The following is a 1047719-nucleotide window of genomic DNA, read 5'->3' as shown; positions in this document are numbered from 1 at the left end:
GATCCCATCCTCTGCAGGTAGAAACTTGTGTTCTCAAAATCCCTTCTGCACCCCTGTCTGAAAAGTGATTCATGGACTGAGCCACAGCTTTTCATGCAGCTGGAGCCTGCAGAGTATGCTCCACACTGAAAGACACGCAGAGTATTCAGAAAGGTTTCCAGGTGTATCTTCGCAGGTCAAACTTGCCAGCCAAACAGGACCTGATGTCAATTCAGAGGTTCCTCAACACAGGGCTTCACAAATGTCCTTGTACTACAACTCCCAGAAGCCCTGAATATTGGCTGTGCTGGCTAGAGGTTCTGGGACTTGTGGTCCAAAAACATCTGAGCTGCTAAGTTCGGAACCCCTGTGTATGCATTCTTTCAACCTGAATGTTTTTGTTCTATATACAGCATCCACATGGAAGCCTGATTAGACTTGCTGGGGTTGGTCAGGAGAGATCGATCGCTTGATCTATCGATCTAGCTAGCTATCAGCTAAGGATAAAATCTAATTAAGGATAAAATGAAGAAATTTAAACTCAAGACATTTACAAACAATTTAAAACAACAAAACAATGGGAGGGGGAAATAGCATCCACTTAGATTTAAATGCCTCTCTGCAGCAACTCAGCTTAGCTGCCAAAGGCAGGTCTGACCTTTATTCTTTCTCTGGCTGTCACAGCCTCAACACTACCTTCTCTCTGAAACTAGGCTTTGCACTTAAAGAGAGCCAAAGTTGTGGCTACACTGCAAACCCATGCAGTTTGTATCAGAGTTTTAAAAACTGGTCAGGGACTAAGGGTGCAACTAAACTGAGGAAAGTCGAATTGTTCCCGATCATTTGCTGTTATTTGATTTGCAGCCTGTACTGTATTATGTCTGAAATCACAATCGGGGCTCACACAGAGTCTACAGACTGAATCAAGAATTTACCATTCATTCTTGTTTGTGATGGGAATTGCATTTCAGTCCACAGCCCCTCCTTTTGTCCTTCCTTCCTACCCCTGGTCCCGCCTCTGCCAATCTTTTCTTTCTTCCTGTAGTCTTACCTACACTGATCCTTTAATGGTTTGCAGTGAAGCTGCTTTGTCATTTAGAGCTTCAGACTATCACTTTTTTCAAAAAAATTCTATAGAAAAATAATACAGAAAGGCACTTAACATTATAATAGTACAGAACTTCAAAAGTTTGAACAGTTATTTTGAAAAACACATCAAAACTTAAACATCAGAATGATTCCATAATCACTGTGGAGGGTTTTATTTACCCACAGATTGGGTTCCTCTTACCACTCAGTCACACTACTTTCTGTGCCAGGAGGTTAGTGCATGATGATTGAGAAATGACGCCTGAGGCCCATGCCTCTCCCTAGCATGCTCTGGGTCCCTTACTCATGGGTGCTCAGGGAAAATACACACAAGCAGATTGTTGTTCCTGGTTGTAAACCAACTTTGCACAGAGCTTAATGTAATCTAAAATGATTCAAAATATCTGAATGTGCTCAGACACTGAATTAATACCTTCAACCTCTTGTCAGCTGTCTGAATAAACTACAGCTTGGGTACAATTTTATTATTTTATTAAAAGGGAGAAAGTAGCATAGTATAGGAAAAAGTTCCAATAATTTCAGCAGTGATTACATAAACCATCATCAGGCAACGTAAGCAGTACTTACAGAGCTCAAGGCATTATAAAAGTGTTCCCACAGAAAACAATGAAAAACTAACTCTCTAAACTGTACTCGCAGACATGTACAGAGTTCGGCATAGCAAGCAGCACAACAGCATAGTGTGAACATGCTAAGTCACAATGACCAGCCCATGAGAATAATTCAAGGTTGTGGGTTTTGTTTTGTTTTTTGTTCTCTCTAACTCTTTCTTAAATCTCACCCACCGATCATTCATTACTCTTTTTTGTTACTTTCAAGTAACAAATGCAGGATCTGCCTCCTCTCTTGTCACATGTATCAACAGAGATGAGGTAGTTCTTACATGCCTTACTTGAAAGAAAGGGAAAGGAGTAATGGATGGCTAATGGGAAGTGTTGATCCTGTATGGAATCATTCTGAGTTGTGAATCATGACTTATTTTGCAAAATCATTTTTCAAAATTTTGATGTTATGTATTTTAAGACTCTGTGAAGTACCTTTCCACATTATCTTTCTATTATTTTTTTTCCAGAAATGCAGTAGTCCGACAGTGAGCTATAATTGCGGCACTTTGTTTCTGCATGTCTCTCCAATTCCATCGTGCACATCACACATACCAGCTACGTATATCCAAACACCACCTACAGGCACACACCCTGTCTTTACAGAACCTGTCACAACCACTGCACAGGGAAAAGCCTGTTCAGATCCTTCCAGCTTGAAAAAGTAGAGGCTCTGAGCAGCAGAGGGGAAAAAGCCACGTTGGAAGCCAATTTGACCCAGCCTCTATGTTGTGTATTCAGTAAACAATACTTTGAATTTATCCATATAAGCGGAACAAATACCGCAGTATTTGACCATGTAGTTGCACTCTAAGTAGTTCTGCTGCTGAAAGCACTGTATTAATTTAAACAAATATGATTAATTATTCAGGTTCAAAAGTCCATACCATACTTCCAACAGTACTGAAAAGAGTACATGCTGTGCTGCAACAAATATTGCTTTGTAAGGTTCCACTAACCCCAGAACTGTTTTTATTGAGTATGATACCTGATAACATAGATAAGGAAAAGAAGTACATATAGTTATATACATAGTCACTGCAGCTAGAATTCTTTATGCAAAAATTGGAAAAGTCCGATGGTACCGAAACAAGAAGATCTTATAGAGAAGATACGGGAAACAGCGGAAATGGACATTTTATCAGAAGTGATGAAGGACTGTCCTCTACAAAAGGCAACTGAAAGATGGGACTTATTCTACAAATGGTTTGAGTCATTAGACATCGCTTGAAGAACATTCATTAGAATGAGAACTTAAATCTGGAGGGCAGAAAATAGCCAAAAGAGCAATTTGAATGTTGATATGGCAATATGTATAGAATGGATATTAGTATGTCATTGTTTCTCCTCTTCCCTTTAACTTCAATCCCTTTTTCCTCCCTGTTATCCTTTGTTAAAAATAATTTTTTAAAAAAGTCCATACCATACTTCCTAATTCATACAGTTTTCAGCAGAATCACAACGCCATCCTATCAACACCACATTCTCCACCTTTCCCCCACCCCTTTTCTGTCATTTGTCCCCTTCATGTGGAAGCACAGCATCTATGTCCCAGGAATTTTGGACTGTTTTTTAATCTTTTTCTGAAGCAACTCAGCAATGCATCGATTTAACATCATCAGCCTAATGACATGGACTAGTTTTGTCAGTTTCATATGGTTCCCAGTCAAGCTTTCATACCAGGACAAGAAGGTATGGGCAGGGAGGGAGGTGGGAGTGTCTCCCAGACTTTCAGATCAGGGCTAGTACATGAGTTAGCAGGGCAGCAGTTATCTGACACAATGCTAAACCTGACAAGTATATTTGTAAAATAACAGAAAAATTGTTTGTGGGAGAGACAAAAAAGTGCTCACTTGGGGATTATCCCACTTTAATGACATATTGTACCTCACTGGAGATGTAACCATTAATATCACCATAGGACACCCCCCAAATCCCTCACTGGATGGAGACAGGTGATCACACATGCCAGAAAACGGTGGGGGGAGGAGGATGCTGGCTGAATTGGTACAAAATAAGCAACCCTTGATGGCCGAACAAAAATACATGAATACAATTGAAATAAGTAAGGACTTCTGCGCAATTAGTTCTGCATTGTTCAATCACAAGAAAATAACAAGCATATACAGTTGCACTCTGAGGTGCAAACAGATTTATGTAGAGGTGATTCTGTCACTCTCCAACATTACAATCCCAGGCATGCTCAGGTTTGGTGTTGTTTACAGGGCAAAAAAAAAAAAAACAACCACCTTGCATACTGATTGAATCCCCAAAATTACAGCAACATTTCCCACCATATATTGAGCACAAATACCTGAGAAGTGAATGACTTTGTCTCGCATATCAATGGCACACTGTACCACCATGCTGGGAAAGGATGCAGGCCTCATTGTGGGTATCTAAACATGATTTAAAGAATTGCGGTACAAGATGCATAGGGGCTCTCCACAGGTTGCAGATACACCACCCAAATATTTTCAGGGCTGCACTGATTCCCATGATCTCCACCACCTTAAAAAAGTTCTAACCCAAATGAGTGTTAAAAAAGCAAAAACAAAAAAAAGCCCTCTTGTGTCCTCTAGAGGTCAATTAAAAAAGAAAATGAGGGGGAGATACAGCATGCAGGTGTACTGAGAGACCCATAAAATGGCAAAATTGTTAGGTGACCTCCCGATATGCAGAACTATAACTCCATCATCTAGGGAATGATGGGGGCTGTAGTTCAAGACACATGGATGTCATAAATCTGGAGGAGGTTCCAACATGCTAGAACTGTAATGTGACAACCAGGAGCCCACACAGATCATTAATATTTGGTGGGTTGTGGTTCGTGACTGGTGGATGGGACACAAGCTACCAGCACCACTGAGGGAGAGAAGAATATGCTGCTGCTAATCGAGAAGAAGCCTCTCATCATTCCCACAGGGTGATGACAAGATGGGAGTGGAAGTGGTGGCTCATCAACGGCACCATGCTAGTACTTAGTTGCTATCGAATTACAGTGCTCTGAGGTAGATTACTGACATCAATGAGACATCCAGATTGTTGCTGTTTACTGCTTCACTGCATGTGTCCCTTCAGTCAAGGGAAAGGGTGACAGTAGGTAGATGTGTTAGGCAAAAATGAAAGGAAAATAAAGAAGGCAAAAACATTGTGGCACCTTAAAGAGTAACTGCTACATTGTAATGTGAGCTTTCGTGGACAAGTCCACTTCTTCAGTTTGAAGTGCCACAACATTTTTGTCTTATTTTCTTTTGATTTTTTTTTGCCTGATATGCTAGCACAGAGTAACATGGCTACCTCTTCTAAAACAGCGAATTTCTGCTGTAGTATCTCTGAATGGATTTTCTGAAGCAATAAACAGAAGTTTTCTATCGTTACCTGCTGTGAGTATCCAGAATAATTACTCCTGTTCAATAGCAATAAGCTCAGCACTAACCTGCTGCATTCTGCTAGTATCAAAACAAAATGCTCTTACAACTACCGTAGCTCGCTCCCAATGGCGGCTGAGCCTCAAATTTGATGCAATGTTGACTAGATGACCCCGCTTAATGGGCAATTGCTTCATCAGGTCACTGCTCCAACTAGCCCATGTGCTACTTGGGAATGTTGCTTCTCTAGTGTCATGAGCCTGAGCTGCCTAACGTTCTCCTGTTTCTTCTTATCTCTGGAACTCCCAGCACTGGGACACTTTCCTTCCTCCGTAGAAATCACCCTTCTTTGTGAAATATGGAAAGTGTCATGTACGTGAAGTATCATGGAAACTGGCACAACGCATTGCTCAGAGGACAGAAGAGGACATTGATTTGAATGTTAATTAATAATTGTCATTTAATGGCTGTTGTGGGTTTTTTGGGCTCTTTGGATGTGTTCTGAAGGTTGTTCTTCCTAATGTTTCGCCAGTCTCTGTGGCCAGCATCTTCAGAGGACAGTCCTCTATTTAAATTGTCATTTAAATAGAAATACTGAATGGTACCTCCCCACTATAGTGAGGAAGCCTATCACCAGGCAGACTGCATGCGTGCTTCGTTTGCAGTCTGGCTGCTAACTGCTGATGGACCAACCATCTCAGGGCCCCAGCTTTCCCTGTCATGGTTCCCTGTCTTCAAATTGGACTTGTACAAAACAGTCCTTCAAACAGTGGATACCTTGAAATACTGTTTTCTGTGCAGTAGAACATAAAGGCCCTTTAGATCCACTCTTCATGTCCCTTTCCCTCTTTTAAAACAAAACAAAACAAGCTGTTGGGGTGGGTGATGAAAGCCAAGGAGACAAGGGCAGCTGCAGGCTTAATGTGACTGCTAATTCAGGGCAAAAGAAGTATCTGGAACTCCCAAGGGGTGATGGAAAAGAAATGGGCCACAACAGTTGTAGGAGGCAGGCAAAGTTACCTAGATGTATGTCTCTCTTGGGCTGTTTAAACGTTTTACAGCTTGAAACAAGGAATTCACGTTATCCTCTGACGACAATAGACAACCAAAGTAAATGCAGGAGCATTAGGGGTTAACATCTGTTCTCAGCACACACACACACACACACACACACACACACACACACACACACACACACACACACACACACACACACACACACACACACACACACACACACACACACACACACACACACTCTCAAAACTATTGTGTCATGAACCAGTGAAGATTCTTTGTAAAATAAATAAATAAATAAATAAATATTCTATACGATATCTTTCAGATATCACAGTCACTGGCCCTGTTGATGGGGGATTCCAAGAATCATCAGGAAGAAAATTTACTTTCCCAAGTTGTGTTCAATACACACTTGCCCCACAACTGAAATATAGCTGGGTTTATCTTTTGCACATGAACCAGCTGCTTCAGATGGGCTCAGCTGCTCAGATGTCCAAAGAGACATTGCAAGCCTGAGACTAGGCCACTGACTGGTTTAATGAGAAAAACATGGACAGGGAGGTCTGCAGAGCACTTCCATCAAATTTGAATTAGGCGATCTACATGCCGAACACTTTCTATGGACACCTTGTGATTATCATCCAGCTGAAGATAAGCACCACTTTATACACAAAATGCAAAGAATTTTCCTTGGGAAATCCATATCATTCCAAGCCGTGATAGTCTAGCTGAACATCTGTCACCATTGCTGCTTGCCAGATCAATCTGAGATGCCAATCTTAGAACTGCAGAGCTGGAAGGGACCTTATGGATCATCGAGTCCTGCCCCTCTCAGGGAAGGGAAGGGTTGTGGGGGCTACCTCTGGTTCCACAGTCAGATACCTAAACCACTGAGCTATCCAGCAGTTCTTGTGCTGACACATTTTTGTTCAGATGCCATAAGTACTCTTTGTGCTTCCTTATAAGAATTATGCAAGTGCAGGAAAATGATGTGCAACTGTGAAAACAATTCCAACTGGTTTGGTGACCAGCAAGACTCCCTGCCTTTGCAAAGAGCTGTTTACAACAAACAGTACCTGCACCTGAACAGCCAGCCCTACACAGCTGCATTCCCATCCATCACCAATCATCTCTTTAGCGATTTCTCCCCCCTCTTGATATTTTATTTTATCAGATCACTTTCCTCAGTATCTTCCTGGTTCATTTGGTGTGATTTATCTCTGTTCTGTTGTACTCCTATGCCAACCTAGTACAAGCTGGTTTGCCTGCCTAGGACAGAGTTGGACATCTGTCGAAGTGTAGTCAGATACACAACAAGAGTTCCGTTTTCCCTCTCACCTGAGAGTAAGCCCCATTGAACTCAATGGGACTTACTTTTGAATAGACACATACAGGATTTTGATGGGTGCCATATCATTAGAGGAGAAGGGGACGACAGAGGATGAGATGGTTGGACAGTGTCATCGAAGCGACCAACATGAATTTGACACAACTCCGGGAGGCAGTGGAGGATAGGAGGGCCCGGCGTGCTCTGATCCATGGGGTCACGAAGAGTCGGACATGACTAAACGACTAAACAACAACAACACATCATTAGTGGAAATCAGTTTGCAAAAGAATCAGCAGTGTCTGCAAAATGAGATGCAACATGATGCTGCAGTTTTTGGTCCCTTCTATCTGTATACAGTAGATATCACTCCCCAATTTACATAGCCTGTAAATATTTATCTCACCAAGAGGGTACCTGAATGGAGACACCCCAAAATTGTGCATTTTCAAGAAACACAAGATGAAAATTGAGAACACTGGCTTTGCCATATCTATCAATGTTAGGATTATTACTCATGCAAAGAAACCTCAGCTGGTAAAGGGAATAATCTACCTATTAAATTGGCATGCGTCAATTGGGTTGCCAGCCCAGCATCGTCCCATTCCCTGAGATTTCAGAGCTAAAACTAAAACACAACGTTGACCATTTGATGTCAAATAGACACAGGGCAGAAAAGGGCTGGGATGAAGTTTGGACCTGCTTCTGGACCAGCTCATTGTGGGACAAAAGAGAATACAGGTAAATGGGACAAGAATCTAGATTAAACTCACCTAACTAAGTTATAAAGCAACCAAGAGCTGTGGGTGCAGGATGGTCTGCTGGACAGGTTGTGGAACGTGGGCCACTGCTCTGCTGCTGTTGCCATTTCTGCTACAGTTTGCCTTCAGGACACAAGTGGTCTAACCTACAAGACACACCACACATGGAGTTTTCCCATGCCGTCTACTGCTGCTGCTAGAACTTGTTGAAGTCTCACTACCACTCACTTGGGACTTCCTCTCCCCCCCCCCCCGCCCTGCTTCTGCCAGGGTTTTTGTATAAGAATAAAAATAAAAAGCTCAGAAGGCTCCACTGCCGGCTTTCCTCCAAGTGGTGCAATAAGCCCACATGCACGTGTCCACTGACTTGTTCCTCAGACTACTCTTCTCGCTCCTGGGTCTTTGATGTTGATGTTTCACAAACACATCTCTCAGATTTGAGGTGGCTTCAAAGCCTGGGCATATGAGTGCCCAGGCTTTAAAGCCACTTCAAACACAAAAATGGGTGTCTTTTAACACTGCTAGGCATGAGCTTTGTCTTCCTGGCTAGTGAGTCAGAGAAACATTATACTTCTGTGAGGCTTCAGATGGCACCTTGAGTCCTAGTAATCTTATGCACAGCACTGCAAAAGGTCTGGAGTGCATTTGCGTGGTGTGAATTGTGACGTATAAGCACCAGTGCCAAGAAAGTTCAGGGAACTCTTTTGTATTAGCATTAAGTGAAATGCATCTTGTGCCAGATATATCTCAGCATACCATTATTGTTGATGTTTGGAAGAAACCAGGACACTTGGAAACTGTGTGTTGGTAGGAATGAAGAGAGGAGAGAGACAGAAATCCCAAGATGAAGTGGTGGATTATGATGCTATGGGTGAAACCTGAAATCTAGTGTCATTGCTTCAGGGCTTCTTCCTATTTGTGAGGAATGACTCAGAAACAAAACTCTCCGTCTGGGCCAAGATGAGATTTACAACCTCTCTGGAGTCAATAGGTCTGAGGGAACTCCACCTTCCTTGAACAGAACCCTAGTCAAACATCGGAGAAGCTAAGCTTGTTTCTCTAGGGACGGGGATGGGGGGGCTTCAATAATGCTGAACATGAGCAGATCTTTTTTTCTCTCCTATTGTCTGTAACCCAATTCAGCTGAATATTTGGTGCCATGCATACAGTAAGACTCCAAGGAGCCAAGGTGCCACCTGAAGCCTCACAGAATTACAATATTTCTCTGGCTCACCATCCTTCCAGTAGACGTGCCTCTCAGTTACAGGACGTACATTTCACTGTCGTCACCATTGTTTCTTTACACTAAAGAAGAAAGCTTCTGTGCAGACAGCCAGGTTAACAGCAGCAAATGGGGTCACAAATAGAGATGAATCTTTCCAAAACAAAGACACAGAAAGTTAGTACAGTATGTCTATTATGAAGTGTTAGCAGAATATGTTTGGCTCATCCAAGATTTTAGATTTTAGGCATCCTTCAGTCTTGAGAGACTATAGTAACGTGCTCTGTATGGAGGACTTGGAATAATGTCTAGTGTGGCTGAGAAGGCCAATTTGAGAGTGACAATCCCTTCCACACCTAAAACAAATACAATCTGTCCCCTTTCCAGCTCCCTGATTTTGCTGCTTTTGGGACTGCCTCTTTGCCTCAGCCTGCTGGACATACATAGGCATCCTTCAGTCTCGAGAGACTATGGTAACATGCTCTGAATTGAGGAGTGTCCTCTCCAGAGCATGAAGGTAATATGGAGGATAGGCTGTTACCCAAGCAGCAGATCCCCCCTCTCCACATTGCTGAAATGGTCCAATGGAAAGGCAAGAGCCAATACAACTGGTTCCAGCAATGTCGCAGGAGTTGGCAGAACGACACATGCTGCCTTCGGGACTCCGGCTCCGGATTTTGCCTCGAGGTTAACTCCTGAAGCCTTTTCCATGAGTGGATATAGCCACAAGGCAGTGGAAGTTTGAAATCGGAGTTTTCCTTCTCCTAGATGGGCTGCCTTCCATGACTGATGAGCCCCACCTACCCGGCCCTCTCTTTAATAGTGCGAAAGTATGATCTGACCCTTAAAACTTTCCTGCCTCCCAGGCTTATGCAAATCTAATTGGCTTTCCAATTTACCATATTATGGCTAGAGATGCTGGACAAGGGTCTCTTCAAATTGGGAGAGGCCGTGATGTAACGCCTGCCTCCAGGCTGAACGCTCAGATGTCAAAGTTTCCCATCTGTTGAGGTCCATTCCTAAGGCCTTCAGATCCTGCTTGCAGATATCCTTATACTGTATCGCAGCTGTGGTCTCCTCTTGGACACTTTCCCTGCATTAATTCTCCATACAGGAGATCTTCTGGAATCCGACCATCAGCCATGCCCATACTGTTTCAGTAATGTACACATGCTAAAAATTCCAGCTCATTCTAGGACTACTCTATTTGGAACTTAATCCTGCCAGGTGATACCAAAAATGTGTTAGAGACAACGCTGTGATTGTGCCGCTTGTCATCTACCACCCCTTTCTTTAATTTGTCCAAAGAAGAATTCGTCACACCCAATTCTTCTAATAAAACCGGTTTATTGTTTAACATGGCTTCTTTGATATTTTGGTCTTATTTGTCATAATCCAACTTCAACAACAAATCATACATGTTTACATTATTAAAACTGGGTATCTCTTCCTAGTAAGACAATGGGGAATAACTGTTAACTTCTTCGGTCCATTTGGGTCTAGCACCCATCAACTCTGGTGTGTTCTCAGCCCACTTCAAATTTGTGGATGAGTCATCGTAGTTCCCTGCAGTTCCCCCTTTGTCAAACCATATATCTTTCTCTATTGGAGTTTGAAGGGGCTGAGCCCACGGAATTCTCAGGAATCACTATACAGTACATTTTTGCCTTTCTTTCCTTTGTTCTTCGCTCTTCACCCATGCCCTATATTCCTTCCTTTGCTTTCACTCTTCAGTCTCCCCCCAGTATGGTGGCTTCCTATACACCTGTCGCCTCCATTCCCTTTCAGCATACTCACGAGGCACCTTGAACTCTACCTACTCTCCTGTCCAAAGATCTTCCTCGATCAACTCTACTAGCTCTTCCTTTCTCCTCTCTTTCACAACATGCTTCTGCCTCTTCCCCTCCTTCTCTCTCCTTCTTATACTCTTTCTTTCCTGCCTGATTTGCGCCCTCTTCAGCCTCTTCTTTCATTTCTAGTTTACTTAATTCCTTTTCTATCACTCCTATCTCTTGTGCTTCTGTCTTTATTTGAGAGGCGGACGGTACACTCCCCTGATCCTGAGGTGGCACATATGGAACATGTTCAACGTCTTCTGTTGTGCACAAAGGGTCCCGGACTCACTGCAGTACTACTCCGAGCTCTATTCCAAAGAGAATGTAGGACTCATCCAAGACAACATTCCTTATTTTTAGTTGGCCAGGCTGGCAAAATGTTCTGTTTCCTTATGGTCACTGCAAAGCTTGTCTACAAAATCCTGATCACAGAATTCAGTCCTATGCAGGCAAGAGAGAGACTTTGCATGTGTTGCTCAAAGGCTAAAAACAGCCTCTTGGTTTGGAATGCTTCCCCCCTCCCCCCACGCACTCAACTCTCCAGCAGCTTTTAAGTTTAATTCCCCTATTATTTATAGCGTTAGAAATATTTGGCTCCTGAAGAGCGATAGCAACATAAAGCATGCATTAATTATAGTATATTTACTACTTCTGAAACTGTGGGGTATTATGAGTGGTTATTTAAGCCCCAACACTATTTTTAAAAGGCTATTTTTAACCATGTATTAAATGCTGGACTTAATGGTTTTCTGTAATTGCCTAGGACTACAATCTTGTCACCAGGATGGAAGGACACTTCAGACCAGATGAACATGTACTGACAAGAGACGTGTTTTTTTTTTCTGGCCCTTTCCCCCCCCCCCCCAACTGGTCAGCCTGTCAAAGGCTCTTTGGAATTTCAGACAAGAGACACTCATATGGAGACACCAAAGATAGAAGCTGGGACCTTCTGTATGCCAAGCTTCTGCTCAGCCACCAAGCTAGATGTAATAAATGTGCAAGACCCTACTAATGATGTTGTACTAGACCGTAGTATGGATCTTGCACAAGGTCTGCTACGGACACCGCAGAGATAAATGTTTGCTTTCCTTGTGTCAGTGTCTTTCTCTAACTTTTGCCTGATGTTTTTAATTTCAGTAGTAAGGTAAAGGTTTCCCTTGACAATTTTTTTGTCCATTCGTGTTTGACTCTAGGGGGCGGTGCTCATCCAAGCCATAGAGCCAGCGTTTTTGTCCGAAGACAATCTTCCATGAGCCTCGTGGCGCAGTGGTTAAACCGCTGTACTGGAGCTAAAACTGTGCTCACGACCTGGGGTTCAAATCCCAGGTAGCCGGCTCAAGGTTGACTCAGCCTTCTATCCTTCTGAGGTCAGTAAAATGAGTACCCAGCTTGAACTTTCAGTTAACTGTTGGCCAGTGAAAAGGGTGCCTGTCTGCTTCCTCACTCCTCCCAGCGTTTAGAGAGTGGATTGGGAGACAGTCTTCGGACTGCCTGGTACTGCCTGGACTGTATTTTCCCTGCCTTCCCTGAATCTTTCTTGACCTAAGAAAAAAAAGAAACAAAATATCCCCCTCTAGTGGTCGAAGGCGGAATAGCAGCTTCCCATTAGTTTCTATGGACGGAAAAGAGCAGATACGGATCAAATGGTTTTCAATGCATTCCTATGGGAAATGCAGATTTGACCTGAGAACTTTTTGACTTGAGAACTGCCTTCCAATACGGATTAAGTTCTCAAGTCAAGACCCCACTGTGTGTGTATATATATATGTATATATATGTATATGTATATGTATATGTATATATATATATATATATATATATATATATATATATATATAGAGAGAGAGAGAGAGAGAGAGAGAGAGAGAGAGACAGACAGACAGACAGACAGACAGACAGACAGACAGACACACACACACACACACACACACACACACACACACACTCATTTTACCGACCTCGGAAGGATAGAAGGCTGAGTCAACCTTGAGCCGGCTACCTCGTGTGTGTGTGTGTGTGTGTGTGTGTGTGTGTGTGTGTAGTGAAATGAGAACCTTATACACAAGGCAGAAAAAAGTAAATAGAATGATTTTGGATTTGATATGGCAATAGGTATAGATTGGATATGCTATGATTTCCCCTCTCCCTCACAAATCCCCTTCCCTCACAAACCCTAACACCCATGTTCCTATGTCACCCTTTATGTAAAAAATAAAATAAAATTATTTTAAAAAAAGAATGAAGCTTGAGGTACAGACACAAGTAACAGCCTACTACTCAGCTGTGGCAATGTACAGTGGTGCCTCGCTAGACAGTTACCCCGCATGACAGTTTTTTCGCTAGACATTGACTTTTTGCGATTGCTATAGCGATTCTCAAAACAGTGATTCCTATGAGGGAATTTCGCTGGACAATGTTTGGTCCCTGCTTCACAAACCAATTTTTGCTAGACGACGATTTTGACAGCTTCCTTCATGCTCGCAAAACAGGTGTTTTCGGGATCTAAGCTTCGCAAGACAGCGATTTAAACAGCTGATTGGCGGTTTGCAAAGTGGCTTTCCTATGGCTGATCTTCGCTAGACAACGACGATTCTCCCCCATTGGAGCGCATAAAACAGGTTTCAATGCATTCCAATGGGGAAATGCTTTTCACTAGACAATGATTTCGCTAAACAGCAATTTCAGTGGAACGGATTATCATCGTCTAGCAAGGCACCACTGTATAGGCTTAGACTAGGCACTTTACACTTCCTGTTTGAAACTCCTATACAGCAGCTTCCAATTGGCCTACCAGCTATTCTCTCAACTTTTTCTTGGCCACTGCCATTTTAGAAGCTCTCCTCAGGTTCCAAGATGCCCTGTCAGAAAAGGATACAACACATGCAGGTGACTAGAAAAACTGAATAGAGAATTTTTCAACCTGTGGCCTCCTTCAAATATGTCAGAGGACTCCAGGGAGCCATATGGACCCCATTGAGAATCACTAGCCCGGACAATACAGAACTACTGTACAAGGACCCGTAGCCTGATGTGGTAGAAGCTATTTTCCTATGTTTCCAACATTTTCTCCTTTGTCTACGTGAATCTATTGCTCTATTGGCACATGATCAGTCCAAGCCCAACTGCAGTACAAAACAGGTAAGACTTGAGCTTTTTAGCCACCTGTCAAGCCCCTAAAATGGGGATGACAAATATGTGGCCCTCTAGATGTCCTTGGACTGTGACTTCTGCCAACCCTTCCCACTGGCTATGATGGGTTTCAGAACTTAACAACATCTGGAGGCTACAGGTATTCCACCCCTGCCCTAGAAGACATTGCTCTTCTGAAAGGGCCCTTAGAAAAATATTCCTTCAAATCCCAAGTGTTTGGCAGGTTTTTCATTCCACGATCTATTGTTTCACAGAGTTTCTTTTAATTTATCTGACATTGCAGTCTGGAAAATTTAAGTGAATGTCAATTTTCTCAAAGAACACAGTCGCGTCTCTCTAAAAGGCAGGAAATTAATTGAGACTGTGGAGAAAGCTGTACTTGGCGATTTGATGGCCTTTCCCCCAGAACAAATATAAATGATTCATTAGCATTGTCTTCCTATGTTTGATTATTTTCAGGAGGAATCTAAATTCTCTGTGACGCTCCTTTCCCTCTTTCTTATATAACTACTGTATGTATCTGCATGCAAAGTAAAACAAGCCAGGCTACTTTGCATACTTTGCCGTTCCTTCGTCATGCCTGTAACAGGGCCAAGAGTGCTCTGCCGACTCAGCACTGGCGCGGCAAAACGTACGCTAACATTTCTATGTGATTTCATGCCACCAACCCTCTCCCTTTTCCTGAATAGTCCCGGTGCTAGGAAAAATAGGTAATTCTCCAAGCTTAGTAGGCAGTACTGCAGCAGGGCTGATGATCTCTCAGACAGAATTTGAAAAAGTTACTTTTTTGGACTAATCAGCTGGGGGATTCTGGGCTTGTAGTCTTACAAAGAACTTCTTCAAGCTCAGGTTACAGCGTGCAATATCGCTTCAGATTTTTCCATTCGGTCACAAAGTGGTGAATGTTTTTCTCTTCCAGGACTAACTAGGGAGAGATTTGACATGGAACCGACTTCCTTAGCGCAACTTACCAGCAAGCTCTGGAGTGCAAGGAAATGTCCTTGACATCAGAGCATGGAAGTCTTGCACACATTGGCAAGGTCTGTGCAGAGAGCAACTCGCCATCTTAAGAGAAATCATCAAAATCTGGGCTGGAAATAAAATGTGCTGTCATATTGGAGAACCCCATCCCACAAAGCTAGCTAGCTGGCTGGCTGGATTGATTGATTGACTGATTGATTGACCAAACATCTGGCAGCCAGGGCCACTCTGGGCAGTTTACAACAGTAACAAAACCATAAAATAACAATACAGTGGTACTACCTTGATCTGTACCATTCACACTTCCTGGGTGGTGGAAAGAGCTCTTCCATTCCCTTAGGGATGCGGGGGGGGGTACCCATGAATTATTAGCCAGGAACTGCAAGTCCACATCTTTGGCAGGTGTTCAAGGGAGAGCGACAGCAACATTTTTCTCTAGCTCTCTGACAGGTGTCCTCCAAGGGCCAAATTAAACATTAAAAGAATGGTATACTCTTTACCATCTATCAGTTTACCATTTACCTCCCACAATGTAATTTCCTTAATGTTAATCTGCCTCAGAAATCAGACTTGCAAATTAAGCCCATGTTTACTACCCAGTAATGAATTGCAAAACAAAGCTAATTGGAATGCAATTCATGAGAGTCAGGGCAAACAACTGTTGTAACAGACAGATATTTTTCACTATTTCGGGGAACATAGTTTCTATGTGCAGTCTAAGCATATTGTCTAATTTAAGTCTAAGTCTTCCCGGCAGACAATATTAAAAAGCTCAATATTCTGAAGTACATTTTATAGATTTAGAAATGAAATAGGTTTGGTTCTATTTTGCTTCCACATCAATTCAGCGAGATGGATACTAGAAACTGCCATTACTTGTTGTATCAGGTCAGACTGAAAATAGAACATAAAGCGTGCTGCTTATATACCACCCCATAGCGCTTCAAGCACTCTCTGGGCGGTTTACAAGTTAATTATGCAGGCTACACATTGCCCCCCCCCCCAGCAAGCTGGGTACTCATTTTACCGACCTCCGAAGGATAGAAGGCTGAGTCAACCTTGAGCCGGCTACCTGGGATTTGAACCCCAGGTCGTGAGCACAGTTTTGGCTGCAGTACAGCGGTTTAACCACTGTGCCACAAGGCTTCTTCATACGATATAAAGCCCAATTACCACTGTTGAAGTTTTCCTGAGGCTAAAGTTATTTTACCTAGTTTGGGTATACATTGTTCAGAGTCACTTCGGTTCACAGGCATCTAATAAATCACCCTACAAGCATTAAATAAAGCAGTAGCCCTCGGATAATATGAGGAACTGATGCTGGCAGCAAATCAGACGTTTTCTAATACTTCTGACACATGAAAAGTAATGGTATGTAAGCTGTCTATTAATGTATTCAAATGTATTTTTAGAATGTTGTATGTTTAGAATATTTCTATTTATCTTTACACAGCACATATGCCAAGTTAAAGTTAATTATTGAAGATTGGCAGATGGTAGACAGATTAACTTTCTGCAGAAGATCATTAATACACACTAGACATTAATCAGATAAATTAGGTCTAGGGAAGTCCCACTGATTTCACTGAGAAAGACTAGTAACTTAAGAAAACATTTCTTTTACCTTTCACCTCTTACTGTGGGTGACGTGGACCAGGATGGGGATACTTCACCCCTAAATTCTAGGGGAGCTCCTCCTTCCCTGGTCATGAGCTGTCACTGCCTCCTTCCCATTCCTCCTTTCTTTCTTTCAAAATGTACAGTGTATGTTCCTTGGGCAGAGAACCTACAATTTTTTTTACCATAATCCGTGCAGCCTTAATAATGTTAATTTAAAAACAAAATAAAAACAAAAGTAGATGTTTTGGTCCATGACCAAAACAACAAGAACCGAGAAATCCACAGCCCGATAATTCTTTTTAGGAGGATGAATTAGCATGCCACAAAACTGTGTCGTGTTTTCAAGTTTTCCAGAGCTCTCCTTTCGGTTGGATGTGAGTGACATGTCACAAGTATCTGATAATTATGTTGCATCTTCAGATTGTCACCTGTCTTCCCTGTCCTTCCTTTCTCAGCCATGTATAGAATGAAATCAGGATACATGGCTTGGAATAGGATCAGATAAGTTGGAACCAACTATGTCCTGTAATGCAGATGGATTTTGTAAAATGCAGTAAAATGAAGATGGATTTTACTTTCCTGGGCTCCATGATCACTGCAGATGGTGACAGCAGCCACAAAATTAAAAGACGCCTGCTTCTTGGAAGGAAAGCAATGACGGACCTAGAGAGCATCTTAAAAAGCAGAGACATCACCTTGCCAACAAAGGTCTGCATAGTCAAAGCTATGGTTTTTCCAGTAGCGATGTATGGAAGTGAGAGTTGAACCATAAAGAAGGCTGACCACTGAAGAATTGAAGCTTTTGAATTGTGGTGCTGGAGGAGACTCTTGAGAGTCCCGTTGACTGCAAGGAGAACAAACCTATCCATTTTGAAGGAAATCAACCCTGAGTGCTCACTGGAAGGACAGATCCTGAAGCTGAGGCTCCAATACTTTGGCCATCTCATGAGAAGAGGAGACTCCCTGGAAAAGACCCTGATGTTGGAAAAGTGTGAGGGCAAGAGGAGAAGGGGACGACAGAGGACGAGATGGATGGACCAGTGTCACCAAAGCTACCAACATGAATTTGACCTAACTCCGGGAGGCAGTGGAAGACAGGAGGGCCTGGCGTGCTCTGGTTCATGGGGTTACAAAGAGTCGGACATGACTTAACGACTAAACAACAACAATGCAGATGGAATAGCTTCACCAGTTGACTACAGCAATGCATACTATGCAGAATAAACCCTGAACACTGTTGAAAGGCCTCCTCAACCCACATTTCCCCAGGCTTTTACAGTCTGTGGAAGCTTCAGGATTTGAGGCATAGGTGTCTTGAGACTAGAGCAAAGGAGCAGCATCCTTCTCTGAAATTTTGGAAGAAAACCCTTTCTGTGCTCAGAACACAGGTTACTTCTAATTAAAGGCACAGTGCAAGATACCAGTTTAATCAATTAATCCCCAAGAGGTTTTTCTCTCCTACTCTGTGTGCCACTGTGTTTTTCTAGTCAACAGAGACGTATCTTTACAGGCTCCTTCGTATACCAAATCCAAACGTTGATACTATACAGCAGTGAACCTCCTTCACCCAAAGACTTGCAAAAAACAAATTCCTATGTGGTTTCTGATATTAAGACAAGGCCCTTTCCTCACATATTTTTCACTTAATAAATTTGTATTGAGCAGCCATTGACCTCTCCCAGAGAACTGTTATGAGGATAATATACAGGAGATAGACAGCCAGGCGTACTTCCTTGAGTTCTTCAGAAAAAAGACATGGTATAAATACAGAGGTGAAATGTACTTCTCAGTCCCCATATTTTTCATTCTGATTTCTACCCTTTCATTTACAGTTTTCTATGCAGAGATCCCCAGTGTAGTGTAGTGGATAGAGTGAAAGACTAGGAGTCTGGTGAACTGGGTTCAATTCACCACTTGGCCACGGAAACTCACTGGAGATTGGGAGACATACACAGACAGATATCTAGAGTAAAGTATACAAACAAATGTTTGAGCTGTTCCTCAAGCTAATGTCGTCCTTCTATATGGGGGAATGCAAGGAAGTCAGGCATGAGTCAATATGGTCTGCGGACTAGGACTTAGCTGTCAAGGTGGGCAGATTTATAACGGAATTCCCCAAGCAACATAGATTCCTGGAAAATTCTGTGAGTTCTGGTCCAGAGTCTGCACCCATGTCCTTGTCTGATCCAGCTCAACATTTCAGATATAAAACTCATTGGTGACCTTGAGCAGGCAGCAAGCAGCAGGCAAGCCTGAGAGCAGCCCTCCCCACCAATCCAAGTCACTGAACTGAGCCCTGTGAAGGAGCCAGCCAGCTCTGGAGGAAGAGGACGAGGAGACCCAGCGAAGATGCAGATGCCCCGGCACAAACAAAGGTGTATTCACCTTCATCAAGGCAGCTACTGGGCAGCTGAAGATGACACTGGTGGAGGAAACAATGGGGATGACACTCAAGCTAATTTTTGTCAGTAATGTGCAGAAGGTGGCAACGGTAAACCCCTGCTGAGCTTTCCTTACTATAATACCCAGTAATGAGGCAGTCCAAAATGAAACAAAATATCATGCTGGAAGATGAGGCTCCAAGGTCAGAAAACACTGAATTAGCCACTGGGAAAGAACAAAGGACAAGAATAAATAGTGCTGTTGCTAATAACACCACTAGACCTTAGCCAAAAGGAGGTCTAGTGGCTGATGCGCACAGAGGTGAAAGGAAAGTCCGATTCAACACATACAATTGGAACATAATGCATAACAAGTATGAATCAAGGTAAAATGGAAACTGTCAAATGGAACATGTAAACATTACAGTGCTTAGGATCAGTGAACTAAAGTGGACTGGAACAGGATAATTTCAGTCAGACAACTACGAAGTGCTCTACTCTGGAAATGACAAATCCAGACAGATTGAAGTGGCTCTAATACTGAGGCAAGATGTAGCTCAGGCACTTAGAGACTATAATGCAAGGTCTGACCAAATAATATCCATCAGACTGCACAAACCTGTCAACATAATAACAGAGAAAAATCTATGCTCATTCAAGTCTATGCTTACCAGTGCTGAAGATGAAAGTGAAAGCTTTTATGCAGGCATCCAGGAGGAAATTGATCATATGCTAGAACAAGACTACTTATAATCATAGGTTACTGGAATGCAAAAGTAAGGAACAAAGCAAAACCAAATGTTAGAAAATATGGACGTGAGCAGAAGAATAGCTCATAGAGTTCTATGAAGTCAACAATCTGTTTATTGAAAATACGTGCTTGAAACAACTGAACAGATGGCTGTCCACGTGGACCTCAGTGGATGAGCACTACAGAAATCAAATGACTACATAACTGGAAGCAGGGGATGGAGAAGATGTATTCTCTCTGCCAAAACAAGACCAGGACCAGATTGTGGTACTGATCATGAAATGTTAATATCCAACATTACAGGAAAGCTGAAAAAAGAATGCTAAAAGAATCATAATTAGAACCAAAACATAATTTAACTAACAAAAATAATTTAAACAATAATTGATGAATTTGAAACCCACATAAGGAACAGATTTGGATTGTTAAACTCAACTGAGCATGAAATAAGAAAACTGTGGATTGAAACCAGAGATATTATTGAGGAAAAATGCAAAAAGACAATTCCTGTAGTAAAAAGAAAAGGAAAACCTGGATGACTGAAGAAACACTTATAATTGTGAAGGTGAGAAGCAAAAGTAAAAAATGTCAGAAATAGGGTTGAAACCCTGAATGCAGTTTTTCAACAACTATCAGGTTGAGACAGAGAACTATTGCAACAAACAGTGCAAAATAAATAAATAAATAAATAAATAAATAAATAAATAAATAAATAAATAAATAAATAAATAAATAAATAAATAAATAAATAAATAAATAAGAAAAGAACAACAAAAGAGGGAAGCCGCCCAGAGACCTCTGGGTAGTGTGGGCGGCATATAAATTGACAAAATAAAATAAAAAAATAATAAATAAAAGAAGATATCTCTTCCAGAAGATCTAAGAAATCAAAGGGAAATATAAGCCTAGATTAGGAATGCTGAATGACCAACAGGGAAGTACACTATCTGACCAGTAGGAAATAAAGCAAAGGTGGAAACAGTATACTGCAGATCTGTACAGAAGAGATAAAAGGGTGGCAGACTATTTTGAAGAGGAATCCTATGGTGAAGAACCTGTAGTTTTAGAAAGTGAAGTGACAGCAGCTCTGAAAGCACTAGAAAGAACTAAATCACTGGGGTAGATGGAATGCCAATAGAACTATTTCAAGCCACAGAGACTGAATTTGTTGAAATCCTAAAAATAATACGCCAACAAATAGGGAAAACAAAACAATGGCCAACAGACTGGCAATGTTTGATCTACACTCCAATTGCCAAGAAAGGAGATTCCAGGAACTGCAGCGACTATAGGACCATTACTCTAATTTCCAATGCCAGCAAATGATGCTCAAAATGTTGCAACAAAACCTTTTACTTTATATGCAGTGATAAATGCCTGATGTTCAAGCTGGATTCTGAAAAAGAAGAGACACTCAAGATCATTTTGCAAATTACTTGTATTGTGGACTGTGAGACCCGAAGCGAGGCTATAGAAGTCCTTGCCGGAGTGTCGTCCTCAGTTAAGAGAGAGAAGGAAACTCAGACAGCGTCTATGACTTCTCGCGTCGCATTCAGACACCAGGGGGTAGACACAGGGCATTTGGAACAGGGTATAAAGAAGATGTCTGTAGATACCCAGACCAAGACAGAAAAGGCAGGAACCCGGGTGGAAGAGTGACCGTTGGTAGAGGCGGGGCATGGAGAGTTAAGGGAGGAGAAAGATAAGATACCCAGGGGTTGGGAATTAATCTGGGTGGAGGATCCCTGGACAGGGAGAAGTGAAAAGGTTAGGGTGCTTTGGGAAGAGGCTGACTACCAAAGAAGGTTTGCCCCCAAGACCATCTTACTGGGGTGAAACAGAGGCTAAAGAGTGGAGGAGGCGTTTGAGGGAGGAAAAGGAGAAGGTAGAGAGAGAAGAGAGGCAAAGGAGAGCATGGCATCTGGAGGAGGCTCGCCGGAGGAGGTATTCACCGGACCTGCTGGGACCCCTACTCTGAGGGAGCCAACCCCTTCGACCTGGAGAGGGGAGACGAGGAGACAGAGAGGTTACTTACCTGTAACCATGGTTCTTCAAGTGGTCATTCTGTGAATTCACACAATGAAGGGTTAAGTCAGCGCCTGCGCGGGTCCCTCGGAACGTTCTCGAGCTCTGTAAAAGAAACATAATTAGGAGTGCCTATACTGCGCATGCTCCGCCCGCTCCAACCTCAGTTCCATTTATCCGCCAATCAAAGCAATAATGATAGTGATAGTGCAGTGACGGATAGTGGGGAGGTCGGGCGGGCTTGTGTGAATTCACAGAATGACCACTTGAAGAACCATGGTTACAGGTAAGTAACCTCTCTTTCTTCAGCGTGGTCTTCTGTGAATGCACACAATGAAGGGTGACTAGCAAGCTTGCTTACCGGAAGGTGGGCCGTCACTGTAGGGCGGATGCCAAGACAGCTCTACCAAATCTTGTTTCCCTTTTAGCCCTCGTGTCCAGCCTGTAATGGGAGATGAATGTGGACACTCTGGACCAGGTGGCCGTCCTGCATATGTCAGGTAAGTCAATCCCTCTTAAGAGTGCCGTTGACGAAGCTACCGCCCTGGTGGAGTGGGCGCGGAGGCCAGCAGGAGGAGATTGATGCTGAAGCTGATAGGCCAAAGCTATGGTAGTAACCAGCCAGCGGGATATTGAGGAGGGAGAGGCTGGGAGACCCTTTTTACAACCAAAATAGCAGAGGAAGAGCCTTGGGGATAGACGAAAGTCCTTGGTACGGGCAACATAAAAGGAAAGTGCCCTCCTGACGTCGAGGGTATGGAGCATGCGCTCGGTATCGTTGGTAGGCTGAGAGAATAATGTGGGAAGTATCAATGGTTGATTCAGGTGAAACTCGGAAACGACCTTGGGAAGAAAGGAGATATCGGTATGTAGGACAACTTTATCTTTGAAAAATTGCAGGAATGGTTGGTCAGCTCTGAGGGCAGCCAGTTCGCTGGCTCTGCGGGCAGATGTGATGGCTACGAGAAACAAAACTTTAAGAGACAACAACTTAAGAGAACAGGTAGCCAGAGGTTCAAATGGAGAACGCATAAGTGCATTGAGGACCAGGTGTAAGGACCACTGGGGTACCAAACGTCTCAGCGGTGGATGCAGGTGTGTAACTCCCTTGAGAAAGGTTTTAACCGTGGGATGAGAAAAAAACCGAGAGGAAGGGGAATCTCTTGGTTGAAAAGAAACAATAGCCGCTAAGTAAACCTTCAGAGTAGAGAGGGATAACTTGAGGTCAAATAAATGACGCAGGAACTGCAGCGTGGTGGAAAGGGACGCTGGTGAGGCTTGAAGTCCTCTGGATCTGGTAAATTTAAGGAAACTTTTCCATTTATGAGAATATAACGTGGAGGTGGACGGTTTTATGGAATTCTCTAATATCTCCTTGATCTCGGGGAGATCCTCCACGCAGTGAGGTGTAGCGTGTTCAGGTCCGGATGGCAAACCTTGCCTGCATCCTGAGTGAGTAGAGCTGGAAAGCTGGGGAGTCTCGAGTCTATTGCCAAGTCCATGAGAGTTGGAAACCAGGGCTGTCGAGGCCAGAAAGGTGTCACCAGAATTGCTTCTGCTGACTGAAATCGTAGTTGAACCAAAGCTTTCTGAATGAGAGGGAATGGCGGAAACAGGTAGAGCAGACGGTGCCTCCATGAGATCATGAAAGCATCGCCCATTGAGTTCTTTCCCCGTCCTGCCCTGGACGCATACAGAGGACATTTGGCATTTCGATGGGTGGCAAATAAGTCTATCTCGGGAGTGCCCCATCGATGGAAAAGCTGGTGGAAGACTGAGTCGTGGAGCTCCCATTCGTGCATCTGGTTCATGGACCGGCTCAGCCTGTCTGCAATTACGTTCTCGGTAGTCGATATGTGGACTGCTCTGAGAAATATGTGGTTTTTGTAGCACCATTCCCATAGAGTTACTGTTATGAACAGCAGGGACTGAGAACGCGTGCCTCCCTGTTTGTTTATGTAGTGGAGTGCTGTGGTGTTGTCGGTGACAATCTGGACTCCACGGCCGCGCACCAGGGGAAGAAAGGCGTTGAGCGCCTTGAAGACAGCCAAAATTTCTAAATGATTGATGTGCAGTGTGCGTTGCTGTGGCGACCAAAGAGCATGGACACGATGTGGACCACAATGCGCCCCCCATCCGGTAGGACTGGCGTCCGTGGTGACTTGAACAGTTAGGCGGAGAGGACGAAAGGGTCGTCCTATCTGTAGATGCGGTACATATGTCCACCATTGAAGTTGTAACGCTAGTTCCTGTGTGACAAGGAGGGGCTTCCTGGGATGGTCCTGAAGAGGATCGAATAGAGATAGGAACCATACTTGTAGGGACCGTAGCTTGAGACGTGCATGCGCCAATGCTGGGGTGGTTGATGACATAAGTCCCAGTAGATGTTGAGCAAGTTTGGCTGGCACTGTACGTCCGGGTCGAAACTTCGCTATTGCTCTGCGGATTTTCAGGATTCTGTCCTTTGGTAGGAAGATCCTTCCCTTGCGGGCATCGATTGTGGCACCAATATAATTTACTACCCTGGAAGGCCTGAGATGTGACTTTTTGTAGTTCACCGTGAGACCCAGACTGTTTAGGACATGAAGGGTGAACTTTGTGTCCTGTATGGCCTTTTTGCTGGAGGACGAGACCACTAACCAATCGTCTATGTATGGGAAAACATGGACCCCGTTGAGCCTGAGGTATGCCGCCACCGGGGCCATGCACTTCGTAAAAGTCCGAGGTGCCGTCGCTAACCCGAATGGTAGGGCAAGGTACTGATAAATCGTGTCCCGGAAGATGAAGCGGAGGAATTTGCGATGATCGCGGTGAATGGTGATATGAAAATAAGCGTCCTTTAAATCGATGACTACAAACCAATCGTTTTCTTTTAATAGGTGAATAATGGATTCCAACGTTACCATCCGGAACCGTCGGGGATGCAGGTAAGTATTTAACTCTCTGAGATCGAGGATGGGTCTCATGCCTCCATCCTTTTTGGTTACTGCAAAATACCTTGAATAGAAGCCATTTGCAATGTCCCTTTTTGGTACCTTTTGAATGGCACCCTTTCGTAGCAAGGAGTGAACCTCCTCCTCTAGGACAGGGTCGAATGTAGTATACTCTGCCCGACCTAAAGGAGGATATTCTGTGAACTCTAGACGATACCCTAAAGAGACGATACTTAGAACCCAGGAGTCGGTTGTAATGGTGGACCAGTTTGGAAAAAATGGCAGTAGTCTTGTATCTGGAACGGAAGTTATCTGTGATACCTCTGAGTCAAAGATATTGCTTGTGCTTTCTCGTAGGATGCTTGAAAGACTGTCGACGTTGGGATGGCACGTGCGAACGGTAAGTAGACGTTGCGGAAGCGACGGGGGGAGTTCTCGATTGTGGTTGGGTCTTGAATTGTCTGTATTGCTGAACCGGCTGATTATATTGAGGGGAGGACTTCTTCCATTGGTATCTGCCAAATCTAGGTTGGGGTTGGATGTAATACGATTTGGCAGTTCTTTTAGCCTTATGGAGTTCTTCAAGATGATTATCCGTCTTTTCACTGAAAAGACCAGAACTGTCAAAGGGCAAACCTTCCACCTTAGCTTTCACATCCTCAAAAATATTTGCAGCACGCAGCCAAGCGTGCCTGCGGAGAGTGACAGCTGTGACCAATATCCTTGCTGCTGCCTCAACTGAGTGTCTAGTAGCAATCCTCTGATGCTTCGAAACAGTCTGCGCTTCCTCGTAGATGTTAAGGAAAGCCTGGCGGGTGTCCTCAGGTATCATCTTCAAACCTGAAAGGGTCTTAAGCCATAACTGTTTTTGATAAGCTTCCAGTGCGGTTTGATGGTTAGCCACACGGAGAATGAAGGAGATCAGAGAATAGAGACGTCTGCCAATCATTTCCAACTTCTTTCCCTCCTTATTGGTGGGGACAACGTGGGCCTTGCCGGATGGTCTAGTACAACTTGTCTCCACGATAAGAGAATTGGGGATTGGATGCTTAAGTAAAAATTTTGCATCAGTCCCATTGATTTTGTACATATTCTCTGTACGTTTTGCCAAAGGTGTGGAGGCTGAGGGGTGCTCCCATTGTTCTTTAACGATGTCCAATAAGGCTGGCAAAAAAGGGATGCTAGGGGGCGGGGAGCGGTCCTTATGAATATCACCGAAAATAAGGTCCTCCTGAATAGGGGCTGAATCATCTACCCGCAGCTTCAAAGTTTTAGCAAGGCGCGACATCATCTGTGAATACGATGTAAAGTCCTCTGAGGGAGAGGGGTCGTGCGGGTCACCTGTGTCCGACCCCACAGTCTCCCCCTCTGGCAAGTCCTGAGGTTCAGGTTGGGGAGCAGGCTCTGCCTCCGAGCTTGAAGACCGAGAAGAAAATGAAATGTCCTCGTCCGATGAAGAAACACGCCCCCTCTTCCGACGTGGAGATTGACCATGCGGTAATGTAGGAGTGGGGCGCTGTGGTGGGATGGGTGCGCCCGACGTCGAAGGTGGGAGAGAAGGACCGAGCGGAGGTTGCGGTATCGACGGAGGCTGTGGAGGGTTAGCCTCGGCGCCCCTGCGGCGTCGGCGTCGACGCCTCCTGGGCGGGGTCGACGCGGAAGATGTAGAGGAGACGTAGATGTATTTAATCTTGCGCCGATGCCGATGGCATTCGGGCGACGTCGACGCCGAAGATGTGGATGAACGGTGTCGACGGCGATGCCTACGTCTCTTGCGCCGGTCAATTAAAGAGGAGTCATCCGACGTCGATCCATATCGACGTCGGGAACGTCCGTGTCTCCCAGCGCCATCCCTGTGAGGGGATCGATGGCGATCTCGGGAGCAGTGTCTCGTCTTTCTCACCCGTTTCCTTGGTGGTGAAGGGTGGTGAGAAGACACTGGAGACACAGAGTGAGCCGGAGAGCCCCGCCCACTGGATGCGGGACTGACAGGGGTAAAACCCAAGCTTGTAGTGGCTTGTACAAGCTGACTTGGCGTCGGTGATGTAATGCCAAGGGGTAAAAGCGGCTCAACTTGTCGAGGGGGAAGCGGCGCAAACGCTTCAGACACAGAGTCCTTATCCCTGGAAGAGTCCTCCAAAATAGGGGACGGGAGATTGGTGGCTACAGCGGACATCTGAGAAGTAGGGTCCTTGGATTTAGTCGACCCTTTTGATTTTTCCTTCTTCCCAGGTTTCGCAGCGGGGGCTGTCTTAGGAGCAGGCTACTTCTTCGGAGCGGACGACTTTTTGGCTGTTTTTTCAGCAGGTATGTCTGCCGCTTTGGTGGTTAAAGACTGGGTTGCTGAGCCTTCCGTATGGGAAGTAGAGGAAAAAGCAGGGAGCTCCATAGAGGATGGTGTAGAGGCAGAAAGAGCGGTGTTCCACAGGTGTAATTTTAGCCTTTGCTGCCTCGCCTTCAAGGCGGCCCTAGTAAATGCCTGGCAATGCTCGCAGTTTTGGGGAGAATGAGATTCCCCTAAACAAAAAAGGCAAGTATCGTGTCCGTCCTGGAACGGGATCTTTGCAGAGCAAAGGACACACCGACTGAAAGGGCCAGAGGGTGGAGGCGGCATAGACACCCTAGGGAAAATGGCCGGTAAAAAGGGCGGGAAAAGGGGTAACGACTCACAAATGAGTCGAGGAAAACCGTAGGCACCAGAAAACAAATCCTAAGGCTTAAAGAAGGTCCGTAACAGTCCAAGGTCGAAATCCAAGCAGACAATCCGAGAAAAAACAATAGAACAAGCGAAAAATAGCAAGAGCTCAAGCCGAAAGAACCACTTCACACGGCGGAGAAATGGAACTGAGGTTGGAGCGGGCAGAGCATGCGCAGTATAGGCACTCCTAATTATGTTTCTTTTACAGAGCTCGAGAACGTTCCGAGGGACCCGCGCAGGCGCTGACTTAACCCTTCATTGTGTGCATTCACAGAAGACCACGCTGAAGAACTTACCCTTAATTGAGGTGGACATTGAAGCAAAAGGACCGGGTGAAGCTAACCCGTTTACCAAGGGACCTGGGAACGACCCAAGTTTCAACCATTTTTTACAAGATGCCTGGACACCCTCACTTGACCTGTTGGCGGCGAGAGAAAAGAACACTACCCAGTTTAATGTTAATACTTCTTTATTTGATGTTCCAATAAACCCTAGTTCTGTTTTCCAAGATCATGCGCTTCCGGTGTTTGTGTCAGGCAAGCCTGAGGTAACCATTAATCCCTCACATGGACAAGAAGCTACCATTATGACAGAATTGTTTCCTATAGGCAAAGGTGTCAGACAAAGGTGCATTTTATCCCCATATGTGTTCAATCTATATGGAGAACATATCATACAGAAAGTCAGATTAGATTCAGATGAAGAACGAGTTAAAACTGGTGGAAAGAACATCAATAATGTAAAATATGCAGATGATCACCATCTTACTAGCAAAAAGCAGCCATAACTTGAAATGATTTTTAGTGAACGTAAAAGAATTTCAGCTGAACATAAAGAAGACAAAAATTATGACTAGAGTAGAGCTACACAACTTTAATGTTGTCAATGAAGAAATTGTAATAATTGAAGATTTTATATACCTTGATTCAAAGGGAGAGAGTAGCCAAGAAATAGAAGATGGAGACTATGAAAAGCAGCAATGAAGGAACTAGGAAAAAAATAATCAAGTGTAACGATGTGTCACTGGAGACCAAGACCAAGATCATCCACACTTTTCTATTTCTAACCACCATGTATGAGCATGAAAGTTGGACAGATAAGAAAGCTGACAGGAAAAAATTGATCCATTTGAAAGGCGGCACTGGAGGTGAGCTTTGTGGATACCCTGGACTACCAAATGGGGTTTGGATCAAATCAAACTTGAACTATCTATCTGTTGAATCAAAAATATTGAAACTGTCCCACTTTGGGCACATCATGAGAAAGCATTATTCTCTGAGAAAGACAATGATACTCGGAAAAGTCGAAGGCAACAGGAACAGAGGAAGATCGAATAAGAGATGGATTGACTCCCTAAAGGAACCCACAGGCTTGGGTTTACAAAAAGCTGAGCTGGGCAGTTGCAGCCAGGACATTCTGGAGAGGGTTCACTTCCCCATGCATTGTGTGATTGCAGGAAACAGATTGCACCAGACTGCTCCTCAAGTCCAAACTCTGATCTATTTCTTCATGTAATCATGTCCTAGCTAATTAATGATTCCTTTATGAGCTTGTTCCCTTTTGCTTCATTTCTAACCTCCCCCCCCCCCCCCCCGAAGATTAAATAAACTGAACTGGCATTCAAAATGTTCCTCATCATTATTGGAAAAGAAAATAAAGGAAGAGAAAGGAAGTTCTCTTTTATTTTTCTTTGGCTTTCTCTCAAGTCTTTGCTTTTTGTCTTATAAATTAAAGTTGGGTTATGTCATTTAAGTGAGATACAACATGCCAGTAGCTCCCTCTTGTGGCTAAAGAACATTGTTTCTCTATGGCGTTAAATGGGATGTGATTCATAGTGAACCTAATTAGAATTTCAAGGTAAGGAGTGGTTTTACCACCATCATACACCCCCAGTGAGCTTTCATGGCCCAGTTGAGATTTAACCCAGATCTCCTGACTCCTAGTCCATCACTCTACTCACAGTACCACATAGTAAAGGTAAAGGTTCCCTGTATTCGCGAAGGCTTTCACAGCCGGGATCTAATGGTTGTTGTGGGTTTTTCGGGCTCTTTGGCCGTGTTCTGAAGGTTGTTCTTCCTAACGTTTCACCAGTCTCTGTGGCCAGGATCTTCAGAGGACCGTCCTCTGAAGATGCCGGCCACAGAGACTGGCGAAATGTTAGGAAGAACAACCTTCAGAACACGGCCAAAGAGCCCGAAAAACCCACAACAACCAGTAAAGGTTTCCCTTGACATTCAGTCCAGTCGTGTCCGACTCTAGAGCGCAGTGCTCATCTCTGTTTCCAAGCCATAGAGCCAGCGTTTGTCCAAAGACAGTTTCCATGGTCACATGGCCAGTGCAACTAGGCACAGAACACCATTACTGTCCCACTGAGGTCGAACCTATTTATCTACTCGCATTTGCATGTTTTCGAACTGCTAGGTTGGCAGGAGCTGGGACAAGCGACGGGAGCTCACTCCATTGTGTGGATTTGATCTTATGACGGCTGGTCTTCTGACCTTGCAGCACAGAGGCTTCTGCAGTTTAACCCGCAGCACCACCACATCCTTGTACAGTACCACATACAGAGTATCTAAAGGACACCAGCTCTCAGTAATAATGTCATCAGGAACTTTATTACCTTTCCAGACTAGTATAAGTTTCTGTACCAGAAAAAATCAAGCAACTCTTCTCTGAAACTTTGTATTTCATATTACACGATTTAGCCATTCAAGAAACCTACCTACAGCCTGTCTCATTCACCACCAGCCTGTGAGATAGTGTAGGCTGAGATGAATGACCCTGGGCCATTCAGGTCAAAATCTAGTACACATCTACTGAGGAGGAAGTCCCATTAAACTCACTGGGATTTATTTCTGAATAGACACGCATAGGATAGGATCAACTGGTTGGGACATGAAGCTACTGGTAAATCTAATTTTCATCCCAGCCCACTTAAATCATTGCACTGGGACAATGGGACTTATATTTGTGTTGATTTAACAAGCCCCCATTTAGTTCAATGGCTTGACTCTGGCTGGGTCTAAATTGGATTCAGCCCATGTATCACACAGTGGGAAATTTGAAACACAGTCTCATATACTTACACACTGTGCCGCACAGGTTCTTAGAATAGCACTCATTGCATCAGACAAGCATTTGTGTGAAAACCAAATATGGTTTTGTCCTTGATCCATCTTTATTGGGACCTGGCTGTGAAGTGCTATGTAACATTCTGCATTTATTCAGTTTAATATTTAGGACTCACTATGCGCTTCCAATGTTCTGGCCACCATTTCCTGTTGTCCTCATCACCATTTTCCTCTCCTGTAAATGTGGAGGTTATTAACAGAAAATGGAAACATTAAGTTTTTGGACTGATGGCTGCCCTGGCTGAATGGATTCTGAAAGTAATAATCCAGAAATGTAACTCTGCCAAGCTATACAGCCCCTCTAAAGAAAGGACAACCGTACATGATCATCAATTCTGAAACCACGTTCACACATTCAGGGGTTCATTTCAAAGTACTGTACAATGAGAAAGAAAAGGCTCAAATGATTGTTCTGTATGCTTTTGCTCTCCTCTTGTTTTTTCCCCAGGGTGGGTACTTGCAGCTAGATGGAGTTGTAGCAAAGCCCCATGTGTGCCAGCCTACCCAATGTTCCTGTAGCATTATTTCTTTGGACATAGCAGAAAAGTAATTCCTTCTTCACTTCCTCACATTGGAACAAAGAAGATGAATATCCAGAGCAACTAGAAAGATAATACTGGCTGGCACAAAGACTCTGGTTTTCAAATACTTGCAGAGCTTAGAAAAGTTGCTGTTTTGAACTGCAATTTCTTGAATCCCCAGGCTGATCCCAGCTGTGATTTGCAACCAGGCCAACCTGTGAGTCCACATGGCTTCAAAGGCAAATGAGTCACATTTTTTCTCAGAAAGGATCATGCCCACCAACATCTCAATGATGCCAATAGTGACCACGGATGAAATTGTAAGAGGTTCGGCTGAGCAACTGGAGGATGTGGTCAAGGGCGTGGTGGCCAGACAACCCAAAGGCTGGTCAAGTACCACTGTTATTAAGAAGGAAAAATGCACAACAACACTGTGGCACTGTGCTGTGCTTCACTTCCTGTCTCTTGCCTGCACATTTGCTCTCCACATGCTGCTCAGTGCGCGGGCCCGGTGTGCATCCCCTGGCAAAGGGAGGCAAGCTCCTGCATCGTGCAGCATGCTCAGATCCTCTGCGTTAGGGCTGCCACTTTCCAGTTCTCCACATCTGGGTGGCCTAATTTGTATAATAAAGGACACAAGTTGTTACATTATTTTTCTACCATTATGTTTTAGATTTAATACTGCTTATGTAGTAACTACTCATCTGAGAGAGCTGGTATAAGGTAATAGCTAGAGTGCTGGATTTGGAGCAGTGAGACTCAAGTTCAAAACTCTGCCAGGGCAATAAATGGATCACTATCATTCAGCCAAATCTACCTTACTAGGTTGTTGTAGGGAGAGATGGTGAGAGGGTCAACATGGGTGCTTTATTTTCTTATTTCCCCCTTTCAGTTCTGCGCCCCCCAGTGCTTTCTATGCACCTTTTCAGGCAACTCTTCCATCCAGCACAAGAGCCAGTACGGTGTGTCAGATTAACACTCAGGAAACCCGGGTTCAAACCCCTGCTTGAACATGGAAACTCACTGGGAAGTGGCATCTCACCTTCCTCAAAAACTCTGCCAGGGGCGTTGTAAGTCGAAAATGACATGCAGGCACATAACCACCACCATAATGTAGACCTTAGTTGTCTGCAGATAGGCTAGGCTTTCCCAAAATTGCAATATTTGCCTAGGAATTGGGAGAGAATTGGTTGTTTTACTTCAGAAATCAATGGTCCTGCCTATCAAAGTATCAAAGGCTTCACCCATTGGCAAACTACCCTGAAGGTAGTCACAGGTTCATTTCTTGCAAAACAAACCAACACAAAAGATGCTTCTCATCATGGCTTCTAAGAGCTAGTATATTGTTGTTGTTGTTGTTGTTTTTAAATTAAAGCATAGGAATTCAGAGATTTCATGATACATGGAGCAAAGTGGAACTCCACTAGGTAACCTGGGAAAATCCTGGCAAATGTGGGGCAGCTGAAGGGTGTGCCAAGTATTTCATTTTTATCAATAGATCAATCAGCCCTTTAAAATATAGCATAATATAGTAAACAGAAGAGTAGTCTTGCAGAACACTAGAAAGACCGGTAGTCAGCTTCTTGGGTCTGGAAGCAGGAAAGATAGATTCAGATCCCTGCCTAGTCATAATATACAGTGGGTAGCTTGGTTAATTCTCTGTCTGTGGTTGTTTCAGTGGATTGCTGTGATAGCTCCATGTAAACCACTATGGGTTTGTTGGCACATGGACAATCCAGCTCAATCAATAGGTACACATACACAAATCTATAGTAATTTCTCAGAGCAAACTCTAAAATTATGGATACATACAAGCTGGATGTTACAACCGACCTCACAGAGACCTCTTAGAGCACAACAGCAGATGAATGCCAGAAGCAGAAACAGGATTAACTTGTAACTGGATCTGCTAAAATGCCACCCATCCTGTCTCGCATGCCAGGGAAAACTTCTGAGGCAGCTTGCTGTATTTCATATTACACTGAGCCACAGGCACATCACTCCCATGTAGCTCAGCCTTGTAATTGTTCAAATATAGAATGGCCACCACCCTGTTAGCTATCAGCTTAGGACGCATCATGTCCAAAGGGTGCTCAGCCGAGAACCTGAAACTTTATAGCACCTCATAGAATAGCTGCGGGTAAAGAGTGACCAAAGATTCTCAAAATGGAGACTTGGTTCATGCAACTTTGCTTTTAAGAGCCAGGCATATGGGTAAGCTTCCTACGGGATTCAGAGATGAGAAACTAGCCCTGAGCATTGCCGTTTCCCCCCACAGTAGCTTCTCACATTACAATTTAAGGTCAACTTAAAGTCTCTCTCCCCCCCCCCCCGCCCCCACTTCTCTTGACAAGAGGTGCAATGCATCCCAGAAGAATTACAGCTACAGTATGTGCAAATAGACCACAGGATACAAATGTTAATCATCTCAAGTGTCTTACTGGAAGAAAGCAGTATCTTAGTAGTCTATCCCTTGATTCATAAGACATTGATATATATTTGTCTTACACACAAGACACAGACACACATTGCTGGAATATGCTTCTCTTTTTTAAAAAATCATCTCTATATCCCGAGTGAAAGATTATCATTTGTCACATGGAGATAGAGGGGAACAAAAGGGGAAGGAATATTAAACAGAAAAGGACGTGATGTTTTGTGTTGCAATATTTGATGGTAAGAGACTAGAAAACAGGTTCCTGTGGAAAAAGTACCTGTACATCTATCTCATGTGGCCTACACAGGTCTTGTGGTCTAATACAGCATGCAACTTTTCATGCTCTTATATTCACTCTTGAATAAAGTTTATTAAACTTGTCTGCTTTGCTTGAGTGTAAAAGGTTTTTGGTATTCTCCTTCCGCCTAAACAATGTGTTTAATTTTCAATTCAGAGACTGTCATCAAACAGTGGCTGAAATCCTATTGCTTAGTGTAGTAGGTCACAGCTAGAGTAGGCCCATAGAATCATTGGGGATTCATAAGTTTCATTTGGAGAAAGTCCTGGATAATTATCTGATTCAGGACAGTCTACACCGTTGCATGTAGATGCCTGTCAGAAAGTACTGACAGCCACTGTGTTAACTATTTTGTAAAGACAAGCTGCCTTGGAGTGGGCCATTTTGTGAAGTAAAGACGCAGATGAGAAGGTGCTCCACCTTTTCCTTGCTACCAATTCCTCTCTTCAAATTACTGCTGTAATTGCTTTTCATTTAAAAAAAATGAAAAAGGGGAGGCTGACAAAACATTATTACCCATATTTGCATATCTTAATGCCCCAGTTTATCTCAGAGTTTCTAACCTTACTGGCTTCTATGGTTCTACCCTTTATTATCTGTTAGCCTTTATTATCAACACTAGTGACTCTAACCTTGAATTACTTCTTTCCAAGGGTGTGATCTCTGATCTCATAGCCCTGACTCTGTAGGGCGAGTGACCTATTTATGGATTGCTTCTGGAATTCCTGTCTCTCTGACCTACTATTGCCAGCATTCCTTGGGATGCCGATTACTGAAACCAGCCAGTCTGCCTCCAATAAACAACAAACAAATCCAAGGGGCTGGCTTCCGGAACCGTATGAAGTTTCTTTCCTACGGAGTTTGTTTGCCACAGTTCACGAAACCAGAAAGAGAACAGTTTTGCTACAGCTGCAAATACTTTTCTTCCATCTGGCTTATGCACTGTGGTCTCAAGAGAGATAACAGCAGCTTTCCATACTATTAGCCCAGTTGCTTTGATCCCAAATATTCAGATCTCAGAAGTAAAGCAGCAGGTGTAGCAAGGGCATCTTCCGAACATTTAGTGTACAGCTAAAGGCATGGGAGCCTTGTTACCAGTGTGAGAGGCAGCCCCTCAGATTTGGGGGTAAGTCTTTCCTCATTCCAGGGATGTGGTGGCGCTGCGGGTCCCAAACCGTTTAGGGCTTTATAAGTAATCATTAGCTATGCAAAATGCCTGTGACAGTGACTGCAAGTATGTTGCGCCCTGTTACCTCAGAGTTCCTCCTCCCCAGTACATCAGCAGTTGGAGTGTCAAAAGGCAGGCTTGGGCTTCACTGAGAGACTAAGATCTCATTTCCCTTTTCCACTGGCACCAGCTCAGTTTTGCTCAATACTGTGTATTACTTTCACCATACATTTCCTTGCTTGAAATCATGCGTGTCATTTTTATTTCTACATTTTTACCATCACAAATGCTGATTTGAACACGAAGTGTCTGTGCAGAGTGCTGTTCCACCCCATGGGTAACTGGGGGTTACTTGTTTTACCCCATGATTGCCAAACGGCAGCACAACTCCTTTTGAGTTGGTTAATAGTTATAGTGCACATCCCTAATTAAAAGCATTTGTATGTAATAATTTTGTTGCAAGCCACCATTATTTCCAGTTTTGAGAGAAGGGTTAGAGATAAACAAATAAATTAAACAAAATTATTCATGATTATGTTCTAAACAAGGTACATATTGGCTGAAGTCGTGTTGCTTGGCATAGTAAACTGCAACTAGAGTAGTGAATCAGTGGAGATTTGGTGAGTTAATTCTTCCATAGTTGCATTGCTTCAACGGCCGATTCTAGTTGTGATTTACTATGCTAAGCAGCAGGATTTAATCTACAGTGCAGAATAAACTGGTAAGTACAGTTTTACCAGTGAATCCTAAAATTAGAGGACCCTCATGGCTCAGTGGTGAAACTGCAGTACTGAAGTGAAGGCTCTGCTCCTGACCTGAGTTTGATCCTAGGCTCACGTAGAAGGCTCAAAGTTGACTCAGCCTTTCATCTTTCTGAGTTTGGCAAATGGAGTACCCAGCAATGTGTGCCCTGCATAATTAAATTGTAAACCACCTAGAGAGTGCTCTAAGCACTTTGGGGAGGTACATAAGCAGCACACTTTAAATTATAATTTTTTAATCTACATTACAGAATTTGGGCTCATGTTCAGCTTGTAAGTACACTCCCACTATTTTGTTCACATATACTGATGCCATGTCAAATACATCCCCCTTCAAATGCCTGGGAATTTTTAAAAATGCAAATGTAAAATTTTGCATTGGCACCACTGGATGTCATTTTTTTCTAGTATTTGCCCAGTTTCACATACTCAAACATTTTATACTGCTGTAGGTATCAGCTCTTTCAGTTTGGTGCCATCTGCAAATTTGCAAGTATATTAAAATAAGCATCAGTTACAATATTGACTAGAAAAGTGCTTGCTTTTTTTTTTGGCCAAATCTCCTGTGTGCTTTAAAGGCCTCTATGACTGACAAAAATGCAGCGACAAAGGCATTTCTCTGGAAAAGCTGCACCTGAACTTTGGTCTCTCATATCAGAGGCAAGGATACTGTCAAGAAAAATGAAGGAATAAAGAGAGAGAAACTTTACCTGTCTAATTTACTTTGCTTTCATGTTTGCATCTGTTGCTGGAGATGAGAACAAGCCATGCACAATCACACCCAGTTCAGAGGTAGAGTTCTTAGTGCCACAGCAGTCGTGGATGGGCTGAGGACTTTCAGGTGTCTGTGTAAAGATGCCATGAAGACATTTTAAAAGCCAGAGTTTGGAAAAGTGACTTTTTGGATTACATATCTCAAAATTCTACAACCAGTAGGCTAGACAATCCTGGCAGTTGTAATCCAAAAACCTAATATTTCCAAGCTGCTACTGCATGACTAATGAATATAAGAGGCCCATGCAATCTCCATTTGAAACTACCATTTCCCCAAAAATAAGACCTAACCTGAAAACAAGCCCTAGTACGACTTTTGTAGGATGCTCATAATATAAGCCATACCTCAAAAATATGCCCCAGTTAAGTGAAACCCCACCCTCCACTGTTGCGCAGCAACCAGAAGATGATGTGATTGTATTTGAATAAATGTAGATTGTTGTACAGTACACGAAAAGAATAAAATCTCCCCAGAAAATAAGCCCTAATGTATTTTTGGAACAAAAATTAATATAAGACCCTGTCTTATTTTCAGGGAAACATGGTATCTAGGCCAGGGGTATTATTGCTGTGGATTTCATAAAAACAGGCACTGTGTGAAGAAGCATTTTCATTTCTTGATACTAGTCAATTAAACATCGCCTAGAAAGATGTAATGTGGATGAACTGTCAACCAGATCAACAGTGCTAGGTGCGTGTGGATTATTAACCCTTTCCCTCATACTACTTCCTCACTCTAAATCACCTACCCCACACCTGTTACTAACTGCACTGGAGAAAATTGCATAGTACAGTATCTATTTTGTACTTTTGTTTTTCTTCTCCTGGGTGGCTCATAATGGGGACGGGGGCATTAGACGACAGTAGGAAAAATCTGACTCCCTTCATCCAGATCTGTTCTGATCAAAACTGAAGATTTCCTCCCACGGCTGCTTTAATGTTTTCAAAATGTCACCTCCAACTCGTAGGCCAGCCTACAAGACACCTTTCGTCTGCATTCTCTAGAATTACATTGCCACAACTCTTGCATTTAATGCTACTAATTTTCAATAATACATAACCTGGACATGTAAGAATCCAGGCTTATGACTTTTATATGTTAATGATAGGCTTATTTTCTACAGCTTCTTTTAAATTCTTTAATATCCAGAGTTGTGTTTGCCAAGCAATCCAGCACACTAGTGAGGCCAAACTTCAGACTAGTTTGAAGAAGTAAATTAGCCTCAGCTTCCAATTAAGTATATTAATTCAGAAGTTCCAGACAGCCAGTTGCTTTTTAAAACAAAATCATAAGCTCTAATTAGCAAAAAAGTGTATCAGGAACATGAATTTTTCAAGAAGATCCTAGGAATAAATCCTGAGGCCAGGTACAGTTATCATTGAGTACGATGGTTTTGTCTAGTGTTTTGACCATTTGCTATCTATACAAAGAAAAAGCATGTTTCTTTCACAGTCATTCCTTTGGGATCTGGATATTTCCTAGAAAGGAAAACTGAATCTGACTAATTAATAAGCTTAGGAGGACCTGTGGATGAGTCCTGCAGGTACTTAGTTTACATAAGGCTGAATGAAGATCAGGGGTGAATGGAATCCCCCTCCTCCATGCTAGATAGCAAGATCTATGGAAATTACAAGGTCTAACAGGTTTGCTGTTTCTATGGGACTGTCTCTCAAACAGCATTACTACTATGATTTTTAAAATTCTATTTTCACAAGTTTAATGCACTTCTGAATGCCATAGTTACTGAATAAAACTTGCCATATTCATTATGAGGAAATTAACATATTTAAACCACATAAAAATAATTTGTACAGGGCTGCAGTGAACTTGGGTGCTTTACTGACAAGAATCAATTACTACAGAAAGTTCATTTCACACTTGTCAGGTTTTGACTGAATTTTACAAAGGAGAATGAAACAAAATGACTGCAAGAATATATTTCATTCATTTTCAGACTATCACACTGAGTCTTACTACATCATACTTTCTCATTATTCAAAGCCTGTAGTTTCCTATGATTCAATAAAAGTTCTTTTTAAATTGTAACTGTGGCCTGATTTATATATTACTACATATATTAAAACTGGAGCTTCATATTATAAGTACTGTACAGTTGTGACGTGAAGTCCATACACCTAACCTAGATAAATGTTCATGTCAGCAACCATATACATATGGGTGGCACTGACCTGACGGAAGAACTAAATTCCCTTGTGATGCTTCCAGATTTTATCATTTTAGTGGAGAATTTTAGCCACACAGAAGCTTGTATATTATGGCTGGTTTCAATCAACTGAATGAACTGCTGAACAATAAATCAATACTGTACTTCCAAGTAAGACTGTAGCAGCTTCATTTTCGTACAGGAAGCTAGTACTGTACAAAGTTAGGCCTATGCTAGGCCATGAAGCCTTCAAACCAGGCCTTTTCTCCAGGCTATCAACATTTAGAAGTCTCTAGGTGTGAGTCTGTCAGGCTGAACTCCCAGAATGGGGACTTCTGGGATTTGCAGTCCAAAAAATCAGAACAGTAAATCCCCAGAAAGGCACGTGATTACAATAACATATAAAATAGCTCTGTTTCAATGTCGCTTCTACAGGATAAGAACCAGTGAATTAAATTCTATTCCTTTGTTCATGCATTGGGGCTTGAAGATAGTTTAAAGAAAGTTCACTTTGTGCAGAATGTGGCTTCACACCTATTGAAAGCTTCTCATTGACATTCTCATATAACAGCTATATTAAGACTTCTGCACTAGTGCCGATTTTTATCTTTAGTGCCTTAAATAAAGTCTTAGTTATCTACAGGTCTGTCTCATTCTTCATTAACCCATTCTTGTTGTATACCTACACTGCCTTGAAGGTTCCACTTTTGTGAGGAACCCACAAGGGATTGTACAGGACACTGGATATCCTCTCTACAGTGGTGCCTTGCATTACGATGTTAATTCGTTCCAGCGAAATCGCTATAGAATGAAAACATCGTAAAGCGAAATTAAAAAGCCCACAGAAACGCATTAAAACCTGATTAATGCGTTCCTATGAGCTTGAAACTCACCGTCCAGCGAAGATCCTCCATGGCGCGGCCATTTTCGCTGCCCATGCAGCGAGGAATCCGTCCCAGAACATAGCGAGCGGCCTTTTTTTTTAACCCGGCGGCCATTTTGAAACTGCTGATCAGCTGTAGGAAAATCGTCGTTTTGCGAGAATTGGTTCCCAAAGCAGGGAACCGATCATCGCAAAGCAAAATTCCCCCATAGGAAACATCGTTTTGCGATCGCTTTTGTGATCGCAAAAACTTCGTCGTTATGCGATTTTGTTGTAAAACGGAGCACCCGTTAAGCGAGGCACCACTGTATTAGAAAGTAACCAAAGGCTCCTCTTTATTTTTCTTCTGAAGACAGGTTAGAAACCTATTTCCCAAATATCCCACTTAATTGTTAAGCTGCCCCTGTTCTGCTATCTTTTGATCAGTTTTAGTGTTATTATTGCAACTTTAAAACTGTTGGTTTGATTTTTTTTCATGAACAAAAAGCAGTACTTAAATATTAAAATAAAAACAAACAGTAACAAGGTGTGACAGAAATACTGAATTCTAGTTTTGCCTCCTAGACTATCTAACCTTTAACAAGCACATGACTTTTAAATTAATTATTGAGTTCTTCCAAAATGAATACTTTCTAAAACTCTCTGATCTGCATCTTTAGATAATTCTGCTAACTCTCATTTCTTTTAAAATGAGACCATGGCTATTTTTGGTATATAAAAGTCTGCAAGGCACTAGAGGTCTACTCAGCAGAGCTGATAGAATTGTCCTTACATTTTTATTTAAACTAATGTGGTACTTTAGTAACACAAGGTTTAACTGATGTAGTTATTGATCATCTGTTTGAGCGAACAGTTTAATGCTTTAATTTCTCCCTTGTCCATATGTAACCCATATGACTCACTCCCTAGAATTGCATGCTATCCCCATTAGGACTCAATAGTATACAACCACAATAGACTTATTTAGGAAAAAATGCTCTTTATAAAATGCTTAAAACTTTGTTTACCTCTAAATAACTGCAAGAGTAGTAAGAAGGTATAATAGCATTAAGCACCAGTATAATCTTTATTTCTATTTTTACGACTGTGGGGATTTAACAGAAATGCATCATTTACTTCTATTCTTAGAATTTGATGCACTATTGCTTTCTATACACCAAGGCCAGTATTGCTTCCTATAGACCAAGGACAGCTATACGTAGGAGGCAAGCACACACATAGTTAGAAGCATTTTGGAACACTAGACTGTACAGTGGAGTCTTGACTTAAGTGTGGCTCCACTTATGAAATTTTAGACCTATGGACGTCTCCGGTCGCAGTTTCACTTCGTCTTGCAGCCGGAGAATCGACCTACAGACCAGAAGGCAGAGGCGGGGAAAGCGCCAAATTCAAATCTGGCGCTTTCCCCACCTCCCCCTTACAGTCTGTAGGCTGCAGGTCATGCCTCCGGATGCCTTCCAGGGCTTCTCCGCCTCCATGGGAGGCATCTCGGAGGTCCCCCCATCGCCGATGATAGTGCTTCAGAGGCACTATCGGCAGCAGGGGGTGGGCCTCCGAGATGCCTCACATGGTGGCGGAGAAGCCCTGGAAGGCATCCAGAGGTCCCCTGCCGCCGCCGCCACTGCTGGGAGCCGAACTGCGCTGGGCGATCCAGGAGTCCGAGCATGGCGGCGGGGGACCTCCAGATGATTTCCCCACCACCATGGGAGGCCTCTTGGAGGTTCCCCCCGCCGCAGATAGTGCCTCCGAAGCACTACCGCCAGCGGCTAGGGGATCTCCGAGATGCCTCCCATGGTAGCGGGGAAGGCCTCCAGAGGTTCTCCCGCCGCCAACGCAGGTGTGGACCGGGCCTACCAGGGGAGGGCTTCCCCCGGTAGGCCCAGTCTACTCCCTGGGAAAGCCTGGGGAGTAGACCGGGCCTACCGGCGGAAGCCCTCCCTGGTAGGCCTGGTCCATCCTGGGAAAGCCTGCATCAGCGGGTTACGGATTAATTGGTTTTCAATGCATTCCTATGGGGAATGTATTTTCGACCTACAGACCCCGTTCCAGTACGGATTAATTCCATAGGTCGAGACCCCACTGTATCCCATCAAGCAACAGCATGAAAGCCAATGCACTGTGATTGCATCTTTAAAACCCAATTAAAAACATGGTTGTTTATCCAGTCCTTCCCTCCAGCCAATTCTTGACTTTCCCTTACTTTTCCTATTTTTATTTTATTGTAGTCGCTTTGTATTATTATTTATTTGACAGTGTTTTTACTTTCTGATTTTATATTGGAAGCCGCCTAGAGTGGACCGTTGGTCCAGATAGGCGGGATAAAAATCAAATAAATAATTAAATAAATAAATAAAATGATTGGATTAGGCCTCAGGATACCTAGTTCAAATACCCACTTGGGCCATTTATTGGATGACCTTGGGACATTGGACACTCTCAGTCAGACTTCACAGATCAATGTCACAGGTTTGCTGTAAGGATAATGTTGGGACAGAGCTCCATATACATTGATTGGAGCTCATTGAAGGAAAGCCAACAAAGAAATGTACCAAATACAGCTCTGTTTAAAGCACAATTTCCTTTTAGTAATTAAAATTTTGTTTAAAACCCTATTAAGTGCCCGCAAGATTATTACTCCTCCTTCACATAGCACTGTCCCCTTTATAGGCAGAACACTAATTTTTCTCCTCCTTACGTGTTCATTCTATTCCGAAATAACTCCCAACTAACTTCCAAGCATTTAAAAATGCTAAATTTCTAAATAGCATTTAGAAATGGCTGCAGTGCGAGGTAGTCAGACAGGGTGAACCTCCATGGTCAACATCACTGGTGGAAATGGGGCCAGATTAAATAGGTGGTGCACCTGCCAGAGATGGTCCTGATCCTGCTTCAGGATCCTTGTCTCCCCGGAAGCCCAAAAGCACCCAGGGTTGAGCAGGGAAGAGCCTGTTGGCCTCTGGTCAAAACAGAGATAATGGAGGAAGGGCGCAGATGACTGGAAGTGGCAAAGAAAAGGGAGGCATGTCTGCAGAAGCAGGGGGATCTCAGACAGATCCAACACCAGCCCAAGCCCAGGAGGTAAAGGTCTGCCAGGCCATGCTTCCATCATCCACCAGCAAAGCAAGTGGGCCCAGCCGGGCCAAGCTGTCCCTCACAGAAACCAGCAAGTCTCCGACATCTATCCAGAGTTTGGCAATGTGGCTGCTGAGTATGCCCGGGTCATGCCTTCCTGGGGACACTGGAATGCCCAGGGCAGAAACTCCGGCCCTGGCCCCAATCCTGGCCTCCGGTGCAAGCAGTGGAAGAAGCCAAGCCCAAGGTTCATCAGGCTCGGAAGACCATGTCGAAACCTCACAGTGCTCAGGTCCCGAAAAACCGAGTCTCAGAGAGGCTGTATTTTCGAGTCCCAGATGACCTGACGAACATTGAAGAGCCAGAACCTGCCAAACGCAGGAAGTACGGTTATATGGCTGACGCGATGCACAAAAGGACACCTCTCTCACTCCAGTGGCCAAATCCCAGAGCAACAACAGAGACAGATCCAGTGTTTCACCGTTGGACCCGTCAACCCAGGGGACAAGACATTCAACCTCATGGACCAGCCAAGTTGTTCCCAGTCAGGGATGTTGACTCATAAGATCACAGAATGAGCCATTGTTCCATGAATTATCTAGCTGATGTTGCCATCTCATTCTGGAGCTTTTGATCGCCTGTCTTAGTCAGAAGGTGTACCACCAGTGACCACATGAAAAAATCTTGAAGAGATTAGCCTTTTCCACTTTTCCACTGTTATTGTCCGCCTCACTGTTAAATAGAATCAAGATGTGTTTTCTTTCTGAAAAGAAAAAGAGAGAAATGGAGAGCACGAAAGTAGATTATTAAACTAAGGGTTATTACCATCATCGTCCATGCCATGAGGGAACAGGCCAGGTAGGTGGGACTTGTTCAGTCGTGGAAGGCAGCCCATCTAGGAGAAGGAAAACTCTGATTTCAAACCCCTACTGAGGCGCCGTCATCGTCGTCCATGCCATGAGGGAACAAGCCGGGTAGGTGGGACTCATCAGCCCTGGAAGGCAGCCCATGTAGGAGAAGGAAAACTCTGACTTCAAACCTCCACTGCCTTGTGGCTATATCCACCCATGGAAAAGGCTTCAGGAGTTAACCTGGAGGCAAAATCCTGAGCCGGAGTCCCGGAGGCAGTTCATGTCGTTCTATCAACTCCTGGAACCTTAGTCAGAAGGTGTACCACCAGTGACCACATGAAAAAATCTTGAAGAGATTAGCCTTTTCCACTTTTCCACTGTTATTGTCCGCCTCACTGTTAAATAGAATCAAGATGTGTTTTCTTTCTGAAAAGAAAAAGAGAGAAATGGAGAGCACGAAAGTAGATTATTAAACTAAGGGTTATTACCATCATCGTCCATGCCATGAGGGAACAGGCCAGGTAGGTGGGACTTGTTCAGTCGTGGAAGGCAGCCCATCTAGGAGAAGGAAAACTCTGATTTCAAACCCCTACTGAGGCGCCGTCATCGTCGTCCATGCCATGAGGGAACAAGCCGGGTAGGTGGGACTCATCAGCCCTGGAAGGCAGCCCATGTAGGAGAAGGAAAACTCTGACTTCAAACCTCCACTGCCTTGTGGCTATATCCACCCATGGAAAAGGCTTCAGGAGTTAACCTGGAGGCAAAATCCTGAGCCGGAGTCCCGGAGGCAGTTCATGTCGTTCTATCAACTCCTGGAACCAATTGTATTGGCTCGTTGCCTTTCCATTGGAGTATTTCAGCAATATGAAGAGGGGGGATTTGCTGGTTGGGTAACAGCCTATCCTCCATATTATTTTACCCAGATTTCGTGTCCTGGAGAGGACACTCCAGCTTCACGTACAGCATCAAAACACTAGATGTTCTTCCAAGTCCTCCATACCGAGCACGTTACCATAGTCTCTCGAGACTGAAAGATGCCTATGATATGACTAGTACTGTACCAGGAAAATGTGTATATAGGTTTGTAGTCTTAAGGCTTCCCATATGACGTACATAGAAGTACAACGTTTAATATGACCTGTAGAAAGCCTATGTACTCGCTATGTATCTTTATACTTAGTTTCGGGACATTTCTTTATAAGCAACTCTGTAGTGTATGTGACGCATCTTGTCCCCTGAGACGTCCACCCATGCGACAATGCACGCTTCCGTCCCTTGAACGTGCCACCAAGACTGCAAAGGATCGCCTTTGCCAATATGTGACCGAGCGATCGCGCACGCGCACCATCAGTGGAAAAAAAGATGGGCGTCCTGACTAGCAGCGCGCGGGAAAACAACAACCGCCCTCGCGCTTCTTGCCTCCTCCCGCTCAGTTCAGCCTAAAAGAATGAACGTAGGATATTCCGGTAGGCGGACTCCTCCCCCCTTTCCACGACGCTGATTGGCCCTTTCTACGCTTGTCGTCAACGGGCCACGCGGAAGCACTCGCCGTTTGCGATTGGTCCCGCCGTCGGGATAGGGAGCCGTGCGCAGATCGGCAAGGGAGGGTGCGTGGAGTCGTGTGCAAACCGCGTGTGGCGCAGCCAGCAGGCGCTCAACGGCAGCGGGTGGAAAGAGGCCAGGGAAGTCTTGCGCGCGCGCGCGGAGGGGGGGAGAGGCAGGCGGCGGCACAGGAGGAGGCGAGGAAAGTCTACGGTCGCACGGAAGGTCCAGGTTCAACCTAGAACAGAGCCGAGCGCCCGAGAAAGAGAGAGAGAAAGAGAGAGGTGAGTGCGGCGCAGGAGGAGGCGGCCAAACAGAATTGGCCTGCGAGTTGGCGAAACGGGGGAAGAGAAGAGCTCCTTGGGCGGGGTGAGGAGAAGGAGGGAAGGAAGGAGGGCGCTGGCTCGTTCCGGCCTACTGCGCGGGAAAAAAACTGACCCCCACCACACGCCTTGGCCTTTTACCTCCGAGGAGGGCGGGAAGTGAGGGGGGGGAGAGATCACGGGGGCCGACCGTCTGTGTGAGAGGACTGAGGGGAAGAGCTGGGTGAGTTAACGTAGCGTTGCCTCGTTCTCGCCTCCTTTTTTGGGGGGGTTTGTGTGTGTGTGTGGTTGGTGCCTTTTTTTTGCGTTGGCGGGGGGGGGAGTTAGGTTGGAAGGCTTCGAAGTGGCCACGTTGGGGCCTTCACGGCGGTCGAGGGAGAAGACGGAGCCCGCAAAAGGAAGGGATTGGGTTTTCCTGCCTTCGCGGTGGACCTTTTCGGAAGCCTTACCATGTTGATTTTATTTAAGGCGACCATTACTAAGAGTTCTGCGCGGGCCGAGCGTGAGTGAGGCGGGGAAAGGCCCTCCTCCGCTCGTTTGCCCCCCTTGTGGTCGGTCACCGTAGTAAGGGAGCGCGAACCCCATGGGAGGAAGAGGCGCGGCGGGCACGCTCTGGGCTCAGCTGAAAGGTGCGGGGGGGGGACTGCTTTCTGTTGGACGAAGGGCCCGGAGAGGCGGCCCTTCCTCGCCGGGGCCCGTAGTGGCGCCACTGCTTTCTCTAGGCCTTCCCCCCTCCTTTCCCCCCTCCCTCCGTCCCTCGTGGGCTCTCCACGTGGTCAACTTGAGTAACACTCGCAAGAGGAGCCCCGTTCCTTTGCCGATCTTCCAAGACTGGCGTGTGTAACTTTCGAAGTTGGTGTAGGCTACCTCGTGGTGGTTTGACAGCGGGAGTGTATGGTTAAGAGAGAAATGTGGCCTGTTGGGTAGAAACGGGCGTGAATTCTACGCAATCTGCGCACAGAGTTGCCCGACGTGAAATGCTGACCAAACTCTTAATAGAAAAAGCAGTAGACCTTCGGATGTTTGAAAAAGTATCAGATTCTGTGGGACATTTAGAAAATGTAAAGCCTAACGAAGCAATTGACGGCTTTATTGTAGTGCCTTTGGTTACTAATGGCCTTTAAACGGGTAGACTGAGGAAGACTTCAAATGAGATAGTTACATTCTAGTGAAAAGGCACAATGAGGAATACTGTAGTGAAATCTGGAAGAGCAGAAGGCAATATTACTTCCAACATTTTCCAGGATACATGAGGTTTTGCAGGTTGAGAAGAGTTTTTGGTTTATAGTCATCCTTGTTCAGTCAGAATTGAATACTAAATGTTTTGTTGAGTGTTGACTGAAAGAATATCTTTGTGATTTGACTAAAAGAGAAACTATTTCTCTGGTAGCAATTGCAGATTCTTTGAATGCAAGACAGCACATACTGTATGTGTTTTGGAAATGCTACTCAGTAAAGTTTGTTTCAGACTTTGATCCATTCCTCACAGACATATGCCCCAATTATTCTTGACTGTTTCAGGGTTTGTTGGAGGCACTTAGCTCTGAGAATTTGGCTAGAATTTGTAGATATGTGAAACTGTTAAGTTATAATAGAATGATAATAGTGGCACATATTGAGGTTTTCCCTTCAGAATAGAGCTATGGGAAGGAATCATAGAATCACAGTTGAAAGAGACTCCAAGGGTCACCACATTCATGCTCCTGCCAAAACAGAAAATCCATAGCTAAAGCATTTCTGATAGTTTTATTGTCAGACAGAAAGTAAAAACTCTCTTTGGAGTTTTCTTTCCAAGTTTTAAAAGTATCTTAAGCCCAGAGAAGTCACTCTGAAATATTTTCTTGTGACACACCTTGAGCATGCAGGAATATTTTGAAGGTAAAGGTTGCTTCCTACATTATAAAGCATTAATTACTATGTCTGTTAAAGCTGTGACATATTCTGCGGTTGTCAACCTGTGGCTGACTCTGGTTGCTTGATGTTGAGTAATTGGCAATGGATTTGAATGTTAATGCAAAGGGTTGCCAGACAATATTGAATATTCTCAGTTCTGGTTACCCTGAATCTTCACTGCTTTGCATAATGTCCTAGTAACTTTTGACTCTGGTGGATTTTAAAAAATCAATGATTTTTTAAAGATCAGACTGATTTAAATCATGGTTTAAATTAAATTTTGATTTTTTAAAATTTAAATTGTCAAAAATTTGATTTCATTTAAATCATGCTTTAAATCAAATCCACACTGCTTTTGACAGGTGTCTTGTGCTTCTGAAGCAGGAAAAATTCAGATCAAGGAGGTCTACAACTTTAGGAATGTAGCGTTAAGTGTTGTCAAATCATTAAGAGACCACTTGTGTGCATTTTGGAAATGTGACAATTATCTAAACCTGTTTTGATGTTCCTTTGGTACCTCTGAGGAGAGTTAATTAATGTCTAGGTGAGCTCTGTGATGAAGACTGAGAATAATTGTGTTTAAATGTAGAATATTAGAGGAGCTTTGAATTCTGTATTAAGTGAAACAGTGGTTAGAAAAGCATTTCTGGGTGGTACATGAAGAACTTGTAGAAACGCTAATACTGTATGTACGTACATGCCATTAAATATGTGCCACTCAGCTCTTTTAAGACTCCAGCTCCCAGCATTCTGTAAGAATTCTGTCAGTCCACAGACCTACACTTCAGAAACCCGTGTTTCCCTTACCTGGAGTGGGGTCTAGGCCTCCAATTCTGTATTCTAGGTCTTCGTTTCCTTCCAAAGTGGTTTCTGGGAGGAAGCTGCTGCAGTACTTCTCAGGGAGGACACTCTGTAGAATCTAAAGGGCAGCAGGTACAATGCTCAGGAAGCATTGTAACAGGAAATGAAGGTCTTGAACACATCCCTGGAGGCCTAGGCCCTGCTCCAGCTGAGGGAAAGATAGATGCTTGAAAGTGTGGGTCTGGATTGGAACTACTAGAATTATGCCAGGAAAAGTCCAAAAAATCTTAATTGCACATATTGGTATGATCATCTTAGGTACTATATTTTGTGGCGTCCTTAGACATTTATATGGGGAAGGAGAGGCCAGAGACTCACTGGTGCAATAGCAATGTTGATGCCACAACTTCTCCATTAAGTGTTTCTTGGTCTGCCTTCTGGCTGTAGTCTGGAGGTGTTTTCAGTTGCCTTCAAAGCTGAGACTTTAAACTTGATCCCCTCGATGTCTTCTGTGGGTCTCGAAGAATTTTCAGAGAAATGTGTTGTTGCCTGGCTACTAAGGCCAGCCCAAACCTGTGGAAATAGCCTGATCAGGCACAAACATTGCTTGTCATTCAAACTTTATGGGCATAAGCACTTTTTGCTGGGAGAAATCTGTATGTAATACTCCATGTATGTCTTCTGAATCAATTCATTGATGTGGGCAGGAGAGGTGTGGTTGCACAGTTGAGTTCCCAAAGGGTGTGGAGGGACATAAAACAGAACTGTGCAGTTATGCAAGTTTGTATACCTTTGACATCAAGTGCCAATAGAATGATTCCTCTGACCAGTAGATGTTTGAAGTGCTGGCACCCTGACCAAAACTGACTGACAAGGACTGGGTATTCTTGTGCTGACAGTGTAAATGTTTGCCTAGCATCTGCAATACTCAAATGTATGCCATAGAATGAATGGTCTGGGCAAGAGATGACTAGTTCTCTATGTAACTAGCCTTGAAATAAATGATCAAGAATGTTGTGATGAACACCTATGGGCACATTGCCATGGGCAAAAATCTAAACCTGAGTACAGAATTTTGAGAAGCTGTATATTCTCCAGGTTTACTGAAATAAAAGCAAGTTCTTAAAGGATTCTCCTACCTAGGTTATGTTTTCAGTCATGTTCCAGTGCAAATGTGTAGGAATAATGATGGACTGCAACTTAATTGTGCTGCGAAAAGGGAGGCATACTGAATTGCAGGCTGAGAAAGGCCAGATTGGGCAGCAAATAGACCAGGAATCTTTTACAATCCAGATGTTTTGGACTACAGCTCTTAACAGTCCATCATTGGTAATACAGGCTGGGGATTCTGGCAATTATCCAAAACATTGGAGTGTCAGAGGTTCACTACCTTGAAATAGGCAGTGTATTGGGGAATATGTGGCCCTCCAAATGAGAATGGGCTGCTTCTCCCATTATCTTTCATGCTGGCTAGATCTGCTAGATAGTGAAGTCTACCAATACCTGGAAGGTGAAATGTTCTATACTCCTGAGATAGGGAAATGGGACCCTGAGTGGAGTACTAGGAGAAGGAAAAACCAAGAAGGATGGTGTGATGGAGCCAGTAGATGACGATGAAAATACCATTTCAGGGCTAGTATCTAGTTCAGCTGTAGTAAGTCTTGATGATCCATATAAGTGGCACAGCAAGATGCCTAGCAGATAGTGAACATGCATATACTTAAGTTCCATTAACAGTGCATTAGATCACTTGATGGCAAAGAAGTAAAAACTTTAATTATCATTTTGCAAGGCCAAAAGTACCTATGAAAGTTAAACCAGAGTGTGGTACTTTTAGACCTGAAGTACATTTCAAATAAATAAATTCTGTTGTGAGCTGTAAACAAGCCATATATCAATTTTCTGTTCCATAAAGTCCTGTGTTTGGATTAAAGAATCCCATCTGGTTGTCTTTTTGAAGTGTTGGCTGGCTTGTTACAGGTTTGACGGTGTTTCAGGTATGAAAGAGGAGAACATGATTTGGAATGTTTTGACATGTGTTTTAACATATATAGGTGAGGCAACTTTGGGCCAGCTGTGGTTAATCAAGCTTCTTAACTGGCCTGTTCATAAGTTAGAACTACAGGAAAGTGATATCTAGATTTAGAGAGTCATATTCTAGAATAAAGAATAGGTATAGGCATGTGCACCTCTCATTACAAATGTTCTAATAAATAATCTAAGGTTTAGACTGCTGGAAGATAAATCCTTTCAGCAGAAGAATCTTGATTTTTTTTCCCCAGAAAGTGAGGCTTTGTATCCAAATTGTTTGTGTGTCATTGTCTTGTCTAGTCTGAACTTTAGTTTTGCAGTACTGTGTTAAACTTCTTGTTTTATTTGTTCTGTCCTGTTTTCAAAACATGTAGGCACCTAGTGCTTATTTTCTGTAATTGAATATAGTTATAGAAGATTAGAGTACAAATAAAAACTATTAAACAAGCAATGTTGATAATTGTGCATAGTGATGAATTGTCATTAAAATCTATCTTTTGTTTTAACTTACTTGATAGTGGGAATTTGGGATGGAATTGTAGTGATGCATGGTGGGATAGGATTGGAGCATAATGCAGGTAATTCTTAACTTGAAATCCAGGTATGAATGAAATGATGTGTTTCCAACCTCTGCTTTTATCTTTAATGATTTTCATGTCTTGTCCCCTACCCCTGATCAGTAACCTGCTCTTCTTTGGCGAATAATTTAATTTGAGCACAAGCTGAATAGTATTGCCTTCTGCCTTAACTGTTGCAGTGAGTTGGAGTGAACCGGAGAGCTCTTGGGTGCAGCCCACCGGTGCCCCTGTTCTCTTGATACAAGTTCATGAGCACAGACAAATGGAAATAAGCAAGTGAGGTATACAAAAAGAATTCAGGATTCATGCAGGAATAAGCAGACGTTCTGATGTGAGTTTGCAGCCACCATTTGTCTCTTATCAAGTGCTTAGGCATCAATCAGTGAAGATTTCATGTACATCTTGGGGATGTGCTTCCAGGTCCTGAGTTTTTTTTTAGAAATCATGATTAATTGATTAGTGCATCATAAGTACTATAATTGTGCTGGTGAGACAAAGTTAGCCTTATTGTGGTGCTATAGGGAGAGCAATTTCTGCCAGTGACATTGGTAGTAGCTGTGTTCTGTAGTGCAAGAAAGTGACTGTCCTCTGTTACTATAGCATTATGAGATTGTGGAGCAGACTATCTTGCATGGTCCCATGACAACTACTGGTGGGGCAGTGATTAAGTGTTTAACTGGTTATTTTGCCTGACACAGCAGGGAGTATTTTGGCAATGTGGGTTGTGGTGCTTTAAGACTAGCCACTGCAAAATTCAGTATAGGATGCAAAAGGCCCATGTGTGTTGGCCAGATCTAGTTGAATGGCTCTAGTCACTTCATTCCTGGTAATTAGTTTCTTACTGACCACTTCAGAACAGCCACAGTTAATATAGCCTTCCCCCCCGTGGGCTAAACCGCAGAAGCCTGTGCTGCAGGGTCAGAAGACCAGCAGTCGTAAGATCGAATCCACGCAACGGAGTGAGCTCCCGTTGCTTTGTCCCAGCTCCTCGCCAGCCTAGTAGTTCGAAAGCATGCATATGTGAGTAGATAAATAGGTACCACCTCGGTGGGAAGGTAAAACGGCGTTCCCTAGTCACGCTGGCCACGTGGCAACAGAAACTGTCTTCAGACAAGCACTGGCTCTACGGCTTGAAAAACGAGATGAGTATCGCCCCCTAGAGTCGGACACGACTGGACTAAAAAATGTCAAGGGGAACCTTTACTCCCCCCCCCATATAATGGGCTCCTATCTTGGCCCAGATTTTGGTTTAATCTCATAATGTATAACGAAAATCCTGTTTATATCTGGACTGTAAGCATAGTGTTTTACAAGAGCCTGAATAGTTTGTGCAAGCTTGTTACCATGAATAGTTCAGTATGTGAGTCTAATAATTGTTTCATTTCCCCCCTTCAGGAAAATCAGTTGCAGCAATGAGCAGTAACGAGTGCTTCAAGTGTGGGCGTACTGGCCATTGGGCTCGGGAGTGCCCAACTGGAATTGGTCGTGGCCGTGGAATGCGAAGCCGTGGCCGAGGTTAGCTTCCTCTTCCTCAAGAAACTTCTATATGAATTATTATTTTTCCTAGTAAATGTGTAATGAAAGGCTTCATACTATACTGTAATTTTGTGGAATTTTAAGGTTTTTAACTGATACATGTAATATTTCCACTGAAGTTTAAATAGCTTTGCCTTTCTAAACAGGTTTCCAGTTTATGTCTTCATCACTTCCAGACATCTGTTATCGTTGTGGAGAATCTGGTCATCTTGCCAAGGATTGTGATCTTCAGGAGGATGGTAAATATTAATAAAACCTGGGGAGTAAAGATAAGAATAAATTTATTAATAATAGTAAATTGTGAGTTAACCTTCTGTTAAGTACATGTTCTGTAATGCCATCAAGGTTTTATAGTCTTGTTTGTTTTCTTTTTCTTATTGTGGAAGCCTGCTATAACTGCGGTAGAGGTGGCCATATTGCGAAGGACTGCAAGGAGCCCAAAAGAGAGCGAGAGCAATGCTGTTATAACTGTGGCAAGCCTGGCCACTTGGCCCGTGACTGTGACCACGCAGATGAGCAAAAATGCTATTCTTGTGGAGAATTTGGACACATTCAAAAGGATTGCACCAAAGTGAAATGCTATAGGTAAAAATTCATTTTAAAGCAATACATGTGAAATTTGATTCCCTTCTGCTAATATTTCAGTCCTGTGCAACAGTTTCTATAATCTTACAGTATGACGTTAAATTAGTTTTCCATAAAATTGTTTTGAGAGCTTTCTGTTTTCATAAGTTGCTAAGATCTCAAAGCTTACTGGTGTGAATTTCCAAGTTCTTATGTTGTACTTGATGTTTCAGTATGTTTATTCCCTTAAGAACAGGACATATTTATTCTGTGGCTGGCACCCAAGCTAATATCCACAGTATGTAGGATATTTATCTGCAAAATCGCAAGCACTACACTTCAGTGTTTCTTTGTGTGTACTTTGTTAATAGGGCTAAAGTTCTGTTTTGTTTGATTTCAGGTGTGGTGAAACCGGCCATGTAGCCATCAACTGCAGCAAGACTAGTGAAGTCAACTGCTATCGTTGTGGAGAATCAGGACATCTTGCACGGGAATGCACAATTGAGGCTACAGCTTAACTGTTTTCCTTTGTCGCCCCTCCTTTTTCTGATTGATGGTTGTATTATTTTTCTCTGAATCCTCTTCACTGGCCAAAGGTTGGCAGATAGAGGCTACTCCCAGGCCAGTGAGCTTTACTTGCCGTGTAAAAGGAGGAAAGGGGTGGAAAATCGACTTTCTGCATTTAACTACAAAAATGTTTATGTTTAGTTTGGTAGAGGTGTTATGTATAATGCTTTGTTAAAGAACCCCCTTTCCGTGCCACTGGTGAATAGGGATGGATGAGTGGAAAGAGTTAAGTCAGACCAGCAAAGCCTCCTTGGGTTCCATGGAAGCGATCGTATGCAGGAGGAAAACAAACAGGAAGTGTCTGAACTTCCACAGTAACTAATTATATTACAATAATGGCCTTGGATTTTCTGACCTCAGTAACAGTTATAACATCAAGTATCTATATCAGGCCTTACATAGAGCATATAGCTAAGTGGGATAAACAAAACAATGCACATGCCATTAATGGCCATGAGAGTGAGGGAGAAATTGAGAATTGAAGTAGCAGTAATACAATAAATGAATGTCTAATAAGAGATAACAAGGTAATGGGAAACATTAAATATTTCAAACTAAATCAAACCCAGAACATCAGTGCTTAGAGCATACACAATTTGGAGTTATTCAGGACTTGCAAAGAAATGCATTTTCACAGAAATCAAGATGTTATTTTTGTATACTATATCACTTAGATGACTGTTGAGTTTCATTTGCTTGTAATCAGTTTTTAAAGTCAGATGGTAAAAGCAATTGAAGTCCTAGAATATAGAAATGTAATTTTAAACTATCAATAAAGCTGGAGGAGGAAGGGGAGTTTGGCTGAAGTTCTTTGTTCAGGGCTTGTTTTTCAGGTACATAATGCAAAATAACAAAGGCAAATATGGAAAAAATAAAAGCTGGACATTGACTATTGTACCACAAATGTATTATACAGAGTTAATTCTTGTATCATTTAAACTGTAGAATTGTCAAATACATCACTTCAGCAGCACTATTTGCTTTGGTTTTTCTCTGCATAAACTTGACACCTGCAATGTGACAGTTAAGTTTTCATAAAGACACTTTCTGTTAAGTTGTAAGGCAGCTTCCAGAGGAGAGATGTATTCTGGAATAAGATTATAGTTATTAGTTTTAAATCATGTCCCCAGTGGTATTGGGGGGGGGGAGGTGTGGAAACAAAGTGCTGGGTGGGGGACAATATAAGGAAGTACTTTCCTTCAAGGAACTGGTGTCTGCCAGTAAAGAAATATCTAGGCAAACTTTGACGGATACTGTCTCTCTGACCTCCATCTGCCAGCACTAGAAGCAATAAAACTGTCCATTAATATTAGTTACATATAAACACATTTTTCAGTGTCCCACCAAGTAGTGCTTGACTGCATGTTGAGTATAGAGCTAAAAACAGGTAAATGAAGCTTCATAATAGAGGGGTCGGTGTGGAAGACAAAAGCCTTTCTCCTTGTTCATGCAGACCTTTCTAGAGGGAGCAGAATTAGAGATGGATGAGCTGATGAAGCAGGAGCCTCATATGTATGTATATATTTCTGGGTGGTTGAGAGCATGGTGGTGGAGTGCCTTGGATTTTTCAAAGAACCAGCTTGGGAGGAGAAGAGATGGATACATGGCATCCTCGACTTTTGCAGTCACACTACTATAACTCTGTCCCTTTTACATGAAAGCTGGAAGGACTTGATCAGCCAGTAGAAACTGCTACATTTAGAATTCAGTGATGGTGTTTTATAAGAGCATAGAGGGCTAAAATACTACTGGTTAGTTACACCAACATAAGTGCAGTGGAGAATTGTCACCAATTAAAAAGTTACTAATATAGTAGCAATAATTTACTGTTAATATACACCAATTCTTAAAATGGTCATGCAGCAAGGGATGAAAGAGACAGCTTGTTAACTAGCAACAATTCATTGCTGCAGTTTATGCTTGCCGATCCAGGAGCTGTGTTGGATCGAACTAAACAATAATAGTAGAATGACAATTAATGAGACATATGTTTAGCCTTTTGTTTTAATTAATAAAACCTTTCCACTGTTTTGTTCCATGCTTAAATCCAGCAACTTGAAAGGACAGAGTAGCTAGAAAATAACATCCAGAGAAAAGAAAAACCAAATTCCTGTGGCACCTTAAAATACTATTTATTTCATTGTGAGCTTCTGTGGATGCTTTTTCTGCTGTGACACTGAAAAAGTGGATGTGTCCGTGAAAACTCACAGACAACATTCTGTCAGGTGTCTGTTTTTTGTCTTTACCTAGATATGCTTGCACAGGCTAAATCAGCTACTGTACTTTGAAAACAGTTCATATGCTATGGTAGCAATGGAACTGAAATAAGGAGTAGTTCAACAAAGGGAACAACATTTCCTTAACTACAGTACTAGTGCTCAAAACTGAAATGTTTGCAAATAATTGGCAAAGGCCAGTTGGATATGAATACAAGAGTTTATGTACCCTTATATACAACCGACTGCCGTTTACAATTGGTGGTGTCCAGGAGTAGGCTTTACTCAAAATAGAGGAACATGGGGGTCCAGCACTGGATATAGAATTTGCTGCTATTGGTATTGGGATCTGGTTTTAATAAAGCACACAGGCTATGATATATAATGAATGCATATAAATTAGAATGGCTGGATAGCTTACTGAGTTGAGGCACTGTAGAGCCAAGGATCGGGTGTTCCATTCCTTGTGCCTCCTGTGAGAAAAGCCAACTTGTGTGGCCTTGGACAAGCTACAAAGTCCCAGAGACCCCCTAGAACAGTGGTTCTTAACCTTTGTTACTCAGGTGTTTTTTAACTGCAACTCCCAGAAACCCCAGCCAGCAGAGCTGATCGTGAAGGCTTCTGGGAGTCGCAGTCCAAAAACATCTGAGTAACAAAGGTTAAGAACCAGTGCCCTAGAAGAGGGAATGAGTAAAGTACTTCTGAGTACTTTATATCTAGAAGACCCTGGAAAGGGTTGCAATTAGTGAGAATTGACGATGCCATGCAGTGATTAAATTATTGGAAAGATTGTTATTGAGCTAACATCACCATGCTCGAGACAGAAGAAAAAATATACATATGGATGAGGAAGAATTTATTCAACTTTGCCGAAAAAGTCCCATAATGCTGTGGTTAAAACTGCTCATGATCAGAGTTTGATTTTGACAGGTTCAGGTAGCTAGCTCAAGCCTTTGATCCTTCTGAGTTTAGTAAAATTAGTACAGTACATGGCTCACTGGTACTGGGAGGTGGAAGTTGCATAATTATGTTGTAAACTGCCCAGAGAGTGCTCTAGCACTGCAGGGTGATATGTCGAAATAACTTCTCTTGTGGGGGCAAAGTTGTAGAAAATGTAACTATTAGTATAAAATGCACCTTATAAAGGATTGGTTCTTCAGCAGCTGAGGGAGATGAAACAGAGTGGCCTGGAACAGATAAAGGTAAAGCTGGAGGTGAAAGATGTACTTCTGTGGCTTAAACAGCAAGAGGCTGTGTGACAGCACAAGAAGAAGATGGCCCAGCCAACAACGTGGCAAATCACGTTAATTCCAAAAGATTCCACAGTGTTCTTCCCAGGAGGAGACACAGTGATTCCTGGCCTTTCTGAGAAAATGGCCCAAAATCAGATGTCTGTAAATCATTTACTCAGTGTAATCATGGGGGACTTTAGTTATCCTCAGACTGGCTCAATGCGTGCTCAGGTCAAGAAAAAGAGACCTGGTTTCTTGACAGGCTAAATGAGTGTGCCTTGGAGCAACTTGTCATGGAGCCCACCAGAGGAGGGGTGACTGGATTTAATATTGTGTGGTACTCAGGACCTGGTTAGGGACGTGAATGTCACTGAGTCACTAGGGAATAGTGACCATGCTCAGATCTCTTCCACCATGCATGTTGTGGGTAGATTGTCAAACAAATCTGGCACAAAACCCCTTGTGGGCAGAATTCCCTCAGATGAGGAAACTAGTTAGAAGTTGAAAGGAAAAGTAAAAAGAATCAAATCTCTCCAGAGTGCATGGAGCCTGTATAAACAACAGTAGAGGCCCAGCAGAAGTGTATACTGTAAAGAAAGAAGGGCTCAACTAAGTCCAAGAGGGTGCCGGCATGATTAACAGTCGGAGTTACAGAGGCTTTAAAGGTTAAGAGGTCCTTCCGTAAATGGAAATCTTCCCCAAATGAGGAAAATAAAAAGGAACACGAACTCTGGCAAAAGAAATGTAAGAAGATGATACAGAAGGCAAAGAATGACTTTGAGGAACATATGGCCAACAATATAAAGGGGAATAATAAAAGCTTCTTTAAATATGTTAGAAGTAGGAAACCTGCCAGAGAAGCGGCTGGCCCTCTGGAAGGTGAGGGGGTAAAGGAAAGGTAAAGGGGGACTTGGAGATTGCAGAGAAATTAAATGAGTTCTTTGCATCTGTCTTCACAACGGAAGACCTTGGGCAGATTCCACTGCCCAAACAGCCCCTCCTGACATTAGTTAAATCAGATACAGGTTAAAAGAGAGGATGTTTTAGACGTAAATAAATTTAGACGTGATAAATTGAAGATCAATAAGTCACCAGGCACAGATGGCATCCACTCAAGGGTTACAGTATTAAAGAACTGAGGAATGAAGTTGCTGATCTCTTAACTAAAATACTTGTTCCTTAAAGTGGCCAAGTTTGCGTTTGTGTGTTTAGTCGTTTAGTCGTGTCCGACTCTTCGTGACCCCATGGACCAGAGCACGCCAGGCCCTCCTGTCTTCTACTGCCTCCCGGAGTTGTGTCAGGTTCATGTTGGTTGCTTCGGTGACACTGTCCAGCCATCTCATCCTCGGTCGTCCCCTTCTCCTCTTGCCTTCACACTTTCCCAGCATCAGGGTCTTTTCCAGGGAGTCTTTTCTTCTCATTAGATGGCCAAAGTACTGGAGCCTCAGCTTCAGGATCTGTCCTTCCAGTGAGCACTCAGGGTTGATTTCCTTTAGAACTGATAGGTTTGTTCTCCTTGCAGTCCAGGGGATTCTCAAGAGCCTCCTCCAGCACCACAATTCAAAGGCATCAATTCTTCGGCGGTCTGCTTTCTTTATGGTCCAGCTCTCACTTCCATACATCACGACAGGAAAAACCATAGCTTTGACTATTCGGACTTTTGTTGGCAAGGTGATGTCTCTGCTTTTCAAGATGCTGTCCAGATTTGTCATCGCTTTCCTCCCAAGAAGAAGGCGCCTTTTAATTTCAGGGCTGCTGTCTCCATCTGCAGTGATCATGGAGCCCAGGAAGATAAAATTTGACACTGCCTCCATATCTTCCCCTTCTATTTCCCAGGAGGTGATGGGACCAGTGGCCATGATCTTAGTTTTTTTGATGTTGAGTTTCAGACCGTTTTTTGCACTCTCCTCTTTCACTCTCATTACAAGGTTCTTTAATTCCACCTCACTTTCTGCCATCAGAGTGGTATCATCTGCATATCGGAGGTTGTTGATATTTCTTCCGGCAATCTTAATTCCGACTTGGGTTTCTTCCAGTCCAGCCTTCCGCATGATGTATTCTGCATATAAGTTAAATAAGCTGGGGGACAATATACAGCCTTGCCGTACTCCTTTCCCAATTTTGAACCACTCAGTTGTTCCATGACCAGTTCTAACTCTTGCTTCCTGTCCCACATATAGGTTTCTCAGGAGACAGATAAAGTGGTCAGGCACTCCCATTTCTTTAAGAACTTGCCATAGTTTGCTGTGGTCCACACAGTCAAAGGCTTTCGCATAGTCAATGAAGCAGAAGTAGATATTTTTCTGGAACTCTCTGGCTTTCTCCATAATCCAGCGCAAGTTAGCAATTTGGTCTCGAGTTCCTCTGCCTCTTCGGAATCCAGCTTGTACTTCTGGGAGTTCTCGGTCCACATACTGCTGAAGCCTACCTTGGAGGATTTTGAGCATAACCTTGCTAGCGTGTGAAATGAGTGCAATTGTACGGTAGTTGGAGCATTCTTTGGCACTGCCTTTCTTTGGGATTGGGATGTAGACTGATCTTTTCCAATCCTCTGGCCACTGTTGAGTTTTCCAAACTTGCTGGCATATTGAATGTAGCACCTTAACAGCATCATCTTTCAAGATTTTAAATAGTTCAACTGGAATGCCATCACCTCCACTGGCCTTGTTGTTAGCCAGGCTTTCTAAGGCCCACTTGACTTCGCTCTCCAGGATGTCTGGCTCAAGGTCAGCAACTACATTGTCTGGGTTGTCTGGGATATCCACATCTTTCTGATATAATTCCTCTGTGTATTCTTGCCACCTCTTCTTGACGTCTTCTGCTTCTGTTAGGTCCCTCCCATTTTTGTCTTTTATCATGTTCATCTTTGCGCAAAATGTTCCTCTAATATGTCCAATTTTCCTGAACAGATCTCTGGTCTTTCCTTTTCTGTTATCTTCCTCTATTTCTTTGCATTGTTCATTTAAGAAGGCCCTCTTGTCTCTCCTTGCTATTCTTTGGAAGTCTGCATTAAAGTTTCTGTAACTTTCCCTATCTCCCTTGCATTTTGCTTCCCTTCTCCTCTCTGCTATTTCTAAGGCCTCGTTGGACAGCCACTTTGCTTTCTTGCATTTCCTTTTCTTTGGGATGGTTTTCGTTGCTGCCTCCTGGACAATGTTACGAGCCTCTATCCAAAGTTCTTCAGGCACTCTGTCCACCAAATCTAGTTCCTTAAATCTGTTCTTTACTTCCACTGTGTATTCATAAGGGATTTGGTTTAGATTATACCTGAGTGGCCCAGTGGTTTTTCCTAATCTCTTCAGTGTAAGCTTGAATTTTGCTATGAGAAGCTGATGATCAGAACCGCAGTCAGCTCCAGGTCTTGTTTTTGCTGACTGTATAGAGCTTCTCCATCTTTGGCTGCAGAGAATATAATCAATCTGATTTCGATATTGCCCATCTGGTGATTTCCATGTATAGAGTCGCCTCTTGTGTTGTTGGAAAAGAGTGTTTGTGATGACCAGCTTATTCTCTTGACAAAACTCTATTAGCCTTTGTCCTGCTTCGTTCTGAACTCCAAGGCCAAACTTCCCTGTTGTTCCTTTTATCTCTTGGCTCCCTACTTTAGCATTCCAGTCCCCTAGAATGAGAAGAACATCTTTCTTTGGTGTCAGTTCTAGAAGGTGTTGTAAATCTTCATAGAATTGTTCAGTTTCAGTCTCCTCAGCAATGCTGGTTGGTGCATAAACTTGGATTATTGTGATGTTGAATGGTCTGCCTTGGATTCGTATTGACATCATTCTATCATTTTTGAGATTGTATCCCATTACAGCTTTTCCCACTCTTTTGTTGACTATGAGGGCTACTCCATTCCTTCTACGGGATTCTTGTCCACAATAGTAGATATGATAATCATCTGAGCTGAGTTCGCCCATTCCTGTCCATTTTAGTTCACTGATGCCCAGGATGTCGATGTTTATTCTTGCCATCTCCTGTTTGACCACCTCCAGCTTCCCAATGTTCATAGATCTTACATTCCAGGTTCCTATGCAGTATTTTTCTTTGCAGCATTGGATTTTCCTTTCACTTCCAGGCACGTCCACAGCTGAGCGTCCTTTCGGCTTTGGCCCAACCACTTCATTAGCTCTGGAGCTACTTGTACTTGTCCTCCGCTCTTCCTCAGTAGCATGTTGGACGCCTTCCGACCTGAGGGGCCCATCTTCCAGCGTCATATCTTTTAGCCTTTTGTTTCTGATCATGGGGCGTTCTTGGCAAAGATACTGGAGTGGCTTGCCATTTCCTACTCCAGGTGGATTGCGTTTAGTCGGAACTCTCCACTATGTCCTGTCCGTCTTGGGTGTCCCTGCACGGCATAGCCCATAGTTTCTCTGAGTTACTCAAGCCCCTTCGCCACGACAAGGCAGCAATCCATGAAGAGGGGCCAAGTTTGCAGATGAGACAAAACTTTTCTGGGTGGTAAAGACCAGAAGGAGGAGACTCTTGAGAATCCCCTGCACTGCAAAGAGGACAACCCTATCAATTCTGAAGGAAATTAACCCTGAGTGCTCACTAGAAGGACAGATCCTGAAGCTGAGGCTCCAATACTTTGGCCATCTCATGAGAAGAGAAGACTCCCTGGAAAAGACTCTGGTGTTGGGGCATTCACACTAGTTAGGCTCAATGTCTTTCCTTCTAAGCTTCTGGAGGGAAGATTTAGAGGTTTGCCTGGATCAGATTGTCTCTGCCCTTGTAATAATGATAAGGTTGAATCAGTTGGTCATGTTCTCCTTTTCTGTTCTTGCTTTCGGGATCTCTGTATGGAGCTTTTATCACCCATTACAGTATTTGTAAATCTGGGAGATCAGAGGAGGATTATGTGCAGTGGCTACTCTCAGACAATACTCCTTATATCACAGGGGTCAGGGAACTTTTTTATCTCTCCCCCCCCAAATTATATACACCAACATTATCCCACCCCCTCCCAGCACCGCCCCTCCGCTCTTGCCATCTGTGGCCGACCCCCCCTCCCCGCCTCTGTGCTCGCCTGGGACCTGTGGCTGCCACCCAAGCAGCCAGTCTGGATCTGCCATGCCACCAGGAAAGCGCATCCTTGATGAAGGGAGTCGGGCACCGCAGGGCCGGCAGGTCCACCGGCCATGAGCTCAGGTGAGGCGGGGAGGGAAGGGGGGCTCCTCACCAGCGCTTGCTCTCCCTGTGACAGAATGCCCGCCTACACACAATATCGTTGGAAATAAAATGCCTGGGGATAATGAGGAGGGTCACACTGCCGCAACTGTCCTCATTACCCCCAGGATTTTCATTTTTACCCCATTTGGGGTAATTTACCCCTGTTCCCTGATCACTGTTATATCACAAGACAAGTGGCCAAATTCTGTGCTGCAGCAATGGTTGTTCATAAACATGTTTGGGTAGGTGATTTTAAATGGATAATATGTTTTTAATATAACACTGCCAGACGGTTTACCAATATTAAGGATATATGATGTTATTAATTGGAAAGAAGGGGTTGTTTTATCATGTTTTAATTGAATTTTATTATCCTGCCCGAAACAATAACTGTATGTCTATTTTATACTGTTTTGGTTTTACTGGTCTTAGACCGTAATAAAGTACTACTACTATTCTGGTGTTGAGAAAGTGTGAAGGCAAGAGGAGAAGGGGACGACAGAGGACAAGAAGGCTGGACAGTGTCATCAAAGCTACCAACATGAATTTAACCCAACTCCGGGAGGCAGTGGAAGACAGGAGGGCCCGGCGTGCTCTGGTCCATGGGGTCACAAAGAGTCGGACACGACTTAGTGACTAAACAACAACAATAAGACCAGAAGGGGTTGTGAAGAGCTCCAGAAGAAACTCTCCAAACTGGGAGAATGGGCAGCAAAATAGCAACTGTGTTTCAATATAAGAAAATGTAAAGTAATGCACATTGGGGCAAAAAAATCAAAACTTTATTTATTAGCTGATGGGTTCTGAGCTGTCTGTGACTGATCAGGAAAAAAAAATCTTGGTGAGCTGATGGACAAGCTCGAAAGTGTGAACCCAGTGTGCGGCAGCAGTGAAGAAGGCCAACTTCATGCTAGGGATAATTAAAAAGTAGATTGAAAATAAAACAGCGAACATTATAATGCCATTGTACAAAATGCTGGTAAGGTCGCACCTGGAGTATTGCATACAGTTCTGGTCACCACACCTCAAAAAAGACATAGTGAAACTGGAAAAGGTGCAGAAGAGAGTTACCAAAATGATGACTGGGTTGGGGCACTCCACTTATGAGGAAAGGCTACAGTGTTTGGGGCTCTTTAGTCTAGACAAAAGATGCCTGAGGGGGGACATGACTCAGACATATAAAATTATGTAGGGGATGGATAAAATGGACAGAGGGAAGCTCTTTTTCCTCTCATGCAATACTAGAACCTAGAACCAGGGGACATTCACTCTAATTGAGTGTTGGGAGAGTGACAACAGACAAAAGAAAGTATTTCTTTCCCCAGCATGTTGTTAGTCTGTGGAACTCATTGTCATAGGATGTAGTGATGGCATCTGACCTAGATGCCTTTAAAATGGGATTGGACAGATTTTTGGAGGAAAAGGCCATCGCAAGTTACAAGCCATAATAGGGATGGATAATCTCCAGGCTTAAAAGGAAGGTGCTTCAAAATGCCAGATGCAGGGGAGTGGGATCAGGAGGAGAGAGGTATCTAGTCTTGTGTGCTCCCAGAGGCATCTGGTGGGCCCACGGTGAGATACAGGAAGCTGGACTAGATGGGCCATTGGCTTGATCCAGCAGGGCTCTTCTTATGTAATCTGAGGAGAAATTGTATACTGTATATAAAATGTGCCAATAGAAAATTGTGTCTTATGCCTGACTTAAAAAGCTACAAATACTGTACTTCGAGCAACGTCCTGCATATTATGGCTTAAGCAACTGCATCTTCACGTACCAAATCAAAGGTTCTGTTTGGGGCCTAGAACCTACTCTCTCAAAGAGTAGGTTCCACAAGTGGGTATATAAATGGTCCTTCCTCAAAGTTTAACAGCCACTTCAGCTTCAGTCAGACTGGAAATTCGTTTTTGGACTTGCTAGCTGGGTGGTTGTGGTTGTTATAATTGAAAAAGCTGAGACTTCCAGACTGGTTTCAACAGATATTATTGTACTTGTAGAAAGTCATCCAGTGACAGGACGAAAGCATCAGATACTCAACAATTCCACACACTACACCAGAACACAGACAGAGTTCCAGCTCCCATCTTCTGAAGATGCCAGCCAGAGACTGGCGAAACATGAGGAAGAAAAACCTCCAGAACATGGCCAAACAGCCCGAAAAAACCTACAACAATAATTAGATGCTTGTTTAATTTCTCTGAGGGAGTAGATTGTAATCCATGTAATCCTACACAAAAAGAAATCTCTCAATCTTTAAGAATGATGAAGAATGTGTGTGTGTGTGTGTGCGTGCGTGCGTGCTGCACATGCTAAAACAGGCTAACACAACTACTGCTTTGAAAAGTGTTCACTTGGGGCATAGACCTCCATCTTGCAGTCAGTTTTTCAACTATTTGAAGATGGCTACCACATCGCCTCTCAGTCTTCTCTCAAGGCTAAGCATACCCAGATGCTTCAACCAATCCTCATAGGTCTGCTTTCCAGAGCTTTTGCTTTCCTGGTCGCCCTGCTCTAGACTTGTTCCAGCTTGTCAATCTCTTTCTTCAACTGTGGTGCCCAGAACTAGACACAGCATTCCAGGTAAGTTTGACCAAAGCAGGAGAGTGGTATTATTATTTTTCTTGATCTGGACACTATGTCCCTTGAGCCAACTAAGTATTACATTTGCTCCCCACCCATACCGCAGACTTCCATTAAGCTCATGGTTTATTAAGATCCATTTTACTAATGACAACGCAGCAGTCACTCATTTTATATTTGTGCATTTAGTTTTCCTGACTGAATGTGGAACATTACCCCTTTTCTGTATTGAAGCTTGTTTTGGTGCAGTTCTCCAGTCTGTTTAGGTAGTCTTGAATCCTGATTCTATCAACTGGAGTATTAGTTGTCCTTCCTAGTTTGGTGTCATCTGTGAATTTGATGGATATCTTCACCATACTCTTCATCTAAATATATTGAACAATGCAGGGCCCAGTTGTGCAATAGAGGGTCTGCAAAGTGGGGGGACGTGTGTTTACTTTTACATGATACATTGTGTAACTACATAGGAATCCAGCAGGATTTTACCCCATAAATTTATATCTCTCTGCCAGCTCCAAGGAAAAAGCTTCCATAACTATCACTAAAAACTTGAGCCTCGTGGCGCAGTGGTTAAAACGCTGTACTGCAGCTAAAACTGTGCTCACGACCTGGGGTTCAAATCCCAGGTAGCCGGCTCAAGGTTGACTCAGCCTTCTATCCTTCCGAGGTCAGTAAAATGAGTACCCAGCTTGCTGAAGGGGCAATGTGTAGCCTGTATAATTAAATTGTAAACCGCCCGGAGAGTGCTTGTAGCGCTATGGGGCGGTATATATATATATATAACCAAATGTTGCAAACAGACATCACTTCAGGTTTTATTAGAATTTGGAAACCAGTCTACAGATGCTGTTGAAGTCCAGCTCCTATTAACTCAGTCAGCAGGTGAGGGGAATCTGGGAATTGTAGTCCATCAAGGCACCCTTGCATCAGAGTTGAGGTGAACAAGGTTTACCCTTCCACATCTTATTGTAACGATATTCCTAACATTTTTCACCATTGATTGTATTGATCAGGGCTGAAAGGAGTCACAGGTCAACAGCCAGAGGGTTGAATTTTACCCTGTGTTGTTTAGAATTTTTCATACGGTGGCTAAAATTGTTCAGTCCTGGGGATTTATCAAGGCCAAAGCTCCTTGAAACCAGCTTTCCATAGAATAAATTAAAACAGCAAGGTAACTCCTGAGTTTTCCATGCTTAGTCTTCACGGGGATGTTGAGGGGAGGAACTGCCTGCCTGCCTGCCTTCCTAACTGTTCCCTGCCTTCCTTGCAACCCTTATGGCTCTTCAAAAATTTCGTTTCGGCTTCAGTACCTCTGGCACTCGCTGCCTGAGTCCGTCATTAGAAAGAGTGGTCCCAGCACCAGATGCAAATCTTGGCAAGAGGAAAAAAAAGAGTCACTCTCTTTCTGTGCCTGTTGAGAGTGAACACATTTCACCCACGCAGGCGTTTCGTTCCGCCCCATGGGGGCAGAACGGCGCTCTCGCTGAACGCCGGAAGTCAAGCTAGCGACGCGGTCAGACTGAAGCCCAGGGCGTGCTACACATGCTTTAAAAAAAACCCCACATTCACTTCCGGGTCGTGCACATTGGAAGAACGCTTTCCAGTTTGTTCGCTGGTTTCGGCCGAGGGTGGTGTTCCTTAGACCGTGGTCGCTATGGTGAGTGAGCGGGAGGGTGAGGAGGTGCTTCCTCTCCTCCCCCCCAAACCCCCCCCCCCTCAGGTTCCGGGCGTTGAAACCTTGCCCAGTCCTTCGTCTGTGTATGGATAAGCTCGCCCTTGTGTGCTGGGGGAGCGCGGGAAAGGGGAAGAGACCGCATGGCAGGTGGGCTTGGTTTAGAGATGCCCTAAACTCCCAGTTCAGACGGCTTCGGATCTGGGACCCTGTAGAACTGGCTCTGGAGGGGTCACGTCCCGTTCACTCGAAAAATAAATGAATTTCGTCTACTCGGGAGGGAGGAAGGAGGGAAAATACATTGCGGGAGCTAAAGAGAGAACTCGCGGAGTTTCCTAGTCTTGCAATTAAAAAAAAACCCGTGGACTTTTATTATTTTTAACAGTCTTGTAGGCCCCTGTGGATTATTGCAAACAGTGGATTATTTGGGAATAGAACAAAAAAAGTTGTGGCATTTGGAAGAGGAATAGATTTAATCAAGTGGATTATAGCCTATTTCCTCGAACACATTGAACTACAGTCCTCGAAAATTGACACAGTCTTTAAGGTGCTGCAACTCTTGTGTTGTAGAGGTGGGCTTGGTTAGGTTAGGCATGTTGAAGAAGATCGAGACAGATAACTTGTTAAATCAGAGCGGAACAGTAGGAGAAAATTATTTATAATAAATAAATGGTTGCCAGGAATTCAGTAGATGTTCTTCATGTGGCATATAAATATCTAAAGTGCAGTTTAATTCTGAATAGATAACTAATTGCATTGAAGCAATTGAGTAAGACAATGGAAGCTTTATTCAAAGTTATTGTTGTTATTGGCTGAGCTTTAATGCCACAATAATAGTCACTTCCATTGCCTATCCAAAAAATTGGAATGCGTGCTGTTACTTCATTCCTGTGCTAGTTCTCAAATAGAAATAAAACAACCAACCAAGGAACTTCTTTCAGTGCCATTTTGTTGATGTGATTCATTGTTAGATTGGGTGCTGACAGTTGTAACTGAAGACAGTTACACTGGTAGTCTTTTGGCTGCAAATAGTGAACAAGTCATGTAGGAAGTTTTGCGCTCTCAGTGGGTGAAATTGTTGTGATACACTTTCTTCCAGAAGTTGCAGTTCAACACATAAGCTGCTTACATCCACAAAATTGGATTTGAATAACCATGCATAGAAGTCAGAAACTTTAGCTAAAATATAATTGTTACTGTTGTAAATAAGCAGTTGACAGTGGCCTCTGACATCTGTTTTCATCTGATCTTATTCTGAGCAAAATCCTGTTGGCATGATTTTGTACAAGCAAAGGGGACACCAGAAACATTTACATATATATTAGGCAAAATCCAAAGAAAACAAAACAAAAACACGTGGCACCTTAAAGACTATTGTATTTTAATGTGAGCTTTCATGGATTATATCCACTTCTTCAGACATTTGGAATAAAATGAAATATAGAATTCCATATATCTGAAGAAATGGAAGTGATCCACAAAAACTCACATTAAAATATAATTGTTAGTCTTTAAGATGCCATATGGTTTTATTTATTTATTTATTTAACTTATATGCCGCCCACACTACCCAAAGGTCTCTGGGCAGCTTACAACATTTAAAATACAATAAAAAGATAAAACAATTAAAATGCCATTAAAATATATACTCTAAAAATTGCCATCAGGACCCACAGCTGATATTATTTCAATTAAAAGCCTTCTGGAACAAGAAGGTTTTGTCCTGGTGCCGAAATGTCATCAGCGTTGGCGCCAGATGAATCTTAGTTGGGACGGCATTCCGTAGTCTGGGGGCAGCTGCTGAAAAGGCAGTTTGTTTTTATCTTATTTTGTTTTATTTCTTTGGATTTTGCCTGATGTGCTTACACAGACTAACTTGGCTACCTCTGTAGCCTATCAGGTTGTGTACTGCTGGGTTCTGGGATGCACTGGTATTAAAAATCACTGAACCAGCCCCCCAGCTGATGACCAACCTGCTGTTCACAGGGAGCTTATTTACAACCACTTTCAAATTGAATTTAATGAAACTGTACAACCACTGCAATCATAAATCCTGAATTCAGACCAGTATTTCAACTGTGGCCAAATACCACAGTAATGCTCTATGAAACAAAAAACTTTCTCCTGTTCTCTTTTCTCCCCCTAGGCCCGAAATGCAGAGAAGGCCATGTAAGTACTGCTTCTGTTGCTGAGAATTTTTAAAGCTATTGATATCTTTGTTTTGCATGGAAGAACCCTTTGATAACTAAGAAGTGCCATATGGCATTTCTTCCATTTATAGTATAATAGTGTTGGTATTCTCTTTCTCTGTTTATTGCTCACATTTTGTGCCGAGAAAATAGTGTATAACTATTATTTCTTCACATACTGTACATGAATTTGATCTGCTTTTCTATTTCTCAGGTTAATCAAATCTGGTTCTTTCAATGCTTGGTATCATAATTATAGAAACCATCATGAATATGTTGGAAACAGGGATGTTACATCTTACATAATGCTACATATTTTAGATGGGATCTGATTCCCATGAGCTCTCAGAAATGTCAACCACATAAACTAATGGATGTTTATCCCCCCCTTTTTTTAGGACGGCCTTGGCAAGATTTCGCCAAGCTCAGTTAGAAGAAGGAAAGGTTAAGGTAACTACAGCAATGTGTTTATATGTAAAGTGCCATGGGACCTCTTGTTACAAATTTTGAAATAGATTGCTTTGAATTTCAATTCATTGTAAGCCCTAATGTGGCTGACATCTTTCTTTCCTCAGATATTGCCCTTTCAACACAATAGCTCTTATCTAAGTAATAATACTAAGGTTTTAATCCAGGAGGTATGTACAATGGTGCCTCGCATTGCGACGTTAATTCGTTCCAGCGAAATCGCTGCTAAACGAAAAGGTCACAATGCGAAAATAAAAAGCCCATAGAAATGCATTAAAACGCGATTAATGCGTTCCTAGGGGCTTCAGACTCACTGTTCAGTGAAGATCCTCCATAGCGCAGCCATTTTCGCTGCCTCTTAAGTGAGGAATCCGTCCCAGAAAACAGCGGGTGGCCATTTTGAAACTGCCGATCAGCTGTTAAAAAAGCATTGCTTTGCGATAATCAGTTCCCCAAGCAGGGAACCAATCATGGCAAAGCGAAATTCCACCGGGGCGCAGACCGGAGGGGCGGGACGTGTCCGGCCCACCGCCTGGGCAGCCGCTGGGCAAACCCAGCGAGCCTTTCCAGGGTCGGCCCCGCAGACAGGGCATCAGCTGTCCAAGGCGCTCGGCTCCGGCCTCTGCCTCCACCCCCCTCCTGCCCGCGGTGCCCGGCCAGTCAACGTGGGCATGACCGCGCTCCCAGGGCGCCGCAAGGAAGGTCTCCAGAGTTTATCCGACTTGGACGGCGAGCGGCGGGAGGAGGGCTCGGAGGCAGGCAGCCACCTAGAGCTGGAAGGGGCGCGCCACCCACCGCCAGCCAGCCAACCCCGGACGCCCAGTCTCCTTGGCGCAGACAGGGCGAGGAGGGGGTCTCTGGCATACCGTCCAGCTCCTGCCACCCTGGTCCTGGGCGGGCACCTCCTCCTTTGCAGTGCCTCCCGCCGTGATGGCTCTCTGGCTCGGCGCCCCAGGGATATGCGCGGGGATCAGGGCCAGGCCCTTCGCCCCTCCTTCCTCCCGAGGCGCCAATCCGGAGTGCCCCTGCTCCCCCCTCCCGCCATCCCATATTTATGCACGAGCTCTTGGGGGGGTAGCATGCGGCGCCGATCAACTGTTTAAAAAGCATTGCTTTGCCATGATCGGTTCCCCAAGCAGGGAACTGATCATCACAAAGCAAAATTCCCCCATAGGGAACATAGCAAACTGATCGCAAAATCTTCATCGCTATATGAAGCAATCGCTATGCGAGGCACCATTGTGTATTGTCAGATGACTGAAACATAGTAATCTAAGATGGGGTTCAGCTGAAAGAGTCTTTTAAATAAGTGGAGCAAACTGTGCACCAGTTAGAAATAAAAGATGATAATAGGCTGAAGCACATGAAAACAGCACAAATAAATGAATGTCAGGAAAGGCTTGTTAATTCTTATTCTTATTATAGGTATTAATTTTGGTCACTTCTTAATGGCTACTTTAACCTATAAATTCCTGAACAGCTTGGGTCCAAGCTATCTCAGGGACCTTGTCTCTTTTTATGAGCCTGCCCAGGTATTGAGATTGACAGGGGTGGCCTTTCTCTTGATCTCACCCCACTGATAGTTGCATTTGATGGGGACATAGGAGAAGGCCTAGCTGATCCCAGATTCTGGAACGCCTTCCCACAGGAAGCAAATCTGTCCACGTCTGTGCTCGCCTTCCATATCAGGCGAAGACTTTCCCTCAAGAGGACTTTCCCTTAGTAAATAATTATGTAGCAGGATCTGTTTAAATAGATTGTTGTGCCTTGTTGCTTTTAACTGTGTTTTTAGTATTGATTTTATTTACTGTTTTAATATAATATTTTAAAAATTCTTTTAAAGAATTTGTATACTTACTGGTTTTGGTTTTAAATTTTTTCTTTTTAACGATGTATGCTGTCTTGGGTCCTTTGTAAGGATAAGAGTGGGGTAAAAATATTTTAAATAAATAAAAAAAATTATCCATGCCTGAGTCAGAATCCATGTGCACAAGTCACATATATTAAGTCATAATTTAAATTTGGCTCAAAGAGACTACTTCCCTATAGTTACTGTATACCTGTTAATTTTACTGTGCTTGTATACCTCAGAGTTACTATACATAGCCATATGTTAAATCTGATATGCTTGAACTTCAAGCTGAAAATAAATTGTGGGGTGGAACTAACCAAGTTAGGCAAAGTGGCTGCTATTAAGTTGATCATCATTCCCAAAATTAACTTTATTTCATTCCACACATTCAGTTCCTCTGAATGTGTGGAATGAAATGAGTTAACAAAGTTGCTACTTGTCAACTGACTGATGGATACAGGCCTGGGATTACGTTGTTTAAAAGTTGATTATGTATTCCATATCCCTACCACTTCAGAGTTATAAAGGTTAATTATTATGGGATATACAGTATTTTTCCGTGTATAAAATGACACTTTAAAAATAAGCCAAAAAATTGAGGGTCGTTTTATACACGGAAGGCAGCTGCTTTTCCCTGCCTCGCGGGGCTTAGGAAGTGGGTAAAGCAGCCGTTAAAGGGTACCAGGAGCAAAGGGGTGCGATTGTGCAGATTTTCAAATTTTCTAATTTGGGGGTTAAAAAGGGGGTAGTCATCTTATACATTGGGTCATCTTATAAACATAAAAATATGGTAGTTTCCTATAGAACAGTGGTTTCCAGCCTTGAGTAACCTGAGTGTACTTGGACTGCAGCTCCCAGAAACGCCAACCAGCACAGCTGGTAGTGAAGACCTCTGGGAACTGCAGGCAAAGAACATCTGGGTTACCCAAATTTGGGGGTCACTGCTATCGAATACCAGGTAGATGAGTCTAGTCTGTTTGCAAGTTGCCTCACTAATTTTTTTTGAAAGCTAAGTATATGTGACATATTACTAACCTGGTTATGGACAATTCATCGAGGGACTGGATTAAATACAAAAATAGACCTTCTCTCTACTGGCCCCCTTTCTGCACCATTCTTTGTTTTTTCAATTCTTTTTTTTAATGACAACTTGAACCACTTCAACAAATGAAAATCAATAGGATTATTTTATTTACAAAAGTCTGAGTACAAATAATAGGCCCAGATCAGGGACTGTGATTGGGTTCTTTTCCTGAAGAGGGCGGACCAAGGGAATCGGCGGGAATAATAGCCGGAGTCGATGTAACAGTCAAAAACGGATTGGTTTTATTAACTTTAACATCAGATAACTCTGGACCGAATGGGTCCGGCAACTCTTCGTCTGTTAACAAGTTATACTTCTTGGGTTTAGTCCCAGGCGCCACATCTTTATGTTTCATTGTTTCCTCACCCCAAAACGAACGGTTGCGTTCGGGTTCGCGACCGACGCAGTCAGAACTGAGCAGGTAGTCCTGCAACAGGGATGGACCACGGTCGACCCCTCCAATCTGGGTAGGTAAGGGCTGACACCACCAGGGGTTGCCTTGTCCATCGTAGGGCGAAAAGCCATACCCCCTCCCGGTTTCCATCCCTCTTTGGACTCACGGACTCCCGCCTGACTCAACTCTTTAGGCAGAGGCAGCAAGCCGTCTTCTTTCATAAGGTTGGGAAAGTTCTTAACCAGAGTCGCGATTCTTTCCCTCTCTGCTCCTGTCTCTCTCGTTTGGGTGCCCTTTTCCTCCTTTTCTCTGTCTGTTCCCCTTTCTTCCTTCCCCTCCTTTATAACCTCATCCCATCTCCACTCGCTCGACTCCTCCCCCCAGTCTCTCGTCCTCTCCGCTAGGAACACCTCTATGGCTTTATTGACGCCCCCTTCTTCCTCATCTAGTTTTATCAATTCTCCCACAGCGCATCCTCCGCCTCCTTCTTCTGTTGACACTTGTGAGGACGGCTCACTTTCCTTCCTTCGCTCACACGCCCCCCCTGAGGAGTGGGCCGTCCTCTCTTCGGTTTGCTGTAGCATCTCTCCCTGTCGGGAAAAGTAATCCGCATTAGCATGGGCACTTCCCTTACGATATTTCACTGTGAAGGTAAATGGTTGTAAACTTAGGTACCACCTGGTCAACCTGGGATTCACATCCTTCATCCTGTTTAACCATTGTAATGGGGCATGGTCTGTGATGAGCGTAAAGGGTGCTCCTAACAAGTAATACCTTAAAGCCTGTATAGCCCATTTAACCGCAAAAGCCTCCTTTTCAATAGTTGAATACTTCTGCTCTCTAGGGGTAAGTTTCTTACTTAAATACATTACTGGAAATTCTACCTCGTCCTTCTCTTGTGATAACACTGCTCCCACTCCTCGGTCTGAAGCATCAGTCTGAACTATGAAAGGCCTGGAAAAATCTGGAGCATATCTACTGGGCAATTCAGCTAGTATCTGTTTCAATTCCTCAAAAGCTTCGGTCTCCTTTTCTCCCCAATGAACTATTTTTGCCTTCTTCTTTCTGGTCAAGTCGCTTAGGGGAGCCGCAATATGGGCAAAGTTGGGAACGAACTGCCTGTAATAACCTGCTAGCCCTAAAAATCTCTGTACTTCCTTTTTTGTCCTGGGCACGGGCCAAGCAGTCACTTGGTCGATTTTGTCTGACACCGGTTGTATTCTACCTTGTTTTACTTGAAACCCCAAGAATTTCACCCCTCTACGCGCCACTTTGCACTTGGTCGGATTAACTTTCAGATGAGCCTCCTGCAACACCTGTAGCACCTTCTCCAGATGCTCTAAATGCTCCTCCCAGCTTTTACTATATATGAGTATGTCATCAATATAAGCTCCGGCAAAATCTTTTACGGGGGCTAACACTTTATCCATCAGTCGTTGAAACGTCGCCGCTGCCCCATGCAACCCGAAGGGCATACGCGAGAATTGGTAAAGGCCCTTAGGTGTTACAAATGCTGTCTTTTCTTTATCTTCTGGCCTCAAGGGTATCTGCCAATATCCCTTGGTCAGGTCTAATGAGGTGAGGTACTCCGCCCCTCCCAACCGTTCTAGTAAGTCATCAATTCTTGGCATCGGGTAAGCATCGAATTTGGACACTTCATTTAACCTGCGATAATCGATGCACAGCCTGACACTCCCATCTGGTTTTGGTACCACTACCGGATAACTCCTCCAAGGGCTATAAGATGGCTCAATCACGCCCAGCTGCAGCATCTCTTCTATCTCTTTATTAATAGTCTCCCTCAGGTGTCTAGGCCAGCTCCTACTTCCTGATCTGACTATGACCTGTGGTTGCGTGTTGATTGCATGTTCGACTAACGTGGTGTTACCCGGTTTTCCTGAGAAAACTTCCTTGTATCGGTGTTCTATCTCTCTCATCTGCCTCTCTTGCTCCGCAGTTAACTCTTCTCCCAAATCTAATTCTACTCCTTGACGCAAAAAATCCTTCGTTTCCGGGCCAAATTCTTCGTCCTTTACTTCCCCCCATAATGCTTCTCTCTCCTTCCACTCCTTTAACAAATTTACATGAAAGATGCCTTTCTTTTTAACTTTGTCAGGCATCCAGATCTCATAATCCACTTCTCCTATCTTTCTCAACACCTTATAAGGCCCTTGCCAAGTGGCGAATAGCTTTGATGAAGCTGCTGGCATCAATAACAAAACCTTTTGTCCCGGTTCGAATTGTCTTGCTTTAACTTTGGCGTCATATCTCCGTTTCTGCCCTTCTTGGGCCTTTCCCAAATTTTCCCTCGCCAAGGAGGCTACTAACTTCAAATGTTCTCTCATCTCTATGACATGTTTAACGTTCGTTTGTACCTCATCTCTCCCACTCTCCCATTTCTCTTTGACCAAATCTAGTATACCTCTGGGGTTCCAACCATACATCATCTCGAAAGGAGTAAATCCCGTGGATGCCTGTGGAACTTCCCTCACTGCGAACATTAATGGCGCTACTAGCAGGTGCCACCTTTTCGGTTTCTCCATCACTAACTTCCTCAGCATCCCTTTAAGTGTTTTATTAAATCTCTCCACTAATCCATTAGTCTGAGGATGATAGACTGCTGTATGGAGGGGTTTTACTCCCAATAATCCCCACATTTCCTTCAAGGTTTGTCCCATGAAGTTGGTGCCTTGATCTGTCAAGATTTCCTTTGGAAAGCCCAGCCGGGTAAAGACTTGTAACAATTCCCGAGCTAACACCTTAGATGTTGTGGACCGCAAGGGCACTGCTTCTGGATACCTGGTAGCATAGTCTATAATAACCAGAATGTGTGTGTGGCCCCCCGCCGACTTGAGAAGGGGCCCCACAATGTCCACCCCTATTCTCTGGAAGGGCTGATCCACTAGGGGCATGGGTACTAAGGGAGCTCCTGGTCTGGGTTTGGCTTGAGTTTTCTGGCACTCTGGGCATGTCTGACAATAACTTTCTATTTCTTTCCCCATTCCTGGCCACCAAAACCGTTGTTCAATCCTGGGTTTCATCTTATCATATGCTAGATGCCCCGCCATAGGAATATCATGGGCCAAATGTAAAATCGCCATACGCCATTTCTGTGGAACCACCAACCTCCTTTCCCCTTTTTCTGTCACATTATACAATAGCCCATTGTCCAAAATCATCCCCTCTTTTCCCCCAGCTACTTCGCCCACCTCACGCGCGGCTCGCAGGTGTTCTTGTAGCGTGGCGTCATCTTGTTGCAACATACGCATGTGGTCGCGTGTTGTCTCCTGCAAGAAATCATCTCCCACTTCAATTTTAACACAGTCTCCTTGCATCACTTCTTTACATTCGGCTAATGTTCTATCACCCACCCAGTCTCTTCCCAACAACATTTCTCTCGAAAGTCCTGGAACAATCCCCACTTTCATTTTCCGTTTCTCCTCTCCGACTTTAACTTCGGCCCACGTCGTCTTATAGGTCTTAGAGTCTCCGTGTATGCACTTCACTGTAAACCCTTCTTCCACCCCTTCTAATTTTATGTCCCGTACCAAGGTTCTGCCGCATCCTGTATCAATTAGCGCCTGTTTCTTCTCCCCATTCACCCATGCAACCACCTCCCAACCTACTTGTTTCCCAGATTTCTCTTGGGTATTATTCGATCCGCCTACCCAAGAGCAGTCTGTCCCAGGGCAATCCCGACGCACGTGGCCCGGGGTCCCGCAGCCGTAACACACAAGCCCCCCAAACACGCGGTCGTCCACTGTAACTGGGCGCACTGGCTTCGGCCCCATAGGTTCGAAGGGGCGCCCGCGAGGACGAGCTCCTCCTGGCACGTCCATCCCTCTCTTCACTCCGCCGCCTTGTGTCTGCGTCCCCGCCTTCTCACGAGGTCTCCCGCGTTCCCCTGAGAAGGCGGGACCTTCTTTGATTGCTTCTTCTGAGGCGCAATAGTCTTCGATCAGCTTGATGGCTTCTTCCAACTGCTTCGGGTTATTCTTCTGCACCCACCCTTTCAGATTCCCGCTCAAAGTCGTCACCAAATGTTCCAACACAAACGCCTCCATGACTTGTTCTTTAGATTTGTCTTCTGGTTTAACCCATCTAGTCATGTTAGCTTTCATTCTTTGCACTAAGGTTCGTGGATGCACCCCAGGTTTCCACTTAAGCTCCCTGAACCTTTTCCTGTACGCTTCCTCCGTCAAATTAAGAGTCCTTAGAATCGCTGTCTTTACGGATTCGTATTGTGCGGCTTCTTGGGGGCTCAGGGTGTCTACCACTTCTTGCAATAGTCCCGTTAGGCAAGGTACCAATATTAAAGTCCATTGTTCTTTAGGCCACCCTGCAGCCACCGCTACGCGCTCAAATGTATGTAGATACGCCTCCGGATCATCGCTAGCACTCATTTTTTGTATCCTGATGGGGGCAGGGCCGGCCACTAGACCATTCTTTATAAACACATTGTTCTTTGAGGTTCTTTCATCGTCCATCCCCAGCTTCATCATGTGTCTGGTAACCAACATTTGCTGTTCCGTCAAACTTTCAATCATCTTCTCTTGCCTCTCTATGGTCTTCAACATCCTCGTCATTTCTTCCCTGCCTCCCCATTGGTCCGCCCCACGTTGGGCGCCACTGTGATTGGGTTCTTTTCCTGAAGAGGGCGGACCAAGGGAATCGGCGGGAATAATAGCCGGAGTCGATGTAACAGTCAAAAACGGATTGGTTTTATTAACTTTAACATCAGATAACTCTGGACCGAATGGGTCCGGCAACTCTTCGTCTGTTAACAAGTTATACTTCTTGGGTTTAGTCCCAGGCGCCACATCTTTATGTTTCATTGTTTCCTCACCCCAAAACGAACGGTTGCGTTCGGGTTCGCGACCGACGCAGTCAGAACTGAGCAGGTAGTCCTGCAACAGGGATGGACCACGGTCGACCCCTCCAATCTGGGTAGGTAAGGGCTGACACCACCAGGGGTTGCCTTGTCCATCGTAGGGCGAAAAGCCATACCCCCTCCCGGTTTCCATCCCTCTTTGGACTCACGGACTCCCGCCTGACTCAACTCTTTAGGCAGAGGCAGCAAGCCGTCTTCTTTCATAAGGTTGGGAAAGTTCTTAACCAGAGTCGCGATTCTTTCCCTCTCTGCTCCTGTCTCTCTCGTTTGGGTGCCCTTTTCCTCCTTTTCTCTGTCTGTTCCCCTTTCTTCCTTCCCCTCCTTTATAACCTCATCCCATCTCCACTCGCTCGACTCCTCCCCCCAGTCTCTCGTCCTCTCCGCTAGGAACACCTCTATGGCTTTATTGACGCCCCCTTCTTCCTCATCTAGTTTTATCAATTCTCCCACAGCGCATCCTCCGCCTCCTTCTTCTGTTGACACTTGTGAGGACGGCTCACTTTCCTTCCTTCGCTCACAGGGACTTAACTTGACAGAAGAATTGACAGGTACAGAAGTTTCATATAATGCAGATACAGTGGTGCCCTGCTAGACGCTTACCCTGCATGACATCGAAATCGCATTTGTAGTGTTCAGCCCTGCCCTCACCTGTCTGTCACAGCTGAGCAGTGGAACAGCAGCCAATGAGGGGACGGAAGGTGGTGCAAAAGGGGGAGGAGCTGGGATATAAATAAGGGTGTATGAGGTATTTGAAGGAGATTGAGTGAGGGAGATGAGAGAGAGAGTGGAGATCTGAGTGAGAAGGCAGTGTGTTAATGAGTCAGTGAGAGCAGAGTCTGTGTATTAGAGAGTTAAGTGACTGAAAGAAATTGATTATCTAATTGTGATTTACCTATTTCTTTTATGTAATCAAATAAACAAGTTTAAGTTTATAAGTAAATACAAGTGTCAATGAATATTTGGTATTGGAGCAGCAATACCTGGTGGCAGCTACCTGAGAAGAGGAGTGAGCACATACTGGAGGCCTGAGTTATTATAGGCTCCAGTGTGCCCACTACAGCATTACAATGAGTTTTTTTGCGATCACTATTGCGATCGCAAAACGATGGTTCCAGTGGGGTTTTTTTGCTTGACATTGATTACTAGCCTGCTTCGTGAACCGTTTGTTCGCTAAACGATGATTTTTCCGGCTCCACAAAATGGCTTCCCTCCCTTTGCAAAATGGCTGTTTTCCGGACCCCTGCTTTGGAAGAGTGATTTTAAACAGCTGATCGGTGGTTCTCTATGGGCGATCTTCGCTGGACGATGAGGTATTTCCCCATTGGAACGCATTAACCGGTTTTCCGTGCATTCCAATGGGTTGTTGTTTTTTTGCTTGATGACGATTTCGCTTAACAGTGATTTTCCTGGAACAGATTATTGTCGTCAAGCAGGGCATCACTGTAATGTACTTCATATCTTTCTCAACTTTATGGGAATTGATTTTTTTCATCTTCTTGAGGAAATAGAAATAAAATTTTTGTACCCTGCAAAAAAATATTAAAGAATTGTTATCTGAGAGCTACAGCACTGTAATCAACAGATTGTTTGGACCTATGTCTGGCCTTAAATTGTTCTGGGAAAAAGTCATTAAAATATTTTATAGAGGACAAAGCGTGGAATTCTTTCTGGTCAAAACCACAACTAATCTCAGTCTCTGCTAAAATAAAAGAGCACACATCCAAAATAATTATTTGTACTTAAGCACCACTGAGACTTAGCTATAATTTATTTATTTATTTATTTATTTATTCATTCATTCATTCATTCATTCATTCATTCATTTATTTATTTATTTATTTATTTATTTATTTATTTATTTATTTATTTATTTATTTATTTATTAGATTTATGTACTGCCCATCTAGAACGTGTCTACACTGGTCAGTTTACATATAACATAAAAATAAACTAAGGTAAAATCCAGATTAATCACACAGTCCAAGATGGGAAAGGAAGAAAAGAAGAAGAAAAAAGAAAGAGAGAAAAAAAGAAAATGGGAGATAGGCTAGGTAATGGCTATAGGGAAGGACTGCCTGCATAGCTGTGTCTTCAGGTTAGTCTTGAAGGCCCTCAGCGATGGAGCCAGGCAGATCTCTACAGATAAGTTGTTTCACAGGTGAGGGGCCACTGCTGAGAAGGCCTGATTTCTAGTTTTTACCCACCGGGCCTCTCTTGGCATTAGGCTCCTCAGCTTGCCCAGCCTGACTGGAGTGGGTGATATGGGTAGAACTGGGTGGAAGAAGGCACTCTGCCAGGTATTGAGGGCCTAAACCGTTAAGGGCTTTGTATGTAATAGAGGATGAGATGGTTGGACAGTGTCATCGACACTACCAACATGAATTTGACCCAACTCTGGGAGGCAGTGGAAGACAGGAGGGCTTGGCGTGCTCTGGTCCATGGGGTCATAAAGAGTCGGACACAACTAAACAACAACATGTAATGGTTAGCACCTTAAAATCAATGCGGAAGCGGATAGGTAGCCAGTGTAAGGCGGCCAACGTGGGGGAAATATGGTGAAATATTTTCACCCCTATTAATAGCCTGGCCACCGTATTCTGGACCATCTGGAGCTTCCGCATCAATCTCAAAGGAAGCCTCAGGTAAAGTGTTACAGTAGTCTATTTTTGAGACTACGAGTGCATGGACCAGCGTGGTGAGCCACCCCCACCCCCTGCGTCTAGATGGGGATGCAGCTGGGCGATCCGCCAAATATGTAAATGGGCAGACCGAATCACAGGCACTTCCTGGGTCTCCATGGTAAACACCAGGTCAAGATGAACCCCCAGACTGCCAACTGAATTATTTGTGGTGAGAGTCAACCCCCCCCCCAAAAGAGAGGGAGTTCCCCAAACCACTGACATCAGGGCCAGCCACTTGCAGGACCTCCCTCTTGTCCGGGTTGAACCTTAGTCCATTCGACTGCATCCATTGCAGAACGGCCTCCAGGCAGCACCCAAGGGACGAAACAGCATCCACTGCAGTTGGAAAAAAGGAGATGTAGAGCTGGGTGTCATCAGCATATTGGTGACACGAAGTTCCACATCTCCGGATAACCTCACCCGACGGCCTCATGTAGATGTTAAACAGCATTGGGAAGATGATCAAACCCTGTGGGACCCCACTGCTGAGGGACCACAGGGCCGATACATTCTCCCCAAGCTGAACTCTCTGAGGACGGTCCTCCAAGAAGAACCAGAGCTAAGCAAGAGCAAGGCCACCAATCCCCAACTCGGAGAGCCTCCCCAGGAGGATACCGTGGTGGACAGTATCAAAGGCGGCTGAGATGTCAAGGAGGACAAGCAAGGACATTTTGCCTTGTTGGCCTCCCTAAGTAGGTCATCTAGCAGGGCGACCAATGCCGTTTCCGTGCCATGACGCAGCCAGAAGCCCAACTGAAACGGATCCAGGGCATTGATTTCATCCAAGAGAGCCTGAAGCTGGCCGGCCACCACCCTCTCAACTACCTTGGTAAGAAAAGAAACATTGGCAATGGGCCACTGCCAAGCTCGGTTTCTTTCTAATTGGGCTAATGAGCATCTCCTTAAGGGCAAAAGGTACCTTGCCCTCAAGAAGAGACCCATTTATTATTTCAGTAGCCCATTCAGTTATCACCAGCCTGGCAGCTTTGATTAGCTAGGCTGGGCAAGGATCAAGAGAGGAGGAGATGGCTCGGCAGCGATCAGTTGGACGTCACAGGTTGAAAATGAGTAATTCTCAAAGGACAAGGAGCAGCACTGGATATCTCAGCTTGATCCCCTTTTTTAAAAACTGGGTGCAAGATCCCAGCAGATGGTGTCCACTTTAGATTTTAAAAATGCTGTAAATTGGTAATAATGCTAGATGGAGGCCAATCGTTGTGGCCAATTCCGGATAGGTCATGTACTATACGGAAAAGTTCCAGACACTCTCTAGCCTAAACTATTGATAAAAGAGAAACAACCTGAAGTAAAATTCTGAACAAACCATTCTCCAAACACAAAATGCCAATAATAAGACAAATTTTAATTGTAAGATTGAAATAAATGAAGATAAAATTATTCTATAGCAACCTTCTTCAATCTGGGGTTCTCCAAATGTTTTGGACTACAACTCTCCTGATAACTTGCCAATGCGGAGGGTAGGTCATATCATCTGGAGGATATTAAGTTGCAGAAGGCTGATCCGTAGGAAATCCTAGAGGTTTTGAGGAAGACGTTTAGGAGCAGATTCTTATGATTTTGAGTTACTACCGTGTTTCCACAAAAATAAGACCGGTTCTTATATTAATTTTTGCTCCAAAAATGCATTAGGGCCTATTTTCAGAGGATGTTTTATTTTTTTTCATGTACAACAATCTACATTTATTCAAATACAGTCATGTCATCTTCTTCTGGTTGCTGCACAATAGTGGAGGGCGGGGTTTCAGTTAACTGGGGCTTATTTTTGGGGTAGGGTTCATGTTACAAGCTTCCTGAAAAATCATACTAGGGCTTATTTTCAGGTTAGGTCTTATTTTCAGGGAAACAGGGTAATCCAGGGTTTCTCAGTGCAGATGGTCTTTGTTTTAGAATGCCAAAGTCACATGCATTTATAGTAGGAATATTATTCTGAGAATTGGGATGAATGCCTTTTTGCTCAGCCATCATGTTACTGTTTGTCATGATTATGCAGGCAAAAAAATCCTTCCACTGTCTTATTGTCTTTCCAGTGAATTGGCCATTGAACGTTTTGTTCTCAGAGGAATGATGAACTCGAGTCTTGCACATGATACCATGCTATACCACTGGTCAGGCATATGATGCTTTATTCTGGTTTCTGTTCATCAATTTTTGTTTTAGTTTATAAGAAAGAAAAATGAGCCATAATGAATCAGACCATAAGTGTATCTGGTCCATCATTCTGTTAAGATAGTAGCCAACCAGATGCCTGTAGGAAGCCTATAACAGCAACAGTCTCCTCTTTGTCTCTGATGAGACTCATCAGACGCATACTACCTCTGGTGCTGTGGGTAATAAATATCCACCAAGGCTGGAAACCACTCTTGTTCTCCATGAATTTGTTTGGTACTCTTTCAGAGCCCTCCAAATAGTCGATCGTCATTTCAGTTGTGGTTGTGAATTCATTAGTTTAAGTGGCAAAATAACATAGATATAACATAGCCTGCATTGGTTATATAGCCACAATAAGAAAATGTGGATAATGGTAAAGCACACAAATGAAGCTAATATGTTTGCTTGTTTGAAACAGGAACGAAGACCATTTCTTGCATCAGAATGTAACGAGCTTCCGAAAGCTGAGAAGTGGAGGCGCCAGGTATTTGCTGTTCGGTATGGTGTGGCAAACTATTGGTAACAATCCTGGGTATATAAATTAATTCTTGATGCCATAATTCTAACTTCCATTTTAACCCTTAGCTTTTCCATAGATGTTTTTAAAATAGTTGTGTAGCTTCCAATTTCCTACGTTATCCATTGGAAGATGTCTGAATTGGTGGAGAGTAGATTTTTCCCTATTCCAAATGAGTAGGAAAATTATCATGAAGGGTTTACTTCAGAAGGTATCTTTATTGAAACACATGCCAACAGTAATAGTCATATTAATATAAAGTTTTAAAAATGTAATTAGGACTCTATAGGTTCTGTCTAGTATCTAATGATACTGCCACTTTAAGAAGTTCAACTTGCAAGGAAGGTGAGAGGCATATATTTTTGCCAAGTGGACTTTGATCACAAAAGCTGACACTGAAAGAAAATTTTTATTCGTTGAAGTGTTAAAATGTTTTGCTTCCCACTTTCCTTCCCCCACCCCAATTTCTTTTGTCAGAAAATACATACTTATATAAAGTCTGTCCTCCACATGTTTAGCCTAAAACATTTCTAACTGCTGTTTAGTAAGTGACTCTGAATGTAAAGAAACCCTATTCATGGGACCATAATGATTTTATATAGAAAATGATTCCTGTTATAGCTCCAGTGGAGCTGTAGCTTCCCTCTTACAGCTCTTGTCTTTTGATTTGCTTCCTCTGCTAGAAATGTCAGAAACCCAGTGTTCATTTAGGATGAAGGTGCCAATGTGCAGCGAAGTGGCCAGGGGCTTTGCTGGTGTGACAGTACAGTGTTTTCTGCTGTGTCAAGAGTAGTACTTTGCCAGTTCCACCCATTCTTGTAGTTCTTGAAGAAGTCCATGATTTAGCATGATCTTCACCTTCATGTGAGACTTTCACAATTGTTGTTTCAGTCATGTATAACACAGGAGTACACAACGTGGAGCCCTGGTCCCACAGATGACCTCTGGCCTTTCCTGTGTATAGCCTCAAAGACTGGAAACATCCCATCCATTTATCCAAGCAGTCAAGTAAATGAGCTGTTATTTAGGGAAAGAAATACCCTTCCCTGGCATTTCAAATTTCTTTAAAACAGCAGTCTCAGTGGGGATTATTAGCGGTGGTAGAGGCTTTCACCTTCCTACAACCATTCTGTTTCCCCAGGAATCCCTAGATCTCAACTGGCAGGGAATGGGAGATATCAGTGTGTCTCTTTCTGTCCATACAGACACAAGGAAGCATGTGTAAGTCACTAAGCTGACACTGGATGTGACTCTTGGGAAAGAAAAGCTTGAGCACTCCTGGCACAGCAGAAGTGATTCCAAAAAGGATCTCACCTTTTCTGCTGGAGGCTGAGCAGAGCAAACTGAATTAGAAAAACTTACTTCATAGGAGTGAGAATCCTTTGATTTGGTTAAACTGCAGAATAGTAACTATAGTTAGGACATCCTAGGACATCTAGAAGATTTATGAATGAAGTAAACTTTTTATAACATCAGCTTTTTAAGCCATTTTTGAGGATATGAGATAGAGCATATTCTAACAGTATTTTTAAAAGCCACCCATGAGAAAAAGATTATAGACAACATCTTGCGTCCTAAGCTGCTTTTCCGTCCACACAGAAGAGTGGTTTTGCTAACTCTCCTGTCATTCTGCAGCCCTGTCCTCTACCCTCTGCCACTCTTCAAGATTTGAGGAGCAGATTTCCTCCCTCCTATTAGCCAGGCTACTTTAACAAAGTGAACACATTGTGCAGATTTTAAGGAAAAAAACAATGAATGTGTTTCTAAACATGGGGGCAACTTAAAATCAACTCTCTCATAGATTTCTGATTGTTACATAATCTCTTTTTCTCAAAAGATTATTGGTGAAATTTCGAAGAAGGTGGCACAAATTCAAAATGGTAAGTTTTTGATGAGTGATCAGTATTAATACCATATTTTTCCATGTATAAGGCTCCCATGTATAAGACATCCACCCACCCCTTTTCTAACCCAAAATTTCTTTCTTTGCAAGAAAGTGGAGGTGGAAGGCAGGGATCAAAGCGCTTTGATCTCTCCCCCCCTCCTTACTACAGTGTATAAAACGACCCCCAATTTTTCCTCTATTTTAGGAAAAAAGTGTCATTTTATACATGGAAAAATATGGTATTTTCTTGCATCTGCAGGGTGTACATTTGTTTAACATAGCTTAAAATTGCACCTTCTTATTGCTGCTGATGCTGAAGGGCTGCCAAAGGTGAAGTCTAGCTTTATGATGATGAACTGAAGAAAGCACGATTGCTTCAGAGCATTTATAACTGGGTACTGTTAGGAAAGGGGTCTGGAGTCTGGACTGTTGTGATTCCAGTATTTGGCAAGTCTATCTAAGTGCTAGCTTTGAATCAGATATTGGGTGAATAATTTTGATACTGCTGTGCTTCAAGTTGAAATCATGAATGGAATGGGTGCCCCTGATTTCCTTGTGGAGCAGATTAAAACACCTTTCTTTTAAAGGCAATATGATTGCCATTAAAGTTTTCAGGAGCAGAGCGACTGTGGTGATTTGGTAGAGAGGAATAAATGAATTGAATAAATACTTACAGAACTTCAGAACAGGAACTTCCCTTCAAAATCATCTTTTTTTCTCTCCTTTAAAAACAGCGGGTCTAGGTGAATTCAGAATTCGTGATCTGAATGATGAAATCAACAAATTGCTAAGAGAAAAAGGGCACTGGGAAGTCCGGATAAAGGAGCTGGGAGGACCTGATTATGCAGTAAGTATGTAGGTTGTAGGGTTGAGGGATGTCATGGTGCTGCGGGTTAAACCGCAGAAGCCTCTGTGCTGCAAGGTCAGAAGACCAGCAGTCGTAAGATCGAATCCACGTGACGGAGTGAGCTCCCGTCACTTGTCCCAGCTCCTGCCAACCTAGCAGTTCGAAAGCATGTAAAAATGCGAGTCGATAAATAGGTACCACCTCGGTGGGAAGGTAACAGCGGTCTGTGTCTAGTCGCACTGGCCACGTGACCACGGAAACTGTCTTTGGACACACACTGGCTCTGTGGCTTGGAAATGGGGATGAGCACCACCCCCTAGAATTAGACACGACTTGACTAAATGTCAAGGGGAACCTTTATGTAGGTTGTAATTAGACTTCTTTACAAGGAAGCATAAACAATACAAAGGTTTCAGTCATAAATTGCTAGGAAACTAATGCCTGATTATTACATAAATACATGTCTACCAGGATATCATACTGATATAAATATTTGTGGTTCAGAGTTCATGGGAATTGTTCTGCAAAGAATGCGGGCTAATTTTCATCATGTCAGTGGTTAAAATCTGCCCAAATCTTGTGACACTCTGCCTGCAGATTCTGTCCAGTATGCCAAAAGGGAGGAAAAAAGGTAAATACCAGTGGTGTGTGGAAGCATCCTCATTCACTCTGTATTTGAATAAAAGGCATACAGATGGGGCCAACCTGCTCTATATCTATTAGCAGACATTCCACCCCAATGCATTCTTGCTCTTGTATGTGCGTTTCTGGATATTGTTTTTTTTTAAAAAAAAAAAAACCAACAAAAGAGGGACTACAAATGGCTGTAATGGGCTGTGTGTGTGATTCAGTGCCCTAATTGTATGACCTGGCTGTGCAAAGCCCATACAAGAATCATCTTTCCACAGTTCCACACATACTGTGGTCTTAACCGACCAGATAGGCAGGATATAAAATAAATAAATAAATAAATAAATACAGACACACACACAGACACACACACACACACTTAGTCATTATAGTACAGTGGTGCCTTGACTTATGAACATCCTGACTTATGACCATTTCAAGTTACAACCAACTCCGGTGGCAAAATTTTGCTTCGACTTGTTACTGGAGCTTCAAGCTACTACCAGAAAAAAGGCAGGGAAAAAGGCGGGGAATTCAAACTTCTAACCGTTGGTCGGTGAAGAGGCTGCTTCTTTGTAGCTCTTTCACTCCAGCAGTTAGAGAGTGTGCGTTTGGAGGAGGCTTCGGACTGCCTGGTAAGGTGCTGCTTTTTAAAAACTGGCTGTTCTGGGTGGGTTTTGCAGCGTGGGTTTGGGCTGGGTGGTGGGGTTATGTTTCTATGCTGTGATGGGTCTTGCAGTCTTTGTTTTGGGGGGATTTTTTCGCATTTCCGATTGGTTTTGCAGTCTCTGTTTGCTTTTGGGGATTTTTTATCTTCGGCCAGAACGGATTAATCGTGTTTCAATGCATTCCTATGGGAAATGGTGCTTCGACTTATGACCATTTTGAGTTACGACCATCTTCTGGAACGGATTAAGTTCATAAGTCAAGGCACCACTGTATCAAAATATTTTGGTAACATTTAATAAACTAAACTGAGTAAGGGAACAGAGAAAAAGAAGAATGTTCTGGAATGCAGAAAGGTTTTCTGAACAGCAAAGCGAGCCTTTCCCTTCACCATAAAGCTCCATGAAATGGCTGATGAAGCAGAGAATGTATGCACTGCATGGTGACTTCAGCATCAAGGTTGCATCTTTGGGCCCTCCCTAGTACATTAGTGCTTAGAGTGTCCAGGGGAAATCTCAGGCTTTATGGGGGTGTTGAACTATCACTCGCTCCTCTTTTGGTATTAATAGCTCAGTCTACTATATTCCTTCTGATGCCCCTTTTTCTCAATTTAAGTTAGTGACCATCTTTGTAACCCTGAATGATGAACAAGATAGAGAAAGAACCTCTTGTGGTGTTGCTCTACAAGGAGGTGAACAGCAGCTCCTTGCTCCACCCCCACAGTGGAGATATTCCTGGTTGAGTCTGTTTTTGCACATTTGTTTGAAGATAGTCCACATGTCTAGGCTTATTGCTAATCACTTATGGCTTTCTCTTCCTTTCTTTTTGTCTTTAAAGAGAATTGGTCCTAAAATGCTTGATCATGAAGGAAAAGAAGTTCCAGGAAACAGGGGTTACAAATATTTTGGAGCCGCTAAAGACTTACCTGGTGTAAGAGAGCTTTTTGAAAAAGAACGTAAGTAGTTGGATGTGCAGTAATAGTAAATACAGTATAATATGAGTCACCAAGCAAAAAAAAGTGTATTATTTTCTAGTAAGGCACAATGAATGTTAGGTTCTTATTTCTTTCCTGTTTAATGCAAAACATTGTGTGGAATCAATAGAGGAGAGCAGGAAATATATACAGTGGTGCCTCGCTTAACGAGCGCACCGTATAACGATTAAATCGCATAGCGATCCGTTTTTTCGGATCGCTAATGCGATCGCACAACGTTTTTCCCATAGGGAAAAATTCGCTTTGCGAAGACCGGTAAGCGTTTCGCTTACCGATCTTCGCAAAACGACCCCCGCCGATCAGCTGTTCGGCGGCCAAAATGGCCGCTGGAAGCCGGGAAATGGCCTAAAATGGCCGCCCGCAGCGTTTTGGCGCCCTCGTTAAGCGAGGCGAGGGCGCGAAAATGGCTGCCGGCCATTACGAAGCTTCGTTAAACGGTGAGTATTTGGCCCATTTGGAACGCATTAAACCATGTTTAATGCGTTCTAATGGGCTTTTCTGTACCGTTTAACGATGCTTCAGCATAGCGAAGGTTAATCCGGAACGGATTAACCTCGCTATGCGAGGCACCACTGTATAATGTCCTCTCATAATACTGTATATATTTTGCAGTGCCATTACTGCTGCCTTACTTTTTTTAACTTTGCTAAATTTAATAGTTTAAATTCAATAGTCCATTATCTCATATTTGCTATCCTGTTCAGAACTGTTTGTGCAGTGTATGAAAATTTTATTTTTCAAGTTATCAAAGCCCCAAGTTTGTCTCTGAGAGAAAAACATACAGTGCCATACAACATGAAGGTAAAGGAATGCTGACAGATTTTTTTTCTGGCAGTCATCCTAGCCTGGGGATAATGTGCCTTTATCTGTAACTGTAAAAACTTGTTTGCAAAAAGACACAACTTTTGAGTACTCTTTCAGGCATGTAAATAGTGTTGCATTTCACAGGGCAGTCAGTGAATAGGGTCAGTATTGTGGTCTTTTTTAAACTGATGTTATGCAGATAAACAAAGTGTATACTCACAATACAAGACCAAGTAACAGGTGTGTTCAAGGTGGCCGACAACCTAATCTTGTCATGTGGAATCATTTCTTAAGAACAAATAAAATCAGACTCTAGTTTCCTATGAAGCAGCACTGCAACATCATGATCTTACAGATTTTTCTTTAGGCAGTCTTTGGTTTTAAAATACCAAAGTTGATAAAACTTTGAAACTTGTATAGTATTAGTGCAAAGAAGACAACACTTTAACAGATATCCCAAAGAAGAGAAGAAACTGGTTGTGTATTTCGGAGAAGAGGCTGGAATGAAGGCAGAGATTCATCAGTATGCGTGTTCCCTACCCCACTGGTTTGATTGACTCTTTGTGAGCACCAAATGTTAGGAGGCTATCCTCTGTGTCTACTTTTCCCCCATTGAGAATGATTTTTCATTTATTCCTTTAGCACTTCCTCCTCCAAGGAAGACACGAGCTGAACTCATGAAGGCTATTGATGCAGAATACTATGGCTACCGAGATGAGGATGATGGTGTTCTGGAACCACTGGAACAGGAACATGAAAGAAAAGGTATATTTGAATAATCTTAGGTTGTTGTCTTGTGTGATGTCATTTATATGAGTGTCCAGATGTGGTTATCTATACTATAAAGAAATAAAACAGTCTGGCTGTTTTCTGATGGACCATATTTTTGTTTTTTAATTTAAAGTCATATTGCTCCTGAGTATATTAGCCATGCTGTGTTTTCCATTTTGACTGATGCTGTGCATTCAGTACTTCAGTAGTGTTGTTTTCACCTACCCCATATGAATTTCTATATCATAGGACCTTTCACATACTAGGTGAGTGCCTCTTGCTTGGCTTTCCCAGGATCTTAGACAGATAGCTTCCCTTTTACCGTGTTTCCCTGAAAATAAGACAGGGTCTTATATTAATTTTTGCTCCAAAAACCCATTAGGGCTTATTTTCAGGGGATGTGTTATTTTTTCCATGTACAACAATCTACATTTATTCAAATACAGTCATGTCATCTTCTGGTTCCTGCACAATGGAGGGTGGGGTTTCACTTAACTAGGGCTTATTCTTGGGGTAGGGCTTATATTAGGAGCATCCTGAAAAATCCTACTAGGGATTATTTTCAGGTTAGGTCTTATTTTAGGGGAAACAGGGTATCTTCTACTAGCTCCTTTCTTGTGCTTTAGATGCCATAGATTGGGCCATGGACTTGAAAGCATATGCTCCATCATTCAGACTATCTCCTCCCCAAAATTAAGGTTCCTCTGGGATTTGTTGACCTGTTCTAATAAGAAGAAACTAGTTTTATATCTTCTGTCATGTTTGTCATGTTCATGCTATTTATTCAACAGTTTCATATAAGGATCATATTATTACCAAGTCATATGTCATCAGCCTTGATACGGTCACATTAAACTTTTTAAAAGCCCATGTGAATCTGTATAAGAGTTGTTCTGCTATGATGGTTCAGATCACGTTTTGATAAGGCTATCAATTAGGAGTATTGGTGAGACAGGTCTTCCTCTATCATGCGGTTCAGAAATTACTGCCAGAAAAATTATCTGTGCATTTTTCTGAACAAGCTTCCTTTCCAGTTTTCTGCGGTAATTAGAACTTCATTTAAGTTTGCCGGTGATCACATGGATATAGAGGAAATCAATTCATGCATTTTGGAAAGGAACATTAGATGAGCTATGGGAAAGAAATAAATAAGCTGCTGCTATTGATTATGTTAATGGGAACAATCCTCCAACAGAGTTCTAGTCTTGTAAGTAACATACTGTTTTGCTGTTTTACTTATTGAATTCATTGGTTGTTCCTATAAATGAATACACTAGTAATTAGATTGTAGGCTGGATGTTGTTTGCCTACAGTTTGTTTCTACAAACATTTTACTTGTACATTAGCCAAAAGCCTATTGCTAAGTATAATAAATTGCACTCAAGTAGGCCCATTTGAATCAATGGAACTTATGGAGGACTTGACTCACCAAATCCCCATTTATTCAAATAGGCCTATTCTAGTGTGATTTACTAACACTAAGCAACAGGATTTTGACTAATGTGTTATCTGGATCTTGAAGTTTGAAGAACATGTATACAGGTAATATGATTTACGTTGACTTGCTATCCTTTACAGATTTCTGTCATGGGGGGAAAAAAGCTGGTAAAAGGGATTTCATGGTCATAGTTGCTTAAGTCAGGCAAAATTCTTAACAGTATGGCCGTTTCTCTACCAGTTAGCTGATTCCAACATCTCAGTGATTGATATAGTTATTGATCCTGGATGTAAGTAGATCAGGCCTCCCCTCCTTCATATCTTGAGTCTGATCTCTACTGCCAACTATCATACAAATAATAATCACATTTCACACTTTAGTATTTTAGTGTTACATAGGATAAGTCAAAATCTTGACATCTTTATCAAGCACAATTAAGCCTGTTACTATTCAGTACAATACAACCAGACTGCATTTAGGTGATACTCACTCAGAAGTAAGTTCAATTGACTCAGGTTAACTTCCATAAGCTTTTAGTCTGATTTGGTTTTGGTAAAGCCACATTTCCTTAGAAGCTACCTTTGGTGCAGAAAAGCAGCAGAGTTTGGTGTTGGGGATAGCTCCGGTTCAAGAGTCCTTTTTTCCTCAAGCCATCTGTAGTCTTCCCTGTGTTAACAGCATTTTTACTACTTTTTGACTGAGTTTAAATCTTATAGTGGTACTATATAGCTTCTTTGGCAAGATCAATTTCAAAGGCAGAAATGTTATCCCAGTTTGTGAGCATTTTGTTGTAGTTAAAGGAAAAAAAATAGTGGATTGTAAGGCAAAAATATGGATCCTGCCCCAGTAATAGTTTTAGCATGTACAGTATGCACTCTCTCCTTCCTTTGCATATGTATGTAAGATAACCATTGGAGATTTATCTCTACATACAAACATATATGTTTGCACTAACCTCTACATATTTATTTGTAATCTCTCTGCCTTACTGGTCCCCCAGTGGTCTCATGGTTGGTTCTTGCTTGACTCCCCTGAATGGAACCTGGGAATACAGAGAAGAGGGGATTGGAACTTGTTACATTAAATTGCCTCATGTCTTGAACAAACACCCTCTGATTGGCTCTCTGCTGCCAGATACTGGTTCAGAGCAGTTCAACCACAATGTGTTAATCTGGTATCCTGTAGAAGTGCTGGATTGTTTGATGGCACTTTAAATGAAATCCTTATCTTATCATGGCCATAACAGTGTAGAAGGAAGTTGTAGACACACTAGACAGAGTACAAGTAATGGGTTTTAAACCTGTTTTTCAGGAAGTGGGTAGAAGAGGAAAAGCAGTACTCAGGAAATGAAACATAGCAATAATTCTCATCAGTCAGTTCTTGTTCTCCAATGCTTCAAGGACCTATACTCTCTAACAGTTATGATGCATTTGTATAGGTCTTAACTGGTAGGCTTACAGACAGTTCTGATGAAGATAATACAGTGTTGCACCCAGTCGTCGTTTAGTCATGTCTGACTCTTTGTGACCCCATGGCCCAGAGCACGCCAGGCCCTCCTATCTTCCACTGCCTCCCGGAGTTGTGTCAAATTCATGTTGGTTGTTTCGATGACACTGTCCAACCATCTCATCCTCTGTCGTCCCCTTCTCCTCTTGCCGTCACACTTTCCCAACATCAAGGTCTTTTTCAAGGAGTCTTCTCATCTCATGAGATGGCCAAAGTACTAGAGCCTCAGCTTCAGGATCTGTCCTTCCAGTGAGCACTCAGGGTTGATTTCCTTTAGAATGGATAGGTTTGTTCTCCTTGCAGTCCAGGGGACTCAAGAGCCTCCTCCAGCACCACAATTCAAAGGCATCAATTCTTCGGTGGTCTGCTTTCTTTATGGTCCAGCTCTCACTTCCATACAACACTACAGGAAAAACCATAGCTCTGACTATGCGGACTTTTGTTGACAAGATGATGTCTCTGCTTTTTAAGATGCCCGTCAAGGTTTGTCATCGCTTTCCTCCCAAGAAGCAGGCGTCTTTTAATTTCGTGGCTGCTGTCACCATCTGCAGTGATCATGGAGCTCAAGAAAGTAAAATCTGTCACTGCCTCCATATCTTCCCCTTCTATTTCCCAGGAGGTGATGGCCATGATCTTAGTTTTTTTGATGTTGAGCTTTAGACCATTTTTTTGCACTCTCCTTTTTCACCCTCATTACAAGGTTATTTAGTTCCTCCTCACTTTCTGCCATCAGAGTGGTATCATCTGCATATCGGAGGTTGATATTTCTTCCGGCAATCTTAATTCCGGTTTGGGATTCCTCCAGTCTAGCCTTCCGCATAATGTATTCTGCATATAAGTTAAATAAGCCGGGGGATAGTATACAGCCTTATACATCCAGGCTACTATCAAAATATTAAGCTTTTCATATCAAAAAGGAGGTATTTTCTTATACTTCCTCTGACCAGAGACAAGTGAATATAAATAGACCTGAAACCGAATCAGATATTAAAAAATCAGTAAATGAACATTTGTCCTTACACAGCACATAAGTTAACACCTTTAAAATAATTCATGGGATAGCAGAGGAGTTCTCATCTAACCAAATGTTCTTTTGCAGCTTGCTCATCTCTATACTGTATAACTGGGAATAGATAACTGTGGTGGATCTAGGGACCAGTTTTAACTTTCCCGTTATAGCCTCTCCCCCATGTGTTTAACGGTTTGATATTATAAATTGGTGTTCGAGTCCCAGTTGGAGTAGAAGCACAGAATCAGTGGGATTAACATAAGCCTTCACTCACTATTCAGCAGTTGATTGGATGAGTATATAATAATAGGGTTAACAATTGGATTTAGACCGAGGTTTCCTGACCACTCTGTGTATTTATTAAAATACATTGTAGCCTATGGAAAATTCATGGAGCAATAATATTATTCAAGTCTTCAGGATGCCACAGGGTTCCTTATTGTTAGTACTCAGCTTCACAGAGCTTGAAGGGAGCAATTGCATCTCAGATTCAAAAAAGGATTCTGGAAGTAACCCATGGCATTAACTTACTTGCTTAATTAACATGTGAAAAACGAACAATCATGTGGAAACAAAAATTGCATGTACAACTATTATGCACTGATAGAATTGGGTTTGCCTTTGTGGATAGAAATTACAGCTCATTAGCCTGATAGAATTATTTAAGTATATGTAAAGATAGAACAGTTTAGTAGTAGACATTTCTGCGACCTTTCATAGCACTTTCACTTACTGTAATAGTGCTGGGTAAAAGATACAGTACGGTGGGAAGAAAAACAAATAGCTGGAGAAGGTGCCTAATATGGTATTTGTCAGGCTTGGATAAAACTGAGTGATAAGTAATACAGCTCTGAATAATCCAGAAGGATGCTAAAATTGGTCAAAGTGCTGGCAAGAGAGAAAATACAGTGGTGCCTCGCTTAACGAGCGCTTCTTTTAAAGATGAATTCGCTTACTGATGACTTTTTTGGAGCGTTTTTGTGCTCTCTTTAACGATGGTCCCTATGGGCGATTTTTGCTTAGCGATGTTGGGACCATGCTTCGCATAACGATTAAATGTTTGGGTCCCCTGTTTCGCTTAACGATGGTTTAAACAGCCTCATGTTTTCTGTTTTTTAAATGTTATAAAGTTAAAGTTTACTATTTAAAATGTTTGAAATCATAAAGTGCACTTAATAAACCTTTTGTTAACCAAATTTGACATTGTTCTGACTCTTTTTAAATTTGTTGTTGAATTTTTTCCCCCATAGAGAGGGGGAAAAATAGGTTTCAATGCATTTCAATTGGGGAACCGTGTTTCGCTTAGCGATGTTTCCTATGGCGATTTTCGCTCAAGGACGGCAATTCGTTCCTATTGGAACGGATTATCCAGTTTTCAATGCATTTCAATGGGAAACCGCATTTCGCTTAGCGATGTTATCAGTTAGCGACGAATTTTTTTGAACCAATTAAAATAGTTAAGTGAGGCACCACTATATGGTCAGAGGTCCAAAGCGGACTGAGTTGAAGAACTTGCCGGTTATGATGAGTGAATAAAATTATCTTATGATCAGACAAAAAATATGCACACTTTAAGAATCTCTGTTGTTTCTGAACACAAGGACCAATGTTTTGCAACAGATCTTGAGAGTTTGCTAGCAAGGAGGCTGTTCTCCAGATCTTGACCCATCTGGCATGGGCCAATTACCTTTTGTCCCAACTTTGCTCTTGGTTGGATAAAATCAGGTAACCCGATGTATACTGCTTGAGCTTTTTGTAGAATTGTGAAAAGGTTGCCCTGACTGTTCTTCTGTAAATGTCTCCTTCAGCTCTACTTCTAAAGGAGGGCAGGTTTTGTTTGTGCAAGTAAAAGCATTTTATCTACAAGTGGATTCATTAAATATTGACTATCTCGTTGCTCCTGAAGTGGGAATGAATTCTTTTTGCCTTAGATTTGTTCAGTCTTTTAAAACCAAAAGAAGTAGGTTCATGCCCTTTGAAAGACCTAGCTCATCTTTTTTAAAAATTATTTTAAAAATATAGCTGAGAGCTTGCTATATCCAGTCTTGACGGTTTGACGTGTCAGTTCAACGCTTTAAATCTAATTCATATGCTTCTTCCAGTTATTGCAGAAGCACTGGAAAAATGGAAAGTGGAGAGAGAAGCACGGCTTGCAAGAGGTGACAAGGAGGAAGAGGAGGAGGAAGTAAACATCTATGCAGTAAATGATGAGGAGGTATGGTACTGGTTTCCAACTTTAAAGTGTGGTTAAAAAGTATTTTAAGAATGTGAAAAAAGTTAGTAATAGAATCTAATGTGCATGTTATTATTATTATTATTTATTTTATTTATATCCCGCCTATCTGGTCGTGTTAGGAAACTTTGATAAGTCTGTATGTTTTGATGGTTTCATGTACATCGCAACTGGAGATTTTTTGGCATTCAAGATATTGCTGTATTGTCCTAGCTGATTGGAATTGCAGTTTGACCCTGTGGAGGGCCACGTGTTCTCTACCTCACCAACCATGAAGAACACAAATCTTCTCTCCTTCTGCTTCTACTTCCTGTGGTTAGGTGATAGGTACCTACAGAGAAACCTGCATGGGTCCAGATGATACTGAATTCTAGCTGCCATAAATCCTGACTATCATGGACAGTGATACGGCAAATTGGGATATTGCTAGTCTTGTAATATTTGGAGGGCTACAGGGTTTCTACTCCTTGAAGCCTACTGAGAATATAAACTCTCTCCTTCAGCTTTCTGTGTACAGTGGTGCCTTGCTTAGCGATGTTAATCGGTACAGCAAAAATCGCTGCTAACCGAAAACATCGCTAAGCGATTTTTTTTAAAGCCCGTAGGAATGCATTCAAACCCCTTCAATGTGTTCCTATGGGCTTAAAACTTACCTTTAAGCGAAAATCCTCCATAAGGAAGCCATTTTCGCTGCCCGGTATACGAGGTATCCGTCCCTAAACACAGCGGGCGGCCATGTTTTTTACCCGGCATCCATTTTGGAACCACTGATCAGCTGTAGGAAAAAGATCGCTATGCGATAATCGGTAAGCGAAACAGCTTACCGGTCATCGCAAAGCGATTTTTTTCCTATTTAAAACATCGCAATGCGATCGCTTTTTCGATCACAAATTCTTCATCGCTAAGCGGTTTCTTCGTTAAACGGGGTGCTCGTTAAGCGAGGCACCACTGTACTTTAAATTTGATTCAATTCTTAGAATTCCTCAAACATGGCCATTCTTCTATGTGATGCAGATATGGTGGAGCTCAGTAGAGTGTATGCAAGTTTGAGGTGTTTTTTTAATTACTTGGTGTAGCTGATCATTTTAATAAAGTGTATATAAATTTGTGTACTTGCTTTTTGCCTGCTTAATTTCTAATGAACCAAGCCACACATGGATTAAATCCATATTTTCTGGATGTATTTTCAGTCTGATGAAGAAAGCGGAAAGGAAAAAGAAGGTGAAGATAGTCAACAGAAATTTATTGCTCACGTCCCAGTGCCATCCCAACAGGAGGTAAGCTGCAAATAAAGGATATACAGGTAGATTCAACTTCCAGGGGAATAGCCACATTAGTCTGTTGTAGCACAAATACAAGCCTAAGTATATTATGCCTAAATACAATGAAGTCTATTATGGTGTATACTTCAGATTACAGCCATGGTTTAAACTTTACAAGAATGAACCTTGTGATCCCATGTTCTTTCTCCCCCTCAAACAAGGCAATTTGGAACTTCCCATTCTATTTTGCAGTTAGAAGTTACAGTTTCCTATTAACCAGAATTAGAAGTTTCTTAGCACCATATAGTGTCGTGGCTAGCATGTTGGACTAGGACTCAGAAGACCTGGGTTCAGATCCCTGCTCTGTTATTAAATTCTTGGGCGGTGGCAATTGTAAATTACTCCTTAAGCACCTCACAGACCTGAAAAAGCCTACCATAAGACAGGAGCAACTTTACCACACCTAACAACAAAAGCACCTTATGTAAGGTGCAGAAAAAAGTGAACAAACCTAAGGTATGCAATTGCTGTTTCTCAAATTGCCAAACTGAATCACAGCTAATCGCAAACCATGGTTTACTGTCATGAAGACAAATTGCAGTTAGCTTTTCGCATCGTTCTCCTTATAATTTTAGACTAATCACAACTTAATGTTTATCCAGACCCTAAACTGTGATTAATCTAAATTCTAGTTGGTTTATAGAAGCCAATTTCATAACCCATTGTTTGCAGTTAGTATGTTTCAGGCAGAACAGTGGGGTCTCGACTTACGAACTTAATCCGTATTGGAAGGCAGTTCTCAGGTCGAAAAGTTCTTAAGTCGAATCTGCATTTCCCATAGGAATGCATTGAAAACCATTTAATCCGTATCTGCTCTTTTCGTCCATAGAAACTAATGGGAAGCTGCTATTCCGCCTTCTGCCACTAGAGGGGGATATTTTTTCTTTTTTCCTTTTAACCTAAGATGACTTAGCTTTTAAAAAAAGAAAAAAAAAGTTAGTAACTCGAATCTAAGTTCGTAAGTCGAGTCCATATATTCCTATGAGAGCGGTTCGTAAGTCGAAACGTTCATATGTCAAGCCGTTCGTAAGTCGAGACCCCACTGTATTTAAGATGAACTGGTGGCTCTGGTTCATGCAATGATAATTAGTACAAAATGGAATGGAAAACTTCTAAACTCTTTTTGGCATCTGAGGTGAGAAAGGGAGGAGCGAACCTGAGGGTCATTGTAGCTTATCATCATAATGCCAAACCATGGATACATCTGAACAAATTCATTGTATCTGTATGTGTTTATCTTAACAGATGAATAAGGTAGAAAATCAAACTTGGCTACAGTTAGATTTATAAATTGTGACTTAGTTTGGCCTTGTGCACTAAATGAGAAAGTGCATTTTTCCCTTCTTGCTGCAAAAGTGTGAGGATTTTAGTTTGGCCATTAAAGAGTGAAGCTGCACATTTGCAAGATACATTCTTGTTCTTCTCTGGAAATACAAAAATATTAAATCTCATACTTGTTGAATGGATTATTCAAAATGGAAGTGTTGGACAGATTTTTGTGTGTGTTTGCAAGCAGTCAGCCTGTTCTTTTGTCATTGCTCTGCATGTGTTTGGCTTCACAAAAAGAACAGTAGCTTGTGACATTTTGGGCAATTGTATAAAACCATTAAGGGAAAAAAAACACGTTTGTCCTACTCTTGCACTGTATGCAAGAACTCTCTTGGGCTTGGAAGCCTACAGTAAGCTGGCTCATTGTGTTGAGACAGCCTGCTTTGAGAGGAAATGAGACATTAACAAGCATTTTTCTCAAGCCTAGCTTCAGCTCTCTGCAATGCACACACAGTTATACACACTGCAGCATAACGTGCGGTGGTCTAAAATCTATTTAAAGGCTTTTTTTCTGGGGGATTTTGCAAGAATTTGCAGAATAGTAATTCACTGAGTTTGTTGTGTTCTAGTTTCTGAAAACTGGAACATTGTTTATAGTAATTTTTAAAATACTAAGCCAGATGCCAGAGTCCATGGCCATAGCAGTTCTTTTTGACATATTGGCTCAAATTCTAAGGATTTGTGTAACTTGTAATTAATTTCAGTTGATTGATGAGGCGCAGGGGTACATATTGGCTGAGCAGTCCAGGTACACGACCCAGATGCATCTTGTCAATTAGCTGCAGTTTGACACAAGCTATACCGACCTTAGGTGAATAACAGTATGATTTCTGGTCTTTGTTTTCATCAGATAATTCCTTTTAGTGTTCTGCCATGTCTGAACTAATGAAATGAATTAGTAACATTTTAGTATATTCTTACCAAGGCCGCATATTTTTATTTTACAGATTGAGGAAGCTCTTGTCCGGAGGAAAAAGATGGAACTTCTTCAGAAATATGCCAGTGAAGCTCTGATGGCTCAGAGTGAAGAGGCTAAAAGGCTTCTAGGACTCTAGTATTTCTTGCAACTGAATTGTGACACTTTGGTTTTTATAATCCATCCTAAAGCACCAGATAGAACGCCAGGAGAAGTGACCTAAAGCACATTGGTTCTGCAGAAGTAACATAAAAGGAGAGTGATTTTTAAGCATACTTCGCTCCATCCTATTCCATGCAGATTCTTGTATTTCCATTTTCTTCAATCAAACTCTAAATGGCTGGCTAGTTTGCCTTAAGCATTCTTTCTCGTGTTGCTTTCTTCTTTGACTAAGATCTGTGTTACCTAGCAGTTTCCACTGGGATAACTGCTATTAAATTAGATAGTAGCATTCTTATATACTTATTCAGTCTGAGGTTGAATACAGTGCTATTTACAAGAAGTCTTATTTAGCACAACCTCTTGTCTGTCCATTTGGAAAAGAAGTGGAAGGCAGCGTCTGCGGTTTTGCCTTTGCGAGAGAATGGAAATCTCCTGATTAACAGTGTTTTAAGAAGCATCCCCTTGGTGCTAATATTCACTTGGTTAGATTTCTGAAGTGGTGAGTATTCAGTAATATTGTGAATACTGTTTTGCCTTCACTATATCACTCAGATAATTTATGTAGAAGCATTTGTTCATGATCTTCATGGTAGCTTGAAAAGATGTACAGTATTTTTCTTTTATGAATAAGTCATAAGACTAAAACTCCTTGATTGCCTTAGTCTGCTTTATCACGAGAGAGAGAGAGAGAGAGAGAGAGAGAGAGAGAGAGAGAGAATTTTAAGGACCAAACGTCAAGACAGTTTACAACTTTATGGTCAGTAGTACCCTGATGATCAGATGAGAGTGACTCATACAGCAGATGTGTAAAACTGTTGAAGTTTCAGGCAAAGCTGGTATGTTTCTAATAAGCCATTTTGTCATAGAGGTTGTTGTGATACAGTCACAATATACAATCATGTATTAGTCTGATTCAAAAATGAAACCTGTAATTTATACATTGACCTACTTTTCTAGCGTAGCTGAAGACTAACACAAGTTTATGTAAGCTTTTCTGGTCCACTTAGTTACCCAGCAGCTTAGTAAAGTTTCCTACCAATTTTCACAGAGTGTACAAACATAAGGATTCATTTGAAACATACAGATGAATAAACATTTTAAAAACATTAATAAATCCTATCTTTATGTAAATAAAGGAAAAAACTAATAAAAGAATAAGTAGGGTCTGTATCCAGATTTGGTCCATTCTTCATTTTTTCTTCTTTCCCATATCAGGCCTATCTGTGCTCTGGTTCTGTTCTGAAAGATTGGATGGCCAGACTCTGGAGCAAGTTTTGAGTAAGGGTTCAGGGGAAGAGGGAAGATTGAGAAGTCCTGTTGTATTCTTTGATTTTAGCCCCAAAATTAAACCCGTAAGACACACAGAGAATTGGTTTACAGTAATTTAAATTTAACTTATTTTTTAAAATGTATTGTTATATTGTTCTTCTCAGTATAACAAATGTATTGAGCCTTTTATGATAGGATATCATCAGTGAAAATGACCTTAATGCCAAAGCAGTTTTCCCCTGTTGCTTACCAAGATAGAACAAATCTTAAAAAATGGCAGAAATGTTTCTGAGTTTGTTCACAATTTTGCATCCCCTCAGGATGTTAAAAAGAAGGCTATGTTTCCTCAGTATTAGCAAATTTATTTAGATTATTGACTAGTTTAAACAAAAATGCACACTAATCAAAAGTATGCTGATTGAAGGGGTACTTTTTTTGTAGTGCTTTGCTTACACAACATTTTATACACAAACCAACTTAAAATGTCCAGGGGGTAGTCTATTCATAGACTGCAACCCACTTCATCAGATGCAGCAATTTAAACTTTTTTAAAGGAATCCATTTATCTCTAGTGGTAGTTTTAAATTAAGAGAAGATAAAATAGAATGAAGCTTCACCTGGTTTTACTGTTGAAGGGACTCTGCTGATCTAGGTTCATCATCCTTTGAACTGAGGTTACATTCTTCAGAAGGTGTCAGTCTGCAGTATGGAAGTGTTTCTGAATCTGAATCTTGTGAATTCCTCAGATATGTGCCCTGTTTTAGATGAGTAGTGAAGACAGCCCTATTTCTTAAAACCACAGAGCAGGAAGGGACCCCGTGGATCATCGAGTCCAGCCCCTGTCAAGGAAGCAGAGTGGGAAATTGAACTCCAGTGGCTGGGAGTTCGATTCCCACTGTGCCTTTGTGACGGGTTGGACTCATTGAGCCATAGGATCCCTTTCAGCTTTGCAGTTCTAAGATGATGATGATTTTAAAAACGTGTAATTATAGTACTACCTGAGCTTATGAACAAGGGATAGCAGCTTTTTAATGACTCAAGCATTATCTAATTCAATGGTTCTTAACCTTTGTTACTTGGATGTTTTTGAACTGCAACTCCCAGAAACCCCAGCCAGCACAGTTGGTGGTGAAGGCTTCTGGGAGTTGCAGTCCAAAACTCCTGAGTAACCCAAGGTTAAGAACCAGTGAATTCACTATTTAAGGTACTCTTTGTGAACAAGTTTACAGTATACAGACTACTAAATAGCAGACATTTTCATATGTAATAAATGTCATATTTTATTTATTAGATTTCTACACTGCCCATCTAGAATGTGTCTACTCTGGGCGATTTACATATAATATAAAAATAAACTAAGATAAAATCTAGATTAATCCAAGATGGGAAAGGAAAAAAGAGGGGGGGGAAAGAAGAGGAAGAAAAAGACCCTGATGTTGGGAAAGTGTGAAGGCAAGAGGAGAAGGGAACGACAGAGGACGAGATGGTTGGACAGGGTCACTGAAGCAACCAACATAAATTTGACCCAACTCTGGGAGGCAGTGGAAGACAGGAGGGCCTGGCATGCTCTGGTCCATGGGGTCACGAAGAGTAGGACATGACTTAACGACTAAACAACAGTCTGCAGATGTACCCGCTTGTGCTTTCTACCATTCACAAAGAGACACAAAGCAAGGGAAACTCCCAGAAGCTGACCCCTGTTGTCATCGCTCGGCCACTTCTCACTGGAGCACAAAGCGATTGTCAAGAAGTGTGGCTCTCAGGCAGCGGTGTACAGCAGCGATGAGTAGGAGCTTGTAGAGACAATGAAAGTGGAAGCAGAACTGGACAAAACACTGAGCAATCCCTCTGAACCCCGGCTCATTTCCCCGGCATCCTTTCTCGTGTGCTTTCCGGCCCCAGAGCGTTTTTTTTGGGGGGGGGGGAGAAGAGAAGTAAGAGAGACGGAGAGCCCGGACGAGCCGGGGAACGGAGAAAACAACAGGGAGCGGGGGAGGCGCGCCAAAAAAAGAGGCGCCTCGCCGGTTCGGGCCCCGGGTGCGGGCGGCGGGGGGGGGGGAGAGGGCGGGGCAGGTGCGCCAGGCAAGCCCCTCCCGCGCCGGGCAGCGTAGGCAGAGGGCGGAGCGGGCCAGGTTTTAGACTGAGGAAGCCGGAGGGGGGGCCGCTGTCGGCGGCGGCGCCCGCGCCCCACTCAAGCCCGGTGGCCGCCGCCGCCGCCGCTGCCGCTCGCCTTGGCTGCTTTTCCTGCCCAAGGAAGCCGCCATGCGGGGGTTGCCGCCGCTTCTCGGCCGGCTTCTCCGGAGAGGCGCGGCCGCGGGACCTCCCGGGCGGCGTGGACTCTGCAGCGCCGCCGCGCCAGCGCCCAAGAGCGACGCGGGCATCCAGGTAAGAGTCGGTGGTTGGCGGCGGGGGGCGAGAGAGAAAGCTCTTGGTCCCATCTTTCCCAGCCGTTTCCGAGTGCCGGGCAGCCAGTGGCGGGGAAAGGGGGGGGGGAAGGAAGACGACCGCTGCTCTCTCTCTTCTGGAGAGACCCCCCCACCCCCACCCCCTGCCAGCGGTGCCGCCGGGAGAGGGAAGGAAGGATAGTTGAGCGCAGGGGCTGCGAGCGGCTGTCGGGCTTGGAAAGTTTTCCGCCGCTTCGGAGCGCGTCGAGTTGGGTCGCGTTGTTTTCTCAAGCGCAGTCAAAGTCCGTGTGGCCCAAAATCGGGGAAAGAGGCTTTCCTTGTGTAATGATGATGGTTTTTTTTTTAAAGGATCATCTTTCCGTCCTGCGCCCCTCTGGATTTTCCATGGCGTGCGCTTGTTTGTGTCTGTTGCTTTAGTCCATTGGGAATACCGAGCAGCCCGCTGAAAGGGCGGAGTATAAACTAGAACTGGTAACTTTGAAGAGGAAGGCGAAATCCTTGCTTCTCTCCCTTAGAAAAAAAGAGTATTTTCCACTCCCCTCTATTACCCTTTCTTGTTCCCGATCCCTCTTGTTTTCCTTCCCAGGCTTTCCTGTCTGGATCATTTTGTTCATTCATTCACGTTTCCCCCTTGGACTCTCCTCCCCCATCATTTGCCTTCATCTCTCTCTGTGTGTGTGTGTGTGTGTGTGTGTGTGTGTGTGTGTGTGTGTGTGTGTGTGGAGGTAGGCGCAAAAAAGAGCCAATTGCATTGTCGCCCAGAGGAAACAGCTGAGCCTGCCTCCGACTGTTCCTGGCTGTCACCTCAAGTCACTCCCGCAACCTGAGCAAGGGTGGTTGGTGTATGCCCTTGTCAAGGCACTTCTTTCTGACTTATGGCAGCTCTATGAATGAGTGGCCTCCAGAAGGCCCCATCTTCAGATCTTTCCGAACTAGAGGGTGTGATTTATGGAGTCAATCCATCTCCTATTTGGTCTACCTCTTTTCCTGCTTCCTTCAACTTTGCTTAGCCTTATTGTCTTTTCCAGTGAGTCTTGTTTCCTGGTGAGGTTTCCATAGGAACATGGGGCAGGACTTTTCTCTCTTGCTTTATCTTTTAATGTATTACAGTAATAGTGGTGAGATCCTGGGCATGGTAGATTAATTTAAATTGTCACAGAAAAAGGCAGGTTCCAATCCTCAGCTTTTTAGCTGACATGTTCCCTAAATGAATGAGTGTGCATACTGATGGGTTGGTAATTAATGTATAACATTTAGCACTTAAATAATCTTTATAGGAAAGTTATCCAGGAGCATTATCCAAATAATTCAACCATATAGTCCTCCTGCCTTTGTGTTACTACTTTTGAGAACAATTGTGATTTTTTTTTGGGGGGGGGAGGTATGGTTTTAGGATGCTGAAGCTGTGCTGAATTTGAACCCCTTCCAGTCTGTTAGAAATTATCTAGGAATACCCTTACCTTGACCTAACTCTGTATTGGCATAATGAAAATGTTCCAGGGGTGGAGGAGGTCTGGATCTGGCATAATTTGGTTCCTCCTTTACTTCACCTCTTCTCCACCCATTTGGTTCTCCTGGATGGTCACAGGAGGGCCTGTCAAGTCTTTTTATTTGTAGATCTCTGAAATCCATCAGCATAAGGGCAGTTTTCCCAGCACAAGAAGCTTTGGTTCATTTCTAAACCCAGTGCAGCCGGCAAAGTACACAGCACATTTAAGAGGTGGGGAAACCCAGTAGATGGAAGATCCTGTGTGCACTTATGTATATTCTGTATGAACCCTGTTCTGAGCTTGTATGAATCCCAGCAGTAAACCTGAATGAACATGTTTGCAAAACTGAAACACAACTACTTGCCAGCGATTGCAGGTGAAAACATATCCTGAATTTGCATTAGCCTCAGGATCATTCAGATGTTTCAGTGTGTTCAAAACAGCTTGTATTCTGTATGTGTAAAGAGATGGTTGACAGTTGTACACAGGATAAGTGATCATGGAGAAAACATTAGTGTGAACTAAACATTTCATTCTACACACTGGCCTTCTTTTTTGTAGTGCGTTTTGTAGTGCATGTACCCATGCATGGGTAAAGTGCACCCACAGACCTGACAACAGCAAGGCGTCTGCCACTTTTAAAGGCTAATTTCCAGCCCTGTTTCCCACTGCTGTTGACTCTACATAGGAAAAATATGAAGGACCCTTAACATGTTTAATGCTAGTGCTCATAGTTCTTACCATGTCTAATTCTAGTGATACCATTTCATTCGTGTTGCTGTTTTAATAGTGAAAAATAGCCTGGATAATAAGTAAATAGAATTTGTAGTATTGTGGACTCTGAATTTACGTGTGTTTACAAAAAAAGAAAAAAATAGGAAAAATGTGAGTGAAACAGAGGCTGCAGGCTGGTCATGTTCTCAGATATTTTATATGTCCGAAGGATTTGAAGGGAATCCTCACTTTTTTGTAGAATTTGATCTTTAGCCCTAAATTAAGGGCAAAATGGATGAATCTTTGTCATAATAACTGGATGTGTGGGCAAGAGGAGTGGGTACTACATCTTATGGACAGAAAATGCCTCAGCAAATTGTTCTGAAAATTGGAAGTATAGCAAAGGTAGGTAGGTTTGAAGATGTTCACTGCCAATCCATTTGTACTGTATCTTTTGGACAACTTTTAATGTCTTTTGGGTCAACACTGGAGAAATATGTTTTTTATTAAGGATGCCTTACACAACAGGTTTTTAGGACTGTCAGTCTATGATCAGTGAGAAGGTCCGTGCCAACTTACTCTGTGTAGATGGTATCGGTTGGCAGTTGGGCATATTTAGCATGAAATGGTAACTTCGGTTACAGAAACTGCACCAGTGCAAAAACATGCCTGGGACACCAAGTGTACCTGTGAAGGTACTAGGACCAAGAAGAAGGAGTCTCTGTCCTGGTGATCTTAACACTTGAGCAGGTTCATAAAAGCAGACACAGTCTTTGAGATAGCTTGGGTCCAAGCCATTTAGGGCTTCATAGGCTAGAACCAGCAGTTCGAATTCAGCCTGGATACAGATTGGCAGCCAGTGGAGCTGCTGTAATGAGAGTTAAGCGGTCCCTGTGTCCAGCCTCAGTTAGCAATCTGGCTGCTGTATTTTGGACCAGCTGAAGTTTTCTGACATTTTCTACAGGCAGCCCCATGAAGAATGTGTTACAGTCATCCAGCTAGAATATTACTAAGACATGTGTCACTGTGGCCAGATCAGACCTCTCATGGAGTGGGCACAGCTGGCAGACTAGTTTTAATTGTGCAAATGCTCTCTTGGCCACCACCGAAACCTGGGCATCCAGATTCAGACAAATCCAAGAACAGCCACCAGCTGTAACCTCATGAGTGTAACCTCATTCAGCACAGGCTACATCTCTGTTCCCTGAAATGCCTTTCAACAGACCAGGAGTACCTCTGTATTATCTGGATTAAGTTTTAGTTTATTCACCCTCATCCAGTCCATTACTGACACTTGACACTGATCTAGTCGAAATAGCTTCCTCAAATTTAAATGGAAAAGGGAGATAGAGATGGGTGTCAACTGCATACTGGCGACACTGAACTCCAGAACTCCGAACAATCTCTCCCAGTGGTTTCATGTAGATGTTAAGTACACAGGAGACAAAACGTAACCCTGAGGGACCCTACTGGTCAGCAGCCAAGTTTGCTGAACAGGAGTCTCCCAGCACCATCTCCTGAGTTCTCTCCTCCAGGAAGGACCTGAACTACTGTAAAAAGTACCTCTCAATCCCATCCCAGAGAGACAGGCCAGGGGGATACCATGGTTGATGGTATCAGAAGCTGTTGAGAGGTCCAGCAGAACCAACAGGGACATCTCCCCTGTGTTCATTTCCTGGTGTAGATCATCTGCCAAGGGAACCAGAGCAGTTCTGTTCCATAAGCAGGCCTGAAGCCAGATTGAAATGGATCTGGATAATCTGTTTTATTTAGGAATCCGTGGATCTGAGAAACTGTTCCAACACCTTGCACAAGAATGGAATATTAGGGACATGGAAACATATGTTGCTAAAGGAACTTCATAAAAACCTGTTGATACATAGCTTTTTCAGCTTCATTTTTATTTTAATGTTTACATTTTAAACCAATTAAAAACTTTCCTGACAAATCCAGCAACTACATTTATGTCAATATTGCCTTGTTTGTTTAGTCTTTTTCTTTTTACACTTCCCTTCCTCAAGGCTGTGATTGGGTAACAGTTTAAAATTATATATACCTGGAAAATGTATTAAAACTTTACAGGAATGCCAAGTGACCTGCCCTTATTAACTGAACCTTCGCTTCCTCTGTTTGATGTGTGACACAACCACATGTATGGAATGGGCCTGAAACTGGATGAAGCAAGCCTAACATGGACTTAATAATGTTGCATTTTCTGCCTCTCTGGCAGGCAGAAGCAAGGAGCAGCATATAGTGCTTCTAATGTTAGACACACATCCTTCACGATGTCATTTTATTATGTAGAACAGGCAGAAAGTGTCCGACACCACCACCACAACCATAAACAAAGTGATTAAAATACAATGGGAATATATTGGGTTTATAAGGTTTAGAGAGTTCTGCTTTACCAGATTTAATCTGCTCTGATATTTTAGTAATTATTGTCTGTGTGAAACTGTGAAGTCGTAACTGTTGGCATGTTTTAAATATAGCTGTATCTTACAGCCAAGAAAGATATACCTTTAAAGCAGCGGTCCCCAACTGTTTTGCGGCTGCAGACCAGTTGTGGGGAGTGAACTCCATGCGCGGGGAGATGTGGGTACCACCAGGGTTCATTTATGTTTGAAATCTGTGTAGGTGTTCCTTTTAAGTCTTAACTGGTACTTTCTTAGTCCCATAATCCAGTAGTAGAAGATTTACTGATTGACCTAAATACTTGTTTTTGTTAATTTCTTGCCAACTGTTGCTATCTGAACAGTGAAAACTAGTTTTAAACAGAATATAGCATTATTTGAGTGCATGCTGAGATTGAAGCAAAGGTTACATAATTAAACTGAGAATATTTATAGCTTATACAGTATTTAAAAAAGCAAACCAATGTCTGAGTCTTTGGTTATTAAGATCCCAGCAAGACGGAAAGAAGAACTTTCTCCAGTAGTTGGTTTTTCTAGTATTTAAACACGTTTTGGTACAGATCTTAACAAAAAGGCTTTTAAATCCAACAGAAAATTTAATGCCAAGTCCAGTCTTTTCTTTGGGGAGTAGGTCAGGCTGAGGGTGTGCGACTGGGCCAGGGCCGCCCGGTGAGTTTCACAGCCAAGAGGTGGTTTGGATATGGGTCTCCTTAGTATTTGTCTGCAACCAGTACACCTCGTTGGTGAAATTGTTGTGGAGTGTGCGTGTAAGTTGTAAAAAAATTGCTTCTGGTGGAAGTATGTCTTTTGGAGGCTGATTGTATAAGACTTGGCCCAAAAAGGTCTTCAAATTTTCTCCCAATTATAAAGCTCACTAGATATTTTTGAGCCATTCCCACACCCACTCAGTCTAGTGGACCTTGCAGGAGGCTAGTGTGAGAGAAATGAGTTAATTACACATTGTGCTTCTCTTAACTCTGAGGTAAAGGTAGAAAGCAAAGGTTCACGTTAATAAATTGCCATTCTAGTTTGGGTAATTATTAAAGCAACAACAAAGTGTTGGACTACCGTGTGGCTTATCCCTATGGCCATGGTTTCTGGAAAGCACAAACTGAGGGATGGGCCGGTGCCCAAGAGCATCAGATTCGAAGAGGGAAGGCCAAGAGGTTTCTCACACCACCATCAAGTTCACTGCCTACTAAGGCTGCAGTGAGGATAATGTTAGCAAAGGAGAGAGTTCCTCAAAAGGATGGCAGGATATGAATATACCAAAGAAACAACTCAGTGAATGTAAGTTTTACTAGAGCTAAAGAGTTGATTATGATAATAGTTCTCTCCCTGCTCTCAATTTCAGCTTAATGGACAACAACAACCTACCTTTGGGTTCCTGTTTGATATTGACGGAGTCTTGGTGCGTGGGAAGACACCTATTCCTGCAGCAAGAAAAGCCTTCCAAAAACTACTCGGTTCTCAGGGAGAGTTTCTGGTGCCTGTTGTATTTGTTACAAATGCAGGGAACTGCCTTCGTCAGAAGAAAGCAGACCAGCTGTCTCATATTCTTGGAGTGCCTGTGAGTGTCTTCTGGATGTGATGGCAGTTTTTGTGTGCCTATGTAGGTTGTGCCTTTTACTCATACAGACGGCCTTTTATACTTGTTGCAAGCCTTATAGATCTCGGTGGCCCTTGTCCTAAGGCTGATGCTGTTAGTCTTTATTCCCCATCCCTTTCAGGAATAGCACAAAGCTCTTCTCTCCACTCCGGCCAGCCACTTCCAACTTTTTCTTTAGTAACCTGCTGCCACCAGGGCCCTTCCTCAGGTCCTCATTCTTACCCTCTTATTTGACTCTTCAGGAAAGAGAGAGAGATCTTTTACTGTATAGGAAATCAGCATTAGGTATGATTGACAGAGACCAAAATATACATCATTATGATACAAATGTAAGATATAGATATGTTATTGTCCTGCACAATCCAATATGCCGATATTTAGCAGCAGTATAAGTATAGTAGAATAATAGAATTTTAATGCAACATATTGGCTGACATCCAGTAGGAAATTGCAGCTAGAGTAGGCCCATTGAATCAATTGAACTTAAATATTTAATTTATTTATTTATTTATTTATTTATTTATTTATTTATTTATTTATTCATTCATTCATTCATTCATTCATTCATTCATTCATTCATTCATTCATTCATTCATTTATTCCCCACCCATCTAGACCGAAGTCTGCTCTGGATGGCTAACAATAATAGATAAAACAAAAACAATATAATAAAAAAACAATAGTAGTAATATAGTTCAAGATGGGAAAAATAATCAAGTGATGACAGGAGGGAAAGTCTGCCTAAAGAGCCAGAAGTTTGCACCCAGCAAGGTAGCCGGACAGATCTCTGAGGGCAGACTGTTCCAAAGTCGAGGGACCACTGCCGAGAAGGCCCAGCTTCTTGTTCTTTCTCTCTGGGCCTCCCTCGGTGGTAGGCTCCTCAGCCACCCTTCTTGGCTAGAAGGAGTGATTTGGGTAGATCTAGGTGGGAGGAGGAGTTCCGCTAGGTAGCGAGGTCCGCAACCGTTTAGGGCTTTATATGCCATCATTGACACTTTGAAATCAATGCAGAAACGAACGGATAGCCAACGCAAGGCAGCTAGAGTGGGGGAGATATGTTGATATTTTCTCACCCCAGTGTGAAGTCTGGCTGCCTCATTCTGCACCATTTGAAGCTTCCGCATCAATCTCAAAGGTAGCCCCTGTACATAGATGTTGACTCACTTATTTCTTGCTCATTCAGTGGGTATACTCCAGTTATAACTTACTACAGAATTTCAGTCATTATTTTATACTGCTAAAGATTGAAAACTGTCTCTGTACGATAATCTACTTCTGTTCACAGTCAATATAAAATCTCTTATTATCCCTCCTCCTCCCGCTCTTTCTAACTAACTTTTCCTAAACCCCCTTAAAGATAAGCTTATGTGTTTTAATTATTGCTATGCATATTTTGTATATCATGTTATTTACGAACAAGAGCTGGGTTTTTTTTTGTTCTTTTTAATAGATTTCCCAGGACCAAGTCATGATGTCCCACAGTCCTCTGCGTATGTTCAAACGTTACCATGACAAATGTGTTCTTGTGTCTGGACAAGGGCCACTTCTTGATATTGCTAAACAGTATCCTTTCTAATGGTTGGTTCATTGTAGATTAGGCAAAAGAAGTGGCGGATCTGCACCAGACCATAGTAGTGTTCTGGTGCCTCCGCCACCCTCTCCATATTGCCTTTAATACAGCAACCAAAGGGGCACAAGACAGGGTGGATTTGATTTAAATCAAATCAATTGATTTGAAGCACAATTTAATTTTTAAAAATAAGATTTTGTTGACAATTTAAATAAAAACCCAATATTTTAAATGTAATCATGATTTAAATTGTGATTAGAGATGGAGGTATTCGTATATGAAAGATGCATCCCCGCGAAGCTGGAATTAACCGTTCGCTCATGCGTCTCGCAGCGGCCCCGCTCATCTTTCCCATTTCACCTGGAGTGCTGTTCTCTTCCCACTTGGCTGGCCACTCTGGGCAGTGGGGGGAAAGGGAGAGGACAAATCTCCCTGCATGGCTGCTGAGGACAAATGAGCGGACGGTCTGGCCCCAGGGACCAGACCCTTGTTAAGTCCAGCTGCGTGGGGACATTCGTATTTGTATAGAAATATGAATACCCCCATCTCTAATTGTGATTCAAATGAATTTGATTTTTAAAAAGTCATTTTTATCCACACTGGCACAGAATGTAAACAGGCCTTCAAGATCTCCAGAACTTACCAGGCAAGACAATATTACATAGCATCATACAGGATATTTTGTGGTGGAACAGGGCAAGAGGAGTTGTAGATATCAGATGAATGTCTTTCAGAACCTGAAGACTTTGTGGGACACTTTTCTTTGGCTTGGGAGATAAGTTCCGCAAAATGAACTCTTTCCAGTCTGTAAGTCTAAACAACATTGCTATAAGTAAGCCTGGATTTAGCAGGAGTGAGTTTTGAATTAAACGTTGCAAGCTGGATTGTAATGTGAAGAGTTAATAACAAAATTTATTTTGCAAGCCACTGTGCCGCTGAAATAAAAATTGCATTCATGAAAATCCAATATGTAGAGATTATAGCAAGGCAATAAGTATGCAGGGTTCAAGCTCTTTATCATTTACATAATCTCCCAAGAGTGGATAGAACACTTTTAATATAATTAACAGGAAGCTGTCACTGCCAGACTGAGTATATTGCTTAATTTGCTGTGGAAAGGCAAACATTTACATTTCAGTAAAATATAGATGCACTGAAATCCCTAACAAATTACATCACTAGTCTTGGATTTTGCCAGCCTATTACAATTGACAAACTGAGAGAAACCTATCCATTGTTGGACATGGTTGACCATGACAGAAGACCTAAGATTTTGGTAAGTACAGTATGCTCTGCTAAACATCTTTCTTCATAATTTATTGACCATTTGTTGTATTGTTTCTAATTTAAGTAGTTTCTCTGATATTTTGGACAAAACCAAACACCATCATAGGTGACCTGCATTACAGAAATCTGTGAACAGGCAATTGAGAGAATATTCTTCTGCTTTCTAATGATGGACATTCTCTTGACACCAAGTTTAGCTCTCCCGTTGTGTGAACGTTTTCAGAGGGAACTGCCTTCATCAGTTCCCATTTTGGAGATGTAGGCCTGGTTGGAATTCTTAATATTTGTCACAGTTGCAGGCACCACCGCAGTGCAGAGCTCACAGATGTTCACTGTTGAGTGGCATGGTCACCTGTGCTCTCCTGCTACACAGTGCTCGCCCACCTACCCACCCAACCGCCCACTAACCCGCTTTCCACCAGCGTCCTCTGCACACACATATCCCACAATCTGTGGCTTTCTGTGTGCTGCTTCCCTTCTTGAGCGCATTGTGTCTCAGCAGCATCAGACCGTGGCAGGGGGACAACAGAGCCCAGGCACTCTGTGCTAGGAAAGGACTGAGCCGCCAGAATCCAGAATCCTCTTTGCCTGCTCGCCCCAACGCAGAAACCATTGGGAAGCTCTAGAGCAGATAGGAAAGCCATACCTCCCTTCTGAGGCCTGAGGGTGGTGGGAGAAATGTTGCACCTTTCCAAATGCTGCGTAGACTTGGCAGCCAGCCTTCCAAAGCACATTGCAGTCAGTAGCCCACCATTCCAGTGTGTTATGAGATGCACAGCTCTTGCCCCATTGCCTCTCCTCTCTTAAGGGCCTGCTTTAAGGGATTACCGCACAAGAATGCTAACATGATCTCCTGAGCCAGCATCACACCCCTAAAACTTTTTAAACGTACAAGATTTCCCTCTCACAGGTGTCACACAGTCTGGCGATGTGTTCACTTAGCGTTTGGCCATGCCAACTTCCGTTATCTTTTTCTGGATAATCTACTTTTCTGCCTTGTCACAGTCCATCTGTGATGCCAGTATCAAAAATCAAAAATGATACGTACTGGCATTTTTTTGACCCAATGTGCAAATGTGTGGTTTAAACTGAGTATTGTTTGCTGTTCATACTTTTGTGTCAGGGGAAGGTTCCCTTCCCATGGTAATAGCAGTTTGGTGGTGGGAGGCAACTTGATTCCTCCTTGTGCCTGTTGTTTTTGTGTTGTTTTCAGGCCATTAAACCCTGCATGTTGTTTAGCCCTTAAGGTCTCCTTGACAGCTACTCAAATGCACTTCTTGTGCCTTTGATATTTTTGGCTCTTAAAATCTGCCTGACAGCTGCTTGAATATATGTATTGTGTCTTTTTAATTTGACCATGATGATGATTGTTCTTTGTTGATAAGTCAGGGCAAGTATTTGATTATCTGTTTGTTCCATTATGTCACCAGCTAGAGTAGTGTTTGTCACTAATCAGGCAGTAGAATGAATGAATGAATGAATGAATGAATGAATGAATGAATGAATGAATGAATAAATAAATAAATAAATAAATAAATAAATAAATAAGACTTGAGATGTACTACAAAAATTACAGCACATGTCAAAACCACATTTGTTATGTCGACTAAAGAAAGGCAAATTTCACTGAATTGCTTTTATATTGTTCACAGCATTTAAAAAGCTGTACAAGTTGTCCAGAGACTTTACGCAATGTTGACTGATTTTGGAACAGATTAGACAGCAACTGAGAGTGTTATGTGTAAACATGAGGAAATGCCTCCAAGAACTAGCAAGAGAATTGCCCAAGTCTTATAGGAGGTGGAGGATAAAGAGGACAGGAGCAGTGGACTGAAGACGCCTAGTTCAGCTCTTATCTCCGGTTTCAGTAGGATGCATCTGGGACATGGGGATTGTTAGAAAGTTAATATTAACTCTCTGCCTATATGGTTTTCTCTTTGCTTTGCTTTGTGGAATTAATATGTTGTATTATTCTGTCAAAGTTCTTTTTTTCATTCCTGGTTGAATGTGTTGCCATTTCCTTTAGGTTGCAGTGCATGCAGATTTAGTTAACTTTGGAGCAAGGAAAGGAAAGAATGATGATCACGGCTTTTAAGAGAAATTAACTTATTTTGGTCAGTTTGAAGCATGGCCTAGTACTCCAGTCAGGAATAACCTGAAGGAGGATGGTTGCTTGCGTACAGTGTTAAGTGCGGCTTCAATTATGTAATGCAAACTGTGAATTAGCTATCAAGAGATTGTAGGGGTTTTTAATTGTTGTTGATAACTTGAATGCGTATTTTATAAAGGACTGTGATTTCCAGGTTTGTGACTGGGAAAGGAATTTTTATTTTATCTCCTTGTTGCAAAGCACTGTTCTTCCTATTTTAGAATTAGTAACATGAGAAGTCTTGCTGAAAATATCACCAAGCATGAAATGTCTTCTTTATTGGAAACAAAAGGACCAACCAGTTTCTTTTTTTGTCAGTGCCCACGGAAGGCTTCTCTTAATAAAAGCTAACTTGTTTTTTTATTTCTTGTTTGTTTTGCAGCATCGACCTCCAGTAGAACTCCCCAAGATTGAGGGTCAGTATGACCTGGGTTTCAGTTCTGCTGTAGCTTATTCCTACATAAAGTGGGATTCTAGAGGCCATTTTAAAAACATGGCTGATTTGGAGGCATATGGGAATTCTAAATCTTGAGTGAATAATCTTCTCTTATTAAGACTAATCTACAGTTCCTTCTCGGTTTATTTTCTCCTAGCTTTGCATTACTTGTACACTTTTAAATTTGCCATTCAGAGTTAAACTATGATACGTATGGAAAGGGGAACCAAACAAACCCAAAAGCAATGTCTATTAGACATTAGCTTTGTTTACAATGGAAAAGGAGCTGTTATTGAAAATTACAGCATGAAATAGTCAATCCGCTAAATCAGTTTTTCCAAAAAGCAAAGCAAAGTATGCTGCTTATATGCCACCCTATAGCACTTAAAGCATGATCTGGGTGGTTTCTAAGTTAATTACTCAGGCTACATATACCCCCCCTTTGGTGAGCTGGGTACTCATTTTACCAACCTCTGAAGGATAGAAGACTGTGTCAACCTTGAGCTGCCTACCTGGGATTGAACCCTGGGCCGTGAGCAGTTTTGGCTGCAGTACAGCAGTTTAATCACTGTGCCATGAGGCTCAAAAACATTTTATTTGTTAATTTGTGCTACAAAAAAAAACTAGGTTATTTAAACAGGCCTTCCCTACAGTCAATTAAGTTAATTTTCTTTCTTTTTTTCTCCTCTTCTTGAGTCTTGCCATCTTGGAAATGTGTTGTTTAGAATTAATTGTGATAATTGTATTTTTAGATATGTTTTCTTGATCTGTTTTAATTCATGTAAGCCGCCCTGAGTAGGCGTTGTATAGAGGGGCGGGGTAAAAATCGGAATAAATAAATAAATAAATAAATAAATAAATAAATAAATAAATAAATAAATAAATAAATAAATAAATGTTATTAAGGAAGTACTAACATTTTGCATTGTTAATATGCAGTATACTTCATTTAATATCAAAAGATCTGAAGTTCACTGTATACAACGTAAAATGATATTTTGGTTAAATGATGGTACTCCTGCACCCTGAAATTGTGCTAATTAACAAAAAAATAAAATTGTCTGAAAACAGTAGGCTATAAAGTGATTTCAAGCAAGTAGCATTTCACTTGAATTGTTTCAGGCTTTTGACCTTCTTGCAATGTGTACCAACGACAGAAGTCTTACTGTGATGATTATGTGCGATAATGCACTCTAACCTGTCAGTGTGTGTTTATTTTGCAGCAATTATTTTGTTTGGTGAGCCGGTGAGATGGGAAACCAACCTGCAGTTAATAATAGATGTTCTTTTGACAAGTGGCTACCCTGGAAAACCTTATCCTCGGGAAATATACCCACATATTCCTGTATTGGCTTGTAATATGGATCTAATGTGGGCATCTGAAGCCCAATCGCCAAGGTAAGAGAAGGATTTGCAGTAGTGGTCGTGTGTGCTGCATATATACACCTTCCCCACCCCATCTTTAACAGCAGGAAAAGAGAACTCTGACATACAGAAAGTCTTCACTCAGGGTGTACCACATGCTCTCAGTACATGTCACAGATAAATAAGCAAACATTATGCTGCTAATATTATAAATGTGTGATTCAAGTCAGAATCTTGCTGAAACGTAATGATTACTGTGCATCTGAGGCGAGCATCATCCTCAACCTGCAAAACTGGAAAGGACCCTATAGATATCAAGTCCAGCCCCTATCAAGGAGACACAGTGGGAAACTGAACTTCCAAGGTCTGGCTTCGCAACCAGAGACCTAAACCATTGAGCTACAACCCAGAATTATTTGTCAGCTTGGGTGAAAACCTTAGCCACAGAAGAACTTCTTACCTTCCACCCAGCTACTTGTTTACCTGGCTGTTAATCTGACAGCACAGGGATCCAGACCTAATTGTGATCCCTAATTGGATCCTGTCACACTTTTTTCTGATGACCTTCAGAAACCCTGGAGAACTATTGCTCCTGTGTGTAAGTCACTGCTGGAGCCATGTTCAGATCCTGGAGAAGGGGGGAGGGGTTTAAGAAGGAGATATCATGCTTTTAAAAAAATCATCATTCCAGGGTGTGATTTCAGTGCTCCTGGGCAGGCTGAGAGACCAACTGGACCCTGTTGCATTCTGAATGTTACAAGGAGAAGGATAGGTTCTGTTACTGGACCTGAAAAAATGTTGCAGCAAAATGCCCTTTTCCTCACTGGTGAAAACCTAGCTATAAGTAGCTACCAGTGCGCTGTGATATGTTTTCTTGGATTATTGCAGTTGACAGGAGTTAAGCAGGTGGGGGGTAGGTGGGGAAATTGAGTTAAAGTAATTTTACTAAATGCTAAAAAAAAAAAAAAACAACCAATGGGATTTATGGGTCCTCCTCTATAAAGTAATATTTTGTTTTTATCCTGGCTGATTGTTCTTTATCAATCACAAATTTATTTCTTTGTATTTCAGGTTTGGGCATGGAACATTCATGGTTTGTTTAGAAAATATTTACAAAAAGATCACTGGCAAAGAATTAAAATATGAAGCTTTGATGGGAAAGCCTAGTGGACTCACTTACCATTATGCTGAGTACCTGATCCGAACGCAAGCAGCTGCAAAGCAATGGAAAAAACCAATTCAAACACTATATGCTATTGGGTAAGACGTATTTGATCAAAATGTTTCCTGCTCCAAATACCAGCAAAACGTGATCTAGAGGAATAGCTAAAGTTTCTTCTGTGTCATTTGCCATCCAGTGAAAGGAAAGGGAGTATTTCATGCAGGTTATTGCTATACAATTAAGGGAAGATATGAAATACGAAGGAATATTTTATCTTATATGTGGGCAGGAAGCAAATTACTCAGTCAGATATTTTCCACTGAATCTACAGCCTCTTTTTAAAGATCTTCTTAAGAATCAGTCATTAGTAGGTATGTCACCTGCTGCTCTCTACTTAAGCAGTTACAGCCCAGTCTTGTCCACAGTGAATTAGAAATCTCACAGAATTCAGTGAAATCATTCCAAGTAACTGAATAACTATCTTTTAGTTCAGATTGTGCATTATTCTGTTTTTGGATTTCAAACTTTTTACCTGTAGTAACCTTCAAAAAAACCTCTTAAAATTAAATACAGATATTCCAAGATATCAGATTCTTGACTTGTTTTTATCTATGGGACTAGAACGGCTCAGTCCCAGAATGTGCTCAAAATTATGTGGGCTAAACTGCAGAAGCCTGTGCTGCAGGGTCAGAAGACCAGCAGTCGTAAGATCAAATCCACGTGACGGAGTGAGCTTCCGTCGCTTTGTCCCAGCTCCTCACCAACCTAGCAGTTCGAAAGCATGCAAGTGCGAGTAGATAAATAGGTACCACCTCGATGGGAAGGTAAAATGGCGTTCCCTAGTCACGCTGGCCACGTGGCAATGGAAACTGTCTTCGGACAAGCACTGGCTCTACGGCTTGAAAACGGGATGAGCCCCACCCCCTAGAGTCAGACACAACTGGACTAAAACTGTCGAGGGGAACCTGAACCTTTACGTTTTTTAATTTGCTAACATTTGTGGGACTGTATTGTTGAGTACATGGTTTCTAAATACAGTAATGTAGTGTGAATGCCACCCTCTGTGATCACACCATGGGTTGCTGCAGAAACAGCCTCTTTATTGATGACAACACAACTTTATAGGGCCAATGGTGTCAAACAAGTGTGACTTCACTCCCCCATTTCTATAAATTTCTGACCATTAGTCCTATGATGAGGAATGAAGCCCCTTCTCCTCTTATCAAGTCCAGAAATCCCCTCAAGTGGACCAAACGAGGGGGGGCAGAGCAGAGATGATGTGTGCAACCTGTCAGCTGTCCCTGCAGCCAGGTAGCGAAGGCATTTTTTCCTGCCAGGCCACCTTGGCCTCCAAGGACGTTTGCCAACCCAGAGGTGCAGTAGTTCCCAGAAAAGGTCCTTCCAAGGTCCACCTGCACCTAGCTGGTTCCCTTGGTATGATGAGCTGGTGATCAGTGATGGACATCTCGGGGCCCTGGCCTGCGCTCAGCCTGGTTAGGTGTAACATGCCCCTACGTGTCTCCAAGTTATTTCACTAGCCTGAGGCCCATGACATGTTCCCTCCTTTACGCTGCCACCAGTTGACCTCTGTCAACAACCTTTAATTAGAAAGATTGAGGTCCAAGCTGAGAGTAACGTTGAACAAAACAGGTTTATTGGTTACAGATCACATAAACAGGTTCTTTAAAGACTTAAAGTATTCATTAGTTTAATAATAACTTGTTTCACTCTTAACTCTCTTTAACTCTTAACTCTACCACTCTCTCTCTCACACACACACAAACTTCTACTTCAGACTCTCATTTCTGACTCTGACTGACTTCTCACGTCAGATTCTCTCACACAATCTTCCTCTAACTGTCCTCCTCCAACTAACTTCTCCTTTCTGGTTTTTCTGGCTCCACCTCCCAACAGCTCTCATTTGTATATGCAAATAACCTACTACATGAGTCAAAGCAGGATGATTGGCACATTAGCTTTTGGCAGTGCCATCTGGCCCTGCTGTTGCTTCTGCTGGCAACAGATGTGCTGCTAGTTCTCAGTTTGATGAGCCTCTTAGTATAGTGCCTGGTCATGCCCCACTCACACCGCTTCCTCTGGTGGCAAGAGGAAGTCAACCTAATACCAATGTCTGGGTCACACCAACAGATCCACTCCCAGCCTTCCTTCGACTTTGGCTAAACTGTTACCTCTTGAGTTTCACAAACCTCAGTCTGTGGTGTCAGCCCAATGCTCCTTCTTGACCGTTCCCCATTCCTCCCTAAGTACCAGCCGGGCCATGGCCATACCAGTGGCATTGAGGGTGTCGCTCACCTCCCAGTCTACCAAGGAGTTACAGGCTGGGAACCCAGCCAACAGCTTGGCCAAGGTGGGGCGCCCATTCTTGCTGCCGGGGAGAGAAGGCGCTCACTGGTCCAACATGTAGCATTTATAGATTTTTCTTCAGTTACTATCTGTTAGTCTTTCTGAAGAATGATATGCAACAGTTTCAAGAAACAAGCAGATTTTGTATAAAATAAGAAAGAACCTGTTCGTAGTTCATTGCGCTTTGGGTCTGCAGAGTTGCTGGACCAGGAAAAAGAGGTTCAGAAAGGATGCTTAGATAGGTGTTGCTCAAGCATGTAATCTACCATAGACCATGTACTTTGTCAAAAGGGTTCAGTTTGTAATAGCCACTGCAATTCAAGTCAAATAATGAAATTACAGTTTGTTTTCATATGACCTTCTATTAGCAAAATAAAACTATGATTTGTAACCTGAAATGTATTGGTCCTGATGTAGTTTTTCTGACTTTCTAGAGATAACCTGATGACTGATATATATGGTGCTAATCTTTACAACCGCTACCTTGAAGAGAACCGTTCAAGAAGAGGGTCCAAGGCACGTTTCCAGGCCAAAGCAGCTGGTGGCACAAGGTCTTCCACAATCTCTCAGGAGGAAGATCTTGAAAACATGTGGGAAAATGAACTCTCTTCCACTGTGGCCACAAGCTGTAGGTCTGTCCTTGTTTGCACTGGGGTGTACAACCCTCACACAGAGATGCCCTTTGATGCTAGGGAGAGCATAACTGAGACTGTGTTTCATGGGCACAGAGATTTCAGGTTTGACCCTGCTTTAGTAGAACCAGACCACATTGTGCCTGATGTTGATGCTGCTGTTGACTTAATCTTCCAGTTGGAGAACTTTGCACCAAAGCAAAACTGCAGGACTGACTAACCGTTTCTTAACAACTGTACTGACTCTTATAAAAAACAACCAGGGCACTTAGTAGCACATTCAAACTAACATATTTTTGTTTGTGTCTGTGATACCTCTAATACACTCCTATTTATTCTAACAGCATTTCCCTTGATACATGAGTTTCTCTGCTCTGATTTCTTTTGATGGACATGTATGATTTTTTCCCCACATCGCAACTTAATTACCTAGCCCAGAAGTTTGAATCGGAAAGTAGAAAGGATATGTGTGTCCACATTCCCGCCCCCAACCATCCATACTTAAAATATTTGGCAATAAACTCTTTACAATGTTCCAGTGGGAAAGTTTATTCCTCCTTAGCTGCTTTCTCTTGCTCCTATTTCCATCTGTCAACTCTGTTTTCCTCCCTTCGTTTTCTTTGTGGAGAGAAAATACAGAGTCCTGGACGGTTTGCCATTAAAAAAATATGTTTTGGGGCCCTTTTTGCTCATCACAGAAAGTCTTGAAAGGGCCCTTAAAGTAGAAGCCACCAAGCATAAATGTGTGCAAAAGCCTTTGAAATTGATGGGAGTTGAGCAAGAGCAGTTAAGATTTTGCTCAAGTCTCACTCATTTTAAAGTCATTTCTGACTGCAGTCATTTCTGGTAGACTTTGCCCCTTCTGTATAGCCTTCTTGTTTATTCCGAGATACACTGAAGTTCTATTGTTAATCACTCTGGTGTTTATCCTGCACCAAACTGTAAAATGTCAAGCAGCCATTTGCCCTAAAGGTTTTAAGCTGAAACTCCAACCACATCAGCAATAACACATGTTGTCTCAAATAAACTGGTTGAGGTTCTTGCCCTGCACTCTCTGCTAATTCTCATCCATTTGTTTTTTAGTGGTCATGTTTCTCGTGGATGTAAACTTTTAAATAACAACTTATTTCACATATTATTAATTTTATGAAACTTTCTTTTAATTTCCCAAAATTCTGTGTAGTAAAATATTTTCTTTGTAGGAAAACACACACAACCAAATCTCTCTCTCTCTCTCTTTCTCTCTCTCTCTCAGTAAGGTTTCCATCCAGTGCCAGTCATTTGTGCAGTGTAGTTTTGGGTGGATCTGTTGGATCAGTCAAAAGGGCCTAGCTGGCCCCCAGCCCCTCCAATGTTCCTCCCCACAATGACCAGCTAAGTATCTGTGGGTGGCCCCTAAGTAGGACAGGAAGGCAACAGCGCCTTCCTGCTTGTGTTTCCCAGCAGCTGGAGTTTGGAGATACATTCTATTAGAATATTATGCAGGCCAGTTACTAAGTCTTAGGGACTGTCTCTTTTGACATGCTCGTTTATTTATGTTCCTAAATTCTTAAAGCAAGACATGATTTAACTTTACAGAACCAGCTCACCACCACCAAAACATGTTGTTTCCTACCACTTTACCTAAAACAGATGTTACAATAACTTGCCTGTATTATGCTTGACACCCACACCCCCTTCTCCTTTGAAAATGGGTGTTGCACTGCCTCCTTCTCATACTCAGGGAAGTAAACTGGCTTTAAGAAGCTATACATTGTTGGTAGAAAACCTGCAATTTCACATTGTTGTTTAAGAAGCTTTAAGTGAATAGCCTCTGGAGACATTAATTTGTCAAGAAGATGTAGAACGTTGGCTGTTATGAGTCTTAGTTTGCCTGAGTTCTTACAATTCCATTCCCCAAAATGTCAATTCAAGCACAGATATTTGCCTCATGTCTTTTGTAATGAAGACTGGCCAGGGTTACATGAATGGACTTCACTTTGCTCTCCTTTCCCGTGTATCCCCCAGATTTCTTCAACACAAGCGCACAACTGTGTGGAGGAGATTTTGAGGGATCACAGAGAGGGGCTACAGGGAAATGGAGGAGTCCTTTCTACCAACTCTATTCCAGACAGACGGGGTAGACAGGTACACCATGGGATTTCATCCAAACAATTCTTTGCTGTTTTCTGCAATTCCCCTCCTCGTCATCTCTTGGTTCAACTATCTTAGCTAGTTTCCTGCTTCTGATCTTTTTACAGAACCATATATTGTTGAACTGAATATTTAATTCTATTTTTTGCTAGCATTTGTTTTGCTAAATGTTGTTGTTTCTCCTCTTAGTTGAGCAAGAGCTCAGTTTTCTCATGGAAACCCCTTCCTGCTTTCCAGTGTTCTTGATTCTATTTCTTAACCATGCCTGCATTGCTCCTTGGACTTGGTGGAAGCTTTTCTGATCTGAGGAATACATTCAGCTGAGCTTCCCTTCATTGTAGTTTTCAATAAACAGGATAAAGAGATGGCTTTTTCTACCAGCTTTCATTTTATGCATCCTTCATTTTTGAGGTTTTTCTGTTTTTGAAATCAAATGTGGTTGTTGGGTTTCCTGGTCATTGTTCCAGTTCAGTTCAGGTTGGGGTGTCCCTTAAGTGTGGGCCATCTCTCTCTGATTATTCTGAACATCTGGAAATTATAGCCTGCCTTGCCATGTCTAGAACATGTACTTTACCCAGTTTGTGGGTACCAAGCAATATCTTTCATTAACTGCAAAATAGCATCTTCTAGATTATTTTGAAAGGCAACCTATTTTCTTGTATATATACCAGTTTCTTGGCCAACCACATGAAATTGCTGCTTCTGGATGGACACTCTCAGGTTCACTCACAGCTGTGCAAAATACTTTACATTCTCAGAGCATCCACTCAGGGCCCCTGTGCTGCTCTGTTAAAGGGTAGTGTGTTTAGGTGGCTGCAAGACTCCCTATTTTATGACTAGGTCAATGAGTACAGTTCATATGACTTGATGTTTACAAAACTCTGATCTCTGGAATTCAAGATTTAATAAAACAGGCATTGGCTCATGTCCAAGGGTACTTATAGTTCCATTTTTATAATGAGATTACTTTTTGTATGTACATGTTTTAATTTTTATCGTTTGCTTTATAAAAAAAACATGTGAACTAATGTTCTGTTTAGTGCTAAGGAATAGGGGAAATCTGTTTAACGCAAGGCAGCTTGTGACATAGCTTAGGCTGCAGCACCATGAGCAAAGTGGAAACCTTTGACGTTCCAGTATTCCAGACTCCGGTTCCCATAATGCCTTAACACTGACCATGCCAAGTGGGGCTTCTGGGAAGCTGAAGTCCACAATCTACACCTCTGCCTCCCCCCCAAAAGTAAATTTAAAAGCCAAAATGTGTTGTTCCCAGTCCCTTAAAGACTTCCTGCCAGAATCTTTGTTGAGGCTGTGTGATGGGCTATCTAGAAAAAGCCATTGTCTTTTATGCTGCTGCTGCAAGACTCCTGTCGGTATGGTGGCATCTTGCCTGTTTCTTCTGACCGAAAAGTTTGAGAGAAGGAAGGTTTTAGGGGATAGGGACTAAATCAAGGGACATCATGAGAAGACAATACTCACTGGCAAATACAGTGCTAGGAAAAGTGGATAGCAGTAGGAAAAGAGGACGCCCTAATATGATATGGGTTGTCTCAGGAAGCCACATTGCCTGCTCAGGTCCATTTAACAGTAGGACATTTGGAGGTCACAAATTCACAGGTTTGCTACAAGGCAGAAGCAACTGTACAGTACATCATAGCAACTTACAGGTAGATAGGTTGAGGGGCAGAATTTGGTTCTTCAGCCCTTTGAACGGCAAGGAAGATACAACTGCCACCCAGCGACTGAGCTGCTGAAGATCTACACACATGAAGGAAAGATGCAGGGTCTGATGCTATCAGATGTCAAAGTTGGCAGCTTAGTGGCACAGGGAGTAGACATAAAAGAAGCCTTTGGCTTTTAGAGTTGTGTGGTACAGTGAAACTCCTTGATAAATGAAAAGGAGAAATAACGGGGACACCAGCCCAGGTGGTTACCCTCATACCTAAAAGTAAAGGCTTCTCCAGGGCCTTAAGAAACTCAAAATAGTGTGATATAATGTTAGTAAGGAAACACTGTTTACCAGGATTCAGCATTAGACTTCTGCTGATGGGAAGAGTCCAATGGAAGTGTGAGACAGAATGTCCTTACTTTTCCAGAGCACCCCTCATACACCCCAAAACCATTCCTTGGAGGGCTGGCAGTCCCTCCATAGTTAATGTTCAGACAGCTTTTGAGGGCTGCGGCGTGGGGGGCAGAGGAACGGGAAAGGGGCTGCTAATGTGAGTGCTTTGGCATTTAGAGTACTTAATATGCACTATTCCATCAGAACTACCATGCAAAACAATATGAGCTGCCATATTGCAGGTGGGGGCTCAGATGGGCCTGCCTGAAGCTAACTTGCGAATTTGTGGCTGAGAGATGAACAATGAGCTTACAAAAGACTATTCCAGATGTGAGAGCAAAGCCCACTTATGTACTGTAAACTAGGATAAAAATTCAGTGCTTAGAATGTGCATGTTTTAAATAATTTGGGTGAGTGGGGTTTTTTTTTGGGGGGGGAGAAAAACCCATGGTATTAGTATAACTGTATCTGGGTACCTTTTAAGAGAAGTAGACATTCTACTGTAGCATGTTATAATGGAAGTTTATGTATTAAAAGCTGTTAAAAACAGTATCTCTTGGGACACCTATTACAAGTCTCCTCGCTGCCATCATTATACGGGTCTTTCCTTCATTCAAATAATAAAAACATAATACTACAAACCAAATAATAATGCTCAGTATCATTCTCTGGTGTTTTGGATGTCACACTCATAAGGATTCAATTCACATTTGAGGGACTTGCAGGCTGTTAACCCTAGCATCACTGGTGGATGTTAAGGTGGCATTCACAACACCAAGTGTCTTTCACAAGCTTTGGCTGATAATAACTGCTGTGTCTATTATTAGAAATGCAACATTCAGCCATGGTTATCTATGCCGCACTGACAAGTAGCTCTAATTCAGCCTCTGCACAAAGTAAATAACACAAATAATGCTTCCCTTTCCCCACAAGAAAGTGGAAATAAAAACATGGAAATTTTAATGTTACAATACACTAGTTCTGTTCTAACATTTTTCCTTCCTTCCTTCCTTGAGGGAAGGATGAGTGCCAGTTACGCTTCTTGACACATTGGCTCTTCACAACTGATTCTGGGATTGGATTCTCTCATGAATAGCTTCTCTATGTAAATAGAGAAAGGTGGGGTGTAAAAAAACAGTAGCCTTTGATGTGTGGTTCTTTGGATCCTACTTATAATTTGCTCGACTGCATCAACAGAATACCTAATTAGATACAACACTGCTTATAGAGACCTTTGGGTAGAGTGGGCGGCATATAAGTTTAATAAATAAATAAATAGTGCATACATGATAATAGATAATGCTGTCCGCCATTAGGCCATGCAAAATATCCACCGTACAATAGGTGAAGGCAGGTTTCATCTGCAAAGCAAATTTCTAGAAAGTCTGCAAGTGACTACAATATAATCCAAATAACTGGAACTAGAATACAGTATTTTCTAACAACTTTCCAGGAAATTTTTATTATGCCAGTTAATGAGATACTCGACAGTTCAGCTAAAGCAGAGTTCCACGGCCTGGGCTGGACTGGGCCGCGGAAACTGATATCCCACCCCCCACATGCACTCCCCCTGCACAGCCCCTTCGTGCATGCGTGCGAGAGCGCACATGCTCCTGCCCTTTGCGCATGTGTGCCCGCCTGCGCGAGCACCCCAAACACCCTTGCCCCTTTGCGCATGTGTGTATGCGCGCGTACAAGCTCCCTGCCCTTTCATGCATGCGCAGGGTGTGCCCCACCTTCCCAGAACATGGATCCTGTCCTCCCCCAACCAGTCCACAGTATCAAAAAGGTTGGGGACCACTAAAACACTTTCCACATGGAAATAACAGGCCAAATACAGTTATTAAATAACTGTCTGAAATAATGGGACACAGAACACACATCATTTTTGGGAAGCATGCGGCACACACAGAATAAGGTCCAAAATGTTTCACAATTCCTTTCATACGTATGGCATTTTCAAAATACCACAAAGTGGAGTTATGAAAAATCTATAATGTGAATAATCATGAGTTACTGCTGAGAAGCTAAAACTGCCAATTGAATGAACATTAATTCCAGTTTAGAGCATGACTGAAATACACATAACAGTGGCAAGTATCAATATTTTGTGTTTCATACTGTTTAATGTGTTTTTATGGTAAAGCAGTAAATTTATCTTCTGTACATATCTACAGTATTTGGAACCAGAACTTTTTTAAAAGTTCCAGGACTAATTTATTCAGTGAGCTGAATTAAGTACATTTTCTTGCGATGTCATAGCTGGGAAACATATTCAATCCATCAAATGGAATGGAAATTGCCATTTATTCTTCTCATTAGCCATTAGAGGGCAGTAGAAAATTTAGATTTTCCAACAGGTCTTGACAAGCTCGTGTTACCTGAACCCACTTAGTAACCCCATCTATCTTTTGGACCTCATGGAATTCAGCTGTACTTTATTTTAACACCGAATTCAACTTTTAGCACAACACTCCCAACAAAAACATTTCAAGAACTTAATTAAAATTGTATCAGAATTGGAGTGTTCTGAGTGAGCAGGAATTAAAGAACCTCTTAATGAGGGTGAAAGAGGAGAGTACAAAAATGGTCTGAAGCTCAACATAAAAAAAAAACTCAGATTATGGCCACTGGCCCCATCACCTCCTGGCAAATAGAAGGAGAAGATATGGAGGCAGTGACAGAGTTTACCTTCTTGGGCTCCATGAGCTCTGCAGACGGTGACAGCAGCCACGAAATTAAAAGGCGCCTGGTTCTTGGGAGGAAAACGATGCCAAAACTAGATAGCATTTTAAAAAGCAGAGACATCACCTTGCCAACAAAGGTCCGCATAGTCTAAGCTATGGTTTTTCCAGTAGCGATGTATGGAAGTGAGAGCTGGACCATACAGAAGGCTGGCCGCCAAAGAATTGATTCTTTTGAATTGTGGTGCTGGAGGAGACTCTTGAGAGTCCCCTGGACTGAAAGGAGAAGAAACCTATCCATTCTGAAGGAAATCAACTGTGAGTGCTTACTGGAAGGACAGATCCTGAAGCTGAGGCTCCAATACTTTGGCCATTTCATGAGACGTCCTAGAAAAGACTTTGATGTTGGGAAAGTGTGAAGGCAAGAGGAGAAGGGGACATCAGAGGACGAGATAGATGAACAGTGTCATCAAAGCTACCAACATGAATTTGACCAAAGTCTGGGAGGCAGTGGAAGACAGGAGAACCTCACGTGCTCTGGTCCGCGGGATCACGAAAAGTCAGACACAACAGCAAAGAGCCAGTATTATTTAGATTTAATCCAATGACGAAAACCTGAAAGCACCTGAAGGGGATGAGGTAGTTCCACAAGTACAAAGGACCTGCACAGCCGCTCCATCAACTACCAGCAGGAAAGCCTGATGTTTCTAGAAGCAATGTTCCCCTTACTGACAGGCTACTCTTCACTGACAAGACTGAGTGGGTTCCACAGCCTCTGCTTTTCATGTTATGAACAGAAGTGAGGAGGAAAATGTATGTTCGTGAAGCGGAAGGGGCAACAGTCTATACACAATTTCAATGTCCAACTATATATATTTCAAATTAAAAACGCACCAAATTTGACTAGAAGCAAAACACTGATTTTGCCTAAATAATATTTAGCTCAATAAATTTGATTGGTATTTTCCATACATGAGCAATGTGGAATTTTGTAACCCACAGTAGAGCCACAAGCTCTGATGGTACTGGCCAAGGTGGTTTTAAGAAGTAAGACGACAAATTTATTACCGTAGTCTACAGCTCCTCTTAATAGACTCAGACAGCAAACAGTGACAGGATTCTTAACCAATACATAACCCAAAGAGAGGCTGGTGAGCCCAAAGGTTTGCAGACATTCAATTCAAATGGGGAAGAGTGTAGAGATATAATACCCCTAAAACACACTCAGTGGACCCAAAATGCTCAGCCTGTAGATAAACTAGAAAACTAAACTCAGGAAGTGGAGTAACCAGGGAAAAGATATTACTGGTGACAAGCTTCACCTACCAATGGCTATTAATCACAATAGTTGTAAGCAGTTTCTAGATTCAGAGGCACTATGCCAATGAATATTAATTGTTCAAGGGTTAGGGAGCGCTATGGCCTTCACATCCTGTTTTTGTCTTGCTGGAAGTGATCTGAGCTGCACCATGGAGAAACAGAATGGTCTGATCCAATATGGTTTTTTAAAACATTGTATACATATCTGAGCAGCTAGAGTTCATAATACTTTTGTTCCCTCCTATGTTTGGAAAGTTCTTACCTGACTGTTTTGAACTATGGCCTGTATCTTATTGGCACTTGCCACCCACAGTCATAGAAGCAGCTATTTGGTGACATGTTGGTTGCATGTCTGGCACTTCACCAAAAACTTCCTCCTCTTCTGGAATGTGGCTCCACACACAGTATTTCCCAACGGAACTCTGGTCTGGGGTAATTATGGCAGGATCTCAACGTCACACACATTTCTGAATTTTATATAAACATCTCAAATCTAACTCAAATTTCAGTATTTTTTGTTGATATAATTATAAAATAATTTTCAGAAGCAGCTGGCATTGGATATCACTGAGTTAATCAAAACTTAGGACTAGTCTATAAACATTGCAACCTGCCAAGCTGCTCCAAAAGGTTTGCTCTTGTTACAGCTGTAGGAGTCGAGATTTCTTTATTGGAATTCTGTGGTCTAGCTGTACCTACTAATGCTTTTCAGCACATCCACAAACGGGGCACAGTCCAAAAAGAGGGATGCAACAACCAAGACATGTGAAACTGTATCTATCTAAGTGCAGCTGCACACCTGCTACTCTTGAAATGACTGTGGAGTGGTCAGCCCTCAGATTTCAATCCCTATTTCTTCTGTCTCACAAGCCCAGTTCCTCAATCCCACAGAGAATTCAACTGTCCTCCCTTACTCAAAATTCCTCTTGGCTGATCTGCACATGGATATAAAAATGCAAGATGGGGTTTGCACCATTACCTTGCACGTCCAGTCCCCTTACATGCACAGACTCTATAAACAAGTCACCATCCACTTAGTTGATAAAGCAGACATGGGCAAAACGTGGTCTGCAGGCCACATGTGCCAACAGTGGCAGTTCTGTGTGCAGTCTTTCTTTCATCCTATGAGCCCAGTTTATTGGATATCAATAGTATTTCATTTCAAAGCCTAGTGTGGCCTATAGGTGCTAGGAGCAAACTTTGGTTCCCAGGCCCACCAAGGATGCCCCTCCCTGGTAAGCCCAATTCCATTTGTCTTGTGGTAGAGTAGACCAGATTGCAGTTAAAGGATGTCGTTTCAATAATTCACAATGCAAAACAGCTGGTCCACGATGGGCATGGGTCATTTTTCTTTGCAGCCATGGTAGCACTACTGCAGGGTTGAAGCCAGTGTCAAGAGAGTCAAAGTGGAGCAAAAACTTGCTGTGTGTTTTTTTAAAACACACCAACAGGTGGTAGCATATTTTTGTTCTGTTTTGCTTCAATCTAGTCTAGTGCAGAATTCCTCATGAGGACTCTAGCACTGCACTGTCCCATTCTGATCCCTTTTGTGTGCCACTTGGTGACATTTTTTTGCTGGTCAGTCTCCAGCACTCCAAACCCCAGGGATTGTTGAAACAACGAAGACAGGAGAGAGTGAAGTAGGCAGGGAGAAAGTATAGGAGCTAGGCAAAGGGAGAAGGCAATCTGCGTTGAAAGTGAAAAGTTGGGAAACAATTCCAGATGTGGGTGGACAGATGATACTAAGACAATGCACTGCATCCTATTACATCCAGCTACAAAGACAGTGTATGGATGCATACTGGGATAACCTGTTCACATTTTCAACAAAAAATAAATGCCAGAGCAACTGCAGACAACACCACTGTGTGGATAAATCCTTAAGGAGAAAAGTTCTAGCCCAACTCACTCCCTGTTGTTCTACTTTTCTAACACCAGGGAGGGTAATATTTTCAGATTTCTGACAGAGCACCCACACACTTTGAACTGGGCCCAGAAACAACCTGGAAGTCAGTACAGTTAATATAAATCTGAAGTGTCTTATATTAACTGTACTGAAAAACCATCTGGCCTCTGTATTATTACCTCCTCTGGTTAAAGTGGCTGGTGAACTATGATTTTTGTGCAGTAATGAGATCACACACATGTCATTTAATAGCCAAATGCTCATTTTAATTATACACAATACAACATATTTGCTACAGACGTTGCTAAAATTTACAAAAAAAGTAGGTTTCATAGGTTTTAAAAATAAACTTTTTTCTTAAAAATTCATAAATAGATGACAGTAAATTGTCAGAATTGACTATTGTATGCAAGCTTTGTTCCCTTGTTACTATGCATTCCAACTCACCTGGTAAACACTGTGCTAGGAAAAGCAAGGTAGTTGCCAGCAATTTAAAAAAAAAAAGAAAAAGATGGGCTCTCTGCCTTTTCCCAGAAGCCTTGATTATAACAAGCGATAAAACTGTTCTAGAAAATGCAGAACACTTCAGTAACACCGGAATTCTTCAAACCTTTAGATTATTTTGGAATGAAGTGCATGAATTCAATATGAATCAGAGCTTTCTCCTCACTAAGTATGTGAGCCAGGCCTTCTACATGGCTTGTGGAAGCTCCATGTCCCTGGGACATGAGATTTTTTAAAAACCACCTAGTATCACCAAGCGAGGCACTATTGCAGAGTAGGAAATGCCACTGACAATATAGAGCACATGAGGAACCTCCAAAGACTGTCAGCATTAATCACTGAAGGATTTCCCTGAACATAACTTCTCCTTTCAAAAACAGGACAAACACTCTCTTGGCTCCCAGCCTGTGCCTTACAGCACATGCAGAATCCCTGAAGCTATAGCCTCATCCCATATTTATACAGACTGCTATGATCAGCTGACTCAATCAGACTGAAATCTGACACTACAACTAAAATTAAGGAATTGTGTGATAATGCATGCCTGCAATTCAACCATGGAATTTTCTGGATAAATTCTATACCGATGTGTCTTTGTACTTCTCCCCATGAGTGGGAAAGCATCTGTGCAACAGGACATGACTTTGAATAGACAAATGGGAAGGGAAGTGGCCAAGCAAATTACTTTCTCCACACCAATCATCATTTTGAGATGAAAAAGAACAGTGGTATCAACAACTATACATAAACCAAACTAGCGACAAACATTTGGACTGATTGGACTAATTTACTCACATCAAAATAGTGGGCCTTATATTTTGAAATGCCTAAATCCAGTCTAGAGAAGGCTGTATTTAATGTGTGCAGCAGAATGCAGTGAGTTCTGATTAACATTTTAGAAACATTTTTAGTCACAGTGCTAACCATGATTACACAGGAAGTGCACACAGTACAGTATACATGAACTTACACTCAAACCCTGAGTGCACTGAATTGCAACCTTAGGCACAACAATCAACTCTATTATACATTTCTTCCTTATTTCCTGTACTGTTACTGTATCTTATTTTTTTGCTTTGGCAAATACACAGGAAGACTATGGTGGTTTCACTTTTGCCTTGCCTTGTCAAAACTAAGCCTTTTCTCATAAAGGCAGTTCAGTACACAAAACAAATGAGTGTATACTGTTAAAAAACCTGAAGATTTCCAATATTTCTCTAAACCTTAAGTATACGATTTTATATCCCTAACTTTTTATAAGTGCTCATTTATGTCTAGACCAACAAATCTGGCTGCATAAAAACCAGCTTTTATTCAGAGACATATGTGTCCATCAAGGCTGGAGGCAGATGATGGCTATACCTTGCAGGGTGGAAATCCATTGGAGAATACACACCACAATGCAGATGGCAATCACAAATTTATCTGTCCCTCTAGTTCTGACTCAGCAACATAATTCAAGTATGGGAGACCAGTCCTCCACATATAGATCTGTTGAGTGCAAGTCAGGACAAAGATATTCCCCAGATAAGGGCACACTGTACATTATTTGAGCACAAGAAATCTAAATCTTTGGGAATTTAGGCAAGTAGGCATCAAAATAAAGGATTGTCAAAAGCCTGAGGATATCTCGGGCCTGATTCCTCAAAGGGACAAAAACTGCTCTCTAGTGTTTGCTTGTCACAATTACCAGAAAACTCCACACTATAAAATTATTAACATCACAGTAAGACAACTTGGACAAATATTATATTGAGAACATGCATGCCAATCACTCATGCACTTTTATTTTCTCAAAAAAGCAACTAGCCACAGAAGCATTTTATGTTACCATAATAACCATCTACTCCAGATTGTCTTGGCAGTTACCACACCCTGTAATTCATTTCCTTGTGAAGCAAATCAATAAGGACTCATGACTGCAGTACACTGAGTGGCAACATGGTACTAAATATGTGTTTGTAAAAGGAGTCCCGTGATTTCAACAGAACTCAGATGGTGGTGCATATGAACCAGCATACTATATGTGGAGAGAAAAACTCAGCAGGGCTACTAAAGTCAAGATGGTGCAGCGAGAAAGAAAAGAAAGATGGCAAAGTGGCATCTAGTGAGAAGTATTTTCTCCTAGTGTTGCTGCCTGGCTGATCAATTTTAGGTAGGTAGCTAGGTAAGAAGGGAGGGAGAGAGAAAGGAAACTGAGGCCTCACCTGGCAATACTCACAATTTTGATTTCTAGAAAATATGGTGTTAGAGGGCTTTGTACATTAGGAATAGATAGTGAGTGGCAAAGGATATTGTATAGGGCAGCAACATCCCATGGGACATGCCCAAGTTCTTCCTTCATGTTTACAAACGAAGTGCAAAGAGAAATACGTATGAAGTTCTTCCCCAAAACTAGTGTGGTACATAATGTACAAAGTCGGTTTGAGATTGCACAAGAATGTATGTGTGTGTGTTAAGGTGGTGGGTTTTTGTTTTGCTTCCATACAACCAAGTTTTATTGTGCCAATTTCACAAACAAAACTAGATGCACATGTCTATATACTTTCAACATTGACTCATTCTGAGTGCTTTGTAAAGCACAAGGGGAAGGCACTCTTCTTAACAAACATTTGCATAGACAAGCTTCGCCAACTGGTTCATAAGGCAGCTATCTAAAAGAGGTATGCTATTTGGAAAAATAATATTTCTTTTGACAATTACTGCCCCCCCATGTAAAGCGGGGAAAAGCAACAGTACTTGCTGTCTGAATTTTCCTTGCTATACAAAAAAAGACCAGGTTTTATTTTATAAGCCATTAAGGCTTATACAGTAATTTTCTATATTATACATCCTTTAGCGACAATGTTCAAACACAAAAATGACTAAAAATAACATTTCTTTAAAACTGAGAGGTATCACCTACAAATACAACAATTTCAAACAACTAATGTTTATGATATTTTCTTACATTACTCATTTAATATGGTCACTGTACTCTTGTCATCCAAGATTGCCAAATTATTTCTGACAGATAGACAACCCAATCTTGAGACATTATGTACTTCATCTTTAAACTGTGCCACAAAAGCACCCAATTTTAAATGGTAAAATACACATGTAGGGCAATTATGAGTGGTATGTATGTGTTTAAAAAGCAAGGTTTAGCATTAATAAGCAGTGTTTCTTGTGTAAAGAATATGCTGAAAAAATTGCTTTCTGCTTAAGAAAAGTGACATATGTAATTTGCTTATATGTCTAATTAACAACTGTTGTCAGTGTAAAAAAAATCACCTATTCAATTCCACCACCAGAGTCTGGTATGATCTATATATTTCCACCAACATCTCTGAAACCAAACTGGACCTAAATTCTGTACTACACATAATCAGGCAAACCAGTCTCTTTCTATATCTATATCTTTTTTTTTTCCTCTCTGGTCTTTGGCTTGCAAATTTCTTATATTAAGACCTAGCACTTTTAATGCAGACAACTTTATTAATCTAATTAACTGCAGTTTTACCATACAGGGCTTAGGAAAGACAAATTTCACAAACCATGTGTTATGGTTGAAGCCTGATTCACATGAGCACGCTACTGATCTGTCCAATCAGAGGGCTGCTCGGCTGTCACTACCTTGGTAAATCAGTAACCCACAATCTGCTATTCATGTCTCCCACTCTATAAAACAAATTACTGTTTTTATATTTGTATAAATACGTATATGGATTAAATTAGTTTCTTCTGATATATGTGTGGGAAATAGTTACTCATCCTTCTGAAAAGACTAAAGAAAAACAAAGTGCTTAATTATTTCTAGTGACGAGAATCCCCCTAAAATATTTTTGCCAGGTTCCCTTTGGAAAGAATATGTTAGAGTCATGCATAATCCAAGCCTATTTTTATTTATTTATTTATTTGATTGATTGATTTATATCCCGCCCATCTGATCTATTCGACCACTCTGGGCAGCTTTATTTCAATGTAAACCCACATCTCCATTCTGCAGCAGTCTGCCATCTTCCACGGGTGAGATCCCCAAGAAGGAGGGATCTACATACCTAATAAGCATTATATACTATTCCTTTTTTCTCTATACAGTGGTGCCTCGCTTAGCGATTGCTTCGTTTAATGATGTATTCGCTTTGCGATGGGTTTCTTTGAGGAAATTTCCCCATCGTTTAACAATGTTCTCTATGGGGGAATTTCACGTAACGATGTCCATTTTTGCTCATTTAAAAGTGTCTTAAAATGTTTGAAACCTGTTTTAAATGCTTGGATTCGGTAGTGCACCTTGTGAAACATGTGCAAACTTAATTTGGTTTTGTTCTGAGTCTTCGTTAATTTTTGGTGATTTTTTGTTTTCCCCATTTAAATCCATTGAACGGAGATGGATTTAAATGGGGAAAACAAAAAATCACCAAAAATTAACAAAGACTCAGAACAAAACCAAATTAAGTTTGCACATGTTTCAGAAGGTGCACTACCGAATCCAAGCATTTAAAACAGGTTTCAAACATTTTAAGACACTTTTAAATGAGCAAAAACAGACATTGGAAAGCCATTCAAAAGCACTGAAGCCGGCTTCAGTGCTTTTGAATGGCTTTCCCTTGGGGGAAACGTTGTTTCACTTAGCGATCTTTCCTATGGGGATTTTTGCTTAAGGACGGCAATCCGTTCCCATTGGAACAGATTAACCGGTTTTCAATGCATTCCTATTGGAAATGGTGTTTCGCTTAACGATGTTTTCCCATAGCGATGTTTTTTTTTTAACCAATTAACATTGTTAAGCGAGGCACCATTGTATATATAGGTGTATGGATGTATCTTCCATTTAATCACAGGACACTGGCATGTTTACCAGTTCACACAAAACGGTTACCAGGACCTCAATCAGCACCTGGTAAAGTCCAGCTTTTGGGGGTGGAGAATGAAGGGCTCAGTTCAATCATTCTATGACTACTCAGCCAAACCTTCTATGTGGCACACTCTACAGCAACTTCACTGCTACTTCTTTCTTTAAAATTCTCACAAACACAGCAGGTTTACAGTGTCACTGGAGGTCCTGGCAGCTACAAATTTCTTGCATTAGTCTGTTAACACACCCCATCATTTAGCTAAAATTATTTCTGCTAACAATGAATGACTGTAACAAAACCCAGCTTCTTTACAGAGTTCATATGCATATGAATAGTCTGGAAAAAGTTCTTATACTTGTAGCAAAATTAGCGCTACTCAGCGTGGGCTGTACAGGTTCATGTAGAGTCACAATCTGGAGAAACCTCTACTGTTTACCACTTATTAACTCCCATGACAAACAGTATATAATGGCAAAGGATGCAACCAAGTAAGACTTGTGAATTATAAATACACCTGTTGTCATGTGTGCATAGATTGATTCTAATACATTTCATATTCCCATACTAACTTTTAAAATTGAGTTTATTACCACAGTTCTGTGAACAGAGTCCAACAGACTCCCCGTCACATAAAATCCAGAAATGCTGAAGACATAGCACAACTGAATGCTTTATATCTGTACGCTGACAAGATCCTTTGAAAAACAAAATCTACTATGGGTGTACCATCATGGCAGGTCAGCCCAAAGTGGTAATAAATTTGTAATGGCCTTGATCTCCCAAATGGTTAGTTGAGAGAGGAAGAGCATTTATAGCTGTTGGGCAAACTGAAGAGAATGGAACCCAGATCTGATGTTAAAACACATCAGTTTAGGACTTGGCTTAGAGCTAATGAGCTCAATCCCCCCAGTTCCTGTGCAGCTTCAATGCATTATAATTGGATTTCCTAAACTGAAATTATACAGCAATAGTGCCTCTAAGATTGTACTCACAGTGTAAATATTTCTGCTTCACACTTACTTCCTGTTAAGGTAAAGCCTGGAAGTTTCTACAACTCCATACTTAGTGCTGGGAAATCAGTAGTTTTAAAGTCTAGATACAATACAACTTCAGAATTCTGAAATAAAAGTAGTATTTAGGAGCAAAATCTTACCTCATGCTGTGTTTTGATATAAAACATGTTTGTAAAAATACCTCAAGACTGAAGTTAAAACCCCTTCATCTTTTCTATCTCTCAACACTTTATATTAAATCCACTATTTTAAAATTACAAGCAGAAACTCAGACAAGACCCACTTTGAGTCCTTCTTTGAAAAATAAAAGTGGAATATAAATATCAATGCTAAAGAGTCATCTACTTTATATTGCAAAAATTGAACTAGATAAAATTCCAGATTTTCCATGGAAAGATGATTCTCTAATAATATCAATATAGTTTTTAAAAGATCTCTGAAATCAGACTTTTCTGTTTCAGGGCAAGAGAAATAATCTTACACTTGTTTCTAATAACAGTAACCTAGATTAATTTTCAATCTGCATTTTCCTAAAATGACTGGTGGGAGGGACCTGGTTTGAGAGATTTGGCTTTTGCTCTGAAACATGGCCCTTCTAAAATACCTAATACTGTACTGAAAACCAACTGTACTACTAAATCTTCATATTCCAGTTTTAAGGTGCTCAAAAAAAGGAATCTGACTGACTAACATCTGCATCTCTAACTGTAGTCATACATTTAATCTGACATACATACTTAAGGATATTTAACCTATTGAACAAAAATAGCCAGGTGGGTTTTGTTTAACAAACTGCAAACTTTTTATCAAGAGTAAGGGCTCTTTCTATAGAAGTAGTGGGGAGCTACAGGTTAAAGAATAAATTATAGGGAGCAGGAAGGAAGGAGTGGCAAAGGAAACATGCTCACTTATATAAAAGAATCATCAAAAAGTGTGCTTCTTACTGGCAACTCCTGAGACAACTTCTGCCAAATGTAAGCAATTGTCATTGGGATTTATTGGAATTGGTGGTCATTCCAAGAAAAGTAAGAATCAGCTAGACAACTATATCTGATTCCTATGCACCTGTCAACAAATCTGCTTCCATGTTGTTTCTCTGAAGCCTGAAAGATCCAAGACAGTCTTCTACCTCTAGTTAAAATAACATTCTAGGCATAGAAAGAGATCAGCAGCAACATTAAACATCAGCGTAAGTGATTAGAACCTTCAAAATGAAATTGATCAAAATGTTATAATAATTTAAAGAGCTGATAGCCAAGGGAAAAGGATAATTCAAAATATAACCTTCTTTTCAGTTATGTTGAATATGAATTTTGAAATGACTGAAGCTCAGGACTAAAACTCCACAATATTAACATTAAAAAGGAGACTATGAAAAATGATTAACCACCTATCTTACCAGCCTGATGAATTTTCAAAGGTGTTTACTTCCAAAAGCTTCCTGCTGAAATCAGTGAGATTTATAGCCAACAAAATTTATTTAGAATCAAGTCTTCTGAAGTGAACAAATTAGTAACTCTTATGTGAGACAGATGTTCAGTACTGCTCATGCTGGTTTCTCTATTTGTCTGGAAATACGAGAAAAAGAAAGCTGCCCAAGTTTGCATTATTATAATATATCATATATTATTATTAGCATTATTATACTCCATCCATCCCCACAGGTTGTATCTTTAAAGTCTAGGAAAATGTAACTTCTATGGAGGTTCCTCATTTTGGACGAGTGTCAGATGCCTTGTCCTATCTGAAAAACATTCAAGTATTTCTTACTTGAGACACTAGCGCAGAGAAACTATGTGACCCTGTGTCATTTCTGATACTTGGTGGAACATTGAGACTTTAAAGAGGCAGTGTTACGACTTGCTTGCCACAAAGCAAAAGTGTTGCCTTCATTGAGAGAATCCCACCCTAGGGGGATTTACAATAGGAAACACAACAACTTCCTGTTCAAACAAGTTTATGCAAAACGATCCTGGTAGCCTCTTTCTATGCAACTTACTTCTGAGCTATAGTAGATCCTCTCTGAAGAATCTGGAGGTAACTGTTATAGAACAGTTGCTGCAGAATTTCAAAACTACATAATAAAGTCCTTTCATAATTAAAAACCACCTGCAAATGTTAATGTCTAAGTTACAAACAAACTGGACTTGCAGGAAGTAGCTACTATGAGAGACAAAGGGAGAAAGAACGAGAGAGAGAAAGGTGAAGTACCCTCTAACTTCCAGTAACAATTAAGGATATTTCATAAGCTATATCAGCAACCACATCCCCATCCTTCTACAATGTCTTTGCTATCAAGTTTGATGCTATCTGTATTTTGCTCACTGAACATGGGGCCTCCATGCCTCATCATGAGCTCCGTTGCCATCTTAACAAAAGCTTCCTCCACGTTGCTAGAGTCCTTCGCAGATGTCTCTATGGCACAGATGATATCATAGTGTTCAGCCAGACTCTGAGCCTCCTCTAGCTGAACCTCTCGAAGGTCACTTAGGTCAGACTTGTTTCCTGGCAGGAGAAAGTGGAATTGTTTACAGATTAATTTTTTTAATGTAACTCCCAAGGTCAGAGAAAGTGTTCAGCCAAGGGAGTCTAGGAAAAAACAGACAGAAGCAGGGACTCATGGAACTGTGCTTGGAGAGCAGTAAGACCCCAAAGATGATGTAAGAAACCAGGTTGGAGATGAGAGGCCAGGATGAGATCTCGGAGATGAGAAAGAGCAGGTGAAAATGGAAGCTGACAGAAGGTCTGTGAAGGAAGGATGAAGAAATCTGAGCAACTGAAAATTATAACATTTGCAATGTTGTATTTTGTCAAAGCATGCACTCTCAGCACAGTAAGACTATGGAGCTAAAAATTCTGTGTACTACAAATTATACACTCCTAAACCAATTGACTCAGATTGTCTGTTTTGTATCTCATTATCTCTGGAACGTACATGACAACACATGTCTACACCAAAATTTTATAACCACATCTAACATATGGCAGCCATAACTAGGATCATAAGACAAAAGGCCAGTACTATTTTGAATATTTCCGAAGTTAGCAATGCTATTCAAAGGCCTGGAGTGCAACTACACAGCAAAGGAAATGTGAATTCACTCACTGTGAAGTTGCTCCAAAGAATTCAGGTCTGTGTGATTTAAGTGATGCCCCCCCCAAAACCAGTAGATAATGGTTTTTGATGATTTTGTCGTTGTTGCTGCTGCTGCTATTTGCTTGCAGTTCTGCTTACAGCCCTGTAGATTGTGCTATTACAAAGAACTGCCCTACAAACAGTAAAAAGGCTTCCTACTTCAATTTTCTCATACAGTTATCTCATTAGCTTTTAAAAAACAAAAGTCTTGCCCTCAGAGACAAGCTCAATTTCTTAACTTATTGAACAAAAACGGAATTTAGGACCAAAACAAAATAATTCAACTTTTAGAAAGTAGAGTAGTCTCTTTTGGGGAGGAAAAAACACAGACTGGGGGTGTGGGACTCCAGATTGATTCACATTTCCCATTGGATCATGTGATCAACAGGATAAAATGCGGATCAGCCTGCCCCAAACCCACAGTATTTTCTGCAATTTTCCCCCATGTAGATTTTAACAGTCATATTACTGGAGAGACTAAGGCATATTGTGATGTCCTTATGCAGCTTCAGATTCTTGAAAATGTTTTGAAATAGGGAATTTTGAAAAGGCATAGAAAGCTGCAGAATCTCAACTCCTCCTGCAAGTGACCAAAAGGGAAACTCAATGGGTGACCATTGATATAATGATATAATATACCAGAGTGGTATAATATACCAGATGGGCGGGATATAAACAAACAAACAAACAAACAAACAAATAAGTAAATAAATGACCTTTAGCAACTCACTCTCCCACTGAACTAACTCACAACAAGACTGTTGCCAGATCAAGTAGACAGAACAATGTGAGGTCACGGGGGGAAAAAGTTATACATGTGATTAATAAATAAATGAAAGGAGGTGTAACAGGGACTGAAAGCCAACATTTCCAAATTTTTATCAGTGGTTCTATCAGTGAGTCAGACAGCAAATGAATCCACTGTGAAAAGAGTGAAACATCTCTCCATCTCCAAGATCTTCAGGAAGGAAAATAATGTCTCTACTGACTGCTACTGTCCTATTATACTTTGTACTGTATTTTGAATTCATTCAAAAACAGAAATAATGTATTGCACTCACCAATAAGGAGTTGCACTATGTTGGAGCCTGCATACTTCCTTACATCCTCGATCCAGCGAGGAATAGACTGGAAAGAGCCCCTTTTGCTGATGTCATAGGCTAGGATGGCTCCATTGGCGCTTCGGTAATAACTCTGAGTAATGGTCCGAAATCTTTCCTGGCCAGCTGTGTCCCAGATCTGCAACTAAAGAAAATGAAAAAGACGTTAATAAACAATTCTTTAATCACAAGGTATTAGCTGTACTTTTCACACAGTATTTTTCCTGTTTACAAAAGCAAAAGACAGATTTACTTTCACTTCAGAGTACAAATACTCTGTGGGAAAAATATGTTGTAAAGCTGCACCCAGGCATTTGGGTTTCCCTGGATTAATTAACTTCAGCTGAGCACATAGGAGTCAACAGATAGAATACATTGGCACTTTGCATTTGTTAGCACCTTTGTTTTCCTGATACAGAGGAAGCACGGTTAGACAAAGCACTGTAACAAGCTGGAAATAAGGCAGATTGATAACTTCTCTCTCTCTTTTTCCCCTTGCTCATCTAGCTACACTAGCATTAGGGCAACGAGCTGAAGAAAGGCAGGCGGGAAGAAACTGTAAAGGAAAGGAAGAGGAAAACAAGCAGACCTAGATAACAGGTTTGAGGTAGAGTGGATTCAAATGGCTCCCGGTTTCCCTACTGCCCTGCCTATCTCATGGCTGCTGTCGCTGGGTGTGATGGCTTCCAATGGAACAGTTACAATCCCTTCCACATCAACTCAAGCAACCATACTGCCTTAACCAATGCAAATGTATTTGATTCTGAAAAAGTAGAAGCCTCAGCAATGAAGGAAAAAACTAGACTACGGAGAAAAACTTCAAGCTAATTTGGACCAATTTGTAAATAATGAAATCAGTGGAAAGCAATGTGTATCTGGCTGTCCCAATCCATCACATTATCTGTTCCCAAAATCTAAGAGTACAACTTAGCTCAACAAAACTAAAAGCCTCTTCATAGTGATCAATTATTTAATTTTCTTTGCACACATGATAGTGGGCTGAAATAGAGCCAAAGCAGCAACACCAACCAATGATTTTTTACATTTTTTGTTTTGTTTTTCCTCTATTAGCTCCAGGGCAGATATGTTCATGTAGAACTTAATAATGCTTTGGTCTGTTCTATGCACATTGTGGGTGGGTGTCATTTGATTGTATTTCCATATGAATATTTTTCAGCTGGTCCATCTCCACACCCTGTATATGAGTAAAACAAGGAGGAAAATGGAGAGAGAGAAAAGTTGGTGGGGAGAAGGTGGAGAACACAGGCAAAACAAGAGGGCACTAAGTGTTGGAAATAGGAATTTTAGGAACTAATTCTCAAAAGGTGTGGATAGATAGTACCAGGAGGGCCTAAAGATCCAACAACAAATCTCCTCTCTATGTGTGGATAAAAATGGGAGGGACCTAACAGAAGCAGAAGACGTCAAGAAGAGGTGGCAAGAATACACAGAGGAATTATATCAGAAAGATTTGGATATCCTGGACAACCCAGACAATGTAGTTGCTGACCTTGAGCCAGACATCCTGGAGAGCGAAGTCAAGTGGGCCTTAGAAAGCCTGGCTAACAACAAGGCCAGTGGAGGTGATGGCATTCCAGTGGAAATCTTTAAAATCTTAAAAGATGACACTGTTAATGTGCTACACTCAATATGCCAGCAAGTTTGGAAAACTCAACAGTGGCCAGAGGATTGGAAAAGATCAGTCTACATCCCAATCCCAAAGAAAGGCAGTGCCAAAGAATGCTCCAACTACCGTACAATTGCACTCATTTCGCACGCTAGCAAGGTTATGCTCAAAATCCTACAAGGTAGGCTTCAGCAGTATGTGGACCGAGAACTCCCAGAAGTACAAGCTGGATTCCGAAGAGGCAGAGGAACTCGAGACCAAATTGCTAACTTGCGCTGGATTATGGAGAAAGCCAGAGAGTTCCAGAAAAATATCTACTTCTGCTTCATTGACTATGCGAAAGCCTTTGACTGTGTGGACCACAGCAAACTATGGCAAGTTCTTAAAGAAATGGGAGTGCCTGACCACCTTATCTGTCTCCTGAGAAACCTATATGTGGGACAGGAAGCAACAGTTAGAACTGGTCATGGAACAACTGAGTGGTTCAAAATTGGGAAAGGAGTACGGCAAGGCTGTATATTGTCCCCCAGCTTATTTAACTTATATGCAGAATACATCATGCGGAAGGCTGGACTGGAAGAAACCCAAGCCGGAATTAAGATTGCCGGAAGAAATATCAACAACCTCCGATATGCAGATGATACCACTCTGATGGCAGAAAGTGAGGAGGAATTAAAGAACCTTGTAATGAGAGTGAAAGAGGAGAGTGCAAAAAACGGTCTGAAACTCAACATCAAAAAAACTAAGATCATGGCCACTGGTCCCATCACCTCCTGGGAAATAGAAGGGGAAGATATGGAGGCAGTGTCAAATTTTATCTTCCTGGGCTCCATGATTACTTCAGATGGAGACAGCAGCCCTGAAATTAAAAGGCGCCTTCTTCTTGGGAGGAAAGCGATGACAAATCCTGACAGCATCTTGAAAAGCAGAGACATCACCTTGCCAACAAAAGTCCGAATAGTCAAAGCTATGGTTTTTCCTGTCGTGATGTATGGAAGTGAGAGCTGGACCATAAAGAAAGCAGACCGCCGAAGAATTGATGCCTTTGAATTGTGGTGCTGGAGGAGGCTCTTGAGAATCCCCTGGACTGCAAGGAGAACAAACCTATCAGTTCTAAAGGAAATCAACCCTGAATGCTCACTTGAAGGACAGATCCTGAAGCTGAGGCTCCAGTACTTTGGCCATCTCATGAGAAGAAAAGAGTCCTTGGAAAAAACCTTGATGTTAGGAAGGTGTGATGGCAAGAGGAGAAGGGGACGACCAAGGATGAGATGGCTGGACAGTGTCTGCGAAGCAACCAACATGAACCTGACACAACTCCGGGAGGCAGTAGAAGACAGGAGGGCCTGGCGTGCTCTGGTCCATGGGGTCACGAAGAGTCGGACACGACTAAACGACTAAACACACACACATGTGTGGATACCAATATTTATTTATTTATTTAAGCATACACCACTCAATTTAGTGTGAAGCACTACTCTGGGCAGTTGACAATAATTTAAATAACCCTCCAATCAAATTGTTAGATGATCCACCCACATCACCAGAGTAAGATCCCCAACAACCCAAAATCAACACAATGCACAATGAATACTTAGATGGCTGACAAATGACCCATGTTTCTAGTTGATGCAGGGAGAGAATTTCTCTAAAGGTTTCCTCAAAGAAACTGCCTTTAGCAATTTCTTAAATGCTTTGAGGGAGGGGGTCTGATAGATCTCTATGGGAAGGCTGTTCCAATGATGCAGGGCCACTACCAAGAACAGTTGGTTCAATGTAGATGCCTTATTATCCTCCCTCAGAGTGGCCACCTGTAGAAAACTGGCCTGCATGAACTGGCATGGGTTGATGTTCTTTGGAGGATCACCAGCATGGACTAGTATGGTCAGGGACGCCCCCCCCCAACCAAGGTAGGAATACGACTGGGCAATCTGACAAAGCTGACTAAAGGTTGACCTTTCTATGGCCATTATCTGATGTTCCAAAGAAAGGACTGGATCTAAGATCACTGCCAAGTTACACACTTGGTCATTACGAGGAAGTATAAAACTGTCCACCTCCAGGGAGGTGACTATTCAACCTGTCCAGGATTAATTGTATTTTAATTGTTTTATCTTTTTTACTGTATTTTAATTGCTGTAATGCCGCCCAGTGACCTTTGGGTAGTGTGGGCGACATATAAGTTACATAAATAAATAAAATCCTGGATGACCTATCCCAATGGCTTTACATAGATATTAAAAAGCACTGGGGAGATAGGCGACCTCTGAAGGACCCCACATTTGTCTATGGGGGCAATACTATCTCCCCAAAATGAAATCTCTTGACACAGTCATCAAGAAAGGATAGGAACAGCTCCCCAATCCCCAAAATAGCCTGTCCTGGAGGATATTATGGTTTATTGTATCAAAAGCCACTGAGAGATCAAGGGGAACCAAGAGGGTCATTACTTCCCTATCAACTTTCCTTAAAAGGTCATCATGTGCCATGCTGTGGCTTGAACCTTGACTGGAATGGATCCAGTTAGTCCATTTCTTCTAGGAATGCCTGCAGCTGCTCTGCCACTACTTGCTCAGAATAGGAATACTGGGACACACTATGGCATATAGCCCTCTGTGAGACAGGGGGCGAGAGCAGTAACCCTCTCACCAGAGTGCCATCCCTCCCCCACACTGCATTGTTACCTTGGGCCCACTTCATCCCCCAAGAGAACAATACAGCGAGGGACCAATACACAAGATTTAGAAAAATACGAAGTTTAACGGTCGAAGGAACTCAGGGAGATATGGCAAGAACAGAACAGAAGGAGAGGGTGGAGACAGAGGCGGAGCAGCGGATATAAAAAGGAGGGAGGAACAGTTGCCTCCAGGCTGGGAATGGGTCTGGATGGAGGATCCCTGGACTGGAGATTGGGAAAAGCTGAGCATACCCAAAAAGGAGGCTGATTACAGGAGAAGGAGAGGGATTCCCCCTAGACCATCATGTTGGGGAGAAGCAGAAGCCAGGGAGTGGAGATGAAAGCTGAGAGAAGAAAAAGCCCTGGTAGGGATAGTGCTGGGTCATGGGGAGAGCAATATACCAGCACCAGCTGAAATCTATCCCCACATCCCACTATCAGGTGATGATACTCGAGGATAGTCTGTTCAAATCTGCAGCAAGAACAGTGAAATACCTGAATGACCCACAACCCCAGAATGACTGCAGACTACACTGCTATATGGACAAGTCCTAAAGCATCTAGACACAAATGTATCTTGGTGATTGTTCAATATCATATTTGAAAACAGTACAACATATGAGTGGAACTGGGTATGCATGGCATGGTCATCTGCAGACTGTAAATCTCACTTAAAGATTAAAAAAATGCAAATTATCCATACAGAAATAACAGGTTTTCAACAACTTAAGTGGCCGTATGTCTAGAACACTGTAAAAAATATGGATTGCTCTGGTCTCTTGAGCAAAAGAGCACACACACATGCCTACTGCCCTGTCAGAACACTGCTTGGTACTAAAAAGAACTTGTGGCACTTGGGCTAGATTGCACTTTTAGATTACTGATATACGGTATCTCATTTATTTGTTTGATATGCTGCCTTTCTCCTAGTAAGGGGACACAAGGGACTACAGTATTTCTCATCACCAGTCAGAATAATGTATTTAAGAAAGTCTTAAGAGTTGTATTACCAATGCAACTGTACAGATAGTAGTGGAATATAAATTGTCATGTGATTCTAAGATAAATAACTATTTGACAGTACACACAAAGACAGGTGACACTGCAACAAATTGGACTAAAAAAACCTAGATCAAGACTCTGCAACAGAGACTTAATTCCACCTCTATACATGTTCGCTCGAGACACACTATGGACTAAGAAAATAAGTTCTAACCATTATAGTTGGAATTATGTTTGTCTTCTCTTCCCCATGGCTGTTGTATTTTTGCATAAATTATAGCTTTGCAGTTTCTGATTTCAGATCAGTTTCAGTTTCAGATGGGTGACATCTGGCTTGGCAGTAATATATGTGAAAAGAACCTAGGAATGTTAGTAGCCCAAAAGCTCAAAATGCATTGACAGTATGATGCAGTGACAAAGAAAGCAAATGCAATACTCAGTTGCATCAACAAATATATTGTCCAGATCAAGAGAAGGAATAGTATCACTCTATTTTATTTTGGTTAAGCTCAGCTGAAATACTATGTCCAGTACTGGACACCATCATCACTTTTTCCAATTAGTTATACTGTAATTATTTACCTCTTTAAAATAATTCTGTACATTTTACTAAACAAAAGTGTTCTTATGATCTAAAACAGTAGTTCCCTAGGGTAATCGAGGTGTTCTTGGATTGCAAAAGAAGGCTTCACTACCAGCTGTGCTGCCCAGGGTTTCGGGCAAGAACACCAGACGTTCACTAGGTTCAGAACCACTGAACTAAAAGAATGTCAGTACAGCACACATTTATTTATTTTTCCAAAGGCACAAACTGAAGAATAAGTATTCAGAGATCAAGAGATTCATAAACTAACAAAGCCATTGCTCATTTGGCAATGGTTTTATGAGATTACAAGAAGCCACACAGATGACACATCTGTCATGTTTTATCTCTCTGTAACACACTATCAACATTTTACACAGGGGGAACCTTTCAACCAAGCCTGAGATACTAAGAAGGTCTGAAATTAGCCTGGAACACTGAAAACCTGCCTACTGGGTTCTAGTGGGATCCAAAAGCAGACTCCATACATCTCACTTTTTCTACAAAATAATATATGTAACTGATGGTTGTTGTAGGTTTTTTGGGCTACGGCCGTGTTCTGGAGGTTTTTCTTCCTAACGTTTCGCCAGTCTCTGTGGCTGGCATCTTCAGAAGACAGGAGTTAGAACACAGACAGAGTTCTAATTCCTGTCCTCTGAAGATGCCCACCACAGAGACTGACAAAACATTAGGAAGAAAAACCTCCAGAACATGGCCAAACAGCCTGAAAAACCTACAACAACCATTGGATCCCAGCCGTGAAAGCCTTTCAAGAATACAATATATATAATTCCCAGTTATTTTATCTGTAAGAAGACATCTTTAGCATTTGAATTGAAGTTACCCCACTCCAACTCTGTTTAGCAGAAAGGACTGGTACTAGGTGGAGTCCCAGGAAGGAAACTATTTGTAACTTTTGGGTGTTTGTATGAACCTAGCTAAATTGCACTCTCACAGGCAAAATACCTTGATAGCCTTTTCACTGAGTAAAAAATAATAATGAAAATTCACTGCTTAGATATTAGTTAGTAGAACCATCTTCCAACAGATAAAAGAGAAAAATGTAAAACCTTGACAGTTTTCTTCTTCTTGTTTTCTCAACACAGCTTGAACCAAAATTTTATCTCCTAAATCTAATCACATTTGGCAAACAGCTTGTGAATGTGCAAGATTGAAATCTACTGTATTCACTTAAAAAACCCACTACAAACTTATGTCACCCTTCAAACCAGGAGCACAGACCACATTTTAAAAACAATGTTCTGTTTTCTCTCTGTGACACACTGTAGTTTTCCCAATATTATTCTTTGTTAATTTTATGTGTATTAAAAAGTGACTGCTTATGCTATGAATAAGGAATCTTTAAATTCATCAAGCATGATTTTCAGGACTGTTCCAGCTGCCTAACTCTACGGGATGTCTTTGTGGTGCTTTTATTTTAAAAGAAAATTAAAAGCAAGTTGTTCAGCCCTCTATTAAACTCGTGTCTTAATCATAATTCCTGTTCTTTTGACTGAATTTTTTTAAAAAGTGTAAAACCAGCTGCCCAAGACTACAAACTGGAATTCTTTCTCTCATGCCACAGCATCGGAAAGGGGGACATATCAACCATCACTACAACAGGATTTGTGGCTAAAGGTAACTGAATTAGTTTGCTTTGAAACCAGTGTTCTGAAATAGCATTTCAATTGTTTTGCTCCAGAGGGGTATCTGTACATGTTTTACATAGGCACCCAAATTCATTGAGGACAATTTTAAAACTAGGAAAATCATGGGGGTATCTTTTGTTGACCTCTCAGCTGTTAATTACGCTGTTCATCATTAAGTATTACTGCAAACATTGTATAACCTAACCAAGGATTATAAACTAATTAAAGTAATAGCACATATTTTATTAATTTTCAAGGACAACACAGCTGATGAAGGACTCAAAAGAACGGTCTACCTCAAGTCAGAATACAGGCATTTTGTTTAACATCTACATCAGCATCTATGATTCCTTAAGGCACCAAAAGTTTTATTTATGCTGACAATCTTGTACCTGCTGCTCAGTTGGATAATTTACAGACAGTAGAACATTTCTAAATGGATATACAGTATTAGAAGAATTTGGTACACAGAATGATAGAAGCCAACTTGCATCAAACCCTACTAAGACTCAGACATCTGCAGGTCATCTGAGAAATGCATCTTGGAAACTTCAGGTTATGTGGGAAGGCATTCCTAGTTGAATGCTTTGCTTTTGTTTTGCTCCCAGATTACCTAGTGTTGCTTTGGATCACACACTGACATATGAGAAATATTGCCCAAAAAACCCCACAAAAAACCCCAAAAGGTATAACTATTCTCTGAAAGTTATCAGGAACCATTTTCAGAGGAATGGCACACATCTCCTTGGGACACATGAATGTTAAGAACTACAGCATTCGCTCTATGATACTCAAGAGGCATATGCCCGCCTAATGCAATAGAATTCAGCTCATTCAAAACAGGCAGACATAGCACTTAATGGAAGTGGTGGAATCATTACTGGATGCCTGGACAATTCCTTCACATCAGTGTACTCTATGCCCCTATGCATATACTAGGGGAGACTTGATGCTAGATGTCCCAATTTTTCTTTACATTTCCCATTTTTGGGCTAATTTTTAAAATAAATGTATTAATTGTACTGTGGTGCTTCTGACACAAAGACAGAGACCAATTCTGAATTATTTCTTTCCCTGAAGCTTCTTCAGACAGCACCCATAAATGGCTATTTTAAAAATTAAATTAAAGTCATTTAAGAGGGAACAGAGAGAAATTCTACATTCTGATTGGCAGATACTTCCTTTTGTTCTCATCCTGCATCCTCAAACCAGTTTTTGAACCAGAGGGAGTTTCATTAGTATCTTAGTGATTATGGGAGCATAAACAACCTGAGAAAAAAACTGAATCTGAATAAAAAATAAAATCTGTAGTGTACATTATACGTTGCCTACAAACAGGAGTCAAACTCTAATTTAAAACCATCAGTCACTCCAAAGCATATCATGATGACCAAGCCCCATATCAGATATTATCCCCACAAAGCAGAAATACTGCCAGTCCAAGCCCTGCCCACACATACACCAAATTATCCCTCGACTAGCTAGTCCAAAATCATTAACATCTAGACCCTCCAGATTACACTGTGGGTCTATTGTAGCCAAACGGTTGTTACAACTACAATTACAGTGGTGTCTCGCTTAGCGACCGCTCCGTTTTACGGCGAAATCGCTTAGCGACACTGTTTTTGCGATCGCAAAAGCGATTGCTTTGCGATGTTTCCTATGGGGAAAATTCGCTTGGCAATGATCGCGGGAAGTGATCATCGCAAAGCCCCCATTTCTGGCCAACTGATTGGCAGTTCCAAAATGGCTGCCCGGTGTTTTGCCTCGCTTTAGAGGCACCGAAAATGGCCGCCCCATGGAGGATTTTCGCATAAGGTTAGGTTTTAAGCCCATAAGAACGCATTAAACACATTTTAATGCGTTTCTATGGGCTTTTTAAAATCGCTTAGCAATGTTATCGCTTAGCAGCGATTTTTGCTGCACAGATTAACATCGCTAAGCGAGGCACCACTGTAAGTATCTTTTGAAGCAACCCTATTGTAGTCAGAAGAATGTGTGTGGGCTGGATCCAGATATATAAAACTGGATGGAATTTTGGAAACGCATATGAACAAATTGTCTCCCAGGCTGACCAGACAGGGATAACCTTGGCAGGCTATTTCAGACCTACAGTATTTAAAATAAGATTCTACAAAAGGGGTTGTGCAAACTGTCCATCCCATCTTCAAGAACCTTCCAGTTAGTTGAAGGCAAATTGGGGATCCAACTGTGAAAGGAACTCTGTCCCCAGTGGGTCATCACTCCCAGACCTGGGCCCCCTGACAGAGTGGCCCACGGTCAGAGAAGGTGAGAACAGGGCTGCAGGTGTAAGTGAGGAGGCAGAGGCAGATAAGCTGCACCTGGGAGAAGGGAGAAGGCCAAGATGGGGGTCAATGCTTGGGGTTAAAGAAGGACAAGGAGGAGGAGGAGGAGTGAGACTAAGAGATAGAGGAGTATGTGGAGGTGGCAGGAGAACCTCTCCCATCTTTTGCACTTTTGGGGAAGATAGCCTGCTGGTGTACACAAGATCCTTTGACTGTGGAACGGGTCCAATCCACTTAGCTATAGGTAGACATACTGTATAACATTTCAAAAAAAATTCTTCCTGGAAAAAAACAGAAGAGAAAAGCTCTTCCGCCCCGAAAAAGCAGACTTTTTTGGACATTTTACATAGCTAGTTATAGGAAAATGATGCAGGAGATGCATGCTGCTGTTCAGCCCTCCAAGGCCTTTTCCATGGAGATCAAGACACCCTGTCAAAGAGCAAGACATGTGAGCTGCTGGCCCCACCCCACCCCAAAAGAAGTTCTGGAAGAGGAAGCAGCAGCAGGATTCCCTCTAGAGGTGGGATGAGCCAGAGGAACATGGAGGCCTGCAATGGCATCACCAGCCTTTGTCAACTGGCTGGAGTCAGTGTGGACTAGACCCCAGTCATGGACTGGACACGGTACAAGCCCAGTGAATGGAACTCAGGCCTAGTTGAGAACGGAGGGCAGCAAGAGGCTAGCGGGATGGGAAAACCAGGCACCCAACTAACCTTTGTACCCCATTCCTGTACCCTAATAAAGACCAGCTTAAGTAGCAATAAAAGCTTGGAGTTCATAAAGCCTGTGGTCGAAGAGATTGTCCCAGTCACCCTCACCCTGGGTGAGGATGGCAGAGGACACATCAACCCATGATTTTTAACTTGTGTACAAATTAGAAATCTATACAGCTCAGTGTTGTATTATGAATGGGATCAAACAAAAGTTTTAATGATCACACTTGGGATCACATTCAAATTCTGCTATTGACCCTATAAACAATACTTTTAAGGGACTGATCTCAGTGTTGGTCATTGGGAAAACATTACTGCTGTGTGGTTGTTGTGGGTTTTTCGGGCTTCTTGGCCGTGTTCTGAAGGTGGTTCTTCCTAACGTTTCGCCAGTCTCTGTGGCCGGCATCTTCAGAGGACAGCAAACTGTGCTCAGTTTGCTGTCCTCTGAAGATGCCGGCCACAGAGACTGGCGAAACGTTAGGAAGAACCACCTTCAGAACACGGCCAAGAAGCCCGAAAAACCCACAACAAACATTAGATCCCGGCCGTGAAAGCCTTCGCGAATACATTACTGCTGTGTACTTGTTCCAGAACCAAGATGGGATCTGGAAAAACATTCTATTTACTTTCCAAGTAACTTTGAACAACTTTGGAAAGCTGTGTCTGACAATAAAGCAGTTGCACAACAGGTTTGCTGAAGTTCACTGCAAGCACATTCTGTGGCCTGTTTAGCACTATCAGAAGCATTTTTCAACCAAGTTTAGAAATTCCTGTTATGAAAGTTAAAAGGATTCTGTACAGCATCACACAGGATTTAGCTTTTATTTTATTACTTGGGTAAATGTGAAAATGTTCTTAATGTAGGAGAGAAAGGATGGATATAATTTTAAAATAAAGAGTGCATTTCATTCAGCATGTGTTGTACAGTGCAGACAACAGAGAGGCAAAAATATTTTAGTTAGCAAATATTAATATACTTCAGCCTTAGTGTCCCAGTCTGAAAAGGGAGAAATTTTGTCTTTTACTGTGAAGACAAACATTGCAACATAAGGGATACAAAAATTGTCTACAGATTGTAGACCTTAATCTTAGAACTCCAGAATTGGAAGAGATCCTACGGATCATCAAGACCAGTCCCTGTCAAGGAGGCCCATGGGGGAATCAAATCACTGAGCTGAGTTTTAAAAGTGCAAACAAAGTATAATCCCAATTGTTTAAAGAGCAGACTGGGTCATTCAATTTTAAAAAATGCTGACCATCAAAAAACAAAAAGCAAATATCTTTATATTAAGGTTCTATGAGGCTGAAATCACCTCCAAATTGGGTTTCTAGTCTTTATGTTAGTATTAATAAATAAACACTACATGCACTTGGGCCACAAATCCATTTGTACAGTAATGCTGCATGCATAAAAACTGCCATCTAATTTATTCACAATGCCATCTGTGTGAAACTCAGTACAGAGAGCCTCAAGTGTGTACCAGCAACAGATTAAGTGGCTTGGAGCCTGTAGAGAGGAGCATGATTGCTGTAGCATAAGCTTTTGTGACAGAAGCACAAGCTTTTGTAGTTAACAGCCCTCACTAAGATGAGGAGAGTGGTTTATAAATATTTACATACTATACACATGGACTTGAAACTTCCTCAAACGGATGGCAACAAAACGCACACAGATTACTAGGTCATTCTGGATGATACCTTGGCAGTTCTAGGGTTGCACTGACAATGCAGTGATTGCCTGTAGATGACATTACACCCCTTTTGTGGAGTCTCTCATTTTAAGCAGGCCTGAAATGCAACCCGCCCACAACCCCGAGGTTATCCCCGGCCAACCAGCCTGGAAGCCGGTTCTGTAATTCATGAGCATTTCTAGAAAGGTGCCTAGTATGTCTTCAGGCACTTCCACACAGGCTGCACCACACCTGATGCCTTCCCTCTTCCTGGCCCTTGGGAGGGGTCCAGGCTGAGAATGTACTGTACTGTATAACACTGTGTTTTGTCTGAAAGGAACTCCTGTCGCACGTTTAACGACAAAAGTTGTGGGTCAGAAATTCTCTTCAGCTCAGCGTGTTCTGGTTTTGCACGCTCAAATCCTCAGCAAACGGTGGGTGGACAAATGAATTAATGGCCGCTCCTGGGGGTGGGTGGTAGGCTGTGGGGCGGGGAGGGAAAGCCGCCGACTTTTGCTGCCCCCCACCCCCGCAGCCCCTGAGGAAAAGCGGGCTGCCTGCCGCCTCTGCCCCGCCAGAGTTGGTTGTTCCGTCCAGCACACCTGTTACCTGTCTCGCTAGTGGAGGGAGGGGGGGAGGAGGAGGAAGAAGGAGGGGAGGCAAGCAAGTAAGGAGCCCCTCTTCCTGCCACGGAAGCCCTTCCCGCTCCGGCGCCCACACTCTGCCTCGCCCCACCTTCACCCGCTTGCCCTGGATCTCCAGGCTCTTCATGGTGAAGTCCACCCCGATGGTGTTGCCCTGGCGCTCGGCGAAGGCCCCCGTCTTGAAACGCTGCACCAGGCACGTCTTGCCGACGTTGGCGTCGCCGATGAGCACCAGCTTGAAGAGGAAGTCGTAGCGCTCCTCCGGGTCCAGCCCGGGGGGCGCCGCCGCTGGGGGGCCGGGCATGGCGGCGGCGGCGGCGGCAGCGCTTTGGCCTCCTCGCGAGTTCCACAGCGCCGGGCCCGGCCCAGCGCCGACCTCGCTTGCTTCCCCCGCCGCTGCCCCCTCCTCCTCACTCTCGCCTGGGCCGCCGCCGCCGCCGCCTCCGGGGGAATCGCCTCAGCATCCTCCCTGGCCCGACCAGAACGGGCGACCGAGCGGGCATGCGCAGTAGGAGCCCCACGTTCTTCCTCATGCCCGCGCCAAGGCAGGAGGGGCGAAGGAAAGAGGGCGGGAAGGAGGGAGGGAGGAAGCGTCGCCCTTCTCAGCCTCCAGAACTGCCTCCGCTTTCACGCTTTCTGGGGTTGGAGGCAGGCAAGCGGGCGGGCTGACGGGCGGGCGGTGGCTGCAACTGCCGTTGCCGGGTCTCCAGAGGAGCGCCCCTTCTCCCGACTGTGCCGCAGTTCCAAAGCGAAGGGAAAAGGCCTCCTGTGAGGAGGGTGTGAGGGGCAAATCCCACGGTTAAGCTCCTTTGCCTGTCGTCGACGAGCGCTTGACGTGGAAAAGAAAGTGTAGCAACATATGAACTTGACCTGTAGTAGAGAGGCCTCTCCCTCCTCTGTGTAAGCGCAATGCGGAGTAGGAAGAAAGTCCCAAGCAAGTACTAATAACGTCACTTGGGTACAGTACGTTCCTAATCATTGCCTAGGGGCAAAGTTTGCCGGAGTGCCTTCCTCACTGTTAATTGCGACTGTCGGCCTGCAAACAGGTAACTTGGCAAGCTTGCCCTGGATCTTCAGGGTGATTAAACTTCCTGGTTTTGTTTGATGACAAATAACTGATAACGATACTGACGTGTCCCTTGCCTTTGTGTGCCGGCTGACACGGAGGAGGAGGAGGAGGAGGAGGAGGAGGAGGAGGACTGCCCTTCTCATGACCACGGTATCTCCAATGATAAGTCACTGGATCACTGTCAGCAACCTTAACTCTCTTATCTGTAGCCCATTCAAGTGTTCTAAGCTCTTGGCCCACACTGTTCCAGAAATCCTTTCAGCAACACTTGGAAGGAAGGCTAGGAGGAGTACTGTAGTATGTAATGTCACACTAAGAACATGAAACTGAATGTGTGGGAGACTTACCATTCTGAGACTCGCTGAAGCAAAATTGCAGCCAGGGACGCCCTTCACGGATTGCTGCCTTGTCGTGGCGAAGGGGCTTGAGCAACTCAGAGAAGCTATGGGCTATGCCGTACAGGGCCACCCAAGATGGACAGGTCATAGTGGAGAGTTCCGACTAAACGCAATCCACCTGGGGTAGGAACCGGCAATTCCACTCCAGTATCTTTGCCAAGAAAGTCCCATGACCAGAAACAAAAGGCTAAAAGATATGACGCTGGAAGATGGGACCCTCAGGTCAGAAGGCGTCCAACATGCTACTGAGGAAGAGCGGAGGACAAGTACAAGTAGCTCCAGAGCTAATGAAGTGGTTGGGCCAAAGCCGAAAGGACGCTCAGCTGTGGACGTGCCTGGAAGTGAAAGGAAAGTTCGATGCTGCAAAGAAAAATACTGCATAGGAACCTGGAATGTAAGATCTATGAACCTTGGTAAGCTGGAGGTGGTCAAACAGGAGATGGCAAGAATAAACATTGACATCCTGGGCATCAGTGAACTAAAATGGACAGGACTGGGCGAATTCAACGCAGATGACTATCATGTTTACTATTGTGGGCAAGAATCCCGTAGAAGGAATGGAGTAGCCCTCATAGTCAACAAAAGAGTGGGAAAAGCTGTACTGGGATAGAATCTCAAAAATGATAGAATGATGTCAATACGAATCCAAGGCAGACCTTTCAACATCACAATAATCCAAGTTTATGCACCAACCTCCATTGCTGAGGAGACTGAAATTGAACAATTCTATGAAGATTTACAACACCTTCTAGAACTGACACCAAAGAAAGATGTTCTTCTCATTCTAGGGGACTGGAATGCCAAGGTAGGGAGTCAAGAGATAAAAGGAACAACAGGGAAGTTTGGCCTTGGAGTTCAAAACGAAGCAGGGCAAAGGCTAATAGAGTTTTGTCAAGAGAACAAACTGGTCATCACAAACACTCTTTTCCAACAACACAAGAGGCGACTCTACACATGGAAATCACCAGATGGGCAACATCGAAATCAGATTGATTATATTCTCTGCAGCCAAAGATGGAGAAGCTCTATACAGTCAGCAAAAACAAGACCTGGAGCTGATTGTGGCTCTGATCATCAGCTTCTCATAGCAAAATTTAGGCTTAAACTGAAGAGAGTAGGAAAAACCACTGGGCTACTCAGGTATAATCTAAACCAAATCCCTTATGAATACACAGTGGAAGTGAAGAACAGATTTAAGGAACTAGATTTGGTGGACAGAGTGCCTGAAGAACTTTGGATAGAGGCTCGAAACATTGTACAGGAAGCAGCAACAAAAACCATACCAAAGAAAGGGAAATGCAAGAAAGCAAAGTGGCTGTCCAATGAGGCCTTACAAATAGCAGAGAGGAGAAGGGAAACAAAATGCAGGGGAGATAGGGAAAGTTACAGAAAATGTAATGCAGACTTCCAAAGAATAGCAAGGAGAGACAAGAGGGCATTCTTAAATGAACAATGCAAAGAAATAGAGGAAAATAACAGAAAAGGAAAAACCAGAGATCTGTTCAGGAAAATTGGAGATATTAGAGGAACATTTTATGCAAAGATGGGCATGATAAAGGACAAAAATGGGAGGGACCTAACAGAAGCAGAAGACATCAAGAAGAGGTGGCAAGAATACACAGAGGAATTATACCAGAAAGATTTGGATATCCCGGACAACCCAGACCATGTAGTTGCTGACCTTGAGCCAGACATCCTGGAGAGTGAAGTCAAGTGGGCCTTAGAAAGCCTGGCTAACAACAAGGCCAGTGGAGGTGATGGCAGTCCAGTGGAACTATTTAAAATCTTAAAAGATGATGCTGTTAAGGTGCTACTTTCAATATGCCAGCAAGTCTGGAAAACTCAACAGTGGCCAGAGGACTGGAAAAGATCAGTCTACATTCCAATCCCAAAGAAGGGCAGTGCCAAAGAATGCTCCAACTACCGGACAATTGCACTCATTTCACATGCTAGCAAGGTTATGCTCAAAATCCTACAAGGTAGGTGTGACAAACCCAGACCTACTGGGATCTATCACACAGTTACTAAGCTGCCACCAACCATTCCCTATAATAAGTCACACAGACCAGGGATGGATTTTTAAACAACAAAAGAATAAGGTTTATTTTAAATACAAACAGGGTAAATAAAACAATCAGGTGAATAGGATAAAGTAACGTGGCTTAGTTGCACTCATACACACACACAGTTTGGTTCACCTAGAACCTTAACTTAAAGCACAGACCCTGAACCTATCAGTTCTGGCTACCAGCAGACACCTGAACCTATCAGGTTGGTACTCTGACACACAGTAGTACCCTGTCTGACACACAGACTCCCACAACAGCTTCTTCTTCCCAGCTGCTGCTTCGTCACAACCCAGTGTCTCTCAGCATCTCTCTTAGTGTGTTCTGCCTCACCACACAGGCATCACATATTTATACAGTACAGCCCCTCCTCCTGATGTCCCGCCTTCCACTCCCCATAGGATGGAACTTTCCCTCCAAACCCATGACAGACAGGTAACATCAGTGCTGTTATGTAACACCTCCCCTCTTTAAAAGTTGTTTTGTAGGGGGAAAGCTAAAAGTGCTTTTCACCAAAAAACAACCTGCATAAAATACACAACAACATTTATACATACCATATAATACTTACATATACTTACACTCCAAGTTAACCATAGCAAATATGCATTTAAACATTTTACCATATACAGTACATCAATTTACCTTTATTAATACCAACCAAATTCAAAACCAGGTACATTTTAACTTTTTGTTTTCATTATATACATATAGTCCATGTTCTTACGCCGTCTTCAGTCTTCAGGTCTTCTTGATAAGGCGTCAGCAACACAGTTCACTGACCCTCTGACCACCTTCACTTCAAAGTCATAGTCCTGTAAGTTCAAAGCCCACCTCATAAGTTTGCTATTGTGGGTTTTCATTGTCTTTAACCATTGCAATGGTGAATGGTCAGTACACAGAACAAAATGTCTTCCCCAGATGTAAGGCTTGGCCTTCTGGATCGCGTAGACTATGGCCAAACACTCCTTCTCCACGGTTGCCAAATGTCTCTCACCTTTTTGAAGTTTCCTACTCAGGTAGGACACTGGATGCTGGTCACCATTCTCATCCTCCTGGCACAGAACTGCTCCTACCCCGCTGTTAGACGCATCGGTGTAGATGATGAACTCCCGGTCGAAGTCTGGAGCACGCAGGACAGGATAGTTGATTAACGCCTCCTTCAACCTCTGGAACGCCGCCTCACAGTCGCTGGTCCACGGGATGCTGTCATCAGTCTTCTTCCTCGTCAGATCGGTCAGCGGAGCCGCAATCTCGCCAAACCTCGGGATGAACTTTCTGTAGTAGCCCACCAACCCAAGAAATGATTTGACTTTTTTCTTGGTGTTGGGTCTGGGCCAATCACGAACAGCTTCTATTTTGGCCTCCAGGGGTTTTATCACTCCTCCCCCTACCTTGTGACCCAAGTATTTTCTTTCTGGGATACCCAGCTGCAGTTTGCTCTCTCTGCAGAGCCTAGGCCAAAGCACTTCCTCCCCTGGGTTAAAGCGCCTCTCCCTGCCTTCCTGGTCATCCCAAGCTTTCTTTCTGACCTTTTGAGCTGGCAGGGTCTCTGCTGCTAGCTCTAGGTTTCTCCTTAGGTCATTCATCAAGGTGTCTATGTAAGTCACAACGTCTTGTGGGTCACCCTGGGCGATCTGCCCCCAACCCTGCTCGATCAAATCAAGGGGCCCCTTCACCCCTTTCCCAAATAAAAGTTCAAATGGACTGAACCCGGTACTGGCTTGTGGCACTGATCGATAAGCAACCAAAAGGGATTGCAGCTTCTGGTCCCAATTGTTTGGATTCTCTGCCAAGAAAGCCCTAATCATGCGCATTAGAGTCCCATTGAACTTCTCAGTTACCCCATCACTTTCAGGATGATAGGCAGTGGCTTCCCTGAGCTTAATTCCACAGATTTGCCATAAGCGTTTCATGAGCTTTGACGTGAACGATGTGCCCAAATCTGTGATTATCTCTGAGGCAAATCCCATCCTGGACATGTACCCCACCAAAGCATCGGCCACTGTGTTAGTTTCGATGTTTGTCAAGGGTATGGCTTCAGGATACCTTGTGGCATGGTCCACAATTGTTAGAATGAACCTATTCCCCCTCTTTGTGGCCTTGGGCAAAGGTCCCACAATATCCACCCCTATGCATTTGAACGGAGTGTCAACCACAGGCAAAGGGCACAACTTTGCTTTGGTCCTGTCGCGGTTATTCCCCTGCCTTTGACACACATCACATTGTTTACAGAACTCCCTGATCTGCTTCCCTATGTCAGGCCAGTAGAAATTCTGTGTGATTCTCTGCTGTGTTTTGTTCACTCCTAAGTGTGTAGCAAACATGTCAGAGTGACCTCTCTGTAAGATCATGGGGCGATACTTTTCAGGTACCACCAGCTGACTTCTGATCCCATCTCCCCCTTTTGAGATATTTCTCAGGGTTTCTCTATATAAAATCCCCTTTTTCTCCAGAAATCTCACTGGGGTTTCAGGTGTTAGTTGCGCGTCAGTCACCTGTTCAAAACACTTTTGGAGAGTGGCGTCTGCCTTCTGCTCCTGTCCAAATCTGCTGTCTGTGGTTAAGGTTTCCACCACAGCTTCTGAACTCCCCTCTGCCTCCGTCTCTGGCTCATCATTACCCCCCTGAACTGTCCCTGTGGTGGCTTGTGAGCGTGTAATCACTAGCACCCGTTTCACATGTTCAGCCAGGTCATTTCCCACGAGCACGGCTGCTGGCAGAGTCGATGAAATCGCTATCCGCCAATCTCCCCTCCAGCCTTGAAAGTTGACAGGTACCTCTGCTACTGGCAGAGAGATTACCTGCCCCTCAATACCTGCTACCTTTATGCTCTCATTTGGGATTATAAACTCCCGAGGAATAATATCTGGATGGCACAGGGTTACCTGGGAACAAGTGTCCCGCAGCCCCCTATACTGACGGTCAAGTATTCCTACGTCCACCCCGGCTGTCTCAAACAACTGAGAATCTGTTTTTACCAGCAAGCAGCGCTTTACCTCCCCAAGAGGACCATTTTCCTCAGCCTGATCAGCAGAGGTAGCTGTTCCAGACTGAGTAGTCATGGCAACAGGCTCCCTCTGTGACAATGAGCTTTGCTCTTTCTGGACACAGAACACAGCTTTTGGCTTGGTCCCACTAGAATTCTGAGGCACCATTCCTTTTAGCTGCTTTAATTTCTCACACTCTGAGATCAGATGACCCTTTCCCTGACAGAAATAGCATTTTCTAGTGTATTTGGATTCTCTCTCCTCTTGTTTCGGTTTTCCCTCCAAATTCTGAGGGCTTGGTTTCATGCCTGAGGGCTTCCCTTCACCATGGGCCCCTCCCCCTTGCTGGCTTTTCCCTGGTCCCTGAGAGTACTTGCTGTAGGTTTCTTTGGGTTTACCTACAGATTTCCCCTCACCCAAGGGCTTTCTTATTTGGGAGATAAAATCCGCGATTTCTGCGGCTGCTGCCACAGATTTCGGTTTCCTTTCCCTCACCTGGAATTTCAATTCCCCATGCAGAACTGAATAGAACTGTTCCAGGGCTATCAAGTCTTTAAGCTGTTCATAGGTCTCTGTTCCCTCCTGCGACAGCCATTTCTCAAGCAGCCTCACCAATTGGGCCCCCACTTGGGTAAAAGTCTGTTCTGGCTTCTTGGTGAGGGACCTGAACCTTTGTCTCAGCTGCTCTGCATTTATCCCATGTCTGGCAAACACCAGTTTTTTAAACTCTGCAAAATCTTTCATCCGTTCCTCAGGCATCTCGGCATAAACCTCAGCCAGGCTACCACTGATTAAAGATCGCATGATGGTCATCTTCTCAGTTTCCCTCACTGAGAAGTCCACAAACGCTCTTTCCACTAAGGAAAAGAACACCTCAGGACAATCTCCCTTGTGGTACACAGGGAATTTCTTCAGGTCAGCCTTAGACAGTTGGCCTCCCTCAGAATCCCTATTATTATTATTGTTCTGGTTCATCAGTTCCAGTTTTCTTAATTCAAACGCCATTCTTTCTTTTTCCAGAGCAATTCTCTCTCTCTCCCTCTCCATTTCCATTCTTTCTCTCTCTCTCTCTAATTCAAATTGCCGCTGTTTCTCTCTTTCCCTTTCCTCCATTTCCCTCACCCTCAGTTCATGCTGTTGGGCTATGAGTATTTTTCTGAGTTCTGGGTCTTGCTCTCCTGTGCTGTCACCTTGCACTGAGCCAAATTCATCCTCAGAACCTTGGTCAATCTGGGGGTCTTTCACTTCACTCATGTCTGCTACTTGGCTTCGAGTCAAGGGCATAATCCCCCCTCAGAACAGGCTGCTTTAAAAAGTCAAGCCTCAAAATAAAACGACCACTTTTTTCCTTTTTGCCTCAGAACCAGCTCTCCCCAGAGATTGCTGCTGTTCTTCAGCACTAAATTTGCAACAGTATCGAGTCAGAGCCTACCCCCCTCTGCTGGGCCTCTCAGCTGGCAAGCTAGCTCACTGTTGCTACGCAGTTTTGCCTCAGCGTTTTCCCGCCAAAATCAGGCTGCCTCAGAGCACCTTAATCTAAGTCTCCCCAGTTGGCACGTTCTTCTACTAGTGCACCTCCCCGTGAGGTACACCTAGAAGATTACCTACGCGCCTCAGACTGTCCCTGACTAGACCCCCCTTGCTCTGGGCACACTTGCCAAGGCTTTGCTGGACCGCTGGACAACTGGACCAGTCGTATCCCACACGCTGGACACCAATCAATGTGACAAACCCAGACCTACTGGGATCTATCACACAGTTACTAAGCTGCCACCAACCATTCCCTATAATAAGTCACACAGACCAGGGATGGATTTTTAAACAACAAAAGAATAAGGTTTATTTTAAATACAAACAGGGTAAATAAAACAATCAGGTGAATAGGATAAAGTAACGTGGCTTAGTTGCACTCATACACACACACAGTTTGGTTCACCTAGAACCTTAACTTAAAGCACAGACCCTGAACCTATCAGTTCTGGCTACCAGCAGACACCTGAACCTATCAGGTTGGTACTCTGACACACAGTAGTACCCTGTCTGACACACAGACTCCCACAACAGCTTCTTCTTCCCAGCTGCTGCTTCGTCACAACCCAGTGTCTCTCAGCATCTCTCTTAGTGTGTTCTGCCTCACCACACAGGCATCACATATTTATACAGTACAGCCCCTCCTCCTGATGTCCCGCCTTCCACTCCCCATAGGATGGAACTTTCCCTCCAAACCCATGACAGACAGGTAACATCAGTGCAGAAGACATCAAGAAGAGGTGGCAAGAATACACAGAGGAATTATACCAGAAAGATTTGGATATCCCGGACAACCCAGACCATGTAGTTGCTGACCTTGAGCCAGACATCCTGGAGAGTGAAGTCAAGTGGGCCTTAGAAAGCCTGGCTAACAACAAGGCCAGTGGAGGTGATGGCAGTCCAGTGGAACTATTTAAAATCTTAAAAGATGATGCTGTTAAGGTGCTACTTTCAATATGCCAGCAAGTCTGGAAAACTCAACAGTGGCCAGAGGACTGGAAAAGATCAGTCTACATTCCAATCCCAAAGAAGGGCAGTGCCAAAGAATGCTCCAACTACCGGACAATTGCACTCATTTCACATGCTAGCAAGGTTATGCTCAAAATCCTACAAGGTAGGCTTCAGCAATATGTGGACCGAGAACTTCCAGAAGTACAAGCAGGATCCCGAAGGGGCAGAGGAACTCGAGACCAAATTGCTAATATGCGCTGGATTATGGAGAAAGCCAGAGAGTTCCAGAAAAACATCTACTTCTGCTTCATTGATTATGCAAAAGCCTTTGACTGTGTGGACCACAGCAAACTATGGCAAGTCCTTAAAGAAATGGGCGTGCCTGACCACCTTATCCATCTCCTGAGAAACCTATATGTGGGACAGGAAGCAACAGTTAGAACTGGATATGGAACAACTGATTGGTTCAAAATTGGGAAAGGAGTACGACAAGGCTGTATATTGTCCCCCTGCTTATTCAATTTATATGCAGAATACATCATGCGGAAGGCTGGACTGGAGGAATCCCAAGCTGGAATTAAGATCGCCGGAAGAAATATCAACAACCTCCGATATGCAGATGATACCACTCTGATGGCAGAAAGTGAGGAGGAATTAAAGAACCTTGTAATGAGGGTGAAAGAGGAGAGTGCAAAAAACGACGCCACATACAAATGCTCTTTGGGAACCTGTATTAACAGTCAGTGCTGGAATGACAATTGTACAGCAGGACAAGGCAAAGAGGCGGTCCCGAAAGCAGCAAAACCGGGGAGCTGGACAGGGGACAGATTGCAGTTCTTTTCAGTGTGGAAGGGATTGTCACTCTCGAATTGGCCTTCTCAGCCTCACTAGATGCTGTTCCAAGACCTCTATGCAGAGCACGTTACCATAGTCTCTAGAGCAGTGATGGTGAACCTTTTTGAGCCCAAGTGCCCAAACTGCAACACAAAATCAACTTATTTATTTCAGAGTGCCAATATTGGAATTAAAACCTGAATGCTGAAGTTTTAGTTTAGGAAAAACAACAACTGCTCCTGCACTGCAAGGGTTAAATGCTTGTTTCTTTGCTATGGGCGGGATTAACAAATAAATACTTACTGGTCCTCCAATCCGCCATTGGGCTAGATTGGTAATGGTCGCCATAGCACCCCTCTGCTGGACCACTGCAGCAGCAGAGGGGAATGCCAAAATCCAGGATCGGATGACAGATAAGTATTTCTCTATGGCGATTTATGGCTCGTGTGCCCACAGAGAGGGCTCTGTGTGCCAGCTGTGGCACGCGTGCCTTAGGTTCACCATCACTGGCCTAGTGGTTCAGGTGTCTATGAATGCAAGCCTTGATTTCTCTCAGTTTGAGAGCCCTAGTTGTGTTTTTCGTTTTCATTGTGGCCTAAGGCACTGAATTTTCTGTTGACTTACTAGACAGAGAAGCTTCCTATATTCTTGCTTCAATGGGCAAAATCCTGACCTGTGCATCATTCATAACTGTTATACTGAGAATACATGTTTTCATGACTGTTGTTTGCAGTGGTACAAAAGGCCAGATCCAGAAGCACACTCCTGTGCCTGCTTACCTAGCAGCATGTTCCATTCAGCTCATTTGGACTCTGAGGAGACATGTTTAGGTTTGCAAATGTCTAGCAACAAAGCAAGTTCTTCCAGCAAATTGGTCAGTGTGAATTTTCCTCAGGTATTGAGCCCCAGGAACAAGACAGTTGGGTCTCCTGCCTGCAAGATCAGCTATAATGAAAATACAGGCATGCAAAGCACAGGGACTTGTATTAATTTATTGTCCAAACTCTTATTAATTATTGGTAGGTTTATCCTTACTTTCCAAATTTAATCATTATCTACTAAGAGTCAAAGAGTAGTGTTGTTTAGGGATTTAGCTTGTCCACTGGAAGGCTAAAATTGAGGGGAGAACAGAAGCACCCCTGCAACGCTTCCAGTAGTTCCATGCCTCCTCCCCCACACCTTCGCCATCTTTAAAATACAGTGATGCCTCGCATAGCGATCGCTCTGTATAGCGATGAAATCGCTTTGCGATGGACTTTTTGCCATTGCAAGAGCGATCGCTTTGCGATGGTCCCTATGGGGAAAATTCGCTTTGCGATGATCGCAGGGAAGCAATCATCGCAAAGCCCCCATTTGCGCACAGCTGATTGGTGGTTTCAAAATGGCCGCCGGGAAAACAAAATGGCCACCCGCTGTTTTACCTCGCTTTAGAGGCACCAAAAATGGCCGCCCCTATGGAGGATCTTCGCTTTAAGGTTAGTTTTTAGCCCATAGGAACGCATTGAAGGGGTTTCATTGCATTTCTATGGGCTTTTTAAAATCGCTTAGCAATGAAATCGCTTAGCAGCGATTTTTGCTGCACGGATTAACATCGCTAAGCGAGGCACCACTGTATTTAGAATTAAGTGTGCTTTCCTCCTTTATCAGTTATTTTCTATTCTGCTCTATTTTGTTGTTGCTGCTGTTGTTGTTGCCTGCATATTTCATTTTAATTCAAAACTAGCACCGGTGCTCCTCCTTGCATGATTTAGGAGCCCTCAAATCTCTCATGCTTCCCGCTGCTTCTTCTCATCTACTGAGGCATACCTGTTCTTGGCTCATCTACCCATAGACCCGTCCAGTGACCCAGTCTTCCTCTCCACTCAGCTGTTGTGATTCTTTTTTCCTCCTCCGGAATTCCCAACAATTACCCTTTCTCTTTCTCTCTTCTCTTTCTTTTCTCTCCCACCTCACTTTCCCTCCTTGCAGGTCTATCCTGGGGCTAATTCAGATTTTCACTCTGCTCACTCGTCTCCCACCAGACCACAAGGTGTTTTCTCTTTTTCAACATTTGGAAGAGTTCTGTTGTAGTCATGTCCAGGATGATGGTTTCTACTCACCTAAGGATGACCAGGAGACTGGAAACCAAGCCCTATGAGGAAATACTGAAAGATCTGAAAATGTTTAGCCTTGAAAAAGGGGACAGAGGACAGATATGATAGCACTTTTTAAATACCTGAAAGGCAATTGTACTGAGGAGAGGCAGGATCTGTTCTCACTCATTCCAGACTTCAAGAAACATGATAAAAGGCCCAAATTACAGGAAGCCGGATTTAGGCTGAATATAGAGAAACACTTCTTAACTGTTAGAGTTGTATGACATTGGAACCAGTTACCTTGGCAAGTGGTGATGTGTTTCAAACACTTAGGTTTTTTTTTTTTTTTAAACGGGCTCCTTATAATAGCTTTTTCATGGCAAGGGCAAGAAAAAAATGTCCAAAAATAGGCCAAAGGGAAAAAAAAACACCACACACCAAAAACCCCAAAAGGATCAAAGGCTGCATTGTGTGACTGTGCCCATCCTTATTCATTTATTACTTTCATTTTTCCCCTTTGCTCAGGGCTTACAGAAGTTCCTTTTCATGCAAATGCTGGAAGATAACTTTTTGGAACACCAGCCTACAATCCAACACGGGGAGATTTAACAATCAGAGGGATTGGAGACATGATACATTTATAGGCCACTAATACATTTTTAAAAAAAAATCATGTAAAATGCAATTTTTTGTGGGTGAATCAAATGATCAGAAGGACTGTTGACATCATCTTCAGGACTCAGCCAATCCCGAAGGTGCTGGTGCTGCTGCTGCTGCCTTGGGAACCCAACCCCTTTTCTCCTGGGTCTTTGTCACCTCACAGGGGCCCCACCTCTCTGCTGGCAGATAAAAGGGGCTTGTTGGGCAGGGCAGGAGACCAGAAGGGAGGCCTGTGGCCAGAGGGCAGTGCGGCAGAGAGAGTGGCAGTGGCTGGAGGGGACCCAGCCCTTCTGCCCAAGACAAGTTCTCTCCCAAAAGCAGAGGAACTTGCTAAGTGGACTTGGGAGTTAACAGCATGAGGCTGGCAGAGATCCCGTGGCTTGAAGCTGGCTGATGTTGGCGATGGACCGGGGGAGGGAAGTCGGTAGACATTGGCAGACAGAAGCTGGTGGAATCTGCCTGTGGAAGCTGGCTGAGGCCTCAAGGCGCAGGCTGGCAGAGGTTGGCGGATGAAGCCGTGGTGGACGTTAGCCTCCTGAAACCAGCTTGGGAAGCTTGGTGGATATCGGTGGATGGAAGCCTGGACGTGTGTGTAAATGGCTGGTGGAGTGAAGGTGTGTGTGTGTCAGGGGGGGCGGCTGGTTTGTGCCTGTGTGTGTAAGAATGTGTGTGTGAATGGGCTGGCTGGCGTTCCGTGGGGATGTCGCCGGGGCATGATTGTGACCCAAGCATTCAGGAGCTGGCGGAGGCTGGCTTCAGAAGCGGAGTGGAAGAGATGAATGGGTGGCTATTCCTGGTGGAAGCCAGTGGATGCTGGCAGGCGGAACTTCGGGATGAAGTTGCCAGAACATTGGTTAGTGGATACACCTAGGTTGAAGCCATTTGACGGCCATGGACGATCTCGCTGCTTAGTTGTTTCTCTTTCTCTCTTTCTGTTGCAGGGCCCAAAGCTTCCTCTTTCCCAGAGGGATGTGAGGGAGCAGAAGGCAGGCATCCTGCTGGAGCTGAACAAGGCTGTTGCCTCCAATGAGGATACCCATTTAGCCTCTTTTCCAAAACCAATAAAAGTATTTTTCTGGAATGGTTTTGAAGTGTTGTCTTGTTTGTCAGGGGCTGTCATGGGATTATCTTCCCCATCCCCTCATTATATCTGGGGGCCAATGCCTGAGGTGGGTCTTTGTGAAGTCATGGTGTGGGGCCCTGTGATGTCACATGAATTGGGAACATATTTCTCCATGCATGTGTGAACGAGTGAGCTAGGCATTGTGGGTTCCCTGTCTGAGCTCCTCAGCAAGTATATAATGTGTCATGTTGGACAGACACAGGAAGCCAGTGAGCCCTGGTGCCATTCCGAGAGGGTTGGAGATGGGTACCCAAACACTATGGCCACCCCATAACAATAAACGATACTCATTCCTTCCCTTCTGCCACGGCTCCTCACATTTGTTTGCCTGGCCTGAATATTAAGGGGAGCTGAAGCCATTTCCTGGCACAGCAGCTCATTCTCTGAGACCTGGCAAGCCTCATCTTCATCATCAAGACCAGTGGTTCTTAACCTTTTTGAAAGAAATGCCCCCTTGAGCCATTGAGGAAGTTATCATCGCCCCCCCCCATGGTGATTTTCTTTCTTTCTTTCTTTCTTTCTTTCTTTCTTTCTTTCTTTCTTTCTTTCTTTCTTTCTTTCTTTCTTTCTTTCTTTCTTTCTTTCTTTCTTTCTTTATTTATTTATTTATTTATTTATTTATTTATTTATTTATTTATTTATTTATTTATATATTTAAGACACTTAAATCCAATGACCCCTGAAAACAAAATTCAATTCCAAGAAAATGAAATGCCCCCAAAAAGTAACATTTAATAATTTAGTTGCAAGCGAATTTTAAGACACAAAAAGAAATACAGCATAAAAAGGGCATAAAAACAAACCGCAATGCAGGAACTAAAAATTTCAAGACAAAAACTCTGAAACTAAATTAAGATTGGAGGAAAATATATATTCATGCACATTGTAAAAAGGCTGCAGCCATCTTCACAGGTTTGGCTTGCTCCAGTGCCCCCCTACCGCCCCCTTCTGCTCCAGTGCCCCCACACCGCCCCTTTTCGTTCTACTGCCCCCCTGAAAAATGAAATCGCCCCCTGGGGGACATTATCGCCCATGTTAAGAACCACTGATCAAGACCACGAACACCCCATGGACACTTCCTTGCAGACTACAAGTGGGGAGAAAATTTGGCCACTTCAAAAAAGTTTATAGTCCAACCCAGTGATGGTGAACCTTTTTAAGCCTAAGTGCCCAAACTGCAACACAAAATCAACTTATTTATTTCAGAGTGCCAATACTGCAATTAAAACCCGAATATTGACGTTTTAGTTTAGAAAAAACAACTGCTCCTGCACTGCAAGGGTTAAATGTTTGTTTGTTTGTTTGATATGGGCGGTATTAGAAAAAATAACTGCTCCTGCACTACAAGGGTTAAATGCTTGTTTGTTTGCTATCAGCGGGATTAACAAATACTTACTGGTCCTCCAATCTGCCATTGGGTTAGATTGGTAATGGTCGCCATTGCACCCCTCTGCTGGGCCACTGCAGCAGCAGTAGGGAGTGCCGAAATCCAGGATCGAAGGACGGGTAAGTATTTCTCTATGGCGACTTAAGGCTCATGTACCCAAAGAGAGGGCTCTGTGTGCCAGCTGTGGCACACGTGCTTTAGGTTCGCCATTACTGCTCTAGAGACTGAATGATGCCTATACATCATGCTGTATAGAGTTGGTGTTACATATTCACAGAGTTGCCCTTTTGGAAATAAGCAGGGTGAAAAAATTTCTCAGATTTCTTGAATTATTTATTTTCCAGTATCACCAAAGCTACCAACATGAATTTGACCCAACTCCGGGAGGCATTGGAAGACAGGAGGGCCTGGCGTGCTCTGGTCCAAGGGGTCATGAAGAGTTGGACACGACTTAACGACTAAACAACAAAGCGTTAAAAGTTCTGATTCTATCACCTGGAAACTGCTCAAAGGCCAGATGTGATATCACTCACCTAAACAGATCTGGTCTTTTGGCAGGAAAGCACTATCAGAAGCTAATATATCAGTAGTCTTGCCTGTTCAAGCAAAGCAATAGAGCTATATGTGATTTGATTACCTCATCATAGAATTTGATGAGCCTGTTAGATCTACTATATCAGCAAGTAAAGTGATGTAAGTTTCAGCAAACAAGCTGCTGCTCATAAGCAGATTTATTCCTGCTATCTTATCTCTTTTGCTCAGAAACAGACAGGAAGATGGACTTAAATTAGCTGATAATTTCTACTTGTTTATTACTGTTCCAGAGAATGTTCTGAACTTGTAGAACCCTTTGATGAGCTGTGTATTTTTTTTAGAAAAAGAAATGTTTCCAATTTGGGGCTTGGCTATATTGCTTATTTGGGTCGGGATAATGTGGGCTAAATTGAGTTGGTAGAGCTTCCATATGCAATGCGGTGCAATCTTTGCATCCACATGGTATAGCAACCTTATTTGGTCCACCTATTAAAAAAAACTTTTAAAAAGCCAATTAGAAAATTAAAACTTCCCTTTTCTGCTCTGAGGAGCACAGGGAAGAAGCTTTTTTTTAAAGAGCCAATTAGGGCAACACAGATGCACTGTAATAATAATAATAATAATAATAATAATAATAATAATAATAATAATAATAATAATAATAATAATAATAATAATAATAATAATAATAATAATAATAATAACAATAATAATAACAATAATAATAATTTATTGTCATTGTAAGTATATACACAGTATACCCATACAACGAAATTCACAGACACCCAGAGACCAGACACATGCACACACATAAAATTCCGCAAACACTCCCCACCCACTAAAAAACCACCCACTAAAAATACAAACATCTACACCACAGGGCAAGTAACACAGTCCAACTAATTATTCACTACTGGTGGTCTTTAAGCTCATTATTAATTGCAATTATAGCTCTGGAATAAAAAACTATTGAGAAAACGTGTGGTCCGAGTCTTAATTGTTCTATATCTTCTGCCAGATGGTAACAGTTCAAAAAAGTTATAAGCAGGATGGGAAGAGTCTCTCAGGATGCTGTGTGACTTCCTTAGACAGCAGGATGTGAAGATGTCATCCAGGGTTGGTAGCTGGAGCCCGATGATATTCTGGGCAATTTTAATGGTTCTCTGTAGAGCTTTTTTGTCCGCTACAGAGCTACTCCCAAACCATGCCAGAATGCCATAGGTTAGGACACTCTCAATGGTGCTACGATAGTATGACAGAAGTAAATGCTGAGATAAATTTAACTTCTCAGGAAATACAGCCTGTTCTGTGCCTTCTTCATTAGCATATTGACATTTATAGTCCATGAGAGGTCCTCTGAGATGTAAGTACCCAGAAATTTAAAACTACCAACTCTCTCCACTTCCTCACCATTTATGTCCAGTGGTAAATGTACATTTCTCTTCCTCCTAAAATCAATTATGAGTTCTTTAGTTTTTTTGATGTTAAGTGTGAGATGATTTTCTTTACACCAAAGTATCAACCTTAGTACTTCCTTTCTATAAGCAGACTCATTGTTCTTATTTATGAGCCCCACCACTGTCGTATCATCCGCAAATTTAATAATTGCATTGGTGTTATACAGTGGGGTGCAATCATGTGTGTACAGGGAATAGAGGAAGGGACTTAGCACACAGCCCTGGGGAGCTCCTGTACTTAGTACTAGGGTAGAAGAACGGTGAGATCCCATCCTTACTGATTGTGGCCTATCTGTCAGAAAATCCTTTATCCACATGCAGATCTCCTGAGGTAATCCCAGGCTGATCATTTTAAAAAACAGCCTATTTGGTAGAATGGTATTAAAAGCAGAGCTATAATCCACAAACAACAGCCTCGCATAAGTTCCCTGTTGTTCTAAGTGGCTCAATACAGTATGGAGTACAATGGACACAGCATCATCAGTAGATCTATTTCTCCTGTATGCAAATTGCCATGGATCCAAAGAAGGTGGAAGACTAGCCTTAATGTAATCCAGCACCAATCTCTCAAAACATTTCATAATAACAGATGTTAAAGCTACTGGTCTATAATCATTGAGAGATACCACAGCTGACTGCTTGGGGACTGGCACTATAATAGATGTCTTTAGGCAAGTGGGGACTGAACACTGCAACAATGATAGATTGAAAATATCCGTAAAAGCTCCAGCTAATTCTGCAGCACAGCCCCTAACAACTCGTCCCATGATTCCATCTGGTCCAGCTGCCTTTCGAACGTTAATATTCTGGAAAGCGCGTCTCACATCTGAAATCTGCAGTACTAGTGGTTGTCTGTCGATGGTAGATTCTAGTGATGTATTATAGACAGTAGGTGCTGGAATAATGGTTGTTCCTGTTTCCACCTCAAAACGGCTAAAATATTGATTTAACTGCTCAGCCAAAAAATCACTGCTGCTACACAGACTGTTTTTGGTACTCTGCCCTGTGATTTGTCGTAGGCCATGCCATACTCAACGAGTGTCAGAACTCTCAAGATGTTGCTCAGTTCTCTGGCTGTACATAGCTTTGGCATCCCTAATGCCCCTTTTCAGTTTAGCTCTGGCCTCTCTGTACTGTAGTTCATCACCAGAATGAAAAGCAGCATTTCTGGCTTTTAATAAAAGGCACACTTCTCTATTTAGCCAAGGCTTGTTATTAGAAAACACTCGTACTTGTCTGGTGCTAGTAACAACATTGATGCAGCTTTTGATATAAAACAGTACTGTCGAGGCATAAGTACCAACATTGTCCTCCTCAAACAGTGCCCAGTCAGTGCTCCTAAAGCAATCTTGAAGTTGCTCAGATGCATCCACTGGCCACACTTGTATTTCTCTAATTGATGGTCTGATTCTTTTAACAAGAGGTCTGTATGATGGAATCAAAAACAGAGATATATGATCTGACTGTCCCAAGCTAGGCAATGGCTTCGTCTTATATCCATGCATGATGTTACTATATACCTGATCCAAGGTATTTTCCCCTCTAGTGGGACAATCCACATACTGATAAAAGTTAGGGAGGACGGTCTTTAAATTGGTTTGATTGAAATCACCTGCTACCACCAGCACTCCATCTGGGTAGGCCTGCTGCTATTTGCTGATAGCAGTTAACAAACAACTCAAAGCTGTGGTTGTGTTAGCATCAGGAGGTATATATATTGCTGTACTGTTAAATAAAAATTTAAATATTAAAGCAGAAGGTGACAGAAGGGGGATTTCCCGCCCTACTTTTCTTTACAGTCCAGGGAATGTTATGCCATGGAATTTTATCACGTTGTGAGAGAATAAGCACTCCTACTCCTCAAAATGTTTTCATTTTCCCCAACAGAAGATGCAAACAGACTTTTTCACTTTAAATTATCTGTCATGAGAAAAAATATGGGCCCAGAGTTGCAGGATAGCCCTCCAAGGCTCAGAGGTGGACGTGCCTGCCACTGGACATTTGGAAACTGTTCACCCTTCTTTTAAATGAGTTGTAAACTATCACCAAAATGTTAGTGATGTATATAGAAGTATATTCTTACACATTTTTACCGTGGTGGTTGGTTTGCTACATGAATGCATCTGAGGATACATATTTGTGGAAAATGTGGTATACTGTAGAAATAAAATTATTCTGATTCTTGATGAGCAGAGTCTTGGCTTTCCACAAATTAATCTCTGCGTCTAATACTGCAATCATTTTGAGGCATGCCATGTAAAACTGTAGTTCTACAACAGAGATTGCCAATAGTTGGTGTAAAAATATACTATAAACAAGGAAATGTAGCTGTAATTTTGGAATATTGCCTAAATCAAAATTCTTTAACTGACAACTTTGCACTGTTACTACAGCATTCGGATAATACCTCATGTTAGTTTTACAAATAATGGATTTTCCCCAAATGATATGCACAGCTAATTTCCTATGCCTGCTTCTCATTGTTCTAATTTGCATTGTAACATAATACCTCCTCATTTCTTACAGTTTATAGTGTATCTCTACAATATTCATTCTGTGAACAGCTGCTTAAAATATATTAGCATTAGAAATTGCCATATTTTGATGTAAAGTGCTGTTGCCTGCTGAGAAGTAGTAAGAACAAAACTTCTGATAAGTATGTACTACGCTGCAAGGGATTTGCTTATCTAGTTTTGTTTTTCCATATCTCTTGCTTGCAGGTGCAGAAATCTACATATATAGCTATACAGACTTGAGTGGTTTGCTACTGTGCACAATCCAGCTGCTGCCATCTATTCTTTGGGATGGATTCTGATGCATAGTTGTATGTTGATATTATTTTTTAAAACTGATTTTGACATCTTCTAAGCTGTCTTGAAAGGATTTGTGTCCTGGAAGATGGAATATAAACAATTGTAATAAATAAAAAGAGGATGTGTGCTTATCTATACACAAATGGGTGTATATTTTTGCAACAAGCACTCATCCAGTTAAATATAAAATTATACTTTTAATATGACTGTTCCACAGTACTTTAATCTTTCATTTCAAGAAAAAAAACCACAGAAGCCTTGTTGCTGCTCATTTTAACTTACCTGTATGTGAACAGGGTTATCACTGGCAGAAGAACTTTAAAAATGGATACCAAATATAAATGGTTACAGGGGGATCCTTTAGACCTTTGCCAAGTACTGGATTGGAGCTGTGTGGTCACATACAAGATTTGGGTTGGAAAAAAAATCCCCTGTAGAGGCCTCAGCTCAGATACAGACCACACTGTTGGGGATTACAAAACCTTGAAGATCTAATCCAAAATATATCTTCCCACACTCACTGTTTACTTTCTAAAATCTATATGCAGTTGTTAGGTGTGTGAATGAGAGGTTACCGAATTTGGTTCAAATGTGAGACTCTGGTTCATTTGTTTTTCACTTCCCCAGAAAAATATAATCAAGTGGACCATACACTTGAAACTGACCACATTCATAAATGTTTCTGAAGAGGTAGATGTGTTGATCTGTGCAAGCATATCAGTCCAAAATAACCATCTCTTTCTTTAAAAAACCAATGCAAAGACATGTTCATTAGAACTAGGAAGTCCATGAGTTAGCTACCCATTTAAGTGAAGGCCATAACTGCTCTTATTTGGAAGCATATTAATATCACAGAGATATAACTCCTCCTCACAAGCTGCTCTTATGTGCAGGGGAAGGGATCTCAGGCATAGATGGAAAGTGGTCCCCACTCCTGAAGCTGGATGTCTGAGGTAGGCCTAGTGCCTCATATCAGCATGTTGTGCACAGATGCATGAAGAAGAATGTTTCTGTTTAATTCAAAGATGGGTGAGTATGATACCTTTTATTAGACTGGTAATAATATCAATCTATATAGATCTTGTTGCAGTTTTGAATTTTTGGTAAAATTCCTTTTGCTAGACAGTGGAGGTTTAGAGACTCAAAGAAGAGAATAGCTACAAGTTCCCCAGAGTCCACCCCTTTCTCATTCACTGGCACTTAAAGTCTCAATAACTTATTCTGAGATGTTTGTACAAGAAAGAATAAAAACATTTCTTTACTTATAGTTGCTTGAAATTATAGACGTGTATGCTGCTTTCTTTCCTGAACAGATCAACAGCAAACAAACAACTGCGTCCAACAGAGAGTGAAAGACACACTCAGGGGCTCCCTTTGAATTCAAAGGCTGGAAGGAATGGTTGTTTAGTGATGGTGAGATAAAGCATCAATCCAGCCCAAAAAATCCCTTCTAGTCACTCAAACTACAGACAGCATGTGATGTTTCAAACAAAACTCCCAATAAATCTTCAGGACAGACACTACAGAGCTGTGAATGGTATATTAAAAAACATAAAGGCTTCAAAAATCTTAGCCACATGTATGAGCCAGGCTTCTCTACTCTAGGCAAGATTCAAAACTGGGATTGTGCTTTCAGTTCAGAGATGTAGGTTTCAGCCTGTACCTCTGGAGTTTGAACAGGAAAGGCTGCAACTTCTGAAAGTGCAACCTGAAACCTGCATCTCTGAAATGAGACAACAGTCCCCATTTTAAACTTGTCTTAAGCAGAGAAACCCAGTGCAGATGTGGCCATGATATTTTTTAGCTTTTCTGTTTTTTTTTCTGCACTACACACAACTCTATGGTGCCAGACTGAGGATGGATCAAAAGCCAGCTTCTGTTTCTAATTTATTAGTTATCCAGTAATGGTTAGAGTTGGCCCTATGTCATTCGTATCTAGGATAAAGCGCGGCCTGTTCCACATGCAAATGTGGTGGAGGGTCTGAAAGAGCCAGTAAAGTATAAACTATGGCCTTACATTTGTTGGTACAAATCCAAAACCTTGCCAACTCAGGAGCCGTGAAGGGAGAACTGGTGTGTACCTTTTCACACCTTCTGCCAGACATATATGTGGGGCTGAATGAGTGCCAGCATTGTTGCAAGAAGGTAACATTCCATTTGCACTGCACCTGCATTCAGAAGAATATGTTGGGCAGGATGCCAATGATCTGAAAAGGCAAGGAGGTGCATTAGAGCAGGCGCATGTGGCCCAGTGCCAGTCCGTGGCCTTGGCCAGACCAGGCTGCAGAGAAGATCTTCCGCCACATCCTGCACGCACTCCTGCCCACCCACACAGCCACTTTGCGCATGTGCACGCACGCCAGACTAAACTGATCTCATTTTTGATCAGGTAATTCCCTGATAGACACAGGGAATTCTGCAGACATTGTATATCTTGACTTTAGCAAAGCTGTTGACAAAGTGCCACATGGTATCCTGATTAGCATGCTAACCAGATGTGGGGTGGATAGATCAAGTGTCAGGTGGATACACAACTGGCTACAGAATCTTTTACTCAAAGGGTGATGATGAATGGGTCCTTCTCTAACAGGAGGAGGTAGCAAGGGGGGTACCTCAAGGCTCAGTCCTTGGCCCGATGCTTTTCAATATTTTTTATTAATGACTTGTATGAGGGAGTGCAGGGAATGCTTGTCATATGTGCAAATGACACAAAATTGGGTGGAATAGCTAATACCATAGAAGATAGAAACAACATTCAAAATGACCTTGATTGGATGGAACACTGGGCTGAAAGGAACAGAATGAAATTAAACAGGGATAAGTGCAAAGTACTGCACCTTGGAAAAAGAAACCAATTGCACAGTTACAAGATGAGGGATATCTGGCTCGGCAATACAACCAGTGAGAAAGATCTTGGAATTGTCATAGATCACAAGCTAAATATGAACCAAAAATGTGATGTGGCTACAAAAAAGGCTAATGCTATTTTAGGCTGCATTAACAGAAATATAGTTTCCAAATCCCGCAAGGTGCTAGTCCCCCTCTATTCAGCACTGGTTAGGCCTCATTTTGAGTACTGTGTCAAGTTCTGGACACCACACTTCAAGAAGGATGCTACCAAATTGGAACAAGTTCAGAGGAGGGTGACAAGGATGATCAGAGGACTGATCTTTCAGACTTTATGAGGAAAGTCTGAAAGAATTGGGCATGTTTAGTTTTGAGAAAAGAAGACTGAGGAGGTGATACGATAGCACTTTTCAAATATTTGAAGAGTTGTCATACAGAGGAGGGGCAAGATCTATTCTCAGGCATCCCAGAGTGCAAGACACTTAACAATAGGCTCAAGTTACAGGAATGTCACTTTCCAACCTGTCCCTTGATAGTTTCACCAAACACAGGGCACAAGCTACGTGTCTTTCAGCTGCCACCAGTTGATTACATCAACATCATACAGAGGAGGGGCAGGATCTGTTCTTGATCATCACAGATTGTAGGACACACAACAATGGGCTCAAGTTAAAGGAAGCCAGATTTTGGTTGAATATCAGGAAAACTTCCTGACTATTAGAGCAGTGAGACAGTGGAACCATTCATCTCATGAGTTGGTGAGTGCTCCAACACCAGAGGCATAAAAAAAAAACATGGATAATCACTTGGCAGATATGCTTTAATTGCACTCCTGCATTGAGCAGGGGGTCGGACTTGATGGCCTTGTAGGCCCCTTCCAACTTCGCTTTTCTATCATTTCTATGATTACATACCCAAATGAGTTCATACATAGGGGAGGCACACACATAAAATGCTGTGACCTCTTCCTGTAAGATAGAAATAGATAAAAGTTGGGTTTGAGCCATTTGTTCAAGTAAGAACTGGATTGTTTTGAAGGGAAATTAGAGGACTGAAATGTGTAGTAGTGTTAATAGTAGTAGTAGGGCTTGTAAATAATCTTAGTTTCTCGGTGCTGCAAAGATGTGTTTTGATTTTGTGAATTTCTCCTTATCAGAGGACTTCACTGGCCACTAGGTGACAATGTTGATCTAATTTTAAGAGCACTCTTTGTTGTCCGAATACATTCTAACATTGAAGAAAACTCTTAAGATCTCCATGTTTAATTACCTTGTGTTTTGTTTGCACTGAGGAATTCTATCTGCCTTTTTCCCTCCAGCTTTTCTAGTGGATGTTATTTCTTTCCTGTAAATCAGCATTATATACGTTGGCAACTGCATACTAGTCAGTGTCTGCAAGTTTTTCATTGAGCCTCTTGAAAAGATTAAGAATTAAGAAAAATGAAGTTCCAGCTGGAAGAGAGACAAAATTGCTTTTTCCAATTTTCATTTTTTTCTCATGATAACAGTATATATTAAAAAAGGCAAATACAATGGGACAATAATTGTGCATCCCAGTGGAATTATTGTGTTGATTCTCGTTTTTCTAGCAGGAGGAACTGGAAATTGCAAAGGAAAGACAAAAGAGAGAGAGGCGGGTGGTGGCTGGGGACTAGCACTGTCTTCTCCCTCTGTTTAATAGACTCCAGCTTGAACTGACAACCTTGAACTTCTATAGTGCTTTTGCCTCCTCTTGAAGTGTGGGATTGGTAACCAGGAGAGAAAGATGATATGGCTGGGAAATACGAGCCAAGAAAGCCTAAAGTGCTTTTTAAAAAATAAATAAATAAATAAAAATGAAAACTGGCATTGTTATCATACAGGAACTGCTTTCAGTGTCAGCTTCATGAAGTCAGATCCATAGCTTATTAAAGCTTAATTTTTGTGTATGCTTACCTGTGAGGGAGTAATTGAAGACTGTACTTCACTTGCATTCAAAACAAGCAAAACAAAACACAACTGTGCTTTAAAGCTGTAATCCTGGCCTCTTTTAACTGGCAGTATGCTAGCTCCATTAAATGCAATGTTAGGCCCACCTAGCGTAGACCCATTGAAATCAATGAATTAACTTTAGGAAGGAGTAACATTGGATTTAGCCCAGTTGTACTTAGTTCTGAGTAAACATGCATGATATTACACTCTTCAGTTAAACACCATGAGTTTTGACTTGTTCAGAGCTACGTTTAAGAAATGAAACATTGTTTTATGGAGTGCCTCTCTTCCAATTATGTACAGATAACATTCATTGCTGTTGAATAAAACCATTTCCCATAAAACTGCAGCATGATCTGTCAAGGGCAACTTCCCTTTTTAAAAACACTGCTTAGGAACAATCATAGTGATTCAAGGGCACAATTGCAGGTAGAAAGTAGGTAGCTGTGTCATATACCTGAAGAAGTAGATTCTATCCACAAAAGATTATGTTGAAATAAACTACAGTAGTTAGTCTTAAATGCAGCACAATAGTTTTAATTTTGTTTTTGTATTTGTTTTAGAAAAATGTGATTACTTATGCCTTTGTTGTGTGACTGAGATATAAATTAAAGATGGAAGATGAAATTTTCAACTAATTGGGGGCCAGTTGGAATGTAATTTATTTGCCTGAAAGCTAGGATATTAATCTAAAGTAAAAAAAAATTGTATTCATTTTTAACAGCAGGAGAAGCCTCAGGCATTCGAATGGTTATAACAATATGATAACATCAGATGTGGTCTCATAGCCTAAGCATCATAATCATCCTGATTTTTTCAAGAGCCTCAGGGTAAAAATCTGTTGTTTAATTAGGAATGTCCCTTGAATCCATGACTGGAGTTTTCATTCCACAATGAAAATTATGAGATATATTTTTAGATACCGCCCGCTATCTTCCCTGGAAATGGAAAATATTCTGAACAGCTTAATTTTTCACAGATATAAAGTTCAGTTATTCCTATTCATTTACTCTTGTTTCCTCACTCCTCAGTGATTATGCATGTTATTGTTTTCCGTTTTAATTTTTTGAAGAGGTTTTGAGGATCCTGCTGTGCCTCCCTGACAGAGACTGGCCTTGATGATCCATAGGATAACTTCAAGCTCTGCAGCTCTAAGATGAGGATGAGGATGATGATAGGGCAGGATTAAACAATACATCTCAAACAATTTATATTAAGCCTAAATATTTCTCCAATCCATGCTTAGTTGAGGGACTGTATCCACTATAAGACTTCCCCTTATACAACAGCAAAATCCAGCGTAACTGCAGCCTAAATAGCCAGCCTAAGCAGGCTAAAACTGCGCTGGAGTAATAACACCCCACCCCTAACAGAGGATGTTTCGCACAGACAGAGAAGGTTGTAGGAAGAGGGGCAAAAAGAGTATAGGCTTCCTGGCCTTCAGTGTTATTGCCTTGGCATTGATTTTAGTTCCACATTTGGTAATCATCAGGATGTATAACAAATGGATTTTTTTCCAGATGAATTTGGACCCTAGACATGTATATGATCTGCCTGTCAGCCAGGGGTGCTGCCAGCTGTATGTGACATTGGCAGATTTTCTGGTTGTCAAATTGCCACAACAGAGATATAATTAAGATAGGTTTCTAGAGGTGTTGGCTCTGGAAACAATGAGGAAGGTACAACTGTCTAAGTTGGGTAATATATATTGGATCATTAAGAACTTACAAATAGAACGAGCTTTAGAATCCTCCAGAACTCTTTACTAGGTACAGATGTTGTAAAATTTGGAAGCATGGAATAGCTGATAGTCCCCGGAGTCCAAAAAATGTGGTTAGATTTAGAACCCATTGTGCTTGAAAGTAGGCCGCAGCAAAGCAAGCGGTAGGTTGCCGGCCCATTGCATAACAAGGTGCCAAGGCTAAAGTACTTCGGTTAAAGTAAACAGAAAGAAAGAAACATGTGGTCCATCCACAGAAACTAAGTTCAGAGTTGAGTAATACGTTCCTTAGATCACTAAACCGCTGCAGACAACGTGGACTTGTGGGTTCTTTCCCCAATCAAGGATTTTAAGAACTTGAAAGTTTATCTTTTTGTAACTTTTCAAGAACTCAGTAAAACTATTGCTCAATCCAGATCTTTATTTCTATGGATATATTAGAGGGCTATTTCCCCCTCCCCCATGTTTTCTATTGGAAACGACATGACTGAGCCACTTGGGGCCAACATGAGTGCCAGAGGAAGGATTCCATATCCTCCAACCACAGCTGTGACTACTAGTTTGCTTTAACTGAATTTTTAACCTAGTGAGACACCTACGTTTGATCTCCTGTTTTGCTGACATTAATGCTGGAATTTATGCTGGCTAGCTGAATCAGAACCACTGGCATCAGAGCTTTTTGGCTTTGCTGAGGTTCGATTTGCAACTATTGTCTGTTTAATTTCGCTGTTAGTGGTCACACATGGGCCACGGACTGATTTGGAGCCAGTATCTACATAGGGATACAGTGTAATATATTTCAGTACACAGCCCATTTCCATCCTCTGTTCCTGCCTCTGCTGATCCTTTAATGGTCAAGCCACTTGGTTTTTAAAGTGTTGCACAGAGTTAGAAAAAAGACAACAACTTTCAAAAATTTGTTGCAACCGACATGAAAACACATATGCTGCAAAAGTATATGTAAAGGTAAAGGACTGGACATTTAGTCCAGTTGTATCTGACTCTAGGGGGCGGTGCTCATCCCTGTTTCCAAGCCATAGAGCCAGTGTTTGTCTGTAGACAGTTTCCGTGGTCATGTGGCCAGCATGACTAGACATGGAACGCCATTACCTTCCCACCGAGGTGATACCTATTTATCTATTCGCATTTTTACGTGCTTTCGCACTGCTAGGTTGGCAGGAGCTGGGACAAGCAACGGACGCTCACTCCGTTGCATGGATTCAATTTTACGACTGCTGGTCTTCTGACCTTGCAGTACAGAGGCTTCTGTGGTTTAACCCGCAGCACCACCACGTCCCTAATATATATATGTGTGTGCAGTCTTCTGTATTTCACCGTGACTATTTCTGTTTCGTAGATGTTTTGAATTTTTTTTCTGTGCAGAGGTGATCTACTGCTAAACTAGTATATAAGTGTAATGACTCAGCACTAAACTTCTTTATTTAAAAAATTGGGGACACTCGGAGGACAGATTGTGAGGGGTAGTTGTTCCTGCAATCTCTAAACACCATGCCCCAAGTGACTGTGATCCCTAAACCTCACAGCCCAGTCATCACAACACTACCGACAGACATGAACCCTATCCTTTTGTAGAAGGAAACAGCTGATCATAGCGGGATAAGTCCATTTCAGTTGTTCCAGCCTGGAAAAAGTAGACATCACCAGTACCTAGAAAAAAGTTTACATTGGGAGCAATTAGGGCCAGACTAGTTCAAATTGGTCTTTGCATTGTGCAATGTTTTTTTTTAATTGAGCTCATCCATTTTATAACCAAAGCCAATCCTGTGGTGTGCAACCATGCAGTCGCTGCTGTCTTCCTCCATGTTTTTCTGTCCCAGCTCAACAATAACGGGCCTCACTCAAGACTCTGGAAAAAAAAATCTGTGCAAGATCCAAGCTTTTGTCTCTATTGAGAGGAAGTTGTGAAATTATACCTGCACATCACTGTTTCAAGTAGGATCTGAAGTGCCATCTTCCTTTGCCAAATCTCTTTATTCTCTCCATTGTCTTCATAAGGCACAAGGGTACCTTCTTTTTGCCTTAGAGCAGAATAAAGGAGAGAAGTAGAATGAACTTTATGTCAACTAAGCATGAGATTGAATTTACAGTCCAACTAACTGATACCAAAATTGGTAGTCTGCAGTTGATTGAAATGGAATCTGAACTGTTTCTGTCTAGTATTTGGGTAGAGGAAAAAACCAAAAATAAAAATATTGTGGTATGTTCAATTCAAGGAGTGTTTGTGGACCACAAATCTGGGCAAGCCCTTAATTTTGATCCTGTTCCATGTGTCTTATCTTATTCAGAGGTTCACTGTACAGCCAGTTAGCCCTCAGTTTGTTCTACTGGAAGAACAGGCTAGTTTGCTCTTAAAGATGGTGATCAGGTGACATCTTTGTTGGAATCAACCAGTCTGCTCCCAAAATGGTTGTGTTCATACCTTTCTGAGTCCCTACCAGGGACTTCTACTTTTTTGGTCCAGGTGTGATTGTTCCAACATGTGTGAAATACAAAGAAAATGTTTTATTTTATTTTAAATAATCGATATAGCACAACACAATAGCCCATGACTACACTCAAAAACATTTGACTTCCCCTGTCCCTCTGTTGAATCCTGGCAAATTCAATATTGGCAAATTCAAACTGGAAGGCATGCTTTGGTTGCAGGAGTCATTTCTCTGTGAACTGTAGGGCTTGATTCGATCACTCTAATCAAGCCAAGCCATTACAAAGTGGCCCACTCTAGTGGTTGTTGTGAGTTTTTCGGGCTCTTTGGCCGTGTTCTGAAGGTTGGTCTTCCTAACATTTTGCCAGTCTCTGTGGTCGGCATCTTCAGAGGACAGCACTCTGCCACCATCTTCAGAGCACAGAGTGCTGTCCTCTGAAGATGCTGGCCACAGAGACTGGTGAAACGTCAGGAAGAACAACCTTCAGAACATGGTCAAAGAACCCGAAAAACCCACAACAACCATTAGATCCTGGCCGTGAAAGCCTTCAAGAATACATTGGCTCATATTAGCTCACTCCCTGCTGCTAATGCAGCCACACCTTTAGTCTATTAAGAGGCCTTTTCGTGAAATATGCCGGTACAATTTGGAAAGCACTGGTGAAGTGCAGAAGGGGTAGGGATAACATTAGAGTGTCACAGACAGATTGCCTTCTCTTTCACATTTAGGCTGCTTTATTCTATGTTGCTATGTGAATCATCTGACAAGCAACTGTCACTAATGCACATCCAGCAGTGCGTTGCTCTGTTGTCAGGAGGTTGAGAATCACTGCTCAGGTGCAGACATTAGCTGCAAACATTTTTTGTTTTTTCACATTCTAATGCTGGTTCAGGGTTTTTTGCCATAGCATCTATGTTTTCTTTACTGCTATTTGAATAAATGTTATTTTCACATGTAATATTCATTAGATTAACAGTAGGTGCTCAGATTCTCCAATATGAAGGGAGAGCACTACCTCATTTTTAACTGAGCGAAATTGCTTTCTATCTTTGCCACCCATTGCTCAATTTGATCTGTTAATTATTGTACCAAAAGATCTGGTGCCATTCTTTACATCCACTTGCATACTCTAGGCAGGTTCTGGAAAGGTAGTAACTAGGAAATTTGATAATCACTTTAGCAAATTTCTGCAGGCAAGTGAGATGAGATTATGGCTATAATTAACAGTACTCATTCTGGATGACAATAGTAAAGCATAAAGGAAAAATCTGAAACATTTTTGTTAGTTTGTTGAAATATACTGTATTCAGGATAAGACAGAATAAAGAGCTGACGTCTATGACTGTGGGGGTGATGGAGGAGCTGAAGAGGCAGTAATCAAGAAGGAAAATATCAGGTAAGGCAAGATATCCCATCTCATCTACCAGTTAATCCCCTTGTCAAAATGTGAAATTTTGTGAGAATCAAGTGTTACAATAATCAAGGGGTGTGTGTGTGGGGGAAGTAGCTCTGAAAATGATTTTTTTAAAAAATTGAGGTTTGAACAATGGCTTACTAAAGTCATAGAAAAACAATTTGTTAGCTCCAGCTAAGCAAGGTCACTCAACCATAATATCTACTCTATAATAGCATGTTTATGTTGCAATGTGTAAATATGTAAGAGGTATTTACAGGTCTTATAGCTTGCATTCTCTGCAATTTCAGTATTATGGTTTTCCAAGTCTCTGGTCTTCCAGAGTTCTCGTGCACCAGATGTTTTATGTTTTGTTGTTGTTTAGTCATTAAGTTGTGTCCCACTCTTCGTGACCCCATAGACCACAGCATGCCAGGCCTTCCTGTCTTCCATTGCCTCCCAGAGTTGGGTCAAATTCATGTTGGTAGCTTCGATGACACTGTCCAACCATCTCATCCTCTGTCACCCCCTTCTCCTCTTGCCTTCACACTTTCCCAACATCTGGGGCTTTTCCAGGGAGTCTTCTCTTCTCATGAGATGGCCAAAGTATTGAAGCCTCAGCTTCAGGATCTGTCCTTCCAGTGAGCACTCAGGGTTGATTTCCTTTAGAATAGATATGTTTGTTCTCTTTGCAGTCCAGTCTCAAGAGTCTCCTCCAGCACCAAAATTCAAAAGCATGTTTTATGTTACAGGCCTTTATTCCTCCTTTATTCCTTTGCAACATTTTAATCAAAATAATGACATTATCATAATAGTGGCATCTTGCCAGGTTCTGAGTTACAAGCCTTTGGAGTTACAGAGAATGCAGGGAGAATAAAATTTCCTATTAAATTTTGTCCTTGGTTCTCCAAGCCCCTGAATCTCCAGGCTCATGGAGAAAGAATTGTTTACTGTTGGAAGGGAAAGATAAACAACTGAAAGAGCTATAAATATAGGGAAATAAGACATGCATGCAGACACATGCACATGCGCACACACGCGTGCACGCACGTGCGCACGCACACACACACACTGGAATTCAACTCATAATCACACCACAACGTACCACACTCACTGAATACCAAAAACGATCATGTAGTAGCAGAGCAGCAGGCTTCATTTCCAGAACGAACACAGTCATCAAGGATTTCCTTCCAAAGATACAAACTAGTAAAAGGCTTGTTTGGCTGGGTGAGCACTTCAAGTGTGTGTGTGTGTGTGTGTGTGTGTGTGTGTGTGTGTGTGTGTGTGAGAGAGAGAGAGAGAGAGAGAGAGAGAGAGAAATAATATGCTTAAAGGTGAAAGATTACTTAACATTATAATACTTTTTATTTTAAATAGTGTGTTTTAGAGATATATTCTCTCATTTTTGATTGTGCCCTTTTAGCCTAAAAGCATCTGCATTTTTAGAATGCAATTAAAACATTATTTTTCTGTTTTATTGCAGTTGTTATGCTACTGTATTTTGGACTGAATTCTGACTTAACTATTTTCCTACTAAGTTTAGTTTTCATGTATCTTTTCAAGCATTTATGCCTGCAGTTTTTCATACTAGTTGTAAAACATCTGGGTGTTTTTACAAGTTTGAAGTAATTTTGTGCTGATGTAACATAGAAGCAATTTAGAGAAATGAAACTTGTAGAATTAGACAAGTCGATGTTGACTGAAATGATTGTTACATTAAAAAGACATTGGTACCTAGATGAATGTTGATATGATTGGACATGATTGTCTTGCTTCATTCTGGAATTAGCCCCCCTTTTTGGGATAAATGCAGGCTTCTAATTTTCCCTTAGAAGTCTATAAAATTCTGTAGGACTCCATCTATGGCCTCTGTGTGATCACTAGCAGCAAACTGAAGTGGAAGGAGGGCTGAAAATCAAACAGCAGCAAAGCTGGATCGTTCTAATGGCACTGGCTCTGATGTGGCTTGCCAGTGTAGTCACAGCATTAATATCAGCAAAACAGGAGATCAAACTTAGGTGTCTCACTAGGTTAAAAATTCAGATTTTTCAGGCATCAGAATCCCTGACCTGGCACCCTCCTCCTCAGTTATTTTTGATACAAGTGAAGCTGCCCTTATTTTAAATGTATCCATGTGGAGCTGGTTTTCTGATGGCGCAGAAGGCTGCAGGGGAAGAAGGGGGGGAATAATCTGTCACACTGGCACTCAGCCATCGGGGGGGGGGGGAGATTTGGGGCTTGAACAGCAGACCGAGCAGGCAAGCAGTTCACATGACCATATTTTCCCCTACTGTGATGAGATGTATTACATTTCTATTTAAATTACAGTAATTATTTCAGAATTTGCCTCTTGTACATATGAATGACCATGCACACATGTTATGCAGATTCTTCTTCTCATTTTGCCTTTTGGAGGGATGACACATTTCTTCCCTTTTCATAGTGCATAGATCGCTGCTCCTGCCACACAATGCTGCACATTTATTTGTTCAGGGTTAAAACACTTTGCCAGATTGAGGCTAGCTTCCTGCCCCCCCCCCCCCCAACTAGCCTCTTTTGGAAGCTCTTTCTCAGGAACAACTCCATGCTAGAAGCACTTCGCATTACCACTGGCAATGGTCATCTTTGCTAGGATTTTATGTTGTTGGAATCAGAACAAGATCACTGCCTATGTAATACATCCAATATTAAGCTTGACCTTTGTAACTCACCAAGTAAATATCATTAGCAAAAGCTAATAGCTAATACTAAACCTTTTATGAACCATTGTATTCAGTTGTTCTAAACTTTGCCTATATAAAAAATCCCTGTGTCTTTCCAACCCCTGTGATTATGCTGTTAAATGCTATTTGAGGGGCAGGCCTTGGAAGTAACAAGTGACTAGGTATTTTATTTACCTATAGCTAGTTACCTGTTGAATAGTACAGGTGAAACTAATTTAGTTATATTTTAGAAGCACCATAACTAATACTGTAGTCACAAATTATTTTTTGATGTAAAAAATAATGCTCTATAGTTATTTTCAGAATTTATTTTAAGAGATATTTTGACAGAATTTTTTTTCAAACATATGTAGCAAGGGAAATACTGTTTACAGTACTTTTTTAAAAAATTTCCAAGGTATGGCATCAGAATTGGCCACTAAGGGGCACCAGATGATGTTTCTCTGTATTTTTCCATTATGCTGGTAGTGGCAACACAATAGGACCCCTTATCTATGGGATCAGTATCTGCTGATTTACTTATCCACCATCTGAAAATATTAAAAATATTAAAGGAAAATTCCCTACATATATTACCAGAACTGGCCACTAGATGGAATGAGAGCATGCTATGTATAGAGTTCACTATTAAAATAGTGTTCTGTGTTTTTCAGCATTGGGTTGTGTGTGTTGAAAATGACCCCCTACAGATACAGGGGTCCCAATGTATCAATGATGATATAAATAACATGCTTATCATTCACAAGACATACTTGTTTATAATGCAAAACATATGCCTTTGAGAATGTAGCAACTATAACAAAAATAATAATGCATTTGTCACAAAGTAACAGAAGAAATTCATTTTTAAAAATAACATTCCAGCCTTTGCTAAAGGAGAGTATGAACCAAATTAATTATGTAGCCCTTCTTCCTGATATGCTGTTCCCACAAGCCCTAACTGCTTCTTTCATGGCTCTTCCAAATATTTATTTATTTGTTTCTGTCTTTCTACATGGTCTTGCACTGCTAGCATCATCTTACACTACCTTGAATGAAGTCCCAACAATCATGTTTATTAAGGTTTTTCACTATCCTCAAACAAGCTGAGTGTTTTACATGTTTGCTGCTACATGGAATCAAATAAGAAAATTCTCTGCCATGATTCGTCTTCTTGAACAATTACAGTAGGACCCCCATATTTGCAGGGATTGGTTCCACGATCTGCTGTGGATGTCTGAAACTGTGGATATGAGGGAACCCTGTATACAACATAGGGAGTGGGACAGAGGCCACAAGAGGGCACCCTTGTAAGTTGTATATAGAGCTGTGTCATACTACAGATAATTGTGGATACTGATCCGGCAAATATGAGGGTCGTACCGTAACACACTGGTCCAAATTCAGCAGCTATAGTTCCATGTGCACAGACCCTCCCTGCGTTGTAAGCATCCAAGCAAGCAGAGTGATAGTGAAAGAAGAGTCGGCTTCACATGCTGGAGTGCAGTATAGGATGTGGCAATGATTCCCATCACATACCTCCATAATCCCAATATTAAAAGAGACGGCATTCCAGGTCTAGCCTCAAAGGTTATCAAGGTTCCAGGTTAACAGCATCTCATGCCCCAAGATCTTTCGGCCACCATCTCAAACTAGAGGCAAGCCCTTGTTGATGTCATAGAGGTGGGGCAAATATGGATGGCAAAATCCCTTCAGAAGCACCTCATTGGGGAAATGGATGCAAGAGCACAAATATGGCTAGGTGGCCCAGAATCCCAACAGAACCCAGTTAATCAGGTAATATGGCAACCCAAAGCTGAGGTTTTTCATTATTAAGTGCCTTTGTTGTTGTTGTTGTTTAGTCGTTAAGTCATGTCCAACTCTTCGTGACTCCATGGACCAGAGCACGCCAGGCCCTCCTATCTTCCACTGCCTCCCAGAGTTAGGTCAAATTCATGATGGTCACTTCGATGACACTGTCCAACCATCTCGTCCTCTATCGTCCCCTTCTCCTCTTGCCCTCACACTTTCCAAACATCAGGGTCTTTTCCAGGGAGTCTTCTCTTCTCATGAGATGGCCAAAGTACTGGAGCCTCAGCTTCAGGACTTATCCTTCCAGTGAGCACTCAAGAGTTGATTTCCTTCAGAATGGATAAGTTTGTTCTCCTTGGAGTCCAGGGGACTCTCAAGATTCTCCTACAGCACCACAATTCAAAAGTATCAATACTTCGTCGGTCAGCCTTCTTTATGATCCAGCTCTCATTTCCATACATCACTACTTAAAAAACCATAGCTTTGACTATGTGGACCTTTGTCAGCAAGGTGATGTCTCTGTTTTTTAAGATGCTGTCTAGGCACTTTAAGTGGTTCTTAACCTTGGGTTACTCAGGTGTTTTTGAACTGCATCTCCCAGAATCCCCAGCCAGCAGAGCTGGTGGTAAAGGCTTCTGGGAGTTGCAGTCCAAAAACACTTAAGTAACCCAAGGTTAAGAACCACTGTGAAGGTAGTAAAATGCACTTGGCAGGTGTAACAGTTGCTACCATGCCCGCTAGAGCTTGCTTCTTACATGGTCTTGCCACTGCACATGCAAAGAGTTTTTCCAGTCCCTATATTGTTGCTGGTATTGTGGAAGGTTTTTTCCCCAGCCCATAGTGAGCTATTTTTTCAGGCCCTCTGCCAGCACCACTGCTGCTGCTGAGGTCTGTGCAACAAGGAGGCTCATGATTGACAACTCTGGTACTCTACTATCTCACTTTGCTCCATATGGTACAATGGGCTTACTTGTGTTTGCCTACAAGGTTGGAGTGGCCATATACGCATCCTTTTAAAAGGCAGACTAGGCCCCCTTTTGAAATGCTACCAGGGGACAGCCCTCCTTTTGAAGGTGTCCTGGTATCTGAAAGGCTTTCCAGTCTAAGTCTGATTTAGAACTGAAGAAAGTGGGCAAACAGGTTTCCTGGTCATAGTCTTTGTTGCACAAGTGCTCTATTTAACAGTGCTTAAATTAAACAGTTTATAAACTTTTCTAAGTGTGTATCTGTACACCTAAATCGATATACTGTATGCAGATTTGTCCCAAATACTACCTTCTTTTGTCCTCCTTTTTGGCAATGCATAGTCTGCTTTTTGGTGAGGTGTAAGCGGCCAGCCATAAGTCAGGCCTCCAAGGCAGTGATGTAGTGTGAATTGCCAGCACCCGGGGCAAGGCATGTGTTGTGTCCCAGAACTCAGATAGTCAAACCACAGGGTGATGGCTAAATTTACCCTTTCCCTGAGCCACCCAGCTAATCATCCCTCCCCATCTCATCCCTTCCAAGAGCTTAACCCCTCCCTCCTGGTTTACCCCATGGTGGGATACAGGTCACAATCCATGCTCACAAGCGCACTCCCTCCAATTGCAAGCTGGCCAGCTGACTCAACAGTTAAAAAGAGCTGGCCATCACTGCCATCTTGAGGAGTTTCCACCTGCAAGTCTTGATGTGAGGCAAGAGAGCCTCTCCTCAAAGCTGGTCAACCAGGGCTTGGTGCCAGGGGTATCTGGAATGTGAATCCCAACCAGTGCCTTGAGAGGCAGAGGAGGAGAAAGAGGGAGGCAGTGGCCTGGGAGCAGGGCTTCCTTCCTCTTTGCCCTCTTCCTTCAATCAGTCAGTCATGGAGTGGGGTGCTGAGAGACTGCCACACATGCCAATGAGGAGGAACAAAGAAGCTCTGCACTTTGTGTGTGTGTGTGTGTGTGTGAACTAGAACTCCCATATTTATTTTTACTACTTTGTTTTCTTTTGCAGTTTTGTGCCCCTATGAATTTCACGCCAAGGGCAAACTGCCCCTGTACCTCCCTGCTACGCCACGCCACTGCTCCGAGGACAGCACATTTCAGAAATGGAATCCTATGCCCTGAACATTTTTGAGCCCTGATGCTCAAGAATTCTTTGCTGGAGGTCATGTTCATTATATTTCCTGTGTGGTGGTGTGCCTTCTGTCCTGATGTTTGTTTTTTTCTTCTTCTTATAAGCATTGAATGGAAATTACAGTGGAGCCTGAGATGCTTCTGTTTTTCTAGCCTCTACCTTTTAAAACAAATTTCTGATGCTTTCTGGGAGAAAACAATTTCAGGGAAGTGTCTTTTCATTCCCACGGAGAGAGCATGACCCGGCAGTGTTCCGACTCTCGAGAACAGCTGATTTGCAAGTGACAGTTCCACGTCCTCTTATTCAGAACGGGGGCGCTATGAGGAGCAGAAGGGCACTTATCTCAGTCTGAATAACTGAATAATGTAACCGTTTGACTCCATTAGCACTCCTGAAATGGTGATACATGACAGAGAACTCTTAGCCTAAGCAGACGATGAAGTAAACAAATGTCTGCAACCTGCTTATTTATTTTAAAACAACTTTTCTCTTCATCACTTTTGAGTTCTACAGTTATAGGATTAGTAACCCATTCTAGGAAAAACAGAATGGGTTGTTTGGCTTACTATGCTAAAATGAATGTATATATACAAGGGTGGGGAAAATTAATTCTATGGGAGTGGTCCCCAACCTCGGGTCCTCAGATGTCCTTGGACTAAAACTCCTAGAAGCCTTCACCAACAGCTGTGCTGGCCAGGATTTCTTGGAGTTGCAGTCCAAGAACTTCTGGAGACCCAAAATTGGGAATCACCATTCAATAGACTCTAGCTGCAAGAACACCTCAAACAGTGCGCTTTCCCTATTTCTTCATATATGAAACATCTTTTTCACTGCTCCATGAAAGGCTATACTAGAAGGCTCTTATCTGCTAATTGTGTAGTTTTCTTGCTACAAACCAATCTCTTAGCTGTGCTATTTCTTTCCTTCTGGGTAGAGTGGAAGAGAAGACATCTTGCTCATCACAATCTGGAGCCAGCATGGGCACTTTTGAACATGGGAAGAACCAGGTGGACCGCTATGGAAATGGGTGGTGTAATCCTGCAGCTGAAGGGCTGTCCCTCCACCTCTAATTTTTCTAAATATTAATTTACTGTGCGCACAAGGAGTTTGCAGTCTTTGCACACTATATTTGTGTGGCATAGAGAATTTCTGGACACAAGTCTCCCCAGATGAGAAGTTAGAAGGCACTATATGTCTGTTACATCTTTTCCTCTCTAATTGATTTCCTGTGGTCAGGAGAAAGATGAAAAAAGTTGTGGAAAACCAACAGAGGCTTTGGGTAAAGGAGGATCATGTGTAAAGCACCTATAAAACTCAGCAAATGAGGCCAGGCAATGGCCTGATCAAAGCTAGTCTGAAGCTGTGCTGACTTCTGAGGACACACACTCAGAATTGTTTTGCCATGCAATCTCCAAAGAAACAGCCATGTTAGTCTGTCTCAGAGCCTGACTACACAGGGGGGAAAGTACAGGAAATACTATGGGTTTGGAGCAGGCTTATTTGCATTTTTCCCCATTGATTGCATGATGAGTGCAAATGAGCCCCGAGTCCCAATCTGTAGTTTTTCCTCCCCACCAAAGCCCCTTCTGCTTTTGAAAGTCACATCCTTTTGCTTTGGTTCAAACCACTTGATTGTTTTGAACTGATGCTACAAGGAAAGACCAAGTGAGTATCCATCCATGCATGCACAGAGCAGTGCTTTGGCAAAGCACCTGCCCCCTTGCCTCTTGCCTCGTAAGGATGAGGATGCACAAATGTGGACGCACACACTTAAAAAGCAGCACCAGCACTCTCTTCTCTCCCAAGAAACCTTTTTAAACAGATTCTCCCAGGGCAATGCTTCTGTCTTTTTTAAACAACTGAATGAGATCTACCAGCCAGCATGAGTAACTGAATCTTTTTAAGGCAGTTCCTTTGACCTGCGGCACTTACAGGCACTCCCCTGCCTGTGTGAATCGAAGAGTACTGAGTGCCCCAGGGCAACTTTGCAGCAAGAGAATTTACTTGTCTTATTTATAGGCTGCCTTTCTCCCAATAAAAAGACTCAAAGTGGTCAAAAGGTGATTCATAGTGGAGAATGTGATTTACTACCGCTGAAATCCAGTAGTAAGTCACAACTGGAGTAGGGCAGTTGGATCAGTGAAACTTAAGGCGGAGTTTATTCACTAAATCTCCACTGATTCACTGGGTCTGCTCTAGTTGTGATTTCAGCTAGTAAGCTGTTAAAATTAAAGGTGAAAATGAAAAAGAGAGAAAAAGGAAGGTAAAATATTGTGACCCTAATAGATTATTTTTCTATATGAGATTTCGTGGGTCAAAACCACTTCTTTGAGCTACATTTATACACCCAATGGTGATGAGAGTTATGACTAGGCAAGGATATGGATAGTAGACAAAGTGATAGCACTTTATGAATAGAATGATGAGACTATATGTGTTGTTAATAGGCTTTGCAGGGAAGGAATCTGGAAGTTGTAATCCATAAGGAACTTTCCAAGTCCCAAGTTTTAGTTGTCAGATCTAGAGTTTTGTAAAGGAGTCTGGAAGCAGGAGAACAGTATTTGGCCCTTTCCATCTGGATTCAGCTATCTGGCGATCACTTCATGTCAGGATGGCCATGTTTGATTACACTGCAGCTTAATTCTAATCAAACATCTATCTTAAATTAAATCTTTTGCAGCCCTGGTGCTTTTTTAATTTTACAAACAATTCCATCTCCTCTCAGCACTTTCCTTGCAAATGGTTCCTTTCTGTTACAAAAGACTCTCACTGTAAGCAGTTGTGTAGGAGAGAGGGCTATTTAAGGAACACAGATAATGTTATGACAGGTTAACTATTTGGCAACAGATAACTCAATCTACTTCTAGCAGATTGAATCAATGGTGGTGTCCTTTTTAAAAAGCACCTCTAACAAAATGGGATTAGACTCGTTTTGCTTTCTTAAAATAGCAAAGAATTGCTTTAACTGGTAATAATCCTATTAGACAAGATGTCTTGAAGTACAAAACATTCCCAGATTTGAGATGCCCTCGTTTGTCTGATTGCTAATAGAAAAGACATAGCCAGGTGTGTGCTACCAATAGAGGATCATTATAAGGGAGAAATTCTCAGGTCTCTTTTTGTTCCACTTCTGTAGGTCAAAGATGGGTGAGAGGAGTACAAACATACTAGAGATGGGCATGAACCCCAAAAAATCAGTAGATGGTTTGTGATGGTTTTGGCTACCCACAAACCACAAACTATCACCCCCCCCCATAAACCAGTTCATGGTTCATTTTTCAGGTTTGTGCTGCGGGGGGGGGGGGATTCCTGCCCCTGCCATCCCTGCCTCTGCCGCCGCCACCACCACCACCACCACCATGCTTTTAAGGAGAAAGATGGAGCAAAAATATTTTAAATAAATAAATCCTGAGAGGCAGCAGGCCTAGCTCCTTGCACAGGAGCCAGTGTTGCTGCCTATATGCATGTGCCCGCCTGTCAGCTGAGCGGTGGGCACATGCACGCAGGCAGCAGGCCCAGCTTCCAAGGAAGGCTAGCCAGAAAGCTTGGACTCATATAGAAATCCTGACAGCATCATCATTCAACTAAACATTCTGGCAACATTTGTGAACTAAAAAAAAATGAGGCACTAAACACGGTACCCCAAACGCATTGGGGTAAACAATGTTGTTGTTTAGTCAAAGGTTAGCTACAAAATTGGGAAAGGTTTTATTCTATTTGGGAGTACCCTTGCTCTGGTAATACAGAGGTAGAAGTCCTTTTGAAGTTTATAGATAAGTGGAAACAATTTTGAGTTAGGCCCAGGAATGGGCTGGTAACCATAATAGCAAAATATGCTTCCATCAGATGAACTATATTAAAAATGTAGCCATTGGCTAGAGCATTTCCTTCAACTTCAGAATGATCTCAAAGAGCATCTTTACACATAACTCACAGTAGCAGTGTAAATAAAAGTTTTTGAGATGTATACTGTAAATATGGCATATAAACAACTTCACAGAGGGTAGCAGTTCCCCAGTGTGCATCCCAGAAGAGCCAGCTTGTGAAGAAGGGACTGGTAAACTACTTCTGAGTGGTTTGATTTAATGGCACACAATTATTATTATTTGTACAAGTTGAGGACCTATTGAGCAAATGTTTGTTGGAAGCACAAGAAGGGAAGCTTTTACCATATGTGGTGGACTTGTAGAGTAGTGACACGGTATTGGATAGCAGTACATACTCTGTTACAAAAAAAATACTGCTTTGTAATGTTCCACTAACCCCAGAATTGTTTTTACTGAGCATGATACCAGATAATATAGATAAGACAAAGAACTACCTAGTTATATATATAGTCACTGCAGCCAGAATTCTTTATGCTAAGAACTGGAAGAAATCGGAGATACCAAAACAAGAGGAGCTCCTCGAGAAGATACGGGAAGCGGCAGAAATGGATATTCTATCAGAAGTGTTGAAAGACTGTCCAATACGAAAGGCAACTGAATGATGGGATTTATTATATAAATGGCTTGAGTCACCAGGTAGTGCTTGAATAACATAGAATTAAACTAAGAGCTAACTGTAAGTTCAAACCTGGAGGGCAATCAAATTGTAGAAAGGCGAAAAGTGGACTTGATATCGCAACATGAACAAACAGATTGGATGACAGTACATTTTGTGTTCTCCTCCCCCTTCTTTTTCCTCCCACATACCCCTCTTCCTTTTGTAGTCCTCACCTTATCCCTAGTTTTAAAAAAATAAAATAAAAGAACCAGCAAGTTTAAGGTATTGTTCCATTATGCTACTACAGTAGTTCTGCGCCTGATTTTGAACTTACTTACCGTCAATTGCAGGTGATGCTTTCAGTGCATATCTAAAAGCAGGAACAAGATTAAATTAAACATGTTCAATTTTAGGAACTGATCTCAAAGTACCATATTACAGATTTTTGTTCATTTAATATGTTCTAAATAAATTACCGTTCCTTAAAATGAAACATCAATAATAGCCATTCATAGAAGTTTACCACTTGACTTTTAATGATAAATGGAAATAATTTCTTTTGATCATTATTCTTGTTTGACAACCTAATGCTCAGCAGTCACTAGCAATGATGAATTGCTTGGTACTCTTCCTGTTCTTCTTTTCAGCCGATAAAAAGTTAACGGTAATGTGCCTGGGATCTTTGTGCTGTTTTCACAAACCTCCACTTTAAATTTAGTCTTTCTTGTAATCAAGAAAATACAAATCAGTAAAAGAAGGAGCACCAAAATGAAAAGGAGCGCATCACTGAGCAGGACGTCAGAACAAAGTCTTTGGGGTGTGGAGCAGGAAGGCACTTCGCTCCATCTGAGATCAGATACGGATCTGTTGCGAAGTGAACGTGGTGTGAAGCACTTCACATCAGGGATGTCATTGGTAAGAAGGTTATCCATTTGGTCTTCCAGCCAGTTTTTCAGATAGAGAATCCTGCAGTCACAGTGCCAAGGATTGCTCGATAAATTGATAACCTTCAGCATCTGAAGGCTATCAAAAGCTCCTGCAGGTATTGTTTTTAGTTTGTTCTCCTGGAGGTACAACTCTTGTGTGGAGCCAGGTAGAAGCGGAAATGTGGTCAGTTCTCTGAAGCTGCAGTCCACTTTTAGAGGATTCTGATCCGACGGAGAACAGCTGCAGTGGTGGGGACAGGAGCTCCCAAATGTGGTTTCAAGGAACAGAAGAATCAGTAATCCTTGACATGTAACCATTCTGAAAGTTGAAATAATGGTGTCAGTGGAGAGAAACATGTTGAAGCAAGTTCATGAACATGAATGATTATACAGTATTTTGAACTGCTTAGAAAAGTTCCTTTTTTTGCATGACAGTTCCCTAAATCTCTGGCAAGAAATGCCATGGGTAAGAGAATTAATGGGGTTGTAACCAGAAATTACTCTTCTAGGAGCTAGTATTTCATATGAGGAATCTTTTCAGATATTTTTATTTAAATGCGTATTCCCCTTCTCCTCTATCCTATATTTTAACTGCTGAACCAATTATTTTATTTAGAAGAAGGGCTAGAAATTCTAGATCCCATAAACTGCCATTGTTTTTCGAGAAGGTTGTTTACAAATCAGCCAATAGTCATGCTGGCTGTGGGATTCTGGGATTTGTAGTCAGACATAATTTTGCCAAGCACTGGGTCTTGGGCCAAAGAGTAGGTGTTGATATTCCTCTCCCTACCCAAGGATGAACCACAATCCACCAGCTGAAGACTGAGGTTTTAAAAGAGGAAAGCTGAGGGAGGTTGGTATCAGAGGCATCAGAGAGTGTGAAAAATGCACACTTTCCTATGACCTACTTCTCTTACCCTTATGATATCCTTGGATTTATTTCTTTTATAATTGAATCATAACCTCTGAAGGTTTAAGAAGAGATCTCTCCAAATGTTTTCTCAGACTCAATACAGTATTCTTGTTTAAAGATCTGGGAGTTAGTGAAGCTTGCAGCTTAGAAGTATCAAACTTGATACTTTTGATAAACAATCCGTGCCAATTTTATATACCTAGGATTCAGATATAGCTGGGCCATCGGGCAATTACCTGGTAAAACAAATTCGAGGTCTATCTCTATTATCAGAGGCTACTGAGTAAAGGAATTTTTTCAAGATGACAAATCAAGCTACAGTGCAGTTCAACATGTATCGATCGAATCAGGTCTGGCTGTAACAATAGGCCGAGTGTGGCGATGGTCTCAGGCAGCAGATTTCACTTAACAAAAAAAGGGCAGCAAACTGTTAGGTTTTTTTTTAAAAAAATCTTGTTACTGCTGCATTTTTACTTCTGGCAACTTGGAAAGTTGCTGGTGAGATTTTCTGTGTCTAAAGAGCTTGACTGGCTTTGGATGCCATATATCTCGAACAGGTTGTGTAACTATAGAGAGCCAATCGCTGCTTTGCTTCAGGCACCAAAATAGTTTGGGCCAGTCCTGTGTATAGTTTACTGAAAAGGAGCCACCAAAGGGAGGGCTCCCAGCTTTACCAAACCAAAGAAACTGTGCAATCTTTCCCTCCTTTATACATTTTCTAGGCTGAGAAAAAATATGGAATTATCTATGGGTTACAAATGGAGGCCATAATTGCTTCTCTCTCTTGCCCCACACCTCACTAGGGTGGCCATAGCTCCACTGCCTAAAACAAGGGCATTCTTTACAACAACAACAAAAAGGATGATATTTTGCATTAAATTTGCATATGCCAGTATCCTCACAATTAGACATCGCTACTACAGTTGAAGTGGATGTACACTACTGCTACCTATAGAAGATTCTGGCTAGATAACCACCTCGGGATAGAATATTGAAAGAAAGATGGGATATAAATCAAATAAATAAATAACACCCAGTGTTTAATAACTCTCTGAAATGTCCAATGTCTTGCATCTTCAGCAGCTTATAGAAAACCAATATATAGAAATAAAATAAACAGAGGATACCATAGTTTTGTTGAAATATCTAGCTAGGCAACAATAGATTATTTGAGAGGAATGATGTGAACAGTGCTTTCAGAATGTCCACTCTTGGGACTGACCTCTGCTCATACAGAATTGCCTTAGCATGCCATATGTTTCCCACCACCCATCATTATTTATTCTAGTGTGTGTGGTTTGTATCTTTTATTACAAAGTTACTTACCCTTCTCCAGAGAACATGTTTCCTACTTTCTGCTAGGAAAACTCACTGGGATGTCTGTGGCTACTTATGAGTCACCAAAATGGAGGACCTGCATTACCAAAAAGTAGGATAGCTCTTCAAATGGAAGACTGTCCTCTCTGAAGGAGGACAGATGGGTACCCTACACCTCACTGAAGCGGCCATGTTCACGGCTGGGCAGCTGCACCAGAAAATACTGTAACCTCCCTCGATGCTTCAATTATTCACACCTCCTCAGGAGCAGCTTATGACTTTGTTCTGGACACTTCCCTGTCTTTTAGTGCTCATTTCCCAGAGGAAAGTGTCTTTAGCCTTCTTATCTTCAGTGAAATCTATTTTATCTCTTACTTGGATCCCACTAGCCACCTTGGATCCTTTTCAGGAGAAGTGGGGTAAAAATATTTCAAATAAATAAAATTGAGTGATCCTTCCATTCACACTGGATGATGTTTCTTTTTCCATGAAAGGGTCTAGATTGGCCTTTGAATCACTCCAATTTGTTATCCAATTGATAACACTTCCCTTCCCACCCCCTTCCCTGCCTTTCACCATGGCCATCATTCAGTGGGCAGCAGTGCCTTACCCTTTTTTGTTAAATAAAGTGACAAAGCAAGACATCTACCTAGCATGGTACACACAATACCACCATGTATCTTGTTTATCTAGAACAGCTGTTGCACCACTAGGAATATAATTTCAAATGGTAGAGTAGATGAAAATAGATGAGGGGAGTACCTGGCAATCCTTTTCTATGCCGCAATCCATTAAATACACCACAGAGATTTTACCTTAGATATCACTGCCCACAGCTCTCTTTGGGTGTCAACTAATCACGAAGTGGGATAAACAGGAGCACTCCGAGAGCTGTGCCAAAAAGGAATGGGGCAGCTCTAAAAGGGGGTGAGACGGATGGCTCTCTAAGTCAAAACACGTGTGGACACTGTCATTTGATTCAAACCAAACAGCACCAAAATAATCTAAATAGTGAATTATATACCCATCTGGATATGCTCTAAGCGTCCTTTCAGATATAAGAACTTCATGTCATCAAGGCAATTTTGACTTACGGTGACCCTTTCCAAGGTTTTCTAGGTTGAGAGTACTCAGAAAGGGTTTATCATTCTCTTCTTCTGAGGGCATTCTATGACCGTAATCCAAAAGCCTCTGAATATAATCCCAAAAATATTGAGACTATACTGTATTTGCATAACTTTAACAGAGAGATTCAAGTCCTTCTTATAGCGACCATAATTCAAGAGTCCCAAGATGTAAACCTAAAATGTAGAGCATATTTACTTAACTCTAACACAGACATTTAAGCCTTTCTCATAACAATGAGCTATCCATACTATTTACCTGTGAGTCCCACACAGATGATGGTGAGAAATCAGGACAAGGATGAAGAATGTGTGAGCATGTGTGAATGTTGTCTGATTACAACTCCCATCAGGCCTAGCCAGTGTAGCTAGTGGTACACTATCCAGAGGCTAGGCAGGCAATGCATCGTTTTCTCCCACTCTTATGTTAATAATACATACCTTTCTGCCAGTCTTAATTTTTTTTCTTTTGCCACAACAGATGCAGCAAACGCCCGGTTTTAGGCCATAGGGACATTATAAAGAAGTTCAACGCTTTCTTAACTACGTTTGTGTACCTCCCTCCACCACTCATGTACAATCACCTCTTGATGTAACAGCATATCCTGCTGTGCTCTCTGGACCTGGCTAAATGCTCACTCAGAACAAATAGGCAGGAAAAAATGAGTGGTGCATGAAATTATCGACCAGCCCATTTATAGAGCTTAATGATGTGTCAGGCATGGAATGCAAACATTAAGACAAATTAAAAGCCATTCATTCTAAATTACCCTCTGTGAGTAGTGGGCAACTGTGTACCCCAAGAAAGTTCTTGAATTGCAGCTCTCATAAACCCTCGTCATTGACTATCTTACCTAGGTTTGGGAGGAATTTGTAGGTGAAGAATAGAGGAAGCTGTTGGGTAAAAATGTCTGGAGGGATGCAGTTGCTCACCCTGCTTATGTATTATCACTTAGACATATTCTACACATGTTCCTTGTCTGCATGCATTTTTATTTTTAAAGAAGTGCATTATTTTTAGATTTTTTTCGCCCTTTTCCTTTTTCAAGCTGTGGTGGTGAAAAAGAAGGTACTTTATCCAAATTAAAGAATATTTTTACACAGAAGGGTACCAATGATCAATTCATCCATTATTTGTTGTAGCCTCAGAACTTAAGGGTATGTAAAGATTCAGATAACATTGCTATTTGGAGCACGGCTGTTCAAGATTGCAACCACCCCATGCCGCTTTCTATCCCAACTTCTCCATTTTTGCACCCAGCTGTCATTATTCTGTAGCTACTGAGTAAATCCATTAATATTTGAAGGATTCCTTCTCCCAAGACATTTAATACTTCTGTACACCTGAGGTGCTTACAACTGTTGTTACTTTCTTCCTGTGCGTGCGCAGTTGCATTTTGCCTACACAAGCAGTGGCATTCAGTGCCTAAGCACTGGAAACAGAGAGAAAGATAGTAGCAGTATAGATTTAGAACAATAATCTCTGGTTGTCCTCTACAATATTATGCAGAACCGCTAATTCTATTAAAGTTAACCATCAAACACATACCTATGATACTGTGAAATACAATCATATATATCGCAATTCAAGAAAGTTTTTTAAAAGTATTTAAAATGTTTGGACTTGAAGCCTACTGCCATGCTTAACATTAAGGCAGGTCTTTTACTTCCCCTCCTCTTTTCCTTTTAATTAACAGGGGGGAAAAACCCCCACACATCTCACATTCTTACAAATACTTCCACTGTCCAAAAGAACACTTACGTCAAATCCAAAACGCAAGAGAGGACCACTCCTTCCAGGGCCTTGCATTCTTTTATTTTAAATATTTACGTTGGATTTCAGCAGGCTTCTTTGTGAGTTCCTCATTGCATGAGAAGAGAGGGCTGGATAGCAAAATTGTCAGGGGGCCTTTCCCAGTATCCCTTGAGAAGCCTTTTCTGCATGGGTGATACAGTCATGCCTTGCTACTGAGGCTTCTGACAAGACGAATTGTAATCAACAACATATGCTGTGCAGTTCAACATGATTGGCTGCATGGGAAATGGCCAAATGCTCTTCAAGGAAGTGGCTGAGCTAGATAAGCTGGTGATATATGCTCCTTCCCCTGTTTAAGCTTACTCACTCCTGCTCTGGAGGATTCCCCCAGATAAAGGCACATTGGTTTCCACCTGATAAGCAGAAGCCTCCTTACTGGAAATACCACCGTTCTTCACTGCAACCACACATTTCCACAGCAGTGCTCTAACGTGCTTCTTTATTCAATGTATTCTGTTCCAGTCTTCCAAAAATAGCTTCAACATGCAAAAAACATTCTCCTTTGTTCTGTGGATGCTGACAAAACAAGTTCAGAAGAGGGCGACAAGGATGATCAGGAGGCTGGAAGCGAAGCTGTATGATGAAAGACTGAAAGAACTGGGCATGTTTAGCTTTGAGAAAAGAAGACTGAGGGGTGATATGATAACACTTTTCAAATACTTGATAGGCTGTCATACAGAGGAGGGGCAGGATCTGTTCTCCATCATCCCAGAGTGCAGGACACGCAACAATGGGCTCAAGTTAAAGGAAGCCAGATTTCGGTTAAATATCAGGAAAAACTTCCTAACTGTGAGAGTAGTAAGACAGAGAACCAATTACCTCAGGAGGTGGTGAGTGCTCCAACACTGGAGGCATTCAAGAGAAACTTAGACAACCACCTGGCAGATATCCTTTGATTTGTATTCCTGCATTGAGCAGGAGGTTGCACTTGATGGCCTTATCGGCCCCCTTCCAACTTCACTATTCTATGATTCTATGATTATTCTATGGCTAACTCAACAGTATTCTGTTTAATTGTGTGCATTTGTTGTAGTAGTCTAAAAATGTGCTGTTTGCCTCTATGCTGCTCTGAAATCTCTGAATATAAAGATGATATAAATATGGAAAACATAGGAAAATACTGTATTGTTATGCATTACTATGAAATTTGACATGTAAAGGAAGCTGTTGTTTACAGAAACAAAAGTGGTATCACACATGCACATTTCTCCTTTTAACATGTTTTTCATAATTGTGACTGTCTTGCCACTTGAGGGAGCATAGCTTCTAGGTGCAGATTCTTTACCTCATCTTGTGAGACTCCTGTTCTCACAAGAGCAGCATTCACTTCTTCACCTGATACTATAGGTCCATAAATGTCTCTTTCCTCTCAATTTCCTCTTTAATCCTATCCAGCTGTTAGCCAATTGCACATACAGTAATTACCGTGGGGTAGATGTGAGTGCTCAAACATTGCCTACCTCTGTTTCCAGTTTTGGTACTACTCTTGGGAAATAGTCTGGAGAAGACTGAAGAAGACAGCTTCTGATATCCATGAGGGCTCTTCAAATGTCTTGAGACCATACATCTCAACTCAACTTGAGAGCTCCCACAGTGGAAGCTCTGGTCTTTAACCTCATTGCTCAAAATGTGCAGAAGAGTGGTAAAACTGGAAAAAGAAATAGCAGTGTGGAACCCTCTCTTGTTCCTGTGGTAAATCTAAATGATTTGCTAATGGCTGGTGAGGGCATTTGGTAGTTCCCAACTTTGACTTCAATATTTTAGAGTCATCAACGGACTGATAAACTTGCATAATTTTATTGTGAACCCATGCACATGACACCTCACTGACATAAATAGGGCCTTATCTTCTGCAGCCTCATAGTTATGCAATTCCTCTCTGTTTCACACCTGCTTAGCCCATTCTGTACACGCCTTTAAGAAGCATGTCTTTTTAATGTCTGCTCTCAATAGAACATTAAAACTGCTTTCTTGTATGGCTGTCTGCTATAGCTACTACTGTATATACTTAATAGTGTATACTTGTTTAATTCATGTCATATATGTTTCTAAAAAGTGGCTTATAAATACCACAGGTGAATGACAGAAGACCAAGAGCAGCCATTTCTAGTCCTGGTCTTGGGTGCCTTAAATCTTTTAAAATAGTATTCAGCAAAAGGATTGAATGGCACCGTTCCAGAAGACTGCCTAACAAAACATAATGGTGTGCACTAAGGATGACAAATGAAGAAGACTGTTACACCTTGAATCATCATCATGTTTATTGTCAAGCAAATAGAAGACATGACTGTCAATGGCCACCAGCTGTGGCAGCTATGTGTCAGCTCCAGTATCAGAATCATTATGCTTCCAAGTCTCAGACACTGAGGAACATGAATGGGATGGTGGTCTTCTGCTGAAGTTCTGCTTGTGGGCTTTTCATAGGAACCTCATAGAACAGTGGACTTACACAGACCTTTGGTCTGATCCATCACGGTTCCTCTCACGTTCTTAGAATGAAAGATGAGAGACAAGTGAAAAATTTCAAAGTGGATCTCACAAGTTAAGGAGTGCTCCCAGAACATGAACGGCCTTTCCCTTCCTTGATTTTATTATTAAAGTCCAGTAGGTGCAGCACGGTAGCCAGTGTGGTCTAACGGTTAGAATGTTGGACATGGGAGACATTAGGTTTCAAACCCTTCTTGGCCATGAAGACTTGGGTGAGGTACATTATTTCAGCCTGTTCCACCTGAGGATAACATGGGGAGGAAGAGAGCCAGAGATACTGCCTTAAGGAAAGGCAGGATATATATGCAATAAAACAAAACAAAATAAATTTAAAAATGATTAGATATCTCACAATCTGTTACTCTTCTGGGATATTAATGAAAATAAATACATTTTATCATCTGCTATGTGAGTTGGATATAAAGCAGCTGGTAAACCAGTGAGCATGAATCTAGTTTTCAGAAAGACATGTTGAAATCAATGGGCATAACTTGTTCTGTTGATTTCAGATGGTCTGATCTCAGTACAGTGGGGTCTTGACTTGAGAACTTAATCCGTATTGGAAGGCAGTTCTCAAGTCAAAAAGTCTGTAAGTCAAGTCTCCATTGACTTACAGTGCATTGAAAACCGATTAATCCCGTAACAGGCCATTTTTGTTCCATTTTGGTTTTTTTCTGGTCTGTAAGTCAAATCTCAGTCTGCAAGTCAAACCTAAATTTTGCGGCCAGAGAAGTCTGTAACTCAAAAAGTCTGTAAGTCAAGCCGTCTGTAAGTCAAGGGTCCACTGTATGCAAGATTTGGATCCAACCCCTCATTAATCATTTCATCCTTTGCTCCTGTTCCATGTCTCCTGCTGTATTTTCCCTTGTATGAAATTGCAGACCACTTGATGGACACTGGAGCCCTTTGGACTCAAGCATTATGCCAGCTTTGTAACGGTTATTGGTGTAGGTTGCATTCATAGTATCCCCTGAAATATATTCATCATAAGTAAGAATCTGAAGAGGATGAATGAAAAGAAGAGAGACTGGGAAGGAGCTAGACAAAGGAGTGGAGATAGGCTAAGCCTAGTCATGCTTTACTTAAACCAACAAATATCTTGCGCTTTTAATTATTTATGTCCTGTTAACAAATAAAAGGCATTTTAGTGCATTCTAATAAAATTAAGGGAGAAAGCAGGAGCTTTGAGGTAGGGATGTACTGGCACATTGTAATTGTATATTCATAGTCAAACTTATTGAGTTTCCTCCTTGCCGTCTCCCAGATTCCTCATCAGTTTCACAGTTCCACTGGTGAAGATATTCTCCTTTTGCTCCTGTGATTCTTTTCCATGGTGCTCCCTCCACTATGTTTGCTCTTCCCTTAGCATTTCTCCTCCTCTGCCTTTCCTTGTTGCTCTTCCCCCTCCAGAGCCTCCATTGACTACTGCTTCTTCTCAAGAGTCCTGCCAATGCATGCTTCATCTTCCCTTATAGCCTTAAGTGTGGCTACTCAAAGTTCCAGTTCTCTAGCTTCTTCTTCTAACAGTGTCAGCAGTTTACACATGCTGCATATGTACAACGTGTTACACTCAGGCAAAAACTTTGCAGGTCACCATAACTCAAGTGTCCCTTCCCTCCATAATCCCCGGTAGCTTTTTGCTTTGATCTGTTTGTCTACGAATACTCTTTCCCTTTATTTTGTTACCTTCAACGTAACTGGGAAAGTCCACTAATATATAGCTATTTCCAAAAATCCCAAAATTTTGTTCGGGGCCTCCGCTGTCGAACTCCCGCATGCAACTGCTGTTAGCTCTTCCTGTTCACCTGCTCTGGTTGTGGGCTCCCTGGGTCTGCCTTGGCTTTATTCCTCAGCTGTGCCCTGTTAGGAGTCAACAATCAAAAGGCTCTCCCAGAACTCACACCTGCTACTTTTAGCTCTCAGCAGTAACCAGGACATACTCACTCCTCTTGAACTGAGCACATGGCCTGCCTCTTAAGCTGAGCACCCAGTGCTTCTGAATGGGGAATTCCTAGGGTTTACACCAGGTCCCTTCCTGGTGTAAATCTAAAAACACCCACCTCTCTACCTTTGTCTTCTTGGTCTCCCCATTTCTTCTGTCCATTCCTCCAGTAGATGTTTCATTCCTACCTCTCCTTCCTATCTCTGACATGTGAAACTCCTGTTCGTTCTCTCCTCTTGCTCTGGTTGCAAGCTCCCTGGGTCTGCCTTGGCTTTATTCCTCAGCTGTGCCCTGTTAGGGGTCAACAGTCAAAAGGCCAGATGAGAATCTGTATGATCTCTGAATGTGTGTGAACTCTAGGTTCTAAATTCACTGGCTTGTTGTCTAATTTAATTTCACAGTTAAGTTAACTCTGTTTTGATACCATCCAACTTAGATCAAGGTTTACACAATGTCAGTATTATTGATTCTCCTTGGGAAGGTTGACATAGCTGAGTGTAATAATAGTAGAATGTATGGTGCATGGAAGCATACTTCTATTACACTATGGTGTAGCATTAGTGCCTGTAGTAATACTTTACATCAAACAATTCACACAGGCAATGAAACTTCATTATCATTGGTTTTATTATGGGACCAGTTACAGATTTAACCATTTTGAGAAACAGCAAACAAAATACAATTGGTGCTCTGCCTTTAGCACAAGGAACATATTTAGTCATGATTGTAGGTGCCTGTAGTTTATGCAAAGATAATCTTCTTAACAGATGGATTTTGAATACTTGCTGAAAAGCTGTTCAGCACTATACTGCCTCACTTGGTCTTCTGGTCTTCCAGGTCATGAATCTGCAAGCAGTGGGACTTCAGAAGGATCTTGCTTTCTGGCAGCACGGGAGGCCAGTTTTTTGGAGTATTGCAGAATGCACAGTGCTAAAATGAGTACCACAATTGCCATGAGATGCAGAGCAATGTCCCTCTGAAGGAAATCAAGGCATTTGATTGGGAGAGGCTTCCGACAGCCTTCCAGTTCATTCCCATTCAGCTGGCTCAGGTCTTTCATTTTTACTGAAGCTGGAGTTGCACACATAGCAGTGGCAAGAGCAGTTTCATTGAAATCTTCTAGCCACTTCTTCAAATATAGAATAGAACAGTCACAATGCCACGGATTGTTGGAGAAGTCAACTTTCTTCAGGTTCAAGGTGTCCAGGGAACCAGGAGGGACAGTAGTCAAACTGTTGTTTCGCAGATTAAGAATTCTGATATTAGGGAACAATGGAGGCATTCCTTTCAATCCTACAGAACTGCAATCTAAGGACCAACTGCCCCAGCCTTCTCCAAGGGGCCCACAGAGACAAGGAGAGCAGACCATAGCTTGGGCTGTGCTTAATAACAGCAACATGGTAAATCCTTCAGCAGTGGCACTCTTTACTTTGTTCATGCTTGCAGCTGTCAGGGAAGAATACAAACACAACATCATGTCCTGCTGTGTCTCTTAACACAACATCAGAATGCAACATCAGCTAGCCTACTTTGCTCCACCAGTTGAAGATCTGGTCTTCCTCAGCAGAAATGATTGCTCATCTACAGTTTGACCCTGAGTGTTTGAGTGCTACAAAGAAGCGGCAAAAGAGACTTGCACACCTTTTGTGTGATGTCCAGTCACTCCAATCAGTATATAGAATCATTGAACACAGGATGCGTATGATTAGGGTGCAGGAATGCCTCCACAAATTTTTGGAATAAGGGTCGGACACACCCTAGTACATTACAAATCCTTATGCTTTTACCTGTTATTATTTTAAAAAATGGTGTTGCCTATTTAGCTAAATACAGATAAGGTAGAATATGAATGGCTGTCTACTGGTTTGGGTTCAAATTACTGTTAGTTCTACATATGTCAAGAAGCCAAATTTGCTACACATAGAAGGCTGCTTATATGTACAGCTGCATCTCCTTAGCTGGCTAGGGACTTATGCATAGTGTAGTGTGCAGACACCACATACAGGCTGAAGTCTCTTGCTTAGTATAGTAGGTTGCTACTAGAGTAGAGCCATTGAATCTGTGGAACTTCTGGTGAGTTGACTCACCAACTGTCCACTGATTCATTGGACCTACTTTAGCAGCAACTTACTATGCTAAGCAACTGGATTTCAGCCACAATGTAATAAAAACTTATTACTGTGGCAGGTAGTTCAAATGTTCCTGAACCACAAATCTCATCATTCCCAAATCCATCACAATTGGCTATGCTGCAAGAGGTTGAAAAGTGTTGGAATCCAACACTCCCTCATTGTGGCTCCTTCTGTGCATAAAACTTCTTATATTTTATAAGGCATATACCACAGCTGCAATACAAGGATATCTGCAGGCGGGATCTGAAAGCCTTAGGAATGGACCTCAACAGATGGGAAACCTTGACATCTGAGCGTTCAGCCTGGAGGCAGGTGGTACCTCATGGCCTCTGCCATTCTGAAGAGGCAGTTGTCCAGCAGGCTGAGGCAAAGAGACAGTCCCGAAATCAGCAAAACCAGGGAGCTGGACAGGGGACAGATTATATTTGTCTTCAGTGTGGAAGGGATTGTCACTCTCGAATTGGCCTCCTCAGCCACACTAGATTCTGTTCCAAGTCCTCCATACAGAGCACGTCACCATAGTCTCGAGACTGAAGGATGCCTAATATGTATGACATGCTAATTGCAACTGCAATACATATTGTATTGAAATTTTCAACTGAAGGACCCAGAATTTAGTTCTGCAGTGTATTTAGGAGTGGGATGCCATTCCAATCACTGCTTCCCAGCCACTGGATTCAAATCTGAAAGGCTACTGAAAGAGTAAAGGTAAGTAGGTTAATTTTAGGTGCCAATTTTTTCTACTAATGTGTCCCAAGAAGTGAGTCTCAAATGCTAATGTGGTATGAGAACTATTCAAAATGACTTATTATGCAGACATATTCTGTGGCATATTGTCTTCTCACCCCTTTAAGTTAAGGAAAAAAGGGGGGAGCAAGATGTAAATGGTAGATGTAGTTCCCTGGAAATTCATAAATGATTTAAAATGTGACTAAATAACCTTGGCAATTAAGTTAGTTCTCTAAAATGTCAATGAGTTTTGCTGAAATTGATTTCAATTAGATTCAAGGAAGCTGTGAATTATATTTCAAACAATATGGAACAAAACCTATTAAAATAAAAGAAATGCTGTATAATTTTTTCTAATATGGGCTTTTATGGTTATAGCACACAGCAAGACAAAGGGCAAACTGCTGTTTTATGTCCTAAAATGGTTTGAGAAAACAAGTTTGCATTAAAATGAAATGAAAGCAATCCATTTTGGCTTAGGTAAGTCTTGTAAACTTCATTTTCACCACTGTGAAAAAATTAAGTGAAGTTTCCTTAACCATAAGTTTGTTTGTTTATTTGTTTGTTTGTTCATTCATTCATTCATTCATTCATTCATTCAATTTATATCCCGCTCCCATTAGTGCTGAGGCACTACTCTGGGTGGTTACAACAAATATAATATAAAATAAAAAAATACATAGAAAAGCATTAAAAGCAACTTACAAATAGCCCTTAAAAACAAATGGCACAGACCAATCATAAAAACCAGAGTGGACAGAGCAAAGGGGGGAAATGGGGAAAAAGGTGATTCCCCCCCCGAGTGTGTGTGTGTGTGTGTGTGTGTGTGTGTAATGAAATGCTTAAATGCTTTGAAGACCACATAATGAAGGAAAAATTACCCTGGCATTTTCCTCTGAGGGAGAAGTTAACCCATGCTTGCATTAGTGTTCCTGTATTAATTTTGGAGCAAACTTTTACATGATTGCAGGCAAGCATTACAAACAAATATATATAAGTAGCCCTTGACTATGATTCAACTAATTAAAATACACCTGCTGTAGAACAAAGAAAAGAGGAAGCATCACCTGACCACTCTTTTATTCCGTAGGAAGCCAGCAGGCTTTCATCATACAACAAGGAGGACTGTAACTGCTGGCTGTGAAAAATTAGAAGGAGAGAACTCAGAAAGGACAACATTGTTGTGATCCACCTTCAGGGTGATTGTTGGGAAGCGGCGATATGAGACTGATGGAACTAGAGAGCAATAAGAGTCAGCCCTGGAAGCATGGCTACCTTCTAATAAGCAAGCCATCCCTGTAGTTGCCCTGCCACTAAAAACAAACAAGAGCCTTGTGGCACCTTAAAAACTATCATGTTTACTTGTCGGTCTTCAAGATACTAAAGGACTCTTTGCCAGTTGTGCTCAAACACGCAAACATGGCTGCCTCAGATGAGAAGTTTCAGAGTACAGTAATCTGAGAGGGGATTACAGCCTTTCATCCTGTACACAGTGTACAGGTCTCTGCAGGCTTTAGATCTGGGTGGGAAATGGACAGGCTGCGGTTCTTGCCCTCACCATGAGGAGTCTCCCCACTTCACTGTCCAGAATAACTCTCCCCCCCCCCCCAGCCCCAACCCCTGCTCAACTCTAGGCAGATTCTTGTCACCATGCCCCACTTGTTTTGCATCTTGACTCAGATAGCCATGCCTGCACCCACCCCCACCTGGTAGTGTCGCATCAGCACTGGCATGGTTGCACTGCTGTGGGATGGTAGGCTCAGAAGGCACCTACTGATTCTGGAAGAAGTGTCATTTTAGAATAAGAACTAAGTTGGTGCTTGATGCTGCTGTGTGCTGGCTACCTGCCATATTAATAGTAATTGTGTACCATCAAAACAACTCTGGCTTATGGCGACTCTTTCCAGGGTTTTCTACATAGAGAATACACAGAATTGGTTTACCATTCAATTCTTCTAGGGATGTCCTGGGATTATGCAGCTGGCCCAAAGCCACACAGGTTGGCTCTTGTCCCTCTTGGGACAAGTGCCAACCTGTGTGGCCTCAGGCAAGCTGCACAATCCCAGGACATCTGGCTCTGCAGACAGATACCTAAACCACTGCAGGGCAAAGCTTTTCATTAAGGGTTATCCAGCATGGCAAAATGGCATGCCAGCTGAGCTGCCTGGCCCTTTATGAATCTAAGGGGAATCAATAACAACAGACAGCTGTAGTATGTACAGTAATCTCACCTTGATTCTTGGGTTAGTTGAATCTATCTAAGGAAATCACAAGATATGAAATGTAACACCAACTGGTAACTTAAAGGAAGAGCAGCAAATACTATCTTGCAGAACATCTTGCATGATCCAGTACGTCAGTTAAGCAGTACAAAATAAAACAAAACAGTCTTACAGAATTACAGACTAAAGATTATTGAATGTACTTCTTACCTTGTTTTGTTTTGTTCAAAGAGATGCTGGCTTGTTCCCACTGAAGCTCCTAGTCCTACAGCAATGCACCAAGTATAAGAACTCCAGGAAGGAAATTAGTTTTATAGACAACTCACCACAGAAACCTAGTCGTCCTCATTATCTGGCCCAACACAGTTGTCTTTACAAATGGACAAAGCCAGCTCCCTATATGAAGTATTCTTTGGTTTCCATAAGCTTGCAGTTTTGGTTTCAGTAGGCGCGAGGGAAAAATTCCAAATATTGTTCAGTTACATGGTTTGCTCCGTGAAAGGCAGCAAAATGTTTTAGAAGATGAAATGCTGTGTTTTCATCTTTCATCTATCTGTGTGCTTTTTCACCAGCACAGCAGCATGAATATGTGGTTTGTGTGTATGTGTGTATACACACACACTTGAGTCTAGGCTCTGGAAATGAGGAGTACATATTCGGATCTAATTTGCCCCCCAAATTATTGTATGTTGGAAGTAGGTAAACAAAACCCTGGTGTGACACCAGGCTGCAAAGTAGCCATATTTAAACCAAACAGTAAATCTTAACAAAACATGACAAACCATTCCCATTTAGGACCAAAGAAGGATAAGGTACAAGACCTCTGGCTACCTGAGGGCATATCTACATGGGAGACTGTGTTCAAGCAGCCATTCTTCTCCTTTAATGCCCCAGTGTTGCCAGTCTGGGGAAAGGGATGTAGTTCAATGTCAGAGCAACTGTTCCACACACAGAAAACCTTGGGTTCAATCTCCAGTGACTTCGTGTAGGGACAGGACATATTTTTGCCTGAAACTCTATAAAACTGCTGTGAGTCAGAATCTCAGTGCTGGGTTAGACAGACTAGGGGTTTCACCCAATATAAGGCAGCTGCTTATTTTTCTAAGTTTGTAAGATGTTCTGTATTCACTGCAGCCAGTCACAACTGATAAAACTAAGCTAGATAGAACAATGGTTTAGCTTCCATCGAAGTTCCTAATCGTGGGAGCCCTGAAAGCAAATTCCGTTCGATACACTCAGACTCTCTGTTTCAGATGTTTGCACTAATCGCACAAAGGGTAGAGTGGCTTCCAGGTGGAGTGGGGATATGGGGCAGCGCTCACCAACAACCCATACCCACTTAGTCATCTACACCAGTGGTTCTTAACCTTGGGTTACTCAGGTGTTTTTGGACTGCAACTTCCAGAAGCCTTCACCACCAATTGTGCCAACTGGGGTTTCTGGGAGTTGCAGTTCGAAAATACCTGAGTAACCCAAGGTTAAGAACCACTGATCTACACTTTTGAGTCTACCAAATGAATAGAACTTCAATGTGAAGCTGGGCAGGGCAAACACTTCCAGTTATTGGTGCTGGAGTCCATATGTTGTTGGACTTCATATTTTCTGCCCATTGACCCTGCTGGCTAGGACTGGTGGGAATTCAAAGCTTGCCACATCTGGAGAGCCACAGACTTTGCCACATCCCGGAGGGAGGTATGTGCCTGTGGACCACAGCTTCATGTGGCTGCTAAGCTCCTTGCCTCTCTCTTAATTGTAAACTGCTGTCCTGTAAGAAAAATGGGGAGTCAGAAAAAATTCCTGGCATAAAATTCTTCTTTACTCCACAACGTGTCCTGCAAATTTGTTTAATTATTATTTACTTCTAAAAAACAGGCCTCAAGGGACTTCAAGTTCATTACTTACAGCCTATGGTTCATTGGTAATCTTCCCTTAAAAGATGATTTATGGTACACATTTGTTCCTTAACATTTAAGCACTGCTTGAAACAGAGCTACAAGCGGAAAGCAGAAAGGCCTTTTAAACCTCTGCAGAATAATAATCATGGGAGAAAATGAGGCGACCCCCTGCAATTAAAATGAGCAGCCGGTCTGCTGCTCAGCAGCACAACAACAATCTGTTTCTGAAGAGACTGTGAATGCTGTGGACGGGAAGGGAAGAAGATCCATTTGATTTAGAACAAAAATTGTTTGATTTTTGGAGTGGTCTGCAGCTTCCTGAATAGTCCAGTGGTTTAGTTACCTGGCTACATGACAGCCCAAAGCTATGTCTGAGATTTTGACCCTACTTCTTTTACCTTTTATTTTTGCTTCTTGTTTCTACTTCACAATTTTAAGTGTCTTCTATCATCTGTATAATTTCTTCTTTTCTTTTTACTACAGGAATTATCATAGGATTTTCAAGTAAGAAGGCATCCTTTGAAAAGACAATAATGCTGGGAATGACGGGATCTCTTGGAAGTCATTAATTCATAGGGTTGCTGTAAGTCAGGAGCAATTTGACAGCACTTAACAATAACTTAATGTCTAATTTGACCACTTATTTCCACCAGACTCTCTCCAATCTAGGAAAAGAAATACTTAACAACCAGAAGGACTGATGTAGAGTTGGCTAAAACAATGTGAAACAGTCATCAGTGGAACACTCTGCAGTGTGGTATAAATGCAAAACACTATTTTCTCTCCCGACCATCCCTGCCTGCCTGCCTGCTTGCCTGTCTGTCTGTCTGTCTCTGTCTCTCTCTCTGTCTCTCTGTCATACACACATTCTGCTCCCAGGTCTTGGAGCAGACTTTCCAGGCAAGAAGATAAAATATTTAACCTACTCAAGAGAAAAGGAAAGGTTTGTTAACTAACCACTCTTGGCTTTACCAGAATTTGTGCCAGACAGAAAGGACAACACAGAGGAAAAGGACCACAGTTATATGGGATGGCGTGTAGATTCAAATTACAATCTACAGTGTCCAAACATCCAGAATATGGTGCTGTTGTGGCTAGAGCATCTGCCCTGGAGGGCTGGTCTACTGTTTTCCCATAGCAAAACACCAGGCCTCCAGGCTAGACTCACGTGAAGTCTGGGAAACCAACATGGCCTCTAAATTTAAGCACCCTGGGCCAAAACCTCTGTTACCCTCCCTGCCTGTTTGACCACATTCAGCTACTTCCCCATCTACTAGACTGAGTAGACTTCGGTCTAGATGGGCGGGATATTGAATCAATCAATCAATCAATCAATCAATCAATCAATCAATCAATCAATCAATCAATCAATCAATCAATCAATCAATCAATCATTCAATCAATCAATCAATCAATCAATCAATCAATCAATCAATCAATCAATCAATCAGCCTTGGAATGAATCTGAAAAGAAAATACTGGTTTTAATTGTTCCAGTGGTCCCACTGCATGCACGGAGAAGAGGACCTCTTTACAGAATACCCAGGGTGTTCCCTTCCGGGTATAAAAGAGCCAAGATGCAGCAGACACTAGCAAAATTTCCACCCTCTTGCCTCCTTAGAGCTTCCTTCTAGGGACTGTTTTCTTCTGGGAATTGATTATTCCATCAGTTGTGTGGGTACAGCTTCTATTTACTTTCAGAATGATTCAAGCATACAAATGATGCTGTGATTGGGTGCCTGCTGTTATTCAGGAGGCGAAGCTGAGAGCCTTCAGATTAAAATGAAATGTCCATGACCTGCCTCCTACAGTTAAGGAACTGAAAATCTTCTTTCAGAGAACAAACCACTTAGCTCTTTCAAAAGAAATACCCGAATGGGTTATGTTATCATCTTTGCTGCTAGCTATTTGTGCTAGTTATATTGTGCAAGGAGATCAAACCTATCCATTCTGAAGGAAATCAACCCTGAGTGCTCACTGGAAGGACAGATCCTGAAGCTAAGGCTCCAATACTGTGGCCATCTCATGAGAAGAGAAATTGCTCTGGAAAAGACCCTGATGTTGGGAAAGTGTGAGGGCAAGAGGAGAAGGGGATGACAGAGGATGCGATGGATGGACAGTGTCATCGAAGCGACCAACATGAATTTGACCGAACTCCGGGAAGCTGTGATGGGTCTTGGGGGTTGTTTGATTTTTGTTTCCCCCCCCATTTCCCATGGGTCTCAGGGGGTTTGTTTGTTTTTTGGTTCCCTCCCATTTTTGATGGATTTTGGGGAGTTTGGTTGCTTTTTTGAGTGTTTTCCCCCCATTTCTGATGGGTCTTGGGAGTTTGTTTGTTGGTTTTACTTTTCCCTCATTTCTAATCTGTCTTGCATGCTTCATTTCCTTTTTGCATTGCTCTTTCCCCATTTCTAATCTGTCTTGCATGCTTCGTTTGCTTTTTGCATTACTCTTTCCCCATTTCCAATCTGTGTTGCATGCTTCATTTGCTTTTTGCATTGCTCTTTCCCCATTTCTGATTTGTCCTGCATGATTTATTTGCTTGTTGCATTACTTTTCCCCCATTTCCATCTGTCTTGCATGCTCTGCTTGCTTTCCCCCCCCCCCCGTTCAACCAGAAGGGATTAATCACGTTTCTGATGGGTCTTGCAGTGATTTTTTTTGTGAGTTTTTTCTTTGACCCAAATGGATTAATTGCATTTCAATGCATTTCAATGGGAAATGGTGCTTTGACTTATGACCATTTCGACTTACGTCCATCTTCCTGAACCAATTAAATTCGTAAATCGAGGCACCACTGTATAATCAAAATTCTCAACAGTAATGTAAATAATACATACAGTGGTGCCTTGCTTGACGAGGATAATCCGTTCCAGCAAAATCGCTGTAGAACAAAATCGTTGTCAAGTGAAAGTAAAAAACCCATTGAAATGCACTGAAAACTGGTTCAATGTGTTCCAATGGGTGAAATACCTCAGCGTCCAGTGAAGATCCTCCATAGGGCGGCCATTTTCCAGTGCCTGTATAGCAAGGAATCTGTCCTAAAACACAGCGGGGAGCCATTTTGCACAGCGGGCAGCCATTTTGAAAACCTGATGATCAGCTGTTTTGATCTTCGTTAAGCGAAAAATCAGTTCCCGAAGCAGGGAACCAATCGTCATTAAACAAAAAAACCCATACAAACATTGTTTTGCGATCGCTATAGCGATCACAAAATACTCATTGTTAAGTGATTTCCTCATCTAACAAGGTAATCGTCAAGCGGGGCACCACTGTAGATGTTAATGTGACTGCATAATACATAAATTGTAAATGTAAATGTATATTAATAAATACAGAAGTGTTCCACACTGAGGACTCTAGCAGTTAGATTTAAGGACAAAATAGATATGATGCAGGAAATCCAAGATTAGGACCTCCCATGGCTATTTAGAAAAACACACACAACTAATTAGCAACTCCATGCAGCTGTTTTGAAAGAAGTGGCACTGTGGGGAAGAGTTGAGCCATTTCTTCCCTTGCCTTTCCTTTAACCTGAAATGGAAGAGGTAGTTCACAGATCATTTTAGTTTTCAGATCACTGAGCAGAAATATCCAAAATTCAATTCTTAGTTTATGATGGTTTCATTAATGACAGCTTGTAGTCTTGGAGTTTCTTTCAAATTCAACAAGATTTCCTTTTGAATTGTAATGCCTAAGCCTCCTCTGTTAACTGACTGAAATGGACCTGATAGTCAGTCTCGTGAAGGGCAGTGGGACCAAATGTAGCCTTTGGGTCTGCACCTAGGGCTGGGTTCAATGTCTAAAGCTATGCTGCTCTTATTCTGTTTTGACTCAGATGCCCCAGTCTTGGTGTCTGAGTAGCCACCTTTTTAAGGAACACACAATAGCCCAATAGACAAACTTTGTGTCAGAAGGACAACGGGGGCCAAGCATGGAGATGTTGAAACTGGATGGAAATCCTGCACTGATAAATCTGAACCTTGACTTCCTGCTTACTATTAAAATCAATCCTAATGTTTTGATTTGATTAGTTTAATCTTAGGACATCTGCATTTAAGGTACAGTTGTGTTCAAAATTATTCAGCCCCCACTGAAATTGAATGTTTTGGCCATTTTGACATTGATTTTGATCATTCAGTCATCTTGCTTACATTTACATGAAAGAGGCACTTGTAGGTCAGAGAAATATAACCTTAAGTTTATAATGAAATAACCACAAATGTCTTTTCTGTGCTCACATCATTATTAGTTTTTATTCAACCCCCAAGTGACATTCAATCTTAGTACTTAGTACAACATCCTTTTACAATTATAACAGCTTTTAAACGTGAAGCATAGCTTGACACAAGTGTCTTGCAGCGATCTATGGGTATCTTCGCCCATTCTTCATGGGCAAAAGCCTCCAGTTCAGTCAAATTCTTAGGCTTGCGCACTGCAACTGCTTTCTTTAAGTCCCACCAGAGGTTCTCAATCGGATTTAAGTCTGGTGACTGCGATGGCCACTCCAAAATGTTCCAGCCTTTCCTCTGCAACCATGCTCTAGTGGGCTTGGAGGTATGCTTGGGATCATTGTCCTGTTGAAAGGTCCAACGTCTCCCAAGCCTCAGGTGTGTGACGGACTGCATCACATTTTCATCCAATATCTCCTGGTACTGAAGAGAATTCATGGTACCTTGTACACACTGAAGCTTCCCTGTACCTGCAGAAGCAAAACAGCTCCAAAGCATTATTGACCGCCATGCTTCACAGTAGGCAAGGTGTTCTTTTCGTCATATGCCTTGTTCTTCCTCCTCCAAACATAGCGTTGATCCATGGGCCCAAACAGTTCTAATTTTGTTTCATCAGTCCACAGAACACTATCCCACAACTTTTGTGGTTTGCCCACATGACTTTTGGCATACTGCAGTCGACTCTTCTTATTCTTGGGAGACAGCAAGGGGGTGCGCCTGGGGGTTCTGGCATGGAGACCTTCATTACGCAGTGTGCGCCTTATTGTCTGAGCTGAAACTTCTATACCCACATCTGACAAATCTTTTTTCAGTTCCTCAGCAGTCACACGGGGACTTTTCACCACTCTACGCTTTAGGTAGCGCACAGCAGTCGAAGTCAGCATCTTCTTTCTTCCACGACCAGGTAGCATTTCAACAGTGCCCTTTGCCTTGAATTTGCGAATGATGCTTCCTATGGTGTCTCTTGGTATGTTTAACTTCTTTGCAATCTTCTTATAGCCATTGCCCTTCCTGTGAAGACCAATCACCTCTTCTCTTGTCTTCCTGGACCATTCTCTTGACTTCACCATGTTTGTAACCACACCAGTAAATGTCTAGAAGGAGCTGAGTATCACAGTCATTTTAAAGCTGCCTAATTGGTGCTTATTATGCTTGATTGGTGCTCGGTGACATCCACAGGTGTTTTCAATACCTGATTGAAAACACCTGAATGAACCTCTCTTCTTCAGAGTGGTAGTCTTTAAGGGGTTGAATAATTGTGGCAATGAAGAAACAAAAGAAACATTTACTACTGTATTACATAAACAATTGATGTTATTTTAGTTGCATTTGGTTCTTTAAAACGTCCTTGTAGGATTTGATTCTGAATACAATTCCAAATGTACACTATAGTCCCTAAACCCCTTTACAGCATTGGGGGCTGAATAATTTTGAACACAACTGTATGTCGGTCACACTACTAATTTTTTTGTGTTTGCCTTTCTCCCAGTAGAGGTCACTGAAGGCTTTTTATTCATAGAAGGAAGTATGTATAAAAAGGATGTCAAGTGACTTATGCCAGGACTTGGCAAGCAACAATAAGAGGTGTTTTGGGGCACAGTGATACCCACAGTTACCCTGCTGGCAATCACAGCTTTGCCCACTTCCTCTTTTTATACACTGAAAAGCAATTCTGAACCCTACAAAATGTCTGAGATACTATTGCACACTGCTGCTCAGGTGCATGTAATATATATGTTCTGGGAAACTAGAGAAAAACTGAGCTTTCCAGAAGTTCCGTACTCAATGAAACAGATGTGTACAGAGGTAATACACAGAGTGGTCTCTGGGTCTTGGTGCAAGTTGCTAGTCTATTAAAAGAAACCATTTAGAACAGTGGTTCCCAACCTTGGGTAACCCAGGTGTTCTTGGACTGTAGCTCCCAGGAACCTTGGGCAGCACAGGTAGTGGTGAAGGCCTCTGGGAGTTTTAGTTCAGTAACATCTGGGGACCCAAGGTTGGGAACCAGTGATTTAGAACATAACTGTGTTTCCCTTATAGTGTGTGGCCAGTGCAAGATGCTCTGCTCTCTGTGAAAACATCTAGTGGATCTGCTGTCACCACACACAAGCTGGTAAAATTTTTTTTTGTGTGTGTGTGATTAAAAGGCTTCCCATCTATCCCAATGCTCTCAATGTCTGCCTCAGGGTGAAAGGGATGAGTGGGGCATCAAACTTTCAAATAAAGATAAAAAGCCACTAACGATGATGTCATCAGCCTTGTGCATATGGAGCTCTCTGGACACATGGAGTAGGATTCCTTGCTACAAGTTGTCACATACTATATTTCCATAAAATTGTTCCTTTCTTCAGTTTTTCTTCCAAATATTACAACTCCTTAAAAGGTTGTGGTGGCAACTCCACAAGGCACATGATAACATTTTAACAGAATTCTTTTTAGAATTTTAGAAGTGTCAAGCAGCCTTTTTAGAACTGTTGAGCAGCCAAATATATTGGAGATCCTTCCAAGAGGACATGGAGAAGGTGGTGGTGTCAGATACTAGACCCAGATTTAGATACTGTGGCCAGAATCTAGTGGTGTATGTCTGCTGAACTCTACTGTTTCTGACTGTGGTGAAGTGGTAAATTTCACAAGTGCTCATCACGAAAGTTCTTATAATCAAACTACCTCTCTCCACAAAAGGAGGATCCAGAAATGTAGTAACTGGATTGGTTCATATCAACAAATGTCTTTTGTAAAGTTTATTTATTATTTATATACAAGATTTTTAGCTGCACCATTACCAGTGGTCTCTGAGTGGCGTACAACAATATTAAAACTTTAAAAACATTAAAATAATTAAAAATAGACAATATTATACAGTGGGGTCTTGACTTGAGAACTTAATCCGTATTGGAAGGTGGTTCTCAAGTCAAAAAGTCTGTAAGTCAAGTCTCCATTGACCTACAGTGCATTGAAAACCGATTAATCCCGCGACAGGCTGTTTTTGTTCCATTTTGGTTTTTTTCTGGTCTGTAAGTCAAATCTCAGTCTGCAAGTCAAACCTAAATTTTGCGGCCAGAGAAGTCTGTAACTCAAAAAGTCTGTAAGTCAAGCCGTCTGTAAGTCAAGGGTCCACTGTAATATTATCCTATATTAAAAATAATCATTAAAACATTAATATTAACAAATCCTGCTGTTCATATGGCCAGCTAAAGGATACAATTTAATTACAATGCTGGCTAAACAGAAAGGTCTTTGCCTGGGGCCAAAAGCCAAAAGTGTTGGAGCCAGGCGGATCTTTATAGGGAGGGCGTTCCAAAGTTGCGGGGCAACATCCGAGAAGGCCCTATTTTGACATGCCACCCTCCTCGCCTCTTTCAGGAATGGCACCTTCAGAAGGGCCTCCTGGCCTGATCTTAGAGGATGAGCAGGCTTGTATGGAAGGAGGCGGTCCTTTAGGTAATCAGGTCCTAAGCTGTTTAGGGCTTTATATGCCAAAGTAAGCACTTTGAACTGGGCCCGAGCAACAACTGGCAGCCATTGTAAATTTTTCGGTGTGATAAGAGTCCGTCTGGCGGCACCACTTACCAACCACACAGCCCGGTTCTGTGCCAGTTGCAGTCGCTGGACAATCTTCAAAAGCTGCTCCACGTATAGCGCATTGCAGTAGCCCAGTCTGGTTGTTACCAGTGCATGTGTGACTGTTGCCAGGCTCCGCTCATCCAGGTAAGGGTGAAGTTGATATATTTTCTGCAGCTGTGAGAAGGCACCCCTGGACACCGAGTCCACCTGGGCTTCCAAGGTCAGACCTGGGTCAAGGAGCACCCCCAAGCTGCAGACCCTGTCCTTTAGGGGGAGTGCAACCTTGTCTAGGGCAAGGAAATGGCCCTTTAACCTATCTGGCAGAGCACCTACCAGCAGAACTTCTGACTTGTCTGGATTGAGCCTCAGTTGATTGACCCTCATCCAGTCCATTATTGAGTCCAGGCATAAGTTCAGAATGGCAACTGCCACACCTGGATTTGTAGAGAATGAGAGGTAGAGCTGGGTGTCATCAGCATATTGCTGACTCCTCATCCCAAACCTCCTAACAACCTCCTCCAGCGGTTTCATGTAGATATTGAATAGCATGGGGGACAGCATAGAGCCCCAAGGAACCCCATGATGCAACCACCATGGATCAGAGCTACTGTCCCCCAGCACCACCTTCTGGACTCAATCAGCCAGGTAGGAGCGGAGCCATCATAAAATGGTGGCTCCCATTCTCTTCCCAGCCAATCTGTCCAGAAGGACACCATGGTTGATGGTGTTGAAAGCCGCTGAGAGGTCCAGGAGAATCAACAGGGATGCATCGCCCCTGTCTTTCTCCCGGCAAAGGTCATCAAACAGGGTGACCAAGGCAGTCTCTGTCCCATAACCCGACCTGAAACCCGATTGAAATGGATCTAGATAATCCATTTCACTCAGGCGAGCCTGGAGCTGCTCAGCCACCACACGTTCCAACACCTTGCCTAGAAAAGCGAAGTTCGCAACTGGTTGGAAATTGATCATTAGACCTGGGTCCAGATTTTTTTTAGGAGTGGGTGAATCACTGCCTCCTTTAAGAGGGCGGGGACCACTCCCTCTCTTAATGAGGAGTTGATGACCTCCAGGATCCAGGCACGAACTTCCCTGGCAGATTCCTTTATTAACCATGATGGGCAAGGGTCGAGTTGCATAGTAGTGGCACGAACCGATCTAAGTTAATGGTTCTTGATTACCAATTGAAGACCAAACCACCAAGAAATACTTCACGGTACAGCAGAGATAGCTCACAGTAACATACTGTTCTTGGGAAAATCCAGTCCTCTCCCAGCTACTATGAGAATTGCAGTTAAACTCCGAGGGAACACAGAATGAGCTTGCCACTGAAGTTCACTGCAACGTTGCTAGTGCCTACTTTATGTCCCTGTTAGAGTCAGGAAACAGCCTTTCCGACATCTATAACCCTATTCTCTGTTCCAGAGGACTCTGAACTTCTAACCCTCATGTCTGCTAGAAGACACAGTGCTTCCACCCAAGTTTAGACTTCTCCTCTCAGCCACCGTGAGGCACTATTTTGTTCTTTCATCCACAAAGTTTAATGCAAAACTTTTCCTTTTGTTCCATTTATGAACTCTTTACCCCTGAAGAATGGTCAAGGAGCTGCCTTCTAGGTCTGACCCCTCAAGTATGTGATTTCCCCCTCTCAAACTGCTAGCACTTATCTTCCTTCATCCTGTTACCCCTTTTAGAGTTAAACACATTCAGCTCTCATCAGCTTTCACAGCTCTTGAATAGCAGTCAATAATCTTGAGGGGAGAAGTCAATAATTTCACGACTCCTGTCATGGGTTCCTGTAGCTAAGAGTGTTGTCAGTGTCTTGCTGAGCAGTATTGATGCTTTGTGTTGAAAGACACTGCCAATCCCGTTCTCTTTCTTTCCAATAATAGGTCCTGGGATAATTCCCAAGCATTAGTGATGTTGTTAACATAAGTATTCCTAGTTTATGGCATGGAATATTTTAACGGAAGTCTTAACTGTGCATTGGGGTATTCTTAAGATCATTTCCTCAGTCCAAATCACCCCCAAAACAACATGTGGTGACTCAGCTGTTTTTTCAGGGAAACTATATAAAGCCTTACATGATGGTGTTCAACATGCTTAGCTTAATCCACATCCACCTAGACACGTAATTCTAGTCAGTCAGAGTCATGTTGTCTTGAAGAATTCACAAAGCAAAACTAAAAACAATCCTTTATCCACAGTGCAGGTGTCTTACCCAAAGAATAGTGAACAATGCTCTTAGGTTTCAGCTATTTACCATGTATATTTTTTGGGAATGAGGAGACATTGGAATTCTCAGAATGTCACAGAGATAAAATATGTACCTATAACTCCCCTAGATCTAACTTTAGATCTAACCCTCAATACACTGGAATTCCCACAGGATCAGAAAAAAAACCCAGAATTCACATAATGCCATGTTTTTTTTTAAAGAAAGAAATCATTTGGAGGAAGGTAAAAAAGCCGAAGTGGGCACCTCTTCCCATGGTCACCAAATTAGCCTGCATAGTTAAATGCTGGTTTACTCCAGATCTGTGAATTGGTTCAGTCTCCTCCTCCTTCTGCTAGGTGGGGCTCCCCATCTTTTAGGAGGCCTGAGAATTTCTAGGATGGTCTGTAGCTCCCTTTTCAGAAATCTCCACTCATCCTCCAAATACAGTTCTCACAATACCAGCATGCCGTAGCATAGCTCCCAAAATCTGGTGCCACAGAGGCAAAGGGTGAGACTGTGCATACGTAGCCCTAATCCATCATGGTATTTACTGCACCACACTGGCTGTCTCTCACACACCCACACCATCCATTGTATAGCAATGGGAGTTTCTCTCTTTCGGTTATCAGATGTGAGGATTTCTTCTTCCTCGTTGCATTATTACAGTTTGATTGATACAAAATGTTAGAAAATCTATAAAACGGTGATGATTGTGCACGGAGGAAAGTGCATGCCTTTTAAAACCAAATAGGATTACTGGGAAAGCAACCATCTCGCTTCATTAAGGGTTGTTGTATTTTAGAGGGAGAGGTGCAGGGAATAGATTAAACCGTAAGCCTCTCCTCAAGGTAGTCAGTATCACAGCTAAGTCACAGTAGAGGAGAGCGAGTGTGCCAAAGAGGTGGAATTGGCTCACCCCACCCAATGCCTAATAGGAGCATAGATGATAGAAGATGAGTCAGAACAATTTGTTGCTGTTTTTTTCACAAAAGTGATTGGGTACAAGCCGAGGCTTTGCCCCCAGCATCACGTGAGGGCATGACATATTCTTCCAGATGAGCACTGAGTGCAAGGACTGCATGTTAAGCGTCACCATCACCTTGACAGTTTGCTTTCCTCAGCAGCAATTAGGAATGAATTTCAGGCTAATGTGAAAGGCGTGAGAGTGAGAAAAGTCAAGGAGCGTGGCCTTCTCCTCAGACCTTTGTAAGGCTGCTGTGATTAGCAGGTCGTTTTATGGGGGAAGGTGGAAAACCCTTCTGATGTTACTTTCAGATCCACCGTGCCATAGACACAGCCCCTCCCCTTCAAAAAAAGCTCATTGCAGATCTAAATGTCCTAATTTTCTTTGCCTTTTATTTGAAGAGAATCCTCCGAACGTACCCTGAAGCAATTTTACAAAGATATGTTCTGAAAGCAGGCAGATCTTGAAAATAGGCCGTAGCTCAGTAACAGAGTTCAGGCTTGGAATGGAAAAGGTCCCAGGTGCTTTTATGGCCATTTTCAGGTAAGGTTAGGGAAAAATCCTACCCAGCAGCATATAGTGGTGTGAAAGCTGGACAATAGAGAAAATGGATAGGAAAAAGACTGACTCATTTAAATTATAGAAGAGAGCTTTATAGATACTGTGCACCACTACCACCACCACTACAAATAAGTAAGTTCTAGAACAAATTAGGCCTGAACTCTTATTATAACCTAAAATGATTAAACTTCGGGCATATATTAAGAAGACCGGATTCACTGAAAAGGACCAGGGAAAGTAAGAAGTCAGGACTTAACATGGGATGGACGGCCTCATTAGAGGAAGCCATAGGCTTCAGCTTCCAAGACCTGAGAAAGGCTGTTAATGACCAGAACATCTGGAGGTCATCAATTCATACTGTTGTCATGAACTGGAAGTGACTTTGTTGTTGTTTAGTCATTAGGTTGTGTCCAAATCTTCGTGACCCCATGGACCAGAGCACGCCAGGCCCTCCTGTCTTCCACTGCCTCCCAGGATTGGGTGAAATTCATCTCGGTAGCTTCGATGACACTGTCCAACCGTCTCATCCTCTATTGTCCCCTTCTCCTCTTGCCTTCACACCTTCCCAGCATCTTTTCCAGGGAGTCTTGTCTCTTCTCATGAGATGGCCAAAGTATTGGAGCCTCAGCTTCAGGATCTGTTGTTCCAGTGAACACTCAGGATTGATTTCCTTCGAAATTGATTTGTTGTTCTTGCAGTCTATGGGACTCTCAAAAGCCTCCTCCAGCACCACAATTCAAAAGCATCAATTCGTCGGTGATCAGCTTTCTTTATGGTCCAGCTCTCACTTCCATACATCGCTACTGGAAAAATCTTAGCTTTGACCATGCGAACCTTTGTCGGCAAGGTGATGTCACTGTTTTTAAGATGCTGTCTAGGTTTGTCATCATTTTCCTCCCAAGAAGCAGGCGTCTTTTAATTTCAAGGCTGCTGTCCCCATCTGCAGTGATCATGGAGCCCAAGAAAGTAAAATCTGTCACTGCTTCCATATCTTCCCTTTCTATTTGCCAGGAGGTGATGGGACCAGTGGCCATGAACTTTTTGATGTTGAGCTCATCTATTTCACCCTCATTACTAGATTCTTTAATTCATCCTCATTTTCTGCCATCAGAGTAGTATCATCTGCATATCGGAGGTTGTTGATATTTCTTCTGACAATCTTAATTCTGGCTTGGGATTCCTCCAGTTCAGCCTTTTGCATGATGTATTCTGCACATAAGTTAAATAAGCCAGGGGACAATACACAGCCTTGCCGTACTCCTTGCCCAATTTTTAACAAATCAGATCTTCCATATTGAGTTCTAACTGTTGCTTCCTGTCCCATGTATAGATTTCCAAGGAGGTAGATAAGGTAGTCAGGCACTCCCATTACTTTAAGAACTTGTCATAGTTTGTTATGATCCACACTGTCAAAGGCTTTTGCGTAGTCAATGAAGCAGAAGTAGATGTTTTTCTGGAACTCTCTTGCTTTCTCCATAATCCAGCGCATGTTAGCAATTTGGTCTCTAGTTCCTCTGTCCCTTCGAAATCCAGCGTGTAATTCTGGGTGTTTTCGGTCCACATATTGCCGAAGCCTACCTTATAGGATGTGAGAATAACCTCGCTAGTGTGTGAAATGAGTGCAACTGGTTGGTAGTTAGAGCATTCTTTGGCACTGCCCTTCTTTGGGATTGGGATGTAGACTGATCTTTTCCAATCCTCTGTCCACTGCTGAGTTTTCCAAATTTGCTGGCATATTGAGTGTAGCACATTAACAGTGTCATCTTTTAAGATTTTAAAGATTTCTACTGGAATGCCATCACCTTCACTGGCCTTGTTGTTAGCCATGCTTTCTAAAGCCCACTTGACTTCACTCTCCAGGATGTCTGGCTTAAGATCAGCAGCCACACTACCTGGGTTGTACGGGATATCCAAATCTTTCTGATATAATTCCTCTGTGTATTTTTGCCACCTCTTTTTCATATATTCTGCTTCTGTGAGGTCTCTCCCTTTTTGTCCTTTCATCTTTGCACAAAAGGTTCCTTTAATATCTCCAATTTTCTTGAACAGATATCTGGTTTTTCCCTTTCTATCCTTTTCCTCTATAGCTTTGCACTGTTCATTTAAGAAGGCCCTCTTGTCTCTCCTTGCCATTCTTTGGAAGTCTGTATTCAATTTTCTGTAACTTTCTCTCCCTTGCAGTTTGTTTCTCTTCTTTTCTCTGCTGTTTGTAAGGCCTCATTGGACAGCCACTTTGCTTTCTTGCATTTCCTTTTTGTTGGCATAGGTTTATTTTGTGCTTTCTCCTGTACAATGTTATGAGCCTCCATCCATAGTTCTTCAGGCACTCTGTCCACCAAATCTAGTTCCTTAAACGTTTTCTTCACTTCCACTGTGTATTCATAAGGGATTTGGTTTAGATTATACCTGACTAGCCCAGTGGTTTTTCCTACTTTCTTCAGTTTAAGCTTGAGTTTTGCTATAAGAAGCTGATGATCAGAGCCACAATCGGCCCCAGGTCTTGTTTTTGCTGACTGTATAGAGTTTCTGCATCTTTGGCTGCAGAAAACATAATTAATCTGATTTTGGTACTGCCCATCTGGTGATTTCCATGTGTAGAGTAACCTGTGTTGTTGGAAAAGAGCGTTTGTGATGACCAGCTTGTTCTCTTGAAAAAACTCTATTGGCCTTTGCCCTGCTTCTTTTTGAGCTACAAGGTCAAACTTTGCTGTTTTTCCTTTTATCTCTTGACTCCTTAGTTTAGCATTCCAGTCCCCTATAATGAGAAGAACATCCTTCTTTGGTCTCAGTTCTAGAAAGTGTTGTAAGTCTTCATAGAAGTGGTCAATTTCAGCCTCTTCAGCATTGGTGGTTGGTGCATAAACTGACTGTATAGATGTTGAAAGATCTGCCTTGGATTCATATTGAAATCACTCTATCCTTTTTGAGATTATATCCCAGTACAGCTTTTCCCACTCTTTTGTCGACTATGAGGGTTACTCCATTTCTTCTATGGGATTCTTGCCCACAAGAATAGATATGGTAATTGTCTGAATTGAATACATCAATTCCCGTTCATTTTAGTTCACTGATGCCCAGGATGTCAATGTTTATTCGTGCTATCTCCTGTTTGACCACATCCAGGTTACCGAGGTTCATAGATCTTGCATTCCAGGTTCCTATGCAGTATTTTTCTTTGCAGCATCGGAGTTTCCTTTCACTTCCATGCATGTCCACAGCTGAGCGTCCTTTCGGCTTTGACTGAACCACTTCATTAGCTCTGGAATTACTTGTACTTGTTCTCCGCTCTTCCTCAGTAGCATGTTGGACGCCTTCCGACCTGAGGGGCCCATCTTCCAGCATCATATCTTTAAGCCTTTTGTTTCTGTCCATGGGGTTTTCTTGGCAAAGATACTGGAGTGGCTTGCCAGTTTCTTCTCCAGGTGGATTGCGTTTAGTCAGAACTTTGCACTATGACCAGTCCATCTTGGGTGTCCCTGCACGGCATAGCCCATAGCTTCTCTGAATTACTAAAGACCTTTCGCCACAACAAGGCAGCAATCGTTGAAGGGGATTTGATGACATATAATAACAACATAATGATTGTCCCTTGTGAGGTATTTCTTAATTTTCTAGTTAATTATTTATCAGTTTCTGTTCCCAAATGTGTGTGTTGAGTTGGGATTAATTGATTTCCTTTCATCTTCCATTCTTTTTATATTTTACCATGAAATTGTGCTGTTTCTTTATGAAAAATAAAGGACACAATCAGCAGTTAGAGCCTCCTTACCCAAGGAAGAGTAACTAACATTGCAGCTACTCAAGGGTGCCGGGTGTGTGTGTTTCACCTCCAAATCAGGTAGGGGGACATACACACACCCTGCTACAGTTATGTACTGCTTTTGCTCACAGGCAAATTGAGACTACTCCTTGTTGTCCTCATCTGGAAGTAATATAATATACTGAATCTGCAACAGGAAGTATTTAATTAATTAAAGTTCCTTAAAATCCCATCAGTGGGATCCTATATTCAAAGGAAGAATCCAGTGGGACTTTTTCCCTGGCAGGGAAAACTCCTTTCACCAAGTATGTTGGACCAGAACTCCCACTTCAAAACAGCTTGAGGCCTCAGGACAGGCCTGTGGCTTCAAATATCTATCTATCTATCTATCTATCTATCTATCTATCTATCTATCTATCTATCTATCTATCTATCTATCTATCTATCTATCTATCTATCTATCTATCTATCTATCTATCTATCTATCTATCTATCTATCTATCTATCTATCTATCTATCTATCTATCTATCTATCTATCTATCTATCTAGATTTTTTTAATCCTGTACCTTCTAAACAAAGTCTACTCAGGGCGGCTTGCATAAAATCATTCATAAAACAAAATATATATGTACAGTTAAAACAACAATTTAAATTAATAAGATTAACATTAGTCAAGATGGAAAGAAATAAAGAAAACTCTCTGAGAGGACTTTTCAAGCTCATTGAAAAGGCTGCCAAAAACTACTTCCCCTTGCTGGGTGCCTGCCCTTGTCCTTCCTCTTCTCCAAATGAAATGATGCTGGTTCAAACTCAGTGAAAGTGGCTTTCTCATTTGGAGGTTATTTATGATGGTAGCCATGTCAGTGCTAACTCCAGATTCCTAGAGGCTGCCCTTGGATGCCATTTGTCATGTCAGCCTCTCTCTGTTGTCGGTCAGAGGCAGAACCCCCAACTGCAACTAGATTTCTAATCAGAAGACATATTTGCTTGGCACTGAAGGAGAGTACTCCGGTCCCTCCCTCCCGTCAACACCAGGCCCCTTGGATGAGTCTGAAATCAATCTATGTTAGCCTTGTGTCTGGGCTGGCGGGATGCCTGCTGCAGCTCTTGTGGCAACAGCAGCATCCATTACAGCATCCGGCTCAAAGGACAGCTGTGCAGAGTTTTTCAAGGTGTGATCTCGTCTCTGCCTTCAGACATTTGTTCTTTGCAAGGACATCAGTACATCTATGTGCATGCGTGACTGTGCTTCCAAAATGAGGGCTCCTGAAGCTGCCTTTGAAAAGGGTTTATGCAGTCACTGTGACTTTCCATCTTTTCACAGATATTTTATTTTATTTTCATGTTGAGGATAAAGGACAGGAAAATCTTCAGGGAAAATGCAGCAAGCTTAGAAATGGATACTGAGGTTGTTCTCTCCAACCTCAGTAACATTTGGTGAACAAAGCTGTGCAATTGCATGATAAATCCAGATCTGGAAGCACCCGTAGGGCAGAAACAGGCTTTAGAGATGATGCATAACTGCAGCCCAGACATGACTGAGACAGGATTTCTGAGTTTATGAAAACAGACCTTAAAGGAATCCTGATTGAAGTTCTGAAAACCAATCACAAAGCAAGCCAAGTTTATCTACCATCTCTGGAGGTAGGAAAAGCTCCTGCTGTGACACTCACAGATGATTAATCCTTGAGGATTTTGTTTGGTTGGGAGTTCGATTCCTTACTGTGCCTCCCTGGAATGGAGCCAGCCTGTGTGGCCTTGGGCAAGCTGCACAGTCCCAAGATGCCCCCAGAAGAAGGGAATTATAAACCACTTCTGCATAGTCTCTACCTAGAAAACCCTGAAGAGGATAGCCATAAGTCAGAATTGACTTGCTGGCATACAATTATTATTATATTTATGTTATTATAAATATACATGAAAATATTGTGGCCTAACAACCAGCTGATGGGAAGCAGGATATGGCAAACAAGCTGTTTAGGGTTTGAAAGGTAAAGATCTGTAAATGCAGACCACCCTCTTGAACTGGACTTAATGAATTAGCCAACCAATGTGATTCTATCTAAATTGATCCACTAACATAAACTACTCTTACCTGTCTGAGTATGTATCCATTGAAGCTTCTGGACTATCTGCACGAGCAGTCTTATGTGTAACCTATTAATTAAACCTGCCATTTGAGGACACTTAAGGGGCAGATTGTGGGGGAAGGTGTTCCTGTAGACCCTAAACATCACACTTCAACTGCCTGTGTCACCACAACACCACTCACAGTCATGCCCCTTGTCCTTTTGAAGAGTGAAATAACTGATCACATGGGGGAAAGTCTGCTCAAATCATTCCCGTCTGAAAAAAGTAGAACCTCCCAACGGCCGAGAAAAAACTCAGTGTCAAGAGCAAAAAGGGCCAGACTGATTTGAATTGAACTTTGCATCATGCAACCAGTACACACAATTTCAAACTCTTCTGTTTTATAAGAAGAACAAATCCCACAGTATTTGACTGTGCAGTTGCAAGCTTAGTCACTTGTTGGATTCACTATGCTTGTGAACCAGACTATGTTTAAATACCTTCCAGCCCTTAGGATCCTAATAAACTGCTTGTCTTTTCTATCTCATCTGCAAGGAATACTTTCTCTGCAAAGAGACATGAGAAGCTTCCCCCTTTTTTGATATTTCTGCCTATTATTCCGAAATAACAACATGGGGTCAGAAACGGAATTACTAAAATAATCAGCTTGGCCAGGAAGGAAAATGGCAAAATGAAATCTCTTCTCCACGTCCTGGTTTTAGCAAACACCTGTGACAGCTAATGTCTAGGAGTACAAATATTGCACTGGGTGTTATGGAGGACACCCTTGACAAGGGGGGAGGGGTTGAGGGAAGCAAATGCTAAGCAATGTTGACACAAGCAGTTCAAATTGGCACTTGAAAACTCAGTCTGGCCTTCTCCTCTCTAGCCTGTACATCAGAGGCTTAACATTGTTTCACCTTGGAGATGGTCTCCATTTAAACATTGCTTGGGCTGGTCAGAATGAAACTAGAAATAGAGGCTTGGTTTTTCTTGAAGTGCAGTGTAGAATGGGAATCATATTGAAGGAAATCTTGCTAGTTTCCTCCTACACTGCGATCCAAAATTAAAAAAAATGAAACTTCTAGATTTGTGCTGACAAACTCCATTTCTAGAGACATTGCTGTGTCAGTCTGTTGCAGTAAATATAACAAGGGAAGTACTGTAGTTCTCTCTCCTTGCAATGTTAAACACTTTCTGTACTTCAGATTATTTATTTTTCAGTGATATCTCCTAGCCCACACTGCTGGCTGGTTGGCACAGTGAGTTAGGTATCTGGTTGTAGAACCAGAAGTTGGAAGATCAAACCCCCACTGTGCATTCCAGAAGGGCCAGCCTGTGTGGCCTTGGGTAAGCTGAGCAGTCCCAGGGTGCCCCCAGAAGAAGGGAATGGTAAACCACTTCTGAGTATTTTCTACCTAGAAAACCCTGAAAAGGGTCACCATTAGTCAAAAACCTAAGTATCTGTAAAATATTGGCACAGTATGGATGCTGTCCCTAATATAGTACTATAGTTTTTTGGTAGCTTTGATTATGTTATTTTTGAGATCTGCAACTTCTTGTAATACTGTATAAAACTTCTTGATTCTGTTCCCAAAGGCCCAATGACGATGGGGACTCTTGAAGAGTGTTTCATCCACAAGCAATATATTTTGATTGCTAGATTTCTATATTCTGTGAGTTTTTCCATTTCTTTATTTTTGACTCTGGCAACCTCTGGAATTGCAAGGTCAGTGATTGTTCCCACTCTCTGTTTAGCATTGATTCCATTTCAGTGGAACTTTTTGCATGTAATTTTATCCATGTATAACAGATTATTGATTTTTCCTGCTTGTTCTGAAATATGGTAGCCGAATCTAGTTTTATTTACAATTATTGACATGGGGATTAGTGAGATGTTAAATAGCAATGGTGACAAAGAATCCCCTTGAAATATTCCTTTTTTGATGCTAACTCCCCCAATTTCTTGACCATAGGACACTAAGACAGTTTTCCATTTTTCCATGTTTTTCTTTAGGAGCTTCTGAATATTTCTACTAAGCTCAAAAATCTTTAGGCAGGTGTTAATCCAGTTGTGTGACTTTCTTATAGTCTATCCAGGCCATGTTAAGATCCCCAACATCTTTTTGCATTCTTCAGTATCATTTTTATCAATAAGCAACTGATCTTTTGTGTTTCTTGACTTTTTAAAATTCTCTTTCTGTTCAGTTGGATATAGGGAGTTTTCAATTAAATATACTGTATGTTGATCTTGTAGTTCTGTGGGGAGCAGGAACATTGTTGGGAGGCATGTAATTGGTTGATAATTACTTCATTCACTGCTCTTTTCATGATTTTTTATTATCAGAAAATGAGCAGCCTCTCGTCATCCAGTCTTCAGTGGTAGAATTTTGAAGTAAGTGATCCAATTGCACTGCTATACATTGATAGAGACTTGTTAAATGCTTTAACCAAAACCTGTGCAGTTCCAATTTTTTCACAGCCTTTACTTGCCTCTTAATCATTTCAGTTGTTATTACAATATCATCCATCTGTTTTCCTTGAGGATTTTTAAAAAACATCTCTTTAATTCATGAGGCATTTTTATGATGTCTGGTTGTGCTTTCCCAAATTTCTTTCCAAAATTTTCGAGCATCCTCTTTATATGGGCCTAATTTCTTTTACTCTGCATTTTCTCCCAGTGATTTATAGAATAATTGTTGGTTATTTCAAAACTGTGTTTTCCTTAAATTGTTTCAAGTGTCCATCATATCTTTCCATATTCTTTGCTGTAGCTGTTATCTGTTGTTTTAATTTTTCCGCAATCTCAACAATTGTTTTCCTTTCTAGGTCATATCTTTTGCATAGTCTGGCTTTTACATTTTCCTTGGTAAATTTTGAATATTTCAAGTGTTTTAAGTTGCTAATGTCTGCATGTAATTTGTTTCATTTTTTCCAGCTGAATTTTCCATTTTGGAATGACAGGAGATTTCTGGGTTTTTGGGGGTTTTTTTGCAGCTTATAACCAAGTTCCATAGTTATTATGGTAGCTGAGCTATACATGAGCCGGTTTATTTCCTTTAGCGTGTTGGTTGGGATTGTCCTGATTGCTACATTTCCATCTGTCAGTCAATCTTTTACTAGTTTGCAAAATGGGGAGCTTCGTCTTTCATTGTTTTGGCTAATACAGTGGGGTCTCTACTTAAGAACTTAATCCGTATTGGAAGGTGGTTCTCAAGTTGAAATGTTCTTATGTTGAATCTGCATTTCCCATAGGAATGCATTGAAAACCATTTAATCTGTATCTGCTCTTTTCCGTCCATAGAAACTACAGTGGAACCTCTACTTAAGAACTTAATCCATTTTGGAATGGTGTTCTTAAGTTGAAACGTTCTTAAGTTGAAGCAAAATTTCCCATAGGAATGGACTGAAAACCAATTAATCCGTTCTGGCTGTTTTTTTGTTATGTAGAGGTGTGTTCGTACATTGAAGCATTAGTTCCCATAGGAACTAATGCAAAGCTGGTTAATACGTACTCTACCACTAGGGGGAGAATTTTTTTTTAACCTAAGATGACCTAAGGTTAAAAAAAGAGCAGGAAAGGTTTTTTTTCCTGTTCTTATCTTGGATTTCTGTTCTCAAGTAGAAGCAAAATTTAGCAAATGGAGCTGTTCTTAAGTTGGATTGTTCTTAAGTAGGGACGTTCTTAAGTAGAGACCCCACTGTATGGCTATTTTTCCCCTCAGTGATGTCTGCCATTCTCTCAACTCATACGTTCTGGGTTGTTCCATAGGTTGTTCCTCTACTGATACATTATCTTCCATTATTGCGTCTACCTCTACCATCCATTTGTCTTCCATACTATGGTCATTGTTCTGTGTTTATTTTTCTTTTGCGACCTATTCTAGTTCTTGCATTTTCAGCTGATAAACCTTCTCTGGTCCATTAATCATTCTTCAGTTATGTCACTACTTGATTGTTTTCTTTTCCAAATTTCCATCATTCTCTTTTGAAAACTATGAGCTGTTGAGTTTGCCTCATAATAGCATTTCATAATTTCTCAATTTTTGGTAGGATTTTAAGTTTTGTGCTTACATTGGTTTGCAGCAGCCTCTCCTGATTCCTCAACAGAGTCTGCTGAGACCTGTAGCCCATTTGTCACCAGATGTCCAGGGGCTATAGCATCTGATGCGGTCCTTGTTGATCCGAGCAATAACTGATCTGGTATGGATTTCTGTTTATTTTCTCCCATCATAATTAATGGTTGGTACACACAGTTGATCTGGCTTTTCAGCTGAGACCTGTCTGGTTTGGGAGACCATTCAGGCAGCAAGATGACCACCATCATAGCTCTCAACCTCACTGAAGCACACAAGCCCTTCCACCTCAACAAGGTCTGTGTCCATGGAGGGGATGGTGATGATGATGATCCCACACTACTGGTATGGAAGCAGTTTGGACCAGTTCCATGTTGGCTGAATAATGGCCCTCATCTGCTTTCTTGTAATATTGCTCGCCAAAGTTCACCTGTTAGGGTTCACATTCCCTGCCTATGCTGCCACCAGAAAGGAACTTAATTAATGCTACTTCCTGATTCTATTAAAATGCTTTGTGATTCCTCTTGATTAGTGGAGACACTGGAGACACCTCATTGGCCACATTTGTTCCATTATTTTCCCTCTTCAATTTACTTGCACACTGCATAGAATTGTTTAAAGGTCAGCTTGCCAGAGTCAACAGCAAAGGAATTGATTGCCTAAGAGCACCACATAGTCATTGGAGGCTACTAAGTTCCATTATGATGTGCTTAGCAATAATTATCAGGTAACACTATTTGTCATGTACTGATACAGTCTGTGGGTTGATTTTTCAAAATATTTTTCTATCACAGTCAACCAGCTACTTTACTAAGAAATCATGATACTCTGGTATATGTGTATGCATGTGTAATGCTAACACCCTTCTTCATGCTAATTCTTGAAGTTTGCAGGCTTTGTCTTGGAATTTCGTTTACCTGAAGTTTCAACATCTAGCCAGGATGATTTCTGACTTTTCTGTTTCTTCCTGCCCTTACCCTAAGTTCAGCAAGACACAGCCTGATGAACTGTTCTGGAAGAATCAAACGCTTGTTATTGATACTGTAGTGAACCAAATCATCCCATCTCAGACTTCTACTTGTGGTCAGAGGCTGGTTTTGCTCCAAATGCAAACTTCTAAGAACATTTCTCTTACTAAACTATCTATGGGAAATGAGAAGCCAGTTGGTTTTAGTTGTGTAAAAGTCCCATGAAAGCAAAGTGTGCTGCTTATATACCACCCCATAGTGCTTAAATCACTCTCTGGGTGATTTACAATTTAATTATTTAGGCTGCACATTGCCCATCCCCCCCAAGAGCTGGGTATTGATTTTGCTGACCTCAGAATGATCGAAGGCTGAGTGAACCTGTTGGGATTGAACTGAGGTCACAAGCAGAGTCTTGATCGCAGTACTGCAGCTTAGCCACTGTGCCAGGAGAAGTGGTGGATATGGTAGGAGATTGGCTGCTGTGATTGTATAGATATTCAAGACTTTAAAGCAGAGGGGCTGAAGACTACAGTAGTTACTTTAGAGCAGTGGTCCCCAACCTTGGGCCTCCAGATGTTCTTGGACTGCAACTCCAAGAAGCCTTCACCACCACCTCTGCTAGCCAGGATTTCTGGGAGTTGAAGTCCAAGAACATCTGGAGGCCCAAGGTTGAAGACCACTGCTTTAGAGGACTAAATCTTCAGGTATATCTCGTAAAGTCTTCTGCCAAAGAAGAACATTTGAATGTGGTTAAAGAATTATTGGCTCTGCATGGAACTAGTGTTTTCTTGGAGTTTTGTGGATGCTTCTCCATCTGGGGTGGGCTGGGGTGTGTGGGTACATGTATGTCCTCTGCATAGGGCACAGCAATGTGTATTAGTTATTTAATTTTTTAATTTTAAAATTTTCTATAACTATAACTATAACATAAAACAAAAACATATAACATATAAACTCAAATACAATTTAACTTTGTTCCCCACCACCTTTGATTTGCAATTCAACTTTTAATTTCTATTTCCCAGCAATAATCAGTCTAGCTGCTGTTAATAAATTGGTTATCAATTCTTTAATCATTTTGTCATATACCACATTCTCATATACTGATAACAAAGCAATCTCAGCATTAAATTCTATATCTTTTCCACATATATAGCTTAACTCTTTAAAAATTTGTTTCCAAAATCTTTGCACTTTTTCACATTCCCACCACATATGAAAGTACGTACCAATTTCTTTCTTATATTTCCAACAGACATTTGGATGATTGGCATTAATCTTATTTAATTTTAAGGTGTTAAATACCATCTTAAACTGAGTTTAATTTTTTTCCCCTTATTCTCACTGATATAAATCTTAAAACCCTCATTTTCCATATCTTCTTCCATTCTTCTTCATTTATTCTTTTTCCAATGTCTTGCTCCCACACTATTTTCAATCCTTCTTTCTCACTTTCTTCTTCCTCTAAATTAAGAAGTGAGTAAATTTTACACACAGTACCCTTTACTGAGTCAGTCATCCAAATGTCCTCATATGACAATAAAAATTGTTCATACTTTGTATATTCTCTACTTTTATAATATTTATTTACCCATTCCTTAGTCCATCTTTCTAGTTATATATAATTCAACCATGAAATGCTCCTATTCTGAAGGGATTGTTTCATTTGATCTATCGATCTCATTTTATACAACCAGTCTTTCAATCTAATCACTTTTTTACTTTAAATAAATCCACATACACTTTCATATTGGTAGGAAAATTTTCTCTTTCTGTCACTAATCCAAGTGGGCAAAGGCATCAATTCTTCATCCAGCTCTCACTTCCATACATCACGACAGGAAAAAAACATAGCTTTTACTATGCAGACATTTGTCGGCAAGGTGATGTCTCTGCTTTTTAAGAAGCTGTCAAGGTTTGTCATCACTTTCCTCCCAAGAAGCAGGTGCCTTTTAATTTCGTGGCTGCTGTCCCCATCTGCAGTGCTCATGGAGCCCAAGAAAGAATAATCTGTCATTGCCTCCATATTTTCCCCTTCTATTTGTCAGGAGGTGATGGGACCAGTGGCCATGATATTGGTTTTTTTAAATGTTGAGCTTCAGACTGTTTTTGGCGCTCACCTCTTTCACCCTCATTAAGAGGTTTTTCAATTCTTCCTCACTTTCTGCCATCAGAGTGGTATTATCTGCATATCTGAAGTTGCTGGTATTTCTTCTGGCAATCTGAATTCCAGCTTGGGATTCCTCCAGTCAAAGCATTACACCCACACAAAGCACCTAGTCTAGAACTGGTTCCAAATAAATTATTTAAGGCTAATCCTAAATGGTGGGCATCAGTCTTCACTCTAGCATTCAGCTGGGTCGATGACACAGGATGCATCCTGAATATATAGAAACGTGCCACAGTAGTACTGTACTGAAATTTTTAAAAGACCAAGATCCAATCCTGAGTGTTATTGACCAATTAACCTCACCTCTTCTTTAAGCAAACTACATACTCATGGTCTGTTAGACAGACTGAAAGGAATGCTAGAAGCTGAGGATATTATAGGCCAAGAACAAACTGGCTTTAGAAGGAATTGATCTACAGTTGGTCATTGCCTTGTGTTGAAGCATTCAGCATAAAGGTACGTAGATGCCTTTTTATGGCCTTTCTAGATCTGAAAGGGGCCTTTGATTCACTATGATTAACTATAGCAGAAATTTGAGAACTCTATATTGATAAATGTTTGCTAGGATTGATTAAGAGGCTCTATGTTGGTTGCACAGGTCACACTGCACTGGGGCTTCCAGAAGAAAATGCAAGCTCATTTGATTTAAACAAAGAAGTATGACATGAATGTTTACTTTCTCTTTTGTAATTTAATTTTTTAAAAAAACAGTTTTCCTGTCGATGAATCTTGTCATCCACCAAAATTGGCCCAACAGATCAATTCTTTTTTTGCAGAACTTTTGTTCAGAATTGGTCTCAAGCATTCTTTAAAGTATTTTATACATATTGTAAACTTAATAATCTAGAGATAAGCTATCATATATTGAAAACTTTAGTTTTCTCTAAAAAGAATCAATTACATATATCTAAATGGTTATTAGATGGTAGAAAGCTTGAATAGGTAAAGCGCCTTCTCTACTTAGGAGTTATCTTTTTTCTGAATGTATCTTGGCAACACCACAAGAGAGTATTTTATGTAAAGCAAAAGTGCTGACACAAGCAATTGTTAAATTCTACAACATGAAAGGAGGTCATTATGTTCTAGGAGCAGTGTTAGCATTTGACACAAAAGTAATTCCAGTGATTTTATATGGTATTACAGTATGGATAATTGGGGTTTCAGAGAAACGTAATCACTCCTCTGTCTCTTCCTAAGGAGGCTAATGAATATCCCACGGTGTGTGGCGAATGTTGTTTTGTGGGTAGAGTTTGCTCAGCCTTCTATCGATGTGAGAGCATGGAAACAGGCCTTTGAATTAAAGCTGAAAGTCATCTTTTATGAGGGCTCTTTTCTTGCCCTACTATAGGAAACATTCTTTTAGATTCTCCTGGCAGGATTTAATAGATAGCAAGCTAGAGGTTCTGGGTTTATCACAAGAATTAATTATGAACATAGGTGAAAGAGAATCAAGATTATATATAAGGATGCAGATTTGCCAAAGAGATTAGGCTAGTACTCCTATGATGAGCTCCACAAGTAAGTTCTCCATCCTTCTTTGGTATCTCTATTCCCAAGTCAGTCCCATCATATTTTTTAAGGATCTCATCTCATTATTTCACATTATTGCAAAGCCTTTTTTAAATATGTGAGATTGAATATAGTATTGTCCCTTCAAGGGAGAGTCAAACAAGTTTGTCAGGAAAACCTTATTGTGAGAGAGTTTGTCCTAGAGTTTGTCCTAGAGTACTTTTTCACATACTGTGTTCTGTGTTCTTGCCCTTTTTATGCAAGTACAGTAGAAGAGAGCATTTTATTAAACCTTTATTTGATTTACTGTATGGACCATTCTCTGAAGACCTTCTTCCTAGACTGTTAGAAGATAAAAATCCTTATTCCTTTACAGCAGCTGCTAAATTTGTTGCTGCTATTCTGTCCTCCAAAATAATTGCATTTGGGGTGTTTAAATATTTAGGTTTTGTTGTTTTGTTTTTGTTTTTGTTGTTGTTTTTTTGCTGTTCAGGAGTTTTTCCTAAACTTCTATGGGAGGAAAGGAAAGGAAAAATATGAGATATGTGGAATTTCCTAAGCCTTCACAATTTCCACAATGCAATCATCAATCTCGATATGTAGCTTGAAACATGCCATCTAATATCAATGATATTTCTATGTCCTTGGAGTACTGTGGAATTAAAATTATATTCATTCATTCATTCATTCATTCATTCATTCATTCATTCATTCATTCATTCATTCATTCATTCATTCATTCATTCATTTATATCCCACCCATCTGATCAATTGACCACTCTGGGTGGCTAACAATACATTAAAATAAAACAATTTAAATACAGCATCAATATGTAGCAGGTTGTTCAAGATGGTGAGGAAAAAAAAGAGAACCATTTGAACCCCCTGTAAGCACCCTCTCTAATACTTCTGTCTATCATCTTTCTCTCTCATAGCAAAGTCAAGTTGTAAATGATAGCAGGAATTGAGCCACTGGGAAAGAAAAGAAAAGAATGGGTGGATCAATACACTTGGGAGGACCTTGAGATTTTCAGAAGGAAAGCACTAAAAACTTTCAAAATACAAAAGAGCTGAAATCCTCTAAAAATCCACCAAAGAGCTTTTTATTTGACTGTATGATAAAATGGGCACAAAATATCAGTTACCTGTATCACACTGATTTACAGCAGTGGACACAAACTTGGCAGAATAATATTAAATTTACAAAAATTAGTAAATTTAAAGATAAAAATAAAAATAAAGAGAAAGTCCAAGGAAATGAAAGATTAGTAACTATAGGTATTCTGGAAAATTGCTATATTGTTTTTCTCTTTGTATGATTTCCCTTTTTAATATAACTGTATAAGTGGATGTAAGAATACTCTCTGGACTTTTACCCTTACCCCCTCCTTCCGCCTCTTTTTTTAATCCTGCCCCTCTATTTGTACCTCAAAAACTACTGCATCGCTATGAAAATTGGAAAGAAAAAAATCCATTAAAATGCTTTTTAAAGAAAAACAACGAGGCTTCCTTCTTCCCCAGTTCATCTGTGGAGTGCTGCGAACGGCGAGTGTCAGTTGGATGTATAAACGGCAAATTGGAGGTGGTGAGTGGACTGTCCCTTGTACTCGTCTTGTACAATATCCTGACAAGGCCACAAAAGGCTAGAACCCTAACCAGGAATACTTCCCTTAGAAGATGAGAATGAACTGCAACATTTTCTTGCAGGGCCCCTGGTCAGGTCTGCTGTTGGTTCTCCTGCATCATAAAGGTTCTCATTTTAGACAAGAGGAATTTCTTCATTATGCATCTGCAGCTGTTTGGGTTTAGTATTCATAAGAATGTGTTCCAAATGCCAAAAAAACATGCTTCCTCAACTCGAGTAATTAATTCTGTTGAGGCACACAGAAGAGGAAAAAAAGAAGAGAAGCCATGTGATAGAACAATTATGGTTTTTGAAATGGCTCCACTCGCAGTCGATTGAATATGCTATTTTTCAGCTGAGTAGCCTCTTTCACTCTGATTTTATGATGCAGATCTATAGCTCAGCCAGTTCTATTTATTCAAAGGTTGAGTCATATACAAAAAGAAGCTCCAGCTGTGTTTTGCTTTCTATGGTATGTATAGCAGCCTCCATCCAATGTTTAATTATACTTGCTAAAAAATCTTCCGTTGACCTGAACATTGCTTGAGTCATATCCACACATGTGAGGCCAGAACTTCCTATTCCGAAACTGAAGAAGCTTTCAGAATACCCCTTGGGCAAACTGCTATTGGAGTCATATGAAAATGGCCAGTGTGAACAGTATTTTGAATCGTCTTTTTCCTTTTTCCGACAGAGCCTTTCCAGCACACAAACCTTACGCCTCCAGATTGGGCCAGTCTTGAGAGCCATTTTGCACATGGGTGGAGATGTTTAGTCAGTGTTGGGATGTGCTAATAGGCTGGATGAGGGCCAGCAACTGAGGCAAAAATTATGTGGGTAGGTGGCTCTGAGGTTCAACTTGTTGTGAATGACGCTATCCCTGAGAGATCAAGTTCATAGCTGAGGTGGTAGAGAACGAAGTTCCTAGATCAACTGGAGGTTGAGTAACTTCGGGTGATGCAGAAAACCATACCTATTGAGAGATGTACATCTGCTCCAGATGAAAGCCAGCTGCTGAACTGAAGCAAGGCATTGCAGAAGAACAGAGACTCCTCTGAAGGACAGTGGATCTTGTCTGCAGTGGTCCTGAGCTGCATGCAGGGCTTTTAAGAAGAAAAGCCATGCAAGGAGATGCCTTTCCCTAGTGTTGCCTCCTCAGCAGGTGGTTCCTGATACCAACTCCCAGTGCCTTTGAGCCTCAACAACTTGAACAATGATGCTCCCCTAAAACATATTTCTCTTGCTCCCGGTACAGCACTGGTGGCTGATGCCCAAAGAAGCTGGGGTGCAGAGCCAGAGAGACCCGCTAGCTACACTAGCTGAGGGAGATACAGTAATGGGATGCAGCAGGAATGTCGGCAATGAAACTGTTCTGAAAAGGCATTACACTGAAGGCAAAGTGATTGAATCAAGATTTTTGATTGGTTTTAAGACAATTTTTCTCTCCAGCCCAACCAGACATTTTATCGACCATCTCCAAACTGGAAAAAAGTGTTAATGGACAGAATCCTACTGGGAATTTAAACATGCAAAAGTGACAGTTCTGTAAGTGGCAGTAAAGAATTGCTGCTAGTTAATGAGATGCAGCCACAAACAGGAATGCTACTGGCACCTTACTGATAAGCAGTAATTTGCTACTACAACATAGTTTTCACTTAGCACGCATGCAAGTGGGTGTAAATGGCCATTTCAAAATCAGTCCTCCTTTTTCAAATAAAACACAGAAAATGTTTTTGAAAGCCCTTTTAGCTCGTGCTGTTGCTTAAGCTATAGACAGCTGGAGCCAGATGATTTTTGTCTAGCAAAGGGCAAAGCATCAGAGCAGGGAGAAAGGATTTATAGACACAATCGTTATTAAGTATGTAGGGTCTGCTTTGCAATTTTGGATCAAATAATTAAAATATTGTGACTAGATTTCTGAGTAACATCCTGTGATTGGATTTCTAGGTTTTACCTTCGCCTTAAGCCATTGACACCTTTCCCCCCTAGTGACACAATACATCTGGAATGTTCATAAATGTTAATGAATTGCCAGCAGGAAAGGTGGCAACTCAAAAGAGAGAGCCAGAGACTTAATAAAGGTGCATAAAACATTAGAATTCTCCTCCTTAACATAACTCTGCACTCCGGTTTTTTAGGTATGTTTTGAACTTTCAGTTCTCAGTTTCCCTGGAATCAGTGCATCCATGACTACAGGGTTCTTCCCCCCCTTCTTCATTTGTAAAGCTTTCTGCTTTAATTGACGGCACTTATTTATTGTTTTTAATGTCAATTGCCATCTTTTCTAATGAATCTATTCCCCTTATGAAATTAAAAGTGTGAATGTATAAAACAGCTTGCATAATGTGAAGTTAAAATCCTATTAATTTAAAACGTGTGAGGCTTGCTGATCTCTGGGGCTATTAGAAAAGCCTTTGAAAACGAAATCGCTATCTGTGGTGGTTTGTGCTTGACAGGTTTCACAGAGTTGTCTCCTGTTTCGTTAGCCATTTAAATAGTCATTTGTCTATACAGCATGACAGCTCGCCCATTCCACTGCAAATTTCTTCAGACAAAAAGACAGCCCCCCCCCCCGCGTCAAATCTTATCAGAAAACAAACTGAGCATGCTGTGAATTTGATTTCTAACTTGGCTGGTTATGTCTAAATGCCAGCAATGATAGTTGCGGTTTGCCGCAGGGTTCTTCCTCTGTTTTGCCTTTTTAATGGAAAAATATTGTTTGGATTATACATTTTCAGCATCGGAACTCTTTCCATTGAGAGGAGGGATTCATATTAATTTCCCAGTTTTATTCATTAATTTTAAAAATTAATGAATTTTAAAATTCAATTCAATAAATTAATTTTAAATTCAATTCACTGGAATGCCAGTGAAATATATAAAGTGCTTTGATCAATTATGAAGCTCACAGTTACCTCAGTTGGCGATTTCAAGATACATATTTATCAGCATGGGAGACAAAAAGTGGCTCTCTGCCATGGCTTATGTGCCATGAGAGTGAGCGATCTTTCCCTGATACCACCACCAACTTCAGTTAGACATCCAGGTAGGTATGGAGACCCTGGAGGACAGTAGAGCCGGTCTACTGTACTTCTGTGCCTTGGACAGACCAACCAGTGGTGTTGAAGCAGCTAAGGATACCTTGGTCATTGGTACTGAAGCTGCTATGAGCATTGCTCTCCTTATGACAAAATCAGATAGATCCGAAAATGGATTGATCATTTCCTGGCTCTTTGAATTGTGGGTAAAGAAACACAATATTCCACATTCATAAACTGGACGGTTGTTAGGTTTTTCTTTTTCAACTGAATTGACTATAATGTCAATGAACAAAATAACAAGCTGTAAAATTGTTATGGTATAGAAGTAGGCGTTCAGTACCATTTAATAATTAATGGAAAAGGTATAAAGTGGGAAAGTCAACAAGCTTAAGATTGCATGCCTATTAATGCTACTGTAAAATAAAATGAGAAAAGTACACGTTACAAAAGCATTTATTCGGTGTCTTGCCTCAAGGCTGATGTCTGAAAGTGTTCAAAGAATTATCTGGAAGTTGAGTCATTGACAATAGGTGGAGAAGGACTGCAGAAGTGGGATTTTCACTGACTCCACCCCCCAATCCTTTCTCCATCTAACGAGCCTATTCAGATCAGGGGAAAGTGAAACCAAAGTGGAGGATATATCAGGAGTCTCCTACCAACTCTCCTCAGACTGAATAAGCTACTTGGATGAGTAGTGAAACATTTCAACCTAATAAGAACTCGCCATGGCTCAACTTCCAGATAACCTCACCCAGATGACTGAGAATTGTTACAGATAAGATTAATCAAGATTTGTAGGGAGAAGATCAGGAGGGTTAAAGCTCAGCTTCAGCTCAGGCTTGCTAGAATAGATTTAAAATAATTGAAATAGATTTTTCAGCTACATTAGCAGCAGGAGGAAGAAAAAGGCAGACAAAGGTCTGCTGCCAGGGATGGGGACTCTAGCCATTGTACTTGCTGTCAAATCAGACTTAAGTCACACCGGTGACTCGACTCGGATTCGAATCAGGGTATTTCCCCCCCAGTGACTCGGACTTGACTCACGACTTGGAAACGGCTTGGAAACCAAATCTTATAAGGACCAGTTAAGGGGGTTTGACATGGTTAGCCCAGAGAAGAAAGACTGAAGGGCTTTCACACAGATGCAATAGTACTTGAAGGACTTTCAGAGAGAAGATGGTGCACACTATCTTTGAGGGTAGAACCTGTAGTAATGGATTCAAAATAAGAAAGATTTGGAGAGAAAGAGCTGGTCTCTAGTGGAATTCTCCACCTCAGAAGCTGGTGGATTCTCCTTCACATTAGGTTTTTAAAGAAAGGTAGGACCACCTTTTGGGATCTCACTCTGCTCTCTAGAAGGACAGATCCTGAAGCTGAGGCTCCAAGACTCTGGCCATCTCATGAGAAGAGAAGACTCCCTGGAAAAGTCCCTGATGTTGGGAAAATGTGAAGGCAAGAGGAGAAGGGGACGACAGAGGACGATATGATTGGACAGTGTCATCGAAGCTACCAACATAAATTTGACACAACTCCGGGAGGCAGTGGAAGACAGGCGGGCCAGGCGTGCTCTGGTCCATGGGGTCACGAAGAGTCGGACACGACTGAACGACTAAACAAACGACAACAGGACCACCATCCATCAGGGATGCTTCAGCTGTAGATTCCCTGCTTCAGAAGGGATTGGAGTCAGTCATCCTTAGGGCATTTTTCAGCTCTACAATTCTGCAATTTTATTATCCCTACACGGGAGGAAAAAACCCTTTTAGATTTCAAAACAGACCTTTGTGACACGTATTCTCTAACTTTAATTACACTTCTCTTTACTTTTGATTTATCTTATGCTACTTTCTCTGATTTCTTCTGCCCCTACTGTTCCCTGTTTTTTTCTTTTTGTTTGTTTGCTTGCTTGTCCATCCATACCATCCTTTTCCTGTATTTCTTCCAAAGGGCACAAGAATTAATTGTGTTTAGAAACAGAGATTTGTCGTTCTGCACTCACATACCATGCTAGCTATGCAGAAAATGAAGAAAAATGGTTTCTGTATGAGATGGAGAAGCGATGGGAGCCAAAAATGTAGAAAAGCCATCTCTATAAATCCAAATACTTCAGAAAGAAAGATGGTGTTCAATTAAATTTCATGCTTAGACTCTTTTCGTAATGCTCTAGCATTATGCAGAGTTATTGCTAGCTTATTCAGCAAGTATGCTAAGGTAAAAAGTTAAGGGTTATGTATTAAACCTCCATGAAATTACTCTTCTTAAAGAAAACCCTTTAGGTGGTAATAAGATTTGGCATGCACTCATGCTGGGAGCCATATTGTCATGTGGATTTTTGCAGAGGAATTCTATTTCATGCACCATTATTGTAAAACAATATCCACCCCTCCCAAATATGACATCAAAATGTGCACTAGCAAAGCAATTTTCATAATGTAAAAACACTATACGATGGATCAGCACAGAGGGAGATTGATTCTATTTAAACCACCAAGAAGAAAGACACAATTTAAATAATTGAGTTAAACTGAGTTCTCCAATGGTTACTCAGGTACTCAGGCATTCAGCTACTTTGAATATATGCCTTATATGGTGGATCTAGGGAAAAAATCTGCTCTGTTATTCTTATGATTCAGTCAAGGAAGTTAGAGATCGGAGTGGCCTAAGAAGTTACTATGGACATGGATGTCCGCAAGAAATTTTGGAAGGGGAGGCAGAAGGCGGCACGGTGGTATGTGAGCATAGTTCACATGTGTAGCGCACACCACTAACAACATACATCTACATTCATTTTGTGTGTATGAATGTATTTAGCTTGCTTGAAATCCATGCACTGATATAAACAAGCCTACGCTCAGTGGCCAAAATCATAGTAGAAATTTACACTGGGATAAGTGCAGTCAAGTAAATCAAAGTGGCAAATTATGCCTAATTAATAAGGTGTTGGTAGTGCATCTGGTTGTGTGCCTAGTCAAGTGCCAGCCATACAATCTAGGAGGCAAATGGAACCTTATTAATTAGCTTTAATTCACTGATTTATGCAATTTAATTTACTTGCCAGTGGGAAAATAGTTTTCTAACAAGAATTCGAATCTTTAGGCCCAGCATCCCAAAACCTGAGGGAAGAGATGGGCCCTTGTGAAGTCTCAGGGGTAGTGCATGCAAAGGTTGGGAGGAGGGCGGACCTGGGATTTTAACATGGTTCTGTTATATGGGGAAGGTTTAAACCCAACTTCGGTCTGTGTTATGGAGTGAATTCATCCCATTTTTCCTCTGCTGGTATTTACACAATGGGAGCAGGACTAGGACCCTGTTCACTGATTTCCCATGTGAAATCTAGCTTGAATTTTCATGATTGGTTTCACAAGGAGCCAATTCTATGACCCCCGTATTGGGCTTATATTCCAGTATAATTTCTTGGTAAAATCCTCTCTCAGCACCTGTTCATTACCCTGCTCTTCACAGCACCAGCCACCTGCCTCCAGTGACAGTTTTTTTCTTTCCTTCTCTGGTTAAGCCTTAATTGATGCTTTGTCTGACATCTGGATCACATAGTTTCCCAGCTTCTCATTAGGTGAGATGGCTGCTTAGTTTACTAGATATCCCAAGGGGAGAGGCAAATACTGTACATCAAGACTGCATACATAATGAGGCAAGGATCCAGTCATCCTTTAGGCAAATATCCTGTCAAGCGGGTCACAAACTTTTCTCCCAACAGTTATTTTTAACTCTGTTTCATCACCACATGATGGAATCCACTTCTGTTTGCTTTAGCGAGATTGATACAGGAAGCTTCTGCGAATGTCCTGCCTTCCAGGGCCAGGGAGCTGACTTGGGCTTCTAGCAGTTCTCCTGGATAGTTTCAGCTGCTTTTTTAGTGTAGATTCTGGCTTAGTGATCTGCCTTTCTTCAACAGAAATTACTGCAAAAAGAAACATACCATTTCTTTTTAACAGCTTCACACAGAAGCATAATGACACCAATTCGGAGGCTAGCTATTTTATATGAAGTTATATATGAGCAAGCTGGGTAGAACATCACTCTCTTTATTCATGCTCCAATTAGGAACAATAATGAAAATATATTCAGGGCATGACCTTGTATTTATTATGTGCATACCAGCCTCATATTATTATCACTAGCACATTGCATAATATTTTGCTCCTCAAGACGTATTTATGCAAGAACTGCTCCCTGGCCTGAAACAAAGCCATCACTAATGTATGAAAAAAATGCACATTCAAAATAAGTTTGTGGACTGAGCCATTTTCCTTGGGGGAGGATTTGGTTTACATTTTAACTGAATGTTCTTGTTTTGCTCCCTAAATTATCTATTATTGCAGCTAAATTCAAAACCCTTCTGGTTCCCAAAAGCTATGGGTAAGTACATTTTTGAAAAGTCAATGTAATGCTCACAGATAGTTTGTATTTTATTTATTGTTTTTCAAAAATAATGGGGTAGCAAAACAATCTCAGCAATACTGTAGAGCAGAGGTGCACATGCTATGGCCCTCGAGACACCGGACAACAATAACCATCATCTCGTCATGCTGGCCTGTGCTGAAAGAATTAGAAAGCTGAACACTGAGAAGCCCCTAGGTGGTCAATCTGTGCCCCAGATGGCTGTGGGAGTGACAGGGCTTCAGTCATTAGAAGCTGATGCTTTTATCAGCCTTCTTGGAAACTAAAAAGCCTTTAACTCCATACAAAACATCTCCTGTGCACCTGGAAAGCCCCATCCCTTATTTTCAGTCTTGTTAAAAAAATCAGAAACTACAGAGTTGTACTGTATTTGTACTTCAGATTCAACCAGGGACATCCTTGGTCCAGTCTTACCCTGGTTTAGACAAATGCCTTGTAAGCTTACACAGGTTTGTGGCCCATTTAGATACTTTGGCTGGTAGTCTAACTTGCAGCACAGTGCCTTCTCCAACCACATAAGAGCATTCTCATGATACCATCAAGATGGAAGGCTCCTGACATTACAGAATCATTGCTTTGCCATTGCAATCTGCCAGCCATCTACTGTACACTATAGAAGGTCTTCCACTTCACTGTTATGCACATCTTTCTATATTCCATTAATGTAACAGGCCCTGTGCCTTTTTCCCTTGCCTTAGTGATTGCCAGACACCCCCCCCCTCTCTCTTTGGACAAATTCATTTGAAGGTGTTCTAATCGTCACATATAAAAGGCATTGCCCAGCTATTCTTCTCTTCTCTGATAAGGGTGAGGAAGGGAACAGGAAGACAAGGTAGCTCTGAAAGTTGAAGATCGCAGTATCTGGACCTACTGTGAAGTTCCATAGAACTGTGTGCCTTCAGTAAAAGCCTTCTTTGGAAGGACTGTTGTATATCTGAATTAAAATGGTATATGGTGGGCTGTACATCCCAATTGCCCCATCATCCATCTCAACAAATGCTGTAAGGTAGCCAGGCACTTGGAAGGGTGGCATCAGAGCAGTGAGTTTGTCCTACAGAAGACCTGTAAGAGGCTACCTGCTTACACAAATCCTCAAGAGAAGACCCCTGTTCATCTCTTGCTGTCACAAGTTGTGAAGTTTTGAACAAACTTTATTGTTTAAAACCATAGGTCACCACAATATCAACAGCAATACAAAACTGAATTGTCACAAGTTTGTTCACCCATTTAAATATATATATTAAAAATATATATATTTTCTGTGATAAAACAACTTCAACAGTCGAAATTTCTTTTTAATTAGTAGCCAGAATCATACTGGTAGTTCTTACTATAGAAGATGCATTGAATTTTAAAAACTCATTGGTTTTCTCTGAGAAAGCCAAATCTCTAGTCTGGTTGATTTCACAACCAGCTCTTATTCGACAGCTTGATTGAATTTGTCGCCCTATCCCACCTAGTCAAAATGAGAAAGTTGCCTACATAATTTCTTCCACCTGATTGCTTTCTCTGAACCTTGTTTCAATAGAACATCTCATTATTAACCCCCCTAGACACACTCTTTTTTGTTAGATCTAAATTGTGCAAGTACTCAGACAACTAGAAAATAAAGAAAATGGCACTGCAGGATCCCATAATTAAGTACGTAGCTAATTGCAGCAAGGGTGCTGATGATAGTCTGGATAACCTGTTTAATCCAGGAAAGAGTGAGTCAGGAGACAACCAATTCAGGGCCTGTGGACAGCCACACAGCCAGAGGTAGAAGAAGAAGTGAGAATTGCTTTAGGTCATACTGCAGAGAATTAATGCATAGCAAGACAACGTCAGCCCCTCCCCTTCCCAGGGGAAATGTCTTCCACTGTCTCTGAATTGTACCTACAAAGACACTGCGTTACTATTCTGCCCTTCCTCCATGTAAAAGTCTGATCAACAGATGCACTGCAGTTATGTCCAAAAGATAAAGGTAGTGTTTAATGCAGGAATGAAAAAGTTACAACTCAAGACAGCAGTTAGAAATTACTACTGAAGCATGACTACATTTTAGAGGGCCTGTAATTTAAAATAATATATCCAGTTCAATAGAAATCCAAGCATACAGTAACTCAAGAATTAAATAGGATACATGTTTATAAGCACATGTGCATTTATCATATCAGCTTTTGTAGTTTACAGCACATATATTCGCTCACAACTACAGGTGGTAAAAACAATCCATAGATATTTCCTCAGGTTCCAGTATGTGCCTGTTTTGACCTGGGCCTGTTTGTCCACCATTTATGGCTCCTGGTACTATAATCTGGGATTCCTAGTTAAGGAGGACTGGACTTCAGCTTCTCCAATGGGAGCAGAAGGTAGATGTTAATCTACTGGGAGATGGATTGGTCCATTTGTAGTCCATCAACAAAGGGTGTCAAGCTTTCACTTTTCCAGTCATCACAACAACCATGCTCTCCTCTCACTGGAAACAGGCTGCTGAAAATGGAGAAAACCAGGAGTGTACCTGGGTAAAAAATAATGATAAACTCAGGCCTGCAACAGAAAACAAACAGAATCTACTTTCCTTAATCCTAAGTATATAATCTCCCTTCCCAGGCCATTTCCTCCACAACTTCAGGAGGCGGATGTTGAGATTCAAGCAGAAAGAAAAATTAAACCTTAAGGACTCAAAGTGTGCCTACCACTGATTCAAAGTATAAGCAACCTGGGTGTTTTTTAATACATTCATATTTTCCCTTTTTTATGTTGATAGCATTTCTTTTTCTCACTAGTGAGACACTCAAGACACTATTTTACTCTTAAAAAATTGCCGATTAGTATCTCCAACTCTAATGAGGGACACAACATTCTACAGGGCAGCACAATATTTTTCATAGAGTAGATCAGTAGACTTCGGGTACGAAGAATATGGAGGCTTTCTGTGCTACTTATTGAATAATTCCTAGGATGAGTAAGTGATCTCCCGGGCATGTTTTGCTCAAAAGATAAGTGACCGAGCTTCTCAGATGTACTCTGCATCATTTAAGGACTCAGAGTAAGGAGACAGATAATCTGAGGCTTGCATTCCAGGCCTCTCTACTTGAATCAGACTCCTAAGACAGGATGAGAAGGATCTGCACCCTCCCAACTAGAGAACTGTGTTCAAAGTGTGCTGCTGGTCACAGCAGACAATTCTCGGCTTTGCAATGGACCATCTGTCTGACTTGGCATGAAATGGCATCTTCTAGTTCCAGAAACTGTCTCCAGTCTTCCAGCTTTTCAATTTGACAAATTCCCTAGGGCACAGGACATCCTGTGCTTGTATGTCGCAGCTTTTAAGAATGGCAATAGCTACAACCCACAGTCAGAGGTACAACTGCTTAGCAGGAAATAACCGAAGAGCTAGCCCAGAAGTTGTGTCCTGGAGCTTTCTCAAGAAGGTTGCTTCAAGAAGGCGAGTTCACAGTCCGTCAGTTCATGGCAGAGTGTATCTAAGATCTCCCCAATGTGTGGTTTTCCTTCAAAGGAAGAACAAGAACAATTATGTGTTAGTAGTTTAGCAAAATCAATACCATACAGTTTCAACATCAATAAAATCTTTTATTTAAAATGTAGGTCTAACTGCTGAAAAAGCAAGAGTTTTTTGTAGGAAAAACTCTTGTTGCTTAGCACAGTAAGTTGCACTACAGTAGGCCCACTGAGCACTGAGGTTTGGGTGAGTCAACTCCTCCATAAGTTCCACTGATTCAAGTATGCGTATCCTGGTTGCAACTAACTTCAGTGTAGTAAGTTGCAACTGAAGTAGGCCCATTTGAATCAATGGAACTTATGGAGGAGTTGACTCATTGAATCCCCATGGATTCAATGGGTATACTGTAGTTGCAAGTTACTACGCTAAGCAACAGGATTTCAGTTGCTGACTTTCAAAATATAAAGATGCGTAAACATCCTACAGATGGCATTCAAGGGGGATCAGACAAATTCAGATCAGGCTATCAATGACCACCAGTTATGACAGTAACCTCTAGTATGAGAAGCAGTATGCCTCTTTAGAGCAGTTGCTGGGAGGCATATGGGATGCCACTGTATCCATGTCTTGCAGGCTTCCTATACCCATGTGGCTGGCCACTGTACGAACAGAATGCAGGACAGGTTTAGTCTTTGGTCTGATCCTACAGACATTTCTTATGTTCATATTCTTGTTCAGCTCAAAGCAAGGCAGCGTGGAGGAGCCTCCTGTGACTTGGCAGTTCCTGGTGCTTCACACCCACTGGTTATTAAATTATCCTACTTGAATGAGCAAAGGGTAAGTTGTGAAACATATCCATGTCTCTGCGTTGGCACTGGGCTGTAAAGCTAAATATCCTAAAATTGTTGTCACAGATGGATGAAATCACCAGCCATCAAAGTCATCTCCTGTCTCAAATCAAGCTCAGTTTTCTGCACAATGATGGCCAATTGATAATCTAATCCACAGCAGCTGTTGCTGTGCTGTCAAACAGGTAACATCTGACGACAAAGCTTTTAAGAAGTGACTGGTGCAGTAGAAATAAGTTGTTAATGCAAAGGAAGCAGACAGACATGAACTGAAAACTTGGGGGCGCCATTTCTTTATTTTATGGGGCACAAATGAAGTGTGCCACCAGAATGATGGGGGTTGAGAATGTCCCTTTAAGATCGACATTGCTGGGAGGCCTCTGAATTGGCACCAGAGGCTGCTTGCTGTGGCAGTCACATTAGACCTCACCACTCTGCCATCTACACTGCTGGCTTTCCAGGATCTGCCTCCTGGAGCCCACCTGGAAAACCAGCACGGCCAACAGGCCTATGGCAGCAAATTTAAATGGCAGAGGGCAGTGAAAACAGCCAAGGACCAAAGGGGAAAGAGTGATTCTAAAAAGACTAGGGGAAACCACAAACGCAGTTCCCCACTACCATAAATTAGGCACTTGATTTTCCCACATTTGGGGAAATCACAGAAATCAGCACACCTGAAGTGCAATGGATGAGCCTCAGCCTGAGAAAACCACTTTCATGATCATGGTATCTCCCCTGCCAGGTATGAGTTGGAGTGGCCCCTGCACCTCCTGCCCCCTTCTGTGCCCTCCCGCTCTCAAGGCTGCACCTCCTGATTAGAGCAGGGCTGCACAGCCCCAGTCCCGCTAGAGGCCAAGAGAGCTCCTCAGGGTTTTGGGGTGCCCCATGGGACCCCCATCAGGGGCTGGGTGTTCCTCCCACAATCCTTGACTTAAATTTATGGTACACAAATTTATGGGACATAAACTAGAGTACACAAACCTTCAAGTCTCTCCATTTGTTAATGACAGTGGTAATGGTTCTTAATGCCACTGTTGACTGCTGTTCACTTTACATGAGTCAAATGTTATTCTGTTATAGTCTATTAAATATTTTATTACACTATTTGGTTCAGAATATTTTTTTCCTGTGTTCCTCCTCTAAAAATTAGGTGCGTCTTAAGGTCAGGTGTGTCTTATGGAGCAAAAAATACAGTAAATGCAATTAAAAAACACATTTCTAACTATGGAAGTTAGGATAGGAACTAGCTTGCCCCTTTTTGATATTATTCCTTAATACCCACACATGTACGAAAATATTTGAAGCAAAATAAAAGTGTTTTAGGTAAGAATATTGGAAACTTTACAGTGGCCAATTTCCTCGCTCATGTAATGCATTGCCACTGGAGTCAGCAATTTGTGTTATCTCATTAAGTCATGGAGGTATCTAAATAACACATTTGCTCTTCTATCACATTCATGACACAACAATATTTATTTTCAGAATGAGGCAATGACATTCATTTCCCATTCCTCCATGACACTCTGTTTTTTCTTGGTTTTAAAGTGGAACAGGACAACCTTCGGGGGCTGCACTCACCCATATCTCAACCTGTCCCTATGCCTGACCCACCCACCTTCAAAATATTGTTCTTTTCAAAAGACTTTAAAAAAACAAAATAAAAAATCCACAAATAAATTTGAGGACCTGGGAGCAGAGATGCTAGGGGGCTTCCCAAATCTTGGCAACATTGACTCCCAGGCTTCCTAGAGGGCACAAAGGGCCTTTCTGAGTGGGGAGGAAATGTTTAGAATAGGGGGAACAGAGGATACATGTAGAGCTCTCAGGTTGTGTGTTTTTTTCTTGTTGATATTTTTACATAATCTTAACAGTATCATATAATATATGCATACTAATGCCTGTCAGTTAGCTTTATTACTTGTTTAACTTAGTTAAGATGGAAGTAGATCAAAATGGTTTCTAGCCAAGAAAGATGAACCACATATAGTACCAGAGGTGAGCAAATATTCTGATTACAGTGGGGTCTCTACTTAAGAACTTAATCCGTATTGGAAGGCGGTTCTCAAGTTGAAAAGTTCTTATGTTGAATCTGCATTTCCCATAGGAATGCACTGAAAACCATTTAATCCGTATCTGCTCTTTTCCGTCCATAGAAACTACAGTGCAACCTCTACTTAAGAACTTAATTGGTTTTGGAATGGTGTTCTTAAGTTGAAACATTCTTAAGTTGAAGCAAAATTTCCCATAGGAATGGACTGAAAACCAATTAATCTGTTCTGGCTGTTTTTTTGTTATGTAGAGGTGCGTTCGTACATTGAAGCATTAGTTCCCATAGGAACTAATGCAAAGCTGGTTAATACGTACTCTACCACTAGGGGGAGAAATTTTTTTAACCTAAGATGACCTAAGGTTAAAAAAAGAGCAGGAAAGGTTTTTTTTTCCTGTTCTTATCTTGGATTTCTGTTCTCAAGTAGAAGCAAAATTTAGCAAATGGAGCTGTTCTTAAGTTGGATTGTTCTTAAGTAGGGACGTTCTTAAGTAGAGACCCCACTGTAATGCTGTTTAGCAACTCACTGTAGCGGAACCCAAAATATGATGTCATTCCTGCATGTCAATCAGAGGATAGAGCAGGAGGGGCGGAGTCAGAATGACAGTTAGAGAGTGAGAAGAGACAGTTCAGGGCAGTTGGAACGAGATAGGGATAGAGAGAAGTAGGGACAAGAAGATGTGGAGAGAGTGCTAGGATTTAGGAGTAGATAAAAAGGGGTTAAGAAAGGGAACTGAAAGAAAAAACATATTGAACAAGCAGGAATGAACCCATAAGCATAACATGAAGAATATTGGTTGAAAACCTACAATAGTATTGAATACAAGTGATTGAACACCTGATCTATTATACATGAACACATGAAACAGTTATATTTGATTCTTCTTATATTTTGTTCAATAATAAAAGAATATTTAATTGAAAACCCCTGATTCCTAAGTTCTATGAGCAGCTCCTGTGTATGTGTGGGAATTGTAATAGTATTAGGATAATACCTGGTGGCAGCAGAAAAGGGCGAGTTTACCTTTGTGGAGCCCAGGGAAATAAGGGACCACAAGGGGGATCGCCACACTCACCAATACTGAAAGTAATCTTGCATTCCAAGTTCCGGCACAGGTAAAATTGTTTGAAAATTAAAGAAACAATGGAGGAGCCATTAAAAACCCCATGCCAATTAGGGTTTTTGGGGAGTTGGTGTTAAGAACATCCTTCAAATGTTATGTCCCCTTTAAAAGCTGTGAAGAGCCCCTGTGGTAGCTCCTCCCCCCCAGTTTTGGCATGTGGGGATTTCGCTTCTTTTCTTTTCCACAGAAGTCCCAATGAAAATCCTTCTGCCCAAAGAAGTATTCACAGCAAGCAAGCCTCCACTGGCATCTTGGTCCTAGATGCACTACTATATAAAAACCTATGTGCGTGGGCACCGCCTTTTCACATGACTGAAGGTCAAATTAGGCAAGAAGGAAAATGCAAATTCTTTGCAATTAGTTCTTTTTCTGTCAACAAAATTCCAACAGAGGTAATTGCCTAGGCAATCAGATTTGCAAATAGAGTCCATATTCTCCTCCAAATGGCCAATCATGAAATAATGGAATGCAAAATACAGAGTTGAATGAAGGCATGTGCATTTACCCTGAGCCATCTCTTACCACTTAAGAAAGTAGTGGTTCTAATGACATCAAGACGGACCGTCTTGTACAAAGATCAGGCCACTCAGTCCTCTATTAATATCCACGAGAGCACCAGTTTACAAATATCATATTTAGGATTCTTTATCTGAAATATTTTAAATGAGTTAATGGCTTCTGGGTTTTTTTTCCTTTACTGTGTTTATCGGTCTCATATTGTAGCTATTATAATTTGGACCTTGAGTTGCAGATGCCCAATTTCCACCACAAGTCATCCTTCAATGGCTGCAGGGATAACAGAAACCGAAAGCATTCAGTATGAATGTTAATACCCCCAGGATTCTTGTATTTTCCAGAATCTCCCATTCTGTCATCTCTTCTATCTTTTGCTCTGAAAAGCTCTGCCTCCCTATTAAAAACTGACCAGATATAATATGCCTGTTTCCCTCAAAGAACGCAAAAGCTTTGCAATTAGGAACAAAGTAATCAAATCAAAGCCTTTGGCTCATGACAATTCCTGCGACAACAGTTTCTGCACAGCAGGCTAGTGCCTGGGGAGAGGATTCAGCCAGTGTAGGTTTTGTATAAACATGAAAGGCGATTACAGGAAATATCTGACCCACTTCCTTTACCAAAGGATGCCGCTTTCCTCTGTAGTCTCTTTCTTTATACTGAAGAAATGTTTTAGACAGAAGGGTGCCTGGCAGGGAAACTAATCTAGAATGTATCTCCGAACAGCCCCACTAGAAAAGATTAGGTTGAAATGAACCAGACTTTTGGACAGTGCAAATTCAGGTACCAGAGACAAAATCTGCCTCATGCCTTCCTGCCGCTGGGAATTTTTCAAAACAACTAAACAATAAACAAACAAACAAACAAACAGTGTGTCAAGGTAAAGATTTGTGACTAAGGATTGATCACATATAGTTTTGCTCTATAATCAGACACAGAATGGGTGAGATGTTGCCAGCTGCAGTATACACAAGTTCAGGTTAAAGACAAAAACCAGTTATAAGTCATGTTTCTATTTCAATGTAATTTCAAAGACTGGAAAACATGAGGCTTAACGGCAGTCTTTCTATATGCTTTGTTGATCTTTCAAAGCATAGCAATATTTGCTTTTCTCGTGCCCCTCAAAAATGTGGTGAATGATAGAACCATTTTTCCAACATCTTAGCTAGTACAGTATCCTCTTATGTTACTCAGTTATGGAGGGAGAACTGCCCTAGCATCCCCTCTGCTCCAGCAGGTTCTCTTTTGCCCGGTGCCCTTTGCCAAATGGATGGTGCAATCTGTTGTGTGACCAGCTGTGCAGCAGAGGGCTTGCCAGAATTGGCATAATTGCCCTCAGAGCCCAAAGACCTTGGGTATTGGCCCCTACATGCTAGGCTTGCATTTTGTGTGAGGACGTTTTGTCACCATATATGAAAAAGCGAAGGAAAAGAAATAGGGCTTTCCCTCTACCAGTGTCACCCTCCTGCAGCCCACCAGCTGGCTGCTTCCTCTGGGGTGAGTTCTGCCCGCTGTCTGGCTCATTAAAGACTCGTGTGAGATGTGTCAGCCTTCAGCAGCAGCCTTGGCTCACAGAAACCCTTTCCTGTCTTGAGAAGCATCTGCTAGGCCAGTGGTTCCCAACCTTGGGCCTCCAGATGTTCTTGCACTTCAACTCCCAGAAATCCTGGCCAGCAGAGGTGGTGGTGAAGGCTCCTGGGAGTTGCAGTCCAAGAACATCTGGAGGCCCAAGGTTGGGGACCACTGTGCTAGACTATTTTTCTGATACTTATCCCATCAGTCCCAAGGGCTTCCACTCTCTGTCATGACCCGAACATCTAGCATTCCTGAGCAACAGAAGATCGCCAAAAGAAGCCTGCCACATGTCAGTGCCAGTTAGCACAAGCATCTCTACCTAAAAATTAGGGCCCTTCTACTGGTAAGGCTGTCCATGCACAGTTTCACTTTTTTACCATGTTGCAGGCCACAGCAGGATTACATAAGAACATAAGAAGAGCCCTGCTGGATCAGGCCAAGGGCCCATCTGGTCCAGCTTCCTGTATCTCACAGTGGCCCCAACAGATGCCCCTGGGAACACACAAGACAACTAGATACCTGTCTCCTGATACCAAAGCATTCAGTAAGATTTTCTCAAAGGCATGCTTAGATACATTCTTTGAAACACAAAATAATATTATAAAACATTTAGCTCTGACAAAGAAATATATGGACAATTCTAAATTGATTGGAGTCTATTGACTATCATTTTCTAAACCAAAAGAACATGCACAAGGCTATTTCTGGCAGGGGGCCACCTCCTGCTGGTAATTTCCGATAAAAGGAAATGCATCAATGGGGTTGGGAGGGGGGCATCCTTTTTTTTCCGTGGCACTTTTAGATCAAAGGAAATACAAGCCAGTAGTTTCAAAAAGTAATACATCTGCAATGATGTAAATATATTCTGGGATCTATATTCACTGCAGTGTACAAAAAGAGGGCAGACTGTTGAAGTAATTTATAGTGATAGTACTTTTATACATAGATACATGTACACCTTTCTACATAAAAGCATGAAAGTAATGAAAGGCATTATATGCAGACCGGGGATGTAACAAATACTCTCTTTTATTGTTCTTGGCGAATCTCCCATCGATTAACCACTGAATATCAAATTAAAAGGGATATACTCTCCCTTCCGGGAGGCAGTGGAAGACAGGAGGGCCTGGCATGCTCTGGTCCATGGGGTCATGAAGAGTCGGACACGACTTAATGACTTAACGAGTAAACAACAACACTTTGGTAAGATATGTCCAAAATGCAGAGGAGTTTCCTGCCCACAAAACAAGTGGACTGCTGCTTTCAAAGACACAATTTTTCAGCCAACCTAGCTAGAAGTGTATCCTACGTAGGACACAACTGTTTGCTACCTCTATTGAAAGAAACAAAATGCTCTGTGTGTGTGTGTGTGTGTGTGTGTGTGTGTGTGTGTGTGTGCGTGTGTGTGTGTGTGTGTGTGTGTGCGTGTGTGTGTGTGTGTGTGTGTGTGTGTGTGTGTGTTACACATCACTGGTAATGACATTTTTGGGAGACCCATGATAGAATTTTGCAATATTAGTGAAGAAACTTCCTATTCTGCAGTTATTCATCTCAATCTCAGTAAAAACAGCACGCTCACATTTTCGTAACAGCAAAAAACTTCCCCCCCTTTCCACAGATCTAATTACTGTTAGATCTAATTTGTCCTATTTGGCACAAAACACCAAGCCGGCATCTTTGGCATGAGTTATGCCATCTAGTGCTAAAAAGATCTGAATTCCACACATTCTTTTAGTTCCTGTGTGAAATATGTATGGAAATGTCAAGAAATACTGCCGTTAAAAACACACACACACACACATACACACAACTCACTGAGATCTTGCTCCAAGATTCCCCCCCCCCCCCACATTTCACTTTGTAAGCAAGAACAAAATTGTGAGATTTTGTTCTTGGTTAAACACGCCTGCTTGTAAGAAGGGTGTGGAATGCCTGGCTCATCAGAGATTGAACTGCAATAGCATGCTGCAACCATCATTAGCCATAGCCAGCAAGCATAGCCAATGTCCTAATCCAGTACAGTAGTTCCCAAGTTTGGGCAAATCAGGTGTTCTTGGACTGCAAGTCCCAGAAGCTTTCACTGATACCTGTTCTAGCTCTGGTTTCTGGGAGTTGCGGTCTAAAAGCACCTGAGTTATCCAAGCCTGGGAACCACTGCCTTAGCCAACAGTGAGAGACAGTGCCAGTTGGCCATCTAACAACACCTAAAGGGCAATAGGTTCCCCACCACAGGTTTACCAAATAGAACACATGGATCCAGTTCACGCATAGCCCATATGTATTGCATGGTGTGACACACTGTATATAAAACCTGCACAATAAATGCCCATGTGCACACAGAGACCCCGCATGCAGTGAGTATGCCAGCTCCTTTTCTCGTGATGAATAATAGGCAGAAACAATTCATTTAAACTTGGTTAATCCTAAGATCTCCACACAGAGCTGGGAAGAGGGCAAAGCCAATGTTTGCTCCAGTATCCCACAGCATATACCTTCTACACGCTGAAGCCACACGTGGATCAGATGACCATCATTACAGGCTGGGCCAGTATTATTTGCATACACAGTTCTATGAGCAGAGGCGGCCTTTAACCGTTCCACATTTGGGCTTGTCAGTCTGACGGATTTTGGATGCTTCAGGGCAAAAACACACCTCACGTGATTAGAATAATACTAATAATAAATCCTTAATTAGTCCTAATTGGTATGCCTGAAAATCATAGTAGGCATTATTCTCACCTATGGGTGCATACAAATTAGTTTGCTTTGTGTTAAGTCTTGAGCATGGGAAACCTTTCAGATCTGAGAGACTACCTCAGTCACCTCTCTCCAACGTTAATATGCTTTCCACTCTAATTAGACGGCTGGCAAGAACACCCTTTGGTACCTACATGACACTTTTCTGAAAGAATTGGACTGGCTGCCAGTATGCTTCCCGCCTGAGTTCCAGGTATGGAGAGTAACTGAAAGGCCCTAAATGCTCCTCCTTACCTATTCTTGCCTGATCATTACAATCTTCTGAAGAAACCCTTCTGAGAGTGATACCTCATGTGAAGATTCAGGGGAGGGCTTTCTCAGCTACACGGCCTGGGTTAGAGAATGTCTTCCCCTTAGGAAACCTGTCTGCCGTCCATTGTTCTTATCTTGCCACCAAGTTAAAACTGGGCTGTTTAGTTGAGCATTGGGCAACTAGAGCGAGATTATGGCTTCATCTTCAATCCTCTGTTTTTATCTTTTTTTAAATGACTAACGGCTGTGAAACATTTAAACTGTTTTAAAGTATTTAGCATTAGTTTCATCTTATGTGACTTTCCTTCTTGTACCATGCCCTAAGATCTGATGAAATAGGATGAATTAGAAATATTTTAATTTTTTAAAATGTCATAAAGAATTACAGCCTCTCCTCTGCTCAAAGAGATGGAGCAGTTATTCTTTGTGTGGGAGAAATAGAGGCTGGACCTTGATGAGAGGGATTGGGTGTGGTCCTTTTAGATGTTGTTTTCTTGCACATTGTGCTGAACCGGGTGGATGGGAGTGGAGACCAACACCATAGAGAGGGCCATGTGTACAGGTGTGCAGGTTTGTGTTTTTTGGACTACAATTCCCAGAATGGATGAAACTGTTGGAGCTTTGTTTGCAACCTTGTGTGCTGTCTGTGGTTTGTGTGACTGGGAGGGACTGGAGTTGTTGTCTGTCTATCCAGCACTAACCAATCATTCCTTTCAGCCTTTGAATTCAAAGAGAGCCCTGCCTCTCTGCTGAGTATTTTTTTTCCTTCTCTTTCCTTGGCTGGTGGCAGTTTGCAGTTCATTTGTTCACAACTGTTAAGTGAGGAAACATTTTTATTCTTTCTCCTACAAATGTCTCAGAGTGAGTTATTGAGACTTCAAGTGCCAGTTAAAGAGAAAGGGGTGGAATCTGGTGTAAGGTAAAGGTAAAGGTTCCCCATTTAGTCCAGTTATGTCCGACTCTAGGGCGCGGTGCTTATCCATAGAGCTAGCGTTTGTCCGAAGACAGTTTCTGTGGTCACGTGGCCAGCACGACTAGACACGGAACGCCATTACCTTCCCACTGAGGTGGTACCTATTGATCTACTCGCATTTACATGCCTTTGAATTGCTAGGCTGCCAGAAGCTGGAACAAGGGGCAGGAGCTCATTCTGTCACGTGGATTCGATCCTACAACTGCTGGTCTTCTGACCTTGCAGCACAGAGGCTTCTGCAGTTTAACCCACAGTGCCCCCATGTCCCTTTATGTAAGGGACAATCTGGTGTCTGGTTTGGAATTGGTGTACTTGAAGCTATTCTCCTCTGTGGAATTCTACCAGAAATTCAAAGCTCTGCAACAGAAACTTTGGGAACAACAGCAAGGAATGGGTGAAACTTGGAGAGCAAAAGGAACTCATAGGCAGGGGATCAGGACAGGGCATTATACACAGGAATTGTGCAGCAATCAAAGGTAATTTTGAGTTCTGGACATAGAAAAGCCTCAGCCGCTCCAGAGTTCAAATGTTCCTGTTCATGAATGAAAGCTAGAAAAGGAGAGGGGCTCTATTAGTTTTGAAAGGATGATTCAGTTCCACGTAGAGAATCAATTCCCCTTCCATTTTTATGACTGTTTTGTCATATCAGTTGCTACACCTTGAATATTATGGAGCATTCTTACCTTCCTTCTCAGAGTGCTGTGAGTTGCCCTATTCATTAACAGCTTTTATTACTTTCTTTATCTACATTATATATGACAAGGTGTAAGATTCATAGCACTGCTCTGACAGTGGCATAGCAACACCTTCCTTGATAGATCATCTGCTAAACTGTAATCATTTTCAATAAGCCTGCTGGTCAATGAGGGACCTGTCAGAATCCTGACACAGAATGCAGCAATAGCTTCTGCCAATCACAGTTTTCCATTATACTTTAATGGCACATCCTTCACGGTATTTTTATTGATCCAAGGAACAAGCGCTGCCACAATGAGGATGTGAAAGTCTTGCCAAGCAGAAGAGTGAGTTAACATAATAGGATAAAGTTAAATCTCCTCATTTTCCAATGGAACCATCAGCAGAAATCAGGTAAATTCTAGGCCCAGAGATAGTTATTAGACTAAATCCAATATTATGGATGTCCAATGTCCTATTTAGAGCAGACCTGATGAAAAAATGAAGCTTGTTATTAATGACTGACTTATACCACCTTAGGTTTAATGGGTTTAGACTACATGGGATTAATATTTGATTAATCTCTGTGCACTGTATGCCGGCTGGATAGCTCAGTGAGTTAGGCATCTGGCTGCGGAACCACACGTTTGGGAGTTCGATTCCCCACTGTGCTTCCTGGGAGAAGAGCCAGCCTATTTAGCCTTGGGCAAGGGTTCCCCCAGAAGAAGGGATTGGTAAACAACTTGCATTCTCTAGCTGCCTAAAAAGCTGTGAAATGAGGTTGCCCTAATTAGCAACTTTACAGCATGGAATTATTATGCTGGCAGGAAAGTTCAGTGAGTTAGGTGTTAGGAGTTTGATTGCCTACTGTGCCCTCTTGGAGAAGAACTTTAGGCCTGTGTAGCCTTAAGCAAGCTGCACAATCCCAGGGCACCCCAGGAAGAAGTGAATAGTAAACTACTTCTGAGTAATCTTTAGCTAGAAAACTGTGAAAAGGGTCACTTTTGGAATCAACTTGACAGCACATTATTATTTTTACTATTGTAATGCCAGTTTTCTATGTATTCAGAAAGAAGAGTAATGAATACACAGATCCTATATGGGTAAATTCTTCATTTATGTTGGATTTCTCATGGACCATTATGCCACGCCCTATCAATAAACAATGAAAGTACCCGCGAAGGCTTTCACGGCCAGGATCTAATGGTTGTTGTGGGTTTTCGGCCAAAGAGCCCGAAAAACCCACAACAACCAATGAAAGTACCATTTAGAGCATATTCACCCTTAACATCTGTGTGTCACATACTTACTAAACTTTTCAAAAAGCTAATATATGAAACTAAAATATTACAATTAAATAGTATATACATTGCTTTATGCAGCAATTAACAAAAACTTGGGTCTGGGTTGTTCCTGTTCTCCTGCTTGTGACTCTTCGTTGAAGGCTAACTGTCTTGAAGCAAGAGAGGGGATGGACCTTTAGCCAAGGCTATGACACCCTTTAGTATCCAGAACACTGATCAATTGTTCTTACCATGTTTTCTCCTGCATGGCTAGAAGAAAGAGCCTGCCTAGTTCTCTCCTGTGCATGTTTGCTTTGTGGGATGTGACATGTCTGGAGAGCAGGGGCTCCTGCTCATGAGTAAGCTCTCCATTCAAGCAAGAACCCTGGAAAATCATATCAGAAGAGGGCTGGTGTGTTTACCACAGTTGCTTTTCGTATGATCAGGACATGCCCACAATCAGGGATTCCTAATGTTGTGAAGCCCTGACGCATAAACAGGTGTTCATTCACACACTGAGACGCCTTTCTCTCCTGCCACTATACAAATACACTGCACTTTAAATCTGAATTGGGCCCCTTATTTTTTGTTGTGAATAGAGACAAACTAATTTTAATGAAGAAATTCAATGCAATATCTGATGTGATAAAAATATTGAATAGATCCTAGCATTTAAATAGTTATTGTGCATTAATTTTATCATAAGGTCCTTGGAGAGCTGCTGTGATAGAAGATACAAACATCTGGCCAATATTTGAATAAATACATGAAATAAATACATTCTGCTGCTTCAAAATAATTGTCAAAGTATTATTCTTGTACAGTACTAATAAGATTGTAATTTTTGAAAGTATAATGGGCATGTAAGCTGCCTTGAGCTTAATTTTTTTTTTTTGAGAAATAAGGGTAAATAAATAGATATTATGCAACAAGATGAAGCCACTTAAGATCATGGTCAAGCATTCTCAAGTTCTGTCTTTCCTTGGATATTAATTAGCTCTATTAAGTTGAAACGTCTTTAGTCATATCACTGACAGCATGCATGGATTTACATGCATTTTTAAAAGTGCCTCTCAATGATCTGTGGTAAAACTTGTTTGATAGGATCTTTCTTCTTATATCTTTCAAGCAGTACTTGAATGAAGCTCAAGTACAGCCTTGAGACTGGCACTGTCTATTTTAAGCATCCAGGCTACAATCCTATATACATTCACCTGAGAGTAAGCCCCCTTGAACATACTTCAAGAGTGTGCATGCAGAAGTCTGCACTAGCAACAGCCCACAATATTTCATTTGTTTAGCAAATGAGGAGAAAAACTCTCCCCATAATTCTATATACTGAAGCTAACTGGCCTGAATTTTACTCCAATGCTGGCAGTCAGTGTACTCTTGTGTACCCAAAGGCAGAAGCCTCACATACTGGGTGCAAGGCTGACCACGTGGCACACTGAACTGTGTCCTTCAGTGTTTTTTTTGGCTATTCTCCTCAATATCTGCCAGGAATTGCCCCAATCTGACTAATGGTAGAGACCCTTGGTTTAAGTGTCATAAAATGAGACATGCATCCTATATCTGTCTACTTAGAAGTAAATCAAACTGAGCACCAGGTCAACAGCTAAAAAACTGCAGCCTCCGGTAAGAGGGATTATTTAGCAAAATAAGATATTAAGTATAATTGCTTTACTGAGGATGTTGTCGTCAAAATATCATTGAGAGGCTATCTATTCCTTTGATGGTTTTAATTTAGTATCTTAATGCACTGTAATAAATATTTCTGAGACATCTGCAATGGAAGATCTTTTCAGTTTGAATTTTTAATAGGAAACTGGGGTCTAAATAATAAGAAAACAAATAAGCAGCCATAGGCGCCTGTTAAGTTACATCTGTGAAACCACTGCTGATGAATTACTGTATACAGGGGGCTTGTAAAAGTTGTATTTTTGGATTTCAACCTCCTGAATCCCAAAATAATGTTTCCAAGTCTTAATGATCTATTCCTACCCATTGCCCTCCCTAGATCAACTTGTCCATCTCCAGCACTGTGAAGAATGTCTGAGTATCTATTTAATCACCCATGCATTTGCGCAGTCTCTGGAAAAGAAAAAAGCTAATTTAAGTTGGAATACCATACCATATGAAGCATTTCCTTTTCCTTAAAATATGATTTTCCTTTGAATGATGCACATCATTGCCCTTTTCCGTACATAAAAGGAACCTCCCCCCTGAAAGTTTCTTTTGGAAATTAAACTGATGAGAATGGAAGCTGCTTACAACCTCATCTTGCCAATTTCACACTCTATTAAATTTTTATGGGACTAGGAAGAGGGGATGAAATGAGAAACAGGGCAGTTCCTACACTGCAACCATGCTCACTGCCCTTCTTTATTCTGTTTACGTGATACTGAGGCTGGATCAAGCCAGATGTTCTAATAAACAGCAATTCTTTTAAATAGAGGTGGGGGACAGCCATCAGGCTGCTGATTTTCAAGCCAGGTACAAAGGCATACATATCTGTACACCAGATACAGATGCTCTTATGACTATTGCTGCTTTTCTGGAATCCCCTTCCCTTCCAGTAACTGGCAGCTGGGGAAGAGGAAGGGGAGATCCCAGACCAGAAACTACCCTGAATATCTAAAGCTGAATTATTTGTGTCTCTTTGAGGAAAGCAGCTCATCTCTTTGGAAAATCTGTACTTTACCCCCTGAAGCGAAGCTACAGAAAATTGTAGTTACAGGAATGATTTTATGCAAAAATGGTAGTTTATTGGTTTGCAAGCATTAACCACATGGCTTTACCCATGCAGCACAGCCAGTTAGACCTCGCTCCACTTCTATCTTGTCAGAAACCCTGTAAGCCCTCTGAGACTCCTTAGCACTAATCCCTGACTCTCAGATAGTTCTCTTCAAACAGAACCATTATTCTTTTGGAGGTCTTCTCCTTATTACACTGATTTAATTGTAAAAACACACTCTCTCTCTTTCCCACACACGCCAGCCTACCTTAGTTCTCTGTGGGGAGGAAATCCCCCAGCCAATATCTCCTATTTCTGGTGGCAGAACTTGAATTCAGAGCCAGGATTGTTTGAAATAAAGCAGCATCTTCCACTCCCAAGAAACGGCTCCACAATTTGCTCCACTAATAACATAATTAGCTCCCTCTTTGCAAGAGGGAAAGAGGGAGCTAGTTAATACCCAGCCTTAACCCAGTGCAACCCCCACCACTCCTCTGTCTGAATACAGTACTGTATCTAGCTTCCACTTAGAACACTTAGAACACTTGTATATCACTTTCAGTATTTTGTATACTTTCTCTAGTTGTAATCATGTAACAATCCTACAGAACTGTTGTATTCCATATTGCAGATGGTCACAGTGAGGCTGAGAGAGAGAAGGGGAGAGTTCATTCAGGGCCACCTAATGAGTTCATGGCAAAGGGACTTGTGCAGCAGACTCGCACACCAGCCAAAAGCACATGGGCCTTGTATTAACTACACACAACTGGGAAACAAATTAACAGTTGCATTATACCAATCTAAAACTTATGCCAGGTATTCCTCAGGTGAGTGGGAAAATCCTGGCTGTGTATTATGGGAAGTTACTAATCTGCATATTTGGGTTCTGCTATCCCACTCCATGCCTGCTTTTTGGGAGGAAAGCGATGACAAACCTCGATAGCATATTAAAAAGCAGAGACATCACCTTGCCGACAAAAGTCCGCATAGTCAAAGCTATGGTTTTTCCTGTAGTGATGTATGGAAGTGAGAGCTGCACCATAAAGAAGGCTGACCGCCAAAGAACTGATGCTTTTGAATTTTGGTGCTGGAGGAGACTCTTGAGAGGTCCCCTGGACTGCAAGGAGAACAAACCTATCTATTCTAAAGGAAATCAACCCTGAATGCTCACTTGAAGGACAGATCCTGAAACTGAGGCTCCAATACTTTGGCCATCTCATGAGAAGAGAAGATTTCCTGGAAAAGACCCTGATGTTGGGAAAGTGTGAAGGCAGGAGGAGAAGGGGATGACAGAGGATGAGATGACTGGACAGTGTCATCAAAGCAACCAACATGAATTTGACCCAACTCCGGGAGGCAGTGGAAGACAGGAGAGCCTGGCGTGCTCTGGTCCATGGGGTCATGAAGAGTCGGACACGACTAAACGACTAAACAACAACAAATACCACTCCAGCCACTTGCAACCAAGCATTCCTGCAACACAACACTGGGGTTTGTCTGGCTAAGACTAGACTTCAATGAAGGCTACAAAGGGCATCCATCCATCTGGAGAAACAGCATCACAATGTGTTCCTCCTCCATGCTACTTTCTTGCCATACCAGGTCCTGAAGTTGCTGAAGCAGCTGTAACACATTCAAGACCTTTTCTCCCACCAGTGACAACCTGTCTCCAGCACATGCAGCTCCATCCCCAGAAATTCTGTTTCCCCCACCTTCTGTTGAAGCTCCGCTAGCAACAGCTAGTCAACAACAGATGATACGCAAAGCACTGTAGCACAAGAATGAAAAATGTAACAACTCCTCTTCAATCGGTTGGAAATGCCCCAGAAACCTATTCTGGCAGCATCATTACGTTTCCCTAAGAAGTATGAAGCGCAAGCAAAACTCTGCTTTTCCACCTCGATGATGTCTCATGAACTCTTATTTCAAAAGCAACCAGTGCAGACAGGACTGTCCTCTTCTACCATTTATTTCGGTTCATAGACTCTTTTGTGTGCCTGGTGCAGCAGTAATGAAATCAAGACAGTTGATGTTTTTCATTCTACTTTAGCTCTGGCTAAATTCATACTTAGCTGCACTTCTGAGAAACAGCTTTGAGCGCCTTAAACATATCAGTAAGCAGAAGGGAAAAAAATATTGGCATATACCTTAGCTTCAAGTGGGACTGTCTACACGATCAATTTAAGCGTGCACTTGAAAACAGGCCACCTTTTTGCTTTATGAATACAGCCAAGTATTTCATTGATTTCAATGTCTCATTGATACAAGCTTCTAACCTAACAGTCCCAAGAACCTCCTTTTTTTCACCAGAATATTATTATTTTCATATATGTTACAAGTCTGGTGTCAGGAAAAAGAAGGCACTCAACTGAGTCTAGGAGTCTTGTGTTGAAGACCTCAGCATGGAAGCCTCTTGCTGAAACTACAGTGTGCCCCATTCAAGATAATGGGTCAACCACAGTGCAAGGCTGCTTGGTCACAACTACTGAGAGCACCCTTGTTTGGTTACTTAATCACCTTCCTTCCCTATTCCTATACATTTCTCTTTATTTGGAAAAAAATCTTAGCAATCAGAATAAGAAAATCTCCAATGCTGCTTGAACCACAACCCAGAATAATAAAGGCCAGTTAAAAGATGGCAAAAAATCACCTTTGTTGTAGCTTGTGAAAACAAAGGAAATATGGGGCTGTTTCCACACTAGAATTCAAGAAGCAAATTTAATTGGAAGCTCTACTTAAGCACTTACATTACTGCATTGTCCAACAGTTCTGCCTCATGACGGCTAAGCAATTCCTATAAATGTCTGTTCAGAAATCAGCCTAACTGGCAAACTTTTCAGCAATCTTTAAACATTTTCTCCGGGTAAGTGCAGCCCATTTTATTGCTTCCATCTGAGCTCACAAAGGTGCGATAAAGTGGTAGTGGAAACAGTGATGAACAGCCAATTAAATGCTTTTTTAATAGCTTATCTTAATTATTCTGTGTCAGCTTCTGTTCTCCAAGGGGGAGGGACAATTAATCTAGGCTTCCAGTCATTATTCTGCTCTTCTACTATTCCTTAAATAATAGAAGTGGTATTATGCTACTTCAAAAAAGAGAAGAACAATCATAAAACCAGTAAACAAAGCCTTCTCCATGATTTGGACTATCAATGGACTTAATTTTAGTGGTTATTCATCACTAATCCTCCATTCATAACTACTGCTGCAGTGAAGGCAAGACTTGTGGGGCCAAAGAATCAGGACTTACTAGTTTAACAATTGTGCCACAAGGCTCCTACAATGGACAATAATGCTAAAGTCTGAATCTTCCACTGAAACCTATCTACCGGCACCATACAACATTGAAACGATTTTTTTTTGGGGGGGGGCACTGCACACTGCACATAGCCTCATGAGCTCAGGATCAGCATGGCCCAAACTGCTCTCCAGTGTGCTCATTTTACCCTTGAGCCGCTGGCATTAATTATGCAACTATTTTGTGCATCAAATGCCTGGGATTAGAGCAAGGGGGAGGAAAGAGGCTCATGGCCAGGGTTTTGTGATGCCTTGGGCAAGGCATTAGAGTCTGACATATGGAAAGATTGTGCAATTCAAGTATATAGGCCTAAATCCAATTTTTTGTTCCAGTTAGAGTAGACCCACTACATGCTTAGAACTTACATAAATGCAGACCCGCCCGGCTCTCAGTGACTCCGCTGGCATTCTCCAGTTGGGACGAAGCACTGGATCCAGGTTTTCATTTGTATCTGGATGCCGACTTCCATTTAACACTTCAAATTAAAGCCCCGTTCCTTTTCATTACACTAGGCAAAGGGGAAATCTATGCAGCATCCTTAAATACAATAATTCTTTACAACTGTTTGTTGGAAGCTGAAGCCCAGTTCATTTATGGTTACTGCACATTGGAACAAAATCCTGTGGGATATAAATTTCACATTTCCCTGTCCTTGTTAATTCCTTTTTATTACCACTTTTCATCTTTATTGCAGTCCCAGCTCCAGCACAGGCCCTTGGAGAATGGAACTGAAAGGCTGCTGCGCTTGCACTTTGAAGAAAGCCATTAAAAAAAAAAGGGGGGGGTAGGAAAATATTGTCCTGATCAATATTTAGTAACCGAGCAGCCACTTCAACACCCTGGAGAGCAAATGTGACTTGAGTGAACAGTGAGATAATCCATGATGCTTTCCACCCAGAGATCCTCTAAGAAGGTCATCTGACGTACTGACAAAGCTATAATGTGTTTTCACTGGCACACAGAGAGCATCAGCTGAAAGATATGCAGTTTATGTAACCTGACATGAACTTGCCTTCTCTAACTTCCCGGTCATTCAGCTGAATGAGCAGATGACATAGCTCTGCCAAACAGTGACTTCAGACTTCCCGTTTCCATACTTATTTTCATAGCAATGGGATGCACAAACACACGGTTGCTTATATTTGGTGCCAATAGCACTGCCATCATCAGTCCTGAGCTTTTCCAGAAGTTACATGGTACCTACTGTACATTCTGTTCAAGCACCAAAGCCAGTAAAGAAACTTTGCAAAGCTTCCCAGGATCTTCCCCATGTTGGATATATAACAAAGACAGCCTATTTGCTTCCTGAGTAACACCTCTGAAAATGCTATAACCATTGTACAAATCATGCACTGTAGTCGTTCACATTGCAATTATTTGTCATATACGTAGATGGATGTAGATATAATGCTTGCTTCCCATCACTTATTAATGGTTGACGCTACAGGTGTAAAGCTGCTAGTGGCAGAAGATCTACTGTTTTTCAGAAAACTGCCATTAGATAAGACCATATTTTTCCGTTTACAAGACAAGCCAAAGTATAAGACAAACGCCCCTTTTTCTAACCCCAAATTTATGGGTTTAGCAAAAAAGGAAGGGGAGCCCTTGCTGCCTTTTCTTTGCTAAGGAGGCAGGAAGAGGTGCCCCAGCATGTGCCTCCCACTGCCTCCACCATGGGAGGGCAGGGGGGGGAGGCAGCAGCCCAGAGGTGCCGGAAGGCGTGTGAATGCTCCTTCGCCTATGCCTCCTGCTGTCTCCGCCCCGGAGGGGACAGAGGAGACAAGGCAGAGGCTGAGCTGAGCCCCTCAGTCTCGCTGGAGGTGGTGATCGGGCGGGCAGGGCGGAGGGGGAGGCAGGCATCAAGAGGCGCCAGAGTGTGTGTGAATGCTCCTTCGCTTCCGTCTCTGCCTGCTGCTGCTGCTGCCTTGGCCAGAGGGGAAAAGCCCTGAGCTCTGAAAGAGGCAATTGGGCGACAGCGGTGGCAGCAAGAGGCGCCTGAGGCAGCAAGCGCGACTGCTTCCTTCTGTTTATGAGACAATCCTCAATTTTTCCTCTTTTTTTTTTTTTTTTGTATTTTTATTTTTTATAAGGGATAACAAAAAGGAAAAGGGAATTGGGATTGATGAGGAAGAGGGGAGACAATAACATACTTTCATTCATTCTGTACCTATTGCCATATCAAGATTTTAAATTATTCTATTTACTCTTTTCTGCCTTCTAGATTCAGTTCTCCTTTCAATATGTACTGTTCACAAGCTGCCTGTTGATTCAGTCCACTTGTTAAATAGATCCCATCTTTCTGCTGCCTTTTGCAGGGGATAGTCCTTCATAACTTCTGATAAAATGTCCATTTCGGCTATTTCCCGTATCTTTTCAATAAGATCTTCTTGTTTCGGTACCGTTGATCTTTTCCAATTTTTAGCATATAAAATTCTAGCTGCCGTAACTATGTATATAACTATATAATTCTTTGACTTATCTATATTTTCAGGTATCATACTCAATAAAAACAGTTCTGGGGTTAATGGCACTTTACAGAGCAATATTTGTTCCAACATTACATGTACTCTTTTCCAATATTGTTTCGCTACTCCACATGACCACCACATATGATAATAGCTTCCCACTTGTGATTCACATTTCCAACACTTATTTGATACATCTGTATACATCTTGGCAATTTTTCTGGGGTCATGTGCCATCTATAAAACATCTTATATATATTCTCTTTAAAGTTCACCGATCTTGTAAGCTTTATATTATTTTGCCATATTTTCAGCCATTGATCAATATCAATGTTATGCCCTATATTTTGTGCCCACTTAATCATACATTCCTTAACCATTTCATCTTGCATCTTAATTTCCAACATATAATTATACATTTTCTTAACAGTTTGTTCTTTTGAACCTAATAAAAGTTTGTCAAAAATCGTTTGCTCTAAGTAGAAGCCTTCTATTTTATCTTTTGTATATCTAGATTCTAGCTGTGCTCTAGGCCACCACTCTATATATATATTCTGTGACTTTAGCTCTTCTTTAGACTTTAGTTCACCATCCTTTTTTAATAGATCTTGATATTTTAAAAAGTTTGTTTTTGTCATAAGACTGGGTTGGATAAAGGCCTCTAACGGTGACACCCATACAGGTATTTTGTAATAAATTTGTTGTACAATTTTTCTCCACATTCCCAGTAAAGCTCTTCTTATCATATGTGAATTAAAAAATTTTTGTTCTTTGTCCTTTTTATACCATAAATAGGCATGCCAGCCTAATTGCAAATCATGTCCCTCCAAGCTAAGTAATCTATCATTTTCTAGAGTTATCCATTCTTTTATCCAATCTAGAATACAAGCTCTATAATACAGAACCCAGTCAGGAAGACCAAAGCCACCCCTCTGCTTAGCATCTTGCATTGCCTTAATTTTAATTCTTGGTTTTTTACCTTGCCATATAAATCTCATGATTATCTTATTAAATTCTTTGAAAAATGACTGTTTTAATATTATAGGGATTGACTGAAATAAGAATAGGATTTTTGGTAAAATAGTCATTTTAATTGCTGCAATTCTTCCCAACAACGATAGTTGTAATTTGTCCCATTTCTCCAAATTGTTCTGTATCTCCTTCATTTGTTTCATGTAGTTATCTTTGAATAATGTACTTGTCTTTTTTGTAATTTGTATTCCTAAATATCGAATTTTCTTCTCCTCATGAAAGTTCGTCTTCTCTATTAGCTCTTGTCTTTCATGTTCTCTCATGTTTTTGGTAAGTAATTTAGTCTTCTTTTGGTTTATTCTCATTCCTGCCATGTCACCAAAATTTCTTAACGTTGTCATCAGGTCCTCTATTGAATCCAATGGTTCTTCCAATATGATAACTAAATCATCCGCAAAGGCCTGGAGTTTGTAGACTTGACCTTTCACTTTTAATCCTTTCAATTCTTTTTTGTTTCTAATTTGTTCGTTTAGTATTTCCAGAGTCAAAATAAACAGGAGTGGGGAGAGTGGGCACCCCTGTCTAGTACCTTTCTGTATTTGGATTTCTTTTGATAGTTCACCATTGATTTTTACTTTTGCCTTTTGCTCCGTATATATTGCTTTAATTAGTTTCATAAATCTTTCTCCAACCTGCAGTGTTTTCAATGTGTGCATCATAAAATTCCAGTCAAGATTATCAAATGCTTTTTCCGCATCCAAGAATATCATAGCCATCTGTTTCTCCGGGTGTCTCAATTTTTCCTCTGATTATTTTAGGGAAAAGTGTCATCTTGTACATGGTAAAATATAGTAAGTGCTGCTGAAAAACAGTCTAGAACCACAATCGAACTATGTTTAGGTGCACATCTACAGGTCTACTTCCTATTATTATTATTTGAAATTATTGACATGGCTGTGCACATTAAGGTAGATGCATGGAAGCAAGCAGCATCCCTGTGTTCATGCAGAAGTAAGTGAAAGAGCAATTTAGTAAATGTTTAGTAAATGTTTGTGGTTTATTGCCCATATACAGGTAAAGTACATTTCTTGATGGATGAAAGTTGCCCTACTCTTTGATTAATTTGTCCATAAAATGTCTTCTGTCACTCTCTGCTCCCCAAATCAACATTTTACAGGTCTAGGCTTGCTAAAGGATCACCTTATCTCTAGGATTTACTCATGTTTTCTTCAATCTATCATTTATATTCTGACATCTTCATTAAACTTTCTCCGGAAGATGGCTCTCTGAATTTACCATTGTCACGCATCAGAACACACGTTAAAAAGAATCAAAGTTAAACAACCTTCTTCATCTCCTGGCCTTTGTGCTTCAAGATTGGATCAATTATTGATCCATACACGTGGCTATTATTCTTGATCTGCCTGCGGCTGAATTAAGTTCTGCTGTGCTTCTTTTGTTTGTATTGACTTCCAAAATCAACCAAAGACCCACACCAATGATACACTGTTTTTCCTGCTCACCTAGCAACAGCTTATCTACAATTCCCATTATAACTTAAAATATTCATCTACAATTGAGTAGTGCGTCCTAAGGATTTCAGAGACTCAGAGATGCTGGATCTTTGGGTACCAAAACTGTTGCAATAATTAAAGTTTAATGTGCATGTATTCTAGTATGTATTCAGAAGATTAGAAATTCTGATCCCCAGATAAGTCTGTCCTTCTCAGGACATGAGATCTACCTCTTAAGACGAGTTGGCACTGAAGGGATAAAAAGATAAATTGTGTAATGTCCCCTTTCACACATCTGTAGTAGCCTTATATAGAGAAGGAAAGGCAGTATTGGCAGTGGCTAGCGGTGAGTCTGAAAAATAAGGCCTGCCCCATATGCATGGAATTTCCCTAGTCAAAAAAGTTTAACCATTCTCAATGTGGGAGGAGGAGGAGGATTTGCAATTGTAGTAAGGAACATATTTACGTTTGCAGAATATAAGAGCTATTTACTTATTTCTGTGTACAAAGAGGCATTCCCTGGTGCCCAGTGCTCTTCACTCTGTCAGGGCAGGGTCATTTTGAGAGCTTTGAGCCAGCTAGCTATGGAGAACGCCACAAGGCAAGTGTGAGGAACTCATGTTTTTGAGCAGGGGCAGGCAGCTTGAGGCCTTCCAGATGTTGTTGGACTGCCACTCCCAGCATTGGCTAGACTAGTCAGAGCTGATAACGGTGGTCTTACTTAATAATATCTGGAGACGCACAAGCTCCATGAAGGGCATGTTCAGAAAAAGACAGTCAGAGAGATTGCTGTCTTACAAGAAACATGTTATGAATGAATCTTATACACTGGCTGGGATCAAAATGGGTGTGTGACAAAACTGACTATTCAGAGCAGGCTTTCTGAGCATCTCCAAAACTCAGACCACTCAACAGAGAGATGAGTGACCATTTGAGATGGCTCATAACAAAATGTAAGGAGCTGTGGTCAGAAAAGCAACCAGCTCAGCAACACTTGGGTGCAAACAGCTCTTTGGATCTGCAGCAACACACTCATTTTTCACCCCCTCATGGCAAAGTACAAATGCACTGACCTCTTCCATATTTGTTTCTAGTGCTTTCACTTCCTGCCCTTTCATCTCGAGCTGTTCCGTTAACCTTGAGAGCCGTCCAACCAGCTCCACAATGGTCTTCTCACAGCCGTCCCTGCTGGTGTTCCCAAAGGAAGATATCAGCTTCTTCATCATTGTGTCATCGCACCTGGGGGTAGAAGGCTGCCATGACTGTTTGTCTCTCAGCCACGGCCTAATATCGTTAGAGATCATGATGCATGGCCTAAAATGTTTGGGCCAGGAACCTCAAGAAACAGAAACTCATTGCTGAACATTGGTTTGAAACCAATGGAGACTGTGTGATTACCCTGGGGCATGCACTTTCCTCCTGTACAATTTGTGAAATTTCCCCAACTTGGATCATGAAAAATAGGTCAGTCATGTGGAATTAAGAATAAATTGTACATTTCTAAAAAAACAATCTCTCACCTAGAGTAAGGCCTTTGCTTTTGGGTGTAACCCCCGAAAGCTCTTTGCACACAAGATGAAGCACCTTACATGCAACTAGGGCTAATCACAGAAGATTCTCCAGAAGCTCTTCATTTACATGGTTTAACGAAGAAGCTGCTTCTCTGATTTAATGCCAGCTTTCCCTTTTGGAAGTGTGTGTGGCTGCAACAAAAACTGCAAAGGCACCTTGTTTGCATGAACAGCTTTCCCCTTGCATGCCAATATGCTCTCTAAGATGACAGCCTCTGGCATTTCTCTCTGGCACTGAATCACACTAGTTGAATCTACCATCTGAACCTCACATATGCCAGGGAATGCAGTGTGGGAAGCTTCTGTCTCATCTCTAGCATCTACTTGAATCAGATGGTTTTAATAACATATGTTCAATGGCTGCAGGTGACATTCATGGATGTATGAGATGTGTTACTGTCCTTTAGTGTCTAAAAAACATATCAGATTTTCTTATTCAAAGCCTATCTTATCTATATAATTTTGCTAAGTCATTCATTAAATCTTTTTCACAAATAAAATCGTCCCCTTCTAATTATATTTACGTGTCTAAATCACATCCTATGACATACCCATTACTGCAACAAGGAAGTCTGGCTAGGAGTTTCTTCACTTCAGCCACCTGGAACTGCTGATCTCCTGTCCATTTTTCTTCCTCTTCATCTGATGCAGCCTGACCTTCCACAGAACGAAACATCTGATCTTCCCCTGGAAACAGAGGACAACATTTACCTAAAATATTCACTGGCAGTCACTGGTAACATTTTTTCTAAGTTATTGTGGTTTGAAATAAAATTCAGTTGAAGAAAGATCATATAGCAGTCTTAAAAGAACTTCAAATGCTACTATCTGTTATTTTTTTTTAATATATTTTTTTATTTATTTATAACTATAACAAAAAAATCATATACATAAAACATATACACTTACAACACAATAACAGTATTCCCCACCACCATATACGGGACCTCTTGCTACTATCTGTTATTAGACACACACACATCCCATAATGAAATAAAACAAAACACCAAACCATTAGGTGTAAAGTGAGGTAAATCAGCCTCTGGATCAAGTCCACAATTTTCCCACTAACTCAAAAATGCCATATTGATGGACTGTTGTTACACTTTAACTTCCACCCCAACTAAACAGCACATTGCACATGCCACATGCCACTCTAAATAGAAGTGGAATTGATCAGCAAAGCCTTTGATAGTATTAGCGTACAGTTGATTTTCAATATAGGCCTAACCATAGTTAAACTATCTTTCTTACTCCAGTCCAGCTAATCTGTTGTTTGGGGAAGAACGGCCTATTGTGTTAATGGGTTTAGACTCAAGAAAGTAAAATATATAGGATTTCATTTGTAAACATGATATAACTTGGAAATAGGAATGCACCCTTAGATGCTGAATTCTGGATTTTATATTTTCTTCCAAATGCATGAGCTTTTTAATACCAACCCTAACAGGGCTTTCAAGGTAAATGTTTAAAGAGTGATTTTACTAGTTCTACACCCCCAGTGAGCTTCTGTGACTGAACAAGGATTAAAACCCAGTCCTCCTATGCCTTACTTTGTCATTCTATACACTATACCAGCAGTCCCCAACCTTTTTGGGATCACGGACCATTTGGGGGGTGCGGGGTCCATGCACGGACCACTTGGGGGGCAGGGGCACCCCCGTGCTCACAGGTCACACTCATGGAGGGGCGTGTCACGCTCATGTCTAAGATACAAGGGTGCTTCTGAGGAGAGATACCTGCTCAATTCAATGCTATGTACAATACAATACAATACAATGCTATGACTCTGAGTCAAGTTTCTTTATTAGACAAGGTAGCTCAGGGCCATGCTCAGGGAGGGACACAAACCCTATTTTCATTGATAATGATGGGAAGGGCGGGAAGGAATGCATGGTTTGCCGGTCATGAGCTGTTTGAATGGGATGACTCATGAGTCTGAGGGTGCTGGGAAGACACTGGCATAGATACAGGCTGGTGCCCTAATCATCAGTCAGGAGGTAGGGGGTGGGCAAGATATCACTGGGATTGATACAAGCAGGCCCGACCAATCATGAGCCAAAAGGCGACGGTGGGAGGGATTCAAATTGCCCCACCCATCATGAACTAGGAGGTAAGGGGCAGATAGATTGACAGTGGTAGGGATTCAAGCTGGCCCTCCAATCATAAGCCACAAATTTAGTATTGTAGAAGGGACCCAAGTTGCCCAATCATGAGTAAAAACAGAAGGGAGAGTCCAAATTGTATGTTGTAAGCTGCCTAGAGTGGTCGCAATGACCAGATAGGCAGGGTATAAATAGAATTAATAATAATAATAAAATAATAACAACAACAACAACAACAAGAAGTGCAAACTCAACATTACCCAACCAGGAAGGAGAGCAGGAAGAGGGACAGCGAAAGGGCCAGGCCTTGGATTGTGTAGACTAGCGTAGAATTGTGTAGAGTTGTGTCAGATGGACACCAGACTATAGGATCCCTGGAAAGCACAGCCTAAGAATTCTTGCCTGAAGTATAACTTTACACAGCTCTGTGACAAACCCAGACCTACTGGGATATGTCACACAGTTACACTAAGCTGCCACCAACCATTCCCTTTAAGAAGTCACACAGACCAGGGATGGATTTTTAAACAATAAAAGAATTAGGTTTATTTAAATACACACACAGGGATAATAAAATAATCAGGTGAATAGGATAAAGTAACGTGGCTTATTCTCACTCATACAAGCATACAGTTTGGTTCACCCAGAACCCTTAACTTGAAGCACAGACCCTGAACCTATCAGTTCTGGCTAACCAACAGACACCTGAACCTATCAGGTTGGTACTCTGACACACAGAAGTACCCTGTCTGACACACAGACTCCCACAACAGCTTCTTCTTCCCAGCTGCTGCTTCGTCACAACCCAGTGTCTCTCAGTGTCTCCCTTTCACCACACAGGCATCACATTTATATACAGTACAGCCCCTCCTCCTGATGTCCCGCCTTCCACTCCCCATAGGATGGAACTTTCCCTCCAAACCCATGACAGACAGGTAACATCAGTGCTGTATGTAACACCTCCCCTCTTTATAAGTTGTTTTGTAGGGGGAAAGCTAAGGTGCTTTTCACCAAAAAACAACCTGTATAAAATACACAACAACAGTTATACATTCAATACCATATTATACTTACTTACATTCTAAGTTAAACCATAGCAAATAGGCATTTAACCATTTACCATATACATTACATCAATTTACCTTTATGCATACAAACCAACTTCAAAAACAGGTACATTTTACTTTTTATCATCAATATATACACATAGTCCATGTTTCTTTCGCCGTCTTCATTCTTCAGGTCTTCTTGATAAGGCGTCAGCAACACAGTTCACTGACCCTCTGACCACCTTCACTTCAAAGTCATAGTCCTGTAGGTTTAAAGCCCACCTCATAAGTTTGCTATTGTGGGTTTTCATTGTCTTTAACCATTGCAATGGTGAATGGTCAGTACACAGAATAAAATGTCTTCCCCAGATGTAAGGCTTGGCCTTCTGGATCGCGTAGACTATGGCCAAACACTCCTTCTCCACGGTTGCCAAATGTCTCTCACCTTTTTGAAGTTTCCTACTCAGGTAGGATACTGGATGTTGGTCACCATTCTCATCCTCCTGGCACAGAACTGCTCCTACCCCGCTGTTAGACGCATCGGTGTAGATGATGAACTCCCGGTCGAAGTCTGGAGCACGCAGGACAGGATAGTTGATTAACGCCTCCTTCAACCTCTGGACCGCCGCCTCACAGTCGCTGGTCCACGGGATGCGGTCATCAGCCTTCTTCCTCGTCAGATCGGTCAGCGGAGCCGCAATCTCGCTAAACCTCGGGATGAACTTTCTGTAGTAGCCCACCAACCCAAGAAATGATTTGACTTTTTTCTTGGTGTTGGGTCTAGGCCAATCACGAACAGCTTCTATTTTGGCCTCCAGGGGTTTTATCATTCCTCCCCCTACCATGTGACCCAAGTATTTTATTTCTGGGCTACCCAGCTGACACTTGCTGGCCTTTACTGTTAGCCCTGCTGCACTTAACCTCTGCAGCACTAACTCCAGGTGTATCAGGTGATCTTCCCAGGTATTACTGAAGATCCCTATGTCGTCAATGTAGGCCACTGTAAAGTCACTGAGCCCTGCCAAGGTCTGGTCCATCAGCCTTTGGAATGTGGCTGGTGCATTTCTGAGACCAAAGCTCAGGACTCGAAACTCATAGAGACCAAAAGGGCTGCAAAAGGCAGTCTTTTCTTGATCCCTGGGATCAATTCTTAATTGCCAATATCCCTTTACCAGGTCCAATGATGAGATGAACCGACAACCCCCTATGGTTTCAATCAGGTTGTCTAGCCTGGGCATTGGGTAGGCATCAGGAGTGGTTACACGGTTTAATTTCCTGTAATCGACACAAAACCTAATGCTCCCATCAGGCTTGTCCACAAGGACTATCGGAGAGGACCAAGGACTAGAAGAGGGGACGATTATGTTCTCCCTCAGCATCTCGTCCAGCTCCTTCCGCACCTTGTCCCTATAGGGTCCCGTTACTCGGTATGGGGATACTGCCTGCGGGGGTGCATCCCCTGTGTGGATCCGATGCATCACTCCCTTCACTATCCCCGGCTTGTTGGAAAACACCTGTTGATATTTACTAAGCAGCATTTTTAGTTCTTGCTGCTGGTCTTGGGTGAGTGCAGGACTGATCTTTACCTCCTCTGGGTTGTATTTTACTTCCCCTCTACCCTCCCAGAAGGGTAATTCAGCTTCCTCACTCTCAGCTGCTTTTATCGCGAATAAAACCCTCTGTTCCCCTCTGTAGTAGGGTTTTAGGGCATTTACATGAACCACCCTCCTTGCTTGGTTCTCCTCCTGCTCTATTAGGTAGTTCAGGTCTGACATCTTGGAAATGACCCTATATGGTCCTGCCCATTTGAGCTGCAGTTTGTTCTCTCTGCAGGGCCTAAGCCAAAGCACTTCCTCCCCTGGGTCAAAGTGCCTCTCCCTAGCTTTGTGGTCATACCATGTTTTCTGTCTGACCTTCTGAGCTTGCAGGTTTTCTGCTGCCAGCTCTAGATTTCTCTTTAGGTCACTCATCAAGGGGTCTATGTATGTCACAACGTCTTGTGGGTCATCCTGGGTGATTCTCTGCTGTGTTTTGTTCACCCCTAAGTGTGCAGCAAACATGTCAGAGTGCCCCCTTTGTAAGATCATGGGGCGATACTTTTCAGGTACCACCAGCTGACTTCTGATCCCATCTCCCCCTTTTGAGGTATTCCTCAGGGTCTCTCTATATAAAATCCCCTTTTCCTCCAGAAATCTCACTGGGGTTTCAGGTGTTAGCTGGGCGTCAGTCACCTGTTCAAAACACTTTTGGAGAGTGGCGTCTGCCTTTTGCTCCTGTCCAAATCTGCTGTCTGTGGTTAAGGTTTCCACCACAGCTTCTGAACTCCCCTCTGCTTCCGTCTCTGGCTCATCATTACCCCCCTGAACTGTCCCTGTGGTGGCTTGTGAGCGTGTAATCACTAGCACCCGTTTCACATGTTCAGCCAGGTCATTTCCCACGAGCACGGCTGCTGGCAGAGTCGATAAAATCGCTAGCCGCCAATCTCCCCTCCAGCCTTGAAAGTTGACAGGTACCTCTGCTACTGGCAGAGAGATTACCTGCCCCTCAATCCCTGCCACCTTTATGCTCTCATTTGGGATTATAAACTCCCTGGGAATAATATCTGGATGGCACAGGGTTACCTGGGAACAAGTGTCCCGCAGCCCCCTATACTGACGGTCAAGTATTCCCACGTCCACCCCGGCTGTCTCAAACAACTGAGAATCTGTTTTCACCAGCAAGCAGCGCTTTACCTCTATAAGAGGACCATTTTCCTCAGCCTGATCAGCATAGGTAGCTGTTCCAGACTGAGTAGCCATGGCAACAGGCTCCCTCAGTGACACTGAGCCTTGCTCTTTCTGGACACAGAACACAGCTTTTGGCTTGGTCCCACTAGACTCCTGAGGCACCATTCCTTTTAGCTGCTTTAATTTCTCACAATCTGAGATTAGATGACCCTTTCCCTGACAGAAATAACATTTTCTGGTGTATTTTGATTCTCTCTCATCTTGTTTTGGTTTTCCCTCCAAAATCTGAGGTCTTAGTTTCATGTCTGAGGGCTTCCCTTCACCATGGGCCCCTCCCCCTTGCTGGCTTTTCCCTGGTCCCTGAGAGTACTTGCTGTAGGTTTCTTTGGGTTTACCTACAGATTTCCCCTCACCCAAGGGCTTTCTTATTTGGGAAATAAAATCTGCGATCTCTGCGGCTGCTGCCACAGATTTCGGTTTCCTTTCCCTCACCTGGAATTTCAATTCCCCATGCAGGACTGAATAGAACTGTTCCAGTGCTATCAAGTCTTTAAGCTGCTCATAGGTCTCTGTCCCTTCCTGCGATAGCCATTTCTCAAGCAGCCTCACCAATTGGGCCCCCACTTGGGTAAAAGTTTGTTCTGGTTTCTTGGTGAGGGACCTGAATCTTTGTCTCAGCTGCTCTGCATTTATCCCATGTCTGGCAAACACCAGTTTTTTAAACTCTGCAAAATCTTTCATCAGTTCCTCAGGCATCTCGGCATAAACCTCAGCCAGGCTACCACTGATTAAAGATCGCATGATGGTCATCTTCTCAGTTTCCCTCACTGAGAAGTCCACAAACGCTCTTTCCACTAAGGAAAAGAACACCTCAGGACAATCTCCCTTGTGGTACACAGGGAATTTCTTCAGGTCAGCCTTAGACAATTGGCCTCCCTCAGAATCCCTATTGTTATTATTGTTCTGGTTCATCAGTTCCAGTTTTCTTAATTCAAACGCCATTCTCTCTCTCTCCATTCTTTCCTCCCTCTCCATTCTCTCTCTCTCTAATTTTTCCTCCACTTCAAATTGCCTCATCCTCAGTTCATGCTGTTGGACTATGAGCAATTTTCTGAGTTCTGGGTTCTGCTCTCCTGTGCTGTCACCCTGCACTGAGCCAAATTCATCCTCAGAACCTTGGTCAATCTGGGGGTCTTTCACTTCACTCATTTCTGCTACTTGGCTTCGAGTCAAGGGCATAACCCCCCCTCAGAACAGGCTGCTTTAAAAGTCAAGCCTCAAAATAAAACGACCACTTTTTTTCTTTTTTTTTTGCCTCAGAACCAGCTCTCCCTAGAGATTGCTGCTGTTCTTCAGCACTAAACTTGCAACAGTATCGAGTCAGAGCCTACCCCCCTCTGCTGGGCCTCTCAGCTGGCAAGCTAGATCACTGTTACTACGCAGTTTTGCCTCAGCTTTTTCCCGCCAAAACCAGGCTGCCTCAGAGCACCTTAATCTAAGTCTCCCCAGTTGGCACGTTCTTCTACTAGCGCACCTCCCCGTGAGGTACACCTAGAAGATTACCTACGCGCCTCAGACTGTCCCTGACTAGACCCCCCTTGCTCTGGGCACACTTGCCAAGGCTTTGCTGGACCGCTGGACAACTGGACCAGTCGTATCCCACACGCTGGACACCAATCAATGTGACAAACCCAGACCTACTGGGATATGTCACACAGTTACACTAAGCTGCCACCAACCATTCCCTTTAAGAAGTCACACAGACCAGGGATGGATTTTTAAACAATAAAAGAATTAGGTTTATTTAAATACACACACAGGGATAATAAAATAATCAGGTGAATAGGATAAAGTAACGTGGCTTATTCTCACTCATACAAGCATACAGTTTGGTTCACCCAGAACCCTTAACTTGAAGCACAGACCCTGAACCTATCAGTTCTGGCTAACCAACAGACACCTGAACCTATCAGGTTGGTACTCTGACACACAGAAGTACCCTGTCTGACACACAGACTCCCACAACAGCTTCTTCTTCCCAGCTGCTGCTTCGTCACAACCCAGTGTCTCTCAGTGTCTCCCTTTCACCACACAGGCATCACATTTATATACAGTACAGCCCCTCCTCCTGATGTCCCGCCTTCCACTCCCCATAGGATGGAACTTTCCCTCCAAACCCATGACAGACAGGTAACATCAGTGCTGTATGTAACAAGCTCTAGTCACTAACCTTGCCACTAATCATGAGGTAGGGCAGGGGGAAGAGGGAATAATGTGAGGCCATCCTATAGATCAATAAACACAAGTTTTCTTTGGCTGCCTCCTGTGGTTCTCTCAGACAGTGGGGTGGGTGGATCTTTAAATGACAGAAAGGCAGATGTCATGGCAGCACTCTGACTGCACCAGATGCACTAGCTTTCTATGGTACAAACTGGTGTTGCAATGGGTTTCATGGCTGCTGCAGAAAGGACTTGCATTTTGGGGGAAATAGCACACTGTTCCTTTGACAGGCATCTCCCTCTTAATTGTGAGAGTATGATTCAGCCAGCCTAAGGCCAGCCTGGCTAGTTAGGATTGTGCCCTAAAACCGGATAAGAGAAAGAAAGATTTATTTTAGTGCTAACATTTTCTGAATTTGGACCAGGGTTCTGTGACATAAATAGTGCTTTGAATGGCAATTAGTTCTTCAACATGTTCTAATATTCCATTCTTGACTCTTGACCTAAAAAGGAGTAGGTAAATAGCTCCATGACATTAACTAAGATAGTTAATGGATGCTCATTTGGAGATACTACTTATCATTTATGAGCTTATAAAAAAAACAAAAACAAAGCAACCTGACAGCAGCCCATTCAGAAGTATTTATGATCCACAGGACAAAACTTTTATTTCACTCTTGCAAGCAGCCTGGTTGGCAAGCAGCCTGAGTGTAAGAGACATTTAAATAACTATTGACATACTGCTGAGGTCATAATGAGAGAAGGTGTCACATGACCTCTGAGGTCACATGATTGCTGGAGCAACAGTGCTCTAAGTTCTTGACAGTTGGCCTTTGCCCACTTGCTGCTTTCCTGCCTCAACAGCCATTGGGAGCAGAGTGAGTTAGAGAGACCTTGGCTTTTCAAAATTACTTACATTTACCTTTCATCTAGGCTTAACTGTGGACTTTCTCAGCCATTCAGGTTCATAGTTTATAGAGATGTACTCTGTATCAACGGACAGGATTGCTTCCTGTTTTGTCTATAGCTCTGGAAACTAGATTAAGGCACTGCCTGGGTAGTGTAGGTTTAAGATGGTGAAGTCTGGCAGGGCAGTTGATGTGGTACTTTTGAGAGGTTGCTGTTGTTTTTTAATGGAGATAAATGAGTTTGTTAGGATGTAAGCTAGATTTCAATAACAGACTTCCCACACAGATGGGAAAGAGTAGCATTTGTGGGGATCCTTTTCTGGGTGCTCCCTTTCTGATGGAGCTGTGGGTGTAGTGAAACATTTGCCCGCTCTGCATGATTAATCTGTATGTTTCATCCCTAGCATTCATTAGATTGTATTCGGTTAATCTCCTTCCTTAGTAACTATAATTAGAAAAAGTGTTTTTGTTTATGTTGTTCAGAAATGAACAACAGACCTCTTTACATATTGTTTCCGAGTCTGAAGTGTTCCAAAGATTATTGTGTCTGAAATATTTACCCATTTAATATGTTAATATGCCAGGATCTATTGACTTGTTCAGCTTAATAGTTCTCTTTCTGGGTTGGCTTCTCTTGTATTTATTTCCATATTCATAGTGTTAATTACTTGCTCAAAATTTAAAGATATAATAGTTTATAAATGTTAATACAAATCACATAACTATCTTCTAGGTAAAACAACATATCTTATGGTTAGGCACTGACCAGGTAAGGGATCAAAACTCAATTTAGATATATTTATTTTTTACTACCTTCCCTTCTCATACAGGCCAGGACACCGACCAGGTAGGAGATCAAACCTAATTTTGGTTTATTTTTTCCATTTTTACCAACTTCCCTCCTTATGCAGGTGAAGACATTTACCAGGTAATGAATCAAAACCAATTTCTGTTCATTTTTTCCATTTTAACTGCCTTCCCTCCTTATTCAGGTAAAGACACAGAGAAGGTAAGAGATGAAAACTAATTTTGGTTTATTTTTTGCATTTTACCACCTTTCCTCCTTATACAGCTAAAGGCACTGAGAAGGTAAGAGATCAAACCTAATTTTGGTTTATTTTTTCCAGTTTTACTGCCTTCCCTCCTGTGCTGTGGTGATCCCTTCCAACAGCCCTAACCAATCCCTCACACCATTCATAACATGGCCCCCCCCCACAATCCACCCTTCAATAGAGGGGTTAAATCAGTTAAATGTGTTCCTAATTAACTCCAACACTTGAGTCCATCTCTGTATTTCTGGAGCTGGTGGGCAATGTATACCTCTGCCAGCATGGATTCATGCGCTGGCTTGGAACGATTTTTCAGACATCTCCTGATCTGACATAGGCAGAGGCACCAATTGGTGCTTCCCAGGAGGCTGTGCTGGGGCTGGATGTTGGTGCAATTATAAGATCCTTCTGCCCCCAGCCAGCCCTTTTTCCTTTGAGTTTAACCCGCCCGCCCTGGGTCCAGTGTGGCTGAGGTGGTTGCTTCGGGGCCAGATAGGAATTTTGGGTCCATCTCACCTGATTGGCATATAAAAGGTGGGTGGATGTATTTTTGCCTATCCCACACTGTTTACCCATGGGATTCTGAGGGCTATTCTAGGTATGAGTCACGTTTAAATAGGTCAAACTGTCAGGTAATGCGGAAGAGAAGGTGAGTTTCAGTGAGCTCCCAAAAAGCACATGGGGTCCTATTGCAACCAGCATCACAGCAACCAGGATCTAGTGTTTCATTTGCTGGGATGAGGGGTGAATAAGGTATAGTCCCATCAATTGCATGTCTTAGTTCTAGACAATTGGATGGATGGCAGATAGGGATGTTTTTCTTCCCAGTCTGTGGCCAGCTGGGTACGAGCTGTTCAGGGGACAGCTCTGACCAAGGGCTTGGGACTCACCCTCTTAGGATTGGAGAGGGGTAAGAAATACCCCTAGAGCCTGCCCCAGGGATCCACATGACACCCAGGCCCCTCTGCAGGATGAGAGTGATTGGAGGTTAAAAGCAATAAAGTGTGGCGTAGTTAACTCCAACACCTGTGTCTGTCTCTTTATTTCAGGAGTGGGTGGGCAGAGATTAAATAACAGTGGTGAAGGCAAACATTGAATATTAATTTCATGAACTTTAAAATATATGTGAATAAATTGACAGTGTTTTAGAAATTCATAGTGTTACTGTATATTCCAAAGTGTCAATAGTCAACAAGGGACCATAGGGGAATATTTTAACTATAAAAATTCTCAAATGCTTTCCAGACAGTTTACATGTCTCCTCCACATTTTCTCTTTTGCATTCTTTTTCAGCAGCTCCACAGTTCATCCCAAAAGCAGTCTTGACTGCCACTAGCAAAGTTCCAGCTCCCACCCCTCCAAATGTAGGATATCCACAAGAACAATCACAGGTCTGACACTATACTGATTTTCTACTGATTCTGCCTCTTATCACACAAGAGGTGAATTACCGAGACAGGGCTCACATGATCAGCATTGCTGATTTATCAAGAAAACATCAAACTAGTGGCATTCCCATTTGGACATAAGAAAAAAAGCTCTCCTCTTTCTCTTAATCCTGGAGGATAGAGATCCAATGTTTGGACCCTTATAAATTTTAAACAGACGTTTCCAAGAGCTGCAGATGGAGATAGTTCTTGTAGCAATCTGTGACAGATTGTTACCACTGTTCATATAGGTAAAAAGTAAAATTAATGGAAGAAGCAGTGCAGGAAGAATAATCAATTATTGGTCTGGATACAACACAATATCATTGTTTAGAGTTGTTGCATGCATGGTAAGAATGGCCACAATGACATCCAGCCTCTAATAGGAAAGGGATGAGAAGACCACTGTCTCTTCAATTGGACATCTTAGAGTAAGATGTTCCTTGCTTAAAAATTGAATTTCCTTTTTTCCTCTTTCAGTCTGCATTTAGTTAGGCAGAAGGGGATGGGTGATTCAGAAGTCATATACAGTGGTGCCTCGCATAGCGATGTTAATTGGTTCCAAAAAAACACATCGCTATGTGAAACCATCGCTATGCGAAACACCATTTCCCATAGGAATGCATTGGAAACCGGTTAATCCGTTCCAATTGGAACAGATTGCCGTTGTTAAGCGAAAAAACCCATAGGAAACATCGCTAAGCGAAACAATGTTTCTTCCATTGGAATGTATTGAAGCTGACTCAATACATTTCAATGGCTTTGCAAAGTCAATTTTTGCAAAATTAAGTGTGTCATAAAAGGGTCAAAAATGGTTTTAAATGCTTGGATTAGCTTCTGCACCCTCTAAAACGGATGCAAAAGTTAATTTGGCTTTGATCTGACTTTTCGTTAATTTTTTCTGAATTTTTCCCCCCAACTTTTGACAGCTGTCAAAATCTGACAGCTCCATTATTTCCTATGGGGGAAGAAAAAATTCACAAAAAAGTAACTAAGACTCAGCAACTGTTCTAAATTCTTGGGTTTGTTAGAGGACCCCCTAAGTCGTGTGCAAACCTGATTTGGCTTTGATCTGAACTTTCGTTAATTTATGGTGAATTGTTTTCTCCCCCATAGGAAAGCATGGAGCTGTCAGATTTTGACAGGTCCATTGGTTCCTATGGGCCAAAAAAAAAAATTCACAAAAAATTAACGAAAAGTCAGATCAAAGCCAAATCAGGTTTGCACATGACTTAAGGGGTCCTCTAACGAATCCAAGCATTTAGAACCGTTTTTGACCCTTCTAAGACACTTTTTTAATTGAAAAAAGAAACATCGTTAAGTGAAGCAGGGGACCTAAAATCGCATTCGTTATGCGAAGCATGGTCCCAAACTTCGCTAAGCGAAAATCGCCCATAGGAAACATCGTTATGCGGTGCATATTATTTTCTAAAAAAACACATCGTTATGTGAATTCATCGCTAAATGAGGCAATCGTTAAGCGAGGCACCACTGTACTAGGGAATGGAAAGGAATGGTGGAGTATTGGATGGTAGAGCTCTTTATGGTACATGGCGGGTCCTACATACAACTAAACTACATCGGGGCCTGAAGAAAGAATTCTACTCACACTGAAGGAAAATTGCTCCCTTTCAGTCTTTGGTGCTACAGATGTTCAACTACTGGTTGACAATAACAATACATTTTGAAATATGTTGTGTTCTGCCTACATGGAAGAAACAAATATAAAATAGGTTTTGTTCTGTTCTACTAGATACCAAGATTCCTTTCCTTTTTGTTTGTTCCTTGTTGGCCGTGGCTCTTCAGCCCCAGCGGCGGCGGCAAACAAGCAGCAGCAGGAAAGGAAAAGGAAAGGAAAGGAAAAGAGGGAGGGAATGAGCGACAGACCGTCAAGACGGACGGATGGATGGGCGCAAGCTCTCTGTGGCAGGCTGCGAATAGAAACCGGGGGGCAGGGGAGCGTGCATGAGAAGACTGTTCTCTCGGCATCACCCCCTCCCACGGCACGTCTGGGCAGGGAGCAGAGGAGCGCCAGGTGGAAGGAAGAAGAAGTGCGTGGCCAGGTTGCGAGTGGGGCCCCTCCTTCACCTCAGCTGCAGAGAGGACAAGGCAACAGCAGCAGCCTCGCCAGGTGACCCACGAAGGGGGGGGGAGAGATCTAAAAGCAGAAGCCCTGGTGGCACCAAACCATTGAGGAAGAAGACTGCCGGGCATGGAGAGTGCTCCCCTTTTGGACATGTGGGTGCTTCAGGGGGGGCAGCTGGGACCCAGCCTCTACGAGGTGGGGAGGAAGCCCCATCCTCGCCAAGTAGGTGCTGCTGTTCCTCCTCTTTGGGCTGAAATTAGAAGCCAGGCAGATTTTGAGAGTGGGTGGTGTGCTGCGCTTGCGGGTGGGCGTGTCGCGCTTGTGCACATGCACACAAGCGCGACACGCCCCTCCGAGCGCACAACATGCCCCCATGCGTGCGCGGGGGGGCAGAGATCCGTTTCCGTGGCCCAGTTAAAGGAAGCCCACAGACCGGCGCCAGGCCACGGACCGGGGGTTGGGGACTCCTGCACTATACAAAGACCTTTCTCTTCAGGCAGGCTTTTCCTTACTGACTGGTGGTCTGAGAGAGGTTTTGAATGGATTGTCGTGTTCTATTGTTTAAAATGTTTTAGTATGGATTTTATTTACCATTTTTAGTACAATACTTGTTTAATGCTTTTTAAAATATTTGTATATTTACTGTTTGTAGCTTTTAAATATTGTTTTATTTTATTTGCTTTTATTTTAAATGATGCAAGTTGCCTCGGGTCCTTTTTAGGGAGAAAGGTGGAATAAATATATTTCAAATAAATAAATAAATAAATAAGAAATATACCACACTGAATATTACATTCTTCAAAATGCATACAGAAGTAAGTGCCATTCATGTATCTAGTTGTTTATAAAGAGCACAAAGAGATAAAAGATAAAATCCTGAATAAGAGATATTACGTTGCACAGGTGTTCTGGAAAGCCTTTCCAGGCATAATGGGAAGCAAGAGCAGAGTTATTTCAGACGACACCATTAGATAGTAATGGATGATGAAGTTGAGCAATTGAAGGTCACAGGCAAGGTCAGGCCAGATACAGAAGTGGGGCAATGAAGAGACCACAGAGGGTCTAGAAGAATGAAAAATTTAGGCACGATCGGTAGCTGTAAAGAAGCCAGAGTCAGAGCTTTAAGAGAAAAGTGAGGTTGTAAGAATAACAAGATAAGTGAATGGTCTTGGCAGCAGAATGTTCAACAGAGGTGGCAGGCCAGGACCATCACCACAGAAAACCAAGAGGACCAATGCACCCTAGGCAAGAGATGGGAGATGGGCTAGAGTTTATGTTGAGAAGACAGAGAGGAAGGGTTGCATTGGTGCAGAAAGAAGATGATGATGATGATGAAGGAGAAGAAGTGGAAGCCTGTGGCAGAAAAGAGACTTACAACACTTAGGCAGAGGCATTTATTTCCAATCCTAGCCCGTGGGGTTTATTCCCAGGGGAGAGAAAAATAGGCTGAGAGATTGAGATAACGATCTGCTTTACAGACGTGGATTTCCTTACAGTCTGCTTTTGGAAGAGGGCTTCTGCCCATTAGTCACACAGCTGAGGTGCCAGGTTTTTCAGTTAATCACTCTGCGTGGGTCGCTAGGGAAATAAAACACAGCCTTCTTCTCCAAGATAATTCTCTGCCACAAAGGCTACAAGAATGATCTCCGTCAGCTGTCTCTCATAATACTGCTCGTTAGTCTTTGGCTGAGCAAAATGAAGCTTCTGGTTTAATATGCTGTTTAGTATTTTTCATGTTGTGTTTGTTTCGAAACCTGACATCTCCCTCTAACAGTAAGCCAGGGGCATGAAATGTACATTCCTATTCAGGCTGTCTTTCTTCATTTCAGGGTCAGAAGGAAGTTCAGCCCATTCATCCTTGAGCATCAGAATGATGGTGTTGATGGTGATGATCATCACCTCAGAACTGCAGAGCTGGAAGGGAGCCTACGGATCATCAAGTCCCGTCCCTGTCAAGGACGCCCAGTGGAGAAATGAACTCCCAACATCTGGCTCCATAGCCAGATGCCTGAAACACTGTGCTATCCAACACTTATGTAAAACACACTCACAATGCTTTCATTTGAAAGGCTGCTCCTCTTTAAGAATGAGAATGGAGCCACAGAGATGACAGAGCTACGAGCTACAGAGCTCGTACCTAGCTGGGAAATCTATGCTGCAAACTATAAGTTACAGATACTGTAATTCTTAAAAGACAGAATTCCTTGATTGCTGAAAAACGTCTGGTGATCACACAGAAGAAGCTTTTCACAGTGGTCATAATTGCCTATATTCCATATCTGGAACACCAACAATGTTTACCCTTTAATGGTGAGCAATCTGTAATGTATAACTTGGCCCTGAAAGAAACCCAGTGAACTAATGAGACTCATAACAGAACAATCCTAAGTAAAAGGAGCCTGAAGAGTGGAGAACTCAAGAGTCTCCAGTCAGAATCTCCAATTTAGCCAAAGCTCTATTGAGCTCCTGCTGACAGGGAACAAGTTTCCATGGAGACAGTTTTTATCTCCCCTACTTCCGTGGAGTTTACCTTCTTCCATGCCTTCCCAAGATTAGGGCTCCAACCCTTGGGAAGAAATCACTGCAGAGAACAGTGGTGACACAAAAGGATGGGGCAATCAAAGGGGTGAATCTTCTTTGGTGTAAGAACCTTAGCTGTGCTCAGGAGTTCAACTGACCATGTGCAAAGATCAAAATGACAGAAGGGATGTAAATATGAACCCTGCCCTGAACAGCACCATATCCTACAGCGTCAAAGATCTCCATGCACTGCTGGTAAAGTCTTAAGTAGGCTCTGAACATGGTGGTAATAGAACTCCTGTGATCAAGAGCCTGACCTTGTGAGAATGTGGATTGTATAGTGGCTGAAATAGAATGATTTCAATATTCAAAAATTTCCATGGAAGCAATTTCCTGTGAAAGCACCCAGCCATCTCTTATTATTTAATTACAGTGGTGCCTCGCATAGCGATGTGAATTCGTTCCAAAAAAAACATCGCTATGTGAAACCATCGCTATGCGAAACACCATTTCCCATAGGAATGCATTGGAAACCGGTTAATCCGTTCCAATTGGAACAGATTGCTGTCGTTAAGCGAAAAAACCCATAGGAAACATCGCTAAGCGAAACAATGTTTCCTCCATTGGAATGTATTGAAGCTGACTCAATACATTTCAATGGCTTTTGCAAAGTCAATTTTTGCAAAATTAAGTGTGTCATAAAAGGGTCAGAAATGGTTTTAAATGCTTGGATTAGCTTCTGCACCCTCTAAAACGGATGCAAAAGTTAATTTGGCTTTGATCTGACTTTTCGTTAATTTATGGTGAATTTGTTCCCCCCAACTTTTGACAGCTGTCAAAATCTGACAGCTCCATTATTTCCTATGGGGGAAGAAAAAATTCACAAAATATTAACAAAGACTCAGCAACTGTTCTAAATGCTTGGGTTCGTTAGAGGACCCCCTAAGTTGTGTGCAAACCTGATTTGGCTTTGATCTGAACTTTTGTTAATTTATGGTGAATTGTTTTCTCCCCCATAGGAAAGCATGGAGCTGTCAGATTTTGACAGGTCCATTGGTTCCTATGGGCCGAAAAAAAAATTCACCATAAATTAACGAAAAGTCAGATCAAAGCCAAATCAGGTTTGCACATGACTTAAGGGGTCCTCTAACGAATTCAAGCATTTAGAACCGTTTTTGACCCTTTTAAGACACTTTTTTAATTGAAAAAAGAAACATCGTTAAGTGAAGCAGGGGACCTAAAATTGCATTCGATATGCGAAGCATGGTCCCAAACTTCGCTAAGCGAAAATTGCCCATAGGAAACATCGTTATACGGTGCACATTATTTTCTAAAAAAACACATCGTTATGCGAATTCATTGCTAAATGAGGCAATCGTTAAGCGAGGCACCACTGTATTAGTATTCATCTAACTACACCCTTCCTATCTCTCACCACTCTTCATCATCTTGTTTGTAGACTGAGGAGAAACTGATCAACGATAATGACACTGAGCAGCATCCTATTGCTCAGATATTGTCACGTCTGTGTCCCCCGACCACGACTGCTATGGCAGGCTTCCTTCCACAATCCATGGGAAATCCCACAGCCAATCTCACGATGAGTGCATAAATGGACCTGAGCCAGGAAACCTTCTGGAGCAGAGCAGATGCTTACACAATGGCTTTCCTGCTCTGTATTTAACACCAAACAGGTCACCTTAACTTAGGCCTCTGGGTCCATCCAAATTCAAACTGCAAATTATCTTTCAGGAATGTCCACACCCAAATGTGATCCATTTCAGAGAAGCCCCTCTTCAATCTGGACATCTCGTGAATCTGTATGAACTGCTATAATTTAGAAGGAACTGATGGATAGCTCAGTGGTTCAGGCATCTGGCTATGGAGCCAGAGGTTGGGAGTTCAATTCCCCACTGTGCCTCCTTGACAGGGGCTGGATTTGATGATCCATAGCTCCAGCTCTCCAGTTCTAAGATGAAGATTTCAAGATTCATACAAATCCTGAAGTACATCCCTACTTCCTATACTGTGCATTGTTTTCCATCAAACAAAGCAATTTAAAGATATTTCATGCTGCCCAGCAGAGGGCACTATTGTAAAACAGAAATAAACAAAAAACTAATAGTTAAACTATAACCTTAGCAAATAATTTACTTTGTTAGAAAAGAAAATTCTCCTCTTTCATGATAACAAAGGAAAAGTGTTGGGGGGGCTTTAGCTCAAATTATGCTAGGCACACAGTCTAGTATTAGCACTTCTGGTTTTCAGTCTTGCCATTTACCAAACAGTTGTTTATTTCGATACCTCTCATACAATTTTATAAAAATGGTCTTGCAGCACATAATTTATCCCACACAGCATTTATTCTTCCTTCATGCATGGATTTCATACCTCAAATCTGCCCTTTAGATCTGACACTTCTCTTTTCAAATATAACAATTTGTCCCTGGTATTTAGTTCTTAAAGTGATTGGCAGCTTTTATCTGATATCAAGAATCACAACAGCTTAAAAGGAATACCAGAAACTTTGGTGAAATACAATTTTAAATGTCTTTTTGCTAGGGAAAAATGTTCTTATTCATCCTTCTTATGAGGTCAAGTGAGTATTCTTGGTTCTTTTCCATCCCACATCATCCTTAGGAAAGCCCTGAGATGAGGATAAGAGAAAATGAATGGCCCAAGGTAACCCAGTGAGAAATATTTAACAGTTTTCTCCCAAATTCACGTAAATCCCTGTATCCCACCCACTTTGGGCAGGAAATGAGGGAACAAAACAAAATGGTAGGAAAATGTATTGGCTGTTACATCTGGAAATTTGCAATTCAAATGCAGGCAATAGCCACACTAGTGTGATCTCAACTATGCCTTCTGAGCATTCAATGGATATGACAGCTGTTCAGATCCCCATGTCAGAGTTCAGCAATATTTGTCAATCTACATTTTGCAAGGTGGGACAGAGACAGCTATTACGTTCCATCGTTTATGACAAAAGATACCCATCCAGGCTCTTGTTCTCTCTTCCTCTGTGTGGCTATTTGACAGCTTTGCTATGGAAAAACACTGATCAGGAGAAGGCTTAGCAAAAGTCTAGTCATAAGTAGGAATTCACACTACTGTACATTGTGTAAATGGTAGCAGAAACCGTACAAAAAACTCTTAGGCTTATGGCAGTGGGCAGTACAGTGTGTTAAATAGTTCAAAACCATTTCAGAGATAGAAAAAGAAGAGAATGGGAGGGCAAAGTGATTTTCAAGGAGAATTTTGTGTTTAGAAAATGTTTTCTTGAAGCAGACCGTGTCTGGAGTTCACGTCCAATGCCGGAATCAAGCTGCAGAAAGCCCATCATCATTAAACAATCTCCACATAGTTCTATCAGGTCTTAGAAAGACACTGCAGATGAAACCAACAGTGATGGGCCTTTCATATTATAATGAAACAGCACAAACAAAAATAGTCTTTCTTTTTTTCATTTCTGTGTTCTCTTGTTGATTGATTTTGTGTTTCTTTCATATTCCATGTTTTGCGTAACCTTTTTTTCACTCTTTGTCAAACTGCCTCAAATTTGTCATACAATAGTGTAGCAAGGGCTGCTGTCAGCAGCCAATCAGAATAACTGGGGTGAATAGGAAATTTGCATCCATAAAAGGGCCTGCATTGGTTGGAACCGAGTAAGGAGAGCTCTTTGCTTCCATTGTTCCTTGAAGGCAAGATTACTATGTATTGCTGAGCTTCTGGTAACTTCCATTTTGGAATGTGCTTCCTGCCTACCATGTTTCCTCGAAAATAAGACAGGGTCTTATATTAATTTTTGCTCCAAAAATGCATCAGGGCTTATTTTCAGGGGACGTTTTATTTTACATTTGTGTCACCTTTTGGTTGCTGCACAATGTTGTACAATGGTGGTGGGTGGGTTTTTACTTAACAGGCTTATTTTGGGGGTAGAGCTTATATTTTGAACATTCTGAAAAATCATACTAGGGTTTATTTTCGGGTGAGGTCTTATTTTTGAGGAAACAGGGTAGTTGTCTCACTGACTTCATGTTGGATGTTTTCCTCCCCACCCCTTTTTTCTTGTTCTTTTGGGAAAGATTTCCAATGTGTTTCTTTGGATTCGTTTTGACACTGCCAACAGGCAGCCTGCATGTGCCAGCATGGATTTTTTCTCCTTTGGAGATTTTTTTCCTCTTTGGTTTTTGGCCTTTTCCTTTCTTAATTATATTTACTGCCTGGGCTTGACCTACCTCCTACCACCTGAAAGACTCAAAGAAGAGAAGGCATTAAATGGGACAAGGGGGAGAAACTTCCCTATATTCTAGTAATTTGGGGTCGGAGTGCTTTATTTCCTTGCTTTTCTTGTTTTTGGGGAAAGGACTTGTGAGTGTTTTATTTTTCTACTTTTTTCACTATGCATGTGAGAGTGGTTTCCCTTCTTTGACTGAGCTTTATAAATTGTTGGTTGTTCTGGGTTTTTCGGGCTCTTTGGCCGTGAGCCAAAGAGCCCGATAAACCCAGAACAACCATTAGATCCTGGCCATGAAAGCCTTCGCGAATATATTTATAAATTGTTATTTGGTTAATTTACTACATATTTATCCCGTAAAACATATATATTTGGGAGGGGTGGGACTGATGTTTTTCCTTCTGTGAAAATGTGTGGGTCAGAGTAGTGGGCCCTGTGACTGTGCAAATGGTTGGTTGTTGGTGATGTGCATATTATTTATTTGTTTGTTTGTTTGTTTGTTTGTTTGTTTATTTATTTATTTATTTATTTATTTATAAGACTCTTTAGCTGCACCATTACCAGTGGTCTCTGAGTGCCGTACAACAATATTAAATCTTTTAAAACATTAAAACCATTAAAATAGGCAATATTATAATAATATCCTATATTAAAAACAATCATTAAAACATTAATATTAATAAATCCTTCTGCTCATATGGCCAGCTAAAGAATACTATTTAATTAAAAGGCTGGTTAAACAGAAAGTCTTTTGCCCGTTGCTGAAAAGCCAAAAATGTCGGAACCAGACGGATTTCTATAGGGAGGGCGTTCCAAAGTTGGGGGGCAACAGCCGAGAAGGCCCTATTTCGACATGCCACCCCCCTCACCTCTTTCAGGGATGGCACCTTCAGAGGGGCTTCCTGGCCTGATCTTAGAGGACGGGCAGGCTCATATGGAAGAAGGCGGTCCTAGTTTAGGTAACCAGGTCCTAAGCCGTCTAGGGCTTTATATGTCAAAGTACGTTGGTGGTGCGGGTTAAACCGCAGAAGCCTCTGTGCTGCAAGCTCAGAAGACCTGCAGTTGTAAGATCGAATCCACGCAATGGAGTGAGTCCCCGTCACTTGTCCCAGCTCCTGCCAACCTAGCGGTTCGAAGCATGCAAAAATGCAAAAATATGCAAATAGATAAATAGGTACCACCATGGTGGGAAGGTAACGGTGTTCTGTGTCTAGTTGTGTTGGCCATGTGACCACAGAAGATTGTCTTTGGAAAAACACTGGCTCTATGGACACGACAAATTGTCAAGGGGAACCTTTACCTTTACCTAAGCATTACTGTATGCTTTTTAGAGTAGACTGATCCTCTGTTGCCTTGCCTCTCTGCTTCTTTGTGGTAGCTTTTTAGAGTCCTTTAGGGTCTTTGGAGCACCAGAAAACACAAATGTGGAAGCCCAAAACAAATGACCTGAAAAAGACTTTCCCTTTGGTATAATATGAAAAGCTCAGTAAATGAAAAAAAATACAAAAATAAAAGAGGCAGGCCCAAATGAAAACAAATATTGAAATATTTGCCATAAGCATCCCTAGAAGCCACACATTTGAAAAAACACTCTGGAATGGCTGCCTCCTCATAAGAATATACATCTTGTATATGAAGTGTTTTTCCCCCTTACAGAATGGTCATTCCAAATGAGTCGGTCTCTGTGGTGATGCTTCACATGAACTATTCACCTCACAGAGATATTTAGCACATATTCCAATATAAATTATTTCTTTTTAAACTAATTTTAGATTTTATAGGGATATTTATATTTACGATTTAATTACTGCCTGTGTATCACCATATTGTTTGGAATATTTTTTTGGTTATTGTTGGGTTTTGATGGTCTTAAGTTTTAATTTTGTAAAGTGCCAAAAGTAATGTTTGTACTATTCGGGCAATCAATCAATCAACCAGGCCTCCATATATCATTTCCTTATACATTCCAGAGTACCACAGAACGACAGAAAATCTCAATCTTACTGAAAAATGTTTCCAAGCATACCCTGGCCCTACCTTTTAGGAGACTGGAAATCATTTGCAGCATGGGACCAATATTGACTTTGCAGTTTTCTTTGTGCATAACCACCCATTTGTGATTTTGGCAATGGGAGAATCCCCTGAACAACATACTAAACTTGTCATAGTGCCATACCATTCTCTGACATCCCCGCACCACCAGTTGGTGAACTTCTATCTTGATGTACAACCGATATGGCATATTGTCCATTGGTGGCTGCACTTCCTTTCTGCCCTGAGTTTCCTTTTGAAGAAACCTGAAGCTTCATGACCTCCGACCTGTGGGGGAAAAAAGAAGACAGAAAAAACTGTCAAAATTAATCCTACTGAAAAAACCAAATCAACAAAGTTGAAACCATTTGTATTCCAGGGGAGTGACACCATGGATATGTCTGTGCCGACCAATGCACAAAGCATTGCCATGTCTTCATTTCTAGTAGGCCTGGAAAGACTTCAAGGGAGATCTACAGTCTGGTTGTAGGGACCAAACCACAAATTCATGCTCTGCTCACGGTCCTGCACACTTCCTTCCTTCACTTCCTACTTTGAGCTAATCATCGATTGTTTTTTACAGCCACTCAGACTGGAGCAGCAGACAGCCTGTTGTCGGTGGGAACTGTGCCAATAGCATGGGGCATGGCACAGATGAGTGAGTGAGCACCATCTTGGAGCAGTAGTTGGCAAAATGAAAGAGGCAGAAGGAGGGGTCCACAGAATGAAGCATGGCATACCTTGTACTATGAGCAGTGAGTGCCATTCTCTCTTACTTAAATGAGACACTTTCCTTTTCTCCCCCCCTTGCTGTGCCTGCCCTGGCTGGATTGCACAAAGATGTAACTGGAACAGCTGTCAAAGGGGTTCACACATAACTGTTCCATCATGAACCAGAGGCTTCTTTGCTACTTCCTTGGCAGAGACTCACAGACCATATACTGCTGCTTATTGCTCTTTCATAGTGTCGGTGATGAACAAAGCAGCTGGGTGATAGATTTTGGTGGGGAAGGGGCTCATAATAAATGTTGTAGGCTTTCCCCCCTTCTTCTTGGTAGAAAACGGTCTTATGGGTGAAGGCAGCATTCCCCCCAAATGACTCCTACCATACTCATGTTTCATATACTGCCTGAAGATTCTACCCAAAGAAGAACAGTGCCTGATTCTGTTATAGCAGAACACAAATTTTTCCAATAAAAATCTCTCTCTCTCTCTCTCTCTCTCTCTCTCTCTCACACACACACACACACACACACAAAATCTCATTCACCTGCCTGATATACCCCAAAGGGACCTAAACCTCATGCAATATTTCTCTGTTGATTTATAATGCATGTTAATCTATGAATCTACTAATCCTGTATCTTATTCCTAAATCTATTAAGTAAAAAATATACAATGAGATGTAGAGGATGTAAATGTAAGTGGGGGATTCAGAAAGGACACAGAGAAAACTGCTGCAGTGCAGGCTTGCACCAGAGTTTATCCTTATAAATGCTCAGGGGATTTATAAGGAACTATAGCCACCTTTCAACTGGAAAGAACCATCATGAAAACATATGTTTTGATATCTGTGCTTGCTTCTAGATTTCATTGGTGCAGGCAAACATCATTTATGAATTTTGCTCTCACCCTTGGAGGGGGCAACCCCCATCATGAATCACTGAGTTCTCTGTCCCCACTATTCTTGGTGCCAGAGTTTCTTTAAATTTTATTTCTCAAGAAATCACTACAAGACGCCTGAGTAATAAGTAAATAGCCCTTTGCTTCCTAATGTATAGGAGTAAACTTAATTCTGAATATTAAGAATCACTATTTTAGATATAATAATATTGGAACTATCACATTTGGATTCAGATATATTTAAAACTATCCAAATATGGCATTATTCTGTGAATTCAGATTATTTCCAAATCTGCATGCACATTCCTACTGTCTAGAAACCTTCCTATAATTCTTTGTCTGATTTTGTACACTACTCTTTGTTGCAGAATCCCAGTTTGAAAACATGTATCCTTTCAAACACTTCCTGCCTCACGTTTTGCATAACCCACCCAAATGACTAGTACAGCTGTTGTGGGGTGCAGTTGGCACATCTGTATCTTTTTTCTTGCATTGGGATTTTATATTTTATAAGGTTATTCTAAAAGCTGGTTTTGCATTCAGAAGCACAGATCAAAGTTGAACACTAAACATTGCATGCCAGCGTGCACATCTTTTCTAGCAGATGTACACAAGCATTTCACAGTTTAATAGATCCTGCTGATCATTCTGGTTTTTCACACTGGAGATTCTGGCTTTAATCTAGTTTAATACTTTCCATGCATTCAAGGTCTTAATGAAAAACTCTCCTGAGAAAATGTACTTAACTCTAGGATTTGGCCATATTGACTACTTTAAGTGAGGCAAATCCTGCTGAGAAAACTGAATAATGTCCCAAAAGTTCCTTCACGAATTCAAGTGACATCATGAATTGATTTCATGCGAGGGGTACAACACAGTCATGTTCTAATTTACTAACACCTTTGGAAGAAACACTGCATGGACAGTACTGTAAACTCTCTAGTGCTTTACAAATCATTTGTTTTTGCAGTCTTAGGCAGCTAGCAAACCCAGGATCTGTTCAAGCATTCTGTAATGATCCTTGTCCTCTCTCTTCCCCCACCCCAAACAAAACATACATGGCTTTTGGTTTATGTTCAGCTTGGTAATTTTAAAGGTATCTTACAAAGATAAGGATGGGTGATGAACAGCGTTCTGACTCAGGAAGAATGTAGGCCCCAGTGTCTATATGACATAATGTTCTTCCCTGTCAATTAAGTGCCTCATTTGCCTCTGCTTCCTCAGACTGAATGGACTGCCAACTGAGAAATGTAACCCAACACATTACATCAAATTACGGCTTCTTGCCAACCAGCATTCAGCATTCAGCACCCAGGCCAAGAGCTGAACCAAATGTGCAGTTGCTGTGACACAAAGCCTACTAGAGTGTGTCTATGTATAACCTTTTCCTAATGCTAAAAAGTAAAAACAAAATAAAATCTGAAACGGAAAAAAAAGTATGTCATATTATTTCTCAGCTTTGGGAAATAAGGCAGCTAACGACGGGATTAAAAGGTATAAAGGAGAACACCATTAGATTAAAGCACAATTAAAGAAGTTAGAATGGTAACACGTACAGTAATTGAATTCAGAACAGTTTAGAAACAGAGCAGTAACTGTAAAATAATAATTTAAAAGTACAGCCCCCATTCCTTATAAGCCCTTTTTCTTATCAGTCGGTTAATTGCCAAAAGCTTATCTGACTGGAAGGCCAGCAGAAGAACCACAAAGAGGGGGCCAGTAGAGCCTCCCCCTTCTGCCCCGACCACCTCCTCTGCCTTGGGGAGTGGAAATAAATAATACTTCAAAGTTTCAGCTTCTTCCACTGTTCTCAATGCCTGGGTTGGTTTGCAGGGCCAATAGCTAGTCTTTCTGTTTTCACAAGTAAAAAAAGATAAGTAATGAAGCCTAAGAGGAAAATAACTAGAGATCCCCACCATGAATTCCACTATGGGTAGAGTTAAGAGCTTAGTTATGAGCCAGGCAGCAAGAGTCCACGTTTCAAGACAGAGGTGGGTAGAATACTGTCTGCTCTCACTTATATCAACAGAAATAAAATGTCTAGAGCAAGGGTGAACAACTGTGGTCCTTCACAAGTTTTTTTGGGCTCCCAACATGCCACCACTAGCTATACTGTCAGGGCTGATCAGAGTTTCGTTGAACTACCATAGTTGTCTACCCCCGGTCTAGAGAGTTACTTAAAGATTAAAGACAAAACCAGACAATCAACATATATCTGAGACTACTGTTGGAGATCCTCTACACTTCTACAGCTTTACTGTTGAGTGCCATCAACATGCTGATGATACTCACTGTATCTTTCTTAAGGTAGCAACCAGAGATAGGCACATTAATCCTCAGTCATTGTCTAGATGCCATGGCCAAGCAGCTGAGGGTCAACGAATTGATTCCGAATCCTGACAAGAAAGACGTGGTGCTGATCATTTGGCAACTGAACAATCCAGCTGTCACCTCTCTAGTAGTTGACAGGGTATGAATTCCCCTTGTGACCCTTGGGGATTTTATTAGACCCAGTGCTCCTCCCACAGGAACAGGTGGTGATGGTTGGGTTGGCATTTTGTCACCTGTTCTTGGTCCAGAAACTCTGTCTCTCCCCAGAGAGGATGACATGGCTGTGCTGACCCATGCCTCTATAATCTTGAAATCAGATTAGTTTGCTCCACATGGGCTTCCACTTAAGACAACTTAGAACAGAAGCTTTAACTGGTATATCAAGTGGTGGCTAGGCTTCAGTCACTTGACACTTATTTTGGATGAGCTAAACGTGTTGCTGCTGGTCTTCCAGGTTCAATTCAAGGTGTTGGTTATTATCTTTAAAGGTTTCCATAGCTTAGGACTCAAACATTTACTTGATTGCCTTTACATGTATCAACTCTTGCTGCAACAAAGATAATCTGGGGCTGCAAGGTGACAACTCTTAAAGCTGTCCCACTCATATATGTCAGGAAGAAATCTTTACATGTTGCTACCCCACCATATTTTGCAGAATTGCTTCAAGAGTCGTTTGGATGCTGATAAGTTTATCTGTGTTTCTGCCACTTCTGTGGTTCCTTTTGCTCTTTTTAGATCACTGTAACTATTATTTTTTTATCATTTAAATCACGTTGTACAGCATTTCAGGTGTCCTTGGACAGAAGAAGAGCATATACTGAAAATGGTAGGTAGTTAGTCGGTCGGTCCTAGAATATTCCTAAAGGAGCCATGCTCTCAAATACTCTACCTGTGGCTACGGCTACTGTTAACATTTGAATGTTCCTTAGATTTGTTTCCTATTTTAAAGTTGTGTGGCTTCATTCTACCTTCTCTCCAGGAAAACTAAAAAGGGCATTTCCCTTTCTTTCTTTCTTTCTTTCTTTCTTTCTTTCTTTCTTTCTTTCTTTCTTTCTTTCTTTCTTTCTTTCTTTCTTTCTTTCTTTCTTTCTTTCTTTCTTTCTTTCTTTGCTAATCTGTAACATGAAGAAACATTTAGTAACACTAAATTCAAAATCTTGTAGAAGCTGAGTAAATCATATGTCTGCGGTCTCCCAAACTGATAACGCAGAGGGACCAGAAATTTTAATAATGTGCAGTAAAGCACGCCTGGTTTCTTTCCTAAGCACACATAATTTATCACATTCTGAGTCTATAAAATTAAATGAGAGGGCCTTGCCAACATATTCACCAATAACTTCTAAAATGGTTTATATCATTGGAGGAACTTCACCCATAAATTTGTGAGGAATTTGTGGAGACAGCCAGTATTAATAATATACAACTGGAAAGTTGAAGTAAGTAATGGATTACTTTTATGCAAAAATATTTTGTTGACACTTCACAGTTAATGGCGAGGGTGTGACTGGAATTGCATTCAATGAGCAAGTTTCTCTGAAATGATAGACGGAAGAGCTCCCCTTCCCCATCCATGACTGGAATAAAGTGGAGATGGTATGTGCTCATTCCGTAAGTGGAAGACTTGAAACTGAAATGTTTTATCTTTTGCATTGCTAGGAGAGCTGTATTTACATATGCCCCTATGCACTCAAGCAGACAAAGGCACCCTTTGCATAATGTCCAAAAATCTAGTTTCAATTTCTTCCACACTAATAATATTACAGAAGTCCAAATGTTTCAACCATTGCATAATTAATTTCCATGATCTGATTTACCACAAAGTGAGGTGAAGCTGTCATCTGGGTGGCCTCTCTGACATTTTGCTATTGTTATGTGCCATCATATAACAATAGCAACAACGTCAGAGAAGCCACTCATTGATAGGTCCAATTATGGCGATCCTACGAATGAGTGAAACTCCAGTCTGTCCTTTTCCTCAACAACCCTGCTCAGCTCTTGTAAACTCAAGGCTGTGGCTTCCTTTAAGGAGTTATTATATCTCTTGCTCTTTTCCTGCTGCCTTCAAACTTTCCTAGCATTATTGTCTTTTCCAGTGAGCTTTGCTTTCTCGTGATGTGCCCAAAGTACAACAGCCTCAGTTTTACCAATTTTTGCTTGATTTGATCTGGGACCTACATATTTGTCGTTCTGGTGGTTCAGGGTATCTGCAAAGCTCTCCTCCAGGACTGTATTTCAAACGAATCATTTTTTTTCCTGTCGGCTTTCTTCATTGTCCAACTTCCACACCTGTACATAATAATGAGGAATACAACATGGATGATCTTAGCCTTGGCCTCCAGTGGCATGTCCTTAATGTTGTTTTCTAATATCCTCATTGCTGCCTTCCAAGTCCCGGTCTCCTCCTGATTTCTTGGCTGCCATCTCTGTTTGGATTGATGAGTGAACCATGGTATACAAAATATTTAATAATTCCAATTTTTTTCCTGCCAGTATTAAGGTAGTGTAATTCTTCTGTAGTCATCATGATCTCTGACGGGGATGCCATTTCAATATCTCAGAAAGCCTGTTCTATGGAAGGGGTGTTGTTGTTTGCTTTTAATGAACAACCTTACCTTCCTGCTTTAAATATGAAAACATCTAAGGCAAACACAGTAAATGTAATTGGAACGCTTGTCTTACCATCTCTGGGTTTGGAGCATTTTCATTAGTATTCATGGAATATCCCATGGAAAAGTGGAAGAGGAGTGAATAAGCAGCAAATCTGTCCAGAGCAAAGATCACAGAGCAGAGTGGCCGTGAGGAAGTCTGGGAAGTATATGTATGCCATGCAATGTAGGAAGGTTTCCACAGAGACAGTCTCACAGATCACTATTCATTTTAAGGCTTTTGTGCTGAAGATAATGACAAGCTTGAAAGAGGGAAATCTAAACCCTGGGAGACTGCATAATGTTAGACCTTAAAGTAATGTCCATTTCTAACTGCCTTTTAATTAAGGCCATTCTCCCTGTCACTAAAACTTACAACTCAGATTCAAGGCATCTGTTTCTATTGCCAACAACTGGAAGGGATATTAGATTGTCATCCTGCCTGGATATGAAAACAAGTAAATAAAATACAAGTCCCTGTATATCAGGACCGCATTCTCCCAAATGAGCCTGCCAGGGCTTTAAAGAGAGGCTAGTCTCTCTGCCCCATAACTAGAAAATACACACATTTAATGTTAACATAAGGCAGGACCTTTTTGGTGGCTGTTCCCATGCTTGGAAACCCCCTGCCAAGTGTGGGCAGGCTAGCTCCATCTCTGTTACTTTTCCATGGACAAGAAAATAAAACTCTTTAAAAAATCCAAGCACCCTTTTGTCATGAAAGTTGGTTTGCTACTGAATTCAGTGATGCCTCATGACTGGAACAGGAGGGCATCCCCTTGAAATCTGGGGGTGAAGTGCACTCTCTCTTGGTCCACAAGTCAGCCATGGTTGGATTGATTTTCAAACTGTTGATGCCATTCTTTCTCTCTTAATAATATTTTTATTCAACTTTGTATGTTTTAACCATACGTTAGTAATTTGTTTCCTTTATTTTATTGTTAGCTTCCTTAAGCACTCTTTTGGCAAATATGTGCAACACCAACTGACTGACTGACTAGCTAACTGCTGGCGTGTTTATGGAAAATCAGTATCTATTACTGTCTGTTGTTGTTTAGTCGTTAAGTCGTGTCCGACTCTTTGTGACCCCATGGACCAGAGCACGCCAGGCCCTCCTGTCTTCCACTGCCTCCCAGAGTTAGTGTCTATTAGCCATAATAGCTACTGCTTGATGTTTTCTTCCAGTAACTTATACTGTGTCTGAACAGGGAAGTTATGTTTTGGTTGACTTATTTCCAACTTGTTCTACTCCAGCATGTTCTACTTGCAGTCCTTCAGCCTCTGTTATGGAAGGGTGAAACAGATAGATCTTTCATCAGGTCCCTCAAGGGACGTAACATATATAAAGCAGTCAGCAGTGAAAATTTAATTCAAATGATGGCATAGTGGGTAGATGGGTTTTCTCCCAATCATCAGTTCAGAGGATGTGTTTAGCTCTCCTCTATTGGAAAACTGCTTGGCTAAGCATTTACTTATTAACTTACCTCCACTTAACACTGGCTTTTTTCCAAACTGTGAATTGGTTTTATAATGAATGGGAGGGGAGGAGTCTTTGTGTGTGGTCCATCAAGTCTTTCCCAAAAGACATCCCCTCAAGCAAATAGGGAATGGAAACCCCTTCTTCAGACCAACCACAATGGGTGTAAACATTCCAAGGAGGATTATTACACCCCCAAAGTTTCATGTTGCTCTCACATCTTTGTGAATGCTTTGCAACCCTTCTTTTTTCGGTTCCAAACTCTAGAACCACTAAAAAGAGAAGGGGAAGTGAGTAAGAGGAAGAGGGACTAGAATTTCCCCTGGAACGAAATAATATTTTAAAGTTTCAACTTGACCTTCCCCACTGCATCTCAAAATTTAGCCGCAAACCCAGCATAATGGGTTTATATAAATTGACTAGACCTGCTGGAATTACATCCACTTCTATAGTGCCAATACTCAGAGGGATCCTTTGTGCTTTTAAAAAGCATTTCTCATTGACAAAAATAAATGTCTTAATTTTTGCTCTGTTCTGTAACAAAATACGTTTCTTGCCTGCACAAATACAGCAAGGCATCAACCCCACACACCATTCACTATGTCATACGAGACTAAGTATGTCTTACACATAGTTACCCAGAAACAGCTTCCACTGAGTTCTGTGGAGTTCTATGTTATGTACCCTGTTTCCCTAAAAATAAGCCCGAACCTGAAAATAAGCCCTAGTATAATTTTTCAGGATGCTCATAATATAAGCCCTACCCCAAAAATAAACCCTAGTTAAGTGTAAGTCCGCCCTCCATCCTTGTGCAGCAACCAGAAGATGATGACATGACTGTATGTGAATAAATGTAGATCATTGCGCATAAAAACAAAACATCCCCTGAAAAGAAACCCTAATGTGTTTTTGGAGCAAAAATTAATATAAGACCCTGTCTTATTTTTGGGGAAACACAGTAGTGTGCCATCTAGTTGGAACTGACTTACAGCAATCCCAATAGAGTTTTCAAGGTACGTGAGATATTTAAGAGTGTTTTTTTCCAGTTCCATCCCCATAGTGAATTTCTATGGCGGAGTGGAGGTTCAAATCCAGGTCTCTGAGTCCATCACATCCAAAAAGATGTGCACAGGATGGCTGCCTTGATAATCTATTTTTTGATCATTTTTCTCTTCTGTAAGATCAAGGTGTTCTTCTTAAATTAAGGAGGCAACTGCTCATTCTTCTGCTGAAATCCTAAACAAAGTCCTAAGAGAGGAGGCTACCTTAACTAAATAATATATGCAAAAAAGATTTTTAAGGCTTTGGGCCAAAAGCATGTTAATGCATGAAAGAAATTAATGGGCCGGTTTTTATTTGGTTGGTTGGTGTTTTTTTTAAGATAAAAAGCAGTATCATACAATGGCAGGCCTAGAAACAGAGTTTAACTCTTATTTAGCTACTTATTCACTCTTCTTTCACTTTTACATGGGACGTTTCAGAAATTTAACACTTCCCCTTCCAGCAAAGTGCTAACAAAATTTCAGAGACTCTTCTTCTCCAAGATGGGAAGAGAAGTGCAGGCCTTCCATTGCATGATGGCCGCAAAAACAGCGATGCTACCTGAAGGCTGTTGAAGAAGATGGGGAGGAGAAGGAGCCTTTGCCCCAGAAAGACACTTGCAATGCTCTGCATTGGCTTTGTAGCATGTCTGTTTCTTAACCTTTTTCCAGCTTCCGCTCTTACAATGCTTTGCCCAGAAGGACCAGGAGATCTCAACGCACAGTGCAAAAGAACACGGCTTCTGGTCAGTAGTTGGATGAGATGCCACCAGGGAATCCTGCATATGCTGCCTCAAATTCCACAACAGAGGAAAGGTTGGATACAGATGAAATCACTGCCCATCCTGTCAGGTGCATGCCTAACTTGTGTTATACATCAAAGGAGAGGGCAGACTGACCGTTCCTGTTCTGCACCCTTCTGACTACTTAGAAGGAAGACGTTTCTTTGGGGAAATGTTTACCTCAGAGTATAAACAGCGAAAAAGGTAACTGTTTAGCTTTCTTTCAAAAAATGATTAGTAATAGCACTTCATGGTTTAAATAGCATAAATACACAATGGCATCCAAGGGGTAGCTTTTCCCCACTTCTTTGTCCTAGCTAGGGTACCCAGTGAATCAGTTGCTGAATCAACACTTACGGTACTTAAATCTTGTGGATATTATGGTTCTATTCTAGTTCAGAAAAGCAGCTGGATTTAGACCTGATGCCTCTTCTAGTTCTAACACTGCTTTGATTGAATCATTTAGATTTAGATCTTAAATAATCTGATGTGACTAAGGAGAATAAAATTCAGAAACCAAAGAAACATCTTAGGCCTATGAAATCTGCCAATGAAATAATGCAGTCATATACAAATGGGGTCCTCTATAATCTAAAGCAAATATTTAAAATGCAGCATTCCAGCTCCAAACAGTGCTTATCTGAGTACAGCCAAGATGCCTGATGCTCAGTTTATCAACCAGATAAGAATAATAATAAACGAACAGCAACAAAGGCATGTTCTTCTAACTAGTATAATTTCATTTATTAAATAATGCCTTGGGTTTGCTTTATTACAAAAGTCTTTACTCTGATTAAGGCATCTGTTAGTGTTCAATAAGATGTCTTATACAACTCACTAATCCCAAGAAAGATCTTTGGTACCTAGTTGGTAAACAAGAGTTTGTTCAATCTGAAAACCTTAGATCTACTCCTCCAAAGAGCTACTCTAAGAGACTGAAAGTTTAAGGCTAGTACGCTATTGCCTAAACACAGAGAGGAAGAGTATTTGCAAAGGTGATGCCCCTTTTCCTGCAGGTTCTATGGCAAGTGACCATTCTTGCAAAGGTTGTAAGGGTAGCCACGCAACTAGCTTTGCCATGGGAAACCTGCTGGGAAGGAGGGAGTATTTTACATGATTTCCTTTCCATTTTGCATTTAGGCAACAGAGTACTGACCTAAATGTGTAATGCTTAGTATTTCAATGTTTAAGTGATTATAGTTCAACTCTCTCAAAATAAGGCTGCTGTGGCCTTGCATCAGAGCTTGGAATGTATTTTAAAAATGTAATATTAGTCATTCCATTACTGTTGTTTTGCCCTTTGCAAACAAGCATACTGGCTATGAAAATGGTTCTTACTATGCCTAACTACATATTACAATTGTGTTATGCTGAAACATCTTAACATAAATGAAAGTATTATCAATATATTACTGCTGCATGAGAATGTGGAAATTATCTTGTCCTAGCAGAGCAAATTACTGTTTTTCTGCTTTGTGGCTGGGAATAGTTTTACTTGATGTTAGTGAAGCTTTGGTGCCAGCATCCTATCATAGTCTCAACCATTCCATCCATCTCATGACTATACTATTATTTAGTAATTTGGTAATTCCCTCAGAATCTGCAGCTGCTGGAGGCTTCTATCTCTAGGATAAACAACAAGCATGCCAAAAAGAATATATGCCCTACCTCTGGGCCAGAAAGGTATGCAACAGCTCTTAAAGCGGAAAGATGGCTCATTCTAAACACTTGTGGATAAGGTCTTTTTTCAATCCAAATTGTTCAAAGAGCATGACAAGCTGCATACATACACACATGCAGACTTACACTAACAATACATTCTTACCCCTAGCCTTTTCATATTTAAACAAAAAATGAATCCATAATAGATACATAAAACACTTCTCAATATCAAAACCAGTGATTCATCACTCTTTATTACGAAGGACTGTCTTTAATATTGGAACAGTCCTGCTGGATCACCAGCAGCAGTTCCAGTCCTGCAGTGCAACGCACAGTGGTGTTTTTCCTTTTATTTATGGCTCTCTCCTAAACTGAGGCTCCCAAGGGCTTCCCCAGAGCAAAAGGGATCCCTAGAGACCCTTGGAACCTGAAGAGAGGGAGGGACAAGAAGTTTTTAGTCTGATTAACTTAAAGATCTTCATCAATAGATGATGACATCAGCTGCCTTGCATAGCATAAATTTACAGCAACAGGATATCAACCTCATGGCTGCAACAATTAATTTTTGGCCTCAACTACTTCTACCTCAACATCTTGTGTGTGTGTGTGCACGCACGCGCACACACATGCACATACACGTGCACGTGCCCTTACTTGCCAGCATTTTGTTTTAGTATAATTGACCATATATACTTTGGTCTGATTTATCTTCAAACATGCATATGGCGTAGCTCTCAAAACAGATGAAAGAAATCAGAATGTAGAAATCAGACAGTGCAACATAAATCACACAGAAAAGATATGTTGAGAGGAGAAGGAATAAGATATTTAAAATCTGCATCTCTGAATATTTGTTGTCAGCCGGGTTGTGAAGTATCCCCATATCCAGCCAAAATATAAATCCTCTGTGGAGTAAATTTCATCCAGATTCTGTGGAGCCTAGCAGGCTCTCAGAAACAAGAAACAGATGGTTAATTAACCATCTGTGGTAATATCTTATCCCATGATTTTGTTTGTTTATTCATATTTTTCCCCAGAGTTTAGAAACTGGGAAATCACCAGCAGAACTGGAAATTAACTTAACTTGAAAGAGAGAAAATAAATCACAATAATAAAGCCTTCCTCCAAGTACTTTCATTGTGACGGATACTTAATGTCTGATAAGTAGTTGGACAGGCAGAAGAAATTAATTTTTAAAATAACTTGTTTATCTGCACCTAATTTTATTTCATGTAGCTCAGCTTGCAGGTGGCGAAATGTTGAGGTCATGAACAGCCTGTCTAATATGTGAGCTTTCCTTGGGAACCTACTGTACATAAAGAATGTGCTTGTGTGTGTGAAGATGTTTAAAAATGCACTGTTTTTCCTCAATAGTAATAATTATGTGCCAAGTTGAATCTGATTTATTGTGACCTTCCCCAGGGTTATCGTGGTATAAAGAACTCAGAAGTGGTTTAGCATTACTTCTTCTGGGGGCTGTTCTAGAACTGTGCAGCTTGCCCAAGGCTACACAAGCCCTCTCTGCTGTATAGAGGCACGCTGGGGAATCAAACTTGCACTTCAACTGACTATCTAACCAACTTTCTCGGCAATGACCCCTACAGAAATAACAGAAATAACTTAAGGTGTTTCGAATTTTCTACTGATGTAGAATTAGTGGACTACCACAATAAAATATGCTGCGTTGTTTTTCAGCTCAATATCACATTTCCAGGTACTTCGGCTGTTGTTTTTTAACCTAGGGAGCAAAGGTTCCAAAGAAACAGGGATAAGTCAGGGACCGCATGTCTCTTCCCACCCCGGGATGAAAAAGCAGTTTGGAAAAAGTGATTTCAAGCCAAGAAAGGGAACAACCGAGGGGAGGGGGTCATTTTATGTGCTCTGTTTCCAGTATAAGTTTCAGTGTGACGGTGCTGCTCTAGGTTAGGGAGGACACCAAAACAAGAGCCCCTAGGATGGAATTACGTAATTCTGTATGAAATATAATTTGGGCTCAATGCTTACAGGAGTCTGAGCAAGTATGACATGGTTTTGGATACATTAGGAGACCAGTCTGTAGTATTCGGGTTGCAATTACTGAAGAAATTTGCTTCAACATGGTAGTGGGTTAGAAGAAGCCAACAGAGAGAGAGAAAGCTCGAGAGTCAGGGGATATTCATAAAGGTTCACATTCCTTGCTGAACATCACTGTGACATGAACAAGAGGTCCTGGATGAGACCTTTATAAGAGATGTATTTATTTATTTATTATATTTACAGTGGCGCCTCGCTTAACGATGTTAATTGTTTCCCAAAAAACATTGCTATGGGAAAACATCGCTAAGCGAAACACCATTCCCCATAGGAATGCATTGAAAACCGGTTAATCCGTTCCAATGGGAACGGATTACCGTCCTTAAGCGAAATCGCCATTGGAAACAATGTATCCCCCATTGGAATGCATTGAAGCCTATTCAATGCATTCCAATGGTTTTGCGATGTCCATGTTTGCAATTTTAAGTGTGTCTTAGAAGGTTCAAAAACAGTTTTAAATGCTTGGGATCGTTAGTGCACCTTCTAAAACGTGTGCAAACTTAATTTGGCTTTGTTCTGACTCTTTGTTAATTTTTGGTTAATTTTTTTCTTCCCCATTGGAAAGCATTGAACTGCAGGTTTGACAGCTGTCAAACTGAACCTGCCCTCACGGAAAGACCCATTCATTATTGCTGTTGCCAGTTCTGTTGTTATAGGCCTGGCTGCTTTTAACAGTTAAGATTTTTCCCCCTGATATTCAACCAAAATCTGGTTTCCTGTAACTTGAGCCCATTATTATGTATTCACCCTGGAATGATCAAGAACAGATTCTGCCTCTCTCCTGTATGACAATCTTTAAATATTTGAAAAGTGTTATACCATCAAGGCTAAACATGCAGTTCTTTCAGTCTTTCTTTATAGAGCTTGGTTTCCAGCCCCCCGAGTATCCTTGTTGCCCTTCTCTGAGCTTGTTCCAGTTTGTCAGCATCGTTTTTAAAGCACAGTGTCCAGAACTGGATGCAGTACTCAAGATGAGACCTAAAAACTGCTAAATAAACTACAGTGGTGCCTCGCAAGATGATCGCCTTATGGGACGATTAATCCGCAAGACGATTGGTTTTTGCGATTGCTGTGGCACTTCGCAGGACAATGTTTTCTATGGACGATTTTCGCAAGACGATGATTTCCCCCCATTGGAACACATTAAATAGATTTCAATGCATTCCAATGAGGAACCGCGTTTCACAAGACGATGGTTTCAGAAGATGACGTTTTTCACTGAATGAATTAACATCGTCTTGCGAGGCACCACTGTACAGTCTAAATGTTTTCCCCACTTCCCTGTCCTTCCACTGAGGAACAGAGGAAGCATTACCATTTGCTGATATCCCAAAGTGGCTCACTTATTAAGCCAGTTCACAATATTATAGAAATTTGAGCCAGAAGGACCCTTGATAGACAGAAGGTTTGCTTTTGGTCACTTCCCAGGGATCACATGTGCTGGAAATGGACAAAACCATAGTGATCCTACCTGTACTAAAGCAGTAGAAGACCTTGACCTGGGCTCAGAAAAGAGCAGATAGGAACAATTTGGTTTGCTTCAGCAAGTACATCTTGTAGCTGCCAGAAAAAAGGAGTGAAGCAACCCATCTCAACAGTGGATCAAACAGCTGGCTAAATGCTCATCTGATCACACCCTAAGTTGCTTGTTTCCATTAGCATACTTTTAACTTAATTCATGTTCCTCTGTACCATTCGTATTGGATTCTTTCCTATCTGAACGGTGCTTAATGGTTGTGCCCATCTTGCTCATTTGGCTGGTACATTTGGGCAGAATTCATCTGATCAGTAAGTTTTGGGTGTCATGAACTGCCCTACCTATCATTTGCAAAATTATTACAATCACTTGGAGAAGCTGCTGGTCAGAATAACCCATAATGTTACACTTTCAGAAACAGGGAAGGACGAATATGCCTATTTTGCTTTTTCTACCATTCAGATGTTTTAAATATCAAGTTGTTTCTGTTAAAAAAATCGGTTGAACTTATGAGGCCATGGGCGTGAATTTCTGTAAGTTCTTGTCAAAAGCAAACAAATTTTTTCAACCATCAACATTCACAAGGAGCCAGACTTCGCAATATGGACAGGAAGGTCTGAACCTGCACACCAGAAGTGTCAGCACTAATTTAGCACCACAATTACTGAAACTGAAAAAAAAAAGACAACCTTGTAAGAGATAATAATTAAAAGCCTTCTGTCTGGGTGGCTACATCTGTCAGTCTCTCTTTCTTCCCATGTTATTGTGGGTTGTTGCTGTTTTTTAAATCTTCAGTGCTTTCCATAAAACTTATGAAGAAACCCAAAAATTCTGAAAAGTTCTCATTAAAAACACACCCACCCCCCAGACAACCGATATTTGCCCATCTATATCCAAAACCAACGTACTGAATTAGCTAGTTTATTGTGCCCGCTTCCCAGTGGCCTTTACTCAATATCTGGATAAAAGCTAAATACTTTTGCACACTGCTAAACGGAGGAGGTTTATAGTGATGACAGTCCCACCTCCTGGTCTGCAAACCACTCTCGTTCTTCTCTTTTCTGCAGTATTGACACTAGCAAGTCAGAAACTGATCCACAAAGTTTCCACAATATGCTGTTGAATTTGAGGGGTGGGTGTGGATAGAGCAAGAAAGAGGCTCACAACCATTTACCAATGCAATAGTTAGATTGCATTGTTTTTCTGTAGCATCTGGTTTCTAGTCAACTTGTGGAATCTATACAAGAGTATTATTACAAACCATTAAAGGGACCCATGTATTAAGTACATCTGCCCTTTGTACACATCACTATATGTGTTAATATGTTACTGCAAACATGAAATACTGGCCAGAACTTAGAGAAGTTGGCATCAGATTTCCACAGCTTGCTGGGTTTAATGGCTGAGATGGTGGGATTCATCTTGGTGGTACAATCAGGCACATGACCCATCCCTTGTAAATTAGTCACAAAGGTTACAGAAACCTTATATGAACACCAAGAGGATTCCGACTATTAAGAAGTGAATTTTATGCAAACTTTTAGAACAAATGCTTTTCTGAGTACTCTCCTTACTATGGCCCAAAACAGATGGATAAACCTTGCTAAGGCCTTCAACATTCTTTGCTCTATCCCATCACTAAAATCTGAAACAATGCCTACCCCTGTGGAATTATAATCTATTATTGGCAAATAAACTGAAATTAGAACGTCTTATTTCAGTTAGGGTTATTAATAAAGAAAACAGTAAAATCTAGAAAAGTATGGAATGAAGTGCAGCTTTTTCCTGCTTTGAGGTGGTTTCCTCAATGGACAGCCACAGGAGAAGGAGGAAATGTGGATGAGCAGAGAATAACATCAGTCGGAAAAGGGAAAACAGAGAGAGAGGGAGGAGAAACTGAAATAAAGTGGCACAGATCAGAGGTAACACTTATCTACTTCTTGTTGTCTTTGTTCCTCTATTAACAAACATTGGACGCCATCATCACCAACATCATCATAATATGCCATTAAGGTGACTCTCTGGGTTTTCCTAGGTATAGAGTACTCATAAGTGGTTTACCAGTCCCTTCTTCTAGTAGTACTCTATGACCACACAGCTTTCCCCAGGCCACACAAAGGGTCAGGGACATAACCTGTCCACTTTGGGTGATCTCAGATGGCTCCTCTCCCTGCTAGGCATGGAAAAGATTCAAATTCCAGAACCCTGGTTCCTCAGCTGGTTAATTATACCAGGCTTGAGAGGATTATGATTACATTAAATTGGGACATGCGGCAACTATAAAAAATGATGTTCTACCGCACCAAAACCAGTCTACAAAGTTCTTCAGCCAGCAGGAATCAGCAGTCAGCTGATAAAGATATTCACCTTAAGATGAAAGAAGAGCTGTATTTGTTTTTGTTTTTTCCTACTGAAGGTATTGTATCTTCTCTGAAGATAAACTAGATATTCTTAAATATTGAATTTCCCCTGTTTTCAGCTGAAAAGAAACTAGTAGGAGCAAAATAAACCTCCCAAAAACCTACACTCCATTAATTTCAAATGTTTATACTCTCCTAAATATAATATTTACAATATTTCTGGTTACAGCTGGTTGTGGGTAAGTAAAACAAAGAAGGCAATTCTGTTTTGTAATTAAGTCTTCAAAGCAAAAAAAATCTAGTTTGCTCCTGTGACAGATGCATTAAATTTAAATGGCAGTTCTGGTATAGATTCATATGATCATAGAATAATGAAGGTGGAAGGGGCCTATAAGACCATCAAATCCAACCCTCTGCTCATTGCAGGAATCCAAATAAAAGTAGATTTGACAGATGGTTGTCTAATTTTATCTTGAATGCCTGCAGCACTGGAACACTCACCACCTCCTGAGGTAAATGGTTCCATTGTTGTATTGCTCTAACAGTTAAGAAGTTCCAAAGTCTGATTTCCTGTAATTTGAGCCCATTATTACATGTCCTGCACTCTGGAATTATCGAGAATAGATCCTGCCTCTCCTCTGTATGACAATATTTCAAGTATCTCCCCTCTTTTTTAAAAGCTAAGCATGCCCAGTTCTTTCAGTCCTTCTTCATACAGCTTGGTTTCCAGTCCCCTAATAATCCCTGTTGCCCTCTTAACTTGTTCTAGTTTGTTGGCATCCTTCTTAAAGTGCGTTATCCAGAACTGGACACAGTGTTCAGGATGCCTAACCAGTGCCAAATAGAGAGGAACCAATACTTCATAGGATTTGGAGACTATAGTTGCGCTAATGCAGTCTAAAATAACATTTGCCTTTTTTTGCAGCCACATAAAACTGTTGGCTTATATAATCAACTCTGCATCCATCTGACTGTTGTTCTATGCAGCCTACACATAGTTAGCTTGCTAATCAGAATATCATGGGGCACTTTGTCAATGGCTTTGCTGAAGTAAAGATATATTATGTCTAAGCATCCCAACTATCTACCAAGGAGGTTACCCAACTAAAAAATGAGATAAGATCACTGTGACAGGATTTGTTCTGACAAATCCATGTTGGCTTTTGGTTATTACTGCACTTTTTCAAGGTGTTTGCAGAGTGACAACTTTATATTTTGCTCCAAAATTTTCCATGGGGTTGATGTCTGGCTGACTGGTCTGTAGTTGCCATGAAATTATTTTCTTGAAATCTCCATGATTTCAAGAAAATAATGGACAGTGGATGTATGAGTTCTTCAGCCAGTTCTTTCAATTCTCTTGGATGCTGTTCATCCACCCTGGAAATCTGAACTCATACAAAGCAAGAGGGCATTCGTTGACTATTTGTTCATCAATCTTAAGATGCAATTCTGTCCCTTCCACTTTTACTTCACATTTGCGCAGAGAATCATAGAGTGTCTTTTGGAAAAAGACCAAGATAAAGTAGGAATTAAACACTTCTGCATTTTTGTTTTGTTTTGTTCTGGTCATTTGTTGTAATTTTTTTTTAGCCATTTAAAATTTAAGTCATTACTTCATGTATCCTACAAATGAGAGATGCCATCATATGACAGGGTTACTAAGAGCCATTAGATTGTGGTGGTCTCACGAGATATGAAACATTTATGGGTCAGCCTACTGTGTGCCAAACAGAACATAAACTATGTAGTTCCGCTCCCTAATATGCTTCAAGAAGCTGAATGACAAGACTGCAATATATAGATGGTTAAAATGTGTGAAGAGGATAGAAATAAAGAAAAGGTAGAGTGACGTGAAAAGTATTCTTAAGAGTAAAATCAATGCACAGTCAGAATTAAGTTCCACTGAGTTTAATGGGACTAATCCCAAAATAAATGTGCATAACATTGTAGCCTCAGGAAGCTGTACATTAAGAGATACCGTATACTGTATTTTTTTGCAACCGGAGGATGTGGACAGGACCTTTGGAGAGGGAGAATTACCACATGTCTTTCTTGCTCTTCCTGGTTTATAAAAATTGCCAGAGGGGGAACTGGTTGAGTGGGTAAGAGGGGGAATGCATGCCTCTATCCAACACGGCAGGGTGCCAGCACCGTTAATGGAGGCAATATTAAGACCATGGCTGAAAATGCCTTCCTTGAATCCCATGGTATTGGATAAATAGTTGTCGTCTAGTCGTTTAGTCGTGTCCGACTCTTTGTGCCAATCTCTAATGTTCTATTCCTGGGCAAGATATCTGAGGGTTCTGTTTTTTGAATCTGGGTCTCCACAAACACATCTTTAGACTTGGGTAACTTTGCGACAGGGGAAAGTTTTATTGGAGTATTCAGCATGAATTCTTTTTCTACAAAATTGTCCCATAACACTTCTCCTGTCACCAACAGGTCCAACAGGGGGCTCTTCATTTTGCTCATGAATGGGTTGGTTTCCTCTGGGTTCCTGGGACCAGGCCAGCCTTAGGGAGGGTCATTTTTTAGTATCTCATTGTCCTCTCCTTCTAGTAAGGGAATGGTCTCGTCCTCACCTGCTCCATCCCAGTCAACATCTCAGGTGTTGGGGAATAGGGTCCAGGGTCTCGTCACACCTCCCTCCTCTGAACCTCCTCCACTCTCCATCTCAATCTCTCCTGTTATTACCTCTCTACTGTTTCTTTCTCCTCTCTCAGCCGCCTCCTCCACCCACGAGCCTCCGCTTCACCCCAATAAGACAGACATGGGGGAATCTCTTGTCGCCAGCGATAGTCCGCCTCTTCCCTGGGCACTCGGAGTCTTTCCCACTCTCTGGTCCAAGGGTCTTGTCCAGATCCATTCCCAACCTGGAGGCAATCCGTCTCCATCTCTTTTTATCTCTGCTGCCTCCGCCTCGATCTCCACCCTCTTTTTTCTACCCATTCCTGCCAAATGTTCTTCCATTTGAATGGCTACCATTAACCCACACATTTTGACTTCCAAATCCCGGTTATCGGTACCCCTTTGTTCTTTTTTAACTGGGGATGGAGTGAGCAAGGTCTGTACCTCCCTCTCTGTAGTTAGTGGAAGGGATGGCACTCCAGTGAGGGGCTCCTTTCCCTTGCTTCTCTTCTCACACAGTCCAGGGATTCCTGGATGAGACAGACTATTTAAACCCATTCCAATCTGCCTTCAGGCCTAATTATGGGATGGAGACAGTCACCTAGGTGGATGATTTATGCCTGGAAATGGATGGGGGAATGTGTCCCTGTTGGTTCTACCAGACCTCTCAGCAGCTTTTCAAACCATCAGTCATGCTATCCTTCTGAGCCGTCTCTCTTGGACAGGCCTTGAAAGTACTGCCTTGCAGTGGCTCCAGTCCTTCCTAGAGGGAAGAACTCAGAAGGTGGTGCTGGGGGGACTCGCGTTCAATATCCTGGCCAGGGTTCTATTTTGTCCCCCATGCTATTGAACATATACATGACACTGCTGGGAGAAGTTATCTGGAGTTCAGGGGTTTTGTGTCACCAGTATGCAGATGACAGCCAACTCTATTTCTCTTTTCCATCTAAATCCAAGAGAGCTTTTCAATTCTTTGCCAGTTTTTTTTGTTTGTTTGTTTTTTTGGTGAAAAAAACCGGAAACTTAATCCAGAAGAGACAGAGGTATTCTTAGTCAGTCAAAAGGCAGATCAGGGAATAAGGATTCAGCCTGTGCCAAATAGGCTACACCCCTTCTGAAAACAAAGGTTCACAGCTCCGGTGTGCTCCTGGATTCATCCCTGAACCTGGATGCCCAGGTTTCAGCAGTGGCCAGGAATGCATGTGCACAGTTAAAACCAATCCACCAGCTGCACCCGTTCCTGCAGATGTCTGATCTGGCCACGATGACACATGCCTTAGTTACATCCTGACAACATTTGAGATTTTGTGGTTTAATTAGCATTATTAATATTGTTACGTAGTTTATCTCAGTATCATGGGATATTGTTATCATAGTCGCGCTTAAGGAAGCAAGCATTCACAGGCTTTTGAAATATATCTCAGTCATTTGTTGTCCTAAACGTGTCGATTACTCAAGCTGTCCAGGTGAACATCAGACAACTGTCAAGGTTCAGAATTTTGTATACAGTAGAGTGTTAAAATAATGGGGGGGGGGTTATAAAAAAGGAGCCCTGAAAACAAAAGTGCTTTTCAAATTGAACCTTCATCAGTAGTTTACTACAGTTGTTCCAAAACAATTACTGTAGCTGGCTCTCGAGCTAAGCAAAGCCACCGAACAATAACATCCAGATAGCTGAATTGTTTGTGTCACAATAGAGATGGCTCCTGTAGGTCTTACGATTTTTGTTCTTTAAAATTATTATATTCTCACATTCCAGGTTTCTATATTTTTTAATGTTACTGCTTTTTGATCCTTCAGGCTTTGCAAAAAAAAAATTGTCACAATATTGATGCTATCAGCATGGTGACAGCTTGCCAGATTTTCAATCATAAATCACTAGAATTATAATATGTGCTAGAATAATTGGATTTCCTATTGAAATTTTTTTCTTGGATCTCCAAGCCTGTGGACCTCCAGAACCCTTGAAAAGAATTTGTTTACAGGCTGGGGAAAGTTGTGAACAACTGAAAGAATTATAAATATGGGGATTTAACACACACACACATAGGCATTCGGGAATTCAACTCATGAAGGCAAAGCAAGGCAACACTTTATGCTATGTCATACACAGCAGATACCAGAAGCAATCATGTAACAGCACAGCAGCAGCAACAATCAACATAGATATCCCTCCACAGATTCAAATAGGCTTGGCTAAGAGCATTTAGAACAATTTTCTATGTCTTTTTAATATGTTTAATATTTTAATTTTCTGTGTATTGTTATGTGTAAAGTTATTTTCCTTGTCTTGTTTTTGGTAGGGAGAATATACCTTCTCAATCTCTTGTTTCCAATTATGTAGTCGGATTTCTATATTGATCATCTGGTGATGTCCACATGTACAGTTTCCTCAGTTGCTTGAGGCATGTATTTGGAAAAACAGATGGCTGACTTCACAGAACTCTCTAAGTCATTCTCATGCTTTATTTCTCTCCCCAGGCCAAAATTTCCAACCACATTTGCTTCTGGTTTGTTTCTTTCTTTTTGTTCTAGTCACCTATGATTATAAGCATGTCTTATTTTGGTGTGTGATCAGTTTCCTCCTGGAAGCATGCATAAATGTTTTCTGTTTCATCTTCTTCAGCATCTGTAGTTGGAGCCTAGACTTGAATGAGGGTTACGCCGAGAGGTTTTCTACAGAGTCTGATGGTTATTATTTGGTCAGATTGATATTATTCGGCATTAGCTCTTTAATATTATGGTTTTTTTCATAACTATGATGTATAGTTATGGATATAGCTTCTGTCTTTGAAATCACTTTAGTGTTCCAGAGATGTGATTTAATCAGATTTTCATGTCTGAGAACTCATATGCAAACAAAGCCTGTGTTTAGTTCCTGAGGGTCAAACACAAAACAAAGCATGCCAGTTTCCAAACTACAGTATGTGAGGTGGCAAAAGCTCATACAATTACTGTGCAACTAAAGCTCCTACTCTAGACACTTTCAATAATTAAAGAATTTCCCTTTCTAATGAAGGATTATCTCTAATTTACTGTACAGGTTCAGCCCTGGATAATCTTCAGAAAACTTATGCTTCTGAAACTTTGTGGACAAGGAGATTGCTCCCTGAATCATGTACCTCCTCCATACTTTTTGCTTTTCTTCAGAAACCTGAAGGCAAAAAAACCAAATTAAGAACTGTTGTGTCCACCCTGTGTCCTTGGTTTATTTTCCCTAATCCCAAATCCACCCTCTTGATGCATTTCCTCACATCATGCTGCCACCAGGTACAGTATAATTCAGTCAATACCAAATATATAGATCTCAGTCATGTGCTGCCAATACAACAGATTTATTGATATCATAGATGTTATGCAAATCACAGGAGAAAAATCACAGATGTTTAGGATTATTCATTAAATATCATTTGCTTTTATGTTGGTTGGTATGTGTATTTATTCACTGTTAACAATATTATCTGACTATCTATTTATTCTCTATGCATTTGAACTCTTTCCTATTACAGTGGTGCCTCGCACAGCGAGGTTAATCCGTTCTGGATTAACCCTCGCTGTGTGAAAGCATCGTTGAACGCGGCAAGAAAACCAATTGGAACGCATTAAACAGTGTTTAACGCGTTCCAATTGGGCTGAATACTCACCGTTCAATGATGCTTCCGGGCGGCTGGCAGCCATTTTCGCGCCCTCCCCTTGCTGAACGAGGGCACGAAAATGGCTGCGATCAGCTTTCCGGTGGATCCAAAATGGCCGCCGGAACAGCCGAAATTGCCGGCCGCAGCGTTTTCGCACCCTTGGTAAGCGAGGGGAGGGTGTGAAAACGCTGCGCGCAGCCATTTCGGCTGTTCCGGCAGCGTTTTCACGCCCTCCCCTTGCTTACCAAGGGCGCGAAAACGCTGCGCATGGCCATTTTGGGGTCGCGCAGCGGCCATTTTGGACCCGCCGACCAGCTGATCGGCGGGTCTCAAAGCGAAGGTCGGTAAGCGAACCGCTTACCAACCTTCGCTCTGTGAATTGTGCCCTATCTAGGTGTCGTTTTGCGATCGCTTTTGCGATCGCAAAAACGGCACCGTTGCGCGGATTCGTCACTCTACGGAGTGACCGTTCTGTGAGGCACCACTGTATTTCTAGCATTCCCACTTTCCAATCTCTGTCAAAACTTTCTCAATTCAATCTCCTAACTCTCTTCAATTCTGCAACCTCTTTTCTCCAACTCCTCTCTAAATCCCTAACCAACTGTCTAACTGTTCTTTTGGTTCCACACACACACCACCCGTGAATTCTTATCAGAGCACAAAAAAGCACACACCCTTGCTCATGTGGAGCTCATTTCAGACCCTCTTATATTTAATAGTCTGTGACAGACAACAGCTTGCATATGTTCAGAATCGATTCCATCATAACTACTACTCCTTTGAAAAAAAAACCAAACTAAAAAACAGTGCACTGGATTCATAATTAAGTACCAACTAATGTAATTATATACGGTCACATGAAGCAGGATAGATACCCCTCCAATTTAACATGTGTTAAATGTTGCAGATAGGCTGAATGAAATTCATAGCCAGTCTGTTTTGAGCTCTGGAGTTCAGACAACAATCAGTTCCCTGGTGCAAAACGCAGACGCCCATTCTCCTGACATAAAAATAAAACCAGAACAAAACGAACAGAGAAGGAAAATACAAGAAAGGATGTCCGTTCAAAATGGGGAGAAATGGGCTACTTCTCATTCCACATTTGCAACCAGGCTGCTGCAAATGTGATTCATTACCACCCTTTCCTTTTCAAATGGCTTTCCCAGATACCATAGATCATTCTGAAGTCATTTATCAGCTTCCATTTTCTAAAGGGCATATTATGCACAGAACTACAACATTCATCTAAACCAATTCCCTTCACAATTATAAAAAAAGCAGAACTGCTAACACTGAACAGGAGGCAACGATTTCTTAAGTTAAAAGTGCAGGAGGGGAAAGGTTTTATAGTACTTAAGGCAGCTGTATTTGGCTACTCCGGCATTCTGAATGAAATTTCTCTGTAATATCTAAGACAAAGAAATCTGCAAACAAACGCCACGGATGATAAGAACGTTCAGCCTGCCACAGATGGGTTGGCAGATTTTCCTATTTTATTTGGTTGTGCATTACCTCCAGGGCAAGACAAGCAGTTTTGCTGAGTACCGTGGCCAATTATCTTGCACAGAGCTCTGTCAAGAACAACACCGACTACCCAAAAGTCCAGAATTGGGGCGGGGATGTTGCAGGATATTTAAAATGTGAAAACTGCCACTCCTGGAAGTTTCCAAAAGCAGCAAGACCTGCTTCTCTCCACCCCACTTCATATAAAAGTCAAGGCCAGAGGTGGTCTGGGAGGGGCCACAGGCAGCCAGGGGGTTGCCTAGCATACGGACCTGAGGCTACCTCTGTGCTAGGGGAAAGTGAGCTTTATCCTCTCCTTCTAGAGCACGCCCCATCTATAACTAGAACAAGTCCAATACTGTTTGCCCCTCCTGTCTGGTAACACTTTCAATGGGGGAAGGCATCAGCTCTAGAAGAACGCTGCACTGCTCTCCCTCCATTGTCTTTGTTCATTCAAATCAGCACTGTCCCCTCGTGTGCTGCTCTGGAGGAAAAACTAAACGTTGAGGAGATCTGTTCACAAATTTCCAGTGCATAGGCATGGAAATGGAATTCATGGAGTCTACAATTCCCAGTGACCTCCAGCCAGCATAACCACTGAACATGCTAGGAAATCTTTCCCAGCTCTGCTTCAGTTTCACATCAGTTCCAGGCCTTGCCTGAATTTGGTTTATATCCATCTTTTCTCTCACGAACGGAAAAGCCCCCGTGGGAGATTCTGAGGAAAAAGAGCAGCTGCCTCGGAAATAGTTAGGCAGGCACTGCAAACACACCATCCTTCTCTCTGACAAGGTGTGAGCTAAACGTTCACTTACTTCTCACATCTGTATTCGGCTTTTCCTTCAAAAACGGAAAGAGGAATAAATGGACCTTATCATTTTCTTATGACGACACTGGGATGTAGACTAGGCTGAGAAACACACATGGACGGTCTGACCCATCATCAGTTTGTGAGCTTTACAATGGTCAAACCCAAACTGTAAATAATTTGCCAGCAGCGATCCAAGGAATCAAAGCTGTGAGACACCCCAAAGCCAGGAAGCCTTTGGTAGATAGCCAAGGGCCCAGACAACACAGGTAGCTTAGTGCAACTTCTCCTTTTTTAAGGACACCCAATGTGACTCTTAGTGGGGCTGATCCAAACCCCAGAACCTCATGCATACATTACAACCAGGATGATTTCAACACATGAGGAAACGGCATGCAAAACAAAGGGTCATTCATAACGGCAGTTGTGTCCAACAATTACCTTAGAGGTCCTTGCTGGTAGGTTCTCCCTGGCACAACTCCAAGAAAAACCAAAGATGACAGCAAGAGATGCAGTCATCTACTGATGCCTTGCAATCACCATGCATTTCTTGTACCTGTGCTAGATTTAAATGTCGATTTTATTTTCTAAATCTGCTACTTCAGTCCATTTAGATCATAAACTGAGAAAAGGATAGAAAATAGATAAAATGTTGTCCTTTGTCATTTATAATCAGATGTGAGCATGTCATTATGAAATACAAGTGACTAACTTTTTTTAAGCACACGAGGACAAACTCCTTCTGAATAAAAGGTAATGCTGTATATATGCTTATCATTTTTAAAAATCTGTTGCCAATCTTTCTGCCAATCAGCTCTCAACAAAGCTTCAAGAATCCACAGAGGGACAAAAATATGCACAGTAATTAAGACAAAAGTCAAACAACAGAGCAGTAAGGAGTAGCAGTAACATCAGCAAGAAGGAGTAAAAATCAACCAGATTTTAGCTGATAAATCCAAAGATCCTTTCCTGGCATATAGAGTACATTATCTGTTCTCTACCTCTCTTTTCTGAATGGCTAAATCAACAATCAATGTCCATAATAAGCCATAATCTCTTACATGGGATGGGTTTTTCCCCCCACAATGTTCTACATCACGAGTCTGGAGTGAGCAACACCATTTTCCTTAATAAACCTGCTTTTTCACTTTATAATTCTGGTGATGGAATGACGGAAGAAAATAAAGAGTTCCACTGCAACTTAAGCTAATTGTGAAGACATCTTGCAACAAATAAAGTCAATGAAAAATTGCATTTTTCTTGACCAACCAAATGAATAAGTAAGATCCAATTTGCAGCTCTAGAAAATTTTGGTCAGGAACACCCATAGCAAAGCAGTGTAGTGAAGTTGGTATTAAGGTACAATAAGATGCTTTCTTGTTGTTGTTACCTGGCACATGAACTAAATTGAAACATGTTACGCCGTATGCTGATGGTACAGGGTGAACTATAGGCAAAGCAAAGCAGCTCCCCACATATTGCCAGGTTAACGGTCTGAACATCATCATCTGTATTAAACAGGGTTTGGTAAGCAATTTCTATGGTTCATGGAAATCTGCCAGTGAAATTACTCATTCCAATACGATACGAAGAGGCACCGTCTTAAAGTTTAATGGCAGCAGGTGGCAGTTTAATAGTAGATTACAAAATGGTGACCCCATGCACCATGCAAACAGAACAAACATTTCTATGTTGTTTTTAGCTTTATTTGTATCAGGGGATTCTGAGACACTAGACAGCCAGATGTTTGTCATTATTAGCTGAATAGACAGACCACTTCCTCTGTTTACAGTATCATAATAAACCCAGACTGTGATCTTATACATGGGGCTGGAGGGACCCAATGGCAGCTTCCGGACTGTATCTCTGTTCTCATGCCCCCACTGAACAATAAGTGTTACTTTTATATTGCAGCCTGTTTTATTTTAGTTTTCAAAATGTTTTACGAGGACTGGATGAAGTAATTCCCAGGGCTCTTCCATTTCAAAAATCAGATTTTTGAAGGCTGTAGTAACGTGTCACAAACATTCCTGCATGTTGGTGTAATGACTTATATGCCATGTCCTTAAAATGCTTAGGACAGCTACACTACAATAAACAGTAACTTTTAATTCGTTTTCTGGATATTGGAGAAGAAACACTCATACACTGTACCAAGCTATGGGTTATTTATTAGGTTCCTCCAACTAAACCGATAAGACATTTGTCTAAATTTCACCTGAATCATGCATTTTCTTTTGAATGCACAACTCCCTTGAAACGGAGTAATGAATCTTTATTTATTACATTTGCTGTGCACCAGGCTCCATAAACAAATGGTCATAAAACAGTTTACATTATTCTCCTGTTGACAATATATATTCAATTATTTTTTTTCAAAGTCAAAGGAAAACCAATCATCCTGTCCTACCTGTTCAATGTAAAATTTTATAAGATTTTACAAGTCATCACCTATGGCTTTGCAATGGTGTCCCAGAGGTTAAAGCAGAAATGTCATCCTGTACAGACTATACCTAAGCAGGATGGTTAATTATAGGATCTTTTGGAGATCACTATACCATATGGTGGTCATAAGCTGGAAGCCACTTGATGGCGCACTGCAACAAAAACAAGAGAGGGCTCTCCATACATCTAAGGAACCTTCTCTTAATGCCTGGTTTACATACAATAGCCACCATGGGGATGCCATTTTAAGTTGTTTAGTTTCTCCAGTATGCAAATTGGTTAATTCCCATCATAACATCTTTTGGGATGCTTGAAGTGATAGCAAATTTCCTGTAGCATATTGCTAAGCATGAATGCTGTACAATACGGTCAGAACTGGGAAGAAGAAAGAATGGAAGCAGCTGCTTCTATGTGGAAGCCATGACATGTAAGTCCATATTGTGCCATCGGTGGTGAAACTTCATTAAATATATGAATTTAGGCCATTTAGCTTCATCCTTAAGGAAACGGGAACTCAAAGACAAGAAGTAAAACAAATAACCAGAACTGCTGTAGTCTAACAATTCCAGAAAGCATGCAGAGTATGTACATGCCCTGACACAGTACAGAGGACACCCAGGGTAAGATGTAGGGGTACACCAGCATGTAATTTGATACTACAACCCCCAGAACTGTGAGTTTGGAATACAAATCTTAGAGTATCCTGAAGAATTGTGGGAGCTGCACTCCAAACACACAAATATTCACATCTCTCATAAGCTGCATTCTTTTATTTTATTTTTGTTTTGGACAATCCAGCTTTAAAAGATACACAAACTATCCATTCTTCTTGGGGCAGGACTAAATGCCTTTGTCACCTTATATGCTAAAGCATCCAACATAATCCGTGGGACATGGAAGAACTTATTATCCCATTTATAAATATTTTGATAGTACTCACAGTCTAAACCACAGAAGACTGTAACACTTTCAAATCGCGTCAACACAATAAATGATACCATTTGTGCTCATGTGTATATTTGATTCTTTATGACCAAAAGGTTACTAATTGTTGAAGCACACAGAAAGGCCATGATAAATATAAAACAAAATGTGCTCGTATAGTTACTGCTCCCACACTATTAGCTAATATGGACTTCGAAGCTGTGCAGATAAGGGATTTGTACATTGTTATGCCACTAGTAGCAGTATGTCTTACTAGCTCTGGGCTAGTATAGGAAGAGAAATGGTACTGCTTTCATAAATGACTTAAGCGAAATAAAATGTAAAACTGATTTAACAAAAAATACCTACAGATCAGCACCTTGGGTCCTTCTAAGGAGAAAGGTGGGGTAAAAATATTTTAAATAAATGACTAATAATAGAATCTTTGTGTTGCTTCCAGATTTCTAGGGTACATATGCATATTTCCATTTTCATATGCATTTTGTGATATGGAAATGGAAATATCCAATATTGCTCACAAGGAATGAAATTAGTGCCTTATAATTGATTCTGTTGATCTTTTGAAGTACAGTGGTGCCTCGACTTACGAACGTCCCGACATACGACCATTTCGAGTTATGATCAGCTCCGTCCGCAAAATTTTCCTTCGAATTGCAGCCAGAGCTTCTAGTTACGAACAGAAAAAGGCAGGGGGGAAAGGCGGGAAATTCAGATTGCTAACTGTTGGTGGTGAAGAGGCTGCTTCTTTGTAGCTCTTTTGCCCCAGCAGTTAGAGAATGTGCAACCAGAGGAGGCTGCCTGGTAAGGTAAGGTGCTGCTTTATGCTTTTTTAAAAAAATATTCTGGGTGTTTTTGTAGTGTGGTTTTTGGCTGAGGGGGTTATGTTTCTGTGCTGTGATGAGTCTTGGGGAGTTTGTTTGTTTTTCGGTTCCCCCCATTCCAATGGGTCTTGGGGGGTTTGGTTGCATTTTGGAATGTTTTTCCCCCATTTCTGATGGGTCTTGGGGAGTTTGTTGGTTGGTTCCACCCCCCATTTCTGATGGGTCTTGGGAGGGTTGGTTGCTTTTGGGGTTTTTCCCCCATTTCCAATGGGTCCTGCATGCTTCCCTTCCTTTTTGCTTTGTTTTCTTTGCATTTCTGACTTTGTTTTCTTTGCATTTCTGATCTGCTCCGTTTTCTGTGCATTTCCAACCTGCTCCCTTTGTTTTCTGTGTATGGGTCTTGCACGCTTGATTGCTTTTCTCCCTCCCCCTTCATCTGGAAGGGATTAATCATGTTTCCAATGAGTCTTGCAGTGATTTTTTTGTGTGATTTTTTTTCTTCGGACGGAACAGACTAATCGTGTTTCAATGCATTTCAATGGGAAATGGTGCTTCAACTTATGACCATTTCGAGTTACGACCATCTTCCGGAATCAATTAAGTTTGTAAATCGAAGCATCACTGTAATTCCAATCTGATGTGGTGACAGTCATGACCAGGCACTTGACAGAACCCTGTCAGATCACGTGAGTAGCTTCCACAGCTGGGGCTCTGCCTGTGTAAATATTGAACAGGATATTGTCTGTAGTCTTCTTAAAGCATGAACAAATACGACATATCTAAAGAGGTTTGTGGCCCAGTACATGGGAGCACCTCAGGCCGAAATTTCAGATGGGAACTTCCCTGCCCCAATCCCAAGCTGTCATTGCCTAAAAGTAAAGGTTGTTTCTGATCTCTGAACTTAGATTTCTCTTTCCATACCAAAATCTCAGATGTAACACGTTTTTCTAGAGGTAGAGGTAAAATAGTACAATTCATGGAAATATATCTACAGATCATCTTTCATTACTTCAGTGCAGCCGTTCTCAACAAGGGCCAATATATATATAGAGAAGGGGGGGGAGCATATTCCAAATGTGTGACAGCATATATCCGCCTATGGATATACATCTGTGAATTACATCTGTTCTATGAGTGTAAGTCTTTATGATAAAAGAGAAACAGAGATGGTAACAGAACACTATAAAGACAATGTAGCGGTGTAACCTGACCACATGGAAAACTATTGGTAGCTGCTTGATAGGTGCTTTAAAATGACAATCTAAACAAATAAGACATTTTGGAAGAATCAACCACATTTCAGGGCCAAGATTTCCATTGTCTGTTCAGAAACAAATATCTGGAGATTATTACAGGCAAGGTCTGGTATAAATTAATTTTTAAATTTTACTTCTTCTGGCATGAATAAGAGAATGATCCACTAGTAATGTCTGCCCTTTCATCTTGTCAACAATATTAATCCTAGAGTCTCAAACTCACATAAGAAACAATTTAATGACTGTGTTCCTCAGGTCTTTTTTTTTTAATTCCACTAGCAAGAAGCTAAGTATAGCCTCCTATTTAAACGGATCTTTCAAAGAAAATAATTGAAAACAAAAAACACCCAATATTCAAGTCAATGTAGTTAGTATAATTGTTTTCAAATTATATAGCCCTGTTTTGCAACTGAAAAAAATAAATTAATACAAAGTGGGAATGTACATGTAAGCCCCACACCTCTGTCCATGCATAAGTCAGCTCTACTTCAAATTCTGTACAGTCAGTGCGAGGGTCTGAAGAGACGTTCTAAGAGCAGTTCTGTTGAATATGTTTAGAAGACTTCCCACAATGAGAAACTCTGTTTTTTTCAAGCTTGTTGATCGGGTGGAGGCTCAGAGCTTTGTTGCTTTAAACAAGTAACAGATTCCAGTTACAGCTCTCAGGGACACACCAACTGGTTAGTTACCCATTCAAGATTTTAGTTCAAAAACAAAACAGTTTTCTTGTCATCTCAAAGCAAATAAAATGGTTACTTTTAGCATTTACTGTCTGTTAATTTATGTATTTTTTTAAATTACTATTTACTATGTTTCCCGTAGAAGGAATGGAGTAGCTCTCATAGTCAACAAAAGAGTGGGAAAAGCTGTAATGGGATACAATCTCAAAAATGATAGAATGATGTCAATACGAATCCAAGGCAGACCATTCAACATCACAATAATCCAAGTTTATGCACCAACCAGCATTGCTGAGGAGACTGAAATTGAACAATTCTATGAAGATTTACAACACCTTCTAGAACTGACACCAAAGAAAGATGTTCTTCTCATTCTAGGGGACTGGAATGCTAAAGTAGGGAGCCAAGAGATAAAAGGAACAACAGGGAAGTTTGGCCTTGGAGTTCAGAACGAAGCAGGACAAAGGCTAATAGAGTTTTGTCAAGAGAATAAGCTGGTCATCACAAACACTCTTTTCCAACAACACAAGAGGCGACTCTATACATGGAAATCACCAGATGGGCAATATCGAAATCAGATTGATTATATTCTCTGCAGCCAAAGATGGAGAAGCTCTATACAGTCAGCAAAAACAAGACCTGGAGCTGACTGCGGTTCTGATCATCAGCTTCTCATAGCAAAATTCAAGCTTAGACCGAAGAGATTAGGAAAAACCACTGGGCTACTCAGGTATAATCTAAACCACATCCCTTATGAATACACAGTGGAAGTAAAGAACAGATTTAAGGAACTAGATTTGGTGGACAGAGTGCCTGAAGAACTTTGGATAGAGGCTTGTAACATTGTCCAGGAGGCAGCAACGAAAACCATCCCAAAGAAAAGGAAATGCAAGAAAGCAAAGTGGCTGTCCAACGAGGCCTTAGAAATAGCAGAGAGGAGAAGGGAAGCAAAATGCAAGGGAGATAGGGAAAGTTACAGAAACTTGAATGCAGACTTCCAAAGAATAGCAAGGAGAGACAAGAGGGCCTTCTTAAATGAACAATGCAAAGAAATAGAGGAAGATAACAGAAAAGGAAAGACCAGATATCTGTTCAGGAAAATTGGAGATATTAGAGGAACATTTTGCGCAAAGATGAACATGATAAAAGACAAAAATGGGAGGGACCTAACAGAAGCAGAAGACGTCAAGAAGAGGTGGCAAGAATACACAGAGGAATTATATCAGAAAGATTTGGATATCCCGGACAACCCAGACAATGTAGTTGCTGACCTTGAGCCAGACATCCTGGAGAGCGAAGTCAAGTGGGCCTTAGAAAGCCTGGCTAACAACAAGGCCAGTGGAGGTGATGGCATTCCAGTTGAACTATTTAAAATCTTGAAAGATGATGCTGTTAAGGTGCTACATTCAATATGCCAGCAAGTTTGGAAAACTCAACAGTGGCCAGAGGATTGGAAAAGATCAGTCTACATCCCAATCCCAAAGAAAGGCAGTGCCAAAGAATGCTCCAACTACCGTACAATTGCACTCATTTCACACGCTAGCAAGGTTATGCTCAAAATCCTACAAGGTAGGCTTCAGCAGTATGTGGACCGAGAACTCCCAGAAGTACAAGCTGGATTCCGAAGAGGCAGAGGAACTCGAGACCAAATTGCTAACTTGCGCTGGATTATGGAGAAAGCCAGAGATCCAGAAAAATATCTACTTCTGCTTCATTGACTATGCGAAAGCCTTTGACTGTGTGGACCACAGCAAACTATGGCAAGTTCTTAAAGAAATGGGAGTGCCTGACCACCTTATCCATCTCCTGAGAAACCTATATGTGGGACAGGAAGCAACAGTTAGAACTGGTCATGGAACAACTGAGTGGTTCAAAATTGGGAAAGGAGTACGGCAAGGCTGTATATTGTCCCCCAGCTTATTTAACTTATATGCAGAATACATCATGCGGAAGGCTGGACTGGAAGAAACCCAAGCCGGAATTAAGATTGCCGGAAGAAATATCAACAACCTCCGATATGCAGATGATACCACTCTGATGGCAGAAAGTGAGGAGGAATTAAAGAACCTTGTAATGAGAGTGAAAGAGGAGAGTGCAAAAAACGGTCTGAAACTCAACATAAAAAAAACTAAGATCATGGCCACTGGTCCCATCACCTCCTGGCAAATAGAAGGGGAAGATATGGAGGCAGTGTCAAATTTTATCTTCCTGGGCTCCATGATCACTGCAGATGGAGACAGCAGCCCTGAAATTAAAAGGCGCCTTCTTCTTGGGAGGAAAGCAATGACAAATCTTGACAGCATCTTGAAAAGCAGAGACATCACCTTGCCAACAAAAGTCCGAATAGTCAAAGCTATGGTTTTTCCTGTCATGATGTATGGAAGTGAGAGCTGGACCATAAAGAAAGCAGACCGCCGAAGAATTGATGCCTTTGAATTGTGGTGCTGGAGGAGGCTCTTGAGAATCCCCTGGACTGCAAGGAGAACAAACCTATCAGTTCTAAAGGAAATCAACCCTGAATGCTCACTGGAAGGACAGATCCTGAAGCTGAGGCTCCAGTACTTTGGCCATCTCATGAGAAGAAAAGAGTCCTTGGAAAAAACCTTGATGTTAGGAAGGTGTGATGGCAAGAGGAGAAGGGGACGACCGAGGATGAGATGGCTGGACAGTGTCTGCGAAGCAACCGACATGAACCTGACACAACTCCGGGAGGCAGTAGAAGACAGGAGGGCCTGGCGCGCTCTGGTCCATGGGGTCACGAAGAGTCGGACACGACTAAATGACTAAACACAAACACACATGTTTCTGGTGATGACATCATTCCCCTCATTTATCAAACCTGTAATTTTATTAATACAGAGATAAGATTACTCCAGCATGACCTGCTTTTGAGAAACACATGCCCTGTATTTTTTTAACATTCTTTTCGAAAAATTCACAGACTGATTACATGACACAAAGGCTGATTTGAATTGGTTCAGCCCTTTTTGCTCCCAATGCCACTTTCCCCCTCAGCCACTGGGTATTAATATGAATTTGACCAGTTAGTAGTTTCCTGGATCTTGTTCTTCCACCTTTTTGAGGACTGAGACTATACTTGCCCACCTGCAGCCTTTAGCAGGTGCTATTCAAAAATTTCCAAATCCCAAAGACTGTAGGTGCAGAAATTATATCTTCGAGTTCTTTTAGTTCCATAGGATACAGTTCATCTGGTTCTAGAGATGTGAATTCATTTCAAGTACTGTAGCTGGGTGCATCTGTAGTTCCTCTCCACTCATCTGGTAGAAACCTATTTATCTATCTGCCTGCTGCCTCCTTTATTCTACCTGCACTGAGATGTATGTTATTTTTCTTCTGAAGTAGGTGTTTAGCAATTCCACCTCCTTTCTGTCACCTTATTGGCATATCTCAATACTTTTCATGCAGTGAATTTTCAGCTACCTTATTCTTCATATTGACCTAGTATGAAGAATATTTCTGAAAGCCTGTTTTTATGTTATTTTTAACCTCTCCTGCGCATCTGGACCCATGTTGAGCTTTAGTTCTCCTGATATTCTCCCTAGAAATACCAGCTATCAAACTGTACTTTCTCTTAGTCATTTATTCCCCCTTCTATTTCTTATATACTGTATGCCCCTTTTCAATCTCAGCTCATCAGAAATGTCCTTAAACCATCACCTTGATTTCTTAAGATGTCTCCTACACTTTCCCCCCTTAAGATTCATTTAATTGTGTCTTCACTCTTTAAAAATCCCCCACCTAATCTAAACTCCTTTCTTTCTGAAAATGTCTGAACATGGGATTCACCCAGCATTTCCCTAAGCTTTTTGAAACCAGATTCCTGAAAGCCCAGACTGCACTTCATATGATATTACACCTTCTCATTCCTTAGTATAATGAATCTCAGGATGGCATGGTCACTTCTACTCAACATTGCCACTACTTTTACCTTCTCAACCAATTATTCCATGTTGGTGTGATCTAGGTCCAGGACAGTGGAAGCTGTTGTTGCTTCTTCTGTCTTCTGCAAGATGGAATTGTTAGCAAGACAGTTGGGGAATATATCAGACCTTACATCCACAGCAGAGTTGGACTTCCGAAAGGCATCAGGATATTTGAGCTCTTCCATTACTCCTGTCTCTCCCCTCTTTTGCTGTTTAGTAGATCTTGGAGGGCATTGTCTAAGTGTGAAGTGTTCAGTCTTGTTTAAACATCTGTAAAGTGATGCCACAACAAAGATGGCACTGATTTTCTTTCCTCTCATTTTTATGTATATTATTTCCATCAATCATTTTTATTTCAAGTCGTGGGTCTCCTTGTTTCCATGGCTGAGAAGGGATTCAAACCCAAGCCTCCTGAGTCCTTATCCTTCACTCTATCCACTACACCACTCTGGTGTATTCATCCTTTAAATACAACACTATTTCTCTTCCCTTCCTATGTGGTCTGTTCCTACAGAATAGGTTATAACCTTCAATTATTATTTAGGTTATTTGTTACACTCATGTTCTTATTGCAAGGCTCTGTCCTGCAAGCTGCAATTTGTTAATTCGTCTTTTCTCGAGCCCCCATCAGTCTGTAATGGAAATTATTAAACTCTAATTGTCCAGCTGTTGCTGGATCAGAGAGACATTTGAAACTACAGAGTGCAACACTTTCAAGGAAGAATTATATACTCTTCTCCTAGTATTCACAGAGGTATTGACTGTGTTGTTCTTCTGTGCTTAGTTCTACATGACTAATTGCTGTACTGGCTGTCTCTTTTAGGACAAAATGATGCAAAAATACATCAGGGATGTATGTTGACTGATGTTGCCTATGAAGGCAATACTGGCCCAGATCAACTCATGGTGTAACTACACTGTCCAAATAATCTGTCAGGTTATTATTGTGCTGATTCGTGTCATATGTTCTTTGTGTCACTGTAAGTCTCCTTAACTGAACTGGGTTGATTCGGTCTAGAGCAGGGGTCATCAACCCCCGGTCCGTGGCCCGGTGCCGGTCCGTGGGCCTGCCGGAACTGGGCTACGGATACGGATCTCCACCCCCTGCACGCATGCGGGTGTGTGCGTCATGATCATGCAGTAGGTGTGTCATGCCCACCGCATGAGCGTGGGAGTGCCCTTGCCTCCCTGCACATGGAGCTCGCTCCCCCCCAGCCAGTCCGCAGCCCCAAAAAGGTTGGGGACTGCTAGTCTAGAGGACTACACCTCTATATAAATGGCCTCAGAGAGACCCAGGGTTGGCACTTTGAACTGTTCATGGGTCTCTTGTACAATATTAATTCGCCTCCCCCCATTTTTTAATTCTAAGTGACTCCAGAGCCTATGCAATGTCAAACAGTTTATTACAAAAATCTGAAAAGGGAAACAGTCTGGACAGGAAGCATAATCACTAATTTCGTGATGGGACAGCATCCCACATCACCTCAAACACATCATCAAAATGTCATCATAGGGAATGTCCCTGCACATAAAATACAACTGCATGGCCATTCACACAATCAAAAGCAGGTAAAAAAAACAGTGCTATATAGAACAACTGAAAATAACTTTAAATTTTAAAGTTAAACAACTTTCCAATGGGTGTTAAAAAATTCACCGAAGAAAAGTATGGGTCCCTCTCATCTGCACACTAACAGTAATATTATGTAGTCAAGAAATTTTGAATTTCATCATGCTAAACCAGGCCTAATTACTCATGATAACTGGAGGAGTATATTACAATGTAGTTGGTCTCCTCGGTTAAAATTACAGAGAAAGGTTTCACCACCTTGTCAATGTTAGCTGCCAAGGATAAGGAAGGTATAGTTGAGGGTCTAAGGATCTGGAGCCCTGCCTTTCTTGATTTGCAAAGAAATCTGCTTCATGCTGTACAGTATAAGCCAGCCAGCTTTCTAGTAAGTGTCTTTGGGGACTGTCCACATTTTTAGAAAGAAGAGAGGCAGAGTTAATGTAAGTTTAAATGAGCTTCACGCCCTGAATAATTGGTTCTGTAGCTCCCAATATTTTTATGGAATTAACACTTTGTTAGTTAACCACCAAAGGTTGTTGGTGGCTTAATACACGCAAATTTATTTACTAACTGAAATTAAGAGATGAAAGCATGTCTTGTGATTATACCTTGCAAAGAACTTTCAAAGGAAATGTTATTTCACAGCATCATCATAAAACTGAAAATCCCATTCCATACAAGCTCCAAGAAATGTAAAGCTCCTCACTTTCACAGCATGCCCACTTTCACTACATTTGTAAATGAGTAAGAGCTTCTACATAGAAACACATTAAAAAATCCCCTTTTAAATGGAGAGCATTTTTCCCTCTGTCTGGGCCAGAAGGTTGATAGACAATGTAAATTCTTTGGTCTTACAGCTCCCTGATCTTACCATAAAATTGGGATCTACTATTCAGAGATGTGGGAGCTTTACAAGCTCCGGCTATTGTTTGTTAAACACAGACAGGGAAATCCTTCCTCAACATGGCCTTTCAAGTCCCAGATTCCATCCTTAAATATAAGAAAAGAAACAAACGGCTGAGTGTTCTCTACTGCCTCCAGATGGTGGCCCACATCCAGCCCCTTTACCTCTCTCGGCTGCCCTCTCTTTTTTTGTTTTACACATACTGTGCTGTTCCATCATTCATTCTGACTGTTTGATTTATGTTCAGAATCAAAAAGGGGCTGGAGAGAGTGGAAGAATGAAAGAAGCTGACACTGACAGCTTCTTTTTCACAGTAATGAACCAATCAGCACGCTCTTTTCCTTGCCTGTCCTTATCTATCACCTTTTCTTCCTCTACAAAGCAAGACCAAGCGATTGGGGAATGAGCTCAGCAGCATCTTCCATGTAATGCTTTATGCCTTTGTAAGTGGCCTTCTTCAGTGGAGTTGCTGCTGTGCCTGATGGCTATTTTTAGCTTATCTAGCTCGGTTTGTTTCCTGCATATAATAAAGGATATCTGCTGATGAATAGTATCAAGTTTCTTCATGGCGAGCTGCAGCAGAAAGTCATTAATTCATGGCTCTTGATGGTATTCCTATCCCTGTTGGCTTTGATTCCATTAAAACACAATCCATTCCAAACAACTGTGTGCAGAAAGAAGCAGATATTTAAAAATTAAGGGCATAGCTCCATTATCAATCTATAATCTATAAATGTATTTTAAAATTACACCGAAGAAATGGATGCAGAAAGCAGTTATGTGGCATTTGTATATAAAAAACTGTTTTTAACAGAATTTCAGGGGGGGAAACTTAACTCCTGATACCAGGAGTGGAATCAAAGGAAAAGCACAACTTCTGACAACCTTCAGAAAAACTAGTATTCTCAACAAAGGTCTTTTGACACAACAAAGGTCTTATAGGAGTCAGCTGACCCGGCCCCACATATGTTGCTTCTCTCCATCCTGCCCCCCCCATATCATCCCACAGTCATCCCACTGTATCCTCTGTCAGAGATGGCTATCTTGCTTTGCAAATTAATAGGGTTAGCCTTGGGGGGTGGGGTGGGGAGAGATTTTTCCTTGCAGTGCTAGGTAAACGAACAAAATCACTTCAGAAACAATTTCATTTGGTAAACATCTTTTATCTTGATTAGTATACAATAACTCAGGCGCTCATCATAATGAGCCTCTAAATTAAGGAAGAGAATGTCTGAAATGTCCAAGACAAATACAGACCAAATAGTCCTCAGCTTGAGGGCAACAGATCAAAAGAAAAGGAGCCCGAGCCATATGGAACATTTTAATATGCCTGTAGTAAAGAGCCAAGGTCAGTTTTTCCCAGGCTTCTAACACCAAAGGCACAGGGGAGGTTTGAGGGATTGAAATTGGAGGCACATCTTTCTTTTTTCATTCAAAAAGATGTATCCATGAGCCTCATTTTCAGCTATGGTCAGAGATTCTCTTACACTGGGAAGCAATGTAACAGTTAGAGGAGGCCTGGTTTCCCCTCTGCACAGTCTGACCCTTGGGAAGCCATGATGGACCAGAGCCGAGACCCACTCAGTCCAGTATTCTGTTCATAGACTGGTCCAAAAGAGATACCTATGAGAAGCCTACCAACAGCACAGGAGCGAAACTTCAGCCTTTGCCACCCGTTCCCCAGCAAATGATACTAGCCTATATTGGACATGGTGTGTATACCCATCTTGATTAACAGTCACTGATGGACAAAATTATCCAGTTCTTCCTCAAAATCGGCAGCCATCACTATATTCCGTGGTTTAACTGCGTAGTGTGTGAGAAAGTATTTCTCTCTTCCACTCCAGTGATGCTTCAGGGATTCCCTCCTTCACACAGCTATGCAGTATTAAACAGGTAGTGTCCGTACCCTCCAGGAATTGTTGTGAGTCATACAGTTCCCAACCCATGGCAATTCTACAAATTTGTAACCTCCAAAAAGTCTTGCCATCATCAAGAGCCCTACTCAGATGTTGCAAACTCAAGACTCCTTCATTGAGTCAATCCATACCTTATTTGGGCTTCCTCGTTTCCTATTACTTTCAACAGTTCACAGCACAGTTGTCTTTTCTAGGAATTCTACTGTGTTGTTAGTCCCACAAGATTGATGACACGGTGTACATTTCAGGGTAGAATGGGATGCCAGGGGCAAATCAGTGTGATATGAAATACCTCTGTCCAAGAAGCACAACATGGGGAATGGATCCAGTTATTTTTTTGCAGTTCACTTTAGTGGCACATTAATGTCTCCCAATACTAGGACACTTGTCTTATTTTGCTTTATAGTAACATGAGGTTGCATCATTGATGCTGAACACTACTTAACAAGATGAAGCACACTCTTCTTAGACAGATAAACATTCCTGTCAGCACTAAGTGACAAATAGACGGGAAGAGGCTGAGTTGAAAGAAGGCAGTGTGTCAACCAAAAGAAGACAAGAGGCAGACTCTTTCCTTAGCAACTGTGTGTGGAAATTACCAGCTAATAACCATCAGGGCTAACATCTAGTCTCAGGGACCATGGGGAAAAACGCCCTCATTGTCTCCACTAATGGCAATGGATATTTCCCATGTTTTCCCAACAGCACAGCACGGACATGAACACAGGGTGTTCACAAACAGAGACAGCAGGCATCGCAGTAAGAAGGGATTAAAATGGCTGCTGTGAGCTAGCTGGATAGCTGAGTGAGTTAGGCATCTGGTGGTGGAGCCAGAGAGAAGTTCAATTCTCCACTGAGCCTCCAGGGAGAAGAGACAGTTTGTGTGATCTGAGGCAAAGCTGCAAAGTCCCATGATGCCTCCCAAAGAAGCAACTAGAAAACTACTTCTGAATATTCTCTACCTAGAAAACCCTTAAAAGGGTCACCGCGAATCGGAATTGACTTGATGGCACACAGTTAAATCCACATGACAACAGCACATCTTTCAGCCCCACTGATGGGCCAGCAGCCCAGAAGGCACTGGAAATTGAGAGTAGCCTCAAAGGCTGGCCCCACACTATTAGGATTGATGTAATGGTCATCATTTATATTTCCTCATAATGCAATGCTTGCCATGTGTCATATGTTGAGGGACTGCATTGTCAGAAAATTAAAACACTAGATGTGCAAAACACACACACACCATAGTAACTTAGACCCAGCACTCCTGACAGCATCTAGGAAGGGGTGCAACTCACCAGGTCATCATTTGTTGTATGCTCCCCCCCCCCTCCGGTCTGCCTACCATTCGTTCAAAAGAAAAGTTAACAAAACAGACTAGAATAAAAATGGGAACATGTTCAATCTATTTGTTCTGCTACCAATTTTACTCCTTGGTGTTCTCGTCTTTCTCTGTGCACATTAATCACACTTTTTGTGACAGGTATCATCATCCCAAAAGCATTGAGGGTGATAATTTGCCCTCATGGGATTTGTTTATTCAAGAACACTTTACCAATTATTGATAAAGTCCCCCTTCCCAGGAGATTTGCACTCCTTCCCAATCGATCTTCTTGGAAAACACAGCATTCTACTTATACATAATCCCATGGACTTTTTCTTTTACCTAGATCGGTGTTGATGTTTTTGGATTTTTCTGTAGTCTTTTCATGTCAGAAAGAGTGAGGGTGGAAAGGGGGCAGCGCATTAAAAGGAAGGAAGGAAGAAGCATTGATTATATGGACTCTTCAGTTTACCCTGGGTTCCCTGAAGGACAGAAATGAAGCTAGAATCAAAACACAAACCACCAGCAAAACATTTCTCAAACAAAGAGGAAGACAGACAGACACACACAGAGCAAGTATGCATTGATGTTGAGGTTTCTCTCCAAGGTCAGAGTCCTGAGTGTTAACTTTTCCAGCTCCTTTCGGTGAAACTGTTATTGTTCCGATGAAAATTAATGGCGTGTGGGTGTCCTATGCTTTGCTTTGGCAGCAGACCACAGGTTTACACTCAGTACCCGTAACTCAAGTTCTTGGTTCACCAATACTGAAGTCAACCATGTTTCTTTTAGACTGAGTTTTTAAAACAACTGTATTGTTTACAATAGGGAAAGTGAACCAGCTATAAAGGATTCCACATACAGTACTATTCTGCTAAGCTTCCCCCCCCCCCCGCTATTGTTGATCAGTGATCAGAGAGGACATTTAAAGATTGTTCAGTACCCTGCATGGAATTGGGCTGTGCTTGGCATGTTTTAGAGCTGTTGCACCAGGCCTTACTCATGAGCAGATGTTAATAAAATTGGAACATTTCTTTGTCTGCTGGATGGAAAAATAGTAAGAATTACACCTTGCCCATTCAATTTGTTTTACTGTCATCCACTCAGCCCTTAGTCCTGCCCTGCCCCATCCATCTATCCAATTGTGGAATGTTGATGTCAGCATCTGGCCAAATTGCCCACAATCTGAGAAATCTTCCCCCACCTAATACATATAGTGCCATCCGTCTATAAGTTTACTGTGTTGCATTCAGCAAATGAAACAAAGGGAAGGTAATCAAGACTGGAATATGAAGTGGTTTCAGTTTCATGCATTTAGGCTCTACTGTAGACTGAATTACCGGCTGAATTCCCATGAGAAATGGGAACCAAAGGTTGCTTCCATGACTTAATGTACAAGGAAGATTTTGAGGAAATACATGAAGGAAGTAAAATGGTGGTATCCGGGCAGTGTCTTCGAAGAAAACTGGTCACTGCTGGGTGATGGTGGAACTGGAAGGGTGGAAATTACATGCAAGGATGTATTGGATATAAGGACAGGAAGATATGGTGGGGTACAACCCCCCCATGGGGATTGTGCTGCACCCCGGAGTGGCTAGAAGCCAGTATCAGGACACAGAAGAACAGGTGTCAGCCGGAAGCAGCCGTCAATTCATGATTCATATTCTTATCTAATTTTGCAGGATATCTTAGGGAGAGAGAAAAAAACAGCAACAACCAACAAATACGCACCAACATTTGAGTAAGATAAAGCAAAAGTGGAACATTTGGGGTTATATAGCAGTTTTAGCCATAAAATAAGACGAATCACCAGGTTTATATTTGCAAGGGTGTGATATTTAATTGGAGCATCTATTCTTTACACTCCATTCATACGTTACATAATTTTAACTCCACCTGCATCCTGATTTATGGCGTCAACTGCTGGATTGAGACCAAACTGTTTCATTCTTGGATTAGTTTTATCTTAAATTTTTGGTGCACATCTGCTGGCCATTGCTTTTGAATGAAGAGACATGTTTTGTATTGTCAGCTTCCGTACATCTTAATGTGAAAGTGCAATTGCAGGAAAACTGAAGAAAAAGCAAGTACAGCACAGCTGTAGGTGCAGTCATTGCTCTGGTTTTATGTGCACCTGGATTGTTTATATCTTCAACTGCTGCTCTCAAGCCTTGCATCAAACAATGTGGCATTTAGATCGATTACCCCACATTAAGAATTTCCAAATGTTTCCAAGCGCTTTTCCCATAAGGAACCAGCGGCTGTATTTTTCAAAATTCTGTCTCAAAGCTGACTAACCTCTCGGCATGCTTTACTAAATGCCTTCAGTGTATTATGTGAACTTCTGCCAAGTCTATTGGGATCTGAGATGGAGGTCAAGTCAAGTGTGGAGAATAAAAACACAGCAGATGTGCATGCTCTGCCTGTCTCTTGGTGTTACGACCAATGTGACATCATGAGCTTCCACTAAATCACTGCACTATGAAAACGGATCCTCTTCTAAAACAAAAGACCTAAATCAGTGCTACAGCCTTTGGAAAGAGACCCAGCAACATCACCCCAAAGATTGCACCTGGAAAACTCACCAACATGGCATAATGAAGATAGCCACCCATTCTTGTTTTCTACCGGCTTTTCTTTCATTCATTCATGATGGCTGCAAATCCTGAAAAAGTGTGACACCATCTCTCTCTCTCTCTCTCTCTCTCTCTCTCTCTCTGTGTGTGTGTGTGTGTGTGTGTGTGAGAGAGAGAGAGAGAGAGAGAGATAAAGACATAATGACCCTAATATGGCTTTCAAGGTAAGTGATACAGTATATTTAAGCCATGGTTTTACCAGTTCCACGTCCCCAGTGAACAAAGAGCCAAATACAGTCCTAGTCCATCACTCTACTCACTCTACCACACTGGATTCTGGTCATTGTACATACACTTTTCAACTCACTAGGAGCAAACAATGACAGTTGCTGAAAGTATGTTAGGTAATTAATTAATTCTTGTGCAGACAACACAAGAGTGGTTTTCATTCCTTTTGGCATACACTAACTTATTTCTCTACTGTTTTGCAGAACCGATCGCGTATGTTAACATCACAATCCAATCTATCCACTCACCATTCAACTATCACCATCAGTTTGCTGCTACTTGGCAATTACTTGGCATCACATGACATCAGCTTGGCAACAAAACTCCCGAATACAGCTGCTTTTATTATTTTAGTCACTCTTTTCTTACAGAACAAATCAGCGTTGCACTCTAGCATTAAACCGTTCACTTTCGGAATGGCATCATCCCCACATGGAAGTCCTGGTACCTTGAACTTTCTCTGTTTAACAGAGTGTAATATAATATAGAATAGTGTAACAGGGAAAGAAGAAAAAGGAATTTTAGAATCACAACACAGTACCGCTTTTAGCTCAGTTCCAATATGAGTTTCCCATTGTAATTCCTGACAGAACACTTAAAATAGCACCGATGGGCTCACATCTTGCAGAAAAATGGGAGCCAATCAACTGGGAAACATAACCAGACCTTACTACATAATAATCTGACAATACATTAGCCCAAAGTGTACTAAAGTCTGACTAAATATTGTCTTTTTATAATGTAAGCCACCCTGGGACCTTTTAAGGAGGAAAGGGTAACAACATTTTAAATAAATATTTTAAATAAATGAATTTAAATAAATACTAGTCCAAAAATCTACTTTAAGTATGCTCCAGTAATAAATAGGATGTCATAATTTAAAAAGTGAACAGCTTTCAGAAAACAAAGAAAAACACAACATCTGTGCAGTGCAATGTAATTCTTGAAGGTGTACAAATACTTTTTAAAGAGAACTTTGTAAATGCCTTTGTTGTAGTATAGAATATACCACACATGGTGTGACCAGTTTCCCTTGGGCCTCTCCCTGCAATGGTGCTTTGTCTTTCTTTTGTATTCCACAACTCATGGGCCTCAGTATTTCTGCATACAAAAGGTGTGCATCACAATGCAGGTTGCTAAGTGACAGTTATAATATGCAGAACAAACAGCTCCCACACAGGCTTATGGAATCTCTCAGACTGCACAAATGTAGGGCAGCTTGAATGAACCATAAGAACTCTGGGTGGGTGACACAGCATTGTGTTTCCTCCAAACTGATTTAATGCCTTGAATAAGTCAATGATCCCATACACACCCCGTAACCTATTAAAGAACCAAATAAGACAGAGGGAGATTTAATGAGAAGTCTGCCAATCTTTCTTCAAGATACATGCAGTGTAACGAAACATAACTTCCATGATGTATTAAAAACTGGAAAGGGCTGGAAAAGATAAGAGTTATATGTTCAGAAATGTTAAACAGATACGGAGAATCGACAATTAGGGCTTACAACCAAATATTTTACTTCTGAAATACATTTAGTAGCCTACACACAATATACTTTAAAAACCCAACAACCTTAATTTGAAGAATTCTCTCTTATTTCAGTATGGCACTCGTCCAAATAGGTCAGTAAAACATGACACTTACATTTGACATCCCAGGTCAAAGACTATCCATTGTGACAGAAAGTTCTCCGATCTCTAGATGTATTTATACTTAATGAAATAAAGAATATATGTAAAATTCTTTTAATTTGAGACTTGCTATTTCACATATAATTATTAAGTACTGTATAGTTAGCGCATGAGAAGCATAGAGGAGACCAAGGCATCAGGACAAAAGAAAAAGAAATATGATCATCTGGAAAAGACTGGAGGTTTTGTAATAGCTGAAATGTACTAATGACTAGATAGGCGGGGTATAAATAAATAAATAAATAAATAAATAAATAAATAAATAAATAAATAAAGAAAGAAAGAAAGAAAGAAAGAAAGAAAGAAAGAAAGAAAGAAAGAAAGAAAGAAAGAAAGAAAGAAAGAAAGAAAGAAAGAAAGAAAGAAATCAGTGCTTAGTCCAAAACCTATTCAACAAGTTTTCCCATTACCTCTGAAACTGACCTGAACTTTCAGTAGCTTGCTTGGTTGCTCTTTGCTGAAACTATTCAGGGAGGCAGAAATAAGTTGTTGTCTGCTACAAATCCTGCTGCTTTGCAGGATAATGTGTCCACTTTTAAGATTCCAGCCATCTAGCTGTGGCCCTTGTAGGACACTCCCTCCCATTCTCCCCTGGCCTGTTCTCCTCACAATTTTTTTTTCATATTCAGCATTCTGTGTCCTGTGAGCATTTTCAAGGTCCCTTGAGTGCTAAATGTCCAAGTTACAATGATAATAAAAACATAGCTGTGAAAGAAGATTGGGGAAAGTGTAAGAAAGAAGGGTGAGAGCTAACTTAAAAGGAATGATTTTCTTGACTGGGGGGATGAGCAAGACACTAAACATCCTGGAAATCATTCTAATGCCTGAGCACCTAAAAGAAAAATTGGGTGGTTGTGTCTGTTTTCCTTGGGCAATAAGGATTATTAAGGAGCTTTAAATGTGTTTACTGCTGTGGTGTTTTCCTCTGTTATGAACAATCAGAAGAGATATATCCTGACTAAGACAAAAGCTAGACGGAGAATGAACCATTTGCGTTTCTCCAGAGTTTGCGTGCCCCAGCCTTTCTTAATTGTACTGTACTGCTTAGTTAAATGACCTCTTCTAACTTCTAAAGTCAAAGAGAATTTGATTAGTAGGTCATAAATCATTCCTACCAGCTATAACAATGGCAATAGTTACTCTAGGAGTGGGGGACATCTCTCTCTCTCTCGGGACCCAAAATAGAGGAAAGTCAATGAGCTAAGGCAGAAGTGAAATCCTGCCCTGTTGCCTGACATAACATATTTGTAACTGCAGCATCAGCTAGTCGGGAGAAAAGTAGCCCCTATAAATAAAACAAATAAAATCAATCAATCAATCCTCAGAGAAAGAATCACCTGGGAGAAGAAGCTAAAATGTCAGCATTCAGTTTACAATTTGCAGCAGATGGTGCTGAAAACCTACTGCAGCTCTTCTTCTGGCTTCATCTTCCAGCCTTCTCCTATCATGTCAACTCATCCAAGGGAGGCAATGTGAAAGAATGCAGAACTAGCCAAGCTGCTCCTTCTGCCCCTTTGCTGCCATGAAGAGAAGCCAACCTACAAGCTCTCAGCAACGTTTTGCTATAAGAATCACAGATACTGCTCATGGAGGTTAGTGAGAATGATGCAAGAAAAGGGATATGGTGGGGCATTCTCACTAACCTCCATGAGCAGTATCTGTAAGTTGGCTTCTCTTCATGGCAGCAAAGGGGCAGAGATTCACTTATGATTGTTAAAAGCCGGCCTGAAGAGATGGGTCTTTAGCTTTTTCCGGAAGGATAACAGGGAAGGGGCCATCCTGATCTCCTGTGGGAGAGTGTTCCATAGTCTGGGAGCTGCCCCAGAGAAGGCCCTCTCCCGTCTCCCCATCAGCTGTGCTTGTGCTGGCAATGGGACCGAATGGAGGGTCTCCTCTGCTGATCTTAATTGCCGAGAAGGCGCATATAGGGAGATACGGTCCTTCAGGTAGCCTGGACACAAGCTGTATAGGGCTTTATAGGTAATGACCAGCACTTTGAATTGGGCTCGGAAACGGACTGGTGTAACAGGTGCGTTATATCCTCCCTGTAGCTGGCCCCAGTCAGTAGTCTGGCTGCAGAGTTTTGCCCCAGCTGAAATTTCCGAATCGTCTTCAAAGACAGCCCAATCCAAACGGGATGTAGCTAAGGCATATGTCACTATAGCCAGATCTGATGTGTCAAGGAACGGGCGCAACTAATACACCAGCTTTATCTGTGCAAATGCACTCCTGGCCACCTCCAAGACATGGGCATCCAAGCTTAGGGATGAATCCAGGAGTACACCCAAGCTGCAGACCTGAATTTTCAGGGGGAGTGTAATCCCATCCAGCACAGGTAATATCCCTGCCTTATGATTAACCAGGAACACTTAATCATGTCTGGATTAAGTTTCAGTTTGTTTGCCCTCATCCAGCCCATTACGGATGCCAAGCATTGGTTTAGAGTCAAGACAGCTTCCCTGGAATTAAGTGGAAAGGAGAGATAGAGTTGGATGTCATCCGCATACTGGTGACGCTGAACCCCAAAACTCCGGACAACCTCTCCCAGCGGTTTCATGTAGATGTTAAAAAGCATGGGTGACAAAGGAGAACCCTGAGGAACGCCACAGGCCAATGGCCAGGGCATTGAGCAGCAGTCACCCAGCACCACCTTCTGAATTCTCCCCTCCAGGAAGGACTGGAGCCATGGTAAAACAGTCCCTCTGAGTCCCATCCCAGATAGACAGCCCAGAAGGATACCATGGTTGAGAGGTCCAGCAGAACCAACAAGGACATGCTCTCCCTGTCCAGTTCCTGGCGTAGGTCATCCACCAAGGTGACCAAAGCTGTCTCTGGCCTGAAACCAGACTGAAATGGGTTTAGATAATCCACTTCCTCTGGGTTAATGCAGCCACTGCTTTGCTGAAGCTCTAGCCAACAAAAGGGCAATTCAGTTTGACCGAAGTTCCAGTATAGAGCAAAGGATTAAACAATGACCTGTGACCTTCTACAGAAAAAAAGCAAAATAAGAGATTTTCAGCCACAGGGACAACTGATCTTGACCTTGAGGTTCTCATGGGGTGTATGGGTGAAAGCCACTAGTTTGCACTTCAGAGTACTGGGCAGCTAGCCAAGCCTTTCAAAATCAGTGTTTTGTGCATGCCTTTGTAATGCCTGAAAATATAACCCTTGCATCAATAGTAAAATGCAAGTGCTAATAAAGTAAAGAGAGTGTGCATTTTTCACAACTTCAGGAATGTTAGAGCAAAGTGTTACACAGAACAAGAAACCTCCATTAATTCATGTGTCCTGTATCTTTTCCCCTCCTTCCCCAATGAAGCCTGAAAAAAAGGGGAAAGAGGTTTCTAAAAAAGGAATTCTCACCAGTATGAAAAGGTATAAATATAAACATGACCCGCACTTGTCTTGTGCTAAGTAGACACCAAAGAAGAAGCCTCTTTATACAGTCAACCCTCGACTTACAAACGGCTCGAGTTACAAACATTTCGACTTACAAACCACTCTGATAGAAAAATATTGACTCAACTTGCACACTTAGATTCGAGTTACAAACCAAAAAAAACGTGTTTGAGGTGGGGAAAGCATGAAGTTTGAACTTTCAGTTAACCGTTGGCCAGTGAAGAGGGTGCTTATCTGCTTCCTCGCTCTTCCCAGTGTTTTGAGAGTGGATTTGGAGACAGTCTTCAGACTGCCTGGTACTGCCTGGTACTGCTGGTATTGCCTGGTACCGTGTGGTACGGACTGTATTTTTATTTTTTGGCGCTTTTTTAATTTTTGATTTTTGGATTTTTAAAAGGTGTTCCCTCCCTCCTTTGCTGCCCCCCCTTTCCCCAAAAGGTGCTTGTATTGGCTTGTCTTGATTTAAAAGGTGCTTTTCAAGGTGATCTGTTGTCTGAAAGGTGCTTGGTTTTTTCCAGAAGGTACTTGTCTTGGCTGAAAATGTGCTTTTCAGGGTGTTCTGTTGAAAAGGTGTCTGTTCCCTCCTTCTCTCCCTCATTTCTTTCCTTTTTTAAACCTAAGTCATCTTAGGTTAAAAGGAAAGAAAGAAATTCTGCCCCTAGTGGTAGGAACGGATTAACTGGCTTTGCCTTAGTTCCTATGGGAACTGCCCCTCAACCTAAGAACCAAAAACAGCCGGAACAGATTAATTGGTTTTCAGTGCATTCCTATGGGAAATGCTGATTCGACTTACAAACTTTTCGACTTACAAACTGCCTTCCAATACGGATTAAGTTTGTAAGTCAAGACCCCACTGTATTCCTACAACTTTCCCTCACTGTTCTACAATTCAGGAGGCTTTTCCTCTCATCGTGTTGCTGGAAAGTCTTCTCTGGGCAAGTCCAGGCTTTCATTTCCTGTTGATCTTTAACAAAGTTAATCTCCCTTTCCTTAAAGATGAGCTTCATGCACCATTAAATTGTGGAAAAACAGCCCGGCAGGCAAGATATTTAGACTGAACTTAATTTCAGAACACCAGTGGGTACTTGCTCACAAGTTCTCCTCTCCCAGCAATCGCATAAAGACAGCTCTTCCTGGTCAGCCAGCACTGGCAGCAATTGCATGGTCCCTCTGTTTGATGGAACATTTCTACTGAAACACATTGTTAAATCGTGACGTTGAGCACCCGAAGAAGAGTCAGGACACCGCAGTTATTCCACACGATTTAATGGATACAAAAGTCATACACACGCACACGTGTATATATACATAAAAAACCCCACCTCGCGTAGAAGGTTTCCGCCCCCACCCCAATTACCCACACTCAAGCTAATTGAAGGGAGGGAAGTTATCTGTGACAGCTGCTGTTGCCTCCACCAGGCTGCTGCGAAAACCTGGAAGGACACAGCAAAGTTGATCCCAGGACACAACACCCCTCCCCCCTTGGTCTAAATGGTCACAACTTACATAGTCCCTAAAATAACTGGGTGGCCTCCGCTCTCGCTGAGAGCGCCGCAGTTCCCTAGGAGGCTCTATTTCCTCTGGGGTTTCCACCGCTGGAGGAGCTACTGCTGCCTGAGGTTGTGATGGGGATTGTGGCAAAGGTGCCACCGCAGTGGCTCCCATTTCAGCCGATCGTGACGTATTTGGCCCTACACTCCCGGCCGGTTCAACAAAATCCTCTAGCCCCTCCTCCTCTTCGAGGGGACTGGTCCCACCGGTCACTGTCTCTTCTGAGCTACTATGTCTTGGCCGCGCCATAGAATCTCCTGGCAAGCGACTACGCAGTTGCTCTATATGCCTCTTCAGGATCCTGCCATCTTCCACAGCAACCTCATAAGATACCGGCCCTGTTACTCGAAGAACTGTTGCCGCCAGCCAAACGGGATTACCCGAGTAATTCCTAGCCCACACTGGGTCCCCACAAAAAAACCCACGTGGTGCCTCATGCACCTCCGTTTGAAACCGCCGTTCTAAAACTCTATCCGGATGAAGACGGTCCAAGCGGGTCGTTAGGCGACGGCCCATCAAAAGCTCTGCAGGACTATACCCACTCCCCGGATTGGGCGTAGTCCTATAAGATAAAAGGAAACAAGCAAGCTTCCTTTCCCATTCCATCGGGCCAATGCGTCGGAGTGCCTCCTTTGTGGTACGCACCATCCTCTCCGCCTGACCATTGGTAGCGGGATGAAAGGGGGCTGACCTTACGTGGCGGATAAGATTGCTCTCCACAAACTCCCGAAACTCTCTGGAGGTAAATGCCGTCCCATTATCCGTCACCACAACATCAGGGATACCATGAGTGGCAAAAATTGAACGTAAAGCCCGGACAACCACTGAAGCTGTGGTTGAAGACACCCGAACCACCTCCAACCATTTCGTGTAGGGGTCTACCAAAATAAGAAAAATTTGGCCCTGAAATGGTCCTGCAAAATCTAGATGAAGACGGGACCAAGGAGACCGCGTCGGCTCCCACGACTGTACCGGCCCTTGAGGTGGATCGGGGCGTGATTCCTGGCAAGCTCTACAGCGCTTAACCCAAGCCTCAATCTCTGCATCCAACCCTGGCCACCAAACATAGCTCCTGGCTAGAGCTTTCATACGCACAATTCCAGGGTGCGCCTCATGTAAGGCTACAAGAACTTGCCACCGCAAGGGCTTGGGGATCACCACCCGGCTTCCCCACAACAAACACCCCTTATGGGTAGATAATTCATCTTTTCGAGACACAAACGGCTTAAAGTCTTGGCCATTCTGCACCTTAGGCCACCCCCTCCCCACCCAGTCCAAAACACGGGAGAGGACAGGGTCCCGGGCGGTCCTCTTTGCCACATCTGCTGCATGAAGCGGCCGCTCTGGTAGCTCCTCTATCAACATAATTTGGTGAGCCGGTGCTGGATCTGGACCTATCTCTGACAATGGTAAACGACTGAGTGCATCAGCATGTCCCATTGCCTTCCCGGAACGATGCTGTAAAGCATACTGATATCCTGCCAGAAAGATAGACCAACGGAGGACCCTAGGGGAAAGGACATGTGGTGTCTGACGATCGGGTGCAAATAGCCCCAACAATGGCTTGTGGTCAGTCAAAATGGTGAAAGGCCGTCCATACAAATAATCGTGAAATTTCTTTACTCCGGCCACAATTGCCAGACCCTCCTTGTCAATTTGCGCATAATTTCGCTCTGCCGGGGAAAGAGTCCGTGAATAATATGCAACAGGGACCTCTTTCCCATTGGGGAGTAGATGGCCCAAAACAGCCCCAATGCCATAAGAAGAAGCATCGCAAGCTAACACAACTGGTAATTTTTCATCGAAATGAGCCAGTACCGAGTTCGAAACCAACAATCCTTTAACCGCTTGAAATGCGGAAGCCTGACGAGGGCCCCAAGCCCAGGGAACATTTTTCTTTAAGAGACGATGTAAAGGTTCTGCTACTGCTGCCTTATGTGGGAGAAAGGCATGATAGAAATTCAGAAGGCCCAAAAACGCCTGGAGTTCCTGCTTATTTTTAGGGGTGGGAGCATCCTGAATCGCCTTTTCCTTGTCTTTCGAAGGGTGGATTCCTGCCGCGTCTATAGAAAACCCTAAAAATTCTACCCGATCGACCCCCAACAAGCATTTCTCCCGTTTCACCTTAAGGCCGGCTGTTTCGAAACGCCTTAACACAGAGCGGAGGCGATCCACAAATTCCTCCTTAGAAGGAGCAGCAATTAGCACATCATCGAAAAATGGTGTAACCCCTGGAAGTCCTTTTAAAAGGGAATCCATCAAATTCTGAAATAGTCCAGGGGCTACACTCACCCCAAACTGTAACCTTTTAACCCGAAAGGCACCCTTATGAGTGACAATAGTCTGTGCCTCTGCTGTACAATTGTCCACAGGCAGTTGTTGGTACGCCTGGGCCAAATCCAATTTTCCAAAAACCTTAGCTCCCGCAAGTGTAGCTAGTACATGGCTAACCACTGGTACTGGGTAAGCGTGATCTTGCAACGCCTTATTTATGGTACACTTGTAATCCCCGCAAATGCGCACATCCCCATTTGCTTTTACTGGAGCAACTATCGGGGTCTCCCACAAAGCGTGGGACACTGGTTCCATGACCCCCTGCTGTACTAAGCGATCTAACTCCTCCTCTATCTTAGATTTAAGGGCAAAGGGAACTCTTCGTGCCCTCAGACGTATCGGGCAGACCTGTGGGTCTAACTGAAGGGAAACGGGGGGGCCCTTATAACAGCCTAATCTGCCATCAAAAACAGATGGGAACTCCCCACAAATTGCATTCAGGTCCATAACAGCAGTTGTGTTGACCCCCTGTATCCCAATTCCCAGGGGCTCAAACCACGCCAGTCCTAGAAGGCTCGTACATCGCCCTTTTACAACCAGGAGATCTAATTTGCCATTAAATTTACCATATCGCACTTTAAATTTGCCTTGTCCCAAAATAGGCACGGCCCTCCTCTGAAAGTCAATTAGGGTGTAGCGAGGTTTTTGAAGCTTAGGTCCACCCCTCGGACAGATTCTCCGAAGGGTTTCCGCCGAGATGATAGAAACCGCTGACCCAGTGTCTAATTCCATTTCACAGGGAGAGCCCTCTATCGCTACCGTCACCCTTATTTTAGCAGAACCGGAAGGTTTGGGAAGGCATAACACCTGGAGTGGACTTGTAGAGGGAGGGGAATGCCATTCCGCCTCTAGCAGCTCCGCCGCATGTACTGATTTCCAGCCCCCTGTGCGTCTTCCACTGGATCTCGAACCACAGACACGGGCGAGGTGACCCTTTTTTCCACAATTGTGGCAAGAAACGTCCCGAAAACGGCAAAAACGACGCTCGTGCTTCTCCCCGCAGCTCGCACAGCTGGCAGCACCTTCCCGTCGGCTTTCCTGAGCAGGTGTTGGGCGGACTCTCTTTCCTTTCGGGGCCTGCCGCATTTGCAAAACTTCGTCTCCCTCTGAGTCACTTGTGCTCCTCTCTCCAGCGACCTGATTGGTTCCCAGGCGCCGGGAAGACTGCTGGTCATCCCCCGAATGGCCCCTCTCCCAGGCTGTGGCAAAGTCCACTGCCTTCGCTAGATCACATTGGGGAAGCCTGACTATCTTGCTTGAAAGCTTCTCGCTTCGTAGACCAAAAATGAACTGGTCTAAGAGTACCTCATTCAGTCTCTCAAACCCACAACTGCGAGCAAGACGACGCAGGGCAGTCAAAAATTCCACTGCGGACTCCCCGACACCCTGTGAACGCTTACGGAAGTCCCAGCGCCGCGCCAGCTGAGATGGTTGTGGCGTCAAATGGTCTGCTAAAGCCTGCACAAGTTCTTGGCAAGTAGCTTCTGCTAGCTGCTTTGGTTGAATTAGATCTTTCACCAAGTCCAAAACCTCCGCCCCGCAGGAGCTGACAAAAAGTGCTTTTTTCTTGTCCTCCTCGGTAATCTCCCGGAATGCCAGATAATAGGCGAAGCCGTCGGCCCAAGAGTCCCACAGCTCGGGGCGGTTTAAGTCAAACGGTGGTAAAGATCCCCGTGCCTCCATTTCTTACCAAAGGCGACTCCCAGTAGCCGTTCTAGAAACTGGAGCTCACGAAATCTTATCCCATCCTCGTCGCCAGTGTTAAATCGTGACGTTGAGCACCCGAAGAAGAGTCAGGACACCGCAGTTATTCCACACGATTTAATGGATACAAAAGTCATACACACGCACACGTGTATATATACATAAAAAACCCCACCTCTCGTAGAAGGTTTCCGCCCCCACCCCAATTACCCACACTCAAGCTAATTGAAGGGAGGGAAGTTATCTGTGACAGCTGCTGTTGCCTCCACCAGGCTGCTGCGAAAACCTGGAAGGACACAGCAAAGTTGATCCCAGGACACAACACACATAGAAATAATTTCCAAGATATCTACATAGACGTTGGACATCGTATCACAAGAATCTTCATGCAAGTGACAAGAATCTCTATCAAAACATCTAAAAAGGGATGGGGAAAGCCACTTAATGGCCTGTTCCACTTCTGTTGACTCCTTGATAAGAATGTATATATGTACAGTAATTGTTACCAAAATAGCACTGCTATTTTTGAATGGTTCTTCCACCATCAAAACAAAGGACACAGCAGTGCTGCAACCACTAATAGATCGAACTCTCATAAGCCAGCTAGGAGGAAACAGCAGGTTAAGGAGGGAAGTGCCTGTTTTAGCCACTGAAAGTATTCACAGTGCTCCTTTTGAACATCACAGTAGGAAACTGCTGTTGCTGTTTGTTCCTATAGTTTGTTTAGCATGTTAAAGAGTTTTAAGCACCTTGTACACTTCAGATCCTGAAGCTGAGGTTCCAGTACTTTGGCCATCTCATGAGAAGAGAAGACTCCTTGGAAAAGACCCTGATGTTGGGAAAATGTGAAAGCAAGAGGAGAAGGGGACGACAGAGGATGAGATGGATGGACAGTGTCATTGAAGCAACCAACATGAATTTGACACAACTCCGGGAGACAGTGGAAGACAGGAGGGCCTGGCGTGCTCTGGTCCATGGGGTCACGAAGAGTCGGACACGACTTAACGACTAAACAACAACAACACACTTTCAAACTAGTTTGGTTATAGCAATCCAAGATCATTAAAGATTTTGGTTAAACAACCCTCCTAATTTTTTCAACAATAAAATGGTATGAGATTTCAATACATACACCTTGTCAGAGGATAGTTACACAGTCACCCAAGCATATCCCATAAAAATTAATGGTCTAATTATATTCATTGTTACAGTAAAATGAACTCCTAGGTATATTAAAAACTGCAAAGCTGGCAATGTGCTTGCTTAATCACAATTCTGGACTTGGTTTCTGATCTCTACCCCCATTCCCTGGCTACTAAGCATGGGACCCATCTGTGCTTGTCACTGGTGTTGCTTTCAAATCTGATTTAAAACCACATGTACTATATTAGCAGTAATGCAAGACAAAAGTCTCATCACATTTGTTCTGGAAAGGCCAATACGTTGAACATAAAGAGACACAGAGCACATAAGAAATAAAACAGCTTTCTTTCCACTACTGAATTATGGTTTGTAATGCACTCCGGGAGGCAGTGGAAGATAGGAGGGCCTGGCGTGCTCTGGTCCATGGGGTCACGAAGAGTTGGACACGACTAAACGACGACGGCGAATGCACTTATATTTGTGTACCTTTTGAGAGTCAGCATGTTTTTTGTTTTTTTTTGGATAGAATGTTGGATCGGCAACCTGGAGATTTGAGTTCAAATGTCTATTCACTGCGTAATGACAATTTTAACCTTCTCCTTAAACTTATCTCATAACCCCAAAAACCCTGTAGGAATGACATAAGTCAGAGTCAAATTGACAGCACATTACAATAACACTATGTGCTTTTGCCACTGAAATCTATTGAGCTTAGCCATAGCTACCTAGGCACTAGAAGAAGCAATGAAACTGTCCTAACCTATATTTACTGCTTTTCATGATAAGGACATTACAGGTTAACAGAAGGATATAGACTAGAATATTGTGCTATCTCACAGGCCAGGCCTCTGAAAAAATACCAAATCTGCAAAAATAGGTGCTGAAGGTGGGCGTGCCAACCACTGCTCCAATCTGTAAGCCATGAAGTAGAGTTGTAATTAGGAAGGAGAAACGTGTTAATTATATTACTTCCCCAACTAATGTTTCCAAAAACTATAATTTTAAACATTTTGCTTCTGTTTAAAAACAAACAACTAAATCTCAATGGTCTACATGTTCTTTCTCACACCTGTTGTGGATACATCCCCCAAAACACTCCCTTCTTAGTCCATCGCCTTTTACACACAACCACGTGCTACTCCGCTCTACTTTCCAGACCATTTCTACTGTGCATACTCAACAACAGTGGCTCCCAATGTTGGGTAGCCCCGGTGTTCCTGGACTGCAGCTCCTAGAAATCCTGGCCAGCACAGCTAGTGGTGAAGGCTTCTGGGAATCGCAGTTCAGGAACACCTGGGTTACCGAAGGTTGGGAACCATTGCAAAGAAACTTTATCATAATTTGCTCCTGACACATAGCCAACATTATAAATGTAGAGGCAGGGTAGGCAGAACCGTCTCCTTTCTTCCTTCATCTCCTTTTTCTTTCTCCTTCTCAGCTCCCTCCCCAAACGACAGACTAATAGCAGACAGAGATCACAGAGGTCAGAAGTGATGATCACCTACAGAGGGCTTTCAAAATTGGTCCAACGGCTGCATTACATTAGACTGTGTTTACTTCAGGTTGCCACCTGAATCTCCAGAATTGCTTCCTCCCTTACATCCCTCTCGGTGTTTGCCAAGTGACCAATACTGTATCTCCTTCTTCTAATCACAATCTAAGAACTGCAGAACTGGAAGGGACCTTGTGGATCATTGACTCCCGCCCCTGTCAAGGAGTCACAGTAGGGGAATTGAACTCCCAACCTCTGGCTCCACAGCCAGAGACCTAAAGCTCTGAACTTTCCAGCAGTTTTTCTTCTCCTTTTGATCTGGAGGGGCTCAGGGGAGGCAACTAACACACTGACGTGGTCTGTATTACGGAGACCTGTGTTACGGAGAAGCTGGGGGATCTGGCCTTTCCCAGCTTTGTCTACTGGGTTCTCCATGCAGCAACAGGCCAGACCTAAGGGGGGCAGGCAGGGAGAGGGATTTGCAATAGTCTATCAAAATTAAATCGTCCCTCCCAGGCACCCTATTCCACAAGTGCTGAGTCTGAGTGCATGTACCTGAGAACAGGTGCCTGGGGCCCTGCCCACCCCACTGCAGAACAGTTTTCCTGACCGAGCTGGTCTCAGGTATGGTGCTGCAGTCTCCTCGGCTTGTTGTGCCTGGTGACTTCAACACCCATGTGAAGACCAGTTCAAGAGCATCTCAGGACTTCATCTCTACCAAGAGATGTCCGAAGTGGTATGTGGCCCCACTTATGTTGCAGGACACATGCTTGACCTGGTTTTCTGTACTGGGCAGGATGGTGATGATCTGGGTGCGGAGGCATTCTTCGTAGCTTCATTGTCCTCGACAGATCATTACCTGAAAGTGTTCAGGCTCATGGAACTGTGAGCCTTTGCAAAGGTGGGCAATTAAAATGATCTGCTCTTAGAGACTGATGGATCCAAATGGTTTCTTCAGGAGGTTCCAGATGTCTTGGCAGGCAATCCTACAGGTGGATCTCTGGAAGGCAGAGGTTGTCAGGGCTATTGACACCATCTCTGCCGGAGGGCAGCCAAACAAGTGGGGCGGAGACCGGAGCAATGATGGTACAAAACTGGGAGCAGATTCAACGGAACAAGGATCTGAGCTCATCGGAAAGCCTACTCTGTGGCAGCAAAGAAACAATTCTTCTCTGCCACCATTGCTTCTACACAGAGCCATCCAGTGGCAATTTTTCAGGTGGCCAAGAGCCTATTACACCAACGTCCAATGACCACTTGACAGCATGTCATGAAGACTCCGCACAGCACTCTGCAGACAAAGTTGTTTGGACCACTCTGACTTAGATGCTGCAGCTGATGCCAGTCCCTAGGTAGCTGCTTGTCCTGTTATGATGATATATTTCAGTTGGTGTAACCTGAGGATGTGGACAGGATCTTTGGAGCGGTGAAAGCCACCACATGTGTGGTGGACCTTCACCCTTCCCGGCTTATAAAAGCAGCCAGAGGGTTACTGGTTGAGAGGGTTAGGGAAGTGGTGAATGCTTCCTTGCAGCAAAAGAGGATACCAGGATACCTAAAGGAAGCATTAGTAAGAACTTTGCTTAAAAAGCCCTCTTTGAATCCCACTGTATTGGATAACTATTAGCCTGTCTCCAATATTCCATTTTTGGCCAAGGTTTTGGAGTTTGTCCCGGTGTTCAAGCCCCAGCGGTTCCTGGATTAAGTGGATTAAATAGATCCATTTCAATCTGGCTTTAGGCCTGGTTACAAAACCCAAACAGCTTTGGTCACTTTGGTGGATGACCTACGCCAGGAACTAGACAGAGTGTCCCTATTGGTTCTGCTGGCATTCTATACCATTGGCATTCTATACCATTGACCATGGTATCCTTCTGGGGTACCTTTCTGGGATAGGTCTTGGAGGTACTGTCTTACAGTGGTTCCATCCTTCCTGGATGGCCTAATTCAGAAGATGTCATTCGGGGAATTCTGGTTGGTGACTGGCCTGTGGTTACCTCCAGGATTCAATTCTGTCCTCCATGTTATTCAACATCTACATGAAACCGCGGAGAGAGGTTGTCTGGAGTTTTCAGGTCCAGTGACATCAGTATGCTGACAACACCCAACACTCCTTTGTATCTGATTCCAAGGAAGCTGTTCTGTGCTTAAACCATTGCTTGTTGTCAGTAACAGACTGCATGAGGACTAACAAACTGAAACATAATCCAGACAAGACAGAGTTAATCCTAGACAATCAAGAGACAAAGCAGGGGGCCGGGATCTTGCCTGTACTGAATGGGATTACACTTCTCCTGAAAAGTCAGGTTGAGGTTCCAGATTCAGCCTTGAGTTTGGATGCACTAGTCTCAGTGGCAGCTGGGAATACCTCAGCACATTTTAAACTGATGCCCCCATCCCTTGAGATGCCCAAACTGGTCATAGTGACACATGCCTTAGTTACATCTTATCTAGATTACTACAATACTATGTGTGCTTGTCTTTGAAGAGTGTTTGGAAACTTCGCCTGGTAAAAATGCTGCAACTGGACTGCTGACTGGTACTGGCTATAGGGAGTATGTAACTCTCTTATTACAACAGCTTCACTGGCTGCCAACCTATTTCCAAGCTCAGTTTGAAGTGCTAGATATTACCTATGAAGCCCTATACTATTTGGGTCCAGGCTATCTGAAAGATCATCATCACCCCACATAAGCCCATTCAGGTTTTAAGACCTTCTGGGAAGACTCTTCTCTCAGTTCACTCCCTTCCAAGGCATATCTGGTGAGGTCATGAGAGAGGGCCTTCTCAGTGGCTGCTCTCAGGCTTTGGAATGTGCTGCCCTGGAAGTGAGAGCTGGATCATAAAGAAACCTGACCGCCGAAGAATGGATGCTTTTGAATTGTAGTGCTCTAGAGAGTCCCCTGGATTGCAAGGAGAACAAACCTATCAATTCTAAAGGAAATCAACCCTGAGTGCTCACTGGAAGGACAGATCCTGAAGCTGAGGCTCCAGTACTTTGGCCATCTCATGAGAAGAGAAGACTCCTTGGAAAAGACCTTGATGTTGGGAAAGTGTGAAGGCAAGAGGAGAAGGGAATGACAGAGGATGAGATGGCTGGACAGTGTCATCAAAGCAACCAACATGAATTTGACACAACTCCGGGAGACAGTGGAAGATAGGAGGGCCTGGTGTGCTCTGGTCCATGGGGTCACAAAGAGTTGGACACGACTAAATGATGCCACCCTGAGTAGCCAGGTTGGCCTCCTCCCTCTTATCCTTTCATCATCAGGCAAATACCTTTGTTTTCAAGGAGACTTTTAAGCAATATGTGGTAACCCAGGGAACACACTATGTACAACATTTAGATATGTTTAAATATTTTTGAATGCTTTTAAAATTGTTTTTAATCTTGACTAATGCTTAGTTTTGTACAGTATTTTAAATTAATATTGTACTTTTTTAAATGTTGTGAGCTGCTTTGGGTCCTTTATGGGAAGATGGCATATAAATAATACAAATACGATACATGCCTGCCTGCATGCAGACTCAAATTGTGTTCACCCATCCTGAACAGGTCAAACCACAACACTCCCTCAATTGTGTTGCCAAGTTTAACCAATTGTTTCTGCTGGTGATTCCAAATGGGTAATTGTTTAGTATCTGTGTTCTAAATCTTTTAATGTTGCTTTATGTTTCTGGTAGCAATTTAGAGTGACCGATCAGGAATCTGGAGTACAGGGTTAGAATTCCCACTCAGCCATGGAAACTGACCGGGGGAGTGGAACAGGCCAATCCATTCCTTAAATATCTCACTTACTTTGAAAGCCCTATTAGAGTCGATATAAATTGGTTCCAACTTGATGACATGAAACACACACACACCCAGTGCAATTTTGTTTAATTGCAGTACTACCTTAAACCACATATGTATCTTACAATGACAATGTTTATGTTGTCTTTGAGTGGTAAATCGATCTTGAATTTTGACCGTTCTTATCAAAGCTTTGAAAACTGTTCAGTGCTCCAATCTCCCCCTCCACTCACCACAACCTTGTCCCCTTCCCTCAAGGGGAAAGCACTCAGCTTGGAGAGTTCACTGGCTATGTAAATAACGTCCACAGCATCACCTCAAGCCAGAGGCCATGGGACTTACAGCTCAGCACCATGATCTCCAGTGCCAGCAGATGCTGCAGGTGAGCCCAGTAGTGCCTCTCCTGAAACCCTCTACAGTCTATTACCACCACCTTCCACAAACCAAGGCTTGTTTTTGAGGTCTTCTGGAGTACGTGGCCAAGCACCCCTGCTTTGAACTCTTCCTATGTTGCCCTGAATATTTTTAGAGAAGTAATTCAAGCCTCAGTCCTATACATACTTTCTGGGGAATAAGCCCCATTAAACCCTTAGGACTTACCTTTGTTTAAACATGCAAAGAATTACAATGGAAAATACCTCTGAAAATCAATTATTTCATTCATGCAGGTAGACCTGCCCTTGAGGCAAAGTGCAACCTTCCCGCATATACCCACTACTACCAATTTCTGACCTTAAAGTCTTTCATCTAGAGACAAGACTTCCTGCTCTTAAACAGTGTCTTCCTCGGACAACAAACAGATATTCTGCTTCCATGGCCTTATCTATAGCCCTGCCAGCCTCTTAGAAGCTGCCCGAGGTTCCCCTCCGGTGGCACAGCCTTTACAAAACCTAGGGTCATCCCTATGCTACAATTAACAGCAGAATTTGTGGAGGTGCACTGGAATAACCTTGTAAAATCCAAGTTTCCTTGAGAACTTACAAGCCTATTTCATTTTCACTAGTACTCATATAGTACTAGTGAAAATGAAATATACACTATGTTGTTGTAGCATATCATGCAGTCATGATATAAAATATATATTTAGACATAAAATATAATATATATATTTAGACATAAAATATATATTTAGCAGTGTATTAAAACAAGTTTCAATATATTTGTAAATGTAATTCGGCTTAGGACATTCTGCGAAGCAATTGCCAATTAATCTAATAAAAATTAAAACTTCACCAAAGCATTGAACACACACACACACATATACTAAGCTTTTTTAAAAAAAGTTTTAGACTGAAAAATCCATACATGTAATCTACTTTAGGAAATCATCCTACAAAATTGTGAACTAAAACAACCTTCTTCCTTCTAAGACTCTCAAGCATAGCTGAAACACTGTATATAAAAAGCAAAAAAAAAAAAAAAAAACATTTAAAATAGTGCCAAAGCAGAAGAAAACCCAATAGGTAGTACAATACAAATGTTAATTTAAAACTGAACTGCCACAAGTACAATCAGTGCCTTTAATAATAACCAGCTGCTGTTCCTTGAAACGGCCTCTCCCCCTTAGATTACATGTTACCTTTTTCTAAACATCAACTCCCACAGTACCATTTATAATGCTTCCTAAATTAGATTGTTAACATCTGCTGGTTTTTGTCAATGGTCTGCTGGGCTTTCCTTTGATGGTTTGTGTTGCTACCAGTAAATCATGTTTGCTGTAGCATTAACTAGAAGGGAGGTAAGTAAAGTGTTTCTTTGTGTTCCTGCTAAGAAAATAACTAGGTAGAGGCTAATTCTCTACCCACCACATTTCAAAAGACATTTACGGCTCAGTTTGCAAACTAAGGTGCATTTACTGTGCATTTACATCTAATGTTCATTTACTGTTGTAATTTGGGGCTTACCTGTAATACTGTAGCTCTGATTCTAATTGCTGGATGTATGTCTGCAATTGTGGCACTTTAAGGGCTTTGGCTTCGAGTTCCTTTACTTTTCCAAGGCTATTAAGGACAGCAGATCTTGCTTCTTCAACCTTCTTCCTCATTTCGGCTTGCTCCCTCTTTAAGCTACGATTGCAATCTTCCAGGGCGGCAAGGGCTTCATGAGAACTCTTCAGCTCTTTTTCCAGTTCTTGATTAAACCTAATTGCTTCTTCAATTTGTCCATCCCTGGAACTTCGGATTAGTTCAACCTCCTTCAGTACACTCTGAAGGCACTTAGAAGTCTGGGACTGACTGTTTGTTAATGGTCTTTGGCTGCCTATAAAGCAGATCCCATTCTTCTTATGATTTGCGTGACTCTTCCACAATCCCACCTGCAAGTGAAAAGGATGAAAGGAGAACTATAAATTATCAAATATAACTTTAAACAAGCATATTTGTTTTTCAGTAGGATCTGCTAATGTGAGTCAACAGCTAAATTAAATAAGCATGCATGAATCCTTTATTTTGGACTTCTCCACATTCCATTTTCTTACGTGAAGATACAGTACTCAAGTGAAAAGCATTCTCTCTCTCCGTATGGTGTGAAGATTTTACACTGTGTATAGGATTTATATACAGGTTTCATTTTGTTTGCATAATAAATAACTTGGATTGACTGACAGCTGAGGACTATGAAAGCATGTTTATGAATGGAACTGTAAATCAGTTGGTCTATGTGGTTTCTGGATGGACACATTCTGTTTTGTGTATGAGGCTGTGTGTGAACGAGACAGCAGTGAATTATTTAGTGCTCTCATATTCTGAGTATTAGTGGTGGTAGGGATGTATGAGAATGAGTGTGGTCTGTTTTGTGAAAAACTTATAAATAATAATGTGATTTTGTTGGCACTTGTGTCAAAGCATGTATCTATGTACCAAAGCAAACAAAGGCTAATGTTAAATTAGCACTTAGCAAGCACTGACCGTTTGCCTAGGACACTCCAAAAGAAGGAGTTTCTATCACAAATTTAAACAGCAACTCCAAACAGTGTAGAGCTTTGGGGTTGTTAGTTGTTTGGGTGATGGAACACACAGAAGAGTGAAAATACGGTAAGTACTGCACATGAATTAGGAAGCTTGTACATAAATCTGTGGCTTCCCAAAAAAAGGATACAAAAGTATAATCTCAAATTAAACAAGCCACTGATTTAATTGCTTCCAATCCAATATCTGAAATCTGTTTCTTAGTGTAGTAGGTGGTACTACAGGAATCAGTGGGCATTTGGTATGTCAACTCCTCTGCAAATTCCACTGATTAAAATGGGCCAACTCTACTTGTGACTTGAACATAATAAGCTGCAACTAGAGTCAGCCCATTTGTGTCAATGGAACTTACTGATGAATTGGCTCATGAAATCCCCATGAATGCAATAGGCCTACTCTAGTTATGGGTCACTATACTAAGCAACAGGATTTCAGCCACTAAGAAGGGGCTAACTCCAATTTCAATTGGCCACAAACAACATGGACAATGGTGAGGGCTGATGGGAGCAAAAATACAAAAATATCCAGAGGCCCTTTGTTTCCCATCTCTGCATTGAGAGATACTAATCATATGCCAACATGAGCACTTATACATTACAAGTGGGCAGAGGAGAGCTGACGGTTTTAAGTGGTGAGCAGCCTCTTAATAGAATAACAAGAACTGAGGTAGGGTGTTGTGTGCTGTACTAAGCCATCTGCATGCCATGAGCTATATGAAGGAGTGAGGAACCTTTTTAATTGGGGAGAGGGGATTACAATCTGGGAAAGGTCCTGTAGGTTGGTGTTACAGGAAATGGGCAGAGAACATGGGATGGAGCCAAAGAAAGAGGAGGCAAAGCCAATGAAAAAAGGGGGGGCTCCAGATGTAATTTTTGTTTTTGATCATTTCCCAAGCAGCATACAAGGCTCTGTTCAATTCTGCCAATGTTTTCTCATTAGTAAGCACCACTGGAACAGCTGTCAAGACACACAAGTGCAGACTAGATTTAGGCAGAGTTATTTAAGAAAGTGTGAAGGCAAGAGGAGAAGGGGACGACAGAGGACGAGGTGGTTGGACAGTGTCATCAAAGCTACCAACATGAATTTGACCCATCCCCCGGGGGGGCAGTGAAAGACAGGAGGGCCTGGCGTAATTCTGGTCCATGGGGTCACAAATAGTTGGACACGACTTAACAACTAAACAACAACAAATTTAAGAGTGTTTCACATTTGAAATGCCTTTAAATTTCCTCTTTATCTACAATCACTGATCAGCAGTAATGGCAGAAGATATCTGAAGGCTGGAATGGATCTCCCACAGGCTACATTGAGCCATGGGAGCAGGAGGCTCCTGTCTCTTCATGTACAAATACCAGCTTGCAGAACACACCCTCTCTCTGTTTGTGTGTGTGTGTGTGTGTGTGTGTGTGTGTGATAGAGAGAGAGAGAGAGAGAGAGAGAGAGAGAGAGAGAGAGAATCATCACGCTACTTCTGCAAGTGGTTCAGCTTTCAGGCAAATATCCTGACACATCTCCATAAAGCCAAACTGTGAATATTTTGCTGTTTTGATAACTGTTCAAAACACTTTCAGGATTGGTGAACACTCCAAAATAGAAATAAAGAGTTGAATAGATATTGTACCACTGCAGATGTTTACATTATTTCATCCATGGATTCAGGGTGGCTCTATGTCTCTTCGTGTGCCAGACAGTAAATAAAAGAGGTGGATTATAGAAGCAACTTCCACTGAAAACTAAGGGGAAACATACAAATGAATGTACAATTAAATAAAGTAGGCTTATAGGATGATGTTCTGAGTTTAGTGGTGACTCTTAAGAGTACAACAGACAGCAGCCTCAAATACATTTAGACTTCAGTTCTCTGACCAGTTTCTTGAGATTTAGCATCACTATTTTCACCAAGACATACTCTGACTGCACATATTGGACTGCATTGAAATCCACAGAAATCAGTGTGCTTAATTATGTATTGGATCCTGGTTTCTGTACTTTGCCACTACTGATGTTATGCGCTGTCATGTCACCTATGTTATAGCACGTTTTCTGGAATTTTTTTGAGGGATGAGAGATGTTTAAGATATGGTTTTACCGTTGCCATTCTCAGTGAGTTTCCATGACTGAGTGAGGATCTGAACTCATGTCTCTTCAGCATCATTTCTCTAATTTTCTGCTAGCATGGGGTAGGAGCCTTGCCCCACATGAGTAGTAGGTTATCCTACTACTCACATGCAGGCTTCTGACTGCGACCAGAAGCAAATGGGCAGCAACACTGGCTTGGCTGCATGGCCCCAATACAGTACTGCGCACCCAGATGACTTAGAGGGAATGTTGGTCACGAGTAAATCCACAACATCACACTGGCTCTTTACTTTGCTACTACATAGGATCAATTCATGCATAATCCAACTTTTTGCCTTTAATTTTAAAAGTCCCAAACACCTTTAAACAAAAAAGTCTACCAATGCCATTAAAGTCAATAAGATATGTGGCTACATAAAGGGGGGAAGGGGCTGCTGCCTAACCTGGCTACATAAAGGGGGGAAGGGGCTGCTGCCTAACCTGGCTACATAAAGGGGGGAAGGGGCTGCTGCCTAAACCTGTAAGGGCTATCCAGTCACAACTCTCCCCCCCCGCAAACAAAATCAATTTTAAAACCTTCCACATGTATCCTACTTTTATATTTTAAAAAATCATGTCCATATGATGTCTTTTCCATTCTTACATTAATTGACTTTATTTGAAAAGAGATCCTATTGATGGATCACTTATATGTGACATATGGCAACTCCATGGTATGTTCATTCAAAACACCACAGTGGACAATGCATCACATTCTTTGTTCATTCATTTGATACAACAGGATGTATGTCAGAGAATTTATGTCAGACCAGAAACAAGTTATTGAAAATAGACTCAACTTGTTACTGTACAACCTATTCAGTTATAAACATGATTCTCCTATGAACTTCTAATGATTTTTGGTATACAGTATTTGCTTGCTCCCACTATGGGACTGTGATTACTCACTTACCCTTTCTTCAAAAACTAACCAGACTTGAGAGAGGACAGAAACTATGTTGTTGTTGTTTAGTCGTTAAGTCGTGTGCGACTCTTCGTGACCCCATGGACCAGAGCACGCCCAGGCCCTCCTGTCTTCCACTCCCTCCCAGAGTTGGGTCAAATTCATGTTGGTACCTTTGGTGACAAAGTCCAATTCTAAAATGGGAAAAAAATGAAGTCAAAATTTCAGTGCAGGTCCAGTCACAGTAATGGAACCTGCCTACAGTATTTGGGAAAGGCAAAAATCAAGGCTTTTGATATCTTCCATGAGCTTATTACAGTATCAGTATTAACAGAATTTAATGATTTTGCATTCATGCAAAGTTTATTTGTGGCACTCATTTCCTAACTGTGGAGCATACCCTTCTGCAGAAGAGCATGAAGAAATTTCATGGGAGTATGACAAGGTGAAGTTCCCATAAAGAAAACACATCTTTTTCAGCTTAAACACATTTCTATAATACTGCCACCAGAATTTAGGATTTCTCAATTTAAAAGAAATACTTGTGCATATTTATAATTTACATTTTTTTAAAAAAAGTTTTGTGTTTATATTTAATTTTAAATTGCATATATTTACTTATTTAGTTAGCTAATTAAAGGCTAACTATTTTGCAAGTACTGGATGATAGCAAAGGAGAGGTGTGGAGACCTGAGGGAGTCTCAAATAATGAAATGGATCCCATGGTGTCAAAAAGTTTGGGAACTGCTGTACTAAAGATATCGCCCACCCTTACCTTCTGATTGCACTCCCTGATAAGTGTGCTAAGAACTGCAAGCCTTAGAGCTGGGCTTGTGAATCCAGTCAAGGCTCTCTGTGCCTTCTCAGAAGTCCGCTTCTGAGAGTTGCCTCAGGCATCGCAGATTCAAATCAGGTGGCAACGTTGATGCACTCACAACACGCTCAGCGTCATTTAGGTAACGCTTGCTGGCTTCAGGGAGTGCTCGTGTGGTGTAGTGGCTAGATAATTAGACCCGGGACACTTTGTTCCAAACTTGTGCTTGGCCACGGAAACTCACTGCGAGGTGGCGCTGGGGAAAGCGCTCCTGAAGTAGCAGGCAAACCTCATAGGGTCCTCACCCGTCAGAATCCATGGCACATGACGGGGGGGGGGGGGGGGAGAGATTCAATCGGGTGCTCTGAGTGCTCGGATACTGCCTCCACCCCGCCGGTCTCTTCCTGAACAAGCACAGAAACAGGGGAGCGGAGTGGAGGGGGAAGCAGAGCCGGGCGGGAAGGCGCCCCTTTGGACCGGCTCAGAGGCTGCTCCTTTGCTCCGAGCCGCCGGTGGGGCCGGTGGGGCCGACCGACCGACCGTCGGGGCCCCGGCCTGCCTGCCGGCCTGCCTGCGCTCACCTGCAGCGCCAAGCCCCGGGCGTCGCTGCTCTGCAGGGCGGCCCTCATGTCCTCGACCAGCTCGCGCAGGCTGGCGTTCTCGTCCTCCAGCTTGACGATCCGGTCCTCCGCCTGCTCCAGGGCCACGATCTCCTCGTAGCACTCCCGCGAGCAGGCGCCCGGCGGCAGCCGCCCCTCCGAGCCCGGCGCCGGCGGGGAGGGCGGCGGCGGCGGAGAGCCCCTGGGAGCCGCGCCCCCTCCGCCCGCCTTGCCCGCCGGCGCCTTCCCGCGTCGCCGGCGCAGCGGGCTCCGCAGCCGGATCTGGGTCTCGATGTGCTCGCTCTCTTTGCCCACCGGCAGCCTGGCCACGCCGACGCCGCCCCGGCCGGGCGCTGGGCAGCCGGCCTTGGTGCTGAAGTAGCCGCACAGCTTGGCGTGGAACTGGCGGAAAGTCAGGTCCGGCGCCAGGTTCTCGCAGAGGCCGCCGCTCTCCTCCGGGTCGTCGTCGCCGTCGCCGGCCGCCGCCTCGCCGCGCTCGCCGGGCAGCCCCAGCACCCGGCAGAGGGTCCGGAAATCCTCGCTGGGGATCCGGCCTTCGCCCTCGCAGTCCAGGTGGTGGAAGATCTCTTGCAAGTACTGGTCCAAGCCCGTGGCGAGCACGATGATCTCGTTCTCCACGCCCCGGTCCAGCCCGTAGTGGTAAGCCAGGGCGCTGACCAGCCACTGGGTCCGGCGGGCCGGGCGGCTGTAAGGGTCCCCCCCGTCAGACGGATCCATCCTCGCGGCCGTCCCTTCGCAGCCCTGCCCGCCGCTCCCGCCGACCATGCTGTCCCCCCCTCCCCGGTCGGATCCAGCTCCGCCGCTCGGGACGGGCGGGGCATCCCCGGCCGGCCGGCCACGCCTCCGCCCCCCCTCGCCGGGCCTCGCTCCGCCCCCAACCCCCCACCCCACCCGGGCCAAGCGGGGCGAGGGGGGCGCGAGCGAGGCGTGGGGCGTCCCAAAGAGACCGCGTTGCGCGAGTTGGCTTTGGACGAGTATTTATCTGCCGCCTGGGGACCTCGCCTCTCCCCGCGCTCGCATCACATGCAGGCAAGCAGCTCGCTTCAAGAAAGTGGGGACGGGTCGGAGGAAGCGGATTGTAATCCACCAAAACTCACGCTGAAAGAAATTTCTCGTCTCGGAAGTGTCACTGTTCTTTTGCTTTCATTTTTTTCTGGTTGTCTTGCACATGGCTGTGAGATTTGCAGATATAATATTTTGCAGACCACCAGAAGGACAAATAAGCGGGGGCTGGACCAAATTCCTAAATTCTCGCTAGAAGCTTATGGTACTGTGAACATACATACACCAAGAAGGCAAGTTTCACTCGAACAGACAATAATACCAGAAAAACTGGAAGGGAGAAGGAAAAGAGGAGAACCTAACATGAGATGGACTGACTTATTCAGGGCAATCGTCGTCGTTTAGTCATTTAGTCGTGTCTGACTCGTGACCCCATGGACCAGAGCACGCCAGGCCCTCCTGCCTTCTACTGCCTCCTGGAATTGGGTCAAATTCATGTTGGTCCCTTCAATGACACTGTCCAACCATCTCATCCTCTGTCGTCCCCTTCTCCTCTTGTCTTCACAATTCAGGCCAATAATACCCTTTAATTTACAAGAGTTGAACAGAACTGTTTGCACCTTTTAGAAATCACTAATTCAAGGGGTCACCAAAAGTTGGAAATAACTTCACAGCATATGACAACTACATAACAGAACAGCTTTTGATCCTTCCTGTCCTCTCTCTCTCTCTTCCTGGGCCCACTCAGACTCAAAAAAGAATGAGTCTTTTTGAATAAATGGGGCTTACAGAGGTGTTGACTCCCCAATGCCCACCAATTCAATGGGCCTACTCTAGTTTCTACACTAAACAAAAAGATTTCAGCCATTGTTTTATAATTATCCCTTGTCCTGTAAATCTATTGGCTTGGAACTATGTTATTCTAAAGTTTGTTTTTTTAAATCTGTAATTTAAAAAAAGTAAAGAGGTTTCCCTCGTGGCTTCATTTCTCATTTTGCATGCATAAAATCATGTTGTTTCAGCTATATGTGATGATGGTGGGGTGCACATGTAGTGCATATGTGCAAACATTATCCCCAAGGGATAGCTATCACAAAACTTGCAACCTTATGACACAGCATAACTTACTGCCGTATTTATAATTAAAAAATAAGCACAATTAGGTTTGATGCCACTTACTTGTATTCCCATATATGAAATAGTTAGTATACCTCAGTTCAATCAAGCAATCCCAATGGGGACTGCAGAAAATAAATCAGAAGAAGACTGGGACTAGGAAGGACAGCAATGAAGGAATTAAAAAAGATCATCAAGTGTAAGGATGTATCACTGGAGATCAAGACCATCCACACCAAGGCCAACACCATATTTCTGATCTCCATGTATGAGTGTGAAAGCTGGACAGTTAAGAAAGCTGATGGGGGGGAATGTTTCATTTGAAACGTGGTGCTGGAGGAGAGCTTTGCAGATACCCTGGACAGCCAGAAAGACAAACAAGTGGTTCCTAGATCAAATCAAGCCTGAACTACCTGAAAGTAAAAAAATGTTGAAGCTAAAGCTGTCCTACTTTGGCCCCATCATGAAAAGGCAGGATTCTCTGGAAAAGACAATAATGCAGGGAAAGGTAGAAGGCAGCAGGAAAAGAGGAAGACCAAATATGAGATGGATTTCCTTAAAGACTTGAGTTTACAAGACCTGAGCAGGACTGTTGTGGAGAAGACATTTTGGGGATATCTCATTCATAGGGTCACACATAACACCAAGAACAGTCTCCACATAAGTGTCGCTAGGACTGCAGCCTTACTTAATGATTTATTTAACAATAGGATATAATGTTTGAATGGGTTTGTATATTATTTTTACATGAGACACATTGTAGAGTCAGGCATGTTCAAGCTCTACCTGCAATTGGACTCGACAGAATGGAAGCCTCTGTAGTATTATTCCCAACCACCATCAGCCTTATTCCCAACCCTGTCAATCTGGAACAACTTTTCTAGGAAATGAATGTATAGAAGCAGAAATGTAACATAGAAGTGCTTGTAGCAGCACCGCTCAAAAGTCAGTGTAATAATTTAAGTGTCTTTGCTGAGAGATCAAAATAGATGGCCCAACCACATTTGTTGCTGGGTTTGGTCAGCAAATAGCTTGGGTTGTCCTGGTTTGCATGGTGCTCATTTCTAACTTCACAAAGTTTTAAGAATGAAGATGTTACTGAGAATGTCAATATTATAGGCTCATTTCTTCAGTTTAGTAAGTATTTGCATAATTTTTTAATGCCAATGTTTTTAATGAAAGTTTTAAAATGCTTAGATAACCTTCTTAATTATTATCATACATTTAATTGTTTTTAACTTTGTAACTTATTTTGTTTTTAGTCTAACAGGTTTTAATAATTGTGAGCTGCCTTGGGCTCCCTCACTGGGGGAAAGGCAGCCCAGAAATGAAGCAAACAAATAATTCAAGTGCCATAAGTAGACACACAGAGAAGGCACAGCCTGTGAAAATGACAATAGTACTTGTGTAACTACAGAATACCGTAAAATGACTAGACTTTCTGATTGGTGAAGTAAGAAAGAAAGAAAGAATGGAAGCACATTTTTAAAGAAATAAGGGAAATAACTGGATTAAATATTCAAATGTCCCCGTCAATTGCTTTATTGAACATGATTAAGAAAGATCAATTGTTGAAAGAAAATAAGGATTTAATTGTAATAATGGTTACAGCAGCAAGGTTAATGTTTGCAAGAAATTGGGGAAAATGATAACAATTAATTTAGAGGAATAGTATAGAGAATTTTGGGAGATGGCAATTAATGATAAATTGACATGTGATATGAAAATAAGAAGAGGTCTATCAAAAAGTAATGATTTTAAGAAATCATGGAGTGTATTCCTGGAATATGTATTTCGGAGAGGGAAGGGGTGTATGCCAAGGAAAGAACAATGCGTTTTTGGAGAGAAAATGGATTGAATGAATTTTTAAAATATTGTTAATGCTAGCCCTGAGGGTGAAGATGGCACTGGTGTGTTATGTAATTCTATTTTAATGTTGTGTTAGGTTTATGTTGTTTAGGTTTGATGTTTGTTTAATAATAATTTTAAAAAAGAAATATTTTGCATGTATATTCAGAAGCAAATATAGCTTGCTCTCAGATACATATGTGTAGGATTTGTTGTTGCTGTTGTGCTCCGTCAAGTCAGAATTGACTTTTAGTGACCCTGATAGGATTTTCAAGACAAGTGAATTATTTTCAAGGCCAGTTCCACATCCCCAGTGAGTTTCCATGCCGGAGCTGAAGGATCCAAACCAGGTCTCCGAATTCCTAGTCCATCACTTTGTCTTCCACACCATGTTGGGTAATCTTTGTAGAGATTAAAAATGTTCTGTGATAACAGAATGTGTTGCATTGGTTTTCATGCTATTCGGGATTCCTTTGCAGCTGCCTGAGGTTTCCGTAGACCTGTGGCAAAAAATTATGTCTCGTGATTTGCTGGATGCTACCTAAAAATAGAGATGTTTGTTTCCTCAACAGTATATGATTAAACGAGCTGTGCTCTAGAAATCGGCAAAAGCAGGAATATTTGCCTGATGAAGTAACCTGCCACTTAACTTGAACAAAATATTGGCAGGGGATAAAGTAGTGCCCATTGCATGCGGGCTCACGCAGATTCTAAAGCTATCCTCCCTTTCACATGAGTAATTGCAACAAAGGGAGAAAAGACTCCCGAGCCAGTTAGGACAGGCAGTTTGTGGTATAATGTTTGTAGGTCAAAATGACTGCCTTTCTCTCACAAAGGATTGTTACTTAATTTCATTTGACTGTGAATATCCACAGCAAACCGTTCTTGGGAAACAAAGAAGCCCATTGACCTGTCTAGTTTAATGAAATTCAGATGTTTTGTTACTTATATGATGAAATGCGCACATTGATAACATAAAACACTTCTTAGACTTTTTGCCATTAGTCTCCCAAGAGCTGAAAAATGTAGGATTAAAATCTTGCTGTCTTGTGTTTCCCATGGGCATGGAAAGGAGTACTTTGTGATCATGGCCTTTGTTTGAGCTGTCCAAGACTATAACTGCGCAGTTGAAAATAACGGTTAACAACAGCTTTCCAATTGATCACTTGCACAGTGATTGTATCTTCAAGTTATGCTCACTGTGTGTGAATAAGCATCCTATTGTATTTTTTATGAGAAGGAAACAAAACATAGTATGTGTGTGTTTAGATTTATGTTACTGGTGGCATGCAACATGGGAGCATAATGCTAGAAGTGTACAGCTAAACCAGTGAAGTTTGGTCTGTGTGTGGTTAGGAAGCTGCATAGTGGTTGTTGAGGGTTTTTCAGGCTCTTTGGCTGTGTTCTAAAGGTTGTTCTTCCTAACGTTTTGCCATTGTATTCAAGAAACAATTGTATATATGTATATATGTTCCTGTTAGCCGCTCAGAGTGGTATAGATCTACCAGATGAGCGGGATATAAATCAAATAAATAAATAAATAAATAAATAAATAAATAAATAAATAAACAAAAAGTGTCTTGAATACAATGGCAACCCAAATATTATTGGGAACAGTGCTGTCCTCTGAAGTGCTGTACTCTGAAGATGCCAGCCACAGAGACGGGTGAAATGTTAGGAAGAACAACCTTCAGAACATGGCCAAAGAGCCAAAAAACCCACAACAACCATTAGATCCCGGCCGTGAAAGCCTTCGCAAAGCTGCACTAGCTGTCTACCAAGCATTAGTTATCATCAAAATATCAGCTTTATTTTGTAGATGCCTTTTCAGCAATGCCAGACATTCCCAATTTGTGCTCCCATATTGCATTTGCTCCACTGAGTCACAATGGATGCTCTTTGTGGCTTTACTTTTGGGTTCTCCCTCGTCTGTTGTGCTTCTGGTCCTCTCTCTTGCAAAAGGCATCTTCTCCTCAACATTCTCCATTCCACACTGGAAGGCTGAGTATGCTTAGCTTGCAAATAATCCCTAACACAGGTGACTGGTATTGTTTGAAATAAGACTCTTTTCTTTCCTTCTCTCAGTGGTTTATCTGGCAAAAAGGCTGAAGAGAAGACTGTTCCCAATAATATTTGGGTCCAAGATACATATTCATTGTATTCAAGACACATTTTGAGGAGCTAGAGCCTACGAGGCAGTTACTGCCTATCAGATTCTCTCCACTCCACTCTGATTGTCTTCCCGCTGCCTGTTGTGTGCTGGAGACTCATGTAGACTGTAGTAGATGGTCTCATAAAGACATCTGGCCCCCCATCACAGTTATGTATTGATCGCCACTTCTCAATTACAACAATAATTCGCAGGTGGTCATTGTGTTCTTTATGAATAGTTGACAGATTTAGTGTTGATGCATTCTCGTTTCTTCTATTGCTTTTGTTTTCCTTTCATTTTTACTGCTCTAAGTGTATAGTGTCACAAACACATAACTCAAATGAAATATAGGAGAAGCAGATGTCACAGCAAAACCATTGTACTGGCTTGTCCTAAGTAAATATGCTTAGCTGAGTAGGTACTGATGTGTCCATTTTAAGCTCCCTTTTCCATTATTTTATGCTCAAGAAATTCCATCTTATTCATATTAGCTTGGTGGAGGAAATAAAAAGCATTTTAAATATTCTATATTTTCAAGACACACCATTCCTTTATTGTTTTTTTTCACAGTTTGCAAATATAAAAGCCCAGGACTGAATTGAACTTTTAACAGATAATTTAGGTGTCATAGGATAGACACCGTGATATTCTATATCATATTCTATGGGACTGTTTCCATGTTCATGGGTGGAAATTAAAGTCCATGCAACCATTCCCTAAGAATCCACACTTCTTGTATTTATATTCTCATATTTCTTAATTTATGCCAAAATCTCTAGGTTAAGGAGTTTATTCCTGCAACAAGAAAGAGAAACTGGGAAGTCCACACCCATCCTTAATATTTTTGTCCAATAATATGCAAAGCTACATCTGTTTCTTCATGCATTAATTGAAATCATCTTAAGGCAGAAACTTCCTTGGGGGCAGATGTTGAAACAATTACTTTTGGTTTGTGTCAGCTATTTTAAATAGCAAAATGTCCCCACATGGAGATAAGTGACTTCCAAAATCTTTGACACACTATAAAAATGTCAGCATAAATTTACCCTCCCACAACACCTGCAGTTTCCGCATGGATGCCTATTGAGTTTCTTAGGCTTCTCTCACTGGAATAAAGGCTTTAACATGTTGTTGAAGGACACTGGGCCTTTGCTGAACTCCATCTGTTGTTCTTCTGATTTACAAAATAGAGGACAAAGGTAAAACTTTGATCTCTTATTCAGTTTGCTAAAATAGAAATGCACTAAGCAACACAATAATCTATGTTCAGGTACTTTGCAATGATTTAAAAACTTAGTATTTATTTTGAGGTATATTTTATCCTTTCCTCCTGCTACAATCAACCCTGAGTGCTCACTGGAAGGACAGATCCTGAAGCTGAGGCTCCAGTACTTTGGCCATCTCATGAGAAGAAAAGAGTCCTTGGAAAAAACCTTGATGTTAGGAAGGTGTGATGGCAAGAGGAGAAGGGGACGACCGAGGATGAGATGGCTGGACAGTGTCTGCGAAGCAACCAACATGAACCTGACACAACTCCGGGAGGCAGTAGAAGACAGGAGGGCCTGGCGTGCTCTGGTCCATGGGGTCACGAAGAGTCGGACACGACTAAATGACTAAACACACACACACACACACACCTGCTACAAGGAAATGCTATTGTCTTCCTTAATGAGATGGTTGTGTAAGTGAAATAATTCCAATACCATCCATTTAATGGCATATTGTATGTATTTATTCAAGGTCACTAGCTTCTTTCTGAAAGCAGATGGTAAACCTTTAAACATTCAATTTTAATATTTTCCTTTTGAATTAGGAACTGTCTACTTGATCACTTAAAATGACAATACTTCCGTTATTAGTCAGTTGCCATGATCTATTTGTTTTTACTATAGTGGGCTCTTGCTTATCTATTGGAGAGTAAGTAAATAATTATGGCTTTGGTTTTCAATGTAATTTTCATCTCCTAAGCCTACTGTTTATACCAGTCACCTTAAATGCCTCTCAGATATAAGGTGGCTTCCTCCTATTCATGAAGACCAAGATAATGCACAGAACCTGAACTTTAGTTTTTAAATTCTGAAAACTGAACAGTCCAAATCCTCTTGTATTAGCTATGCAAATGCCTTAACTATCAGTTATGATGAAATGGCATAAACGGCAATAAATAGCCACCAATTAGCAAATCACTGATTCTATCCTTCACTGCATGCCAGTCACATAATTTGGTATGTGATAATTTTGCTGTTCCAGTATGTGCTATTGTACTTACACTGGCATAACTGAACAATATGATTCTGACCCCCCATCACAAGGAAAACTTTGTGTGTGTTGGAAGGGATAGAATCATAAAATGCTTTGTAGTGATAACTGGCCATGATGATGAAGGATTGACCTATTGCAAGCACTAACTCTATGAAGAGTAAGGGGGATTCCCTCTCTTAATCTCCCAATGAAGTCAGGCTGATAGGTACTGAGCCTCCCAGGTTTGAGACACAAGGTTTTTCCATTCCTCCTTAGAGACTGACCTTTGAATTGTCTGCTGCACAGAATCATCGGAAAGTGAAGTTGGAAGGGGCCTACAAGGCCATCAAGTCCAACCTGCTGCTCAATGCAGGAATACAATCAAAGCATATCTGCAGGTGATTATCTAAGTTTTTCTTGAATGCCTTGTGTTGTAGCACTCACCAACTCCTGAGGTAACTGAATCCACTGATGTACTGCTCTAACAGTTAGGATGTTTTTCCTGGTATTCAACCAAGATCTGGCTTCCTTTAACTTGAGCCCATTGTTGTTTGTCCTGCACTCTGCGATGATCAAGAACAGATCCTACCCCTCCTCTGTATGACAGCCTTTCAATATTTGAAAAGTGCTATCATATCACCCCTCAGTCTTCTTTTCTCAAGGCTAAACATGCCCAGTTCTTTTAGCCTTTCCTCTTAAAGCTTGGTTCCCAGCCGCCTGATCATCCTTGTCGCTCTCCTTTGAACTTGTTCCAATTTGTTAGCTATTGTTTGTTACCAAGCTATTTACCCTCCTCGGAGCTCTCACTCCATGATGAACATTCCCAGGGCCCATTTAGTTGCTATGATTATGATCAAGAGAAGGTGGATCAGGCATAAAGGCAGATGGGCTCAGAAAGTGAGAGAAAACAGCACGATGTGAGAAAGAATGAGTTAAGTGGTCCAGTACTTTGAAAACATTTTCCTTAAAAGGGAGTGCCTTACACATCAAGGAACAACAAAAAGGCTAAAATAATAAATAAAGATCATTAATTACATAGTAAAATAATATTACATTCAATTTATTTGTGAAAGGAATATTGTTAACATCCACAATATTGCAAAAGTAAGATGCTTCATGTAGCATAGTTACTTGTGCCATTTCCTCTCCGGTTAGTGAAATGATTCTGCCCACTGTGACAGGACTTACTCTGTTTTGCTTTTACCGTAAATTTCTTGTATAAGTAATGGTTTCCTTTTCATGTGTATACTTTCAAAATGACTGAATAGGCAAATTTTTTAGCATGGAAATTTCCACTTTTGTACTAGCCTGTCATTTAAGAGAGGAATTCAGTCCTTTCTTAAAGCCACCAAACAGTTGTGTCTGAAAAGTTGTTCGTTTCCTCAGCCTTTTACAGCATCTTTGCTAGGATTAAAGAAAAATTATTAGGGTAATAGAAGCAAGGACTAGACATTCATGTGGCTCCTCCATAATCCAAGCATGGCCAACCACAAATATCTTAGTAATTCTATAAACCATACTATTCAAAGAGAGTTGAAAGAAACACAAATGGCTAAATAGGCCTATAATAGAGACAACATGGTGGTAAGTACTCAGAGAATGACTGACATTAGATAATTAAGTGCAATTCTGGTTTACGTCTACTTGTACAAACAAGAGACTTTGGTCCCTGATTCTGACAGGCCACTGTGTTACATGCACTGAGATCTCCAGCTTGACTGCAGATAGGAGACAGATGACCTTATGCGGACAACATCCAACCAAATTGGCAAGGGGATAAATAAGCTTCACTGGCAGATCAAGAACATCAAAGTCTCCTTATTTGCTTTTTCTGAAGAAGGGTCCCAGATGCTGTTAATAACTCTAAATTCAGTCTACTGTGAAAGGTGAACAACAATGACCAGCTCAGGCAAAGATTTATATCAAATGAACAAAGTTACAAGGATTTTTCCATCATGTCACTGGACAAAGGCAGAAACAATATACGTAGGATACGCTATATCATGTGGGGATGAATAGCTCAGTGAATTAGGCTTCTGCAGAGTCTGGAGTTGGTAGTTTGGTTCCCCACTGTGCCTCCCAAGTGACAAGACAGCCTGTGTGGCCTTTGGCAAGGTGCACAGTCCCAGGGTGTTCACAGAAGAAGGAAAGGGTAAATCACTTCTGAGTACTCTCCACTTAGAAAATCCTAGAAAGGGTCACCATAAGTCAGAATTGACTTGACGGTGCACAGTTATGATGGTGTCATGGATAGACAGAATTACTAAATTCTAGCTTTTATTTCTAAGCCTGTTGTTCACTTTGCTTCCCAAACTATCTGATAATAAACTCACTTGTGTCATTTATTTTAGAGGATCACTAGCTCAGACAAAAATAATTATAATAAAAGCTTTTTCCTTACAAGCCACCACTTCTATGTTGGCTGGCAGACAGTGAGTTCTTGATTAAAGGGACACTTTCCCTATGTTTCTCCTGATAACTTGAGTGAGGAGGATGTCAAAACAGGTATGGTGCTTGTCTCTTCTCAAAGTTGGCCCCATTTCCAAGGAATGCTGTTGATCGAGCCATTTTACTTGCAGATGTAAATAATTATTGTTCCAGAGAGGCCCAATCACTAGATGATCCTGCATCAGTCACTCTCAGCATCACCTGCGTTGCAAGATAGTTGTGAGGATGCTGTGAGATTGCTGTGGAGGATATATACTCATCTTTACTATGTGGAATAAAATTAAATACCTCAGATCCCTTCCTAGGAACCACGTTTTTTGCTCAAGCAGCTTGTAAATTGAGAATCTTATGTAGTTTATAGTTAATGAGTCATAACCAGTTTTTTAATTCTTTCGCTGTATCTTGTTTTCATCCTTAGTAATGTTTTGAGAAATGAGCATTCAACTCTTAAGCACCATGAGATGTATATGAGTGATGGAGAGCAGAGACAGTGGTCTTCCGTACTGGATGGTGCTTCAGCATTGATACTAATCCACCACACCTGTGTGTTTTTAAAAAATCTGGTTAGCTTCCAGTTTTTGATACAAGCAGCCCATTCAGTAATGCAGGATTTTGATCTATAGCTTTCTGGATTACATCTCGTGGTAGTTTATAAGACATTACTTTCATTTACTTACACAAAAACAACTTGCTTTCTTAAATTGACAGATATTATTACAATGATTTTTATCATTGTTTGGTACAAGGTCTCACTCATACTGCCCTAATTATTACCAAAAAAAGGGGGGAAGGGAAGGGGGGAGAAAATTAAAGAAGAAAAGATACCAGAGAAGGTACTCGTGTTAGCAACAATAAAACAACAGTAGCATTTTACACAGAATCCTACTCATGTTTGTGTAATTTGCTGTGGCTAATTGTATCAAGCTGGAGAGATCCTGGGGTGCATCTTGGTCACTAGCTTGGGCATGCACCCAACTACACAACCAAGATGAGTCCTGGAACCCCATCAGTGAACCACACTCAGCCAGGGTAAATCATGCAACTCTTACATAACTAACAGAATTCCAGACCATATGTTAAAAAAGCCAACTCTCTCATGTTTCAACTGATCCCCTACTACATTATAGAAGAATAGGTAAGATATGTCCCAAATCAACAACACCCTACATACACTAAACAATATTTTCCCTTTAAATTGTCTATCAAGAATCCAAAGAGAGATGGTTACAATTCACTTATTTTATACCACTTAACTGGGTGTTTTAAAGCTAAGTCCTCCTTTATGTCTCTGATAAGTTTCAGAGAACCAGCTTTTGCTTAATTGGAATTCCCTTATTCCCCAACCAGCCTTTCACTGGATCTTGTTAAACAAGAGAGAATTAGATTTCTCTAGGGCCTTTAACACCACTTTGAATGACTTCTATAGAACCACTTCCAATGGCCTGCATTATCTCTGCACAACAGCCAAAGACGCCCTGCTTCTACTGAACCTATCTTAAAGCTGAAATACAAAGGACTCCTGACTTAGTTTGCAACACACTGTTTGTATGACCATTCCAATCCCCATGTCCATAATGGATTTTCAAACTAGAATGTTTACATCAGCCAGCCTGACAGCAAGAAAAGTAAGAGAAGAGAGAGAATATGTATGTGAGCACCCAGCAAACAAGACACAAAGAGGAGGTTGTGTGGAGAAAAGATAGAAGAAGTTGAATGGAAATGTCCAGTTAGCAAGCAATAGAGAGGTGGTGTGAAGAAATGATAAAACCACAAAGGTGTAATTAATTCTCTAGAATGTTAACATTGGGCTTGACTTCTGGTTTGACGCTGTGATGAGTCCCCTGGGCTGAATTCCGACCTGCTTGGGACCCCCCAGGGGGTTAAAACCAAAGAGGTGGGGAAATGGGGGAGAAGCCTGTTGATCATGGGGGGATTGTGGTTACCCCCGTTTGATCTGGGAAACTCCCCAACCAGCGGGCGGAAATAAACAGCTTGCAAGTCATCAGCAGCCGGCAATAGAGAAGCGATAAACCAGCTAATTAACATCGTTGTTACCATTGGGTGAAAAATATTTTATAACTATGTTGCTTTATTTATCCTTGGACAATCCGTATAACAGAAATAGTGTCTCTTATCCCCACCACTTATAGAGCTGAGGTGAATCTGGAGAGAGAGAAGAGACACAAAGAGATGCAAAGAAAATAAATTGGACACTAATTAAACATTTAGTTATACTTCAAGGAAGGAAGTTTGGTATTACTTTGGCGTTAGAAACTTAAGAAATCCTTCTCTTAAAATAACTCTGGGAGTTAAACTTGTTATGTTATGACTATCTAAGCGTTTGCAAAAAGCCCAGAACATATGACTTTCAACACCTAAGCTGGGAATCTCTTTTGACTCTCCTGTTTTCCCCCCGAGAACTGACTGAAGCATTGACAAATTAATGCTTGGTACAAGGTCTCACTCATACTGCCCTAATTATTACCAAAAAAGGGGGGGGGGAAGGGACAATTAATCTTGGAATATATATCTGGCTAACGTGGACCTATGTGGACCAATAAAAACATTTGGATGCATCCTGGACCGCTTCTGGGGCTGGATTACAAAATACATTAAGCCATGAATACAAACATCGAGTGAAGTATTTGGTGAGCAAGTGTCCTCAAGCCTCCAAGCAGTCTGAGACTGGATTCAGGTTTAGCCTTAAAGATGATCAATCTATTAAAGTGGACCTATTGAAGCAAGTATTTATGGAATTGGACTTTTTACTTTAAGCAACTGGACACTTGGAATACAATTATTTGATATCTGGGACATAATGCCACAAGAAGAAAAATGTTGGGATGAAAAAAAAATTACCCTTCAAGCAATTTTAGAAATAGTGAGATCCCACAACAAAGAGATGAAATTATTCAATGAGCAGCTAAGGAAGGACTATAGTCAACAGGAGACAGGGAATAATGAACAAGGAAATGAGAGGGTGGTGGATGATATATGCCAACCAAAGGAGGGGCTGGAGGAAATTAGAGGAGAAAAATTAGGAGATCTAAATGTAACCCTGGAGCCGAGGAGAGTCTTAGGTGTGCCAAGTGAAGATAAGGGGAGACAACCAGCAGATTTAATTACCGTATTTGCCGGCGCACAGGGCGACCGGCCATATAAGATGACCCCCTCCAACAGGAGGAGGAGGAAGAGGGGAAACGGGGGGCGGCGGGTGAGCGAGTGGGCTAGGCAGCGAGAGGGAGAGGAAGAAGGCAAGAGGCTGAGGAGGAGGAGGAGGAGGAAAAGGGAAACGGGGGTGGCGGGTGAGCGAGCACGCTGGCTAGGCAGCGAGAGGGAGAGGAAGAAGGCAAGAGGCTGAGGAGGAGGAGGAGGAAAAGGGAAACGGGGGGTGGCGGGTGAACGAGCACGCTGGCTAGGCAGCAAGAGGGAGAGGAAGAAGGCAAGAGGCTGAGGAGGAGAGGAGGAAAAGGGAAACGGGAGGGTGGCAGGCGAGCGAGTGCGCAGCTGGCTCAGCGGCGCGGGGCGGTGGGCAGCCCGGCGGCGGGCTCTGGCCGCTCAGGCATGGCAAGCTGTGCTTCCCTCCCTCCATAGAGACCGCCTGCCTGCCTTCCCGCCCACCTTCCTCCCCGGCCAGCGCGGTGTACAAGACGACCCTCCCACTTGGAGGCATGTTTTTTGGGCCCAAAAAGTCATCTTGTACGCCGGCAAATACGGTAAAAATAGCGTGGAAGATCTATTGGAAATAGATCAAGTGTGTAAAATTATCTCAGACAATACAAAAGATGGCAGAATTTTTAGAGAGATAGGAATAAGATTTTGGAAAAGACAAACAAGAGGAGTTACTTAGAAAGATAAAGGAAAAAAACAGTAAGGTGGCCTTCAACATTGAAAGCATGTATATACCTAACTTCTAGAATTGTAAGGGAATGTATCTTATATATTAGAAAAGGGAATGAAACTGAAAGAAGAAATAATTAATCAGGGTAAAGGCATAACATGGTGGTTCTTAAGGTAAATTGAAGCTAGACATAAGAAAGAGGTAAAACAAATAGTACTTTATTAACATATATTAGATATTGATATAGACATGACAGAAAAATGTAGAGATAGAAATGACTAAACAATTATATAAAAATTCTATATAAAATGCTTTAGATAACATTTATTATGTGTTAGGAACCTATTTAGTTATTATTGGTATAAAATACAAAGTTGGTTGGTTAAATTGCCTCAAAATTATATAGATTTGAAACCCGAATTGCTTTTATTAGGTATTTTATTAGAGGATTTTGAGAATACTGTATACAGTGAGAGCAATATCATGATAGTAGCCAATATTGTACATTAAAAAACACACTATTGGTGCAAATCCTTAAAAGTGATAGATTTTTGAAGAGACAACTAAGAAGACATCAAGAAGCAAAAACGAATAATTACAAGCAACCCATGTAACATGATGTTTAACAATCACGAACTGAATGTAGATATATTGAAAAACTAATAAAACGTTAATAAAAAACCCCAACATTGAGCCTAAGGGGGAAATAGAGTGTGCATGAGAGGCCATCTGCCCATGGCAGTGGTTGACCTTGATGCCTTCCTCATCTTCTTTGAGTGCCAGCTGACAAGAAGGTTGTGTGTGACATCCTTCACCTACAGCATTACCCCAGATGGAGCAAGCCCTCTTTGGAGACTGCTTCACTGGTCATGCAGACCCAGGAGTTCCAGGGAGGCAGGAAAACAGGAGAACGTTCAGGAAGGGAAGGTAGGTGCAGCTGCTGGGGAGGAGGAAAGCGAGGGTTAAGAGAAGATGGAGTACATTTGATTTGATGCTCTGGAGTGGCAGGGTGGATCCCCAGTACCATGAAGTTCCCTCACTAGACTTACCTCACCTCTTATAATCTGAGCATCAGGTTACTTTGTTCATATTGGTCTTCAGCAATGTTCCCACACACAGGTGAGTGTGGGGCCCTCACCTGTGATGGAAGGAAAATGTGCAGGAACTCTGGATCAACTGCATGACCCCGATCCAGCACTGCAGGGCTGCAGAGCTGTGAAGCTCAAAAGAAACATCAGTCCTCAGGCATAAGAAAGTATTTTTTTCCCCTAAGTTTGACTTCTTTTGAACATATAACTTAAACTCTAATGGTTATTTGAATGTACAGTTTAGCCCTTAGAAAGAGCACATCTATCTAGGTCAGATACAGAATAAGTATCAGTGATTGGCAACTGCAGCTGTCCAGATTATTTTGGACTACAGTTCCCACAATCCCTCATGACTGGGTATACTGAGTAAGACCTCTAGGAATCTAGGCCAGAAACATCTGGAGGGCCGTTGTTTTTCACTTTGTGATTTCTGATTTCTGTCAGTCTCTTTTAAGTCTTGAACTGACTGAATTGGCTCACCGGGTTAGTCTCATCCATATACCGAGCTGACCAAGCTTTGGTAAAAAAATTCTATCCCTTCTCCGTATGTAAATATTGCTAGTCCGAATTCCCATGTGTTCAGACTCAGTGGAACAGGTGTTCTGAAGTGGGTCATCCAGGGAAAGCAAAGGCGTATCTGTGCATTTGTGGTGAGGCACAGAGAAGAGTGAGCTTGAATGTTGTAACAGGATCAGGAAAACTGAAATAGAGAAGAGTCAGCTGAAGGCAGTGGGAAAAGAGCAAGGCGCGTTTCTCGCGTCCTTTACCCCCCCCCCCCGATCTTTCGGACCCCCGTCGGCCCCCGCTTTGTGCTGGTTTCGGAGGACAGAAGCCTAAGATGCAGAGACCTCCCTCCGCACTTCTTCCTTAATGTTTAGCCTCCCTCGCTGCGGTCCTGGGCAACACTTCCTTAGCAACCCCCGGCTTCTAGCGATCCCTCCGCGAAAAGCGTTCGGCCGCTCCATCACCCGCTGTGGCGCTGCCGCCGGCCCTGAAAACAGGAGGAGAGGGATTCTTTGGAGAGGCGGAGGAAGACCGGCCGGGAGGGAACGAAGGGAGACCCTCACGCGCCCGCTCCGGTCGGGGTTGCGACGCACCTCCTCAGGGCAGAGCGCGCGCCCGGCTGCAGTTTGTGGGGCGACTTTGCGGGACGGCGAAGGTAAACTGTGAGTCTCCCCTGCCTGGTGCATTTTCAGAGGGTTGAGCTCCCCCTCCCCACACACACACACCCGCAGGAAGTTATTCCTGCGGCTTTGCAAGCATTGGTCGGGAACAGCTCAACTGCCCACGCGAGAAGGTTCGTCTCATAGGAAGGGGGGACCTGTGTTTTCACTCTCTCTGCCTGAAGAAGTAGATTTTGAGCCCAGGAAATCGCTCCCACATTGAAATAAATCGTTTAGTCTTGAATGAGCTATAATATTTTGCCTCTCCCCCCGCTTTTATCTTTTACATTTGCCCACATGCCCAGACAGAGTGACATGACTGCTTCTTTGAGAAGTTCACCTATTTGTGAACCTCTTTGAGTTCAGCAGGTGCTCTCCCAAACTCCCCATCTAGGTGTCCTTTAAAAGTAGCTTAGAAATTTTCAGTTTCTCACCTGGGGGGATGCAGTGTGTGTTTTGGTTTTTCATTTGCTGCTTTCATTGGTTTTTGTCGATAGTTGCTCTGGAAAAAAAATGAGGGAAAACATGTCCCAGTCTCTAAAGTTTAAACAGGCGGCACCACTTTCGACTGTAATCCATTGTTGCCTTGGCCTCGACCTGCCCATGGGAGTTGGTGAGCAGCCTAAGGAGTGCAGTGCCCTGAACAGGCTCAGTAGAGACTTGTAGATTGCGTTGGCTGAGAAGGTGATGCATGATCACCATTTGGTTAGAGGGACAGAACCATATCATCTCATATGAGCCTTCTTGGCTCAAGAAGATCTCCTACAGAGACCTTTTTTCTCAGTCCTGCCACCTTAACAGGCTTATTTGGTGAGGGCACAAGAAAAGTGGTTGCCCCCAGATTGTAAGAAGCTCCTTCCTAAGGAGCCAGATTGCCCCCCCCCCCTTTGTTCTTCTGTCAGGAGGCAGAGACCTTCCTTTTCAGACAGACCTTTAAGCAGTAAATGAGGTTGTTAGGAATGCTACATTTAGTGAATACAGGTGTGTGTGTGTGTGTGTGTTTAAATGTTTTGCTTGGTGTTTTAATAGTGGTTTTTAATATTGTTGTGTATTTAATGGTTTTTAATTTAAACAAATAAATAAATCTTATGATGTTTTTAATTGTGACTATAGTTTTAACTAAATGTAATCCTCCTTAAGCCTCCTTTGGGGAAAAAAAAGATGGCATATAAAACAAACAAGGAAACAAATAATGAAACAAATACTGTAGCTAAGCACAACACCTGTCTAAGGGCATGATTACCTTCTCATTATATGTCTGATCTCTGGCTTCATAGGTATTTGTTGGCCAGCTATAATTGCCTGAAGGAGAAAATAATTAATTCCTATTCAGTTTGGTCTTGATGTACAAACACTGTACAATTAAGAGTGACATTTTAAGTACTCTAATAGTTGCACACCATGTTAATGTGCATTATTCTCTCCCCCTCCCTTTTATCAGGTCAATACTATGTACAGTGGACCCTCTACTTACAGAATTAATTCGTATTGGAACGGTGGCTGCAAGTCAAAAAGTCTGTAGGTCGAATCTCCATTGACCTACAATGCATTGAAAACCAATTAATCCCATAACTGGCAGTTTTTATTCTATTTTTGTTCCATTTTGGTTTTTTTCTGGTCTGTAAGTCGATTCTCCGGCTGCAAGTCGAATCTAAATTTTGTGGCCAGAAAAGTCTGTAACTCGAAAAGTCTGTAAGTCGAGCCGTCTGTAAGTCGAGGTTCCATTGTATTGAAAAGGGCTGCTGATTAAAAGAAAACATATTTTCAGTACAGTATTAGTAGGAAATTGTTAAGAAGTTTTCCCATGGGCAGCAAATGAGGTAACACCTAAATGACAAAACTGGGGAAACCTTAACTCTCTGTGTGTTTGTGTGTGTGTGTGTGTGTGTGAGAGAGAGAGAGAGAGAGAGCGAGCATGTGTTGCATGTAGAGCAGATTTTCCCATGAAACAGGACAATGTCAGTTGTCCTGCTTGAAATTTGTGAATGTGATGATATTTGATTAAGCGGTGTTTGTATTTTATAGTGAATGCACAGAGTGGTGGGAAAACTAAGTACCACTTTAGTACATGTATTTGGAGCAATTCAGGGAAACTCAAGTCAAGCATGACACTAATTGAAATTGGCCGGACTATTTGCTCATGGTCTATTGATTTCAAGATTAAATTTATTTAACTTCCTTCAGATTTCATCCAGAAAATACACTGCTGATATTCAGCATTCTTAGATTTTTCTGGTCTATCTTTCCAAATTGCATGAATAGTACATATGGAAGTATATTGTAGGCTGGGGAAATGCCATTTAAAATTTTGGTAGGAAAAGTTATGAAAACCACCTTTCCTGCATGTGTTATGGATTCTAAAAACTTAATAATAACAACTCTTTCCTCACTAACTGTATCTCTAGATTTAATCTTGTTCTTCCTTGAATGATGATACAGATCAGGCCTGCACTTATTTTCATGATTAAAGAATGATGATGTGCCCTCCCCACAACCTTTTTCCCACACGTGACCAGAAATCATGGGTTTTCCCTTCATTTAATCGAAAGTTTTGCTGCAAACCTAATTTGCCTATATGCACAAATTTGCATTAGGATGAACTAAAGCAACCCATTTGAATTGGATGTCATCATGTAAGCCAGGTTTTTTCCCCGTACATGCCTTTGACTGGGGGATAAATGCAATAGCTTCATTCGGTTTAAAATTAAAAGTACTGTGTCTGTACAAATGAAAGGATCTGTGGCTAAAAAAAGAAAATTAATGGTGGTGTGTTAGTTATCTGGCCATTGAGTCAGAGGTTGGGAGTTTGATTCCTCACTGTGCCTCCTGGAAAAAAGAACCAGCCTGTGTAGCCTTGGGTAAACTGTACAGTCCCAAGGTGCTCCCAGAAGAAGAGACTGGTAAGCCACTTCTGAGTACTCTATACCTAGAAAACCCTGGAAAGGTTCACCGTAAGTCAGAAACAGCTTGTCAGCACATAATTATTAATGTCATTAAACAAGCAAGAGCATTTGAGGAGCTGAAATGGAGGCTTTGGAGAATTCCAGAGATGAGGGAGGAACAGGTCATAGTGGAGAGTTCTGACTAAGCATGATCCACCTGGAGCAGGAACTGGCAAAACACTCCAGTATCTTTGCCAAGAATGCTCCATGGACAGAAACAAAAGGCTAAACGATATGACACTGGAAAATGAGACCCTCAGGTCGGAAGGCGTCCAACATGCTACTGAGGAAAAACAGGACAAGTACAAGTAGCTCCAGAGCTAATGAAGAGGTTGGGCCAAAGCCGAAAGGACACTCAGCTGCGGACGTGCCTGGAAGTGAAAGGAAAGTCCGATGCTGTAAAGAAAAATACTGCATAGGAACCGGAATGTAAAGATCTATGAACCTTGGTAACCTGGATGTGGTCAAACAGGAGATGGCAAGAATAAACGCTGACATCTTGGGCATCAGTGAACTAAAATGGACGGGAATGGGCGAATTCAGTTCAAACGATTATATCTACTATTGTGGGCAAGAATCCCATCGAAGAAAAGAAGTAGCCCTCATAGTCAACAAAAGAGTGGGAAAAGCTGTACTGGGATACAATCTCAAAAATAATAGAATGATTTCAATATGAATCCAAGGCAGACCTTTCAACATCACAGTAATCCAAGTTTATGCACCAACCACTGATGCTGAAGAGGCTGAAATTGACCAATTCTATGAAGACTTACAACACCTTCTAGAACTGACACCAAAGAAAGATGTTCTTCTCATTATAGGGGATTGGAATGGTAAACTAGGGAGTCAAGAGATAAAAGGAAAAACAGGGAAGTTTGGCCTTGGAGTTTAAAACGAAGCAGGGCAAAGGCTAATAGAGTTTTGTCAAGAGAACAAGCTGGACATCACAAAGACTCTTTTCCAACAACACAAGAGGTGACTGTACACATGGAAATCACCAGATAGGCAATACCGAAATCAGATTGATTATATTCTCTGCAGCCAAAGATGGAGAAGCTCTATACAGTCAGCAAAAAGAAGACCTGGAGCTGAGTGTGGCTCTGATCATCAGCTTCTTATAGCAAAATTCAAGCTTAAAGTGAAGAAAGTAGGAAAAACCACTGGACTAGTTAGGTATAATCTAAATAAACCCCCTTCTGAATACACAGTGGAAGTGAAGAACAGATTTAAGGACCTCGATTTGGTGGACAGAGTGCCTGAAGAACTATGGATGGAGGCTCGTAACATTGTGCAGGACCTTGACATTGTTGCTGACCTGGAGCCAGACATCCTGGAGAGTGAAGTCAAGTGGGCCTTAGAAAGCATGGCTAACAACAAGGCCAGTGGAGGTGGTGGCATTCTGGTGGAACTATTTAAAATCTTAAAAAATGACACTGTTAAGGTGCTACACTTAATATGCCAGCAAGTTTGGAAAACTCAACAGTGGCCAGAGGATTGGAAAAGATCAGTCTACATCCCAATCCCAAAGTAGGGCAGTTCCAAAGAATGCTCCATTGCACACTCTAGCAAGGTTATACTCACAATCCAACAAGGTAGGCTTCAGCAGTATATGGACCGAGAACTCCCAGAAGTACAAGTTGGATTTCAAAGGGGCAGAAGAACTAGAGACCAAATTGCTAACATGCACTGGATTATGGAGAAAGCCAGAGAGTTCCAGAAAAAGATCTACTTCTGCTTGAGTGACTACACAAAAGCCTTTGACTGTGTGGACCACAGCAAACTATGGCAAGTTCTTAAAAAAATGGGAGTGCCTGACCACCTTATAGATCTGCTGAGCAATCTATATGTAGGACAGAATGCAACAGAACTGGATATGGAACAACTGATTGGTTCAAAATTGGGAAAGGAATACGACAAGGGTGTATATTGTCCCCCTGCTTATTTAACTTATATGCAGAATACATCATGCTAAAGGCAGGACTGGAGGAATTCCAAGACAGAATTAAGATTGCCGGAAGAAATATCAACAATCTCAGCTATGCAGATGATACCACTCTGATGGCAGAAAGCGATGACAAATCTAGACAGCATCTTAAAAAGCAGAGACATCACCTTGCCGACAAAGGTCAGAATAGTCAAACCTATGGTTTTTCCAGTAGTGATGTATGGAAGTGAGAGCTTGGACCATAAAGAAGGCTGACCGCCAAAGAATGGATGCTTTTGAATTGTGGTGCTGGAGGAGACTCTTGAGAGTCCCCTGGGCTGCAAGGAGAACAAACCTATCCATTTTGAAGGAAATCAACCCTGAGTGCTCACTGGAAGGACAGATCCTGAAGCTGAGGCTCCAATACTTTGGCCATGAGAAGAGAAGACTCCCTGGAAAAGACCCTGATGTTGGGAAAGTGTGAAGGCAGGAGGAGAAGGGGATGAGAGAGGACGAAATGGTTGGACAGTGTCATTGAAGCTACCAACATGAATTTGAACAACTCCTGGAGGCAGTGGAAGACAGGAGGGCCTGGCGTGCTCTGGTCCATGGGGTTACGAAGAGTCAAACACGACTTAATGACTAAACAACAACAATAGTGGTCAGGGAGCCTAAGCCACATGGCAGCTGAGTCCTACAAGTGGCCTCAGGTAAGCCAGTCCTAATTGTCTGGATCTCAAGGCACTGTACATAAGGTGCCCAGACTATCTCCTAAGACCCATCGTGGAGCTGCTTCACATCAGGAAGCTTACTAGTGGAATATATCCTCTTGTATTAGTCTACAAGAATGTTTGCTGGGTGAGCAGACTTCCCATCTACTACTATTATTTTATTAGCCATTTATAGTTTGTAATCGGCCCTGAAGAAGAAAAGAATACTTTCCCAAATTAGAAGGTAGGACTGAGAGAGTTATCCCTTTGGGAGACAAAGCTCAAATGAATATGTATCTTTCTCCTTTGAAAAAAGCATTGCAGTGGTGCCTCGCTTAGCAATGTTAATCACTGCAGCAAAAATCGCTGCTAACCCAAAACACCGCTAAGCGATTTCAAAAAGCCCATAGGAATGTGTTGAAACCCCTTCAATGTGTTCCTATGGGCAAAAAACTCACCTTAAAGCGAAAATCCTCCATACGGCGGCCATTTTCGCTGCCCGGTATGTGAGGAATCCATCCCAAAACACAGCAGGCGGCCATGTTTTTTACCCGGTGGCCATTTTGGAACTGCCGATCAGCTGCTGGGAAATCATTGCTATGCGATGATCGGTAAGGAAGCAGGCTACCGATCATTGCAAAGCGATTTTTTCCCATTTAAAACATCGCTATGCGATCGCAAAAACGATCACAAATTCTTCGTCGCTATGCGATTTCGTCGTTAAGCGAGGCACCACTGTATATGAGATTATATGAGAAACGTCGCTGTTTCATTTTGTACATCAAGTGATGTATTGACTATTGTAATATTCGTCATATATCAGGTGTATTAGTGTAATACTAGCGCAATATATCAGGTGATAAATGTCGGTAAGTCCTTGGTAAGGTATCTGAACCATATTGAAAACATTTAGGAGAAGTACTATAGAAATATAAAGTAATAATACCATTCACAGTGTTTATGTGCTGTGTTTTCTTCTGTATTTCTGACAGATGCACCAGATTTATGAGGAATAGACAATGGCAGTTTAATTCAAGCTGCTTCTTTTTGATCCAGTCTGCTCACAGTGAACCTGTGAGTTGGCAGAGGGCTAAGTGGAAGGGAGACACAAGTAAACATATTCAAAGATGTTCCTCTCAGTCCTCTTAGTGTTGAATGTCATTGTGTGTTTTATTTATCAAAGCAAAAGAAATCCTGAACTCATCATTCTTAACCTTTCTTTCTCAGGATGGCAAATAAACAGCCAGATCTCGAGGAACATGATGAGGAGGAAGATGCAGCTGAGGCAGACTTCAACTCTCCACGTTCAGAGACCACCTATGACACTGATACTCCAGAGGCATGTGGGGGTGGTTACCCTACTCCTGAAGATGAAAGCGTGACATTTTGCCACTCAGTGAGTCAGGAACTTGATTCCCAGCATGTGGTTACCTGCACGTTCTCAGTCTCACTGGCTCTCCCTCTCATACTTTCAAGTAAGTAGATAGTGTTTCTCATCCTTTTGGAACATATCACACAAGATTAATGAAATACTGAGGGAGACACTGTTCCCAGAAGGAGGGAGATCTCATTATACATGTTTGTGTAGTAGTTCTGTAAAAGTATCCATATTGCCTCATGTTTATATTGCAGGTTCTATGAGCCATTGATTCATTAAGATGGTAAGGATGTAAATAATTGATAATTCTCTAATCCTTGCGCCTGATCCTGTCCTCTTGCATATGAATAAACCATTTGTTTGCTCCACATCTATTATATATGAATCTGTGTGTCTCAGTGTGGTGTGAGAGTGCACTATTTTGGGTGGTGTGGCCAAGAGTGCTTCAGTCTTATGGATAAGCTGATATTAAACTTCAAACCATGCACCCATATGAAGTTGTTAAATAGGGATGAATGATCCATTCTGTAATGGATTCTTGAATTTCAGTGATTTGATTGCAAAATAGTTTATGGGGGGCACATGAGGACAGCAGCATAGGCACCTCTGTTGGCAGGTTGTCTTACCGTCACCCAAGATCTATTGAGTTCTGGATGGTGAGCTCCCAGTTGACATGAGGATGGCCAAGGTAGCAGAGGACTCTCTAGGGTAACTGGGAAAAGAGGAACCAGGATGACAGGAAGAGGGAACACAGACCAAAGCCCTGGAGGGATCGGCACAGCCTGAAAGCCCATCCCTGGGGAAGCGACCCCAAGAGGGGAAGAGGGGCCCTTGAGAACTAGGAAATATAAGGGAGGCATTGGAGAAAGAGACCCAGACACATTCTAGAGCAGTGGTTCTTAACCTTGGGTTACTCAGGTGTTTTTGGACTGCAACTCCCAGAAGCCTTCACCACCAGCTGTGCTGGCTGGGGTTTCTGGGAGTTGCAGTTCAAAAACACCTGAGTAACCGAAGGTTAAGAACCATTGTTCTAGAGTAGGAAAGGAGGTGGAGCAGGGGGTGCTCCCAGATGTAATAAGGAGTTGGAGGAAGAGGGTTCCTGAGGGAATGCCTTAGAGAACCTAATCAAAGGCTTCCACACAGAAAAGGATTCCCCAGAAGAACTGGCAGTTTCCAGGAACTGGGAACACATATAAAGGTGACCACTGGATGAAAGTGTTATTCCAGCTCAGGATACCTAAGGCCCTAAATGGAATGACAACATGCCAGCCAACCTAGTCCTGGGGAGTGTACTGTGACCCACTTGAGATGCTGGCAGACCGTCTCAGCGGGCATGCTAAATCCAGCATCTCACAATCCATGGGCTGTGAGGACTTGGGTGAAAGATGGGCTCTCGGTGTGGACAGATCAACCCTCCTTGGTGTGAGCTCTGTGCCTTGCTGTGGGGACTCCATTCAAAAGAACTGGACAGAAACCCCTCCTGGAGGGGGTATAGAGGGTTCAGACTCTTTAGACTTGAGAACTGGCACCTGGGTAGTTCAGGAAGCTGGACTGGGAAAGTCCAAAGGGCAGTGTTGTTGTAAACCCCAGCCCAGATATAATAAACCCTGTTTTGGTTCAGTCCTCTGTGTCTTCATTCATGAATCAAGGAATGGAGAAGGGAGTTCCTGCTGACCTGGCTAGGGCTGGTAGGGTTCAGAGGGGAAAATTCAAAAATTTCTTAAAATATCTTCCATCTCCTTCCCAAATGTGAAATTATTAAGCTGGACGATCTACATTTGTGGTGTTGTTGTGTAAGTCCATTTCATAGGTTTTCAGAGCAAATTGTTTCTAATTAATAAGTCAGGCACCATTTCTTCAATCCATGTGCCACCCATGGGTCCAATGGCATCTTTACAGAGAGTGTTCTATAAGTGTGGCATTAGAGCAGCAAGGTGCTGGGAGATTGGCAGTGTATCAAAAGGACAATGTTTCCTTCTGTTCTTTTCTTAAATTCTGTCTATAGGGTTGAAGCAGTATCCATATGTCCAGCTGAGGGAGTGGCTTTGGGAAAGGCCTGTAAGATGTATGGTTATGTGGGATATGTGGAATTTTTAAGTTCTTGTAAACTGCCTAGGATAGTGTATGCACTAATGGGGCAGTATAGAAAGAAAGAAAGAAAGAAAGAAGGAAAGAAGGAAAGAAAGAAAGAAAGAAAGAAAGAAAGAAAGAAGAGGGAGGAATGAGGGAGGGAGTCTGTCCATCTGTCCGCCTAGGGGCTTCAGACCTATAAGCCCTGACTCCACTACACCTTTGGTTATTAGACATTATTCTAATACTGTATCTGAAAGTGGTGAAGAAGGTGCAGTGATGAAAATCCATTCAGAGGAGAAGTACCGGTATTTGTATCCCAGGGATTATCTTTGGAAGGTGACCAAAATCTTAAATAGAATATGTAATTCTGGAGTTCCCCATAATGAAGCAGAATATAAAAGCAAAGCAAAGCAAAGCGTGCTGCTTATATACCGCCCCCATAGCGCTTCATACACTCTCTGGGCGGTTTACAAGTTAATTATACAGGCTACACATTGCCCCTCCCCAGCAAGCTGGGTACTCATTTTACCGACCTTGGAAGGATAGAAGGCTGAGTCAACCTTGAGCCGGCTACCTGGGATTGAACCCCAGGTCGTGAGCACAGTTTTAGCTGCAGTACAGCGGTTTAACCACTGTGCCACGAGGCTCATGTATATTGCAGAGAGAAAACTTTCTAAGAACAGAAAGGGGCATTTACAGTATGGAGAAAGCAATACTGAGGGCAGAATATCTGCAGATCAAGCTGTTTCTCTTGGGTTCACTTAGGGTGAAACTCTCTCTTACATTTTGTGTCCATATCAATTGCTAATAGGGTGTGGGAACGATTGTTTACACCATGTTCTCATGACGTTTGGAGAAACTTGCAAACAATTGAACCAGTTCTTTGTTTGTTAAATACACAAATGTTTGCTTTGTCATGATGTAGCTCTTAGAAACTAAATACTGAAACTTTTCCTGTTGCTCTAACTGGTCTTTGAATTGTATGTATGCAGTGAGAGTGCATACCCATACCTATATTTGCATATAAGTATGCACAATTGTAGTGATATTCTTCCACAATTCCTATATTTTGCTTATACTTATTCAACAAAGATAGCAGCAGTTACATAGTAGAAGGAAGGAAGCATTGACAAACCGAGGGTTTTCAAAAATACCAACAAAAAATTACATGAGTAGAAAGAGGATAATATGTTAGAGAGAATTGTACAATACATCCCAGTTGAAATGGAATATACTAGGTGGATACAGATTTTTTACAAACTTGGGGAGCAGAAAACTTTGTGGAAGGGAGAATGAAATACTGTATCATCTGATGCAAAAGGGTGAGGAAGAGGCAGGTGTGCTGAAGCAAGCCTGTGTCACAAAGTATGGTGGCAAGGCTGGGAGCCTTAAGCTAGAAGCAGGTTTGTAGAGCATGGGAGAGGAGAGAGACAGGGATTGCTTGGACAGTTAAACTATCCAGGCCACAGAGTGAGTTACAGGAAGGATTTCTTCCCATGCTTTTATGGCCCTTATCTACCACAGCAGTGGAGAGTGTAGGTAGGAGAGGATGGTAGTTTTGTGATAGGCCTGAGAGAGCCAGTTCATCTTAAATGAGTTCATTCATGAATGAGAGGTGTGAGCAGCCTACATTTCTCTTTGAACTTTTGGGGTGTAGAGGTGCATATCTGTTTTGTGCTTCATTGTCTTGGGTGATATCTGTCAGAATCATGAGTGAGCTCATGTAAGCCAGAGAGGAATATAGGCTTTCTTTCTTTCTTTCTTTCTTTCTTTCTTTCTTTCTTTCTTTCTTTCTTTCTTTCTTTCTTTCTTTCTTTCTTTCTTTCTTTCTTTCTATCTATCTATCTATCTATCTATCTATCTATCTATCTGTCTATCTATCTATCTATCTATCTATCTATCTATCTATCTATCTATCTATCTATCTATCTATCTATCTATCTATCTATCTATCTATCTATCTATCTATCTATCTATCTATCTATCTATCTATCTATCTATCTATCTATCTATCTATCTATCTATACCCCGCCCCTCTAGACCAGGTCTACTCGGGGCGGCTTACATATTACATACTTATTTGGAAATATGTTGCTAACCAGTTATTTCCTATTTCTATGCCTCAGTAAACTTATCCCTGAATGTGATTAATTAGTGAGCTGGGTTATTCCAAAGCCCAGGGCTTGGTTTTTTGGATGGTTTGATTTTGGTGTGAGTGGTCCTGAGTAAGTCCAGGGATTCCCTCAGCCTGGGCTGTGAGGGGATGTGGGTGTGATGGCAATTTGTAATTTTCTGTGAAGGTAGTAGGTTTTTCTCTGGATCATTTAATGTGAAAAGGGAGTAATAATTGCTGGTGTTTTGGGTTATACCCCTATACTTCTTTTCCATGAGATGTGTATATAAAACGGATATAGAGAACAATCTCATTATTTGGATAGGTTACTTCTTGGTTCACACTGCAAAGCTATCGTTGAATGACATTAGTACGTAGTGAGAGCAAGCAGGTCATAGAAAACCAAGTTTTTAATATAGTTGGTATTGGACATGGATTTACCGGCCTTACTCTTTAAAAAGGAAATACCTTGGAAATGAGAAGCAAAGAAAGCATATGAGAGACTGTGTGTGTGCATGCGTGCGTGCGCGCATGTGTATGTGTGTATAATTCCCCTCTTCTAGGTGCATTGATGGAGGAGGTCATCAGCCAAATGGCACAACTTGATCCAGTCCCTATGAATTTACATTCCGAAGCAAACACAACTGCAGGCAAGCAGGCAGGAAGTACAGCTGGAGACTGTGTGTTATTTCTGCAGTACAGTTCACTGTACTGTTCTTTAGTGGGTAAGGTGTAGAGACATTTCCAGCAGCTCAATACTAGTGTTCAATGTTACTAGGCTCCTGTTTAACAATGGAGTTAGTGTCTCATAACTGAAGGAGTATCTTTTGTTTTTATCTCCACGTTGCAGACTGGGTTGCAAGGCCAAAATGCCATGGAGTTCATTCTTAAGTCTCATTGAAGGGCTTGTATTCGGCAAACATCCTCATATGCTGCCCACACTACCCGAAGGTCTCCGGGCGGCTTACAACAGTTTAAATACAGTAAAAAGATAATATATGCCACCTCATGTTTGTGTGTGCTGTTGCATAGAATGGAATTTGATGATCTGTATTTTTTAAAATTGATGTTGGGATATTTTTCTAGCCCATAGGCCTTGGATGGCCTCTAGACATGATCTTCCAAGGACTGCATCTAAAATAAGGGAAGGGTCTATTCCAAGAATGCATCGTTTTTATCATATGGAGTATTTTCTTCTACCAGATGATATCGATCCTCGGAAATTAGATTTAGTGTTATTTGGTCCAGTAGCTAAACTATATCTGGAAGCTGAATCTAAGGTAAGAATAAATGACTTTTATTTGCAAATGTATTCTTCAAATGTGATGAGATGTGTTATTGCATGGCAAGCATCATTCAGCTTGTTCTCTTAAACTTTTATTGATTTTTGATGACATGCTGGTTTAATTTTTCATGTACTCCAAAATATTATCCCTATATTAATATGTAAAAGGTTGATCTATTGTGTACAAAATTGTGTTTTATTTATTTCCCCCATTTTTCTGTTTTTTTAAAATTTCTTTAAGTTTGGATTGTGTAGTTTAATGTATGTTTATTAATACAATTTTAAAAAGAATATAACTCCTCTTACTCACTAGAAAAGTAACAATTACAAGAAGCAGAATAACCTTTTCATGCAGATTAAAAATAACTTGATGTGCTACCATTTCAGCATCACAAATCATGCATCCCTGCTTGCTCCCCTCAAGATACACTGGACTATATGTTTCATTATCCCAGCATGCTATTGCTGTAGAGCAAGTAAACAAATAAGAATATCTTGGTAGTCACAATCCCTCTTTGAAATGAAAAACTGGGATCTGTACAACTGAAACTAGCATGTAATCTCCATTGGCAAAGCAGCTACCATGTTCTCTGGACTCACAAAGAGAGTATGGCTCAATAAGAAGCTGACAACACATACCAAGATCCAGGTCTATAGAGCCTGTGTCCTGAGCACACTCCTGTACTGCAGTGAGTCCTGGACCCTCTGTGCACGGCAGGAGAGGAAGCTGAACACGTTCCATATGTGTTGTCTCAGACACATTTTTGGTATCACCTGGCAGAACAAAGTCCCAAATAGAGTAGTCCTAGATCGAGCTAGAATTTTTAGTATGTATACATTACTGAAACAGCGACGTCTATGTTGGCTTGGGCACGTCGTGAGAATGACTGATGGTTGGATTCCAAAGGATCTCCTGTATGGAGAATTAGTGCAGAAGATGACATGACTGTATTTGAATAAATGTAGATTGTTGTACATAAAAAAAATAAAACATCCCCTGAAAATAAGCCCTGCTGCTTTTTTGGAGCAAAAATTAATATAAGACCCTGTCTTATTTTCGGGGAAACACGGTAGTTAAATATTTTGCTGGTGAGAGAAACAGAATTCAGAGGAAATACCATTGGATCATGACCACGATAAAGATTCCATGTGGAGCTCTCTAAGAATTTTGACGATCGATATAGTCAAAGTTCCTGAGCGTTGTATGAATCATTCTTTTGAAATATGGTTAGATAAATTAATTTTAGAATATTATTTTTAAACATTGTTAACAGCACCGGGTGAGAAAAGTTTGTGAAATGTAGTAGCTTGTTATACAGCTGAAATATAGTATTGTATCTCTTCATTTTTCTCTTTCTCTTTGTCATCATCATCTTCATCAACTTCTTTTATCCCTGCTTCTTCTTTCCTATTCATTATCAGTCAGGGACCCCGAAGGATGGTGAGCGGCCCAGGTCGAAAAAGACAACTACACTGCATATTTCAGTGAGTGCAGCTAGATCACGTGATTTACATACCTTCTAAATTTGGCATGGACAATATAGGATCCTGCTACTCTTTTACTCAGTGATCAAATATGGTGGCATAATGGAGTGGTTTAATCTTTCAGTTTGATGGCGTGGCATGTCATGCTGTGCTGTAGTGCTATAACATACTTTAATTTTGACATCCCTGTGGATGCTTAGTTTCAGCCAAAAAGATCAGGTTCAATTTTTAAATGTTTTTAAATTGTTTTTAAACTTGGTTTTTAAAATCTTAATATTTAACTTTTTAAAAATAGGATATTTATATAATATTTTAAAATCTTGTTTTATCTGTTGTGAGCAACCTTGGATCCCTGTCAGGAGAAAGGTGGTATATAAATAATATCAATCAATAAATTCAAATAATTCCAGTTTGGTCAGCTGCATAGTGATTCCTGCTTTCCCCCTCAACTTTCTTGCGAGGAAAGTGCTTTCCCCCTCGACTTTCTTTACAAAAAGAAGAGGGGAAAACAGGAATCAAAGCGCTTTGATCCTTCCCCCTCCTTACTACCGTGTATAAGACGACCCTCAATTTTTAATCTACCCATATTTGCTGGCGTATAAGACGACTGGGCGTATAAGACGACCCCCCAACATTTCCACTCAAAATATAGAGTTTGTTATATACTCGCCATATAAGACTACTCCCTCTTCCGCAAACCTTCCACACACCAAATAAAAGGTGCTATTCATTGTCACCATTGTATGGCTGCAGCACGACTGCAGCACCTCCAGCCCGCCCACGAATCTCCCTGTGATCGGCACTAGTGCACAAGTGCGCATGTATGAGCTCTGCGTAGACAAGGGGTGGGCCGGAGCGCCGCTGCTTCCCATCGAGCAGAACGGGCCGGTCACATCAAAAAGGCTGGCACCTCTGTCGCTGCTGATGCTCACTGAGGCCGCGCTGGATACCGCGTGATACTGGACGGTACGTAGAATGAGGTGGGCAGGCATCGGGAGGCTACTATGGGCACTGGGCGAGCATGGGAAGGCCACTATGGGCAGCTACGTATGTCTATCCCAACTGAAGTGCACCCAGCGTATAAGCCGCCGCCCCCCCCACTTGAAGGCATGTTTTTCAGGGGAAAAAAGTAGTCTTATACACCAGCAAATACAGTAAATATTTTAGACAAAAGTATCATACACAGAAAAATATGGTACGTAACGACAACGTTTCCGGGCATCTAATAAAAGTAATGAAAAAGCCAAACAGTGTATGCAGTTAAAATTAATAGACCATTATGAAAATTGAAACTTTTGTCTTATGAGTAGTTCTTCATATAGGCAAATTAATCAACCTTTCTTGTATAGTTCATCTGAAATTCATCCAATAGTATGAAAAATAATGAGAACCCTCAGGTATCTCTTATATGCTAAGCTAGATATATAACCTAGCAAAGCTAGATGTCTGGAAAAAAACTGCAGACTTTGAAATTGCATAGAACAGTTGCACAATAAAAAAAATTTTTTGAAAATATTGAGATGCTTATTTCTACAATAATTAAAACAGATTTCACAAAAGGAGATGCTCACAGCCCCTCATAATGTTGCATCATACTGAAGGTTACAATTCTAAGTATGTCGGGAAAAAGTGATTTTTTCATAATAATCCAACCTATACAGCATAGCACAGAGAAAGAAACATAGTTCAGTGGAAGAGCATATACTTTTCAAGTTCAGTCCTTGGCAACCTGCCTAAAATTAAAGAACCCTTCATGAGATGCTGGGGAGCTGCTGTCAGTCAGAGTACACAGTACTTGGCTGAATTGACAAATTGTGCAACCAAGTGTACGTTAGCTTCCCTAATGGTGCAGTGCTAAATTTGGAAGTGGTCCTCTTGAAAGTGCCCTTGGCCAGCCGGTGACTCCGCAAGGAAAGTCCAAAATGCATGCAGCTGGATCAGTCCAAAATAACAGGTTTTGTTTTGTGTTTCTAAAGCTAGCTACTTTTAAATTGCCCATTGAAAAGCAAATCACACTCAAATACTTTACCAGTTTCTGGGAAGATCATTTTCTCTCCCAACTATGTGGGCATTTAGCTGAGCTCAGAGGGATTAAGGAAGTCTGAGGGGTATGATAGTGATAGTCCTTGCTGCTCTGGGCGCAGTGGTTAAACTACGGTACTGCAGCGAAGACTCTGCTCATGACCTGACTTAAATTATGGGCTCACGTAGCTAGCTTGAGGTTGATTCAGTCTTTCATCCTTCTGAGTTCGGTAAATTGAGTATTCAGCTTGCTGTGGGAGAGCAGTGTGTAGCCTGCATAATTAAAACTGTAACCTGGCCTGAGAATGCTTTAAGCTCTGTGGGGCGGTATATAAGCAGCACACACTGCTTTATTCGTAAGGTCTCTGAGCTTTGACCTTTTGAGCCCTGGTTCTATTATAACAGAGTCTCTGAACCAGAAACGTGGGTTAAGACTATTTACGAGTTTGCAGTAAGACTAGATTGAAAGTTTTTAGAGGAAGTCTCCGGCTGTAACTGAATCTTAATCAGAATCTTAGCCCAGGTTTGCTGCCATTTGTTTTCCACAGGTGAGGCAAAATCGTTTTGATCCATTATTCTCTTCTGTCTGTCCATAGAACATTCGTACGCATGTTCCTTAGGAAATGTACCCTAGTTCCATCAGGGCTTAACACCCAATGAATCCCACTCTCACCTGTGTCCTCTCTCTCCTTTCCTGCTTCCTACTTTATTTCATCTGTACCCACTTTTCTCTCTTTTCCCCTCACCACTGTGGTATTCATTCATCTTGTACTGGAGTTAGAAAGCCACTTGTTTCACCCCACTATTCTCTATCATTCTTCTTTCTCTATTCCAACTTGTCTTCCTCCCACATTGGGCTGTTTCCACTATAGCCAGCTATTTAGCACAGTAGGTACTTTGGGCTACATAGGCCCCAAGTCAATATGGCTGGTCAGAAACGAGTTATTTAAGCTGTTTCTAGTTTAGTCTATTTGAGTAAGAGGACTCTAGCCCCCAGAATTTTCCAGACAACCTCTTTGGGCTATAACTTCCAAAATTCCACAGCTTGCATAGCTACTTGAGCTATTGCCTTTCAGGCTGTATGAGAAATGAGCATTATCTATGCTAAATTTCACATTTCTAGTTCTTTTATTGTTTTGGTGAGAGGACTACAATATTCCAAATCTCCCACCCAGCAATTTAAGTTGGGACATCAGTAACGGCTGTGCAAAGTTTTAGATTTTTAACTTCCTGTTTCACATCTCTTTCTAGCTAGAAGGACCACAGCTCCCAAGACCTTTGAGAAATATAAACAAAATGTGCTTGCACATTTGCTGTCTTGATTTCTTTAAAAATGGAGGCTGAAGTTTTGTCAAGGTTTCCGTAACTTGCTGTGACTAATTGCAGCAAATTGATGAGACACACATCTTGGTTGTATAATTAGGAGTGTCGCCAGACATACAAACTTTATCAATAGGATTCTGGCTGGAAAACTGAAATCATAGTACTGTAATAATAAAAATAATTGTAGCCAATACTATGAAAATGGACTAATGCAGAAAAATACTCCTTTTTAAAAACTAGGTTGTGAAACCATGGCTTGAAAATGATCAGATATGGGTCTCGTGGAATCACAGTGTTGAAATAAATGTAACCAATGACTTCCTAATAAAGCTAAGAGATCACACCATAAAGTTGAGATTGTGGGATCTTAAGGAGAAGGTTTGCTCAAAAGCCAGGTTTAGTAAACAAAAGGGTAATATACCACATTCGGATCAAGGAGATATTGAAGGTAAGTTTTATACCTAATATATTACCATAAAAGTGTATAGAAACTCTATTTAAAAATAAATCAGAAATTTTCGGTTTACTCTTAATTCAGTGCATTAGTGATTCATCCATGCATTGCTAAAATGGCATATTTACCAACATTTTGCATATGAATTTTGGGTAATCAAATAATAGTTTTACAGGGCCCAGGATGTCATTATTATACTGTTGGTATTATGCAGAGCTCATGTTTATCTGTGCCTCCCTGAGAGTGCCATCCAACGCAGTTATCTTCCATTGATCTTCTCCAACCTCTCTTCCTTTTTCTTTCTAAACATAGAAAGAAAGAGGAAGAGATTTCAAAACCTTCTTTGCATAGACACCTGAAGTTAACATTACAGTGGTGCCTCGCACAACGAGCGCCCCGTAGAGCGATGAATTCGCTCTACGAGGACGCTTTTGCGATCGCTAATGCGATCGCACAGCGATGGCCCCAATGGGCGAAAATCGCAGAGCGAAGGTCGGTAAGCAGTTCGCTTACCGACCTTCGCTTTGCGACCCGCCGATCAGCTGTTCTGCGGCTTCAAAATGGCCACCGGAACAGCCGAAAGGGCCGGGTACAGCGTTTTCGCGCCCTTGGTAAGAAAGGGGAGGGCGCGAAAACGCTGCCGGAACAGCCGAAATGGCTGCGCGCAGCGTTTCCGCGCTCTCCCCTTGCTTACCAAGGGCGCGAAAACGCGCCCGGCTCTTTCGGCTGTTCCGGCGGCCATTTTGAAGCCACGGAACAGCTGATCACAGCCATTTTCGTGCCCTCGTTCAGCGAGGGGAGGGCACGAAAATGGCTGCTGGACCCTGGAAGCATCGCTGAACGGTGAGTTTTCAGCCGATTTGGAACACATTAAACAATGTTTAATGCGTTCCAATGGGCTTTTCTGCCCCGCTCAGCGATGTTTCACACAGCGAGGGTTAATCCGGGACGGATTAACCTCACTGTGCGAGGCACCACTGTACTTTGAAGCTATGCAATAAACGACTAAGAGCACTGTGTGGAACAGAGGCCTTTGGATGTCATTTTCTAAGAACAAGCATGCCTATCAGATCCTGACAGGCAGTGCTTGCTTGGGGGTTGAAACCTGGTGGCTGGACTCCTGTTGGTGTTTATGTAAGGTTTGCATAATGTGCTATGGCTGATTGTGGCTAATTGAAGAAGTGCCGTATGTCTTAGTTGTGGGTCTGGTCGTGCCCCTTATTGCAGAACTGAGATGTGCCCTAACTTTGAGTAGTCACAACTTTTTGAGTAGTCACAACTAGCTGCAGCAAGTTACACAAATCTTGTGTGAGCTCCAATAGCATTCTGGCCAGTACATCTGCATTTTTTCCTCCCCAGTGATTGAATTTTATATGGGAACTGTTGTATATGTTGAATAGTGGAAATGGAATATCACAGTTTTCAGTTTTGAATATAGTCAGGATTTATTTGGTATCAGGCCATTTTATTCTTATTCCCAAAAGATCTCGGGACACTTGTCTCCCATGCCTGTATCTGGTAGAGATTCTCTGGCCCCTGGTTGGTGTTAAAAAAACCTGTTTGCAGCAAAAGTGTTTAAAATTTCTGCTCCTGTGTTCCCCTTTAGAATTAGTAAAAGGGCTGGTCTCTGGGGATGAAGACCAATGTCAAAAACATATTTCAACAGAGAATGCCAACAAAATCAGACCTTCTTGTTATCTCTTCCCTCCGCCCATGCCACCAAAAACCTGTTCTACATGATTCCTCACCACTGTGCCAGGGTAGATTTTTGGAGTACATGGGAGTGACAGAAAGGAGGAATTTTGCGCATCCAGGAGGAAGCAGTGGGAGATGTACCATTGGATCGTGAGGCTGCTTAAATGTATAAGGAGATTGGAGAAAGACATGGCTGTGTAAACAGATAGTAGGCAACACTGAAAGATTAATTTCTTGTTGCTTCTTTAAGGTTCCGTAAAGCGAATGGTTTTGTATCAGAGAAACATTTTGGAACGCAATCAGCCCAAGCCCAGTTACACAAAAGTAAGAGCATCAGAAGAATCTTGTTTGCAAGAGAAACCAGTGGACATCATTTCACCAGGTATGATAAATAACACGTGTGTAATGACCAGTTACATTATGCAGACCTTTCTGGATTTACAGAAACTATTTTTCCTGAAAGTCTTATTTTAAAAATTCATTGTTCTTTTTTCAGGAGTACTTGTGATCACTGCTGTTTTTATCCATTAAGGGGTACAAACTGACTTTTGCACCCTCAAATTGTGTTGCTGCTATATCTGTAAAATTACAAGGGTAACTGAGGCATTTTTGCCTTCTTTTGCCTCCAGTAATAACCTTGTGTCAACCCAGTAATACATTTTTAATAATCTGCAGTTGGATTGAAGAAGAAAAAGTAATTTTGGGTGCATTCACACTATGAAAATGATGAAGACTTTTGAAGGTGGTTTAAAGTCACATGGTAGTCATGTGTTTTTTTTGGGGGGGGGTTAGTATGTGTGTCCTCCTTTAAAAACTTTTAGTCTCTTTGGGGAAGGAGTGAGAGCCAGGGAACCATCAACTAGGTCTAGCAAGATGGAAGGCATACCCTGCAGCCCTAAACCATGATCCTGGCATCCATTACTTTACAAGCTCTGCAGGCACTATTTGGCACTGACAGTGGCATTCACATATGCCAAAACAATTCAAAATAAATCGATTTCACCGGCAATTAAAAATAAATGACCTTCTCATAGCCAAGTAAAATACCTTGCTTTCCAGTAAAAAAAACCCACACACTTCCCTGCATGTCATGTAGTTGGAATTTTAAAAATCGATTTCAAACATGCTAAACCTAATTCAAAAACAGGTTCTTTTCAAAATGTAATTGTGCCCTTAGACATGGTATCTGTTATAGATAGCGGAAATTATTTTAATCAAGAATTATCTCAGAGTTTTTTCTATTTTCATGAAGATATCTAATGTATATGTATATGTATATGTTATAAACTTGTGAACAATAATTAAAGAAACATTTAGTGAGTTTCTTTTTTGAGATTGTCATGTGTCCTGAAATGCAACAATTCTGACCCATTTCCTTTTGGGGTGGAGGCAGCTGGATTAGCCTAATTCACAAACACAGCAAAGAATTTTGTGACTCCATCTAACAAAGTGGTATACAGTCCAAGAATGCTTATGCCAAACAAATGTGTCACCTGGTACTGTCAGCCTCTTTGTTGTTCCAACTCATTTTCATTTTTGTTATAACTTGGTAACCTGCCAGATTTGTTCTTTCTAAAATGAAATCTTATAATTTTTTTGTAAAATAATCATACATTGTATAACATTTGGACTACTTTCTTCAGTACTGAGGATTCTGCTGACTGAGTCTATCAGGTGGGGTCTGAAACAAATCTTGTCATTTTAGTTATGTACATTCTTTGGAGACCTACCCTGGCTTTGGGTTTATGGAGTTTAGTACATTGAGTTTTAAAAATTAATTCCCAAATTAGTTTTTCTCTTTCACTTTCACCAGATATAATTGCTTAGTTCAACCCTATATTTCAATAAATCATGGGTTGCAAATTTTGCTTCTACCCTACTCTTGTTTATAATATGTATTGCATTTTTTTATATGTTCAAAGAACAAACTTTAAAAATATATTGTTTGGTCTGCATTTAAGAAATTAGATATTTAACACATGCAGTTCACCAGCCAAGATGTATTCCAGAATCTTATAGCTGTAACTTAATAATGATGAAGTAGAGATCAGTAATGCTTCACCTTTTCTGTGGATAACTACATTTAAGTTAGTTAAATTGGACCCCCTCCAGCTTTCCCTGATAATATACATAAAAACGCATTAACATTTTTATCATCTTGAGGTTAATACATTTCCTTTCTAACCACCTAAATGTGAAAATTTCCTCTTCTCTGTTTATTTTGCACTCTCACATTGCTTTCTCTTTAGGAAATTTTAAGTAATTTTTTTTCTCCTTAAAGGCTCTTGAAAATTCTTTAAATGACTCTTCGTAGTAAAGTTATCAGAAGATGTAAGAGCGACACACAAGAATAACTTTATTAGGAAGCTGCCGAGTTTGTTGTTTCTTTGGCAGAATTGATGCTAATAACTTGCTTGGCTTATTTCTAATTTTGAAAGTCCATTTTCTGGTAAAGGCAATTTAAATCTTGTTAAGGACCAACGGGAACAAATGTAATTGGTAGACATAAAAGTTCCAATTTGATAGTTACTGGAAACTTTTTTAAAAATGCTGGTTGTGTTAAGGAGGACTGCAACTCCATTTAAACCTTATGCACTAGGAGAGGATAGTTTAAGCTCCTCCAGGTCACATGTCGTTCCAGAATCTATGTACAACTAGTCCCAAAATGTAGACATTGCCACCTGAGCAGTTACAAAGGTGTTCATCAAATCTCAGCCACTTACCATATACAGTGTTATCTCTTGCCAAAAATAACTGTGACAAAAATGTCCCAGCTAATCTATTGGTCCTTTTTCCTATGGGTTCTCCCTTCCCCCCCCCTTTTTTTTTCTTTTTGGTCTCAACTGATGTAACATATTGGAACAAAAAAAAAGTCCAATAGTAGTTTTCAGTGAACCTCCATGGCTTGGATCCAAGCTATCTCAAGGACCATATCTTCCTTTATGAGCCTGCCTGGCTATTAAGAGCATTGGGAGAGGCTTTTCTCTCTGTTCCACCACCCTCAGAGGTGTGCTTGGTGGGGTCACAGGAGAGGGCTTCTTTGTTGCTGCTGTTTGACTCTGGAGTTCTCTCCCATGGAGAGCCAGGCTGTCCCCATCCTTGCTGCCCTTACACAAGCAAGTGAAGACCTTTCTCTTCAGGCAGGCTTTTCTTTAGCATTCAGACTGTCTAGGAGAGGTTTTAAAATACGATGGTTTGCATTTTGTTGCTTCTATGTCTATTTTAGTAATGTTTTACCTAACATTATTAATATAATGTTATTAATTTGTTCAGTATTTGAGTAATACATTATTTTTAGCTTTGATATTGTGTTTAATTATATAAGCCACCTCGGGGTCCTTTCTTAAGAGAAATATGGGATAAAAATAATTTAAGTAAATAGAGAAAATTAAATAAACCAGTGATGCAACAAAACAGAAGTGATATGCTCAGGTTGTTAACAGGTTGCTTCTACTGAGAGGGAAATAAATTTTTCTTCCATTGGCAGAACACGAATTTTCTTTAAGATCAGGAAATACAACGGGTATATTTCCAGTTCTTCCAGCTCAGTGAGCTGAAATTGTCATTAAGAGAGTCATCTAATTGGAGAAAAAGAGAGACCAGCAATCATTGCTTCCCCTTTGCACCAGCAGAAATGCTCCGATGTATCAGAAATCTCCCATTTTTGTGTAGCAGATTCAGGATTTAACCTAAACAATCAGGGAGCTTTCTGGTTTTTAGAAAATGCACCATGGTACAAGTCCTGTTGTGCTGGGTGCATCTGCACAGTGGGAATGACATCACTGGCAGATTGCTGCTGATTGAAGACTTCTTTGTGTGGTTTTGGGGTACCTGTGATTTTTTTGTTGCATTGTGTATAGGCTGTGTGAAACCTGAAGTTTCAAGAGGAAGCCTTTGATCAATGGCAGTCTGCCACTGCTGCTGATGTAATTCTCAGTGCACAGGTGGTCCCCAGCAAACAGCCTGTATGTTTTAAGGCAGTACATTCAGAATGTCTTAGATATTCACTCTTATGAGAAAGGAGAGGGGGAGATGCTTCTTTAAAGATGATAGTTGCCATCTAAAGTACAAGAATTAAAATATTGATCGGTTAAGGCGAAAATCCCGTGTTTATGTATCTGAGAGCAAATTCTTCTGAACTCATTGGGACTTCAGTGCTTATAAGGTTGTGTTACAAGTTTGTTTCCTAATAGCTAGTAATTAATCTCATATTGCCACCCTAATTAGTATCAAATATGTTACAGAACAACACAGTTCAGCTGCAAGCAGGCACCTGGAAGATGAAACTAATGCTGTTGTTGATGAAAAATCATCTCCTAAAGATACTTCTCCCCAGCTTCCAGGAAAATCTGAAGATCTTAATCAATCAATGAGGTGAGTTTCTCAGGGTTGCATTGTTTTTCCACGTAATTTCTGTATGTACTGGGATGTACATGTGTCTCTGTAACTCTTGTCCAGAAGCATTATAAATTCATTATTTGATTTCTGGGGTAATTTTCTGACCTCATAGCAATTTCTATGTATTTCAGGACATGCCCCATGTCCACAAGCAGTTTTTGTAGGTACAGTGGGGTCTTGACTTAAGAACGACTTGAGTTAAGAACATTTTGACTTAAGAACCGCTCTCATAGGAAAATATTGACTTGACTTAAGTACTTAGATTTGAGTTAAGAACTGAAAAAAAAACCACGTGGGAGGCAGGGAAAGTGCAAAATGTGAACTTTCAGTTAACTGTTGGCCAGTGAAAAGGGTGCCTGTCTGCTTCCTCACTCCTCCCAGCGTTTAGAGAGTGGATTGGGAGACAGTCTTCGGACTGCCTGGTACTGTACTGCCTGGACTGTATTTTCCCTGCCTTCCCTGAACCTTTCTTGACCTAAGAAAAAAAGAAACAAAATATCCCCCTCTAGTGGTCGAAGGCGGAATAGCAGCTTCCCATTAGTTTCTATGGGCGGAAAAGAGCAGATACGGATCAAATGGTTTTCAATGCATTCCTATGGGAAATGCAGATTTGACTTGAGAACATTTTGACTTGAGAACTGCCTTCCAATACGGATTAAGTTCTCAAGTCAAGACCCCACTGTACAGAAGCAAAACTTTCTGTTGTGCCCAAACATGCAAGATCACAAGACACATGTCTGCATGAACTGGAACATACATTTTGAGTATTGGACATGTCTCCTTTTTTGTAAAAAGTATAAAAACAAAACGAATTCTTTATCTTAAAAATGCTACTCTTAACTACTACTTATTCTTCTCCTGCCAGAGCTTGGGTATCATGGCTATTTTGAATCAAAATAACCATGATACCCAAGCTCTGGCAGGAGAAGAATAAGAAATAGTTAAGAATAGCATTTTTAAGATACAGAGTTTTGTTTTGATTTTACATTTTTTATTTGAGAACAGGGTGGTACTCTGTCAGTGATCTCATCTGAGTTCTGCCCTGCTCTTCTGCAGTGTTGTCTGAGTTCCAGTTTCTGATCCTAGTTCTCAAGTCTTTCCTCATATTCTGGTCTTTAAGCCAGGAAATGCAGGCGGGCTATTGCTCTGTGTCTATAATGGAACTTTTTACAGATCTCTCCACTTTGCTTCTTATAAGGCAGCAGGGAACCTGAACGGAGGGCTCGTGTAGGAGGGCCCAGCTACTTTACTCCTTGTGCTGCCAAGATAGGTTGCAAATTGAAGGAGCTACTGGCCTGATTTTATATTGCTCCGGCTACACCAATATAACATTTATTTTAAATATATTTTTACCTTGCCTTCTCCTAGAAAAAGGACCCAAGGTGGCTTACTCCGTTAAAACACAATATTAAAAGCTAAAATGGTATACTATTCAAACATTAAAGAAGAATTAATAACATTACATTAAAAATGTTTAGCAAAGATATTGTGAGAATAGATTTAGAAGCAACAAAATATAAACCATCTTGTTTATTGTCTCAAAGACAGTCAGTCACTAAGGAAAAGTCTGTCTGAAGAGAAAGGTACTAGCCTGCTTGCAGAAGGATATAAAGGTCAGAAGAAGTATTGTAGTTGGTCAGTATGGCTTGGCCAGATAGCTTCAGGAATCAATGGGAGCCTAGTTGAGTCTGCTTAATAAGATTCAGGCTTGGTTCCACGATCTGGCCAATTAGTTGTACTGCGTAGTAGTACAGCCTTTCTCTCTTGCTTTCTCTGATCTCTTTCTTGCTGGTCCCATTTGTTAGCTGATCTGTTCGTCTCCTGTTCATTAGCCTTACTTATATGCCTGATCTTTTTTGTGTTATAAAGAATGTTCAAAAATATTTTTTCATGTACATTACTTAAGGGTTGATGAGTAGAAAAGTTACAGATGAATGAATGAATGAATGTCCAAAGGGTGATTTTTTTGGTCTTGGAACAAATGGAAGAAAGGGAGCTGGGACATATAAAATTGTACTCACTCCCAGTGCTTTGTGACTTTGGCAGCAATTGCATAAAGGCCAGTAGAAGTGGCAGCCATAACAAGTTTCCCCTTTTAATTATTGCACATGCAGTTCAATTATGGAGTCCTCAATTAAGAGTTCTTTCATCTTTTAAAGTTAATTATACAGTGTTTTCAAGTGACCTTTACTTTGTTCAATAAACTAGATAAAAGCAAAGTGTTCAAAACGTTAAACCTTTCAGGTATATTTCTGAATCTTGAGTTACATTTCCGTAAATCTGGTGGTTGGCCATACAACTAACAATATGCTTGGTAATTGTCACACATATCTCAGTAGTGATACATGCAAACAAGATGACTGGTATTATTTCAAAATATGTTTTATAGAGTTGAAAGAAATCCTTACCATAAAAATGATCTCTCTTTTTTTACAAGAGAAGTAGAGTCTTGTGGCTGTTGTAGGTTTTTCGGGCTCTTTGGCCGTGTTCTGAAGGTTGTTCTTCCTAATGTTTCGCCACTCTCTGTGGCCGGCATCTTCAGAGGACAGCACTCTGTAGAGTCTTACTTACAAAATAATGTGAAAATGCTAAATAACATAGATTATCTAATTTAAGATATCTAATTTATATTTAATGTATATATATTAAGTACAATGTATAACTTCATTACAATATATACAGTCTAAGTAGAATGTCTGTCAAACTCATCCTAGCAAAGTGTATAGATAAGTCTCGTCTTTGATTTCATCATTTTGGCTTTCACTTTTCAAGAAACTGGTTTATTATTTGCCTGTGCTCTTCAGACATGTTAGATTAGATAACATACACATGTAGCCAGTTCTCCAAGCTTTCATGTATCATTTGTCCTTTGTGGAAGCTTAACTTTTTCTCCTGTTCTTACGTACAGCATTCGTAGTGTTTTTTCTTTCTGTACTATTGCATCTGTTGATTAAAGCCAATTCCTAAAATGCAATGCACGAAATAGCAGATGTGCATCTGAGGTTCCCTGGATGTGTTTATCTAGCATCTCCTTTTTTGTACTGAAGGCCGCTTGAGTGAAGGGTAGCTTGGAATGATGAAAGTACTCCTGAGTCTGAAAAATATGGTAAAGCTCAGGTGGTGTGCACCTGGGAGCGTAGCTTGCAGCCATCCATTGAAACTTGAAAAGAAAGTCCATGGAGACTGTCAAAGTACTGCATGTGGGGTGGTAGTAGGAGTGGAAAATATTTTTTGAACTGTTGGGCATTAAAAACATTTCTTGTGTGGTGCAAAGCTTGTCTTGATTTTTGAGAAAATTGTTTCGTGTGCCTAAACCACTAATTCTTCAATTTTAAGGTTTCTTTAGAGCTTTGTCTTGATGGCTTTTTCAACAGCTTGTAATTCCTGCCTTGTGGACTAAGTATTTCTAATGTGTTTAGAAGTCTTGGCCATATAATTGCCCTTTATTTTTAATCCATGAGTAGATAAATACCTCTCTATGATTATGATCACAACTTGTTAAGAAAGGCTTGATAACTTCTTAATCCTTTTACCGTATTTTTCTGTGTATAAGATGCTCTCATGTATAAGATGCCCCCCTTTCTAACCCAAAATTCCTTTCTTTCCAAGAAAGTGGAGGGGGAAAACAGGAACCAAAGCACTTTGATGATTCCTACTTTCCCCCTCCACTTTCTTGCCCTTTTTTCGAGGAAAGTGGAAGGGGAAAGCAGGAATCAAAGTGCTTTGATCCCTGCCCTTCCCTCCACTTTCTTGCGTTTTGATCCCTCCCCTCTCCTTACTTCCGTGTATAGGACAACCCTCAATTTTTAATCTAAATATTTTAGACTAAAGTATCATCTTTTACACGGAAAAATACAGTATGTGAATGCTCTCTGATATATATAACACAATGGCTGGAATCCAGTTGCTTAACATGGTAAATTGCATTTGAGTAAGCCCATTGAATTAGAAGGGATTTGATGAGTTATCTTCTCTGTAAAATCCATTATTCCAATGGGCCTTCTCTAGTTGCAATTTAGTATGCAAAAGTAAGTGGCAGCTAGAGAAAGCCTATCTGAATAAGTGAATCTTGTAAAGGAGTTGACTGGCCAAATCTCCACTGATTCACTAGGCCTGCTATACCATGATTTGTTATACTAAGCAACAGGATTTCTGGCAATGTTTCACTAGTGCTGGAAAATCAGACATAAAGCATGTAATTGGCAAATAATTGAGGTGGAGTGGGTTTGTCATCTAAAAAAAAATCTTATGTTCTACTCATAAGATTTGAGGTCAAGAAAAATCACATCTTTATCAGGGTAACACTATAAATCATGTTATGTTGGCCACTGAAGGAATGTTCCTCCTCACTCCAAACAGATTTGTTGGGGGAAATGCTTGGATCAGGGTGCGAGAAATTAAATTCCCTTTTAAAGTGAATTTAATAGCTGCTAGACAGTTAATGCAGTTTTGTACTGTACTGCCCAAAGTCTATAATTATGTAGGAGGCAGTGGCAGATGCTTGGTATTGACATAAATCGGAAGAGGTTTTGTGTGAGTTGGTTCAAGCTGTCGTATGTATCCATTCCTGATATCTGGAAATGGTTGTATATTCCAAGAATTGTTATTCTTGGCAGTTTGCAAAGGAAGGAAAGCTGTCATGTAGTGACATTCTGCTTTCAATAGCATAAATAAGATACGGACATGGATAAGAGCATCCTGCATGAAATGACTGCAGAACTACAAAGTGAAGCAGAGCAGTAACAGGAGACCAGTCTGCCTTTGTTTATGTCTTTTGGAAATCAAATTTTAGCAAAGAGAAAGCTTCAAAAGGAGAGCAGGTGGTCATGGCTTCTTGTTTCATTAGAGTTGTGTTCTTTTAGATTGGCCAGCTGGTGGTGAAGGCTTCTGGGAATTGCAGTCCAAGTACACCTGGATTTACCCAAGGTTGGGAACCCAATTTAGATTAAAGATGGTTTTGTGACAGGTTGATATATACATATGTCACAATGAGAAAGGGCTTGTTGGAAGTAGGTACTGTTTACTGCATTATATATGTCTAATAAAGATAACATTGAAACAGTATCAAACATATTTAGTGGTGTGGTGGACGACGTAGTAAACACCAGTCAGCCTTTGAGTGTGTGCAAATGCATCTTTGTGTTTTTCAGTGTGTGTGTGCATGTGAAAAAGACTTGTTTAATTCTTCAATCTGATATAATCTTGTTTAACAATTAAAATCAGATTAAAGGCGGTTCAGACAGCCCTCCACTCTCTCTGATATTACTAAATGCCAGATCTACCCAGAATAAAGCCCAGCTTATTCAAGATCAAATCCTGGGTAAAGATCTGGCTTGAATCACCGAAACATGGATGGGCCCTGAGGGGTGTGTGGCCCTGTCCTTAATAGGTCCACCTGGTTACTCCATCCAGTATCAGGGGAGACTGGAGGGACGGATGGGAGGAGTAGCCATTGTTTACAAAAATACTTTAGAGATTGTCTGGCTCTCTGCCCTAGTGATTCTGGGCCTTGAGGCCCTCCACGTGTCATTGGGGGCAAAGAATGGATTTGGGATTGAACCTGTTTACCGTGCACCCTGTGAACCAGCATTCTCCTTTCCGGAGTTGGTGAACTTCATCTTGGAGGTGGTCTTGGAGTCCCCCAGACTCCTGGTTCTGGGTGACTTCTACATCCACACCAAGACTGAGGTTTCTGGAACAGCTTTTGAATTCTTGGAACCCATGGCTTCCTAGGACATGTCCCAAATTATGTATAGCCCCACTCATATGGTGGGCTACGTGCTGGACCTGGATTTTCAACAGGGCAGGGAGAGGGTGGTCCAAGGGTGACTGATCTGGTGTCTGTCCCTTTGTCATGGTCGGACCACCACCTGATAAAATTCAGCCTCTCAGTGTCCCTCTCCAGGGAGGTGGGACCCATTAAGATGATATGTCCTCACAGGCTACTGGATCCAGTTGGTTTCCACGATGCAATGGGAGGGATACTGGCTGATCTGGTTGGCACTTCTGTCGAAGCTCAGGTCACTGAATGTTATGCTGCAGCAACCCGGGCAGCTGACATGATCACATCCAAATGCCCTCTTCACTGCCAAGCCTGTCCTGTCTCATAGTACTCTCAAGAAGTACGGGGTGATGAAGCAAAATAGGAGAAGGCTGGAGAGCATCTGGAGGCAATTCCTGATGGTATTTAAACTAAGAGCCACAAAAATCATGACCAGCAGCAGTGAAAGCTGCTTGTCAATCTTTTTTATAAAAAAGATAAGCATGGCGCAGAACCATCAAGCAGAACCCCTTGGATTCTCAATTGGGGGTCAACCATCTCCCCATTGCTGTGTAATATCTATATGAGGCTGTGGAGGGAGATCATCCAGAGATTCGGAGTGGCGTATCACCAATATGCTGATGACATGCAACTCTATCTCTTCTTCTGCAGTGGATGCTGTCTTGTCCCTTGAGTGCTGCCTGGTTGTGGTACTGGAGAGGATGGGAGTCAACAGGTTAAGACTAAGACTGAACCTGGACAAGACAGAGGTCCTTCGGGTGGGTGCTCTGGTTGTTTGTGGATTGGGTGCCTCCCTTTCTTTTGGGGGTTGGAGTGCTCTCTACATGGGACTGCCCATGAAGCTGCTATGGAAATTTCAACAGGTCCAGAACACGGCAGCCAGATTATTGAGTGGAGTGAATAAATATCAGCCTATCACCTGAATTCTGGTCACCTTACACTGGTTACCTGTCCATTTCCATGCCAGCTTCAAGGTGATGGCTCTAACCCAGAGATGATGAGCCTATGGCACACATGCCACAGCTGGCATGCAGAGCCCTTTCTGCGGGCACATGAGCCATAAGTTGCCGGATTGCTCCTCCCTCCTGCAGCCAAACCTGCAGAGGCAGCTGCAGCTGCGGTGCTGGCGCTTCAACAAGCAGAGGGCCAGAATCCAGAGCAGCTTAATGTGATTTTACTTGCATTGATCAAATTTTGACTAAAATAATTCTGACCAAAGCATTTTAGTTTATTTTAACTGTTTGAAAGAATTTAATTAATATGAAATTTCTTTATTGTGATTTTATTGTTTGTATCCCAGCTCCAAGTTCTATATTTTTCGAAGCCTCACAATCGAGATCTTGACACTGACAATTTCTCATACCACCAAATAAAGACAATTGATGAATAGACTCTATTCTATTTCTGATGGGTCTTGGGGGGGGGGTTCCTTGCTTTTTGGGTTTTTTCCCATTTCTGATGGGTCTTGGGTTTTTTTTTTTTTTTTGCTTTGTTTTCTTTGCATTTGCAATGGGTCTTGCACACTTGATTGCTTTTCTCCCCCCCCCTTCGGCTGGAAGGGATTAATCATGTTTCTGATGGGTCTTGTGAATTTTTTGGTGATTTTTTTCTTCAGACGGAATGGATTAATTGCATTTCAGTACATTTCAATGGGAAATGGTGCTTTGACTTATGAACATTTTGAGTTACGACCAGAGTTCTGGAACCAATTAAGTTCATAAGTCGAGGCGCCACTGTACATCATTACCACAAAATTCTGTATGGTTACTCTAGAATCAGTGTTTTCCTTACTTCGAAAAAATGACTGGTTCACAGTCATAGAAGTAAAGGATGCTTACTTTCATCTTTCAATACATCCTGCACACAGAAAATTCCTTCATTTCCAACTTGGATCACAAGCATACCAATTGAAAAGGCTCACATTCGGCCTTGCAACAGCTCCAAGAGTATTCACCAAGTGCATGGTACCAGTAGTTGCTTACCTCAGACTTCAAAACATTCTCATCTTTCCACATATCAATGACTGGCTCTTTGTAACACATTCCCATCGCAGAGCTCGACGAGATACCCGTTTCAGCCTCGCCCTTCTTTGCAAACTCGGTGTAACTGTAAACGAACAGAAATCAAAATTAAAACCTACGAGGACTGTACGTTACATAAGGGTGCTCATAGACTCCACATGAGCTCGTGCCTTCCTTCCTGCAGAAAAAAGACAAAATCTCATCACTTTACTTCACGGGTTTACTCCTCATACCTTGATATGTGCTATAACGGTACAACGAGTTAATACTCGATCTTCCTCCCCACAATGGTTGCTCTCTCTCTTTTTTGGTGATTTTTTTCCCAGCTGGAACAAATTAATGGGGTTTCAGTGCACTCCTATGGGAATTGGTGCTTTGAGTTTTGACCAGCTTGAGTTACGACCATCTTCTGGAACCAATTAAGTTCATAACACAAGGCACCGCTGTATTAGAAAAGGAACTGAAAATAAAAATGCCAATGTAATAATTCTTTTAAACAGATCTGTATCATTCAGCCATACCTGGAATATACTGTATTTTTCAATTATTATCATTGCATCTCTAGAGGGATATTGTAGAACTAAGGTGTCATTACAGGGCCAAATAAGGTAACAGTGTTGGGGTTTGTTTAGCTTAATAAAAAAAAGAGAAGAGATTATGAGACACCTGAATTAAATTATGCATGATGGAGTGAAGGGAGGAAGGGAGAAGCCTGACTCCCTTTCTTGTAGTATTGGAACTCAGGGTTTCCTACAGTAGTTAAATGTTGGGAAATTCAGCATAAATAAAAAAAGAGTTTCTTCACACAGCATATTATTAAACTGTCAAATATTCTAGCACAAGGTATAGGGGCACAAGTCAGCTTTAAAGGGGAATTTGGAACATTTATGGAGGATAGTGCTATCACTGAATACTCCTCGTGAGAAACATCTATTTCCTGCAGTGTCATAGTAAGTATGTCAGAGTCAATATGGGTGAGTGTTCCTTTACTGATGTTCTTGTTGTGGGCTACATATAAATATCTGGTTAGTCATTCTGGCAGACATGCTGACCAGGCAGGTGTTTTATCTGAGCCAGTATCAATCTTCTTATGCTCAGTAATACTGTCACTTCTATAAAATTGGTTTAGTATTTCGGAGACAGTATGTGGACAGAAGTGATATAGTCTTAGACTCTGGCAGATGAGAATCCAGGCAGCTAAAAAAGTTAACATCTACAACAAGTAATAATCTGGTGAAAATCAATAGAGCCTCTGTCAAATAATATAAATTACAGTGGTGCCTTGACTTACGAACGTCCCGACTTACGACCATTACGAGTTATGACCAGGTCTGGCTGCAAAACTTTTGCTTCAACTTGCGGCCAGAGCTTCCAGTTATGAACAGAAAGAGGCAGGGGAAAAGGTGGGAAATTCAAATTGCTAACTGTTGGTGGCGAAAAGGCTGCTTCTTTGTAGCTCTTTTGCCTCAGCAGTTAGAGTGAGTGCGTTGGAGGAGGCTTGGGACTGCCTGGTAAGGTAAGGTGCTGCTTTCTGCTTTTTAAAAACTGTTTTAGGTGGGTTTTGCAGCATGGTTTTGGGCTGGGGGGTTATGTTTCTGTGCTGTGATGGGTCTTAGGAGGTTTGTTTGTATGTGTGTGTTTCCCCCCATTTCCGATGGGTCTTGGGGGTGGTTTTTTTGTTTTTTGCCCCTTTTCTGATGGGTCTTGGGGGGTTTCCTTGCTTTTTGGAGTTTTCCCCCCATTTTTGATGGGTCTTGGGGGGTTTGTTTTTAGGGGTTTCCCCCCATTTCCAATGGGTCTTGGAGGTTTTCTTGTTTTTCCCCCATTTCCAATGGGTCTTGCGGGGTTTGGTTCCTTTTTGGGTTTTCCCCCATTTCCAATGGGTCTTGGGGGGTTGTTTGCTTTTTGGTTTCCCCCCCATTTCCGATGGGTCTTGCACAATTTGCTTGCTTTTTGCTTTGTTTGCATTTGCAGTGGGTTGCACACTTGATTGCTTTTTGCTTTGTTTTCTTTGCATTTTCAATGGGTTGCACGCTTTATTTCTTTTTGCTGTTTTCTTTGCATTTGCAGTGGGTCTTGCACGCTTGATTGCTTTTTCCTTTTTTTTCTTTGCATTTGCAATGGGTCTTGCATGCGTTATTGCTTTTCTTCCCCCTCCCCTTCAGCCAGAAGGGATTAATTGCTTTTTGATGGGTCTTGCAGTGATTTTTTTGTGTGTGATTTTTTTTCCTTTGGCCGGAACAGATTAATTGCATTTCAGTGGGAAATGGTGCTTTGACTAAAGACCATTTCGAGTTATGACCATCTTCCATAACCAATTAATTTTTGTACTTCATTCCTTAATTGCTTTCATTTTTGTTTTTTTTAAATTAATTTTATAACATACAAAAATGAACATGGGAATGCATGGTAAAACAAAGTGAAACTAGTGAAGGATATGAAATCACAAGAGGATTAGGTTTCATAAATGCATGTAAGTAGTTCATACTCGCAATGACATTGTCCATGTATACTCAGAGAGTTCCAGAAAAATATCTACTTCTGCTTCATTGACTATGCAAAAGCCTTTGACTGTGTTGACCACAGCAAACTATGGCAAGTTCTTAAAGAAATGGGAGTGCCTGACCACCTTATCTATCTACTGAGAAACCTATATGTGGGACAGGAAGCAACAGTTAGAACTGGATATGGAACAACTGATTGGTTCAAAATTGGGAAAGGAGTACGGCAAGGCTGTATATTGTCTCCCTGCTTATTTAACTTATATGCAGAATACATCATGCAGAAGGCTGGACTGGAGGAATCCCAAGCCGGAATTAAGATTGCCGGAAGAAATATCAACAACCTCCGATATGCAGATGTTACCACTCTGATGGCAGAAAGTGAGGAGGAATTAAAGAACCTTGTAATGAGGGTGAAAGAGGAGAGTGCAAAAAACGGCCTGACACTCAACATCAAAAAAACTAAAATCACGGCCACTGGTCCCATCACCTCCTGGGAAATAGAAGGGGAAGATATGGAGGCAGTGACAGATTTTACTTTCTTGGGCTCCATGATCACTGCAGATGGAGACAGCAGCCACGAAATTAAAAGACGCCTGCTTCTTGGGAGGAAAGGGATGACAAACCTCGACAGCAACTTAAAAAGCAGAGACATCACCTTGCCAACAAAAGTCCGCATAGTCAAAGCTATGGTTTTTCCAGTAGTGATCTATGGAAGTGAGAGCTGGACCATAAAGAAAGCTGACTGCCGAAGAATTGATGCCTTTGAATTGTGGTGCTGGAGGAGGTTCCTGAGAGTCCCCTGGACTGCAAGGAAAACAAGCCTATCAATTCTAAAGGAAATCAACCCTGAGTGCTCACTGGAAGGACAGATCCTGAAGCTGAGGCTCCAATACTTTGGCCATCTCATGAGAAGAGAAGACTCCCTGGAAAAGACCTTGATGTTAGGAAAGTGTGACGGCAAGAGGAGAAGGGGACGACCGAGGATGAGATGGCTGGACAGTGTCTGCGAAGCAACCAACATGAAATTGACACAACTACGGGAAGCAGTGGAAGATAGGACGGCCTGGCGTGCTCTGGTCCATGGGGTCACGAAGAGTCGGACACGACTAAACAACTAAACGAACGAACAAATGTATTTATTTATTCTGTTTATACCCCGCCTATCTGGTCATTTCAACCGCTCTAGGCGGCTAATTCTTGTAAAATCTGTTAAGTTCTTTTTTGTTAGCTTTTTATTCTAGTATAATTGTATAAGTAGAAATAAAGTACCTTCATGCTCTCTGAAATTTTACCCTTCCACTACCTATGTCCATTCCCCCAGCCCTAATCCTATCCCTATTGAAAATAAATAAAAATTAAAATTTAAAAAATAACTATTTGGATAGGGCACAAAGGATGTGGTTTATGGCATATCATGTTCAAGAATGACTTGCTGAATTATCGCAGCATGAAAATAGCTATGGTAAAAAGGGGAACTCTTGTCTACCTTCTGCACGGGCCCTAGCTGATACCTTACTGAGAATCAGTTGATAGAATATATGATATATTGCTTTTTTAATAATGTAAGCTGCCTTGGGTCCTTTTAAAGAAGAAAGATGGAAGCAAATAAATAAATAAGATTATGACTGCCACGAAAATCTCATAAATGACAGTAATCTCTGCAAAATGTGACATATTAAATATTAAGAATATGTAGCCCTTTAAAAATTCAAATTTGGAACTCCATTCTTTCTCTTTCTTCCCCCTACCCCTCTCTGTTCTTCTCTATGTAACATATGGAAAGCAACATAGCTTTCCAGAAAGAAGCACGTTTCCCCCCCTGGTATGCAGCAGCCTTAGCATGCATGGTATGAAGCAGACAGGGAGGAGTAGAGCAGTTACAGACGTAATACTTTATTTTCTTTTTCTTTCTTCTTTTTTTTTTGTTGGCTCCAGCAAAGATCTCAGTGGGGTTGTAAACTCCCACTGATGTCAGTGCTTCCTCTCTCTGTTGTTCTGCCTGCAGTGAGCAGATGAGAATTTGTTTCCAGGGAATCCAGCAATAAATCTTGAATTGTGCCAGACCCAGAATGTACAGCTATGTAGCTCTTTGCTCTAATCCCCAAACCTGGATATTTTTTAATTCTTATCAACCAGCTCTAGGGATTCCAGTTGGCTACAGGAAGTATTTGTTTTCTGTCACTAATGCAAATGGACCCAACCTGATGGTTCCAGCTTTGAAATTTAATAGCCCCTATTGAAAAAATATATATATCAGCACATTTCAAACAAGTGAATGTAGCCCTTACATTTACTTGTTTGAAATGTGCTGATTTATATCATACAACTGTATTGTATTATGGACAAACAGGGACAGAGCTGTTCTTATTGTTTGTGAGTGTGCACCCTGGTCTGACTCAGCCCATTTCCTTAGTAAGTTATTTCTGGCAGAAACTTTCAGTTTGATGTTTAGATGAGGTTTTTATAGGTCAGCGTTCGATCCAGAGTGATACCCAAATGCTTTGGTGTAGGTCAGTCTTCCAGTATCTTGCATCCCTAGCTAACTCAGACATAGAAGGAGTCTCCTGGAAAAGTGGAAAGCGTAATACACTCAGTGTAGCCGACTAATCTTTCATATCCAGAAACCTTGCACTGCAAACATATTAGTTACAAAGCAAAACAACAAAATTAACCAATTAAATGCTAGGTAAGGAAAAGCACATGTTTTCACAAATAAACAGCTTTAAACACTTTGTTCCCTACTTTTGCTTTCATGTCACCTGTAATTATGAGCATGTCTTATTTTATTTTATTTATTTTATTTTATTTATTTTTGGACTTATATACCGCCCCATAGTGCTACAAGCACTCTCCGGGCGGTTTACAATTTCATTATACAGGCTACACATTCCCCCCCCAGCAAGCTGGGTACTCATTTTACCGACCTCGGAAGGATGGAAGGCTGAGTCAACCTTGAGCCGGCTACCTGGGATTTGAACCCCAGGTCATGAGCACAGTTTTAGCTGCAGTACAGCGTTTTAACCACTGCGCCACGAGGCTCATTTTGGTGTGTGATCAGTTTCCTCCTGGATGTTTGCATGAAAGCTTTCAATTTCATCTTCTTCAGCATTGGTACTTGGAACATAGACTTGAATGATGGTTATGTTGGTAGATTTTCCCATAGGTCTGACTAATATTATTCAGTCAGAACTTACCTTATAGTTCTTGCCTGCCAGTGCTACATCTTGCCTCACTATTAGAGCCACCCTATTTCTTCTGAGTTTGTCCTTTCCAAAGTAAAACACTTTACAGTTGTCTCAATGAAAATAACCTGTTCCAGTCCACCTTAATTCACTGATACGAAGCACTGCAATGTTTGAACGTTCAGTTTCTTGCTGAACAGTTTCCCGTTTAGCTTGACTCATATTTCTCACATCCTGTATTCAAATTATATGTTTTGTGCAGCATCAGACATACCTTTCACCTCTGTGTACATTAGCCACTGGACAGCCTTTCCACTTTAATCTAGTTGCATCATTAGCAACAGTGCTATTCATTCTTATCCTTTGCTCTTCCCCAGTAGTTGACATGGGAGTCTGATTTTTCATCACTATCTCTTGTTTCATTTTGGACTGTCTTATTGTAGGGTTTTCAAGGTAAAAAGATTCAGCAGTGATTTACCATTGCCACTTTCTGCGCAGTACCAACAAAAATTACCTTGAGTGTGTCTGTCATCTGTTAAGTACCACCTTCAGCTACCACTGCTGTGTAGTTGCTGCTCTCTAGACGTTTCTCTGACTCCATCATCACTGGGATTATCAATGCTGTTCTACGGATGCAGCCATTACTCCTGAAGGGGCGCCCTTGTATTGGACAAGTTTTCCTCATGCACTCTCTGCTGACCAGCCTAGGGTGGCTGGCAATGCTCTATGGAGAAGGCTCCCAGCACATCATGGCTGGGGTTTAAACAGTGCCCTGAAATCCTCCTTCTTGCAGTCCAGATCTCTATAGGGATGATGGTGTGAATCTTTCGGATGCTGGTTAAGAGAGCTGGTTGCATGATGTTAGAGAAGGCCTTTTGATGTGGTCGTGGCAGCATTAGTTTGGCGGAAGGTTGGAGGGGCGATGGGGTCCCATCCACCTTTAGTGGTGATTTTACGCATAGGACCGGTTCTGTGCTAAGTGGGGTGGGCATTTGGCCCTATCCCAGGCAAGGGAACCCCCCTTTTTTCTCTATGGGAGACCATTGGGTAGAGAACACATTGGAAGTCTGCCTGGCTTGGGAGGACTGCCAAAAGTTCCCTAGAACTGAAACCAAAAGGTCTCTCCCTGTCCTAATTGGTTACCAATTCCTATAGTTACCCAGCAATGCGCTGGAATGGTGAAGTACTGTACTGTATTAGATGAAAGGCAGGTCACCCGATACATGAATCTGCTCCTTATGCTGTGCCTATGCTATACTGCTGCAACCAACCCAAGCAGTGGCCTTTTTTATATCCACTACCAATCCATTTACAATGAAATCCACTAATGTTAGTGATGTGTATGTCTCAGTTTGTGGGATGGGGCCAGGGGCATACCAGGTTTTTCTTGCCTGGGCCTGCAGATTACCTGCAGTGGACATGCGTGTGTTGGAAGAACATGGATATGTATTCCAGCAGCAGGTTCAGGCCTTTGACCTCAGCAGGTTCATTGCAGAGTCTAAGAAGGCTTCTCTGTGATCTCAGTGGGTTCTCTGCATCTGTTTGGCAATCCCATGCTAGATGTGTGTAGAAAGTCTGAAAGGGACTCTATCATGCAAAACATTATATCTGTGGTGTTTTAGTTGAAATGTATTTTTAATGCACCCTGGGGGTTTAAAAGTCAGTATAAACAGTATTGGCTGTTGACAGATTTACATAGTTGCTTGTTTCTTAGATTGCGCAGCTGGATTGTCTTCACACTTCAGAAGGCTATTTCAGTAATTGTTCAATTTTACAGCCAGTTGAACTTGCAGTTGCATTGGACACATGCTTCTTTGTCACAATAGCCTGAATATGAGTCTTAAATTCGATTCATTGGATTATAGGTTGGGAATTTCTAAGGAGCAATGTGCTTGATTTCAATACTGGCTCACCCTATGCGGCTTGGTTATTCCATTTATTGCATGGTATAATTATTTGCTTGAGTGACAGTAACATAAATCAATTTCACTTGATTATTCGGTCTGTCAGATTCTATAAAATCTCATAGCACTGGTCATATTTCATCTGTATGATACACGTCTTCTGCTTAATGTCAGAAACCCATATTCAGTGATGATCAATTGCATAATAAATTGTTCCCAGCAAATAATACAGCATTTAATGAGCTTTTTGTAGAATCTTTTAAAAAGGTCTTTGCCATGGTTGGCACAGGATATCGTAAAGCAATATTTTAAGCTAAGGCTTTCCTTTAGTTTCCTGTAATAATTAGGAATCCAATGTTCAATAGTATATGTTTCATTAACTGTTTTATTATACAGTATTCCCACAATATATATTGTTTTGCAACATGGAAGGAAAGAGTTCTCTGGTGTTTGTTTTAGCAGTGTTATACAGAATGACAACATTCTTTGGGTAGAAGAAAAAAATAATTTTAGGACTCCAACTCCCATTTTGACCAGGGGATTCTGGGAGTAGTAGTCTGAAAACGTAACCACCTGAAACTCGTTGAATGGTTGCTACTAAGTGTTGAAGAAGATCTGTGCACTGAATGGGTGTTCAAGGCTTCTACCAGTCTGGTCTTGATAGGAATTCTTGATCTCTGGGATTCTCGCACCCCATAGATGTGAATTCTGCTCACAGGACATAGTACAGAGCAAAATAAAGGGAAGAACTTATTGCTATTTTTTCCTTCCTTTGCAGCTGCATCTGAGATGAAGGTGTGTGGGAGGGAGGGTGCGCTGAAGGCAGAAAGGAGGCAGTTAGTGAAAGTCACCTCCTTTCTTTTGGCTAGTAAAATTCATCATTGCTGAATCTGGAATTGCTATTGCCAGATTTAGCACAAGTTAAATAACGTACAGCGTAGATCTGTAGATTGTAAGAATGATGATGATGGCAACGACAGTGATGACAATGACAACGACAGTGTAATAATACCATCCTACTTTACATAATACTGCAAGTGTAATACTGACCGTGGTATCCTTCTGGGCTATCTCTTTGGGATGGGACATGGAAGTACTGTTAAACAGCAGCTCCAGTCCCTCCTGGAGGCAAGAACTCAGAAGGTGGTGCTGGGAGATTCCTGTTTTGACACTTTGGCTGCTGGCCTGCAGGGTCCCCTAGGATGCTGTTTTGTCTTCTATGTTATTTAACATCTACATGAAACTGCTAGGAGATATCTGGAGTTTTGTGGTTCAATCACCGGGCTCCACGTGGTATGTGCGTCCATCAACATTGGCGTCGTGCCAGTTGCAGCGGTAGTTCCTCTGGCACTTCCCCACCTCTCCCTGCAGCCAACTGCACAGCAGCTGAGCAAGGAGACATATCTTCCTGCCTCCTCGCTAAAGTAGAAGCGCCAACAAGACTACTGCCACGATTTGCGCAGCGCTGATGTTGAAGGACGCACGGAGCCCGGTAAGTGGACCTGACTGGGACCACTGGGACACCTGTGCTGGTGCGCTTTGTATTCACATCCCTGGATACAAATACGAAGCGCACATATCTGCTGTTAATACTGAGTGATTCCTCCCACCCCCCATTATTTGAGGTTCTTGTAAATCAGTATATTTTATAGGTAAGCAGGTGGAGTGTGAATGATAAAATAATAGTCATTCAAGTGTACATAGTATATGTAATTTATATGGTTACAACAAGAAGAATCACATGTACCGAAAACTGAAAACAAGTAGTAATAGCCACAGTGAGAGAATGGATACAGGAAAAAAATGTTCGTACCGCTTAAATAATCAGAACAAGGGGAAGAAAATGAAGAATGACGGAAGTTTAAATGGAATTCAAGTTACTAGTTACTGAATAAAAAAGCTTACTTGCCAATACATAATATTATGACAAGAATCCTATTGATGTTCCTGTAAAACATGCATAAGATGCTGCAGCTAATTCAGGCTAACTAATGAGGTGTCAGGGTTTTTCCAGGTTATGTGCACAACAGAGATGGATACTGGCACCTCAACGATTAGTCACAATAAGTGATACAAACCTTATACGAACACCAATAGGATTGTGACCGTATATTTTTCTGTGTGTTGAAACCAATGATATGGTTTCTTACTGTTTGGGATCTTTTTGAATTGTGGTGGAAACTAGATATATTGCTTGCTGTTGTTTAATTTTTTTTTATAAATTATATGTTTCTCAATTATTGAAAAGAATCATATATTGCTTAACTGTAAACTCACTAACTATGGTGTTATGTTTTATGATTTCTGTGAAAACTCTTGTACTTCTTTTGCTTAGGGACCTGTAAATCTTTGCACATGCATGAATCCATATATATTGTATATCATTATCTACCTTGCTGTCAGAATTCAGACTAGGTTGCAAGAAGAATTACTGTTTACTGCATATAGAGTCTTGTGTATACGAGTCTTTTGTATAACTTAAATTGCTAGGTTTTTGTTTTTTTTAACTGCTGCAGTGTATTTAAAACACATTTCCAAATTTCATACTCTTTCTTCCCTTATGTTTTTCTCCAAAGCATGATCAGTTTTTCTGGGAGTATACCCTCTTCTCTCAAAGAAAGAACTATCCAGGAGGCCAAACTTATAAAGCAGAAACACAATTCAAAAGTTTCACCTAAAGTGTCAAATTCTGCCAAACTTAATTTGATGAAATTGCCAAGTCATTCAGAGAAAAGGGATTCAATGGCTGCAAGTAAGTACATAAGTGATATGGATTGTGATCTTGTAAATGTTTACTTGGAACTAAATGCCACTGAGTTCCACGAGGCTTATTTCTAAATAAAGGTATTTAGAAGTGGAACTTTAGATGGCATACGGAAACACCCTAAATGTATCAGGGATACAAAATTTATCTTGGTGGCGGAGAATTTTACATAGACACTACATTAATTAATGTTTCTATAAATGCTAGCTCAGTTAATAAGGGGTATTTAGCTAGTGGCATGTGGTGGCGCTGCGGGTTAAACTGCAGAAGCCTCTGTGCTGCAAGGTCAGAAGACCAGCAGTCGTAAGATTGAATCCACGCGACGGAGTGAGCTGCTTGTCCAAGCTCCTGCTAACCTAGCAGTTTGAAAACATGTAAAAATACGAGTAGATAAATATGCACTATCACGATGGGAAGGTAACAGCATTCTGTGTTTAGTCGCACTGACTACGTACCCACAGAAAGTGTCTTGGGACAAACGCTGGCTCTACGGCTTGGAAACAAGGATGAGCACTGCGCCCTAGAGTTGGACACGACTGGACATTTGTTAAGAAGAACCTTTACCTTTACCTTCATTCAGCTAGTAAATATTACAGGCCTGCATACAGAAACCCCCATCTTTTTGTACATTAAAACAATTCACACATTATATTTTTGCATATTTTGATTAGAATTTTTTTTAGTTAAAATTAAAGAAGTCAAGTTTGTATTAGTTATCTTTTACCACATTGCTACAGGAAAAGGACCCTGGTTCTAACACTTTTAGTTACTCAGAAATGAAGAGAGGGATGGAATGATTGAGGTGTGGAGACTAAAGGTCCTGGAAACCTCGTCCTGTAAGAACTTGCTTCTAACTTCAGCTCTTCTTTGTGGATTTTGCTCATCACGGTCATGGTTTTTATATCTGCTCAGAGCCCCACATCTGAGCCTTCTAGAACACAAAGTATTATGGCAGAGAAGGTCTTGTCAGTTGCAGGGTTTGAAAGTAATCTTATTACAGTGGTGCCCCGCAAGATGATGTTAATCCATTCCATTGGAATCCAATGGATTCCATAAAATCGCTGTTTAGCGAAAACATCATCTTGCGAAAAGCATTTCCTCATTGGAATGCATTGAAATCCGTTTAATGCGTTCCAATGGGGAAAATAGTCATCGTTTTGCGAAAATTGCCCATAGAGAAGCCATTTTACAAAGCTCTGATCAGCTGTTTAAATTGCTGTCTTGCAAAGCATCGGACCCGAAAACACCCGTTTTGCGAAGATCGCCCATAGGGAAGCCATTTTGCGAAGCAGCCAATCAGCTGTTTAAATCGTCGCCTTGTAAAGCATCGGTCCCAGAAAAAAAAAAGTCTTGCGAAGCACAGACCGAAACATCATCCAGCGGAAATTGCCCATAGGAAACACTGTTTTGCGAAGCGCAATGGCGATCGCAAAATCTCGTCATCATGTGGATTTGTCGTTTTGCAGGGTAATCGTCTTGCGAGGTACCACTGTATATTTATTATTAATTTAGTAAATTTAGTAAACTTACAGTTGGGTTTACAGAAGGAGTAATGAAGATATTATATTTCAAAAGCAGTGAAAGTATTTTTTTATTTGGTATGCAGTACATGCAGAGGCATTTATCAAGCCTTATGCTATATTGATCTTAAATGGTAAAGGAAAGACTAGATTATTTCATATTTTCTATTTTTGCTAGAATTTCTAAAGTGCAGTGTCAGAATTCAAAGCAGGAGGGAGCCATAGCGTATGTCCTTACATTTTTCTGGCATGCAAATAGCAAAACAAAGAACACCAGTAATGCATCAAATCACTTTTACATGTGGAGCAATAGAAACAAGTTTGGATACAAGATAATGGCTTGTTTAGAGATGTTAGCCAGATCCAAAGTCTGACAATGCTATCCAGATTCTGGTAGGAGAGGAACAACAACAAGAAGAAGCGAGTTCAATGCAATTGTTTCTGCTTCTTATCTCTGCCTCTTCCCCCCCCTGCCAGACATATTTAGGCCCTATGATTCCTGCCCTCAAGTCAGTGTTGAAGTTTGTTGGACTATTAGAGGAGTCAATATTGCTGTGGATGTGGTGTTTCCTTTAAGAGAAACAAGGAGGGATCACTTGGAGATCATTTTGTAACCTCCTTCTGTGCATACATATTAGGAGCAGGCAACTCTGTTTGTAGAAAAGGAGTGGACCTGCTTGAGGACCTTAACCCTTTGTCTCCTCAGCTTTGTTTGTTTAGCAGCTTTGTTTAAGTCCCCCTTTCCCATGACTCTGGAGACCCGTGACTTATGAGATCAGTTCCATGTGTTGCATTTTAATCATTGTGCTGCCGTTTCCCTTACAACTAAGACAGCTGGAGCTCTTTCTTCCATGCACTTTTGATAGGCATTTACACCTTTTCTGGGGAGTTTTGCTTGCTTGCAATATTAAAGCCTCTTGTGACATGATTGGATTTCTTTTTGCTGAAGCTGCTTATTGTGCTTCTCTCTCTCTCTCTCTCTCTCTCTCACACACACACACACACACAAACACAATTTTCTCTTTCCAAAAAGGGCAGTACTAGTCAGTTCCATTTATCTGATTATTAGCTTAAACTACCAGCCAGACTCCTGACCAGAAGGACCCTAGTGATGTGTGGAGCCCAGTTAGTGACCTGGCCAGCCTGGAGGAGTGAGCAAAGGGAATACGCACCACCTATGATGCCGCACTTCATCTAGGATACAAATAATGAAGCACCGATGTCTATTCTGTAGCTTTCTATGGCATTTTAAGAGGAATCTCCCCTTGACTTCCCTGGTCGCTGGTAGCAATCTGGCTGCAGTTATGTAAAAGCAATATAGAAAAGTAGTGAGACGATAATGATGATGATATATTTTTAAGAACAACAAAAACAAAGGCTCAATATAAGAAACAGCAATTTGAAAATAAACAGTTGGAAAAATAAACCACTACATAGATAACACTTGAGGTATATTGATGGAGGGCATGACAATAATTCAACCTGGGCATGGCTAAAACTGGGTACCGTTAAGAAAGAAACCAAAAGGTTTGATCCTTCCTGCACAAGAACAAGCACTTCAAACTAATGTTACAAAAGCTAAGATTCAAGTAATTAGTGCCAACAGCAAATGTCAACTCTGCTGAGAAAAAGATGAAACTGCATCACACCTCATCTACAAGTGTCCAAAGATTACACAAACAGATTACAAAATTAGACATGATGGAGTGGCAAAATTAGTGCACTGGATAGTATGCAGAAAAATGTAACTTGCCAGCCTCCAAAAACCCGTGGAAAGATCAGTTAGAGAAGATGTCAGGAAATGAGGAAGTCAAGATCTTGTGGGATTTCCAGATCCAAACTGATAGGCACCCAGGCAATTAAAATATCTTGCTTGAGGATGAAATGTACCTCAGTGGTCCCCATCGTCATCGTGGCTTTGAGAACAATATCAAGAACTTTCACACAGTATTATAAGCGGTTGCAGATTTCAGAAATAACATCATCAGAACTACAGAAACCAGCAGTATTAGAAACAGCATACATACTGCGCTGATATTTAACAGACACTTAGGTTTTTGATTAAAACTTGTATCTATTATATAATACCAGTCAGTGTTTTTATAATTTGATTAACTGTGCCTGATATTTAGCAGTAGTAGTAGTAGTCGTCGTAGTCGTAGTAAACTGGAAGAGACATTCAGCTATTCAGAATGTAGCAGTTTCCTGTAAAAAATGACATTGGAAAGCTCAGTGGGGCTGGGGAAAATCTCGGTGGAGAGTCTTTGTATGGGGTGAATCTGAAAATTTCACATCCCAATTTGAAGCGAGTGAGTGGGGGACCTGGGAGTACAGACAGCTTTCCAAGGTCCAGGGATGGGCCTATATGCTCCCCCCCCCAGTTCTGGAAGTTCCAAAGCCCTTAGGTTTTACCAGCCCCCAGGTGTTTTGGAAGATCCGATCATCACTTTCATAAATATATTGCATCTATAGTATTTAATTATTTTTACTGGATAGGAGTACACAATATTCAGTTGCCTTCAGGTTTTATTGTCTTCTCTTCCAGTCCTCCTCCAGTTATCAGATAGAAGGAAAACCCCAAGGAGGAGTATTGCTTCAAGTCCAGACAGAAGACACGTGCCAAGCTCCCATAAACCATCCACTAAAGAAACTATTGCTTTATCAGCACATGCGAGAAAGTTTGGAATAGCATTTTTACAGCTGAATCTGATGCCGCTGCTGGCAGGTATTTCCCTTCACACTATTGGGCAAGGGGAGGGAGGAAAACATCCATGTGTCCATTTCTTAATGCTTGAACAACCTTTCATAGGTTTTGGTTACAGTGTGTCAACTGGCTTGACCAAGAGACTTCCAGAGCGTGAGAACAAAAGGGCATGCCCAGTTTGGCTGATATAGAGCCCTTCACCTACTGTCCCTACACACTTTATGTCTTTGTGATTACAATAGAGCTGGTATCTTGCTATGCTGAACATCTAATGATTCTGATTCTGTCATTGGTGGAAAAATAAAGCTAAAAAATTAGTGTAAGGAAAGTACACTTATCAGTCCATCTGTGTATACTGCCTTATATTTAGTCATCAACTACTAAAATAAAATAAATATACATTTAAAAGGAAGAGCTCTTTTTCGGTTCACAAAAGGTTTCCTTATTTATTTATTTATTTATTTATTTATTTATTTATTTATTTATTTATTTACTTACTTACTTACTTACTTACTTATTTCCTTATTTCCTTATTTCCTTATTTACTTATTAGATTGTTATCCCGTCCATCTAGACCAGAGGTCTACTCTGGGCGGTTTACAAATTTAAAAACAGTAAAAACCAAAAACCAACAAAGCAATAAAATAACCTTGGTGTACATAAAGAGTATTATTTTAGCAATTTTCAAAAAAACGGCTGAAAATCTTTTAAAGGTCTTGCTTAAGGAAGACAAATATACCTTTAAATAGAGATAGATTAAATACAGTTTTCAACTATATAAAGTTGGCATATTCTTCCAAGTGCTAGAAACTGCTTGATCGGAATTCTGTCATTGTTGAAGGCTTGTTTACTTACTGCTGCTGCAGCAGCAGCAGAAGAAGAGTCAACTGATGGTTATGGGTGATTTCAGCTTCTTGCATGAATCAGACTGCAAATGTTCTGCCTCACACACCGCACACAACCAGTGTTCCTGCTGCAACATTGGGAAGCAGGTAGAGTCTGCTTCTGCCTGTCACTTACTTGTCTCTGGTACGCGAAGAAGGCTGGATTCTCTTGGCTCGCAGTGTCAGATGATATTTTTTCTTAATTTGTGATCCAAACTTACATCTGATACACTATGTAAAGTGAGTGTGGATGTGTTACTCCTATGTTAAGTATTTAAAACCATTTACTCAGCACCAGTAGTGTGCTAGATCCAGTACTGAATTGCCATTGTGGACATCTGAGGACCAAATAAGAGCCAACAGAGAATGTATAGATAATGTATTGCTGTAGAGGTAGAAAATATGCTATATTTGGTGATTTAGATGACCATTTTCTGATAAGCACATATGTTCTAGCTCAGCTAGGCCAGGATTTGTGAATTGACTGGCCTTCATAATAAACCTGAAAGAAAATCAGTGAAGGATTTTGAGGATGATGTGATGGTAATAGAACAAAGATCAATATTAAGAAACATGTCTTATATTCACTAAAGAAACAGAATGGTTGCATGTACTATAGTATGAAAAGTGAAGAGGTATGTAGTGAGTGACATGTATATGAATAATTTCAGAATATCAACCTACCTGGCGCACAAGATGAAAAGAAATTTGGCCTTGAATGATTATAAATATTATCTTTAAGTAATATTTATAATCATTATAAATGATTATAAGCAGAAACATTTCAGAGATTAATTTTTTCTATTTAGCAAATGTGACTTTTTACTAAATTCAGTTACATCAATATAGCATGCAGAAACAAATTACAGTAGATAAGTAGGGAAATTAAGTGACTGATAAGGGTTTTGTTATCAGACAGTTATATCTGAGGGAGCAACTACATTGACTAATAATGCAGCAAATGCTCCAAGATTGGAATGGTCAGATTTGCACTATTTTCCTCTGACTACATAACTTAAAAGTCAGTGTGAATTAACCCAAAGTTTATCCCCCCCCCAATCAGTAGTTTTTTCCTCCACTGGTGAGGCTTCTTCTTCTTTTTTAATCGATTGTGTTCACATTGGTTCAGGTGATGTGATCACTCAAGCTGATGTAGAAGGATTTGTGCCTGATTATCTGAAGCCACTTTCGCTGGCTACAGTAGCAATGAGAGAGACAGGACAGCGGGCAAACTGGTGACCGTTTGAATCATTTTCTTCCCACACATACTACCTTGCTCTGCTTAGTTCCCTCTTCCCTTCCTGTTGTGTTTCTTTCTCTTTTTTCTTTTAAAGGCTGACTGCAGCTTTCAGCTTGTTAATATCCCTCTCGCCATCCGGATCTGCAGGAAGGATGGTTAGGGTAGAGCTACCTTCACATGCTGGGAACAATGTTGACTGAAAACCTCCTCATCCTCTCTCTGCTAGTTCATCACTTTTTAAATCTTCACTTCAGTTACCTAGCTTACCTAGGACTAGGACATGAAGCCTTTAAAATTTTATTTTTATTTATTTATTTATTTATTTAGTCATTCATTCATTCATTCATTCATTCATTCATTCATTCATTCATTCAATTTATACCCCGCCCCTCTAGACCATGTCTACTCGGGGCGGCTTACAATATAAAATAGATCTATATAAAATATATATATAGTCATAAAATACAATTTCTATATTAATTAAAACAATTAATTAAGAAAGTATACTAGATTGGGATAAGATAAGAGAAAAGAAATGAAAAGAGTTAGCTGACTGGAGGGAAGGCCTGCTAGGGTGGAAAAAGAAACAGAATGGAATGGGGAGAGATGAGGGAGACAAGCAGACCCAGGCATCAGGTGTGGAGGATTCAGATGGTTTCCAAGCTGCAAACAGGATGGATTAGCCATTTCCTTCCCCCCCTCTTTCTATTGACTCCTGTGTGATTGACTGAAGTGAATTAACCCGGGGAAGCCTGACTTCCTGGGTGTGACTTCGCAGTGGATTCATTCACATTTCTCCCACTGTGTAGTCACCAACTAAATCTGAAGACAGTTTTAAAATCAGTTTGTTCCAGATCACTGCTGGTTAAAAAATGAACACTAAAAAGGGCTGTTCTTTTATATAGAAATGTACTGCAACTGTACTATTTTTCTCCCATAAGCAGATGCTGGGCCATTGTTATTATACTTATGTTTCCTATCAAAATAAGTGCAAATAAAGAAATAACACTCTCCCTGACCAAAATACAGGAAATGTGGGGCAGCCTGTAGGAAATGGCTGTAAAGCTTTAGGCACTGCTTATTAAAAGGAACATATTTTGAAATTGAAATACCTTGTGAAGCAAAGAAGCCATCTTTCTGCTTATTTATTTATTTGTTTATGTGTTTGTTTGTTTGCTTGCTTGCTTGCTTGCTTATTTATTTATTTATTTATTTATTTATTTATTTATTTATTTATTTATTTATTTATTTATTTATTTATTTATTTATTTGATTTTTACCCCGCCCCTCTAGACCATGTCTACAGCAATACATTCTTTTGACACTTTGGACTTCTGTTGAAAATGTAAGGATCTTTTATCTACATTTCATGCTCTTGAACTGTTTCAACGAATAGAGTTTGCAGGATGTGGTTCCACTATTTTTGACAACTTTGCCAAACATATTGCAGGAGTCTGTAAAGTAAAAGCCCAAAGTAAGTTCACTTTTATTAGGACTGCAAGGGTACACAGCAGCCGCCCCCTGGGATTGCGTGCTGCTTTGTTGAGTTAGCTGACAGCCTGCATACAAATTACCTCTCTGCAGCATGTTTCTTGACGTTTTCCTTTTAATTGAAGTTGAATCTTCAAGGGCATTGATATATTACTCTGGTGTATTCAGAGCTTCCTTCAGTTTTTCTTGCACTGTATAATTTTGTTCAACATGGTACTGATATTTAAAGTTACATACTTTCCCAAGATAGTGCTCTTCAAATTAAGGCACACTTGTAAAAAGAGCACCATAAGGAGTTCTGAAAATATCCTCATTGCCTTGTGGTTATGCATGAGAAATGCCTTATATTGCCTCCCATTTGCCACCTCTTCTTGATGCCTGTTTTGAATACTTACGGATTTTTGTTGATAATCTGTGGGCTCCCCCTGCTGCTGACCTGTAGCTTGTCCAAGTAAGATGACAAGATCAGAAACTGGCAAACTGGATCACCTTTGGGGTTATAATATGTCCTTCTTCTCATTTGATGAGACTAATCATCTAGATTCTTAAACAGAGAGTGACTGTGAATTCAATAAATGAGCATGGTGTTTTTTGGAGCAGGGAGACAAAAAGAATTTTGAAGGTGGAAAGGGTTATTCTTAATGAAAAATGGGTACCTTACATAGGAGACCGGGAGCGAAGATATATAACACTAATAGGGAGAAGACAAAATAATGCATGACAAATTAATGGAAGACTAGATTAAAAATTGGGCAAAATCCTCTTGTTTAGCTTTGTGGGTGTAATTAGTGTAAGCAAATTGTAACATTCTGTCAGTTCTTTCCAGGTAAAATATCCCTGCTTTGGTTTTTGGGGGCATGCATACAAATGCCAAGACATTGTACACACTTCCAGAATCATGGCAGGGAAAGTTTGTTTACTAGAGAGAGATGGATCTAAAGTTACAATTTGGCTTACACTATGCAAAAGGAGTTCAGTCATTGGAAATTTGTAGTTTGGGGGCCTTTGTTTTGTTTTTGATGTTTGTTGGCATATTCGTGTTAGGTGCTTAGTAGATTCCTGTTAGGATTTTGGTAGATGTAATTTCTCTGCCTTGAAATATTTCTATAGCTATTTTTTGTACTCTGGTGATTCTGAAGCTCTTTTTGCTTGAGTTGCTACATCACTAAATGTTCTTCATGAAAAGATTCTTCTTTGACAGCAGATATCATTCCTTATCTCTCTGTTTCCATATTCTCTTTAGTTTAACCTGATTAGGTAATCTATTACCTTATTAATCTTCCAATATTTAGCTATAAAATTTCTTTGACTTTTTGGACATATGTCTCTTGTCCCCCTGCTCCCCCCCCCCGTTTTTGTCATTTTTTTTTTTCTGTTTCTTTGCAATGTTTGTCTTAACAATTCTCCTTGTCCCAATGTGGAAAACACAAAAAATTGCATTTAGGATTTAAAATCGATTTCTGGCACCGGTCACTGTTGCTTCTTGACTGTTATTGGTGTTGGAAAAATAGCAGCCTTGCATGCATTTAACACTGGGAATCATTTGGAGAGAGTTTTACAGGCAAAAGCGATGATCAGTTTGCTTTTTTGTGAAATTGTATTTTGAGAATGACTGCGATCATCACAGCTGTTTTCTGCCTGGGAATTTGGTTGCAGCCATTTTTTTGGTAATAGTCCACATGACAAATCTACAAAATTTCCAATGTGCAAACTTATTCAGAAAGACTGGAAACTCCCAGTCTAGGCTTTTCCAGTTAAGTGAAGTGCCTACCCTAGAAAATTACAGATGCATAAGGATAATCACATAGTAGTGCTACAGGGTAGCAATTAAGGGACCTGAAAGATTAAAACAGAGGCTAAAATCCTATTGTGTAGCTCTACAGGCACAATGTGAAGCTGTGGCAGTGTTAGTGAAAAACACAGCAGGGTAGAAGTGCTAGTCACAACAAATTTCTCCATGTTAATTGCGTAGTGCTGGTTACCAGGGTGCAATGCTCAGCATGCTTATGTTGGCTTAACTTTTATGTTACACCATAATGTACTGGTTCTTCTTCGTGGCCTGTGTGAATCACACTCTGGGTGATCCGCGCCTGCGCGGAGCTTCATTGGAAAGTTCAATCTAGAGCTTCTGCAGCAGCAAAAAACACATTAGAATAAGGCCCCTCTCCCGTCATGTAAGTATCTTGGTGCCAAGGCTCCCCTTTCAGTTTTTTTTCAATTGCCGTGTTGAGAGCCTCATACTGTGGTGCCCCGCTAGACGATGTTAATTTGTTCCATTGAAATCGCTGTTTAGCGAAAACATCATCTATTGAAAAGCCTTTCCCCATTGGAATGCATTGAAATCCGTTTAATGCATTCCAGTGGGGAAAATACCTCGTTGTCCTGCGAAAGTCGCCCATAGGGAAGCCACTTTGTGAACCACCGATCAGCTGTTCTAAATCGCTGTCTTGCGAAAACTGGGCCCGAAAACACCCATTTTGCGAAGATCACTCCTAGGGAAGCAATTTTGCGAAGCGCTGAAGCACGGATCAAATCGCCGTCCAGCGAAATTCCCCCATAGGAATCACTGTTTCGTGAAGCAAAATGGCAGTCACAAAATATCGTCACCATGCGGATTCGTAGTTCTGAGGGGTAATCGTTTTGCGAGGTACCACTGTAGTTCTGCTTCTGTGAGTAAAAGAGAGAGTTTATTCTTGATTCATTCCTGTTATCAAAAGTTTTCCTTTAAATGTTTAGATCAAATTTATTATCATCAGAGATGTTTTCTTTTCTACTTTGTTTGGCCTCTGGCTGCAGCACTCCCCCCCCCCCCCCGAATAACTGGGTTTTTTTCCCTCCTCAAATTATTTTCTCCTATTCAGGAGAAAAAAGAGGAATGTTGCCCTCTTTTTATATTTTTATATTATTATATTTTGTATGGGTTGAATGGGGGCGGTTGGCCATTTAATGTTTATTTTTACTGCTGGAAACAAACAAATCATCCGGCCAGCCCGCCAGCCGTTGTCCTTGGTTCAAGTACTGAAATTGACTTAGAGTGCCAGTGTTGGCTTATCTGGAAGATAATTTGAAGCATAGTGTCTTGTGCAATTGCTATTCAAATGCTTTGATTATGCTTCCAGGAGAACGCTTTGTAGTCAGTCAAATGGGAGAGAGATCCCCTAAAATTTGTGAAGCATACCTGAGCTTTTCAGTTGGGAAGCCTCTCATGACTGAGAAACAGAAACATGAATTAAATCCCCTGATTATTAGGATAAAGTCTGCAAGATCCTTACCAACCACTCCTGTCCCAATTGAAGAGCTACAGGTAATTCAGAATATGGCTTCTTTGTGGTTCAGTGTATTTAGGTAACAAGCAGTATTATTGGAGAATAGCACGAGAAAAATTCTGTGCATTGCTGATTTGCTGGGGTTTTTGACATGTAGAACAATTATTGATACAAGGCTCGGAATGAACTGTGGCCATGTCAGAATTCTCCATGTACAGAGTGCATAGTGGTGAAAGGCCTCTTACCAGTCACAATCCCTTATCTAGAGCCCTATCTGAAGATGTATACACGCATGGGATTATTGTGAGGTTCCTTATTGATCTATTGCTTTCCTCCTGTTTTTTGTCCATGAGCTATCAGACCAAACACTGCTTTTTTTTGTCCTTACCTTTCTATGGCCTGTCTCCCGTACCCCATTCCCTCACCTGCTGCTCAAGACTTTGTTTCCTTTCTGAGTGACAAAATTGTAAACATCAGCTTAGATCTTCCCATTCTCTCACTTTCAGCTCTCCTCTTTCCTGTACCTTTTCTCTATCCTATCCTATCCTGTTTCCTCCTCTCTTACTTAGCAAGCTGGCTACCTTTATTCCTTCATCCAGCTCCCCTTCTCCAAATCACTAGCATCCTCCTCAATCCGCATGACATCACTCCCACCTTTCTTACAGCAGATCACATTCTTGACTATCTCCCTTTGTTCCTTACTTCTCTGCAGTTCTTTTCTCTGCAAGCTCAGTCTCTTTAATTTTGAACTGTTTCTGTAAGGAAGTGCTTTGCTGATGCTTTCTCCTTCTTGATGGTAGTCCATGGGCAATCTGTTCTTTTTCTTCCGGTATTCTCTTCCACTTCTCTTTCCCTCTTTGTTTCTAAATCTGTCTGTCTAGTAATGTTCTTTACCACTTAGTATGTCCATGGCAGTTTTTCAGTCTTACCCCCCAAGCCCTCCTGTCCTTATATACTTCCCATGTTCATGAACAATATACCTATCCAACCTGTAGAACAGGGGTAGAGACCTATGTTTATCTTGGACTTCTCTTTCTCCTTTGCTCCCCATATTAGTTTATCTCTAAGCTGTGTTGGTTTTCCCCTTGTAAGATTGGGAAACATATATTTTCATATCTGCCTCACTGGTAGAAACTGTGTGGAATCAAAATAAGAGCTAGCTAGCCAACCAACTTTTGACCAAGCTCCTGGAGGCAGTGGAAGACAGGAGGGCCTGATGTGCTCTAGTCCATGGGTTCACGAAGAGTTGGACATGACTTAATGACTAAATAACAACAATCAACCAAAGTTGGCAGAAGGGAGCTAAGCCCTAGTTACCATTTGGATGTAAGCAGGATTGGACCTAAAACCATCCCCAAGCAAAAAGCTTGCTTCTAAAGCAGTAGTTTAACTCCCAACGGCAATCAACTGAATTCCTTCTCCATTCCTTCAAACCACATCTCCATTTAATCTCACCTGGGTGAAATAGATAGAAGTTAAATAGTACAGGAGACAAATCAGAACCTTGCAGTGTCTTATAGTACAAATATCATAGGACCAAGGAGAAGTCTTATATTGTCACCTTCTGAAAGCAAACCTGTGAGAAAGCCACAGATGCACTACAGTAACAGTGCCCTTAATTCTCATCTTTAACAGGACACCCAGAAGGGTAGCATAATCAATTAAGTTAGGTTATGCAGATGTCCGGGAGAGCCATAGGGTTGTACTCGCATTGTCTGCCCATGTTTTTATTTCTCCTGAAAACGGTCCCACAGAGCAACCAGGACATTTTAGTCCCCAGACCTGACTAAAATGGGACAAGACATGTAGGAGTACAGTGAATGTCTTGGAGCCAAATGCTTCAGAGTTGTCTCCTACCATAACAAGTTGTTCAGGAAATTGATTCTTGTTAATCAAGGTTAATATTTGCTATCTATGGTATGGCAGATGGTCATGAGGAAGAGGACCTTTTCAACTGAGATGCTTGGACTGTGAAAGAGCTTACCTAAGAGTATGTGATTGTGCTTTCTCACTTGTTGCCTGTGGACAATTTTTTTTGCCACCCAACTTGTTCTTAATTCTACCTGTTTCAGGTTTGAGCAGGGTTAGGTTTTGTTTTGTTTTTTTGTTTTGTTTTGGAGGGAAGGTATTTATTATTCTATAGCCATTTTTGTCATGAACCTTAGCTACAATTCTGTGTATCATAGATAGGATTTTAAAATGTCTTTTTAAATAAACATATAATATAATATAATTCTCTCTTGCTCTCTTCCCCTTTCCCTCCCTCCTTGTTCCTCACCCCCTCTCTTTTGGTAGCATATATGTGCTCCTGTTTACTGCAAATATAAGTTCCACAATATGCCTCCCCATCAAACCGAAGGTCGAGCTCATGGGACTGAGGTCTTCTTTAAAGATATCAATGTGATTCTTACAGGGACAATAAAGACAGAACTGAGTGAATATCTAAGGGGGCCACCCTTGGAAATTGAAGTTCATGACAGAGACAAGAAGATGGAAGCGATCAAGGTGAAGCCTTCTTTGTTTGGTGAGGAGCCGGGAGACAGCAAAATAAGTCATTTGAACACTGTAGCTTCTAGGCACTTGCTGCAGAATCGTTTTTCAGAGGAAATTCGGCATCCCTTTGGGGTAGCAAAGATCAGCCTGGCTGACTTACTGCTAGGTGAAAAGACCCTGAATTTCTATGCTCCTATTCAGAATTGCTCCGTTCAGGACTCTGCTTTCTGCCAAGGGGAGAGTATCTTTCAAAAGGCAAGGGGAGTTGATGACTCACAAGCTCTTCAGCTACCAATGGGCCATTACGTGAACTCAGAGTCATACCTTAAAGTGAGAGTTGAAATAACTGTGCCTCTAAGTCTCGAAGAGGACTCGGATGACACAGAAACTGCACATTGCCCTTATGGCTGTATCATCTATATTTTTGACTATAAGAATACCTCTCTCTTAAGTTATTTGCTGCAAGAGATTACAGCCATTAATGCAGAGGCTCTCCAGCTCAATTCTTATCCCCCACATATCATTCAGAAATCTCTGAATACTTTAAAACTGAACCAGAAGCTTTCGTTTGAGGAGGTTTCTCAGCTAGATATTATTACGGGATTCCACATACTGGATGGGTCCATTCACCTCCTTATTTTGGAAGGCTTCAAGAACAAAGCACTGAAGAAGTTGTGGAATAAAAGAATGGACAGGTAAACAAGTTCATTTTACTATTTAAATCTATTTTCCTCTGCAGTGATGTTTTTGTAAATGTCATTTAATGAGACTGTATGTAATTGCTCATGTGTGTGTTATCTGCACATAAACACACACATTATGAATGTGTGTGAATACTGTATGTGTATATAAGCTGGTGTTTATGTCAGGACAGAGAGAAGATGATCTAGAGGTGGTGCATCTTGAGTCCTTTCTTTTATCATGGTTAGATCATCTGCTGAAATTTGGACATGCAGAGTCCAACTCCACCCTTCCATACAGAGAAGGGACCTCTTACTGTGATCCACCCCCAAAGACCAATGGATCCTACTGGTTTTCAAAATGTCCTGGGAGTCTTCTGGCTGATAAGGTTGATGTTTCTGTTGATGCTGTGATCACTCACTAATATTCAGAGGTGACCTGAGCTGTAGAAACAATCAACCCTAAATGCCCTCTTTGTTGCAAAGCTCAACCATCTCTGTGGTTGAGGAGTTAACCGAGGAGTTAAAGATGATGAAGCAATTATGAATAAGGCTAAAGAGCAGATGGAGGAAAGCTCCCATGGAGATCAACCTGCCGGCTTTCAGGGAAGCATTCCTGAAGATACTGTAATAAGCCAGTGAAATAAGCCACAATATTCAATTTATTGAACCTGCTTCTGATCAACAGGTGGAATTTTTATGTGTAATCCATAGTTTTATTTTTCCCAGACAAAAACAATTTCAGCATGCAAATGCTGACAACCGACTGGCAGCCCATTGTGGATCTAATGTTGAAGGCATCAATCAGGACCTTGACTCCTTCTTGATACCAGTAAATCTGAAGTAGATCTTCAGTGCACCATCTAGTGAGATTAAACTGGATCATTTTCAGCTAGTATGAAGAGGTGTACCAGGCACTTGCACTCGCCAAAGCCATCACTTGTTTGCTAGATCGTTGTACATTGTGGCTCTTCAAATCAGCCAAAGAAATAACCATGGAATGGACTACATACATCATTAATGCCTCACTACAGGAGGTTCACTTACCTTCCTGATTAAAGGAAACTGATATAAGAGCCATTCCTAAGAAACCTAATTTAGCAGTGGATGATTTTAATAACTATAGATCCATTGTCAATATTCAATTCTTGGGCACATTGATAATGTTGATATTTGTATCTCCATAGAGAAAGCTGGGTCCAAGAGCACCCCCAAGCTACAGACCTGATCCTTCATCTGGGTAACATTATTCTGGAGCCTCTCTTCATCATCTCCACCGTGCATTCTTCTACTTACCAGTAGCATTCTTCCTCAAACTTTTGTTACTCCTTCTTAGTTTTGTCTGTTCCCCAATTAAAAAAACAACAACCCAGAACAAATTCTATATCCTTTTCTACAACTTTCATTTTCATTTTTGGTTCCCAGCTACATTTCACAAAGTGTGTTTACTGTGGCTTTATGATTCCATGATTAGATGTTTACTGCCAGTGCCTCCCCTGTCTAGGCAAGCCCCATGCAACTCCTTCCTGCAAAATCTACAAGGGCAGGAGTAGTAGAGAAGCCAGACTCTGTACTTTATTCTAGGAGAAAGCCCTGTGCATACCAGCCTCATATCTCACTCTTCCAAGGTTGTCCTTCTTGCTTTTTCCACCGTTACCTCTCCAGATCTGAAAGATAAAATCCCCAATAGGAACAACTTCTGTGTTGGACACGTCATTGGGTGGTGTTTTCATTGATGTAAGCACTTAGGGCGTGTGTTTCAGGGCAGTGAAAGCACACTCCCAGCCTCATTCCTTTCCTCCATTATCCTCCAAAGTTTTTTTTTAATTCGTACATGAGATTTGTGCTAGACCTCCCTGTCTTCATTAGATGTCCTCTGCATGCACAAAAAAGGGGGCAAAACGAATGACATTTGGAACACTTCTGTAACCAAGGAGCTTCACAGCTAACCATAAAAGGACAGGAGAAGAGAGGCCAGAGGAAGGAAGGAAATAAGGAGGTGGGTGGGTGGGCAGGATTGCGGGTTGCATCGCAAACAATAAGAACGGGGAACTCACAAATCAATCTGCAGCCCTTGTGATTTGAAATACAATGCAGGCTGCAAACTGCAGCAAAGCTGAATCTTTCCAATTCAGATTTCTAGTGTAGCCATGCCCTTAGATGCTTAATTTCATATCAATGTTCACCAGCTTAGAGTCCAGTCCCTTGAATTATCTGCAGCGCCAAGGGTCCTAACAAAAAGCATAATCATTGTCACCACTCGCCAGAGAACAAAGGGCATTACAATTTTTCGTTTTTTGGACGAGAGGTTGATTGTCATGACATCCAGGTGTGCCTAATGCTTAGCCCTTCACACCACACCTGCACTGCTCAACAAATTTGACCTCATAACAAACTGAAAGGAGTCTTGTTTAAATTGCACTATCAGTTTTATAGGGGCCTGTATTGACTCCCACAAAGTTTGTGTCAGGATTCGGTTTTTAAAAGCTGTCCTTGTAAAATCACTCATTCTCTCCCTCCTTTGCCATCTGAACTCTATGGTGAAATAGGCACAACTGGTTCCAGGCCTTGCTGCCTCTGCCACCCCAACGATGTGCCCTAAGGCTGTGCACGGCCCCTCCAGCACTGGTTCCTCACAGGGTGGATTTGCTGAACATCAAATTGATTTAAATCACAGTATCAGTTTTTTGAAAATGATGTTTTTGATTTAAATTGTCAAAACAAATCTGATTTTTGGACTTCTTCAGCATGTACAAATCATCCCACAAGCCTCTGCTTCCTCTCTTGTTTGTACCACCTGGAATTTTCCTATCTCTACGATAGTAGGTGTCCTTAAGCAACCTCGTCACAGATCTCTCCTTCAAATCACTGATTAAAATCATGATGGATGCCTGTGTTTTAGGCTGAGGAGCTCACTGTCTCAACCTAGACATAAATGACTTGTGGTCCACTGTAGAGCTGTGCATAAAAACCCTACAGTTGAAAAATGACCTCTTAGTGGGAGTTCATAGAATCACCATGCAAGGATCCCAAGCTGCAGGCAAGCAACCTGTTCATCTGAGTGGTCTCATGATAGTATTTCTCCTGGGCTGTACTAGTTTATAGTGTAGTTGGGGATTTTTATATTTGAATTTTGCTGCCTTATTTTTTTAAAAAGAATTTCTATATACAAAATTGGTGTGGAGGAGAAAAAATAGTCTATACAGTATACTTTTTCTAAAATGCTTCTGCTCTGTTGTAACCAGCAACTTTATTTCTAGAAGATCCCTATGCTGTTTCTTCACATGGAGACACAAGGCAGACTTTTGGCAGATTTTCATGCAAAAGTCTGCCTTTTGTCTCTGTGTGATTAATGTCTTGCAATGTGGCCTTGGGCAAGCTGCACAGTCCCGGGGTGCCCTCAGAAGGAGATGGCAAACTACTTCTGAGTATACTCTGCCTGGAAATTGATTTGATGGCACGTCGTCGTTGTCGTTGTCGTTGTCGTTGTCGTTGTCGTTGTCGTTATTGTTATTATTATTATTATTATTATTATTATTATTATTATTATTATTATTATTATTATTATTATTATTATTATTATTATTATTATTATTATTATTATTATTATTATTATTATTATTATTATTATTATTATTATTATTATTATTATTATTGTCGTTGTCGTTGTCGTTGTCGTTGTCGTTGTCGTTGTCGTTGTCGTTGTTATTGTTATTGTTGGCTTTAACCCCTGCTTGACATGTTTGTAACCAAATGTCCTGAAACAGAAGGGTTTTGTTATGCCCATTTTGCCATTTTTACCAATATTTTCGGTCATGCTTTGATTTTCTCTCTCTTTTGCTTCAATAATCTTTCCTAAGCCAAAACACAAGGGTTCTGAAGATAATGGAAGTTGTGGAGCACTTTAATTTCATGCTTCCTTGCTAATGTTTTAATCTACCAGTGTTGCAAACACAGTATCAGCCATTGTCTCGTTTTAAAGGAAAGCTGTTCTGACAGAATTAAGGTTGAAAGGGAAATTTCAAAGACCAACACTGAGTATGGCTGACAGGTTTTCAGGGACTTGCAGACAGTTTTGTAAAGGATGTCATTCCCAGTGGCACATGTGGTAATTTATTTCCTTCCGTAGTTGCAGCTTCAAATCAGTTTCACAGATTTCTCTTGTCGTGCTGTAAGTTGCTTCCTGGAAAAACCTAAAATAATAGTAAGTACTGCCACAGTACATCTTCATAGGCTATTATGGGTACTTCTTGGACAGGGCATATAGTAGCAATTTTTTCTGTAAATGTTTGCATTTGATTACATGATATTTTTTTTGCTGCAGGCTACATCCAGTTGTTACTTGCAACTCCAGTTGACTCATCAGATAAATGGTTCTTGATAACTTTTAGCAACTTTAGTTGGGACGAAGTGTGGGTTTAGCCCTATTTGCCCTCCCCCTTTAGGGAAGTTAGGTATCTAGCTGTGGAACCAGAGGTTGGGAGCTTGATTTTCTACTGGCCTTGGGCAAGCTGCCGCGTCCCAGAAGAAGTAGATAAGACATAAGACATAAGACATAAGAAATTTATTTGTCATTGCGCTCACAAGTGGGTGCAACGAAATGAGGTGCTCTTCCCCAAGGTAAAACTGGACAACACTACAAAAAAAAGTTAAAATATACACAACTTTCACCATCCAAATATAGATACCCCGTTTTCTCTCAGCAATTAAAATCCACCAAAAACCTATGGCCCCACATTTAAACTCAATACTGCACTTGGGTAAAAACTGTTCCTGAATCTGCTTGTCCTTGCTTTCAATACCCTGAATCTCCTTCCTGATGGTAATAGTTTAAAGAGCTGATATCCCGGATGAGAGGAGTCTTTCAGTATGTTAGATATCTTCCTCTTACATCTGTTCTTATACAATTCTTCCAAAGAGGGGAGTGAACAGCCAATGATGTTTTGGGCCGTCTTAATCACCCTTTGAATTGCCTTTTTCTCTGCCACTGTGCAGCTCGTGAACCATACACAGAGACAGTAGGATAATATGCTCTCAATCGAACTCCGATAGAAGGTGATTAACAAACTCTCAATCAATTGTTGCTTTCTAAGAATCCTTAGAAAATACAACCGTTGTTGTGCCTTCCTGATTAACGCAGCGGTGTTTGCACTCCAAGTCAGGTCATTTGTTATGATAGTCCCAAGAAACTTACATTCAACCACCTGTTCCACACAAACTCCATCTATATACAGTGGCTGAATGTCTGCTCTTTTTTTCCTATAGTCCACTATGAATTCCTTGGTTTTTTGGATGTTAAATAAAAGATTGTTTTTTTTGCACCAGCGGGATAGCTGTAATACCTCGTCCCGATACGCAGACTCATCATCCCCAGAGATAAGTCCTACTAGTGTAGTATCGTCTGCAAATTTGATAATCCTATTACTGGGATGGTTATTGGTGCAATCCGATGAATAAATGGAGAACAGTAGTGGACTAAGGACACAGCCTTGTGGAGTGCCAGTGCTGAGTATCTTGTCAGTAGAGATGTAGTCATTCAGTTTAACCCTTTGTGGACGATTTGTTAAAAAATCCAAAATCCACAGACAGATAGAATCTGGAAAATCAAGATCTTTAAGTTTGTCTATTAATCTGTGGGGTATAATGGTGTTAAAAGCAGAGCTAAAGTCCGCGAACAGCATTCTTACATAATTCCCTTGTGTTTCCAAGTGGGATAAAGCCATATAAAGCACAGTATTGATCGCATCCTCGGTTGATCTATTTTCTTTATAAGCAAACTGAAGCCCATCAAAGGGATGAGGAAGGCAGGAGATAATATATTTCCGAACTAACTGCTCAAAGCACTTCATTAAGATTGAAGTTAGTGCCACCGGCCTGTAGTCATTCGGACTGTTTGTAGGCAACTTTTTAGGCAGTGGAACGATGATGGAAGCCTTGAGACAGACGGGAACTGCGCATAGTGTCAGGGATCTATTAAAAATTACAGTCCATATCCCGGCTAGCTGATCAGCACAGTCTTTTACCACCCGACCAGGAATTAAGTCGGGTCCAGCTGCTTTTCTGGAGTTAACCACTTTCATAGTCTGTCTCACATCCTGCTCATTCACAATGAAGGGGGGACTCTGCTGAGTAAATGATGGCAAACGAACAGTTTCAGTTTGATCGATCTCGAATCGAGCAAAAAAGTTGTTCAACTCCTCAGCCACCTCCACACCTCCGCCTGAGGAAACCTTTTTTGCTTTGTAGTTTGTTAGTTGTTGAACCCCCTGCCAAACTTGCCTCATGTTATTGCTGAGAAAGCAGTCTTCAATTCTCCTCTTGTATTCGGCCTTAGCTTGCTTAATGCCTCTCCTCAAATTCGTTCTTGCTGCACTGTAGTCTAGATCATCCCCAGACTTAAAAGCCTTATTTCTAGCATACAACAGGCGTCTAACCTTCCCGGTCATCCAGGGTTTTTGATTGGGATAAACCCGGATACGTTTATCCACTGTGACCGTGTCAATACAGTGTGCCATATACCCTAACACTGCAGCTGTATGTTCTTCCAGATCAGGATGGTCAAAAATTTCCCAATTTGTTTGTTCAAAACAGTCCTTTAACTGCTCCATTGCTCCCTCCGGCCAGCTTTTCACTGTCTTGACTACTGGCCCTGACTGTTTTCTCAGAGGAATATACTCCGGAGCTAAAAACAGGGACATATGGTCAGACTGGCCCAAGTGTGGCAATTGTAATATCCTGTATCCATTTGCAATATTCGTGTAGACCTTATCTAAGGTGTTCAGCCCCCTAGTAGCACACCTTACATGTTGATGGAATTTGGGGAGGACTGCACATAGATCTACATGATTGAAGTCTCCTGCAATAATGTATACAGCATCCGGAAATTTACTTTGCAAGTTGCCAATTTCATCGCCCAGATGACCCAGCGCCAAATCCGCATTTGCATCCGGCGGAATATAAACAACAAGAATAATAACAACGCTGAATTCCCGTGGAAGGTAAAAAGGTCTGCATTTAACAGACAGATATTCCAGCTCCAAAGAGCTATGACGTGTTATAATCTCTGAGTTTGTGCACCAGCTCTCTCTAACAAACACGCACAATCCTCCTCCTCTGCACTTCCCCACATTCCTGTCTCTGTCCAAACGATGTAATAAAAAACCTTCCATATCAATAACAGTGTTTGGAATAGTGGGGTTCAGCCAGGTTTCAGTGATTAACAGCACGCAACAGTTTTTCACAAACTTACTTGAGGAGACCTGTAACCTTAAGTCATCCATCTTGTTTGCCACTGATCTGGCATTAGTCAGAAAGAGACTTGGGAGTGGTAGTCGCTTTGTCTGTTTTTGCAGCCTATACAAAACACCAGCCCTGCAGCCCCTTTTTTTCTTCCTCTCCTTACGTTTCCTTTTCCTTCTCACTCTCGCTTTTGCTGGAATTACAGTCCACAGAGAGCCAGGGGACCTTGCAATCTCTGATGGTATGCCATGTTTCCAAATAAACTTAGCTGTTATCTCCTGTTTACATTGCAATCCAATCCTCATAAGTTCACAATTGCTGTAGAGTATATTCACTCCGCCGGAGGTATTCACAACACCAGATAATACACACAAAAACATCCATAAAGAACGCCAAGTCGAAGAGCACTGAGCTGCAGCACCTGAATGCGCGGCCATTTCCAACTGTCATTCCAACTGTCATAACTTCTAAGAAATGTATGCCTAGAAACCCTCAAAAGGGTCACCATGGGGAGGAGGCGGGGCTTTGTTGCGGTGCTGCCAGCAACTCCAGAGAGGAGCTCTCTGGAAAAAGCTGGAACCCTCCGGCCCGGGATCCCCCCTTTGAAATGGGGATCAAAGGAGAGTCTAGAAGAAGTCTCTCTGAAGCAGATGGTGAGCAGCAGAAGGAGAAGAAAGGGAGGCAGACCCGGACTTTTTTCTTCTGAAGAAATCACCGTACACGGACTGGAGCGGGCGCCATTTTTTGGCACTGAGCCGCGAGGAACCCTTTACCGGGGGAGAGGAGAGCAATCAATATAAACTAAAAATATATAACAAGTAAGTAAGCCGAAGCCTCTGATTTATGAAACAGCCTCATTAAGCTGAAATAAGAATGAAAATATTTGGCTGAAAGAATAAATGCAGCGGCGGGTTTATCTTATCAGTCTGACTCAAAAGCGAAACTAAGCTTCTCCAAGTGAACTATTAAAACACCAGGCTGATTCTAAAGCCGAGAGTCTGAGATGGAAAAATAAATCTTATGTTTCTGGAGAAGAATCCCAGACAGCAACACCGTCTGACTGGATTTAAGAGACTTCGGTGGATGCAGTGTGGCTGGGATACGTTACTCTTTGCCTTCTCTGGACTTTGTGAACTATAAATAATAGAATCTGGTGGTTTTCGGGAGAAGGAGCTGACGTGGCCAACTGGACTAAGGAGCATTAAGGGGTTAATGAAGATCACAAGACGAGCTCCAAGGACAATCTACTGGACAGTTTAAGACTCTGTGACTGTTGTTTTGTTTGTGACCGCGTGTGAGTCTAATAATAGAAGCTTGCTGAACTCAGGAGAAGAAGAAATAACTGCATCACGGTTCTAATTGATATTGTATTTGCTGGGCTAAAAGTTGATTTTTATACTACAATATTTGGACAAAGATTGGAGGGAGATCTAAGGGGAGGTTTATGATGAGGGGTTTGAATTGTTGATAAAATTGTGGAAACTGTGGAAGGATTTCTAGGGGGTGATTATTGTGGTATTTATACAAACCCCAAAGCCTGAGATGGACCCCAAAAATTCAAAAGAACAAATGGAGACTTGGTCTGTTCAATCCCAAAGTTCTGGAATAGTGGTGCAAGAAATAGAAAAGGAATGGCAGATTAATATACAAAGGCTAATATTAACAGGGTTCCAGCAAGTGAATGCAGGTCTTAGCAAAATAGAAAATTTGATGAAAGGGACGAAAGAGGGGACAGTAGATGCCAAACAAAACTTAAATGAAGTTGTACAGATTTTAGAATCGTCTGTATTAGACATGACACCAGGTAATATGAATGCAGTAGAGAGTTATCCAGTGACCCATGCAGCTTCCAAAATTAAAAAGCATTATGACAAAAATCTTAAGGAGGCAGAGATACTGAAACCAGATAATTTTATGGTGAAAATATGGGAAGTGAAAAAAATGGATATTCTGTCAGATGGGCTGAAAGACTGTTCAATTCAAAAAGAAACTGAACGATGGGATGTATTGTATAAATGGCAGCAGCTACCAGACAATGTTGGAATAACATAGAATAAAATTAAAATTAAATGATAAGATAAAAGCAGGAGGGTAATCAAATTGTGAAAAAGCAAAAAGTTGATATGTATTAGTAATATGAATTGATTGGATGATGTTATACTTTATGCTCTCCTATCCCCCAAAACCATTTTTCCTTTCCTATCCCCTTTTTTTTTGTACCCTCTATCCCTATTCCTAAATAAAATAAAATAAAATTAAAAAAAAAAAAGGGTCACCATGGGTCGCAATTGTTTTGACAGCATACAGGGACAGATTATAGCAAACCACAGGATTTTTATCTTATTTTATAGAATGTGCATTTTTGAAATATAAAATTTTAAAAATCTATTCAATGAGAAACCAAAAATCCACATTCACTGAAAGTTTAAGAATATGAGATTATGGAATATAGTTAACAGCATACTATGTCTTGCTGGTTATAGACTGAAAGAAATGAAAACTGGAAGATTACAAATATTCTATAATTCACAAGTATCATTCCATCGGCGACTGTATATAGACCTTGAAGCTATCCTGTTTCATTTCCGTCTCTGCAAGCCACTCTCTAGTATCATGAAGCAACCTTTACTGTATGTCAGGGATATGGTTCCTCAGCCGTGCTTCGAAGCTCTGACTAGGTAAAAGTGTTCTTGGATTTTCAATACTGTAATCTCTTTCAGCTAGATCATGTGTGTATGTGTGTGTATATAAGAGAGAGAGAGAGATAATAGGAAGAGAAATAGTGAAGTTCTGAATGTCCCTTTTATAGAACATGCATTTCATAGCAGTTTTGAGATTTCCCTCAAAAGATGGTATATGATAACTGTGGAACAAAGAGGCCAGGTTTTTATTGGAAATGTATAAGGAATTCATGTAAATCTTAGTAGCAATTTGTCACTCATTAAGAAAGTACTGATTGCATTCCTGGGTATGTGGCCAATTGTGCAGTAAAGCATGTGGCCAGGAATGCAACTGGCACCTATAAGGAGCAACATTTTGCTATGAAGCATTTGTGATTTCCCTTATATGAACATAAATAGATCATAGGATTCTGGCTAGTTATGAAAAAAAGAAGACTTCTGATTCTGAGTAGTCAGCACAGAAGCATATCTTGCAGTGCCTTAATATCTAGATCTTGTTCAATTATGAGATCGTTTGCTCCTAGAATATTCAAAACAGATTTTCATCTTATCAGAGGTTGGCTTGTCTAGTGACCAACCAAACCTCCATCTTTTATGGACTGAGCTTCAGTTAAAAGTAGGGAATTTTGTTCACGTATGTGCAACTCACTGTATCATACAGTGTTGGAGGACTTCCACAGATTCTTTGGAAAATGAAAATCACAAATAGAAGTGGGTGTCATAAGTATAGTGAAAAGAGCCCAGAAATCCAAATGACCTTACTGAGATCTTCATGTAAATGTTAAAAACATAAGGGATAGTATTGAGCCCAGAGGAGCCCCATAAGCTAAGGGCCATGAGTCCACAATACCCCAGTACACCTTCCTGAAAAGCTAAGCATGGTAGAGTTGGAATCAGTGTAAAGTTGTGTCCCTAAGCCCTATTTCGGACAAATAGCCCAGTGCAATATTATTCATGGTATTGGATGCTGTTGAGAAGACCAATAGAACCCATAGAAATACACTGAAATATTTCTAGTTCCCAGTGTAGGTCTTCCGTAAAGTGACCAGTTGCTTCTCTCCTCATACCCAACACTGGAAAGAATCTTAGTAATTACTTTATTCTAAGAAAAAGACCACTTACTCTAAAACCAGATGGCTGACAGTTATTGATGATGGTGAAGGCTGGATAAGTCCTTGTTTTTAGAGAGTTTCGTATTCAGACTCTAGAATTAGAACCCTCTTTCCAAAACAAAACAGGATTTAAAGCCCCCACACCCAAATTGACCACACTTCCTCTGATAGCTCGTAGTCTGCCAAACTGTAGCAGCATACAAGAGTTAATAATCAACAAAAAAGAAATAAAAATCTATGTCATTGTAGTTCCCTGTACCACATTTAGGATTACTTTTAATATGATCTAATGCTTGAATTTGTTGTGTGAGGTTGCTGCATCTTTATATGTTGAAGGAAGAATCTCACATTACTGTGGGGCAGAACGACCAAGTGTTCAGCACATTTTGGGGGGGGGGGCAGAAACTGTATTGTTCATCTTCTTGAAGTCTCTTGAGCAGGATCTCCCAGAGTGTTCAGACTGTTGCCCCTTTTTCAGTTTTGAGGAATCCTTACACTTTCCACCTTCCCTTTATCATTAGTCAATCTCTTAATAATTTTAAAAAACAGCTTTGCAAATTTGAGGTTAAAAATACTGTAAACAGGAAAATGTGATAAAAATTTGTTTAACTTGAAAATAAAGAGAGAAAATAAAGCTTTTCTCCCCCCTCCATTAATGAAAATGGAACCTGCCTTAAGATATGCAGAAACAAAACAACCACCAAGAAAAAAATGCAGGTGAGGGAGGTTGCTGCAGGATGCAGTCTTGAACCTTCCCTCAGAATTTCTTTCCGCACCATTCCTGCTCTGCCTCCTCCCCCCCCCCCCCCCGGAAGCACACATTAGCCTGAAAAGCAGTGCTGTAGCAAAGCATTCACAGCAGCTGATAAAGTGTCTAGTCTTCTGGTTGTTCTGGGTTTTTCGGGCTCTTTGGCCGTGTTCTGAAGGTTGTTCTTCCTGACGTTTTGCCAGTCTCTGTCGCTGCCATCTTCAGAGGACAGCAACCTGTATTCTGGTCAAGTACAGGTTGCTGTCCTCTGAAGATGCCGGCCACAGAGACTGGTGAAACGTCAGGAAGAACAACCTTCAGAACACGGCCAAAGAGCCTGAAAAACCCACAACAACCATTAGATCCCGGCCGTGAAAGCCTTCGCTAATATGTCTAGTCTTCCTTGAGCTGTGCAGTTGGCAGAGTGAAAAGAGATTGAATTTAAAATAAAGCATTGCATTTTTTATGACAGTGTGTAGCCAAAAGAGTATATATTCTACCTCACCTTCTCCTCCTCACCCTTTGCTTCATTCTGCAGGCTGGATTACATTTGCCACATTAAGAGGTTAAGGGATGTGATCCATCATAATCTTTTGCCATCTGCAGAAATGATCACAGCGTTGAGCCTAGAGTTTGGTGTTCCTTTGCATAAAGATGACCTTCATGTTCAGCAGTGCCCACAAATCTCAGGCATATTTGATATTCCCATCAAGTGTTTCCACATGGAACAAGATAAGCATTCCCATTTGGATAACCATAATGAAGAGTATATACTGAGAAAAAAGGAAATGGAAAATCGGACACCGGAAGATTACATTCAGGTGATTGTCTTCAGCAATAGAAGATGGGCTTTCAAATTGTTCACATGTATCTTTGTTTTAAGCCTTTGGGATTTGGGCTATTATTATAGCAAGCACATGTGCAGGACCATTCATTTGAAAGTACAGTGGTGCCTCGCATAACGATGTTAATTGGTTCCGAAAAAAAACGTTATGTGAAAACATTGTTATGTGAAGCACCATTTCCCATAGGAATACATTGAAAACCGGTTAATCCGTTCCAATTGGAACGGATTATCTGGTTTTCTCCCTCCCCCCGCGGCTTGGATCTGACCCACGGCGGCTACCTCAGCCATGGCTGGACTCCCTAGAGTCCGGCCATGGCTGGGGTAGCCGCCACGGCTCGGATCCAAGCCGCGGGGGGAGGGTGGTGGGATGGGAATGCCTTTCAGGCATCCCGGGCTTGGATCCCACCCGCTGCCGGTTACCCAAGGGTAACCGGCGGCGGGTGGGATCCAAGCCCGGGATGCCTGAAAGGCATCCCAATCCCACCACCCTCCCAGCCTCCCCCCACGGCTTGGATCCAAGCCGTCGGGGGAGGCTGGGTGCGGACCCCCCCACCCTGCAGCCACCGCTTGAAGCCTCCCCGTGTCACTTTCCCCAGCCGTTCTCGGACTTCCAGGCGTCCGAGAATGGCTGGGGTAGGCGGCGCGGGGATGCTACCGGCATCGGAGACAGGGTGGGGGGGATCGGGAAGGCTTGAAGCCTACCCGCGCCGCTTACCCAGGCCGTTGTCGGACTTCTGGAAGTCCGAGAACGGCCTGGGTAAGCGGCGCGGGGAAGCTTCAAGCCTTCCTGATCCCCCCCACCCTGTCCCCGATGCTTGAAGCCTCCCCGCGCCGCTTTCTCCAGCCGTTCTCAGACTTCCAGAAGTCCGAGAACAGCCGGGGGAGGCAGCGCGGGGAGGCTGCCGGTGCTGGGGACAGGGTGGGACGGTGTCCGGAAGGACCATTCAACACCCCCGTACCCTTCCCCCGCCGCCGCCGAGAGCATTCCGAGCTCTCAAAGGGCTTTCTCCAATATCGGAGGGGGCCCTTTGAGAGCTCGGAAGGGAATTGTCGGCAGGGGACGGTGGCTTCGGGGTCCTTCCGAGGCCGCAGCCCACTGCCGACATTTTCCCCCAGCTGAGCAGCGGGGCTTCAAAGCTCTCGCCGCTCAGCTGGGGGAGAATGGTGCCTATGGGGAAAAATCACAAAGCGATTTTTCCCCATAGGCAAGATCGTAGTGCGATCGCAAAAGTGATGGCAAAAAAGCCATCGCTATGCGATTTCTTCGTTAAACGGGGTGCTCGTTATACGAGGCACCACTGTACCCCCATTTCTGCATAGGGCAACTTTTGTAAGATTTTTTAAAATACAAGCTTATGAGGAGATGAGCATTTTAGTTCTAACATGAAGTTCTTCAGTTACTAAAAATACACAAGTATATGTACATTATGTTTCCAATGTTGTATGTGTCATCTTTGTCATGTTTACTTAGAAGTCAGTGCTGCTGAGCTCAGTGAAATCTACCCCTTAGTAACTGTAGCCCAAGTTGCTGGCATTTTGTGTATCTGAAATGATTGTTTCCACAGTTGTAATTTGCAGAAGGCAAATCCTATGTAGAGCCAACATTCAGTGTCCATCTGAAGGTGGTAAACTTGAAGGTTGATAAAAACTTGGTTCAAGTAAGGAATTTTGTGATCTCTTTTGACTCACCTTAGGGAAAGAACCAAGTTCTAGAGCCCTGTGAAGGTTTCACTAGAGAATCCCAGGAATCATATTGCATGCCGCTTGTGTCCTCTTTAAAGTTCTAGCCATTTACATACTTCTAAAATATAGCTGGTGAAAGCACCTTTGTCGATGGATGTGTATCAGAGGTAGGGAAGCTGAATTGTAGTCACTGTAAAGATTTAGCTAGTTCAGCACAAAAAATGTATTGCTTTGACTCACCACCAGCAGGTTTTAATTCACATTTATATCTATCAGCTGTTGTTGATTATCTGAAGACGATCTAAAGTGCATTCTGAATAATATCCATATATGAATAGAAGATGTGCTTTCAAAAGATGGACAGATTTGGCTTACTACTTTTAGTGCCTGGCTGAATTTTACCATCCAGTTATTGATAACTCCATGGTACTGTTCTAGTGTTTATTTTCAGTATGGCATTCTTGTATCTTAAGAGAGTTAATAAGATGAAAATAATTGCCCATGTTCTTCCAGGCTAATATTGAGAATGTGGCGCTGCTGAGCAAGATGGTACAAAGGGAAATCCCAAGAACCATCAGGGCTTTCCCTTCAGATAACAAGTCTGTTTTCAACTATAGTTGTCAGACCTTGAATTCTGCAGAAATTGCAAAAAAACTCCTTCGTCAGGAGATGGCTCAGGTGAGAGAACCACTAATACATTCTTGTTTAATTATGTCATCTGTTTGGTTGCTTGAAGCATGTATGTGCAATAGCCAGATTGTTTGCTTCACAGAATTCTAGAGTCCTGTCTCAGTTCTGACCCTAGGCCAAATTATCCAACAAAATTTGTTTCTGCTTTGTTGCCTAATTATTTGTTTCAGTCACCTATGATTATCAATATTTCCTGTATTTGTGTGTGGCCAATTTCCTCCCAGTTACTTGCAGAAAAGCTTCCCATTTCTTCTTCACCACCATGTATGGTATAAACTTTAATGATGGTTACTTACCTGTAGCGGTGGTGGTTTGAGTGATCATTTGTAAATTCATGCAACTCACCCTGCTACCCTCAGTCTCATTATCATCATTAAACATTGGGGGTAACTAAGAAGGACCATTAAGGAGTATCTCAGCATGTCTGGATAAGAGCTGGAGAGGAGAATGTCTAAAGAGCTCTGGAGCATTCTAGCTACCGCTCAGTGGACATGCAGAACCCAAATGTGTGAGTACTTGAAGAATCACGGTGTTACAAATAAGTAACATGCCCTACATTTTAAAGTTCAGTACAAACTGGCCAGAAATATTCACATATCTGAGGCATTTCCACAGGTTGATGTGTAAGCTATGTTCTGAATTCTTAACACTGCTGCATATCTGGAGATAGATCCAGTATCTGTCTTCCACAGCCAGAAGGGATCTGCCCACAGAAGATGCATCTGTCCAGTTTCTAGGGATTTCTGCTTTCCCTTCTGACATCACAGATCATTCAGCAGTTTTCCAACCCACTTCAGTACCATCTTCAGGAAAATGGAGGGCCTGCTAATGTCTTCTTTATCTAGCCCAGCTGCACGTGCTTAAACTTGGTTTTAACTCTCAGTACTATACACAGAATCATGATTTCAGAACTTTCATATTTTCGTTTTAACCCAGTATGTCAAAGTGAGGATCATCTGCAGAGTTTCTCAGTACCTACAATATACACAAAAATAACAATAGTGATAAATTAGCCAGCTAACTCTTTAATAATGTACATTATGTTACTTTTACTGTTGTCGTGTGCCATCAAGTCAAAACTGACTTACAGTGAACCCAATAAGGTTTTCAGGGTGAGATATTTAAGGAGTGGGTTTACCAGTTTTACAGCCCTAGTTAGTTTCCACGGCTGAGTGGGGATTCAAACCCAGGCCTCCTTCATCTGTCACTCTCTCCACTACACCATACTGGGTATCCAGTTACTGCCCATATATTTATCACAGCCATATGTTAGGCATGTATACAGGAATTTATTATGAAATTAAGTTGGAAAATGCATTCAGTCTCCTCGTTTTAGTTCAGACACCTGTGGTGAACCCTAGTGGATGACTAAAAGAAATATTTCAAAACACTGATCCTGTCTTAGGCACCTGGAAAGAGGTTTGCTTATGGTCATGAATATCTGTCAGGCATGTTTGACCCCGTGGATGTGGAGAGCACTCTGAAGGAATCCAAGCGACAGTCAAAGCAGCTGTGGCTCTCATCCGAAGGGTTTGTGTATCCTGGATTTAAGAGCAGCTTTGAAGCCAACATGCATCCTCGTATGCCAGATGAGGCACGGCTGATGGAGCTAAAAGAGGTAACAGCCCCTTTTTCTTTCACATTCTTGTCACACCTGCAGCATGCTCAGATTGGTGTTTTATCCTCACAACAGTTCTGTGAGAGAAAGCTGGTACATGAAATGTTACTTTTTCCCACATAGTAATTTTAGAAGAGGTAGCCATTTTAATCTGTGCTAACATATCAGGCAAAACAAAGGAGAAAAAAAAGAAGACAAAAATGTAACAACTTAACGATTTACTGCTATATTTTAATGTGAGCTTTCATGGACAAGTCCACTTCCTCAGACTACATGTTCTCTGTTCAATTCTTGAAATTCCTTAAGTTCTCTCTCCAGGCAATTGATGGTGGTGATGGGTGTTAAGGCTCAGTTAAGGATTTCTTTCCAATATGGACTCACCAGGCATTTGCTTCGATGTCCTTTTCAGTGCCAGGGAAGGATCTCTTCATTTCCTAAAGAGGAACTTCTTTAACTTTTCATTTCCTTTTTAATCCCCAAGTTTTACCTCACAATATATTTAAAAATATTAATTTGGAGTTTGATTTTTCTGCTGTCTCATATTTTAGCATGGCATTTGCTTCGTTATCCTTGAAAGTTGACTGCTCTCTTCTGCGCAGGCAATTTTAGCAGGAGTTTAATTCTGAAAAAGAGCATTGTCTGCCCATATATGGTGGTTAGTTTAAGCATGGAAAAGGACATTTCCATTCTTAACTAAATGGAACTGAAAATACTGTGCTTTAAGTGGTAAATAAAAAATGCTATTACAAGCATTTTTATGAGCGCATGGACCAGAGTGGTGAGGGCCCCACCATCAAGATAGGGACGCAGCTGGGCAATCCATCACAGATGGTAGTTGGCGGAGCGGACCACTGACACCACCTGGGTTTCCATGGTGCGCGCCGGGTCCAGATGTACTCCCAAGCTGCGAACCTCACTCTTCGTGATGAGTCATCCCCCCCAAAAGAGAGGGAATTTCCCAAGCCACCAATGGAGGGGCCACCCACCCTCAGGACCTCCGTCTTGTCTGGGTTCAGCCTCAACCCATTCTCCTGCATCCATTGCAGTACAGCCTCCAGGCAACGCTGAAGGGACAGAACAGCATCCACTGAAGTAGGTGAAAAGGAGATGTAGAGCTGCGCGTCATCAGCATACTTATGGCACGAGGCTCCACACCCTCTGATGACCCCACCCAGCAGCCTCATATAGATGTTAAATAGCATTGGGGAGATAATCGAGCCCTGCGGAACCCCACAATTGCGACTCCACGGGTCCGATACACTCTCCCCAAGCTGAACTCTGTGAGGACGGTCCTCCCAGTAGGATCGGAGCCAGGCAGGTGCCAGGCCACCGATTCCCAACTCGGAGAGCCTTCCCAGGAGGATACTGTGGTCTAAACTCGAGATTACGAGCGGATGGACCAGAGTGAACATTGGTGAACAGCATGAACATTTGTCCTCACAAATTAATGGTCCAAGAGCTGGACTGTTAATTTGTGAGGACAAATGTTCATGATGTAGAGGTGAGGGTTGAGATGGGAAGGCATGATTTTCAACTTTCAAGCTTGAGACGGTGGGCCAAAACAAAATAGAGCCCTTTCAAAGGTTACTGATGTTTAAGAAAGGAAAATGCTGAAAGCTTGTTTGAAATAGTGGAACTCATGAGCCAGAGGTATATCCTTCTGAGAGACTGAATTTCAGTTCTTATACTAATCAGATGAATGGGTTGTCCCTGGACTTGGGAGCGACATGATTGCCTCAGCTGTGTCCAAGAGCATGGTCATTTTTCTTTTTTCCCCCCTAAACCCAAAACTTTTGCTTTGAGCTGCTCCTCCCCATGGTTTGTTATAAACTGCTCTGGAAAGTACTCTCATCTTTCAAAAGATATTTGCTCTGTGCAGATGAGAGCTAGTGTTCAAGAAACATAAGCCCAAACTGGGACCTAAGTACCAGCAAGGTGCTATTTTAAATAATGGGCTTAGTTTTGAGCTTTAATTTCCTCTGTGTATCGAATTACTTCTTTACTACTTGACATCAGGGAGTTGCTTCGTGGAAGATACCGTCTGTTTCAGTACAGTATATTGTATTTCCAAAGTAGGAGATTGCTGTTTAATTTAAATATGTACGTTACCCTAAACTTTCTAAAATATTGTATTTTTTGTCTAGAAATGGCAGGAGAACTTTTTAAATGCTGGCAGTCTGAAGCCAGTCCTGGATCGAGACCGATGGAGCTGGGATAAACGGAACATTGATTTTGAGCTTTATAAAAAACCAACATATGTCCTTGTGAGTCCCGACACCCACAGAGAAGGTTAATATTACTTTGTACTTTCCCATTATTGTTCTAACTACTTAAGAAAGGGCAAATAGGGCAAAAGTGTTTATGGTGAGGGCTGAGAGATCTACTAACCCTCAGTGGATTCTGAATAGCATAATATAAAGTGCCTCAGTACAATTTATAGGGCATCTGTGTAATGAGATTACATTGCTGGACATCACAGTGACATTCCTTGTTAGGGAAGCAAAGTGCCCTTTCTATGTACATTACCACAATGGCCTGGGATCTGCTTTCATCCACATGTATTCTCATAGCATTGCTGTAATGTAATGTGTGAAAGCAGGTTTTGTGGCATTACCTGCGCAGTTACTTGCAACTTACGACTGGAGGCTTTTGTTAAAGCAGCCACTGAGGGATCTGCCGTAGAAAACAACTCCATGATCTCTTACATAATACATGAAGAACACCTTTGTTTCTGTTGCTTCTGATGGGTGGGAAACTATTAGTAACTTTTCTCCTGGAATGGGGTGAGGGCTGCTGGCGGCCATTTTCCACGTAATGGAATTGTAATAGTTCCATATTCAGATGCAAAACTTGCCCAGCTAAATGGAAAATAGATGTGTTTCCATAACAGTCCTGCCTCTTTTCTGAAACTGCAGGAAAGAGGCAGCCTCTTTCCGAGGTGTATTTCTCTAAGCTAGTGGGACTGTCAGTTTTAAGAGGATTTTAGGGCAGGTGTTGGACATTAGCTCCTCCCACTGCAGTCAACCTAACCAATGGCCAGGGATGATGGGAGTCATTAGCAAGCAACATCTGAAGGGCCACTAGTTCACCATCTCTGTTTAAACTAAACTAACTAAAAATGTAGGAAGGCCAAACAGAAGAATATCAGGACGGCAGTGATGTGATTCATGCTATTAATGCATTTACAATGGTCATGGTAGGTTCATCTTGTTGTCCTGGCTCGCCTCACTCCATCTCAAATCACTGTTTTAGCGAGGCCGATTTCCACAGGGACATTTTCAGAATTACTTATCAGCTAATCATTATTAATTTTTTTTTAATCTGAAAGAAATAATGTGATAGCCGTTTCATAACCCTGTTCTGTCTGGCCTTTTCTCACGGGCATGTCTGAATACAAGACCCTCCAAAAGATGCACGTTGCAACACTGCACTGAAAGTCCACAGGTGCTGTCCAGCAACAGAGCTCATTTCAAGTGGACCAAAAGCCAGTTGCCAGCTAGCATGCCTCCAAGGACTCCTGAAAGATAAACCGGTCAAATTGTCCCTAAAGATTAAGGTAACATCTACTTAGAAATCACAAACCCATCAGAAACACTTGTTCCAGGTGTATTTGAAAAGACACTGTCATAAAATAATTCAGGAAGCTTTCCTAGATGTTGTGTATGTCTTGAACTCCAAGACATATGTAAAGAGACTCGAAAGATATATCAGTCCTGTATCCATTCTGTTCAGTCTTATTTCAGTTCTGTTTCCTAGCCTGTGGCCATGATTTCCTAGTAGCTTTAGCCTCAAATGCATTTCAAGTTCCTAAGGCTAGAATTAATCGTTTGATATCTCTTTGTTCACCAAGAAGCTGTATAGTGAAATCTGCTCCCCTCTCTCCCCCAGCCTATTCCTGTTTTGGGAATGCTTGATGATGTGGCTGACGACACTGTTTGCAAAGGATTTGTTCCTGGCGCTGACACTTCCCAAAGCTTGAAAATGAATAAGAATATAATTCCATGCTATGACCGGAAGTACAGTTTTTTTAAAAACTTGAGAGGTGCAGACTTCAGGTAAATTATGTGGTTTCTGTGTAACTGTGTAATTTCTTTTGTGTCAAAAAGAAATTGTAAAGACATATTGATCTATTTATCTATGCTTGTCTCTCTGTGTATATAATTACAGATCTTCTCTTATGAATTAAATCCCAGCAAGAATTTAGTCATTACCTTATCCAGGCTTCTAGTTTTGCCCATCCACTCGGAAGGATGATTAATGCCAAGACCTTTTGCAACCATAGATGCTTTCTAAAAAGCACATATGAAATTTTCACCTTTATTCTCAACATCTGAGTTTGACTGGAAAGAGGTGATTTGTGAAATGTAAAGTCTGACATTCCTTTCTAAACAAGTCAGCCCCTCTAAAGCTGGGCATGGCTCACATCGTATCATGAAAGTTTACATCAGGCGTGGGCAACCTAGGCCTGGCCAGATATTTGTCCCTGTTGTTCCCACACCCTCCCCCAAAATGGCCAAACTTTGATAAAACTCAAAACAGGAAGTGACTGGCCATCCAATTCTGGGGGGCTTTTTGAGCTTTTTGTGGTTATGGGGCCCTCCAATGCAAAAAAAATCTTTGCTCCTATATGCCTCCAGGAACAGGAAAAGACCTTATGTTTTGGCTTGGGAGAAGCCTGAAAAACAGCATTGGGGAACAATATGGAGCCCTCGGCTGACTGACTCCTGGTTTCAGTTTTTTAAAAAGGCAATTCATAAAGTGCTAGAGATAGATTTCAAATGTTTAACAATCTATTCTTGTTTTTAGGTTAGTCTGCCATAAACATTTGTTTCAATCCAAGAGGTGGCCCTTACAACGAATACACTTAAAAGATGACATCTTAAAAAATGATACACAGGATGCAGGTAATCTTGGGTACAGAGATCACATAACACTCCTGTTATAGCAGCTCCACTGCCTGCCAGTCCTTTTCTGGGCAGAATTTAAGGTACTGGTTCTAACATGTAAAGCCCTCAATGGCTTGGATCGAACTATCTCAAGGACAGCATCTCCCTTTATGAGCCTGCCTGGCTGTTAAGATGATCAGGAGAGGCCTTTCTCTCCGTCCTGCCACCTTCACAGGTGTATTTGGTGGGAACATGGGAGAGGACCTTTTCTGTTTCTGCTCTCAGAATTTGGAAGTCCCTCCCACAGGTCAGTCGTGGCTCCATCTTTGCTGTCCTTCTCTAAGCAGGGAAAGACCTTTCTCCTCAGGCAACCTTTCCCTTAGTGACTGGCTGCCTAGGTGCTTTTTAAATATAGGGTTGTGCCTTACTACTTCAAGTGTGTTTTTGATGTTGCTTTTGTTATCATTGTTTAGCGTGGTATTTTTTAAAATCATTTTCAGTATTTGTATACTATTCTTAGCTTTCAATATTGTCTTTTAATAATCTAAGCCACCTTGGGTCTTTCTTAAGGAGAAAGGCAGAGTAATTTTTTAAAAAATAAATAAAATAAATAGAGGCAGTTCCCTGATGATGAAGGTAAAAATTTAGAGATCACTTGTCATTTCTCCTGTTCCCACCAGTCCCTTGATAGTTTTCCAGGCAAAATAATTACCCATTTTGAAATAACAAAGACTGAAAAGATTGTTCATAATTAGGCATTACAGACTCTTAAATTGTGCATTAGAATTTCTCAAGGATTCATTTCTGTAAATGACCCACCAGCAGGGGAGAACCTTTCCTCTACTTGTTAAAAACAAAGAGTATGGGGGGGGGGAAGGGGGGCATGTTAGAGATTGTATATCAGGTACATAATAATCTGGAGTCTGATTTATCTAGTTGGGTAAGAGATACTAGAATTGGCACCATTCAGTAATCTAGCACTGAATTTCTGAAATAATACAAAAAAAAATCAAGTATACCTAGGTCATCCAGTCAGCTACCCTACTTGGTGCAGTGTGCTTGAAACTACAGTATCATATCACTGATGGATGGCCACCCAGGTTTTGATTAGAGTACATCTAAGGAAAAAGAGCCTGTTGTTTCGAAGCAGTCTGTTACACTAGCAAATAGCTGTTTCCATTAAAAACGCTTCTCTTAATGTGTAGCAAAAAATTGCTTCCTTGCACTTTCCACCATTTGATTCCACCCCATCTTCTGGAGCAACAAAACATGTGCTTCATCAACTGCACAATAGTCCTTAGGGTAGCTGAAGAGAGATGCTGGGTTTTCCCTGAATTGTGCCTGATCCACTCCTCCAGCTGTTCCTGATAGAATCTCACTATTCTAGCCATCTTCCTCTGCACTTACCTCTGCCCCATTGAGATTGTGTTTCATATTTCTCAATTCAGGTATATATAATGAAATAGTTTATTTTACAACAAATTACACTGCAGCTGTTGGAAAGCATGTCTTGTTCGGAAGACTTCTGTCTGTCATACACTTTGCCTAATGACAAACTTGAAGATCTTGTTTTCATATATTCAGTTGTACTGTGGGATATTTGGCTCCAGTGGTATATTAAAGTAGGAACACTTTAGACATCAGTGGAATCATTTTCCCGACCATCAGAATGTTCTATCAAGTGGATGTGAACAAACATAGGTTCTTTTCTCTAGCACCTGCTTGGCCACTTTTTTAATACTGTCATCCATATTTTCAATATTATCTAGGGGTAACAGAAACAGAAGTAACAATTCTTTTAGAGCTACATATAAATGAGAGAAACAGAATTTTAAAATCAAAGACTGTAAACACAAGCTGTTGAGATGGTAGCAGCCATCTGTCATGTTAGTACTAATTATGAGGAAGAGCATATAACAGAGAAGGCCTGCTTTGGCATCCAAATTCTTAACGCATACTTGAAGACATCTTCCATGGACCAAAATGGTGTCAACATTAATAACAATTATTATTATTATTATTATTTATTTAATTTATACCCCGCCTATCTGGTTGGTGAGGACCACTCTTTGCTTTTCATAGAATCATCAAATAATGGAGTTGGAAAGGGCCTATAAGGCCGTCAAGTCCAACCCCCTGCTCAATGCAGGAATCCAAACCAATAACTTTCTTAAAACTTACCTTCTCTTCAATGCACTCACCACCTTACGAGGTAATTAGTTCTATTGTTGTACTGCTCTAACAGGAAGTTTTTCCTGATATATAATCAAAATCTGGCCTCCTGTAACTTGAGCCCATTATTACATTCGCTATGAAATGATCAAGAACAGATCCTGCTCTTCATCTTTATGACAACCTTTCAAGTATATGAAGAGCGCTATTTTATCTTCCCTCAGTCTTCTTTTCTCAAGGCTAAACATATCTAATTATTTCAGTCTTTTCTCATAGGACCTGGTTTCCAGGATCCCTGGATCCTTCCCCATTGCCTTCCTCTGAACTTGTTCCAGTTTGTCTGCGTCCTTCTTAAAATATAGTGTCCAAAACTGCACACAATACTCAAGATGAGGCCTAACCATTGCCATATAGAGGGGAACTGGTACTTCCCAGGGTTTGGAGACTATACTTCCATTAAGGCAACCTAAAATAGCAGAGGCCTTTTGATCTTCAACAATTCAAGATCCTTCTCCCATGTAGTATTATTGAGCCAAGTATTCCCCATCTTGTTATTCTATGTATGTTTTCTCGGTTAAGGATAGAACTTAACACTTTCTCCTTTTACGTTTTAGTCTGTTGTTTTCAACCCAGTTCTCAAGCATATCAAGATATTTTTCAGTTTTGTTCCTGTGTTCAAAGGTATTAACTATTCCACCCAATTCTGTGTAATCTGCACACCTCCTCATCCAGGTCATTAATAGAAACTGTACCTAAATACTTAGTCATTATTTTCTAAGAAATCCCAGAACATAACATGTTAGTAGTTGACTTGACTTGTGACACTTACTTTTCTCCAACTCCGCCCTTGCATAATTATTCTGTAAAAATGCTTCAGTGCAGAAAATGTTTGCAAGCAACACCTAGAAAATTAGTTAAATCATTAGTAGTATGCATTATTTCTACCCTAACATCTGCTATGCAAAATCATTTCTAGATCCACTATGTTTTGCCCAGTCAGTGGAAATTAACCCTCTTTCCCTCCTTTATTTACAGTGACTGTTGACCCACAGCTGAATGACACAGTGAATGAAGCTCACAAAAAGTAACATAAGAACCTTCTTACTTGTTACTATATTCACGATATTGTGTTTTATAACAAAAATTGCTGAAAAGTTGAAAAACTTCATTTTTGGTGTTGTGTAATTTGTTTTGTTTATTATTTACAGACATCTCCTCATAAAAACACGGTTTCACCCATCCACCTTTGCCCTTGGAAGGGCAATAGATAAAGGATGCTAGGTGGTAGCCAACTTTCCTTTATCACCACCACCAGACACATAAGCCTTGAACTGGAAGTCATTTTGTTTAAAAAGTCTGTGGCTATACTGTGCATTACATAGGTTCTCAGAGTCCAGAGGAAAAGAATGAAGGGGCTGGATTTTATAAGATTGTTTTTATGCAGGAATTTATTTTCAACCATACATCTGAAAGCCTGTACATTCTTGCTGACACTGGAGAGAAAAAAACGAAGTAAACTTACCTCATGATCATGATTGCGCAAACCAATGGTGATGGATCGACTAGCTCTGGATATAACTGCTGTCATTGCATATATATTAATGAGCATGTTTGCCACTCTTTTAAGAACCAACTGCTCATCCACAATAGTCTAGTAGCAAAGAGAAAAACAAAACATATTTTAGTGGGTTACTAGCCATCATTCCAAACTGCCTAAGGAATTGTAGAGCATGTCACCACCAACATCAAGATAAACAATCCTCTGCTGCCAGAATTCACATATGCAAGTGAAGAATTTGACTGAATTTGATTTAAACTCTAAAAGATTCTGCACAAAAGCCAGGGCACTGAAAAAACACTTTTTATAGTTTCATTTGGTCTTCATACATCTTCTGTTTATTCATGCAAGATACTTCTATACAACTTTTCTAAAACCCATCAAGAGTGTGTACAGAAGTACAGTCTTATCCATGGGAGTGATTCAGAGGATTTTTAGAAGAGTGGTTCCAAACATTCACTTTAACTGGATGATTTTGGGTGGTGGAAAAGGAAGAAAGAGAAAGCTTCTGGTTCATCTCCCTGTAAGAATCTAAATACCTTGCCAAACCTCCTTAGCAAGCCTTCAACTGTTACTCCAAAATAATAAACATTCATTTCAAGCTTCTTGGCACTTTCCTGTAACACAAAAAAGCACAAACCATAAAAGGCTTTGTATATTTTCATTCTCAATTACACACACACACACACACGCAAAACAGATATGTGCAATTTTTAAAATCTTAAGCAATTGAATAGCCAACTAGTACTCCTACGAGAACTTAATTTCAACCTGTGACTTCCATTGCTGAGACCCCTCCATCTCGTGAGTGACTTACAATTATAGCAGATTTCATTACACTGGACCAGAGCACAGATGACAACTCGGAGCTAGAATATTTAGGACAATTTATCTGGCACAGGTTTTATGAAGCAGTACAATAACAACTTAACTAATTCTGGAAAAACTGCATAGAATAAGTCACACTATTCTGATTTGTGATTCTTTTCTCAAGCAGACCTTTTTAAAAGGAGGCTATAGAATTTGATACACTAAGAGAAATTGTGGAGTCAGCCTTTTCCAAGTGGCAGTTCCTTAATTTCAAAATTGTATGTATGTGCAAATATACACATTTAAGATCCAGTTAGCAAAATAACACATTTCAAACAAAAGCAACATTCATCATTTATGATGACTATTGCACTCAACTAGGCCCACATTTTGATTAATTTTACAAGGGGTTTCCTTCCAGCTCTGTAGTTGTAAGATTCTACATATCAGTGACTAAATCCTGAAGGTACTGTAGATCAAGCTCCACACCATACAATTAATGTGAATGATGGTATGTTCAAGACTATGAGAACCAGAAGGAGACAAACATAAACATAAGAACTTAAGAAAAGCCCTGCTGGATCAGGCTAAGGGCCCATCTAGTTCAGCTTCCTGTATCTCACAGTGGCCCCACCAGATGCCCCTAGGACCACATGAGACAACTGGATACCTGTCTCCTGATCCCACTCCCCTGCATCTGGCATTTGGAGGTACCTTCCCTTTAAACCTGGAGATTATACATCCCCATCATGGCTTGTAATCTGCAATAGAGTTTTCCTCAAGGAATCTGTCAAATCCCCTTTTAATGGCATCTAGGCCAGATGCCATCACCACATCCTGTGGCAAGGAGTTTCGCAGACTAACAACACACTGAGTAAAGAAATGTTTTCTTTTGTCTGTTCTCACTCTCCCAACACTCAATTGGAGTGGATGTTCCCTGGTTCTGGTATTGTGTGAGAGGGAAAACAGCTTCCCTCTATCCACTTTATCCCTCCCCTGAATAATTTTATACATCTCAATCATGTCTCCCCTCAGGTGCCTTTTCTCTAGACTAAAGAGCCCCAAATGCTGTAACCTTTCCTCATAAGGGAGGTGCCCCAGCCCAGTCATCATTTTAGTTGCTCTCTCTTCACCTTTTCTAGTTTCACTATGTCTTTTTTGAAGTGCGGTGACCAGAACTGTACACAATACTCCAGCATTTTGTACAATGGCATTAGAATGTTGGCTGTTTTATTTTCAATCCCCTCTTTAATGATACCTAGCATGGAATTGGCCTTCTTCACTGCCGCTGCACACTGGGTTGACACTTTCATCGAGCTGTCCACCAGTACACCAGGATCTCTTTCCTGATCCATCACGGATCACAGAACCCATCAGCTGATAAATAAAGTTTTGATTTTTTGCCCTAATGTGCATTACTTTTGCCCTAATGTGCATTACTTTACATTTTCTTATATTGAAACACATTTGCCATTTTGCCGCCCATTCTCCCAGTTTGGAAAAGCTGTGACATAGAACTGATACAGCCCAGTTTCATAAAGCAACCAAAAAGGCACTCCTTTTCTTAGGGAGACTGGTTGGAGGTCTAGAAAGATTCCGCTTGGTTTCCCAAGTACTTGTATTTTCAAAGTATTAGCAATCATTTTCTTCATTTGAATAGTAGTTGTGAGTGTACAACTGCCAAGGTGACACTAACATATCCCAACACAATGGCTTAAATCCTATTGCTTAATGTAGTAAGTAAAAACTAGATGAGGCCCATTGAATGAATAGAATTTACAGAGGAGTTGAATCATAAGATCCTCACAGATTCAATGAGCCTAATTCTTGTTGTAACTATGTTTAGCAACAGGATTTCAGACAGTATTTATCTATTAAAAATAGTTCTGGTTCACTCCTCCTAAGAGAGCATGGGGATTAACAGATGTAAAACCACGAGTTAACAATAAATACAATGGGCTACTCCTTTAATGGCAGTATGCTTTCGGTTCTCCAAGGCACAGAACCAACAGTGACTCTCTGCTGAAGAAAGGGAGCAGCAATGGGATCTTCTACCAAGACCTTCTCCATGCTCATTCTACTCCACAAATATGTTCAACATCTCCGCCCCCTCAAGCATCTTGTCAAGAAGCATGTGGGGCTATAATGGGAAAAACTGACTTCACAGAGATCATCTCCCCACCCCCTTAATTCACAAATTAACAACAAAAGACTAACCGAGCAGTGAGAAAAAGTTACATTAATACCGGAAACAGTAAGCCTGCTACAATAAAAGCAGCCGTATAAGATCCAAATAGCATCCTAAAAACAAAAGGGGACCTGATGAGCAGCAGTTCAGGGCCAAAGCACATGTTTCTCACACAGAAGGATTCTGATCCCTGGCATTTCCAGGGATGACTATAAAAAATTCTATGCAAAATCTTGGGAAGCTTTTCCCAGTCCAATCACGCTACCCTGAGCATGACAGCCAAAATGGTTTGGTTTGTACAAGGCAGCCTTCCCGGATCTTACGCAGAGGATGTGATGCTGTGAACTAACTCCAAAAATGCCTGCCAAAATTCATATTTGGACGAGAAAGAAAATGCCTAGACATCCCTACCACATTTGCATGGGCTACTTACATGCAGACTGGGATGCACCACTCCACTTCTCCCATCTTCATTCATAAGACCAAAATCTACTTTTCGACCAAACTCATCTTGAAGCCGGTTTACAATGAAATTGAACGTATGACCCAAACTGCCCTTCCTAATTTCCCTGTGGGGTTAAAGGACAGACAGAAAGCATTATTTTACTATGTATTGTTTAGACATGGCAGCCAAACTCCTGAATCATTCCCTTAAGCTTTGAAGTATTGCAAATGTATCTCTGACTGCTTCTCATTCCTTACAAATGGGTGAGAGGGGCTTAGCTGCACCTATTCCTTAAGTCTTGCAATGTATTGGAGAAGCCATATAGGTAGAATGACATGCAGAATCCCGCCACCTATCTACTGCGCTGATAGCAACAACCACTCAGCAATAGCACAGATTTCTGGATAATGTAGCATGTTACCCTTAAATCCTCCAGAAATGAGGGCTGCTGCAAACAGTCTTGATCCAAATGAACTTGTGTCTTCCTTACTGAAAAGACTAAAGCCCATGGGGCAGCACTAATTTATCACAGCAAAATTAAAGTAGGTTCCTTCCCAGAATGAAATATTAATCCTCTTGAATACATACAAGACTCTGCAATAAACATACAAAATTTTCAATTGTAATAGCACATTTTAGGTGTAACCTGCTCTTTCTAAAACTAAAAGACCTATTTTCCATTTTTGCTAAAGCATGTTAAATACCTTTAAGATTTAATTTTGATGCACACCCTTCCCTCAGTGCTTATCAGGCTACCAATTTTCAATCTGTATTCAGTAATCATTCATTTAAAATAGCTATTTCCAAAAAGCACATACTTTATTTGGTCAGTCAAGATCTTTCCTGCATACTGCATGCCTGTCAAAGCAATATACATTCGCAGAACTTCATTTGTTCCCTGAAAAAGAAAGAGACTGATTTCAGGCAACTTGAACATGGATCAGTCACGATTAATTAAAACCCCCGAAAAGAATAGTGATAACATTAATGGATTGTATAGCCTTCTTATAACTTATGTTATTTAAAAAAAATCTTAGCTTTCGGCATTATTTGTTATCCAAAAGAAAAATTCTGGACAGTCTTTGTAACCTTCCCTGAAAATGTTTATTATTGGCTGAATAAAATAAGTATGTAAAGTTTTGCAAGATTTTTAAAAAAATCTTTTTTCTGTTATACTCAACTAAAATATACACGAAGAAAGCCAACTGAAACACCGTATTAAACAAAACTTTCTGCTAAAAGAAAAAGCTGATCATCATGAGAAATGAGAATGATATCTATGTAAGTTCTGAAAGCAAAGCACCCACATTTTTGAAGAGCTTGATTTGAAAAGATAAAAATGCTGATTGACTAAGATGATGCTACAGTATATTTTAAGCAGGTGCTGCTTAGCAATTAAAGCTTTCAAAATGAACAGATGGCTAAACAACAAGCTAATTAAAATTACTGCATACATTGACTGGGGATGCTAAAGTAAACAGATGCATGTCACACAATTGGCTTTAATTATAAACACCATTCTTTGTAGCGCACTGCTCTGCACCAAGTGGCAGTAAGAGAAGGCGACAGCACACAGTGTGCTATTAAAGCTGATCGCTAGGAGAGGTAGAAACTGACAGACCCAATGGTACTGTGTTAGCAGAGCCCCCCAGATGGAACTGACCCTTTAGATTGCTTATGTGTGGTCAGTTCGAATGTTTTAACATGTCACAAAAAACCTTCAAGCTGACTAAAATATTTGCTGCTTTGTCTTTTCCCACTTGCTAGCATCCTTAACTCCATCTCACCAGAAAAATCTGTGTGAAAAAGAAACCAGTGCCACCCCATGAGGACATTCAGTGTGATCTCAATTTCTCCAAACAATATGATGGCTGTCATCAGTCCTGAGCATCAAAACTGAGCTAATTTTCCCACGCAGCTCCCAGTCAAAGGAAGAATCTGCACATTCAGTAGATTTCACCTTAACAAACACCTGGAGTGTGACTCTACATAATTATAAAGCATGTGGACAACACAGCTCAAAGAGTGCCAACTTCCACTTAAGGCTTTTCCTTTTCCTTGAGGTAAGACTGATTGTCTAAGATTTGTGTATCTTAAGCTATGAATTCACAGCCCTGCATCCACTGATCTAATTTTGCTGGTAAAATAAACGTCTTGGCAGTAGTGATTTCCACTGTGAGGTTTATTTGGATGTGTTCTGACAAGCAAACCAGAAGGTTTCTAAAGTGACCAGCTCAGCTTGGATGACTGGAGGGAAACACACAGCGGGACTTCACAATGTCAAGCATCTCAATCTGAATGGAGCACACGGGCCACTGTTAGGCAGGATGCCCAAGTCCGCTACGTAACTCTTACACTGGTGTCCTCTGCATGGCCAGCAAGATGGACACCCTCTTTCATATTTCATGTGTCCTGACAGTCCTCCTCTTTTTTTTAAAATTCCAACCACTATATAAACCTGCTCTATCACTCAGATTTGCTGGGGAGGCTCCCCTCTTGTCCAACTACTGAGAACAGTCAGTTTTGTGGAATCATGGGGGAGGGCTTTTCTGCCATAGCGCCCAAACTGTGGAATAGCCTCCCCTTGGAGGCTCGATTGGTGTGGGCACCAAGCCAAAGCATACTTATTTATTAGAGCCTTTGGGGGTTGAGGATCAGTACCTGTGTAGGATTTTAGTGAAATGGTTTTTATGTTTTCCATGTTTGACTGTTTTGATTTTGTACTGTTTATTTTATTTATTTATTCATTCATTCATTCATTTATTCATTCATTCAAGTCTACTCTGGGTGGCTAACAATAATAAATAGAATAAAAACAATATAATAAAATAAAAAACAACAATAGTAATGTAGTTCAAGATGGAGGGGGGGTGGAATTCAAGTGATGACAGGAGGGAAAGCCTGCCTAAAGAGCCAGGTCTTAAGTTTGCTCTTAAAAGCACCCAGTGAGGGAGCCAGACAGATCTCTGAAGGGAGACTGTTCCAAAAGTGAGGGGCCACTGCCGAGAAGGCCCAATTTCTTCTTCTTTCTCTCCGGGCCTCCCTCAGCGTTCGGCCCCTCAGCTGCCCTTCCTGGCTAGAATGAGTGGTTCGGGTAGATCTAGGTGGGAGGAGGCATTCTGCTAGATATCGAGGTCCTAAACCATTTAGGGCTTTATATGTCATCATTAACACTTTGAAATCAATGTGGAAACAAATGGGCAGCCAGTGCAAGGGAGCAAGAGTGGGGGAGATATGCTGATATTTTCTCATCCCACTGAGAAATCTGTCTGCTGCATTCTGCACCATTTGAAGCTTTCACATCAGTCTCAAAGGTAGCCCCACGTAGAGCGCATTAATCTTGAGACTACAAGCGCATGGACCAGAGTGGTGAGCGCCCCAACATCAATATAGGGACGCAGCTGGGCAATCTGCCACAGATGGAAATAGGCAGAGTGGACCACTGATGCGAACTGAGTTTCCATGGGGAGCGCCACATCCAGATGGACCCCCAAACTGTGAACCTCACTCTTCGCAACGAGTCACCCCCCCAAAAGAAAGGGAGTTTCCCAAACCACCAATGGAGGGGCCACCCACCCTCAGGACCTCCATCTTGTCCGGTTCAGCCTCAGTCCATTCTCCTGCATCCATTGGAGTACAGCCTCCAGGCAGCGCTGAAGGGACAGAACGGCATCCACTGTGGTTGGAGAAAAGGAGATGTTGAGCTGGATGTCATCAGCGTACTGATGGCACGAAGCCCCACACCCCCTGATGACCCCACCCAGGGGCCTCATGTAGATATTAAACAGCATTGGGGAGATAACTGAGCCCTGTGGAACCCCACAATTAAGGCGCCATGGGGCCGAAACATTCTCCCCAAGTTGTACTCTCTGAGGACAGTCCTCCTAGCTCGGAGAGCCTCCCCAGGAGGATACCATGGTCGACAGTATCAGAGGCAGCTGATATATCGAGGACCAATAAAGACATTTTGCCCCTGTCAGCCTCCTTCAACAGGTCATCAAACAGGGCGACCAATGCCGTTTCCGTACCATTGTGCAGCCTGAAGCTCGACTGGAATGGATCCAGGGCATTGGTTTCATCCAAAAGAGCCTGGAGTTGGTCAGCCACCACCCTCTCTACCACTTTGCTAAGGAAAGAAACATTGGCGAAGGTCCTATAATTGACAGTGTTGCCTGACACCAAACTTGGTTTCTTTCTAATGGACCTAATGAATGTCTCCTTGAGGAAAGACCCATTAATTATTGCTGTGGCCCATTCAGATGTTATAGGCCTGGCTGCTTTGATTAGCCAGGCTGGGCAAGGGTCAAGGGAGGAGGTGGTGGCATGACAGTGGTCAAGCGCTGTGTCCACCATATCTGGCATCACAGGCTGAAAGAGATCAAGTCTCATCAGGCAAGGCAGAGCGCTGGATGTCTCTCCTTGATCTACTATGTTCAAAAAAGTAGAGAGCTCCCGGAGGATGGCCTCCACTTTAGATTTTTAAAATGCTGCAAATTGGTCAGGTGAATATTAGGAGGAGGCCCATCACTTAGACTAATTCCGGATAGATCGCGAACTATATGGAAAAGTTCCACCTGCTGATTTGAAGCTTCGTTTATCCGGACAGTGGAGTGAGCTCGACTGACAGCCCTCACCTTAGTAAGGTAGTGGTTAGTCACGATCCTGACAGCTTTCCAATTATAATCCATTGGATTCCGTCTCCAAATGCACTCTAGCCTTCTCCTATTTTGCTTCATAGCTCGCAGTTCCTGGTTAAACCAGGGCACAGGCCGAGCTCTGCAATGGAGAGGACGTTTAGGAGCGATCTTGTCAACAGTCCTGGTGGCAGCAGCAAGCCAGCCATCAACCAGAGCCTCGACAGGAGCGCCAGTCAGATCAGCCGGAATCCCTCTCATGGAATCCTGGAATCTTATAGGATCCAGTAGCCTTCAAGGACGGAAAATTAAAATAGGTCTCTGCTGCCTGCAGGGAGGGAAAACCACTGAAAGCTTAGATTTTATTAGGTGGTGATCGAACCATGACAAGGGAACTGACCATGAGACCACACTCACTTCGCTCAGTGGAGAACACCAAGTCTAGTGTGTGACCACCTACGTGTGTGGGGCCATTAACATGCTGGGAAATGTCCAAGGAAGCCATGGTATCAAAGAACTCAAGAGCCAGAACAGAAACCTCTGCCTCCGCATGGATGTTGAAATCACCCAAGACCAGAAGCCTCGGTGATTCCAACAGTGCCACAGAGACAAATCCGCCAGTTCTGGTAAGGAAATGCCTGGGTTGTGGGAAGCGCGGTAACCTAGCATGATCCCAATACCATCCCTGGCCACAACAGACACGTGGAGGGCCTCCGGGTCTGGCTTCACCACCGTAGAGCACCTAACAACCTCCAGGGTGTTTCTAGAAACAATGGCTACTCCCCCCCCCCACTCTGGTGCTGGACTGCATAACTGGGAGGACAGGCAAGAGTCAAGGGAACACCCATTCCCTGCCCATCCAAGGTTCGTTTATGCATGCCAGGTGTGCATCCTCCTCCAGAATAAAGTCTTAGATAATCTGGGATTTGTTGGATACAGACCTGGCATTCAACAGCACCAGATTTAGAGTGCAGGGACAGCTGATCTGACTACCTTGAGACTGATGGTTGGTCACAGTGCCAGAACAGTGAACAGCCTTCAAACATCTGTTCACCGTTCTTCTGAAATGAGTAGGAACTGTGCCATCACCATATCTCCTACCCATAATCACTCAGATGTTCAAAGGACCCCCGCTGTCATAGAGGGTGGACAATAAATAAATAAAAAAATTAAAAAGTTTTCTAACACTGCATTTCTCATCAAATCCTAACTACAGTACAGTACATTAGGCATTTCTCTTACAAAATGACAATTTACAGTTTAATTTCTGACTATTACATTCACAATTCCAAACTCTGTGTTATTATAACATACATATACATAATTTTATATTTAAATGCTGACAATATTTTCCCACTTACAAAATTTTTCACCAATAGTTCCTATCCATAAGCATTTATATATGCTTAAGCTTTTTAGGCTGCAGTCCAAATTGCTCACAAATACAAGAAACAGTTTACATCATATGGATTTGCTTATACTGCAATGTCAGTCCAAAACCTTTCACATTTTCCTAGGAGAGAGCTACACCAAAATGTGTGGTACAGCTGAGACCAGCATTTCTTACATAGTGGGCTATAAATGCATTTTCTTTTGAATTAAGTATATCAAATTTTATGTAGCATAAATCACATTTAGAATGGTTCACTTTAACACTGGTACATACAAAAATGAGCCAGCTTTCCAAATATTTCCATTAAAATAACCATTTTGCCAGTTAATCTGTTTATCACAAAAGTAATGACTCACATGATTCCATCAATTTGGCTCGAAAGACACTCAAATGGCTCCTGCAATTCCATATGCCTGCCCCCTCTGAGAGCAGACAGAATTCATAGGAGAAGCATTCACATTTACCTCAAAAATCATAAGTATCCTGCTATCTCGGAGATAACGTTCATATGGATAAGCTTTCATGTAACCATGTCCTCCAAGAATTTGTAAAGCTTCACTTACGCAGTCCCATGCACCTTCAGAACTAAACACCTGCCAAGAAATAGTTGAAATAATTCTTGTTATTCCTACATATGTTCACCCAGGAAATACAAAATGAGTCAATTCAAATGTTCTCATACTTCAACATAGCTTGTAAATGAAGGTTGAAGCTAAGCACAAAAAAGCATAGCAGGATCAACAAAGGAGAGCATCAAAATATTCAGCAGTTATTAGCGGCAGGAGAATATAAGCACAGATGCGACCCAGTTTTGACCCCTCAACCTATGGGACTAAATCCACACATTTCAGATTCAGAGATGATCCAAGCAGAAGAGACCTACAACAAAAAGTTGCAGTATGGAGTTCTATTCAATGTTCTAATCAACGAACCAAGCCATCTTCTAAAATACTCTGTTCTTCTCCATTCCCTCCCTACTCATCCCAGTTGGTCAGACTTTTGTGCCCACCAAACATACTCTGTTCACACTGGATTGCACTTTCTGCCTATGGTTTCTTCTCCAATCTCCTTTTTGTACTTTTGCAAAATTTACACCTGCTGATAATTCCCTCTCATGATGCTTATTTGGCTACAACAGGAGTGGCAGTCTAAGAACTGAGTTCACTATTAGTTCAATATGATATGCACTACAAAAAAGGTTGCCTGCATGGTAGGGTAGACTTCCTGCTTGCAATCTCAGTCTGGCCTGAGGAACTTCCTGGAGAAGCTCCACCTATCAGCCTATATGGGGAAGACTCTCGGCCATGTCCAGTGATAACAGTGGGGCCTCCCTTCCCAAGGTGGTCACTCCTTAGTTACTTCTGGAAGCGCCAGCTGAGCCCTGACATATGGCATTGGTTGAACACTCGCAAGTATCCTTCTCTAACTCTCTTTGATTGCTTGCAGCTTAGTTTTGCTTTCACCTTAGTGCAATACTGTATCCTCATAGAGGCAGTCATGTTTCAAATGCATTTAATAGGATTTATATAAAATTGTTGACCAACTGGACTGCGTTCAAACAAAAAAGGGGAAGAGGAAGCACATAAAAATAAGGTCATCTTTTTCTATAACTTTTACAATTTGACAAACACCGTACTGATTATTTGTAGCTTTCACCATTAGTACATTTCAGTAAAGCTTACTTTAACCATGGCTGCTTCAATAGAATAATCTGATATCCCAGGCCTATCCATCATTCCTGCAGTGAGATAGGCCATGCTTTCCATTACGTAGGCTTTCCGAGCCATAAGGGCAAACTTGTCCTGAAAAAAGAGAACAGTGAGATGCCATTCAGAGTGGAATCTCTTGCAACCACTCACTTCAAGAGGCTAGTCATTATTTGTTTTCAGACAAAGGATGCCGAATACACAGTGTATCAGTCTTACAAAATTGAGCATATTTAGTCACTTCTCCTATGGATTATTGTTACTATATCTATATGCAGTGAAAGTTTTTCATGTTCTTATTAACCCCCCAAATTATTCCAAATAGCAAATCAAACCCATATACTCTCTGAATTACCTGAATTAATTCAAATTCACTCAACTTCTTATTAAACTGTTTCCTCGTACAAGCATATTGTGCTGTTATTTCTTTTTAAAAAGAGAAAAAGAGAGAGAGAGAGAGAGAGAGAGAGAGAGGGTCAAAGAGTTAATCAACATTCAAGTTTTAGGACTCATTTTGGAAATAAAACACATCTGGGTCCCATCATGAAAATGGGCAACCGTAGTGCACCATCATGTGAATATCCATTTCCTGTGTTGTCACTACCACTTCTATTCTAGACTGCAAAGTTTCTTAAGTCAAATAAAAAAACCCCCCAAAGATATAAATTTTAATGCCAAACTTACCTACCAGACTGTGAATCAAATCAATTCTCACTCTCCATAGTGACATTTAGGAATTAATTACACACACCTCCTTTCACTAAAGATGACCATTTACTAAACCATTTCTATATCTAACAGCTCAAATATGCCTTAATGAGAAACTTAGAAGTACAGTGGTGCCTCGCTTAACGATTGCCTCGTTTAGCGATGAATTCGCATAACGATGTGTTTTTTTAGAAAATAATATGCATCGCATAACGATGTTTCCTATGGGCGATTTTCGCTTAGCGAAGTTTGGGACCATGCTTCGCATAACGAATGCGATTTCAGGTCCCCTGTTTCACTTAACGATGTTTTTTTTCCAATTAAAAAAGTGTCTTAGAAGGGTCAAAAACGGTTCTAAATGCTTGGATTCGTTAGAGGACCCCCTAAGTCATGTGCAAACCTGATTTGGCTTTGATCTGACTTTTCGTTAATTTTTTGTGAATTTTTTTTTTTGGCCCATAGGAACCAATGGACCTGTCAAAATCTGACAGCTCCATGCTTTCCTATGGGGGAGAAAACAATTTACAAAAAATTAACGAAAGTTCAGATCAAAGCCAAATCAGGTTTGCACACAACTTAGGGCGTCCTCTAACGAACCCAAGAATTTAGAACAGTTGCTGAGTCTTCATTAATTTTTTGTGAATTTTTTCTTCCCCCATAGGAAATAATGGAGCTGTCAGATTTTGACAGCTGTCAAAAGTTGGGGGGGGAAAATTCACCATAAATTAATGAAAAGTCAGATCAAAGCCAAATTAACTTTTGCATCCATTTTAGAGGGTGCAGAAGCTAATCCAAGCATTTAAAACCATTTTTGACCCTTTTATGACACACTTAATTTTGCAAAAATTGACTTCGCAAAGCCATTAAAACGTATTGAGTCAGCTTCTATACATTCCGATGGAGGATACATTGTTTCGCTTAGCGATGTTTCCTATGGGTTTTTTCGCTTAACAACGGCAATCCGTTCCAATTGGAACGGATTAACCGGTTTCCAATGCATTCCTATGGGAAATGGTGTTTCACATAGCGATGGTTTCACATAGCGATGTTTTTTTTGGAACCAATTAACATCGTTATGCGAGGCACCACTGTATATTGATGCTCCAGAGGTCTACAGGCATTTCAAGTGTTATTCCTTTTGCTCAACTGCCTATTTCTAAAATACTGAAGGAACAGGTACACATATTGCCTGAAATTCTTTTTCATAAGTTACACCACATAAAACTGATGATGACATTATGAGCCACGGTATCTTCTAGAAACAGAATATTTCCAGTTTCCCACCCCTAAATGTCCTGAGGCTTTCATGGAATCCCTTTTGTCATGGGCAAGCAGGGGAAGCCTCTGATTTTTGAAAATCACCACCAGAAGCAAAGTCATCCTGGTGGCAGCAATTTTCAGAATTAAGACCCCCCCCCCATCCTGTGGCCTCCAAGGGCTTACTCATGAAGAAAGGGATCCTACGGGAGTGTTAGGTTGCGGGGAAATCAAAAATATTTTATTTCCAAAAAATCCTGCTGTGGCTGCTGATGCCATCAGTAGGCATGGATTTTTTTGGAATTTGTGGATTACAGTGTCCAGATGTCTACAGAAATTTCCCCAGCCAGGCTTCTGGGAGCTTTCATCAAGAAATGTGTCTTCAAGTTCTTAAGCTAATAAATACAGACGCCAGCATCCATTTTCAGGACAGAGCTCAACTCTTTGGGACCTACAAGGGATTAATGGGCATAGTAATCTCTGCCCGTAAGGCTCCCTAGAGGAAGTCTCTCAAAAACAACAATACTTATACCAGTAACTCTTGTAGCTTCTTCAAAACTTAGTCCCACCTATCCACCTTGCTTGTCTTTCCCAGAGAATGAGAATGGCTGCCTGAGTCTGAATTTATTAGCTTGAGAAAACATCAGAGATTAAACCCCCGCCCCAACTCCAGACGTCTGCCCAGGGGGATCCCTGCAGGTTTCTGCGGGCTGTAGTCCACAAATTCTAACAACCCCATTACTAGTTATCAGCCTTATGTGGCATTACTTACAAAACAGAACTTCAGTCATTACTTCAGAAATTACTATTTCTGAAAGCCTATTTAGTTTCTTTCAATCAACTAATCTGTGTCAGCCAATTTTTATCTAAAATCATGGTGGGCAGGCTTACATAAATGTATGAATTAAAATTTCCATCAGACACCAATGACAAAGAATGGAAATGCTTTTTCTTCCTAGGGCTAGGACCAAAATTTGTAATTAACTAATGTTTATACTATGGCAGTAAGTTTTGTTTAGAAATCAGCTTTTTTCATAGGAAGAGAGAGATTAATCTAGCGATCTAGTAATCTTAGAACTGCAAAGCTGGAAAGGACCCTATGGATCATCGACTCCCGCCCCTGTCAAGGAGGCACGGGGGGGGGGGGAATTGAACTCCCAACCTCTGTCTCTGCAGCCAGATGCCTAAACAACTGAAAAATTTCACTCCACCCAGCAACGTAGCAGGCTCAGACTTACCAATCAATTTCTTAATCATTCCTGCACATCCACTGCCCATGCTAAATCTTCCACTGTTTAAAATATTCATAGCAACCTGCAAAGAAAAGTAACAGTATTTGTACAGGAAACTTCAAAAGATAAAACATTTTTCCTTTAAACAAGAGGCTGCACATCAGCATTACCCATTTAAACAGGATTTCCGCTCACTCTGCTCTTGGTAGGGATAGTACACTTCTTCATTAGGCATCCTTCAGTCTCGAAAGACTATGGTAGCGTGCTCTGTGTGGAGGACTTGGAACAGCGTCTAGTGTGGCTGAGGAGGCCAATTCGAGAGTGACAATCCCTTCCACACTGAAGACAAATCCAATCTGTCCCCTGTCCAGCTCCCTGGTTTTGCTGCTTTTGTGATTTCCTCTTTGCCTCGGCCTGCTGGGCAAGGGTCGCTTCAAATTGGGAGAGGCCACGATGCAGTGCCTGCCTCCAGGCTGAACGCTCAGATGTCAGGGTTTCCCATCTGTTGAGGTCTATTCCTAAGGCCTTCAGATCTCGCTTGCAGACGTCCTTGTATCGCAGCTGTGGTCTCCCTCTGGGGCGATTTCCCTGCACTAATTCTCCATACAGGAGGTCCTTTGGAATCCGACCATCAGCCATTCTCACGACGTGCCCAAGCCAACGTAGACGTCGCTGTTTCAGCAATGTATTCATGCTGAAAATTCCAGCTCGTTCTAGGACTACTCTGTTTGGGACTTTGTCCTGCCAGGTGATGCCAAAAATCCGTCGGAGGCAACGCATATGGAACGTGTTCAGCTTCCTCTCCTGCCGTGCACAAAGGGTCCAGGACTCGCTGCAGTACAGGAGTGTGCTTAGGACACAGGCTCTATAGACTTGGATCTTTGTATGTGTCGTCAGCTTCTTATTGAGCCATACTCTCTTTGTGAGTCTAGAGAACATGGTGGCTGCTTTGCCAATGCGTTTATCCAGCTCGACATCCAGAGAGAGGGTGTCAGAGATGGTTGAGCCAAGGTACACAAAGTCATGAACAACCTCCAATTCTTGTGTAGAGATGGTAATGGAAGGAGGTGAGTCCACGCCCTGGCCCATGACTTGTGTTTTCTTCAGGCTGATTGTTAGTCCAAAGTCTTGGCAGGCCTTGCTGAAACGCTTCATGAGTTGTTGGAGGTCTTCAGCAGAGTGGGCAACGCCCTCTTATTCTGTCTTAGTAAGGATATCCTTGTTGCCTTCTCATAAACAATTCCTGCACTTCACTGTGGAATCACCGTAATACGCTGAAGACATGTCTGCACCCTAAGCGATAGACTGCAAGCCTGTAATTCTGGTTTGCATAATCACGGTATAACAGGTTCCTACCCCAAAGAGCTAATCATCAAAAACAGAAGGAGACAGAGGAGAGGGAAAATGGGAGGCATGGGTAAACATTAATTACGTGTTATTTGGCTTAATTGCATTAAGTGAAAAGACCTAGGTAATGACCCAAGCACTTCACAGAACAGGTCTTTTCCGAGGAAGGATCTAAGGGAAGTGGCTGCACAAAGATATTCTGGGAGGCAGCTCCAGGCATAAGCAGCACCAAGGGAAACTGAACACAGTCACAAGAGACAGCCAAGGGTGGTGAAGCTGAAGGAGGGGAAGGTTGTTGGAAGGATAACCAGAGGCCAAGGCCATCAAGGGTGAATGCCCACATGACAGACCAAATGTACGCAGGTACTCTCCTATACGACGGTGAGTTTCATCTTCCTAAACATATCATGTAGGCTGACTTGGCTGATTTTTACAGGTCTTGCAAAACTCTAACCTCAGTGAACTACAACAGCAAGTATTATGGAGATAGTACAAAAGAAATAAGCCTCTTCCTCGTGTATCTCGGTGCCAATTACTGAAAGCATTTTCATAACCTGGAAATAACATGAAATCTCAGACATTACATTACAGCATGTAAAACACTATTAGTTGTGTTGATTGTTACAAGTACAAAATCAATCAGAATTACAGGTTCTTGGTCTTGTACCCTCGCATACCTTCATACTAGAAAACTGACATTCCTGTGGGCTGCAGCTGCTTGACAAATCGTGTGCATTAGTACAGTATTTTAAAGGATTTGGAAAATAATTTTATTGACATTTCTAGTTCACACTGAATGAGACTTTGAGAACTGAATCAGAATGAGAAAATATCCATTAGTGTATAAAGAGGTAAACAGCTATCTGTATTGCTATATACAAACAAGTAAAATGAGAGAAACATTAGAACTTGCAATCGACTTGGTCTTATTGTTTCCAAGAGATCATTAGACTCTGGTGAGTTGTCAGGGGGCGGCCATTTTACAGCTTGAAGCTGCTACTGCTGATGTCTCGCTACAAAGCTTCACTGTTCAAACATGATACACAAATTAAAAACTCATTCGTTCTTTTAAGTTTTAATCAATCACAAGCATTAAGTGAATAGCCGATTTTACAGCTAGCAGAACCTTCCTCTCTTGCTTTGCTTTGTTATTACTCATCAAAATATCACTTCATACTAACAAGTTTTACTTTCCCTTTCTCCACCATCTTTTACATACAGCTAAAGGTAGAGAATCCACCCATCCATCCATCCTGCCTTTCTCCTTAAAAACTACCCAAGGCAGCTATTATTATTATCATCATCTTACCTTAAATCCTCCTCCAACTTCTCCAATAACATTTTCTATTGGAACTTTTGTGTTTTCAAAGTGCACTTCACAAGCTGCAACATAAAGAGTCTTTTAGGAACCACTGATTTAATGAATGCTACATTCTAAGAAGTGAAATGAAAGGAGGTTTCTAGCCTGGGAGTGAGCCCAAACATGAGACACAGCGCTCACACCATCCCAGTCTTAAATGGTCCTGCCAACCTTCTTTGCCAGACAGTTTCCTGCATCTCCCCTTTATCCAGATTTGACACTTACCAACCTATGGTGAAATATAGTAAAATGGGATTTGAGAACTCTAAATCAATGCACATTCTCAAAGGCGAAAAAACCTGAGGTGGGCTGGGGGTTGTAATGCAATTTCACCTCTTTCCACCCTAACCATGGCTTCCCTGCTAACTCCATCTCCTTTTCTACAAGTCAAATTTTAAGAAGCCGGGACTTATGTTTTGGGGAAAATGTTAACAGACAGTATTTGTTATACAAAGAAGCACAAATAATCCTTTTTCTAGCACTGCATGCTAGAATACATTTGATTTAACATGAGGTGCGCCCATTTCTGGAAATGTCCGACTTAGTTACAGTGCAAATGCCTTAGTTACATCTTCTTTTGATTACGTCAATGTGCTGTATGTGGGCCTGCCTTTGAAGAACATTTAGAAACTTCAGCTTGTTCAGAGTGCTGCAGCCAGATTGCTGACTGTCAAAAGAACTGTATAACTCCCTTCTTGCAGCAGCTTCACTGGCTGCCAGTGAAGAGCTTTATCTTCCCATATAATCCAACTCCTTATCTTTGACATATTCAGGAAAAGGTCTTCTCTCAATTCCACCATATGTGGGATCCTTCAAGGTTTTGTCCTGTTGCATAAGTTCTCCATTTCTCAGAGTGGCATTTTTAAAAAACACGTTTGTATACTAATTGATCTTTGCCTTAACATTGTGTGTTAATGATGTAAGATGCCTCTTTATTGTTTGTAGTTTTAAATATTGTCTTTTAATGATGTTAACCACTATTGTATACTCATTGTTTTCAACTCTATATATTGTCTTTCATTGTTGTAAGACACCCTGGGTCCTTTTCAAGGAGAAAGGCTGGCTAAACATATTTCAAATAAAGAAATATAAATATAAATGCAGTTTAAATTACACATGAACCTACTGAGAATATTCCAGAGTTCAGATTTGGTCACACTAGTACACTTATGAAATCCAACTCTAATCTTTCTTTCTAAACCTAAGGAAGGGTTAAACCAGTGTGTGAAGTTAGTAATGGAACGCATGCAGGTGAACAAGATGAATCTTAATCCAGAAAAACTATATACTCTTAGTTGGTCAAAAGGCAGATTAAGGAATAGCAACTGTGACTTGTGCTGGATGGGGTTAAACTTCCCTGAAAACTCATAGGTTGAGTGTATTCCTGTACTCAACTGTGAGCCTGAATGCCCACATTTTGGTAGTGATGATTACTTTGCACAGTTAAAGCTAGCATACCAGCTGCAGGTGTTCCTGGAGATGTCTGACTGGCTATTGCGATACATTTCTTAGTAACAACTATCTCTGTTTACAGCAATGCACTTTATGTTTGCCTGGAACAACAGCAGCAACAACCATAATAATGAAGTACTTAAAAAAAGAAAATGTTTAAATGCCAATTCAACTTGCTTTTGTTAGATCAGAAAGACTGTCGGGATGGGAGCAAGGTGTTCGGCATTCCTTGGGCACTGGGAACACCAGTGTTCCCTTGAACTACAGTGGGGTCTTGACTTAAGAATGCCTTGAGTTAAGAACATTTTGACTTAAGAACCGCTCTCATAGGAAAATACTGACTTGACTTACATACTTAGATTTGAGTTAAGAACTAAAAAAAAACCACGTGGGAGGCAGGGAAAGTGCAAAATTTGAACTTTCAGTTAACTGTTGGCCAGTGAAAAGGGTGCCTGTCTGCTTCCTCACTCCTCCCAGCGTTTAGAGAGTGGATTGGGAGACAGTCTTCGGACTGCCTGGTACTGTACTGCCTGGACTGTATTTTCCCTGCCTTCCCTGAATCTTTCTTGACCTAAGAAAAAAAGAAACAAAATATCCCCCCTCTAGTGGTCGAAGGCAGAATAGCAGCTTCCCATTAGTTTCTATGGACGGAAAAGAGCAGATACGGATCAAATGGTTTTCAATGCATTCCTATGGGAAATGCAGATTTGACCTGAGAACTTTTTGACTTGAGAACCGCCTTCCAATACGGATTAAGTTCTCAAGTCAAGACCCCACTGTATCTTTAAACTGTTGCAGTACTTGCACCCTTGAAGTGCACATGACAGCAAATACTAGCAAGCTACTAAACAACCAAAATGAATATTCATGCTCAGAAACGATTCATTTTTTTTGCCAGAAAGGGTCTGCCCTGCAAATTTTAGAAAATGCAGCTGACCCAAGAATCTTCTTGAACAAAAAGGACTCTCTCTAAAGCAGGGTTAATGGAATCCTTACTATTAGATCCACGAATGCCAAGCTTGTCCTCAGGCTTCCCATTAGTGATTCCACCAAAAGCTCTTTCCACAATGAAAGCAGTGATTTTGTCTTTTACTGTGCCATCCTTGTCAACAATCTCAGTTCTTGCTAATACAGTAAAGATATCTGCAATGCCACCATTTGAGATCCATATCTGCAATTAAAAGAAAAAGGTACTTGTTCTATTTGAAAAGGAATAATAATATCTGGTGTAATACTAGCAATTAGGCTTATCCAAGGTTCTGTCTAAGCCAGGCGCATGTGGGCGTGCGTCTTTGCCTCCCTCTGCGCGGCTTTCTTCCTCCTCTGTGCAGCTACCATGTTCAATCCCTTAGGTTCCAGTCACAATGGAACCCTGCGTACGGATGTGGAGAGTCGTGTGTGCACACAGGAGCAAAGTTGCGTGCACAAGAGGAGCTGACAATTAGAGCTTATACAGTGGTGCCTCGCTTAACGAGCACTTTGTTTAACGACGAATTTCCTTAGCGATGGCTTTTTCGGAGCGATCTTGCGCTCCGTTTAATGATTTTCCCTATGGGCGATTTTCGCATAGCGATGTTTGGGACCATGCTTGGCATAGCAATGACAGTTTGGGTCCCAGTTTCGCTTAATGATGGTTTTGACAGCCTCATGTTGGCTGTTTTTTATATGTTTAAAAATGTTTAGAATGCTTGAAATCATAAGTGCACTTAATAAACCCTTTGTTAAACTAATTTGACTTTGTTCTGACTCTTTTTAAATTTGTTGTAATTTTTTTTCCCCATTCAGATGCATTGAATAAGTTTCAATGCATTTCAATTGGGGAACCGCGTTTCGCTTAGCGATGTTTCCTATGGCGATTTCCGCTTGAGGACGGCAATCCGTTCCCATTGGAACGGATTATCCGGCTTTCAATGCATTTCTATGGGAAACCGCGTTTCGCTTAGCGATGTTTTCCCATAGCGATGATTTTTTTTTGAACCAATTAAAATTGTTAAACGAGGCACCATTGTACTTTGAGCTTATTCTAAACAGATCTGCTGATGAATGCCAGGTCAGTTTAGAAGACGGCTCTCTCTAAGGTGCGTGACTCTGCTCCCCCGCCCCCGTGCAGCCTTTCTCATCCAGTTTAGGCCCTCAATAGCTGGCAGGGTGCCTTCTTCTGCCCAGTTCTAACAGTATCACCCACTCCAGTCAGGCTGGGCGGCTGAGGGGCCTAACGCCAAGAGAGGCTTGGTGGGAAAAAACTAAAAATCAGGCCTTCTTGGTAGTGGCGCCACACCTCTGAACAACTTACCTGTAGAGATCCGCCTGGCTCCCTTGCTGAGGGCCTTCAAGATTAGCTTGAAGACATGGCTATACATGCAGGCCTTCTCTACAGCCAATACCCAGCCTATCTTCTTTTTCCTTTTCTCTCTTTCTCTTTTTCCTTTCCCCATCTTGGACTCTGTGATTAATTTGGATTTTACCTCAGTTTATTTTTATGTTATATGTAAACCACCCAGAGAGACACATTCTAGATGGGCTGTATATAAATCAATCAATCAATCAATCAATCAATCAATCAATCAATCAATCTGTGCCCTGACAGCAATAATTTTCAGTTCCTTTGGTTCCAGCTGCGAGCAAGGCTGAAAATTAGAGGGAATGTTCACCTTATTATGAGCTTATTGAGGATGTGAGAGCCATTCTGGCCTGTATAACTGAGACCTGGGTGGGTGCAGATGGAGAATTAGCTCTCTCCCAGCTGTGCCCATGTGGGTATTCCATCCGGCATCAGGGCAAATGATCCGAAGGTGAGGTCACCATGGTTTATAGGGATCCCATCTGTGTCAGCAGGACCTCCACGTTGCCAATTCTAGGTTCAGAGTGTCTTTGCCTTACATTGGGGCAGAGGGAAAATTTGCGCTGGCACTGGCATACCATTCTCCCCATGATCCAGCATACTCCTTACCACGACTGCCAGAGTTTGTCTCAGCAATGATGTTGACGTCCCCCAGCTTTTGTTGCTGGGGGACGTCAACATCCGCCCTGAGGTGGAGCTCTCCGGTGCAACCCTGGAGTTCATGAGTCTATCCCAACATGTTACACCACACACAGAGTAGACCACACTGGATCTGGTGTTTTTGTTAGCATGGGTAGGGTATGATCTGTGGCTTCTACCCTCTGTCCTGATTGGGTCATTTCTTGCTAAAATTTAACCTGGCCTTGATGACCTGCACCCCTGACCCCTACAGGGAGACTGGACCAGTTAAAATCATCTGCCCTCGGAGGCTTCTCAAGTCTACAGGTTTTCGAGAGGTATTTAATAGTACCCTGTATCTTTGGATCATTCCTTTACAACAGTTCAGCCACACTGCACTACATAACTGAAAAAAATTAGACTTCCACACTTGGGGAAGATTAAACATCTGAAAACATTAGTAAACAAACAACGTCCTCAGACATATAATGTTTTCTTTACTAAACCAGTTTAGGGTTCAAGACAATAAAATAAAAAATAGCAGGCCCTTTAAAATATTTATAGATCGTTTATAGATTTTGGTCACCTAACCTTCCTTTTAAAGGCAAGGGGGGAAAGAATGAAGACATATGGTAAACTCTTATGCATTAAAAAAAGAAGAAATGTACCTTTGAACCATTTAATATATAGCTTTTCCCATCTTCACTCAAAGTGGCCCTGGTTTGGATGGATGCAGCATCACTTCCACTGAAATTATTAATAAATCGAAGAAATTGGAGTTTAGCCGAACGGAGCGTACTTCCAACAGCTCCCTAAAATTGAATGTTCTACATCCCATTTAGATACCAACTGCGCTGAATATTAGAAACCAACTTCTAAAACATGATTTTCTTATATGCTGGTGGAAATAGCAGTTGCTTGGAATGAACTGGACAATACTTGGATATCATCTGATACTGAACACCTGAAACAGAAGTAAAGTAAGATGATGCCTGGCAATGCAAAGCGGAAGCAGAATGTTGTCAAAGTAACTGCTGAATAGTTCAGAGGTTTAGGTCTCTGGCTGTAGAGCTAGAGGCTGGGAGTTCGATTCCTCCCCTGTGCCTCCTTAACAGGGGCTGGACTCAATGATCCATAGGGTCCTTTCCAGCCCTGCAGTTCTAAGATATCTTAATATCCAGATCTTACATTTAGATTAGAATATTTACACACATTTCCTTGTAATTCTTACAACATTCCTGCAAAGCAGTCAAGGAACTCCAAGCCTGAAGGTTCCCTTCACTATCTTTTACTGAGAACCCCTCCCCCCCCTTCCAGCTGGGCTCTTCCCAAGCTTGTCACAGGGTCAGAAGTGTTGCTGTTCAGCACGACTTTCCAAAGCCTCAGGGCACTGGAATCCACCCGTGGGAAAGGATATGTAGATAGTCATGGCTGCCCAAAGGAGCCAGAGGGCGAAAGTATGCAGGGCAAGACTGGACTGCAGCACCCTAAACTCTCCCATCCATGGTGAAGGCGGGTCCACTCACCATGTTTATCTTAAGAGGATGGACCTCACTATGGCAAGTGCAATTGTTGAACCCTGCAAGGAAGTCAGAATCAACCTGGCCATGCAGAGGATAAGCTTTGTCTTAGCACAGCCAGCAAATTCATGACAGGAGAAGCAGGTTCCAAACAGGGATTTTCACATTTTCTAGTTCAATCCCTCAGGGATTTCCCTTGATCAAAGTATTTTGAACTGTAAAAGCCAAGCATGCTACCTTCCTGGTTCAGTGAGACAAAATGCTGCAATGTGCTCCCCAGAAGCCAGTTTAGGTAGATATTTTTTCTTTTGTTCTTCAGTACCTGCAATGAGAATTCCCTGCCAAAAAATAAAAAAGACCATTAACTAATGCAAATCCTAATATTGTGAGGCTTCTAGCTGCAGGTTTAAAACTCAACTGGAAGTCACTGAGTCGGTTTGTACAGGTTTGCTGATCAACATACATTATGCACACTTTAAAATCAACACACAATGTTGTCACCATGCATCAAGAACCATATGGGTTTTAGCCCTTTCGTATTAAAAAGTGATATTTTCGTAACGCTGCATTTCAAATCTTCCTAATCTGGAACAGAAATGTACACTCTGGTTTTTCCAGGTTGTTTAAGAGGGCTATGAAATGGAATTAGCACACATTGTTCAGCCACAGTTCAACTGTGGACTCTTGTATCCAATACCAGCAAATATAAACTTCCTTCTCCTCTCCCTCCCCTGCAGCCCTCCATGATGCTAAAATATGCTCTCAAAGGTTTCCCAGCTGTCCCACGTATCTTGGTAAGGTACGCAGGAGCTGCAGTAGAGAGAGAAGGTTGCTGATCCTCATTAAAAGAAAATGATCCAAAGGAAATACAGTGGTGCCTCGCATAACGATGTTAATTGGTTCCAAAAAAACCATCGCTATGGGAAACATTGTTATGCGAAACGCGTTTTCCCATAGAGATGCATTGAAAACCGGTTAATCCGTTCCAATAGGAACGGATTACCATCCTTAAGCGAAAAAACCCATTGGAAACATCGTTATGCAATACAATGTTTCCCCCATTGGAATGCACTGAAGCCTTTTCAATGCTTTTCAATGGTTCAGCGAAGACAATTTTTGCAAATTTAAATGTGTCATAAAAGGGTCAAAAACGGTTTTAAATGCTTGGAATAGTTTCTGCACCCTCTAAAATGGGTGCAAACTTAATTTGGCTTTGATCTGACTTTTCGTTAATTTTTGCTGAATTTTTTTCTCCCCTACCAACTTTTGACAGCTGTCAAAAGTTGACAGCTCCATTATTTCCTATGGGGGACGAAAAAATTCACAAAATATTAACGAAGGCTCAGAACAAAGCCAAACTTAGTTTGCACATGATTTAGAAGGTCCTCTAATGAACCCAAGCATTTAAAACAGTTGCTGACTTTTTGTTATTTTTTGTGAATTTTTTTCTCCCCCATAGGAAACAATGGAGCTGTCAAATTTTGACAGCTCCATTGTTTCCTATGGGGGAGAAAAAAATTCAGCAAAAATTAACGAAGTCAGATCAAAGCCAAATTAAGTTTGCGCCCGTTTTAGAAGGTGCTCTAACGAATCCAAGCATTTAGAACCGTTTTTGACCATTTTAAGACACTTTTTAAAATGAAAAAACAAACATCGCTAAGTGAAGCAGGGGACGTAAAAACGCATTCGCTATGCGAAGCATGGTCCCAAACTTCGCTAAGCAAAAATCGCCCATAGGAAACATCGTTAAACGGTGCATATTATTTTCTAAAAAACCATCGTTATGCGAATTCATCGCTAAACGAGGCACTCGTTAAGCGAGGCACCACTGTACACCAGTGGATTCTGGCCTTCTTTAGAGCACTATTTAAAAAGGGTCTGAAAGGTCTTTATTAAGGCTTATCAAAAATTCTTCAACAAACAAAAATGGTTAATACCTATTAAACCTTTCAGGTTAGCACAGCTATCATCTTCTGCAGATTTGCACTCAAATAATTTATTTGTATTACTGTATTTTTCATTTAATGCTAAGAAATGTTTCATCTCTGACATCTGTCTATATGAAATCTTCAGGTGGTTAAAGCTCAGGGATCTATTATTATTTACTACTACTACTACTACTACTACTACTACTACTACTACTACTACTACTACTACCACCACCACCACCACCACCACCACTACAACAAAACTCCAGGTGCAGTTAAAATTATAAAAACATTGACAGTAGGCATCCTTCAGTCTCGAAAGACTATGGTATCGTGCTCTGTATGGAGGACTTGGAACAGCGTCTAGTGTGGCTAAGGAGGCCAATTCGAGAGTGACAATCCCTTCCACACTGGAGACAAATCCAATCTGTCCCCTGTCCAGCTCCCTGGTTTTGCTTCCTTTGTGACTTCCTCTTTGCCTCAGCCTGCTGGACAAGGGTCTCTTCAAATTGGGAGAGGCCGTGATGTACTGCCTGCCTCCAGGCTGAACGATCAGATGTCAGAGTTTCCCATCTGTTGAGGTCTATTCCTAAGGCCTTCAGATCCCGCTTGCAGATATCCTTGTATCGCAGCTGTGGTCTCCCTCTGGGGCGATTTCCCTGCACTAATTCTCCATATAGGAGATCCTTTGGAATCCGGCCATCAGCCATTCTCACAACGTGCCCAAGCCAGCGTAGACGTTTCTGTTTCAGTAATGTATGCATGCTGAAAATTCCAGCTCGTTCTAGGACTACTCTATTTGGAGCTCTGTCCTGCCAGGTGATACCAAAAATCCGTCGTAGGCAACGCATATGGAAGGTGTTCAGCTTCCTCTCCTGCCGGGCACAAAGGGTCCAGGACTCGCTGCAGTACAGGAGTGTGCTCAGGACACAGGCTCTATAGACCTGGATCTTGGTATGTGTTGTCAGTTTCTTATTGAGCCATACTCTCTTTGTGAGTCTAGAGAACATGGTGGCTGCTTTCCCAATGCGTTTATCCAGCTCGACATCTAGAGAGAGGGTGTCAGAGATGGTTGAGCCAAGGTACACAAAGTCATGAACAACCTCCAATTCTTGTGTGGAGATGGTAATAGAGGGAGGTGAGTCCACACCCTGGCCCATGACTTGTGTTTTCTTCAGGCCGATTGTTAGTCCAAAGTCTTGGCAGGCCTTGCTGAAACGATTCATGAGTTGTTGGAGGTCTTCAGCAGAGTGGGCAACAATGGCTGCATCGTCTGCAAAGAGGAAGTCCCGCATGCATTTCAGTTGGACTTTGGTCTTCGCTCTCAATCTAGAGAGAGATTAAAGAGCTTTCCATCTGATCTAGTCCGGAGATAGACACCTTCTGTTGCAGTTCCAAAGGCATGCTTCAGCATGACAGCAAAAAAGATCCCAAAAAGTGTTGGTGCGAGGACACAGCCCTGTTTCACTCCGCTTCGGATGTCAAAGGGATCTGATGTTGAGCCGTCAAAAACTACAGTGCCAAACATTGACGGGTATTATATAACAGATACAAGTTTTAACCAAAAATCTAAGTATCTGTTAAATATTGACCCAGAATGTATGCCATTCCTAATATTGCTGTTTTTTGTAGCTCTGATGGTGGTGTGATTTCTGAGATCTGCAACTGCTTATAGTACTCTGTGAAATTTCTTGATGTCGTTTCCAAAGCCCCAATGACTACAGGGACCACTGAGGTGTGTTTCTTCCAGAGTCGAGATGTTTCAATTGCCAGGTCTCTGTACTTGGTTAGTTTTTCCAATTCTTTATTTTCAAATTTGGCATCCCCTGGAATTGCAATGTCAATAATCCAGACATTTCTTTGTTCTATTACTACTATGTCTGGTGTGTTATGTTCAAGGTGTTTGGATCCAGAAATCCCACAATAACTTGACTTCCTCATTTTCTGAAACCTTTTCTCTACCTGATGTACCCATGGGATTTTTGGAGGCTGGCAGGTTATATTTTGACATAATGACCAGTGCATTAACTTTGCCACTCTATCATGCCTAACTCTGTAATTTGTTTGTGCAGTCTTTGGACATCTGCAGATGAGGTGTGACACAGTTTCACCTCACCTTTTTCTTAACAGTCAACATTTGATGTTAGCACTAACTCCTTGGATCTTAGCTTTCATCACGTTAGTTTGGAGTGCTTGTTCTTATGCAGCAAAAATCAAGCCTTCGGTTCTTTCTTAAGGGTCCCCAGTTTTAGCAATGCCCATGTTGTTTCTTATATTGAGAGTTTGTTTCTGTTGTTTTCAAAATATTCTCCATTTTCACTGCTTTCAGTAATTTTTCTCTGCTTGTACTGATATAATTATTTAGGCTTCTTTTTTTCTTCCTTTACTACCTCCTGTATTTGCAGTAATCCACAACCTCTGATTTTTCATGGTAAATATAATCTGTCCACATCACTTCTTTGGATGTAGTGTGTGATGCAAATTCATTAGTTTCTGTGTTTTCCGATCCAATTCTTTTAGTTTGTTTTTAGTCCAATCTATTATTCCCACTGGGTATCTAATTACTGAAATGGCTCATGTTTTTATGGCTTTGATTGTATTTCCCCCATTTAATTTTGATTTTAAGATTTTCCGCAGTCTTTTGATACATTCTCTTTCTCTAAGTAGTAGTAGTAGTAGTAGCAGCAGCAGCAGCAGCAGCAGCAGTAGTAGTAGTAGCAGCAGCAGCAGCAATAGTAATAATACTGCTGCTACTCCTCCTCCTCAGATTTTCTACTGATGAGCCTCTTTTCTGTCTCCATATCTCTTACTACCAAGCATAAAAACACGCTCACGCACACCTGGAGAAATTCAAATATTAAATTGCAGCGCTTTAATACAAATACTAGTAATTTAACAGTTACCTTTAGGCCTATAGCTTGATGTGCTGCTAAAGTTACTGCAACAGATCCATCCTGAGATATTATTTCTCCTAAACGTGCGTACATTATATTTGAAAGACCAAGACCACCTACAAATAACGGCGACAACACTTTTTAGATTTACCATGAAACAATGTTTTGCTACTTTAACATCATTCCACAAGAACAGAAAGAACAGTATGATCCTAAGTAAGCCCAATTCCCTATTTCCTGGAGACATTAATTATTGGAATCTACAGGTTTTAAATATTATAAACTATTGAGAGGAAGCTCTGGAAAAATAGTAGGAAACATGGCTGTAATTCTGTTGCTTATCATAATAAATTGCAACCAGGATAGGCCCATTGAATCCATGCAACTTACTGAATATTTCAGTTTGGAGCTGACACACCAAATCCTCAGTGATTCAATGGGCCTACTCTAGTTGCAAACTAGTGTTGATTTGTGATTTATTTTTTAAAAAATATTTTTACTCTGCTGTTCTTCTTAAAAAAGACTCAAGATTGCTTACATCACTAGAAAACAACGTATAGAAGTTAAAACAGTAAGTATACAAATATTACAAAAGAATCAAACAGTTATTTTACCACACTAAAATGGTTAACAAAATCAATATAAAAACACATACAAAACAACAAGGCAGAACCAACTGAAGTTCCTGAACACTTTCCAAAGGTACACTAAGCAACAGGATTTCAACCAGGAATTCTAGTTTATACTTTTCTTTGCAACAAGAAATATGAATTCTCTGTTCAATTTTACTCACCATATTCTTCTGGAATCTGCATGCCAAAAAGCCCCAGGTTCTTCAATCCATCAAGAGTTTCTTGGGGAATTTTAGCATCTTGATCAATTTTTTTAGAATCCACTAAAAGAAAATACAGTATAAAGTTACATGCCATAACTGGCCACGGAGAACAGAAATGTTACCAGATATGGAATTGGATTCAATACCACTACTACTAAGAAAGTGAAAGTGGCCATCCAAGCTGCTCTTGCCAAACATTCTTTTCCATACAAGATCTTAATCCTCACACCCCCAACAGAACAATAGGTTGAAGGACTAATTATATAATTTCAACAGCAAGATTACCAAATGTACACATTAGGAGCAAGCCTTTTCGAATTATTTGAATAATCAATTGCATCAAATTTGTAAAATACTGTCTCTCCTGTAGTTCTTACAAATGGAAGATAATTCTCAAAAATAATGGAATTGACAAAGAAGCATCTTACTATGGCATACATAGTTTTAATTTAAACCACAGTAAAACTTTTGGGTCTAAGATTCATGCTGTCTTCATATATTTTACTATCCTAATAGCAGGTGGAAAGAACATGAATATGAAATGACCTAGACTCTTCTTTTTAATTGTTACTGCTACAGTAAAAGGCCTCATGAAACACCTGGAGGAGAAACAATCTTAAGAAATTGTCTTGGATGTTGTACCTTCTTCACGGAAGAATTTTTCTACTGGCCCCACAAACTGGTTGATTTCTCCCAATTCTTCATTGCTAATTTCAGGATAAGGAAAAACCTCTTCCTAAAAAGACAGATTGTAACAGCACTTTTTATTATTTTTAGAACTATTAATATAAAAGAATGCTCAGACACAAGATTAAACATTACTCCAAAGGTGCCGAAATGGAGTTTCGCTTTGGAAAATTCTGGTGTTTACCCCGTGGCCCCTGCTTGTTTCATCAAACCCAGAGCTCACGGAGGTATCCCAACACACCTCTTGACACACTGCCACCAGTTAATCTCTTTATCAACTTGTTTTTCTTTAGAAAGACTAAAGTCCATCCAGTACTGACTTTTCAACAGAAACAGGTTTATTGATTACACTTGGTTTCAGAAATAATTATTAAGCACATTCTTAAAGTTCCACAAAGCTTCAATATTTTTCTTTAATCTCTTCTATATTAATTAACACAAGTCACACTCTGATTAATCACTGCTTAATCACTCCTTAAACACTCTCTGCCTCAAAAACCCCTAAACTATCCCTTCTCTCTCTCTCTGACTCACTCCTGACTTTGCACATTTGAAACAGGAGGTGGTCATGTCCCTTACACTGGGAGTTTGAATTTTCTTCCTTTCCTCCCTCTTTAAAGCTGAAACCTCAGAATCACCTGGCACATATGCATTGATTGTATTCCTGCACTGAGCAGGGGGTTGGACTTGATGGCCCTGTAGGCCCCTTCCAACTTCACTTTTCCATGATTCAAAGTTGCTTACAGGTCTCTGAACTCCGGAGCTCAAAAGTGATTCAAAGATTTGCCACAACAACAGCTGAAACAACACTTCGTGATACATTATGCCTTATCCCCACATTACCCCTTTCCTTTAAACTGCTCTGCTGTCTTTTAAATTTGATGGGTTCAGAGAACATTTGAGGAGATGTCCATGCACAGCTTCTGGGAAGACGAATCCTGCAGCTTCCCTGAAAACCCCCCCCCCCCGAAATCTTTACAAAGGATTTTAGTCTTTATGAACTATGAAAAGATGAACCTGTCGATTCCTAGTCCCTGTCAGATTTGTTTCCATTCAGTTTTAAAGCCATCCACCCCATTTTCTGCAACAGTCTGATGTACAAAACCTCACATTTATTAATGTATACAGAACCCACAACAACAAAATTCTGTCTAATATGAATGAACAAGGGATTATTGAATGCTGGCATTTCCCATTCAACTGATCCTGAGAGAAAGAAAATCTCCTTATATTTTTTATAAATATATATTATATATGTTATATATATTTAAGTTGAACTCTGTCATCTGCAGCAATCAATAAGAACAAAAACGACCACATCAACAGCATCAACTATTCAAATAGTAGTCGATATTCTGAATTGTTTATTGCCACCCTATGATTTCATTTTATTAAGTTTCCCAAAGAAAGTAAAATTATGGGGTCACTTCCAGTGGGCAGCAATGGGCCTGAATAATAATATTTAAACAACATCCCACCCACTGGCATAAAGTTCTTAGCCCTAATGTAAGTACAACTTTACAGAATATTTCAATTTTATAATTCAAACAAATTATTAAAAACCATCACACACCTGTCAACTTCAACTTTATTTTTGGAACATCTGTCATGTGGAAAAAGTCAGAATTTACAGAATGAAACAACTGCAGATATTATGCCACCTTATCAATATGTTAAGAAGCAGAAACTGTCTCATAGCACAGGGAGTTTGCAATGCAAGAGCATATGACTTGAATCTGAAGCAGTGCAAACAAAACTGTTTGAACGAAGGAGTCACCTGTGATGCCCAGTTATGTCTAAATGCAATCATCATCATTTTAAAACTTCATACTGTAGCTGGAAGGGACCCTGTGGATCATCGAATCCAGCCCCAGTCAAGGAGGCACAGTGTGGAATTGAACTCTGAGCTATCCAGCAGTTCTGTTTAAATGATAATGGTAGTATGTGATGGAAGGAGGTTGGTAAGAATGGGTCTGATTGCCTGGGAGAAACTAGGGGAAAGGTGCTGGTGAGTTTTATGGAGTAGTCTGGTCTAAAGAGCTTGGGGAGAGGGTAGTTTTGAAAGAGAAAGCTGGAAGTCTGAGGAAGAGAGAGATGACAGAGAAAATGAAGAATTGTGCTGAATGAATTTCGCTCCTAGGAATAAGTAACATCTGTTGGACATTGTTATTCCAATACCTGAGGGTTGGCTATGTGGAGAGTGTTATAAGGGCCTGAGTGAAGGGGCCAATAGACACACACAGGGACAACTAAAAGCTGGTGGCAGCAAAAGAGAGAAAAAAATAAGTGATTACTGTATTATTAAAGATACTTTATTTTTGTGATCATTTATAGAGACCATTACTTAAATAATCAAGTGACAAGACAAAGGGATTTTTGACCTCAGTATATGAGTGGGATAGGGTACAATCCTAGCTTGCTTTCCTCATTTCACTCTCTGTACTGTACTCTTATAAAGTATGAGAGTTGAAGAATCCTTGAGGATGGTGGTTCCCAAACTTGGTTCTCCAGATGTTCTTGGACTACAACTCCCAGAAATCCTGGACAGTACAGCTAGTGGTGAAAGCTTTGGGGATGTTTTTACAGTTATAACAATGGATGTTTTAACAGTTATTGGTAGGGCAATAATAAAAATTATGTACATTCCAACTCGAACAATGAAGCTGAATTCCAAGATTGATCTACTAGGTTTATAAATCCACCATTATGGAGAAAATAATGTTATATTAAACCGTTAGGTCAGAATTCACAATCAATCATGATTATGATTTTTTAATGGGCCAATATAAAGTTCTCTGAATTACATGAGTCATATGAACAAGAAAATTTGCTTACTGTAACTCCTAGTTGATCCAAGATTATGAATGTACATTACCAGACTGTACTTTGCTAAGGGATGAAAAAGGCCAATGCTTTGTACACAAATGTTCCAAGCTGTGTGGGGGCATAATAACATGTATATATAACATGTATAACTAAAGCGACACGCCTCTTGTCACAAAGCTTGGTCAGAACATGCCCAGTGGCTGCCTGAGAGATATAGTCCTGGAAAGGAAATTATTACAGTATTTTCCATCCAGTTCTTGGACACAAAGTTTGTAGTCACAAGCAAGTACTTTTTAGCAACTTTTCGCATTAAACTGTGACACTGAGCTCAATGTACATTCACAACAGTGCACACAGGACAGCAGACATAATTACAGAAGAGTGACTATTCAAACATGCCTGCTAGAACTACCTTCAAGTCATTGTCACTATATTGTTCTGGAGTACAAAGTACAGTAATAGGTTTTGGCTCAATGAAAGATCCAAGGGAAATTCGGGACAATAAGAGTAAAACCCAGACCTATGCTTGGATCTTTGAAAAAAATTGTCATGCTTTAGTTGGATTTAGATGGACAATGACTAAGGTAAAACAAATTTGACAAAAAAAGAGAATGCTGTGTTTGTTGCTTTCCCCCCCTCTGTCATGAGGAGCATATTGTCCCGTGTCCCAGAAGGTAGGTAAAGAACCCCAAGACTTCTCAGTATTTCCACCCAGTCAATTCTTCCCTTTAATTAATGATACTTTCATTGAAAGAGTATCTGAGGGTGGAACTACATGACGATTTGTCCCACTGTTCGCTCCGCTCTGGGGATGGGCCGGTTTGCTCCTTTTCCCAGAGACCACAAGGTAAGTGCCAGCTTGAATCAGCCCAACATCTCCAGAATGGTCCTATCAACACCTGACTGTGGGACCCTCCCGGGAGGACCAAGGATGTTCGGCGGGGGGGGGGGGGGGCGAGAAGGTCTGCCACAGGCACGCTTCTCCTCCGTTGTCCCCCGGTAACAGTGCGGTTCCCACGGGCAATTGAAGCCGGCACGCCTCTCACCTTCACTATCTTCCCCAAGAAAAGCTCCCGAGCGAAAAACGGCCGGCAACAGCCGGTATGCAACGGCCTGGCGCCGGCGGAGAAGGAGACCCGCAGCGCCGCCCGGCAGAGAACGCCCAGCCCGTTCATGTCTCTAACCAGACCCGCCGCTCGTCGCGCTGCTCTGAGGCCACCCGACGCGCGCGCCGATGACGTAAGACAGCCTCCGCCCACAGACAGGCACGGTTCCTCTCGTAGACTTATAAAGGTTAAACATGCACTGTAGGCGGAGATTCCGGGTTCACTACAGGTTTTTCCCCCTCCCGTCGGGATTTTTTAAAAAAATTAAAATGACTGGCGTCCAGAGAAAACGACGGAGAAATACACAACTTTAGCCTAGAAAAGCCTTTCCCCCCCTCTTCGTGAAAAGACACGGAAGGGATCGGCGCGTTTGCAACGCAGCACAAGACGTCTACCTGCCGTTGACCGTTAGGTTTGGGCTGAGGGGAAGCCACGCAAAAGGGCCGGCTGTTTCGTACCAGGCACTTTCTAAGCCTCATATCTTAGCGGGCCTCGATGTGAGGTTGTGGTGACAAGGCAATGGCGTTGCCGAGCTGGCTCTCAGCGGCTGGCAGGGCGTTTTCTGCTGGGAAGGGCCGAGAACCTCAGGCTGACGCTCCTTTCCGGCCTCCCTGCGGCCTCTGAGGGGCGCTGCCACCCTATATGGGCGCGACTCAGGCTCTTTGGGGATGGCCTGGGCCTTCAAGAGTCGTGAGGGGTCGAAAACGCCTGTTCTTTTGGTTGAGGTGCTCTGGAGGTACGGACCCGCTGAGCCGTGGGGCTCCAGAACTGGGGTGGCGGAGGCATCATGAGCAGGCAAGCCCTGACGAAGTGCTCGTGTAATTTGATTGGACCTATTCTAATTTAATTCTGTTCTGTAGTGCAAAAAGGAGTGTCGCGGTTGTAGAGGCGGTTGAATAACAGTAATAATGGTCGTGATAACAATACAAGTACAGTATACCGACTGAAGCAGTGGCAATGTGAGTAACCACGAAGGGATTGTCAAAATAGTAAATAATGTCCCGCAAAATTAAAGTGTAAAGTTACTACCCTGTTTTCCCCAAAATAAGATCTAACCTGAAAATAAGCCCTAGTATGATTTTTCAGGATGCTCGTAATATAAGCCCTACCTTCAAAATAAGCCCCAGTTAAGTGAAACCCCACTATCCACCGTTGTGCAGCATCCAGAAAATGACATGACTGTTAAATAAAACATCCCCTAAAATAAGCCCTAATGCGTTTTTTTGGATCAAAAATTAATATAAGACCCTGTCTTATTTTTGGGGAAAGACGGTATGTTAAATAAAGAAAAATATGTAATCTTCTAGTGAGTAAATGCAAAGTTGCACCTCTCCAGCACAAACGAACTTCAAAGCAAAGGCTTACGAGCACCAGAAACTTGGGTACTGTAGCTATGAACCTCCGACAACACAAATTTCCAAACCTACGTCAAAGTTCTGCGCCACTTTAGACTACTAATACTGTTCTGGCAAATTTTGCAGGTTTTACTATTGTAATGAATTAACTCCAAGTGGGTTTAGGAGATTTTTGTTTTCTTAGGTCCTCCCGCCTAGATATGTTCTTTTGTTGCTTGAGGTGGAGGCTAAACACTAATGTTTGGGGCATGTAACAGTGACACATAGCTAGCTGAAATCTTTGGCATGGTATTTGACAGTGTTACCGTTTGTGTAAACTAGAAACACACAGTTACACCAAATAATGGCAATACAGAACCTGCAGTTTTTGGCCCACCATTATGGTCCAAAATTTTAATGCAGGTTTGGAGGTGACATGCGTTTGAGAGGTTTGTACTTAACTCTTGATAAGGACACTGTCAGTAGCACAAGGTCTGTTCAGGAATAGGTCCCCTCCCATTGTGTTCAATGGGGTTTCCTGTCTGGTTAGTGTGCATAGAATTGGTTGCAGCCTGGTTTCTTTTAGGATTATTTCTCCATTACCCTTGGAGGGGCTCAGTTACAACAAGATTATTTATCTTTTTGGTGTCTAAAATATCTACAGATACCCAGTGTGGTATAGTTGCCTTCAGAGTCAGGAGACCTGGGTATGAATCTCCATTTGGCCATAGGAACTAGCTGGGGGTCAGAGCTGCACTGCTAAAAACACTGCGTAAGTATCTCAAGATAGGTGTCTATCTCCAGACTAGGTCAGATGGAAAGCTCTTTAATCTCTGTAGATTGAGAGTGAAGATCAAAGTCCAGCTGAAATGCATGCAGGACTTCCTCTTCGCCGATGATGAAGCCATTGTTGCCCACTCTGCTGAAGACCTCCAACAACTCGTGAATCGTTTTAGCAAGGCCTACTAAGACTTTGGACTAACAATCAGGCAAGGGTGTGAACTCACCTCCCTGTATTACTATCTCTACGCAAGAATTGGAGGTTGTTCATGACTTTGTGTACCTTGGCTCAACAATCTCTGACACTCTCCCTAGGTGTTGAGCTGGATCAACGCATTGGCAAAGCAGCTACCACGTTCTCTAGACTCACAAAGAGAGTATGGCTCAATAAGAAGCTGATGGCATATACCAAGATCCAGGTCTATAGAGCCTGTGTCCTGAGCACACTCCTTTACTGAGTGAGTCCTGGACCCTTTCTGCATGGCAGGAGAGGAAGTTAAATACCTTCCATATGTGTTGTCTCCGACGCATTTTTGGTATCACCTGGCAGGACAAAGTTCTAAATAGAGTACAGTGGTGCCTCGCATAGCGACGATAATTGGTGTAGCAAAAATCGCTGCAAAGCGATTTCGTCACTATGCGATATTAAAAAGCCCATAGGAATGCATTGAAACCCCTTCAATACGTTCCTATGGGCTTCAGACTCACCTTTAAGTGAAAATCCTCCATACGGCGGCTGCCCGGTAAGCGAGTGGCCATTTTTTTTAGCTGGCGGCCATTTTGGAACCGCCGATCAGCTGTTAAAAAAATCATTGCTTTGCAATGATCGGTAAGCGAAACAGGATACCGATCATCGCAAAGCAATTTTTCCCCATAGGGAACATCGCAAAGCGATCGCAAAAGCGATCGCAAAATCTTCATCACTATGCGATTTTGTCATTAAACGGGATGCCCGTTAAGCGAGGCACCACTGTAGTCCTAGAACGAGCTGGAATTTTTAGCATGTATACATTACTGAAACAGCGATGTCTACATTGGCTTGGACATGTTGTGAGAATGGCTGATGGTCGGATTCCAAAAGATCTCCTGTATGGAGAATTAGTGCAGGGAAATTGCTCCAGAGGGAGACCACAGCTGCGATACAAGGATATCTGCAAGTCGGACCCGAAGGCCTTTGGAATGGACCTCAACAGATGGGAAACCTTGACATCTGAGTGTTCAGCCTGGAGGCAGGCGATGCATCACAGCCTCTCCCAATTTGAAGAGACACTTGTTTAGCAGGCCAAGGCAAAGAGGCAGTGCCAAAATCAGCAAGATCAGGGAGCTGGACAGGGGACAGATTGTATTTGTCTTCAGTGTGGAAGGGATTGTCACTGTCCAATTGGCCTTCTCAGCCACACTAGACGTTGTTCCAAATCCTCCATACAGATCACGTTACCATAGTCTCTTGAGACTTAAGGATGCCTAATCTGAATGCTAAAATAAGTTGCAGTTAAACTAAGCCCATTTGAATCAATGGAAATTACAGAGGAATTGATAAACCACATTCCCATTGATTTAGTGGGCCTATTCTAGTACAACTTACTGTATGTAGCAACAGGATTTAGGCCAGTATGTAGTACACTCTTGATTGCTCATTCCTGAGAAGACACAGAAGCCTGATTTCACTTTTTGCCTCATCATTGCTAGAGGGTCTGGGGTTGTGGCAGCTTGAGCTGCCCTCACCACCATTCTGAGATCCATGCATGCCTGCATTTTGGAACCCAATTAGGGCACTATCTAGATGATTGCCTGTCCTTCAAAGATACCAGTATGCCGCTGGTCATCAAGCCACCATCTGCTTGCTGAAATGGGGAGGTTGGGGCCCTTTTACCCAACCCCCAGTAACCTTAAGGACTAAAACATAATGGGAAAGTGATTTTTAGCCAAATAAATGCAGGAGCATCATAGAGGATAGAAGGAGTTAAAGACCCCACTAGTCTTCTGTTGCATACTGCAGCATCCAGAATGCATTATCATGAATTTATTTCTTGGAGCAATAAACCTAAGGTTTCCTTTTACCTGCAGTGCTGTGTAGAAAACAGACAAACTTATTCATGCTAATTTAATTGTGGCCTAGGGGAACTAACCTGCAATTTTGGCATTTTAGCACATTACTCCAACTGAATTGTTTTGATAAAATTATCTCTAAACTTTCTATTATATTTTCCTTTTTCCATTCCCCCACATTCTTTTCTGTCACTCAGAAGTCTCACAAATTTCCATTTCCTCTTTGTTTTATAAACCTATTTTTTTCTTTTTACCTAACAGGTTCAAAGCTTTAAAAGAAAAACAAGACTGAGGAATATATTATACTTCAGATTAAAAAGTAGTAGAAGAAAATCCAAGATGCTAAGATCAATTTTAAATAAGGCAGAGATAATGTAGACTAATTGTATTTTCTAAAGGAATCTATTCACGGATAATTATGCAGCTTGAATGCAAAATCTTGTAATTAATCATACATGGGAAGAGCAAGCGAACTGTCATTTGAATTTACATATAATAGAAGTATCTTTTCCCCTCTGTTGAAGGAAGTATTTTCTCAGGAAATAATTTGTCAATATTATTAGAATACAAAGGACTGTGTGCTTTTGCCAGTAATTATCTCTCTTTAACGTTTATGCAGCCATGAAGGCCTGACTTAATTTCTCATCTAAATCTACATTAATCCTTCCCACTGGGCTGCATCAGGGGAAATATTAGATTGCACATTCGAGTGTTTCCAAACTGGAAGAAATATCTGTTTTTCCCAAATGGGGCCAATCTATCTTCAACTGAAGCACAGGATTTCCCAGCATCACGAAAACTTGCATGGAGTATTTTCCCCAATGCATTGCATTGAGAGAAAATGGTAGAAATCAGTCGCCCTGATAGGCAGGGTATGTATGTATGTATGTATGTATGTATGTATGTATGTATGTATGTATGTATGTATGTATGTATGTATGAATGAATAAATAAATAAATAAATAAATAAATAAATAAATAAATAAATAAATAAATAAATAAATAAATAAATATGCTAGGACACAGTTTCGTCCCAGCTGGCTTTTGTTGGGGGCAGGGAGGGGAAGAAAACTGCATAGCAAATGGCTGACATTTGGTAAGATTGTGTACAACAGTTGGTTCTGTGAGACTAAACTGACCCATCCAGCTGCATAAAGGTGAAAGTAGATTGCTCAGAATTGGAAACATGAACACACACATGAACATACCACAAATCTAGTGATATGTATTAAATATTTCACAATGAATACTGCTAGACATTGGTCATGTTATGGTAGGAGGGGATCTTTGCCTGTTCTAAGAACAGTTGCAAAGGCTATGATTTCCTTTCTCAAATAACATCAGCTCATATCTCTTAGAAGAAGAGGGTTGCTCAGGCAGATATTTGAAAGCTGATGCTCATCCTTTTTCAGACATTTCCATTTTCATCAATATGTTGCTTTGAATAAAAATGAAGGATTTTAGAGAAAATTATGGTGATTCCTCCTTTCTTGTACTTACATAAATTTAAGTCAAGTGTTTAAAATCCTACCATAGTGAAACCCTTGGCTCTTGTCAAGACTTTGGATTTGGTCTGTATCATGATGGTATAGCCTTGAAAGAATAAGGCAGGTGAAAGCAGTGATGAAATTGAGAGGTTTTTGCAGCCATGTATATTGCAGGTTGGGAGTTTAATCCCCCATTGTGGCTCCAAGGAGAAGAACTAGTCTGTGGGGCCTTGGGAAAGCTGCGCAGTCCCAGGACAGGCCCAGAAGAAAAGAATGGGAAACCACTTCTGAGTGGTCTCTACCTAGAAAACCCTGGAAAAGATCACCTAAATCAGGACTGACTTGATTCATCATCATTATCATTCTTCTTCTTCAAAAACTCCAGGCACAGTCAACATTATAAAACATTGACAAGTATTATATAACAGATACAAGTTTTGACAAAAAATCTAAGTATCTGTTTAATATTGACACAGTATGTATGCTTTCCCTAATATTGCCGTATTTTGTAACTCTGATAGTGTGATTTCTGAGATCTGCAACTCCTTATAGTACTGTGTGAAATTTCTTGATATTGTTCCCAAAGCCACAATAACTACGGGGACCACTGAAGTGTGCTTCTTCCAGAGGCGAGATGTTTTGATTGCCAGGTCTCTGTACTTTGTTAGTTTGTCCAATTCTTTATTTTCAACTCTGGCATCCCCCGGAATTGCAATGTCAATGATCCAGACATTTCTTTGTTCTATTACTACTATGTCTGGTGTGTCATGTTCAAGCTGTCTGTCCATTTGGATCTGGAAATCCCACAAGATCTTGACTTCCTCATTTTCTGACACCTTCTTTACCTGATGTTCCCTTGGGTTTTTGGAGGCCGGCAAGTTATATATATCTCTATGGGCACAGGCCTTGTTGAGGCAGATGGGCTTGCATGATTCAGTGAGGTTGAGAGCTATGTTGAAGACGAAGAGCCGAGCCATAACATAGAGGAAGAATGTCAACAACACCTGCAATCCCATGAGAAAAGAAGGTGGAGAGAGATGAGCAATCCTTCATCCTGATTGGCTTACGTCAGTGGAGAGTGAAGGAGGTGTTTCCAGCTTGTGAAGAAAATGACAGGATGTTACAGGGAGAGAGACTCTTTTTTAACTCATTTTTGGATTAATGGATTTTACCATGGATTTTTGAATGGACCTTGGAGTTCCCAATGCTAAGATGTAGTTCATAGTAAGAGAATAGAAAGGGGGGGCTTAGCCTTACCTGCCTTTCTAGCTAGTAGAATTTTCTTATTTTAATTTTTGTAGCTGGAATTTGCTAGATTTTCTAACTACCTTAGTTATGGAAATGTTATTGAATGCTATGCTTTGCAACAAACTGAATATCTCTAATTCTTTATTCTTCTAATAAAACAATAATACTTAAAACTTATGCTTGGTCTCTTGAACAGATAACCTGCTACCATACTTACTTTGTTTTTCTTTAAGGCCACAAATTAAGCTACTTTGAGTCCAGTATTTTCCTGAGTTTTGGGAGTTCTGGATGACTCATGATTTTAACTTGGTTTCTCAGTGATTTTTAAGTGGGAATAGACTTGGTGGAATGGTGCCAGTTAGACAGCTTGGTTGAGACAAGGACTCATCTCAACTTAAATAGGGATCAACTGGACTCTGAACCTCTCTATTCTAGCCTTCAGCATTCTCTTAGGAGAGCTGATTGGTGACAAAGACCATATCAGATGCTATAGCCCCTAGGTGACAAATGGGCTAGAGGACTCAGGAGACCCTGTTGAGGGACCAGGACAGGCTACTGGAACAACATAAACACAAAACTTGGACTCTCACCGAAAATTGAGAAATAATAATAATAATAAGAATAAGAAGAAGAAGAAGAAGAAGAATAAAAATAAAAGAATAAGTAGTAGTAGTAGTAGTAGTAGCAGCAGCAGCAGCAGCAGCAGCAGCGTTTTATATATTGAAAACAACTTATTACTAAATGTATTCTGATGCTCAAAAACAGGTCTTGTGAAATGGTGAATTACTTGCCTGGGTGGGACTTGTTCAAATTTTTAATACGTTACTAGTGTACTTTTTTGTTTATTGATGTATTGTAATACCTAGATCTTTTATGTTTCCTTCAGAAAATGGCCCAACCATATCTGTGCTTTGCAACACTAGATTCTGGATAATGTTTGGAAGTCAGCATCATTTTTGAGTAATAAGGCTGAAGGATCTTAAAGCCAGCTGTGTGTGTGCACGTGTGCATGTGTATATATCTTTGTATAAAACTCTCTTTGAAGAAAAGAGCTAAAACCTCATGCTGGTTGTGAATTAGAAAAAAAGTCTTTAAAAAGTGCAAAAGCATGTAATTAAAAGGCAGGGTGGGCAGGAGTATCAGCCAAATCATTATTTCTCTCTTGTGTAATGTCCTGCAGCCATTACACATCCTGACCTATTAGAGGAAAAGGAATGAAATGATTTCACCACGGTTTCTTAAGAAATAGATGTAATTATAAACACGCTAATATTTTCCAGATGCACAACCAAAGGAGCCCACATTAAGTGTTCCATCGAATGTCCAAAGTTCCTAAAGGATTGTGATGACATACACACATGCCACCGCCAGTCTTTAGGTTTAAAAGGCACATTTAAAATTTGATTTTTCTCCATGAGATAATGAGAACTTGTTAGTATAAGCCAAATAAAATAGTTGAAATATTACAATGATGCAATTATCATGGTGCAACAGACACACAGGGCTTAATACAGCTTCTGGCGGTCTGGAACACTTACTTTCAGCAGTTTAAGTTGCAGCAAACCTCTTGTGACACATGTAAAAGCCAAAAGCACCCTTTAGAACAAATGGGTGACGGAAAAGATAGTCAAAAAGCCGATCACTCCAATTCAGTCTCCTAACTTTTAAATCATTTTTATGGAAATTAGCTCCTAATATGGTGATCTTTGTACCTCACTCCACTTACTGTATAGCACTTACTCAACAAAAATACCTTTCGGGGGAAGGAAAGGTGGGGAATCCTGCAAATGCTTCTAGCTTCTATGCCCATGTTTGAAAGTAGTTACGGTCCGTGTGTGTGTGTGTGTGTGTGTGTGTGTGTGTGTGTGTGTGAGAGAGAGAGAGAGAGAGAGACTGTGTGTGTACAGGAATTTACAAAAAACTACAACACTGCGACCGCTTCATGAATTGCTGCCTTGTCATGGCAAAGGGTCTTGAGTAATTCAAATATTTCATAGAAGCTATGGGCTATGCCATGCAGGGACACCCAAGATGGACAGGTCACAGTGGAGAGTTCCGACTAAATGTGATCCACCTAGAGCAGGAACTGGCAAGCCACTCCAGTATCTTTGCCAAGAAAACCACATGAACAGAAACAAAAGGCTAAAAGATATGATGCTAGAAGATGAGCCCATCAGGTCGGAAGGCATCCAACGTGCTACTGAGGAAGAGTGGAGGACAAGTAAAAGTAGCTCCAAAGCTAACGAAGTGGTTGGGCCAAAGCCGAAAGGACGCTCAGCAGCGGATGTGCCTGGAAGTGAAAGTAAAGTCCGATGCTGCAAAGAAAAACACTGCATAGGAACCTGGAATGTAAGATCTATGAACCTTGGGAAGCTCAATGTGGTCAAACAGGAGATGGCAAGAATAAACATTGACATCCTGGGCGTCAGTGAATTAAAATGGATGGGAATGGGCAAATTCAATTCAGACGATTATCCTATCTACTATTGTGGACAAGAATCCTGTAGAAGAAATGGAGTAGCCCTCATAGTCAACAAAAGAGTGGGAAAAGCTGTACTGGGATATAATCTCAAAAATAATAGAATGATTTCAATACAAATCAAAATACTTTTCAACACCACAGTAATCCAAGTTTATGCACCAACCACTGATGCTGAAGAGGCTGAAATTGACCAATTCTATGAAGACTTACAACACCTTCTAGAACTGACACCAAAGAAATATGTTCTTCTCATTATAGGGGATTGGAATGCTAAAGTAGTGAGTCAAGAGATAAAAGGAACAACAGGAAAGTTTGGTCTTGGAGTTCAAAACGAAGCAGGGCAAAGGCTAATAGAGTTTTGTCAAGAGAACAAGCTGGTCATTACAAACACTCTTTTCCAACAACACAAGAGGCGACTCTACACATGAAAATCACCAGATGGGCAATACCAAAATCATATTTATGTTTTCTGCAGCCAAAGATGCAGAAACTACACAGTCAGCAAAAACAAGACCTGGAGCTGATTGTGGCTGTGACCATCAGCTTCTTATAGCAAAATTCAAGCTTAAACTGAAGAAAGTAGGAAAAACCATTGGGCTAGTCAGGTATAATCTAAACCAAGTCTCTTATAAATATACAATGGAAGTGAAGAACAGATTTAAGGAACTAGATTTGGTGGACAGAGTGCCTGAAGAATTATGGATGGAGGTTAGTAACATTGTACAGGAGGCAGCAACGAAAACCATCCCAAAGAAAAGGAAATGCAAGAAAGCAAAGTGGCTGTCCAACGAGGCCTTACAAATAGCAGAGAAGAGAAGGGAAACAAAATGCAAGGGAGATAGGTAAAGCTACAGAAAACTGAATGCAGACTTCCAAAGAATAGCAAGGAGAGACAAGAGATATAGAGGAAAATAATAGAAAGGGAAAAACCAGAGATCTGTTCAAGAAAATTGGATATATTAAAGGAACCTTTTATGCAAGGATGGACATGATAAAGGACAAAAATGGTAGGAAGCTCACAGAAGCAGAAGACATCAAGAAGAGGTGGTAAGAATACACAGAGGAAATATACCAGAAAGATTTGGATGGCCTGGACAACCCAGATAGTGTGGTTGCTGACTTTAAGCCAGACATACTGGAGAGTGAAGTCAAGTGGGCCTTTGAAAGCTTGGCTAACAACAAGGCCAGTGGAGGTGATGGCATTCCAGTCACCTGGAATGCCATCTTAAAAGATGACACTGTTAATGTGCTACACTCAATATGCCAGGAAGTTTGGAAAACTCAGCAGTTGCCAGAGGATTGGAAAAGACCAGTCTACATCACAATCCCAAAGAAGGGCAGTGCCAAAGAGTGCTCCAACTACCGTACAATTGCACTCATTTCACCCGCTAGCAAGAGTAGACGTCGTCTAAATGGGCGGGGTATAAAATTAAATAAATAAATAAATAAATAAATAAATAAATAAATAAATAAATAAATAAATAAATAAATAAAAGCTCAGAATCTTACAAGGTAGGCTTCAGCAATATGTGCACCGAGAACTCCCAGAAGTACAAGATGGATTTCGAAGGGGTAGAGGAAATAGAGACCAAATTGCTAACATGTGCTAGATTATGGAGAAAGCCAGAGTTCCAGAAAAACATTTACTTCTGCTTCATTGACTATGCAAAAGCCTTTGACTGTGTGGACCACAGCCTTGACCTGAAAGGACACTCCTTTTGTAGAAGGCCACTTCAGAATCACCCCTGGATTGCATACTTTCCTCAAGAGCAGACTCAAAAATTGTCATCACTAACCATGGCAACATGCTTGCAATGGGTGTGCCAGCATTATTTATGTTTCCAAAAGACTATAAAATGATATTTTAAACCATCTCTGTGTGTGGACATGGCAAAGCAAGTGGTTTGCTACAGTGTCTCCCCCAGATATTTATTTAAAAGTAGTTTATTTCAGATTGCAATGTGCTATGTTTGAGGCTGCCTTTAAAGTTTGTGCAGAAACTTCAGTTGCACTGGCTATGCTCCTGAGCCAAGTTCAAGGAGCTTGTGTTGATATATTATGTGCAATCAAGTAGCCTCTGACTTAGGGCGACCCTATGAATGAGTGATTTCCAAAATGTCCTGTCCTCAACAGTCCTGTAAATGCAAGACTGTAGCTTCCTTTATGGAATCAGTCCATCTCACATTTGGTTTTCTTTTTCTGCTGCCTTCAAACTTTCCCAACATTATTGTCTTTTCCAGAGAACCCGCCTTCTCACGATATACCCAAAGTAGGACAGCCTGTTTCAACATTTTTATCTCCAGGGAGTTTTGCCTTGATTTGATCTAGGGCCCACTTGTCTTTCTTGCACTTCAGGGCATCCACAAGTTTCTCCTTGAGCACATTTCAAACAAATTTCTGGGCACTTACATCTCAGAGGACTTCTCATAAATGCCAACATGCTAGTGAAGAAGGCACAGAAGAGGCTGTATTTCCTGAGAATACTTGGGAAGTCAAATTTATCTCAGCATTTACTTCTGTCCTACAATCGTAGCACCATTGAGTGTCCTAACCTATGGCATTCTTGTATGGTTTGGGAGCAGCTCTGTAGCGGACAAAAAAGCTCTACAGAGAACCATTAAAATTGCCTAGAATATCATCGGGGTCCAGCTATCAACCCTGGAGGACATCTTCACATCCCGCTGTCTGAGGAAGTCACACAGCATCCTTAGAGACTTTTCCCATCCTGCTCACAACTTCGTTGAAACGTTGCTGCCTGGCAGAAGATACAGAACAATTAAGACTCGGACACATGTTTTCTGAATAGTTTTTATCCCAGACCTATAATTGTACTTAATAATGAACTTAAATACCACCAGCAGTGAACAGTTGGACAGTGTTACTTAGCCTGCAGTGCAGATGTGTGTGTTCTTAGTGGGGGATTTTTAGTGGGTGTGGAGTGTTTGGGGATTTTTTATATGTGTGCATGTGGGTCTGGTCTCTGGGTGTCCGTGTGAATTTCGTTGTATGTGTATATTGTGTATATACTTACAATGACAATAAATTTATAAAAATTTAAATTTCAGATATTTTTTCCAGTCAGCTTTCTTTACTGTCCAGCTTTCACACCCTCATATGGAGAGCAGGAATACAATAGTAGAGATGATCTTGGTCTTGGTCTCCAGTGATACATCCTTACACTTTCATATTTTCTAATTCCAGCCTTCCTCTGATTTCTTTGCTGCAGTCTCCATTTGGATAGATGATTGAATCAAGGTATACAAAATCTCTATTTCAGTGTATTCGTTGTCAATATTACAGTTGTATAGTTCTTCTGTAGTCACAATTTTTGATTTCTTCTTATTCAATTGCAGTCCTGCTTTGGCACAACTGGGACAGAATGGAGCAAAATAAAAAAGTACTGTAACTAACGAAATTAGAGTCACAATGCCTTTGTCAAGAACATAATCTCTTGGGTTGCCTAAGACTAAATCCATGGTAAGTGTACTATTGTGTGGAGAGTATCCTGATTAGAGCTTAATACTTGGGCAGCTAAATAAGGAAGAATGTGATATACCACATATCCAGGTTCTGTGTGCATTTAAAGATTTTATGTATGTTGATACCATGACAAAGCACAAGAACATACATATACTCATTGATATACAATTATCAATTCCAAGCAATGCTATATTATGTGAGTTTCTGCAGTTTCTTTCTGATGGCCAAATTAATTTGGGTCAGTGATTTATTGTTTTATTACAGTTACCAAAGAAGAACGTAAGACCACCCCCTCTCCCCTTGCCATTTCTTCATAATTATTAGGAGGCTGCATGTTATTAAAACAGTGATGTAATTGTTTTATATGTGGCATGTTGGATTCTGATCTAATAGGTAGAAAAAGTAAATAGGAGAAATAGACAAATCAATACAATGCACCTAATCAATCAGCTTTGAATATATAAGTTTCCAACTTACAGCCTAGAGAAGTTGGGAGGCAAAGGCCTGACACTTTAATTTTTGATACAGAATATGTATTTATTTTTCACATTCTTTCTAGGTGACTAATATTTAGAAAAACATAATACAAAACTTTACCATTAAAATAATAGTTTTTGTGGTACCCTTTTAAATTGCACCATTAAATTTTATGTTCTTACAAACATGACATTAAGATACTGTACATTCCGAGGTGATAACTGTTTTAATGAGGAATTTTGGGGGGCGGGCAGGATTTATATTTAGGGGTTAATTACTGTACATATTCTCATGCACTTGGCTTCCAAACGCCTACATTAACCTCCCTGAGAAGTAAGGCCAACTACTTATCACAATGTATCTCACTGAGACCTTAGAAAAATTAGTTAATGGCACAGCTCCAAGGAATCCCTAGCTGGCACAGACATTGACCTTGCTGAGTAGAAGATACTGGGTAGTCCCTAAAAGTAACTTTTCCAGCCGCTTATCTGTTTGTTTTACCCTTGGTTTGCTCCTAGCAGGCACCCAGTACAGCGATTTCCTAGTTGGTCCATCTGGTCCCAACCAAAGATAAATCAGATAGGCCATTAGGTTTAGAGTTAAAAGTGTTAGGAGGTCCAACTTCTTAGTCAGGATGACTGACTGAAACTTGCCCATAACAGTGTTGTATGTGTAATATGCTGTTAAGTGAGAACCAACTTATAGTGAGCCCAATAGGGCTTTCAAGGATAAGTGCCATTTTAAGGAATGGTTTTACCAGCGCCACCCTCCTTCTCAGCAATTGACATGGCCAAGCTAGGGTTTGAACCTAGGTCTCCTAAGTCTGTTACTCTATACCACATACTGCTTCATTTTAACATTTTAAATTTGTTTGAACTTTATTTATGTTTCATATACATCCATAATTTTAAATTGTGTAATGCTTTGCAATGAAGAAAGGGAGATCCAGTATACCACAAGTGCATTTTACAACACCAGCTAAAGACCATTAATGAGTCATCAGATCTATAAAAAGTCAGGAGAGGGCAAGGCAGGAGCTATAAAAACAGACTTAGCTGCATCAGTAGTCTGTGTGGGCTCCCCCCCTTCTTCTTCTTTTGATAAAAGTCTTTTTAGCCTTCCTCGAAAGGGCGGGGAAATCCTCCACAGCAGAGAAGCACGTTAAGTTACAATTTTCTCTGGAAGAAATCCTGTCCCCCCCCCCCCAAATCTGGAGACCAGTCACTACTACTATTCTTCCAGTCTGAGGGGAGTGGGAGGGAAGAGGCATCTTTTCTAGTCACCATTAAATCCCCATTAGTGGCAGAGTGCTGGCCATCACACAATGCTGCAGAATGCCTGCAAGGGGAAGAAGAAACACTCTGTATAGTGGGCTTTTGCATGCCTTTTCTACTCTCCTATAATGGCAGCCATGATCAACTCACACTCCCTATTGTCATGGAAGTGACAGAAAGTCTTCCAGTCTCCCCCCCCCACCACCACCACAAGGGTCCCTGGACTCATATAGGACTGTCTGTCTGACCCATTGGTAACATTCTGGATGCAGAGTAGCAAGAGGGGAGGGAAGGTGCAGAGAGGGAGAGACGACCTAGCCTTCATGTGGCCATTTCTGTCCGCTCTTATCTGCACACTGTTCCTGTGCAGACAATGAGACTTAGTCTGATCTTGGTTTTGCTGAGGCGGGGAACAAAACTGGGTACAAATACTATCAAATGTTGTCATCCTTTTTTTAAAAAAAACCTCATGCTGCTACTGTCAAGCGATCCCAGTGGTATGTTATATTCCACATCTTCAACACCCCACAGGCTGCCAATTGATCAGAGCACACTGTCTTTTTTTTAAGGTGACAAGGTAATAGCTGGTGGGAGATGCGAAGAGGAATGTGCATCATTGCATAATAACAGCAACTAACAATGGCAAGGGTCTCAGTTTTCCATTTTCTGTTAGGAATAAAAATGGGTGGGACCAGATTTCCATATTGAACAGAGCTGAGGTAGCCTTGCAACTGGAAAATTATGTAAGTGCCTCTCTGTACTCTTCAATTCTGTTAAGATATCTGTCAAGCATTGTAAACCCTGGACAGGGACAAAAACATATCCAATTAGTCTCTTGAAACTTCACCATGGTGCTGAAATTTACCTCTTTCCTTAGTGTTTGGTGGTGGTTCTCTTCAAAACAATACAAACTGAGATTTCAAAAAACAAAAGTGGCATAGTAATTTTATTCATTTAATATGAAAAAATATAAATGCTTGCAGTTCTATAAAGGATGAGCAACTGAGTGAGTTCAAAGTGATTTATTTGATTTCTCACATAATCACAGTTATAATTTTACAACGATAAGGTCTGATACTACTTACAAACAATGCATATTAAAATGAAAGCACTCTTTCCTTCCCAACAGTTACAAAATGGGTCTCGAGCCTCCCATAACAGAAGCTTCTTGTGAGCATGATGTTTCTTGAAGTTTTTTTTTAATAGTCTGCATTCAAGACCTAATTCTAACAGTTTACTACTTCTCGATGCTGGGATTAAAGTTCCTAGCAGGAGACAGGTACTGTGTGCAACCTGAAAGTGACTGCAGACTTATATTGATACTAATTTACACACTATATACAATTTAGAGAATTAGCTATTTTCCCTACTTGGTCCTGTTTCCGTTACCCTTTTCCCTCCCTCAAAATTTCATCTTATTGGTCAAGTTTTGTTTTCCTTTTAACTATATACACAATTACTCTTCTTGCAGGCAAGGTGTGATGATACTTAACAACGGAAACAGCAAAATGCATGCTTAATTGCAGGAAACGCACAGCTTTATATGGAACAGCACGTCAACATGTAGAGAGTCATTGTTTAAATAGCTGCTGACTGTCTTCAGCTCATTTTAAAACCAAGAAACAAGAGGCTTCTGCTGCATGCAGTGCTTGATGGGAAAAATCTTTCTACAATGGTATGCTTGAAGACTTTGTTTTTTTAGCAATACAAGACATGTACATTATATTAGGATTACTTTGTTTTCTTTTTACATTGTTGTACATTTCATTCTTAACTTAAAAGGATTTAAAAAAGCAAATACATATTTGACTGTTGTCCCACAAAAGATATTTTGGTTATTCAGTCTTCCCTTTAACGTCATTGGATGGTTGTTTTTACTGATATTAATTTATCCAGGGGAAGAAAGAAATATGGCTCAGTAGTGGCTTGTACTGATTTTTAATCATTAAGAAAAATGTAAAAAAAAACCCCACCTATTTTATTGTGTAACATAATGATTTCAATCTCCCACAGCACAAAGAACCCAACTGTGATCACCGTCATTTTCCTCCTCTAGGGCAGTGGTTCCCAACCTTGGGTCCCCAGATGTTCCTGGATTACAACTCCTAGAAATCCTGACCAGCGCAGCTAGTGAGGAAAGCTCCTGGGAGTTTTAGTCCAAGAACATTTGGGGTACCAAGCTGGGAACACTGCAGGGGAAAAAGATACTGTACTGTTGTTTGGAAAGATATTCTAGTATTTCAGAGTAGTCCTCTAAAAATCAGCAAAGTTTGGGGCATTATCTAATACTGGAGTTCCATTGACAGAACAGCAGAAATAGACAATCTCTCCTCATCCCACTACGGACTCTTGTAAGCCCCCCAAACCAGCTCTGGAGGTTTACAGAGCTGCAGCCAGTTTTGGAGAGGGTATAGAGAACTGCGAGGAGGAGGAAAGGGGAAGAGATTTCCATTGTGCTGAAACTGCGACATCAGCATGATGCTGGATTTAAGCTTTGAAAATACATTAAAACCACAGCAACAGAAGACCTCAGATTAGGCAGTTTCTTGTGTGTTTCATGATTTGTTCAAGTATGATTTCATTACAATTTTATGTTCCATATACATACAATAGGATACCACTTCAGTTTGTACCTTACTACATGCATATGAAGCAAATCTTGACATAATTCATGAAGTTACCTGAGGGAATGGAATAATTGGCAGAAAAAAATGGTCAATGTATTTTAAAAATAGCTTTTAGGATATCAAATTAAAAAAAAGATGGACAGACATTCTGAGCTTGTGCTTTGAGCTTGGTTCATGCAGAACATACAATGAGCAATACAAAGGATAAAAGTGTCCACCACCAATTGTATCTTTTCTGGGAAAACTTATAAATTATAGTTAGACTCTACTATTGGTACAAAGGTCTGAAGAAAAGCCTACATATTTAAATATGTTATCACTTTACTTCAACTAATATCAACAGTAACACTGATATATTTTGCAAATATACAATATGTAGAGTGTATCTTCAACACTATTAACATTAGATGACATGCAGACAGTTCTATTATCTCTTATAGGAACAAAACAGTTTAAATTGCAAGGAACAGACCCTCAGGGGGCTGATATGAGCCCTCTTAGGTAATCTGCACCATTTTGGACAGTCTGGTTGACTATTTGATTTATTTTTATTACTTTATTTCATATGAAGTTATTTTGTAGAAAAAATATTGCACACATTGAAAATAATATAACTCTAGGTGAATGCTTGTGTTGAATGCAAGTTAACAAAAGTACTGTACAGTACTCAGTTTTCAGTTTTGCTGGTAGCCATGGTATAATCCATTGCATGAAGAGGGGGGAGGAGAGAGAGAGAGAGAGAGAGAGAGAGAGAGAGAGAGAAAGAACAACAAACAGACAAACAGGAGACATTAGAAATAACCAGTACAATAAAGTCATCTTCACACATCACTTCAACATTCAGAAGCAATAATCATTTTTGTTTTGTTTTACCCATCTCTCACTGGAACTTTTTCCTTCTGCTTCTTTTAAACCACATTCACAATTCTGCCGATGCAGTTCCGCGGTTCTTTTCGTTTCCACCAGTCAGATGTACAGTCCTTGTGACTGAGGTGGCTCAAAATGCTGAAACTATAAAGTATGCTCCATGTATGATTTTCTTTTTTAAAAAAATAGGGTTTAGGGATACAAAAAAAATCTCATATGGATTTGCAAATGACTCATTACAACACATAAGCAACAAGAGCACAGCTGGATTTTACAAGATGTCTTGCGACTAACTAGACTATGACAGTTTGAGCATAGACTCAGCCTGCTGAGTACTGGGTAAAACTAACAAATGTGATGAGAAAAATGGTGAGAAAGTCCTGTTGCCAGCACATGGCTACATGGAATTACAGTTATAAAAATCTACACTCAATACTAAAATAAGCCTTCAAGTTTCAGATTGCTTTCATATGGAAAAAACTCTGAACTCCAGTCTATTTTAATTGAGATAATCTGAGTAACTTATAGAAAAGAGGCAATGTGGCTGAAACGAATGGATGTTTCTATTTTAAGGTCTGAGATGAATGTTTATGCAGTGTATGCAAGTACCTTCCATTTACATCTTCATGTGTGTTTATTAAAACATATATGGATATAAAAGAAATGTAGATAGTGTAAGTTCACAGTTATCACAGCCTTTAAAGTGTCTAATAAGTTGAGTAACCAAAATGTAAAGAGAACCTATAATAAAGGTTATCTCTTGTTGCTACTGTATAGTTACTGCATCTTAACTAGTTTGCTTACCTGAAATAGCAGAGCAGTTTTTAATACTGAGTATATTATGTTAATAAAATAAGGATTTGTACAAAGTAATATTTAACTACACCTGCTAAATGCTATGTTAGTTGGCACATGTTGCAGTGATTGCTTAGAGATTCTGCCCCCCAAACCCCCCAAATCCAGAAAATCTTTAAATGAGAATACTGAAATGCCTGGAGTTTGTTCTAGTTTTTGGTCTACATTTTCATACATTGTTCATCTATTGTACTGCCCTTCTATCAGTAAGTGGAATTCCTGGTAAAGTATATATTGCTAGCTTTGTGGACTGCAAAAGTTTTGTTCTAAGCATAAATGTTAACTATACAGTATATATATGTATATATGTATATATTTATATATTTATATTATATAAAGTTTACTTACGTACTTTCATCAACCATATGAGGTCTACTTTTTTTGCCCATTGACAATTAAGGAGCAAGAATGCAACACCTGGTTCTAGTTCATTTTTTTTCCTTTTATTTTGAATTGGTTATGTTTTAGTTATGCATTAAAAACTGTCATGGGAATGAATAAAGGTAGCTTAATGTTTTCAGCAAGCATTGTATTTTTCAAGGCTACTGGAAAAAAAGGAGGGAGAAGGTCACCACCAATTTCAACAGTAAGACCAGCAACAATCAGGCTAATATGATGAATTGTTCTATTGAATCCTTAAGGCAAAGGAGACAAGTAAGTTCTTTCTGGCTTGGAATTTTTTAAAATCCAGTTTTACAGGCTGCTTCTGTTTTCTGTTAAGTGCCATTTACATTTATGTCTAGAGCTACATTTGCTGGCAGGGCGGTTTTGGTTCTAGACTACTGTGCTGATGCCGCTATGTTTGGGCTTAGTGCTGGTTGAAGTAGAAGCGGCCCCTGGCTGTCCATGGTGGTGGGAAACATGGGAAGAGTGAACTGAGTGAGGAGGGGGCAAGGAAGGGTGGGGAACATGGGAATGTGGTGAGTGGGAATGTGGCATGTAAGAGTGTGGCGTATGAGCTACGTGTTGTGAATGCGGCATATGGTGATATTGATGTGGATGCTGGATATGTTGGGGTGGGTGGTAATGGTGGTGGTGGTGATAAGGGGGTGGATTCTGCATGTGGCAGTACTGAGAATGGTGAGTGTGCACTTGTGCCTGGGTCTGCCCCTCCAACGGCCCTGCGTGGTGCACGGCCGAAGGGTGCTGAGAATGCTGCTGATGTGAAATTATGGGAGGGTGCGGAGGTGGTTGTGATGGGCCAGAGATTAGATGGCCTTGGGAAGGCTTTCCTCTTTTGCTACCAAATAAGGACCCTAGTAGTGAGGAAGAATTAGGCATAGTCTGGTGAGGGCGAGATGGACACTCTCGGGTTGATGTAGCTCTTCGGCGCATATGAGGACTGCTAATGATGGACCCCTAAAAAGAAATTAATAGAAAATAAAAATTAAAAAAAATATCAAAATATGTGTAAAAGAAAAAAGTTCACAGCGACCATCATGTTTTTTTTCCCTCTTGAGAACTCATATGGATAAACTGTTGTATGGCGTAGAAGACAATCTGTCTTTCATTTAGTCTCTCTCTATCTCTCTTCCAATTTGTTTCTTCTAGGTACAAGCGGGTGATGATAAATATGACCCATTTACAGATACTTGTGTTTGTTTTAAAAAAGAAATTAATATATTAAGCAGTAACAACTTATCCAAGATCAGTGACATATGTCTTTCTTTTTGTTTTAAACTATTTTTTAAATTTAAAAATATTATAGTTTATTCCCCCCCCAGGACCAATATACTGAATTAAAATTAAATAATTGGCACACTGTTACTATTCAGATCTTCTGTTGCTTTCCCCCCTAAAATTAAACTGAATAATAATCTTTTTCTGTTTTTATGAAAGAAGGGGCCTCTTACTAACAGACTGGATCTCTTTTTCAACAGGCTCTGTGCACTTTATGCACCTCCTGACCTACAGCACAATATTTCCTAATTTTTAGCTACTGGGGACACTTTTATTTTTCTTACAGGCTACTAAAGGGACATAGCAATGGTGAGGCACCATGTGCTATATGTAGACTGTAGTCTACCTAATTCAAACATACACATACACACCACACATACATACATGTGTGCACGCACACACACACACAAATCTGCAGGCTGAATCCAAAGACATGAACAGTATATAAATGGTTTGAAGATGAATGAAATCTCATGAAATCCACATTGAATTCATCCGTCTTTATTTGTTTTCTTTCCCCATGCCCTATCTATGCAATTCCATGGTGTCATGACTGCATACATTTCACAGTTTAACTAGAAAATAAGCAATATGAATGGCTGAGCATGAAGTCAATAGTTAGGTTAAATATCAAAACAGCACCAAGATCGCACTGTGTAACCACGAACCACTGGGCTTTTAAGCAGGGACCAGACTGAAACGGTGGCAAGAGGGCACATTGTATTCATTGAATCATGCTTGCAGGAACAAAAGGGGACAAGGTTAGCTGAAATTATATATAGATATATAAAAAAGGAGGGGGGGTGCTTGATCTAAAACAAGCCAGAAATAGTGTTGCTGTTGTTGTTTTTTAATGCTAAAAATACAAAGTGAGTAGCCTTGGCATGCATTTTATTTGAGGCAGGCAAGTTGTATGTTAGAAGAAAAAGAGCAAAAAATGTATATAAAAGAAAGGTTTGAAATGCACATCACATCCAGCTAGACATCAGTAACTTCCTACTTACTTCCATATTGCTGTCTAGCGATCCTGCACTGCTGCGACGCCCACGCTTGCCTGCCCAGGACATGCAATACCATAGATTAGAGACTGAGACAAGACCTGGGTGATAAATAGCCACCCTCCTTGATTCATTGTAGGATCCTCTGTGGGACTCTGGAGAGTTATTTTGCATGTTGCTGTACTAGTGCATGCTTAAAGCACAATCCCATGCATGTTTACTCTGGAGTTTGTCCCAGTGGGCCTGGACTCTCCACCAGAAGTGTTTAGGACTGAACCTCCTGACCTAAAGAAATTTAATCTCTGGATGTATTTCACATCCCACCAAACTGAATTTAAACATTTCCATTTATTTTAATGAAGCTGGATCCAGGTTTGAACACACTGAAATGAATGGGACTTCTGTCAGTGATGACTAACTTTATGTTCCATTAATTTCAATGGGTCTATTCGATATATGACTACATTTGGATCCAACTTGGGGCTTGGAATAGTACAACTAACATTTAAATTCTAATTATCTCTTTTTAAAAAATGTAGTTTAGCAGGGAAAACATGTATATATGTAAACATAGCATTTTAGTAGATGCCGTACATTATATATACATTTAACTCTAATATGCAATGCTTAACTAATAATTGTCATATTGAATAAGATTTTAAATAGTTGTGTTTTTCCAAATGTATGATTTTTTCAAAGATTATTTTAATATACTGTTTTCCCAGAGTGGGATGCAAATTTAATCTTTACTTCTGTGAAAACACAATTATGTGAAGTACAATAGTGGATTTCATATAACCTTTCATGACAAAGGAAACTAAACTTAATTTTATATAGCAAATGTGAACAGCTGTCAAAATCATGGCTTGATTTTGTTTGATAACTGTGCAGTGCTTATGCATTTAAGTATTTCCACAGTTGCCTGGTTTGGGTCCAGTTTTCATAAAAATGGGTGTCCCGATCATATGCCATTTCCTAATGCCCTGGTGCCTAGATGGATCATTCATATACCCAAACAACTTACTTGGGCATCATAATGACATCACGAGTGACCACCTTTGGTTCAAAAGATTTTCTTGGAAATCTCAGGGCATATCCAGACAGGCATTAGTCCTGCTCGTTTGTGCTTGCAGGGGCAGATTGATTTACTCTCCCTCCCCCCACAATCTAATTGCTAAAGAGGACCAATTTGCCCCCAAAGCACCCTCAACCTGCACCTTTTTGAGCCTGTTAGGGTCTTCTACTTTTTTGGTGTGGGTTGGTGCGCTCTAGTTTAATTCGCATGTGCAATCACTGGGAACAGACCAAAATTGATGCTTGCAGTTGGTAAAGCTGCCATGACTCCTTCTGGTTTAAATTCTGGTGCTGTGAAGTGGATTAATAAGCAAGCCACTTCAAGGTACGCACTGGCAAATTAAACATTTCTTCTGCAGCCAGGTAAGGGAAGTGAATTTTTTTTTTTTTGCATCTACTAGACCAGTGGTTCCCAACATTTTTCAAACCACGGACCGGTTTAGCATTTGGGCAGGGGGGAGTCATTGTTCATGTGTGGGGTGTGTGTCTGTGGGTGGGTGTGTGCATGCAGGGGGCAGCAGGAGATCTGTCTCCATAGCCAAGGTCCTGCCAAGGTCATAGCCCGATACTGGGCTGTGGACCAGGAGTTGGGAAACCCTGTAGTAGGCTACTGCTGATGCACAGATTTAATCCCCCCTTTTCCTTTGTGTAAAATGGCAACTGAAACTACAGTTTCTCAGTCATCACAGCACATAAGGTAAAGAAATTTAATCTTAGTGATTCAGCACATCAGCAATGGTCTAGCATTTATTTTCTCTCTTTCCTCCCCACTGATTATGCTAAATGTTTTTTGAATAGAGTGAGCATGTCTGGAGTGTGTGCACACCTATAGCTAGACAAACATCTTGCCACTTAAGAAAGCAAAGAAAGACACATTCCCCCCCTTCTTTTTTTCTTGGGGGTGTCTGTTGCGTGCAAAAGAGAGGCGGAAAAGTTGAGTGTAGCTGGAAGACAAAGTGCAAATGGGAGGTGTGCACGGATCTGCAACAGAATGTCTCTTTTATTTTTACATAGACACAGGGATCCTGTTGGGGAAATCTCTTGTTCAGATGCATATATACCTATTCTTTTTTTATTGGTTTTGTGATCTCAAAACAATCCTCATATCTTTTTACTCACATGTCTGTCTGTGTGTACAATACCCACTGACGCCCCCTCCAATGGTGAGATGGGGGTGTCAGTGGGAAACACAGAACACGTCTCTGCGTGTCCTGTTCTTTTGTTTCTCCCACTCCCTCTCCAAAGTTGGTGAAGCCAAAGGAGAGCACAAAGGGCATGCAGGTGTCTGATTGCATTTGGTTTCTCTCTTTGCACCACATGTATCTTGCTGGTCTTTCTCTGCTTCTGCTACCTGCCCTTCCCAGACATACTTGAACCCACTCCCTTTTCCTTCTCCCAAACTCCAGCTTTGCATAAACTTGCCACTTTAGGATGCTAAAATAGGGTTGCTTGAACTGACCATTTGGATGCAAGGATTGCACCAATTGGCATATTGCTCCCCCCCTCCCTATGACCAACTCTATTTAGGCTGCACCAGCCGACACCAAAAGGGCCAGTCTGGACATGCCCTCAATCTTTGGATGTATGTCCAAGCACTTACACTGGTATAACAGCAAATACATTTTGCATACAACATCTGTACTGAACAGGTTCTGTCCTATTAACAACTAAGATGCTTCAAAGTAGTCAAAATTAAAAAAAGACAGATGCTCCAGAATAGATAAAGTGCAGGCTCAACAAGAGTGATTAAACCCACTTATTAATGGAGATTGTGGGTGCATCCAAAATAATCCTGGAGGAAAAAGAAGTGAAACTGTTCAACTAATGGTTGCAGAAATGCTAGTAGAGCATCTAGCACTAGCAAAAAGCAGCACAGTAAAATTATAATAAACTGTGAAAGAGCCTGTGTAATCAAAGTATTTGATCTGACATATATGCAAGGATAAAAATAGTTTATATAAGTAGTACAAGTGTAGTGTTGGCAGAATGAAACCACTGGATGTGATCCACCATTTCCCATAAAGTTTAAAGTTATGCAGTATTTCTTATTTCACTCATGATAATCATGCAGTTCCCTCAGTGTCCTAACAATATAGACGGCCACTTAACTAATGCAAAAATCACTAATATCTTTTCCAGGGATTGGACAAGTCCCTTGTTGTTAGCAAGTGCCTAAGAGATGTGAAGTACTTCACTTCGTCTCAACTGTATAACCAAAGGTCTATGGAAGGTTCTTAGTTCTGCAGTCCCTTTCCTAGCACTTTTATAGAACAGCTTACATTTACAGAATACTGAAAACAAATGTATTTTGTGGGAGCAGTAATCTCAAAGGTATTTTTAGAAATAACTATTTAAAAATCCATCTTGTCTGCTACGTAGAAGAAAAATTCCATATTCACATGATTTAAGTTTTGTGTTATACATTCAAACAAAGCAATCCATTTTATCATATTTTATTTTAAATATTTCTGATTCTTTCATCAACTTTCCCCCCTCCAAGGGCACTTAAATTCAGGATTTTCTGTTGTAATGGCTGCTTCACAGGCAATCAGCTCAAGCTAGTGTGCTTCTCAGTTTAAACTAACTGCCATTCCAATCCTAAACTAAATCAACTGAATGCATTTTCAAGTATTTGTGCTAAGGAACATAGCCTCAACCTAATTGATTAATTCTGCTTAATTCCAGTATGCTGGCATAGGTGCTTTAAGATGGCATTCACACAATTTTCCTACTGACAATACTTGGTTAATGTGATAACAACAGTTCCAACCCTTGTTTAGTAACCTAAGGTAACTTACTCAGAGAAGAAGAAAAAGATACTGCTAATGTGTACTCTTTATGATGATGACTTCACATGCAGCACTACAAGCAGTTAAATAATAAGCAACCATAATCTCTGCTTAAGTAGTCATATCTGCCAGATTCCTGTTTTCATGGAAATTCTACTCATAATATGAATCTATCTAATCATTTAAACAGTTCAGCAGACCCTTCTGAGGATTTTGTGCCTATGTGAGACTCCTGAAGCATCTCCTTTTCTGATGCGACTTCACTATTGTGGCATTTACACTACACAGGGAAGTTAACTTGGTTACATATTTTCTGTCATTTCAAAAAGGTATGCCCATTAAGCAAATAATTCAGGAAGGAACAAGTTCATTTATATGCTTTGACCTAAGTAGACATGGACAGAATCCAGTTGCAGATGCTTTTGCTGCTGGAAGCTGCTTCCACCACTGGAAGCCAGAGAGAGACAATGCCCTTCACCTTCCTGCATTCCCGTATGCACTCTCAGAATCTGCTCCAATGGGCTGGCAAAATGTCTGGAGCAGGCTTTCTGCACTATGGGAGACGGACAGGAAGAAATTCTTGACAGGGATCTAATGCTGGCTGTTGCTTCTTAAAATTCTCATATGCTGGGAGTGCAAATGCTATTGCCATGCCATTTGCTCATCAGCATAACCAATGGCAAGGGATGAGACAGTTTTGCGATTATACATTCCCACTAACAAGCTGATATGTGGAGATTGAGCCAAATGTTTCTGATTCAAAATCAGTATTACCCCTTAATCATTTGGAAATTAAAATTAATACATTGTAGATTAGACATCCTTCAGTCTCAAGAGACTATGGTAACGTGCTCTGAATAGAGGACTTGGAACAGCGTCTAGTGTGGCTGAGAAGGCCAATTCGAGAGTGACAGTTCCTTTAAATTAATACATTATTTAGCAGAATATAAATACATTTTCTTTCATCCTTTGAGAGAGCAGCACATAGTTGGGTTCAAGGTAAATGCAGATAAGAGAAGAATGATAAATCCCAGGATCCCCTTTTCTGTTCAGTTTGTTTCCTTCTGCTCTTCTCTCTAAGATCTACGGTGTAACAGAGTTTTGAACTAGGGCCAGAGACACATTCTTCCTGCATGTATCTTGGACCTATCAATGCATTGCTCTTTCAGTCTCTACTCAGCTACAAAACTATCCAGTTGGTTCCTGCCTACTCAATGAACAGAAGCATAATTACAAAATAAATGACAAATTTTAGTTACTCTTATGATTAACTATTTCTAATACTGGTGCTAAAGAAGCAGTTCTGAACATGGTTACTATGATTAGATTTTCAACTTTATCCACAGCTCTAGGTCAAATTACTGTCTTGTAAAATCATGCCAGAGGGACGTGGTGGCGCTGCGGACTAAACCACAGAAGCCTGTGCTGCAGGGTCAGAAGACCAGCAGTCGTACGATCGAATCCACGTAACGGAGTGAGCTCCCGTTGCTTGTCCCATCTCCCGCCAACCTAGCGGTTCGAAAGCATGCAAATGCAAGTAGATAAATAGGGACCACCTTGGTGGGAAGGTAACAGTGTTCCGTGTCTAAGTTGCACTGGCCATGTGATCACGGAAGATTGTTTTCAGACATAACGCTGGCTCTATGGTTTGGAAACGGGGATGAGCACCGCCCCCTAGAGTTGAACACAACTGGACAAAAATTGTCAAGGGGAACTTTTACCTTTACCTTTAAAATCATGCCACAAAATACGAAGTTACTCAGTAAGTTACTGGAAGTCCCACTACTATTTGCAGAGATACACATTATATTTCAAATATTCATTCTAGACCTGCTCTCTGAGATAAAAAGAAGCACATTCTGGAAGGTGCCTGGGCTATATGATACACAGACCACATAACCCCACCAGATAAAACTAAGCAAGCAACCAGGAAAAAGCTAACTACTGTATTTATTATTTTAAATTAATTTTATTTTAGCGGTGTTAAGGAACATATTTCATGGCGGAGGCCCAAAAGATGTCACTTAATTATTCACAATATCTCTTAAAAATTGTAATATTATTTGACAATTTATGAAAAATATATTAAATACTTAAATAAGTGATACAGAATACGGAGCCAATTTTTTTAAAGATCATAAAATAAGATTTCAAAAGTAGTTGTATCTATACTCAACAGGGAAGAACTAAAGCTATAATTTTGCACTGAGGGTCAGTTCAACCATAACAACGTACATCTTTCAGAAGACTTCCTGATATGATTCCCATGGAGGCAAAACCTTTTTGCAGAAGGTATTATCTAACCATACATCTCCCTCAGTGATTATTTGATGAAAGGAGTGCATCCAGAAATATAGTACTGTATTTGACTGATGGGACCCACTTTGAACTATTCATCATGGCTAATTATCATTTTCACAGTATTTTTCATCAGACAAAGATATTTTGTCTCTCTGAGTAGATACTGCGCAGGCAAAGCTTTCTGCTGGAACACTTTTATACGTCTGAATCTAAGGAATCATCCCGAAAGCATTTTATACATCAGAACTCGCTTTGATTCCTCCTTTGGTGTGAGGCAAAATATGAGAAAAAAGAAATAAATGAGAAGGACCATCTGTACTTTGCTAACCCACACCTCAGTGTGTATTTTTAAAATTAATTGCACTGCACAGGTCCAAACATAAACCTCCATAACTGTAAGCTGATAAAATATTAAAATTAAGTTTAGCTGGGTTTAACAAAGTCATTGCTTAAACCCTTCTGTCTGACACCTACATTCAGCTATGGAAAATAACTGTCAGTGATGATTATGCCAACAGACGGCATGTGTTGTTGGCATACAAAATGTTTCATGATCATGAAGAATTCACTTAATTTATTGTAGAAAATATTCCATATGAATCTATCTACATGATAATGTCCAAAGTAAGAAAACGCACACTTCTAGCAGGATGACAAGTGTTAATTATAATAGGGGGAAAGTGCATTAGTGGAATGGGAAACTCTTGCTAAAAATGAATGCTGCCCTCCTCAATGAAAAATGAAAGTGAAAAAATGAAACCATTCTTACATGAAACTAAATAATAATGACTAAGGCCTTATCGAAAGCCAATTGTAAGTTTTCAGTAAAATCCTAAAATGAGTTAATTCAATGCATTGCTACAAAGGTGGTGTTCCAGGCAACAGACTAAACAATTCAAGGGGTTCACTGAAATGACTGCAGTCTTTTAAGGCAGAACAGGTAAATAAAAAACTGTGGCTAAACAAAATATAAAACCATTTGTTAAAAATAGAAGTGCATATATTGGCATATGTACCGTATTTTTCGCTCCATAAGACGCACCTTTCCATAAGATGCACCAATTTTTTAGGAGAAGAAAACAGGAAAATATAATCTGTTTTCTTCGCTCCATAAGACGCACAGACTTTCCACACCCCTGTTCTGTGGGAAAAAAGTGAGTCTTATGGTGCAAAAAATACAGTATATTCTGCTGCCCTGACATGCACATGTGATTACACATGCTGCATATTTAGATTTATAACTGACTACGGATTGTAGCATATTGACAGCCTCTTCTTTCCTGCTACATGACATTCCTAATTATTGCTATTAAAATGAACATATAATAATTTAATGATCTATACTTCATTTTCTGCAGATGTAAAATAATAAATAGGGCAAAAGGTAAACAGGATTTACAGTATTTGGTAATGTTACATTACAATTTAGCACGGTGCTAACAGGCAGAACAGTCCTACTAGCAATAGCTGCAACCAACAATCTATTTAAAATTCTGCACACATGGCTGAAATGTACTTGGTTAACATTCAAAATACACCGAGGCATTGATTTCCAATCATAGCAGTAAAAACAACTGATCTAAGTTCCGCATACGTAGGTAGATGGAATGTAATGCTTGACTATTAAAATGCATACATTCTAAATCCAGGTATTTTTCAATACTGTACATGGAAAATTCTATCACCATCCAGATCAGCTCAAATTTTGGGCCCAAAAGCAGTGGTGAGATTACTACTTTGCCAAAATGGTTTCCCCATTATTATGGCAATAGTAGTGTAGTATATATATGTATATATATACACGCCACAGTTTCAGCACATCTAGATACTAGAATTGTGAGCATTACAAAAATAGCATCAGTCACACAGAGATGTCTGATTTATGTTTCTCTAGGTAGAATTTAGCAGGGCTTCACTCAATTTCATTCATCAATATACTACACAGATACACAAAAGCACAAAATGCACAAGAAGCAGCCAATACACAATGATTTTGGTGAGGTTCTTTTTCCTAATGACATGGGGGGCAGGGAGAGATAATGAAAAAAGGAAGCAGAACTAAACAGATTACTCCTAGAATTATACTTAGTATTGCTTAATCATTACTTTAGCATAAACTTACACTTTTCCTCTGTCTTCTTTCTCCTTTAAAAGTATATATAGAAAGCTATAACAGTTTAATATTTTCAAATGGAATGTTTGACTATAGCAGAGGAAAACAAACAGATATAAAAACGAACTACTAACAATATGAAATCCACACATTTAACTTCCTTAGAACTTTTTAAAACTTCATATTCATTAATGCATTCTTCTGACAAGTATATGTGCTTCGTATATGAAGCTCCAATGCATATTTTCATCAAATAGTAAAAAGGTGAAGTGTACCTGCTTCAGAAAGGTCTCTAAGAGAGCTGCTAAGGGCACTCCTTTTAAGCCCCTCTCCAGTGGCATAACTGTCATCAAGGCAGGCTCGGTTCAGTGTCCCATTGCCAGACTCTTTCTTCAGACTAGAGCACTGAGACATGCTTGGGCGTACTACACCTTTCTGTTTCTCTAGTTCAGCTGGGAAAAAAAGGAATGGTCAAAAGCAAATTATATGATGAGTCAATGTTGTTTGTCTTCTATAAGATTCTAAGCTACCTATTGGGTCTTTATGAAATGTATGGAATTTCTTCAGTTTGCTTGTGAATAGTTTTAATGACACTAAAGGGAATGCTTTTAAAAATTGATACATGGACTGTTCTGAATGAATGCCATATTTGCAAAAAGTGCTGCAGCCCAGCACATGTGTCACATATTGACCAAGATCCTGTCGCTTGGTGTAAGCGAACTCATAACTTTGGGTCCATTCTTCCCTGTCAAACGAACTGTCCCTCATGCATTTCTTGGCGTTACGTACGTGTGCTGGCTTGGTGCATACATGTGTACTCCCTCAGAATCACAGTGGGGACTCTATGTTCACCAGGGAGGAACAGATCAAAAGTTCCAGTTCGGCTTACACTAAGCAACAGGATTTTGGCTACACAGTGCAAGTGGTCCCTTGTGCAAAATGCTCCATGACAGTAGAGCTATCCCCATTCTGTTTACTATTAGAGAGTCTTCCTTCTTTCCTTCTCTTCCCCTCCTAGCAACAGGGATTCCCACATAGTACTCTTTGGCACCTCAAAGCCAGTACTTTCTGGGATTATAAAAGTGCTCTCAGATGCACAGACTGAAATGCATGCTGTCAGACCAACATAACCTTTTGAAGAAGAATGCAATACATTGCCACCTAATAAAATACTATGCTACCCAGAAATGCAGTTTTTATCCTGAATTAAATCATGCTCTTGAACTGATTTTAATGTGATAAAGAAATTATATGTAGTTTGAATTCCATTTACCAACACAAATTTAAACACTCTACTATACGTATCTTTGTACTTACATTCTATTCTGTGCTTTTCCATTTCTTGCACCTCTGCGATAGACTCCCTCAGGTCATCAGTAAATTTCTTTCTGTCCTGGGGATTTGGTGCATTGAAATTTATAAGAACTTTTATATCTGCTCCTGGAACTGCTGATGTGAGCCGTATACCATTGGGATAATCTAGGAGATAATAAATGTGAAACATCTGTATTAATTTCACCTCAGTGTTTTCTTTCCCCTACTTATATCTCCAGCTGTGAAAAAGATGCATCTTAGTAAATCAAAAGTTTCTATTTTCATATTGATGCTTTCTCTCCAGTATCACAAATGAAACATCACATGGAACATTTCTTCAGATGTCACCTATCTTGGAGCATCTGCACTGACTGCCAAGCCCAGTGGTGGTGAACCTTTTCGGGCTCGCGTGCCCAAACTGGGGGGAAAAAACAGGGGGCGGCGCAACCGGACGTGGCGGCGGAAGGGAGAATCCCAGGCATGGAGGTGCCTCGAGACACCACTCCAGATCTGCCGGTAGCACCAGCTGCCCTGCACCGTGGTCGCAGCCGCCTGCTCAGGTTTGGCTGCGGGGAGGAGAGGGGGGAGTAGTGATTTGGCGACTTATGGCTCGCGTGCCCACAGAGAGAGCTTTGCGTGCCAGCTGTGGCACGTGTGCCATAGGTTCGCCATCACTGGCTTATATGCTTCCAGGCCAAGTTCAAAGTGCTTATGTTAACATTTAAACTCTTTTAACAGTTTAAGGCCTTACTAAATGTCTGAGCACTGTTACCTCAAAATGTCTACCTGTCCAACCCCATACCTCATTCACTGGGATGTTGCGCGTAGCGACCCCAAGAGAGGACCAAATATCTGCCACTGGAAACCGGGCCTTATCCCGAAGTAATCTTGCTTACCAATGGGGCTTTTCCAGCACTTGTTTATATACCTGTCCTGTTTTTGCAGCCTTTACTGTATTTAATATTTTAAGGTCTATTTTTTCCTAGGTATTTTATATTTTGGTATTACGTCTCATGTTTATCTATTTTTGTGGGTGTTCCTGGCGCTGTTTGTATTATTCTGATTTGTCTGTCACCCTGAATAGTAGCTCTACCATTAATTGGGTGGGACAATACATATAACATTCATATTAGCAACAGTACATCACTGTATAATGCAGGGAATTCCTGGTGGAGGGAATGAATGGAAAAGGCAGCTGTGAGCCACATAAAGGAGTATTATCATTTTCAAATTGACAGTTACATTGAGTAGGATGAGTAACATGCAAGGTGCAAGTTAAAGAGATGGCCACAATTTACTGCATAAATATTTATGACACAGAGATCCTACCCTTGAAGGGAAAGAGCAGAAGAATCTATATATTGAATTCTGAGTAATGTCCTAGAGTCTAGACCAGTGGTTCTTAACCATTTTGAAAGAAACGCCCCCTTGAGCCATTGAGGAAGTTATCATTGCCCCCCTCCCTGAGGTGATGATATCTTACCTACCTACCTACCTGCCTACCTACTTACCTACCTAGTCTCCCTCCCCACCCGGGTGTGAGGCAGCGCTTCACGGGGCAAGGATGAGGACCCAAGAGACCCTTTCCTTTCACCCAGTCCACACTCAGTGCTCCCCTAAAGGAGACGTGGCAGGTAAAAAGAGCTGGATCATCTGGCGGCAGCAGCAGCACTGGATCTACTGCCAGCACTGCGGCTGCAGTCGCCTTCACAGGTTTGGCTCGCTCCAGCGCCCCCCTACCGTTCTTCTGTTCTTTCGCCCCCACATCACGCCTTTTCATTCTACTGCCCCCCTGAAAAATGAAATCGCCCCCTGGGGGGCATTATTGCCCACGTTAAGAACCACTGGTCTAGACAGCCACTTGGAGGCACCTTAGGGCCTGTAACCCCATCTGCCTGGTGCACATGCTCAACCCCTGCTGCTGTTATCTGTAAGGAATTCCTTCCCTGGAAGTCCCAAAACTTGCCAAGTAACCCTCTGTCCAGTTCTGATTCCCATGCCAAATTTGCACTCTGTTTTCTACTCACTTATCTTCACACCCATCACCAGAAGAGGACAGTTCTCGACTTCTCTTGCACCCTACCCACAAAAAGATTGAGGATAAATTCCAGTTGGTTCTCTTTGACAGTCCTGTCAAAGTCTTGTGATGCCACACACCCAAGAACCTGCATGAGCCAGCTGGTTTTGTAAATGGCGTTGCCATCTAAAGTTTGTTGATGGCTGGGAATTGTGAACTTTTTTCACCCTCAATTCCAGTCATTTTGAATTGGCTCAGTACTAAATAAAAATTAATACTATTGGCAGGATCTTCTGGTGTAGTTCTACTAATTAAAGTAATTCCCATAGAGGAATCAAGAGGCACATGTTTCTGGCAGAGGGAATGAAAGAAGTTTTGTTGTTGTTTTGAATGGTAATTGAGGAAGCTTTTTGCAAACTAATAGTTTCTGGCTGGTGCAAAATATTTAAACTGCACCAAGATATACTAATACAAAGGCACAACTGGCATTCTCATAATGAAAATAGAAAATCAGCAGTTATTGAAAGGAACATCCACCTAATGACTCCTGTTCCACTCTATTTAATTGCAAAATATATATTTGTTAAAGTGGATTAGATGTTATATCTTGACTCCAACGGTATGGATATCTTTAATGGCAACTATCCTGTGAGTCACATATTAAAGCAGGATTGATATCTGTATATAAAATGCTGTTTTATAATGAGAATGATTATGATTATTGTCAAGGTAGTCAATTAAAACCCAGTTAAAGTGAATAAGCAAAGGGCTTTTAGATTGCATATGATTCTAGAGAGCTAGGACCTTAATATCTAGTGCAGTAAATCTGAAACAATCTGCAGGTCTTCTGACATTTAAGTAGAAGATGATAGACAGTCCATGCTAAATCCAAATGTGAGTCCCAGCTAAAATAGACCCACTGAATAAATAGAACCTACACAAATGTTGACATCAAGTCTCAGTGACTCTATATCCGTGAGTGACTCTAAATCTGTTAGTTTACGTAGTAAGTCACAACTATAGTAGCCCATTGAATGGGGGTGGGATTTTGGTGATTTTAGTTTGATTTAAATCAAATCAATCTGCTCATAAACAGGGGCTTCAAAAAGACAAGAGTTTTCTGAACTACCAAATACATCCTGAAAATGAGGAATTCCATGAATCATAAAATATTATCCTTTAAATTAATTTTAAAACCCTTTCATACCACCTTTCATCTTTTTAGAATTTCAAGGCAGTGTACAGATCATAATGCAGTTAGAACAATAAAAACAAAAAAATCTTCTGAACAAAACTAAATTTCATAACAAAGCATTTTTACACCTTGTGATCTTATTGTTAGATCACCAGAATCAATCCAGTTGTGTTTTTTTTTTTTTTTAAGGTTCAAGGACATCCAATGTTTGTACTCTGCTTTCAAGCAAAAAAAATGTATTGTTCAACATAAGCAATTACTAACATTTCTGGTTATCAATCAAACAACAGATCTTTTTATAACGACCACTTAGACCACATCAGCTGAGTAAGTACAGTTCATGCCTTTCCCAGATTCTCCCATGTTATAAAAATAAGCCTCACAGCACAGTGCTTAAACAGCAGTACTGCAGCCAAAACTCTGCTTATGACTCAGGTTCAATCACAGGTAGACAGCTTAAGGTTCATGCAGACTTCCATCCCTCTGAGGTTAGTAAATTGAGTTTCAGCTTGCTGGGGTTGGGGGCAATGTATAGCCTGGATAATTAAATTATAAATTGCCCAGAGAGTGCTTTAAGCACTATGGGGCAGTATAGAAGCAGCATGCTTTATTATGAAAAATATGGAATTCAGATAGCTTCTGTTCGTGGAGCTGTGTTAATGAAGATGCATCAGATGCAAAATCTGGCTAATCCTGCTTCCTGTGTAGATGGGAACATTCATCTCTATAAAGTAGAAACGGCACAGGGCCATTGGGTGGTCATAATAGCTGGACAGACAAAAAGAAGTCAGCTTGGCAGCTCTGCAGTATTTAGCACAGACATTTAAACCTAAGAATATTCAAATAACATGGCAGGGGACCAGAGAGGCCTACATACACAAAAGCACCTTTGTGCTTACTGGTTAAATGTGCAAGGCAGATTTTTCTTTTGAACAGCAGACCTTCACACTTTGTACCATGCTAGTCTATAGGGCTCCAACCTTCAGGGATGGTGTCAACCAGCAAAGTAAACATTGGTTGTTCTGGGTTTTTCAGGCTCTTTGGCCGTGTTCTGAAGGTTATTCTTCCTGATGTTTCTTCAGTCTCTGTGGCCGGCATCCTCTGAAGATGCCGGCCACAGAGACGGGCGAAATGTCAGGAAGAACAACCTTCAGAACACGGCCAAAGAGCCCAAAAAAACCAGAAAAACCATTAGATCCCGTCCGTGAAAGCCTTCGTGAATATAAAGTAAACATTGTTTTCTACAGATCACTTATGAAGTTCCTATTGAGGAAACGATTGTCCAGATAAAAGGTGAAAGGAGATTATAAAGGATGGAAATTAATTAAGTTGTTAGTGGCATCCTATTAAAAAAATGGCTCATTAACTTGTATAAAGAGGGATCTTACTATGCTAATCTTGGAGTCTTGACCTCCTCTCAAGGGAGGAAACTGTCTCTCCACAACTTATCTTACTCTTGAGTTGACTAGCTGTGCAGCAGATGCCTACTCTGCTTAGGTGTAAGTATGGAATAAGCTACGTGAGAATTGTTTATTTTCCAGCATGAATCTCCTTTGAAATTGTCTCTACACTGTATTCTTGTTTCATGATACCGAGAAATCCATTTTGAGTGAGTGGAATTTTAACTTTTACCATTTCTGCTTTCTTCTATCTTTTTTCTCTTTTAATAAAATACATAAAATCCTTTCCAGTTGTGGGTTGGATTTGGGGCACAGAGGAAGTCTGGGTACCAAATGCAGTGTCTTGCCTCACTTGCTACTGGATTTTTGGTAAATGGTAAATGGGATGGTGTCAGCGTACCTTTTTGAATTAAACTCCCTGGAACCACGACCAGACTAGTTTCCCCATCTCAGAACAAAGAAGGGTAGAGCAGCTAAGTGGCGATCAGAGGGGTGGACCCAGTAAAAAAAAGTTCACATAATTTAGAACACTTCGGATTTAGCATAATGAATGCCTTCTTGTTGCTACTTCATCCCTCATGAAAGGAAACTGCCAAACTTCATATTTTTAATAGAGGTTGTTCCAGAATATATAAAAGTATTTTTTTTTTAACGTTCAGGAGCTACAAATGTGATAGAGATAAATATCTTATTTCCTTTCCTGGTCCTAACATAGTTTACTCTTTTCATCTGTTCTCTATTGTCAATCATTTTTATCACCACGCCAATTTCTAAACTGAATGCATTTTGCCACCTTTACTTTAATTTGCTATCCTTGCACAGTTCTCAGAATATATAGGATGAATTTTATTACTCAAGAAGAACATGGCAGCTGCAAGAGGCAGATATGCCGTGCTTGGACCCTTGTGGCTTGCCAATTTCACAGTAATGGTCCTGCATTTATTTATGAAAACTGTAGATGAGGTAGAAATCTATTTGAATATGAGTGTCACAGACTGTGTTAAATCAAATTCCTTTTCCTCCAGATGGCTTGTATGTGACATACACTGAATTCTTTCAAAGAGATCATTATGCTAAGATATACAGTGCTTAAAACTGTAAAATGTAATTTGGTTTAGTTGTCTTCCTTCTCAGTGATTTTTTTTAACTGTATTGTCACTTACCTTATGGAGACATCATTATAGGCTATAACTTCAAAGGTTCAGTTTCAGAACAGAGCAAATCAAACAACACTTTTACACTGTGGGCTGTGAGCAGCTGGAGGTTGAGACCTCGTATTTATCACATTTTCTATTGATATGAACCACCACCTAAGGCTCATGATAAGCTAGGTCATCACTTTCAAAACAAACCAAATAACCGAGGCTCAACCATTCACCTGATGCTCCTTTGCAGCAGAATTATTAAGAAATGGTTTGCAGCAATTTATTCCCAAATCTTACGAAGAACTAAAAACAGACTTACACTGATTCTCAAAAAGGAGGACCTGCATTCCATAAAGGGAAAAAGACTGTCGAAAACTGTACGTGACTGAATTCTTCTTCTTTTGAAAAATCTTGGTAACCTAGAAATATCAAAAGGAAAAAAAAAATCAAAGTATTTCCTGTAACTGGTTGTAATATTGCTTAGGCTTCAAACGGTGGCCAAAATAAAATTGAAGGTTTCCACATGTTATAAGGGCATTCATTGAAATATTTTTGGCATTTTGAGGAGTTGGTTGTGAGCTGCATGGTGGAGTTTGCCGTCAGAAGATCTGGCATGCAACAGCCAGCTAGGAAAAAAAAATGCTTGCATCGCTTGCATGACTGCCTTTAAGCAACTGCATAAATTAACAGAAGTTTAGCCAATGCAATTTATACACAATAAATACTTTTAATGTCAGATGAATATACATCTCAAAAACAATTCCTCCCCATAAATGCATAATAAGAGATAAGCGAGCATGAAATATTCCACTCTTAAGTCCAGACGTCTTTTCTTCTTCCATTTTTAACACCCAAAATGCACAGCAACAATCAGACTGGGCCATTATCAAGGAAGAATTCCATTAGGTGGCTGCTGCACATGGCAGCATTGTTCATTCCAACTTAAGCCTGAACTGGTAGCAAGGTTCATTCTACTACAAGAAAGATCACCATCTTCATCTCACTCAAAATGAGAATTTTTTTCCTAACTTTCCTGAAAGTCTCAAATTGTCCTTCTGTGAAAAAAAGTAATGACCTTAGTAATTGTATCTGTGTATGTGTAGGAAGTTTTAGTGCCTACACAATTCACATATTTTACCAAGAACACAACTCGTAAGGAAATACTCAGAATTTAAAAAAGCAGGATCTGTGGTTGTAGTCCTAGCTTGCTGTGTGTCAAAATCAGGAACTTTGTCAACAACTATAGTTTTATATGCAGTTCACCATCCACCTAGGTATATACACAGAGAAACCACTTTCTGCATACATAGCATACCCAGCTGGATAAGGTAACTCCCTGCCTGGAGTCTCTCCATCACTGTAGTGTACTATAAAAATATGCCTGTCAAGTACATACCACAAGGAGATCATTAAATAAAAATATTTCTCGCTGGTGTAATCCAAGCTTCTGCGGTTTATTTGGATCTGGAACTTCAAAGAGTCTGCAGTAGCAAACAAGTCTCCGATGTGGGAGAGAGAGAACCTGTGGGATAAAAGGTAAAGTAAAATGCTGACTCAAGTTAATAATAATTTTAAAAAGTGCCCTGTATTATTTGGGTCAAGTCTTTTTCACAACAGTGAAGTAGAAAAATATTCATAGTGGTGCAGATCAAAACATTTTAATGCAATGTTTTTATTCACTTTTCTTCGTATCATTTTGAAATTTTCCTCATTTTACTGTTATGCTTTCTGACTAGTGCTAATCTCTTTAATTACTTTGTGAAGGTTTTTGTTGTTGTGAACGGCTTGTATGTGATCCTTGTGATGACTACTATAGCCTGGCATGATTCAAAATGTGTTCTGTATTAAGGATTCAATGTACATTCTGTGTCTTAGAACAGTAAACACTTAGTGGTTTCAGAATATGACATATGGTATAAGCAGAATACAGTACAATGAAGTTTTCTCAGTATCTGATAATCAATATCTCAATCAGTATTGAGATCCTGCAGATCAGTTTCCCTAATCTGTTCTGTACTTAATAGATCCACCACTGACATGGCATTTTCCCTCAGACAGTTGCAGGATAAATGTAGGGAACAACGATAGCCACTCTTTGTGGCCTTCATAGATCTTACAAAGGCCTTTGATTTGGTTAAGAGGGACGGCCTTTTAAAAATACTTCCCAAGACTGGATGTCCACCTCAACTCCTTAACATCATCAGGTACTTTCATGAGGAAATAAAGGGCACTGTAGTTTTTGATGGCTCAACATCAGATCCCTTTGACATCCGAAGTGGAATGAAACAGAACTGTGTCGTCACCCGATTCTGTTTGAGATTTTTTTTTTTTTGCTGTCATGCTGAAGCATGCTTTTGGAACTGCAACAGAAGGTGTCTATCTCCAGACTAGATCAGATGGAAAGTTGTTTAATCTCTCTATACTGAGAGCGAAGACCCAAGTCCAGCTGAAATGCATGCGGGACTTCCTCTTTGCCGATGATGCAGCTGTTGTTGCCCATTCTGCTGAGGAGCTCCAACAACTCATGAATCGTTGTAGCAACACCTGCCAAGGCTTTAGATTAACAATCAGCCTGAAGAAAACGCAAGTTCATGACTTTGTTTACCTTGGCTCAACAATCTCTGACACTCTCTCCCTGGATGTTGAGCTGGATAACTGAACTGGCAAAGCAGCTACCATGTTCTCTAGACTCACAAACAGAGTATGGCTTAATAAGAAGCTGACGGCATATACCAAGATCCAGGTCAATAGAGCTTATGTCCTGAGTGCACTCCTGTACTGCAGTGAGTCCTGGACCCTTTGTGCATGGCAGGAGAGGAAGTTGAACATGTTCCATATGCATTGTCTCTGACATATTTTTGGTATCACCTGGCAGGACAAAGTTCCAAATAGAATAGTCCTAGAACAAGCTGGAATTTTTAGTATGTAACAGTGATGTCTGCGTTGGTTCAGGCATGTTGTGAGAATGGCTGACAGATGAATTCCGAAAGATCTCCTGTATGGAGAATTAGTGCAGGGAAAGCACCCCAGAGGGAGAAAACACAGCTGCGATACAAAGATATCTGCTGCTGGATCTGAAGGACTTAGGGATGGACCTCAACAGATGGGAAAACTTGACCTCTGAGTGTTCAGCCTGGAGGCAGGTGGTACATCATGGCCTCTGCCATTTTGAAGAGACACTTGTCCAGCAGGCTGAGTCAAAGAGGCAGTCCCAAAATCAGCAAAATCAGGGAGCTGGACAGGGGACAGACTGTATTTGTCTTCAGTGTGGAAGGGATTGTCACTCTCATATTGGCCTTCTCAGCCACAGTAGAAGCTGTCCAAGACCTCTATTCAGAGCACGTTACCATAGTCTCTCGAGACTGAAGGATGCCTAATCCTAATCTGTACATGGGAGAACTGCAACAATTCTGTGTTCCTTGCTTCCCCCTCCCACTTCTTGCTGCCCCCTCATTGTCCCACCATGTGCCTTGGTGGGTTGGGGTTGGGTCAGGCTGTAGCGCTGGAAATGGGGAGCTGAGTTGCTGGCATACTACCCCTTCTCTACATGTAAACGAGAGCAATTTGAGAATCCAGCCCAAGTTGTCTAAGACATGAAGCCTTGATATCTACTTTCTCAAATGATAAAAGAATAATGGCTTGTTATACCTACTACCTCTATCCTCTACTCTGCACTAGCGATTTCTGCGCAACTGGTGTAAACTGGTGTATTACATGGGTAGGGCTAATGTTTAACATTAGGTAGCAGCAAAGAGGACATTTCTTCTCTTATTCAATTTAGCTCCAAGAAGTTTTTTCCCCTAAAGGTAAGTTCATAGCACAGTACCTGAAGTAGCAGAATTATATTACTGAGCAAGGAACCATGAAACTGAAGTATTTATGTTCTAATTAATTAACTATACCAACAAGTTTTAGATGAGAATATCTGAAGCACATAACCAGGGGTACTTTCTTTCAACGCTCCCACTACGGTCAAACACAGCAACTTCCTGACATGTACTATGTGTGATTATATTAAGATCTTCACAGACATCCAGCACCCTCCTTAAAACACACTCTTGTGTGTCAAGGCTGTCAAACAGAAAACATTCAAGGACATGGCATCTGCTAAATGCAGTATCTCTGTGGACATCCCTATGAGAATAAGCCAATATTTCAGTGCCACAATTGTAATACAAAATCTTGTTGTAGGCTTTCACACTGACGGTCTGATTAAACTGGAGCAGCAGATGCAAACACGAAAAAAAAAATGGAAGCAAAGAATCCAAATGCATTTCTGAAGTAGCTTGAAATTACAAAGAAGAAGAACTGAAAGGCACATTTACAGGCACAGGAAATAAGAACATGGGCAAATGAACCGGAGCAGAAGAGGGCATATAAACTTAAGGGCAACCTATGTATTTGCTGTTGTCTCCAAATCAAGCCACAAACTAATTTCGTAGAATACTGAACCCAGATTCTAATCCCATATGGTTATAAATCCCAGGATTGCCTTTGTGCATAACAGCCTATAAGGGTCTTTGAAACATAAAACGTGGTAAACCCATTAATGCTACATTTAGTTTTAAGACGGAACTACAAACATGACCAAAGAATATATAAGTAGAAAGCTCTCTTCACCCCTTCAAGGGCTTTTATATTAAGTTGGGAGGAACAGTATTAAAAACCTGCTCAATAAACTCCAGCAAGGTTTACAAGTATAGCTACAGCTCCACCATGCTTTTTAAATAAGCAAGTTTCACATCTCATTGTTGCTTTATGCTAACTCTGTGTGAAACTGAAACCCACAAGAAACTATAATTTTGCTTCTTTACATCACAGAATGATTTTATTAGGGAAATAATAAAGCTTTTAAATAAACTATATTTAAAAAAACCCTACTGAATGGTTAAGTGTGGGCATCAAAGCACTATAAAATATTAAACATTAGAAAGGTTTCTTAAACCTATCCTGATAGTGTTGTTTGTAGAACACAAGGGAATATGAAAAGAAATACCTACACAGCCAAGTCCATGATGCAGAGATCCAATCTACAGTAGAAAGACACATATAAGTTCATTAAACTTCAGAGAAACACAGAAATGTATATCAAGTAAATACTTCATAATCTTACTATGACTAAATTCCTATGAAATAAAAACAAACAATCCTATAAATAAGGACAAACAACTATTTCCAAACTGTGTTTTGCATAGCTAAATTGTCGCCAAGGGAACTAACCATGAAAAATGCCAACCTAATGTTACTGATTTGATCATGAAGCTTGTATATTGTATGGTAGAGATATGGGTATTTGTATTTGTATATGAATACTCCCCCACTGGTGGACATAATGAGGGTCTAGCCCACTGGGGCCTGACCGTCCACTCACCTTCCACTGTTGTTGCCAGCTCCGCGCTCCCTTCCTATCGCTCCAGAGCTTGAGGTCCGTAAGCCACTCCTGGCAGGAGGCGGGAGGACGAGCCTCACTGCAGGGTCGAAGAGTGGATTGCAGACTGCGAGCTCCGGAGTGATAGGAAGGGAGCGCAGAGCTCACGGCAACAGCGGAAGGTGAGTGGACGGTCTGGCCTCAGGGTGCCAGACCCTTGTTATGTCCACCTGTGCAGGGGTATTCATGTTCGAATACCCCATTGCACGGTACAGTATATTTTCTACTTCTAGAATTCCACCTTTCAGTCTATATGGCAAAAACTGATCTATAATCCCACCCAATGTTCCCTCTAAGCCGTGGAGGAGTGCAGCACTGCACAGGCATGCAGAAAAGCAAGTGTGATCCCATCATCATCTTGAAAGTGCAACTGTTTCTAAACAATGTATTCTTTTTTTAAAAACTTTTTTTATTAATTTTCCAATCTATCTACATTGTGCTTATCAGACATCGTGTTACATACTTGCTTACAATTATTTGTTTTTTACATCTCAGTGTCTTCTTGATTATCCCCCCAAATTCCGACCTTCTTTCAAACCATTCATATACAGATTTTAGTATATAGTATAGCTACTATCATAATATTACTCTCATATTATATAAAGTTCTCAAGATCTTCTAATAACATTCGTATTGAAAGTGGTTCCAGATCCATGACCCAGCTTTATATCTAGTTTAGTCTGCCTAAAATAAAAAGTCACCATATTACATCTTTACCCTGATTCGGGCTCCCTTATTTCAATTTAGTTCTCCTTTTAATATATAGAATATACCCTTTTACAGATCCAAATGATAAATATAAACATGTTTCCAATACTAAGGGGCCCTTCCTTGTTTTCCCTTTTTTCATCTTTCTAGGTAATTGCCTCTCTGGTTCCTCTTTTTTCATTCCCTGCTATATCTCTAAACATGCTGTCATATTTCATGTCCTCTAAAACCATTTTGTAGATCTGATTTATGTCCATTTTTTGTACTTGATCTATCTTCAATGAGTCTTCCAGGCTTTTTTTGGTTAATTTTGCTGTTTTTTTTTCCCTTTGTCTTCCCTTGGTACTCTCCTCTGGTCCAAGACTGATGTTTCTCTTAGATTAACTTTCTCAAGCTGCTGCTTGGTTTGGCATGCATCATCTGTGATACTCCCATTTCCTTCCTTGTTGTTTTCAGTTGCTTGTGGACTATAGTCCTTATGTTGATTGGATAATTTTGCCTCTTCATAATGAGATGTCATGGTCGTTAATATTTGTTGAAGCATAAATTTTACTTCATTCCAAAATTGTCCTTGTGCCATTCTGTTTCTGCTGCCTAGATGCTTATAAACAGATATTCCAAATTTCCAGAGTCATTTCAGGAGTTCCGCTTTGGCTATGTAGAGTTGAACCAAATTCGACGCAAGGAACAGTTTTTGAAAAGTCCACTTTATGGTTAATTCCAGCCAAATGCAAAGAGAAGCTCACGAGGAGATAAACAGTTTTTCAGCCTGAAGCAACAACAGAATGTCCAAGGCCACCTCTTCTGGGAATCATTCCAAACACTTTAGATAGACAAAACAATGTCCACACTTAATTTGCATGAAGGTCTCTTAAGCTTATAACGCCAGGTTGTAAATATTCTTAAAGTATAGTTTTAAAAAGTTACTTTCTTCAGCTATCCCTCTCACCAGATTTTCTGCCACTTTAGAAAGTTACTGAAATAAGATAGCAATTCTTTTTTTTTCCATATGTAGGGGTACGTAGGCAATTAGTTGCAAAAGAATTCTCACCCGATGGAAAAACAGCGATGCCAGGTGCTGTTCCTTGCTTCTCTCAGACGGCTGCCAGCGACTTGGAAGCTAGCCGAAGCTGTTTATTTCTGCCCATTGGCTGATTAGGGAGTTTCCTGGATCGAACCGGGGTGGCCGCCGCCCCTCGTGATCAACAGGCTTTCTCCCCCAGTTCACCACCCCTCCAGGGTGGTTTCGACACCCTACGGTGTCCCAAAACAGGTCAGAATTCAGCTCAGGGGACAGAGCTCTGTCCTCCTGCTGCTGTCTCGTCGCGACGTCAAGCCGCTAAACAATGTATTCTTGAAGGCTTTCATGGCGGGGAGCTCATGGTTGTTGTGGGTTTTTCTGGCTCTTTGGCCATGTTCTGAAGGTTGTTCTTCCTGACGTTTCACCAGTCTCTGTGGCCGGCATCTTCTCTGTCCGTGCTCTGTCTGTTCCTACTTCAGTCCTCTGAAGATGCCGGCCACAGAGACTGGAGAAACATCAGGAAGAACAACCTTCAGAACACAGCCAAAGAGCCAGAAAAACCCACAACAACCATGTTTCTAAACAGTTTATTTCCCATCTTACCCCATATATGCACTAATACTAGACATACAGAAGTGTGTGCAGAACAGTATGCGTAGTGTCTCCCCACTTGTTTTGGGATTCTAATGTGTGCTCTATTCCAGAGGTGTAGCAGGATCTGAGGCAAATTGTGGACTGGGATGGTGAGGTATCTCAATCCAAAATTTCAGTGGGAGGTATCGCACACACTCCAATCACAAGCCATGTTCTAACAGGACTTCTTTCTAGGTATCAAATTCTGACAATTCAAATTAAGCCAATAGGGTAGGGAAAAGTCATATAAAGGAACTGGAACCAGTTTGCTTTGTGAGAATAATGGTAAGAAGACAAAGATCTGAAATCAATTTTTTTTTTTTGGTCATGGCCGTAAACACAATATAAAAGAAATATAGGCTAAATTAAGATTGCATAAGTCACATAACGAACCTTATAAGGTCGTGTGTGAAGAATAGTTTCCAGTCTGTAGCCCCCTTCAAATGTGCTAGGGCCCCTAAGGGAGGCATATGGCACCCACCGAGAATGGCTGCTCTAAAGCATTCAATGGGGCTCATTTGGCTAAGTAAAACATGTACTTTGCACACAGTTTGTTTGTTCAGTCGTTTAGTCGTGTCTGACTCTTCGTGACCCCATGGACCAGAGCACGCCAGGCCCTCCTATCCTCCACCGCCTCCCGGAGTTGTGTCAAATTCATGTTGGTTGCTTCGATGACACTGTCCAACCATCTCATCCTCGGTCGTCCCCTTCTCCTCTTGCCTTCACACTTTCCCAACATCAAAGTCTTTTCCAAGGAGTCTTCTCTTCTCATGAGATGGCCAAAGTACTGGAGCCTCAGCTTCAGGATCTGTCCTTCCAATGAGCACTCGGGGTTGATTTCCTTTAGAATTGATAGGTTTGTTCTCTTTGCAGTCCAGGGAACTCTCAAGAGTCTCCTCCAGCACCACAATTCAAAGGCATCAATTCTTCGGGGGTCAGCTTTCTTTATGGTCCAGCTCTCACTTCCATACAACACTACAGGAAAAACCATAGCTTTGACTATTCAGACTTTTGTTGGCAAGGTGATGTCTCTGCTTTTTAAGATGCTGTCAAGGTTTGTCATTGCTTTCCTCCCAAGAAGCAGGCGTCTTTTAATTTTGGGGCTGCTGTCTCCATCTGCAGTGATCATGGAGACCAAGAAAGTAAAATCTGTCACTGCCTCCATATCTTCCCCTTCTATTTCCCAGGAGGTGATGGGACCAGTGGCCATGATCTTAGTTTTTTTGATGTTGAGTTTCAGACCGTTTTTTGCACTCTCGTCTTTCACCCTCATTACAAGGTTCTTTAGTTCCTCCTCACTTTCCGCCATCAGAGTGGTATCATCTGCATATCGGAGGTTGTTGATATTTCTTCCTGCAATCTTAATTCCAGCTTGGGATTCCTCCAGTCCACCCTTCCGCATGATGTATTCTGCATATAAGTTAAATAAGCAGGGTGACAATATACAGCCTTGTTGTACTCCTTTCCCAATTTTGAACCAATCCGTTGTTCCATATTCAGTTCTAACTGTTGCTTCCTGTCCCACATATACTAGGTTTCTCAGGAGATGGATAAGGTGGTCAGGCACGCCCATTTCTTTTAGGACTTGCCATAGTTTGCTGTGGTCCACACAGTCAAAGGCTTTTGCATAGTCAATGAAGCAGAAGTAGATGTTTTTCTGGAACTCTCTGGCTTTCTCCATAATCCAGTGCATGTTGGCAATTTGGTCTCGAGTTCCTCTGCCCCTTCGGAATCCCGCTTGTACTTCTGGGAGTTCTCGGTCCACATACTGCTGAAGCCTACCTTGTATGATTTTGAGCATAACCTTGCTGGCGTGTGAGATGAGTGCAATTGTCTGGTAGTTGGAGCATTCTTTGGCACTGCCCTTCTTTGGTATTGGGATGTAGACTGATCTTTTCCAGTCCTCTGGCCACTGTTGAGTTTTCTAAACTTGTTGGCATATTGAATGCAGCACCTTAACAGCATCATCCTTTAAGATTTTAAATAGTTCAACTGGAATGCCATCGCCTCCACTGGCCTTGTTGTTAGCCAGGCTTTCTAAGGCCCACTTGACCTCACTCTCCAGGATGTCTGGCTCTAGGTCAGCAACTATATTGTCTGGGTTGTCCGGGATATCCAAAACTTTCTGATATAATTCCTCTGTGTATTCTTGCCACCTCTTCTTGACTTTGCACACTGAACATCCCATATTCAGTCCTTGATCTCTCCAGTTAAAAGATGCCATGAAATGCAAAAGACCTATTCAGGCATTAACGTTAACTGAAGTACTCAGACCACATCAGGCTAAATGATCAGATAACACACCTCTACATGTTCTACACACACTTTCCTTGACATGATAACTTAATAAAAGGAGGAGCAAAAGTATCTTAAATCACTGCATTTATGCAATTCTGAATTCCTGTCTAGTATATGAAATAATATTAAATGTCAGCAAACCCCTGGGAAAGACCATATCATAAATGGGGCACCACTACTAAGGAAGGCCTTTCCTCCCAAAATCAGATTATAAAATAGATTAAATAGATTTAAATCAATCTGTATAATATAAAATGAGTGCAGCTAACAGCAACCACCAAAATATGCCTTTTGCCATAAGCTGGTTGAGAGCAGGAACCAGTTTTCTATATAATGGGCAGGAACCTTTTTAAAGGAACAGTCTTTGACTGTTTAGAGATAGCTGAGGCCAGGCTGACACATAATTAGCTTTTTTTTACCTACCTCCTGGACCCAGCCTGTTAAACTGCTTCTTAAACCTTCTAAGTTGGGATAGGCAAGGAGTGAGCAAACAAGTAGTTGACCATACTTCCACAAGCATCTCCTGAGATCTTTGGGCACCAATAGTAAAAAATGATCACATAAATTCTGACCCAACAGTGCTTTGGCCACATCCACTGTGTGAACTACTGAGGCAACATCATCCAGATCAGAGGTGGGGAACTGTCATGTTGCAGATATTATTTAATGACAACTCCTGCCAGTCCTAGATAGACAACCCAATAGCAAAGGATAATTGGATAATTGATGTATCATCAAAGTTCTCAGCATAAATGTGGGCTGCTAAAGGGGATTTTTGAGTTTAGCTTGCAGGTCTTGCTAGTGGTGGCAATACTTTCCAACAATGCACAGTAGACCTTTGGTGGACATCATCGCACAGAGGCACTTGGGTAAAAGAAGTATTATAAATTCACTTACTTCATTTTCAGAGTAGGTTCTAAAATGTGTTAGTAAATTACTGTGTCTTGTAATATTTACAAGTATTTTATTAATTAAAAAACTTCAAATATTCCGAATTTGCCTGCTGACTTTTTAAAAAAAATTAATAATATTCCATCCAAAATTTGATCTCAATCTTATTTATTTAATTTATTGAAATTAATTCTTTATCCATTTCCTGCCTATCAGGGTTCTCAAAGTGATAGACAATAGATTACTATTTAAAGTTCAGATGTCTGAGTAATTACCCATATTTTTGTTTCTGAAAACAAAACAGTCCAGCATTGTCTCTTCATCTTGGTATGCATAGTTAGTTGTTCATTCTAACAAAGGTATTCGCTCAGCTGTAAACTGAAACCAATCCACAAAATTCCCTCCCTGTTTAATCAAATATTTCAGTTTGACTGCTTCCTTTTCCTGAAGATACCTTTCAATAACCATGAAATAAGGTCTTTTAAATCCAGTTCAGTTCTACTACAGGGTACAATTTATTTGCAAAATTTAGGAATCAGTATATTTCCTTGAAATGCCATCAACAAGAATCTGTTTCTTGATTTCTGCAGCAGTACATAAAGGAGCTACCTAGCTCAATTTTAGGTTTTAATAGCTATCAAATACTGCGATTTTTGTATCTATCAGAGAGAGAAGAAATACCATCCTTTAGGGTTTGAATGATTTTCTGTTACAAAAAAAAACAAACCTAAGAAAGTGTCCTTTTCTTGGCAACTCCGAAATAAATCATTTTAAATTGAATAAAGTTTCACCCAACTTACCGGTTTCTTTCCTACTATGAGTTTTTCAACCTTTTGGACTTGTGACACATGATCTTCATTTGTCTTGAGTTCCCGCTTGCGGATTCTCTCATAAATCCCAATAAGCATCTCCCGTGGGATATCTTCCCCATCATCTACACCTGCAAAATCCCAAACTAATGATTATGAGCTCACAGAGAGTAGCATCCTTAAAGCTTGATGATAATGTCCTTCTCTTGAAGGGCAAAAGACATAGCTCACTTCACAGGATAACAGTTCCAAGGAAGGTACTATATTATCACTGTCTCTATCGCTAATACTCCTATTAAAGCCTTAGATTCTGCCTGTCATGAATCAGTATTTACAGACTGAAAACAATTGTGCTACTTTAGAAGTATACAATGTATTGTGCATAATTTACTTACACAAATCCCATGGTTCATGTACTACATTTTAAAATATTGTTTATTCCAACAATAATTACATATTTATAAAATTGATTTTACTCATAATGTTTTTACTTTTGTTACAAACAGAAATAGAACCCACTGAAATAGAAGAAGTGTAACACTTCTTACATTTTACTAGTTGATGAGAAGCGGGCAAAAGGTTAAAGCTGAAAACAGTATAAACCACCAATACCAATATTATAGTAAGTAAAGTAAAGGTAAAGGTTCTCCTTGACAATTTTTGTCCAGTCGTGTTCGACTTTAGGGGGCGGTGCTCATCCCCGTTTCCAAGCCATAGAGCCAGCATTTTGTCTGAAGACAATCTTCCGTGGTCACATGGCCAGTGCGACTTAGACACGGAACGCTGTTACCTTCCCACCGAGGTGGTCCCTATTTATCTACTCGCATTTACATGCTTTCGAACCGCTAGGTTGGCGAGAGCTGAGACAAGCGACGGGAGCTCACTCCATTGCGTGGATTCGATCTTACGACGGCTGGTCTTCCGACCCTGCAGCACAGAGGCTTCTGCGGTTTAGCCCACAGTGCCACCACGTCTCCTAACTTTACTAATATTATAGTAAAGTTAATAATAATGTATATTCTGAATATACCTTTCTCCATAACAGAAAACAGACAGAAAAAAACATTCACTTTCAGAAAAGGAGCTACAGAAAAAAAAAAGGAGGAGGGGGAGAGGAACACAAGACTAACTAAATATTAATCTGCTATCAAAATCAGCAATGCCTGTTGATGGCTGCTTGCAGTTTGCTGCCAAAATTCAGGAACATAGAAACGATCTCAAAGGCCTGCAAAGGTCTCTGGGGCTGAAATGCACCTTCTGACTTGCTGAAGTTGCCCATCCCTGTGCTAGGTTTCCATTTAATGCTACTTTCTACTGTGAAAGTGGGTTTGACATCAAGCACAATAATTTTAAACATACTGGCTTTGAACTTGGAGGTGCAATATAGCCAACATGATTAGTTACCACTGATAAGACAAATGCATAAAAGATAACACTGTAAACAGGATTAGAAATCCATCAATCCTGGACATGAACTTCCAACTCTTGCTCAGATGAGTTCCAGTCACTTAGAATGTTTTCATATCTTTATTACTCCGTTACCATAGTCTATCCAACCTCCTCTCTATTCAGCAACCTGATAATATAACACTCAGACCCAGGTCTATGAGCACAAGGTTCAGAATTTCATGTGCCTGTTCTTTATTTGAAATATAAATGAAATTATTCTTAAGGTCACTTGTAATATGCAAAGTAGATTTTTTAAGAGTTTTAAAGTATTTATTAAAAAGGTAAAGGTTCCCCTTAACATTCTTAGTCCAGTCGTGTCTGACTCTAGGGGGCGGTGCTCATCTCGTTTTCAAGCCATAGAGCCAGCGCTTGTCCAAAGACAGTTTCCGTTGTCACATGGCCAGCGTGATTAGGGAACCCCTTTTTACCTTCCCACCGAGGTGTGTGTTTAGTCGTTTAGTCGTGTCCGACTCTTCGTGACCCCATGGACCAGAGCACGCCAGGCCCTCCTGTCTTCTACTGCCTCCCGGAGTTGTGTCAGGTTCATGTTGGTTGCTTCGCAGACACTGTCCAGCCATCTCATCCTCGGTCGTCCCCTTCTCCTCTTGCCATCACACCTTCCTAACATCAATGTTTTTTCCAAGGACTCTTTTCTTCTCATGAGATGGCCAAAGTACTGGAGCCTCAGCTTCAGGATCTGTCCTTCAAGTGAGCATTCAGGGTTGATTTCCTTTAGAACTGATAGGTTTGTTCTCCTTGCAATCCAGGGGATTCTCAAGAGCCTCCTCCAGCACCACAATTCAAAGGCATCAATTCTTCGGGGGTCAGCTTTCTTTATGGTCCAGCTCTCACTTCCATACATCACGACAGGAAAAACCATAGCTTTGACTATTCGGACTTTTGTTGGCAAGGTGATGTCTCTGCTTTTCAAGATGCTGTCAAGATTTGTCATCGCTTTCCTCCCAAGAAGGAGGCGCCTTTTAATTTCAGGGCTGCTGTCTCCATCTGCAGTGATCATGGAGCCCAGGAAGATAAAATTTGACACTGCCTCCATATCTTCCCCTTCTATTTCCCAGGAGGTGATGGGACCAGTGGCCATGATCTTAGTTTTTTTGATGTTGAGTTTCAGACCGTTTTTTGCACTCTCCTCTTTCACTCTCATTACAAGGTTCTTTAATTCCTCCTCACTTTCTGCCATCAGAGTGGTATCATCTGCATATCGGAGGTTGTTGATATTTCTTCCGGCAATCTTAATTTCTTCCAGTCCAGCCTTCCGCATGATGTATTCTGCATATAAGTTAAATAAGCTGGGGGACAATATACAGCCTTGCCGTACTCCTTTCCCAATTTTGAACCACTCAGTTGTTCCATGACCAGTTCTAGCTGTTGCTTCCTGTCCCACATATAGGTTTCTCAGGAGACAGATAAAGTGGTCAGGCACTCCCATTTCTTTAAGAACTTGCCATAGTTTGCTGTGGTCCACACAGTCAAAGGCTTTCGCATAGTCAATGAAGCAGAAGTAGATATTTTTCTGGAACTCTCTGGCTTTCTCCATAATCCAGCGCAAGTTAGCAATTTGGTCTCGAGTTCCTCTGCCTCTTCGGAATCCAGCTTGTACTTCTGGGAGTTCTCGGTCCACATACTGCTGAAGCCTACCTTGTAGGATTTTGAGCATAACCTTGCTAGCGTGCGAAATGAGTGCAATTGTACGGTAATTGGAGCATTCTTTGGCACTGCCTTTCTTTGGGATTGGGATGTAGACTGATCTTTTCCAATCCTCTGGCCACTGTTGAGTTTTCCAAACTTGCTGGCATATTGAATGTAGCACCTTAACAGCATCATCTTTAAAGATTTTAAATAGTTCAGCTGGAATGCCATCACCTCCACTGGCCTTGTTGTTAGCCAGGCTTTCTAAGGCGCAATTGACTTCGCTCTCCAGGATGTCTGGCTCAAGGTCAGCAACTACATTGTCTGGGTTGTCCGGGATATCCAAATCTTTCTGATATAATTCCTCTGTGTATTCTTGCCACCTCGTCTTGACGTCTTCTGCTTCTGTTAGTTCCCTCCCATTTTTGTCTTTTATCATGTTCATCTTTGCGCAAAATGTTCCTCTAATATGTCCAATTTTCCTGAACAGATCTCTGGTCTTTCCTTTTCTGTTATCTTCCTCTATTTCTTTGCATTGTTCATTTAAGAAGGCCCTCTTGTCTCTCCTTGCTATTCTTTGGAAGTCTGCATTCAACTTTCTGTAGCTTTCCCTATCTCCCTTGCATTTTGCTTCCCTTCTCCTCTCTGCTATTTCTAAGGCCTCATTGGACAGCCACTTTGCTTTCTTGCATTTCCTTTTCTTTGGGATGGTTTTCGTTGCTGCCTCCTGGACAATGTTACGAGCCTCTATCCAAAGTTCTTCAGGCACTCTGTCCACCCAATCTAGTTCTTTAAATCTGTTCTTTACTTCCACTGTGTATTCATAAGGGATTTGGTTTAGATTATACCTGAGTGGCCCAGTGGTTTTTCCTAATCTCTTCAGTCTAAGCTTGAATTTTGCTATGAGAAGCTGATGATCAGAACCGCAGTCAGCTCCAGGTCTTGTTTTTGCTGACTGTATAGAGCTTCTCCATCTTTGGCTGCAGAGAATATAATCAATCTGATTTCGATATTGCCCATCTGGTGATTTCCATGTATAGAGTCGCCTCTTGTGTTGTTGGAAAAGAGTGTTTGTGATGACCAGCTTATTCTCTTGACAAAACTCTATTAGCCTTTGTCCTGCTTCGTTCTGAACTCCAAGGCCAAACTTCCCTGTTGTTCCTTTTATCTCTTGGCTCCCTACTTTAGCATTCCAGCCCCCTAGAATGAGAAGAACGTCTTTCTTTGGTGTCAGTTCTAGAAGGTGTTGTAAATCTTCATAGAATTGTTCAATTTCAGTCTCCTCAGCAATGCTGGTTGGTGCATAAACTTGGATTATTGTGATGTTGAATGGTCTTCCTTGGATTCGTATTGACATCATTCTATCATTTTTGAGATTGTATCCCATTACAGCTTTTCCCACTCTTTTGTTGACTATGAGGGCTACTCCATTCCTTCTACGGGATTCTTGCCCACAATAGTAGATATGATAATCATCTGAGCTGAATTCGCCCATTCCTGTCCATTTTAGTTCACTGATGCCCAGGATGTCGATGTTTATTCTTGCCATCTCCTGTTTGACCACCTCCAGCTTCCCAACGTTCATAGATCTTACATTCCAGGTTCCTATGCAGTATTCTTCTTTGCAGCATTGGATTTTCCTTTCCCTTCCAGGCACGTCCACAGCTGAGCGTCCTTTCGGCTTTGGCCCAACCACTTCATTAGCTCTGGAGCTACTTGTACTTGTCCTCCACTCTTCCTCAGTAGCATGTTGGACGCCTTCCGACCTGAGGGGCCCATCTTCCAGCGTCATATCTTTTAGCCTTTTGTTTCTGATCATGGGGCGTTCTTGGCAAAGATACTGGAGTGGCTTGCCATTTCCTACTCCAGGTGGATTGCGTTTAGTCGGAACTCTCCACTATGTCCTGTCCGTCTTGGGTGTCCCTGCACGGCGTAGCCCATAGCTTCTCTGAGTTACTCAAGCCCCTTCGCCACGACAAGGCAGCAATCCATGAAGGATTGGCGAGGAGCTGGGACAAAGCGACCGGAGCTCATTCTATTGTGTGGATTCGATCTTACGACTGCTGGTCTTCCGACCCTGCAGCACAGAGGCTTCTGCGGTTTAGCCCGCAGCGCCACCCACGTCCCGTGATAATTAATAAATATTACTATTTATTAATTACTGATTGTTTATAAAATATATCTATACCATTGGAACGGAATCTTGGACATTAACGTATATCTCTACTGTCTTATGTTCAGCTTAAGGCCTGCAGAAACCAGATTTCATACAGTGGCAACTTGAACAAGACTATCAGCTCACTAATATACAGTATTATGACTCTGCATGGTATGAGAGTACTGTATACTTATAATTATTAGGCCACAGAGTGGTCTACTTAAATGGAAACCTCATTTTATAAAAATTCTTTGCCTTATTTCCTTTTTTTGTCCTTTCCATAATTTATTTATTTATTTATTTATTTATTTATTTATTTATTTATTTATTTATTTATTTATTTATTTATTTATTTATTCGATTTATATCCCGCCCATCTGGTATATTCTACCACTCTGCTTCACCAGTTCAGTCACTGTTTTCTTAAATTACACCCCCCTACAGCAGCTGTGGGTGTTTGCATGTTGGCATTAGTTTTTTTTCCACTACCACACAAATCACAACACAATTCTGAGGGCTTAACATAATTTACTATATATAAGGACCCATCATGCATCATGGTCTATTATGACTATGTTATTAATAGCATTTTTGTGCCAATTAGGGTTCAATCAGATGTAAGCACTCTGGCAGCCTAAGGCTATATTTGGTGCTGCTGTTGTAGCACAAGCAAAGATATGCTATATTTATTACAGAAATTTATATTCTGCCCATCAAATGGATTCCCAGGGTGCCTTACAATACTAAATCAAAACTATGAGGAAAGCATTGCAAAATAAAACCAGCATGACCTAACATCTAAAAAGAGCAGTGTAAGAAGTACTGAGCAAGGAAACACTTTAGGTTAAAAACGAAAATTAAAAGATATTCTCCTGCCACCAAAATGAAATCAATGGACAGACATTTCAGGAGTCACTACTGATCCGTATTTTATGAAAAGCTCACTTGTACGTACTATGCATAAGTATTTAAAACAACTCTCACTTGTACATATGCATAAGGAAAAATGTTAACTGCTCTGAGCTCTCTGTGAGGAAAGGCAAGGTATAATAAAACAAATGAATACAATAAGGGCAAAAACAGATGAGTGCTGGAAGTCAGGGACACTGCAGGTTATTTGCGTATGGATCAGTGATGCTGAGTACCTCTTGGAAGAGGCACTAATATTTTGAGAAGAAGCAAGGAAATCTGGTGGTATTCAGGGACAGGCTGCTGAAGGAGGTTTAAGATTATACCATTTCCCTTACATGATTTCATTGATATCAGTTGCAAAAGGAAAATCAGCTGCTAAGGATTATATATACTAATTTGCCACTAAATGAAGCATTGTGCTTGAAATAGTTATTTATTGGTACCTAGAAAAGAAAGACCCACTATTGCACACCATGAACAGCCATAAATTCACATTTTCAAAACAAAAATACTGAATGACAAAATATAAATGTACAAGAACAGCCTCTAAATACACAGTATATATCTTACAACGAGCTAAAATTGTATGCACTAAATTTGTAAACATTTTAATTACATTTTACTTTGTCTTTAAATACTTCTGTGTTGCAAAAACATTTTTAATGAAAAAAGCAGAGTATAAAAGCACAATTGAATAATTTTATTATTACACTAAACATTGGAGAAGACCAGTATATATTTTTGAGATACTGTATATGTATACTGTATATCTCTTTGATAGACAAAAGCTGTTCTTTGGTAGAAGACCCAGATTTTACTTCAGTGGCACTTCTGAAATTGGAGAATGCCTTGAAATTTTATTTAAGAAAAAAAGAATAAATTTTGTAAATTGTAAATACACTGAAAAACTGCAGATACTGACAAGCATTCCTAACCCTGAATAACTCAGGTGTTCTTGGACTGCAGTTCCCAGAAGCCTTCCTTACCACCTGCTGCTGTTCAGGGTTTCTGGGAGCTGAAGTCCAAAAACTCCAAGGTTACTCAAAGTTAGTAACTTCGGGTCTTTATAATCCTTATGTGAAATTGTAAGCAATTCTGCAAATAAGAAAACTGACACCAGCCACGAAGGAACACTATGTTTCAATGTAACTGGAAGGGGCAGTGAAAGCTGAATGAGTAGCAACCTCTTGTCTAACATGATTGGGAGAGATATTAAAAACACTATCAATCAGAGATAGAATCTGAAACCCATATACCTCTGATAACGACATGCAGACCTCCTTTTGAAACTTTCTTTTGACAAAGGAATCTGACACAGCTGGCCATGCTTTTTGAAACTTTCATCTTTTAACTGCACCATCCACAGCTCCGTGGTGCCAAGCCTGATGGATCACCTGTACAGGGTTGAAAGCTAGCATATCCATGACATTTTTTTTGCTGCCAAATAAAGGTACCTTGTCTTAAGATTTATCATAGGTAATAATGGATTCTGGGAGCACCACAGCACCTATCCTGAACTGGGGATAGTCCTGTCCTCTATTCCTGAAGATTCTGGGAATTCAGAAGTGAGACTGAAACATGATGTCTAGTTTCTTTATTATGGTATAGTAAAGGAATTACAGTGATAGGGCCTCCACCTGAAGAATACATGTTCTGTTGTACATACAGATGATAAGGCATCTAGGGACTAAATATATGAGTAGTGGCAAAATGGAGAAATGGATTATAGTGGATGAGATGTCAGACTCAGGAAAACTAGATTCAAATCCACATTCAGCTACAGAAACTCAATGAGGAATGGTAATGATAAACCACTCCTTAAACATATCACATAGCCTGCAAGTTCTACTGGTCACCAAAAGTCAGAAGTGACTTAAAAGGGCACATAACAGCAAGCAGTAGAATTTGGTTAAATATACAAGTCTCCTAACACATAGAGGAATGTTAAATTTCAGAGCTGTTACAGATTTGGACTGAACATCTATTTGCTTTGTTTACAAACTTAGTTCTCAGTGTCATCCAGTGAATACATGTAAAAATACAGTAGCCTTGAAAACATTATCTGAAGATCAAGGGCAACATGCCAAACCTAATTCTATGAAAAACAAAGTCTCTCTTAGTGTAACTTGATAAGTGGTCAAAGGTGGACTGTAGGCATTGAATTTTGGATGTCTGTTATAAATGTATGATCCGCAATGCAGGAATATTTAAAAACAAACACCTCTCATACTAGTATCTGAATCACAAAACTGATCTTCACAGAACCCAAATCTCATTCTGCAACCACCTGAGAGACCATAAAGCACTGTAGTAGCAAAGCACCATAAAAGCCCAGGCTGTGTGGCCTTCGGCAACCAGCATAATCCCAGGGTGTTTCCAGAAGAGGGGAAAAGGTAAATTACTTCCAAGTATTTTATACCTATAAAACCATGGAAATGTATACATCAGAACTGAGTTGGCAGCATATGATTATTATTATGATAAAAACACATGGTTTTTCTTTTAGTTTTGTAAGGTAGGGGATCTTTTTCACAGAGTCCTATAAACCTCTTCAGAAGTCAAAAGAGAAAAAGAAAAAAAAGATGAAGTGCAATCTCAGGCAAGCTTATTCAGTGTGACCATGATTGTAGCTTAACGGCTAACTTTTACAACTAACGTGTAGGCCTATGTACCATCGACAGCCAATGTGATGTAGTGGACAGAGTGTTGGACTAGAACTCTGAAGACCTCAATTCAAATCCCTGTTTGGCCATGGAAATTCATTGTGGTGGCAATGACAAACCAATCTTCAAGTACCCCACACATCTTGAAAACCTTATGGGTCACCAAAAGTCAGATGTGACTTAACAACACACAACAATTGTCCAGTGAGAAAAACATGTTGCAGCATTTTCACTGCTCAAAATATTATCTTACAGTATGCCATTCTGAATGCACTGTTTGGTTGGCAAAGCATTAAAAGATCATATTAAGAATGTTGCCCCAGGCTCTCGTTTTTAAAATAATTCCTGATGTCTCAACACTGGATTCAATACATTCAAGACTAAAAGATGTATCACATATTCAACCTCTAGACACTAACAGACCTCTAAATCATGCCTACCTCTCAGATTCTTGACAAAATCTTCAAGCTTCATTTTCCGTTCTGGTTTCACATTTGGACTATACATATCTGTATTTAATAATATGATTGCAAAAGCTAGGATGAAGATGGTATCAGGATTTCTGAACTGTCTCACAACACCTGGATTGCAGATGCAATATCTTTGACTAGAAAAGACACCAAAGGAGAAAAGCAGGTCAGATTCAAAGATGAATCAATAGGCCACTTAGAACAAACCAACACAATTTTTATAAACTGTCTTCATGTTGCAGACACTTAGCACTTTAAAACTGTTTACCATTTTTTCCATTCACTCAGTTAATAATGGCATCTAACGCGGGCTTGCTCTTGCAAGAAATGAGCAGGGCTGTCGAGAACAGGACATTTTGCAGATTTCTAATTCATAGGGCTGCCATATGTTGAGGGCAACTTCACGGCACGTAACAACAACAATACATGTAATGCAGTATTATGCTTCCATGTGTACTGTATCTAAATCGCTATTTTTATTTCTGTGCGTAGAGCTAGACCACTCCATTAAAGTAAGCACCATAAGCCTGCAAATTACGCATAACTAACAATGCAGTCACTATACTACACTGTGGAACAAAGAGGATCAATTAAACAGATTTAATAACTTGCTCGAAAAGAGATATGGGTGATGATTTATTCAGGCCAAAGCAAGTTCAGTACAGAATGCTGTCTACTGCCACTGCAATACGCCTTAAGCTTTCCAGTGAGATAAACAGCATACAGTAGTTAATAAGCAGTGGTCCAAATCCTATTACGTAGTTATGCCGGCACAGCAAAAACAATATAACATTTGGAGGCAAATTGTGGCAAGTCAAGAAATTATCAGCTGCATACTGAAATGTGTGATTCAGTATGCAGATGACAATGTCTAGAGTACAGTAAATGTTTTAACTTGGGACAATCTGTCTCCACAAGTTATGCCATTCACATAGCTACTCAAGAGGATGTTGGGCAGTATACTGTCTCTGGGGGTAACTCTGGCCTACTTCTGAATAGATATGCTCCTTGTAGACTAGTACAAAACAGAAATTAGATATGATTAATGATTGGTTTCTTTATGTTTCAATATTACAGAGTTCTGCACACATCATTTATATGAGTATGTGCATCCTTTACTATTTGCCTAGTTTCTCAGTCCAATGACATCAGCAGATCTATCTCACCCTCTGAGGATATTTTTCTTTATTTTGACAAAGTTAGATTTTTACATTTCTTCCCACATCCTTACCAAGGATGGGAACCAAGAATATATTCCTTATTCCCACAAAGGATAAAGTGCATCTGCCTAGGCTTTAATAAGTTAATGCTCTTTGCTTGACTAAGCTAAACTGTTTAATTAAAGGTCAACGGAGTACACTGCAAAATATAATTATGTCTTTGTTTCAACAAGCTGAGGTTGTACATTTTATTTTATTTTAAATATTTAAACTGAAACCAGAAAGCTTTTAGTTTCAAGGATAATGTAAGAAACAAGAAACACAGCAACTAGAGAGTATACATACAATATAAAATATTGTGCAAACAGAACTTTATATCAATAATTTGCCTTAATCTACTCATTTATGCAGATTTAAAACAAATGGAACATAATATTTGTAACTACAGTCAACTTTACGATGTCTGTAGCTCAGCGGATGAGAAAATTACTCCTCTGATAACCATTTTTGCCATACCTAAAAGCCTCAATGAGTCGTTCTACTTTTTGAGCTTCTCCTTGGACACGGATATGAGCTTGAAATTTCCTGAGTGCTTCATCCAGTTCCATAGCTGAGAAGTCCATTTCATCCACAACACAACTGGGATAAAGAAAACATAGATTTGCTTTGATTTTGCTACCTTCCAGCTCAGATTTTTTTTTAAAAAAAATGCAATGTCTGCAACATTTTTCATTGAAACACTATATATTTGCTTTGCATAGCACTGTCAGATTAACCATTTAACTATGAAAAGAGAGAATGAGAAAGGAAAAAACATAACCTTATATAACGAAGTATTTAATAAAAGATCTTGCTTTTTTTCCTTACAAGGCTGCAGGCGTGCTGGATATTGATCAGAGAAAAAAACTGACTGAACCAAATAATAATTATTTTTATATTTTTGTGGAAGTTGCAGTTCCTTTTTTCCTCCCAGTCACGGCTTTTTGTAGGAAATGAACTACTACCCTGATTTACTGCTTTACTGAACAGAACTGTGAGAACCAGAGCTTGGAACACTTCTTTTTAAAAAGTAACGTATTAGTTTTAATTAAAAAAAACAAGTTACTTTGTGAGTAACATGTTAGTATTACTTTAATAAGAAATTACATGTTGCAGCTAACATTGTAACATGTTGTGTTCAAGGCATGGTTGGAAGCAAAAGATACCAGCTACAGTATATCCTTGCCTCTGAATATTGTAATAGGCTTGTTACTTTTCTTTTGTTTTCACACCTAAACACTTCCGGATGGAAAAGAATTTGAAGAGCGATATTTTTTCCTCTTTTAAGAGTGGGGCATTGTTGAAACTCTCCTTAAAGTATTGCGAGAGGCGCCCATGCTAATAGCATAGTACTTTTTTGAAGAGAAAAAGTATATGCTGCAGGCAATGGAGATGAGACCATAGAAAGGGGGGGGGGGGGAGGAGGAGGAAGGGTTGGTTTTTTTTGAAAACTGATACAAGACCATGATTTCTGAAACTACGTTCTAATTGTCTATTACAGGGGCTTTAGACTAACTTTCAATTTAAAACGCGCACCAAACTCTGCTAATTTCTATTTTCGCATTAGGCTTCTCTAGTTACCAGCTACTAAAGACATCAACACCAGTGGTGTCCTGGAATCAGGACTCACAGACTCTCCAAATACAAAGGGCTGTGACATCCTCTGCCACCTGTTCCCTCCAAGCTTAGCTGCAATCCTCCCAGTAGCTGGGAGAAAAATGGATTTCCCCCCAAAAAACAGTATGTTCTTGAGAGCTATCCCTGTTGTAATAAAAGGTATTTCGCAGTAGTTTAATCTTGAATTAAAATCCATTCTCTTTAAAAAAGATATTCTACACATGGACCCAGTAGCCTTCCACTTTGGACCCTCCTTACTTTCTGTGTAGGGTGGCTGACTGGACTGTCATGATGACCACCTAGACTCCGAAATGTAGCATGACACCACATATCATTACAAAGTACAACAAATGAATGTAGCTATCACAGCAAAAACATAGGACCCAGGTTAAAAACGTTTTAATTAAAAATACTCTTATGCACTTAAGTACTGTGTAAGCCCCCTTCTTCTGAACATCTTCAATTAGAGCTTTTCTAGATCAAGCGCGTACTTCCAAAAGCGTGTTTAGGCTCAATCAAAGTTAGTATCAGTATCTGCAAAGTGCCTGACGAGGTTAAATTGGGAAGAGGTGGAAGGAGAGATTGCATGATCCTATAACTTGCCTATGATATAGCCTTTTAAGGTGATGCCTGTCCTAGCCTACAGTACCTAATACGAACAGGCTTTCTGAGAAGCAGCAAAGGAGGTAGTATTTTTTCCTCTTTTCAGAACACCTCATTACAGAGATTGTGTTAGTGCAAATTGTCATACCTCGATCCTTTGACAGAGTGAAGTCCAGAAGTCAATCTACCATAGACACAGCATGCCAGTTGATTGCCCCCCATTAATATCTAGTATATTTTTGGCTTCATACTGTACAATTTAATCACAGAACAATGTCACTCTCTATAGCCAGATTAAGTATGGCAGATATCCATAAAAATAACTGCAAATGTCTAAGAAATGAATGCCAAGCCTTCTTTGAGTAGCTTGGCTACCTGCCATTTCTGAATTGAAGCATGCCATCTGGAGCAATATTTATTAAAATGCCCACATTCTATTCATCTTTTTTCTATTATTTATAGCAACAGAATAAAAAAAATGAACATCAATGGTTCTATCAATAACATTTCACTGTTTTCCTGCCCTGTTTCATTTCACAGCATTAACAACTTGTGAAAATAAACTGCATCTGCATACCTGACAGAAAGCTTCTATACTATCCAGTTTAGTTGTTTTAAGTAAACATTCGAGCAGCATATTTAATTTCTCTGGCAGCATTTCAATGCTCAGTCAAAGGCACTCAAGCTTCACTAAGTAGCTTTAGAACAAATAAAACAGAAAGATTCAATGTTTGATTTATTAGAGTTCTAATCACTGATGCAAATATGAAGAGGTGGCGTTCATGGTTCAGGTTTCTAGCCTATACGATCATATGTTTCGATAACATATTAAACAGCACCAAGAATGTTTTCATGCTGTGCAGTTCCCTGCACAACAACCTCCCTTTGATAAACTTAGGCAAGACCCCAACATAAAGTTCTGACCCACAGGACTATTTTCTGGAGGATGGGGAACCACATGGCTATGAGGTGGAAATTCCATGTAGATTTCCCAGGAAAGACCACTGGATTAGCAGAACATATATATATTTTTAAAAAAACATTGCTTCATTGTTCTTTTGGGGATACAAAAAACCCTGCATTCCACAGATATATCTAGGAAGATGATTGTGGCATCTGCCCAGGTCATGAATATTAACATGCTACCTGCATAGACCAATGGGAATGCTGGAGGGGCGGAGTCAAGAGATATAAGAGACTCAGCAGGAGGAGGGTGAGTAAGATAGAGAGATAGGGAGTTTTGAGTTAGGAAGATAGAGAGTTTTGGAGGTTGGGTGGGGAGTGGTGGTTGAGAGTGGATAAAGGAGAATGTTTCTTTAAGATTTAACAACATTGCTTGTTCAGTCAACACCTGTATCAATAAACAATTTCTATTTGGTTCTTTTAAAGTGCCATATGGCCTGGACATCTATCATTAATATTATGTAATGTTAGGAGAAGCTCTATACAGTCAGCAAAAACAAGAGCTGGAGCTGATTGTGGCTCTGATCATCAGCTTCTTATAGCAAAATTCAAACTTAAACTGAAAAAAGTAGGAAAAACCACTGGGCTAGTCAGGTGTACTGTAATCTAAACCAAGCCCCTTATGAATACACAGTGGAAGTAAAGAACATATTTAAGGAACTAGATTTGGTGGACAGAGTGCCTGAAGAACTATGGATGGAGGCTCAAAACACTGTACAGGAGGCAGCAACAATAACCATCCCAAAGAAAAGGAAATGCAAGAAAGCAAAGTGGCTGTCCAACGAGGCCTTACAAATAGCAGAAAAGGGAAGAGAAACAAAATGTAAGGGAGATAGGGAAAGTTACAGAAAATTGAATTCTAACTTCCAAAGAATAGCAAGGAGAGACAAGAGGGCCTTTTTAAATGAACAGTGCAAAGAAATAGAAGGAAATAATAGAAAGGGAAAAAACCAGAGATCAGTTCAAGGAAAATTGGAGCTATTGAAGGAACGTTTGTGTGCAAAGATGGACATGATAAAGGACAAAAATGGGAGGGACCTCATAGAAGCAGAAGACATCAAGAAGAGCCAGCAAGAATACACAGAGGAAATATACCAGAAAGATTTGGATGCCCTGGACAACCCAGATAGTGTGGTTGCTGACTTTAAGCCAGACATACTGGAGAGTGAAGTCAAGTGGGCCTTTGAAAGCTTGGCTAACAACAAGGCCAGTGGAGGTGATGGCATTCCAGTCACCTGGAATGCCATCTTAAAAGATGACACTGTTAATGTGCTACACTCAATATGCCAGGAAGTTTGGAAAACTCAGCAGTTGCCAGAGGATTGGAAAAGACCAGTCTACATCGCAATCCCAAAGAAGGGCAGTGCCAAAGAGTGCTCCAACTACTGTACAATTGCACTCATTTCACCCGCTAGCAAGAGTAGATGTCGTCTAAATGGGCGGGGTATAAAATTAAATAAATAAATAAATAAATAAATAAATAAATAAATAAATAAATAAATAAATAAATAAATAAATAAAAGCTCAGAATCTTACAAGGTAGGCTTCAGCAGTATGTGCACCGAGAACTCCCAGAAGTACAAGATCTGGATGTCCCAGACAACCCAGATAACGTGGCTGCTGACCTTGAGCCAGACATCCTGGAGAGTGAAGTCGAGTGGGCCTTAGAAAGCAGGGCTAACAACAAGACAAGTGGAGGTGATGGCATTCCACTTAAAATCTTAAAAGATGACGCTGTTAAGGTGCTACACTCATTATGCTTTCAAGTTTGGGAAACTCAGCAGTAGCCAGAGGATTGGAAAAGATCAGTCTACATCCCAAGGCCAAAGAAGGGCAGTGCCAAAGAATGCTCTAACTACCAACCAACTGCACTCATTTCAAAGCTAGCAAGGTTATGCTCAAAATCCTAAAAGGTAGGCTTCAGTAGTATGTGGACCGAGAACTCCCAGAAGTACAAGCTGGATTTTCAAGGGGCAGAAGAATTAGAGACCAATTTGCTAACATGCACTGGATTATGGAGAAAGCCAGAGAATTCCAGAAAAAACATCTATGCAAAAGCGTTTGACTGTGTGGACCACAGCAAACTATGGCAAGTCCTTAAAGAAATGGGAGTGCCTGATCACCTTATCTATCTCCTGAGAAATCTATATGTGGGACTGGAAGCAACAGTTAGAACTGGTTATGGAACAACTGATTGGTCCAAAATTGGTAAGGAGTACAACAAGGTTGTACAGTGGTGCCCCGCTTGACAACGATAATCCGTTCCAGGAAAATTGCTGTTAATCGAAATCGTTGTCAAGCGAAAAAATAATCCCCATTGGAATGCAATGAAAACCAGTCAATGCGTTCCAATGGGGGAAATACCTCATAGTCCAGTGAAGACTGCCCATAAAGAACCGCCAAGCAGCTGTTCCAATTTGCTGTAATGTGGAAACCAGCCATTTTGAGAAGGGAGGGAAGCCATTTTGTGGAGGGAAGCCATTTTACGGAGTCGGAAAAAACATCGTTTTGTGAACAAACGGTTCGCGAAGCAGGCTCCTAATCAATATAATGTGAAAAAACCCCACTGTAACCATCGTTTTGCGATTGCAATAGCAATCGCAAAAATGTCATCGTCAAGCGATTTTGACGTCATGCAGGGTAAGCGTCTAGCGGGGCACCACTGTATATTGTTTCCCTTGTATGCAGAATACATCATGTGAAGGGCAGGACTGGATGAATCCCAAGACGGAATCAAGATTGCCGGAAGAAATATCAACAAGAAATATGCAGATGATACCACTTTGATGGCAGAAAGTGAGGAGGAATTAAAGAACCGCTTAATGTGGGTGAAAGAGGAGAGCGCAAAAAGTGGTCTGAAGCTCAACATCAAAATAACTAAGATCATGGCCACTGGCCCCATCACCTCCTGACAAAAAGAAAGGGAAGATATGGAGGCAGTGATTTTACTTTCTTGGGCTCCCTGATCACTGCAGATGGTGACAGCAGCCACGAAATTAAAAGACTCCTGGTTCTTGGTAGGAAAGCAATGCCAAACCTAGACAGCATCTTAAAAAGCAGAGACATCAGCTTTTCAACAAACGTCTGCATAGTCAAAACTATATTTTTTTCTAGTAGCGATGTATGGAAGTGAGAGCTGGGCCATAAAGAAAGCTGACCGCTAAAGAATTGATGCTTTTGAATTGTGTTGCTGGAGGAGACTCTTGAGAGTCTCCTGGACTGCAAGGAGAACAAACCTATCAATTTTGAAGGAAATCAACCCTGAGTGCTCAGGGTTGGAAGGACAGATCCTGAAGCTGAGGCTCCAATACTTTGGCCATCTCATGAGAAGAGAAGACTCCCTGGTAAAGATCCTGATGTTGGGAAAGTGTGAAGGCAAGAGGAGAAGGGGACGACAGAGGACGAGATGAACGGACGGTGTCATCGAAGCGACCAACATGAATTGGACCAAACTCCAGGAGGCAGTGGAAGAAATGAGGGTCTGGTGTGCTCTTGTCCATGAGTTTACAAAGAGTCGGACATGACTTAGCCGCTCAGAGTGGTATAAACATACCAGATGAGCGGGATATAAATCAAATAAATAAATAAACAACAACAATGTTAATGTATCAACTGATGGCAGCTTAGGGACACGTAGCGTGAGCTCTTTGTTTGATGAAACAAGCAGAGGCCACGTGGGGATCGTGAGGAGGACAACCCACCTTTTATTTATTTATTTATTTATTTATTTATCTATCTATCTATCTATCTATCTATCTATCTATCTATCTATCTATCTATCTATCTATCTATCTATCTATCTATCTATCTATCTATCTATCTGTCTATCTGTCTATCTGTCTATCTGTCTATCTATCTATCTATCTATCTATTTATTTATTTATTTATTGAATTTATATCTCGCCCATCTAGACACAGTGTAATCTGGGCGGCTTACAACAAATTAGAATTAAAACAATTAAAACATTCAATATAACCACAATTTAAGCATAGTAAAAATAGTGTATACTGTACTCCACTATTTATTGCAATGGATTATTTATGTATAGTTCGTTGCAATAAAAGCACATTCATATGAGTAAACATCACAAATAATATGCACACCAATCAACATGAAAGTCTGCATGCAACAGCAACGCCTAATCAAAATATATACATGTAATACATTAAGTTAGGTCTGCGTTGTAACCTCTATCGTAAGATGATATACTGTGTATATTATGGCACATTTTTTATGAATCTTTTACCATAGGGGCTACTGGATTGGTCAGTGCTTTTTGTATCTTGCCATAGTGACAGTAGTTGGGAGTCTGATTCCCCCCTGTGCCTCCTTGACAGGGGCTGGACTCGATGACCTGTAAGATCCCATCCAGCCGTGCAGTTAACCCTAAGATTATTATTATTCAATATTTTTCTTTGGCTGTCACATATTTCTGTTTTGTGTCCTTAAGTCTTATTTTTTTTTTTTTTTAAACAGAAAAGACTGAAATACCTGACCGAGGAATTAGCTGAACACTATTATGTGAAACAACAATAGTCTCTTCCTGTATGCAGAAGACCCTAGTATATCACATCATGCCATTTTTCTTTTAGAAAATGAATTCTGCTACACTTCAAGGAACAGTAAAGGATTCATAATTAATTGACAATTTCCTTCTGAATGAACTTGTCCTGTACATTTCAAGTAATTATGGATTATAGTACAACAGACAAATCCTTGCAAACATTCGTCTGGATTAGTCTTGCTGAGTTGTGTGCATGGCTGAAAAAGTAATGGGATTCCCCCCCCCCCCCAATTATTTTCTTGATTAATTCTTACACAGTCTGGCAGAGACAGCCTCTCTGAAATTGCTTTTAGCCTATGCACAAACTACTCAGTGGATACCAGTTCTTTTAAAAGTTGCTGACCACATGCTCAAATATGTAAGAGTTGAAATGTTTAATATGTGTTACTTACTCTAACACATCCCGGTTAAACTGCTTTTGTCGGTTTCCAAGGAATTCTCCAATCATCTGTCTGCTGAGTCCTTTTCTTTGTAGAAGAAAGTGAGCAACTCCAACAGGTGTATCGGGCACAAAGCCTCTCTCAATCAGGTACTGGATTCCTTTTTCAGGTTTTCTTTAAAAAAAAGAAAAAGAAAATAACAATCCAAATTCTCTCATTTGTTTTTTTTTAAATCTCCTATTTAGGTATAGAGGCATATAGGGATTATTTTAGGGGCTCTTACACAGTCAAAATCTTTTAGTCTGTAATGGAAAGATGCATAACTAAAATTATTTTGAGGGGCACTTGACATTTTATTACATTTGGAATTTTTTAAAATGCTCAATAAACTAAAGAAAAAAAAATAATTGACACAACATTAACCCTGCTTTGTTTTTAAAATATTTTGGGGTAACTCCAGTATTAGCTCTTCTCACTGAAAACTAACTGAACTGAATAGAACTGGTGAAACACAACTTCCACTGGTTTCAATGTGCCTACTAGAAGGGTCAGATTAATCTTGGATTTAGCCCATATTTTTTCTCTCTCACCCCATTTTGATTTCTGTAATTTATAGCATGCTCTCTGTCCATCAACTGCCTCTTCTATTTCTCACACCCAATCTCAATTTATAGAGCTATTCTGGATTGGGTAAAAGATTCCTGTAGATCAGCATTTTGCCACCAACAGCGGCTAACCACACCCTTCTAGAAGCTATGCTTCTAAACACCATGCCTGAAGGCAATACCTTTTACTTTTATTTGTTCCTAGTGTGTGGTACAGATACAGCTTTCATTGTGAAGGATCCACTTAGCTACTTCAGCTACTAATGCATGTATATTTCGTGGAGTTTATCTAAATGCCGTTAAAAGCTGTAATAACTGAGAGATTTGGATATGGGCTAGAACACATGGCGGTAGAGCAGGATTCTGCTACCTTTACTACACACAGTGCTTCTTGTAAAATGAGGAACACCTCCACCACTCATATCCAGGTTATACCTGAAGAAATGCCATATGATGAGAATGATTCCAAAGTGCAGGGCACACAACAATGTGGTCAAGTTACAGAACATCAGATTTTGGTTGAATATCAAGAAAAATGTCCTAATTGTTAGAGCAATATGACAATGGAATCAATTATCTTGAGAGGTACCTGGCAGATATCGTTTGATTTGTATTCCTGCATTGAGCAGGGGTTTGGACTCAATGGCCTTAAAGGCCCCTTCCAATGATTGTATGATGATATTTCAAAAACAACAGATTTAATTCTGAAAGTTGCTAACGGATGTCATTAATATAAGACACAGTTCCCTACAAACTGTAAAGAACTTTGCTACAATTACTGTATTTTTTGCTCCATAAGATGCACCTGACTATAAGACGCACATAATTTTAGAGGGAGGAAAACAGGAAAAAAGCACTTCTGTCAAGCCTGGCTGCCTGGGTGGCACTGCGGCGTCTCCCCTGTGACGTGGGTGGCGGCGGGAACCATAGCTCAAGTAATAATCGTGGGCTCCCTGATTACTCATTTATCATTACCCGGTTCCCCCCACACACCCTTATTTTTGTGGGAGTGCAGAAGAGACACCTTAGCTAGTCCCTGATGGGCCCTGAGAGACAGAATAGAGAAAGAGAGAGAGAGGAGAGAGGCAGAAAGGGGAGAGGAAGGAAGGGGGAAGTGTGAAGAGGAGGAGCCGCCACCACTGTGTGAGCGAAGGAAGGGCTGGCAGAGCGAAAAGCAAGGTGAGGGCGAGAAGAAAGCTGAGACGAACGGAGCAGAAGAGAGGAAAGCTACGGAGGGGAGGAGGAGAAGGAGCTTGCTGCGCTCCCCCATTTCGAGTCTCCCCTCACATCGCTTTCTGCTGGTGGCGGCAGCGCTGGGCTGAGGCAGGCGCCCCTCTGACGTTCAGGTCCCGGCCTAGTGAGGGGGATGCGGAGAGACGAGAGAAACTCGGAGCGGGGTGTTGACCGAAGAGGAGGAGTACAGCAACATGGGTTCTGGGTGTGTGTGTCTGCACCATTTTTTTACAGTATTCACTTCATAAGATGCACACACTTTTCCCTCCACTTTTGGGGGGGAGGGGAAGTGCATCTTATGGAGCGAAAACTGTATGCTATCTTGAAAATGAAACTCTGGCAAGCAATCAGAAGGAATTCCAAGATACAACTACAGTATCAAGAAATGCATACTCTTCAAAACACATGAAAAATGTGAAATCCTAAAGGCTTGTCAGCACCAGCTTTTGCCCATATAGCAATGTTTATCAAATATGCCCATCACATTTGCAGAAGCAGCCTTGTATGCAGGGAGGAACTAAGGCAGTCACAGAAATGCCATACTAAGTAATAAGCTCAGCCAAACTAAAGACAGGCTGATTTTACTGATATAAATTTTATTTCTGCATTTCATTCTACCTTTCACCTTCCTTTTAATGACCACATGATCTCTTCTCTAATTTTCCAATCACAACCACCCAAGAAAGGCAAAAATATCCTTCAAACTAGAGACTTGAATGATATACGGTTATCTAATGGGACCTTTATGGCTAAGTGGGCATTTTAATCCACATTTTACCTGTCCACATCTGACCTGCGATCTACAATGACAGGGTGAAGAGCCAGGAGAAAACAGTGGCTCAGGAAAGTGGACACATACAAAGAATTAAGGAATAAATTAACTTTGAGAATACACTCGGTCTAAAGGGATTATTAGTCCTCAACCGAATAAACCAAGTGAATCTCTGACTACTATCCTGACAGTTATAGACATTTCCTGTCAGCCACCAATTCTGTGAGTGTATGACTACCAATGCCTATACTGACTTCTAACTATATAAATTCTTAGGTGAAATTTACACTAATGGGTTACACCACCGTAACTTTCCAGCTGGACTCCTGCCAATGGAATGTATGCAAGTGCTGACTTAATGATGTTACAGGTTCTTTCCATCTATCCCACGCCGCAACACACAGGCTTATAATTTCACCACAGTTCAAGAAACGGAAAATTACAACTACTCATCTTTTTCACAATTGAAATTCTATAGTAAAATTTAATTAATACACAATGAATTCCACTGTCTAACAATCCCATGGCCATAGTTATGTGTAGAAAGCATCTTAAGGTTTAAGAGAATAAGAAAGGTAGTAATCTGCACACACTTAAGGGAAACCCTTGGTTTGCTGCAAGGTTTCTTCTGGTTGGTTCTGCCAGACCACTATAGCCACAAAAGTGCTCCATGCATGAAATTATAGCACTGACATATTTATTTTAATAATTTTTTATAATATAATATACAAAACCAGAAGAAAAATGTTTCAACCATTATCTACAGAGGGACACACAATAGTTAAGTCATGACCACATAGAAATGACAAGTGAATGTAATGGAGGAACTGAAACAGTTTTAAGTGACACAGAGTTGCTTTCTCTACTGTTTGCTAATTATTGCAAGTTGGTGCTTACATTTTCAGATTAAAGATCGTTGTATATCACATAGCCAGATTCTTGGACTAATAAATTGGTTGTGTATCTGTGTTTTTGATGACCCATTCACATTAAAATATGGTTTCTATGGTGGGGAAAGAGCACCTCTTAACATACTGTCAAACTATACCTTGCTTTGATATCTAAATGAGCAAAATGTGATTTGTGTGATTTTTCCAAATGGGACTGAAAACCAGATTTGAACAGCTTTGGCTTTGAGGGATCATTCAAACCACAGCATGCAAGTTTCAACATAATGTCAATGTTTTGTCAAGCCAAAAGAATAAGGGAAGGAGAAAATGATAGACAGAAGAGCAGTGTATGTATAGCTTTTTTCCAACCCTCCAAACTGGATTAGGGTAAGGGATGGATAAAATATCACAAGTAGCCACTTTCTGAAGTATACTGTGAGAACAAATACAGAAACAATGCAGAAGTAATAAGCTCACACATAGATTATGTGTTTATTTGGTACATGCACTGAACTGTCTAAGTTTGTACAGGTAATTGTGACCACACTTTAGCATTTTAATGCTTTTTCCATTTTCTAAGGTAAAGAAAACTCCTGGAAACGAAAATAGAAACCCAGCTTTGCAGATTAAGGGTGCAGTCTTTTGAGCAAAGAAGAACAAGCCGTTTCCAAGATCCTCCTATTTTTAGACCCAAGAGGCTCATGTAATCACAAACCTTTTGCCCATGAAGTTTGTTGAAAAGAATGTTATAAAATGGCCTTGCAGTGCTTTACTGTGCTGTACTATGCTAGTAATCATTAAACATTTGGTAGAGAGAAATATATGCAAAATACATCTCAAAAGTAGGTACAGCAAAAAACTGCACTATCATCATGTCTTAAAATCAGCCTGCCTGAAAGTTTTCATATGATAATGAAAGAATATTTTTTCATCCTGCAAGTGCAAACTAAAATAATATTTTCTCTGTTCAAACCAAATATTTTCCCCTCTGAGCAAGCAGAAAAAAAGACTGAAAACCTATACACAATCAACTAGGAAGGAAGGTCCAGTCAGCTCAGCAAGATTTATTTCTGAATAAACATGTACAGGATTGCATAGCAAAAGCTATTCTTCACAATCCAAATTCAGAATTCTTACCCCCTCTCTGAACTCCATCATTCTGTAACTGCAAAACTAAACTAAGACTCATTGTCCCTATGGCTGGGAAAAAAAGTATAACTTTGCTTTTATTAACAGTTCCCCATTTAAGGAGAATCATCAACAGAGCTGGGTGGGGAGATAGTGGTACTATACCCACTCTGCTTGGACGGGCTGCTGGTGCTTACCATGTTGTGTATGTGTGTGTTCTGTGCCATCAAGTAAGAAATAACATACAGTGAGATATATAAGGGGTGGTTTTACCAGTTCCACACCCTCAGTGAGTTTCCATGGCTCAGTGGGGATTTGAATCCTGTTCTCAAGAGTCCAAGTCCATTCTTCTATCCACTGCACCACACTCTGAATCCTGTTATCACAGTGTTTATATAGTGTTCATTTATGATTCAACACAGACTTCTATGGATTAAACTTAATTGTTTATTACATATTATGGTAAATAGATGAAGACTGGTTTGGAAAATGATTTAAGCTTTATTTATCTATATGTGGATAATCATACTACAGTATTATACTCATGAACATGTGGAGTCTTTCAGAGGTCTGACTCTATGCATAAACAGAAAACAGACACAGAGCAACTATTAAGTACAGTGGTCAAAACCCTATTGGATATATATGCATATGCAAGAGGAATTTCAGAAGTTGCTATGGCTAACTGCAGATGCAGGAACATTCCAATGTGTTTCTATCAAGGGCTGCCCTGAGCTTGATGATCTTATGAATTTTCTTTCTTTCTTTCTTTCTTTCTTTCTTTCTTTCTTTCTTTCTTTCTTTCTTTATTTATTTATTTATTTATTTATTTATTTATTTATTTATTATACCCCGCCTATCTGGACTACCAGACCACTCTAGGCGGCTTTAAAATGACTTTTCAGAATAATCAAGAACAGCAGTTTCCTGTATGGCTGGTTAAGGACTCCTCTTATCAAATCGGCCTAAAGTTTATTTATTCATATATAGGTCACAGTTTGCAGCAGGCCAATTTGAATTAATGAAACTTACAAGGGAATTGACTCACCAAATTCCCATTGATTCAGTGGGCCTACTTTAGTGCAATTTACTATGATAAGCAACAGGATTTCAGGCAAAGAGTATTGGACCAGAGTTCAAGAGACCTGGGTTCAAATCCACAGAAACATTTGACGGGGGGGGGGGAACGACACTGGAAAACCACCTTGAACATAATTCAGACATACCATAAATAACATCATATAACAACATCAATTTAATGTATTTTCAATGGTTTCTTTATACTGTATATATTGCAAAGGTCTTTGGCCAAAGGAAATTATCTCAGCACCACACTAACAACTGAGCACCACATTATCCCAATATTTCAAGTACCTGGGCATCTGTAAATAGTTATATTTGCAACAAAAAATACTGCTAAGTTTCATATTCTGAAGAAAATGTTCTTATTCAGAAAGACTGATATGACAAGAGTTCTGAAACATAATTTGCAGGAAAGAAAAAGATGATCACATGGGAAGAATGCAAGGAGCCAACACCAAATTAGAAACTAATATTTTTATAAGCATTATTCTTAGCCTTTCAAAGATATCTGTTTTTGAAAAATGAAACCATAAGTATATGTTTATGAAGACCACCACTGATATATAGGAATTCAGAAAGTGTTGTAAGGGATTGCTGGCATGCATGGCCAATATTCAAGCACGTGTAAAACTTGAACCTCAATCACATGGATGAAGGCAAAAAAGGTTGTTACATCTGCAAGGCAAGAAAATATGTTACATATCTGATGAATCATGGGCTTCCAAGTGAAGCAATGTTTTCCACATTTCGCAACAGGTTGTTGAATGTGTGAGGGTATCATAATTATTAGCTGCCTATTTTACCAAGTATTGTTTACTAGCTGCCAAATTTAGAATAAAAAATACTCCTTGTTAATCAAAGTTAAACAACAACAGACCACCTTCTCTGGAGAATAGAGGGGTAAGGAGATACAACAATTTACTGAGCAGGACACAATATGCATGTCATCACTTGGTGACCTATTCATTTATATGGCTCTGTCAAGTAAAGATGATAATCTTGTGAGATCTGTTGTGCATTTGATCTAATATTCAGAGAGGCTACAAAATTCAAATTGCCAGCCAACATATTGTAAAAACAGGCACAACCAGTTTACAAACTGGTTACATGTTGTGAAGAAAGAGAGGATTTCAGACAATATGAAATAGCTTTTACCTGTCTGTGACCCTATGGAAACATGGGAACCTGACCAAACAAATGGAAAGGTGAGCATTTGTACGGACAATTCTCACCTTGCCTTCCTTTTCGGAACATTTCAAAGAAAAAGAAACGGACACTCCTATGCTATCCTTTACCAGATAATATTTCAAAGTGGACTAATATTCTCATGTTCATGCTACATTTCCAAGTACTCTCTTTCATGTATATTGGGCATCCCTGAGTGAGTTCCCTTCCTTGCTTAAGGGCATGTAAATATGGCTGTTAGAAGGAGAGCTATTGAAGAAGATACTGAGGAAATAATCCATTGTCCTGATAAGTGATGGAAGGGATGAAAGTTAATTAAATTGTTAGGCACAGCACTCCACCCAAAAACGGCCCATTAACCTGGATATGGAACAACTGATTGGTTCAAAATTGGGAAAAGAGTACAGCAAGGCTGTATATTGTCCTCCAGCTTATTTAACTTATATGCAGAATACATTATGCGGAAGGCTGGACTGGAGGAATCCCAAGCCGGAATTAAGATTGCCGGAAGAAATATCAACAACCTCCGATATGCAGATGACACCACTCTGATGGCAGAAAGTGAGGAGGAATTAAAGAACCTTGTAATGAGGGTGAAAGAGGAGAATGCAAAAAACGGGCTGAAACTCAACATCAAAAAAACTAAGATCATGGCCACTGGTCCCATCACCTCCTGGCAAATAGAAGGGGAAGATATGGAGGCAGTGACAGATTTTACTTTCTTGGGCTCCATGATCACTGCAGATGGGGACAGCAGCCCCGAAATTAAAAGACACCTGCTTCTTGGGAGGAAAACAATGACAAACCTAGACAGCATCTTAAAAGCAGAGACATCACCTTGCCGACAAAGGTTCGTAAAGCTAAGATTTTTCCAGTAGTGATGTATGGAAGTGAGAGCTGGACCATAAAGAAAGCTGACCATCAAAGAATTGATGCTTTTGAATTGTGGTGCTGGAGGAGGCTCTTGAGAATCTCCTGGACTGCAAGGAGAACAAACCTATCAATTCTAAAGGAAATCAATCCTGAGTGCTCACTGGAAGGACAGATCCTGAAGCTGAGGCTCCAGTACTTTGGCCATCTCATGAGAAGAGAAGACTCCTGGGAAAAAAACCTTGATGTTAGGAAAGTGCAACGGCAAGAGGAGAAGGGGACAACCGAGGATGAGACGGCTGGACAGTGTCTGCGAAGCAACCAACATGAATTTGACACAACTCCGGGAGGTAGTGGAGGATAGGAGGGCCTGGCGTGCTCTGGTCCATGGGGTCACGAAGAGTCGGACACGACTTAACAACTAAACAACAACAACTGCCTTGTGGCTATATCCACCAATGGAAAAGGCTTCAGGAGTTAACCTCAAGGCAAAATCCGGAGCCGGAGTCCCGGAGGCAGTTCGTGATGTTCTAGCAACTCCTGCAATGTCACTGGCACCAGTTGCATTGGCCCTTGCCTTTCCATTGGACTATTTCAGTGATGTGAAGAGGGGGGATATGCTGCTTGTGTAACAGTCTATCCTCCTGATCTACGTTGGCTTGGGCATGTCGTGAGAATGGCTGATGGTCAGATTCCAAAGGATCTCCTGTATGGAGAATTAGTGCAGGGAAATTGCTCCAGAGGGAGACCACAGCTGCGATACAAGGATATCTGCAAGCAGGATCTGAAGGCCTTAGGAATGGACCTCAGCAGATGGGAAACCTCAACATCTGAGCGTTCAGCCTGGAGGCATGCGTTGCATCATAGCTTCTCCCAATTTGAAGAGACACTTGTTCAGCAGGCAAAGAGGCAGTCCCAAAATCAGCAAAATCAGGTAGCTGGACAAAGCAAATGCAAAGCGTGCTGCTTATATACCGCCCCCATAGCGCTTCAAACACTCTCTGAGCGGTTTATAAGTTAATTATGCAGGCTACACATTGCCTCCCCAGCAAGGTGGGTACTCATTTTACCGACCTCGGAAGGACTGAAGGCTAAGTCAACCTTGAGCCGGCTACCTGGGATTTGAACCCCAGGTCGTGAGCACAGTTTTGGCTGCAGTACAGCAGTTTAACCACTGCGTCACGAGGCTCAGGGGACAGATTCACTGTGGACGGGATTTTCACTTTCAAATTGGCCTTCTCAGCCACACTAGACGCTGCTCCAAGACTTCTATTCAGAGCACGTTACCATGGTCTCTCAAGACTGAAGGATGCCTACACTCTGCTTAGGTAAGAGAGTATGGGATAGGTTATACTATAATATGTTCTTTTCTGGTGTGTTCCTCCTTTTAATTTTTCTCAATCTGTGTTGTGCCTTTATGCTACTAGAGTGAGAAATCCATTTCTGTGTAACTATGTGGAAACTTTGTTTTTTACTTTTTGTAACAACTTGTTTCTTTTCTTTTTTTCCTTTATAATAAAATACATAAAATCTTTTCTAGTTGTTCATTGTATTTTGGGGTACAGAGAATTTTGTGATACCAGCTGCAGTGTTCTGCCTCAGAAAGCTACTGCAATTTGGGAAATATGTAAGGATAGTGGCAACACATTTGTTAGTTAAACTCCCTGGAGACACTTGCCAAAACAGAAAGGTGGAGTGTGGGAGCAGAAAAGTGGTTACTGTTGGGCGCGATAGACCCTTATCCTTAACCTCATCCTCGAGTGTCCCATCTCAAGACAAAGAAGGCTATAATGGTAAAGCGGCTATCAGGGGGGTCTGACCCAGGTACCATGACACGGTGATCAGAGTTGGGATATGATACCACAATCATCTGTTCTGTGAATGGTTCTTAGGAACTGATTTGGTCTAAGAGAAAAAAAATTGTGAGACTACTGGACGTAAAAGAGGTAACACAATTTGTTGTTTTGTAAGGGCAGTAGAGACGAGTGCCAGGGAAAATTCCCTGTTAGAGGACATGTTTGTGTCACCCAGAGTGGGGCACCTTAGATTCGTGATGTGGGGAAATGGAAGTCTCCAGGGCATATGGATGACTGTGTGAAGTCAGCACTGCCAAACTAAGAATCCTTTTGTGTTCTCTAGCAGCCTCACTGGAAGGACAGATCTTGAAGCTGAGGCTCCAATACTTTGGCCATCTCATGCAATGAGAAGACTCCCTGGAAAAGACCCTGATGTTGGGAAAGTGTGAGGGCAAGAGGAGAAGGGGATGACAGAGGATGAAATGGTTGGACAGTGTCACCGAAGCGACCAACATGAATTTAACCCAACTCCGGGAGGCAGTGGAAGATAGGAGGGCCTGGCGTGCTCTGGTCCATGGGGTCACGAAACAACAAACAACAAGCAGCCTATTTAAAACAACAACAAAAAATACATATGGGTATGTGTCCTGGGTAGAGATGTGCCATTCCTTTTTGGGGTGAGGGGTGAGGGTATGTCTAACTAGGAGAATGTTCCAAGAATTCTGCTGGCAGAAATTTGGGAGTTTCAGTCCACTGATCCATACAGTACCTGCAGGGAAAGGTACTGTCCTTCTTTTTGGTATGGCATATCCTACTTTTTGATAATGTGTAAGTGGCTGAGCAGAGACAAGATCTGAACCTAATGCTTCTTATTCTGCATCTGACACTCTATGCACTACAACCCACTGGATGAATTCTTCATGGGTATCAACTGTTCACTATAATTATACAGTAGCTATTCCTGTTTTGTTCACCAATACATTGCCAAATCACCCACTCCATTTCTGACATGTCTCTTCTTTGGCCTGTATTTTAATTCATATACATAACCTTATATTCCCCTTTGTTGTGCTCTCACTACTGAAAAAATGCCTTTGTTCAAACAGCTGAAAAAGGCACCTGTTTTTGCTTTTCAATTAGATCTAGTTCTGAATTCCAAGGAACAATACATGAACTAGCAAATCATGGCCTGCATAATTATAATCAGACAGCTGCTTGGCTGTGATAGCCAACCATGCCTTTCTTTTTTTAAAAACAGTCTTTTGCAGTAAGATTCTATCCTGATCAGCCATTGTGACATAAAAATTTGTCTTAATCTAAGCATGGAACTCTGCTAGAACAAACTGTGTGCTTGGAATGCTTAAAACGTGGCAGAGCTGATTGGCTAAAAGCGATGTAATGGTGCCATTCCAGTATCTGGAGACATTTCCAAGCAGCTAATTCTGGACTCTGCTCCCCCCCTTTTTTTAAAGACTAAATGTTCAACATCTGGAAAGGTTTTTTTATACAGTACTCCCTATATAAAGAGGAGTAAGGGAATTCCCACACCTATTTTTGAATGGAGCCAGTATTTCACTATACAATTGCTTGAATTCTTTCATACTATGAACCTATCCTCCCTGTTTAAAAATTCTCAACTATTTAAAAATGAAAAAAAAAATAACAAAATATGTTTTTAGTTAATGTTGCTATGATGGCATAATCTGCACTCCAGATGTTCTAAGAACACTCTGTCTCTCAAAAGGGTGCCATTCAGTTCACCCTACTCATTCTCCTGAAGACCAGAGCTGTAACTAACAATTTTGGCAACAGGAACATGAGAAAGAAATGGCAAGAAATCTCAGGTGATTAAACTTGGCAATCCTCAGCTGGAACTCAGCACAGTTACTTCACTGGACTTCAACTCTCAGAAGAGGCAGCCACCTGGGAATTCAGGGAGTTCAAACCCTGCCCCCTCAAGTGACATTTCCACACTTTAGTCCCAGAGAGATTAAAGATGGTCAAAACCACAATGTGTTTGTCTGAGTTTGATGGGAAGAGTGACACCGACCATCTCACTCTACTTTACAAAAGGTAACTTCTTTGTAGCATCCCCAATTCTCCCTTCTGCCCAGGGCTTCTCTGCCTTCTAGCTCAGCACAAGGGAAAAAGAACGACTGTCTCTACCCACCCCTGCCCATAAACGTCCTCCAGTGATATAGGCAAGCTGGAAGAATTCTCCTCCACACATCTACCAGACCATCTCTTTTCAATCTTGCTTCTGCTCCTTGCATGCTTTTCCAGAGGCAAGGAAACCCAGCCAACCATTCCTACACTGTGCAATTCACACTCTTCCTTCTGCTGCTGCATCAGAGCAAGCCTTAGCTCCACCAGCAAGACAATTAAAGCTCCTGGCGTTTAATTTTTTGCACTCCCTAAAATGCAGCGCTCCGGTTGCCCCTCCCTGAATAGATTTACTGAAGACCAAAACGGACTCATACTGAAAATAATGAGAAGCAAAAGGGCCACTCAAGACCTATCCGATGGCCATTTAGAGCTGATTTGTTTGTTATACAGCCCATCTAGCAAACTGCTCTGGCAGTCTACAACAGAAATAAAGAAACATACATTATATAAACATAAATTATATAGAAGCTATCTATAAAAAACAGAATCTCTTGTTGTAGATAACAAAACAAGTGGCACAATAAATATGGCTAAGTATAGTATGCCTTCTTCATGGATTGCTGCCTTGTCGTGGCGAAGGGGCTTGAGTAACTCAGAGAAACTATGGGCTATGCCGTGCAGGGACACCCAAGACGGACAGGACATAGTGGAGAGTTCCGACTAAACGCAATCCACCTGGAGTAGGAAATGGCAAGCCACTCCAGTATCTTTGCCAAGAACGCCCCATGATCAGAAACAAAAGGCTAAAAGATATGACGCTGGAAGATGGGCCCCTCAGGTCGGAAGGCGTCCAACATGCTACTGAGGAAGAGCGGAGGACAAGTACAAGTAGCTCCAGAGCTAATGAAGTGGTTGGGCCAAAGCCGAAAGGACGCTCAGCTGTGGACGTGCCTGGAAGTGAAAGGAAAATCCAATGCTGCAAAGAAAAATACTGCATAGGAACCTGGAATGTAAGATCTATGAACATTGGGAAGCTGGAGGTGGTCAAACAGGAGATGGCAAGAATAAATATCGACATCCTGGGCATCAGTGAACTAAAATGGACAGGAATGGGCGAATTCAGCTCAGATGATTATCATATCTACTATTGTGGACAAGAATCCCGTAGAAGGAATGGAGTAGCCCTCATAGTCAACAAAAGAGTGGGAAAAGCTGTAATGGGATACAATCTCAAAAATGATAGAATGATGTCAATACGAATCCAAGGCAGACCATTCAACATCACAATAATCCAAGTTTATGCACCAACCAGCATTGCTGAGGAGACTGAAATTGAACAATTCTATGAAGATTTACAACACCTTCTAGAACTGACACCAAAGAAAGATGTTCTTCTCATTCTAGGGGACTGGAATGCTAAAGTGGGGAGCCAAGAGATAAAAGGAACAACAGGGAAGTTTGGCCTTGGAGTGCAGAACGAAGCAGGACAAAGGCTAATAGAGTTTTGTCAAGAGAATAAGCTGGTCATCACAAACACTCTTTTCCAACAACACAAGAGGCGACTCTATACATGGAAATCACCAGATGGGCAATATCGAAATCAGATTGATTATATTCTCTGCAGCCAAAGATGGAGAAGCTCTATACAGTCAGCAAAAACAAGACCTGGAGCTGACTGCGGTTCTGATCATCAGCTTCTCATAGCCAAATTCAAGCTTAGACTGAAGAGATTAGGAAAAACCACTGGGCCACTCAGGTATAATCTAAACCAAATCCCTTATGAATACACAGTGGAAGTAAAGAACAGATTTAAGGAACTAGATTTGGTGGACAGAGTGCCTGAAGAACTTTGGATAGAGGCTCGTAACATTGTCCAGGAGGCAGCAACGAAAACCATCCCAAAGAAAAGGAAATGCAAGAAAGCAAAGTGGCTGTCCAACGAGGCCTTAGAAATAGCAGAGAGGAGAAGGGAAGCAAAATGCAAGGGAGATAGGGAAAGTTACAGAAACTTGAATGCAGACTTCCAAAGAATAGCAAGGAGAGACAAGAGGGCCTTCTTAAATGAACAATGCAAAGAAATAGAGGAAGATAACAGAAAAGGAAAGACCAGAGATCTGTTCAGGAAAATTGGACATATCAGAGGAACATTTTGCGCAAAGATGAACATGATAAAAGACAAAAATGGGAGGGACCTAACAGAAGCAGAAGACGTCAAGAAGAGGTGGCAAGAATACACAGAGGAATTATATCAGAAAGATGTGGATATCCCGGACAACCCAGACAATGTAGTTGCTGACCTTGAGCCAGACATCCTGGAGAGCGAAGTCAAGTGGGCCTTAGAAAGCCTGGCTAACAACAAGGCCAGTGGAGGTGATGGCATTCCAGTTGAACTATTTAAAATCTTGAAAGATGATGCTGTTAAGGTGCTACATTCAATATGCCAGCAAGTTTGGAAAACTCAACAGTGGCCAGAGGATTGGAAAAGATCAGTCTACATCCCAATCCCAAAGAAAGGCAGTGCCAAAGAATGCTCCAACTACCGTACAATTGCACTCATTTCGCACGCTAGCAAGGTTATGCTCAAAATCCTACAAGGTAGGCTTCAGCAGTATGTGGACCGAGAACTCCCAGAAGTACAAGCTGGATTCCGAAGAGGCAGAGGAACTCGAGACCAAATTGCTAACTTGCGCTGGATTATGGAGAAAGCCAGAGAGTTCCAGAAAAATATCTACTTCTGCTTCATTGACTATGCGAAAGCCTTTGACTGTGTGGACCACAGCAAACTATGGCAAGTTCTTAAAGAAATGGGAGTGCCTGACCACTTTATCTGTCTCCTGAGAAACCTATATGTGGGACAGGAAGCAACAGTTAGAACTGGTCATGGAACAACTGAGTGGTTCAAAATTGGGAAAGGAGTACGGCAAGGCTGTATATTGTCCCCCAGCTTATTTAACTTATATGCAGAATACATCATGCGGAAGGCTGGACTGGAAGAAACCCAAGCCGGAATTAAGATTGCCGGAAGAAATATCAACAACCTCCGATATGCAGATGATACCACTCTGATGGCAGAAAGTGAGGAGGAATTAAAGAACCTTGTAATGAGAGTGAAAGAGGAGAGTGCAAAAAACGGTCTGAAACTCAACATCAAAAAAACTAAGATCATGGCCACTGGTCCCATCACCTCCTGGGAAATAGAAGGGGAAGATATGGAGGCAGTGTCAAATTTTATCTTCCTGGGCTCCATGATCACTGCAGATGGAGACAGCAGCCCTGAAATTAAAAGGCGCCTTCTTCTTGGGAGGAAAGCGATGACAAATCTGGACAGCATCTTGAAAAGCAGAGACATCACCTTGCCAACAAAAGTCCGAATAGTCAAATTATGGTTTTTCCTGTCGTGATGTATGGAAGTGAGAGCTGGACCATAAAGAAAGCAGACCGCCGAAGAATTGATGCCTTTGAATTGTGGTGCTGGAGGAGGCTCTTGAGAATCCCCTGGACTGCAAGGAGAACAAACCTATCAGTTCTAAAGGAAATCAACCCTGAGTGCTCACTGGAAGGACAGATCCTGAAGCTGAGGCTCCAGTACTTTGGCCATCTAATGAGAAGAAAAGACTCCCTGGAAAAGACCCTGATGTTGGGAAAGTGTGATGGCAAGAGGAGAAGGGGACGACCGAGGATGAGATGGCTGGACAGTGTCTGCGAAGCAACCAACATGAACCTGACACAACTCCGGGAGGCAGTAGAAGACAGGAGGGCCTGGCGTGCTCTGGTCCATGGGGTCACGAAGAGTCGGACACGACTAAACGACTAAACACACACACACAAGTATAGTATATATTCCCCTTCTTCCTCCTCTATCCCAATTAACTGGGAAGGACCTCCACAAAAACTTCCCTTTAAAAAGCTCTATTTTCAGGACCTTTTAAAAGGAGTGAAGGGAGGGTGCCTGACATAACTCCCAGGGAAGCGCATTCCATAAGGAGGGTGCCACAGCTGTGCAGGCCTGGCTTCTAACTGATGCTTTCTGGGCCTCTCAAGATGTCTACACTATGCAGGCTTGAGGTCTGTGAGGTCAGACTGGCAGTTGAACTAGGCAGAAAACATGTAACAAGGTCCTAAACCATTTAGCGCTTCATATATTAGAACCAAGACCTTGAACCTGATATGGAAGCAAACTGGTAACCAGTAAAGGCAGACCACAGCTGGAGTGATATGATCAAATTCCCTCACCCAACAATCAGTTTGGCTGCCACATTCTGGACCTCTTGATGCTTCCACATCAGCCTCAAGGGAAGCCCTACACAGAATTTATTGCAGTAGTCTATTTCTGCGACTACCAAAAATTGTGGACCAGTGTTGTTAGACCTGACATCTAGGTAGCACACAGCTGGGCAATCCACCAGAATTGGAAAAATGTGATATGTGCCACAATGGAGACCTGTTTTTCCATGGTTAACACTGGGTCTAAAATTACACCCAGGTTGTACATCTGATCCTTAAACACAAGGGTAAATCCATCAAGAGGAGATACCCCACAGACGGGTAGATGGACCTTCCAATAACATAATCTCCATCTTGTGTGGATTCAACTTCAGCCTATTTTTGCTAGTCCAGTCCAGATTGTGGTAAGGCAGCTCTTTAGCCACTGGACAGGATAATCTGCAGATGGATTAAAGGAGAAATATAGCTCCATATCATCTGCATACTGATGGCATGAAGCCCAAATCTCATGATTACCTTAAGCACTGGGGAGATTATGAACCCTTGTGGGTCCCCAAAAGGAAAAACATACTCCTCCAAATCATTGGCCAAAGTCCTGTTGTTTAGTATAAGCCAAATCTTAACTGTTGGTCTCTTCCTCCCTGGCAAACAAAGTGTCCTCTCTGATATTCTAGGGGAGGGGGTGCATATACATTGAGCCAGCATATGTATGCACCCGAGAGTCACAGTGGGGATAATTTATCAGGGAAGAAGGATCAAAAGTTACAATTTGGCTTATCCTAAGTAACAGGATTTTGGCCACTATGTCTTTCTTACACTCTTTTACACACACACACATACCAAGTTATGTCTAGGAAAATACTGAGAAAAAACAGTATTTTATGTCCTTGTCATTTGTAAAACATTACCTTGTGAAAACAAAATTGACAGTGCTTAAAGTATTAGGTATTACAGAATTAGCAGGTAAACTGATCATTCACATGATAAGCAGCAAGCGGTCAAACGCCTACACACATCCTTTCTTGTTTCCTGACATCTTACAGGACTTTCTGCTTTGGCAGAGACGGACATGATTACTACTTCCCAAGAAATATTGCTCCTTGCATCACTGCTACTCTTTGTTTTTCCTTACTCATCCCTAAATGCTGACTAAACTGTAAATGAAGTTGCTCTGAGATTTCTTAACTGCAGATGCTCATTTGTTCTTAGTGTAGTTCTTAGTATCTCAGGTAGCCAAAATTTTAATATACATGTATCAGAAAGAGATCATAGTAACAGGGTAAAGATTTATTTTTAGAGGCAGTTGTATCTGACACTTGCTAAATTTGGCTGAATCAAGAACATGCTTTTCTGATGCAGGAGTCTAGTGTACATTGTATTCGCGAAGGCTTTCACGGCCGGGATTTAATGGTTGTTGTGGGTTTTTCGGGCTTCTTGGCCGTGTTCTGAAGGTTCTGCACCTTCAGAACACGGCCAAGAAGCCCGAAAAACCCACAACAACCACTAATGTAGATTCATTGAACAGGAAAAAAGTGTTCTTGGTCAGAGATGGCTCATTTTAATCGAATCCTGGCTATTGTGAAAATACCGAGAACTCTTTTAAAAAGTACTTTGCAGACAGACAGACAGACAGACAGACAGACAGACAGACAGACAGACAGACAGACAGACAGAACAACAAAGAACACCAAACCAATTGAACAATGTCATCATTATAGTTCATACCATTCATGGAATTTGGGTGATTCAATATGCTTCTAAGGAATGAGGAAACCAACCAGACAAGAAAGCTGAACTGGGAAAAGTGAATAAACTAATAAAATTCATACAGCAAGTTTCACAGACCCCTGGCTCTGGAACTTGGTGTTTCATTTCCCCAAGCTACCCAATCAACTTATACTTTGTATTAAATGGATGCATGGCGTGAAAGAAATATTCTGAAAAGGACCACTCCTCTGCCTGAAATGCCAGCTTAGACCAAACACTACTTTAAAAAAAATAATAAAAAATAAATTCCAGGTTTAAGTGGTGGCCTAAAACAACTATGATTAATATGTAGATTGTAAGTTTTCTGATATTTCGGTACCAAAAAATAAAAAAAGAAAGCCATGTCAGTTACATCTGAAAACTTATTATAAAAGCCAGTTTGGAAACTTCTTATTCCAATTACAATTATAAACCATGGTAAAGGAGTAAGTGCTGATAATTTTCAAAATACCAATTTTGATGACAATTTATTCGCGAAGGCTTTCACAGCCAGGATCTAATGGTTGTTGTGGGTTTTTCGGGGTCTTTGGCCATGTTCTGAAGGTTGTGCTGTCCTCTGAAGATGCCGGCCACAGAGACTGGCGAAACGTTAGGAAGAACAACCCTCAGAACATGGCCAAAGAGCCCGAAAAACCCACAACAATCACTGATGACAATTATTTTTCATGTGATATAGGGAATATAAAAGCTGGAATGAGTAGTGGTAGTGAGAGAAAAGTAACCTGTCCTTTTCAATTTTTCAGTTTCATTATTACTATTTTCCATAGTTTTCTTGAATTTTCTTTTTCATCTCTTTTATATTTTCTCTAAAGGAAAAAGAAGCTTTGTTTCTCAAAAAGATATATACCATGAGATTTAACCAGTAATACATACGTTGCTGGATGGAAGGAAAGATAGGGAGAGAAAAAAGTAATAAGCAAAAAGACAAGTGTATATACACAATACATGTTCTAACCCTCACAGCTGCAAATAATTCTAGTCATTCCACAATTTGGAATAATTTACTTAGTAAAGGGGGAAAAACCCCACAAGAATGCACCAGTAAACAAAAAAGAATGTTAGAAAAAGCACTGCACTCACTTATTAAAAAGGTTCAGTCCAATCCTGTAGTGACGTTTCCTGATGACATCATTACTGAAGGCAGGAGAATCCCAGCTATTGCGAGTCTCTTTGTGGTATGTTTGCTTGCTCAAGGTTTGTTCCCTTAGGCTGTCTCGAGAAGAAGATTCTGAGCTGCAGTTTATTGTGTCATTGGAGTTGGAAGTGCTATTGATGCTGTCGTTATCACCATCAGAGTAGTCGGATTCAGATTTGCTTTGCCTGTTTGCTGTGCCATTAATGGCTAAGTGGCTATCGATGGGCCTTGGTCTATGCCTAGTCTCCGGGTCTTCTCGGGATATTATCTTGGTTGGGATGCCATGTGAGATGTGTTTTGGGCTTCCTTGTTGACTAGTAACTCCTCGGTCATACGCATTCTGCCTCTTTAAGGATCCTCTCTCCGAACGATCACTTAAATCCACTGAACTGTCACTTGGTGGTTCTATGGTTAACAAAGGCAGATGATCCATCCTCATCCGCTGCTCCTGGGATTCTAACGAAGGGGTACTCCTGCAACTGGTGTCAGTATCCATCTTATGATCTTTGTGTGCCATAGACCAATATTCTTGAGATGGGTTCACTGACCGAAGCCTTAGGTCAGATTCTGTGCTTGATGGCCTATCTACAGACTGGGAAAGGGGAAGTGGTGGGGAGAGTTCTTCCTCATCAATATATAAGGTAACATCACTATACGAGGCAGTCATTTCATCCAGCTTCCTGTGATCCACATTATGGCTTGTTGGTTTAGTTTGACCACAACTGTCCCTCTCTAATTCACGACCTCGGACTTGATCAGCTATTTGCACCTCGTCAGAATGCAGGCTACGACAATTTAACGCATCATCTATTGACTCTGCAAGAGACTTTACTTGTCTTGAGAAAGCATCCTCAAGCTCTGTTATGGCATCAGCAAAGTCAGTGGATGCTGCTGGAGATTTCATAGCAGCCGACTCACCCAGGTCACTACATTCAGATTGGACAAGGGCTCCTATTTTTGAGCCATCATTTGTAACAGAAACTTGTTTTCCTTCAAAGTAGGAACTGTGGACTTTTTCAGGTCCTTCAAACGAAAACTGCATTCTCATATTGGACAGCACAATGCGTCTTGACATACGATTTTCAGACATAGAACTCCTAAGCCGCTCAAAGTTCTTGTTCATCTGATACTGGCGGAAGGCAGTCTGTATGGTACGAGCAGCATGTCTAGTTATGAGACGGCCTCCATATTTCCGTTCTAGCATTTCAACCTAGAAAGAAGATAGACATGCTTTATAACACTCTAGGGCTTAACTACATGCCACTTTGGTATGATACTGTGATTAGAGTTGCAAATTAACACAGAAAAATATAGGAATCTAAGATCCAGAAAGATTTCTGCATTGAAAATATATTCAGTATATAATGACCATGGCCTAGATACAGCAGTATATCTAATATCAGCAGAACTGGGCCTTTCTTTTTCTTTCCATGCTGATAAAGCCCTCTATGACACAAAAAAACTACTTTAGAGGGTTTCTCAACCCTTCACAACAGGTTTTTAGGGTGCACTGGAGGCTGCATAGGGGGAGGGGATCACAGTTAAGTAGTAGAATCCAGTGGAAATACATCACTGAATTCTGGTACATATTACAATGGAAATTACTTATCCAACTGCACTTATTGATTGATTGATTGATTGATTGATTGATTGATTGATTGATTGAATTAATATGCCGCCTTTCTCCCCACAGGAGATCCAAAGCAGCTCCCAACAACTAAAACTGTAAAACAATAAGCAGTTTTAAAACATCATATAAGAACAATATTTTTAAGAAATCTATGTATATCGAGATTAGAACCAAAATTAGAAATAATTTAAAAACATGTTAAGAAACATTTAAAGTTAATAAACAATGTATTAATGACACACTTGTGGCTTAAAAGCCTGACTGAAAAGGAAGGTCGTTGCCTGATGACGGAAGAGCGAGAGGAAGGGGGTTCTCAGGTTTTCCTGGGACAGAACTTTCCTATTTCACAGTGAGATTTAACAACATTTATTACAACCCAAACTAGCCAATATTCTATTTTTTCTATCAAGAATTTAGTGCACATTTAAATCATAAAAATTCTTGGTTATGTTACCTGATACAGTGCTAATTATTTCCATCAATGCAGTTTTTAAATACAAATAAAACAGTAATACAATTGAGATAAGAAAATTATAAGTAAAAATGAGGTTTGCATTCAACAAATTCCATTTTAGAACATCATGCAGTAGCTAACTTTTACTGGCTTCAAAAATATGTCTGTGAAGCTTACTTTTAAGCTCAAACAATTCAAGCATTTAAAAACGATTCAAGGTCATTTAATCCTAAACGTATAATTATATTTAATGGTTTCTATCAAATGTTGCATATATTTTCTACTATGCTTTAAAGCAGAGGTCGTCAACCCCTGGTCCGCAACCCAGTGCCAGTCAATGGCCTCAGCCCCCCCAATGCACTATCCTCCCCACAGCTGCTTTGTGCATGCATGTGAGTGTTCCCCCACCCCTTCATGCATGTGCCCAAATGTGTAAAATTCAATTTACAAAATACAAAGGCTGGTTGTATCTGTAAGACTATATAAATGTGTCTACTCTTTATCATATTAAATATAATCCTCCTCATTCAATTATCACTTTCTGACTCTTCGCTGCTTGGAATGCTGGGATTAAAAGTCCCACTGGGCGCATTCTCAGCATCCTTGTGGAGCATTATGGGTGACCAAGTAAGTGCCTGCGTATTGTACTGTATACTGCACAGTAGCAGGCAACACTGTGAGGGCCACATGAAATGGCCCAGCGGGCTGGATTTGGCCCGTGGGCCTTGAGTTTAACACATGAGCTCTAACCTGATTCCTATAAATGCATCATTCAAATACCTGCTTATCTTGCAAGTCAGATGAGAGTTCATAGCTTTCTGAAAGGGATCTCGATCTTTTTATCGCTTCTTCTTCTGCTTGTTTTCTCAGTATGGATGTTGAGTGCTGAAGCTTCGGTCTCCGGGGTCTTTGCTGCCCAGGAGAGATGGAATACAGCCCGTATGGAGAATGATCGTAATGGTCTGGACTTAGAGCTGAACTGTGAGTTATTGTCCCTTGGTGATAGGTAGACGGACTGTCCAATGATGTACCAGTTTCACTTCCAGGAGCTTCACCCTCAACACTAAAGAGATACAAAGGAGAAAACCAAATCAACTGAGATCCAGTTCAATATATAATCAATGCATCCTGATTTCATTAATTGTATCTGTAATAATAATAATTTTAATTGAATCATTTTGGGAAACTAAACATTATCATGTTCAATAGCCACTGAGGGTTCCGTTACCAACAATTCAAAGAAGATACTTTTTACAAATACAATTTGCTGCATGGAATCTAATACAATTCAGTGGTGCAAAAATAAAAACAAGATTTACAGCCCTATTTAACTTTCTTTGGTAACTTTATAACAGCTTTAGTGGCTTAAGCAATCTTTAGTGTAAGTAAGAATACTGATGTTTTCAAGCTATTAGTTTATATTTCTGCAATTCACTGGAACCTTAGATTTTAAAAATCAAAAAACATACAACACTTTATTAAGCTATCCTATTTTACTTGAACTAAAACATATTCTGCTTATTCAGTTACAAATTACTTTGAAGAGGGAATAGATAGAATCTTTGCAGTTAACTACAGCACACACATGCAGGGGAGTTCACAATAATAAATCAATTCACAAGTGTTATATCAAAGTATCAATAAGCCCTCTGATTAGATCATAGTAATAAATCCTGGTACAGCAATGATGATGATCAGAATCAGTGAACAAGTTTACATGCCCACATGAAACCACGTAGAAACCATTATTATTTAAGTTCATAGGACTGTCATTTTTGTTCTGAGAAAGATTTATTATTTTGTAAGCAAACCTGATATTTTTGCAAAGTTATAATAAATTAAATTTGGAACAGGACGTTTATTGTCAAACAAATGTAGAACTGAAGAAATATGAAATACATCATGTAGGATAAACCAGGGGTCCCCGACTCCCAGTCCACGGCCCAGTGCCGGTCTGTGGCCTAGGCTGGACTGGGCCATGGAGACAGCTCTCCCTCCCCACGCACTCCCCCCGCACAGTCCCTTCACGCATGTGTGCAAGCCCCCGTCCCTTTGCCTATGTGCCTGCACCCCACCCTTTTGCACATGCACATGAGTGCCCACATGTGTCTCCCCACCTCATCCTCCCCCAACCGGTCTGCAGTGACAAAAAGGTTGGGGGCCACTGGGATAAACTAATAAAGTAGATGGAGCCACCCTGAACCAAAGGAAAGGCTATTTTTGACTGAGTATTTATGGTTAAAACGGTAATGGAAGCATTTTGGCCATATACAGTGGTGCCCCGCTTGACAACAATAATCCGTTCCAGGAAAATGCTGTTAAGCAAAATCATTGTCAAGTGGGAAAAAACCCATTGGAATGCATTGAAAACCCGGTTAATGCATTCCAATGGGGAAATACCTCATTGTCCAGCAAAGATCGCCCATAGAGAACCGCCAATCAGCTATTTAAAATCGCTATCTTCCGAAGCTTCTGTCCGGAAAACAGCCATTTTGCGAAGGGAGGGAAGCCTTTTTGCAAAGGGAAGCCATTTTGCAGAGCCGGAAAAAACATCGCTTTTCGAACAAACGGTTTGTGAAGCAGGCACCTAATCAACGTAAAGCGAAAAACACACACCATAGGAACCATTGTTTTACGATCGCTATAGCGATCGCAAAAAAACTCATCGTAAAGGGATTTCATCATCAAGTGGGGCACCACTGTAGTTAAAATAAAAGACAAGAAACAACACCTATGCACACAGATTTATAAGATGTCGGAGTTGTTGTTCAGTTGTTGGGCATGTACTTTGCATGTGCAATATTCTTGATTCTACCCTTGGCATCGTTAGGGAGAGCTGGATAAACCTCTGCCTGAAACCTTTGATTGCAGCTGCCAGTCAGTGATGACAGTTGTAGCCAAGCATTGTTGCTGGATGGAATAGCACTCAGACACAGGAAGCCCCATCGGAATGCACTGGGGCTGAAAAAACAATTAACAAAAAACAGAGCAAGCCCCATCGGAATGCGCTGGGGCTGAAAAAAACACCACCACCAAAACACACACACACAAAACCACAGAACAGAAACATAACTCCTTCAGTGGGCCTTACTCATGAGTAGATCTGCATGAGGGATGGGCAGGGAGCGCACTGGCTTCCCACACCCAGTGGTAAACTGGAGCCACCCTGCTTCTCCTTCCTCCTTCCTCCTCCTGCACCACCACCACATGCCCTGTCCACAGAGCCCCTCTGACCCGCGTGCCCCAGCCCAGTGCCTTTGGCGGCCTTTACTTATGAGTAGACCCGCAGCCCTTACTCATGAGTAGACCTGTGCCAGGGATGGGCAGGGAGTGCACCGGCTTCTCGTGCCCAGCGGTGATCCAGAGCCTCTGCTTCCTCCTCCTGCACTGCAGGAGTAAAAAAGCTCCCTGACCCCCTGCTTTAACTGTTGGGGCGAAAGAGCTACAAAGAAGCAGCCTCTTCGCTACCAACAGTTTGAATTTCCCACCTTTTTCCGCTCACAAGTTGAAGCAAAATTTTCTGAGCAGAGCTATTCGTAAGTCAAAATGTTCATAGGTAGGGGCATTCGTAAGTCGAGGCATCACTGTACCATCTTTCCTTATTTCAAGGCAGTGTATAAAATCCTTTAGCCGTTTAAATGTTCAGAAATCCAAATACTGGTCTGAGACCTTGAATTGGACCAGAGCAATCATGGATTATAATAGATTGAATCAGGTTATGCTCCAAAGTGCCAAATGGATACCTGGTAAATTCAAATGACTCCCATACAGGCCTAATTCAGATCATTAATTCATCCTTAAATTTATATGTTGCCTTTCATCCAAGGAGCTCACAGGTAGCTCTCTCTTTTCTATTTTATTGCTGCATTAACTCTGAGAGGTATGTTAAACTGTTAGATAGTGACTGGCCTACGGTCACTATGTGAATGCTATGGCTGAGTGGAGGGTCGACTTTAGATGTCCCTGGTTTTAGTCCAACATATTTACTCTTTATATGTGCCTGCTGTTTTTAAAAATACTGTATGAAATTGCAAAAATGACCTCCTTGGTACCAGAGTACATAGTCCAGCTCTCACAAGCATGGGTGCATAGCTGCCTAATTCTCCAACAAGCCATCTATTACAGTGAGGATCTGGCCATTTTCATAAGCAGAACTAGAGGGGAGAGAATCTGCAGCATCTCATAAAAATGTCAGTAACAAAGAATTTAAAACCCACCTTGGTGGGGGAGAGGTTCATAAAGCTTCACTGGAAAGGTGGAAGAGAAAGGTTAAGTTTAGTTTCACGGGTCCTCTGGATGCTTCAGTCTCTTAAGATTCCTGATAGACTAGCTGCACTTGACTGGCTTGCATTTGAAACTTTTCAAGGTTGGAGAAGGATGGATTATAATTTCCAAGGTTAAAACCAGCACCTCAAATCAAGCCTTGAAACAAACTTGTGTTAAGTGCATATTCAACACAGTAAGTACAAAATGATCTCGCCACTTAGCCCCAGTGAAAAGTCTGAAAGCAGAATTTGTGCCCACATTTGAAATGTTAGAATAGTTTCCAAAGGGAAACCTGTTCTTTGCAGATGACAAAACAGTGATTCAACCTGTACCACCCCTTATCAGATATAAATAAGAGGGAGGAATGGTGAGACAGAGAGAAAGAGGGAGGGGGATTATTATCTGCGTATTGATGACTTTAAAATCCACATATCTTAATGACTTTGTTTTGTGGCTTCATGTAGATATTAGAAACACCACTGAGAACCAGGCAGAATTCTGCAGCATCTCGTAAGATAAGAGGTTCTCTAGTCAACAAAAAACTTACAGTCCTCAAGCATTGTTTTCTGGATCCCACTTCCTAGAGTGACCAAAACTAATTCAATACTGTATACTGTACTCCCTACTGGTCTTTCCAAGGCAACCACAGCCATGAAACTGAAAGCCAGTCTGAGTCTTTAAAAGACTGTTTCATTCAAAGATCTCAAGAATTGCATCTCTGCTATAAATTCACGCTTCTTGTGCAAAAATGAAATTATTAGGCACTGGGCTATAGCAATGCAAATCAGGAGTCTTTAATAATACTGTTTCAACCACCCTTTACTTCAATTCCTGAGTCATTCTCTCTCTCTTTTTTTTTACAGCTCAAGAAAAACAAAGATTTCTTACATATTATCACAATAAACAAATTAAATAGCCATCCAGTACTTCTTTTATAATTAAAAACTCTAAGATTAAAACATATCAGTCTTCAAGGTGTCACAAGACTGCTGCTTTTGTTGTAACAACTACCCCTATCAATCTCTCCATATTTTAATATACCGTGTTTCTCTGAAAATAAGACAGGGTCTTATATTAATTTCTGCTCCAAAAAATGCATTAGGGCTTATTTTCAAGGGGTGTTTTATTTTTTTTTCATGTACAACAATCTACATTTATTCAAATACATTTATGTCATCTCCTTCTAGTTGCTGCACAATGGGGTAGGGAGGGGTTTCACTGAACTGGGGCTTATTTTTGGGGTAGGGCTTATATTACGAGCATCCTGAAAAATCATACTACGGCTTATTTTCAGGTTAGGTCTTATTTTCGGGGAAACAGGGCATTTCTTGAAGCAGCCTATGTATAGAAAAGAACATCTGAGCAGAAAGGCAATAATACAAGGGTCAAATAATTTACACGGGATATTGAATTCTGACTACAGAGAAGGACAAAGAAGTCAATCAAAACCAAGAATATGAGTATGTCTTCCACTTAGATGTAAAACAAGTCAGTGTTGACAGCTTCTTTCCCTAGTGTCCTAGTTTAAATTTTTATACGCTCTTGTCAAATATTCTCGTTTTAACTTATTTTCCCCCTACTCCAAAAACTGTAGTAATATAAAAAATGTGTTATAAAGAAAGGAAGCACACATATTTTGAAAGGCAAATTATAATGTAACATAACTGAACTAAAATTTGTCTTGCCCACTAAAGATTCAGTGACACGACAGGGACTTCTTAGTCACTGCTAACTCTAGGTAGGGCTAACAGAGGGTTTATTAGTCAGCTGCCCTTGATTGATACTAATTTTGGGGGATGTTCGGATGAGCATATAGCTTGTTATTTTTGGCTTCCTTATGTGCAATGTGGTTCCCCTTTTTCCTGGTGACTGCACATGTTTTAAGTAAGAGTGACAAATCCTGCTCCTTTTGCAGTCTGTTCCGCTTCTTTCTGGCACAGCCCTAGGGCTGCCGTTCATTTAGTGCAATTGGGGGTGGCCCTGAACATCTCATTCTGTACTCCATGTGGTTCCTTAATTTGGTCCCAGGGAGAGCTGAGGGCAGTGTTCTCTTCAATGACAACCTTGCAATGTATGCAGTACGCTGTGACAGTAGAAAAGAAAGGCAAAGAAATCCTCCTCCTTTTGTTTTCCTTCTCACAATTTAAAATAAAATTTTCCTGATGTAGAATTTCAAATATTTGGGAGCAACGTTCCCTCTCATTTTCCACCAGCACTGAAGGGAAACCCCACCCCCCACACATAACATTCTGGCTGCGACTGGAACCAAATGAGTGCAACATTAACTATGGTGTGCGGCATGAATACTACACTGCACAGCCGCACAGCTTAAATGTTGTAAGAAGGTATCCATACTAAGCTGATGCATTGTTTTAGCTCTATTTCACTTAGAAAATTAAACAAAAAAGGGGGAAGTTGCTGCAGCCTGCAGAATGACACCCACAACAAAAGACAGGGAAGGGTGGGATCTTCAGTAATCAAAAGGGGGACAAATTGGAGTGATCTGTAGTGCTGTCTAGAGCTGTCTTACAGGAGAAGAAGAAACATCTTGAGTGAATGGAAGGATCACCAAATGCAAGATAAAATAAATTGCACGAAAGAACATTTTAAACATGACCCAATTTGCTATAAATTCCCGGCTTATTGCACCCTAAATTCTTTAAGAAAGCTTCAAAATGTGGCACTAAATGCAGAAATACACAACACTTTTAAATAATAATATCAACAATGCAAACTGAAATAATATTAACAAGCTGAAAACTTTTAAGCCTAATATCAAGTTTTGTTTTATACACAGTGTTCAAAGCATTATAAACACTACAGAAAACATTATAAAGCAATATATATGAGACCAACTCTTCCTGAACATCTGTTAGTTGTGTGTGTCCCCAACCTCCAGAGGAACAGCAAATTTCATGTAAAGTGTCCAATTAACTGCTACTCAGCATGCGAACCCTGTCAAGTACAAGACTGAAGGTTCAACCTAAAAACTGTGTAAAAACATGAAATGAGCTCCCTTGGTCCAGACCAAGGGGGCACCTAAGCCAGCATAAGGTTTCTACTGCTAGAAAGCTTGCCTCCCTCCCTCCCTCCCCTGCGGGCTCCTCTGTGATGGTAGCTGAGGTTCGGGAATGAAGATGGGGAAGGAATCAAGAGGGGGCCACACCTGCCTAAAAGTAAGATGCAGCCTGCTGTGATCCACAGGATAATTTACTTCAATATCTTCAGCACCACTTAATCCAAAAGTATATACTGAGGTAGAAGATCCTTCCAAATGCTTAGGATCAGCTCATACAATCCTGCATTGTAAGGAGAGCTATCTCACAAGAGAAACACTGAGCATATTTTTATGAAACCCAGCAAAAAGAAATGTAGAGGGTTGTAACAATAAACCAAATGAACATTATGTGATCATAAGAAAGGTTTATCTTAGTATGTATAGATATCACAGCCTGAATCATCACCACCACTATCATCATAATCATAATCATAATCATAATCATCATCATCATCATCATCATCATCATCATCATCATCATCATCATCATCTTAGAACTGCAGAGCTAGAAGAGACCTGATGGATCATCAAGCCCAGTCCTTGTCAAAGAGGCACAGTGGGGAATTGAACACTCAATATCTCGCTCTGCAGAAAAATACTTAAACCACTGAGCTATCCAGCAGTTCATACAAATGCTAACATGATATTCCATATCAAAAACACATCTTAAGCTATGGAAAAGTCTGTATTCAATTAAAATAATTAAACTTCTTAAAGAAGAACATATATAAATCATGATCCATCTCACATAAACCCAAGAAAAGGGCAGTCAGCTCCAAGCAGATCTGAATAGTATCTGCAACTCTGGATTGACAGACAAGACTAACGCCCTAGCATGGCTGCTTATTATTCTTTTTAAACATTCAATTCTTCAAAAATATACCTCCCTGGTAATGAATGTAGGATACTGTGCTTCTGCATACATGATTCAAAATGCCAGGAAATGACTTGGTATTGCTGCACAGTATAGTGCCCACGCTGCTAGCGGGGACAGGGGAAGCAAGGGAAAATCCCAGAAGCTATTTTCATCAGTGAAGAACTTCTCATCCATACAACAAAGCAATTGGCATGGCTGCTTTTTGAAAGGTGAGAAGGGTATTTATTGTACCAAAAGCTCTATGAACATTTTGTGTGCATGTTCCTTCACCTTTAGAATTTTTTAAAAGGGAGTTAAAATCAGTAAATATTGTAACTTGAGACCAAAGTTAAAATAATCCATACAATGTTAAAAAAAAAAAGGAAAAAAGAAGACAGAGAAGGACAGAGAGGAAAAATCAGCTCATTTGAAGTGTGGTACTGGAGGATACCTTTGGAGATACCACAGACCAGAGGTCCCCAACCCCCGGTCAGTGACCCAGTACCGATCTGTGGCCTGAGCCGGACCGGGCCACAGAGACAGACCTCCCGCCCCTTCCCGCATGCACTCACCCCCACTGTTTGCGCATGCGTATGAGCACCCACATAAGCGCTGTGCTGCCATTCACACATGTGCACAAGTGGCATGCCTGCACAAGCGCTGTGCCGCCATTCGTGCATGAGAGAGTGTGCTCTTTGTGCATGCGCACGGGCAGGGGGTGCCCCGCCTTCCCCAGCTGATCCAGGGAAGGTTGCCACAGACAACCAGAAAGACAGGTAAGTGGTTACTCAAACAAGTCAAGCCTGAACTCTCACTAGAGCAAGAATGAATAAACTATCCTACCATGTACATATAATCAAAATACGAAACTGTCCAGAAAAGACAGTGTTGCTGGGAAAGGGCAGTTGGAAGGGAGAAAGACATGAGTCAGATTAACTGAATACGAGAAGCCATAGCTATTAATTTTCAAGAATTTCTGAGAAATGATAATATTGTTCAGAAGGAAGGGGGCAGTACTAAGAAAGGATACCCTAACATGAAACACTGTTTGTTTGCAAGATCTGAGCAGAACTGTTAATGACAGAATATTTTATATGTCACTAAATCATACAGTCACCACACAACAGGAGTGACTTGATGGTATATATCATTTTTTGCTCTTTCTTTTCTTAATTACCAAACAACTGTACAGTGACAGGATGGGTGGAATCCTTGAGACTATGACAGGATATAGGTACCAAAGCTCTGCTATCAGTGAGTAAGGCCATCCCGACACACAAAGCAAAACGCAGTAATTGTACAGTTTAAACGAGTAGGCTTCCTTCAGTCTTGAGAGACTATGGCAATGTGCTCTGAATAGAAATCTTGAAGCAGCATCTAGTGTGGTTGAGAAGGCCAATTCAAGAGTGAGAATCCCTTCCACACTGAAGACAAGTACAATCTGTCCCGTCCAGCTCCCTGATTTTGCTGGTTTCGGGACTGCCTCTTTGACTCGGCCTGCTGAACAAGTGTCTCTTCAAATTGGGAGAGGCCATGCTGTTAAATGTGTGAGCTTCAGAGTATTTGTTCACTATTCTTTTTAAATATCCTCTAAAAATATTTTATAACCAGACACAGAATGTACGTTTGGCATGGAAAAACTTGAAAATTCAGTTGGGTCCTAACTCCTGATTCACAGGTTCAAAAGTTAAGACTGACTCTGGCCTGGAGTTGATTCCCCTTTTGAAAACTTGTGTTAGGATCCTGGTTCCAGAAATCCTGAGAAAATGTTTTACTGAAAGCACTCAGGGTTGGGTCAAGCACAACTGCTCTGTGCTTTTCTAATGCAGAAATACTTTGATTATGCTTTACATAGTTGCATGCTAATTCCATGTAGAAACATGGCAAACTGTCCCAAATTTCAATACTTTCTTTAAAGCAAGACTGTTTTTTTTTACTCTTCAAAGTAAAACTATTTTTTTAACTGTTTCTGTGATCTTTCATTGATCTCCAAACATCTCCCTTCCGGCCCACAAGGCTGCAACATTATATCCACTTTGCAACACTCTTGCTGGTAAGCCTGTTCTACTTGTGCTCCCTTTTTAAAAGTCTATTTGATGATCAATATTTCAGCCCCTGCAGCTGGACTGTTTCCGATTTTTTTCCCTTAGAGCAGGTGGGACCAACCATTCTCTTTCAATATAAGCAGCATCAGTCTTTTCAATTTATATGAGTTATTTTAAATTTGGGGTGTTTCGGGAACAGCCAGCCTGTGTCACCATGGGCAAGCTACACAGTCCCAGGAGGAGGCTCTCAGTAGAATGAGAACTTTCTACCTTGAAAATCCTGAAAAGCATTACCATATGTCAGAACTGACTCGATGGCACACAATCATTATTATATTTCTGAATGGGAGGGGGGAGTGTAGGGCACCACAGGGAGTAAAACAGTTTTATTTTAAAAACCGTAACTTGAAAACCTTTTGCCCAAACCTCCTGAAGTTTGGCATAGAGCAAGGGTGTACTATATACTACATATGTGCCAAATTAGGTGAGGATCCATTGTACAGTTTCAAAGATATAATTTTTTGGACTTTCACAATTTTTCGAATTGCCGTGTAGAATGTTCTTTTGTTGTACAATAACATCTCGTGTAGCAACTTGTACAGTAACATATTGTACAATAACTATCATGTAGCTAAAATCTACATGATTTTTTAAAGCTAAGGCCTTGAACAGCAACCCTGTAAACTAGAACAGCTGGAGTGTACAGTATCCAAAGAGCTACCAGAGTGAGTTGGTTTGACATGCTAATACAATATTGCACTAGCAAATTTACTACCAAAGGGAGAAATACAAATAGTGTTAAGTGCAGCCAAGCAGAATAGTTCTTCTTTCTGCTCTTGCCTGGCATATGATACTGCTTTAATTACTAGAAGTCAGCCCCCTGATTTAAGCGGCTGAAACAGTATTCTGGAATTAAGCTAAATAACCTATGGAATAAGGAAGTGAATGGCTTTCTAATTTAAACTTCCTATGAAAAGTTGTGTGAGGGTTTTTTTTGTCAACCTGAAAGATATGAAATACAGCCTAGTTTTCCTATTGAGTGTTCTCACAAATAAGACTGTAGCACATTTTGCATATGACAGTATTTGCATTCTGTTCCATAGGAATCGGACCCTTTTTAACAGGTAGCTGTGGTTTAATTTTATTTGCCAGAAATGGGAGTAAAGACTCCATGAAGTCTGCAAAACCTGAAAGGAAAAACAGAACTTACTGAATCATTCATGTGTCCAAATCTCCTGCTTTCTAAAATGTTTCATGTTTCCCCCAAAGTGATCTTGTTGAATGGAGAAAACAGGTTGATCAATTGGAACTAACTCTGCTCTCTGACACCCTGTGCAAGATCAAAAATATTCTGAATGGAAACCTAAACAGAGCTAAGCAACAAAGATAGTCTGCAGTGAATTACAAACATCCTACAGTATCTCTAATGTCTGTCAATGAATGATCAGATTTTAAAAATTTAGTCCATTCAGAGCCTGCCTCATTTTGCCTATAAATTGCTAAATGAACTGTGGGCATTCTTCCAAGTTACTACCTTCCAAGTTATTACCTAATGACGTTTCTGTACCAGTTGTTACAGAAATCTCATTATTTTCAGTCAACTGTTACGAGTATACATCTAACTTTCCCAGTAAGGACTTTTTGATCAAGACATTCAGTGCTGTATTCAGACAGTAACAGGAAGACACAGTTAAAAACTCTTTGCATCTGCATGTGTTTTAATGATCACAAAAAATGTTCTCAGGGAAAAAAATATATGAAAATATGATGACAAAGGGTGATTTTAGGGAGTCCACTTTAACAAGCAGTTTGTTCTTATGCCCTTTTGTACAAAGCTTCTGAAGTAAAATTAACACTACAGAGTTATACAGGTGTGGTTTGAGGGCTGCATAAAAATTTAAAACCTTGATTTTTATTTTTAAAATTATTTACACTAATAATAAATAACTCTTCTACCACAGAACCTGACACAACTCCGGGAGGCAGTAGAAGACAGGAGGGCCTGGCGTGCTCTGGTCCATGGGGTCACGAAGAGTCGGACACGACTAAACGACTAAACACACACACACACACACACCACAGATAATCCATAATTGGGCAAAACATTTAACTAAACATTTCTGCTGCTCTATATACTTAATATCAGCAAATAATAATACAACAATATCATACTTGTCTTCTTTTTGGCATTCCACTTTTTCTGCAACAGAAAAATGAGTGTCTAGTCAGCCACCATAGCAATAAATGCTGACCGTCTCATGACACTCTTTCACAATACTGATAAAGAAATTAAGATTCATCATGTGGTGCAGTAAATAAGTGTGGTCCAATTCAATGTATATTTACTCAAAAGAAAGCACAACTGAATGAAATGAAAATTACCACCACAAACTGCCACTTTGGAAGGTCCCATGATCCATCCTCTGTATCTCTAATAAGGCAAGAAAAAGTCCTGCCTGAGGTTCTAGAAAACTGCTACAAAAGTCTTTTTCTGTTTTTCCACTGGTGTAAGTCACTTGATGTAAATATCACAAGTGAATTTCTGCAGGTCATGAAGTTAGTGTAGGCTACTGCTATTCAATGCCAATCACATTGTGAGTTACACTGGCAGGCATATCTAAAAGGATTTTAGCCAGTATAGACAACACTGGGCTAGCTAGATGAAGCCATACTCTGGGTCAGAATAAGGTAGCTTGCTATATATTTTGTGCAACTTTTTTCCAGACTTTTTTTCATATTTCATAGTCTTAATCAGAAATATTTTTAATAGTTTTGGCCTATTAAAGTGTCTAGGCATTTCAAGAATTTATTTTACAAATTACTAACAGGCTCCTGGTGTAATCCCATACATGAAGCTATTTTTTTTCTTTAAAAAACAACTAGAATAAAGAGTAAAATCAGGATTTTGTTGTAATAAAGATGAGTGCTGCATCTTCTATATCCTCCTATGAACAACCAAATACATCTTCCAGTCTAAAAATTATTTCTACGTTTCTACAAGAACCTTTGTCATCTACTACCTTCATCCAGGAAATTAACTGTGTACCCTTCTACATGTTCTTTTCCTAGAACCACACTTTTCCGGCTCTTTCTTTTTGGGTCATGGAAGAGTCTACATTCCTCCATTTCTTATGTCCCTTCTGTGCAGAATGACAAGTGCAGTCATATACATAAAATGCTGCTTACCAGCTGCAGAAAGGCAAGGCGAGAGGAAAACTACCTGGACTCTATGCAACATTTTAAAAAATTCCTTTTTTCCTCAGCCCAACTCGATAATACATCCTGTTCTACAGTCTGCAAAAGCTATACTGCTGGGGAGTGATGAGAGATGGGTAGGAAAGTATGAGCATCATGATGGGAACAGATGGGTATAAGGTTTTTCAAAGACTGTCTAAACCTTAACTTGTAATTCGGTTTGCATTACAGCCTGCATTGTCAGTGAAGTTTGCAGTAGCATTCCTATTTATTCCAGATTCTGGTATATTAACAATATCTCCCAGCTGATTCAGATAATTTAAATTTATTAAAAGTGCCCAGGAAGTAAACCAAGCTTCTTTTCTAATTTACCATGCATCCTTTGTGTAATAATGAGAACGGTGGCTTGGAAAACAGAAACCTATTAACAGAAAAGTCACCGCCCACTCAGGCTAAAGAAGTTCCAGTCAATGACTGTCACAGTATTTAGTCATATACCAAACATTTGTTTTGACATATTTGCCTGTGGAGATGGCGCAAGATTACTGTAATGCCTAGAACCAAAATGTACTGTAGTGCTCGATGTCATGCAAATGCTGAAAGATTCCTAAGAATGCTTTACTTCTCAGCTTGAGTAAACTAGAATACTGTTGAGAATATTTCAACATTTCCATGACAAATGTTTTTAACTACTGCTTTTGAAGTAGAATCAAGATTTTAAATAGATTCATTTAATTTTTATGGTTCAAAGAAATCATGGTGATGTCACTGGCCAACAATGAAACTCACTCAAACTAGCTTACAGCAAAGAGCATGGCAGCTGTAGAAACAGCTGTTATTACACTTAGAAGTTTCCGACATAGCTGAACTGAGGGGTAAAGCACCTGAGTAGCAGAGGTAAACTGAAATCCAGGTTAATGAAGCTTACACCATTCATTATTTGACACTAATTTACAAACTCTGTAGTAGTCACCTCCCCCAGGGAACTGTATTGAAATTGCTCTCCATGAACTTAAGTAAAAGAGAGATGACAGAGTGGATAAATCCTATTAATTTTCCTTCCAGAAATCTTTCTCAGCAGCAGTTCTAATAAATGGTATGCTTTCTCCTTTCTTCCAGCAGGATACAGATTGGTCCAATTGTAAGAAATCATGCTCGACTACTATCTCCATTGCTTGATCACTTCTAGCACTGAGGTAAGACCATTGTCCATAACATTTGATCTTCCACACAAGGAAGCTTTTAGTTCCAGTCCATAATATATGCTTCCAAGTCAGACTGATTTCCTATAGCAAGTTCACAAACATACACAAGACTGGTTGTTGTGTGCTTTTCGGGTTCTTTGGCCATGTTCTGAAGGTTGTTCCTCCTGACGTTTACCCAGTCTCTGTGGCCGGCATCTGCAGAGGACTGGAGTAGGAACTCTGTCCATGCTCTGTTGCTGTTTGTTGGATAGCTGAGTATTTATAGCTGTGGGAACAGCTGTTGTTCTCTGAAGATGCCGGCCACAAAGACTGGCGAAACGTCAGGAAGAACAACCTTCAGAACACGGCCAAAGAACCCCAAAAACACACAACCATCAGATCCCGGCTGTGAAAGCCGTTAAGAATACATACACAAGACTGCTGTCCACAAAATTTTGTGGAAGGAAAAATGTACATGTTAAGGCTAATTTATTTTAATCTTAGATGACTAAAATGTTATGTTACTTCTTTTTCAGAATTATCATCATTCAAAATGTTACATTTTTATTCATGAGTTTAAAATTATTATTTCTGAGACAATCTAGAAAAACACTTCCAAATGTTTTAACCAACAGGAAATAAGAAATAGCAAGGCACTTTTCTTCTACTCAACAACAATTAAACAATTAAACAATTAAACCTAACATTACTTTTTTGAAATAATGATCCCAGTGATGTATATAACCACATAGCCGCAAGCCAGGTGTAAATATTTTTGAAGAAATGTTGCAATACCCATGAGGAGCATTCAGGATATTTCCCTGCAGTTTCCATTTTGTAGTAACATACACAATATTGTGCATTATCGGGTGTCACTTTATGCTTACAAGCCAGTAACAGCAATAAATAGCACTGGAATGGGCTATGTGCACATGACAACCTTATCCAAGCAATAACAACATGTACTGTATCTATCTAATGCACTACACATCAGGATGAGCAGCATACAAATTTCCCTATAGGGATTTCTGTAGTCATCATACAAATGGGAAGGGGGAGGTAATTTCCTGAGCTAGACAATCATGGTTATTCATCAAAGTCTCCATGTGATTTTAAATCTTGGAAAATCAGGCTTCCAAATTTCACTGAACTCCCATGGATATATCATGCAACCAACTTCAGAACCATTTGACTCTTTGTATAGAATGCTGAAAGACAGACTGAACAATGGAAGGGTGGGGCTAAAGTGTTCCTCCATCTCTACACTTTAAAAAACTGGAATAGGGTTGATGCCATACCTGTATTTGGTTTTCTGTCGTTTCTATTTATCATTTGTTTGTTTTTTTAAACATGAATCGTTTTAGCAAGGCCTGCCAAGACTTTGGACTATCAGCCTGAAGAAAACACAAGTCATGGGCCAGGGCGTGGACTCACCTCCCTATATTACCATCTCCATGCATGAATTTGTGTACCTTGGCTCAATGATCTCTGACACTCTTTCCCTAGATGTCGAGCTGGATAGACGCATTGGCAAAGCAGCTACCATGTTTTCAAGGCTCACAAAAAGAGTATGGCTCAATAAGAAGCTGACGGCATACACCAAGATCCAGGTCTATAGAGCCTGTGTCCTGAGCACACTCCTGTACTGCAGTGAGTCCTGGACCCTTCATGCACGGCAGGAGAGAAAGCTGAACACGTTCCATATGCGTTGCCTCCGACGCATTTTTGGTATCACCTGGCAGGACAAAGTTCCAAATAGAGTAGTCCTAGATCGAGCTGGAATTTTTAGCATGTATACACTACTGAAACAGCGACACCTACGTTGGCTCGGGCATGTTGCAAGAATGGCTGATGGTCGGATTCCAAAGGATCTCCTATATGGAGAATTAGTGCAGGGAAATCGCCCCAGAGGGAGACCACAGCTGCAATACAAGGATATCTGCAAGCGGGATCTAAAGGCCTTAGGAATTGACCGCGACAGATGGGAAACATTGACATCTGAGCATTCAGCCTGGAGGCATGCGGTGCATCACGGCCTCTCCCAATTTGAAGAGACCCTTGCCCAGCAGGCTGACGCAAAGAGGCAATCACAAAAGCAGCAAAATCAGGGAGCTAGACGGGGCACACATTGTATTTGTCCTAAGTGTGGAAGGGATTGTCACTCTCGAATCAACCTTCTCAGCCACACTAGATGCTGTTCCAAGTCCTCCATGCAGAGCACGATACCATAGTCTCTCGAGACTGAAGGATGCCTATGTATCTATGTATGTTTTTTTAAAATTAAACTGAGGGTTTACTTTGAGACAGTGGTCAGTCTGAGAACTGTTGTGAGCCCTAGGCCCTTTTTTAAAAAAAGGTTGAGACCATGTCCTAAACATGAGGAGTAACTTTCCCCACCCAGAATGGAAACACTTTATACAGGGCACAACCCAATGTAGTGAAGACAGTTCTTTTTTATTAGGATAAAGTAATGTAAGTGAACTACACAGTGGTTGATATCTATAAATTATAAATAGAATAATCCCATTAAATCAGCTGGGATTTTACGAATCAACTCCTTAATAGGTTCCACTATTCAACGGGCCTACTCTAATTGCAACTTACTACTGGATTTCAGTTAGTAAATCATTTCAAAATAGGAATGAACACTTTAGTCAAAGGGTATTGAAATTATTTCATATACAGACTCTTTCTTATTAAATATAAGCTATAAACATTTTGCAGCTGTCTATATACCGTGTTGCTTTCCATAAGCTGAAGAAAGTGACATTACTTCTGATATGGTCTAGCTAGCATATGTGACTGTGGTTGTTAAGATTGCACTTGTTAAGTTTTCGTTTTGCTAACAACCTAAACTAAAAGAAAGCAGTATGTGGTGCATTCTCAGCATTACTATCTTGAATATGTTTTGTGGAATAAATGGTGTTGTAATATTGATAACAAATATTGGTCCACTTTTTTCAGAAGTAACATTTTTCTCAAGGAACTGCTTACGGTAACACCCAGTTCAGAGAACACAGTGTGAATAAATGCCACTGTCAGGTTATCAGAAGGCTTAGATTAAGAGAAGGGTTAGCAAAGGTGGTGGTGAAGACTTCTGGGAGTTGTAGTGTTATAGAGGTTCTTTTGACAATCAACAAAAGAATAAGAAAACAAAAAAGAGACTCTCTTTCATGCCTTGAGTCTTTTGTTTAAAACAAAAAAAGGCTCCCTCCTCCTAACCAGCACAACCTGTCTGAGAACCGAGAGGTATTGATAGACAAGAACATGTGGAAGGTCAGATTGCCCATTCCTGTTTTCATATATGAAATAGCAAAGAAGGGTGCCTTATGACAGAAGGACTGTGGTAACTTTTACAGCTCTGCTATGTATGGCTGAACATAGCCATACATAGCATTACACCCTTTTCCATTTTATTCATCATCAGCAAAAGAACTCTCTAAATGGAATCCCAGAATTTCACAGTAGAACAATTCTATATTGATTGTGAAGATCTTTTAGCAAACCATCTGTATGGAGCAGTATTTCATGGATTTCAGTTGACTTAACTTTCAATGTAACAATACAAGAGCAAGTACCAAAGGATAATATTATGTTTCTAATTGGGGTATTAAAAGAAAAAAATGATGAGTAGGGAGGATCTGCTATACACCTCTTTTCGTAAGTTTTCATTTTTAGACTCTTTGCTTCTTAGGTTTAAGTACTAAAAATACTCATCTAAAAAGAGCTTAGCTCAGATTACCCTCAGAGTCCAGGTAAGGCAGTGAAGGTTAAACAACTTGAAATTCTGTCCTCACCTACTTCAAACTGTACAGCTCTAATTTTAATGGCCCTGTCAAAACAAGGTAGGAACAAGATCCCATAGCTTTTCAATTATTCTGCAAGTATTGTGTGCCATAGCTGTGTTGATATTCATACAACAAGACAGGGAAATAATTATAAAATCCGTGTACCTTAAACAAGTCAGGAGGTGAATTTATTTTAAAAAAAGTATATTTGCCTACAGTACTTCAAAATTAGCTTCAGCTGTAATCTGCCCCTCCTTGTTATGAAGAATTAAATGAAGAATCAATACATTACTAATCATCATTCTTGTGAAAAAATTTCTTGTCAAATTACAAGGGTTATTCTTTCCATAAAGAAACGTAAAAATCAAGTATTTCATGAAAGAGATAAACTATTGATATTGATGAACGGCGTAAAGATGGAGACACCAATCCAAAGATGTTTTGGATACTTACGTGAGGATAAAAATATTGGCTGGTTAACCCAAAAAGCACAATTAATTCTACATGCCAAAGGTGGCTTTAAATACATTTCTCAAACAACAGTCTCTTATGCCACATGGCACACCACTTTTGAAACTGAAGGGATTTTCAAAAGGAGCTGGTAATATGGCATGGGGCAGACTGTCCCAAGAGCAGGGGCAGGTAGCAGTACAAGGAAGATATGTTCCCTGAATCAAGTCAGAGTATTCCAAAAATAACTCCATTTATTTTCTAACCCAACTTTCTTTTCCCACTCGTGCATCTCCTCTGTTTTCATCAATCCCATTCCCATTAAACAACACTAATTCAGTTGGGGGCAGTGATAGAACTGTGATCTCTCCTTGCTGTCCTCTCCAGCAAAGTGGCAAATTAGACCCCAGTTAATTTTTTTTAACCATCTATAGGTACCACATATGGTTGTTCCGTTGATCAGTAACTGTTTACGGGCAGTAATAGAAAACTCTTACTATTATGTAACCACCATTATGTAAAAGATGCTTTTGAATAATCAGCGCAAAATGCATCTGTCCTGCGTCCTTTTATCATGCACAATATGCATTTCACTTATTTGTACTGCACATAAAGCTCATCCATGAGGTAATGTTTCCTAGATGCAAAAGAAGGTTGGGAGATCCCATTCAAGTCAATAATACCTTATAACAAATAAGTGTGTGTTAAGCCAGAGTTCCCCAACCTTTTCACTAGTCCGGCCCGGCGGAGTCTCTGATGGAGGTGGGGCGGCCCTGCACGCTTGCCCTCTCTGATGCATGTCCACGGTGGTTGGGGTGGCGGTGGAAGCCTGGGAGTCTTTTTAATTTAAATTTTCCCCGGCTCTTGCCCACCCCCTACCCCACTTGCCGCCGCTGTTGCCACGAGGAGAGCCGCCAGAACACCCGGGCCATGCTCTCCCTCCCGGCAGTTCTCAAGCCACCCCCTCATCCCCGTTGCTGCCGGAAGGGAGAGCCGCCAGAACATGCGGAACCCTTGCCCTACCTTTCGGCTTTTCCCCAGCCCTGTCGCCATCACTGCCGGGCCGCAAAGGCAGACCTCCCGCCTCCCCCGCACACACTCCCCATAGCTGCTTTGTGCACACGGGGGGTTGCATGAAGGGGTGAGGGAGCACTCACGCCACTGACACACGTGCGCGCAAAGTAGCTGTGGGGAGGGGAGTGCGTGGGGGGGCGGGAGGTCTGCCTTCACAGCCCGGTCGGGCTCAAGCCACGGACTGGCAATGGGCCGCGGACCGGGAGTTGACAACCTCTGTGTTAAGCATCACAGCAACAAAAAATAAAGTAATATTTTCAGTTCAATCCTGGTGTGTGAATTAATCACATTGTAGGTGTCACACAGCTATCCTAACAGCACTGAATCTACTACACAAACAACCCAAAAACTAATTATTTAGTATTTACCATTGGCTATATGACGTAAAGCTAGTTAGTTATGCAACATCATTACAGTGATTCTTACAGAGTTTTCACAGTGTAATGTTTAAGGAGTGGTTTCACCAGTTCCACTCCCCTGTGAGCTTCCATGAGGACGTTGAAGATTTTGCGACTGCAAAATGATGTTCCCTATGGGGGAATTTCGCTTTGCGATGATCGGTTCCCTACTTCGGGAACCGATCATCGCAAAATGATGATTTTCGCACAGCTGACCGGCGGTTTTAAAATGGGTGCTGGGTAAAAAACATGTCCGCCCGGTGTTTTCTGGGACGGATTCCTTGCTGCACAGGCAGCGAAAATGGCCGCATTATAGAGGATCTTCGCTGCACGGCGAGTTTGAAGCCCACAGGAACGCATTAATTGGGTTTTAATGTGTTTCTATGGGTTTTTTAATATCACATTATGATGTTTTCATTTGAACAGCGATTTTGCTGGAACGAATTAACATCGTCATGCGAGGCACCACTGTACACTGGATACATGATGTAAAGCTAACTGCAGTCAATTTGATGTCTATTTTGATTAGTCAACAGAGTTACTAGTATTGTGTGATGGTTGTATCCGCAGTGCTTTGCTTCAGTTTATTCAATATGTGATTTTTTTCAATATGTGATCACTCCAGTGATCTCGGCCTCTCTAATCCACTGCCCCCATTTACAGTCCATTCAGCAGGAAATGGGTTGAAGGAAGTCGCTCACAATCCTGCCCCACCCATTAGGGACAGCAGATCTCTCCTCAACTGCTTTGTACCCCTTTTCCTCACCTGTCTCTTTCCCTCTCTCTAAATCGTTCCTTTTTTGGAGGTTCCACTCACTCTCAGCTTGTCAAGGTTATTTCTGCTGCCAGTGTCACTAATTCTTCCTCTTCCCTCCTAGAAATACCAAAGTTGAAGCGCTGAAGTGTTTGGAGAATGGACTGCTGAGTTTATCTCCCACCTCCATCTCTTTCTTTTTCTTCCCCTTCTCCAAAACATGAGTGAGCTGGAAGGGGACTTTGCTTGAAAGACGAACTCACCATTCCATATTACCTGCTCTACCTTCTCAATGTACTTTACTTAAAGGAGCCTTTGTCTTTTCTCCATTGCCTGGGATGCTCGTTTTAGCCACCCTCTCCTCCTGTCCCAGCCCACCCACTCTGCTGCTGACAGTCAGTCTTTCATAACTTCTGCTCTGCATCCTGTGGATACATTCAGTGCTATATCACCTGTCCAAAAGAAAAAAAGGAAGAAGGTGAAGGTCTGGTAAAGGGCAGAATGGGAAGCTGAGAATTACACCAATTCCTAGCGCAGTATGGACTCTTGCAGTGCATCTTCCTATGTGATCTGTAAAAACAATTTCAGCAGCAGAAGCTGGTGGGATATGCTATAGAAAATTCTGATCCAACTCTTAACAACCTCTCTGTGTAGCTTGGCTCTGCTTTGGCTTTGAAGCTGAGAAAAAAAGTGATTGCCTGCACAGCTGAGATAGCACTAGCTAAACAGAAATAATCCTTTCATTCATACCAACACTGTATTTCCACTTCACCATGAACTCAGCTGCTCTGCTAAGCCACTTAGAGGCAACCCTGGTTGACATTTGTGGCCACAAAACCCTCAATTTCTTGAGGGGCAGAGTGCTTTTGTTTAGAGAGATGGGTCATAAATTCCAAACCACTGCCTGAAGAGGGGAATGAAACCATGCCCCTTCCCCGCAAGCTTCTTGCAGACTGCAGCTATTTCCATCTAAGGAGCTACATCTGGCCTCCAACAGTGGCTATGAAACTTTTGGGACTTTAATATAGACATATAATTTTGGAGCTACCCATGAAAACTTGATGCATAGTCTGAAGAAGACGAAGTATCATTGAAAGCTTGCTTTTTCGTTTTGTGTTTAATTTCTTAATGGTTCAATAAAGGCATCACCTGTTCCTGCATTTGTATTGTTTTGAGGACGATGTGGCTTGTCCTGATTTTTTGTTGTTGTTGATAAAGAGAACTATATACGAAATTCTTGCTGTGCTATCCTCTTCAGATCCTGGTGCCATTGTCCTTTTTGCAGTTGATAAATTTAGTGTACTTTGGAGAATTCTCTCTTCAAGCCTTAATTAAGTGTCATTTAATGTTTCATGTGTTGAGACACCATCCAGACAATGCAATTAACACCAGGATATAAATCAAATTAAGCATCTTGAATCATTCTGAAAGTATTTTCTTCTCTGATGTCAGAGGTAAGTGCTAAGAAAGTAAAATACAAACAGCTGGGAACAATTTTTGACCAAACCATACACCCCTTTCAGATACTCCTACAGTCAGAGGCTGAAAGAAATATAAATAAGAAATCAGCAGACTAGGAACATATCAGCAGCTCCACACAATAATAAACTGTATAATGGATAAAGGCACTCAGAACAACAAAACAGAAACAGTCACTGCAATACAACATACCATATTTGCTGGCGTACAAGGCGACCGACCGTATAAGATGACCCCCCTACAGAAGAGGCTGGGCGGGCCGCGGCAGGAGGAGGAGGAGGAAGAAGAAGAGGGGAAGCGGGGTGGCGGCGGGCGAGCGAGCACGTTGGCTCAGCAGCGAGAGGGCAAGGAAGAGGGAAAAAGGCTGAGCGGGCGGCAGCAGCAGGAGGAGGAGGAAAAGGGAAATGGGTGGGTGGCGGGCGAGCATGCAGGTGGCTCAGCGGCGCGGCGGGCAGCCCGGCGGCGGGCTCTGGCCGCTTAGGCATGGCAGGCTGTGCTTCCCTCCCTCCATCCAGACCGACTGCCTGCCTTCCTCCCCAGCCAGCACGGCCCCGTGTCACTCACTCAACGGTGCTGGTGGCAGTGGCTCCTTCCTGGCCCAAATGAAGTGCACCCGGCATACAAGATGACCCCCCCCACTTGGAGGCATGTTTTTTGGGCCCAAAAAGTCATCTTGTACGCCAGCAAATACGGTATGAATCTGAACATTACACATGTCAGTCCCACTATGTTCAATGTAATTTACTGCAAGATACACATACAGTGAATTGCAGCTTTTGACATCTATTTTAAAAACTGATTGACAGATGGCAGTACAGTATCTTTTAAAGAAAAACCATTATATCTACACTCTTACAAACTACTGTATGAAGCAAACATAAAAACACCACTTTGACACTATATGAATAGCTGGTTATGGAATATTTTACAATTGACTGAGCCTTTAAATACCTCTCTGTCTCCTTTTAAGAGCTTTACTTTGCAATTCATTATCAGGATCAAACCAGAGATTTTTAAATCACAAACATATTGATGAAAACCTAATTATATTAGTGGTCATCACCACTAGCTATGTTGGTTTGTTTCAGTTACAAATAACTAAAACAAAACACACACACAAACACACACACACACACACATATTTGTGTGGTTGGTTTGTGGGGTTTTTTTGCATTTCCGATGGGTCTTGCAGTCTCTGCTTTTAGGTTGTTATTTATTTATTTATTTATTTATTTATTTATTTATTTATTTATTTATTTAACTTATATGCCGCCCACACTACCCGAAGGTCTCTGGGCGGCTTACAGCATTTAAAATACAATAAAAAGACAAAATAAAAGGGCAAAATAATTAAAATGCAATTAAAATATATATTCTAAAAATTGCCATCAGACCCACATTTGATGTTATTTCAGTTAAAAGCCATTTGGAACAGGAAGGTTTTAACCTGGCGCCGAAATGTCATCAGCGTCGGCGCCAGACGAATCTCAGTTGGGAGGGCATTCCATAGTCTAGGGGCAGCTGCCGAAAAGGCCCTTTCTCTACAAGCCCTCCCTCTTATCTCCTTAAGGGATGGCTCTTTCAAAAGGGCCCCCTGGCTAGATCTTAACTGCTGGGTAGGTTCATGTGGAAGGAGGCGGTCCTTCAGGTATCCAGGGCCCAAGCCATTTAGGGCTTTATATGTCAAAACAAGCACTTTGAATTGGGCCCGGGCAGCAACTGGTAACCAATGTAAATTAAACAGAATCGGCTTGATGTGATCTCTAGCAGCTCCACCACTCACCAGCCCCGCAGCTCGATTCTGGACCAGTTGCAGTCGCCGGACCGTCTTCAAAGGCAGCCCCACGTAGAGCGCATTACAATAATCAATACGAGATGTTACCAGTGCGTGTGTAACTGTCATGAGACTCCGCTCATCCAGGTAGGGCCGCAGCTGGTATAATTTCCGCAGCTGAAGGAAGGCGCCTCTGGCCACCGAGTCCACCTGGGCTTCCAAAGTTAGACTGCAGTCCAGGAGCACCCCCAGGCTGCGGACCCTGTCCCTTAGGGAGAGTGTAACCCCATTCAGGGTAGGGAAATGGCCCTCCAACCTGTCCGGTGAAGCACCCACTAACAGCACTTCCGTCTTGTCTGGATTGAGTTTCAATTTATTAACCCTCATCCAGTCCATTATCAGGTCCAGACACGATTTCAGCACAGAAACCGCCTCACCTGGATTGGTAGAAAACGAGAGGTAGAGCTGAGTATTGTCAGCATATTGCTGACTCCTCAGCCCAAACCTCCTGATGACCTCTCCCAGCGGTTTCATGTAGATGTTAAACAGAATGGGGGACAGTATTGAGCCCTGAGGAACCCCATGACATAAATGACATATTTCTGATGGGTCTTTACAGTCTCTGTTTCCTTTTTGGTTGTTGGGGTTTTTTGCACTTCCGATGGGTCTTGCAGTTTCTGTTTGCTTTTTGGGGTTTTTTTCCCCTTTGGCTGGAACAAATTAATTGCATTTCCGATGGGTCCTGCAGTGGTTTCTCACCACCACCACCAAGCTGGAATGGATCAATCGTGTTTCAATGCATTCCTATGGGAAATGGTGCTTCAACTTACGACCATTTCGAGTTACGACCATCTTCTGGAATGGATTAAGTTCATAAATTGAGGCACCACTGTATTGCCCATCCTCATAGGGGCAGTTTTACTAGCATTACAATTAGAGATTGTCCTTTGGATTGGCTCATGATACAAGCTCATGATATAACCTTGTTCTTTAAGGCAGATGTACATTGCCATTTACTTGATACAACATGCGTGGGAAAGGGGTCTTAGTGTCACTAGTGAAGACCCACATGAATTAATCAAATTGTAAGCAATGGCTGAGAATTGTTTTCCATGTTACATTGTACAGGATGATCCAACTTGAAACTTCTGCACATTAACTTCTGTGCTTTTTGGCACAGAATATCCACTGGATGTCAATCAGATCTTCATGGTTCAAAGCCCTAAAGAGGGGCTTGTAAGCACGTTCTGTGTGTATACACGACAGGATATTCAAGGAGTTCTTAACACTACTAACGAAGAGCCAGTTACATTAATCAAGTTGTGAGTTGCGACTAAAAATTGTTGTTTATATGATATTGTTCAGAGATCAAACACAAAATACATAAGTTTCTGTGCTTTTGCGGCTGCCCACAGCAAATATTAAAACACAACTGCAATTCACTTAACCATGCTTCACAGACCAGTAAAAGGGAGGCTACCATAATTTCTATTTCCTTCTTTACATTAAAGAAGAACTGTTTTCATCATAAATAATCAGAAAAAAACAGAGAAACTTCAGATAGCTTTTAACAACTGGAAACTTTTTACTCTGTGCTGAAAACCATCACAGAAAATGTTTTCTGATGTAATCTAAAATCAAGTGCACTGATTCCTCAAGCACTCTCTTCTCAAGAACTGTTGCTACAACTGGAAGAAAAATTATCAAAAACTGATATCATGCAGTTTCACAATCACAGTGTTTTCTAACCACAGAGAAAAAGACTCAATAGTACTACCACAGAAAAAAAAGTAACTGGAACACATGCACCAGCCAATGGTCTCTTATTGACTGCAACAATGCTAAAAGAATATGTGATGCTTTGATATCATCATCAGCAAACAGCGTCCAGATTGCAGGTGAAATTTGTAATATATTTATATTACAAAAAAGTAATAACATGAGCTAATATTTGACCAGAATCTGAAGATTTAAGGTTCTTTATTGTTGTTTAGTCGTGTCCGACACTTTGTGACCTCATGGATCAGAGCACGCCAGGCCCTCCTGTCTTCCGCTGCCTCCCAGAGTTTGGTCAAATTCATGTTGGTAGCTTCAGTGATACTGTCCAACCACCTCGTCCTCTGTCGTCCCCTTCTCCTCTTGCCTTCACACTTTCCCAACATCAGAGTCTTTTCCAGGAAGTCTTCTTGATTTACTTTAGAATTGATAGGTTTGATCTCCTTGCAGTCCAGGGGACTCTCAAGACTCTCCTCCAAAACCACAATTCAAATGTTCAAATGCATCAATTCTTCGGCGGTCAGCCTTCTTTATGGTCCAGCTCTCACTTCCACAGATCACTACTGGAAAAACCATAGCTTTGACTATGCGGACCTTTGTCAGCAAGGTGATGTCTCTGCTTTTTAAGATGCTGTCTAGGTTTGTCATAGCTTTCCTCCCAAGAAGCAGGTATCTTTTAATTCTGTGGCTGCTGTCACCATTTGCAGTGATCATGGAGCCCAAGAAAGTAAAATCTGTTACTGCCTCCATATTTTCTCCTTCTATTTGCCAGGAGGTGATGTAAAGGTTCTTACCTTTACAGAAAAACCTGTCAGATCTTGAGCAACAACAGATAATCAACAGATAAAGAACAAACAATATGGATTCCATTCCAAAACAGGAAGCATAAAAATTCTCAGAGCAATTCATTTTTAGCTCACGGAATCATCTCATTACTTGCAGCAGCTCTGTCTCACAATTCACTTGTGATGACCTAGCCTGACCCTGCTTAACTTGCAAGATCATCACAACCTAGCTATTACAACTACAGGTTATACTTCTAAGTACACTTCATTCACTATACTTTTCCATAGAGATTACCCACATTTATAATGCTTAGACTCAGATACGCCTACAAAGTTTCTAAAAGGCTCAAATGTAGATTTATTTTGCTTTTTATGAGGCCTTGTATCAAGTGTGAAAGTTTTTGTGTAGTTTTCTTTTGTCCTTTAGTTCTCTTTAGAGATTGCATGATAAAAGAAGTTGGGAACATGTACCCTTTTACTTCATGGATTCTTGCACTTTGTCCCAGTCAAACCTCATCAGCTTAAGATCACAAGTTCATTTTAGCCTTTCTGAAAACAAGTGCAGCAGCTGGCAAGGTTTCTAATTGGAGAAAAATATGTTAAGTAGATGCAAGTGAATGAACCCTTAAATGGTCCTTAGAATTCAACATGAGACTGTTTGAAAAAAAGAAAACCTACAGGATATTTAATGCGATCAAATAACTTTTTTAAAAATTATTTTTAAAGTACCAGTCACATATATTCTAAAAAGCTTTCATGATCTAAAAAAAGATACACAATTTAGAGGAGGGGCAAAAGGGCCAAATTTTCACTTGAAAATTCTTTCCTCCTGCCCAAGAAGTAAAGACCACCAGCTGGAACTGAAATGGTACTGCTGTGTACAAGTTATGATTTTCATTGAATTGTTCACCAATTTTTGTTGCGTGTTTTCATAAAATATTTTTGAAACAACGAAAACAGAAATCACGTGCCAAAGATTCAAAGAATATAGAACTTTAGAACTGCAAAATTTGAATCATATTTTATCAACCACAACATTGGAAATTTTCAATTACAAAATTAACATACATGGATTTTCCAGGAATCTTATTCAGCATTGTATTAGTAGTTAGTACATCAGTTAAGTACTAAAGATTGAGTCAGTTCAGACATAACTACGTCACCTGTATTCACTATAGTAGATTATGCCACAGTGAACATCAGAACAATAAATCCATCATTATCTGAATGAGCATCATATCCATTATTTACCTGAAATTAAGATTTATGGGGTTTACTAACTAAACTATAGTAAATTATCCTGATTCCACATTCTGGTTCCAAAGTCCAGACTAAAGCGATTAAATGTTGGAAGTCTGAAATATTGGTATGTATGTGACAAGGGGAATAAAAGTAAAGAAACATTAAACTGAAGATCACTGTGTTTGAATCAGACCTGCTTGACCTTCATAACTAAGAATAAAAGAACAGGGAATCCTCCAGCCATTCTACCTTCCTTGCAGCTGCCTCACCTTCTAATTCACCTCTCTAATTGATATGTCTTTATGTAACCATGTGGAGGGGAGGCTAACAAGTAGGCAAGTGCTAATAATAGTCTTGAAATGCAGAAGGGGGAAGCAAAAGCCTGTGGTGATATCACCACAAAGTGAGCTATGGTCATAGGGTAGCACCCTGCCAAGGCGCTCACAGAGCAACAAAGCTTTTCCAACTTTTGACACCCAGATACCTGAGCCAGCTAACTCATTGAGCCTAAATAATAGGGACAGTCCTATAAGAAATATAATTGCCCTTTATTCCTGTGCAACCAAACAATCTCTAAATCATTGTTTCCCAACCTGGCGGTCGCAAAGTATTTTCTGGGTGTGTGTGTCACAGGTTGCCTTTTATATTGTAGGCCTTATTAAATAATTTATTCCTTGACCTTTCAGAGCAGGATATTAAAGTTAGTGTGTATGTGTATGTATGAGGAAACAGGACCGGGGGGGGGGGAATAAGCTTCTACTTTCTGAGAAAGGATGACTAGTCTACAATATTTAAAATGCTCACTTATGGAATTATGGCGGGGTGTAGTCCAGGTAGGTAGTTTATTGTAGAATTCTTCAGACCATTTCAAATATAATAAATACAAACTAATAACAAAAACAACAGCAAACACTCAACTTGCAAAGGGTTAAAGTCGTAAAACATCAAAAATTGGGGGGGGGGTTGTAGATTACTTGGCTATTATAAAGGGGGGGGTCACAACTCAAAAAAAGGTTGGGAACCACTGCTCTAAATGCTACACCTGCTTTTCTCTTGGGGGATCTGTAGTCCCACCATGCCACAGAAGGCTGCAGTGTCTGCTGTAACTGCTAAACCTTTCAATAAAACAGTGAAGATTAGAATTTAATACTTGAAAATATACTGACGTTTAAAAATCATTTCATTATCTTTCTGGTTTTTTTATTTTATATGCCACCTTTCTCTCTGTAAGGGACCCAAAGTGCTCACAATCAATTAAAACAACAGCCTGGAAGCAGCCACTGTAGCTTTTGCTGTGTTCTTCTTACAAATGATCCTCCAAGGGCAGAGGACTGAGACAAAGACAAAGGCTACTCCGGAAGAACATTAAAAGCAGCAGAGACTTGTGGAGGTGATGAGGTTCTTCACATAGTGTGGTTCCATGCCATTTACAGGTGACGACCAACACTCTGAATTAGGCCTGGAAACAGAGCCACCCACCCACCCTGCACATAGACAGAAGATCACCTTAGGATCCAAGACAGAACCTGCTGCTATGCAGCCAATCTTGAAAAGTGTTTATATCCAGCAAACAGGATATCAAGCAACTATCTACGCCCTGAATGGTGCCCTGTAAGATTCTGGCTACATCATGCTAGCATGTATGTACATTAAATAAACAGTATTAATTGAATATTTTTGCCTGAAACAGGATGCTACTTTAACTGTTATGGTACAAGCCTCTGTCTGAATCACAGCACAGCTGGAAGAGGCAGCACAACTCAGCTTCCCAGCGATTATTACTGAATAAAAATAACATTTCCTCCATTTATTAGACCTGCCATTTTTCAAAATAGATCTGAGCTTTCTAGTGATTGCTTAAGCTGCTTTCCAGTACAAATGTCAACACACTGCATACAAATAGATGTGATCATTACATTTGCTTTATGCAATGCAATAATTTACACACTGAAGGTTTTATAACATATCTTCTACAGTGAATGCAGCCCTATTGCATTCATTGTCAATTCCATTCATATGCTTACATTTCAATAATTTTTTCCTATTGCTTAGGGATCTTGCTGGATATATGTGTTTATCTGATGTTTTAAAATCGCCTGCAAACTGCGAAAAGAATGCTCCAGCACTATGAGCAGTATATAAGTTGAAAGAACAACATATGACAGTAATCCTATGAATTACATGCTGAATCTAGAAAAGAGAGTGTTCTGGATTTAAACATGGAAGACCAATAACATCTTTAAGACTCAATTAATTCTCATAAAATATTATTAAAATAGAATTCTTGGAAACTGAGATACTTTTCAATGTTAATTCTGAATAGATAAGTTGTGAAATATTTATAGCAATGTATTTTACACATGCTAACACATTTTCGTTTCTACAAAAGGTTTTTCTCAGAGACAGAAACATGCAAGATATATATGTGATGAAAATGAGACAATCATCTTTCATTTTGATAGAGAGCTTCTTTTAAAGACATGCTAAGTGTATTATCTAGTTTGACTTCAGGGTTCACACCCTCTTCCATATTAATCTTCTCCAGAATCTTTCTGTGGATGCCTCCACCATCTACTGCCATGTACATTGATAGTGTCTTTTTGACAACAGAATCAAGGGTGAGAGGGATCCACACTTGTGGAATGCTTTCACAGACCGATGTCAGTGGCAACTACATTTGTTATCGTTTTTATAAAAGACAAAATGCCTTAGTTATCAAGCCTCCAAACAGTTTTAATCTCCAAAACGCAGCCTCTCTTCCTCCTGAAAATACATTTCTGAACATATGGAACTCTCAGGTATCTGTATTATTCCATATATCACACAACTATATCCGTTTCCTCACAAATGTTTTTGCCTTACGGTAGTGTTTACATGAATTTATTTATTTGTTTGTTTGTTTATTTTATTTATATCCTGCCTATCTGGTCAGTGACATGAAGGTCACTTCGGCAAGGTTACATCAGGCTACTGAGGTTTTAATCCAAACTTCCAATTCCTCTTTATTTACACACACGGAAATGCCTAAAATTGTGAAATATTCTTGCATCATCAGTTACTGCAGTAAGTGAAGAGTAGCTCATTTGGTGACTTATTCTTAAGATGTGGACACCTAGTAAATAATTTTTAATTAAAAATGGAAGATTTTTTTTACATTTAACACCATGTAGTTTTAATTAGTCTGTTTTATGTTTTTAGCTGTACTTGGTTTTATTCATGAATCATGAACTTGGAATGGGCATATAAGGCCATCAAGTCCAACCCTCTGCTCAATGCAGAAATACTAATCAAAGGATATCTTCCAGGTGGTTGTCTAAGTTTCTCTTGAATGCCTCGTGTTGGAGCACTCATAATCTCTCAAGGCAATTGGGATTTGGAGACTATACTGTACTTCTATTAATGCAGCCTAAAATGGCATTTGCCTTTTCTGTAGTCACATTACACAGTTGGCTCATATTCAGCTTCTGACCAATGATGATTCCAAGATCCTTCTCACTCACAGCATTGCTGAGCCAGGCATCCCCCATCTTGTATCTGTGTGTTTGGTTTCTTTTTCCTAGGTGCAGTACTTTCCATTTATTCCTGCTGAATTTCATTTTGTTGTTTTCAGTTCAGCCTATCTAGACAAGTTTTGATTTTGTTGTCTTCCATTGTATTAGCTATTCCATCCAATTTTGTGTCATCTGCAAATCTGATTCACATTCCATGCACCCCCTGATCCAGGTCATTAATAAAAATGTTGAAAAGCACTGGGCCCAGGACTGAGCCCGGGGTACCCCACTTGTTACCTCTTCCCAGTTTGATAAGGAGCCATGTTACTATTAGCCACACTGAGACTCATTCTGTGGAAAAATGTAGGGTAAGAAATGGATAAATAAATTTACAAACATCTCTTTGCTTGATCCTTAGACCTATTGGAAATGGGAGTGATTAGGTTCTTGAGCACAGCTTAGATTGGCCTTACTCAACCTGCCTAACCCAGATAAGGCATTATATCACAGTTTCAAGAGTCCTGTTTAGCAGTCATTGAACGCCATTAACCTAAGGGGTTATGCTATCTGCCCTAATTACCAGTAGGCTTCCACTACATGTGTATGCTATGTAGCAGCAGCTAGAAAACCAATTGGTCCACAGAGCACTGAGGACAGAACTACTTGGTATGGCCCCATGCACTCTTGCTTTTTGGTTTCATTACTTTTAATAAAGCCTAAATAAGACTAAAGGAAATAAGACAATAAGGAAATAAGAGTGTGTGCATAATTATCATTCTCAAACAGACAGAAATGCAAAGTCCAGATTTTCATGTATTCAAGATAAGAATTACAGTCTGCAATCCTGTTGTGTAGCTGTACCTGTGAACACCAAGCTGTGCAAGCATCTGCAAAATTCATGCCAAGGTGGAAGACATATCCTGCAGGCTGGATATCCACAGACACAGTTGTGCAACTAGCTGCACAATCAACTGAACAATCAGGGACTCGATGTGGACTGCCTGGACATAACTCTGTGCAAAGGAATAACTTTACACTATGGAAAATGTAAGGACTTCAGCTATAATTGAACATGCATGTGGTTCTCATATTGCCTCTAAAATACACAGCAGAAATTGTCTTCTTTCTTTCCTGTCTCACAAGATTAGGGGGACAAGGAGGCTGAGAAGGAGGAATGGGTTAAATAGGGTCACTTTGAGGTGCTGTGTGGTTTCCTGTTCAGAAACTATGCTATTCATGTGTACGGATGCAAGGATCATTCTAAATCTCAAGCCACACTTTCAAGCAACTCTATTTAGCCTGACCCAGCCTTGGATAACTTCATTGTCTAGTCACACTCTTCGTCACAATCAGGGTGTATCTGATTTAAATCAAATTGATTGCAATTTTTAAAATTGGATTTTTAAAAAATAATGTAAATAAAAAAGTTAATTTTTAAAATTTAATTTGTAATTTAGATCATGATTTAAATCTATTCAATTTTTTAAAATCTGATTTTTATTAACCTTGGTTACACACTCTCTGAAATTGGTTTCATGTTATTTCTATTTGTAGTTTAAATATCATTCTATTTATTTATAATAATGGCCAAACTCCTATTTTGTAAATTATGACAATATAAGGGAAATGACATCACCTGCAGTTCTGGATTGTCCCTAATTAAGGAGTTCCCCACTTCAGTTCCTTGTTGTTTAAATATAATCTAATTGTATGTAAATCAGTTTGCTTTGTACACCAACTGGAATAGAAGTGGGGATGTTTTAATTAATGGCAATGCAATTCATATAACCTTCCGTCTTCTCGTCACCTTTATTAGTGAACTCCATTTCCACACACTTAGACAGACATGCATACAATGTATTCACATGTAGCATTGTACTACAAAGCTACAATAGCTCTCTCATTTTACAAGCAACACAGCAAAGAAAAAGAACACATGTGCAAAGATTGGAATCCATATATTGCATGAAGAAAACTCAGGGAAAATGTGACACAAATGCCTGAGTGCTTGATTTGAAAGAACATGATTCCACAGATCTGGCTCACAGAGAAGGGGCATTTCAGGAGATGGAATGGGGCAAAACAGTCCTTTGTGATCTTTGGAAGTTGGGGAGATCAATGGTCAGCGGGGACAGCTGCATTTGTCTGTTTTAGCTAAGAATGACAAACACCCTCCCCCCCCAGGATTAAGTCAATGACGTCATGAAGTACTGTAATATTATTCCCAATGGGCTATTCATAACGAGGAATGCTGCAGGGATCACGCTTATTACAGCTTTGCCGTTGCTTTGAATGGCAGCCAAAATTTTCCGGCAGAAAACTGGGTTTTACTTCGCCATATTGCATTTATCATGGAAAACACAAGAATTTCATCTCCCTCCCAAAATCTCAAAAACATCTCGCACCACTCTTATTGAAGACAAATGACCCTGCAAACGGGACAAGGAGCATTTTTCTCAAACACCAAGCCTAACATTACATAAAATACATTATTTGAAAACCAGTGCCTAACACCCCCCCACACTTCTGTTTTCAAGGGAAAACATCCAATTAGTGGGGAGAAGCAATTTAATCGAGCAGCAAATAACCTCTCACCCCTTTCCCCTGCCCTTCAGCAGAGGCTAGAAAAAGCAGCAGGGAGGGCCTCCCTGAAAAGGAATATCCCTGGTCTCCTTGAATGAAGGACGTAAGCAAAACTGGACAGCAGTCAGTCCCACTGCTTCTCTCTCTTGTTTTTCCTCCCCCCCTCTCTGAGCAATCTGCCAGGGATAATTTGGCCTTGGACAGTATCCACAGAAAGTGTACCTACAGATGTATCAGCCTGCTTTGCTCTTTCTGGCCTCTGCAGCACAAAGGACTGATTGCCTCATCCTCCCTTCACTCACCTGCACTCTCCCTGTGTTATGGTAGTGGAGACTGGGTCCGAACAGCCAATCATGCAGGGGAGAGATTGAGTGAACAAATAAAAGCTATTTTTCCATGGAGCAGTGACAACTGCCACTTTCCCCCTCTCACCCTCTGGATGATGCCTTCTCTCCCTTCCATTAAACCCAACAGTTCCCAGAAAATCACATGCTGAAGAGAATACTGTGGCTGCTACCACCGTTTTCCTTGCTTAATTGTTCTGGGTACGGTGGCAGGGTGAGCTGTGCTTGGCATACTTTATACAGAATACATTAATACACACCTCTGTTTGCAACCTTATCTCTCTCCAGGTGTGTGAATATAAGGATGCTTATGGGAAAGGATGCCACCCATTCTCTGACCTATTCACCTGAATTTTTCTTCTGGGTGAAACAGTGGTGAAAATTCTGCCCAGTGAACCATTATTTCCTCCTGTGCTAATTCTTTGTTTGGAATAAAAGTCACAATGTAAAGCATGCTTTCCTCTAATACATGTTTAATGCCATGTGTGGTTGTGTTTCCCTAGATGTCTTTGTGGCAAACACTAAGAACAGTGCAAAATAATTCTAAGGAGATTTACTTAAACAGTAAATCCTACAAATATCAAGTAGATTTACTTTCATGATAGCATGCTCAGAATTACACCTTTAGAAGCAAAGAAATATTTGCATTTACCTTCAGAATGCTTTAAAAAAGAGTAATATAAATGCATATGGAAGATACTGTATGAGGATAAATGGAGGATTTGAGAAACTGCAAATACCTAGAACAAATAGCATACATATTTTTAAAAGCAGCCAGGTTGGTGCAAATTTCATACTGCAAGTTACAGCTCAGTTAAGGAGTTAAACAACTTTTGATTGTATGTTTAGACGACTAAGATGTTAATTTGAATTCTCTGAAGGGCAGATGGCACTGCAGTAGCGTTTTGTTTCTGAAAAGCGGATAGATGAGGTACTGAATATAAAGGCATATGAAATGAGGCAATACACTGGAAACAAAGCTACAGTTGGCTGCAATCAAAATACATTTGCAAAACATTAAAAACTTTGCAACAGGATTCATTTGTTGGAGCAATATGCAAATTGAATGCCTGCGTGCATGAAGTGGTGCAGAGAAAAAGCAGGGGAGTACACGGTGTGGATTTTTTTTTTCAAAGTGCCTCAGTATGGGTTAGTAGGTCTGTGTGACAAAAGGCTGTCACTTCTACTTTGATATTCGGTCTATATGCCAGAATACATTTCTGCAGAAAGTGCTTTCTCTGTTAGGGTAAAAATAATAATCAGGATTGAATACTGTAAAAGCCTTTGTCTCCTGGGATTAGTCGTACTGTATGAGCAGCAGGTCATCTTGCTTGCCTGCTGGCTTAAAGACACGCTGGGTCTTTTTCTCGCTTCCACAACCACACATAACCAGTGTTCCGAACTAAACAAAGCGTAGCTCTTCTGAATTTGAGACTAAAACACAAGGAAAAAAAAAGGCTAATCACCATCCTTTTCCCCTCAAGACTGACTGACGCCTTTTCCTTCGGAAAACCCACGCTGCTTCCAATAGACGGTAATGGCTTACCAGCTGTCAAGCTCCAGCTCCAGCAGGGACTGAGTCCTCTCCGAGTTACAGTGCAAGCACCACATGGCTGGAGAAAAGTAACAAGGAGCGGGGAGGGCCGAGCTGCCAGCATAGCCTTCCCCCCCCCCCCCGCCGCCGCCGCGGAGGCACGCCAAAGAGGCAGGGGGAGCACAGACCCACCCCCGGAAGGACCCTACTAGGCTCCGCGGGCGACGGCAAGCAGCTCACGGGGTGGGAAAAGGGGAGCCGGGCGGGGGTCCGCGGAGACGGGGGGGGGAGAGAAAACGGGAGCACCGAGAGGTCCACCCTTCTTTCAGCCAGAGAGCGCGCCCGCGCGTGCCCCAACTCACTTTACACACTCGCGCTTTCTCTCTCTCTCTCTCTCTCTCTCTCTCTCACACACACACACACACACACTTACGCGCACACCCACCCATCCATTCCGCTAGCAGCGCGAGCTGGGAATACAAATGCCAGAGGTGGGGAGGGGGTGCATTGATCTTATATTAAAGCAGAGACGGGTCCCCCCAACCAGAGCGCCCGGAAAGGAGGGGAGGAAAGAGGCAGGAGGGCGGTAGTGGCTGCCGTCGCCGCCACAGGAACAAAACCACGTCTGGGGTTAAGGGGAGGGGGGAAGGGGGGAGCACGAGCTTGCCCGCCCCCCTCTTTTCTCCGGGCACTGCAGGAATGCGAGCAAGGAGGCGGCGAGAGGCGAATGCCGGAGCCGAACCAGCCGCCGCCGCCGCCTCCCGCTTCCCTCCCCGCTTCTGTTCACGTGAGAGGAAAGCGCGGGGGCGCTGGCAGCGCTATTAATAGTCGCATTCAGACTGGGAAAGGCGGCCCTCATTGCTATTCAGCAGCTTTGGTGACACTGGAAGCTGCCGCTTCCCCAAGCAGGCATACATTTGGCTCTGGGAGCAACCAGTGCTTGCGTTGGCTTGGAAATCTCTCTCTCGGAGCTGCTGCGGAGAACAGCCCTCACACTCCTCCTCCACTTCCCCCCCCCTCTCTCACACACACACAGACACACAGACACACACACTCCCCGACTCCGTTTTCTATAGCTGCGGGTGCTTTGCAATACAGTATAAGCAGTATGCTTCTCTTATCTTTCAGGAGGCCGTCGTTTGCGTATAATTGTTTGCAAAGTTAATTAAAAATAAAACCTTAAGATAAGACGGCTAAGGAACGCACGTATTAACTGTAAAATGACTACTCCAAATGCATGGCCATTAGCCCTAGTTCAAATTGGTTTTAGCACTTCCAGATCTGTTGGCATAGATATGAACACAAAACGAATCTGATTTTAGACACCAGATATGTAGGAGCCAGCCAAGTTCGGGGAGCGTCTGAAGTCTTTAAGCCACCCACCCATCCACCCCACTTTAGCTCTATAATCCAGTGGGAAGCACAGTATGCTGCTCCAGAGAGTGCCTGGTAATTCGGTAAGGCAACTGAGAACCGTACAGTTTGAGAGGGGGCAAACACAGTGCTTCTCAACCTTTGGCTCTCCAGATTCTTGGACTTCAACTCCCAGCAACCCCGCACAGCATGGTCAGTGGTAAAGGATTCTGGGAACTGAAACGTGTGGATGGTGAAAGGTTGAAAACCACCGATCTAGATTAGTTGTATGCCAATGCAAGGAAACCCATGCAACTGGATCCATCATAGGTGGCCAAGGATAATTGGATATCAGATATGCCTCTGATAAGCAGCTTCTTAAGAAGAACCATCCACCATGTTGAACAATTTCAGGTGAGGTTTTTATGCTAGAATTCAGAAGGCACATTGCAGCTATTCCATTTCTTTCTCTCTTTAAGAAACTTTTCAAGGTAATTTTAAAAATATAATATATGCCCTAAAGTTGACTATCCAGGATTTTCTAGGTACTGTATAGAGCACTTGTTCAGAAATGTTTACTGTTCCCTTCTCCCTAGGCCTGTGCAGCTTGGACAAGGCAACACAAGCTGGTTTTTCTCCAGGGTGACACAATGGGGAATCAAAGTTCCAGTGTCTGGTGCCATCAGGCCCCATTCTCCCAGGAACCTCTGCAAGTCTGAAGGAATCTCACAACTTCCATAGCAACAGTGGAGAGATGATTTTTAATGGATGGAAGATGAGGGTGTTGTGGGAACAGTCTAGAAGTGAGAGGGCTGCTTGACCTTGTCATTTGAGGGCTTTCACTCCCATAGCTTAGCCGCCTAGAGTGGTCTTAACCGACCAGATAGGCGGGATATAAAATAAATAGATAAATAAATAAATAAATAAATAATTCAGTTTGGGGGATTCTCACCAAATTAAGGGAACCGCAGAAGCCTCTGTGCTGCAAGGTCAGAAGACCAGCAGTCTTAAGATCGAATCCACGCGACGGAGTGAGCGCCCGTCGCTTGTCCCAGCTCCTGCCAACCTAGCAGTTCTAAAACATGTAAAAATGCGAGTGGATAAATAGGTACCACCTTGGTGGAAAGGTAATGGTGTTCCATGTCTAGTCGCACTGGCCACGTGAGCACGGAAACTGTCTACAGACAAAACACTTTAAGGAGACGGGGATGAGCACCGCGCTCTAGAGTCGGACACGACTGGACTAAATGTTAAGGGGAACCTTTACCTTTACCACCAAATTATGGGAGTGGAGGTCATTTAATTCTGTAAATCCCATCCCTATTTCTAGATGTGGATTAATATTTCCTCTACTAAGGCCCTGAGATTTCTCTCTACCACATCCTGGAAAATTGCCAAGAGTGGACTATACAGTATCAGGAAACAGAAATATGTGAGGTTGAATCACAGTGAAACATTTACCATGTCTGTCTCAAAGACAACCCACTCCACAAAAGGAAACTCTCTCCTCCCCAGTGCTACCAAACCAAAACAGCAGCTTTTCTTATTCAGTCTTGTGCCATTATTTGAGGTTCCTTTATATGAATGCAGGTTCACTTGAAGTATTTTAATATTATTGCATATGGTTCCAAAGTACAGCTAGAAAACCCAAATTCAGTGCCCCCCCCCCCAGTGTTACTTTACACCAAACAAATGGGATAATGTCATCATCTGGTAACCAGGATATCTAACTGAAATTAATTAAGAGCTTCCAGTTCCCCTCACCACCAACCTAAATCTCCACCCAATATTCAGAGGCTCCCTAGAACTCCTTATTGCCCTTAAGAGGACTTTGGGAACCTTAGGATGGGGAGGGAGGAGCTTTTAATATCAAAAAATTTGCTGTGGTGTTGGTGGTGGTAATCTATGATTTCTGGCTATTAAGCTTCCCCAGCTTTGTCTTGACGCTTCCTTAAGGGAGTCCTAGGGAGCCTTGGAACCTCAAGGGCGGGGGTAATAAGTTTTCAATCAATTTAAATTAAATATCCCAGTCTCTGGATTATGATGTCATCTAATTTACACGGTTGGTTGGTTGATTGATTATGCCAACCAGATTTATATGATAATATATTTATACATTTTATTGAGTCTTGTTCTTTGTAATGCTTTAACTTGCTCCTAACTGCTTAAAAACCATTTGCTCAGTTAACTCTTTGAACTCTTGATCTATTGTTTGCCTTTAAAGAGCAGAAATTTGTTCTCAAAATGTCTTACAACTCTTGTTTTCTTAAAAATTGAGCAACTATATAGCTTGCTGTCCCTTTTTTTAAGTGACGGGAAATTATTCACATAAATTAATTTGTATCAACTACTGGTGGCAAAATATTCCTCATGTCCTCCACACATTTATTCCAGGAATTTGGCTTTAAATTTACCATTTGGCTAGAACAGTACTACTAAAAATAACCCTGTAGATGTTCCAAATAATTATTCAGAGCACTGTTAGATTTCACATTCACAGTAAATAATATATTTTCCCTCATAGATTGTTTTTCCCTTCAGTCAAATATTAAAATTTTACTGCCATGCTGAACAAGAAGAATAAGCAATTTTAGCTCATTGTGGGGCAAATCAAACTTACGGTGTTGGCCGAAGTACATGTAACAGAAGAGATAACTGATAAGATTTCAAGAAGTTCTTGTTTAACTTCAGGGGTCAGAGCAAAGGTAGAATCAGGCCAATGTTAAAGCTATCCATTCACACTATTTCCTCAGTCATGATGGCCCCCCACAAACTACTAGCCCAGGCGATAAGGCCAACAATCATTCCCCTCCAGCACGAATGACAGCTGCTTCACAGTGAGGGAGCCAGAGGATATTCTCATTGGAGAACGAAACAGACAGGAGTATCCCTCTTCTTTAGCACAGTTAGCAATGATCCAATCCAGACAAATCATGTTTCATTTGTTTGCTTTCTCATCAGAAGACATAGGTAAAACAGCAACAACAGGAAATCTGATACATATGTCCTCCCGGAGACTGAATATATAAGAAATAAGTAAAATCAGCAATGCAGGGACATGGTGGCGCTGCGGGCTAAACCACAGAAGCCTGTGCTGCAGGGTCAGAAGACTAAGCAATCGTAAGATCGAATCCACGTGATGGAGTGAGCGCCCGTCACTTGTCCCAGCTCCCGCCAACCTAGCGGTTCGAAAGCATGCAAATGCAAGTAGATAAATAGGGACCACCTCAGTGGGAAGGTAACAGCATTCCGTGTCTAAGTCGCACTGGCCATGTGACCACGGGAGATTGTCTTCGGACAAAATGCTGGCTCTATGGCTTGGAAACGGGGATGAGCACCGCCCCTGGAGTCGGACACAACTGGACAAAAATTGTCAAGGGGAACCTTTACCTTTACCTTTTTATAATCAGCAATAACATTAATTTTTCTATACCCATCTGCAGGACTCAAAAGCTTGCCTGCTTATGAAATTTTAGTGGTCTAATAATGGTATTACCCACCTTTATTTTTGGATTGTCTACCAGAAGCCCACAGCTTTAAAAAAAACATATTTACTTATTCAATTTGTACACCGCCCCATTAGTTCAAGCACTACAGTGGTTTACACAACATTGAAACTTACAACCCTCAATACCCTGCAATCACCAAAAAAATACATTTAAAAACAGTGTTTTGTTGTTTTCTGTAACAAAACGTTACAGTGTATCATCATGTCCAGGAGTCCTAACCAACCTGGAAGAAGAACAAGGAGCTTGGCACAGCTTGTGGGATTTCCAGAAATGGTTCAAGGGGGTGTGCAGGTTCAACCCCTGACACCTTTTAATTCTTTGTAGGCTTTCCTTGCTCAGTTCTGTTCCACAAAATATCTTACATCTGGTGCAACCTCACAGACTTGAAACTAAAGTGAGAGAGTCTGGGTGTTTCTATCATCAGGTCTGTCTCTTTCCTCCTGCCCTGTCTGGTTTTCAATCCTAGGAGCCTTCACCACCAAACTGCTGCTGCTTTGTGTGTATGTACACGTTTGTGTTACAAGGGGGTACTGGTAAGTATTGAGACTTGCCCAGAAAAATATGAGCTAGGTAGCTATAAATCACAGGGTGTATTGGCCAATTTGTCTATATTCAATGGTGCAAAAATCAACTACCTATGATTTCAACTTAACTTTCATTTTCCGGTCCAAAGGGAACATGGCAGCACCTCCAGAAAAGTTCAATGTGGAAGAGCATAGGACCATAATCAAGTTCCCGTTTTCTCCAAGGGAAAGGTGCAAAGCAGATCCATGATGAAATGTCACAAACTGTGGGTGACGGTGGCCTTTCATATGCAACAGTTAGACGTTGGGTTGTCAATTTTAAAACTGGCCATTTCGGTGTTGAAAGTAAGAAACCCAGTGGAAGGCCTGTTTCTGTCTCTGTGTCTGCAAATGTGAAAGCCATCCATGACATGATCATGGAGGACCGCCGAATATCAGCCAAAAGTATTGCTATATATTTGAGAATATCACGTGAGAGAGTTGGTGCCATTACCCACAACGACTTGGAAATCAGAAAGCTGGCAGCAAAGTGGATCCTCAAACTTTTGACAACCGAACAAAAGAGGAAACTTGTGGATTCATCAATGGCTGTTTTGGAACATTTTGCAATAAATGAGTCAGAGGTCCTGGGCAAACTGGTGACTGGTGATGAGACATGGATCTACTGTTATGATCCTGAGTCTAAGGAATGGAGGCACAGTGGTTCCCCCAGGCCAAAGAACTTCCGAGTGCAAAGGTTGGTGCAGAGGCAAATGGCAACAGTTTTTTGGGATAAGAAGGGAGTTCTGCTGGTGAACTACCTCCAACAGGGTTCAGCCATCAATGCAAAATATTACTGTGCTTTATTGACAAAGTTGAGGCAAAACATCAAGGAAAGCTCTCCAAAGGTGTCATCCTGTTTCATGACAATGCCTCGTCACACACTGCAGGTGAAACAATGGCAAAACTGACGTCCTTAGGCTTTCAAGTGATGCCCCATCCACCCTTTTCTCCCGACCTGGCTCCTTCTCACTATTATCTGTTCCCCAAACTCAAAGAACACCTAAAGTTCTTTGAGTGATTCGGGAGTGTTCTGGAGGCAACTAATGCTGCAAATGAGTGGTTACACCAGCAGTCGGAAGAATTTTATTTGCAGGGACTTAAGAAGCTGCAGGACAGATGTTGGACAGAAGTGCATTGATTTCCTGAGGGAATATGTAGAATAGTGTGGCAGTTACAGCTTCCTAGCTCAATGTTTTTCTGGGAAAGGCTCGATAGTTATCAGCACCCCCTAGTAATTTTTTCTTTTTTCCTGACAGTGTGCTTTATTGCAGGTACATATCCAGCGAGAGACTTTCCATTTTGTCTCTGACAATGCTTTGTTGCTTGGACACAAGCAGGAAGGTAGTTGCCATGGGGATGAGGGCACCCTTTCTTGTCTCAGGACCCTAATGAGAGCCGGGTCTTTGTTGCTTCAGGATGGATTGTCTGAAGTGCCTTGTGGTCATCTTATTTATTTTTCCCTTTCTTGCTGTGAATTTATTATAAACAACTCAGTTGTCTGTTTGGTCTCCTAATATGAACATGCTGATAGTAATGTTAACACAGTTCTGTTAATTGATGCATTGGTATATATTCTTATACAATCCTGGCAAAACTGAAGGGGAAAAAGAAGAAGTGGGAAAGTAAAACACTGGCACGTCAAAAATTAACCAGTTTATTTCATGGTTAGCTTTTGTGGATCAAAGTTGACATCTTTAGATACAAGGACATGCAAATACATGTCCTCTCTATATTTACTCATTTTCCATGATGGTGAAAGTCATAGCCAAAGAGGATACAGATAACAGACAAAGTGATAGACAAAATTCTTCATTAGCAGAGGAATGGAAGTGGAAGTGGATACTGATACACAAAATCTCACAGTGAAATAAAATGGTTAGTTTTTCAAGTGCCATAATATTTTGTATGCCCCTCTCCTTTAATTTTATAACATTTATTTGGAAATTCTTATACTAGCTAGCATTCCTCTTCATAAGAGCATGCTAGGATATTTTCTCTCAGAAATGAAATCGGAACAGTCTTGGCTTCTATTCCTCTTCGAGGGCCCTCCATCCTGATATCAGAAATACCGATTTCAAGGTTGTCTGTCTGGTGCCAACTCTGGGAACAAAACATCTACCTCTAACATTGTGTATTCAATTCAGGAGACATGCCTCCTGCCAGGTAAGATGGCATCCTCATTCATGGAAGTTTACAGGAAGTCCAGATATCTGCAGCTGCAACTTCTATGCCATTATTTCTTACTGTGATTGGGTTAGTTAGAAGTCTGGAGCAGTTCCTCTTTTTTGGTGGGAAATAACCACTGAACCTCTTTTGAAAGATCAACAGGTTTATGTGCTTCAACACTTGGTAATTCCACAACCTATACGATCAAAACAACTAAGATCAAGTAATTGTCATAATGTGATGATGAAAATCCCGGCTGTAAATTAGGAAAGTTTATTGAGGACCTAGTCCAAACAGCTCCCGGTTTGTAGGCTTTCTCAATGGAGCACTCCGCACCGCACATATCATGCCACAACAAGGATATCTGGTCCAGTCTCCCTCTTGGGGGGGGTTGATTAAAGGTGGGATCCAGTCTGATTACCTTCCTCCAATGACCTTGTACCTGGGGAAAGACCACAACTGTCGATTCTTGCATCTCCATTACCAATCCTTTCTCCTTCTTTAACTCCGGGTCTGGCTATAATTCTCCCACCTTTAAGTTAGGGAAAGTCCTCCAATAACCCATGAGTTTTCCCGTATCTGAGCTCATCGTGTTTAGTTTCTTTCTCCCTTTCCTCCTCCCTCGTTGTCTCCTTTCTCCGTATACTGAAAACTCTCCTCCCCTTTTGATCTTTTAGATTCTCTTCCCACACTGGTAAAATTAACTCCTCCTCTTTTCCCTTTTCCTTTCTCTACCAAACAGATTTCAACCTTTTCCTCTTTCTCCTTTGATTCTTTTCCTTCTCTTTTTTCCCCACCATCAATTCCTCCCTTTCTCTCCCTCTTATCTCTCCCTCTTTCTCCGAAGTCACTATTCGAGGAGAAGGCTCACTCTGTTCTTTCTTTTTCCTGTCTCTCCTTCACACTTACATTTGAAAAAGGGGGGAACAGAAGAGCCATACATTGTTTCTTAATTGTGAACAGCAGGAGTTTTCTTAGCACCCATATTAAAGAACAGCAAGGCTAGAGATGAAACAAGTCCTCACCTGTCCCTTTGTTTTCCCAGCTACCCCATGTTCTGTGCTGCCACATACTAATGTATTTTAGTTAGTTCATGAAATAGATATTTGTACCACCCAAACATGCTGTGAAACAGCACTTTCTCTGTTATTTTCTAGATTTCCTTTAAATATTAACAAAATACTGGTTAAAATCTTGTTCGTGTAGTTAGGCGAACATAAACGAGATCCAGGCACCAGAAATAATTAACTAAAATGAATGGAAAGCTTCCTATCCCCCTCTCCATCTTCAGGTTCTGAGGTTCCCAAAGATTCACCTTTGCCCTGGGAAAGCCTTTCGGAGCCTTGGGATGGGTGAAAGAGCCTTTAATAGCCAGAAGTACCCACTGGATTGCAACCAGCAATTTTCGGCTGCTAAAGGCTCTCTCCTGCCCCATTCAGAGGCTTTTAAAGGCTCTGAACCCTGGAACTTGAAGATATGGAGGTTCCTGGATTTGGTTTCTGCTGGCTTAACTACACCCAAAGGATTTTAGCCACTATATTGTTATGCAGTTTAAAGGGACTACTTTTATAAGATTGCTTTTATATAATTTTAAGTGTTTAATTTTATGATTAACCTTAACTTGACTCATGCCCAAATAGGACTGAAAAATGCAGTATTCTTTTTTATCATTGTTTGGCTGAAACCCATTTTTTTAAAATTGCACCAGTATAACCCCATTGATGTAAATTTCAGCAGCATTTGCAATCACATACCTGTGATCTAACAACAAATGATTATACTGGCTTCTGAATCGATGGCAATTTACAGCTGAGATTTATGTCAAAAGGGTTACACCGGTGGGCATAACTTAATAAGATTCTGGCCTCTACATAAATAGGTGGTTGTAGAATTTATAGCATACACAGATAGCAGGTTTTACTGTTTATAACAGGATTTAAGAATTACGTTTAATTATTCATGAATATCTGTAGTTTGACAAGATTTGTTCCACATGTATACAGGTTTTAACCTTAACAGATATTGAATGTTTCAGTTTCATATGAAATATATTTAGAGATGTAGAAATGAACAGCTATAATTTTCTATGGAGTTAATGTAATGAGAGACAGAAAACAAAAAACAAAAACCTCATCTCTCCCCCCCCCAGTTCAATTGTTCTTTTCTCATTAGGATTATGTTTGAACTATACTAAAATGGAAAAGAAATTATTATAATATACTGTTTATTATTTACTTTGATCTGGATTCTAGACTGTATATGCCCATGCCATTATATTCCATTATAAAAATAAAACTTAAAAGTGCTTACCAAAATTGCGGTATGTTTTGATATCTTTCACAATTACTAACCAGGTATTTACCATATTAATAGTAATGTTTAAAATGTTATTAAGCTAATTCTTAGGGATAACCCTGCCTTTTTCTGTTATAGTTTTTAAGTGACCTTTCCTAACTCATGATTATATTTATTTAAATGTGTGTGTCACACTTCTATGGGTGTGTAAGTTCCAGTATATTCATATGTGATTAACTTTGGAATTATTCTTAGCCAGAATAACAATTACTGCTGATTTAGATGACATGTAGTACAAATTGCTGTGTGCTTGTAATTACAAATTGCATTTGTTGCACTCCAGGGGATTTTTAAACACTGCTATCTTGGCTATTAACATGTTAAATTACAGTGATTTATGTGAAGTGCTGAATAAACCAAAATCTAATTCTAGTCCTCTTTATATCATTTCTTATTACCATTCTAGAGTAGATGACCCATTTTGACATTAAGCATTTCCTGAAAAATATGTTTATTTTGCTGTAATTCTAAGCCACATGTGGAAGTGAAATCCCACTGGTTTTATTTAAGAAAACAAAACAAAACAACAAAACACTTTGCTTCCAACTAACTGTTCCAACTGTTTATATCTAGAACATGTTGATATTTGCAGGTACCTCTGTTATCTTTGCTTCTCATTAAACAACTATACCAGGGCAATTCACTCCAAACCAAGTCACAAATGTGATAACTAAAACGTTAACAGGAATCACCATGTCATCTCCACTACTAAAATGTGCTTGTTTAAAATATTTTTAACCCCACCTTTCTCCTTAAAAGGACCCAAGGTGGCTTTCCTAGCACAATCCGAAAAACAAAATGAAAGTGAAATACTTGGCCTAAAAACAAAGCCATAAAAACAGATACTTTGGGAATAGAATTTCATAAGGTGAGGTTTGTATGTTAATTTTTAATAGTCCACAGTACAAATAAAAGAACAAACACAAGCCTATAAGGCAAGAGTCACAATCCTCTAGATGTCTGCATATGGTTTGTTATAGCTAAAAAGGTAAAGGTTCCCCTTGACAATTTGTCCAGTCGTTTCCGACTCTAGGCGGCGGTGTTCATCTCCGTTTCCAACCCATAGAGCTAGTGTTTTATCCGCAGACAACCCTCCATGGTCACATGGCCAGAGTGACTAGACATGAAACGGCATTTACTTTCCCACCGAGGTGGTACCTATTTATCTGCTCGCATTTTTGCATTTTGCATGCTTTCAAACCGCTAGGTTGGTGGGAGCTGGGACAAGCGATGGGGGCTCACTCCGTTGCGTGGATTCGATCTTACGACTGCAGATCTTCTGACCTTGCAGCACAGAGGCTTCAGCAGTTTAACCTGCAGCGCCACCATGTCCCTTTGTTATAGCTAATCATAGCTAATCGAAGAGGTGTCAGGGCATATCTCAGTCATATTTCTGGCCTTATACCTAATTGTGCAATCAAGATGCACCCAAATACCTTATCAATTAGCTTCAGCAAGTTATGCATACCTTGCACAAGTACCAGTAGGATTTTCACCCATATAGCAAATATATATTTCACAGTAAAATGAAATGTATAATTTCAGGTCCTGAAGCTCTAGGCAGGAATAGGCACATTCCTAAACATCTGTTTCTGGTTTCTGTTGCTTTTCATCTTTTCTCTAAATCTGTATCTGCATGAAATTGCTGATATTTTTAAAAATCCACAAGAAAATTCATATTTCATACTATGTAAATACACATTTCTTCAAAACCCATTCTACATTAAAATACACATTTCTAGACCTGAGGGGAAAATATTTCCAATCTGTACACTTGGTCTAGAGTTTGTCAATCCAGATTGTAATCCAGAGACTAAACCACTTAAATATCATTATTTTTAGATAATTATTCTCCAAGATCAGGATCTACATCAAATTAAGATTTCTACAAGGTGATTTGCCAGACAAACCAGAGAGTGGCCCTTGGCCAGATGGGCAGTATAAAAATGAAATTAAATGAAATTTATATTAGCAGTTTAGAATCGCTCATTCTTCATAGGCAATTTTGAGACTCCCTCTAGTTATAAAAAACAGTTTGCCATGTATACAGAGTGAAGTACCTGCTTGAGGAAAAGTAATTTATGCCTCCACAGAGATCATGGAATTAGTTTTGGTTCCTGGAGCTAAACCAAGTGTTAGTCACAAGAAGAGTAGGCCCAGTAAAATTATCTAAATTTACAAGTCCAGTTCTTCTCAATAACTCCTGGCCTTTGATTATATATTTTAAAGATGCATGATCCATACTTTGGTATAAATATTTCCAGTATTTCTTACATTGTTAAAAGATGTACCATTAAAAGAAAATAGATTATTAAAAACAATAAAACTGCACACAACAAAACATTACATAAGAGGCAGCACTAAAATTATTTCAGCGAAAATTGAAAGGCTTAGGAAAAGATTCCTGGCTTATGACAAAAACACATGGTTATTTTCATTATCAACTGGATGTACATTTTAAAACTGCATTTTGTATATTTTAGCCACATAATATGTTTTATGAATTGATTGCATATTTTTAAACTGCATTTTGTATATTTTAGACATAAATATGTTTTATGAGCTGGTCACCTGACCGTAATAAATAAACAAACAAACAAACAAACAAACAGTTGTTTTCATTAGCACTAACATTAGTACTTATATAAGAACGTAAGAAGAGCCCCACGGGATCAGGCCAAGGGCCCATCTAGTCCAGCTTCCTATTTCTCGCAGTGGCCCCACCAGATGTCACTGGGAGCACAAGAGAAAACTGGATACCTGTCTCCTGATCTCCCCCTCCCCTGCATCTGGAATTTTGAGGTACCTTCCTTCTAAGCCTGGAGATTATACACCCCCATCATGGCTTCTAACCTTGTTAGTAGTTGTTCAGCAGAAAGGCTATCTAGACAGAGAAGCTGTCCCAGTCTGATTTGGGTCAATTTGAAGCTTCCTGTGGCAGTTTAATAGCTGCTATTGTCCATACAGACAATGTTCACACTGGGCAATTGTGGGGGCCAGCGTCCATACTGCATCTCAAATCATTACAAACCTCACTGGGATCACAGGTCACCTACCGTCCTCTGTTATTAACACCACTCTCTTCCCTGCGACTGTGGCATACTAAACCAAATACTCCTTAGCATGGCATAGTATGCCAGTTTAGTGGGAACATCCCCTCAGGTGAATGCCTCTTGTTTCCCTTCCAAAAAGTTTTTACTATGCTTTCCCTTTTTAGTTCTATGTCAGATAACCATTGCAGTCTCACAAGTTATTTCAGTTCGGCTCCATGTCACGTGCCAGTTTCATTTGAAAGAGACATTCCTCCCTTCAAAATCACCCTAGGTCTAGGATATGCCCAATAATTCCCTTTTGGACCAATATAGGCATCACACATGCCAGAAACAAACAAAGCTATGGAAGGAGAATCACTACAAATAAACACTAGCTCCTGCCTGCTGAACAAAAAGCAACAAATGCGCACGAAAAGGCAGGCTTGCTCCTGATTAGCTGTATTTTGTATAGTTGATGGAAAAAAAACACTAGAATTTAATTGTCCTAACCTCAACACAAACTATGGAGTAAGTTGTAGTGTAGTCACACTCTAAGTTAAGGGTGTGCTGAAATCAGACTGATATGCAAACAGTTCAGCATTTGCTCAAATCTGCCTACACTGGTAATTTGCACTCCACAGTACCTTTCAATATGAAGAACAACGGTCATAGTATCTCAGCATGACAAGCGAGAGATCCATGGAAACATTGATTTATTAATTGCACTGTTTAGGAGCAGGAGCAGCCAAACAGAGCAAAAGAGTCTCACAAAGAAATCTTAAAACAAACCATGGAATTTTTTTTTGTTTGGTTTGGGTTTTGTATATGTGCATGGGTTTGGGGGGAGAGATAAATCAGAGTGGCAGTTGTGCTTCTGTTTGGACAACACACCAAACAAACCATAGAGGAATGGTTGTTGCAGATACCAACATGCTGCTTATACATAGTAAGTTAGATTTCTCACAGATGATTGGCTTATTGTATTGTGTGAAGTTATAAAACATTTAAGTCTTTAAAAAGCGCAAGCATATGTCAGCATGTGTTTTTAGCAGCAAAAAAGTTTCGCAAAGTAACACCTAATTACTTCTTTCATCCCTTGTTCAAAACAGATGAAAAATATCAAATAACTTGACAGTGCCACTGTTTTGTCCAAGATGAGAAAACCCCATTATTCACAGATTACAAAGCATTCTAAAAATGATGTGCATCACCAACAAACTACTACTGCATCCTAATTTGAGCATACCTGAGAAACAGCAACAGCAGTGAGTTCCTGAGGCAGATGATTAAATGAAAAGAAGTGATAGGATTACAAAAGTGAATACGGCAAACTCAGGTGTCTGTTTCCTTCCAATAAAATGCACTGCTGAAGAGCAACTAGCTTTCTCACTTCAATAAAACTCATTAAAAGGCTTGTTAAGCAATTTGGTGTTAGACATAAAGGTACTACTGATTATAATCAAATTTACAACAACACAACATGTCTTTTGTGTTCATTGCAAGATGCTTTGGTACAAGCACCCAGCAACATTGGCTAATGCTATATAATATCATGAAGTGGCCTTTTTCTCTGATCTGTAGCAGACTGGTTTCTTGAATTGACCACAAGGTGGTTGTTCTGTGGGGGCATCTCCTCTTGGAGCATTTCCCTGTTGAGCTATAATAGGTACATGATTCTATCTCCTTTGATGAAACTGAATGATATTTTCCATTCTAACCAGTTTAGAATTAATTAAATTACAGTATAAATCTAGGCATCTCTAACTGAAATATATCCTGGTATCTGTGGGTTATATTTAGACATGGCTGAACACTGATCAGTAGATAAAATGAAGATTTTTAAGGGTTCATAAACAAACTGTTATTAGCTAAGTCCTGCCCAAATCTTATTTCAAAGCTTAGGACAATTACTGACAAATTATACTTAAATCCTTTTGCTCAATAAATAAGTAAAAAGTAGTAAAGGTATCTCTGAGTAGATAGATTTGTGTTTCGCCTGCAGATGTAAAAATAGTTAAATATATAATCACATCCGTTTAGCTATATAGAAATAAACAACTCAGTCTGCTGTGATGCTCCTTACTTTTCTAAACTAGTCCATTAAATCATGTCCACTGCATAACCAAGATAAACCAGAGAGACATTATGCTAATTAACAATATAATCTTTGGGGAATTATGAGTCAATATTTTTATTTTCTGATTAGAGACTTCAATAATTGGAAGAAGGCACATTAGAAAGGACGTGGTGGCACTGTAGGTTAAACCGCAGAAGCCTCTGTGCTGCAAGGTCAGAAGACCAGCAGTCGTAACATTGAATCCACGCAACAGAGTGAGTTCCCGTTGCTTGTCCCAGCTCCTGCCAACAGAGCAGTTCGAAAGCATGTAAAAATGCAAGTAGATAAATAGGTACTACATCTGTGGGAAGGTAACAGTGTTCCGTGTCTAGTCGCGCTGGCCACGTAACCACAGAAAAGTCTTCAGACAAACGCTGCTCTATGGCTTGGAAATGGGGATGAGCATCACATCCTAGAGTCATACACGACCGGACTAAATGTCAAGGGGAACCTTTACCTTAAATTAGAAGTATTAAATATTTAAGAGGAACAGTCCAAGAAAAATGTACATTTTTTAGTTTTTCCAATGGATATCTATTTTTGAGAAACGTCAGCAGCAGTTTTAAGAATGTTGGCAAATATATCTCAGTTGCACATCATGTTATGTTTGTTCATAAGGACAGTCACTTACTTAGATCTGGCCTGAAGAATGAATACTGTCTATTTGTTATTTTCTGTGAAATTGCAATGAATGAAACACGCAAAAACAAATAGGTAATAGATCTGCCATTCACTTTAAAACATGTCAGGTGGCTGGGCTACATCAGCATTTTCTTCTGTCATTAATATATTAGGCAGTTAACTGCGGTTCTAAAAAGATCCTGTTTGCAATATTTAAAATGACTGGAAGAATCTAATGGCTTTTATCAGTCTGCGATCTTTAATCTTGATACAAACAGTGCTTTTTGAACACATCATTGATTTGCTTTTCAATAAAACAAAATATTGAACAAATTCCATGTAAGACTCTTTTATCAATGACCTGTAATAGATGAAGTAAGATATGATAGTTACCAATACTGGGATATAATATGAAAATCTGACACTAGTATTAGGGAAGAAATTTAAAAATAAACACAGCATTATAGTGCCAGTCTCGATTATTACTGGATATGTTGAACACTGGAGGGCAAAGACTTTTCCATTTCAAAAGCATGTCTAGTTTGACTAGATCAGCATGCTCTCACTTTTACTAGTTTTGTCTTTGTTTTGTTCTTTAAAAATTACAGTGTGCTTTTATGTAAAAAGTAGGATCTGAATCCCTGGGTTTAGATTACACTTCAGCTAAACATTGCAAAGAATGCTATGATTTTAAGAGCTGATAGACAATGGAACAGACTGCCTTCAAAGCTAAAAGTGTGCTGCTCCAAAGTGGTGAGCTCTCCATTGTTCAAGGTGTTGCAATAGAGGCTTAGGCAGCTAACAAGTGATGCTTTAGCTATAGATCTCCTATACTGGCAGGGCCACTGAACTATTAAAGCCTTGAATTTAAGTCAAGACACCTCACCCTCACTTCACACCAAGTTCAAGATCTTTTTCCTTTTTAAAGAAGGGGTTTTTAAATGTATGTTTTGGAGCAAAAATCACATTAATGTAAATAGAGATAAGTCACTATCCCAGATCCTACTGAAACAGATTATGAAAATATTACTGGCTGATATTAGCCTGTGATCTGGCCTTTTGAGACCTGCTGCCTTAGCATTTTATCTCTAAGTATTGTTACTAGTTCTCTAAGACGTACACAGCTGGAAGCAGGCGTATCCTGCCATTGACTCAGTGAGGCAACCACGCCACATGGTAGAGCACTGGGGTGGCTAACCTTCTGATTCCCCTCCACTATGCAGTATCTAGTAGTAACAGCAGCAATAACAGTAGTGGGGTGAGGTGACTGCATGCCACCAGAAGAGGACACTGTGATGGTTGCCCCACGTCACTCCTGTCACTCACAGTCTGGTTCTCATTTGTATGAGCCTATAAGAGGAGTGGAGGGGGGAGTCAGGAGATATAAGGAGGTTTGGCAAAAAAAAGGCAGGGAGAAGCAGAATCAGAGAGATGGGGAGATAGTGAGAAGAAATAATAATAGAGATAAGCTGGTCAAGATAAACAGATTGAGGTGAAGGTGGCAAGATATATGAAATTTGAATGATTTGAATATATGCATCGAACAAATAACATCTGTGATTCTGATTAAAGTTAATACAATTCAATAAATAAGTTCTGTTGGCAGCAACCTGACAAGTGTCTGACTAAAGTTCTCTATTTATTGCGGATAAAGGAAATCCACTGGTGGCAGTGAGAAAAAGGGGGAACGTCCCAATTATTATCTTCTTCCGGGGAGACTCAGTGTGAGCCCTTTGTTTGGGGAAACAAGCAGGGGTTATGGGCACCAACAAGGAAGAGGAGCAGGAGCAGCCAATTCTCATCATGGAGGGTTTTGTTTCACTTTGCACAGCCTCGTCGCTTCTCAAAGCATATTTCAGTAATGACTGGCTCCAAGGAGGTCCCTGGAGCCAAAATGCCATGGCAAGAGATAAGCTGGAAAACTGCTTGTACTATAGCGGTTTGGAGTGGACATACCTACTGTAAAAGTAATAACATAACAGTTCGTTCCAGAGAAGATCAAAAGTCTCCCTAGGAGAAACATCTGCAGCCCAAGAACACCTGGGTTACCCAAGGTTGGGAACCACTGACTTGGAGGAAGACACACTCAGTACAGACTGTGTAACTATTTGCTCAATATGTTTTGAAATAATTAAGAGAACACACCTAATTATTGTGCTCACTGCCTAGAATAGTGCCATGCACTAACAGAGTGATATATAAATGAATCAATCAATGAATGAATAAATATGTCAGCTGTTTCCAGTTCCCCAGTGTCCTCCTATGTGCTTACTTGAATTAGACATGTAGTTCTGATGTCTCCTTGTCGTTGTCTTGTATCACACATACCACTTTTAAATATATTTTTATTTATTTTTACATAAAGATACATCATCATCATCTTAGAACTGCAGAGCTGGAAGGGACCTTATGGATCATCAAGTCCAGCCCTCGTCATGGAGACACAGTAACTAAAGAGATAGTCGTTTGAAAATAAGCTTCGCTTAAGACTACAAGAGGCGATAATTTCAAAAAAATAAAAAATAAAAAATGTAACACATTTGTTATTACTCAATAAATCTGACCATAGGAAATCATTCACTTTTCTCTAAATAAAAAATACAGCTTGGTTTTGCTCTCACTATCTCTATTGTTCAAGGGAAATCAATGTTCAAATGAACTTAAGGGAAGAAAAAACAAACTTCCCAGTTGAAACCACAGGCAGAAACAACATGCACACTTCTTACATTATTTTGTACTTACATTAGATCTGGCTATTTTGAGGAAAGTGAAATGGACAGCAAAAAGCAAATTAAAAATGCTATCATTACCCTTATTTAACTTAGGCTTGAATATCATGCCACCTTTTGTTTAAAGTGTGAACTGCATGTAGTTGAATTCAGGTACTGTTGTCTATAGAATAGTCAAAACCAGGAAGGAAATAAAATATTTCAGTTCTGCTTCAAAATAATCTCTTAGTAGAAATGTAATTATAATTATGTGCTGTCAAACTGATTCCAACTTATGGCTACTCTTTCAGGGTTTTCTATATATGAAGTATTCAGAAGTAATTCACCAGATGTGAGCCTAAATTTAGCTGAGACTTTATTTAGTCAGTCTGGGAGTTTCATTTCTATTATTTCCTGGCACCTCCAATGTCTCTTCTCCTATATATGCCTCTTCTCTGGCATGGCAATAGCTTGGTGGGCAGGGGAGAGAATAAATGATAAAAATAGTGGAGACATTGGCAATTTGAAGAATAGCCATTTGAAGGAAAAATTGTATTGGTGGTTCACAGGAGAAAAGTTGCAAGAGGCACTCGGTCACTTCCTCCCATTTTCTCATTTACCTGTGCACAGGGGTTATACATATAAATTGAAGTACATTGATAAGCATCAGTACCATTTAAATACTGAAATGAGATGCTTTGGTAGCAGACATAGACCAAATTGCTAAACAGAAAAAAGATGATGATTATTCTGTGATATAGACTTTTTTCTCTGTTCTATAGTATGCAGTGTATGAGGTAGCCTTCACAACTGTTTCACCATAATAATAATTGCATGCTGTGAAGTCAGTTGTGACTCACGGCAGCCTGTTTCAGGGTTTTCTAGGTAGAGAATATTCAGAAGTGTTTTGCCATTCACTTCTTTTGGGGGAGCCCTTGTGACTGTGCCCAGGGCTGCAGAGGCTGGCTCTATTTGCAGGAGGCACAGTGGAGAACGGAAGTCCCAACCAGATATTTGAACCACTGAGCTATTCAGGCAGCACTCACACTGCACTATCAAGAGAGGCTTTAAGAAGTGAGCAATTAGAGGAAATCTTTACACACTTGTACAAACATGAAGTTTCACGGAGATATGAAATACAATAGTATTACAAGATAATATGTAACCCTGAAGAATACCACAGACTAATGGCAAAGGTATCGATCAAGAATCGCCCTCTCCTGTCATTAAGGGCTTGGACTGTCTATCACAGAAGAACTAGAAACACCAGAAAGCACTACAAGTCTCATCTCAGTCACATGGTTGAGATCAGTGATCCCCAACCTTTTCCACAATGCGGACCTGTTGGGGAGGCACCCCCCCAGCGGGTGGGCATGGTGCGCTCACGGGTGGGCGTGGTGTACATGCTCACATGTGCAGGTGAGCATGGCATGCTCGCAGGTGAGTGGGGCACACTCGTGTGCATGTGTGGGTGGGCGGGGCACCCATGCATGCTGGTCAGTGGGCCGTGCATGTATGTGGGGGGAGGGCAGGAGATCTGTTCTCTGTGGCCCGGTCCTGCGAAGGCCATGGACTGGCAGTGGGCTGCGGACCAGGGGTTGGGGACCCCTGGTCTAGATGATACCATGTTGAGGGTAGTAAAAGCTGCAGAAAGTTCCAGTGGAGTACGTTGGTATTATTTCAAATACTGAAAATAAATATATAAAATAAATAAAACCCTGTCCCTAGCTAAATCTTCAATACAACTAAACAAATCAGTAACATTTGAGCATCTCAGGTAGTTAATACAAGGCAGATTTGAATAATGCAATTATTAAAAACAGAATGGGAGGGTGACTGATGAGCCTCTGTTGGAAGTTTGTTCCAAAGGGCAGGGGCCTCAATCGAAAAAGCATAGTTCCTTGTGTTGATTCTTCTGACCTCCTTCAGTGCCACCATTTTTAACACCATGGGCTGCAAGGAGTGAGTGGGACGGGTAGATTTTTTGTGGAAGAGATGTTCCAACAAATATTGAGGTCCTAAACCAGTAGTTCCCAAAGGAAAGGAACTGAACAAAGGCCTTCAAACTTTTAAAAAATGCATGTGATTTTTGTCCCAGAGGGATTCTTGGGTTATGCAGTGTGTTATATCAATTAAAAAAAAACCCTGCAGGGTGTTCATTTGCATGAGAAATGTCTCTTTTAGGGCTTTCTCCTCTGCATTATGAACAGATGTTCACTTCAGTGAACAGTGTCAGAGAAACACAAGAAACTCCCCCCCAGCCCATTGTCCCCAAATTTCACATGCACTCAGCATCATGTGACTACCAAGATGACAACTCCAAAATATGGACTCATTTCTTTCTCCCCCACTGAAAGTGTTTCAAATCTGTGAATTAATCTAGTTGTGAAACTCTTAAACCAAAATCAGATTAGGAAATATTAGAAAGAAACATATCTTTGATTAGGTCTGATTGTTCTGATGTTACAATATATACAAAATTGTAATCCAGAACAGTCCCCCCCCCCCCCCCGGTACACCTTCCATGTACACTGAAATTAACAGTATTTAGACATAATTTATTGATGCCAGAGTTATATGTACAGTAACAAGAAATGTGTGGCAAATGCCAAAGTAGCATTGTCTCCTCTTTCTCCAAGGAATAAGAAATAGGATATATTGAATCTTTTGGAGAAGAAACAAGAATATTTTCTCTTCCTTTCCCTCATTGTCTTTGTTATCAGCATTGTCATTATTTGTTCCATTACTTTTCAATGTACAGGAAAGAACCCAAGTAGTCAAATTTAGCAGGCTGATGACAACAGCAGTCATACAATATTCATAGACATCTTTTTCAAACTGAAACTTTCCACAAGTCCTAACGCTGTTGCTGGGCATGCCTTCTCTGATGACTGCTAAAGCACACTTGGCTTTGGAAGATGTTTTCATCTTAGTTTCTCTCTTTTCATTTCCCTGCCATGTTTCTTTGTCTCCTTTCCAAAGATAGACACATGTTAAGACTAGAATAGACTAAATACTATCTTCTGTGACACTGTTAGAGAGCCTATGGGCCTGACTGCCAAAAGCCATCAAAGGAAGAATGCTCAGAGGTTTCCTGGCAATCAGCCTTTTAGCACTTCATAGATCCTCAGCAGTTTCTCCTACTCTTCATTTGACTCAAGTTGCTATTTCCTGCATCTGAAAGAACTGAAAATCAATAGAGGTGGCTCAGTGTTTCAGTTAGTGTGTGTACATGTGTGGCGGCGGTGGCAGGACCCTGTAACATATCAGGGAATGCACAGTTTTCCTACCTTTCTATTTTTATCTGATACTGTACTATCACTTGGTGATTTTGCATCTTGTCAAATGAAGGAGGAATTGAAGCGTACAGCGCAGTGCAGCTTGCTAGGAATCATGTGTCATCTGTCTGTCTTTGAAAACAAACAGGATAGCAGCAGCATGCTAATGAGATGAGGAGGAAGTGTAGAAAGTAAACAGTATATTCTCCATGGCTGCCAAATGATTTGCAAGTTCAAATATAAAGCATGATTTCATAGATAATGAAGTAAATGAGACTTATGACACTGATTACTGGGTCTGGAAATGCAACAGAATGCCCCATGGAAGGCAGCAAAAGAACACAGTTGGGGACTAGGTCAAAGAAGGAAGGAAAAGAAGAGCAGCAGAGGACTTCTTTCTACAGTATTTACTTCCAGAGCCAGTGTGGGGTAGCACCAGTTAAGAGTGTTAGACTGGAACTGGGAAATCCAGTTTCTGGTCCCTTTTGAACTACAGCATTTACTGAATGTGCTTGAATCACCCAGACTCTCCGTCCAACCCATTGCACAGGATTGTCGCGAGGGTATGGTGTGAGAAAAGCCATGTGTGCTGCCCTGAATTTAGAAAACTCTCCAACCACACACAATTATTTTCTTAGGCCAATGAGGAAAAGAAAAGAAAAGAAACTGAAATTCAGCTGTGTGGTTTATGAGAAGAAGAAAAAAACCAAGGCAGGACAATATTGTGTTAGACTAGTATATAACATGATTTTAAAAAGCATGCTTTCTGAATCCTTAGGACTCTTCATCCGAGTGGGCACTGCAGAGCTCTGTAATGCCAGCTTGATGAAGAGCCTCGAGAGATCAAATGTTTCCCTCCTCAGGATAATAGTTAGTGGTCCAATAAAGGTATTACTGAAACGTGACTTTGAAAATGAGAACACACCATTAAGGTTACAGTGTTTCCCACTAACCGGTCAAATACTTTGCAATGTTTGTTAGCTGCCATAGGACTCATTTTTGGCCAAAACGCTCCAACATATCCAAGTGGTACAGTACTTGCAATGCACGTCTTGTGGTGAATTTGAGAAAGCTGGTACTAACTCAAAGAAAAAATGTGCACATTATGATTGAATTAACTTTTCTACATACATTTCCAATCCTGCTTTTAATACAAACAAAAACCAGTGTCTTGAATATTAAGCAAGTAACAGCCATACATACAGTGCTTCCAACTACAGAGATTTCAGTACAATACCAGGTGTGATGGATTCCCAGTGTGGTGTAGTGCAGCAGCCCCCAACCTTTTAGGCACCACGGACCAGTTGGGGGGTGCGGGCTCTGTGTGCAGGGGGGCACCCCCGCGCTCACGGGTGGGCGTGTCATGCTCACGGGTGGCCTTGTCAGGCTTGCAAAGGGGCGTGTTATGCTCATGTGCGCAAGCACAACACATCCCTCCGCAAGCGTGACACGCCCTGCGTGGGTGCGGGGGTGGAGATCTGTGTCCGCAGCCCAGTTCAAGGAAGCCCACGGACTGGTACTGGGCCGCGGACCAGGGGTTGGGGACCCCTAGTGTAGTGGATATTATGATGAACTAGAACTCTAGAGAACAGGGTTCAAATTCCCACGTGGCAATGGAAACTCACTGGGGGAGTGTAACTGGTAAAATCACTCCTTAAATTTCTCATTTACCATGAAAGCCCTATAAGGGTCACTATAAGTCGGTTCTGACTTGACAGCACAGAACATACACACCAGGTGCAATAGCAACTTAGAAGCTACCTATAGACTAGAGCGTTTGAAGCAGATTGTGAAAATAGCGTGTCAAAATGTGCAAACTTTATTCAATCAGGAATCCAAAGGCATATTACATCCTAGTGTTGCACAGCAGACAAGTGAATTTAGTCAACACTAGAAGCTTTCTTTCAGATCACACATATTATTAAATCTACCACAAATAATTCAGGAGGCTCCTAGCCTCTTTCCAGCCATGAAGAGCAGCATCCTGTCTCTGTGTGCTACTGGACCGAAATAAGAAAATAAAAGCATACAAGGAAGTGACCTTCTGTGACAATGAGAAGCAACCACTGATACAGTACTTAATAAGGTATGCTTAGCAAAAAATGAGAGCAAAATACACCTCTTCAGGTAATCAAACTATCTTTTTTTAAAAAATAGATGGAGTTTCCGGCAAATCACCAGTATGAAAGAACTGTATAATTGACTGCTATAATTACACTGTCATAGTGTCTTCATAATTTATTAGTTCACAGTTTCTAGCACAATTTAGGGAATGAAGATAGACTTGGAGGAGTGCTTCTCAAAACATATGTAGGCAAATGAAAGAGGACATTCACAATACGGTATGTTAATGATTTCTTTTCAAGATAACAAGATTTTATTCCTTTATATATTGAAAATGTTATATCCTTAATTGGCTATTACTGCCACTCTCAATTTTCTTATCAAATGGAAAGTACTCTAAATAACATGTTCACAGTTTTCTGTTCACCTCTGAGAAAAGACTTAAGGTACTCCCATATATACACACAGTATATAAAAGAAGATAAAAGCATAGAAGGAAGTGATCTTCTGTGACAGAAGGTCCCAACACACACACACACACACACACACACACAAACACACACACAGATGCCTCGCTTAGCGATCGCTCCGTTGAGCGATGAAATTGCTTAGCAATGGGGTTTTGGCCATCACCAGAGCAATCGCTTAGCGATGGTCCCTATGGGTAAAAATCGGTTTGCGATGATCGTGGGGAAGCGATCATGGCAAAGTGACCCTTTCTAAACAGCTGATCGGCGGTTTCAAAATGGCCGCCAGAAAAACAAAATAGCCCCCTGTTGTGTGTCCTCGCTTTAGAGGCACCGAAAATGGCCGCCCCATGGAGGATCTTCGCATAAGGTCAGTTTTGAAGTCCATAGGAATGCATTAAATGTGTTTTAATGCATTTCTATGGGCTTTTAAAAATCGCTTAGGGACAAAATCCCTTAGCAAAGTTTTTTCCTGCACGGATTAACGTCGCTAAGCAAGGCACCACTGTATATGGGATTATTTTATATACAGTATATGGAAATGGAAACAATAAGGTCCTTAAACAAGAAAAGTGGCCTGAGTAATAAAAGCCCTTGTGACATTCACCTCAACGACATCTGTACTCCAGTAAGATTGCAATGTACCCTTTGTATTACATACTCCAGGTGTCACTGCCCCTAAATATATTTAAATAAACTTTAGGCTGAATGCATATGTGATTCAGAGTTAAGATTTCAATACAGTGGTGCCTTGACTTACGACCATAATCTATTCCAGAAGATGGACGGAACTTGAAATGGTCGTAAGTCGAAGCACCCTTTCCCAATGAAATGCACTGGAACGTGATTAATTCGTTCCGGCAAAAACAGCAGCAACAACAACAAACAACAACAAAAGCACACTGCAAGCCTGGTCGGAAGGCGCTGGGGCTTTAAACCACCACCAACAGAAACAACAACAAGAATAACAACAACAACAACAACAACAAGCTCCGTTGCTGGGGCTTTAAAAAAAAAACAGCAAGGCAAGCTCTGTTGCTGGGGCTTAAAAAAACAACACCAAAAATAAAGAGCAAGGCAAGCTCCGTCACTGGGGCTTTAAAAAAAACACAAACCAAAAATAAACAGCAAAGCAAGCCTCAAAGGCGCTGGGGCTGCAAAAAAAATCACCAAAAAATAAAACAACACAGCACAGAAACATACTCCCCCAGCTCAAAACCACGCTGCAAAACCCACCCATAACAGTTTTTAAAAAGCAGAAAACAGCACTTTACCTTACCAGGCAGTCTCTTCCGATCGCACACTTTTTAACCGCTGGGGCGAAAGAGCTACAAAGAAGCAGCCTCTTCACAACCTACAGTTACCAATTTGAATTTCCTGCCTTTTCCCCGTTTTTTTGTGTTCGTAACCGGAAGCTCTGGTCACAAGTTGAAGCAAAATTTTGCAGCCGGAGCTGGTCGTAACTCAAAATGTTTGTAAGTAGGGACATTCGTAATTTGAGGCACCACTGTATTTGGAGAACAAATATTTTCTTACAGCCTTGCTTTTAATTTGTAATGTTTGTAGCTGTAGGGAATGTCTACAAAGTACTCAAAGTCCACGAGTAAGATTATGAAGACTAAAAGGGGAAGGATAACCAACTGCATAACTCATTAGATTATGTTAGTGATAGAACCAAAGCAAACAGGCATGGAAAGGAGAGGTTGTTGGAAAGAGCATAAAAATCAAAATTCACTAGCTGTCAGTTGCTGTTACGTAACCGGAGCCCTAAAATCCTTGGAATCACATTTCAGAGCAGCTTACAGACAGTTTGTGTGGAGGCTAGGTCCTGTGGGTGAGTGATGCCAAACGACATTTCCGCCAGCAAGCACCAAGTCAAAAGCAAATCCCCCAAAGCTTAGTGTTTTTATTGGGGAGTTAGAATGGAGAAAAAGAGGAGGTGGAAGGATAAAGATCTCAGCAAATACCAATGTAGCTTGACAAGCTTTTTCCAGCTATTATATGCATGAAGTTCAGTTAACATAGTTAACAAGAGGAACATGCCTTCTCAGAGTCTTGGGTGTGGAGTACAGTAATGGAGTTTTTTATGTTTGTACAGTAATTAAGTGTTTGATGACTGGGCATATATTTTGGCCAGAAATATGGTACCAAAAGGAAGTATGTTATGTGAGGATGGCTTTTGTCACAGCCATTCTTGTCATAAAAATGAAAGTGGTATGATTTACAGGACAAAGTGGAGAAAAGAAGAGTCAAATCTACTTATAACATGGATGCATTTGGATTATAACACAATATGTGGCTTTAACTCTAAAGAAGATTGAAGCGACACAATCCAAATGCAAAAAAAAAAAAAACATGTACAAACTCAAGTAAGTAAAGCATTTTTGTTTTAATCAAGTAAAAATGGTTTTTACACTGCATTCTGGAAAACGTGTTGTTTCAATGGATATTTATCAAAATTCTTGAGGAAAGATCAGAAATAATGGGTAAGGGTTTGTTGTTGCTGTTGTTCTCTTTAAAGAACAGTTTGTCCATCATACTAAACTTCAAATATCCTATGTAACTCTTGAAATATTGGCCAATTGAAAGACTGAACAAGCTTTATTAATTTTACCTATATCCTCTTTTTCTTCCAGGACCAGAACTCAATAGGGCACACATAGTAAAATTTAAAAACAGGTATTGATGAAAACATACAAGGCACTTTTTATTAGCACTCTATGAGCTTAATGACTAGACTGACTCCCAACAGCTTGTAGAGTGTACATGGGTTCTACAGAAGAGGTCCACTATCTTCAACATGGCATGAGAGTTCCCTGAATTGATTATCTCTAAATTAGTACAATAATTACAATTGGAGAAGACATTAATTCAAATAAAATGATTTTTTCTGGAAAACGACCATCCTATATACTCTGTATATATTATATGTACATATTCACAAATATGTAGTACTACCAAATGTGTATAATACAAGTTACAAATATCAGAGTACAGTGGTGCCTCGCATAACGAGTTCACCGTTTAATGACGAATTCGCATAGCAATCCATTTTTTGGGGATTGCTAATGTGATCGCATACCGATGGTTCCAATGGGCAAAATTTGCTTTGCAACAATCAGTAAGCGTTTCGCTTACCGATCTTCACATTGCGATGTCGGGGGAACAGCTGATCGGCAGTTCCAAAATGGCCACCAGAAGACCCAAAATGGCCACGCGCAGCATTTTCGCGCCCTGCCCTCGCTTACCGAGGGTGCGAAAATGCCTGCGCTATGGAGGAACATCGCTGAACGGTGAATTTGGGGCCCATTGGAACGCATTAAACTTTGTTTAATGGGCTTTTCTATTCCGTTTAGCGATGTTTCCGAATAGCGATGGTTAATCCGGAACGGATTAACCTCGCTATGCGGGGCACCACTGTACCACCTTCTAACATTATATTTTTTGATCAAGAACAATAATCTTCTTCAAACACACCCAAACATAAAGCAGCAAAACTAAAGTTATGGAACTTACATCAGCTTTTATAATTAATAACAGATGTCTTAGTAAAATAAATTAACCACATCCTGAAAAATGATGGTACGTTGTGAAAATAGGTCTGACCTTTTTACTCACATACTTGTTTAAATTGATTTAAATTTGTGTCAATAAAAATGCTGACTGGTAGCAGAATTATCAAAAGATCCACGTATGTAATCTTATTTATCCTCTTGCCAATACCCAAATTGGTGTAGTGGATAGAGTGATAGACTAGATTCAGGAGACCTGGATTGGAATCCATACCATCCCATCAAAACTAACTGGGTGCACGTGGTACTGGTAAAACTACTCCTAAAATATTTTGTGGACCTTAAAAGCTCTCTCTCTCACACACACACACACACAAACACACTCTTTCTCTTTCTCTTTCTCTCTTCCCCCCTCCCCCTCACATAAACTAGACAGAATACTTTGCTAATACAAATGATGCAACACTGAAGATTATCAGATTTCCATACCTATGCTGCCAATTGCAGATATTTTTACAGAGGTATTCATTGATAGCAGTATATAGAGAATTTCAGACACAGAAAGGAATTGCTTGCTTTTCTGTGTGATTTCTGAATATCAGGTGGTGAGTTCTGCATAGCAGCACAGTTATTTCTGCTGACTCACAGTGAGGTCACATAAGGAAAGCCCTCTTAGTTTTAATCCATGATCTTAAAGGATTTAAAAGGCCTTTGTAAAGGAAGGGAGACAAAGAACCAAATTTATATAGGTAGGTGAGCACTGCAACTTCAAGAGAACTTAAGGAAAAATTATATAAACATATTTGTAAAATACTGTAAGGTAAAAGGTAAAGGTTCCCCTTGACAATTTGTCCAGTTGTTTCCAACTCTAGGCGGCAGTGCTCATCCCCGTTTCCAAGCCATAGAGCCATCGTTTTGTCCGAAGACAATCTTCCGTGGTCACGTGGCCAGTGCGACTTAAGACACGGAACGCTGTTACCTTCCCACCGAGGTGGTCCCTATTGATCTACTCGCATTTGCATGCTTTCGAACCGCTAGGTTGGCGGGAGCTGGGACAAGCGACAGGCGCTCACTCTGTCGCGTGGATTCAATCTTACGCTGAAGATCTACAGACCTTACAGCACAGAGGCTTCTGTGGTTTAGCCCGCAGCGCCACCACGTCTCTGTACAGCTCTCCATAAACTCTATGGGGCACTTGAGAGGGAAGTTGTATGGGCACACTATAGAATAAGCTGTATTATTTGGACTAAATGTTACTATATACAGTACAATCATTTATTAACATGCTCTTTTGGATTCACTGGCAAAGCCTAAGTGGTACATTGTTTTATAATCAGAGTTACTCTGTAAAAGCATGCAAAATGACATTGTTTTACTCTGGAACCAACCAGAATCAATGGTTTGGATCTAGCAGAGTCTTACATGGGAACAAAGGTGCTTCTCTTTCTTCAAAGTAGTCTTGATGAATGCCCAGAATATCTATGTACAGTAGTGCTGTAACACCCCTTTGTCCAATATCATATCATTTCAGAGGTCTTCAGATTCTTAGGAGTGTCTGGGTGGTGGCCAGGGCTGTACTATGTGTTGTGATGGGAACCAGACCAACTAGCTGTGCCTTAGAGGAAACCTGCTATTTTGTTGCTGAACGGAAAAGTTTTGTGTTTGTTTTAAAATCCTCTCTCTTTCTCTTTGCAAATGATTTGGAACCATAAATGGATAATCACAGATGGTAACAAAGATATGGGAACTATTATTTGAAATATTTGTATATGCCACACATAAAAGGAACAGAAGTCACTACACCATTTGGGATACTTACACAATTTCTGGAAGAGATTATATCATACAGTAATTATAGCCATCTATGATTTACTTTAAGTATACATCTGAGTTTGTCCAAACAAAGCTGTAGAACTGTACTGGGGCACATAATACATAAGTATTCATCAGACAGAACCTGTCCACATGCTTTTTAGGGGTGTGAAGGAATTTCACTAATTTCTTATTTACAGTTGGGACAAGCTATTTCATATAGGCAAGACAACCTGTTGAGGATTTATAAATCTTTGTGAAAGACCTCATTTTCCAGGGTGAGAGTGAGACACCAAGCAGGTGTTTTCATAAGCCTCATGTGGTTTCACAGTTTTGAATAACGTGTATCTAACATATTTTCCCCTCGTGAAGCACAGTTTGTATTCAGCAAACTCAAAAGGACATCCTGATTCTTCAAAATAATATAACGGACCCATCCAATGCCTCTACTTTCAACAGTTTATGCAATAAGGGGGCAACTATTACATTTTTTCATTTTGAGTATTACCGTATTTGCCGGTGTATAAGGCGACTGGGTGTATAAGACCACCCCCCAACATTCCCACTCAGAATGTAGAGTTTGTTATATACTTGCTGTATAAGACTACCCCCTCTTCCGCATGCGTGATTCTGCTTTGGCTGCATCATGGGGAGAGTTCCTTTTGCCCCTTTTGGTTCCTTTTCGGAGAGAGCCATGGTTTGCTAGAAGAAGGAACAGCAGAGAGGCGGCAGCCATTTTGGAGAGGCAGCAGCCATTTTGAGAGGCAGCAGCCATGTGGTCACATCTCAAAATGGGGCTCTACTCGGGGGCTCTACTCGGTCTTACTACCAGGTAAGTGACTTCGCTGGGAGAGAGGGAGTTTTTGCTGGACATGCACCCGGCGTACAAGACGACCCCCCCCCACTTGGAGGCATGTTTTTCAGGGCCAAAAAGTCATCTTGTACCCCAGCAAATATGGTAATTGGAATGTGCAAAAATCAATCTTGCAAATGAACATATTCTCTTGGAGAATCTCACCACTTGGAGGTTTGGAGAAAAATGTTCTTTCTCATTTAGTTTCCAGCAACAAGCTAAGTTGCAACTTACATCCCTACTTTTGCTGGTTTTAACTAATGGCTTTTCAAGAAGCACAATGTCAGTCTTTCTAGCAACTACGGCAGACTGCTGCTGCATAATATTTGAAGCCATGCATATATCTAGGCATGTTTTCTAGTCAGTCTCTAGAATGCATGTATTAAGAAAAAGAGTGAGGCTGAGGAGCCTGACACCATGAGAGGCCCGGAAGGAGAAGACACGAAACCGGGCCTTCTCGGCGGTGGCTCCTCGCCTTTGGAACAATCTCCCTCCAGGAATTCGCGCGGCCCCTACACTGGGCATCTTCAAACCCCAATTAAAAACATGGTTATTTATTCAGGCCTTCCCTCCAGCCAGTTCTTGATTTTCTTCTTCTTATTTTCCTATTTTTTAGTTTATTCTAGTTGTTTTGTATTAGCCATGTATCTGTTGTATTTTATTGTTTAATTTTATATTGGAAGCCGCCTAGAGTGGTCCATTGGTCCAGATAGGCGGGGTACAAATCAAATCAAATCAAATCAAATCAAATCAAATCAAATCAAATCAAATCAAATCAAATCAAATCAAATCAAATCAAATCAAATCAAATCAAAAAATAAATAAATAAATAAATAAATAAATAAATAAATATATAAATAAATATATATATATATTTTGAAGGAACCCATCCCTGGTTCCATACAGGCACAAAGCCAGGAGAGAATGGACAAAAGTATTCTTGGTTTCTTGCCTTCCTTCTCCATAGTGAGACTCAGAGAAACGTGGCTGCAGTAAGGCCCATCTTATCTACAAATGATCTATCTATGCAACATTCTTCCAGATCATGTGAGCCTTCGAGATCCCACACCTTCAAATCCTGTAGAAGCGCATGGTCCATGGACAATCCCTATTCTACTCTATGATGTCCATGCTAGAGGAAGGTTAGTGAAGACTGGTACTATTTTAATAATATATATAAATTGATAGTCCCTCTGTTCTAGACCTATTGCAGTAGAAGGTTTAACAGCAGTCTTGTAGTTAACTTTCTTTATTATACGAGCCACCACATTCCTGTTTGGAGTATTTTTCAGGTGGAACAGCCAACTTCTGGCCCAATGGAGAAGATGTGAGGACCAGCTGGTGGTGGTTACTAAGCATAACAAATTTTTTTTTTTACACCATATCATTTTTGTCACAATGGATTCCTAGAGGGACTTTTTCACAATCTTATCTCTAGCAGGAACTTTTGGGGAGTTGCAGCAAGGGATAACTGTAATATTCTATGGTTAGTAGAATGTTCTCTTGAACAATCTGCACCAGGATGCCTATGATTTTGTTCTGCTTGCCTGGAGAATCATAACCTGTATTTCCTCTAATGTGTTTACTGATTTCTGCCAATTTTTTCATCCTTTTAAGTACAGACCTAAATCCTACTGTGCAAAGGCAACAATGTCACCAGTTGGAGGAAATAATTAAAGAGTTCCTGCTTCAGTCTTGGGGCTTCCCTGACTCGCCTGCAGTCAGTGTCATACTTAGGTTTATATTAGCAATACAGAGAAAATTAATTTGAAATTCCTGCAGTTAATTTTCATTGAGAATGAAACAGAGGTTCTAAGTTACTCAGAAATGAGCACAACTGAACTCCAGAAGTACAGGAATACACATAAACATTGACACACAGTTAATCCACTATTCCACATTAAAATAAAGCATACCAGCTTTTCTGAATCACTTTATTATAACTAACTGAAGGGGTCATTCAATGTCTGTACTCACTGGTAGCTGTTGGAAAAGTATTCTGAAAGGAATCCTCAGTCTAGGAAAATCTGAACTTGTTATGCAACAGATCCATAAATAGTTCATTCAGTTTCCTTTGGAAGATTAGACGTCTTCTCTTGGACACTTTGAGCTTAATCTGTGCCAAGCTTCAGCATGTGGTAGACATACCACAGATTTGCCAAGAGGAAAGAGATACTGCCAAAAGTCAACCAAATATGCAAGCTTTCTTGTACACACATTTCATCACATTCTGGAAACCTGCTGCTCGCTCCCTGAATTTCTTTATAGAGCACAAAATCAGAACATTTTGTTTTATGTTGTTACCAAACACTTACGCGCATTCATGATGAAATCTAGACTTTAATCTGACAAAAGGCCGGTTAGGTCTGAATACCATATTCCACATGAAGATCAGTACTGTATTCTGGAAAGTCAGAAGCTCTTTCCCTAATTATTTTGTAATGCTATTTCTAATTTTAAATTAAATATTCCAAGTTAGTATGTGCTGATTAATTAATGCAATTAATGCTGACAATTCCAGCTATCAATAAACACTATGTATATTTTACTTTGTGGTTTTAAATTCTGGTAGAAAAAGAAACACTAAATATTACTCTTTAAATTAATGCATAATTTCTACAAAGGAAAACTGATAGGCCTCAAATGCACACTCCCTATTCGTTTGAATGTTGTGCTGCTTAATACTGATTTGAGGAACTGTTTATATAAGGAAAATAAAACACTAACAATATACTGGATGGCTCTGCATGTTACCAACAAGGGCTGTCTAAAGCACTGGTTCTTAACCTTGGGTTACTCAGGAGTTTTGGACTGCAACTCCCAGAAGCCTTCACCACCAGCTGTCCTGACTGGGGTTTCTGGGAGATGCAGTTCAAAAGCATCCGAGTAACAAAGGTTAAGAACCACTGGTCTAAAGGACATCATTCACTTGAATCAGCATATATGAAAGGCAGTCTGCATGAAACTTGAGCTTGCACAGTCCCATATCCTTCTCCACATACTAGCAAGGAAGCACAAAGGGGGGGCATGGTGTGCTATTGTGAAAGACAGCAGCATAAGAGATCTGCTCTTTTCTAATTAAGCATGAATACTGGCAAGCAGAAAAGAAAATAATTGCCAAAAAAAAAAAAAAAACCCCAAGGATGAAGAAACCTAACAAGTTGCCAAGAGGTAATAGACTGGGTGCCTCTTCAGAGAAAGAAGGAATAACCGAATCAGCCGAGATGACAGAGAGCTCAGATAACAAGGTGGCTGTTGGTAAGAAAAATGCAAAGGGGCAAAGGAAAGCTTAACAGCCTAATGATGGCATGAAGTACGGTAACTCCTAAAGCAATTGAGAAAAGAGACACAAAATGATCTGAGAACTATGATTGCTCCAGTCAAAGAGGCTTTGACGGAAGTCAAAGCTAGTATAAAACAAATAGAAAAATTAAGCAAATTAAGCTTTTGAGCTTGCTCCCCAGCAACAAATAAGAAATGATAAACCTGAGAAGGAGTTAACAGTGTTAAAACAGAATTATTGACAGAGAAAACAGAAACAAACATAATAATTTAAAGCTGAAAAAATTCAAAGGGGGAGAGAAGAAGGAAGACCTAAAAGATGCAATCTCAAAGTGGGTCCAAAATCTCTGCCTGGACTTTGAGATTTCATCCAAAGACCTGGAACAAGGTCACCATGGTCAATGGTACTGTATCAAAAGCTGCTGAGAGGTCCAGCACAGTCAACAGGGTCTCAGGCAAGAAACACTTTGGACAGCCATTCTGGTAAGATTTCTATACATCGAAAGCTGCTGCATTTTTTTTTTTTTTGCACTGAGCAATGTGCAAGAGCTGACATACGAAGGGAGCAATGTTGAAATTAAGCACGACTTGACTGCTGAGACAATACAGAAATTAAGAGAATGGAAAGCCTTTACACATATTCTTTGGAATCATAACATGTGTGAGGTTTCCCCTTCAAGCTTATAATGTGGAATTGAGAGAGACCGAAGACTGTGTCTACTTTGACCCAATTACAAGGTGTATTTAAGGAAAGGGAGACTACAACTTCAGCTGCACCCAATCCTGGAGAAGTCTGATCTGGACATGGTAACACATACCCCAGTTAACCCCAGCTGGATTATTGTAATGTACTAAAGTTCAATGGTTCCAAAGCACAACAGCCAGATTGCTTACTGGGGTTAGTTACAAGGCTCATGTGACCCACCCACCCCATGTTATAGCAGCTCCACTGGTTGTCGATCCACTTCTAGGCACAATTCAAATTGTCGATTTTAACCTATAAAGCCTTAAATGGCTTAGGTCCACACTATTTCAAAGTCCATATCTCCCTTTATGAGCCCATCTGTGTGGTAAGATCATCAGTCCTACCACGCTCATAGGTGCGTTTGGAGGGGACACTATTCTGTCGCTGCTCCCAGATTCCCCCCCCCCTCTCTCTCACTCTCACGGAAGGCCAGCCTGGCCTCATCTTTGCTATCCTTCTACAGTGGGGTCTCGACTTACGAATGACCCTACTTGCGAACAATTCGACTTACGAACCTGCCCTATAGGGGAAATAAGGACTCGACATACGAACTTCCCTCGAGTTACGTGACAGGAAAAAAAGTGCCCTCTCCCTCCCCTTAGAGGCTTCTGGAGGGGGAAAAGGGCAGAAACTTGAAAATAAATAAAAGAAAGTCACTTACCAGGCCTTGGTAGCCGCCAAACAGCAGGAAAAAGAGGAGGAAACAGCTAAAAGCCCACACCAGAAGGGAGCCTGGCAGCCATTTTGTGCTTCCCCCCTCCTGCCCCCTGCTCTCCCCACCTCTCAGCTGATCGGCTAGCTCTGAAGAGGCTTGGGGAGGCTTGCTCAGCACCTAAAAAGCCTGCCTGTGTGTCTTTGTGCTGAAAAAATCAGCACATGTTTTAAAACAGGCTTTAAAATTGGCTTCGTTTCAAAAGTGCTTTGCAAACTGTTCCCTGCCTTCCCCCTCCTTTCCTGAACCTCTAGAAAATATAGAAAAAATATCCCCTCTAGTGGCAGAAGGCGAAATAGCAGCTTCCCATTAGTTTCTATGGATGGAAAAGAGCAGATACAGATTAAATGGTTTTCAATGCATTTCTATGGGAAATGCAAATTCGACCTACGAACTTTTCGACCTAAGAACCACCTTCCAATACGGATTAAGTTCGTAAGTCGAGACCCCACTGTACAATCATATTAAGACCTTTCTCTTTTCCTCAGTGACTGGCTGTCTGAGAGAGGTTTTGAAACAGGATGGTTTGTATTTTTGTTGCCTTTAAATCTGTTTTAGTAATGCTTTTTACCTAACATTTTTAATATAACGTTTATTGAATTCTTTTTAATATTTGAATAATTTATTGTTTTTAAGCTTTTAATATTGTGTTTTTTAATTATGTTAGACACCTCAAGTCCTTTTTTAGGAGAAAGACAAAGTAAAAAATGTTTCAAATCAATAAATAAATTAACAACTCAGAAAGAAACATATCATGGTCAATGAGCTAAATTTTTATTTGAATCCACAGTTCCTCATTTACTTACAATGACAAACCAGGATTGTAGTAGAATGAGTTCTGGCTTATTCCTTCTCCTACTCACATAGGGCGGGGAGATGGGAGTATACTGGCTCATTTCTGAAGTAACACACATAGCATAAATTACGGTATAATATTATCTGTCAATACTGCCAGGCTGTGTATGTCCTTCTGCCTCTGAAGGGAATTCTCAATGACAACAGACAAAACTTGGATGTGCTGTATGCTCACTGGAAGTGCACCTGTCTCCTGATCAGCAGTTCTGTGATTTAATCTTGCATTGCAGCATTTTTCTTTTTTAAAGAGAGGGGAATAGAGATGAGGATGGCAAGAACATCCCCATATATAACTTTTCTATACTTGTCACAGAAAAGATGCCATGAAAGCAGTTGTTACAAGAAGTGGTGGGCTATATTTAATCTAGTGTGCAACCTTTTTTAAAGCCATTAAGGGAATCCTGTTTTTAAAAATTGGGGACTGCCTTGGTCACATGGCACATTCCTTCCATTGAGAAAAGACTGGGAGAAAAGATGATGTCTGGATCCCTATTGCGTAGTTATACAAATGGTATAACTATTAGAGGCAAACTTACATCACTTAAGAAATCCCATAGACATTATATTTTGCATGCCGAATTGTATAAATCATAACTGAAGGGTATAGCTCACCAGATAATGTCTATGGAGATTTCTTAGCAAAGCAATTCACTTCCAGAAGTTTTGCCATTTGTACAACTGCAGAATAGGATTTCAGTTGAAATGACCCTGGGTATGCTTCCTTATCTTAGAACCTATGTACAGGTCAATGGGAGAACTCTTACCAATGGTTGTTACAATGATTGTTAGCAAGTGCGAGAAAATATACTGTGTCCAACAAGATAGAGTTCAAGTTATTCGCAAATTACTTTTTGCATTGTATAAATCAATACTTCAAAAAGACAAGCAAAGAAAATGTTTAAAACTGCTTATGCTGATCATACCTAAGGTTTTTTAAAACCATTTAATTAATTTTTCAATCTACAGTGGTGTCTCGCTTAACGACGATAATCCGTTCCAGGAAAATCGCCGTTAAGCGAAAACATCGTAAAGCAAAATTTAAAACCCCATTGAAATGCACTGAAACATTCAATGCATTCCAATGGGGTAAAAACTCGCAGTCAAGCAAAGATCCTCCATACGGCGGCCATTTTTGCTGCCTGTATAGTGAGGAATCTGTCCCTAAACACAGCGGGGAGCCATTTTAAGCACCCGGTGGCCATTTTGAAACCGCCAATCAGCTGTTTAAAAAAACATCATTTTGCGAAGAATTGGTTCCCAAAGCACGGAACCTATAATCACAAAGCGAAAAAACCCTATTTAGACCATCGTTTTGCGATCACAATTGCGATCGCAAAAAGATCATCCTACAGAGATTTTGTCGTAATGCGGGACAATCGTTAAGCGAGGCACCACTGTATCTACATTCAATTCATGTTCTTTAAACATTGTGTTACATGGGTTACTTACAATCACCTGTTTTTTGCATCCTGGTGTCTTCTTAGTTGTCTCTTCAAAATCCATACATTTTTCAAACACATAACTGTTCATATGTGCATTCTAGTATACAACACTGGCTACTATCATAATATTGCTCTCGGAGTATACAACGTTCTCAAAATCCTCCAGAAACATACCCAATAAAAGTAATTCCGGTTCCAAATTTATATAATTTTGAGGCGATTTGACCAACAATTTTTTTATTTTATACTAATAATAACTGAATATGTTACTAAAACATAATAAATGTTATCTAAAGCATTTTATACATCTTTTCTTTCTATAATTGATTTTCTATCATGTCTATATCAACATCATATTTAATGTATACATTCATTAAACAATCTAGCTTCAATTTACCTTAAAAACCACCATGTTATGCATTTACCCTGATCAATTACCCCTGCTTTACAATTCCAGAAGTTAAGTATATACATGCCTTCAACGTTGAGGGCCATATTAATATTTTCCCCTTTTTCATCTTTCAAAGTAACTCCTCTTATTTGTCTTTTCCCAATTCTTGTTTCTATCTCCCTAAATGTTTTGCTTTCTCTTGAGTCATCTGAAAACATTTTATACACTTGATATATCTCCAATAGTTCTTCCAGGGTATTTTTAATTAATTCTACTGATTTTCTCCCCTTATCTTCCCTTAACATAGTTAAAATTCTCCTCGGCTCTAGGGTTAGAATTAAATCTCCTAAATTTTCCCCTCTGGTTTCCTCCAGCCCTTCTTTTGGTTGGCATACATTGTCCTCCACCCTCATTCAATATTCTCTGTTTCCTGTTGAATATAGTCCTTCTTTAGTTGCTCCTTGAATGATTTTGCCTCTTCGTTATGGTATTTCACTATTTTTAAGATTGCTTGAAGGGTAGATTTTGTTTCATCCCAAAATTTCCCTTGTTGTAACATTATGTCCCAAGATGCCAAGTATTTGTATTTCAAGTTTAAAAATGTCCAGTAGCTTAGAACAGTCAGTCCAGTTCCATCAATAATTGCTTCAATAAGTCCACTTTAGTAAACTGATCACCTTTAGGGTTAATTTAAATACAGTATCTGGCGTAAGGTGACAGCCACTTTCAGTCAATGTTTGTATTAGACTTTCCAAAGCTAACTGACTATGTTTTAGTCAGTTCTCAGAAAAAAGGGAAAATCAAAACAGAGTTCCAAGTTTGAGTGTTCAAGGTCATGTTCTGGGCTTTTTGCAACCCTGTAGATAGCCATAACAGTTTCACTCCCAGAGTTGTTTGGCTAAAATAATTTTAAGAGAAAAAATTCTTAAGTTTAATGCCAAAGTATACCAAACTTCCTTCCTTGAGGTATTATGAAATGTTCAATTAATGTCCAATTTAGTTTCTTTGTGTGTCTTTGCATCTCTTTCCCCTACCCCAGATCCACTGCAGCTCAATTTAGTGGTGGGGTTAAGAGGCACTTTTTTTTCCTGTTAAAAGGATTATTCTGTCCAGGGATAGTCATAGAGCAGTATAGCTAAGATTTTGTATCTCACTCAGTAGTAATGACGATGTTAAATTGGCTGATTTATCGCTTCTTTTGCTGGCTGCTGACGACTTGCAAGCAAGCTAGTTCAGCTGCTTCTTTCCATCCGCTGTTGATTGGGGAATTATCTGGATCAAACGTGGGTAACTGCCTTACCCGTCCCGGTGATCAACAGACTTCTCCCCCATTTCACCACCTCTTTGGGGTGGTTTTAACCCCCTGGGTGGTCCCAAACAGGTTGGAATTCAGCCCAAGGGACGGAGCTCCATCCTCCTGCTGCTGTCTCATCACAGCGTCAAGCTGGAATTCCAATCATACCTAAGTTTTTGTTGTTCCCCCCTTCCTGTGATTTCATCAATTGTTCCATATCACAAGAGAGGAGAATCATTGCCTCCTTGCCTTCTCTTTATTAAAAATTTATTTTTATGTTATTGGAAAATGCTTTGATAGCAAGATTTCATTTAACTGCAAAGTGGAGAAATATTCTGTTCATTCAGTCCTGTCTGTTTGGTATGTTTTCAATATTTACAGGTACAAAAGGACATGTCCTTGCAATGAAAGTCAGCAATGTTAAATTGGAACAATACTGATTACATGACAGCACGGAGCCACTCTGACATTTTTACTTAAATATTACACTTTTGTCATCTCGTTAACCTATTCTGATTTTTCTAACATGAATAGACACTAGATAGAAAGCAACCAACATGAATTTGACACAACTCCGGGAGGCAGTAGAAGATAGGAGGGCCTGGCGTGCTCTGGTCCATGGGGTCACGAAGAGTCGGACACGACTAAACGAGTAAACGACGACAAACGAGAAATACCTTAATGTAATTCATGAAAAAGTAGCTGCTTTTCATTGGTTTAAGTTATTGCACAGTTTTAAATATATTTTTTGACTGAAGAAGTGGACTTCTCCACAAAAGCTCACATTAAAATATAGCAGTTAGTTTTTAAGGTGTCACAACATTTTGTCTTCTTTATTTTTTGTTTTAATTTTTTGTTATTTCTGTCTGACATAATTGTTTTTGTTCACCATTTTTATTCATTTCCTGTTTTATAAGTTAACTTTTAAGTGTTTGTAACCTACATGTTGGTATAAATCAATACATTGAATAAATTAAAACAGTTGTTTTAGGCTGGGGAGCTGCTGCTATTATCGTTGTTTCATGCTTCCCTATAGTGATACTGTACAATGATGATGACAAAAAATTAAAAAGTTCTCTCTCAATAATATTTTATTTGATATATATTAAATGTAGCAGTAGTTATTAAAATGTACTCCGGTTTCTCTTGCTTATTACTTTTTCTCTTTATGTGTGTCCCCTCTGTTTACTCAGATTCTACACTGGTAAATCTAGGCAACAGAAATTTGGCAGGCAATCATGCTTATGTATACGGCAGGCCCAGAATATTTTCCTGTATGAAGTGAATGACAGAATAGTGCTGCACGCCCATCTCACATACTGTACAGATCACAACCAGACTGGGAGAGGCCTCTTACTTCAACACAAGCAGTGGAAAGGGTCCTCTACATGCCTAAGGCCAGCAAAAGAATTTAGGGAGCACAGGAGAGACTGGGTGACACACAAAACTCTGCCCTTGACCACCTTACCAGTTCGTCAGTCAGTGCAATAGCAAGGCTAGTCCTGCTTATAAAACAATTTGATTAAAGTCCCTGGGGTTCCAAAAATATTTTTATTCTTGAATAAACAGATAATCAAGATACATTAAAATGGGGTACATATATATCAACACCTACAACAGAAACACACAGCCAACAGTAGTTGGAACTGAGGAGAAACCATTTTAACAGCAAACTATTTGCGGTTAACTACAAATAGTTTGCTGTTAAAATGGTTTCTCCTCAGTTCCATCTATTGTTGGCTGTGCATTGTCACTGTAGGTGTTGATATATACAGTGGGGTCTCTACTTAAGAACTTAATCCGTATTGGAAGGTAGTTCTCAAGTTGAAAAGTTCTTATGTTGAATCTGCATTTCCCATAGGAATGCATTGAAAACCATTTAATCCGTATCTGCTCTTTTCCGTCCATAGAAACTACAGTGGAACCTCTACTTAAGAACTTAATCCGTTTTGGAATGGTGTTCTTAAGTTGAAACGTTCTTAAGTTGAAGCAAAATTTCCCATAGGAATGGACTGAAAACCAATTAATCCGTTCTCGCTGTTTTTTTGTTATGTAGAGGTGCGTTCGTACATTGAAGCATTAGTTCCCATAGGAACTAATGCAAAGTTGGTTAATACGTACTCTACCACTAGGGGGAGAATTTTTTTTTAACCTAAGATGACCTAAGGTTAAAAAAAGAGCAGGAAAGGGTTTTTTTTTCCTGTTCTTATCTTGGATTTCTGTTCTCAAGTAGAAGCAAAATTTAGCAAATGGAGCTGTTCTTAAGTTGGATTGTTCTTAAGTAGGGACGTTCTTAAGTAGAGACCCCACTGTATATGTACCCCATTTTAATGTATCTTGCATTAATGTCTTATTTTACATTATTTTAACAGCAAACTATTTGCTTAACCCCCTTCATGGATTGATCCCTAGTCGTGGCAAAGGGGTTTGAGTAATTCAGAGAAGCTATGGGCGATGTCGTGCAGGGACACCCAAGACGGACAGGACATAGTGGAGAGTTCTGACTAAGCGCGATCCACCTGGAGCAGGAACTGGCAAGCCACTCCAGTATCTTTGCCAAGAAAACTCCATGGACAGAAACAAAAGGCTAAAAGAGATGACACTGGAAGATGAGCCCCACAGGACGGAAGGTGTCCAACATGCTACTGAGGAAGAGCAGAGGACAAGTACAAGTAGCTCCAGAGCTAATGAAGTGGTTGGGCCAAAGCCGAAAGGATGCTCAGCTGTGGATACGCCTGGAAATGAAATGAAAGTCCAATGCTGCAAAGGAAAATACTGCATAGGAACCTGGAATGTAAGATTTATGAACCTTGGGAAGCTGGATGTGGTGAAACAGGAGATGGCAAGAATAAACATAGACATTCTGGGTGTCAGTGAACCAAAATGGACGGGAATGGGTGAATTTAATTCAGACGATTATCATATCTAGTACTGTGGGCAAGAATTCCATAGAACAGAGGTTGCCAACCCCCGGTCTGTGGCCTGAGCCAGACCGGGCCACGAAGACAGACCTCCCACCCCCCACATGCACTCCCCTCCCCACAGCTGCTTTGCACACATGGATGTGTGCACAAAGCACGGGGAAAGGCACGGATCCCAACTGAGGAAGGCGGGGGGGGGGGGGAAAGAGAACTGTGTCCATTACAAAGCCGAAGTGGGCAGGCAGCATCAAGCTGAGAAGTGTGCTCAACAGGGAAGGCAGTGAAGGGCTGATGTATGCTAGGTGTGAAATGTTGTTAATCACCTTTTAGAGAGCATCTGTTAGAAGTCTGATGCTATTGTACAACCTCAGCACCACAGCCTCAATATGGCTCAGTGGATGTAGTCAATAATGTACACCTTCCAAAGTCAAATACAACTTCTTTTCTTGTAAAAGTAAACTTTCGCTCAAAGCATCTTAAATATGTTTTCAGAATGCCTCTCGCATAGCTGTGCAACAACTGTGAGACAACAGTTTCTAGGTGGTTAGAATGTAGTTGTACAGATATGCAATTCAATTTACTTTTAACAGTTTTTAACTATATGTGGAATGTAATATTTTGGCAGGCTGAATGATTTTATTCTACTGAGGATTAGTCAGTATTGGTTTGAGAGTAAAAATCAATGTAGGGAAACTTAGGAAAGCATCGTTGTCATTTAGTCGTGTCCGACTCTTCGTGACCCCGTGGACCAGAGCATGCCAGGCCTTCCTGTCTTCCGCCGCCTCCCGTAGTTGTGTCAAATTCATATTGGTTGCTTCGATGACAACTGTCCAACCATCTCGTCCTCTGTCGTCCCCTTCTCCTCTTGCCGTCACACTTTCCCAACATCAAGGTCTTTTCCAAGGAGGCTTCTCTTCTCATGAGAGTACTGGAGCCTCAGCTTCAAGATCTGTGCTTCCAGTGAGCACTCTGGTTTGATTTCCTTTAGAATTAATAGGTTTGTTCTCCTTGCAGTCCAGGGGATTCTCAAGAGCCTCTTCCAGCACCACAATTCAAAGCACAGGTGGCTTATAACAGAAGCAAGGGGCCATTCCCCTCCTCCTCTCAGTAATACCTGCACCTTCAAGAGAGAACTGCTCTTGTAGCCATAGTTTTCTTTCTAGTGTAGATATAAAGGGGCATTCTTCTTCTTCATGTTGGAAATAGGCCTTCAGACCATAGTCAGTGTTATGGGTCACATTCAAAGAGAGTCCACTGAAAATAAGTACTCTCAAACATAAACAAGCAAAGACCTTGATGCAGAAATAGCACCAGGTGATAGGAATGCTTTACAACATGAAAACAAAAGATGCAAACAGATTGGAAACTACAGAATATTTCCTAATTGTGCTTTCTGAAACCTTCTAAACCTACAAATGTACAGTATTTTGTAACAATACAAACATTTAACATTGTTACTGGAACTAATACAAACAAAAAATGTAAACATGTTTTTGATACCAACATTTACATAAAGGTATGTAATGTAGTAGGCTATATCTAATCATGTCACAGTAAAGAAATGATTTGGTCTCATGACTATATTGAATGAAATGCAGAAAACCAGGAACAAAATTATCTTTGTGCAATAACACTTATCTTCTTATCTCCCAATGAAGCTCCTATGCCTCCTCAAACCTACTGATTGTCAAGGAATTGTCTGGAATGATACATGATAAGACATGGAGGACTACAGTAGAAGCGAGTATGTGTTCAATAGTATTTTAATAGACGTAATGGCCAGAATTATAATCGTGATGCTAGTTTTGCAATTGGGCATGTGTGAAGACATGCAGCTGACATAAAACCTGGCACCTCATAAATTACTTGCAATTACCTGTGAAAGTTAAACGAAACAACAGGGTTCTGACCAATGCTTCCAAAACATTTATAAAAATTTACTGTACTGTCTCAATGGGATACTCAGTGTGGCATAGTGGATACAATCACAGACTACGATTCTGGAGAACAGGGTGTGAATTCCCACTAGGCCATGGAAACTGACAGAGAGTGGAACTGGTAAAACCCGTCATTAAATATTTCATTTACCTTGAAAGCTCTATCAGAATTGCTATGTCGGTTCTGACTGGACTGCACATAAGAACTGTCTCAATAAGTTAAAGCCTTTCCTTGCTGTTCCTCTCTATCTTCTACCAAATGCTTTCATTGCATATACAGTGGTACCTCACTTTACGATTGCCCCACATTATGACGAAACTGCATTACGACTATCTGAACGGGGTTTTTTCGCTTTGCGATGATCGGTTCTTTGCAAAGCAACGATTTTCCGACAGCTGATCGGCAGTCTCAAAATGGCTGCCGGGTGAATAAAATGGCTCCCCGCTGTTTTCTGGGATGGATTCCTCGCTGCACAGGCAGCGGAAATGGCTGCCCTATGGAGAATCTTCGCTGGATGGTGAGTTTCCAGCCCTTTGGAATGCATTAAACAGGTTTTAATGCGTTTCAATGGGCTTTTTATTTTTGCATTACGACATTTTCGTTTTACAGTGATTTCACTGGAATGAATTAACGTCGTAATGCGAGGCACCACTGTATTCTTGAAACATGATGCATTATGGGGGGAAAGTGAGGCAAGTAATATCCAAAAGTTAGAAAGTAAAGCTAAGCAAATGATAACAGTGAACACAATAGGGCATGAAGAAAAATGAAAATAAGCAAAGAGGACATTTTAAAAGTACATATAGCAGTTGTTTTCCCTGGTGGGCCTCACAAACTCTTCAATGGTTTGAGGCAAATGTTACTGTTTGTTACAAGCAGAGAATGATGTATACATGAACACATGTGTTATAGTGTTAATAATCCAAAAGTACTGATAAAGTTTGGCTTATCATAGAGATACATTACACAGATCCCAAAATAAAAAGCTGTTAGCACATTAATTTTGTTATGAATTAAACAGTGAGTAAAAGACTCTCACACTGATATTAAACGGGAGTTGATGATCCACTTGTGCTCCCATCTTCAAAGGTTTTTACATAATGTTATATCCTGGCACACAGCCTATCCTAAGTTTGCAAGTCTTAGGATGGGCTAGCCTTTCTAGTCTATAACAAGACTGGAAAAAATGTGCAAGGGAGCATAAAGCAGGATAATGTTTATTTTCTACTCAGAAATTGTTTCCTTTCTTTCTTTTTAAATATCCAAACTGTGAGACAATTCTGTGTTTAACTCTTCTCCAGTCTGTATTAGTGATGGTACTGGTTTACTGCTCTTTTAGCTAACGGAATATTATTCCTTTCATCTCTGGACATGGAAAGGCATAAATGTAAATCCAACACATGCTGGTAAAAACTACCAATAAAAAAGGCAAGTGATAGCTCAAAAGCAATGTTATGTTTTCCATTTCTAACAAGGAGCCTTGTAAGCATCTCCAGATGAAGCAGAACAGAGTTCGAGCTTCCAGCTGAACTAACACCCTCTATTATGCCCTCTGAATAACATAATAAAGGCATAGTGTCATGATGGGCCATTTCTCAAAACAGGTCTCCTTTGATCCCTGCTGATTGCTGCCTTGAGGATTGTATAGAGTTAAGCAATTTAGACCTTAAATTATAGGAAAATACAGCTGGAACATGTAACATCAATATTAACCAGCAACACAAAGACAGAAATATATAATACTTCCATCCATAAAAAATCAGCTTATTATATGCCGCAAGTGAACAAGTTAATAATTCTCTAAATAATGCCCTTTTATCTATACAGCAGACTTCTGAAATGACATGGGGAGGAGAAATAAAAAGCAATAATTTAAAACAGAAAAGAATTCTTCAGATAAAGCCCTCAGACACAACATAACTTTAAATGGTTCGGCTAAATGCAGTGTAACTTAAATACTAGTGATTCAGCATATAGTGTTCAGTATAGCAATTTTAATCATTGTCCAAAATAGAATATCTGGGATGAAGCCACGTACAAGAATTGTGTGTAGAACTGAACGCCTATCAGTACAACAGGTTCTAGAAAAGCTAAAAAAACAGATCTAATAGACCTTTGATAAAGTCATGATTGTTTAGCGCCAGAATGAAAAGCAGTACTTCTCATAAAATGTATAGTATATTGGTCATACTAGAACAGGCACAGGTGACCTCCAGAAGACTGTGTGCCACACATACCCATCCTTGGACCCTGGAGGAGCACACCTGCTGCCACAGCTTCCAGAAGGAATGTCGAGGGTTGGGGATGCTGGGTGAAGGAGCATGCATGTTGTTTGATGGAAAGCTACTGTCATTTTAATGGCAACAATTAATGACATCATCAACCTCCACTGAAGTATACTGTATGCACAAAGAACACTAAACCGACAGAAAAGCGTGCGTGGAGGACAAGTCAAAGATTCCTCTTTTTTCAACATTCTCTTCAACTAACCATCTGAAACTCCCTTCAGTCCCTCTCCTTTCTTTCCATTCACTATTATTCCTATTATATACAGTTATGAGTTGGCTGACTGGCTATATGGGTAGATGAAACTGCATATTCTTGCCTATTATGGGCTGTCAGGTTGTAACTTGCTTACAGCAACAGTAATAAGAGTTTCAAGTGAGATATTTAAGGAGTGGTTTTATCTATGCCATACACATCCCCAGTGAATTTCTATAGCCAAGTGAATATTCAAACCAAGATCTACTGAATCCTAGTCCATTACTCTATCTACACTGATTACTTTCTTCCAATCACATGGCAGACCACTTGAAGCAAATTATATTTCTAAACTAACTTTGTAGTCATTGTAGAAGACATCTTCACCATGAATTTGTGTTGTCTGGTGGTCAAAAAGCAAAAACAGTCTTGGCCATTTTAGAATGGAACCATATGTGGCTCCATGATTCCTTTAACGGATGCTTTCTTTTTTTTCTTTGTTGGGGAAAACGAGTGGCCGTTGCCTTTTACAAAGTTAAGTAGTGAAGTTACAATCTGAAAAGGAATTCTTACGAACCACAGAGACAAGAGTCACCTCTCAAATCCTTCCAGATAAAAAACGGCACCTCTCAAACTGTCTTGAAGAAAATATATATTTCCCTTTAGAAAAGTAAATGTTAACTCAGAGTGATATCATAGCATTTAGAGGGAAATGGTATTTCTATCCCCCCACCAAATTGCAGCTTCAACATCTTTACTATATTAAAAATAGTTAACAAGTCTTAGAAAAACCAATTAAAACTTCAGAGATACTACTGACTATTTTCCAGATGCACAGCTTTACTTGTGATGTTGACAAAACTAAACCTATGATTATCACAAATTTTAGAATGTTGCAACTTTTTAGCATGGGGATTTATATGCAGTTTTTACAAGACTTCCTTAATAACAGGGGCATAATTGAATAGTAATAAAATATGCATGGTTTCTCGAGTAGAGTCAAGGATTCCCAGGTTTCATATCAATGTAAAGTTAGAATGAAAGATCTGATGTTCCTTTTTCCATATTCCAAATTGGTACTAAAATTCTGGCATGGCAGATAGAGTAAAACTGCAACCTAGGAGACCTGCTTTGCCATTAACACTTCACTGGGGTGTGTATGTCTATGGCAAAGGTAAACCACTGTTTGCACACTTCAAAACCCCATTAGGATCACCCTTTCAGTGCTGCATCAGTTTGTTCTGGAAGATGGGTGTAAGTCGAACTGGTCGTAATTTGAAGCACCATTTCCCATTGAAATGCACTGAAATGCAATTAATCTGCTCCAGCCAAAGAAAAAAATCACCCCCCCCCAAAAAAATCATGGCAAGACCGATCGGAAACACAATTATTCCCTTCTGATTGAAGGAGGGGGTAAAAGAAAAGCAAGCAGAGCATGCAAGACAGATGGAAATGGGGAAAGAGCAATGCAAAAAGCAAACAAAGCATGCAAAACATATCAGAAATCGGGGGAAAGCAATGCAAAAAGCAAGCGAAGCATGCAAGACAGATCAGAAATGGGGAAAAAGCAATGCAAAAAGCAAACAAAGCATGAAAGATAGATCGGAAATGGGGGAAAGCAAAGCACCAAGAAACAAGTCCCCAAGACCCATCAGAAGTGGGGAGAAAACACTCCAAAAAGCAACCAAACCCCCCAAGACCCATCGGAAATGGGGGGGGGAAACAAACAAACAAACAAGAAACCCCAAGACCCATCACAACACAGAACATAACCCCTCCAGCCTAAAACCACAATGCAAAAACACGCAGAACAGTTTTACAAAAGCAGAAGCATCTTACGTTACCAGGCAGCCTTCTCCAACTGCACACTCTCTAACTGTTGGGGCAAAAGAGCTACAAAGACGCAGCCTCGTCACTACCTACAGTTAGAAAATTTAATTTCCCACCTTTTCCCCCTGCCTTTTTCTGTTTGTAAGTGGAAGCTCCGGTCATAAGTAGAAGAAAATTATTAATTATAATACTGTATAATATTGTATTTGTTTTTCTATTTGTATTTGTCCTGCACTTTTCTTTTAAGTTGTAGTATTATTTAGGGTTCTGTTCTTTACTTTCTTTTCCATTGATATGGAGTGGAAGGCCTTTTAACATCCCGGTGATCACAGGTAGAGGGAGATATGGCATTGGCGCAGTCCCTGCTCGTGTCAGAAGAACAATGAACAGATGTTTGAAGGCTGTCTGTTGTTCTGAGACTGTGACCAACCCCCAGTATCGAGGTAGCCAGCCCAGCCAGCCCTCCAGTCTAACTCTGGTACTGTTGATTGCCAGGTCTGTAGCCAACAAGTCCCAGGTGATTCACAATCTTATCCTGGAGGAGAATGCAAACCTGGCATGCATAACTGAGACATGGGTCAGCGGGGAGGGGGGTCCTCCCCGGCTCTTGTTTGTCCGTCCGGTTATGCTGTCCAAACACCAGGGCAGACTGGAGGGGTGTGGGGGGGAGTAGCCATTGTTTATAAATCCAACTTGGAGGTTACTAGACGCTCCTCGGTGGTAAAGCCAGGTCTAGAGGCACTCCACGTGTCGATTGGGGCTAGGGATGGTATTGGGATTTTGCTGGGATACTGCGCTCCCCGCGATCCAGCGACTTCCCTTCCGGAGTTGACCGACTTTATCTCTGCGGCACTATTGGGATCCCCGAGGCTTTTGGTCTTGGGTGATTTCAACGTGCATGCAGGAGCAGAGGTATCTGGGTCAGCTCTTGAGTTCTTGGAAACCATGGCTTCCTTGAACATGTCCAAACATGTCAACGGCCCCATCCACGTGGGTGGTCACACACTGGACCTGGTCTTTTCCTCCAATTGAAGCGAATGTGATCTGGTGGTGACAGACCTCGTGTCAGTCCCCTTATCATGGTCAGGTCACCACCTAATAAAATGTAACCTCACAGTGGCTCTCCCCCCTCGCAGGGAGCAGGGACCTATTGTTATGGTCCGCCCTCGAAGACTACTGGATCCTGTTGGATTCCAGGATGCCATGAGAGGTGTTACGGCTGAACTGGCTAGCGCTCCTGTCGAGGCTCTGGTTGACAGCTGGTCCACCGCTGCCACCAGGGCCATAGACACGATTGCGCCTAAACGCCCTCTCCGTCGTAGAGCTCGGCCAGCGCCCTGGTTTAACCAAGACCTCCGAGCGCTGAAGCGTATGAGGAGAAGGCTAGAGCGTATATGGAGGAAGAATCCGACGGATTATAACTGGATAGCTGTTAAGGTCGCAACTAACCTTTACCTGAATAAGGTAAAGGCTGCATGTTGATCTTTCTTCGCTAACCGGATAAGCGAAGCGTCAAATCAGCAGGCGGAATTATTCCGTATAGTTCATGACCTATTCGGAACTGGTTCGGGTGATAGGCCTCCCCCTAGTTTCTCACCTGACTAGTTTGCAGCCTTTTCTAAAACTAAAGTGGAGGCCATCCACCGGGAGCTCTCTCCTTTTTTGAACGCAGCGAGCAGAGATGTCCAGCGCTCCGTCTTGCCCGGTTATTTTCGACACCGTTCAGCATGTCACGCCTGATTCTGTAGCCAAGGTGCTTGACCGCTATCGAGCCACCACCTCCTCCCTTGACCCTTGCCTGGCCTGGCTAATCAAAGCAGCCAGGCCAAAAACAACAGAATGGGCCACAGCAATAATAAATGAGTCTTTCCTTTAGGGCAGATTTCCATCTGCCCTCAAGGAGACACTCATTAGGCCCATTAGAAAGAAACTTAATATGGCGGCGGACGAGATTGGCAATTACAGGCCCGTCGCCAATGTTCCTTTCATGAGCAAAGTGGTTGAGAGGGTGGTGGCAGATCAGCTTCAGGCACACTTGGATGAAACAGATGCCCTGGATCCATTCCAGTCGGGCTTCAGGCCGCGCCATGGTACAGAAATGGCATTGGTCGCCCTGTACGATGACCTGTTGAGGGAGGCTAACAGGGGCAAAGTGTTTCAGTTGGTCCTCCTCGACATCTCGGCGGCCTTTGATACCGCTGACCACGGTATCCTCCTGGGGAGGCTCTCCGAGTTGGGAATTGGTGGCTTGGCGTTAGCCTGGCTCCGTGCCTTCCTAGAGGACCAACCCCAGAGAGTACAGCTTGGGGAGAGTGTCTCAGCCCCGTGGAATCTCAATTGTGGGGTCCCACAGGGGTCGATTATCTCCCCAATGCTGTTTAACATCTATATGAGACTGCTGGGTGGGGTCATCAGGGGGTGTGGAGCCTCGTGTCATCAGTATGCTGATGACACTCAGCTTTACATCTCCTTTTCACCAACTGCAGGTGATGCCGTCCTGTCCCTCCAGCGCTGCCTGGGCGCCGTACTGCAGTGGATGCAGGAAAATGGGCTGAGGCTGAACCTGGACAAGATGGAAGTTCTAAGGGTGGGCGCCCTTGGGGTTGGTGGCCTGGGTGGCTCTCTCACATTGGGGGGGGTGTGACCCTGGCTGCTAAGAATGGGGTTCGCAGCCTGGGGGTACACCTGGACCTGACGCTCACCATGGAAACCCAAGTGGTGTCGGTAGTTCGCACCGCCTTTTTCCACCTTTGGCGGATTGCCCGGCTGCGACCCTACCTTGACATGGGGGCGCTCACTACCTTGGTACATGCGCTCGTAATCTCAAGACTAGACCACTGTAACGCGCTCTACATGGGGCTACCTTCGAGGCTGATGCAGAAACTTCAGGTGGTGCAGAATGCAGCGGCCAGACTCCTTACTGGAGTGAGAAACCACCAACATATTTCTCCTGTTCTGGTCAAATTGCACTGGCTGCCCATCCGTTTCCGCATTGACTTCAAAGTTCTAATGCTTACCTATAAAGCCCTAAACGGTATAGGACCTCGATACTTGGCAGAGCGCCTGCTCACACCAAGATCTACTCGGATCACCCGTATGAGTCAGGAGATGAGGCTGAGGAGCCTGATGCAGAGGGAGGCCCAGAGGGAAAAGACACGAAGCCGGGCCTTCTAGGCGGTGGCTCCTCACCTCTGGAACAACCTTCCTCCGGAAATTCACAAGGCCCCAACGCTGGGTACTTTCAAATGCCAACTGAAAACATGGATGTACATACAGGCCTTCTCTCCTGTCAACTACTGATTTCTTTGCTTTGCTGTTTATTATTTATTTATTCCTGCACTATTTGTTATTGTTGTATGCTAATGTTTTTATGTTTTTTAAATTGTTTTTGATATTCTGTAAGCCACCCAGAGTGGTAGAATATACCAGATGGGCGGGATATAAATCAAACAAATAAAATAAATAAATAAATACATAAATTTTTTTGGCCGGAGCTGGTTGTAATTTGAAATGGTCGTACCGACGGACATTCATAAGTTGAGGCACTACTGTAGTTGGAACTTTTTTCTGTTGTCCACACTGTAGCATTAATAAGGCCGACCTATTACTAAATCCTTCCTGACCAACTATAGTGGTTCAAAGAGTTGAGATGAGCTCCTGAAGCCAACAAAAATATAATTCTTAACAGATGAGAACTCATCTACTACATGGGAAACTGAGTTCAAAATTTGTGGTTGCACAAATGGAAATTTCAATGGAAATTTCTCATATTTGTTGGATATTTCAGATATTCGTGGCATATACACTTTGCAGTTCTAAGAGTTAGCAATCTATAGAAAACACTACAGTTGATATTACGTATGTATACATGAACATGCATACATGGGCATATGCAAGGTTATTTACAATGTTTTTTTCTGTTCCATAATGAATTTTACCAAGTTGTTTAATTGCTTGCCAACCCCATGAACGCAGAATATTGAATTGCTGAGAGGAATGAGTGTTCAATTATTCATAAGACCAACCTGTTCATCGATGAGCAATGTGCAACACACTGAGCTAAATGACAGAAGCAGAAATGCCACAAATAATGGCTTTTTGGCCGTTCTACAGCATAGACAATTAAAGGATAAAAGACAGGAATTGCAATGCACCTGTTTTCTTCATTCAGAAGATCTCACAGTCTCTCGCTCTCTGCTATCATAATACACACACACACACACACACACTCCACACAAAACACATGGTACAGATCTATACCTAAAATTTTGAGAAATTCCTTTATTTACTATACGTATATACATGCATACAAACACCATACCCAAGAGTTCAGTAAAGGCAGCAGTACTGTACTATACTCATCAGTTGTGAAGCATATGAACTGAAATGAGGGGAGAATTCTAAACGGAAACTGCATATAGAAAAAAATTTAAACTTCCAGGTGTCTAAAACCTGTATTTACACATTTCAGTTAACCCATGCAGCCCATAGTACCTTTAAGAAATATTTCCAACACTTATATATTATAAAGCCTATGTGTGGTACTGCTCTTATTTAATCCTGTTAACATAATTTCTCATAAAACTTCCACTTGGTCATGAATTTTAATGAATGCTGTGACAGAACCACTGATAGATTTATTTAAACAGACCCTCCCTTTCATTTGCTGATATTTTATAATTACAATGCAATCTGATGCATATTTACTCAGCAATAAATTTCTTCATATTAAATGGCACTACTCCCTAGTAAGTGTGCATAGCTCTGCAATCTTAAAAAATTAAAATAGATGTGCAGGATTCTGACCTGGTATTCCACTTTCTTGACATTGTTACATGTTATTTTAATGATCCTTCTGTTAATCTGACAAGCAGCTATCTTAATTCTGCTTTTGTTGCACTACAGTAATAAACAGAAGTTGGTGGGTAAAAATAGTACTTTAAGTATAAATGTCTACAATTACACAAAAACAAAAGGAACACTTAATGAGATAGGAATTATATCTATAATTATATATTAACTCACTCCCAATGACTTGATCCTATCAAGACATTTTGTCTGACAAACACAAGTTCCAGCAGTAACACATTTAAAACTCTTAACAAATGATAATTACATCTCAGACACATGCATGGCCTCTAACCCATCATACCACTATAAAAAGCAACTTAACCTTTCATCCAGTAAGTATGATGCATTTCGAAAACTATGTTAGAAGGTGCGCATTTTAAAAATTTCTTCTCTTACCTACAGGGCTCGAGTATAAACATGCCATGCACAAAAGAAGCAGGACCAGGGACTACAAAACGAACGGTTCCTGGTAAAGTGGGCAGATCTCAAGAGGTTTTGGAAAATAAAATTGCCTTCTCTTTAATTATTACTGATCACATTTCCTCATATCAAGACTGTGTACTTCTGCTGACATAGAAAGCAGGGTTGTTTTTTTTTACAATAATAATTTTAAGGACAAATAGAACAGATATCTTTTAATTCAATCCATAATAGAAAACTCACCAGAAGTGACTCAGGAAGAGCCTATATATATACTTAATTGACCGAATGCAAATAAGAAGACTGAACACAAGTGTAGAATCAATTAGAATTTATATAAACAGTGCATGAGCTCTAATGATAGGAATGTTTATTTCTATACAACAGCTTATGAACAAGCTGAAATCCTATTAATCTGTTTGGCCAAGAACTACAGTACTTTGCAGAAAATAGTCCTCTGCTTTCTTTTCAGGGGTGGTGGGGAGGCACAAAACCTGTTTCCTCTCTTAAGCACAACTGAAGGGCATAAAATGAAAAATACAGCAAGCAGCTATTACTCTGCTACAGTCCAACACATGCAGATCAAACAGAATTTAACAACATTTTCTTCTACTGGTTCATTAAACCATATCTCTAGCAAATGCTAGTGCTGCAGTAACTTCCTGCACTGCATCATTCACCTACCTCTGACTTCATTGTTCCACAGGCCATGAAAAAATAAAATCAAACATCCAGGTGGAGCTCTGTCACAGTTTCCCTTTGCAGTGGAAATGAAAGAACAACAGTCCAGAAGGAGGGAGAAAAAAAAGGCTACTAGGTCCTATAGCAGGACGAAGCTCGGTCAGTGCCTCATCATAGAGCAGTGTGCACGGCTCTTTGCTGATAGATGTTCTGTACTGATCAGCAAATTTACCTAATGCTGTCATGATGTGCTGGACCTCTTATGCCTCTGCTCGACAGCTTTCAAAGCCACTGTAACCCAAGTAATGCCTAATCTCCACTCTGCTTCTGACAATTAAAAGAATTGCATTGGAAGGTCAGTGGCCTTTTTTCAGCTTTTGAGAGAAGAAACGAAAGTATGTGCAAGCATGCATGTGTGCATGTGCATGAATGCATGCATGCATGTTTACCCTAATAGTAAATTAGAAAAAAATGGCTTTTTATAGACTAACACATATTGATTCTTCTTACACAATATTTTAATACAGCCTTCAACTGTACAAACCTAAACTATATACTGTAACTGAAAGGTAAATCTCCCTGTAGAACATTTTAGGTATAAACAAAAGAAAAATAAAAAAATAAAGAAGACAAAAACACTGTGGCATTTTAAGACTAATTGCTGTAAGTTTTTAAGGTGCCAGAACATTTTTGCCTTTTTTATTTCCCTTTTATTTTTGCCTGATATCCTAGCACAGAATAACATGGCTACCACTTTTAAAACATTTGAGGTGATACTACTCAGTTTCTCCATATACACTCCTGCCCTGCCAACCATACAATTTAAAAAAAACTAAAATTTGGAAGCTCTGTACAGAAATTCACAACAGGCAAAGGCCCGGCAAAGAATGGCTATAACACAAACATAAGCTTATTTTCCAATGTGGTCATGAAACACTGAGAGAGGAAATTCAGTATTATTAATTATTATTAATAATCTGTCTCAATAACAGCTCAAAAAGAATCAACAGTTCACCATTTTCTACTGAGTTTCCCACCCCTACAGACATACACATGAATGTTCTTCGCCCTATTTGTGCCATGCATCAATGTTCTTACACAATAAAATGTAAAACATAATATGCTCACTCTATGAAAGCTATGTAGGCTTTCATGCCTACGTCAAGAGTAGCTAAGATTACAATAAACCGAACCCTTACTGTGCAACCATTTTATTCTGCTTATTTATATTTCTAATATGGTCCGCTCCCAGACACACAAGGAATAAAAGGAAAAGCAGATGCTGGTATGTTTTGGGAAGCTACCACTCTCACTTCCCATTTCTGGTGTGAATTCAGGTATTCACTGTAACTTTAGGCATCCTCACCTACCCATTTCCACTGAGATGTTCCACTGAACATTTAAGGTATACTGTATAACATATCATAAATATATTATAAATGGATGTAGGTTTATCAGTCAGTGGTCAGAATGCTGGACTGGGGCATAGAAAATCGAGGATCTAGATGCCATGAAACTCAGTGGAAGATCTTTCAAGAAAGCTAACACAGTGAGGAAAAACGTTCATGTGCACTGTATACTGACATATATTGTATGTCACCTGGAGCTTACTGAAAAAACATGGAACAGAAATGCCACCAATAACCGAGAAATAAATAGTATCTATTTAGCTTTGAATTGTTGGAGGTCTACTGGAGGAGCACCTGCTTGCAAAGGACTGGTTGCAAATAAGGGCTTTCCTTCTGTGGAGCAATTTTACAAAGTGCCCACTGCTGGGAGCTCAGCTTTCTCTCTCAGGCCAAACTAAATGATATATCCTGTTTCCCCAAAAATAAGACAGGGTCTTATATTAACTTTTTGTTGCAAAAAACACATTAAGGCAGGGGTGTCCAACCTTTTACCTTCCCTGGGGCACATTAGAAGATGAAAATTTGGTTTGGGCCTCATGGGGGGCAGCCCTAGCCGTCCTCCGCAGCCCCACTCCAAGCACGCTTACTGGCAGCTGCGATTTCGGACAGCAGAGGCTGCCAGCTTCGACTCCGGTGGCTTTATGGGACCGGGAGGGGGTCCACCTATTGACGGGGACGGCACAATGCAGTCACGCAGCCCCCCTGTCCCCTCCCCTCCCACTCCTTCCTCCCCTCTCTCCCCCTCTACTGTTGTGACATGCCCTGGCCACATTCCATCCGCAAGCAGCGGCAGTGTAACTTGAAACTTTGGAATTTCTTTTAAAATAAAAAAATGCACTGGGCCGCATTACGAGCTGACCTGGGCCGCATGCGGCCCTCGGGCCGCAGGTTGGACAAGCCTGCATTAAGGCTTATTTTCAGGGGATGCTTTATTTTTTTCATGTACAATCTACGTTTATTCAAATACAGTCACATCATCTTGTTCTGGTTGCTGCACAATGGTGGAGGGAGGGCTTTCACTTAACTAGTGCTTATTTTGGGGGTAGGGCTTATATTACAAGCATCCTGAAAAATCATACTAGGGCTTATTTTCAGGTTATGTCTTATTTTCAGGAAAAAGGGTAGTTAGCATGTTGTAGTTCAGAAATACAACTCCCTGAAGTGATAAAACTCATCTACAATGGTACCTCAGTTTATGAATGCCTTGGTTAACGTAATTTTTGGTTTATGAATGAAAATCCATTAAAAATAATGTCTCTGTTTACTTTTTTTTTTGCAATATGAAGGACGTTTCCCCAGAATGCATTGTGCCTCGGAGGTTTATATCGCTGCCCCGTGCATGCATTCCTATGGGAAACCGTGTTTCAGTTTGTGACTTTTTCCGTAATACAAAACGTCCTGGCGAATGCCTTAAATTCTTAAACTGAGGTACCACTGTAATTGTTCTAGCATAGACTTTGCCACACTCCTCTTATTGCAAATTCTCTTTGATTTTATGCTTGATCATCTAAAATAAACATTGGTTTTGTTAGTAAATCTGATACTTCACAGAAACTGTGAAGGACAAGCATCATAATAGCACACATTTCCTGTAATGTATGATTTGATCTTCAGTTCTGGGCAAGACGGTTGCTGGAAGCAACTACTACTCTCTCTAGCATTTGCCAGCTCTTTACTTGACTTCTGCTCAGGTAAAATCTATGTATGTTTGAACATGGACTATGCATGACTTTGCTTTTGTATTGCTCTTGCCTAAGTCACCTGCTTCCTAAAGTGACCCTTCATGTTTCAGATTAGGCATATCCAAAGAGTGTCCACCAATGGTTCCTTCTTGTCACGGAGACAAGTGCCAAATTGAGTGGGATTCTGGCACGTTGTTTCACATCTTTATAAAAAACGTGGATGAGAGCAGGGAGGGGATGAGGAGTAGGCAATATAACAGCCATTTTCAGATACGTGAAGGGGTGTCTGTCTTGTGGAAGATGGAGTAAACTTGTTTTCTGTACCACCAGAGAATAGGGCAAGTAAGTACAAGATTTTCCCTAAACATCAGATGGAACGTTTTGACCTTCCATTGTGGAATGGACTGCCTCAAAGGGTGGTGGACTCTCCTTCACTGGAGAGGTTAGATTCTAATTTGTGAAAAATGCTTTAGCTGTGGATGTCTTGCTTCAACAGGCAACTGTATGTGATGGCTCTTGGGGGCCCTTTCAGCTCTACAATTCTATGTTTTTGTGATTCTATATCTGCCTTTGATCCTGTCCACTTGTTTTGTTCTAAGCGTCAAACAACCATTAGATTTGCCTCCAAACAAACAGATAACTGAAGATACATTTAATCTTCCTAATGCAGAGTGGAGGCTCTCCCCAACAGAGTTGGGAATTCAATTCCCCACAGTGCCTTTTTGACAGGGGCTGAACTGGATGATCCATAGGGTTCCTTCCAGCTCTGCAGTTCTAAGATTCTGTATTTAGATTTTACACACAGAGATGCCATTTATTATATCTAAACTGTTCTGATATGGTCTCACAAAGCACAACAAAGACAAATGTTAAAAACAGTCAAAAGATCCATAGCTTAGAGAAGTTATTCTTTTGGCTACAGTTTCTAGAAAGGTCCACTCAGCACTGTTAGTGTCTTAGGGCCAGGCTGTGTTCAGCTACTTCCTCATTTTCCATGGCAGAGTCTGAGATTAAAATCTGAGATGTAATTTTGTATTAAAATGACTCTCAGGCAACAGAGCTTGGGAGCATTTAAAACAGCTAGTGAGAAGTATTTTTTTTATTTTATCACTTTAGATATTGAGGATGGACATATGACTTTAAACAAGGTCCTCCACATATCCTTCTCCACAAAAAAAGTACACCTAGAAATTACCCACATAATTAGCGATTCTGTGAACAGTTAAATGGCTCAGAATTGCATGAGAGTTTTTTTAAACACAATGGCTCCTCAGACAGTTCATCTCATGTCTTCTACATTAAAAATAATTAAATTAACCCACGATCTGCAAATGGTGCAGGGCTCTGTGTATTTTTTTCAAAGTGCAGTCTTCTCTAGTGACCACATGATGTTGGACTACAAGAAGGAATGCCATCTGAAAGCAGTTCATATAATCTAAGAAGCCTCAACTATGCATGGTCTTTTCACTCAATCTTTCAGCCCTGCAGTATTTTTTGTCACATGGACAATGTAGAAAGTAATGCTGTCTGGAAGCCTGTGAAGGAGAGATGTTTAGTATACCATCCTCTACTGAGATCAGATGGGAGATGACTGGTGGCTGCGTGGTAGAAGAGTTAATCAAGCTAGAGGAAGAAGAGACTGGTAGAAACAGAGCTGTGGAGATATTTCTGGCAGAGACCAGATGAGCAAGGAGAGGGGAGGAGCTAGAACTTATAAGGTGGGATGAGGTTATAAAAGAGGGAGAAGAGAGTGAGGGAGGCAGAACAGGAGGAGAGCAGGAGATAGAGAGAGGAGACAAGCATACACAGAAAGAAGAAACAGAGGTGAAAAGGTATGGAATAACAGAATTAGCCCAGGATTTCCCAAACCTGAGAACTGGTGGAGGTCTACTGCCTGACCTACCTAATATTACTGACAGGGGAAATATAAGATCTAAGGTGGAATAGAACAAGGTAGCGGTACCCCAATCCCAAGACGGAGGGAAGAAAGTGACATTCATTGGTACCACCAACTACCTTCCTTATCTAGAGGGGAATTTGGTGAAACACTCCTGTTGCGGGACAGTCTGCGCTACCCTGAGCTTCCTGACAGGGCCACAAATAAAGCAAGCTCTGTGTGGGCTGGCGAAGAAATAGCAGGAGACCTCTGGGAGCTTACCTGGCCTTCCTCCCATAGCTTTTTCCTAACTGTTGGGGTGAACGAGCTACCAAGAAGCAGCCTCTTTCACCATCTACAGTTAGAATTTAAATTGCACCCTTTTTACAGTACTCGCTCCATAAGACACGCACAATCCCCCCCCCACTTTTTGTGAAAAAATGTGTCTTATGGTGTGAAAAATATGGATGTTACAGAAAGGCACTGAAAACCTCTGAGCCACCTCATGCATTGAATGTCAGTGGAATACCTCTACCTATTCCCCACTGAGTGGTGGAAGGTAGAGAAATTTAGCCAAATTTTATCCTAGTTTTTTAAAATCTACTGTAATTTGTGCGGGGAAAAGAAAACCTTCCAGAAAAATCTTAAGTACTATGCTACTTGAGCCCAATTGCTTCTTGTGTATGTGAGTTAACTTTAGCATCTACCTAGATCAGTGACAGTGAACCTTTTTGGGCCCAGAGTAACAAACAAACCCAGTGGGTGGCAGCAGCAGAAGCGGCGGAAGCTGAAGTGGCGGCAGAAGGGGGAATCCCAGGCATGGAGGTGCCTTGAGACCCCACTCCAGATCCGCCGCCAGTGCCAACTGCTCCGGATCCTGGCCCACCGCCTGTTGGGAGGCCAATACCGTGGCTGCAGCCACCTTCTCAGGTTTGGCTGTGGGGGAGGGGAGTAGCAATCCGGTGACTTGTGGCTCACGTGCCCACAGAGAGGGCTCTGTGTGCCAGCTGTGACACACGCGCTGACCTAGATTATCCTGTGTACACTTAGTAGAGAGCTAGCCGCATATAACACAGTGGGATTTAGTTAGGGGTTAACTTGCACAGAATTACAACAACTTGTGTTATGTGCCATGAAGTTGCTTATGGCAATCATATGAACGAGCAATCTAAAAAATGTTTAACATGTTAAACATTTAACATTTGACAAAATTCCCTGCTCTCATCCAAAATGTTTAACATATTAAACATTTAACATAGTTTAACATGTTGGTAAATAACAATATGAACAATGATGCTTTTGATATAAAGCAGACTATACAAAACAAAAGTTAGAATTCACATTAATTGTCACCACTAGAGGCCTCAAAGACTACAAATGCCGGCCATCTCCCTAGGTTACACTATTATGTTCTCAATGTAAAGACCTGGAAATTGCCTGTTCCAATGACACCTACCATTAACAGTAGGCCATTTTTAAGACAACACTGACTCACTAATATTATTTTAAAAGCCTGGACAACTACTCAGAAGATAAATAAGAGAACAGCAAACCATGGACATTTTCCCTTTATATCATTTATTTTTGAATTCTATTTTGGTTTCAAGAATTCAAATAGGATGTTTATAAAACTGGAAAGCATTTAGAGGAGCAATAGGAAAAAAGAAGTCTGCAAGAAACTGGGTGTGTTGAAGAAAAACTTACTGATAGAGTTTTAAAGGCGTGTCATCAAGAGGAAAACATGAGCAACTTTTCAAACTATAAATCAAGGAATGGCCATGCAGCATTGGGCACATTACAGAATACCATATTTATTTATTTATTTATTTATTTGTTTGTTTGTTTGTTTGTTTATTTATATCCCACCCATCTAGTAGATTCTACCACTCTGGGCGGCTAACAACAAAATATACAATTAAAACAATATAAATCATTGACATCATAGCAACAAAACATTCCAAAAAATGATAAAGAATAGATAGCCAAGAAAAAGGAAATTAAATGCTGGCAGGAGGGAAGGCCTGGATGTAAAGCCATGTTTTTAATTGGGTTTTAAATGTACCCAGTGTAGGGGCCGCGCGAATCTCAGGAGGGAGATTGTTCTAAAGGTGAGGAGCGACCGCCGAGAAGGCCCGGTTTCGAGTCTTTTCCCTCCTGCAACCCAGGAGTCTGCTCCTCAGCCTCACCTCCCGGCTCGCGCAGGTGATCCGGGTAGATCTTGATGGGAGAAGGCGTTCCGCCAAGTATCGAGGTCCCAAACCATTTAGGGCCTTATAAGTGAGCATTAAAACTTCGAAATCGATGCGGAAACGAATAGGCAGCCAATGCAGTCTGGCCAGGGTAGGAGAAATGTGCTGCTATTTTCTCACTCCAGTAAGGAGCCTGGCCGGTGCATACTGCACCATCTGGAGTTTCCGCATCAACCGCAAAGGTAGCCCCACATAGAGCGCGTTGCAGTGGTCTAATCTTGAGAGTACGAGCGCGTGTACTAAGGTGGTGAGCGCCCCCGTGTCAAGGTAGGGCCACAGCCGGGCAATCCGCCAAAGATGGAAAAAGGTGGAACGGACAACCGATGCCACCTGCGTTTCCATGGTGAGCGTCGGGTCCAAGTGTATGCCCAACCTGTGGACCCCATTCGCCGGAGCCAGGGCCACTCCCCCAAATGAGAGAGAGCCACCCAAGCCACCAGCCACAGGGGGCCCTACCCTAAGAACTTCCGTCTTGTCCGGGTTCAGCCTCAGCCCATTCTCCTGCATCCATTCCAGTATGGTCCTCAGGCAGCGCTGGAGGGACAGGATGGCATCACCTGCAGTTGATAAAAAGGAGATGTAGAGCTGGGTGTTATCAGCATACTGGTGACACGACACTCCACACCGCCTGATGACGCCCGCTAGTGGCCTCATATAGAAGTTAAACAGCATTGGGGAGATGATCGACCCCTGTGGAACCCCACAATTGGAGCTCAACAGGGCCGAGACACTCTCCCCAAACTGAACTCTCTGGGGGCGGTCCTCCAAGAAGGAACAGAGCCAGGCTAATGCCAAGCCACCAATTCCCAACCCGGAGAGTCTCCCCAGGAGGATACCGTGGTCGACGGTATCAAAGGCCGCCAAGATGTCGAGGAGGACCAACAGAGATGTTTTGCCCCTGTCAGCCTCCCTCAACAAGTCATCATACAGGGTGACCAATGCCGTCTCTGTACGGTGTCGTGGCCTGAAGCCCGACTGGAATGGATCCAGGGCATCTGTTTCATCCAAGTGTGCCTGAAGCTGATCTGCCACCACCCTCTCAACCACTTTGCTCATGAAAGAAACATTGACGACGGGCCTATAATTGCCAATTTCGTCCGCCGCCAAACTAGGTTTCTTTCTAATGGGCCTAATGAGTGTCTCCTTGAGACACACGGAAAGACCCATTTATTATTGCTGCGGCCCATTCTGTTGTTTTCGGCCTGGCTGCTTTGATTAGCCAGGCCGGGCAAAGGTCCAGGGGGGAGGTGGTGGCACGACAGCGATCAAGCACCCTGGCCACAGAATCAGGCATTACCGGCTGAAAAGAGTTGAAAATAACCAGACAAGACGGAGCGCTGGACATCTCAGCTCGACTCGCTGCGTTCAAAAAAGGAGAGAGCTCCCGGTGGATGGCCTCCACTTTAGATTTAAAAAATGCTGCAAATTGATCCGGTGAGAGACTAGGGGGAGGCCCATCTCCCGGACCAATTCCAGATAGGTCGCGCACTATACGGAAGAGCTCCGCCTGCTGGTTGGACGCTTCACTTATCCGGTTAGCGAAGAATGATCTACATGCAGCCTTCACCTTATTCAGGTAAAGGTTAGTTGCTACCTTAGCAGCTATCCAATTATTATCCGTCGGGTTCTTCCTCCATCTACGCTCTAGCCTTCTCCTTATTCGCTTCCTCGCTTGAAGTTCCTGGTTGAACCAGGGCGCCGGGCGAGTTCTGCGCCAGAGGGCATTTGGGCGCGATCGTGTCTATGGCCCTGGTGGCATCAGTGGACCAGCTGTTAACCAGGAGCGCCAGCCAGGTCAACCGTAACACCTCTCATGGCATCCTGGAATCCATCTGGATCCAGTAGCCTTCGAGGGCAGACCATAAAAATAGGTCCCTGCTCCCTGCGAGGGGGGAGAGTCACTGTAAGGTTACATTTTATTAGGTGGTGATCTGACCATGATAAGGGGACTGACACAAGGTCAGTCACCACCAGACCACACTCGCTCCAATTGGTGGAAAAAAACAGGTCCAGTGTATGGCCACCCACGTGGGTGGGGCTGATGACATGTTGGAACATGTTCAAGGAAGCCATGGATTCCAAGAACTCAAGAGCTGGCCCAGTAACCTCTGCCTGTGCATGCACGTTGAAATCACCCAAGACCAGAAGCCTTGGGGATCCCAACAGTGCTGCGGAGACAAAGTCGGCCAGCTCCGGAAGGGAAGTGGCTGGGTTGCAGGGGGCGCAGTAGCCCAGCAAAATCCCAATTCCATCCCTGCCCCCAATTGACACGTGGAGTGCCTCTAGACCCGGCTTTACCACCGAGGAGCGCCTGGTAACCTCCAAGCTGAATTTATAGACAATGGCTACTCCCCCCCCACGCCCCTCCAGTCTACCCTGGTGCTGGACGGCATAACCGGACAGGCAGATGAGAGACAGGGGCGGGCCACCCTCCCCATTAATCCATGTCTCGGTTATGCATGACAGTTCTGCATCCTCCTCCAAGATAAGATCTTGAATAACCTGGGGCTTATTGGATACAGACCTGCCATTCAACAGCACCAGGGTTAGAGTGGAAGGCTGGCTGGACTGGCTACCTCGATACTGAGGGTTGGTCACAGTCTCAGAACAGTGAACAGCCTTCAAGCATCTGTTCACTGTTCTACTAACATGAGCAGAGACTGGACCACCGCCATATTGCCCTCTACCCATAACCACCGGAATGTTAAAAGCCCCCTCGCTGGGCGGGCAGGCCTCCCACTCCATGCCAGACAAAAGAAAGAAGAAGAAAATAAATAAGAAGAGCAAACACTAAATAATATAATAGTTTAACAAAATACAAAATACAAACCAATATGTTACAATACAAAATTATAAAAATGCAGTGCAAAATTAAATTAAATTAAATTAAAGATACCCAAAGCATTACCCCCCCCCCATCTAGCCCAGGTCCATCCTCCTCCGCTTCGCGACCTCGTCCTTTTAAACTTTACTGGTCTTGGTATTCTTAATGTTATTAATATTAGTTCAAAAGTTGTTTGAGTTGATGTTAAAACAAGGGAAGATGCCAGAGTGAGGATGTTACTCGCGAGGTGCATCAAGGTAGCAAGCATAGGCAGCGTCAAGAGCAGCAAAATCCAGGCAAAAAGATGGTCAGTCCCTGGATTTCCCTTTTCTCTTCCTTGAAAGGGTGGTAAGATGTTTTTATAATTAATCCAGGAAGGGCAGTGTGGAGGGGAAGCTGCCGGCAGGGAGCCCAACATGGCGACCGCCCAGCGAGTCATCTCTCTCCTAGGTCGCTCAAGATTTTCCTCCTGCCATCTTGCCGCAGGCAACCGGGGTAGTCCACCTCTCCACCACAGCAACCCGAGACCCACGGAGCTCCTAGGCAGTACAGCCACCACCATTAGGCACACAGGATCCAGCAATCCAGGCTCCAAGCTCCAGCCTCGACCGTGCAGTCGGAGTGAAGATCGACAAGGGGGGGGAGCGGGCGTCGAGTCACCAGGAACGGATCTTTCTCCTCCGGGAAAGGCCTCCCATGTCAGGCTGGTCGGCGAGCACAATTCCCTAGCAGTCAGTAAGCCCGTTTCCACCACCTCCTGCGGTCAGCGAGGCTCCCAAGCGTCCAAGCTCCGCTGAAGCCGGGAGGCTCCGATCGAGCCCCAGCCCTGCGTTTGAGCTCTGGCTCCAGCCCCATGATCCCACACTCAGTCCGGCAGCCAGTAACCAGGGAGGTAAGGAGAGGGGCCAGAAAAGAGGGGAAGAGAGAAGAAGGAAAAAGAAAGAAAAAGAAAAGAACAAGAGGCGAGCTGGTGCAGCGGAGGAAAGCGCTAGCCACCCGCTACCGACGCCATCTTGGCATCTTATAGAACTATTAAGGATATTTTTCATACGACAATATGTCCTATGAAGGAATTCATTAATACATTACCAGGACAGGGCTGGGAGCTGGTTTAAATCTCACCTACGGTCCCTGAACATGGAAACATAATAACTGTAAATGAAAACTATAACATTTGCTGAAATCCTATTGCTTAGTGTAGTAAGTTGCCAGTAGAGTAAGCCCATTTGAATCCATGGAGGGTTTGACTCATCAAATCCCCGCTCATTCAATGGGCTTACTTTAGTGTAACTTACTATGCTAAGCGACAGGATTTCATCCTTTGTGAAAGATGATATTCTGATTTCTGATTTCTCTGATTTCTGATATTCTGATTTCTCACTGTCAGTAAGACTCATGTTTTAATACCCAATGCATATTTCCTTCTTCTCTTAAATAAACAGGTGGTGCACTTCATTTAAAATATTCCTTGCTCTCAAGACAGTAATATAGTTTGCTCTCAAATGTGTATATGTACAGTATGTACACGCACAGAGAGAGAGAAGGGGGGAGAGAGAGCAAATGCTACACACATTTGGGCAAGGACAATACTGGGAGATCAACTTTGTCTGACCTCTCTGGCTTCTACCTCAGGCACGTCATATGAAGAACATATTCATAAACACAAGCACTCAGACGGCTGTCTTACTATTCAATTCCTCCACTTCTGTCTCAAATGTTTGGAAATCACAACATTAGCTGCTAGACAGAGGGAGTTACCACAACATTGTTTTTCAGTAAAGCCCACAAACGTATGATTACATTGTGCTGTATCCAGATTTAGTTTCCCAGGGAAGGAAGGGATTTTTCTCTACTATAGGATTACTCATCCAACAGTAAATTTAAATTGGCCGAAAAGGCAAAGGCCATTTTTGCTCATTCCCACCCCATAACCTCTGAAATCCATTTCCAGACGTTTGAGGATTGTCCAAAACTGTATGTAAGACAGTGCTGGGTGTTCCACAATGACGGAGTTTATGTGCATGGCTATGAGTCCTTGCTCATATCTGACAAGAATAAAGATCTCTTTGCTATAGAATATTCATCTGTAAGAAAGCTGAATTCAGAAAAAGATGTCAGAATATCTGTGTATGCCACCTAGCCTGTGCTATATGATCCCAAAGCCCTCAATCCCTATCCAAAAACATTGGTGAAATAACTCACTATGTACTTTAGCAGTCCTCTGAAGATGCCGGCCAAAGAGACTGGCGAAACATCAGGAACAACAACCTTCAGAACACGGCCAAAGAGCCCGAAAGGAGAACAAACCTATCCATTCTAAAGGAAATCAACCCTGAGTGATCCCTGGAAGGACAGATCCTGAAGCTGAGGCTCCAGTACTCTGGCCATCTCATGAGAAGAGAGGACTCCCTGGAAAAGACCTTGATGTTGGGAAAGTGTGAAGGCAAGAGGAGAAGGGGACAACAGAGGATGAGATGGTTGGACAGTGTCATTGAAGCAACCAACATGAATTTGACACAACTGCGGGAGACAGTGGAAGATAGGAGGGCCTGGTGTGCTCTGGTCCATGGGGTCATGAAGGGTCGGACACGACATATACTAAGTGATTGCATATAATAATTATTTTAGAAAATCCTATACAAAAAAAAGTCATCTTCAATGGCACAGAATATTCTATTTTAATGGATTATGAGAACTGGCTTGTTGAATCGGACCACAGGAATATCTAGTTCATAGAATTCTGTATCACAGAATCGTAGAATAATGAAGTTGGAAGGGGCCTTTAAGGCCATTGAGTCCAATCCCCTGCTCAATGCAGAAATACAAATCAAAGAATATCTGCCAGGTAGTTGTATAAATTTCTCTTAAATGCCTTCACTGCTGGAACACTCACTACCTCTTGATAATTGATTCCATTGCCATATTGCTCCAATAGTTAGTAGGTTTTTCCTGATATTCAGCCAATGAGTTCACCAATGTGTCTCCAAATATAACTAATTAAATACACAGGGAAACAAAGAGGGAATGCTGTTGAATTCCCTCTGGTGAACCCATTTAGGCTGCCCTAAAGTATGAGTATAGTCTAAACTATACTCATAAAAAGTACTTATTTTGCCAGTTTTGGTTCTCAAGGTTACAAATTGTAGTTTCCAAATTTATAAGGATTGCACAACTATGCTGTAGGTGATCAAACTTTTATGTAGTTAGTTGCTCGGCATGTGCCTTAATCTAGAGAGGAAACCGTCTGTTGGAAAATACAAAAGCCACATATGAAATACCTTGGAACATAGATAAAAACACCAAGAAGACAACTATTTTACATGGCTAAATGTATAAATTTTATTAGATTTGTCTAAATAAAATGCAACAGCTCTAAATGTTAAGACAGAATTTAGATAACACTAAACACAGTTAAGAGAGAACTAAGGCTTAAACTCAGGGAAATAGGTTGTCCTTTTCAGAATCTCCCACTAGTGCTCCTAGAAAAGAGCGGTCCTGTTCCACACGTAGTACAGAGCTAGAACCAATAGACAACCTATGAGAGAGATCTGATCGACTCCTGCTCTCCCTGTGGACTATTTGAGGTTAAGTTAGAGTACTTTGGCTATATGTCCTTTTTTTATATAACATCTGACAATATCAGTACAACTGCATCCAGTTTTCAATCCTGTTTCCCTTTTGCATACAAGGTTTATGATTCTTAGTTATAGTGATCTAAAAATGTTCCTGACATAGGTTACCTTAAGTACTTTTTATTAAAATACCCCTTCATCTGAAAGCATCCAACGTAACAACCTTCATTATTAAACATCCCTCAGGACCAATTCTTCCTCACCACAGTTTTACTTACTGTTAACTCCATAAAGGGCTTTCATGCTTTAGATTCCGCCTTCCCTGTCACAAGCAATTTCCTTAGTAGTTGCCTTGCTGACTAACTATAGACATGTAAGCACTTCTTAAAAGTTCCAGAATCAGTGTTTAAATCAGCATGACACTGTGCAAAACAAACCAGAACAATTGCATACCGTATTTGCCGGTATACAAGACAACTTTTTTGGCCCAAAAAACATGCCTTCAAGTGGGGGTCATCTTGTACACTGGGTGCACTTCATTTGGGCCAGGAAGGAGCTGCCGCTGCCGCTGCCACCGCCGTCGTTGAGTGAATGAGAGGAAGGCAGGCGGGCAGGCAGGCGGTCGGTCCGGACGGAGGGAGGGAAGCAGAGCCGGCCATGCCTGAGCGGCCAGAGCCCGCCGCCCCGCGCCACTGAGCCAGCTCGCCCGCTCGCCCGTGCGCCACCAGAGAGCTGCTTCTCCTTCCCCTCCTCCTCCTCCTCGTCCTCGTCCTCTTCTTGCCCTCCTTGCAGCTGAGCCAGCTCGCCCACTCGCCACCGGAGAGCTGCTTCTCCTTCCCCTCCTCCTCCTCCGTCCGCTTCCCTTTATTTCTCGCCCTCCTCGTCGCTGGCCATGAACATCCAGGGCGGGCCCAGGCAGAGCCCCGGGCAGCTGCCGCCGGCGCTGCAGCAGAGCCGTCCACTCTATATTTTGGGTGGAAATGTTGTGGGGTCATCTAATACGCCCAGTCGCCTTGTACACAGGCAAATACGGTAGTCCATCTGATTCAAGCTGTTCTGTTTCAAGGTGTGAAGGGGCCACAGACACATGTAACAGCTTTCTGTGCCACAAAAGAAATGTATTTAGCTTTGGCTGGTTTTGTTTTGACAAAAAGCAGCTTTATAGGCACAATTAATTAATCCATGCCTCGCCATTTTCCTGCTACATGTCCTAGAGACCACTTCAATTTGCAGTTAATGCATATTCAAGATAAATAGCAACAGGGAGTTGCTATTTTCGGTAGGTAGGGTCCTTTCATATCTTTTATATTGTAATCCACAGAATTCACCAGGAATTCCCCCAAGCAGAACTCTGGGAGCTAAAAGCAAAAAATGAAGGTTCTCAGTGGTGTGTTATACTATATTAGTCATAGGTGTAGGAAGCTGCCTTAATGACCTCCATTTCGACTGTAAAAAAGAAGGAAGAGGCTAAATTGCAGGGGAGCCACAATGGGTTATAGGACTGTTAGTTTTTTTGAGAGGCAGCCTGTACAGAGCCAAACTGCCAGAGAATTTGTTGTTTAGTCATTTAGTCGTGTCTGACTCTTTATGACCCCATGGACCAGAGCACGCCAGGTCCTCCTATCTTCCACTGCCTCCCGGAGTTGTGTCAAATTCATGTTGGTAGCTTCAATGACACTGTCCAACAATCTCATCTTATGTCATGCCCTTCTCCTCTTGCCCTCACACTTTCCCAACAACAGGGTCTTTTCCAGGGAGTCTTCTCTTCTCATGAGATGGCCAAAGTATTGGAGCCTCAGCTTCAAGATCTGTCCTTCCAGCGAGCACTCAGGGTTGATTTCCTTCAAAATGGATAGGTTCGTTCTCCTTGCAGTCCAGGGGACTCTCAAGAGCCTCCTCCAGCACCACAATTCAAAAGCATCAATACTTCGGCGGTCAGCTTTCTTTATGGTCCAGCTCTCACTTCTATACACTACAGGAAAAACTATAGCTTTGACTATGCAGACTTTTGTCAGCAAGATGATGTCTCTGCTTTTTAACATGCTGTCTAGGTTTGTCATCACTTTCCTCCCAAGAAGCAGGTGTCTTTTAATTTCGTGGCTGCTGTCTCCATCTGCACTGTCATGGAGCCCAAGAAAGTAAAATCTGTCACTGCCTCCATATCTTCCCCTTCTATTTGCCAGGAGGTGGTGGGACCAGTGGCCACGATCTTAGTTTTTTTTTTTTTATGTTGAGCTTCAGACCATTTTTTGCGCTCTCCTCTTTCATTCTCATTAAGAGGTTAATTCCTCCTCACTTTCTACCATCAGAGTGGTATCATCTGCATATCGGAGGTTGTTGATATTTCTTCTAGCAATCTTAATTCCGGTTTGGGATTTCTCCAGTCCAGCCTTTCGCATGATGTATTCTGCACATTAGTTGAATAAGCAGGGTGACAATTTACAGCCTTGTTGTATTTCTTTCCCAATTTTGAACCAATCAATTGTTCCATATCCAATTCTAACTGTTGCTTCCTGTCCCACGTAGAGATTTCTCAGGAGATATATAAGGTGGTCAGGCACTCCAATTTCTTTAGAAATTGCCATAGTTTGCTGTGGTCCACACAGTCAAAGGCTTTTGCATAGTCAATGAAGCAGAAGTAGACGTTTTTCTGGAACTCTCTGGCTTTCTCCATAATGCAGCGCATGTTAGCAATTTGGTCTCTAGTTGCTCTGCCCCTTCGAAATCCAGCTTGTACTTCTGGGAGTTCTCAGTCCACATACTGCTAAAGCCTACCTTGTAGGATTTTGAGCATAACCTTGCTAGTGTGTGAAATGAGTGCAATTGTACGGTAGATGGAGCATTCTTTGGCACTGCCCTTCTTTGGGATTGGGATGTAGACTGATCTTTTCCAATCCTCTGGCCACTGTTGAGTTTTCCAGACTTGATGGCATATTGAGTGTAGCACCTTAACAGTGTAATCTTTTAAGATTTTAAATAGTTCGACTGGCATGCCATCACCTCCACTGGCCTTGTGGTCAATAAACCAATCCCATAAACCTTTAGGGCTTTCCCTGCAGCTTAGCATTATAGCCACTTCCTTCTTCTTCACAGCCCCAAATGAGGCCATTAAAGAGGCTGCTTGAGGCCTATACCTATGAGTGATTGAAAAGACCTGTGAGGAGTTTGATTTCTTACCCATAGCTTCCAAAATTCTGGCCGTCGGAATTCTTTGTAAATTCTGAAGGTTGCAGTGCATAAAATATGAAAGTCTCATGCTTAATTTTCGATAGGAAAACTCAATGGGGATGAAAGGATTAGCCCTCCTCTCAATCTGCTGTGGTCCCAATGCAAATCAAGGCTCCATGGGACTGCCTTTTTCAGAAGTACTTAGTCAGTATTAAAAACTTGCTGGCAATAGTGAAAACTTAATACTGTATAAATTGTGACCCGAGAGTGCACTGACGGTTTTTTAAATGTTTCTATATACAAACATTAATGTTCATATGTAAAGAAATACAGATGAAACAATGTCTATTTGCAACAGGCAGTTGCAACAGGCACTTGCGCATAAGTCTGGATTTGAATTTAAAGATTAAAAGTAGCCATGACACAAAATGGGGGGATAATGAAGTATATAGAAATAGGTGTGGCAGACCCTGGAGTCCACAATGAGCTATCTAAAGTGGATAAAGGAAAATGAACTATATAAAATAGTAGTCCTTGCTAACATGAAGAGGGTGCTAGTATCCATTAAAAAAATCCATCCTTTTTATTATAATAGAGGCCTGGGACATGAAAATGAAAAAATGTGAACACAATCAATCAATTAATGTTGTTTTATGCTGTTTGACGGACTTATTTGTTCTTATCTTTTTATTTTTATTATTTACTTTTATTGCTATATAATTTCTATGTACTGTAGTTTGTCAATGCCCAGATTAGTGCTTTGCACTAATCGGTCAGTAAATAATTGGAATGAATGAATGAATGAATGAATGAATGAATGAATGAATGAATGAATGAATAAATAAATAAATAAATAAATAAATAAATAACTATTAGCAGGCATACTTTCATGGGCATCCTTCTCCTTCCTCCTCTTGATATATTCTATTTGCTTGTTTTTAATGGAAACATGGACAAAAGTTGTTATTTGGTTAATTTGCCTAGTTGCTTGACTTGAAACTGTATGTCAAATACATGGCTAGAAAATTTTCCAAAGAGAAAATATTATCTCAGGCTTGTTATGGTCCAGCAGACACTAATGTACAAATACCATTTTTTCCAAATTCTGTTGCTTCTGTGGCTCAAGGGCCTCCCTAAAACAGGACAAGAGGCCCATAATTGTCCACTGTTTCTAGGAAAACGATGGGAAGGGGAAAAAAAGAGAAGTAAAGCTTACATGTGTGGTTTTCATGGAAACTAACATAAATGTAATCTCCATTAAAGAACAATGCCACCAAATACAAATAATATTACACCCAATTTCTTCTTCAGTGTTAAAACAGACACTATAATTCCTTTGAGTTTGATGCACAGTTTTCCTGTGACATATGACTTGTAGCTCGTATTTAAAACTCAGTAGCAGTGACAAGCTGATCCTGGACAGACACCCAAGACACAATATATGATCATTAAAAGTCAAACGCAGACACCACATCTGGACTTTGAGACAATCTCTGACACTCTCTCATTATGCTTTTAATTGACAAAATAAATGCGACACCACAATGCCATTCTTTACTCTTCCCAGGGGATCTCATTAATTATGTCTGCAAATGAAAAGGTAGCAGAAGCTATGAGATGGGAGAGATGTTATTTTCTCACCATGTAATTCACAATATACTGCTTTCAAAGCAATGATTTTCAAATCCTATCGAATGATTAAAAGGAATAAATTGTTATAAAATGCTATACTTTTCCACAAATGAAGCTTTCTTTCCCCTAAAGAAACTAGACAAAGTATTTAAGCTGTATTTGTCAGTGGCTTTGAAGACTACTGATGGTGGTATCTTGGACAGGTTGTCCAGAACAGAAAGGGAATGCTATTTTACTGTGGATCTGCTCCTACATGAATGATTGATTCCAAATTTAAAAATAGAGCTCTATACTACGTTTTGTCTTCTCCCATGTTTTTAAAATCTACATGAAAAAGCAGAGTTAGTAGGGCACAATCAACAGGTAGAAGACATGCCATGCTTCTTTTAATCTAATTCAAAAAGACTGAATGCTTATCCATGGGGCAGGGCATGATGACAGCTAAAACGAGATGTGTAAAACTACAGCAGGTGCAATAGAATAGCAATACATCAAGTCACATGCCGGACACGTCACCAGGAGTGCTAGTGGCAATTTGTAAATTAGTGGCAATTCACCATTACAATTTACATAATTATGCTTACAAGCAGTCTAAATTCCCAACAGGATTCTGGCCACTGGTTTGTATGTTGAAAGCCACTGAGTCTAGGTGAATATGAGGTTTTCATGTTTAAAGGAAAGGCCCAAAACATGAAAGAGAAATTTGTGTTTTTTCAGCAATTGCTGAAAGAGAGCCTCCAAAACACAAATTATTTGTGTTTATAGAAGAGGGGTACACAAAGTTTTTGTGTTTCTTTCATGTTCCCTATTTCATATAAATGCCATATGCGAGTTGCTGTGTTAGATAGAACTATTCCTTGGACTAGGTGTTAAATAATTAAAAAAAGAAAAGAGACACCTCTGAGTGAGAGATGGTAGAAAACAACTGCTTGCAGTCTCACTGAAAGGTTAGAAGGAGGGGAGGAGGGAGAGGGAGAGACCTGAATGTAGCTCAGTTTTCTGCATGTCATAAATAAATCTCACTGAATTTAAGGGGGCATGTTCCAAAATAAGTATAAGATGACCGTCTTAATTTATTTAGAATCATGTGTTAAGACTGTTAGTAATGCAGAAATTCCCTTTGAACATACAAACAGCTGATTGCCATCTCAATATCTGGCACTGATTAGAATGTACAAGATTGTTGTAAATTGGCTTTGACATAATTTCTGACAAACACAGATAGCCAGATTTGTGGTTTGTTGTTGTTGCTGTTTATCTAGGAGATTTGAGAAGTTGTGAGAAGGAATTGCAGAAGATACAGGTATCACCATATGCTAAGAAAGACTGTCTCTTTCATTTATTCAGCCTGTACTTCTCAGTGCAAGAGCACAGGACAGAAGAAAGGATACACCAGGCTGTTCTGTCTTATTGTCCCTGCTTCTATTTCTTTATTGAATTTATGTCCTTTGAGCCAAAAAGGTGCTCAAAGTGACCACAACACTAAAATATAGTCTTAAAAGCAAATTTTGGTTGAAACATAACAAAAAAGTGAATAAAGTTAAAGCACAATAAAAGACAAAGCCAGCAGATGAGCTCACTTGCCCAAAATTTGCCTGAATCTTCCCTTGAAAGGGAGTTTTACAATCTTGGGAGTGATGACAAAGAAAATCATCCCTGGATGTACATCTTATGGTGGCAGCTTTGAGAGAAAGTTCTCCTCTAAACACCATAAAATCCAAATACTGTATTGAAAACTTCATATATAACCATACAAATGGATTGCAGTATCAGTAGTAGAAAAATTAATATTAAGGAAACATGTGAATGTGAACTTAGTATTCAATTAATCACATTGTTATGCACTGCCTTTTCCATATTTGTACGTTTCCTTTCCATGGCTCCTATACTGTGTAAATATGACCACCTTAAAATCCAGACAAGCTCATGTGAGAGAACACAGTACTATATTTCAAATAACATAACCTCAAGCTGTATATGGCTTTACGGGTCATAACTAGCACTTATAATTCTGTGTAGAAATAAACTGGTGGCAGTGAAGCTGTCATCAAGGGAATTACATGCTCACTGTTAACTAGCCCTAGTCAAGTACCTTGTCATAGCATTCTAGATCAGCTGAAATTTCCAATCATTTTTCAAATGCAACTCCAAGCCAAATGTGTTACAGTCATCTAAATGGGATGTAATTAAGGTGTGCCATCATGGGCAGATCAGACTTCTCCATAAATGGGCTCCAGTAAAGAACAGTATTAGTCTTAGCTGTTCAAACACAGTTTTGTCCACCACTGAAAACTGGGCATCCAGGTTCAGGTATACATCCAGGAACACATCCATTACCCTAAGCCATTGAAATGTATCTTCATGAATACATGTGGTTTTTCAGTTTGCACCTACAAACAAACTATTAACTTGAGTCTTCAAGAGGAATGTAACCCCATCCGACAGATATTGGTTCCCTATTCTCTGATCTGCCATTTGCCTAACCATGAGCACCTTGTTCTTGTACTGATTAAGTCCCCATTTGTTCTGCCACATCGTCCATTAAAAAACATAGGATATTAATCTAAAACCAGATTTTGATTTTGATGGAAAGGTACCACCTTCTCAACTCACTCTACCAAGAAGTACAGGACCCATTGTAAATCAGTGTGGGGGTTGTAGTCCAAAACATCAGGAGTGTCAAAGATCAATCTGAACTAAAATGTGGAAATGGACCAGAGTTACCTGAATTTTGAACTGCTTAAGACAACAGGAAGACTCATTTCAGGGTGTGATGACACTGTATGAAAAATGCAGATTGAACTGATGGGAAAGTAACACCTGGGAAGCTGTGTTTTCCCAGGTAAATTCCTGGTAACTGGCCACACAGGGAGAAAGAAGGAAATTGACAAGCAACCTTGTTTGCAGCTTGTTAATGCAGCTCTTGTGTAGCCCTCCTGATTTGCAGAAGGCATGGTTACAGGAGAACCACCTTAATAAGTGGTAAACGTGGACTGAATTGTAATTTCCTCTTATTCTCTATGTCTAGCTGCCCTAGTGTAACAGCAGGGACACCAAGCCTTAAAAATAAAATATCAAGGCCATTATATTAAAAGATCCAGCCTTTCCGGTGTCTTAACACCGCCCTTCAACATGTTACATCATCATACCAACCAGCAGTACCTCCCACACACACACATTTTTCTCCATTGGTTCAAGTTATCACATTGTTTGAAATGGACCTATTGTCAGAAAAAAAAGTAGAAACCTGTGATGGGGGGGGGGGAAATCTATGGAGAGTCCAAGCTGATTCACATTGGCATTTACATTATGTGGTCAACAGAATAAGATGCAAATCAGACCGTCCCTATTCCATAGCATTTCCTATATGATATGTCAATATAGTTACACATTGAGACTCATTAGGATATGCTGTGTCATACACTGTGAAATGCAACATCTGCAAGGCTGCATTAACAGAGGTGGCATTAAATATTTTAAATAGAAACATTTCTGCACAATAAAACAATACAGTCGTGCCCCAATTTACGATTACCCTGCATTACGACAATCCGCTTCACAACGATGTTTTTGCGATCGCTTTTGCAATTGCAAAACAATGGTCTAAATAGGGTTTTGGGGTTTTTTTTTTTGCTTTGCGATGATCCGTTCCCTGCTTCGGGAACTGATTCTTTGCAAAACGGTGTTTTTTTAACAGCTGATCAGCAGTTTCAAAATGGCTGCCGGGTAATAAAAATGGCTCCCCGCTGTGTTTAGGGACGGATTCCTCGCTATACAGGCACTGAAAATGGCCGCTGTATGGAGGATCTTCACTGCACGGTGAGTTTTTAGCCCATTGGAATGCATTGAACGGTTTTCAATGCATTTCAATGGGCTTTTTATTTTCGCTTTGCGATGTTTTTGCTTAACAGCGATTTTCCTGGAATGGATTATCGCCGTTAAGCGAGGCACGACTGAACATTAAAGCAACATGGTCTTTCTACTGAATTAGTTATCTCTTCTATGTACACACTTTTTAAAGAGTATTTCACGGGCTGCAAGGAATTTGTTCTAATTTAAACAAATAAACAAAAAATCCTGACCAATTTTAGGAAATGGATAATTAAAATAGGATTTTGTACGGCCACTGTTTCTAAATGAGAACAGATGGCACCCACTAGCTCTTCATATCAGATCTCTACAGATGTATCTTTGTTGCTTTACTGTTATAGGGCAATTTGTGGCATTAACATGTATTAACACGAGATTAACAGAGTTCTGTGAAAAGAAAATAAAGTCTCTTTGCTTGGAATCATGTCAGTTTGGATATTGCCTCCATACTGCGCAACTTCTATGTGTGTATGTGAATGAGTGTAAGCATCAGTACAAATGTGTGTGCTGAAATTCTGCTTAGTTATTGCAGTGACTCCAATACTCAATAAATATTTTTGGTTCCAACACTGTCAAAAGCACATCTGGTGAATATCTAAGAAAGGTTTTTCTGTGGCTTCCCCCACATTATGGAATTCCCTCCCTTGGCAGGTGCGGTTGACCCTTTCCTTCATTCCTTCCTTTCTGCAGGTGAAAACATACCTATTTACAGAGGCTTTTAGGGTGCCAGGAGGGAACTGAGAAAAGGAGGTATTTTAAAATTTATAGTTTTAAAGTAATGTTTATGTGTGTGTGTGTTAAATTTTTTAATCTCAATCACTTAATTTTAGCTGTTGATTTTAATTTTTTGTATGCCGGCTTGGATCCCCAACTAAGAGAAAGGCAGGATAAAAATCAAATTTAAATGATTAAACAAACAAACAAACAAACTATTGAAGATCCAAAAGCAAGTACACACTAACATTTGGGTACAGTCGACCCTTGACTTACAGACGGCTTGACTCACAGACTTTTTGAGTTACAGACTTCTCTGGCCGCAAAATTTAGGTTTGACTTGCAGCCTGAGAATTGACTTACAGACCAGAAAAAAACCAAAATGGAAAAAAAACGGCCTGTTACGGGATTAATCCGTTTTCAATGCACTGTAGGTCAATAGAGACTTGACTTACAGACTTTTTGACTTGAGAACCACCTTCCAATATGGATTAAGTTCTCAAGTCAAGACCCCACTGTAATATGTGGCATGCACATTGAAGCTTGTAAGCAAATTATGACTTCAGCTATAGACTCAATCCCTTCATGGATTGCTGCCATGTCGTGGTGAAGGGGCTTGAGTAATTCATATTGGCTATACCGTGCAGGGAAACCCAAGAGGACAGGTCATAGTGGAGAGTTCTGACTAAACGCAATCCACCTGGAGTAGGAAATGGCAAGCCACTCCAGTATCTTTGCCAAGAAAACCCCATGAACAGAAACAAAAGGCTAAAAGATACGATGCTGGAAGATGGGCCCCTCAGGTTGGAAGGCATCCAACATGCTACTGAGGAAGAATGGAGGACAAGTACAAGTAGCTCCAGAGCTAATGAAGTGGTTGGGCCAAAGCCGAAAGGACACTCAGATGTGGATGTGCCTGGAAGTGAAAGGAAAATCCGATGCTGAAAAGATAAATACCACATAGGATCTGGGAATGTAAGATCTGTGAACCTTGGTAAGCTGGATGTGGTCAAACAGGAGATGGCAAGAATAAATACTGATATCCTGGGCGTCAATGAACTAAAGTGGATGGGAATGGGCAAATTCAGTTCAGATGATTATCATATCTACTATTGTGGGCAAGAATCCCGTAGAAAAGTGGTCCCCAACCTTTTCAATGTCAGGGACCGGTTTTGTTGAAGACCATTCTTCCAGGGACGGGGGGGGGGCTTGGGGAGTGTCAGTGCATGGGGGTACTTGCTATGCAGTAGTATGTTATGCCATTATTTAAAGTGTCTCTGAGGAATCCCAAATAAAGATCAGCTGTGCTAGTAAGTCTTTCCTGACATTTTCTTAGTTACATCCTATAGCAGAAGCCATGGTCCACAGAGTGCTTTCAAAGCATCAGAGGGACCTCATTGTTAAAAAGGTATCAGTCAGGAGAAGGGTATAAAAGAATTTCCAAGGCATTAGATATACCATGGAATACAGTCATCATCAAATGGAGAAAAGATGGCACAACAGTGACATTACCAAGAACTGGATGTCCCTGCAAAAGTGATGAAAGGACTAGAATAAAATTGGTCAGGGAGGCTGCCAAGAGGCCTACAGCAACATTAAATAAGCTGCAGGAATATCTGGCAAGTACTGGCTGTGTGGTACATGTGACAACAATCTCCCGTATTCTTCATATGTCTGGGCTATGGGGTAGACTGGCAAGATGGAAGCCTTTTCTTACAAAGAAAAACATCCAAGCCTGGCTAAATTTTGCAATAACACGTCTGAAGTCTCCCAAAAGCATGTAGGGAAAAGTGTTATGGTCTGATGAAACCAAGGTTGAACTTTTCGACCATAATTCCAAAAGATCTGTTTGGTGCAAAAACAATACTGCACATCACCAAAAGAACACCATACCCACAGTGAAGCGTGGTGGCGGCTGCATCATGCTTTGGGGCTATTTTTCTTCAACTGGGACAGGGACCTTAGTCAAGCTAGAGGAAATTATGAACAGTTCCAAATACCAGTCAATATTGGCACAAAACCTTCAGGCTTCTGCTAGGAAGCTGAACATGAGGAGGAACTTAACGTTTTGGAATGGCCCAGCCAGAGCCCAGACCTGAATCCGACTGAATATCTGTGGAGTGATCTGAAGAAGGCTGTGCACAGGAGATGCCCTTGCAATCTGACAGATTTGGAGCGTTTTGGCAAAGAAGAGTGGGCAAATATTGCCAAATCAAGATGTGCCATACTGATAGACTCAAACCCAAAAAAGCTGAGTGCTGCAAAAAAAATCAAAAGGTGCTTCAACAAAGTATTAGTTTAAGGGTGTGCACACAGATGCAAACATATTATTTCAGTTTTTTTATTTTTACTTCCCTCCACCTAAAAGATTTCAGTTTGTTGTTCAATTGAGTTGTACAGTTCATAGGTCTCATTAAAGGTGGAAAAAGTTCTGAAATAATTTATCTTTGTCTCATTTTTTTACATCACAGACACTTGACATTTTAACAGGGGTGTGTAAACTTTTTATATCCACTGTATTTGTTTGACCTTTTTTTAGTATTTATATGCTCACTTGGGTTAACCTTAATTTTGTCTTTTAATGTTGTAAGCTGCCTTAGTTCCTTTCAAGGAGAAAGATATGGTGAAATATTGTAAGTAAATAAATAAGTCCACATTAAGAGTCATTAAGAACCGATGCCCCTCCAGACATTTCAGACTATCTCCATCATCCCAAAGTTTATGCACCAGCCACCGATGCTGTCTGGGGTACAATCTGGACCTATTACTTTTACAAAAGACTTGCTCATATGCTGCAGCTCTGTTCTGGTAAAAGGCAGAAAGGGGACCACCAGCAGAGGATTTTCCAGCCTAGTTGAGCCAAAGCCCCCCTCTTTCTTGTAATAGTTGCTGCTGGGGCCATTGAGCTGGCCTCCCTCCTGCCTCTGCCCAAGCCCCGCCTGCCCCCTCCGATAGAAGTTCCCTGGCTTTGAGGGCTTTCTCACCTCTGAGGAAACAGCCGCAGCAGCAACAGTTTTTCAAGCCCAGGCAAGCCCACTCCACCCCTTTTTGTAATGGCTGTCCCTGTGTCCCTGCAGCCCAGGTGATGTTGCCTCGGGGACCGGCACCAGGCCATGGACTGGAAGTTGGGGAACCCTGCCATAGAAGAAATAGAGTAGCCCTCATAGTCAACAAAAGTGGGAAAAGCTGTACAGTGGTGCCTCGCACAACGAGCGCCCCGTTTAACGAAGAATCCGCATAGCGATGCGGATTTTGCGATCGGTAATGCGATCGCATACCGATGTTCCCTATGGGGAAACATCGCTTTGCAATGTTTCCCCATAGGTCCTTTTTCCCCCAGCTGACCGGCGGGGCTTCCGAAGGACCAGGGGGGAGGGCTCCCCCCCGGCGGTCCTTCTCAAGCTCCCGCCTGTCAGCTGGCCGAAAAAGCCGGTGGGCGGCCAGCTCGCTCCTCCCGGGGCGGCAGAGGCAGCGGGGGAAGGGAAAGGGCCGGGTGCCTGACTGCCCTTCTCCCGCTCCACCTCCTCTTCTTCCTCTGAGGACGAGGCGGCGGGAGCTCAGCCCAGGGCCGGCAGCGAGCGGTGCTTTAGCTGGCTCGCTCCTCCCAGGGCGGGGGAGGTGGCATGGGACGGGAAAGGGCCGGGCGCCTGGCTCGCCGTCTCTGCCTCCATCTCCTCCCCTTCCTCTGCTTGTTCTTCCCGGGGCTGTGGAGGACGGAGGAGAGAGGGAACGAGCCCCAGCGCTGCCGGGCGCCTGCACGCCCTCCCCGCCTCCATCTCCTCCCCTTCCTCCAAAGGCCGGCCACCGGCCAGCTCATTCTTCCCGGGGCTGTGGAGGAAGGAGGAGAGAGGGAACGAGCCCCAGCGCTGCCGGGCGCCTGCACGCCCTCCCCGCCTCCATCTCCTCCCCTTCCTCCAAAGGCCGGCCACCGGCCAGCTTATTCTTCCCGGGACTGTGGAGGAAGGAGGAGAGAGGGAATGAGCCCCAGCACTGCCGGGCGCCTGCACGGGCTCTCTGCCTTCCCCTCTTCCAAAAGCCGAGAGCTGTCGGCTTGCTCTCTTGGCAACGGAGGGGAAGAGAGAAGGGAAGGAGCCCTGGCCCGGCTGGGCGCCTTGCTCCGCCTCCCCCTCTTCCAAAAGCTGAGAGCTCTCGGCTTGCTCTCTCGGCAACGGAGGGGAAGAGAGAAGGGAAGGGGCCCTGGCCCGGCTGGGCGCCTTTCTCTGCCTCCCCCTCTTCCAAAAGCCGAGAGCTCTCAGCTTGCTCTCTCGGCAACGGAGAGGAAGAGAGAAGGGAAGGAGCCCTGGCCCGGCTGGGCGCCTTGCTCCGCCTCCCCCTCTTCCAAAAGCCGAGAGGTGTCGGCTTGCTCTCTCGGCAACGGAGGGGAAGAGAGAAGGGAAGGGGCCCTGGCCCGGCTGGGCACCTTGCTCCGCCTCCCCCTCTTCCAAAAGCCGAGAGCTCTCGGCTTGCTCTCTCGGCAACGGAGGGGAAGAGAGAAGGGAAGGGGCCCTGGTGCGGCTGGGCGCCTTGCTCCCTGTCTCCTGCTTCACCTCCTCCTCTTCCTCCCGAGCAAGGACCCGCCGGCCAGCTGGGGGGAAATGCCAGCTGACTGGCGGTTCCAAAATGGCCGCCGCTGTTTTCTGGATGGATTCCTCGCTTACCGAGGCGGCGAAAATGGCCGCCCCTATGGAGGATCCTCGCTGAACGGTGAGTTTAGGGCCCATTGGAACGCATTAAACAATGTTTAATGCATTCCAATGGGTTTTTGTGTTCCGTTTAGCGATGTTTTCACATAGCGAAGGTTAATCTGGAACGGATTAACCTCGCTATGCGGAGCACCACTGTACTAGGATATAATCTCAGAAATGATAGAATGATTTCAATACAAATCCAAGGCAGACCTTTCAACATCACAGTAATCCAAGTTTATGCACCAACCACCGATGCTGAAGAGGCTGAAATTGACCAGTTCTATGAAGACTTACAACACCTTCTAGAACTGACACCAAAGAAAGATGTTCTTCTCATTCTACGGGACTGGAATGCTACATTGGATAGCATTGTCTACAACCTATCCATTCTGAAGGAAATCAACCTCAAGTGTTCACTGGAAGGACAGATCCTGAAGCTGAGGCTCCAATACTTTAGCCATCTCATGAGAAGAGAAGACTCCCTGGAAAAGACCCTGATGCTGGGAAAGTGTGAAGGCAAGAGGAGAAGGGGACAACAGAGGACGAGATGGTTGGACAGTGTCATCAAAGCTACCGACATGAATTTGACCCAACTCCAGAAGGCAGTGGAAGACAGGAGGGCCTGGCGTGCTCTAGTCCGTGGGGTCAGGAAGAGTCAGACACGACTAAACAACTAAAGAACAACAAGAACAACAACATAGACTCAATAACTTGCCTTAAAATGCTGCTAATCCATAGGATGTCTGATTAAACAAGCTTCAACAGTATATTGTACATGCAAATATACTAAATGTTTTGCTAACAAGAAATATGGCAACTTTTTACCTTCTTTTCTCTGTCTAGGCATCAAAACTCAAGAAACTCACATATATATTATGATTGTCCTAATGCTGAAATATTAAATACTCTTTGTTTGCATATCTTCTTAAGCATCCAATATTAATTGGATGTCAACTGGATAGCAGGTCTGTTAAATCCAGCATAATACAAGCCTCTTGCGTGAGCTTCTAGTGCTCCTGAGGTAAATTAACTGACACAGAATAGATAATGAGAAATGAGAGACAGGTTATTGAGGAAGTGGCACCACCTTCCCTCTTTTTATGGCTGTCTATCGTTGCACACTTTATTGTTTTCATGTTACCACTATGTATTCTAATTGCTCCTACCTTTATTAGCACATTCTAGTGACAATCTTACATTCATGGCTCTGTAATGCATTTATCAACATTAATTGCAGATCAGTCCATAGCAAGGGGGGGGGGGGGGAGAAATTCTTAGCACCATATAATGGAAATCATAACATCTCAGCTAATCACAACCCCTAAGCATTTTGCAGCCAAACTTGTGTTTTAAGCTCCTTGGATAACTAACAGCAGCTAATCATTAAAACAAAGATGCAATGCTGCATGAAGACAGACATCTGTTCTGATTCTAGTTCATTTCTTAAATCTGTGACATTCTGCTTCTAGTTTATTTCATTCAAAAGCAGAGTCCCTGCAATGTGTTTCTACATCCAAACCTCACGAAATTAAGTGAGTCTGGCAGGCTTGCAATGCCTCTCATTGTTCAAGTGATTAGTCTTAAAATTGTAATATTGATCCTTTGTATCCAGAGCAATTTTCGGAATGGTACTGTTCCTCTGAGAACAATATTATGCAAAATAATAGGCTGTGCATGTTCCTCTGCCTCCTGGCATGCTTTCCTCTGCATACTCCTTGCACATTATCTCTCTATACAGCTAATTATAAGCTAAAACCACTTTTAATTTAAGCACTAGAAGACAGATTGTTGTATGGGGACCACTGAATGAGTATGTGGGCCTACCAGCTGCCCAGTCAGCCTGACAATCTATCTATATGCAGTCCCCTCTGGTTCTACAAAGAGGAATCAGACTGCAAATGTATGATTGGCTAGGTCTTTGTTTCTTTGTGGGCGGGAAAAAGTAGGTAGCTTAATTTAAAAGGAAAAAATTGTTCCCCAGATTCAGTACAACAGAAATTTAGAAGTGCTATATTAACTGAGCGAATATAGCAGTCTTCAGCTTTTGACAAGGTCAACTTATTAGACTTCCAGTGTCAAATTAAGTCACTCAAACCTATAGTGTGAGCAGATGCTTCAGTCGACAACATCTTTGCTAGTTCATCAATCCAGAAAAAAACATAATAAAAATTAATCTGGCGTGAGACTTTGTGTTCACTAATTTCCCTATTGTGTGATTTTAAATATGGGTTCCTTCCTCCTCCAGCCTCCTTATGCTGTTCTTCAGAACAATGCATTTGAAACATATGAGACTACACCAAAGATGGTACTTTTGGTAAGGTGCTGAACATCCAGGCAATAATCACCTCAGGATAGTCAATGACCATTATATTCAAATTAAAAGTGTTAGCTCTAATTACAACAGATTATCACAACCTCTATTTTTAGTAACAAAACATTTATTTGGAACAGTTTGCATCAATTAAAATATAGCAAAACATGCAGATTATCTCACCAGAACTCAAGCAAAAACTCTACTCCAAAGATGTAGGTTTTAGGTACAACAGTTCTGTGATTGCTCTTTTTTTGTTTTAGACAACATAATTGGACTTGCTTATAAATAAGGTCGTAGACCTAATCTCCAAATCTTACATTTGCAGATTAGGCTGAATGAGGATGCAATTTCCTGTGCTGATTGTTTCAGTATATTTTAGAATTTATTTGTCTTCTTCCCTATTTATCTTGCTACAGTGGGGTCTTGACTTGAGAACTTAATCCGTATTGGAAGGCGGTTCTCAAGTCAAAAAGTTCTCAGGTCAAATCTGCATTTCCCATAGGAATGCATTGAAAACCATTTGATCCGTATCTGCTCTTTTCCGTCCATAGAAACTAATGGGAAGCTGCTATTCTGCCTTCGACAACTAGAGGCGGATATTTTGTTTCTTTTTTTCTTAGGTCAAGAAAGGCTCAGGGAAGGCAGGGAAAATACAGTCCAGGCAGTACAGTACCAGGCAGTCCGAAGACTGTCTCCCAATCCACTCTCTAAACGCTGGGAGGAGTGAGGAAGCAGACAGGCACCCTTTTTACTGGCCAACAGTTAACTGAAAGTTCAAATTTTGCACTTTCCCTGCCTCCCACGTGGGTTTTTTTCAGTTCTTAACTCAAATCTAAGTACTTAAGTCAAGTCAATATTTTCCTATGAGAGCGGTTCTTAAGTCAAAATGTTCTTAACTCAAGCCGTTCTTAAGTCAAGACCCCACTGTATATGGAAGAGTATAGGTTTTAAAATAAATAAATAAGCACACACACATTCTCGTTTTACAATTAAAAGAACACATTAAGTAAATGTCACAATTAAAATATATCTCCTACAACTGCCTAAAATGTGAATCTGCTTCCAAGAAACATTCATGTTTGTGTTTTGTCAGGTTTTGTCATAATTTCTTAATTCAGGTCATCTAATTCCAATTTATTTTCTATAAAGCAGTGTTCCTTCATGATCTAAAAACCAAAAAAGGGCAGAGGGAATATAACAACACTAAGGCCAGCTGGAATAAAAACAATTCTTTTGAAACATGTTGTGGTATTTTGTCTAGTAGTATACCTATGAAAATAGCACACATTGAGAAGCATACATAGCAAACAATATAGAAACTTATTGATGTTAAACACACAAAACAAAATGGTTTGTGTCCCTATGTCTTTTGTACACTTATTCCAATCAAACTGACTGCATTCAGTCTTCTTATGTATGTCTAAAATTCACACAGCGTCCCACATGTAAAAACTGATAAATCAAAAGTAGACATGCTCCACTATCAACAGACTTTCTCCACATGAATGATGAACCTAATTTTCCAAGTCCTGAGTCTGGCAGAGAGCATAGCATTCCCACTTCAGATTTTTTGTTCTGTGGATGAGTCAGAGTCAGCTCATGGACCAGAATAGGGGTTTACCTCCCTTCAGAATTTCAAGGGGACACCTCCATGCCCCAATCACAAGCCATCCCTGGTAGAAGAGCAACAGGAGTGATAATGAAGGGCATAGGGTTAAAATGCTCCCCTCTATGTGTGAACTTTATGTGCAGATATGAATGACTGTACAGGGCAAATGAATTCTAGCACTAAATTAATCTGGGATGGCACGTCTGCATAGGAATCAGCACTCATATCCACCTGCAAGACTTCTCAGTATTCATTGCTTTGGGACCAGACGTCTGACCTAGTAATAAATAGTACAGTATCATCAAATATTAGAACACTATGGAAGATCTGGATTATACATTTAAGAAAACATAAAATCTGTACAGCTAACACTAAATTCTGTTCATATCCCTTAATGTTCAAGGCACTAAATATTCAAAAGTCTAATTCCGTTTAATAGGGGCACAGGAATTCAAGCTAAAGTTATTTACTACGACACATTTGTTTTTATTTTTTTAAATTTAACACTGGCCCTAAAATTAAATGTCGAAACTTATTTTTAATTAGCTTACTGAATTTAGCGCTTTGGGAATTCTCCAAGCTACTTGGAAACCAAAAGTGTAATATTGTCTAAAATCACCAAGATGAAGTACAAACCAGAAACACAGCTTGTCACAACTTGTTCAGCTTATTCATTTAACTTCATTACAATTAATAAGCTGGCTAGGAATAAAACAAAAAGGTTTTATTATTAAGCAGCTTAATATAGGTGCATGAAATAAGCTCTGTAATCGGATACAGCTTAATGAATATTTCAAATTAAATGGCCTTGAAGAACATCATGGCATTGCTACTTAAATTTCCACTTCATCCAAATCCAAAACATGTTCCAAGGATGTAATTTCCAAGGATGCCAGCATTCATTCTAAACATCTCGGGTGCTCTATTCAGGTATTACATACATAAACAGAATTGACACACATAGAGGGGAGGAACCTAGCCTCTTTCCACTTCAATGCTGCTTTCTCCATGTGGAAAGCCAAATATATCTACAGAGGTTTCCACTCATGCGTACAGCCTATGCAGCTGTGTTGCTTGACATGCAGATTAAGTGATGGCCAAGAAGGGAAAAGACACATGCCCCCCTTTAGGTGTAGGATTCTACTTGTGTAAGAAATGTTTGAATAGGGCAGACTCTAAAGAAATAATTACTACCATATTGAATGTTAGGGTTTTGGGGGACTATTTTACCTATAAACTATGGAAAGGGGACCTGGAAGAAAACTGCTGGAAGCCATTGAAGCAGTTAAAAACAACAACAACACAAGAGACCTTTTTAATCTCATTGCCTATGTGCTTAATTCCACATTAAAAATATATCTCTTTCCCCATTTTTTACACGAATAATTACATATGGCTTCATCTTCGCATCAAATTTGGTTTCAGGTAGGTTTACCTAGCTTTCAACAGCTATATTGTGACATGTGACATTCTCTCTCTTCTCCTCTGTTTCTTCCTACAAAGCATTGCTCAATTGCACACATACTTGTTAGACCTTTCAGTGAAGGACAAACTGGATTTTTCCAAGTGAAAGCTTCAAGATTCATAAATATTTCATTAAGACTATAACAAATTGGCTTAACACTGTGGGGGGGGGGATCATGATGGGGACTCATCTGGTAGATAGGTAATGTGCAGATAGGGACCATCTGGGTTTTGAACTTTCTAGCTGACCCGTGGCTGGACAATGTTTGTTGTCTTAATTGTTTAATTAGCAAGATCTGTACTGAAAGAAGCAAGAGCCACATACCAGAGAGAGAGAGAGAGAGAGAGAGAGAGAGAGAAGAAAAGACTTGAGATCATGCCATGTACTTTATTCTTTTTCGTTTTCAAGACATAAACACGCAATCTAGAGTTGTGTGTAAGTGATTGGACGTAGCAGTTGATTACACCAAGTCTTTCCAAGCAATTGAGATGCACCAAAAGCACTTCACCATCAAATGCCCCTGATATGGAACTCACTCAACAGAAAAGTAATGGTTTGAGCAAATATTTGTATGTTCTAATGCCAAGAAGAAAATTATGAGCAGTTTATTATTAGGGAAATAATTGCTAAAACAATACTAGCATTTTATCATAACCCTAAAATTACTTATGATCAAATTGGCAAGGCATGTCATATACTTAAAAATGTTAAAGAAACATCTACCTGAAATTTTATTTAAACAAGATAGCAATACAATCGAAGCACTGCTTCAGTCAAAGTGACCAAAGTACTGCACAATTTAAAATTATGGATATACATGAAATATTTTAAAAATTAAAATGTTAAAATAATTAGACTATTTTTGACCAGAAGCAGACTACTTCAATAGCATTTGCCCTTTGCTGGATCTTCTTTTGTACTCATAATGGGGCATGAATTGCATGAACATAAGTGCTGCATTTATTTAATTTCTTCACAGTCATAGAAAATTTGTTCCATGTCCAAGTAGCCTCATTTTACTTGGCTATACCTTGATCTTCCTGCTTCACTTTGAAGTCTATTAAGTGACTTCCAAATGGTAGAACTATTTCCTGGTGGAAGACACTCTTCCCCATTCATCCATTCAGAAAGGTTTGTGTTTTTTGCTCTCCATAGGTTTAGCCTAGCCTCTTCTGTTTTAATATTTAGAGCTTGAGATGTGTGCAGAAAACCTTTCCTTGATTTCAGCTGCCACCTAGCAGGTTGGTGCTATATTACTTTATTTCATTCATTATTTGTTACCATCAGACTGCAACGTACTCCTGGAGGGGCAATGGCAGCAAAATAATACACTTTTTCAACGGGGATAGGTTTCAGGCAGCCAGTAATAATCCTGCATGATTCATTAAGAGATACATCAACTTGTTCAGCATGTGCTGATTTATACCATGTGACACTAGCATATTGTGCTATGGAGTAGCACAGGGACAAAACTGTTGTTCTTATTGTATGTGGATGTGCTCCCCAATTTGACTCAGGCAGTTTCCTAAGTATGTTATTTTTGGCAGCAACTTTCTGTTCAGACAGTGGTTTTTTTTTTGTAGCTCAAGGTTTGATCCTGAGTGACGCCCAAATAGTTTTTTAGAGCACTGAAGTGATAAATATAATGTTAGTTACTATGGATAATAGTTCTATCCAAATTAGTTTTAGATATTAAATATATTCAACATTTAAATTATAAATAATGCATGAAGTTTGCATTAGCTTGATGTCTTTCTTTGAAAGGGAGAACCTATGTATGTAAAAGATCACCTTATGTACATAAGACTTAAACTGTAATATTTGACAAGCTCCCCATAGGAGCTTGCCTGAATCTTATGATCTTTAGGAGAAGCCTTTCTGCATCACCACCTTCACAGGAATGTTTGGTGGGAACACAAAAGAAGGCTTTCTCAGTGGTCCTGAGCTATGAAACCCTATCCTGCTGAAAATTACGCTGGCCCCCTCCCTACTATGCTTCTATCAGCAAGCAACAACATTTTTATTTTAATGGCCACTGAGTGACTGATAAAAACGGAACTTTTAATGAGAAACATCACTATTTTGTTTTGTTGTTTTGAAATGTTTTAAAATGTTATTTAATATTTATTTCAATATGTTAATCTGTTTAATACTGGCCAGAATCCATGCATTTAAAAAAAAAAAAACCACAAAGTCACAGCAGCTGATTGAACTTCATTACACAGTACAGTATGGTCTGTGTGCTTCAGTGTAATAGGCATATGACTAGATCATCAGTTAGCTTCAATGAACCACCACAACTATTTTTGTTTATTTGTTTTGCTGAGAATAATTATGTGTGCTATCAAGTTGACTCTTTCCAGGGCTTTCTACGTAGAGGAGCACTTAGAAGTGGTTTACCATTCCCTTCTTCTGGGAGCATTTCCTGGACCATGTAGCTTTCCTAAGGATGCACAGGCTGGCTCTTTTCCTGGGAGTCTCAGTGGGGGATTGAACTCTTGACCTCTGACTGCAGCTAGGTACCCAACTCACTGAACTATCCAGCCATCTTTTTTAAAAAAATCTGACCTCTAGTTTAATCCAGTACTTCACTTGTTTTAACTGTACTATATGTTTTTAAAAGAAACACTGAAAAGCCAGTTTGGGTCTTCCAAGGATGATCTGTGGGATATTAAATTAACAGATGAATGAAGACTTTACTCAAGCCAACTTCCATTTGGCAGTATTGTATTATAAGCAGATCATGCTGCTATGTGAGTAGTATGTTACTGTAATACCAGAGAAGTATCTCTTGATCCAACACTAATTGTCAGAGCTGGGAATATACCTTGTTGATTCTCAAAAAGGATTTTACTGACTCTTCCTCATTTCAAAGACAATTATAATATATACAGTTACATTTACCCAGTACTGTATTTATTCATAGGGTCACCATGAGTCAGAGATGATTTGATGGCATGTAACATCAACAAATTATATATTATAAATACTCTTAACTTTCAAGATTTAGATAGCTTTAGGGCTGATATATATGTTCCAAATGAAAAATAAGGTTGTTTTATTTAAATATACTGGGTTGACCTTTTTTTTTTTTTTGCAAAGTTGTGAATATGTTAACTCAGAAGGAAACATCTCAGAGCTCAAAGGGATTTACTCCTTGATAAGTCTATTTAGGAACAGAGCTCATCTCTTCAAAGAAATGGAGCAGACACTGTCTATTCCTAGAATTTAAAATGTTCTTTCTGCATGTCCAATAGTAGCAATGGAATAATAAGATGATGTATACAACACACCTTTTATAAGAAACCCTGTACATTTACCACTCTTTTAAAGCAGAAATGGAAGTCACAGTAGCAATTTTATATACTAATATTAAAACACAAAAAAACATCATCACACTGTGTACCACAAACATCTAGAAGAGTAGCTGTACTGGTCTGTAGTCATGCTGTACCATATGAAAGAGGGTCTTGTGAAAACAAGTGTCATTTGGTATAGGCTTTGTGGGAAAGGACCCACTTCTTCCAATCATTTTGAAGAAGTGGGCTACAGTCCACAAAAGACTATGCCAAATAAAATTTCTTAGCATTTAAGGAAAGTAAAATGCTTTTGGAAGGCTGCTAATATTGAAAACCTACTTTATATCATATTCTACATCACAAAATACGTACTTTTTACATTGCAACACATTTTTTTACTTTACTGGATACAAATAATGTAAACAAGATCCATCCATACTTACCATATATTTAAAAGCCAGTGTCCTCAAAAATTCCCCTCATTCAAGATGTCTAAATAAATGAATTCAATTTCATCTACATAAAGTCTTGTACATTTGCTCAGACCAGAGCTACTTAATCATATACTTGTTTTAACAACTGTCATGTAGAAAAATGTCTCTAATCGTGGTTTCTCATACTCATTAGAGCAAATGCTAAGCAATACAACCACCTTGCTTCAGCAGAAGTCCAGATACTGGAAGAGAAGAAATGCTACAAAGCAGTTAAAAACCAGAAATGTAATGATGCTCAGCATTTATGCCTTTGTCCCCAGGACAGATCCATGAAGAATAGTTAGATTGTGTAGACTTCCTATGTTGTTGTAAATACTGCTGGCTGAATAAACATTAGTATGCTAACTAAAAAGGCTTTTTTTTGTTTCAAACAAGCACTCCTACATGAAGAAGCTCTGCGCAAAGGCGTTGTATAAATAAATAATAGCACTGTTTCTTTTAGGTTCTCTAGCTAGACTAGATTGGATTTCTAATGTCTAGTGTTTCACTACATAATGCCAGTTCTTTGTTCCATGAAAGCACAGATCTTCAGCATAGTTTAAGACCAAAGGCTCGTAGCATACACTATGCTCAGTTGAGAAAAACACACAACAGGCATTAATCCAATTCAATTAAACACGAGACTCTAGGTATATGCTGAACATTCATTGCGGGAACAGACAGTGCTGATTTGTGGTTTGCTTTTCTCTTAAGGGCTAGGGGACTTTCATCCAACAAGAGGTTGACCAATGTTTCCTAGGCACATTAGGGCTGATGACTCTCCAGTGCAATGGGTGATATTTTAATTTGCTACACTGCAGTAATTTAAAACAAGTAGCATAGTAATTTGCTGCACTGCAGAACGTTGTACTGGGAAACTGACAGACCAAGTTTGCTCCCCAAAGATGTTCCTGTGCCAATCATCTGTAGATATAACAAAGCTTTCTGATAAAGCAAGGAGTCAAGAACACCACTCCTTCTTACAGAACCAGACAGCTTTGCAGAGGTCATGAAGCCCGTTGGCAACTTCAGCATTAAGTGCCTTTATTTCAATCCCAAAACAGTGTAGTTTATTTGCTTTTGTATATGGTTGTAAAACCACAGTCATCATAGTTATACCCTTGGCTTACTTTTTGATTCAATACCTCATTGTGGAAGATGTCTGATACAGTAAGGATACAAAACTTATTTAGGCTATTCTAATCCTGAAATAACCTAAGGGCTAGGCTCTCACTCACTCCTGCTGTTTTTCATGTGTTGCTCTTCATTCAAGGAGTCAATGTGGCTTACAAAGCTTGGGGCGGAGGGAGAACGACAACAACATATGTTAAAATATTAAAAATGCAATAAAGCAGGTAACCATTAAAAGACCATTGTATTTGAAAATATTAGTTAAAAAAGCACACCTCAGAAAATAGTTTAAATACCACTTTTTTCATGCCTGATAAACAGTCAACATCCTGCCTAAACACAAAGGGTTTTGCCTGCCTCCTCTATCTGTGAAGGCTCACTGGCATTTAAACTCATTCAGGTTTAAGTGTTGGTGAGTTCCACTGGTAGAGTATAAACACTCTAGCCAGGATGAGTAAGCCATAGAGCTACAGACAGGACCACCAACCTTGGTGTCTTTGTACATGCTAGAAAGAATGGCAATTTTGGGGCTCACTTCAAATTTTGCTAAAATTCCACAGAGTGATTAATTTCTCTTATCTCTAGTTGCTTGATCATTATCCTTTCTGTTTTTTAAAGTTAGGTTTCTTCAAAGGTTTTGCTTTGTCTTTTATGTAGCAGATACAATTTGCTTCAACTATTACCAGGACACTAGGGAGTTGCTAGCTTTCTGTTTGTTTGTGGGGGGAAAAATTAAACAGAAAATGCAGCATAACTCATATAAGAGTACGGAAACAAGATGGAAAAAGTTCATACAGAAAGGGAGAAAGCACCATGACAACTCACATATTGAAGGAACAAATGTTTTACTTTTTCCAGATGTGTGGAACATTGAAAGAAAACCATAGACTCTTTTCTTCCATTCCCTACAAATGGAACTTTAAGATGCAAGCATAAAGCTATGTAAACCCTGCAATTTTATTCCCTGTGGGTTGTGGATCTGCTGACTAAGACCATTCCAATCTACATTCCTAACCACTAATCCAAATCTTGGGAATAAACTACTTCAGGGCACACTATTAAAAACATTTGTAATGCAAGACCCAATTGACCGTGTCCTTGTCCTGCGTATAGCATATATAATTCTGTTTTTGTACTTGCATGGCTGTACAGCTCTGGAATCCTCAGCACAATAAAGGTACAGTGGTGCCTCGCTTAACAATTTTAATTGGTTAAAAAAATCGCTATGTGAAAACATCGTTAAGTGAAACACCATTTCCCATAGAGATGCATTGAAAACCGGATAATCCGTTCCAATTGGAACGGATTACCGTCCTTAAGCGAAAATCACCATAGGAAAAAAGTTAAGCGAAATGCGGTTCCCCAATTGAAACGCATTGAAGCCTTTTCAATGCATTTCAATGGGGGAGAAAAAATTCACAAAAAAATTCAAAAAGCCAAATTAATTTAACAAAGGTTTTATTAGGGGCACTAACGATTCCAAGCATTTTAAACATTTTTAAACATTTTAGAATATTTTAAAAATAGCAAAAACGGGGCTGCCAAAAAATCGTTAAGTGAAACAAGGGGACCAAAAACCTAGTCATTATGCGAAGCATGGTCCCGAAATCGTTAAGCGAAAATCACCCATAGGGAAAATCGTTAAACGAAGTGCAAGATCGCTCCGAAAAAGCCATTGTTAAGCGAATTGTACACCCTGACAGGCATAAAAGAAACTACTGTTGAATCAATTGGAAGAATCAGGAATGTTTTATCAGACTACAGAAGGTAAAGTGCAATGTACACAAGGCCCTTCTGTGACCAAGGATTTCAGTGACACTAAAATCAAGTCTTTGTAGGAGCACTGCCTTTGAATTCAGGAAAGAAATGAACTTTTTGTTCCCACATCCCTGAACATACCTTACAAACTGGATATGTAGCAAATTCATTACTGTAGTTTGATGATCGGGGGGGGGGGGGCGGACACATATTATAGCTTCCCTCCTTTTAAAGAAGTACACAGCTTGCAGGGAGGGGGGTAACTTCTTAACAGGGAAGTGCTACTGGGAGTGAAGATGGTAGTGGTGAGAAAGGAGATCTAATTTACATACAACACTCTTTTCTGAAACCAGTAAACATGGGTCTGCTCCTTTTCTTTCACAAAGTTTGGCCCACTGGTCTCCAGTTGTGACCCTAAATATCAGGGAATTGGATATGGTTGACCTAGCCATCCCATATTCTGGTCACTGCTTTGTTTTGGGGCCTAGTTCCAGACTAATTTAGATCTCTTCTTCCTCAGATGGTAGATTGCAAACAAGGACTGTAAACTGATTAACACATTTCTGTTCTCATGGGGTGGGTGACTGATATTAGATTAATGAGATAAACACACAGCTGTAACACTACAACAATGACTAGCTTTTTTTAAAAAAAAAGGTAGCTGTCTTTGTCTGAGGACGTGGACTTGTCCATCATGAAAGCTCAGTACAGCAGTTAGTTTATAAGGTGCTACAACATTTTTGACCTTTTCTTTTTCTTATGTCTTTGGCCTGATATACTATCACAATTTTAAAGAGTCAATAAAGTTAACTACTGTACTACATATAGCACTATCATTTTGAACCCTTTGTCAACACTTACAAAGGTAAGTTGTGTTTTACTTGTGGTACAGTTGAATAAACAGTGTGTTTCCTGCCCTATCTTTTAGGCCACCACTTGTACAGGGTTTTCTAATCAAACCTTTTCCCCCTGAAGCTAATGTATTGCTATGTACATGAAATGCCATCCTGAATTCATTCATAGTTTACAGATTTGCTGTATTTCAGATATTTATTTTATTTTATTTCAGATGTTCTATTTTTTCTCCAGGCACATTACTCAGCTTGACTTAGACATTAGGCAATCTAAAGCTCTATAGGCCAATGCTTGTAGAAAACTAAGAAACAGTTTGCCACCCAGTGTTTTCACCATTTTTGTATCTCAGATGAACTGACTGTGGGCCTTTGCAAAAAATGCTACATGAGGAAAGTGATAAAAGGGATGGGCTACAGGGTTGTATTTTAAACCCTTTGGCAGGAAATATACACACCAGAAGAAGGCAATCATCAATCAGACCACTCTAGTTACCTTCCTGTTTTGTTTTCTCAGAAACACCTCTAGCAGTATTCAGTTGAACTACATTACCTATAAACAGTTGATGTGGGAAAGGTTTGTTTGCTTAGCTGTAATCAAATATTTTAAATAGTTAAACTTGAGGGGGGGAGAGTAGTTCTGTAGCTTCATCACCTCCAGTGTCAGTCTTCTCACACAGAGAGCAATGGATCTCTGAGCATGGGGACTCTGAATGCTTGAAAAATTAGAATTCAAAACCTCATGCAAAGCCTCCATGCTCTCTGCTTCACATTGTTGCTCTCCAAGTGAAGAAAGGAACACGGAAGTAAATAGGAGTAAGTACTCTTGCCTCCTTTCATGCTTTTTTATAATACTTGAACAGAGCTCTTGCAATTTGGATACATGGATGTCTCAAAACTCAGAATTAAGCTGGCAAATCTGACAGGTAAGCAACCTTGAGAGTGGACTGTGAATGTACTTGCATAAGAAAAAGTTAACTCTGCAGCTAGGTCCCAGAAAGTTAGGCAGTTTCCAATTGACACTTCAAACTACCATCTCATTCCAAACATTTAAAGAAAAGGTAATTTGGAATGTCCTGTTTGGAACAGCTAACACAAACACTTTAGAAAGCAATAATCTGAAAGTTCAGTCCACAAACGAAGAAACACTGCTTTTTGTAGCAAAGAATACAAACAGATATCTGCCACTCACAACTTCCATCTGACATATCCTGTGTTGTTCTTCTCTGTGACACACTCCTTGCCTTTGTGCATCACTGACAGAATTCAGTGCTTGGTATTTATTTTTAATAAGGGTTACCATCTAACGTCCATACCATCCGTTTGAATATTAGTCATAATTCAAATTGTTTCTAAATAAAATAAGTTAATTTCACGAGTATCCCTTATCGTGTCCCCAAACCATTCTTTATATTTTGGGGAAACTTTACAGTCAAAAAGTCTATAATCTCATTATTATAAAGATCTTCAGGATTTACTGCTTCACCAGACTTTTAAGATTTAAGAAAGAAAAATCTCTTAAGGCTAATGTTAATCCACTTTTATGATTATTAATGAATAGCTGTGAAAGTTCATGTTCCAGACTAGACTGTTTATTTGGCACAGTGAATAATTACATACAGTAGTGTGAAATACTACAATTATTTAGATTATGCATTTCCTTGAGGGAGGTTTGCATAAAAAAAAAATTCAAAACATACCGTCTTGCTATATAAAGAAGTCATTACATGAAACGCACAATGAAATAACTCTGTAAGCAACTGAAAACATACACAATTAGCTGGTGCCCTTCCCCAAACAGACTTCTTTGGAACCTCCAGTGCAGTGCTTGGAACAACATTCTGCAAGCCAAATATAAATTGCATGAATTGCTTTTTCCACAGCAGCCACAGGCTATCTTTGTATTAAAACTGATGGCTTTTAAATGATATGCAATATAAAGGTTTAGCCCATATGCTACAACAGAAAGGCACATCCTGACTGAGCTACCCTTTTACCGTTTTACTCACGTCCTCCAATGTTAACACACAATATTTATGATTTAAAGATATGTATGTGGAAAAATATTAGAAATACCTGTTACAGTACTTAAAATCTAAAAGAGTAAACCATTTTAAGATTTCAAACCTATTTAATGGCAAGAATAATATCCTTTCTCAGCCTTTGCCGCACACTTGTGAGGAGACATTTGAATAGAATATAGCCATACACAAAGTTAGCCCAGAAGGCAGGCATACACATTCAGAATGATACCTGATTGTCCGGACTGAAATGCAATACTTCCACATCAAATTCCACATTGCACTGCCATCTCCCTTCATGACCACCTCAGCAGCGTTGCAAAAACACCACTTATTCCGAAGAACCCAGTCAAACAGCACAGTTCAAATACTAGCCGGAGAGCAAAAGTTAGCCAAGTTCCAGGAGGCAGCCAGACTGTGATTCATGATCTCAAAAAAAGACTCCTCCAAACCTCCACTGCCTTAAACTATGTGCAACTCACAGGGGGAAGCCAGCTTTCACATCTGAGTTCTCAAATTACTGCTTTCTTCACAATTTACATTATTCAATAACAAGGGAGGATTATTCAAGGGCTGTTAAAAGATAATATGTCAGTGTTCCAGATTATCAAATTAAGAAAACATAGTATAGATAGGCTTTACTAGTTTTAAAAACATTTGCCTGTAGGATTCCACAACTTCATTTGCCAGATCTGCAAGTACTTGAAAAACAAATTTTCGTCATACAGTGGAGACTGTATAAACGTCCAGCAGTTGGATTTTTTTAACAAAAAGGGTGCCTTCCCAGTGCCAAAAGAAGTAAATGAGTCATTTTCTAATATGGGGCATGAACGCACAACACAGGAATTACTGTCTAAAAATTCAATTATACATAATATTCTGTCAGTCAGCTAGGACACCCAGGTACACTTATGTAGCTGAAATGCAAATGAATCTGTAAAAGAAGAAAAAAACTGGCATTTATGCATGAGAGGCACACCTTGTACAATATGGGTTGATCTTCTAAGGGTAGACCCACAGGCATGTTATTGAAAATACAGGATTTAATTTGTTTTTAGTGAAGACTGTGTTCTTTTAAAATTCAGCATTAAATTTTTCTCACTGTGCCACCTTAATAAATGTAACAGTGCCCAGATTTTGTTTTATAATATCTCTTATTTAAAAATTGGTTCAATCTCTATCCATCACTTTGCCAAGGCCATCACCAGGCAATGTCAGGAATTTCATTGGAACATCAGTGTTTCTCTTCTCCCATTATACAGTATTGACTTCATGAGGCAACTTAAACTGGGTTCTTCCCAGACAGATTCTTAGGGATGAAAGAGACTAAGATAAAGATTATAATACTACAGTTCTGACAAACAAAGAGGCAAATTCAGATCACTCTGAGAACAAGGATGCTTTTATGCTTTAATTCTTGCCTTGTTTTCCGGTAAACAAAGCACTGTAGATTGAGGTAGGCCAAAACTAGGTTCCTATATTCACACTGATCTTGTGAAGAACAATGCTGTGTGCTGTCCCAGTGCTTTATTCACAACAATGTAGTCATATCTTCGTTCGTTTAGTTGTTTAGTCGTGTCTGACTCTTCATGACCCCATGGACCAGAGCACGCCAGGCCCTCCTATCTTCTACTGCCTCCCGGAGTTGTGTCAAATTCACGTTGGTTGCTTCGCAGACACTGTCCAGCCATCTCATCCTCGGTCGTCCCCTTCTCCTCTTGCCATCACACTTTCTAAGAGGGCTCATATCTAGGGCTCATATCTAAGAGCCCTAAAATCGTGTCTCTTTCCCATGCTATCCCTCACATTCATGCTACTGTAACTGTAAATCTTTCCTCTGCCATTTAAAATCCACATATTAGAAAACATATTCCTCTAACATGCTTAAAAAAAGATCCTATACGTATAAGATTGTGTACAAACATTACAGGAATTATTCCTAATTCACAAAGCACAATATGTACTCTGTGGGTGATTTTGCACAATGTAACCTGGATCAGAGTTAGGGTCTGAAGCTCCCTAGAGACTTTTTTTTACCCTGGAGAAGCTTTTGGATGGGGTGCAGGGGGAGCTTTTAACTGTAAAAAATTGCCACAATTGGTTTTTAATGATGGTCCTGATACTGGGTCACAGCGCTGATATTTTTTACCAATAGAGACTCTCCCCCCAGTCCCATCCTGAGATTCCCAAAGACTATGAGGTAAAAAGGAGCCCTAGGGAGCTTTGGAACCCAAAAGGAAGGGGATAAGAAGCTTTTAATTACTCCAAATTAAATGCTCCCGGTGCCCGATTCAGTTTCCATTGTGCAAAGTTACGTAGCTGAATTTTGTTTTATATGTTCTGAAATAATGTATGTGAAAACTTTGGTATAGTTTAGTGGTTTAGAGGGTGTCAGAGTTCAAATTCCTCCCAAGAGAGTTCGCTGAGATAATTCAGGCTGTGTATGACTGAAGGGGTTAAAGTACCCTATTTTGTGTGTGGCATTCAGTGAACTGCATAGTCTTCTCCTCAGAAACTAAGAATAATTTTGGAAGCATATTCTGACCACCATAATAATCCCATTCCATGTATAAAATTTAACAAATAACACAAATGTTTCTATTTTAATTATTATTAGCAGGACCCTAAATACTTCCCTCATTTCTCCCTCTTTTTGTATACAATAGCTGCAAGAACAGTCCTTCAAAACCTTCAGACTATTTTGTAACTCTTCCTAATAAAAATGTTTGTGCAAATAAATAATAAAGAAAAAATGACAGCGCTAAATCTCAATAACAAGGTAAGTGGGACACATCATACTTTTTCTGAATAAACAGACTTGATTTCATATTTCACAATTTAAAAAGAGCTATAATAATTCTGACGTAAATATGAAGATTTGCTTGTTTCACATATTTCAGAACTGGACAGAATGTATAAAGAAATCTTATTGGATGCTTTCAATCTGTGGTCTGATTCACAGATAATTTTTACAGTCCATTAGTCCAGCAGTGGCCTGAACACAGACTTTGTAGCCAAGGAGCTGGTGGCACTGGCAGGAAACACATCGTCAGGCTGTAGGTGGAACTGTGCACAAAAATCAAATTCTGGTACGAAGCAACAATTCTATATTTGAATAAAAACTTGAGCACAACCATCCCTGATTCAAGCCCAAAATTCCAGTCAATTAAATGCACTATTTTTATGCCAGAACTCAATAAGAGGGAACCTTTCCTGATTTTAAAGTCTACAAGTGAATTGCATATAATTTAGTTGGAGGAATGCTGGGATTGGTGCGTAGATAACTTGAATGGAGACCCACTAAACTGGTGCCTTCTCAGTAATATTGGCTCCATTCGTCAAGCCTGGCCATTAGGGCATCCTGAACATGAAAAGGAGAGCTATGGTCTTCTATTTAGTGGAAGCTTTCTCATTCATTTAAAAAGCATTGTTGTGTTCTTTATATACCATTGATTGCTTGTTCATCCTGATTCGTGTTTCAATCCTGCCTTCTGGTTTTTCCATCCATTCTGACATACTGACGGCTCCTGACTACTATCTTTTATCACAGCTGCTGGCTCACCTAAGACAGAAATGACACCAAGCAATTATCACATTTTGCTCCCTCCTGCTTTAGACAGTTACAGTGCTCAGATTTTGGGACTTCCCCATCTAGGTTCCCTTTTTTACCTATTCCTGTTGTTTTGTTCAGTTCTGGAGAATTCAAAAGATTGCTCATGATAGTATGTTGACCCTAAAAAATTATTACACAACAGCATATTCTGAGTCCCCTTCCCTTTCTTCTTATTTCTATGAGCACAAGAAATACTATAGGAATATATTTTCTCCTCAAATCTCCAGCCTCCTTCCCTTTACGAAGAATCATTCCTGATTAATCTGAAAGAAAATTCTGATAAGCAGAATGCTTCTGTCATTTGATAATGGTGGCAGGCTGACAGATGCAAGAAGACCCAAAGAATAACTTTCATTAACAAACTTGGGTATCTTTCTAGGCACATACCTAGCTTTCCACAGAGCACTGAGCCAGAATAATTCTGCAGTTTCAACAATACTATTTTCCCCTCCATTTTTATGAGTGGCTAAGAGAAATGCAAGGCCAAATGAAAGAAATTATACCCTTCTAATGTAATCAAAATGCAGTACACATATAGATAATTGTGTTTATTTTCAAAAGACAATTGTATTTTCTGGGGTTGGGAAATCTAAATTGTAAAAACGGGTGATAGTTACAGTACCTCTCCTAGAGAAATATCTCCTAATTTCAATTAGAGTTGAAATAATCCTTTCTCACAGAGAATAAACATGTTAAAAACATTTCTGGCCACTTAAGTGCATTCTTTTAGGAAATTGTATTTTTTGAATACAGTGGTGCCCCGCATAGCGACATTAATCCATTCCAGGATTAACGTCGCTATCCGGATTCTTCGCTATGCAGGAGGGGAAAACCCATAGGAACGCATTAAACTCTGTTTAATGCGTTCCTATTGGGGGAAAACTCACCGGTAAGCGAAGAATCCCGATCCGGCCGCCATTTTTGCTGCCTCGGTAAGCGAGGCGTGAAAACGCTGCGGGCGGCCATTTTCCCCCAGCCGGGCAGCGCTTGCTTCGGATGTGGACGCCTCCCCGCAGGTTGCGCCGCCCAGCTGGGGGGAGAAGGTTCAGAGCCCCCGCGGCGGACGCTTCCCCGGAGGTTGCTCTGAAGCCAGGCTTCAGAGCAACCTCCAGCGAAGCGTCCACCGTGGGCGCCCTGAACCTTCGCCGCCTTCTCCCCCTAGCTGGGCAGGGCTCGCCTCTGAGCACTGGTGGTGGACGCTTTCCCTGGAGGTTGCTCTGAAGGCTGCGCCTCCCAGCTGGGCGGCGCTGCCTTCACAGCAACCTCAGCCTCCACCGGCGGTGCTCGGAAGCAAGCCCCGCCTAGCTGCGGGGCTTGCCTCCGAGCACCGGCGGTGGACGCTTTCCCAGAGGTTGCTTTGAAGGCAGCACCTCCCAGCTGGGCGGCGCTGCCTTCAGAGCAACCGCAGCGTCCACCCCGGGGCTCGGAGGCAAGCCCTACCGAGCGCCGGCGGTGGACGCTTCCCTGGAGGTTGCTTTGAAGGCAGCACCACCCAGATGGGCGGCGCTGCCTTCAGAGCAACCTCAGCGTCCACCCCGGGGCTCGGAGGCAAGCCCTACCGAGCGCCGGCGGTGGACGCTTCCCTGGAGGTTGCTTTGAGGGCAGCACCGTCCAGATGGGCGGCGCTGCCTTCAGAGCAACCTCCAGGGAAGCGTCCACCGCTGGTGCTCGGAGGCAAGCACCGCCCACCTGGGGGGAAATGGTGCCTATGGGGAAAAATCGCAAAGCGATTTTTCCCCATAGGGGCCATCGGTATGTGATCGCTTTTGCGATCGCAAAATCCGCATCGGTATGCGGATTCGTCGTTAAACAGTGCACTCGTTATACGAGGCACCACTGTATAAGGAAATTGGTGCATTGTAGAACATCACATCTGTAGGCAATTCAGGCTTTTCTGGGAAGGTTACAGAATAAGACTAAGGTATCAAGTCTACCAACTGTTCATATAAATATCCTAAACATAAGTAAGATGCTCTATAAGAATTCAAGAAAAAATAGTTTTAAGATTTATTTTAGATATACATTTCATTAAGCTTTATTCTAGGCATAGCACAATCTCATTACATTCTTTTATATAAAGTCCCGTTGCTAATAATAGTCTCAACCCAGTCCCCAGTTACCATTTTCCAGTATTTCTGTCAGGATACATTTATCTGCACATGCATTATAGTATTTATTACCATCCTCCTTGGGCTCTTTTTGATTTGGTATGCCATCAGAAAGAACTAAATGTTTCCATTATCTGTCTATTTGTCTGTATGCCCAGTAAATTGTTTAACTAACTTTAAAGGGCCTACACATGCCAGCTAAATGCTTCCATCATCAAAGCTAGAAAAGAAAAAGCTGGCAAGATACCTCATTTGTGAGACTGCTACTAAACACTGGACACATACATTATTCCAAGACTATATAGCAAAATTCACAAGTTCTGCTCAATGATGATGGCGTGCATATCATCATTTTCCTGTCAGGGATACTAGGATTTGTAGATACAGACCAATGCCCAGCACAGAAAGACATTCTGTTGTGAACTGGAGCACCTAAAGATGCACCTGACCTTCTCTCTGCCTTTGTACTAGCCATCAGGCAAGCCTCTGTTTATCCAAATCTTGCTCATGAACAACGTTAGGGAGTTTTTCCTGATATCTGTTTATTTGTTTTATTTATAGGTTGCCTTTCAACCAAAATCTGGCTTCCTTTAGCTTGGGCTCATTTTTACATGTCCTGCACTATAGAATGACTGAGAACAGATCCTTCTCCAGTTATATCCAACAACCTTTCAAGTATTTGACAAATGCTATATCTCTCTTTTCTCGAGAGCCTGCACACTTCTTTCCATTTTTTCTCATAGTGCCCTAATTATCTTTGTTGCTGTCCTCTGAACTTGTTCCAGTTTGTCAGCATCCCTAATAAAGTGTGGAGTCTGGAACTGGATACAGCACTCTAGATGAGGTCTAATCAGTGTCAAATAGAGGAGAGCAGCACTTCACGTGATTTGGATTAGAGATGGACATGAACTGCCAGTTAAACAATTCATAATGATTCATCCTTTGGAAACACAGGTGTTCTGTAGGTGCCCTGGCTTCCTTCCCTGTCTCCTCTGGAGGGTATTTACTCAGAGGACAAAGTGCGGAAGCCTGGAACACTGACTCTGAGTGGGCACTCACTGGAGGAGGTGGAGAAGGGAAGCCAGGGGGCTGTGGAACATCTCTGTGTCTGAAGAACAAACCATTACAAACCGCTGCACCAGCACTTTGTGTCAATCTCTAATTTAATGTACTATATTTTTGTTAATATAAAAGCAAAGCATGCTGCTTATGTACCACCCCATAGCGCTTCAAGCACTCTGTAGGTGGTTTTCTAGTTAATTATGCAGGCTACACATTGCCCCCCCAGCAAGCTGGGTACTCATTTTACCAACCTTGGAAGGATAGAAGGCTGAGTCCACCTTGAGCCGGCTACCTGGGATTGAACCCCAGGTCGTGAGCACAATTTTGGCTGCAATGCAGCAGCTTACCCACTGCACCACAAGGCTCTTCATAGTCTAAAATAGCATTTACATTTTTTGCAGCTCCATTACACTACCTGCTCATATTCAGCTTGTGATGTACAACAATTCCAAGATCCTTCTTGCTCATAGTATTATTGAGCTAAGTGCCCATAATTCTGCAACTGTGTATTACACTTATCCCTGTTAAATTTCATTCTGTTGTTTTTGAGCCCAATGCTCTAGCCTTTCAAGATCTTTCCGAATTTTGTTCCTGTCTTCCAGGGCATTAGCTATTCCATCCAATATTTTGTAATCCACAGATTTTATCAGCATTCTCTGTATACTCTCATCCAAATCATTAATAAAAATACTGAAAAGCATTGGGCCTGGGACTGAACTTTGTGGTACTGTGCCTGTTATCTCCTTCCAATCTGAGAAAGAGCCTTTATTTATTTATTTATTTATTTATTTATTTATTTATTTATTTATTTATTTATTTATTTATTTATTTATTTATTTAATATGCCGCCCACACTACCCAAATGGCTTACAACATTTAAAATACAATAAAAATTCAGAACAATTAAAACGCAATTAATATATATATATATATAAATTGCCACTAGACCCACAGCTAATATTATTTCAAGTAAAAGCCTTCCGGAACAGGAAGCTTTTGACCTGGTGCCGAAATGTCATCCATGTCAGCGCCAGACAAATCTCAGTCGGGAGGGCATTCCATAGTCTGGGGGCAGCTGCCGAAAAGGCCCTTTCTCTACAAGCCATCCCTCTTACCTCCTTGAGGGATGGCTCTTTCAAAAGGGCCCCCTGGCTAGATCTTAACTGCCGGGTAGGTTCATATGGAAGGAGGCGGTCCTTCAGGTATCCAGGGCCCAAGCCGTTTAGGGCTTTATATGTCAAAACAAGAACTTTGAATTGGGCCCGGCCAGCAACTGGTAGCCAATGTAGCTTAACCAGAATCGGCTTGATATGTTCCCTAGCGTCCGCACCACTCACCAGCCGTGCAGCTCGATTCTGGACCCAAATCCCAACCCAGCCAGCCTATCCAGAAGGACACCATGGTCGATGGTGTCGAAAGCCGCTGAGAGGTCCAGGAGTGTCAACAGGGTCACACTCCCACTGTCTCTCTCCCGGCAAAGGTCATCGGCAAAGGCGACCAAGGCAGTCTCTGTGCCAAAACCCGGCCTGAAACCCGATTGAAATGGATCCAGAAAATCCGTTTCATCCAGCAGCACCTGGAATTGCCCAGCCACAACCCGCTCCAACACTTTGCCCAAATAAAGGAGGTTCGCTACTGGTCGATAGCTAGCCACCAGCCTTGGGTCCAGGTTAGGCTTTTTAAGGAGTGGACGAATTACCACCTCTTTCAAGGTGGTAGGGACCACTCCCTCTCTCAAAGAGGCATTCATGGCCTCCTGGATCCAGGTGCGAACCCCCCTGGCTGATCTTCCAATTAGCCAGGATGGGCAAGGGTTGAGCGGAGTGGTGGTAGAACGGACAGATCCAAGTACCCTGTCCACATCCTCAGGTCTCAACAATTGAAACTCATCCATTAATACTTGACTTAAGCACGGCACACTGGACACATCCTCTGATTCTGCAGTAACTGTGGAGTCCAACCCACTGCGAATCTGAGCAATTTCCCCCTCAAAATGGATGGCAAACTCATCACAGCGAGCTGATGAGCAGTCTGGAACCTCCACCAGATTTCCCGGTTGAAGAAGATCCCGGACCACTTGAAACAGCTCTGCTGGACGACATTTTGAGGAAGCAATACGGCTGGAGAAATAGCACTCTCTAAGTATAATTCTGTAACCAACTTGTATCCACCTGATAGTTGTTGTATCCAGTCCATATAGGCTTTTTTTTTTTTTTGTCAGTGGGTACTTTGTCAAAAGCTTTGCTGAAAGCCTTAATATATTATGACTACAGAATTCACAACCTCTGACAGGGAGCTTACCTGATTAAAAAATGAGATAAGATCAGTCTGGGAGAATTAATTCTTGACAAATCTGTGTTAGTTTCTAGTTATCGCTGCATTGTTTTCAAGATGTTTGTAGACTGGGCACTTTATAATCTGCTCCAGAATCTTCCCTGACATTGATGTTAGGCTCATGGCTCAGTAGTTCCTTCTCTTTGACCTTTTTGAAGATAGGGATAACATTAGCCTGCTTAAAATTATCTAGCACTTAATCTGTCCTCCATTTTTTAATTACCCTTATATCAACTGAAAGGTAAATTCTGCCAAACATGGCCCTTCAAATAAATTCCTGATTTTTGTTGCTGATAATTTTCTCCTACAAAAACTGGAGGAAGAAATGAAAGGATTAGCTATCTTAGATTTGATTCTAAGGATGACATCTCGACAATGATCAGATATCCATAGCATCCTTAACTCACCTATTGACCTTTTTATGAACTCTGATAACCATCTGATGAAATCTGAAATTTGGCCTACATGAATCCTGAATGGATTCTAGCTAAGATCTGTTCCTATGGCCACAGCTATTTTGCACAGTTATGCTGAGTTAATTCTTCAATAAAAATGGTTACATCACTTGTTACTTAAGCAGCTGGCAGCATTTCAGGAACAGCCATTAGAATGGGTATAGAAGGGGTTGATTGCCATGTTTCTTCATCAGACAGAAGGCAGCTGTTATAAACATGTGTTTGATGCTGTGTCCTGTAAACACACATAGATACATAGCTGAAGGGGCCTTTCTGCTTCTAAACCATGGTAGCTTGGCTGCTTTTTCGTTAGAGAGGATTTATTCACATAGAAGTTAACTCTTAGGGGTGCATAAAAGAACTCGAGACTCCTAATCCATCAAAAAAACAAACAAAAAACAAGACATATCCTGATAACAGGGGACTTAACAAAAGCCCAAAACCTTGTTTGCCTGCATTAGACATACCCCTGCCTACATTTTAGTTTTACAAGGCATGGAAAGATGATTGAGGCTGAAAAAATATCAAGTGAGCAAAATTCTTTTTCCCCCCATGTTGTTGTTTAGTCCTTAAGTGGTGTCCGACTCTTCGTGACCCCATGGACCAGAGCACCAGGGATTTCATAGTGAATCCCAAATAAGCAGCTGTTATTTCTAACTTCAGACCTATTTATACTGTTAAGATTACAGGTGCTTAATATGCATTTTATCATTGGACAACAAGGCCACAAATGGCAAGATCTACATGTACTGACTGTATTGCGTGGAAAGTTGCTGAAAGCTTTTACATTATTCATGCAGTTGCTCTGTGTTGTTATTTGGAAGTTTGTTTCGGTTGACTGTCTTCCATTATTTTATTATGAGGCTAGATCCCTCTGCAGAATGTATATGGCATGTTATTAAAATCACATGGAACAATAGCGTATGCTATCTCAGCTGCTCAGCAACTGCAGCAAATTTATCTAACACTGTCTTCCTTGGAGAGCTGTACAGCAGGCATTGTGACTCACAGGCCTGCTCTGGATGAAGTCACTGTCAAGTGAAAGCAAACCATTTGTTCCTAACAACCTTGATGGTGAACTCTGTATATAAGTTCAGAACAGATCTCTGTTCATTCTCCCACCCCACCCTTTTGATTTATAACACATTGTCATTGTCTCTTGTGATACACGGCAGTCCCCAAGCAGTGAAGATTATTTATAGTTCGTGATTCAGATGATTCTTCCAATTACCTATAAACATCTACTGGGAAGAAATTTTTACTGAATACAATCATTTACTTGCATGTAAATATATGCACCAGATCAGGCTAAAGAAGGGAAGGTGTTGACTTCTATTTCAAAGAAAATGCATGTATGCAACAGTAAAACGCTACTCTTTTCCTGAATAGTACAGTCACATTTCCTATGTGACTAATTCTTCCCAACTGCTTACTTATTCCACACATAGATAATCTCCAACATCCTTTTATTTCCATAGGAGCTACATTAAGCAATATTTCCTGAATATTATGTTGTCCTTGACCTCCATGTTGATGATGCTGCAATACTGAGCATATGGTTCCATTCTCTCAAAACCCAAACAAAAAGTGGGGTGTATGCTCATTGTTCATTTTTCAAAATGCTGCAGTCACAGTGCTTGCCAAATTTAATAATGTTCAAGATATGGATTCAGAAACATATGTCTCTCTATGAGTGTGCAGTCTCCTTTTTAAATGAAATGAAATTTTACTGAAACAGTTAGATGCAATCATGTTGCTTTTGCTGTTGAAACTACCACTTTGGCACTCTGCATATTGAGAACAGTGCTAGAACTGACAATGTTTCCTGCTATTGTTGTTAGCAACCAACAATGTGCTCTAGTAAAACCAATTAATCTCTTAACACCATTACCAGTCACTGAAACAAAAGATGGATCTAAACAAAAGTGAAAACAGATGATCATAATGACACACATGATCTATAACATCTGTGCCTTCCTTTCAAGCTGCATCCAAATTAAGGCTAATAACTCCCTGAGTGGGGTCTCCATTGTTCAAATATATTGTAAACAAGATGAAGGCAGACAAGAAGCAATGCAGGTCTTAAGGTTCTGTGCAACCAAAACCATTGAAGTTAAACAGTTATTTTCTATGTGACTGAATGGTTTCATTCAAGCAAATTTTGCCATTTCATAAAACCATGATTTATGAAACTGCAAACAGGCACTGGGATAGGTAAGACTTTGGTTCATTTTCATTGTTTGCAAACTAACATTAAGCCAGATTTCCCCAGTCTGACATCATGAGGCTCTCTTACTTCATACAAGCCAGGATCTTTGTCTCAAGGCGAATGCATAAAACGAAAAGGTAAAAAGCAGTAGCGGCCATGCCCTACCATTGCCTGAAACAGGAAGAGATGTGCTGCTGCCACTATCTATCCCAATCTTTCTTATTGTCAGATCACTCCTCAGTCCCTCATTGCAGCTGACACTCTGCTTATTTACCAAGCATGACTACCCCCTTCTGTAAAGAAGCATTAGCTATAGACACAATGCTGCTTTGTGCTGCTGCTAGGGCTTTTAGAGGGAGGCGACTGCAGGCAAACAAGCAACAATTATGACAGTGGCACATGGCTGTGAAGAAGGTGGCCTGGTGGCAGAAACAGGAAATTGAAGCATGGGTTGAAGAGAGAGGTGAAATGCTATCAGGGCCATTGTTGGGCAGGAGTTTAATTTGCTGCTGCTCCTGCTGCGATTCCACTGGCTAAGGTGGCTACTTTAGCCTCATTGTAGGACGGGCACTGGGAAGAGTGACTGAGAAGGTGGTTACATTGCTAAAACAAAACCTGTTTAACTCAGGTTTAGCTTTTTTTTTTAATTGCTAAAAATTGGGTGAATACATGATGCATATGTAAGAACAGATTAATTTGATAAGGAAATGTTTCCTGGAGCAGGAGAGTCTTGTTGTTCTTTTTACTCCTCTCCCAGATGTCCATTTATTTGAATGTGGATATAGCATCCACTCATTTAAATTGACTCCCCCTATGTGAACGCTTCTCTCCACGTTAATCCGCCACTTGCCAGTGCTATTTTTGTATTAAAAGCGGGGGTTTGGGGAAGCCCAGGTGTCAAGCAGCATGCAGGAGTTCCCTGCCACTTGCTTGCTTGCCCAATCTGCTTCCAGTCCGGGAGTGGAGAGATGGATACGGCAAGATTAACCCAAGGAGGTGTCTCTTCACCGCACTGAGTGCAAACCTCAGAACCAGCAGCCGAAAGGCAGGCAAGCAAAACGCTGCCACTGCCGCCTGTCTCTTCTCCCCACCCCCAGCCAGCTTCAGCCTGTGTCTCCTCCACCCTGGCTATGTGTACATATGTTTTGTTTTCATGTTTGCAGTATGTGTTAGCTGCCCGTCACCACCCGGCTCTCTTGCACATGGCAATGCTCACAAGGAACCACTGTGCACATGAAGGCTTTTCTAGCACAGGCTTTCTCAGCTGTTTCATGTTGCATTTACCTCCTCCAGGCACACATACCCAGGGTGCGCATGCACACACACACATGCACACACACACGCACGCACGCACACACACACCCCTCTCTGAATTCCAGCCTTGGTCAGGAGGGAGAGTGCATGTGTCTGGCAAGGATGCCCCTTCAGAAACACCAGATTAAACGTTTGTTTCAAGGGAATGCAAACTGCAGTTCAAATACCACATGACACCATGTGACTCAGAGTCTATTTAAATTTACACCAACACATATTCCAAATTATTACACCTACATTACACAGCTATATTATAGCTGTTTGACATTACTTTAACTGCCACAATTCCATGGCTGTAAGTTATAGCTGTTTGATATTACAGCTATATTTTTTCATAGTTCCTTCTTATGAAATCCTATTATTTGCAGTTTGGCAAGGTACTTAGAACTGCCTGGTAGAAAGCCCTGATCTACAGCAAAGAATTTTATGCACCTCATCAAACTACAAATCCCAGAATACCTTAAGTATGAAAATGAAAGCAGTATCTGCTTTAACTGTGTAGTGTAGATGAACTCCCATAAACAACTATCTCAGCCGACCCGCCATCAGTTGCACTACTTATTTGTGCTAACTGCTGCAAACAGAACAAATGCAGTAAATTGTATGTTGAAGACCTGTTGGGACAGAGTGCATATTACATTCGCTATGGTGATGCAGCAGCAAACTACCTTTGTATATAACGTGCAGAATGTGTTTCTTAGTGAGACCTTAATAAAATCACTGACTTTGTTGCTGTCATATTACACATATCCACAGACTTGCACCATATTCTGGAAATCTACTGGTTTAGTTATGATGGCAGCAATATCCATGGAAACTAGTTTGATGTCATAGCTGAAATGAGTACAGTTTAGCATGGAAATGTAATTTCCAACTGTCGTCTTGTAAAGAATGTAACGACTTCTCAAGACCTTAATGAGTCATTGACTTTGAAAGAATGTTTAAAAAAATTCTTTCCAGAGATGGAAATATGCCAGTTCTCACTTTCTGTGTTATTTTTAATGCACTGTTAAATAACATTTTTCACTTGGACTATTACAAGCTAGCTGTTGAAAGCACATTGTAGAAGTTGCTAAAGGAAAGAACACTTGACTTAGTCATTCTTTACGTAGTCTGTAGTAACATTATATTGTTCAACAGATTAAATAATAGTAATATTCCTAGAACCTCAGAGCTGGAAGGGACCCTATAGATCATTGAGGCCAATCCCTTTTCATGGACACACAGTGGGGAATCCAAATCCCAACCTCTGTCTCAGCAGCCAGATACCTAACTACTGAGCTGTGCATACCATATTGGAAACAAGGGGTGGAGATAAATACATGGCTACAGTTCAGAGATCAGGGAATATGGTGTTGGCTTTGTGGTCAGAAATACTCTGCTGAGAAACATGGTTCTACCTACTGTGGGGAGTGAAAGAATCCTGTCTCTGCAGTTCCACTCATCAGCAGGAATGGTCACCTTCAGTAGTGCATCTGCACCAACACTGTCGTCTACAAAAAAGTCAAAGACAAACTACAATCTGGTAAAGGTAAAGGTAAAGGTTCCCCTTGACAATTTTTTGTCCAGTCGTGTCCGACTCTAGGGGGCGGCGCTCATCCCGCTCTTCAAGCCATAGAGCCAGCGTTTGTCCGAAGACAATCTTTCCGTGGTCACATGGCCAGTGTGATTTAGACACGGAACGCTGTTTACCTTCCCACCGAGATGGTACCTATTTATCTACTCGCATTTGCATGCTTTCGAACCGCTAGGTTGGTGGGAGCTGGGACAAGCAATGGGCGCTCACTCCGTCGCGTGGATTCGATCTTACGACTGCTTGGTCTTCTGACCCTGCAGCATAGGCTTCTGCGGTTTAGCCCACAGCGCCACCACGTCCCCAAAAAAATCCCCGAGAGAGAGCCACTGTTCATTCTCAGAGACTGTGATGCTGATCACAATTCTTGGCCCATTTGTCCAGGCTGTTTTGGCATTGGGAAGATGAATGAAAATGGCCAGCACTTGCTGGAGTTTTGCTGTTACTATGGTCTTTGTGTCAGCCATATGTTCTTTAATACAGTATGAAGCTTCAACGTAGAGTTTCCTGGAGACATCCAAGATCGAAGCATTGGCATCAGCAAGATTTGATCCTCACTAGCCTTCCTAATATTATGATCACACACAGCTATCAGGGTGCTGATTGTGATACTGAAAGCTCCCTGATGTGTAGTAGGGTAAAACTGCGAACAAAGAGATTGTATCACATCAAAAAGGAAGGAAGACCATGTATTGACATCAGCAAAACTTGCGATCAAAGAAAAGTGGAGGAATATGACCAAGTACTTGAGGAAACCCGGCTGATGCAAATGCACCTGAATGATGGGAACATTTCAAAAACACTGTTTATAATGCCACCTTGTCTACATTTGGCAAGGAGACCAAAAAGACAGCAGACTGGTTCGAAGCCCATTCGGAGGGGTTGATGCCAGCCATTGAGGAAAAGAGGAGAGCTCTAGCAACATACAAAGCCAGCCCTAGTGAGTACAACTTGCAGGCTCTTCGAGTTGCTCATAGCAAAGTCTAGCACATTGCCAGGAGATGTCCTAACGATTGTTGGCTTCAGCTCTGCTCTCAGATACAGATAGCAGTGGACACAGGTAACATCAAGGGAACGTATGATGGGATCAAGCAGGCTTTAAATCCAATACAGAAGAAATCTGCTCCTTTGAAATCTGCTACAAGGGTGATCATCCAGGACCCAGCACAACAGATGGATTGCTGGGTGCAGACCTATGAGCTATATTCTAAAAAGAATTTAGTAACCGAAGAGTTATTAAATAACAGAGTGCCTGCCTGTCTTGGAACAGTTGGACAGCGAAACAACTTTAGCAGAAATAAAAGCGGCCTTGGATTCCCTCGCTTCTGGCAAGGCACCTGGGAAGGATAACATCCCTGTTGAAGTGCTGAAGTGCTATAAAGAGATACTGTAATCAACACTGAGCTGTATGAAGTCTTTTGTCTTTGTTGGAGGGAAGGTGGCGTACCACAGGACATGAAGGATGCAAACATCGTCACATTGTATAAGAACGAAGGAGACGGGGCAACTGCAATAACATCTGTGGCATCTCTCTTCTCAGCATTGTAGGGAAGCTGCTTGCTCGTGTTGTGCTAAAGAAACTCCAGGTTCTTGCAGACAGAGTCTATCCAGAATCACAGTATTTCGAGCTAACAGAGCCACCACTGACATAGTATTTTCCCTCAAACAGCTACAGGAGAAATGTAGGGAACTACGACAGCACTCTTTGTGGCCTTCATAGGTCTTACAAAGGCCTTTGAGTTGGTTAGCTTTTTAAAATACTTCCCAAGACTGGATGTCCATCTCAACTCCTTAACATCATCAGGTCCTTTCATGAGAAAATGAAGGGCACAGTAGTTTTTGATGGCTCAACATCAGATCTCTTTGACATCTGAAGTGGAGTAAAACAGGGCTGTGTCCTCGCACCAACCTTGTTTGGGATCTTTTTTGCTGTCATGCTGAAGCATGCTTTCAGAACTGCAACAGAAGGTGTCTATCTCTGGACTAGATCAGATGGAAAGCTCTTTAATCTCTCTAGATTGAGAATGAAGACCAAAGTCCAGCTGAAATGCATGCGCGACTTCCTCACCGATGATGCAGCTGTTGTTGCCCATTCTGCTGAAGACCTCCAACAACTTATGAATCGCTTTAGCAAGGCCTGCCAAGACTTTGGATTAACAATGAGCCCGAAGAAAACACAAGTCATGGGCCAGGGTGTGGACTCACCTCCCTCTATTACCATCTTCACACAAGAATTGTGTACCTTGGCTCAATGATCTCTGACACTCTCTCCCTAGATGTCGAGCTGGAGAATATGGCTTAATAAGAAACTCATGGCATATACTGTACCAAGATCCAGGTCTATAGAGCCTGTGTCCTGAGTACACTCCTGTACTGCAGTGAGTACCGGACTCTTTGTGCATGGCAGGAGAGGAAGCTGAACACGTTCCATATGCGTTGTCTCCGATGCATTTTTGGCATCATCTGGCAAGACAAAGTTCCAAATAGAGTAGTCCTAGAACGAGCTGGAATTTTTAGCATGTATACATTACTGAAACAGCGACGTCTACATTGGCTCGGGTATGTCATGAGAATGGCAGATGGTTGGATTTCCAAAGGTCTCCTGTATGGAGTATTAGTGCAGGGAAAGCGCCCCAGAGGGAGACCACAGCTTGGATACAAGGATATCTGCAAGTCGGATCTGAAGGCCTTAAGGAACGGACCTCAACAGATGGGAAACCTTGATATCTGAGCATTCAGCTTGGAGGCAGGTGGTGAAGCATGGCCTCTCTCAATTTGAAGAGACACTTGTCCTGCAGGCTGAGTCAAAGAGGCAGTCACAAAACCAGCAAAATCAGGGAGCTGGACAGGGGACAGATTGTATTTGTCTTCAGTGTGTAAGGGATTGTCACTCTCGAATTGGCCTTCTCAGCCACACTAGATGCTGTTCTAAGACCTCTATTCAGAGTACGTTACCACAGTCTCTCGAGACTGAAAGATGCCTAATCTAATCTAGCTCTGGCTACAGTTCACCAAGGAAAGTAGTATTCAGAAGTGGCATAGCTTTTTGGTTTTCAAAAGCTGCTAATATCTAGTCATTTGGACTGCTGTAATAATATCATAATATCATAAGCTTAGAACCACAGGACCCTATGGATCATTGATTCCCACCCCTGTCAAGAAGGCACAGTGGTGGAACTGAACTCCCAACTTCTGACTCAGCAGCCAGATGCCTAAACCATTAAGCTATCCAGCAATGATGTTAACTACTTTTGCCACTAAGTATAAAAAGGGAGCAACAGCAGAAAAAGGGATATTGCATGAAGATGCTAGAAGTGATTTTGCATTATCGAGATTCTTACATTATTAAGATATAGAGGGTAATTAAATTTTGCAAATGAAAAGCTGTTATTCTGAAATAACCAACAGCAATGAATGAACTACTTAAGCTACATTGTTTCTTCCAGGTATTTTCCAAGAAAGTTTTGTTATTCTGTAAGGCAGTTAGTCTTTACTCTTTACTCCGGCAGTAGCAATACTGCCATAGTACCTACAAATGACTTATTTTATTTTTGGGAATGGGAGATGGGACCACGAATTAATCAAATTTATTCACAGATCATCACTGCAGACATGGCTGTATTTTACTGTATCTTTGCCAGTTATATCATTTTTCTTTCTTATGATTATATGAACAATGCATCTGACACCCAGGCCCATTACTTATGATTATATCCTACCTTTCAGATATGTGTGCTCTTCTTTCTTTATTCATACATAAACCATGCGAAGTAGATCAAACTGAGTGTGACTGACATAAGGTGACTCAGTGAATCTAAAGGCTCTGTGCAGAGTCATATCCTCCTATTTCAGTACTCAAAATCACTTCACCATGATCTTTTCTACCAAAGTGTTTCTAAACTGGTTCAAGATCTGAGTTCATAATACTGGATAGAGTGTCATGCTGGTCTCATGATTTTCTTCTGTTAGTTTTAAACCACTTGTACATTTAATATATCTTGCTGCCTTTATAGTATAGAATTCATAGCTTTATCTCAGCCAAATATTTAATCCCTTTACAGACTTCTAGTACAAAAGAACAGCAAAAATCTCAGTGGTACTGTCAAACATCCACACACAAAACACTGTTTAAACAAGTGCTACTCAGATTTCCATTTCAGGTCATGTAACTCTCTCCCTCTCTCACACACCCATACACGCCTAACAGCTCTGCACATACCCATACTTCTCTTGCTGGTGTTTAGGTACACTTCCAGGAATATTTAGATCAAGGTTTTGAAAATGCTAATGCTTCTACAACTAAGAATTGGCTAATACATTTTAAAATTAATTATGTGTCAGTACTATCCACTTTTCGCACAACTTTCTGTCACTGTGTCTGAATATTCGTTAAATATGTTCTGTGTTTCCTCAATATCCCATTTTTAATATTAACCTTATAATATATTTCTTTCTTTATTCCATTTACAGCTCTCATATGGAAATCCAGTCCATTTCATTTGGAAGCTACACTCTCAATTTAAGCGGATTGTATCACAATACAATTACATAGTTTAGGAACTACTAAAAAGAATAAATAAAAATGGATACAGAAACATATCTAGCTGAAACAGTAAACACAAGAATGAACTACATATCCTAATTAAAAATGATGTCAAATCTCCTGCAGCACAGTGTTTGGAAATGATGCTTCAAAAAGCAGGTCACATACTTCCTCTTGCAGGTAATCCTAGGGTCAGAAGACTAATAACTATATTAATCTGTTAAAGGATTATGAATGAAAAGGGCATGCTTCCTGGAAAATGGCTTTTTTTTGGGGGGACACCCTGGCATCCCTCTAAAAATATATATGAGGCTATAGTTAGCATTAGTGTGAAACACTTACAGCAAGATTAAAAGAAAAACGTATTATTTTTATAGACTGCAAGTTTTCACAAAAAAATTGTATTGTGAATATTGAACTACATGTTTCTTCATTATGAGGCTGTTCTGAATGGATGAAAGCACTGAAGATTAGATAAAATAACACCAGGGTAAGTGCAGCATACGTGTCAAATTAAATTGCTTATTTTGCTGTTCCATTACTTTGGCAAGAACAATGCATCTGACACCCAGGCCCATTACTTTCGACCATCCCTGACCATTTATCATTTCAGCCTTCTGTCAGAGCTGCTGAGGTGTGCAATAGATTTTGTACCCATAGGAAACAAAACTGTTGTGTTAAAACTTTTTTTCATGTAGGAACATTAATCTATATTATGTAACTATCCTTGACATAAAGGTCCAGTGGAAAATAATAACCAAACTCTGTTCAAGCTGGGTAGAAATGAGCATTAATAGTCCATGCTATTTGGGAGAAATTAAAATCAAGAGTAAATTGGTTTAGTCAATTTTGATTTATTGTTTAGCCAATTTTGATTTAGACAAAATTGTATCAAGAACATAGCATCACCTGATATTTAGGCATGAAAACAGCAATAGTTACTATGGCAAAATGGAACAATAAACAGATTTAAATCCTTTGTAATACGTCTCCGTTAATGTCCTTACCACACCCCTTCTCTCTCCATGCAAATATGCCTTACAGCAAGTGAATGCAGCAGTCTGCAGCCACCCAGTTTCAAAAAGCATTGTAGATTTAATAATTCCTTACCTTTTATAGAAACCATGAAGAGGCTGGAGACACAGAAACTGCCAGTAATCCAAGCAGAAGGCCTTTAACTTCAGCATTTTAAAAGAGTTCAACTGCAGCAAGTAGAACCTTGCCTCTAGTCCTTATAATAAGGGAATATCCCACTTTTGTACAGGAGGAAAAAGACAAAATAGTATTACATTGAGTACCCCTCCCCTTTTCTAAGCAGGCAGCAGTGTGTTTTCTTGGTGCTACCAATGCATTCAAGCTCTTTATCCACATGGTACTGCACCTGCATAGCTACACTGCACTACTTTAATACAAAGAGACAGTAGTACAAAGGCTACAAATTCATTTACCCTTGATCTCAGCTAATCTTCTGAGTTATTCCACATAACCAGCAGTTGTCTTTAAACATAAATCACAAAGAACAAAAATATTTCTATCCCAGGCCATTCCAAAAGCTATTTGGTTAAATATATATACTGTATTCCAGTCAGGATTCTTGAGGGCGACCTCAGAAAACATTCCTACAACATTCTCAGAAAACATTCTCAGAAAAATACAAGTAAATATCCAAGTCACTTGAGTACAAAAGCTTTAAGACTCCAGCAGACATCATATGGAAACTCCATAGTTCTCTAACTAGGCTGAATACAACTTTTTTTTTTTGAGGCGGTTCCTCTAATGTGACTCACATCTGTTCCATTGTCTGCCAGCACCTATGAAAAATGTAGCTTTCCTTGTGACTGGGAGTGGAAGGGAGGTGGGAAATGAAAAGCTTTAAGTGTGGACCCTTCCCACTCTCAAAATAAATTATGCTTATCTTAATCCCAGCACACTTTGCCACTTAGGTTGCCGTGAAGAAAAAAACTAATCATCTGAACCACATGGTGCACAGTGGGGCATGCTCCCAGCTATAAAAGCTAGCAAGATAAAGCCTCCCTGAGATAGGTTGATTCTGGTTGCTATGACAACAGGAACACATTGATAAAATCTAAAATGGAAGACCGATGTCAGGTTCTCATTGGCTCGCTGGGATATAATGCATTTGTAACAAGCAGTGCTCAGACACTCTTAGCAATTTCATCAGTGGAGGATGAATTTTTGAGCAAGGCTAATTAACAGCAGTGCAAAACAGAAGCTAGTACTCATTTAGTTACAGTGGAAACACAAACCATTTTTTATTCTAAGTGGAGTGAGGAAGCAATTAGCAAGGAGATGCTTTGAGAAAAAGGAATGTTAAAATTAGAAGCATTTTCTATTTAAATCCTCTGGGTGAAACAGGGATGATGAAAGCCTCTTTCATTTACCGCCCTTTGAAACCGCAAGCCATTTGGGCCTCTTTATCTTTTAGGAGACAGACTCGTGTGCGCAGTTCCACAATTTTTGGAATTAATGTTCAGTAACAACTTCCTTTGCATACATCTCCGCTGGTGAGAACAAAACTATTCATGGAATAAATGCACACATAATAGTCAATGAACTTATATTTAGACAATATGAAAATTAATAACAAGTGAACTTGCCCTTTGTCAACAGGCTCTTGAATGCTGCCTTATTTTTCATCTTGATCATAATTATATTTAAATATTTAATATCCTGGAAACGCACATTTTAAATATTGGTTTTTTAAAATTTCACTTCATATTCCCTCCACACACAATAGAAAACTTTTACAATCCAGACATTTATTGAGAAATACCTAGGTTTTTAAATAACACTTTTTTTCACAGTCATAGACTTATTTAATAATACAGAGGCAATTATTCTGCTCTGCGCACTTAGAGATTATGATGGAAAATGGAATAAATTAATACAAATTGAGTCTGAGATGCTTTGCAGATCTAGGTAGGAACTGCTGAAAGGACCAGGCCAAAGCGACTGGCATTGAGAGTTGTATAGTTTACAACACTTTGGGAATGTGAGAGATGGCCTGAAACCCATGAAGAACAAAAGATGGCTTACAAAAGCATGAACATGTGATATGCGATATTGTTTCTCATGTAATATTGAGAGTATTCTGCTCTCCATCATACTCCAGGAGGGGGAAAAATCAACTGAACCACTGGAGAAGTGGACAATGAAATGTTCCTTTAATTTTTTAAAAAAAGAAGCCATACATTAAAACTTTTGCTGAGTGACTGTTACAGAAATATTTTTCACCCAACCCCCTCGAAATTTCATTGCAATTTAGATATTATAATAATAATAACAAGAAGAAACAGGAAATGGCCACTGCATATGGAACTCCACTACAAACTTCATTGTTATTTGGGGAACAGGAAACTAGAAATAGTTCTTTGGTCTTGGAGATGAAACAATTAAGAAGCACCTTCTTAAAGCATGAAGACAGCTTTGTCTGTGTAATATGCCATCTATGTGAAACAGGAATTTTGAATAGTGGGCAAGATTATAAAAGCTATCCTCAAGTTACATTACTAACCAAGTCAAAGAAACTAACTCAGATCAAAATAACATGCATTTATTGTGGCCAGGGTACTATAAACCAATGCTCTGCAACTTAAAAAAATGACTACTGTACTACTGTCACAAAAAAGATCAAAGATCATAGTCCTGCATGATCTCTGCTGTGCATGTTCTTGAGGTGGTATTTTATGTTCTGGCTATGTCTTTATACATTGCTGAATTGTGTATGTCTCATGAGATATTACAGATAGAGACACATATTTATCTAGTTGTCTCACGAGCATTCTGTATCCAGTATAGGAGTGCTGGCATAAGATCTGCACCTACCACTTGACCACTGAGACACATATATTACAAAGCATGCAAAACTGAAAATATGACATGAATGACATACTGTTAACTTTTACAAAATTTCTAGTTATGCAAAGCACCTAGCACAGATTCTAAATATGCTGCAGTGCAATAAAAGTAATATTTACGAAAAAAGGAAGCTGTATTTCATCAAGATGAAATGCCATAAACTTCATTTGCTTGAAACAACTAAGTGGCACTTAAAAGGTTTCATGGAGTAAAATTCACTTTATCAAGTGGATTGCTCCGTGAAAGCTTCTCCCAATAAAACCTGTTAATGCTCAATATCCCTGAATACTTTTTATTGTTATTGTTGAATAGTACTTCAGCCTGGAATTGGAGCTACGACTTCCCATGTAATATATGATACATGGAAATGAGCCATATCATTTAGCTCTGGCTCTTTAACACTTGCAGAAACCAAATATGCTTAGACAAACCAGAAAACATTAAGCTTAATCTATGGGTTAAGAAGCTTAGACATTTCCTGCATAGTAGATAATTTACATTAGTAATAGAATGCAAACCTGGGTTGTCCATTTTTGACTCAACAAAAGGTAGTCTACAAATAGTTGTTTTCTACAGTCAAACACGGCTCTCCCTCTTAGCAACTTATTATGATAATGTTGCATTTAAGAGAACCTACTATGTAGTCCCTTGAAGATGTTTTATCAAAGGTAGGTAGTTGTACCAAAAAACAAAACAAAACAAAAAAGAAACAAAAAAACACCAAAACCCACCACCTGCTAAGATATTCATGCCACATCTTGACACAGTTATTTACCACACAAGTAGTTCTGAAGAAAAAGTCAAGCAAATGCATTACTCCAGCAGGAGGTTATAAACCCTAAGAGGATGCATGAATTGAGCCTATAAAGTACTATGAAGCATGCACTATCTGTCATATCATCCACCTATAAAGCTTTGCAGACTGCTTTATTAAACCATAGTTTGCCTTGAGTACTGTAGAAGAGCAGCTAAGCTTCTAGCAGTTAAATTTATCAAAATTATCTTCATATACCTAAATAATGTATGTAACAGCATAATGCAACAGCTGTCATTAGCCATAAGCCACCATGGCCAAATTTACAGGGTCTAGAGTAAAGTTTATTTTTAAACTGATTAATTGGTTGACAATAAAATTTCAGCTGTGGATCCATGTTGATGCATCACTGCATCTACCTCCTTACTACCCTAGACCCTCTGACATGATACATACCAGGGCAATGGCTAACTGCATCTAAAAAGAAATACTGTAAAGTATAAATATAAACCTAGGGTATATTCTAATACCCAGTGTGGTATAGTGGATAGAGTGACAGACTAGGACTCAGGGGGCCTGGGTTTGAATCCCTGCTCAGTCAGGGAAGCTCACTGGGGGAGTGGAACTGGTAAAACCACTCTTTAAATATTTCACTTAACTTGAAAACTCTATTACGGTTGCTAGAAGTCGGTTCTGACTTGATGGCACACAACAAGGGTATGTTTCACTCATGTTTGGCCCTGTCTTGGATTATAAACGATATCTCTATTTACATGTACATATGATAGATGAAGAAAACATATTTATATGGATTAAATGGAGTTTTTCAGGAAAAGTTAAGAAAAGAGAAAGGTAATGAACAGAGCTATAAGATGCTATCAACAGAGTTTGCCATGAAATTACAGAAGATCTATCTGAACAGACCTTTTGTTCCAGGTAAAATGGGGGATTTGGTGACATACATTTGAACAGGAGAGTATCGGAGGGAAATAAATAAACTTCCATTAAGAGCTGAGATGGATAACTCTTGTAAGCACCCCTAGCAGCCACATTCTGGACTTTAATAGGACCAGAAATAGTGAAGCTGGCAATTTCCAAACAAACAAACAAATAAACAAACAAACAAACAAACAAACCCAAAACAAAACCTGGAATTATCTGGATTTCTTGATTTTATTTTACAGGATTTATGACAGTTTTTCCAGTTCTGCTGTCCAGACCTGTCAGTTCTTTTCCAACCTGTCAGTTTAAGTATAACAACCATCACTCGGGGGGGGGGGAGGGGGCTTCAGGAGTGGAAAACCCAGTTTTTATTCCATTCCTTTTTCTGGTACAGAGTGGCTTTGGGAAACCTCACAAAAGAAGCTTCCTTTAAGCATGCTTCCTACAAGTCATGTGTTACCCACCTCTGATTTACAAAATGGTTTACAGAATGGTTGAAGGATGTCCATGGATGTCGTAATTTTATCCTATACCTCTTTCTCCTACCCCCTGCTGCCATTTAACAAGGCAGAGTTGCTTCAGCTAGCTAGGAATCACAGCTTCTTCCATACTCTTGGTAAATGTTACTATAAATGTTTATATTTATCATGTTAAATCACTTCCTAGAGCTGTGTGTGTGAAATAAGATACCTGCTTCCATGGGCCCACTTTGTAAATGTAAGTTATATAATGTGTTGACTGTATCTAGACATTCTGCCTTCACCTGAGCACATGGTTCTTTCATCCCACTCCATCTTCTGTAAGAGGTTCTCCACCTCTCTCCAGATGTTCTAAGAAATGTTCCATACAGAACTCTGGATCTGCAATACTCTTCTTGCTTTAAAAACAAGCAGGGAAAAAGCAAGTTTGCTATCATGTACTGTATTTTAAATCTAGGTATTTAGCGATTAAAATACCAAACAAACAAACCCCGAACTATTCATTCAAACACATTGACAGCTTCCAATTCTGAGTATACTGTACTGTGTTTAAAAGAAAATGCTAATGGGATTTTTGTGAATGAAGGGCTCAACAATCTCAACATACATGCTCTCCATCTTTCTCCTTTTTCTCTTGGAAAATAAACAAGTAAAACACATTAAGTTTCATCTCACGCCCAGCCTGAATATAAAGTAGCTTTTTGAAAAGGATTATCCTGCTACTTTCTTTGTCTTCAAATTCAGTTTTAAACTGCATAGTAACTTTTGGACACGGCTCAGCTTCCAAACCATGGTGTTCACTGAGCTGCATTCAGCTGTTGTATATTTCATTTATGGAATCCAGTGGTCGACTGCAAACGAGAGTAGAGTACTCCAAAAGGCCATTAAGAAGAAGCTATGAATAGGCTGAAAAAGTGTAGTGCATCTCCTCTTAAAGAATGGTTGCCTTAGCAATCAGTGATGCAGAAGCAAGCCTTTGGTAAAATACATTGCTGGTGAGAATATTGCATGAACTAAATGCAACATTAGCCTAGCTTATAACTAGTTTATTCTGGCTCACATGCTATTTTTCAGGAAAGATAATATCTTTACAAATTTTACATACAATGCATATTCAGATATCATGAGGACATCAGCAATATGGATAGAGATATATCATGCACAGATATATGATGCACACATACAGTACATACTGTATATTGTTACAACTGTTTACATAAGAGGCAAAGTCAAATGTTCAGTTTTAGAGATAGGTGTAATGGATAGATATATAGGAAACAGACATAGTACTATTCATATTTAAGTGTAACAACATAGGTACCATCTGTTCAAATGCTTGCCCAAACATTTTTGTCATTTTGGGTTTTGTCAGCCAACTCTTTCTCAAGGTATTGGTACACACCTTTAAAGAAAACATAACCTTGAGTATTCCTACAACACAATGAGCAACCATTCTGGTAATAATGAGGGAGCAAATATATGCTCACTATGTTTGGATCAAACTTCCCATAAATTATACTGTATTCTGTTCATATGATGCTGCTGTTAGAACAAGGGAGGGAGAATAATTTGACTTTCTACTTATTTTTCCCCCTCCAGACCCCTGCAATGCTGCTTTGTACTCTTGAAAAGGTATGGGGAGTAGCACTGGTGGAACTGACAAAAATATCCTCCTCATGTCCTCCAAAGAGAGTTTCTACTGTTTTCTATGTCACTAAAACAGAAGGAGCTTCTGTATTCATGAGAGGGAAGGTCTGGGTATGATCAACAGAATAAGAACTAAAAATAGCTATGAAAAATAATCCAAGAAAGCAATTTGGGAAAGAAAGTGAGTGTTTGTGTTTGAGCTAACCAAAAGAGGTTCTCTGGAACTCTCAATATTTTACAAAGTTCAAGGTTATCAAAACAAACACCTTAAACCATTTAAAGAAATACATATAACCAGCTTATGTGGATGAGAAATAGGACTTTATATTTAATGTAACGTCCTAAAAACACAAATGTAAAACAAACTTGGGCAGTGCACACTAACTTAAACACTTTTAAATCTTGCCCTTCTCCACTCATATCACTACACGGAAATGTGTAGAAATACAATATATATTGAAGTAGTATAGTCAAATTTCTAGTGGATCTGGATCTGAATAAATCAGTCATGTGGTGAACCAGTGCAGCACAGGTAGATTGGAATTCACTGTTTTTAGGATATTTTCAGGAAACTGTTGTGTCATATTCCAGACAGAATGAATCAGGTTAGCAGAATGCACACAAGTGACATTTTGTGTTAAATAAACCCTTTTGCAATTTATTTATTTCTATTTTATCTTTGCACTTGATTCAGTGCCTTGTTACTAATTATTATTACTAGAAAGAGAGCCAGGTTCCTATCAAATGCATCATAACATCTCACAGTTAGCATACTCGGAGAACAACCCTGACATGGAATACAACAGCTACTACCAAAGTGAACAATTGTTGAAATCTCCAGCCTCAGTCCCATTTGATGTTGTTCCAAATCCTCCACATGGATAAAAGAAGAAACCTCTTCTCGTTAAAAACTGTCTGAATATAAGGCAAATAGTTCAGCCTATGCTCTACGTTATGACATACTATTATCAGGAATCTAGCAAGGTAGTAGAGTACAGAGACAAGTATTGCTTGTCTGAAAGAAAGCCACTTGATTCAACCAGTACAGCCTGTGGACAAAAAGCAGCAATATATCATATTTTATAGGTCACTGTGTGATGGATTTTTAAAAAAATTGACAATGATTGCACAGACACCTTCTTCTAAGATTGTGCACGCAAATGTTTCCTGTCTCATCTTCAACTTTGAGAACACCAAGCCCAAAGAGGTATTCATCACACATGACAAACGACGCCAATGAACTCTACTAAAAATACATTGTATGTTATGAGTGATATTTCACATGTAATTTGCAAAATTATATATTCCACTTCAAATGCATCTTGTGCTAATCTGTTTGATGATATCACACATAGTCAAGGCAGGATATTTTTCAGGAATAACCAATATAAATTAATGCCTTTATTTTGAAATAAAACTGCGTTATTCAGTATGCTTTCCTTTGTAGGAAACTGAAAACCAGCTGCATTCAGTTTTGGACAACTTCCTCCTGGTAGTGCTCTATAAAAACTCTGGCTTTTTTTGAATTGAAACTCCATGACCTTCAGCTATGGGGTGTGTATGTATGTATGTATGTACATACGTACGTACGTACGTACGTGTGTGTGTGTGTGTGTGTGTGTGTGTGTGTGTGTGTAAGGCATGCTGGGGGCTGCAGAGAAAAACATTGGCTGAAGATCAACAGTTAGAATTAAGTTGGGCCACTGAAACAATGGGAAATTGGTGAGTCAACTATATCAGTTCCACTGATATAATAGGCCTACTGTAGTTGCAACTAATTATTGGATTCTGCCCATTGGATACAATACACTGGCATGGCTTCAAACTTATGTTTAGTATAGTTTTATTGGTGCTGAAGGCAAAGGGGTTGGGCAGCAGTTTTCTCCAACTTCCTCTTCCTCTGACAGCTCCAGCGCTCTTTTCCATGTTATTCCAAAGGGCCAGGTAGTCCTTTAGAACAGCATGGAAGTTGGTCCTGGGAGCAGCAGGCTGAAAGGAGTGTAGGAGTAAAACACTACCTTGTCACCTTTCTCCAACAAGAAGCCCCTATAAGATCCCAGTTCCCTCTGCAAATGCAAATAAAATAAAATAAAAATCTAGATCCATTCCTGGATGTTCATTTGTTCCTCTAGAATGAAACATATACCAAGATACTAAACAAATATAGTATTACAACATATACGTATGTTAGTTTAATAACTAACAGTTCTGCACAGTAGACAAAAACACTTCTAGAATAATTTTCTATGATCTCTTAGTACATAATTTGCTAATATCATTACAGCAGTGCATGAAACATGCACCTGTAGTAGGTAAAGTGGCAGGGGTTTCTAGCAGTACTTGTAGTTAGGGGCTCATTCACACTGTGCCCTAACGACACTATGGCAAACAGCAGTCCATAGTCTTGGTTGAGAGGTAGGGGGTGAGGGGAGGATATCACTGTTGAATAGCAGAGTGAAACAGAACTTTTAGAATTAAGTTCACACTCTCATAATTGTAGTGAAAATTCAAAACTGTAAATGAGACTCAGCAGAGTACAGCATTTGTCAAATTATGAAGATATTGTTTCACCTTGCATGTCTCTAGCTGGCAGTTAACATATTTTCTGTGCCACCATTCAAATCCCTTTCAGTAGATTTGCAAGAAGAATGCACATTCCCAAATGGTAATCGTCTTAGTCCACTGCAGCAAAACAACAAACATCTTAAGGTCCAAAGTTCTTGAGCATAAACCTCTTGTGCTAGAACTTCTCCCTCTAACTTTTATGACTACCCCTTATTTCTATATATAAGATCACTTGCCATGTTTAGCATGACTGGAAAAGAGGAAATGTTATCTCCTGTTGAAAAGCAAACCATTTCTCAACTACAGTGAAACCCACCCAAACATCTTTTCTTTTGCCCCATTCTATTAATGCTGTACCATTTTTACACACAGAGCTGTTAGTGCAAAAGTCACCATCCAAGGAGTGTAAATATATTTCATGCTTTGTTTTACAAATGTTCACATTGTCTCTCAGTATACATCTATTTATTTATTTATACACACACACACACACACACACACACACACACACACACACACACACACACACACACACATCTACTGGTATAGTAGTGTAGTAGTGGGAGCGGGGAGCGGCGCATCAGAGACGATACTGTCCAGTTACCTAAGTTACTTGTTTGCTTCAGTAGCACCGTAGCATTGTATGATAAGATTTCTGTACAGACCACTGATAAACAGCTACTCAGGACTAACTCTGTGGAATATAATGAAGTGTACATGTGCACCTGCCCTTTGTGGGAATTTTTATGCCTTCCTGGCATGACAGTGTCAGGATAAGAACATTTTTGCTTACTTGCTCTGCCAATGGAAATGTGTTAACTCCCATTCTCACAATTTACATTCTTATGAATAGTTCCTCATCCTTTTGTCAAAGGTTCAGAAACTGCTGTAGTCTACAACCTTTCCAGAGGACAAAAAATGATTGTGAGAACCCTACAGTTCTGTATGGTTGCTCAGTTAACATTCCCATACCTCTCGAAATTGAAATGCTTGTCTCTCTTTGTTATTTTTGAGGCTTCTGTTATATTTACCAGCCAGAATAGTCACTCAGAAATTGTGTGTCATGTTTTCCTCAACTGCTGGAGACTATTTTAGTTTATGCTTCATGTGTTCTGTTATGATACATCCACAGAGAAGTGGTACTACTGATGAACATTGGAACAAATTTTATTCTAAACTGGGGGGGGATCTATTTTATGTCTTCTATAATCCAGTCCTATATGCTGGATTACACATTTGTTAACTGCATGATACTTCTCTGGGGTACAGCTGCATTATGGAAGTAATGTTGAGCTTGGGGTAAATATCTTGATTATTAGAGTGCACCAGCTGTACTCAAGCAACTGCTACCACAAACAACAGCTGTATTTTCGGTGCACTCAGTCATTATTTCTGCAATCCATGTCTGTCTTTGGGCTCAGGCCACTCCATATATAGAAATGGAAACATTCTTGGTCAGCACTGTATTGAGCAGTGCTGTATGGCTCTGGTAAGCAAATTATTCAGCTGCAGAGACCAAACAGGACGCCCCAGGAAAGCCTCCTTCAGTCAACCCACAACATAGGAGGGAAAGAAAATAGGCTGCCAGCATCATTTCTTCCAATTAACAGCTAGCAGCAGGGGAGAGGGATGCTTATGGAAGTGGCTTAATTTGGGGCCAGAGGGGAAAAGATACATCTTAAGACAGCAGCAGGAGAAAAAGTACAGAGAATCAACCACAAAAGCATCTTCAGGGCCTTCTTTTAACCTGGACATTTTCTGTAAATTACAGCTCCTTGAATGTAAATGCCTGCCTAAGGTCAGATGCTGGCCTACTGCAGGCCAGGTTTTGTTCACAGTTCACCAATTAATTATAATGACTGAGGAGGGAACACATTACAGTACTTGGAAAATGAAGTAATCTATGAGAATCTCTACTTCTACAAAATATTTGCATGCTGTACGGACAGCTGGTATACTGTTGTCAGACCTGGGATTCCTAGATATTTCCAAAGGAAATGGACACTGTCACATTTCTTGTTTTGGAACAGTTAGTAAAAATTAGCTGTTGCTGAAGAGTTCAACATAAAACTAACTAACTAACTAGCTAACTAACTAACTAACTAGCTAGCTAGCTAGCTAACTAACTGTAAATATACTTTTCCACACACTCAAGTTTTGTGTGGGAGATTTTATTTCTCTTTTCCACTCCCAGGCTTTGCTCACAGCATGAAAACATATACTACAGTGGTTTGTTGGTTGGTTGGTTTTAGTAACAGAGAGATGAATTTGCATGGATGTGTTTCAGTTTATGTTGTACTAAGTTAACCCCTCAATTTCATTTTGTTAAAAAATATGCAGCATATTTTACTATACCTGAGTGGATCAGTTGAAAGGCTGCTTCTTGTTTCCAAGGAAGTCCTGAGATAGTTGCAAAAGAATAAAATTAAAATGTTAAACACACAACAATTGAAAAGTTTGCAAAGAAACCCCATATCGATTGAACATTATTTTAACATTGATGTAGGGCTTCTTTGTGTTTGACCATAATGTACTTTTAATATTGGTTTAAGATATGCAAGTTAGTGTTTTAAAAACTAGTTTAAAAATAATGCTTAGTTGAATGCCATACAAAGTAAGCTATTCACATGCCAAAGTAATGTTTTGAAAAACATTGTAATAGTCAAATACATTGGTATAAGCCCATGAAATCTAAAATGTAAATATTCATTTTTAACATTACAGTTTCTAGTCTGCTCTAACAAACACCAAATACTATTTTCAACTGTGTGCAATGACATATTGGGTGGTGCATTATATATGTTCTGGTTGAGAGATGTAGGTCACTTTAATATTTCTCTTTGATGATTTTAACATACATATATTTGTTTACCTTTCAGTTCCAAATACTTCTTTAAAAGTATTCCTATATAATTGATTTAATATATCAATACAATAGAAACAATTATGAATAATCTGGAAACATAAATAAAACAAAAAGGCCAAACATATTCAAGACTACTTAAAGTAACTACGGATGCCACATTGTGGGCAACGATGTGGTTTTTATGGTCAGCCACATCATTTTGCCCACTGACCTGCATAGTGAGGTGCATGCCTTGACAGAAAGGTGTCTGTGGGGGAACAACCATAGATTGTTGCAGGAAAAGGTACATAGAGTCTTCAGCACCTGAAAGATCAACAGGTAGAGATGGGTACAAACCACCAACTCAGTGGTTTGTGCCAGTTTGTTCATGGACAAATAGGGTTCTGCGGTTCCCAGACCCACCTCTTCCAGTGGATGCCAACTCAGAGGCAGTGCCCCAGCTTCCCTGCCCCACCTCCTCCAGGTGCTGCTTCTGAGTGGGAGCCACTGGAGGAGGTAGGGCTGAGAACAACTGAACACCTGTTCGTCTGAAAGATGAACCAGCTCGAACTGCTGAACGTGCTTATCTCTACTTACTGGTCGTGAATTGTAGGGATCTTTCTGTGGTAATGGTGATTTAGTGATCACCTGGTGGCAGCAGTGAAAAGAGGGGATTGTTTGCCTTCGTGTGCTCTGAGGCTTGACGGTCAAGCAAGGGGCACGAGGGCAAACGCCACAACCTTGTGCTAGTTATAGAGACAGCAGAGAGAAAATATCACCCTTTTTATCTCACTCTCACTTAGAGGGGAAGCTCTCTTAGAGCTTTAAATTTATTTGTTGATGGTTGTTCTTATGTCAAGAATGAGGATGTTAGCAAACACTCTTCACATGTGTAACTGTAGACTACTACATGACATGGATACTAATCTGATATTCTGAGGTGCCATAATTTTTTTAAAATTTTGTTATTATAAAGAATGGACCAAGGTAAGCAAACACAGTGAAGCTGTATATGACATAATTGGCACTGAAATGTACACCTCCCTTAGAATCTGTAAGTTGAGCCATGGCAACTGGACTTCTTTCTTACTAGGTTGAAACGTTTTGCTACTCATCCCAATAGCTTCTTCAGTCTGAAGAGAGTTTGTAGGAGACTCTTGATATATCCTCCATGTTAGTTTCACTTCCCCCTGGTCTGAATAGGCTCTTTAGATGGACAAAGGAGAGGGGGTGAGTGAAAACCCCAATTCTGCAGTTTATTCAGACCAGGGGGAAGTGAAACCAACATGGAGGGGTTTCCTACCAACTCTCCTTAGACTGAAGAAGCTACTTGGATGAGTAGTGAAACATAAATCTAATAAGAAAGAAGTTCAGTTGCCATGACTCAACACCCAGATAGCTTCACCCAGATGACTGAGAGTCTTCACAGATATAATTCCTCAGAATCTGTAACTTATGCCCAGGAAGCTTCTTTCTGGACAAAAATGTCAAGTGTGGGTTGGCCAGCTCCTTGTGTTTGCAGAGGTCTATCCAATACCTGTATGCACACAGCATACAACTGCATCATAGTCTATTTGCTTAACACCCCACTCGCCACAGCTCCTTAAATCCCTAGAAAAAAGCAGCTAAACTCTTTGTCTGAAGTGGTGGGATCCACTACAGTAATAAAATGGCAGTACAGGAGGGACTGGAATATAAGAAGAAGTGGCACAGAAGGGAATTAATTTGTGTTTCTTTGAGAAAGATCAGGAATAATTTTCCATTCCTAATACTACAAGTCACAATAAAACAGGACTTTAAAAATTATTCTGTATTAGCTGTTATTTCTGGCATATCTGATGCATGTGACGTAACCACAGGGATTACAGTATTAATAAATAGTTCTTGTATTGGAAACATGGCAAAAATACAAAACAAAAATAATGCTGACATACAATCTGGGCGCATGTGCTCTGCTTATTAGCATTATTAGTCTCAATTCTGTAACTGTGCCATGTGTGAGAATCCCTCTGGACTCTCTCAAGAGAGGGAAAGACAAAAGATAGGGGCTCAGACTGAATTAATCATATCTAAGAAAATATAACCTGGGATCATTCCAATTTACATATCTGTTACACATAAATGGTTTCTTTCATTTTCAGTATACCTAGTATATATAATAAGAGCTTCACAGAATAAGGAAATAAGTAAATTTCTTGTAAGATAGTTTTGTCAGGTGTAAGGCTTTCCAACAAGAAAAGCACAAAGAGATGCAAATTAACAAAAAGGCTTTGATATTTGATCTGTGAAAGAGCTGGCACAACTGGATGGCCTTTTGTTGTGCTTCCAGATTTGCCTTCCAGGAACAGGAAATTGACTCAGATTATGTTGTTAAATATATTAATAAATAATATTACTTATGTTATGCATTTAATAAATTTATAAACAGATTAGCTTATCAGAAATGACTTGAAATGACAATTATAATCAATTGTGCGAAAGAACTTTTTTTAAATGAAAAGGGGAAAATAGGCATAATCACATTTTCTTATTTTCACCTTATATATATATTATATATATTCTCTTAAGGACAAACATGAGAGTGGTAGAATATACCAGATGGGCGGGATATAAATCGAACAAATAAATAAATATATAAATAATAAATAAATACTTACAGTGCAACCATTGGGCCATACTGTACAGCTACTTAAAAGGGATTTTGATGTTTCCTATTCTGTGGAAACTATTCACAACATACAGAGCCTTTCTACACTGGCCTATAGTTATGATTCCCTGATAGCACTGTTCGACACAGAAAAAACAGACCTTGTCCATTTGTGTTTCTACTTAGAAGAACCTATCCTTCCTCTTTAAGAGTTGTAACATACTTTTCTGGCACAGGGATATAGCATGCTATCTATTTAGGGCAATTTAGTGAGATGAAAAATAGGCCTTGTTTAGCCTTCCTGGATGGGTACTTTCACCAAAATGACACTGGGGTGGCATTGACTTAGGAGACAACCCTGTGATGTATTAGGTGGGTTATGGCAGTAAAAGAGAGCATGGAGAATCCCTCTCCTCTATTTTCATCTTCTTTTATCTTTATTATTTCCTTAACTAACACTCAAAGCCGCCCAGAGACCTTCGGGTAGTGTGGGCAGCATGTAAGTTAAATAAATAAATAAAATAAATAAATAAATTCTAAAACCATGCCAGTTCGATGCACTGCCTTTTGATATACCACTTACTTTTTTTAACAAATGAAAAAGAAAGAAAACCACTACAGTCAGCTAAATGGCAGTCAAGAGAAATAGCAGGGAAGGAAGCTATGTTGACCCTTTGGCTCTGTCCCCACAAGGCGGTGCAACTCCAGCAGGCCCCTGGCAAAGGGTTGTTGTTTTCCACCTCCCTTCTATCTTACCAGCCTTCACCTTAACGTTTTTCCCTCCCACTGCAGCTTTCCGCGGTTGCTGCTGTCTCCTTAACTTGTGAATAAACTAGGTAAAGTTACTACTGTATTAAGTAAATAACCTGGGTAAACCTTGCTTTGAATAGATCTCTAGCGCAGAAGAAGAGGACCCACTTTCCCTGTCCCTCCATAGAGGACCAGGAGAAGCTCTTAACTGATTGGGCTACATGGTGTCATTTACTGTGAGGATGGGAGGAGCATGCCAAATAGCACGTCTCCCCTCTCCTGCACCTCAGCAGACCCATTGTAGCCCAATCCACCCTACACCTAGTATTAAGAATATCCTATCTTGTCATTGTGACTTTTGAACATCTCACCTTCACAGATTGACAATTTGTTGTTCATAATGAAGATATGCTAATAAGACTCAAAGCTGCACTGATTAGATGATCCAGCAGAGCTTGATTGTGACAAAAGACATTTTTGTGAGCACAGTTACAAAACAGGTTATGTACATATGCATTAAAAACAGCACACCCTCTTCTTAAAGCTAGAGACTAAGAAAAAGAGGCTATCTAAATAATAATACTCTTGCATACAAGCAAAGTCCCTCCCACCAGTCCATTTTTAAAAACCATATGTTGTAAAAATAAAACTCATACTTCCATATGGGGCTGGGCCTTCTGACGTCTGACATAAAGAGCCCTGGAAAGCCCAACTACTCTCTACTATCCAGCTGAACATTAATCAGCTTGGTATCAAGTGAAAGATGCATGAAAAACTCCCACGTACATGCTACTCATGTGTACAGTCACGGGTCTTGTGCTGAATTTTATTTTTTTTTCCTCATGAGACCTCCATGATCCTGCTCAAGAACAAAGTTTAAGCCTCTTTTCCATCACCAGTGATCTTCATCAAGGTCTCCTCTCACTGAGACAACCCACCAACTCCACTGCAATTCACTGTTGGTCCTGCCCACTTGTGCAGCCTCAGAAGGCTTTCTTTTGGGGCCAGTATTGACATGTGCTTGTACAAATAATATAATTTTTAACCTTTTTTTTCTTTTAAAAAAGCTTTGCTTGTTCCCGAAGAAAGCAATTACTTGACATCTTGTACATAACAAATCATAACATAACAAAAATTCATTTCCTGCTAGTTATATACATTACTTGTTTTCTTCTTATACTGTCATTATTCATAATTTAATGATACAGAGAACTATTTTTGTACATTGCTTTGGTATGTAATTGCAAAGTCTAGCTTATACCATTCTCAAGGCCTAGCATCCTTTAAATGAGGAGTCTCCAAACTACAGCCTATGGACCACATTTGGCCTGCCTTGCCGTTTTATCTGGCCTGCTCCCTTCAGCCTGTGCACATGGGTGTGTGCGTGCAGGGTGGTGGTGCATGCACAAGTATGTGCATGCACACATTCCTGTTCCTTTGGCCCTCAAATATGTCGAAAATATCTGGTGTGGCCCTCACCGTCAAAAGTTTGGAGACCCCTGCTTTAAATCATCTCTCAACCTAGATCTTTATCAATTTGTAACACTTGATTGTTCTATGATAAAATATGCCTTTATTACTAATAATTTACTGAGAATCTTTAAAGAAATGTTATTCAAAGCTGAGTGTTAAAAATCATCAAGAGTTTAAAATGTATATTTCATCCATAATAATGCATTTAATAGTGTAAAGAATTCTAATATCCTTCTTAAAAATACATAGTTTGAGACTGTAACCCCAACAATTGAATGCCACTTTATCAAATCTCGAGCAAATGCCAGCTTCCCTGAAATGCCAAGATGAAGAAGCTGATGAATACATAAAATTTTTAATAAATGTTCTGTATTTGGTCACAAATGGAACAGACTGAAAAAGCTTACAGTCTTTCCAAGATTAAAGAGGAGGATTAACCAACTGCAAAATCAAACATGCAATTTCCAAACTGTTTCACATAGCAGCAAACACAAAGCACTCTTAAACTGTTGTACTGAGTAAAGAAGTTTGAAACTAACTGGGGAAAAGGAAACTGAAAGCTAGACAGATAAATCAAGGTAAAATTTTAGAATGCTGGCCAGTATCTTTTCATTTGTGAGGAAAAACATACAGTTTGCCTAAGCCAGGATGGGAAACTGACTTTTATTTTAAAACAAACAGTAACAGAGAATGATTGTATACATGGCACCTGCAATTTTCACACCCATCCTGCTGATTTGATTGTTGTTTATTCGTTAAGTCGTGTCTGACTTTTCGCGACCCCATGGACCAGAATTACGCCAGACCCTCCTGTCTTCCACTGCCTCCCGGAATTGGGTCAAATTCATGTTGGTAGCTTCAGTGACACTGTCCAACCATCTCATCCTCTGTCATCCCCCTTTCCTCTTGCCTTCACACTTTCCCAGCATCAGGGTCTTTTCCAGGGAGTCTTCTCTTCTTATGTGATGGCCAAAGTTTTGGAGCCTCAGCTTCAGGATCTGTCCTTCCAGCTGATTTGATTACCCAACTAAAAACAAATGATGTACTTAAATATAATTCTTTTGTGCTGGATTCCACCACCACCACCACCACCACCCATTTTTGAAATAGACATCTTAGAGTAGATTTCCCATTATGAATGATTACTACCCCTAAAATTTAGGGATAAAGCAACTACACAATAAGTTACAAGAATCAAAGAAGTCTGATTATAGTCCTGCCTATTTTGAAAGTACGTATAAGAATTTTATATCAAAGATGTACTGTATAATGGAAGGGGTATAATATGGTCACAGGTCTGTTTTTTATTTTTTTTAAAAAAATGGGTTACGTTTGAAGACAAAAATAAACCAGAGTACAAGACATGCAGCTGTCCAGCAGAGAAAGTCAAAGGCTCCCTCTAGCCGAGAACCCCTAGATTTCAGAATACATTCACCATGGGGAATCTACTCTAAGATCTATTTCAAAAGCGGGGGGAAAAAAACCCAGCACAAAAGAATTATATTTAAGTACATAATTTGTTTGGAAAGGCTCTTATCTTCAAATACAAGAAATAGAGCCAAATAAGCCCAAATAATCAAAACAATGTTTGATTTGGCTTTCTCATTGAAGTTTTGGAATCGTTGATATTTGAAAGCAATCTGCCATAATAATAAGAGAGAGAGACAGCAGGGTGCAGAGCAGCAAGATCAGCTGGCCTGTATCATCCAGTGGCAGCTATCCACAACAGCTGCTTTCTGTCTTAAAATGTTTTGAAATAAACAGTCCTAGTTGTCATTTTTCCAATGCCACTTTTTCTACATTAAAATAAGCATTTATTTCATGTTTACAGGAGAAACTAAGTTTATTTTTATACTGCTGAATTAGACTACTGACGTTTTTGTGCATTTTTTTCAATTTACTTTAAATTTTTTACCCCTTTCTCCTTAAAAAGCACCAAAGACAGCTTACATCATTAAAATACAATGTTTAAAGCTAAAAACAGTAAGTATACAAATACTAGAAAGGGTCAAATACCACACTACTACACAGTAAACAAAAATAAAAAACCTACCAAAACCATATTCAGAAAAGTAAGGTACAAAAATCCATTTAAGCAACCCCATTCCGGCAGCCAGTAACTGAAGTAAAGCTTGCCTGAACAGAAAAGTCTTCTGCTTGTGGAAGGACAGCTAAGATGGGACCTGCCTAGCCTCTTGTGGGAGGGTGTTCCAAAGTCTGGCAGCAGCAACAGAGAAGTTCCCATCAAATGTACCGGTGACGGTGGTGGGACAGAGAGAAAAGCCTCTCCTGATTATCTTAAAGGGAGAGGTGGTCCTTGAGACCACTTGGACCCAAATTATTTAGGAGCTTATGGGTTAAAACCAACAGGTTGAATTGAGCCTGGAAATGGATCAGCAGTCAGCTGAGCAGCTGTAACAGAGGGTAATCCCTGTGGCCAGTTATCAATCTGGCTGCTGATTTAGACTGCTGAATTTCTGCACACTTTCCAGAAGCACCTCCAGGTAGAGTGCATTACAGCAATCCGGCTGGGATGCAACTAAGGAATGTGACACTCTGGCCAGGTCAGACTTCTCCTGGAACAGGCGCAGCTAGTACTCTAGTTTTAATAGTACAAATGTACTCCTGGCCATTGCAGGAGGTTTTTGGTTTATTAAGCACAAAATATAAGGTATTTTTAGTGCAAAAGTGTGTGTGTGTGTGTGTGTGTGTGTGTGTGTGTGTGTGTGTGTGTGTGTGTGTGTGTGTGTGTGTGTGTGCACGCATGCACGTGCTAATGTTGTTCTCGTCTTTTTGTTCTCATGGAAGTGCTAAAATGTTCACATAACCCTGTTTCCACGAAAATAAGACGTAACCTGAAAATAAGCCCTAGTATGATTTTTCCTAGAGACCAAATGGCTAACATGTCCTGGATTATGGAGAAAGCCAGAGAGTTCCAGAAAAACATCTACTTCTGTTTAATTGTCTACACAAAAGCCTTTGATTGTGTGGACAAACTATGACAAGTTCTTAAAGAAATGGGAGTGCCTGACCACCTTATCTATCTCCTGAGAAATCTATATGTGGGACAGAAAGCACAGTTAGAATTGGATATGGAGCAACTGATTGGTTCAAAATCGGGAAAGGAGTACAACGAGGCTGTATGTTTTCTCCCTGCTTATTTAACATATGCAGAATACATCATGCAAAAGGCAGGACTGGTTGAATCCCAAGCCAGAATTAAGATTGCTGGAAGAAATATCAACAACCTCCGATATGCAGATGATACCACTCTGATGGCATAAAGTGAGGAGGAATTAAAGAACCTCTTAATGAGGGTGAAAGAGGAGAGCACAAAAAATCATCCGAAGCTCAACATAAAAAACCCCCTAAGATCACGGCCACTGGTCCCATCACCTACTGAAAAATAGAAGGAGAAGATATGGAGGCAGTGACAGATTTTACTTTCTTGGGCTCCATGATCACTGCAGATGGTGACAGCAGCCATGAAGGCTGACCACTGAAGAATTGATGCTTTTGAACTGTGGTGCTGGAGGAGACTCTTGAGAGTCCCCTGGATGGCAAAGAGAACAAAGCTATCCATTTTGAAGGAAATCAACCCTGGGTGCTCACTGGAAGGACAGATCCTGAAGCTGAGGCTCCAGTACTTTGGCCATCTTATGAGAAGTCAAGACTCCCTGGAAAAGACCCTGATGTTGGGAAAGTGTGAAGGCAAGAGGAGAGGGGGATGACAGAAGACGAGATGGTTGGACAGTGTCATCGAAGCTACCAACATGAAACTCCGGGAGGCAGTGGAAGACAGGAGGACCTGGTGTGTTCTGGTCCATGGGGTCACGAAGAGTCGGACACGTTTAATGACTAAACAACAACAATGATTTTTCAGGATGCTTGTAATACGAAAGCCCTCCCCCAAGAATAAGACCTAGTTAAGCCCCACCCTGCACTCTTGTGCAGCAACCAGAAGAAGATGACATGACTGTATTTGAATAAATGTAGATTGTTGTACATGAAAAAAATAAAACATCCTCTGAAAATAAGCCCTGATGTGTTTTTTGGAGCAAAAATTAATATATGACTCTGTCTTATTTTGGGGGAAACACGGTACCTGCCAAATATGACAGTAAAACTGTACACACTAGATATATCCTTATATGGAACATCTGCAGTATGAAATTACTAGCCACACCACTACTACTATCACACAGCCTATTACAAATGCTTCATATAAAAGATCTGTGCAGCACCAGTCTGAATGAGAGACATGAAAATGATAGAATACTAGCCAGAACCCTATTTGTGCATCTGGCCAGTGTGCACAATTATTATGTCTTTCTGTTATGTGCTCAGATATACCTAGGTCACATGCTCAACTGTGTACTTGAACATGCAACACATGACCAAAAATTATGAAAACACCTTCTACATTTTGCCTTAGACAGTATTTCATAATAGGATTCTGGCCACTGTATTTTAAAAAATGAAGTGTGGACTACTATGCTGCTCTTCAGAATTCTGCTTGTATTTGTATTAGCGATACATCAGGATGCACATGTTTGTCCCAAAAGGAACTTGATCGTTTGGAAGTGTACAAAACACGAATGGACATTCAACTACCTATTATTTGTATCAGTTTCTACCAGTGGACCTCCATGCACAAAATGTATGTATAGTTGTCAGTTAGCTACTTGAGCCAGGTGCAAGGTATTGTCAAGGTATCAATTGTGTATGTACAGAGTGCTAGAATAATTAAGAAAAGTGCAAAAAATGAAATCCTGGAAATGCACATTATGCTTTAAGAAAACGACGCTTGAACAATATCTCCTCCCTAAATAGCTGTCACTTGAACATGACTAAAGAAATGATAAGGAAATACAAAACAGTGAGAAAAAAAACCTCCTAGACTGTGAAACTCCTGGAACACCAAAATGCAGATAGAGGAAATGGGTAGCTATTCAAATTTGTTCACCAGCCCTTTATGCTGCTGGCATTTTGCTCAACTAGAAAAATACTATGGAACCAATCTGTTATTACAACAGGTGCAGGGGAACAAGTCAAAATATGAGCAAAGGTTGTGCTTCCTTACATGTTTCTTATGTAAGCAAAAGCAAGAGATTCCCACTGACACTTTATGGTGGAGTAGTCTATATGACTACATGGGCGGGCTATAAATGTAATAAATAAATAAATACATAAAATAAACATTGACTGTTTACAGAGAATCATAATTTGCTGCACAAGCAAGACCCAGTTGTTTACAGTTGAAGGGGAATGTAAACAACTGAGATAAATATAAATATAGGCAGGCAAGAGACATATACACCCCCACCCCCATGCTGGAAACCAACAAAACAGATTCCAGGCACAAGACCTGACAGCAGGCTGAAGGCAATACACAGACATTCTCCTCCATAGATGCAGACTGGGAAATGGGAATAGCTTGGTTAAAAAAAACTAATACAGTACTGTATTTTCATGTGTGTCTAGATATGCTAGAGATTGCTCAAAGCTATAATGCTTTTTACTTTTTAATGGTGTATTTCAGAGACATACTCTCTGCTTTTTTATTGCACCCCTTTAGGCTATAAGATGCTGAATTTTTAGAATGCAATTAAAATATTATTTTTGGTAATTTATTGTACTATTGATATTTCTGTATTTTGAATTGGAGTATCACTTAAGCATTTTCCTGTAACTTGCATTTAGTTACATGTACAGTTTTTCACAGCTCTAAGATTGTTTACTATTACTAACAAAATTATATGTTTTCAAAAACTATGTAGTATTTTTATGTTTATGGAATACAGAAGCAATTTAGATGAATAAAAGTTTGTAGAATTAGGCAAACAGATGTTACCTGGAATCATTCTAACAACGGACTAACTTTTTTTAACCTTGATATCCGGATGAATTTTGATATGATTGAGAATAGTTCACACTAAAACTAACTCTTTTATGAATAAATGCCAGCTGTGACAAACAAAGGGTTCCGATTTCTCCTAGAGGTCTATTAATGTCTACTGGCCTCTTACAAAGGCATTTAGGAATCCGACTTTCTGAACTGAGATAATTATTTTTGGTTTATAAGATGCTATAGAGCTAGGACGAGTTCTGAATGACTGCATCCTTCCATATGCAGCATATATTACTCACATTGGTTTAGTGGCTTTGTCTACTAAGATTAGGGGGCTCCCAGTTGTGGGTGTTTCTATTGTCAACTAAGGACCTATTTATTCGCGAAGGCTTTCACGGCCAGGATCTAATGGTTGTTGTCCTCTGAAGGTGCCGGCCACAGAGACTGGCAAAACGTTAGGAAGAACAACCCTCAGAACATGGTCAAAGACCCACGACAACCAAAGGACCTATTTGTTTATCCAGGCATATTCATGATACCATCCTCACATCTAACATTGTCAGTAACCTAGCCCGGCTGATCAGTGTTTAATGGATTACCATATTTTTCCGTGTAAAAGACACCCCATGTATAAGATGCCCCCCCCACTTTTCTAACCCCAAATCAAGAAATCTAAGTGGAGCTTAGCAAGTGTAGGGAGAAAGGGATCAAAGCACTGCAGGTTCGATTTGATCACTGCTTTCTCTCTTCATGCTAAGCCCAATGGGGCTTAGCAAAAGGAGGGGGAAAGGGATCAAAGCAATCCCATGACTGCACAATCGTTTTGATCCCTTTCCCCCTTATACAGCCATGGGATTGCTTTGATCCTTCCCCCTTCCTTTTGCTAAGCCCCATGAGACTTAGTAAGCAGAGGGGAAAGTAGGGATCAAAGTCATGGGATTGCTTTGATTCCTGCTTTCCCCTCCACTTGTTTTTGTTCTCTCCTCACTTACTTCCATGTATAAAACAACCCTCAATTTTTAGTCTAAAGATTTTAGACAAAAGTACAGTGGTGCCTCGTATAACGAGTGCACCGTTGAACGATGAATCCGCATTGCGATGTGGATTTCCCCATCGCTAATGTGAGGGCATGCTTGCATTACGATGGGGGAACAGCTGTTTAGCGGTTCCAAAATGGCCGCCGGAACACAAAAAATGGGTGCTGGTACACCCAAGATGGCCACCGGGACTCTCAAAATGGCCGCCAGAACACAAAAAATGGCCGCCGGTACACCCAAGATGGCCGCCGGAACACCAAAAATGGGTGCCGGTACACCCAAAATGGCCGCCGGGACGCTCAAAATGGCCGCTGGTACACCCAAGATGGCTGCTGGAACAAGGGAAAACATCGGAGAACGGTGAGTTTTGGGCCCATTTGGAACCCATTTTAATGGGTTCCAATGGGTTTTTTGGATCCGTTTTACGATGTTTTCCCATAGCGAAGGTGAATCCGGAACGGATTAACCTCGCTATGCGGGGCACCACTGTATAGTCTTATACACTGAAAAATACAGTATTTTATTCTTTTATTGATTTAATGTTATTAATTATAGCAGTTTTATTTTATTCTCTATTTTAGACTGTTTAGGGATTATTAAAATGGGATAAATATGCTTCTTAAATAGAAAAGTGCAAGTGTCTGAACTCAGTATTTTCTTGACTCCTTTGTTATGGCACTGGCATGAACTTTGTGCTCATTTTGATGCCAATTCAGAACTTTTCTGTTTGCCCAGGCATTTTAAAATAATCAGTCAATCTTATTGCTTTATGCAGCCTTTTATAAATACATTTCATTCTTTTTATTCCTTATTGTGGTTTTTGTGAGTACTATATGTATTACTTGTCATGCTGATATCCTTAGACAAAGGTCAATTTTTATCATTTAATAAAGAAATAAATGGTGATGGGAGAAAAAGACAAAGTAGCAATTTTGTCAATTTCATGGGCAGCTGGCATTGATAGGACTCAACTGACAGCTCACTGATTAACTAAGAACAAAGAAGATTAAAATGGCTTTAATCAGCCTCATGCCCAAAGACCAAATATACTTGTCAGAAACATCTGCCACATTTAGGAAAAAAAGCTTCATATCGTTGTCCATGTTCACAAATTAAAAGCTACTTCAATATAAATTGCAAGGTTCTTTAGTACCGCAAAACCAAGCAAGTGGTACTATGCATCTGATCGAGATTTTTATTTGCATTAGGCATCAAATGAATAAGCCAGTTGGCTTTAATTGATAGATAAGCATCCACAAGTGGATTGTAAGGTTACAGCACCCCACTGCATCCTGAAATGTGGAAGATAGACAAAAAAGATATGCCAGGAAAAGAGCATGCAGAGTAAATAACTGTTTTAGCTGTATTGTAGGCTGGCACTCACAGTAAAACTCTTAAAAATTGAATATTAATGTGTGAATGCTTATTCTTCCTCTTTTGCTGATAAGTACATCAAATATCCTGTAAGATACAATATAGAAAGCCACTGAGGGAGGATCAGTGCTTGTTACTGACTGGACTGAAACAAGATAGATGCAATCTCAAGTCTCTAGTCTGCCATAAAGTTCACTGAGTAATCTTAGGGCAGGCACCTTCCTTACTCACAGTGTCATTCTGAGGATAAAATGTGAAAAGGAAATTATTTGGATTTCCTTAGACTTCTTGGAGGAAGAATGGAACAAAAATATTATGAATAAAAGGTGGGTCCTAAGCACTAAATGTTTTATGAAAATGACATAATTTTTGTCCAGAACAGCCAGACATGATATTAGATTCAGATGTGATTGGAGTAAGGAGTCAGTAGACCAGACCTGGGAAGGGCGCAATGGCAAATGCTGTTGCAGTCAGGTGCAGGTGAAGTGCATTTACAGTGGTTATGAAAATACGTACATTGGTGTAGATCCTAAATGTCCCTTCCATGAATGTAAGGGCCTACATATATTTTTAAAGAAGGGATTTATGATACTTTGGAGGCTTCATAGCAGAAGGAAGAGGGAAGATTTATCTCACTCCTCACTGCAGCCTCTCACTTTTTGGAGGATCTATCAAACATATGCCATAATGGCCAGAATCCTGTTGGATTACACATGCATAAAGGCAACTAACTAACTGTACAACTCACAGTGATTAATTACTATTAAGTAATGAGGCACCAGCTGTGTTCCAAGGCCCATATCAAATTGCACAACAGATATGAACCTAGTAACACAACCAGCAGCTTGTTAGTCAGCAGTAATTTACCTTTTTAAGTTAAACGATATAACTAATGCATGGACCAATTACTAACAGAATTCTAGCCATTCTGTGAATAACAGGATGGGCCGGGAGTGAGCTCTGCTCTTGGGCATCACTCAGCAGCAGCTTAGGCGCTCGGGGAAAAGGGCTGGCAGCGCACCTTGCTTGCTGGCTCTCCCCCAAGACAGCGCCTCTTGCACCCTCCACCCGGAGCTGCAGCCTGCTAGCTGGCAGACAGGAGGGCTGGCTGGCAGGCTGCAGTTCCGGATGGAGGGTGCAAGAGGCACTATCTTGGGAGACAACCGGCGAGCAAGGTGAGGCTGAATGCGTGGGTGCTTCAGGGGGGGACAGGCAAGGTGGGGGCCATAAACTATCATCCGGCGGGCCGCAAATGTCCCCAGGCCGCATGTTTGAGACCCATGATCTAGATACTTGTCACTTGAGAAGGGAGTCATGCACTTATTCACAGTGCTGGGGACATATATTATGCGAGTACTATACGTAGTGTTTGTCTCCATGTAGAAATGAAATAACCATTGCGTGTACTTGCCCCATACTGTTTCTGTAATATATATACAATGTATATACAGTGGTGCCTCGCTTAACGAGCACACCGTATAACGACGAATCCGCATAGCAATCCCTTTTTCGGGCTCGCTAATGCGGAGGCATACAGACGGTCGCAATGGGCAAAACTCGCATAGCGACGATCGGTAAGTGTTTCGCTTTGCGATGCCCACGGATCAGCTGTTAGGCGGTTCCAAAATGGCCGCCGGAAGCCCCGAAATGGTCGCGCGCAACATTTTCGCACCCTCCCCTCGCTTACTGAGGGCGCGAAAATGGCTGCCGCTATGGAGGAAACTTCGCTGAACGGTAAGTTTAGGGCCCATTGGAACGCATTAAACGATGTTTAATGCGTTCCAATGGGTTTTTACATTCCGTTTAGCGATGTTTTCACATAGCGAGGTTAATCCGGAACGAGGCACCACTGTAATGGAAGGTACAAGAGTAGAAATGCAGCATATTAATCATGTTTGTTATTGACCCATCCTGCATGTTTTTAAATCTAGCACCAAAATGTGAACTGAAAACAAAAACAAACCTACAGACAAAATACCTAATGGAAGCAATTATATTTAACTTTAACAGACCCAGCTGTACCTTAGTTTTTATGGGAAAGCATTTTAATACTATATATTTTCATAAAAACTATTCCTTCAGTGAAGACAGCTATGTACACCAAAGTGGAAAATCCTATGAAGGGCTTTTTCTCTCTCTCTGTAAATGTTCAAGAAAACCAATTAATGCATCTAAAACCACTACATTGCATTTTGCTCACAGAAAGAACTCTTAGTTTTGTTTTTCCTGTCCCTACAGATCTCTCTGTACTCCCAGTTTCACAGCATCTGACATTTTTCTACTACTATAGAAATTCACTTGTCTGCGTAGAAATCTAACAGCCAGAATCCAAACAGCTATTTCATGTCTACCAAAAGGTTTATCCACGCCCAGAGCCATTTACGAATGTGTTGCTTTGAACAGCAGTCGCTCTGACCCACATTCTCTGCTACAAACTGTTTTCTGAGACTCCTCCATTTCACAAGTACATTGTTATGTAGAGCACTAAGAATGCTGCTGTTGCAAACACAGACACACAGCACACTCCTGTACCCTCCTTACCTCACAGAAAAATAAGTAGTTTGATTTTTAAAAGTTTGTGCCCATATAATGAAATGTTTTAGCCAGATTATGATAATAATCTCTTCCAAAATTACAATTTCTTGCTCACTGAAGAGAAGGAAAGGATCTAATGACTCGAGTCTTTGGGCATTTTCAGTGATTAGGATCATTATATCTTGTATTTCATCACTGTTTTATTCTGGATATCTCACCTTTGTGACAGAGAAACTTGTGTTTATGACCTCAGGATCCTTCGTGTATATTTATTATGTGCATAATCTGTGTCTGTTGGTACTATAGATACAGCAGGAATGGAAAATAGGGAGGTCTGACAACTCTTGAATTTTACTTGTATACGTCTAAGATGAAGAGTAATCTTAAAAGTCAATAAAAACCAAGAAAAATGTCTCAATGTTTAGGATTTCATTAAACTCCAACAGATAAAGTATTATGCACTAGAAAAACTCACTAGATTAGATGGAAAGCATTTATTTTAGCCACATCCCATGTTCTTGTGACTATTTTCAAACCAAAATGAAAACAGGAAGGCTATAACTATTATTTTTTCATTTAGTTATGCCAAAATTAAAACTAAAACTAGCTCAACCTGAAAAAGGAATTTCAAGCATCATGATGAAAGTTCTGAGGCTTGCTGAGTCAGAGCTCCCTCTAGCTTTCATATGCATGTATATTTGTGCAAATGACCTTTGCTTTTAGAATACTGTAGAAGTTATTCCTGTTTAAGTCTATTCATAGTCTATTCATTAAGTGTATTCCACATCCAACTACAATAAAGGAAGATTTTGTATTCCTATGACTTACACAGTGTTGCATTTTTATAGTTCTGGCGAGACGAATGCACAATAGCATTGCTGTTTGTTAAAAGCAGTATTTTTATAACTAACTATGTGTTAATCACATGTTTAATGTGTAGAAAGCAGTAAAGAATGAAACAAAATGTTTCATATACATTCTTGTTATTAGCAACCCATGTTATAAACCAGTGACTTCCTCTATAGTGTTGCTATTGTGGGATCACAGCTGAAACTAATGGTAAAGGTGGGTTGACGACGACAATGACAATCATCATCATCAACCCATGGGAACATCAGGTAGAGAAGGTGTCAGAAGATGAGGAAGTCAAGATATTATGGGATTTCCAGATCCAAACAGACACCTTGAACATAACACACCAGACACAGTAGTAATAGAACAAAGAAAAGTCTGGATCACTGACATTGCAATTCCAGGGCATGCCAGAGTTGAAAATAAAGAATTTGAAAAACTAACAAATTACATGGCAATCGAAACATCTCACTTGTGGATGAAACATATTTAAGTGGTCCCCATCATTATCTGGGCTTTGAGAACAATTTCAAGAAATTTCACACAATACTATAAAAAAGTTGCAGATCTCAGAAATAACACCATCAGAGCTACAAAAAAAATGGCAATATTAGGAACAGCACTGATATTTACGTAGCAGATACATAGGTTTTTGGTTAAAACTTGTATCTGTTATATAATACCAGTCAATGTTTTTTTATAATTTTGATGCACCATGTCTGGTATTTTTGAATAATAATAAATCATTTTGTATGGGAGACAACTGTGAACCTGCAGCAAGTCATGAATCACAGACTATCTGGAAATACTGTTATTACGCAGAGATTGAGCCTATGCACTACACTCCATCTGTGGCCGAAGGAGGGAATTGCAGGGTGCTCAAGAAAAGTTGGAAGAAAGCTTCTTAACATCAAATCCCAGGTAGCCGGCTCAAGGTTGACTCAGCCTTCCATCCTTCCGAGGTCGGTAAAATGAGTACCCAGCTTGCTGGGGGGGCAATGTGTAGCCTTTATAATTAAAATTGTAAACCGCCCGGAGAGTGCTTGTAGCGCTATGGGGCGGTATATAAGTCCAATAAATAAATAAATAAATAAATAAAAACACCATGGCCTACCTCCCTTCACACCATGAGACTAAGTCTGGAACTCTACTACTGCTGCTGGCAGAGCTTCTCTCTGTCTTTTATGCCTTTTTTTTTAAAAAAAATCCTTACAACTCACACTTCACCTTTTGTCTCATACTGCCTTCTCTCAGGCCTATGAAATTGTACACACAGAGAGTTCACAGTACATCTCATATGTCATCCTGCATCTATGCTGTGAAATTATTTAATTGTTCACTGATTTTATATCAATAGATCACACCTGACCATTTATTTTAACCAGCCAACTATATTTCATGTTGAATTTCTTCTCACTATCCCCCAAACGCTTCTGCATCAGTGCTCCCCTCCATTTTTTATATTGTTTAATGGAGGTTCCAGCACGAATAGGAAGTGTGCACATCCATACAGCAAGACAATGGAAGTGCATTTTAATCAACACACACTATCCAGCTGAATGATAAACTATGGTATCCAAATTAATTCTATTTGATTGGGAGATGAAATAGCTAAGAGTGGGATTAATGTTCCTGACAGCACAGTTTTTCACAGTTGAGAATGAAAACAACTGAACTGGCCTCTCTATACATCAAGAGTATAACTGAAATCTCCCCCCCCCCCGCAATATGTATTAGTATGTGGCTCGTAACAATTTTTGTTGCATTTCTTGGAGAAGTAGACATGGTCTAGAGGGGCGGGGTAAAAAAATCAAATAAATAAATAAATAAATAAATAAATAAATAAATAAAAGGGCTTACATAAAGAATAAGGTAAAATTAATATTCTTCTTAATAACTAATCAAATCTGCCATGTTGATGAAATCCAGCAGGGCCCATTCACCAATGGAACTGACACCACGGAGTAATTAATTACTCCTGATTCTTGAAGCCCTGTGGGGTCTGTAATCCTGATAGAAGAGTCCACTCAGATGACAATGAATGTAAAGATAAGTCATAACACATTATAACTGTTATTATTAGAACACTTATTTTAAAAACAGAGATACTCCCTTTACCTTAGAAAAGCACATCTTGTAATTTTTCTTGAGGCAAGAAGGATGGAATATTACTTCTTGCTAATGCTGAAAATGGTTCAGTATTTGGATTAGAGGCATGTATTTCTTTCATTACAAGTTCAGATGTTCCAAGGCTGTGCCATACATCAGTATTGAATCCTAACATAATTCTGTGGCAAGAAAATTGAGCATTTCCCATCAATGTGCTGAGTTGTTTTCATTCTATAAATGATTATTTGCATATCACTGTATATTTCTCCCATATGGTCTACTAAACAGGGTAAGTTTACCACCCAGCTTCCTTTCTTTTTAAAAGTACTTATATTCTCTCCCATTTGTTGACAGAATAGCTGATCAGCAGTCATGCACAGCAGAAGGCAGAGACTGTGCTGCCAGATATGGCAATATCAAATAAAAGGAAAGCTTTGCTCCCCACTTCCACCTCCCCATAGAATTTTTTTCTTTCTATTTTATGAAGCAATTAATTTGCCTGCTTAGACTCAGACAACTTAATGAAGGGAACAAATGCTTCCAATGATTACAAGCAACTTTTGAAAGGGAAACAGGATATCCGGCTTGTACTTTAGTAGTGAACGTCAGCTATTCAAGATATACAAACATGTTGTTTTAAAGGCATTATGGTCATCAGCGCAAAGGACTTAGCATGCCAACTGTGTGCAAGCTTCAAGACTGTCTTCTGAATTGGAAAGCTTACAAAAGAGAATGATGCACTGCTATTCTATGAGCAACAACTAGTGGCAGAGTTCTAATTTGCATCGCCCTTTATTAAAAACAACTACTGTACTGAAAAGGGCACAATTAATTATAACTATGGTCAGGCTAATCAGCAACCCTTTTAAAAAATTGAATATTGGTGCCCAAACTGAATGCTGTAATCCTTCTTATATAGAACTGTTTCTTCCATTCTTGTTTCTCTGTGTATGTACAAAATTGCAACCAAATTAAACAATTCTAGAAAACTTCGTTGTGCAAATGAGTAATTACAGTGTTCTACCTTACTACACTGGGATTGAAGTAATTATTGTTTATAGTTGCAAAGAAGATATGCAAGTCACAACAAAATAAATTCTTACCCTCTGCACAGTGTTCTCTCCTAAATGAAGCAAAAGGCTGAAGAATGCCAGCAAGATGCATACATTAACATTCCATCTATTTCTTGATATGTATAGTGGGAGCAAGAGTCTTTGCAGAGATTTTTCCAGGGATGGAAGCAAAGCTACATAGTGGTATGTTACAATACAATATATATACTACAATAAGAAATAAATGCAGGATTCTGGAGGCAAATGCCTTCCTCCTATCAGCACCCAATAGAAAGAGTTTAATAATGAGAATACTGTTAAGGCCAACATTATGTGGAAAAGTGCAATTCATATCTGTGTAAAGCATGGTACACAGAATACGTTGACACGCTTGTTTTGCGCTCTTCCAAAATACCACATTGATATGAAAGACAGTACTGAAGTAATAGCAAAAAGCATATAAAGCAAAACATTTTATCAGATAAAAAAAGTTAGGAAATTCACTAGCATATTGAACTGCAACCAGCCACTTGGGTTAATTTTTTTCTTGTGGGGAAAAAAAAACTCATGCTTAACTTTGCAGAACGACATCTTACATTTACCTGAACTGTTAAGTTCCATGTTCCTTAAATATCCTGTGGGCTTTCATATAGCATAGAAATATAATTAATTCTGCCCAATAAGATAGTCGGAATGCTCCCTTTAAAATAGGGTAGGTGTTACAGTGTCATTCTCCAGAATAAGTGTTCTTTCAGAAGCAAATTTAGTAGATACATAACTAATAAGCTGAGGCAGGAATTTGTCTTAAAACTAGAGAAAAATTGTTTTAACACATTCCTTTGAAATCTCGTATGAAATCTAGTATATTAGTGGCCCAGATCCGCCAAACTGGAGACATTCTGGCCTTTTTCTTAAATGTATAGTTGATAATATGTCAAAGGTTCAGAGCACTGTTGGGAAGTAAAGAGAGAGCTAGAATTAAGTTTATGTGAAGACCTTCAAATGGTAATTAAGGTACGGTATGAATGAAAGTGACCATAAGGACTCTATACAATAAAACTACAAAATGCATATTTATGGTATTTTTTATTTGAGTTCAAATAATTGAGTTTTACATATTAGTTGACACTGCATATGTATTCAGAGAAAAAAATAAAATAAATTTAAAGTTGTGAAAATATAGTAGAAAATGGAGAATGGAAATTACTGAGTAGCCATATAACCTTCCGGGTATATTTGAACTGAAAGGTAAATCAGATTCCATGCAAATAAGTTCCATACACACCAGCCAGTGAAAGAAGAAAGAGTAGAATGTATAGCTGTAGTACTCTTAACTGCACAGTATAGCGACTCAGAAGTTTTCTGTTATCTTGAAGATGGGCTACTAGACGCAGAAGGAGGACAACAGAACTGATATAGGGCATTATCTTCCCTGCCAAGGAGGGGAAAAAGAGATAGGGGAATAGAATCATAAAATGACATTGTTATGATAATAATCATTTAAATCAATACAGTCCACTTGTACATTATGTATTAGTAGATCCAAGGCTCACAAAGAAACTAAATGGGAATTTCAGTAAAATTTCACCTGCATTCTTATGTTTCAGTTAGGGTAGTTCTATCTTCCATTGCAATCACACAGTACTTATTTTACTCACCTTCACACACCTTTTGTTTATTTGGTTGAAACCTAAATTTAAATGAATATTTTCTAACTATACATATAAGACTAGGATACTTCAAGAGTTTTGCCGAGATAATTGCACTTTCCTTAAAAAAAATTACAGGTAAATATTTTCTTTCCCCCAAGTTGCCAGCATCATGAATAATGCTACAAACCAGAAGTCAAAACACTTAAAATACAAAAGCAATGCGGAATACCTACATCTGTAAAGCTATATAGTACTCTACGGTAGGAGGAAAGGATGCCGGCTTATCAGGAAGCTTGCACGAAGTCACTTCTTTGTCAGAACCACCACCTGTGGCCATTTCCTTTAATTAAACAGCTAAAGAAGAGGGATGGAAAGGTATATAGTAAAAAAAGGGAAAGTACTAAAATCTAAAGACAAAACACTCCCCTTTATTGCGTTTGCTGCATATTTCATATCTGCAGTGTATATGTAATACACAGCTAAGGCGAAGAGGAAACAATTCAGGTGGGACACTCTGACTATTTTGTTTCTTTGGCTGCTCGATAAACTACTTCTAAAAACTGTTTCACTTTCAGAAGTAACTCACACTCCATACTGTAAAAAATGAAAACTCAAATGTGTACATCATGGCCAGTGATTTGGGGCCTGATGGGAAATCTAATTTGGGAAATAGCTTTACTAAGAATTCTGGATATCATACTAGCCTAAAATCTTTTCAAATAGAGTGAGATAGAGATGGTGTTAAGACCCTCTCCCCTAACAATGAACAATCCATTAGAAAATTTTCAATTTTAGGATTTTTTCACACTTCCATTCCTACCATTGTTCTTTCCATTCTGAACTTTGAAAATATGTTTCTACATGGGAATTTACTGTATGAAAGCAATAATGAAGAGAAACGTATGCTAAGAGTACAAAAAGGTGTAATCATGCCCATGCAGTTTTGATTACATATTTTTTATAAAAATGTATTACATAAACTTGGATCATTTTCCACCACGTGTCAGCTCCTTTGTATCATAGGAAACTTCTCTAAAGCCATCGTGTCCCTTTATTTCATTCTTGCAGGTTAGACGATAATCTGAAATGCTTTCTCTGTGGTGGATGACAGGATGATAGTTTCCATGGATTTTCACACATTTCAGCACTTCTCTTGATGAAAAATAAAGATAAGCGGGTTGTTGTTTTTCCATAGAAAGCCTTATGTTTTGTGCAGAAAAACCTGTATTTTATTATATATTTAAAACAAAACACAGTCTTTTGGCACTGTGAATGCAGGCTTTTTTCCCCTTCTGAAAATGCCATTGCTGATTTTTTAAAAGTGCTTGTCTTTTCATGTAGAAATTAAAAATCTTGCAGTGACTACTGGTTTTTTTTAAACAGGGCATGCTGATATAGCAAGATATCTATTTTCATTGAGGACAAGAAAATATGTGAGAATTCATTACACCTTTGTATCAGGATAAGAACCATGGTTGACCATCTCTTCTGTTGCTTTTGAAGCAGAACACTGAGGAAATGTTAGACATTGTGATTTGTTAAAACAAAATAAAACAAAAATTATTGCCATTGAGAACAAACAAGTATTCCCAGAATAAGGATTTTACCTCATAGAGGTGGAGAGCAAACACTGGGAATGTAGGTACTGCAAGAAAATGAAGGGATTTTCTTTGTACTATAACATCCATTGCTATATCTTTTTGCTTTCACAGGCATCACTGAGGGGAGAAAAGAAGAGAGAAAGTCTCCATTTTCAGAGTGTTTTTGTATCATATTCTTTATATAATGTGTTTTGAGTAATGGATATGAGTGTCAGAAGCACCAGTAAAATAAAAAAGATATGTAAATGTTGGATGGTCAGCATGATTATAATGAGAGCTCTCATGTCATTACTTCAATGCTTAGAGAGATTAAAATAAATCCACATATGCTAAAAAAGAGATCAAAGCAAAACAAAGCAATGATTTAAGGAAATTCAGTAACAGGTTGTCTATGGACTTAAGTGAATGTCTTCCACGTGTATGTGTTAACTGTGTGCATAAAAGAACTCAAGTTAGTATCACTTTCTTCCATCAATAACCAGCTCTATACTTTAGCAAATTACCTGTATTTTTATCTAATGTTTCCTAGATATAAAAGAATTTTATCTGTCCATATAACTAAGTAATAAAGGCTTCCTTGTAGTAGTTATGGTTTAAAAAACTTTTAATTCTTTATTTATGTCTCAAACTGTGGCCGCCTAGAGTGGTCCTGAGGGACTAGATAGGCGGGATATAAAATAAATAAATAAATAAATAAAGATAAATTATGTACAGTGGTGCCCCGTATAGCGAGGTTAATCCGTTCCAGATTAACCTTCGCTATACGAAAACATCGCTGTGCGGGTAAGGAAAGCCTATTGGAACGCATTAAACTTAGTTTAATGCGTTCCAATAAGCGTCCAAACCTACCCCTCCAGCGATGTTTTCGCGTCCGGCGGCCATTTTGGAGCCGCCGATCAGCTGTTCGGCGGCTCCAAAATGGCCGCCGGACGCCCCAATCGTCGCAAAGCGAGTGCGGCGATTGGGGCAGATCCGTATAGCGATCCCCAAAAAGGGATCGCTATACGGATTCTTCGTTAAACGGTGCGCTCATTAAGCGAGGCACCACTGTATTCTGCTGGGGAAAGAACATTGTTGTGAATAAAATGCTACTGATTAGATAATTGCAAAATCAGAAGATTTTCTGATTTCAAGAAAGCACAATTGTTTCTTAATAGTTCTCCATTAATATTAATAAATTATTTTTTTCCTGCTGATTTTATTCATCTGGCTTATTTTTTTCAATTTAAACTAGAAATCTAAAGTTAGAACTGTGTGAGACTAGAATTGTGAGAGAGAGACCCCTCTCATGGGAGTGCCGTCCCTCCTGCCAACCGCTGAGAAAGAAAGTTAGACCCTGCCAGTTCCCCCACCCAGGAAGAGAAGACCACCTGGACCAGACCTGGGGAACATAGAGAAGGGTTTAAACGAACTAACGGTTAAAGAGACCGGGACTCTCTTGGTGGGCATGGGAGAAAAAGGGTGTGTAGGAGTGGAGGCTGGGTTGGGAGATATAAAAGGAGGAGAAGGGGAGTTACCGGGAAATTGGGAATGGATTTGGATAGAAGACCCTTGGGCGGGGCAAGGGGAAAAGCTAAGAATTCCAAAGGAAGAAGCGGATGCACGGAGGAGGAGAGAACTCACTCCCAAAGCATCATATTGGGTTGAGAAAGAGACTAAGGAGTGGCGGACGTTAAGGGAAGAGAAGGAGAAGATTGAGAGGGAGCAGAGAGAGAGGTTGGAATGGAGGATGTGGGAGATGCATCAGAGGGGGATCGAGAAAGTGTGACTGGGTGGACTTACGAGAGAAGGATACCACTCCCCTATTGGAAGGGGAGGAAGGATTATTATTAAACCCGGACATCCTGCCTGAGTGGCCCGGTCCTTGTAATGTTCAGAGTGGAAACCCTTTTAAGTTTGAAGATTGGAACCCCCCGGTTGACCAGTTGTCAGATGGGGAGAAAGCTCGGAACATATTCGCTGATGCTGGACTGTTATTAAATAATCCAATAAATGCTACCCCCTATTGCAAAATCTAATAAATTTGGAGATTTATTTGGAGTAAATGTAGATCCACACTTAGAACCCTCACAAACTGAATAGCCATTCATGTTTTTCATTCAGCACTGTGCTCCCCATTAAATATAAACCAATTTAAAATACGAATTTGAAGCAGTTTGATTTCTATTAGAATATGAATACGTAAGAAGTTGACAGGTCATTAACAGGCAGCAAATGGATTTGTAAAGCAATTCTGAGATCAGGCATAGCTTTTAACAAGCACTCACCATGAGAACAGGCAGATGAAATAGTTTCAAAATTCATGTCCAACCCATCACTACTCCTACTAGTACTAGGAAGTGTCAATGTTCACAAAGAATTTAAACTTTTTGAATGTTTCAATCACCAATATCCATATCAACACTATATCTATATTCAGATAATAGGAATCCATGTGTACCCACCATGGGTAGAGAGGGGTCTTCCTGTCTGCCTCCTCCATTTCCAGTTGTGTGGAGGGCAACAAGTCTATATAGCTCTATTTGTGGACCTTAGAATGTTAGGATCTCAACTTACATGGGGAATTTGTGGTGAATATTCACAAATTCCTAATATCTGAATAAGGCCATAACAATAAACAGAAGACAACCTGCTTTTGTCAACAACTGCTTATTGAAAGAAAGAAAGAAAGAAAGAAAGAAAGAAAGAAAGAAAGAAAGAAAGAAAGAAAGAAAGAAAGAAAGAAAGAAAGAAAGAAAGAAAGAAAGAAAGAAAGAAAGAAAGAAAGGAAATGTAGGACAAAATCTTAATTTCACTTGCTTATTTGTGTTCAGGGAACAGTCCCATCCAAATTTCTGGGCTCACTTAAAAGCAGATTTTTCGGAATTATCGAAGAAAGCTATGAAAGTATTGATTCTTTTCGTAAATGATACACTTGGGTGAAAAATCATTCTCTGCTCTCATTTATCTTAAAAATAAGTACAAACCGTTTGAATAATGTAGAGTAAGAACTCAAAATACAAATTTCAGCTATTTTATGTCCTTATAATTTCAGTTTTAATTATTGTTTCTCCAGCAATAATTAAATTGTTGTTGTTGTTTAGTCATTTAGTTGTGTCCGACTCTTCGTGACCCCATGGACCAGAGCACGCCAGGCCCCCCTATCCTCCACTGCCTCCCGGAATTGTGTCAAATTAATATTGGTTGCTTCGATGACACTGTCCAACCATCTTATCCTCTGTCGTTCCCTTCTCCTCCTGCCTTCACACTTGCCCAACATCAAGGTCTTTTCCAAGGAGTCTTCTCTTCTCATGAGATGGCCAAAGTACTGGAGCCCCAGCTTCAGGATCCGTCCCTCCAGCAAGCACCCAGGTTTGACCTCCTTTAGAATTGATAGGTTTGTTCTCCCTGCAGTCCAGGTTGTTGTTGTTGTTGTTGTTGTCATCGTCGTCGTCGTCGTCGTCGTCGTCGTCGTCACCACCACCACCACCACAATCATCAATTTGTGTGGAATTATTCCAATAAAAATATAACTGGAGTGTGTGAATTAATAGATTAATTTATTTCTCCATTCTCTTCAAATTTGAGGATCCTACATAAGAAACTTTAAATAAATATTTGGTGCACTTTACAGTTTTAAATCTTGAATTACATCTTGATGGCCCATGGCAACGAAAGGTATTTAAAGGGGGTCTGCGGTAAAGAAAAAAACTGCTGAACTATAATAATAAGAAGAAGAATAAAAATAATTGCCTGCTATCAAGTTGATTCTGACTTGTGGTGACCCTTTCCAATGTTTTTCTAGTAAGGGGCTTTCTAAATCGAGTAAACAAAAATGGTTTACCATTTCTTTCTTCTGTGGCTGTCCTGTGACAGTGCAGCTTGCTCAAGAGTACACACGATGGCTTTTATGACAGGAAGCACAGTGGGGAATCAAACTCCAAACCTCTGATGCCAGAGCAAGATACCTAATTCATGAGCTGTCCAGCTAACTACTTGAATTATAATTATTAATAATTGTGTGTCCCCAAGTTAATTCTGACCCTTTTCAGGGTTTGCTACCATGGGATACCCTGGGACTTTACATCTTGCCCAGTGCTACACAGGCTAACTCTTCTAGGGGCCATAACGGGGAATTAAACTCACAACCTCGAGTTCTAATACCTAACACAGTAAACTATCCAGACAGCTATCCAAACTGCTGTTATTGCACAGCATCAAGGCAGAATTGACTTACAGTGACCGTAAAGGACTTTCAAAGTAAGTGGAATGTTTAAGGAGTGGTTTTACAAGTTCCACACCCCCAGTGAGTTTCCATGGCTGAGCAGGGATTTGAACTCAGGCCTCTTGAGTCCATCACTCTGCCTACTGTATTAAAACGCACTGGGTATAATTTGAACTATATAAGAGAACATTTATACATGTTTAAAATGAATAAGTCTCTTACAGTATTTTTTCAGCAAATAGAGGCCTTTGCAGCGTATTGTGTGGAATCATATTAAGTCCCATTTATTTGTGGGGGGAGCTAGTTGAATACTAAAGAAAATTCAAATCCAAGGTAATTATCATACATTGCCCTGGAATTGAGAAAAATTTTGTTGCTTTTCAACTTCATTTTTTCATCATTATGTCTAGTCAGATCAAGGATGTTACTGAACAGATGGAGGCTTATTGATGCAACACACAGGTATTTGGCTGAACGTCTTACAGAGAGAAGGACATTAATGTTTAATAAATATTATTATGATAAGGACGCAGTTGACAGATCTTACTTTCTTGGGCTCCATGATCACTGCTGATGGTGACAGCAGCCTTAAAATTAAAAGACTTTTGGGAGGAAAGCGATGATAAATCTAGACAGCATCTTAAAAAGCAGAGACATCACCTTGTCGACAAAGGTCCGCATAGTCAAAGCAATGTTTTTTTCAGTAGCAATGTATGAGAGAGCTGGACCATAAAGAAGGATGGCCACAGAAAAATTGATGCTTTTGAATTGTGGTGCTGGAGGAGATTCTTGAGAGTCCCCTGGTCTGCAAGAGAACAAACCTATCCATTTTGAAGGAAATCAATCCTGAGTGCTCACTGGAAGGGCAGATCCTGAAGCTGAGGCTCCAATACTTTGGCCATCTCATGAGAAGAAAAGACTCCCTGGAAAAGCCCCTGATATTGGGAAAGTGTGAAGGCAAGAGGAGAAGGGGACAACAGAGGACGAGATGGTTGGACAGTGTCATCAAAGTTACCAACATAAATTTGACCAAACTCTGGGAGGCAGTGGAAAACAGAAGGGCCTGGCGTGCTCTGGTCCATGGGGTCACAAAGAGTCGGACACGACTTAACAACTAAACAACAAATATTATTATATATGTTATGCATTAAAGTAGCAGATAAGTTAATGTTTATTTTATTAGGAAATTTTATTCTAAAGATTATGCTGTAATAATTACATAATTCTAAAATGATTGCAAACCATATTCTCTGCACTAAAGCCATCACTGGACAAAACAGAGGGTGAAGTGTCCTTTAAAAGTTTTTTCCCCCCACAAAGAAATCAACTTCAGCATAAAAAGTATTTCCTACTGAAGGGCTACAGAAGCACCGCCTGGCTGCAGCAGTAGTGCATATAACTTGTGGCCAGCTGAGATCAATGCAGACTAATAGCCATACACTTGATCTCCCAGGTGCTTGAAAAACATTTCTTCTTGCATCCCAAGGAAAAATAAAACACCATCCTGCTCCCCTATAGCATGTACAGAACTCCTAACAGTTAAATTACACAGTTTGTAGGCAGCTTTTGACTCAATACACTTGGTGTCCTATGTGACTATTTAACAGCAAAGGCCAAGTTATGTTTTAAAACTAACCCATTTCCTGTTTGAGCTGGGTTGAGCCAGTTTGCTGACCTCTACTGGGAGTACATACAAGTGGATGACACATTCACTGTTTTCAAATAGTTTCATGGAAGAAAACGAACCAGAAAGACAAACAGATGAACAGACTGAAAATATGGAAAACAATATGTAGTATGTGAAATGTGAGAAACAGACATTTTAATTATATACACGCATTTACAGATTTAGGATTCATTGCTAGTTTTTTTTCTTTCTTCCTAAATAGTGAGTCAAAAGATATTCAACACGGTACCAAACTACCAAGATTTGATCTGAATGTTATTCATGAGCTGGCAAACGATTACTACCTAACCTAAATTAACTTTATTGATAAAAGAAATAAAATATCCAGTTCATTTGTAATTTTTAAATCCCTCATTAAGAATTTTGTGCAATGTAAATATTTAAGTCAGTCATGAGAAATTGCACCACAGGTATAGAACAAAATTGTGTCAAAAGTCTACTCAGGGAAGATAGTTTACAGAAGCCTGCATGCTAGAAATAATATTTTCTGTATGTTGTGAATTTACAAAGGAAAGGGAAAGACTAGTTTGTTGCATGTATGAGCAATGAGCAGCATGCTACCTCCATCTGATGGACTCTGTAGCCTCTCCCCATTCCAGATTGGGGACTAAACATGGAGAATCTAATTTGAAAGGCGGTAGTTGTATTTTAAACCAGAGTGCATGTGCCTCCCTGCGCCTTGTCTGTTTATTTTGGTCAGCAGAAGGGGACTGGACAATTCCGTTATTATCAAGAGGTATTGGTGCTGCCTAAAGTAGGACTAGGGATAACAGTAGACAACGAAGGACATGACTCAGTTATCATCTATATTAGTGAATTAAAAAAATCAGTTTGAAGGTACTATATACTAGATTTTGTGTACTACTGTATGTTGCAACAGAAATTATAAACAATGCAGAGTTTGGAAAAGATCAGGACTCATAATATACCATTGCAAATGAATACCTGCCTGTATTCTCTTTGCACTGTTATATGTGCTTACCGCTAGAAAAAAAAGTACCATTGCCATCTCAGGTGGCTTTTTTAAAAACTTTCAAGAAAAGAAAAAAATTACGGTAAGTGCCTGCTTTCACTCCCACAGGACAGATAACAACTCTGTGCTGAAGTCATGCCCGGTTTCTGAATTTTTCCTGCACTCTCCCCAAATGAATGCAAACTGGATTAATTCATATTCTGATTTAGCTTTAGATTCTCATGCTAGTATTTTAAAAAATATGTGCACTACTCTGCCATTAGAATATGTGTTTTCTATTCTGCAGGAGAGGTATTGAAAAGGTAAACTGAAACTCATTGATGTTTTTCTGGCATTGTAATCTATTGCAGTTTAACAAAATGTCTGGCTGTTTTTCTCTGAATTCCATATTTTAAAGTATAGGTTAAATCCCATGTATGCTGCCAAAACAAGTCCCTAATGTCTGAAGATCAAACAATTGCACATTGCGACGAGGAACCACATGTAGCTCAGCCATTACAAAGCTTGCTTTACATGGGAAAAGTCTTTCTGTTGCAGGTTTTTTTTGGTTTAGTAGTTCGCAAAACACTGTTAAAGAGTAAAAGTTTACTCATACTTGTTTGGACTGAACACTCTTGCATCAAGGAAGGAACCCTGGTGCACAGATGTAAAAAAATTTGAGGAGAGGGCACTTGTACAGTTGGAACATCCTCTGCAAGCACTCAAGAACAGAGAGGGGTTACCCTGATCCTGCAAATTCCCCCTCTCCCACACCTCCTTGGCAGAAGGGACATGCGTGTTGTCCCTCTTCTTCCGACTGTTACCAGAAAAGATGCTCCAGGGAAGTGTTGGCAAGATACCTTCAGCTGCAGCATGTAACTTCTCTTTTGCCTGCCCAAGGCATGCCAAGGTGTAGGGGAAGGGGAAGAGCCAGGCAGCGACAGATAAAGGCTTTTCTCAAGCACTCTGGAAGTATCATAGTATTGGGGGGGAAAGGGGAGGGGACTGTACACTATCTTGTCTTTATAAAATCTGCCTAAGGCTACACTATAAATGACTTACATTACTATGACTTACATTAAAAACCCACTCATCGATTCCTTGTGCTGTGATTTTTATAACAAATGTTTATCTTGCAGAACTATCAAGAATTAATGAATGACTGATTTGTCCTCTCTCTGAAAGGAACAAGTGAGTGGACTGTAACTACTCTTACCTGTACTCTGAGTATGTGGCAGGGACAGTTAGCTGGGTATGGTACAATGGAGCTGGACAGCAAAACTGGTGCAGAGTATTTAAAGACCTACGACACAAGGAAAAACAAAGTCAACACACTGAGTGTCTAGTAAGGGGCTTTCTAAATGGAAAGGTAGGTGCTAATGGTTATATCTAGAAATTTTAGTAAGATTGTACTTTATATGAGGAAAAAATAATTTAAAATCCTGGAAAACATGGGGAGGAGCCCCCCACAGTAGATATATCTATCAGAAATGAGTTTGATGAGTGACAGTTATGGAAAGTCAAATTATTCTTGTTGGGGGAGAAAAGGTTAATATGTAACAAATTTTTAAATTGACATTTTTGGTATAGTATGTGGAACAGTACTAGTGAAGGTAAAGGTTAAGGATTGGCTATGCAAAACAAGATCTGTAGATTACTCTGCACCAGCCCAGCTGTTCTTTCAGGTTAGTCCAGATTAGACTATGCTGTCAGGCACTAGGAAATAATTAGATACTAGAATAAAAATATAATGTTAATGTTCTTATAGCATAGTTTCCGAAAATAAACTAACAGCTTCTTACGTAATTACGCAATATCCTACATGCCTTTTCAAAATACCATAGATTCAAGCCTGAAGATATGTTTCCTAGGCTTTGGGTTATGAAAAATTACTTTAAATGTTATTTCCCAGTATATGTCTACAACTAATTGAGTAAAACAAAACACAAGAAAATAACTTAAATTAAAAAGCACAGCAACAGAAAATTATATAGCAAAAGAAAGCATGCTAAAAATGCAAACTACAAAGCAGCATAACTGAGCCTTATGTGGAACATTTTATAGGCTTAGTCTTTCCTTAGATGGTCTCCAGCAGCTACTCTACTAGCCTGAGGAACCTGAAAACACTAAGAACTTGTGGGCAAAACTTTGTTTTCTTTTCCCTCCCCCTATTTCCCTCCCTTCTACGTATTTTTAGATTTTAAACCTGGGTTAGAGGCTGTCTTACCTCTTATAATTTTTACTTTTACCTGCTCTAACAGTGTTTCAAGCTATAGAGGGGTGTGTAAATGCAGTAAATACTGTACATGCATACATACACCTCAAACTTAATTTTGTATAAAAAATACCATATGATGAAACATAATCTCAGTTTCCTGAGTGTTGTAATCTGGATATTTGATCGCAATTTTGCAAGACAAAAGTAATTGGTTTGGGGAAAAAAAATACTGTCTTTGAGAGTTGTGATCATTGTGCAAATGATATTGGAGACTATTTATGACAAGATTAAAATACTAAACGTAGACGTACACCACTTTGACACTTTTGTTTCTTTTCCTCACAACAGTTTCCTGGGAGCTTAAAAAAACCCACAACAACCCAACAACAACAGGAAGACCAAATAATTTATTCTTAGTTTCGCTGATTACAGAGACAGTTTTGTGAAGTTATCCTCTTAAAAACATTAAAAAGAAGAGTTAACCAGAAAATGTCATGCTGTCTTTCTCTAGAAAGAGGCAGGAATCAAACTAATCTTTTAAAAATGAAGGCCCAATTGCTCCAAAACTCAGACTAGCAACATGACATCAAAATGAATCTTCTTCCATATATTTGGAAACAGATGTCCACACTTGAAGTACTTTATCATGACGGAGATCCCTTAGTAAGTCACCATATAAATGAAGTATAAGAGGAAAACGGAACTCTTACAGGTATCATAATACAGGTGCTGTAATCCTAGATAGCGTTTGATAACAAATATTATATCAAACATGGATGGTTGAGTTTGTATGTTTGCAAGTAAAAGAAGAAAGGCAGATCCTTTGCACAGCTCCATAAGAAAATTTTGGCCATTGTTACAAATACCAGTAATATCAATCACTTGTTTTAGTAATCCAAAATCATCCAAAATATTCTAGTTTAGTCATATTTAGCAGGCAAATATGGTACATGTATGAGGAGCTTTATGGAAGGTCTTGCCAGTACTAAAAAAAATTAATTCTACAGCTTAATGAATTGTTTTGCAAGGAATTAGTTTTTAAAATTCATCATTATTATCATTTACATTGTAAACAAAATGGATTCTTAGAAATAAATCTGAAATTCAAAACAGCCCTATCCAAGGTTCCCGCTACTGTGGGTGTGCACACATGTGCACAACTCTGCTTCCCTCCGCACAGCTGTCTTCCTCCTCCATACAGCAATCATGTTAGGTTCTAGTTGCAATGAAACCCAGCGTGTGTGGGGGGGCAGAGTCACATGTGCATGTAGGGGCGAAGCCGTGTGCATGAGAGGAGGAGCCACGCCCAGCGGGGCTGAAAGTTAGACAGAACGTTGGTGCTATCCCATTAAATATTTCTCCTTGGTGCTAAATGCCTGTCTATGCTGATATGGTTTGATTCACTAATTCACTTTGAGGAATATGTGACCCTCCAGATTTTGTTCCACTGCAATTTCATCAGTTTCATCAATACTGAGGGATGGCAGAACTCCAGCCAATCCAGACGGTCTATCTGGAAGGTCACATGTTTCCTATTCATGGCTTCATTCTGTTTCTAATCAATTACTGAGATGTGAGAGTGTTGGGGAGTAAAGAGGAGGTTGCAGACACAAGATAAGAGTGATAAAACTGGCTAATAGATAAAAAGGATGTATTGGTGTTTGGACCAGAATGAGGCTAATGATGCAAGGGAGAAGAAGCTGGGAACACATTTGTGTAGGAAAAAAGCATCGCAGGATACATATTCAAATGCAAGCATGTGCTCTAAGTTTTGAGAACAGAAAGCGGCAGATGCTCCATGGTAAGTAAGGCACTTGCAAAGAGGTATTTAGGAACCTAGAGTGGTCGAAATGACCAGAGAGGCAGGGTATAAACAAACAAACAAACAAACAAACCTTCACTCCCCTCCAGAAAGAGGAGTGCAATTGGAAGCTCCTGGAATGGAAGTGAGAGGGTAAAATTGAGTGCTTAATGAGAGGAGAATTCAAGTATTCTGGATTATTTTGGACGGGAAGCAGTGGAGATAGCCATCATTTGTTTTCTAAAGTGAGAATTGTTGATACCTTATTATATATAGATCACATTGAAAGCTTTATCCTGTAATTCCAAGAACATGGGGAGTATAGCAGCTACAGCTGCTTGATAGCTATGAAAATGCACTTCATATATGCCCAGATGTACCATTACTGAATTCTTGCATGTCATGTCATGTCTCCCCACTTTTGTTCTCAGTAGCTATCTGATTTCATGTACTTTCAGTTTCCAGCTTCCAATTGTTCAGTTTTGTCCAAACACTCAGACCAAGGACAATTAAAGAGTATGACACTTCTGAAGAAAGTTATGCACATCCCTTTTTGGAAGCAGGATTGCATGAATTGCTATAAGAAGAGAGATGACAGCTGAAAAATTGGGAAGTCTAACTGAGACACAGAAAGGTTGAAATGGTTTCCACACATTTTAACAATAGTCCTTATCTTAAACAGAACCACTGTTTTAAAATTATAATGACATCCTTCCCATATAGTTTTAAAAATTTCCTTAATCCAAATGGTCTTTTATTTACATAGGTGATCTGCAATTTCATCTTCCAGTACTATTTCAAAGTTCCCGTACTAATTTCCAAAATAATGAAGTATGTATTTATGAGAGCAATGGTGATGCAGTGGATAGAGTATCAGGAAGGACTCAGAAGACTTGGGGTCAAATAATTACAATGCCTTGTAAACTCACTGGAGAGGTGGCAACGGTAAACCACTCCTTGAACATCTCATATTCTTTGAAAACCCTACAAGGATCAGTGAATGTCAGAACCAACTTGACTGTACATAACAGTCAAGCAGCAGCAGCAATATGTACAGTATTTATATCCTAGTAAATGAATCAGAGAACATACTACTGAATACTGAAGCTTTCTGGATTGTCCAAGATGAATGTTCCTCTTATCAGAAAACCATTCTAATGTTTGAATAATGGCAGCAGAACAAATTAAATGTAAAGTTATCCTTAACATGAATTTTTGCTCTTGAATAGGTTTGTCTTGTGCATTTGCCTTCAGCAGTAGCCCTGCGTGGAAAGGCACTTTTCTCAGACAAGTAAATTATACAGTACTTAAATTTGTATACCTCTCCCCATTAGTGCCAAAGCACTACTCTGCACAGTTCAAAATTAAAAAAAAATTCAAGATAACATTAAACTATTTAAATCATTATCCAGTGTTTATTTATTTTTTTATTTATTTTATTTATATCCCACCTATCTGGTCGGGTGAGGACCACTCTAGGCGGCTAATAGCAACTAATCAATAAACCAGATGGTGCTAAAGCAATAGAACAAAAAAAGTGGCTGACAAAAGGTGGTAAGCTAGGGTTGGTGTGGAAAGCCTTCCTGAAAAGCCACGTCTTCAGTTACCTCCTGAATGTCCACAGGGAGGTGGCCAGGTGCTCCTCTGGAAGCTGGTTCCACAAGGTTGAGGCCACCGTGAAGAAGACCCTACTTCTAGTAGGTGAATTACGGGCTTCCCTCACGGTGGCCACCTGAAAGAACTTTGCCTATGATGATCCAGTGGGTAGGGCAGATGACACTGGGGAAAGACACTCCAACAAGTAACTTTCAACTGTAAAACTGTATACTTCTAGGAGATCACTCCCGAAGTCTGACATAACCTGGGATTCATTATAAACCATTCATGATTATTCAGACATTCATGATTATTTAAATATATATATTCTTACAGATGTAGCGAGGGCCAGTTGCTTTTGCATTGGCATGCAGTCATTCATTTCTGCAGAACTTTATTTCATTTTGAGGCAAACACATTTGAATATATACATTAAATACTGACATGGAAGTTAATTTAAAAACACACAAAATAAATTTATGTCCAAAATTCATATATACAGGACCACTTTTGCAGAAAAATTTTATATTTTTATAGTTGTGCACTTCATTTATGCATATTATTTTATTATCATAAGCATACACTTATGATAATAAAATAATTAAGGCTGTTGGTGTGCTCCTAGATACTCATGCATATAGTATGTAACTGAAGTCAGTGGAGAGCAACACATATAACTGTTAATAGGACTACAGTACTTCCTAAACATATAGGTTATTTATTGGAATTCCAGCTGTAAGAATTGTCTTATCTTTCTCCTAGAGCTTTCCTCTTAATAGGAAACATCAGACTGAAACACCACCGTTTTTGACAAAATTTATGTAGCTACTTCAAATTCTGGTTCCTTAATAACAATGAAGGGATTCAGTGTACTGTAGTCTATCAAAACAAATGCTCCCTTACCTGATATAATTACAACTAAGAGTTATCTGAACACAAGTTTTGATTAAAGACAAGATCTGAAGCTTGTTAGAGAACCCTGATAAGGAGAGCTCCTTGATTGATGCCACCCCCGAAAGGGGCTAAGGCTGGTAAAATATAAGCCTTAGTTATTAAAAGCAGGCTACTTAAATCTGAGTAGCAGAAGCAAAATATCACCTGATCTCTAGGCATAGTCCTTGCCTCTGAATAGTCTTACACAGTACAGGTGCTGCACAGGTTCACAGAGTTTGAATCACAGAGATCTTCGTTAGAATATACAAATACTTAGAACATATAGAGTCATCTGAAACCAGTTAAAACAATATATATGAGGTAATGCAGTATTATCTTTAAAATGCTATTGTAGAAAAAGTATCAATTTTCTATATGTGAACAAGTTAAAAATTTACATAGGAATATTAATGAAATTCACTGCTAACCTACCAGTGTTTCAATAGATTATTACATTTAACAGAGGTAGAGCAAGTCACCCCAAATTGCAACCAATACACATGAAACTATGTGTCACACATCATAATCATAGCAAGTGTGATCTAGGTTGCACTTGCATAGCTAAACTGGCAATTCAGATACAGTACACTGAAATGTGAAGCCAAGCTCCACAATACAAGTCCAAAGAGCGGAGTATTAAAGCTACCATATTTCATGGAAATCACTGCCAGGCTTAATCAGGAGCAGACAAAGTAGAGACATCCACAGTCCTAGTCCCAAACTCAACATATACAAGGAACCTCCCAAAAATTATGTCCAGCTTGGCATGAGAGGACAACTTGTTTCCCCTCTAGTCCCTCCAAACATCATGCAGGCTTTGGACTACACTAGAATGCAAAATACAAGGATTGCTTCCTGACTTAGATAAACATTCGCCTGTTGTTGAAAGATTGCAGGAAGAAATATCAACAACCTCCGATATGCAGATGATACCACTCTGATGGCGGAAAGTGAGGAGGAACTAAAGAACCTTGTAATGAGGGTGAAAGAGGAGAGTGCAAAAAACGGTCTAAAACTCAACATCAAAAAAACTAAGATCATGGCCACTGGTCCCATCACCTCCTGGGAAATAGAAGGGGAAGATATGGAGGCAGTGACAGATTTTACTTTCTTGGACTCCATGATCACTGCAGATGGAGAAAGCAGCCCCGAAATTAAAAGACGCCTGCTTCTTGGGAGGAAAGCAATGACAAACCTTGACAGCATCTTAAAAAGCAGAGACATCACCTTGCCAACAAAAGTCCGAATAGTCAAAGCTATGGTTTTTCCTGTAGTGTTGTATGGAAGTGAGAGCTGGACCATAAAGAAAGCTGACTGCCGAAGAATTGATGCCTTTGAATTGTGGTGCTGGAGGAGACTCTTGAGAGTTCCCTGGACTGCAAAGAGAACAAACCTATCAATTCTAAAGGAAATCAACCCCGAGTGCTCATTGGAAGGACAGATCCTGAAGCTGAGGCTCCAGTACTTTGGCCATCTCATGAGAAGAGAAGACTCCTTGGAAAAGACTTTGATGCTGGGAAAGTGTGAAGGCAAGAGGAGAAGGAGACGACCGAGGATGAGATGGTTGGACAGTGTCATTGAAGCAACCAACATGAATTTGACACAACTCTGGGAGGCGGTGGAAGATAGGAGGGCCTGGCGTGCTCTGGTCCATGGGGTCACGAAGAGTCGGACACGACTAAACGACTGAACACACATCACTGATCCTGCCACCAGACACTGATCTCTGGACCAGGATTGCCACTGCAGCTACCAGTGTGTGGAAAGCTGCAAAGGACAGCTTCACTCAAAACTCACAGTGTTAATCTAGCAAAGTACAGAGCCTATGCTGTTTAGACCAATGCAGGCAGTGGAAAGCTGTGCCAACAATGCTGCTCTCCCCACTCCTGTGAGCAGGGCTTGTTTATAGCACTGTTGTGGGAAAAGAGCTAACCCAGCTCAGTTTGGTATGTCCTTCGGGCTGTGTTAGCGTGGGGACCATGGTGCAGCAGTGCTGCTGGAGCAGAAACATAGGAGACTGAGTTGTGCCCAAAGTCTTGTTATACAAGCCACAATCCAAGACTATAAAGAGATATTTAATTACATTGTGCCCATACAAACTTAATCTACTTGTCTTGTTTTGGCTCCCACATCATCCATGGATCGCATACAGTCAGGTCACTATCAGATATACCATTTTAGTGGTATAAAACATCTTGACTTGATACATTTACTGTCTAGCATAATTTGTGACTAACTGCTATAGAGTAAAATGCTAAAAATAAAAGGAGAGAGAGCCATCACACATGAAAGAGACTGAAATAAAGTTAATCAACACTTTGCTTCACTCTGGAGAATATTCCTATTGATAACCATATACTTGCTTGTAAAATTGTACAAAAAGAAGTCCAATATAATCACCATTCAACCACATATGAGAAGTGTTTCACAGATATTTAGTGTCCCCCCCATAGCACGGATTTCAGAGCTTTTTCCTGTAACTTGCTACTACATTACAAGCCTTAAAGGATCTAAGTAGATCTTACAGGAGATGAGGACCTGCCTTTACGTAGACAGGGCTCAAGATCATGATTACGATCACATCACCATCATGACCACCATCTTTTAACCTTTATATTTTAATCCCCTGGTGAATGTACCGTGTTTTCCTGAAAATAAGATGGGTCTTATTTTAATTTTTGCTCCAAAAATGCATTAGGGCTTATTTTCAGGGGACCTTTTTATTGCTTTCATATACAACAATCTACATTTATTCAAATGCAGTCATGTCATCTTCTGGTTGCTGCACAATGGTGGAAGGTGGGGTTTTACTTAACTAGGATTTATTTTGCGCATCCAGAAAAATCATACTAGGGCTTATTTTCAGGTTAAGTCTTATTTTCAGGGAAACAGGGTATCAATCACTAAGGGAATTAAAAAATGGGGAGGAGAGTATAGTTGTGTCTATCATTAAGAGACATAATCTGTAGCCTTTCTAGAGAATGCAGCCTTAACAACACAATTGTTAGTAGTATTTCTTTCTGAGTCATATGCGCTGATGTTATTTTTATCCACCAGTTTTAAATAGGTCATAACTCATTGAAAACCTTCAGCAAATGGCTGTGCTAGAGATGAAAGAAGGCTGTATGTTTATATAGCCAAAATCTAGGCAATCACAGGTTAGTCCAGTAACCAATATCTTCTTACCTACTATATTTTTCTAACACTGTTTTTTAATGTATGTGGCACTTCATAATTATGACAATAGTGTGCTACAAGAGCAGCATAAACCATTCCTTTCCATTCTGTTACCTCAGAGTTATCACTTTTAGCTTTATCTCAGTACACACCAGGAGATGCCAGTATAAACTGCAACTGTCAGAAAATACTCAACCTACTTAGCATTCTTTAGGTCAAATTTAATTAAACTGTTAATAGACTACCATCTATTCTTTTGAGTATTTAATTCCCATCATAGTTCTTATGACTGCACTTTTTTTAGGATTAAGCTGTTTTGTTGTTCTGTTTGAAAGCTGCTGTATGAACAATCTGAAGAATGCCAAGGAAGAAAAATACTAATATGGCAAAATAGTTTTAGAATTAGCTGAACTATATGTGAAGGAAGTTAGAAATATGTGTTTCTGTGTGCATGTGTCTTCTATTACATTACTAATTCCAGTACTAGTTCATTACTAATTCCAATCCTAATTCATCAATATAATTCATCAATATAATCACATGTATAAATACAGTAAAAAAACAAATTTGCCTTTCTATAGCAGTAATTCATGGAATTTCTCTTGAGTGCAGAAGGAAAAATAACTGCATGGAAGTAACAGCAAAAAGAAAACATCTAATGTGAAGCAAAGTTTTTATCCTGTACCATTGTCTATTATGTGTAATATGAATACATCTCTTTCACTTAGGACTGAAAACAAGATTTCTGAAAACACAATATCATCTCTCTCTCTCTCTCTCTCTCTGAGCTCTTAAGTATCTATATATAAATACAAATAATGACATGAGCAATCCTTGGACTTCAGGATACACTCCACACAGCCTTAATTTAATCTGCACTTATTATAAATACCTTCAAAAGGATTAATGTATTCTTTCATATAGACCAATGTACACAGTATTCCAGACGCAAATGTTTTGACTTGTTTGACAGATTAAATATTTTCCCCATATACTCCCTCCGATGGAAAGTTGAGATGAAAAGAGATGAGGACTTGCGTTTTACCAAAAAATAACCATATGGTCCTGTCACTGCTACATGTGGGAAGAATTTGGCTTTAAAAATGCAAATTCAATAGTTTGCAAAGAAAATAACCTCTAAACAGAAACCTTAGTAGACCGCGCAAGACAAATAAGTAATGTACTGTAAGCCACAGAATTCAGCACCGATTAAAAGCCATAACATATTCATACAATGCATTTATATGTATGGTGACATTCTTGATCATTCTTGATATTATTTGTGCAAACAATCACCAAAACATGTTGTAGTACTTCTATACTGGACACTCTATTGGGCGCATCCACATATTCCATGTAGCAAGGCGATGCATAGGCAAAGGCTGCATAATATTTGCTGACTCCAACAAAAATCAAAACTCCTACAAATTAATACAAATGTATCTCACATGTTGTAGAATTGTACAAATTATCACATTGATGGAATTCTTACCTTAGCCTCAGCAAGTAAAACTGGCATCAAAACTGCAACATATGTAAAGGCATTCTTTCTACTTTTACTCTATGAGTTCAATCATCAAAAACCAAAAATCTCATTAAAACCAATACTCTGGAATAAGAAATTAACCACTACAAATATCTTCACAAAACACATCTGAAATGGGCTGCAGTCTTGCCAAAGCTTGATCCAGAAGCTAGCTAAGCCAAGCTACCTGAACTAAAGCCAAGGTAGTTCTAATGCAAATAGGGTCTGAACCCTCCTTTTCAACTGTTTAATGTCATCTAGAAGCATTGAAATCAATTGTTTCTGAGGCTTGAATTAATATGCCTTTACACTTAACTTTGGTTGAGTTGTAGAACATGCTTCAATGAAAGTCAAATTAGAATAAACTCCATGCTGCATGGAATGTTTCTCACTAGTGGGTAATTTAAAGAGGTCTGTTTGTGGGATAAGAATTGCTCACTAGGAACTGTGAAAATACGTGGACTTACACATTACAATAGTTGATTTGAACACTACCACATGCTGGTGCTTGTGTTAATACAGGGCAATATAATAGCATATGGATAGAAAACAGGGAATTTATAATGCCAAGACCTTCGAAGTGTATGCTTTCAACAAAATGGTGGAATTAACACAGTGAAATACAGTACCATGCATTCACTCCTTTTTTATTTTGAATATAGTTAAAAGAATGAGATACACTGATGTTAACTGATTTAATGACTGCAGATCCAGAGTCAAGCCCTTTGTGACTCTCCAATTGCCTGATAAAAACCAGATCTGTATCAGCTCTTCATACCATATTGCTACCAAAAAACCTCAAACATCTTAGCTGGACTGCATGATTCCTATAGTGCTAATGTTATAAACAATGGTTTATTAGGCTCATAAACACTGTGACAAACAGCATGAACATTATAGATTGCTGTGTCACAAACAGCAGCAAGGACATACTATGTGAAACAGCCAAAAATCCACTTCCTAAGCAAGACATCAGCAAAATCATTTATAGAAAATGGAAGGTATTTCTTACTGGACAAAGACTTGTAACAGAAGCTATTTCAATTTCATTTTGCTGAATAATCCCAGCTTTTAAAACAGCAGGAGCTGACTGAACCACTAACAGGTTTCTTTTTCTTCTCTGCTACGTTGAATTATTTCTTCCTTTACAGGTTTGAAGCCTTCCAAATGTATAATGCATGTCAATATAGTGCTGAGAGGTAACACCCATAAAATGGTTCGTGAAGAGAAATCTGCTGCAACACTGAGTTTATTGCTATTCTTATTTCTGCATTCAAAATATGGATCCTGGACCTCTCTTCAGTCATATGGATTCCAACATATAAAGAAAGAGGAGAGTACTTACAAATGACACCTTCTGCAAGCCATCCCTGATTTTTCAAAGAATTGCTTTCCTTCTGACAGAAATCTAAGGTAGAACTCCTCTTTCTTCTAAGAATCAAAATTCACGTTCACTGCTTCCACATGCTCATTCACTCTCAGTCACAGAAGCACATCACAGTCACCGATAAGGGAACCTGTGATGTAACCACCCTCAAATGCAGCATCAGATGAATGCAAAGGCTCCAAGGAGTTATATTTTGCAAAGCAAAAGGTTTTCCTAAGGAGGAGGATGAGCAAATGTGAAACCCACTAGCACAAGATCCACGTTTATTTGCATGTACACTTACTGCCTCATGCAGAATTATAATCAGGCTGCTGTATGAATATAAGACCTCAATTCAACTCTTTTACGGTGAGCTGTTTTATATTTTAGAAAAATTCAAATGATGCTGTGTTAGTATGCACCATCTTTTTATGAACACTGTAGTACAGTCCAAACTAGGAAAAGGCCATTGGTCCTTTTATTTCCATGGTAACAGCAGCATCTGTGGAAGCAAATTCTATACCCTCCTTTACTGCAAAGCCAATATGTAGTGATGTATGATTATAAAAAGTGGTAAAACAGAAGACAGAAAAATGAATAAAAACACATGGAAGAAATTATATTTTAGTAAATAAATTCAAATATCATTGTTTCGTTGCAAAAGGCAATACAACTGACAATATTACCCTTCCCTTTCTGTCCATGTTAGAAGTATTATCTTCAACACTGATAGTTTACCCACAGCTTATGGTTACTGTATATAAGGAGACTATACACTTGCTATACATGTTCAGGCAATAACTGAATGTGTGTTTACCATATGTCCCTTTATATATACATATATACTTATATGTATGTATGCACACAAACAGGCAGTATATTCAATATGCGGAGATATTGTTAAATGCATACTGGATGAATTCTATGGTAAATTTTGTCCAGTATGCATTTTACTACAATGTTCATTTAAAATAACATGTCATAGGCATGGCACACTCCCACCACGTTACCTCCATTAGTATTTCCAATAGGATAGGAACAAGAAAGTGTTGCTTGAATGAATATTTCTAAGATGCCCCTTCTCTAAAGCATTATGGTTCACCCTAGGAATCAGTTCACCCCAACAATCTAACTCACTGTCCTTGTATGAGAGAGAAACCTACACCCTCACCACAGTTTTAGAGCAATTCAGCTTCCCCCCCCAAAAAAATAATTAAAGTGGCCAATCTGTTTCCCTTGTCTGATGAGTCACTATGATGACCATCTGTTCCCATTAGCAAGTTAAATATATTACAAGGACAGGTCATATTCATGGATAAGTGATGAACGTGAAGCTACCACACAGGTCGGAAATGTTTCCACTGACTAGAAGGGTACCAGACAAACGCTATTCCTCACATTGCCTAATAAGGTACGTTTGTTTGTTTATTTATTTTATTTTATTTTATTTTATTTTATTTTATTTATATCCCACCTATCTAGCCAACTCAGGACCACTCTAGGCGGCTAACAATTACATAGTAACAATGCATAAGGTGTTCTAGATATATATTTAGCAATACAAATTTACAGTATTTGAAAAGATGAGACTTTGCCATTTTAAGCATGTTTCTTGTTTACTGTCCAGTCTTTTAATATTAGAACAGCAGGGGGAACACTGTGTCATACCTCTCAGTTTACATTCACCATGAATGAATGCTTTCATTTGGCAGACATTCATAAAATGGACACTATGGATTAAGGTATGTGTAAACAAGTGTCGTTCTAGGTTCATATCCTGTTCTTCTGGCTGTTCACCCTCTTTTTTCAGTGTAGGCACACATTACCCAAACAACCAAAAATAAACTGCTACTCCTAGAAGTCTCCTGGACTAGCAATTCCCACTATACTTTTTAAGACCTCCCTATGAGAGGGTCAATCTGGCCATCCCTGGTGGGCTGCCCGGACCCTGCACCCCCCTGAAGACAAGGTGGCCTGATGGTGCAGAGAGGGAGGGGGTCCCAGGGATGGAGCTGATAGAATCCAGACTTATAGGAGGATGAGGGACAGTCATCTCTCTTGAAATTGAGGGAGTAGAGTGAGTGGAAGCAGTGGAGGAATTAAGCCCCATCTTCTGTGCCTTTGGATATTACCACTCACTGGTAGTCAGAAAACCCTGGTATGGGGAACAAGTCCAGTTCCAGCGTGCACTGCTGTTCAGCCTGCCATCTACCCCCCTGGAGACTAACACAACCAGTTGGACACCCCAGCCCCTCCGTGACCCAGGAAAACTATTGGTATAGAAAATAGCACCTTTAGCATAGCTGCTGGAGGCAGCATAGACTTTGATGACAAGGGAACCCTGCATAAGCACTCTGCGTTATCAGCTCTCCTTGTCAGCTGGCTAGGATCAGTATGGAAAACTAGACCCCAGTACTGGTACAGTGATGGGAACTATGACCCAGTTGGGAACTGAGAGCAGTGTGGGACTGGTGGAGTTAACTCAACTCCCCTGCAGACTGTTGTGATGGGGGTGTACCAAGTGCCCAACCATCCCTTACACCCCACTCCCCTACCTCAATAAAAATCAGTTTAAGCAGTAACAAGCGTCCTGACTTCATGGAATCAATCCATCGTCAAAGAGGTCCTCCCAACTGCCAGCAGCTGAGGTAGGGGAGGCAGCCGTCACACTCCTCCTTCCCAGAAATCGACTTTTAAACACTTGCAACTTGGGTTTTTGCATTTGAGGATTATTTGTGTGAGCACTTGGACAAAGTGATCCCCAAGTAAATCTCTGTACCAGGTAACAGGTAACTGATCTGACTTTCTTTCAAAATAAAAGTGCTGTTGAGGGACCCTACAGTACATGTACTGTATATGGGAAATATCCTGAAAAAAAAACATTGTCACTAATTGCCTAAGTTAGTAAAATAGAATTTCATTTAAAAAGTAGTACCTGTACCTACTTTTACTACAAACACTACCCTTTCAAATTAATAACTATAGCAGGAAATCCTTTCTATTACTAATTGTGGCAAAGAAAGCAAAGGGCAGAGAGAAATTAGCACATTTAAGGCATTTTAAACCTGTTGAACATTGTTTAAGACAGCCTATCCCAAACTTTTTTGGCCATAGCCATAAACACAATATGGAAGAAATATAGGTTGAATCAGGACTGTATAAGGTGGTGTGTGAAGAACTGTTTCCATTCTGTGTTCCCCTTCAAATGTGCCAGGGCCTCACAGGGAGGCGACATGACCCCCACTGAGAATGGCTGGTTTAAGGCATTATTAGTGAAGATGTACAACTAAACCGACTCTTCACTGCCACCTAGTTTTTATAATCCTGCCTTTCTATATAGCTGAACTGTACCCTATTCCCTGGCGTATTTTTTTTAACCTTCTCTCTCTTCTTATTCTTAACCCTCTGCCACTACAGGAATATATTGGTCCACCATCACAGGTCACATTTTCACTGGCTTCTCTGAAATCACTCAGATTACTAGGAAAGAAATGATTAATTTCTCTCCAGGAAAGCCCGTACCCACTTTATTTTTCACGGCACTCTTGGTCACTTAACTTGTTGGATGAAGTCTAAATGCGACTATTCACCTACAACAATCTTTTGCATCTCTTAAAAACAATGCATGTTAAATTGAAGAAACACAATATTAACAGAACACATCATAGCAAGAATTTGAATGCATAAAAGTGGATTATGGGTAAAGAAAATGAGGCAGGGTGAATAGTGAGACAGGTGCTAAATAGCTGTAAACTGTAAGATAGATGCCCCCTAAAACATTCTACATTTCCTTACTCACCCTTGAGCAGGTAAGGAACACAGGCATAATGGAAGATTCTTCCCAGAGCCACAGTTCTTATAAACATTTTGCCCTATATATATGTTGGTTGACGGAAACAACTGTTGGCAGAAATCAACTTTTTCAAGGCATTGCTCTGCATTCTGCTTAAACTATTTGCATAATTGTTAACATTCTTAAAATCAATGAAAGAGAGTTGCAAGCTAAAATATCTAGCAGAGTGCCTTGAAATCACAACCTGTCAACTTGATGAATTACTGCATTCCTTCTAATTCACAGAATGTGTTACCACATATAATACAAATAATTTACTGCTTTCTTCATGTGCTGTTAAACTCACAAGGGCAAGTGCTTTGACCTACTGTATACTTGAAAATTATTAACAATAATACTCAAGTCTCTCCTCTGAAAAGTGCAATCTCATAATTTTGTTTTATTAAATTTTGCTCTAATCCCCCATTTTACCACCATTAAAATTTACTCATCAGTTTCATTCTCCTGTTTCTAAAATGGCACAAAATAAAACTAGGCAATGCAACAAAGTGATCAAAGCAAAGCAAAGCAAAGCAAAGCGTGCTCCTTATATACAGTTCCATAGTGCTTAAATTACTCTCTGGGCAGTTTACAATCTAATTATGCAGGCTACACATTTGCTCCTGCCTCAGCGAGGTGGGTACTCAATTTAGAAGGATGGAAAGCTGTGACAGCCTTGAACTGGCCCCCTGAGCCTGTCGAAATCAAACTCCGGTCACGAGCAGAGTCTTGGCTGCAGTACAGCAGTTCAACCAATGCACTATGGGGCTAAATACATGAGATGCCAACGTAAAATTGGGTTGTTGTTTTTTTAAAAAATCTAATAGTTATTTCAAAGTTTTCAAAGACAATTTTAATGGCTATGCAAATATCTGCCATGTTTTTAAAAAGAAAATATTACTTAAATAAAATATATCTATATATTTTAGGAAAAATTATTCATTAGGGGGAAAGTGATAAACCAATGGATCTGATCAGTAATAAGCGCAACGCTGTGCTCCTAAACATTTTTTTTTGTGGTTCTGCGCCATCAAATCACTTCCAACTTAAGGTTACCCAATGAATGAGAGATCTCCAAAATGTCCTGTCTTTAACAGCACTGTTCAGCTGTTGTAAACTTGAATGTGGCTTCCTTGAATGGAGTCAGTCCATCTCATATGTGGCCTTTCTCTCTTCTCGCTGCCTTCAACTTTTCCCAGCATTATTGTCTTTTCCAGAGAATATTTCCATCTCCTGATGTGCCCAAAGTATAGCAGCCTCCATTTAGTCATTTTGCTTCCAGAGGAATTTCAGGATTGATTTTCAGTAGGACCTACTTGGTGTTTTTTTTCCTGGCAATCCAGAGTATCTGCAAAGCTCTCCTCTAGCACTATGTTTCAAACGAACCAATGTTTTTCCTGCCAGTTTTCATACTCTTACTAAGTGATTGGGAATATAATAGTGTGGATGATCTTGGCCTTGATTTCCAGTAACACATCCTTAAGTAAGTGAAGTGTGCTGCTTATATATCACCCTACAGTGCTTAAAACACTCTCTGGGTGATTTAAGTTTATTTATGTAGGCTACACATTACCACCACCACCTCTATGAGCTGGATACTCAATTTACCTAGCTTAGAAGGATAGAAGATTGGAATTGAACATGAGTTGTGAACAAAGTTTTGGCTGCAATACTGCGGTTTAACCATTGCACCATGAGGCACCTCCTTACACTTAATTATCTTTTCTAATTATTTCATTGCTACCCTTTCAAGCCCCACACATCTGATTTCTTGGCTGCAGCCTCCATTTTGATTGATTACTGAAGATAGATATATTAAATCTTAAAAAAATCAATTTCTTCATTGTCAGTGCTGGAATTGTGTAGTTTAACTGACTTTTGTCTTCTTAATGTTCAACTGCAGTCCTGCTTTGGCACTTTATTCTTTGATTTTCAACAGATGTGGTTTCTGCTTTCTGCTTGTAAGATGGTGGTATTTGCATATCTTAAATTATTGACGCTTCATCTACCAGTTTTTATTCCTTCATCTGATTCTAGTGCAGCTTTCTGTATGATATGTTCTGCATATAGGTAGACTAAATAGCATGCTGCTTATATACAGCCCCATATCACGTAAAGCACTCTCTGGGTGGTTTATAAGTTAATTATGCAGGCTATAAAATGCCCCCCCCCCCGAGACCTAAGTACTGATTTTACCAACCTCAGAAGGAAAGAAAGCTGAATCAACCTTGAGTCGGTTACCTGGAACAGAACCCTGGGTCATGAGCACAGTTTTGGCTGCAGCACAGCAGTTTAACTATTGTGCTATGAGGCCCCTACATATAGGGAAGTAAACAGATATGGAAGTAAATTGCACCTTTGTCTGACACTTTTGCTTATAGGAAACCATTCTGTCTCTCCACATTGTCCTAATGGTAGCTTATTCTCCATAATACAGGTTATGCATCAAGACAATCAAGTGCTAAGGCTTATTCATTACTTACAGAACAATCCATAGTTTCTCATAATCCACACAGTCAAAGGCTTTACTGTAGTCTCTAAAGCACACACTGATCTTTTTCTGAAATTCTTTAGTGCGCTGAAGTAGCCAGTGAATATTTGCAATCTGATCTCAGGTGCCTCTTGCTTTTTTGGAATCCAGCTTGAACATCAGATATTTCTTCCTCCATATAAGATAAAAAAGCCTTTGTTCCAACAAGCTGAGTTTCATTTTGCTTACAAATATTCTTATACGATTTCAAAGGATCTGGAAAGAATGCTAAATCTTCCTTCATGCTGCATATGTGTTTCCTCTACAAGAACACAAAACAATACTCGGTTCCAAAACTTATTCTTCCCCCCCCCTTTTTGTTCTTGTTTTGAAAAAAAATTCTGTTCTCAATGTATTGCTGATACATAGGCAAACACACGTTAATAGGGTAGTTTATCATCTCTAAAACACTGAAGAAATCTTTGAATCCATTTTTAATAAACTGCAATGTTTTGAAAAGAAAACAAATCTGTTTCAACTACAGCACAATTAAATGATGGAATAAAGTATTGATTTTAATGTTTATATCAATATACTTTAGAGTTAAAGTCCTAGAATACTGACAAAAAGTACCTTTTAGTAGAATCAATATAGTACGCTGGTTTAACACATTGCAATGTTCAGAATGCCAACTACAAATGGTGCAGTAAATATATCCTATATATTTTATCAAACATAATATTTTAAAGCATAATCAAATATTTAAAGGGTCTATTCAAGAAGAATTATTTTTATATACTTTCTTTCTCTGTACCTAATTTGGATACTTTATTATACAGAATTTATATTGTCTTCCAAAGAGAAGATGATTTATTGAATTATGTTCTGGTTGATTATCATAAAGTGAATTGTACATAAAAGAAAGTATTGTGTTTCACTCTGTAATTACTCATCCACCCATCCACATGTGTCTAAACCTATACCAGGGTGAAATTATTGGTAGCCCATAATTATCATCTAATGAAATTGGTGTGTTCTCTTTCTCATCCCTTCCTCCTTGCTGTTGCAGAACTCTTCTTTTTCATTCTATACGTTTGTTTACTTGTAACTGTTGCAAAAAGCCTATATTTCATCCTGAGCCACAGCAATGTGGTGGTGATGCAGTATTCAGCTATCACAACCACCCTAAATAGAAATAAAAAGAAGGCTGTCTTAGCATATGCTTGAGGCCAAGAATTCTTGGACAGGGTAAATCAGTCTTTCCCACATACAAATTAAATCACTCATGACTAAATAGTACAGTAAATGCCTTCAGCACTGATATTAATTTTCTGCCTAGTACTACTCTACCTATCAGAAAATATGTCTGGCATTAAGGTCCTCACAACATTCCTTCTCATCCTCATGTTATTGTTGTCCTTAACTTGCTTTCAGACATTTATGGCTGCTGTGATTTTCCAAGCTGACAGATATTTAAACTCTCCCTCCTGTGCCATATCACTCATTTGTGAAGCAATGGAACTCCTATTGCAGCCTGGGTACCAGCTGCTTCAACTTCCTCACTCAGACTAAAATGCCATTCTGACAATAAGCATGTCTGTCCTTTTATCTTTGATTGGAACAGCCATCCAAAATGTAATGATGATTTATCAATATATGTTTCTTTTGTCTTTTTTTCTAATAACATTTCTTTTGAGGGTTAGATTCTGAAGTCTTGACTTTTTTACATCTTAAATAAATTAAGAGTGATGCCTCACTATCTAGACCAGGGCTTCCAAGTTGTGCATGTTATTTCCCAAAGCAGTAAAGAATACCTTACTACTTTGAGTGAATTCAAATCCCCAGGGCTGGATGAATTACATCCAAGGATATTGAAGGAATTGGTTGAAGAGACCACAGAACCACTGTCTATTATTTTCTTGAAATCATAGAGAACGGGTGAAATGTCAGATGATTGGAGGAGGGCTAACATTTTCCTGATCTTCAAAAAGGGCAAAAAGGAGGAACCAGGAGTCTATACTCCAACTAACATCAATCCAAGGGAAAATTCTGTAGAAGGCTAAAGAGCAGTCACTATGCAAGCAACTTGAAAACAATGCAGTAATTAACTGGAAGCCAACGTCAATTTGTCAAGAGCAAATACTGCCAGACTAATCTTATCTGGTAGATGATGGGAATGTTGCAGATACAATATACCTTGACTTCAGCAAAGCCTTTGATAAAGCACCCCAAGATATTCTGATTAGCAAATTAACTAGGTATGGGCTGGACAGAAGAACTGTCAGGTGGATACACTGTTGGTTACAGAATCAGAGAGTGCTTACCAATGTCTACTTCTCAAACTGGCAGAAGTTAACAAGTGAGGTACCACAAGGCTCAGTCCTGGGTTTGGTACTCTTCAACCTTTTTTATTAATTAAAAACTCCAGTTTGTTAATTGAATTGTGATTTAAATTGAGTTGATATAAATCAAATACACTCTGCTTATATTACAAAAAGTTACAATTTCACATTATCAAAGAGCAACTTACGGTAGTTCAGATTTCTATTTAGAGAATCCCACATGTTTCTGTTGTCTCAATGATTTAAACTTTTTAAAATTTGTTTATTTAAGATATTTTTACCCCACCTTTCTTCTTAAGAAGGACCCAAGGCAGCTTATGTCATTATAAGACAATATTTAAAGCTAAAAACTGTAAGTATACAAATACTTTAAAAGCTCAAACAAATACCGTACTCAAAGATGAAAGAAAAGCAACACCAAAATACTTGGCTAGAAAAGAATTTCTCAAGTTCCTGTCTTAAATTCTCAAGCAATCCCCCCTTGATAGCTGTTCTCTGGAAGCCACTTGGGGTTATGAAAGAGTATCTGAAGAAAATATCACCTTATGAATAAATATAACTGATTCTACATTTCACATATGGAGATAATGATAAAACAATACACAGGCACCACATATCACACACTAAGACTTTTAAGCCAAAAATAATTTCTACTAACCAGCAAGAATATAGTACTGTACTGTTCTCTTGCAAGTGGCAGCCTGTCCCTTCCACAAAATTAAAAGGTGCAAAGAGCACAAACAACATTGTTCTCTATTAGCCCAAGTCTCATGTAGGACTCTTTTTCTGAAAATTAAACATTGTGTCTTTTTTCCTGGCAAAGTAGAGGACAGCAAAACGAGTTCTAATTTTCTTAACCAGGGTTTGCAAAGCTAAAAGTCAGTTTTCTCCAGATTCTTCTAAATTCCCTGCAACGGCTCCATTCTGCCTCATCCCTTCCAGTCAGTTAATCAATGTAACTAATTGATTGGTTAGAATACATATTAAAAATGTTCCAGTACTAAAAACCACCACCAATCCCCTCTCTGAACTGAAACAGGATTGAAGTTTCAGAAGCTTGTTGAATGAGATACATTTTTGAAAATAAGAGAAAGTCATTTATTCTGACTTCCTGTAAGTGCAGCAAGTCCACTACAACTCTAGTAGGTGGCCATACAGTTGCTGTTTATGATCATCCCTCCATGTAATTATCAGAACACACTGGAACATACGTAGCCTTCCAAATTCTGCACATCCCCCAATTGTGCTGAACTGCAACTCTCATCACTCATAAATTATATGGCCAATAGAATTGCAGTCTTAAACTTTCGGAAGACAACAGGTTGGGAAAGGCTCATGTAAACACTTAACTTACCAAGCTAATAGCACTAGCAGATCAAGCACATATGCTCTCACTCAAACAATAACATGCACAAACTCATTTACTCAAAGATCCCCACAATTTGAAACAAAGTAATTGCATGCTGGCTAAATAATAATTTTTTAAAAAACCAACCTAATAAGACAGTAAGAATTCTGAAAAATATAAAATGCAGCAACATAAAAGCTAAACTGATCATGTTGAATCCACTACAAACTTCTGCATAACAGCGCCCCCCATAGATACCTAAGAGAACAATACAGATACATAGAATAGATTCAGTTCTCACAGAGCTGACAAATAAAGAATTCTGTATCTAATATAAAAATATGCAATATATATCAACATAAAACAAACACATTACCTGAGTGCTATTGTGCTTTGGGACATGTTTTATATAAAAACAGTGAATTCACCAACCTCACTATAATGCAATCTCTATCCCTGAACCTTGTCTGAAAGTACAAAACATTAAAATTGATTTTTCTGCAAGAAACTCGTAAATAAATAACAAACATTTGCATAATAATACTGCTTTAAATCTCAGTCCCTCTAAAAACCCAATGAAATTGATTAGAACTTAAAACAGCTTACAAATGCCTGACAGGAGACTTTGCGTAAATGGAATATAAATAGTGAAGTAACAAACTTTAATAATAACAATAGTAGTAGTAGTAGTAGTAGTAGTAGTAGTAGTAGTAGTAGTAGTAACAACAACAACAACAACAACAACAACAACAACAACAACAATCCTATATAAATGTAATTAAACTTATGCCTTAAAGAAATACATCAGTGGTAACAGTCTGACAGGACAATTCCACTTCTTCTATCAGTGGAAGTAGAAAAGGAATTATTTCTTCTTTCCCCTGCAACCTCCAATATCCCCACCAATTCCACTCAGAATAGCTAGGTAATCTTTTAGACCTGGTTTTTAGGTGTTGACAAAGGCCACAGGGGTGAGAGATATGACATAAAGTCCCATTGTTCCAGCCCTGCTGTGCCATCTGAATGTTGATTTTATTGTTATGTGCCATAAAATCACTTCTGATTTATGACGACCCTATGAATGAGTGATCTCCAACTTGTCCTGTCTTCAACTGTTTGGGTCTTGTGAACAAAAGCCTTTGGTTCCTTTAAGTAATCATTACATATTTAGTATTCTTCTTCTCCTGCTGCATTCAACCTTTCCTAGCATTATTGTCTTTTCCAGAGATGTGCCTAAAGTAGGAGAGCCTAAGTTTCAACATTTGCCTCCAGTGATAGTTCAGGCTTGATTTGATATAGCATCTACTTGTTTATTTTTCTGGCAGTCAAGGGTATCCAAAGAAAATCATCCCCCGGAACCACATTTCAAATGAATCATTTTTTTCCTGTCAACTTTCTTAACTATGCAGCTTTTACATCTACACATGGTGATTGGAAATGCAAGAGTTTGGATGGTCTGAGTGTTGGTCTCCAGTGACACATCCTTACACTTGATTATCTTTTCTAATTCCTTCATTGGTGCTCTTCTTAGTCTCTATCTTCTTCTGATTTCTTGTTGGATTTAACCCAGTATAAAGACAGAAAAAGAAAAACGTTTCTTCCAGGCATGAATTTATTGTTACAGATATTTTAGCTCCAAACTAATCAATAATACTGTGTCCTGAAGCAATGGGAGAACAAAATATTTAATAATTAAATGAAACATTCTTACAAGTGCAATCTTTGTTACAATAAGGGCCTGTCTATATTGGCTCTTCTAGGGTGGACTGATGCAGTCTAAATAGGATCACTTACAATATCCTATTTGTTGGGTTCTTCATGTCCAAATGGCATATCAAGCTCAAGTGGCCCTCAAGTTCCTTCCAGTATGATTTTGACACTTCCCCTGCTCCTCTGCAGAGGAGAAGGCGGAATGAAATCATACTTTTTTGCCTATGCTATAAAATAACTGATGCAATGAATTACTTAGATTAAATTTAAATGATTTTTCTTTATCTTGTGTGTAGTGCCAATCAAAAAACTGCCTGAAGACAACACTTCAAACAGAGGCAAAGAAAAACAATCTTACAGTACATTTATTCTAAGTGATTCAGTGTATCAACAGTGGTCTAGCATAGCCATTCTCAATGGGGGCCCTGGCACATATGAAATCTGTGAGAAGGGGAACCCCAAGGGTTTGTGTGGGACTGTGATAACTGAATCGATAAAATACCCAAGTAGCATGAGCACAGGCTCCCTGCTGTTTTCATGGCTTTCTTAGAACAGAGGCAACTCTGCCTGCTATCTCCCCAGTGAATGTTGATGCAGGCCCCCTGTCTTTATTTCACTGGAAGTCAGTCACCCTGCCTGATTTTGATTGGAAGCCAGCCATGAATGCAGTGAATTGGCTGCCAGCTTTTCTCTCTGCATTGTAATGTTGTGTGTGTGTCTCTGTGTTTGTAGCTTAACTTACTGACTGTGCTGGAGAAGAAAGGAGTGGTGCAGAAAAGCAAGGTAGTTACATGTGTGGAGTGAGCAGAGTGAGCCAGAAAGGCAATAGTAGAGCATGGTGGGACAAGCAGGAGGAAGAGGTGGGATGTGGGGTCTAGTTGAACACTTTCTCAGGGGCCTCTCTCTACTTCTCTTGCCTGTACATTTTACAATTTCCAAAGCTGAAGACAATTGCAGAGGCACTGAAGGACGATGACTTTACCATTATGTGAAATATCTCAAGTAGAGACACAAGGATATGCAAGAAATATTTAATTACTTGTTAAACCTTGAGTATCCTGGACTGGATTTTGAATCCATTTGATGTATAACCCACCCAAGTTGAGGCAGAAATTCAAGAGAGTTTGATTGATATTCAGATCTTGAACTGCATGTTGTCAGTTCAGTCAGTTTTAAAAAAACCTTTCAGATCAAAACTTTTAAATAAATTTCCAACACTGTGGGAGAAAGCCCCAATGTTTTTATTGCCATTCCCTCAACATATTTGGTTGAGTGTGGATTCAGCAAGGTAATTTCCTTGAAAAAATCCAGGATCAGAATTGATATTGCAATATATCAACAATGATATCAACAATATCAAGTTGATACTCCAACTGTCCAGGTAGGTATGGCTCGTCAGTGTTGGAAGGCAGCTCATCAGGGAGAAGGAAAACTCTGATTTCACTGTCTTGTGGCTATATCCACCAATGGAAAAGGCTTCAGGAGTTAACCTCGAGGCAAAATGCGGAGCCGGAGTCCCAGAGGCAGTTCATGTCGTTCTGGCAACTCCTACGATGTCACTGGAACCAGTTGTATTGGCTCTTGCCTTTCAACTGGACTATTTCTGTGATGTGGAGAAGGGGGATTTGCTGCTTAGGTATCAGCCTATCCTCCATATTATTTTACCCAGGCTTCATGCTCTGGAGAGGACACTCCATCTGCAGAAAGTAGCAGTTACTGGTTATAAGTCTTTGCTCAATTGGCGGTGGGAGAGGTCATTGCATCTCACTAGGTAGCTATCACCCGCCTTAAGCTGGGCAGTCCCCAGTCAGTAAGGGGCTACCTCACCACGGTCTGTTAACCTCATGGGTTGTGTGAGGTTTAGGGTGAAAGCCAACAAGCAGATCGATAACCCTGCACCATGCAACAATCATAAGAAAACTTCTGCCCTAAAATTGGGCACCTGGAATGTTCGGACAATGACTCCTGGTTTTTCTGACCTGCAGGAAACAGACGATGTGTGCAAGACAGCTGTCATCAACATGGAACCGAAAAGATTGCAGATGGACATTGTTGCTCCACAAGAGACGAGATTGCCAGACATGAGATCTGTCAAAGAAAAAAACTTGGTGTTGGCTTTGCAGTCAGAAATATGCTGCTGAGATCCATTGTTCCGCCTACTGTGGGAAGTGAAAGAATCCTGTCTCTGCAGCTCCACTCATCAGCAGGACTGGTCACCTTCATTAGTGCAGATGCACCAACACTGTAGTCCACTACAGAAGTGAAAGACAAATTCTACAACAACCTGGCTGCTACTATAAAAAAATTCCTGAGAGAGAACCACTGTTCATTCTTGGAGACTTTAACGCTAGAGTTGGTGCTGATCATAATTCTTGGCCCACTTGTCTAGGCCGTTTTGGCATTCGGAAGATGAATGAAAATGGCCAAAACTTGCTTGAATTTTTACTCTTATTATGGTCTTTGTGTCAGCAAGCTTCAAAACAGAGTTTCTGGAGACATCCAAGATCGAAGGATTGGCATCCCATTTGATCCTCACTAGACGTTCTAGCCTTCCTAGTATTACGATCACACGCAGTTACGAGAGTGCTGATTGCGACACTGATCACTCCTTGTTGCGTAGTAGAGTAAAACTGCAAGCAAAGAGATTGTATCACATGAAAAAGGAAGGAAGACCACATATTGACATCAGCAAAACTCGCAATCAAAGAAAAGGGGAGGAATTTGCCAAGCGCTTGAGGAAATCCTTCCAGGCCTGCACCTGAATGATGAGAACAATTCAAGAATGCTGTTTATGACACTGCCTTGCCTATATTTGGCAAGAGGACCAAAAAGACAGCAGACTGCTTTGAAGCCCATTCGGAAGAGTTGATGTGAGCTATCGAGGATAGGAGGAGAGCTCTAGCAGCATACAAAGCCTGTCCCAGTGAGTACAACTTGCAGGCTCTTCAACTTGCTGACAGCAAAGTCCAACAGGCTGCCAGGAGATGTTCCAGCGACAGGGAACAACAACAGCCACTCTTTGTGGCCTTCATAGATCTCACAAAGGCTTTTGATTTGGTTAGTATTTTAAAATACTTCCCAAGAATGGATGTCCACCTCGAATCCTTAACATCATCAGGTACTTTCATGAGGAAATAAAGGGCACTATAGTTTTTGATGGCTCAACATCAGATCCCTTTGACATCCGAAGTGGAATGAAACAGAACTGTATCGTCGCCCGATTCTGTTTGAGTTTTTTTTTTTTTTTTTTTTGCTGTCATGCTGAATCATGCCTTTGGAATTGCCGCAGAAGGTGTGTATCTCTAGACTAGATCAGATGGAAAGCTCTTTAATCTCTCTAGATTGAGAGTGAAGACCCAAGTCCAGCTGAAATACATGCAGGATTTCCTCTTTGCCTATGATGCAGCTGTTGTTGCCCACTCTGCTGAAGACCTCCAACAACTCATGAATCATTTTAGAAAGGTCTGCCAAGACTTTGGATTAACAATTAGCCTGAAGAAAACAAAAGTCATGGGCCAGGGTGTTGACTCACCTCCCTCTGTTACCATCTCTACACAAGAACTGGAGATTGTTCATGAATTTGTGTATCTTGGCTCAACCATCTCTGACACCCTCTCCCTGGATGTCGAGCTGGATAAAAGCATAGGTAAAGCAGCTACCATGTTCCCTAGACTCACAAAGAGAGTACGGCTTAATAAGAAACTCATGTCATATACAAAGATTCAGGTCTACAGAGTCTGTATCCTGAGCACACTCCTGTACTGCAGTGAGTCCTGGACCCTTCGTGCTTGGCAGCAGAGGAAGCTGAACATGTTCAATATGCGTTGTCTCCGATGCATTTTTGGTATCACCTGGCAGGACAAAGTTCCAAATAAAGTAGTCCTAGAATGAGCTAGAATTTTTAGCATGTATACATTACTGAAACAGCGATGTCTATGTTGGCTTGGGCATGTCATGAGAATGGCTGATGGTCAGATTTCAAAAGATCTGTATGGAGAATTAGTGCAGGGAAAGTGCCCCAGATGGAGACCACAGCTGCGATACAAGGATATCTGCAAGTCGGATCTCAAGGCCTTTGGAATGGACCTCAACAGATGGAAAACCTTGACATCTGAGTATTCAGCCTGGAGGCAGGCGTTGCACCATGGCCTCTCCCATTTTGAAGAGACACTCATTCAGCAGGCCGAGGCAAAGAGGCAGTCCCGAAAGCAGCAAAATCGGGAAGCTGGGCAGGGGACAGATTGTATTTGTCTTCAGTGTGGAAGGGATTGTCACTCTTGAATTGGCCTCCTCAGCCACACTAGATGCTGTTCCAAGTCCTCCATACAGAGTGTGTTACCATAGTTTCTCGAGACTGTAGGATACCTAATCTAACTCCAACTGTCATTTTCCAATCTGGAGTTTGAAATCATGAAACTTGCAGAACAGCACCAAGGTCAAGGATCACATTAGGCTAATAGAAGTTTAATTTCACACGGTTTTTAAAAAAGTTTTGTCATGCATGTCAGAATGTTCATGTTTTTTGATGTTAAGTAATAAACAATGTTATGTTTATTTTTTCATGTTGTATCTTTGTTTGATGGGGGGCTGGAACCTGGAACGAGCAATATATATATATATATATATATATATTTAAAGGTTGAGAATGGCTGGTCTAGCAAAAATTACTTCCCTTGCTCCTCTGTAGAGCTTTGCCAGCTGCAAAACTCAATTATAGTCCGGTCCCAGCTAACAGACACACTGGAAATAAGTAGTGCAAATCAGCCTGCACTTAAAAAAGAAAAGTCCCTGACAAAGCACTCAAAAGGGTGTGGGTTGTGGTTCCCTGGGGGCAAATCAGGGTAAATTGATCTGCTCTAGTAATTATCATGTGGTTGCTGGAAAAAAAGAGAGTGAACCAATAGTCTCTTGCAACACACCAAACAGTGGGATGAATGTCCGTCTGAATGAATAATATCTAAAGTAATCAGAAGGAAGAAACTGACCAATAGAAAAATAGGTGGGATCAGGTACTTGGCACTTCTGTAAGTTCCCATTGGTAAATTGTTGCTGTATAGATCCACCTATTGCTCTCTACCTCTTTTCCCCCCCTGCATCTGTAATGGATGGATGGTCATGAAAGTGTCTCCATGTGACCTTCAGCACACTTGGACATACAGAAAACAGTTCTCGGAGCTTCTGTACTTAAGTCTAGATTTTATTGCTTTTCCTTTTTTTTTTTTTGTTTCTGCTTTTACCTTGCAGTGAGCACCCTCAGTGATTACTCCTGATTTACAGTCAAGTTCACTTTTCCAGCCTGCTGCACTTTGCTAATATAATTACCAGAAATTCCTGCTTTCACAGAGCCAGGTATCTCCACACAAAGAGAAAAGAGATAACAGCTGTCAGCTGTGCAAGTAAATAAAACACACAGCATGAAAGTCACTGTGAGCAGGAGAACAGGGAGAGGACTCTCCCTTTCGGTGTGGCGCTGCCTCTCACCCCAAGAAAAACAGAACTAGAGCTGACCCACTCCTCTGTGGAGACAGAAAAGGAAAAGTTAACAAGATTGATGATTTGGTGATTGAGGAAGAATCAGGAAATAAACATCAGGCAGAGGAAGTGGAGTTGTTGGGAATGGAGAAAGATACAAAGAAAGAAAGAAAGAACTGGGGGAGGCAGTCAGTCTTCGGATAAAAGAAAGTCAAGTTGGAGAGAGAAAGTCAGGGGTCTGGTGGCCCACGGTAAAAGAAGATCCCTGGACAGGGGAGTGGAGAGAGTTCAAAGAGTCCAAGGCTGAAGCAGAGAGAACGGGACAGCAAATTCCCACATAAGCTGTCATACTGGGGAGAGCGAGAGGGAAGGAGGAGAACAACAAGCGGGGAGTGGAGAGAAAGAGAGAGAGAGAGAGAGAAGCAAAGGAGAGAATAAGGAACAGACAGAACCTAGGATGGAATCCCTCCCCTGGGGTATCTCATGGGCAGAGAAGATTCCATTCGAGATCCCAACCAACCCTGTGAAGGAAAGTGTGGCTAATCAGTGGGGAGTGAGTCTATTACCGTTGAGACCCATTTCTTTATTAGAAGATACATCTACCCCTGTTCACAAGTATGGGGCAAAAGATTTAAGGGATGACCTATTACAGTTAGAAACTGAGTTCAAACCATCTGGAGAAGTGATGAAAAAAAAAGTGTTGTAAAGCCTGTTCTGAAGGAAGAACCAGCAGACTTCATTGCTGAGAAGTTGCAGTCATCTTCAATAAAGAGTATAGAGTTTAATGGTTGTTGTGGGTTTTTCGAGCTCTTTGGCTGTGTTCTGAAGGTTGTTCTTCCTAACGTTTCACAAATCTCTGTGGCCGGCATCTTCGGAGGACAGCACTCTGTGCTCTGAAGATGCCGGCAGAGTGCTGTCAGAGTGCCGGCCACAGAGACTGGCGAAACGTTAGGAAGAACAACCTTCAGAACACGGCCAAAGAGCCCGAAAACCCCACAACAACCATTAGATCCCGGCCGTGAAAGACTTCACGAATACATATATAGAGTTTAAACTTGGAATGGCGTGTGAGCATTCTATCAACAGAAACAAAGAAGGAGAAGGGGAGAACAGTCACATTAAATGGATATTCTAAATAGAAAAAGATATAAATGATGGCAAATATTAAAATGAACAATGCCTGAATATAGTTCACTATAAGAATCTCCTCTCAAAAACGAACATATATGGCAACCTTCCTCTCTAAATCAAAATTAAAGTCCAAGGAGATAAAAGCATCCAGTATTTGAATCCAAAAACCTTCCCTTTTGCTCAGTTTAGCCTCTTGGACATTATTATTTTTTTCTCCCTGAGTGTGGAATTTCAAGCCTTTCTTCAAAGTTGGATGTTGTGGCAGAAAGGCTTCCGGCTTAAACACAAGAACCCATGCTGATTCCAGGTCTGACTCAATGTACCAGGACAAATAATAACCCTTTATGATGGGTAACAGCTTCTATCCTTTTTCTTCTCCAGCTTTCAGGCCTTATGGAACATCCAAGAAAAAAAAGATAAACTCCTGAAGACCTACTTCCTCAAAGACCCAAAGACAAAATTCAGAAGCAAAGTACAGTACTCAGAACAGGAAAACAAACTAACCCTGGAGTTAGTACAGTACTGCTGAATTCCTACCTGTGGAACACACCCACTGTACCTACGAAGAAAGATTTTTTAAAAAAATTGTAAAACAAAATAGAGGAAAACAGCTGAGTTACACAGATCCACCAGAGAACCCTCTTTTGGGGAATAAAAATAGGACGAAACAAGAATGCTACTTAACCTAAGTGATGCAAGTTTAGCCAAGACAGAGGAAGAGAACATGGAAAGTTTAGTCAGGATACAGGAACACAACATGCACCATATGCATCACCAAAGAACAGAGTAACAGAGTAGAATGTTCTACTTGTGAAACATTTTATTCTGTCTTCATATGTGTAATGAAGTAGACATGTCCACAAAAGCTTATATTAAAATACAGTAGTTAGTCTTTAAGGTGCCACACATTTTTGTTCTGTTTCGTTTCTTTGGAGTTTGCCTGATAAGGATGCGTTAAAGGCATAGACAAAAGTGAAAACATCAGTGACCATGTGGGCAAAAGGGCTTAGCCTGTTTTATACAGATAATCCACAGTAACTTTGATGAAACCCAGCAACCCATCGCAAGTGGTGATAGCCGCAAGTGGTAATAGCCACACCTTTACAGAACTCTGGTGTACCAGCTGCTTCTCATGTGAATTTCAGCTGCATTAACTTTCTCAATTAGTATGCCTTGCCAGTTGGCCTTGGCCCACCAGAACAATGGATCAGCTTACAATGGTCACTTACAAACACTCTCTAGGAGTTGCCAGGGCAGGGATTTTGCCAAGATTCACAGGTAAGGACAACATTTTATTTCTTCACAGAGGTGAATCATAAAATATTTCACCATTCAGGCTTGAGTTCTACCATTCATAATACAGCTCTTGTACTGACAGACTCGCAACCTCCCAGGCCTGGCAGTGACAGCTGTATATATCAAATCACAGAGATACTAAAGAACATATATGACTGCCTTGGTGTTCATGATTAAGTACTGGAAATCCTTAACGTGGTTGTTTCAGTGTCTCCTGGCTAAACAGATTACTGAACTGTAGCACAACTGAGAGAAACATTGCAATGTTCATGTGGAGGCTGATGTGTAGGCTCATTGCTATTGTAAGCTTAATGGCTAGTGGCCCTTTATGTCATCTGGCACTAACAAATCCTATTGATCAATTTTCCATTATGAGAAGATAAACTTTCAGGCTAGAGGCAGAAATTTACACACTAAAGTTCTTTGATACAAACAAATACAATCAGGGAAAGCAGTATCAATCTCTTTCTGCTGGCTTTAGGAAAATGCTACAGATGTTTATATTTTGGTCTTCATTTGGATAATTTCATGGTTGTTCTATTTAAACATAATTTTTATACTACAATTTTAATATTACAAACTGCTTTATATTGTTATTTCAGTTTTGGAATTTTAACACCGTGCTGACTATAACTACACTGTCAGTGTAATGCAAAGGGAATAACTTCTAGTGGCAAGATGCTGTAAATTACAAAGATGAAGTAAATGTTATTTGTTGTGTACCACATTTTGCAACTTAGCATGCAACAAATAATGTCTACACTAACTTTATAACTTGCAGATATTTGCTGCCGAAAGTAACAAAGTAATGCCAGCAATAGGAAGTTGTCCACTGATTTGTTACACACATGGGAGTGTATAAACATTGTAAAAGGCAAGGCAGGGCAGAACTTACTTTTAAAATACCCAGGCACTTAGAAAACTAATATGTTGGGAGAAAAAGCAAGGAGGAAACCTTTTCTCAGGCAACTATCTTTATAAAAGGGGAAATTTTATAAGAAATTGAATAGTGCCTTCCAGGACAAATTATTATTGGTTGTTGTGGGTTAGATCCCGGCCGTGAAAGCCTTCGCAAATACATCAAATTATTATTATTAGATATTTTTTTGAAATGCACAGAAAACAAACGGAGCAAATCAGAAATGCAGAGAACAAAGGGGGCAGGTTGGAAATGCAAAGAAAACAAAGGAAAAAGCAAGGGAAGCATGCAGGACCCATCAGAAATGCGGGGAAAGCAAAAAAAAAACAAACAACCCCCCAAGAACCATCAGAAATGGGGAAAAACACTCCCAAAAAGCAACAAAAAACCCCAAGACCCATTGGAAATGGGGGGGACCCAAAAAACAAACAAAACCCCCAAGACCCATTACAGCACAGAAGCATAACATCCCAGCCCAAAACCACACTGCAAAAACACCCAGAACAGTTTTTAAAAAGCAGAAAACAGCACCTTACCTTACCAGGCAGCCCAAAGCCTCCCTGCAAACACACACACACACACTCACTCAGAAGCAGAAGCAAGGTAGTCCCAAGCCTTCTCTGACACACACTCTCTAACTGCTGGGGTGAAAGAGCTACAAAGAAGCAGCCTTGTCACCACTACAATTAGAAATTTGAATTTCCTGCCTTTTCCCCCTGCCTTTTTCTGTTCGTAAGTGGAAGCTCTGGTCGCAAGTAGAAGCAAAATTATGTGGCCGGAGCTGGTCGTAACTCGAAATGGTTATAAGTAGGGACATTCGTAAGTCGAGGCACCACTGTTTCCTTTTTATTGGTGGGGAACCATATTTTGATCTCAGAAAAATATTTTTATTTTATTACTTTCTTGACAGTTCATTTTTTTGTACAAACCTGCCCAGAGATATTTGAGGATAGATTCAGTATATTGATTATACTGAAAGCATATTCAGGCATTATGCTTGAACATTTGGTAAGCTCTAATCATTGGGAGATGGGGACGTGGTGGCGCTGCGGGCTAAATCGCAGATGCCTGTGCTGCAGGGTCAGAAGACCAAGCAGTAGTAAGATTGAATCCACGCAACGGAGTGAGTGCCCATCGCTTGTCCCAGCTCCCGCCAACCTAGCGGTTCGAAAGCATGCAAATGCAAGTAGATAAATAGGGACCGCCTCGGTGGGAAGGTAACAGTGTTCCGTGTCTAAGTCGCAACTGCCATGTGAACACGGAAGATTGTCTTCGGACAAAAACGCTGGCTGTATGGCTTGGAAACGGGGATGAGCACCGCCCCCTAGAGTCGAACACGACTGGACAAAAATTGTCAAGGGGAACCTTTACCTTTACCTTTAATCATTGGGAGAAACACATAAGCTAATTTCACAAAGATCTGTTTGCCTTATAAGAGGACAGCTTTATTTGCATCCACACTTTCCCACCACAGTTATCATTTGAAAGGGCTTGTGGTTTTGACCAACCTTCCTGCTTCTAATTACTATTACCATGGAATTAAGTTTCCACAAAGGTGCCATCACTGTGCCACAACATTTTTATCTGTCTCTTCATTTACATCATGAATTCACATTGGTTTTATGAACAAACATGACCATCACACAAATCTGTCCTGACTGCAGATAATTTATGATAATTTAAATAGTGTCCATCTTCCTACAATTCCTTAGAAAGAGAGAGAGAGGAAGAAGGAGGGAGAGAGGGAGCATTACCATTTAGAGGACCTCCTATTTAATCTTACCTCCTATAACTTGCTCTTTAACCACTTATTGGTCTATAATATAACCTATTTTCTTATTCCCATGTTAACTAGGTTACAGCTGGAAACTTCAATGATGGTTTTTATATTTAAAAAAAGTAAATGTCCATATATAAGTTGTCTACTACATCACTCCTACTCGTATATGTACCCCCATTCTCATCCATTAAAATGGACTGTGCTTTGTATTAAGCTACACTGATTCTCTTTAGTAAAAATGACTTAAAAACCCACAAAACATATGTAGATTCAACTGGCATGCACTAATGACCATTTACCTCAATAGGGGAATGCTGCGTCCTTTTACCTAGCTATAAAATGCAAGCTAGGAGTGTGCCATTTGGTGGTTGTAGCTGTTTTGACTCCCAGAATTATCCAGGCAGAATTATTTCACTCACCTTGGCTGAGGCCTACCTAAGGTCATACCTTCTGTTCAAAAAGGAAACTGCCCCAGTCTTTCCGGGGAGGACCAAGTCTTTTAGGAAAGTCTAAACTCAATATCTATTAGGCTGTATATGAGGCCCCTCCCAAAACACTACATCTCCCACAAAGAACAGGCTTTCCAGGAATCAGTTTTGAATTGGGACAGAAAACAAAGCTGAGGTAGGCCTCAGCCCAGGTGAGTGAAATGTAAGTGTTGTCTATCTGTGGGCTGATATTCACAGAATTCTGCCTGGTGAATTCTTGGGGAATTTGGTGAGCTGTAGCCAAAAAACCAAACACATACACACAAATGGCACACCCCTAATGGAAATCATTCTGCAGTCAAAAGAAATTACATTGGAAATATCCAAACTTCCTGATAGTTCAATGTTTTATATTTTGGGTTATTATTAACTTACAATTCAAAGTGTATCATCCAAAACTTACAATGTTTCAGATTCCTTACCCTCTGTGATCTTATATACCTGAAATAAGAAGGTTCATTTTCCAAGCTGACTTGAAGTGCTACTAGGATTTACACTCTGAGCCTTTATTCTGACATGCAAATAAGGTTATACTAGACTATCTATATTTGGCATTTATTTATAGAGATCTGAGTCACTGACTAATAATGCTGTTTATGAAAAAAACAAGGGAAAGGCTAAAGAGAAAGCACACAAATCATTCTGCTCTCTTGGAGTTTATATTATTACAACAGCAAGGACACTTTGGGACGCCTTACTAGATATATTTGCATGCATAATTACAGATGACTCATTCATCTATTCAGCAATTTTAAATTAAGACATGGCATTTCCTTATGCAACACATCAAATCCTACTGCATATGTAGAAAACATATTTGCCTTCCTTTTGCCTGAAAAGACAGACAACAATGCTATGAAAGAGATGAATATTATCATCTAAATTGTGCTTTCAGAACTATTACAGTTTTCTCTGCTGATGAAGACAGAGCTCTTCACGTGCACCATCTTCAGACAAGTGTATAAAAGCAAACCAATCAGGGAAATTTGTGCATATCCAGAGTGACCATGAGGTAGAGCAAATATCCAGACTTATTAGCAAATAAGACTGGCAGCCTCTGAGATGGTAGACCTGGTTTTCACATTTACAAAATAAATATGACTGTTGGACTATTACCCAATTTTACGACAAAGGGTGTGGGTGTTGCACTTAGAAATGGGGCAAGAGAAAGGAAAGCTAACTAAGAATAAGAATATGCTCAGACGTTGCCTTTCATGCTGCAAATTAAACCATACATCCTGTAGAAACAGCATCAGAAATTTCAGGGAAGAAGGGCAGGGATAGAAAGAAAGGACAGAAAAAGCAGAGGCAGGGACTTCCTGCCCTTTTAAGCAGAGTTCAAAGGTGGTTGTGCCCACTGAACTTTCAAACTCTCTCACTCTTTTCCCAGTGGCTGCCTCAGGAAGCTGATCTATTGACTGAAACTAGGGACATGGTGGCGCTGCCGGCTAAACCGCAGAAGCCTGTGCTGCAGGGTCAGAAGACCAAGCAGTCGTAAGATCGAATCCACATGACGGAGTGACCTCCCGTCGCTTGTCCCAGCTCCCGCCAACCTAGCGGTTTGAAAGCATGCAGATGCAAGTAGATTAATAGGGACCACCTCGGTGGGAAGGTAACAGCGTTCCGTGTCTAAGTCGCACTGGCCATGTGGCCACGGAAGATTGTCTTCGGACAAACACTGGCTCTATGGCTTGGAAACGGGGATGAGCACCGCCCCCTAGAGTCGAACACAACTGGACAAAAATTGTCAAGGGGAACCTTTACCTTTACCTAGTGTGCATAAACATATCACAGACCCAGACAAGGATTGAGGCACAATGTCTTTAAAAGGACACAGGTCAAACCTGATTGTGACAAACCCAGACCTACTGGGATATGTCACACAGTTACACTAAGCTGCCACCAACCATTCCCTTTAAGAAGTCACACAGACCAGGGATGGATTTTCAAACAAATAAGGAATAAGGTTTATTTTAAATACAAACAGGGTAAATAAAACAATCAGGTGAATAAAATAAAGTAACGTGGCTTATTTTCACACACACCAGCATACAGTTTGGTTCACCTAGAACCTTTAACTTAAAGCACAGACCCTGAACCCATCAGTTCTGGCTAACCAACAGACCCCTGAACCTTTCAGGTTGGTACTCTGACACACAGTAGTACCCTGTCAGACACACAGACTCCCACAACAGCTTCTTCTTCCCCAGCTGCTGCTTCGTCCCTCCCAGTGTCTCACAGTCTGTCTCAGCATCTCACTTCACCACACAGGCATCACATATTTATACAGTACAGCCCCTCCTCCTGATGTCCCGCCTTCCACTCCCCATAGGATGGAACTTTCCCTCCAAACCCATGACAGACAGGTAACATCAGTGCTGTTATGTAACACCTCCCCTCTTTATAAGTTGTTTTGTAGGGGGAAAGCTAACGTGCTTTTCACCAAAAAAACAACCTGTATAAAACACACAACAACAATTATACCTACCATATTATACTTACATATACTTACATTCCAAGTTAAACATTTCAAATAGGCATTTAAACATTTACCATATACATTACATCAATTTACCTTTATTAATACAAACCAATTTAAAACCAGGTACATTTTAACTTTTTGTTTTCATTATATACATATAGTCCATGTTCTTTCGCCGTCTTCATTCTTCAGGTCTTCTTGATAAGGCGTCAGCAACACAGTTCACTGACCCTCTGACCACCTTCACTTCAAAGTCATAGTCCTGTAGGTTTAAAGCCCACCTCATAAGTTTGCTATTGTGGGTTTTCATCGTCTTTAACCATTGCAATGGTGAATGGTCAGTACACAGAATAAAATGTCTTCCCCAGATGTAAGGCTTGGCCTTCTGGATCGCGTAGACTATGGCCAAACACTCCTTCTCCACGGTTGCCAAATGTCTCTCACCTTTTTGAAGTTTCCTACTCAGGTAGGACACTGGATGCTGGTCACCATTCTCATCCTCTTGGCACAGAACTGCTCCTACCCCGCTGTTAGACGCATCGGTGTAGATGATGAACTCCCGGTCGAAGTCTGGAGCACGCAGGACTGGATAGTTGATTAGCGCCTCCTTCAACCTCTGAAACGCCGCCTCACAGTCGCTGGTCCACGGGATTCGGTCATCAGCCTTCTTCCTCGTCAGATCGGTCAGCGGAGCCGCAATCTCGCTAAACCTCGGGATGAACTTTCTGTAGTAGCCCACCAACCCAAGAAATGATTTGACTTTTTTCTTGGTGTTGGGTCTAGGCCAATCACGAACAGCTTCTATTTTGGCCTCCAGGGGTTTTATCATTCCTCCCCCTACCATGTGACCCAAGTATTTTATTTCTGGGCTACCCAGCTGACACTTGCTGGCCTTTACTGTTAGCCCTGCTGCACTTAACCTCTGCAGCACTAACTCCAGGTGTATCAGGTGATCTTCCCAGGTATTACTGAAGATCCCTATGTCGTCAATGTAGGCCACTGTAAAGTCACTGAGCCCTGCCAAGGTCTGGTCCATCAGCCTTTGGAATGTGGCTGGTGCATTTCTGAGACCAAAGCTCAGGACTCGAAACTCATAGAGACCAAAAGGGCTGCAAAAGGCAGTCTTTTCTTGATCCCTGGGATCAATTCTTAATTGCCAATATCCCTTTACCAGGTCCAATGATGAGATGAACCGACAACCCCCTATGGTTTCAATCAGGTTGTCTAGCCTGGGCATTGGGTAGGCATCAGGAGTGGTTACACGGTTTAATTTCCTGTAATCAACACAAAACCTAATGCTCCCATCAGGCTTGTCCACAAGGACTATCGGAGAGGACCAAGGACTAGAAGAGGGGACGATTATGTTCTCCCTCAGCATTTCGTCCAGCTCCTTCCGCACCTTGTCCCTATAGGGTCCCGTTACTCGGTATGGGGATACTGCCTGCGGGGGTGCATCCCCTGTGTGGATCCGATGCATCACTCCCTTCACTATCCCCGGCTTGTTGGAAAACACCTGTTGATATTTACTAAGCAGCATTTTTAGTTCTTGCTGCTGGTCTTGGGTGAGTGCAGGACTGATCTTTACCTCCTCTGGGTTGTATTTTACTTCCCCTCTACCCTCCCAGAAGGGTAATTCAGCTTCCTCACTCTCAGCTGCTTTTATAGCAAATAGAACCCTCTGTTCCCCTCTGTAGTAGGGTTTTAGGGCATTCACATGAACCACCCTCCTTGCTTGGTTCTCCTCCTGCTCTATTAGGTAGTTCAGGTCTGACATCTTGGAAATGACCCTATATGGTCCTGCCCACTTGAGCTGCAGTTTATTCTCTCTGCAGGGCCTAAGCCAAAGCACTTCCTCCCCCGGGTCAAAGCGCCTCTCTCTAGCTTTGTGGTCATACCATGTTTTCTGTCTGACCTTCTGAGCTTGCAGGTTTTCTGCTGCCAGCTCTAGATTTCGCTTTAGGTCATTCATCAAGGTGTCTATGTAAGTCACAACGTCTTGTGGGTCATCCTGGGTGATCTGCTCCCAATTTTGTTTGATCAAATCAAGGGGCCCTTTCACCCGTCTCCCAAATAGAAGTTCAAATGGACTAAACCCGGTACTGGCTTGTGGCACTGATCGATAAGCAAACAAAAGGGATTGCAGCTTCTGGTCCCAATTGTTTGGATTCTCTGCCAAGTAAGCCCTAATCATGCGCATTAGAGTCCCATTGAACTTCTCAGTTAACCCATTACTTTCAGGATGATAGGCAGTGGTTTCCTTGTGCTTAATTCCACAGATCTGCCATAAGCGTTTCATGAGCTTTGATGTGAACGATGCTCCCAAATCTGTGATTATCTCTGAGGCAAATCCCATCCTGGACATATACCCCACCAAAGCATCGGCCACTGTGTTAGTCTCAATGTTAGTCAAGGGTATGGCTTCAGGATACCTTGTGGCATGGTCCACAATTGTTAGGATGAACCTGTTCCCCCTCTTTGTGGCCTTGGGCAAAGGTCCCACAATATCCACCCCTATGCATTTGAACGGAGTGTCAATCACAGGCAAAGGGCACAACTTTGCTTTAGTCCTGTCGCGGTTATTCCCCTGCCTTTGACACACATCACATTGTTTACAGAACTCCCTGATCTGCTTCCCTATGTCAGGCCAGTAGAAATTCTGTGTGATTCTCTGCTGTGTTTTGTTCACCCCTAAGTGTGCAGCAAACATGTCAGAGTGCCCCCTTTGTAAGATCATGGGGCGATACTTTTCAGGTACCACCAGCTGACTTCTGATCCCATCTCCCCCTTTTGAGATATTCCTCAGGGTTTCTCTATATAAAATCCCCTTTTTCTCCAGAAATCTCACTGGGGTTTCAGGTGTTAGCTGGGCGTCAGTCACCTGTTCAAAACACTTTTGGAGAGTGGCGTCTGCCTTTTGCTCCTGTCCAAATCTGCTGTCTGTGGTTAAGGTTTCCACCACAGCTTCTGAACCCCCCTCTGCTTCAGTCTCTGGCTCATCATTACCCCCCTGAACTGTCCCTGTGGTGGCTTGTGAACGTGTAATCACTAGCACCCGTTTCACATGTTCAGCCAGGTCATTTCCCACGAGCACGGCTGCTGGCAGAGTCGATGAAATCGCTATCCGCCAATCTCCCCTCCAGCCTTGAAAGTTGACAGGTACCTCTGCTATTGGCAGAGAGATTACCTGCCCCTCAATCCCTGCTACCTTTATGCTCTCATTTGGGATTATAAACTCCCTAGGGATGATATCTGGATGGCATAGGGTTACTTGGGAACAAGTGTCCCGCAGCCCCCTATACTGACGGTCAAGTATTCCTACGTCCACCCCTGCTGTCTCAAACAACTGAGAATCTGTTTTTATCAGCAAGCAGCGCTTTACCTCCAGAAGAGGACCATTTTCCTCAGCCTGATCAGCAGAGGCAGCTGTCCCAGACTGAGTAGCCATGGCAACAGGCTCCCTCTGTGACACTGAGCCTTGCTCTTTCTGGACACAGAACACAGCTTTTGGCTTGGTCCCACTAGAATTCTGAGGCACCATTCCTTTTAGCTGCTTTAATTTCTCACACTCTGAGATTAGATGGCCCTTTCCCTGACAGAAATAACATTTTCTGGCGTATTTTGAGTCTTTCTCATCTTGTTTTGGTTTTCCCTCCAAAATCTGAGGTCTTGGTTTCATGTCTGAGGGCTTCCCTTCACCATGGGCCCCTCCCCCTTGCTGGTTTTTCCCTGGTCCCTGAGAGTACTTGCTGTAGGTTTCTTTGGGTTTACCTACAGACTTCCCCTCACCCAAGGGCTTTCTTATTTGAGAAATAAAATCTGCGATCTCTGCGGCTGCTGCCACAGATTTCGGTTTCCTTTCCCTCACCTGGAATTTCAATTCCCCTTGCAGGACTGAATAGAACTGTTCCAGTGCTATCAAGTCTTTAAGCTGCTCATAGGTCTCTGTCCCTTCCTGCGATAGCCATTTCTCAAGCAGCCTCACCAATTGGGCCCCCACTTGGGTAAAAGTTTGTTCTGGCTTCTTGGTTAGGGACCTGAACCTTTGTCTCAGCTGCTCTGCATTTATCCCATGTCTGGCAAACACCAGTTTTTTAAACTCTGCAAAATCTTTCATCAATTCCTCAGGCATCTCGGCATAAACCTCAGCCAGGCTACCACTGATTAAAGACCGCATGATGGTCATCTTCTCAGTTTCCCTCACTGAGAAGTCCACAAACGCTCTTTCCACTAAGGAAAAGAACACCTCAGGACAATCTCCCTTGTGGTACACAGGGAATTTCTTCAGGTCAGCCTTAGACAGTTGGCCTCCCTCAGAATCCCTATTGTTATTATTGTTCTGGTTCATCAGTTCCAGTTTTCTTAATTCAAACGCCATTCTTTCTTTCTCCAGAGCAATTTTCTCTCTCTCCCTCTCTAGTTCAAATTGCCTTTGTTTCTCCCTTTCCTCTCTTCTTTCTCTCTCTAATCTTTCCTCCATTTCCCTCACCCTCAGTTCATGCTGTTGGGCTAGGAGTATTTTTCTGAGTTCTGGGTCCTGCTCTCCTGTGCTGTCACCTTGCACTGAGCCAAATTCATCCTCAGAACCTTGGTCAATCTGGGGGTCTTTCACCTCACTCATGTCTGCTACTTGGCTTCGAGTCAAGGGCATACCCCCCCTCAGAACAGGCTGCTTTAAAAAGTCAAGCCTCAAAATAAAACGACCACTTTTTTCCTTTTACCTCAGAACCAGCTCTCCCTAGAGATTGCTGCTGTTCTTCAGCACTAAAGTTGCAACAGTATCGAGTCAGAGCCTACCCCCCTCTGCTGGGCCTCTCAGCTGGCAAGCTAGCTCACTGATAGATCCCAGTAGGTCTGGGTTTGTCACATTGATTGGTGTCCAGCGTGTGGGATACGACTGGTCCAGTTGTCCAGTGGTCCAGCAAAGCCTTGGCAAGTGTGCCCAGAGCAAGGGGGGTCTAGTCAGGGACAGTCTGAGGCGCGTAGGTAATCTTCTAGGTGTACCTCACGGGGAGGTGCGCTAGTAGAAGAACGTGCCAACTGGGGAGACTTAGATTAAGGTGCTCTGAGGCAGCCTAGTTTTGGCGGGAAAACGCTGAGGCAAAACTGCGTAGCAACAGCGAGCTAGTTTGCCAGCTGAGAGGCCCAGCAGAGGGGGGTAGGCTCTGACTCGATACTGTTGCAAGTAGTGCTGAAGAACAGCAGCAATCTCTATAGGATAGCTGGTTCTGAGGCAAGCAGGAAAAAAAAGTGGTCGTTTTATTTTGAGGCTTGACTTTTTAAAGCAGCCTGTTCTGAGGGGGGGTATGCCCTTGACTCGAAGCCAAGTAACAGAAATGAGTGAAGTGAAAGACCCCCAGATTGACCAAGGTTCTGAGGGTGAATTTGGCTCAGTGCAAGGTGACAGCACAGGAGAGCAGGACCCAGAACTCAGAAAATTGATCCTAGCCCAACAGCATGAACTGAGGGTGAGGGAAATGGAGGAAAGGTTAGAGAGAGCGAGAATGGAGAGGGAAGAAAGAATGGAGAGAGAGAGAATGGCGTTTGAATTAAGAAAACTGGAACTGATGAACCAGAACAATAATAACAATAGGGATTCTGAGGGAGGCCAATTGTCTAAGGCTGACCTGAAGAAATTCCCTGTGTACCACAAGGGAGATTGTCCTGAGGTGTTCTTTTCCTTAGTGGAAAGAGCGTTTGTGGACTTCTCAGTGAGGGAAACTGAGAAGATGACCATCATGCGGTCTTTAATCAGTGGTAGCCTGGCTGAGGTTTATGCCGAGATGCCTGAGGAATTGATGAAAGATTTTGCAGAGTTTAAAAAACTGGTGTTTGCAAGACATGGGATAAATGCAGAGCAGCTGAGACAAAGGTTCAGGTCCCTCACTAAAAAACCAGAACAAACTTTTACCCAAGTGGGGGCCCAATTGGTGAGGCTGCTTGAGAAATGGCTATCGCAGGAGGGAACAGAGACCTATGAACAGCTTAAAGACTTGATAGCACTGGAACAGTTCTATTCAGTCCTGCAGGGGGAATTGAAATTCCAGGTGAGGGAAAGGAAACCGAAATCTGTGGCAGCAGCCGCAGAGATCGCAGATTTTATCTCCCAAATAAGAAAGCCCTTGGGAGAGGGGAAATCTGTAGGTAAACCCAAAGAAACCTACAGCAAGTACTCTCAGGGACCAGGGAAAAGCCAGCAAGGGGGAGGGGCCCATGGTGAAGGGAAGCCCTCAGACATGAAACAAAGACCTCAGATTTTGGAGGGAAAACCAAAACAAGATGAGAGAGAATCAAAATATACCAGAAAATGTTATTTCTGTCAGGGAAAGGGTCATCTAATCTCAGAGTGTGAGAAATTAAAGCAGCTAAAAGGAATGGTGCCTCAGAATTCTAGTGGGACCAAGCCAAAAGCTGTGTTCTGTGTCCAGAAAGAGCAAAGCTCATTGTCACAGAGGGAGCCTGTTGCCATGGCTACTCAGTCTGGGACAGCTGCCTCTGCTGATCAGGCTGAGGAAAATGGTCCTCTTCTGGAGGTAAAGCGCTGCTTGCTGATAAAAACAGATTCTCAGTTGTTTGAGACAGCAGGGGTGGACGTAGGAATACTTGACCGTCAGTATAGGGGACTGCGGGACACTTGTTCCCAGGTAACCCTGTGCCATCCAGATATCATCCCTAGGGAGTTTATAATCCCAAATGAGAGCATGAAGGTGGCAGGGATTGAGGGGCAGATAATCTCTCTGCCAGTAGCAGAGGTACCTGTCAACTTTCAAGGCTGGAGGGGAGATTGGCGGATAGCGATTTCATCGACTCTGCCAGCAGCCGTGCTCGTGGGAAATGACCTGGCTGAACATGTGAAACGGGTGCTAGTGATTACACGCTCACAAGCCACCACAGGGACAGTTCAGGGGGGTAAAGATGAGCCAGAGACGGAAGCAGAGGGGAGTTCAGAAGCTGTGGTGGAAACCTTAACCACAGACAGCAGATTTGGACAGGAGCAAAAGACAGACGCCACTCTCCAAAAGTGTTTTGAACAGGTGACTGACGCCCAGCTAACACCTGAAACCCCAGTGAGATTTCTGGAGAAAAAGGGGATTCTGTATAGAGAGACCCTGAGGAATATCTCAAAAGGGGGAGATGGGATCAGGAGTCAGCTAGTGGTACCTGAAAAGGATCGCCCCATGATCTTACAAAGGGGTCACTCTGACATGTTTACTGCACACTTAGGGGTGAAAGGGCCCCTTGATTTGATCAAACAAAATTGGGAGCAGATCACCCAGGATGACCCACAAGACGTTGTGACTTACATAGACACCTTGATGAATGACCTAAAGCGAAATCTAGAGCTGGCAGCAGAAAACCTGCAAGCGCAGAAGATCAAACAGAAAACATGGTATGACCGCAAAGCTAGAGAGAGGCACTTTGACCCAGGGGAGGAGGTGCTTTGGCTTAGGCCCTGCAGAGAGAATAAGCTGCAGCTCAAATGGGCAGGACCATATAGGGTCATTTCCAAGATGTCAGACCTGAACTACCTAATAGAGCAAGAGGAGAACCAAGCAAGGAGGGTGGTTCACGTGAATGCCCTAAAACCCTACTACAGAGGGGAACAGAGGGTTTTATTCGCGATAAAAGCAGCTGAGAGTGAGGAAGCTGAATTACCCTTCTGGGAGGGTAGAGGGGAAGTAAAATACAACCCAGAGGAGGTAAAGATCAGTCCTGCACTCACCCAAGACCAGCAGCAAGAACTAAAAATGCTGCTTAGTAAATATCAGCAGGTGTTTTCCAACAAGCCGGGGATAGTGAAGGGAGTGATGCATCGGATCCACACAGGGGATGCACCCCCGCAGGCAGTATCCCCATACCGAGTAACGGGACCCTATAGGGACAAGGTGCGGAAGGAGCTGGACGAGATGCTGAGGGAGAACATAATCGTCCCCTCTTCTAGTCCTTGGTCCTCTCCGATAGTCCTTGTGGACAAGCCTGATGGGAGCATTAGGTTTTGTGTTGATTACAGGAAATTAAACCGTGTAACCACTCCTGATGCCTACCCAATGCCCAGGCTAGACAACCTGATTGAAACCATAGGGGGTTGTCGGTTCATCTCATCATTGGACCTGGTAAAGGGATATTGGCAATTAAGAATTGATCCCAGGGATCAAGAAAAGACTGCCTTTTGCAGCCCTTTTGGTCTCTATGAGTTTCGAGTCCTGAGCTTTGGTCTCAGAAATGCACCAGCCACATTCCAAAGGCTGATGGACCAGACCTTGGTAGGGCTCAGTGACTTTACAGTGGCCTACATTGACGACATAGGGATCTTCAGTAATACCTGGGAAGATCACCTGATACACCTGGAGTTAGTGCTGCAGAGGTTAAGTGCAGCAGGGCTAACAGTAAAGGCCAGCAAGTGTCAGCTGGGTAGCCCAGAAATAAAATACTTAGGTCACATGGTAGGGGGAGGAATGATAAAACCCCTGGAGGCCAAAATAGAAGCTGTTCGAGATTGGCCTAGACCCACCACCAAGAGAAAAGTCAAATCATTTCTTGGGTTGGTGGGCTACTACAGAAAGTTCATCCCGAGGTTTAGCGAGATTGCGGCTCCGCTGACCGATCTGACGAGGAAGAAGGCTGATGACCGCATCCCGTGGACCAGTGACTGTGAGGTGGCGTTCCAGAGGTTGAAGGAGGCGTTAATCAACTATCCTGTCCTGCGTGCTCCAGACTTCGACCGGGAGTTTATCATCTACACCGACGCGTCTAACAGCGGGGTAGGAGCAGTTCTGTGCCAGGAGGATGAGAATGGTGACCAGCATCCAGTGTCCTACCTGAGTAGGAAACTTCAAAAAGGTGAGAGACATTTGGCAACCGTGGAGAAGGAGTGTTTGGCCATAGTCTACGCGATCCAGAAGGCCAAGCCTTACATCTGGGGAAGACATTTTATTCTGTGTACTGACCATTCACCATTGCAATGGTTAAAGACAATGAAAACCCACAATAGCAAACTTATGAGGTGGGCTTTGAACTTACAGGACTATGACTTTGAAGTGAAGGTGGTCAGAGGGTCAGTGAACTGTGTTGCTGACGCCTTATCAAGAAGACCTGAAGAATGAAGACGGCGAAAGAACATGGACTATGTGTATATATTGTGAACAAAAAGTTAATGTACCTGTTTTTGAATTGGTTTGTATTAATAAAGGTAAAATTGATGTAATGCATATGGTAAATGTTTGAAATGCCTATTTGCTATGTTTAACTTGGAGTGTAAGTATATGTAAGTATTATAGGGTATGTATAACTGTTGTTGTATGTTTTATACAGGTTGTTTTTTGGTGAAAAGCACCTTAGCTTTCCCCCTACAAAACAACTTATAAAGAGGGGAGGTGTTACATAACAGCACTGATGTTACCTGTCTGTCATGGGTTTGGAGGGAAAGTTCCATCCTATGGGGAGTGGAAGGCGGGACATCAGGAGGAGGGGCTGTACTGTATAAATATGTGATGCCTGTGTGGTGAGAGTTAGATGCTGAGACAGACTGTGAGACACTGGGTTGGGACGAAGCAGCAGCTGGGGAAGAAGAAGCTGTTGTGGGAGTCTGGGTGTCTGACAGGGTACTACTGTGTGTCAGAGTACCAACCTGAAAGGTTCAGGGGTCTGTTGGTTAGCCAGAACTGATGGGTTCAGGGTCTGTGCTTTAAGTTAAAGGTTCTAGGTGAACCAAACTGTATGCTTGTGTGTGTGAGAATAAGCCACGTTACTTTATTTTATTCACCTGATTGTTTTATTTACCCTGTTTGTATTTAAAATAAACCTTATTCTTTTATTGTTTAAAAATCCATCCCTGGTCTGTGTGACTTATTATAGGGAATGGTTGGTGGCAGCTTAGTAACTGTGTGATAGATCCCAGTAGGTCTGGGTTTGTCACATTGTCGTAAGATCGAATCCACATGACGGAGTGACCTCCCGTCGCTTGTCCCAGCTCCCGCCAACCTAGCGGTTTGAAAGCATGCAGATGCAAGTAGATTAATAGGGACCACCTCGGTGGGAAGGTAACAGCGTTCCGTGTCTAAGTCGCACTGGCCATGTGGCCACGGAAGATTGTCTTCGGACAAACACTGGCTCTATGGCTTGGAAACGGGGATGAGCACCGCCCCCTAGAGTCGAACACAACTGGACAAAAATTGTCAAGGGGAACCTTTACCTTTACCTAGTGTGCATAAACATATCACAGACCCAGACAAGGATTGAGGCACAATGTCTTTAAAAGGACACAGGTCAAACCTGATGACATAGTTCAGGGGGAATACGCACATACCTAATCAGAATGTACAAGAATTATACAATCAAACCATAGGATGACATTTTTCTCTGGGTTCTATTTCCCAATAATAAGATGTAGACTACTACAAGACTGTTTTGTTTTGTTTGATTGGGTATGTGTGATCTTCTTATTTTGCTACCTCTTAATAAAACAATATAATATTCCAATAGTCATTTTGTTTTGTAAACATAAAAATGTAGGAGCCCAAATCGTATGGCCAGTTTTAGCTGCATCAACGAAAGTCATTAGATGTATTACTCTAGTGGAAGTGAAAGTGCCTTCCTGCAGACCCCCCCCCCCCAAGTCTCTCTTGCTCTGCCCATTGTGGCTTTGCCCTCCTACACCATACTGCTCTGATTTGCTGGTCTTCCAATCACAACATTATGACATTAGCATTCTAGTCTAATTCCGGGATGTTAGCCTCAGTTTTAATTTCTAAACATGCAAAGTGGCCTAGAGCTGACTCGTAGCAAGGCAGGGCACCCTGCTGTTCCTCTTGTTATCAACTACTTATAATTTTTTTTCTGTGGATATTCTGACCTACCTTTTGTTCCAATAAACCATAAACAGGAAAAAATCAGAAATAGAAAAATGCATTAAAAAATTAAGAGTAGGTTTCTGTGAACTATTTCACTGCAAACTTTGAAGAATGCTGTCTGATTATTTTTATTTGCAATTTGGCACAAATAACACCTCCTACAGCATTACAGTCAGAGATCTATTTTTAAAACTTTATTCAATGTTAGTAATGGATCTATAATAAATAAATAAAGTGTTACAAATCTTCAAATATTTAGGTAGCAGTGGCTCTGTAGGTTATTGCTACATTGTTGTTGTTAAGTGCCGTCGGCTGACTGGATAGCTCAGTGAGTTAAGGGTCTGACTGTGGAATGAGAGGTTGCAAGATCAGTTCCCCACTATACAGCCCAGAAGAATCAGCCTGTATGCCCTGGGAAGCAGAAAAAGGGAATGGTAAATCACTTCTGAGTACTCTCTACCTAGAAAACTTGAAAAGGGCCATCATATGTCAGAATTGACTTGATGGTGCAGAATTATTATTGATAGGTGCCATTACTTTGCTTTCAACTCATGACTACCCTAAGAGGGCTTCTTAGGAGGAAAGCAATGACAAACCTTGACAGCATCTTAAAAAGCAGAGACATCACCTTGCCAACAAAAGTCCAAATAGTCAAAGCTATGGTTTTTCCTGTAGTGTTGTATGGAAGTGAGAGCTGGACCATAAAGAAAGCTGACCGCCGAAGAATTGATGCCTTTTAATTGTGGTGCTGGAGGAGACTCTTGAGAGTTCCCTGGACTGCAAAGAGAACAAACCTATCAATTCTAAAGGAAATCAACCCCGAGTGCTCACTGGAAGGACAGATCCTGAAGCTGAGGCTCCAGTACTTTGGCCATCTCATGAGAAGAGAAGACTCCTTGGAAAAGACTTTGATGTTGGGAAAGTGTCAAGGCAAGAAGAGAAGGGGACGACTGAGGATGAGATGGTTGGACAGTGTCATCGAAGCAACCAACATGAATTTGACACAACTCCGGGATGCAGTGGAAGATAGGAGGGCCTGGCGTGCTCTGGTCCATGGGGTCACGAAGAGTCGGACACGACTAAACGACTGAACACACAAAGATGTTCAAGGAATGGTTCCCCCCAGTGAGTTTCCATGGCTGAGTAGATTTAAATCAAGTTTTCCCAAGACCTAGTTCAACACTCTACCCAATATATTACGCTGGCTATTACTGCTAAATTACTACTACAGTGGTGCCTCGCATAACGTTTGCTTCGTTTAACGTTTTTTCGCTTAACGTTTATTTTTTCAGAGTCAGATTGTGCTTCGTATAACGTTTTTCCCTATGGGCGATTTTCGCATAGCGTTTTTGGGACCATGCTTCGCTTAACGTTTTTTGTTTTAGGTCCCCTGCTTCACTTAACGATGTTCATTTTTTCAATTACAAAAGTGTCTTAACATGTTGAAAAACAGTTTTAAATGCTTGGAATCATTAGTGCACCTTCTAAAATGTGTGCATACTTAATTTGGCGTTGATCTGACTTTTCGTTAATTTTTTGTGAATTTTTTTTTTGGCCCATAGGAACCAATGGACCTGTCAAAATCTGACAGCTCCATGCTTTCCTATGGGGGAGAAAACAATTTACAAAAAATTAACGAAATTCAGATCAACGCCAAATCAGGTTTGCACACAACTTAGGGGGTCCTCTAACGAACCCAAGAATTTAGAACAGTTGCTGAGTCTTCATTAATTTTTTGTGAATTTTTTCTTCCCCCATAGGAAATAATGGAGCTGTCAGATTTTGACAGCTGTCAAAATTTGGGGGAAAAAAATTCACCATTAATTAACGAAAAGTCAGATCAAAGCCAAATTAACTTTTGCATCCGTTTTAGAGGGTGCAGAAGCTAATCCAAGCATTTAAAACCATTTTTGACCCTTTTATGACACACTTAATTTTGCAAAAATTGACTTCGCAAAGCCCTTGAAATGTATTGAGTCAGCTACAATACATTCCAATGGAGGATACATTGTATCGTTTAACGATGTTTCCTATGGGTTTTTTCGCTTAAGGACGGCAATCCGTGCCTATTGGAACGGATTAACCGGTTTCCAATGCATCTCTATGGGAAATGGTGTTTCGCATAAAGTTTTTTTTGCATAAGGTTTTTTTTTTGGAACCAATTAAAAACGTTATGCGAGGCACCACTGTAATTAAAACAAGACTCTTCAATGAATTTTTTTTTTCAGTAACCATGTCTTAAATACTTGAGAAGCACATTTATTTATTTGCCAGCTTTCTGCCCATAAGGGACCCAAGATAGCTCAAAACAATTAAGACTATACAATGTTCACATTTAAAAAAAAACACAATTAAATATTTGTCAATATTAAAATCAAGATTTAAGAATGGTTTTTCAAAACACTTTTAATGTAGCATTCTTGAGACCTCCCACTTATTGCTTAAACGCTTCCTGAAAAAGAGGGTCTTTGCCTAGGGACTGAAGCACAAAGGGGTGGAGGGGCAAACTAGCTTCTCAGGGTAGCACATTGCAAAGCCTGGGAGTAGCTATGGAGACAGACTGTGGTTGCTTAAACAGAAAAGCATATTTGTTTCATCACATTCAGGTTACTCCCTTATATTGCTGTCCCATTCCCAGTCTTCCCATCACCACCACAAGCCAGTGTTTCATGATCACTAAATATTCTTCCCATCAGCTGAATGGGGTTGTGGTGAGGTGGGGTGGCCGCTGTCACAGACCACACTTGTACCTTGTATCTCTTGACTTTTCAAAGGACTTTTCAAAAGACTGAATCAGCTTGTGCTTTTGAGAAGTCAAAGGTATTAGAGTACAGAGGAGGAAGCATATGATTGCAAAGCTCAACACTTACAAAATCACAGATTAGCTTTTGGAATACTATCGTGGCCTGCCTGTAGTTCATAAACAAATATTTGATGATCAGGAGCATTCTGAACATTAACCCAGTTTTCTCCAAGTGTGGCTGAGGAATGAGGTGTGTCATGGACATTAGGGATGCTCATCCCCACCTAGATTGCAGTATTCTTTCAAGAAATCCTGATATATGTGGTGTGATTGGAATGACTAGGAAAAGTGCTATGTAATATTAAATTAGCTGGCTGAATAACTCAATGAGTTGAGCACCTGGATGTGGAGCCTGTGGTCAGAAGTTCAGTTCCTCACTGTGTCTCCCAGAAGGAGTGCCAGCCTGTGTAACCTTGGACAAATGACATGGTCCCAAAGCATCCTCCAAAGAAGGCACTGCTAAACCACTTGTGAGTATTTTATTGACTAAACCTCAATTGATGGGAGACAAAGTCACCTAAATTATACATTGATGCAACATACTTCATTTACTGCAGTTCATTTTTACATTTTAATATGAAAAAATGCCATATTTCCTTTATGCAGTTGCGAACTATTTAGTACTGGAAAGAACAGAAAAATATTTGAATGAAATGCATCCAGTATCCACAAGAGGGCAGTGATTTCCTGTAGAAAATCTAGAAAGGCTTCTTCACACTTTGCTAAAATATGAAAACAGCAAGTAAGTACTAGAAAGAGCAGGCAGAAACTTTTCATTAAGAATGCAAAATATGAACACTTACCCTAAATGTAATTTAGAAAACTTAACATAGCATTACCATGATCTTTAAATTCTAAGAATTCTGCAAGCCGAGTTCTAATTATCCTAATTAAATATTCTGAAATTATTCTAAAGATTGTAATACTTGCAACTTAAGTGATTATTCTACACAAATTGAAGTCAATTGAACCCTTATTCTGTCACTGAAAAATAGTTAAGTTTCTTGTAGCTCTTCTTCGTAAGAAAAACGACTGATAACCATTTCTTTCCCTTCATGAATTGCTGCCTTGTTGTGGCGAAGGGTCTTGAGTAATTCAGAGAAGCTATGGGCTATGCTGTGCAGGGACACCCAAGATGGACAGGTCATAGTGGAGAGTTCTGACTAACCAATATGAATCTGACCAAACTCCGGGGGGGGGCAATGGAAGACAGGAGGGCCTGGCGTGCTCTGCTCCGTGGGGTCATGAAGAGTCGGACACAACTTCACGAATAAACAACAACAACAAACCATTCCTTGGAATTAGGGTGACTCAAATTTGCAACAAGCCGCTGATCTGAATAAGGGGAGATCCTATCCCACTGTTTTTGCTTGACCCCCCCCCATTAGAATTAAACTACCTTGCAGATTTCTGGATAGAGCAGGCATAGAAACATGGATGGCACACTAGTGGGGTTGTGTCACTCAGTGTTATGATCTTCTTTGTTCATGTGTGTAACATATGTACTCTTACATCTTAGCCACAACACCTGTGATAAAAAAGCCAGAAATTGTGATGGGAGCCTATTTAAGCATTGTTATTGAAAATGTGAAAAGCTCTAATTACTGGGGATACACCCAAGCTAAATTCATGAAGGTCTGATTATCATGTAGACAGACAGATTTATATGCATCTTCTATCACAGTAATCACCATCCACCACTTTTTTATAGCTCCTGAAAGAGCTTGAGATTTTGCTCAAACTGAGAGCAATTGTGCATTTTAGCTCAAAGAAAGCTGCAGATATCTGATAATATCTGTGTGTTTTTTTCAATTTAACCATGGGCCTGAAGGGTTCAGCTCATGGAATTAATAAATTAGGGGAAGAATCCACAGACTTATTTTGTTCATAGCAATTTGGTAAGTGTGGGAGATGAATCATTCATTCAAGACAGATAATGTTGCCTCCTCAAAGTCATGGTGATCAATTGTGTTTGATTCCTCCTTCATATATTGCAAACTCAGAGTTCAAAGACAGGCCATGACAGCTATATCCCTTCCTTATTATCACATTGGATAGATCTATCTTTCACATATTTGGCTCGTCATTTTCAAGCTATTTATTGTAGTGGCAACTCCTTTTAAAATATGATACAGAAGTCACAGGGGAATGTTTTCTCATCACTTTCTGTTCCCTGAAGGTGACTGTGCCAGCCAGAAAACCTTTCTGGATAGTAAGTGGGCTAAAAAAAATGTGAATGAGATTTAGATTGATGTCTTCTTTCATGTAGCTCCACATGCTTCATCCCACTTTATTCATGAAAGACTTTTCAGGGAGTGCAAGGAAGAAGGAAGTTTTCCTTCCATGGAACTTCTTTTGTTCATTTGCCTGAGCTTCCAAACCTAAATCAATAAATACTGAATTTTGCAAGGTTTAGTTGATTCCCCTACTTTTGAATTTGCGTGCTGTTAATAGACTGACTGATTGAATGAATGTATTTTATCTCTTCTTTTTGAGCAAGTCATAGAATCAGAGCATGACAGAGTTGGAATGGGCCTGCCTAGAAGGCCATTGAGCCCTACCCCCTTGTCCTCACATGGCAGCTCACAATGTTGAAAGTAGAACAGCTGAACAAATATCAGATTAAAATCTACTACCTTTGCAGTGAAGGCCAGCAAAAGGAAAAGATACCATGGTACTGGTGTGAAGGTGCCCAAGGACAGGAGACCAGAGAGAGAGAGAGAGAGAGAGAGAGAGAGAGAGAGAGAGAGAGAGAGAGAGAGAGAGAGAATGGCAGTTCTCCCCTAAATTGGCCACTGGCCATAGCACCTCAAGGATTCTGGGGACTGTAGTCCAATAGAACCCCCCCCCCAGCTCAGCTTTGAATGGTTGAATATGGGTCTACTGCTTCTGGAGGGTAAAGGCCACTCCCGGCAGGCAAGCAAATACACAAATCCCCTTACCGATATGAAAGCGAAATATGCCACTGTTCTTTAAACACAGTAAATTATGTGTGAAGGAAAATCACAGGCCTGAACAGAATGGAGTGTATTAATGAGAATCCATAATGATCAGGTGTGTTAAAACTGAGTCAGGATGACTCAGCAGAGCTGATGCAACTCATGGATGATGCAACTCAGGGATGATGCAATGTGTGACCTGATTGGTCCTGTATATGTATATGTGTGTGAATTGTACAGTCAATTGTATCTTCTTCCTGCTAGAAGATCACTTCTACATGTTATGCTGCCAGACTGCTGTAAATACTGCTGTGAATACACGTTGCTGAAGGAAATGCTGCTGGACTGTGTGTGAGTTATTTATGGACTGCCTGGACCGCGAATTACTCTGCGAAAACCGTGATTTGCGTTAGGAAACTCTGACATTATGGATGGGAATTGCAAAGAACCCAATATAGCTAGAGAGAAATATCCATTATCTACCTAATCCATATTCCACCACTGGAACTAATGTCATCAAGAGTTCACTGATTCAGGTGAACTTTGATTAGAACAATTAGAAACAGATAAAGTCCATTTATAATTAATTTTGTTATGGTTCAATTAGAAAAAGTCGCTAAGTCCACAGTTCCCAGTTTGTAGAGCTGATGACACCCAGCTCTCATTCTCCTTTTCTCCAACTGCAGGAGATGCCGTTCTGTCCCTTCAGCGCTGCCTGGGGACTGCACTGCAATGGATGCAGGAGAACGGGCTGCAGCTGAACCCGGAGAAGACAGAGGTACTGAGGGTGGGGGCTCCCACTATTGGTGGCTTGGGAGACTCCCTCTCATTTGGGGGGGTCACCCTTGCTGCAAAGAGTGGGGTTCGTAGCCTGGGGATCCATCTGGACCCAGCGCTCACCATGGAAACACAGGTGGCGTCGGTGGTCCGCTCCGCCTTCTTCCATCTTTGGTGGATAGCCCGGCTGTGACACGAGGGCACTCACTACTTTGGTGCATGCGCTCATAATCTCTAGATTAGACCACTGTAACACGCTCTACGTGCGGCTACCTTTGAGGTTGACGCAGAAACTCCAAGTGGTACAAAATGCAGCGGCCAGACTCCTTAGCGGAGCGAGAAAATTCCATCCTATTTCTCCTATTCTGGCGAGGTTGCATTGGCTGCCCATTCGGTTCCGCGTTGACTTCAAAGTTCTGATGCTTACATATAAAGCCCTAAAGGGTTTAGGGCCTCGATAATTGGCAGAATGCCTACTCCCACCAAGTTGTATCCGTGTCACTCGTGCGAGCCAGGAGGTAAGGCTGAGGAGCCTGACGCCGAGGGAGGCCCGGAAGGAAAAAACAAGAAACCGGGCTTTCTCGGCGGTGGCTCCTCACCTCTGGAACAACTTGCCTCCTGAGATTCACGCAGCTCCCTCGCTGGGCATCTTTAAGAAACAACTGAAAACGTGGATGTTTCGGCAGGACTTCCCTTCAGCCAATCCCAGCTAATTCCTTCCAGTCAATCCCTGACGTTTTCCTCTTCTCTCTTTACAGTGAGTCACTCTGTTTCCCATCTTGTTGTAGTTGTTTATTTATAATAATTCATGTATTTATGTATTTTATCCTTTACGCCGCCTAGAGTGGTCGTAACTGACTAGATAGGTGGGATATAAATTCAATAAATAAATAAATAAATAAATAAATAAATAAATAAATAAATAAATAAATAAATAGGGCCTTAACACATTGTTATCGAGTTGTGCAGCTTTTTGCTAAGTTAATGCTGCCACAGGACATTTATGGAAACACAGAACTCTTGTTGCTTCCTTTTACGGAGTGAAGACACCTTTCTGTTATTTTTTGAATTAACGCTAATAAATAATAATAAATCTTCTTAAGCATAGTTAACAGTGGATGCAAGAAACAAGTGTAATCTCCATCAGAAAGGACTGAGATATTAATTACATCAAGGCATGAACTTTAATTTGAACAGCTATTCTATTGTAAGGACTCCAAGGAGATTTTTTTTAAATACCAAAGCATAGAAATAGGCACACCTATGGGTTGCCTTTAATTAGATTTTGCATATGTGATGTATGATACAACAGAACAAACTTTTAAGTTAGTTGATGTCCTTGAACTCCAGCCCAAACATAAAGCTCACATGCTATATCAAGCAACATTTAGACTCAAATAGGACATGGGAACTAAGATTGTTCTGCAGTGTGCAAATATATACCATACAAAAACTGTATTGGATCTGGTGTTTTGTAACTGGCTGGTAAATGTTTCTGAGACAGGAATGAACAGGGACATGGCCAAGCTGATAACATCAAATTATTGAGAGTAAGTGGGAACAGAAATAGATTTTGACAAGTTTCAAAAGAATGTGCTCAACTTGGGGAATGGGTATAAAAACCATACATGGGATTCAGTATAAGCAAGTATAAAGTGACATGCAGTGCATGGTGGGAAGGAGAAAACTGAACTTCACATACACACTGGTAAGTTTTTATACCCCAGAGAGGTGCAAGCTGGTAATGATTGCCTAAGAAGGTGATCTTGGAGTTATGGTGGATAGCTGGACAATATTGTCAACCCAGTACTGTATAAACTTGCTGGGAGTGGCGAAGATATATAATATGTTAGAGATAATCAGAAAAGGAATAGCATACAAGGACCATTGTTGGACAGTTTTGGTCAATGCCTCTCAAAATAGGATATCGTTCAACTAGAAATGCACAGAAAAGGCAAACAAAATCAGTCAAGAGCTCTTGTCTGTTTTCTCTGATTTTAATAACTGTATGTTTGAATCTTGTTTACTTTTTTTGTTTTATGTTATGATATGTTTTTAACAATTATATTTTGTGATTCCACTTAGTGGTGGAAAGCTGCGGTATAAATAAAATGAAAAGTATCAAGTGTGGAATGCCTTTGTTGCCAAGTTTACAAGTTCTTTGGAAATACTAACCAAAATGTTCCTATAGGAATTTGTTTGGCGATTGCAGGATCTGGACAGGCCTTTAGTTGTCAATATGTACTCCATCAGCTCCAGCAGGTACTGCAAGATCCAGTTGCCCAGCAAGAGGTTATCGGTCCTAAGATGCATGCAGAGCTTGTCAAACTTTATTGTATGGATATCTTAAAACCTTTATATCTCACCCTTCTATTTCAAAAGCACCATTCAGGGCAGCTTACAATATTTTACAGGTACGATTTCTTAAAACTGATACTGTATAACAATGGATGGCACAAGTAAGAGCATCAAGCCAAAGTCTAGCTGAGTAACAGCAGTGAGAGAAAAAAGGCAGCTACTTTTCATGAGGCAAAATACCCCTTTACATGCTCGTAGCTATTGATAAGGTCCTCTCTTTCATGCATCCATCCTCCATGAGACACAGATAAGGGCTTTTCCTTCTGATCTTAGAGAGATGCGGAAAGAGATTGTTCAAAAAGTAGCCTGGTGTAGAGTGTGTTGTGATCATAAAATCTGGATGTTTACTAAGGGATACATTATTCTTAACTAAATCTGGTAGTCTAAGGACTGGGCAGAGGAAGTCACAGCCACCATCTTACAACCCATATTTAAAATTTAGCTGAGAAACATCCCTGGACTACCAAACTAATGCTTAAGCAGGAAGACGACTCTATGCAAAGCAGGCTTGAACTTGAACTTGAACTTGAATTTATTGTACGGTCAAAGACCCAAAAATACAAGGATAAAAACATTACATAAAATACACAAAACAAGTTAGATATCAAAAGATAGCAGGAATAAAAACTTGAATCATACATCTAAACACAACACTTTACGGATTCTTAAAACTGAATTGATGCAAAGCAGGTTGAGTCCAGCTGATCAAGAACACCTCTATTTGTTTTCTGGTGAGTAATACCACAATTTAACATAGCATATGGAGATTTCAGATGGTTAGCAGCAGGCTGAGGAGATTTAAGTCAAATATGTTTATTCTTGTCAGAGACCACAAAACACTCTTGCTTGGCTAAAAGAGGACAAGGAATAAGGGAGCCAATACCCTTCTGAGAAAAAATATGGCAAAGCAAACTCATCAGTATGAGAGAACAGAGAATAAGAGAAAAATTGGAGTGGTGTTACATTTTTTGAGTGCTCAGTGAGTTTTTTTTTTCCAGTTTACTTGTTTATCTAAACCAACATAATATGTTTTCAGATGAATATGCGGTTTACAGAAGACAGCCTTCCTTCTGTTTTTACACTTCTCAGTATTTTGTGATATACTGTATCTCCTGACTTGAAGAGAAAATAAAAGAAAAGGCAGAATGTGCTTTAAAACATATATTTTCGGTTAAATTGCACACAATAGTCTAGATTTTAAAGTAAGATACATGCAAAGATGGGTCTGCTGTTAAAACTCCTGGTCTGAATTGTCATGCCTCTTTCCTTAAGCCAAAGTTTAGATTGTTTTGGAACCAAAACAGAATGGTTTTATGGATGGAGATATGCAAAACCAAACTAAAACATACATAAATTATCTACAGCGTGCCCATCTTAACTGTTTCCTGGACAATCTCCTCTCCATATTTGAATGGGTCCCTCTTCCAGTTTCCTTTACTCTGGAATCTATGCCCCAAGCTGCCAAATATTAGCAAATCTCACATGGTTCCAAACAGAATATACACTATGCATTATAACTAGAGCTTTGGTCTAGTTCTGAGTTTATGCCTTGAAGCTGAAACAGGCCTAAGTAACTGGGATTTATATCTCCTAGACCTTCTGCTAACCCATCTGAAACCTTTGTATGCTATTTTTTTTAAACCAAATGATTCCTTTTCACAAAGATTTCTTGTGGCTGCTCCACTAAATGCAACACTGTTGAGCCCAGGGGGAAATCTCATCTTTTCTCATTTTCTTTTCAAAGTAGTGTGTCAGGACTTCTCTATTAATACTTCAAAACAGAATTCTGGAGATGAACATACTGTGTAGACAATACAGTCTGCTTAAAAAGTGCTTATCCAAATGGTTAGGGGGGGAGAAGTTGTGAATCTGGATCAACCCCAGAGAGGCCCTTCCATTAGCAGAAAATATCTTGCTCAAATATATATTCCCATACCGTGGGCAACACCTGCTTTTACATAACCAAATACAAATTAATTAACTTGCATTCTTGTTAAAACATATAAGCACGACTTCAACAGAAATAAAGTAAATATTGCCAGGGATGCCATCCTTGGCATTATGTAAACAACTACAGCTTAGAATGATCATTTTAGGAATGCTATTTTTAAAATGTTACAGTTTTCAAACTACCATTCTTAAGGCAATCATACACCTTTAAAGAACAAACTCAGTGACTTTTATAAGAAAATATCTAGAGAAAGAATATATTTATATCAGCAATATGCATAAACATTACAGATGTAGAAACACAAACAGCTGATTACATGGGAGAATATGCAATCAGCTACCATGCTACCAGAGTGTAATATCCATGAGAAAGCTTCAAAAAAACAAGAGAACCATTTGGCTGTACCGCTAGAAATAACATCTAGTTGAACAAGCAACCTAGAAAGGAGAGAGAATTAAAATAATATACAAAAATAATTTTAAATAATGCATCTAATTTATGTGGATACACAGATTAACCATTTGTATATTGACCAAATGTTATTGCTTACCCTGCTAAATTGCACTAGAGTAAGCCTACCGAATCAAAATAAATTCAATAAGTCAGCTCTTCCAAAGGTTCTATTGATTCAAATGGGCCCGCAGCTTACTTTAGCATAGTAAATAGCCCTTCCAGTAGGCTCCCCTTTTGAGGGGGAGCAGCAGCAACAGAAGACTTTCATGGGATGAAATGTGGTAATGCCTGTTTATCTATATAGGCATCCTTAGCAACTGAAGTATAAGGATTGCATCCTTACTTCCATTGTTGTGTTGACTGAATCAAATTAGCCTAGCCACAGTTCTTTCATACACATATTTCTTGATATGCCCCCGTAGTTTTATCTACACAGTGGATGTGTTGCTTCTTCCCCTAAATATTTCTAAAACTATATATAATAACTTTTTTTTTTAATTGAGTAAATATGTCTTCCAGGATCTCAGCTCCATAGTATTCCAAAGCATGGGACGAAAGGCAGCACAGAGAAGAGGAAATGGCATCATCAACACTTTGTTGGTTAAGTATGAGTCCCACAATCATGACAACTGTGTATTGAAAACTTCTAAGATTAACATTTGTTTGTTTTGACTGTTAAACTTTTATCATTCCCTTCCACCAAAAATGGTAACCAAGACAGCTTTCAAAAAGAGATTAATGTGGCAGTGGTCTTGGAAAATTGCATATGAAATGCAGAGTCCTTTTCTGTTTAATAATGTGGCCTTGTGAAAAATGCCTTTATTAAGTCATGAGACTTAAGTCCAGTGCAGATGCAACCTGTACCTTATTATCAAGCTGAGATGTGAAAGCATCACAGTTGCACGCACCAGTGTCCATACCCTCTATTGTGACTCAAGCTTCTGGTATCAATTACCCACAGTTTCTCATGATGTCTGATGTTAAAAAGTCCAATCACCAGAATCTGAACAAACCACGATTGGAAATCAATTTAAGCTTTTCTTTTCAGATCCAATTTTATTCTGAATCTAGAAGTTATAGTTTCACAGTTATAGTTCACATAACAGAACATTAAGCCTATTTAATCCAAGAAAGCTTCTCTTACAAAACACCAGGAAGCCATGAGAGAAGTACTGTGTGCTGATACAAGGTGTGTTCATATATCTGGTGAATAAGCAGATATCTGTGATGTCCTGGCTTGGTCCTTGCTTCTGTCCATATGCACACCTATGGTGAATGTTGGCCAAAATGTTCACTTGTATGACAAATCCTGGCCTTCATTAATAGCTCAGTAGTGCAAGAGAGCTCAAATATCTTTTAGGCTTCACATAGTGAAGCCTAAAAGAACTGGTAAGAAGTGCAATTTTTTTAAAAAAATGTATACTTAAATTATAGATGCAGTCATATAAAACCAGCAGAAATTTGTTGAAATTCATAAGGATTCAGATATAGGAACATGTTTTTGATCTTGTTAATGGCCTTTGGCACTTTTCTTTAGCATTTTTAAGCAGCAGCCATTTTAGTAAAAATCATGCCTACAGGCGTGCTTATAGCACTACATAAAAGAAACTTGCCCAAAATAGAAACTAGAATTGCAGTTAAAAACTAGGAGCTGTGATTGAAGCAGACAAATAGTAATGTGCACTCATTTTCTCCCTCTTTCTTTTTGGATGATCTTAGGAAAATGAGGTCAGAATTATGTTTTTTTTTTTAAAGGATGAAGAAGAGAAAATTGGAAGAGGTCATTTATCGTTATGGGTGATAGCAATGTTCTGTTAGCAGAACAGTCAGATCCGGCAGAAGCAGAAGAGACAGTAAGCATAATGTGGGAGGTGGTGCTGAGAAGTGCAAAATAGGGAGGGAGTATTTGAGAAATCACGTTCCCTCACCTTCTGGTAGCACAACCATTTTGAGTGGAACTCACCTCAGAGAGTGCTCCTGCTCATAGACAAAAAGTGTGATCCAACCCATAAGCTAAAATCTTATCTCACTTGACAGCTTTTTGATTGGGAGCATATGTGTATGAAGAAATAATACTTTCATGTTTCAAGTATCTTGAGAAAAAAGCATTGTTTTCTTGTAGCCTCCATTTGAAAAGCTAGAACTAGTACAGATCACAAACCCTACCCCATTTCATCAAAGCAAACAGTCTAATTATAATTTTAAAAGTTTGTCAGGGAACAGTCTGCATTTAGACTTCTTCATTTTTGCTAAGCAATGTCAACACCCAAACCCCATACGTACTGACAAATTCCTCCTGTTAAATATTTTATTCCCCCTCCCCAAAATACCCACAGATGGCAGTAATCATTCACACTTGTTCTGTTAAAATTGTTGCCAGGAAGGAAATTTCCAAGGGAGAACAGTCTCAGGTAAGAAGGATCCCTCTTCCCGCACATGTTGAAAGACAAGCATCTCATTTTGAAAGATAAACATTTTTGTACATTTCAGAGAAGCCTGGAAGTGCCAGACATGATGAAGCTGTGGTTGGTGCTCCTGATTTTTGAAGGGACTTTAACTTGGCTAACCTAGGGAAACTGTCACTTAATGAATTTGTCTCTATAACCAGGTGTGTGAGAGAGCAGGAGGGAGGATTGTTGTTTACTCCTTCGTGAGTAAAACTGGTCCAAGGTAAAGTAAGAAAAAAGTTAATATGTGGAATTTACAAGATCACTGGGTATTGCTATTTGCAAATGGTATTCTTAAATGTACATGCAAAACCCAGCATAAATCCCTGAGAGTTACAACCATGTATAATCATTAGTTCTTAAAATATATTGCTTATATTAAAGCAAGCTTCTTTCATGCAAGAACATTTTTATAGAAATGTCTTTTAACTCAAGGGATATCTATCAAACCAGTATTAATGAAAATGTGAACAAATTGCATTTCAGGTCAGCTTCCAGGTTTTCTACTGTACAATTCTGCACTTGCTTACATAATTTTTTTGTTTATTCGTTAAGTCGTGTCTGACTCTTCGTGACCCGAAGGACCAGAGCATGCCAGGCCCTCCTGCCTTCCACTGCCTCCCAGAGTTGGTCAAATTTATGTTGGTTGCTTCAGTGACACTGTCCAACCATCTCGTCCTCTGTCATCCCCTTCTCCTCCTGCCTTTAGACTTTCCCAACATCAGGGTCTTTTCCAGGGAGTCTTCTCTTTTCATGAGATGGCCAAAGTATTGGAGCCTCAGCTCACCTGTCTTTCCAGTGAGCACTCAGGATTGATTTCCTTCAAAGTGGATAGGTCTGATCTCCTTGCAGACCAGGGGACTCTCAATAGTTTCCTCCAGCACCACAATTCAAAAGCATCAATTCTTCGGCAGTCAGCCGTCTTTATGGTCCAGCTCTCACTTCCAAACATCACTACTGGAAAAACCATAGCTTTGATTACATGAGCCTTTGTCAACAAGGTGATGTCTCTGCTTTTTAAGATGCTGTCGAGGTTTGTCATCGCTTTCCTCCCAAGAAGCAGGCATCTTTTAATTTTGAGGCTGCTGTCACCATCTGCAGTTATCATGGAACCCAAGAAAGTAAAATCTATCACTGCCTCACCTCTTCTCCTTCTATTTGCCTGGAGGTGATGGGACCAGTGGCCATGATCTTAGTTTTTTTGATGTTGAGTTTCAGACCATTCTTGGAGCTCTCCTCTTTCACCCTCATTAATAGGTTCTTTAATTCCTCCTCACTTTCTGCCATCATCTGGTATCATCTGCCATCGTCTGGTATCATCTGCTTATCAGAGGTTGTTGATATTTCTTCTGGAAATCTTAATTACGGCTTGGGATTCCTCCAGTCCAGCGTTTCGCATGATGTATTCTACAGATAAGTTAAATAAGCAGGGAGACAATATACAACCTTGTCGTACTCCTTTCCCAATTTTGAACCAATCAGTCTATCCAGCACCAGTCAATTGTTCCCGCTTCCCTCTGAATTGAAAGACAGCCCCAACTGTCTGCTCAGTGATTTTTCCCCTCGCTAGAGTCTGTTAAAGTCTGTTGTTGAAAGCAGTCATGTTTGTCAATTTGCTGTTTGATCTGTCCACAACTGTAAGTAAAGAAAATGAACTTTTTTCTTTCTTCTTACAAATGTTTCCACATGAATTACTGCATCTGTAACTGCCAGTTAATGAGAAAAGGGGTGGAGTACTCTGAGGAACTTTAAGCTATTCTACTCTGTGAATCCCTGCACTTCTGCTGCCTAGCTAGAGGACTTTAACCAAAAATTCAAAACTCTGCACTAAAAGCAGTGATCAAATGTGATGCTGTCACATGTTTTGAGCTTACAAAGCTGCAGGAAATGGATAACAAAAGAAATGTAACCAAAAAAATTTCTGAGTGGTATACCTAGAGTAGCTACTGCTAGATCAACAAAAGGGAGAAGCATTCTCGAGAAGGACATGGAGGACAAATATCAACAAAAAATAGGTTATTCTTCACAAAAAAAGAGGGACATTTTTGTATTATATTTGGTTTGCTGATTTAAATTGGCATATGTGATTATAATCACAATTGGACATAACTGCTATAACTGAAGTAAAAAAACAACACAAATTGCCATAGTACACAAGACTGTCACTGGAAGAAAAGTGGGACAGAAATCAAATAAGTAAAATGTACTTGTAGAAGAGTAGTCATGTTAGCTTGTGCAAGCATTATAGGTCAAAACAAAATAAAAAAAAATAAAAGAAGAGATAAAAAATAAAAGAAGAGATAAAAAAGACAAAAACGTGGTGGCACCTTAAAGTCTTTTACTGTTCATGGACAAGTCCACTTCCTCAGACATGATATATAACATGGCAAATATTTATACATGGCATCAAAATACAGAGATCATGGCTGGTTGGTAAGAAAGTTAATAGGTAATGAACTGTGGGTGGTAACCTGTTTGATATACAGATATATTCCATTGAGGCTTATGCTTTAAATGATGTAAGAACATCTGGGACAAAATAACAATGATGGAATAGCATGAATATTAATTATATTAAGGAGATTGCTTTTTACTGGTTAATGGTTAAATGACCTTTAATAACTCTGAAATGGCTCTATACTTTGTATTTTCCATAGCCTATTAAAACATTAATATATACAGAAAATAAATAGCATCCATTGCATTTGTAATTTTTTTACTTTCACTAGAATATATTTATGGAGTATAAACCATAAACAGTTAGTGTGGGGTACTGGATACATTGCTGGACTAGGACTCAAAAGCCTGGGTTCAAATCCGGAAACTCATGGGGATGGCTGTTTTTATTGTTGATTTAACCACTTTAGTCTTTCAACCCCAACTAGTGTTACAATTAAAAGATAAACAGAAATACAAATATGTACATCTGCACAGTGCTGGCTTGAAAATACATTGCAAAGAAGTTGAAAAATATAGACACATACACCCAGAGAATAAAGAGTTATTCTGCACTGATTTCCCTGCCATAAGGTCACTGTGGGATCACTTTGCCCTACTACGCTCTTAGGAAAGGAGTGTTCAAATTTCCAACTTCTGTTTGGGAAAAATTTAAAACTGTTTGTAGAGATCTTGAAGCCTTCAGTGCTGAAGCAATCAAATGAATTGCCTCTGTCTACCAATCATACTCCAAGATAATTAGAAAATCTGTTGTTCAGTCCAAGAACCACTTATGCTTCAAAGGGGACTTGCCAAATACTGTAGTCAGTGTATGCAGCCTGTGAAGGATTCTCTGGATTTGGCAGTGATGGGTGTTTATGAGATACCATGTTCTTGTGGTTTAACATATATCGGACAGACGGGAAAAAGCACTGAAATTCAAAACAAGGAGCATCAGCATTCCCTTAGAAGAAAAGGGAATGAAAGAAGAAAAGTCTTCACTAGCAAAACACTGGGAAACTGGGCATAGTATCTGCTTTAATGAAACAAAAGAGGTGTTTCAATCACACTCTTGGAATTTGAGACTGATAAGGGATACATGTGAGAAGTAATATGCTGAACTGTGAAGAAGACTTAGTGATTCATGGTTTCCTATAACTGACCTCATTAGAACAGCAGTAAGTTGATTAAGCTATTAGTCCACCTGGAATGTTGTGTGATGTAATCAGATTGAGGGTATATTAATGTATGCAAAGCAGTTCCTATACCATTTGTATCCTGAAGATGACAGGACATGTTTTCCTGTTAAACATTTGATCCTTTTTCTTGATTTATTAAAGTTTTGACTTGGAAGCTAAAGTCATTAAGTTGCTTGGGTCAATTCAGTCTGTTTGACTGGGATTGGACAACTTTTATTATGCACCAAGAAAGCCAAAAAATTTTTTAATACCACTACAAGTTTGTAACACTTGTTTTAGCATAATTTACATGAAGATGTTCCTTATGATAAATTGTGCATCTAATCCTCACTTGAGTGTATGATACTAAAACCATATCATCTGTATACAGCAGAGTCCACAATTTTGGGACTGAAACTCTAACAGGGAAATATTCAAATCTTTTAAGCTCCAATGTCACAATACTTATATAAAGCAGTGGTTCCCAACCTTCGGTTACCCAGATAACCTGGCCAGCACAGCTGGTGGTGAAGGCTTCTGGAATCTGCAATCCAAGATCACCTGGGTTACCCAAGGTTGGAAACCACTGATATAAAGATTTAAAAGAATAGGAATTGATAAGCAGCCCTGCCTCTAGAAGCTGGAATTCAATTTGTCTGGTGGCCATTGAAATCTACTCTCACTCTCGTAAATATATCAACATACAGGAGACTAGTAAAAGTAAATGATCTTCTATCAATACTGGAGTTCCAAAATTTAATCCACAGCCATTTTCAATTTAGTCTATCAAATGCTGCTGCAAGATCAAAAAAAACTACATACAGTTGTTTGTTGGCAATTTAACATATTTATTTATGAGAATATATAAAATATAATGGATTAATAGCACTTTTACTTTCATAAATCTAGCTTGCTCTTTGGCAGTAATATTGTTAGACTCTGCACAAGTGTCCAATTTAATCAAAAGGTACCATGAACATAATTTTGAAGTCATATTCAAGAAACTGAAAGTCCTGTAATTGACTCGTTCACTTTTATCTCCTTTCCTATAAATTGGTTTAGTTACACATTTATCTCAGCCTTTAGGCAGCTTACCATATACATTTATATAAGAAAACAATTTTGTCAGTGCTGGTAACTACCAATTAATATTTTGTAGGAATATTTTAGATACAGTGGTGCCCCGTTTGATGATTACCCTGCTCCACAACGAATCCGCTTTACGATGGGGTTTTTGTGATCGCTTTTGCAATCGCAAAATGATGTTTCAAAGGGTGATTTTCGCTTCACGACGATCGGTTCCCTGCTTCGGGAGCCGATTCTTCGCATTACAATGATCTAAAAACAGCTGATTATTGGGTTTCAAAATGGCCAACCGCTGTGCAAAATGGCTCCCCACGGTGTTTAGGACAGATTCCGCAACAGGCGCCAGAAAGTGGCTGCCCTATAGAGGATCTTTGCTGGACAATGAGGTATTTTGCCCATTAGAACGCATTAACTGGTTTTTAATGCATTCTAATGGCTTTTTTTTACTTTCGCTTGACAACCATTTTGTTGTACAGCGATTTTGCTGGAACAGATTATCGTCGTCAAACGAGTTACCATTGCAAAGGTAAAGGTTCCCCTTGACATTTAATCCAGTCGTGTCCAACTCTAGGGCGTGGTGCTCATCCCCGTTTCCAAGCCGTAGAGCCAGCGTTTGTCCGTAGACAGTTTCCGTGGTCATGTGATGAGCGTGATTAGACATGGAATGCTGTTACCTTCCCACCATGTTGGTACCTGTTTATCTACTCCCATTTGCATGCTTTCGAATTGCTAGGTTGACAGGAGTTGGGACAAGCAATGGGAGCTCACTCCGTCATGTGGATTCAATCTTACCACTTCTGGTCTTCTGACCTTGCAGCACAGAGGCTTCTGCGGTTTAACCTGCAATACCAACATGTCCCCCAACTAATATAAGGAATATTTTAGTTGGTAACATATCTTTACCTGAACTTTCTTATACTTTAATCAGTTTTAAATTTCTTACAGTGTCATTGGAGGCCATGGATCAGTTTCACTCAGCTCTGGATACTTATTAAACAGCTGTGCTTCATGACCATGAAGCTTTGAGTTACAGATCTGTAAAAAAATCTTCCCTTTATCAGGTATTATATACATACCAATAGCATGTTTTGGTTGATTAGATTTTTTGTCATTAATCCCCAAACCATACAACAGTGAGTTTGCATTTTGCTCCATTACAATTAGATTTGCTTAATATTGGTTTTAACTTCTGAATAAGCACATCATAAATTTCAGCTTCCAGAATTGCCTTCCTCCAAATAATCAATATAGGGCTATACTGTACAAGAGATTTTCTATGTTGCTTTGAACCTTTAGATACCATCTGTGCCTGCACTGGCCTTGCTGGAAAGTAGTGCGGGGTGGAATCTACCCTTCTAACACAGATCTCTTGGAAACAAATTATGTGGAATTGTTTGATGTATTTTATAAAGCTGAATCCATCAATTTATTAAACCATCCTATAGTATTCTGGAAATAAATCTGAAAAGATTATGTCTTGAATCATCTAGCCTTGCAGTATGTCAATATGTATTCTGCCACGGAATGCCATGCCCAAGCTTGAGTCATTCCCTCCAACTGTAATTCATTTTCTTACATTTTACCTGTTTGGATCATCCTTTTGCCATTAGATCACAGCGATAGGCATCCTGTTGTAATTTTTATCAATGTATTCAGCCGTAACTTCATACTTTCTCTTCTTCCTTTTTGTAAATCTGTGTGTGGTGTTTCTCTCTCAGATCAAGACCAGAATTGGAATACTTAATAATTTTCCCTTATTCATGTCAGTAACAGCGATTATCAAATTAAGGGTGGGCACTGAGTCTCATGTCATCTAGTGAATGTGGCTTTTGTGGATCCTCCTCTCTGGAACCACAGAATCTATCACATATAATGATTCATTTACTATTTTCCTCTCTACAACTGTTTTACTATATGGATTATCCTTTTCCTCTAATGTTTCTTAAACCATTACTTTCTCCCTGTTTTTCTTGTAACTTGGCTTTTTTATATTTAGCCCTTTTATCAGCATCTGTTGTATTTATCCTTTTAAAAAGATACTTCAAATTAACACATCTCCCTTTTTAAAATAAATGTTCATGGTAATTTTTCCCAGTACAATTATGCTTAGTTCCTTTATGCTGGTTACAGAATACTGTAAAAAAAATTTTAGCTGAGAGTACCTCTTAGAGTCTCTCATGTGGGTTCACTTTTCTTACTTTATCATCGGATTTAGATTTTTTTAACCATCTGCTTTATATGTTTTCATAAGTAGGATGTTCAGAAGCATCATCGCTGTTAGTATTATCTACAACTGTAGCCAAATGTAGATAGGGCTTAAGCACTGCAGTAACTCCTCAAGGGAAAGCCTAGCAATTCTGTCAGAAATACTGGGGAAGAGATTATATTATCTGTATCTGTTCAAAATAAATAATTTTCTTTGTTTTATTTGACTCTACAAATCTTCTGAGTAAGACCTAACTCTCTCTTTCAACACTCTTAATTATTATCCCTAATAGTTATTTTATTTCCTTCATTTCTATTATAATATAATATGTTGCAAAATTGCCCACATTTTCTGTGGAGGCAGATTTGACAATCTGAATGGAATCATATGTTACAAGATTTCTCCCACCAATTTACTGGGTCACACTTCTGGAAGCCACAGTTTCCCTTTCTTGGGGACATACTATTCATCAGGAGAGATGGGGAAAAACCCATTCCATTCTTATTTTACAAAAATCTACGCTAAGATAGTAATTTAGATTACTGTTCCACCTAAATGCACCTTACATGTTGAACATGACTGATAAATAGATAAACAGTTTAGCCTGCACTTGTAAAGGGGCCATCAAATTATACTCCACTCTGGAAGCATCAGAACTCTGCTTCTGGGTAAGTTTTGTCATCTTCACTTGTATTCCTTCTTTCTCCTACCCCACTGCATCCTTTATTACATGATCAGCTATTATCCAAGGTGGGTGAAAGAGATGCAGAGCCTCTGCAATTCCTTGCTTGGGAGAATATTGGTCCAAAGTCCCCATTTACACATCCCTCTTTCTAAGTTCAAGGACATGGGGAATGGTCACTGGTGTATTCCTGTGTACCCAGTGAAGTACTGAAGGAGATAATACTATGTCTATAATCTCAGTGCCACTTATTCTTGTACTTTCCACATCAATGTTGATTCTGACCTCTGGTGTCTACAGGGCAGTAAAACTCAGACAGCAAAATGTCTTTCTCAGTATGGGTGTGGTAAAGGCAACAGCATGTGATGCATCTGTAGTTCTCTAAGGTTCAGTAACTCCAACAATGAAACACAATAATAATGTGTGTTATAGAAGGTAAACCAATTTTTAAAGAGATGACATTTTCAAAATTGTCCTCCAAAAGACTTCCAGGCAGCAGCAATTCCTGGCTCTTGCATTCTTTTACTATTAGGTCCTATTCTTATCTTTAACAAGCAGAGTTTCTTTTAGCTTATGGCAGTGCCTAGTAACTCTTCCAATAGCGCTCAGATTTATATACTTGAATTATGTGGATTGGCACATATGGACCTGTTACACCTCCCAAGCTTCCTGAACATTCTTGGCATCTTTAAAAAGTCTTATAAACAGAACCCAAGAGTTCTTGGACAGGGGGCTAAATTTTATGGGGTTTCTGTACATATTATTCAAATTATTTTTATTTCCCCAAATACTCATATTAGAACTTGTTCCAGAAAATATGTTCAGAAAAATATGCCATTCACAAAGCCGGTTTGTGTCACTAGAAGTTCATACTTCTTAACAGCCATGTGGAATCCTAATTCCCAACACTGATTGGACTTATTGCAGTCTTGGTGGATCCCCTACCCCTTTTGACATGATATGATGTTGGGAATTTTTGGAACTGTTGGCTGTCCATTGTGATCCTCTGCTTCCTGGATTCCAGAAAGCAGTTGCATAACCACTTGAATGATGAGTGGCAAGCAAAGAAGGAAAAACCCCTGCATGAATGTTCTCCGGTGCATGATTTTCCTAACACCACTATGACCTATATGTCTGCTGTTGAAGGTGCAAAACTCCACAGTATAGTGTTGCTTTACTTAAATAGCAGGATTTCAATGTCTGTCTAGTGATGGTGGTTGTCCTATGGGATAAACTTAAGCCAGTTTTAGCAATACTCATGATTAACCTGTTAAACTAGAGATTGTTTATCTATCAGTGCCTTCAGAGTATTTTCATCATGAAAATAAATGTTTTCCCCCCCTGATATAACTGCAAAAACCAATCTGCAAGTTTTTCAGAATAAATCATTTATACAGTTTAGGCTTTCTAAAAACATAACCTATATCTCCAAGTTACAAAAAATATGTAATTAAGTTCACAGCAAACAAGAGTGCACTCTTGGTTATATCAAGTCTTCCCGAGTTGTGATTTAAACCAAATCCACCCTGCAGTGTATAAATTACATTTATTCCATGAAAATTGAATCTATCTATAGGCGTGCCAGACACAGATTGACAATAATTAACATTAAAAGAAAAATGGCTCTGGAAAGATGGAAACGGAGGTCTGCTCCAAGAAATAAACATTTCTCCCAACTACTTATATCTTTCCCAGTCCACGCCTCTGTGCCCCTAGAAAGCTATCCCTGATCCTTCAAGAATGTCAGTTGTGCCGCAGGGCTATAGCAGAATCATGCCTCACAGTGCCTTCCACCTGCTAGAGGATTTCTGGATAATGCCTACTATTTTATTCCTAAATGGTTGGAAAACCAACTAACACACACCAACAGGAAAATGGCAGACTTCAGCTGTTCAACTTATGCTTTTTAAAAAGAGCATTATAAAAAGCTACATCTCTTCATGTACTCATGCATTATTGTAGGATCCCTCAGGACATACTGCAGCTTGACTAGTAAAAAAATGAATAATCAACAGAGTAATTAGGCAGAGAATTATTTTTGAACAGAAAGTCATCAAGAACAGTTGCTTCTTCTGTATGTTCTTTCATTTTAGCAGCATGAGTTCATTACTTCCATACTCTGACAAGTCTTTTAAATACCTTATGGATGCATAACAATGGCTTAATAGTTTTCCTAAATATTGTTTTCTTTGGTGTTAATACAGAAATTAATACAGAAAGGAGTATTGATAGTGCATTTTTAGACAGTGGCTAAAATCCAATAGTAAGTTGCAACTAGAATAAACCCATTGAATCAATCAAGCTTTCAGAGGAGTTGACTTACCAAATCCTCAAGGATTCAATGGGCCTACTCTAGCTGCCACTTTTATTACTAAATTTAAGCCACTGAATTCATTAATGTATCATAACTTGTTCATAATTATTAAAGCAACTTATCATAACCTTTCATTGATTTTCATAAACCTCTGACCTATTTAACTGGGAAGTAATGATGGGGAGGGAAAATGGAATTATCACAAAGGGAAATCTCCACACAAAAAGGATAAGCTTGCTAGGAGCAAAATGCGTGAGAAGACTGCAACATTTTAAAGGGGAAAGAAAGACATAGATATCAATCAGTGGGTTAAAATAAGCCACAAACACTGAAAAAACACTAAAAGACGCAGAGGGTGCAACAATCAGTTTATATCTCACTCTTACATCAGTCTGATTTACATTCAAATATCTCCAACTTTCTTCATGCCAATCAGCTACAGTATGCTCAGTGAAATATACAGTATGCTCAGTGAAGCAAATACTGTCCTTTGCCCCAAGATGCACTGGCTCTATCATCTTGTCCCTACTTATGCTGTTGTATACAACCATTCCCAAAGCTTGGAAGTAAACAGTTAGAATTAACTAGTTAGTTATTAGTAACTGGCTAGTTACTTTTTACATCATGGAAAGACGTGTGAAAGATGGCAGAAATAGTTAATAGTTCAAAAGCTGGGGCAGAGATTACAAAGCAAGGTTGTCAACTCAATAATAAAAGAGTTAATATTCCACATGAGTCAGAGATGGTAAAAGTTTTGTAGTCTCTTCCCTCTGGAAACAAAATCTTGGGTCCGCCTCTCACAGATCTGCCTATTACCTTTGGGCAAGGCTGGGGGTGGGAGTAAAAACAATAGGCAGCGGGTGGGGGTAGGCTTTCATCTGCGGGAGAGGAGAAGCTTCAGATTGTCTACAGAGCAGGGACATTACATTTGACTCCATTCTTCAAATCTTTTCTTTAACCTCAGATTTTATGTTGTCTTTGCCTGACAGAGTCTGGAGAACAGGATCACTTGTCTTATTGGTAATTTTTTAGTGATCCAGTGAAGGCATTACCCAACCTTGGACTTTGTTTCCAAGACTAGATCACATATGGTGTCGAACTGTGGCCCTCCAGATGTTCTTGGCCTTCAACTCCCAGAAATCCTGGCCAGCAGAGGTGGTGGTGAAGGCTTCTGGGAGTTGAAGTCCAAGAACATCTGGAGGGCCACAGTTCGACACCACCATAGCCATTTTTAGTACAAATGGTTACAATGTTACTTTTTAGATTTTATGTGTAACATTTTAGTTACTTCCAAAGTAACTAAAATGTTACCAAAGGTAACATTTGTTTCATGTTTTATACCATTTTCTTATCAACACGAAGTGGTGAGGTATGTACACTTCTTTCAGTAACACTGGAGTTGGGGGGCTGGACCCTCACGTAGTTCAAAATCCATGTGTAATTCTTATGCCCTCAAAAACTTAACTACAAAGCATAAAACATTGGTTCACACAATTCTTTCTACTGAAGTTCTCTTCCCTAGTGTTGCCAATCCCTTTCATACAGTACCATGTGCAATGAACTTGAAAGGTCTTTATGACCCCCCGATCTAGAGGCTGTATTAGAGATGTTGTGTTTGGAGGTAAGTAGACCACCTTGATGCCTTACGTGTAGAACCTATGGGGGTCTGGAGGTCTAGGTGGCTCATGAGCATCTGAGTGGCTAGGGACACAGTAATTATTGAGTATTTATTTATTTATTGAAAAAATCTGTGTATAACCAAAACCTGGTCAGACCTGTGCAATTCAAGCGAGAAGTGTATTGCTTTTATCTTTTTATTTTAAGTAGAGCTCAGGGTTGGAGCATCTAATTGTGGAATCTGGAGCTGGGTGTTTGAATGCCCTCTGTGCCTTCTGGAAGGAGGGCCAGCTGAAGTCACCCATAATGTGTGTGGCCAATGAGGAAAGCTCTAGGGCTGGGCTGGACTGGCTTGTATTAGCACTTACATTGTCTGGCTACTGGAAAAAGAAGTGAACTAACCCAACCCCAGAATGGACTAAACAGGAGGACAAATGCCCAGGGAGTCAGGCACTTTAGGCAAGCTGCACATTTCCAGAGCAACTCAGAGGGGCTGGCAGGAAAACCACTTTTCCCTAGAAAAGTGAGGGTTTCATAAGACACCACATAATTATTATGATTAAATATTTTCAATATTATTCCAGTGCAACTACTTCACAAGTGTTTAACTCTATTTTCTTTGAAATGACTTCTTTTTTATATTTTTTTTCCTGCTTTGTTTTGGAAATCCTTACATGGCCAAACACATATTTCTGTCAGCAGTGCTGAAGATCTTGTGAGAACTGAAGAAAATTTATTTTCAGGTTGCAAAGCCAGAGAGGACAACTTTAATCTTTCTCCTTACAGATCTCAGAACCTCTAGAATCAAAGTGGTCAAAAGGAAAGAAGGAAACCCACTATAAACACCTTATTATACCACAGAATGGATCCAACTCTTTGATGCAAAACCCTGCAAGTAGAAAAAGATAGTATAAAAGATCCAATCTGGAATACAGATCATGAGAGCAACTTCTAAAAGCATTGTTCAAGTTGGAAGTTTAATCTGGCTACTCAAAAGCCCAAGACTTAAATGCATATGTTAAACTTTCTGATATCTTGCACCCACTAAAAAATGCTGAACTTATGCCTTACATCCCCTTCATAGATTGCTGCCTTGTCGTGGCGAAGGGGCTGGAGTAACTCAGAGAAGCTATGGGCTATGCCGTGAAGGGACACCCAAGATGGACAGGACATAGTGCAGAGTTCCGACTAAACGCAATCCACCTGGAGTAGGAAATGGCAATGCCACTCCAGTATCTTTGCCAAGAATGCCCCATGATCAGAAACAAAAGGCTAAAAGATATGACGCTGGAAGATGGGCCCCTCAGGTTGGAAGGTGTCCAACATGCTACTGAGGAAGAGTGGAGGACAAGTACAAATAGCTCCAGAGCTAATGAAGTGGTTGGGCCAAAGCTGAAAGGACACTCAGCTGTGGATGCTCCTGGAAGTGAAAGGAAAATCCAATGCTGCAAAGAAAAATACTGCATAGGAACCTGGAATGTAAGATCTATGAACCTTGGGAAGCTGGAGGTGGTCAAACAGGAGATGGCAAGAATAAACATCGACATCCTGGGCATCAGTAAACTAAAACGGACAGGAATGGGCGAATTCAGCTCAGATGATTATCATATCTACTATTGTGGGCAAGAATCCCATAGAAGGAATGGAGTGGCCCTCATAGTCAACAAAAGAGTGGGAAAAGCTGTAATGGGATACAATCTCAAAAATGATAGAATGATGTCAATACGAATCCAAGGCAGACCTTTCAACATCACAATAATCCAAGATTATGCACCAACCACCACTGCTGAGGAGACTGAAATTGAACAGTTTTATGAAGATTTACAACACCTTCTAGAACTGACACCAAAGAAAGATGTTCTTCTCATTCTAGGGGACTGGAATGCTAAAGTAGGGAGCCAAGAGATAAAAGGAACAACAGGGAAGTTTGGACTTGGAGTTCAGAACGAAGCAGGGCAAAGGCTAATAGAGTTTTGTCAAGAGAATAAGCTGGTCATCACAAACATTCTTTTCCAACAACACAAAAGGCGACTCTATACATGGAAATCACCAGATGGGCAATATCGAAATCAGATTGATTATATTCTCTGCAGCCAAAGATGGAGAAGCTCTATACAGTCAGCAAAAACAAGACCTGGAGCTGACTGCGGCTCTGATCATCAGCTTCTCATAGCAAAATTCAAGCTTAAACTGAAGAGAGTAGGAAAAACCACTGGGCCGGTCAGGTATAATCTAAACCAAATCCCCTATGAGTACACAGTGGAAGTAAAGAACAGATTTAAGGAACTAGATTTGGTGGACAGAGTGCCTGAAGAACTTTGGATAGAGGCTCGTAACATTGTCCAGGAGGCAGCAACGAAAACCATCCCAAAGAAAAGGAAATGCAAGAAAGCAAAGTGGCTGTCCAACGAGGCCTTAGAAATAGCAGAGAGGAGAAGGGAAGCAAAATGCAAGGGAGATAGGGAAAGTTACAGAAAATTGAATGCAGACTTCCAAAGAATAACAAGGAGAGACAAGAGGGCCTTCTTAAATGAACAATGCAAAGAAATAGAGGAAGATAACAGAAAAGGAAAAACCAGAGATCTGTACAGGAAAATTGGAGATATTAGAGGAACATTTCGCGCAAAGATGGACATGATAAAGGACAAAAATGGGAGGGACCTAACAGAAGCAGAAGACATCAAGAAGAGGTGGCAAGAATACACAGAGGAATTATATCAGAAAGATGTGGATATCCCGGACAACCCAGACAATGTAGTTGCTGAGCTTGAGCCAGACATCCTGGAGAGTAAAGTCAAGTGGGCCTTAGAAAGCCTGGCTAACAACAAGGCCAGTGGAGGTGATGGCATTCCAGTTGAAATATTTAAAATCTTGAAAGATGATGCTGTTAAGGTGCTACATTCAATATGCCAGCAAGTTTGGAAAACCCAACAGTGGCCACAGGATTGGAAAAGATCAGTCTACATCCCAATCCCAAAGAAAGGCAGTGCCAAAGAATGCTCCAACTACCGCACAATTGCACTCATTTCACACGCTAGCAAGGTTATGCTCAAAATCCTCCAAGGTAGGCTTCAGCAGTATGTGGACCGAGAACTCCCAGAGGTACAAGCTGGATTCCGAAGAGGCAGAGGAACTAGAGACCAAATTGCTAACTTGCGCTGGATTATGGAGAAAGCCAGAGAGTTCCAGAAAAATATCTACTTCTGCTTCATTGACTATGCGAAAGCCTTTGACTGTGTGGACCACAGCAAACTATGGCAAGTTCTTAAAGAAATGGGAGTGCCTGACCACTTTATCTGTCTCCTGAGAAACCTATATGTGGGACAGGAAGCAACAGTTAGAACTGGATATGGAACAAGTGATTGGTTCAAAATTGGGAAAGGAGTACGACAAGGCTGTATATTGTCCCCCAGCTTATTCAACTTATATGCAGAATACATCATGCAGAAGGCTGGACTGGAGGAATCCCAAACCGGAATTAAGATTACCGGAAGAAATATCAACAACCTCTGATATGCAGATGACACCACTCTGATGGCAGAAAGTGAGGAGGAATTAAAGAACCTTGTAATGAGGGTGAAAGAGGAGAGTGCAAAATACAGTCTGAAACTCAACATCAAAAAAACTAAGATCATGGCCACTGGTCCCATCACCTCCTGGGAAATAGAAGGGGAAGATATGGAGGCAGTGACAGATTTTATTTTCCTGGGCTCCATGATCACTGCAGATGGAGACAGCAGCCACGAAATTAAAAGACGCCTGCTTCTTGGGAGGAAAGCAATGACAAATCTTGACAGCATCTTAAAAAGCAGAGACATCACCTTGCCAACAAAAGTCCGAATAGTCAAAGCTATGGTTTTTCCTGTCGTGATGTATGGAAGTAAGAGCTGGACCATAAAGAAAGCAGACCGCCGAAGAATTGATGCCTTTGAATTGTGGTGTTGGAGGAGACTATTGAGAGTCCCTGGACTGCAAAGACAACAAACTTATCAATTCTAAAGGAAATCAACCCTGAGTACAATGTTACGAGCCTCTATCCAAAGTTCTTCAGGCACTCTGTCCACAAAATCGAGTTCCTTAAATCTGTTCTTTACTTCCACTGTGTATTCATAAGGGATTTGGTTTAGATTATACCTGAGTAGTCCAGTGGTTTTTCCTACTCTCTTCAGTTTAAGCTTGAATTTTGCTATGAGAAGCTGATGATCAGAGCCGCAGTCAGCTCCAGGTCTTGTTTTTGCTGACTGTATAGAGCTTCTCCATCTTTGGCTGCAGAGAATATAATCAATCTGATTTCGATATTGCCCATCTGGTGATGTCCATGTATAGAGTCGCCTCTTAGCAAATAGAAGGGGAAGATGGGACATCACCTTGCCGACAAAGGCTCATGTAATCAAAGCTATGGTTTTTCCAGTAGCGATGTTTGGAAGTGAGAGCTGGACCATAAAGAAGGCTGACCGCTGAAGAATTGATGCCTTTGAATTGTGGTGCTGGAGGAGACTCTTGAGAATCCCCTGGACTGCAAGGAGAACAAACCTATGAATTCTAAAGGAAATCAACCCTGAGTGCTCACTGGAAGGACAGATCCTGAAGCTGAGGCTCCAGTACTTTGGCCATCTAATGAGAAGAAAAGACTCCCTGGAAAAGACCCTCATGTTGGGAAAGTGTGATGGCAAGAGGAGAAGGGGACGACCGAGGATGAGATGGCTGGACACTGTCATCGAAGCAACCAACATGAATTTGACACAACTCCGGGAGGCAGTAGAAGATAGGAGGGCCTGGCGTGCTCTGGTCCATGGGGTCATGTAGTGTCGGACACGACTAAACGACGACAATGCCTTACATAAGCCAGAAATATAAAACCCTCTGAAACTAAGCCAGTGTGTGCTCCCACCATGGGAATCATACCAGGTGCTTCTTGATTACTGACTAGGAATAAATGGCAAGTTACAATTTTTTTCACACTAAACAACCAGATTTCAGCCTATAAAAAAGTATCCTCACTGTCACCTGGAATTATTTTATTGTATAATCCTTTCACAGCCTGTCATTACTGATCCATCTAACCAGATGGCTTGGCCATCTACTTGAACCCTTGCTAGGACTAATATGTATTACTTCAAACTAATTAAAGCTAGTTGATCTTGGCAGCTTGCCCTTGAAAATATTGATGCATATGTTTACATATAATACAGCATATAAGAACTGGCTGAAAGCAACTTATAAATTGTCCTTCATATGATACAGCTACAACACCCAAGTACAGCAGATGGCTGCAAAGATACTTTCCCATTCAGAAAGATTATTTCATTGTGCTTCTTTGATTCTCACTAACAGAAATTATAATAACCAGTAAACAATTTTTATCACACAGACAAGCTATACTATATCTTTTATTAAGCAAAGAAAGAAAGAGCTAGACCCAATATTAATAGTTAATACATTAACTGATTCTTTTTCACAGAGAGTATCATCTTCACTGTTGAGAAGGTGGTACCCACATTTATCCACTAATGAAAAGAAAAATTAACTTAGATTGTGAACATTAGGATAATATACACTACTACCATCCACTGTTAGTAACTGTTGAGAGCAGAGCAGGGAGGGGGACATTACAGCAGGTGAGGAGCCTCGTGGCGCAGTAGTTAAACCGCTGTACTGCAGCTAAAACTGTGCTCATGACCTGGGGTTCAAATCCCAGGTATCCGGCTCAAGGTTGACTCAGCCTTCTATCCTTCCGAGGTTGGTAAAATGAGTACCCAGCTCGCTGGGGGGGCAATGTGTAGCCTGCATAATTAACTTGTAAACCACCCAGAGAGTGCTTGAAGTGCTAAGGGGCGGTATATAAGCAGCACGCTTTGCTTTTTTTTTTTCTTTTTTTTTTGCTTTGATTAAACCTCAGCTCCCCACACACTGCAGTCCCAAACCTGGATTCCATCCTAGTGCTTCCTTTAGGGTAGGGTATATATATATTAAAAAGCACACCTTATGAAGTTATCATGAATTCTACACAGTATATAATCTAGTCACAACACAAATCAGCAGCACAAGATAACATCAGAGAAACAGAACTGCAGCACCAAAATAAAAATCTTTCCACTCCAGGTGGATCAAAGATTTTAAAATTAAGAAAAAAAATTAAGGAACAGCTTTTAAGAGTGAAGAATGATTTCTTGGGAAGGTATTTGAAAGTTGAACATTTAGGCACAGTTATAAAGGTACTGTACTGTAAATCTGGTAAAGCAGATAGCAATAAAAGAAAAAGTTAATACATTTGCTATTAAGATCACACACAGCCCATTGTGAAACAAGAAACAAGATTCACAGTAGATACAACTTTACAAAAACAGGATGATTTTCTCTCGTACAAATGCAGTATGTGTGTGGCTAGTCACCCATATATTTACAAAAGGAACAAGCTTTACATATCTTCGCCATAACATGTATGTTCCCTTCAAAAATCTGTACTGCAAATGTGTCATCACAAGCCCATTCTTCCTGGTTCTTCCTGTTCTCTGGGACATACCAAAAGGCCTAAATTATATAGATGAGCTGGAAGGGGGTGGGAAATACATCCTTTAGCTCTGCAACTGGAGTCCCAGTAAATCATCTGAGTAGTACATATTGGGCCTATATTGACCGACATCTAGACAATTATAACTTACATTTCACTTTTTCTACTCTCCAGGCGCAGTTTTGTATACTCTGTTTTCTTCAAATGAGTAGTAATAATAACTGAGATTTGGGGAGAAGTCTAGTATGTGTTGTTGATCTCATGAATCAGATCCTGAATCTGACAGAGCTATCTGCTTGAAACTTTTTTTGTCCATTCCTTCTCTTCTTTGACAAACTGCGAACAATCACAAATAAATTGCATTATTAAAAGTGACATGAATAACTGCAGTTCTTTGGCATACAGGACTCTGCTCAAAATTAATGTCCAATACAGTTAAGAGATGGAAATTCAAACATAATACTGTGAAATACAAAAGGGTTATGGGTTGACTTCCAGACTGCACCATCTGCTATGGTTAAGATGACTCATTAAAATTAACTAATTCTATTAACATAAATGGAATATACCCTGTTCCAACGCCCTTCCCTCTGATCTTTCCTTACCCAATTGAAAATGATTTTTTTTAAAAAAACACACATACAAAAAGAAATTGAATATTCTTACTGAATAGCACAATTAGAGTTAACATGGGTTTTAAAATTTTATTTATTTAAAATATTTTGACTCGGCCTTTCTCCTTGAAAAGGAACCAAGGTGGCTTACAACACTGAAAAATAATATTAAAATTTGAAAACAGTAAGTATACAGCAGTGATTAAAATAAGTAAAATACAGTATTTAAAACTACAAACAATTAATAAGGAGGCATCTTACATTGCTAACAGGCACTATTAAGGCAAAGATCAAGAAATATACATTTTTTTAAAAAAAAATTCCACTCTGAGAAATGGAAAACACAAAAACGGAAAACACAAAGAGTACTAAAAATCAAATAAAGCAGGAATGCAGAATTAGCAATCTATCTGAAAACCACACACAGATGGCTGGTTACTGAGGGAAGGCTTTCTATGTTATTGGTTATATTCTGCTTTCATTGCACAACTTCTATAAATGGTTACACCTATGCTTTTATTGCATTCTAGATCAATAAAGCCATAGAAAACCTAGTAACATTCTGAAATATATTCTCCTTGTTCTAATACAGTTTACATACTATTAGATTGTCCTTCCACAAGCAGACAAAGATCTTCTCTAACTGACTGGCTACCTGAGTGATTTTTTTAACTGACTGTTGTTACTGCTCTAAACGTGTTTTTAGTGTTACTTTTTACCAGTTTTTTTTAGTTTGATATTTTTAGTATTTATATACTTACTGTTTTTAGCTTTAAATATTGTCTTTTAATGATGTAAGCCACCTTGGACCCTTTTTAGGAAAAAGGCAGGGTATAAATAAATAAATAAATAAATAAATAAATAAATAAATAAATACATACATAAATAAATAAATAAATAAATAAATAAATAAATAAATAAATAAATAAATAAATAATCTTGTAATCCATGTACATGTTCTAGTAATGTTTTTGTCGTTCTTATTTTATTTAAAAATCTCAGTAACTACAAGAACATTGTTGCTTATCATTAAGTTGTGTCCAACTCTTCGTGACCCCATGGACCAGAGCACACCAGGCCCTCCTGTCTTCCGCTGCCTCCCAGAGTTTGGTCAAATTCATGTTGGTAGCTTCAGTGATACTGTCCAACCACCTCGTCCTCTGTCATCCCCTTCTCTTGCCTTCACACTTTCCCAACATCAGGGTCTTTTCCAGGGAGTTCATTTGTTTCAAAATTCATCAGATGGCCAAAATACTGGAGCCTCAGCTTCAGGATCTGTTCTTCCAGTGAGTACTCAGGGTTGATTTCCTTTAGAATTGATAAGTTTGTTGTCTTTGCAGTCCAGGGACTCTCAATAGTCTCCTCCAACACCACAATTCAAAGGCATCAATTCTTCAGCGGTCAGCCTTCTTTATGGTCCAGCTCTCACTTCCAAACATCGCTACTGGAAAAACCATAGCTTTGATTACATGAGCCTTTGTCGGCAAGGTGATGTCCCATCTTCCCCTTCTATTTGCTAAGAGGCGACTCTATACATGGACATCACCAGATGGGCAATATCGAAATCAGATTGATTATATTCTCTGCAGCCAAAGATGGAGAAGCTCTATACAGTCAGCAAAAACAAGACCTGGAGCTGACTGCGGCTCTGATCATCAGCTTCTCATAGCAAAATTCAAGCTTAAACTGAAGAGAGTAGGAAAAACCACTGGGCTACTCAGGTATAATCTAAACCAAATCCCTTATGAATACACAGTGGAAGTAAAGAACAGATTTAAGGAACTCGATTTTGTGGACAGAGTGCCTGAAGAACTTTGGATAGAGGCTCGTAACATTGTACAGGAGTCAGCAACAAAAGAAAAGAAAAGGAAATGCAAGAAAACAAAGTGGCTGTCCAACGAGGCCTTAGAAATAGCAGAGAGGAGAAGGGAAACAAAATGCAAGGGAGATAGGGAAAGTTACAGAAAATTGAATGCAGACTTCCAAAGAATAGCAATCAGAGACAAGAGGGCGTTCTTAAATGAACAATGCAAAGAAATAGAGGAAAATAACAGAAAAGGAAAAACCAGAGATCTGTACAGGAAAATTGGAGATATTAGAGGAACATTTTATGCAAAGATGGGCATGATAAAGGACAAAAATGGGAGGGACCTAACAGAAGCAGAAGACATCAAGAAGAGGTGGCAAGAATACACAGAGGAATTATACCAGAAAGATTTGGATATCCCGGACAACCCAGACCATGTAGTTGCTGAGCTTGAGCCAGACATCCTGGAGAGTGAAGTCAAGTGGGCCTTAGAAAGCCTGGCTAACAACAAGGCCAGTGGAGGTGATGGCATTCCAGTTGAAATATTTAAAATCTTAAAAGATGACGCTGTTAAGGTGCTACATTCAATATGCCAGCAAGTTTGGAAAACTCAACAGTGGCCAGAGGACTGGAAAAGATCAGTCTACATCCCAATCCTAAAGAAGGGCAGTGCCAAAGAATGCTCCAACTACTGCACAATTGCACTAATTTCCCACGCTAGCAAGGTTATGCTCAAAATCCTCCAAGGTAGGCTTCAGCAGTATGTGGACCGAGAACTCCCAGAAGTACAAGCTGGATACCGAAGGGGCAGAGAAACTAGAGACCAAATTGCTAACATGCGCTGGCTTATAGAGAAAGCCAGAGAGTTCCAGAAAAATATCTACTTCTGCTTCATTGACTATGCAAAATCTTTTGACTGTGTCGACCACAGCAAACTATGGCAAGTCCTTAAAGAAATGGGAGTGCCTGACCACCTTATCTATCTCCTGAGAAACCTATATGTGGGACAGGAAGCAACAGTTAGAACCGGATATGGAACAAGTGATTGGTTCAAAATTTGGAAAGGAGTAAGACAAGGCTGTATATTGTCTCCCTGCTTATTTAACTTATATGTAGAATACATCATGCGAAAGGCTGGACTGGAGGAATCCCAAACTGGAATTAAGATTGCCGGAAGAAATATCAACAACCTCTGATATGCAGATGACACCACTCTGATGGCAGAAAGTGAGGAGGAATTAAAGAACCTTGTAATGAGGGTGAAAGAGGAGAGTTCAGATAATGGTCTAAAGCTGAACATAAAAAAACCTAATGTTTAGAATTTATGCTTAATAAAGCATCTATTGAGCTAAGAAAAAAGCACTTCTTTGAAGTTTGGTCGGCTCTACAATAATAGCAACTCACAGAGCAATTTTGTATGGATCAAGAGCTAGGTCAGTTCTAGACAACCAAAGCACGTCTTTTTGTCAGTGGCTTGTTAACACTTCAAATATATATATCAAGATTTTCCCCCCTCAAATAGCCACATGTAGTACTAACTGTTTGTTCCTTCCATTTCAGGATTATTACACCCTTAATAAATGTTTTATGTGAAGGGCATGACTTCAGACATCTTCTGCTCTCAAGAGAAATCTCTCATAAGAGTATTCCAAAATACACAACTAAGATCTTGTCTATGTGATACTGCTTTTTATTTCACACATGAATGACCAGATTCTCAAGGAGCATGAAGGTGCCTTCGCCTTCTTGAACTGCATCCCAAAGAAATGAAAAATGCCTACTCATCCTCTCAGGTATGTGTGCAAATAAATGTATGGAATGAAGCAAGCAAAACATGGCTAAAGAGTCAAGGTCAAAACTGGCATAATTTGGACAGAAAGTAAGAGAGACTTACTATATCAACCACTGTTTGTGGTTTTTGTACTGCAGATTTAGAGGCCTAAATCTAAGATCACACTAGCAGCCATGTAATAGTATATGATATTCCTTCACTAACCTCCATCTCTCCCCTCCCCCCACAAAAATATGTTCAGAATGCTATCTTAGCATTCTGTTTTTGGTTCTATTTTACTAAGTTTCAAATACAGTAAAGACACACTGAGCGAAAAAGAAACAAAAAAAACACAAAAGGGGGGGGAAGGGAATGGGAAAAGGGTGTCACTCTATGACACTTTGGATCTTCTCACGGATTTCTCACATTTTTAAAGCTTGCAGATTGCATAGATTAGGAAGGACTCAGTGGGCAACAGATAATCCCTACAGAGACTTCTTAGTTTACAGCAAATTGCTTGCAAAAGGTAACTGCACAATAGGATTTCAGTCAATATTTAGTTTTTATCTGAATAAGTTTACTAGATAACATCCGGTTGACAGGAAATAGCACATAAAACAGCAAAGATCAGTGATATGCTCTTTCTCCACATTTTCCCCTTAAAATTCTGTTGATACCAAACTTATCTGGATAGTCCTTCACACCTCCCCTCTGTTTTATTATGGTTCAGCATCATTAAGCCTCTATTTTCTTTAGAAGAGCTGATGCCAATTTAGCCATGAGCTAAATAGAAAAAGCTTGTAATCAAGCATTCAGTACTGTCCTGCCTTTGTTCAGAAACAGTGGTGTGATCTTTGCCCTTAATAATCAACCTAATTATCACTCTGTTCAACTGCATACTTAACAGTAAAAAGTCAAGAATGCTAATGCTACAGAAGGTTTAGCTGTTCATTTTACTACTGCCTTTGATAAAGATGGCTCTATAAGACACTGCATTGTACCAGAGCACCTAGGGGACCTGTGGATGCTGTCATAAAAATCATCATAATGAGGTTCTAAAAATTATTTTCTTGTAGCAATCATTTTCCTCACCATGCCCTAGATTCAGTGATGGTGAACCTTTTTGAGTCCGAGCGCCCAAACTGAAAACAAAAACAACAACAACCCAGTGGGTGGCGGGCGGCTGCCGAAGCAGAAGTGGCAGCGGGAGGGGGAATCCTAGGAACGGAGGTGCCTCCAGACTCCAGTCCAGATCCACCTCCAGTCGTGCCCAATCCCACCATTGCCTATAGCTCGGATGGTCTGCCCCTGCTCGCACCAGTGCCAGCTGCTCCAGATCCTGGCCCATCATGTGCCGGGGCGCTGGCACTGTGGCTGCAGTCACCTCCTCAGGTTTGGCTGCCAGGGGTAACAATCCAGGAACTTATGGCTTGCATGCCCACAGAGAGGGCTCTGTGTGCCATAGGTTTGCCATCGCTGCCCTAGAACAATGACAAAAAGACAATGTTGCTAACTGCTGAGGGCCAAATGAGACTGTACTTGTGAAATGAAATTTATCCTTCAGCAGCTCTTGTGCCCACCTGTAGCTGCTCCTTTTAAAACTCGCATCCTAAGGATAACAGATACTTCAATGGACTGCTACATACGTAGAATCTCTTCTATTCATACCCCACCTATCTGGGGAAAAAGACAAGAGTATTAAGTACAGGGTGATTGACTGACTGATATTTATTACAGTTACTAACCAGCAGATATATTCAAATATTATTATTACATATATTAGTATAACACAAAAATACAATTAAAAATATACAACCTATTACAATATGACTAAATTTTATAAAATCTCCATAGTTTCACAGGACTGAGGAGTTCATTAAATCAATTCAGTAAACTCTGTACTGCTTCCAATCTCATCGTTCTAAGTAGTGTGGCATATAAAGTATATGGTGGCCAATACACACCATTATGAAACATCTGGCATTGCTTTAATCGATGCAAAGAAGGAAGAATGACATTTCATTGCTGCCACATAAAACTTCACCACTGCTTTAGTTATCAGATTTCTTGTCTGAGAGTAAGAGTGCAACATAAAGTTCTCTGGACCTCCCTTGAAATTGTCGCAATATGGGCTGGAGGAGATGTCTCCAAATATCTCGATAGAAGGAGCACTTTAAGAGGACATGATCAGCACAATCTCTGTCTTATTGCAAGGGCACATTCAATTAGCAACTGACAAACCCTGATATCTACCTTCTAGTAGTCTAGATGGAAGTACATTAAACCTAGCTGACATAAAAGCTTTCCTAAATTTGGGGATTGTTATTTTGAATTGATAATTGAGCATTCCAAATGTACTATTCTTAAATACACTAAGGTTATCCAGCACCAATAAATGTTCTTGGAGCTCCACATCCCAGAGCTTCTTTTTGATGGCTGCCTTGGTGTTAGCATGGCTCATCACTAAGAGGAAACCTGGGGAGAAGCCCAGCCTCAGTAATTCAGCTGATACATTCCTCTTCCAAGTTGACTGAAAGATGTCTGCTGTCACATTCCCGGGAGTTACAACAGCAGAGTCCGATAAGCCAGTCCTATGTCAGGAATTCAGAGAATGCAGAGCCGATATCCAAATACCAAAGCCAACTTACACAATGTAGTCCAGGGGCAGAGTCCAAAGGCAAGGGTCCAAAGAACAAGGTTCAAGGTAGTCAAGAGTGTGGATGCAAGTCAGAGGTTTGACTTGTTGCTTCCACGGACTTTCAGCCGTCTGAGAGCTGCTTATATAGTAAAAACAGTTCTTGAACAGCTGGAAGCCTTTTTATCCTGTCAGAACTCAGGGCTAGTTGATCGGGTGTTTCTGTGGGCAGCCTTCAAGCGATCCTCAAACCTTTTCGTCATAAGTCTTCCCCGAAGCCTGGCCCTCAGCCTATCTACTGGGGGAGGAGAATCTGGAGGCAATTCAGCTGTTTGGGTTTCTAATCGCTCAGCATTCTCCTCAGCTACAGTTAACCTCTAAGGTTCTGGATCTTCAGCTGCACTCATGACATCTGCTAATATCAAGGCTGCTAAACCTGTTGGAGCAAAAATAACTTTCAACCAGTAGTTAAACATGTGGGCCAAAACATGTGTTTTGATGGAAACTAGCCCTGCCTCCAGTTGAAGTGTAGCATTCAAGACACAGAGGCACAGTGAAGATTCCTCTCAAAAACATTCTCTGTAGTATTTCCAAGGGCTTCACATTAGAATATTCAAACAATTGAGTCCCACAAAGCATTTGGGCTATAATTTTAGCTTTGAAGACTTGGATTGCTAACGGTACATATTTTCCACCCTTAGTGTAGAACAGGGGTCTCCAAACTTTTCAGTATGAGGGCCACATCATATATTTTACACATTTTTGAGGGCTGAAGGAAAAAACAGTTTTATAATGAATGAATATGTTTTAAGTACACAGATACAGATGAAACAGAGTGAACAAGCAAATACACCTGAATAATCTATAATACTATATGTTGATGGATTGTTCTCAACCATCTTGAATGTAACTTCTCCAGTGGCAGACTCTGAAGTGGAAGAAATAGGTGACACAATGACTAACTCGGTCACAGCCTGAATGCCTGCCTTTGGTTTGCAGGACACAAACAAGTCTTCAAGACAAGTCTTTTGAGAGGGGCCAAGTACTCAGTTTAGGGGATTAAAGTCTGCTCTCAATAAGTTATTCACTATATCATTAATATAGAAATTAAACAATGTTGGGGCTAGAATATAGCTGTGCTTGACCCCATTAAATGATGCTATTACATTAGATAACGCTCCTGCCTTAATACAAATAACCTTAAGACTACTATTTTCATGCAGTCACCTAATTAGCAAAAGGAGACTTTTGTCAATAATTGTAGCCTCTAATTTTGCCCTGGGAATCAAATGCAGATTTGAAGTCTATAAAAGCCACATACTGAGAGCCCCCTTTAGTTGTGGAATATTTATTCGCAAGATGTTGCAGAACTAATGCCTGGTCTATAGTGGCCCTGCCTGCTCCAAATCAGGCCTGTTCCTCAGCAAGAATATTTCCTTCATGTAACCAGTCTTGAAGTTTTCCTAACAGATGCCTCGCATAAAGCTTACTAATAGTACTTAGTAGACTTATTGGACAGTAATTTCTTGGGTCCAATTTGCAGCCTTTCTTAAAGATCGGTACTATAATAAAAAGCCCCCAATCCTTTGGAATAACTGCTGAGTGGTCAATCTATGTAAAGAGTGATGCCAAAACCAAGGCACACCAATCCATGTTATCCTGCAGTAAATCAGCCGTGATGTAATTGGTGCCTGGGGCTTTGCCCTTTTTCAGTTGACAAATCAATGAGCTGATTTCCTGCATGGAAACAGCGGGCCAATCCATTAAGCCAATCAGCAGTTCTTGAATTTTAACAGTGATATCTGGGTGCTGTGAGTAAATACCCCTAAAGTGTGATTCCCACACGCTTACAACTCTCATTAATCACAGAGGGAACCATCAGGCGCCTTGACACGATTCTCCAAAAGGACTTAGAGTTCCTTAATTTGGTTGCACCAATTAGTTGATGTCATGATTCTTCCTGAGCTTGAACCTTCCTTTTTTTCAGGAATGTGTACTCCTTCTTTAATATAAACCATTCAGATGAAATTCTTTCCAAGCCTTGTTCTTTGTAAGTCTATATTTAATCAATAGATCATGTTTCTTTTTTCTATGTTCCCTATCTAGCCATGGTCTTGAGTGTAGATTAAGAGAAATCTGTGTTCTATTTCTATTGCTGTTATTCTTACACTTTAAGTAATCTTGAAGATAATTTAGTAGTTCCCCATAATTCTCTAGTACATTTGTAACTGAATGAACTGCACTAATTAGGTGACTCATCTGCAGATAGGGCTCTGTGTATAGGAGCTTTTTTATGGTGCTTCCTTGCTTGGTTGACAATATTACTTGGGTAGCTCTAATTACTGCCATGGGGAGAGTTATTGGATCTTCCTCAGAGAACATTACATGTTCCCCCAGGTTAACCTCCAACACCAAAGGTAAGTGATCATTGTCTACAATCGTCAGTCTTAAAATATGTTATTGCTCCTACTAGGTCCTGTGAGATTATGGCATAATCTATCATTGAAGTACCATTGATTGATATAAAGGTAAATTCCCCAGGCCTGTCGCTCTTCACAGTAGGAGGACCAGGTCTAGTTTAAAAATCATTTGCATAAGGCATACCCTCACATAATTACAGCCCTGAAGAGGGTGGCAGGTATTGGTCCCAGATAGTAACCTGTCATAATGTGCAAAAAGAACCTCATCATTGCATCTTGTCCTCGCATTACAGTCGCCCATCTGTATAATCGAGGCAGATGGGTAGATCATCATCAAGCTTACAATATAATCTTCTAAATCAACCCACATCTGCTTAGTACACTCTCGCGATTGCTGAGGTGGAATATAAATATCAATTAACAATAAAACACAAAAATTAAATTTCAGAATTACAGCAATGGCAATATTAAAAATGGAATCTGTATGGATTGCACAGGACCATAGCATGTTATCATCACACACAACCCTCTGTTATACCGACCCCCTTTTTCACTAGGAGTTGCCTTAAGAACAAATGACACATAGCCATCCAATATCAATTCTTGCTGGGACCAAGTCTCATGAAACAGTAAAATATAAAAATTCACGATATACTCTTTAAAGGAGATATCCACTATTTTGGAGGCCCAGCCTGCAATATTCCAAGAAATGATTTAAATTAAGACTTGCCCTAGGGAGGTGACCAGGGATGTTGTGTGCCTTCACTTTGCATTCTCAGTGACTGAACGTTTGTACACCACACCAAGTCTGCTATTCAGTAGGGCAGTGTTTTTATCCCCATGTCAATTATAGTCTGGACCTTCTAGTAATCCACCCCCGACTTGACCATGCATATGAAACCGGGCCTTCTCGGCGGTGGCTCCTCGCCTCTGGAACAACCTCCCTTCAGAGATTCGTGCAGCCCCTATGCTGGGAATCTTTAAAACCCAATTTTAAAAATTGGTTGTACATCCAGGCCTTCCCTCCTTCCTTCTTATTTTATTCTCACTCTATTTTGTTGTAACTGTATCAAATGATTATGTAATGTTCTTGTGTTTTATTATTTTATCCTATACTGGAAGCCGCCTAGAGTGGTCGAGTAGACCAGATAGGCGGGGTATAAATAAATAAATAAATAAATAAATAAATAAATAAATATCTGTGGGGACATATCTCCTGTGTATTTTTATCTTTAAACTTAAGAGTAGTACCAGCCTCATTATACAGTGGTTTCCTCCTGCCTATTTTCCACCGTCCAGATCTTGTACATGCATTCCTGTTCCCAATTATAACCGGTATGGAGGTACCCATTTTAACTGCCTGGTTCTCCAGTTGCTGTCTGCTCACTACCATTTCAGATTCCCTACTTGGTATTAACCAGGGATATTGCTTCACTTGGATGTACCCTACCCTGCCTGTATCATACCCTTCTGAGTGGAAGGCAATCTTCCTCTCTAAGTACAGGGTGGAAAACCTCAGAATTCTGAATATGTATAAAATGTTAATGTGCTAAAACACAATAATGAAAGATATATCCAGCAGCCAGGCAGTTAAATCAACATGGAACAGCTAACCCAACTGCAGCCACTCCCCACCAAAAAAAAAAAAAAAAAAAAAAAACATGGGGAAAATGGTTCTACCTGACACAAGAACAAAGAAGCCCAGTCCTTCTTGGTAGAAAAATCCAGAGTGTGGCATCAACTATCTACTATATGATGAAGGTTGAAGCCACATGTTTATGCCTTCATAATTTGCTCACATGCCTGCTCCCTTGCCCTTTATTCGCATTACATTTTTTCAGTCACAAAGTTTTCTTAAAACAACAGTTTTCCGTCAACTAAACTAACACCTTTTATTAGATATAATCTGTAGTCCATTTCTTCAGATGCTGGGTGTGGACCCTGAGTTGATAGACATTAATAACTGTGAATGATGCTTTTGCATTCCCTTCACTTTTCATTTTCCCCTCCTCCTGGTGAATGAAAGGACTGTGCATGTCCTCGGTAGCATTCAAGCTAGTTTAGGAGACCTCTAAGAGATTTTTGAGCTAGGGAGAATAATAAAAACAGTGTGTCTTCTATACTTTCATCTGGACGCATATATGCTCATATGTAGAAAGTTCATTCCTTTGCCTATTTTCTCTAAAACATTTTTTAAAATGCAGGATCAACATCTAATATAGCCAAATAATTAATCACAGGTATTCTTAAGCAGTGGGATGTGCTGGCACTGTGGGTTAAACCACAAAGCCTCTGGGCTGCAAGGTCGAAAGATTGGCAGTTTGAATGGAGTGAGCCCCCATCGCTTGTCCCAGATCCTGCCAACCTAGCAGTTTGAAAGCGTGTAAAAATGCAAGTAGATAAATAGGTACCACCTCAGTGGGAAAGTAATAGTGTTCTGTGTCTAGTCGCACTGGCCACGTGACAATGGAAACGGACTATGGAAAAACGTAGACAGTTTCCATGGTCTACGTTTATCCATAGATGTAGGCACTCATGAGTAGGCCTGACTCTATGGCTTGGAAATGGGGGTGAGCATCGCCCCCTAGATTCGGACATGACTGGACATTTGTCAAGGGGAACCTTTACCTTTATTCTTAAGCAGTAAGCAAACCGATAATCATAAAGTAGTTTATTCAGAACTAAAATACATTGGGTTTTCTTTAAAACCATCCCTTTAAGCCTTTATACAACATGACATGCAAGCAATGAGTCATGTAGGTCCCCCAAACAGAGAGCTGAACTAAACTGGACAACAGGGTACTAGCAAAACAATTCAATTATACTGAAACCGTCATTTTTCCACCCAGGGGATAGTAAATATAATGAAAGTTCATTGCTATCGTTCCATCTCATTTTTTAAAGCCACAGGCATGGCATGTTTCTTATTCAATAAAGTTTATAATATGTAATTTTAGGGTCCAAACTGGAATCCAGAAAATGTCCCCTCAAAAGAATAAGCACAATGCCATGAATTTCCTAGGAAGGTAATAAATGTGGCAAAACACAAAGCCAAAGGAGTCCACATGTTGGGATATGAACATCTATCTTTTTCCTTATTACATTTTTCAGAATTCCAGTTACATTCATGTTCCATTTCAGTTACATTCTTGTTCTATGCCCAGTTGCAAGACTTTTTTCTTTTCTTTGTGCAGATTTTGTGCACTTTTTAAAAAGTATACATTTCTGTAATATGTGCATTTTCACAATTAACTGAAGTATAGTCTTGAACATTTTCCAAGTGTAATTACTGTTACCCTTTTTTTTCACATACATGGATTGTATATTTTTCCTCCAGAAACATTATAAATACCAAAAAAGGCCACTGCCCAATCATTATGACAAATATTTAGTGTTATATGAGTTTCTGACACAATTACTATAAATAATTCTTTATCTTGTTAGCATGCCTGTTCATCTCCTTGGTTTTCTACTAAATAGAAAAATGTGTTAAAACCATGATGGGAGACAGCTGAAATACAAGTCACAAAAAGAGTTTTCTGTGAATCTGACTGGAGATGGGCACAAAACATGGTTCAGTGCTTTGGCGTGAAAAGGTGGAGCATCCCCACAGGTGTTGTGCGGGCAACCTGGGTTCACCACCCTGCCTCCACCGCCACCCACTCAGAAGCAATGCCCTGGGCTTCCTCCTCTGAGTGGGCACCCATGAGAGGAGGCAGGGTGGGGATTCCAAAATGCCCACACAAACGGTGCCACAGTGCTGAAGGACAGTTCATGTCCATCTCTAAATCTGAACAAACATACAAACTCAGTATTGGGTTTACTGTGTGCTCATGAAGATAGCAAATAAAATTCCCTTATGTCTTTGTAGTGCCATTTGGTGGAATTTTTCCATGACAACCTGGAGATCATCAAAGTGTCAACTAGTCCTGGGATATAATTGAATGCAACTACTTCTCCCCCAAGGAAGTATCAGATCAGATAAACTGAGGCCTGGCCTTTCCTAAGAGTCCTAAGCAATTTTATGAACGCAGGGGGTGGGGGGTGGGGGGAAATCAGAAGCATGTGTTCCACCACAGTTGACATTTTCCCAAAAAAGGGTTAATTTCAGAAGGAAACCAAACAAGCATTGACAATAAGATCAAAATTCATCTGAGTATCAATGTATGTCTTTTCATTGCTACAATAATTCCAGACAATATCAGCTGGTCTATTTCTACAAGCTTTGTTTATGCACATGGTTTCATGTTCCATATGCACAAAATACCTCAAAGTTCTTTTAAATTCCAAAGTCTCACACGTATGAAGAAAACTGCAAGCACAAATACTTAAAATATATTAAAGCTAAAATAAAGGTAGGCAAACACTTAAGTCAGAATTCAATCCAAAATACAGGAGCAAAAGTACAATAAAATATTAAAAAGCATGTTTTAGTTACATTCTAAAACTACTTAGAGCCTAATAAGGCACATTTAAAAACAAAAGACAGAGTATACATTTCTAAAACACATCATTTAACAATTACAACTGAATCCCTGAACCCCATTTTAGCAGATAATTTTAATCCTTTCCATGTTTTAATCTTTTAATTTTATTTTAAATCATATATTGTTTAATTTGTCTTTTAATATTTAACTTACTGTGTTTTAATTGTGTGAATTTTAATGCTTTGAGTGCCTTGGATCCCTTTGTTGGGAGAAATGTAATAATATAAATGTAATAAAAACAAACAAACAAACAAACAACAACAACAACAACAACAATAATAAAAATAAAATGTATTATAACTTTAAGTAATCTTTAGCTGTATCCATACTTAGAAAGCATAGGGAAAATATCAAAAATGGTAAAAGTAAGACTATAAAGTAAATTACCGGTACTTTCTAAGCATAGTAATAACACACACAGAAAAGTAATATATTTTCTAAATTATCACCCAGCTATCTACTGTGTGTTTAGTCGTTTAGTCGTGTCCGACTCTTCGTGACCCCATGGACCAGAGCACGCCAGGCCCTCCTGTCTTCTACTGCCTCCCGGAGTTGTGTCAGGTTCATGTTGGTTCATAGATCTTACATTCCAGGTTCCTATGCAGTATTTTTCTTTGCAGCATTGGATTTTCCTTTCACTTCCAGGCACGTCCACAGCTGAGCGTCCTTTCGGCTTTGGCCCAACCACTTCATTAGCTCTGGAGCTACTTGTACTTGTCCTCTGCTCTTCCTCAGTAGCATGTTGGACGCCTTCCGACCTGAGGGGCCCATCTTCCAGCGTCATATCTTTTAGCCTTTTGTTTCTGATCATGGGGCGTTCTTGGCAAAGATACTGGAGTGGCTTGCCATTTCCTACTCCAGGTGGATTGCGTTTAGTCGGAACTCTCCACTATGTCCTGTCCGTCTTGGGTGTCCCTGCACGGCATAGCCCATAGTTTCTCTGAGTTACTCAAGCCCCTTCGCCACGACAAGGCAGCAATCCATGAAGAAGCAGCTATCTACTAGTTAAAATCAATAGAGAAATATCCATGATTTCCGTGTCTTCTCTCAGCATTGTTATCTTTTTCCTTTCCCCAGTTCTTCAGCTCAGCTTGGCTCTGCTACATGATATCAGTGTTGTTGGTATTTGGTGTGTAGCATAATGTGGAGCATTGTTAACTAGAATGTTGCATTTGCATTCCTGTTTGCATGTCTTATCTCCCCATATTTATAATCCTTCTTTTCACCTCCCACCAATCTGTAAACAATCCACGGGTCTGAAACACCAAGAATATTTTTAAATGGGAAACTGTATTATTTCTGTAGATGTTATAACTCAAGTGATCTGTGACCTGAAATTTGGCAGGCTGCCACTTTGGAGATGTTTTTGTTATGGCCAAGATTCTGCAAAACCTGGAAGAATAAGATTCTATGGCCTAAAGCCCTTGTAACGCCAGGACCTTGTAATACCAAGATTCTAGATTACCAGAATATTGTCATCTAAAATTTTGAAATGCTATATTGTGAACTCAAAATAGTATAATCACAGAAAGAGTGCACTATAAGACTTATAAATGCCACTTCATGTTTATATATTGCAATACAACTATGTTCATTACAACATAAACTCATTCAGCTCCCAGGTTGTTTATGATTCAGTGAGCTTGCTCAGCTATAAAGCTGGCTAATTATTCTGATACACCTAAAGTCTGTTTTTCAAATGATTATAGTAAACTCTATTGAAGCCTTAAGTTTAAATGTATTTTCATTTTCAGGCGTGCTTTTTCCATACCCCCCTTAACTGTATTTTAACACTCTACAGCAGTGGTGTCGAACTGTGGCCCTCCAGATGTTCTTGGACTTCAACTCCCAGGAGCCTTCACCACCACCTCTGCTGGCCAGGATTTCTGGGAGTTGAAGGCCAAGAACATCTGGAGGGCCACAGTTCGACACCACTGCTCTACAGACTCAAAAGTTCACACCTTGACAGAAATGAGTACACAGTTTGAGGTTTTACGCAGATCCACTTTTGTTGCTGAAGGCATAGGTAACCTTCAGTAGCAATGTGGAATGGAATGTCTTCCAGTGGCTGGTGAAACCAAAACCATGACCTTCTGTACAAAATCTAGCTTTAGACAAATAATTTCTGAAAGCCACCAAGGAGGAGGAGGAGGAGGAGGAGGAGGAGGAGGAGGAAGACGAAGAAGAAGAAGAAGAAGAAGAAGAAGAAGAAGAAGAAGAAGAAGAAGAAGAAGAAGAAGAAGAAGAAGAAGAAGAAGAAGAAGAAGAAGAAGAAGAAGCATCTTCTTTAGAAGGAAGGTCAGCATTCTTAGGGTTGTTGATATCATATCCTTTCTTCTTACACACCTTTGTCCCTTCGAGAAATCTCTCCTTTGTTATCTAGAACTGAAAGGGGCAGCCATGGCCCATTGTATCTCTAACCAAGTTAGCCAGAACTAGGGCTATCACCTATTAGTGCATTTCACTAATAAACACAAGCTTTATTATTTTCTTAGAAGTTTTTAAAAAATACAAGCAAATACTTTGTGATCCTTACACGATACAAAAGCAAGGGCATATTATACTTTTTTTTTTGGACCACTAAAAATTGAAGACAAAATACAACATGTGCACTTGACATCAGCCAAGCAGGACTGCAAACTGAAGAAAATATCTTCCTCCAACCACTATTAATTTGGCTTCACTTTTATTCACCAAGTGGGTAGACTATATAGCTCAGTGATTTAGGTATCTGGTTGCAAAGCCAGAGGTTGGGAGTTCAATTCCCCACCATGCCTCCTGAAAGAAGAGCCAGCCTGTGTGGTCATGGGCAAGTTGCACAGTTCTGGAATAGAAAAGGGGGTAATAAACCACTTCTAAGAACTGTCTACCTGGAAAACCCTGAAACTGTTCACCATAATTTAGAACTGACTTGATGACACATGATAATTATTTAATGGGCAGACTAAATTTTATTCCCAATTTTCTGATAGAGTTTTCCCACATTTATGTGTAGCTTTCCCCCCAGCCAAATAAGAACTTTGAGTTTCAAAATATAATGATGTGGGAGGAGGGAAATGTTGAATAGTAGCAGCCTTTCGTTTGATGATTTAGGAGATAAAATCCAGACAATGGCCACAAGAGGTGGAATTTGAAATCTACATTCCTGACTTGTGTCAGGAGCCTGAATTTCTGAACTCACTTGCCATGATTTTTGAGACTCATATGTTTCTTCCTGCTCTATCTACAATATATTAGTGCACAGCCTAATTGAAGACTAGTGTGGGTTGAAAACTAGCTATTACTGTATTTAAAAAATATATTAATGGTCCAATAAAGGTATCACTAGCCCTTGCTTTAAAAAAGTATCAAAGGGCTGCATCCACACATTAACAATGCTCCAGTACCAGTGTGTTCATACAACAAAGGGTAGGATTTATTTTCTGGTAGACTTAACTGAAGAAAGAATCTTGTAATAGATCAGTGAAATGGGATACAATATAAAATAATATGCCTACAGTTTTCCAGGCAGTTCCATGTGCACAAAATATTTCACAGATGTTGTAAAATACAAAAGGCTTACAGCTATGAAGAAAAGGGTTACCACTGAAAAAATAAGAGTAGATCTTTCAGAAGACTAATATGTATTTCAGATGATCATGAAGAATTTTGTTAAATGTTTACAATTGTGATAAAATCATGAGGATATACCGCGTTTCCCTGAAAATAAGACAGGATCTTACATTAATTTTTGCTATAAAAATGCATTAGGGCTTTTTTTCAGGGGATGTTTTATTGTTTTCATGTGCAACAACCTACATTTATTCAGATACATTCATGTCATCTTTTGCTTACTGCACAATGGTGAGGGCAGGGTTCACTTAGCTGGGGCTTATTTTGGGGGTAGGGCCTATATTATGAGCATCCTGAAAAATCATATGAGGGCTTATTTTCAGGTTAGGTCTTATTTTCAGGGAAACAGGGTATTTTTAAGTAGAACTAAATGCATTTAAATTTCTCTAGCACTGGGGTTCTAGAAATAAGATTACTCTTAACAATTCTTTATTTTAGCAAACAGATAATTTAAATCTTACCTACAGAAAGACCAATTTAATATGATACACAATAGAACATATAGGTAGCTGTGAAAGCTATCCATCCTTTTCCTAAAGCAAAATGTTTTCTCCAAAGAGTGTCAGAATTCTCTCTTCTCTCAATTACACAAAATTTCTTTTAAATGCATTTTAATAACTTAAAAAGTTTCTTTGTTATTTGTAAACACAGTAACTTTGGCATGTGTCAGAAACCAGATATGTGTAATGACATTAAAATTTGAAATGATCTCACTTGATACCATGTTGTAAATACATTTCCCCCTTTTTAACAATTATGACTGCCTAATAAAACCAAAATCAGAGGATATGGCTTCAGTAACACAATTAATTCCAGGGAGGCCATAACAGAAAGGCAAATAATTGAAGTACATACCCAATGCTTCTTGAACTGTCACCTTCAGACCTGTAAAATAAATAAATAAATAAATTAGAATACTAGTTCAAACACCCTAGGTGTCTCCTAGGTGTATTTGCTGCTACCTTTTGACATTCTTTTTCCTCCAATTATTACTATTAATGAGATAAGAATATTGCTTTTTTATTTTCCCCTTTCTTGCTATTTACAGGAGTAATAAAGGGAAAAAACTAGAAATGAAGCGAACACACTCCAGGTATACATGACAAATTGGGATAGGTTGTGAGTGTCTGTCAACATCCATCTGAAAGTAGACGTGGGCACAAACATTGGTTTGGAGTTTGCACTGGTTCTTTAGCGGTGCCACACATTCTCTTTACCCCAGTTCACCAGCAGGCACAGGCCACTCTTCTCTTCCTCATGCCAGCTGCAGCAGGAATGTGTGCTTCTCTCCTCCTCCTCCTCCTCCTCCTCCTCCTCCTCCTCTGTCAGCTACTCACTCAGACTAGAAACCAGGGCACGGATTCTTGCAGTGCTCCCTTTGAGTGGGTGACTGCCAGAGCAAGCAGAGGAAGTAGGGACATGTTCCTGGGTGATTGCATGAAGACAAAAACAGCAGCACATGATGCCTGGTGAGCAGGGGAGCCGTCCGGGGTGGGGGGGTGGGGAAATGTGTGACACTTGTGGTGCCATGCCAATGAACCAGCACAAACCTCCAAACCAAGGTCCATGCCCATCTCTATTTGAAAGCAATATAGCTGGATTAGAAGCACACGTTGATGGATGCACCTTTGCATGCTCCTCTTGCTGATTACTGCAGCTACTGATTCAGTCAATGATAAGTGTTCAGAAGACTGCTTAATTGAGCACACAAATCTCCTTATGTGATGCTGTCAAATTCAAATAACTAAGACATCAGTTTTAGAGGTGCATATAAAGAACAAATTACTATAAATTACAAAAGTTTGTCTCCCTTCCAAGTACAGTATATTATTAAAGGGCCATAGCAAAGGAGACATCATCATCAACAACAACAACAACAACAACAACACTGCAATCTAAATAACTCCCATAAAGCTTCCAAAATAGCTTTCAGTTTCCACAAATTTAAAACAAATTTTATTTACTTGTTTCTGTTTTTTTGTTTGTTTGTTTATCAAGAGGGGTTTGTCTAACACATGCATGATCCTCAAATAATAGGGCGGCACATGTGAGTCTTCAAATACGACATGCTACAGAATAATAAAATAATGAAACATCACAGTAAAAATAAGTGTTCAAACAGACATTTTAGACTGACCAAAAAGAGATGAACACAGTAACATTTAAGAGACAGGAAATGAGATCCTATTGCTCTCTACAAACATAAAAAAGCAGCAAACTGGGCTGGAATCTCAAGAGCAATCTTGAAGATGCACAAAGTCCTGCAAAGAAAGATGTTGCCGCTTGTGCCTTAACAGTGGCTTCCTAGGGTGCATGTGAAGCTCATCAAAAGAGGTGTACTTTTTGTAGCAGGGGTACAGGTTGGTAGATGCTTCTGATGGATCAGAGTACCTTCTATTTCCTCTCATGTTTATAATTTTAACGTGGCAGTTAGTGTCATTCAAACCAACAAAACTTCAGTGTTCCTAATAAAAATAGAATGCTGATACAGCCATTTGACAGAATCAGGCAACCGATCTTACATATTCTCCACTGGATGCTTCTCTTATTCATGAAATATTAAAATCGTATACATTATTTGTGATACAGCCGGCAAGTATCTATGTCTTCAGCTTTTGAAGACAGGATAATAAACATATACTGTTGAATTTACTCTTATTTATTTCCCTCCTTCCTTCTTTCAACAGTCTCAAAAGCAATGAAAAATAAATTTGGCAGGAGAAAAAGGGATACCTCATAAAAAAAATAATGGAAACAGCTGAATTATCTCGCATTTAAAAAATAATCTGTATTTTTATCAGCCCACTCTTCAATTTTCCAGTGACAAAGGATATTCTATATTTTCTCCTCCAGCTTTGAATATATTACATCTCCAGGATTATTAAACTTTTAAGTACATATCTATATATCTATATGAAAATATCCTTGATTAACTCCTAAACATCCATGATTTCCCAGCATACCAGAGTCCTTGGGCATGATTTGAAGGCGTATAATGCAGTTCCTTAAGCAAACTGAAGCATCCACATGGCCTGAATGAGAATGCATGAAAACTCAATATATGTCACCATTCTCCACTAGGACGTACTGGTGGAAGTAATTTAAACTCCAATCAGTTGCTGCTGACCCCTGCAGAAGCAAATTATCAGCTGAAGTAGAGCTGTCCATGGTCCTGTAAATATAGTCTCCAGAAGTTTGTCTTTTTACTCTTTATACTGCTTCATATACAATGCATGTTAAACTGTACATTAAAGCAATTATATTGTATATATTTTAAACAGCACATACATTTTGTATATAAATTATTTATATACTGTAAACAGTACATAAGGATTATAGTTACTGCAACTACAAAGCAACCATTTTTCTGTTGGAATAATTTAAGGCCATTTAATCTGACAATGTCTTCTAAAACAAAAACAAAAGCAAACCAGAGACAATTGAACCCAAGAACTGGGCAAACAACCTTGAAACAATAATTAATTTTTTAGAATTGTGAAAAAAACACATTTAAAGCAAAAGGTATACGTATCGAATAGTATGAACTTTGAATTAGAAAGTGGGTAAAGCAGCCATGAAAGGGCTTCAGGATCAAAGGGCTGAGATAATGCAGCCCTTTCATAGCTGCTTTACCCAAAGGGAGCCTTCCCTTCCTCTTTGCTGAGGCCCAGGGCTTCACAAAAGGCAAGAAAAAACGGTGGTCAAGGGGAGCCCTTTGATCCCTGCTTTTCCTTTCCTTTCACTAAGCTCTGGGGCAGAGATCAAATTAACCCCAAATTAGACAATAGAGGCTACCTACAAGTCATATATTCAGCTGACAAGGCTTCACACATTACTGTGAATTTGCCTAAAGCAAAGGAACAGTTACTTGTTCACTGAGGGCCGGACCCCTTCAATGCATTCAAAGACAGTGACTTTTATTTATCAGTTTTATTAAACCATTTATATCCTTCCTGTGATAGTTAAGACACTAGAAAATGGCTCACAACATCAAACACATCTTAAAAACAAAAGCAAACAGACAAGCAAAAAGCAGTGAATTCATCTGTCAGAAAGAATCCTCCACAGCTTAGAAGCACCATGCAATTTTAAAATCATACAATGTTCTCTATTTTCCTTTTCACAGCAGCATTTCAACACATATCATTTAGATATATGGCAGTGCACCAGTACTGGAATTGTGTATCACTTACTACTTTTATTCTTGGGTTATGTTTTCTTAAGGAAAGAATCTATACAAATTGATTTGAGACAGAAAACAAAGAGATCAATTTTATTCAATAGAAAGATGTACTGAATTATGATAAAAGTTGCAATGAAGGTGATAACAAAAGTTGGCAAGAATCTATCAGTTAAGAGTAGTGAGAAAACAGAGCACATGTTCAATATTTTAACAAAAGTGGGGCAAATGTTATCTGACAAGCTCAGTTACAGTGCTTGTTCAGCAAATGATAACATAGCTCTGAATTTTGCCATAATTCAATATGAAAATCACTTTAAATATTTTATTTAATTTCTGTTAGGAACTGAATGCAGCATTTAAATAGTGCTCAGTGAGTGGCACTGCCTGAAGCCAATAACTATAGCAGCATTTGTTTCAGCTTCAATATATGGATTGATAAACCAATATTTGCCCTCTAGAGGGTCATGCTTAAGCATATCTGTAAAGAGGGGAGTGAACTGGATAGAATTATGCAACACTAATTTTACTGCTGATGTGCAGTAGTGTTTTCAATAGAAGTTGACTGAAATGTTTTATTTATTTATTTATTTGTTTGTTTGTTTGTTTGTTTGTTTAATTTTATTTGTACCCCGCCCATCTGGTCTTGCGACCACTCTAGGCGGCTTCCAATACAACGTAAACAACTAATAAAAATAACACGAAAAGCATTACAGAAATCTTCCAATAACAATTTACAGGATGGGAAATAAAGTAAAGAAGAAATAAAAAAGAAAAGATCAAGTATTGACTGGAGGGAAAGCCTGAATAAACCTCCATGTTTTTAGTTGGTTTTTAAAGATACCCAGTGTGGAAGCCGCATGAATCTCCGGAGGGAGCTTGTTCCAGAGGTGAGGAGCCACCGCCGAGAAGGCCCAATTTCGTGTCTTTTCCTTCCAGGCCTCTCTCAGCATCAAGCTCCTCAGCCTCACCTCCTGGTCCGGGTAGATCTTGGTGGGAGTAGGCATTCCACCAATATCGAGGTCCTAAACCATTTAGGGCCTTGTAAGTAAGCATTAAAACTTTGAAGTTGATGCGGAGCCTAATGGGCAGCCAATGCACTGTGGCCAGAATAGGAGAAATATTCTTGTATTTTCACGCTCCGCAAAGGAGTCTAGCCGCCGCATTCTGCACCACCTGGAGTTTCCACATCAGCCTCAGAGGCAGCCCCATGTAGAATTACAGTGGTCTAATCTTGAGATTACGAGTGCATGCACCAAGGTAGTGAGCGCCCCCCCCGTGTCGAGATAGGGCCGCAGCCGGGATATCCACCAAATATGGAAAAAGGTGGTGCGGACTCCATGGTGAGCGTCGGGCCCAGATGTATCCCCAGGCTGCGAACCCCACTCTTCGTGGCCAGAGTCACCCCCCCCAAACAAGAGAGTCACCCAAGCTGCCAACCGTGGAGGCACCCACCCTCAGAACCTCCATCTTGTCCGGGTTTAGCCTCAGCCCATTTTCCTGCATCCATTGCAGTACGGTCCCCAGGCAGCGCTGAAGGGACAGGATGGCATCACCTGCAATTGGTGAAAAGGAGATGTAGAGGTGGGTGTCATCAATATATTGATGACATGATGCCCCACACCCCCTGATGACCCCACCCAGCGGCCTCATGTGGATATTAAACAGCATTGGGAAGATAATCGACCCCTGTGGAACCCCACAATTGAGACTCCACGGGGCTGAAACATTCTCCCCAAGCTGTACTCTCTGGGGACGGTCCTCCAAGAAGGAACAGAGCCAGGCAAATGGCAAGCCGCCAATTCCCAACTCAGAGAGCCTTCCCAGGAGGATACCATGGTCAACAGTATCGAAGGCCGCTGAGATGTCAAGGAGGACCAACAAACACATTTTGTCCCAATCAGCCTCCCTCAACAGGTCATCAAATAGGGCGACCAAGGCCGTCTCTGTACCGTGGTGCGGCCTGAAGCCCGACTGAAACGGATCAAGGGCATCTGTTTCATCTAAGTGAACCTGAAACAGTCTTTTCTTTAAAAAAAAAAACATTTTCTTACTTTCCTGAAGCTCATGCTTCTTACTTTTGAAAAAAAATATGATGCTCTTTGTGGCATCTTCTTTATGTTTAGTATCAATATGTCTTTGCAGTTTTGACAGTTTCATGGCCTTATTGGACAATATCTCGTAACACAACACACACTGTGGTAGTTGCTTGTCTTCGGGACCTGTGCACATGAAGCCAATCGCCATATATTTCTTGCTACAATGGCGGTACTTTTTAAGATGACCGGAAGAAGCTTCATTTTGCTTTGAACAGGATGCACCCTCATCAACCTCATCAGTTCTTTCTCATTTCAGATTCAGCCAGTGATCCATTCTGAGGCTCAGCCAAAATGTATTGTAACAAAATTCACTGCAATAATATTAAAAAGTCACTTTACCCAACAATAACCAAATGATTTTATTAGCAGAAATCAAAGAAGAAACATGATCACAAAGTCCATCCAAACACTCACTCACAGGTTCCAACTCTCTCTTCCTGCGGCCTCTGACTGCCTCTGCACAGTAGCAAGAAATGTCATGTGCTGTCTCTCAGCCACTCAGCGTCATTCACTTGCATGTTCTCATAACCGATTTTTTTATTTTGTTCATTTTTAATGGAGGCAGTAGGTTAGAAAAGCCAAGTTTTATGCAAATAAGCAAAGAAAATTAAGATTTTGTTCTACATTTCCCTTTCTTGATTGCTTTCTTTCATTAATTCTTTCTTTCTATTTTAACTGCAAAAGATCAGAACACTTCTTCATGCCTTTGCAGATGCCCTGTGAGGACATCGTGGCCCTCGGGGGGGGGGGGGGTCTACCATCAATAATTCATTTTATACCAGTTTTCTCTTAAAGTTTAATTTATAGTCTAAAAACACAAGTTATACCAGAAAGATCTGGATGTCCCGGACAAAGCAGATAGTGTGGTTGCTGACCTTGAGCCAGACATCCTGGAGAGTGAATTCAAGTGGGCCTTAGAAAGTATGGCTAACAACAAGGCCAGTGGAGGTGATGGCATTCCAGTTGAACTATTTAAAATCTTAAAAGATGACGCTATTAAGGTGCTACACTCAATATGCCAGCAAGTTTGGAAAACTCAGCAATGGCAGCAATAATGTTTATTGCTATATTATTAAGATTCACCCCATGTTCTGTTTTGTAACCCCCCCAGTCGGTAAAACTGGGCGGCCTTCCCCAACAAAACAAGAAGATTTATCGTTTTTGGCCCTGATATTTTTGGAGAACCAATCAGAGATTTTTCTGGGTCCAATCAATTCAATAATGTTTTACCTTGCACCCAAAGCATGGGAAAAATGTTTCCTCAAGAGTTTAAAGTAGGTTGTCCCAGATGGACAACATAGAAGCAAAACTGGAAGCACTGCTTCTTTGGACTAAAACTCCCAGAATACACAGCTGCCCTTGGGGGTTTTAGTCTCCAACTAGCAGCATTCCCATGCTCTGGTCCTAGAGAGCTTGAGAAAGGCAGAGAATCTGATTTCTAGTAGACATAATAATGACAGAGATACCAACCATTTTGCCCACCTTGCAGAGACAATGTCCTTTAACTGCAACCTATTTTCCCAACAGGTTTTCTGCCTCTGCATCAGGACATGGGATTGGCATTTCTTCCTGATCACCCCTTTTTTTTTGTTTTGATAAAGGGAACCCAAGAGGAATTTTCCTCTGTGGCCATCTCCCTGCCAAACTTTCTTCAGATTTGCTCCTCTCTTCCTACTAATTTCTTGCATGCTTCTCTCATGGCAAAGCCTGGCAGCCAGTATAACTCTGTCTTCCCTCCCTGCAATGCTCATAAACACCTCAATACTCCCATTTGTGGGACTAATCAGGAGTCCCTAGAGCTAACCCATGTGCTTGCTCACACCACTGCTTTACTCACTATGTTTTTAAATGTTTATACCTTCTAAATGTTGGGGTCTTTGGTTAAAGTTTGTCCCCACAGTTACTAGTTCACCAGAGTGAACTAGTATACACATTTAGTTTACGCACACTGCATAACTGGCATTTGCACTGTTTTTTGGTACTGTAAAATATCTTGTGCAAACCAAATGGCAACATGGATTTATGAATGAGAAACCAGTAAGAGATTGTTCGTGTCAATGGCCAGAATTCTCATGGTGATTTAAACACCAGGTTAAACTATGTAACTCACAATGGTAAATTGCTAATAACTAGCAACACATTGCTTGCATTACCATGTCCATGCCTACTGAAAAAACTGGGGGAGCATGACTCATAAGGCAACTGAAGACTCATTAGTTAGAATAAATAAATATCAAGCTCTGAAATATTCCTTGGGGTGGCCAGGTAGGCTATGACATCCAACAAAAGACATTTTTAAACATTAAGGATTTATTTGCAGGAGGCTTTACTGTATTATCTGAAAACAGAAGGAACTCTTCAAAACATTCAAGTAATTATTATTTTGCAAAACATTAAAACAAAAATGACTACATTAACTGCAACATTTAACTTCAAAATTACCTGAAAATAAAACAATAAAGATGTTTAAACATCTTTAAAAAGTAAGCTTCAGAGGAGCATTGCACAGGAGCTTTCTACATTTCAATCTATAGATTTAAATTTATACAGTATTCTCATTTTGAAGTCTGCAAATTTCAAAGGTTCAGACTTAGACATGATGATTTAACTCCATTAATAATCCATAGACAATGGATCCACAGGTGAAGATTAAATGGCACTTTATAATCCATGCCCCAAATCTCTTAAGTGTTAAAAAGCTTTTAGGCTTAAGACAATCAGCAAATTATTTTGCCAAAAGAAATTACAAGGGAGAATACTGAAATAAAATGGAACATTCAAGTACATGTATCTAGAAGAGAAGCATTATTATTTTCAGTGTACAGTAACTGTGCTTACGGATGATTAGAAATATAGATATTATTTGAGCATATTTACACATAAACTGGTGACCTATGGAAAAATATATCAAGTACAAAACCACAAAAGTCTGTATCCTAAGTGGGTATGAGACATAATTACATCCAGTTCAGGGAGACTGAAAGATGGGATTAGGCTTCATGTCAGCCCAGCTGCTTGGCAATTTAAAGAATGATACTCTTTAGGAGATAGGCTTTGTTTACTGATCTCCTCTCACACACAGTAAACCTTTTAAATCTTCAGAGTGCTTCTACTGTTCTTGCAAAATGTACATACCAGAACACTGAAACAATCTTCCTAATTTCTAAAGGTATCACTGTATTACACAGCAGAATATATTTATGGCAAGCTAACATGTCTGAGAGAGTGAAGTTCTGAATTAGAAACCTTATTGTGTTAAGTGTAGAGAGCTGCACTATTGTAGGCTGAGTGAATCAGTGGGGATTTGGTGAGTAAACTCCTCTGTTACATTGATTCAAATGGGGTTAGTCTAGTTATCATTTATTATGTTAAAGTCACAACAAGAACAGGCACATTTAAGGCTACTGGCAGCAGCCAATCAGAGCATCCAGGAAGGGAAGCAGAGATTTTGATTCTGTACAAGGGCTAGGTGGTTGCAACCCAATGAAGAATGCCCCTTTTTGCTTCAATTGTTCCTTGTACATATATGAGTGCCTGGCATCCCAAATCTATGATTGTCCTGCTTGCCTGCCTATCTCTATACCTGCACCTCAGATACTGTCCTTTCCCTCCCTTTCTTTCTTGATTTTTTTAGGGGGGGGGGATTTCACTCCATTTCTCTGGATTATTTTTGCTTTGGCACCAGACAGCATATTTGTGCCAGTGTGCCTACTTGGGATTATTTTTAACCAATCTCCCGAACAATTTTATACAGTACATCTTTGGTCCTCTTTCTTGAATTATTTTTGCTATTTGCTTGCTGATGACCATTGGAGGAAGAGAAGAGAAGAGAACGAGTGGTGATTATGGAGAGAGGAATCTCCCCGTAGTCTTGTGATTTTGGTTCAAGGGAACTTTTATTGTGTTTTTAACCTTTATTAGCTTGCTTGTTTGCTTTTTTGTGTGCTTAATTTTGCTATTTTTTTTCTCTCTGTGTGTGTGAGGGAGCTGCTTTCCCTATTTGATTGATTTTATGAATTTGGTACTGTATTTGGTTTATTTACTGAATATTTCTTGTGCTTAAACTTTTTCTGGTGGGTTTTTCTAAGAGTGTTTTGTTTGGTAATGGTGTTGGCTGGTTGTACTATTGTGTGCTTTTGGAATAGATTCTCTGTTGCCTTGCCCTTCCTTTTTTTCAGTAGTTTATGGGTCTACTGGGACTATTTTGGACTAGTACCAGAAAAACACACATGGGGGAAAATGTAACAAAATTACCCCCAAAAGGTGGTCCATTTAATCTGAGCTAGAAGCACTGAAAAATATGAAAATTAAAGAGGCTTCAGTCCGTTCTCCTGCATCCATTGCTGAACCGCCACCAGGCAGCACTCAAGGGACGGGACAGCATCCACTGTTGTTGGAAAAAAAGAGATGTAAAGCTGAGTATCATCAGCGTACTGATGACATGAAGCTTCACATCCTTTGGTGATCCCTTCCAGCAGCCGCATATAGATGTTAAACAGCATTGGAGAGATAATCCAGCCCTGTGGGACCCCACAATTGAGGCTCCATGGGGCCAAGAAACTCTCCCCAATCTGCACTCTCTGGGGACAGTCCTCCAAGAAAGAATGGAGCCAGGCCAAAGCCAGGCCACCGATTCCCAACTCGGAGAGCCTCCCCAGGAGGATACTGTGGTCAACGGTATCAAAGGTGGCTGAGATATTGAGAAGGACCAGCAGAGACATTTTGCCTCTGTCGGCCTCCCTCAACAGGTCATCAAACAGGGTGACGAATGCAGTTTCTGTGCCATGGCGCGGCCTGAAGCCCGATTGGAATGGATCCAGGGCATTAGAGATTAGAGATTAATAACTAGTTTCTATGGTTGGTAGAACTTATAACTTTTAATTTTTGTCAGCTGCAGCTTTATTTATAATCTGTTACTGCATAATTTAACAGGCCTGCAAGTGGAAATGCAACAATTTGATAATTACTAATTACTATCTGTCAGAAAAAGAATGTTGGCTAGTTTTGGAGAACTTCAAATGCAATCAGTAAAATAAGCATGGAATACAATTTCTTTTGAGTCAGGAGTCTAAATAGAAAAAGCATTTTTGCACCTTTTGAGCTGTGGTACAAAAAGAAATACATTTTGCCTCAAGAATTCACCAATTTGTGAGGATCTGGGAGCTTTCTGGAGAAGCAAAGTATGCACAAAGCAAATCTAACTTAAAAAATATGGATGCATATAAGTGATAAAATATACACAAATATGCTTTAGTCAGTCTAGGAAAATATATAAATAAAAACATTAGGAAAAGTGCATGATAAATATGCACAAATTTTCATGGAATAGGATATGAACGGCAGGTATGACAAAAATGTAGGAAGCATCTGGAAAAATGCAACAACAGTGAACCTGAATGATTTTCATGTTCCTAGATCAAATTCAATTCAATTTGTGTCTGTGTGTCTACAAATTGGTCTGTGGTTTATAAATGAATGAAAGGCAATCCTTCCTTCTTGGAAGTTTGAATGAGAAGCCAGGATTCCATGAACATAAAATCACAGTAAGATTACCACTAACAGCTTTGATAACTGATTTGAATGGTAAGGAAAATTCAGCAGTGAGGAATGTGACTTCAGTTAACCTATACCTCCTTTCTCTTATTGGAAGTTATTGGAAAACTTAACACACAGTTCTAAAGGTTATGTTGCCCTTTTAAAATTGGAAAATCCATAAGGAGCAGTGTGCTGTTTGCATATTTTGTAGGGTCAGGGATTCTAGACAAGAGCCTGTTACAATGCAAAACATTATAATGCAAAACATTCCTTTTTAATAATAAATGTAATAATGCAAAACATTCCTTTTTAACTTTTAACTTTAATCAACAGATCAACCTTTGTTACAAGGTTGTCATTCCAAGATTTTACTGAAGATCTTGTATACAGTGGACCCTTGACTTACAGACAGCTTGACTTACAGACTTTTTGAGTTACAGACTTCTCTGGCCGCAAAATTTAGGTTTGACTTGCAGACTGAGATTTGACTTACAGACCAGAAAAAAACCAAAATGGAACAAAAACGGCCTGTTACGGGATTAATCGGTTTTCAATGCACTGTAGGTCAATGGAGACTTGACCTACAGACTTTTTGACTTGAGAACTACCTTCCAATACGGATTAAGTTCTCAAGTCAAGACCCCACTGTAATTCGGTGGGTTTTTGAAGATTCAGTGTTTCCAAAATTAGTACTATGCTGGTTAGCACAATACTCAGGAGATTTGGGTTCAAATCTCTACTCAGCTATGGAAACTCACTGGTAAAACCACTCCTTAAATATCTAATTGAACTTGAAAGTCTTATTGGCAGCATATTTTATTTATTTTTATTTAATTATCTCTTTGAAAAGGACCGAAGACAGTTTACAACAGTGAAAGACAGTATTTAAAGTTGAAAAAAAAATAAATATACAACAGTAGGTTCCATCAATAAAAACAATATTTAAAGCTAAGAACAAAGAGTAAAAAGGCATATTACATCATTAAAAGGCAATATTAAAACTAAGAACAATAGTATACAATTAAAAAAGCCCAATGTCATTCTGAGAAATGGAAAACAGTAGTAGTACAAATCCAGTCAAAGCAGTAATGCATAACAATCATTTCTTTAAAAAATCACATACAGATAGCTAGTTACCGAGGAAAGGCTTCCCCAAAGAGAAAGATCTTTGCTTGCTTGCAGAAGGACTGCAAAGATGGGACCAGCATGGCCTCCTGTGAGAGCAGCAACAGAGAAGGCCCTCTCCTGTGTCCCCATCAGACTCACTCGTAGAGGTAGCAGAACTGAGAGGAAGCCTTCTCTTGATGATCTTAACATCCAGGCTGGCTCATTATGGGACATAAGGTCTTTGAGATAGCTTGGACCCAGGCCATTTAGGGCTTTATAAATTAAAACCCTGTAACCAGCCCCAGTGAACAAACTGGCTACTGCATTTTGTACCCATTGAAGTTTCCTGACACTTTCCACTGGCAGTTCCACTTAACACACAGATTAGTAAATTTCACTGGGAAACTGAAAAACAACAACAACCAAAAAATAACCCAAAACTGTAAGACATCCATCAAGAAAAGAGTAAAGAAGGGGGAAACACCTCAGAATGCTTAGAATGCTTACTCTGTTTAACAAATGCATTTCAACAAGATCTCTACTAGAGTTTCAAGAACAAATACTGTATTTTTCCATTTATAACACCCCCATTTATAAGATGTCCCCCCCCCCCAATTTTCTAACTCCACATTTAAGAAAACTTAGCTTGGAGGATTCAGCCTCTGAGCTCAGAACATCAGACATTTTGAGTCTCTGTTGAATCTTGAGCCTACAGGCTCCACCTCCAAGGAGGTGTGTTCTATTTGGTTTGTTCAGGGTCAGCTGATATCAGTTCCATAAGGCTCTTGATTGGAAGAAGCCAAGTCTCCTGACTGTAGGAAATCTGTTTACAGAGGCAAGATATGTACTGTTTAGTTCTCTTCTCAGCTTACTTCTGTGTAAAAGACACCCCTCAATTTTTAGGTTAATGCTTTTAGGAAAAAGTAGTGTCTTATAGACGGAAAAATACGGTAACTGAAAAATGAGAAACAACTGATGGCTATGATTTTTTTAAAATGCTTGTATTGAAACAAGTTTTAGAAATGACCTTGGGACTGATATACAAGGAGCCTTGCTCTTTCTTGTGTATTCAGGAGTTAAGGGAATATACGTAAAGAAAAATACTGAGCCAGATCTTTTCCAGGTACTTCCAACAGTTTTTTAGGGCAAAGAAGAGCAAGAAAATCAACTTTGTTCAGCTCTTGGGTTGGCATAATGTTTTCAGTTTGAAAACGGAAACCATTTCTTTCTCTAACAGGAACTTATTAGCAGTGTCTATTTTATCAGTTGGCCAAGTTGTGAGCCGCCTAGAGTGGTCTATTGACTAGATAGGCGGGATATTAAATAAATAAATAAATAAATAAATAAATAAATAAATAAATAAATAAATAAATAAATAAATAAAAATGTGACAATTGACATTGTGTGTTCTTTTCCTGTAAAATGCTGGTGAATGAATCAACTGTTCTTAAAGAGAGACTTGGGTTTTTTTTAACATACAGAAATCTCATCAAGAATTTTAAAAGTCTAAGTCAATTGACATTTGGCCTAAGGCAACGCACATTGTAGCAGCATTGTGCTTCCCCTTTATTATATGATCTGCTCTTTAATTTAGTTTTAAAATGTTTTTCTGCCTTCTCGTATATTCCCTGAGGACACATTTCCCTCTAGGAACAGCCTCTGATCCCACACTTTGTTAACCATACTGGCAGAATTAAAGCATGGACATATAAAATGAGCTATCAGATATAGTCAAATCCGACTACTGAAGGAAGTGGTATGAAAGGGAAAACCATTCCCCTTGGCTGCTATGTATAAATTATATTTACAGTTCCTTGCCAACATTCGCCTCATGAAGTAATGCAGGAAGAGGGATATCATGGTTCAACCACTGGGTCATGCTCTTCCTTGTACCACTTTTTTCAGATGTTTGGCTTCCTTTTTTCAAATAGCTGACTTCCTTTTGAGACAAATAGTTTCTTTTTAAAAATTTCAACATTTTCAAATTCTGTGAGAACTACACTCCAAGAAGAAATGTCAGATGACTTTATACTCTCCTGCATTGCATTGCTAAACTGGAACATCTGAAGATGCACCAACCTAGGCAGACATAGGAGAGATCCTACAAATATTCGACAAGAAGGCAGAAATAACAGGGCAAGAAGAAGGCAGCATAAGAAACGACCACACGATGAATCTCAAAAATAATACCAGGTACACATTTTCTTTAGATTCTGAGCTACTGTATCATGTGGTGTATTAGACTACTTCTGTTTTGCTCTGACCATTAACAGTGTCTTTTTCATAGCAGCAAAAAACATATATACTTCCTCAGCTCCTCAGTTTGCATGGAGATGGAGAGCCTCGCCTATCCTTCCAGTGCCACTGCCAGCACTTTCAACAGTCCCCTTTCACCCAGCAGATGCAAAGACTTCTATTGTGGGTTGTCAGTTTTCTTCTCTGGAATCAGGAGGTTTAATAAACAAAAAAGGAAATGCTGAAGACCTCCCCTCTGCCTTGTTAGTTGGAGGAAGATGGAAAATGTGTGCAAGCATCTACTGAGCACTGAATGTAGTAATAAGAAAGAATCATAACATTCCTTGACATGAGCGCAGGTGCCTAAATTACTCATAACCAAAAGACTTTTCCCTGTTCATTCTGGTCTGTCACCACGACTGCCGCAGAGACCCCACTAGGAGCTTCACAATCCCTGAATAAGCCTCAATATCAATATCACTGACACGACTCACTAATCATCACCCATCAATCCCTTTCCTGGGAGGGGAGTTCATAACTGGAAGGACAGGAAATCTGTAGTCTGTGACCCCACGTAACAACAAAGCTGAATATGCTCTCTGGCCATTATGACAGCATCTATTTCCTTTGTAGAAAAACCTCTGACTTTCACCGACATTCTTAAAAGCCAAATGAACCGAAACTACTGAGTGAAGCCCTACATTCCAGAATGACCAAATCTCTTACATTAGACCAGAAGTGCCCACAGGGACAGCTACTTAAAGTTTCTAGGATGATCAAGCAGGTGCCTCTGGAAAGTCTTCATACAGTACATGTGTGTAACAGCATCCTCCTATTTGGGTCCCTCAATCTCTGGCACTGTTTTAAACACCAGAAGTAAACCACAGTCACCATGTATAGTAGCCAGTGATAGTTCCCTCTTCCATCGATTCCTCTAAGCTACTTTTACAGACATTCATGCTGGCAATCAGTGAGTATTGGCAGGACCAAAGGACCAAATTCTGCGTTTGTCAGTAACATCCTCTCCAACAAAAAACTTCTTAGACTTTTATGTATTGCTTTCCTGCATGGTTTCTAACTGTGTTTTTGGAGTCTATGGAGAAGACTCGTTAGCAGTACATCTACTCCTTTAAACTGTGCATTTTAATCTTCATATTAGTGAGAAGTTTTCAGGACTTAAGAGCCTGGATGTCAAATCCAGTCACAGCCACTGCTGGTCAGAAAATGCTCGATCTAGCACTCATTGCTATAATAAAGTAAGAACCAACAGGGAGAAAGTAATTATCTTTTGATGGACTGAGAAGTCAAAAGGTAAACAAGTTACCCAGGATATAAATGGTCTGTTTATTCTGTGGAACCTCTCCTAGAAATCAAGGAGGCAAGCTACATGAAATATCTGTTCCCATTATATCTCTATGAGCAAAACAAATTAGATCGCTCAGTACTAGGAAATATATGCTGCCTTTCTAGTAACTAAATATTAAGCTCTAGCACATGTACAACTTTATATGGATGATCAGTAAATATTAATTAATACAGAATGTTTCTGAAATGTTGGTAACAGTGAGTGGACACTGTAATTATTTTAGAACAGTGTTCTCTCATCTGCACTGGTGTCCAGCCCATTCAGAGGGGAAATTCAAAGTGCAACTCTTAACCTTTAAAGACTCAGGAACCTTGAGGCTAGGTTACTCAATGGCTGCACTTTTTCCATACATGCCTCGGCAGATTTTCTGATCTTCTTTGAAGGTCCTTCTCCAGGAGCCACCATCACTTAGAAGGAGAAAGGCCATTTTGCTGCTGGCAACCCACTTATTTGGAATTCTCTCCAAACCCCGCCCCCCCCCCATAAAAGACACTCACATATGCTTTACCCTTTTCTGTATCGGGCAAAGATGCATTCATTTCTCCATGCTATTAAACTTTCATCTTAACGCCTTTTCATGATTTATAGAGCTGAGGACATTCTTCATTTTGTAATTGGGAGGCACACAATCTGGTAAATTAATAAATCATATGGAATGTTAAGCGGTGGGGGAGCTTTCGACACTATTTACATAGCATCTGAACAACAGTTCAGAATTTCACTATCACTGAATTTCTGTTTTTCTAACTGTTATGGCTATCAGTTATTTAATCTGAAAACAATTGCATGAGCCATCTATGTTAAGGGACATGGGTTGAAAAGGGTAAACATGCAACTATCAGCATTCAATTGTTTTTTTTTTAACCTAAGAGTTAATTCAGAAGATTTAAAGATTTTTTAAAAATCAGTCAACCTGTAGCAAAAGAAATCCATCCCTTTTTGAGTCATCAAGATATATTATATATAAAGACTATTTATAGTGTTCTTGTTTAGAATGCAATCCTAGCCATGTCTACCAAGCCTCTGTCAAGACTTCCTTAGCCCCAGGTTTAATGGCTAGCTCTAAACATTCCAGCTTTTGGCATACAGTGTATTAAAGTGATCTGTTTTTAACTCCACATGTGACAAGCTTAACACTGGATAATATTTTTGCATAGGTTGACACAGCACATTCCATATACCCTAAAACACAGCAGGACTGAGGGCAGGGCTGGAGAATGAGTTTCTGTTGATTTCTATCTAAAAAACATCAGCCCTAATATAGAGGCTTCAAAAAGTAAATTTTGAATTAGTAGAGATATTTACTTGGCTGCTACAATGTACTATCTGCAATAGTCCAGTATCTCATGGTTTTACAAGTAGTATAGTGATAACTTTTGATAACACTATAATTATTTCTTTCCCATGCCAAATATTCTGCCAAATATCAGAAAACGGATAGCAAAATAATTTTATTTGGCAATGCTATTTTTTTTTATTTATTTATAACTATAACAAAAACAAATCATATACATAAAACATATACACTTACAACACAATAACCGTGTTCCCCACCACCATATACGGGACCTCTTGCCATATTCTTCTTTTTCTTCTTCTTCTCATTCTTCTTCTTCTATTGTCCTCCTCTCCAGAACTGCATAGATTCTTGATTTGGAGCTCTCCCTTTTCCCCTTATTAACACATATTCCAAAAATTTGCCCCATATTACATAAAAATTGTTCTTTTTCAACTCTCCTTTCTTCATCTTTAAATTACAAGTTAATTTATCATTTAATGCTATATTCCATATTTCTTTATACCATTCTTCAATTTGTAATTCAGTCTTTAATTCCCACTGTCTAGCAATAATCAATCTAGCTGCTGTTATTAGATTAGTTATCAATTCTTTAATCATTTTGTCATATTCCACGTTCTCATATATTGACAACAAAGCAATCTCAGCCTTACATTCTATATCTTTTCCACAGATACAACTTAATTCTTTAAAAATTTGTTTCCAAAAACTTTGTACCTTTTCACATTCCCACCACATATGAAAGTATGTACCAACTTCTTTCTCACATTTCCAACAGACATTCGGATGACTGGTGTTAATTTTGTTTAATTTTACCGGTGTTAAATACCATCTTAAACTAAGTTTTAAAAAATTTTCCTTTATTCTTACTGACATCAATCTTAAAATCCTCATTTTCCATATCCTCCTCCATTCTTCTTCATTTATTCTTTTCCCAATATCTTGTTCCCACACCAATTTCAATCCTTCTTTCTCACTTTCTTCTTCCTCTAAATTAAGAAGTGAATAAATTTTACTCACTGTACCTTTTACTGAGTCAGTCATCTGAATGTCCTCATATGAGAATAAAAATTGCTCAAATTTTGTGTGTTCTCTACCTTTATTATATTTATTTGCCCATTCCTTAGTCCATCTTTCCAGTTGTACATAGTTCAACCATGAAATAGTCTTGTTTTGAAATACTTGTTTCATTTGATCTATCAATCTCATTTTATACAGCCAATCTTTCAGTCTAATCACTTTTTCTTCTTTAAATAAATCCATATACACCTTCATATTGGTAGGAAAATCTTCTATTTCTGTCACTAATCCAAATGGAGAGTATGATGAACATAAATTCTTTTTATACTTATACCATATATTTAACAGTGTCTTTAAAAAAGGATTATTAACTTGACTTATTTTGTCTTTCTTACCTTTAGCAAATAAATATTTTTCTATATTTCCTTGTAATTCTGATGATTCCATTTCCCACCAAATTAACCTTTCCGGATTATATATAATTTCACCAATAAACCTCAGTTGGTTAGCTAAATAATAGTTTCTTATATTTGGCAAACCTATACCACCTTTTTTTGTTGTTTTATACCAATACTTTTTATTTATTCTAGATTTCTTCCCTTCATTACAATATTTGTTAACTATTCCTTGCCAATATTTCAACTCATCCTCTGTTAACTGCATTGGTAACATTCTGAATAGAAAATTAATTTTTGGTAAAATTTTCATTTTTACCAATGCAATCTTTCCAAACCAAGATAATTTGAATTTATCATATTCTTGTAGTTTCTTATTAATTACTTCCTTTAGTTTGTTATAATTATAATCCTTTATCTTTTGAATATTTTTCGCTAAATCTATTCCTAAGTATTTAATTGTTTTACATATTTTAAAATCATGATTTTCAGTAAACTTTTCTTGTTCTATTCTACTATAATTAAACAACATTAAGTCAGATTTTTGCCAGTTTATGTTTAATCCGGTTATTTTTCCAAATTTTTCTAAGTGTGTTTTAATTTTATCTATACATTCTAACGGGTTTTTCACTGTCAATAAGGAATCATCCGCAAATAAATTAATCTTTGTCTTCTTTTCTCCTATACCTTCAATTTAAGCATCGTTCCTAATTACATTTGCCAACATTTCAATAACCAGGCAAAACAGAACTGGAGAGAGAGGACAACCTTGCCTAGTACCTCGGCCAAGAGCTATTTGATCTGTCATCCCATCATTAACTATTGCTACAGAGGTATTCTCTAAATATAATTGATCTATTATCCCCCTAAACTTTTTTCCAAAACCCCAGCCCTTTAACAAAGTCTTTAATGTTGGCCATTCCACACAATCAAATGCTTTAAATATATCTAATGATAAAATGCCTGCCTTCAATTTATTTTTTTCTATATTGTGTATAATATTCAAAACCCTCCTAGTTAAATTTTCCATTTGCCTACCTTTCAAAAAACCATTCTGATCCTCTTTGATATATTTTATAATAAATTTATTAATTCTATTTGCAAGTATTGCTGTAAATATCTTTGCATCCTGATTTAGTAAAGAAATAGGCCTATATGAACTTGGGTCTGTTAGATCTTTATTAGGTTTTGGGATAAGAGTTATCAATGAATGTTTCCATGAATCTGGTATTCTCTCTCCTTCCAAGATTTCATTATAAAGCACTTTTAATTTAGGGATCAATATTGATTTAAAGGTTTTATAGTATTCCGAACCTAATCCATCAAAACCTGGGGTTTTACCATATTTTAGTTTATTAATTATCTCTATAATCTCTTCCTCTTTTATTTCTTTATCTAAGTCTTTTTTATCGTTCTCTGATACTTCACTCTTAACATTTTCTTTAATATAAGTTTCTATATCTTCTTTTGATGCACTATTACTTTTATATAAATTTTGATAAAAATCTTGTATAATCTTTAATTTTTCTTTCATTAAACTGCAGTTTTTTCCTGTTTTATCTTTAATCACACCAATGTTGTTTTTTGTTCTTTTGGTATGAACCATTCTAGCTAAAAGTTTTGAATTTTTATTACTATGTTCAAAAAAATTCCTTTTAGTGTATATCAGGTCCCTCTGTACTTTTTCTAATTCTAAGCTTTCCAATTCCTTTCTTTTAGCTTGTATCTCTAATAATTTTTTATTATCTCTATCTATAAAATATTTAGTTTCTAAATCCTTTAATGATTCTTCAATCCTTTTTACGTTTCCTTCTCTCAAACTTTTTAATCTACAAGATTCTCTTATAGCAATTCCTCTCATAACAGCTTTCATGGTGTCCCATAACACGCCTATTTTATTCCCACCCGCTTCATTAAATGACCATATTTCCAACCATTCTTTCTTGACTTTGTCTATCACCTCTGTATGTTGAAGAATATTGGAGTCTATCCTCCATCTCCTAGCTTCTCTATAATCTTTCTTCACTTTTGTTTCCATCACCATCAATGCATGGTCTGTTATCTTTATCACATTAATATTTGTGTCTACTACTTTTGAAATTAACTTTTGTGATATAAACATAAAATCTATTCTAGAGTAACTTTTATGTACCGCAGAATAATATGTAAACTTCCTTTCATCTCCCTTCAATTCTCTCCATATATCTTTCAGATCGGTAGTATTTATTATCTTACTTAGGGGGGTATCCCTTTTATGCAATTCATCTTTTTTATGTGTAGATTTATCTTTCAACTTATCTAAGACCATGTTGAAATCTCCTGCCATAATCACATATCCTTTCCTAACTTTTTCCATTTCTTTAATGACATGTTTATAAAATTCTCCTTGGTTCATATTCGGTGCATACACATTTACTAATGTGTATTCTTCTTCCCCCATTTGCCCTTGGATTATCAAATATCTGCCATTACTATCTTTTATTACTTCTTTTACTACAAATTCACAATGTTTAGATATTAATATTGCTACCCCTCTAGATTTGGATGTCCCAAATGTTTTTTCATATATATGTATATTTTGCAATTTCAATTCATTGACTCCATCCTTTAATTGATGTGTCTCTTGTAGATAGATAATGTCAACTCTATTTTTTTTAATAATAATTCTATTTTCCTTCTCTTTAATACAGCTCCTAGGCCTTTCACATTTAAAGTGGCTACTCTTATGTTTTTCCCCATATCTGTTCAATCTTTTGCTTCTTAGTTGGTCCCTTTGTGCAGTTTCCAAAACATAAACAAAAACAACTAAAAAAATTAAATTCACCTCTTTCTAATTCTCTATCCCTACCCTTCCTCCCTACATATAAACATTTTTCCTCCCTCCAGCTTCCCCGCGTCTCACTAATGTTAAACACGCGATCTGGGAGGGGGGGAGATGCCACTCCCACCATTCTGGACCCCAGCCGAACCTCCACCTCCTTTTCACCCCACATCATATATTTATTCACATATATATATCCAAATGCCTTCCCTTTTTTATTTGTTCAATCCCATCTTAGTCAGATAATCCAAAGCAATAACAAACCAAACCAAACCAATAACAATAACCAAAACTTCCCCCCCTTTCTTTCTTTTTTTTTTAGAGCCATATATGTGTGCACATACTTGTAAAACACATGCTTATAATTAGAAAAAGGAAAAAAAACCCCAAAACAAACACACAAGTTCTTTGTTTATTAAAAAAAAAAGAAAATAAAAAAGGGAGAGAGATTAAACAAACAAGCAAACAAACAAACAAAAAACAGAGTTTTCCCCAAAATTCCCCCCCTTACCAAAAAGAAAAAAGAAAAAAGAAAAAAGAAAAAAAAAGGAAAAAAAAAGAAGAAGAGAGGGAGGAGAAGAGAAAAAAGAAGAAAAAAGGAGGGGAATAGGGGGGAAAGGAAAAAAGGGGCAATGGGCAGGAGGGAAAAAAGTAGGGAGATTAGGGAGAGAAAAAAAACAGATTATTCCAGCATCCTATAATGTCTCTTAGTCTCTTCCAATCAAAAAAAAAAAATTCAAAAATCAAAAAAAAATTCTAATGGTATCTTCTTTTTCAAATTAACTGTCTTAAAAAAAAGGGAAAAGGGGACAATAGGCAGGGGAAAAAAAGAAAGAAAATAGGAGGGGGAAAAAGCCAGATTATACCAACATCCAATGGTTCCCTTAGTCTCTTCCAATCAAAAATTTTCAAAAAAATAAAGAAAAAAATCTTCTGAGGGTATCTTCTTTTCCAAATCAGCTGATTTGGCAATGCTATTTTTTTGTTGTTATACTCCCAGACTTCTATTTAGTAGAACTGAGTAATTTTTAATCTAGCACTGCGATTATGTAACCCATTTTTTATACTGGGATATATATGGCGTATACCATGGAATATGTATGTATATATACTCTCAGTGATACTTCCCAGTATAATCACCTGGAATAAATAAACTAAACTGAAATAAAAGAAAAGAAAAGGGGGGCCCTGGAGCTTAAGCTTCATTAGTTTCATAGTAGATCTGGCCCTGGTCTTGCTGTATAAATCTGAAGCACATTCATGGACCTCACAAAACCTAAAGTGAACAGCCAGTGTGAGTCTGTGGTGAGACTCATAGGAATGATGTAGAAAATTTAGCAAGCTCAACAAATAAAACAAAGCACTGCTGTGCTTATTATGGGAATAAAAAAACTAATCATAGTTTTAGTGTGATTTTGATTTGAGCTTCACAGCCAAAAGGTAAATTTATAATCTGGTATTGGTTTCAATTTGTATATGGGTTCATGGTTTTATTTTCAATCTCTCTCCATTTGCTGATCAGTAAAACACAGATAGAGATACTGTACACTTGCAATTACACTTCACAGGATAATCACTTGGAACAAACAAACAATCTAAAACACAACTAACCTCCATTCTGACTTGCCTCTTGCTTAAAAATACAAGAATTTCTGCATTGGCTCAGTGAATAGTTCTTATATTACTTCCAAGTCTGCCAAGCCTCTCTAATATTGTGTTGACATCCACCCATTTTCAGTAATACATTTCATGAAACAATTTCCCCCCCAGAAAGATAGAAATGGAAAATATTCCATGGAAAAAATGCCACAATAGAAAATTTCCCACTGCCCATCACTTTACTTCCACTAATGACCAGTTAGAACACTAAAAGGTCTCCAGATGTCCTTTGATCCTTTCTTAACACCGTTCTGGAAAGACTATTTTCCCTACTCTACATTGTTCCAGTATAAATAATCATTTGACCATAACTCTCTGCTTTTCCCTATGTCTTGTTTTTAAAAGTGCTTGCTAACTGTAGGAATCCTTCAGTCACTGTTTGCTCCTGTTTCCCCAGGTATTCCTGTGTCATATCCCTTTTCATATTTATGTTGAACAAATGTCCTGCCAAAGAACAGTGACAAGTTTCCATGTTACTGTAATAACATTGTCTTGATATAAGTTAGATATATTTTTCAGGACATATTGGCTTTTTCTGCTTTAGAGTAAAGACTCTCCTCTAGTGAGAGACTTAGTGATAGAAAAAATATCGAACTTTCCCATTTATTCTGTTTTATGAATAGTGGGAAAGTACAATAAACATTTATAAATCAATTAACCAGATTTTTAACAGACTGTTTATATGTTCGGAATAGTACTTTGAAGCCATGGATTGGGGGGGGGGTGTTTAAAAAAATATTAACACCTATGGAAATTAAAAATATAAAAGATTTATGCAATTTTAAAAATAGGCATACACATTACATAAATAATTACTTACACACCACACTGAAATCTTATTCACCACAGTCTGAACTAACATTCAGACCTCCATATATTAGTGCCAATCTGAATATACATCATTGGCTTCTGCAATCAATATTTAAAGCACAGGGATGTGACTACTGTACTGTACTATTAATTTTACTTTTATTTCTAAGTGCTCTGTATGTAATGACTGTACTGAATGCTATTTCTGTTTCTTCCCAGCTTTTCTGACTTGCTGCTTCTATATACATACAGAAACACTGTGGCTAATAAAAACACACCACAAATGAAAGATACTCTGTATTCGGTATGGACAACAGGAAGCTTAAGAGACAAATCTGTCCCCCCACCTTCCCATTAGTAAATTCATCTGGAATGTGACAACCCTACCAGATTTTAATCAAAAATGTGCTAAAATGTTTGCTTACTGTTTCACTTTTAAGGCAAATAGAAACTGAAAAAGTGGAACAACTCAACCCATTTCTACATTTATTTTGGGTTTTGTATGTTTGTATCCCAGTTACGCTTGAAAAGACATACTCTTTAAAGTGCTTGTTATATCATGGCAAGGCTCCTTATAAAGCATTAAGAGAAAAATCTGTGAAGCAAATACATTTTTATATGTAGCTCACAGATCTTCATATCTCGAACTATGCTGGAAAACTGCTAAATTGAAGTGTTTTCAAGTTTCTCTTTTTCCTCTCATTTTATGAAAGATGCTCTCCTACAAGATTCAAAGAGTAAAATACCAAGCAGGCTATATTTAGCTTCTGCTCTGTAATGAAAACTGTGCAGTAAATACAATTAAGAAGAAGAATGAAGAAAAGTAGTTATGGAAGAATAATTATTCACATCCTTCCTTCTTTTCAGCACTGTGAATTATATGTGCTTGCCATTGAAACAGATAGTACATTCAGCATTCATTGTGAACATAAAATTTATTTATATAATTCTTATTTATTTAAAAGATTTTTATTCTGCCTTTCTCCTAAAAGAGGACCCAAGCCGGCTTATATAACTGAAAAAGACAAAAGCTAAAAACAGTATGTTATTTAAATCTTTTAAAAGAACTAAATAAATATTATATTTAAAAGGTTAGATAAAAGCATTACTAAAAGGCTCTATTACACCTAATTCATAACATCGTAAGAACTAACTTTTATTAATAAGAACTATTATTAATAATAGTTGATAATATTTAATAATAATTGTTATTATAATTGTTATTATAAATCTTAGGAGTCATGTGTCATTATTTAAATAGATCAGTAGTCACTGCACTGGGAAAAATTTGTGTCTGGTTATATGTGCCTCTATTCATTCCATGATTGCTTAAATTCTGGCTATCTAAGCATCATTTCCATGAGCTTCACCATATCTGCCTGCCTGTGTCACACCAAGTTTTCCTAAATATACTAGCATGGGAAAAGACAGAAGAAAAATTAGCAGGTGCCTAATCCAGATGGATAACTACTGGCAAGTTTCCTTGACAGAGAATAAAGTGGCAAAGATAATGAAGAAAAGTATCAATCACAGCAGATGCATAAGAAACCTGGAGTTATTGCCATGTGTTCTCTGCAGTTGTAATTTAAAGAAAAAATAGCTTTTAAAATAAGTAGTGAATACATGCTCCCATTCAGTCTATTTCTATCCAATAAAGCCATTTAAAATCCTCTATGGGGATGAAGTGCCAAAATGGTGCTTTGTCTTGGTTCGTGGAACCACGAATTGCCCCCAGTGGCCGAACGAACAATGAATCAATTCTTCTATTCATTATGTCCCCTTTTTTTTAAGACAGCCCATGTGGCTATCTAAAAAACAAAACAAAACAAAAAAACCCAGATCCCTCAGCCTTCCTATGATGCATGGCATAGGAAGAGGAAGGAGAAAGGGATCAAAGGGATCCCCCAGGCCCACTGTCTTTGCAAAGTGGGGATGGGGAATTACTTGGGTCCCCCTTTACTTCTCTTCCCCAGTGGGGATATGAAGAGGAGTGTAGCCTGTCAAAAGCAACCCCCCATCCCCGCTCTCTTTGCAAAGGCAGCGGACCTGGGGGATCCCTTTGATCCCTTTTCCCCTCCTCCTCTTATGCCACGAGAACCTAAGAAAAAGAGGGAAAGTGGGATCTGTGATGATATTGGAGAAGAGTGGGACTTGTAGTCACTGCAGATGAGAGAAAATGGAGTTATTTAGGTTTCAAAGTGTAAGGAGTTGAAGACATGGGAATGTGGTAAAGGCTGAGAGGCTGTTTTTCCTAATTTACAGCCAGGGTGGTACAGAGTGAATCCTGATATTGCAAGGTTGAAGAGGCCCACAGCAAAGACGCAACAAATTCCTGTCTAATTGGAATGGAGATACCACACCGGCATCTCCACGAGAATTGGAGGTGGAGTGAGCAGTTACGCCTTTTTGAGTTAATTGGTTTACAGCCATGAAAAAGGAGGTCCGAGGAATGTAGAAAAATGGATGATGGGCTTTTTTCCTAAGAGAAGTACTTGATGGGTTGTGTTATGTAGCTGGATGGTACAGAATGTAGTATGGCAAGAAAGAAGGAGGTCGGGCTAGCCCACCTTAGTTCAGCTTTGCAGTGTTTCTTATTTTAATGGGAAATAGCCATTTTATTTAACTATTGTAACCCTTTGAACATGTCTTTATGCTATGCTTAAGCAAACAAACTGTTTCTATGAAACTATATTTTCTCAATTAAAAAATAATTATTAAAATCTTAATTGAGGACAAATCTCTTGGACCAGCAAAGTTTGGCTAAATCCAGAAGAGTGGAAAAGGTCATTGATTAGCTACTATAGAGAAGTCCTATTTAACTGAGCTATTGTGAGATCTAAGGAATCACAATGCCCATGTTGAAGTACTTGCAAAGTACTAAGTAAAGTGTTCTTTAAGGGTCAGGCTTGTTCAAGGCACATATAATATGCACTGCTGAGGCTTGAAGACTTACTTCAGTACAAAGTGGAAGATTTGTGGCCTGTGGAACTCCCTGCCTGAATGCCATACGCACCTTAGGGTCATCATAGGATCCAAGCCATCCCTCAGCCCCATGGGTGGGATTCCCTACGGGCAGTCTTTACCAAGCCACCCAAAGGGAGAATCCCTTTCTGCTTATGCCCCCGAGGAACAGCTGATATAGGAAACTTTTAATTAAATATCAATATATGGCTATGGCTGGCTGCACCAGCATTACATGCTGTAATTTTACCTTACTAGATTTCAGCCACTATATGCACATTTATACTTAACTACTAATGATTCAGAAACAAGTTTACAAATCTTTCATAGGACATATTTGTCAATGGACTAACTTAGACTTGCTATCCTCAGTCCTTAGTTGCAGCAGACATTAATGGGCACCTTTGCCACAAAGAAATGCCTACCTTTTTAGAAGCTTCTCTAAACAATTTTTCTCCATGACTTTTCAACAGAAGCAAAAGTTTTTAAAATTGAAATTTGGTTTTAAATCCCCATGCCTCACTACACAGTTCTGTTAAGCAATCCGTGTCTAAAATTAAATGTTATTATTTCAAACCCTTTCAGGTCTTAATGAGTTTGAAAAGGAGGAGGAGGAGAAGAAAAAGTAGTTAATTTTCACTTCAAAATCCTTCCACAATATGATTAAGGAAAACATTGAAATTGCAAGTGACACAGATCACTACACTCCCCAGTTGACAATTATATAATAAATATTGCCTATTCTTATATTCCAGTGGGGATTCTCAATCTCATTAACTGAAAACACCTTCTAGCAGATATTTTTTACAGAGAAAGTTTACTGAAAGAGACTATTTGAATGAGGTTTTTAAGGAAAATAACAGAGGTCAAAACTTTGTAGGTAGGAAGGTAACTATTGTGCATCTTCGTTCACACTGAAAAAAGGGTTGCTGGAAAACTGTACCAGTTTTAACATGTCCTTATTTCTAAATTTCTAGAAGATAAAAAAAAGATGCCTTTGTTCACTCCAAGGCAGATGCAGATGCAGTTTATAAGACTGAAATTTGATTCTGTATCCCTATGCCTCACTATACAGTACTGTTAAATATTTTATGCCTAAAATTGTTATTATTTCAAACACTTTCAGGTCTTAATAGAACCAAACAACAAGAAAAAAAGAAGACAGCTGTCAGATATACACAACAAGAATATATAGCAGTACATTTTAATCTTCTGAACCACAGTGTTGTAAAAGAATTTGGCATATGATTAATATTATTAACTGATAACATTATGCATTGTGTATGCACACGTCAAGAAACAAGCATGTCTCAAACCCTTTCCCAACACACACTGTACTGTATTCCAGACTTATATTTAGAGCAGATCCACTAAAATGAGTATTCATTGGGTCCAACATGTACTAATGTTTTCAATACATTTATTCTAGGCCTGGATCCAACAAGGTGATGTTTTTGCTTCAGCCAAAGTGTAGACACCTCAGGAAGTATATGCATACTAAACTGGAAATAGGCCCCTTTGAAAAGAGAGGGAAACCAGGGCACCCAAATATCTTTCCAGAGGGCATTTACTGCCTGCAGGAGATGGTACAGTTGGTCACATGTAGGATTCACCCTTCTAAGATAATAATGAAGCAGGATTTAAAATAAATGAAATGTTCATTTACCAAGTGGTCTAGTGCATTACACCAAATATGTTGTAATGTTGTAAGCCACCCAGAGACCTTCGGGTAGTGTGGGCGGCATATAAGTTAAACAAACAAGCAAACAAACAAATAGGGGAAAGGATGGTTACCTACTGTAAGAGTTAGTGGCACTAAGTATAGGTTAGACTATTCATTCATTCATTTATTCATCTTTATTATTATTATTATTATTATTATTATTATTATTATTATTATTATTATTATTATTATTATTATTATTATTATTATTATTATTAAACTCCAGACACAGTCAAAATTATAAAAACAGTGACTGGTATTATATAACAGATACAAGTTTTAACCAAAAACCTAAGTATATATCTGTTAAACATCGAAGCAGTATGTATGCTGTTCCTAATATTGCTGGTTTTTGTAGCTCTGACGGTGGTGTGATTTCTGAGATCTGCAACTGCTTATAGTACTGTGTGAAATTTCTTGATATTGTTCCCAATGATTATGGGGACCACTGAAACGTGCTTCTTCCAGAGGTGAGATGTTTCGATTGCCAGGTCTCTGTGCTGTACTTCATTATTTTTTCCAGTTCTTTATTTTCAACTCCGGCATCCCCTGGAATTGCAATGACAATGATCTGGACATTTCTTCGTTCTATTACTACTATGCCGTGTGTGTCACGTTCAAGATGTCTGTCCATTTGGATCTGGAAATCCCACAAGATCTTGACTTCTTCATTTTCTGACACCTTCTCTACCTGATGTTCTCGCGGTGGTGGTGGTGGTGGTTATTAAGACATGGAGTTGGTTAGTAGGTGGGACATGAAGAAAAACTGAGAACCATCTACAATGATGATGCTATAATCCCAAACTCAATTTAGGGTTGGTTTGTTGAAAGAGACTATGGGTATGATGACACTGAGAAATAGATCACATTTTAGATCACTTTTGTAGCAGTCTGGTGCAATCTATTTTCCAATGATCAAACAACATCTGAGGAACTGTGCTCCAGTCCAACCCCTACAACTGGACATTTTTGGTCCAACTACAGGGCAGTGATGGAGCAATTTTGTGGCAGACAGAATGACCGCTTCAAGGAAAATCACTCCTCGCTAAACAACTACACTCTCTAGTGCAATCAATGGTTTTACCATCCTAATTGCACCGTATATTAGGGAGACTGATTCCAATGAAACTAGTGCATTGTTCAATGCACCATTTTCTACAGATCTTTCTCCAACTGTAGGCATGGTGGAAAAGTCAAAGTACATTTTTCCTCTTCACTCAAAGAGAGGAATGGTGCAATGAACATCATCCATTCATTGCACCATATACACAAAACCCAACTTGACATACTGATTGCAATGGCCAGTGTATCAATATTTTGTTTCATGCATTGATATTCTTATTCAAATGCTACCACTGTATCCAGATGGCTGCAAATAGAGAAGCATTGAAAGAGGAAAGGCTTCATTTTGTGCTCTGATGATGCTTGGGGAGATTTGTGAGTGGTCCAAGTAAAACAGTATGCATACTTCCTTATTCTTAAAACACACAGTCCAGATGTGTGAAATTCACACCAAATAAAAATATACATTTGTCTACTACTTTTGTGTGGATTTCCTAGGGAATATAATAGCTCAAATCCAAAGTCTAGTCCCTACTAAAGCAAACCCATTCAATCAATAAATGGCATAAATATCGACTTACCATTCAGTAACTGAGTTGATGAGTCTCGTGTAGCTGAGATAAGCAACTCGATTAATGCCTTTATCTGCATGAAACTAGTTTGTTAATAATATATACCTTGTTATCTTGTGTTCATGATGTAGTGAAATAAATTCACAGAAATATGCTTAAGTTTGCATTTAATTCCTATGAGAGATTTGATTCACTTTAACAAAACAGTACTTTTTTTCTCTTATTTTTAGACATTGATCCACCTCACATTTACCACACTATCTAGCTATACCCCTCCATAACCACTTTACAGCAAACATATTCCAAAGCTTTTATTTCACTGTCTGAAAATCTCTTTTATTTACACACAAACACACAGACACACACCCCACTCATTAATGCAATGTACTATTCCCGGCAGTTTTCAACAATAAATAAACATGTTTTTATATAATATATATTAATAAGCTACAAATAAACAATTAAACATTAAAAACATTAGATAGAACAAGGGACACACACCAAAGGCAGGTTCTCAATGAGACAGCAGAACTAAAGGCATCAGATCATGTAGGGTCGGTGTGGAAAGTCTCCCTTAAAAGCATTGTTTTTAGGTCGCCTTCTAAACAGGAAGGAGGAGGAGGCCAAACGCAGCCCTAGCAGGAGCTAGTTCTGCAAGAATCCTAAGTGCTGCTAAATTGTTTTTATGTTCAGCTAATTAATAGAATGGTGTTGCATAAGCTTCACAAGTAGTGAACTGCCTTTTGTACAAAATAAATGGCGATTTTAAATGTGCTACTAACACGATAACATTTTAATAAGGGACTGGTGACTGTAAACAGGTAGCTAATGCCTAAATAGCTAGTGAGTGGATCTATGCTTTCTTGTGTTACAAGCTAGATATCACAGTATTATTTTTCCTCTCATGTGTGTGTGTGTGTGTGTGTGTGTGTGTGTGTGTGTGTGTTTGTGTGTATGTTTGTGTGTGTGTGTAAAGAGAGAGAGAGAGAATGGTGAGAAGTACAAATTTTCTATAGGGTATTATGTGCTAATCTTTTAATGGTGTTTGGTTTTACCTGTTGGTTCTTTGTGTTGGACTTTGTGAAGGTTCTGTTTTGAGAGCTGTTGGGGGTACTCAGACAATTTTCTGGATATTTTTCTGCATTCAACTCCCACAGTCTTTTTTTGGTAGCACATTGTTCTTGTAACCAAATTTATAATTCAGTAATGGATTCTGCTTAAGAGGCTGAAACAATTTTTTTACGTTTTCTTTGTTAAAATACAGATTGTTGCCACTTTATTATAGTGGTTGAAAAATTTATTTAAAAGGAACTCTGAACAAGAAACCAAATGTTAACTAGAAATTACAAATCTTAACTGCAATCAATTACAAATATTAACACACTTTTAAACAAGTAATGAATATATCATAGGTACTAATAGTTCATAGAGGTTTCAGATACCCCAATAAAGCAGCCAGTGGTTATTAAGTAGGCTAAATGTGGCCTTTGAACATCAAAAGAGAATCTAGTTTGCAACACTGCTGGATACTTACAATATTTTCAGTAAAACAGAAGAACTACTGCTAAGAAGAACTAACAATGCCAGTTTGAAATACAACTGATTCTTCCTTTCAGGAATATCGGTACAATTTCTGACAGCCACATATGTACATAAAGATTTCCACTCAAAAGGCTAATAGATTGACTATATACCGTAGATCTTTCAGAATACAAGAGGAAAGCTATGCTTTGAAATACTATTAGCTATTCTGAATGCAATACTGTACAGTATAAAGCTTTGAGAAGCTTACTTCTTCAAAGATTTATTAGTTTTCCCCACAAATTCAATAGCAACATAAATGTTTCCACTACATCTAAAAGATAACCCAAACATGCTCTAGATTACCAGCCTAAGACTATGAATCATAACAACGAACTAACACGAGACCTATTATCTCTGTTCAACTGACCTGAAGAATCCTTAGATCCTAACTATACCCCATCAACAGGTCTCCTAAGGTCACTGCTGAGACTTCCACAAGCTAGCATTTATATATTTCAAATTGGCAATTTCATCTATCAGACTGTTTACCTTGCCAGCTTCCACCTATTAGCAGCAGAGTTCCCTCCAGAGTTCCTTGCTTTCTCTTATGCAGAAGCATAGATAAAATACAGAATGCTAAATCCAGTATTTTTGTGGCAGTTCCAGGCGAACCTTTCCCTCATCCCTTTCCAAAACCAGCCACGCAGGGCTTCTCAGTTGCCAAGACCTAGATTGGGGAGTATACAGAGAGACTGAAGATTTTGCCAGAGTCCACCATTTTCTCAGCAGAAAGCCATTAGTAGGTACTGCTTAATGACTAATACTCAGAACTGTTATGCCACAATCTTCTCAGCCAATAGGAAAAAAAAGTAATGATAGCTGAATTTAGGTAGGAATGGAGGCAGGTATTTGAGGGTGCACAGTTTAAATGTCAACCACCCCAGCTCAAATACATCAACTTCTGGTTGAACTGGGTCAAGGTCTATTTAAAATTACAATATTATTAATTTATTGGGCCCAATTAAAATTATTGTTTTTGTGATGCGGCTTCAAGTTTCTTCTGAAGTATGGCCATCCAATGAAGTAATGATGTTCAGAAGGTCTTACTGTTAACAACCCAGCTGAGGTCTTGTAAATTATGGGTGTTTTTTAATACCTTTTCCCTCAGTGACTCTTATTTTCTCATGATACAACAAAAGTACGACAGTTTCGATTTAATCATTTTAGCTTCTAGTGAGAATTCAGGCTTGAACTGATCAAGAATCCCCCGATCAATCTATGGCATGGTAACCATACAGTGCTCTTCTAATGTCTCTTTTGATTGAGATTATCTTTTTTTTCATGTCAGTTTGTTCAGCTTTTATATCCCTGCACAGTATTTAAGAGCACCATAATATTGATGATATTCACCTTGGTCCTCAATGACACATCCTTACTCTTAAGGACAGTTTCATGTTCCTTCATTAGCTGCCCTTCCAAGTCTCAGGGCTTTTCTGATTTCCTGCCTGCAGTCTTAATTTTGATCGATGATTGAAACGAAGTACAGTATAGAAAAAACCTACATTTTCTATTTCTTTACTGCTGATACTGCAGTTATACAATTCTTCTGTAGTAATTATTTGTCTTCTTAATATTCAGCTGTAATCCTGCACTTTTGCACTTTTAAAAATTACTAGTCACACTCAAGTTTTTGCTGTCTCCCTCCTCTCCTATATGCAGCAAACTAGAAACCAGGGCCTTCATCCTAAGAGAGTAGCACAATGATATCCTATGTAGCCAAAATTATGAAATCTTACTCAAGATTTCCTTACTGAAACTCTTCAGGTGCTTTCAGTTAAAACAGCTTGTTTCTCTGAACATTTTTCTGGCTGTTCTTCTACTTTCATAAGCCTTTCATAGCATAGTTGCATTTGATCCTACCTGCACCCTTGTCCTGGCTCAATGTTATTCTATCATGTACCTCAATACACCTCCACAAAGTTGTGATGCAGGATTTTAAATCCAGGATGACTGAAAGAGCTAAATCTCAACGAAAGCAACCACCACCAGAAAAGAAACATAAATGAAAAGAAAAATATTAAAATCAGCATGCCTCATTGATTAAGCATAAAGGAACTCTCTAATTAGGGCAGCTCCTGTCTATACGATACCCAAATGTCAACTAATTCACTCAATGTGTATTGGCCACTGGAAGGACAGATCCTGAAGCTGAGGCTCCAATCCTTTGGCCATCTCATGAGAAGAGAAGACTCCTTGGAAAAGACCCTGATGTTAGGAAAATGTGAAGGCAAGAGGAGAAGGGGACGACAGAGGATGAGATGGCTGAACAGTGTCTGCGAAGCAACCAACATGAATTTGACACAACTACGGGAAGCAGTGGAAGATAGGAGGGCGTGGCGTGCTCTGGCCCATGGGGTCACGAAGAGTCGGACACGACTAAACGATGACAACGTATTGGCCATACGTAAAAGAACACCGTAGTGGTTTTAAGTAAGCCTGCATGAGATTAGCTTGCATGGCTTCAATTCTAGCCCATCTTAATTCCATGCCTATTTAAAATCACCATTAATTGGCTTCTGAGGAAACTGATCTAGCATTAGTCAGTAATGCTGAGTCCTACAGGTGCTCTTGCTAAACCTAAGTTTGATCATGGAAATGTCAAACTGAACTGAACTTTCAATTAAGCTGCATGAGTATGAATACAAAAGTCAGTATAACATTGTGGCTCTAAATTTGGAAAGAAGGAGTCTGCAGTCTGGAAGATAGACTGTAATTTGATTTGACAAAGGGCAGAGAATTGGACTTCATTAGGATTGTGCAAGGTATACACACCTCAAAACGCAAAGCTGTATTTTATGACTTTCTGTGAGCATCATTGCCCTCATGATCTCCAGTCTGTTTTTCTGATAGTACTTGTAAATTACCTTGCCTAAAGGAAACAATCACAGAAACATCCACCATGGAACTCTTTACTTTGCTTTGAGCAATCCAGTCTCTAAACCTTTAAAATTAGTCCTACACATCTTGTTTTTAATACACAGATCTGATAAACTCACATTTATTTAATGGTGTTTTGTAACCAGCATAGAGCCCTTTGGATCAGGCACTTACAGAATTCCTCCTGTATCTGTGAAATCTGTCCCTGGCAATGATTGGTGTAAAAAAGTTTCACCAGCAACCACCCCATCCTTTATCTCAGGGAAGGAGACAAAAAGCTACTTTCATGTTTGCATCTTTCTTGCTGATACTTAAAAATCTGTCTCCCAACCCCTGATGGGCTATTTTGTGCCATTAATAGCAGAATCCAAGCTAGCCAAGATATCCAAAGGCCTGCTCAGCCAACTTTAGGCCAGCTGAAGCTGTGCTGAATTCAAACTCTTCCTAGCTTAAAGATGCTGGGGAATTACATAAGGCTGACATCCTCCGGGATTAAACTTTGTAGTGCCATTGTGGCTGTCTGTGAATTTACAGGGGGGTTGGATCTGGCATGATTTAGTTTGCCCCTCTTTTCTGCCATCATCATCATTGTCCTCGTCAGATTCTTTCATGACTTCAGGTGCGATCAGATGCTGTTTGGTCTGCTTGGTTCACTCCTTTTTCAAGGGCTCACTTAATTGCTGGACCAAACTAAATTTCCCCCAGAGCATTCCTGCTCACATACACCTTTCTGGGTCACTGTTGTTTTGCTTGTTTGTTTGTTTTGGTGCAGATGGGTTTACTTCATTTTGGTTCATTTCCAGTGCATGTGATTGCTGAAAATGAACTAAAGCAAGACTTGTAGCTCTCAAATTGCCTGCCACTGTCAATTTGCCATATTGTAAAGTGACTTAAGAGGAGAACCACTTCAAATCTGCAGTCTGGTTCTTGATCAGACTTTTAGAACAAGAAAAGCAGCAGGGAAAAGCCCCTCACTGTCCCCTCCTGTCTCCTCCCACTCTGGGAAGAAGTTTTCTTCTTCTTTTACAAGTGATGCAGTCCATCTGCACTATTTGCCAATATTCTGAAGTGACTCTTTTCTTAAGTCACTTCATGGTATGGCAAATTTACAGAGAAAGGAGTCAGACCTATAGAGTAACTTTAGATGCATATGCTATTTGAATGCAAGTGTCACACCAAATGGCATACAAATCTTGGCTCAACCTCTAGCAACCCTACTTAGCCCATGCCAGCCTGATCTAATTGCCGTGTGTAACCTGCCCCACTGATTACATACTTCTCAATAAATTAATCACTGGTTAAGCCCTTAGTCAGTAGAACTTTCTGCTGGCATAAGGGGATTAGCATCTTAGATAATTTAGCCATGATCTATTTCAAGCAGGAATCCTGAAAAGAGAAATTTAAAAAGGTGCCAAGACTCTGGATTTTTGTGGTCTTCAGATCAGAGAAGTATTCACACTGCTGTTCCTTCATTCTTGAAAGATCATAGCAGAACATTCAGTACCCAGAAAGAGAGGTAACTTTGCATTGTGTTCTCCCTCTCCGTAAGATTCAGAAGTTACTGAGTACAATGCAGTGGACAGAATGACAGACTAGGATCCTGGAGAACACAATTCAAATCCCCTCTTGGCCATGGAAACTGACTAAGGGAGCTGAACATCATTCCTTAAATATCTCACTTATCTTGAAAACCCTATTAGGGTCACTATAAGTCAGTTTCGACTGAACAGCATGTAACAATAACAAGATCCATAAACCAGTCAGATCTTTTCCTATGTGTTTTACAGCTTTCCCTCTTCCTTCCTCCTCCTAAAAGTTTCTTTCTTGCTCCACTCATTAAAAGTTGTTTTTCTCAGAATAAAAGAATTTTGGAAGGAACGAGATTGAGCAACCCCCAAAGAAACTGAATTCAAAGAAATTCAACCCCCAAAGAAATTTGAGGGTTGCTCAATCCGGTTCCTTCCAAAATCCATTTATTCTTTATTCCTATCAGAGGATTGCACAATTTAAAGTTATGGACTTGTAGGCAATATAGGTAAATTAAAATTTTAAGATAATATTTTTTACAAAATTCTTTTTTTATTTAATATATTTGTCCTTCCTATTTTCCAAAACACATTCACAATCATACCATATCTGGTTCATCTCCTTTCAAACAGTCCCTGGACTCAGGAAGACTTCATTCCTGTTGCCTATAACATTTCTTTTGCCTTAGCTGACACTATAGTTTGTCCTTCATTTTTGAAAAAGGCCACTTCCATCATGATAAAGAATGGAGTGAGTAAGATTCAGTATATCACAGTGATGGGGACACAGATGACTTACTAGCTCAAAACAAGCCCATACAATAGAAGAATAGTGGGGTTAAATGAATTTGGGCTCACAGATTTACACTTGTGTGTATCTCAAAACAGAACATTGCTCATGAGTAGCAATGTGGTGCCAAGACCGATGCAGTATCTCCTATACAAACACAAATCAGACACAATATTTTGGTCTGTGTTTTCAAATCTGGACTGTATGTAAAGCATCTGTCTATGTTAAAAGGATGCCTGTTGGTGGCGAAAACAAGCCAAATGAAGCTGTTGCATGTCCTGCTAGTGGGCTTCTCAGAAGCTAATGGTGGAAGCATGTAGGTCTTTGCTGTGATCCATAGGGCTCATGTTTGTTGAGCAAAGCATCCACTAGTTTGATTTCTTTAAAGTAATTCAATCTGTGTGGCAGCCTGTTCTCTAAAACAATTAGTTATTTGAGAGGTGATGTATTGTGAAAACCTACACAAGCTCTACTATGTTTAATGATGGTTTTCCCCCAGTAGGACTGAGGTGTTGATACTGCTACTCCATTATAGATTCTACAGGTCTATAAATACCTTTTTGCTTGCTTACTTGGTTTGTGTTTTTATATGGTTTTGCTTGAGTAGTCAGAACGGAGGAGAGAGACATAAAACTTACAAGTTATGTTTGGGATTTTTTTTAAAAGTACGAGAAATATGTAAACTTCAGGTGTCCTTTTCAAATGAACATGATAACAAAATGTGTTAGATTGAGAAGTACAGAGGCATTGCTGAAGCATGAGATACACAAAAATCTTCCTTCTGGTAGCGCTGATGGTAATGCACTGAAACAGGCCATGGTGAAAGGTCTATAAATACCGTAAACACTGACAAATGGGTAACACAGGCATTATACAGAACTCTGAATTCTCAGGAGTGCTGTAGAAACATCAGCCATCTGGAGCTTAATCAAAGCTTTATGGCATGTAAGAAGAAATTTCAACAATTCAATAAATGTCATACTAAAGACAAACTGTTTAAAGGCAATAGATTCTAGACAATGCCTTGAAAAACATTAGTCATACCACATACCAAATCAGTTTCCTTCCAGTTGGGAAGACGTCAGAAGTATTCAATGCTCTGTGACATGCCCCAAACATTCTAAGTGCAGGTACTGTTGCTAGCTTGCTATGAGACAGAGGGAGCAGTCTGTTTGGGTTCTGAACTGAAGTGCCAACATACAGATGCAATTTTATCAAGCTATAGTCCATTAACTTGATAAAATTGGATGCACAAATTGGCACTTCAGATCAAAACTCAAACTGTAGTCTATTAACTCTTTCGTTGGATGCACATCTTAACATGGTGAGGCAGTTTGTTAGAGAAGCTGAAAGCAATCAGGAGGTTAGACTTCAATATGAGCCTGGAATCCTAGCAGGTTCACCCAAGGTGGAGTGTTCACAACTGAGGCACCAGATTAAGATGCATCCATCCTTTTCAAGAGTGAAAGTCACATCAGCAAAAGAGAATAAATAGTTCCAGTAGTGATGGAAGTTTCTCCAGAAGTAGAGAAACTTCTGGAGGTCAGCTATTGGGCAACAGTGGTAGATGAAATTGATGGTGATGGAGGTTGTCTCACAGACGGCAATGATACCTTAGCTAACTTTTAGAAGAAAGCAACAGTAAACCACTGCTGATTTTTTTCTTGAAAGCCCTATGCTCAGACAATCCAAAATGAAACAAGAGACAGTGCTGGAAAATGAGACTCCCAGGTCAGAAGGCATTCAGTCAGTTACTGGGGAAGAGCAAAAGACAAATATGAATAGTGTTGAAGCTTATGACACAACTAGATTAAAGATGAAAGGATAAAGCTGAAGTGGCTGATGTACACAGAAATGAAAATCAGATGCTGCACAACACACACAATTGGAACATGGAAAATGAGAGTATGAATCTAAGTAAACTGAAAATTGTAAAGCAAGAATTTGGATGTTTAAGCATTGCAGCATTTAGTGTCAGTGAACAAAAGTAGGAGATTTTAAGTTAGACAACTACTAAGTATTTTATTCTGAAAATGATGAATTTGGAAGAAATTGAGTGTCTCTAATACTGAGGCAATATATAGCACAGGCAGTTAATGCAAACTATATAATGTAAATTCTGACCGAATCATATCAGTTAGACTTCTGGGAAAACTTATGAACATCATCATTATTCAAGTCCATACTCCAATTATGGAAGATGAAGAAGATGAAACAAAAGCTTTTATGCAATTGTCGAGGAGGAAATTGATAACACAGCAAAACAAACTTGGTGATTATAACAGATCTCAAATGCAAAAGTAGGAAACTAAGCAGAACCAAATGTTGTTGAAGAAATTGGCCTAAGGTTCAGAAATGAAGCAAGAGGATGCTTCATTGAATTATGTGAAGCAAACAACCTACATATTGCAAATACATGCTTGAAACAGCCAAACAGAAGACTGTACACATGGACATCATCAGATGTCTGACACAGAAATAAAATAGATCACATATGTGAAGGTAGGAGATAATGAAGCTGTATTCTCTCTTCCCAAAAAAAGACCAGGAATAGATAACGGTACCAACATGAATTATTAATATCAAAGTTGAGATTAAAACTGAAAATGAACATTAAAAGAAGGATAGTGCCAAAATATTATTCAAGTAATGTTTCTGATGAATTTAAAATGCATATAAAGAGCAGATTTGCATTATTAAATTCACTGACTTTGAACAAGAACTGTGAATTGAAACCAGAGGTATTATTAGGGAAGAATAAAAAAAGACTATTCCTATAGTGTATTTTTACAACCAAACAAAGAAAAGCCTAGTTGGATAGTGAAATAAACACAACATTGTTCATGACAAGCAAGAAGCAAAAGTAAAAGGTGACAGAAGCAGGGCCAGAATACTGAATGTGACTTTTCACTGACTATCCTACAGAGACAAAGAACAATTACAATGGCCAATGCCAATAAATAGAAGAAAACTAAAGAGATACAACAAGAGATCTCTTCCAAAAGATCCAATAAATTAAAGGGAAATTCAAACCTAGCTAAGGAATGTTGCAAGATCAACAGCGAAAGACTCTCTGTGGGAGAGGCAGGGAAAAATAGGTCAAAGGCCTGTACAGAAGAGATAAAAGGATGACAAAGAGATAAAAGGGTGACAAAGAATCTAAAATTCTAGAAAGTTAAGTGAAATCTGCTTTGAAAGTACTGGGAAGAAATAAATCACAAGTGGTAGATGAAATACTAATAGAGTTATTTCAAGCTACAGAACCTGTCAAATCTGTCAAAATCTTAACAAGAACTCATCAACAAATACAAAAAACAAACAATGGCCCACAGACTGAAAATGTTCAGTATAGATGCCAATCACCAAGCGAGGAGATGACAAGGAATGAAATAAGACTACTGCACTCATTTCCCATGCAAACAAAGTGTTTTCAAAGTGTTGTAGCAAAGGCTTTTACCTTATATGGAGTGAGAAATGTGCTATGTTCAAGCTGGATTCCAAAAAGGAAAGGGCACTCAAGATCATACTGCAAACATATCCTGGCTACTGGAGTGCACCCAACAATTTCTGAAGAACAATCTATACTTTAAAGACTTGCGTGGATCATAAGCTATGGATTGTTCTGAAAGAAATGGGTGTGCCTCAACACTTCATTGCCCTGATACATAGCTTTTGTTGTGCACAAGAAGCTACCATTAGAACAGAATATGGAGAGACAGAATGCCTTCCTATAGGAAAAGGTACCAGATAAAATTGCATTTTATCTTCCTATCTGCTGTTCACTCTGTATGCAGAGCATATCATATGGAAAGTTGAACTAGATTCAGATGAAGGAAGAGTGAAAATTGGTGGAAGGAATAACAGTAATTTAAGACATGGAGATGACACCATCTTGTTGACAGAAAGCAACAATGACTTGCAACAACTTCTGATGAAATTGGAAGAAGAAAGTGCCAAAGCAGGACTACAACTGAACAATAAGACAAAAATCATGACTACAGAAGAAGTACACATCTTTAATACTGACAACAAAGAAATTGAAATAGTTAGAGATTTTATATACCTTCATCAATCCAAATAAAGACTGCCGCTAAGAAATCAGTCAGAGACTGTGGCCTGGAAGGGCAGCAATGAAGGAATTAGAAAAGATCATCAACTTTAAGGAAGTGCCACTGGAGACCAAGATCAAGATTATCCAATGCTATTGTATTCTTGATTACTATGTATGAATGTGAAAGCTGGACAGTGAAGAAAGCTTCCGGGAAAATAATTGTGCTGGAGAGCCACTGTGCGGATACCCTGGATATACAAGTGGGTCCTAGATTAAATCAAGTCTGAACTGTCTCTGGAAGCAAAAATGATGAAACTGAGGCTGTCATATTTTCAGCACATAATGAGAAAGCAAGACTCACTAGAAAAGAGGATAATGCTAAGAAAAGTTGAAGGCAGCAAGAAAAAAGGAATACCACATAGGAGACAGATTGACTCTTAACAAGGAATCCATAGGCTTGAGTTTTCAAGAGCTGAGCAGGGCTGTTGAGGACAGGACATATTGGAAGTTATTCATTCATACTGTAGGGTTGTCATAAGCTGGAGGCATTGATATAGCACAGAATCACAACACAGACCGTTAACAGATTAGAATTTGGCATTTTCTGAGATACTGATTGGTTTCCAGTGTATCTAAAACACAAACGTAGACTGATAAAATGATATTCTGAAATTTAATAAGCAAGCTTTATTTTTCAATAAGGAGTTCAAATGTTCCACACTTTATTGTTCTTAGCTAATCAGACATCAATTGTGAGCTCTCCATGCCTACTAGCATATTACGCTTTGTGCCCAACATTTGACTTGCTTCTTTTTAACATTTATCATTACATCTACATGAGATTTCAAATTACATTATGCTCCAAAATGTACATTACACATTTATACTGTCTGTCAAAACAAGAATTATAAGCAGTTTGCAACTGCTGAGACTGGAAGCTCTGCCAGTTTGTTCCTGTCATTCACCATTACTTCAAAATCAGCAGTAATAACTGCCAAGCACTTGGCACAATCTACCTTGCCATTACGCTACATGATTGCAGTGGGTTACTCTGAGTAGCGATAAAATTCTAGATTTTATAGATTTATTTGTATTTTAAGTAGACATGCGGGATTCATCTTCATCGACAAAGATGAATCCCACTGGCACAAATGGCCAACCCAATTAGCATCTGCCCTCAGAACCCGCCGGACCACTTACCGCATGGTGCATGGCGTGTGTAGCCAGCATCATTGTCAGCATGTCAATTGTAGCAGCAACCCGGCTGGTGCAGCGCCACCTCATTGCTCAGCCAGCCACTCTATCAAGGGGGAGGGAATGATGAGTCTCCCTGCCCAGTTGCTGAGTGGTTGGCGAGCAGGGAGGCTGGGCTGCCCCTGCTGGGCTACTGCCACGGTTGGCATGCTGTCAATAACACTGATCATGCGTTATGCAGTAAATGGTCCAACAGTTTCTGGGGGATAGGTGTTCATCGGGCCAGCCACCTGTCCCAGTGGGATTCATCTTCGTTGAAAACAAATCCCCCATGCGTAATTTTAAGCTTATCTTACCTTCAAGACTACGGGGAAATAAAAATGTTCAATAAGGTATAACCTCAACAAAGTATCTTATGCTGGAAAGGACACATTGCATCCTGATTACACAACAGTATTAAAAATCCACAGAAGATTTTACTTCTCAAAGTTAGCTGATTTTACCACCAAGCCCAATCTGTGTCTTGCCATGATGTAATTTGGCATGCAGACGACAGCCAAGATTTACTCGTAGCCATTTCCAGATACTGCAAATATGCAGTTTAGGTACACATAGTTTAACTATTCACTCACTTGAACAACTGGTACAATGTGGAAGGAGTTATGTAAAGTATACACTGTTAATCCTATTTCTAACTTTATGGCACAGTCGTTAAATTGTATTATTGCAGCCAAAATTCAGTTCACGACTCAGGTTCAATCCTAGATAGCTGGCTCAAGGTTGATTCAGCCTTCCATCCTTCCAAGGTCAGTAAACTGAGCACTCAGTTTGCTGGGGGCAGGGGGGAAATGTGTATCCTGCATAATTAAATTACAAACTGCCTAAAGAATATTATACAAGCAGCATGTTTTGTTTTGCTTTGACTTATAAATGCACCATTGAAAGTTTTTTAAAAAGAGCAAGAAGCCATTATTAATGCACTCTTTGCAATTTCAATAAGATCCAACAATAAATTTTATCAAAAGCACATAACCACCTCAATTTTATCACCTCACATATATATCAGGAAATTGGCTATGTTGCTGTTGACAGACACAACTGTGAGTTGCTGGGGGTGTAGCATCTGCTAGGCAGCCAGGAAGAATCTTCTTAGATGGAGCTGTCTTTTAGTGATAGATTATTGGGCAAAGCTAAGGCTCTCCTGTGGTTCCAATTTACTTCACACACACACACAGATGCATCTCTGGTGCAAAGAGACATTTTAGATGCAACAGGATATTCTTCAGTCCTGTCCTTTTCCACAAAGACAGAGAAAAAAAGTTGAGCACTTCTGAAGTATACAGGGATTGTAACACACAGGACTAAAACTTTTTTCCTTACCAATCACTGCTGTCACACTGAAAGCTCCATCACCTCACCCCCAAACCGCATCATTTTAACAATAATATCCTTTTTTAAATTAATGCTAAGTTTTATAAATAGATGTCTTCTGTGATTATCTCCTGAGATTCATCACTGCATTCTCCTGCTTTCTCACTGTAACAGTCTCTACCTCTTTCTGAGTAATCATCATTAGGTGGGCAAAATGTTTATTTACAGCATATACTGACTAAATTAACAGGACTGAATTTTTATAGTATTTCAGAATCTTATATTCTTACTATTCTCTAAAGGTCAAAGGGTAAAATTGCAAAATAAACAAAGCATTTTAGGCTGCCTCTGAGGATTAAATTTTCTCAAGGTGGTTTACAGATTAGAAATCCAATAGTACAGTAGGATAAAAATCTTGTTTAAAATCTGATAAATAATAAACAACGAAGTAGCCAGAAAAATACTAAAATTGAATAAAGGCAACAGCGTATCAAGATGGAAAACAAGTGCAAATTAAGCCAAAGACACTACATCATCTTCAGAACATTCCCGTAGGCCTGACAGACATAGGTGGCTATTATACCAGAGGTGTGGGGCAATGCAAGAAATACACTCACTCTTATACTTAGCCTAATTGTCCAGAAAAGTGGAGCAATCAATACATTTCATGATCTTAAACAGCAAACAGGTTTATGTAAGTAAAAATCAGCAACTTAAACTGTGGTCTCAAATTGCTTGGTAACTGGTGGTCCCACCATGGTTTGAAACCTGAGATTCTGTTCAAATTTAGTGATCTGGTATGGAAAGCAGCTCTTGTAGGCATCCTTCAGTCTTGAGAGAGTATGGTAACATGCTCTGAATAGAGGTCTTGGAACAGCATCTAGTGTGGCTTAGAAGGCCAATATGAGAGTGACAACCCCTTCCACACTGAAGACAAGTACAATTTGTACCCTGTCTACCTCTCTGATTTGGCTGGTTTCGGGAGTGCCTCTTCGCCTCGCTGATCAAGTGTTTTTTCAAATTGGGAGAGGCCATACTGCACCGCCTGCCTCCAGGCTGAATGCTCAGATGTCAAGGTTTCCCATCTGTTGAGGTCCATTCCTAAGGCCTTCAGAACCTGCTTGCAGATATCCTTGTATCACAGCTGTGGTCTCCCTCTGGGGCGCTTTCCCTGCACTAATTCTCCATACAGGAGATCTTTGGGAATCCGACCATCAGCCATTTTCACTATACGCATAAGTCAATGCAGATGTTGCTGTTTCAGTAATGCATACATTCTAAAAATTCCAGCTCGATCTAGGACTACTCTATTTGGGACTTTTTCCTGCCAGGTGATATCAAAAATGCATCAGAGACAATGCATATGGAACATGTTCAGTTTCCTCTCCTGCCATGCACAAAGGGTCCAGGACTCACTGCAGTACAGAAGTGTGCTCAGGACACAGGCTCTATAGACGTGGATCTTGGTATATGCCGTCAGCTTCTTATTAAGCCAGACTCTCTTTGTGAGTCTAGAGAACATGGTAGCTGCTTTGCAGCAAACCCACAGATATTCTGAACACCAAACATTTGGGGCTTTAACGTTATGAACCAACATTTGGAATTGTGCCCAGAAGCAAATTGAGGCAGTTTTACAGTACAGGTGTAGCATGCTTCTAGAGACGAATTGCCACTAAACTCCTCCTAGCTGCCTTCTGAACCAGTAGAAGCTGATGAAGAAAGTTTTTTCAAAATAGAACTTCAGCACAGCTTTAACTGCACCTGACCAAAGTAGTACCCTTAAAGGCTATAAATAGTAGTCTTACATCAGCCTGAAGCACAGTGAGGTAAAAAGATGCTTCCTCAAGTATCATATGCTCCCATATCTGGGTTTTAAAGAAAAGGTAGTAAAACAGATCAAACAGTTCAACAGAACTGGTGCCTGCAGAGGCATTACATAACTGGTTGAATTCTTGCACTACGAAACACTCTTTTCTAATGCCTATTACACAAATGACAGTGTTTGTGCAAGGCAAAGACACCAAGGGCCACAACCATTGGAATCTGTAGTAGGAACTGTTTCTGATTAAACAAGCATAGGTTCAAGTAGCATGTGCTTGAAAATTTCTGGGTCATAATTTTTTTTAGTCCTGTGACTGAGGAGTAAATTAGGATTAAATGTGATGGTGAGAGGGAGATATTGGAGAAAGAAATAACATTTTAATTAAATTAGATGAGTGTTCAGTTTCTTATTTTAAAAGATTCTGGTTGGAAACTGATGAAATGTTGGGATGTTTGTTTTTTTCTCTCCCCAACCGTTTCTATATAGAAGGCTCAGAAAAAAATGTATCGATACGTAGGTAGCACCCTAGAAGATCTTTTATTATTCTTTCTTCAGCCTTCACAGAAAGGTTATGTTGTGTAAAATAACAGTACACAGGTAAACTCTCTAAATCTCAGGTTCAAAATCAGACGTGAGAAAGGGAGAGAAGATTTATAATCCAGTGACACCAAAGGCCTCCTTCCCCATGTCTCTCTCTCTCACACACACACTCTGTTACACAGGGTAGCTATTCATCCAGATACTGACCACAGCACTCCTTTTTCAGATCTTATCCTTCAACTGGTAAATATTTAAGTTGGGCCAAACTGGATGTAACTAACAGCATGTATTACTAACATTTAATATGGGTTTCTTTTTCATATAAATAGTTACTGAGTGGAGATTAAGGACCATGATTGCACCAGAGCTTTAACTGTCCTTGCTGCTGCGATCAAAATGAAAATGCACCATCAGTGAGATGTTATTTGGATGGGAAATGAAAATTTCACTGGGATGAAAGCTCAGAACAAAAGCTCACTTTGGATTTTTTGTCAGGATCGGGGTAGAGGGAAAGGGCTAAACTCCCCTTATACTGCTGTCTCAGTCCTGTTGGGGGAGTCATGGTAGCTCTTTAGAAATTTGTTAAGGAAAGGAGGTAAGCCATTTTTGAGCCAATTCAATATCATTTATTTAACTTATATGCAGAATACATCATGCGAAAGGCTAGACTGGATGAATACCAAACCAGAATTAAGATTGCCGGAAGAAGTATCAACAACCTCCGATATACAGATGATACTACTCTGATGGCAGAAAGTGAGGAGGAATTAAAGAACCTTGTAATGAGGGTGAAATAGATGAGCACCAAAAATGGTCTGAAGCTCAACATCAAAAAAACTAAGATCACGGCCATTGGTCCCATCACCTCCTGGCAAATAGAAGGGGAAGATATGGAGGCAGTGACAGAATTTACTTTCTTAGGCTCCAGGATCACTGCAGATGGTGATAGCAGCCACGAAATTAAAAGACACCTGCTTCTTGGGAGGAAAGTGATGACAAACCTAGACAGCATCTTCAAAAGCAGAGACATCACCTCGCCAACAAAGGTCTGCATACTCAAAGCTGTGGTTTTTCCAGTAGCGATATATGGAAATGAGAGCTGGGCCATGAAGAAGGCTGACCACCAAATAATTGATGCTTTTGAATTGTGGTGCTGGAGGAGACACTTGGACTGCAAAGAAAACAAACCTATCCATTTTGAAAGAGATCAACCCTGAGTGCTCTCTGGAAGGAAAGATCCTGAAGCTGAGGCTCCAGAACTGTACTTTGGCCATCTGATGAAAAGAGAAGACTTCCTGGAAAAGACCCTGATGTTGGGAAAGTGTGAAGGCAAGAGGAGAAGGGGACGACAGAGGATGAGATGGCTGGACAGTGTCATTGAAGCAACCAACATGAATCTGACCCAACTCCGGGAGGCAGTGGAAGACAGGAGGGCCTGGCGTGCTCTGGTCATGGGTTCACGAAGAGTCAGAAAAGACTTAACGAATAAACAACAACAAATATAAATGAGGATTGCTTTGCCCTTCTAGAGCAGAAAGAAATATTGGATCGAATTACTGCTGTTAATATTATAATTACTGTTACTCAACACATATGCTTTAGATATGAAGATTAACAATAGTTTGGCTTCATAAAACACACAGTAAAATTATGGATTACTCAAAAACCTTTGGACAAAACAAATCTTTATTCTATCATATTGTTATAATGTCAAGCTGGTTGAATAAACATACACACAAGCAAGTAGTTTTGAAAAGATTACAAATTACCAAACACAAGCTACTCAAAACACTCAAAGGAGCTCTGCAGGTATAGGGGGAAAGTGTAAATTACAACAAAGAAATATTTCAGCTCTGAAATAAAGTGAGAAAAATCCAACAAATAAGAGAAGTAAGATTTATGAATGATATTATGGGAAAATACACACAGACTATGCTTGCCTAGGCAAATAAATGTATTTCTGCTTGGTGTATGTGAAAACAATATTAAATCTGTTGGAAAAAAATATTTGCACTGGCTGCATTTGGGAAAAAGTTGATTACCACCACTGAAAAAACATTCTAAAGATATATATGATTGGCCAGGAAGCAGACTCTGTGGGAAACAGCAATGGTTGCCTTGAATAACCTTTGCAAATTCTTTATGTTTGCTTGATTCAACTGACTATGAAGTTATGGATGCATCATGCATCCACTCATCATGCTAATAAGCAGTGCAGAGATATCTCGGCCTAATGTGGGCCACCAGAGGTTTCCCTGTAACCCCTTCCTGTCTCTGAAACCATGCCACCTCCCAGGGGAGAGAAGTCTGCTACCTCTATTCAGAGATAAGAGAAGGGATGACCTGTTTTCATCTCTGGTCTTAGACCAACAATACCGAAGACGACTGCTTTCAATTAGCCCTTATACGAGTGTCTGTTGAGACTAGAAAAAAACAAATAAAGCCATATGGTGTATACAAAACCAAAAGCAAGGATAGGTGGTATCTTTATTAGACCAAAGCTAACTTTAGCCTATACAAGTCTTCATCAGGTTGGCCATATCATGAATGATTTTAAAAAGCATATGAAAATTCCAAAAGTCATGATAGATATCTGTGCCAAGTCCATCACGTACAGTAAGTTCCAAAATGAAGGTTGCAAACACAAGTCAGGAATGCAGGTTACAAATTCCACTCCTGGTGGCTGTTGTTTGGACTATCTCTTTCCAACCACTGATAAATAATACTGTCAACATAGCTGCAATTGGCTTCACCTAGTAGGCAACCTAATTTTTACACTGGATTCCCAGTGTAGTGCAATGGGTGACAGACTATGAATCAGGAGAACTTGGCCATGGAAATTCACGGGGGTGGGGGTGGGGGTGGAACTGGTAAAAATCACTCCTTACATATCACACTTATTTTGAAAGCCCTATTAGGTTTGTTATAAATTGTTATAGGTCAGTTCTGACTTGATGGCACAGAACACGCACAGTTGGCAGACTAAATTTTATATCTAATTCTCCAACAAGAGCTTTGCCACATTTCTGTGTAACATCAATCCTTGGCTAATGGGAATCATGAATTTCAAAATAAGGTGATGGGGGAGGAGGAAATCCTGACTACCTGACAGTCTTTGTTTGGTGAATTGGGAGATATGAATGTGCTTCCTTCTGCCCTCCTTGGGAGTAGCTTTAATAGGTATTTTGACATAAAAGGACCATTGTCTTTGTGGGCTGGAAGACTCTGAGACTTGTGTTCTCTTTTACTTCAAATGTTATCATGATTTCACATAGGAATTATTTACTTCCATCGTCACAAAACTGTCAGACAAAGATAGCAAATGTCATATAACACATTGGCTAATATCCAGTAGTAAGTGGCAACTAGAACAGGTTTAATGAATCAATGGGATTTGGTAAGTCAGATCCTCTATAAATTCTATTTAGTCCAGGTTGTTGATTGGTTAGTTTGTTGGTTCATTCATTGGTTTATCTGCTTGCTCATTGGTTCACTCGTTCTGCCCATCAGGCTACCAAGGCCACTTTGGGCAATTTACAACATAGTACCATAATAGACGACTATTTAAAAACACTAAACATAATAGCTGTAGGCAAATCAAAATTAAACATCAGTACACATATACAAAAGCAAAATAAAGTTAACTTAAAGTAACTTTAAAATAATTTAAAAAGTAACTTAAAAGGCATAGTGGTGGGACTAATTATATGAATGCTGAAACAACTGTGCTACGATGTTGTAAGCTCTGGGAAATCCTGTCTGAAGAGCCATGTTTTAAAGAGCATTTGAAGCTCCCCAGTGAAGGGGCCAGGTGAATTTCCGGCAGGAGACTATTCCAGAAATGGGGAACAACCACAGAAAAGGTTGGCTTCCTGGTCTTCTCTTTCTGGGCCTCTCTTGGAGTCAATGTTCTCAAACCCCTCAACCTAGGAGGATTGTGTATTTCCTACTGGATTTCAGCCATTCTTTATCTGAAAGAGTTTCCTCCCTTACTTTGTCTGTTGCTAAATTCTTTAACTTTTTAATCATTGCATGAACTCTGCAGTCATGGCTTATTTTACTCCCTAACTGTTCTATTCTGCAATAGCAAAAGTGTTTTTGTATACAGTTTTATAAATGTTGTTTTCACTTGTGATTTTTGTTGACTGTTCAAGGTCCATAATAAATTGTATGTATGTATGTATGTATGTATGTATGTATGTATGTATGTATGTATGTATGTATGTATGTATGTATGTATGTATGTATGTATGTATGTATGTATGTATGTACTGTATGCATGTATGCATGTATGCATGTGACCTGCAGGGGGCTTGGGATAGGGGAATTTGGGACTCCTATCCCAGATTATTTTCCTTTCTTCCATTAAAAAGAGGATTAAGAGTTTGGAAGATTTCACTTCTAACAAAGCATAGGTCTCGATGTTGTCTGGATATGGAATTATGTTGTCAAATCTGTCTTTCTCCTGATCAAGAGATCCAAGGCAGCTAAAACTAATTGGTTTGAAACCAATTTCTTTAAAATTATTTTAAAGAATGATTAGTATTAAGCATAGCTTGCCATTCCAGAAGACAAAATAAACTACATCCATAGAAGCCAAAACTTCCAACTTTCTTCTCCCTTCTCTGCAGGAGAGGGAGAAGCCAAAGGGAGCTTGTGAGCTCAAGATTCTATGGCTTATTCCTGCTTCTACACAGGACACTAAACCATTTTTTTAATTTAAGTATTTATTTAAGGACAGGGTAGGGAATACAAAAAGTAGGGGGGAATAGGAAAGAGGGGGGAAAAGGTTAGGGGGATAGGAGAAAACAGAGTATACCATCATCCAATCAATTCATATTACAATAACAGATCAACTTTTTGGTTTTTCACAGTTTGAATACCCTCCTGCTTTCATCTTATCATTTAATTTTAGTTTAATTCTATGTTACTCCAACACTATCTGATAACTGCAGCCATTTATACAATACATCCCATCGTTCAGTTTTTCTTTTGAATTGAACAGTTTTTCAGCCCATCTGACAGAATATCCATTTTTGTCACTTCCCAAATTTCACAATAAGATTCTCTTGTTTCAGTGTTTCTTTCCTGAGATTTTTAACATAATGCTTTTTAATTTTGGAAGCTGTATAGGTCACTGGATAACTCTCTATCCCATATATGTTACCTGGTGTCATGCCCAATAAAGACGGTTCTAAAGTTTGTGCAGTTTCATTTAAGTTTTGTTTGGCATCTAATGTCCCCTCTTTTGTCACTTTCATCAGATCTTCTATTTTGCTAAGACCTTCATGTACTTGCTGAAACCCTGTTATTATTATCTTTTGCATAGTCATCTGCCATTCGTTTTCTATTTCTTGTACCACTGTTCCAAAACTTTGGGACTGAACAGACCAAGTCTCCATTTGTTGTCTTAAATTTTTGGAGGCCATCTCAGGCTTACCAATGAATGGGGTTTATATAAATAATACTATGCCCTTAACCACAATGATCGCCCCTTATATATCCTTCAACAATTTCCATAATTTTATCAACAATCCAAACCCCTAGTCATAAACCTCCCTCCAATCTTTATCCAAATATCATAATATAAAAATAAACTTTTAACCCAGCAAATTCAAAATCAAATAGAACCATGGCACAATTATTTCTTCTTCTCCAGAGTTTAGCAAGCTTCTGTTATCAGTCTCACATGCAGTCCAGCAAACAAAACAACAATCACAGAGTCTCAGACTGTCCAATAGTTGTCCTTGAAGCCCGTCTTATGATCTTTACATTAACCCCTTGATGCTCCTCAGTCCAGTTGACCACGTCAGCTCCTTCTTTCTTCTCCAGAAAACAACCAGATTCTGTTATTAACAATTCACAGAGTCCAGGAAAAAGCAAAGAGAAATATGTCCCAGCCAAACTGCATTCACGGAACTCAAGTCTCTTAAATCTTGTCCGATGGCATTAGAACCGTCTGGGATTCTTTTCCAGAAACATAAGATTTATTTTTCCATCTCACTCTCTTGGCTTTGAAATCAGCCTGCTATATTAAGAGTTCACTTGGGGATGAAAGTTAGTTTCACTTTTGAGGCAGACTGATAAAATAGGCTCACCGTTGCTTTTCTTCTTTCAGCCAAATATTTTCATTCTTATTTTCAGCTTAATGGGGCTGTTTCATAAATCAAAGGCTTCAGCTTACTTAGTTGTTATATATTTTAAGCTTATATTGGTTGTTCTCCTCTCCCCGATAAAGGGTTACTCACAGCTCCGTGCCAAATATGGTGCCCACTCCGACCTGTACTGGGTGATTTCTTCAGAGGGAAGAAGTCCGGGTTTGCAACCCTTTCTTCTCCTTCTGCTGCTCACTATCTGCTTCAGAGAGACTTCTCCTAGACTCTCCTTCGATCCCCATTTCAAAAAGGGGATTCCGGACCGGATGGTTCCAGTTTTTCCAAAGAGAGCTCTTCTCTGGAGCTACTGGCAGCACCGCAACAAAGCCCTGCCTCCCACTATTAAGCAGAGCTTGTCATTCCAGAAGACAAAATAAACTACATCCATAGAAGCCAAAACTTCCAATCTTCTTCTCCCTTCTCTGCAGGAGAGGGAGAAGCCAAAGGGAGCTTGTGAGCTCAAGATTCTCTGGCTTATTCCTGCTTCTACATGGGACACTAAACCATGTTTTAATGCAAGAATGGGGAGCACATAGCCCCCTAAATATTGCAGGACTCTTCTTCCAACTAGCCACTACAGTCAACGGCTAGGAATGACGGTCATTATAGCCCAATAAAACTGAAGGACCAGATATTCCCTATCCCTGATGCACACAAATCCAACTTATAAGTAATTTACTCAAGGTGAACCTATTGTTTCTGTGATTGAGCAGGGATTCAAACTCAGGCTTGCAGGGTCCTAGTCCATAAGTTTATCAACTACACATCACACTGGGTATATTATTAAATAAAAAACTTCAGCTGAAATCATCTTGCATAACATAGTGTACTGTAAAGTTTATTATAGCCACTGGCCAGTAAAACCATGAACATATACACATACATTAAAAATGCACAATAAAATGATATAACACTAGTAAGGTTGTACATCTGATAAATTATGTAGACTCTAACCAGCTTTATATCCTATACCATATCTCTAGTACTTCCTATTCTAATCTTACTATTTAGCCATTTAACCCTTAGTTACAGCATGGCTGCAGAAGGCCAATGATACTTACAGCAGGCAGTGATTTTTGATAATTATATACCCTCTGCCCCATATCTTCTATGTCATGGAAGGGATTGCACAGAAGTCAGAAAAGCCACGAGGCAGGTAGAAAGTTTTTAATTACCAAGCAGTTCTCAAACAAGTTATGTAATATAATTATACATATTTTTTTATTTCACAATTACAAAAATTTGAGATAAGTACACAGAAAAATATTTATATCTTGTGACTGAGTGGGCAGGAGCCCACAGTTGGGATTGCCTTGGTGTATTCTTTGCCACTCCAGATGAAGATCGGCAGAAGGACATGGATAGTTCCTTCTGAGCCATTAGGGAAGGAGTGTCATTTGCCTCAGTTGTTGGGGTCAAAGGATACAGGAAGGCAGGAGGAGGAAGAGGGAGGGAAAATTCTCCTACAAGAAGGTTCCCACCCATTATATGTTCTAAAAGGGTACACTACTGGAAGGGAAGGGAAGTCTGTGAAGAGGATGGACATAGACCCAGACAGAGGGAGAGTGGGAAATACTCAGGTGGAGATAAAAAGTTCAACTGAGGTAGAAGAAGATAAAAATGGATTTGAGGAATGAGCTAATGGCCCTGTGGTCATTTAGGGTCAACAGTCACTGTCTCTAATTGTAGAGCCTTCCATAATTGAACCTAGCAATCCCCCAAGGAAGCAAGAGTTTAGCGCTCTGGTTCATCTCTGAAGGAGAAGAGCCTGTCATGAGTCAATAGGAAGTCTTGCCAACTATGAAGGTCTCACTGACTCCAACCCAGCAGAGATGGTGAATTCCTTGGAGATAATTTAAGAGACTACATCAGATGGTCTAGGACTTGAAAGAAGAAAAGTTTATACCGTGAGTTTTCTATGTCGGCTTGAAGATTAGTGCTACTGGCAAGTGGTGAACTGGAACCACCCAGGTGTGACTAAGGGACTGAACTATGGGGTGAAGAAAGAGATGATGAATAGACCACTTTGTTATTGTTGTAGGTGCTATCAAGTCTGACCAGCTAATAGTGAACTTAATGGGGCTTCCAAGATAAATGAGACATTTAAGAATTGGTTTTGCCAGTTTCACACTCCCAGTGAGTTTCCATAGCTGAGTGTGATTCAAACCCAGGCCTCTTGAGTCTTAGTCCATCACTCTATCCAGCACAGCACACTGGGTGTCCAAATAGACCACTAGTTTTACAATTAAGGTTTCATTGGTGGTAAATGCTGCTGGACCCTCCTTTTAGAATCATAGAATAATGAAGTTTGGAAGAGGCCTAATGATGACCTGCCCAGTGGTCAATTCAACATCCATTTCTCCATGGACAGATTGATACACATCCCATACACCTCTTTTGAAAAATAAATGAGTGTATGCTTTCTGATAGCTAAGCAGAGTGGTTTTAAAAGTGGAAAAAATCCAAGAAGTAAGTCTGGGGAAGATTTTTCCCCCTCCTACTTTAAGATATCATTTAGAATAACACTGATAGAACTGATTTTCCAATGAATCTCTTCGAGTATATTTGTTTCAAGACAGCATGACCATGCTCTTTTGTTTTTAAGTATTAATTTTGGAACAAATGACAATGTCAAAGGAAAAAAGCCTGCCGCACATAAGCACTGGTATTGTTTACAAGGCAATATTTTGTTAAGGGATATATACAGAAGTTCTGAGTATGTCAGCTCAAGCAATTTATCTTAGTCTTGAGCAGTATGACAAACATAAAGTGCAGGATATCAGATAAACACAGTGCTTTGATAATGTCACTATGCCATTTAATGCTCACCCACCAGAAATTATTGCCTCAAACAGAACAATAACTTGTGCATACAACTTGAGAGTATCTTTTTTAAAAAAACAATCTTATGATACATAGTAGTTGATTCAATCAAAACAAAAACTTGTTTCTTGATTCTGAAAATGCCTTTCCTAAGAATAACGGTTACAGTATATCACAGAAGTGACTACACCCTTTCACATTTCATAAATATTTTAGTATATCTTTTCATGTGACAACACTGAAGAAATGACACTTGGCTACAATGTAAAGCAGTGAGTATACAACATGTATAACAGTGTAAATGTGCTGTCCCCTCAAAATAATGCAACACACAGCCATTAATGTCTAAACTGCTGGCAACAAAAGTGAGTACAAAGTGAAAATGTCCAAATTGGGCACAACGTGTCAATATTTTGTGTGGCCACCATTATTTTCCAGCACTGCCTTAACCCTCTTGGGCATAGAGTTCACCAGAGCTTCACAGGTTGCCACTGGAGTCCTCTTCCACTCCTCCATGATGATATCACAGAGCTGGTGGATGTTAGAAACCTTGTGCACCTCCATCTTCCATTTCAGGATGTGCCCCACAGATGCTCAAAAGGGTTTCGGTCTGGAGACATGTTTGGCCAGTCCATCACCTTCACCCTCAGCTTCTTTAGCAAGGCAGTGGTTGCTTGGGAGGTGTGTTTGGGGTCGTTATCATGTTGGAATACTGCCCTGTGGCCCTGTCTCCAAAGGGAGGGGACCATGCTGTGCTTCAGTATGTCACAGAAGATGCTGGCATTCATGGTTCCCTCAATAAACTGTAGCTCCCCAGTGCCATCAGCACTCATGCAGCCCCAGACCATGACACTCCCACCACCATGCTTGACTGTAGGCACAACACACTTGTCTTTGTACTCCTCACCTGGTTGCCGCCACACACTCTTGACACAATATGAACCAAATAGGTTTATCCTGGTCTCATTGGAATACAGGACATGGTTCCAGAAATCCATGTCCTTAGTCTCCTTGTCTGCAGCAAACCGTATGCGGGCTTTCTTATGTATCATCTTTAGAAGAAGCTTCCTTCTGGGATGACAGCTCTGGAGACCAATTTGATGCAGTGTACGGTCTGAGCACTGACAGGCTGACCCCCCACCCCACCCCTTCAATCTCTGCAGCAATGCTGGCAGCACTCATACGTCTATTTCCCAAAGCCAACCTCTGGATATGATGCTGAGCATGGGCACTCAATTTCTTTGGTCAACCATGGTGAGGCCTGTTCTGAGCGGAACTTGTAATGTTAAGCTGCTGTGTGGTCTTGGCCACTGTGCTGCAGGGTTTCAGGGTTTTGGCAATCTTCCTATAGCCTAGGTCATCTTTATGTAGAGCAACAATTCATTTTTTCAGATCCTCAGATAGTTCAGTACCACAAGGTGCCCTGTGGAACTTTCTGTGACCAGTCTGAGAGAGTGAGAGCGATAACACCTGCTTCCCCTTCACACCTGAGACTTGTGACACTAACAGGTCTTGTGACACCAGGGAGGAAAAATAGCTACTTAGGCCCAATTTGGATATTGTCACTTAGGGGTGTACTCACTTTTGTTGCCAGTGGTTTAGACATTAATGACTGTGTGCTGCGTTATTTTGAGAGGACAGCACATTTACACTGCTATACAAGCTGTATACTCACTGCTTTACATTGTAGCCAAGTGTCGTTTCTTTCAGTGACTGGCTACATGAGTGGCTGGCTACATAAGTATCTTTTAGATGGATTGTTATGCATTATTGCTCAATGATTTTCCTTGCTTCTGGCAGGGAAAACCATTGAATGAGACCGAGGAATAGGGTGTTGGCTTTGCGGTCAGAAATACTCTGCTGAGATCCATTGTTGCACCTACTGTAGGGAGTGAAAGAATCCTGTCTCTGCAGCTCCACTCATCAGCGGGAATGGTCACCCTCAGTAGTGCATGTGCACCAACAGTGTCGTCCACAACAGAAGTCAAAGACAACTTCTATGTCGATATGGCAACTACTATAAAAAAAATCCCTCAGAGAGAGCCATTGTTCATTCTCGGAGACTTTAACGCTAGAGTTGGTGCTGATAACAACTCTTGGCCCACCTGTCTAGGCCGTTTTGGCACTGGGAGGATGAATGAAAATGGCCAGCGCTTGCTGGAGTTTTGCTGTTATTATGGTCTTTTTGTCAGCAACACGTTCTTTAATACAAAGCCTCAACACAGCGTTTCCTGGAGACATCCAAGATCGAAGCATTGGCATCAGCTCGATTTGATCCTCACTAGATGTTCTAGCCTTCCTAATATTATGATCACACGCAATTACCAGAGTGCTGATTGGGATACTGATCACTTCCTGGTTTGTAGTAGAGTAAAACTGCGAACAAAGAGATTGTATCACACGAAAAAGGAAGGAAGACCACAAATTGATATCAACAAGATCTGCAATCAAAGAAAAGTGGAGGAATTTGTCTAAGCGCTTCAGGAAACCCTTTCAGGCCCAGCTGTTGCAAATGCACCTGAACGATAGGAACACTTCAAGAACGCTGTTGATAACACCTCCTTGTCCACATTTGGCAAGAAGACCAAAAAGACAGCAGACTGGTTCAAAGCCCATTTGGAGGAGTTGATGCCAGCCATCGAGGATAAGAGGAGAGCTCTAGCAGCATACAAAGCCTGTCCTAGTGAGTACAACTTGCAGGCTCTTCGAGCTGCTCGTAGCCAAGTCCAACAGGCTGCCAGGAGATGTTCCAACGATTATTGGCTTCAACTTTGCTCTCAGATCCAGATAGCAGCGGACACAGGTAACATCGAAGGGAATGTATGACGGTATCAAGCAGGCTTTAGGTCCAATACAGAAGAAATCTGCTCCCTTGAAGTCTGCTACAGGCATGATCATCCAGGACCGAGCACAGCAGATGGAACACTGGGTGCAGCACTACTCTGAGCTATATTTCAGAAAGAATGGAGTCACTGAAGAGGCATTAAATAACATAGAATGCCTGCCTGTCTTGGAAGTGTTGGACAGCGAACCAAGTAGAGCAGAAATAAAAGCGGCCTTGGATTCTCTCACCTCCGGCAAGGCACTTGAAAGGATAACATCCCTGTTGAAGTGCTGAAGTGCTGCAAAGAGATAATCACCATTGAGCTGTATGAAATCTTTTGTCTTTGCTGGAGGGAAGGTGGAGTACCACAGGACATGAAGGATGCAAACATCGTCACATTGTACAAGAACAAAGGAGACAGGGGCGACTGCAATAACTACCGTGGCATCTCTCTTCTTAGCGTTGCAGGGAAGCTGCTTGCCTGTGTTGTGCTGAAGAGACTCCAGGTGCTTGCAGATAGAGTCTATCCAGAATCACAGTGTGGATTTTGAGCTAATAGATCCACCCACCGACATGATATTTGCCCCCAGACAGTTGCAGGAGAAATGTAGGGAACAATGACAGCCACTCTTTGTGGCCTTCATAGATCTCACAAAGGCCTTTGATTTGGTTAGCAAGGACGGCCTTTTTAAAATACTTCCCAAGATTGGATGTCCACCTCGACTCCTTTACATCATCACATCCTTTCAAGAGGAAATGAAGGGCACTGTAGTTTTTGATGGCTCAACCTCAGATCCCTTTGACATCCGAAGGGGAGTAAAACAAGGCTGTGTCCTCACGCCGACCCCAAGCCATTGTTGCCCACTCTGCTGAAGACCTCAAACAACACATGAATCATTTTAGCAAGGCCTGCCAAGACTTTGGACTAACAATCAGCTTGAAGAAAACACAAGTCATGGGCCAGGGTGTGGACTCACCTCCCTGTATTACTATCTCCACACAAGAATTGGGGGTTGTTCATGACTTTGTGTACATTGGCTCAACGATTTCTGACATTCTCTCCCTAGATGTCGAGCTGGATAAATGAACTGGGAAAGCAGCTACCATGTTCTCTAGACTCACAAAGAGAGTGCGGCTTAATAAGAAGCTATGGCATACACCAAAATCCAGGTCTATAGAGCCTGTATCCTGAGCACACTCCTGTACTTCAGTGAGTCCTGGACCCTTTGTGCACAGCAGGAGAGGAAGTTGAACACGTTCCATATCCATTGTCTCCAACGCATTTTTGGTATCACCTGGCAGGTCAAAGTTCCAAATAGAGTAATCCTAGAATGAGCTGGAATTTTTAGCGTGTACACATTACTGAAACAGCGCCATCTACGTTGGCTTGGGCATGTCGTGAGAATGGCTGATCATCAGATTCCAAAAGATCTCCTGTATGGAGAATTAGTGCAGGGAAATCGCCCAAGACCTCCATACAGAGCACGTTACCATAGTCTCTCGAGACTGAAGGATGCCTTCTACTACTTCTCTGATTGAACTACTCGTGTTTCCCATTTCTCAGAGTGAGTTTTATTTGTTTGTTTATTTGTTTGTTTGATGTGCCACCCATACTACCCAAAGATCTCTGGGCGGCTTACAACAATTAAAATACAGTAAAACAAAAACAAAAACAAAAACAATTAAAATACAATTAAAATATATACACTAAAAATTGCCATCAGGATCCACAGTTATTTTTTCAATGATAAGCCTTCTGGAACAGGAAGGTTTTGACCTAGAGCTGAAATGTCATCAGCATTGGCACCAAACAAATCTCAATTGGGATGGCATTCCATAGTGTGGGGGCAGCTGCTGAAAAGGCCGTTTGTCTACAAGCCGTCCCCTCTTAATCCTTAAGGGACGGCTCTTCCAAAAGGGCCCCCTGGCTAGATCTTAACTGCCGGGTAGGTTCATATGGAAGGAGGCAGTCCTTCAGGCATCCAGGGCCCAAGCCGTTTAGGGCTTTATATGTCAAAACAAGCACTTTGAATTGGGCCTGGGAAGCAACTGGTAGCCAATGTAATTTAAACAGGATTGGTCTGATGTGTCCCCTAGAGCAGTGGTCCCCAACCTTGGGCCTCCAGATGTTCTTGGACTACAACTCCCAGAAACCTTCACCACTACCTCTGCTGGCCAGGATTTTTGGGAGTTGAAGTCCAAGAACATCTGGAGGCCCAAGGTTGGGGTCCACTGCCCTAGAGGCCCCACCACTCACCCATCAGCCATGCAGCTTGATTTGGGACCATTTGCAGTCATTGGACCATATTTAAAGGCAGCCCCACGTAGAGCGCATTGCAGTAATCTATGCGAGATGTTACCAGTGTGTGTGCAATTGTCATGAGACTCCGCTCATCCAGGTAGGGCTGTAGCTGGTATAATTTCCGCAGCTGAAGAAAGGCGCATGGGGACAGTATTGAGTCCCGAGGAACTCCATGACATAAATGCCATGGGACAGAGCAGCTGTCCCCCAGCACCACCCTCTGGACACGGTCAGCCAGGAAGGAGTGGAACCACCATAAAGCAGTGCCCCCACCTCCCAACCCAGCCAGCCTATCCGGAAGGACACCATGGTAGATGGTGTCGAAAGCTGCTGAGAGGTCCAGGAGTATCAACAGAGTCAAACTCCCCCCCCTCTCCCGACAAAGATACAGGGAGACCAAGGCAGTCTCCGTACCAAAACCTGGCCTGAAACCCGATTGAAATGGATCCAAAAAAATCTGTTTCATCCAGCAGCACCTGGAGTTGCCCGGCCACTACCCGCTCCAACACTTTGCCCAAATAAGGGAGGTTTGCCACTGGTTGGTAGTTAACCACCAGTCTTGAGGCCAGGTTAGGCTTTTTAAGGAGTGGCCGAATTACTGCCTCTTTCAAGGTGGTAGGGACTACTCCCTCTCTCAAAGAGGTGTTCACGGCCTCCTGGACCCCTGGCAAATCTTTCAATTAGCCAAGATGGGCAAGGGTCGAGCAGAGTGGTGGTAGAATGGACAGATCCAAGTACTCTGTCCACATCCACAGGTCTCAACAAGTGAAACCCATCCATTAATACTTGACCTAAGCACAGCAGACTGGACACATCCTTTGATTCAGCAGTAATGGTGGAGTCAACCCACCTCAGAATGAATGGCAAACTGAATACAGCGAGCTGGTGAGCAGACCAGGACCTCCACCGGATTTCTTGGCTGAAGAAGATCCCGGATCACCTGAAACAGCTCTGCTGGATGACATTCTGAGGAAGCAATACGGCTGGAGAAATATTGCTGTTTTGCCAGCCCTATTGCCACAAAATAGGCCTGATAATGGGCTTTAAGTCGTGTTCGATCGGACTCCCAGCGGGACTTCCTCCACATGTGCTCCAGCCGTCTCCCCTCTCGCTTTATCGCCCACAGTTCAGAAGTATACCAAGGAGCTGTCTGGACTCTGCATGCAGGGAGAGGGTGCTTAGGTGCAATCGTGTCAACTGCCCAGGTTATCTCCCTATTCCATAGGATGACCTGAGCTTCGACAGGAGCGCCAACCATATCAGATGGATAATCCCCCAGAGCATTCGGATCCATTAGTCTCCAAGGGTGGATCATCTTAATAGATCACCCACCCTTACAGAGGGAAGAAGCAGCTAATGGACTAAACTTGACCAGGAAGTGGTCTGACCGTGATAATGGGGTCACAACAACATACAAACCACCATCTTTCAATGTCACTGAGAAAACCAGGTCCAAGGTATGGCCCTTCTCATGTGTCAACCGATGACATATTGAGACAGCCCCATGGTTGTCATGGTGGCCATGAAATCCTGAGCCACCTCAGTCAAGGCAGCTTCGGCATGGATACTGAGATCCCCCAGCACTAACAGCCTGGGAGTCCTCAACACCAGGTCCAAGACTACCTCTGTCAGCTCAGGCAGGGAGACTGTTGGTACCCAGCAGGGTGGGTGGTAGACCAACAGAATAGCCAATCTATCTTGTAAGCCCAATACAGGCCCTCAAGACCTCCTCTCAAAGGGATAGGAAGCCTGGCCAAAGAGACAGAACTCCTATAGACTATAGCAACTCCCCCTCCCCGACCCTTCAAGTGGCATTGGTGCTAGACTGAGTACCTAGGCGGACACAGCTGGGAGAGGGGAACACCACCCTCCTCTCCCACCCAGGTCTCAGTAATGCACGCCAGGTGCATCATGGATGAGGGCAGTCTTATTTTGTACTGACTTGGCATTCATCAACAGCACCATGTGGCTCGAAGGTTTGCCGATATGGTCACCTGATACCATCTGGTTGGGGTAGGACTAGAAGAGGGGATAGATGTAAGATATCTAACCTCTCTTCTCCTACGTGGGCATGTTCTACTCCCACCGCCATTCCTTCCCCTACTCAACACCATCTTAATGGCTGCTGTTTGTTTGCTCCTTTTAAATATTTGCATACTTACTTTTTTAGGTTTAATATTATCTTTTAATGATGTAAGCTGCCTCTTTATACTCATTGTTCTTAGCTTTAAATATTGTCTTTTGATTATGTAAATCATCATTGTATACGCATTGTTTTCAGCTTTAAATATTGCCTTTCAGTGATGTAATCCGCATTTGGTCCTTTTTAAGGTAAAATATTTTAAATAAATAAATACAAAAACATTCAACCTAATGGATTTTACACAGACAGGTCATACCAACAGTTCACCATGAATTTATGTCTATTACATCCCAGTATTTCTTTCGACTGGGTTCCCATGAGACTGCAGAGGAGACAAAATATTTATTCTGATTAATATATATATGGATGAATTTAAACCATGTGTTATGAAATAAGTTATTGTCCTTGAAGATGACATAGTTTTTAGCTGATCTGTTAATTTTTCTGTCAATGTGCAGTAATTCTCTATATTAATTCTTCCCATCGCTGGAAGGAAATTTCTTGCTCACTCTTGGCTATTTCTAATTTTGCAGCTATCAAAGAAAAACTGGCCAGGTCTTTATATGAAAAAGAATTTCCTTGATAAATAGACAGCAAAACTAGTACTGGGACAGAATTGCAAAATTCCACATAGTGCATCAGAATTGAATACATCACACCTTGGCTATTACAATATGCTCTAGGTGCAGCTACCCTTGAAGAAGGTTCAGGATCTTCAACCGGTGCAACTTGGAGCAGCTAAATTGATAACTGATGTGTAGTACTGTGATCATATGATACTGAAAGGCCTACAATGATTGCCAGGTGCTTGTCTGGTTTTTCTTTTAAGGAATTTGTAAGCTGCCTTGAACACTATTTTTAGTGGAAAGGTGGGGTATAAATGTAATCAATAAATGCATAAATGTTTTGAATCTCCCTTGTAGATGCTGGGAATGCTGTAGACATAATATATCTTGACTTCAGCAAAGTCTTTGACAAAGTGCCCCATGATATTCTAATTTGCAAGCTAACTAGCTGCGGGCTGGATAGCACAGCCAGGTGGCTACACAGTTGGTTACAGAACCATACTCGGGGAATGTTTCTTCTCAAACTGGGAAAAGATAACAAGAGGGGTAACCCAAGGCTCAGTACTGAGCCCTTCAATAATTTAATTAATGACTTGGATGAGGGAGTGCAAGGAACACATCAAACCTGCAGATGACACAAAATTGGGTGGAATAGCTAACACCTTGGAAAACAGTAACAAAATTCAAAAGTATCTTTTTAAGCTTGAGCACTGGGCTGAAAACAACAGAATGAAATTTAACAGGGATAAGAGCAAAGCTCTACACCTAGAGTGAAAAACCAAATGCACAGATGGGGGATACTTGGCCCAGTAGTACTACATGTGAGAATAATCTGGGAATTGCTGTAGATCACAAGCTTAGTATGAGCCTGCAGTGTGATGTTGGTACAATAAAGGTAAATGCTATTTTAGGATGCATTAACAGAAGTATAGTCTCCAAATTCTGTGAGTTGTTCCTCTATTCAGCATTGGTTGGGTCTCATCTAAATTACTATGTCCAATTCTGGACACCACACTTGAAGAATGATACCAACAAACTGGAGCAAGTTCAGAGGATGGCAACAAGGATGACTGGTGTGGGGGGGTTAGAAAGCCCTGAAGAAACTTAGGCTTGAGAAAAGAAAATGAGAGGAGATATGATAGCACTTTTCAAATACTAGAATCTGTAGAATCTGTTCTCTATCATCCTAGAGTGCAGGACATGTAATAATGAGCTGAAATTCCAAGAACCAGAATTTAGGTTGAGTATCAGGAAAAACTTCATAAGTGAGCAATGTGACAATGGAACCATTTACCTCAGGAGGTGGTGAACACTCTAATGCTGGAGGCATTCAAGAGAAAACTGGACAGCCATCTGTCAGATTCTGCATTGAGCAGAGGGTTAGACTTCTAACCCAATTATTCTATGATTCTATGAACAGTGTACATTCATCAAGATCTTATTTCTTTTTGGCTCTTTTTTGTGATAATTGTCATGTTTATTTTTTATCATATTGTTTCTATGCAACTTTTAATTTTTTAGTGTGATATCCATTTTGGAGTAAGACATATCTGTGTCACTTTTATTGTTTTCCAACCTGTTATACTTCTTGAACACAATAAACTTTAGTCACCACTTTTATTGCATCCCATATTGTGCTGATAGCGTTCTGGAGAATTTTTGTCTTTGAAATATTTTATAATTTTCTTGCTGAACCTTTGCAGTAGTAGACACTTCTTTCCGTCACATTTGTGGCTATGATTTCCATATCTCTGTTTCTGGTTCCTTGTTATCCAATAAAAAGCTGTTATCACTGTTGAATGGTCAGAAACATCTTTCAACTCAACATGTGAATTTTTGTGTAGGTCAATATTTGAAACAATTTGTGCAGATCAATTATCTGAAACAAGGGACAAAGTCTATTCTTAAGCAAACTGTATGTGACACTAAGGATTATGAACAATTTCCTCCCAGGATGCAGTTATCTCCAGGTGACTATTGACTCATATTAATTAAGAATGTATAACATATGCATTGCTTATATGTCAACCAAACTCCCTCCTCGTTTACTTATGTGTCAGTTCTGTTATTCTGATACATATTCAAATAAAAATCTGAAACAGGTTTTCCCTCTTTGAACCTGTCTGATTTCTGCAATATTTCACAATGAATTTGCTATTGTTAAAAGGTTTTGGCTGGAAACAAAACTGTTATTTTAAATGTCTTAATAGGTCCTTAATTAAAATGAATTCTCTCTTTTGGTTCTTCTAGTATTTCTGATACACCACATTACTTTCTTTGCCTATTACAATCAGAAACCAGAATTTGATGTGCCTGTGTCTGCATATATTTTTCCTATATCTTTATTGTTTAACCATAAATACCATAGATCAGGGGTCATCAACCCCCGGTCCGTGGCCCAGTGCCGGACAAGTCTCCGCCCCCCCGCCTCCCCCGCGGGGTGTGTCAAACTGGCTGAGGGGTGTGTTTCCATCCTAATGGGTCCCCCAGCGCTCCTTCACTGCAGGGAAGCTGTTGTGGGCAGCCCGCCCAGGAAGTGCCAACGGCCGGTTATTGTGCTCGGCGCCACCCCACCCAGGGCGAGCGGCCGATCCTGCTGCTTCCTGCCCGGCTGCGGCCGCCTCTTCCCGGGTGGGAAAGGTGGGCTGGGCTGGGCTGCAAGGGGCGCTGCTCCTCCTTTGTGGAAGAGGATCCAGGAGGGCGGCTTCCCCTCCGCTGCTGCCCCCGAGTGGGGCTCGCCTTCTGGAGCCTCCATCGGAGCCTCGCTCCTGCCCTTGCAGCAGCGGCTCCATTGCTCCTGGCTGCCCTGCCCGGGAGCCCTCGCCTCTTCCTTCTCCGGCAGGGGAAACATCCCCTGCCACTGGAGCCCGGCTTGCCTCGGCGATTGAAAGTGCTCAGCAGGGAGGGAGGGGGACGTGCTGGCCTTAGCTCCAAGATGCAGCCTGGGCGGCCCCCTCCCTCCCTGCTGAGCACTTTCAATTGGTGAGGCAATTGGGGCTCCCGTGGCAGGGGTTATTTCCCCTGCCGGAGAAGAAGGTGGCGAGGGCTCCCGGGCAGGGCCGCCATGAGCGACGGAGCCAGCGCTGCAAGGGTGGGAGCGAGGTCCGGTTGGAAAGAACAGGTCTGTCGGCGAGGGAAGTGGGGCCTCATTTCCACCCTTGCAGCGCTGACTCCGTCGCTCATGGCGGCCCTGCCTGGCAGCCCTCGCCTCCTCTTTCTCTGGAAGCAGAAGCATCTCCCACTGCCAGAGCCCCGCTTGCCTCGCCGATGGACGGTGTGCAGCCGCCCAGGCTGCGTCTTGGAGCTAAGGCCGGCAGGTCCCCCTCCCTCCCTGCTGAGCACCTTCCATTGGCTGCCCACCCTCCCTTGCTCTCTCCCTCTTCTTCACTTAGCCGGGAAAGAGAAGAGCAGAGGAGCCGGCTGGAGAGGACAGCGGGCTGCCACCGCCGTCGTCCTTGCTGCTCTTCTCTTTCCTGGCTAAGTGAAGAAGAGGGACAGAGAGCAAGGGAGGGTGGGCAGCCCTGGGCAAGGCTGGCCCCAGCTGAGGGTTGCCTTTGCCTGGAGATGGGGGGATGGCGGTCAATCCTCGCCCAGGTCTGCCCACCTGCCTGGCTGCACTCGCCATTCAGCAAGGACTCATCGCGCTGCATGAGAGGGCATGGAGGTGGCTGGGAAGCCATTTCCTCCAGTGCAGCAGGACCGCCCGGACAGCTTCCTTGTCCCGCTTTCTCAGCCTTTCCTGCGTCTTGCCGGTGCACCCCCCGCCCTCCTCCCTGTCTCCTGGTCTCAGTTCCCTCAGTCCCCGCCGGCTGCACATTGTCCCGCCAAAACCGCCACCCTGAGGAAGAGAGCTCGCGCCACCTCTTTCCCTCAGGGCGGCCGCTTTGTCCTCGTCTGCCCTGTCAGGGCTCAATCTCTCTCTCTCTCTCTGGCCGCATTTGTGGGTGGGGGGAAGAGAAGGAAAGGGTCTCTCCTACGATTAGTGGGAGTTTGGAGAAAGCACCTCAGACTTGTGCGGGGCACAAGCCTGGAATGCCTGGGCTTTCCACATTTCCAAAACCGAAGTCCTGGTTGGGGGGGCGGTGGAAAGAGAGGGTCCGGGTCCTTTCTCGTGGCAAGGAAGGAGAGTCCCTGTCTCGGAAACAGATCTGATTTTTTCGCCAGATGGGGTCTTCACAAAAGTTACTGCCTTGGAAACGCGCCTTGTCCAGGATTGGAGGCGCAGCTGTGCGGACTTTCCTTGGGCATTGGCAAAAGCCGGTGAAGCCTAAATGCATACATAGGAAGCCTTCAGGGGGTGGCTGCGTATTTTCGAGGCGAGGAAGGCGGACAGGGTGGGTGCTGGCTGAGCTCTTCCCTCTCAAACCCTTTTCCTGTTCACCATCCCCTCCCGGAAAGCTCCTTTTCTCCAGGGAGGCGGGAAGGAAGGATATTACAGCTTCCGCCCCGCCCCCACCTCCACCAGCACCCCCGAAAAGCCAGTCTAAATGTGCGTACATCGGGAACTGCATGTTTGCAGTGCAGTAGTACCAGGGGAAGGCTACTATTTCCACCACCCCCGCAGATGGACCCAGCAGTTGGAGACAGAGCCCAGTGGGGAGGCCATTTGAATTTCCCGGACTCTTACGTTCCGCCACTGGGCCCGTCAACACTGCTCACTTTCCAGGCGGTGGTGGAAGCGCGGGAGGCCTGCTGGAGGCCTCCCAGTGGCAGCTATGGAAGTCCACAAGGTTGAGGAGGCTTTGGACTGGTAAAATGCTGCTTTTTCCTTTTTAAAAACTCTTCTGGGTGGGGTTTGGACTGGGGTTATTTTTCTGTGCTTTTTTGCTTTGTTTTTGGATTTGTGGTGTTTTTTTCTCAGTCCCAGCATGGGACTTGCTCTGTTTATTTTTATTTTATTTATTTTGTCTATTTTTTTGAAATGCTGGAATGGATTAATCCTGTTCCCATGCATTTCAATGGGAAATGGTGCTTAATGCATAACATACTACAGTACTGCATAACAAGTACCCCCACGCACGGACGGCCCCATTCACAGACGCTGGTGGCGGCAGCCCACCGACCCCCCTACCGGTCCTTGGAAGAATGGTCTTCAAGAAAACTGGTCCCTAGTATTAAAAAGGTTGGGGACCACTGCCATAGATCTTACAAAGGTCTTTGATTTGGTTAACACAGTTGTTTTTGATGGCTCAACATCAGATCCCTTTGACATCCAAAGTGGAACAAAATAGGGCTGTGTCCTTGCACCAACCCTGTTTGGGATCTTTTTTTGCTCTCATGCTGAAGCACGCTTTCGAAACTGCAACAGATGTCTATCTCTGGACTAGATCAGATGGAAAGCTCTTTAATCTCTCTAGATCAAAGGTTCCTAAACTTTTTTGCCCAGTAGACTACTTGCTGACTTATTTGTTTTCCATAGACCCCCTATGCAATTGTAACAACTACACAATATGTATAAAATTTTGTTCTTACTTTTCTTGGGAACTCCAAAATAAGATGATTTTGATTCACTTGACTTTTACCTATTTTCTATCTATATACCTATTTTGAATGTATTTTTAGCCACTATTCTTCTAAAAACTCAGAAAGCAACTGAATGTCTCTAACACTCCTATTTATCAATTATGAATCAAACAAGTCCATGCAAAGCTTTGATACAAGTCTAAACAAGCACATATGTGCGTGATGTGTGAACCCATATAGTTCAGTAATGAGAAATGACAAAATGTCATCGATCCCATTTACAACACACCAACATTTACCATAAAATTTTACCAATAATTTTACAAACTTACACATGAATATAGCACAATACAGATAGTACATATACCTAATTAAATAATATTATGAAATATTATGTAAACAGAATCTGTATTTGGAGTAAATATGGATTGCCTAAATATTTATTATGATCTGCCTAATAGGATCTGCTCACGTAGACCCCCATTTACATCTCATGCACCCCCAGTTTTTTCTCTCTTGACATGGACCCCTTGCAAGTTGAAATCGACCCCTGGGGGTCCATACAGACCATTTTGGGAACCTATGCTCTAGACTGAGAGTGAAGACCAAAGTCCAGCTGAAATGCATGCAGGACTTTCTCTTCGCTGATGATGCAGCTGTTGTTGTCCATTCTGCTGAAGAGCTCCAACAACTTATGAATTGTTTTAGTAAGGTCTGCCAAGATTTTGGACTAACAATCAGCCTGAAGAAAACACAAGTCACAGGCCAGGGTGTGGACTCACCTCCCTCTATTACCATTTCTAAACAAGAATTGGAGGTTGTTCATGATTATGTGTACTTTGGCTCAATGATCACTGACACTCTATCTCTAGATGTTGAGGTGGATAAACGCATTGGCAAAGCAGCTACCGTTTTCTCTATACTCACAAAGAGAGTATTGCTTAATAAGAAGCTGATGGCATATACCAAGATCCAGGTCTATACAGCCTGTGTCCTGAACACAATCCTGTACTGTGGTGAATCGTGGACCCTTTGTGCACAGCAGGAGAGGAAGCTAAACACGTTCCATATGCAATGTCTCCAATGCATTTTTGGCATCACCTGGTGGGACAAAGTTCCAAATAGTGTAGTCCTGGAATGAGCTGCAATTTTTAGTATGTATACATTACTGAAACAGCGACGTCTACATTGGCTTGGGCATGTCATGAGAATGGCTGACGGTCAAATTCCCAAAGATCTCCTGTATAGAGAATTAGTGCAGGGAAAACGCCCCAGAGGGAGACCACAGCTGCGATACAAGGACATCTGCAAGCGGGATCTGAAGGCCTTAGGAATGGACCTCAATAGATGTAAAACCTTAACATCTGAGCATTCAGCCTGGAGGCAGGCAGTGCAGCATGGCCTCTCCCAATTTGAAGAGACCCTTGTCCGGCAGGCCAAGGCAAAGAGGAAGTCACAAAAGCAGCAAAATCAGGGAGCTGGACAGGGGACAGATTGTACTTGTCTTCAGTGTGGAAGGTTTGATCACTCTTGAGTTGGCCTCCTCAGCCACATTAGATGCTGTTCCAAGCACATTACCATAGTCTCTCGAGACTGAAGGATGCCTACATTTATGGTTTAACCAAATATTTTTCCAATCCTTTTGTGGTATGTCTCTTGCATGCACACATAGAGAAGATATAGGTGTTCTCTGCCCACTTCAGTCTCCCCACTTTTTAAATTACTGAACCCAGACTATCAACACTGAATGAAAAAATAAAGTCAGAAGTCATGTCTCATTTTAGCCTAAGCTGTCTCTCATTTGGTAGGCTTAACTAATCACACATATATTCATATGAGGTGCATTTTCTTCTACATTTTGTGAAACACAAAAAAATAGCAGTTCAATTTTCATCACAGAAAAGTAGAGACCATAACTTTCCCTCATCCCATACTATGGAAACAGCAACCTTAGGATATGGAGGAGACACACAGGCAAATTACCAAACCACCACCCACTCCAAAAGACACAAAACTATTCATGCTAAGAATCTGTTTCTTGCTAGAACATTTGTGTTGCTGTTTTTAATCATCCAGTGACTGTCATCACATCACCACTTTTGCTGTGATCTGGATCTTCTCATCTGGAGTGTTCTGTAGAGATAGAGTGGTGCTGATTGCACCAACATTCAAGCCAATCAGCTTGCCTTCACATTCTGTTGTTCGCACCTTCTGATGGATTCTTTGCTCAACTGTAGAACCCAAGGCATACTTCATTCCAGCTTTATAGAGGCAGACTGCATAGACATAAAAATATTGTCCTTCTCTGCAGAGTCTCATGACACCATTCTTGGTCAACTGATGATTTCCATGTATTGGAGGTCTCTACGGTTTTCAGAACAAAATCTTTGGCAGACTCCCAAATGAACGGATAAAATATATCTCTGGCATTTTTTTTCCTCTGGGATGGTTTAGGTATTAGCAGTCTAAGCTTTCTATGTCTGCTGTATCAAGAGTCACTTCTGGTAAAACTAAATTACATCACTTTCAGAGAAATTTAATTAAATCAGGCCCTTCTGAAAACCTGCCTGGTCAACATAAGCAGAAGTTAGCCCAGCAGCTTCTGTCTTTCAGCACCTTCACTTGAAGCTTCCATGGAGTGTACTGACTTCTTAATTGTTGCTTTAACCTTCACATCCAGGTCTAAAGTTGAATTGGATGTCTGGACAGATGCTGTTGTTAATTTTTCCTGCTTTTTCCTGCATTGGATTGCTTGCCACAGTCCAATACTGTCTCACGAATTATAGTTGCTCTGCTACATCAACCATTGGATCTGCTCCATTTCTGTCTCCTTCTATGTCTTAGGTAGCTTTCCTGATTCTCTAGGCTATGTTTTTGTGAAAAAAGTTTCAAGTAGAGAGGGGATATTCATATTTGTATCCCCAGAGATACTCTAGCCGCCTAGAGTGGTTGTTCGACTAGATAGGTGGGGTACAAATACAATAAATAAATAAATAAATACTTGATTATTTTATTTTTTTTCCCATCTTGAACCACATTACTATTGTTGCTTTTTATTTTATTATACTGTTTTTATTCTATTTTTATTTTTAGCCGCCCAGAGTAGACTTATGTCTAGTTGGGCGGGGCATAAATTTAATAAATAAATAAAATAAATATATATATTGCCACCATGGATGCCTGGGGAAACTGGACCCTTCCCCAGAACCAGTGGGTCCACTTACTGCTCACTGTGCAAAATGCACAACCACTGTCTTTTGCATTATGTCAATTGTGGAAGGAGCCTGGCCATTGCTTCTCCACCTCTTGCACAGCGGACCACTTTGTAGAGGAGGTGGGATTACAAGTCTCCCCACTCAGCTACTGAGCACTTAGCTGTGCGTGAAGGCAGGGAAGCACTGGTCAGGCTACTTCCATGATTGACGCGACACGAACAATGACAGTGTGCACTGTGAGGCGAGCAGTCAGTGGACTGGCTGGTTCTGGGGGGAGGGTCTTGTTTTCCCAGGCAGCTGTGGTGCTGATTTTTGTATCTCTGGGGATAAAAATATGAATATCCCATCTCTAGTTTAAAGTGGTTTTCTTTTGGTGCCGCAGCAGCCTGGAACATTAAATTTTTTTCCTTTACATCTATGTTTTTGTGTGTTTTTTGTTGTTTTTGCTTTAGTGATCAGAAACCTAGAGCAAAATACTGTGCTTGTAAGAGGAACTTTGTTAGTAGTTTTTACAATTTTCTGGATGCCTGCTGAGTTCCTGGGCAGCTAGATAAGTCCACAACCAAGTGCATGGCCTGAGTATGTCTAAGTATGAAAGGAACAGCTGGAATGATCATGCACACTGAGTACCAAATTTAGGGTTTGTGCTCTGCAAATCCAGTAGGATTCTAGCCTGTTACGTCTAATTTTCCTCTGACGGAAGGCTGAGAGCGCTGATCCCTTGCCCATCCTTGTTCTATAGTTTAAGTAGCTTCAGTGCTGGTTCCTTTCTTATAAAAGCCAGTCTTTCCATTTGTCTTCTATGCATCCATCATATTACTCTGACCCTCAAAAACAGAAATGTTAAACTCATGTTACTATATCAGAGTAGTGTTTTGTTTATTTTAAGTACTTGTATACTTATTGTTTCAGCTTTAATATTCTCTTTTAATAATGTAAGCTCTCTCTATACACTCTTTGTATTTATCTTTAAATATTGTCTTTTAATGATGTAAGCTGCGTTGAGGCCTTCTTAAGGAGAAAGGGTAAAAATATTTTAAATAATATAATAATAAATATCCAAAATGTGTTACTATACCACTGGGACAGACACTCTTTGCAGGCAGGAAAAAGGGAGAAAGCTTTATTATTGTTGCTAACATTGTTTTAGGTAGCCTGTATATGCAGTGTTCTCAACTCCATTCAACCTGACATTGGAACCTATCTTGTCTTATTTTAAGTTTTAGCTTTGCAAGGTGATTCCTGTTTTCTGCTCCATGTTTCCACAGCCAGTTATATAATGCTGAAGAGCTTAGGAATAGGCTGGCTGTGAACCAAAGTCCTTTATGGCAGGGGTCCCCAACCCCCGGTCTGCGACCCAGCACCGGCCTGTGACCACTGCGTGAGCGTGCCCCGCCCTGAGTGCACCTCCGTGAGCGCACCACGCACACCCCATGTGCAAGCGTGCCATGCCCCCATGTGCACGGACCCCACCCCCCCAACTGGTTCGTGATTGGGAAAAGGTTGGGGACCATGGCTTTATGGCATATAGTGTGATGACTTGTTTTGGCCTTTAAAAAAAATGAACAAAAACATCTCAAGGCTAAGCAACTTCCCTGGTGCTTACATGTGGAATACCCTTTACAGGTCTGATATTCCTTTCCTCTCCCCAATGTTCTTTTTATCTTAAGCTGACAGTAACATGCCATCACAATACATCTGCCTTCAGTAACAGACTTACTTCTCAGTAACACAATGTTTTCCCCTCCTTTGAGTCTCATTCTCATTCTAAAAGGTTTCTTTTTACCATAGATTTCAATAATATTTCATTATTGTAAATGTGAAATTTTTCACAAAATTTCCATTAAATTTGCAGGAATTGTACTATGTTTTATCCCCTGAAGTAGCTGTATCAATTGTCTAAATCCTGAGGAATGTGTTATTGATATTCCAAGAAATTTAATTCTAATATTATTGTTTTACAACATAATTCTCATCAGAGGCATCAATTGCTATAGAAAAGAGCAACAGTATAGTATCTCTCGAATGTTAGGAAAGCCATGGTATTATTGCAAGGAGACTGCAGCCTTAACACATCAGCTGATTAATTCCTCAAACAACTCTTCACTATTATATATTGATATACCCTGTCTGAACAAATAAAGAGTCCAAGTGTGATTTAAAACAAACAAACAAATCTCAATAAGCATTTCAGGTATTTCTGCTAAATCCCTCATCAGAGGAAACAATAATTTGTTCACCATATTTGAAGGCATAACCCAACTGATATTACATAAAACTTGCTACTTGGTTATGTAACTTTGTAAAGAAATTAGATGCATTCTTGTTCCCTTGTCCTCGGATTTCCCAAAATTGATTTAAGAACCATGATCATCTCTAAGCAGACTGCCAAATTAAAATGGCCTATTAATGTTTATATCCTTGAGAAAAATAAAAACATTTCCCTTTAATCCTCCCATAGCATATAACTTTAGTTTTTCTTTGAAAGATTTAAAGGAATTAAGATTACCCTTTGATCTAGGCAAATTAAATCCTACAGATAAAAACCACAAGATGCAAAGTTCCCTTTTCCTTCAAGTATTTAGAGATAAAAGCCTTGAATACTGGTAGGCTGTTTAGATTTGTTTATTTTCCTGTTGAGTTGCATAAGTGTTGCACTTTGATTGCTACAATAAGATCTTCCTTTACTCTTCCTTGAACAGTTTTTATGAATGGCAAAAGATTACAGGATCTAAAGATACACCAGAGTATTTTTAGGAATGGTTACTGTAACGTAGCAGGCCACTCTGATGTCACTGCCAACTCAGGCCTCTCAGAATGCCCACCACACCACTTCACACTCGCTGCCACCAATTATAATAATCAATTAAGAAGGACAAAGGTTTCCTTCAAAACAAAACAGGGAAGAGCTTTAAAAGGCAAACGGAGATCAAAGAGCCCTTTCCCGATCTCCCTTTTCGCTCCTGTAAAAGTGTCTTACAATGTTTGGAAACTGTTTTAAATGCTTGCACTGGTTAGCCCACCTCCTGAACCCTATGCAAACTGATTTTGGTGTTGTTCTGACACTTCGTTAATTTATGGTAATTTTTTGTTTTCTCCATTGGAAACCATTAGACAGACCATTCAATTGTTTTCAATGGAGAAAACAAAAAATTACCATAAATTAACGAAGTGTCAGAACAACACCAAAATCAGTTTGCATAGGTTTCAGGAGGTGGGCTAACCATTGCAAGCATTTAAAACGGCTTCCAAACATTGTAAGACACTTTTACAGGAACAAAAAAGAGACATCGTTGTGTGAAAATCCCCCATAGGAAACATCGCTGTGTGAGGCGGCAAATTTAACAGAAAAAGGCATCGTTGTGTGAATTCATCGTTGTGTGAGGCACCCGTTGTGCGAGGCACCACTGTATGTAAATCACAATTAGCCAATCAAGATGTCAATCACTGTATCATATTTAAGTAATCACAGACTTCCCTCACTGACCACTTAGACACGCAGGCCTCTAAACAAGCTCTTTCTCTCTCACGCACCAGATCTGATTTCTCACCCTCACTTCACACCCCCTTTTCTTCCAGCTCCTCCCTCTTCAGCCCCACCCTCCGTCACCCCATTAGCTGATGATTCACTGCCCATCTGTGACGGACAGGTGAGGTCAGGGCTGCCTGTTACAGTTACATTTATGATTCTTTATTTCTCCTATGTCATTGTGAATGCAAGTTTATCTGACAAGTTGCAACAAGGTCTACTTGTGTTATCCAGAGGCCTACTTGTGTTATCCTACAGAACTCAGGCTTTCAGTCTGCAAGTTTACTCTTTCTACTCAATTCTATAGAAACAAAATAGGGCTATAAATTCCTGACTACATTGTGAAGTTTAAGACATTGTTAGGATTAAACCAAAACATCCTCCCCAACTTTATTTTACGATTTACTTGATAACATTAGAACCTTGATCCATCTCATTTGATCAAAGTCTAGGAGATATAAAGCAGTCAGTAATTTAACAATTAAAAAAATAGCATAAAGAACCCTGACAGAAATGAAGAGATATCTATAAAGATACTGTATCCTATATAGTGATGGTACATAGTGATGCAAACTACCATCCACAGAAGACACACACACCAACAGTACTGCTTGCACTGTTTGAAGTATACTGCATACTAAGAAAAAACTTTTTCATAAACAATTTTTTTTAAAATGTAAGACAGCAAGGGAAAGTGGAAACAGTGGTTGAGTGAGTCATACAATTACACTTAATAGCTGACCGTGCTTTTTCTGACAGCAGTATTACAAAGACCAGAATATGAATGGGATGAAAACAGATCCAAAAGAAATTATTTGGGAGGAAAACCTATCTCTTTGAAAATCATTGCAAATAGTAAGAACATGTAAGACACCATCAGCAAAAAGGGAAATATTGTGGAATAAATTCCAAGAAATGATTGTTAATAAAGACAGGGCAAATCAAACAGGCCAGAAGGTGACTGGGCCTCAAGAGAAAACTGTTCCTGACAAAATGGAAAAGAAAAAACTGCAAAACACAAGGAAAAGAACACAGCAAAGTAGAGGAATGTCCAGCATAGAGAAAGAGTTGGTGTGCAGAAAGAAACTATTTTCCACAAATAGACTCCCCAGAGAGTAAAATTCTAAGAAAAGTGAATGAGATACCAAGGAGAAAGAAATGTCCAGAACACAGATGACACACTTTCTTGCATTTGAAACAAGAACAGAAAGAAGGTACAGTGGAACCTCTACTTATGAATGTCCCTACCTATGAACATTTCAACTTATGAACAGCTCCGTTCGCAAAATTTTGCTTCTACTTGCGAGCGGAGCTTCAACATACAAACAAACAAAAAACACGGAGGAGGTGGAGAAAGCCCGAAATTTGAACTTTCAGTTAACCGTTGGCTAGAAAAGAGGGTGCTTTTCTGCTACCTCGCTCGTCCCAGCGGTTAGAGCGTGGATAGGGAGAGAGTGGATAGGCAGAGATGGTACTGCCTAGTATTGCCTGGTACTTTACTGTACTGTACAGGCTGAATTTTCTTTTTTGGCTTTTTTTTTTTAACTTTCTTTTTTAAAACAGAGAGACTACCTGTTCTGGGTGAGTATACTGCATTTACTGTACTGTACAGGGTTTTTTTTTGCAGCTGGGGTGGTAGGGCTCAGTGGGGGGTTATGTTTCTGTGCTTTGATGGGTCTTGCAGTGTAGATTTTAGTTTTAAATGTGTGTGGTTAAAATGTGGCTCTAAAGTCCATTTTAAAATCATAAAATATTCTGTAAGGGGCTGTGGTGGTTGTAGACACAGGCAGCCAGGCAGGCAGGCTTTAAAATGGAGTTTAGACTCAAGTCTCTCCCCCCCCCACCCCGCTCTCTATGCTCTCTTTTTGTGATGAGGAGTTCTGTGCTGGAATAATGCTTGCTGGATTCTGTGGCATTTTAAAAGGTGTTCGGTTTAAAAGGTGTTTTCCTGCCTTTTTTTAACCTAAAAGGTACCTGGTTTTCTCTAAAAGGTGCTTGGTTTTTTAAAGGTGTTCTGTTTAGAAGGTGTTCCCTCCCCCCTCCTTTCCTGCCCTTTTTTTTTTTTTTAGCTAAGTTCATCTTTGGTCAAAAGAAGAAAAATTCTCCCCCTAGTGATAGAGTACGGATTAACCGGCCTTGCATTAGTTCCTATAGTGAACTAATGCTTCAATGTACGAAGGGCGCCTCTACATAAGAACTAAAAACAGCCGGGATGGATTAATCGGTTTTCAACGCATTCCTAATGGGAAATTTGCTTCTACTTATGAATGATTCAACTAACAAACATCTTCTGGGACGGATTAAGTTCGTAAGTAGAGGTTCCACTGTAATGTGAATAAACTGAAAGGATACAGTGTTGATAAAGGAGTAGGCAAAAAAAAAAATTAAAACCACTCAACGCAGATTGGACTTGGCAATTGTATCAATTGGTATAAGCAGCAGTTGTTAGAATGCTAGAATATGATTTGGAAAATTTTGTTTCAAGCCCTGCTTAGCTATGAAAATTCATCAGCTGATCCTGGGCCAGTCACACTCTCTTCATCTGTACCAACTCAAAGGTTTGCTGTCTCGATCTCACTGCAGTAATTTTGGGATATAAATTTAATAAATAAACAAACAGCATGTTGACTTTGTAACTATTGGCATATCAAGTTTTCGAGATCTGGCATATATTTATTAAGTATTTCTCATATATGCACTTTGTAGGTTGAAGCACAGTGAAATAATATGTCCTTTAAAATTTTACAAAATGGAAAATCCTGCAAAAGTGATTTAGAGAATGCAAGCCAGCTTGCTATTCACTGAAAACCCCAAAGGTGAGACCATAAAAAGAAACAACAATGGAAATGTTTAACTGCTTAGTTTCACCTCAGAGTCACTACTTAAGATTCACAAATGGCTGTTCCAGTAAGAGAACTACACAGAAAAGTCACTGAATGTGTTTGGGATTAATCACTTGACAAAAACAGAACAGTAAAAGAACTCACTATAGCAAGAACCCTCTTCCATATTTTGATGCAGAGGTGAATGAATCACAGATGGTTTGGAACAGGAACAGTACTAATGCAAGAAGTAAAACCTAGGGCAACTGTGGTCACTTGCACAAAAGTTAAAAATAGATTTGTACTCTAGGCAAAATGTGAGAAATTCCATCAGCATGTCCAAGGCATAACAGTAGGGATGGATCACAATGCCTTTGAATGCATAATAGAGAAACCACTAACTGAGGCACTGAACTGTGAAGAATTAGTTTAGCTCTGTGGAAATATAGTGTGCTAATCACTTAAAAACCAAAGAAATAAATTCCTGTTGTGCATCCATACCTGGAACATCCTTCTCAGAAATGAAAGCCAAAGGTAGAAAAGAAAGGAGGGAACAAGCAAATTTCGTTGTTGTTGTTTAGTTGTTAAGTTGTTTCCAACTCTTCGTGACTCAATGGACCAGAGCACGCCAGGCCCTCCTGTCTTCCACTGTCTCCCAGAGTTTGGCCAAATTCATGTTGGTTGCTTCGCAGACCCTGTCCAACCATCTCATCCTCTGTCATCCCCTTCTCCTCTTGCCCTCACACTTTCCCAACATCAGGGTTTTTTTCCAGGGAGTCTTCTCTTCTCAAGAGATGGCCAGTGTACTGGAGCCTCAGATTTAGGATCTGTCCTTCCAGCGAGCACTTAGAGTTTGATTTTCTTCAGAACGGATAGGTTTGTTCTCCCTGCAGTCCAGGGGACTCTCAAGAATCTCCTCCAGCACCACAATTCAAAAGCATCAATTCTTTGGCGGTTAGCCTTCTTTATGGTCCAGCTCTCACTTCCATACATTGCTACTGGAAAAACCATAGCTTTGACTATGCAGACCTTTGTTGGCAAGGTGATGTCTCTGCTTTTTAAGATACAAGACTCAATAACTTTCTAGCTACTTGATGAGGAATAGAAGACAATGGCTGAAATCCTGTTGCCTAGCATATGAAAATTCATAAGAATCAATCTGTTCCTAACTGACAAATAAAATGTTCCTGCAATTATTCTCAAGGGGTACATTCACAAATTCCCCTAAGAACCAGAGAGAAGCAGCCCTTTATTTCACAGCCAGGAATGGTCTGAAAGTTATGAATGTTCTTATGCTAAGCCAGTGGTTCTTAACCTTTGTTACTCGGATGCTTTTGAACTGCAACTCCCAGAAACCCCAGTCAGGACAGCTGGTGGTGAAGGCTTCTGGGAGTTGTAGTCCAAAACCACTGAGTAACCCAAGGTTAATAACCAGTGTGCTAAGCAACAGGATTTCAATCAATAAGAGATGAAAACTGGAGGATAAAATTATATAAAGGTTGCTTCAGTTGAGGTTAGTCAAATCAAAAAGCACAAGGTGGACGAAATGCTGGAAATCCTGTGCTTCTGCCACTGATTGGAGGTGACAGGAGGGAGAGGAGCCAGGGCTTCAAAAGGTGGTGGGGTGTGCAATTGGAATATCTTTGGGCCAGATCAGGCCTGCAAGCTAGAGGTTTCCTGTACTTCAAGTTGCAGAACACTTCACAGGGCAGAAAGCACATTCTCATGGATGTCTTCTCAAAAGCAAGTACCAAAGGCAATAGTTGTGTGCCAATTTTGTTTTCCTTCTCAATTGGTTAAATTGAATTTAGTAGGTTTTTTGCTTTATCTGAATTAGGTAAAGGTACAAGTTCCCCTTGATATTTAGTCCAGTCATGTCCGCCTCTAGGGGGCGGTGCTCATCCCTGTTTACAAGCCGTAGAGCCAGCGTTTTTCCAAAGACAGGTTCCACGGTCACGTGGCCAGTGCGACTAGACACGGAACGCCGTTACCTTCCCACCATGGTGGTACCTAGTTATCTATTCGCTTTTGCATGCTTTCAAACTGCTAGGACAAGCAACAGGAGCTCACTCCATCGCAGGGATTTGAACTGCTGGTCTTTCAACCTTGCAGCCCAGAGGCTTTGCAGTTTAACCTGCAGCGTCACCCATAAATATGTGCAACACATAAATATGGAAAATATAACATTCTTCTAAATTGTTACTTAAATCACCCCACCAACTATAAACTATGAATAAAACCAATATTTATAATTGCTTACGTATCATAGCAGTCTTGATAATCAGTGTCAACCACTGTTGCCAACTAATATATGGAAGAAGTGGAAAAGAAGGCACTAACCTTCTTCCAGGGGATGATTCCAACCCATTAGTTCAGGTATGTGGATGACACCTGGGGGGAGATCAAGATTCAAGGAGTACAGGCCTTCACAGACCACATAAACGCAGTGGATCTAAATATCAAATTCACCTGGGAAGACACTAAAGACAAGTGACTGGCTTTCCTGGACTGTGCAGTCATCATAGGATCCAATGGCAGCTTAGGAATAGAAATCTACAGAAAACCTACATACACTGATCAATACCTGCTGTTTGACTCTCATCACCCATAGCAACCCAAACTATGGGTCATCAGGAAGCTAAACCACAGAGCAAGAAACATCTCCACCTCCACAGAAATCAAGAAGAAGGAAGACAGACATCTGAAGACAACCCTTAGGGCCTGTGGATATCCAAAATAGGCCTTTAACAAGGCAATGCCCCAACCCAGCAGGACAATGGAACAGTCTGAGACCCAGAGCCAATGGAAGTACCTGGTCATTCCTCACATGGCAGGTGTGTCCAAAAAGCTCAAAAGTGTTTTTGGTAAATACCACATGCCCGTGCACTTCAAACCCACGAACACACTAAGACAGAGACTCATCCACCCAAAAGACCAGACACCAAAACACAACAGGAGCAATATACCCTGTTTCCCTAAAAACAAGACCTACTCTGAAAATAAGCCTTAGTATGATTTTTTCAGGATGCTCTTAATATAAGCCCTACCCCCAAAATAAGCCCCAGTTAAGGAGGGGCAAACTCCTCAGGACTACAATCAGCAGTGTTCCTTCATTTGAAGGATAAAGGACACTCATTTGATGACCAAGATGTACTCATTTTGGACTGAGAAGATAGGTGGTTTGATAGAAGGGTCAGAGAGGCCATACATGTGTATATAGAAAATCCCTCACTCAACAGGGGTGGAGACCTTAGATACAATCTGTCTCCTATTTATCGTGCTTCCCTTTCATCCCTCCCCAGAAATATCAGAACAAAACTCATCAGAAAGACCACTGTTAACGACTATTAACAACCCATGACAATGGGTGCAGAAGAAATGCAGAGGTGGGATTTTCACTCATGCCCTTGTAAATTGTCCATCTAACGAGCCTATTCAGACTAGGGGAAAGTGAAGCCAAGGTGGAGGATATATCAAGAGTCTCCTACCAAATCTCCTCAGACTGAAGAAGCTACTTGGATGAGTAATGAAACTTTTTGACCTCATAAGAAAGAAGCCCAGTTGCCGTGACTCAACTTCCAGATAACCTCACCTGGATGACTGAGAATCTTCACAGATAAAGTCTTAATAAGTTAACTCAATAAATGAAGCCAAAACCTTGAGTTTGCAAGAGCTAAGCACAGCTGTTAGTGATAGGACTTTTTGAAGGGCATGAATTCATACAGTCGCCGTAAGTAACACAATGGTACATAACAACAACAACAACAACACAACAACAAAATATTATAGTAAATCAGAAGTATGTTCAAAATAGTGGAATATTGTTAATGAACCAGCAGAGGGAGCATGAAGCGATATAGCATGAGTTGCCACAGTTTGCATCACTGAATTCTGCTGCAACCCAGAAGTCAGTTATTTATGAGGATTCTGAGCTTAGGAGTTATTGTTACATATAACAAAGTGTTTTTTTTTAAGATAATGAGAAGACAATGCAAGTTGTAACTGAAAAATAATGATTTTTAATCATGAGGAGTTTAGTGTGTAATCTTCAATGTTTGATACTAACCTTTAACTTAATCTTTTTTTAATGTATTATTAAAGTAACTTTCCAAACTCTATGCAAATACTAGTCATTTTAAAACTACTGAAGTTCCTCTAACTGAGTTTAGGGCTGAAACCTAAAAAGCCAGTTAGCTTATATTTTGAAAGCTTCCCTGGAATACAAGATTTAAATGCAGAGCAATAACAAAGGAAATGTGCCAGGTTTAAGGAAAATTTGCCCAAGCTCGTTTACAGAAAGGCAAGCTGTTATCTAAGGTTTTTACAACAGGAGAATTTTACTTTCTCATTCCCACTGAAACTAGAACATTTAAGCGTCCTGGTTATCATTTAAGCAGCCACCATTCATGGAAATTGTGCAAAATCTTTTACGTGTACTATTCAGGCTCCTTAAAACAAGAAAACTGTCATCCTATGCCAGCCCAGATTAAAGTCAACTGTTCTTTCTCTTTGTAGAAAACTGAGAGGAATGATGGGAAGCACTATGTTCAAACAAAAATAACAAGCAGAGAGAGTGTGTTTTCATATCAGTGATAAAATTTCAAACAGGAAAAATCGTTTCTCATGAGACAAGAGACTACACATACAAGTTTCTTACTGTTTTCTGTGGCATAAAGACTGTTCTAACAATTGTCCCCATTGAAGTTTTAAGGGGAGCAACCTAGTTGCAATTCTGAGCAGTATTAGGTTATTTTAACCTACTAACTTTAACAGTAATTTGTGGCTGATTTCAATCCCTAAATAAGCTATAGGCTATGAGCTAGGAACATTACTTGAGTCTGTATAAGGCATTTGGCAACGAAAGCATGCAATTTCATTACCACTACACACATGCTGTTGTAATCCTTCTAGGAATGTTTTCTTCCAGCTTTTGGGATCTCTACCATGACCTCTGTAATGAATATAGTTCCAAAATAAAAACCACTTGGCCATTACATTAATACAGTATTCCTAATTTCAAAGAGCATCTACTGAGACTACATTTTAAGATGCTAAAACGAAACAGCGATTTAATAATTCATTACATTTTAAATTTAATAATTCAACTCCCTTTAAAAACTAGTTTGAAATATCTAACTCTCACTGCTTCCTCCATCTGCTATTAAAAGAAATGCTCCCTAATGGTTCCTTGGAGTCAGATGTGTTTTGTTGATCTGATTACAGAGTTTGCAAAAAACAAGCCTGAGCGTGATTTTTGCTAAGAGACTTCATCCCAAGTGGCTTTTGGAGGTCTCTGTCTCTGAAGAGGAATTCCAGTTATACTCAGTTGTTAAAGCTAAGATATCACACAGCTCTTCTCCCTCTTAAAAAGACGCAATTGATTTGATTTAGACACCACCTTTCACAGCCAATCATTTAGAAATCTAGACACCAATTTTGTTATCTCCCTAGAATGGTTTGCTATCACAGATCTGTCCTCCAGTGGTTGGCACTGATAATAAGAATGCTTGTATCATGTACATCAGCCAAATCATGTGGCTAACTGCAACTGTGGCAACAATAGTCCCAGTAGATGGAGATCCAGTGTGCCCATATGATGCAGGCTTTTATTGATAGGTTTATGAGCCAGCCATGAGGGAGTAACAATTTATTTGTAACCATCCTCCTGCAAACACTATGGCCATGCCAGAAGTATTAAATGCTCAAATTAGCTCTATGAATGCAAGTCTGAGTGATCTGAACAGCAAAATCAGAGGCGGCAGAAATCTTATGACAAGAACTCTATTTCAATATATTTATTTTTCAAAGTATTATGGTACAGTCATTCCCTGTGACCTGAGAAAAGCATTACCAATCCATCTTAGATTTCAAATTGGCTCCTAGACTACTTTGCCCATATATGCACTTTAGCGTAAAAACAGGTCACAAAAAGTTAAACTAGATAAATTTTAAAATACACATTTTTATCTTCCCACTCAGTTCAAACAGTTTGAATAGTGGGCTGACTCCGCAAGGAAGGACAAATAGATATTCAGACTGAAAGAGAATGTTAAAGTATTGCAAACAAAAAAAGATGACAGTGTTCAGTACCTCTTATCAGTGGTCATTCTACTTGAATAATTTAAGAGTACCAGTTCCCCTTCTATCAGAGATTCACCAATATCCCACAATGGTATACCCATTTGTTCTGAATGTCTGATATGTAATGTGTAAATCAAGTGATCTCATGGTGTTTTCCAAGTACTCTGTTTAAAGATTGTCAAGTTACTTTAATTCTTTTTCACTTACATGGTTAAGCCCCCCAGAAACCTTTGGGTAGTGTGGGCAGCATATAAATAAAATAAATAAAATAAATAAATAATAACCCATTTTAATGCCCATCATGAGATACTGCTGTAAGATTCATACATAATAATTTGCCTGTCAGAATCTACCTAAATCATTCGGGATGTGTCCTATCCCAGACATATGTATAGGTTATATTAAGAACATATATGAGTAAGACTCAAAGGAGATAACAGTAATAAGGACATGAAGAGTTGAAGGAAGAAATACCTATAAAATCTGAAATACCTGAGCTTATCGTCAAGGTTTGAGTCAGACATGGTTTTAGAAGTAAATTTTTTTATAAACCATCTTTTAGCCTCTCCCCACACCCAACTTCCACTCTCAACTTTCTCAAGGAAAAAAAGAGTGAGAAAATAATATGAAAAAGCGGTGTTCACATACGGCAAACTGATTCAAAGTAAATTGATTTGACATTGGAGTTAAAATTATGACCCTCTGGAGGAACAGAAAAATACATAGCTTCCAATAAAAAAAAACACCCGTAATTTTCTGTCAAAACAATCTATGCTTACATGTGCTTTGTGTATTGACTCTTTTTAGTGCCAATTTTAAACACGCTAAATGCAATTAAACTATGGTTCTTTTTCCAAGTGTAACTGGGCTCAAAGTCTTGATCATAAGACATCATATCCAGCCAATGAAAGAGGTGAAATGGCTTAATATGGATAGAACTAAGCAACTCTTTTAAGCTTTTATTTTTCCCATTTGTCAAGACTCTTTTGTGTGTTTCTTTGGGGAAGGCTAAGGCCTAACAGGAAATGTCAGAAGAGTATACTCTAATGGTTTGTGAAGATGGCTGTAAAAGTTAGAGAGCTGCAGCACCTGCTATGAAGCCAGGGGTGGGGAGTTGAATTCTTCACTGTGCCTCCTAGGGGAAGAAACAGGCTCTACTGTAGGACTGCCATATCCACAGGATCTGTACCCACAGTTTCACTTCTCCACTGTCTGGAAATATGAAATTAAAAAGCCAGAGATACACATTTCAAAGAACTAGCCACTAGGGGGAATAAGAAAGGATGCTACCATAGATACAGTGTTTCTGTAACTGCACTTTCCAGCATCCGCAGGAGGGCTTGGAACCAATGCCATGCAGATAATGCAGATACAGTCCTACAGTCTTTGGAAAGCTGCACAGTCCCAGAGTATTCCCAGAAGAAGCAAATGGTAAACTCCTCCTGAGCTCTCTTTAACTAGAAAACCCTGGAAAGGGTCACTGTATGTTAGAATCAATTTGATGGCACATCATTAATTAATGGTTTGTGCGATGAACACTAGGGGTTAATCACAGTTTTCAGGTTACTCTGAGTGTGTTCAGGAAGATTTCAATTAAAATTAGCTTTCCATTAAGAGTTTGTTGTCAAGGAAGATAGGCAAATATATATAAAAGATTAGGACAAAGGAATTCATTGGTTTGGAAAGCTTCTTAAAAATGTAACATGAAACATCTTTCAGTATGAAGAGTTACAATTTGCAACATTTTGCATCCTTCAACAACTGAGTAAGGCATTAAAGGAAATTGTTTATAAGCATCCACAATTTATTCACAGTTGAAAAATTTATGGAACACTGAGAGGACATAATATTTCAAAGACAAGCACATACAATTCCTGTTAATTTCAAAGGACAAAAACTGAAGAACCACTTAACTATTCCACTGCAATCAATACTGATATACACAGCCTTACCTTTGCTTGGATTTCTACCAGAATATTTAAACAAAATCACGGATATTATGCAGAGCTAATTATATCCAGTTGTTAATTTGCATCATTTCATGAACCAGTATGTTTCTGAATTGATGTACTGATAGCTATCAAAGATAAGATTTCAAAGAATAAGGGGAATTTGTCCCACCCCTTGGACAAGAAGATGTGAAGCAGGAGGACATGTGTAATATCAATATAAAGGAAACCAAAAGGGAACTAGTTTTTAGCCTGCCAGTAAGGTCTCCACTTGGCATTACTGGCGGCATTTGAAGCACAAATAAATTTCATAAGTCCTTTAGATGAGCATGATCTTAAATTCATTTTATGATGCTGTCTGGTGTGTGTCGATTCACTCAGACAATACCAACAGTGTTAAAGTGCCTTTGTGATACACATCATGGTTCTCAGTGTATTCAACACCAAAACTACTCTTTCATCTGTATGTATGAACAACTGTGTTCCTGGCTTCAATCATGATAATAGTTTTCTTTTTGCTCAAAAGACAAGACTCACAATGAAGTGATGGAAAATCATCAATTTATTTTCATAGCATTAAAAATCAATGCTATTCAAGCTAATAAATATCTTTCGTTAGAATCACTGCATTCTATTGATAACTGTCAATGTTACCTGAAGGGAGTCTCCAACTCAATACCTTTACTCTTTAGAGAAATCACTTAATTTTGCTTCACTTCGGATACTAAGGTAAAAAGACCAGAATGTTCAGAATTCTGGCCCAGAAATTGGTGAAAGATCTTGTGACACTGAACTTATAAAAGATCTTAGGGGTAAGATACTTTGACAACTTATGAAACTACTGCTACTATTAATACTACTCACTGTCAAGTGATGAAAATTATAAATACTTTATAATACTAGAAGCAGATAACATCCTGCACACAAAAGTTAAAGAACTGACAGGGAATATATCAACAGACTAAGGAAAATCTTGATTAAACGATGGAAAATAAAATTAAATAGTGAAAATACAGTCATAACCATAAATACATGGAAAGTTCCAGTAATCAGATACCCAACTGGAATAACATATTGGACTCAAAATGAATTAGAAGAATTGGACTAAAAACACAAATTAATTAATTAATTAATTAATTAATTAATTAATTAATTAATTAATTAATTTTATTTTATTTTATTTTATTTTATTTTATTTTATTTTATTTTATTTATATCCCGCCCATCTGGTCTGGTCGACCACTCTGGACGGCTTCCAATAAGGTGTATATGAACATGTATCATCCAAATATTGATGTGGACAGATTATATTTACCACAAAAAATCAGAGGCTATAGATTACTGTAAATACAGCATTTAACAAAGGAGAAAAAAGAAGTCTAAATGATTATATTAGTACAAGTAGAGAAAATTACTCGAGGTAGTGAAAATGGAGAATATTCTGAAAATAACAGAAACAAAGGTTCAATGTAAAAAACAACAATTTGAAAATATATTAAACAGCTGGAAAAATAAAACACTACATGGACAATAACTGAGAAATATAGATGGAAAGCATGATAATAATTCAACACAGCCATGGCTAAAATTGGGGACATGTGCCTCAAAATAAACAGACTTCTTAATAGAAAGAAACCAAAGGTTTAATTTTTGTTGTCCAAGAATAAGCACTCCTAGCCAATATGATGAAAGTTAAGATTCAAGGAATTAGTGCTAACAGAAAATGCTGACTGTGCCAAGGAAAAGATGAAACTGTGTTTCACCTCATCTACGAATGTCCAAATATTGCACAAATGGATTAGAAAACTGGACATGTCAGAGTGGCAAAATTAGTGCACTAACCAGTATGCAAAAAATATAACTTGTCAGCCTCTAAAAACCCATGGGAACATCAGGTAGAGAAGTTTCAGAAAATGAGGAAGTCAAGGTCTTGTGGGATTTCCAGATCCAACTGATAGACACCTTGAACATAACACAACAGACATAGTAGTAATAGAATGAAGAAAGGTCTGGATCACTGACATTGCAATTCCAGGGGTTGCCAAAGCTGAAAATAAAGAATTGGAAAAACTAATCAAGTACAGAGACCAGGCAATTGAAACATCTCACCTCTGGAAGAAACAGAGGTGGTCTCCATAGTCATTGGGGCCTTGGGAACAATATCTAGAAATTTCATACAGTACTATAAGCAGTTGCAGATCTTATAAATCACAACACCATCCGAACTACAAAAAAAATTGGCAATATTAGGAACAGCATACATACTGCATCAATACTTAACGGATAGTGAGGTTTTTGGTTAAAACTTGTACAGTATCTGTTATATAATACCAGTCAATGTTTTTATAATTGACAAGTAAGAGAAGGATCTCCAAGGATAATCTCAGGAAATGGCCTGAAGGCATATACAGTGGGGTCTCTACTTAAGAACTTAATCCGTATTGGAAGGTGGTTCTCAAGTGGAAAAGTTCTTATGTAGAATCTGCATTTCCCATAGGAATGCATTGAAAACCATTTAATCCGTATCTGCTCTTTTCCGTCCATAGAAACTAATGGGAAGCTGCTATTCCGCCTTCTACCACTAGAGGGGGAAAGTTTTCTTTTGTTTCCCCCTTAGGTCAGGGAACAGTGTTAAAAGCACTTCTGACGAAGCTAATTTTGAAGCAATGGACTGAAAACCAATTAATCCGTTCTGGCTGTTTTTTTGTTATGTAGAGGTGTGTTTGTACATTGAAGCATTAGTTTCCATAGGAACTAATGCAAAGCTGGTTAATACGTACTCTACCACTAGGGGGAGAATTGTTTTTTACCTAAGATGACCTAAGGTTAAAAAAAGAGCAAGAAAGGTTTTTTTCCTGTTCTTATCTTGGATTTTTGTTCTCAAGTAGAAGCAAAATTTAGCAAACGGAGCTGTTCTTAAGTGGAATTGTTCTTAAGTAGGGACGTTCTTAAGTAGAGGCCCCACTGTATGTGCCATGAAGTAGTTTCTGACTTACTGCAACTACTGTCATAGCATTTTCTATGTATTCAGAGGTGGTTGTTGTAGGTTTTTGGGGCTGTTTGGCCATGTTCTGGAGGTTTTTCTTCCTAACGTTTTGCCAGTCTCTGTGGCCGGCATCTTCAGAGGACAGGAGTTAGAACTCTGCCCGTGTTCTGGTGCAATGTGTGGGATATGTGCAGCACACATACGTGGAATCAATTTCACATGTGCCTCAAAATAAACAGACTTCTGCCAGAGGAGCAGGAAAACTCACTCCCCTGGCACAGGAGTCCAAATGCGCACATGCCTTGTGTATATGCTTAATTTTTTGTTGTGGGTTGTGTGTGGTTTTTTTCCAGCAGAAACTTGGAATTATTGAGCCCTTAGAAGGGAACTCTGAGAAAGGTGGAAATAAATAAATAAATATGGGTTTCTTCTGAAAATCTTCAGTTCTTCACATGACAGCCCGTTAATGCTTTCAGATATACCTTTTGTAACTCATCAAGCTGCAGCTAATGTTTTGCAAGCTCATCACATTTTTTTTCAGATCAATAAGAATCTCAGTTTCTTTGTTTTTAAGATCTAAAAATTTTCAAACATCTTCGGTTTTTTCCTTGTTATTCTAACTATCTTTGTAGTGAAAGAACATAAAGTTTTCAGGGTTACATGCCTTTTAATTTCAATTTATTCCAAAGCTTTCATCAACAGAACTTTCTTCAGCTGCCTAGTAATGTAAACCTTTATTTTTGTTCCTTTCACAAGTTTAACATTGCCTTCAGGATACACGGCCTGACTGTTAATCTAAACCCTGGATAAATAAATCAAGTGATTTTTTAATTGTTAATGTTCTTATTTTCCTCCATCTTATAAAAATAGAGTTTTTGCATTTTAAGATGTCATTATACATTTATTACATTTAACCATGGCATGAGTGATGCATTTGCAATTGTGTCTGTATTTTAAAAACCTAGAAATAGCAATACATGGATACATCTAATTTAGTTCTACCTAGAATAGACTCACTGAATTTAAATGGGACTGAGGCAAATTGGGACTTAATTTCAGTGGATCTCCTCTAATAATGGCAACTTTGGATTAATCCTATGGGTTAATATTAAATAAAACCAATTCAATCTCTAGACAAAACAGTTCAGTTGTAACAGTGTCAAGTGCAGTACTCTACACAATAAAATAATGCAATAGATGTCCACTTAAACATACTTTGTTTTGATTAGTTATGCAATTAAGATTAGAACATTTTAATAAGCAAGGTTTAAACAATATGAAATGCAAGCTGGGAAATGATTTAAGTGAATTTTGTTATTGTAAACGGAAACAGATGTATCATTTCTACTGACAATGAGCATTTTGGTCCATACAATATTTGCATTTACATTAATTAATGACTGAAGCAAACACCACCTTAAAGCATACTGTGTGAAAGCATCCATTCAATGACATACACCAGAAGACAACTTCCTACTAGAGGAAGATTCGAAATAAGTAATTACTACAAAACCTGGTAATGTATTTTTCTTAACTGGTTTCTACAAGTGCATGCTTCACTTGATTACTCTATGAATGAAAACTGAATAAGTACTGTAGATAGATGTTTATAGTTTCATCTGAGGGAACACTGGTAACATGAGACCCATGATGGTTCTTTCACATAATCAGATCATTATTAGATCTTGCGGTCGTCAAGTACTGAATACGTATGTGCGAACCTGTTCGTTGTGGTATATGTAGATAGCATCTATTAAAGTTTTCTATTGATTACCAAAGCTCACACCACAATAAATCAACTGTTGTGGTGGTTTTTTGTTTTTATTTTTTGTTGGGGTTTTTTTGCTTATTAGCTAAGATGACAACTTATTCAAGTTTAATAAACATAATTAGTAATGTGTCATCATATTTGTAGAAATGTTCTGCTCATTTAAACTGAGTGAGTGCTTCCAAGCATCCCAATAACACCTTGCCAAGCAAAAAGGAAGCCAGAAGATATTTGGCATACGAGCTGATATATAGCTAGAGAGCCATGAAACACAGCTATGAAGATTCTTAAGCAGAAATAATAATTTATCTGAAGTTCTATACTTTCATCCCCTGAATTGATTTGGGGATATATGGAAGAAATCAGTTGTGCTGAATGAATTGCCCATGCTTTCACATTTCAAATCAGGTTTTTGAACGAAACGTATTTTTCACTCAAATCAGATGCCTCCTATAATTCAATTACTGTTTTCATTGGGCTGAAACACAGAACTAACATCTAGGACTCTTTTATTCCAGAGCAAACCTGCTAGCCATGCCCCCTTGTGCCTGGAAGCACAGCAGACTGAAAATGGCAACTTCAGCATGCAAAGTTTGCATGTACAAAACATAGGTTTTTAAATTACTGTGTATATTTGTAAGAACTGATCCCATAACACTGCCCAAATTACAGTCTGGTGAAGAGAGATTTCCACTTATAACTGTTTCTTGCAAACTTTTACTAAAGACTGCCATAGCATCGTGTTTTAACCATAGAACTACTCTTTACTGTCTTTCCTGCCTGCTCTCTAGAATTTTGTACAGTCCAATTATACTGAGTCAATACAGAGAAGATGTCTTTCTGATTAAGACTTTTACATGACATGCTCTTATTTTTAATTTACTACCCACTGACAAAGCCATATGAGGTTCTCAAACAGCAAAACAGATAGTGTGTAGCTATTTGCCTCCTTTGATTTGCAGGGTCATGTAAAGCGGATGGCAAAGAAACAACGGCTAAAGTCCTATTGCTTAGCAAAGAAAGTCACACTGGCCTAGACCTGCTGACTCAGTGGGGATTTAGTGAGAACTCTTCCCTTGAGTCAAACGGGCTCACTCTGCAGTAGTAATTTAGGACTTGTTTACACTACTGAAATAAATCAGGAGCTGGATCAAATCAAGGGTTTTTTTAATTGGTTTAAAATCACATGCATTTTGAGTCCGTGTGTGCGTCTTGGGACAATTTTTAATCTATTGCCTGGTACTGGTGGGAAATGGGAATGAGGGAGGGTGAGGAAGTAGCAGGGCCACTACTTCCACTGATGGCCCCCCTCCTCCACTTCCTTCCCCTTATCACTTTGGGAATGCACGTTTTTGCCTCCTTTCTTCTAGCTTTCTTGGCCAGAAGCCAGCAGCTGTTCCACTTCCCTGGAGGAAGAGAGAATTTTTTTTCTAGCTCCCTCATTATGTTTTAATATTTATTTATTATTTTTTTCAAAGCAGAATAGTGCTAAATCAGATGGGGGGGTGGAAATATACCAATCAGACTGTAAAGTTACCCTGCAACCCAGAAATGCATTATCTGGCATCCAATACTTGACAATCCTTACAGGCACAATTTACTCCCACACAGTTGAATAGACTGCAAAAATGATTCAAAATGAATTGCATTCATAATCTAGTTCAAATAAACAAGTCCCTAGCAAATGTTTTTATAAAAAAACATTTTTTTTAAAAAAACTTCCTGCCCCCCATCATGCTTAGCTATATGTCATGTAAATTGATATTTATAAATCAATTCCAAGTGTGCTGAAACCAATGCAAAACCAGGGGTATTACAATATGTAACCAAGCCTTTTCTTTAGTGTAGTAAGTTGCAACTAAAATAGGCCCATTTGAATCAATGGAACCTACAGAGGAGCTGACTCACCAATTTTTCACTGGTTCAATGGGCATCTTCTGCTGAAACTTATTATGGTAAGCAATGGGATTTCAGCCAATCTGAATGCTCCAAACATGTATTTTCACAAATTTAAGTTCCTTTCATATATTCCACAACCATGTTACAAAAGACAGACATTAAAAACACGGGAAAAACCCAGTTTTTTTTTCTTCTATATTAAACTGCTCATTTTCAATACAGGCACCTGGTGAAGATTTAAATGAACAGATCTTTCTTATATTATATAATTATGTTATAATCTATCTAGAGAGTGCTCTAAGCACTATGGGACAATATATGTCTAAACAAACAGAAAAATGGCAAAGCAAGATTCCTTTTATCCAACTCTATCATTTTCAAGGAGGGAAATTATGTATATTGTGTCTGCCTTCTTATCCTATCTTTAGGTTTCTTATTCTTTGCCCTTTGCACTTGAAGCGCCTGCTTTCTTCATCCTCTTGTCTCCTTACAATGTCATTCATACACCGTTTTTCTACCAAAATTGTTTGAACTAATATATAACATTTACAAGTGAACAAAGTAATGCACACACATCAGAAACTACCTACCTATGCACGACAATTAGCTGGTACAAGAATTCTCATCCATCCTTTTATAATCTGATATCTCCTTAAACCCCAGTGGGGATTAGGAGGGGCTATTCCAGTTGGCATGAAAACTGAATACCGAGAGAAAGTAGAAGGAATCCCCACCGCACCCGTTTTGAATCCAGCCTAGCCGAAGGTTAGTTAAAAACTTTACAGTTTCTAAGAACAGAAATATGAAACGCAAATATCCTTTGGCTATCTTGTGAGATGAGGTTCTCAACTGTGGCTTCTAATGGGGAGGGGGAACAGGTCTGAGAGCAGCAGTTCCCACCCTTGGGTAACCCTGATATTACCCAAGGAAGCTTTCATCGCCAGCTGTGCTGGCCAGGGTTTCTGGGAGTTGCAGTCCAGGAACACATGGGTTACCCAAGGTTGACTTAGAAAGCAATGTTTTAGGTATCGGTGTGTGTCTCTCTGTGCGTATTTCACTGCCATATGTGAATTTCCAGTGCAAAGAATGAGTGCCAAAGAGCACTGTTTTTAAAATATATATAATTTCAAAAATTGCCTTATCAGTTTTTAAAGAATGTTTTAATCATTTTGTTAGTGTGCATTGCTTTCGCAGCCCTACTTGGCTGAGAAAAATAAGCAGTATCAAAACAAAACAGTATCAAAACAGAACCTGAGCATTAAGAATAAAGATTTTAACATGGAGAGGTCTAGACAAAATACACTACAGTACTTGGAAAGCCCAGAGAAAATGAAAGTTGGATCCAAAAAGATTTCAGTGACAGGACAAGTCTTCTTTAGGAAGTCTCTTCTACAACTGAGGCGCCACTACTGGAAAGGCCCTGTTTATGGTAGTAATTCAGCTCAATTCTGTCACTGAGGAGAAATAATAATGCTCAAAGCTCCCTATTGGTGATCATATGGTAGGAATATACAGGAAAGGGTTTTTTACTTGGTTCCATACAGCCAAGACTTGGAAGGCTAATAGTAGCAGTTTGAACTGAACTTGAGAACGGCTGAGCTGAGCAAGCAGTACAGCTGACAAATTAGAGGTGCACCGTGGGCAAGCAATCCAGTTTCTATAGTAATTTAATAGTCCTGTTTTGAACCACCTCTATTTTCCAGATTATTTTTTAAAAGGCAGCCTAATATGGCTATTTGTTGTGACCAAGCTATCTTCATCCAAGTAAGGTTGCGGATGGTGTATCAATAAAAGCTGGTAACAAGAACTTTGAGCCAAGAGAACAGCTGAGTCTCCCATGACAGAGCTGGATCAATAAGCATGCCAAGATTGTGAGTATGATCCTTGAGGGCAATGTACTCTCTAATTTGAGCGCTCCACTTCTCTCTCTTGTGACTTCACCCCTGCGTGCACATGCGACTCAGAGTGCCCCCCCCCCGGCAGGGTTCTTACACAACCAGAACCAAAGGGGTTGACCGTGATTACTGTGCAGAGCTGCATGGATGGAGGTGGAGTCACACACACCCAGTTTAGAGGGAACCTTGCTTGAGGACCAGAATACAGGCTCTCCAGATGTTGTCAAACAGCAGCTCATATCAGCCTTAAGCAGTAGAGTCATTGTGGATGATGGGAACTGCAGTCCAGCAGCATTTAGACATTCCCCATCTCTGCTTTGCAGAGTACCCACAACACAGCCCTATTAGATATGTAGGACATGAGCATCTGTATATGTGAATTGCTAATTCTGCATATTTTGCAAGACTGTACTACAAAATTCACAACATGTTGAACTTAGAAGATAAATGCTAGCTCTCTGAATTCTACCAATACATTTCTTCAAGAGATGTTCATACATGCATTTCTGTTTTAGACCTTTTCAAGTCTTTCAATCAGAAAAAAGTGCATTCCCTGTGCTAAGAGTATATATGCTACTATTTAAACTGAGTCTACTTTTTAATGAACAGGAGGCATGTTGCTACTTCCATCAGCAGTCATTCAGCCCAGTCATTTCAGAGCAAGAGGCTTTCTGCTAACTCCCATCTGGATTATCCTCTCCCAGAAATGTCTCCAGCAGCAGCCAGCCCACCAGATTATTATATAATTTCATTATGTAATGTCATGAAAGAGTTGATAATCATATATCTGGATTCTCTTCCCTACCCAACCATTTTGCATCACTTTTCGTATATTGCACATTACTACTGTGAACTGTAAAATCCCTCAATTACTTTGGCAGAAAGGAAGTATATATACAAATACAGTAAGGCTGATGTATCTGTGTTTCACAACTAGATTCTGACATGTTTCTGTATGTTTCAGTGTGTATGACTGCTTGTCTGTATGGATTACAGGAAGAAAAGGAGAAATAACTCAAATAAAATGACTAAACAAGTCATATCCTGCTTACAAGATTAATGTAGGAGAAGCAGAAGCACTGAAAACAGGAGACAAAGCACTATGGTCAAAGCTATCCCACAAAAGACTGCTGAAATTAAATTAGGGGATTACATTCATACTGCATAATGTCATTCCTAATGAATTTCAAACCAAAATGTTAACAAGAGGACAAATTGAAATCCAAACATAAAGGAAGAATAACAAAAATAGCCCATGTTTCTTTTATTACAATTCATGGGCTCTGTGGTCTCTCCTGTCAACATATACTGGAGAAACAACAGATTAATTCATGTACAAAACATCTGTAAATGAATGCATTACATTTCAGCAGGTTGCTTAAAGCAGAGATAGCAAAGGGGCAGCAATTAGCTATTTTTGATGGCTCAGGGAGGAAAGGGATGGTTTATTGAAATCCACAAAGGAGCCAGCATTTTCTAACCAAGTATTTATCTGTTCTAGTTGTATATTTAGGTTATATCAGGGAGCCGAAGATTCCCTGTTTGTCTTCTACGTGTAGGACAGGACTGCTGAAGTCTGGTAAATCTGAACTTTCCCATTGAGCTCTTCAGACTATACCTCAGAACGATTATAACTATTCCATAAATATCCCAGATTAATTCTGATCCCAACATCAAATCCACTTAAGAGACTTAAAAAGACTGAGTCGTCAAGGCTGCAGCCGAAAGACTGTTCCCTCAGAGGGTCAAGAGAAATGCCTTATCAAAACATGGCAAATCATTTATTTTATTCCTAGTATGTCACTCGGTATAACAAAGTATTGGGTGGGAGTGAGTACTATTTCAGCATAAATATAGATCCATTCTCAGACTTCACAGAATTAAGCATTTTCAAAACAATGAACCAGACCTCTTGTTATGAAGGTAGATTTGCTTCTTTAACAGCTACATAAGCTGTGTAAACTGATGGTCTCCAGGCCTTTACGAGCTTATTTGTTTGGAAAAAAATGTATTTGGTATGTTTCAAATCAATCAAATATTTCTACCCTTTTAAAAACAAAGCTATCGGCAACACTTCCTTCTAAGTCTCACTTTCTTAAAGAGTGTCGCACAAATCAACACTAGGGGGAAAACCTGAGGCAGCTTTTTGGTGAGATGCAAAACAGTGAACTTGAAGTCATTCAAACATCTGTACACTGTGTAGACAGAAAAAAATAGTTTGCCAGACAGCATAAAGCTGAGATTCTGTGACACCACACTGAGTAACAAATAATTATAGGGACCAGTTGTCTGTATTCCTCTTCCTGATTGAAAATCAGCTCTATAACCATGGAGTTGAATTGATTGTTCGAAAGCATCTTGTTTAATTCATCAAGCATTAAAATAATGACATCTGTTGCAGATATGAAGATGTTACATGGCATCCATGGACTGCAGTTTTACGCAAAACTTGGTATGTTCAAGTTGGATACAAAAACCAAGGGACAGTTCAAAGTATTACATTCTAATAGATATTTGAAGGAATAGGCAGAACAATAGAGTAAAAAAAATCAAGTTGAAAATAAATAATGATTTTGCTAATCTCTGTAAACATAGTAAGGGCTCATCCTGCTGTGATTCAACTACTAAGAGAAAGATGCAGAACCTTATCCTATTGTCATGATGTGTGTGTGTGTGTGTGTGTGTGTGTGTGTGTGTGTGTGTGTGTGTGTGTGTGTAATTCTTTCATTCTCTTTTGCAAGATATAAAAAAAGACCTTCAACCTGTATTTTAATGCCTTACCTGCAGAAAAAATTGCACACACACTGAAATAATAACTGGTTGAACACAGTCATGAGTTCTTGATGGTTACATGGATTATACCTTTCTTTGTATGTGCATAGAAATATTTTATTTTAAAGTGTTAGCTTTATATCTGAAGTCTAATTAAATGTAAAGTAATTTCAAAACTGCCAGCATGTTTCCAATAATGAAGTCCCCTAACTACTGCAGCACTACATGAATCTTAATCTTTTCAGCAAATGCTTCCTATTACAGAAGCTTCCAAAACTTTTGTCCTCTTAAAAAAAAAGAAACTACCACCCAAAATACATGACCAACTTTGTTCTGTAGCCTTCAATTAACAACCAGGCTTTACCATTCCTACTTAAAGTAATTCGCAGATTTCCATGTCAAGCTGTTAAAGTTAGATAGGCAACTGTAGTCCTTTAACAACTCCAGAATTGGCCTAACTTTCAGCAGTAATGTAGTTAAGTAGCTCCCCATAAGTAATAAGCAGTGCATGATTAATTAACGATTAACGTGTTCCGTAAATAGATGCAGAGATTGAGAGCAAACAAGTCCTTGAAGATCAACAAGTTTAAATTTGAACTAGTCACGGTTTGCAAGGGTGGCCACCTGCCAATGTTTACTGACCCTCATTCTGTCAGTTTCATCAGCAGCGCCTCCTCCGTCACTCCTCCTTAGGCTCCAAACGCCACTAAGCACATGCTCTGCCTTGGAAGAGATGCCCGATCCCTTCTGCCAGACAGAGGGGCACCGAGTGGGCGCCGCACCCTGTTTCCTTTCACCAAATCTCCTTACATCCTCGTGTAACCTTCTCCACCTGGGAGTCCACCGTGCATCATCCTCCTCCTCCTCCGACAGATTCTGCAAGGCTCAACATCCTTCCTTCTCCGAAGTCCTTTCACCGAAAGGCTGGCAGAGGGAAAGGAGGGAGAAGAGAAGCGAGGGGGGTCGGGACCAGATCCCTCGAAGGCTGCGTTTCCAGGCTGCTGCAGCTCAGCAGAGGACGAGGGCCAACGAAAAGCGCCGCCCCGCCACCCCCCCCCCGAGGACCAGGGCAAGAAAAACCAAGAACAAGCAGGGAAGAGGGGGAGTTGTGAGGGTAGGCACCCCAAATCCCCAACAGCGCAGGGAGTCCCGGCCTTAGGGTCGCCCCTAAGGAAACAAAGGCCAAGCACACCCACCCCACCTGGTTGTTTGTTTCTCTGTCTCCAGCAGAGACAGATGTTTGGGCATCTCTTCCGCAACTCACTCACTCACTCGCTACCCCCCCCCCCCCCGCCAGGGATCTTCTTCCCTTCCCCGTTTCTTACTTTTCATCCTTCGCGGTCTCTGGGCTGTCCCCCGGCGGCGGCGGCGGGAGGGCCGGTAGAGCTCCCTGTGGTGGTGGGGCTGGTGCTGCTGGTGGTGCTGCCTGCTGCTCCTGTTGCAGGAGCAGGAGCCTGCATGTGGCCAGGTGCCGCTGGTACTCGTCCTGCAAGCGGGCGTTCTCCTGATAGAGCCGGGCCACTTGCTGCTCCAGCTCGTCGATCCGGAGCTTCTGCTTCTCCAGCAGTTCCTGCTGCGTCTCGATGATCTTGTTCAGCTCCTTGAGGTACTCCGCCGCCTTGCTCGGGTTCTCCGCCGGGCTCTCCATGGCCTGACCAGCCTCGTGGCTCCCGGGGCCGATGGTGGAGGTGGTGCTGCTGCCGCCACCCCCTGCCGCCACACACCTGGGCGCGGGAGGGCTGGCCAGGGCGTTGGGGGGGCCGGCGGCGGCGGCGGCTCGACAGCGAAGGTAGAGCAGCCCCAGCGCGAGCGCCAGTCCCGCGAGCCCGCCCCACCAGCCCTCCCAGCAGAGCAAGTCCACTGCTCGCCTAGGGAGAGCCAACGCAGCAGCAGCAGCAGCTGCGCCTGCTTGGGGCCGCCATTGCCCGCGGACCCGCCGAAGCGCGCCGTCCGGACCCAGCAGCTGCTGGAGGTTTGCGCCTCCAAGAAGTCCAGTCCTTCCCCGACTCTGACGCGCGGGCTTCCGCTCCCTCCGCCGGGCCAACGCACAGCCACCCGCCCCGTCGTCTTCTTCCCCCCTGAGAAAACAAACAAACAACCCCCCCCCGCAAAAAAAAATCAGCCCAGGGAGAAGAGCTCGCCGGCAGCTTCCCTCAGAGGGTCAGCCGCTGCCTTCGTCGACGCTGCTTCTCCTCCTCCTCTTTCCCTCACAGGCTGCCCTCAGCCGACGGGCTTCCTCTTTCAGAGCAGCGGAGGGGGGGGGGTTGTTCCAAGCGGAGTTTGCAAAGTGCGTTCCTCCTGCCCTGGAGGGGGGGGGGTCGGCCCGCTTCAAGGCTCTGGGGCGGAGCTGGTCCGGAGCGGCGCTCAGCGGCGGCGCTGTGCCTGCTGAATCAACGGAACCGAGCCGCCGCCTGCTGTTTGCTGCTGCTGCTGCTGCTGCTACTGTCACCACATCGTCCGCCCGGGCGGGTCTGTCAGCGCGCTTGAGTCGGTCTCCCTCAAACCCGTGCAAACCCCGTCACGGCCAAGACGCGGAGGACAAAACGGGGCGGGGCGGCAGCGGCGGAGAATAAGAAGGGGCGGCTTTGACAGCTGCAGGACGGCCGGGCAGCTGCCGTGATTGCTCCCAGGAGGGCCGTCGGGAGCCGTCCGGTCGTCTCGGAGCGGCTCCTCTTTTGGCGGGAACGTGCGAGGGGATGCGCGGGACGGCGCCTTGGCAGGCGGTGGGGCGGGGAGGAAGAGCCGAGGCGCTCTTCGCCTCCCGGCCCCGCCCGGCAGGAACGCGAGGGACCTCTCCGAGCAAGTGGGGAGTCCGGCGAGCCAGAACGCCTCTCCAGGTAAAGGGAGGAGGAGGAGGAGGAGGATGTATGTGTGTTGTGTGTGTGTGTGTGCGAGAGAGAGAGGGGGGGCGGTTTGTGCTCTTTGCGAACCAAAAGCGGGAGGGGCGCCCCCCTTTCTACAGGGACCCTCATTGGACAGAGCGACCCGCGATGGGAGTTTAGCACTCTCCGCTCTCATTCCCTCCGAACCCCTTTTGTGAGGAGCTTGTGGGCCACCTTCTTCGGCTGGGCTCCGACCCTCTCGCTGCTCCTGGTTTCCCCGAGAGGAGGTGGAACCTCTAAGGAAACACGGAGGGAAGAGGAGGTGCGCTATGAGGCGGAGGCCGCTCGCCAGCACCTCAGAAGGTTGGCGTGGGGGCCTCTGGTTCCCCCCCGCCCGCACTCTTCCCCGCGCTCTCGCCTCGTCCGTGGCCGTGAGGCATGCGCGCGCGCGGGGGGGGGAATGACACGGGGAGCGATGGCGGGCAGAAGGCGGCCGCCGCCAGGAGCCCAGGCTGTTTGGAAACAGAGCCACCCCGGGCGCTCCAGGCGGCAGCGCTCCATCCATCTGCCTAAAGTCACGCTCTTCCTCGCCGGCTGGGAGCTGCCGCTGGCAAGCGCAGCGGTGACCCGCTTCCTCTGGGCCTGGTCGATGCGCGGATCCCTCTGGTAGCGGGAACGGCGCGCTGGTCCCTTGGCCGAGGCTGCAGCAGGTTGGAGAGGCAGAGAGGGAGGAGCCCGGGTTTGGGCGCGTGTGTGTATGTGTGCGGCCTCTGTGTGGGGATCTCTGGCGGTGATCCAGCGCTCTGACTGAACAGATCATCAAAAACAAGTTGGCTAGGAAAGAGAGACGAGAATCGGGGTGCCTCTAAGCCAAGGAATATGGAAAGAGGAATCGCTATCTCCCCCCCCCCGCCCTTCCTTTCTGTCCTGTCTTCTTTCTTCCTATCCATCGTCCTGTCTCTCCTTCTAACTTTCTGAATATTCAGTGATACCCAAATACCGCAGTAGCATTTAAGCCCTTGTTAATTTCACTGCCCTCCCTTCTGCATAGTCAGCTTTTCTGGAGCCTGAGCTGCGATTCTTGCTAATTCATGACAGAAGAGGCAGGGAAGCAGGTTAGGCAGCAGTGGAGGTGCTCCTTGTAGCAAAGGTCTTTCCGGTAATTACTTTTCCTTCTCCTTTCTGCAAGCCCACCTCATTTCAGAGCAGACCCAACTGGCTCTAAGAAGGGTTGCTGTGAAATAAAGGTAAACTGTGGTATCTTTGTACTGAACCACATTTTTCTATGGCTGTATTTTTATTTTCAATGAATATCTAAAATTTCATCATCATTTCATGTTTCTGAATAGAAACTTTGTATATGGCATCTCATGTAACTACTGTACCCTGGTAGATATTTGCAGGCACCAACCTAATAGGAAAAGCAACAGGGTAAACTTGCATTATCAGAACACTCCAAAATAGTAAGCATACGATTACCGAGATTATAATAGCAAACCTGGATTGGAAACCTTAACTGCCTATTTCTCTCTTAAAGTTTCCGGTATCTGGTCAGATATCTCTTTACCCATGATTCTCAGATAGGCTATGTTTTGCATAGATCCACTGGAGACATTTCTTTTTTTCTTAGTCCAGTCTGGCTGAGATACCCTGTTTCCCTGAAAATAAGACCTAACCTGAAAATAAGCCCTAGTATGATTTTTCAGGGTGCTCGTAATATAAGCCCTACCCCAAAAATAAACCCCATTTAAGCAAAGGGCCGCCCTCCACCATTGTGCAGCAATCTGAAGATGACAAGACTGTATTTGAATAAATGTAGATTGTTGTACATGGGGAAAAAAATGAAACATCCCCTGAAAATAAGCCCTAATGCATTTTGGAGCAAAAATTAATATAAGATCCTCTCTTATTTTCAAGGAAAGATGGTTGTTGGACTTTCAATAATTCCCAACCCAGATGTTCTTGTACTACAACTCCCAGAAATCCTGGCCAGCGCAGCTAGTGGTGAAGGTTTCTGGGAGTTTCAGTTCAAGAACATCTGGGAACCCAAGTTTGGGAAACATGGATGATATGGCTGCTATTTACACATCTGAAGCCACCTTACTACATTGTAGCAGCACATGTCAGCTTCCCTTGTGTGGTGTCCCTCAAGCATTCCAAGGGAAGTTTACTCCCCATCATCTGGTTGGCTGAGTTTTTCCTTCCTTGCCTCGCTCCTCTCTCTAACTTCCAGAAGCAGAGGTTGTTTTCCCTAATACTTTTGTGGCCCTCTACTGTGCTGTCTTTCAGTTAACCACTGGTGACCTTTGTAAATTAAATGTACTTATAGATGAATGCCACCTAGCATGACCAATCAAAAGGGACTTTGCAGCCATTCTACTTTCCCCTCCTTAATGTTGTTTCTTTATGAATGGTTTTCCATAAAGGAAGCTGCTGTCTTAAGTTGGAAAGACCTCATTGGGGCTGTTAATCAGAGGACCTTTTTGGGGTCATTAATTTATAGGGTCACCCTAAATTAAAAGCAACTTTACAGCAACTGATCTATACTAGATATTATGTTCTGAATAAGCATGGATATGATCAAGGCTAAATGGGTAATAATTCAGTGCTTTATAATATATTGTTTAGTTGGAAGTTGAAACTCACTTGTAATTCAGCTTATGTTATGTGCTGTTAAGTTGGAACTGATTTACAATGACCCTAATAGGACTTTCAAGGTAAGTGAGATATTTATGACAGTGGCCCACAAACGTTTTTGCACTGGGAACCAGTTTAGCATGCATGGGTGTTGGGGTGTCCGTCCATGTATGGGTGGGTCATTTGTGCATCCATGCATGCATGGACACACCCCACATGCACGCACAGACACACGGACGTCCTGCCCATGCACACACAGATGTATGCACTTCGCACACATGGATGCACATGTGTCCATGTGTGCCCATGTGGGTGGGGGACCATGCGTGTGTTCATGCATGTGGGTGGGTGTGCATGTGTCTAGTCATGCATGGGGAGATCTGTCTCTGCAGCCCGGTCCTGCCAAGAAAAAAAACTGTCTTTAATTCTGATTACTACTGGGATCTTTTAGAGTTTTTAAAATATAATTTTATGACATGAGCTTCATGTAGTAGTGGGTTAATTCTAGTTCAGAAATATGTTACTCTAATTTACACTGTTTCTTTATGGTTCTCTGCTTATTTTACTCTAATGTACAATTCTCAATGATGGTGCTATATGAATGATCACAATATTATAATAACTTAATACAATTCTTCTATTATTGTATTTTCTGTTGCAGAGTGGGGTGGGAGTGGAGATCTGCCTGGGACCTTCTGAAAATGGAAACATGGGTTATAAATAATGAATTTTAGACAAGAACTATTTTGCCCTTGGAGTTGAGATACCCTCCCACTGGTGCACAGCCTCCATACTTCCTTTCTAACAATTACAACCCTATTAAATAAGATATTACAGCTGTTGTTTTGTTTATCCTTAAGGTCTGTTTCAATTATGAGCAAGAGTAGGACATTTAGACATGTTTCTAGTCTGTTGCTTTTTTAAATGTTTCTTTCAAGACCTGAATTATTTTATTTGTTTTTATTGTAAAATAGCTTGGAAAATCTCACGGCTGACTAAAAGGTGGCTTTGATGAAGCAATACCTTGTTTGAGAGTTGCTGCCTTTTATGGAAATACTCCTCTGCTTTTAACAATCATATCCAGTTGTAAGAAACATTTTTGCACTTTCTCAGGGATCCCCCCTTTTGTCTTTACAGATTCAAATAAAACCTTTTCACTTCTTAAAGCAATGTTGTTTGTTATTTTAAGGGGATCTGGCAAGGCTTAAATAATCATCTCTCCTTGAAGCAGTCCATCTGTCTGTTAAAGATTCCTTCTACAGCATCCTTTCCTTTTCTCCTCTCTGAGGATATCAGCAACAATATCTATATTGCAGAGTTCATTAACAGGTTAATTAGGTTAACATGTCAGTCAGGGATAGCTACTTTCCCTTTGCTGGGACAGAATTGCCTTAAATCTCCTCTCTTTAAGAAGCAAGGTTCCTGTAAAGTAAGAAAAACACAGGAAAAATTAAGTATTGCATAAGCTGGCTTAAAGGGTCTTTAAGAACACCAGCTAGTTTGCAGGATGCTGCTGTGATCTTGCCTGCAGTGTTTAGAGAGAGAAATCACAATTCTTCCCAGGAGCTTTAAACAGCCTATTCACTTCATTGCACCAGATGAATTAAGAAAGCTTGCCAACTAGGAGGGAGGGAGAGCATATTTATAGCATCAGTATCACATTCAAGTTGTGTACGCACAAAAGCCTATGAATGAAGATTCAGGGTATTGACTTTGCCCAGTTAGACAGACAGCAAATTTCATGCCAAGCCTGCTTGGATAAGGAAGCTTAAAATGTTGTATTTGATTACTTGCAATAAGGCATGCTTAAGCCTATAGTGCTGCCAGTTCTCTGAAAATGGATAGGAAATGGTTTATCTTTTGTTTGGTCTGATGCAAAGAAAATGCAGTCTTTTAAAACAGTTGGAATACCTAATGTTTTCTTTTCATAAAGATAACTGTCACTGAGGTTACTTTAAAAACACTGGGAAATTATTTTTCCCCTTTATTGTACTGTATTATAGTGATAGTTGCCAAACACAGAGACTGTATAGATTGCTCTGAAATACACAAGAAAGGATTGTACATCTTTTAGCATGTATATGTATTTCAAAAGGTAAGCTGAATTAAAAGTAGGGAAGTCCATTGTGCACCTGACTGATTGTCCATTTCTCTAGGAAGGAAAACTGCATGCTCTAAGAATACTTCTGTTGGACTGGGCAAAGGCCCACCTAGTTAAGCATTCTGGTTATTCCTAGCAAGTCATTCTGTGTTCATCCCAAACATTTTATAAAGATATATTACCTCCAAACATAGATGTCCCCTTTAGGCTGTAAACTTCACCTTTCTTTCCCTAGCTCTTAAGTCCATTGAATTAAGTAGGATTTAATGGTTGTTGTGGGTTTTTCTGGCTCTTTGGCCATGTTCTGAAGGTTGTTCTTCCTAACATTTCTCCAGTCTATGTGGCTGGCATCTTCAGAGGACAGCAGTCTGTGCTCTGGTCTCTGAAGATGCCGGCCACAGAGACTGGCGAAACATTAGGAAGAACAACCTTCAGAACACAGCCAAAGAGCCCGAAAAACCCACAACAACCATTAGATCCCGGCCGTGAAGGCCTTCACAAATAAGTAGGATTTATTTCTCTGTGTGTGCATGTATTGTATTATAAGTTAACAGTAGTAATAAAGTGTGCAACTGTTTAATAGCTACTAACTAACCATTGGTCCTATGTATATATATATATCAAGTATATATTAAAACCATCTAAAGTATATATTAAAACCATCTAAACTTCACTGGTGTCTTCTGCATCGCCTTCAGCATTGACACTGGATACCATGAATTAGTTACAGGGAAAATAGCTACCGTTCTTAGCTATGTCCTGAATGTATTTCTAATCAATGTTGGGCCTAAGTTGTAATGCTTTTCTTGTTGTTCCATACTGAGTCTTTCCCTAGTTATTGTTACATGCCATCAAGTCACTTCTGTCATATGGGAATTCCATGAATGTATGACCTCCTTCTCTAATAATTCCCACTAGATTTCATTTTTTTTTTCATTGCTGTAAAACAGTCAGTTGATCTAAATGGATAAGTCATCTCCTATGCCTTTGCCTCCCCTATTCTCCTTCCATTTATATCTGATTTCTTTGTTGAAACACGAACTGACAGTGACCACCTGCCTCTTCGACTATCCTTAAATCTCCCAGTCCGTCCCCCTCCTATTACTCCCCCCCTCTCAGCCCCACACCACGCCTTAAATGGTCCCCTCAAACTGACACTGACTTTTTATCATGGTCACAATTGCCAGAGACTATTGACCTTATTAATACTATAGGTTCAACCAACTCTACCCCCCAGGCTATAGACACTTACGACTGTCTCTTGGCCTCCTTGGTTCAAGCTCTTAGTAGGCCTTATCGGTCTTCTTCCCACAATCGAGCTAATTCTTGGTTCGACTCCGATTGTTGGCTGGCAAAGAAACAGGTCAGATCCCTTTTTCATTCTATTCGAGCCTACCCTTCCCCTAATGCTCTTAAAATTTACTTCGAAGCCAGAAGGTCTTGTACCACCCTTCTGGATATGAAACAACATCTACACGCCCAACGCAAATGGACCAATCTGCTGCAAGCCATTCTTTCTCGGAATTTTAAGGTTTTTTGGTCCCTTGTTTCCCGTACAAACTTATCTTATGCTCTCTCTCCGTACTCTCCAATACCCTCTGATTCTTGGGTTACCCATTTTTCAAAAATCTTCTCCTCCTCGTGCTCTCCCCATTATTCTATCAATCCCTCTCAAAACTTCCCAGATTGGCCCCCGGTTACCTCCGATGAGGTACTAGAGTTAATTTCCACCCTTAAATCTGGCAAATCACCAGGGCCTGATCATGTTATCTCAGAGATTCTGTCTAACAATCCTCTTTGGTGGTCCCATCTGCTTGCCAAATTATTTACCATAGTAAATCACTCCGGTGTATTTCCGGACTCTTGGCTATCTTCTATTCTGATACCAATCTTCAAAAAGGGCAACCCTTCTCTTCCTAGTAACTATCGCCCAATCAGCCTATTGTCTCATATAGGCAAACTTTATTCTAAATTTCTCTTATCAAAACTATCAGCTTGGGCCTCTTCTAAAAACCTCCCTGGGAAGGAACAGATAGGCTTCCGCTCTGAAGCCTCGACTCTGGATCATGTTCTGCTTTTGTATCACCTTGCCGAAAAATACTCAATTTATCACAAAGCTAGACTTTTTGCCGCCTTCGTCGATCTACGAGGAGCCTTTGATTCAGTTAATAGGAATTTACTGTGGGATAAACTTAACAACTGGGGTATTGAACCCCGACTGCTTTTTTTTGCTTAGGCGTCTCCACTCCTCCAATATATGTCAGATTCGGCTGCCAAATTCCTATGAGCTCTCTGACAAATTATTAGTTAACAAAGGTGTTCGGCAGGGATGTGTCTTAGCCCCACTACTTTTTAATTTATTTTTAGCGGACCTGCCTTCCTCTCTTTCTGCTTCTACTAATGCTGCACCCTCTCTTAATGGTTCCCCAATTTCTGTGCTTTTGTACGCGGACGACGCAGTCCTATTATCTCTAACAAAAGCTGGTCTCCGTCGTACCCTATCCAAATTTCAAACTTTTTGTTCAGCTAACGACCTGGTTATAAATGCTGACAAGACTAAAATAACTAACTTTTCCAACTCTGTATCACTATCTCCCTGGACAATCGGAGCACAAACCTTTCAGCAGGTTTTATCCTTTAAATATCTAGGTATCACTCTGCATCATAAACTCAGTTGGCGTCCCCACAAAAAATTGGTTCTATCTTCCTCTAGCCTCCATCTTAATGCCATCTCAAAATTTCACTACTCATCTGGCAATCAATTTGTGCCTGCAGCGTTGCTTATTTTTCGGACTAAATTGCTTTCCCACTTACTATATGGAGCTCCTATTTGGATTGAGGCCATAGATCACGATGTTGACACTTTGGCAGCCGCCTTATTCAGGAAAATCTTAGGAGTCCCCAACATGATTCGTCTTTCAACTTTAGTTTTGGAATTGGGTACCCATCTCCCTTCTACCCTTGCTTGGTCCACCACATTTAAATATTGGCTTCGTTTACATTTAAACTCTAAGCCCAATTCCTTACTATACGATCTACTCAGAGACAATTTCCTTTCCAAGTGGCTGAAGTTGATTGAGATTAAACTTCAATCCCTTGATTTGAATCTAGAATCCCTAAATGATTTAGGAATTCAACAGGCCCATGCTCTTATTAAATCTAAACTCTGGCAGCATGAGTTTGAGGTTCTTGCAGCCAAACTGAATCCTACCTGTTCCCCGCTTTCTTTTGGTCTTTTCCCTTCACTTGGTTATCATCCAAATTATTTTTCCTCACTTATCAACCCCAGGTTAAGAAGAGCATTTATGTTAGCCCGATTTAACATTTTTCCCTCAGCGAACCATACCGGTCGATTTGCAAATATTCCTAAAGAGGATCGATTATGCCTGTTCTGCCATTTGGTTCCGGATACACTTGACCATATATTGTTTTTCTGCTCAGTTCATTTTTCCATTCGTAAGGCACTACTAGAACCCTGGTTATCTTCCCTGCCGAACACCCCTGAGATTTTTCTGAATGACTCTTCCTCCCGTATCACTGAAGCTGTCGCTATTTTTCTGCTTGAGATTCTTAAATTAACTTCCAAATTATAACCCGTTGTGTTTATTGTTAGTAATCCCAGCTGTATTTATGCCAATAAAGGTTTGGAGAAAGTAAAGTAAAGATAAGTCATCTCCCATGACCTCAGAACTTGCTTCCTGACAATCTACAGCTAATTTATCTTCAATCAATGTACTGTAATTTTTTTTGTATCTGATTTCGCAGCAATCTTCCTATAAGCCTAGAAATAGTTTTGCTGAGATCAACACTTGTTGTGATTTGGGACTAACCAGCATGCAGTTCTGCAGAAAGTTGTGGGGTTAAAGGACTGATTTTGGGTTCTCAGCTTAAATCCCAATTTTGCCTCATATTTTTCTGTAAATTACTTTTATTTTATCCATGGCAATTGGCCTGTCTGTGAAATCTGTGGTTTTGATTAGCCATGCTAATCACTGCAGCCATTTTATGAATGTGCCCTGAGTAGTGTCCATTATATCAGTGGTTCTTAACCTTGGTTACTCAGGTGTTTTTGAACTGCAACTCCCAGAAACCCTAGCCAGCAGAGCTGATGGTGAAGGCTTCTGGGAGTTGCAGTCCAAAAACATCTGAGTAACAAAGGTTAAGAACCAGTGCATTATATGATGGTTCTCATGACATTATATAAAAACTCCCAATATGCTCCATGCCCCCCCCAAAAAACCCTGCTAGACACTCAGAATCGTATGCATCCTTACCAGAGAATCGGCATCATGTTGGATTTGCAGCATGCAAAATGAGAATTACACAAGCAATTCCCATCATTTTATTGGGAGCCTGTTTTGTAACCATATGCAGCAAGTCTGTTTTGCAACCAGTACATAACGAGGCCCTGCAAAATGGTGAAAACCTCTTGCTCACTTGCTGTTCCACAGGTGCCACCACCAGCAAGGTGTTGGCTGAAGGCTTATGGAATAGAATTGCACTGTTAAATAATTTAATTTGGTTGATGTACCATAACATACACTGTATTGCTACAGTATATTCTTCTTTCTCCATATAATATAAAATAACGCTAAAGTATGTAAGTATATGCCAACAGTCCCCTGAGTGTTTATTTAATATACTGGATTGTACAGTGGGGTCTTGACTTGAGAACTTAATCCGTATTGGAAGGCGGTTCTCAAGTCAAAAAGTCTGTAAGTCAAGTCTCCATTGACCTACAGTGCATTGAAAACCGATTAATCCCGTAACAGGCCGTTTTTGTTCCATTTTTGTTTTTTTCTGGTCTGTAAGTCAAATCTTAGTCTGCAAGTCAAACCTAAATTTTGCGGCCAGAGAAGTCTGTAACTCAAAAAGTCTGTAAGTCAAGCCGTCTGTAAGTCAAGGGTCCACTGTATTCTTTATTTGTTAGCTGGGTCTGGCATTCCTATTGTGAAAAAGAAAACCAGGATAAAAAATATCTCAAAACTTGCAATCTTTTAGGAAAGTACTAAAAATATTTAACATGGGAAAATATTTTGCTTCCAGTTTTTAAAATGTTTCTCAATATTATATGATGGGCTTTTAAGCATGAATTGTTTGCTTTTCAGCTAATCCGCTTTCTACTCAAAGTCTTTGAAAGCTATAATCATTGATATGCAGTGTGACAAACCCAGACCTACTGGGATCTGCCACACGTTACCTAAGCTGCCACCAACCATTCCCTATAAGAAGTCACACAGACCAGGGATGGATTTTTAACAAATAAAAGAATAAGGTTTATTTAAATACAACACACAGGGAAAATAAAATGATCAGGTGAATAAGATATAGTAACGTGGCTTAGTTTCACTCATACATACACACAGTTTGGTTCACACAGAACACTTAACTTGAAGCACAGACCCTGAACCTATCAGTTCTGGCTAACCAACAGACACCTGAACCTATCAGGTTGGTACTCTGACACACAGTAGTACCCTGTCTGACACACAGACTCCCACACCAGCTTCTTCTTCCCAGCTGCTGCTTCTTCACATCCCAGCGTCTCCACTTCTCCACACAGGCTTCACCTATATATACAGTACAGCCCCTCCTCCTGATGTCCCGCCTTCCACTCCCCATAGGATGGAACTTTCCCTCCAAACCCATGACAGACAGGTAACATCAGTGCTGTATGTAACACCTCCCCTCTTTATAAGTTGTTTTGTAGGGGGAAAGCTAAGGTGCTTTTTCCCAAAAAAACAACCTGGATAAAACACACAACAACAGTTATACATACCATATCATACTTACTTATACTTACATTCTAAGTTAACCATAGCAATTAGGCATTTAAACATTTACCATATACATTACATCAATTTACCTTTATTCATACAAACCAAATTAAAAAAAAACAGGTACATTTAACTTTTTGTCATCAATATATACACATAGTCCATGTTCTTTCGCCGTCTTCATTCTTCAGGTCTTCTTGACAAGGCGTCAGCAACACAGTTCACTGACCCTCTGACCACCTTCACTTCAAAGTCATAGTCCTGTAGGTTTAAAGCCCACCTCATAAGTTTGCTATTGTGGGTTTTCATTGTCTTTAACCATTGCAGTGGTGAATGGTCAGTGCACAGAACAAAATGTCTTCCCCAGATGTAAGGCTTGGCCTTCTGGATCGCGTAGACTATGGCCAAACACTCCTTCTCCACGGTTGCCAAATGTCTCTCACCTTTTTGAAGTTTCCTACTCAGGTAGGACACTGGATGCTGGTCACCATTCTCATCCTCCTGGCAAAGAACCGCTCCTACCCCGCTGTTAGACGCATCGGTGTAGACGATGAACTCCCGGTCGAAGTCTGGAGCACGCAGCACTGGATAGTTGATTAACGCCTCCTTCAACCTCTGGAACGCCGCCTCACAGTCGCTGGTCCACGGGATGCGGTCATCAGCCTTCTTCCTCGTCAGATCGGTCAGCGGAGCCGCAATCTCGCTAAACCTCGGGATGAACTTTCTGTAGTAGCCCACCAACCCAAGAAATGATTTGACTTTTTTCTTGGTGTTGGGTCTAGGCCAATCACGAACAGCTTCTATTTTGGCCTCCAGGGGTTTTATCACTCCTCCCCCTACCATGTGACCCAAGTATTTTCTTTCTGGGCTACCCAGCTGCAGTTTGTTTTCTTTGCAGGGCCTGGGCCAAAGCACTCCCTCCCCTGGGTTAAAGTGCCTCTCCCTGCCTTCCTGGTCTTCCCAAGCTTTCTTTCTGACCTTTTGAGCTTGCAGGGTCCCTGCTGCTAGCTCTAGGTTTCTCTTTAGGCCATTCCTTAAAGAGTCTATAGATGTCACAACGTCTTGTGGGTCATCCTGGGTGATCTGCTCCCAATTTTGTTTGATCAAATCAAGGGGCCTTTTCACCCTTCTCCCAAATAAAAGTTCAAATGGACTGAACCCGGTACTGGCTTGTGGCACTGATCGATAAGCAAACAAAAGGGATTGCAGCTTCTGGTCCCAATTGTTTGGATTCTCTGCCAAGTAAGCCCTAATCATGCGCATTAGAGTCCCATTGAACTTCTCAGTTAACCCATTACTTTCAGGATGATAGGCAGTGGCTTCCCTGTGCTTAATTCCACAGATTTGCCATAAGCGTTTCATGAGCTTTGATGTGAACGATGTGCCCAAATCTGTGATTATTTCTGAGGCAAATCCCATCCTGGACATATACCCCACCAAGGCATCTGCCACTGTGTTAGTTTCAATGTTAGTCAAGGGTATGGCTTCAGGGTACCTCGTGGCATGGTCCACAATGTTGAGAATGAACCTGTTCCCCCTCTTTGTGGCCTTGGGCAAAGGTCCCACAATATCCACCCCTATGCATTTGAACGGAGTGTCAATCACAGGCAAAGGGCACAACTTTGCTTTGGTCCTGTCGTGGCTATTCCCCTGCCTTTGACACACATCACATTGTTTACAGAACTCCCTGATCTGCTTCCCTATGTCAGGCCAGTAAAAATTCTGTGTGATTCTCTGCTGTGTTTTGTTCACCCCTAAGTGTGCAGCAAACATGTCCGAGTGCCCCCTTTGTAAGATCATGGGGCGATACTTTTCAGGTACCACTAGCTGACTTCTGATCCCATCTCCCCCTTTTGAGATATTCCTCAGGGTCTCTCTATACAAAATCCCCTTTTTCTCCAGAAATCTCACTGGGGTTTCAGGTGTTAGCTGGGCGTCAGTCACCTGTTCAAAACACTTTTGGAGAGTGGCGTCTGCCTTTTGCTCTTGTCCAAATCTGCTGTCTGTGGTTAAGGTTTCCACCACAGCTTCTGAACTCCCCCCACCTGCTTCCGTCTCTGGCTCATCATTACCCCCCCTGAACTGTCCCCGTGGTGGCTTGTGAACGTGTAATCACTAGCACCCGTTTCACATGTTCAGCCAGGTCATTTCCCACGAGCACGGCTGCTGGCAGAGTCGATGAAATTGCTAGCCGCCAAACTCCCCTCCAGCCTTGAAAGTTGACAGGTACCTCCGCGACTGGCAGAGAGATCACCTGCCCCTCAATCCCTGCCACCTTCATGCTCTCATTTGGGATTACATATTCCCTAGGAATAATATCTGGATGGCACAGGGTCACCTGAGAACAAGTGTCCCGCAGCCCCCGATACTGATGGTCAAGTATTCCTACGTCCACCCCTGCTGTCTCAAACAACTGAGAATCTGTTCTCACCAGCAGGCAGCGCCTGACCTCTACAAGAGGACCATTTTCCTCAGCCTGATCAGCAGATGTAGCTGTTCCAGATTGAGTAGCCATGGCAACAGGCTCCCTCAGTGACAATGAGCCTTGCTCTTTCTGGACACAGAACACAGCTTTTGGCTTGGTCCCACTCGAATCCTGAGGCACCATTCCTTTTAGCTGCTTTAATTTCTCACACTCTGAGATTAGATGGCCCTTTCCCTGACAGAAATAGCATTTTCTGGTGTATTTTGAGTCTCTCTCATCTTGTTTTGGTTTTCCCTCCAAAATCTGAGGTCTTGGTTTCATGTCTGAGGGCTTCCCTTCACCATGGGCCCCTCCCCCTTGCTGGCTTTTCCCTGGTCCCTGAGAGTACTTGCTGTAGGTTTCTTTGGGTTTACCTACAGATTTCCCCTCACCCAAGGGCTTTCTTATTTGGGAAATAAAATCTGCAATCTCCGCGGCTTCTGCCACAGATTTCGGTTTCCTTTCCCTCACCTGGAATTTCAGTTCCCCATGCAGGACTGAATAGAACTGTTCCAGCGCTATCAAGTCTTTAAGCTGCTGGTAGGTCTCTGTCCCCTCCTGAGATAGCCATTTCTCAAACAGCCTCACCAATTGGGCCCCCACTTGGGTAAAAGTCTGCTCTGGTTTCTTTGTGAGGGACCTGAATCTTTGCCTCAGCTGTTCCGCATTTATCCCATGTCTTGCAAACACCAGTTTTTTAAACTCTGCAAAATCTTTCATCAGTCCCTCTGGCATCTCTGAATAAACCTCAGCCAGGCTACCACTGATTAAAGATCGCATGATGGTCATCTTCTCAGTTTCCCTCACTGAGAAGTCCACAAACGCTCTTTCCACTAAGGAAAAGAACACCTCAGGACAATCTCCCTTGTGGTACACAGGGCATTTCTTCAGGTCAGCTTTAGACAATTGGCCTCCCTCAGAATCCCTATTGTTATTATTGTTCTGATTCATCAGTTCCAATTTCCTTAACTCAAACGCCATTTTCTCTCTCTGCAATTCCAATTCCATTCTCTGTCTCTCTAATCTTTCTTCCTTTTCCATTCTCTCTCTCTCTAATCTTTCCTCCATTTCCCTCACCCTCAGTTCATGCTGTTGGGCTATGAGCAATTTTCTGAGCTCTGGGTTCTGTTCTCCCGTGCTGTCACCCTGCACTGAGCCAAATTCCTCCTCAGAACCTTGGTCAACCTGGGGGTCTTTCACTTCACCCATTTCTGCCATTTGGCTTCGAGTCAAGGGCATACTCCCCCCCAGAACAGGCTGCTTTAAAAAGTCAAGCCTCAAAATAAAACGACCACTTTTTTTTTTTGCCTCAGAACCAGCTTTCCCTATAGATTGCTGCTGTCCTTCAGCACTACTTGCAACAGTTGCGAGCTAGAGTCTACCCCCCTCTGCTGGGCCTCTCAGCAGGCAGGCTAGATCACTGTTACTTTACAGTTTTGCCTCAGCTTTTTTCCCGCCAAAACAGGCTGCCTCAGAGCTCCCTAATCTAGCCCCCAATCTGAGGTTACACGTTCTTCTACTAGTGCACCCCCCCGTGAGGCACACCTAGAAGATTACCTACGTGCTCTCAGATTGTCCCTGACTAGACCCCCCTTGCTCTGGGCACACTTGCCAAGGCTTTGCTGGACCGCTGGACAACTGGACCAGTCGTATCCCACACGCTGGCCACCAATCAATGTGACAAACCCAGACCTACTGGGATCTGCCACACGTTACCTAAGCTGCCACCAACCATTCCCTATAAGAAGTCACACAGACCAGGGATGGATTTTTAACAAATAAAAGAATAAGGTTTATTTAAATACAACACACAGGGAAAATAAAATGATCAGGTGAATAAGATATAGTAACGTGGCTTAGTTTCACTCATACATACACACAGTTTGGTTCACACAGAACACTTAACTTGAAGCACAGACCTTGAACCTATCAGTTCTGGCTAACCAACAGACACCTGAACCTATCAGGTTGGTACTCTGACACACAGTAGTACCCTGTCTGACACACAGACTCCCACACCAGCTTCTTCTTCCCAGCTGCTGCTTCTTCACATCCCAGCGTCTCCACTTCTCCACACAGGCTTCACCTATATATACAGTACAGCCCCTCCTCCTGATGTCCCGCCTTCCACTCCCCATAGGATGGAACTTTCCCTCCAAGCCCATGACAGACAGATAACATCAGTGCTGTATGTAACATGCAGTATAATACTTTTTTAAAAAACGACTCTCACATACATGCTCAGATTTATTTTTCAAGAAGCTTCTATAAAGGATAGACTTCTGAATTAATATCACTCCTGTTTGGAACATGCATTAAAGGGAGTTGATTGTAGAGAGGATAAAATAATTTTAATTTAGTTTCTTTTTCTCTTCATAGATTATTCTGTTCTACAGCTATAATTTCTAGCCATGCCCTTTATCTGTTCTAATGAAGAGAGAGGCAAACTAGTTCATTGAGAATCACTGGAATTAAAATAAACTTTTCCATTCCTTTACACCAGTATCAAAATAATATGAATCTTATGGCATGGTTTACACTATTGAAATAAATTGGGTGATGGATCAGGGGGCTTGAAGTCAGTTTAAAGTCATGTGGTTTGTCACCACCATTTTTCTTGGCTCAGTGTGTGCTCTTGAGAAAATTTTAATCTGTTTTTAAGTGGTTGTTGTGGGATTTTCGGGCTTCTTGGCCGTGTTCTGAAAGTGGTTTTTCCTAACGTTTCGCCAGTCTCTGTGGCCAGCATCTTCAGAGGACAGCAAACAAGGACTCTACCCCTCTCAGGCCCATTGTAAGTGCCATCGGCTACCCAACATATGAATTAGCCAAACACCTAGCAACCCTTCTACAGACCCACATTGGACAAACTCATCCTACATCAAAGACTCAGGGCATTTCATAAGCAAGATCAGCACCCTAAAACTCAACCCAGGGGATAGACTGGTCAGTTTTGATGTAGTATCCCTGTTCACTAAAGTACCGGTAAAGGACACCCTGACACTCATTCAGCAGATATTCCCAGAAGACATCAAGGCCCTCTTCCAGCACTGCCTTACAACCAGCTATTTCCAGTGGGAAAATGAATTCTACGAACAGACAGATGGAGTGGCCATGGGCAGCCCTCTCAGCCCGGTTATAGCAAATTTCTACATAGAGCATTTTGAAAAACTTGCCCTGGCTTCGGCACCCTTCGCACCCACAGTCTGGTTCCGATATGTGGATGACACCTTTACAATCTGGAGTCACGGTGAAGAAAAATTGGAAGAATTTCTCAACCATCTCAACAGCATCCACCCAAATATACAATTCACCATGGAAAAAGAAACAGAATGCCAACTCCCGTTCCTAGATGTCATGGTTCTACGCAGAACCGACTTCCGACTGGGACACTAGGTCTACAGAAAACCCACCCACACAGACCAGTACCTACACAAAAACTCCAACCACCACCCACGGCAAAAAAGAGGCATAATCAAAACACTGGTAGACCGTGCAAATCGGAAATGTGAAGCTCAGTTTCTCAACACTGAACTCGACCACCTGAATTGGGCCCTACAGGCAAATGGCTACTCCAAAAATGAAATCACAAGAGCCATCAAACCAAGAAAACAACACCGAACTGAAGAACAAAAACAGCCACCCACAAACAAAGTATTTCTGTGTGTGTTTAGTCGTTTAGTCGTGTCCGACTCTTCGTGACCCCATGGACCAGAGCACGCCAGGCCCTCCTGTCTTCTACTGCCTCCCGGAGTTGTGTCAGGTTCATGTTGGTTGCTTCGCAGACACTGTCCAGCCATCTCATCCTCGGTCGTCCCCTTCTCCTCTTGCCATCACACTTTCCTAACATCAAGGTTTTTTCCAAGGACTCTTTTCTTCTCATGAGATGGCCAAAGTACTGGAGCCTCAGCTTCAGGATCTGTCCTTCAAGTGAGCATTCAGGGTTGATTTCCTTTAGAACTGATAGGTTTGTTCTCCTTGCAGTCCAGGGGATTCTCAAGAGCCTCCTCCAGCACCACAATTCAAAGGCATCAATTCTTCGGCGGTCTGCTTTCTTTATGTATTTAAGTATTTCTGCCATACATCAAAGGGGTCACAGACCGCATGGGGAAACTTCTGGAAAAACACAACTTACAAACAGTATTCAGGCCCACCAAAAAAATACAACAAATGTTACGGTCAGCAAAGGACAGAAGGGACCCCCTCACCACTGCAGGAGTATACCGGATACCTTGCAGTTGTGGCCAGGTATACATTGGAACCACAAAACGAAGCATCCACACCAGAATCAAAGAACATGAGAGACACTGCAGACTAAAACAACCAGAAAAATCTGCAGTAGCTGAACATGCCGTAAAACAAACTGGACATGAAATTCTATTTCAAAATACTGAAAGACTGGACAACACCAGCAATCATTACGTCAGACTGCACAGGGAAGCCATTGAAATCCACAAGCACCAGAAAAACTACAACAAAAAAGAGGAAAGTTTGAAACTCAGCAAAACTTGGTTCCCAGCTCTCAAAAATACAGCATACAAAAGGTCACGAACTCTACCCAACCACAAGGTCAAGGGGATCACTACCATCAACCACAGTGACAGATAATCTCCTTATCACAACAATACACCCACAACAAAACACACTAATCACCCATCCACAGAAAACAATACACCCACAACAATGCACACTAATCATCCCATCTCACAGTCATAAATACTCCACGCCCTAGCCAAACTACACCAGAGCACGGTTTGCTGTCCTCTGAAGATGCCGGCCACAGAGACTGGTGAAACGTTAGGAAAAACCACCTTCAGAACACGGCCAAGAAGCCCAAAAAACCCACAACAACCATTAGATCCCGGCCATGAAAGCCTTCGCGAATACAATGAATATTTTTCTTGTTGTGTATGTCAAAATGCTGCTTTTCAGAATTAGAATTCATTCTTTATGAAGCCAAGGAGGCAAAGGTAGAGTAGCTGCTGCTTATATCTAAACAGTGTTCTGCACTTTGATCAAGTTTAAATTTTTTTTTGGCTTTAAATGCTGAATATAATATATTTTTGAAAATAATAAATCCTCTGAAAGTGCCACCTGGTGGCAGAAGTAAATTAAATCACCAAAGAGGATGTTTTAAAGTAATAGCATTCAGTAAGCTTCCAGCATAATGCACAGGGATTGAACCATGTGACACCATTACAAGTAATAGTGCTCTAAACCTTTCCAATAACACATGGAATATTTATTCCTTTGGCTTTCTAGCTTCATAAGCACAAGCAGAAAACAACTTGGAATGTCAGGAAACTGACTCCCTGAATCACTTGGTGCAGCTCAATAATACAGTGTGGCTGTGCCCATAGTTGGGGTTCTGATAGATAGATAGCTCTGTAGGAACTTCCGTTTAAATGTCCTTTACATTTAAATGGCCATTATTCAAAGCTAAGTAGGGACAAAATATATCTGCTCCATTTCTTCAAACCATTTCATTGCACAATCGCACCACCTTGAAGCAGAGGCGATATGCTTCCAGTTTATTTAATCTATTTAATTAATCCCACTGGAATTTGTTACAAAACCCAGGATATGGCTGGGGTTTATGCAAAATATAGTCTAACATGCTCAAACGGCAGCAGGTTGGGAGAGGCAGATGTCGCTTCACTGAAGTAAGACCATTCAGGTTAGATAACCTACTGAAAGTAAGGAAGTGGGGAAAGAGAATTATTACATAATGCAGGATATTTTTCTCGAGGTCTCTCCCAAACATGTGCAATCAAACAATGAGACCTTGTTATCACTGAATATGAGAAAATGTATTGTGATAATAAGATTTTGAGTTTTTCACCCAGTCATATTTCCTTTGATTTTATTCTCTTGGTTGTTGTGAGAATAGCTAAAAAGAAGTGTTTTGATAATACTTTATGTGGTTCTTACGTTATCTGTTGTGGCAGATTAAGGTACAATTCAAATCATGTTTATAGCAGACATGCTTTTAGATTGCAGCTATAATGCCCTGCTTAAGAGCTATTCCTGTAAACTCTATGAACTCACAGATATTTGTCTCTGCTGAAAGGAATTGATTCTAGAATGAGGCGTGCATCTACCCCTACAGGGCATAGAGTCTTTGCAACCCTATTTTCATGGATTTGCATTTAGGCTATTATAGGTAGAGTGGACCTACTGAATCCAATTGAACATTGGTTAGTTGTGACTAATGCATGACCTCTGTCTTTAGCACTTATTTGCTTTAAGCAATTAGGTTCAGTCCATCTGTAATGCTGTCAGTGTTCAGCAGGATTGTTAAGTAACACAAGTGAATACCAGTGGATATTGTTAGGCACAGTAGCCAAAGGGAAATTTCATGTACGCCAGAACTATATATTTGAATATCAATGTGAATGACTAGTCAATATCTTTATGCCTTGAATGTCCAAAAAGTTGAACCAAGTGTTTCTGCAGAAGCAATACTGGATTAGGTACAGTAGGTGGATTTTGGTGTAGTGAAATAAGGAAACTTGTAGCTTATGAATCTGTTCTAATAATTTGATATTTCAATTGGTGGGTGAAGATACTTGTCTTGAAAGTTTATTTAGGTCTGTACTTGCAGTAGAGATTTTAGAAAATTTTAACAGTTACCGCTCCATGTGCAGGAACCTCCATTTACTTTTGATAGAAATAAAACTGGGTGTGATCAAGCATATAAATATTAGATAGCTCATATAAAATCTATCAGTTTAAAATCTTATGTAAAAGTCACACAGGACTACTGATAGAGGGAAAAACTGTTTGCTTGACAGCCTGCTTATGAAGCACTGACACCATAGTTTTGTCATGGCACATGTCCCTTTGTGGATGCATCCTTCAGTCTCGAAAGACTATTGTACCGTGCTCTGTATGGGGGACTTGGAACAGCATCTGGTGTGGCTGAGAAGGCCACTTCAAGAGTGACAATCCCTTCCACACTGAAGACAAATATAGTCTGCCCCCTGTCCAGCTCCTTGATTTTGCTGGTTTCGGACTGCCTCTTCACCTCCGCCTGCTGGACAAGGGTCTCTTCACATTGGGAGAGCTCATGATGCACCGCCTGCCTCCAGGCTGAACGCTCAGATGTCAAGGTTTCCTATCTGTTGAGGTCCATTCCTAAGGCCTTCAGATCCCGCTTGCAGATATTCTTGTATCGCAGCTGTGGTCTCCCGCTGGGGCAATTTCCCTGCATTAATTTGCCATACAGGAGATCTTTTGGAATCCAGCCATCAGCCATTCTCACTACATGCCCGAGCCAACGTATATGTCGCTGTTTCAGTAATGTATACAATCTAAAAATTCCAGCTCATTCTAGGACTACTCTATTTGGAACTTTGTCCTGCCAGGTGATACCAAAAGTGCATCAGAGGCAACGCATATGGAAGGTGTTCAGTTTCCTCTCCTGCCATGCACAAAGAGTCCAGGACTCACTGCAGTACAGGAGTGTGCTGAGGACACAGGCTCTATAGACCTGGATTTTGGTATATGCCGTCAGCTTCTTATTAAGCCATACTCTCACTGTGAATCTAGAGAACATGGTAGCTGCTTTGCCAATGCGTTTAACCATCTCGACATCTAGGGAGAGAGTGTCAGAGATCATTGAGCCTAGGTACACAAAGTCATGAACAACCTCTAATTTGTTGCGTGGAGATGGTAATAGAGGGAAGTGAGTCCATGCCTTGACCCATGACTTGTGCTTTCTTTAGGCTGGTTGTTAATCCAAAGTCTTGGCAGGCCTTGCTAAAATGATTCATGTGTGGTTGTAGGTCTTCAGTGGAGTGGGCAACAAAGGCTGCATCACTGGCAAAGAGGAAGACCTGCATGCATTTCAGCTGGACTTTGGTCTTTGCTCTCAATCTAAAGAGATTAAAGACCTTGCCACACAGCCCTGTTTCACTCCTCTTCGGATGTCAAAGGGATCTGATGTTGAGCCATCAAAAACTACAGTGCCCTTCATTTCCTCATGAAAGGACCTGATGATGTTAAGGAGCCGAGGTGGGCATCCAATCTTGGGAAGTATTTTAAAAAGGCCATTCCTGCTAACCAAGTCAAAGGCCTTTGTGAGATCTATGACGGCCACAAAGAGTGGCTGTTGTTGTTCACTACATTTCTCCTGCAACTGTCTGAGGAAGAATACTATGTCAGTGGTTTATCTATTAGCTCAAAATCCACTCTGGATACGCTCTGTCTGCAAGCACCTGGAGTCTCTTCAGCACAACACGGGCAAGCAGCTTCCCTACAATGCTGAGAAGAGAGATGCCACAGTAGTTACTACAGTTGCCCCTGTCTCCTTTGTTCTTATACAATGTGATGATGTTTGCATCCTTCATGTCCTGTGGTACTCCACCTTCAGTCCAGCAAAGACAAAAGACTTCATACAGCTCAGTGGTGATTATCTCTTTACAGCACTTCATCAGGGATGTTATCTTTCCCAGGTCCCTTCCCGGAGGCGAGGGAATCCAAGGCTGCTTTTATTTCTGCTAAAGTTGGTTCGCTGTCCAACTCTTCCAAGTCAGTCAGGCAGTCAGTGTTATTTAATGCCTCTTCGGTTACTACATTCACTCTGGAATATATCAGAGTAGTGCCAGCATTCCATCTGCTGTGCTCGGTCCTGGATGTCCTGCCTGTGGCAGACTTCAAGGGAGCAGATTTCTTCTGGACATAAAGCCTGCTTGATACCATCATACATTCCCTTGACGTTACCTGTGTCCGCTGCTATCTGTATCTGGGAGCAGAGCTGAAGTCAATAATCATTGGAACCTCTCCTGGCAACCTGTTGGACTTTGCTATGAGCAGCTCGAAGAGCCTGCAAGTTGTACTCGTTAGGACAGGCTTTGTATGCTGTTAGAGCTCTCCTCTTATCCTCGATGGCTGGCATCAACTCCTCCGAATGGGCTTTGAACCAGTCTGCTGTCTTTTTGATCTTCTTGCCAAATGTGGAGAAGGCGGTGTTATAAATAGCAATCTTGAAATGTTCCCATCGTTCAGGTGCATTGGCCTCAGCACTCATTTAAAGCTAAACCCCATCCCCTCAGACCACGCAGTCAGGGAGAACAAAGGTCAGCCTAGAAGAAAATACTTCACCAAATAAAATGTATCCTCCCCCAACCACAGCTCACCTCCTGCCTCAGCTTCCTCTTCAGGAAAGGGGCTTAGAGCTACTGCTTGCAATCATTTAAAGCTAAAACCCCATCTCCTCAGACCATGTGGTCAGGGAGAGCAAAGGTCAGCCTAGAAGAAAATGCCTCACCAAATAAAATGTCCCCCCCAAGCACAGCTTACCTCCTGCCTCAGCTTCCTCTTCAGGAAAGGCAGATATCCAAGTATCACAGGAAATCAAGAAATATGCTCTTAGCTCCTAAACAAGTCTTTGCATCTATTTTGAGGAAGACAATATTATTTCAGTCCTGTCCCCTAAATTAGAAAAAGGACTTGGAGCACGTGCGTGGACAGATGACTAGCACATGACCTCCCTTTTTATCACTTCTTTCCTTTAAGCAATTTGGTTCAGTCTGTCTGTGATAACACGTGTTAAGCAGGTTTTTTGTTTAGTGGTAAGAGTAAATCCTAGTAATTATTCAGAATCTGGCGTAATTATTGAGATCTCAGTGTAAGTAATGTGAAGTCAGCATGGCAATTGGAATTGAAAATACAAGTCTCTTTAAAAGTCAGGAATAAAGAGGTGTCAGATCCCTTCAAACAATCATAGCTAGAGATGGGGATATTTGTATTCCTTTACAAATAAGAATATCCCCATCCCACCTCCAACTAATGCGGGTCCGGCCCTTAGAACCAGCCCGTGAACTCACGCATCGCTGCACTGCCAGTGTCCCACTCTTCCCACCAATCACGGTAGTAGCTCTGCCATCTCCCTGCTTGGCTGGCCACTCCAGGGAGGGGCTGGGATGACACGTATCCTTGCACGGTTGCTGAGTGTCCAGCTGAGCAGGGAGACAGAGGAGCTACTTCCACGATTGGGACACTGGTGGTGTGGCAGCGCGTGAGTGGACAGACTGCTTCCGAGGGTCAGACCCACATGAGTTGCAGCTGGGCCTGGGATATTCGTATTTTAACCCCATCTCATGCCTCATCTTTGCACTTTCTGAAACAGCCTAAGATCACTCATGGCCAGACCTATGTTGGGCATGTTTGCAATTGGTTATGTTGTCTTGTGTTATAGTGGTATTCTTGAATTTATTCATTCCCCCCCCCCCTTTATATCATGACTTTGAATAAAACTTATACAACTCTAATTCACTCTCCTGGTGTTTGGATTCCTCTTGGTTAGCGATTGGCAACTCAACTAATCCTTATTAGAGATGGGAGTATTCATATACGAATATCCTGCACAGGTGGACATAACGAGGGTCTGGCCCCCTGAGGCTGGACCATCCACTCACCTTCTGCTGTTGCCGCAAGCTCCGCTGTCCCTTCCTCTCTCTCCGGAGCTCGCGGTCTACAAGCCGCTCCTGGCAGGAGGCCGGAGGACGAGCCTTGCTGCAAGGTCAAAGAGTGGCTCACAGAATACCTCCATCCCTAATATGACTGAGAACAGAATATTGCTTGATCCAACGCACTTTTCACTGGGTGTGGGGAAAAAGAGCTGCTCTTCTCTCCTAGAAGTATAATGTTGACCTGAGAGAACTTGCAGCTCATCTCAGCAGATATTCAAGCCCCCATGTCCGGTTGGAAAATAAGCTCTCATACTGTAAACCAGCTATTGCTGAACATGGTACCATCCAGTTGTATTGGATTGCCACTCTTATTACCCTCATTCATCATGACTAGGGATGGCTGGGGATAATCTTCAGATTCCAAGACTGAGAAAGGCTGCATTCATTAAACAGATGTTTTTATTCCATTTTTTAAAAAAGTTTGCTTCTGTCTCTTTTCCTGCGTTACCTCTGCCTGACTGTTTTATACAGTCCTGAATATGTGTTTTGACCAAAAGGACTGGTTCTAATAACACCCTCTAACCATCTGTGTTTCAGATGCTGAGTAAAGATGCGCTGTGCTGCAGATCCTCCACCACCACCCCTTGTTTATTCAGTCCCGGATGTTGTGCTGCAGAAAACAGAGTCACAAGGCCCAGGTCTGATTTCTCCCCAATGTCATTTGCTGCTCCTTTGCCGCTGATTAGCTACAGCAATAATGTAATTTAATAGCACCTTATATTAATGTCCACTGATTAATTTTTTTTCCTTCTGACTTTGCAAAAAGAGGCACAGCAGTTTCTTGTAATTGCAATTAATGTACTCTTTCTTCTAACACTGAGGCACTTACGGAGAAGAACAAAAGAAATGGAACTCCAAAATCTAAGGCAAAAGATCCAGGCTTTCTTTGCGAATAGTATGACCTATGGAAATAATCATTTTGCATTCATTGATACACCTTGTAAGATAAAGCTTTTATAATTTTATATCTGTATGATTGTGGAAATCCACCATGAGTCAAATGCAAGTCATCACTAAATGCCGATACTACATTAGCCTATACTTTGCTAAAGCCTAACTTTTACACAGATAAAATAAGCCTATGCTGTGCCAGTGTCACTCTTCAATAGATACTAACAATTGCCTTTTATTCAATTCTCTAAATCACCCTATTGTACGAAGTTTATCCACTGCAGTTTTCATCTGCAGAATACCCAGTTGGGATGCTGAGTGACAAAATGGATGCAGGAAAATACTATGCAATACTACACACGTTGGCTCATTTATGCTACAATTGTGTCAGTATCTATTGTCAAGCTAAGAGGACACATGGTATCAATGTGACAGTGCTGTCACAGAGAAGGTTTTGCTGAACGAAATGACTGGCACTGCTAAGCAAATTGCTCATTTAAATCCATTTCAATTTGGCACACTTCTGAGGGAATTAAAATGGTCCAACTAGTTGGAAGGGAAACAAATACATGTATTCTAAAAAAGCAATGTTGATAGTGTCACTGAGGATGTGAGTGCAAGTTGCAATTGACTATGGAGGGATGTAAGGAACAAGTTTCTGCTAAGGATCTCTGTTGGGATTAGTAATTTTTCATTTTTTCAGAATTATAGCTGAGCAGGGAAGTGGCCACACGTGGTGACAAAAAGAGATTGCAAAGAGCAACAAGAGGATCTCTCCAAATGTGTATATGCCGTATGGCATTGTACCACTTTGATTGAAGTTTAAGTGCCATAATTGCATCTTGTGGAATACTGAAGTTTGTAGTTTGGTGAAGGGCTTGCAATTCTGTGCTAGGGAGGTTTAGTGCTCCAGCAGAGGGGAATGTACTACAGCTCTGTGGCAGCGAAACCTTAAGGCCCACAACAAACCACAAATCATAGGATTCAAGAGAATGGCACCATGAAACCTAAAGTAGTATTTAGCTGCACAGTCCAGGATATGAGAAAGGGTGACTATAAATGTCCAGCATAAGCACAAGATGATCTAGAGCGGGGCAGAAAAATGCTAGTGTTAGCACCGGTGGGTTCTGAGCTGCCAGTGGCTGATGAGAAAGGGTATATTAGGGTCCATCACTCTATACCAGCGATGGCACGTGGAGCCCTTTCTGCCGGCACACAAGCCATAAGTCACCAGATTGCTACTCCCCCCCCACCCGCAGCCAAACCTAAGTAGGTGGCTGCAACCGTGGTGCTGGTGTCCGGACAGGAGGCACGTCAGTATCTGGAGCACCTGGTGCTGGCGGCAGATCCGGACTGGGGTCTTGAGGCACTTCCATGCCCGGGATTCCCCCTTCTGCTACCACTTCCGGTTCTGTGCCACCCACAATTTGGGCATGTGAGCCCAAAAAGGTTCGCCACCATTGCTCTATACAATACACCACACTGGGTATCTATATATCGTGGGGATAGGGTGGTCATATGTCCTCTTTTAGGGGTGAGGGGTTGATCTTCCACTTTGGAAGATGTCCTCCATTTGATAGCCCCAGTCCAAATCTGATTTACACTCAAATAATTTTGGAGGGAAATCAGTGACCATTGAAGTGTTAATCAATACATGGAACACAGCAAATTCAGTGGACAGTTAAATGGTCACAGTCTTTCTAAATGAGGTGAGGTGTTTTATGTAATCCTGTTTGAATTACAAAAATAATTTCTATTTATGCATCTGTATACCTAGATTAACAAAAGCAACTTTATCCAAATCAATGCTCTTTTTGTTCTCCTTTTTTGTGATACATGTTTTTCTTTTTGGTGATACGTATGTGAGTGTTTTAACTTATAGGCAGTACATGAAGCTGAATAAGAAATGAAGGCCAAGGATTCCACATGCTTAACAACTGTGTGGAAGAGAAAGTTTCGTCCTGTGTAACTCTGTCCTCTATTTCATGTGACCACCCTATGGTGCAAGATTCAGAATGGACTAAGCATGGATTTTACTCCCAAGTAGTAGTAATGGTCACTAGTTTAGAGGGGTTTAGACTCAATAGGCTGGATAACTCAGTAGGTTGGATACCTGGGTGCAGAGACAGGATGTGAGAGTTCAATCTGCCATTGTGCCTTCTGGGTGAAAAGTCACCCTGTGTAGCTTTGAGTGAACAGCACCATCCCAGGATGCTCCCAGAAGAGAATGGGAAAGCGTTTTTGAGTATTCTATAGCTAGAAAGCCCTAACAAGGGTTGCCATATGTTGGAATCAACTTGATCACATGTAATGATGATAATAATAAGACAAGTTGTTGTTGTTGTTAATCCCTGGATGCTAGTTATGGTGGCTACATTCTTCCAAAATCAAAGGAAGTGTATGTCTGAGTAGCAATTGCTAATAAATAGTAGCAGAAGAAAACTATTGCCCCTATATCCTGCTTTTGAGCTTCCCAGAGGCATGTGGTTGGCTGCTGTGGGGAAATAGAATGGTGGACTAGATAGGCCTTTGATCTCTGATCCAGAAGGGCTCTTCTCATGTTCACTTCCCAGTGTTTTGAATAATTCAGCCAAAAGAAATAAGATTAGGAGGATAAACACAGGTGGAAAATGAATGTTCAGCTGATTAATTGGTTAGGATAAGGAAACATGTTTGAAGGCCTTCTGAACTTGGATGACGCAGAGTGTTTCTGTTTTGTCTGAAGACAGCAATGGCTACCTCACTGCAAGAGAAAAAGTAATGCATGGTTTTTATACAGCTACTGTAGTGGAAAAACTCGTGTGTTTTTTCCATTAAAGTAGAAATTGCTAATTTAAGCAGATAACAGTAAACCTAGCATCTCAATTTCACTAGACATTAGAAGGATTCTTATAATGTTGGATAAAACAAACAACCATTAGAAAAGTTTACAGATCTACAACAACAATACCAATCTCTCTAATTTTGACAGGGAGGCAGAATTTGGGTATGGAGGGGCTGTTGTGATGACAGGAACTGGTGTGTTAGTTTACCAATCTACTAAATTAAGAGAGAGTCTTGTTAAATCAGTTATTCCTATTGCTGTTTTTCCTTCGCAGGTGTTTCTTAAGCAGGTAGCAGTTCATTTTCATAAAAATGTTTTCATAAAACGTGTATGGATCTAAGGATTTTTCTAGCAAGTGACTATGGACAACAGCTCATTATGTGAAAAATAAGAAAAGATGTTTACTATAATGGCAGTTGTTTGCTCAGCCATAATTTTTTTACTTTTTAAAACAGACAACCAGGTAGCAGCTATCAACTTCTGGTATGGCTCAGGTCACACAAGGGAAATATTTTCTAGTTCTTCCAATACTTTCCATACTGCTGTTGTACTGAATCATGGCCATGTGGTTTATATTCTCAGACAAACATCCAAGAACTTTTAGCAGTACCAATTTATTTCCTCCTACAGTGGGGTCTTGACTTGAGAACTTAATCCGTATTGGAAGGCGGTTCTCAAGTCAAAAAGTCTGTAGGTCAAGTCTCCATTGACCTTCAGTGCACTGAAAACCGATTAATCCCGTAACAGGCCGTTTTTGTTCCATTTTGGGTTTTTTTCTGGTCTGTAAGTCAATTCTCAGGCTGCAAGTCAAACCTAAATTTTGTGGCCAGAGAAGTCTGTAACTCAAAAAGTCTGTAAGTCAAGCCGTCTGTAAGTCAAGGGTCCACTGTATTTGAATCGTAATGGTTGGCTACACCATGGTACTGGCTTATTCTTTTTCTTGCTTCAAGAGGCAATTTAGCCACTTGAATTTTGTATATATTTATTTATTGACACATCGATATATCAGAAACAGGTTTCCTTTGAAGGTGTGTGACTGCGCGAGTGAGCTTGACTTTACCCTCCCCCGCACAGCTTTCCTTCCCCCCCCTCCATGTACCCACAACTATAGTTTCCAGTACCTTTTGTTCTGGCCACAACGGAAACCCATGTTTGTGTGTGTGTGTGGGGGGGGATATCTCACGCACAAGGGGTGGGTGGAAATTAGAGGGAACATTGATTGGAAAGGGATTTCTGTTTTAAGAAAGTGTCTGTTGCACTGCTGCTCCTGCAGAAATGCATTGCACACAATGGACTTGAGATATCCACACAGCAGTAGTGGCGATCACCTGCCCCCTGGTGATATTGGCATACCAATGTTTCAGTATACCTTCCCACAGGAAAAAATTTTTTTATTACTCACCAGTAATGTAATGGTGGCAGCCCACCAGTAACATACTTTTACTGACATATTGATGTATATATGTAATATAACAACAACAATAACAATGTGCCCACTGCAGCAATGGTGACAGCCTTCCTGGTTGCAGTTCTGAAAAGATGTGGGGCAGGTGGTGCACACAGGTAATTGTGGTAAGGAATGCACTGGTACAACAAAGGTACAACATACGTAACACAATCCTCCTGGCGATGGGGAAATGTTCTGCAGTTACACCGCTAGCCAGGGAAATGTCTCGATCTTGACCCTGCCTCGTGTGACTAGGAAAAAAATAATAATACTGACATAGCTGGTGGATAACTACATAACATTTCCCTTGTGTGACCAGGGCCTGTGTGTGTGCCTCCTTTCTTAGTACAGCCATAAAACAAGGGCAGTTATGGTCTTACTGACTTAACTAGACATAATTTTTGTAAGTCTTTTTATGTTCCTAATTTCAGAATATTAATAACTCATAGTAAAGATTGTTACTTAGATTTCCCCAGGTTTATATTGAAACATGTTTCTGATGTATCGATATATGTGACTTGACTTGAGGTGTATAACAACTGTGTTTTTAATTAATTCTGCTTAGTTTCTAAATTATTTATAACTGTGCAATTGTAATAAAATTTGTTTGGTTGTTGTGGGTTTTTCGGGCTGTTTGGCCATGTTCTGAATGTTGTTTTTCCTAACATTTCGCGAGTCTCTGTGGCCGGCATCTTCAGAGGACAGGAGTCGGAACTCTGTCTGTGCTCTGGTGCAGTTTTGTGGGATATTAACAAAACTGTTTTGTTTTGTTTCATAGGCATCCTTCAGTCTTGAGAGACTATGGTAACGTGCTCCGTATGGAGGACTTGGAACAACGCCTAGTGTTTTGACTCTGTCCACGAAGCTGGCGTGTCCTCTCCAGGGCACGAATTCTTCACAACAATTCTTCAATATCAAGTAAACTGTACTGGATATTAAGAAGGAAATATAGTCCAACTGGTTTATACATCTTTAAAAATAAAGCATGATTCTGCGATCCATTATTTTTTTTCTCCCATGACTGTAATTGGATCCATTTCAATTCCACACCTGAACAGAATCTGTTGTGACAGCAGAAGAGTTTGCTGTCTTATTCAGTTTTACACAATAAAGCCCAAATATCTTCTTTCCAAAATGGCTTTTCTAGACTTTGGTAATAAAAGACTTTAGATTTATAGACTTCAGGTGGATAGAATTTATGTTGTAAAGAAGTAAATAAGAGCATTCATTTCATAGAAAAGTCATTTTTTCTAATAGAAAAAATATGGGTATTCTACAATATTTTCTTTTCAATCTTTTGGTTCTGAGTACAGTATAGACGTGAATATTTGAAGTCATCTCGATTTATAGGGAACATACTTCTTGTTACAATATTTGCTAGTATACATAAAGAACATTGTTCTATATTGGAACTTTAAGTAATTTTGATAATATTATCTTTGTCTATTCACACCAGGACTATATTGGACATCTGTAAATCAATGCAGTTTTAGAAGAGACAATATTGTTTATATTCTTTTTGCAGCCTCACATGCCGCCTCTAGCAGATGTGGCTTGGAGGAACCTTTGTTGGCTAGAGTGACTGTCAGTCTATCCAGCATTAACCTATTGTTCCTTCCCTGCCTCTGATTTCAAAGAGAGTCCCACCTCTCTGCTCAGATCTCTTTCCCCTTTTTTAGTTGGAAGAAATCAGTAAGTATGCTGAGGCCTTTTTCTGAAAGCAGTCATGCTTGCTAGTTTTGCTGTTCAATTTGTTCTACTATAAATGAAACCATTTATTTTTTTTTCTATTAATATCTCAGAGTGAGTTATTGAGGCCGGAAGTGCCAATTGATGAGAAAATGAGGTTGTCTACTCTGGGGAACTTGAAGCTATTCTCCTCTGTAAATCCCTGCACTTCTGCTGGCCAGCTAAAGGAATATAACCAAAATTCAATATTTTGCAACAGTTTATACTAGAAAATGGAAGTCCAACTGGGGATGTGATGTGAGAAGTTTTCATGTTATCTTTTATTTCTTGTCATTCATTTCTGAGTGTCAGAATAATCACTGGTTTTTGTTACTAATCTCTGGAAAGCAGTCACGTTTAAGTATAGGTGGAGAATGGACTGGATTGATAATTTATGTGGTATAAATCAACCATACTAATATTTAGTAAATTGCACCATGATAATTTTTCTGAAAGGATAAGAACTACAGTAGTTAGTTATTAACAAAATAAGGTTGACAAAATAAATAAAAACAAATAACTGTTAACAAAATAAATAGAAGAAAAAATTATTGTGATAGAAAAGAGCATATGGTTATGTTAGCACTAAAGTAGTAACATAATTATTTGTAATAATTGCTAGCATGAGGCAATATGTTGCACAAAATTATTCTCCAGTGGTACTTTCTTTGGAATCTTAAATGGTATTTACTCACTTCATCCCTCGCTCCTTGAACTCTTTCCTCAGTAAGCCTGAAGTTCTTTCTGTTATAACAGATTATGCGCTGTACCACGGAACCCTTCCTTAAGGCCTTTCCTGTTCCTTCTCTCCTTACAATAAATTATATACTTTGGTTTACCCGTCCAGGGCCAAGCCTATGATTGGCTGCTCAGACAAAAAGAAAAAATTATACCTGACCATGATCGGTTTACACTCCCTTACACCTGAGCTGCAAGCTGAGATAATAAGCAGACACCTCACCCTGTTACAGCCTTGCAAGGATGCAGTTTACAGCCACTCTCAGTTTGATCAAAGGAGCAAAAATAATTCATTTAACATGTTCTTTGTCAGACTGAATGCACATCAATGCTTTAAGCAATCACTTATGCTTTGAATTAGCATCTATTCTGTTTAACACACCACTCTGTAAAATATTTACTTCCTTGTGGCTGAGAAGAGGTCCCATTATGTCACAATAATGTGTTGAGACACAGGGTCATCTCATACTGTAATTTATCATTTTCTCTTTTTATGGAAACTACAAACAAAATATCATGAATTCTGGTGAGCAGTCTGGTAGTCAGAGAAGTGGCTACTGGCATACATGAGGCAAGGAGCCCTTGTTCTGTGAGGTAATAATGAGTTAAATTGCCCAGCTTGTCTCTCTGGGAAACCCTGCAGCTTTGTAATTTCACCAGCTGCTCTGTTACTAAATAGCTTGTGCAGAACTGCAAAACATAGAAGAGTAACAGGCACTATTGTGCTCAGACTTCTCACCTACAATGTCCATGGAAAGGATCCAGGCTGAGCTATCTCTTAATTTCTTCACTGCTCTGAGTACACTCCTGCTCCAGTTTCAGGATATAGGATGTGATATGGATGGTTCTTAAAGGATGGCAATCCACTACGATCAACATGGCTAGAAAACCTTGCTTTCTCAGTCTATAGTATTTATTTTTTATTTATTTATTTAACTTATTTTATTTATTTATTTAATTTATATGCCGCCCACACTACCCAAAGGTCTTTGGGTGGCTTACAACAATTAAAATATATTTTAGTATGTATGTACTATATATAAGGGACGTGGTGGCGCTGTGGGCTAAACCGCAGAAGCCTGTGCTTCAGGGTCAGAAGACCAGCAGTCATAAGATCGAATCCACGCGATGAAGTGAGCGCCCATCTCTTGTCCCAGCTCCCGCCAACCTAGCGGTTTGAAAGCATGCAAATTCAAGTAGATAAATAGGGACCTTCTTGGTGGGAAGGTAACAGCGATCCGTGTCTAAGTCACACTGGCCATGTGCGGACAAACGCTGGCTCTATGGCTTGAAAACGGGGATGAGCACCGCCCCCTAGAGTTGAACACGACTGGACAAAAATTGTCAAGGGGAACCTTTATCTTTACCTTACTATATATAAAATATATAGTACGTACAAACCAAAACTTTTACAGCAGTGCACTGTAAAACATGGCAAAACTGTAATTGCCACTTCATTCATTCATTTGGATGGTTGCTTGCTTGTTTGGTTCTGTAGCAGTTCCTATCTTCTGGTAATTCAGTGTAGCCTATAAGTTTAATAAAATGCAGCCAGTGAGCTCAGCCTGGCACTCTGGCAGTTCAGCCCTACGGCCTGCCCCTCAGCTCAGCTTGGTGTCCTTGTTAGCTCCTCGCTGACTGCCCAGCCTACCTACGTATAAGACCACCCTTCATCCTCAACCTGGTCATGCAGTTTAGTATTGAATTTATTTATTATGTTCGGGTGACCAGCTCATAAAACATATTTATGCCTAAAATATACAAAACACAGTTTAAAAATATACAACCAATTCATAAAACATATTACATGGCTAAAATATACAAAATGCAGTTTAGTAGTTTCTGACCTAACTAGAGGAGATACAATTAAAAAGATAAGTTTTTCATCCGAAAAAGAATTGTTTTCAAGCTGCCATCTTTGGATGGAGGTAATGGTATTAAAGAGGCCATCCTATTTAAATGACAATGTACATGGCTTCAGTTATTTGAAAAAGTCAGATTTACAGCACTTGGGAACCGTCTTTCTCATTGTTCTGAGTAAAGCCCAAGGTTTCAGCCTGATAGAATCACTGTAGAACTTTCCAGTGTCTAAGCCTTTCTTTTCTTTTAAAAGAACAACAACACACATTCCACCCCTTTTGTTCCCATGGCAAGGACCATTAGGATAACCACTTTTTGCTGTTGTTGTTTAGTCATTAAGTCTTGTCTGACTCTTCATGATCCCATGGACCAGAGCACGCCAGGCCCTCCTGTCTTCCACTGCCTCCCTGGAGTTGGGTCAAATTCATGTTGGTAGCTTCTATGACACTGTCCAACCATCTCGTCCTCTGTCATCCCCTTTTCCTCTTGCCTTCACACTTTCCCAACATCAGGGTCTTTTCCAGGGAGTCTTCTCTTCTCATGAGATGGCCAAAGTATTGGAGCCTCAGCTTCAGGATCTGTCCTTCCAGTGAGCACTCAGGGTTGAATTCCTTCAAAATGGATAGGTTTGTTCTCTTTGCAGTCCAGGGGACTCTCAAGGGTCTCCTCCAGCACCACAATTCAAAAGTGTCAATTCTTCGGTGGTCAGCCTTCTTTATGGTCCAGCTCTCACTTCCATACATCGCTACTGGAAAAACTATAGCTTTTACTATGTGGGCCTTTGTCGGCAAGGTGATGTCTCTGCTTTTTAGGATGCTGTCTAGGTTTGTCATCGCTTTCCTCCCAAGAAGCAGGCGTCTTTTAATTTCATGGCTGCTGTCACCATCTGCAGTGATCATGGAGCCCAAGAAAGTAAAATCTGTCACTGCCTCCATATCTTCCCCTTCTGTTTGCCAGGAGGTGATGGGACCAGTGGCCATGATCTTATTTTTTTTGATGTTGAGTTTCAGACCGTTTTTTGCACTCTCCTCTTTCACCCTCATTACAAGGTTCTTTAATTCCTCCTCACTTTCTGCCATCAGAGTGGTATCATCTGCATATCGGAGGTTGTTTATATTTCTTCCAGCAATCCTAATTCCGGCTTGGGATTCCTCCAGTCCAGCCTTTCGCATGATGTATTCTGCATATAAGTTAAATAAGCTGGGGGACAATATACAGCCTTGTCATACTTCTTTCCCAATCAGTTGTTCCATATCCAGGTCTAATGCTTCTTGTCCCACGTATAGATTTCTCAGGAGATAGATAAGGTGGTCAGGCACTCCAATTTCTTTAAGAACTTGCCATAGTTTATTGTGGCCAGCACAGTCAAGGGCTTTTGCTTTTGGGACCCCTCAATTAAGTCTGTATTCTGATTCTGTTCTCCTCTATTGGCAGATACCCTGTCTGGATCACAATAGGAAGCCTCCATCCTTCTGCTGGCTTTTCCATCCTTTTCTTCCTTGGTCATGTCCTCCAAAGCTCTACCAGGGCCAGAGAATGCCAGTTCCCCTTGACTCCACAGAACGTTTCTCCATGCATTTCAGCAGATGCAGAAATCATGTCTTCATTTGCTTCTCCTAATTCTTGCTTTGTAACACACATTCTCTCTCTTTCTGCCTAGAGATGTTGCTTTCACATTACCTAGATGCTGCTATATGGCTTTTCATTTAACTTGCAGCTTCCTGCCATGCTTTTCTCCTATGGGACAGCCTTCCATATGATGAATGATTTAAAAGGCGTCCCATGGGGCATCCCGCTAATAAGTATCCATTTCATTTCACTACCTCTTACTCTTTCCTTTGGTTGTCAGATGATGCACACTGCAAGTTATTATTAAAGGTTTGTACAATTAAACTCAATTAAGTGGAAGGCAGCCCACTAGCCATACACTGCTTTTTTGCCAAGAAATTACTTGATTTCACATTCTTGTAGAAACAGCAAAACTGAGAAGCTTCCAAGCCCTTGATATACTGTCACACGTTGGTGGACTACATTAAATAAGCTTGATCAAAGTTGTGTAGATCTGTGTTATGAGCAAACTTTTCTCCAGCTTTTGGGGTGCAATTGCTTTTCACAGCTGTCTCAACAAAACGCCTATGTACAAATGAATGAATCTGTGTTTTGGAAGTAAACACTTCATCCGTAGGTTTCACGTAAAGCTCCTGTTTAAATCTGTGCTTGTTTAGTCCAGAGTGATTAGCACCTAATACCATTTGATCTTTGTGACAACAGTAAAGTTCATTAATTTTGATGGATGAAAATTGCACCTCACTTTCTTGACATATGTCCCGTGGATAGATTACTGATTGTGAAATATTTTTCCGCTTCAGTTACTTCTTCATATCTATCAGGAAGCCAGTTCAATATAACTACTCACCCATGGTAAGAGGGTCTTCATAAACAATACCACAAGGTGATGTTCCTCTCCTTACTCGTTTATGCAGTGGGCAGTCACTGAGGGGTCCAGTCCTGGTGCACTTTATGAACTACAGTATTCCACCAGCAGGGTTATCCAGATTCTTAATCTATACAGCAACTCATAAGGTTAAGCAGCAATTCCTGTTCAGTTCAAGCTCATAATTATTATTCTACTTCTTGTCTTGCTACAGCCTGATTCAGAGGCTCTCAGAGCATCATAAACATGGAAGTGGTGGCAGACTTCGGGTTGTTACAGGAGAAATAAAATTTTGCTGTACTTCTGCTCCCATGGAATCATTGAGAGGTACAGGAACCACAGATTCTTACCAGAAATAATAAAGATTGCATCAAGGGCATGGTCAGCAGAGCTAGGACTGTGTATGCACATACCTGCACAGCAACTCTACATTAATCTCTGTCTATACAGGACATTATATTTGATTGGCGGGAGTGGGAGTTGTATCTGTTGAAGTGACTTCAACCTTGCATGCTGCCTGCAATGGATGTGGCTGGGAGGGACTTTTATGGGCTGGGCTGACTATCAATCAATCAATCCAGCAGTAACCAATTGTTCCTTCCCTACCTCTGATTCAAAAGAGGGCTCAGCCTCTCTGCTGAAGTATCTTTTCCCCTCTCTTTTCAGCCTGCTGGCAATTAGTGATACAGTTAGTGTTATTAGTGCAGTTGGCATGAAGCCTACAGGAGTCTGCTGGAAGCAGGGTGTGAGTCTGTTGAGGCCTGTTGCTGTTAGCAATCATTTTTGTATGGCATGCTTTTTGATCTGTTCAGAACAGTGAGTAAATGACACATTTTTATTCTTTCTCTTGCTGATGTCTCAGAGTGAGTTATTGAGACTGTAAATGCCAGTTGATCAGAGCAATAAGGGGTGGTCTAATTTGGGAAGACTTGAAGCTGATTCTGCTCTGTAAGTCCCTGCACTTCTGCTGTGCACCTAGAGGGTTTGTTTTTTTGTGTGTGTTTTTAGCCGAAACTTAAAACCTGCAACAATAGCTACATGGTGCCACTCTTGTCATCTCTTGTCTTACACTATAGTCAGTAAGGGCACTAGCTGTTCATTTCCCTCGGTCATTGTATAGTATTGGACATGTTTTCTTTTTTCCTTCTGTGCCACCTCCTTGCTGTTAAGGACAGAGATGGTGGAAAGCATTAATGTAAACAGCATTAGAAAAGAATGTGACCTTTAAGATCCCATTTTATTTCTTTAAAATAAGTCAGTTAAATCAAAACATTAAATTAAGAAAATGTCTTTTGGAAAGGAGTTGTGAAGTAGGGAGAATATAAGGTGCAAAATACATGACCTTTTCCAATATAATGTTATAATGACAATTCAGGGATCTATTAGTCTGGGCTATTGCAAAGGTGATTACTAGTACGTAATATATACACATTTAGAGTGCCAAGCAGATTTAATCCCATCACACATTTTTCAGTGGTTTCATATAGACAGTGATCTGACAACGAGCCACTGCCTCTGGGCAATATGGCAAAATGTTATTACTATTGGATTCAGTACAAATTCTTCCAAAGCAAAGTAGTTTGAAGGAGTATAACTCCTTATTCAGTTTTAATTTATCATAGTATCATGCTCTATCTGCTGATATTTTCCAAATCTTCTCTTGGTTCTGAAGACAGGAGAGCCTGGCATGCTCTGGTCCATGGGGTCACGAAGAGTCGGACACGACTTAACAACTAAACAACAACATCTTGGTTCTACTCTGATTTCTTAACTGTTATTTTCACAGAAAATGGTATCATGGGAATATTGTTGTATACATCAACTTCCTTTCTTAATTCACTGATACAAAAAAACCTCTCTTCTATGTTATAACTTATATTCCATACCTAACCGCCTATTGCTTGGTAGCAGAGGATCACATCAAGACACACTTTGAATTAAAACCAGCCCCAAAGTTGTCAGGAGAAAATGCTGATCAATTAAATTTCAGGTTGTGGTGGGTGTGGCATAGGGGATCTGAACCTATCGTATCTGGCTATCCTCAGACACTTCCTATCAGTCTGGTGAAACCAAAGTGTGCTGCTATAGTAGCCTCATGGTGCGGTGGTTAAACTGCAGTACTGCAGAGGAGACTCTGCTCAGGGCCTAATTTGTGAACTGTGTAGAGAGTGCTTTAAGCACTATGGGGTGTTACATAAGCAGCACACTTTGCTTTGATGAATTGGTAAGCTTTGTCTGCTTAAGTACAGGAGTATGCATTTTACAAGTTAGCTGCATAAATGTAACAGCCAATAACAGAGAACAGGGCTTTGTCTTTGTTATTTAAATAGGCACTTGAAAGGAAACTAGAGCAGCGGCAGTAGCAACACAGATGATGGGGTGAGAGAGTTTGTCTGTTCCCATTCCTGCTGTGATCCCAAAGAAAAATGTCTCTTCCGTGGAGCAATTGTTGGCCTTGGAAGGGAAACTTGCATTGAGGCTAATGGATGCTTCTCTCTCTCCTGTTGTAAATAGCAATTGGAGGAGGGGAATTAAAACATGCTTACTAAATGTATTTGCACAGTTAACATAACACATAGTCTGGTTCTAAGCAAATGTCTCCATGAAAAGCCCGATCCTCAAAGATAGTTGTTTTCATTTTTGATAATGAGCCCCTCCACTGTTTCCAGAAGTATCAGCTTCAAAGCTAATTTCACCATTATCTTTGCTCTGATGTACGGATGACATAAAGCACGAACAATGTATGCTCAGTTTATTAACCCAATGCAAAATTCTTATTCCAAAAGTGACTTCTTTAGAAAGGACAGGGTACCCCCCCCGGGGGGGGGCTTTTATTACCTATCTGAGGATGGTGTTTCCAGGGGAAGAGTAGCCTGTGAGTCTGTTGCAGCAAAAACAGTGAAGAGTCTTGTGACAGTTCAGACATGTTAGGTAGAACCTTGCTTCTTTTTTTGTGGAGCATAACCACTCTGCAGGAGGCGTGCTGTGCCTGAGCAGGTATAGGAACCAGAGGGGATGGTTGCTTTAAACTAGGCTTTCCACTGATGCAAGGGATTGCTGGATTCTCCCGGTCACAAGCAATGACCAGGGAACTCAGTGTACTACCATTCACCCTCTGAACATCCACAGCAGAAAATCTGGAAGAAGCCTGAAGAAGAAGCTGCTTGGATGATGGGCGAAACGTTTGAACCTAACAAGATAGAAGTCCCGTTGCCATGACTCAGCTTCCAGATAACCACACCTAGATGACTGAGAATTTTCACAGGTATATCAGCAGCAGAAGGATGAATGATAGCCATTTTTGTTAATAATAATTACGTGCCATCAATTCTGACTTACGGCAAGCCTCCCAAGGATTTCTAGATATGAAGCACTCAAAAATGGTTACCAGTATCTCCTTCTGTTGGTGCTCTGGACCATGCAACTTGCCCAAGTCCACACAGCAGGAAGGGCAAGTAACACCATCCGACATGCATCCTCTAAGTGATCCTGGATAGCCCCTTCCCCAGGAAGCACAGCGGGGATTGGAATACCTGTCCTGTGGCTATGCGGGCAGATGTTCCTGCTCACTCTCCCAGGTATGATAATTCTAGAAATTCTTTTTTCCTTTTCTGTATGAATTTCAGGATTCAGTCCATGAGATGCACAAAGCCTTATTTCTAATCCAAAGCTAGCACATAAATTTATCTAAAGCTGGAATAAGTCTTCTTCCCTCTTCAGGGCATTTTAAGTTTGTCTTGTTATTTCTTATACTCTTGTCCATATATAGAATAATGAGAATTAGCTACTTGTTTCTTTAGAGTACACCATCTCCTCCGCAGCTTATTCACCCTCTAGAGCTGCAATCATCTGGGTCAGCATAATCATCTCTATGGTAACCAAACTGATGAAGTTACGTATGTTTTAGCTTTCTGAAAATACCAAAAAAAAAAAAAATCATCAGAAGGAGAATTTATCCTTCTTTTGTTGTTCCTGCATTTTAGCAGTTTGTTTTTTAATCATGAGCAAAAATAAGTCTGCAGCACATTGAAAATATGAATACATAAATTGAACTATTACTCAGTGGAATTAGGAAAGGTTCTGTGGTTCTTAGGATTACATAAATGCAAGAGTAGGGTGATACCTTTATTGAACTACTAAAGAAACCAAATAAATTGCAAACTTTCTTGTGGAGAAAATTCCACTTCCTCAAGTAGGGTAGTACAGAAAAATTGTAAATACGCGTCCTCAAAATTCATCAAGGCAGATGACTATGCCAAGTCTGTTCACATGACATGAGTTCAGACATACAGTAGACGGCAAATGTAACCTGGGGAGCGAGTGCGGTCTCAAGCACCACACCTGGTGTAGCATGGTTGGAATTTTCCATCCCAAACTTCAAACAAAGGATTTGCCAATTACTCTCGGACACACACACACACATGCACCAGCACATTGCCTGCTTCTGAAATACAAGGTTTTGGGGAGTCAGTGGGGAAGAAGACAACACAGAGACACTGTAATTTCTGTTACAAGGCTGGGGTTATAATTTAGTTTATTCACCAGGTAGAAACAGCCAATTATAGCCAAATTAGTCAAATTCATAGTTTTACTAAGTAGTGCATGAGCAGTTTGCCAAGTGTGCATGTGTGTGATATGTAATGCAAATAAAATTAAGCATTGGTGCTCTAGGTATCAGGAACAATTAATGAAGAGTCTTCCTTTGGGGTATATAGGTTAATTTTGTTAAATTGGCCAACCCATTGTAATTAGCAGGGTTGAACATCTGTTACTATCAGCTTGTTTCCAGCTGTACACATTTCTAAATTGGTTTCAGATTTCTCAACGGATCTACTTGTACTAGTAGCCAGCCAGGGAGATGACCTTTCCCTGGTAACAATGGGAGGAAGTTGGGAGTGGAAATAGGAATGTTCTGCAATCACAGCCCAAAAGCATTTGTGGAAATTCATGTCAGTCACAAACAAAATTAATGGACATCTATTTACCCACAGTGGGATTGTTACATTTTTGTCAGGCCATCAAAGAAGTAGCTATCACAAGTATATTATAAAAATCAAGACATACTGTACTTTGTACAAAGAGGTAAAAATGCAAGCATTTATTTTTCTCTGGCTGTGCATTAACCTCATATTTCCTGATAATCAAAGGAAACGCATAGCTGAAAATACAGTTAGTGTTAGTTTATTGGAAAGTCTGGAAATGAAACAAAGTATTTGTGGAATTCACAAACTACATCTTTATTATTTCCTCTCTTTTTTTGGTATTACGTTATCATTGTTATATCAGAGTCACATCTGAGAACTCTGGGAAGAGAGGCTCTTCTACCATTTTTGAAACCTCAGTCAGCAGGATATATACGCCATCCAGTCTTGTCTATACTTACTTGGAAATAAATGCCACATGTGTCTCAAGGACACATGTCTCAAGGACACATGTTCCCAAAACCATGTCAATAGGGCTGCATCACTGTTGCCCTTGAGCAGAATGTTTATTGTTAAAAGCACATGAGCATAGCAGAGAGGGATAAAGGAAAGAGGAAATTATACCTCATTGTTTATTTCTTGGATACACTCCTTAATGTGATTACAGGCTTCATTGTGTCAGGAAAGCAGAGAAAAATACATATCTAGTCTCTAGTAAGGTTCCCTTGACATTAAGTCGAGTTGTATCCAACTCTAGAGCGCGGTGCTCATCCCCATGTCCAAGCTGTAGAGCCAGGGTTTGTCCATAGACAGTTTCCGTGGCCAGTGTGACTAGACACGGAACGCCGTTACCTTCCCACCGAGGTGGTACCTGTTTATCTACTAACATTTACATGCTTTCGAACTTATAGGTTTGCAGGAGCTGGGACAAGCGATGGGAGCTCACTCTGTCGTGTGCATTTGATCTTACAATTGCTGGTCTTCTGACCTTGCAGCATAGAGGCTTCTGTAGTTTAACCTGCAGTGCCACCACGTCCCGCACAGCGCCACCATGTCCTTAGTCTCTAGCAGGGTCACCCTAGGTGGAGTGGTCAAAGTTGCTGCGTCCACCCTCTTCTGGAATGAACTTTTAAATCCTTTATACATTGAAAACCTTGTGACAATCTTAAATGCAACAAAAGGTATTGCTGGAAGGTGAGACTCCTAGGCTAAAAGGCACTCAGTCAGCTATTGGAGAAGAGCAAAAAATAAGTAAATGACAATAATGTTCTGGCAAACTAGGCAGAACAATAAGTGGAGAAACACTAATGGTAGACAAAATTCAGGTTAATAGGAAAAGTGGAAGACCTTACATGCGATGGACTGACTGAATAAAGAAAGTCATGATCTTTAATTTGGAAGACTTGAGCAGCGCTGTTAATGGTGGGAACGTATGGAGATTATAATTTTTTTTTACTTTTTAGATTTATACCCTGACCATTTAGTGAACATGCCACTACTATGGGCAGCTTACAAAAATTATTAAAATCTTATAAAATGTATAAAAAGTAAACAAACCCTTTATCGTTTATTCACAGTAAGTGAGAAGCAACTTGATACTGCAAGACTTTTAGATTCTGTGGGGTTGTTTGCTTACTTAGATATCTATTCATGAACCTTGCAAACAAAATTTCACAAACGGAATCCTTTCTTATTCACATGAGTAATTATAACAACAAAATGCCCCAATTTGTGTACCCAAATCCTAGTCAACAGCACCAATATGGAAGTTTCTATAGAATTGCAAAGTTCAAGGGTCCCTTTTTATTTAAGTTCAGATAAAAATCCACGACATCTTCCTCAACTGGGTTGGGTGTCCAATACCTAGAAAGCTCGGCTTCCATATGCAGAGTATTTACCGTATTTTTCACACCATAAGACACACTTTTTCCCCACAAAACAGGGGGGTGGAAAGTCTGTGCGTCTTATGGAGCAAAGAAAACAAATTATGTTTTCCTGCTTTCTTCTCCTAAAAAATTGGTGCATCTTATGGAAAGGTGCGTCTTATGGAGCGAAAAATGCGGTAAATCCCTAAAATAAAATGTAAATTCATGGAATTATACCTCAGCCAAGTTGGCAAGGGTCTTTGCTGTCTAGGTGGCAACAGCAGCTCTGACCTCTTCAGCTGGCCCATTCTTTCCTATTCAGATTTCTTATTAACAGCTGTGTTCTTTCTTAGTCCCACCCTTTAGGCTGAACCAATATTTCATAGGGATTACAATGGCACATAACAATAGAATTTCTTTCTAGGTTGTTTGAAGCAAACTTTGTTTTGTTTTCATACACAAGCCTTCCCCAAAATTATAATCAGTTGCAAACTATCTGAAAAATGCAATATACCAGATTAAAAGAGGAACACCCCCACAACTCTAAAATAAGTTTAAAAGGTGAAAATATTTTGAAGGTCCTTTGTTATAGGTGTGTAGCATAGCTGAAGAAAGGGTAGTTGGTAAATGATGTCTGGAAAACCTTCAGCTTGAATATTTTCATTGTCGCTGGTGAAGGATTTTCTTGTCTAAGAGTACACAGTGCTGTCACAAAGCATACTGTGATTCTGAGTCATTTCACTTTTGTGTTATTTCCCTTTTGTCATGGCCTTAGTAGTCACTTTCATAAACTGCTTGACACAGAAATGAATGCAGTAGCTTGCTAACTGTTGCAACAGCAGGTGTTCAGCCTTTCTTTTAAAAATATTGAACCACAGCCCCTATTGCCATCAATACCACACCTTGCTGACCAAAACACAGAGTGTGTCTTACCAAGCAGAATTAAATAGACACAGTTTTCCTCTGCACCTGTGCACCTTGAGTTTTGGCCTGCCATGTAAAAGGTATCAGCACAACCTAGGCCCGGCCCTGCCATAAGAAACTATCTGCCTAAGCAGGTTGGGAGGATGGCAGAGCAAACCATTAAAGACACAGCTACAGCTGCTACTCGAAAAGTTGGCCACTCCATATATTATCTGGTCTACTTGCCCACTGGTGCAGTGCTTTTGTCATGCACCGTGTTCTTGGTCCAAAGCACTGGAAGGATCCTGCCTTCTGAGCAGAAATACTCCTCGTCACAGTTTCAAGTAGTTATGCTTTGTTCCAGGATTCCACAGGCAGTGCAGTCTGGAATTCAAACAGTTAAATTCCTTCCTTTCTTCCACCTCTGCTTATGTATTAAGAAAGTTTTTGTCAAGAAGTGGGTTCAGGGCTCCAAGTTGTAAATCAGCATGCCTTTATTCAGCATTTCTCAGCAACAAGAGAAGGTGAAAGAAACCAAGTAAAATGCACATGCGCATTTATACAATGCTCACCCAACAGCACCCCACTCCTACTAATTACCTGCAGCTGGCTAACAATGCAGCAGCACAGGCAACAACTGCTCCCACTGCTACACTCACTACATAACAGTTTTATACTGCTGAGTACTTCAGGATTCAGCCAAAGTGGTTGATTTTTTCCCCTTTCTTTCTTACAGGTCCTATTTGGCCTTCAGTCTTGTTGATCCTCAGCAAAACATGGGGTCACTGTTAGGTGGCCCAAAGCACAAGGACTTGCAAGACCAGTGACAAAGTGGAACCGGTTCTAACAGTTTCCTTAAGAAGGTTTTCTCTCAAAGACGGCATAACTTAAATAAGCAAAACTGAATAAAACCATTGTCACTGAACTCATGATTAAAGCAGAAAGCAACGCTGGTGAAAACCTCTCCACCACGGCCCAGTCTTTCGCCATGGTTGCAGCCAGCCTGATAGCAGTTCATGTTTACTGATGAGGGAGTTATTTTAAGGACTTGTTGATTAGATAGAAAAAAGAGGTAGCCAGAGGTCTGTGATGAATTCAGTTTTCCAAAAGACATTTTTCTGTGTAAAGGAAAGCAAAAGGCTATCACTTAGATCCTCTGATTGTATGTCAACAAGCCCTTCCTAGACTCTCAGATCTCAGAATAAATGAACTCCCGCTGAAGGGAGGGAGAGAAAGAAAGAAAGAAAGAAAGAAAGAAAGAAAGAAAGAAAGAAAGAAAGAAAGAAAGAAAGAAGAATGTATAACTTATAAAATGGGACCTTTTTTATCTAGATGGAAGTCTTATGTTGGAAGCCGCCCAGAGTGATAGAATATACCAGATGGGCGGGATATAAATTGAATGAATGAATGAATGAATGAATGAATGAATGAATGAATGAATGAATAAATAAATAAATAAATAAATAAATAAATAAATAAATAAATAAATAAATAAATAATGGCTTCACTGAGTACATCTAAACTCTGCCTTGTGCCAATGGAGAGCAAGGGCAAGATATAACAGTATTTTTCACCATCCAGGGCCAGTAAAATCTGAACTTTCTTCCTCTACTTTTCCCCTGGTATCCTTCTATGGTGCAAAGAATCTGCTTCCCACTCCACCATTGTCTGTTTTTTTTAAAAGGATATTTAGGGTCTTTAAGTACTCAATGAAGCTCTTTTTTTCTAACAACCTGTTAATGGAATTTTATGGTTTGACCCTAGTAGAAGATGTGAAATATTTCTGCCCATCGCAATTCAGCAGTGATGATATACCAGTGTCCCAATGTGTTATGGGAAATGAGCCCTACAAATTAATTGACTATGACTATGATTTGCTTTTAATCTGCATTTTACTTGCTCCAACAACCAGAGATGCCGAAGAAACAGATAAATCCCACCTCCAGAAGAGATTTCTAATTTAAAAGAGAGAGAGAAGAGATTATCATTCTAATACAAATCACCATCCTGATTTCCTTCTGGTTTTAATGTAAATTGTTATTATTGTTTTAATTGAGATGTTTTAAGCTATGTTAACTGAACTGTATTTTAATTATGATACTGATTAAATTATAGTATTTATAATTTATTGTGTTTGCAGTGATACTGTGTTTTTAAAAACTATATTGTAAGCTGCCTTGGTCACAGTCCTGGGAAAAAATAAAATAAATTAAAACAGAACAGAACAGACTAGGCATTCTGTGTACTGCTGGAGTATGCCAGAATTGGCGTGTTTTTTGTTGCTTTTGTCTGCCCTCCGAGAACAAGACGAAATGCAGGCAACACAGTTTTCATATCTTCTTTCTGCCAGAAAATGAGAGGGGGGCGGGGAGAGAACAGATTGCATGAGGACCTCTCCATTGTCATCACTGTTATTTTTTTTAAATGAGATCTTCTAAAACAAGCCAAGAGAGCATTGTATGTGGGGATGCATACACATACATTTCTGTCATTCAAACATTTGAGTTATTGTGGGGTGGGTTTTTTGGGAGGGTTCCCCCCCCCCGTGCTTTCCCACACATCAACACTACCACTTGTCAAGAATCTTCATCTTCTGTACTAAAGGAATAGCACTGGCTGGGGGAGGACCAGGTGGGCATAGGAGTACATTGATACCTGTGAGTAAAGCTGTGGGCAACAGTAAGTCATAGGCAAGGAAAAAAAATGAATTCTTCACGCCTTATTGAAATATTTAATTTAAATAATGTGTTTTGTTTACTTGTTTTAATACATGTAAACTTTGCCCAAACCCTTCACAGGCAGAAATACAAAACATAAGAACAGTTGTACAATTTTTGCCTTGTCAGTCACCATCTGTTGTATGAATATTTCCATGACCTGAGGAGCACTGTGGCTGCCTGGCATCTTGAGTAAACTTTGCATTTGCTTAAGCTGCACAGTACCAATAGGATTTTGGATAGTATGCTTGCTAATTGATATGGATGGATTCCTGGAAATAGAAATGTGTGTGTGGGGGGGGAAATAGGAAGTAACTTGGTGCCCCCTCCTTGACATATTTGTCCGCACATACCTCAAGCCTTCTCTAGGGGGATTGAAAGGCACTCCTGAGCAGCATGGGCTATGGCACGTGAGTGTTGTTGTGGGAAGGAGGGATCATTCAACACTGGAGAGAAATGCCACCCATGAGTAGATTATCTGAGGTGCCTCTGATTTTGAGTTGTGTCCCCATGTCCCTAGTCTGTGCAGTTCTAGACAGTCTCCAACCAACCAGCTAATTTTAAACCTCAGATTTAATGACTGGAGAGCACACTCAGTTGAGAGGCACTACATCAGAATTTACTTTCTACCTCCACTCATGCTTTGCCACTATGTTTACACTTCTGATATATTGGAGGATAAAAATATTTTCCCCCAACTCTGATAAACATGAAATGCAGTAGCACCCCGGTATTGAGGGATCAGTATCCACAGTTTCACTTATCTGCGGTCTAAAAATATTAAACAAAAAGGTCTAGAAATATTTATCTCCATGATGTAATTAACAAAAACTGGCCACTAGAGGGAACCAGAAACAATGGTGTATATAGGGTTTGCTATTATTCATGGTTTTTGACCTATGTGGGGGGGAGGAAGACTTGGAACTAATCTCCCATGGATGCTATACTCCTATTGTATTTTTTTGCCCCAATGTACATTACTTTACATTTTCTTATATTGAAATGCATTTGCCACTTTGCTGCCCATTCTCCCAGTTTGGAGAGATCCTTCTGGAGCTCTTCACAATCCCTTCTGGTCTTCACCAACTGGAAAAGTTTTGTGTCATCTGCAACCTTGGCCACCTCACTGCTTATCCCTGTCTCCAGGTCATTTATGAACAGGTTGAAAAGCACCAATCCCAGGACAGATCCCTGGGGCACAACACTCTTTGCCTCTCTCCATTGTTAAAATTGTCCATTGATACCTAACTCTCTGTTTCCTGGTTCTCAACCAATTCTCAATCTGTAAGAGGACCTGCCCTCTTATCCCTTGTGTGGTGTTTTCTCAGCCTTTCATGCCTTCTGAAAATCCAGATAGACAATATCCACTGGCTCGCCCACATCCACATGCCTGTTGACCTTTTCAAAGAATTCTAAAAAGTTTGTGAGGCAAGACTTGCTCTTACAGAAGCCATGCTGATTTTTCCCTCAGCAAGGATTGTTCTTCTATGTGTTCTAAGATTTTACCTTGGATGAGGCTTTCCACCATCTTCCCTGGAACAGACGCTAGGCTAACCAGCCTATAGTTTCCTGGGTTCTCCCTCCCTCCTTTTTAAAGATTGGCGTGACATGTGCTATCTTCCCATCCTCTGGCACTGTTGCCTTTTTAGGGGACAAGTTATATATTTTAGTTAAGAGATCAGCAACTTCTATCCTCGGTTCCTTAATAATCCTTGGGTGGATGGTATCTGGGCCTGGTGACTTATTGATCTTCAATTAGGTTTAAAACATCCTCTCTTTTAACCTGTATCTGATTTAAATTCTTAATCAGGAGGGACCATTTGGACAGCGGAATCTGTCATGAAGACAGATGTGAAGAACTCATTTAATTTCTCTTCAATCTCCAATTCCCCCTTTATTGCCCTCACCATCCAGAGGGCCAGCCGCTTCTCTGGCAGGTTTCTCGCTTCTAACATATTCAAAGAAGCTTTTATTATTCCCCTTTATATTGATGGCCATGCATTCCTCAAAGTCCTTCTTTGCCTCCTGTATCATCATTTCTTTTCCCAGAGTTTGTGTTCCTTTTAATTTTCCTAATTTGGGAAGGCTTTCCATTTATAGAAGGACCTTTTCTTGCCCTTCAAAGCCCCATTAACCATGCCAGCACGCTCTTGGACTTAGTTGAGCCCTTTTTCCTTTGCGGTATATACTTCTGCTGGGCCTCTACTACTGTTCTTTTAAACAGGCTCCATGTACTCTGGAGAGATTGGATTCTTTTTACTTTCCCTTTCAAAAAAAATGCTGCTTCCTTCTGCTGTTTTGATGATAAACTTATTTATTTGAGAATACTCACGATTCTGTAATTGATCTATTGCACTAAAAATAACTATCTGTAATGATGCACATACCTGCCTGGCTTGCTTCCTGATTGTCAAAAGTTAAAAACAAATTTTAAGAAGGAGAAAGATGCTTCGGTGGGCAGCATGGGACAGAAGAAGAGCCATGCAGGATCAAACCAAAGGTCTATCTGGGAAGTCCACCAGCACCACTGCAACCTCCATCCCAGCAATTGGTTGAGAAAAGTATATAGCATCAGTAATGGAGGGAATATAGGGCTATCTGTCATGATTGGTCATTGATATCTCATATTCCATGAATTTGTCCATACCCTTTTTAAAGCAATCCATGTTGACAGCCTTCTGGAAATGAATTTCACAGTTTTACTATGTCCTGTGTGCAAAAGAGATTTTTCTCTGTCCTGAATCTCTCACCATTAATCATCTTCAGTGACCTCACCAGATAGTATGAAGAGAAAAGGAAAACACGGCCCTATCAACTTTCTCCCCATCACACAGATTTTTATGCATCACTACTTTATCTGTTCATTCCCCACCCGTCCCACCTTGACAGCACCACCAGATATGTGAAAATGTGTCCCAGTTAATTTTGGGTGGGTTGCACATATAGTAGGCTGGTTGTTATGCTGGGTGCCCTGTGGGATGCAGGCTCCAGCTCTGATGTCCAGTCACAGCTGCACCAGCATCTCAACCCCTGTCCCTGAGGAGCTTTTTAAGGATGCATGCAGATGTGTGGGGATGATAAGAACTGGAAAGTTTCCTCCCTTGAACTTCCTTCCAGTTACAGTTTTTATAACCAAGGCCCTTTATATCTTATCTTACACTATAGTATCCTTAGTACACTAGGTTTTCTGGATTGTCCTCCATTTATGTTAGCTTGTGGGAGAAACCATTTTCAAATAATGGTGCCTATTTTCAGCCTAAGATTTAAGGAAATAGGAGCTATCAAAGAAACAGAAGATACTAAAGAGGAAAAAATATTTCCCCCATACTCTCATTATACCACAGTTATTCTTCTCACTGTATTGTCTTGTCGTGTTTTCATATCCTTTTCCCTTAATTGCTTTTGCAACAACAAGATAGGCAGGAAGTTATTCTGTCTTCTACATTGTTTTTTTCTTCCCCTCTCTTCCCTTCTTATTTGCTGACTCAAGTCAACTGATGTCAGAAAGCAAAGAAAATATGGTTATGGAAAGTTTAAACGTTTAAAAAGACTAATAGGAAGATTCCGAATGTTTCAGATTCTGTGCAAGTGAAACACTTTTAAGTTCTAAGGAGCCACTTGTTCACTTAAATATCTATGGATGAATCTTGCAAACACAATGTCACAAAATGAGTCTCTTATTTACAGTTTTATAGCAGACAACATGAACAATTATAACAACAAAGTGCTACAATTTGTGCACCCACGTTCTAGGCAACAGCACCAATATAGAAATTGCTTATAGAACTGAGAAGTTTAAGTGTCCCTTTGTATTCAAATTCAGATAAAAATCCAAGATACCTTCCTCAACTGAGTTGGGTGTCCAATACCTAGAAGAATCAGCTCCACATGTGGAATCTTCAAAACCCTAAAATAAAATATCAATTCAGTAGCATATGCATGATTTCACTATATGGATTCACCCTTTCAACACAAACATATAGGAATTATACCTCAACTGAGTGGCAACAGCAGCTCCCACCTCATTCTGCTCTCCTGCTCTTCCTTTGTTCCATCCCTTTGGACTGAACCAATATTCCATAACGGTTTACACAAGCAAATCCTTTGTCACACAAAACAGTTTGAGCTCTTTGCCGATGTCTTAGTACAGACTGGTGGGACTAAATATGGAGTTGGTGGCAGAACATAACTGGTGGTTTATGACTCTGATGGGACCAGACTCCAAGTGAATGGAAAAGAATCTGTGCCTGCCTCTACCTTTGCCTCAAGTGACTCTGAATGATGGGCTATGAAATTGTTTTCAAACCTACCTTGCATTGATCAGGCAGCCGCCTTCTGCAGTCAATGCTTCTCCTGGTCTTCTGGAGCGCAGACTGCTAGCAGTACACAACCTCTTCCATTAATGCTACATGATCTAGCTAGGGGAAATACCTCACCTTAAGGTTTTAGGGTATGTTACCTCTCTGCTCCAGTCATGGACCACTTAGCTCTTCCTTAAGCTCTCAATTTTCTCTGCATTTTCTCAAACACTATGCTGTATGTTGTGCATGATGATCATGATTCCCAGCATATAACAAATATTCTGCTTAAATATTAATTTATGGGAAGTTCTCAGCTGAAAAATGCATCTTTGTTCCATTTTCCATCCAGTGCTGTCATACAGCTTAGTTACCTATAAAGAAATGATTCTTGGATGAAGAGTGACAAATGCCCCTTCTTACACAAGATACGTTCAAATAACTAGCAAATGTGACAGGGAAAATTTTAAAAGCTGATGGTAAGGTAAACAACTTTGTCTTAAGTGAGTTGCTTTAGAGAAAGATGTTTTTTCCACAAGAACATTCCTCTTTAAATCAAACTATGACAAAAAGTAATCTATCATGCATGACCCATTTAAAGACCAAACTAGTAATACAGCAGGCAAAAAAAAATTGGAGCAGTAAATTTAGCTCCATAATGTTTAACCAAATGTACTTCTATGTTTATTCTTTCATCCCTTCAACACCCCCTCTCTGGGTCTGTCATGTGTGGGAGGAGAGATGGAATTATATCTAAGATACTCAGGTACCATCTACTAGGTGTGGCAAGATGAACAGGGAGAAATTGATGTGCCAGCTGTTTTGTGAAAGCCATAAAAGTACTTGGGTCCAGGAGGCCGTGAATGCCTCTTTGAGAGAGGGAATGGTCCCTACCGCCTTGAAAGAGACGGTAATTCGACCACTCCTTAAAAAGCCTAACCTGGACCCAAGGCTGATGGTTAACTACCGACCAGTGGCGAACCTCCCTTATTTGGGCAAGGTGTTGGAGCGGGTTGTGGCCGGGCAACTCCAGGCGCTGCTGGATGAAACGGATTTTCTGGATCCATTTCAATCAGGTTTCAGGCCGGGTTTTGGTACAGAGACTGCCTTGGTCGCCCTGTACGATGACCTTTGCCGGGAGAGAGACAGGGGGAGTGTGACCCTGTTGATACTCCTGGACCTCTCAGCGGCTTTCGACACCATCGACCATGGTGTCCTTCTGGATAGGCTGGCTGGGTTAGGAGTTGGGGGCACTGTTTTACGGTGGTTCTGCTCCTTCCTAGCTGACCGTGTCCAGAGGGTGGTGCTGGGGGACAGTTGCTCTGCCCCATGGCATTTATGTCATGGGGTTCCTCAGGGCTCGATGCTGTCCCCCATGCTGTTTAACATCTACATGAAACCTCTGGGAGAGGTCATCAGGAGGTTTGGGCTGAGGAGTCAGCAATATGCTGACAACACTCAGCTCTACCTCTCATTTTCCACCAATCCAGGTGAGGTGGTTTCTGTGCTGAACTCGTGTCTGGACCTGATAATGGACTGGATGAGGGTTAATAAATTGAAACTCAATCCAGACAAGACGGAAGTGCTGTTAGTGGGTGCTTCGCCGGACAGGTTGGAGGGCCATTTCCCTGCCCTGAATGGGGTTACACTCCCCCTAAGGGACAGGGTCTGCAGCCTGGGGGTGCTCCTGGACCCCAGTCTAACTTTGGAAGCTCAGGTGGACTCAGTGGCCAGGGGTGCCTTCCTTCAGCTGCAGAAATTATACCAGCTACGGCCCTACCTGGATGAGCGGAGTCTCATGACAGTTACACACGCACTGGTAACATCTCGTATTGATTATTGCAATGCGCTCTACGTGGGGCTGCCTTTGAAGACGGTCCGGTGACTGCAACTGGTCCAGAATTGAGCTGCACGGCTGGTGAGTGGTGGAGCCGCTAGAGAGCACATCAAGCCGATTCTGTATAATTTACATTGGTTTGGAAAGAGCCATCCCTCAAGGAGGTAAGAGGGATGGCTTGTAGACAAAGGGCCTTCTCGGCAGCTGACCCCAGACTATGGAACGCCTTCCCGACTGAAATTCGTCTGGCGCCGACACTGATGATATTTCGGCGCCAGGTCAAAACCTTCCTGTTCCAGAAGGCTTTTAATTGAAATAACATTAACTGTGGGTCTTGATGATGGCAATTTTAATTGTATTTTAATCGTATTTTAACTGTATTTTAATCATTTTATATTTTATTGTATTGAATTTTAATTGTTGTAAGCCGCCCAGAGACCTTTGGGTAGAGTGGGCGGCATATAAATTAAATAAATAAATAAATAAATAAATAAATAAATAAATAAATAAATAAATAAATAATGTCAGAGTCATGAACCCAAGTCCAAAATGATATATCTGCAAACTATGGTTCCTAAAAACCCATTTTTGTACAGATCTCCTGCATGATATGAAACACATAATGAATAGGAGTGCCCTTATACCTTCTGTTAATACCAGTTCTCCCATATAAATGTAGTTTTTTTCCACACATGGACTTATTTGCCTTGGAAGCCCAGTGTGGGGAAAATGTAAAATAAAAAAACAGTCTAAGGAGAGAATCTGCAGAAGAAAATTAGTGGTTAGAAAAGGGTTAAATACACCATACTGCCTGCTACTTCTTGCCCCTAAATGTCCATAACTCTACAGAAGTAACCCTACACAATCCATGGCTCCATATATAATAAGTATTTCCTCACAAGTTTAGGTACCATCTGACTATTGTTTACAATAGGAAGAAGAAATCCTGATCCTCCCGATATTATGGAACTGCAGCTTTCATCAACAATTGAACCATCATAGCAAATGGAGATATGCAGCCCAAAATCAGCTGGAGGGTCACAAATTGCCCCCTCTTTAGTTTAAAGTGAACTAGTGTTAGTACCATGCAATGCTGTGGTGACACAAACAGCGCCACTTTTATTTACTCCTTCCCTCTCAAGATCCAATGACCTAATCTGACTCTGCTGACATAAAGGTGCTGTCCCCATCCTGTTCAGCACTGCAAGAATCACACAGCTTTGTTATGGGTAATCTGTTGTGCATTTATACTCAGGAGCCCAAAAGGCGTGCGTGTGCTGTTTTTATTGACATTCTTTTATTTGGCTTGCACAAAACTTTCTGCCTACACTTAAAGATAATCAGTGCTGTGACCTGTTTATACAACTGGAATATCCTCATGAAAACATGTAGATTTATAAGTCATCCTCAGCAACACATGCTATGATAAAGAGAGGATCATCTTTTCTGAATGACTCAGTCCCTCAAATGTCTTGCACATGTTTCTATGTGCTATCCATTAGGTAAACCAACTTGTCAATGGAGCAAGACATACCCCTTTCATTTCTTGTCTCATCCACCAGAATAGCTGGAAATCTCAGTGGAGCCTGTGACTGAAGGAAAGCCATGGCAGTTATGAAATTATTGGCATGACTCTGTCACCTTCAGTAGGGGTGATCTGAGCAAGCAGTGTTGGGCTTGGCCAGCTCCTTCCCTTCCCTTCTGCTAGGCCTTTCAATGGGTACTTTAATGAAGTTGTAGAAGTGACTTGACTCCAGTGTAGAGGAAGTGAGTGTTCTCTCCTGTTCAGTTGCTTTTCATCAAAACCTCTACCTTTATTTTTAGAACTGTTCCTCCCATCATATCTCTTCCATCTATGTGTTGCTTCACCTTGCAGGTGAAAGCATTTTTTTCCTGAAACGCCAGGGGAGATAGTACAACTACAACTTGCTTATGGGCTGTTGGGAACTGCATGTGAGTTTTTTCTCTCTGTGTCTCTTCCTTGCCCTTTAGAAGTGCATGCTTCATCCACATTGATGTGAATTATTGAGGATAAGCATTGTGTTTTGCCAGATGCCAAAGCATTAACCAAAACCACCTTACTTTGTTGGATGACTACAGGGTAGAACTTGCATCCCCCATGGATCCTGTGTGTCAAATTTGGCAGTTATAGGGTTAGAAATATTGGTATAAAATGAAGCAATGCATTGAGAAGTGCGAAAAGGAAGTCAAAGCTATCAACATCTTAAAAGGAAGAGGCTGAGCTGGCACCAGTGGAGATGGAGAGCATTTGTATGCTGTTTACCTTACAAATAAACTTTACTTGTCTTTCCGGCTGCAAAGTTATTAAATGAAACATCAAAGCTAGTGTTTATGAAACTTGTCTCTGCCGTCACCCAACACCCTACATTTTCATAGACAAAGAGCAACAACAGACTCCAGGATGAAGGGTCATAAAGGAAAGCATGGAGTGGGAGGAGAAAGAATAGAAAGTGTGGAAAGGGCTAGGAGGTTATCTTTTTTTCTGCTACAAGTTTATTCTTCCTTGTTGAAGAAATGTATTCGCTATTCTGGTGGATGAGACAAGAAAGGGCTGACAAAGTGAAGAAGAGAAAGTGAAACTCGAGGTGATCACTGGAAAGATCATGGCTTTCTCCCCGGTATCTGGGGAGAAAAAAAAAAAAACAGAGGAAAAAGAAAGCAATGTCCAGCTCTCCTGTGTACATCTTGTCTCGCGCCCAGCTCCCCTGAAATCTGTGGGACTGCATGCAGTTGCATTGTTTGTTCAACCAGTGGCATGGCCTTGTCATTTATATTGCATCTTCTGAATGAATTTTCTCCTGGAGATTTGCAAATGCACAGATATCAGGCTGGACATGGGCAAGGACTATGTTGGAATGTCTCCAGAATGGCACAGGGCAGGGCAGGCATCAGTCTGTGCATCTTTATGTATTTGGGCTCAAACCAGACCAGAGGAATAATGAACATCCCTGCTAGTTACTATACATAATACAAAGGGGAAAGTCTAAATCTGTAAGCCCTTTTTTCATGAAGCAGAATGCATCAACCCAGTGTTGAGCTTGTGGCTATGGAATACAAATAGAAATTGCTCTGAAAACCTGTATTAACCTCTTACTGTGTGCCAAAATTCATTCTCTGAATAGATTTAGAGGGCAGAAGGAGGAAGTTGCATGCCTCTGTCCTCCTGGACTCCACACCACTCATGTGGCTCTAGGCACGGAGGGGGTCTCTTGAGGTATTTCATGAATGTGTGACAATCATCTTGATTCATGGCTTTCTCGACACATTTGCATAATATTTAAGTGCTAGTATTCTAGCACACATATTTCATGAGAGTGGACCAAATTTTTGAATTGACAGAGCTAAGGCAATTTTAATTTACCGTATTTGACTGTGTATTTATTTATTTTTATCATGTTTTAATATTGTTGCTCATACTGTTGTTAGCTGCCCAGAGTGGCCTGGTTGCCAGATGGTGCGGGGGTACAAATTAAATAAATAAATAAACAATTTTATTCTTGATACATCAGACCCCATTGCTAAGAGCTCTTTCAGGTGGAACTTTTGTTCTCCAAAATGTACCTGGTTAATTGCTATGTTATTGTTTTTCCCATCAACCAGACAATGTCAAGCTTGTATTGGCATGTTTAGTGATAATGACCATATATATCCCAGACTTTCTGTGGGTTTTTGAACCTTCTTGAGACATGTTTTTTCCTTCACTTCGTTCCAGTGGATGGAATTCACTGCTATGGTGGTTGTCAGTTAATTCCTAAAACACTTTAACTCCTGACCAATCCCACCTGTAACTAAATATTCTAAGATCAAGAGACACTCTGGCTAATTCAGCTGTATGGTAGTTCAAATTTTTGCCCCGAGTCTCATCACAGTAGCAACAGTAGGAAGGCTTTTCTTTTGTCTAGGCTTTGGGGACTTGCTGAGAAAAAGCAGATGGATCTGCAGGTTTTCCTTGTCTCACATCTTAGAAGACTCAGTACTGTCCCTGCCTCCTGTCTCTTCACAACTGCTGTCATCCTCCTTTTGCTTTGCAGACAGCTCAGCTAAACTCAGAAAGGGAAACAGGACCCTCTCAGAGCATGTCGCTGGAAACCTGAAGCACTTCCTTCCTTGCGGCCAGATTTCCCAGCTCCTTGGTTGCCTGCCACCAACTCCAGCATTTTTCTGTCTTGCTCACTGAATGAAAATCTGTGTGTTTTCATAACCAGCTGGGTTCAAGTGGAGTGAAGTGAGTGTGTGTGTGTGTGTGTGTGTGTGTGTGTGTGTGTGTGTGTGTGTGTGTGTGAGAGAGAGAGAGAGAGAGAGAGAGAGAGAGAGAGAGAGAGAGAGAGAGAGAGTTTTATCCAATCTGTAAGAGTTCTAAGCTTCTGTACAATTCAAATACCACCTTGCTGGTACTTTTTCTCACTGTTATGTCCCAATTCTGCAGATCTTGAAACTGGACTCATGTAATGAGTAGGCAGGTGTGATGTCTGAGGCCACTCTCTCGTGCTTTATTCATGGAAATCTTGTTCTTGCTACATGCTATCACATCACTTCCAGTTCACAGTGACCCTATTTGTCTTTCTAGCCATCCATGGTATCTGTACAATTGTCCTCCAGCACCATACTTCACAGAATAATTCCCCGTTGGCATCATTCACTGTCCAGCTTTCACATCCGTACATAGGTATTGGGAATACAGTAGTATGCAGATCTTGACCTTGTATCTCCAGTGACACACAATAACACTTGAGGATCTTATTTGAGAAAATATATAAAATACGTGAACATGTGGCAAAAGCTGAAGTTGTATTTCTTCATGAAGAACTTTCTCCGTCAGTGGGACTCCCACGATTAAATAAAAGCTGATACCTCATACACTTTGCTGTCTCTTCCTTGGATTGCTTCAGTAGTTTGGTTTGAGCTGCCGATTGAGGAGGCGGAAATCTGACATGGGATCTGAAGCCTTTTTATAATTTGCTCAGATTTCCAGCAAATGTTTGAAACGTTAGACTTTCATCATTGGCGGTTGTCCTGACGGAAGAGGCTCCCATGGAAATTGAATGAACGGCTTGCAAAAAAGGGAAGCATCTGAGCAAAATCTTCAGGACTGCAGGGCTCATGGACTATGAAGTGCTTCCGGATGCTGAATATAAGCTTCTGATGATCTCAGAGGTGCCAGCTTGAAAGCATCTGCCTTTAAAATGACAGAATTATATCTCAAATGTTTGTATAAATTACCAGAAAAAGTTTAAAATGAGACTGCCATATTACTTTACAGGAAGAGAATGATATGAAAATGATTTCTTAATTTCTGTTCTCCTACAATAGTCCTGAGCCATTAAAGGAAAAGGATAATGTGATCAACCAGATACATTTTTCCTGCATTATGGAAGTTAGACTATTTCCTCATTAGGTGCTAACTCTCTGGTTCTTCCTCAAGGAGGTTGCTATGTTGCCGAAGACTTGCTAAAGGCGACAAATTATACAGAAGTGTTATATAATGGTGCTTACGGAAAGAAGAAAGCTCTTATAACATCGCTATAGAATTTCTCCCCTATTGTTTTTATGATGCTTTCTACAGTCACAGGGACATTCACCGCTGTCACTGCCATCTAAATCCAAAAACAAAGTACTTAGCCTTCATCAGTAAGCAACAAAGGATGCCTATAGTGTTCCTGTGATATTTCTATCAATGCATTTATTTATTTTAACATGTAACCATTGAGAATGCTAATTCTAAGACTACACTGCAAATAGACAACAACAATAAAACCCAAGCATTTTGTCTGCTGACTCAATCCCAACATAATGTTCTGCTGGTGCCCCAAACCAACTTCAAGCTTCACAAGAAGATAGCAAAGTAGATTGCACATTGTGCTTCTTTGTATTTTTTTTTTTTTTTTTACAAAAAGGATGTGCAAAAAGAGATCTGGTGGAGAACATGTGATTGTTCATGTAAAAGGGCCTTAACACAAAAAGCAACGGAAGACCCAATCAGCAGCAAAAACCTTTCAAAAACCAACTGGCTGGTCAAATAGATTTACAGCCTCTCGGATTTGCCATGCTTAGTTCAGGACCTACGTATGGCTAAAATACTGGACAAAGATCAAAGCTGAACAGAGGAGTCAGTTGAGAAATAATAGAATAAGTAGCAATGAGTGAATTAGGTTTTATATTAAATCAGATGCTTGAGTAGGTCTAAAATATATATTTTGCGGGGCTTAGGAAGTGGATAAAGCAGTCATGAAAGGGCTTCAGGATCAAAGGGCTGCGATGGTGCAGCCTTTACCCAAAGGGAGCCTTCCCTTCCTTTTTGCTAAACCCCATGGCTTCGCAAAAGGCAAGGAAAAGAGGCGGTCAAAGGGAGCCCTTTGATCCCTGCTTTTCCCTTCCTTTCTCTAAGCTCCATGGCTTAGCAAAAGGAAGGGAAAAGCAGGAATCAAATTTTGTAATTTGGAGTTAGAAAAGGGGGGGTGTCGTCTTATACATTGGGAAATGGAAAAACAGGGTAAATCTCAAAAGGAACCCTGAAAATAAATGCAAGGAAAATTCTGCTGAAACACACACACACACACACACACATGTTGGCACATACACACACTTCTGAGACTTGGAACATTTATGTTGTCTTGATTTTTCACATTCTCTTCTCTGGGCCTTCTCTCACATATGAAGATGGCTTTTATCTTTTTTTGATGACAGGGTTCTTGGTGAATCTGCTGAGACCTTGAGCCTTAGTAAACTACACAATGAAGTAGAGCGTTATTAATCAGAGGCCTACTAGTATGCAGAGTAAAGTAGCCATATCCAGTGGCAGTTTTGGGGTGTTGTGAAATAGAAAGAAATTGTTCGTTCTTTCTTTTGTTATTATTGTATTCCCACTTTTAGGAACATGGAAAGCTTTCTGGGGCTTTTTTTTTTTTGCCTTCTGTGCCCAAATAACATGTGTGGGTTTAAGTACTGTGCACCTTGAAGGACAATGTGTTGATCTACTTCAGGCAGCAAAATGTCAGGAGTCAGCTCAGATAGTTAGTATTCTAACAGTCAGTCCTTTCAGCTTAATACCTGAAATGTGAATAATGGGAACCCCTTTGTCAGACCCAGAGTATGCCATTTTTAAATCACTCATTCCATTGGAGTTTGTCCCTGTCTTTTCTCCCATTTTGCTTAACTATTACACAACTCTCATTTTCCACCAATCCAGGTGAGGCGGTTTCTGTGCTGAACTCGTGTCTGGACCTGATAATGGACTGGATGAGGGTCAATAAATTGAAACTCAATCCAGACAAGATGGAAGTGCTGTTAGTGGGTGCTTCACCGGACAGGCTGGAGGGCCATTTCCCTGCCCTGAATGGGGTTACACTCCCCCTAAGGGGCAGGGTCTGCAGCCTGGGGATGCACCTGGACCCCAGTCTAACTCTGGAAGCCCAGGTGGACTTGGTGGCCAGGGGCGCCTTCCTTCAGGTGCGGAAATTATACCAGCTACGGCCCTACCTGGACGAGCGGAGTCTCATGACAGTTACACATGCACGGGTAACATCCCGTATAGATTACTGCAATGCGCTTTACGTGGGGCTGCCTTTGAAGACGGTCCAGCGACTGCAACTGGTTCAGAATCGAGCGGCGCGGCTGGTGAGTGGTGTGGCCGCCAGGGAACATATCAAGCCGATTCTGTATAAGTTACATTGGCTACCAGTTGCTGCCCGGGCCCAATTCAAAGTGCTGGTTCTGACATATAAAGCCCTAAACGGCTTGGGCCCTGGATACCTGAAGGACCGCCTCCTTCCATATGAGCCTACCCGGCAGTTAAGATCTAGCCAGGGGGCCCTTTTGAAAGAGCCGTCCCTCAAGGAGGTAAGAGGGATGGCTTGCAGACAAAGGGCCTTTTCGGCAGCTGCCCCCAGACTATGGAATGCCCTCCCGACTGAGATTCGTCTGGCGCCGACACTGATGACATTTCGGCGCCAGGTCAAAACCTTCCTGTTCCAGAAGGCTTTTAACTGAAATAATATTAGCTGTGGGTCTGATGGCAATTTTAATTGTATTTTAATTTTATTTTAATTGTACATATCTTTATTGTATTTTAAATGCTGTAAGCCGCCCAGAGACCTTTGGGTAGTGTGGGCGGCATATAAATTAAATAAATAAATAAATAAATAAATAAATAAATAAATAAATAAATAAATAAATAAATAAATAAATAAATAAACAAACTGAAAAGCGGCTTTATGGCCTTTTCCCCTGCACATTTACCAAAAAGACTGGCACCACAGACCCAATTTAGTCAATTATATTTCCTCATATCCTGTACTTTCCCCTTAAAATATACATACAGTATATATATATATACTGTATGTATATTTTAAGGGGAAAGTACAGGATATGAGGAAATATATATATATGTATCCGCACAGGATCTTTTGCATTCTATACTGCAATGTGTTCTTCATTTTCATGGAATTCTTAAAATATATATGTATTTTTAAAGAATTCCACTAAAATAAAAAACACATTGAAGTATAGAATGCAAAATATCCTGTGAGGAAATCAGAAACAATCAGGGTAACAACCGGAAGTAAGACAATAATGGTCAGATGATTAGGAGCTGAATCAACATAGCAGATGCTTAACTGTTGTTAGGTTCTGTGCTGTAGATTCCAGATGTGTAATCATGGTAAACAAGACAATTACCATATATAATGGGATACATGTTTTTATTTTGTTTGACGTGGAGGTTAGTTTAGTCTAGAGAAATTTTAAGTGTGAAGCATTTCTATGAAATCAGCTTCCTCGGATTGGCAACAAAACCATAAGAAGTCAGAGTTTTCTCAGACTGACCAAATGTGTAAATTTTGCTGATGAGAAACATTCTTTTGTGAAAAATCTAGCAGTTTGGGGTTTTCTGTAAGTTATTGATGTGGTGAGATAATTTTAAATATGTCTAGGCAAAGGAACTGAACACAGAAAAGTGAGTGATGATGAATACTCTTTTGGGTCCCCCCCCACAAAGTGTTAATCGGGCACCATGAACTATAGCACTGGTGTCTGTTGCCTCAGATAAACAATAATGTTTGTGAGTGTAGTTAAGTATTCTCTGGAGTATGATTCTCAAGTAAGTAAAAACCTATTGAAAACAAATGTCATGTCTGAATAAGAGGGAGGGGATTGTCGCAGGTAAACAGGAGGCCAGCATCTTTCCTTGTGCTGGATAGCCTGATGGCAAGGGTGGTGGTGGTGGGAGGGCAGACATCCCTTGATGGCTGAGAATTTAACCTGACAGTTAAATCATAAAACACCCTCCCAATATTATTTCATGAGAAGAAAGAAAACGTGACTAGACTTGCTTACAATCTGGCTGAGCAGAATGTGCTTTTTACCAACTCAATTGGATTTTGGGCTATCCAGGCTAGTAGACTTGATGGGATCCTGGAAGGACATTTTCGAAATGCTCATCAGGTTGCTGTAAAGGAGATGGTGCACTTTTCACCTTTCCTGGAATGTCACTTTTGTCATACAGTATATGCATGATTGTGCTGTGCATTGTTTACTACAGTATTAATCACAGACATACTAGATGAGGAAATTAAATAATATGGCTTGTTGTGGTGTTCTCAGCATGATGGGGCAGATTTGGGGCATCTGCTGTAAGGTTCAGCTGGACCATGTCATACATACCCACACAGCTAAACCATGGCTTATGAGACCATACAGACATGAATTATACAGGTTCTCACTCATGACAAGAAACAGAGTGTGGGTGTGTGGAGGTGGGGAATCTTCTCTTTGCTCCTTGAAGCAAGATTTCCCATTAATGTTTTTCTAATGGAATTTCACAAACGCTTAATGGTCTTTCCCCATCCCACACTAGAAAAAATACAAATCTGTGTGGAATTAGTACAATGCCTACACAAAATGGCACATTTCCTGTACAAGGTTTCCTGGAAAGGCATTATGCTTTGCATTATGCTCTCTGGGTCAGCAAGAAGTCTTGCTGACAAGTCTCAGAATGGTGAAAATCTCAGAGAACGAGAAATGTTTGAAACTGGTTCCACATCCCTAGAGGATTGTGACTGTGAAAGCACAAAGCCACTATTCTGTGGTGATGGGTTCTGTCTCATTTGCATATGGAGAGGGGGCAAAATTAACCCACAAGATGAGTGTCTGGTCAGGTCACAAATTTTCTTTTGCTGGACCAGCTTGTGTCAGTGAAAGTTATTACAGACTCCGTCCAATCCTTTCCCCTCATAAAGCCTTCCTTCAGCACATTTATCAACCAGAATAAATTCTAAGTATGAAGAAGTGTATACCCTTTGAAGATGACAGGCCAGTAAAATCTTGTCTCAAAAAAAGCTTTCAGGTACAGGCATTTCTTTAGCCAGTGAAGGTAGATCTATTAAGTCCAAGTCTTTGATGCTTGTGGAATATTTTGGACTGAAAGACTGACCACAACAATCCCCCCAAACCAATTTTATCCACTGTCCAGCATTGAATACCATAATCTGAATGGTGTTAGTCTTTGTCTGCAGTGACACATCCTTGTACTTAACAATCTTTTTCGTTAAGAAGGAGGCCTTCTTTCAAATAGCAATGCAATCCTGTGCCATCTACCCATAAGTAGTAGTTCAATTGGGTTTACTACCAGTTACAGTATATCACAGAAGTGAGTATACCCCCTCACATTTCATAAATAATTTAGTATATCTTTTCATGTGACAACACAAGGAATGACACTTGGCTACAATGTAAAGCAGTGAGTATACAGCATGTATAACAGCGTAAATATGCTGTCCCCTCAAAATAACTCAACACACAGCCATTAATGTCTAAACCGCTGGCAACAAAAGTGAGTACACCCCGAAATGACAGTCCAAATTAGGCCCAAGTAGCCATTTTCCCTCCCTGGTGTCATGATACCCGTTAGTGTCACATGTTTCAGTTGTGAAGGGGGAGCAGGTGTTATCACTCTCACTCTCTCAGACTGGTCACAGGAAGTTCCACATGGCACCTCACAGCAATGAACTATCTGAGGATCTAAAAAAAATGAATTGTTGCTCTACATAAAGATGGTCTAGGCTAAAAGAAGACTGCCAAAACCCTGAAACTGAGCTGCAGCATGGTGGCCAAGACCACACAGCGGTTTAACAGGGCAGGTTCCATTCAGAACAGGTCTCGCCATGGTTGACCAAAGAAGTTGAGTGCCCGTGCTCAGCGTCATATCCAGAGGTTGGTTTTGGGAAACAGATGTATGAGTCCTGCCAGCATTGTTGCAGAGGTTGAAGGGGTGGGGGGTCAGCCTGTCAGTGCTCAGACTGTACCCTGCATCAAATTTGTCTCCAGGGATGTCATCCCAGAAGGAAGCCTCTTCTAAAGATGATGCACAAAAAATCCCGCATACAGTTTGCTGCAGACAAGCAGACGAAGGACATGGATTTCTGGAATCATGTCCTGTGGTCCGATGAGACCAAGATAAACTTATTTGGTTCATATGGTGTCAAGTGTGTGTGGCGGCAATCAGATGAGGAGTACAAAGTGTGTTGTGCCTACAGTCAAGCATGGTGGTGGGAGTGTCATGGTCTGGGGCTGCATGAGTGCTGCTGGCACTGGGGAGCTACAGTTCACTGAGGGATCCATGAATGCCACCATGTACTGTGACATACTGAAGCACAGCATGGTCTACTCCCTTTGGAGACTGGGCCACAGGGCAGTATTCCAATATGATAACGACCCCAAACATGCCTCCAAAACAACCACTGCCTTGCTAAAGAAGCTGAGGGTGAAGGTGATGGACTGGCCAAGCATGTCTCCAGACCTAAACCCTATTGAGCATCTGTGGGGCATCCTGAAATGGAAGATGGAGGTGCACAAGGTCACTAACATCCACCAGCTCTGTGATGTCGTCATGGAGGAGTGGAAGGGGAATCCAGTGGCAACCTGTGAAGCTCTGGTGAACTCTGTGCCCAAGAGGGTTAAGGCAGTGCTGGAAAATAATGGTGGCCACACAAAATATTGACACTTTGTGCCCAATTTGGAGATTGTCACTTAGGAGTGTACAGTACTCACTTTTGTTGCCAGTGGTTTATTTTATTTTATTTATTTATTTATTGCATTTATATGCCGCCCATCTAGACATAGTCTACGTTTAGACATTAATGGTTGTGTGTTGCATTATTTTGAGGGGACAGCACATTTACCCTGTTATACAAGTTGTAAACTCACTGCTTTATGTTGTAGCCAAGTGTAATTTCTTCAGTGTTGTCACATGAAAAGATATACTAAAATATTTATGAAATGTGTGTGGGGGGTGTACTCAGTTCTGTGAAATACTGCAAGTGAGTATTCATTTCAGCACTCAACAGCTAGCAAGATGGTGGCTAGGTTTTCAATCCTTCAGTTTCCTGCTTTTATTCTAACTGCTATAATTGTCAAACTTTTTAAAAGTGCTTTAAACCCATTTTAAAGTATTTATATCATTTTAAAGTATTTAAAAACCATTTGCTCTTTTTCTTGTGATTTTATGGATTACATCATGTCCTGAGATCTATCAGATCAATCAGTACAGGGTAAGTTAGAACTACTATAACAAATAAATACATTTGATCATAGGCAGAAAGAATGGAAGGTATGAATCAACTTGTCTTTTGCTTTTACTTTCTTCCTGTACCTGTTTTTGTTCAGAAGTGGAAGTCTCTCACCCTGCAAACAATAACTGAGTGGCTGATAAAAGTGCTTGGTATTGTGTAAATTGATAAACTGACAGGCATGTTTCAAAGAAGATATGGCTTTAAAAAAATCTTTATCTGCAGAAAATGACATTTCTTTTGTAGCAAGTGGAATAAGAAAGCTCTCTGGAAAACCTAGATTTTTCAGTATTGAAAGGTGTTGTTCCTGATTAATGTGTCTTCAATCATCAACCTATGTTATTTGATAGTTACGTTTTTATTTGGTTTTTCCTTTTGGTTTAAAACAAGATAATGACAATAAGCAGGGACGTGGTGGCGCTGCGGGCTAAACCGCAGAAACCTTTGTGTGCTGCAGGGTCAGAAGACCAAACAGTCATAAGATTGAATGCACGCGACAGAGTGAGCGCCCGTCGCTTGTCCCAGCTCCCGCCAACCTAGTGGTTCGAAAGCATGCAAATACAAGTAGATAAATAGGGACCACCTCGGTGGGAAGGTAACAGCGTTCCGTGTCTACGTCACACTGGCCATGTGACCACGGAAGATTGTCTTCGGACAAAACGCTGGCTCTATGGCTTGGAAACGGGGATGAGCACCGCCCCCTAGAGTCAAACACGACTGGACAAAAATTGTCAAGGGGAACCCTTACCTTTACCTTTAATGACAATAAGTATTTGAAAACACCACTGCTTTTGGCTAAATAATTGTAAACATTTTTCATATCCAGATATTTAATGAGTGACTTTATGTTTCCAGTAATTGTTGAGATATAGCAATATATATATATAGTGGCAGGACAGTTCAGCCGGTCAGCTGCACATGCACTGGGTGATCTTGGCAGACCTGCTCCTGGAAGGCACCCTGGAGAGCTTTGCTCTCAGCCCCTCTTTCTCCAGCCAGCTGATCCAACCAACCAAGCTATCCCAGTTCAGGGAGGAGGTCTGCCAAGGAGCAGGTCTGCCTAGCGCATGTGGAGCTGATAGGCTGAACTGTCCTGCCACTTTGGCAGCTTTCCATAAACCACATGGTCCCAGAACACCACTAGAAGAAGGAACGGGTAAAACACTTCTGAGTATTTTACACTTCCACACTTTGCCACAATGATGATGATGGAGACAAATTATTTGAGCAAATATACTTGGATTCAATTCTCTGCCCAGTTATGAAGACTCATTCCCAAAGGGAACCCATGAATGTCCACTGTTATAATAGGAATAGTTCACCGCCTGTTTCCTGGTGTGGCAATGTTAGGGAGCTCAAACTTTCCAGAAAACTAGAGAGATATGGCAAAGAATCTGAAGCATCTATGAGTGACATTCTAGACACCTCTGGTTTGGTACAAGAGTATGGTCCACAGGGGGAATGGTTCCTCATTCTGGATGCAAAGCAACAAAGCTGACCAGCTGATGTCATGGAAAAGTTAAGGGATGCATCCCTGAGGAGCATTAGCTTTCTTCTGTCTCAAACAACACAACAGAACAGGCTCAGGAAATTCCTAACGGTCCAGATACAATGAAGTCCCATGGCCTTTAACGGTAAAATTTTATAATGATATTATTCTCTCATGTGTTTCAACATCTTAGCAGAAGGAAAAGCACTAGCAGGGAGCTCATCTTTTTCTTGTTCCTTGATTTCCATGAGGAAGAAAGCCAATGGAAGAAGCCATGAAAAAAAAGCAAGGGAATGTTTGTGAAGTCTGGTGCTCCCATAAAAATCTGTGAATGATAAAAGTCAAATGACATAATAAAAGCTTTGTCTGGAACTTCTGTTAGAACTGTTACAGTTCGGATTTGGTTCCTTTTGGTATATCGAAACATGTCCAAGGAGAACCAGTGGAAATTTCTAAATATGAAACCAGTTTCAGAGTCACAGCTGAAGAGAATCATTGGCTTGCACTCCCTCTCTTGGCCAAACTATGGCTGTATATATAATTTCCTCCCGCATTTATGCAGCCGTCTGTCAGCATTTAACAAGACTGGCTTCATCAGAGTGCTTCCACTGTTTCCAAAAGAGCATTTCAGAAAAAATATTATATATTTTATTTCATTTATTAAGATAAATGTGTTTCATTCCTAGGTGGAAAATATTTCATCATTTTTATATAGGCAAAGAAACAGGAATTCAGGCACTTCTTATTTATATGGATTAAATGATGGTGTTCCTCCTTTAACGGTTACAGATATACATTTTTCTTTGTTTCATTAGTAATACAGAGTGAGGAAAAGCAATATGTTTTAGCCATTGTCTTCCAACATTAGAAAACACAGGGTTTTTTTAAAAGCTATTTGTCACCATA

General features: G+C 40.9%; 10 protein-coding genes, 7 long non-coding RNA genes and 1 other non-coding gene across 69 annotated transcripts; 9 read left to right on the top strand and 9 right to left on the bottom strand.

The window, feature by feature from the left end:
* Positions 1–36802: 36802 nt before the first annotated feature.
* On the bottom strand, positions 36803–43675 carry LOC140704391 (uncharacterized). The gene is made up of 2 exons (XR_012083567.2): positions 43536–43675; positions 36803–36927 (listed from the first exon to the last, which is right to left on the bottom strand). It is a non-coding gene; the product is annotated as an uncharacterized LOC140704391 (long non-coding RNA).
* Positions 43676–45411: 1736 nt separating this feature from the next.
* Positions 45412–54635, top strand: CNBP (CCHC-type zinc finger nucleic acid binding protein). 4 transcript variants are annotated; one of them, XM_020802556.3, is made up of 5 exons: positions 45412–45653; positions 52391–52510; positions 52678–52770; positions 52915–53116; positions 53496–54635. In XM_020802556.3, exons 2-5 carry the CDS (start codon positions 52408–52410, stop codon positions 53611–53613), a joined length of 516 nt encoding a protein of 171 aa, XP_020658215.1. In that variant the 5' UTR covers positions 45412–45653; positions 52391–52407; the 3' UTR covers positions 53614–54635. The 4 variants fall into 4 exon arrangements, with proteins under 4 accessions (XP_020658215.1, XP_020658217.1, XP_078241535.1 ...); XM_020802558.3 differs by having other exon boundaries at positions 45517–45653; positions 52918–53116; XM_078385409.1 differs by lacking the exon at positions 45412–45653 and adding an exon at positions 45796–45915 and having other exon boundaries at positions 52918–53116.
* An 11704-nt stretch (positions 54636–66339) lies between these two features.
* ISY1 (ISY1 spliceosome associated protein) lies at positions 66340–100453 on the top strand. 2 transcript variants are annotated; one of them, XM_072989702.2, is made up of 11 exons: positions 66340–66511; positions 68673–68695; positions 69114–69165; positions 82673–82738; positions 84609–84651; positions 85391–85503; positions 87637–87754; positions 89240–89362; positions 95424–95536; positions 96745–96831; positions 99153–100453. In XM_072989702.2, exons 1-11 carry the CDS (start codon positions 66509–66511, stop codon positions 99258–99260), a joined length of 849 nt encoding a protein of 282 aa, XP_072845803.1. In that variant the 5' UTR covers positions 66340–66508; the 3' UTR covers positions 99261–100453. The 2 variants fall into 2 exon arrangements, with proteins under 2 accessions (XP_072845803.1, XP_072845804.1); XM_072989703.2 differs by lacking the exon at positions 85391–85503 and having other exon boundaries at positions 66407–66511; positions 82673–82752.
* Positions 100454–102692: 2239 nt separating this feature from the next.
* Positions 102693–120684, top strand: LOC110081618 (haloacid dehalogenase-like hydrolase domain-containing 5). Its single transcript, XM_072989701.2, has 8 exons — positions 102693–102937; positions 108930–109145; positions 110635–110747; positions 111937–112030; positions 114573–114606; positions 115850–116024; positions 117063–117251; positions 119952–120684. Exons 1-8 carry the CDS (start codon positions 102815–102817, stop codon positions 120367–120369), a joined length of 1362 nt encoding a protein of 453 aa, XP_072845802.2. The 5' UTR covers positions 102693–102814; the 3' UTR covers positions 120370–120684.
* A 15477-nt stretch (positions 120685–136161) lies between these two features.
* Positions 136162–154163, bottom strand: RAB43 (RAB43, member RAS oncogene family). Its single transcript, XM_020798456.3, has 3 exons — positions 153808–154163; positions 140807–140990; positions 136162–139114 (listed from the first exon to the last, which is right to left on the bottom strand). The coding sequence occupies exons 1-3, from the start codon at positions 154018–154020 to the stop codon at positions 138864–138866; spliced, it is 648 nt and encodes a 215-aa protein (XP_020654115.2). The 5' UTR covers positions 154021–154163; the 3' UTR covers positions 136162–138863.
* Positions 154164–154636: 473 nt separating this feature from the next.
* Positions 154637–167370, top strand: LOC140704388 (uncharacterized). Its single transcript, XR_012083564.2, has 2 exons — positions 154637–154762; positions 167231–167370. It is a non-coding gene; the product is annotated as an uncharacterized LOC140704388 (long non-coding RNA).
* Positions 167371–195591: 28221 nt separating this feature from the next.
* On the bottom strand, positions 195592–201480 carry LOC110081619 (platelet glycoprotein IX). 2 transcript variants are annotated; one of them, XM_020798471.3, is made up of 2 exons: positions 201122–201480; positions 195592–196324 (listed from the first exon to the last, which is right to left on the bottom strand). In XM_020798471.3, the coding sequence occupies exon 2, from the start codon at positions 196321–196323 to the stop codon at positions 195664–195666; it is 660 nt and encodes a 219-aa protein (XP_020654130.3). In that variant the 5' UTR covers position 196324; positions 201122–201480; the 3' UTR covers positions 195592–195663. The 2 variants fall into 2 exon arrangements, with proteins under 2 accessions (XP_020654130.3, XP_072845801.2); XM_072989700.2 differs by lacking the exon at positions 201122–201480 and adding an exon at positions 199330–199442.
* A 4733-nt stretch (positions 201481–206213) lies between these two features.
* Positions 206214–211023, bottom strand: LOC110081625 (platelet glycoprotein IX). 2 transcript variants are annotated; one of them, XM_020798489.3, is made up of 3 exons: positions 210898–211023; positions 209533–209603; positions 206214–207050 (listed from the first exon to the last, which is right to left on the bottom strand). In XM_020798489.3, exon 3 carries the CDS (start codon positions 207040–207042, stop codon positions 206443–206445), a length of 600 nt encoding a protein of 199 aa, XP_020654148.3. In that variant the 5' UTR covers positions 207043–207050; positions 209533–209603; positions 210898–211023; the 3' UTR covers positions 206214–206442. The 2 variants fall into 2 exon arrangements, with proteins under 2 accessions (XP_020654148.3, XP_020654149.3); XM_020798490.3 differs by lacking the exon at positions 209533–209603 and having other exon boundaries at positions 210898–211000.
* A 38678-nt stretch (positions 211024–249701) lies between these two features.
* Positions 249702–368561, bottom strand: EFCC1 (EF-hand and coiled-coil domain containing 1). Of its 5 annotated transcripts, none has more exons than XM_072989698.2 (7): positions 367373–368534; positions 366151–366171; positions 361894–362303; positions 298309–298451; positions 276355–276490; positions 275306–275420; positions 249702–251251 (listed from the first exon to the last, which is right to left on the bottom strand). In XM_072989698.2, the coding sequence occupies exons 1-7, from the start codon at positions 368174–368176 to the stop codon at positions 251225–251227; spliced, it is 1656 nt and encodes a 551-aa protein (XP_072845799.2). In that variant the 5' UTR covers positions 368177–368534; the 3' UTR covers positions 249702–251224. The 5 variants fall into 5 exon arrangements, with proteins under 5 accessions (XP_072845799.2, XP_072845797.2, XP_072845798.2 ...); XM_072989696.2 differs by having other exon boundaries at positions 275306–275471; positions 367373–368523; XM_072989697.2 differs by lacking the exon at positions 366151–366171 and having other exon boundaries at positions 275306–275471; positions 361894–362309; positions 367379–368521.
* On the bottom strand, positions 252637–252800 carry LOC140705039 (U1 spliceosomal RNA). Its single transcript, XR_012084609.2, has one exon. It is a non-coding gene; the product is annotated as a U1 spliceosomal RNA (small nuclear RNA).
* On the top strand, positions 284665–288247 carry LOC144586713 (uncharacterized). Its single transcript, XR_013541712.1, has 2 exons — positions 284665–284780; positions 285641–288247. It is a non-coding gene; the product is annotated as an uncharacterized LOC144586713 (long non-coding RNA).
* CFAP92 (cilia and flagella associated protein 92 (putative)) lies at positions 355187–471387 on the top strand. 5 transcript variants are annotated; one of them, XM_078385363.1, is made up of 22 exons: positions 355187–361727; positions 391114–391361; positions 396537–396730; positions 398158–398220; positions 401806–402013; positions 403965–404096; positions 407959–408088; positions 426082–426257; positions 430335–430514; positions 437228–437412; positions 439670–440562; positions 450270–450464; positions 452866–453148; positions 455371–455535; positions 456953–457165; positions 459310–459454; positions 460564–460721; positions 461054–461220; positions 461972–462069; positions 465259–465307; positions 465432–470505; positions 470992–471387. In XM_078385363.1, the coding sequence occupies exons 2-21, from the start codon at positions 391115–391117 to the stop codon at positions 465502–465504; spliced, it is 3954 nt and encodes a 1317-aa protein (XP_078241489.1). In that variant the 5' UTR covers positions 355187–361727; position 391114; the 3' UTR covers positions 465505–470505; positions 470992–471387. The 5 variants fall into 5 exon arrangements, with proteins under 5 accessions (XP_078241489.1, XP_078241490.1, XP_078241488.1 ...); XM_078385362.1 differs by lacking the exon at positions 355187–361727 and adding an exon at positions 384160–384444; XM_078385364.1 differs by lacking the exons at positions 355187–361727; positions 398158–398220 and adding an exon at positions 384154–384306.
* LOC140704387 (uncharacterized) lies at positions 382216–383895 on the bottom strand. Its single transcript, XR_012083563.2, has 2 exons — positions 383109–383895; positions 382216–382999 (listed from the first exon to the last, which is right to left on the bottom strand). It is a non-coding gene; the product is annotated as an uncharacterized LOC140704387 (long non-coding RNA).
* ACAD9 (acyl-CoA dehydrogenase family member 9) lies at positions 463503–499194 on the bottom strand. Of its 2 annotated transcripts, none has more exons than XM_020798485.3 (18): positions 499009–499194; positions 495092–495185; positions 494408–494509; positions 493624–493730; positions 489030–489130; positions 487941–488019; positions 485310–485484; positions 482811–482884; positions 480161–480236; positions 477313–477383; positions 476934–477053; positions 475716–475844; positions 470043–470122; positions 469213–469348; positions 466321–466398; positions 465746–465874; positions 465053–465125; positions 463503–463816 (listed from the first exon to the last, which is right to left on the bottom strand). In XM_020798485.3, the coding sequence occupies exons 1-18, from the start codon at positions 499135–499137 to the stop codon at positions 463716–463718; spliced, it is 1854 nt and encodes a 617-aa protein (XP_020654144.3). In that variant the 5' UTR covers positions 499138–499194; the 3' UTR covers positions 463503–463715. The 2 variants fall into 2 exon arrangements, with proteins under 2 accessions (XP_020654144.3, XP_078241516.1); XM_078385390.1 differs by lacking the exon at positions 499009–499194 and adding an exon at positions 495321–496262.
* Positions 499195–499302: 108 nt separating this feature from the next.
* Positions 499303–518510, top strand: LOC140704386 (uncharacterized). Of its 2 annotated transcripts, XR_013541711.1 has the most exons (3): positions 499303–500027; positions 511650–511703; positions 511802–518510. It is a non-coding gene; the product is annotated as an uncharacterized LOC140704386 (long non-coding RNA). The 2 variants fall into 2 exon arrangements; XR_013541710.1 differs by having other exon boundaries at positions 499303–511703.
* On the bottom strand, positions 514687–979810 carry IQSEC1 (IQ motif and Sec7 domain ArfGEF 1). Of its 34 annotated transcripts, none has more exons than XM_072989683.2 (17): positions 979332–979810; positions 881073–881102; positions 783597–783683; positions 752115–752159; positions 588127–588409; positions 585208–586472; positions 566481–566642; positions 558818–558940; positions 557112–557278; positions 547834–547973; positions 541055–541084; positions 537451–537576; positions 536374–536473; positions 530301–530462; positions 529259–529435; positions 520713–520762; positions 514687–519387 (listed from the first exon to the last, which is right to left on the bottom strand). In XM_072989683.2, exons 1-17 carry the CDS (start codon positions 979652–979654, stop codon positions 518803–518805), a joined length of 3855 nt encoding a protein of 1284 aa, XP_072845784.2. In that variant the 5' UTR covers positions 979655–979810; the 3' UTR covers positions 514687–518802. The 34 variants fall into 34 exon arrangements, with proteins under 34 accessions (XP_072845784.2, XP_078241496.1, XP_072845795.1 ...); XM_078385370.1 differs by having other exon boundaries at positions 514687–517317; XM_072989694.2 differs by lacking the exon at positions 520713–520762.
* On the top strand, positions 625039–641799 carry LOC144586714 (uncharacterized). Its single transcript, XR_013541713.1, has 2 exons — positions 625039–625189; positions 641506–641799. It is a non-coding gene; the product is annotated as an uncharacterized LOC144586714 (long non-coding RNA).
* Positions 979811–980340: 530 nt separating the features above from the next.
* LOC110081624 (uncharacterized) lies at positions 980341–1026015 on the top strand. 3 transcript variants are annotated; one of them, XR_013541708.1, is made up of 5 exons: positions 980341–980843; positions 1004817–1004917; positions 1010220–1012501; positions 1016416–1016528; positions 1024628–1026015. It is a non-coding gene; the product is annotated as an uncharacterized LOC110081624 (long non-coding RNA). The 3 variants fall into 3 exon arrangements; XR_013541709.1 differs by lacking the exon at positions 1016416–1016528; XR_013541707.1 differs by having other exon boundaries at positions 1016416–1026015.
* The last annotated feature ends 21704 nt before the right edge of the window (positions 1026016–1047719 follow it).

The sequence above is a fragment of the Pogona vitticeps genome, chromosome 2 (genome assembly GCF_051106095.1).
Source record: "Pogona vitticeps strain Pit_001003342236 chromosome 2, PviZW2.1, whole genome shotgun sequence".
Classification (NCBI taxonomy): Eukaryota; Metazoa; Chordata; class Lepidosauria; order Squamata; family Agamidae; genus Pogona; species Pogona vitticeps.
The sequence above is the reverse complement of the archived record's forward strand: the minus strand, read 5'-3'. Positions and strand labels throughout refer to the sequence as shown.

Coding starts and splice junctions, on each gene's coding strand:
- CNBP (XM_020802556.3), top strand. CDS start 52,408: ATGAGCAGTAACGAGTGCTTCAAGTGTGGGCGTACTGGCCATTGGGCT. Junction 52,511..52,677: donor AATGCGAAGCCGTGGCCGAG/GTTAGCTTCCTC, acceptor CTTTCTAAACAG/GTTTCCAGTTTATGTCTTCA. Junction 52,771..52,914: donor TTGTGATCTTCAGGAGGATG/GTAAATATTAAT, acceptor TTCTTATTGTGG/AAGCCTGCTATAACTGCGGT.
- ISY1 (XM_072989702.2), top strand. Junction 68,696..69,113: donor CGAAATGCAGAGAAGGCCAT/GTAAGTACTGCT, acceptor CCCTTTTTTTAG/GACGGCCTTGGCAAGATTTC. Junction 87,755..89,239: donor AGAGCTTTTTGAAAAAGAAC/GTAAGTAGTTGG, acceptor TTATTCCTTTAG/CACTTCCTCCTCCAAGGAAG.
- LOC110081618 (XM_072989701.2), top strand. CDS start 102,815: ATGCGGGGGTTGCCGCCGCTTCTCGGCCGGCTTCTCCGGAGAGGCGCG. Junction 112,031..114,572: donor ACAGAAGACCTAAGATTTTG/GTAAGTACAGTA, acceptor TTTGTTTTGCAG/CATCGACCTCCAGTAGAACT. Junction 116,025..117,062: donor TCTGAAGCCCAATCGCCAAG/GTAAGAGAAGGA, acceptor TTTGTATTTCAG/GTTTGGGCATGGAACATTCA.
- RAB43 (XM_020798456.3), bottom strand. CDS start 154,020: ATGCCCGGCCCCCCAGCGGCGGCGCCCCCCGGGCTGGACCCGGAGGAG. Junction 140,991..153,807: donor TCCAGGGCAAGCGGGTGAAG/GTGGGGCGAGGC, acceptor CATTTTCTTTAG/TTGCAGATCTGGGACACAGC. Junction 139,115..140,806: donor CATAGTGCAACTCCTTATTG/GTGAGTGCAATA, acceptor TTCTCCTGCCAG/GAAACAAGTCTGACCTAAGT.
- LOC110081619 (XM_020798471.3), bottom strand. CDS start 196,323: ATGGTTACATGTCAAGGATTACTGATTCTTCTGTTCCTTGAAACCACA.
- LOC110081625 (XM_020798489.3), bottom strand. CDS start 207,042: ATGAACAAAGTAAAGAGTGCCACTGCTGAAGGATTTACCATGTTGCTG.
- EFCC1 (XM_072989696.2), bottom strand. CDS start 368,176: ATGGTCGGCGGGAGCGGCGGGCAGGGCTGCGAAGGGACGGCCGCGAGG. Junction 362,304..366,150: donor ATTGGACTTTGTCACCAAAG/GTACCAACATGA, acceptor TTTCACTTGCAG/GTGGGATTGTGGAAGAGTCA. Junction 251,252..275,305: donor TAGAAACAAATATGGAAGAG/GTCAGTGCATTT, acceptor CTTCCTTTGAAG/GAAAACCACACATTGGGGAG.
- CFAP92 (XM_078385363.1), top strand. CDS start 391,115: ATGGCAAATAAACAGCCAGATCTCGAGGAACATGATGAGGAGGAAGAT. Junction 455,536..456,952: donor TTCGTCAGGAGATGGCTCAG/GTGAGAGAACCA, acceptor ATCCTGTCTTAG/GCACCTGGAAAGAGGTTTGC. Junction 465,308..465,431: donor GTGAATGAAGCTCACAAAAA/GTAACATAAGAA, acceptor TATTATTTACAG/ACATCTCCTCATAAAAACAC.
- ACAD9 (XM_020798485.3), bottom strand. CDS start 499,137: ATGAACGGGCTGGGCGTTCTCTGCCGGGCGGCGCTGCGGGTCTCCTTC. Junction 489,131..493,623: donor ATCAAGCTATAGGCCTAAAG/GTAACTGTTAAA, acceptor ATTTTTTGGCAG/GGAATTCTCATTGCAGGTAC. Junction 477,054..477,312: donor GTGAATTTGAATTAATTCAG/GTAATTCAGAGA, acceptor CTCTTTTTTCAG/GACAAGTTTGCCCTTATGGC.
- IQSEC1 (XM_072989683.2), bottom strand. CDS start 979,654: ATGGAGAGCCCGGCGGAGAACCCGAGCAAGGCGGCGGAGTACCTCAAG. Junction 588,410..752,114: donor CTTTCAACTGATCCACTCAG/GTATAGTAAAAT, acceptor GTATCTCTTTAG/TGTTGAGGGTGAAGCTCCTG. Junction 566,643..585,207: donor GGACTGAACCTTTTTAATAA/GTGAGTGCAGTG, acceptor TTTTTTTTAAAG/AAAACCTGAAAAAGGAATCC.